We start from the raw sequence: 1,096,053 nt of genomic DNA on the forward strand, positions 1-1,096,053 counted from the left end.
AATCTCATCCACTGACTTTTTCACTGGTGTAAGTCTCAGGAAGTAAACAGCCTTCTGACCAGAACATGGGAGTTTATCACAGTTCCATGTATACTGACAGCTTTCACCGGCTATAGAGCAAACATCACTCACTCTTTTGCTTTTGTAGATAAGACAAAGCATTATAAGGATAGCTAAAGAGTCATGGGTACAGGAAACAATTTAAAGCCTAGGGTGTTGGGCTTCCCTGGTGGCGCAGTGGTTGAGAGTCCGCCTGCCGTTGATAGGGGACACGGGTTCATGCCCCGGTCCGGGAAGATCCCACATGCCGCAGAGCGGCTGGGTCCGTGAGCCATGGCCGCTGAGCCTGCACGTCAGGAGCCTGTGCTCCGCAACGGGAGAGGCCACAGCAGTGAGAGGCCAGCGTACCACAAAAAAAAAAAAAAGAAAAAAGAGTAATATGGTCATGCTGCAAAAAGGAAAAATGACCATAAATACATATAAAGACTAGGGTGTTAATGATTTTTTAAAAAGATATTAAAATCATAGATTTCCATATTTCTATGAAGTTGCTAAGGAGTGTAATGAAGACTCACTTAAAATCATTTTCCTTCCGTGCATTGTGTCCATGAAATAATATATAAGATGGGAAGAGTGTGAGCAAAACATCTCTTAAGAGTCTGAGCTCTTATTTGAAGTATACATATTTAAGAAACAAGGGAAATGAAGTTCTGAGACTCTCGTAGAGAAATGAGAAAAGGAGGATACATTATAACAGAAAACTGCTATTTTTGTTACTTAAGTGCCAATAGACTTTTTCCCGCCTTAAGATAAATAATTGCTTCTCTTTATGGCAATTATGATATAGAACTTTCATTTGATTATATTTTTAGTATGTTGAGTGGTCCTAATATGGATGCACTTAAACTGTGCCTTCCATTCTATTATATGAAAGTCCCACAGTAATTTGTAAAATTTAAATTTGCCATGACATCAATTAAAAATATTTTTTCTACCACCTCTTTTTGGTTAGCATATGTTTTGTGTTTCCTTTGTGTGTGTTCCAGTTTTTCACCACAATATATAGCACCTCTTTAAGCCTAGCTTGAATTTGTAAGGCATTATATTTCAGAAAAAATTGAAGGACACATTATCCATCTGTTAGACTAGGAGTTTCTCATAGGAAGAAGCTATGTTGTCTTCAGGTTTTATTTCCAGGACATAGCAGACCCTCAGAACATATAGGAATAAAATAATTAGTTGATTGGAAATAAATATGATTGTTTAATTGAACTAAATTGTATATAAACAAGAGTGGGATAGAATAAAGGGAAGAAAATGTTTACGTTAGGAAAGATAGACCTGAGAGATCCTTAATGCCATGATCCAAGAACTCATTTTGGCATCTCTTGACTCAAACCTAAGAGAAGTAGTTTGTCCTAATTAAGGGCATTTATCTAGTTTTGCTAGTGGTGAAACAACTTACTGCAAATATGAAAGAATTATTTTCCAAAACAAGTTTTGTTGTTTTCTTAAAATATTGATGAAGGGGTTGACCACGTGGTGGTAATGGGTATTTGAATGAGTGATATTTGGGGTTTAGAAACATCAGTCTTTATTGAAAAAGATACATCTTCATCTCTTAGAAGCAAACTTAAATAAGGTTTTCCATCAAGACTGTCCTTTTATGTAGCATGTTTTTTTATTTCTTAGAAGTATAATAAATAAAAAGAGCAGTGATTCACCAGGATGCAAAGAATTCAATACCTATGTCTATTGAATCTCTTCATCTGAATATGCCAAGGCACCTAAGCCAGTTTTCAGATTATATTATTAAGTAAAGAAGATGCCTTACACACATCACCTTTTATGGGTTAAAGAGTGAAGTTTGGGAATCAGACACATCTGGGTTCAAATTTAGCCTGGACTTTTACTAGCTGAGGAGCCTTAGTCCCTTTTAAATCTTTGCATTGAGAAAAAGAATGTAATTATGTAACTGTGGTTTTGGAGACTATTCTTTCTAATTAGGGAACTCCCGTTGGTTCTGAAAGATTTTAAATAAGTCATTTAACTCCTCTATACGATTTCCTTCATTATTGTTAAAATTATGTGACTATTAAGTTAGAAGTTTCAGTCTTAGGGATTTAACCTAAGGTAAACTATGCAGAAATTCGTGCATATGGGTGTTCATATGCAATGTTGTTTACACTAGACAAGAAAATTTAAAAGACCTAGATGTCTAACAATAGGAAAGTAGTTGAATTATAGTATAGTGATACATTAGAATTATATGCTGCCAATGAAAATGTTGATAGATGTACTTTAATTAAGATACGCTATCATATGGAGAAAAAGCAGGTGACAGAAAAATGTATAGCATGATTTTATTTTTTTAAACTAAGTATATTTGAGCAATATGGGTAAAAAATAATTGTTAATTGTGTGCTATATTCCAAACACTATTGTAAGTCTTTTACATGTATCATCTCATTTCATTTATAAAATAACTCTTACAGGCCTTACTATTAATATCATTTTTATATTTAAAAAAAAAAAAGCTGAAGCCCTGAAATGTTAAATAACTTGCCCAAAGACACATAGTCAGTGGTTCCAGTACTTGAACCTGAGTCCATGCTCTTTACCACTGTGATATTCTTACCACTGCTTCCTAAAAAATCCATAATAATGAACAACACAATATTAATAATGGCCATCTATTAACCTCTTTTACTGAGTACATGGAGGCTTACAGATGGCATATTACTCAAGAGCATGAACCTGGATCTTGCTTCTGTCCCTTACTAGAGGTGTTACTTTGAAGTTCCTTAGCTTCTCTGGGCCTCAGGGTCCTAAGGATAAAAACAGGATTAACAATGATTTATAGTTCCTATACGTATTAAACACGTTAATGCATATATATTACTTAAAATGGTGCCTGGGATAGGAAAAATATTTTTTAAGTGTTAACAGCCACTAAATCTGCCACAGGGCTAAGATGGAGTAGAATCAGAATTTGAAACTTGGTTTAACTCCAGTACAAATTCTTTCATCTATATACTGATTCTTCTAGACCAGTATCCCTGGTTGAGCGCTGTAATACTCATATTCTCCCAAGATTACAAATGAATTAATTCACCTTTTTTTGGGGGGGAGGGGTATTTTCATATATTTCTTTGTGTGTGTGTGTTAGTTTCTGCTTTATAACAAAGTGAATCAGCTGTACATATACATATATCCCCATATCTCCTCCCTCTTGCATCTTCCTCCCACCTTCCCTATCCCACCCCTCTAGGTGGTCACATAATTCACCTTTAAGTTTTCCCCACTGAAGGGCTAGAGAATGTTGTTTGAATAGGATTTCATGTGAAATAAAACAAACAAAACAAAACAGCCTTATGTATTTGCACTCTAATCCCTAGAGATTTTACAAGTACTTTACCCTGAGTTATTTGCAGAGCTTTCTCATCCTAGGAATAGTGTTCTCAGTGGTTTTGTGGGGGAGTTTTTATCATTTACAAGAAAAGGACAAAAAATATATTGGTCATGAAAAGTTATGATCCTTACCAGACTATAATTAGAAATCTATATTATTTTTATGTTGGGCTTCTTTTCTTTATTCAGCACATATTTGTTGAGTCCCCACTATGTTCCAGGCATGGTTCTAGGTTCTGTCTGCTAGTAGTTTCTGTTCTCTACCCAATGATGACTATACTCATTTTCTACTCTGCCTAAGAAATTACCTGAAACCTTAGTGACCTGAAACCTTAGTGACTTGCCACTCATGGTTTTTATCTCATAGTTTCTGTAACCAGAAATTCATATAAGACACAGCAAGGATGACATGTTTCTGGTTCATATGTCTGGGGTCTCAGCCAGGAGACTCACAGGGCCTGGAATCATCCAAAGTTTCAACACTCAAATGTTTGGTAGTAAATGCTGGCTGTCTGCTGCCTTCTTAACTGTGGTTGTAGCCTGGAACATCTACACGTGGCCTCTCCATGTGGCCTGGACTCGCTCACAACATAAAGGATGAGTTCCAAAGGCAAGCGTCCCAAGAGAGAGAGCCAGGCAGAAGTGTTATCCTTTTTATGACCTAGCCTCAGAAATCACATAACACACTTTTACTTTGTTTTTCTTTAATATGGTAATGTCTGTAAACTAAAACTCTTTACATATGTTACTTGTTAATGGTGTTCAGTATGGTTGAATGCCAAGACTTTTCAGTGTTTATGGACAATTCTCAACTCTTTAACTTCTCTGATTTGAGGATTTTTTTCCTCCATAAAATGAGGGTGATGATAAGAATTACACCACAGATAATAACTACATTAAAATGATGATTAAAACTTTGTTTTAAAAAGTGAAATGCATTTTGTGTATTCATTTTACATCACAAGTTTTAAAACTTTCCTAGGAACCTGTATTCTAGAGAAATAATTTCCATATGTGCCATAGTTTGGTCAGCATACTATTCGTTTGGGGAGATCTTAGAGACAGATATATGGAGATTTGAACTCCTATTCTTTTATTAGCTATGCAATTTTGGACAAATTTCTTAACCTCTCTGAATACAGGATATTCATCTATAAAATAAGAAATGGCTATCCTCAGAGCACAGGTAACTTTAACAAATCAGTAATTTTATTCCTTGTAATTTGAAATAAAGAGCACAGAAGGAATGACATGACTGACCTAATTTGCAATTGTGACACTGGAGGTGACTTGCGGAGCATCAGCGTAGGAACGTATGCAATCTGATGTATACAGAGACACTGCTAGCTCATAAAGGAGCTTTTTGCAAAATGGAAACATACATCCTCCTCAGGAAGATCACTGCACCGCGCCAAGGCACACAGCTCAGGGACCAGAATGTGGGCTGAATTTCAGTCCTTGCCCAGGTAGGCTCCTTGGGGCACAGAACGGCTTGCACCATCATATACGGTGGCCCAGTGCCTTCCTATTTCATGATAATTTTAGTTGTTTGTGATAGAGGTCCTCATAACCAGAGTTAAATGCAATGATGTGCTATAAGCAGGCTCTTTAAAAAAAAGGCTCTGATTTGTAGCATTTGCTGATATCCATGGTGTAAATACTCGCACCATGACTGATTTCAAGCTACCAACATTTTGACAACTAGCTCACAAGACAATTATCTCTCACTCGCCTATAGGAGCCAACTCCAGCACACCCATAAGCAAAGAGTGAAATTCAAGCAACTGCTACAAAACAGCCCTGAGACCTCATAACTTCCCTTAGATACGAAACATCCTATGAGCAGTTCCCATGGTAAAACAGAAGGGCTTCTAGGGCTAAAAGCAGTTTCATGGTAGGTATGCCTTTTCCTCCCCCACCAGATTATCTCCGTTTGACTGAGAAAAAATATTTCTTCACAAACTCTTATTGATTTCAATCTTATGGAAGACAAGTAGAAACATTTTAGAACATTATGTTTCAATGTACTGTGAAAAGAAAAAAATGTGCTATAATCATTTTTTTAAAAATGAGATACACTTCCACAAGATGGTTTGGGAGGAGAGGAGACAGGAGATGATGTCACAAGTCTTGTATTGGAGAGAAGCCAGGCTATGCCGGCCAAGAAAAAAATAACCTATTGGTTACATCTTGTTACAGCTCATCATGCCCTATCGGCTCATAATTCTATTTTTTGGTCATATCTAGCAGACTTTCTGGTTACAGCAAATGTCATTTTTTTCATTTGTCATCAGAAATGAAGGTTAAACTATAATCAAAGACTTGGTGGTTGGATTGTCTTTAACGTTATTTCTGTTAAGTTGTGTTTAACTTTAGTTTGGTTTTGTATCCTAGCACAAAGGAGGTAGAAAGATTTAGACAAAGGCATTCCTCAATAGGGGAAAGGCTAATGTGACCTCCCTTTGATTCCATTATATTCACTTGAATTCAACAAATATAAATAAGACTTGCTCCCACCCCTCAAGAAGATTATTGTTTAGAAGTTGGACTCATCCAATTTGATCAAAGAAAAGAAAAATACTGGTGCTACTGGTGGTAGTAGTAGTAGTAGTCTTAATAGTAGTAGCAGTAGTAGAATAGTAGCAGCAGCAGCTAATATAAGACCCAGGTTTGTACTTAGAATCTGATACTTATTGGATATGTGAACTTGAACAAGTTACTTGATTCCTCTGAGCCTGTTGCCTCATCTATAGAATGAGAATTCTACCTCACAGGATAAAAGGAATATATGTCAAGTTTTCAGTACCTTATCTGACACAGAGTGGGAGTAAAATAAACAGTATCTACAGTTGTTAATAGTATCATCATCAAAGCATTACTGTGAGGATTAAATTAGGTAGCATCCCTTTAAGAGCATGCAATAATTATTTAATGAACGCCTACTGTGTGCTGGGTGCATCTGTAAACTGAGCAGCATATTCACTGCAACGATGAAGGAACACGCAGAGGATCAGAAATAGGGTTTAAAGAAAGGTGATATTGAGAGGAGCACAGAAGAATGGAACAAGAGGTCTTGAGAGTCTTACCCCAGTTGGAAGCTGCTAATTCCACGGAAGCATGCCCATTGCCCATCGTCACAGGATACCATAAATATGAGAATGAACTACTTCTACCACCTCGTTCAAAGGTAGAGCTGAAAGTCTATAGCTCACCAATGGTGGATCAGCTAGATGAGTTTTACCTAGACATAAAGATCAACATTTTAATCAAACTTTGGAAAAATATTTGCTTTTAAGGTATAAATATTGAGAATGACTAGAGGAGCAATCAAGTTAGAAAACTTCTTTTACCCAGTCTTATGGTATTTGGTACCATTTCTTCAAAATGTAAAGGAGACAGGGAAACGACTTGCTTTCCAGAGAGTTTGTTTTGCAAAGTATCTTCAAAAGCATGCCTCACTGGATATGCTAATTTTTTGGGTTTTTCTTCAATTACCCCGGGAGAAAATGGCTTTAGACTACTTCCAATAGAGCTAATCCTTACTTTTCTCTGCTCATTTGACACTACCTGGTAAAAATAATATGTCACTTCTCTGTATCTTGAGTATTTACTGTGAAGTTTCTGTGAATGACGTCAAGTAGGCTTTTCAGAGCATATGTTCAGTCTCCTTTAGGGTGATTTGCCTTCCCCAGGCACAGTGTTTTGTAAAAGACAACTGTACACTTTCCTCCAGGAAGCTTCATGCTCATTTCATGGAGCATTTTATATATTTCTTCGATATAAAGATACAGAAATGCTGTTACATTCACCTAGGCTATTTGTGGGTCAGGTTTTAGTGGCCTCAAAATGAGGACACTGTAATACTATCCTAATGGACAGAGCCATGTCCTTAAAGAACGACCCCCTTCATTGAAGAGAGGCAGTCCAGTGTTGCAGAACAAGCACTAGACAGGGAATCGAAAGATAGAACTTAAAACTCTAGTTCTATAAAACTAGTTGTATGAACTTCAGACAAGTCATATGACAGCTCTGGATAGCTATCTCCCTATTTGTGAAGTAGAGATTAGAGTACATTAATGCTTAGGTCCTTCCAGCCTTTGCACTACTGTCACCCTAGGTCTGGGACATCTCCTGGCTGGCTCGAGGCACTTAATATTTTGCAAATTTAAGTCTTGAGTGGCAGGAATGAGGTTTTGTGATACTTGATTGAATATTCCTAATGATAAATATTTTAATTTGTGACAAAATCCAGTGGTGATCTCTGAAGTTAACAGGAATTTGAAGATAAATATTAATGGGAAAGTATGAAGAAAATATGTTTTTATTTTTTTTAGTTGCTAGTACAGTCATATTCCCACAACCTGACCTTGATTGAATGTCCCCGAAATACCTCGTCAAAACCTATTTTTCTGAGTGCTATTGAGCTGGGTATCTGACCCTTAAACCTACCCAGAAGCAGAAAAATGGAAGGTGCTCAGAATGTCCCATCCTTGTCCTAACACTGCATATATTAATGGCTTCTGAATTGTTTATCTGATTGTCCCTTCTTAGGACCTTCACTTACCTAATGATTACCTACGGAATAAAGTCCAGAATCATCAGTATACCATAAAAAGTCCTTTCTAATCTGCCTTCTGCCAAATTGCTCATATGCCTTTTCCATCATCCCTCTGCACATACTCGAACTTTACTACTTCATCTGCAGATATCGACTTGTGCATGTATTTGCTTCTGCCAGGGAGTATGGTCCTAACAATTTATACAAATAAATCCCTTATGTGTAAGCATTGCACATGCAGTCTCTTTTGTGAGAATGCTGTTCTTTGCTTTCTGTGCCCAGCAAACTTTTACTCAGCCTCAGATCTCAATTTCTTGAGTCTTTCCTAACTCCAAATTCCTCCCCCAAGCATTTACCTCACTGAATGGCAATTATTTTTTTTATGCCTTTCTTTTAGACTCTAAACTCCTAGACAATAGGAACAATGGCTTATTTATATCTGCATTTTTTTTTTTTTTTTTTTTCTTTCCGGTACATGGGACTCTCACTGTTGTGGCCTCTCCCGTTGCGGAGCACAGGCTCCAGACTCACAGGCCCAGCGGCCATGGCTCACAGGCCTAGCTGCTCCGCGGCATGTGGGATCTTCCCGAACCGAGGCACGAACCCGTGTCCCCTGCGTCGGCAGGCAGACTCTCAACCACTGCGCCACGAGGGAAGCCCTATATCTGCATTTTTTGCACCCAGCATGGCTGACACAGAAAAGATTCTTGTAAACATTTTGGTGAATAAGAAGAGGGAAGTGAAGTCTACTTAAATGAATGTCCACTTCACGCTCACCTCTTCTTTGAAACCCTCCTTGATTTACCCTCACTAATCCCCAGGCACTTCACTTTCCAGTTTTTCTATTTCACTCTTATCTTTATGTATTTGGGTTCAGCTATGTTTGCCAACACTTATGCTTTCTATATTTCATTTCATTTATTTTCATTAGACCATATTTTCTTTATACTTTGTCTTTTCATACAGCTCTCCCCGTGTGACTGTTTCAATAAAGCTGTGAATATTTCAATATGAATGTTATTTGTTTTGTGTTCATACCTTTTTATATTCATATTATCTATTTTGTCTATAATTAGATAGGAAGAGATGTTAAAAAATCATTTTGCTACAGCAACTTAGCAGAAGTACTGAATAAATATTTAATGATGGCAATGTGGACTCACTACAATATACAGAATGAAAATAAAGCAATTGCCACAATCATGCAATGTAAATCTCCGCTACAAAGATTTGTTGCCACTGAAATAGCTCCCATACAATATCTTACTTTTTTGCTAAGGCTTTAAAGGTTTAAATGAGTTCCTGAATTTTAACTTTAATTCCAAGGCCAGACAAGTAAGTCACTGGGCTTCGTTGTGCCATCAGCCTAATGTTCTAAGAATAGGAATGGATTGTTCCTGATCTTAGGTTCAATCCTCGGCTCTAAAGGAATTTCTGTAGCTTTACATACAAATTATATACAGCTAGTCTTCCTTATTCCTTCAATGTGTTCTTCCTCAAATTTACCCCTCTCCCTGGAAACTCTTGCCAGATTAATTTTCCCAAGACTATCCTTCATCATCTCACTCAACCAAGATAAAAACGTTCGATGTTAGATCCATTGAAGGGAGACTGATATGTTGAAATAGTTATACCATAGTATGGTAAACACTGTAGGGATGGATACATTATTCATTCAAGAAATATTTAATGAGTCTTTACCAGTCCTTGTAATGTGCTAGTTCCCGGGGTATAGATCGGTTTAGTCCCTGTCTAGGTGTTTGGGAAGACTTGCAAGGGAAATATATCAGCTGGCGTTTAAAGGTGAACTAGGAATTTACTACTTCATTCAAATGTCTTAATAATTCCTTACATCTATGAATTAATCTATGAATTCAAAGTCTCTCTCTTTTTCTCTTTTCTCCAGAGCAAAATATAATAGTACTGGAAAGCAAAATGGCAAGGATTAAAATTTTAAAGCAAAACAAAATAACAAAGGAGAACCCAGAACTTAATCTAATATATGAAACTTTGAGTTATATATATTCTAAATAGTTTAGCACCTTTTGATAAAAAAAATTTTTAACATAAGTAAATTTGGGGAACGCAGTATTTTAAAGAAAGAGCTAAACTGCCAAAACATGTCTTGGTCTAATCCTAGGACAAGGACTCAGTGATGGGCAAAATTGAAAGGATTGACAAGGTACTCATCTGAAATACTAACAGCAGTTCTGCCTGCAGTGGAAGTAAGGGAGCTGAAGGCAAAGTTATACAAATATGGTAAATGGAGTCTTTAATCGGTGTGTTAAATTAGTGTATCACCGGTATGTACATGGGAGGTTTGGTGTGTGGAGGGGATGTGCACAGGGAGGATTATTGTTATTTTTCACTTGGCTGAGTTTAAATGGAAGGACTCGAACAGAGAGTAGGAAAATCAACATTTCTATCTTCCTTTGGGGAATACAGAACTAGCCAACAAGATCCAATTAACACACATGGAAGTCAAGGGACCATTTTATAGTAATTCAGCCTTCTTCATCTCATGTTCACTAAACCCAAAACTGTCCACTCAATCCAATAAGGCATCCCCAATTTCCTTCCTATGTTAATTGCATTCTGTGTTATAAAATACAGGATAGTAGAGGAACACGGTAAAATAACATTTATTCAGAAGCTGAATCTTAAGATGGCACGACCATGTACACAAATTGTATACTTTATTTTATTTATATGTAATGCTATTATATGTAATGCTATTATATGTAATGCTATTTATATGTAGTGTAATGTAATGCTATTTATATGTAATGCTATTATAACCCCCCAATATTGTCTTTCATTTTAATTTTTTCAGCATTTTATGAGACACATTTTAAAAGTCAGTACAATGTTGAAAGAATAATATAATGAACACCCATACTTTCTGGATTCAACAGTTGTTAACCATATGCCAAATGTGTATTATCTGTCTTTCTATTTATGAAATTATCTTATCTATTAATTTATCTTCCCTGATCTATGCAGATAGCTAGAATTCACAGAACCATTTGAAGGTAACTTGCAGACAGAATGACTTCAATATTTATCTCCTACATAACCATAACAGCATTACCACACAAAAGACAACTAATAATTACTTCTTAATGTTATTAATATCCAGTTCATATGCAAGTTCCCCGACTATCCTCCTCAATTGTTTATAGTAATTTTTTTTTCCAAACCAGGATCCAATCATGATTCATGAATTATATTTGTATCATATCTTTAGTATGTTTTAATCTAATCATCTCTTCAGCTTTTTCCCATAACACTGAGCTTTCCCCCCACTTTTATTTTGAATAATTAAAAACCTACAGAAAAGTTGAAAGAACAGGAAACAAACACCATTATACAACTTTACCTTATTCACCAATTGTTAGCATTTTGCCACATTTGCTCACTGTAGCTCACTTGCTCTAATTCTATTATTTCTTCTACAGGCCATTTTTCTATAAAAATGTTTCCCTTCATTCTCTTAAGATGTTACTTATGTGAATGCAGGATGACTTAATACATTTCCCTTAGAATAAGGAGTTAGTATAAAAATCAACTCTAAGGATGGCAAATGTTCTCTTTCAATTGTTAAAAAAGTACCAACATTCTCTTTGATGTCCGCATTTGGTCAAGAGGAAACCCTTCAAATTGGCTCTCATGTTCTGGAACTTTTCCTGCCCCAAATATAAAATTAGTCATCTCTCCAAGGAACTCTGTTTCCTTTCAGTAGAAAATGATAATCAGAAAGCAAGATCTTGGTGCTAGTTATGTTCTTGACTACTGGGGTGTTGTTTCTTAGGCCCTTTTAGTGAACAGATAGGGAATATATATATTTTTTCGAATGTCATGAGTAGATAATGATATTTCCAATTCAAATCTAACATTACATAGTATTTCCTTAAAATTCCTTGACTTTATAACTCCTTTCTCTTACACTAAAAATGTTTGTTTTCTTAATAATATTTTTACTTATTTGCTTTATTCAAATAGCTTCAAAATTATAACACTAATAATACAAATAAACAATGAAACTATTGAATAAAATGTAGGGTTTTTGCAGTTCAACATTTTTCCTTAGAATGCACTCAAAATAAGATAAACTGTATTTAAAAGTCACTTGAAATAATTATTTTCTCTTTGGGATTAAATTAATAGTCTGATACACAGGCTGGGTTGTTTGAATTTGTTTGCGTTGTTAGAACTTATTGTTTTCTTTCCCTTAAATTTTATTTATTTTGTATATTTACGTGATTCAGAAGTAAAAACTGTGGTAAAAGATACAGCAGAGAGGTACTGCTTCCATTTTTTCCATTTCTCCCATTCCCCTGTAGGTGTAGTCATATATAATTCATTGTCCAAGTGGGATACTTTTGAGAAGGAATTGGATTACTTAAAGTAATTATAATTCATAATTTTTGAAATACTTAAGTATTGACTGAAGCCTAATTTTATCTTATCAGAGGACAAGTAAAATAGTCACACACTAAAGCAATTCTTTAAAAGCTTTTAAGAATATCTAAAAGTCTTTATATACTAAAAATAACATATATACATGTGTAATAAAGCAAGTTTAAAAATAAAAGATTCTATCCTGGACAAAATGACTTTCATTGGTGGGCTTACATTGTTACCAATTATTATTATTTTCTGTTTACCACTTGGCATCTCTTACCACAAAAGTAATGAAGTGTGTGTGTGTGTGTGTGTGTGTGTGTGTTTATTCTTTTCTTCCTTTCTAATGAGATAAAAACATCTTGCTTGCTATTTCACTTATTAAGTATACTTAAAATTATTCCATAACAGTCTACAGAGATCTTCTTCATTCTTTTTTATAACCACATAGCACCTTATTGGGTAGATGACCATGGCTTATTCAACAAATTCCCTGTTGATTGGATATTTGAAATTCTTCAGTGTCGTGCTGTTGTATACAGTGTTGTCACAAATAACCTTGTGGATATGCTCTTTAGTATTTATAGAGGCATGATTGTAGTGTAGTTTCCTAGAAATGAGATTTCTGGATTGGAGGGAAAACACATATGTAATTTTGTTAGGTACTGTCAAATGCACTGTCATAGGAGATCTAATGCTTTGTACTCCCACTAGCAATTATATGAGAATCTCTGCTTCTTTTGTCAACTAAGTTGTTATCAAACTTTGGAATTTTTGCCAATCAAATAATAGGAAAGAGTATCTTAGTAGAATTTTACTTCTCTTATAAGTGATGTTAAGCGTCTTTTCATATGTTTGAGGGTCTTTTGTCTTTCTTTTTGGGCACGGTCTGTTCATGTCTTCTGTCCACTGTTCTCTTGGGCCTTTGGTATTTTTCTTCCAGATTTCTAGAGGTTCTTTCTATGTTAAAGTATTAGATCTTTGTGCCTGTGAACTAAGTTGCAAGTATATTTTTACAGTTTGTTATTCATATTTTGAAAAATGTAAATATATACATGTATATGGTTTTATTGCTCATATTATATATATACACATACATATGTATGTATATATGTTATTGCTTGTGGATTTTGAGTTATATTTACAGAAGCTTTCTCCTCTCTTATGTTTTAAGGAATTAATCATGTTTTCCTCTTTTTTTTTTTCTTTTTTACATCCAGCTCTCAGATCCATTTGGAATTCATTCTAGTGTACAGTGTGAGGTACTGATCTAATTTTTTCTTTTTCCATGTGACTATCCAGTTGTCTCAATACTATTTTAAAATTTATTTTTTTTCTCACTGATTTGAGATGTCACTTTATCATACACCAAATCAATGTATATATTTGGGTCTTTTTCTCAACCTTTTTTTTTGTACTTTAAGTAAATGTGCAAATATCATACTGTTTTAATTATGGATAATAATAGTCTCCAAAGGTCAGACGAGATTATGGTTTTCCCAAGGTCAATTTATTGAAAAAAAAATTAGAGCCAGGATATGATCCATGGCAACCCTATGTTTGTATGATTTAAATAAGCTTCTAAGCAGCATCATTATCTCAGTTAAATAAGTTATCTGATATAGTTATCTTATCGATAATAAGTGGTGGTGTTTGGTAGCTGTAAACTACAAAAATTAGGGGTGCAGAGTAGTTTTTGTAGCACAAAATGATTATCTTGTTAAAAGTCTTCTGACCCCTTTCCTAATATATGGATTATCCTATAGTCTAATTCCAAAAGCTCTTGAAGAACCCTTTACTTCCAGAAGTAGGATTTTATATGCATACATACTATTAGAGTATATATGGCAAACTTTGAGCTGATCTGAGTGGTAATGGACATGGGGGGTAGGGGGAGACAGTCTCTATTATTGTCTCTTATGACCCACATTCTAATGTCCATGTAATGAGAATCCCTATGATGAATGCATTATTTTATAAATGTGAAAAAAAACCCACTAGAAAATAGATATGAGGCAAATAAATGCTGTTTCCCTAGTGTTGCACAGTTTAAAACAAAAACAAAAGCCCACTGGCAGAAGCCATCTGGTCCTGGCAACCTTCCCGGTTAAACACTTTTAATTGCTTCTATGATCTTGGTGGGTTGATGTGCCATGGTTTACAGGGATTTGGGAGAACTGACCTTTATGAAGTAATCACAGTTCGTTGTACAAAAGAACTCCGAGTTACCAAAGCAGGCGGCATATCCTGCTGTGGGGCTGTGGTAATAAAAATGGATCGATGTGTGATGGTGTCCTATTTGGAATAACTTCACTGCAATATTCTAGATGTAAGGCCATGCCAACAGCCAAAAACATTCCACCTGGAATGTTCTGTGAGTTTTGGCAGTGATCGTAAATCTAGTAGGGTCTGTAAGTGAGATTTGTATATTGTTAGTCACTCTTATGACACCAAGTCTCTTTTCTGTACATCATCTTGAATTTTTTATTGAAATATAGTTGGTACAATATTATGTTAGTACAGGTGTACTACATAGTGATTTGACATTTGCATACGGTATGAAATGATCATGCTAAGTCTAGTAATCATCTGTCCCCATGCAAAGCTATTAAAATATTATTGACCATATTCCTTATGCTGTATATTATATCCCCATGGTTTATTTATTTTATAACTGGAGAATTATACCTCTTAATCCCCTTCACCTATTTCCCCCAACTTTCTACCCCCTCCTCTATGGCAACAACTTGTTTGTTCTCTGTATCTATGAGTCTGTTTTCCTTTTTCCATTTTAATTTTGTTTATTTTTGTGTGTTTGTTCTGCTTTTTAGTTTCCACATATAAGTGAGATCTTATGGTATTTGTCTTTCTCTGACTTATTTCACTTAGCATAATATCCTCTAGATTCATCCATGTTGTTGCAAATGGCAAAATTTTTTTAATGGCTGAGTAATATTCCATTTTGTGTGTGTGTGTGTGTGTGTGTGTGTGTGTGTGTATCTCACATCTTATCCATTCATCTCTTTTGGGAGAAGACATTTTCTGATACAGCATTGATTGGTATTTATTTTCCCTATCTATTTTAAATTTCATTCAGAATAAGTTTAGCTCAAGCTCTTGAATTATCACCTCTTTCTCTTGTACCCTTCCTCCTCCTCTTCAAACTTCTCTGAAATTTCTGAAGAGAATGGACCATACCCTGACCCCTTGTTCCTGAGCTATCCTTATTCAGAGCAGCTGTGTTCTCAGATGATGCATCCAATGAGGAATGCTGTAATAATGTGATTCTGTCCGAGGAACAGAGACTGTGTGGTAATAGAGAAAAGAAAATTACACTGGGAAGTAGAGAGCAAAGTCTGTGACCTGGCTTGGCTCCTGGGTGTGACCTTGGACAAGACCTGAACCTCTCTGAGACCTAGATCTTCCATCTCTAAGGCAAGTGGGCTGGCTCAGAGATCTCTGGTCTTTTTCCTCTTCTGACATTCTATCTCTTTGAAGGTTTGTAACCAATAAAAGTAAATTGGGACATTATATAACAAATACCTACCCCCATTTATGCATCTGACAGTTCCCAGAGTTAGCCCTTATGTTGCTGGGATTTGGTACAATATTCTTTCTTCGTAGCAAACACGATCACCTGTGTGATTTTTATGGGTGGGGCTGCTGAACTCTGTAGATTCTGTGACTGTTCCTACAAAGATAGGGGCCAGTTATTAAGCAGGACAGTACAGTAACAGTTCTGCTCAGCTGAAGTTAAACTAAGACACTTCATTGAAATTTTGCATTTCTAATCCCTAGTGGGTGATGATGTAGTCATTTCCACTTTAGCATTAAAGAAAAGAAAAAGTAAAAAGTATTACATAGTTAAGCCATTCGTAATTCTTATTTCTGTGGAACCAAACTGACATCCCTCTAAATACAAATAAATATTTTGCCCTAAGCGTAGAAAAAATGATTATTCATGACTTTATAGCTTGTGCAAGAAGGATGACTGTATTCGCTTGTTAACATTGGGTCATTTCTCCGTTGTTGGACAAGTAGTACATTGGAGAGACTGAATAATGTTTCTGCTTTCTAGAAAATTAGATTTATATGTATGTCTAAAAACACAGCTGTCATTATATCTGTCATTAATTCTGCATATATTTATTTGCACTATTAAATAATCATGGGAAAAATGTTTTTAAAAATATTATTTTATAGTTATTAAAGAGAGTATCTGAGGAAAACAGGGATATAGGACCTCTTGCAATCACTTCCAGGAAGGCTGTAAGTGGTTCAATTTGTGGTTAGAGTTCCTGACTGCTTGGGAGTCATTTTGATAAGTGGGAGCTTCACCTCTCTGATGGGTAAGAAGTCTGTAAGAAAATGCTGATATTATTAATTGGAGACCATAGAATTTTAGAGGCAATAAAGACCTGTGGGATCATTCAGCTCAGTCTGTTTACTTCACTGATGAAGAAACTGAGGCATAAATAAGTTAAAACTCTGTTCAACATTGGTGACTATTTTGAGGGGAACTAATTTGAGAGCTATATGATACCTAAGTTGATTCTGTGTATTGTATAAATATTAAGTTTTCGTTCTTGGAATGCTTATCTAGTACATCCTTCAAGTATAATTTGTCATTTGTTAATTTATTTGTTCACTTTATAAATTTAATATTATCTGGATGTCAAAACAGACAAGCATAAAAATAATATTATGACCTATTCTCATTAATAAGTAAGAATGATTAGATTCTAAATAAAATACACCCAGCAAAAATTAATATAATATTATAAAAATAATATTATGACCTATTCTCATTAATAAGTAAGAATGATTAGATTCTAAATAAAATACACCCAGCAAAAATTAATATCAATTGAAGAATCATCTATGAAGGATAAGTGGAAATGAATCCCTGGAAGGCAAAGGTGGTTTAATTAGAAATCTATCATCATAAATCATAACATCTAAAATTAAATAAACAAAAAAGTATCATTCTAATATATGTTAAAGGCATTTGATAAAATCCAACACTCATCCTGACAAAAACTCTTAGAAAACTAAAAATAAAAGGCTACATATTTAACTTTGTAAATAATAGCTATCCCAGACTTACAATCTTTTTCATACTTAATGTTGAAAGACTAAAAGAATCCCCATTAAAGTTGGGGGAAAAGAAAGATAATTGTTGTTAGTGTTATGCTTTAACATTATTTGAAATTTCTGAGCACTGAAACGTAACATGAAACAGAATGAGACATATCCAATAGAAGATTAATTCCTTTTTTCCCCCAAAACTCAAGATGCGCCTAATATAAGACAGGTATTAAAAAAATCAGTTGCTTCCCTAATTACTCCAATAAAGAAAAAATATAGTTTTAAATATTCCATTTACAATAGCAGCAAAAAGTACAACATACCTAGGAATAACTCTAGTACTATCTATGCAGGATATAGATGAAGAAAACCATACAATTTGGCTGATTGATGTCAAAGGGTATTTGAATAAATGATAAGTTAACCCATATTCCTGCATATGGAATGTGAAATTGAAATTGAAATTGAAAAAAAATTTAAAATTTTCTATATTTAATACAATTCATCCTAGACCAAATAATAAAGTATTTAAACCTAACAGAAGGATTCTGTGTTTGCTTAGACTAATAAATGGATGGTAAGAGTAATGTTAGTTGTCAAAGGGTAGAATAATGAATGCACTATTTGTCCTACTGCACATATGCATGAATAGCATACATTAATAAGCATTACAAAGCTGTAACAATTTAAAAATGGTGCAGTGCTGACACAAGAACTGGCAGACAGGCCAATTCAATAGAATGGCTAACTGTGAAATAGAGCTTAGTGTAAACAATAATGTCATATAGGATGAAGGAATGAATACAAATCAAAGAAAGAATGGATAGAGTATTCAAACCTCGGTGTTCAGAAAGCTGATAATTTGCTAAGAAACAAAGTTAGAGCCATTCTATATTGGTATAAAGAGTAGTTAAGAGAACAGGCTCTAGGGGCTGACAGAGTTCAAACAAACACCAGCTACATCACTTACTTAGTCATGTAATCTTGGATAAGCAAATCGATCTCTCTGAACTTTAGTTTCCTCACATATAAAAAGGGACAGTAGTAGTTATTTCCAATAACTATTAATATAAGTAATAGTTATAAGGAGGTTGTGGGAATTAACTAGGCGATAATTCATATAGTTAATTTAGTATACTGCTTGCAAATACCCTTCACTCAATAAACATGATCAGTTATTTCTATCAGACACCAAGGTGATTACATATGTATTAATAGGCTAATGTAAAAATAAAACCATGAAAAGTCCATATTTAACTGGTCTTAGTTTTGAGAAGGACTTTCTAATAATAAATACAATAGAAGAATTCACAAAGAAAAAATAGATGTGACTACATAAGAATTTAAAAATACTACATTTAAAATATAAAAAGCTGCAAAGCCGCAAATAAAAGTTATATGTAAACTATAAAGAGCTCTTACAAATCAATATAAAAATCAGCAACGTCCTAGACAATTAACAAACATTAAGATAAATTCAAATAAGTTTTTTAACATTCTAAATCAATATTTAAAACAACGTAAATAAAAAATATGAATGTGCATCAAATTAGGAGAAGAATATGGCAGTGCTCCAGTTGCCAAGAGGGTGGGAAGATGATCACTCCATGATTCTGCTGGACAGGATTTATATCATGTAACATTTTGGAACGCAATTTGGCAACACTTTATAGAGTCTCAAAATGCTTTCACCATTTTAGTCTTATTCTAGGAATTCATCCTAGGGAAATAATCAGAAAGCAAATAAACATTTTTGTATACTTATTTTATCATAACATTGTTTATAATAGTGGGCACATCCATGAAATGGAATAGCATGCAGCCAAAAGAAATCGTGTATGTGAAGCATATTGAATGGTGGTTCAATTTCTCACAATAATGGCTAAAACATTATGCAATTTATTATCAGTAATCACACCAGTAGCTACATTTATCACTACATCTGCATCTAAATATGCACCTATACACAGAAGGAAATATACCAGTTTTCCAGGTAGATACCAGAATTACAGGTAAATTTTACTTTTATTTTATGTTGTGTATTTTTAGGTTTTCTACAATAATTAGCAGCACTTTTACCATCTGAAAAAATCAGACAAATAGTTGAAATATAGATGGCATTCTGTTTGTCTCTACTTTTTTGGAAGGTAATACTCACATATGATGTGACAACTTGCGTTTATGAGATTTTCTTGTATTTCATCAATTTTGCATGAATTTAAATTTAACCTTTGGAAAATTAATATTAGACTTTCTTTTTAATTTGTTTGTAAAACTTGGGAGTGAAGAACAAAACTGAGGTTATGAAATTGCTCTCAGAAACAGCTGGAAACATCATTCAGTATTGTATTAATGTTCAGTGCCCTTTCACAGGGAGCTAAGAGAAATATGAGTCTTGGCATATGTTATGTTTGCATGAAAGCTTACCAAAATCCCTGATGTATTTCAGTTGCAGGAGTGATAGGCAATAGCATTTTTTTGTCTCTGCCATACAGTTTGGCATTTGATTATAGTTTAGTGCTTCATAATATACTGTCTTTGGAATTTCTCCATCTTACGAACTCTCAAAGTATTTTATCTTTTTATTCAATTTTAGCACATTTTATTCCAGTTATCAAGTTTTTATTTATTGAGCAAGTTTTATCTTGTAGTAAATCCTACTTCTTCTACCAGATTGTAAACTCCTTGAAGTCGGGGACTTCTTATTCACTTCTTATTCACTTATATACCTCCTGGACCTCACCCAGAATATCTTGCACACGAAGGTAGTAATTTGTTACATGAATAAATAGAATAAATAGAATAAATGAGAAATAACTATTTAATATATTGCCTTCTAATTGTTTCAGATTCTGTTTTTTCTCTGCCAAGATTGGAAGTTTCAGGAAAGCAAAGCCTAGCATGTCACATACTATTTTTGCCCACTTAAATTGTTTAACCTTTCGTTTTGCAAAGTAAGTTTAGATGAAATTATCTGAACATGGCTTATTACCACAACTAGTAGTTAACCTTAAACAATGAACAAGGATTTATTTAAAGATGTTGCTTTTGTTTTTAGCCTAATTTATGATAACAAGTGGTTGTTACTTAAAGCCTCATCATTTCCACTTAATCACTTCCAAATATTTGATAAGTACCTATAATGGACCAGGCATCATTCAAGCTAGTAAATAAAAAAAGGTAAAATTCCCTGCCTTCCTAGAACTTGCATTCTAATGAGGATGGTGGGAGAGGAAATAAATAAGTGAAAATGATGTTAGGCACTGATAAATTTAGTTTTGAAAAATAAAAAGGGAACAACCAAAAAAAAGCTTCATTGGAAAAGTGTCATTTTAGCAAAGACTTGAAGGAGGCGAGGGCATGATCCTATGGCTATCTCAGAATGAGAATTCCAGGCAGAAGCTAGAGCAAGTCATAAGACCTGAGGAGGGTGTGCTCTTGGTATATTTAAAGCACAAGGACTAAAACAGTGACCCATTAGAAAATTTATACCGAAAGGTATAGAAGATCTATACCTGACTTTGCAAAGTTGTGATGAGGTATAAACTGCATGTAAAGCACTTAGCACAGTCTTGTACATATCAAATAATTGATAAGTATTATTTATCATCGTTATGTGAATTACATGAGCTAGACTCTTAGAACATTGCTAGAAAAAAGCACCATACACTGATGTCTTTTTAGGGTGAAAACATGTCTGTGTCAAGCCTACCTGATTCTAATACATTATTTCCTTGCATAACTAACTACTTGCTATGTATTCTTTACTTCTGGTGGATAACTACTTACTCATGTTTCTAAATAAAATTATTTAAAATGTGTCCATGGAGCTTCCGTGAATGAGCTGAGGGAGTTTGAATTTGTACTATCCAAATGCCCAGAGATATCTGGCATGGGATTGCTCAGCAGGCTTTTCATGCAAAGTTACAGTGCTGAGGTAAAGGCCCTGCTGCTCAGAACCCAGTGTTCCATACTCCCTTGGTGATGGTTATGGTCGCTCTCATAGACATTAGGTCTTACAGACACCCTCAACGTGAGCCAAGTTCCCTTAATGGATGTGCTGGAAAGAGCTCAGTGTTACTGAGTCAAGAATGTAATTTGAGCTGTGCCAACTGGAAACAAATTGATCATTTTGGCCCACATACCTGAATCTGAAGAAGCCCTTCCCCATCAGGGAAGACTTTCCAACATGATGCAGTTAAATTCCCAAATGTTCCTGGATATGGAGTCCTAATTTAGATTCGCTGTTAAGCCCTTGAATATATTTTCAAATATGCCCTTTTAAATGCTCAATGGAAAATGGGATGAGGTTCTAGTATGTATTGTTGCATGCATGATCCTTAGTGACATTTTCTTTTTATTCCTTCCAAATTGGGAAAACAATTGCAAATAATTTCCTTGCATTTGGACAAAGAAAGGGAGCACAAAGTATTCCCAAGATCTCTTGGAGTAGTTCGTCTGTCAAAGATTGCTGAGATTACTAGTTTATAGACTTTGAAAACTTTGTTTCCTAAGCAACAGCGAAAAATAGAGTCAAAATCAATTTCTGAAGTCAAAAGTAAGTACCATGGTTAAGCCTGTTTCTATACCAAAACCAAACTAGATAAAATGGAAAAGAAAAACAGAATTAATTGGGTTTTCTTAAATTCTTTATTGATCCATTTGCAATGCAGGCCAGACAGAAACATATAGCCAAAATACTTTCACTGTTCCTAAAATGTTAAATGGTGTCAGAAATGGACAGGTGTGAAATTTCATTAGGAAAATTGCTGTAGGTGAGAGGGAAGAGAAGAACAGAAGTTAGGTAGAGATAGAATAAAAAAATAAAAAATAGAAGTTTTGGCTAAATTGTCCTAGTTTCTGCTTCTTTTCTTCATTATTTCATACTTTTTTTATGAAGTCATTTTGTCTGTTTTAAATGCTTCCCATTTTAAGAAAACCAAATATATTCAAGATTTAGATGACAAGCATCCTTTTATGTCTTGTTTTAACAACTTTATTGAGGTATAATGACATATGATAAACCACATGTTTAAAGTATATAATTTGATAGATTTTGACATATGTCTCCATCTGTAGATCCATCACCATAATCAAGACAGTGAACACGTCTACCATCCCCTAAAGTTTGCTTGTGTTTTTTCATAAACCTTCCCTCCTCTCACCCTGTCCAGTACCAGTCAACAACTGATATGCTCTGTGTCACTAAAGATTTGTTTACATCTTCTAGCATTTTATATAAATGGAACCATAATGGAATCATATGGTGTGTGCTCTTTTAGTCTGGCTTATTTCACTTAGCCTGATTATTCTGGGATTTGTCCATGCTTTTGCTCATACCAATAGCATTCCTTTTTATTGCTGAGTAGTATTTCATTGTATGAATATAATACAGTTTGTTTATCTGTTCATCTGTTGATGGACATTTGGGGTTTTTTCCCCAGTTTTTGGCTATTCCAAATAAAACTGTTGTGAACTCTGTACACTATCTTTAAATGAACATATGTTTTCATTTATGTTGGGTAAATGCCTAGGAGTAGAATTGCTGGGACATGTTGTAGATACACGTTTAACTTTTCAGGAAACTGCCAGACTTTTCCAGAGTCTTTATGCTATTTTCCATCCCCAAAGTGATTATTCCATTCTACATTTGCACACTTATCTCTCTCACTGGCTGGACATTTTCCTGAGTTCAGTTGGCTGTAAGAACATATCTATTTCCTCTATCTTCACCATGAGGATAGCTCCCAAATTTATGCCTCTAGTTATCATCTTCCTCTGGATCTTCAGCTCTGCAATTCCAACTGCTAATCATCTACTTTACTAGTACTTTTATGAGACTATGAAGATGGGACACTGGATCCATGCCCTAGCTCAGTTCCCCTGAATTCTCTTTCCTTTGGCAGAACCCAGGGTAGAACTGCTTCCTGGCATGATTTCGCCCTATCATGAATAAAACCTCTCTTTAACTCTTTTCAACTCCTGTGAGACAGAATGGAACTTTCACGAAGACTTCACTGAATACTTCACCAAAGACATCAAGGGATATGAACACAGAGAATAAGAAGAGGGTTTTCTGATCCCTCACACAGCTAGCATGCTCATAGGAGCTAAAGTCCCTGCCCCAGGGAAAGAGGACTGGTACCAAAGGACAGGCACCCTGCCCTCATCTGTAGTCAGGAGAGGGGATTCTGAGGCAGACCTTGGCTGGATTCACACAGTGCCACTGTTAGTTGAGTGACTTCCAGAAAGTTCCTTAACTTCTCTGAGTCTACTTATGTGTAGACTGGAGCCACCTCATAGAATTCTTTTAAGATTGAATAAAATAAGTAATTGTTTGACTCATATTAAATACTTGATGTTAAATTTGATAAACATTTTAACCATATAAAATCCAATACAAGCCTTAGATATCTGTATGTACCTTGACTCCAATGATCTTTTGACCCCTACCTTATCTTATATTCATTGATCTTATCTTTTTTCTGGTTATCACCTTTCTCCTAGCTTTACTACTTTTCCTACCCAGTTTAAATCTGGTAGAAATTCATTCTCTAATCACTTCTATTGCATAAATTCTCAACTTTCTTGTATTACTTTCACTTTGTCCCTTGTTTTCACAGAATTCACCATTCAGTAAGGAAACTATATATTAAATAGACAACTGTAAATGTTGCAATGCTCAAGGACTTGGTTTTGAGCTTTTTTCAGTAACTCAGCTAGTGATCATGGCTTTATATACCAGCTATATGCCAATATCTTCTTTGAAATGCTAGACCTGTATATCCAGCAGTTCCCTTGATGTCTCTGCTCAGATGTCTAAAAATATCTCAAAATTAACATGTCCAGAACCAAACTTCTTATTTTTCCCTAGAAACCTGCTCTATCCACAAAATTCATTTCAGCTGGTGGTAAATGTAGCCTTCTAGTTGCTCATGTCAATAGGTCTGGAGTCATCCTTGCTCCTCTCTTTCTCTCATACCCATATCCACTATCTTAAAAATATGTCCAGAGCCCAACCATTGTTTTTTATTTCCATGTGCATTAGTTTTGTCCAAGCTACCATTACCTTTAAACTTGATCATTGCAATACTTTCTTAATTATTATCTCTGCTTCCAGCCTTGACCCCCTACAGTCAAAATTTTCAAGACAGCAGCAAGAATGACCTTATTAAAACATTATTCATATCGTGTTGCTACTCTGAAATTGCTCCCGACCTCATTCACAGCAAAAGCCAATTTGCCCACAATAGCTTATAAGGCTTACAAGTTCTACTTTCCACATTCTCCCTTCACTCACCTCTCTACCTTTCTGATCTTATTTTATACTGTCTTTCTTCTCACTCTGCTTCAGCTACTGACCTCCATAATGTCATCAGACAAGCCAGCCATAGTCTCTCGCATAGAATATTCATTTCCCATATATCCTTCTAGCTTACTTTCATTTCCTTAAGATCTCTACTCGAGTGACTTTTTCAATGAGGTTTACCTCAATCAGCCTATCAAAAAATTTAACCACTCTAACACTTTTTATTCCATTTATCTGTTCTATTTTTTCTTTAGCTTGTATCAATATTTAATAGACGATATATGTTGCTATTTATCTTTTTTATTATTTCCTCCCTACACTAAAATGTGAACATGAGGTAGGGATTGTTGTCTGTTTAGTTCATTGTTATATTCCCATTGCTTAGAAATACGGTGGGTGCATAGCAACCCTCAAAAGTGTTGAATAAATGAATGAATGGAGGAAAGGGTTTTTTTTTTCATTACTTTGCTTACTTGACATATATACTCCTATCTTTTCCAGAGCCATCACAACTTGAACAGATCTAAAAATTAACACAGCATTACCCCTTTCACTTTTTATATGGATGTAGAAATCCCCAGGGCACAGGTTAAACCTCCTAGAATACACTGAAATAGAAAATGTCAACAACACTTCCTTTAAAAAAAAATCCTCTGCTGTAGAGGAGCTTACAAAGAACCCTCACGTGGACACTATTGACTACGAGGAATAATCAACAAATTATATTAAATCTCTAAGAAATTCATTAGTGAAAATTTCATAAGAGACTATAAAATAAGAATACTTAAAAGTATAATGAGGGGCTTCCCTGGTGGTGCAGTGATTAGGAATCTGCCTGCCAATGCAGGGGACACGGGTTCCAGCCCTGGTCCGGGAAGATCCCACATGCCGTGGAGCAACTAAGCCCGTGCGCCACAGCTACTGAGCCTGCACTCTAGAGCCTGTGAGCCACAACTACTGAAGCCCGCGTGCCTAGAGCCTGTGCTCCACAACAAGAAAAGCCATGGCAATGAGAAGCCTGCACACCACAAGGAAGAGTAGTCCCCGCTCACCGCAACTAGAGAAAGCCCGCGCACAGCAACAAAGACCCAATGCAGCCAAAAATAAATAAATAAAATAAATTTTAAAAGATTATAATGAGACAAGGGGAGAAATAGAAAGTAAAATGAAAGAAGGGGGTGCTCTAAAGCAAATGCTTCCTTTGTCTTAGAGATATCTCCAAGTTCCATGGGCTCGAATCTCCAGCTACTTTTGACTTCAAGTGCTCAGCCTATAAAACACCTGTCACATTTTTACATATTCTATCTCCTTCATTATTCCTTTTTTTATTCATGTATTTAGAAAATTTGTTTCAGAGCACTTATTATGCACCAGGCACTTTGTTAGACACAGAAGATACAATGGTGAAAACACAAGCAAGTTCCCTACTTTCCTGGAATGTTCCACAAGGAAAGCAAGGAAAATATATATACTAAATAGATAATCGTCAATGTGACAAAATATTGTGAAAAGTAATGTATTGTGTTAAGGGACTGAGTCAGGGATCCAAATCTCATCTAAGGTGTCAAGAAAAAACGTTTCTAACATTGCTTTTACCTTTTTCCTACCATCATCACCCTAACTAAGACCCTCATTATCTCTTCTTCCTCCATCATTCTGCCGACTCTCCAACTCTGACCATATTTGTCATGATTAAGTGTTTATTGGCATTCTCTAATTACGGTATGGCTACAGCCTTTTCTTCCTTCTTTCCCACTATTCCTCAAACACATCTCATGTTTTCCAGCCTTTTTACTTTTACTCATGCTGTTTCAAGCAATACATATACTTTTTGTCTTGATCTGTTTTCTCAGCACCAACTCAAATTTCCTTTCTTGTTGAAAGTCTGTCTTCTCTACTCCAGCACGTGGGCTAGTGAATACTATCTGAACTCACAGCACTTGCCCCTTTATTTATTTTTATTTCATCATAAGCTATTGCATGATATTTTTTGTACTGTTACACTCTATCTTAAAGACAGGAACATTGAAGACCAGACAAGTTTTGAAAATCAAGAATTAAGGGAGGAGCAAACCAGGATTAAGTTACTTAATGTCTTAGAAATATCACTTTCTAATATATAAAAGGTAGATAATGTTATCTGACTCAGAGATTTCTTGAGATGATCAAATGAGATGAGACTATTTCCTAAAGTGTGGTTTACTGAAGATGGCACATGGCAAACATTTAAAAAATACTTTAATTTTAATTTAAATTAGAAAAGAAAAATTGGAACTAGAATATAAACCATCAGTTCTCTTTTCAAAGAGAATTGTGGTTTACTTAAGATGGTACATGGCAAACACTTAAAAAATACTTATACTTTAATTTTAATCTAAATTAGAAAAGAAAAATTGGAACTAGAATATAAACCATCAATTCTCTTTTCAACTAGACTTTATAAATTATTTCTGGTTTTTATTTTACTTTTTAATATTATTAATAAACATGTATAAACATAATTTATACATTATTATGGAGATGTCTTTTGTTTATTCTGGCGATGACAAGTTTATTTAAAATAAATTTATTTAAATAAAAAGTGAGTCAAATTAAATTTTAAAATAACCTAAACAACAATAGAGGTATTATGCGAACGTGCAAAAATGGATGAGGTTAGATAAATACTGAGGTAAGGCAAGTTAAATACTTTTGTGGGCAAAATACTTTGTATACCTTAAAGATGAAGTACATTAATTTCATGTAAAGATGCTTAACGTAAAGTAGCTGACATAGCGGAGGCACCTAGCAAGTTGGTCTCCTTTATATTCTTTAAGCCAGAGAGAGGTTACAATTAATATCAGGAATATTTTCGGTAACACTATCTGCAATTGACATTTGCACTAAGGATTTCAGCAGCTGCTGTTTCTGTTTTTATGTAGGAGGCAGGATGGAAAAGGAATAGATTATGTGTTTTCATTAGTGGGTCTCATTTTTAAGGAAATGAAAAAAGGAGTTATTTATTTATGAATATAGTTTTCTGTATTAAATTTTGCAAAAGATCACCTGTATCTATCTATGGAAGGGGTGGAATTACACAGTGAAAAAATGGCCAGCTGGTAGGCCACGAATCAACAAGTCTCATTGATTTATCTTTTGAAACGTTGGTTTTCAAAGCACTTTGAACCCTTCTAACAGTGACTTTGATTTATCTCTTAATGTATGAAGACGAGTATGAGGTAAAAATACAAATAGAGGGTAATAATAAATGCTTAATGTGGGTCTATATAGTGCCTTTCTTTCTTCTCCCAGGAGTATGAAGGAGTTTAATTCAAGTGATATGCTCATTCATTTGTGTATTCATTCAGCAAATAACTATTAAATTATTCAGATATATTTATTGAGTGGCTACCATGTGCAAAGGACCATGAGGATAGAAAAACAAATAAGGGATTTTCTTGAATTGTTCAGTCATTTAGGGGGCAACACTTAACTTCAAAGTAATCACAAATGAATGTCGTAAGAGCCAAACCTGAGATGTGTACAAGTGCAATAGGAAATGTTAGTTTTAGTGCATTAGTACAAACTGGCCCTGTCTCAAGGGATCAGGAAAGGTTTCATAGAGAATTACTGAGCCAAGTCTCAAAAAATGTGTAAAGATTTCTCAAACCACAAAGACGAAAAGGAGCAGAAAGTGAGGTGAAGAGTTAGGACTGCAGGCAGAGGAAACAGCATGTACAGTGATTCAATCACATAGAATGTGTGTGTCTGGGAAACAGAAAATACTTTGGTGAAGACCCAAAAGATGATATGGCAAGGGGATAACTTCATCAGAAATGGCCATTGGACTTAAAAGAACATTCTCTTATAGATCAATTCTTGGGTCTTATTGTTATGGACTAACAGATTATTTGTTTAAGGTGACTTTAGAAATTGATTATAGAGTCCAATACCCAGAGGTAAGACAACTGGTAAAAGTGAAATTAAAGCTAAAAGCAGTTACTCCAAAATTAGCACCCCACTTCCATGGGTGCGAGAAATCCTGCTGTTGAGATAGCTAGAATACTGGACTGTATAACTGAATCATAATTGATAAGAAAGTTCCCATGCCGAAGGGCTCTAATTAGATGGGCGGTGTTTAAATGTCTCTTATTTGTGGCAAGCTTTGGCAAAGCATGTAAATTTAAAGGGATTGAGTAGAATTCTCTGTTACAAAATTACTCAACTACCCATCTTTTAGCATTGTGTAGCTTTATCAGGAAAACTGTCTGTGGTCTTGTTTATTGCATTGATTTTTGTACTCACAAGTTAAAGTTCTTGCATGTTTCATGTGATATCCATTCTTTCTTGGCTGCTGGCTTGATATTCTTGAACTTTGCTCCTCACCTATATCCACTCAGTTCTACATTCCTTTGATAGTTATTGCCATATCAATCTATATCCCCAGTTGTAGCAAAATTTAATTGTAAGCATGTGGCCAATCATAACATGTGGATTCAGAACTACTATATAAATTCAGGATCCATTTGAGTTTTTCTTTTTATGAGAAATCTGTAAAATGAAAAGAGGCTCTGAGAAGACTCTCAAAAAAGAAAAAAACTATTTAGAAAGCTTAAAATATTCATTTGGCTCAGAAAAGAGACATTTGTGAAACTGAAAGTCTTTAAATTTATGAAAGATTTTTACAAGGGTTTGGAAACTGATTTGTTTTCTGCACTAATGGAATAAAAAAGAGGAAAGAACTTAAGAAGGTAGACTTCCTAACATTGAGGATGATTAAATACAATCATAAAAAGAGTTTAAAAAAAAATTCTCTGCTTCATAATACTAAGCACGTGTTCTCTGTCTAGACTATCGTTGTGTTTTTTTTTTCCTTTTTCTTTTTTTTTGGTCTTCCCTAAAGATTAGAGGATGAATAAAAAATAAAAATAAACATTTTTATTGCACCCATACTGTGTGTCAGGTACTGCCCTAAACAGTTTACATGTATTATCTCATTTGATTTTTATTATCAACACAATGGCATTGTTTCCATTATTACCCACTTTATAGAATTGACATTACTTGTCCAAGGTCACAAATATGATGGTGGTAGTCTATCTCACATCTAACTTGAGGTAATTAATTATCATATGAGAGTGTCTTTTAAACAGCATTTTAATTAGGTGACTTCCTGGCAATCTCTTGCATGAAACATTTCACAATAAATCTTATACATACTATTGTCAGACATGCTTATTAAACACTAAAACCTCACATGTAGGCCAGTTAAATTCTCTAGGTTTTATTTGGGGGAAGATGGAGGGAGTGTTAAGTTAGAGGCAAGCCAGTTTGACTTATCTGAGTTTGTATAAAGTGATGGCTAGAGCAGTGATTTCTTGAGCTGACTATGGCATCCCAGGATATATGGGACTCAATAGGTATCCTTGGAGTAAGAGTGTGGGGTTTTGATCAGGGCAAGAAAGTTGACCTTAGGATCACCAAAGGAATAAAAATGAAACCGAGAGCCCTGTGTAAAACTGAAAACTTAAAAGCGTTCTCATTTAATGAGAGGGCTTCTAAAAACTTCACCCATTAGCCCAGGGAAGCAATAATGAAGAGTATTTCTATTATGAGTAGAAAAATGAAAAAAAAAAAAGTAAATTTAACACTTTTGTGTGAACAAAATAACACTAAGCCAAATATATTAAACATGGGACTGCTCCTGAACTAGTGAAATCTCTGGGCAACTAGCAGAAGAATGTGCAAAATTATTCTGTAGCAACAATTACGCAATTAAAGGTCCCTGGGACTCCCACAGGAAGTACAATCTTACTAAAGAAGATCTTAGAATAAAAATGTATAGTGACATGCAGAAGCTACCCACCATGAGTAGAATCAGCATGATTAGACTTCCAAGAATACTAGATGAAAAGAGTACCAGATAAGGACTACAAATTGAATATGTTTTAAATTAAAAACCTGATGGAGGAAGGAATAAATGTCATAATAACAGAATAGAACACCATGATAAGAGGCTGGGAGGAATTTAATATATAGAATGCCTAGAAATTTAAATATATATATAATAATTCATTAAAAATAAACACTCTGTAGATAGGTAAGACAATAGATTAAAACTTAAGATAAAAAAGTAAGAATGAGGTCTGAGAATATAACCCTGAAAGAAGCACAAACAAGGGAGGAGAAGAATAATAGGAGGTATAAAAGCAATAGGATGGGTCACATGAAAAGGTCCAGGAAAAATATAACAGGATATTAGGAGGAGAGAATAGAGAGAATGAAGGGGAAGACGTACTAGAAGAAATAATGACTGATACTTGTTTATAACTAATCAGGTTGAAGAAACATAATGAATTCCAAGCAGAATTTTAGAAAAATATTGTATTACAACTGTAGCTCAAAAAGACAAAAAGTCTTCAAACAAATCATGGAAAAGAGACACATTCTTAAAATAGAGCAATTGGATCGACAGCAGACATCTTATCATAAAAATAGATACCAGAAGAAGGTATGAGATAATATCTTCAAAGTGCTGAGGGAAAATCTTGTCAATCTAGAAATCTTTATTTACCTATGTTATCCTTCAAACTCTAAGGTGAATGTAGACAGTTCAGGAAAAATATAAAAATTTTGAACATATTTAACCGTCACAGACTTTTGCAGAAATAACTATTAAACTATATACATCAGTAAGAAGGAAAATTAGGAGGGTTAGGATGCTAAAAATAATGAGAAAATAAATTAATACATGTGGGAGTTATTTTGACTTTTAATTGTAAAGTAATAAATAATGGTGATAATAATGACAGATTTGGTCTGGAATAGAACTACTACAACAAGATGGAACTAAAATACTCTCAAACAATAACATGGAATACTGGGTGTAGTATTAAAATCATCAATTGTACAACTTTATAAAACTTAATTTGAAAAATTAGATCAAATGAAAAGGGTGATTAGCACTTCAAATGTCAATATTTATTATAAAGCATAGTAATCAAGATGATGTGGTATTAGCACAGGTAAATAAAAATAGAACAATCAAAAAAGAACCCAGAAATAATTAAATGCACACTCATGTGATCTAGGCATATGACTTAGGATAAAGATAGACAACTGGCCATAAATATGGGGGGGAATAGATTCCCATCTCACACCATAAAATGTTTTTAAAAAATTTAAGACTTAGAAGAAAATATAAGATGATTTATTTATGAACTTGAGATAGGGAAAATTTTTCTTAAGATACAAAATGTACACACATAAAGGAAAACATTGATAAATTTCAGTACGTGAGAACTGTGTATGACAAAACATAAATGAAATTAAAAGACAAGTCAGAGATTGGGAGCAGACATTTTCAGTGCATGTAGTAAAGAATTAGTGTCCAGAATACATAAAATACTTTTATAAATCAGTAAGATATAACCTAATTTAAAAATGAACAAAGGCTATGAACAGAAGGAAGTTCAAATAGCCATAAACATATGAAAAAATGCTAAGCCTCACCAGTGATTAAGAAAATACACATCAAAACTACAAAGAGTTAACAGTATACATTATGTTTGAAAAAATTAATGTCTGATTATAACATGTCATCTAGAATGTAGGACTCACATAAACTACCAATGGACATATCCTATGATCCATCAATTACATTTTGAAGTATCTACTCTAGATAAAGTTGTATGTCCTTAAAGAGAGAGGTACAAGAATGTTTCTTGAGCATTATTTTGAGATGAATTCAAGGTGGAATGGAGTGAGGTGGGAGATTTTGATTATATTCTGAAGAGTTTATTTCTTTAAAATCAATCTGAATCAAATATGGCAAAATGTTAACATTTAATAAATCTAGGTGGTATGTACCTTGGTGAGTGTTATATTACTTTTTTGTATCTCTGGGTGCCTAAATATAATTAAACATTTAAAAGAAAGGACATATGAGATATTGAAAGACTAAAGAATTGATTGTGATGATTTTGAGAGCAGAAAAAAGAAGAAGGCCTAGCTCATTATAATTAGAGTCAATAGGCTTGTTATTTGTAGTGACTCAAACATTTTTTCACACTTATCCATGACTGGTTGGTTCTTTGGGGCAGAAAAATAACTATTTGCAACTGGGTCATTGGTTTTAATGTACATATACAACTAGAGTGACCATTTTTCCTATTGTCCATACAGATAAAACATGCAGAAAGTATGAGCTATTCCTTTGCCTTTTTATCTACTACATCGACACTAATTATTGTGCTTTTTCCAGTTGACATTCATTATTGGGCTTATATAGAAACCACAAAAACAGTAATTTTCTTTCTGAGCTCCCACATTATTTTTCACACATCTGTTGTTATGCCATTCGGCATTGAAATTTATCATTTTATGCATCTATGTCCCCAACTATATACAACTTCTTGAGAGGAGGGACTGTATCTTATTCAGTTTGCGGTCCCCAGTGCTTGACAATAGTAATAATAATTAATACATTTTTGTGGAAAAGTATTGCTTACCTTTTTAATCATATAAGTAATAACATGAGTATATTCTCATTGTAGAAGACTCAAATATTGCACAACTATATAGACTAAAATGTAACTGTTTTTATCCTCTCTTTTCACTACTCTCTACAGAGGTAACAAACATCAACATTTTGGCATCTCTGTGAATTAAAGTTAAATATTATGTTTATCTTCTTTTAGTCATAAATTCTATGTAGTGTCTATTTGACACCTGCTGTTTGATAACAGACTAATATCAGACTTTAAGGGCTGTCAACTATGTATATTATATATACAAACAAATCAAACAACTATTTAAATGTTTACTGGTTTTGTACATTAACTTTTTATATTTCAAACACGTATTTTCTTTGGTATATACCATACACCTAACCTAGACAGCTTTTCAAGCTACCAGATATTAATTTCTAGGGCTTAATATTTACTCTGTTTTTATAATTATTTATGATATATTTAGATGATTTTTAAAAGAAAATCATGTGTGTGCTAGGCAGAAAATGTAGCTGTGTAATTCTTAATGGCTTGATTTAAATATTGCATTTACCTTGAGAATTCAGAGGAGACTCACACTGTATGTGTTGAGGCATGGACCAAAAGCTGCTTAAAAGGATTAATGTTGCATCTCAAACTCAGCTGCACTGGTAGGCTTCTGTCATATGAGAGGTATTAAAAATGAAATTATAAAGGAAAATGTCCAGGTACTGATGATGTACAGATGGAAAGCATCTGAAAAACTTGTTTTCCATACACAGCAGAGCTGTAGAAGTTGTCTCAATCAGCAGAGCAATGGTTAAAGACTATTAGGATTTATTGTAGGCAGCTGCCGCCTTCTTTGTAGCAGGTACACCTGCCCAGAGAGAGGCCAGCAAAGATGGTTGTATAACATGGCAATGACTTCATTCCATCGACATGATACCCATCTTTAAAAAATCTTTTACAACTGAAAATTGTGGATATGCTTCTACTGCCTCTTCTAGAGTTTCCAAGTGTGTGAATTCTCTTATTTTGCCATGGACACATTCAAAAAATATATTTTGAATACCTACATTGTGCTAAGCATTTGCCTTACATGTAGGCCCTGACTACAAATGACCTATTCCACACTGCCCTTTCTATCTCCAAATACCTATTTAAGGAATAATAGTTATTACTGTTATCTTTAAAGTTAAATCTCAGCTGGTAGGCCCAATTTATTTTCTTAAGAACTCCATCCTATAAAAGTTCATAAAGCCTCTGGGTCAGGTGTGTGAAGAAGGTCATTAAGGGTTCAGTATAACAGCAAAACCAACCAACAAAATGATCAAGCGTCAAAGATCTTACCAAGCGCCAGTTTTAGTGACTTAAGAAACCTTAGCTTATGAAGAAAGTGCAAAAATTGTTTTATGATCTGGTAGTCTCATCAGAGTAAATTAACATTCTTTGATTTCCTCTATGGTATCAGTGATATGAAAGCTCGGTATTGATTTCTCACTTCTTTATTGTTGGATTCCATCTTCAAATATTAAAAATGGAAATTTCTACTCATTAATATAGGGATGATTGCTCCCCCTCCCCTTTTCATCGACTTTATTCTGTTAACTGAACAGTCTTTTAACTAAATCACAGCTTAGACAAACGCATATGCGGGAAGAGTGAATTCCTTTAACATCACAGCAATATAGGGATAAGCTGTGGTCCTACCAAGTAGCTCTTTGAAAGCTAAGCAGGTGTTGTCATTTATTTATTTGTTGGATTTCTGTGGCACTTTTTTTTCCCAAAGAGTACAAGGTGTGATGTGGTGAATTTTGCACAAGGGTTGTCTAAGAGTGTCAAAGGGAAATTAAAGGAAAGTAGAGTGCATAGGAAATGAGAACACAGAGCAAAAGTAACAGCTAATGGCAAACCCCAGGTGGCAGTTAGGCATGTTGATGAAGGTAGAAGAATCTGGGCTGCCCCAAGGGTACCACGGTTGGCTTTTCAGAACACTGAGTCATTTTACCAGAGCCTGTGCCCCCGGTGAGCACTAGACATTTCTGTTCAATACTCACATGGAGACCCCTAGACTAGGAATCAGAATCATAGACTCACAGGGCGGGAAGGGGCCTACAAAATCTTCTGCCCAATTCTTATATTTTACAGATGAGGCAAATCAAGCTCAGAGAAAACAAGGAAACATTTAGAAACAAAGCCAAGGTTTGAACCCAGCTTATTCATTTATTCAGCAAACATACATTGAATGCATTGTGTTCAACACAGTTCTAGGCACCAGGATTACTTTAGTGAGTAACATGGACATGGGTCCTGATCCCACACTGCCTTGTTCTACCTCCGATTGCTTATGAGGATATTCAGTGTACTTTATAAAATGGCATTCTGTTCACTGGAGACCCAGCACTCTTTGGGGGTAAACCTCAAGTGACGTAGAGTGAGAGAAGGGAATTCTTTTCCAATTTTCTGTAAGTGTGTTGACATTCTTTGGCCAACAGATGCTCCCTAGGGCAAATCTTTCAGATCAAATGGAAAACATTTGCTGGACTGAGTCTCATTTGTGGATCAGTGGATGGAAGGTTTTCCTTGCTGAGATGAGCAGTTTATTTTTTTGTCCTCTAGTAGGATGGGCAAAGGCTTAGACATTATCTCTCGCTGGAGGAAACACCTGTCTCTTAAAATTGACTTTACCTTTAAAATGCCTCATAATAGTCTAAACCCTAGTAAGGTAATTGAAATTGGAAACACTTGGTGGTAGAATCAAACGTGAGAATTCTTCAAAGGAGAATGGTTTAAGAGTTGCCATAAATCTACCTTCTCAAAAGTGATATTACAATCCTCCATTTAACACTGGCTATCACTACAAGAAAACTCCCTTGTTAAAAGAAAAGGGAGTACATTGTTCTATTTTGATTTGAAGGTAGATTTAAGCCCCTCTCCATTACTCAGTCTTCAGGCAGTAAACCTGTGCTTATAAAAGCAGCCCAGGTTGCTTTAGGGGTGGAACCAATGAGTTTAAAAGCTGAGGACCTTCACTCCGCCATTAGGCGATAGATTTCATCCTGTTCACTTCGCCCTTTGTCCCGGGCCAGCCTGCAAAGAAATAGTGTTATTCTTGCAAACTGTGGGTAAGACTGGCTGATGAGCACAGGTAGGATTTTCCTTGGACCAAATGGAGTTGAGGAGGGGGCAAAGGAAGGACACTTCTGTTTTCCAGCCACCGTCACGGTCCGATCTTCTCGGAGGATCAGAGCGTGCTCCAGGCTCCGGGGACACCTGTTTGTGCCCACAGGGCCAAGTCCGTGGTGACCCTACCTCTCCTCCGTGCCTGGCAGCTCCTGTATTGGCTGATTTACCTGCGAGGCTGTGTGTGGATCTGTCTTTCCGCGGCCACTGCCGCCAGCACGTACTGTCAAGGCAGAGGGAAGCCAAGCGAGGAAAGCAACTGCCGGAGCCCAGAGCGGGAGGTGAGCCACCTCCCGGAGGAGTTGACTGCGGCTTCCCTTCCTCCTGACACGCATGGAGTTTGGTGGTGACGGAACCGAAGAACTGCAGGCAGATACTTAGCCGCCTGGATGTGTGTGCGCCGGCTGGGAAGGCAGCGCCCGCCCGCCTGACCCGGACCTCCTGTTGGCAGGATGTAAATATACCTGCGGACTGGCCAAACAGGACTGCCCTTCCCCCCAGCCCCTTCCCTCCTCCCACCCTCTCCCTCGGCTAACCAGCATGAGAGGAACTGAGAAAGCAACAGCCTGCAAGTGACAGCTCCAGACCGATTCCGCTTGTCTCTGATCCGAGGTGGGAAGTTGATTGTGCAGGAGCTTCGTTGCGAATTCCTTCCATTGGCATCGCTATGTTTGCCTCTATCTGGTATGCCAAGAAGCTGGGTCGCAGGTTCGTGCACAACGCCAGGAAGGCGAAATCCGAAAAGGTAGGGAATGAGTGGGGATGATTACCTCTTCGATTTGCCAACTGCCTGCTCTGGACTGCTGGTCTGAGTGAATACAGACGCAGGCTTTTTTAGCTTGGGACGCAAACTTGCCTCTTGCTGGGAATCTAGTCCTGCCACTTGCAGAAGGGGGAACTCTTGGAGCCTGGCTACTTGGGCGAGAGGCCTGGGGCGGTCAAGCAGAGTCATTAGCTGTTCAGACAAAATATTTGGTGAAATCATCAATTGATAGTGTCTCAACAGAGGCTTAATATTCCTTTAAATGGCACAGGGTGAAAGCAATTGAGCAGCTGAAATCTTTGCTTCTTCAGGGAGCTCTCTAGTAAACTTGTTGCTACACTGGCTTATTTTTATTACTGAAATCTTTGGTTCTGAAGGGGGCATTATAAATCCCTGAGCCTTCCTCCAGTACTTGTGTCCTAGTGTGTGTCCTAGGAGCACATATTTGGAACTCTCAGTAACATTGACCAGACTCCACAGGGGTGCTTGATATCTTCTCAGATGAACAAAGCCATCACTTCCAAAGTGTTTACAATGAGCAAGAATTCTATTTATAATCGTATAGTCCTGGCCATTTAGAGAATGGCTTTGTATTTCTTTTATTCAGCATGACTGGTTGTTTCCAGAGAACCTCTATGTAGATTTACCTCATTAGTTTTCTTTCTCTAAGAAATGAAAAAGGCCTGTAAGTCCTAAGCTGCATAACAAGCTTGCGTCTCTAATTTGCCTTATGCTTTCAGAGGCACTGGCCAAACTGTCATATTTAGGATATCGGTATCCAACTTGTTAGGTGATGGGGAAGCTTCCCAAGAAAACAACATTTTATGAAACTGAGATTTTCCGTATTATTTTGAGGATGTGATCTTTGGTCAAGCATCCTGTCTTAGAGCTTAGACCTACTCTTGAGATCGAACCAGAGGAGGCTTTCCTGGCCTGTGGCACAGTCCTTGCTCTCAACTGCAAAGATTCCTTCACTTTATCTTGCTATTTATTCCTTCAGAGTGGGGATGTTGATAAAATGGACAAGAATCCAGTGATAAACCAAGATGATAGTAGTGTGAAAAGAGAAAAAAACATCACTGGAGTTCTGACATTAGGGTTGTAGCCTTTCAGAATGTCCAGATCTGAGGATTGTAGAATGTTGACAGACTTGTTATTTAATGGCACTTTTGCTGGAGGAGTAGTAGAGGGAGGCAAGGGTGGGGTAGAATGGATTTCTTTCCTTTTCCATATATCGCAGGTAAAACAATTACAAACCTAATTATCATATACCAACACCATATATTGTGAACAGTTGGGTTTTGAGGGTTTTGCTTTGTGTTGTTTTGTTCTGCTTTAAGGAAAGAGACTTGAAAGTGGGTCTTTCACTGGAGCAAATATTTTGAAAAAGTGCCTTCTTCCTATGAAAATTACAGGTTGTATGGATGAGGGGACTGTCAGGGACCACAAATGGCTCTGAAAACCATTGGGAGATAATGCCTTATGCCAAATTAGTATGCAAAGAAAAGTAGAATCTCCCAGTGACACTTAATTCAGGCTTGGGCCTGAATGTGGAGAACACCAGCTCTATGAAATTCAGTGTACAGAACCTAAAAGGATGTTAATCCAAGGAACTAACACGGGCTTCTGCTTCTTGAGTGTGGGAAGAAGCTAGTAAGGGGCCTTCAGTATCTCCATTTCATTTCTGTAATGGCCATTGCTTGGAACAAGCAAGAAGAAACCAAATGTGGGGTTAAGGGTTTTTAATATTTTATCTTACTCAGAGATAATACTTTATTTGTGTTACTCAGAGAGTAAGGAAATCAACATTAGAGAACTGAAGTTTTGCTCCCTGAGTGATAAAGACTAAAGGAAAAATTATTAACTCTAATGCCCTTGTGTTAGCCAGAGGAACTAAGGAGTTAATTTTGAGCACTAAATGATGATAACTAACATGAAAGTAGCGTCTCGGTTTTTTTTTCTTTTTTCCACAGAATTTGTATTCACAGCGTTTCTGGAATAAATTAAAAGGTGTGCTGCCTTGAACAATGAACAACAAGGCCCTCAGTTGGTGCTTAGTGAAGGGAAATAGTTTATTTATTCTGAGTACCTCATTTTATCATATGGCTTATTTAAAACCAACTCTGTGAATTTTAATATTTGTCTAATGAGTACAGTAATATACTTCTACCGAGAAGGCAGTTAACAAATGATACTGCAAGCTGGATAAATTCCTATAATGTATTACTGTAACAGCAGAGATCATATAAGTACAAACAGGAAGGGGGATGTAAGGTGCTGCTGACTATATGTTGTCATGCTTTATTATACAAAGAAGGAAGATGTATGAAGCAAGATTATTGTTGAGTTTTATTTAGAAAATGACCGGTATACTTAAGTGTGAAAGAACTATTGATAGCTTCAGAGCAGATTTTAGCATTTGGGAGTATAAATCTGTATCAGAGACAGTGACTGTGATTTTGTTTTAGTACCTTCTATAAATTTGGGCTTCTTTTTGCTATAGGTAACATAGTTTATTTTCTCCTTTTCTAATTAAAACAACCTACACCCATCATACCCAATCAGTCCTACTTTAGCATTCAGGTGTGGTTGGGGAAGTATATTCCTCAAGGCTGGGGTTAATTGAAAAGCTAATTGGGAATGTGCAAGCCTAAATGCCATCCCTAAACATGCAGTGTACCTTATTCATGGTTGCCTGGCCTACTGTTTTACCTCATCTAATGCCAATAGAATTAAATAGCTTCATGGAATTGTAGTAATAATAATAATGATAAAACAATCACAACAGTAACAGTATTAACGATAGTCCCTGTTCATGCACACATAATGCTTTAGGCCAGAGGGTTTCACTTAATCCTCTAAGGTAGAAATTGTTTTTCTTGAGTCCTAGAGAGAAGAGTAACTAGCCCAAGGTCACAGAGTTAGTAGTAAGTATTAATGCTAGGATTGGAAACTGAGTTTATCCAAGCTATTGTAAAAATGACTGAGTCTCTAGCCCTCTCTTCCATCTACCTATCATTCACCTGTCTTAATAAGTCATGAGGCTTACCGAATCAAAGTTACTGATGGTGTAACTCAACCCCCTTATTTCAGATAAGACTGTACCTAAGCTGTCTTAAATAGACAGTTGTCTGTCCTGTTATAAAGACTTTACACTCTTTGTTGCCTTTAAATAAGTGTCTCAAGCTATCATCTTGGCACCTATTATTCCTTTCAACTAGCTAGTAATTGTTATATCATCATAACCTAAACAATGGCATTTGTATTCATTACTTATCCTATAAAAAACCAAAGGTGTCTTTCACCAAAAAAAAAAAAAAAAAAAAACCTAAATGCTTGGCAATTGTAGTTGTACTCTCTTTTTAGAGTAAGTCAAAGATGTTAGCTGATTCATGTTGTCAATTGCTCTAAAAAAGAAAAAGAAAAGGCTCTTAGCTATTCTTTCATTAAAAAGACAGTACGTGCATACTAACAAATTCTGTGAATGAAATTATTTTAAATGTGATGCTGTGAAATCAAGACTGCCTGGCTGCAATAGAATACCTTCATTCAAATAATTTTTTTGACCCTGTGTTCTTAATTCAGAAGTTAGTGTCTTCCTTGTTTGCCACATTTCAACTTAAATTGCTCAATTTAATCAGTCTCTAGATTGTATTACTGTAAAAGGGCAGCTTTAAGGTAAATTGAACTGCAATTTCTGGTGACATAATCATATGCAAGAGTATAAAACACTTGAAGTTGTGAACCTTCACTTCTGCATCAGCTTCTTTCATTTGTTTTTAATTTTTATATTTATTTATTTTGATTTTAAGCATATACCATGAAAGTAGATGCATGATGCATTTAGAAAAGACTGGCATCAGTATCCATCATCTAACAGACACAACTGTGAATGAGCTTGGCTGTGATATATATTCTATGAGTGATGTAACTGAGCACAAATATTCTGACATTAGGCAATATTCACCTTGGAGAATTCTTTAAGAACCAACACACTGGTTCTACCCTTCTCTCCATATAAACCAAGCACATTAATTCAACGTAAACCGACATAAGGGGAAATTTAGTCATGTATTTGCTGGCAGTTTGGCCAACAAAAGAGAATACTGTCCTGGGTGATACTGGTAGAGCATAAAGAGCCTTGGGCTTAAAGTGAGAACTTGGAGGGAATTATAGTCCTGTTCTTTGCTATTTAGCCTGAAGCCAGTCATATGCCTTCTCTAGGTCTCAGTTTTCTCTTTGTCAAGTAGAAGTAACACCTGTACTTCAGTAGAACCCCAGTGTCTCAGGATACACTCCAAACTCCTTACCACGTCTACATGGCCCATCATGATATGGCCTCTGCTTTTCTCTCTGCTCTAAATCAGCATTCTGAACTATTTTCAAATTCCTGAATGTCCCATGCTTTTTCTAGCTTCTAGGATTTCGCTTATCCTGTTTGGCTGACTACTAAACCACAGACTAGCCGTAGCCCTAACTCTAAACTTAGGTGACATTATCATCACTAGGAAACCTTCCCTGGCCCCTACAAGCCCAGGATGGGTCTTCCATCGGCTCCCACAGCAGCTTGTATGTCAGTTGTAATCATCTTTATTTCTCATTTCTCATTAGAATGTGGATTCTGTGAAATGAAGGACCATTCAATCTTTTCCACCATATCTCTAGGGCCTAAAAGAATGCCTGGAATATGGTTGTCTCTCATATCCTATTTCATCAACTCTAGGTTGTCATCAGTTGCAAGATGCACCATTTTTTCATGTGTTACAAAGAAAAATATTGTCAACAGAACTATAACATATCATCAACTGTAAGATTGCATTGATTTCAGAGATGTTAAAATGTGAAAAAAAAGTTTATTTTTAGAATCAATGAAGTATGGCATAGCTGAAAGAATGAATAATGAATGGGTTTATTTTGAGGATTACATGAGTTAATATCAATAAAATGTTTAAAGGTTACACTTGCTTTCAAATCACTTTTATTTCTTTGCAAATCATAATAATAGTTTGCATAGGAAAATATAATAGACAACCCTAAAATATATCATACATTTTGTCCTGTGCTGATCAGACTCAACCAGCATTACATATGCTATTCTGGATTTAGGAAGGTAAATAGATAGAGGGAAAATGAAGGTTATAGAAGAAATTGCTTAAAAGCCATAATCAAACTGGAGCCATTTAGGTTGCAAAAGAGAAACCTTTAAGAAGGCTCCTGGATTCTCAGTATATACTTATATGTCTAAATAACAACAACAATGATAGTTAACTTCTGTTGAATTCTTTCTATGAACTGAGAACTGTGCTTATACAAGGATCTAGTGAGATCATTACTCTTATTATTAATTTTTAGAACAAGAACACATCACCGGTAGGTGACTGGGATTAGACTGACTGGCTGACTCTAGAGCTCAAGCTCTTAATAAGGAATACCCTGTATGTATACACACATACATACAGAGTACCGCATATTACGTAATATACTGTATACATATGTTTACAGTGACCTAGATATCAAGTTTATTTTTCCCTATGAAAGATAAGTGTAAAAAGTGAATTTAAATGTAAAATCTGTAATTGAGCACAGACATAAGAAGAAATGTCCTGATGTTGAAGATTCCCCAATCCTCGGTGAATGATAGAATCTTCCTATGTCCATTTTTGCCTCAGGGTAGGTTGAAGAGTAGCCTGACCTGGAGAGAGGGATGGACAGATTGTCCTCTCAGGTCTCTTTCTCGGAGCGTCTGAGTCTTTGAGAGCTCATCAGTCGTGAGCAGCAGCATGACTCAGCACCAGTGTCTGTCTAGCTGTGGTGACAGAGAGGACAGGTGTTTGTCCACGCTAAATGCAGCCCTGCAATTCTCCCCTGTCACCTGGCACGTGAATCAAGCAGCAAAATGGACAGTAGCACCTGTTCTGAGGTCCCAACGCAGCTGCCCACCTTGGAAGAGCACAAGGACAGCTGTTAGCAGGACAGGGAGGGAGACAGAAGGAAAGGACAGGATCAGAGAAATGGCTAAAATGAAGGAGGGGGAGAGCGGGCTGGAGAGAAAGATAGCAGGTCACAAAGCCACTGTAAAATTGTTATTGATAATAGTAATGCCTATTTATTGAGCAGTTTACTCAGGCACTATTACATGCACTTTGCATGTATCATCTCATTTAATCTGCACTACAACCATCTAAGATAATCCTGTTATTAGCCTCCATTTTACAGATGAAGAAACTGAGGTGTAAGATGTTACAGATTTTGTCCAAGGTCATAAGTAGTGGAACCAGCATTCAGGGCTAGGTCTGGTTGAATCCAGAGCCTGTCACCCTAAGCGCTCAGACCCTGTGCTTTTTAAACTGATCTTGGATCGGGTGAGATAGTGATGTGGAGAAAGGATCGACCAACACAACAGGCATCTTCTCATCTGCCTGTGCGTCATCTCTGTTGAGTAACTGTGCGGCTAGACAGAAGACCTGATTTCTTATTGGGGGTCCTCCAGGAACCAGATATCCAGATAGTCTACCTTCAGTCTAGTTTACAGAATTTTAGTTGCAAATTGTTTTTGTTTGTTTGTTTTGATTTGTTTCACCCTCAATATACCTTTAGAATGGTCTTCCTCTACCTGGTATTATTCAGTGGTATTTATTACATGAGGGATGGAGATGTAAGGAAAACTCTCCCATCCAGCCATAGTAGCTCAACCATGATGATCATTGTAGAGATAAAGTTAATAATCAAATAATGTACATATCTTATTTGCATATGTATTTATGGAGTTAATGGAGAAACCATCTCACTTTAAATCATGCCTTGTAGTATTCACTAATAATTTCATTTTAGGTAGTCTTATTTCCCCAAATAAATTATTAAGTTGCTAATTAAGTTATTACATCATTATAAATTCTGTCCCACTCCGGATACCTAGTACACAGTAGGCGCTAAATAAACCCTGGTTAAACTATTGACTTGGATGGAGGACTCTGAACTGCATGGGAAGAAGACTGAGTTAGGAGTCAGTAGACCTGTATGTTAACTGGCCCTGTCCCAACCATCTGTGCCACCTTGGCTAAAGTCTCTTAATCTCTCGGGGCTTGAGTTCTTCATCTGCAACCAGACTCCTTCCAATTCTAACTTTCTTTGAATTCTAATCCTGATTTGCTATAAGACTGCGGAGTCCTTAATGGGAAGGATTTGATCTCATTCGTCTTCGTACTCCCAGGACCTAGCACAATGCCCAGCACTAAGCAAAACTAATAAAATTTATGTCAAATGAATGTATACAAGAGGCCTAGGATGTCTTTAACCATTAGCAATAAGAATATAATGGCGAATCTACCTAATTTCAAGATGGGAGCCAAGTAAGAGATACTCAGGACTTTTCTTTCTTTACTGCCTTGTAAAGAAAAGGAAATATGAGGCATTTTAAAGCACTGGGGCTGAAGGCTCCCATCCCTTCCTTTCCCACTCTCCATGCCACAAACACTGGAGTGAAACCAGCAGAATACCAGAGTCCTCTTCAACCACCAACAATGGTATGTCACACTGTAAGATTTTCCAGCTGCTTTGTCCCACATGCCAAAAGATTACAGATTTACGTTTGATCATGAAATATTTATTTCTTGTACTTTCTTAATCTGAAAATTCTAGTTATGTAGAGAATCCTCGCCTCATTTGCTGTGGACTGAATTGTGCCTTCCCCATTCATATTTTAGAGCCCTAACCCCCAGTGCGATTGTGGAGATGTGGAGAAAAGGCTTTTAGGAGATAATTAAGGTTAAATGAGATTATAATAGTGAGGTCTTAATCTAATAGGATTAGTGGCCTTAGAAGAGGAAAGAGATCTCTCTCTCTCCGCCCGCCCCCCCCCCACCCCCCCCCCCCCGCCATGTGAGGACATAGCAAAAAGTTGGCCATCCACAAGCCAGAAAGAGCTCTCTTACCAGAAATCAAACCCTGCCAGACCTTGATCTTGAATGTCCCATCCTCCAGAATTGTGAGGAGGAAGTGTACTTCTGTTGTTTAAGCCACCCAGTCTATGGTATTTTGTTATGGCAGCCCGAGCAGACTAATATACCACGATGCCATGATGGCCTTACATGGTGATGTTCAATGATTTTCTAGTGCCCAGGGTTAAGGTCTCACTGCTAGGGAGAAATATGTAACCAGTTGAGTGTCCTTTTTAATCCAAAGCATGTAAATTCTAATAAACGCACAGCCTCTGCAGTGTCAATATCTTCTAGGAAGGGTTATTAAAATTAGTAATATAGTAGGAAAAAGGCGACGATGTAGAAGGTAAAGGGAATGAATGAGCTGCTTTTAGAGGATCACTGTGCTTGTCTTCATATTCTGTGGTCTAACCAAGAAAGCAACATATTTTATCATATTTGCTAACTGTTCAACCAGCAAATTTGATAAAATATGAAAATAAAGTAAAACTCATCAAATACTATCCTTCCTTTCCACACCTCCTTGTTGCTCTAGGTTACTCTGACTTATAAACAGAATTGGTTTGCTTTTCATACCATCAACTCCACAATTCCTCAATATGGGAGAACGTTTCTGCTATGAGGAGGGCTTCTGACTTTTCACCAGGGTTTACAGCAAGGTATGATGAAAGGGACACTGTCCAGGTTAGGAAGTCAGTGTCCATGGTGTTCATGACCGTAGCACTATCGAACTATGTTATTTCACATGAGAAGGTTTGGTGAATCCCTAACACAGGAAGGGTGGAAACTGATTTACTGTGGGAGAGAAAAATTGTGTTGGAGGTGGGAGATTTGCAGGGGGTTGTACTCGGGAAGGTATAAGAGAATAAGAAAAATATATTTCTTCTTCTCTGAACACCATCCTGACCTAGGACTTATTTTCATTGTTTTCTAAGCTCTTTGGATAGGGTCTTTGTCATCTTTATTGACCCCTTTCCTTCATACATTTTGTGAATCCTCTTGTTGGCACATCCACGAACAACGGGATGTAGTTACAGACTCAAGTTTGAGTTTGACTCAACACCTCACTGGTTGGGCGACCTTGAGCAAGTGAATGCATCTTTTTAATTATTAGTGTTCTCATGTATTAAAAATAGTGATAATCATCCTTGCATGGTTTTCTGATTCAATTAAAAACTGCATGTAAAGTATCTGGTCCATTGTGAAACGCTTGATGTTTCCTTCCCTCCCTCCTCCCTCCCTTGCTTCCTTCCCTGCTTCCTTCCTTCCTTCCTTTGTTCCTCCTTCCCTTTTCTCCTCCCTCCTTCACTCCCTCCCTCTCTTCGTTTCCTTCCTTCCATTCATTTTAACACTCCGCATAGTTCCAGAAAGGATGCAAAGCAGCTTTTGATAACTTCTTCATTAATGATTCCTTTTACTCTACTACTCCCTTGGGTTTCAGAATGGACTTGCCCTCCCATCCTGGTTTTATAGAGTGAGGAGACTATATCTCTGCTGCTAATTAGAGGGGGAAAATTTACTGAGAACATTTTAAGTAAGAATTGTCAGTATGCTGACTATGAGGAAATTCTAGGTTTTCATTTGCTTTTTAGTATATGAATACTAGGTCATCCTTATAAAAAGCACATTCTCTGTTTGGTGAATGTCAATCAAGGCATATTACGTCTCATTTGAAGTGAAGTGATATGTATGGAATGACTCAAGGTGCTCATTTCCCAGCTGGTGACTGCATCACATCACCTTTATAGCTTGATTTCAGGTCTTGGGGGAAAAGGGGAGAGGAAGAGCTTCATGCAATGTTACACTGAATTTCATAACCTGAATGAACCTTCCTTTCATAAATGATAACTGTAACATTAATGACCACTTAATGAGTCCTTACTATGGGCAAGTTACTCTTCTAAAATTTTACATGTTCTAACTTACCTAACCACCACAATGATCCTATGGGCTAAGTACTATTATATCCATATTTTTACAGATGAGGCACAGAAAGGTCAGTTAATGTGCCCAGAAACACAAAATTAGCATGTTCTGGAACCAGGATATGAACCCAAGCACCCTGGATCTGAGTCTGCATTCTTAAGCACGGTGCTGCATTATTTCCCATGTCTTTCTGATGAGCAAACTGAGTCTCTAGGCAACATGAGGTTTGGGAAGTTTCTTGCCCAGTGTAAATCGTTGTCAGCCAAACTTTGGAGATTTGAACTCAGATCTTCTGAATGCCAGTCTGTCCCTTCTTCTGACAGGAGACCTAATGACTCCACACACCATTGACATGAGTGCCCTTACGTTTATTTCCCGTGATCAAATCTCAAGGAGTTTCGAGCGTTACCCTTGTAATCCGAGATAAACAGCCGCCGATAGGTTCCTTCCATTTCACCAAAAGTATTATCGGTTGTATTCATAATATTGGATGGTGGTATTAATAACCTATGGTGATATTTTCAGTAAATAACTGATCCAAATTCATCTTGACTTATGATCCCTGCTTCCATTAAAAAAAAAAAAAAAAGTCATCCAACAGGGAGGCATTTGGAAAACAATTCCACACCAGTGGTTGCATTAATTGCTACTTTAGATGTTCCTGCTGTGAATTGAATGGAGACACTTTGGATCTATTTCTTAGAAATAACCACCTTTATTACTTCAGCTCTAGGATGCACAGTTTTGAGATTTTTAGAGGAAAATACCTTCACTAATCTGTTTCTGTTTTCCATTTTCATTCCATAAGTAATCCTTTTCATTGTTATCACCATTTTTAATGTTCTCAGATTTAATTTATGGAGGGTACGGGATGTTATAGGACATTTTTGCCTCTTGCTCTCTCAGCACACAACATTCTGTTAACTCCCCAAGTGTAACATTTTGAATATCATGTTTAATTCAAATATGATCCATTATTTTATTAAAGTTGTATTTTTCCCCTTGCATATCTCTAGAATTTGCAAGAGCTCTATGGAAATGGCGTATGTGATACACAAGTAGGAATTTCTTTTAGTATCTGTCATTTCTCCAGTATTTTGAGAAAAACAGGATGAAATGTAGCATAATGAAACGGTGCTTGTTGGCAGTTATGAACTACACTGTGCCTTTTAGAAAACAAATTTAAATACATTTCAGATTAATGTATGCTTTTTCTCTCCTGGTTTCCTAAAATTCACCTATCTGGTTGTCCTCAACAGATTCAAAGTCATATTTTTTCATGTCTCCAGACATGTTGGCCCCAGAAGAATAAAATTCAAGTAAATGAGTTATCTGTGGCCTTTTAAGGCAATTAACAATTCACAATGCTTATTTGTCTCTTGGTATTGAACAAAGACTTACTTGTACCTTACTACTACTGATACTGTGCTGGGATTTATGAAGGATGCAGAAATGATCAAGCCATGGTCTCTATGCTGAGGAAGTTCAGGTATTGGTTAGGAAAAATGAAATATATACAATTAAAGCAAACTCTTAGGTGTGCTTTAGCAGTATAAATAACACATTTATTTCTTCTGCCTTGTCAAACCCTCGGTGTTTTTTGCTGAATCATAGCATTCTAGAGCTGTGGGATCTAGAATGTGCCTAGATTGTAAATCTATCTGTGCCTGATTGTAAACCACCTGGCATATATCTCATTCACAGAGCCCTGTTTTCCAAGATTAGAATAAAACACACCTGGTTGGGCTTCCCTGGTGGTGCAGTGGTTGGGAGTCCGCCTGCCGATGCAGGGGACACGGGTTCGTGCCCCGGTCCGGGAAGATCCCACATGCCGTGGAGTGCCTAGGCCTGTGAGCCATGGCCGCTGAGCCTGTGTGTCTGGAGCCTGTGCTCCGCAACGGGAGAGGCCACAACAGTGAGAGGCCCACATACCGCAAAACAAAAAACAAAAAAAACACCTGGTCTGATTATGCTCTTAGGTAGCACATGTGGACATGCATAGTATCCTAGGGAAAAAAAAAAAATCTTAAAGAAACTCTCCTTATTTTTAATACTTATCTTAAGACATATTGGGACAGAAGAGTGGAGTATTTAAGGACAGAATTTCTGGATCCGGACTTTCTGGGTTCAAGTCCCAGCATTGCTACTAGCTGTGGGACTTTGAGCAAATTATTTAAACTTTCTGCGCTTCAGTTTTCTCATCTATAAAGTGAGAGTAATAGGACCTCTCTCATAGGGTTGTTACGGGGACTGAGGAAATATTTGTGATGTAAAGGCAATTAGGTGCTTTTAAATACATACTATGAGAGAGGTATTTTTTTTTTTTTAAAGGGATTTTGGGTTGAGTGCAGTTCTGTGGAACCTTTCAAATGAGTAGGCAATTCTTCCATCCCATGTTCAGACTCTGATTTTGACTTGCAGTACAGCCACTTTGAACTGCTTCCTAATCATGTGCTCCACAACATCAGCACAGATGGGCAAGCAAAGCACTGCCCCAGTACAACAACCCTGAGCTTTACTGAGCTTTTGGAAGGTGACTCTTATCTGCAGCCCTAATGTAAGCAGCTGATCTCACCAGAGATGCTAGGATCACTGCCATTTGGTTGTTGAGTCATTAATTTGAAAAACATCTACCCAAGAGTGTCTGCCTTGATATCTACCCAAGAGAACATCCTCTGAGGATGTAGGGCAAAGACCTCTAATTAGTATAATGAACTTCTGTCTTCCCAAAGCACCAGCTCTGCTTTTGGAAAGGAATCAACATCCGTCATCACTATTTGTTGCTCAGTGATATAGATACTTCCATGTGTTTCTGTGCTCTTAGGAGCTGTTCAATGGATATGAGAACATTCAAATACTGGAGACAGCTTATTTTTTATTTCTAATTAACATTTTATGTTCTAGAATATGTGTTGCCTCTTTTTCCGTATCCTACCTATTTCTAATTTATACAATTTTATCGCTGATTGAGCAATGGCATGTCTTTCTGAAATAGAACTATTTTCTTTAAAGAAACTGAACAGTAATTTTGAGTATTCGGCAGAAAAAATTTTTAACAATCCATAAATTTATTCATCTGATATGTGCCTTACAATATGCCAGGAAGCTGGGGTGTGATGGTGAATACAACCTATTCGGTACTCAAGGAATACATTGTGTAGTGGATGCGGAAGACAATACTCCAACTTGAGTGTAGTCTATTTTTGATAGTCTATCTGTCTATTGTGACAAAATATACATAACATGAAATTTACCATTTTGACCACTTTTAAGTTTACAATTTGTGCCATTAAGTACCTTTACGATGTTGTGCAACTATCACCGCTATCCATTTCCAGAACTCCTATCGTCCCAAACAGAAACTCTCTACCCATCCTGATAGTCTAAATGTAAAAAATTTCAGACTTTCCCTATTTGACCTTCCTAAAAATCTACTGATTAATTTACAGTAGTTCCATTTACCTGTCAAGGCTATTCTAAGAATGTTTCAGAAATACTTACAAATGTCTGAACTTCCATTATTTCTTTGATAAGATTTTATAACATTTGAAGTAACGATATTAAGCATTTTGTTACAAGTAATGTAATTTAGCTGAGTACCTTTAGCTTTACTAAGATTAGCAATTAAATATTTAGCTGTGTGGTAAATTAGCTATGCCATGTGATCACTGGAAAATGGGGGCTCCACTTACTGCAGCATAAATGTTTTACAAGGTATTGTAATGTAACTAGTAAATTAATAATAACAATTTAGGTTTCAGCTAATTAAAATCTTCCTTAGCATTTATTTTTTTTTTTTTTTTTTTTTTTTTTTTTTTTTTTTTTTTTTTTTATGCGTTACGCGGGCCTCTCACTGTCGTGGCCTCTCCCGCTGCGGAGGACAGGCTCCGGACGCGCAGGCTCAGCGGCCATGGCTCACGGGCCCAGCCGCTCCGCGGCACGTGGGATCCTCCCAGACCGGGGCACGAACCCGCGTCCCCTGCATCGGCAGGCGGACTCTCAACCACTGCGCCACCAGGGAAGCCCTCCTTAGCATTTATTAACTTGAGAGTCTGAAGTAAAACAACTCTGACAGTGATAATAACTGTTGCGATGGTTTAGCTGCGCCAACCGAGGATAAAATAGGGAAAATAGAATATGTGTGACTAGTTGTAAAGATGAAAAGTCAGTTTCCAGCTCTCTTTATGAATTCTGACTGGCAAATCTAAACCAGGATTAAATATTCACTGGGGAGAGAGACTTTCTCGTCAACTTCATACCCTTATTCAGTCAAAACATTTTTAATGAGAATTGACACAATTGCAATAGCAAACAGTCAATTAAGTAAATTTTAAAGAGCATCATGAATGTGCCCAGAATCGAGCTAAGTCACTGAAACCGTGTAATCAGACATGAAGAACCCAGTTCACAATCAGGTTATTATGCCTAGAAGTTATTATAATACTAATAGCTAATAATAATATTAGTAATATATAGCAAGCCTTTTTGCAGATGAAGAAATTGAGGCCCAGAAATATTTGGCTTTACGTATCCAATATTTGTCTTCATGAATCAGCTCAGTCATAACCTAAGGCTTTATTTCATATAATGGGAACTATATGTAAGGACAATGTGAAAACATGCCAAGGAAGATATGGCTGTGCATCGTCACTCCATCTTTAGTTTATTTGGGAAAACACCGTGGTTTGGTTGAGGAAGCAACAGCTTTAGAGTCGGAAAGACCTGCCCTTGAATCAGCTTTGCCTTTTACTGCTAGCTGGCAAAGTTATTTAACTTCTCTGAGGCTCAGTTTTTCCATCTGTAAAGTAGAGTTAAAAGTGGCAACTCACTAGCATAGCAGTGCCGTCGATAGTAGATGTTCAAAAGTCAATTTATTCACTCAAATAGTAATTGGAATTCTTAATAAATGCCTAATATATTCTCAGTTAAGGATATAAAAATAAAGTAGAAATAAACTACCAAAGTATCCTCCCCAAGTTCTCTGAAGAGTTCAGGCAAGTGAGGGAGAAAGTTATGTAAATAGACTACCATATAGCATGACAGCTGAAATTTATTCATCAAATTGTGCAATAAGAGAAATACTGTAGAATCAACTTGATTTGGAGGCATAAAGGGAGAAGCGGAGATGAATGAAGAGACCTCAGAGAGGGGAATGATGCTTAGGAAGAGTCTAACAGGATGAGAAGGATTTTGCCAAGCAGATGGGGTGAGGGAAGTCGTTCTGAGCAGAGAAAACAGCTTGAGCAAAGAAAACAGCTTGAGCAAAGCACAGATTCCTCAAAGAGCATAGCCTTTTCATGGAACAGCAGGAGGTTCATCGTGGCCTGAGCTCAGAGTACACATGGGTGAGTGGGAAGAAGAGACTTTGGAAAGGTCGAACGGGGCCAGATGGCTTGGCTTGCTAAGAAGTTTGTATTTTATTTGATGAGGGATGGATCACCAGTGTCACCGAAGGGTTTTAAGAAATGAGGATGGTAGGAGGGCGGCAGGGTGGGGAGGGGAGCTGTAGTGGGGAACGGAGGGAGAGGAGGGATGGAGAGAGGGAGGGAATCAGATTCAGACTTTAGGAAAACTGATCTAGTGGCAGTATGAAGAATATATTAGAGGTGAGCAAAAGTAGAGGCAAGGTGACACTTCAGGTGACTGTTGCAATATTCTCAAACTTCAACAGGCATCAGAATCACCTGGAGGTCTTGTTAAACCACAGATTACCGAGCTCTATTCTCAGAGTTTTGGATTCAGTAGGTCTGGAATGAGGAACAAGAATTTGCATTCTTAACAAGACCCTCTTCTGAGGATCACGTCCATAAAAATGATAAGGGGCTAACCAGGACCTGTACTGCAGCAGTGAAATAGAAGCTGTGAATGAAATTGTCAGGGCCTCATTGATTAGAAGAAGTACCCTTAGGATACATTTTCGCATGCTGAGATTTTGCTCAGCTAGTATTTCTTTGCCTGAGGCATTTGATAATGCTGGAGGGTATTAGGGGAAATAAAGTGCACCAGCTGTTGCCTACCAAGGTCACAGTGTATCAAAGAAACCTGGGGCCCTCAGTGAATGTTAATGCAGGAAACTGACCTTGGGAATTTCTTAACTCAAGTTCCTTTCTTGTGGTGGTGGTTAAATGAAGAAGTCAATTCAGATTGCAGAGAAGAAATGCGTCCCCGGTCACAGGGCTGGTTATCTAAGGAGATGGGTCTCTGATGCAAGGCGCTGCTGCAGAAGAGACTTGCGTTCTGACCCGTCCACATTCCCTGTGCTTTCAGCTGTATTATGGTCAAAGGGAAACAAATCTGGCTGCTTTTATGTTGTTTGACTATTCCAATTTTTTAAGTAAGCATATACTTTAATAAGGTTTGTATGATCCTTGACTCTTGGTCAGATAAGATTTTTGTTTATTTGGTGCATGTGTTTGTTTTTAATCCGAACATGATCTCTCTAATGATCTTTTATTGTAGCCACGGTTTCTTTTTCTTATAGTCCCATTGTTCTAGGGAAATGGGCTTCATCTGCTGACTGTAGGAAAAAGGTTTCAATTGACATCTTTAACTCTGGGTGGTTACCTCGGATTTCAAAGAGGCAGTCGATTCTTCCAGAATGTGAGGGTGTGGCCTGAAAGATCCAAGCACACTGCGTGTGATAAGGTGGCTGGGGAAAAATTTTATGCCCTTAATTAGGAATGAGGTGAGGTAGCCTTCTGTCAGCAGGAGGCTCAGGACACAGGCCTGTAATTGCGATGAGTATAATGGGATTACCTCACATTGAGACTTGTCCTCACTAACAGGGGCTCAGAGCCTTCTCTACAGACCTGCACTAGTGTGGAGCAGAGAGTGTTGTAGTGGGATGTTTTGAAGAGAGAATTGATTGTGTAATTTGGAGGAGTTTTTCCTTCCTCCTTCCTTTTGTGTGCATGTGTGTGTCCATAGTGGAGTAGAGCATACAGATATTTGTGTGTCTCCATTATTGGGCTTCTGATGGAAGGGCTTTTGAGGGTTGTCTTGTGTATGAGACAGTATATTCAGGGTGCTCCAAGTAATGTCCAGAATAAACATACTGTACTTCTGCAAGCACTTGACGTGATTGCCTAATATTACAGCTCATAAATATTTACTAAGATAAAGTATTATTACATTAGTCAGTGTAAATTTCTCCCGGGTATAGGGATAGATATTGACCAGATATTAAGTGCAATGAGTGTTTTGAAAGCATATATAGAACTTTGCATGCATTTTAATTTCAAAATAAGCAGGTTTGAGTTAATTAAGCACTAGGGATCTTATATGAGCCACCAATTAAGTAATCTCTCCCTCTCTCTGCCTCTCCCTGCCACTTTTCCTGCTCTCTCTCTTTTCCCTCTTCTCCCCTCCTCCCCCCCACCTTTTTTTTTTTTACTTTATCATGCATTCACAAAACTGTGAGTACGTGTTTACTAGGGAATGTGTAAGGCGCCGTGACTGTACCAAGACTGGTAAGACAGAATTTTTGCCTTCAAGGAGTTTACATTTTAATGTCAGAGGTAGGCAGGCATGCCACTAATCAACCACAAAGCAGTTTGTATCTCCAGTTAAAAACCAAGAGTTTGGACACACCAAAGAAGAAACAAAGAATACCAGCCAGGCATAGACTATACTTTGCGAAGAATATTGAAAACAAAGTGATCATAAAGAACAAGGGGGACTTTAATAGGCAGAGGAAGGTAGGACAGCATTCCAGGGTGAGAAAACAGAAGAGAGAGACAGGAGCATTTTAAGGAAACTGAGTATATTTATTCTGGCTGGAGAGCTCAGTATCAGAGAGGGTACTGAGAGTTGCATCTGGAAGGAAGGGTTAGGCCAGATTGGTGAAAGCCTTGCACATATAATAAGTAGCTAGAATCTAATTCCATGAATAGAAGGAAAACATGGTGTAATGAATTCAGAAACCACTTAGACAAAACAATACATAGTTTAGTAATGGTTAAAAACACAGGCTGTACCAAGGTTTCAAACCTAGGCTTTTGTTCATTGCTTAAGTTTGAGAAATTTATTTAATGTCTCTGAGCCTCAATTCCCTCATCTTTAAAAGTAATGATACCTCCTTCATGTGCTTGTTATAGAGACTAAGTTAAATTATGTATATAAATCCCTTAGTATAGCACCCAGCTATAATTCTTAACCAGTATTGCTGTTTTTTCTTTTTCTCCTCTTTTTCCTTTGTCACTTAAGCTACAAGAATTGTAAGCCCCTATGTCTTCGTAGAAGTAGACTAGAAAGTAGCAGACGTTTTATTCAGGGTCTTTTTGAGCCTCATTATCTGCTAGGGCTTATGGAATACACTGGTAACACAAAGATGAATAAGAGTCCAACAGGTAAATAAGGAATTGTACTGCAATATGGTAGTGCTATAATGCAAACTGTTTATGAAGTGTTTGGAGCATGAACAAATTGATACATTCTAAGGGCTTATAGTCGAAAGAACACATTCGCATTATCTTACCATATAGTTATAAGAAACTTGGACATAACCCAACATATTAATGGACAATAAAGAATTTATATTTTGTGTAAACTAAAGGTCTAAATCAGGGTTGAGTGATACCCTAAAAGTACAAGTGGAGTGAGGGCTAGGAAAATAGGAAGTCCATTCCCAAATGATACAGGGTGCAAAAAGAAATTCAATTTTATGAGTTTAATCTAGGAAAACTTCCTGGAGGAGGTGGATTTCTAATGCTGCTTAAAACCTGGCAAATGATATATTGACAGATAAGGTAAGAAAAAAGCACGTCATGACTTTATGAATTCTGGCACTGTTTTGAAGAAGGCAGAGAGTTCCAGTGAGAGGTGAAAAGGTGAGGAATATCTGTAAGACTATCTTAAAGAAGACCTAGAAAGACAAAGTTGGAGAGAAAATGGGCATGACTAGAACTGAGGCATGTGTATGGCACCCTAGTGAATGGCTTTATACTCAAAGAAAGTAATACAGAGTCTGGATTTTCAAAGTGTCTTGGAAGGCAAATAAATTATTGTCCTGGAGAAGGGGGGAAATGGTGATAATGGACCATCTATGGTAAGGAGAGTTTGTGAGAGCTGTGGGAGTTTGGGGAACTGATAGACTTCAGTTCATGGGAAAAAGGCAGGGACACTAGCATGTATTAAGCACTTGCTATGAACCAGGCATGATTCTAGATACTGTTTATATTTTATCTCATTTCATTCTCACATTAATACTGTGGGACCAGATATATTTATCCCTATTTTATAGGCAGGAAAACTGAGGATCAGATGAAACAACTGTATCAAGATCACACAGTCAGTAAGTGAGAATTAAGAAATCCAACTAGAATATTTACAATCAGAAACTTTAAATTCAGTATTAAGACAAAACCACACCAATATCCTTCATCCATTCATTCATTCAGTAACTAATCGTCCAGCCCTTACTGTGGGCAGGACACTGTGTCACAGTGTTTACCCTTCTTGGTCTGCTAACTGTGTAATCTCGGAAGAGCCACTATTCTGTGACTATTTTCTAAACTGTTAAATAGTCTTGTGTGAGGATTAAATTCTGTAATAATCTAATGCAAAGCTCTTTCACACAGTAGCCACTCAGTCTTGTTAGTTGAATCCAAATTTATATGTCAACAATTACCAGGTAATTACAAGCCATCCTTATTTATTCCTCAAGGACACACAAAGATCAATATTTGGCATCATTTTATTAGTTTTTTTTTTCAGTTATTTCTGTTTATGTGCAGTACTATAATGGTGATGAAGCTGATGATAACAGTAATGTTAATAACAGTCGCAGCAACCTTTTATTGAGCGTGTACTGTGTGCCAGGACCTGTGTTAAGATAATGCTTTATATTATTTTGTTTAATCCTAAGCAGAAGTACATAAGTTAGAACTATTCCCATACATATTTTATATGTGAAAACTCAGGCTTCGAAAGGTTAAGTAACTTTGCTGAGATTGCATAGCCAATAAATGGCAGACCAGGATCTCAAATCCCAGAATGTCTTACCACAAACCACATGATCTTAATCATTAGGTGATACAACCTTATTATTTAACAGAATATGTTAGTGAGGCAGACCATCCTTTCTCCTGGTTAGTCAGACTTAGTGAACTTTCACTCTAATTCATGCTCTTTGCAGTTGGTTACTGGTGTTCTAAATGCTTTTACTTGCAGGAGACAGTTCCATCCTCTTCCTTAATTAGAAAAAAAAAGAAAAAATGGTTTTCCTGCACATGCATAGATATGCCACGGCACACATCTACTGAAACACTGATTTTCTTGGACAGAAAATGTGAGATTCAGTTTCTTCTTGGTTGGGGAACACTTTCCTTAACAGCATTTAATGGTAGTCTTTCTTTTTCTCTTGCTAAACTATCCAGGAGTAATGATTGTGGGGTTGATTTTTGACATGTATCTTGGAGAGACTAAAATAGAACAAAGAACAATGAGATGAGATCAAGAAAGAAGGGATATTGGTGTCAAGTCTGGGACATAAAGTGGAAAAGGGAGAGTTGTATGAACCTTTGATGTTTTAGATTCTACACATTTCAAATTTGAGATTCAAAGTGAACAGGGAAAGAAATGGAAGGGAGTCATCTAATTTGCAGAAACCCAGAATGGTAATTAAAATCATTAGAGGAGGAGGAAAAAAATAACAACAATAACAGCTAACATTTATTGATGGTTTATGATACACAAAGCATTTGCTACACAAAGCATTCAACATGTTAATCATTCAGTCCTCTCAACACATGTATGAAACAGGTGCCATGATCACTGCTTTATAGATGAGAAACTTGAGTTTTAGAGCAGTGAAATGACCTGAAAAAGGTCACACAACCAGTGAAGCCAGAATGAAGCCCATTGCTGTCTGGCCTTAGTGTTGTAGCCATTAACTACCATCTCAACCATCAGAGTGAGTCAAACCCGAAGGTCCAGAAACAGGCCCTGTGACTCATGGGCCCTGGCCTCACCTGCTCCAAAACCCCACCTTGAGTTCATGGATCCTAATTTTCCCTCGTGATAACATGCATCAACGATAATGAGAAAACTTGGCCTTTGGAGTTTGGCGGTCATTTCTAGTCGCATGATTTTCAGCAAGATGCTTTATTGTCTTCATCTATAAAATGGGAGAACATAATATAAAGATTATCTAAAATGAACGCTGAACTTTTACATGGTGTCTTGTACTTGATTCATGTTCATAACAGTATATAAAATACAATAAAATGTTTTAACGCAATACCTGGCTCCCAGAAGGTACTCAGCAAATGCTATCTATAGATTTGACATCGTGAGCCTTAGCCTCTGACTCTGGAAATATTCACAGGCCTGTGCAATGACATCCATACTTCTACCCAAAGAGACAAGCCATCTGTCCTTAACTAACACTAATCAACCTTCCAAGACAGGTTTTTGTATGCGACAAGGTTATAGTCAAGCTTCTTGGAATAACATCTTTATTAAATAAAAGCTGTATGCCCTTAGGGGGATAGTAGTACGCAGTGTATAATCCTCCGCTTTGCATATTGAAATTCAGCTACCAGACCTTGCAAAAGGAATGCAGAGGTATCTTAAAGTGGAGAATGACCTTCACATTTTCGTAAAATAAATGATTCATGTGGAGACCATTAATTCCACCCATACTCTATTCCCCAAACAGCTTTATCCATCCTGAAAGAGGCCTTTCATTTTCAAGGATAAATGATACATATTTTTAATATAATTTTGAAAAATCAGGTGTGTCATTTATATTTGTCATGCATAATAAAATACATGATTAAACATTGCTCCATAATTAAGGCATTAAGACTTGGAAGTGGCAAGAAGCTACCCTCAAGCAGCATCCTGAGTTAGGGAGATTATATATAAACAGTTTCATGGTCTTAAGCGCTGTTTTTGTTCCTGTTTCATTCTCTCCAAGTGTCATCGGATAGGTCAGTCTCGATTATATACCGCATTTGGATACGTCCTTTAAGCAGAGTGATCAAAGGCTACTCACCTGAGCTTTTCAGATAAAACCTAAGGAGCCAACATTTTAACCCACATATAATGCTGATCCATTTCCCAGTAATCAAATAAAATGGATTTTATCATAGATATCAATAAGTTAGTCCAAGTTTGTGCCTCAATTTGTGCATCAAAACCCTATAGCGGATAAAGTAGGGAATAAGCCATTTCCTTTTGTGGTGGTGCGGCAACGGTAAAAGTAGACATTTCCGATTCGCCTACCTGCCTTATGGATTTTTGTCAGCTCTGATGAACAAGTAGTTAAAACGGACTGTACTGAATATTAATGACGATGATCCCAATAAAGTAATGAGTAAACTTTTGCCAGATCCTGTGTGAAGCACTTTAGATATACCCACCTATTTAATCCTCACCATAGTCCTATAAGGTAAGTATTGTTATTCCGTGTTACAGATGAGGAAACAGAGGCACAGAGATAGGTAATCTATCAGAGCATGATCTCTCTTAGAAGTTAAAAAAAAAAAAAGGAAAAACAAAACATAATAGCGATGGCATGTGATGGTTGTTTCCTGCATGTGTAAGACATAGGTGTTCTCTTAGAACTGGCTGGGGTTTGCTTTGAACTTAGTGTTGATACCATGATAAAGAACACTCACACAGAATAGACGTTTTATACCATTGAATGGAATTGAAGGTTCCCAGCAAACTCTCAGCTAGTTTCCTCCTGGAGGGGTCATAATATCTGAGTTGATGATTATTCTGAAGGATAAAAACCTTCTGTGTTACCATATCTGTCAGGGAGAAGGATGGATAAGTGCAGAGGAAAGGTTCACTGAGATGCCCTCATCAGGGATAATCATATTCCTTCCTGATTTTCAAGTAATGCCCCATTTGATAGCTGATGTCAGCAGGTATTATGTTATGAAAACCTGTGACTGACCCCTGCATGGAGTTTACCAAGTGTGGAGGCTCTGCAAAACACACAGGCAATCTGAGAACAGTGGATTGCACTTGACCGTGTAATCACGTATTCCTATGAATGCTTCATGTGTCTTGGGGATGAGTGCAATAGTGAGGGCGCATTACATTTCTGGAACTCTTTGCTGTCTATCCTCCTACTACCACAAAGCTGTTCTACCTCTTTGTTTTAGTCCCTTTGGGCTGGTGACATTCTTCAAATATACTGTCTATACTTAGAATTCTTCTGCCTTTGCTTACGTCTCTTTTTCTTCTAGAAGGCTCTTAACTATTCCTTAAGACCCAAGTCAAGTATCACTGTGGACCTAGTAGTTCCATTTACTCCACGCTCTCTGCCGTACTCCTTTCATATCTGCAGACCCAGGCAGTGGCGTGATGGTTACAGGTAAGCAGAGACAGAGGACTGAGCCAGGCCTAAAGGCCTTGCATGGAAGAGTGGACCCAGGGCTGAGGCATCAGACAGCAGGAAGTAGATCCAGTTAATGAGGCAGCGACCTCTGAGCCTGTTAAGGGCATTCATTCATCATGATTCAGTGTCAGCCACTGTCAGTTAGTGGAGATTAAAAGACTTGTTTCTAGTCTTCAAAGAGCCTAGACTAGGAAGAATCATAGACAGAGTGTGAGTTCCAGAAGTTATTATCTTGGGGATCTTCTGTAGACCTCACATGCTGGGCTGTGCTTCTGGCATAGAACTCCAGTCCTTAGAACAGAGGCCACTAGAGTAAGTCCTGGGAACCAGGGTGTAGGAGAATGGTTGGAAAACTAAAGCTTAAAATCATGGGGCCTTTCCTGGGGCAGGTGCTTCAGCTGGCAACAGAGCAAACTCAGAGCAGTCAGTTTGGAAGGATGGCTGGTGCTTAGCTCCATCACATGGGGCCGAAGACAGTATAAAACACTCTTTGTTTTATGTTCCTGTTGAGCTGGGATCTATTTTTTCCCCTACCTTTGTGTCAGTTAGTAGCTGTGCTACCTTGGGCAATTCTCTTAACTTCAGCAGCCTAGGTTGCTTCATTTAAAAAGAAGATTAATCATAATTGCTTCTCTGGGTTATTCTGAGTTCAATGGACATTTAACTCCCTGTGCAGTGTCTCATGTATCTAAGGTCTCAATTAATGGTAATATCATCATTATCATCATCACTATTACCATCACCATCACAACCATACGTATTATAACCATGTGTTATGGGACAGACTTTAGCTAAGCACAGCTATAGGGTGCTAGAGATTACAGATGCAGAAGCAGGAATTCACACACTTCCCCATTATGACACTTACATCTAAACTTTGTCAGTGCTGTGGAAATTCTATTTGTCTGTCTTATTAGATTATAGGTTCAAGTGCACAGCATCTGACATTTTCAGGTTATGTCGCACAAAAGAATGACTCAGCCAGAAAAAGAAGTCCAGAAATGTCTCCAAATTCTGTAGCAAGAACTAAAACTGGTCTATGGTTTGTTCATTGTTATTTACTGGGGCTTTTAAACTTATATAAAGGAGGTATTAAGGGACAATTATAGCATAATAATGATATTTGAAATATGATACTAAATGCTTTGTGATACTATGGACACTTAGTTCAGAGCCATTGGATGTGATCTTATGCTCTCTGAACCCCTCGCCAACCCTAACTCCACCATCCATCCACCTTTTATTTATTTCTTCCACATTAATCTGAGAGAGAATAAGATCACCGATGTTTTCTAAATTGTCTTAAATGGTGAGAGAGTCATTGTCTATTTTCTCATTATAATTAATTGAATCAGTGTATGACTAAGATCTCTGTGGTCCATTGATTTCAGTTTTATTTGTCATAAATGTTGCTGTCCATTCTTGGTAGATTTCTAGCTCTAGCAATCATAAGAAGGCATCTGCCTCCCTTGTTATTTTCTGAAAAGGTAATATATGTCCACAGTGCCAGCAAATTTGTATTCATAAACCTCAGCATATAAGGAGCTGTTGTGTCAGGAACACTGAAAATGTGATAAATATTAATTTCTAAATGGGTATTTCGTCAAGGACTTTTAGAACCAGCGTTTCAGGTTTTTGTTTTTGCCCTTGGAGTTTTCTAAATGATAGAAATAAAAGTTGGCGGTTTTTAATAGGGTCTTGTTTCCACCTTCAGAGGTCTGCTAATATTTTATTTTTCTACATGGTGTGATTCTACCCTTGATTATTAAAGAGCTGTGTTTTCTGCCTTTTTTACTGCATCGCTCTAGTTTTCATAGGTGTATGGAGCAAGGGTGTGTGTTTACTTGATTTTACTCTTAGAAGTCAGTACTCACTATTTTTAAGTACAAAGATAAGAAAATGGCTTTCTATAAGTAAAATAAGTTCAATGTTCTAAGAACTTTACTATGATATGCATAAGGTCTTAAAAAAAATCCTTCAAGTTTAAGTGTTTAAAAGAAATGATTGTTCATACAGTGGAGTCATTGTTTGGTGTTCTGTCTTGTTTGGAGTGAGCTGCCAAAGGATCCATCTAAACTGACTGAGCAACTTCAGTCAAGGGCTGTAGCCTCTGGCAAAAACCCTTCCTTTTGGTCCGTGGATATTTGAAAATGGAACTTGAAATGTTCATGAGGAGTGGGGGGTTGAAGCCAGAAGCTCCCTGGTGTAGGCCTGGGTTTGAATCCCTGATGCACCACCTGTAACCAGCTGTTGTGACTTGGGTTGAGTCACTTAACCTCCATTTGTGAGATAGAGGTAACGATACCTACTCTACAGGTATTTTGTAAGGATTAACAGAAACAACATGAGAGAGTGCTCAGCCATCGGGGCTCCGGAAGTGAGCTAGCCTCGCCAGGGAGTTTCCAGTCCGGTCTCTGCTGCTCATGTACTGTATGATTTTTGTGGTCCCATTTTTCTGTTCTATAAAAAGATAGCATTTCATTAAATAGCCTCTCAAGTTACTGTAAGTTCTGTAAGGTCACAATTCTAATTCTCTTGTCCAGAAAGGAAAAACTGGGATCTGCTTGTATGGGCTGTGCTCTGTCTTTGCCTCCGGACTTCCTGGTGGGGGGAGGGAGAAGGTGTAACACATCTGCAATATGCACATTTTCAGAGAACCAGGGAAAAAAGTTGATTGCACTAAAACTAAGTTCAACATGTTTGCTTCGAATGGTTCAGAAAGCAATTTGGGGGCACGGTTACCATGCTGTGGCCCTGATAAGAAGGTAGAAAGATAACAGATTAGGGTTGGAATCTTTACTAAGTGATCCTTACCCCTTCCTCACTAAGTGACATTGAAGAAGCAATCAGCTTATATAAGCCTTATTTTCCTTATCTTTAAAGGAACAAAGATTGCCAATTTGTTATAAAGATTAAATGTGGTACACGTAGCAAATAGAATGTGTAGTGCATGAAGCACATTGTATGTACTTAAGAACTGGTATTTTCCTTTTAATCATCCTGTTCACTTCCCTGTAACTGGCCCTCATGATTTCCCTGCCAACAGTTTCAGTCTTACTTGATGTAAAGGTTTCAACCAAAGAGCCACAAACAAGGTTGAGATTCTACACTTGATACTGATTAGGATGGAGTGATGTTGCCAGGAAAATTCTGTGGAGGAGACAGAACCACTGGCATAGAGGGCCCTTCTAAGTCCTGCAGTGAATGTGATTCCTCCCGATTGCCAAATGGCTCGTCTGTTAACCATGCACTTTGGAGGAGGACCCGGGGAAGAATCATGGAGATATAAAGAGCGAAATGCGTTTTTTAGGGGGAGTGCGGGGAATTCAATATTACTGGAACATAATGTGCAAGGAAAGGAATAGAAGGACCTGAGCAGAAAGGGGCCAGATGAGGGAAGGCCTTGCAAAGGGTGAGTCATCGGAGGATTTTAAACTCCAGAGTGATGTGATCAGATTAGCAGTGAGATCATTCTGTCAGCAGTGTGGAGGATGAATTCAAAGAAGGTGAGACTGTAGGCTTAAGATCAGCCAGGGCCTTACTTCAGACATCTACTGAGAAATGACAAGGCCCTGAACTAAGGTAGCGGCACAGGAGAAAAGCTGGTCTGCAAGGTAGTTTAGGTATTGAAATTGACAGACTTGATGACTGCCTGGATATAGGAGTTAAAACAAAGGTGGCATCCAGGGTATCTCTCAGGGCTTCAGTTTGGCCCATTAGGTCAGGCTACCTCTGAGATCCCAGAAGCCCTTGCTTCCATGGTATTCTTGCTAGTCCTTCTTGGTGGGAGAAGTCGCTTCTTTTGCAACAGTTCCTTTGCGTTCTTGTTTATACCACACTCATTGCATGCCTTGATTTATTCCTATTTGTGTGCACAGCCATCTCCCCCACTTGATTTTAAACTTGTGATAAAGCTCAGGTTTAATGAATCCCCAGTAAGGGCTAGTCAATCGTCTTAATTATGTGCCACATATCACTTGATTAGCGAGCTATATTTGGCATATGTTCCATGTCTTCTTCTAGGCCACAGATGAAATCGTTTTTAAAGGCCTTGGTCTCTGGAATGTCTCCTGTGGAATGCTACTTACGACCCACTCGATGATTCATTATTTACCATTTTCTGATTTCTTTCCTTTTCTTAATTGATTAATTGCTCTGGATCCCTAGACCATCTTCTCTAAGTTTATTGACACCCAGAAGAGAACTTCAAAAATGTTATTCTGTTTGGAATAAATCAAAGCTACTGTCTCTTCCTGGTTCTTTATATACTCCTATGCCCTTGAAGGAGATTAGATTAATCAAATTCGATCTATTTAGTTTGAAAAGGTGCTGGCTGTGGGTTAGTATCAATACCTTCTTCATAGTGCCTGCATGTGAGTCTGTGATCCTTGTTTCACAGAACTCTGATTTGTGAAAAGCAGGTCTGCCAAGGTGAAAGAGTATAGAGAAAAGGACACTTCTTGACAGTGACACCGGGAACTTGGACTTTAGCAGTGGTTCGGCCACAGGCTATCTGTGCAGCCTGGGGAAAGTCACTTCCCCTTTTGGGCTTCAGGGTCCTCATCTGTAAAATGGAAGTGTTGGACTAGAGCTTTAAATATAACTCTCCAATATTCAAATACTGTTAGATATCTTAAAGTGGGCTTGATACCCCCAAGAGCATCTTTCACTATTAAGTGTTCCTGGTCCTACAGAGCAGAGAAAGAAGCAAGGCAAACGTGGGTGGGTCCAGGATCTAGAAGCAGAAGGGAAAAAAGGAAAAGTAACCAGACCTAGGCCCAGAGGTTTTTGGGAAGCACTCCAGTTGAATAGGCAAGGTACAGAATCCGAAAGGTATAGTCTTAGAGAGCAGGTGGTCATCTAAATAGTCAGATGGCAAGAGGGATAGGGGGGATTGTAGCCACAGCAGGCAGATAGTGAGAGGAAAGGAGGGAACCCAGGAGCATGTAATGCTCAGGAGTCAGAGTCATGGAAGTCTGTCAGGGATTAGCAGGGTCCTGGCCACCTGCCTGGGTTCATGGGCAGGGCAGAGATTAAAAAGGGAGAAAGGCGAGGGAGATAAGAGCAAGACAGAGCTCCAGGCTTGGCCAGCCTGACATATTAGGCAGGTCTCCAAAAGGGAGATTGCAGAGAGAGGCAAGACAGAAGGCGAATTCTCAGAACTGGGCCACCAGGTGGGGACTGAGTTGCCGAAGCCCAGTTATAAGAACTGGGACAAAAGGGCAGGACTAGATTAATAGAAGGAAGGTTACTGCTGAAGCCTCAAGTTTTAGAATTTGGGATACTGTGAGGTCTCTTCTAATCCACAGCTTTTAGGAAGCAGTGATTTCTCCTGTCTTTTAGCTGCCCGTCTTCTACGAGTGACTGACAGTCTCCTTTCCCTTCCCTACCCTCTCCTCTGCCCTCAGTATCTCTGCCCTCATCAGTTTCATTGAGAATTTACTAAATGCAAAGCATGTAGGAGTAAGGAATGCTCTCGGGAAAGAGAGCTAGGAACAGGAAAATGTAAAATCAAAATACAACGTGATAAATGCAGCAGAGAGATATGTGCAAGGTACAGAGAGCACTGAGGAGTTAGAAGCCAATTCCCTCCAGAGGAAGTGAGGACCGTGTCCCAGAGGAAGCACTCTGAACAGAGCCTTGAAGGGCAGGTGGCAGTTTGCCAGGTCGAAAGGTGGGGAATGGGCAGAGGGAACTGGCTTTGTGTGTGGGCATGGAATGGACATGTTCAGAGGATATAAGGGGCTAAGTGTGGTGATAGCAGGCAGGTGGCGGGGTGTTCTCAGAGATCAATGAGGGTAGTAGATGGGGAATTTTCCAGAAGCAAGTGTACTAGCGTTGATGACAAGGAAGATAATATTCTTAGCAGAAAAGAGACCAAGATGGAGTATGGAGAAGATGGTAACAGTGAGACCAAGAAGGAGGCCATTACTTATGGTCCTGGCAAGAGACAACAGGGATGGAACCATGACTGTAGCAGTGAAAATGAACAAAAACATCAGATTTAAAGGAAAGAAGCAAGGGACCCACAAAGCTGCAATTAAGCTAAGCAATTGCTAGGAGCCAGGAGCAAACAGCTAGGAAACAGGATTGAGTCTTTCCTTAAATGTCACTCTCCTAGTGAAACCTTCTCTGGCTACTTGTTCAGTACATCCTCACCACATTCGCAGTCTCCCTTTCTGACTTTTTTTCTCCTTAGTACTTTGTAGTACCTATCACACCACATATTTTATTTACCTTGTTTGTTTTGTATCTCCTCCCATTAGAAGGTAGCTCTCTGAGGGCAAAGCTTTTGTCATTTAAGATCACTGTTTTACCCTATATCCCTAGCACTTAGAACTCCCTGGCATATAGTAGACAGTAAACATTGAATGAAATCAAGGCACCAGCAGCCATGGACCAAAACTTATAGCACGGAAAGACATACAGTCATAGGATGTTTGACATTAGAGGAGCACTAGAGACCAGACTAGACACTTTATTTTACAGGAGGCAGAAGTGACTGGCCCAAGGTGGCACACCGAGCACGTCAAACAGAGAAAATAGGAAGTGAAGGGTCTGCGGGTGTGTGGCGCCTGGTCTCCCAGGGGCTGATTGACATGCAGGAGAGGAAATAAGGATGAAGGTGTCATGGCCTGGCTGGTGAAGAGACACTGCAGCTACAGGTCATTCCTGATGTCAATAAACAGAAACTTGCCAACATAAAACATAAATCATTAGATTTCCTTTTGTAACTGAAACATACTGAAACAATTGTTTCCTTCTTCCAAGGACTATTCTCATCCCTTTTGTCCTTTGCTCTCCCTATTTGTGAATCCCCCTCCACACACACACACACACACACACACACACACACACACACACACACACACCAGGCATTGTTACAAGAATAAAGGATCCTCTGAATTCGGGTATCATGTATCAATACTGCCTCTTTTCCATAGTATAATTGTGTTTTTGTTTCCTTTCTTTTTTCCTTTTTCCCTCAATAAACATCAGCTCTCAGTAAATACCAAGCCATTTGGCCTGTAAAATGTGAATGGCTTGGTTATTTTTCATATCTAGAAATGTTAAAAGATTCTAAAAGGTGTGAGAATTTGAAAATTTTGTGAAGAGTTAGGTTACTACTTTATTTTTCATCTGTCTGTTCATTTGTCCATTTTTTCCCTTCATTCACTTATTCTCCTGTTCAACACATATTTCCTTTGCATTTACTAGCTATAAAAGGTTGGGTTGTTGGGAGTACAGAACTAAATCAAGGAGTTTACAGCCTGGTAAGAGAGAGAGGAAGTCACGCAAAAGCACACTTTCAATAATTTAATAGACATTCATATCTAATTTGTGTTCTACCTATTTATGTTTAAGTCATGTAACAAATATTTGCCCAATATCTATGTATCCAGGCACTGTGTTAGGCAATGCGGATCCAGTAGGAAGTAAGACAAAACCAAGTCCCTGCCCTTATAGAAATTACATACTAGCTGAGGGCGCAAACACTAAATGTTTGTGGTATGTACTACAATGAAAAATTGCATGTGGGGTGCTTGCTTTGCCCAGGTAGTAAGAGAAGCTTCTTCAGAGAGGTGATATTTGAGTTGAACTCTAAAGGCTGAACAAAAATGAACTAGGTAAGGAGAGGTAGAGTTGGGGAGGAGAAGTCTTAGAGGGAACAGCATGTTTGGAGGCCCCGAGACAGGAAGGGCATGTCTCATTAAAAGATTAAAAGAAGGCCAGCGTGGATGACAGCAGCAAGCGGAAAGTTAGACTAGAACAGTATACAAAGACCACATTGTGTAGAATGCTATAAACCACATCAAGGATTTTGCTCTTCTGCCTCAGAGCGATGAGAAATCAATAAAGCTTATAAACCCAGGAAAGTATGATAAAATTTTATATTTGGAGGATTGGAGTGAGGCAAAAGTCAGTGAGATGGGAAAAATAAAAGGGATGCATAAATAATACAAAAAAATTCAGAAAAATAAGATTACTTCCTCTGAGAACATTGAAGAAGTATTAATGGAAGAGGTGCCTTTGGACCTGAGCTTTGAAGAAGGAATAGAATTAAGGCATATAGGAATGGGAACTGTGAGTCATCAAGGACACTTTCGACAGAAGGCCAACATTGGGAAGGTTAGGGAGATACGAAAGCACAGGTGATATATGGGGACTGGCAAGCCAATAATTCTGCCTGGAGTATAAGACAAACACCTGAATTACATGAGTGAGAAATAGATCAAAAAGCAGAAGTGAGGGTGGAAAGGTTTGAATATCCAGCTATTTAAATTTTATTATGTAAGTAAACAGGAGTCATTGAAGGATTCCAAGCTGACAAGTGCATGATCATATCTGTTTTCAGGGAGATTAACCACACAGCAAAGTGTAAGGGGGATTGGAAAGAATAGAGGTTGGTGGGAATGAGAACGGTTGGGAGTCTGGCACAACAGACTAGGCTGGAGTCAATAAAGGCTTGAATGAGGGTGATGGTAGTGGGAATGGAAAGGATGCAAAAGATATTATGGTGGTAAAATGAACAGGACTAGGCAACTGATAGGCCGCTACAGAACGTGGAAGAGGTTTAAAGACTTCATAGCATCGTCAACACCTCATTTTATTTGGTCTTCTGTACAAACCTTTGAGGTAGGTTATACATGTGGTGTCCTGGAATACAGACTGATAACCGAAAGATATCTTACCCACATGCCACAAATAGCTGTGTTATTACTGTAGCAGTTTTTGGGTGACTTCCAAATGAACTGAGTTTTCAATGTTAACCTACTAACAATGATTTCCATGTCCTATTAGCAATCACTTGAACAATCTATTCCTACCAACAGAGGATATCTTCTGGAAAATGAATTTGAGAAATAGTAGATGTCTAAAAAAACAGACTGAGAACATTGTTTTGCAGCATTGCATGCTCTGGAAAAAAATAGTTGCGGTGGGAAGGAATTTCTCCTTTTCTGTTATATAAAGCTTATGCTAAGACACATAAAATATATAACAAGTTCTATGACTTATATTGCCAAGTTTTTTTTTTTAAGTGAAAGACTAATCTTAAAATGATTCAAATGAGAAGGCAGTGCCACTAGTGGAAAAAGCCCTGGACTTGTAATAAAATGAGAAAATTTTGAATTTATCTCTATTATTTATTAGAGATGTAAGCTGTATTTTCACTTAAGGTCTCTAGGTCTTAGATTTCCCATCTATAAAATGAAGATACCATTACCTGCCCTGCCTAAGTCATAGAATTGTTATAAGGATCAAGTGAGTTGATGTATGTGAGTGGTACAATCCTAATATCATCAGACCTAGTGAGGTACTTCAGTGTAAAAACTCAAACTGTCGCGGACCACATCTTTGAATCTCTAAACACATATCTAAACACAGGGAAAGGTGTTATATTAGATAATAAAGGTTGATAGACGAAAAAGCTTGATCACAAATTTGCCAGTTCTTCATTAGAATCCCAAAATAATTGGTCATATTTTGTGTTATTTCACAGAAATGGTGCCACATCTGCACCGTGTAAAGTGATGGTTTTTAAAAAGTGGTCCTTGGACTAGCAAAACTAGGGACTTTTTAAAAATGCAAATCATCGGGCTCACCCTAGACATATACTGAGTCAGAAACTCTGAGGGTGATACTCAGAGTTTTGTGACTTAAAAGGCCATTCAGGGAATTCTCATGAACGCTAAAACATGAGAACCATGGATACAGAGGAAAAAACCTGGACTCTGTGTTCAAACCCGGAGTCAAATTCAAGCTCTGACCTTGCATCATGCAATGACCTTGGACTTGTTCTTTATCAATAACTGCCCCAGAATTTCCCCACTGTGGCCGAAGATTCAGAGGGATAAGATAGTATAGACACATTTTATCCTTCTTAAAACACTCGCCTACTGGCTAGGCTGACATAATATTTATTAGTTCTTCAGCCTACAAAAAGCTTTTCTTTCTTCTTTGCCTCCTCCTCCTTTTTTTTATAAAATTTCTTTGGGTGGAAATAATGTTCAAAGAATTGAGTTTTTGGTTAAGCTGTTGGACCGTAGAGAGAAATGGCTTATCTGAAAACTCCAATAATCTAGGGAAAAGCAAGGACAATTTTTTTTTTTATTTTTGACATTTAAAACGTAATTTTCAAAGTGTTGAGGCTACTCCTTAGAAAAGTGCGATTTATGCTGTTAAAAATGCATATTAGTGTCTGTACCTTATGAAAGTTCATCTGCTTCAGATATACCGAACATGCAATTGAAAGATAGCTGCTATGGAAGTGACTAGTTCTCTTCAAAAGTGTGTCTATAGCTAAAGTATAGTAGTTAAGTTCTTTGGGGTCACCACCTAAAATTACCCTGTTGCTAAGCATAAAGATTAAGACAAGAGGCCAGGTCAGGGTCCAGTACACTTCTTTGTTCTGCTAGAAATGCGCTCCATAGATGTTTACATTGAGTCCTCAAATATTAATTAAGAGTACCAAAGAAATCCTCAGTGAAGCCACTTAGACACAGAGGCCAGAGGAGATTCATCTATTCAACAGCTATTTATAGAGTACCTACCGTGCATGAGGCACTCTGCTAAGCACTGGGCAAACAGAAGTAAGCTTTTAGAACAGAAGCAGTTCTCCTCATTGAAGGGACAGCATAGCAGCAAGAAGGACATTAAACAAATGATCACAAAAATAAGTACATAATTATAAGCTGTGATAAGTCCTGTGGAAAAAAAAAGTACAGGGTGTTTGGAAAGCATATAATAGGAGGATCTGTAAGTCTCTGCCCTTGAAGAGGTTACAGCCATCTTTAATGTGCTTTGCATCTTTTATGCTTGAAGTTGGTCTATGTTGCTTTTTATTGCTACTCATAGGACAGATTGACCAGAGTTTTACCTACCAAACAACTGTCCTGCTGCCTGACCTTAGGAAAATTACTTAATCTCACCAGGGTTCAGTTTTCTCAACCATAAAATGGAACAGAAGTACCAACCTGGTAGGATTGTTATAAGGATTAAATGAAGGGAAAAACAGAACGGCATGTGCTTGGCACGTAGTTAAGTGCTCAAAGAACATGAAGCATGTTAGACAAGAGGAGAAGGAGGAGGGTGATGGTATGGTGACAACGGTGATGATGATGTAGTAGTTGGGACAGTTAGTAACTTAAAATTCTGTACTCTTGATACTCAGGCTAATATTTGTTCCTTAGAAAAAGATATATATAAAATAACCAAAATACTTAAATACACACACAAAAACAATATCTAAAATCCCCTGCCTAGTCTCTTTTTTGACTATATGTTGACAGAGTCCAGAGAGTTTTAGCGTGAAAGAGTGAGAGGAAGACACTTGATTTCAAATGCTGGTCTGCTCTTTTGGTGATAAAGCAGTGGTGCTCTTCAGGTTTCTAAGATAACTGTCAGTGAAGGATTTGGAGAGGAGGGCTTTCTTGTGAGAGTGGACACAGAAGCATAAGAAGGCACATCAGACAGATTCACTACCATTGAGGTCCTGATGCGCTCTCAGGATAGTGGCAAAGTGAAAAGAGGACTAAACTGAAGCCTGCAGTCCTTGCTTCCAGTCCTGTCTCTACCTTTCCAATGAGCTGTGCGGTCTAGATCATCTCTGTGAGCCTCAGTTTCTCCTTTTGTAAAATAGCAATGAAACGCAACATATTCAGCCAATGAATTTCATGCTTCCTTAATGAATTAAACCTACTTTAGGTAGACCTAGTATCTTGTAAGGGATAGTGAGTATTGAATGAGATGATGTATATGAATGTTTTTTGAAATTTTAAGGTAGTAGTTAAACCTAAAATTATTTTTCATAATATTATTACCATTTGGACCTTATATTTTTACATGTAAATTTTCTGTCTTCCCAAAACCATTTGTAAGCCCCTGGAGTATCAAGAGGATGCCATATTTGTTTTAGTGTCTCCCAAATAAGTGACCAAAGCAAGATTTCCAAGCACATATTGACTGAGCTGTAGAGGATCTAGCACATTTGAAGAAATCAGAAAAGTTGCTGGGAGAGACACAGGAGCACAACATTTCTAGTGGGTGACATGGTAACAAACCAAAGTATGTAGCTTTCTTAGATAAGCATACAGCCAGAGGTAGTGGGTGGGCCAGACCTGTTGAGCAAAGTTTTCGGGTTTGTCAATGAAGCCAAACTTCAAGCAAAGACAAGCACCTTGGACATTTGCGGAATCACAAATCAAAGAATAGTCATTCTCCACTTACTTTTATTCACTAAATAAACTTTTATTGAGTGCAAGAAAGGACAAAAATACCAGCATGGCTCCTACCCTCAAGGAGCCCACCACCTAGTGCGGGAGGAGAGATACATGCATGTAGTACAATTTGAGAAGCTCTGAGATGGAATTATCTATAAAGGACTAGGAAATTAGAAAGGAGGCCCCTGAGCAGGCCAAGGAAGGCTTCTCAGGAGGGGTAAGACTTGAGTGTAGGAGAAGGAACACTGTCAGGGCACCGAAGGAGAGAAGGGCATTCCAGACATTTTCAGTCCCTATTTTCATGTGGTGAACAGCCTAAGGGAGGCTCAAGTTCTTGTTTAAGCCAAGAGATGTGTATCCCTTATGAGAGACATAATTAAGACCCCAATAAGTTAATTTGTTAGTGGTTCCTCCCTTTTCATGCATACCAGCCCTAATTTATTCTTTACCTATAATATACATATTAAAAGGTGAAAATGTGAAACTGTAACTGAGGAAGTGTCATAGAGTTCTGAAAACGAATTCACTGTAGGAGTCTAAATACAAAATAAATATCAGCTCTTTAAGCTGCTTCTTTACTGAGTGTTTTGAGTCAGCAGTAATTCTGGGTATGGAGCACATAATGTGCTTCATAAATTGGGCTGACCCAGAATATTGCAGCTGATGTTACAGCATAAATCATACAGACTCTTATTTTGCACAGTAAGAATTGTGTAAACCCACTGCCACTGGGCTGTGAGTAATGTTTGTGGCTTATTTTGTTTGATTTACCTTTGCTCTTACCTAAAACATCTAGGAATATCAGCTCCATTGCACTGCTTAATGTACCCTTAAAATGAAAATATGAAAAGAAGTTTTAATCAACAAGGATAAGGTTGGGGCCTTAAAATCCTCATTCCTACTGGTACCTGGTTTGAGGGATGGAAGTAGATACGGAACAGCAGTCCTTCCTGGCTTGCAGGTCATAATTAATCCTCCAATCTAGCATGAGCTCCACTCTTTCTTTATAGTACCACTAGTATCTGTCTTCTCTTTCTCCTATTCCTTGACATTTTTGCCCTCTGCTTCCCTCCCTGTTCTCCCATACCTCTGGTCCTGACCATACGCTCCCTTTTAAGAGCTTTCAAACATACCACCTGGCTGACACTCCCTCTACAGGTGATCTGATGAATCCACTACGATTACCGTGGCACCGTTATGTTATATTCCTTTCAATTCTTGTTATACGTCATCAAAGCTCTGTGTATCATCTGGTTAAAAGAACTGTAGCAAAAGTGGAAGGAAAGCTTTCAGATCTGAGACATTTTAAGTAGGAGAATCACTTGGATTCTTATAGTCTGTTTTTTTCTAGATAAAATTCATTGTTATAAAAATAAAGCATTGTGAAGAATTCACGTATAATTGATTTCTGCATCAAAGCAAATTATGGTTCATTTGTCCCAGATGAAAACAGAACCATTGTTAATTTTCATATACTGACAAAGGCATTTTCTCCTAAACTAGACTAGTAGTTATTTCAACTTGCAAAACCTAGTAATAAGCCTGAGTCCTTAGAAGTAGAGAAGAAATTGAAAATGTCAGCATGACATTAGTGGCTTTACTGAATATTTTTCCTCATGGTTAAAAGGTAGTATATGCAGCAATGTAAGCTAACTTCTGTAACAGACAGTGGTGACTTAATGCAATGCAATCCTATAGCTCTCACATCAGAGTCCTGTGCAGTTGGTGATAGACCTCTGGACCACAGAGCCCTACTCCTTCCACCTTTGTCACTGCCACTTTCATCACTTGACCTCCAAGATTGTCAAATAATAGAAAAAGAGGGCTTGGAGAATTGTATAAGAGGTTTCATGACAAGGCCTGCATTGGCCCATGTCATCTCTGCCCACATTCTACTGGACAGAACACAATCAATGACACCAATCTCCTATCAAGCAAGGCTGGGAAAAGTCATCAGCTTGTGGGTCCAGGAAAAAAAGATAGCAATTTGGTGAATACATAGGAGTGTCTATGAAATAATTTTATAATTTATAATGAAGTGATTATTTTATAATTTATCAATATAATTCCCACTCCTTTTTCCTGTTTCAAAAATAAATCTCCCTCAAGAAGCTCTAATAAAGAGAGGCAGTATATATATAAAAGTATATATAAAAGTACAGACTTTGGAGTCATGTCAACTTTAGTACAAATTTTTCTTTTGTTGACCTGTTGCCTTCTCTGAGGTCTTTTTCTTTATTCTTGAATTTTCTCATTCAATCGTTGGGAATCAAGATACCTAACAAGAAGATGCTGTGATGATAAAATGAGATAATGTATGCAAAATAGGAAGTAGTCAATAAATGATAGTTATTATTATTTGTATGATTAGTAAAAACAGTGTGAAGAATATTAATACAGGTGACATTTATAATTAAACCTCTTTCACTCCTTTGCATTTAGGACATTTTCTTTCATTCAAACCACATTTTTGCTCCCAATCCCTTAAGTCACCCTCGGACAAAATGTACTGCAGTCACAAAATAAAGGAATTGGGTGAGGGAAGGAATGTCCCTAGTTGTGGTAGTTCACAGACTTTACAGATTTTTCATTTTGTTGGGGTAGGGGTTGTTAGCTGCCCAGTCCGTGGGAATGTGATGACTGTCGTCCCAATGGCATTAGGATGACTCACTAGAGAGCTTGTTTTCACCAACTCTCTCGTCTCATCTGTACTGGGGAGGAGTCCCCATTGTACTTCTTAGGCAGAATGGCTTACTGAGGTTTTTCTCTCCCTAATGTCTGTGAAGTGCACTTTCTCCTTGATGTATGCCCATAAATCACAGACATTTGCAAAATAAGTAAAATATTAAATCTAAAGCTCAAGTGAATTTATCACAAATAATTTAAGTAGGAGAGTTCTCAGTCAGTGCCCATGCAGGAAAGCAACTGTCATCTGGTACAGGATGTTTCTTTCCTATGGTTAAAAAAAAAAAAAAATCAGAGTACGATTCCACCATTTATTGGTCCTAAGCATCTTTTATGAGAACTTTCTCTGAAGAGATACGGTTAAAGACTTCTGTTGCTAATGTTTTTCGTTTTGCAATGAAAACCAACTATGAAGATATTTAGCTCATGTAAACTTAGTACATTGAATTATTCAGTCCCTCCTGGGAACTCTTCACTTAGCTGAGAGAATTTTTATGGGAAAAATGGAACTGTAAGTGAAATATATTTTCATTCTGGTTCACAAGTGGGATAATTAAAGCATTAAGTAAATTAAATATGTTGCTGACATCACATGGTAGAATGTCAGTGGCCAAGAAAAACTCAGGTCTCTTAATTTCCAGGTGCATATGCTCATATTTAAACAATTTGTCTTTTATTAGCCCTCTTATTGTTTGATATGCCATAATGATTCTATAAACATTATAGGAGAAGAATATGTGAAAGATTATTTAGCCTAGCCCAGTACCCTTGAGCAGCTGAATGATTAAACAATTCAAAACAGGGATTTGTGTTTCTGGTAATATGTTGGATTACGTTATTTGGACCACCTTCCCCCTCTGACCACAACTTAAAATGTTGTGTATAATAAATTAGAAAAACAGGGCTTCCCTGGTGGCGCAGTGGTGGAGAGTCTGCCTGCTGATGCAGGGGACACGGGTTCGTGACCCGGTCCGGGAAGATCCCACATGCTGCAGAGCGGCTGGGCCCGTGAGCCATGGATGCTGAGCCTGTGTGTCCAGAGCCTGTTGCTCCGCAATGGGAGAGGCCACAACAGTGAGAGGCCCGCTTACTGCAAAAAAATAAAATAAAATAAAACAAACAAACAAACAAAACTTCTTAAAAGTACCAGGAAACTAACAAGATAGTAAAGAATTATCAGGCAGAAACCTAAGTGAAGACAGGAACCCAGAGAGTTGTTGTTGCACTAAAGCTACTTCTGCCCTGAAGGCATTTGCTGAACCAAGTGAACTTGAACTTTGAAACTAATCAACAAAGACTTCAGATTGGAGTTGTAAGATATAAATTTTAAAATACTTATCCTCACTGTTTAAATTAAAGACAAGCTTGAGTGAATAGTACAGAAAACTATAAAAACTGTTCCAGCAGATTTGAAAAAAAAAAATTAGAGAACTTCAATAAAAGAAACAAAATTGAAATTAAAGACAAAATTGAGAAGTATAACAGATTAGTCAAAGCTGGAGAAACAATGAGTGAACTAGAAGATAGCTCGGAAGAAATGATCTAGAATGCAGAGAGACAAAGCATTGGAAAATATGAGAAACTGAGAGACATTGAAGATAGTTGAGAAGAAGGACTGATCAGTATCTAATAGGAGTCACAGGAGGAGAGGATATATAGAATGTGGCAGAGGCAATATTTGAAAAGGGAAATGGTCAAGAAGTTTCTGGAATTGATAAAATGCACAGATATACATATTTAAGGGGATTCATGAATCCCAAACAGATTTTTAAAGTCCATGCCAGATATTGCATGGTGAAAATGCAGAACACCAAAGGTAAAATCATATCTTAATAATCGCTGGGGAGGAGAGACAGTGTATATCCCAACATACGTTGAGAAAATAAATCTCATTCTGTAATTTTATCTTTAAAAAGCAAAGGCTAAATAAAGATATTTCAGCAAAACAGTACCTGAGTTTGTCACCAGCAGACACTCACTAAAGGATTTTCTAAAAAATCCTAGGAAGAAGAAAAGTGACCCTAGATGGAAAATCTGAGCTGCTAAAAGAAGGGCAAATACAGTACTATATATGTGAGTTAATCTACATGAATATCCATTTTATAAAAATATATATATATATGTAGTAGAGTAAAAGTATTGAATAAGTTTAGATTTTGATAAGTATACATGTTATAATTTCAAGGGTCGCCAACAAAAACCCAAAAATAAGAGAGAAAAAATAAATCACATAATTTTAAAAATCAATGCAAAATGGCAAAAAATTGAGAACTATAGAAATATAAAACAACTGGGACAAATCAAAAGCAAAAATAAGAATGTAGCTGGAAAGCCAAATATGTCACTCATTACGTTAAATATTAATGAAATGACTGCTGTATGAACCAGATAGCTGAGTAAATGTCACAATAGAATGGTAAGAGGAATAGATAAGTCACCCAAGGAATACATTTTGTGTGATTCTATGTATTTCAAAATAGGTAAAACTGTATTATATTGTCAAATAATGGAGGGTGGTAAACTCTGTAAAATAAGGAAATAATTATTAGAAGAGCCAGGGTAGTGGTTACCCATAAGCATTCAGAACGCTGAGTATTTGGGGAGTGGCCTTTTTTTTTTTGCGGTACGCAGGCCTCTCACTGTTGTGGCCTCTCCCGTTGCGGAGCACAGACTCCGGACGTGCAGGCTCAGCAGCCATGGCTCACGGGCCTAGCCGCTCCAGGGCATGTGGGATCTTCCCGGACCGGGGCACAAACCCCCGTCCCCTGCATCGGCAGGCGGACTCTCAACCACTGCGCCACCAGGGGAGCCCTGGGGAGTGGTTTTTTATGCTTGTTCCTTAAACTGTATATATATATGTTTTATATACTTTTCTACAAGTATATTTTATATACATATTTCTTCCAATAAGAATGTTTCTAAAAGGTAGGCAAATAAATACACAAATGACTTTGTATACATCTTTGCTATGTAAGCGTTTCCTTGTGTTTCTTTATTATTTCTTTTGAACAGACTACCAGAAATGGAGATCAATGGGTCAGACCATTAGCAACAGTGATTCAAAGTCAACCCTGTCTGATTTTTGGCCATTTTCATCGAGTATACATTACATTCTACATACTGTTATTTTACCAAAAATTTTATGTCACCTTCTATTGCAACCAGGAATGCATGAGTACCAAAGCCTTTCTTTTGGCACCAAAACTGACCATTTAAAATATCCATTTCTAAGTTAACTTGGAATTACTTTGTATATTTTCAATGGTGCTTATGCTATGTTAAAAATAGTTTCTCATTATAAGAAGGTATAGTAGAGGAGGTAAGAATGTAGCCTCTGGACCCAAACTGCCTAAATCAATATCCTAGCTCTGCCAACAGAAGCTATGGAAACATGGGCAAGATATTTTACCTGTTTCTCAGTTTCCTCATCTGTAAAATGAGAACAATAACAGGATCGATCCCATGGGATTGTTGAGAGGATTAAATAAATGTAAACTGTCTAAAACAATGTCTAGCACATATTAAGTATTCAATATATGTTTACAAATACTTTATTATTACGAGCATAGAACAAAATGGATTTGACTTTAGCACAAATCACCTCCCTTGTAACATTATACCTATAATTAGTAAAATATGGTATGGCCAACCTAAAAGACAAATATTAACCTGCTCCTTCAGGAATATTGACTAACTAATCTCCTAGACATTCTTCTTCCCTGAGGAGTTCTGGTGGTTAGTGCTGACCATGGGGAAAGAGTGTGAATCAGAGGGAGGATCAAGAATTTCTTATGGTCACTCATTTAATTCAATAATGAATAGTTGAGCTATATGCCTGTCTCTGCAGTAGACACTTGGAATACTGCATTGTGCAAGGCACTGCACGCTAGCAGGAGAGAGGAAAAACAAACATTGAATCATTGGAAGAAGAGGCACAGGTGCAACGGGAGCAGGTTGACATCAGGTCCTAGTCTTATTTAAGACATCAAAAAGAACTTTCCAGAAAAATAATTGACAGTTAGCTCTTCCCAGTGTACAAATCTCTGATAGACTATCTCATCATTGATTCTTCACAAAGACCCTGTTATGAAGATAGCCAACCCCTATTTTACAAGTAGGGAAGCTGAGGTGCAGACAGGATGGCTGGCTAGATGGAGTTGTTTCCCTCATTTCCAGAAATGCGCTGGGATTCTTCTGAAATGAAAAACCTACTTAGATGGCACTTAAGGTTCTCTTAGTTCTCCCTTAGCAGGCAAAGTCTGGAATCCACGGTGAGCCAAATTCTAGCACACCAAACCGTAAACAGCAAGCAGCTGCTTTGACTTTTTTTAAAGCATTGACAGGAAATCCCAAGCTAAATTTAAATTGGGCTTTTAGAAAGACACAATTCAAGGAAAAATAATCAGCATCTAGTTTTGTTTGCCTTCCATTAAGAAGTCTCAGAATACAAACCAGCTATAGTTTCACTATTAAATGCTCAGAAAGTATCCAAGCAAATCCACATCTCTGGTGGCATTCCACCATTGGTCTGTCTTGGAGTTTGTTACCTTGTAATTATGCTTGAATTCATTCGTTTTTAGGTCATACTGAGACATACATTGTTTGACATTTCTTGTTAAAACATAATGTAAACATGATTTGTATAATAGAAAAGGTAAAATACCAAACTCATTTGTTTGAATTAGTTTATGGGTAAAAATAAAACCTAGGCTGTCTTTGAAGGGTGTTTTCACTCATTCAACCCCTTCTTTAAATAGGTAACCATTGTCATTGATTTCTTATGTATCCTTTCAGAGTTTGTTTATAATTCAATCAAGTATTTCAGATTTGCCCCTTTTCACTGAAAGGTAACATAGTATAAATACTTGTCTGCACTTCATTTTTTTTTTTCACTTGATGTATCTTCAAGACCTTCCCATATTAGTACTTGTTTTTAGCACTTTCCAGTATGTGCATGTAGCATAATTTATTAACTAGCTCCCGATTGATAAGTATTTGGGTTGTTGTAATCTTTTGCTCTTACAACTAAACCTGCTGACATGAGTGTTCCCTGAATATGTGAGCGCTTCTAAATTTCTAGCCTTCTGTGTGGTTAAGATGGGGATATGTGCCTGGGTTATAGCCAATGAGATAAGGGTAAAATTAATATAAGTAATTTCCAGGCCTGAACCTTAAAACTATTCAGTGTAACCCTCCAATGCTCTCTTCTGACATAAAGACCCCTTGGAAATCACGTGTTCCAGATGGTATAATTATAATATGAAGGAGTGCTGCCCCGCTAGCATCTGACTGTGCTGTGACTGAGAGATAAACTGTCATCATGTTAGGTCCCTGAGATGTTGTGGTTACTACAGCATCACCTATTGTTTTTTTTTTTTTTTGCGGTACGCGGGCCTCTCACTGTTGCGGCCTCTCCCGTTGCGGAGCACAGGCTCCGGACGTACAGGCTCAGCGGTCATGGCCCACGGGCCCAGCCGCTCCGCTGCATGTGGGATCTTCCCGGACCGGGGCACGAACCCGCGTCCCCTGCATCGGCAGGCGGACTCTCAACCACTGCGCCACCAGGGAAGCCCTCACCTCTTGTTTTTTAATACAAAACTATCTCTTCACATATGTACAAGTATAGTTATGAAATAAAGTCCCCAAAGTGGAATTTTAACTTTTCATAATCTCTAAGACTAGACCCTCTAATTCATCCCAGTGCTTCTCATCTCCAGCCCTGGCCTCACATTCCATTGACACAGCCCTAGTTTAGACCCTTTCTGTTTACCACCTGGCAGTCCCCTTGCTGCTAATCTTGAACTTTAACTGTCCATGCACATTGCTGTCAGATTAATCTTTCTCTCTGTTCTTAAAACACATGCATTTTTCCACGACCCTCTAAAAAAAAATCCTTTAAAGGTTACCAACTGCCTACAAGATCAGTTCTAGATTTTTTAGCCTGACATTCAAGCCCGCCCATACCAGCATACAGAAGATAGTTACCAGTACAATGTCTAGAGTAGGTATTCAATAAATGGTGGTAGATATTATATCTTATAGCCTCCAATGAAACATACCATGGATATAGCTGATATTCAATAAATAATTGGTGGCCTGTGGATTCTATTAGGAAGAATTCATGTAAGTTACACACTATAGGATTCCTTGATATATTTTTTCTCTAACAGCTTGGTTTTAAGGTTCATCTCTGAGGGTGTTGCTTAATCAGAGAATTGGACGGCAAGGCTACAGAAAAGTAGCTCATATAATTTTCAGTTAAACATCCAGGGAATCATTTCTTTGTAACGGGGATGGATTGTGCAACAGTACATATGTCATCCAAGGATGATTGTACCATTTAAGGCAATATTAAAAACAATGTATCACACTGAATATTCATATCGAACATCTAGACCTAAATGATGCCGCTAACTCATAATCAAGTTGAAATAGCTTTTTTTAGTATTTTTAACTATAACATTCCAAGGCATAATTATTTGCATGTTGTTACCTCATGAATTTGAAGTGAGCCCATACGTAATCTTGTGTTTAAAAATGTTCATGAGTTGAATGTGATATTCGTTCAGAGCTAGCTGCATTTTTATAAAATAGGGATTTTGAAATACAATTTTATTTCTGTTGATAAAGGCTAGATGTTTATTCAAAAGAGAAGTATTCAAAAATGTTGGTTATTTTTCATATTGATTTAACTAGTTTAAGTGAAGAAAATGTGTGAAATTGTTCTGGAGGATAAATCTAGTTGTCTTGGAAATTTTGAAGAGCTAAAAAATGAAAATAAGATATTGTCATGCTTAAACTGCAAGGGCTAAGAAAATAAATCAACTCTGAATTTCTTTAAATTTTGTTTCAGTGTGAACAAACTCATTATTAAGAACGAAATAATATCAAGGACACAATGGATATAAAATAATACATATTATGTAATATATTTTTATTACATGTACAAAAAAATCTGAATTCAGCGTTTTGTTATTGATTTGGGGCAGGTTTTTTTTGTGGTGGTTCAGTTGAAGAACGGGAATAAAACAAAAGTCAGTCTCTCTCTGTCTCTCTCTCTCTCTCTCTCTCTCTCTCTCTCTCTCTCTCTCTCTCTTCTCTCTCTCTCTCTCTCTCTCTCTCTTTCTCTCTTGCTTGCTAGTAATTTTATATTTGTCTCTGCTTTACAAAACTGTGCAAAGTAGCCACATCCTAAAATCTCATTTAACAACTAGTCAGGTTACAAACTTTAAGTGACACAAAGAAATAATATACAATGAAATACTACTTCTATTGGGCTTTGCAGAGGAAACCTCAAAAATATTAGCAGGTTCTTATCGAATTAATCTTCCAGCAACATTAGCTATAGAGATGCCCATGGTGCTCTCTAATACTTTGCAAAAAATAAAGTGCAAGTAAGGAGATGATATGTTCTTTCACAAAGGCTTTTAGAAGCAACAACGTAGTCTTATGTGAAAGCTGTAGAAATTGTCACCTCCTTTCATGGATGCAAACGCTGTCTCTAAACTAAATATTTCAGAAAAAAAAGTGGAAGCTCCGAGAGTCTAAAAATGGCATCAGGAATTTTTATGTTGTTAGCATAAATAAGGATACACATTTAAGCAGAAGCAAGAATGACTTTATTATGATTATTAATAACGATTTCTATAATGACGAAACAAATGGTTTCTACATATTTCTGTTCCCAATCCCTGACATCCTCTTTTATTTTCACCTGCTTTTCCCTCCTTGCTCCTTTCCTTTCTTTCTTATCTCACATCACACACTCCTCTATTGTGAGGTTTTCTTTCCTTTTCCGCTTTTTCTAGTAGCCACGAATGGGTTCTTCTAAACGGTGACATATCCGGAAACATAGCATATTGAAATAATTGCAATCTACAATGTATAGATTTTACATTTTAATAAATTAGGTAGCTATAAATTAAAAAGAAAAAGCTACCCTCTTTTCCATTACCTACCTCTTCTGAAAACAGCCCTCCTACTCACCCTTTCTACTTCACCAAAACACACACACACAGACACACACATAGCAAACCAAAGAACAGTGGGAGGCATCCTGCTATTAGAATAGACTTTTAGATTTCCCCCTGAAGGCAACTTGGACTTTCTGACTGTGTTGAGACTTCACCAGAGTGTAGGAGAGCAGACTGAAGAAACCATGACTGTAGCTGGTTTTAGGTAATACATATCCTTTGGTCTTATGAGTAAAATTAAACAGGGGAAAGATACTTGAATTGTAAGCAAGGCAAAAGGATACTGTAGAGACAGGACCTTCAAGATGGCGGAGGAGTAAGACGTGGAGATCACCTTCCTCCCCACAAATACATCAAAAATACATTTACATGTGGAACAGCTCCTACAGAACACCTGCTGAACGCTGGCAGAAGGCTTCAGACTTCCCAAAAGGCAAGAAACTCACCACATACCTGGGTAGGGCAAAAGAGAAAAGAAAAAACAGACAAAAGAATAAGGATGGGACCTGAACCTCTGAGTGGGATCCGTGAAGGAGGAAAAGCTTCCACACTCTAGGAAGCCCCTTCACTGGTGGAGACAGGAGGTGGCAGGGGGGAAGCTTCGGAGCCACGGAGGAGAGAGCGCAGCAAGAGGGGTGCAGAGGGCAAAGCAGAGAGATTCCCGCACAGAGGATCAGTGCCGACCAGCACTCACCAGCCTGAGAGGCTTGTCTGCTCACCCTCCAGGGCAGGTGGGGGATGCGAGCTGAGGCTTGGGCTTCGGAGGTCAGATGCCAGGGAGAGGACTGGGGTTGGCTGCATGAACACAGCCTGAAGGGAGCTAGTGTGCCATAGCTAGCTGCGAGGGAGTCCAGGAAAATGTCTGGAGCTACCTAAGAGGCAAGAGACCGTTGTTTCAGTGTGCACAAGGACACGGGATTCAGAGAACTGCCTAAACGAGCTCCAGAGACTGGTTTGAGCCGTGACTATCAGCACAGACCAGAGACGGGCATGAAATGCTAACACTGCTGCTGCAGCCAGTAAGAATCCTGTGTGCAAACACAGGTCACTCTCCACACCTCCCCTCCTGGGGAGCCTGTGCAGCCCGCCACTGCCAGGGTCCCGGGATCCAGGGACAGCTTCCCCGGGAGAACACACGGCGCGCCTCAGGTTGTTGCAGCATCATGCCAGCCTGTGCTGCCACAGGCTCGCCCTGCATTCCGTGCCCCTCCCTCCCCACGGCCTGAGTGAGCCAGAGCCCCCTAATCAGCCGCTCCTTTAATCCCCTCCTGTCTGGGTAAAGAACAATCGCCAGAGGGTGACCTAAATGCAGAGGCGGGGCCAGATCCAAAGCTGAACCCCAGGAGCTGTGAGAACAAAGAAGAGAAAGAAATCTCTCCGTGCAGCCTCAGGAGCAGCGGATTAAATCTCCTGCATCTCTGGAATAGCTGAATAGACAACAAATCATCCCAAAATTGAGGCAGTAGACTTTGGGAGCAACTGTAGGCTTGGAGTTTGCTGTATGCGACTGACTAGTTTCTGATTTTTAAGTTTATGTTAGTATAGTTTTAGCACTTCTTATCATTGGTGGATTTCTTTATTCATTTGGTTGCTCTCTTCATTTTTTAAATTACATTTTTAATTTTACTATTTTTTAATTTTAATAACTTTATATATTTTATATTATTTTTTTTCTTTTCTTTCTCCCTTTTCTTCTGAGCTGTGTGGCAGACAGGGTCTTGATGCTCTGGCCAGGTGTCAGGCCTGAGTCTCTGAGGGGGGAGAGCCGAGTTCAGGACATTGGACCATCAGAGACCTCCCAGCCCCATGTAATATCAACCAGCGAGAGCTCTCCCAGAGATCTCCATCTCAACACTAAGACCCAGCTCCACTCAACGACAAGCAAGCTACAGTGCTGGACACCCCATGCCAAACAACTAGCAAGACAAGAACACAACCCCACCCATTAGCAGAGAGGCTGCCTAAAATCATAATAAGTTCACAGACACCCCAAAACACACCACTGGGCGCAGTCCTGCCCACCAGAAGGACAATAAACAGCCTCATCCACCAGAACACAGGCACCAGTCCTCTCCACCAGGAAGCCTACACAGCCCACTGCACCAACCATACCCACTGGGGGCAGACACCAAAAACAATAGGAACTACAAACCTGTAGCCTGTGAAAAGGAGACCCCAAACACAGTAAGTTAAGGAAAATGAGAAGACAGAGAAATATGCAGCAAATGAAGGAGCAAAGTAAAGACCCACCAGACCAAACAAATGAAGAGGAAATAGGCAGTCTACCTGAGAAAGAACTCAGAGCAATGACAGTAAAGATGACCCAAATTCTTGGATATAGAATGGAGAAAATATAAGAAATGTTTAACAAGGACTAAATAGCAAACAAACAATGATGAACAGCACAATAAATGAAATTAAAATTTCTCTAGAAGGAATCAATAGCAGAATAACTGAGGCAGAAGAACGGAAAAGTGACCTGGAAGATAAAATAGTGGAAATAACTACTGCAGAGCAGAATAAAAAACAAAAGAATGAAAAGAATTGAGGACAGTCTCAGAGACCTCTGGGACAACATTAAACACATCAACATTCAAATTATAGGGGTCCCAAAAGAAGAAGAGAAAAAGTGAGGGACTGAGAAAATATTTGAAGAGATTATAGTTGAAAACTTCCCCAACGTGGGAAAGGAAATAGTCAACTCCAAGAAGTGAAGAGAGTCCCATACAGGATAAATCCAAGGAGAAACACGCCAAGACACATATTAATCAAATTATCAAAAATTAAATACAAAGAAAAAATAAAAGCAGCAAGGGAAAAGCAAAAAATAAAATACAAGGGAATCCCCATAAGGTTAATAGCTAATCTTTCAGCAGAAGCTCTGCAAGTGAGAAAGAAGTGGCAGGACATATTTAAAGTGATGAAAGGGAAAAACCTACAATCAAGATTACTCTACCCAGCAAGGATCTCATTCAGGTTTGACAGAGAAATTAAAAACTTTACAGACAAGCAAAAGCTAAGAGAATTCAGCACCACCAAACCAGCTTTACAACAAATGCTAAAGGAACTTCTCTAGGCAGGAAACACAAGAGACGGAAAAGACCTACAAAAACAAACCCAAAACAATTAAGAAAATGGTAATAGGAGCATACATATCGATAATTACCTTAAATGTAAATGGATTAAATGCTCCCACCAAAAGACATAGACTGGCTGAATGGATACAAAAACAAGACCTGTATATATGCTGTCTACAAGAGACCCAGTTGAGACCTGCAAACACATACAGACTGAAAGTGAGAGGATGGAAAAAGATATTCCATACAGATGGAAATGAAAAGAAAGCTGGAGTAGCAATTCTCCTATCAGAAAAATCGACTTTAAAATAAAGACTATTACAAGAGACAAAGGACACTACATAATGATCAAGTGATCAATCCAAGAAGAAGATATAACAATTATAAATATTTATGCACCCAACATAGGAGCACCTTAATACATAAGGCAAATGCTAACAGCCATAAAAGGGGAAATCGACAGTAACACAGTCATAGCAGGGGACTTTAACACCCCACTTTCACCAATGGACAGATCAACCAATATGAAAAGAAATAAGGAAACTCAAGCTTTAAATGACACATTAAACAAGATGGACTTAATTGATATTTATAGGACATTCCATCCAAAAACAACAGAATACACTTTTTTCTCAAGTGCTCATCGAACATTCTCTATGATAGATCATATCTTGGGCCACAAATCAAGCCTTGGTAAATTTAAGAAAATTGAGATGGTATCAAGTATCTTTTCTGACCACAGCACTATGAGACTAGATATCAATTACAGGAAAAAAAAAACTGTAAAAATTAAAAACACATGGAGGCTAAATAATACACTACTAAATAACCATGAGATCACTGAAGAACTCAAAGAGAAAATCAAAAAATACTTAGAAACATATGACAATGAAAACACAATGACCCCAAACCTATAGAATGCAGCAAAGGCAGTTCTAAGAAGGAAGTTTATAGCAATGCAATCCTACCTCAAGAAACAAGAAGCATCTCAAATAAACAACCTAACCTTACACCTACAGCAATTAGAGAAAGAAGAACAAAAAAACCCAAAAGTTGGGGGCTTCCCTGGTGGCGCAGTGGTTGAGAGTCCGCCTGCCGCTGCAGGGGACGTGGGTTCGTGCCCCGGTCCGGGAGGATCCCACATGCCGCGGGGCGGCTGGGCCCGTGAGCCATGGCCGCTGGGCCTGTGCGTCCGGAGCCTGTGCTCTGCAACGGGAGAGGCCACAGCAGTGAGAGGCCCGCGTACCGCAAAAAAAAAAAAAAAAAAAAAAAAAAAAAACCCCAAAAGTTAGCAAAAGGAAAGAAGTCATAAAATCAGATCAGAAATAAATGAAAAAGAAATGAAGGAACCAATAGCAAAGATCAATAAAACTAAAAGCTGGTTCTTTTAGAAGATAAACAAAATTGATAAATCATTAGACTCATCAAGAAAAAAGGGAAAAGACTCAAATCAACAGAATCAGAAATGAAAAAGAAGTAACAACTGACACTACAGAAATACAAAGGATTGTGAGAGATTACTACAAGCAACTATATGCCAATAAAATGGACAACCTGGAAGAAATGGACAAAATTCTTAGAAAAGCACCATCTTCTGGGATTGAACCAGGAAGAAATAGAAAATATAAACAGACCAATCACAAGCACTGAAATTGAGACTTTGATTAAAAATCTTCCAACAAACAAAAGCCCAGGACCAGATGGCTTCACAGGCGAATTCTATCAAACATTTAGAGAAGAGCAAACACCTATCCTTCTCAAACTCTTCCAAAATGTAGCAGAGGGAGGAACACTCCCAAACTCATTCTATGAGGCCACCATCACCCTGATACCAAAACCAGATAAAAATGTCACAAAGAAAGAAAACTACAGGCCAATATCACTGACAAACATAGATGCAAAAATCCTCAACAAAATACTAGAAACAGAATCCAACAGCTCTTTAAAAGTATCATACACTATTATCAAGTGGGGTTTATCCCAGGAATGCAAGGATTCTTCAATATATGCAAATCAATCAATGTGATACACCATATTAACAAATTGAAGGAAAAAACCCATATGATCATCTCAATAGATGCAGAAAAAGCTTTCAACAAAATTCAACACCCATTTATGATAAAAACCCTCCAGAAAGTAGGCATAGAGGAACTTACCTCAACGTAATAAAGGCCATATATGACAAACCCACAGCCAACATCATTCTCAATGGTGAAAAACTGAAACCATTTCCACTAAGATCAGGAACAAGATAAAGTTGCCCACTCTCACCACTATTATTCAACATAGATTTGGAAGTTTTAGCCCCAGCAATCCGAGAAGAAAAAGAAATAAACGGAATCCAAATCAGAAAAGAAGTAAAACTGTCACTGTTTGCAGATGACATGATACTATACACAGAGACTTCTAAAGATGTTACCAGAAAACTACTAAAGCTAATCAATGAATTTGGTAAAGTAGCAGGATACAAAATTAATACACAGAAATCTCTTGCATTCCTATACATTAATGATGAAAAATCTGAAAGATAAATTAAGGAAACACTCCCATATACTATTGCAACAAAAAGAATAAAATGTATAGGAATAAACCTACCTAAGGAGAAGAAGAAGACCTGTTTGCAGAAACTATAAGACACTGATGAAAGAAATTAAGGGTGATACAAACAAATGAAGAGATGTGCCATGTTCTTGGATTGGAAGAATCAACATTGTGGAAATGACTATGCTACCCAAAGCGGTATCCAGATTTGATCCAATCCCTGTCGAATAGCCAATGGCATTTTTCATGGAACTGGAACAAAAAATTTCACAATTTGTATGGAGACACAGAGGACCCTGAATGACCAGGGCAGTCTTGGGAGGGAAGAACGGAGCTGGAGAAATCAGGCTCGCTAACTACAGACTGTGCTACAAAGCTACAGTAAGCGAGACAGTATGGTACTGGCACAGAATCAGAAATATGGATCAATAGAACAGGATAGAGAGCCCAGAGATAAACCCACGCACATATGGTCACCTTATCTTTGATAAAGGAGGCAGAAGTTTACAGTGGAGAGTAGATGACCTCTTCAATAAGTGGTGCTGGGAAAACTGGACAGCTACATGTAAAAGAAAGAAATTGGAACACTCCCTAGCACCATACACAAAAATAAACTCAAAATGGATTAGAGACCTAAATGTAAGGCCAGACACTATAAAACTCTTAGAGGAAAACAGGCAGAACACTCTATGACATAAATCACAGCGAGATCCTTTTTGACCCACCTCCTAGAGAAATGGAAATAAAGACAAAATAAACAAATGGGACCTAGTGAAACTTGGGAGCTTTTGCACAGCAAAGAAAACCTTAAAAAGATGAAAAGACAACCCTCAGAACGGGAGAAAATATTTGCAAATGAAGCAACTGACAAAGGATTAATCTCCAAAATATACAAGCAGCTCATGCAACTCAATATCAAAAAAACAAACAATCCAATCCAAAAATGGGAAGAAGACCTAAACAGACATTTCTCCAAAGAAGATACACAGATTGCCAAGAAACACATGAAAGGATGCTCAATATCACTAATCATTAGAGAAATGCAAATCGAAACTGCAATGAGGTATCACCTCACACCAGTCAGAATGGCCATAATCAAAATATCTACAAACAATAAATTCTGGAGAGGGTGTAGAGAAATGGAAACCCTCTTGCACTGTTGGTGGGAATGTAAATTGATATAGCCAATATGGAGAACAGTATGGAGGTTTCCTAAAAAACTAAAAATAGAAGTACCATACAACCCAGCCATCCCACTACTGGGCATATACCCTGAGAGAACCATAATTCAAAAAGAGTCATGTACTACATGTTCATTGCAACACTGTTTACAATAGCCAGGACAGGAAGCAACCAAAGTGTCCACTGACAGATGAATGGATAAAGAAGATGTGGCACATATATAAAATGGAATATTACTCAACCATAAAAAGAAATGAAATTGAGTTATTTGTAGTGAGGTGGATGGACCTAGAGTCTGTCATACAGAGTGAAGTAAGTCCGAAAGAGAAAATCCAATACCATATGCTAACACATATATATGGAATCTAAAAAAAAAAGTTCTCAGGAACCTAGGGACAGGACAGGAATAAAGATGTAGATGTATAAAATGGGCTTGAGGACACAAGGAAGGGTAAGGGTAAGCTGGGACAAAGTGAGAGAGTGGCATTGATATATATACACTACCAAATTTAGAACAGATAGCTAGTGGGAAGCAGCCACATAGCACAGGGAGATCAGCTCGGTGCTTTGTGACCACCTAGAGGGATGGGATAAGGAGGGTGGGAGGGAGACACAAGAGGGAGGGGATATGGGGATATATGTATATGTATAGCTGATTCACTTTGTTACACAGCAGAAATGAACACAACATTGTAAAGCAATTATACTGCAATAAAGATGTTTAAAAAAAAAGGACATTGTAGACATAAATTCATAATATGGTATACAAATGTAATTCTGACATTTGATATTTATGGCACTTGTGGACTTTCTTGGGACAGAATTGGGGTCTTTTATTTATCTTTTGCATGTTCCACCACACCTAACCATGTCTTAGACATGGGCTTGCTATGTCTTAGTTGTGGTTCTTTGTCAAAGTAGCTTAAGGGGCTAGTCAACAAAGCAAATCATTGAACATAGCTGGTTATTTATTTTCTTATGGGGGAATTGGAGTATTTTTCTTTTTCTGTATAACTAATTTCTTTGTTGCATTTTTGCACTTTTTGGTGTAAATGAGAAGTATCTCAAAAAGGGGGGTTCATGCACAACCTGGAATAATCACTCATACAATCTAAAAATGAGTCATAGCATCATACCAGTTTAGCGTCACTTGGACTCAAAACTTACAGCACATAGAATCTTACAGATAATACCTTGTATTTCCCATATTACACATACTTTTCAATATTCGAGTGTTTCCCATATTGAATGGATATAGGAAGTATATTCTTCTAAGAATACACTTAATTTTATGTTGACAGTGAAATATTAGAGTAAGAAGGATACGCAGCATTTCTTGACTGGATTGAGGAAAGTTGCTACTCAAGTATTGTGAGGATTAAGATGTTCTTAATGATATTTTAATTGTAGTTCTAGTAATTTTTCTTTTGCTACTTAAAACACAATTCTTTTATTTGGAAATGTTCCCATTTTATGGTTATGCTAAGTGCTTTGCAAGGTACTGGAGGTTTGTAGGCAGAGATGTTCATTAGGTTCAGAGTTAAATTAACAAAATGCCATTATTTTTAAGAAAAGAAGCTCAGCAAAGGTTAGAACTTGAGAAAGTAGGTACTGTACTCTCAAAAAACTTACTGATTTTCATATTTAGCTTCCTTATCTGAAGAAATCAACCTGAATTCTAATGGTATTTAAAACGAAAGAGTCTAAAAAAAATGAATGTCTAAGTCAAATGAAAGGAAATGCTTTGTATTAAGCCTATATATGATTTCAACCTTGGTTGAATTCTTAAAAAAAGAAAAAAAATTCCAGACTCAAAACTGTGGGCATGTATTGTAGGGACAAAAAAAAAAAAAAAAAAAGAGGTGGGAAAATGCAAATGAAAAAATAGTTGAGAAAGAGATTAGCAATCTATAGCCAGGAATGAAATTGTTACAATAGCTTTTAACTTGAAGGAAATTCCAGGAGGTAATAGTGATGTGATAATTGATAACATTTTTTTTAATATCTTTCCCCACACTTTTTATATTATGGTTATATTATTTAAATGATTAAAAATTTTAAACTCTATATTATAGTTAGTATTTATAATGTTAAATTGAGATTATAGAATCTATTAATTTGTAACATTTATTTAATTCGCTTTCAGTTCTTAAAGTTGAAAAACAACATCAACAGTAGTAGACCTCATATTATGATCTTAAAACAAACTAAAACTGTTTTCACTGATATACCTGTGTTAAGTTCTTTTTTTAAATTTTTTTAACTTTTTATTTTATATTGGGGTATTAAGTTCTTACCTTTACTAGTGAGTGCTTGTATTACATTGCTTAAAGCCACCTAACTTCTCTGTATCTCAGTTGACTTGAATGTCCTGTGACTAGTTTGGTATTTTTCAGTCTTAGAAGTTGATTATTACTGGGGCAGCTTGGTTCCACATAACCGTGATGAATGAAATTATTATATGGATATATTTATTCTGTTTAATCATGTTCTGATGAGTTCAGTTATCTGAATATAAAATAGATGGACTGTGTAATATAATCATTTTCATATAAGAAATCCAAAGAAATTACAGCTGCACTTGTAACACAGAGGCAGCAATAATACCTGCTTCGTAAGATACTTGGGGGGATTAAATGAGTCAGTACATGTACGCGATTAGCGCAGTGCCTGGCATAGAATAAGCTTTCAGTACATACTGTATTTTTTAAATTATTGAGTTTATTATTATTATTTTCCTTTTTTATCTAGGCAAGACTGTCAATTCTCAATTTTGATTGGAGATCATCATAGTATTTGAACTGATAAAGATGTTATGAGGAGGATTTTAATCATATATTCGAAGTGATTTGGCTTCCCTGGAAGAGAAAAGAGCTAGAAATTTAAGGTTTCATTATAGAAGTATATTTCACAAACCTGTGGGTGTCGATATGGGATGGCATAAAGTTAAAGGCAGTGTGATAAGTGCATAAAACACGGAACCTACAGCAGGAAGGTGTGGAGGCCTAACTCTTATTCACTACCTGTGTGACTCTAGACACAGATGTTTCAGAGTCAAGCCTTAGTTTCCATATTTGTAAAATACAGATCATTTTGCAGTCCACAGACTCCTTCTGAGGTTCTAATAAAGGCAGTATGTGAACATTTCAAGTACATTGTCTGGCATGCAGTAGTGGCTCACAAAGTAATTCATAATTTTTGTTAAATTAAACTTGTAATAGCTTAGTATTCTAATTGAAAGATAATGTAGTGCCAAGTTTTTAAAATAAAATATATACTGGTGATGGCCCTAAATACAACCATTTCCCTATAATTATATTTTCCCTGTTGAGCACATTAAAATTAATCATTGATGTTTTGTAAAATTTTTGGTTTTCATTGTAGATGATTTGTTTGCTTTATATTTTGTGTGGTTTATTTTCCTTCAAAGTTACTGCAGTTTAAAAAGCATGTGGGTTTCCAGTCCTCCATTCTCATTCCCTTCTCCCCTCAAATGAAAGCTCCATCTAGACCTTGTCTATACTTACATTAGAGAGAATAAATTGTTTTAAGGAACTTACTAAAAAGCTAATCAATTTGGGCAAAGTGATTGGTGTTCTTGTTGTTAACAACTTAAATTCACTTGTGAAAGGTCCACTCATGATTACCTAGCCCCCTTTTTACTTGCAGATGTGAAATAGTAACCAGACAAATCTGCCCTGGTGGCATAGTCAGCTGAACTTAGATATCGTTACAGTGCCCTCCTCCATGCCCTACGCCACTCAAATTGATTATGCTGATGTTCAAGTTTAATGTCTAGATTTTAAGAGACACGCGACCACCACAGGTTGATCAAATGTCAGAAATTAAAATTAACATGTAAAAGAGCAAGAAAACTTCTGGGTTGTTAATTCACCTCATATTTAATGAGCTCCGCTATGTAGAGGATGACAGAGCAATGCTTTCACAGTCTGAGGGAAACTTTTCTTAATCTAGAATTCCATGACTAGCCAAAGTACCATAACGAGCCCAAGTACCAATCGAGTATAAGAATAAAGATATTTGTAATATTATGAGCACTTGGAAAGTCTGCATCACATACACTCTTGCACTGGAAGTTTCATGAGCTTGTACTCAGGAAGGGAGTACACCCAGAGAGAGGAAGCCACAGGTGTAACGAACAGTGGCGTAAACTCAGAAGAGCAAGGAAGAGATAGTGGTGGGAAGTCTCAAAATGATGGGGGTACAAATGGCCTGGAGAGCAGTTTAGATAAAGGTCAGAAGCTTCTAGAAGAAGCTCAGAGAAACAGTGTCTCGATAGAATAAATGATATAATCAAGAGTCTGCAGATAACTGAAAGTATGATGGTAAAGGCAAATAATGTAAGAAAAAGACAAAGGCAGTTAGAAACTGTGGGGTGAGGGCTAAGGGAAGGATTATATTTTACAGGCCAACTACGAAGCAAACTATACAAGAAAGTAATAATTTTTTTTAAAATGTAATACATTTCTTTTCTTTTTTTTTTTTTTGCGGTACGCGGGCCTCTCACCGCTGTGGCCTCTCCCGTCGCGGAGCACAGACTCCGGACGTGCAGGCTCAGCGGCCATGGCTCACGGGCCCAGCCGCTCCGCGGGAAGCCCTATAAAAGCACCGGGGAAGCCCTAAAAAATGTAATACATTTTTAAATGCCTGATTTGTGGAAGGCATTGTTATAGTCATATGACAAAAAATAAATATCAACAATCTTGAAAATATAAACGTTCAGCTCTGACAGAAGAGAGAAGGAATAGTAAAGTTGAAGGAAGAATAATGGGCAAATTGACACCTTAAAAATTGTGGAGTTGAGAAAGCCTACTAGAGTGATGAAATAAGATATCAATTTTTAAGAAATTATTTCCAGTTACAGAGATAACTGTTAAAATGACTAAAATAATATTACAAATACCAAACATCTGAAGAGAAATTGGGAGTAGGAGAGTAGTGTGATTTAAATCCTCATCTTTCGTAAGAGGAAGTCAATAGATGTTAAAATGGACAAATCAAAAATTAGAGGGCTTCCCTGGTAGCGCAGTGGTTGAGAGTCCGCCTGCGGAAGCAGGGGACACGGGTTCGTGCCCCGGTCTGGGAAGATCCCACGTGCCGCGGAGCAGCTGGGCCCATGAGCCATGGCCGTTGAGCCTGCGCGTCCGAAGCCTGTGCTCCACAACGGGAGAGGCCACAAGGGTGAGAAGCCCGCGTACGGCAAAAAAAAAATTAAAGGTATATTCACGTTGTATAGTAGTTCAGAGATAACCTAGGAAAGAATATAAAGTGGAAACAGTTTAAATTCCTAGAAGAATGTCAGGAGTTGAAGAATGTGTTGGTATGGGAGATTCTAAGCTTTTCTAGACAGTTTGTATGAAAATATAAATAGGTGTATTTACATGTGTTACTTTAAAAGCAATAAGAATAAATGAAAAATAACACCTAAATTGGTTAAAGCAGAATGCTGCTCTTACTTGTTTGCTTATTACCTCCTATGTTTCATCTCCGCCACAGTTAAATCTTTGGGGTTAGGCATTGAATTTCTTGTGGGTTACTCATAGAGTCAAACACAAGGATTACTCAATCAAAATACATACATCTTGACTACTGGAGCTTTTATATCAATTTTTAAATAACGAACGCAAACTTCTGGGAGTATACAGGTCTGTTCCTTGTTAATTCAACTAACATTTATTAAGAAACTACTCTTTGCATGGCTCTCCGTGGACTCAAGTTACGAAAGTACTTCAATTTGTTAAGTATACATGTAAAGTTTATTATTTTGTCAGTATTCTTTGAGTGTTTATTATGTGTCAGGCACTATCTAGGCCTTGTAGATACAATGGCTACTATAAGAGTCCTCGTTCTCTTAAAGTCTACTAGTTCCCCCTGAAAGGCACCGTGTACCTACTGCGTACTATGTGGTTGACTTATTATGCTGTGACGTACTCTAAGTATCTGTAGAATGAAGGAACTTGTAGAATATTCTGGTTCAAATACTATCAAAGGGTTCATGAACCCTGGAATAGACTCTACCTTTCAGAAGAAAAGAAATGAGTTTTATGGAAGTGTGTCACACAATAGAGGTCTCTAAGGCCTGATCTTGAAGAATGAGAAAAAGCTTCCCACCCTTGTTCATAGCACTGAAATAATATTCATTTGTGGTTGTGAGCTGTGGGAAGGTACAGGAATAAACATAAGGGTACTCATTTTTTATTACTAAAGCCCTATTAAGAGATCAAACAATTTTTGTTCCGTTAGATTTGGGGGATCTAAATGAGAGTTATGTATTTGTAAATTTGCACCAGTTTGTGTGGGAGGGTGAATGTTACAGGAATAATTGGAGAAGGCAGTGATCAGGATAGATAGTGGTAATTTTGGGGTCACATGCAAATTAGGAGTAGTATCCATAAATAGTTTTTCTTTAAATATACATGATTTTATATCCTGCCGTCTCCGTTTTCTAGAGCCTCCAGATAGACATCTCAGTTCCTCCATCCAATCCCTGCATCTGGCACAATGGAAACAGATGGAAGAATCCAAAGTCTCAATTAAAGCTGCCTTTGAATGTATAAAGAATTCCTGTTATGAAGTCTTGTGAGTTAGAAACACTGTGCCAGCACTCTGCCACCATGTGGCTTCTGGAGTCATTGCAGCACATACAGAACTCAAAATCAGCACCTGTTCCTTAAACTTTCATTGGGGCTATGTGTATTAGGTTAGGTTTTATGGGCAGACACTTTATTTAAAGGGATATAATTATTCAAGATTCATGAGAATACATTAAGAATTAGCTTTCCAATATATATTTTGTGCAATGTAGATACCATATCATTGGCTGTAATTCTCTAGCTACCACAAAATAATGATTTCCAAATTGCAATTTTAAGTATCATGGAATCTTAGAACTGGAATAGTCCTCAGAGATTAACCAATCCAACGTTAGAATGCCTCTTATTATCCTTCTAATAGGAGAGGCTGCTGTCTCAGCTTAACCATCTCTAGAAGAGCTTGTTTAATTTTGCAAAGTTGACTATCCTAATCACCTTTGACAGTGTTTATCCAAAGAGTTACAAATCCAACTAACGCTGCTATATTTTTACATATAAAACACAAAAAGAATTATAAAAGGGTCTTATTTCAACTGCATTTTCCAAATCTATTAGGTCAGCACCAAGTATATAATAGGCACTTAGTAAATAATAGCCCTATTCAGTTTTCCCATATTCAGTTTTTTAAGATGCAGGCTCAGAGTTTACAACTGTAAAGAAACTATATGCCCAATGACAAAATGCTTTCAATAGTTTATTTAATATTCTTCCAGTTTTACTTTAGTCCTTTATTTTATTTGTTGCAACGAAGAGTCATGGAGTACATCCTGTGTTAGATGCTGGAGATGCAAAATTAAAAATATATAATAAGTGCTCTTACATTTTTATCTATTGGAAAACAATTTATTTGAATATAAAAATTTAAGTTGCTTGATGGAGATATATGAAAAGTTCAGTCGGACCCCAATGAAAAGCATCTTGAGTTGCTGATGTATTCATTTTCTATGCTGTGTAATAAATTACAAGTTTAATAACTTAAGACGCTACACCTTTATTACTTCACAGTTTCCATTGGTTGAGAGTCCAAACACAGCTTAGCAGAATTCTCTGCTTCCAGGTCTCATTGGCTGCAGTCCAGGTGTCATTTAGGGCTGTGGCCTCATCAGAAGCTCAACCGGGAAAAGATCCACTTTCAAGATTACTCGGGTTGTTGGCAGAATTTATTTCCTTGTTGTTGTATGAATGAGGGCCCCGCCTTTTCATTGCCTGTTAGTTGGAGGCCACTTCGGGTATTAGAAGCCACCCATAGTTCGCTGCCATGTAACCCTCTCCAGAGGCAGTTTATAAAATTGCTGTTTGCTTCTTCAAGGCCAGCGTGAGAATCTCTCTGCAGTCTTCTAAGACAGAGTCTTCTATAATGTAAGGTAATCGTGAGCAAAATATTCCATCATCTTTGTCATTTAATGTAACCTAACGAAGAGAATGACATCCTACCATCTTCACCGTATTCTTTTAGTTAGATACCAGTCACCACTGCTTCTACCTGAACTCAAAGGGAGGAAGGTATTACACAAAGGCCTGAACACCAGGAGACAGGAATTATTGGAGGCCATCTTAGCGCGAGTCTGTCAGAGCTGAAAAAATTTATCCGGAGAGTCAGGGAAGACTTCTCGGTTAAGGAAGACTTCACCTCAAAGTGGACATTGTGATGAGATGTGTGATGTTTTCCATGTAGATTTAAAAAAACAGGAAAACAAACCACACTGAGAGAATAGCTTTGCTGACATATGGAAGAGTGAAGGAAGATTGGACAGGTGGGCCAGGGTCAGATCACAAAGGGCCTCACTTTGTGAGTTAAGGAGTATACCAAAAGAAAAGGGGAAAATGGCTGAGTACCAGACAGGGAGTACAGTGGTCAGAGGTCCATGGTATACATGATACATGCCATTCTGGCAGCAATATAGAGGACAGGTGGGGGGAGCATAAGAGGCAGGGAAATAAATGAGATGCTATATTCAGTGTCACATGGCAGACAGCTGAAACAGTAGAGTAGCATCTGGATACAGAAAATATTTAGGAAGTACAGTCACAGTATATGATATCAATAGTATAGAGTTAGTGGTAAGAGAGAATTTAAGGGTATTTTTGTGTGTATTTAAAGCCAGTAGACTTCTTTCAGGTGAAATATGACTTTTAATGTTTAACGGTTTCATAACTGAAGGGCACTGATGTGTCTGTAAATGTGCTGAATCCATTATATAAAACCAGACTGGTATTTTAAAGACAAGTGGCTATGATTAAACAAAATCTGTAGGATGAATTCTCTCACCTATAACCAGGGGCAGGGTCTGCAATAGATAACCAGTCCCTACCTTGAGTGAGTAAAGGAAGACTGGAAGCTTCGTAATACTTCATCATAATGTCCTATTTGAGAGGAGCCGCTTGGTTACTTTCACTTGAGTCCGATTTTAAAATGAAGGTATAATCTTGGGTCACTTTATCATCAGCAATAAGCAAACATCATATTCTGGCATAGGACTGGGGAGGCAGCTGGAAAAGTATTCCCATTAGCAGAGATTGGCTTGATACCTTTTTCACTGTCTCTAGAGGAGTTTGATGAGAGCTACCTGGTGGTTTTACCTATATCTCTAAGCACTGAGAAAGGATCAGTTTGAGGGAAGAGATCTGGCACCCTTGTAGACATCTATATAGTGAGAAGGAGCTAAATTAGAGAGGCTTAAACTCATTTCTAGCAGAAGAGCGGATTTGTGGAAGCTGTTTCTTCTCCATATCAGGCTGCTCCTAGCTAAACATTGGAGTGGATATTTTTTGTCTGGCCAACATTCATTTTTTCTCTTTCTAATTGCACTCCACTTTCTTCTGCAGAATCACCTCTCTACCGCCGAGGGCAATTTTGTTGTGCCTCTAAATCAAGATACATGTCCCCATACTCCAGAAGCGGAAGCTAACCCCATACCCAGAGGCTGTAATCTGCCCCTTCTGCCAGATGGTGCCCTCTCTCAGGAGGCAGATAGACAATCTAAAATTCTGTTGGAATTTAATCATTCCAGCAGCTGCCTTTTCCATATCTTGTTCTTTTATCCTTTAGCTTTTCCACATCCTTCCAATTTCCTTTCCGATTAAGTTTGTCAGAGTTAGTTGTTTAAAACCAAAGAAAACGATACAGTAGCTCATTAGCATTTCAGAAAGGAGGAGAAAATAGTGTTTATGAGCTTCTATCAGCTGTCAGACCCTCTGTTAGATATTTTACATACCTTATTTTATCATCACCAAAGTGTCATGAAGTATAAACTTATCTTAATGGGTTGAATCACATTAATAAATTCTCTAATATTTAACTCACCTTGCATTTCTGGAATAGAGTCAGTTTGGTCATGATGAATTTATATATTAAAATGTAGATTTATATATATATAGCTAGATTCAGTATGGCAAAATTTTAGCAAGGGTTTTTGTATCTATGATTATAGTGAGATTGCCTAATTTTAGTATCTATTAGTCTCAAAATTGAGTCGGTGATTGTATCTCTTTATTCTGTAAAAAGGGTTCCTATAAGTTTGAAATGTTCTCCCTCTTGATTGGTTGATAGAGCTTATCTGCAAAACTGTCTAAGCCTAATGTTTTCCTCATAGAAATATTTAAATTTTTTATTTGCTATCTTTTATAGTTTTAAGATTATTCGGGCTTTCTGTTTCTCTTTGAGTCAAGTTTAGTAATGATTTTCAAGGAATTTGTCCATTTCTTTCAGATTTTTAATTTTATTGGGGAAAAGTTTTTCTTATCCTTTTAAATGTTCTGCTGCATCTATAGTTGTCCCTTTTCATTCCTAAATTGTTTATTTGTACGTTTTGTAATACCTTTTGCGTAACTTTAAGGGACATGATTAATATTGTATTATTCTATTTAAGTCAGATTCCCCTGATCATAATCCCAGGATGCATCATTTATGTAGAGTATAACATACATGTGGCCCCTGGAGTTATGCAAAGTGTTGTTCTGGTCTTTTCTTTCTTTTTTTTGAGAGATCTTTGCAAAATTTTGTCAGTTTTATTGGCTTTGTTAATTCTCCTTACTGTATTTATTTTCTATTTTTAGTAACTCGTTCTTTTTTTAACTATCTTCTTCCTAAATGTATGCTGGATTTATTATTTTTTCTAACTTCTTAATTTGGATACTTATTGGTTTTCAGAGTTTCTTCTTTACTAATATGAACACCCAAGGCTCTAAATTTTTCTCTTTCAATCGTTTTAGCAGCATCCCACACATTTTGGTATGTAGTATTATTATTGCTGTTTAGTTGTCTTAACTCCTAAGTTATTTAGAAATGAACTTTTAAAATTTCCAAATATGTGTTTTCAAGGGTATTTATTCTTGACTTCTAGTTATTTAATGGTCAACAACATTGTCTTTGTGGTACAGATTATTGGACATTTGTTGAGACTTGATCTGTGGCCCAGTGAGGGATAAATATTTGTAAATGTTTCATGTTTTGAAGAATGTGTAGTCTCCTAACATATATTTACCTGGTAAATTTGAGTTAGTTTTTTCTGTGAACTCTGAAGATATAATTCTGCTCTCTTACAGCTTCCAATTTACTCCCTATCAAGTTGTGTTATTTTGTAGGTAATCCACCTCTTCTTTCTAGCTGATTTTAAGACCTATTCTATATCTTTGGCGTTCTTTACTATGGTGAGTCTAGGTTTTTTGTTTGCTTTTGTTTTGTTGAAAATAAATACTGGTGGGGCTTATTATACTACCTAAATCTAGGGACTTGTATATTTCAATTCCAGAAAATTCCCAGCCAACCTTTTTTGGAACAATGCCTCTCTCTCCCTTCCTTACTATTGGAAGTCTCATTAGAAGCATACTGGCAAGAGGCTTTGAATGCTCATACAGGTTCTGCTCTATACCAGCTGCCCGGGTGAGGGAAAAATTAAGGCCTGAATGTCATCCCATGCTCTCCTGGCCAACTTGTGTGCCTGAGGATCTGTGTTTGTCCAACTGTGCTGCCTCTTTTCTAATTTTCTCAAAGGTATTTTATGAGCTACCTGTGGTACTATATGCTGGGCCATTTTGTTCTATACTCCACTTTCTTAATTTTTTCGTCTCATTTCTCATCTTATAATCCTTAGTGATGTCTTCTAGGGAAACTTTCCCCAATCTATTTTCTAATTCTCTATTCAGTTGAGTCTAATCTGTTGTTTATTCTTTAAAGATTTATTTTAAATGGCTATTTTTTCATTTCTGGAAACTTTATTGAACTCTTTGTTTGGATCTGCTTGTTATTTTTAGTAGTCTTTAGTGATTAACTCATACCTTTGATTTTCTCTTTTATGTCTTTGGACATATTAATGCATAGTTATTGTTTATTATTTATCCTGTGGTTTAAAGTGTTTGTATTTTAATCTGTTGTTTTCTTATGCTGACTGTCAATCATGATGATTTTCTTAAAATTTTTATTATTGTTTAATTTTGAGCTCACGTTTTCTGGAGATTTATCTGTGCTAATTCTCTGAGGCCTAGGTTGAGGGTGATTTTGTAAAGAAAAAGCATGTATGTTTTTCTTCCAGACATCTGGGGGACAATTTTTCAGTTACACGCTTATGTTGGTGCTTTTTTATACACAGGTAGTAGGAAATTGAGCCCCAAATCTGAAAAAAGGGCAAGGTTGTAATTACAGATTCTCATGGGAGATTTTTCCCCCTTCCATTCACTGTCAATGCCAAGATTGATAAACATTCCTCACCATCTTTTTTTGTGGATATATTGGTATGCTTGTGTTGCTGTAACAAAATACTACAGAATGGAAATTTATTTTCTCATAGCTCTGGAGGCTGAGAAGTCCAAATCAAAGTGTCAGCAAATTTGGTTTCTGATGAAAGCATTCTTCCTAGCTTGTAAATGGCTGACTTCTTGCTATGCTCTCACATGGCCTTTCCTTGGTGATGTACATGGAGAGAGAGCTAGCCCTCTGTCTTCTTATAAGGACACTAATTCTGTCAGATCAAGTTCCCACCCTTATGAGCTCATTTAACCTTAGTTACCTACTTAAAAGGGCCATTTCCAAATTTAGCCACACTGGGGGTTAGGGATTCAACACATAAATTTTGAGAGAACACAAACATTTGATTCGTAACAGCTGGATAGATACTTTCTTAGTAGACTCTTTCATTGAGGATATGAGCATCTGGGCTCCTAGTTTTATACAGGACCCCTCACCTGTGTGTGCCCTAGGGTAAGTCTTTTGTTCTATGAGTTCATTAGAAGTGACTATTTAGGCAATTGGGAATGACAGATGTCTCTAGGGAAGCTAGCTGGTGGCTTCAGTACTTAGTTCTACCTCTGGATTCATTTGTGGCTTCTGAGAATTTCCTGTGGTTTCTGTTCAGATTAGTTATACAATCAATCAATCAATGTATGTATGTGTTTATATTTCATCCTATATTTTAAAACATTTTATCATAGAAGTTTTTGGACTTATGTGATGCACAAAAGTAGATAAAATAGTAGAGAAGGTATAACAAGCTCCTGTATACCTACCCCCTAGTTACAGTAAGCATCAACATTTTATCAAACTTACTATAGTATTTTTAAGCTACAATATCACACTATTTGACTAGACAATACTAATGTAACTCGACAAATAAAGATAATTTCTACATAATTAACTAAAAAGTTACCAGTAAGTCTTTAATATTATCCAATACTTAGTCTATATTCAAATGACTCTTATTATTTAAAAATATTATTCTATAGTTGCTTTGTTTAAATCTGGATCCAAACAAGGTGTACATCTTATCTTTTTTGTTTGTTTCTTTAACTTCCCTTTAATCTAGAATGGTTACCCCCACTCCCACTTTTTAAAAATAATTCCAAAGACTCATTGAAAATTAAGTCAGTAAAATTGCTTCTTATGGTGTATATAATGTTTCTCTATTTATAATTCCTATAAACTAGAAAATAGATATGAAGACTGGATTACATTTGGATTCAATTTCTTTAGCATACTTCATAGGTAGTGCTGTGTACTTTATATTGCATTAAATCAGACGGTACTGTCTGGTAATCATAATTTTAGTGTTACTGAGATGTAATTGGTGGTGTAGTTTTTGTCACTGACCGTTTCATTGTGAAGATTCTCATTAACATTTCATCTAATACTTTTACCATCTGTTGATGATTGTTACCATCTTCAGTTTTTTCAAGAGGATGCCAATTGGTGATTTTCTAATTCTATAATTTTCTCTATATTTATTAGATGGAAATTTTCCAAAAAGAATTTTTGCTCACAAACTAGAGTTGTTAGTGGACTCTAAACTTAAGTTTGTATAGAAAAGAGAGGATAAATGTTTAATTTGTCTTCTTTACTTACCAATGATCATAGTAAATGGTTGCTACCCTAGTGCCTCCAGTGCTGACCAGTGATTTTGTAAATTTTATTTAGTCTTATGTCTTCTATAATGAGGCACTTCAAGTTGCTTTTACAAGAGGGAATATAAATAGAAAATTAAAAAGCAAGAACACTTAACTACGAAATTACTACAATTTGGATTAGTGTTTCTTGGGTTCATGAAAAGTTGTTGGACCTGCCATTTCTGAGATATAAGCAAAAAACTTTATATTGACAAAAAAGTAGTTCTTTGATAAGCCTTCCACATTAAATTTCCCAGTCCTTTAAGTCTTTTTATTCTAACACCTTTATTAGAGTATAATTGCTTTACAATGGTGTGTTAGTTTCTGCTTTATAACAAAGTGAATCAGCTATACATATGCATATATCCCCATATCTCTTCCCTCTTGCGTCTCCCTCCCAACCTCCCTATCCCACCCTTCTAGGTGGTCACAAAGCACCGAGCTGATCTCCCTGTGCTATGTGGCTGCTTCCCACTAGCTATCTATTTTGCATTTGGTAGTGTATATATGTCCATAACACTCTCACATCGTCCCAGCTTACCCTTCCCCCTCCCCATGTCCATAAGTCCATTCTCTATGCCTGTATCTTTATTCCTGTCCTGACCCTAGGTTCTTCAGAACCACCTTTTTTTTAGATTCCATATATATGTGTTAGCATACAGTATTTCACTCTGTCTGACAGACTCTAGGGCCATCCACCTCACTACAAATAACTCAGTTTTCTTTTTATGGCTGAGTAATATTCCATTGTATATATGTGCCACATCTTCTTTATCCATTCATCTGTCGATGGACACTTAGGTTGCTTCCATGTCCTGGCTATTGTAAATAATGCTGCAATGAACATTGTGGTACATGTCTCTTTTTGAATTATGGTTTTCTCAGGGTATATGCCCAGTAGTGGGATTGCTGGGTCATACGGTAGTTCTATTTTTAGTATTTTAAGGAACCTCCATACTGTTCTCCATAGTGGCTGTATCAATTTACATTCCCACCAACAGTGCAAGACACTGGTTCCTAATGTCTGTTTAGGTCTTCTGCCCATTTTTGGATTAAGTTGTTTTGTTTTTTAGATATTGAGCTGCATGAGCTGCTTGTAAATTTTGGAGATTAATCCTGCGTCAGTTGCTCCATTTGCAAGTATTTTCTCCCATTCTGAGGGTTGTCTTTTCATGTTGTTTATGGTTTCCTTTGCTGTGCAAAAGCTTTTAAGTTTCATTAGGTCCCATTTGTTTATTTTTGTTTTTAGTCCCATTTCTCTAGGAGGTGGGTCAACAAGGATCTTGCTGTGATTTACATCATAGAGTGCTCTGCCTATGTTTTCCTCTAAGAATTTTACAGTATCTGGCTTTACATTTAGGTCTTTAATTCATTTTGAGTTTATTTTTGTGTATGGTGTTAGGGAGTGTTCTAATTTCATTCTTTTACATGTAGCTGTCCAGTTTTACCAGCACCACATATTGAAGAGGTTGTCTTTTCCCCACTGTATATTCTTGCCTCCTTTATCAAAAATAAGGTGACCATATGTGCATGGGTTGATCTCTGGGCTTTCTATCCTGTTCCATTGATCTATATTTCTGTTTTTGTACCAGTACCATACTGTCTTGATTACTGTAGCTTTGTAGTATAATCTGAAGTCCAGGAGCCTGATTCCTCCAGCTCTGTTTTTCTTTCTCAAGATTGCTTTGGCTATTCGGGGTCTTATGTGTTTCCATACAAATTGTGATATTTTTTCTTCTAGTTTTGTAAAAGATGCCATTGGTAGTTTGATAGGGATTGCATTGAATCTGTAGATTGCTTTGGGTAGTATAGTCATTTTCACAATGTTGATACTTCCAACGCAAGAGCATGGTATATCTCTCCATCTGTTTGTATTTTTTTTTTTTTTTTTTTTTTTTTTTTTTTGCGGTACGTGGGCCTCTCACTGCTGCAGCCTCTCCCACTGCGGAGCACAGGCTCCAGACGCGCAGGCCCAGCAGCCATGGCTCATGGACCCAGCCACTCCGCGGCATGTGGGATCCTCCCAGATCGGGGCATGAACCCGCGCCCCCCGCATCAGCAGGTGGACCCCCAACCACTGTGCCACCAGGGAAGCCCTGTGTCATCTTTAATTTCTTTTATCAGTGTCTTATAGTTTTCTGCATACAGGTCTTTTGTCTCCTTAGGTAGGTTTATTCCTAGGTATTTTTTTTCTTTTTGTTGCAATGTAAATGGGAGTGTTTCCCTGATTTCTCTTTCAGATTTTTCATCATTAGTGTACAAGAATGCAAGAGATTTCTGTGCATTAATTTTGTATCCTGCTACTTTACCAAATTCATTGATTAGCTCTAGTAGTTTTCTGGTATCTTCTTTAGGATTCTCCATGTATAGTATCATGTCATCTGCAAAAGTGACAGCCTTACTTCTTCTTTTCCTATTTGGATTCCTTTTATTTCTTTTTCTTCTCTGATTGCTATAGCTAAAACTTCCAAAACTATGTTGAATAAGAGTGGTGAGAGTGGACAACCTTGTCTTGTTCCTGATCTTAGAGGAAATTGTTTCAGTTTTTCACCATTGAGAACAATGTTTGCTGTGGGTTGTTCATATATGGCCTTTATTATGTTGAGGTAAGTTCCCTCTATGCCTACTTTCTGGAGGGTTTTTATCATACATGGTGTTGAATTTTGTCAAAAGGTTTTTCTGCATCTATTGAGATGATCATATGGATTTTCTCCTTCAGTTTGCTAATATGGTGTATCACATTGATTTTTTTGCGTATATCGAAGAAACCTTGCATTCCTGGGATAAACCCCACTTGATCATGGTGTATGATCCTTTTAATGTGCTGTTGGATTCTGTTTGCTAGTATTTTGTTGAGGATTTTTGCATCTATGTGCATCAGTGATATTGGCCTGTACTTTTCTTTCATTGTGACATCTTTGTCTGGTTTTGGTATCAGGGTGATGGTGGCCTCATAGAATGAGTTGGGGAGTGTTCCTACCTCTATATTTTGGAAAAGTTTGAGAAGGATAGGTGTTAGCTCTTCACTAAATGTTTGATAGAGTTCACCTGTGAAGTAATCTGGTCCTGGGCTTTGGTTTGTTGGAAGACTTTTCATCACAGTCTCAATTTCAGTGCTTGTGATTGGTCTGTTTATATTTTCTGTTTCTTCCTGGTTCAGTCTTGGAAGGTGGTGCTTTTCTAAGAATTTGTCCATTTTCCTGGCATATAATCACTTGTAGTAATCTCTCATGATCCTTTGTATTTCTGCAGTGTCAGTCGTTACTTCTCTTTTTTCATTTCTAATTCTATTGATTTGAGTCTTCTCCCTTTTTTTCTTGATGAGTCTGGCTAATGGTTTGTCAATTTTGTTTATTTTCTCAAAGAACCAGTTTTTAGTTTTATTGATCTTTGCTATTGTTTCCATCATATATTTTTCATTTATTTCTGATCTGATCTTTATGATTTCTTTCCTTCTGCTAACTTTGGGGTTTTTCTGTTTTTCTTTTGCTAATTGCTTTAGGTGTAAGTTTAGGTTGTTTACTTGAGATGTTTCTTGTTTCTTGAAGTAGGATTGTATTGCTATAAAGTTCCCTCTTGGAACTGCTTTTGCTGCATCCCACAGGTTTTGGGTCATCGTGTTTTCATTGTCATTTGTTTCTAGGTATTTTTTGACTTCCTCTCTGATTTCTTCAGTGATCTCTTTGTTATTAAGTAGTGTATTGTTTAGTGTCCATGTGCTTGTATTTTTTACAGATTTTTTTTTCCTATAGTTGATATCTAGTCTCATAGCATTGTGGTTGGAAAAGATATTTGATATGATTTCAATTTTCATAAATTTACCAAGGCTTGATTTGTGACCCAAGATATGATCTATCCTGTGGAATATTCAATAGCACTTGAGAAGGAAGTGTATTTTGTTCTTTTTGGATGGAATGTCCTATAAATATCAATTAAGTCCATCTTGTTTAATGTATCATTTAAAGCTTGTGTTTCCTTATTTGTTTTCATTTTGGTTGATCTGTCCATTGGTGAAAGTGTGGTGTAAAGTCCCCTACTATGTTTGTGTAACTGTCGATTTCCCCTTTTATGGCTGTTAGCATTTGCCTTATGTATTGAGGTGCTTCTATGTTGGGTGCATAGATATTTACAATTGTTATATCTTCTTCTTGGATTGATCCCTTGATCATTATGTAGCTTCCTTCTTTGTCTTTTGTAATAGTCTTTATTTTAAAGTCTATTTTGTCTGATATGAGAATTGCTACTCCATCTTTCTTTTGATATTCCACGGAATACCTTTTTCCATCCCCTCACTTTCATTCTGTATGTGTCCCTAGATCTGAAATGGGTCTCTTGTAGACAGCATATATGCGGGTCTTGTTTTTGTATCCATTCAGCCAGTCTGTGTCTTTTGGTTGGAGCATTTAATCCATTTACATTTAAGGTAATTATCAATATGTATGTTCCTGTTACCATTTTCTTAGTTGTTTTGGGTTTGTTATTTTAGGTCTTTTCCTTCTCTTGCGTTTCCTACCTAGAGAAGTTCCTTTAGCATTTGTTGTAAAGCTGGTTTGGTGGTGCTTATCCTTAGTATTTTCATTGTTTTTGAACTTCTTGTTTATCCTTTAAGGTCAATGTGATCCTACATTTCAATAATTATTTTTCTAGTATTTTTTCTAGTATTTCATTCCCCCCAACCCCCCTGCCCTCATCCATAGAATTTGGGTTGAGATAAATAACAAGCTTATTCCTAATCTCCTTTACTCAACAAAGGATTAATATGTGTAATAAAGTAGTCAAGTAGTGATTTGTTTTTTAAGTTATGCTAAAAAGAATTAAAAGAGAGAGAGTTAAAGCTTCTAGAAGTGAATTTCTTAGCCTCCAAAGAAACGATTGATGGTACTTTAAGCAAACTTAGAAAGAATACTTTATGAAAAAATTCATTAACATGCCTATTTCTCTTCCTGACCTTCAATTTATCAATATCTTATTATGTGGACAAAATGAAGACATCATCATAGTATGAAAAGCTTATTTAAAAGGTAAATGGGTCAAGTTTGTATGAAATAGCAATTATGGAAATAATCACAAACAATCACTGAAAAAGATTTTGCTAATTAGGTTATACCCAAAGAAAGGCTCTGCATTAATGTGTTTAACAACCAAGAAGGACACATTCTGGCTGGTCACAAACCATGTATGATAATCTATAATGAATATGAGTAGTCTAATGAAAAGGTAAATGTATTACGTAAATGACAAACTTGGGGCAGATATGTTGTTTTAGGTAGAAAGGATCTAGCCTCAATAATTATTAGTATTAAATTATGGGTAGCTAAGTCTATAATTAAAAAAAAAATTTCTATTAGTTCTTCCAAAGGTAACCTGTAGTTTAATATTAAACAAGATGAAGCTGTGTGACACAGTTGTAATATTCAGTATATAGACAGAAAGACATGTACATAAAGTCTAATTTTAAATGCTTTATTAATAAAGTCTTGTATATGTACATAAAAGATGTAAAAATGCAATGTGATTTTTGTAAAATGAGATTAACACAGCATATCATGTCATCAGACAAAACAGCATTGTCACTTGATAAGTTTTATGTATGCTGTTTCAAAGAACCAATTGGTAAAGAAAAACTGCCTGATAATTATGTCAGTCATTCACTCAGCAAACATATGTCAAATATTATGTGCCAGATATAGTTTCAAGCGCTAAGAAAATAAATATTAGTAAGACAGGGACCCTTCGTTTATGGGCTCACAGTCTCTTTGGAGAATTATGCACAGAAACAGTAGTAGTTGATTACGAAAAATGTTACATTGGAAATATAGAGGATGTACTTTGGATGACTTGAAAAGAATGAGGGTTCTTCTGCTGGGTAAGCTAGAAAGAGCTTTTCCAAGGAGGTAACTTTAGATTTGGATGTTGAAGGTTGAATACTAGTCCACCAACTGGAGAAATGGGGTATATCAATTCAAAAGTAGGGAATCAATTACATTTGTAGAAATAGGAAAGTATAGAACAGCATGTGGGGTTCACAAGGGATATATAGTGCTGTGTGATTGGAGTAGAGAGTGCATGAGAGAGAATGGCAGGAGATGATACTCCATAGTATTGGGTAAAGATGGGGAAGATCGGGTGCCATGAGAAGAAGCTTGGGCTTATAAACTCCGGTGTTTATAGGCACCCAGCAAAGGTTTTGATGCAGTTTTATGTAGTCACCACTTCTATGGTTTGTGAGGGATAAGATGAAGGTGGGGAAAGATTGTAGGCAGAAAAATGAGTTTGGAGAGTATTGCCAGAGTTGAACCCAGGTAGTGGTAGTTAGAATACCCAAAAAGGTGACAGTTTCAGGAGTGCTTTACAACATAGAATCATTTAGACTAGAGGAACAGTTGAGCATCATGGGTTACAGAGAGAAATAATGAGGAATTATTCTAAAGTAGCCAAATTGGGTAGATTACAATGGTATTGAATCAAGAACAGTTGGAGGAACAGATTTTAGGGAAAAGCTACCTGAGCCTCGTTTGGGGCATGTTGAGGTTTAGGGAGCTGAAGAATACCCAGGAAGGGCTGTGAGGGATGGGGGCTTAGAGATATCCTTGTCCTCATTAAACAAATAATTTTAGAAGGGAAGCGTCAAACTATCTATTTGGGATTTGATTCAGCTTGGTGAACTTGGGTTGAAACAAAGGATACTTTCTCTGCCTGTAAAAAAAAAGAAAGAAAAAAAAGAAAACAGTAGTCAAACCTTATGAATATGGAACAAATGTGTTTTTCTAAAGCATCAAGAAGCTCAAAGGACCTTTTGATGTAAATTTTCACAATGTTGGTATGTAAAAATTATCATCCTTGGGTTTCCATTTTGAATCCATGTTGTGAGATTAGGCCCAGGGTTACCTTTGATCTTGATTCATAGAGATTTAATGGAAGGTACACATATTTTGTTCAAACTTCAGAGAAAGACAGAAAGTTGTAAGGAGTTTTTGGGGATTTGGAGATTTTAAAGGCTTTTTAAAAACAAAAACCTCCCAAAAATAAGTTTTTTTTTTAATTTAGTGACAATGTGACAATTCAACTATCGTTTACTTCTTGACAATATGACAAACAGTTTTCCTCCATTATTGTTTCAGAACTTTTCCTTACAAGCACTTTAATAGGTATTTTTAAAATTTCCCTCTTTCTTATTTGGGATAAACAAAATTCAGAGAAATTAAGTGACATTATTGAGAACATTCAGAGTCAGTGAGACAGAATTTAAGCATTGGTCTTGCATGAGTCTCCTCCACAACTGATAAAAGTTCAGTTTGAGGCCTCAGTTGCTTCAGTCTCTCTCTCCCTGTCTGTCTGTCTGTCTGTCTGTCTGTCTCTCTCTCTTTCTGTGTGTGTGTCTTCTCTTCAGCTGTTTTTCTGAAGTGTCCGCCAAAGTGGAATCTGTAGTTATTAGCTCAGGTCATCGTTCAAATATGCTAGCAACTCTGTGGTTTCATCTTTTGCTACATTTTTGAGTACTCAGTAAGATTACTGATTATTTTGTAAAAGGCCAAAGTGTCTCTTCAATGAGCATTTGGTAAGTGAATGTGAATGACTTAGTGCTATCAAAAGTATTCGATCAGAAACATAGTTGGAAACTAGTTGGAAATAAATTCTGCAGATAAATAACTGTAATAGCACACAGGTCATTCAGCCTAACTTTGCCTTTAGTAAAGCCTATGGAAGCTGAACACAGAAAAGGCTTTTTTTATGTGTGAATAAGGAATAGATTCCAAAGACGCACCACTAACAGAACTTGATTTGTACGTTTGTGACTTTTTAGAGAAACATGTATTTATAACACTATTAAACAGAATAGCCTTAAATCAAAAGCATAAAGTGTGGTTAGACTAGTAGCATCTGGAAAGAATCAATCCTTTTGCCTATAATGTTTCTAAGCAACCACAAATTGAAGCAATGCAAGGATAGTTCATGGGAAGTTAAAGCTATAATTTTCAGATTTCTACAATTTTCAATCTGCTGTAAGGCAAAGACAGTGAAAGCTAATTTACACATTCTGCTTTTATTAAATACAAATTTCATTTATTTAAATACAAAAATCACAGCTTTTTATAAGCAAAGGGACCTTTTCAGGAAGTCCTATTTAAGCCATTCTTTGTTATGAATAGTTAAAATCTGCATATGTAGTCCAGCATAATGACTTTGTGAAATATAAAGCAACACTGAAATTATGGTATTATTATTATAAAGCTATGAATTTGCTAAACATACTTCAGATACTTTCTGAACTTTTAAAATTCTAATTGGATTGAATCCAATCATTATCAAACAATACTTCAACGCACCTTTTTATAATATGAATCTAAATGTAAATCATTAATTTTCCCCTGTCCCCATTTGCATTTTATCAGATTAATTTAAATGTAAATATACTTTACACAAATTACCTCTTAAAATCCTTGAAGGTAAATCTCAAAGTTCTGCCACCTAAGAAGAGAGGAAAATACAGACTTTCCTAAAGCATTCTCAAATAAAGCCATTTTAGAACACTGATTTCTCAAAAGGTCTACCTTTTTTCTATGAAATAGGGTTTCTTTGTAACAGTGCAAAATGAGAGCCTAGCTGGTAGGAAATGAAATAAATCTTCCCCATATATCATGCAGGAAAGATTATTTTCTAATATGTAAATTTATGGTACATTTACAAAAAATTTCCATATAATAGTACAAAATTTTAATATAGGCTATCAGGACTTTTATATTAGATAACTAGGTGAGTTGACCATAAGAAGTATAGGAATATTATTTACTCTTTTTTTTTTGGAGAGAGATACTGGCAAAACATGTTCAACCGTAAATTAAAAAGTAGTAATTGATCTTAGTAGTATAGTGACTTTCACCAATAAATTAAGCAAAGTTTCTATGCTAGTATAAAAGATTGTGTGTGCTGCATGCAAATATATAGATATAGGTATGAATATAGGTAGAATAGTTTCTTGACTAGGAGAAACATATTTTCTGATTTTTTTTTATTTATGAATAATAAAGTGGTGCCATATCATAAAAGTAATGTGATGTTTTTCTTTTTAATGATGTGAACCAAGGGCTGAAAGAGACCAGTAGAAATTAATTAGCCCCACATCACTAACCTCCTTAAAGCTAAAGCCATAGACTTTGGTTCTTTGGGCATAAGGGGGCAAGTGGATTTGTGAAACAGCCAGAATGGAAAATGTGAAGATTGACTGAGGATGCAGTGGGCACATTTCTCCATCGGCTGGCCTTCCATAAAATAGACTCCCAGATATCCTCTTTCTACCACCTGCCCACACATATGATTACAGCAGCCTTCATTAGCACTTACTAGCTAAGTCAAAGTCCAATATTTTGTTTTGTGTCTTGGTTCCCTTATTCTGCTACAGGAGCCTACTTCCTATAATTTCAATTCACCAATAATTTCTTGAACACTTATAGAGACCTAATAGTTGATTAAGATTTAGTCACTGCATTCCAGAAACTGATACTCTTGTAGGGGAGGGTGGATATATATATATATTATTCATGCTAATAGAAAAGAACCCTGTCACCAAAGCAATCTTGAGAAAGAAGAAGACCCCTGATTTCAAACTATATTACAAAGCTATAGTAATTAAAACATCATAGTTTTGGCATAAAAACAGACATACAGATCAATGGACCAGGGTAGAGAGCCCAGAAATAAACCCATGCATATATGGTCAATTAATTTACGACAAAGGAGCCAAGAATATACAATGGGGAAAGGACAGTCTCTTCAACAAATGGTGTTGGGAAAATCAGATAGCCACATGAAAAAGAATGAAACTGGACCATTATCTTAAACCATATACAAAACTTAATATGAATTAAAAACTTGACTAAGACCTGAAGCCATAAAACTCCTCGAAGAAAACGTAAGCAGTAAGCTCCATAACTAGGTCTTGCCGATGATATTTTGGATCGGACTCCAAAAGCAAAAGCAAAAATAAACAAGACTACATCAAAATAAAAATCTACTGTACAGAAAAGGAAACCATCACTGGAATGAAAAGGCAACCTACTGAATAGGAGAAAATATTTGTAAAGCATTTATCTTATAAGGGTCTAGTATCCAAAACATATAAAGAACTCATACAACCAACTCAATAGCAAAAAAGAAAAGAAACAACCCAATTAAAAAATAGGCAGACTATCTGAATAGGCACTTTTCCAAAGAAGGCATATAGGTGATCAGCAGACACATGAAAAGATGCTCTACATAATTAATTATCAGGGAAATGCAAATCAAAACCACAATGAAATATCAACTCACACCTCTTAGAATGGCTATTATCAAAAAGACTAGAAATAGCAAGTGTTGGCAAGGAGAAAAGAACCCTTGCGCACTGTTGGTGGGATTGGAAATTGGTGCAGCCACTATGGAAAACAGTATGGAGGTTCCTCAAAAAATTAAAAATAGAGCTACCATATGATCCAGCAATTCAACGTCTAATACTTATTCAAAGAGCACAAAGACACGAATTCAAAAAGACATATGCACCCTCATGTTCATTGCAGCATTATTCACAATAGCCAAGATAATGGAAACAACCTAAGTGTCCATCAACAGATGAATGGATAAAAAAGTGATACACACACACACACACACTAGAATAATATTTAGCCATAAGAAAGAAAGAAATCTTGCCATTTTTGACAATGTGGATGGACCTGGAAGACATTATGCTTAGTGAAATAAGTCAGACAGAAAAACAAATTAGCATACAATCTCTCTCATATGTGGAATCTAAAAATTAAAAAACAAAACAGAACTAAGCTTAATAAGTAACAGAGAGCAGACTGGTGGTTGCCAGAGGCAGGGGACTGGGGTTAAGAGAAATGGGTGAACTATTTTTGAAATTCATTAATTAATTAATTTAATTTAATGCACATGTTAAACTATTTTGACAAATTTACTCAAAGTTTATTCAAATGTTATGCATATTTAATGCAAAGATACATGTAGTTCTCTTAACTATTTCCTATGCACCCCTTAGTAAAACACTAATGGCTCAAAAAAAAAGTAGTACAGAGGAGAAGAGGTTGTCTTCCAGGACCCCACAGCGTACCACACAATGGAGTAGGTATTCTGCCTTCTTTTTCACATCCAATTTTCCCAAAAATCTTATGTGGAGGAGGGATTTCAGTAGTGTGCCAGAACTTAGACCCAGGTATGCCTGTCTGTCAATCTGACTCCACAAACACTATACTATTACCTTGCTACTTTATTTCCAATCAGGAGGAACTGGGAAGGTTTCTCAGAGAGGGTGGATTATAAAGATGTAATTACATAGGGTTTTTTTCTTCTTTTAAATGAATAACAATTCAAGTTTTCATTGGGATTCTAAGTACCTAATAAAGTTGAAAAAATACACCTCTCACCACGTGAGAGGCAACTCAGATCTATGAAATTGTTAAAAATTAAGTCTTTGAATGGATTGTGTATTTCAAGCAGCTTCAACATGCATAAGAGGAAGTGCATGCTCGCCAGGAAAGAGGAGTTTCTTCTTCCCAGTAAGAGTTTAGGTTCTTTTCTTGAAGGGAATAGACAAAACTCTCCCTCCAGCATTATCATAGTTATTTATATTGTCCATTTGAAATTTTGTTTATAGTGTTTTAGCAAAAGAATGAAAAAAATTGGCCCTATCATTTACCAGTGAGAAACTTAGAGCAAGTTAGTTTCTCTTAATTTCAGTTCCCTTATAAGTAAGGTGAGGGGATAAAGTTTGCCTCACATGTTGTTGTGAAGCTCATATGTACCTGCATATATCTGGCACGTGGTAAAGAATACATGTTCTGTTTCGTTTTATATGATTCTTAGCCTGGTAGAGTGGCCCTGTGATGTCTTGGTACAGGGTTGTATACGGCTGTCCCATCCAGCAGTCTTTATGTGACATTATCAAATTTTGGAAAGGCGGGCTTCCCTGGTGGCGCAATGGTTGAGAGTCCGCCTGCTGATGCAGGGGACACGGGTTCGTGCTCCGGTCCGCGAAGGTCCCACATGCCGCGGAGCGGCTGGGCCCATGAGCCATGGCCGCTGAGCCTGCGCGTCCGGAGCCTGTGCTCCGCGACGGGAGAGACAACAGTGAGAGGCCCGCGTACCGCAAAAAAAAAAAAAAAAAAAAAAAATTTGGGAAAGGCATGTTTCTAATGCTTCAACCGTGTCTGTGGCATGAAGCCCTTTATTGCCTTGGCTAAATGCCTAATGGAAGAGAGAGACACTTTCCATAAAACAGTTAAAGTAAATGAAGCTGTTCTTTGTATTTTTTTTTTAATTCCCTGAAGAAAAGCAATGTATGACCTTAGGCAAGTTCCTTTGCTTAGTTAAGCCTCAGTTTCCTCATCTGAAAAATAGAATTATCATATCTGCCTTGAAATGTCATGACTCCTTAATAAGTGAGATGTTTTAGATGCATGAGAAATAGGAACTTTTTCTTCCCCTTCTTGTTGAAATCATTAGCAATTTGTAGGAACTTGTACTTATGAGAGATACAACAGCACAGTGGTTTAAATGAATTCCCAAACGTGTCAAACCTAAGTTTCAACCTAATTTTCCTACATGGTGGCTGGGATAACTTTTCTGGAACTTATTTTTTCTCATTTCTAAGTTAGAAAAATAGTACCTAAGTTCAAGGGTAGAATAGTTAACTACACTTATATAAGTTATATGATATATATACAAAACGTCTAACGTATTACAGTATAAAAATATAAATTTAAGTGGAATCAAGTTGGAGATTTCAAATGACCCTCTTAGGTAATGGAAGTGATAAATTGTTTAACAAGGCAAAGCCATTATAATGTGGGAAAAAGTATCCCATATGCAGGGACTTCATTCATTTCAATTTCAACAAACAATATTTGAGTGCCTAGTAGTTATCAGACACAATACTAGACTCTGGAGGTTATAGGAAAAAAATTGGTAAGGCATGTGTTCTAGGTTATGTACAAGTATATTTTTCTCACTTACTGAACACTTACTGTGTTTCAAGCACACAAAATAAAAATAATACTAAACATGAATTGAATGTTCATGAATAAGCTTCATTATGAAACTCTGTTCTAAGCTTTTCATGCATTACTTCATTAAATCTCATATCACTCCTGATGAAGTATACCTTGTTTTTACCTTTAATAGATGAGAAAACAGCATCTTAAAGGCTAAATAATTTGTCTAGGCTTATACTGCAGCTAATAAAACCCAGAATCAGAAATCTAAATCCTGAATTCCTAATCTGTACCTTAGACAGGCATGTTGACACCAAATGTATAATTTTCCTTTATGAATGGTACCATTTTTCCTAAATGAATAAGTTGCCCTAAATAGAATTCATGTAATTTATTTGATACAGTGACAGTTTTGACAACATGCTCATTTTATTGACCAAATGGTCATTAATGGAACATTAAGTCTTTATTTTGTAAGAATGTTTACATAGAACACCACGAAGAGTAGGCAAACATAAAATACATCATTATTAGTAATTGTAAGATGATGAGAAAATTATCAAAAGGTAAGAAAGGAAGTTGTGACATGCTGAGCAAAAGGCCAATGCAAGGTATTTGGAAAAAACAAATTGAGCAGATTATTGCAATGTGTATTACATATCCTGAATACAATTGATCAAACCTTCAACCTCACTGAAAGTACAAATTGACAGTGGTGACTTTGGACACTTTTAACAGTTTAGGATTGTTTTCAAAGTTACTAGCTGTATAGGCTGTGACAATACAATGAAAGCACAAAACAGCTTTGAAGAGCCTGGTTATAGGAAGTAAATTACCTGTCAGTGTCTGAGATCTTGTCTTTTCTATTTGCATTAACCAAGAAAAGTAGATACAGGGTAAGTATAAGGAGATATGTGCATCTCCTACTGGCACTGATCAAAGCTTTCTAGAGTAGTGATAAGTGCCTCATTCCAGGAATAGATAACACATAGCCACAGAGACTTTGAGCAATCATCCTGTGCTTAGAATGAGACTTAGCAATCTACAGTCCATAGGCCAAATCTGGCCTACTACTGGTTTTTGTAAATGAAGTTCTATCGGAACATGGCCATATCATTCATTTAGGTAGTGTCTATGGCTGCTTTCTTTCTACAGTGTCAGAGTTGAGTAGTTGCTACAGAGAATGTATGGTTCTCAAAGCCTGGAATATTTACCATCAGGCCCTTTACAGAAAAATTTTGCTAACACCTGACTTAGAAGATTAACCAAATTCTGGAGTTTTCAGATGAAATAGATAAATTAACCATAAAACAATCAGAAATCATGCAATGTCCTCTTAAAATAAGTGTTTTTTTTTTAAGTAGTTGTCATAAAACCCGTTTTTAAGAATCTATTAATATGGAGAAAGTGAATATTTCACCAAGGCTTTCCTGGAATGATCCTTGCATGTCTTATGAAATAAGAAGTTTTAAATACAAGCACTCTTTGAACAAATATTGTTGAGTAGGTTTTGAGTACTAGTACCGAACTGGGCACTAGAAACACAAGTTGAGTTAGATATAACCCATGTCCTTAAAGAGTTCACAGTTCATGGGGAGTTAATATTGTATCTTTTATTTAATTTCAGTTTCTTATAGATATCATATAGTAGGATCTTGCTTTAGTCAGTCCATTAATCTCTGCCTTTTAATTGAAGAGTTTAAACCATTTACCTTTGATGTAATTATTTCTACAAGCTAGAGCTTCAATCTGCCATTTTGCTGTTTACTTTCTATATTTATCCTCTGTTCTTTGCTCCTTTTTTCCCTTTCTCCTGCTGTTTTTTGGATTAGTTTTGATCATGAGGTGAATTGGTCTTTTCTCTTATGTTCATTCTGCTTGGGGTTTGTTGAGCTTCTTAGATCTGAGGATTTATAGTTATCATTAAATTTGGAAAATTATTGGTCACTGTTTTTTCAAATAATTTTTCTTCCCTCTCCCACTTTATAGACTCCATTTGCACATGTGTTAGAGCAAACTTGATATTATTCAGCATACCATTGATGCTCTGTTCATTTTTTTTTCAGTCCTTTTAAATCTCTGTGTTTCACTTTGAATAGTTTCCACACTATTTCTTCATATTCACCGGGTTTCTTCTTCTGTAGCATCTTAATTTATGGTTACTCCAATCCAGTGCATTTTCACTTCAGGTATCTAATTTTTATTTTTATATATTCTGTTTCCTTCCTCATCCTCCTCATCCTATTCATGTTTTTCTCTACATTTTTAAGTATATGGAGCATATTTTTGTGTTAGCTTTTCAAACATTCCTCTAACTTCATAACCTCTATAATTCCGGCTCTGTATCTATTAATTTTTTATCCGGATTATGGATCATCTTTTCCTGCTTCTTTGCATGCTTGGTAATTTTTTTTTTTTTTTTTTTTTTTTTTGGATGCTAGACATTTTGTACTTAATGCTGTTGGGTTCTGAGGTTGCTGTATTCCTTCAGGCTATTGGGTTTTCTCTGACAACTCTTAAGTTACATGGAATCGGTTTAGGGCTTTTGAGGCTTGCTTTTAATCTTTTTTTTTTTTTTAAGGTAGGGCTTTCCTAAATCTATGGATAATTAGTGTTAATTTACCCTATAACTAGAGCAATATCCTTCTTTATCCTTTACCTGCTGCCCCAATAATTTAAGGTCTCTCTACTCTGGCTGCTGGAAATGTGAAATATTCCCAGCTCTATGTGAGCCCTGGGAATTGTTCAGTCTATTACTTTTTGGTGATTCTTTCTCTGGTCTCATGGACCCTCAACCTATGCATGCCTAGATTATTATACAGTCAGAGAATTGGCCAGAACAAGGAGGGTGCTTTTCAGATCTCTGGGGTGTTCTTTCTCTTTCTATCTCTCTCTGGTATCCTGCCGGCAGATTCTACCTGCCTAGGTCACCCTAAACTCCATTTTCTATCTTCTCAATGTATGGAAGAAACTGAGCTCTGTTTGGGTTCCATATTTCTTCTCTCTAGAAACTGCCTCCAAGCAATAAGCTGGGGACGTTGTTGAGCTCACCTCATTTATTTCCTTCCTTTTGGAGATCACAGGGATAGCTATTACCAAATGACTGAAAATTGTTAGTTTATATATTTTGTCTGATTTTCTAGTTATCTATGGTTGGAGGTAATTTCCCTAGTGACTAATTCTTCCTGGGTAGAGGTGGAAGTCACAATTATTGTAAATGAGTTGTGAGATATAACAGATAATTGTACAATATATTCTTTAGGTCTCCAGAGGCACAAACTACTAATTCCCTAGAGAAGGTAGGGAAGAATTTATAAGGAAGACGTTTGAGTTGACATTTGAGCCTGAAAGTATAGTTAGGAATTTGGCCCTTGAGCCTAATTTTTTTCATTTATTTGTATTTAGCCAAATTAATTCTCCATTCCTTTCATTGATTGATTACTGAAAACCTTTACTTTCCAAGCCTTCTACCAAAATAGTAACACCTTACTCTTAAGAATTGGCCTTCCTTAAAATGAGATAATTTGTCTTAGAAGGCATTTTCTCCCTCATTTTCTTAACCTTTCCTTAATAAGTTATTACCCTTCACAAGCATATTTACCCTCTTTCCTCCTGCTGAAAGTTCACCTGTTCACCAGTACTGTTGATTCCATCCCGTTAATTGTTTTGGGTGTCAGGGAGTGGATTATATTCCTAGGTCACCAATTATATTTTCTTTGAATATGAATTTAGAAACCCTGATTTTTTTTCTCAGTCTTAAGAATTAACTTATCAAATATAGCAGGAAATTTACTGTGAAATATAAATTAACCAGGGCTTCCCTGGTGGCGCAGTGGCTGAGAGTCCGCCTGCCGATGCAGGGGACACAGGTTCATGCCCCAGTCCAGGAAGATCCCACATGCCGTGGAGCGGCTGGGCCCGTGAGCCATGGCCGCTGAGCCTGTGCGTCCGGAGCCTGTGCTCCACAACGGGAGAGGCCACAACAGTGAGAGGCCTGCATACCGCAAAAAAAATATAGTAATAAATAAATTAATTAACCAAATTTGATGGACCAAAATGCACAGATTTAAAATCAAATGTTTAATGTGGAAGAAGCGGAATAGAGTCTGTAATCTTGATGTATGGGGAGCTATGAAAAGCCCTAATAGCCCTAAGAAAAAAGGATGCCATTTTATTCCTCATTCAACCTTAGGGAAGGCTAGAGAAATTAGAGTAGGAGGCCAAAGTGTAATAAGCATTCCTTTTAACATCTTTTTAGAAAGAATCATTTGCAAGTGTCCTTGAGGATTTCATATAAGATGAAATTTCTTTTTCCTTGGTTCCATATACTCTCCAGAAGCCAGTGGACTTTCTCTAATTTAAAATATAAATTCCAGATGCCCTAGACAATCATTTTCAGGCAGCATACCCTTTATTAATAAAAATAAGTATGTCTAGAAATGTATTAACTCTTTCAGATCTCCAGGACAACCTTAATGAATTTTAAGTCAATAAATTCCTCAATAATCACTAGTAGCCTAAAAGAGTTAACACATCTAACAGTGATAGGGTATTTAGACCTTGTTCTTGTGTCTGCATCGAGATTTACTAAGTAGGAGGTTAACAGATTAGAACAATGCATAGTCGTTCATTTCTGAGTTTTGCCACTGTTTTAGAATATATATGTACCTCAGATCAACTTGGGAAAAGTTTTTAATTCTCCAAAAGAGAGTATTTTTAAAGGTTTTTTCACCCTAAGGAAACATGTCACTGATTGGAAAGGGGATCATTTTGTTGGCAGTGGAAGGAACCTACAATTTGGAGTAAGCTATACCTGAGCTTAAGTTATAATTCTTCTACTTATTATCATATATACTCAGATACCTATGTCTCCTAACAAAACCCCATATGTTCTATCTCTCCTTCATGAAACCGACAAACCAAAAAGAAGAATGTAAGAGAGATTACCTGGGTTCAAATCCCAGCTCTACTATCTTCCAGCTGTGTGGACTTGAATAAGTTGCCTGATTTACCTGGTCTTCAGTCTTTTCTTTTTTTAATGTACATAGAAGTGAGATTTAGGAGATAATAATATACATCTTATGGATTGTTCTTAGGATTAAATGAGTTACTGTATAGCAAAAGCAAAGCCATGTGTTTGGTGTATAGTAGTTGCCTAGTAAGTGACATTTTAAAAAAGTATTATTAAACATAAATCATCCAGTTGTAAAATTGAGTATGTCCTAGTTGTCAGAGCTGGAATGGCACATTTGCTGACACTGCCTCGTCTCTTCACCATGTCCTAGCAGCCACTGATGTTCTGTAATGTGATAATAGTCGAGTCTTGTTGCTGGAGGGTTGGTAGAGTAATTTTTCCAAACAACCTAGAGAGAAGTTACAACTTCAGAGTTATCACTAGCTTCCCCCAGGCTTCATTTCAGAGGTGTTAGAGTTAAGAACAGCGAATCATTTTCATCTACTTAGTATCTGGCCCCCAAGAAAGAAAATGAAAGCATGGAAATTGGTATCACATACCAATGAAAAGAGAAGCTAGTTTCTAGTTCCATCTCCCAAAAAGCAAGACTGGGACTTGCTGTTTGAAGATAGAAGGTATAAGAACAAGTGCCCTTACTGAGCTCAGCATCATCTGATAGTGCTTCAAACAATGCCAAGTCTTAATGGGGGCTGAATTTAATAAAATGTCACAGTCAGCTTTTATCAAGGCCACTGTAAAGGAGATCTCTGCAGAAATGATCCAGAAAGTGTGTGTGTGTGTGTGTGTAAGTGATGGATGAAACGTTGAGTACCTGCTGAACGAGCAATGAGATAATGTATGCAGCCGTTCTTTGGAGATGGGAAGGCACTATGCAAACATAGCAATTGCCTTTGCTAATATTATAGTAGTAATATTTTGAATTCTTTTCGTTTCATTTATTGTCTGTTTCCAACACTGTAGATATACCATGGTCTTAATTCTTTGGCATGGCCAACTTTTAGAAAGCCATTAAAATAATGCTCCTGTACATTAAGAAGTTTGGGGAAAGATCTACGTTTTAATGCCCTGATTTTTTTAAAAATGATTTAAGAAATAATTTTCAGAGTTTATATATATTTGCCTTGATTAATAAATACTTTTTAAATTTACTACTAATCATTTGAAAAATAATGCCTAGATTTTTAAAAAAATGGCAGATACTCAGGTATAGTGGGTCTCTGTTGTTACTAAGTTAAATTTAATTTCTCGTTTATTCATGTTGTTACCATATTTCTTCGCATGCTTCTCATTCTGCTCCCTCTACTTCAGTAGTACAATTTATTCATTCATTTAACAAATAATTCTTGAGCACCTGTTCTAGGTACTAAATAGACCCTGAGGACGAACTGGTATACACTGCCCCTGCTCTTAGACATGAAACAAGTATAAAATCAGACTGTGATAGCTGCTAGAAAGGTGGGGAACATGCTGCCATGAGAAAATGTAGTGGACAATCTGACCGAGTCAGGGAGGCCCAGGAAGACTTTCCTGCAGAGTGAAAAACACACATGGGTTTAGAGTCAACATACCTGTGTGCCTTTTGATAAACTATTTCTGAACCTCACGTTGTTTACCATAAAATAGGAACATTGATGTTTATCTTGCATGCTTGATGTATGGATTAAAATGTACAGCAGGAATTGCCTGCTACCACCCTCAACCCTCTGCAGTCCATTCTTTTTTTTTTTTTTTTTTTTTTTTTTTTTTGCGGTATGTGGGCCTCTCACTGTTGTGGCCTCTCCCGTCGCGGAGCACAGGCTCCGGCCACGTAGGCTCAGTGGCCATGGCTCACGGGCCCAGCCGCTCCACGACATGTGGGATCTTCCCGGACCGGGGCATGAACCCGTGTCCCCTGCATCGGCAGACGGACTCTCAGCCACTGCGCCACCAGGGAAGCCCTGCAGTCCATTCTCTATACATAGTCAGGGAGATCTTTTTTAAAATGACATCCAGATATGTGGTCTCTCTGCTCACAGCAGAGTGGCTTTAAATCTCAGTAAAAATCTCAGATCTTTCCAATGGCCCATAAGGCCCCAAATGAATTCGCCATTTCTCCCTTCTTCTGCCTCACCTCCTACCATATCACCTTTGTTCCCTGCCTTGCTCACCACCTATTTCTAGTCACAGCAGTTTTCTTGCTACTCCTTGATCCCATCAAGCCAAGCTGGTTTCTGCCCAATAGCACTTGCTCATTCTGTATTTGCCCTTCTCTCTTTGAAATGCTCCCTCCAAATATTCACACTTCTTTCAGGCCTCTTGCTGAAATGTTATCTCCTCAGAATTACTTTTCCTGATCTCTTTATTTCAATTATTTCCTCCTAGTCTCATTCCTACCCTTGCATTATCTGGTTCTCTTTTCCTTTACCCTGCTTTGAGTTTTCTTCGTAGAACTTATTGATAAGGCTAATTGTTATAAGAAAACCACAGTAATAATCTTTTCTACTAACAATATTTACTATGTGCCAGGCTCTCTCCTAAATTCTTTATATCTGTTAACTCATTTAATACTCTGCATAACATAAAGATATACATAATTACTATTAACCTTATTTTACAGGTAAGGGAATAAGACAGAGCAGTTATGTAACCTACCTAAGGTCACACAGCCACAGCCAAGTGGTCAAGCAAGAATTTAGGGCCAGAGAGTCTTAATTCCAAATATCGTGCTCTTAACAGTTCTGCTCTGCTGTCTCTCAGCTTGGAAATATGCTAAATAGTTATTGTTTTCCTTGTTTGTTCTCTGTCTTCTTGTTGGCACCTTAGCTCCATGACGGGGACTGTATCTGTGGGGCCTCAACACTGCCATACGTACAATGAACGTTTGTGCCTGAAAGCACTTCGGGTGGTGCCTAGCTACAGCTAGTCTTTATTATGTACATTTATGGTCATTACATTTACCATAACTGTACATAATGAAAATTGACATGTGGAGTTGGGAGTTATTGCCCCTAGAAAAATTATTGAGTCTGAAACATCTCAGGTGCCCTCATCCTCCTATTTCAACATCCTTCACCCTCTGCTTTTGCCTCCACTGTCAGGTCTTCAGTGCCTAACGCCGTCTCCTCCTTCCCCTGTTAACTTTCTCTTTATACGTGACCTGAAATCTTTTACTTGTGGTATATAGACAGCTGAGTTATGACTTAGTGATACCTCAGTGAAACAAGCTTTTAAATGATTTCATTCAGAAAAAACATTCAATAAATATTTATCAAACACTGACTTATATTTGGCTGTGCAAGATGCTGGGGGAATAGGGTGAAAGTCCTGTTCTTCCCTTCAGGGTATCCTAACTCTCCTAATCCATCCTCCAGCATAATTTTCATAAAGTGTCCCATTTGCTTCAAAATTTTAGAGGCTTCAGGAAAAAGACCCTTTGTGATCTTTTTTTCTGTTTCTTTATCCAACCCCTCCCATATTCTAAATATACTACTGAGCCTCTAAAGCTATCACCACAGTGGATGCCTTTTGTGCCTTCACACCATCTCTTCTCTCCCTTTTGTGCTCCTGCATCACCTGACTTACTTACTTGCCCTTGAGGTCCTAGCTCAATCATTACCACCTCCAAGAACACTTTGCAGGTCAAGCTTCTCTGCTGCCAGAACATCCTGCTCATGCTTGTATCATCCTCATCCTTTTTGCCAGGAGGCCCTATAGATTATGAACTAAAGCAGAGTCTATGTATTTATCACTCATTGCCATGAAACATTACCTTGCACAGGGCAGAATTAACACTTGCTCTATAATAGGTGCCCAAAAATTGTTTGTCAAAAGAAGGAAAAGAAAGTAAAGTCCCATTTAAATCAAATTGATGTAGTAAACCTAATGGTATAATCACCAGCTTCAGTGAAATTGGTGGGAGTAGAACTTTTCAGAGGAGTCCAGAATCTTCCCCACTGCTGGTAGGTACTGCTAGTTCCTGGGGCTGACTCTGGGTTGCAGAAGTGGGTGACAGGTCATGATGTGATAAACCTGGGGTGTTGAGAGTTGGTTTTAAGGTCTGGAACTTAAATATCTGCTCCTGTTCTTCTAAAGACAACACTTCTAAGGTGTCATTGAGAGTAATTTTCCACAGTTTATTCACTGTAATAAGAAATCTTTCTTTGCATTTCCAGCAAATAGCTTTTTTCTAATCTCTGAAAGCAAAGTTATTCTGCCAGAAAGAAACTGTTTTGAGAGAAAAAGAAAAAGTGTATTTCCTTCTCAAAACTAGGGAAATAAAAATAAACGTAGGAGGAGAAAAGGAGACCAATATGCCAGCAAGTATGATTTGTTTGAGTTTAATGCAATTTCATTGCCTAAAAGATTATAAGTAAGCAGGCTAATACACCTTTATAATTCACATAGTTAACAAATATTTATTGAAAATCTATAATGCATTGGGAACTTGATTTTAGTGCAAAGACTTGGCTGCTAAAATCTTCCACTTTGAAACATTTTTGTATGTTTAATTTTATTTGGTATTATACTATTTTACTTGGATATTAAAGAAGAAAGTGTTTATATTTAAATACTTTATGGAGGAATTAGAATAATGATTGAATCAGAAAGTTCATCAATTCAAAAACTTACTGAGAACTTATATTGTGCTAGTTGCTAATAATATAGTAGAGAATAAGCTGTACACAGCCTCTAACGTCCTGGAAGTTATATTTGAGCTATATTTGAGATATATATATGTAGCCCAAATATATATATATATATATATATATATTTGGGCTACATATATATATATATATTTGGTTACTGTATCACAAAGGAGAAGTGCAATGAGTGTAAGGGATCTTCTATCAGAGAAGTCTGACCTATCAGGGAGGTTGCAGAAGACAGCAAAACTTAATTGTGAGAGCTAAAGGATTAGTGGGAAGTGGTTTGTAAACTGAATAATAAAATTATGGAAGAAAGCTGTTACAAACAGGGGAATCAGCCTTTACAAGCATTCTGAGGTGGGAAAGAGCAAGGCTGTAAGTGGCAGGAGAGCAGAGAGCCAAGCAGAGCGGAGAAAAATGAAGACAGAAACATATTGTATACATTTTGAGGTCTGCATTGAGGATTTGAGATTTTACTCAAAGAGCAATGATTGCCATTTGAAATTTATTTAAAAAATTGTGTTTAACGAAACTATGGCTGGAAAAGTAAGCCCCATGATCTGGAGAGGAAGTAATATGGCCCATAGATGAGGAGCCTTTTGATTTTGACTAGAAACCATCGTAGAAGCTAAGAAATGGAAACAACCAATTTCTTTCTTCCACCCTCCCTCAGATTTCTGGGTTTTGCAGCTGGGTGAATAGTAGTACTAGTCACCAACAGAAGAAGCACTGGGGGAAGACCAAATTAATTTTAGGGGGAAGAATGTGAATTTAGTTTGGGATATTTGAAGAGTGAGATATCTCTGAGGCTTTCAAATTGTATTGCTAAATAGATCCTAAAACTGTCCATTGACTTTGGTACCATGGAAATCTTCAATAGCCTTAAGGCAAGTATTGATAGTAGAAACCAGTTTGGAGTTAGTTGAGAAGCAAGTGGGAGATGACAAAACGAACAGAGTAGAGATAACTATTTTTGAGAAGTTTGGTTGTAAATAGAAGGAGGGAGACAGTGATAGCTGGAGAAAGAATGTTTTTAAAAATGGGACAGAGCTTTGAATACATTTAAATGCCCATGAAAAATATCTGGTATAATGGGAGAACTTGAATGTTCTGAAGCTAGAAAGAGGAACAATGCATATTTTAAGGAAGAGGATAGAATCCAGAGTACAGGAGAAAGGAGTAAAACTCTTCTGTTTTCTCTTTAGTCATTCCTGAAATTAAAAATATTTTTTGAGAACCTACTACCTACCAATCATTTTTATAAATACTTTGCTTTCCTCTTTCATAAAGTTCCATAAAATATGTTTTAAGGAACAGTTGCCAGGTGGAATATTACCCCTTCCCAGCATTTCAGGGAATATCTGAAATACTATTACCACAAAGTTATTTTGAGACATTAAAAATATCTTAATGGGGCTTCCCTGGTGGCGCAGTGGTTGAGAGTCCGCCTGCCGATGCAGGGGACACGGGTTCGTGCCCCGGTCCGGGAAGATCCCACGTGCCACGGAGCGGCTGGGCCCGTGAGCCATGGCCGCTGAGCCTGCGCGTCCATAGCCTGTGCTCTGCAACGGGAGAGGCCACAGCAGTGAGAGGCCCGCGTACCGCAAAAAAAAAAAAAAAAAAAAAAAAAAAAAATATCTTAATGCCTTGGTCTAGCTGATGCCTATACCAGTGAGGTGAGCCAGCAGATTTGTGTGTTACAAAATGGCTGCTGCTTCGCTTGCACCCTAAGTCTCCCACAGAATCTCTCCTGTGGTTCAGTCAGCTGGAAATGTAAAAGAAATGGAATTCTGGGAAGTCTGTTCAGTCTTTCCACATTAATACATTACCAAATCACTAAAACAACTTTATTATATAACTTGGTCTCACTATGTGATTTATTTTTCTATCATTTCCCCCTTTTACACATAGGCACTTGAGCACTGTATGCCAAACAGTTTGCCACATGCTTGACATATATTTCCTCATTTAATCTTCACAGCTACCCTGTGGGGTGTGTTTATCATTACCCCTATTTATAAACAAGGAAACATCCTGTCTTTCCCAAGGTACATGGTCTAGACTATGGTAGAGCTGTAATAGAAATCAAGGTTTCAGGACTTCTAGTTTGGTGCTTTTTAACCCAGTGGAAGAAAATCACATGTACTTCATGCTATAGGGGGAGAAAAAAAGAAAAGGTCTTCATTTGGTTTGGTGGAACCCTAACCTCCATATTTTCTCAGATTGCATTGCCTCATTTGTTTAAAAAGATTCTATGAGTCAATACACCTTTCCAAAGGTAAAGTTCAGAGAAAGATGTTGTGTGGTTTAAGCACAAAGATATGCACTATCTGCCTCAAGCAATTTGTTTGATAAAACTTCATCTGAATTCAACAATCCTAATATTTTGGCCCTAAAATCTTCTTGCCTAAGAGCTGTCATTATTGAGAACTATGACTACATTTTAATTACTATATGCATTTAGATATGAAGCACAGTGTGTCTGTTCTACTCCTCCCCCATCATTACAGTCTGTTCTAATTAGCATTTCAACCTAAATCTGCTGAGGCAAGGTCCTTTTAAGTCTTCACCTCATGCCAAGAACCAGAATCACCACTTTCCTAGGATTACTGGAAAATTAATATTTCTGCTGACTACCAATTTGTCAAAATTGCAAGTTCTTTAGAAGGACAGTAAAAGAACAAATACTGATGGAGTGCCCACTCTGTTCCAGACTCCTAATTAAAATATATCAATAAAGCAAATGTTATTATATATATTACCATCCTATGAAGTATCTATCATTAATATTTTTAAATTTAAAAGCAATGAAGTTTAGGGAGGTTAATGTCTTTGCCACAGTAGATGAGTTCCATGCATTATTTATTTATTTGCATATTCTTTACGTATTTATATATGTATACATGTATGTATATCCTCTCTTAAGGAGTTTAACTTGTATTATAAATATGAATATAAAACACTAAGTAAAGTACAAATAAAATTAGGGAAACAGAAGTAGGATATAATAAGTGTTTAAAATAGATGATGTCATCAGTAGCATTATATGTAGCATGTATGCCAAAGGGATCCTCTATATTTGTTAAAAGTAAATAAAATACCTGACTCTGGGTCTTTTAGCAGCCAGTGAAAAGAAGAACAGATGATAAGAGTTATTATTTACAATGCCCTAAGATTTGAAATAAACTTTTTTTTTTTCCTGGAGAAACATAATTTTTCCTGGAACTGAAAGCAAAGAGAAGAGATGTTTCCTGTTGTTCCTCACAAAAAGAGCTCTATATAATAGAGTTTACAGTACCCTCAAAAATATCTTTATAACAAATACAATAATGAAATCTCTCGGGCTTAAAAAAATAAAATCCTTTAATAGATGTAGATGGGCTGATGCCAAAGCATGACTCTCTAAAAGCAATTCCTTGTCTTGAAAAGGGAGTGGGATGGGAATAGGAAAACATTGGTTTCCAGATATGTTGCTCACTGATGGCCTAGAATTATCTCAAAGATAGATTTTAGAGTGTCTAGAAGACCAGATGAAGGACAAATTATTCAGTTAATATTCCACAAAAACTGTTTTGTTTAATCAAATTTTGATAAATACGAAATGGACTAAGTAAGAGATGATACCTGCAGTATGAGTATTTTGCATGTTGGTAAAAGCAAAGCTATATGGCATCAGCCAAACTAGGAATAATAATACTAGAGGACATTTATTGAATGATTACTGTATGCTAGACTCTGTATTAAGTGTTCTACATGCATCATCTCATTCAATACTCCCCAGTCTTTTTGGAAGGTTTAGGAACCCAGTATTGACAAGGGCTTCTACCTCTGCATGGAGGTTAGCTGAAGGTGCTTCTGTGGTCAGAGGCAGGTTCTCAAGAAGTCCTAGATTCACCCTCCCACATAGATATAGGTGAGTAAGGCCTCAAGGTTCTATACTATAGAGCAGTGGTTTTTAACCCATTTTGTGACACATACCCCTTTGCATATCTGATGAAAGTTATGGAGTCATCCCTGGAAAAACACAAATGATTTATGAAGCCCCTGGAAAACACCCATGAACTTTTTCAGGTTAAAAGCTATTGAAGAGCATAGCCCTAGTAATTTTAGCCTGGGTTTGTTTTTTTTTAAAAGCCTGAATAATCAAAGATCTATCTTGGCTATATATATATTTTTAGTAAACCACCCATAGAATTTAATGTTACTTTAATAAAGCAACTACCTGGTATACTCACTGAGACAAACTGACTGGAAAAATCATACCTAGTTAAATAAATGAGAAGATATTGTGTATAGCTCCCAATAAATTACATGTTGGGGGAATCTCTGCCAAAGGTAACCACACTGGCTTATATTTATCATTGTGAATCCCTTCTGCAGCAATTACATAATAGGGCTTTTTGTTAATTAAGTCTAATCAGAATTAATGAAGATAAAAGCAAATCAGCGACCTGTGGAGGATATCTATATTTGTGGTCACTATAGCATGGCCATGTTAGAGCTGCCATGCATGCTTGTTCAGGTTGCACACTGCACAAGAGCTCCACAGCTAAGGGAGTATTACTCAACAATATAGAGATCATAAATTTTTATATTTTTTATGATAGCTTTCCAATAGCAACATTTCTTTTTCTAACAAAATATGAGTATCCAGATAATTTTTTAAAAGATAGAAATAAAATGTAAAAGAAAGGATACATTTTTCAAATTTCATAAAAAATACTTTATGGGAGGTAATGCCCCTATACCTTAAATATCCAGAACTTTATCTGGTCATTCAAGTTTGAATCAAAAAGAGGGGACTTATAATACACCTGCTTTATACACCACCCCCTTGGAAACTATTTTTTGATCCATCAATATTCTGTCTTCAATATCCCTATTCTGGCTTTATTAATAAGGTAAAGATCCTGTTTATATATTAGTAACTTGAGGTTTATAGTGAGCTCATGCATTTAGCTCATACTGCATGAGAAATGGCTATAGGAACTTGGGTTGATCAACCCGAAGAAGAAAAATTCAGAGGTAATATCAAAAACCTTTTCCAAAAAGTTTTTTTTCCATGTATATTAATTTGCTAGTGCTGCCATAACAAAGCATCACAAACCAAGTAGCTTAAGCAACAGCAATTTATTGTCTCACAGTTCTGGAGGCTAGAAGTCCAAGATCAAGGTGTCTGCAGGGCTAGTTCCTTCTGAGGCCTGTGAGAGAATCTGTTCCATATTTCTTTCCAAGCTTCTAGTGATTTGCTGACAATCTTTGGCATTCCTTGGGTTGTAGATACATCACTTCAATCTCTGTCTTTATCTTTACATGGCATCATCACTGTGTGTGTGCCTGTCTCTGTGTCCAGATTTCCCCTTTTTATACGGATACTAGTCATATTTGATTACAGCCTTTATTAATGACCTCTACTTTTACAAAGACACTATTTCTAAATAAGTATGTTCTACAGTACTGGGTATTAGGATTTCAACACATCTTTTTAGAGGGACAAAATTCAACTCATAACACCATGCATACCATAAAAATTGGAAACACTCATTATTATGACCCCCCTTGAAGATTCACCACATGTGTTAGTATATTAAAGGTTCTGAGAAATTCTACATTAAATCTGAGTTAATTTTATCCCAGAGTTCTCTAAATCTTACTCTCTTCAGCATACCTATGAACATCCTGTGGAATATCTTGGATGGAAGGAAAACACAGACATGGGAGAAAAATATAGGATTTAGAGTAAGGTATAGATAAAATTCCAATTCTGTCATTTCCTAGCTGTCTCAACATGTGATCTTTGGCAAATTACTTAACCTCTTTGAGATTCCGTTTTCTCACCCATTAAATGGATGCTATTACTCCTACATAATAGCCACTTACCACAGTTGTTTCTTTTACTAGTCTCTGTGACGATTTAGTAAAATGACTATCCTAGAACACATCAGATGCTAAAGAAGAGGTCTTGAAAGGTATAACATAACATCCTTATTTTAGAGATAAACTCACTAGAATCCATGTTCTCAATGTTAGAACCAAAATGAAACCTCCAGTCTCCTGATTAGATGCAGCTAAATAAATGGAAAAAATACTTGACTTACTTGCAGATCTGGGTTCAAATCCTAGCTTCATTACATGCTGGCTGTGTGACCTTAAGGAAGTTAATTTCTCAAGACTTCTGCTTACCTCTTTTTCTTCTTCAGCTAACTTCAACAAACATTCACTGAGCATCTACTATACAACAGGCAGTAGGTAAGAGATGGATACAAAGCTTATTAAGACACTGTGCTTAATTGGGAGGAGCTTACAGGTTAGAAGGAAGGGTAGACTGTGAATAAATAAGTGAAATACTCTCTAATACTGGAATAAATGTGAGTACACGTAGAAAAGAGTAGTTAGATCCACTTGTGAGTATTGAAGACGGCTTTGCAGAATTGGATATGACTGAGCTGAGAATCTTGAAGGACAACATGACAGAATTCATCTTGGTGATTAGTTTCAAAAACAATACTCCAGCTGAGAAATAATATATAAACTCATGCAAATTTTTATAAAGAGATCCTATAGACAGCCAATGATTGCAGTGATAAATCAATAGCACCTTCAGAAATGTCATTTTCTTACCTACTTCTTAACCCACTGCTTTTTCATCTACAGCAAAGGTCAACGCATTTTTTCTATAAAGTTTCACGTGGTGCATATGTTTGGCTTTATAGACCAAACTGTCTCTGATACAAATACTCAACTCCGCTGTTGGAGCACAAAAGCAGTCATTGACAAACAAATAGCATGGCTATATTTCAGTAAATATTTACAAACCCCCCCCCCAAAAAAAAACAGGGGGTGAGCACGATTTGTCCCGTAAGTTGCAGTTTGCCATCTCTTATTCTGTACCAGGAAGCCTCGTGGCTAATCCAGCTCTGCTAGCTCTATGGATGAATGTCTTATCACAAAGTATCAGAGAAGGACTATGAAACCTAAGGGGAAAAAGACAACAGAAATATAGATTATGACACCATCTTTACTTTCAACATGTGATTCTCACTCTAAGAGATAAAGTCTTCATGTGACTCTTTTGGGACATTACACAATCATGATCAAAAAATTTGATTTTTGTGTCCAAAAAAATGTTTTAAAGGTTTTTATTACAATTCTGTGGACTGTTCCCAAATCTAAAAGAAGGGAAAATTATTAATAGTTTAGAAGCTTAGAAACAGGGTCAATGGCCTAAAAAGCTTAAACATCACAACTTGTATAAGAGTAAGATTTCAACGTGCTTTGTTGAGACTTAGTATTCACCTATGTATAGAACTGTTGTTTTATTCCAAAATGCTATTTTCACATTCTCCAACTATGCTTGTTTCAAAATTTCCAAATCCACGTTTCACATACAATTTCCTGCAGTAATTTTCCAAAGTCAGCATAAAAATTGTTCCTGCTTGTCCACATTTGGAAAGATAATCTATGGGAAAACAAATGATCTGGCTGACATTTCTTTTCTTTTCCTCTCCCCTAATTGCCTAACGTTGCATTTACAGCACCTCCTTCAAGGCACTTGCTAATGCAACTGGATGCTTCAGCCAAAGTGCACTTTGGTAAGGGATCTCAAATATATACATAGCATTAGGATTGCTTTGCAAAGGATTGAAAAATAATATGATGAGGCTTGACTCTTTTTTTCCACTTTGACTTTTATTAAATTTGCAAGATTGGAATATCATATATTTCCAAATATACAAAATCTATGCATACTGTATAATCCAAATAAAAGGCTGTGTGTCCCATCCTAACCTTCCAGGAAGTGAAAGAAATAATGAATAGAAATGAAAAAATATGGCAAAATGTGATGTTGTCTTTCAGCCATCGAGTCATCTTTGGCTCTGAAATTTTGCTAACCTGAGTACTAATCTGGGTACCTCTCTTCTTCAGACAGACAACCTCAGGTGGAATAGAATCATTGGGAATGACTGGGAAGCCCTTTGGACAGATAAGTTACTGTGATTAAATTAGAAGATGGAGATTTTTTTTCAGGTAGAAAGGAGTTTGAAATTGAACGTGTTCCCTTTAATAGATGAAAAAGACAAGTTTGTCAATGTCTGATTGCACTTCACTCAGGACTATCAATTCTTCAAATCCCTAAGTGAGTTACCTTCTCTGCAAAGCTTTCTCCTCTCCAGTTTGTTCCTCTTTATCTCAGCTCCCACAATACTTTCCATTCACTTTTCTCACTGTTGTGTAGCACTCTATTGCCATTATTTCTAGGTATGCCTTTCTCATTAGATTAAAAGGTGCTACAGGGTAGAGCATTACATTTGCCCAGGTGCCTGGCATGCTGCATGTATTATCAGGAAGGGATCTAAAGCATAACATTTATTCTGAATGAGTACAAATTCTAATTCACAGGAAAGACCCAGGTTAAGCTTTTTGCGTGGCTTTGTTATTAACATGTGGCATTGTCAGTATTGGTGCCAAGTCCTATTATACTATTTTATACCAAATGAATATAGTGTTGGTGCCCCCAAATTCCTTCTTTTCCTTGAGTCTGTTATCTGTAGGTGAATTGTTTTAGCAGTAAGATCTTTGTATTTACTTAGAAAGTAATCATGAACTAATGATAATAGCTATGGTTTGGAGTCATGTATTGTGCTAAGTGTTTTATATACACCTTCCTGGTTAGTCTTCATTATAAAGTAGTAAATATTATCTACCCCAAGGCAGCTATGAAAGTCTTCACCTTGGACTAAACGATTAATGTGCCATTGGCCATTTCAACAAACAGTTACTCAAAAGTCAATCCATTTAGTAGTTCTTCTGCCCTCTACCCTGCCTCTGATTCACAAATTCTTAAAAATCTAACACAGAGACTCTGTAAAAGAGTGGAAATAAATAACAGTAGTTAAAAAATAAGCCCAGCTTCAAATCATAGCTTCTTTCAACAGGAGCCCTAGATCACACCTCTGCTGTATTATTACTTAATTTTGAAAGTGAAATGGACAATCCCATTCTGGCTGTGGTAAAATTGGAGCAACAAGTGAATAGAATCTACATTCATCCCTAATTGGGATCTGGAGCTTGATCATTAGTGATACTCAGGGCACTGCCTTCAGAGTTAACAGTTTGCTTGGTGTGCCCCCAATAACAGGACACACAGCTAGCCCCTTGTGATGCACCAGGATTCTGGGCTCCGGGTGCTGGTAAGAAAGTTCAGGCTGAGACGTCTGTATATGTTAGAATTTGGTAGAATGGAGGTGAACTAAGTAACTGAATGAGTAAACATGAATCCAGGTCTTTGGACTCCAAATGTCACATTTCCTCCACTAAAATGTTTCTTTCAAAATCATGGCATGTTACTTTAAAAACATTGCTAATCTGATATGATTCTTTAGTGAATCTCAGTGTAGATTAATAAGACAATCACTAGCCATTTTTAGAAAGGGACACAGAGATTCTGTGGCTGTATGATTCCAGATTCTGCCTGATTGACACTCCATCACTCGCTGCCCAAAGGCAAAACACAAGGCCGTATGGAAATGGATTTTTTCTTCAACCCTTACCTGTAGCAAGTGGGTTCACCCAGGGCTAAGATGCCTTGACAGAGCTTTATTGTTCAACAGTGATTCTCAATCCTTTTTGCATATTGGACTTACTGAGGAGTTAAAAAAAAAAAACAACGGATGCCTGGGTACCTCCTGAGAATAAATCAGAGTCACTGGAGAGGTGGGTGAAGAAGAAGCATTATATATATACATCTTTTTTTATACAAAAAAATATACTTTTTTTTTTTTTTATAGTTTTCTGATTCTCATGTGCAGCCAGGGTTGAGTTCCACTTTACTTACAGGAACTGAATGCCAACAAAAAGAGGCATACTTACTTATTTCAGTTTATTACCTATTTCCTCTCGCCATTTTTCTCTTTCATTAGAGTAATAGCCACTTATATTCCAAAACCACAACTAGCACCACCACAATCATTGTCACGCACCTGTGATGCAACCAGGTTTTAATATATATCTCAGGAGCTAACAAGTCTTCAAGAATGGTATTATGGGGCTTCCCTGGTGGCGCAGTGGTTGGGAGTCCACCTGCCGATGCAGGGGACGCGGGTTCGTGCCCCGGTCCGGGAGGATCCCACATGCCGCGGGGCGGCTGGGCCCGTGAGCCATAGGCCGCTGAGCCTGCGCGTCCCGAGCCTGTGCTCCGCAATGGGAGGGGCCACAGCAGTGAGAGGCCCGCGTAGTGCAAAAAAAAAAAGAATGGTATTATGATATCCAGCTTATAATGAGGAGATTGAAGCTCAGAGCAGTTTGGTAATAATCTCACAGCTACTGTGCCATGGATGGGGACCCCAAAGTCTGAGCTCCACTCTGTACTGTCCTTGCCAACTGTATGCTCCTTGAAGTTGGAGACCTGGCTTAGCAGTTGATGGATTTCCCTTTGCCTTCCTATCCTGCTGGAAAATGTTCCTAATCGAAGATACTCTTCTTTTACCCATTTATCTGGATTGGATGCACTGTTCCTCTAGCCAGCTCGCCTTCAATCATGTGGACCCCACTACTCCCATTCCCAAGCCTCCCCTACCTCCCATCTCCCTCAAGCAGCTGTGAAGCTTTCCACCCCATTCCAAGGGTGGTCCCTCTGATACCAGCCCCACCACCTTTGATTTTCCATCTGCATCTTTTTGTCTTACACCTACCTCCTAATGTATGACTATTACCCAAAAGCTACCTCATAGCCAGGCTTCCCTGGAGGAAACAGGAAGAGTAACAGATATCAGAGTCAAGAGATGCTGTTCAGGTCCCTGTTCCACTATTTACCAGCTGAGTGTCCTTCTGATATTACTTAGTTTCTCTGAACCTGTGTCCTTGTTGGTAAAATGGATCATACTACCTGCTTTTCCGGAGATCTATGTGCAAGTTTCCTGGCACATGGTCTGATTCATAGTAGGCTCTAGGCAAGTATTTCTTTCCTTTTTTCTCTCCTTTCTACCTTTTACATCCCTGTCTGAATAGTCATAATTAATGACCACAACAAATATTACTGAAATGTTGCAGATCTACTAACATTTATCTAGTGTTCCACTTATTTCCCTGGAGGATCTTTGAATTTAATGTAAATATACAGTGCATGCAGACCTAGGCTTTATGTATCTGTCCAGCAGAAGACTGTTCTTCTCCTGAGGTAGTGTCGACAATGGAATTCTCAGAGATTAAGGCAACTGGTGGGACTTTGTGTTAAAAGCAATTTTAGATTATTGGCTGAGAAAATACTGCTAGTGTGGCTGCATTTTTCAGTATTGCCTTCTTTTGTTACTACTAATTAGCAAATAAACCATACCCTCCTGAGAGATACCTCATTGTTTTCTTTACTTTTTCTCTGTGACCGTATATCTGGCTGTGCTTACTGGGGGGCTTTCTGTAATTGGGTTCAAGCAGCTCAGTGAGTATACTAGTCACCATGCACGCACAAACCTAATCTCTAAGTGACCAGTGTAGCTCTTAGATGAATGTATGGCCAGAAGATTTACTGATACTGAAGAAATTAAATTCCCCATAATTATTTTTCTATACTTCATTCTCTGGAGAGCAAAAGCAAAGCTACTCACACGTTGATAAAATGTAGCTTATAATCTTCAGCTTCACGTATACCAACAATGCCATATTCATGAAAGTAAGGCCCTTCTCTAAAGGAGACTGTTTTAATGAGGGCTTCTTCCTTGAGGAGATGCTGGAACTCCAGGGTGCAGAGTTCAGCTCTGCTTTGTATAGGGTGATCTTGATGGAGAGACTGAGCAAAGAACATCACACTGAAGTCCAGCATTGGAAAAACTGTATATCGTTGCATCACATGGAGGTGGGAGAGATGATGGCATAAGACATGTGCAGTCAGCTGAAAGCAGAAGGGATCATCTTTTAAAATTCTTTGCCCCAGGATTTCCTTAAAAATAAAGAGACAAGCAAAGAGAGGAACAAATATCGACATGAATTTATTGGATGTCCGCTGTGTCCACTATAGAGGATAAAAAATGGCAGGTAGTTAACCTTTCTAGGTCTCAGCTTGGACTATAAAATGGAAATGATGAACAAGGTCCACTTCAAAAAGTTTCTTGAGGATTTAATGAAGTGATGGTTCTAATAGCAGTTGGCACATTAATACTTCATAAACACAGGTTCATTTCACGCTTTTATTTTTGCTTTTAACACAGTCCTAAGAAGTTTTATCATCTGGTTGGTTATCCCATAACCCTCCTTCCTCTCAGATTGATTGAAGTAGAGATAGAGAGTTAGGGAATTCAATGCCAGCTGAAATGGTGCTGTGATATAGAGGGGGAAAGAAATACTAAAACCCTCTGTAATATGTGGACATGGATGCTTAAGGTGTCATAGCAGCTTTTGGATATTAAACATAGGGGGAAATAAGCCACTATCGTCTGTGTAGATGACACTGTAATGTAATCCATTATAATAATAGATATTTGTAATTTATGATCCTAGTTAGCAAATCCATATTAATAACTAATAAAACAATACTTCTATACATGAAGGAATATGATAGCTGCCATATATATATATATATATATATATATATAAAATGTTATTTAATTCTCACATGAACATTTCAAAGTATGTATTACTGACACTTTATATGTAAGGAAACCAAGGCTCATAGTTGTTAAGGAACTTGTTCAAGACTACAGTACAAAGAAAGTCACTAGGAAAATTTTAAACTATCTGGAAAATCCACTTACTGTAAATGCCTCTTTTTTGATATCCAGAGAAAAGTGTGTTACAAAATATTAAACGAAGTGTTTAAACCCAATTACATATAAAATTTTTCAGAGAAGAGGATGATCAGGTTGCTTTCTCATATTGGAATTCATTAAGGAAATAAGGCTTGGACTGACAATCCGAGTAGATGATGAAGAGAAAGGGCACATCAGATAGAAAAATGGTCATAGACAGTTGCACCGAGGTGGGCGATTAAGATTCATGTGGGTGGAGCTTTGACCTGTACAAATTTGATACCTGGCTCAAACTTTGTTTTTGAAAAAATTACTCATGAATGAATGAATAAATGAATGACTAAATGAATGAACGTCCCTCTTATTTACATTTTGGTTCTCAGATGTGTGCTGCATGTTGTGGTACTTCAGTAGACATATGCATCCAGTGAGTTGTCCTTTTGACTTTCTATTTTCATGTTTCTAAGTATGCTGATAAAGTTTCTTCCCTTCCTGCTTGGTCTGTTGATATTTGTCTTCCATCCCTGAGGAGGTCCTATGTGGGTTTTGTACCAGATGCTGACTAAATTTCCAGCTCTTAGTGAAACCCGTGGTCACTGTGCTGTAATAATATTTTACGAAGTGCTTTTTCTTTCTTAATATTTATGTAATGGAGAGAAAATCCCTTCGTTTCTGAGGTCTTAATATGTGCTGTGGCTTCCGTCAGGTAAGTTCTTTCATGAGTCAGTGAACTGGGGAACTTGCCCATAAGCCTCAGAGGCTATTCGTAAGGCTAAAACAATACAAGGAATATGGGTTTCAAGACCACTATCAGAGATGAGAGACCTAGTCAGTGGTACCAGACCATCCAGTCACTTACACCAAATTTTTCTTAGTCTATAAAATCTACTGAAAAGATATTTACTGATGTGAAACAAATATCAACAATATATTAAACATAAAAGCAGATTAAAAACAGCGAGCATAGTATGATCCTACTTTTGGAGAAAAAATTTATATCGAAAAAAAGAATGGGAGGATAGTACCAAAATATTAAAAACTGTTGTCTCTAAGAAAGGGACTGTGGGTAATTTTTCTTTTTGCTCATCTGAATTTTCACATTTTTCCACAGTGAATGCAATAGTTACAATAACAGTAGTAAGGATAGCCAACTTTTATTGAGTTCTCATGATAGTGAGCTCACCATGGGCTCTGTCTGCTCTGAGGTCAGACCACATGGGTTTGGATCCTGGGTTCCCCTTTTATTAGGTGTGTTAAGAAATAGGCTAGGCTAGGTGTCTCACGTGTATTGTCTCACAATATCTTTCTGGGTTAGATACTGCTATAAAGCCCAATTTTATACGGAAGAAACTAAGGCTTATGGAGTTTAATACACTTACCCGTGTTCACATAAAATGTGAACATATGAAAACAATAGAATAAAGGTGAAAGAAAATTATCCTAATAAATATTGTCAGACTCAATCATGTTAATTACAGTGAAATCTCACAAATGGATTTTTATCAAGATCACAAAAAGTTTGTGTGTGTGTGTGTGTGTGTGTGTGTAGAGAGGTAGTGAGAGGGCGGTGGGGGGGGATATGCTTTTGGAAATGAGAGGTACAAGGATAAGGACAAGAATATTCAGTTGGTATATACTCAGTTACATCTCCACTCAGCAAATTTATCTAGTCTGTCTTCTCCTCCTCCCCTCTTGCTACAGTCATCCATGCTCTGCATCTCTCCAGCCCAGAAGAGCTGCACAGCCATAGGCTTGCTCCAGGGTGGGAAGACTGGCTATCTTCCCAGACTTGGCTCCTGGTGAGCCATGCTGGTCATTTAATACGGTTGCTGACTCAGGGCTTAGCACTAGAGATGATAACCCGCCAGAGGGAGGGAAGTGATGAGAGCCAAGAAAATGGTTCAAAAATCAGAAGCCAGGAGACGAAGTTGATCCATGTGACTATCCTGGGCCTCAATGGTCTTGATAAGATCAAACTGTTTGTGAACATAAGGGAGCAAACTTTATGAGTCGTTGGTCACTCCATTGGTAGGTAGTCTTTTCTGGCATGACAAGCATGGCGTTAGGTGAGGGTTGAAAATGGTTAGAAGGAACTGAATTGAATCAAGTACAAAAGACACTGGACTTGCAGTAGAAGATTGGGGAACAGGGAGAGATGGGGCTAAAGAAGTCAAATAGTTCTTCACCAAGAGGCTATAACAGCTATCCTCTGATTGCAGTAGCATTTAATCAGGGAAATCACCTTCTTTGATTTTCTTTTTTAATGTCTCCCAATCATCGTGGTGTGCAATGTTGAATGACCAGACAGGCAAACTCAGGATGTGCTTAGGGAACTAGCAAAGCATGGGCATTAAAAATTGAGAAAAGGCCCTCTTGGTAAATGCACCCCAAAGTTTTTAATCAGAAAAATCTTGAAAGAAGCTATTTTAATTGCAGCATAAATATGAGTAACATTAATTAAAAGAGTTAAAATTTATTTTTAATTATATTAATGAGTCTGGTAATCTTTCCAGGGCCCAGAGTTATTAAACGTCTGAATCGAGCCCTGTCATTGCAGTGGGCTTCTTCATACTCATCTGTATCATTATCATCACCACCACCATCACCACAAAGAATCCTAAAATTTAAGCTCTTACAATGTATCAGATAGTCAGAGCCCTCAGTGCATTACAAGCTTTACCTCATTTAATTCTCACAACAATCCTAAAAGGTAAGCATCACCCTCATATCACAGATGAGAGGACTGAGGCTGAGAGAGAGGTTAAGTGACTGGTCTGAGGTCCCACAGCTGATAGATGGTGGAGCTGAGATTCAAACCCATTTTTCTCTCCTCCAGGAGCTTTTAAATATTCTGTGAGTCAAAGGTACATTATTAGCAACGTAAGGAATTAGAAATGACATACAAACTCCAGGTTTAAAGAGTTTGAAATGGTTGGAAAACCTAAATTTTCAGCATATCTATTTTGCTCTCAAAGGAGTGTCTCAGCTTGGATGTTTGGTCCAGAATTCCTCAGATCTGTCAGTAGTGCCTCCCTCTTACTGAGCAGATATTTCAGTAACTCCCACCTGGGCATGCCCTTATTATCATAATAAGAGAAGTCTTAGTTTTGGGGCTTTTTTGGGTTCTTTTTGCGTTTATCCAAGCAGCACAGTGTTGCTACCAATGCAATGGCCAACAATGGTACCAACTTCTTTGTACTGTTTTTGAACCCATGTGAAAATTGTTGTCCACCTTTTCCTCCCTCCCTTTCTTCCTCCTTCCCCTTCTTTCCTCTCTTCCTCCGTTCCTTCCTCCTTCCTTCCTTTCTTCTCTTTCTTGTTTGCTTTTTTTTTTTTTGCGGTATGCAGGCCTCTCACTGTTGTGGCCTCTCCCGTTGCGGAGCACAGGCTCCGGACGCGCAGACGCGCAGGCTCAGCGGCCATGGCTCCCGGGCCCAGCCGCTCCACAGCATGTGGGATCTTCCCGGACTGGGGCACAAACCCGTGTCCCCTGCATCGGCAGGCAGACTCTCAACCACTGTGCCACCAGGGAAGCCCTCTTGCTTGCTTTTTTGCTTTATTCTTTTTTTTTTTTTGTAGTAAAGGACTTTACTTAAATTAAAATATAAGGTTATGACTTGGTTCTGGCTAGCATCAGTTTTAAGTAATAAGGAAACATTTTGGGGGCTGTGAATTTTAGCTATTTGCATTTTGGAATGAATTTTTTTTTTTCATGTGGAGCTGTGTTCATTTCAGATTGTAAATTAGCTTAATGCATCCTGATTTGATTTGCCAAGTGACCAAGAGCAGAACAGATTTTACTCTCATATACACCAGCTTTCTTGGTTGAGATGTTATTTCCTCAGGAAAGCTGCCCCTAAGGCCTCTCTTGCACACTCTCATAGTCTCTGAACTTCTCCTTTATCACCATTATCAAAGTTGTAGTTAAACGATCATGTATCTAGTTATTTATTCAAGGTGTGCCCCCTTAGTATGAAATCAACATGAGGGCAGGGACAATATCTACCTTATCCCCTGCTGTAAACTAAATGTCAAGCACAGTGTTGGATTATAGTAGGCATGCAATTAATATTTATTGAGTGAATGAACAAAATTCTCCATCCCTAATTATTTCCGTATTTGATTTTTAATCTTGTGGACAAATAGGTTTCAGCTATGTCAGTAGTTTGCTGCCTTTGAGAATTGAAAAGGTCAACAGGCAACGGTGGCTTGAAAGTGAACAGAGCCTGAGAAAACTATGTCATGTGTCCCCTCTCTCTGGTAAATTAACACCACTGTATCTGCTAGTGGGTGAGAATAGCAATTAAGTCGTGTGGAAGAAGTAGCAGAATGCACAGAAGCATCCCCTCAGACTTCTATAATGTGTATGGTCACTAATGCAGGTCAGACCTCAGAAGTCCTAGGGTTTATCTCTGGAAAGATATGAGCATTGTTTACATAAAAGCCAAACATTTCAGGATTTCGACAGCTTTCCTCTATCCTGACTTTGTGTGAGATTCCAGGAGACTGAGACATAAGCTTAACATTATCTTAAGGAAGGAGATTTTGAGGATAATTTCCAATTTAAATATTGATTTTGTGAAGGTCCCAGAGTCTGTTGCTCTGGGAAACTGTGTTTAACAAATATTTCAGTATTGTGGGAGATGACAGCCTGCAGGGCATGTGGAAGTATCCCATGTGAAAGTGTGATATAAGATACCTCTGGGCATCTTTTTAACTGCATGCTAATAAAAGGACTTTCTTCACCCCGGACCCCATCCTCACCCCCAACATACTCACACTCACTTACACAACTCAGCTTATTTTCTCTGAACCCCACCATTCTTCTTAAAAGTGTCATTGTATTTGTGACAGTAACGTCCTCAGGTACTTGTAAGCTTTAAATTATTTGTCTAAGACCTTATATGCTTAGACTAAGGTAATTCCCAGTATGTGTGATTATTAGGAGGATTAGAGATCTAAAGGCTCACAGAACTGACTTTCAGAGAATTGAAATGTAAAATTAAGTATTATGGATTTTAACGTTAAGATACCGGTGGTATCGTTACTATCATCCTCTTTTGTTTAGAGACAGATTTATTTTATCGTGAATGCTGTTCGCATGTGGCTTTCTTCATTCTCAAAGAGCTGGGCTTTAAGAGAAAAGTGTAAATAGCCTTTTACTTTCCTGTAACTGAATTGTACACATTAACTGCCAAAGTTACTAGGAAACAGAAGTGATTGCTTTAGATTACCTTTGAAAAGGGGCCAGCTCCTTTCTGGTCCAGTGGAAGGATATAGCAAAGATCAGCAATGTCACAAAGAAGAAACTGTCAACTGAATGCCAAGGCAGTCATGGACCAAACCCAAGTGTTGACATGGCCCTAGATCATAAAAGAACATATTTTAATCTGAGCCTAATTTAAAGCAAAAGCAGTTGCATTTTTCACTAGTTGGGGAACCATTTGGAATGCAGATGCCTAACAGCACAGTTTAATTTTCAGAGACCCTTTGGGCAATTTTCAGAAGACATTTTCTTGGACCAGGGCAACAGAGGAATATCAGTCCTTCCCATTTATCCTTATAGAATTCTTTGTAAAGAAACAGGGGCTTTGATGTGAATAGCCAAAAGACAGTGGATAGGAAAAGTCATGGGGATATCTGAAAAGTGGGCAAGGATGCAAATGGCACATGTAAATGATGTTCAAGTGTGCAAAAGCCCTACTTAGCCACTCACATGGATACTACTGGGTCTCATCAAGAGCCTGCACTGAAACTTTATAATCGAGACTTCCTGTTGGATCCTCCAACCTGGAACGATTTATTTTACTGCTTTTAATTCATTTTCTTTTCTACCTTGAATGAGATTGATTTCTCTCCTGAATAGTCTTGCGCTTTCTGGAGCTAAAAGGGGGCCTTCCCACCATGGCACAGTAACTGTATCAGTGGAGAGGAGATGACCATTCATACGGAGGTCCTCCTTAGGTTGACTAGTAATTTGGTCCAGGTGGAATGAGGTGCTCTTTCTCATGTGCTGCCTGCCTAGTTGAAAAAGGCCACCTAGCAGATTGGATACAGGCAATAAGTTCCCTGTTGCCCTCCAGACAGATTACACATTACCTACTTAAAGGAGGGCAAGCAATACTGTTGTCTTCAATGGGGAATTGTAAAAATATGGAAGGAGAAATATCAGATAATTGGTTTTATATTTTTCTTTAGAAACAGATGATTATTTAGGAAATTGCAAAGAAAGTGATATACAATCTTTGCTACACAAATTACACCGAAAGAACATATTCCAAGAATGAAATCAGTGACCTTTCTGCAGAAAAGAAAATATTTTATCGTTAACTGCATGCTAATAAATTTGTACCAGATGAATCCTCCCACATGTATTTTCAGTGTTGGTGCCTGGGCTCCAAGTGGGGTGTCTTAAGCCCAACACCAATTCTGCAGAACCCAACCCACAAATACTTTGCATATCGTGTTTCCTTTGTTGGCTCATGAGTGAGATCTAGAATAAAGATTTGCTCAAAAGGTCTCACAGTGGGCACTTTGGCACCAAGTGTACAATACTACATTTCATTTAGCCCAGCAGGCCTAAATGAATGCTCACTGTCAGGTGTCAAAGAACTCCACCCCAAAGAAGCTGATCACTCATTTCTGCTTGGACTTCTCACCAACATGGGTTTTATAGAATCAGAGTTTGCATGGTTTTCCCAAAGCCCCCCACAGCTTGATTCAGAGTTTAACCTTTAAAGTACTTATATTAGCTAAAGTAAGGTAGAAGACTCGTATCACTTTTATTCACCTTTTTTGTATGCTTTTGTGGTTTTTGTTTGTTGTTTTCGGAGAAAAGCAACATGGTGGAACAGAAAGCATCCAGATTTACAAACACACTAACTTGGGTTTGAATCATGACTTTACTACTTAATAGCTCTATGACCTTGAGCAATTACTTATCTTCTCTGAGCCTCAATTTTTTCGTCTATTAAAGGGAATAATATTTGCCTCTCAGGGCTGTTGAAAGGGTTAGCTCTAGTTCTGTATATTTCTTGGCACATTCAGAGCAGATGATCAATAAATGGTAGCTGCAGCTGCTATGATTAAAGCTGTTCCACAGCCAGAAAGACGGGGTTTACATCAACTCAAGCCTCTTTCTCATGGCTGCAAGAAACCGCAGACGCTCCTGGACTTGTATGAGAAAATGTAATTAAGACAAAAACTTTATTTTCATTTCAGCCATTCTTCAGATTTCTCAAAATCCTGATGAATCCTCTCCTTAGGATTATAAATAGGAATCGAAAAGGCAAACACACATTTTATGCTAACACCAAACTTAAAACCTTAAATTCTAGGTTCACGAAATGTTCCTTATCTTTTACCCAATTTTTGATGCCAAAGGGAGTGACAAGATGCTATGTGTACATCCTTAAAAAGGAAGTGTTGTGTGGGAAAAGAGGATGGAACAGTGGACAGATTTTGGACAGAACACTGAGGTTTGAATTGTGGTTCCAACAATATCACTTAACAGCTGTCTGACCCTTGACACACTGTTTCACAGCAATGAGCTTCTGTTTTTCTCCTGCCCTGCCTACCATATGGAGCTACTTTGAGAATTAAGAGAAATAAAGGATATAATGGTACTTCTGGAAACTGAAGTCCAACAGAAAAATGAGATGCTATTTTGCACAATTTTTTTATTCACAGGCTCCAGTGTTGTGTGAACCTTGATTTTATTCCTGGTTCCATTCCTTACTAATACTGTGACCATGGGAACATTATAGAATCTGTCTAAGCCGATTTCTGTATTTAAATTGGCATCTCAGTGTTTACCATATAGGATTGTTAGGATCAAATGAAATACTTATGCTTGGGACACATTGTAAGTGCTCAATAAATGGTAGATATGTTGCTGTTACCAATGATGTTATTTAGCACCTGGCCCAAGGGCAGAATGCCCTGACCAAAAATAGGAGTTGGAAAGAAGTTTAGGACCAATATGGGATCCTGACATTCAGTTGAAATCAGTTGACCTTTTTTGAGTGTCTCTATATAGGCACTGCAGAATTTTTAAATGTCAGTATCTGCTACTTCTTATAATTGGAGTAGGGAGGGGGATGATGATAATGATGATTAGGAGGAAGAGGATAGATAAAGCTTGTTGGATATTATTATGTGCCAGGCACTGTGCTAAGTACTTTACAGAAATTAATCCATCTTATTCTCACATCAGTCCTATGAGATAGGAACTATTGATATCATCAATCTTATTCTTCAGATGAGGAGACTGGGACACAGAGAGGTTAAGTAACTTAATCAAGTCCTAAGCTAATAATGATCAGGGTTGGGACGTTTACTCAGAAGTCTGATTCTAGAACTCATGCTTTGTCTACTATGAATGAGAGAAAAGAAGTACATAAATGTTGTACAAAACTTTATCACATTATGTAAAAATATAGGAAAAAGTGTTCAAAATCCAGGGGAAAGTTCCAGCAGACTTCAGATATTTATGCAGCAATGAAAATGTGCTCAGCTGTGACTTCAAAGGCCATGCTACTAGCCACTATAGCATACCATCTCCCTATTTGGCAAAATCTTATTGAAAGGGTGTGAAATTGAGAAAACAAGCCAAAAAATTCACCATGCCATACCCTTTAATCATCTTGCTATGTGTTAAAAATAATAATAAACCTACATGTTTACAATAACAATATATTAAATCTGTATTTCTATAGTCAATTGGGAGGCATTATGATTAAACCTAGAGTTGTCGACAGGTCATCACTCACCAGCTCTGCTTGTCTTTCAGCAACCACTAAAAATTGATGCATAGACACTTTAGTCCACCCCCTTAATTTCACAAATGGGGTCATTAAAACTTAACTCAATAAATTGTCCAAGATGAGATAGCTAGTTAGTGGCAGAGCTGGAACTAGAGCACATTTCCTAAACCCAAGTCCCATATTTTCCAAGTTTAATTCAACAAATATTTACTGAGCAATAATAATTATATTGTGAGGCAATGACAAGGAGGGTGTGAGTTTACAAATAAAAGATGGTCCTTGCTCTTCAGAAGCTTATAATCTAGTAGGAAAGGCAAACATGCCCATGTATAATTATAAAACTCACCATAATGGAATGACTTCAATAGCAGGGAAGATCCCACATGCTGTCACTGTATGTCTCCCTTTCATCACTCAGCACACTTGTTTATTCAAGGAGTTCTGCCCTGCTAAATTGTTAGCTATAGTTCGCTAATTTATCCCTAGCCTAGTTCCCGGTACAGCATAGGAACTCAGTAAATATTTATTGAACAAAGTGAAAAGACACAAGAGCAAAATAATGTGGAATCACAGAGGAGGGAATGATTAATTAAATGTGAATTTGAAATGTACAGGCCAAAGCAAAGCCAATTAGGTAAAACTTTACTGAAATGTCAAGTCTCTAAGGAGAGGAGATCATTGAGCTGGAAGAGGGCCTGTCGTTTCTATTAATCCATACCCCTGCCTTTAGGCCAATCCACAGATAAATTACCTCTGACAAGTCAGAATCTGGTTTATTTTTAACTGAGAAGTTTTGTGTATTTTTTAACCTTTTGATAAATTTAGAAAATATCTATTACAAATCATTCATCAGAAAAATAAGAGCATGTAAAACTTAGACCAAAGAAAGGCTGATTCCAGTTTATCATTCTTTCTCAAGTTCTGAGTGTCACAGCCCCCAAAATCTAGATTTTGCTTCAAGGGGATCTCAGTGGTATGTGTCAGACTGTCCCACAGTCAGAGGAAGGTCCATTTTATATTTGTTCCAGTTTGATTCTGTGCATAGCATCATTCAACCTGATTCTTGTGTCTTGTCTTTTCTGAGATTTATTTCCTCAGTTTGTGACTGCTTCCTCCCTCCTTTGCTTTCTTCCTTTTGCCCTTCCTTCGTTCGTTCGTTCCTTCCTCCCTTCCTTCTTCCTCCCCTTCCTCTCTCTCTCTCTTTTCCAGTCATGAGTCAATACCGTAATATTAGTTTTGCACATTTTATTTTTCATACATTTCCTCCCTCATGAAACTCAGCACAGGGGATGGCACATGCCTGTGCCCTGCCTAGGAACTCCACACTCTCCCGCACTACTTTGCCTGCTCCTAGAAACCACAAAGAGTCAGTAGAGCATCTAGCATTGGAAGAATGAGACCAGCACTCGGAAATAACACAGTCAGAATGTTACACATGTTAGACTCCCAAGAGTCTGATCAAAAGCCAAGATTTCCCCCCACCCATTTAAATCAATATACTTTATTTAAATTGACTTTCAAGTTTATTAAGGCTTGGACAAGAGCACATTGTTGTCTTATATGCAATAAGCTCAGTGATAAGTGCTGTAGTTACTGTATTAAGAACTAAAGAAGGTAAAGACAAGAGTATAAAAAATAACTATGAGTACAAAAATATGTTAATGGATACACACTACAAAAAGATGTAATTTGTGACATTGATGACAGTGTGGGAGAGAAGTAAAAATGTAGAGTATTTATATACACTTGAAGTTAAATTGTTATCAGCTTATCAGGTTAAAATAGATTGTTATAACTGTAAGATATTTTATGTAAGCCACATGGTAACCACAGGGAAAATACCTATAGAAGATACACAAAAGAAAATGAGAAAGGAATCAACTCATGTCACTACAAAAAGAAAAAAAAGTCAATGAAACACAAAAGAAGATAGCAAGAGTAGAAAAGAGGTACAAGAAAGCTACAAGACAGACAGAAAACAATGAACAAAATGACAATAGTTAGTCCTTCCCTATCAATAATTACTTTAAATGTAAATGGGTTAAGCTTCACAGTCCAAAGACATAGAGTGGCTGAAAACAAAAAGATTAAGCTATGCACTGTCTATAAGAGAGTCACTTTAGACTTAAGGACACATATGGGCTGAAAGTAAAAGGATGGAAAAAGATATTCCAGGCAAATGGTAACCAAAAGCAAGCAGGGGTAACCATACGTATATCAGACAAAATAGACTAGGTCAGAAACTGTCAAGAGAGGCATTATATATTCATAAAGGGTCAATTCCCCAAGAAGATATAACAATTATAAATATATATGCAACATCAGAGCATCCTAATACAAATCTTCCTTGACTTACAGTGGAATTAAAATATGCTGAAAATGTCATCAGCCAAAAATGCATTTAATATACCTGACCTACCAAACATCATGGCTTAGCCTAGCCTACCTTAAACATGCTGAGAACATTTACATTAGCCTACAGTTGGACAAAATCATCTAACACAAAGCCTATTTTAGAACAAAGTGTTAAATATCTCATGTGATTTACTGAATACTGTACTGAACATGAAAAATAGAATGGTTGTATGGGTACAGAATGTTTGTAAGTGTATTAGTTATTTACCCTTGTGATCACACGACTGACTGGGAGCTGTGGATTGCTCCTGTTGCCAAGTATCACACTGCATATCACTAACCTGTGAAAAGGTCAAAAATCAAAATTTGAAGTACATTTCCTACTAATGTGTATCACTTTCACATCATAGTAAAGTAGAAAAATTATAAATTGAACCACTGCAAGTCAGAAATAGTCTGTATATGAAGCAAACATTGACAGAACTGAAGCGAGAAATGAACAGCAACACAATACTAGAGGATTTCAATACCCCGCTTTCAACAACAGATAGAACACCCAGACGGAAGATCAATAAGGAAACAGAGGAGTCAAACAATACTACAGTTCACAAGAACCTAACAAACATATACAGAGCATTCCACCCAATAGCAGCAGGATACACATTCTTCTCAAGTGTTAAAGGAACATTCTACAGGATAGATCACATGCTAGGTTACAAAATAAGGCTTAGCAGTTTTAAGAAGATGGAAATCATACCAAGTATATTTCCAAACACATGGAATGAAACTAAAAATCAGCGGCAGAAGGAAAACTAGAAAATTCACGAATATTTGGAAATTAAACAATACATTCTTGAACAATCAGTGGGTCAAAGAACAAAGCAAATGAGAAATTTAAAAATATCTTGAGAAACAAAAACAAAACACAACATACCAAAACTTGTGGAATGAGGCAAATGCAGTACTAAGAGGGTAGTTTATAGTGGTAAATGACTATATTTAAATAAGAGAAAAGGTCTGAAATAAACAACCTAACTTTACACCTCAAGGAACTAGAAAAAGAAGAACAAAGTAAATCCAAAGTTAGCAGAAGGAAGAAAATAGTTAAGATTAGGACAGAAGTAAATGAAGTAGAGAATAGAGAAACAATAGAAAAAACCAACAAAATTAAGAGCTATTTTTAAAAAGATAAACAAAATTGACAAACCTTTAGCTACATTAACTAAGGAAAAAAAGAAAAGACTCGAATAAAATAAAGAATGAAAGAGGAGAGTTACATTTGATGCCACAGAAATTAAAAGGATTGAGACTACTATGTACAATTATATACCAACAAGTTGGATAACTTAGAAGACATGGGTAAATTCTTAGAATTTACCTACAAAGACCTACAACCTACAAAGACTGAATCATGAAGAAATAAAAAATCTGAACAGACCTATAAATAGTAAGGAGATTAAATCAATAATCAAAAGACTTCCAAAATGAAAAAGCTCAGGACCAGATGGCTTCACTGGTGAAATCTACCAAACATTTAACAGGAAAAAATGCCAATCCTTCTCAAACTCTTCCAAAAAATTGAAAATTCAGAAATACTTCTCATAAGCCCACATTAATATGATACCAAAGCCAGGAAAAGACACAACAAAAACACTTCGGGCCAATATTCCTAATGAATGAATGCAAAATCCTTCACAAAATAGCAAACTGAATTCAACAACACATTAAAAAGATCACACACCATGGCCAGGTGTGATTTATCCTTGGGATGCAAAGATGGTTCAACATATGGAAAACAATCAATGTGATCACATCAGCAGAACAGAGGATAAACATCAGTGATCATCTCAACAGATGCAGAGACACACTGACAGATCTCAACATTCTTCATGATAAAAGTACTCAACAAACTAGGAGTAGAGGGAAATGACTTTAACCTAATAAAGGGCGTAGATGAAAGACCTATAGCTAACATCATACTCAATGGTGAAAAACTGGAAGCTTTTCTCTAGGATCAGGAACAAGATAAAGATGCCCACTGTCACCATTTCTATTCAATGTTGTATTGCAAGTTCTAACCAGAGCAATTAGTCAAGGAAAACAAATAAACCTCTTACAAATCAGAAAGGGAGAAGTAAAATTATCTCTGTTCACAGAAAACATGATTTCTGTTTTAAAAGCCCTAAAGATTCCACACATACATGCACACACACACACACGAAAATACTGTTAGAACTAATAAATGAATTCAGCAAAGTTGCAGTATGCAAAATCAATATGCAAAACTTAGTTGTCTTTCTACATACTAACAATGAACAATTTCAATAGAAAATAAGAAAACAAACTCGTTTACAATAACAACAAAAAGAATAAAATAGGAATAAACTTAACCAAGGGAGTGAAAGACCTGTACACTGTAAGCTACAAAACATATACGACTCAAAGCAATCTACAGATTCAGTGTGATCCCTGCAAATGTCCCAATGGCATTCTTTACAGAAATAGAAAAAAAAAAAATCCTAAAATTGTTGTGGAAACACAAAACACTCCGGATAGATAAAACGATTTTGAGAAGGGACGATGAAGCTCACATCTGTTAGTATGACCAGTATCAAAAACAATGACAGTAACAACAACAAAACCTAGAAAATGTATTAGTGAGAATGTGGAGAAAATTGGAACCCTGTGCACTGTTGGTGGTAAGTGGGAATGTAAAATGGCTCAGCTGCTGAGGAAAACAGTATGGAGGTTCCTGAAAAAATTAAAAATAAAAGTACCATATGATCCAGCAAACCTACTTCTGGGTATTTATCCAGATGAATTGAAATTGGGATCTTAAGGAGATATTTGCACTCCTGTGTTCACTGAGGCATTATTCACATTAGCCAAGAGGTGGAAGCAGCCTAATTCTCCACTGACGGATTAACAGATAAAGAAAATGTGGTATATACATACAGTGGAATATTATTCAGCCATAGAAAGAGGAAATCCAGTCATGTGCTATAATATGGATGAACCTTGAGGACATTATATGAAATGAAATAAGCTAGTCACAGAAAGACAAATACTTCATGATTCCGTTTATACTGTATGAGGTATGCAGAAGTAGTGAAATTCATGAAAGCAGGAAGTACAGCGGTGGTTGGCAGGAGCTGGGAGGAGGGAAATGAAGAGTCACTGTGCAATGGGAATAGAATTTTAGTCATGCAAGATGGAACAGTTCTAGAGATCTGCTATGCAACATTGTGCTTTATAGTCAACAATATTGTACTGTACACTCAAACCTTCGTTTAGAGGGTAGATCTAATATTATGTATTTTTTCACCACAATTTTTTAAAAGGAACTAAAGGGGATGACTATTATGGATAATAATGCTGTTTAATGTTTTAACTTTCTAACTTGGTGGAGAGGAAGAGGAGATGTCATCGTGCCTTTCTGCTCCCTAATACATACTTGTAATATACTGTGAAATCAATATACCTTTTGGACTGTATCATTTTAAGAGGAACGTGACTTTGGTGGCTGAAGTTTGGGATTCTCTCCCTGCTTTACCACTGACTGGCCTCTGACTTGGGGAACCACTCCCCATTTTGTCCCATCTAGCTATAAAGGGAGAACAGTCTGACAACACTTGAGAGAAAAACACAGCTGTCAGGAAGAGCAGCTTTTATGAATGAAGATCTGGCTAAAATAAACAGCAGCCATTTCTATGTTTTAGTATTATAAGACCGCTAGCAAATTTCTTCAAAAAGATAAATTCATACACTTACACCACTCAGCCACTGAAATGTTTCACATAATGACCTTAAGAACACATTGCTATTTTGTGTTTAAATTCAAAATGCTTATTTGTTCATTTTACACTAAGATGTAGAACATAGACCCAGATACCTATGTTGGAATAACCACTGAAGAACAATTTTATCTTCTTTCTTGCTTAATTTATTTTAATAAACACTAAATGCCTTTTTGTGCTTGGTTCAGAGGATGCACCTGCAAAAAAAGAGCCATCTCCCTTCCCTAATGGCTGTTACTTACATTCTGTTTGAGGAGAATGGCACAAAACAAGTAATAGTGCAATTCTTGTTTTAATTGCAGTTGTCGTAAGTAATATAATAGAGGAGCACAGGTGCTAAATGAGTGTTTAATGGGAGGATGACTTAATCTGTTCTGGAAGCGGGTGGGGCAGTGTCCAGGGAATGCTCTCTTAAAAGGTGGCATTTGGGTTGAGCTCTGGAATGCAGGGAGGACTCCAGAATTTCTGAATAGAAGAGGCTTTGAGATGGCAATCTGGTAGGAAGTAAGCTCTGGTAGACTTGTTTTGGAGCTGTGTTTCATACTGAGCCCACTCTTTTTAGATTGTATTCTGTGTTTCCTTGAGATGGCTTCTTGGAGGTTGTATCTTGATGCACCCTACAGAAGGGTGAGTAGAAATGAATTATGTGGAGGTGTGAAGAGGGAAAGAGAACACGATAGTTGGAGGGTTAAACAAGGTGTGAAGAGTTGGAGGATAGTGAGGGATGGGTGAGACTGGGGAAAGCAGTAGAGGCTGGGTCGCACCGGGCAGGATTAAGGACCATGCAAGCCACTTTAAAGATTGTATTCTCTGTAGGGATAAAGATTCCCAGAAAACGAGACTTCATTCACAGTTTTCAAGCAGGGTAGAACCTAATCAGATTCTCACTTTAGAAGAAGTCACTCTGGCCACTACATGAGCATGAATTGGAGTAAAGGTGGTGCCAGAGGCCAGTTACGAAGCTGTTTCACAAGTTTTACAGAGAAGTGAATGGTAGCTTAGACTAGGATGGTCATCATGGTGACTGAGAGGAATAGACGAAAGTAGAAGATACTTACACAGACAAATACTGTAGAGTATAACTGAATATGCCAGGTGGATCTGGAAAGAGTCACAGGAGACGTGACATTACTTTAATCTGGAAGGCTGAGAACAACTTCCTTGTAATACTGTGGTTCATCATTTAGGTTAAATTGTTAAAATATGTAAATTATAAATGATTATTACCTTTTATCAATATTCCTTTCAGATTCTCTAAGAAATGTCATATAACCTGTGTTCTTATTTCTCTAATAGTGTTACAAAGTTGGTTAGAATAGAATAAATATGCATTTCCTGAAAACCATTTGACAATTTGGCCTTTTCAGTTCAGATTAATCCCCTCCCCACCAGCATCCACCCAACTCCAAGTATATTAGTGAGAATTTGGGACCTTTAAAATTTTTTTTCTACTCCCTATTAAATCCTCTGTCCAAGTTAAATCTCTATAGCAATAGGGATGTGTCCTTGCACACTATTAATTCATGCTTACTTTTGCCTCATAAGATTCATGATTAAACTGATATAAGTATTTTGGAAATAATTTTAGAACCTAAATTACCTTAACTATTCTGGGTTCTCTCTTATTTTAGAAGGTAATTGTGCTTAGTTCTGGAGATTGCCTAGACTGAAGGTTTTAGATGTAGAAGAATATTAATTTGTTAGCATTTGTAACATCTCTAGTCTTTTCGGTCACAGGAATTCACTGTACATACTTTTCAAATCAAGAGAAATTGTGTCTAATACTCTATACCGTTTTATGATTATTTAACACATTACTTGTGGCTGCGAAAGGGCTTTTCTGCTACCCAGCCATCCTTTAGCAAGCACTTAGCTCTTCTTTCGTAATTAATATTTTCATTTCTCATATGCATAGAGTGCCTGCAGGAAATTTTATCTGGAAAAGAATCTGCATAGTGTTTTAGTGCAGTACAATTTATTTAGCAGTTCATCTTTGATATTTATTTTTTATTAAACAAATTAAGCCAGGATTTTAGTTTTAAGCCCTTGCTTCAAAATGGGATTATATGAAATCATGTGTGTGAAACTTTTGAAAATGGTAAAGCACTATAGAATTTAAAGAATCTTTCATTCAATAAAAACAAATTTTAAATAAAATAAAATAAACAAAAACCTTCTAGTGGTTGTTCTATGGAGGCACTACCAGGTCAAAGAGAGGTCAATAAGATGTATCTCATCTAGGTATTGCTCTGTGCGCCATATGCCCATGTTAAATCACAATGATAAGTAAGATGTGGACTTGTGCACCACTAATTCTCGTTTTGCCAGACTTTCATGTCATCCTATGGTCATTACAGTTGACCAATTACAGTTGATCGAATTGAATTATCTTTAATTAGTAGGTCTGTTTCATAGTACAGTGGGCTAGCTGGACATATTTATCTGTTTTAAGTGGTCTGTCCACAGACTTGGAAAGCCAAACGTCATTTTTGAAAAGGAAAAAATAACTGGGGGGGAGGGGGAGAGAGGAGGCTAGGATTATTTTATACGTGTTAAAGGGAAAGTACAATTTCAATAGTTTTGAAGCACGTTTAACGAAAGTTTGCTGTGGTCTTTAAGATCTTTGGAGGAAAGTCACATTAGTTAGGCAATATGTAATATTTATTTTTCTATATAGAAATGACATGCAAAGGTTATTAAAACAGCGATTCTCTTGTCTTTGTGATGGGAAGAAATAGCTGATTCCAAAGAACTCATTCATAACAGATTTAGGTCCCTATGAAGATTTATAATATCTTTGAGTAGTGCCCGGCCAGGAACTTTTCTGTCTTGCTGCAAGCTGCATACGCCATTACAAAATTATAACATTCACATTGACTCCTGCACAGATTGATTCTTATACTTGAGAGGCAAATGGATGAGAACAGGGCATGTATTCCCTGAAGATTCAATGGGCCTCTGAGCAATGAAATCTGCCTGAAAAACTGGAGAAGCACCTATGGTTAGATAAGATTGGAGAGAGCCAAACTTATCACTTCCTTACATTCTCATTTGGAGGGTGGTGGATTGCCATCTCACATCAAGTCCTACTGTACAGCCGTGCAGCATGGTGACACCAGATAAATATGAAGTTCTCTAGGGCTTTATTTGACCCAGAAGGTCATTCAGCCATTAGCCCTTGATTCAGCATAAAAAAAATGAAGCGGGGCGAGGGAGGGAGGAAGAAGAAGAGAAAAAGAAAGGGAGAGAATTTTCTGCTCCTTTTCTCATTGCGTATCCCACGATGATCTATTTGCCTCAATTTTATGTTTGTAAGTATTGATAGTGATTCCTTGTTCCTCTTTCAGAAAGAAATACCATTAATGCCATTGTTATACCTACCCAACAGTTCAAGTGTTCACGTTTTTGTGGCAAATTTCCTTAATATCTCAAAATCAACAGTAAAGCCAACCTTAAGAAATAGTTTGTTTCTGGAGCACCGCTGAATCAAATATTATTTTCTAAAACTGTTAGTCAACTCCGTCATTCTTCTACTCTTTCCTTCTATTAGACATCCACCCAAGTATCTATTCATCCGTCCAAAAATGTATTTATCATAAGCCTGCTACGATGTGCTGGGCAGGCAGTGGGCTAGGAGCTTGGGAAAAAATAGTCAATAACAGACCCAGGCCTGCCCTCTGAACTGACACATATGGGTCATTATTATTTAGCAAAGGTGTTTTGAATGCTTACTGTGCCAGGCAAGGTACTTATACCAACCCCTTGCACAGAATTTGTGAAAGGTTTCTTTCATGCAGATACACGAAAAGAGAAATCCCTGCCCCTTCCTTTCAGGACTTTTATATATAACAATGATTTATCCAGGGAGTCCTAGTGTTGAATTGTAGAATATGTTGTAATCATGGCTTTTGAAACAAGAACCTTGTCGACTCAGATAGAAATGAGGTCTACACTGCCCCAGCACCTGGTTAGTCCACTGCGAAAGTGGGTCTGATGGCACCTGATGGTCTATAACTAGAATAACTATATCGTGGGATTATATCACACTTGTTTGGTGCTGCATAGATGGCACTTTGCTCCCCAATCAAACCAAAATTATTTCCTTAGGGATATGTGATAGGGATAGGCATTTTGGCAAGAGATATGGAAAGTTTCAAACAGAATAAAAATTCTAAGTGCTGTAGTAATTAGCCTTTCCCTTTCCTGAAAATACTATGCCTGGCTTCTGCAAACATACTAAAATTTAAAATTTAAAACAATCATGTCCTCTTTGGAAGGCAATTGCTTTAAATTGGATAGATTTCACTCATTTTTTAGTGAAAGAATTTGAAAATTCTGTCTTTGGAAACCAAAATACTGGATGGCAGAATTAGATGTCTTTCACTTTAAAATGCAGACTCTCTCTGTGGTGAATGTATTTGTTGTGGTAAAGTATTTGAAAGGAAATCCTCAGAATAATTTGGGGTAAGGAAAAACACTGTGTCAAAATAAGCCAACCCATCAGTTTGGAACTTTGGAAATTGCTTTACTTTTGAATCAGAAAGAATTAATAATTGTTCATAGCATAAATAATATATGTTTGGACTATAATATATAATCATGTTCTAAAACAAACTTCCAAATTTGAAAGCACTCTGGTATAATGCTGTGATCTAAGTGATTTTTCTGAATGAATCAATGTTCTTTAGAGTTAATACTGGTCCTCTTATTTAGTTACCTCATGATTTGGTCTGTGTCTTGGCAAACCTCTCTCTAAATAAGTGATTGCTGTAAATGTTGGAAATTGTTTCACAGGTTAACCTCCCCATCATTTTACATTGCTTATGCTATATTGTTTTAGCCTAGATATATTCTTTCTGGAAAGAAGGGTCCTGCTAGTCTGATAAGAAGCTCTCTTTCCTGAGGTCTGTATTTTGCGTGGGGATCAGCTAGAGAGGGAAAAACCAGAATGCCGAATTGCGAAGAGTATGCTTTACTGTGGGGCTCCATCCAAAAAGGGTTTGTAACAGTGTACAGTCCTGTAGCCCAGCTGTGTGGAGCATTGATTGCTTCTGCCTAGAGCAGGGATACTGTCAAGTTGCTCTGTGAGTTGAGTCATCTATTGACAAAGAGCTACCAGCCCGCAGATAATGCTGTGCGGAGCTGCTCCCACGATGCGCTGCTATAGCAGCTGTCAAAGATACTGAGGGAACCACGGGAGAAAAAAAAAAAAAAAAAAAAAGACTTTTACAACTGCCTGGAAGAAAGGGGTGTGAGGGAGGAGACATTCCTGTGCAGAGCTGACCAAAGGCAGGAGTAGGCATCAGTGCAGTATGAATGCATACCTCACCAAGCAACACAGCTGCAGCCGGGGGTCCGATGGGATGGATGCCGGCAGGAGCGCACCCACACTGATCAGGGATGCCCACTGCGCTTGTGGCTGGCAGAGGAGTCCTCAGGGGCTCGGGTACAGTTCTCAGACTATGCCCTCCTCGGGACCTGGGGGCCCAGCTTCAAACAGGACCAAGCTGGTCACTTTGTGGGACAGTGTGCGGAAAAGCTCCCACAAGACGAGCACCAAGGGCAAAGGGACTTGTGGGGAGCATTGTGCCTGCCCACATGGCTGGTTCAGCCCAGCACAGGTGAGCCTTTTCCTTGTGACTTTCCCGTGAGTATTGGAAGAAACTGAGAGCACGCTGGGGAAGGCTAGCACGGTTTGGAAACTTTTCTGGGTGCTCCTTGCTGACTGGGTACGCCTGTTTGGTAAATGGTAGGCCAAGAAATCCTGTAATTTTCACAGGTGTTTGTGGGCTCACACTTCTGTGTGGCCTGTGAAAGTCAAGGGATGCTGTGCTCAGTTTCTTTCAGTGACTTTTCCCCAAATTCAACTTCTTTAGTCCTCAGATGATTTTACTATTCTGCATCATAGACTTTAGCAGCACTATTACTTCTAATCATTGTTAACTTTTTCTATTCTGCCTAGCCTAGGGTTTTGTCTTGTTTTAAGGAAGAAAGAGAAAATGAACTTTAATCAGATACTTTCTGTCTCTTTAAAGATAAAAAAAACATTCATTTCTTCAGCTATGGAAAGCAGCGATTTAAAGTATCCTATTCTAATTTTACTCTTATAATGCTGTATACCTTTTCAGTGATGGAGAAGAAAATGTGTTTGTACTAAATAATTCATTTTATAAACAGAAGGAATACAATTGGAAGCAGGCTAGACAATTACACTCAGAATAAAATAATGAAACATTTCATGTATTCATAGAAGCAATAAGGTTATTTATATTAAAAAGTATAACTCGTATTCCCCTGTAACATATTTCTGAAGCAGATGTCCAGAGTCCCTTAATTTGATTCCTAGCTTATTCTTGCCCCAAACTACTAGCATTGTACCAGAAACGAAATTGGCTCATTTATTCCTGTCTCCAACCAGAAGAGGGAAAACAACTTCCTGTAAATGCTATAAAATATAAATAAAAGGCACCTGTAATCATTGTCATAGATACAGAACTCTGTTCATAAAAATTCACTGAAAAGAGAAAAATCTGTGTTTGCAGAAAAAAATCCTCTCTTGATTTTAGTATGATTTTAGCATAATTAAGAAGTGGGTATTGATCATGAGTAAAACGTTATGATCTGAGAGGTGTAGAGAACATTCCAATTTTAATATTAGTTTTTTTTTAAGTACTTGTAAGTATATATCACTAGATCTTAATGCTACATATACATAGCCTTATATATGGCTTTTGATGCATTAATATCATGATTTCAGCATCTTGATTTAAAAAAAGAATATATTGTCATTTTAGAATTAAACTAGTTCACCTTGAAATGGAGCCTGATGTTTGGAAACTCAGTTATTTTTTAAAGTTAACATGAATTCCAAACTGAATAAACAGTCAACAATTATGAAGTCCCTATTCTTTAACAAACACATGTGTTTAAATGTCTTTAACCTATATCTCTTTATTGATTATGTTAAATTCTCAAGGCTTACATAGGCAGAGAAGGCAAACACATCTAGCTTATGGATTTTGCACAGAGTAGAATATGCAAACATGCTTTATTTTTACAATTCTTTTTATCTAAGATGTAATAAACTTTTCATCATTGCTCAAACCAAAATCTCTAATACTATATTATAATAACTATGCTCAAAAAATCTTGGTACATTTTTCATCAACCAAGGGAAACTTTTCCCTTCCTTGGTTTTTAACAGAGTCAGCCTCCTACTTCCTTAAATTTATAGCCATTTAATGCTTTAAAGATTGAAATAGACTCTGCACTGGTAATTAAAGATCCAGTGACATATGAGAAGGCAATAAAATGAGGCAGCCACCATCTCCCATTATTCTTTTGTATACACATTTCTCTACATTTTTCTCTCTTATTCACGTGTACTTTATTACTTGCTAAGAACAGTTACTCCCCAAATAATGGAGAACCGATACCATATCTTTTAGGATCTTCAGTGTTGTGACACTCTTCTATCAACTGACTCTTCCACCCTTTTACCATCTTAGTCCTAAAAATGTGCTATACTAGCTTGATCAATCTCTCTTTATTCCACTCCCGTGCCCTTTCAAATATATTATGTCGAATAATTTTTAATGTGTCTGTATATGCACATATATGTATTTAAATATCTCTATATTAATATAGAGATATATATTTAAATATCTATATTAATATATATATTTAAATATCTCTATAATATCTACTTTCATGTATTAACATATTTTCATGTGTATATAATTATACATATATATACATGCATATACATATACACATATAAAAATTAAAGTTCTATATTATTCTTTTCTCTCCTAGAAATTACTAGCTGTTCTTACAATGTTTTTTCTGTTTATAAAGTATATTGCCTTTACTTCTGATAGGTACTCGAAAATGCTGCTCTATGTATATATATATATATATCTGTACTCATTTACATATACATCTATTAAATATGTCTAATATTTGAAATATACAGATGTATATGTATTATATGCCCATGTAAACTATCACAGAAACAAGACTGTGTGTGTATGAATATGTGTCCATTAAAACTAAGTCTGTTTTGAGGATTTTTGGATACCATTTTTATCCCTTAAATTAACCTAAGATATCCTGTGAAATATTGTAAAATAAAAGATAGAGGCTAATGATAGTAAACGGTAGACTCCTTGATAAAGCAGAAAGAAGGAAAGTGCATGTTTTAGAGTTGCCTAGGGACCCATATGTGGTACAGAACGTGCCTGAGGGCTATTAAGTGTCTGGGAGCTGGGAGCTTACCCTTGGAGATAGTTGCTGTGTTACGTGGAAATCAGCAGTGTGATTTCCGGCTGCTATAATACAGGGCCATGGTAATGACTTGAGTTCCTCCCAAGGCTCTTTGCCAAACTCCTGTTATTTGGGGGTGCTGTGTACTAACAGGACTTTGTCATTATGTTATTCCTCAGCTGGAATAAAAAACAGCTCCTGTCCCTTCTCAAATAAGTTTTCATTCCATTTGGATCTGTAGAATTAATATAACCATAATAATAGGTAAGAAAATGGAAAATTATAGTGTCCAGAAGTGAGTTCTAGAATGCACATCCAAAATAATAGTATCGGCCTTGGGGGAAAAACAAAAAACAAAAAACAAAAAAAAACATGTCCATCGCTGCTTATGCGGCACTTCTGCCCAGTGCAGACTGGTCTGGGGAGGCAGCACAGACAGTGAAGACTCAGAGACCAGGGTTCTATGCATTTGTTCTTTATTCATTCATTCATTCTTCATTTCTTTATTCAACTATCATTTCCTGAGTACCTACTATGTGCCACTCTGTCAGGCCCTGTGGATATAATAGGAAACAAAGTAGATACCACCTCTACCATTATGGAGCTTACGACCTACAGTAGTATACAATACTTAGCAAATATATCACTATATACACAGAATAATAGCGTCATAAATCAAAATTTGGAAGTGAAACAAAGTTCCACGGAGTGCTGCAAATTCCATAGTAAATGTGTATTCAGGATACAAAGGGACTACAAAGGAGAAAGACAAAAATATCCTTTTTTTTTTTTTTTTAAGAAAAGATACTGTATCTCTTTATGCCTACATTTCCTGTTTTGTAAAATTAGGATAAAAATAGTACTTAACTCTTAGGATTATGGTGAGGAGTGATTAACATAATACATATAAAGCAGTTAGCACAGTGCTTACATACAGTAGAGACTCAGTAAATATTTGTGGAATGAATGAATCATAAATCCACAATAAAAGTTGGCTTCTATTAACCTATTCCTTAATTCACTATAACTGTTTTTTCTGGGAAGAGAAGAGAGGTGAATTAGTGAAGACTTCGTAGAGGTAGTGATACTTGGATGGAACTGAATTGAATCTTGAAAAAATGTGTGTTTATCAAGTCGGCAGAGAGAGATAGGCTTTGGGGGCAAAAATAACAAAAACAGAAACAGTTGTAACACCCTGGTATCTGTGTAGAACTGCTCTTAGTTCTGTCTGCCCACGGAGAGATGGGCAGGGGATGGGTCACAGAAAGCCTGGTGGGCCTTGGTGAGGACCCTGCTGGGTCAGCAGCATTGAGCCACCGTAGGATTCAAGAGTTCTGCCACACTCTGTGTTAGGCTTCATGGTTAAGGAACCCTTCTAGGCCTCAGTTTCTCTGTTTGTAAGAAAACTGATTTTCCTAAATGAACCTCTGTATCCCTTCCAAAACTAATATTCTGTGGCTCTGTCACCTGACATCCATTAATGAATGAGACACATTTTGGAAAGGATTTATGCTTTAGAGCCAGATAACCCAAAGTTTGAACTTACTAGCTCTGTGTGATCTTAACCTCTTTAAGACTTAACCTCTTTAAGACTCATCCGCCCCTCTGTAAAACTTAGAATGTTATAATCCTGTTGCAGAAAAGTGTAATAAGAATTGAAAGTACTCTATCTAAAGAGCCAAGCGTGGTGCTTAGAACGCAGGAATTGTCCAATTTAAAAAATGGTATTTATGATGACTAGTGATATCCAAATTATGTTTTTTAACCTGAAGAACATATCATCCATCGAATTAATTATCAGTATTGTGGTCCTTTATTAGAGTTTCTAGTCTGTCTGCTGAATTTTTTGATGCCTCGCTTATAGTGATGAAGGTTAGGCCAGGCAACTGTTCAGAAACACTTGACACAGTACCACGTTATGATGGGGTGTCATTTTGTCCTTCAGGGTTCTCAGAGGTTTACGATGGTGTACACTAAGAAAAAAAATCATGTAAAATAGACTTGTTTTGATAAACTAGCATTTTCATAAGCTTGCATTCAGAGGTGGGTGATGTTAGATTTTCTCAGTACATACTGCTAGAAAACTACATTTGAAGTATTTAGCCAAACTGTGTAAATCTTCCCTAACAGTCCCTCTACAGCTCCTCCAGAAATAGCAGTTTACAGGAACTTGAGTGCAGAGGATTTTTTAGTCCAAGAAGTAGGGTTGCCCTAGGCTGAAATCTCAGGCTCAACTTTTGTCTGGTTAGAAAGATCTGACAGTTTGTTTTAACTCTGTGGCTGCTTCTACTGATTCCTTCCATAGAGAGTCCCTTACTAAGGAAGAATAAGACTTTTTAGTCTCTGGAAAACACCAGCAGCCTCCAGGCAAGGGAAACATAAGAGAATAAGAGGTATCACAGAAGGAATAAAAGCACTGAGCATGCCTTGGGCAGATCTGAAGCCAGTCAGTCAGCACTCCTGGCACCCCTGCTACTGGATGCTGACATCAGCAGAGCCTTCTTTCTAGGGCAGGGCAGGAGAGACAAAGTACAGAGGGTGGAAAAGAAAAGACCAAAGGTGACGGTATTTATCGAATACTCTCAACACCCACAATGTGTAAAGCCCTGTGCTAGGGTCTTTACATTAATCATCACTTGGAATTCTTCCAACAACAGTAAAAGAGTGATTATATGATTCCCATTTTTCAGATATGGCAACTGAGGCTACGAGTAACTTGCTCACGAGGGCGCAACTGATAAAGGCAGAACTAGTTTCAAATAAAGTTCTATCGGACTCAACCTTTCCACCTCATCTTACAGAAAGGCCTGTTTGAGGTACACTGGAAGGGAGAATACCCTCAGAGACCTCTTTAATTCTTTAATTTAACAGGAAATTTCCTTAAGGAATTGGAGTGTTTTACATGGTTGGGAGGACTGACACCTCCTAGCAGAATCCCAGATTTCCCCATTCTACTTTGTTTTCTGGTCTCAGGAACCCTGAGTTGGTTGAGCCCTTAAAGAGCCCTTAACTCTGTGATCGAGGTTGAGAACTATGCTGATCTGAAGCAGTGGAGTCGATCCCCACAGCACTGATAACAGAATAAGATACCTGCTCTTAGAAAGACCCCATCATCTGTAGTTATTTGCCAATTGGATTTAATCTTGGCAATATTTATGGTAAGGAATCAGGAACCATGTATTTTAAACTTAATATAAGTACAAAATAAAAGTACATGTAGAGTTTGTCTTTCATAAGTCCGACAACATCATCTCACGTTGCTGAATGAATGTGAATCTCATATGCATTGTCTACCCACCTATGCATCTATTATGCCAAGAATCAAATACCTCCCTTTAATACCACCATCTCCATTGGCCATCTTCTTAGCTTTGGGGTTTTCTTTTTGATATTGTTTGATCTGTTACAAATGTAGCATCACCTGATTTTAATTCTCCATTCTCTACTTTCATTCCTTTAATTTCCCAAAGGCATAGATAGATAGATAGATAGATAGATATTTTATAATTATGTCAGAGCTGGATGGGAATTTAGAGGTCATCTAGTGTATTTTCCAAAGGAGAACGTGAAGCCTAGAAAAGTTAAAAAGACTTGCTCAAGGTCATTCAGTTTGTGGCAGAATTGGCCAGTGTCGTTGAACTCAGAATTCTTTTTACTGTTTCAGGCAGCTTTCCCTCTCTTACCTTTATGTGTTCTGCTTCACGAAGCGTAATTACTGACAAGAAAATTATTAAGCATGCAATTTGTTGATAATGCAGTGTTGGGCATTATACAAAGAATTACATAAACCTAATTTCTACATTCTTATAATTCAGACCAGCAGTCCCCAAGAAGATAAGGAGAGAGACGAGCCATTAGAAATCATTTTACAAATGCATGGAGGGACTTATGTATTGATAATGCCTGAGAGGTGATACTGGCATTAGGAGAAGGGGGCCAGGGATGCTAAATGTACTATAATGTGCAGAGCAGTCCTGAAGAATAAACAATGACTCCATTAATGCACAATTTTTAACATTTCACTTCATATTCATGAAGTTTTATTTTTAATTTTCTAAACCTAAAATCAAATTCAGTTTTATAAACAAAGTATTTTCTGCAAGGATTTAATAATCATTTAATATTCTAGAAATGTAACTCCTGTGTAAATCAAGGGATCATTGTACTTTGTTCTGTTAGGAATTTTATCAGGAGTTGGTTCCCAGTTTGGAAAATCCCTATCTTGAGCAATATTGCTGATCCTGGTATTTATGTCATCGATACACCTCTCCTGTATCAGTTTACATTTGTAAATGTCACCTGCAAATACGTAATTGAAGAGACTTGAGGTCCTTTTAATAGACATAGAACCAAACATTTTAAATTGGTAACAGCACTTGAAATACAAATAGTTCACCAAATTTCAATAAGATTGTTTTAAAAAATATTTTCTTTGATTGCCATACCTTATATTTATTTTTAAAATGTTATCACACTATAAGAAATCTATTTTGTGAAAATTATGTGAAATTATTTATTTTAGAGTTTTCTGTTGTTTTCAGTATTACTCTGATATTTCTCCAAAGGTCATCTATACTCAGTTTCCCTGTAGGCTCTTAGGTGGCTGGGGTTCTCTAGTCCTCATTTTTTATCAAAGGACAGAGTCCCAAGATCTATTGAAGTACTAGAAGTCAAATCAAGTGTCTATCTTTACATGAGGGGTAATTCCAAATAGGGGTAGAGAGGTGATGATGATGATAGATAGATAGATAGATAGATAAAGTTCCTCATCGGTCTGCCCCATATAAAGCAGAGAATTATTTTGACACTAAGTTGTAAGTAATTATTTTGGCACTAAGTTTTAAGTTTATTTACAAAAATATGACACCTTTACTTTCTCCACTTTATCAGCAATCTTGTTAGATTATATTTCAACTAAAGTATTTCCTTTGGTCTCTTATTATATACAAATGAACCATTATTACTTCTTCCAACACTAATTTTCATATGTGTCTACTCTTCATATGTCTACTCTTTCACTTTTCCTGTGTTTCTTGCAGATGTGATATCTGGTCTCTTTATTCCATTTAAATCTAAATTTATTCATTATAAGTACACGTAAACATGTGACTACTTTATTACATTTTCTAGTATAGTTGGGCTCACAGATTGCCATATTGAAAACATACTATCTTAACATAAAGTACTTTCTTTTTATTTCTTCTTTTACTTCAGTTAAGGCATTATTTAAAAATGTGTAGGCAGTTGTATTATCCATGAATTTCATTTCAGATGGAGAAAAGAGGGTATTACAAAACATGTATTATAAAATGGAAAGGCTGGGTAGAATTGAGAACACTGGTTATATATTTGAAATTGTCATGTGTGTGTATTTAGCTTGCCTTCTAACTAGACCAGGAGTCAGCAAAGTATAGCCTACAGGTCAAATCCAACTTGCTACCTGTTTTTGTATAGCCTCTGAGCCAAGAATTTTTAAAAATATTTTTGATCGTTGAAGAAAATAAGAATAATAATATTTAATATAATTTTGTGAAAAATTATATGAAATCCCAATTATACTATTTATAAAGAAAGCTTTATTGGAGCACAGCCATGCTCATTTGTTTACACATTATCTATGGCTATTTTGGTACTGCAATTGCAAAGTTGAGCAGTTGTAATACAGACTGTAGGGCCAGAGAGTCCTAAAATATTTTCTATCTGGCTCTTTATAGAAAAAGTTTGCCAACCTCTGCACTAGACTCTCAGCTTTCTATTTCCTTCTGATGGAATGTCCCATTCTGCGTAACAAAGCCTATGTGTTACTTAAAAGTCTGGTTTAAGCACCCTCCTCTCTAATCCTTTCCAGTCCATTTTAGCTCCTCAAACCTCTACTTAATGTGGTATCCTGCACAATTAGCACATTACCTGGCATTGTGGTTAGTTGTTTCCTTCTCCGTCTCCTGATTAGAGAGTGAAAGATTCCTCATATGCCTAACTCATAGTCACCAGCTGTCCATTCATCTCTTTGTGACAATTTTGTAGTACCACTATTCTGTTTTTGGACCCTGACTTCTTAGCTGCATTGGTGGCTGTGGAGAAGAAAGACTATGTCTTGTCTACCTTTATGTCTAGCTGGGCACCATGCACAATTCACCTATCACATTGTATCACAGTTATGAATAAGTATCTATCTGCTTCTCTAAGCCGAATTCAATTAGAGCACAATCTGTTTATTTACCCTTGTTCTCCCAGTAACCCAGCACGTAGCAATCAGTCAACTAGGTGTTGTTGATTTCTGAATGAATATTAGCACGGGATCTTGTACGTAAAGGTACTTAAGTTTCGAATTTGATTTATTATTATTATTACTCATTATACAAGTGCCATAAGATCAAGAGTGACATCTTCTGTCCTTAGAGTAGCTCTATTTAATAACAAAGAGATTGTAATAACAAGTTGTTAGCACAGATTTATTGCTTTGCATATTTGTCTCGTTTTTAGTTTGACTCAGATTCTTCTTTTTGGTGGTGCTGTTAAAATATAGGAATCACTGTTCAGAAATTATATTCTGCATTCAAGTGGGTCATGCTGTTCAGTGACGGAAGGTACTGAACTACACTTTGAGCGGACAATCAGAAAAAGAAAATCTGATTCTTCACAGTTTCTTTGCCTAATTTAGGAGTCACTTGCTCTCTAGAAGGTTGAAATAATGTCGTGAACTATTACTTTATAATTAGTTTCTGTACAGTCTATTGTAGATTACATGACCTTTTTTCTCCATCATTTTCGTCATTAAATGTAAGTGCTCAGAGTATAGTAGTTGGCAGCACCACATTAAAAATCCATAACTGAACACATTTGCACTTTATTCTGATAGGCTGTGCTATTTAGTTAGTGGTCAACATTGTGATAGTTCTTCAATAAGTAGTTTAAAAATGCACTGTTTAAAATTATATAAAAATTCCTAGATTTATATTACATTTTAGAGTGATTAGCAAATAAATCTGCCTTTGCCAGACTGGGAAGGCAATCTTAGAAAATGCTTTTTGATTCTGTTTGTATACTGATCATTCATTTCTCTGATCTACGTTATTTGTCCTCCATCACACATATTATTGCACTTCATTACAATGTTTTAGTTTTTTTTTTAAGACTTTATATTTTTAGAGCACTTTCACAGCAAAATTAAGAGGAAGATACTTGCAGTGTATATATTTTTCTCTGTTTTCAACTTGAAGTTTTTTAAAATAAGAATAAAGTCTAAGTGGATAATCATAAATTCTCTTAGTTTAAAAGTGAGCATTTATATCACTCTTTTAAAATAATTTTATTGTTTGGTTTTGATGTAGAAATAATACAAGTTTATGGTAAAAAATATTATTATAAGCTAAAGATACGTTTGAAAAATATTAAAATAGCTATAATTCCACCTAGAAGTAACCACAGTTAGTATTTTGATACCTTTTTAGTTTCTTCAATTGACTCTGCATATGTGTCTTCAGAAAAAAAATGTAATATATTATAGTAACATGAGCTCACAGATGTACCTAAATATAAAGTATTGGTCTGCTAGTGGGAAGTTAAGAATATAAAACTGTATTGCTTCTTTTACATTAACATTAATTATGAACATTTTTCTATTAGTAAAATATTTTTCTTTTTGACATAATTTTAATGACTGCCAAATATTACTGTTTCTACAAAAACTCATATTGTTGGACATTTAGGTTATATTATTATTATTAATATAAACAATACTGAAGTAAGTTTTGGCATACATTAACCTCTAACCAGTTTTCTCATTAAGATATATTTTCAGGAAAGGAATCAGTGAGTGAAGGGTGTAAATTTTTTTAGGCTTATAACGTTGTTGTTCAGTCGATTTTTACTCAACAATTAATTATTGAACAGTTCCCAGATGCCAAAGCACTGTGTTAATCAATGGGGACATAATGGAAAACAAAAGAGATTGATTCCTGCCCCATAGAGCTTAGAGTTAATTGCCAAATTGCTTCTAAAAGGACTTTACAAATTTATAGTCCTCCCATTCCAGGAGTGTGTGAACATGTCTTTCCTCCTGTACTCTTGATGGTTCTTTCTTTATAAAAATCATTTATAAATTTGGTAAGCTAAAAATTGCATGCTGTTGCTTTTTTAATTTGCTTTTATTAGTTAATGAAGATGAATACTTTTCGTGTGATTGCAGCCAACTTTGGACACTATTATGGCATCTTCTATAACACGTAGCATAATGATAATACCCAGTTGGTAATTTAATACATGCTTAATTTGTTGACTGGATGGATGATAGGATGGATGGAAGGAAGGAAGAAAAGAAGGAAGGAAGGATATATATACAAATAGGCGAGTAGTTTCTGTTTAAAAGTTCTGATAAGGGACTTCCCTGGTGGCACAGTGGTTAAGAAAACGCCTGCCAATGCAGGGGACACAGGTTCGATCCCTGGTCCGGGAAGATCCCACGTACCGCAGAGCAGCTAAGCCCGTGTGCCACAACTACTGACCCTGTGCTCTAGAGCCCGCAAGCCACAACTGCTGAGCCCGTGTGCCACAACTACTGAAGTCTGCAGGCCTAGAGCCCATGCTCCGCAAGAAGAGAAGCCACCTTCATGAGAAGCCCCTGCACCACAACGAAGAGTACCCTCACTCCCGGCAGCTAGAGAAAGCCTGTGCACAGCAACGAAGACCCAATGCAGCCAAAAATTAAATTAAATTAATAAAAGTCCTGGTAAGAGAAATTTTCACCTACCCTAAATATAGCAGGGTAGTTCTTAATCATCTTCATGAGTGATTTACGCCCCTTTTTCTCCTGTCACTGTAACTCTTCCTCGTGTCTGTTCTCTAGAAGGAAAAGAGCTGAATGCTCTCGTTTTCACATTGCTGTAGGTGAGCAAGATTGAATTGAGTGACAGATGAAAAGGTAATTAGTACAACAGATAGAAGTAGGCAGACCATCTGACTGTGTAAACAGAGAATTTGCTGAGGAGTGTAGTATGGCCATTAAATTGACAGGAAGACATGTTGAAGAGGAAGAGTGATCTAACTGATCAGATGGGGAAGGGAAATATTCTGGAAATTTCCTGTCTATTTTATAGTATGTTTATATACGGTTAAGAATTTTATGAAATTTGTATGTAGACATATTCAAGGTTGAGTTGGATCCACATGTCTTAAAATGCAGGCAGTCTTCCCCTGAAAGTCAACCATAATATCTCAGAATGATTGTATGAAATTGTATCCTTTGAAACCATACCGTTATTACATTGCTTATACCAATATTTAGAATTAAACTTCCATATGCAACAACTCTATGGACTCCCTTATCAAAACTAAGCACCTTCTGGCCATTCTAAAAAAAAAAAAAATGTGAAGCCAACATATCAGTAATGTGAGGGCAGCTGTTTTCTAGCATAAGAGAGCACATCATTTTCAAAGGACTGAATGGAAAGGTGACAGAAAAATTGGTTGAGGATTGTAGGTAGATTAAGGACAGAAACTCTTGAGTTTATGAAAGAGCCTAGCATAACTGGAAGTTCCTTGTAGGCTTATAGTTATTATTTTTCCAATAAATGAGTCAAAAACAGGTAACAGTTGACATTATGATCCTCATCCCTTTTTGTGCAGAAGCTTCAGCCGATTTTTCATTACTCTTCTTCTTTCCTACCCCGCACTGCTCTCAAACCTGTTTTACAATTCACTCAGTTTACCATGTTAGAATATCAGGAAGTCATCGTTAACTTCATCACCTTCTACACCCAGGGCGATCACTAATTAATTGATGACTAGTTGATATAGAATTCTATCTTAGAGTGTCTCAAATATTTTCCCATTTTACATTCACACTCTCAGTGCTTGAGTATAGATGTGCATTATCATTCACATAAGATATTTGCAAGCATCAGTGGCCTCCCAGATTCCTTCCATCCATTCTAAGTGTTCTTATCTCCAAATTTATCTCTACACTCAGTTCCATTCGTAACATTCATTGATTTAAATAATTTAACAACTCCAGATCACTTAGAGGTAGTGCTTCGCTTTAAATGTACTCTAACTTCTGGAGAAGGCTAGTATGTCTGGAAATGTTAATGGGTCGTTTATATTGGATAACGTGTTAAGCAGTTGTTTATTTTTTATTATAGGATTTTTCAAAGCCTTTGGGGTTTTATATCTCCTAAAGGCAAGTAGAGTGTGCAGAGCATTTCTTAAGTGTGTGTGATGATGAAATCTCTTTTTCATGGATACATGTTTACCAGTATCTCCCGAAACATAGTTAGCCAAACACTAGTTTACAAAATAAAACTTGTTTCCCTAGAAAAGCATTAGAAGTTGTCTTCAATTTGGCCCCAACCTGCATTACCAACCCTATCTCCAGCCACTCCTATTGTATTCTGGTCACACCCCACCATTCACTGTTCCCTGATTCCCTGAAGCCACCATGCAGTCTCCTGCCAAATCTTTTCTATGTATCACTCTGTCTATAATGACTCTCCCTGTTTCTGTGTTTGGTAAAATTTCATTCATCATTCAAGGATCATCTCAAATGTTATCTTCTTTAAGCTTTTCTTTCTCTGTGGTCCTACTTTTCACTTAACAGTGTGATTGCTTACATTTCTGCTTCATTTACCATATTGGAAGCTTTGGGAGAAAACAAACTATGCCTTATTTATTTCTGCATCTTTACTGCTAGGATAGGGCCTGACATAGTTTTTGAATGATTGAAAGAATGGTATCTTTAAAAATTGGTAAAGAGGAAATAGAGTGGTGTTAGGCAAGGCATTCTAGCGGGGTACTTCTTTAGGTAATACTGTGATCAGGTCCCTCTATCCTATTTTTGTCTCTCTTAAATCCCAGATAGCCATTCTGATAAGTATCCAGAGGGAATTGGGATTAAGAAGCTGACTCAGGTTGGCTAAAATATACATGACATCACATTATGACAAAATCATTTATTTCAGTGAAAAATGTAATTGTCAGATGAATTGAAACACCCATGTTCATAAAATCCATCTGTTTATTCATTCACAAAGATATATTGATCATCTGTTGATGTTCAGACCTATTCTAGAAAATTGAAAATATAGCGATAAATACAGTTGGCAAGATTTGGAGCTTATATTGAGAAATACGTAAAATTAACAAACAAATAAGACTACTTCAGATGGTGACATACTATAAAAAAATAAACTAGAGCAATGTGATGTGGCGGATAGGTTGGTGGAAGTGGGACTTCTTTGGATAAGACAGTGAAGTAAGAGAAGGCCTTAGTAAGGAGGAGACACTTGAATTGATATTTAAAAGATGAAGGTGGAAAGGGGACAATCTTATGACAATCTTCAGGTGATGTCACAAATAAAATACAACATGTTCAAGGACCCTAGGGTAGGAACAACTTTGATATGTTCCTGCAACAGAAGAAGCCTAGTGTGGAAAAAGAGAATATGGGGAAGAAGGACAGGAATGGAGGTTGGAGAGTGAGATAAGGCCAGGCCATGTAGACTTTGGAGACTGTGGAAGTGAGTCTGAATTTTATTCAAAGTTCAACAAGAAGCCATTGGGTTATTTTACGTAAGGACATGACATGATCTAATGTACATAGTGAGATGAGCTATGGAAGGAGGGGAAACTAGTTAGAATGCTATACAGCAGTACTTTCAAGGGAGAGATTATGATGACGTAGCAGCAGTGGTTGTGGAGATCCACTGTGTGAATTGAGGATATATTTTGGATATAGAGCAAGAAGATGGATTAACTAGCGTGGGTTTATTTGAGCCAGAATATAACAAAATGAGACAGATAAGAAGTCAAGGGTAACTTCCAGGTATTGGACTTCTTTCTTTGGGGGTCAAACCATCTTCAAAATTTGTTAATTATTTTAACTCAGATGTCCAGATTCCTTCCCACCAGTAAGGTCCTAGATTGATGGACAAAAGCTTAACCATCTGACTTCCCTTTTACTTTGCTTCCCTTCTTGACCCCAAACCTCCTCCCAAACTTCTGGTTGATACAGTTTTTTCTTTAGAGAGGATAATGTAGTCATTAGTTCTGCTGGCCTGGGTGTTCTTTCATTCCTTTAAGGTTGCCTTGTGTGGCTGAGTTTTGATCTTTTTAGGGAGATCATAATTTACCTCGTGTTTAAGTTGGAAATTGGAAGGGTATCTTAATAAAGTCCCCAGATATTTACCACAAGGCAATAGATCATGGCTCATCAAATATCCGATGTTGACCCTCCTCTTCCTCTTCAGCTCTGGCCTTGACCCCTCTGTCTAATACTTTCATGAGAAAGATATTTGAAATTTAATACAATTTAATATGTTAGATGATGAATATCATTTACCTAGGAAAGTCACCAGGTAAAGAGAATCTGGATGGGATGTCAAGGAGGACATAAAGTAATCATTTGACCCTAAAGAAAACTATTTTAATTTCTTAGAGTATATGGTTGAAGCCTATGGTCTCCTTGCCCCCTTTTATTTCTTACTTTTCAGTTGAGCTATGAGATCATGAGTATATCCCTGGAACGCCATTTATTGGATTTATTAGAAATTGCCCCAAATATGAAGGAGAATTGATATAGGAAATTGAGACCATTTAAAATGGAATCCTCTCTCAGTTTCCTACCATTAAACTTCAAGTAACAAAATGATGCCATAGGTATGTGTCCATTGTTCGTTCTGAATCTTTTATTTTAAGAGTTGATGCTGGTTATTTTGCTGATTAAATTGCAAGAGTGTTTTTGGAAAACAAACAAACATTTTTCTAAGAGTTACTCTTTCTTTAAGCTTCAGTTTTATTTCAAGACAGTAATGAATGAGTTGTATTTTGGGGAATAAACTTCAGCCAGTGGGAACAGATAGTCCCTTCATATATTCCAGACCAATTGACTAAATTGATGTAGAAATTGATAAATCATATTTTGTAGCATCTGAAGGTATCCTCCTATTATGAGCTGCCTGTCGCTATCATGGCAGCAGCCTGTCATAATGTCCATTATCCCATCACTAAAATTACTGTATTGTCGACCCCATGATAGCACTGGCCTTGACAGAGTGAATGAAGAGTCTGCTAAACAGTTCCTTGTTTCATATCAGCCTGTAACTGTATATTGCAAGGGCCGAGGTTTAATTCATACCTCAGCAGAAATCACATAGTGACAGGCTATGCTAAGTGATCTGTCTCTTCCAATTTGGACTCATGCTTGAATTTCATAACTCAGAGGAGAGTGAGTGAGTGAGTGTGCTGCAGTGGAAAAATACAGAACTGGAGGTCAGGAAACTTGGGTACTTGTAGCTGGGCTACTCTGGACTCTTCGAATCACCCTAGTCAAGGTTCAGAATGTTAGGGTCTACCTCTCAACTGGAGGAAGTTAGAATAGTTAAAAAAAAAAAAAACGAACACAAAAACCATGATCTATACATTTGACTGTCAACTCAGATTGATTCATGATGGCGCTATGGACCATGGTGCTAAGAAGGATGGTGAGGCTACATCAGGCCCCTCAGGAAAGAAGACAGTAAAAATTAGCACAGTCAGCCATGAATTAGAAAGAAAACAGTGTGACCCTAGATCTCTAATTTCTTTGATAGCCCTGGCATTCAATGTTACCATGTGCTTCATGGGAATGACATAATTATAATAAATTATGATAGTAGCTACCATTTGTGAAGTTTTTCTTATATACCATTATCTTAATTTAATTTAACCTTCAAAATAATGCAGGAAGGTAGGTCATCTCATCCCCATTTTATAGATGAATAAATGAACTTTTAGAAGCAAAGTAACTTGCCTTAGTTCATACCTCTAACAAGGACCAGACTTATGGTTGGAACTCAGGTCTGACCCCAAAGGGCCACTCCTTTCATTGTTCTCTACAGCTTCATATGTAAGCCTGCATTTGTTGATGTTGACTTGACTTATGAGAGGCTGATAAGCATGAAGTTGTCAGAGAACTAGACTTATTTAGGTCACTACACAGTTGAAAGTATAATCATTATGGATCTCTGCAAATTGAATAGGTTTGAGAATGAAGTAGGAACAATGTAGTTTTTAAAATAATTTACTTACAGATATTCTGGAAGCTCTGTTTAATTTTTTTTTTAACTTCTTAAGACTTCACAGTTTCTTAATGGGAGTAAAGATGTCAAATTCTGGAGTGAGTAAAACTTTTTAGCCTCCTTTGAAATTTGGAAGACAATCGAAGATGATTTAAGGATAACCCTCACTCCCAAGCTCAGGGTCCAGTGTGTCTGGTGTAGTTGTTCTCTCCAACAGAATGGAGGACGGATCTGTCACTTATCCCACACAATAGGTGACATTCAATAAGTCCTTCCTAAATAATTGCTGAATAAAGAAATAGGATATTGCATTCCTAAGTTTCATCTCTTATTTCTACGATAGAGAACGAGAGATGTTCTTCAAAAAGCTAGCTCAAGTTACCCGCTTTTACTTATGCATAATAACTTTAAGATATAAACATGTACTACTCAATAAATTAAAAACAGAGTGCTTGTTTAGCAAGAGGAACCTGGACCAGAGTTAGGCAGGCAGCTGTGATTTTTCAGTGCTGCTTTCTATCCACTAGAACTTGCCTCCTATCTGGTTACAGGATTACATCACTAGATGAATCATGTCATGTGGTATCTTTCTTGAACCCTTTATGTCCTAGTCTGTTATATAGGTGCTATTATGTGCGTATTCTTTTTCTGGTGGTGATGATGTCGGCACAGGAAAGGAGGGAGAAGCTGGTATTTTACGGGAGGTTTGTATCTTTTTTTTCTGCAGAACATCTAACTATTGCATGACTGGGAAAATTTGGCTTGTCTCTTAGACAATGCTTTTTAAATTAGGTGTGATTATTTCTGATGAGTTCTAGATTGGTCACATAGTTATCTCTTCATCTCAGCAACAGCTGAGCTTTAGCGTATCCCTCTTATTGGAACTCTCATTGTGCACCGCTTCCCCCCAGCCTCCGGCCCTGGGCCTTTATGATGTTTTAAAGTTGTGATTTCAAAGTAAGTTATGTTGACCTTCTGTCTTATATTTCTTAGATTATAAGGGAATTTAGAAATCAATAGTGAATCAAGGACTAAATCTATTCACAAGGATCTTACCAGGAGTATTGGAACAGTCTTTAAACTGGCCTTTTGCCTCCAATGCACCACAAAACCCATCCGTTTCAAGCTGTCAGAAAATTTCTAATACCCCCTCCTCCCACAAAGTGTCTGTCATTCTGCTTAAAATCCTTCAGTGGCGCCACACTGCACATGGGATACAGTCCAAATTCCTTAAAGTGACAGAGAAGCCCCGTAACCCACTGACTGACCAACTTTAAACCTTAAAACCAGTTTCTCCTCCATTTTCCTTCCTAAGTACATTACTCTTCTGAAAAAATAGTGTCACATTTTGAATACACTATGCACTCTCTTGTTTCCAAATTTCATTCTCTATCAAGTTTGAGGAGGCTTAGTAATTAGCACCTTTTAAAATTTTTAAGATTAAAACCAGATAAGACAGGTGCCAGATTCTGATAGAGATTTTTTTTAATCAAATTTATTATTGCTAAAAGCTAGGTTGGAGGAAATGGCCATGGCAGGCATTAAAATGGGTTTACCCAAATCCTCTGAACTCTTGATTTACCCCCGTACCCCAAACTGCCAACTTCTGCAGAGCCACAGTCTGCCTTGCTAAGCTTACCTTATAGCAAAAGAGAATGCAAGGCTCATGCAGCTTGACCAGCTCCCAAGAGGAATAAGTGAGCTGAGCATCCCCAGTTCCTTTTTACAAACTTAGCCAGCATAAAACTTCCTTCTCCTTGTGGGGATGGAGAAGGAGATCCAGAGCATTACACTGGGGAAGTCTTTCTACTTGAAACCATTACTCTGAGCCTGGGAAATCCTTTATTCCCCTTTCTTTCTGTGGAATTCTGGCTACCCCTGCCCATCCAGCCTCAACGATATTTCTTTTTGTCTGTAGCTTTTCCTAGTTTGCTTATTCCCCATCTCCCCTAGACTCCTAACCAACTTAACTATGTTATTTTCCATTACCCTCCATGTTCACTCCATTATAGCATGTGATGTCAATTTAGTGAAATGATTAGCTGGTCTGTGAAATCCTGAAGGTCAGGAGCTGTGTTATGCTTCACCAATACCTAAGAGTGAGTTTAGAACCTTGTGGGCACTTAATAAATAGAGATGTTTTCTAAACTGCATAGAAGGAAACTAAGTGAAAATTACTTACTTCGATGACCGCTTACTAGGTGCTAGCTGGGATGGAAAGTTGTTCCTGTTAACTCATCTAATCTACACAACAACTCTGAGAAACTGAAGGTATTGCTCTCATTTTTCAGATGAATAGAGAGGTTCACAGAACTTTGCCCAGCTATCAGTGGAGCATATATTCAAACCCAAGTTGGCCTGTTGTTCTTAGATGAACCCTTATACCTCCCTTATCCCTGGGTTATCTGTAAACTGAGATTGTTTTTCAGAATATAAATTAAACAGATATAAAAGTCATAACATAAGGACAAAATCCCACACTCGTGTTTTTTAGCCTTTTAAAATAAGTTTTTAAATAGATGAGGGGGAGTATATATTTAGAATTTAGCATTTTAATATTGACTTTTGAATGCTTTCACTGAGGAGACCTTATGTCTCATATCATTGAGATGTTATTGATGTAAGTTACACAGCATATGAATGGGAAACCCAGGTAGACTATAGGTTAGCTGTCAGTCAACATATTTAATTTTAAGATTTATGCATCGCCCATTTAGTCTTATTTGGCAATATTCCTTCTTTTTTCCTGACCTCATTCATTCCGTATTATCTTTATCTTTTTCCCATATATCTTACTGGATTTATGTCTTCAATCTGATATATCTGCGCTCACCCAGCTGACCTCCAATCATTTTAGTCAATGTTTAGTTGTATGTGATAAAATCTACCTCATCTTCAAAATACCCGGAGTAAATTATAAGGAATTATGAGGTTTTCCTGGATCATTTACTGAGCTGGTTGCTAACAAATTTTTCTTAAATGATAGAACAATAATAACTGATGTGTATCGAATGCTAACCCTGCGACGAGTATCCTGCTAAGTGCTACGTATGCATTTTTTTCTAGAAATCTTCACAACAACTGTGTGGGTTAGTCACTAGTCTTCCCCATTTTCAGATGAGACAACAAAACTTCAGAGAGAATTTAAGCAACTTACCCATGGCAACACTGACTGAGTGGCAGCGTTAGAGTTCAAGCTTTTGCTGACTCACTCTCAATTCCTGCATTTTTACACTGTGTTACCAAAAGCATAATTCTCACTTTCTGGAAGCTGAGCATTGTCTTTAGAGAGAGACACAATTGAACTGAATTCTGTCTTTACAAGTAACAAGCTCTGCGGCCCTAGCTCTGTTACTCAATCTCTCTACCACTTCCTTTATTTGCCTGTGGAATGGGCGCAATGCCTGTATCATGGGATTACTTTATTAAAAGCCGTAGTACAGAAGGAGCTTAGTGTTGTACCTGGTATTTGGTGGATGTTCAATAAATGCTAAATCCCTTTTTCTTTCCCTCACAGAGAAAAATAATACTCCCTATGTTTCCAAAGCTTTTCCATATTTTTTTATTTGAGCCCCTAAGATCCCTGGTTTAACAAGGATTATTATTTCTGTTTTACAGTAGAGAAAATAAGGGCTCAGAAAAGTCAAAAGGCTTAGTTTTGGTCATACACATCTTGTCAGGAACAGAGCAAGGGCTTTATGTTTCTCACTCCTTTTCAGTACACAGTATTTACCTCTCGAAAAGCAAGTACACTGAAGGCAGAAGGAAGGACATCGATAAAATCTAAAAGGTTCCTATATGAAAAAGTGTTCTGCAAAAAGATATTTGCTCAATCTTCTAACCCTCCTTTCCCTGAGAGGCAAATATCTAGAAAGAACTCAGGAAGGAAGAGTAAGATCCATTAGGAAGATTGTTCCCTTTGCTCAGCGAAGGCCATAATTGAGTTGACATTTAATAGTATTTGCTTATTTCAGAGCTGCAGATACTCAGCTTCTAGTGAGGACTGTTTTGTAATAGGTTAGAGGCTACATTGCATATTATCAGAATGAGTAAAACTTAGTTGCCAAGAGTGATCTTGCTGATCCTTGTTAATGAAAAGCAGGGAAGTTCCCTTATAAAATGCATTGCCAGATGATGGATCTGTTTACCATTGCCTGTTGACCATCCAGCAAATGGCACTTTGAAACAGACTTTCTTCCTTTGATCACCACGTAGCACCCTAAAGTTCTTAAAACATATAAACTGGAAGTAGAAATGGTTAATGCAATCTGCTCAGAGTCCTGCAGTTTGCATTCAGGCTTTCCGAACCATTCCCATCCTCTTACTCATCATGCAAGTGAGACAGTCATGTGTGGATGGATCATCTCCCATAATTATCTAGGATTCTCTCCTTGCTTCTCCACTGGGCTCCGGAAAGTTGGAGGGTGATAGTAAAAGATTGCTTGTGAATCTGGACCTTAGAGTAAAGGCTCACTTATTTAGAATGATAATTTGCTCCTAGCTCGGGACCTCGAAAGATTACTTTTATTCATATTAAGGTAGTGAGTCACATCACATTCCCCATGAGCTGGGATGCAGAGCCCATTTTTCTCTCTCCATTGTATAGAAGACTTAAATCACAATTTCTTTTTCAATCTCCCACTGATGGTACAATATGGGATTTTTCTGTATTAAGAAACACAGGTCAATGAAGGCCAAGATTTGGTTGATTCTTGTAATTTTCCTAATTCCATCACAATAGCTTGGGCCAATATTCTTTAATTCCAGTTCTGTGACTTTACCATAGAAGTAGTGTTACCTAATGGCTGTGCTTTTGTCTCCTGTCTTTGAAAGAGCAATTCTTTTGTTACATTTGAAAGGACTTAAAAATGAGAAACTAAGGATTAACTTTTTAATTAGATATAATGATTAGAAACTCTTCATCACAGCAGTTTTCCTTTCATTATGAAAGGAAAGTTGACAGTTTCTGTTCAATTAATGTTCATTGAAATGTTTTTTAAATGAAATTGTTGCTGAGTAAAAGGACATCAAAAAGCATATGACATGATTAAGGGCCTTGCTTTTTGACTTTTTTATGGGGAAAGTGCTGATTTAAAAAGAATCCTGAAGACAACAAAACATTATATTTCTTCACAGGAGTAATATTTAAGTCTCAGTGCTTGTAAAACTGAATATCACAAAAGCTTCACCCCACTCTAAATGTTTGCAATCCCCATGCTAACTGACCTTTGATCACATCAACATAGTTCAGGGAAATCAAATTTGCAAGGCTTATTTTGGTGAAACCCATTATTTGTGATGATGGTGCTGGACTTTCGACTTTGGAATAGTTTACCTGTTACTGTCTTGACTTCATAGTATAATTTCAAATGATTTAGTTCATTTAATTGGGGGTTTTGCCATTGATGTATTAGCATTCCACATGCAACTTCATTTTGGGATGAATAGGCCAGAACCTCATGAGCGCTGAGAATAAATGCTTTCCATGACTCTGAGACTTGGATTTATCTCTTGTTCTAGCAGAAAATCACCTGGTTCTTGTAAATAAATCCTACCTGAACTCCCTGCATCTGCGGTACTTACCTTTCTAGTCTCTTAACAAATAGCTGTAAATATTCTTTCAATAAAAATTATTCTCTCCTTGTAGATTTTTATTGCCTAAAGTATCAAACAGATATTTATCATCCTTACCCTGGAAGCCTTCTGTACTTTCTCCTTCCTGACAGCATTCATGGTGTTAATGATAATGATAATAATATTGATGACACCCAACATTTATTTATTATTACTTATTCTAAGAAGTGTTAAGTATAAGTAATTCGTTCAGTCCTCACAATAATCCCAAGAGATTGATAACATTATTGTTCATTATTATGGTTCCCAATTTACAAGAGGGGAAACTGAGGCTTGGCAAGGTTAACTAATTTTCCCAAATTTACTCAGTAAATAATTAATGCAGCAGACACAGGCCCATTATTGTCCCCCAGCAAGATTTTTTATTAATTGCTGTTGTTCCCTGCCTGTAAGCTTTACTAGAATCAAGGACTGTCTCCTTCTTTATACTAGTTTTTCTTAATCCAAACTCTATTCCTTTGCTTTTTATTTTTTATTTTTTTTGCGGTACGCGGGCCTCTCACTGTTGTGGCCTCTCCCGTTGTGGAGCACAGGCTCCGGACGTGCAGGCTCAGCGGCCATGGCTCACGGGCCCGGCCGCTCCGTGGCCTGTGGGATCTTCCCAGACCATAGCACAAACCCGTGTCCCCTGCATTGGCAGGCAGACTCTCAACCACTGCGCCACCGGGGAAGCCCTCCTTTGCTTTTTCATCTAATCCTTGCCCCTTGCCTGCCCTAGTAACCCAGGCTTACCTCTTATTGGCTCTCACCTGACCCCAGTTGTCTCACATAAGTTGGAAACCTCAAAGTCATTATTAATACTACCCTCTCCTTCCATGTGAAATAGACCAATAAGATATTTCTGAGTGTTTGTGCTTGTGCGCGTGTGTGTGGGAGAGGGAACGGGAGAGAAAGAGAGATGAGGGGGAGGAAAGGAGAGAGGTGGAGATAAGGGAGAAAGAAAAGAGAAAAAGGGAGTGGGAGAGGTAGGGAAGGAGAGAGAGGCTGAGACAGAGAGACACTTATGCAAACAGACTAAAAGATGTTGCTACCCAGTGGAGATGTATCGATTAGAGGAAGGAAATGAGAGGGCAAACTTCCAGGGAGCTTTACTTTAGGGCCATTTTGATATCTTAAAAAGAGTTGAGACAAGAAGTGAATCTGTAAAAAAAAATTCTTTGGTGTTAACAGAGCAAAAGAATATTCCTAAGAAGACCAATGCTTTAGTCCTGGCCCTGCCACTATCTAATTGCATGATCATAGGTACATCAGTCTGGGTCTCAGTTTCCTATCTGTAAAATGGGCACAACCATACCAGCCTCATGGGATTGTTTTAAGAATCAAATGAAATACTTATATGATAAAGAAAAGGTAATGGAGATCAGATTCTTGAAGTGCTTATGAACTAGTGAAATGATAAATATCTGATATTTGGACAGAGCTTAGCATTACACAGAAATAAAAATATGTTTAGGTAAAGAAGAAAGTTAATAGCTAATGATTATTTATCGGGTACTTATTTTATGTTAGTCACATAAGCCGACTCATTTAATCTTCACAACAACCACATGGCATAAATACCATTCTCAAACCCATTTTACAGAAGAGAAAACTGAGGTCCAGCATGTAGAGTCACCTGATCAAGGTCAGACAGTTAGTTAAAAAGCCGTCCAGCTAGGATTCTAGCCCAGGAAATCTGACTCCAGATCTTATACTCTTAACTATCCTCTCTGCCTCTTCCATGAGCTGGGAAAGAATAGGCATTGGTTGCAGAGAAGCCCTTTGCTGCCAGTAAGGAGATTCTACCACCACAAAGCCCACCAACACAGTTCCTCTCCATGGCTGAAGGGCACCTCTGTGTCAGGTATACCTCCCAACAGTGTACCCTCCCCTCCCTCAGCTACTTCCATATTGGCTATCAAAGCACTTAGGCCATTAAAAAACGTTTGGAAAAAAAAAAATTGAGTAACTGTGCTGTATAAATCCTGCTTTTCAAAACCTTGGAAAATAGAAGTGTATTAGGCATGTTGAAAGTGCTGTTTAGAAGACTTTCTATTTCCAGCTGAGACTTTTCTGCTTGGGTATGCTTAAGCAACATGGAAATAAAAGATTTCAATCAGGTATCCTTAGAAGTTCTTTCACGTTCTAGTTAATTCGGCAATGCCTACGTTAAGATCAGAGTATCTTAACCTGTCATGTGATTATTTTTCTCTAGGCCGTTTACTAGCGTGGACCACAAGGCTAAGAGTACCATAAAAGCAAACTCGTTCCCGAGAGTTACTGATTTTTCTTCCCCTCTTGCATTCCTATGACAACACGAGAAGCCCTAACCACCTCCCTCTTGTATTTAATATGCCGTGATTTTTAAAAAGCATCGTAGTGAGGCGTCACCGTAAGCCACTGTGAGGCCCTGAGCATTTCAGCCTTTGAGACGGTGCTAGGTCGATATTACTCCTGCACATACTGCAAGGACAAAATGCAGTGGAGAACTTGGAAGGGAGAGAGGTTAAGTAACCTGAGAAGGTTCGAAAATGGTAATGGTAGTAAACTGATCTATGCTGGTAAGAACTGAGCGTGGTAAAACCTAAGTTCAAGTCCCGTATCAGCCATTTATTGATAGTGTGATTTGCATGCCTGTCATTTAACCAGTCAGTGTACCTGTTACCTCAGTTTAAAGTGGCTGTGTTAATTCTGTCTATACATACACCATAAGGTTTTTGCAATAACCAAATTCATTCATTTATTCAACATACGTTCATTAAACACCTATCTCATCGCTAGACACTGTACGTACAGGTGTAAAATGATAAACAAAAGAACTCTTCTCTATCCATAATAGGGTAGTCCAACAATAATCTAGAAGTCACAAAAAAGATTTATAAACTAGGTTCTATGAAAATCTATGATGGAATATCCTGATCAAGGTCTAGGGCAGAGGCTATTAACTGGGTATGATTTTGTCCCCCCAGGGGACATTTGGCAATGCTTGGAGACCTATTCGGTTGTCACAACTCGGGGAGAGGAGTGCTATTGGCATCTAGTGGGTATAGGACAGGGATACTGCTAAGCCACCTACAATGCACAGTAGAACTGAGATTTGAAGGATAAGTGGGAGATAATTCTGGAGAAGAGGTGGGAGAAGATTTGAGGCAGGGTAACTAGCACTGACATGAGAATGCACTTCATCATAGCCTAAGTGCTAGGAGCAGGCCTGTGGGGCTGGGGAAAGGAGTGGGGGGAGGTAGCACAAGATGACATTGGTGAAAGACCAAGGGGTGGGACCGTGCAGGGCCGGGAGGGTCATGATGAAGTGGATATTGTGGGTTCCTGTACATCTGCCTTGAGCAACTGAGTGGAAGAAGCTGGGATTTACCGGATGAGGAAATGAAAGAGAAGCAGATTTGAGGGGGAGGAAGGAGGATAGAGCTCAGAGTTTGAAGGCGTTTCCGTCTGAGATGTCTGTGAGATATTTGAGTGCAGATGACCAGCAGGCAGCAGGATATCCAATTCAGGAAAGAAATCTGGGCCAAGAATATAAATGAGGTATCCATTGGCATACTAATATTTAAATGAGTAAAAAGAGAGAGGGTAAAAAGTAAAAGGAAAGAGAATTCCTAGCTGTGAAAGTGCTTTGTCTTTCGAAATATGCTTTACACATATAAGGAATTCCTGTTGTTATAAACATCAAGTACAGTGCTTTTAACATCCATCCATTTATTTAACAAACCTTTGCTCTCCTTTGTTATATGCTAGGTAATGTGCTAGGGCCTGGGGTAAAAAGATGAATAAGATTGACCTTGCTCTCAGAAGGAGTCAAGAAAGCAAGTGGGTGGAGGGGAGACAGAAAATTCTTTTCTTTCTTTAACCTTTTATTTTATATTGGAGTATAGGTGAAAAACAATGTTGTGTTAGTTTCAGGCGTACAGCAAAGTGACTCAGTTATGCATAACACATGTATCTCTTCTTTTTCAAATCCTTTTCCTATTTATGTTGTTACATAATATTGAGCAGAGTTCCCTGTGCTATACAGTAGGTCCTTGTTGGTTAGACAGTAAATTCTTAATACTGTCCTGTAAATGAGTTTGTGTAGCTTTCCTTCTGTCAGGAGAGTCCAGAGGAGAAGGGCTGAGGTCTCTTGAAGTGGGCAAAGATGAGGAAGACAGATTTGATCTGCCCCGTAGTTCTATCCCGGGTTGGCCCTAGCTTTAACTCTGGCCTGAGGTTTACATGCTGTGACCTGGCATTCGGTAGAACTACGTTCAAAGAAGACCTGTTGCCCTGCCTGCTTCAGTCAGCTTCTCTGGGATCCTCTGCTTTCTCTCCCTTATAGAACTGGGCTTATGATTCCAGACTGCAGAGTATATGGGATAGCACTTTACCACAATGACTTGCATCTCTTAAGCACATATGAAATATACTGACTGATTGATCAAATATATAGCACACTTCTCTATTGTAAGAATTCTGGTACCCCACAGGTCATATCATGCCCTCTGGAACACTGTTGCATACAGTAAAAGTTCATGCTCTCTTTTATTTTGGTAAAGTCGCATGAGTCTTACCCCATCAAAAAAAACAAGTGTCACTCTTCTTAAATAGGAGAAAATGGGTCAGATATGAGCTTTTGATAAGAGCCATGGCCAAACTCACCAGAGATCTTTGGAAATACAGAAGATTTGGGTAAATATACTAACATATGCTTTTGAAGTTTTAATATGCTTTTATCTATTTTAGGCCCTATTAATAAAAATAATATCAAGTGAACACTGAAAGAGTCTGTGATGTTCCAGGCTCTGTGCTTGCGCTGACTGTACACTGGTTTCGCTTTTCTGATCCTACAGTTTACTTGGGGAGACTAGAGATTAAAAGTAAATAAATAAATATATTCCAAATTAAGATAGGAACCGTGAAGGAAAGAAACAGGGTTCAGGGAGAAAGAACATTAGGAGGATACACACTTAGACTGGGGTGTGGTTGTCAGGAAAGGTGAATCTGCAAGTACCTAAGTATTTTCCGATCAGTGGTCAAACGTGTGTTGAACAAAGAGCCAAAAAATATGAATTTATCTTAGGTCTTCTTTCTTTATTACTTACTTACTATTTAATTCTTACTTATTAAATAAGTTAAAATAAAGTTAATTTCACAAAGAATAACAGCGATAACTGTATGCTAGGCTCTGCTCTAAAGTTTTATAAATATTAACTCATTTAATCCTCAACAGTCCTATGAGATAAGTACTGTTATCATCTCTATTTTATACATGAGCAACGGGAGCAAAGGAGAAACTAAGGAACTTGTCCAAGGTCACATGGCTGGTACATGGTGAAGCAAGTTACATTAGCCTCTGTGGACCTATTTATCTGTAAATTGAGAATAATACTTTCATGGGAATAAGATGGGTGCTGCATGGGAAAGTAATTTTTTAAGAAGTACAATGGTAGATTTCTATCTTTATAATTTTAGTACCAATTACAATGTCACTATTACAATGATGTAGGCTCTGAATGTGAAATATTATGAGGAAACCAGAAATGTTAAGATGGAGGAGCCTACCCTCAAGAGTTTACTGTCTTACTAGAGAGATTATCAGCATACACGATAATGTACAATTCAAAATTGCATGGGATATTTTTGCTAAATTTAAGGCCACAGTTGTAAACGCTTAGTTGAGAGAAAAATGGGATTGTTGAGGATTAAAATCTATCCATAGATCACTGAATTATAGCTCTGAAGGACACTTGAGAGATGATTGAGTCTAACGTCTGTATTTTGTAGATGAGTAATTGAAGCTTGTCAAAGCAAAACGACTGAACCAAGATCTTACTGCTTATTAGGGCAAGAATCATAACAAAGAGTAAGGCCCCTGGATATGAAATCTCAGCCCTTTCCTCTAGTTAAACTTTTTTATATTCTTTGCTTCCCTTCCTGCGGGAAGGTCAGTGCTTTCTAACCCCCTCTCCACCGTGGACAGATGGATCAAACTACAAGATTAAAACATTAAATGATAACAGAAATTGTCACTTTGGATCAAGTCCAGGAGATTGAGACATCCTGAGGGTTTTTCTAGGAACTTTTTAAGGAAATTTAAAAAATGGCTTCAGTGAAGTCTATTGATATTCCTTCCATCTGCACATATTTAAGATGTACAAATTGATGTTTTGACATATGAAACCATCCGTTCACGATAATGAACATATCCTTCACCCTCAAAAGTTTCTTCATGCCTCTTTGTAATCTCTTCATCCAACTCCCTCCCCCTGCCCATTGTACCTCCCCATTCCCAGTTTCTCCTTTCTATCCCTATAGGTTAGCCTGCACTTTCTATAATTTTATATAAATGGGACCATACAGTGTGTATTATTTCTCTTCTTTCATTCAGCATAATTATTTTTAGATTCATCCATGTGTTATGTGTATCAATAGGTCATTCCTTTTTGGTGCTGAATAGTATTCCATTGTTTGGATATATCACAATTCACTTATCCACTCACCTGTGGTTTCCAGTTTTTCGCTATTACAAATAAAACTGCTATAAATATTTGCATGTAAGTCTTCGAATAAACATATGCTTTCATTTCTCTCGGATAAATATCTAGGATTAGAATGGCTAAATCATGCTAGATACATGTTTAAGTTTTCAAGAACCACTGAACTGTTTCCAAAGGGAAAGTAGCATTTATATTCCCACGAACAGTGTATGAGAAGTCCAGTCTTCCACATCTTTACCAATTCTTGATATGGTCAGTCTTTTTTAATATCATTCATTCTAATAATTAGTGTATTTTAATTTTTATTTCTCTAGTAAATCACAGTGTTGATACTCCTCCACATGCTTGTTTGATACATATATATCTTCATTGATGGTGTCTGTTAAAATGTTTTGCTCATTTTTAATTGGATTGTTTTATTGAGTTTTGAGAGTTCTTTATATACTTTAGAAACAAATCCTATGTTAAATATATAGTTTATAAGTTTTGCTTGCGTTCTCTGACTTGTCTTTTCATTCTCTTAACAGTATTTCAAGAAACAAAATTTCCCATTTGTTGATGTCCAATTTTTCAATTTTTTTCTCTTATGGTTGTGCTTTTGGTGTTGTATCTAACCCTTAGATCAGAAAGATTTTCTATGTTTTCTTTTAGAAGTTTTATTTAGGCTTTACATGTAGGTCTATAATCTATTTTGAGTTTATATGTAGTTAAGAGGTATACATCAAAGTTTGTTATTTTGTATATGGATAGCTAATTGTTCCAACATCATTTGTTGAAAAGATTACCTTTTCTTTATTGAACTGCCCTTGCACCTTTGTTGAAAATCAGTTTGCTGTCAATGTGTGGGTTGATTCCTGGAGTGTCTATTCTGTTCCATTTGTTCTGTGCTATTCCAAGTTGTTTTGGCTACTCTAAATTCTTTGAATTTCCATATGATTTTAGAATTGGCTTGTCAGTTTCTCTAGAGCAAACAAATAAGCAAAAAAACAAATAACTTTGTTGGGGTTTTGACTGGGTATGCATTGCACTGAACCTATAAATTAATTTTCAGTGTATGACATCTTAAAAATAGTGAGTCTTATTACCCAGGAACTTCATATCTCTCCATTTATATGTCTTTAATTTCACTGAGGAAAGGTTTGTGGTTTTATAAATTTATCCCTAAGTACTTTATATTTTTTATAAATTTATTTTTTTTCACCTTCCATTTATTTATTGCTAGTAAAGAGAACTACAGTTGGTTCTTGTATACTGATCTTGTATTCTGCAGCCTTGCTGAACTCATTTATAAATTCTAAAGTTTACTTTAGATTCTATGAGATTTTCTACATAGACAGTTATGTCAAATATAAAGAAAGATACTTTTATTTTTTCCTTTCCAATATTTATGTCTTTTTCTTGACTTGTTAACTGTCTAGAACCTTCTAGACAATGCTGAACAGAAGTGGTGAAAAGAGACATCCTTATCTTGTCCTGAGATTTTTTTTTTTCTTATCCAGGAATTGATACTGGATTTTGCAAAATGTTTTCTCTGTGCCTATTGACCATATGGTTGGTTAGTTGTTTGGTTATTTTCTTTAAATGTTTGTAATATGATGAATTATATTAAGTCATTTTCAGAGGTTAAACCTATTTGATTATGATGCGTTACCCCCTTTATATATTGGTGGATTCAATTTGCTAAAATTTGTTTAGAACTTTTTTCATATATACTAATGAGGGCATATGAATATTTCCTTTTCTTATAATATCTTCATCTGGCTTGGTACCAGGGTAATGCTGTCCTCAAAAAACAAGTTGTGAAGTATTTTTTCCTCTTCAGTTCTCTGAAAGAATTCGTATAGAATTATTCTTTTTTCCTTAAATAAAATTCATGAGAAGGCATCTAGGCCTGGAGTTTCCTGGTGGTTAGGTTTTTAATTAAAAATTCCATATCTTTAATAGATATATGGTATGGCTATTTAGTGTAGTTATTTTTCTTGAGTGACCTTTGGTAGTTTACATCTCTCAAGGAATTTGTTCCATATACGGTGTCAAATTTATTGGCATAAAGTGGTTTTTGAGATTTCCTTATTAGCCCGTTAATGGCTGCAGAATCCGTAGTGACGCAACCTCTCTTATTTCTGATTTTGATAATTTATTTCTTCTCTCTTTCCTCACTAGTCTTGCTAGAGGGTTATAAATTTTATTGATATTCTCAAAAAAACTAGCTGTTAGTTTTATTTATTTTCTCTATTTTCCCTTCTAATCTTTTAACTTTTCTGCTTTGTGATTTTAATTTGCTATATTTTTTTATTTTAATAAGGTGCAAGCTGAGATCATTAATTTGAGACCTTCTTTCTTTTCAAATATAGGTGTTTAGTGATATATATGTTCCCTTAACTACTGCTTTAAAGACATCTAACAAATGTTGATATGTTGTGGCTTTATTTCATTCAGTTCAAAATGCGTTCTAACTTACTTTTGATTTCTTTGACCAATGGTTATTTAAAAGTGTGTGATTTAGTTGTAAAATATTTTGGGAATTTTCAGAAATTGTTCTATTGTTGATATCTAACTTAATTTTACTATGATCAGAGAATATGTTTTCTTTGACCTGAATCCTTTTAAATGTATTAAAATTTGACTTATAGCTCAGAATATGTTCTACCTTCGTAAATGTTCCATGAGCACTTGAAAAGAATGCTGTTGTAGGGTGAAATGTTTTTTAAAGGTATATTAGCCTAATTCGATGGATGGTTTTGTAAAGGTTTGCTATATCCTTATAGATTTTGCCTGCTTATTCTATTAATTATTCAGAGTAGGATAATAAAATCACCAACTATAATCATGAATTTCACTATTTCTCCTTGTTGCTTTGGTTTCTCCAGAAAACCAATTTTATATCCTCAATTCATCAAGTCCACTGGGTTCCAACTGGATCCACTCTCCTGCAATGTGGCCTAGACATTCAAGGTTGTAAAAGGGGCAATCATAAGACTTACCTTGTTTGTTTCCTGTCTCTTAGAGTTCACTACTTTTTGTTCTCTGATGTCCATTTTTGAAACTCATTGTTTCATATATTTTGTTCAGTTTTTCTTTTTTCCAGATAGGAATGTAAATCTAAGCCCTGTTACTCCATTTTTATTGTCATGAAGTTATATTTAAACCAATCACTAGCAGAAAGCATTCAAATGCAGACCTTTTGAGCATGGCAATAGTACCAACCATATAAAAGGTACTTTCAGACACTCTGGGGCCTGTAATCTAATTTAGAGCATGGCAGTATATTTAGATATGATGGACATATGGCCTAGTGACTAAGGGTTTAACAGAAAAATGGTAGCCATTACATATCAGGCATTGTGCTAGCAGGAAAAAAAATACGTACAACATTCTACTTTGCGGGCACAGGCAAATGCACACTGAGTGGTTCTTGAAGCAGAGAATTGAAATTATATAATATTTATCTTTGTACTGTGTGTTTCTAGCACCGTGCTTAGCACATAGTAGAGCTCAGTAAATGTTTGTTAAACTGAGCAAAATTGAATTATGTCAAATATTAGATCAGGTAAGACTCGTGGTGGACTCTATTTGAATACCAAAGGTAATAGACTTTAGAACTTATAGAAGTGATGGGGCATGAGTGCAAAACACGCTATATGCACCTAATAAAAACTAAATAATTAAGCAATATGGCCTAAATGATTGAGCCACCTAAAGCCTCCAAAAGTATATCAATATTCCTATTTTAAAGAGTGAGGAATAAATATATGAAATTTACTATCTCATGAGGTTTAGTTTCCCCGAATTTATGCACACTGATGCTCTAAGAATTAGTTAAAGCTAAGATTGATTAGCATTAGGAATAGGAAGCTACTGACTTTTTATTCAAGAGTAATAATTTTATTCAATAATTGTTACTTGGCTCCAGTAACAATCTTGAGTATTAACCCTTCTTGGTGTCATGTTCTTTCCAAAACACCAGTAATGATCTTTCCCACTCTGTACCTTTGTTCTACCTTTTCTTACTCAGGAATGTTCCCGATCTATCTCTGCATGTCCAAATTTTACCCTAACTTCAAGCTCTGGCTAAGTGCTAAATCTTCTGGAAGCTGCCCTAATTTTCCCAGTTAATGTAACTTTTCTTTTTCATTGTTTTGTGAATAGTTTATACTACCTCTTTTATGGCACTTATCCTTTTTTAACTTGTCTTTTTGTTATTTGTGCCCATGTATCATCCCTTCAGTTAAACTCTAAGTTCCTTAAAGACAAAATCAACATCTGATATCCATTTGCCCGTAATACAATGAAAAAGTATAGCACATGGGAGATGCTTGATATGCTTGTTGGACCAACAAATAAATGAATGAATGCATGACTCCAGGGGCATTTTTTATGTAGAGACCCTACATGCAGAGACTGTGGATTCTCTACCCTTTTGTGAAAGAGTAGGAAAGAAGGACCTTTTAAAAGGTGCTGCTTAAATGAAAAGCAGAAGGGATCTGTCGAAGAAGAGATAGAAGTAGTCCAAGGCATGACAGAAGACCCAGAGGTTGGGGTCTGGAATAATGATGAACATTTGCTCAGGGAATTCAGAAAGAATAGATTAGAATTTTGGAGGATAACTTAGAAAGCAACTTTTATTTTCCTGCTGTTTGATAAATATGGAACATCTACTAATGAAGGAATATTTTCTGGGAGTTGTGGGCTGGCTGGTTGACAGTGCATGAGGGAGAAGCATGTGACTGGGGCAGATAGAAGAGTATAAGGGCAGGAATGAAGGCAGAGGAGGGACTGTGGGTGTGAGCTGAACAGAACACCATGAATGAGAAAAAGAGAAGGTTGGTTGAATTGATATGGAAAAATGAACTGTCTAATGGCAATAACCTCATGGTGTGTACTCATGAAATATTAAGGAAAAACAATCTCCTTACAAATTAGCCCAGGTAGAAATTTTGAAAGATCAATTCTACTTGCAGTTCCTTCAATTCCAAATTGAAAAGTAATTGAGACAAGGGGAAAACTTTGCCTTTGAGACTTTCACACCACCAAGTCATTAGTATGAACTAATCCACCATCACCAGGGTACAAATGCAGAAAAACTAGGTAACCCAAATCATGAAGCTCTTCTAAAAATAATACAGCAAAAATCCTTCATTTATGTTATCACACTGTTTCCTACAGTTTGTACCTTGTTTTACACTCCTTGGATTTTCTAGGTCAATTAAAAGCACAATTTATTCATTATGCTGTGTGTTGCCCTCAGTTTACCCCTTACCTCTAGAAATACTTGAATAAATATCCCCATTGTTGGCTGTGTAACTAGCCCTGAGAGCATAGATTCCTTTGGAACTTCAAGCACCTTACAAGGTGCATTACCACCTGCCTCGAGGATCCCACAGAGTCTGTGGGGGAGGGAGGAGGTTAGTAGAGCCTTACCTTGTAGGCTTAAGTTAAGGAACACTCAGAATGTGTTGCTATATTCTGTTGTTCAGATTTTATTTAGTGCTTATACCTTTTTTGTTAAAGTGTGCAAGCAATTTCTCTGGGATTAACACGTTCCAATTATGTGTAGCCCACTCTCAGTTCCCAAGAATATGTGAAGGTTCAATTCTCCTGGCATTATTTATGTAAATTCTACCTGGAAGAAGAAATAAATGTGACTCTTACCTAATATATAAGACAAGAGAAAGACCTTCTAATTACTCTTAAATTTTAATATAAATATTTGACTGCATTTTATGCTCACGAACTTTCTGGCTAGTCTTTAGAAATAATCCCAGATAAATAACTGTAGTTAATAAAGGCAGTAATACTCTCTAGATGGAAAATATATCACATCTAGATCATAACTAAACTGAGAGGCGAGTTGGATATATTAAATGACACTGTGGGAACGCATGTGTTTCACACAGAGCCGACAAGTGTACACACCTGCCTATGTACATATATGTGCATATGTAACCCACCCCTTCAATTTTACTACTTTTCACAAGCTGCTCAAATTGTACCTCCATGGCCTGCCACCCAGATCTTCTGGTGGAAATATTTTTTTACATCTCTCTCCCTCCTACTTCTTTCCCCCCACACACTTATGGTATGTGCAGTTTCGCCAGACCCATGTAAAGACAGGGGAACACTGATGGGATTGCTTTTCACAAGTGTGGGAACGAAAATCCTTCCCAATGAAAACATCTGTCTCTGTTCAAGTCATGCCCAGTTATCCCCCAAAAGAAATGTTCTGATTAACATTTTTTTTTTTAAGTCTTAAGATAGCAGTTTGTGTAGCAGATCTAATTAAGAAGTTTATGTAACAGATCTGCAGGGTTTTTTTTTTCCTCCTTCAACTGGGTTCTTTGAGCTCAGTTTGAGTGTTACTAGCTTTCGCCATGCAGCGGCAAAGTGCTTCCCGGGCTGAAAATTATCAGCTTCTGTGGGATACTATTGCTTCCTTAAAACAATGTGAACAAGCTATGCAACATGCATTTATACCGGTAAGGAAAATTTCCTTTTATTTTCCTAGGGATTCTTTTCTTTTTCTCCTATTTTTTCCTTTATAGCTATAGATAAATGGCATGTATTCTATGTATTTAAAGATGTGGTATCTTCTCTGTAGTTCTTGTTTGGGATAAACATGTCTCTTTTTGCTCTGTGTGAAATCTGAATTATTAATATGGTCAAATATTGATCAGTGAGAAAGAGTAAACAGTGGTCCAAGCAAACTTATCCCACTGAAGATAGTAGGTTCTAATAGTAACATGTACTAAAGAAAGGGCACAAGATTGATATTCTTCATATTAATATTTGAAACAGCTTACAGTGTATGTTTCCTGGTTGGTTCCCCCAAAGTACTTAGAATGGCTTGAATATCTTTTGCAGTGGGTTTGATACATAGATCAGGAAGCCAAAAGTTAGTTCTTACGTTTCGATTCTTTGCTTATCCAAGTAAAATCTACCATAAAACCTCTTCTGAAAAGCGATTGTTCCTTTAGTAGTAACATTACTACTTAGAGATTTGTAAAAATGGCTTAGAAATTTGTAAAAAAAAAAAAAAAAGTGCATAGATATATAAAATCAATTAATTGAGTCAGTGCCATTGTGTTTTCCATTGCAGATATAATATTTGTGCTTATAATTGTCCAGCTAGAAGAACCAGGCTGGCTACATTTGATAGGCTGAGGTGGGGTAAACGGGACTTGGAAGAAGAATATAAAAATATTTGCTTCTTTAAATAGATCTGTTTTGAAGGATGGAGATAATCTATTAGAAATAAGAGAACACTCTTAAAAATTAAGACCTGCAAAAAATTATTTGGAATTCCTTAAGAAAAACATTATTTCTGACATAGAAATAGTTGGATTCAATCTTCTTTGAAATTCAAGTTATTTTCAAGTGGCTCAAGTCAGATGCCATATTTTTGTCTGTAACTGGGGACTCACCTGTTTCAAAGACTGTACTATGTTTAAAGTTCTTCTCATTGAATACCATTCTCTCATTGGATCTCTGTAAGTTGATCTTAATTGTTGAAGACATAAAACATAAATTTTTGCAAGGATTTAAAACACTAATGGTGGGAAGCTTTCTAAATCAGATTAAGTTATAATTATTCTACTCTGAACTGCAATCTGCTGTGTATAGTTTGCTTCTCCTATCTTTATTAAACTCTTCCTCCTTTGTTTTAACAAGAAGATTATGATACCCCTTGTGAAGCTCATGTGTCTCCTCCTTCGTAGAGCTTTCTCTGGCTAGGCAGAATTATTTTCTTCTATCTCGGTTCCTTGCATGCACCACTGATTTATCACCCAACATATTTTATTGTAAGTGTTTTCTTTTCTGTCTCTCTAATTATATTGTAACTTCTTGGAGCTAAGGAGGAAAGGAAAGTAAGTTGGAGAAAGGAACTGATATTTGTTTCTTTTCTTATTTTCCTGTCTCGAACTCTTTGAATATAGGCAGCATCTATTCCTAGGGTCTAACAGTGTTTGGCAAAACAAAGAGTGCTTGGTGAACATGTGAGGAATGAATGAAATCAACTAATGAGAGTCTCCAGTTCCAGCATTTCTAGTTACTACGTGGCAGTTTTCATCACCAGCTTTGTCTATACTGACCTCATAAAATTATTTCTATTCAGATACATCTGGAGATAACAATAAACCTTGACTAAAGCATTGCCATGGGGTGATGGTGGGAGTGGTAGTGTGTTAGTGCAGGAGATAGACCTTTATGGGAAAAAGTAGCCTTGGATTCAATTCCCATAGTCCATGGGCTACTCTTCTTCTATTCTCGTGTCTGTTTCCCCATACTGCAGGCATTCACATAGACGTATTCAAGTTTTATTCAGGTTTACTTCATTTTGACTGCTCTAAATCTTTTTCCAGCAGGTATCAGGAACTTGCCAGTCTCTCAACTCTCCTCAAATTTCTTCCAAGTCTTGCATTAAATGTATCATTATGTCATCATAATTTTACAAGGACTGCTTTTAGAAAACATAGACATTATTAAAATATTACTATCAGTTGAGAATAATTCTGTTTAAATTGAGCCTCAGTTTATTTCATTGTTAGAATATATAATTTAGAGCTCAGGAAAAGGACTTCATTTATTCCATATTTTATGTACTTTTTAAGCCCAGTGATATGTACTTCATACACACACACACACACATACACATACATGAATATGTGGCGTTCTTGGCTAATGATGCCCTTCATTATTTAGGATATCCAAATAAATCCTTAAAACACACATCTTTACAATGATGCATTAAGCACGTTAAGGAAATGAAAAACTATATTGACTCAGTCAGTTGCCTCCTTTAGAATAGACCTGGTTATCTTTTAAAATAAAGTACTTGGAAATGAATAGTATGTAGGAAGTGTAGACATACACTGATGTAGCTGATCTTAGAAACACTGACCTGAAAACTTCACAAGCTGTCTGTGCATCTCCTGTGAGTGAGGATTACTAACACATCATTAGAATACAGAGCCACCTAGATGGTCTGGACCATCTCTCACGTGTGCAATAAGCCATAGATCACAAGTGGTTTTCCAGTCAGTGCAGTTCCGTGTACTAATAATAAACCTGACATAAAATCTCAAGCTATAATACAGTCTTCCCCAGAGAACCTCCACATACAGCCTAAAATATACACTGGAGAGGGGAAACTTAAAGCAGCTGTTACCTGGATAATGTACTGCCCAAAACAGTCTGTAGAAAGAAGGAAGACAAATTATAGACTCTCGAAGTTTCAGTATTTGATTTCACATAACAGATCATGCCCTGTAATGATGAGGTGGAGATCAAATCTGGATTCTCAGGCAGGTTCATCTTCTTGACCCAAGAGCCTTGAGTATAAAACAGCAATGCAGAATTTCCCACATCTTTAGCATAAGTGCCGGCCAACGTAACCTAAATATTTATTGAATGAATGACTAAGAAAAAGCTCTCTCATGAAGTCCTAAAAATTAGTTCCATCAATGGAGCTGTAAGAGCATCCTTCTAGATAGTCAGTATCTTTGTATATCAGCAAATCAAAGGCTTTGCTGTTTTATCACTCAAATGAGCGGATATGCTTGTAAAAAACTGTCCCATATTTAGTAGTTATTTTCATAGAGACTTGCCTGTGTTTCTATTCACTTATTAGTTCGTTCACTTCACTCAGATTTTATTGAGCCCCTACTATGTTCTAGGCATGGTCCTAGGCACAGGATAAGGACCTGAAGGTACACTTCAACTTCTTTGTGACACCATCACTTTGGAATAGAGATGCATTACCCCTTGCCCAAATGGTACCTTACTGTCTTTTGTTGCCATGAACAAAGTTGATTTTCCCTACGCTGGTGGTCATCATGTTTGGATTTGGTCTAATGTGAGGTTCATGCAGCTTGCCAAGCATTGGTTCAAATACTAAAATGAATAAATCAGGAGAATCCCTGAGGATACTTACATGGAATTCTGCCCACCGGGAATTTTCAAATGGACACACAAATCACTCTAACACCAGATAAAAAGTGTTGAGTCCCTTAAGTACCCATGAATTACCATAGGAGTTAAGAAAAGGGGTGCCAGGCTTCGTGGAAGGCTATCTCAGCTGAGTTGTGAAGATCAAATAGAATTTTGATACGTAGTCATGATGGTGGAAGAGGGCATTCCAAGTAGAAAGGAATAGTAAAGGTACTTACTAACGGTGTAATCGTGGTTCGTTTTCCATCTGATCATTCACTTAACCAATATTTATCAGATACTTTTTATGTATCAGAAACTGTGTAATATGCCTAGGCATATAGCAATAAATAGCACAAGTTCAAACCCTACCCTGAGGGCGTTTACATTCAAATGGATGAGACAAACATTAAATGAATAGTTACATATACATCTGTACTGCACTCTTGAATCCTATCCTGTGAAAGTTCTTCATAGCATTTCTCACAATTGTAACTTAATATTGCACATATACATACACGTATATATATCTATTATCAGAATAGTACAGCAACTGTAGATATTTTGCAAAGCCACTACAAACAAAACAAATAATTATTCTTTCCCAAATATTTTGTAGTCTTAAAACACTTGTTAATTTCCTTAGCAAACAGTTAGTACATCCTGTCTGACACATGCTGGACTTGGTACTTTAGTATAAAAGTGATAGTATTTATTGAGCACCTATTGTGTGTCACGTACTGTTCTAAACCCTTCCCATATTATTTCACTCAGTTCTGTCAACAGCTCTCTGATGTGGGCACTATCGTTTCCATTTTACAAAGTTTACAGAGGTTAAGTAACTTCCTTATGATCCCATAGCTAATAAATGGAAAGGCCAGGCCTTGAAACTAGTTATCTGGCTCCAGAGCCCATCTTCTTAACAGGTTCACTAGAATAAGGAGAAAACCACTGAAACCAAAACACCTGCAGCACAGCATGCTAAAAGCAGTAATCAAGGGATATACAAACCACAGTAAATGCAGCCAGGTGGGAGTGATCCATCTGCTTGGAATGGAGAGGAAAGATGACCAAGGAAGACTGGAAAGAGGAGAGAAGTCTTTGGATGGTTTTAAAGTAGTGGTTTGTCACATGAAGGAGGCTGCAACAGTATGTGCGAAGGCACTTAGGCCTGAAAGAACAGTATGGAGTGAGGGATATTTATCAACTTTCCTCAAGTCCTGATCTTCCTCTTTGAGCATTCGGAAGGAATGTCGGGAACAGCAAGGATGAGAGTTGGGTCATTTATTTAAGGTAAAGATCCTGTAGGTCAATCAGAAAGGAAGAACTGAATACTTATGGAGACTTAGAAGAAAATCTCCGCCCACAGGTTAACACCTGTCAATGCCCGGAACTGAGGAAATATACGTGGAGAAGCAGGAAAAGCTTGTGCACAAATATGAGAGAATGAAACAAATGTAGAAAGAGAAAAGAAAATAAGAAACCAAGTGGTCCCAAAGAAGGATAATGAGAGAGATGAGTCTGCCAGAAATGGTGAGAGGTTGGGAGAGGCTGGACTGTGGCTTCCTGGGTCCCTCAGAACTCCCAGTTCTTAGTTCCTATCTATCAAGTGCCTGACTGCTGAGCTTCTTCCCCTTTTAACCAGATACGTTCACATTTTGCCTAAACTAGTGCAAGTGGCTTTCTGTTCCCTGCAACCAGAGAACCTTCTTTACAGCAGGGACTGGTTAGTGGCTAGTGGTCCAGGGACAGGATCCATCCCTACACGAAAGGGCAGAACAACAGCTGGAGAAAAGGTGAGCAAATCGACAGAGTACATTAAGCTTCAAGGTGAAGTTCCATCCTTCAAGACTTAACTCACATCCCCTTCCGTGAGACTTACCTCATACTATGTAACCAAATGATATGCCTTCTCCCTCATTATTTCAACCCTGATTAACACTCCTTGAAGAAAACTAATAAAAGTAGGAAACCTACTTCCACATGGCTTTAGTCTATACTTTCTCCTTTAATCATCGCAGTACCAATATGAAATGGCCCCAATATTATTGTCTCCATTTTAGAGGATCAGTACCTTGTTTAAAATCATATAGATGCTAAGACCAGGAGAGAAACCAGGCCTTCTGACCCTAATCCCACCTGCCTTTCTCCTTCACACCCACCGTGGTACTTTGCCCTATTTCTCTTGTGATGTTTCTCTGCTTTGTATTAGAAGCATTCGGGGGATTTCTCTCGTTTCCACAGGACACTGTAAACTCTTTGCAGAGCAAAACCATGTGTTTCCTCTTCCTAGATTCTGCAGCCCCAAGTACAGTGCCTTAAATATGATGTTTCCTAAACAAATCTGTATGGGCTGATTAATACTTAAAATGTAAGAACTTAGGCAGCGGTGAGATGATAATGAGGAAATAATTCTTCTTGTCTCAAATACATCCTCGAAACCTGTCTCCTCAGCTCAACCATCCCTTCCACAGACCCTGCCCCCAGCCCCTGAATGTCAAATTTGAACCATCGTAAGCTCAGGTCAGCTCTAAATAGGATTTGTTCAATGATGAGTTTCAGTCCTAGTTCATGGTGTTCCAAGTGTGTTTTGTCCTTTCTGGATTCTAAATATTACTTGACTCATCATCCTCAATCATGCCAGATGCCTTTTTCTATTTCATTCCTCTTAGCCTTACTTTGCACTTCTGTCTAGTAATACCCCAGTTTTTTAGTCTATTTCCTTCCAAAGAATATGAACAAGGCTATTAATGGAATTTCTATTAGTAAAGGAATAAAGGTGACACATAATCTATAGAGATGTTCAACCTAAAGGGGAAGGAAAGAACCGTATCTGAAGTGACCTGGATAATTGCAGCAGCCTGGATCTGAATGAACATTTGCAGATTTGTGGTAAAATGGAATGAAATTGTCACTTTTGTTTTTGAACAAAAGACAAAACTTGCCATCTTCTTATCTTCCTCTCTTGTGCAGTTTGCATTTCTTTGACTGCTGGTCTTGTGATTTCTGTGCATAGGTATCTGGAGTCCGTGAAAAATTAACGCCCAGTGCAGGATGGCTTCATCTTTGCATCAGTATCGCTCATTGTAAAATGTTTGTGTTGACTCATCAAAATGGGGTACTAGTGCAGATATATGTTATGGTACAACAGAGTAAGCCCATCCTCTGCTTCTCCCACTTTCCTCACCTACTCCAGAAATTACAAAAATAAGGCCCCAAACATATTTGTTACAGGACGGAAAAATAGACAGTTGCTCGGAGTTAATAATAGTAGTCCTCCTACAAGTAACAAAACAAAATTAAAACACACACATATCAAACCCTCAAAACCTTTAATAAGCTAATACTAGAAAAGTAGAACTCTTTTAAGCTTCGTTTAGATATTGTTATTTAGCAGGAACATGCCTAAGAACAATGGAGTTTCTAATGTTTATCTTGTGTAGACACCAGAAAATATACTGTACTAATGTTTTTACTTTTGCTGCTGCTGAGACCTCCCACTGCACTATTACTACTACCTTATATTTTCCTTATCTTTTTTTACCTTATTGCAATTTTCAAAGCAGCGTAAACTAGATTCTCTCTCATTACAACTTTGTAAGGTAAGCTAGACAGGTTTTAATATCCCATATTGCTCATAAGAAAATTGAAGTTCAAAAAATTGAAGTGGCTGGGGTCAGAGGTGGTTAAGTAGTAACCCTAGTAGTGGTCTAGTAGGGCTAGAGTCTCAATCTACTGCACTTTTGCTCAGATTCAGAGTTTTAGCTTAAAAAAATCTAGGTCTGAATCCTGGCTCTACCGCTTGCTATCTTGGGTAAATGCTTAACTTCTCTGTACCTCACTTTCATCCTCTGTAAAATTAGATATTATACAGATACTTTTAGGTTTGTTTGTGGTTTAAATGACATAATGTGAGTTAAACCCTTAGCAAAACAGCTAAGCAAAGAAAGTGACCAGTAAGGATTGCCATTATTAATGTTGCTGATTTTTAATAATTAGCCCAAATGTATCCTTTTACAAATTGTACAGGGTGTTTTGTTTGTTTGTTTTGCATAGGGTTTTTATATATTATCCCATCTGCTTCTTGAAGAAGCACATTAGGTTGACCAAATAATAATTTATAACCTCCACTTGAACATGAACAGAAATTTCAGAAAGGCTAAATTATTTGACTAAGACCATCATAAAAGTAAGAAGAAATGTCTTAAATCTTAGATGACCCAAATCCTAAACTCTTTTTATTACTGCTTTTATGATATTAAAAATTAGGTTAGTATTAAAATCAGGAATCATCCAATTCTTATTAGTAGTTGAATGTAGCCTTAGAAATAATTTAGGGAGTTAAGTGACCTGATCAAGGTCTGCAATGGTTCAGCCGTCCCTAGATGGCTTATCTTCTGACTCTAAGTATAGGGCTGGGAGGTGCTCTTCCTATAACATAAAAGCATAACGTGCAAATGATGTTTGTCAAGTTAAAATGGGCAAGGAGGGGGTCATGAGATGTAAGGTTAGAAACATTATATTCATAAGGAAGTCATCATCTCCTTTCCACTTGGTTGGGGAAATCCTTTATAAAATGAATGAAGGTTCCGAAGTATCTGAGTTTATAATTCCAGTGGACAAAGTGGTCTGAGAGAACAGAGGAGAGTCAGCCTGGGAGCCATCATTTCACTCTCCAACTTGTGACAGAGTCCCCATGTACCAGAGAACAACCTCCTCTCTGCCTTCCTTCTCTTCATTTCATTCTTCTCTCTCACTGCTACCCTCTTTCCTCTAGCCCACAGCAACAGATACTATCCCTTCATCTTTCCTCTGATAGGCACAATTGTAGCATTATCCTAGGCCCAGGAGGAGGTAAACTGGCGAACAGAACCCTTGCTTGCAGAATAACAAAAGGTAAGAAAGCCACTGGAAAACTGAGAAACCCAAAGTAACATAGATATTGCCACTCTGGGGAGCTAAGGCAGCTGCAGGGCTAGGAACTGGGTGGCATTTTTGGACCTAGAGATTTGTAGGCTCTTGGCTGTGAAACAAAGAGTTCATTGCCTAGTCAATGACAGTATACAAACACATCTGCAAAATATATCCTTTGGCACCAGCAAATGCTGGCAGTATTTAGCCAACCTCTATTCTTCTGGTCCACATTCACTTCTCCTTTTTATCTATTCTCTCCCCCATGTTTTTCCTCATTGAAAATGATTTCAAATAAGACATTAATTTTGAAGAAAAAGCGGATAGAAGGGAGATTATTAGACGTATAGATGTTTTCAGCATTTAAAATAAGGGAAATTGATCTAAAATGTTGTCTACTCTGTTTTTTCCACAACCCAGCCCAAGTGCCATCGTGTAAAAGCAGGTATTGAAACACCTTCCAGGCCTAACATGAACATAAGAACATTATCTCTTACTAATGATGAAATAGTAAACCAAACTCAAACCTCCTTTTCATCTCTCTCCCTTACATTTCCTCTCATACACACCCCAGAAAAACATTCTAGATATGAAATATTTTAAGACTTTCTCCATGGCTGTTACGTTTTAAACTTTGAGCATATTATCTAGTATCGAATTATGATTGGTAGGGGAAAAAAATCAAGCAGACCTTAGATGTTAAGAAACCTTTCCTGGAGTTATGGCTTATCGAACATGGAGAAAGGCAAGAATGGAAGAAAGAGCTTGGTGATAATTCTCTGTTTCACTTCAAATCTTTTTGTCTCTTTAATATGGAAGAGAATATTTTGCCACTAATTGCATGGTCTTATGGCCAGAAAAGTAACTTATTCACAAGAAAACCAGAATACAGGCTCTAAACATGATCATACAAAATACAGATTATAAAAATGATCGTAAGTGGATTTTTGAGGTGCCTTGTCTAAGACAGCAGAACCTCATCCTTTATCCAGTTCATTAGAAGCCACTTTATATTATTGATCTTTTCCCAACTCGACTTTTGTCTTTTTTTCTGCATGCCTGTCTTAATGTCATGTCTTCTGACTTTCTGTATCTGCATGATAAAAGCAGAGATCATCACCGTCCAGAAAGAAGACTTGTATAGCATCCCTGCCTTCTTTCCAGTATTTCCCAGCAGGTCCAAATTTATGATGAGTGAAATCAGGTCCTTGATGAGACATAGACTCTTAGAGGTCATCCATCTCACTCTTTATTTCTCAAATATAAAAATAAATTGGGAGGCTCAGTGAATTGCCTTTTCACTGTGAGTTACTGAACGTGATGTGTCAAATAAATGTCCAGTTTGGGGTGGATCTTTTGGGATATATCTTCACGCTCATCTGAGAAGTTTAAGAAATTCTGAGGATGTCGTTTTACTTTTTTGACAATCTTTGAGTCCTTAGCTTTTTCACCAGATCTCAGGCTTCCTCTCACCTCTCCAACTTCTGAAATGTACAGCGGGGTAGTAAATTAGAGCAAGGAACATCTCCTCGCTCCACACAGGGTGGTGATACCACAGAAATATGGATTTGGAGTCAAAAAGAGTGAGCCTTGGCTCCTCTAACTTTTAGTCTAGTGACCTTGGGCAAGTTTTGTTACAGGTTCATGCCTCACTCTCCTTATCTGTATAATGAGCATAATTAGAGCATGCAACTCATAGGCTTGTAATGAGAAGTAGAAAAGAATGCGTGTAAAGGAACAGCATATGGTAGACACTGAAGAATCTTTCTGTTTATAACTTTCCCTAACTTACATGCCATGGTTCCGAGTAGCATGGTCTGTAGTGCATGGTAGCTCCAGATGCTATCAATAGCACCAGGCAGTGTGATACAACAGCTTGTCACCAGAGGGCAGCGTGCAATTACCCCTTTCTACCCATTTCGTCTAATCTGTTGCCTCACAGGTTTCTCATGAATCTTCTCTCTTGTTGCTGTGGTTCTAGTTCCAAAGGTTTAAAAACCCATTAACAAACATCTTTTGAGTATACTGTGTGCCAAGCACGGTTAGGAGTGTTGGTGGAAGTGGCTGGTGAAGAAATGAAGTAGGATGAGGGCCCTGCCCTCACAATGACTACGGTTTCATCAAGGAGATGCAAATGTCACACATGAACCACTTAGCCATCAACATACGTGTAAGAACAGAAAGAAACGTTCATTAAGAACGGCAGAACTTGGTGCTTTCATGTAATTTCTTTTCCTTTATATTTATAATTTAATGTGAACTGAATTAGTACAAATAATGCATGTTTTAAAATTTGAGAGGGGCAGGATGGACAGATTGAGGCCTGCAGTGAGGATTGAGGAAGCTTTCATGGAGAGTCTGGGGCTTTAGATTGTCCTTGCAGGATGGAGGGAGCTTGGTTAGGAAGATAAGAGAGGGGACCATGATTGGTTCAGGATGTGCGAGAAGGAAGAAATGTAAACAGTGACCTTATAGTAGGCATAAGCAAGGCGTATGCTTGGGTAGTGAGAGTCCTGGCCTGACGGAAGTAAAGGAGATGAGAGAAGGAAACTAAACAGCAATCACTGATTGATCACCCACTGTGTGCAAGGCCCTGATCCAGGTACCACAGAAGAAACAGGCCCCACCTCAGCCTGATGAACCGGCTTTGAGCAAGATTTGACAGCTTGCTCAGAATTCTGGTACCCTAAATCTGGAAAATACAACGGGACTGCTAAGATTATAGCTCTTCAGTGGCTTTGCAAAATGGAGCAGATGGTATCCACATGGCTCTTTCCAGGAATAGCACCACGTGGAGTGAAACAGTGAATTAAGTAGGTATGGTTGTTGTGGCATGGGGCACATTGACTAAACCACATCTGAGATTTGAGCTAATGACTCCATTCTTCGTGCAAACTTCAGAGAGCATTTGCACAAATGAAGCAGTTAGATCTATAAATGCTCAGTGTGAATCCGTGGGATTTGTGGCATCATGGACTAATAATGGGAAAAAGCAAGGGGCTCACAGTCAGAAGACCTAGGTTTGGATCTCAGCTTTGCTTTTCTCTAGATGTCTGACATTGGGAAATACACTGGATCACTCTGGGGTTCTGTTTACTTACCTATAGACAAGGGAAAGTTCCACCAGTCCCTCTGGGGTTCTGTGAAGAGCAGATAAGAAAGCAGAGGTGAAGAGCTTAGCATATTTCCTGACACACAGCGGGTATTGGTCAATGAATGTTAGTTCCTTTTCCTCTGCCTGTGGGAATGAAATGATCTAATGTGTGTGGACACACTTCATAAATTATGAAGCATGATATAGGTGGCCAATCTAATATAATTATCTATTTGAGTTTGAGTGATGATCTACAGACCTAGTTTTGGTGAGTCTTTTATTTTAGCCTTTTACACTAACTGCAAAGAGGTATGTGGAGAGGGTGTAGGATGGAGGTCTGAAGAGTCTTCATAACAGCTCAAGCAATTTCTATCTGTTTCTCCAAGTGGGATTGATTCTAGAGAAATATAGTAAGAAAAACTCTGTTTAGTTCTGGGTCTTTACTTTCTGTGCCTCATTCTCCAGGCTGCCCCATCTTTTCTGTACTAGGGATAAAGAGGTGCCCAACTCAGCCTAACTGCGGCCCTTAGGATTATCATGCATATTTTGCAAAATATTACGGTACCTTGTATTTTAAGGGAGGATCAAACAGACATGTTATCACTTTAATCCAAAGGGAAGAAATGCTAATGGTGTCTTTTCAAAGAGCAGTGAAAGAACTTGTGTTGACTAAAACAGACTTCTGGATACGTATCAAATTTTAATAGGGAACAGAAGCAAATATTTTGTATTTAAGCGTTACCCACTTTGGAACTAGGCTGATAGGTTTGACTCTTGACCTTGCCGTTACCAGCTGGTTGACCTTGAACAAATTGCTTAACATCTCTGTGCCTCAGTTTTCTGTAGAGCGAGGATATTATTTTTTATTATTATTAAGAGAGTTCAGGCAAGCAGAGGTGAATCGAGTTCAAGCCAAACATAAATCTGACATTCTTTCTTCCCATTTTCTGAGCCAGTCTGGTGGTAAGCTAGGCAGGTAATGATCCCTGCTTTTTATTAAGTGCTAGGGAGAGGAACCAGGGTATTAGCTTCCTCCAAAGCTGCTCCCTTGAGATATCCTGCCATGACCATTGACCTGCGGTCATGCCTTGGCTAGCCAAGCCTTGGGCGCTCACATTGTTCACTTGCCCACTCACCTGGTATTGCCTCAGTGTGCTCACCTGTGTCGCTGCAGGGTAAGGGCAAACCTGGTGACAGGCCAGAACCACTTGGCGCTGCTATTGGTGATGACTCAGATCAAATTGCACCCGCCTGGCCGGTCTTGCTGAGAGGGAATATGAAAAGAGAGAGGAAATCCAGGAAAGCAAGAAATAACCACAGTAATAAATAATATAACCTTACATCTATAGAACACACCTCTCTTTCTCACTTCACATGCATTATTTCCCTAGCTAACTTCTTGGGAAATAGGTTAACTGGAAAATAACATTGTCCCATTTTTTAAGCGGGGTTTTGAAAGAGATTAAGGGACCTAGAAACCCTCTGAGAATTGCGAATTGAATCTGAGTCAGTACGGTGAGAAATTTCTCTTCAGACTGGCAAAGAGAAACCAGCAACTTTCGGGGCAGAAAATAACTGCATTTTTCGGCCTTAACTGGAAAAACTCAGGAGAGGGAATCAGGAGATGTTGGTGGTTACCAGCATGGGTTCTGGGGCTGGAAAGGCCTGGGTTTGACACCTGGTTGTGTTACCTCTTAGATTTGTGACCTTAGGCAAGTGATTTAGCCACTTTGAGCCTCCCCTTCTTTCTTTCTTCTTTTTTTAAATGAGAGTGATAATGTTTTCCTTAGAACATCTTGGGAAGTAAATGCATTGACGTATCTGAAGTATTTATCACAACCCTGGAACATAATATTCATTCAGTAAATGCTTAATATTTTATTATTGTTATTCTTGTTGCTATTATCCTGTCTTCTGTTTTGATACTAAATAATTGTGAGCTCTGGGGCATGCCTCTTCCTTTCTCTGTCTCCATTTCATACTTGTAAAATGAAAGGTAGAATTAAATGATTCTTAAGGCCTCAGCTTCAAGTTTTATGATTCTCGAGTAGATTTGTTCTTCCTGTTTTGTTTCCTCGTCTCTCATATAACCATCAATATGTCTTTAATCAGTAATTTACCAAAGAGTTTCTTTGGAGCTTACTCAAAGAAATCCTGATTGAGTCAGCCTGCGGGTGCCTGTGCTTCGCCTTCTCCTAAGTCATGGCAACTTCAGGCTTGTTCATACAATGCACTAGGGCCAGAGGGAGGAGGGGCGGGTTTTGGAACCATCCTGGATCAAGGTGGCTGTCTAATTTGGCTTTCAGCTGGCCTCTGAGTTGTTGGTGAACAGTCAAAATTAGAATCTAAAGAGTTCTGGTAGAGTGTGATTCCATTCTGAAAGGCAGTAGGGCGTGATTGTCAAGAGCATGGACTCGGGGTTGAGAGGAGGATAAATTAGGAGTTTGGATTAACAGATACACACTACTATATATAAAATAGATAAACAACAAGGACCTACTTGTATAGCACAGGGAACTATATTCATTATCTTGTAATAACCTATAATGGAAAAGAATCTGAAAAAAATACGTAAAAATGAATACATATATGTATGTGTAACTAAATCACTTTGCTGTATATCTAAAACTAACACAACATTGTAAATGAACTATACTTCAATTTAAAATATGGTAAAAAAAAAAATAAATAACATAAAAGTATATAGCTTAAAAAAAAAAAAGAGCATGGATTCTGAGCCAGACTGTCAGATTGTTTGGGTCTGAAGACAATCTATTTATCAGATGTCTGACTTTGGGAAAGTTACCTAACCTCTATTTTCTCACCTGTAAATTGAGAATAACAGTGTCTCATTGGGTTATGTGAGGATTAAATAAGTTAATTGATACAAATAAGTGCCGTATAAGTATTTGCCTTTATTATTATCCATCCCAGGGTTAACATATCAGGAGCTCTGGGTATGGTGGGTCATGGTACCGTGAGATTCCAGGTGGCCATGATGCTCAGCCAGTGATGATGATCAACCAGGCAACTACAGATCCTTCAAGTAGGTAAATCCTGGTATCTCCTTCAAGTAAGAGTAGGACCTTACCTGCGGACAACTAGGGGTGTGTGGCTCCACCCAACAGATTGTGGGAAAGAAGGAGAAGGAAGAAAGGGTTTCAGTCCAGAAGAGAACTACAGGCAGTAAATTGAGGCAGAAGTCCCCCCAACCACATCACAGTTTTTAATTTCCAGAATGGGCCAACATGATGGAGGATTAGGGAGAAAACCTAACAAAAATAACGTTGTCCTGAGTTCAGTCTTCAGCATACCAAATCAGTACTTAATGGGAGATATCTCATTTCAGACCTGATTGGGTATGTGGGTAGTAACCCCCATGTTCTACTCCCCTGGTTAGGATCGGGACGTGGTCTGACTGGGGCTCACCCTGATGACAGCCCTCTGTGGGAATCGTGAAGCTAAAAGACTGTTAATATGGTATCTTGTAGCATCCAATCTAAACCAGCTAATATTTATCTTGAGGTTCTGGGATCTCCACCTCTCTCAGTGAAATCATATGCACACACAAATGGACTCATTTTAAAACTGTCAGTGAGTTCCATTCTGTTTTAAGTTGTCACGCCACACTGTAGATAGAGCCTGTGTTACTTCTTGCATATTCAGGAGCCTTGTCCTTTAAGAAGATAAGCCAAAGATTCTAGGCCCCCAGACAGCTCACAAGTTATTCTTGCCATATTTACCTCCTGTTAATTTGGCCTACTGTCAACTACCTGCCTTCTACTTGCATGTTCCAGGTCAGTTGAAATCCCTGCACAATTCCTAGCCGCATCAACGTTACTATTCAGTTCGTGCTGTATCTGGGTCCCTTGGCTGTGTGGGTTTCTCTTCTTCTCTACTTCGCTTCTTATAAGTTTAGGTATAGGCCTGGATTCGGTCTTTTGACCCTCCCACTGGTTAGCCTGTACTTGTCGGACCTAAGCCTCGCAGAGTATGTTCTTTGACTGACTGGCTGCTCTACCACCCCTGCCAATACCTTGCTTGAAGAGTCTTCCTCTGGCTTGGTGACCACCCGCCCATTTATGTCAGAGGTATTTCACAGATCTGGCACTTAACAAATATCACATCAGTTGGAATTAATGAACTTCTTTGAAAATTTGCATTCACTATATAAGATTCTTTATTAGTTACATTCTCTTAGTGGCAAGCAAGAGAAGTTTAGTTTCTCTTTTACTATCATAAGCAAAGTTATTGATGTAATATTTGGGTATCCCATGGAACCCAAGGACAGGAAGGTGGCAGGAATTTATGAATAACTTGATCTAATAATTTAAATTGTATCAGTATTTTCTCTGCTTGCATCTGGCTTCTCTATGATTATCTTTATTCTTCCCTCTTGCTATAAACTAGTTTTTTTCCCACGTGGAAGAGAACGTAATATAAGAGGCAAACCATTTACATCTTATAGCTGGGTCGTGCAAGAGAGATGAATTTTCTTAAGCCTTTATATTTACATGAAGACAAGCCTTTAAGCTTCTGATTTAAAGGAGAGTTTTTTTTTTGGGGGGGGGGAGTTTGTATTTGATACTGAAATCTCTTTCCAGTTAATGGAAATAAGCATATTGAAGGGGGATGCTGGAATCTGCTAAGTCATCCATTTGATTTAGGGGTTCAGTTAAAGAGAATATCCAATATGGAGAGAGAAGGTGTGTATGGCGAGGCAGTGTGAAGTGTGGAGATGAAGCTTAGAGGGAATTATCAAAGTAACTGGGGAACTGGTTTTCAGACTCAGAAACCAAACTTGATCAAACTAGGCATGGACTCACATGATCTCAAAAGAGAGAAAAGAAACAGGAGTCAGGCTAAGCCAAGAGAAAATCTGACATTAACAGCTGGAGAGAAAAGCACATTCATGGGCCATACCTAGAACTCTACTGCACTCTGTGCTACTACAACTCGGGGCTTTCATTCTCTGCTGTTATGTGCCATTGAGTACCTAAAAGATTCCAGGAAGCTTCTGGGAAAATGGTCTGGGGAGGGCTGTGGGGATCCTGGAGCAGAGCAATGGGGAATCTTCAGAAAGTCTGATGTCGTGGGATATTGTGTTATTCAGAATAGCCCACCCTGGCATCTCCTTGGCACTCACATCAGGGAGTTGCCAGTGTCAGATGTATGTGATGTATGTTTGTTCACACAATCCACACACGTTTGTTCATGCATTTTTAGTGACTTTTGTAGATGTAGGAATTAACTGTGCTTCTGGATCTTTTTAACACCAAGAAGGAGCAATGAACTTTCCACATTACATAGATTGTATTTCAATGCATAAATGCATAAATGCTTTTACATCCTGCATTTATGAAATAATTAATTATTATTTCAAAAAACTGGATAATTAAGTGTTGGTGCCTGGTTAAAGAAAGAAGGTGATAGTAGATATTGGAAAAGTCATCACAGTTTTGTTGGTAACATAAGATATTTTGAGGTTATCTCAGAAATGCTCTCCAAAGCTTTCAGTGAGATATTACTTTCCTTTGTACTATACTTTACAGCTACATTTAGTCAGTAATCCTACGTATTTCCTGAGCTCCTTCTGTGTACCCAGATGCTGTGAAAAAATCTAGGAAAGTATACGATCCTTGTCAATGAGAGAGTCTCATTGGAAAGACCAAATTTACATACATGAAATGGAAAATAGCAATAGAAACATACAAAAGTATAAATATCATTGTATAGGAACTGAGCCTATGCATAATATTTATTTCCAGACTACATTAATGCAATTTATAGAAGGAAAACAAGAGTAAGATGAGTTGAAAGTCCCAAATCAAATCAATGCATACTTATTGATCAAAGTGTAGTAGAAAATAAGGAGAAATACAAGTATTGCATATGATACTCAGAAAGTTTGAAGTCTAGTCAAGGAGACAAGACACAAATCTTTTGGGAGTCCTGGGAACCAATTAGAAAGTGCAGAAGAAACATCATCAAAACTAAAAAACAAACAACAACAAAAAAAAAACATTAAGGAATTACCAGTTTGCTTTCAACATCTAATATGCAAGATCCTGCTGCATCTCTTACCTTCAGGGTGGTCTTTGCTTTGCCTGGGTCTTACTTGCTGCTCTTGCTAGAGATCTCAAATCACTGCAGGACTCTTGTGATGGAGACTCCTAGATAATGGAATCATAGAACAACTCAGTGTGGAAAACGTGGATCAGAAAGGCTGGTGTGAAATCTCAGCTGTCATTTTCTCTGAGCCTCAGTTTTCTCATCTATAACATAGGGATAGTGACAGTAATGCCTCATCAGTATGGTTTTGGGGAGATTAAATTAGGAGATATATATATATATATATATATATTCTTATAAATGGACAAGTAATATGTGTTTAATAAATGGTAATTTTCATGATCTAATCAGTTCTTTTTAGTGCAACTGGGCCACTAACATAGCATTGAGATCTCTGGGGCATAAACAATTCACAAACCATCCAATGGTACTTCATCCTTGTGATAGTCCATCTTTAGGGGCATTAACTAATGATAGCATTTAACATTGATTCTGAAATTTATGTTTACAAAGCACATTCAAATATATCACCTCATTTATTCTTCAGACAGCCTTTTTAGAAGGTGATTATTTCTATTTCCATTCTACAGAGAAGGAAAATGAGGCAAAGAGAGTTAGTGGGCTTGCCCCCAGATCAAATTACCAAGAAGTTGCTGAGCCCCCAAATCATATAATCAGGAAGTTGGTAAACCAAACTTGAGCCCATGTCTTCTGGCTCCAAACCTCATGTTCTTCTCCCTATACTACAGGCCTCTTAACAAACACTGTTTTTTGGTGAGGTCCAGTGGAAACTGTCTTTCTCCAGAGCCCCTATTTATCCACAAGGTACTTGATATGAGGAGTTAACAAATAAACCATGACTATTTAGTTGACCCACTATGCAGATATGTAGAACAGGGTCGTGTTTTCACTGACCAGTGATTTTAGTTAAAACCTGGAATTTTGTTCTGTAAAATCTGCTGGATTGCCATTGGTTTTGCCATTAGATTAGGATTCCATAGGCACAGATTGACATTAAAAAGCTGTTAACTCTGTTAACTCCAGAGGGCATAGCTAATGAAATGTCCCAAAGTTGGGTACTTGCGCAAACTACCGTGTCGTATAGGACAGCTCTCGATTAATCATGATGAGACTACTTCCTCTATCTAAATGAAATCTGCAGTTTGGGAAGGAGATTAAAGATCCTTCAGGGCATGAAGGAAAAGTTGCTGTGAATATTCTAGAAACAGAAAATAAAGATAGATCTACTTAATATTCATGAAGTCAGATTGGTTGATGCAAATAGATTGCAATCTCTTATTTGCTAATGACTTGGCTTGTAACACTCCTGTATCAGTTTTACACAGATTCCTATTCAACTTTAAAAGGAATGGCTGTATTTTGGACAATTTTTTTAAAGAAACTTTAGCATATATAATATGATTTTCTGTCACCTTTGACTAATTTTTAATTTTCTGAGGATATCTAAAGTATATCATCAAAGGTGCATAAATGACAAAGAAAAGGTATAACACAGCATGAAAAATAAGTAAATATATGTAAGATGTCAATAAGTGAACCCTTCTATTTTGTTTTGTATACAACATACTCTCAAAAGCCAGTTTAAAGAAAAGAGTTGCATTGTTTTAGGTTTAATTTTGCTTCCATGAGAGAGAAATCAAAATTCTTTAGCACAGCCGTTTCATAAAGAAATTTTTAACTCCTCGCCAAAGTTATTAGAAGTCCTTGCCTCTTACACTGCACAAATCCTCACTTCCTCACCTTTGAGATCTGTTGCTTACTTCATATCATTATGTGGTCAATGTAGCCAACATATATTTGAAGGGAGGAGGGTGAAAGGGACTCTGAGCCACTTCATTTATCCCCCCCGCAACACCTGACGTAGTGCTTATACCGGTTCTCAAGAAATACTGTTGAGCTCTTGGTTAAATAAGTTAACAGATCCTATCTCAGAACAGACAACTTGTTATTTAAAACTTTTTTCTATTTCTCTTTTTTAGGCCAGCCCTGCTCCTATAATTGTCAACACAGATACTTTGGACACGATTCCTTATGTAAGTAACATTTTTATTAAGACTATCTTTAAAAACCGATAGAACTCAATCAGCTGAATTTAAAATTTTGTACATATTCCGTTTTACCCAATCCAGATAATCGCATGAAATGATGTGTAGCATGAGTTCTGTGAGTTTTCTTTTGATATTTGCTAACTCACAGCTTAGGCATGCTGACATTTTCCTCTTTGATTCATTGTTTTGTAAAGCACAAGGGCCTATCATGAGAAAAGTAAACCGCAGCCAGTTGTGATCAAATAATGTTAGTTTCTTAAGTGGTTCCCTGAAAAGAGATTGAACAAACTTTTCTGGGTTTCTTAATAAAGGAATACTCAAATCAATTTATATGATAGAGTCTAGAACATAATAAGTGATCATCAAATATTTGATGGATTTTGCTAGGCTTCTAACAAGAACTGGAACAAAATTTTGGGAGGGTGAATTCTATCTATATGTAATAAGATGTATGGTTTTATAGAAGCATGGGGCATGAGATAAAAAGCACAGGCAGATCAGTAAAGCCCCAAATTCTGTATCTGAAATATAACCACTATGATGGCCAAAATTCTTGACGACAGTCTGGCTGGGCAGGGGTGATTGGAAAGTGGTGCTGGGCCACAGTGGTATGAGTGGTTGACTTTATGGAGGTCCATAAAGTCGTAAAGCTTTGTGAGTCGCCCTAGCTGATGGATAGAGGAGAGTGATTTAGGAAGATGGGACACAGATGCATGCAGACAGAAGGTTTGAAGCAAAGAGAAGGGCTGCAGGCATAATGCACAAGAACAAACGGATCCCTGGTCTTTGATTAAATGAGTACAAAGTGCTTGGTAAGTACTGGCTATTCTCAGTCTTAGACCCCAACCTCAAATGCCTACAAGGACCAAGCAAGTCACAGAAATAGATGGAGCAGGAGGCATGGGGAGAGAGGGGAATAGAGAGCATGTGATCTTCCAAAGTGAGAGCAGCTGCCACTTGGCTCCAGTGGGTGGGGACCAAAGGGAAATGGGATCAAGAGTTGCCTGATCATTCAGTTTCTCAAGAGAAATCAGAAATTTGAATTTTTATACAATTTTACAGGCAACTAATTCTCAAAAGTTCAAACACTCTGTGCCAAAGTGTGTTTGGTCTAAAGGCTGCCCTTTGGGAGATACCTGCCTCAGAGGAACTGGAGGCCCTGAGCAGGTTCTGCAAGCCGGGACTCGGCCACAGGGGAGCAGAATGCCAGAACTGGAGTGCAAGTTGGGACTTGGTTACAGGGACAAGTGATTAAAACTGGGACGCAGGGTCAGGACAGGAATAACAGCGAGCTTGACTTTAATGCTGAATCACCTGAACTACTGAACTAGGGCTTCTTAAATCTTTCTGAACAAGAGTCATTTGGGGTCAGACTGGAAATGGGGTTAAGCTTACCGGTAGGAATCAAGTGGCCCCAGCTGTGGAAAGTAAACGACTCTGTTGGAAGGAAGCAAAGCAAATATTATAAAGACACACAGTATTCCCTATTCTCTCTCTCACTCTTCCTACCCTTCTTTGTTTTTCAAACGTTTATATTAGGATTATTGTATGCCTGACGCTGCTTTAAGCACTTATCAAATATTAACTTATTTAATCCTCGTAACAACCCTATGAGATAGGTACTATTAATTTCTCCATTTTACAGATGAGGAAACTGAGTCATAAAGAAATTAAGTAACTTTCTTAAAATTGCACAGTAAGAGGCAGAGCCAAGAATGAATCTAGGTATCCTGGCTGTAGAGTTTGAGATCTTACTTAACTCTGATCTTTCTGCTGCTTGTGTTTCCTCCTTCCCTCCCTCCTTTTCTGCCTGTCAGCTTGAGAACAAAGTTTTGTTACTTACTCCTCAGCAATGTGTAGCTTTGGGTAGATGACAGGTTGTCACAGAAGCTCAAATACCCTTGAGGCAGGGATCCATATATATATTAAGGGATTCTATGTCTTTAATATAGTGAATCTCTTTGCTATACCCATTGGCATCATCTAAAGCAGATGAGCAGCGCTTTGAAGTAGACATGGAGCAGAGAGACTTGACCATGTTAAGTAGGACTGCTTTCTTGTGATAGACCTATATTTATTCAAAGCCTTCTATTAGGGTTTTCATGACTAACTTCCAGATGCCCTCATGTACAAATAATTTATGAATAAGAATCTAAGGATTTTGTATAGACATGCTCAATTGGTAGCCCAACTGATTAGCTAGTAAAATCAGCCATGTATAACAAATTAATCAAATTGCTCTCATTCTCCTAAATATCAATTTTGTATCTGATTTTGAGTTCTTCAAAGGGATTTTTTAAATTATCTTCAACTTTGTTGTACTTAATGCAAACCCTCTTTGAGCTTCCTTAAGGGTAGGATCTTTAGAGACGTTTGCTAAGTATGATGAAACTGTCCCAGTTCTCATGGCAGTGTGTTGTTGAGCTATTCATTTACTCCTTCTGGACGTAAATTGATATATAAGATAGGAATTATAATATCTACCTCAGAGGTGATAGTGAGGATCTCATAAGGTTATGTGTATGAAATCATGCGTCATTAACTTCCACTTAATGGGGGTTTATTTATTTATTATTTTATTCAATAAATACATATGCAGTAACATGTGCTAGACCCTGAGAGAATATTAAATATTAATCTTCCCCCATATATGAGAAACGTAACTATATTGTGTATTGAAAAATGGCAGATTTAGCACACAAGCATTAATGTAGATGAATGTGCTTTGTGTCTGGACATAGGCCTAACCCTCCCTTTTGTTCCTGACTCACTGGGTGACCTTGAAGAAATCACTGTTCCTTTTGCAGTCTATTTTCTCATTCCTTGGTGTTCTATACTTTGTTTTCCTCTTTTCTGTCACATGTTCTAGTTCACATAATTTCAGTTCTATTTAATGAAAAAACAAATTCAGAGTTCCCCAGAGCATTTCAGTCATGTTGCATAAGAACATTTCCTTCCTTAAAATATTACCTAAATGACAAATTTTAACTTATGCATTAAAGTCCTCCCCAAAAATAATTTCATTACAAGTGAATGTATTAATTTTGCCAAATAGCAAATTTGGTTTTAGAAATATATGGTCCTCTGTGAAGCCATCTGTTCCTGGACTTCTGTTTGTTGGAAGATTATACTTTTTTTTTTTTTTTTTGCAGTACACGGGCCTCTCACTGTTGTGGCCTCTCCCGTTGCGGAGCACAGGCTCCGGACGCACAGTCAGTGGCCATGGCTTACGGGCCCAGCCGCTCCGCGGCATGTGGGATCTTCCCAGACCGGGGCACGAACCCATGGCCCCTGCATTAGCAGGCGGACTCTCAACCACTGCGCCACCAGGGAAGCCCCCTGTTGGAAGATTTTAAATCACAGTTTCAATTTCAGTGCTTGTGATTGGTCTGTTCACATTTTCTATTTCTTCCTGGTTTAGTCTCAGATGGTTGTGCATTTCTAAGAATTTGTCCATTTCTTCCAGGTTGTCCATTTTATTGGCATATAGTTTCTTGTAGTAATTTCTCATGATCCTTTGTATTTCCGCAGTGTCAGTTGTTACTTCTCCTTTTTCATTTCTAATTCTATTGATTTGAGTCTTCTCCCTTTTTTTCTTGATAAGTCTGGCTAATGGTTTATCAATTTTGTTTATCTTCTCAAAGAACCAGCTTTCAGTTTTATTGATCTTTGCTATCATTTCCTTCATTTCTTTTTCATTTATTTCTGATCTGATCTTTATGATTTCTTTCCTTCTGCTAACTTTGGGGTTCTTTTGTTCTTCCTTCTCTAATTATTTTAGGTGTAAGATTAGGTTGTTTATTTGAGATATTTCTTGTTTCTTAAGGTAGGATTGTATTGCTCTAAACTTCACTCTTAGAACTGCTTTTGCTGCATCCCATAGATTTTGGGTCGTCGTGTTTTCATTGACATTTGTTTCTAGGTATCTTTTGATTTCCTCTTTGATTTCTTCAGTGATCTCTTGGTTATTAAGTAGTGTGTTGTTTAGCCTCCATGTGTTTGTATTTTTTACAGATCTTTTCCTGTAATTGATATCTAGTCTCATAGTGTTGTGGTCAGAAAAGATACTTGATACAATTACAATTTTCTTAAATTTACCAAGGCTTGATTTGTGACCCAAGATATGATCTATCCTGGAGAATGTTCCATGAGCACTTGAGAAGAAAGTGTATTCTGTTTTTTTCGGATGGAACTGCTTTTGCTGCATTCCATAGGTTTTGGGTCATCATGTTTTCATTGTCATTTGTTTCTAGGTATTTTTTTATTTCCTCTTTGATTTCGTTAGTGATCTCTTGGCTATGTAGTAGAGTATTGTTTAGCCTCCATGTGTTTGTATTTTTTACACATTTTTTCCTGTAATTGATATCTAGTCTCATAGCATTGTGGTCAGAAAAGATACGTGATACAATCTCAATTTTCTTACATTTACCAAGGCTTGATTTGTGACCTAAGACATGATCTATGTTCCCTGAGCACTTGAGAAGAAAGTGTTTTCTGTTGTTTTGGATGGTATGTCCTATAAATATCAATCAAGTCCATCTTGATTAATGTAACATTTAAAGCTTGTGTTTTCTTATTTATTTTCATTTTGGTTGATGTGTCCATTGGTGAAAGCGGGGTGTTAACGTCCCCTACTGTGACTGTGTTACTCCTGTGTTGGGTGCATAAATATTTACACTCCCATTCACCATTGCAAGAAAAAGAATAAAATACCTAGGCATAAACCTACCTAAGGAGACAAAAGACCTGTATGCAGAAAACTATAAGATACTGATGAAAGTAATTAAAGATGATACAAACAGATGGAGAGATATACCATGTTCTTGGATTGGTAGAATCAACATTGTGAAAATCTACAGATTCAATGCAATCCCTATCAAACTACCAATGGCAATGTTCTAGTTCACAGAACTAGAACAAAAAATTTCAGAATGTGTATGGAAACACAAAAGACCCCGAATGGCCAAAGCAATCTTGAGAAAGAAAAATGGAGCTGGAGGAATCAAACTCCCAGACTTCAGACTATACTACAAACCTATAGTAATCAAGGCAGTATGGTACTGGAACAAAAACTGAAATATAGATCAATGGAAGAGTATAGAAAGCCCAGACGTAAACCCACGCACATATGGTCACCTTATTTTCAATAAAGGAGGCAAGAATATACAAGCCCAAGACACAAGTTGAGTTACAGCCTCTGCGCATATCCCATCTACTAACACCCCAGTGGCCAAAGTAAGTCATATTGCCAAATTCAAGGTGGAGGATGGAGTGAATATTTTCTAAACAAGAAACTAATTTACCCCACCAAAGCCTTAAATAAAAGGGCTAAGAATCTGTATATGTCCCATTGTAAGAAAAAATAGGTACAAAAGAAGGAATCTTACACTTTAAAAATATTGGTAGAAATAAACAAAATGCCAAGGGGAACTGATTCAACTGGTATGGAGAGTGATTGTCTACGTTATCAAGGATGTCTAAGGGAAAATATTGAAAATAAAAGGAACATCTAGCTAGTATTAGCAGTATAATGATTTTGCTTTCCTGTGAGACATTTTGTTGTCTGCCACTTTATTTCCAGAGGTAGAAATAACAGTGGAGACAAGGAACTTTGTTCCAGAAATTCCAGGATTGTGTCTTGGAAAACCTCCCAAGAAAGTGAGAGAGAGAGAAAAGAGAGGAGAGTAGATGAGAGAAAAGGAGAAGGAAGAGTTAGGTCACAAAAATGTTAAGAGTCCTTAGTAGTATCACCCATTGTATTTGCCTGCCAAGATCATTTATGTAAAAGCAAATTGAAAGCCACCATAATATTCTTACAATATTATCAGTGAGATTTTTATGGAGAGCTTTAAATGTGAAAGGTCACTGGATGAAAATAGAACTGTGATTCTGGGGCGGAGGACAAGAGAGTGATTTAAAGGGGATAAAACGACCCTGGGAAAGGCTGACAGTGTGAGTGAAAGATTGGTGAGAAGAGTTGGGGATGACAGAAAATAAAAGATAATGTGGATTCAGGGACACAGAGAAACAATCACATTAGCAGTGAGTTTCATTTGGGAACCAAAGAATGAGCTTGAGACCAAGAGGTGTTGTTAAACAAGATTTAAAATGCATTTCTGATTGATCCCAGCGGCAAGAAGCTGAGAATAAGAACTCTCTGAGGAGGAAGTTGCTGTATTGCAGAAATGGGATGACCAAGCACTTGGTCATAGAGCTGGAGAGTTAGGCATTAATTTCTTTGAGTCACTTTGTACAAAAACAGACCCTTGTGATTTAGGCTACTATTCACTTTTAATTGGATGGTTTTCCAGAATTATCCATGAAGGGAGAGAAAGCAGAATTGTTTGTTTCTTTGAACCATTCTGGCAGTGATTAATAATGGAGATAGTTTTGAAGAATTTGCTGATTTTAGTACATTTATTTTTCAGCAAACAAGTTTGTTTCTTTTGGTGGTGTTTCCCGTGAACACTGTTAAAACTATGTTGTTGATATTTTTATCTGTTGGATTTGTAGTATTATCCAGAAATGAAATATACTTACGTGCCAGAAAACAGCTTAATATTGGCTTAACTATGCCCATGAGGCAATAGGAATTTAGCAATAGAGGCAGTGCTATCAATATTTGTTCCACAGTCAAACCTAGCCAACCTAAATCCATTTCTCAGCTGCCACGATCAGCAGATCCCTTTCCATTTGTTACTTTGCTCTAAAAGGCAAAAAGTGGAACATCTTTCAGTATTTCTCAAACATTAATGTACATAAGAATCACCTGGAGATTGTAAATGAAGATTCTGATTTAGGACGTGTAGGAAGGCTCCTGACAGTACGCATTTCTAATAAGTTTCCAGGTGAAGCTGCTGCTAAATTGTGCATCACACGTTGTGTAACAAGAGTCTAATGAGAGAGACTAGGCTTTGAATTCAGGAGCAACTGGGTTCTAAGCCCACCTCTGCCGGTTAGTACTCGCCTGAGTTAAGTCAGGCAAGTCAGGTTAAGTCAAATTATCCATCTAAGCCTCTGTTTTATTATTTGTAAAACGAGAGTAATAATATTTGCCTTTCAGGGGTTGTTATAAATATTCTTCCCAGTATGTAGAAGATGCTTAATAAATGTTCATCATAAGATTGGGGGGTGCCTTTGATAAAACAGAGCATGCCTTTGACTTAATCATCTTGAACTGTTGAGACAAGAATGCGGAAGTCATAGCTAATTCAGTGGTAGGGCCAATAGCAGTTATGTAGGTTCGTGGGCTGCCCTACATCTAGCTCTTTACTTCTTAAAATGTGGCCCATTGACTAGCAGCATCATTATTACCTGGAAGCTTGTGAGCATAGAATCTAAGTTCTCACTCAAGGCCTACTAAATCAGAATCTGTGCTCTTAAGAAGAACCCCAGTGATTAGCATGCATATTAAATTTTGAGAAGCTTGGTCAATATGGCAGAAGCTTCTTTTTTCGGTTTGGATCCTGCTGTCTTTGTCCTTTCACCACACCTTTTGGTCTGCCCCTGGGGCAGCTGTCCTTTTCACTCGTTCACCTTAAATATATGCATACCTGTGGGAAAAAGGATCAGTTCAGTTCAGCAAATAGATGCATGTAGTGGCCAACTAGTACGTTGTATAAGCTTTTAGACCTGTGCTCTCCAAGGCAGTAGCTTCAAGCCTCATGTGGTTATTTAAATTTAATTAAAATAATTATTCTAGGTGTTTTATATATATTACCTAATTAATGATAAAATTACCCTCCCAACTTTTTGTGAGTTGGTTTCATTTCCTTCTTAGAATTAAGTATTTTCAAATCTTCTAAATAGTCATCCCTCTCCTAGGAAATTGTTGGGTATGTTCATGTGGAAGACATGGTCCCTGTCCTCATGGCCCTTAAGTGTTTGTCAAATTTAAAGCCTCTTATACATGACACACATGGAAGCAAATGCAAGCAATTACTAAAAGCCTTCTTAAAAGTTCACTGATTCTCCCATCATTTTCTTTCCGTGAAATTATAAAACTCCTATTTAGACTGGAATAATTCTTTTAATTATTCCAGTAGAAGACCTGATCTACTTATTCATTCACAAACCTACCTCAATCTTTTTTCCCTGTGGTTCCCTTATAGAGGGCACTTTGCTGCCTACTCTACTCATCACTCCTCATCTGCTGGGAAGCCTGTACGTAGGCTTGTCGTATTGGACCTAAGGTGGGAAGCAATGAGAAAATATAACAGTTGTCCAAGTGAAGAATGTGATTGATGGATGAGAGTCGCACACAGTCCCTTCTTTCTGTAATGGCTCCTTTGAAGGCACGTGCCCCTTATACCTAGGCAAAGAAGCCACTGTTGCTCTAAGGAGCTCAGCCTGGCAGAGCAGGTTAAGAACAAGGGTAAATAATCCTGGGAAGGATTTATATAGTTTCTCTACAGCATTGCTACTCAAGATGCAGTCTCTGAACTGGTAGCAGCAGATTTCACCAGGCAGATTACTAGAATTTCTGAATCTCCAGCTCCACCAGAGACCTAAAGAATCACAATCTCTGAGGGTAGGGCCAAGGAATCTATGTTTTTACAAGCACCCCAGGTGATTCTTATGCACACTAAAATGTGAGAGATGCTAGTGGACACCCAAAGAAGCTTCTGGATGCTAGACTGAAGAAGGGGTGAAGGGTAGGGTAGGAAATACTGCATACAGGAAGAATGAAATAAAGCTATAGGGACTCACTAAAGTACAATGTAACACAGAATTAATCTGAGCCAGCATTTAATCCTGGTGTTGTTATTGTTTAATCACGTGGGATGCTTTTAAAAAGCATTGACTCTCATAGTCTAGTGGAATCTAGCAGATAATGCAGTGATAGCCTGGCTCACTCTTACTCATCCAAAAGGATTCAGCTTAAATAATGCTCCTTCTGGGAAGCTAAGGTTAGGCATAGTACTCCCTGTTGCATGCTTCCACTTCAGACGCTGATTTCCCTTCATAGAATTTATCACACTACCTTATAACTGTTTCTTTAATGGCTGATACTTCTTCCTAGAGTATAAACATCATAAGCACAGAGGAAAATTGCTTCATCTTTCCCACCATTGTACCTTTATAACCTGGAACATTTTTGCTGGACTGGCTGGCTGAATAAATGAATGAATGGAGATGTGTAGAAACTGCTTTAAAGGAATATGCTGTAAGGAACCATCCCATTGGAGGAAGTCAGAGAAAGGTAGTATTTTAGCTGGCTCTTGAAGAATAAGTAAGACGTATCCAGGCAAAGTACGGAAAAACATTTCAGGGACAGGGAACTGTTTGGGCAATGATCAGACACCTGGAAACTCATATGTCCTGAGTTCTGTGTGGCTGAAGCATAGAGCAGTAGTATAACATGAGGCTGGAAAGGTAGGGCTGAGTCTGATTATGAAGACCTTGTTTGCTTGATATGAGTTTTGGACTTTATCTGGTCCATTAGTATCATCTAGCCATATATTTGGGAATTTGCAGACATCTTTTTTCACTACTCTACCTCTTGGACCCTGTCTGTGCCTGCTATGTGGTTGGTACTCTGAAATATATGTTGAATAAATAAAGCCCAAAAGCAATAGTGATCATTTAACAACAATGAGGGACAAGGTTTTCTTGAGCCTTTGCTATACTTCCTTATCTCCCTGCCATTGTTCACTTTGTTCCATTAGCCCAGAAAGCCGTTTTCCTCCATACCCATATATTAAGATCCCATTAAATTGCCACCTCTATCAGCAAGCCCTCATCAGTCCCTCTAGGCACAATTAATGTCTCCTTCCTCCTTGATTTTATAGTATTTTACTCACAGAAGGTTGCCTGCTTTAGTGGAAAGAGGATCAACTCTGGGCTCTTTTGATCCTACCATATACTAGCTGGCTAACCTTGGAAAATTAACTTTTCTGATACTTTTCCCTCATCTTTTCCCTCAAGTAGAGAGTAGTAACTGTCTTTCATGGTGTGTTATTTAATATATACTTTCATTTACATTTAACAGAGACCAAAATAACAGTGCTTTTGCAAGACAGAAATGTATTTCTCCCACATATAACAGTCCGTGAGTGAGTTGTCCAGAACTGAAATGTCTATTCTGCTCTACAGGGTCTTACGTAGACTAAAGCACCTTATCTCCTTGCTCTACCACCCTTGCACATGTCTATTCTGCTCTACAGGGTCTTACGTAGACTAAAGCACCTTATCTCCTTGCTCTACCACCCTTGCACATAGGCACCATGATGACCTACCAAGAAGCAGGTGAGAAGAATTACAGAGAGGTATGCATGGTTCCTCCCTTTCAAAGCACCTCTAGGAAGTTGTAAACACAATTCCCATTGTATCCCAAGGGATAGAACTTAGGCACAAAGGACACCTACCTGCAATGGAAGACGAAACATGTAATCTTTATTCTGAGCTGACTTGGGCCCAGGTAAAAATTGGGGATCCAATCACTATGGAAGGAAAAGATATATTTGGGGACTACCAGTGGTCTCTGCCACACAGCATAGTTAGCTGTATTCTCCGGTGTGAGCGCTTTCTCCCAGGAAATGCTAAAGATGATCTATGAAGTACTGGATGCTTTTTCTTTATATTTTCTCATCATTTCTAATCTCAGCATTTGAATATATTTTATAATAAATATAACATAGTATCACAGTTGTTCAAAATATACTTACTCTACAGATCAGCACATATAGGGGATGCATGCTCACGAACATTTTACAGATAGAAACAATCAATAAAAAACTATAGCAATCACTGGTTGGAAGCATTAGAGACAACAGTTAGATATTGCCTGACTCATAATAAATGTTCAACAGTGATGACCATTGTTACTGTGCAGAATTAGTAGTTATGACGTTCTTCCTTGTTTAATGATCATCATCATTCAATATTAGCCAAAATATTTAGCTTATCTTTAAATTTCAGGGATTATCTAAACTCAAGTCCATGCATAGAGTAGGATTTCAATAAAACTTGAGTTTGTCACTGTTACATTCTGTTGTATTATTCAAATTTAGTTGTTTTAATAAAGAATACATTTTTATTTCACAATGTAATTTGTCAGGTAAAATTGTTTTAGTTTAAGCCACATGATCACATGGATTGAGATACAGGCTGCCATCCAAGAGTGGGGTGCCCAGGTTATTGGCTTAATTTGCAAATGTTTAACATGTTCACTCATAACAACTCCTTTCAAAGTAAAATGCTTCTAAAATGCTTTTTTTCTCATGTGCATTTTTGAAAGAAAATATAGGCAGTCATATATCATAAAGGAGATCATGGTTAGTTAGGTGCGCTCAAATAGAAGAAAGAGAAAAGAATGATAGTTGAGTAAAAAGCAAAATCAGTAAAGGAAATGATAGCAGAGTAATAAAGAGAAATGGCTTAAAATCTTTACATTATCTCCCTTCAAATTTCAGAACATTATCATTGGAATGAAGTTAGAAACCCCTACTTCAAGCTTTTTAAAAAAAAAAAAAGTGGAAATACTAAAAGATTATTTCCTAGCACTTCAGGAGTTTTATGTGATGCTTAGAGTAGTTTATAATCATGCCTCTCCCTTGTTAAATTTTGTTGGACTTTTAAATGGACTTTTCTGCACTGATATTGTTCAGGAATCAGTTCTTGGAGGGTGACTACAGTTACTTATTCTCTGGAAAATTAGGCAAGCCCCATGTTTCTTTTGTGACTATTTTAATATAAATCATTCTTTTGGTGCCCACACATCACTATATGAATTTATGAAAATCTTCTTTCCATTGACGTTCATCTCCCTTTGGTTCATCCCCAGGACACAGGCCCTTTTTAAAAAAGAACTGTCTTTTTCTTAGTGGCTAGTTGTCTTTCTGAGAACTCTATAGTATTGGCCATGGAGTTACTTTGGTCTTCTTTTCTGGCAGGCATAAATTCATATCTTTTTGGTTTACCTACTAGTCCTATAACACTGAGCAAGTTACCTAAAAGTTCTGCACCTCAGTTTCCTCACCTATAAAGTGGGATAATATCACCTACCTCATAGATTCATTCATTAAATGAAGTAATGAATACGAACCACCTAATATTGAACCTGGCACAGAGCAGTCAATTACCTCAGATCTGTGATTTTTTTGTAGAAGAAATCCATCTTTAAAATAAGTAACATTTTGACCAAAAATATTTTTTTGAAGATTTGGTTTTTAAAAGATGCAAGTGATTCAGTCTCCTATGTCTATAACCACAGGATCTAAGTCAAAGCGGCATTGTCACACATGGATATATGCTGGAAGTCTTCTACCACACGGCTTTCAACGGTTGACTTCCCCAACTGTCTTCTCTCTTCTCAGTGTATTATATCTCAGCCTAAATTATTTCTCCTCAATTGTCACTTAGAACTTCCAGGTTTGTTTGAATATTTGATTAGCAAGATGAACTTTCATGAGCTTTTCCTTTGGTGAAAAAGCATAGTTGCTGCTTCACAAGCAGCTTTAATAGCAATATGTTTTGATTATCCTGATTTCCACCAAGTGATCCAAATGATGTTTTGCCCAGAGGTGGTTTTTTTTTTGGAAACTCAGGAGCATAAAGCTCAAAGGACAGCATTCTAATGAGGTATTACGTGAAGGAAATGTAGTCAGGAAATAAGAAAGCCAAATCATTCAAGCAGCGTGCTGAGAGGAGCAGATAAACAATAGCCCATCAGTATCTCTGTAAAAACAATCTCAGGGAATTTTTTTTGTTTGCTGCTCTTAAACAAATTGCTAATACTTTTTCTGATCCCCTGAAGCACCGATTCTCAACTTTAGTTGCACATTATATCTGTTTGTGTGCTTTAAATATACTGATGCCTGGATTCCAGTAACAGAGAGTCCTTATTGGGCCTGAGTGTAGCTGGGAATGAACACTGGGATATTGAAAACCTCTCCACGTGATTCCTTTGTGCAGCCAAGGTTGAGAACCACTGACTTAGAGTTGTTAAATGGAGAGTGTTGGAGGAGGGTGGAGACAAGATGGCAGAGTAGAAGGACTTGGGCTCAACTCCTCTCATGAAAACACTAAAATCACAACTAACTGCTGAACAACCATCAACAAAACAGACTGGAACCTACCAAACAAGATATTCTACATCCAACGATTCTACATGTAAAGATATTCTACATCCAATGATATGGTAGGAGGCATGCTTTCGCGATATAATCAAATCCCATACCTGCCAGATAGGCAACCCACAAACTGGAAAATAATTATATCGCAGAGGTTCTCCCATAGGGGTGAGAGTTCTGAGCCCCACGTCAGGCTCCCCAGCCTGAGGGTCTGTCATCAGGAGGAGGAGCCCCCAGAACATTTGGCTTTGAAGGCCAGTGAGGCTTGAGTGCAGGAGCTTCACAGAGACTTCACTCTTGGAAGGCACACACAAGATTTCACATGCACTGGGACCCAGGGCAAAACAGTGACTCCATAAGAGCCTGGAGAAACCCACCTGCAGTTCTTGGAAGGTCCCCTGGGGAAATGGGGGTCAGCTCTGGCTCACTGTGGGGACATGGGGACAAGGACACTGCTGGCAGAGGCCCCATGGAATATTCATCAGTGTGAGCTCTGCTGGAGGTCACCATTTTGGCACCAAGGCCTGGCCTCACCCAACAGCCTGCAGGCTCCAGTGCTGGGACACCTCAGGCCAAACAACCAACAGGGTGAGAGCACAGCCCCACCCATCATCAGACAGGCTGCCTAAAGTCATCCTGAGTGTACAGCCTCCTCTAAACACACCCCTTGACACGACCCTGACCACCAGAGAGATAAGACCCAGCTCCACCCACAAGAGGGCAGGCACCAGTCCCTCCCACCAGGAAGCCTGCACAAGCCCCTGGACCTCACCCCCCAGGGGGTAAACACCAGAAGCAAGAGGAACTACAAACCTGGAGCCTGAGAAACAGAGACCACAACACAGAAATTTAGACAAAATGAGATGGCAGAAAAATATGTTTCAGACTAAGGAACAAGATAAAACCCCAGAAGAACAACTAAGTGAGGTGGAGATAGGCAATCCGCTTGAAAAAGAATTCAGAATAATGAAAGTAAAGATGATCCAAGGTCTCAGAAAAAGCATGGAGGCCCAGACCAGGAAGATATAAGAAATGTTTAACAAAGAGCTAGAAGATTTAAAGAACAAACAAACAAAGATGAGCAATACAATAACTGAAATAAAGAATACAGTAGAAGGAATCAGTAGCAGAATAAGGGAGGCAGAAGAACAAAAAACTGAGCTGGGAGACAGATTGGTGGAAATCACTGCTGTGAAACAGAATAAAGAATGAAAAGAAATGAGGAGAGTCTAAGAGACCTCTGGGACAACATTAAATGCACCAATATTCACATTATAGGGGTCCCAGAAGGAGAAGAGAGAAAGAAAGGGCCTGAGAAAACATTTGAAGAGATAATAGCCAAAAACTTCCATAACATGGGAAAGGAAACACTCACTCAAATCCAGGAAGTGCAGAGTCCCATCCAGGATAAACCCAAGGAGGAACACACCGAGACATATTTTAACTAAATTGACAAAAATTAAAGACGAAGAGGGGACTTCCCTGGGGGCGCAGTGGTTAAGAATCTGCCTGCCAATGCAAGGGACACACGTTCAATCCCTGTTCTGGGAAGATCCCGCATGCTGTGGAGTGGCTAGGCCTGTGCGCCACAACCACTGTGCCCACACGCCACAACTACTGAAGCCCACACACCTAGAACCCATGCTCTGCAACAAGGGGGGCCACCACAATGAGAGGCCCGCACACTGCCTCTAAGAGTAGCCCTCGCTTGCCGCAACTGGAGAGAGCCTGCACGCAGCAAGGAAGACCCAACGCAGCCAAAAAATTAAAAAAAAACAAAAAAAGAAAGATGAAGAGAAGTATTAAAAGCAAAAAGGGAAAAGCAACAAATATCATACAAGGGAATCCCCATATGGTTATCGGCTGATTTTTCAGCAGAAACTCTGCAAGCTAGAAGGGAGTGGCAGGACATATTTACAGTGATGAAAGGGAAAAAGCTACAACCAAGAATACTCTACCCAACAAGGGTCTCATGCAGATTCAACAGAGAAATCAAAAGCTTTACAGACAAAAAAAGTTAAGAGAATTCAGCACCACCAAACCAGCATTACAATAAATGCTAAAGGAATTTCTCTAGGTGGAAAATAAAAGGCCACAACTAGAAACAAGAAAATTGCAAACGAAAAAGCTTACCAGTAAAGGCAAACATACAGTAAAGGTAGGAAATCATCCCTACACAAATATGATATCAAAACCATCAATCATGAGAAAAAGGAAGTGCAAATGCAAGATATTGGAAATGCATTTGAAATTAAGAGACCAGCAAGTTAAAACAATCTTGTATATATAGAGACTGCTATATCAAAACCTCATGGTAACCACAAGCCAAAAATCTACAATAGATACACACACACAAAAGAAAAAGTAATCCAAACTCAACTCTAAAGATAGTCATCAAATCACAAGAGAAGAGAACAAAAGGGGAAGGGAAGAGAAAAGACCTACAAAAGCAATTCAAAACAATTAACAAGATAGCAATAAGAATGTACATATAAATGATTACCTTAAATGTAAATGGATGAAATGCTCCAACCAAAAGACATAGACTAGCTGAATGGATACGAAAACAAGACCCGTATATATGCTGTCTACAAGAGACCCAATTCAGATCTAGGGATACATACAGACTGCAAGTGAGAGGATGGAAAAAGATATTCCATGCAAATGGAAATCAAAAGAAAGCTGAAGTAGCAATACTCCTATCAGATAAAATAGTCTTTAAAATAAAAACTGTTACAAGAGACAAAGAAGGACACTACATTAGGATCAAGGGATCAATCCAAGAGAAAGATATAACAATCGTAAATATATATGCACCCAACATAGGAGCACCTCAATATATAAGGCAAATTCTAACAGCCAAAAAAAGAGAAATCAACAGTAACAGAATAGTGGGGGACTTTCAACACCTTACTTACATCAAGGGACAGATCATCCATACAGAAAATCAGTAAGGAAACACAGGCCTTAAATGACACATTAGACCAGATGAACTTAATTGATATTTATAGAACATTCAATCCAAAAGCAGCAGAATATACATTCTTCTCATGTGCACATGGAACATTCTCCAGGATAGATCACATGCTGGGCCACAAAGTGAACTTCAGTAAATTGAAGAAAATTGAAAATATCAAGCATCTTTTCTGACCACAATGCTGTGAGATTAGAAATCAACTACAAGAAAAACTAAAAAATACAAACACATGGAAGCTAAACAATATGCTACTAAACAACAAATAGATCACCAAAGAAATTAAAGAGAAAATTAAAAAATACCTCATCTTAAAATAAACAACCTAACCTTACACCTAAAGTAACTAGAGAAAGAAGAACAAAGCCCAGTGTTAGTAGAAGGAAAGAAATCATAAAGGTCAGAGCAGAAATAAATGAAATAGAGACACAGAAAAAAAAAATAGAAAAGATCAATGAAGCTAAAAGCTGGGTCTTTGAAAAGATAAACAAATTGATAAACCTTTAGCCAGACTCATCAAGAAAAAAGGGAAAGGGCTCAAATCAATAAAATTAGAAATGAAAAAGGAAAAGTTACAGTGGGCACCACAGAAATACAAAGAATCATAAGAGACTACTACAAGCAACTATATGCCAATAAAATGGACAACCTAGAAGAAGTGGACAAATTCTTAGAAAGGTACAATTTTCTAAGGCTGAACCAGGAAGAAATAGAAAATATGAACAGACCAATCACAAGTACTGACATTGAAACCATGATTTAAAAACTTCCAACAAACAAAAGTCCAAGACCAGATAGCTTACAAGGGAATGCTATCAAACATTTAAAGGAGAGTTCACACCTATCCTTATGAAACTATTCCAAAAAATTGCATAGGTAGGAACACTACCAAACTCATCCTATGAAACCACCATCACCCTGATACCAAAACCAGACAAAGATACCACAGAAAAAGAAAATTGCAGGCCAGTATCACTGATGAAAATAGACGCAAAAATCCTCAACAAAATACAAGCAGATCAAATCTGACAATACATTAAAAGGATCATACACCATGATCAAGTGGGATTTATCCCAGGTATGGAAGGATTTTTCAATATCTGCAAATCAGTCTGTGATGCACCATGTTAACAAATTGAAGAATAAAAACCATATGATCATCTCAGTAGATGCAGAAAAAGGTTTTGACAAAATTCAACACCGATCTGTGATAAAAACTCTCCAGAAAGTGGGCATAGATGGAATCTGCCTCAACATAATAAAGGCCATATTTGACAAACCCCTGCTAAACTCAACAGTGAACAGCTAAAAGCATTTCCTCTAAGATCAGGAACAAGACAAGGATGTCTGCTCTCACCACTTTTATTCAACATGTTTTAGAAGTCCTAGCAATGGCAATCAGAGAAGAAAAAGAAATTAAAGGAATCCAAATTGGAAAAGAAGTAAAACTGTCACTGTTTGCAGATGACATGATACTATACATAGAAAATCCTAAAGAGGCCACCAGAAAACTACTAGAGCTAATCAATGAATTTGGTAAAGTTGCAGAATACAAAATTAATACACAGAGAGACTTCCCTGGTGGTTCAGTGGTTAAGACTCCATACTCCCAATGCAGGGGGCCCAGGTTCAATCCCTGGTCAGGGAATTAGATCCCGCATGCTGCAACTAAAGATCCTGCACATGGCAATGAAGATCCTGTGTGCCACAATTAACACTCAGCGCAGCCAAATACATAAATATTTTTTCAAAAATTAATACACAGAAATCTCTTGCACTCCTATACACTAACAACGAAAGATCACAAAGAGAAATTAAGGAAACAATCCCATTCACCATCATATCAAAAAGAATAAAATAACTAGGAATAAACCTGCCTAAGGAGACAAAAGACCTGTACTCTGAAAACTGTAAGATGCTGATGAAAGAAATCAATGATGACACAAACAGAACAGATATACCATGTTCTTGGATTGGAAGAATCAATATTGTCAAAATGACTATACTACCCAAGGCAATCTACAGATTCAGTGTGATCCTTATCAAATTACCAATGGCATTTTTTGCAGAACTAGAACAAAAAATTTTTAATTTGTATGGAAATACAAAAGACCCCGAATAGCCAAAGTAATCCTGAGAAAGAAAACGATACTGGAGGAATCAGGCTCCCTGACTTCAGACTATACTTCATAGCTACAGTAATCAAAACACAATCAGAAATATAGGTCAGTGGAACAGGATAGAAAGCCCAGAAATAAATCCATGCACCTATGGTCAATTAATCTATGATGAAGGAGGCAAGAGTGTACAATGGAGAAAAGACAGTCTCTTCAATAAATGGTGCTGGGAAAACTGGACAACTACATGTAAAAGAATGAAATTAGAACATTCTCTAACACCATACAGAAAAATAAACTCAAAATGGATTAAAGACCTAAATGTAAGACTGGATACTATAAAACTCTTAGCAGAAAACATAGACAGAACACTCTTTGACATAAATTGCAGCAAGATCTTTTTTGATCCACCTCCTAGAGTAATGGAAATAAAAACAAAAATAAATGGGACCTAATGAAACTTAAAAGCTTTTGCACAGCAAGGAAATCATAAAACGAAAAGACAACCCTCAGAATGGGAGAAAATGTTGGCAAATGAAGCAACTGATAAGGCATTAATCTCCAAAATATACAAACAGCTCATGCAGCTCAATATCAAAAAATACAAAAGCAACCTAATCAAAAAATTGGCAGATCTAAATAGACATTTCTCCAAAGAAGACATACAAATGGCCAGAGGTCACGTGAAAAGATGTTCAGCATCGCTAATTATTAGAGAAATTCAAATTAAAACTACAATGAGGTATCGCCTCGCACCAGTCAGAATGGCCATCATCAAAAAGTCTACAAACAATAAATGCTGGAGAGGGTGTGGAGAAAAGGGAACCCTCTTGAACTGTTTGTGGGAATGTAACTTGGTACAACCACTATGGAGAACAGTATGTGGGCTCCTTAAAAAAAACTAAAAATAGAACTACCATATGATCCAGTCATCCCACTTCTGGGCATATATCTGGAGAAAAACCATGATTCGAAAAGATATATGCTCCCCAATGTTCACTGCAGCACTGTTTACAGTAGCCAAGACATGGAATCAACCTAAATGTCAATCAACAGATGAATGGATAAAGAAGATGTGGGGGCTTCCCTGGTGGCGCAGTGGTTGAGAATCTGCCTGCCAATTCAGGGGACACAGGTTCGAGCCCTGGTCTGGGAAGATCCCACATGCCGCGGAACAACTAAGCCTGTGAGCCACAAGTACTGAGCCTGCATGTCTGGAGCTTGTGCTTCACAACAAGAGAGGCCACGACAGTGAGAGGCCCGTGCACCGTGATGGAGAGTGGCCCCCGCTCGCCGCAACTAGAGAAAGCCCACGCACAGAAACGAAGACCCAACACAGCCATAAATAAATAAATAAAAATTAAAAAAAAAAAAGATGTGGTACATATATACAATGTAATAGTACTCAGCCATAAAGAATGAAATAATGCCATTTGCAGAAACATGGATGGACCTAGAGATTATCATACTAAGTGAAGTAAGCCAGAGAGAGAAAGACAAATGTCATATGATATCACTTATATGTGCAATCTAAAAAGATGATACAAGCGAACTTATTTACAAAACAGAAACAGACTCACAGAGTTTGAAAACAAACTTATGGTTACCAAAGGGAAAGGTGGGGGGCAGGGATAAATCAAGAGTTTGGGATTAACATACACACAGTAATATATTTAAAATAGATAATCAACAAGGACCTACTGTATAGCACACGGAACTCTGCTCAGTATTCTGTAATAACCTATATGGGAAAAGAATCTGAAAAAGAAGATATATGTAAAACTAAACCACTTTGCTGTACACCTGAAACTAACACAACATTGTAAATCAACTGTACCCCAATATAAAATAAAAATTAAATTTAAAAAAGAGAAAAGAAGATACCAAAAAAAAAAAATGGAAAGCCTTGACCTATATTGAAATGATAAAATTTGATGCCAGCACTCAACGCTACTTATTATTTTGAAGGGGAAAAAAACAGTAACCGCAATGTGGACTATGTCATAAATCATCAAGCATATTAAAGCATCTGGTCTGTCTAATCCATTGTGATTCTGGAAAGGCCTTCCAGTGGGAATCACTAGTTGAGTGGGCTTATTATCGGTAATAAACTCAGCTTGCCCCCTGTTAACTTGGTAACAGACACAGCTACAGCTAACAAAGCTGTCCTTGCCAGACACATGCCTCTAGGTTCAGACATGATCACATTAAGGAAATGCCCCTCCAGGGGTTGTTCTGATGACACATGTCATCATTTTCAGTTAATTAAAAAGAGAGACATGGCCTGTGGTTCAGCATTTTGACCTAAGGGCCCCCAGCAAAACTGAGAAAAGAAATTTGCAGGCCAGGTTACTGATGAAAGCTGGTCTGGGGTTGACCTTTAGGTAGGTCATTGTAGTAACCTGGGGCTAATTAGAAAGAGTCAAATATCTAGACTCTTCTCAAGTCCTCCAGAAGCTTTCCCATCTCACTGAACCTTCCTCTTATCTTAATGGCAATTGCTCTTAGTTGAAGAAGTATACTGGTCAAAAGTTTATTTAATTCAAGTTTATTTGATGGCAACTTGGGTTAATAAGTGTCTGCTTTGATGGGGAAATGATCTGGCTCCTTTAAAGTGGAACATTTTGTTGACATGGCCAAGAGCATAGACTTGGGGTTCAACAGAAGTGGCTTTTGAATTTGATTATCAATACTGTCACTTCACTACCTATGTGAACTTGAGGAAGTTACTTAAACACTCAGAGCCTTGGTATTGTATGTGGTAAAATGGGGAAAACTGGAAATAATTTCACGGTACTGGTGAGAGAATTGTCTGAGCAGTTTCATACGTGGTTTAATAAATGGGAAGAATAATAAACACTAATAATTTTTGAACCATATGCTGGGCACTATTAAAATTTTTTTTCATGTGTTAATTTATGCAATCCCCACGATAACCCTGTGAAGTATATTGTTATCTCCACTTTACAGATGAGGAATCTTAGGCAAGAGATAGATTCTTAACTTGTCCAAGGTCACACAGCATGTACTGAGGGGCCTGCAATAAGAATTACGTTATGCTCCCTGCATCTCAGTAGTTGTAATAAAATTTAATTTGCTGAGTTACTCACTTAAGAGACTGAGAAAGACACAAAAGCAGCGAAGGTCAAACAGAGTATAGTTTTACACCTCATTGATAAAAGGTCAAAGAGCTACAAAGAGAGGAAAGTTGTTCTATCAATACAATGTGGTAAATAGGGGAAATTTGCACATATATAAAATATGTTGTGAAAGTTAAAACAAGCTGGGAGGAGATCATAGAAGAGGTATTAATGATGTCATTGTATGTAACAAATAATAAATAGGAATTGAGAATGAGAGATTGGGTGAAAATCCTGAACAACACACTTTCATGTATTATTTTTTTTTCATGTATTATATTTTATTTAATTCTCAAAACATTCATGAAGGAAGCAATATTTTTTAAAGCTAAGGAAACAAAGATGCTTTGAGATCATGAAGTTGGTAAAGCTTGTGTCATTAGTAAATGGCAAATTGGACTTGAACTCAGGTCTTCTACCTTCTCCCACATAACTGGCTGTGTCATTTGGGGAAGGTCTTTATGGACACTGCTGGAGCTCACCTTCCTTGTCCTCCATCAGATGAGGGAGCTCGCCTATGTGATGGCTTTGGTCCCTTCAATTTTGTAATTTGTATTTATGATCTCAGGATTCCACACTGCTGTTAGGTACTGTGATAAATTCATATAACAAAATTTTTTGAGTGCCTCCTGTATGTCAGGCACTCTTGAATTCAATTATTAGGAGCAAACAAATTTCTACTCTCATGGAGTTTATATTCTAATCGAAGTACACAATAAACAAAAAGGAGGGCCTCCCTGATGGTGCAGTGGTTAAGAATCCACCTGCTAATGCAGGGGCACAGGTTCGAGCCCTGGTCTGGGAAGATCCCACGTGCCGTGCAGCAACTAAGCCCATGGGCCACAACTACTGAGCGTGTGCTCTAGAGCCTGTGAGCCACAACTATTGAAGCCCACGTGCCACAACTACTGAGTCTACGTGCTGCAACTACTGAAGCCCACGTGCTGCCACTACTGAAGCCCCTGCGCCTAGAGCCTGTGCTCTGCAACAAGAGAAGCCACTGCAATGAGAAGCCCGCGCACCGCAATGAAGAGTAGCCCCCGCTCGCCACAACTAGAAAAGCCTGCATGCAGCAACGAAGACGCAACACATCCAAAAATAAAATAAATAAAATTAAAAAAAAAAAAACAAGAAAACCATAACCACACATGGTGATTATACCTAAAAAAATTTTTTAAAAAAAGGATGTTGGGCTTCCCTGGTGGCGCAGTGGTTGAGAGTCCGCCTGCTGATGCAGGGGACATGGGTTCATGCCCCAGTCCGGGAAGATCCCACATGCCACCGAGTGGCTGGGCCCGTGAGCCATGGCCGCTGAACCTGCGCGTCCAGAGCCTGTGCTCCGCAACGGGAGAGGCCACAACAGTGAGAGGCCCGCGTACCGCAAAAAAAAAAAAAAAAAAAAAAAAAAAAAAGGATGTTATAAAGTAATAGTGCTCTGAAGAAAATAAAGTGATGTGATAGTGGGACTGGAGAGGGCAGTGGCTTCTTTAGAAAGAGGATTTGGAGACGACTTCTTGGAGGAAGTGATGTTTAAGTTGTAACCTAACTACAAGAAAAAGCCAGAAATGCTTTCATTATTCCTGTTTTTCTTTTCTATTTCTCCCTCTACCTAGTCCCCAAAACCTGACTTTCATTTGCATTTTTTATTTCTCTTGCTTGCTCCTTCATTCCCTGTCTTAGTGAACATCACCTTTAACTCAACTAACCAAGCCATTTTACATTTCTAGGAGTCATCCTGACTTCCTTCTGCTTCATAGCACTTCCCTTATATGGTTACTAATTCTTACATAGTATGTTTGCTAAATATCTTGTCTCTGTCCCATATTCTTCATTGTCAAGGCCCTTAGTCCAGACCTCTTTACTGTCCAGGATTCCTGCAGTTGCCTCGGAACTTGTCTCTCGTTTCTTGCTTTTACTTCTTCTAGTCCACGTAGCTCTCTGCGTTATTATAAAAGCCAGTTATGGTCCCATCATGTAACTACCTGAAAACCTTTAATGGCCCTTAATTGCTTCATAAAATCTAAACTTTTTAGTATGATATTTAAGGCTTTTTACTGGTGCCTGTCATCCCTTCCCAGTTCTCCCCACCTTCTTTCCCACAATATAGTCTGTGTTCCCACCTCACAGAAGTTCTCTCAGTTTCCTGAACACACTGTATTCTTGATGATTTCCATGCACATGTTGGTCCTTCTTTGATGCCCTGTTTCCTAGTAATCTCCTTCCTTTCCTTCAATAACTACTTCACATCTTTATTGAAGCCCTTCCATATTCCTGTATGTGTGACACTGAGAATTAGAATAAGTGGCATACAAACCCCAAAATAAGAGCAGCAAAATCAGTGGGAAAAAAATCATTTTTCTCTCACATAAATGAAGTTGAAAGCTAGACAACCCATAGTTGATATGGGTTCAAGAGACCTAGAGTCATTCCATCTTAACTTTCCTAGCATTCGAGCACAAGGATCCCTGTTTCTTGAGCACCTCTTGGCTCAAATGGCTGCTCTAGCTCCAACCATTACATCACATTTCAGGCAACAGGAAGGAACATTAAGAAGAGTGTGCTCCGGGCTTCCCTGGCAGTGCAGTGGTTGAGAGTCCGCCTGCCAATGCAGGGGACACGGGTTCGTGCCCCGGTCCGGGAAGATCCAACATGCTGCAGAGCGGCTGGGCCCGTGAGCCATGGCTGCTGAACCTGCGCGTCCGGAGCCTGTGCTCCGCAACGGGAGAGGCCACAACAGTGAGAGGACCGCGTACCGCAAAAAAAAAAAAAAAAAAAAAAAGAGTATGCTCCCTATTTTTAAGGACACTTCCAGAAATTACACACAAGAGTCAACTCATTCACTGACCAAAGATGGTTACACAGCTACATCTAACTTAGAGAAGTTAACATTTAATTCTTTAGCGTGGTGACAGTTTCTAAGGAGAAGAGAATAGATATTCATAAGCAGCTAGCAGGCTCTGCTACAGTCACTCTGTATAGTAGTGTTCCTTATGAGGTTTATTCTTTTAGGGTTTATCTTTGAAGTTTTCATTCTTCTAACATAACCCATGCGTGCTATAGAATAGAAGACACCTGTTGTCATCTATTATCTGGACCTTGCCTTTGTCTCTACTATTAATTTCCAGGACTATTCATCCTCCTCAGTACCCATTCTATCTAAGGTTTCTGTTTGTCTGCTTCACACTTTTGTAAAATTGCATGATTTTTCCTTTAATTGGAATGCTCTATCCCACTCCTACCTCTAGCCTATGAGCACTCTCTGTATCCATCCCCTATCCATCTTCGGTTGACCTTATTTTCAATTATTTGTTCACATACCTGCCCCCAGCTAGACCCTGAGCTCCTTGAAAATACAGACTATGGCTTATTTATTTCTAAATCCTCAGCACCTAGAACGTGACCAGAAAAAAAAAAAAAAAAAGTCACACTCAATACATTCTTGAATAAATGAATGAAATGTGCAATGGAGGTATATATTCAGCCACTTATTTCATATTTTTTCGCAAACATTTGTTTATTAATGGTATGTCTAATTTCAAGCAGCAAGCTGGATACTGAGATACAGCGGTATGTAAAACAATGACTGTCCCTCCCTTAAGGAGTTTAAATTCACGATGAGGGAGATAGGCCATAAACAAATAGCATAATTCTGGTTGTGAAAGAGATTAATACAAAGGAGAAGAAAACAAGTACCTATAATGCTGTGGAGCTACAAGCAGGATACATTTCAGTTATTCATAAACATGTTTAGTTCTTATTTTTGTTGCATTCTTCATGGAGAAAAGTAGATTAAGAAGTTTGTGTTCTATCATGACAGATTCATGCCTCTGAGTATGGTTATCACCAAGAGAATTGTTAATTAGCTTCTTTTTTGAGTTCAGTGACTTGAAAAATTATAACGTGCCAAGCTTTGGATATGGAGATTAATGTGATTGCTGACATTAATGGCTTAAAATAAATCATTGTGGTAAATTAAATGCAATTAAAATTTGTGGGATGTTCATTTCTGTTGACTGGCTAAATGTTTATAATGAGGAACCCTTATTCATAAATTATATTTATTGAATGCTCAGTACTGGGTGCTGTTTTAAATGCTTTACATTCATTCATTGATTGAGTCCTCACATCAACCATTTTAGATAATGATCTAATCGTCATCTTACAGATTAAAAAAAAACTGACACAAAGGTAGGTTAACTAATATGGCCAAGGTCATGTAGCTGGTAAGTGAAGGAGCCACAACCCAAGCCCAAGCAGAGTCTGTGCTTTACACCCTCACTGCTTGAAAGAAGAGCCCCCAGACAAACAGCATCAGCACCACTGGGCAGCTTGTTAAAAATGTAGATTCTCAGGCCCACCCCAGAACTACTGAATCTGAATCTGTATTTTTTAATAAGATCCTCAGATAATCCAAATTCATATCAAAATTGGAGAAACGCTGGTCTAAACCACTATTCTATACTACCTTAGACCAGCTTAAGTTTGGGTATACTCTCAAATGCCAAGTGTTTATTTAGTTCCCTTTATTTCTGGGCCATACACTTTGTATCTTCTTGTAGCCCCCGGCCACATAAGTGCTTGCTCAGAGAATATGCACTTTCCATCTCTTTCATTCTATATCAGAATGCTACATCCTCTCTGGGAATCTGGCTGCTTGTTGAGATTTAATTAAAATATTTGTCAAAAATACTGACACCATTGACCTCTGTTTTGCGAACTCCTTGGGTCATGTGGATTAAGAGAAATGCGGTATCATCTCATCATTAAAAGTGGTTATACTATTACATTGGAAAAATTTGGAAGCAGGAGGTAACATGTCAATGTGAAAAGAACATTTTAAATCCTCCATTGATTTTCTCTCTCTGTGTTTGCTCTTCTTTATTACAGGGATACCTGCCAGCATCATTTTCTTCTTTCTCTGGTTTGTAACTTTTCCATTAAAGAGTAATTTGAAAGACAGTATGACCAGAGAGTTTTATCTGTACCTTTCTTATAGTACTTTATCATTTTGTCTCAGAGTTATTTGAGTGCATACCGGGGTATAGTTACAATCTCCAGCTTCTGTAGAGTATACGTGAGAAACCATGAACTGTGCGAAGTGGCTTTCTTCCTTAGGTAATTCATTTGCTCCTCACCACAATTTTCTCATGGAGATATGATTATGATCCTCATTTAAGACGTGAGGAAACTGAGGCCCAGAGAGTTTAAAAGCATACCCAAGGCTCACGGCTTGTAAACAATGGAACTGGAGTTGAACTCAGGCAATCTGACTCCAGAGCCCCCCGGCTTTACCAGTGTACCAGCCAGCCAGGATCTCATCACAAGCAACAAGTGTAGAAATGGGCATAACAGTAGTAGGATTTACACATTGTTTTTTGCTAGATCCTGAAAGGCAGTTGTTAACTTACTTGTGTTTCTAAATTATAATTTTGGTCTCACAAAATTATACTTTTTAAATGATAAATGTTTCAAACAACTTATTGTTCAAACAACCCTCTTTTTTTTCATGCATCATATTGGATGAGAATGTGTAGCATTGAATTAGAATAACATGGGTGTTCGTTTTGAAGAACACTTAGCCGAAACTCTGAGAACCACTTGGAATTTTTTTCCCCCAGAATTGGCTGGCATGGACCACATATGAATTTGCAATACATAGTTAAGAGTAAAACTCTGAATGAAATCTGATTCCCTGTTGGTAATAACGAACAATTGAGCAGTTGCCAAGAAGCATGAATCGAATAAGTGCCAGTGAGGTTCAAGATAAAGGTGTCAAGGGCTAGCGTGCCAAAAACAATTAGTCTCTAAATTCTTTTGAATCATAGTAAGTTTATGACCAACGCAATTAAAAGAGGCATGATTGGATCTGACTAAAAAAGCAATAGAAGAATTCTGGAAACTGTCCCCAAATAGTCAAGTTCAATGGAAGCTGGAGGAGGAGTAAGAGACTGAGTCAAAAGAAGAGGTATTAGAGGAATACGAAAGTCCATCCTATCCATGAGGCAACTAGAAGAAGATGTCAGATACTTAGAAAAAAGCAGTCATGAAATAGTTTGTCATCTTAGTTTTAATTAAAATGAACATAAGATTTTACAGTCTTCCCATATAGCACCATAGATTCAAGCCTTTGAGTCCAGATTTTGTGGTATGAGAAGGTGTAATTTACTCATTCAACATACTTTTTGTTGTTGTTGTTTTAATTTTCTATTGAAGTATAGTTAATTTGCAATGTTGTATTAGTTTCTTATATACAGCAAAGTGATTCAGTTATATATATATAACTTTTTCATATTCTTTTCCATTATAGTTTATTACGAGATATTGAATATAGTTCCCTGTGCAATGCAGTAGGACCTTATTGTTTATCTCTTTTATGTATAGTAGTCTGTACCTGCTAATCCCAAATTCGGAATTTATCCACCACCCCCCTTTTCCCTTTGGTAATCATAAGTTTGTTTTCCATGTCTGTGAGTCTGTTTAATAAATAAGTTCGTTTGTATCATACTTTAGATTCCACATATTAGTGATATAGTATGATATTTGTCTTTCTCTGTGTGACTTACTTAGTATGATAATCTCTAGGTCAATCCATGTTGCTGCAAATGGCATTATTGCATTCTTTTTTATGGCTGAGTAGTATTCCATTGTATACACATACCACTTCTTCTTTATCCATTCATCAATTGATAGACATTTAGGTTGCTTCCATGTCTTGCCTATTGTAAATAGTGCTGCTATGAACATTGGGGTGCAAGTATCTTTTCAAATTAGAGTTTTCTCCAAATAAATGCTCAGGAGTGGGATTACTGGATCATATGGAAACTCTATTTTTAATTTTTTAAGGAACCTCCATAGTGTTCTCCATAGTGGCTGCACCAATTTACATTCCTGCCAACAGCGTAAGAGGGTTCTCTCTTCTCTACACCCTCTCCAGCATTTATTATTTGTAGACTTTTTGATGATGACCATTCTGACTGGTGTGAGGTCATACCTCATTGTAGTTTTGATTTGTATTTGCTTAATAATTAGCAGTGTTGAACGTCTTTTCATGTGCTTAGTGGCCAGCAGTATGTCTTGGCTTCTGCCCTCAAGATGTTTATAGTTTAATACGAGAAAATGAAACTGTGGTGGACAAGTAACTGTAACTCGTTATAGGTGCCATGACAGAAGCAGATAAATGGCTCACTGGGGACTCAAATATGGGGGTGCTCAATTCTCTTTGCAGTTTTCCATGATCTTCATGACCTGAGCGAATCTCATCCAATGCCTGGCTTCCTTTATATCCATATCGACTGTATGTTTCTCTCCCTAGGCCTCAGTCCCTCTGGTCACACAGAATTTGTTTTCCGAGTCATTCCATGATCTTTCCTAACCTGCATGCTTTTGCATATGTTCTCCTCTATGCCTGGAGTATCTTTTTTTATCTCCATCTGACAAAATCTGGTTCCTCTTTAGGGCAGAGCCTCCTGAAATGCCACCTTCTCTGTGAAGCCTTCCCCCTTCTCCTGTTAATTGCACCCTCCTCTGTGTTCCAGTGAAGTTTAAACTTAGCTCTGTTGTAGCACATGTCACATTATATTTGGTTATGCATCTGTAACTCCCAGAGGCAAAGATTCTGTCTTTATATCTGCCCCAAGATTTATCAGAGTGCCTGACGTGTATTGGGCTTCCAGGAAGTGATTTAGGTTTGGTTTGGTTTGGTTTTTGACACACAGAGGGATGAAATAAGTTGATTTAAGTCTTTCTGTAACCTATTTCCTTTTTTGGCCCATGATACAGATAGTCAGTTGATACATATTATGGTACATGTGCTCTTGGCAGTAGTACTTCTAATTGATTCTACACTGACCTATTTGAGGTTTAAAAGCATGTTTGACTAAGGAGTCTGTGTTTGACCTATCTTCACATTGTTAGGGATTTATATGGCTTTTCCATTTCTGAATTAGAATGAAGGGTATCAGGCTGGTCCTGTATGAGTGAATTAACTTTCTTAAACATTATGCCTGATTTCAGGAGGTGCCTGTTTAAGCTAGGCAGCTCTGAAAAACTAGAGAATTTGTAATCTGCTGTTCCAAATGAATCAAAACCAATAAGCATAAGTTAAATAAATACCATCCTTAATAAGTAATAACACAAAAATATTTCTGTTAAAATATGCTTAAAACATGTTAGTATCCTAGTTGGAAGATTGCTTATAGGTCTAACAAAATTTTGAATAAAAATTGAGCAATAGGGCTTCCCTTGTGGCACAGTGGTTAAGAATCTGCCTGCCAATGCAGGAGACATGGGTTCGAGCCCTGGTCCGGGAAGATCCCACATGCCGTGGAGCAGCTAGGCCTGTGTGCCACAACTACTGAGCCTGTGCTCTAGAGCCCACAAGCCACAACTACTGAGCCCACGTGCCACAGCTACTGAAGCCCATGTGCCTAGGGCCCATGCTCTGCAACAAGAGAAGCCACCGCAATGAGAAGCCCACGCACCACAGTGAAGAGTAGCCCCCACTCGCCACAACTAGAGAAAAGCCCGTGCAATGAAGACCCAACACAGCCAAAAATAAATTAATTAATTAATTTTTTTAAAAAATTGAGCAATAAATTTACATAGACTTATCATGGTGATCACTTTGAAATGTATAGAAATACCAAATCACTATGTTGTCTAACAGGAACTAACATAATGTTGTAGGTCAATTATCCTTCAAAATCAAACAAACAAATAAACTCATAGGAAAAGAGATCAGATTTGTGGTTATCAGAGGCAGGGATTGGTGGTAGGACACACTGGATAAAGGCAGTCAAACAGTACAAACTTCCAGTTATAGGGTAAAGAAGTACTAGGGATCTAGCGTACAACATGATACAGATAATTAAGACTGCTGCATGTTATATGTGAAAGTTGTTAAGAGAGTAAATCCTGAGTTCTCATCACAGATATTTTTTCTATTTAATTTTCTATCTATATGAGATGATGGATGCTCACTGAACTTAGTGTTATAATCATTTTATGACATATGTAAGTCAAATCCTTGTACTGTGCACCTTAAGCTTATACAGTGCTGTATGTCAATTGTATCTCAATAAAACTGGAAGAAGAAAGCAAACAAACATGTAGTTTGCAATATAAATATGAGCAATAAGCTGATGATGCAAAGATAGTGTTTAAGTTTACATATTGATTTTATAAATATATTTTGGAGCAACTTCTCTAGGTAAAAGAGTGTGATTAATGCTATGGGAAACATAAAGGTGAGAAATATAGAAACTTCATCCTCCAAGGAATCTACATTGGGGGAAAGGACAAGGTTTGGAGGGAAGTGCACCTCCGTGTCCCATTGCTGTGTGTGTCCCATCATGGTGGCACAGAGCTGGTGGCAAAAAATGCACAACGAAAGACAAAACCGCCTTGAATCATATTCTAGTGGAATGATCCATAGTAGAATATCCTTGGGAAAGGGGGGGGAGGGATAAATTAGGAGTTTGGGGTTAACATATACACACTACTATATATAAAATAGCTAACCAACAAGGACCTACTGTATAGCACAGGGAACTATGCTTAACATTTTGTAATAACCTATAGGGGAAAAGAATCTGAAAAAAATATATATTTATAACTGAATCACTTTGCTGTCCACCTGAAATTAACACAACAATGTAAATCAACTATACTTCAATTAAAATAAAATAATAGAATATCCTGCATAAAAACGAATAAGTCAATTTGGGATGATTAAAAACCCTGACTCAAGACCTTCCTGGTGTTGGGGAAAGAATTGTCATCTCCAGATCCCCAGAGCAGGGTTTAAAGTTGGAGGAACTGATGCTAATCTCTCTGAACCTAGCTTTCTCAGTTGTCGGTGAGGCTAATGATCCCTGCCGTACAGTTTGCATGAGTGTTTGTCATATGTATGTGTGTGTCTATGTAGAAAAATAAGGGAATGCATAAAAATCATACCATAAGCTCTTAAATGCTATCCATATATTGTTGTTAATAAGTCATTCATTCATTCATTTATTACAGAAATATTTATTAAATACATTTACTATGCGCGAGACCTTATGTGATGTACCACTGCAGCAAAGAGGAATAAGATACAGAGCCCATGTCTTCATGGAGGTCTCAGGCTTGTAGATGATAAAGATATGTAAAAAGACAAATGAAACTCGATATGATAACTATGAAGAGGGAGTAAGTACTGTGGGACACAAGCAAGGGCATAATTAATACTGAGTTCAGTAGAGGCAAATGTTTTAATAAATAAATCTTTATTTTAAAAAAAGATTTTATAAAAATATTACTTATGGAAGAATTTTTTCAAATCTTAATGTATAGAAAGGAGTCCCCAAGGGAGATAAGGTTTAGGGAAGGGCAATCCAGGGGGAAAGGAAAATATAAAGAAAAACTCAGGGAGATTGGGATTTACATATATACACTAATATGTATAAAATAGATAACTAATAAGAACCTGCTGTATAAAAAAATAAGTTAATTAAATTTAAAAAATAATAATAAAATAAAAAGACTCAGAGAAAGCTTAGCACATGCAGTAAGCTGTTTCTAGTTTGGTGTAGTAGGAATAAGGTCTGCAAGCTGAGGAGTGGGGAGAGATGACAGAACAGGTGGTTGTTACTATAGCGGTATAGCATGACACAGTGGTTAAGAGCATTGGCTCATCCAGACTGCTGGGGTTTGACTTCCTGCTCTGTGGCCCCATGACCTTGAGCAGTGACCTTAGCTTCCTCCTCCATGAGATGGGGGTAACAATAGTACCTATCATAAGGTTGTTTGAGGACTACATCAGGTAATATATGTAAGGTCCTGAGAAAAGTGCCTAGAACATCATATAGAGTATATGTCTTAGCTGTTACTATTATCATGATTTCCCCCAGCCTATTCCTAGGAAATAATGTATACTGCCATTGATCCTTTATTCTGACTTTCCCATGTATTATTTTATTGAAGGATTCCCAACATAAAAGTGAGGCGGACAGTGAAAGAGCTTTGTCAGGCTTGGTCATTGAGATAGAGGCAACCCAGGATGGGGTTGCCTGACTCTTAACTGGCTGCTCCAACCTTCCTCCTGGCAACACCATTCTTCCTGGCTAAATTCCTGCACTCAGGAAATGACTACTCTTAACTTCCTCTAGCCTAGGTTAGAGCTCTCTGTTGCACCCTTCTTCAAAGTCTTTATAACCTTTCTGTTGAAATAAAGTCAGTGATGTCTGGGCAGCAGTGGGGATGGACATGTGGGAGGAGATGGGGAGATGAGTATTGTGTGGATGGAGAAGCTCTCTCTCTTCCATTCTCCACTTCTTCCTGCCAAGGACCTGGACTCCTAGACCCTGACCCTTGACTAGAAAGGCAGGCCTCTATAAAGGTGGGAGGAGACCACTCTTCTCTCACCTGGCCTTCTTGGTGGGTTGATATTAGAGTGTGTGTCAGAAAGAGGGTAGAAGGGTAGAAAAGATGATGTGACCTTTATATCCATGTATGATGAAAATTTTTGTATATTTTTTCCAATTAATGGCCTTAAGAGAGAGACCTGTGTACCTCCAAAGCCTGGGACAGGAGCAAGAGGCTCTATGGTGGGCTGGCCCTGGTTCAACCATGTATAACATGGCCCACTGAATGCTGCACACAGGATAATAAAATGTGTGCATATCGGTGTATAGAAAAATACAGGGAAGTATCTTAAGAGAAGTTAAATTTCTAGAAATCTGTTGTTTAGACTTATCCACCCAGGAAAGCACGTCTTCCACACTGTTTTCTGTCTCAGGCAATTTCTTATCCAGAACAATAACATTTTGTTCAATTCTGTGGTGCTTCCTGGTCTGACCACCACTGAACCTCTCCTCATTGTTGGGTCCTGTGTCCTGTTTTTACAATACACCCTGATGTTTTCTGTTGCCATCCCATCTTAGTATTGAATTAGTCCTTATAAGCTCTAATCATGCTCATCTTAATATTATTTGGGAGCCGAACAATAACAGATCCCAGAACATTTTGGCCTGTTCAGGAATCTGACCCCGCTGTACTCCTGCCACATTGGAGAAAGGTTTAATAGCAGAGAGACATGCTCAGGTTTCCCATTACACAGACCTGATGAGTTTCATAAAATATACCCAAGTATTAAACTCATTAGCATCTTCATTATGCCATGCACTAGCCAAGGATTTTATTACCTTTTTTGTTCATTTGCGATCTCACCAAATTAGTCATCTGATCTTAGTATCTTTCCCATTAATAGGAATTAGAGAGGGTTTTTATTAGTCATTTAGTCTTAAACATATGTGTCTGCATCCATCATTAAGCTCTAGACTGGATTTCTATAAATTGATGAGAGTGGAGTAGGTAGAAGCTACAGCGTGTGACTTTGTACATGCCTACTGATCTCTCTGGGTGAGCGTCGGGCTCTCATGCTGTACGACCAGAATACTGATACCCATCTCCTAAAGTTGTGGTGAGATGAGATTAGATGATATATGTGAAAATATTTTGTAAACTTTAATGGACATAAGGAAAATTGGATATTGTTATTAAATAACCAAGGAAGAGAAGTCTGCTTTATAGACCTTTCTTCTCATTTGTGTCTTTCTTGCCATATGAACTGTAGTTGAATTCTGAATTATACTCGTAAGTGTATTAAAACTTAAAAAAGATGTTATAGTTTGACATCTCTGTGAAATGTCATCAGAAATTAATGTATTATAAACACCAGCACTTAAAAATATTGAAATACACTGATTGCTATATTAAGACTAACATTGTATCTATGTGCTAACAGTATGTACTACTAGTTCTTTAGCCATTTATTTAACATTAATAGAATAATAACTGTAAATGTTAAAAGAAATAGAAAAATGAATATGTTTTTTTCTATGTATTTAGAATTGAATGTCATAGGAAGATCAAATTCACTCAGCAAGCATTTGCTAAGTTTCTAACATGAGGCAAATGTCGCACTAGTTACTAGTGATAAGCAAATGAAAAGAGAGAGAGTTCCAGCTTTCAAATGCCTAAGCTAACCCCAACTCCCAGTTCTCTTAAGAGAAAGCATTCTCTGATATTTCTTAGAAAATTTGAAAGGAATCTTCTTGGCCAAAACAGGGCATGTAAAAGGAGCTTTCTTTAAATGTAGCATGTGAGCATCAAACTGAACAGGTATACGTAAGAAAACTTTTGATAGAGAAATATCCTGGAGGAAACTTAAAAAATTCTTTGCTATTCAGCACTTTACATAAATAGCATTAATTGGGAAGATTTGCTTCCTAATATTAAATTTTAATGGTTGTACAAATACAAGCTTTTTTTATTTCACGTAATCAGGCTGCTTCAGAGACTGCATGTGATACTATTTCAGCTAATATAAATTCTTCGTAATATAAATAGTCAGTATGCTCAATCCCCTTAACTCATGTGGTTAAGGGAATTGAGCATACATTAAAAATAATGTAATTTTTATACATTATTGGGCTTTTATTCCCCTTTCATTAGCAAAACTTCTTAAGTGTGTAATTGTTATACATGTGTTAGAAGATTGATATTATTCCCTGAGTATACTAATTTATAGATCAGCATCGCCCAAGTTATAGTTTTGATTTATGCAACTCTATCTTAATTTTCAGTTGAGTTTGTTAACACCACAGGTGAAACATAGGAACCAATGGAATTAAGTTTTTGTGTATGTTTTTTGAATTCTCTCCTTGGGGTCATTGGGATATTTGAAAAACATATGGTTAAAAAATAGTAATAATCTCTAGCTTTTGTGTGAGCAGGTCTACATACTGTGTATAAATCAGTAATCTGTGGTCTACTCCCTTAAGGAGTCTAGTAGAAGAGATAAGAGAAGATATTACCAACGTTCAGGGCCCAAGGTGATGAGTCTCTGCGCAGAGCTTGGTACTTAATGAATATTTGCGGAATGAATAAATCAATGAAGTGAAAGAACACACAGAGAGATACTGACTAAGGAGATTATTTTTAGCAGCTGTCTTAGGGAAATTTTCAGGGTGAAAGTGAGACATTTGGTAGAGTGGTAGAATTTGGACATGAAGGAATTCCAGAAAGGAGGAGCAACATAAGGTTTTACCTAGATTTTTTTTGTTTATTTTTCTAATTGTTCTTTAGAATCTGAATTTATTATAAATAAACAACTAAAAATAAGAACCTAGTTACAGTACATACAAAGCGGCAACTTTAAAACCAATACAATAAAAAGATTGAGTGACTACCAAAAGAAACCCAGATGTGAGCTGACTGCAGGTCCTGAGTATTACAAAAACAAAATGTTAGCCATAAGTCTGAATATTCCGTGCAGGCCCTTGTATGGATCTCTGAGTGGAAGGAGAGTGCTTGAACAATCTTAGGGATTTCTCACCACCCTGAAGAAACTCATCGAAGGGTAAGCAAACATTTGCCTCAAGAGAGAGGAATAGCAAATAGTTCAGGGATCCTGGTACAATCTGTTTCTTTTTCCCTAATGATTTGTTATGATTTAATAAATACTATGTTCCAAGTACTATATTAATTCTAAAAATTAAACCCTAAACTTAAAGTTTTCTTTATTTCTATTTTACAAATGAGGTAAAACTCAAAGATATATACTTAATGATTTTTAAAAATTATAATTTTAGTATGAAAACTAGGATTTAAATATGTCTTTTCAATCCTCAAGTCCAAGCTCTCTCTACATTAGGCTATCTCCTACTCCAGAGAAAAAGTACAAAGGATTTAGAGGCAAAACCTTGAGTTCAAGTTCGGGTTCAGCCACTACTTAATGTTGTGACAATATCTAAGCCAACTAGAGACAAAGAACCCATTTAAGAAACTGTTATAACAGATCAGGACGGAGAAAATGTGTATGTGTAAGATATTACCAGTGAAAATAGAGATTGGAATAGATTTCAGAAATTCTCTGAGGGTAGAGTCAGCGTGTCTTGGCAACCAGTGTAATGTATTATCTTGGTATTTACAGTATTCATTATATGGTCTGTTTTTCCTGAAGTATGGTCTTTGGAACATTAGCTCTGGGAGAAACTACATAGGAGTTAAGGTAACAGTAGCTGCTGTACCAAACCCTGAGAGTTCAGGCTCTTAATACAACAGAAATACTTTTTTTTCACCTAACTGTCTAATGAAGGGTTTCTCAACCTTGGACTAGATAATTCTTTGTTGTTGGGGGCTGTTCTGTGTGCATGATGGAATAATAGCAGCATTCCCTGCCTCTACCCAGTAATGTCAGTACCACCCCCTCCTCAAATGTGATAACCAAAAATATTTCCGGATATTGCCAAATGTCTCCTCAGAGACAAAAATCACTGGTCTAATATATATTCTGGCTACTGAGAACTTTCCTCCACACAGTGATACAAAAGCCCAAGTTTCTTTCATCTTGAGGGCCTGCCGTTGTCCTCAGTACCAGCTGACAGAGGAGTAAGAGATCATAGGGAAGGAATACCCATTTCTCAAAAGCCTTGTTTCGGGAAGTTACTCACATGATTTTCCCTTAAATTCCATTGGCATGAATCAGTCACGTGGTCATACTTAGTAGCAAAAGGAGCCAGGAAATATACTCCTTAGCTGGAAGTTTTTTCCCATTCCACTTTCTACTATGGAAAAGAAAGCACAACTTTGAACAGCTAGCCATCTCTGCCATAGTCTGAACTAAAAGAAATTTCCCTAGTCATAGATGTTCGGAAAATCTTCAAATTATATTCCTCCATTAAAGACTCACAAAACACATTAGCACTTTAAAGTCTCTGAACAGTTCAGCATGAAATATATTTGTTCAACTTTGTGTAACTTAATATGCCTTGAATATATTTGATTTATAGAATCTCTTCCTTGCTTTTTGGGGTTATTTTGAGGTAATATCAGTGTTCTACTGAACCCTGGAAGATGGTCATCATGTCTCTTACTTTTCCTCTTTTTCCTGCCAGTTTATTTCTGGTTCCTTTCAGAGGTATTAGAACCTTGACTAGACAATGGGCAGGAAGAAGCTCAAACGGGTAATGGACAGTTTGACTATATTCATTTATTTGTTAGTTTAGGAGCCATTCTGCCTAGCCCCATCTATTGATTTGATATTGGCTAATAATGATCAGGCTTTTTTAGTAATTGAACTTCTTTCTACCGTTAACTCATTTTTTTAGGAGCTGAATATGAGCTAACCACTCATATACATACTGTCTCCTCCAGTTGTTACTTTATTTTGATGATTGCATAATGTCAGTTATTGAATGCAGAAATACAAAACCACTTTATTCATTATAATTCATTTATGTAGTGGGGAATCATAAAATTTTCACCATATTTAAGCTTCTTAATACCTGAACTACCACAGGCAATATAATGTTCTCTATGCTGTTAATAACCCACTATAAAATCTCTCCACTGATTCCCTGTATCAACCTTATTATATCCTTCATGCTTCCAGTTGCACATCCCCTGCTTCTTTTATTCTCCTTACTTATGTCTACACTTTGCAACATATGTCATAGTTTGCTCTGTTCCCTCTTCTTTGTCTTCATTTTCCCCCATCACCAAATTAGACAAGTTTATTCTTTACATCTTTCTCTTTCTTAACTCATCACTCATTTGAACCCAAATACATTGCAATTATGTCCGTTTTGTGATAACCTATTAGACAAACTAAATGCTTACATATAAAACAAATATTAGAGATACAGATTTCTATTACAGTGTGGTAAGCAGAGTTTTGGTCCCCATGATCTCTGCCAATTGGTGTCATTCCTGTGTAGTGTCACTGCATTCCATGGCAAAAGGAAATATGCAGATGCAGCTAAGATTCCTAATAAGCTGACCTTAAGATAGATTATCTTGGATTTTCTGGATGGGTCTAATAGAATTACAGGATCCCTTAAAATCAGGAGAGGAAGTCAGAGAGGTCTGAAGCATGCAAAGTACTGGCCTGTCATTTCTGCTTGAAGCGTTAAAAGACCACATGAAAAGTGTGAGAAAGAAATCAGTTCAACCAGTGAACCTGAACCCTAAGCTCCAGATGAAAACCACAACCCTGGATGATACCTTGATTTATCCCAGTGAGACTCTGAGTGTGGAATCTAGTCACGCCATGTCAGACTTCTGACCTAGACAGATAAGGAGGTAATAAATAACTATTGTTTTAAGCCACTAAATTTGTGGCAACTTGTTATGTAACGATAGAAAACTAAAACATAGGGAACAAGTCAGTTCTTCGCTTTCCAGAACAGCCGTACTGGAATTTTTTAAGCAGTGAGCAATTGTAATACACTAAAATTATATGCTGGTTCAAAGAAATTGCCCAGTACATTACTTTTCTAGATATTTCTACACTAAAAATGAGGTAATCCTGTTCATGACCAGTGATGGTGCTTCTTCTCTTTTCATGCCATACTATGCCTCTATTTGTTCCCCTTCATCAGTGATTTTTTGTTCCTACTGATGCTAGACCCTCTGTTGATATCATCAAACTTATCATGCTCACTAGTAACATTATTAGTGCTCCCCAGTATCCGGTTCTCCTCTCCTTCATGGGCACATAGAACAATACATTTCCTAGCCTCTCGGAGTTTAGGCAGGGTCTTGTGATTAATTCTAGCCAATGGACTATGAACTGAGGTGGTGAAAAGCCCCCTCTTGACCTTCGGCTTTTAAGGAATGGCCTGGAGAACTGCTCAACTTTCAGATTTGTGTAAGAAACAAAATTTGTAGCATTAAGGTACTGAAGTTCAGGGGTTAATTTTGTTCAACAGTGTAACCTAACCTATCCTGACCAATACAGGTAGAGCAAGGATAAGTTCTACCCAGTGACAATATTTTGCTAGGTTTCTGGATTATTCTTGATTATATAGAAATCAAACCAAGACACTATGCCTAAAATCACATGAAAGTTTTCTAATTTGTGTTGAATGAAAATTCAGAATGTGATTTTTGAAAAGCAAAACTAAGTTTTGACAAGTTTTGGACTTGTGTATTGATTAAAACAGGCACATGCTTAATTCCCCCAAGCAAAGTCTCTACTGTGATCCATACTCTTTTTCCTGTGATTTTCTTTGAAGCTGCTTCATTCGTTTGAATCTCACCTTGAAGAACAGAGCATCTCCAAGACAGTCATTATTTCTTCACTGTGACATGACTAATAGCTTCTGCCATAGGTGACAGTTCTTTGCAGTCTTTCTATTTCTTTTCTTTTTTAAGATTTGCATTGAAATGTATCTTCTTCAAATGGATATGTTTATACCTATCCAGAATTAATCACATTTATATTATGTGATAACTCTTTTCAATAGATTACCTAACTGCCTGAAAAGATAGCCACTCTTAAGATAGAACCAAGATGATTTTCTCTCACAGTCAAGTTGGAAAACATCCAGACAGTTGGTGATCTGTTCAACAAGGGGGATGAGGAGGAGAGCTGTAAATTGAATGTACTAGTTATGGTTCTCTTGTGAAATTAAAACTAGCTGAGCTTTAATTTCCAACCTGAGAATTCATAGGCACATACATTTTAAAAGCTGAGCTGAGAATGCACTCTGGCTAAATTTGATTTTATCTAACTTCCAGCATTAGTTCTCCATCTTGAGCTCCCAGAGCAGAGAAACAATGATCTACAAAGTTTGCAGTGATCAGGCTTGGGCTTTTGAAGGATTTATTTATTTAAAAAACAGGACAAGACACCAGGTTTGGATCTGAATTTATAGCTCAGCATTCATGTCAGTATTTGTAATATTCATCATCATCTCCCTTCCACCAATTCTACTATGTTTGTGCTTTTTCTCACTAAATATTAAATTCCTTTTATTTCTTGTTTGTTTTTTAAATTAGTATTTTACTTTGTTACTGACAAGAAAGAATAAGTAGAATAATAGTCCATTGGGTCATCTGACCTTTGTGTGACTAACGTAGCCAAATATATTAAGAACAAATGAAGAAATGATTGTAGTGAAATTTAAGACTGTATTATTTTTGGTATGGTCTCCTCCTTTAAAGCTAGTGGAATAAAAACCACAATATTTCTCAAATTTTAATGTGCCCAGGAATCACCCAAATATCTTGTTAAAATTCACATTTTGATTCAGTAGGTCTGGGATAGTTCTGGAAATTTTGCACAGCTACTCTTACAAGTAAAGAATACTAAGAATGTGGTTCACAACCTGACAGCAATTTCACATGGGAACTATCCTCATCTCCCCACCGACCCGAAAAAATAAAAATAAAAAAGCGAAAGCAAGTACAATAGTTGAATTCAGTTAAATGACCAATTAGAAATGAGTCATTAACCGCTTATTTTCAATTCAGATTAAGAAAATTCAAATGCTTACTTGATGGTTTCTATATAGGTTTTAAGTAGACAAATCCTTTGACCTCTTGTCATCACCTCCTAAAAAAAATTATTTGCAAAGGTAGATTTATCTTTAAGTTCATATGCTCCAGGTCATTTATTTTAACAGCCCTTTCTAAGACCCTAGGAAAAATTTTAGCAAACTTGTTCTTATAATTTTGTGTCTTTAAAAAAAAAAAAAAAAAAGCTCCACGAAACCTGGCTCCATCCCTGAAAGCATACCTTCTATTGTAAGAATGATTACAGTTTTAGTGTTTGCTTTGAGGAATGTGTTCTGGCGTCATATAATTGGTAAATGATATTTAATCAGTTTTCATATAGTTGAGCTCTGCAGGTAATAAACAACCCAAAGAAAGGAACTCTGCAGGGATGATAAAAATTATCTCTTGCTCATGAATATTCCATTTACTCATTTTCTACAGATGGATGATTTCATTTGAAAGTAACAGAAAAACACAGAACAACCTGCATGAAGTGAACAGTGCTTACTGTAGATGGATCATAATGAAATCAGCATGTTGGCATAACTGTTGATGTGCAATGTCGTGAGCCCCTCTCCTTGAGGATCTATACAAATCCATCCCCTTTCCCTTATATTAGAATGGAAGTATAGCATATATTCTAAGTTTGGAAATATTGAAGCCATGTACTCCATTTAATTTTGAGTAATGCGTCTTATCTCCACAACAAACAAATGTCTGAATATAATTAGTCCTTTTCTTCCCTACACAGTTAAATTTGATTCTTATAGCCTAAGTTTCTTGTAGGTGATAAAACTGGATAACATCTTTTTTAAACATAGTCATAACATAATCCTAAGGAAGGTCTACTTGCTCTTGGTTAAAAATTTTGTTTTCTTTTTTTTAGTGTTATTTTTTGTCTAAAGCAATAGGGAAAATTTGGATAGTGGGCGTGTTCATGTAATATATACCTGTAGGCTTATCTTTTTTTCCTTTTTTAACCTTTTAAAATTAAATTATTCAAAATAATTTTTGAAAGCTTCTCTTGCACAAGATGTGCCCTCCCAGAAGCAGCCAGTACTCTGATTTCTTTCTCCATAAATGAGTTTTGCCTGTCCTTAAACTCATATAATTGGAATTATGTACATATGCGCTTTGTTCTGGTTTCTTTCACTCAACGTGTTTTAAAGATTTATCCATATTGCAGTGTGTATCAGGAACTTGTCCCTTTTATTTCTAAGTAGTATTCCATTGTATGAATATATCACAACTTGTTTATCCATTTACCTATTAATAGGCATTTCAGTTTCCTATATTTTGCTATTGTGAATAAAGCTTCAATGAAGATTCTTGTACAAGTCTTTCTGTGGACATATGTTTTATTTTGGGTAAATATCTGAAAGTAGAGTTTCTAGATCATTAAGTAGACGTGTGTTTGACTCTAACAAGAAACTGCAAGTGTTTAGTAAGGACCTGCCAGACAAATTTCTATATGGGTTGTTCCATTTTACACTCATACCAGCAATGTATGAGAGAGCAAGTAGCTCTGCATCCTCTCCAACATTTGGTATTGTTAGTCATTTTAATTTTAGCCATTCCAGTGAGTATAGAGTGGCATCTCTATAGTTTTGATTTGCATTTCCCATATGACTAACAATTTTGAGCATCCTTTTATATATTTATTGCTAATTCATATATCTTCTCCTGCAAAGTGTCAGTCTAAGTCTTTGCCCATTTTTTAAAATAGACTTCTTATTTTGGAATAATTATAGATTAACAAAATATTTGAAATGCTTGCTCAGAGAGTTCCTTTATACCTCTCACCCAGTTTTTCCCATTGATAACACTTTACATTACCATGGTATATTTGTCAATATTAAGAACCCAACATTGGTACACTACTATTAGCTAATTCCAGACTTTATTTAGATTTCCTCAGTGTTTCCACGACTGTACACTTTCTCTTCCAAGATTCAGTCCAAGGTTCCACAGTGCATTTCTTTGTCATGTGATTCCATGTCCTCTAGTCCGTGACAATTTCTCAGTCTTTCTTTCCTTGTTTCTTGTGACCTTGATGATCTTGAGGAATATTGACCAGGTATCCTATAGAATGACCCCAATCTGGATTTGTCTGATTTTTTTCTCTTTCATGATTAGAGTTATGAATTGTTGAAAGAATACCACAGAAATCAAGCGTTCTCATCACATTATATGAGGGGATATATGATATCTACATGTCATTCCTGGCAATGTTAACCTTTATCACTTGGTTAAAGTGATGTCTCTAGGTTCTTTCAAGGGAGAGTACTAGGTAGTATTTGTATGTGTATTATCCCATGTAACCATTATAATCTATAATTTGTATATCTTTTCATTTGTGTGCTGAGTCTATATAAACAGGAGTTCTTATTGATGTCTCTGACTCTAATCCAGTTTGATAGGATTTATTCTAGACTTCGTCTCTTTCTTATCTGTAACTTCCCACCCCCCTACCCTCTGACAGTGAGAAGCCTGCCTTCCACCATCTACCATCCTTTTGCTTACTTGTTTAATACCAGTGCACATGTACAGTAGTCTCAAACTTTTTTGCTTGAATTCCTGTGAGAAATAAATGTATCAGAATACAGTGTTTATGTACAGTATATGGGCCCTTTTATTTTTAACCATATAGTTTCTGGTCAAAACAACATCTTCCAAAGTTACTTAGGTCTCCTCCTTTTTTCCCATTTAAAAAATAATTGTGTTGTTTACTTTTTTATTATTCATTTGTAAGGATTTTTTTATATATTCAGGATGCAGTTTGTTTGGGGATGTTTACTTTGCAAATATTCTTTCCCAGACTGTTACTTACATTTTTATTTTCTTTACAGTGACTTTTGACAAGAAGAAGTTGAAATTTTTGTGAAGTCCAGTTTATCAAATTTTCTTTTATGGTTAGTGCCTTTTGCATTGTAAAATACATTTGCCTATCTCCAGGTCACAAAATTCTTCTTTTAAAATGATATTTTACATGTTTTCTTCTATGAATTATATAGTTCTAGCTTTTACATATAGACCTTTAATCCATCACAAATTGGTTTTTGTGTATGATGTGAGATAGATGTTGAGGTTCAATTTTGCCTATACAGACATCTAGTTGATCTAGCATGATTTATCTACACTTTTTCACATCCGAAACCACATGCAGAATTTTCCTACCTGACTTTCCTCTACTCTGTTTATGTAAGTTCCAGTTTCCCTAATACTGATAAAGGGTTAGCACTCCTTTCATACTGTTCAATCTTACCCCTAATTCTGATGTACCATTTATTTGACTCTTTTTACATAGTTGTCTCGGTTTGATGTCTGTTTTTGAAGAAGCTGTGCAATTTATTTATGAAAACATTCATGTTTTTTTCGTATATTTTGATGTTACATTATCTATAAAATAATACTGTTGTTCCGGTTATTTGTTCCCTTGTGCTCTCTTACAACTGGAGTAAACTGTCAGTTGTAGGCCCGTTCAGTACATTTCAGTTTCTTTAAAAATAAAATCAAGAAAAGAATCTGTTTACCTTTTCTCAAATAGATTTCCCTAAAACTCTTGCTTCTTCTGAGAATTCCTAATAGACAAAAAATTTCAGTAAGGGTAGGCTCTAACTTTACTTCCTGCATTTTGCATTGAAAGCATATGATATCATAGAAAGAGCATCACTGGCTTTAGTTTCTGAAGAATAGGAATTAATATACACTTGCTACCATTTTGTCCTGCATGACCTTGGGCTAGACATGTCCTCATGTATAAAATGGGAGTAATAGTATTTACTTCATACAGTGGGTGTGAAGCTTAAATTAGTTATTAAGCCAGACTATCTATACCTTTGGGTAAACAGAAGTGGTCCAGGAAGGTACTCAAACCAAAGGAAAAATATGGCTCATTTTCTCAGATCATTATGCAGAGGTTTTAGGGAGAAGTATATTAGTATCATATATATATATATATATATATATATATATATATATATTGTTTTAATTTTAAAGATGAAGTATGAGATAATAATTAACTTTGGATAGGGGCTAGGGAAGCAGTATGTAAGCTATACCGCCAAATATTTTGTCTCCCAATTCAATCGTTTTGTAGCCATTACACAGTTTAGTGAAAATATTTGGAAACCTCTAGGTTGACCCATAAACAGTGTCCAGAATTGCTTGGCACACAGCAGGGGCTAACTAAACCTTGGCTGTTATTTTAGTTACTTGAGTATATATCTGGCACATAATTTAGCTTTAGAAATTTTTTTAGTCAATAATGTGCCACACTTTTATTGTTGACATTTAGGTTGTTTTATTTTACCTTTGATATAGGAAATGTTATTAAACATTTTTTTAATCTTTTTAAGTCCCATAGTGTTGAAATATTCCCCACTTAGTGTATACATTTTTTTTTTAATGTTAATAGTTTCTTGACACTTTGGAGGCTTTTTGGTGATTTACATTTGACATGACATGGGTGACATGGGAATCATTGCCCTGGTCCTGAGTTGAGCAATAGGTTATCCTTAATTTTTTTTGGAGAACAAATAAAAAATGATAATGTAAATTCATTGCATTTTAACTATAATATCATAATTTTATGCGTGGGAGATTTTTTGTTATGTTTTGATTATACATATAGACTACCTCACACATCATGGATCCCTCCTTTTCAAAAATAACACGGTATAAGTCATTAGGGACCTATTCAAAGGGAAATGAGTGTATTAGGCATGTGGACCTAGAGATAATTAGGAAATCAACTTTCATTTTTCCCGTATATTTAATATACCTTAGATCACACTTAGTATCAAATTATGCAACATATGGTCCAAATCCTTCTATTTAAAAATAGATATTCATTTGAACTTCATTTTGATTTCTAACCTAGAAAACACACCATATACAGAAATAAATTTAAGTGACAGAATCAACTCCTTCCCTTTAATTTATGATAAACTACACTGGCAAATTAACTGGAAGTCAGTCTTCCTGAAACATCACTTGACTATATTATTTTAAATTCTTCAATAGTTTCCCGTTAACATCAGGATAAAATTCTGTTTCCCCAAACGGACTTAATACTTTGCAACTTATCCCCACTGTTACACTTCATAATTCCTCAATAGAATCTTTTTTTTTATGCCTCAAACTGGCCTCATAATTATCATTCATAGTCTTTGAGAGTCATTCTGACATCTTAACACTTTTTCATGCAGCTTTCCTTGCCTAGAATTTCCTGTCTTCTCCTTTCAAATGGAGGCACAATGGAACAAAGGAGGATATTTCATAAGAAATATCTATAATATTGTAGTTCTTACCATAATTTCAACTAAGTCAGTCAGAGTCGTCTAATTTGACCTGTGAGATACGGTACACAATTCCCTGTAGAGCATAGGACCCAGAGCAAACTATGATATGTGTCTTTCCAAGATGAAATTCAAATAAAATGAAATATATGGGTTTAATCCAAAAAGGAAAATATTCCATAGAAGACAGAGAGAATTAGTGGCCATTTTGCTCTGAGGATGGATGGTTCACTATATAAAAACATTTCACATTTATTCATTATTTATTATATGCCAGCCACTGTTCTAAGTGCTCTTTTCATATGTTGACTCATTTTACCCTCACAGTCTGGTCCCGAGTTCCTCTTTTAATCACCAACATTCACTTCCTGTCCAGGTGTCTTTTCTCTGGGCTGCCTATATGTTAGTTTAGTATCTACGAATCCCAGGTCAGTCTACCGCTAAGAGATGGGGCTGGTTGTTTTTTCCTAAAATTAGTCTCCCTGAGTCACTGTTTAGATCCATGGTTGTATCAAGTGTTCCCTTCCTAAGTTCCTGCCAAATTTGGGGGCCTTGGATATTGTCTTAATTTATTATTCTCCAGGGATGACTTTTTAACTAGATTGCATTAATTATGCTGTCATGTAGATGCCCCTCTATACCACCCATACCATAGTTGCTTAATAAATTCTTGTCAGGGCTTCCCTGGTGGCGCAGTGGTTGAGAGTCCGCCTGCCGATGCAGGGGACGCAGGTTCGTGCCCCGGTCTGGGAAGATCCCACATGCCGTGGAGCGGCTAGGCCCGTGAGCCATGACCGCTGAGCCTGCGCGTCGGGAGCCTGTGCTCTGCAACGGGAGAGGCCACAACAGTGAGAGGCCCGCGTACCGCAAAAAATAAATAAATAAATAAATAAAATAAATAAATTCTTGTCAGTTAACCAATCAACTGCATTCATTGTCCACCACTTAAGAAATAGATACAAAAATCATTCTTCAGTGGATTAAAAATGATTATTTTTAAAGCAAACATTCAATAAAGTAATTTATAACGTAGAATCAATTCTGATTTAATATGAGAATATTTGCTTCTTTCCCCAAAACATTTTCTGAAGAGTTGACATCACCTAAACAGCAATGTGTATTGCATTTGTCATGATTAGGAATGTTTACATTGGGGGCCTCTCAGATGTCAATACAGTTTCAGTTATAAGGAATTTTTTATTAAAATTGTCTTTCTTTCGCAATTTCTTCTGATCAAAAGAGAATGTCTCTTTGGAGAAGGCCCATGTGTTCTTTATATGTGTGTCCTTTTTTAACTTATTAAACTGTTAACTTTATTCAGAAAGTGTTTTAGATCTCTCTCACTTGGCAAGCCCCTAAATTATCTTACCATTACATGCAGGCCAGATTTTAAAAGTTATGCAGAAGACAATGTCATATTTATAATACTCATCCACTCTTGCTGACTTAAAATATTTCCTCTTGTTTTTAACATATTAAAAACAAACTTCCTTTTTACCCAGAGCTGGGAGGTATATGTCTCCTCTTCCCTGTTTTCTGAATCATACAGTTTCTCTGCTGATAAAGTACTAGTAAAAAGGAGTCCAGACTCCTGAACTCAGGCTCCCATGGGCAGCAATGATACCTTAATGGCACACTTTGAACTAACCTAACCTTTTTATGTCCTTTTAAATGTTCATTTATGTTCTAGCAGATCTTCATGGTGTTATTAGAATGCCCCGTTTCTATAACAGGAACGGGCTAGTTGATAATAGTAGCTCAGGGAAATTCCAAGATGCTACTCCATGCTTGGGTTTCTTTATCCTCAGCTTGTTGGGGTTTTTTAAACTTTCAGTGGCAGATTTAACAGAAGGTTCTATGTACAAATTACAGTTTGTTCTTGAGTTGGCTGCCAGAACGGGAAGCTGAACTAAATGTCCACAGTTCTTATCCTCACTACCACCACTCTCCCTACCCACTTTGTAGATTAAAGTAACAGACTATTCAGTTGTCAGTGATGATTTATTAACTGATAATAACCATCTGTTCCAGGATCCTTGCAAAAATTGTTTAATATAAGCTACTTCTTCTAGCTAAGGAATTTCTTTAAGAAAATGCCATGAAAAGTGTGATCAGATATTTCAGAAGTTCTAACTTTGGATATTTATAACAGCATTAACAACCAGCCTTTTTCAATTCCCATTTATATGGCCCTTTAAAAAAAATTTCGGCCAAAGTTTTCTTAAGAAATGGGATATGTGTTATGGGGTATACGTTCTATGCAGTTTCTATTGTAATTTTTGAAAGGGGAGTAAGCCATCTTGTCCAAAGATTTGGTGGTCTTTCCTTTTATGGGGCAACCATATCCAAATTATTTTTCGCTCTTTGTTTTCCAGCTAAAATCACATACAGTAAGACTAGGAATGAAAGACTAAGACAGTCCATTTGAATAATTCTGTCTGGAGTCCTGGAGCCCTATCTTGCAAAGCTCACACGACCGATCATTTTCCTATTGTCTTAAAATTGAAATTTCTGATAATCGTGACTGTTTTGGATATTAAAAAACAAAACCAAAATGAAACCTTAGAGATCATTACTCAACTACCTAACATTATAGATTCAGAAACAGGCCAAGTAGAAGATTCAGCTTTCTCCAGATCGTACATTTGGTTGGCAGTAGAGTCGGGGCTAGACTCCAGGTCTCCTGATTCCCAGACCACAAACCAGGCTGCAGTTTAAATGAACAAACTTTTAATGTTCTTACCCTCTTTTTTGCGTCTGATGTTCTTTGCCCTTCTCTTAAAATTGTTTCAAAGACTGCTCAGTATTATCATTATTTTATCATTATTTTATCATATTTTATCATTATTTCAAATACTGCTCAATAATTATCATTATTTTAATATACATGATACTAATTGACCAGTATTTATTTTTCTCTTTATCAATAAGCCAGCGTCTCCCAACTGTTTTTTGTAGGAGAGCTATTTCCTAATTGCATGAAGTCTTGAAAGGAATTTATCAATTGACAAAGAAGTGAGGGAAATCATTTTGGATGGCAAGAAATTTTTGAGTGTGAAGAAAGGCCACCTAGCTGCCCTTTCCTTTTAGCCCTAGAATATTGTAGATCATCGCAAATCTCCCAGCAAGGAATCCCTGGTAGGCTTCCAAAAAGCCCAGGCAGTTGCTATGTCATAGAATATACTAGCCCATTTTCTTTTCTGAAAGAGGAACTTTCATGTTCTAAAAACTAGTTTAAAGTGTCTGAAAATTAAAACCCTGAATTATTTTAACAAAATTATGTGCCTCACATGCATAGTTTGAGTTGGCTTCTGGTTCCAAATCCAACTGTGTAACAATAAGGTATATTAAATCAGATCTATTTCTGAAACTACAAACTTAAACTTTGCTACATTTTCTAGTCATGGTAAACTCCTTGTAGTCCAGAGAGTTCATCAGATACTTTCTCTTTATTTCCTCTTGGTGTTTATGTGCCTGGAGCCATTTATCTGGGCCTCTAGAGAATACTTCCCATCTCCTCAATTCTCCATTGTATTGTCTATTCATCCTTCAAGACTGTTTAAGCATTGCTACCTCTGCAAAAACTTTTCCTAGATACCTCTTGTGCTCCAGTCAGGTTATGTGTATCTTCTATAGACTCCCACAGCACCATCTCATCACCTTTATCATGACACTTACCTTACTGTGCTGCCTGTCCTTCACACTAGTCTTTAAGATTTTATAAAGTTCCTTAAGTCATAATACTTTAGCATTGATCATTCATTGGTCCTAACGTTAGCACTGACCCTCTTTAAACCTACATTGTTCAACATTTCCAGAACATGGTAGGCACCTAAGACATATATGAATGAATGAGCAAATTTTATTAATGGGCTTCATTGCACACCCTACTACGTCTTGGTTCAACTTTGAACCTAGTGAAACAGATAATTCAGTGACACAAAATCTTTTAAGTTGGGCACTAAGGATTTTTACTGCAAGCACACTCAAGGCCTTGTTATGGTCTGTCTTTTTTGTTTTTTTCCCCTAATAATTCTGCTTTTTCGCTTAGTGGGCTGCTCCTTTAAGGGTGTTTTTTTGGCAAAAAAATAAGCAACTCTTTGCCAACACCTCCCTAATGGAGAAGTAGGAGGAGCAGAAGGGAATATTTAGGGAGAGCTGTGGCTTTGGGGTTGCAATTTTGAAGCCAGTTTTTTTTTTATAAGGAATGATTCTTGTTTTAAGTTTTTACTCCAATATTAGCTCAATGGGAAAACATTTTCTTGCAAAGCTTATGAAAATTTGTTGAAGTTCCCAAGTTTTCAGTGGGAATCCTGAACCAGGAATCAAAAAATATAAATGCTCACCCCAGCTTCATAACTTGTTTACTGAACTTGGTCAAGGTACTTAACCTCTCTAAGCTTCAGTTTATTCATATGTAAAGTAGGGATAAAATCATTGCTTATCTCATAGTAAGATAATGTATGTGAGAACACCTTGAGATATTATTACGAAACAAGGATTTATTGCTTAAAATGTGTCTGTAATTGAGGGATTGAAAATTTTAAAAGAATATAACTGCTTTGTTTTTCAGTCTAAGTGGCTCCCTCAAGATTCCAAAAGCTTTTTCCTGCTCTAGTAACTGAATCGTTGGTCCAAAACTTTGTTCTCACAAGACCGTTTGAATATTTGGATACTGGCAAGTTTATAGGATGCTGCATTTAAAATGAATCTGAATGTTGACCATAAACCAGCAAAGTAATTGTATCCTATTTGATATTGGAAAAGCCAAATGCTGTGGGCATTCTGCTAAGATTTTAGGCAGTAGTGGTTACACTTTAGAGTCTGTCTAAAGATCTCTTCTAAAGAATACATGCCACGTTGCCAAGGCAATTTGCTTTATGTTGAGTACTTTCTGTTTTTTAACCCTATGTTTAAAGTGATCGTATATATTACTAAAAGAATATTCCTGTTCTATCAGCTGATAGTTTTAAGTAGTCTGAAGGCCTTTACTGTGAACCCTCCATAAAGATATCCTACATCAACTCTAACAGATAAGAGGTATAAAGCAATCACTATTCTTTTTACCTAGAATAATGCTCATATGGGCAGATTCTGCTGATGACATACCAAGAATACTTAGCAAAAACAAGGGGAAAATTCACTTAAGGCTAGACATAGAAAAAATGGGTTCTTGGTTTAAAATGTATTTTCTCTTTTGGTTTTAAGATGCCCAAATTCCAAAGCAGCGATTGCGTGAAATAATCCTTGGTCCAGTTTGATTCGTAGCTCAAACAAGACAGAGGCATCTTTTATTCCTTGTGATGACAAGGGATAAAATCCATACGAGTACACTTCCTCTGAATCTTTATAGGCCCCTTGATTTCAAAGGAAATTGACAAACCACCCTCAAGAGGCCTTTAAAACAAAACTCGTGCTCTGAAAATGGGAACTGCATTTTATCTGTCTTCTTTTGTAAGCCTAGATATCTGGAAAAGTATTATAAAGGTAATGAATATAGTAGAAATATACCAGCTCTGTTCTTATCAATTTTTACTAAGAAAGAATGCTATCGTTTTATCACATTTTTTCAGTTGAAACATCAACATCTTCAGATATGTATTCTGTGTGTGTGTGTGTGTGTGTGTGTGTGTGTGTGTATACATATATATATATAATTGTATATGGGTATATGCATGTATACACATATATATGTATAAATCTCCAAGGATAGATTTTGCATAAACATCAGCGTCAAGTGAAGTAAATGCCCGTAACACTCACCATATTTCACTCCAGTTACAAGGATAAAAGCAAGTTGAAATAAACAACTGAGTGGTACTTAATTCTTTTCAGAAAGATATTTCTCGATAATTACTATTCATACTTACAGCTTCGCTACTAGCAGGTAATTTTAGCTTCCATTCACTTACTTAAGTCTTATTTATTTCTGCTTCAAAACTAATTTTCCAGCCTTAATGCAATTCAGCATAACACTGCTATTTTAATGAAGCTGATGATGTTGGCAAATTTATTATATAAATATACTTTTAAAGAATTCATTCTCTATTGTTTTAAATTTTATTTGAAGCCTGTAACTGCAACTGGGTATCTAGGTAGAATCAGTGTCCTTAGGCAGTATATATTCACTTACCTAGTATATGTACAACTCTGTGAGCCCCTGAAGCAGATTTTAAGAACCCCTAGGTTTGGATCTGATGAAGTTCAATTTAAAATATATTTATTGAATATCTACTGTGCACCAGATACTCTGCTAGGTACAATGTATAGAAAGATGAATAAGAAATGATTCCTGCCCTTGGGGAGCTGGAAGTCTAATGGAATAGGGAAATAGACAATTGCAGTATAATATAATTACAATAAGTGCTACAAAGATGACAATGATGAAGATACAAATAACAGTGGAGGATTTTTACATCCATGTTCATGAGCAATATTGGTCTGTAGTTTTCTTTTTTATAATGTCTTTGTCTGGTTTCCTGGTTAGGAAATATGTATGTTCAGATTGTCTTTTTCTTCTTTTCTGAGTTTCGGCAGATTGCCTTTCAGGAAATGGTTCATTTCATTTAGCTTATCAAAGTTGGGGGCATAGAGTTTTTCATAATATTCCTCTATTATCCTTCTAATGTCCATGGGATCTGTACTGATGTCCCCTCTCTCCTTTCTGATATTAATAATTTGTATCACCTCACATTTTTTTCTTATTTAGCCTGGCTAGAGGTTCACTGATTTTATTGATCTTTTCAGGGAACTATCTTTTGCTTTTGTTGATTTTCTCTATTGATTTCCTTTATTCAATTTCATTGATTTCTGCTGGGGTTTTTTTTTTCTCTCTTTCTTTCTTTCCTTTTTTTTTTTTTTTTTGCTTGCTTAGTATTTAACTCACTCTTCTTTATCTAGTTTTCTAAGGTAGAAGCTTATATTATTGATTTTACATCATTTTTCTTTTTTTATATGCATTCAGTGCTATAGATTTCCCTCTAATTACTGCCTTTAATGCATCCCACTAATTTTGTTAAGTTGTATTTTCATTTTCAATTAGTTCCAAATATTTTTAAATTTCTCTTGAGATTTCTTCTTTGCTCCCTGTGTTATTTAGAAGTGTTTTTTTAGGCAGACAAAATACTTGTCTGATGTCCAAGTATTTTAGAATTTTTCCAATTATCCTTCTGGTCTTGATTTCTAGTTTAATTCCACTGTGGTCTGAGAGCAGACATTGTGTGATTTCTTTTTTTTTTTTTTTTATTTGTTAAGGTGTGATTTATGGCCCAGAAAGTGGTCTATCTTGGTAAATGTTCCACGTGAGCTTGAGAAGAATGTGTAATCTGCTATTGTTGTGTGAAGTAGTCTACAGACGTTAATTGTATCCAGTTGATTAATGGTGCTATTGAGTTCAACTATGTCCTTGGTGATTTTCTGCATGGTGCTGAATAGTGCATTTCTGATAGGGGGGTGTGAAAGTCTCCAACTGTAATCGTGGATTCATTTGTTTCTCCTTGAATTCTTATCATTTTTTGCCTCACTGTTGCTAGGGGTATGCACAATAAAGATTGTTAGGACTTCTTGGTGTACTGACTTCTCTATAATTATATAATGCACCTCATTATCCCTAATAATTTTTCTTGCTCTGAAGTCTTTCTGAAATTATTAAAGCTACTCTCAGTTTCCTGTGATTAGTGTTAGCATGGTATATTTTATCCATCTCTTTACTTTTAATCTCTCTCTATATATCTCTATATTTAAAGTAGGTTTCATGTAGAAAATATGTAGTTGGGTCTTGTTTTTTTGATCCACTCTGACAGTCTCTGTATTTTAATTGTTGTATTTAGATCATTGACATTTATAGTGACGATTTATATTGTTTAATCAATATCCACCATCTTTCCTAGTTTCTATTTGTTGCCCTTGTTATTTGTTTCTATTTTTTCCCAAACTTTTCATGCCTATTTTGGTTTTAATGGAGCATTTTATATAATTACATTTTTTCTCATTTCTTAGCATATCAATTATTCTAATTCTTTTACTTTTTTTTTAGTGGTTGTCCTAGAGTTTGCTCTATACATTTACTAATTCAAGCTACTTTCAAATAATACTATGCTGATTCATAGGTAGTGCAAGTACCTAATAATAACGAAATATTCCTAATTACTACATACCATCCCTTGTATTATTTCTGTCATTCATTCCATGCATACCTAAATATATATATACATATATGTGTATATATATGTATATGTATATATACACACACATAAAAACACATAATTGAATATACTGTTGATGTTACTATTTTGACAAATCTGTTAGGTCAGTTAAGAATAAGAAAAATAAAGTGGTGTTTTTTGTTTGTTTTACTTATTTATTCTCTGATACCCTTTCTTTATGTAGATCTATTTTTCTGACCTATATCATTTTCTTTCATTCTGAAGAAATTCTTTCAGCATTTCTTGCAAAGCAGGTCTGGCAATACATTTCATCAGTTTTTCTTTTTTGTTTTAGAAAGTCTTTATTTCTCTTTCACTTTTGAAGGATAATTTTTCAGAGTACAGAATTCTGGGGGGTTTTTTGTTTTTTTTTTTTCCTCTCAATGTTTAAAATATTTCATTCCATTCTCTTCTTGTTTGCATTGTTTCTGAGGAGAAGTCAAATGTAATTCTTATTTTTGCTCTTCTATAGATAAGGTGCTTTTTTCCTCTGGCTTCTTTCAAAATTTTTTCTTTACCTTTGATTTTCTGAAGTTTGTATATAATATGCCTAGGTGTTTCTGTTACTCACAGAGCTTCTTGGATCTGTGGTTTGATGTCTGACATTAATTTGGAAAAACTTCCCAGTCATTATTGCTTTTAATATTGTTTTCATTCCTTTCCCTGTTTCTTCTCCTTCTGGTATTACATGTATATTACATCTTTTGTAGGTGCTCCACAGTTTTTGGATATTCTGTTTGGTTGGGGTTTTTTTTCAGTCTTTTTTTTTTCTTTGCTTTTTCAGTTTTGGAAGTTTCTATTATCATATTTTCAAAGTTAGAGATTCTTTCCCCAATCATGCCCTGTCTACTAATGAGCCCACCAAAAACATTCTTCATTTCTGTTACAGTAGGTTTTGGGGTTTTCTTTTAATCTCTAGCATTTCTTTGTGGACATTTCCAAGAATTTCCATCTCTCTACTTACATTATTTACCTGTTCTTGCATGTTGTCTACTCTGTCCATTAAACCTTTTAGAATATCAATTATTTTTTTTAAACTCCTGTTCTGATAATTCTGACATTCCTGCCATATCTGACTCTGGTTGATACTTGCCCAATCTCTTCAAACTGTGTGTTTTGCCTTTTATTATGCTTTGTAATTTTTTGTTGAAAGGACATCATGTGCTGGGTAAAAGGAACTGCAGTAAATAGCCCTTTAGTAATGTAGTGGTAAAGTAGCAGAGGAGGGGTTAGTGTTCTATACTCATATGACTTGGTTTCAGTCTTTTAGTGAGCTTGTGTTTCTGGACTGTGAATGTCACCAGTGCTTCTCAGTTTTTCCCCCTTTCAGGTGGTACTGAATGGCTAAAGGGTGCTGAAGTTGGTATTTCCCTTCCCCGGGTAGATTAGGCTCTGGTAAAACCACAGCAGGTTAGGCTCTGATAAAATAGTTTCTCCTGAGGATAACCTTGTTAAGAACAGAATGCTTCTACATGTTTCAAAATAGTTCCTTTTTCCCTCACCTGCTGGAAGCATGAGGAATTTTTCTCCACTCTTCACTTTGAGAACCTGGTAGATTTACTAGAGGTAAAACTCACTTAAATATGGCTGTGACCCCAAAAATTGAACCTCTCTGGATCAAACCCCTGTTTAATCCTCAGATTTGTCCACACTGAGCCTCCACAATTCATCAATTACAGTTTAAGTTTTTCCTACGCTGGCACTGGTTCCTGTGGCGATTTCTGCCCTAGTTAGTGATTCTCTCTATCTGCCCACCTATCTCTCCAATTTGGGGGGGCAGCAGTTTACTCTGTGACCTCACTTCTCTGACAGAGTTGATTTTTCAGTTTGTTTAGCTTTCTATTTGTTATTAGGACAAAGTGGTGACTTGTGATTCTTAGATGCTAGACAAAAACTGGAACCTCTGGTGGATTTTTCATGTCAGTTGTCATACTTTTCAACTCCAGAATTTTTACATAATTTTATTTTATAATTTATGCCTCTTTATTGATAGTCTATCTGATTATTCATTGTTGTCATACTTTCTTTTACTTTTTTAAAGAGGATTCCTTTAGTTCTTTGCACATATTTATAGCTGCTTTGATGTTTTTTCTGTCAATTCCAACATCTAAGATGTCTCAGAAACAGTTTATTTTTGCTAATTATTTTCTTATGTATGGGTCATATTTTGCTTTCTTTGAATGTCTCATAATTTCTTTTTGAAAACAGGCCATTGAGATAATGTTATAGTAACTCTTAATTCTTATTTGCCATTTGCTGTTTCTTTGTGTTTGCTTGCTTGTATGTTTAGTCACAGTTCCTGTTTCTTTGTGTTTGCTTGTTTGTATATTTAGTCACATATCTGGGCTAGATCTGTAGGGTCTATCTTTCTTGAAGTGTATAACTACTGATATCTCTTTTGAGTTTTCTTTCTTTTTTTTTTTTTCTTTTTAAATTCTGGCATCCTAGTGTTGCCTCTAGATCAGCATAGCTTAGTGGTGAGCCAATGATTGGTCAGAGATTACACTTAAACACTTTTGAGACAGTAAGTCTTCCATCCTTTGCCAGTGGATTTGTGTATGGACAGGGAAATGTGTTTAAATTCAAACAGTTTACAAATATGCCTGAGATTTTATTTTATAATAGACCTATTATGACTCCCCTGCATATATGCAAGGCCTCACATTCAGCTAGGGATGTGTAGATGGCCAGGACCTTCTCCAGTCTCTACTGAGTCTATGAATGACCTTGCACATGCACTCAGTCTTCCAGCCTGGCAGAGATCGTTTGGAGCTATCAGGGCCTGCCATGATTCAACAGATTTTCCAGATATATTTCTAGCTAGTCTGGACAGCCTGTAGCTTTCGGCAACCAGTATTGCTAACTTAAGTTACTGCAGTGTTTACTTGTTCTAATATTTACCACCAAAATCACTATTGTTTCTAACAACATTCCTGATTATGAGGTTTGCCCACATGCTGCTCCAAGTGAAGCTGGTCCCTCCCCTGTGTCAGCAAATCTTCTGTTTCATAGCCTTTCCTGCCCTCGTAGAATTATTGCATGCACAGAATTTGAGGGAGGGGATGTGTAAGAGCAGTTGCGGGCCTAGAACACCAGATTCCCACTGCTGTTGACTGAGGTTCTTGAATCAGAGTTTTTCAATTTTCTATATGCCCTTAGTCAGTTTTCAGAGTCCAGAAATGGCTATTTTTGGCAATTCTGTTTTAAAGTTGTTCTTTGGGGAGAGGATTTTCTGAGTACCTTACTCCACCATTCTGTAATAATAATGGATAGTGTAGTAACAGGTACACCTAGCATGTCCCAGGCTATTGTTCCAAGTATTTTACTTATTCTTTTCATTTATACTAATTCACCAATTCATCCAGTCTTCACAATCCTATGAGATTATGAACTCTCTTTTACAGATGAGAGAACTGAGGCAGACATCTCACAGCTAGCAACTGGCAGAGTCAAACTCAGGCAATCTGGCTCTAGTGTATAAGTAACCTTACAATTTCTATATTTTATCAGCTGGAGTATCTAGTGTATGTACTCTTGAGCACTGTGCTATACTTCTTATTTAATTTAAAATTCCTAACAACTTTATTGAAGTAAATAAGATTTTACTGAGGAGGAACTGAAGCCATGTAACTTCTTTAAAGTCACAGCTCTTGTAAGTGGCCAATTTAGGATTAGCATCCCTGTCTGATTGAACCTAAAGCCAGAAGCTGGTAGCCAACACATTATACAATCAGGGCAAAAGATCTACACAAGTACTCTGTAAACACAGAGAAATGACATTAGCACAACCTGGCCTTCGTATAGGAGGGCTAGAGAAAGAAAGGCAGGGTTTATGGTAGCATTAGATAGCTGGAAAGGGAGAAGAATCGTGGAAGGTTTTTTGGAAGCATAAATAGGAATTACACAGAGAAAACATGGCAAACAAGATCATCCTAAGGTCATTAAGAAAAATGATAGTGGGGTGAAAATATGATTTTTAATTTCCCTTCATATCTTCTCCCTTCCTACAAACTGCCTTCAATCCTTGGTGCTTCCCACCCAAGATTTACTGTCTGATTAATATTTGTTTACTATGCTTAAGCTATTTATGGAATTTATTTAATTTAATGTAATTGGGGATTTATGTTGGTACCCTTTTGAGTATTCCTGTTCCAAGAAGATATTAAAAAAAAAAAAAAAGCAGCAATGACTTATGGTTAATCATGATGCACTGTTTAGAGCTTATACTATCATCTTACCAGTTAAAAGCCCTGGGGGGTGGGCAGACAAGAGTCCAGAGAGAGAAAGATTTGGTGCATCCAATTTGCAGCCCAGAGATCCCTGTTGTGACGAGCTGTTGTCAGCCACGACTTCAGTATGCATAACCACTTCTAAACGCCCGGATCCAGTTTAGGAAGCACTGATATAAATGTAGAAACTGGAGCTTTTAAATTTTTCTTTGAAAAATATATTATACTTTTTTTTGTCACTGTAGGTTTCTGTTTGATCTAAGTTAATTGAATCTCACAGGGGAAAGGGGGGTAACTCAAGTCCTCTGTGGGAATATTGTGCACAACTTAACAAATATATGTTAAGTTTTATAAAATTTCCTACAAACAATAGGTATTCATCTCTATGCCTGCCATTCTCCCTCTGCCCCAACACTCACATGTGCCTACACTGGTTTCTGTTTAGAAGAGTGAATAGGCAGGACTTAAGATATGCCAATGGCAGACCTAGGAAAAACTTTAAAATAATTGCAGTTAATATTTTTGAGGGTTCACTAGGTGCTAAACACTAAACCGTTACAAATTTGTATCATTCAGTCCTTATACAACCCAATAAGATAATTACCATCCATTTTGTAAATAAGGACACCAAGGCTCAGAGAGGTTAAGTAACTCACCCAAAGTTTTATAGCTAGAGAGTGAGAGAATCATGCTATGAACCCAGGCAATCTGACTCCAGAATTCTAGCTCCTAACCGCCATGCTAAGTTGTTGAACCGTGCAGAACTTACCATTTTGTAAGTCAGAAACAGTTAAACATCAGCAACTTCAAACGATTCAATCAGATTCTCTCTCACTTTTAGAGGATAAGCTATGTGTGTAGCATAAGGTAGTGGGATCAGCTGTAGATTCACAGTCCAGAAAACCTAGATTTGTATCAAAAGTCCAACATTACTAGGTGAGCAATGTTGAGCAACTTATCATCTCTTAGCTATTTATTCATCTATAAAATAGAGATATCAACCCTCATAGGACTGTTATGAGGAGCAAATAATAATGTATGTGAAAACAATATGTTAATGATTAATGCTGCTGTTAGCATAATCTGAAAAAGGTTACATATAAACAACTTGAAACCTTACAATTTGCATATTTTATCAACAGGCTAGGCAGCTGGGGACAGAAACAGCATTAATACTAGCTCCCCGTCATGATGCCAAGGGGATTCAAGAAAGGTGAAATAACATAAAGCAGCAGAATGATCTCCCTTAGCATCTGATCCAGAAAGATTGATCTGACCTTTTTTTTTTATAACAAGCGTACCAAAGCATTTTTCTAGAATCACAGAACTTAAAAAACTTCTTCATGTGATCTTGATGAAAGAGCAGATGAATTAGCGGAGTGATATAGCTCTCTAGCTCTTTTCCAAGGTTGTGAAGATACTGATGTACTTTTAAAATCAGGTGAAACGAGATCATATGAGCTGGCAAAGAAGGTGGGGAAAGTCGCTCAGTAAATATTTGTTGATGGATGGATTGATGTTGAAGGCTGCTGAAAGGGTGAGCTGTATTCAGATGAAAAGGGAGACAGCTTATTGTTAGCAAGTTGTGAAGTAAAATGATTAGAGAGAAATTAAGACAGTTTACTCCTTTGGAAACTGACAATGGTGAGTAGGACTTTCGAGTACAAAGGGATTTTAAAAGATTCATGACAAATAAGAATCCCTTCCCATAAGGTTCAATTGATTTATTTCTTCAATAACTATTTATGAAATGGCTGCTATGGGCAAGTCATTATGATGGGTGCCGCAAAAGACAGTGCCTCGTCTGTACGGTAGGACAGTGTATCAGGAAAGATAAAGCACGATGTACGGAGCTGGACCGTGAGAAAGACCACAAGTACAGTGAGAGAGGGACTGTGCTATGTATGACCAGGGAGAAAGGTTAGTGTTTTAACATTAGACTTCCCTTGATTCAAACAATAGATGCTTCCATTCTTTCCTCTCTCCTTATAGCCACTCCTTCTTTAATTTTCTTCCACAAATCTGGATTGAGCATATACTTCCCATCACTAAGTGATGAAAAAGATGAGCAAGATAGTCCTAGTTTCATTACTTACAACTAGATAACCTTGGAGAAGTGGCTTAACTTAGAAACTTGACTTTCTCAGTAGTAAAATTAAAGTTAAAATGTCTCGCTCTCAGGATTGTTTTAATTTTTAGATCAACTGATCATAGTGCCTGGCATATAGTAGATACTTAAAAAAAAAAAAGCAACAGTAGTAATAGTCGCAGTAGTAATACTATCATTATTGTTACTAGCATGGAGGGGTAATTGAGAGAATAGAGTGGTGATTTTCAGAGGATTGTTAAGAAAAATCTTTTTGACTTTATAGAAGAGGCAGCCTTTGGCTGACAGAAATGGAAGCTTCCCATATCTCCAAATAGAATCTAGCTCTATGAGGGTAGGGACTGTGTTTTGTTTACTACTGTATCCCTAGGACCTAACATAGTACCTGGGAAATTCTCAGCATTCAAATATATTTTTCTAAATTAATTAGTATTTTAATAAGCATAAATTAAATATATTTAGGGTGGGGTACATGACATTAATAAAGATACCAAAGAGGATATGCTTTATTTAATTTCAGTTACTTGGCTAGAAAATGTCTTTGAAGATAAGAAGTAGGGTCTGTAGCTAGACAGGTAGACTGGGGACAGCTGGTGGATATTCTGGAATATTCTTTAAGGATAAAGAAAAGTTACTTAAAGCTACTTGTACAGCAAAATTATACAATGAAAATTGTTGCTTTTTAGAAAGATAAATCTGAAAGGATATGAAGAATAGATTGTTATTGAAAAATTAGAGAGGCAGAGATATTTTTAGGAAATTATATTGATGGTCCTAAGAAAGTGATAGTTTAGGTCTTTAAATAGGATTGTGGGTATGGATAACAAATATAAAGGATATATATGAAAAAGAGGATTCCCTTAACAGGTATATAGAGTAGCCTGGAGGAAATGATAGTTATAATTAGGCAAGATGATTAGTTCTATTTTAGACTTACTGAGACTGGGGTGATACTAGGGCATTTACTTAGAAAACAAAAGTTGGGTGAGATGAAAACTCAGGTAAAGATTGTATAACAATAAGGGCAGACTTTGTGAATGCCCATATCTGGCAAGAGGAAAGGAAATGGATATAAATGCATTGGATAGATCAGTAGGAGGAGACCAGCAAGATATCAACCATGTGACAAAAGAAAAGGGGATTTTTAAGTTATGCTCCAGATTGTCAAATACTGCGTGAAAACTAGGGAGTGTGAAGACTGGGGAAAAAATCATTGTATGGATACACGCGGATCTTTTTTGATCCTTAAGAGCTCAGCTTTTTTGTGGTGGTGAAACAAAAACAAGATTGCAGGGGGTTAAGGAAAGAAGTCAAAGATGAAGAAATGTACGACAGTGATGTTCTGCCTCACACTATAGTTGTATTATACCCAAGTGTAAGAGAAAATATTCTTGGCTCTCTGCTGACACCATCATAATGTTTGTGAAATCTTATCTTGTGGTTCAACACACACTTTGTTTCTGTTTCTCTAAATCTTTTGGGTATGTGCTTTGAGCTCTTGATTCTCTTGGACACTTTACTTGCAACTGACCAGGTGGTTTGTATATGAGGGTGGTCAAGTGAGGGAGGGGGCTTGATGGGATAAAAACCTGTATCATGATGCTTTCTTAGTTATTCGATTGTACTCTTTAACACCATTTACTGCCCTCAGAGAGCATGTTCAAATTTTTGGAATATTTAACCCAAAGAATAAAACAGCCTGCATCAGGCTGGAGCCAAATGAAAGCATTCAAGTCAGCTGTTATTACACCATCCAGCAAATGGTGCAAAGTAAGGAAGCAAAGCTAGGAAGAAATGTGCCATTTCCAAACCAGAGGCAAATCCAGTTCTGAACTTAAGTGACTATATTTTTCCTTCTTTACAGAAGCCTTTAATCAAGACAACTTTGTATATATAAAATGACTTTCTTTTTATACATGTAAGAACCCTAAGCTATCTTCCTTGATTTCTCTTGACAGAAATACCAGGGAAAATTATCACAATTTTACAAGTAAGAAGCTACTTAATTTTTAAAAATCTGTGGTTTATAATTAAATTTAAAAAGATACATAGTAATTAATATTAAGTCGATGATCACTTTTCTAGCCCCAAATTTCTATGTGTTATGAAGTCTTAATGACAAAGGCAGAGGAAATAAAACCAAAAGAAAATTGTTTAAGAATGGAACAGATCATAGGATACTGATTTTTTTTTCTATATTTGCTGGAAGCTATTATTTAGCAGTTCACTGAACTCAGAAGTTTGTCTAACTAAGATTATAAGTTTAACTTGAAATCAGGGTTTACTGGTAAGAACACATTCAGGTGAACAATAAAAATAGTGCTCTTACCAAAGTTAGAATCTTAACTAAGAATATCAAGTTATTTCTGTAGTTTGTGTTTGTTAAAAACAAGAAATTCTAACTATGATTAGCTTCTTATAAAACTGTACATTTATAAACCAGTCTCATTATAATTGAATAGTATTCCTAAAATAACCAGATGCATACCTCAGATTAAAATAGGTGCTCACTAAAGCTTAAACAGAAAATCTTTTGCTCACTGCAGTTTAAATAAACAATATTGACACACAAATGTGTATAATACTTAACAAAGATGAATTCTAACAGCTTGTAAGTGACAGAACTGCTATTGGAATTCAGGCCTTTTAGGTTCCAGAGTCTGAGCTTTTAATTTCTCTGTGATAATTCCTCTTAACATGAAGAGAGGACACAATTTTAGCCAGTGCAGATAGTCTAGGAGAAGGGACATTATTAAAGAAAGTGGTGGACAGCTTAGTTGTGTGCTACAAACCTCCAGGCTTCATCTAACGATGCTCTCATCCCAATTAGGCCTCCATGCTTGTAGATTAACTTTCACTTTTTTCAGTACTTGATTGTTTTGCATCCATTCAGCAGAGACATGTAAAGTTAAATGTGATTAAAAAGATGAAGATAATGAACATCAGCCTTCAGTTCTTTCTTTTGGATTAGAGTAGAGCAAAACTCCCCTTTTGTCCCCTTTTTCGAAGAGAAAGAGCTACCTTTTATTTCTACCCAAAGATTTGAGATCTTTAAGAAGAAATAGGGAAGGTGCTGAAGGTGATGTCCTTGAGTGGAGCTAAGGAGAGCAGATGATACTGCCCTCTAGTTTCCTCCCTGATCCTTTCAGATCAAGGAGAAGGGCCATGGCAGAGGTACATGGAGGTTAGGGAGATGCTAGCTGGTAGGATTATGGGTTGCTGATTGGGACCTTCGGAATAAAGAATAATAGAAAAATTCTTAGTTAAGTTTGGTTGGGTGCACCTTGACCAAAGTGACAGGCAAAGTAAATATGATTTAAACAGTAGATGGGGAGAAAAACCCTGATGTGAGGAGGTCAGAGCACGGAGCGACCTCAGAGATCATCTGTCTGCATGAGAAAATTGAAGCACCATGACCTACCCAGGGTTACCCAGTCTGTTAAACCACAGAAGTAAGACTACAATACAGGTCTTCTGACTCTAATGCCAGTGTTCTCTCTAGCAGAGCACTCTGAAGAAGTGGTTCGTGCTATTCCCTCTGCCTTGATAAGCTCGTCTCTTTCCTACTCATTCTGATGAACACATTCAGTTCATACCATCTCCTCTATGAAGCCTTTTTTGACAACCTCCAGGTGCAATCACCTATCCCTTCCTTTGTGTCATCTCTGCCGCTGCTATAATCCCAGGCATCTACCACAGCAGTCATATCACTTTGTCGCATGTTTTCATTAGTCTCCCTCTGCTAGAGTGAGTTCTTTGAGGGCAGAAGCCATATCTCATTCATCCCTGTATCTCCAGGGCTTATCACCATACCTAGCACATGGTAGGTTCTAAATAAGTGTTAGATTATGTTTTAATTCACGTATTCGGTATTTAAATTAGAAATTACCAATTCATGTGGATAAAAATTTGCCGAGATGGAAAGATAAATTCAAGTCATATATCCTAGGAAAAGACCACAGTTATTAGGGGAGGCCTAATACTTACTTGAAGTTGGAGAAGAATTCAATGACAGTGCAATTTTTGGCGTTCTCGCGTGACCTGGTTCTAAAGATTCTTCTGAAGACATACTGTGAACAAGGCACGGCACCAGAAGTTGCAGGCATACAAAAAATGAGTAAAATAAAGTGTGTATCCTTATGAGGATGGGATATAAGGGATGCAATGAGAGCAGCCTTAGGAAACTGAGTGCCAGTAGCAGAGAAACATGATGGTCAAACTGGGAAAGAGAATATTAAAAAGAAAATACAAGAGCGAGCGGACAAAAGATTGGGAGAAAATCCAGTTGCAGTTATATTCTGAGTGAAAGCTACACTGACCTGATTTGGGAGAGACGGCGAAGACAATTCCTGCCCATAAAGGAGTACGTCTTAGATGGGTTCGTGAAAGAAGTCTTTGTGTTAAAAAAGGTTTTTAGTGGATTTTGTAGAAGAAAGCAAGTTTGTTTGCTTCTTAAGTGATATTTTGTACTACTGGAGAAATTAGCAAGCATTCAGCATTTGATCAAATAAATCTGTGACCCTTGCAGATTGCTAATCCAGAACTCAATAGAATAGCTGTCACTATTGGATGCCTACTATGTGTAAGGCAGTGAAGGAGTGTAATCTCATTTATTCTTCCCAACAATTTCATGAAGAGAATTGTGTGCTATTATAGCTAAAATTTCTATTTTTATTGTTATTTATTTAACATCTTTATTGGAGTATAATTGCTTTACAATGTTGTGTTAGTTTCGGCTGTATAACAAAGTGAATCAGCTATATGTATACATATATCCCCATATCCCCTCCCTCTTGCTCCTACCCTCCCTATCCCACCCCTCTAGGTGGCCACAAAGCACTGAACTGATCTCCCTGTGCTAGGCAGCTGCTTCCCACTAGCTATCTAACTTACATTTGGTAGTGTATATGTCAATGCTACTCTCTCACTTCGTCCCAACTTCCCCTTCCCCTTGTCCTCAAGTCCATTCTCTACATCTGTGTCTTTATTCCTGTCCTGCCCCTAGGTTCATCAGAACCTTTTTTTTAGATTCCATATAAATGTGTTAGCATATGGTATATGTTTTTCTCTTTATGACCTACTTCACTCTGTATGACAGACTCTAGGTCCATCCAACTCACTACAAAAAACTCAATTTCATTTCTTTTTATGGCTGAGTAATATTCCATTGTATATATGTGCCACATCTTCTTTATCCATTCATCTGTCAATGGACACCTAGGTTGCTTCCATGTCCTGGCTATTGTAAATAGAGCTGCAATGAACATTTTGGTACATGACTCTTTTTGAATTATGGTTTTCTCAGGGTATATGCCCAGTAGAGGGATTGCTGGGTCATATGGTAGTTCTATTTTTAGTTTTTTAAGGAACCTCCATGCTGTTCTCCATAGTGGCTGTATCAATTTACATTCCCACCAACAGTGCAAGAGGGTTCTCTTTTCTCCACACCCTCTCCAGCATTTATTGTTTGTAGATTTTTTGATGATGGCCATTCTGACCAGTGTGAGGTGATACCTCATTGTGGTTTTGATTTGCATTTCTCTAATGATTAGTGATGTTGAGCATCCTTTCATGTGTTTGTTGGCAATCTGCATATCTTCTTTGGAGAAATGTCTATTTAGGACTTCTGCGCATTTTTGCATTGGGCTGTTTGATTCTTGACATTGAGCTGCATGAGCTGCTTATATATTTTGGATACTAATCCTTTGTCAGTTGCTTCGTTTGCAAATATTTTCTCCCATTCTGAGGGCTGTCTTTACATCTTGTTTATGGTTTCCTTTGCTGTGCAAAAGCTTTTAAGTTTCATTAGGTCCCATTTGTTTATTTTTGTTTTTATTTCCATTTCTCTAGGAGGTGGGTCAAAAAGGATCTTGCTGTGATTTATGTCAAAGAGTGTTCTTCCTATGTTTTCTTCTAAGAGTTTTATAGTGTCTGGTCTTACATTTAGGTCTTTAATCCATTTTGAGTTTATTTTTGTGTATGGTGTTAGGAATTGTTCTAATTTCATTCTTTTATATGCAGCTGTCCAGTTTTCCCAGCACCACTTATTGAAGAGGCTGTCTTTTCTCCATTGTATGTTCTTGCCTCCTTTATCAAAGATAAGGTGACCATATGTGCGTGGGTTTATCTCTGGGCTTTCTAACCTATTCCATTGATCTGTATTTCCATTTTTGTGCCAGTACCATACTGTCTTGATTACTGTAGCTTTGTAATATAGTCTGAAGTCAGGGAGCCCGATTCCTCCAACTCCGTTTTTCTTTCTCAAGATTGCTTTGGCCATTCGGGGTCTTTTGTGTTTCCATACAAATTGTGAAATGTTTTGTTCCAGTTCTGTGAAAAATGCCATTGGTAGTTTGGTAGGGATTGCATTGAATCTGTAGATTGCTTTGGGTAGTAGAGTCATTTTCACAATGTTGATTCTTCCAGTCCAAGAACATAGTATATCTCTCCATCTGTTTGTATCATCTTTAATTTCTTTCGTCAGTGTCTTATAGTTTTCTGCATACAGGTCTTTTGTCTCCTTAGGTAGGTTTATGCCTAGGTATTTTATTCTTTTTCTTGCAATGGTAAATGGGAGTGTTTCCTTAATTTCTCTTTCAGGTTTTTCACCATTAGTTTATAAAAATGGAAGAGATTTCTGTGCATTAATTTTGTATCCTGCTACTTTACCAAATTCACTGATTACCTCTAGTAGTTTTCTGGTAGCATCTTTAGGATTCTCTATGTATAGTATCATGCCATCTTCAAACAATGACAGTTTTACTGCTTCTTTCCCGATTTGGATTCCTTTTATTTCTTTTTCTTCTGATTGCTGTGGCTAAAACTTCCAAAACTATGTTGAATAATAGTGGTGAAAGTGGGCAAGCTTGTCTTGTTCCTGATTTTAGAGGAAATGGCTTCAGTTTTTCACCATTGAGAATGATGTTGGCCGTGGGTTTGTCAAATGTGGCCTTTATTATGTTGGGGTAAGTTCCCTCTGTGCCTACTTTCTGGAGGGTTTTTATCATAAATGGGTATTTTATTTTGTTGAAAGCTTTTTCTGCATCTATTGAGATGATCATATGATTTTTATCCTTCATTTTGTTAATATGGTGTATCACATTGATTGATTTGCATATACTGAAGAATCCTTGCATTCCTGGGATAAACCCCACTTGATCGTGGTGTATGATCCTTTTACTGTGCTGTTGGATTCTGTTTGCTAGTATTTTGTTGAGGATTTTTGCATCTATGTTCATCACTGATGTTGGCCTTTTTTGTGACATCTTTGGTTTTGGTATCAGGGTGATGGTGGTCTCGTAGAATGAGTTTGGTAGTGTTCTTCCCTCTGCTCTACTTTGGAAGAGTTTGAGAAGGATAGGTGTTAGCTCTTCTCTAAATGTTTGATAGAATTCGCCTGTGAAGCCATCTAGTCCTGAGCTTTTGTTTGTTGGAAGATTTTTAATCACAGTTTCAATTTCAGTGCGTGTGATTGGTCTGTTTATATTTTCTATTTCTTCCTGGTTCAGTCTCAGAAGGTGATGGTTTTCTAAGAATTTGTCCATTTCTCCCAGGTTGTCCATTTTATTGGCATAGAGTTGCTTGTAGTAATCTCTCATGATCCTTTATATTTCTGAAGTGTCAGTTGTTTCTTCTCGCTTTTCATTTCTAATTCTGTTCGTTTGAGTCTTCTCCCTTTTTTTCTTGATGAGTCTGGCTAGTGGTTTATCAATTTTGTTTATATCTCAAAGAACCAGCTTTTAGTTTTATTGATGTTTGCTATTGTTTCCTTCATTTCTTTTTCATTTATTTCTGGTCTGATCTTTATGATTTCTTTCCTTCTGCTAACTTTGGGGTTTTTTGTTCTTCTTTCTCTAATTGCTTTAGGTGTAAGGTTAGGTTGTTTATTTGAGATGTTTCTTGTTTCTTAAGGTAGGATTGTATTGCTATAAACTTCCCTCTTAGAACTGCTTTTGCTTCATCCCATTGGTTTTGGGTCATCGTGTTTTCATTGTCATTTATTTCTAGGTATTTTTTTATTTCCTCTTTGAATTCTTCAGTGATCTCTTGGTTACTTAGCAGTGTACTGTTTAACCTCCATGTGTTTGCGTTTTTTACAGTTTTTTTCCTGTAATTGATATCGAGTGTCATAGCACTGTGGTCAGAAAAGATACTTCTTACTATTTCAGTTTTCTTAAATTTACCAAGGCTTGATTTGTGACCCAAGATATGATCTATCCTGGAGAATGTTCCCTGAGCACTTGAGAAGAAAGTGTATCCTGTTGTTTTTGAGTGGAATGTCCTATAAATATCAATTACGTCCATCTTGATTAATGTGTCATTTAAAGCTTGTGTTTCCTTATTTATTTTCATTTTGGATGATCTGTCCATTGGTGAAAGTGAAGTTTTAAAGTCCCCTACTATTCCTGTGTTACTGTCAATTTCCCCTTTTATGTCTGTTAGCATTTGCCTTATGTATTGAGGTGCTCCTATGTTGGGTGCATAAATATTTACCATTTTTATATCTTCTTCTTGGATTGATCCCTTGATCATTATGTAGTGTCCTTCTTTGTCTCTTGTAATAGTTTTTATTTTAAAGTCTATTTTGTCTGATATGAGAATTGCCACTCCAGCTTTCTTTTGATTTCCATTTGCATCTAATATCTTCTTCCATCCCCTCACTTTCAGTATGTATGTGTTCCCCGGTCTGAGGTGGGTCTCTTGTAGACAGCATATATACAGGTCTTGTTCCTGTATCCATTCAGGCAGTCTTTGTGTTTTGGTTGGAGCATTTAATCCATTTACATTTAAGGTAATTATTGATATGTATGTTCCTATTACCATTTTCTTAATTGTTTTGGATTTGTTTTTGTGTTTTGATTTGTTTTCCTTCTCTTGTGTTTCTAGCCTACAGAAGTTCCTTTAGCATTTGGTGTAAAACTGATTTGGTGGTGCTGAATTCTTTTAACTTTTGCTTGTCTGTAAAGGTTTTAATTTCTCCATCAAATCTGAATGAGATCCTTGCTGGTAGAGTAATCTTGGTTGTAGGCTTTCCCCTTTCGTCACTTTAAATATGTCCTGCCACTCCCTTCTGGCCTGCAGAGCTTCTGCTGAAAGATCGGCTGTTAACCTTATGGGGATTCCCTTGTATGTTATTTGTTGCTTTTCCCTTGCTGCTTTTAATATTTTTTCTTTGTATTTAATTTTTGATAATTTAATTAATATGTGTCTTGGCATGTTTCTCCTTGGATTTATCCTGTATGGGACTCTCTGCACTTCCTGAACTTGATTGACTATTTCCTTTCCCATATTAGGGAACTTTTCAACTATAATCTCTTCAAATATTGTCTCAGACCCTTTCTTCTTCTCTTCTTCTTCTGGGACCCCTATAATTCTAAAGTTGGTGTGTTTAATGTTGTCCCAGAAGTCTCTGAGACTGTCGTCAATTCTTTTCATTCTTTTTTCTTTACTCTGCTCTGCAGTAGTTATTTCCACTATTTTTTCTTCCAGGTCACTTATCTGTTCTTCTGCCTCAGTTTTTCTGCTACTGATTCCTTCTAGAGAATTTTTAATTTCATTTATTGTGTTGTTCATTTTTTGTTTGCTCTTTAGTTATTCTAGGTCCCTGTTAAACGTTTCTTGTATTTTCTCCGTTCTGTTTCCAAGATTTTACAGCATCTTTACTGTCATTACTCTGAATCCCTTTTCAGGTAGACTGCCTATTTCCTCTTCATTTGTTTGGTCTGGTGGGTCTTTACCTTGCTCCTTCATCTGCTGCATATTTCTCTGTCTTCTCCTTTTGCTTAACTTACTGTGTTTGGGGTCTCCTTTTCCCAGGCTGCAGGTTCGTAGTTCCTGTTGTTTTTGGTGTCTGCCCACAGTGGGTAAGGTTGGTTCAGTGCTTTTGTAGGCTTCCTGATGGAGGGGACTGGTGCCTGTGTTCTGTGTTCTTGTCTTTCTGGTGGGCAGGTCCACATCTGGTGGTGTGCTTTGGGGTGTCTCGGAGCTTATTATGATTTTAGGCAGCCTCTCTGCCAGTGTGTGGGGTTGTGTTCCTGTCTTGCTAGTTGTTTGGCGTGATGCGTCCAGCACTGGAGCTTTCTGGCCAGTGGGTGGAGCTGGGTCTTAGCACTGAGATGGAGATCTCTGGGAGAGCTCTCCCCAATTGGCTGGGAGGTCTCTAGTGTTCCAATGTCCTGAACTTAGCTTTCCTACCTCAGAGGCACAGGCCTGACACCCAGCCGGAGCACCAAGACCCTGTCAGCCCCACGGCTCAGAAGAAAAGTCAGAAAAAAAGAAAAAAAACCTGATAAATAATGAACATAAAAACTTTTTCTTAATTAGTAAAATAAAAATTTTTTAAAGTAATAATAAAAAGAAAAAAAGAGAGCAACTAAACCAATAAAGAAATCCACCAATGATAACAAGTGCTAAAAACTATACTAGGATAAACATAAAAATCAGAAACAATCAGTCACAGACAACAAACCCCAAATCTGCAGTTGCTCCCAAAGTCCACCGCCTCAAATTTGGATTGATTTGTTGTCTGTTCAGGTATTCCACAGATTCAGGGTACATCAAGTTGATTGTGGGGATTTAATCCTCTGCTCCTGAGGCTGCTGGGAGAAATTTCCCTTTCTCTTCTTTGTTTGCATAGCTCCTGGGGTTCAGCTTTGGTTTTGGCCCCGCCTCTTCGTGTAGGTCACCCTCAGGCATCTGTTCACGTGCAGACAGGACAGTGTTAAAGCAGCGGCTGATTAGGGGGCTCTTGCTCATTCAGGCTGGGGGGAAGGAGGAGTATGGTAGTTATAATTGGAATGCAGGGTGAGCCTGCAGCAGCAGAGGCTGGTGTGAGGTTGCAACAGGCTGAGGTGTCCGGTGTGTTCTCCCGGGGAAGTTGTCCCTTGATCACGGGACCCTGGCAATGGCAGGCTGCACAGGCCCCCTTTGGGATTTAGATAGTGACTTGTGCTTGCACACAGGGTTCTTGGTGGCTGCAGCAGCAGCGTTAGCATTTCATGCCCATCTCTGGGGTTCAAGCTGATAGACTCAGCTCATGCCTACTTCTGGAACTCATTTAAGCAGTGCTGTGTCTTCTGTGGGCAGACAGGGAAGGCATCCCCTCTCCTCGCACACCCCGAAACAATGGTCTCTTGCCTCTTAGGCAGGTCCAGACATTTTCCTGGACTCCCTACCGGCTAGCTGTGGTGCACTAGCGCCCTTCAGGCTGTGTCCACACAGCCAACCCCAGTCCTCTCCCTGGGGTCTCACCTCCAAACCTGGAGCCTTGGCTCCCAGCCCCCACCCACCCCAGTGGGTGAGCAGACAAGCCTCTCAGGCTGTTGAGTGTTGATCGGCACCGATCCTCTGTGCGGGAATCTCACTGCTTTGCCCTCCGCACCCCTGTTGCTGTGCTCTCCTCCGTGGCTCTGAAGCTTCCCCTGCACCAACACCCTGTCTCCGCCAGGGGCTTCCTAGTCTGTGGACACTTTTCCTCCTTCACAGCTCCCTCCCAGAGGTGCAGGTCCCATCCCTATTCTTTTGTCTCTGTTTTTTCTTTTTTCTTTTGCCCTACCCAGGTACGTGGGGATTTTTCTAGCCTTTTGGGAAGCCTGAGATGTTCTGCAAGCGTTCAGTAGGTGTTCTGTAGGAGCTGTTCCACACGTAGTTGTATTTCTGATGTATTTGTGGGGAGGAAGGTGATCTCCACGTTTTACTCCTCTGCCATCTTGAAGGTCCTCCCCCATTTTTTATTTTAAGACACTTGTCGCAGATATCTTTAAACATTGTTCACATTCATCACTCTGCTTTATGTGCTAAAACCATAAGATTCAGAGATAAGTCTTATTTACTATATCATAATCACTTATAATAAAGGGCAGAATTAGTACATTATCTGTCGTATTCTATACTAAGGAATCAAATATATATATACAACAAATAGTAAATAGATCTGTACGGATCTTGCATGTGGCAACAGTGGGGCTGTGGCTCGAGTCCACTTGTATATTTTGTGTATTGGATATCACACTTCTGTGAGGTTTTAATATGTTTGTGTTTGGTACCACTTTAAGGACTGTATGTTTCTTGAGAATAGGGATAATGTCGTAAAATCTTTATTTTCTCACTACCTGTCACATCACTTGGCACACTATGCATGCTCAATACTTGCTCATTGGGTGGAATTGTGTTTAGTCCTAAGAAGCCAACACTTTGATGTTCATGTTTTAGCATTTGTTTTCATCTGTGATATGGGAATATATAAAGATTCATTCATCTTACATTTTAGTATGCTGTTAGTTTTAATGAAATTACAAATGTGGAAAAGAACAAAAAAAAATCAAAGAAATCATTACTTAAGATTCCAATTAGAGAGCATTAAAACATGGACTAGTTCACATGTGTTATTCATGAAAAACTTCTTTTCAGGACATAAAAGTAGATCTCAAATCAAATTATATTATCACCCAGGCAGATGGTACTATAGCACTGAAGGGAAAAAAAAAAAAAAAATCAGGGAAATTAACCTAAAGACTGTCAGAGAGAGAAAAATATATGAAAAATATTCAAAGTTTATGAAATTAGAACCTTAAATACCAAGTTTGAATTTGAGTCAGTTATGCTCTTGTCTTAACTTCCATATGAGGCCAGGAAGGCTACATGCCCAGAGCTATGCAGGACAATGTGTGGCATCAATGGAAACCTACCAGCCGTCACTACATAACCATTAGGTTCAGAAAAATCAAGTATCTGAAGAAAAACATATTTCAAAACTGGGAAATTCCATCTACTTTAGTGACCCTCCATGTCTAAAATACTGCCAATCCTCTCACTTTTCCAGGTGGAGGGGAGACTGTCAGTGATGGTCAGAGCCAGATCTGAAATAATGAGAGCCCTCACCATGCCGCTGTACAGGCTCCAAACTATCAGGATCATAAAACATTACCAGGGTGCTTAAATATCACAGGAAGTATTACTGCTCAAGAAAAAAATAAAAACATATATAATTGGCAGTATTTTTCAGGAAGAGAATCCTCTGTGAATTAAAAGGCTTATGTTGTCAAACTAATTGGGAGTAGAGTGAGGCCACTGAGACAAGTTCAAACAATAGACTGTCTGTAAACCACGCCCCCCCAGCAGATGATCGGAGCCATTCACAACAGTTTTTCTTGGTTTTTCTGAATAAGAATACACGAAATTATGGCTAGGAGGGAATTACTGTTCATGCCTTTTGTCTCCTTACCACTCAGTAAGCAACCATTCTTCTAAGCAAATGTGAACAAAAAATATTTAAAGATTGTTGAATTGGTATACTCCTCTGAAAAGTTAACTAAATTTTCACAAATGTCACAGCGTACTCTTATACACCTCTGTTTAGAATGGAGGTATTCTTAGTTCTTTCTATTTCATTCTTTCCCCCAAGGTCTTTGCCAAGGGACCTTGTAGGATTTCTTATCTTAGAGGTCCTTAGAACACAGATCATGCTGTCCTAGTGACGAAACAACAAACACTAGAACCTCTTAAATGTCTTTCCTAAATTCCCACTCTGGCTCTTATTATTCCATGTTTTAAATGCTCCTCAATTAAAGGTTGAAATATTACTTCACCTATGCTAAAATCCTTTCACTTCTTTATAATTTCACTAAATCCTGTTGTAGTCATGGAATATTTTCTTTTAAAGGTAAGGTTACATCCTAACCTGGATGTCATCTTCCCCTCTTACAAAGAGATCCTGGATACTACTGAATTAGGCAAATGACATAATTTTCTTGGGTTGAAAACTAAAGACCCATGGAGTAAATGTAAGCCATCAATGGTTCACCTAGCTGACTGGGGAACTTCTGAATACAGATTAGGTTGTGTATAAATAATGCTTCTAGGATCTAAAAGTCAACATATATGATCATACAAATGTTCAGCAAAGATTTTGGTAGTCCCCAGCTATGCAATGTGTGTCACTAAAATATTCTTGTCTTTTAAACACTTCCTAACAGAATTTTCACCTCTGATATTTATTATCTGAGGCTTGTTTTCTTCTCTTTGAAGTTGTCATTTTCTCTGCAGTTTGCAACACTTTAATAACGTGAAGGGCTCCACTCTAGAGAAGCACTGAAGCAAAGAAAGAGCTTCATGGAGCCATACTGTGAGAATTAAAACACATCACATTGACTCAGCCTTCCCTCTCTGCCTTCTCTCTGTCAACTAAAAAAAGTTATGAATAAAAAGGATTAATATGGAAACACACATATACAGGGAGTTTTGAGTTTCCTTTTGTACTTTTACGTGTGAAGAACAAAAATATGTCTGCAAAGTTGCTAAAGCTTAGTTCTAACATCATCAAGTTCTCTTCTCTGAATCATTAAGTTGCTGAAGCCCAGAAAATCAAATTTGGTTTAGGGCTGTTTGATAATATAGTAACACAGTAAAATGTGATCCCCCAATTAACTCATGTAATTAGAAAATCAAAAACATGCTCTAAGTGGCTGGTGGACACACATAAGTAAAACCTATTGTCATTCTTTATTATTTGCTAATGATAGTGTTATGCCTTCAATTAATGATACCATATACAAATTCCTTATGGAAGAGAACCCACAAGCGTCTGTGTTTATAAATCAGATAAATAATTTAATTACTTAGTTCAGTCATTCATTCATTCACTTTTTTCCCCTTCATCATTTCTCTTTTGCCAGCCTCTATTAGGTAATGGGGCTATCTGATCCTTGCCTTCCATACAGCTCTCAATATGCAAGAACTATATTTAAATTCTTCTAAGGAAGGGACAGTAAACTGAAGTTAGAACATTACAGAAATTTTGGCTTTTTGGTTGAAAATTAGATTTTTCTGGCTGATTTCTAAATGTGAATGATTTTGCCAAGACATATATAAGAAAAAAGAAACCGCCTATTCAAGAATTTTCTTGCTCAGAGGTTTTGTCTGGCTGAGAAGGGCTCTGTGATAGATAAAAGTGGGAATTGAATATTTGTTAGATTATTTTAAAGTAGCTCTTCATATATTCTGTATTCATGTCTGTTGAAATCTAAGGCATATGTTATATGTTGCCTGGCTATATTTAAAATGTTTCTCTCTGTAAGTTTAAATAAACTTAAGGGTTGGTTGGATGGTGAAAATGCTTTCTCACTAGGAATTTCAAACATGTCCTGGTTTATTCTTTTCTCATTGCTACTGAAGGCCTGGTTACATGGTCCAGGGCTTCCCAACAAATATAACAAGAGGATAATGGGGATAAATTACCTGAGCTTGAACCAATAAAGAAAAGGCATTTCTTATCTGACATGGTCATTCTTGATGCTGTTTAACAGCCAGAAATGTCATATGGTTGTGCTGCCCTTGCCACTGATTCCTTAAGGTCGTATTTTAGCGTCTGTTCATGGAAAATTTTAAAGACATTAGGAAATTTTTTCCCCTTGTAACTGTAACATTGCCCCTAGTTGGTTTATTCTTTGTAAACTCACAGTGCACATTTTGTATTGTTTCCTCTCCCCCAAACATCACAAAATTCTAAGGGATGCAATAAGCATTTTTTTTCTAGAGTCTCACTCATATTTTAGAATAGCTTGGATTATATTTCATTTGGATGAAAACATGCAATCACAAACGTCAATAAAGTGCGGTTTATTCATAGCCAGGATGAAATTTAACCCCCTAATGTTATTTAAAATGCAGCTCTCTCCTCCTCAAAATGTATTTACTATGTCTCTCTATTTTTTTTCCTATTTACAGGTCAATGGGACAGAAATTGAATATGAGTTTGAAGAAATTACACTGGAGAGGGTAAGTAAAAAACCCAATAATCCAAAACCCTAATCTTGCATTCCACATTCTGCATCCTAATGGGTTGTCTTGTGAAAATGTGCAATTGTGTCTTATACCCTGGAAATTTCTAACAGCACTCACAATGAGAATATTAATGAAATGCTTGCAGTGGAGGGCATGGAGACAAGCAGACCGAATCACCAGAATGTTCAGTATGTAAACTACATTGCCAGGATTTGGAGAAATGAATAGAAAAGACAAATATTCAGTGAGCTTTTATGACACTCTTTTCCTGTTGTTTTCATTATACATGTTTTTCTATACATTTTAAGATATATTATAAAATATTTTCATTTATGTGATATTAATACTATCTTCATAACTACCATTACCATGCATTTTTTAGTTTAAAAAAACAAGTGATGGATTTTAAAACCTCCCCCATAGAGAAAAACATAGCAACCCTGCAGAGCTCTGCCAGTGTGTTATTAAGACCTTGGCATGGGTTTGACAAATTAGGGAAATTCTGTGTACCATAACCCTAATATATAAAGATATTTTACAGAAGAACAAAAGAAAGGCTAAAAACCACCTAGAAAAAAAAATGACTGAAAGGTATTAACAGGACATTCATCAAAAAAGAAAAGGCCAATAACATCCAAAAACCTGCTCAACCTTATTATTAAACAAAGAAAACAATGGTACTAAACAGTTTTTGTCAACCCCATTGACAAAACATTTAAAAGAAATGTTAATGTTCACTGCCATTGAGTGGGCCTGGAATTGGAGCAGCCATGAAAGAGCAGTTTAGAAACATGGATCAAAAGCTTTAAAATGGACACTTTTTGACCCAAGGGTTATACTTATAGAAATACACAAGTCTACAAAGAATGTTCACATTGGTATTGTTTATAATAGTGAAGACTGAAAAAGCCAGGTATTTAATAATACATTATTATATGTCCACATAACAGAAAATTGAGTTATATTAATAGTATTTTAGAAAAATATTTAATTACAAGGATAGGCGGTCCAGCCAGACTCCATTATTAAATTAAAAATCAAGTTTAAAAATGACATTTAAATATAATCCAATAAACACAAATAAAGCTATATATGAATAATACACATTCACAACTATGTACATAAAGCCTGGAAGAATATACACCAAAATGTTAAAAGTGGTTAACTCTTCTTAAGGATTTTTGGGTAGTTTTTAGTTACTTCTTTTTGTTTATATTTATTTCCTACACTTTCCATAATAAACATGTAATACACATATATTAAAAAATAAAAATGTAAGTATTTTTCCTAAGCTATCATTCAAGCATGAAGTCAGACTCTAGATCTACATTTACATGTATTTTTCCTTTTCAGTTTACTGATAATTCACTTTCCTGAGTCAGGGAATTTCTCACTTCCAGCGTAAATTTTATTGTGAGTGGCTTTAAAAGGAAATTTACATTAAAAGTTAAGAGTTTGACAGATGGGTTCTTTAAAACTTCCATTATGAACTTTGATAAAATTTTAAAGGCAGGTTAAATGGAGAAAAGTGAGGTTTGTGGAAAATTAGCTTCAATGAGAAAAGAGAAGACATTTCTCCTTCTAAATTACTAATCTTCTCTCTGGAATTAGCTATATAACTTGTGGGATGCAGTGCAAAATGAAAACGTGAGGCCCTTGTTTAAAAACTAGTAAGAATTAAAAGATGGCAACAGCAGGAGCCTTCTAAATGTAAGACCTTGTTCAACTACACAGATCTCATTCTTATGGGGCCAACCTCTCTGTCTCTGAACTAAAACGCCATTTAGTTACCCTGGCTTTACAGGTCAGAAATAGTTAGAAGCTAACATAGGTGTGAGGTAGAACATTCTCTAGGAGTCAGACAGTTGTGGGTTCTAGTATGTGTTCTGATGCTTACTTGCTTCATGAGACAGCTTGCCATCTCACTTCCTTTACTTCCTGCCCTAGGGTTCCTGATCACACTCTGAACCTTGTGGTGCCCATTAGCTGTACCCCCTCCAGGACCTCTGTGTCAAGCATCATCTTCTCAGAACACCACCTCCTCTCTGCCCTTAACATTTATTCTACTGCCCCCACTCCAAAAATTCTTCACCCCCATTGGGACCTCGAATTATTGATTTCACCATTTACCTCCTGTATTCACCCTTCTTTATGCCCCCCGCTTCCTCCTCCCCTATAGCATATGTTTCCTGGTCCCATCACTCTAATTCTCCTTCTCGCACGCTCAACATTTTTTTTTCCTCTCTCTTTTTTTGTGTTCATCCAGCAAACTCTCAGCCCTTGTTAATCTACCCTGGTTAGACCTACACCTTCCTACTTACTCCATGCCAGCACCTGTGTAACTGAACATAGCTAGAGAAGCACCTAGTCATCTCACTTTAAATTTATAGCCATTGGTTTCAAATGAACGCTCAAAACACCCAAGCAATTCTTATACATTTCTTTAGAAGAATCACTTTCTCTTTCTCTGGGACAAAAGTTTCATATCTCATTTGCTTCCCTCAAATCTCAAACACTCCCTCCCTCATCTTCACTCTTAACTATTGATCTCTCTTCATATGGCCTTGAGAAAATCCAAGCAATCAAATGAAAACCACCTTACTTTCCTACCACCAGGTCCACTAGTATGCTCTCCCCGCTACAATGAAAGAATTTTCCCTGCTGCTTTCCAAGGCCAGCTCTTCACCTGTGACCTGGTCTCCATAACCTCTTATCCATTTAAGGACTTTGCTTCTGGAGTTTTCTCCTCTCTCTCCTGCAATATCAGTTTCTCTCTTGCTTTTTCCCAGATAAATTTAATTTAGACATGATGTAATATCTCTTATCTTAAAGAAAAAGTATGTCCCTTGACCCAATGTTCCCCACCCCCATTATTGCCTCATTACTCTATTTTGCTTAACCAAAAATCTAGGGAAATTGTCTATTTGCATCAACTCCACTTTAGTACCTCCTTTTCTTATTTTAACCTGTTTCGTGTTTTCATCCTCACAGTAGTCCTAAAGCAGTCCCTATCAGAGTCACAGCAGGTTCCATCTTGCTAAATACAAGCATCAGTTCTCAGTCCTGACTTCTCAGCAGCATTTGATGCAGCTGTCATTGCCTCCTTCCTCAAAGATGTTAATTTCTTAGCTTCCAGAACAAAACACTCTCCTGTTTATTTACCATGTCTTCAGTGCCCTTTCTCAGTCTCCTCACCAGCTCTTCCTCTAATTGTTGGAACACTCCAGAAACCCAGTGCACAGACCTCTCCGTAATCTCTCCTCATTCCCTTGGTGATTTCATCCAGACCCATGGCTTTAAATACCAACTATCAACTTCAGATTCCCAAATCTGAAGTCATGACCTCTTTCTCACATTCCAAATGTGTACAGCTAGCTGTCCAGCTGGCATCTCTCCTGAACATTAAGAAGATCTTCTAAACTTGATATATTCCTAACAGAATTCATGATTTCCCTGCACTCACTATCCTTAGGGCCAAAGCTGCTTCTACCCTAATATTCGTCATCTTAACTAATTGGCTGTATTATTTTCCTTGTAATTCAGGCCCCCCCAAACAATAATAATATCTAAGAGTCTTGTATAACTACTCTTTTCCCTCCGTATCCAGAACAAGTCCTACTGGTGCTACCATAAAAATATATTTCAAAATCAGTTGCATCTTACCACCTGCTCTGCTGAATCCTGGCCCAAATCAATATCATCCCATGCCTGAACCACGGCAATAACCTCTACTTTTGCCCATTCTTCTCCACAAAGTAGCCAGAGTAACCTTTTTCAAAATATAAACCAGATCCTACCACTTTCATTCCTAAAACCCTCCGAGAGGTGATAATTACACTCATTATCATCACCTACAAGGCTTTATACAATCTGACCTCTGCTTCTCTCTCCAATATTATGCCCTAACCATCAGCTTCTAGAACATTTCACTTCAGCCATACTGACTTTCTCATCAGTCCTCAAATGCCAAGCTTTTCTCAACTCGAGGCCTTTATATATGGTATTCTATATTATGCCTGGGAAAGTCTCCTGTCAGCTCTTCATAAGGTTTGCTCATTTCATCGTTTAAATGTCAACTCAAATGTCTCCTTCTCAGAAAAAATGTTTCCTTTGTACCCCATTTAAGGTAGTGCCAGCTTCCCTATCATGCTTTTTTCCTTTTCATAGCTTTATTCTTTTATGATTATACTTACTAATATCTGAAATTTATAGTACTTATTATTGTTTACTTTGTTAACATCTATGCCCCCCCTAAATGTATACTATATATAAATATATAGTCAACTCTATATCCAGTTTGCCTAGAACAGTATCTGGAATGTAGTATGCATTCGGTGACTATTTGGTGGATGACTGGATTATGCCTGTGCTCTGCCTCTAAATACAGTGAAGTAGAGACACATGGCCTATGTTTGACTCCTGTCTCTATCGCTTGCTGGTCAAGTTACTGTGAGTTGAATACTTAACCTTTCCGTGCCTCAGTTTCTACATCTGAAAATGAGGCTAAGGTATTTGTATTCACCTCCCAGGACTCTTGTATTACATGAGTTAAGATAAAGGTTTAGAATAGCATGCATCATAATTATTCTTAACATTTCCATTATGCTAATGTGGTAGTTCTCACAAGTGTTATTTATCAGGATCAAGGTGGAGCTTAAAACCTAGCTTCCCAGTGTCAGTGAACAATTTACATTAATCTAACAAGAACTCCTTTCATACCAGCTTTCCCTTTTTTTTTCCTTTTTTCTTCCCCAGTTACTTGGTTAGATGTCAGACATCCAATGATGAAGTTACGGTCTTTGCAGCTTACACTTTTTCTACACTCCACCTCTATAACATTTAATTTAGCAATAAACTAACCCCCTTTAGTAACATCCCTGTGAGGTGGACATTGCTAACTTCATTTAACACATTAGGACACTCATAATTTAAATGAGTTTAAATTAAACTCAGAAATTAACTCACTTGTCAAAAGTCACAATCTTAGTAAAAAATGGAACTAGGATTCAGCCCCATACCCAACAGACATGAAAACCTAAGCTCATTGCCACTAAGTTAAACTGAACCAAATTAAGCTCAAGTGTTTTTTCTCCAAGAAACTTTTCTTGACTTCCCCTCTTAGGAAGGGTGCCCCTTCATAAATTAACACAAGGAGAGAATTTCTCACACTAAGTGATGAATAAAATGTCTTTCCACTGATCTGTGAGTTCTCTGATGGAAGGAATTTTATTCTAGTGTTCTTTATATTACTATGATGATATAAAAAGAAAAGGGAAAGCCACTGGACAATTTGAGGACAAGCTGATGACTCCTCTCCTAGAGCATCACTGGTCAGTGCATTGACCACTTGCCACACATGGTGAATCCCACACATGTCTTCTGTACATTTAGGTGTTGAACACTTTCTGAACAAGGGCATTGGGCACAGTCCTTGTTTCATAAAATCTCACCACCTGGGGGAGGACACAGAGAGGTAACTAGGCAGAAACCATAAAGAAGAACAGAATGCTGTGGCTACCTGGCCCAGAATGGAGTTTGTCCCTGAGGCATTATACATGAGCTTGGGTTAAGAAAGGTGAGAGGAAGCTAGCCATGGAGAAGGGAGTAGAAGAAGAGGGCCTCTCAGGAAACGGCAAGTGCAAATGTTCAAGGGTCCATATAAGAGTAACATGCTGAAGGAACTGCAAGTAGTTCAAGATGACTGACTGCATTTCAAGGTATGAAGTAGGACTCGGAGAGAGAGAGACCAGGCTGGAGAGATGGAGAGGACTTGGAATATAGATGCCTTGGATAACATTTAAACTTAAATTTTAAATTTTATCGTGAAGGCAGTAGAGAGCCTTTGGAGAATTTTAAGCAGAAAAAGTGACATAATCATACTTGTGGTTTCAAAAGATCACTTTAGCTGCAATATTGGGTGTACATTTCATGGGATTCAGGAGATGATGCGGGTATGCCATTTAAGACATATAATTAATGGCTAAATTCTGTCAATGGTGATGAAAGAGGAGATGATTCAAAATATGTTAAGAATGTTAGAAGAACAGATTCTGATGTTTTGTAGGATGGGAAAATGCTAGAGAGAGTAAGGAACTCAAAGATGCCTAGACAGTAATCCAAGAAATTCATTAACACAATCTGGGCCTCTCAGAGATGGACACCTGTGATATTTCAAGCCTTTCTGACACCCTCAGCTCTTGTGACATTAATAAAGGTAGCTGAGTATAAAGTTCATGCCTCTGAGTGACTTATCCAGTATCCATATATGAAGTTAATAGGTTACGTACCCCTAACATGATTTGTATCAAGAGAAGCTAGTTGACCCAGCATGGATAATAGATTCATCATGCCTTCATAACCCTGACCAACATGCATGTCTACAATTTAGCAGAGATGTTGAAGTGACTATCTGACCATCTGCCAACCCCTACCCCCAGCGTCTAAAAAAAAAGAACATTTGCAGTGCTTTCCTGACAGCTGCACAATTTATGACCATGTGACACTATGCGAATGTTCTGTCTGACAAGTCAGGGATATTCTTTTGCAGTTTAAAAAAAAAATCAAAGAGCTGAGCCATCTTCCCAAATATAAATCATTGACTTTTGTTACTTATTATTTGACCCGTGATAAAATAAACAGATTTATAGGGCAGAGAAAAGTGACTGATTTATTGCACCCTGCAAATTCCTACAGATGAACCGAGTTTGGGGTATAAGGTGGGTAATATGGGAATTTTTTAAACAGTATTTGTGAACCGCAGGTAAGAAGTGACCCATTAAAGTTGTCTACTGATGGACTTTCCAGACTCATCCAGGTATCAAATTAGTTAGAAATTCATTGGATGTCTGAATCACTTAGGCCAAATTTATTTATCTCACACTACTGAGTTTTCATGAAGATGAAAATTCCTAAATTCAAATGGAATTAAGGGTCTATTGCTTCAAGTAATGTAGAGGCTTTAGGGTTTCTAAATGTCTGATTTTTTTCTGGGTCTCTTTAGCTATTTCAAATTAGTAGTAACAGGAACAACAAGCCAGAGTCCTGAAGATATTTGAGGGGGTTTCATATAGTCAGCTCTAGCACAGTCGTATTCTATTTTAGTTAAAGAATTTTTAATGCTCGATAATTTTCTTAAATTTTATGTATTTCCAATTATCAGTGTATATTTTAGTGTGTTTGAAATATATGCACACATATGTCTATTTAAGGACATAGATACCATCCAAACCTAAGTGTGTATTTAGATATAAAAACATTTAATATGTATGAATTTTGATCAAAGTTTTATTGGCTTTGTGGAAGGTATTGCAAGATTTGTAGAACAAAAGTAGATTCACATAAGCAGTAAAAAGAAGCACAGTCTTTGAACTCAGACCTTATTTTGAATCCAGAACCATCCACTTTCTATGTGACCTTGAACAAGTGACAACCAGTTAAGCCTCAGTTTTCTTCATGATGAATGCGACACTGATATCTATTTTATTACAGCATTGCTGTGAAAAATAGAAATAACATATGTAAAATGCATAAAATAGTTCATAGAACAGCATAGATTCTCAGTATTATTAGTTTTTATAAAGTGAATACTCACACCTTTATCTAAGCCTCATTATTTTTAAAGATGTCACTGTTGGTATAACTTCAGGCTATGATTCTAGGGCTAAGTCAAGTGGCAAATGTATGCTTTTCTTTCGTGTGGACGTGTGTGTGTGTGTGAGAGAGAGAGAGACTGTATTTATGGTAAATGATAAGCTTCTTAAGTAATCTCCAAAATGTATGTGTGCCCAATTATCAATGTGTTTTTTAAGCATGTTAAGTATATAAAAGGAGTCTGCCCTGAGTTTGCAGCCATAGCTTCCTCTAGAATAACCCCACACTATTCGTAGCTCTAGCTTCCCTTCTTTGTTAGCTCACAAAAATTTAGTTCCCAGCTAGACAAGCAGTCACAGTGTTTTCTTTTGCTTTCAATAGCTTCAGATGATATGATATTTGCTTCAGATGCTCTAATACCTCCTTAAAATATTTTGTAGAGATATAGTGAGCCACTCTTCTTTTTGTTTGCACAGTACAACTTGCAAGAAGAACATCCTCCTTTGGGGGAACTGCTCCTTGCCCCGTTCCAACCACATCATTCCGGGACCACCTGCCAGTTACAGTACCCATGGTCATACAGTTGATTGGTCTAGTGCTACTTATTGGAATTACCAGGCAAGCTAGTAAAAACTTAATACAGATACCTGAGCCGTGCCCTAGACCACATAAATCAGAGCCTCGGGAGTGTGGAACATGAGAAATGTTGACTTTTAAAACTTTTCTTAGGGATTTGATGTACAGTTTACAGACTGATACCTGAGCCAAACTGAGCCAATAAGAGTGCTCCTCGGGACTTTTCACCCTGGAGTTTGGGGGATGAGAGGTGCTGCATTCCAACTGGGCAGTATAGCTGTGAGATGTGAGGTGTAAGAGTGGCTGCCATATGAATTTCCTGCCTCGTGGAGTAAGCTCATCTGAGAAAATGAGGCTTCCTGCTGAGAGAGCCAGAGACAGAAGATAACAAAGAGGGAGAGAAAGAGAGAGAAAGAACTGGCAGCATCCAATTTCTATGTTATATCTGTCCTAAAGACCCAACCAGACAGCTACTCTGTTTCCAGTGGCTAGATGAGCCCTTCCCTTAAATTCTTCTTAGCCAGACTAGTTCAAATCCATCATCCATAACTTGCCAACAAGTGGACTTATACAAATGTATCTTGGTGTTGTATTTTAGTTATCACTGTGTGGAAGTTGTTGAATAGGTCCTGCCCTAAGCTCATGCTGCCATAGCCTGTCCTCAAAATAAATGTCACCTTGCTTAGATGTATCTTCTCTAAATTCTAATTGTGCCTCTTACCGCTGAGGTAAGTTCATAAAGCAAAGCTCTCCGGTAGAGAATGTCGTTGGCAGGTTGCAATAAACCTTAATACCCCAAAGCTTACACATACCATCCCCTTTAATGTAACCCATTACTGTGTTTCAACTCCCAGAATTAAAGAACAATTTTAAAAAAGTGGCAAGTAAAGAGAATGCCTAGTGACAGGTCTATGAGCTTAGGTCTCTACTGTCTAGAAACTTTTCTGGTTTAGAAACTAGCAAGTTTTTGTACATGTTTGCAGTGTTAACCATTGGCCTCAGATTTCAGAAAAAAAATTGACTGTTAGAAATATGGTTTACAGACATTTGGGTGGGTCATTAATCTAACTTTTCTTTAGATGTAAGCATCAAAGTCTCAGGATTGAAGATCACCTGGTAAACATACTTCAAAGGCCTGATATAGATGAACTGGCACAAAATGCATTTAGCTGAAATTCAGCTGCTGTCTCCAGCCTTCTCCATTTTCTTTATACCTCCCAACTGATTTATCTCCCTTCTTTCACCCCACACACTGTCACCAGAGTATAAACAAGTGCTCTCTCCAGTTCCTTAATCTGAGCCTTAGTGCCCTCACATCATCTAAACTGACCAGTATATTTTCTTCTGCAAGCCACTTGTTATACTATCACCCCTATCTTTTTTCAACATGGCTCTTGATTATTACAAGCACATCTGATGCTAGTATAATGGTACTTCTAAAACTAACAGCTTTAAGATGAAATCTACAATGGAAAGACTTGCACGGAAATGACAAAGCTCCATTGTTCCCAATTGAGTTTTCTAATCAGAGTAGATCTATTTTCCTGACTTGTATCAACGAGGTGTGGATAGTTAAGGAGGTTAGGCAAGGAAAGCTCTAACTCAGGGATGCCCTGAGACTTCAGAATCCTGATGGAGGTACTAGATCCTGAGACTACTGGAAAGCAAAGACCCAAGAGGCAGTACATGACGGGGGCCCAGCAATCACACCTGAGTCACTAAACACTAGATCTTGAGAGCTGAAAAGCTGGGGATTTTAGTACTTGCAACTGAACAAACTCTGAGTGATCTAGCTCTATTTTTCTGTAGGTCAACTATCAGGCTAGTAGCAAATATAAATTGAGTCACTCTTAGTGCTTTTTTTCTCAAACACTTCAACCCCTTCCGGAATTATCCCATAGTTCTATGGCCTTATACAGTGACAAGACAACCTACACATTGTTTGGCCATGTTTCCTCAGAGGTGACTGCTGCAGCACCCATAGTTCCTCTCTGAGTTGTCCCTTTCAGTCTGTCAGTTTCTGCTACACCTTTCCAGTGTAGTGGACATTTGTCAGTTATCTACCCATTTCATTCTCTTCACCCCTTCCCTTTTGCTAACTGTGCCCGGATTTTAGTTCAGATGTCTCCCTTCTCCCACACAACCCATGTACTGTGATGGAAGGTAAAGTGACTCGAACTCAAGGGGTAGGTCCTTATTGATTTAAGCCAGTGAGCACTGATAGAGGCCCTTAGCCTCCATCAGTGGTGACTGTGCAACCTACTCCAGTACAATCACAGTGAATTCTGTGACTCTTGCTTATAATTCTGAGACAGAAGCCCACTCTTTTCCGCGGTCATGAAGTGATGGAGCCTATAGCTCAGGTAGTAGCTTGGAGCCATTTTATGACCAGAAGAGGATTCCAGCTTTAGAATGAAGTACCATTTTAGATGGCAGAGTAGGTAAACGGGGTAGAAAACAGTCTTGGTGACATCTTGAGACCATGAAGCAAACCATCTCTGAAGCACTCCTTCTGAATTTTTGTTAATCTCCTTTATTGTGTTAGCCAGTTTAAATTGTGAGTCTTGTTACTTGCAACTAAACAAATCCTAAATTATATAAATGGGTCATGAGACTCTTTAGCAAACTGTTTAGGGCCCCATCTTCTTAGACATGCCTCAAAATCATTTGTCTTTGAAAAGTATTCTTTCTCCCTTCTTATTCCAGTTCAGTGTATCTGTCCCCACCCTGCCCCCATCCCCATTGGGGAAGCCTCACGCTAATTCCCTCTGCAGAGGACTCCTCTCCCCCCTTTTACTTCCTCCAAAAACCCTTTAATTTCTTCAAAGGGCTTAGGTTTTTGGAAACAAAAGCAGGGAGATCTTTGCAGGCTGCTTCTGATTTCAACTCCCTCTTACCTCCCCCTACAATGAATAACTGCTTTAATGGGGAGAAAGGAAAAGGAAAAATACAGGGAGAAGAAAAAAATACTAGTATCTCAAAATAGAGATACATAGTAGGAAAACTGAAAGTTATTGCAAGCATTTGAGAAATGATTAGAACTAGTTGATTTAAAAGCTTATATTTTATCTACTTAGCTTGATGCATTTTTATACTTTCAAATTATCTATCCTTTGGAGAAACAAAATGTACATAGTATGAAAATTTTCATAGATACCAGAACCTCCAAGATGTATTACCTAGTTTTATAGTTTAAAAATGTTCGGTCTGTATAGACCCAGCATAAATTAAACAAAGCACATTTAGTCATTGAGAAGAATGTCACCTTGCGTTTAATTCAGGATCACCAACTAGGTTCTATTCTTATTATTGCTCTTCACACCCTTACTAGTTTTGCCTGAGAAGCTCTTACTCAAAACCCAGCTTATGTGTTACCTCCTCTGAAAAGTGTTGTCAAGTTCCCCAGTCAGAGTTAGCTTATCCATCCTTTTCATCACCTCAGGGCTTTCTCATCGTCCCCTGTGTTCATATCCTGTCTACCTTTTATATAAATTTTGAGGCCCTTAGAAGCTAAAATCCTTTTAATTTGGCATTTTACATCTGGCTGTTTTTAATCACTAGAATAACAAAGTATATCACTAACAGAATCACTAGAAGAATATTTAAGTCTTTTGACAAGATGTAGAGATTTGATTCTCATCCTGATCGTGTGTGTGTATACACATACATAATATATATATATATACACATGCACATACATGTATAAATTTTATGTACATTTTGTGATGTATACATTTCTTTCATGTATTTGTATTTACATGTGTTAGTAGATGGATGGATAGATAGACAGATAGACAGACAGATAGGATCTTCTTTTAAGCCAGAGCCGATGTTCATACTCTTACTAATGCTGGTGCCACACTAAGTGTATCAACATCATTTATTGAAATTTTAGCTTTGTATGTTACTTACTCTTTTTTGGTTATCTCAAATCTTAGCAATTAGTCTACTACATAAGTTGTAGGGCCTCTCTTTTACAGAGAAGCAAACTGTAGGTCAACGAAGTTAAGGCATCTATCCATGGTCACAAAGCTAGTATATGGCAGAGCTGGTTGATTGGTCTTCAGTCACTATGAGGTGCCATCAGTAAGCATGAAAAATATGGAAGACTTTTTGGAGTAAAATATTCTCAGACCTGCCACAATATATATTAAGATTACCTTTAAGGTTTATACATTTATCAAAAGGAAACACTAAGCCGAATGGCAAAATGGCTTAGGCTACCATCGGAAGGCTGAAAGCAGCTTCAAGCAAAAGACAAAGACAGTCATAGGTGGATGGAGATGCCTTTATTTCTCTGTAGGATTATTTCTTAATGTTTGAGAAATAAGCCACACCCATCTCCCCTGATTTACTTAAACTTTTACTCAAAGCTCAGTAATGCTACCCTAACTTGGGAAAAACAGCAACAAAAATGATACCACATCTTGCAAATTTAGCACTCTTCTGCTTCAAGAAATCCAATTCAAGCAGTGTTCCAATTGTGCTTTTAAAACTTTCCTCTTGAAAATATATCCCGGTTTTACGAAGCTAAAATTGGTGAGGTTGGTAGTTCTACTATGCATACGGTATTATTATTTCATTCAATTGATATACACATTCTGATACATCTCATACTTTAAGATTACTTCATTATTTCCAATTTTTTTTTTTCAGATATGTCTTTTCATCCTTCAAACTACCCTGTGAATTAGGAAAAGAAAACTTGCCGCTCCTCATTTTGCAAATGAGGATGCGAAGGCTCAGAAAATGTTGCCATAGGTTTCCCAAGGTCACTCAATACAGAGCAAAGGCTGGTCTAAATCACATCTTTAACTTCCAGCCTTGCTCTTTTGTCTCCATCTCTTGCTGTTTGGGTTTTGTTTTAACAGCAAACAAATCCAAATAATTGGCCTATTCAGGTAGAACAGACTAAAAATATCAAAATGTGGTCATTAATTTCTGAAACTAAGAGATCAGAAGAAAAGTTTCTCTCATATCAAATTGGATTTTACATCACCCCAAATAACTTAAACTTGCTTTTCTTAAAGCAACTATCATAAATGTTTAGACTGATGAGAAGCACTTCCGAATACCAAGTTTTTATCTTCCACTGCCAGTAAGTGGGAAAAACCCTTTAGCCCCCTAAAGTTTGAACATCACTGTTTAATATTTCTTATATTGATTTGAATTCTCTTTTAGTAATTTCTTCCAAACTATTTTAACAACATAACAAAGTATTTCAAATGTGGGCTTTACGGCCGTTTAGCCTAAGATGAAACTGTGGCTTTACCACTTACCAACTTTGTGAATGGGACCAAAGTCACTGAGCCTGTCTGTACCTCAGTATACTCATCTGTAAAGTAGAGATGATAATGATACGTCTCTCATAGGGTTGTTGTGAAGACTAAATGTGTTCATAAATATAAAATGAGGTACTTAAAACAGTGCCTGGCCCTAATACGTACTATATAAGAGCTCGTTATTATTATTATTACTGGTCTAGTTCTCTTCATGTGAGAGGCCTTGAATTTTAACAAAAAAGAAATCAACATCTACTTCGTCCCTGGACTCTTTCTTCTGCAGAATCACCGCTACTCCCCTATTTCTTTAATTATTTCCTACACAGTCTTCTTCCTCTGCCAATGCTCCTGATTATTACCTTCCTTCCTAAAATTTTCTTTCTTTCTACAGATGTGCATCGATTGTGATGCCTGGAATTCATGCTTTGTTCACTCAACAAGCATTAATTGAGCATCTCTTCTGTGACAGGTGTATTAGAGGCTGTGAATAAGTGAGAGGTGAGATAGTCTCTGCCCTCAGAGAGCTTAAGAGGCAGTAATGGAGACAGACAGGTGAATGAGAGTCATTACTTCAGGGAGATCTATTTACTACTGTGGAGTGTTGACCAGGCTTGTCATCTTCTTGTTTTATACAACTATCTATGACATAAGCCTGAAAAAAAGAGAAGTGCTTTTCATACTTTCCTGTGGTAAAATGAAAACCCAGGCCTTTGCACTGACTGCTTATTACAGTAAGTGTTTCTTAGTTCGTGGTATGTTTCTCCGTGTCTGCGTTCAACGATAAAATATACAAGTGGCAAAGTATTTTGTGAGGGCTGTTTATTACTGCTTCAAAATTTAACTCATGTCAGTGTTATTTAACCACCTTCTCTGCGAACATGTTACTTTAAGGACAGGCTGTCTTCAGCCTGGGCTGTTCCAACAGAAATTGCAACACATGCTTTTCAGAACAGTCTATCATTTTGGCAGTGCCTACAAGGATGCCCTTAGGTGAATGGACCGACTCCTGTGCCAACACTTGAGGATGCAATTGAAACTCAGTACACTGCTTTGCTTGGACCACCTGTGCATCACTCAGATTTGGCTATTCTTCTGAATAAGCAGGGGATTTCTTTTTCAAATATATAGAAAAATATTCTGGAAATCTGAACTATGTGATTCAATTTATTTGTGTTACTTTATATAATCTTTCTTGCAGCACCACTATGAAGTAATTATCATCATACTGTCTTGCAAACTGAGGCACTGAGTGATAGATTGATGTGTCCGAGGTTGCACAGCTCAAAAGGGGATACAGCAGAAATCTGAACTGAGATGGGTTCAATGCTAAAGTTTCCCAAAGAACCTCTTGCTCTATAATTTCAGTGTCTCTCCACCCATGATCCAGGCTGCCTGTGCTGTTGTTTCACGTGGCATGGTGATTTTCCCTTTGGAAAGCTTGGCATTTGAACAGCTGATGTGAGGATTCTTGCCTCTGGTTTCCAAAGTGATGTTTCTCAACTTGAACATAGTGTCTGCATTTGTGCTCAGTGGGGAAGGAAGAGTAACGACATTAATGACATTAAGTGAAGGCAGCACTGACTGTGAAATCAGTTACCTTTTAAATCTCAGGGTTCTTGAATTAATGATTTAGTCTTAGAAGGCTGTGTATCATTCTTGGACTTCTGAGAAAAGAAATTGAGTATTAACCCAGTTCACATCCATAATGCACAATTTATAGTCACATGGAGACTCAGCCATATGGTGGAAACATTCTTTCAGATTATTTTATGTTGGTTGCCCCACATACAGCAGGTCTTCTAACTGACTTGTCTTCTGTGATCAAAATATTAAAACATCTGTTGATAATAACCTTGAGAACAAATTGGTGTTTCCCAATCTTGCTTGAGCTATAAAATGTCTACTGTAATAATGAATACAGGATGTGGAGACATCGTTTTAAATGCACGCGTGCATGCGCACACACACCCCCACACACACACACAATTTGATCGTGTCACCTCAAAAAAAGTATGCCCACCAGCATTGCTGAAACCTCATTCACAGAAACAGCTTCACTGTGAATACGTGGGGCTGTTTTTTTTAATGGTAGAAATATGGTTGTGAGTTCTTAAAAAGTCTACAAAAGGAGATTAAATAACCATACTTAGGCAGTTTCCTATGAAGCATGTCAAAACTGCATAGTTTAAAAACCTCAAGAGAAAGTTCAGCCTTCTGAACATTTATAAGCCACCAAAGAATTACCAGGGCCCCAAACCATCGCAGAATTTCCTGGCTGTCTGGTAAGTTGCCATAGCCGACATAGTTGCAGCCAAAAACATACTCTGTGCTGGAAAATCTGTGATTCTCATCACAAGCTCCCCTTTGCACGTACTGGGCCCACAGTCTGGTTAGAGTGAGAACGTGGAACATTTTGTAGTGTTTTTATTTCTATTGTGTCCCTCTCCGTTCAGTTCTGTCCTTGGTATGAAGTTTCTTTGGGCAGACCAGAATCCTTAGTAGAAATTCCAAAAGAAAAATTCAGTGAAACATTTCCACCTTCTGCTTTGGATGAGGGTAGTCAGTACAATAGACCTTTCAGCTCCCAGCAACTTTGAATCTCCTGCTTTATTGGGCCTGAGTGGAAGTGCAATGAGTTTTAACAAGTGCTGTTACCCACTTGCCTTGCCACATAGAGCCCTCCAGAGACTTCGCCTTGACCGTAAACACAAATGAACTGTTAGCCAACTGCAGAGTTCCTGACCCAGTGTTTCCTGCCACACATTAGCTGAAAAATCTAAGTTCGAACCAATTGTTTCCTGTTCATTATTCTGCCTCTTGAGTTCACTGTTAAAGTTTTGCTCATTGCCCTTTCCCAAGTATACCAAGCCATATCCTTCACTTCTTTAGAAACTGGCCCACTAAATGAACAGAATAGTTTATAATATGCCATTTACTTTTAACATACATGTGATGATTATACTAATAATAGCTCCTAAGTATTTGAGATATACTATTGAGGCCTCCATTATTTTATTTGAGCTCTACAACAAATAACCATTTAGCTTTTTTATCCTCGTTGGGAAGATAGGACAACTGAAGACGATAGTAGTTAGGTAACTTGGATTTAAAATCGTTGCTATTCTGGGGCCAGAATTTAGTCCCAGCTCATTTGATTATATCTGTGCAAGCCCTGCTTCTTGATATAAACCTATGTGGTAGCTGTTATTAAAAACCTTATACAGATGAAGAAACTGAGTTAAGGGATTTACCCAATGTTCAGAGTTAATTTGAAAAAGCCAGGGATAGAGAAAAATCATGCACTGTGTATCTCTAGAGCATTCTAGTATTATCCTTCTCTAGTATTCTCATCTTGGGATTACCATCTATTTAGCCAGAAAGCAGCTCTTACTGTTCACACCTAAGCAGCCACTACTGAGTCAATTTCACCTCTTTAATCCCTTTCAAATCCACCTATTTTTCCCCAGACACACTACCTACTTCAGGCCACTATCGTCTCTCACCAGGATTACAGCAGCCTCCAAACTGGTGGTTATGTCCCAGTCTTTAGCCCCCTTCAGTGCATTATCCACACTGTAGCCAGTGTGATCTTTCTTACCCTAAAGCATGACTGTGGTACTCAGTACTCCACATTGACTTTTAGGTAAAATCCAACCTTCTTGGCTCGGCATCCAAGGCCTTAGATGTTCTTTCTACCTCTCACTTAAGCTCCAGTTTATCCCTTATCATTCTTTCCTTGCATCTGTATTCCACCCACATGGTATGACTTCAAATTTCCCAAACACATAGGATTCTCTTTTTCTCACCTCCTCTTTCCTACGAATGTTTTTCTCCACGCCCCACCCCATTTGCCTCACTAATGCCTGCTCAAACTTCCTGTGGGAGTTTAGGTATTATCTCCTTCTAGGAGCCTTCGCCAGCACATCCCTTAATTCTCAAGTACCTTCTTCTTCTATTGGTTGTTTGAATGTCCTCTAACAAGAAGAGTTACAGTCCCTTTTCCAGAACTTATGAGTTGATGTCCTTTGGTAGCTGCTGAAATTAATATTAACAGCCCCAATTTTTTTATCCTTCAAAAAAGAGTACATTTAATTAAAGAGAAAAAAATAGAGTGACCTAGTTGCCTTCTCTGCCACAATTGTGCAGCCATTCATTGGTACAAATTTTCCATCCTACCAGAATCCACCTAGAGATGGAATCAGATGTTGAGTCTCTGCTGGTTTAGTGACATTCATTCAGTCAGCCTATAAATGTTTGTTGATCAACTGTCATATATTATGTACTATTTAAGTCTCAGGTCATATAACAGTAGGCAAAACAAATAAAAATTCTTACGCTTAGAGAGCTTATATTCTAGTGGTGGAGACATTAAATACATTAAATAAATAAGTAAAATGAATATTATGTTAGATGTCAATAAGTGCTCTGGAGAAAAAACAGTGCAAATTTATATTGACCTCAGTTGCCATAAGAGATAAAAGCCATTTAATGTTTCCCCCTGAAATGGGAATTGTCATTTAAAATGGTCATTGTTCTTCATCCCTTGACTAGTACGGATGAGTGATGTGATAATTACTCCCTACTGTATGGACCCCAGGCACCTCCAGAAAAGTGGAAGTATGAAATTAGCAAGTGTTACTCTTGCAGACGCATCAGGGTCGTTGTACAAATATATCAGTAATACAGACTTAAAAACAGTCCCAGTCCCAGATTATGTTACTTCACACAGACACACACACACAGACACACATGCACGCACCCTAACAAAGGAGGTTCTTTGAGACAGGATTACATGTGATAGAACTCTGCTTTTATCTCAGAAGACGGCAACTTCAAATATTTGGTACGGAAACCAGACCTATTTCACTGGTAACTGGGTGACTGGGAATTGACTAGGTCAAAAGGCACTGTGTGTGCCCTGATGGATGTTCAGAAGATAAGAAGTTAAGCTTTGAATATGAATGGACTTCTGAGCATTGTCAAGGCCTGAAATAAGATGTAGACCACTGGTACTTGTCCTCAGAGTCCCCATGTTTCATAAACTTTGAGAAGTAGCACTTCTCAACCCATACTAAAATTACCTCTTTTCGGTGGAACCAAGAAAATAATTCAAGAGAGCCAAGTTTAGTTGCTGTAAAGCTATATTTGCTAAATAATTGTTCCTTCCTCCTCAGGAAACCTCTGCTTCCTTAGTTGGAGCAGGCATTCCTCCTAGATGATACCATAACACCCAGGCACATATCACACTATATCACGATTGCCTGTTTCCTGGTCAGTCACCCCATTCTATCCCTCTGCCAAACTGGGCTTCCTTGAGGGCAGTATCATTTTTGCTGAATTCCAAGCATCTACCTAGTAAGAAATACTTGAAGGAAGGAAAATGGGTTTCTTCTAAAGTAGGGAATTAATATTATGGAATCAGAAAATATTGGAGCTGGAGAAGGTTGACAGCTAATTCAAACCTATAATTTGATTTTGATAGATAAGGAGAATAGAGTGTCACAGAGGTTACAAGGGCTTACCCAGAGTCAACACAGGAACCTAATATTAGGACAAAAAATATACACCCCTTATCATTTCTTCCTCTGGTAGGAAATTTCTGATAATTATATATACTAATAAAACATATCCTCTTTCAAGCAATCAAAAATAAAATGATTTATTTTATTGTAAGGTATTTTTTAAATGAGAATGAACTACTTCAGTTTAGCTATATACATTTTGCAACACAGTATTTTTCATATGTGGTTTGGCTGCAACTCCAACCTAAAACAGAATGCTTAAAATAAAAAAATCCTATAAATATTTAGCAGGTACAACCCCCTCTGGCCAAAACTGTTCATTCTGAGATGATATTTCTACCAGTTTCTTTCTTTCTACCTGAAGAAATCATGTGACATCAGTTATGCCTCCAGAACTGAAAACATCCAAAATAGGAATAGAATATATTTCCTCCTTTATTTGCCTTGAAATGTTCATTCTGTTCCCTTGAGGATACTAGACTTTTGAATTTTTGAATTTCTTTTTTAGTGTATGTATATATATATTCTGATTCTTATGACTTCATCTTATCACTATTTCAGAGGAGAAAGATTTGAGGGAAAAATATTCCTTCAAACTTCCTGCCTGGCTGTCTGTGTCACAGAATGCCAGCCTCGACTTAACTGTTTAAACTTTTAATTTTTTTTTTTTTTTTTTTTTACAGCTTTTCAATATATTTGCGGTGACCTTTGGTCAAGGGCAATAATCTTCTGACCTAACTTCTGTAAACATAGCTTTCCTTTAAAGATATTCTAGTTGTTTGCTCCTGATAATTTTGTTTTATTTTTCCTGTTTCCTATTTAAGGCTTAGATACTTTCATGCCATGAAAAGCCAAGATTTAAAAAATGCTAATTCTTCAGCCAAAATGCTGTTTCATCTCCCTTTTCCTGGCAACTTTCAGCCATCCTTCAGGTCTTAGTTTAACTGTTATTTCCTCAAAGAAGCTGTCTCTGACCTTTGAATCTAAATTAGCCATCCCCTGTTATTATTCACTCCCATAGTACTTGCGATTTTGTGTTTGCTTATTTCTCTTTTTAACATCTGCCTCTACCATTAGATATTAAACTCTACAAAAGAAGATACCATCCTTGTGTTTTTCACCAGTGACTATGTAGCATCCAGCATAGTGCCTTGCACACGGTAGGCTCCCAATAAATTAAGGGGTACATTAAAAGCAACTTTTTCCAAGTATCGGGTGGTAAAAATTCTGGGTTCTGTTGTTTTTTTTTTTAATGTACCATTGTCCTGGTGCTCACTTTTATAAGCAATGTGTGTGTTTAGGAATTATCGCCAACTGGGAGAGTGAGAAGAGTACAGTAGTGTGTCAAATAATTTTATCATGCTTCCTGTGTTCTTTTCTAAGCACCTCTCCATCACCACCCCATCACATGGCAGAATTCTGCAAGCACAAGCCCAAAGCCACTACGTAGCAGGTATCCTGATAACACCTTGGTGAATCTGCTCTGCTCACATCAGTATTTCAGTGCAAAACTTTTTAAAACAAACACTTAGACTAGGCTGTGCATATGCTAAGTTCTTTTATAACCACCTCCATTCAGCTGAAAGCCTTGACCTAAGCTCAAGCCAGGAAAGACTCAGTTCATATCCTGCTTTCAATATACATAAGCATCTGGGAAGCAGAAAGGATTAGAAAGCTCCATGTGAGACATCATAATTAAAGAAGTAATCCTGATCTATGTCAGAAGAATTTTCTTCTGTCTTCTTTTTGTTTCTTCATTCTTTACACCTCAGTCCTAATTCTTCATAGCCCAGTGTGGTCACGCCCGAGTCACCTTTCCACCTGCACGCATGACCACTCTCCCTCACCCCTGCTGTACTACGTGTGGATACCGTTCATCATTATAATCCTAGTGCCCTAGTACTTAACTGAGAGTAGACTCTTAACTCTCAGTACTTAACTGAGAGTAGACAAATAATAGGCGAATGAATGAAATTTTATGTAGTCCAAGAGAAGAAGGTACCAAAACCTCAGTGCTTAGAGTAAGCAGGTGAACAAATAGACCCCATTTACGTATGTATGTGTGTGTGCATGTGTATGTATCTGCATGTATGCAGACACACACACATACACAAATCTGAAAGGGATCAGATCTACTTTAGAGGATACGAGGGCATATTTATCCTTAAAACACTGGAATTTTATCATAGGCTGTGATCATCTAAGCTGGCTCATCTCCCTCTTCACTCAACTCTCTCTTCCCTGCTTCCCTGCTTTGGACAACTGGTCCTCAATTCCTCACTATACCTATGTTTCCTAACTTGCCTCCTTCTCTCTGTAGAGGAACCTCATCCCTTTCCGCTTTCAAAACCAGCTTTACCTCTTATCTTCTCCACAATGCCTTTCCAGCCTGTGTCACAGAGGACATGCCCAGGCTCTGGCTGTCATAATCGGGGACACAGGTTGTGCCATGCATACACTTGCCCACCTACAAAGTACGTGTAAATGCTGGGTTTTCTGATTTCAACATCTGGATTACACTATCTTCATCCCAGTGTTTTCTGATATGTTTGTCTTCTGAATGATGACCCCCCCCTTAGTTTTTCTGTTCTCTGTGTGATTTTGTTTCTCAGAGCAGGTAGTTCCACTTGAAATCTGAGATACTTCCCTAAAAGCATTTTGAAGAGGAGAGTCAATCTGGCCCATTTACTTCTAAGTTTACAAGTATAAATTTCATGCATTTTATCCTCTACTTGGATTTTTATCCGTTTTTGAGAAAAGTGACCATTGGACACAAATGGGGTACTGAAGAAGTAGTGATATATGATTATTTTACCCTAGTAGTTGCTTAGGAATGATCATTCTTGTAGATATATGCTGCTTCTTTTCTACTTGTACACATTTGATAAGTTCTTATAGAGATTGCCCTATATAACGTCTATGCCCTGTATTTCTTTGTATCCTTGACAGTGCCTAAAATAAATTTTTGCCTGTTGTAGGTGTTAGTGAAGGTGTGATTTTTCTCTCGATTCCAGGGGAATTAGCAAGTATTTAACTTGTCTTCCTATGTAGAACAAAAATGTTACAATGGTATTTTTAACACTATCATAGGTTGATTCATTTTGAAATAGTTTATTAAAAAATTTTTAACTTATGTGTAGAAGATAGTTTCAGATTCATACTCCCCCTTTTCGAGGTTGTGATAGGTCAGTCTAGGCCTTCTATTTTATGTGTCATGGGATATATTCATTATGTGCTATTGCAAAAATACATATACATGTATATATATATATATAAAACTTATAATTGGTAAAGCTAAGGAATAGCTTTATAAGCTAGAACTTATGTGAAATTACTAAGTACTTAGTATAGTACTAAATACTTTAGTACTTGTATTATTATCTGTGAAAGTATTAAGTATTTAATATGGTACTAAATACTATGTTACTCTATGTTAATAATATTATGAAAGTTCTAAGCTTGAGAATAAAGAAACAGTACGTTTCTGGAATTACAGTCACTTGTAGTTTTGTTTTGTTTTTTGAGATTTAAATCACAGATAACTCACTTTTTTTTGAATTTTTGAATTTTATTTTATTTATTTTTTATACAGCAGGTTCTTATTAGTCATCCATTTTATACACATCAGTGTATACATGTTAATCCCGATTTCCCAATTCATCACACCACCACCACCATCCCCCGCCACTTTCCCCCCTTGGCATCCATACATTTGTTCTCTACAACTGTGTCTCTATTTCTGCCCTGCAAACCAGTTCATCTGTGCCACTTTTCTAGGTCCCATATATATGCGTTAATGTATGATATTTGTTTTTCTCTTTCTGACTTACTTCACTCTGGATGACAGTCTCTAGATCCATCCACATCTCTACAAATGACCCAGTTTCATTCCTTTTTATGGCTGAGTAATACTCCATTGTATATGTGTACCACATCTTCTTTATCCATTCATCTGTCGACGGGCATTTAGGTTACTTCCATGACCTGGCTATTGTAAATAGTGCTGTAGTGAACATTGGGGTGCATATGTCTTTTTGAATTATGGCTTTCTCTGGGTATATGCCCAGTAGTGGGATTGCTGGGTCATATGGTAATTCTATTTTTAGTTTTTTAAGGAACCTCCATACTGTTCTCCATAGTGGCTATATCAATTTACATTTCCATCTAACGGGTGTGAGGTGATAGCTCATTGTCGTTTTGATTTGCATTTCTCTAATAATGAGTGATGGTGAGCAGCTTTTCATGTGCTTCTTGGCCACAGATAACTCACTTTTAAGAAATTTCTTTGAGGGCGCTAAGGGGAGGTGCAGTGTGAATGCCTAAAATGCATATTTAAGACTTCATGATCACAGAATATAGATCTTACTCACTGTAAGCTTTATGATTGAGGTTCAGATTATCCCCTCAGTTCTTCCTCTAGCAGAATATTTGCAGAGTAAATTAACTTAGGGATGCATATTTTACCTTCTAAGGAAAAACAGTTATAAACTCCTTGCCCTTCCACCTGCTATGGCTGTTCTGAATCAAGATGGCAGGTGTCCCCATCAAGAACTCATTCTTAGTAATATATCATTTGACAGTAAAATTGTGCACAGCATTCAAATTTGAAAATTATTGGCACATGTAGCCTAGGTATTAAAGTTGGGGGGATAATTGGACAGTTTACTGCATAATTAAAATTGGGATCATCATGGAAAATTCAGATTACAGGCTAAGGTTTTCACAAGTGCTCTCCCAGGCACCAGACCTTCCTGCTGCCATCCTCTTAAAGCCAAAGATCTTTAGAGAAATCACTTTACTCTTTGGGTATATACCTTCTGCTCTGTAAATAATATATAGAGGTTCAGTTAGATAACCTCTTGGTCCTTCCCAAATTTAAAAGTTTCCTTCTAGGCCTCAAGGACTGAGCATGTTGTATTACATCTAAGTATTTTCTCTTCAGTCATTCTGGAAAAGAGAAACCTGTAAAAGAAAACCTGTGCAGGTCCCTGAAACACTTTTTCCTCGACCCAGTTGGTGTACTGTTTCACTTCATTTTCATCTGCCAGAGATTGAATGACTTTGCTTGCGTTCAGGGTCATTAAGCTAAAATAAAGAGACTGCTTTTAAGAATGCTAATTGACAGCTTAGAAGTCCCTAGCAGAAAATGCCCAAAAAAGGTGGATTATTTTATAAATTGTAGGGTGAACTCTGAAGTGAGAAGAAGTATTTTTAAAACTCACACGTTTGTTCAACTTACACTGCTGCTGCTGCTTGTGTTGTTTCCCCTTGTTTTTCCTGGTTTACCAGATGCACAGCCTCAGTTGATTATATCAATCAAGTGGTATGGCCCCCTAAATGCCTTATTGATTCAATTAACCAAAGATTAAAATTTCTTACTCATGGTGCAACAGAGGGGTGGGAGAGTTTTGAATATATATATATCTCCAATGCAGGCTGACAAAATTGAGAAAGAATCTGATAGAGGGGAAAAAAAAGAACAGTAAGATGTATCTGGTCATATATGTATTATCCACATCTCTATCAGGAAGAATTATTCTTGTTATAACTAAGGCCCTAAATGATGAAGGGCTGTTTTGAAATTTGTAAGTGATAGTAAATGTATAGACTATTGGTAAAATATAGAACTGCATGAGAAATCAATAATGTAAAAGTGTTTAATCACTAAAATGCAATTTAATTATTAAGCGAAATAATCCCTTAAAGTATATATTGATAGCATTTAGCACAGCAAAGCAGGCCAGTTTTTTATAAGCAGACATGGGATATAACTAACTACACAGATTCGTAAGTGTGTCAAGAACACAAGGCCATCTTGATCTGGGTCTCAACTACTGGTCTAACGTCATCTTACATCCTCCTCCTACCTACCCAGCTCCCTACTCCACCAAATGGCTACAGGTCATTCATTCCACACATATTTATTAAAGCACCTACTGTATGCTGGTCCAGTTTTATGCCCTGGGCATATAACAGTGAATTAGCAAACTATTACGCCAAGAAATAAACATTCTTAAGGGAGAATACTTTCAATAAACAAGCAAACAAAAGTTTTACAGTATGTTAGAAGGTGTCAGGGTTATGATGGCTTGAATTGTTCTCCCCAAAAAGGTGATGAAGTCCTAACCCTCAGTGCCTGTAAATGTGACCTCATTTGAAAATAGGGTCTTTGTAGATGTTCATATTAAGATGAGGTCATTAGAGTGGGCCCTAATCCAATATGACTGGCATCCTTGGCAAAAATGGAAATTTAGAAACACACACACACACACACACACACACACATACATACACAGGAAGGACACCATGTGAAGATGAAGACAGGATGGACACTCCTACAAGCCAAGGAACGTCAAAGGTTTCTGGCAAACCACCAGAAGCTAGAAGAAAAGCATGGAACAGATTTTTCCTCACAGTCCTCAGAAGGAATCAACGTTGCCAACACCTTGATCTCAAACTTCATATCAATCAAGTAGGTATTGCCCCCTGAATGCCTTATTGATCCAATTAGCCGAAGACCTCGTGATACAACAAAGGGGGAAAATTTGAATATATTAGAGGCAATTCCAATGCAGGCTGACAAAATTAAGAGGGAATCTGATAGAAGGGGGAAGCAATGAACAGTTAGATGTATCTAGGCATATGTTATATTATCCACATCTCTAGCAGGAAGAATTGTTTTCATTATAAGTAAGCCCTTAAATGGTAATGAGCTGTTTTGAAATCTAGCCTCCAGAACTGTGAGATAATCGGTTTCTCTTAAGTCACCCAATTTGTGGTGCTTTGTTACGGCAGCCCTAGCAAACTAATACAAGGGTTAAGGAAAAAAAATAAGTAGGGAAAGGCAGTAGGGAGCGTCAGGAGTTGAAATTTTAAGTGATGTGGTCAGATTGCACTGAAAAGATGGCATTTGAACTTGGACTTGAAGGTGAAGGAGCAAGTCCTGCAAATAATAAGAGGCAACAGCAAGTACAAAATGAGAGACAAATGAGGCTGTCATGTTCTAATAATAGACTGAGCAAGGTGGGAAATCGTAAGAAATGAGATGAGAGAGGAATTAGGAGGTCAGCTTTTCTCAGGCAAGTCATGCTTCTCAAATGTTTGGGTCACAGGACTACTTTATACTCTTAAAATTATTGAGGACACTACAGAGCTTTTGCTTATATGACTTATATCTACTGACACTTACTATGAAACCAACAAATTTAAAAACTGTTCATTAATTCATTTAAAATTGATGATAAAAACCTATTGTTAACATTATGGCACTTTTATGAAAAAACAAGCTATATTTTCTGAAACAAAATAGTGAGAAGAGTAAGCACTCTAAGATGCTTGGGCAAGTTAATTATCCTTTCTGGGTCTTAGTTTCCTCATCTGTTACTAGCTCATAGGATCATTGGGAAGAGTGAATGAGGTAATGCACATAAAATGCTAAGTGTGGTACATAGTACATCTGAGTGCCCTGTGGGCAATGCCTACTACTTTGTGGCTTTTATGACGGTTATTTATAATTACATCAGTGTCAACAGTGAGGACACTGGACACATACTAGGTGCAGGTGACTCTCCTGAGTTGTTGGGAGGAGAGGACGAAGGTAATTGAGCCCCTGCTTTCCAGGTGCCCAGGATCTAATTCAAAAGGAGGGAATATGTAATATCGTATTTTATATTAATTCTCTGTGCTATTTGTAGTGTTTCTCTAAGCTTTATCATATATATGTATGTATTTTATATTTTCTTCAAGATCATACAAGATGATGTATGTCAATTGCAAAATAAGTAGCAGGTAGAGAATTCTAGGTGTTCAGAAAAGGGAATTGTTCCACAGGATTAGGGAATTATAAGAAGGCGTTGCAGTGGATATGGAATTTTGCTCTCTTGTATAAATAGGATAAGTAGTCAGAGAGAACAAAGGAAGGCATTCCAGGCCCTGAAATGAGGAATAATATCATCAAGACTGGTCAGTTCTGGTATACTCAAGTAGTAGTAAATAAAACAATTATTTAGAGGACCAAAAGATCACATAGAGCTTTAGCAGAAGCAGAATTGGAAAGGCTGATGGTTCAGAGCTAAATGTGAGTGGGAACCTTATGATCACTAAGGAATATTGGAATCTGTATCAGAATTGGGTATCTGCTGAGTTTAACCCTCGACTTAAACAACTGGCTTCATCACTTGGGTTCTTCAGCAAGCCATCTGTGTAGTGATTTGAGATACTCCTGGGAATCGGGCAGTCTAGGTTCAAATACTGGTGCAGCCATCCACTCATTCTCTGCCTCAGTTTCACGATCTCTAGAATAGGGAGAATCATACTGCTTCATAGAGTTATTCTGAAAAGCAAATGAAATCACGTGTGTAAAATTCTTAACACTGAACTATTCTAACATGGGCCTGGTGTAGCCCTGTTGAGACCCAGGGAAAATTATGAGAATCTTCAGGAACTTCCACCCCATCCTTTTTCCATTACATACTGTAATTTCCCACTCCCCAAGACACATTTACTGCTATCCACCTACTTTTTTTTTTTTTTTTTTGAGGTACGCGGGCCTCTCACTGTTGTGGCCTCTCCCTTTGCGGAGCACAGGCTCCGGACGCGCAGGCTCAGCGGCCATGGCTCACGGGCCCAGCCGCTCCGCGGCATGTGGGATCTTCCTGGACCGGGGCACGAGCCCGTGTCGCCTGCATCGGCAGGCGGACTCTCAACCACTGCGCCACCAGGGAAGCCCCCACCTACTTTTAATCATCCATGAGCTAAACAAATATTTACTGTTTCCTCTATTTGTGCCGTATAACACGAGGTGTTCAGACTAGACAGTTCCAGTACCTTCAATGATTAAACTGCAGGCTATGTGCCCTATTATTATCCGATCCACGATATGCACGTTTTTACTTTGTTCCATAGCCTTCCAGAGCTTCTTTCTCATCTTATCACCACAGTCAGATCTAGGCCAAGAATGAGATGATGATTTGAACTAATCCCACTGCTCTCATGAATCAGACAAAGTGAGAAGAGTTGTGAGTTTTATGGAGGAAACAATGTCAGAATTAAAGGAGCAGTAGACAAATGCAACCTGCCATACATTTATTGGGGAAGTGACATTTTCTAAACAAAATATCCTAGCCCTGCCTAAGAATGCTATTGCCCCTGAAAGCAGCACTATCAATGCGGAGCTAGAAATATGCATCAAAAACACCTGTGCATATAAATTAGGGCATTTGTTCTAGAAAAGAACAGGAAACAGAAATAAAAGTGGTTTATCTTCTGAACAGGGAAACTTTGTAAAGAAAGAGGCTTTATTCTAATGCAAATAGCACAAATGAGTTACTAAAAAACCAGAATTACTCTATTAGCTAATAAAGGCCACAGGAGTCAGAAAATATACACAATTCTATTTAGAGATTGCAGTTAATTCTATAATTAATGAGGTCATTAAATTTTCACATCTGCCTTAAATCCTTCGGATGAAGATTCTAATCTAAGTTTGGCTTAAATATGTTGTTAGACTTAAGTATTTAAGATGATTCTAAAAACAGAATTTTTTTAAAGGACAGATAAAAAAATACAGTGCTCTAAAAATAAGAAAACACTGTGCGTGCAAATGTTTTTAAAGGTTGGAGTTAAAATGAGAGTAATTAGGAATGATTTGAAATTTATAAAAATAGGTCATCAGTTTTCTCTCTTCCAAACATGTGGGAAGAAATTTAGATTTTTCTAAGTTCTAAAGAGTCCTGGAAGAAATTCTTAAGCTATGTTTAAAATATTTTTCATGTCCTATGTAGAAATTTTGGAAGACAGAAAAAAAGCTCAAAGAAAATAAATGCTGTGTATTTTTTGTGTTTATACATCCCAAGTTGTTTTTTAGACAAAACTGAGGTTGTATCATACGTATTGTTTTAAAATGTAATTTTCTCATGTAACAATATAATTGAGCATTTTTCTATGCCATAAAAATAATTCTAAAATCTTAATTCTAATGGTTGTTTAGTTAGTATATAATTAAACTTATGTACCATAATTTATTTAATTGGATATTTATTTTACATTTAAATTATTTATAAATTATAATCAGAGTATAGACAACCTTTGATGAACATCCTTATCCTACATTATACAAATATTATTTATTTTGAATAAATTCCTAAAAATGTATTTGCTAGCTTGAAAAATATAACACTGACCTTTGATAGATATTTTCAAGCTTCTCTCCAAGTGGGTTGTACCACTTCATGCTCCTTCAACATAATATGCAAGGGCCTCGCTCCCTCACCAATGTTCATTCATGCATGCATTTATTCATTCAGTACGTGTCTATTGAGGACCTATCATGGGCCAGACATTGCACAAGGAATTGAAAATACAAAAGTTATCTAGACAGGCATTTTATTACCTTCTCAAAATGTCCAGTTTAGTAGGCAAGTAAGAGATTAAAGTAAATGAACAGACCGGTATATAAAATAGTTATTAAAATATTTCAAGTATTACAAAGGAAACAGACAGATGGTCTAATTTTTATCTATACCAGTTGGATAGGCAAGATTGTTTCTTACTGTTTTAATTTGCATTTTATTACTAGTGAGGTTGGACGTAGATTTATAAGCCTACTGATTGAATTACACTTTTTTCTTTTCTGAATTATCAGTATATGCCCCTTGTCCATTTTCTAATTCATATGCTTACACATTACCTTATTGGGTCTTTAAATCTTATTATATATTAAAGCCATGTATATTTTTTCTTTTAAATTTTTATCAGGTGATTTCTGATGCACGCAAATGGTCAACTCTGTTAGTATTTCTTGTAGAATTTTCTTTCTTTGGTATTATATTTAAAAAGATCTTCCTCTCCTTCAGGTTTGACATGATGCTGTATTTTTTTCCTACTGTACTTTTATATTCTCCATCAACTTTCTTCTTTTTCTTGAATTTTCAATCTCTCTCTTTTGATCCCTCCCATTAACATTTAAATTTCTTCAATTATTTACCAACATAAATGGAATCCTTTCTTCCATACCCTAGGTAACCATCCTAACTGTACCAGCTCTTCACAGGCACATTTCTCTTGCTCCTCTATTTCCTCATCTTCTTCTCATTCCTCAAATTACCCTACTACTGTTTCTATGACCACCGAGTCCCACTACAACTCTTGCTAATGTCTCTAGTGACCTCCACATCAGTTCGTCGAATGGATTTGCAGATACTCAGAGATGGATAAGTTAAAACACAGTATTCTTTATTTCAACAGATGATTCCATCCTCTTTATTTAAAAAAGAAAATCTTGATCTGTCCATTAAAGGTATCTCAGTTTTGTTTTGTTTTTTAATTTAAAGCAGTTTTTTATAGGTAAACTTGGTATAGAAGAAATCTTACATGCTCTCATGGTGATAGGAACTTGTAGCTGGTTTGCATGAGGTTCCTCAGGCTGTCCTCTGAGTCCTTGCTGAATGATGTGCCTCTTTCCATCATTCCTGCCCATTGGGCATCTTGCTGGCATCTGCCTGCAGCCTACAGCCGGAGAACTTGTGGTCTATGCTTTAGACATTGTGAGAGCCCAGTTATCCCCTTGGTGTATTTGCCCCCATCTCAGATCTTGCTGGCTCTAGAGATCCTCAGCATCATAACCACATCTTCTAAATGATCTTGACATAGGTTGTTTATCTAGAAATGCCTGCTTAGGGGTCACCTTATTCTTCAGCATGACAGTACTATGGGAAGGTCCACTGGTTGCTTTCCTTTGAAATTCTACAAGAAGCACGTGGGAACTTCTGGTTATCCTCCATATCATAAAAAAGCCATGGAGAACTAGGAAACTGTGAGTGGGAGGTTGGATATATAGTATGACAAATACTGTCTCAGCTTTATTCTCCCTCTGCCTCTAAACAACCACTTCCACTTTTACTGTATTACAGACTCCAAGCAGCACGTTTCCTCAGAGTACCAAAAGGCTAGTGAGACACAATCCCCGCTTTTCTGGAAGTTTGCCCCCAAATCTGTGCAGTCATTTCCAACATGCCTCCACTCACTCTTACCTCCAGCATGTGGGATTTTGACCTAGAGGAAGGATCAGGGTAGTACCTTTTTGATCCTTTGCCCTTGGCTTCTCCCTTTTGGAGGGCTCTTTGTACTTCCTTTTCCTGTTTGGTAGGATCTTCCCTTTTATTCAATACTAAGTTCTTCCTTCCTTTAAGGAGTTCTTGTTCAAGGCCTTTCCTTCCCCTGGACTATTGTTTCAAGGGACAACAAGCCCCAGGGCAGCATTCTTTAAGAAAAATTAAAAATACATCTGTTGGGCTTCCCTGGTGGCGCAGTGGTTTAGAGTCCGCCTGCCGATGCAGGGGACACGGGTTCGTGCCCCGGTCCGGGAAGATCCCACATACCGCGGAGCTGCTGGGCCCGTGAGCCATGGCCTTTGAGCCTGCGCATCCAGAGCCTGTGCTCCGCAACGGGAAAGACCACAACAGTGAGAGGCCCACGTACCGCAAAAAAAAAAAAAAAAAAAAAAATCTGTTGATGTATAGCACAGGGAACTATTTTCAATATCCTGTGATAAACCATAATGGGAAAGAATATGAAAAAGAATTATATATAGGTATAACTGAATCAATTTGCTATACAGCAGAAATTAATACGACATTGTAAATCAACTATATTTGAATAAAGTAAATTTTTAAAAATATATCGGTTTAATATTTTAAAAATATTATGCCTCTCTTAGGCGTTTTTTGTCTCTTTCTGACCTCTCAGCGGTGTTTAATACTGTTGATCACTCCCTTATCTTGAAATAATGTCTTTTGTCTTTCTTGATAGTAGCAGCTCTTAATTTACATGTCTCTCTCTGGTCAGTCTTTCTTAGTCAGCCTTATCAGTTTCTCTTCCACCCAACTTCTAATGACTGGGAGGCTCCAGCCTCAGTCCTGAGTCTTTTTATTCTCCTCTCTCTCCTTGGATGACCTCACACATTCTGATGGCTTCAAGCCCACCTATCTGTAATTAATTTGCAAATATATATGTTCAAACCAAACATTTCCTTTGTGCTCCAGACCTGGATACCTAATTGACTACTCTGCACTTCCAATAGCATGTCATATAGGCACTCAAATTCAACATGTTAAAATTAATCTAATAATCTGATACTCCAAACTCACCTCTCTCAGAATTCTCTATCTTAATGCACAGGGCATCTAGTCTTATAAGCCAGAGACCTAACAATTGGAATTTCTCTTTGCTTCATTGCCATTTCCAAACAATAACCTAATCCCATATTTTACCTTCTAGCATCTCTCTAATATATTCACTTCCTGTGTCTTCACTGTCAGCAAACTAGTTTAAGCTACCTCATTTTCCATTAGGCATTGGCATAGTAGACTCTCAATCAATCTTGCTACTTTCTTTTTCTGTCCTATCTACCTCTCCTCCACATTGTAGCCAGGGTCACTGCAATCCCTTGAGTTACTTAATCTTTCTGTGTTTCACTTTTCTCATATGTAAGATAGAGATATTAATAGTTCCTATCTCATAGAGTGAGATAAGAATTAAATGGTTTAACACATGCAAAATAGAATATTGCCTGACATGTAGAATAGAATTCAGAATTCTTAACATGGCTTATAAGGCCCAGCATGATCTGGCACCTATGTACTTCTCCAATCTTAGCCAGTGCCAAAGTGTACTCCTCTCCCTGTGCTTAAGACACTAGGCTATTCTTTTGTTTCATCCATTATGCTATGCTTCGTTCTACCTCAGAGACCTCACACACACTGTTTTCTCTCCTCAGAATGCTCTCCCTTGCACTCAATTAATTTAGTTGATTTCTGCTAATTCAAATAACATTTACTCAAAGAAACCTTCTTTAACTACCCAGAGCTGGGCAGGTCTTCTTGCTATATCTTCCCGTATGCTCTCTTCTCCTTTGTAGCACCTAGAGCCATCACAAATCAAATAATTTACAATATAATTAGTTGCCTAATATCTGCCCCTGATTTCTACCACTGAAAGATATGCGTGGAGAGACCAGCTCTATTTTATCATTGTATTCCCAGAATTTAGTATAGTGCCTTGCGCATGACAGGTATTCAATAAATATTTATTGAATGATCATATGTACTAGTGTCTTAGTAAATTTTATAGCTTTTTATTTTCATGTAAATTCTGCATATCTTTAGGCTCATGTTGTGGATGGCATTTTATAAGTGGTTACAATTAGTATACAGGAAAGCTTTTAAAATATATTTTGTAACTGGTGAATTTACTCAGCTCTGTCATTGGTTCTTTTTTTTTTTTTTTAGTTCAGTTGCTTCTGTTTCCAGACTCAAAGATATATTATCCACAGATTATATTGTTTCCTCAATGATAACTATACCGCTTATTTGTTTTGCCTTATTGTGTTTGCTAGAATATTTTGAATAATTGTAAATAATTGTAATGATGGAGTTACGGTCTGTGTTAGTTCTAGACTCAGAAAGGTATTATGTACAATGTTTATGAAATGTGGGGTTTTTTAGATAGGAATGGCTGCTGAATTTTATTAAATGTGTTTATATGATCTTGCAAGATAGTCATGTAGTTGATATGATGAAATATATTAATATTGACATAACTTTATATTCTTTGAATAAATTCTACTTGCTTATGGTATATTATTCTTTTAGGATACTGTCCTCAAGCATACATAATAATATATATATATACACACATATACACTGCAAGTACATGTATATGTGTATGTATGCCTATGTATGTGTGTATATATATGTGTGTTTAGGTGTGTATTTAGAAATATACGTATTTCTAAAAGCCTAACAAATTGAAATTGTATTGGAGATAAGACCACACACAACCACTAACTGAAACATCAATTGCCTTTGCTTTTGCCTCTAGTTCTGCCAACCCATTGTCGTCACACTGGTTATCTTAGGCTAACCAGGAGCTGCGACTGGCAATTATATACATATTTCATTAATTAAAGTGAAAAAAATTATTTCTCAATAAATAAGATTTCCTAGGAGGAACAACAAAAACATGTTGGCAGTATTCGTGTACCATCTCTAGACACAATCAATTAAGTTTGCTGGCACATTAAATCTTTCAAAATAGGTTGTCCATGGTAGGCTAGATAATCAGAGCTCCTTGGTCATGAAAGACTTAAATGTCTTCAGTACATATTGCTTGGGGCTACTACTATCAGGTTTATGGTAAAGCTAGGGATAAGATGACAGCAGAGAGATCTGTCACTAAATATTTGTTAAGCACCTACCATGAGCAGAAACCTTTGTTCCACAATAAAAATCTATAGATGAATATAAATTATTTCCCACTCTACTACAGAGGTAAACACATTCAACAAATAATTTCTTCCCTTAATTTATATGATAGAACTTGAAGAATGAGGTTCTGTAGACTCACAGTGGAGGTGATCTTATAGCCTGGGAGTTAAGGGGAACCTTCTTGGAGATAACACCATTGAGGACTTTCCCTAGGCTGCTCTTTTCCATTGTCAGGTAGAAATAACAACTCACAGGCAGATTCGTTTTATCAGATAAAATGGAGATTATATTCTATGTCATCTCTCTAGACCAATCTTAGATGATATAGCTTTTAAAAAGTGCCTACACTTTAGAACCATAAATAAATAGTTTTCCCCTTCTTACTAATTAACATGTGAGTGTGCACGTGGTGCTGTGTGTTTGGTCTCTGTCTCTCCCACAAGATTATGAGATACGCTTAATTAAATTTAGGGTTAATGCCGCCTCATTTTAAGCAGTACATCTAAGAACTGCTTTGGTGAAAAGAACAATAGTTTATTTATGTTCGTAGATGCTTATTAAGCCCTTAATACATGTTTAAAATGAGTTAACATCTCCCAAAATACGGCATTGACACCTTTTCTTATTTGCCCTAGTGTGATGAAATTTCAAAGTTAAGCCTCTCGTATGCAGTGGATTTAGAGTTGTGAGCTCATAGGCCACGTGACCCCAGGGACAAAATTAAGAACAAAAAATTGCAGTGAGGAGAGGCATCCCTGGTCATCACTTGATTTATGAGTCTCCAGCTTTATGGGATATTGCAATATCTTCTCCTGAGATGTTCTGCGTGCCCTGAATTCCCAGCGAGAAAATCTGGATTCTCTGGATTCAATTCAATCCAATTCTTTCGATTCAACAATTATATTTACCACTGATTGGCTGTTTTATTTTGGATAAGTCAATCTCTGTGAGTGTCTACATCTTCAGTGGGAAAATGGGGCTAACAAGCCCTGAGCTGACTATGTCACAGCATTATTTAAAGATATAACATGGAAATTTGTACAAATTATCTTTAAAATTAAGCAAGGGGCAAAAAGTGAGCAGCTAGACAAATATAAATTGTCACAGTTACTGCTGTTATCTTCTACAACAGTGGCTACAAAGAGGAAGGAGAAACAATATTATTCATAAATATTAGCTACCATTTAATGTACACCCGCTGTTTAACTGATCTATATATTCACTGTTTGATGCATTCCTTGACTCTGTCATGAACATATAGTTCCCACTATATGCCAAGTAATCAGGGATACGCAGCTGTGAACAACACAGGAACACAAAAACCCTGCAAGGAAGATATTATTAACCCCATTTTACAGAGGAGGAAACTGAGACTCAGAGAGATTCAGTAACTTGCATACAATTATAGCTGTGAATCCTGTTCATTCATAAAACTTCTTCGGTTAATGAGGGATCCATGAAGTTAGGACTGTGCCTTTTTAGTTCACCCTGTACATCCAGCATGTCGCTCATTACCAAGCAAAGAGTAGATGTTCAGTAAATAAATAAGTGAGTGAATAAATGGATAAACGAATGAATTAATTAACAAGAGTTTGTATGGAGTAGAAGAAAGACATAAGAAACTAGAGGAATGTTTGTGACTTGGAATTCATTGTTTTCCTGTGCATTTATAGATACACATTTCCCAGCCAACCACCTGCACCAACACACAGTGACCAAATGTGGGAGTGTAGTTATTTGGAAGACTAGGCACTACATACTAATATAAGGTTATATATTTACTATGCTTTTAAACACAGCTCAGAAAGTTTACATTGGCACCTCCATAAATGACTATCTTAGCTTCCTTCTTATGCTTTTAGTTCTATTTTGATGACTGGGCACAATAAAAATTTGCTGAGTGGGTACAGACTGCTGAGCTACTGCAAGCCACTCAGTCTAAATTCTTAGATTAATTTTTAATGAAAGAAGCATATTTTATCTTTGCAGCCCAAGCAGTTTAAGGCTCAGTGTCTATCATACAGCATCCTTACCCACTTCTATTGAAGACCTGTCATGTGAATCTGTCTAGACCACCACTTAATTTAACTGGGCCTTTTTTTTCCTTATCTTTGATGTAGAGATACTGATACAAACCTTTCTCAGAGGCACAATGAGGAACAGTTTTAAAAGAATAGATGTTAAATTGTTATCTGTATATCACCAGTCACGTAATCAAATAATTTCTGTCTTTTCCTTAGGGTTAAGAGAAATGAATGGGGTATCCAAAATTAGCAGCTTTCTTGAGTGATTGAAGTGCTCACTCTGTTTCATCATCTGGGAATACTGTTTACCCATTTTCAAGTTGCATACTGACGTGTGAAATCTTTAACATAGCGAAATTCCTGGCCAGTGGGTAAGGTTTCATAGTTTACAAACAGAAGACAGAATATTAAATAAGGCTTTAGACGTTAGGCACATTTGAGAATTAGTTACTTTTTCAAGGAGTAAAAACGATGCACCTTACCCAAAGCCTGGACAATTCTTGCTTTTGTCTTTAAATGAATTGAAATTCATCTAAGGACAAAAGCAAGTTCAGGCATCAAGCCAATTGCCTTCCTACTCCTCTCCTCCCAGCCAAAAAAAAAAAAAAAACATAGCAGTTAGTAGAAATTTTGCTGCCTCTATACTACTCACAAAGGGAAACAAATGTTTCAGTACAAAGTCAGTAGGATGCATTTGATATCAGATTCATTCTCTTTTCTTTCATGGCACTTGGATTTATTCATAAACACACCCACACTTTTCAAGAAATGGTCCTTTAGGTTCTAAGTAAGGCCTTGTTAATAGGTAACCTAATAAGATGTTTTAAGCAAAATACAGAAAGATTCGTGTACTGTTCCTGAGCATCTTAAGAAGTAAAATGCTTAGACGTTTGCTCTGTTTTATAAACTTGATATATGTGCTTTTAAGAGCTAGGTAAAAATGGGGCACATTTGTTTAAAAAAAAAAGACTTTTTTCTGCTTAACTTTTTTAATATCTCCTGATTTAATCTAGATATATCAGCTAAACAAATACAATCCTGATTTATAGTACAAGTTCAGTATTTTTAAATGAATAAGTGATTGCATAAATGGAAGAATGAATGACTGTTCTAGCCTACGATTGGGAATCTCTTCTTCATCCAAATGCTGTCCTGTACAATCTGGCTTAAAAAATGGGAACTGTTCACTCTTCAGGCCTGCCATGAGAAGTGGTTATGGGAATTCTTTCACCTGTGCAAGAAATTCTGCTAGTGCTTTTAGGGGAAGACTTCTAAGATGTCTCGAAGTGGCCTTTCAATGGGATATGTATAAATATAAATTCATGAAATTGTATTTCATTGTGGTTTGTGTCTATGTGTTTGCGTGTGTAGGTATATAATATATATTTATGCATATATGAGCATTTTTATGTGTTTATTTGATGTATAAGTGAAGTTTACGTACACGTATATGAATTCATATATACTTATATGAATTTGGTGGTAGCATCCTAAAACCCTCATCTGCATAGTCTTATCTGCCCCTACTTTGCCATGTAGTTAAAATCTTTGGCCTTATCCTAGGATGAGAGAGCAATAGACCCTTACACAGACATACTACCCACCCAACATTAAGTGCTGTGAAATGGCCGTATTTGGGTAATAAGGTTTTGTCTCTAAAATGCTGTGCTATGCTTTGCTACCAGAGATTTGTGCCCTGACCTTCTAAAGAAGCTTCTGTTTTCAAACCAGCGTTCATTTTTTCTGAGGTTGTCACTTTGGCCATCTGGTGGATGTATCTTCTGGGAGAGAAGGAGCTGCATGCACTAAAACTTTCAAGGAAGCATTATTGCATAATTTGCTTGAGGTCCGAGCCAATATTCTGGAAGCTGGTTCATCATTTATTGTGATGTGGCAGATATTAGAGGACTTTATAAACACATTGTGCTTTTGAAGTGTATTCCCAAAAGATTGAAAGTGGCAGAATGTGGCAATTCATGTTTATGCCTCAAGGAGAATTATTAACCTGCCTAAAGTACAATGATAGACCAACGCTTTTTTGTCAGCTCTACTTACCCTTGGACTTCAGTGTCGGAAAGATATTTTAGGGAATCACAGAAGTAAACAGAAAATAACTTTTTGTTACCTGAATCATAAAAATAAAATTTATTTCCATTGCAAAATAGAAAAAAGTAAATGCCCCATATTTCTGCTTCTGCTTCTAAAAGGCTAAGTATAGAACCAAAGAGATTTTTTATATTCTAGTTAAGTACCTTCTAAAAGAAATATATACCTCTCTGTTGCACTCCAATTTAGTTTATTTACCTTACCTTCAGATGTAGAAATAGTCTAGAGTTGATGCTGAGAATTAAATGCTTTATATTGTATTCTTAAATCCTTTGTCAAATATGTGCTTTTTAAAGAAAAATGATATAGGCAGAATTTCACTCCAATAGATGAGAGAAGACTCTAAGAGGAATATAAAGTAGATTTCAAGCCTCATTTTCTTTTAAAGTCTGATTGGATTCTGCCTGTGATTAGGGAATTAAGGGGAAACCATAGAGGTGAATTAGTTCCTTCAGGCTTCTATTGGGCAAACTATTATTCTATTGTACCTCTTGATACAGCAGGAGACTGAACGAGTTTCTTTTTTTTTTTCTTCTTCAAAAGGTAAACTGCTTAGTTTTTGGTAACTGGTAGAAGCAAAAATAAATAGAAGGAAACAGATATTTAAATATACTATTTTAAGGAATAACTAAGATAAAGCCTATAAAGCGCTTAACATAGTAATAATCAATAAAAGTAAAGCTCTCATTCATTCATTTATTCAACAGATACTTATTACAGATTTATGTTGTGCCCAAAAGTAAAATTAACATGGTTTCTTCCCTATGGATACAACTTTTATAATGTAATCTGATAACTGTTGGCAGCAGAAGCAAGATCAGTGTACACTGGGAGCACAAAAGAAAGCCTATTTAAGCCCAACTAGTGAGTCACATAAGATTCGCAGGACAGATGATGCTTGAGCTGAGTTTAGATAAATGGGAGCAGGGGGAGTTGGCATGGAAATGGAAATGTCATGATTGTATTCAAGAGACTATAAGTAGGAGTGGAGAGGAGGAATGGAGGGAGATGGGATGGGACAGAATATGAAGGGCTTTTGTGGGCTGAGCAAAGGTTAAACAGTATCCAGAAGCTAAGAAGAGACATGTTTAGCACACTGTGAGACAGGATCATGAAAGAAGAGTTAATTAAACATGGTCTTGATTCTCAAAAAGCTCTGATAGATTCCGTATATATGTGTTAGCATATGGTATTTGTTTTTCTCTTTCTGACTTACTTCACTCTGTATGACAGACTCTAGGTGCATCCACCTCACTACAAATAACTCAATTTCGTTTCTTTTTATGGCTGAGTAATATTCCATTGTATATATGTACCACCTCTTCTTCATCCATTCATCTGTCAATGGACACTTGGGTTGATTCCATGTCCTGGCTATTGTAAATAGAGCTGCAATGAACATTGTGGTACATGACGCTTTTTGAATTATGGTTTTCTCAGGGTATATGCCCAGTAGTGGGATTGCTGGGTCGTATGGTAGTTCTATTTTTAGTTTTTTCAGGAACCTCCATACTGTTCTCCATAGTGGCTGTATCAATTTACATTCCCACCAGCAGTGCAAGAGGGTTCCCTTTTCTCCACACCCTCTCCAGCATTTAATGTTTGTAGATTTTTTGATCATGGCCATTCTGACTGGTGTGAGGTGATACCTCATTGCAGTTTTGATTTGCATTTGTGTAGTGATTAGTGATGTTGAGCATCCTTTCGTGTGTTTGTTGGCAATCTGTATATCTTCTTTGGAGAAATGTCTGTCTAGGTCTTCTGCCCATTTTTGGATTACTCCACGTTAAGTGCTTTGTAAGAATTATCCCATAGACTATGACTGCATTTCTTAAACATTTTGGCCTCAGGACCCCTTTTCACTCAAAATTATTGAGAACTCCTATATTGTTTATATGTGTTTTATCTGTCAATATATATTGTATTAAAGATTAAAACTGAGCACTTAAAAGTATTTATTCATTAATTTATAAGTAACAATAATAAATTCATTACATGCTAACATAAGTAACTTTTTATTAAAAATAACAATATTTTTCAAAGCAAAAAAAGATTAGCAAGAAGACTGGCATTATTTTATATTTTTCAAATCTCTTGGGCTTCCCTGGTGGTGCAGTGGTTGAGAGTCCACCTGCCGATGATGGGGACATGGGTTCGTGCCCTGGTCTGGGAAGATCCCACATGCCGCGGAATGGCTAAGGCCCCTGAGCCATGGCCGCTGAGCCTGCGCGTCCGGAGCCTGTGCTCCGCAACGGGAGAGGCCACAACAGTGAGAGGCCCGCGTACAGCAAAAAAAAAAAAATCTCTTAACTCTGGCTTAATATAATAAATCTGAATTCTCTTATCTTCATCTATATTTAATCTGTTGTGCAAGTTGTTTTAGTCAAAGTTAATGAGGAAAATGTGGTTACTTCACCGATATGAATGCAGAAGGGTGAAATGTTTCTATAATCTATTCAGGTAACTGTGGGTGTTCTTCTTTGATACTACATCAAAACTTGACAAACCGTAGTTTTTTAAAGATTAGTTTCAAGGTAGAATCTGAAACCATATCAATGAACTTTTTGTACTATGTTATAAAAAAATTAATCTATCTATCTTAAGCTTTAAATGGACCTTTTACTCGTGTGTGTGGGCTGTACAATCATGTATTAGTTAAATGGAAAATAATGGTTCACTGAATTATAGAGATCACTCAAATGTTGACTTATTTCATTATACAATACCAAAAAATCCTATTTGTCAGTATTATGACCCATCCCATCAGAAAAGTCTTCTGTGTTTTGGGAAGCTGTCATGCTCATGGTGGTGGATACTTGAAAACTCAAACTTTACAATTGACAAATACTATCAGCTGTTGCCTTGAAAAAACAAACACACTTCATCAATTTTCCGGAAAGTTTTTGCCAAATACCCAAGACTGAATAATCGAAGTTTGTATTTCAGTCATTTTTTCTCAAGTAAAAATGACAATCAATGAAAATGTGGTTAGTTTAGCTTGCAACTCAAATGATTGCACTTTTTTTTCCTTGGGAAAACCATATGCAATATACAAAAGTACTTTAGGCATACCTCTCATTTCATCAAACAGAATACTATAATGTTATGGACTCGAAAGTAATGATTTTATAAAATTAATAATCTTCACTGCTTCATCAAAGATAATTCTTAAGTAAAACTGACATTTCTTTGTTTTTGTTGTGAATATATGTTTAGTAAAGAATCCAATGATTACCAGTCCACTTTGGTACCACTGCCTTGTTTTATTCTAAGGCACCAACAGTTTTACCCACCATTGCTTTTGCACCATCAGTGCAAAGGTAAACATGGTAAGAAAGACAAATAATATCTTGTTATTATGAAAACACTTTTGATCTTGAAGACATTTTGAGTACTGCTAGTTTATAACCAACACAAAAGCTGTTATTATTCCTTTTTCTCAGATGAGGAAGCTATACTTCAGAGAACTTAAAAGAACTGTTGAGGATCACAAGCCAAGAAGTGGTAGAGCTAGGATCTGAACACAGCAGGAATGACTCTGGAGCTTGGTTTCTTAATCCGTTCCAAGAGAGTGGTGCCTAATAGGTTATAGCAAGTGCCCATCTCCATCCCTCTTGGCCTAGTCAAGATTGATAGAGATAGGGGTATGGGTTGAAGGCTTGTTAAATCAGAGCCACAGTTAGTTATTCCCAAGTTACCACTTCAAAGGAAAGTTACTTTTAAGGGACGTAAGTTTTTAGTTGTAGGTTGTAACAAATAAGCACCTAGAGTACTGCCAAGGAGTAGTAAAAAGAAAGAACAAGTGTACACTGCCAGAAAAAGAAAAAAAAAAAAAACTCTAGGAATCAGCCTTTTTTAAAAATCCTCATGGTTCAGTAGAGAGTGAAAAGATTGTTTTGTTCAAAGGTTGGTGGTTTTCAAAGATTTGGGATAGAATACAGAAGAAGATCTAAATTGTTGATATGAGAGAAATTGGGAAAAATTATACTTTTGAAATACAGTGAATCAAAAGAAATGGTGTATAAAGTGACCATTCCCAGACGCTGGGATTTTGCAGTATCCTGGGCAATAGGAAATAAGGAAATTAGCTAGGATAGAGGAAGTGGGAATAGAAATAAGAGGATGAAAACAAGAGGTATTCAATAGATAGAATGAACAAAACTTAGCAAATGATGGAGGAGAAGGCCTAGGGAGAGGAAGAGCCAAAGATAAATTTGAACTGTCGTGCCACCCCCCCACCCTGTTCCCATGTATATGGCACATCTCCCCAACTAGATTTAAGCTCCTTCAGAAATAGAACAACGTCTTTTATTTTCTTTTGTTCACAGAATTTGATACAATGTTGAGCACATAGTAGGTACTCAAATAAATAAATATAGAATTAATTAGGTGATTTAACCTTTAGCCCTCTTATATTAAAATCAAGTAACCCCCCTTTAACCCCTTCACCTGACCTTTCCTTATTAACTCATTCATACAGATTATTTAGAGTATTCTTCAGGGTTTTTAAAAAACTTTTATTGAAATACAGTTGATTTACAGTGTTGTTTCAGGTGTACAGCAAAGTGATTCAGTTATATATATATATATATATATATATATATATTCTTTTTTTACATTCTCTTCCATTATAGGTTATTACAAGATATTTAATATAGTTCCCTGTGCTATACAGTAGGTCCTTGTTGCTTATCTATTTTATATATAGTACCTTCAGTTTATTTTAACTCAGCAAACATTTACTGAACATTTGCTCTTACCAGGAATTGGATTGCAAATATAGTGTATCCCCTGTCCTCCAGATGCTAAGAATCTAGAGGAAGAGGGACATATATACAAATAACTTTGTGGTCTTAATCACATTATGAATGAAATTGTGTGGAATCACAGAAGAAAGGACAATCATGTATGCCTGAGCAGTTGGAGGAAACATCGCAGATAGCATTTGAGGTGAATTTTGGTGTCTGAACAGGAATTCAACAAGAGAAGAAGTATTTCAGGCAGAAGAAGCCCTTCAATTTAGTTCATGCAAGAATGCATTCAGTTCTTTTCATGCATAGGTACTACATGATTCGGGCACAGAAAATGTATAACTCAGTTTTGATGCTTCGGATTGATGCTCACAATAGAACAGGGAAGATAAGCAAGTAAACAATACAATACAATGTGCTGCGTGTAATAGTAAAGTTGTGAACCAAGCACAAAATAATATAGAGAAGAAAATGAAGGAGAAAGTGAGGATCTACTCTGGGTCAGGCATTTTTTCTTTACATGCTACCAAGGGGCATATAAAGCTACACAGAAGAAAATACAACTTAGTCAAATAGTGAGCAAGTTACAAAATACTGATGCTTAGATCATATCTCTGGCTTGGGGACATATTTTCTTTGGTCTTCACAATGTTGCACTGTGTGGCAGTCATGGAATGTGCCTCTCAAACTGCCAGTTTCAGGGAGCATAGTTGACTAAGAACCTATATATATTTCAATTTAATAATTTTCCAACATTTAAAAATTGGTATTTTACTTAAGAAAATTTGATTCCTAGCTTCCCTCAGTGGAGAAAAACAATCTCCCAACATTAGGCCCACATTCTAGAGTGCCCACCATCCATAAGAGCTGAATAGTACCTCTTCCCTTTAGATGAGATATATGCTCGATCCCCCCTCTTCCCTATTTTATTCCCAACACGAAGACCAGTTGCCATTTAACCACACTCTTGCTGTGTTGTTTTACCTCTCCTGGGTCCATTTTGGCATCCTATATGTCTTGTCTGCCTTCATTGTCATTTGAGTTTGATATCCGTTATTTTGATCACAATCTGCCATGAGAAGGATAGAGTGAAGTGACACAGGCCCAGAAGCCACAGGATCAATGAGGAGAACTAATGACGTTCTTAGCCGAGCAGGGATAATTGAAATTGAGAGGAGCTGGATGGATTTGAGGGATCTTTCAAAAAGAGAATTGACAAGTCATGATGTTTAATAAAATGCGGGGACAGGTAGGCAGGTAGGAGTCAAGGATGGCTATCAGATTCCTTGATGTGGTAACTGAGTATTTCATACGCTTCCCCACTTCTTTCTTATTTTCTCTATATAAACTGTCCTAAACAGATATATACTTTAATCCTTCATATGCCAGGAAGTTTTCAGAAAACACAAGAGAGTGTCATTGGAAATAGAAGGCTTAATGGGCATGCAAGAGAGGGACTCCATTGTTAACAGCTTACATTGAAAAAATGATCAAGACGATAAGAGACTATGGAGGTAGCTGTTGAGAAGTATATATTAGCTTCTAGTGGCGTTCAGTTAAATACTATGGCAGGGTACAAGATAGATGTTACTTAAATGTTTTGCAGTTGGAGTGTCATTGACAATGTCCTAAATCAGATCTTAAGAACTCACAGCTCAAGCACTATATTGGATCCCAAATTACTCTCCTTGCTTTCTGACTCAATCCATCAAGCCTATTCTTAATTCATCCTATACAAAGTCTTTGAATTAATTGTAGTAAAATGCCACATTTATCATGTCATGCCTCATGAAGAAAACCTAGTTTCTCCAGGAACCTATACTCCTAGGTCTGGTATTCAGAAAACTTTCACGTACACTCTCAAGGAGATGTTACGGGGGCTTGGCTCATCTTGTTCCTCTGCTTGGAACCCTTTCAACTGCCACACTGCCTCACATCCTAGTCCTTTTCTCATCTTTACCCTGGGTCTTTCCTCACTCTCACCAAACAATTTTGGCCCTTTTTTTTTCTTTTGTCTATTTTGTCTCTTTCTTTCTTCCAAGGAAACTTCAGTGTCGGCTACAACTGTGACTTGCCCATCACTTTAATACATTCACATGATTTGACATTTATGCACTCCCATGACTATCAATGAGTGTTGCTCCATCTCTGAAATCTTGAACCCTAAAATCCCATCATGTCCACAGCTTGCCACCCTCTCTTCTGTTCCCAGTTCCCCATAAATCCATCATTTGACCTTGCTATGACCTCAGTCTATCTATCCAGTCTCTGAGCATCCTCCTTGCTTCTCTTCCTTTCCTATCCTTTGTGATTTATATACTCATTCCTTTGAGAGTCGGCCATATTTGCTTTTCAAACCTCAGCCCTAAGGCAATCAAACCTTCCCTTTTTGCTGTTCAAGATTACTAAACTCTGTGGGAGAAAATCTCATAATCACGCTGACGATGTCCCACCTCAGTGCTGCTCACCAGACCCCTACCGATCCCACCATGTCTCTCTTGCCTCACAGCTGCAATTCCAACCCTTTACTGCTTTACTTAAGTCTCCACATTCATTCTAGACTTTTCCCTCTAATGTCCTGACATCTAAATATATAGAGCAAAGACATGTCATCAGTCAAGAACTCCTTCAGTTTCCTTCTCCTCTATCTTAAAAGGACCCTATCACTTCTTCCCCCTTAAAATAACACTATAATTTTATCTAAAGGGTGAGACAAAATGGACTTGGTAAAGAAGAAAAGGTATCCCTCTCCCAAGCCAAGGCTGAGTTATGCTATCTTAAAGCAAAGTTTCCTTTGTTCTTTTGCTAGACAAGTTTTACAAATATAATGTGTGTGTGTTTATAATTTATAAGGAAAAATTAATGATGGACTTGTTCAAAATGACAAAAGAAAAAAAGGTCTATAATTCTGATATCTATGAGCAATATTAACATGTCGGTGAACATACTTCCAAATTTTTTCTATGCATATATATTACAAAGCAAGAGCAAAGTTTAAATCCTATACTGTTTTCTGTTTTCTTTATCTGTAAAGATCTTTTCATCTCATGATACCGTTGTATTCCTTGGTATGGCTATAACACATGTATTTAACCAGTACCTATGGTAGGACTCAGAGAATCTGTACTCTAGACCCTCTTCTCACTCCTTTGTCAGGATTTGTTTCCCACGCGCTCTCCTTGTCGCCTGTACCTTCAGTCTCCCTTTCCATGGGTTTCTTCCCCCTACGCCACAGACATGCTGAGTCCCCTCACTGCCATCCTCTAAAATCTTTCTACTACCCTGCCTCCTTCTCATCAGATACTACCATGTATCCCCCCTGAGAACAGAACTCTTTCACAGAAACAAGAATCTGCCTTCATTATGTCACCCATTTCCTTCTCATAAATTTTTTGCTCTACTGTAATCTGGCATTCTCTGTCCACCTGTTTTTGAAACTGCTTCCTCTCCACCATCCCCTTAAAACACTTTCCCCTAAGCAGTTACCAGTCCCCGAATGCAGATCTCCTGATGGCTCCTCTACTCAGCAGCTTCCAGAAAAACACAGTTTAATAAAGCAAACTTTGGGACCTCCTAAATGCAACTCCTAGAAGTTGTAACTGAGTGAAAGCAGGCATCTCTTATTCCTGGGTTAAGACCTTTAGTCAAAGATACATGGATTGTTAGCATGTTAAGAAGAAAAAAAAAAAGGAAAATTTGAGGGGGGAAATTTTTTTGTTGTTGTTAATCGTAAGCAACAGTAGTTAGGAATGTCTGTGTTACATTCATATGTTTATACCCTAATAGGGGGCCTGGGGCCATTCATCTTTTAATATTGCAGTATGTTGTAGAAAATGGATGAGAGAAAGACTTTGAATGATTTTCAACAAACAGGTAATAACTATGAAAAAGATATCTTTTTATTCTCTGTGACATTCTAGATTTACTGCCTAAAATAAAATTACTTTCAGGAAAATTTAGAAGATTATTTGCCAGCTAATAGACCTTTCTATCAAGTGATGTTTTTATCCTGGCATATAGCCTACAGAATTCTTTAATATGTTATTATCTGTTTTAACTTTTTAAAAAATATCTTTATTCTACCTACTTATATTGGTCACCATTCTATTGTATTTGTTGATCAATTGTCAAGCTGTGCACTAGTAATTTTCAATCTCACTGCATGTCAGAAATTTACAGATGGGAGGCTAAGGTATAATTATATACTTAAAAATAACATATATTATTTTGTAGTATAAATTATAGTAAATAAAAATAAATGTCTTGCTGGAGCAGATATGCAGACAATAGGCTTGTTTGACAGTCTTGGCAGGGAGTGAAAAGAAAATATAGATCCTGCTGAAAGGAGGGGAATGCATCAAAATCTTGGGGTTGGTAACAGGATATACAAAAATTCAGTGTATCAAAACAGGCCATAGGTGTTGAAAGTTTAAAAAATAGTGTTTGAGTCTTCCCTTATCTAGCTTTTATTTACCTAACAATTCTCAATACTACCTACCTAACCATCCCTTCTCCCATATTTAGAATGTGTAATTAAATTATCTTTACCAAGCAAAATAACATATAGTAAAATTGTAGGTTAAAATTCATCAACAAATACTTGTTGAAGGTATGAATGAAAGAATACGTTGTCTAACTTCTATTTGCCTTTATTGTCCTCATATTTGTAAGGACCCTTTTAACAGTGCTGTGTCAAACCGAAGGAAGTGAACTAACATTGACTGATCATCACCCATATGCCAGGATCTATGCTCTGCTAGTACATATGTCATTTACTTTAATCTTTCTAACAGTTCTGTGAAGTAGTTACTATTACGTACATTTTACAGACAAGGAAACTAGACTCAAAGTTAAGAAAGGTACCTATGGCTTCCCTGGTGGCGCAGTGGTTGAGAGTCCGCCTGCCGATGCAGGGGACACGGGTTCGTGCCCCAGTCCGGGAAGATCCCACATGCCACGGAGCGGCTAAGCCTGTGAGCCATGGCCGCTGAGCCTGTGCGTCCAAAGCCTGTGCTCCGCAACAGGAGAGGCCACAACAGTGAGACGCCCGCGTACCGCAAAAAAAAAAAAAAAAAAAAAAAAAAAAGTACCTAATGTCAAACATCCAGCAAGGGCGAAGCTGGTACTCAGACCCAGGTCTGAATGGTCCAAGTACGTGCTTTTCCGTTACAAATTTTTTGAATAGTTTTATGATACTGATAGGAGTGGTTTAGACTCTTTTCAAAAACAAAGTTTAATGGTTTATTATTGCTATTGTTTTTATTATTTCCTTACCATCAAATTATTTGTTTAACCCAGAAGAGGCAGTATGATGTAACAGGGAAGAAATTAGTATTTGGAGCCTAAAAAATCCTGTTTGAATCTGAATTCCACTATTTACTTACTTTCTGTCTTTATGTAAGTTACTTCACTCTTCTCAGCCTCAGGGTTTTTCTTTTCTTTTTATTTGTTTTTGTGTTTTGTTTTTTAATATATAAAAAGGGGAAAATACTGTCTACCAGGTAGAGGATTGTAAGAAGCCTAGCTCAGTGTTTAGCATAAAAAGAAAAATGCACTAAACGTTAGTTCCCTTGAGGACATTTTTAGTATTTTACTAAGAACTTTATAACTTAAAAAAAGTCTCCCTTTTAGGTAGTTTGAATTATTACTTAATATTATAATAATAATAATTATTATAGTTTTACTATTACTAATTAGTAAGTAATAATGTTCTTACTAAAAACAAGTCATTTTTAATATTTTAGTGGTGATCACACTTTAACATTTCATACACTTTTTATTCCTCTCACATTTGTATAATGAACATTTTCTATTGTCATTAAATATCACTACAGTTTTAATGGCTCCAAAATGTTCCCACATTCAAATAGACATACCATAGTACTTTTAACCATTTCTCCATTGTTTGGATGTTTCCGGTTACGAGTTGTTTTCTGTTTTGTTTTGTTTTTAGAAGAAGCATGATACTGCCACAAAGCTTTGAACATAAATCATTGTACACATCTCTGGTTATTTCTTTAGGATAAATTCCTAGAATTGAATTACCAGATAAATTCCTAGAATTGAATTTTAAAGTAGGAATTTCTGACATCAAAGAATTTCTTTGTCAGTAGGACATTCTATAAATATATGTGATTATGATATCACTTTATTTTCCTCTTCTTTTTTACAACCCCATTTTGGGGGTAATTTTCTGTTGGAGAATAATTTTTTAATGAAAGAGGAGTTTCTGAAGATATAGTATTTATATTTGCAACCATCAATTAAATGGTAAATTGTCTTTTCTTTTTGCTAATTATTTTTTTCTTTCTGAGAGGAGATAGAGTGTAGTACATGAAGGAGAAAGTACAACTTGGCTAGACAATAGGTTTGTGCTCCTGGGGGAGAGTCAGCCAATGTGGAGGACTGGGAACCAGGAGAAAGAATGGTCCCTGCCAGCCACATTCTCAGGCATGGAATCTGCCCAACAAGGAAACAGCATCCCACCTGGAGCTCTATACAGAGGCTGCCCTCACCAGCATGGCACCTTGCAGTTTCCATTGACTGTGTCAGGTACCAACACTCAGTTAATTAGTCACAATTTTCAGGATCTAAGGGTGTCAGCCAGGGGTCTGCCTGTTCACATGGAAAGATGGGTGCTCAGAGAGAGAGGTTCTGGGGTCTGCCCTTGTGGCTGGCTGGCTCTGGGATAGTTGTCAGGGGACTGGAGAGATTCAACCATGGAGAACAGCAGGCAGTAATTTCACTGCTGCTTTGTAATCTCTCCCTCTCCACTGAATGCTGCTGCTGGTAGCAAAGGCCTGAAAGGGACGGCTGGGAGAGAATAATAAGGGGAAGAAGGGAAAGCACTTTAAATAATTTCCTTAGCTGAATTCAGATGAGCCTCTTCTAAGGAACCATGGCGACTGGATAGGCCCAACTTGCAGACTGGTTTTAACTGAAATACAAAAGCTTTTGGGAATCTATGGGACTGGAAACACAGGTCCAGTTATACTCTGTCTCTACCTACCTCTTTTTTCTTTTTCTTTTTTTTTTTTCAGGATCTTAGTTCCGCAACCAGGGTTTGAACCTTGGCCCCTGGCAGTGAAAGCACCAAGTCCTAACCACTGGACTGCCAGAGACTTCTACCTACCTCTTTTTATTGTGGATTCTCTGATTCATCCATTCCTTTTTCATTCATTCCTTTCCTCAGAGTGGATTTGAGGGCAGGGGCATGTATGTTAGTAAATACCAGAGCCACCATATTCTCCATATGAGAGTCAATTCTAAAAACAATGGTTACATACTGCTAGGTTGTCATCAAAGCTGTTGCTTCAAAGGTCTGTGAATTCATACAATAAGTTTTAAAAAATACAGCAGTGCAGTGACCTACATCCCCTTCTAAAGTTTCGTATAGCATTCCCTTTTTTCTTGCTGGCAAGAACCGTTTTCCTGCAAATCTAGCCAGAGATCCAGAAGAATCCTTTGAAGTCATCCAGTTTAGCTTCTCAGTAGATGTTTGGATCCCTCATGTTCAGTGTCTAGCCAGCTGCCCATTGAGTGAAGGATCCTCCCTCCCTTGCATAGCAGCCTATTCCCAATTTGAACAGCTCTTGTCTCATCATTCATCCTTCAGCTAAGCCACAATTTGAATTTCTGGGCTTTCCATTTTTCATCTTGGAGCCACAAAGAACAAAATGGCTTCTACTTCTGTATTATATTCCATAACACATTGTGGACTTTTGTTGTGTCCTTTCTGAGTCTTCCCTTTATAACTTGAATATTCTCAATAAATTGGTCTGTTCATTCATTCATCAAATATTTAATGAACAATACTATGTGCCACGCAAGGCACCAAGAAACAAAGATGAATATTGTATAGTTCCTGCCTACTATAAGTTTGAAGGAAAGATAGACTCATAAATAGATAACGTCAAAATAACACAGTATATGACATAGCTAGGCAGAGAAATTTACAAAAACTCAAAAGAGGAGTGACTTACCCAATGAAGAGGAGTTGTGGTGGTCATTTAATATTTCCTGGAGCAGATGCCATCTAAACTATCAAGGGGGAGGTCGGAGATTTCTTGTAGAGAACGCAGCATGAGTAAAGGCCAAGAGATGAGCTATCATGTGTACCGTGCAGGAAAAAGACAGTTCAGTTCAGTGTTCCTGGGGGCTAAAGTATGAAGCTAGAAATGAGACAGGGTTAAGAGCTAGATCATGAATATTTTTCTCAAATGACAAAGTATTCAGTGCCCTCTCCAAAAATTTTGATATTATCAGGAGAAATCATTGGAATATCTCCCAATCTCTGCTTGCCTCCTTCCCTACCCCTGTTAACGAAAAAATTGTTATCCCTGAGGTGTCAGCTCTCGTAAGACCAGTATACTCTAGTTGATGTTTTTGGAGCTAACCCAAATTACATTGAAAATACTCACGTTCCCATCATTTCCTTCTAAAACCCAAGATCTTATTCTATAAGTTTCTACTGCCTCATAAGTCACCTAAATACTGTCTTGGTGGCTATAGACCTGACACTGTGGCTGAGGTTATACAGTGAAAATGTACTGATCACCAGACACCAAACTATCACTGTCTTTTCTGCTCTGCCTTGAATTCCATGAAGGCAGAAATCACCTGGTCTTAATCCCTAAAGCCTTAGCTTCAAGACAGTCATGTAGAAGATATTCATATAACACCAATGCAGTCATCTGGTGTCAATAGGTAATTAAAATCAAAAATGGATTCACATACATTCTTCTCTGAAGAACCTAATGATCAAGGCACATCTCATCCAATTTTCCTTCTTGCTTTCTTCATTCTAGCCTCATCGTCTGTTTCTTGGACCTGGCATACCCGTTCTTACTTCAAGGGATTTTACATATGTTCTTCCCTCTGCCTGGAACATTCTGTCCTCCTCTCCAACTCCCACCCTGACCCACTTAAAAGTAACTAAGTGCTCTTCACCTTCAGGAAGAGTCCCTATGTGTGGCTTTCCTGTTTGCCACTCTTATACTCTGCACTTGCCTTTCGTATGACTCATAAACTGAAAGATTCACCGCTGTAGCTCCAGGGCTTAGTCCAGTGCCAGGCACAAAGCTGGTGTTTAATAAATATTAAATAAATTATTTGACTACTGCTAAGTAATATCTCTGTTCAAAGAACACTGGAATTTTTCAAAGAAAACAGAATTAGAGAGAAGTCAGAAGTACAAAGACGAGATTTTAGTGGCTGTGGTTGAATTATTAACTTCAACGTATAATTGTGAAAACAACCCTCTTAAATTCAGTTTTATTAATTCAGTCAATAAAAGTTGCTAAGCATTACCTTGACATTTGCAGTGGTGGTATAACTGTCAAGTTATACTTGATCGTATCTTAACATTGAACTTTTCTGACTGAGTGCCCTAATTAATTTTTCTGGATTAACTACTAAATTCTTATTCCTCATCTCTTTTTACCCAAGAACAAAATTTAATCAAATGATCATAAATTTAGTAAGCTATATTTGTTGTAAGAGTATATAGAGAAATTAAATATCCAGTGACAAGGGACTGGTTAAACAAATGAACTGAGTGAAATATTATTTAGTCATTTAAATGGATAATTATAAAGACTATCTAGCTGTATGGAAATGGCTTAAAATATACTGTGAATTAGAAAAAAAATAGAATATAGTATGAAAACATAACGTAGCCATGGAGATGGAGATTTAAAAAGCATATAAAAATAAAAAATAAGACGGTTTGTGAATTTGGGAGAGATGTTTAATTATGTATTACATACAAGTTTTAGAGGGCTATATGTACATTGGATGTCAATTACTATAGTCTACAGGAGTAAGTATGAAAGCTATATTAGAGTATAAACTATTCAAATTTACATGCTGCCACAATAATGCATTCCTTGTCTGTATCTACAGCAAATTAAAACCTGTTTATTACTGAAAAGTGTCTCCCATTTGCTATGACTCTAGAAGAGGTCCCTGCCTTCTGAAGTCAAAGTTCCTTATTAATAGGAAAACACGCTTCTTTGCTGGATAAATAGTATTAGAGCAACAATACCAGAAATAGCAGAATGAAAACACCTAAATTTCACTACTCTATCAAATCAAATGTTTTTCACGTGACTCATTTCCTTCCATTCTTTTTCGTATGTGTGTATAATTTTTACAATGGACACTAATGATTTTTTACATTTTCTCATGTTACACAGTTTGTAAGCTTTTATTTCCTACTTCATAATGATTTTTATTTCCTACTTCATAATGATTGTTGCGATGCAGGGACAAACCTGAGTATTGTTCCTGACCTTCCTTTGTCTGCTGACAGTGCACTTTATAGCTTTGCATGCAAGGCTGTTATCACCTGATTTCCATTTGAGTAGTAAGATGATAACGCAGAGTACAAGGGGAACTAGGTTTAGGTGACAGCCACATCATTTAATGTCTGCTTATTGTTTCTACAGGGGAATTCTGGCCTGGGATTCAGTATTGCTGGAGGGACAGATAATCCCCACATTGGAGATGACCCTGGCATATTTATTACGAAGATTATACCTGGAGGTGCTGCAGCAGAGGATGGCAGACTCAGGTAAGATCTGAAATGTTAGAATTATTTGAAAGTAAATCTGCCACATCAATGAGACGTACTTGTGCCTTTGGAGAGTAATAATTCTCCAAAAGTTCTGTACTTGAAAGAGAAGACTGTCAAAGCAAGCCTTCTGTAATGACTTTCCAGATCTCTTATTACTTATTGAATTTCAGCTAGTATTTAATTTGTGTTTGTTGATGGCTACCACATTCAACATTGAGCCAGGCAGTGTGAGGAAGGGATACAGATGTATCTTCTGTTCCATGAGGCCTTCAGTCTGATTGGAAAGAAGAATGCTATGAGCTGATGAGCAAGTAATAAAATGTGTAGAGAACAATATATTGTAACTATTGTAGTGTTAGCAGAGAAATTCCATGTCATGCACCGTGTGTGTGTTCATGGATTTGGCAACCATTTATAAGGGCTTTCTGTAGGAGTTTGGATGGAAAGAGTCTGAAAAGCTATTCTGTAAGAAGATTCCAGTCTGAGTCTGAAAAAAATAATTTATTAACCCCACAAACCTGAATGAGAGCACAGAGGGAGAAGAAGCAAGTGGTCCCAGGAAAGAAGGAAATCACGTGTCTTGGATGAAAAACACCAGGTGAGGTTCTGTAGCTGGAGTGGAGCCAGATCTTGCTCAGGATAGAATAGTGGTGGCTTGAGCCAGGGACCCTCTCTTTAAAGAAATAAAGATTATTTGACAAAATAAAAGAGTCACCCACATGGGGCTCTTGGTAAATAATATAAAATTCTATCAGAGCTCAAAACAGTAGCTAGGGGCTTCCCTGGTGGCGCAGTGGTTGAGAATCTGCCTGCCAACACAGGGGACACAGGTTTGAGCCCTCGACCGGGAAGATCCCACGTGCCGCGGAGCAACTAAGCACGTGCGCCACAACTGCTGAGCCTGTGCTCTAGAGCCTGCAAGCCACAACTACTGAGCCCACGTGCCACAACTACTGAAGCCCGCGCACCTAGAGTCCGTGCTCCACAACAAGAGAAGCCACCACAATAAGTCCATGCACCGCAATGGAGAGTAGCCCCCCCTCTCCGCAACTAGAGAAAGCCCGCGCGCAGCAACAAAGACCCAACATAGCCAAAAATAAATAAATAAATAAAACACTAGCTAAAGGAATTGTAGATTGAACAATTAGGAGAGATTTCCTTGGGGAGAAAAGCATGTCCCAATGTTATTTTAGCACCTCTACTAGATTGTAAATCTCCTCAGGCCAAGCAGTTATATTATAGATGTGAATCCATAAATTCTTGCTGAATGAATGAGAGAGTTTTTGAATGAATGAATGAATGAGTGAATAAAATGAGAAGAGAAAGGAGGGTAAATTAATGAGTGGGGAGAGAGGGTAGCACAGGCCAAGGCCTGTAGGTAAGAATGGTTTTAGCTTGCATGGAGCCGCACTGAAAACTGTGACCTAAGTGGCAGAAATGTAAGCTTTGTAGCCCTTCCTCAGTCTGCTTTTTTAAGCATAAAGAAGCTAGCTTACTGGTTTTTTATAAAAGAGCCAAGGACACTTTTTCCCTATCCAACTGTTCTGATGCAGTGATTACTTTTGACAGCTGCATCTTTGCAGCTTGTGGAGGAAAACCACGCTTTTTTTCCAGGTACATCGGTATCCCCTATCAACAAGAAAAGAAATAAGTCACGTTCCTGCAGGAAACACATGCTTTTTGAATAGAATTTTCAGGCTGAATTGACTAAATTAATTTCTGGGTGAGGGAATGTCCATGCTGCAGAGTGAGAGATTAGAACTAGATGCTGTGTAATTCTAGGACTCATGGTGGGGATAGTGATTGCTAATACTGGACCCTGGAGAAGCTCCATTTTAAAAGTTTAGAAATAAAGTTGTTAAAGGAAACTTCAGAAAAGTGGGCCACAATCATTATTTCATACCACTCTTTACCTAGAAGTAGGGGAACTTTCGCCTCAGCCAAACTTTGGCCCTAAGCTTCAGATAAAACAAACTTCATGTTATGTGCTTATTCTACAATTAAGAATGAAAAATGGCATCTCTTAGAGTACCACCACTCTTTGCTCATGCCTACGGAGATAAAAGGAAGTTCTGCTGTGTTGGGAGCGTCATTCAATAGTTGTAAAGAGAATAATCATAATGACAGCTAACATTCATTGAGCTTCCATCATGAGTGGAGCATTGGGCTAAGATAGATAGGTAGGTAGATAGGTTGGTAGGTGGGTGGATGGTTGGATGGATGGATACATAGATTGATTGACAGATAGGTTGATAATATAAATAGAGATGTAGGTACACACAGACACACAGTCTTCTATACACTTACCACAGCCATATGAGTCAGGTACAGTTATTATGGCCATAATAATACGGACTCAGGAAATTATTAAACATTTTAAGAAGATCACCCATCTAACTTTGAATACATTCCAAAATCGAGTCCTGTATATCGCTTAAGTACTCTCTAAACTCTAATTCAATAGGAGAAACCCCTACCTCACGTGGTCCTGGCCTGAAAATTCCCAAAGATAAAGTTTTTCACAATGGTAATGCGCAACTCTGAGCAATTACAAAGTTTGCTGTTTTTCTACTGAGCCACAGTTGTTTTTATTATGAACTCTACCCACTGGTCTTCGTTCTGGCTTCCTGGAGCCAGGGCCGTGGCCTGTGACTGTATATGTGAATTTTGCCTGGTGAGGTTGTGCAGTGAGTGACCTGAAAAGCTCTGAACAGTGGTCCTAACAGGAGCAACCCTATACCAACTCCCCAGTCCGCATCACAGCCTTGTGCCTATGCGAAGACAGCTCTGGTGTGGGTCTCCAGTTCTTTGTGATAGATCCTTGCTACTACCACTGAGACTGTTGCCCACCCTACTCCTTCCTGCCATGAACTTGAATGGTTTGGGGACATCTAGGAGTTCAAGAATAACACTCAGTCAAAAATCTGGCAGCGTGACATTAAGATAGATTTCAGAATTTAGCAATTTATCTGGTTCAAAGCCTACTTTTTACAGATGGGAAAGCTGAGGCTCAGACGAGTGATTTATCCTGAGGCATAAGTCATTTGGGAGGTCTGTTTTAACTAGACTCCAAATGTCTTTTTTTTTAACTTTTTATTTTATATTGGAGTATAGTTGATTAGCAATGCTGTGATAGTTTCAGGTGGACCTCAAAGTGATTCAGTTATACATGTACATGTATTTATTCTTTTTCAAATTCTTTCCCATTTAGGTTGTTACAAAATATTGAGCAGAGTTCCCTGTGCCATACAGTAGGTCCTTGTTGGTTATCCATTTTAAACATAGCAGTGTGTACATGTCAATCCCAAACTCCCTAAATATCCGTTCTCCTGACCCTTCCCACCTGTTAACCGTAAGTTCGTTCTCTAAGTCTGTGAGTCTGTTTTGTAAATAAGTTCATTTGTATCATTTCTTTTTCGATTCCACATATAAGCGATACCATACAATGCCATACGATATTTCTCTTTCTCTATCTGACTTGCATCACTCAGTATGACAATCTCTAGGTCCGTCCATGTTGCTGCAAGCATTATATTTCATTCTTTTTAGTGTCTGAGTAATAGTGCATTGTATATATGTGCCACATCTTCTTTATCCATTCCTCTGTCGATGGACATTTAGGTTGCTTCCACGTCTTGGCTATTGTAAACAGTGCTGCAATGAACATTGGGGTGCATATATCCTTTCGGACCCTTAGACTCCAAATGTCTTGACTCAAGTAATTAATGATCTAAGGTAGTGTTAAGTGGCAGTAACACCTAAGCCCACCTAAGTCTTTTCTCTGTGTAACGGGAACACTCTTTGAAGCTGGACTAACAATGTGTGAGGAGTGCTTTCTATTTCACCATTAGTCCTTGTGAACATGGAATCAGCAAATAACAGTGAACTCTGGAAAGATGTAGGTTCTGATGCCTGTATACTAACATAGTTGATTTTGGAAAGATTAAACTCTTTTGGTTGCTGTTTTCTTATCTATAAAGTGATGACAATTATACCTTTTCTGAGGATTCAGTGAGATAACCTAAGTCCCTAGCTATGCCAAGAATATAGTACATGCTCAGTAAATTTTAGTAATGTTTTCCCCTTCTTTTTACCAGCCCTCTCTACCTCTCAGTGGTCTTTCCTCTCCTATTGCTTCCATTCCTTCTTCTTTTTCTCTCCTCTCATCCCTTCCACCTTTCTTTCAGTTCCCGTTCATCCTCTAGGGCCTTCCCTAAGCTTCCTGTTCCTATCTTTTCACATGCCCTATTCTCTTGATCATAACATGAAATTAAAACCCATTTAGAAACAGGTATGGTACTAAAAAAGGTTCTGTGTTTCTATTCTCAAGTTTATAATACAGTCAACTGAATCTGCTATGTTTCCCTTACTTAAAAACTAAGCCCACAAACTAAACATAGTTTTGTTTTGTTTTTTTTTAACTTGACAAATTCTTTGGTGCTGTGAGTTAGGAACTTGTAAAAATTTTTCTGATGTATCCGTCACATTATAAATTATACTTTTGACAGTTAAATAATATTAAAATTGAAAGAGAAGCTGAGGCCCAGAAAGGTGAGGTGTTGGGTCTACTCCAAGGAGAGTAGTAATCTGGACTTTTCAGTGGATATATAATAATCAGGTCAATAATAATAATAGCAAGGACAACATAGTACTTCAGTGTGCCAACTACTTTCCTGACACATTAACTCATTTAAAGTGTATAACAACTTGACGAGACCTATACTTTTATTACTCCCTCTTTTCACGTAAGAAAATCAAGGAACTGAGATAAGAGGTTAAGTAACTTAGCAAGATTGTACGGCTAGTAAATGTTAGGGCAGACTTTGAACATAGGCAATCTGCGTCTAATGTCCATGTATTTATGTTCTAAGTTACACTGCAGGGGGAAAAAGAATGACATTTAAAAGACACATTGTGGTAAGCAGTATTCTAAAAATGCCACACCTCATGTTTCCACGCCCTAATCCATAGAACCTGTGACTTTAATGAGCTCTCACTCCTGTGATTTTGTTATAGTGCATGGCATAGTTGACCCAAGATAGGGAGAATATTCAGGTGAGCCTGATCTAATCACATGAGCCCTAAAAGTAGAGAGCTTTCTCTGGCTGGTGGCGGAAGAGGAAGTCAAAGAGATTCAAAATCTGGGAAGTACTCGGCACTGTTCCTGGTTTGAAGATGGAGGAGGCCATGTGAGAAAGTACAAGGTTGGACTCTAGGAGCACACAGAGGCCTCTGGCTGATAGCTAACAAGGAAGCAGGGACCTCCATCTCACAACTGCAAGGACCTGTGTCTTACCACAACCTTATAAGCTGGGAAGAAGACCCACAGCTCCAGATGAGAATGTAGTTGGTTGACACTTGGATTTCAGCCTTGTGAGAACCTCAGCAGAGATTCCAGCCACACTGTGTCAGACTTCTGACTTATACAGATAGTGAGCTAATAAATAGGTCTTGTTTTTGGTTTTTGGGGTTTTTTTAAAAAATTTATTTTATTTATTTTTGGCTGTTTTTTAATTTATTTATTTTATTTATTATTTACTTTTGGCTGTGTTGGGTCTTCATTGCTGCGTGCGAGCTCTCTCTAGTTGTGGTGAGCAGGGGCCACTCTTCGTTGCAGTGCGTGGGCTTCAGTAGTTGTGGCTCGCAGGCTCCAGAGCACAGGCTCGGTAGTTGTGGTGCACGGGCTTAGTTGCTCCGCGGCGTGTGGGATCCTCCCGGACCGGGGCTCGAACCCGTGTCCCCTGCATTAGCAGGCGGACTCTCAACCACTGCACCACCAGGGGAGTCCCTAGGTCTTGTTTTAAGCTGCTAAATTTGTGGTAATTTTGTAAGGAGCAACAAAACATTAATATCTACATTATTCGAGGAGTTCTGAGTTCATTATGAAAAGTCTTCCTGTATGTGCTCCATCACACCCAATATAAAGCAAGTGTGTAGGTTTAAGACACAGATAAGGCGAGAGGTGACTTTCTCCTTAATTAGATCAGACTCCAAACTAAACTCAAGTCCCAGTGTTTGCCCCAGAAGAGAGATATAGGAGAAGGAACATACTATTTGGAGTAGAGGACATGGGTTTCAAGTTCTCCTTTCTAGCTAAGTGACCTTGGACCTCTTTTTTTTTTTTTTTTTTTTCCTTGGACCTCTTTTTAAGCTCTCTGTGCTCCAGTTCCCTTACTGGTAAATTGTAAGTAGGAGCATATATATCAGGAAGCTGTAATGCGTTGCTTTAAACTGCAACTGCTGTGGTAACTTGTCAGGGAGCAATAAAAAGCTAATATGGACTCTGGCATTTTGGACCCTAATATTCACTTAGGCTGAGGTGCAGACTGGCTTGTCTCTGCCAGCACTACCACACTCTGATTGATCTTCAGAAACACTGATCAGGCCTCATGGCTGGGCTCAGGCCCTTCACACACCTGGAGGCAGGATGTGAAAAGCAATCAGAAACAAGGGGTGGATCAAGGTTAGAAATAGGGAAGAAACCAGTCCCTCAAGGTGAGGGACAGCAGATACAGAGATTAGCTGAAATACACTGTTACATCTGACGGCTGGGGATGTTAGTCTGGGCTGGAGGGAGGGTGAGAGCCCGAAGCTATAAGGAAAATGTGAGATGAAGACTAAGTTAAAAGGCAAGACAAGGGCTTCCCTGGTGGCGCAGCGGTTGAGGGTCCACCTGCTGACGCAGGGGACACGGGTTCGTGCCCCGGTCCGGGAAGATCCCACATGCCATGGAGCGGCTGGGCCCGTGAGCCATGACCGCTGAGCCTGCATGTCCGGAGCCTTTGCTCCGCAACGGGAGAGGCCACAACAGTGAAAGGCCCGCGTACCGCAAAAAAAAAAAAAAAAAAAAAAAAAAAGACAAGAGAGCATATGAGGGTTTAAATGAATTCCTTTGGATAGTGATTCTTTTCCTGTGCAACTTCTTTTTCTTGTGTATATATTTTTATAGATACGATCATTGTCCTTTGCGGAATATGTATAAAATTCAGAAAAGTAGATAAAAACTAAACAAAATACAACTCGTTCAAGTTGACACTAAATAGAGTCAATAAGTATTAACATTTTTGTACACTCATTTCTGGTCATTTTTTTTTTGCTATTTTACTTATTTTCATTTAGTTTAGATCACACTGTATATAATATTTAGCATTTGTTTAATTTCACATAACTTTATTTCATAAACCTTTCCCCATATCATTTTTTTAAAAGCCTTATACATATTTTAATTGCTGTTTAATAAGACATGTACTGTTTACATTGTTAGGAGTTTAGGTTGTTTTCAGTTTCTCCACATTTTAAATAACTGGCAGTCTATTGGAAGACACTGCTGACTCTCTCATAAATTCCTTAGGATATATTTGTAGCAGTAGAACTTCCGCACCAAAAGGTATGAACATTCTAAACAATTTTGATACATATTGCTAAATTTCCTTCCAGAAGGACTGTACCAAATTTTACTTCTACCACTGATGTTAGGGAGGGACTATTTTACAATACGTCATCAGCATTTCATGTGCTTGAATGCATATGATTTTAGGCTGTTTACCAAGGCAAACAATGGTATATTTCCTTGCTTTGCTTTGCATTTATTTGATTAACAGAAAGACTGAACTTTTAAAAAACTGTAACAAGTCATCTGTATTATTTCTTCTAGAAGTTGTCATTAAAATTTGATAACATTACCTATCTTTAAAGTTAGAACGTTTTTGAAAGAACATTAGGTTTTCTTCCAGAACAAAATAGGTATATGTCCATGCTTTGAAGAATGGTTTCTATCTTGACTTTTGTATCTGAACCGTAAAAATGCCCTCTGTGTGGCTTCAAGTCTCAGGATTGCTGAGGACCAATATTGATCTGTCATTCTGGGGAAGAGCTATCCCATGACAGCCTCCGCTTGGCAAAGCAGCAATGACATTTTACACAACAGTGCATTTATTAAACCCATCCACAGCACAAAAGCAGCATGTAGTGGCAGGCAGAAGAGATGGCCACTTGCCAATTTCCTGACAAGTGACACAATTTAATCTCTTAGCCCACATCACAATCGTTTCTACTCCCAGACAAGATGGAAAAAAAGCCCAAAAAACAAGTTTTCTTTAAGTTCATTACTTCATTTGTTCCTTCTGTGTCTGTTTACAAGTAAGGTTGGCTTCGTCCTTATAAAAGCCATATATGTTGATTTCAAATAAGAATGCTATTGTTCATACTGAGGCTTGACTATACTGACTGAAGTCGAGAGGTAAAGGACCAATGTTTCAAGAACACAACCTCTGTGTATAAATTACAGCATCATCCTTTGGCTGTCATACGGCAGTTCATCATTTTGATTTTTCATTAATTCATACCCATTAACTCACTAGTAATTTTTAAATAATAACATGAGGAAAAGAGAGGCAAAGGGGAAGAACAGAGGGAGAAAAAGGAAAAGGAAGAAGAAGAAGAAGAAACACTGGTGATCATCAGAAGGTGAAGACATCATATAACTTAGAAATGGAGAAGGCAAACCTAAATTAAAATTTTTTCTGTGCCAGTGAGAAGCACTGAGCAGTGGAAGGGGAGCAACTTTCAAGCATCACAGTCTGAAACTTACTCCCAAGACTCACTTTCAGACTGTTTAAGGAAATAAAAGATTTCCAGTAAGTGAAACAGCATAAGAGATTGCTAACTCCATAGAATACCTCTCCACATTGAACTTGCATTAGTTTGGATGGTGGGAAACAAAAACCTTGAGTTACCAAGTCCAACATGTCAACTTCCACCAAATGTGTGACTCTTGCACCAAATGACTACAATAATGCTAAATTTTTCATTCAAAGGCAAAGACTCTCAATGTCTTCAAAGCCGTGTGAACTTTTCTCTCATTATCGTTTTGAGGCAAAAGCAGCACAAAAGCCCAACCATTGCCCTGAACAAGAACATTTTCATGAGAAGGGAGATTTCATTATGCAGTGCAAATTATACCAGCACTCTCCTTAGAAAAAAAGTATGATTGGGATCTCAGTGGACTCATAGATTATTTCCTTCCAACTCTGCCCACAGAATGAAAAGGGGTACGATGGAACAGTCCTCTGTCCTTTGATTTCCTCTATCAATATTATCAGCCCAAAATAAAAAAAATTATCAGCCCTAAATAGGCTGACAACCTGTTTAGACAAGAAAAAAATCAATTAGCAAGTAGTCCCATAGTGACTGGTAATAACAAGTCCTCGACAATTTAGAACTACACAGGAAAATTTCTAAACAAGAAGAATAATTTCAGCTACATATCTGGTAGTATGCCAAGTATACAAGTGCAGTCTTTCACAGCTAGAAAGGCATATCCAACAGTTTTCTGGTTTTCGTCAACTGTTACATAATCTAATAAAATAAATCTCTCTATGGGTTAAATGAAATAGCTTTTTAGCAAACATGCCCCCTCTTTTTTAACAAATTGTGCCAAGATTCCTGAATATCCACACTCAAAAGAATTAAGTTGGGCTTTACCTCATACCATACACAAAAATTAACTAAATATGAATCATAGACCTAAATGTAAGAGCTACACTTATAAACTCTTAGAAGAAAATATAGGAGTAATTCTTCATGACCTTGGATTAAGCAGTGCTTTCTTATCATAACATTAAAAGCAACAACAGGGGGCTTCCCTGGTGGCGCAGTGGTTGAGAGTCCGCCTGCCGATGCAGGGGACACGGGTTCGTGCCCCGGTCCGGGAAGGTCCCACATGCCGTGGAGCGGCTGGGCCCGTGAGCCATGGCCACTGAGCCTGCGCGTCCGGAGCCCGTGCTCCGCAACGGGAGAGGCCACAACAGTGAGAGGCCCGCGTACTGAAAAAAAAAAAAAAAAAAAAAAAACAGATAAATTAGACTTCATCAAAATTAAAAGCTTTTCTGCTTCAAAGGCCACCATTAAGGAAGTTAGAAAACAACCCCCAGAATGGGAGAAAATATTTGCAATAATATATCTGATAAGGGACTTGTGTTCAGAATATGTAAAGAACTTTTACAGCTCAACAATAAAAAGACAACCTAATTAAAAAATAGGCAAAGGACTTGCAGTCATTTCCTATTGATACTGTAACACATTGTAAAAAGCTTGGTGGCTTAAAATAACACAAATTTATTATCTTGTAGTTCTGGATGTCAGGAATCCAAAATCAGACTCATTGAAATAAACTCAAGATGTTCATAGGGCAGCTCCAGAGAATCTATGGGACAATCTATTTCCTTGCCTTTTCCCAGCTTCTTGAGGCCACCTGAATTCCTTGACTCATAACCTTCTTTTCCATCTTCAGAGAGCATCAGTTCAACCTTTGCTTCTGTCAGATCTCTCCTCTGACTATAACTCGACTGCCTCCTTCTTTAAACCCCTGTGATTATATTTAACTCATCCACATAATTTAGGATAATCTCCCTATCTCAAAATTCTTAATTTAACCACATCTGTGAAGTCTCTTTGGCTTAAAACATATTCACAGGTCAGAAATGAGGACTTGGACTTTTTAAGAGGACATTATTCAGCCTACCACATATTTGAATAAATATTTCTTTAAAGAAGATATAGAAATGGCCAGTAGCGCATAAAAAGATGTTCAATATTATTTATTAGGGAACTGCAAATCGAAACTACAAAACAATACTACTTCACACCCAGTAGGATGGCTATAATCAAAAAGATAGATAATAACAAATGTTAGCCAAGATGTGGAGAAATCATCACGTGCCGTGCACTGCTGGTGAGAAGGTAGAATGGTGCAGCCACTTTGGAAAACAGTCTGGCAGTTTCTCAAAAGTTAAAAGAGTTATTGCATGAACAATTCTGCTCCTAAGTATATACCCAAAGAGAATTGAAAACATGTGTTCATATAAAAAACTTGTACATGAACTTCATAGTAACATTATTTATAATAGCCATAAAGTAGAACCAATCCAAATGTCCATCAACAGATGAATGGTTAAATTGTGATATATTCACACAATGGAATATTATTCTGCCATGAAAAGGCATGAAGTTCTTATGCACGCTACATCATCGATAAACCTTGCAACAGTATTGTAAATGAAAGAAGCCAGATACAAAAGACTACATATTGTACAATTTTTTTTTCTATGAGATTCCAGAATAGGGAAATCCATAGAGATAAAAAAGTAAATTTATGGTTGAAAGTGGCTGGTAATGAGTATGGAATTTCTTTTGGACACAGTGAAAGTGTTCTAAAATTAGGTAGAGCTAATAATTGCACAAGCCTGTGAATACACTAAAAATCACTAAACTGTACAGTTTGAAAGGGCAAATTTTAAAGTACATGAATTATGTCTCAATACATCTGCTATAAAAAATATCCAGTCATTCTTTTCTTGCGTAAAATATTCACTCTTATTTACAAATCTTTCTAGTTTCAGAAAGCTCATGACTTCTTCATATTGCTGTCAAGTTATAGATTTAATTCATCTGAAGTTCCGTCATTTAGGAAAGTTCTTGAATCTGTTCACCAAGTAGAGAATACCTTTGGTTTGGGCTCCATGCCTGTATGGTCTAAGTAATCTTTAAAGTAGGCAAATATCATACAATGTTCCTATTTCCTAGATAAACTAGCAGAGATTTGACCTTGTGTGCTAGCTGCTAAAGTATCAATAATTTACAAAAATGATCTGATAAGTAAAGTTTATATTTTCAAAAGCCAAAAACAAATCAGTGAAGTGCATTAAAATTTAGGAGAATTAATTCAGAGTTTTTCAAGGTCCAGTTATCCAGGTATACTTAAGGAAGAAAAGAACATATCGATTTTTCACAAAGGAACCATAGGATTATTGAAACATAGATGTGGTGATTCATACCCCTAAAGATTGATTCCATGAGGCTCTAAATATTCTGATTTAATTCCAGTCCCTGCTTTGTGTATAGCAATTTCTGACATTATTTGTAGGTCTAGACCCAAACTTCTAGTTCACACTGAAAGTTAACAAGATGTACTGCTCTAGTGAAGGTAAGAGAGATACCTGAGCACCTCTGCCGCTAACTAGCTCTGAGACCTTGAGAAGGTTCCACAACCTTCTTAACCTTAGCATCTTTCTCCATAAAATGAGTATAATAGAGGAGCTTTGGGAATTTTCCGTTTCAAAATCAAATTTTGATCATTTATTTGACTTTCGTTGACAGTCTGAGACATTCAGAATACTATTATCATGGCCAGGAGATCAATCCTTTGTTTTGATTAAATCTGTAACTCTGAGAAGATGTAATCTTCATCACATTCCTATAGCAAAGAGCTGATCACAACTTTAAGTGCTGAGAAGGCATTTGTTATTATTTATTTCTAACAGTTTCCCAGAAGGAATGTTGTTTATTCTAATATTCTAAAACTGTATTTGATATTGATTTTAACAAATAGCTCCTTGGGATCTTTACCAAAAACGAAATGGTTTGGGGGAAGGAGGGAAAGACACACAAATTATCTCCTGGTTTCTAGTTCAATGGTAATCCCAGTTATTTTCAAGAATGGTTTTTCTGAACGGTTATAAATTATGTCATTATTTAGAAAGGCCCAATAATGTGGTAAGCTTTGTGCAAGCATCGTGTCATTGCAAATTGGCTTAACAGATGCCAAAATCATAAATGTATTATATATATATATTAGAGCTACTTGCTATTCATTCAGTTTCTACACAGCGGGTGTGGCCACAGCAAAATGGAGACTTACATACCATCTTCCACCTCCCAAGTGAGGTTTCTCTTCACACTGCCCAGACCAAGCCAGGCAACCTTTGCTCACAAGATATCCCTCCACCCTCCCACATCCCCTTCCCACCCACCTCTGTACATTGCACTTTAGTTTCCTAGAGGAAGCTGAGACTGGAAAACCTGGTTAGAACTTAGAATTGTTAGAGTCATGCCCTGGAAATTTCAGCACAGGGAGAGCAGGCCTCAGTCCCCAGCTCACAGTCGCTCCCCCCACTTCCCTTCCTAGTTCCAGCTCCTCCCAGCACTGTGAGGGCCCTGGGGGCATGCCTGTGACTCTCAAGGTTGCACATCCAAGCTTCATCCACATCCTCCATGAATAGCTGTTCTTTGACCTCTTCTTTGAGCCTCTGGCTGTGCATAAAACCTGTACCATCAACCCTTAGGAACTTGAACTTGGGAAAGAGGTCCATACAGCCACTAAAGTGGGCTGCAGTCAGGGAATTCCAGAATATGTCTGTAGTGGGAGAAGGGAGGTAGACCCCATATATTTGCCTCCCCTGGGCTTTGTAGATTCCTATGAAGTGATCATTAGTGAACATTAATCCCTTAAAGGTTAATTGGCAGGTACAATAAGGGATATTATATTCACTGAGTTTTAGGGCCGAGTAAAAATAAAATGAACAGGATATGTATGTTATTGGTAGAGTTCTTGGCTTTTAGGATTTCTCATATTAAGTTTTGTTGCCTTCGTCCCAATTTATAGAGAATAAGTCTTCCTTTGCCTTCGTGATAACTTATTTATTTGCTTTAGATGACTTATTTTCTGGACTACTATATCTGAAGAGAGGGAGCATGGGAATCTCTAAGCCCTCTTAATATGCCACCATTCTGTGGGTCTGAAATCTCATGTTATTTATTCTTTATTCTATTTCCTATGACATCCCTGTCCCTTACTAGCACTGTCCCTTACTCACAATAGACACTTGGAAAATACGAGCTGCCACCTATTAAGCTTCCTTCCATAAGCTTATGGAGGCTCAAAGAGGTTAAGCTATAAGCAGCTGAGCCAAAATTCTAATCGAGTCTGTTTGATTCCAAAATCCATGTTCTTCCCACCACAGCACATGGCTGCAATTAACTGCAGATGAATAACTGAACATATATTTAAGAATCTATAAACACAGATCCCTGCCAACCTCCCATGTCATAGTGTTAAAAATTGAAAACACAGACACACCTAAGTGACACCCAAATTTTTGGTTCTTCAGGAAATGACTGATTGGCATGAACTGGAGGTCTAGGCAACTTTATATGAAAGGAAGATAATAAAGATCAAATAATATTGGTTTTGAAGATGATGTAGTTCTCTGATGAGAAAGTAATGAATGTTCATTATAGAAAATATGAGAAATATAGATATTTATAAAGTAAATTAGAATTGCTCACAATCCCATCACCAAAATCTGTTTATTATGTTCCTTCATATTCAGTGCATGGTTTTATATAGTTGAACTCTTCGTTCTATCTTTTTCATTTAATATCACAACATAGGCATTTTCTTACCTTAAAAAAGTACGGGGCTTCCCTGGTGGCGCAGTGGTTGAGAGTCCACCTGCCGATGCAGGTGACACGCGTTCGTGCCCCGGTCCGGGAAGATCCCACATGCCGCGGAGTGGCTAGGCCCGTGAGCCATGGCCGCTGAGCCTGTGCGTCTGGAGCCTGTGCTTCGCAACAGGAGAGGCCACAACAGTGAGAGGCCCGCGTACCGCCAAAAAAAAAAAAAAAAAGTACGTTTTTCTTACATTAAACTGTAAACAGTTTAAATAGCTGCATAATTTCATGTTATATGAGTATAACATTATTTAACTTTTACCCTGCTCTTTTTATTACATTACAATGAATATCTTTGTGGAAGGGATTTAAAAATTTGATAGCTATTAGAGAAAACCAGGTTAACTTATCCCTAGATCAGTTGTTACACATTTCTTCGTTTAAAATGCTTGAAAATGGGCTCCAGTGCTCCTTATTACAAACTTTATTCTTTTTTTAAAATTATAGATCAGAAGTTTTCTTTTACATTCCAGTGGTCTGAATTAAGAACAACAGTTTTTACCAAGCACCTGGAGAGGTGTTAACATTCAGTATCGCTGTTACTCCACACCCTGAGTTAAGATAATTTACAAGTCAGCCTCAGGCAAGTGACCTAGAATTTGTCTGTAAAGACCCAGGTGTTATCTGAATTCAGCCCAAATCATTTTTAGTTATGCAGGTTAGTCTGGTATTTAGAACACAAACATCAGGACCACAATTTAAATTACCATCCCCTGCTACTAATTAAAATGTTGGTCTTATTTCCCTTCTACTCCTACCCTCCATTAACTCCTTTAAATATTACAGTCTAATTTTCTAGTAAATTACTAAAGAGAAAAGCAGAAGATTAAGGGGAAAGAAAGCAAGGCTTCCTTTCAGAAAACAATGAATTAAAGAATGAATTAGTAGCTGCTTTCTTTGTTCATGTCTGTATTAAAGCATGAATGAACTCTTCAATATTCATTATCCCAGATATATATTATTGTAAAAATACTTTTATTTTAGAGCTTCATTTAAAGGCATTCTACTGCCTAACAATTGTGCTGGGTGTGAGAGCGCCAGAGCTGCCTTATGTACCATGAGCTCATCTCCCCTGTATTTCCCCTTCTCTGTCATTCAGACTGGGGCATGAAACATGCAAATCTGAGTTAGAAAAAGGAATGGGCAGAGCCACTTTTGTATGAGTGTGGGGAGTGAGAGGAGGAGTTTCAGAGTTTTCAATGTAGTGGGGTAAAAAATCTCGAGTGGGCTGAGGTCACTGTCATATCTACTCCTGTGGCAAGTCACTGAAGTTGAGAAATCTAGTGAAGTGACAAGCAAGAAGTAATGCAAGTATTTATTAAACTGACACTGAGTCTTCCATTTTACTCCCAGACTTTTGTTACCCGTTAATCCTATAAATATTTACTTAGTGTTCTGCTATTGATCAGACAGTTGGAGCTGGGAATAGAGCAGGAAACAAACAAAAAAAAACCAGAATCTGTGCTCTGGTGGAGCGTTCAGTCCAGTGTAGTAATAAACAAATTCAGAGTTGAAATGAAAGGAAAGTACATAAGCTGTGAAAAGCTGTAATAGCATGACCTGATCTCATCTGGGGATCCAAGGGAAGCCTTGTAGGGAGGAGGTATTTAAGCTGAAACGTAAAGGGTAAGCATTAGCCAAGTGTCAAGGGCTGGAGGAATCTTCAGACAGAGAAAACCTGTCCAAAGGCCAGAGGAGAAATAAGGAAGAGGTCCCCGGGACTAGAATTAGTGAGAAAGGGATAACAGGGACAAGATGAGAATTGCAGAGGCGGACGTGAGAAATCAGGCAGAGCCTTAGATGTCATAGTGAGTAATTTGTTCTTTATCCTTCTAAAAGCAACATGAAACTTTGGATTTTCAATGAAAAAATGGCTGAACCAAATTGTTATCTATAAAGATCACTCTGATGGCTGTGGGGGTCTGGCTTGGCTGACAAGAATACATGCGGGAGAGCAGCTGACAAGAAGCTATTGCGGTAATTCAGGTGATAAATGATGGAAGCTGGGACTAAGATGCTGATGAAAAGACTGAGAGAAGTGGATACATTTTGAAATATACTTAAGGGGTAAACTTGAGGAGGCTTAATGACTAATTGGAGTGGGGTGTGAGAAGTAGTATTCCTTCAAATAAAGCATCAGTGCCTTCTCTGCCCTGGGCCCCATAGCAGGTGCTAAGTATACAATATCCTTGACTTCATAGAGTTCGCCATCTAGTAGAATTATCAGAGGATGACTTTGAGCTATGGATCAGAACAATTGACAAAGACTGGTGGAGAGGCAGTTGGAAGATAAGTTCCAATTTGGACAATGTTAAGTTTAAGGTCCTGATGAGGAATTCAAGTGGAGATATCAAATAGGCAATTGAACATACAGATTCAGAGCTCTGAGAGATCTGTCTAGGGACAAAATTGTGAATGTTTAAAGCCAAGAAAGTTAAGAGATTGCTTTGAAAATGTATACAATAAAAAGAGAAAAGGACCTAGGACTGTCTTGAATTATTCTAAACTTTTTGATGTAAATTAGACCAGAGATTTTTAATCTGAAAAATGCGTACCCCTAGGAGTATCTTTATGTGACTCAATTTCCGGATCTTTAATTTGATCTGCCCACGAAGTAGGCTGCAGCTTTATACTGGTTCTTTTTCTCACTTTTCCATTTATCATTGCTCCTCTCGCATTTTACAAATGAAAGCTATATGACCTACCCATCCCAAATTCTGCTGTGGCTCTGTTTACCACTTACTATTATTTACTATTTAGGACTATTTTACTACTTGTTTAACAGTACAATTTTACCACTAGGTGAAAATAACAATCTGAGACATTGTTGCCCAGGATGAGCTAGTCAGTGTCTCTAGTGATTGAGTAGTTAATCCTTTTCTAAAGTCATGTGGTTTCCCATTCTTTGCTTTAGCAAAATTAGAAAGCAATTGTCATCTGATAGATAATTAAAATAATTTTTATGATAGGTCACAGGATTTGGGACATTTAACTTGGAAGGAATTCAAAGTTCTCTTCCCATTCCCATCTCCTTGTTTATGTGAACAAAGTTATCTTAGCACTTAAACATTTGTAGAAATTGAAAAATAGGAATTCTGAATCTTGTCTTACTCTACCCTTAATTCATATTCATCCATGGAAACGTGAGCTAATTTTAAAAAGCTCTACTTTCCCCATTGAGAAACAAATCCCCAATATAATTACATTTTCATTGTTTTAGATTTATACATTGAAATTCATAGTTTATTTAGGTTATTTTGATCAATGTATAATATTAATAATCATCATGATAACTCAGTCCAGAATAACTTTTTTTTTTTTTAACATTGGAGTCTTATATTGCAGGAAAAAAATTTTTTAATTCATAGGATTTATATTTGTACATACATTTCTGATTCAAATAAGTATATTACAGTGATCCATATAAGATGTTCTAACATAAAATATATTAGGATAAAACTCTGTGGAAGTAAAATGAAAACATAAATTCAAGGAGAAAGAAAAATGTAAAATGTCCAACTGCTCAAAAATATCTTAATTTATATCTTAAATTGGTGATCATGGATTTCAAATTGGTATATACTTGCATTGCGCTATATACATTTGAAATAATGATGTGACAGTTAAAAAATAAAAGTTTACAATTCACAACAGGCCAGAAATTATATCCTTTGTTACTATTTAAACCTATGAGGAAAACATTAGATGTCAACTTAAAGCATACAAAACAAAGGGTAGTTTTGTTTTGCTTTGTTTTTTCTTGCTTCTGTTTTGTAAGCATGAAGATCAATAAATTGGAGAACAACTAAAATGAGAATTTCAAAAGGAGTGACCAGAGTGGTAGGAAGAAAAGCAGAAGGGTCACAGAAGCCAAGAGAAGAGTGCTTCACGGAGGAAGTGAGCAATTGGCCTTAACATTATTGTGAGATCAACTAAGATGAGGACTAAATAGATGGCATTAGGTTTGGCCAAACCTAGATTTGTGGTGAATTTATTTATTTATTATTATTTTTTTTAAAGTCTTTATTGAATTTGTTACAATATGACTCCTGTTTTATGTTTTGGTTTTTTTGGCCACAAGGCATGTGGGATCATAGCTCCCTGACCAGGGATGGAACCTGCACTCCCTGCATTGGAAGGTGAAGTCTTAACCACTGGACTGCCAGGGAAGTCCCTAGTGGTGAATTTAGTAGGAACATTTTCTGTGTTTTTCTTGGTAGGGGCATTGTGAGGGGGACTCTGATTACAATGGGATAAAGAGAGATTAGGGAGGAAGAAATGAAAGTTATGTGTAAACAGCTCTTTATAACTTGGTCTGTAAAAAGGAAAAAGATAGGACAAGGGGAGATACCAGGTCAATGGAAGGCTTTTCAAGTGATGGGAGATACCAGAGTATGTTTGAATGTTCAGAGAATGGGTTAACTAGAGAGACTGAGTTTGAAGATGCAGGATGTTAAGAGATTAGATGATTAAGTGAGGTCTTTAAGAAAATGTGAATGGATGGACCTTGGTGTCAGAAGAGACACTTCCTCCACTGTAATAGGAAGAGAGAGAACAGCGTGGCTTTGCACGTAGTCAGGTAGGTATGTGCTGGAAGTGATGCTGGAAAGGAGGGGTTTGGAGACTGTCATTGCAGAAGGAAGGATAGCAAACTGACCAGGGTGTTTGGAGATCATGAATTTACAGGGACACCCACCATTCGTGGGTTTTCTCCAGCCCTTCAGTGTTCAGCTGCTCTGGAAGAAGCAATGAGGAAGATGGAGAGCTGGGTTCAATCAGGATTGAAGTTTTGCAGACAATTGTAACAGAAGGACTAAGTGACAACAGCATAAACAGGAGTGATAAATGGCAAGAAGACAGGACCAGGAACTATTAAAACTAATGTATAATTTTTATTTCTCTCTCTTCCCTGCTGTGTGAATTTGAATAAGTTATTTAACTTGTCTAATCCTCAGTTTTTCCATTTAAAAAGGTAGAGTATCTGCCCAGCATATTTTTAGGCTTTAAGAACGAAACAAAATATTGTTGGGGTGTTACATAAACACTTACTGTTCCCAAAGGTTACTACCTTTGCTGTGACAGGAGTCCTAGGAAATGTATGGTTTTACTTTGGGGTCTCTTTCTGATCTCCTTTATCTTCTGAAAGCTTCTTTCCTCTCTCCCCTGGTGCCCATGGCTTCTTCTAATAAATTCTTCAATGAAATTGCCCCTCGAAGAGTCCCCTGATCTACCCATGCTGTAAAATGAAGTCCCATAGCCCATATGGACAATTATGTATAACATGTGGATGGTTGACACCAGTGGGTTTCTCTATATTTTGAAAGAGAAATTTATTAATTCAAACAAAACCGATTTACTGAAAGCAAGAAGGTATTTGTGAGCAAAGGTGCCCTTCATGGTGCCCCTAATCCTCCTGGCTACAATCCCCAGGCCTCTGAAATTTATCTCCACAGCTGAGAACAACTGTAAGGGACTGAGCCTACCACCGCAAACACCAGTTCAACCACTAAATCAGGGAGCTCCAGTTCTGGTTTTATGAAATCACAAAATGTCACCAGTAATTTCAAAATATGTCATGAGTTTTCAACACAAAATTTATTTGAATTTATTTTATGAAATGTGATTTAACTTAGGAAAAAATAAGGAGTGTAGATATTATGAAATCACATAGACAATAACAGCTAATTATGGTAGCTCAGGAAAAGGTCAGGAAACAGCATCACTAATCATCTACCCTCGAAAATTAGTATCTCCAGGCAATTTAGCATTTTCTGCTATATAGAGAATTGTTCACAGTTTTTGTCAATGCTAAGTAATTCCAATAATTATGGGTTTGGATTTAAGAAGGTCTTCAAGCTAGAGCTATCAGAATTCAAATTTGGGCAGCAAGACTGTATATACTTTGTAGTTGACAAACCCAGTTCAAATTAGGTAGAACTACAATTCATTCATCCCTTCATTCATTCATTAGTTTGATATTCAACTATTTATTGACTTTCTGCTATGGACTTGGCACTGTCCAAGGCACTAAGCATAAAATGGTCAACAAGACAGGCAAGTTTCCTGCTCTAAGGAAATTACATTTTTGTCTACTGGGCAGAAGATAAACAAACATACAAAATATCATCAGTAATAAAAGCTATGGAGAAAATGAAGCAGAGAGATGTAGATGAGTGGCTGGTTCTACTCTTATACTGAGTGATCAAGGAAGGCTTCTCTAATGAAGTGGCATTTAAGGCAAAATCTCAATGACTAAAAGAAGCTGGCCAAACAAAGGTAAGGGAAAAGACTTACAAAGCTGAGGGAACAGTAAGTATAAGTGCCCTAAAGCAGGAGTGAGCTAGGCACATACTAGAATTAAAAGTAGGGCCAATGCAGCTGGCATGAAGGGGACAAAGGGAAGAGTGGTAGAAGGGGACAAAGGGAAGAGTGGTAGAAGATGACAGCATGGGAAGAAGTGGGAGCCAGGGCTTTGTGAGGTGGGGGAGGGGCTTGGGTTTTATTTTACATGATGTAGGAAGAGCTTGGAGGGCTTAAGCAAGGGGTAAGTGACGGCATCTGATTTAAATTTTAAAATTATGTACTCTGGCTTAGAGTAGAGAATATAGAGAATGTATTGTAGAGAACAGGAGAAGAACCAGTGAGCCAATGTGTCCAGGTAGAAGTGGTGGTGACTTGGACTGCATGGTGGTACCAGAAATGGAATGAAATTGATGGATCGGGATACATTATGGAGTTAGAAGTAATTGATGTGGCTAATGGAATGGATATGGAGGGTGAGGAAAGTAAAGGAATATGGAAATTTGGGTGGATGGTGGTACTTCATTGCGTGAAGAGCTATGCTAACCACTGGTGATAAAACAGAGAAAATTAGAGGTAAGATTTCTTCATTCGCAGAGCTCCATTCTACTGGGGAGAGATGTAATAAATAAGAAAACAGATAAATCAAGTTATAATGGTATCTTATTTGTTATTGAACTATACAAATGTTGAAAATTGTTTCCCTGTAACAACCAGTGAATTTACTCACCATGAGATTAAACATTTATAATTTTAAGAATTTTAAAGGTGTTGAAAATTTTCTCTTAAATATTTGATACACCTCATAAACTGTTGAAATCACTTACCATCAAACAATCTGTAGTTGCTCTGCGTAAGTAAAAGCACACAGAATATCAGTTGGCTCATGAGATAATGCACACTTCCCATGGTGGGGGGCACTGAGGCACACCTCTTATATCAATACATGGTAAGTGAAGAGCAATTCAAAATAAGGGAAAAGATTACAAGCATCTTGCCACATGGTATACTTGAATTCTTGCTTATGGTTCAGTTCTCTCTTTCTATGAAAATTGAGCTCCAAGAGTGAAAATAATCATATGACTAATAAAAACTTGAAATGAATACCTAAACTCTTAAGGTTAAAAGGTGTGCTTAAACTAGAATTAGTCTTGTATGTAAGTAATAAAGGCTGCTGTCCTTGTGATGTGATTTGGGATCTTCTTGTAAATCTCTTCCTCCCCACCTCTCGCATCTGGGGCCATCAGTATCTTTCTCATTCACCACTGTGTCCTCAGTGCCTACACAATACCTGGCACTATATAGTACATGCTCAATAAATATTGGTTGAATATGTGTGTGTGTAATTATATCTTTCAACTAATATTTGAGATCTTATCATTGGTGATCAGTTTTGTTTAGACCTTGCCTTCTTACTGGTGTTCTGTTTTTTTTTTTAATACAAATATGCCTGTGAATGACAGGCTGTTTCTTAGGTTGATTAAATTTGAATTGATTATATTTATTGCAAGAGAAATGAGAGGACATGAGAAGACACAGAATTCTCATAGAACAAGATCACTGGAAAGGATGAGGGAAAAGTATGGATACTGACAGCAGAGGTGTCATTATCAACTTCCCCACTTCTAAAATTCATTGGTTTATTTATCAAACATATATTCAGTGCCAGCTCTGCCTGGCACCATAGTAGGCAGTAAAGATACAAAAATGAGTAAGATAGGGTTTCTCCCCTCAAGTGATTCATGACTTGTAGATAGAAATAAACATTTAAACAAAATATTTCCTCCTTTTCTTCACTTTCTACAACCAATCCATCAGTATATCTAGTAGATTCTAATTAGCCCTTTCATTTGTCCCTTTCCCTTTATCCTGATTGCCACTGCCACTAGTCTAATCCAGGCCACCATGTCTTTTATCAAGATTATGTAATAGCCTCTAACAATAATCCTTGCTTTCTTTTTTCCGGACTCCCCTGCACCCCAAATCTATCCATGTCTGCACATCTCTACACTGTACCTTGAGAACTCTTTCTAAAACATTATTCTAGTTTTGAATACTACAATGGCTTTCCATTGTCTTTAGGTTCAAGTTCAATTCCTTAACATGCCTTGCAAGGGCCTTCAATCAAGGCTTGATCTCCACTCCTCGCCTCACCAGCAGTTAAACTGTTCCTGGAACACTTCTCCCCTCTCTTTATTCACCTGGCTAACTTCTATTTGACCTTCAGGTCTCAGCTACCTCAGTTGCTCCAAGTTTTCCTCAGCCTCCCTAGCCCCAACATGCTTCTCCCATTATATACTGCTGCAACACCCTATATTTCACTTGCCATAGGACTTATTATACTGAATTTTACTAGTTTGTTTTACTATCTCCCCCCATTAAACCGTAAAGCTACCTCAGAATGGACATTAGTCTTAAAAAATGGGTAAGGCACTCAGACAAATGTGACATCTGGAGGTGGCTATTCCAGGCAGGGAGAGAGGCCTGAGTCATGAATTTGCATGGGGTTTGAAGAAACTATAATGTTATAGCAAGAGACACGGCTGGGGAGGTGAATAACAACCAGTTGTGGAAAGACTTATATGTTATGTGAAAGTCTTTGAGCTTTATCAAAAAAGGCAAGTGGACTCAATCTGTGTTCCATAGAACCCTGTGAATGGTGCTACCACTGGACCACAAGAAGCCTTTATGTGATTTTAATGTGATTTAGAAAAAGATACTTCAGCAGACACTGGTCAGTGCCAGGGCACTTGGCCTGGAGAAAGGGCATGCCCTGGATTTCTTTCAGTAATCACTAGCCCCTGCTCAGTCATATATGATGCCCTGACTCTGGATTCCTCAGAGCCCTCTGTGGAGTTACAAACAAGGGCCTTCCAACAGGCTCTGCTGTGATTCCCTTCCCTCCCCACCGCAGAAATCACAGAAAGTCTGCCTTTGTTATGTACAGACAATTATAAATGTACATTATGTAGCTTCTGAGTAAGATTTCCCTCCCCACCGCAGAAATTACAGAAAATCTGCCTTTGTTATATACAGACAATTATAAATGTACATTATGTAGCTTCTGAGTAAGATTTCATTTGAAGAAAGGGTTTCTTCGCTTATACTTTTTATTTTTTTATTTTTTAACATCTTTATCAGAGTATAATTGCTTTACAATGGTGTGTCACTTTCTGCTTCATAACAAAGTGAATCAGTTATACATATGTCCCCATATCTCTTCCCTCTTGCATCTCCCTCCCTCCCACCTTCCTATCCCACCCCTCTACCTGGTCACAAAGCACCAAGCTGATCTCCCTGTGTTATGTGGCTGCTTCCCACTAGCTATCTATTTTACATTTGGTAGTGTATATATGTCCATGCCACTCTCTCACTTTGTCCCAGCTTACCCTTCCCCCCTCCCCGTATCCTCAAGTCCATTTTCTACGTCTGCATCTTTATTCCTGTCCTGCCCCTAGGTTCTTCAGAACCTTTTTTTTTTTTATTCCATATATATGTGTTAGCATACGATATTTGTTTTATTCTTTCTGACTTACTTCACTCTGTATGACAGTGTCCAGGTCCATCCACTGTACTACAAATAACTCAGTTTCATTCCTTTTTATGGCTGAGTAATATTCCATTGTATATATGTGCCACATCTTCTTTATCCAGTCATCTGTTGATGGACACTTAGGTTGCTTGCATGTCCTGGCTATTGTAAGTAGAACTGCAATGAACATTTTGGTACATGACTCTTTGAATTATGGTTTTCTCAGGGTATATGCCCAGTAGTGGGATTGCTGGGTCATATGGTAGTTCTATTTTAGTTTTTTAAGGAACCTCCATACTGTTCTCCATAGTGGCTGTATCAATTTACATAGTGGCTATATCAATTTACATTCCCACCCTTTTCTCCACACCCTCTCCAGCATTTATTGTTTCTAGATTTTTTGATGATGGCCATTCTGACTGGTGTGAGGTGATACCTCATTGTAGTTTTGATTTGCATTTCTCTAATGATTAATGATGTTGAGCATTCTTTCATGTGTTTGTTGGCAATCTGTATATCTTCTTTGGAGAAATGTCTATTTAGGTCTTCTGCCCATTTTTGGATTGGGTTGTTTGGGTTTTTTTGATATTGAGCTGTGTGAGTTGCTTGTATGTTTTGGAGATGAATCCTTTGTCAGTTGCTTCATTGGCAAATATTTTCTCCCATTCTGAGGGTTGTCTTTTCGTCTTGTTTATGGTTTCCTTTGCTGTGCAAAAGCTTTGAAGTTTCATTAGGTCCCATTTGGTTTTTTTTGCTTTTATTTCCATTTCTCTAGGAGGTGGGTCAAAAAGGATTTTGCTGTGATTTATGTCATAGAGTGTTCTGCCTATGTTTTCCTCTAAGAGTTTTATAGTGTCTGCCCTTACATTTAGGTCTTTAATCCATTTTGAGTTTATTTTTGTGTGTGGTGTTAGGGAATGTTCTAATTTCATTCTTTTACATTTACCTATCCAGTTTTCCCAGCACCACTTATTGAAGAGGCTGTCTTTCCTCCACTGTATATTCTTGCCTCCTTTATCAAAGATAAGGTGACCATATGTGTGTAGGTTTATCACTGGGCTTTCTATCCTGTTCCATTGATCTATCTTTCTGTTTTTGTGCCAGTACCATACTGTCTTGATTACTGTAGCTTTGTAGTAATAGTCTGAAGTCAGGGAGCCTGATTCCTCCAGCTCCATTTTTCTTTCTCAAGATTGCTATGGCTATTCGGGGTCTTTTGCGTTTCCATACAAATTGTGAGATTTTTTGTTCTAGTTCTGTGAAAAATGCCATTGGTAGTTTGATAGGGATTGCATTGAATCTGTAGATTGCTTTGGGTAGTAAAATCATTTTCACAATGTTGATTCTTCCAATCCAAGAACATGGTATATCTCTCCATTTATTTGGATCATGTTTAATTTCTTTCATCAGTGTCTTATAATTTTCTGCATACAGGTCTTTTGTCTCATTAGGTAGGTTTATTCCTAGATATTTTATTCTTTTTGTTACAATGGTAAATGGGAGTGTTTTCTTAATTTCACTTTCAGATTTTTCATCAGTAGTGTATAGGAATGCAGGAGATTTCTGTGCATAAGTTTTGTATCCTGCTACTTTACCAAATTCATTGATTAACTCTAATAGTTTTCTGGTAGCATCTTTAGGATTCTCTATGTAGAGTATCATGTCATCTGCAAACAGTGACTGCTTTACTTCTTTTCCAATTTGGATTCCTTTTTCTTCTCTGATTGCTGTGGCTAAAAATTCCAAAACTATGTTGAATAATAATTGTGAGAGTGGGCAACCTTGTCTTCTTCCTGATCTTAGTGGAAATGGTTTCAGTTTTTCACCATTGAGGACGATGTTGGCTGTGGGTTTGTCATATATGGCCTTATTATGTTGAGGAAAGTCCCCTCTATGCTTACATTCTGGAGGGTTTTTATCATAAATGGGTGTTGAATTTTGTCAAAAGCTTTCTCTGCATCTATTGAGATGATCATATGGTTTTTCCCCTTCAGTTTGTTAATATGGTTTGTCACATTGATTGATTTGCATATATTGAAGGATCCTGCATTCCTGGGATATACTCCACTTGATCATACTGTATGATCCTTTTAATGTACTGTTGGATTTGCTACTATTTTGTTGAGGATTTTTGCATCTATGTTTATCAGTGATATTGGCCTGTAGTTTTCTTTCTTTGTGACATCTTTGTCTCGTTTTGGCATCAGAGTGATGGCTTATGTTTTTTAAATGTTTGAAAATCTGCTGTAGGCAGTGGAAAGCAGTCAAAGACTATTAAATAGGGGAATAAAGCAATCAGGTGTATTTTCAATAGCCCCATTCTGGCAAAAAATTGGAAGATGGATTGTAAAGGACAAAACTGGAAACAAGGAGACTGGTTACAGATTTTTTTCCAGAATCTGGGTGATTGACAATAAGAGCCACAGTAGGATAAATGAGTATAAAGAAAAGTTTAAATCTAAAAAACTGTGTGACAGATTGGACATGTGTCTGAGAGAAAAGGAGAACTCCCCATTTTTGGAGATGGAATGATTTACTTTGATAGAGAATAAAAAGTAAAGTACATAGTTTTCCATGGAGAGAGAATAAGTATAATTTGGCATTCTGTTGCATTTCAAGGACATTCCAGACTTCCAAGTGGAGCTAGGTGGCAGGCTGAGTTAGCCTTGAATTTAGATTTATAGAACACCAGAGTTAGAAAAGAATTGTAAAATCATTGAACTCAATTTAAACAGAGACATGAAAAAAAATGCCTTACTTAAATGGAAAGTGTGAGTATTAGAATTCCAATCTGGTTTATAACTCACTATTCTTCCCACCATACCATGCTCCTTGTGCTTCTCAACTTTTCACTAAAATGTTCATCAATATCACATAGTCAAATCAAATTAGAATCAGAAAATGTAAAATTATCGATTTCATATATGCTGACCCATATCAATTTCTGGGATTGGAGTAAATCTTAGTAGAGAAAAATAGAAAATCAAATCCAACATTTGAAAATGCATTTCTTAATGTATAGTACTTAATTACAGGTTCTGCAGGGGTACCAGATCAATCTGTAGCTTTTTCATGAGAATCTACCATGCACTTGCATTTCAGGCATCATAGGCAATGAGGACTTGTGTGATTAGGAAATATTTCATGAGGCTGGAGAGTGTGAGCTTGCCTTTGAATGAGGCTGGTTTGAGCTAGGCATTTGGGAGCAGAAAGCACCATGAAATAAAATGTAGAAACAGGAATGAGCTTGTTATATTTTCAGGACAATGAGGATGTGGATTGACTGAAGCAGGAGTTTGAGAGGCATAAGAAGAGGCTAGATTTAGAGGCCCTTCAATGACACTCATTCATTCTTAAGTGACAACTGTATAGCAGACACTAGGAATACAAGGATAAATTAACCACAGCTTTGATTTTATATAGGTTAAGTGACTCGACGAATTTTCAGGGAGAGGAAATAATGATAGGGTTGCTTTAGGAAATTGTAGCTGAGCTGGGCTTGCCTGTGGGATGACGTAAAGAGGGACTAGGTAACCTGGCATCAGGAAAACTAGCTAGAAAGCTACTTCATTAATCCAGATGGGAGGTACCGGGACCTCGTTTCTTGAAAGTTGATATGTAGTCCTATCTGTGGACAGAGTATTGGACTGAGTGGACTAAGTAATCTCCAGTCCTGTGATCCTTTCCCTTTGAAGTCCCTAGTTAGTGCCTCTTTTCCATGTTGCATTCACCGAGTTACCTGGCTTGAGATTTGTTACTGGACTCTCTCCTTTTCCGGGAAAGTGCCGAAAGACCAATCACTGACTCTAAAATAGCAATTTCTTCCCCCATCGTGGGAAAGCTGTGATTTTTCCCAGATGACAGCTGCAGAGAATCCTGGAAGGGTTTTATATACGGGAAATGAAGTGGTAAATGGAGAGAGAAAAACAGTATATTCACTGTAGGAGATGGCTTCTACGGATCATAAACTCCAGTTACTCTCACCCAGAGTCAGAGACGAGAGCAGGAGCCCTCTGTTGGCCTTTGCTGTAGGAAAACAGTAGGGAAAAGAGTCTCATATAAAATGAGTGCTGGAAAATGGCTCTCACACACAATTTCACGTGGTATGGCAGCTGTGGTCTCCTGGTCCATATTCCCTTAGAGACTTCATTCCAAATAATGAAGAGCTGCAAAATTGAAGGGATTGGCTTCAGAGTCAGAGCTCAGAACTTCCAGCACAGTCACCTGGGTCTACATAAGACTGAGTAGTCCTGTTCATTTTAGAATGAACCACACACTAGCCAAGTAGAGTAACCCTTCAGAACCTTGAGCAGTGGTTTTCAGAGTATGTCCCAGACCAACAACACCAGCATTACCTAGAAACTTGTTAGAGAAGTGAATCCTCTTTCCTGCTCCAGACCTACTGAATCAGAAACTCGCTGGCAGTGGAGCCCAGCAATCTATGACTTAAATCCTTCAAGTAACTCTAATGCACACTAAAGTTTGAGAACCCTTTCTAAATCTAGTTTTAAAGTATAGAAATCTGACTCTAAAGTTGAGAACTAGATTTTCTTTAAGAAAAAAATTTAGGTTTTGCTATTTGGCTCGGCTTTACCACTTTCTAGCATGATCCTTAATCCTACTGATGGTTAGCAATTGAGATTGGTCCTTAATTATGTCCCAAAATTATTTTTAACAAACTAGAGAGATATGGATGGTGCAGTGCATAAGCTTTGAGATTACCTAGACAACACTTACTGTCATTATAGACTTCTTTTAGCTTCAGTTTTTGTTGTAAAATGAAAGAAGCAATATCTACCTTTCAAGGTTTCTGTTCAGGTTAAACAGATTAAAGAATATATACGTAGTACATAGCGTAAATATCTCCCATTATGTACCAAGGATTATACCGTTTGAATAAACCAGAGACCACAGTTCAGTATAATAAGCACAGTTTAGTGCTTTTATAAATACTGTACTTTTATAAACACAGTATGTACGCCTAATTAAATTTGAATAGCAGATAAACACAAGTAATTTTTGAGTATGTCCCAAACATGATACAGAACATACTTACACTAAAAAGTGTTTATCTGAATAATAATTATTATTGTTTTTATCTGAAATCCAAATTTAACAGAATGTCCTATACTTTGATTTGCTGGGTCTGGTAACTTCATTAATATTTTGTACTGGCTACCTAGTAGAGGGGCACTGGACCAGCCAGTTGAGCCAAGGATGACTTCCCAGAAGACAAGATAAACTTGAATTAAGTATTAAAAGAAAAATAGGAATGAGGTAAGGGATATAGTGCATGCAAAGTGCTGGTCACAAAGTCTGCCTGTATTAGTTAGAAATTTTTGTTGATGAGTAACAAAGATCCACCTGAGCTTACTTAATCAAAAAGGGGAATGAATTAGAAGGACACTTGGAATATCTTCTGAAATTCAAGGCTGGATTGGACAACCATGGACTGAAGCCCTTACTTCTTTCCAAAAATTTGCTTTATTCCTATCTTCTTGCAAATAAGCTTTTGCTACATTTCAGTCAGTGTGGAAGAAAAAGGCCCCAATATGAAGCTTTCAAACTTCTATTTCTTCTGTTTAGATAGAACCTCTGAATCTCATCGTTTCGATTCCAGATTCCCCAAAACAGGAACTGTCAAACTTGACAAATGATCCATGATAAGCTCTATGAACTGTCACTCTTTCTGCAACCCTGTGAATGTTTGGTAGAGAAAAAGTCCTAGTAGATACTACTACATCAACTCATATCTGATGCTTCCAAAACATCAGTCCTTTACCTTTCCTAGAAAACTGTTAAATTATGCTGATTTTTATTATTTTATTCTCAATTTTAATGGACTAATAGCACCTAGTGAGGTCAATGAAATAAATGGATTTTTAAGGTGAGAAGTTTCAATAAGGAGGAACCTTAGCTGGTGGAACTTTAAATATACCCGGTGAACCCACATGTGCTTCATGAGAGGATACGGGAAGACAGCAGACAGAGACAATTAAGTAGATTTAGAAAAGGTCATAATGATTTGAAACCATTTGGGTCAATGTGTGTGTGTGTGTGTGTGTGTGTGTGTGTGTGTGTGTGTTGTGTTGTTTTTTCCTTTTCTCTGGTAACATAAAGCACCTGTTTTTTCTTAAATAAACTTTTGAGTGTCTATTATTTGTTCTTAACCTACCTTTAGTGACTCTAAGAATAAAAGAAAAGTAAGGCATTTTTGCAACCTTAACCTTGAGAGCCTTTCTGGTATCCTTATAGTTCACATAAAATCTATGCAATTATTCTTTTTAAACAGATTCTGATTGTTATAAATCATTGATCTATTTAAGCACAGACAGTGTAATTCCCAGCTAGTGTTTTCCATTTGATAATGTAGTATTGCATTTCATCCAGCACATTAAACATTGATCAGCTTTCTCCATGATGTGGCCCTTTGGTCTGTAATTAATTCATCTATTTGACCAAAGAGAGTAGGACTGAGTGGAGACAATAAAGAACAAGCCAATCAAGACCCCAACCCACCCCATCTTAATAACCAGTAAGTTTCAAAATTAAGCTTCAGACCTGTGACCTAAAGCCTCCTTTTGAATCAAGCCTTGAGCAGTCTGAGTGGCTGGATGTGTTTACAGGTGTGGAGTGGGGCAAGGACAGAGTGGGCACGAGCTGGTGGGAATTCTGCCAAGTGTGCTGATCTTTAGAAGCTTTCTCTACGGCTACCATAAAGCTATAGTTTATATTAGAACTGACTGTTTTCTTGATGGTAGGGGAGAGGGAAGGTGAAAGGGGAATAAAGCTGTACTCCACAAAACAAGACTTACTTAAAAGCCTTATTTTTACATTTTTCTTCCCCCAAGTCCCATTCATTGCATCTCTTTCTCTCTTCTCCATTTCAAAAATACTTTCAGTACCTGATGGTAGCCCTCTCTTCCTTTCTGTCCCTTTAGAATTTTTTTCCCCTCCACTGTAGTCTTTTCACATCCTTTCTCCTGCAAATTGTTCTTGTGTTTTTCATGACTATAATAGCTTACCATTTTTCAGGCACTGTACTAAATATTTCACATATATTATTTAATCCGTACAGCAATCTTATTATCCCTATTTTCACATGCAAAAGCTGAAGCTTTGAGATGTCAAGTGACTTGCCCAAAGTCACACAGCTCCTGAGTTCTAGAGCTGGGACAAGATCCCAGTCGTGTCTAGGTGAGGCCAAGGCTCCCAGGCCCATGTTCTTAGGTTCTCCACGATGATGTATGTCCATTATAGAACTTTTGGAAGAAACAAAAATAGAAATGTGCTTTTTAAAACATCCGAATAGGCACATTGCGCTTGCGCATGGAGGGCCGGAAGTCAAGTCGGAGGCGGAGGTGACTCTGCTTCCGTTTCTGGTTTTGCTCAAACGTTTGTGTTTTCTTCGTGGCCACCCAAGATGAACCGATTCTTCGGGAAAGCGAAACCCAAGGCTCCGCCGCCCAGCTTGACTGACTGACTGCATTGGCACGGAGGACAGCAGGGCAGAATCCATTGACAAGAAGATTTCTCGGCTGGATGCTGAACTAGTGAAGTATAAGGATCAGATCAAGAAGATGAGAGAGGGTCCTGCAAAGGTATGAGCAGCAGCGGGACAGTCTTGCCCAGCAGTCATTTAACATGGAACAAGCCAATTACATCATCCAGTCATTGAAGGACACCAAGACCACGGTTGATGCTATGAAACTGGGTGTAAAGGAAATGAAGAAAGCATACAAGCAAGTGAAAATCGACCAGACTGAGGATCTACAAGACCAGCTAGAGGATATGATGGAAGATGCAAATGAAATCCAAGAAGCACTGAGTCGTAGTTACGTCACCCCAGAATTAGATGAAGATGACCTAGAAGCAGAGTTGGCTGCACTGGGCAATGAGCTTCTGGCTGATAAAGACAGTTCTTATTTGGATGAAGCAGCAGCTGCCCTGCAATTCCAGAAGGTGTTCCCACTGACACAAAGAGTAAGGATGGAGTCCTGGTGGGTGAATTCGGATTGCCACAGATCCCTGCTTCGTGGACTTGCATCATTCAAGTACATCATGTAAAATAAACACATATTCTGGGACTAGGAAATATTTATCTTTCCAAGTTTGCCATAACAGATTTAGGTTTCTTTCCTTTCTGTGGAGAAAAAGTTAATTACATTGGTTTCATTTTTTTTTTCCATTAAGAGATTCATTGCTTGAAGGAAGCTTTCTTCATACTAAATTTTTATTCCTTTTCTTTTATCAAAGACTAACTTACTTAAAATTATCATTGGGTATGTATAACTTCATTCCTTAATAGTAATTTTGAAATAAAACCAAGGAAATGGGAATCTTTAAGTTCTATGACAGCATATCTCCACAATCTCAAATTGACCTGATAAATTGATGACAAAGTCGAGATTAGTGGGACTGTCCATACTATGATTCAAAACCATTTTCTCTTGTGGTATTATAGGTTGGTTAAAGTGATGGCCTTTTTTGGTGAGTTTTGTTGTGTCTTGTGAGTAAATCATTACTGTGTCCAATACTGGAATGGAATTATCACTACTGTATCATGGGTGGCTATTTTGATTCTGTGGTTCCTTCAGTGTTACAGCGGACTTGTAACCAATAATGAATATTTCTTGATATTTAATGTATAGGACATTTATTTATACTCAATAAATATTTTTCAAAAGGAAAAAAAGGAAATCCGTAATCTCCACATCCACAAAGAACCAGAACTGAAACTTTATCTTTCCTCCCACTATTTTTTAATACATAATAAACAGGTTTTTTAAAAAAAAATTAACACAAGCATTTAGTGATTATTTTTAATGAATTAACATCCTTACAAATGTATAAAATCACAAATCTTGTTTTACAATAGAACATACTTTAATACCTATGAATGAGAGTAGACATTACATGTTATTTTAGATATCTTCAAAGTAGAACAAATAATTTTTAAGTATTAGTTGACTTTTCAGTGATACTATATCATATTCCAGAATATTTGTTTAGTGCAAACTTTTTCTTTTGGCCGCATCACACGGCTTGCAGAATCTTAATTCCCTGACCAGGTGTTGAACCCGTGCCTTCAGCAGTGAACACGCTGAGTCCTAACCACTGGACCGCCAGGGAATTCCCTGCTTAGTGCAAATTTTAGATGTGATTCTGTGGACATGTTAGTGATGAAATGTACTTTTTGTTTCAAAGATATTTTCTGCAAGGAAATGTACCAGAATGTCCAAAGGAACTGAGAATAGGAAGATTAAAATTAACCTTTTAATTTCATGGACAATACTGGTCCACAAAAAGGATGTTGTAGACTTATATCCAAAACAGCAAGCCCTGAAAGAGTGAAACCGTCAACTTAATTATGTGGGTACAGTAGGGAGAAAGTTTGTATGTAAATGGCTTTCTAATACAATGTCTCAGAAATACGATAAAGACTTCACTTTTCACTGAAACAGTGTTATTTGAGTTTGAAGCTAGTGGTATATTTATATGTTTCAGAATGAATTCCAGTGTTGCCTTTACTCATGGAGATTATCTACTGGTAGAGAAAGAAAATTAATTCTAAATCGCCATGACCCTCTCGCCAAATGCTATTTCAAGTGATTGGGAGGAAGGAAAGTTGAGTTCCCTAGTTTGGCTTGATATTCTTTCTTTTCTGTTTTAAGAATTTGAATATAAACTTCTCCCCTCACATTCTGTTTTTTTTTTTTTTTAAACAATCAACTCTGAGTAACTTTGTATCGGCATAGGCTCCACGAAAGGACAAAACTAGATTGGAATCGTGTTGCTGCCCTCACCAACACTGTGACCTTGTCAGTAAAATTTCATTGTCTGTAAAATAAGAATCTGTGTTTTATAAATGGTTTGATTTAAACACGAGCAAATAAGTGAAGTCACTAAAATGATATATGGCACATAGTAGACCCTTGAAAATTTTCAATTTCCATCCTATTTACCTTTCAACAAATTCTGAGCACAGCATCTTTGATTCACCTATCAATAGCTGCGACTCTCTCATATATGGTACATTACAGTTTACGCATAAATCCATGTATTTATCTGTCTGGTTACTCCTCTCATGAACTCTAGGCATGCTTACTCTCTTTTCATGGGAAACTGAAGTTCAAAAAGATGAAGTGACTCGACCATGGTCGCACAGCTGATACACAGCTGGGACTCAAATCCAAACCTCCTGACTGCTAGTCCGGTGGGGGTTTTTTTAGTGCACTAAAGCTGCCTACTTTGTCCACATGTTCAGAAAAAAACATCTGATTTAGGCTGTGATTTCCTCACCCCAGCATTTGACAATTAAGGATTCCAGTGTATACAAAAGGAAAAAATTTAGTAGAGTTTGAATAGATAGAGCATCTAGAATTTTCTCTTTAATGTCAGCCACTCCCTTCTATGGAAAGCAGTGTTTTAATATATGATTAGTATGCTGAGCATAGGGTGATGGTAAACATTATGTTTTTGCATTATCATGAGATGACAAAATTACCCACTCTCAAAGGACCAGCTGCTGCAGGGCGGCTGGCACCCGTGATGCCTACATTCTCAAAACTATTTTAATTGGTAGTTTTCCATGATTTTTTTTAGTCAGTCAGAGAGGAAATGTCTGTATAAACCTATTAAAGCCATAGCATCTGTTATGATGAAATGACACCACTGAATCTTAGTAAGTGAGATTGTTCTAGCTCAAGAACTTGAAGCTAATCAGGGTTCTTATTGAGCCAAGAGTTCCTATCACTCAGTTCCGCAAATACGTATAGAAAAGTTATGAACAAAAAAGATAGGAAAATTCCTCCCATACTTTTTATATATTTCCACTACCGTGTTATAATTTTAAATTGATGCGTACAACATGCATGAAACTGTTCATCACATTAGATGTATGTGTCCTGAGAGGAAAGAACAAATTTTGAAATAAGACCTAGGATCATATCCAATCTCTAATCAAATTGCTGACAGCTTTAGACAACGAACTTAACCACTTGGAACAACTCTTGTCTGTGTAATATGGGTAATAGATCCTATTCCATAAGACTATGGAAGGAATCCAATAGTTAAGAATATTGCAAATCAACAAATTGTGCACTGCTACCAATAACAACCATTTATTAGGTGCTTATTACATACTGGGGTCTGTGCTAAGGACTTATATGTACATTACCACATTTAATCTTCCCCAAAGTCTTTATCGTAGGCATTACTATTATATCTATTTTATAGATGAGACTATGGAGGCTTAGAGAAGTTAAAAAAATTATCAGTGTTTACAAACTTAGGAAATAGAGGGCCCAATAATTGAACTTAGACTTGCTCTTTCGTTCATTTAACAAAAGTTTGCTGAAGAATAGATCACCTGAACAAAATCAGGCACTGTTTGGAAGAAGGAAGTGGGGAGTGGAATGGAAGGGGGTTAAGCAACCAACCATGTCCACTTTATCCTGGGCACTGTGGAGAATGAGTTGGAAGGTGACGAGAGAGGATTGGAGAGACTAGGTAGGAGGCTGTGGAAGTAGTTCAGGTGAGAGATGATGTTGACTTCAGCCAACGGGGTAGCACTGGAGATGAGGAACCTGGATGGACTATAGATATACTTTGCAGGTGGAGCTCAATGGGTGGTGGGAGGAGGGGTGAAGCAGGGGTAGCCCCTTATTTCTTACTCCGAGCAACACAGCGAACTGGGATGGGGAACACGAGAATGGATCTGTGGAGTGAGGGGAAGAACTCCTTCTAATCTCAAGTCTGACACCCTTAACCATTATTAATATTCTCACTAATTATTATTGTGAATATAAAAGAGATTTACAGTTCATGGCCGCTATGAACTATAAAGTATCTAGAAAGCTTAATGGAAAAGTCAGCTTGTTCCTTCCCATGAAAAAAATGGCAAAAAGGAAAAGTCTAATGTAGGCCGTATCATAATTCTTAGTTTTTAAAGAAAGTACCTAGGGCAAGGATTGAGATTTTATTTGAATTTTGTGAGATCTGGACTTTAATCCCTATAATATCGTGAAATGAATTTGAGGGGAAAAAAAAAACACTGGAAGATAATTTGCCAGAAAGCTAACATTATTTCAGGTGATTGAATCGACTCATGTATATATTTTTTTCTTTCTGTGTGTTATATTTTTCAGATTTTCTAAAATGATTATATATTACTTTTATAGCTAGTAAATTAAAAATTCAAGAAAAACTAATTTATAAAGTTACATTTGCTATGTCTATATAGTCTATGGGAGTAAGTTCTGAGAACCACTCAAATTGTAACCCTCAGTCAAGGCAATTAAAACCAATCAAAATGCTGATATGACTGACAGAGACCTTAAAATATGTGTCCTTCTAACTGCTCCCTATGTGATGCAGTCCCAGTCAGAATGGACTGGAGTTCAGTATGGGACCTGACCAGTAGGGTGGTCAGTGTTGGGAAAACTGTGAAGGCTGAGGAGTTCAAGGTTTTCTCGATTTCCTTCATTTGAAGTATTTCTTCCAAGTATAAATATTTTTAAATTGCCTATAGCTTTTGCCACCCCACATCTTAAGGTTAGATACTCATAAGATTCTTTCAGAAATTCTCTTAGCCACTCCTGACCTTTGCCTCTTTTCCTTTCTTTCAGGGTCAATGATTGTATCTTACGGGTGAACGAGGTGGATGTGTCAGAGGTTTCCCACAGTAAAGCAGTGGAAGCGCTCAAAGAAGCAGGGTCTATCGTTCGGCTGTACGTGCGTAGAAGACGACCCATTTTGGAGACTGTTGTGGAAATCAAGCTGTTCAAAGGGCCTAAAGGTAATAGACACATAAATAACTCACAATAGAACACCAGTGACAACCTATTTGGCTAAAGATTATGCCATAACCCATCTATGTAGTCCATTCTTTTATTGTCTGACATTCAGCGCTTACCATGAGTTTTGAAATCCTATGATAATGGTAGGTTTTTACGTAGAGTAAAAGAAACCAATACTGTAAATATGAACTCAGAGAAGGAAAGGATAGATTTCTGAAGAAATTTTCTTATAAACAACAACAACCATCTACATTTTTCTATAAATTTTTAATCTTACCGGATCATCATGACTTAGCCGGCATGTTAATACTTTCTAACTTTTCAAATGTAAATGGTAACCTCCCTCCTTTAGTAAAATAGTAATGTGAAAAATAATAATTGGAATAGCCTATCCTGAAATAACAATTATTATATTTTTATGACACTTGTGATTTGTTTTGATTTGATAATACTCATCTGTTGTATTCAAGTACTGCGTAGCATTTTATACTTGCAATAGTCAAAATAAGTTAAAGTTTATTTTTCTGAAATGTTCACAAATCTCTTGAGGTAATTGCAGTTACCCTGGGGAATCACATAAACAGTAAGATGAATCATTATATTAATTTTTAAGAATAGTCCTTTGAGCTCTGCTCTTCAGAATGATGACATTTAATATTAACAGTATCTCAAATATTTTTAAAAAATCAAATAATTGGCTTGAGTATTTTAAATATTTTAAAAGATATTGACTACAGAGTCACTATACTCTTCTAGTAAATTATTTCTCTTTCCCTTAAAATCTGTGTAATCTCTAATGCTATATGTGATTTACAAATAAGCACACCACCTTCTTTGCGAGGTAGTGGTGGGTGGTATTTAAGATCTCAGACCCAAAAGTCAGGCGGGACTGAGTTTAAAAGCCTGGTTCAGCCACTTACTAGCAGAGTGACGTTGGTTAGGCCAACCCCCTTATTAAATGGGGATCATAATGGTAGCATCCCATTGGGCTTATGAGAATTAAACATTTAACTAATAGCTGGCAAGTGGTGAGCAGAAAAGCTTGCTGGTTGAGTGCAGACTCCAGAGCCAAAGTGCCTAAATTGGAATCCTAGCTCTGCAGCTCACTAGCTGTTTGACCTTGGGCAAATTGCTTAACCTCTCTGAGCCTTACTTTTCTTATCTACAAAATGCAGGTAATAATAGCACTTGCCCCTAGAAATCTTGTGAGGATTAGACGAGTCAATATACATAAGGTGCTTAGAATAATGGCTGGCACAAGTTGACAACAAGTATTAACTATATAGTATATACGTGTTATCTGTAGTTTGCTCCATATACTTTGAGCCTTTGCTACAATTGTTTGGTAATCTAATAAAGTAATCAAGGATCCCTCGTGAGTTAAATTCAAATGCATTAAAATCACATAATTAATTCTGGGGGAGGTAGGCGGGAAGAAAAGAAAGCATTTCCATACCACAATGTCTGGTGATATGAAAGAAAAGACCTTCTATCCTACACATGTACTAAAATCATATTTGCCATGTGCTTTAAAGTTAAACCAAATGAGCATCCCACTACTTTGATTAAAAAGATATACTGTATATAAATAACGTAGATATTTCTACAATTCAATTAACAGCAATTATTCAGCACAGCCTTAAGGCACGTACTAGTTGAAAGCACTCAGCAAAGCATTACCATCCATTAGGAGGTCATCAGTCCAGCTGCTCAGCAGAGCACTTAAAGGTTCGAGGGAATCGATAGCCAAAACTCCAAAATTTTATCATTTTGGGGGGATCTCTATCTTTGGTATTAGGGCCCTAGCTGGTTTACTTCTGTCTGAACTATATTCTCCTTGGAGCCAGGAGTGGGGCAGGAATTTCCCCGGGACAAAGAGAGTGAGATGTGGGGACCGGTGAGCATTAATCGACCAGGAATACCCAGGCAATAACCCAATGAAAGTATGCAGCATATGGGTGATGGGCTTTTCTTTTGGTTTATTTATTTATTTTTTTTTTAACATCTTTATTGGAGTATAATTGCTTTGCAATGGTGTGTTAGTTTCTGCTTTATAACAAAGTGAGTCAGTTATACATACACATATGTTCCCATACCTCTTCCTTCTTGCGTCTCCCTCCCTCCCACCCTCCCTATACCACCCCTCTAGTTGGTCACAAAGCACCGAGCTGACGGGTGATGGGCTTTTTCTACTGGGGAAAGGAGAACCAGGAAACTGGTAGAGCTAATTTTACATCCCTGAAAGCAGGCTCCTGCCAAATTCCTGTAGAGGGCTGTAGGCCTATTGGTCCTGTTGGGATTATGTTGAGTCAGTCATACTTTTTTGTACTGTCACCATACAAAGACCACTGATAGGGATTTGTTTCTCTATATAGAGCTTATTGATTTACAGAGCAAGGAACTGTTTTAGTCATTGTTTAAATCCTTGATGCCTTTCCCTGTGCCTTGAACGCAGGACGTGCTGAATCAGAGTAAATTGGATGCTACACTAAATCTGATGATACCTTGCAGTCTTAACCTCCCTTGGCACGTTTATTCTTTATTTTTGAATGATGATATATATATTTTTTAATTTCTGTCAATGTTTAACTCATGCCATGGAAACTCTTATGCAGTGGAGACAATGAAGATGAATCAGATGTGCTTCTAATGGGAGAATCAGAAAGTTGTAATGGGAGAGAGAGAGACATAAAGCCAACTCACTTTAATGCTAGACAGAATGAAATCAGCTCTGTGGTTGAACTTGAGCCATGATTCCAATTGAACAAAGAGGAAGAAGTGATTCATCTTAATCAGGAGATCCAAAATGCTCCAGAGAATTTAAAATGTAATATGTGCTTTCAGACCCTTATCTTCCCTTCACTGAGCATGTGGGCATTCTCAATAGTAAATATCAGCACTCTCGCCAACTGGGCTAACTAGCCTCAATTATGAGTGTATAATGCAGAGCTAACTGAATGTGGTCATTAATTTAGTCCTTCAGTGATTCAACAAATGTTTATGAAGTATTTATTGTGGACTTGACACAGACCCAGACAATGAGGACTCACAAAGAAAACAGAGAGAATTCTTGCTCAAGAAGATTATGGTCTGATGTAGAAAACACCTATAATATAAATTGGGAAACATGCTATGAATGAGCATAAATGATTAAGGAGGCACGGATTAAATAGTGGGTCAAAGAAGACTTCCCTGAGGAAGTGCCACTTAAGCTAAACTTTGAAATACAAATAAAATTAGAAGTTGGCTGGACAAAGAGTGGAGGAGAGTATCCAGACAGAAGTAAAAAGCATGTGTGTATGAAGGCCCCAGTGTAGGAAAGATCTTCATACCTTCCAGGAGCTGAAAGAAGTCAGTTGTGATTGAAGTTTAATGACAAGATAGTGAATGACACGATATGATATTGTCAAGGTGAGCAGGGACCAGATCATGTACAGCTTCGTTGACCATATTTACAGATTTGTTATTTTATTTCAAGTGCAATGGGAAGTTCTTGAAACATGTTCAGCATGTGATATGGTCAAATTTGTTGTTTTTAGAAGATCACCCAGCTGCTGTAAAGAAAATGCATTGAAGGGGGGCAAGAGTGGGAACAGAGATCAGTTAGCAGACACTTGGAGAAGGTAGAGAAGAATGGATGGTGAAGATATAAGTGATGCCACTTACTGGTAATCTAGATGTGGGGTATGTCCAAGGTTGAGGCCCTTGGACATACTCTAATTGGTCCTTCTAATAGAGCAATCTAATGGATTGGGGTGCCATTTGTGAGGTGGGGAAGGCTGTGGAGGAACCCGTATGGGAACTCTACTGGACATGTTGAGAAGACTGTGCATATTCTGAAAAGGAGGCAGAACTGGAAAACATCTGTCTGAAAACCCTGTTAATACTTTGAATTTTTCCCTTTTTTTTATCAAATGAATTGGGGAAATACCTGAATGATTGACTTTCTCACTTTTACCAATAGTCTTTAATATAAAAATCATGAATATGGCTACTTTAGCTATTTTGAACAGTTATAAACATTTAATAGATCTATCTGATAGACATTCTTAATGCCCCAGACCATTTTTGTTTGGGGATTATTTTTGGTTTTGTTTATTTGTTTTTACATGGGACAGAAGGTAAACAGTGTTACTCCTTTTTGTTATATAGATGCAATGTTAAGGGATTCCTTAAAAAAATAATTTGTGGTAGAATTAAATTTACAGTTTTCCAATTTACACCCTTATGTTTATTCCACCTATTGTACAAATCACGAATTCTGAGATGATCTTTGATGTATGTGATTTGTCTGTATAGCAGTACTAGCCTTCCCAATATTCAATTAGAATCATCTGGCTAATGATTTATAGCCATGTATTTCAGTAAGGGATATTTGGGTGATATGCACTACCGATTTAGAATGTCTCTTCTTAACAATATATAAAAATTTCCCGGGCTTCCCTGGTGGCGCAGTGGTTGAGAGTCCGCCTGACGGTGCAGGGGACACGGGTTCGGGCCCCGGTCCGGAAAGATCCCACATGCCGCGGAGCAGCTAGGCACGTGAGCCATGGCCGCTGAGCCTGCGCATCCGGAGCCTGTGCTCCGCAACGGGAGAGGCCACAACAGTGAGAGGCCCGCGTACCGGAAAAAAAAAAAAAAAAATTTCCCTAACCTCACAGTTATAGATTTGGTCATTGCAAGCAGCTGGGGTGTCTGTGTGCAGGCAGTCAGTTGAGAAAAAAATGGCTAATCATGTATAGGAAGTTGTGATTAGGCAAATCCATTTAGACTTGCCAAACAACCAAAAATATGAGAGGAAGAGAATCTGAAGTGTGCATGTGGTTTCCCAGGAAATAGGTTTATAATAAAAGTCTTTCCAGTGACTTTCCCAAGGACACTTTAAGTCGTAATTTCTCAGGAACTAGATAAGTAAACACTTGTAGACTGTTGGTTTCTGTGGCCTAAGCCAAAGAAGCCTAAACCTATATAAGAAATGAGATGCCTTCTAAAATGTTCTTGCTGCTTACAGGTAATATAGCTAGTTGAAGGCCAAGTTCTAGAACGGAAATATTAAGGCCATAGCATTGTTAAATCCAAAGGTAGACTTTATTTAACCACCTTATTTTTTATTTTATTTTATTTATTTATTTATTTATTTATTTATGTATTTATTTATTTATTTTTGCGGTACGCGGGCCTCTCCCATCGTGGAGCACAGGCTCCAGACACGCAGGCTCAGCGGCCGTGGCTCACGGGCCCAGCCGCTCCGCGGCATGTGGGATCTTCCCGGACCGGGGCACGAACCCGTGTCCCCTGCATCGGCAGGCGGACCCTCAACCACTGCACCACCAGGGAAGCCCTAACCACCTTATTTTTTAATAAAAACTCAAAGAGTTGTAAATTTTGTCTAGCAAAAAATTTCACCAATTCTACATTATTTTTGAAAATGTTTTTAAACATCTTCAGTTTTAATTTCTTCATAGTTATATACATTTTTTCAGTTATAAAAGTCTGTAACAGTGCGAACTGCTAATGCAGTGAAGAATGCTCTCAGCTTTGCACAAGAAGTAAAAATAACTATAAAACACACTGACTGTAAAAGTCACTATACTAATGACCATTTATAATGTGTATAATTCAACCACTAGAGAAGCCACATATGTAGTGATGAAGTTCCTGGACGTCTCTCTAAGTAGGTATGAAAACTAGAGTAAGTATCTTAACCTCTTTGTGCCTCACCTTCCTCGTCTGCAAAGTAGATGTAATTTGAGTATCTAATTCATAAGGTTATTTTCAGGATAATAATTGTAAATTCTCAATACATATTTAATTATTTTTACTCTTTTTATTATCATAATTGACTAAAAGTTGAATAAAGAAAAGCAGCAAAGCACATACTCATTCTGGTGCTTTAAAGTGCTTCCCATAGTATTTTTTTTTTTTTTTTTAATTTATTTATTTATTTATTTTTGGCTGTGTTGGGTCTTCGTTTCTGTGTGTGGGCTTTCTCTAGTTGTGGCAAGCGGGGGCCACTCTTCACCGCGATGCACGGGCCTCTCACTGTCGCGGCCTCTCTTGTTGTGGAGCACAAGCTCCAGATGTGCAGGCTCAGTAGTTGTGGCTTACGGGCCTAGTTGCTCCGGGGCATGTGGGATCTTCCCAGACCAGGGCTTGAACCCGTGTCCCCTGCATTGGCAGGCAGATTCTCAGCCACTGCGCCACCAGGGAAGCCCCCTTCCCATAGTATTTTACACAATCTAGTCCTTTACTAAGTATTAATATTTCTTGGATTAAAGACTTGAAAGTTAATTAAAAGTTTTTAATATTAAGCAATTTCTGATGAAGCCAATATATATTTTCATGCATTGACTCAGATTTCTGCATGTATACACACACACACACATATATTTTTAATATATTGGTATTGGCATCTGTATGTGCACATATATAGTATGTTCAGCTGTGTTGTTCTCTCTAGCTCTATATAAATTTATTTCTAATAGGTCTGAGTTACAATGTGGTATATGAATCTATGTTTTATGGAAATGTGCATATATGTCTGTTTGTATTTTTCCTTAGTTTTCCTAGTTTGGGCATAGATTTCAGTAGCCTCCATGTGTAGAAATATCTCCAAGCATGTTGAAAACTGACCTCATGATGAGTCCTCAGGGTCAGCGTCCACCGCCTGTCCTCCACCAGTACAATCTGCTCTTCCTTCTGTCCTCTCCATTTATGTTCAAGATTGTCCCACTCATCCAAATTAAAAAGTTCAAAGTCCTTTTCTTTTGATTCTTCTCTCTTCTTTGCCACCTTTATTAAATCAGGCATGATGTCCTTTGGAAACTACCTCCAACATAACTAGTCTTCTCTTTAAAATCTCCACCGCCATTACTGTGGTGTTCATATCTTCATTATGTCTTGTCTGATCTAGTAATAGACTCCATTGCCAATCCCTCCCTTCCATTCCCACACACTTCTAGATCAATCTTCCAAAAATCGCAGCTCTGTTCATCGTTCTGCCCTGCTCAAAAGTCTCTAGTGGTTCTTCCCTGGCACTAGGTAAAAATCTAAATTTCTTGTTACAGTATTTCACACCCTCTATGATCTCCCTCTCCAGCAACAAAATTTGATTTCAGCCTTTTCTTCTCTCTTCTCTCATTCATCCGTCTTCTTATCCAGGTAAGCTGGACTATGCACAATTTCTTAAACACATGCCATACTTTCCTGCCTCTAAGCCTTTGTTTGTCCTGTTCCCACCTTTGGAATGCATTTCCTTACCACTGTGATCACTACCTTTTGGCATCATATCCATCCCCAGGAGCCAAGCCAGTTCAATTCTATCTCCTCCACAAAGCTATTACTAATCAATCCAATCAGAAGCAGCCTTTCACTTCTAAGAGCTTCTAAAATACTTCATTTCTTCCTCTTCTGTTCATTTTCTTGTTACCGGACCATCCAAGTAACCTTAGCACATAGAAAAGGTAGATATCAGCAGCCCAAATTAAGGAGATGAACACTTAAGACACTGAGTTTATGATCTCTACCCTGGCCTGTGCTAAATTTGAAGCATTTAATGAACATTTAAAAGGGAAGTACAAGCCCTAGGTTTAGTCTGCAGCCAAACTCTGTGTCACAGGTGGGAGGAATTGGGGTGGAGAGATGGAGTAGAGTCCAAGACAGATCGTGCTCATCACTCATCAGTTTGGCAGGGGGAGAAAGCAAGGGCCAAGATGGAAGCTGAATGATTTTACTGCCAAGAGGAGTTCCTTATGAGGCAAACCCTTGCATGGACCCCTTACAGAAACTATCCATTCAAAAGATTGGGATAAACAGTATTTGAAGCATCTAGCACTTTGCTTAACAGGCCAAGTAATCAAAAACCAATTTCTAGATTATTGAGGATTTTTATTTTATTTTTTCTTAATAGCCTACATAACAGATTTATTGTCCAGCCTGGTTAAATATCAACTTAGCATGCCTCTGATATTACAGACAATTTCTCAAGTATCTAACTGGAATGAAGTTTACGACTTGTCTCGATATCTGCATACTCAACTCTTTTCTCTCATCTGTCCTCCTTCTTCCATCTGTTCTGGTCTTTTTTCTCTCTGACACTAACATGGCCAGAGTAAACTTTCTCAGAGTTGATATGAGAAACTCAACTGGCAGTTTTCAGAGATGGTCATTTGGTAAATTAACCATTTCACAACTTGATTTTTGGTATATAGACCTAGAGCTACAGGTATTGAGTATATAACAAGTGCTCGATCAACATTCGAATGAGCTAAGATTTTAATTGAAAATTGAGTGTACCATCCTTACAGCATAATACAGAGACTGCCTGCACTGAAATTCTTCTTTTTATCCCATCTGTCCATGGATAATTTTGCTGACGGCATTCTATAGCAAGTTGTACAACTACCACCTGACCACGATAACTTGGGAATGTTTAGGTTAGCAAAGTTTTCAGTTGTCCAGAATTCAGCTCTTCATACCCAAATGGATCACCAGACCACTGGGTAAAAACTGAACACAACAGTTATGCAGTGATTTTGATTGCTGGCATCCAACCATTTACTGCATCAAGGGACGCCATACGTTTCCCCTTTCTTGCCATGGGGTAAATTATAATGTATATTCATTTTTCAATGCACATATAAATGTGTCTCTGAATGCAAGGCACTGTTTACTCTTTATTCAGGCCCCTGTCCCGGGCTCTGAGTTCTACGTGGTAGGTAGACCTCTTTGTGGTGAAGGGCCTTTCTGAATAATGGTTTGACAGTTTTTCTTTCCTTTTCTTTTCTTTTTTAAACCAGAGGGAGTTTTATTTTTTATTTATTTATTTATTTTTGGCTGCTTTGGGTCTTTACTGCTGTGCGCGGGGCTTTCTCTAGTTGCCGCAAGTGAGGACGACTCTTCCTTGCAGTGCATGGCCGTCTCATTGCGGTGGCTTCTCTCATTGCCGAGCACAGGCTCTAGGCGCACGGGCTTCAGTGGTTGTGGCTCACGGGCTCAGTTGTTGTGGCACACGGGCCCAGTTGCTCTGCAGCATGTGGGATCCTCCTGGACCAGGGATTGAACCCGTGTCCCCTGCATCAGCAGGCGGATTCTTAACCACTGTGCCACCAGGGAAGTCTCAATGGTTCTTAATAAGCACAAATAGCAATTCTGCTGTTTGGCATGAGATCTCAAAATACTACATTTTCCTTTTAGTGATAAATTTTTTTCAGTCCTTTTGAATTACCCAAATTGTTCTCTTGGAGGAAACAGGGATCTGCTTGAGTGCATGTGTAGTGCAACGTTTTACTGAAATACAATATTCAGAGTCTAAAAGAAAATGCCTAATTACGTGTTAAGCCAGGGAAATAGTCTTCTTGGAAATAAATTGTGACTAAATCACCACTCTCTGATCTCCCAAAGAACAAATACTTTTTTTTTTAATAATTGGACAAAGGACAACATATTTGATGAGTTCACCTTGTTCCCAGGCGCTTTCTGTAGAATTTCTTTAATATGTACATGGTTAGTTTCTGATCATTTCTGGATAAATGAGATGTACTTGTGGGTTGGGAGGCTCTTTCTCTAAGCTGATATTTAGTCCGTCTTTGTAATGGCATCCGTAAAAAAAAAAAAAAAAAACTCTCTCCTGAGCCTTGTAGCAAGTGCTTTATTCATGAAGAAACAAACTACAAATATTTCTACTATCGTTCCCACTGTTCTGTACATTATAACATCATAGGAGTGTAAAAACAACTAATTATATTTACTAAATCATTTTGGAAATTAAGGAATGATGCCCCACCTCTCATTTGCCCTTTGAGGTTAACACTTGGCCATTGTTTCTTTTCTTACTTCTTTTTTTGTTTAAAGCTAGTTCAGGAATTTTAACAGAATTTATGATCAATGGCTTTTTGAAAGTCAAAATTATTTTTTACCATGAAAACTTCAGATATAAAAAAATGCCTTGTACTAGATGTAGTTTGGTTTATTGACATTCAAAAGTTTTATAATTCACGTAGAAAACACTGTTTACCTAGCTGTGAATATTTGCTCAGGTAAATACTTACTTGTATAGCATTTTTTTCAATTTTTTTTATTAAAGTATACTTGACTTATAATACTTTATTAGATTCAGGTATACAGCAAAGTGATTCAGTTACTTTTTTCTGATTATATTCCATTATAGGTTATTATACAATATTGAATATAATTCCCAGGGCTATACAGTAAATCTTTGTTGCTTGTCTATTTTATGATATCTGTTAATCCCATACTCCTAATTTATCCCCCTTCCGCCTCCCCTTTGGAAACCATAAATTTGTTTTCTATGTCTGTGAAACTGTTTCTGTTTTGTATGTAGATGCATTTGTATGTATACTATTTTTAAAAGTTTTAAAAGTAAATGTGTTGCGGTGGTAAATACTATGACTATAAATCTTTCCAATTTAGGATCAGCAACAAAGCAATTCCATGAAAAGATTTTAGGATATGGACAGCATCTAAGTGTTTAAACCCTTGTTTTACCTAACTGTTAAATGGGCATATTAAGTAGCCTTGGTTATTGTGAGCATTTAATGAGATACCTGATACATCTCAGTGCCCAATAATTTTAAAGTGTTCTCCTTCCTTGTTTATATTTTTAAGAAGCAAATATGTGCAGAAAATAATCCTCCATTCACTCAAGAAATATTCTATTTCAAAAACATTTATTAAACCAGGTATTCTAAGTGCTAAATCAAAGCAGTGACAATAAATAAAGATTGTTGGCTTTTCTCTCAAGTACCTTCCTAGAAAACTGTCATTCACCTAGACTGAAATAATGCAGTCCTTTTCTGCTAGCTGGCACTGACTTCATGCTAAATTCATCACGGTCCCCTAACTAAATCCATTTTGGTTCCCCAGCTCATCAACCAGTGTACATTAAATTCTTCTTCTCTGGAACATTGAGATCCAATAAAACTAAAGATTGCAGTATTTTTTATTCATGGACCATGACTCTGAATGCCATTACCTGTCAGTCAGAAGTCTTGTACTACTACACGGACTTTGTCTCTGAACGTAATTCAATTGCAGCGAGATAGACACATCATCCCTTACAGAAAAGTTAATAGGAAAGATTTAAAAAAAAAATCTCTGCTTTTAATACCCATAGAGAAAGCCAACTTAGGAATTTTTAAACATGGAATATGTTATGGGCTAGCCAATTATGAGATCCCACCAAAAATCCACTGTAAGTAGGAAATTTTCACAATAAAGGTGATATTAGGAAAGGTTGAGAATTTTCAGTCAAGGCTAAACAGAGAGCAGATGAAAAGACAACGCTCAGAATGGGAGAAAATATTTGCAAATGAAGCAACTGACAAAGGATTAATCTCCAAAATTTACAAGCAGCTCAATATCAAAAAAACAAACAACCCAATCCAAAAATGGGCAGAAGACCTAAATAGACATTTCTCCAAAGAAGATATACAGATTGCCAACAAACACATGAAAGGATGCTCAACATCACTAATTATTAGAGAAATGCAAATCAAAACTACAATGAGGTATCACCTCATACCAGTCAGAATGGCCATCATCAAAAAAATCTTTAAACAATAAATGCTGGAGAGGGTGTGGAGAAAAGGGAACCCTCTTGCACTGTTGGTGGGAATGTAAATTGATACAGCCACTGTGGAGAATAGTATGGAGGTTCCTTAAAAAACTAAAAATAGAGCTACCATATGACCCAGCAATCCCACTGCTGGCCATATACCCTGAGAAAACCATAATTCAAAATGAGTCATGTACCACAATGTTCATTGCAGCTCTATTTGCAATAGCCAGGACACGGAAGCAACCTAAGTGTCCATCAACAGATGAATGGATAAAGAAGATGTGGCACATATATACAATGGAATATTACTCAGCCACAAAAAGAAACAAAATTGAGTTATTTGTAGTGAGGTGGATGGACCTGGAGACTGTCATACAGAGTGAAGTAAGTCAGAAAGAGGAAGACAAATACTGTATGCTAACACATATATATGGAATCTAAAACAAAAATAAAAGGTTCTGATGAACCTAGGGGCAAGACAGGAATAAAGATGCAGACGTAGAGAATGGACTTGAGGACATTGGGGAGGAGGAAGGGTAAGCTGGGATGAAGTGAGAGAGTGGCATGGACATATATACACTACTAAATGTACAATAGATAGCTAGTGCAAAGCAGCCGCATAGCACAGGGAGATAAGCTTGTTCTTTGTGACCACTTAGAGGGGTGGGATAGGGAGGGTGGGAGGGAGATGCAAGAGGGAGGAGATATGGGGATGTATGTATATGTATAGCTGATTCACTTTGTTATACAGCAGAAACTGACACACCATTGTAAAGCAATTATACTCCAATAAAGGTGTTAAATAATAATAATAAATAAATAAAAAGAGAGCAGTTACGAAGAGGGAAGAGTAAAAATAACAAAGGAAACAAACGAGGCACATTTTTCTAGGCGAGTCAGTGCCTTACAGTCCTGAATGAAGACATACATAGTTTGTTCAGTCTAGCACATTAGTCTTAGGAGGAAAGAGTTCAGCAGTTGCTTCCCAGGAACCTAAAGTATTCATTGAGTATTCATGAGTAGTTGAATCATACGGGAAAATTTAGCCTTCACAGATCAATTCATTTGAATAAACTGTGGTACCAGTTTTTAAAAATCATGATAATTTCGATGTCCAAGCATTCCTATTTATCAAATATTCTAATCTCTCAAAATACACACATTCACTCATGTGTTTAGTAAAATATTAATCGACTACCTCTTGACTGTGGGACTAAAAGTTGGAGATAGAAACCCAGTGTGCCCTTGAGGGAGACAGTGGTCCCAGCCTAGTGTGTGAAATGTACATATACATAGACAATAACAAATACCATCTGATAAATATAAATATAGGCTTTTGTGAGGAAGTCTTGACCAAGACTTCAGCTTCTACTTTAATGCTCTGGGAAGAAATAGCTTTTCAGCACTGGTGATAGCTATTCACTTGGGAGACTGCCCCAATCATTGGATTTTTTTCCCTATAATTGAGCTGAAAGTTGGAGTTTTTTGAAATTGTCCATCAGTTTTATTTCTGCCCTTTCCAGCTATGATGACAACTCTTCATAGAAGAGCCCTTCATACATTTGTAGGCTACTGTCATTTCTCCTCTTAGGCCTCTCTCCTTTAGACTAAGGAATCCCAGTTTATTAACCATTCTGGATAGAGTGTGATTTTCAGACCCTTTATTTTACCGTTTCCATACTATTAATTTTTTCAAGTTTGGCAATATCCTACCCAAATAACAATACACAGAGTTACTTAGAGAGATCCACTGATATGCTTGTAAGTGCAGACCATGGTGAATAGAGTTCTTTATGTGAACTCCATACTCTGATTATTTAATATAATATAAAATTGTGTTAACGTTGTTTTTAAGACTCTTTTTGTTGGTTCATATCAAGATTATAGACAGTTAAATACTTCATATGAATCACTGGCTATCAGATATATTACACTCTATTTTAGAATAATTGACTTTTAATGTAAATTTATAAATTGATATTTATCTCTATTAAATATAATATTGTTAAACTGAGCTTAACATCCAGAGCTATTGATATCATTCTTTTTTTTATTAAGAACATTCACATTGTGTTTTATTTATTTCTTTTTCTTTTTTTTATTTATTTTTGGTTGTGATGGGTCTTTGTTTTTGCACGCAAGTTTTCTCTAGTTGCGGCAAGGGGGGGTTACTCTTCATTGCAGTGCACGGGCTTCTCATTGTGGTGGCTTCTCTTCTTGTGGAGCATGGGCTTCTAGGCACACAGGCTTCAGTAGTTGTGGCACATGGGCTCAGTAGTTGTGGCTCGCAGGCTGTAGAGTGCAGGCTCAGTAGTTGTGGCGCACAGGCTTCGTTGCTCCATGGCATGTGGGATCTTCCCGGACCAGGGCTCAAACCCATGTCCCCTGCATTGACAGGCAGATTCCTAACCACTGTGCCACCAGCGAAGTCCCGATATCATTCTTAATAGTAATTCAACCATTCCTCATATTAGCCACCCTTTCCTCATTTGTGTCGATTACAGATGACCTGAAGGTAAACAGATGGAATTCTTAGAAACAGGATTTGGCAGGGATGCATGTTGCCCAGCACACGTACATATGAAATGAATCCCACAGTTATAAGGAAAGACTAAATACTGAACCAATAGAAAGATAAAGATAAAAATAATGCTTATAGGCAAAGTTTTCCACCAAGCAGACTATATGCTACTAAAGAACTGGCTTCCAGGTTATGAGAGCAGACTAATCTTATCTGCTTATAGGAATTCTCTCCTTCAATAACTCACAAAATAAACATAAGGAAAATCAGTAACAACAACAAATGTATGCTAACAGTGATGAAAGAAGGCATGAAGCACAACTCAATGCAATATACTCAAAAACTGTGATGAAGGAAAGAAACAGTAGCAGAGAGGTTTAGAAAGGCTCAGGTGCTACCACACTCCCATTCCCCTCCTGAAACTGTGTTGGTAATTGGCAAAATCCTGAGACTTCTTTCTCACTGATACCACTAAATCTTGGAAAAGAGGACACTGAGCTGGTAGTCTTATCTTTTTCAGAGTAGTTGAACTCACTGTTGGGAGAATCCAACATGGAGAAAGTAAGCAGCAGTGTTGATCTCCTCTAATGGAAATTAAGGTTCTGTAGCTGCATCTTGAATTAGAGAAATTACCCAACTAGATGCATCTTGATTTAGGACATTAAACAAGATTCTCAAAAGACAGCAGAATTTGGGTGTTCTAAGAAAAATGACACACTTGACTACAGCCTCTACTGACCTCTCCCCCAACTCATTCCTCAGCTATTGCCTCAGGTGCAGAAAGTCATTAGAATACAAAATACCCAGACCCCCATACTATAACTTAAAGGAAAAGCAAAATGAGTATATGTACAAAGGAAAAGAGTAAACTAGTCACGGGTACTATATCAGAGCAAAGTGTCTGATTGAGCTGCCCAAGATGAGCAGGATGAAAAAACTTCAGTAACCTCTAAACATACCACAATCAAATAGTTTTAAATCATATAGTTTTAAGCCAAAGGAAGTCATCCAAAAATTATTTCAAGCAATTAAAGAATTGAGAAAGGTAGCTAGGTATAAAATTAATATATAGAAATCAATAGCATAATGAATATATATGCACGTCTATGAACACAGTAACCAACTAAAAGATATAATAAAAGAAAGTATATCATTTATAGTAGCAACAAAAATTATAAATACTTAAGAATAAATGAGTGAGATTTATATAAAAGTAACTAAAAGACCATTAAAGGGCATACAAAAAGGGAACTCTATAATGTGTCATTGGAAAGAAAGATGTGGCATCAAAAATTGTCAATTTTCACTTTTTCACTAAAGATTTAAAGCAAAACTACCACTGAAAAAAAATTTAAGCAAGAAAAGTTTATTCTAAAGTTTATATGGAAAAAATTAATAAGCGAGAATAGCCAAGAAAATTCAGAAAAATAATGTAAATGAGACAGGTCTTAGCCTATCAGACATTAAAATATTATGAAGCTATAATGAAAAAGTGAAAAGATATATCAGAGTAAAGGACTAAAAAAAATCATAAGTAGACAAGAAACATAGAGAAATTTAGTATATGATAAAGATGGCATTTTGAATAAGTGGGAAAAGATAAATGGTTTAATAAGTCATATGTGGAAAATTGTGCATCTATCTATCTTAAAAAAGTCTCTACATAACCTAAACCCAAATAAGTTAACAATCAAATTTGTATTTTATTTTGTTTAAGAAATAAAAATATACAACTATAAAGATAGAGATGGGTAAATTGAACTATATTAAAATTCAGAACTTTTGTTCATTAAAAGAGAATAGAAAAGGAAGCCATAGAGTGGAGATGTTCCCAATAAATCTATCAGACAGTTGTATAATGCTTTACCTTACTCATAATGAAAGACTGCAAGTTGAAAGTACAAGATACATTTTTCACCTATCAGATTGTCCACATTCAAAAAATGTGACAATGCACTGTGTTGGCAAGTGTGGTTAAAAAGGCTTCCTCATATATTGCTCCTTTATATTGGAGAGCAATGTTAAAATACCTCTAACTTTTTAAATGCTCAAACTATATTGATTCTAGTTCAAATGCCACTATCGTGATTCTACTTCTAGGAATTCAACCTGTAAATGAACTTGCATAGGTGTGAAATAAAGTTAATTGCATAAATGTGTCTAGAATTTTAAAAAAATTACAAAGGAAGAATGGCTACAAAAATTTCAGTATATCCATGTAATACTATTCCACTGTTAAAAAAAAATAATCATAAGGAGTCCTATATGTACTAATAGGGAACAAAATCTCATATATGTTTTAAAACCATATACATGATGCAGACAATATACATAATGTTTTATCATTTGTTTAAAGGAGAGATGAATATAAATAATATGCTTGTATACACAAAAATCATTTCTAGAAAAATAACTGGTAACAGTGGTTGCTCCAGAGAGAAAAACTGTGTGAGAGGAAAACTTACTTTTTTACTGTGTATTCTTTGTACCTTTCGGATTTCCTGTCATATACATATAGCATATTTTTAAATAACCAAAAAAAAATGTTTTTTTAAGAAAACACAGAAAGTTGAGAAATGGAAAGATGAGCAAAAATACAAAAAGGAAAATAGGTTTGGCAATATTAATAACAGCAAAATAGAATTCACACTTTAGAAAGTGCGCATTTTTCTGGTTATAAAAAGTAAATAATACTCTGTACAATGAAATGATAACCAGTCATAAAAATAACTTAATATTAACATTTATAAATCCAGAAGTGTTAAAATGCATCAAGAAATGGAAAGAGGGGCTTCCCTGGTGGCGCAGTGGTGGAGAGTCCGTCTGCCGATGCTGGGGACACGGGTTCGTGCCCCGGTCCGGGAGGATCCCACATGCCGCAGAGCGGCTGGGCCCGTGGGCCATGGCCGCTGAGCCTGCGCGTCCGGAGCCTGCGCGTCCACAGCCTGTGCTCCGCAACGGGAGAGGCCACAACAGTGAGAGGGCCGCCTACCGCTAAAGAAAAAAAAAAAAAAAAAAAAAAAAAAAAAAAAAAAGAAATGGAAAGAAACACCACTTGATATATACCGTGAAAGATGCTTTACTAGGAAGAGAAATGCTGAGTAGATTTAGCTCAATTCATTCAACGAACATCTAATTTAATATCTCTCACCATGGACCACGGAATGTAGAAAGGTGTAAGACTTTCCTCTCTTCTTCAATTTCCATGATATAATTATTAGAGCCTTTAAAAGTACAATCCTTCAGTCAGAACTGTCTTGAACTGAGTTTTTCCACATTTAAATCAGTATGCCAAATAAACAATCTGAGCATCTCACTTGAACCAGGGTGGATCAAAACTATTGTTTTCCCTGTCTGTCAAACCTACTCTTTTCTCATAAAAAGAAAGTAGGCTTTTTTTTTTTATGGAACTTGTCTTCAGAAGCTTCAACTGTTTTTTCTTTGATATTCTATTTTTTCCCAGGTGTTTGCACTTTGATTTTCTAATGAATTGAAGCAGCGTGCGGCTCTTTGTTTAAGGAGAGAGATGTTAGAACAAAAGGTGCATCATTTTCAGAAGTTTCTTTCCCCTATGCCTAAATTTAAAATCAAATTGGTATTTTTCTTTTTTGCTGAAGAGGAAGCTAACCCTTTGAGACTCTGCACTGACATTAACTAATAAAAGAATCTTTTAGGTCTACTATCATATGGATTTCCTCACTGCTCTAAATAGCACAGCAGTGTATTCATTTGCTTGATTATATGTCACATACCATTTCCATCCTAGATTGTCACTGGCAACAAGCATTTTAGATGGCCCCAGCAAGACTGGTACTGATCATTTCCTCATGGTTCTATTAGATCTGGCTTCAGAAGGGTTATACTTTGGATGAGTGCTTGCAAAACAAAATATGACAGTTGAGTGTTTGGCAACTCACCAACTGGTTGATGAAATTGAATTGCTCCCTTCTGCATTTTTCCTTCAGCACTTGGAAATTAGTCTCTATTCATTCACAGAAGGAGCTGTGACCTTCACAATGAGGAATCATGCCTGGTTACTTTGCTCATTGACTTAGTTGATACAGTTCCTCATTGCTGTAATTCACAACTTTTAAAAATTAACTGGGACTTTCTTTTGGAACTTTTCTCAAGAAAACTCTTGCAATTTAAGAAAACTAGAAAAAACGAAAATTATTCTAGACATTAATTATAAATTCAATATAATTTCTCAGGAATAAAACCCAACTGTTAAGAAGAATACCAGGGAAGATGGAATAGTAAATTGTGAAAGCTTCAGCTTTACTCCTACCATTTGTATTCACAATGGCTTTGAGTTAATATCAGTAACAGGATTAGATGGGACGTCTGTTAGAGTGGAACATTTGAGCCATTAGACAATGTTTTAAAAAATCATTTGAGGCTTCTGGCTTATTTTTTCTACCTTGGTTCTCAAATCCTAGAAATAATACTTCATTTTCATGAGGAATATCAGATATTTTCCCAGTTTTGGTTTTGGTTTTCCAATAATATGCTCTCAAAATTTATCTGTGAAGATATATAAGTTTAGGGAAGGAAACTGTAGAGGTTTTCAAACCTTTTCTTTCTTTAACCTCTAAAGCCTCAAGTTCCCTTTGACTCAGTGCTGACACCTCCTTGGTGGTCCAGCAACCTGTCCTCCTAGGTTTTCTCATCTGGTCTTATGACTTTAAGTTTCATCCCTATACTATATATGTAATATAGTTATCCTCATGCTATACATCTAATAGGTATTTCAAGATTGACATATATAAAACACAACTCTTTATTTTCAAAACTAGCTCTTCCTAGAGTCTTCCCTAGCTTATTAAATGGCACCCAGTTGCTTACAAAAATGTAGGCGTTATCCTTGATTTCTCTTCCTCATACCCTACACCTCATTCATTAGCAAATCCTATACTCTCAAAATAAATCTTAAATTAAGTCACTTTTCACCAACTCTGCTCTTGCTGCTATCATCTGAACCACCATCACCTCTTGCCCAGATTACTCTAATAGTATTGAAACTAGTCTCTGTTTCTACTTTGCCTCTTCTACAATCTATTCTCCATACAACAGATAGAGTGATTTTTTTTAATTAACCAGATTATATCCATTCATCCTTATGCTTCAAGCTATCCACTAGCTTCTTCTTCCACTTAATCAAAATTAAGGGCCTTACCATGGTCTACAAATCCCTGGCTACCTCTTAGACTTCATCCCCTGTGAATCTCCCTTTGCCCATGAGGCTTCAGTCAGTCTGGCTTTCTTGCTGTTGCTCCAAAATGCTAAGCATGTTTCTGCCCAGGGCTTTGTACCTGCTATTCTTTCTGCCTAAAACACTCTTCCCCTTGATGTTCACATGGCTTTTTCCCTCACTTTACTGAGGGCTTTATTTTTCCTCATAGCATGATCACCAGCAGGTATTATATTAAAAATTGATTCACTTGTTTATGCTAGGATATAAGCCCAGGAGGGCAAAGAACTCTGTTTTGTTCATTGCTGTATCCCTAAGTAACCTATAACAGGAGCTCTCACAGGGCAAGTGCTCAATACATGTTTGTCGAATAAATGAGACAAATGTTAAAGAGTTGTAATACGAAAGAATTTTGTCCATCTAGAGGGCAGAACTAGGAAAAGTAGGTGTTATTGGGTAGCAGACCTTGGCTTTGGGAGAAGAAAAGCATGAGAACTACCTGACGCTAGAGCACAGAGCCTTGCAACACGCATGGTGAGCTCTTTGTTGCCACAAGGGTTCAGGCAGAAGCTGTAAGGGTCCTTTTACAGGGGAGATCCAACTGTGTCATCTCTTAAGCCCTGTTCGTCTGTGAAAATCTATGTCCAAGGGTGGTAAGCAGGGAAGGAAAAGCTTGCATTTGATTACTTGGAGAATATGAGTACAAGGCAATTATGCACAGATGCAGCCACTTTAGATCACTGCAGAAAGTTCCCCAGAAAAGACATAAGGTGGTCTCGCACCTCATCCACACTCTGTTCCAGGATGCCAGATAGGCTGTCACTGCATCTGTGAGGAGCCTCTCTGATTTATGGAGGGCAACAAGCCTCTAACGCTCTTGCTGCTCTCTGGGTATTTGCTGTCTCCTGTTGAATTGTGGATCTAGCCCACCAAGTACAAATTCACAGGCTCTTGCATTTTAACTTTTAGATGAGGAAGCTTCCCAGAACCTCATTGCTCTTTCATCCTAAATCATATTGAGGAAAGACTGACCCTCCTTTCACTAACTCTCCTTTACAGAATAGAAAAACCCAGACCGGCGGTTGGGGGGTGGTCTGGGTTTTTATTCTGTAAAGGACTTAGTGAAAGTTAGTATGGTGTGAAATAGTGAAATATTCAAGGAACAGCTTCCAACTTATTCAAAAGTTTATGCTCTATTTTGGGGAGAATTTGTCACTGGAAAGAGGGAACAGAGAAATAATATATATCAAGCACCTACTGTGTACCAAATGTTTAGATCCTCGCCATTCATTGAACTTCAGTGCTGTGTGAAGTATTTTGTATACAGTCATACCTAGTTTGTTGAATGAACTAGATTTAGTAAGGTAAAAGCAGAAACCAACTTTATTTTTTCTCTCTGACCTCCCACAACACCCTCTGAGGATAAATGTACCCCAGCTTTTGATACAATCTCGGGTCATTTACAATAAAAATTAAAAGTTCCTTTGGTCTGATGATCCCATAAGTTTAACACAGTTAAATGTAAAAACCTCTGAGCTCTTATCTGATTTTAAATGTCTTTACCTCCCCACCTCCATCTTGCTTCAGACCAAAAAATCTGCAATGATGAGCCTTTTTGCTCAACATGGGAAGCAGGAGATCATGGGGAAAGGACATAGTTTTACAGGGTGAGATCATTGTAATCTGGTTTCAGTACCCTTAGAATGGCACATGTATAATCTCTGATGCTTTCTCCTTCCTGGGGCTTCTGTGGGTTCCTCTGAGTTTCTCCGGATGGCAGACTCAAAACTGTGGTTCCCTGAATGGAAGTAAAACTTCCTTTGATGGCCGTATTTAACTCTTTCTCAGCCCTGGGTGTACAGTGGTCCACCCCTCTATTGAGCCGCAGGCAGTCCCCTTAATGAGGAAACATGACCAGCTTCCCACCTCTGGACCCACATCTAGTCCGTGGGAAATAGGCACTTTTTCCTTTTGTCCGAGGAATTTCAGCTCTCTCCCACTGCAGCACCCAAGCTTCACTCTGCTCCCAGTTGAAGTAACTCTAGCTACAGTCTCTCACTTTACATTCTTCCGGTGGAGGCAACATCCAGATTTTTGACCCTTACAATCTAGGAGACATATGTCAAGAGCTCTAAGTCAATCCAGAGAGAGCCTGTCTTTCTAAACTTAAGTCGAAGGGAAAGCATCTCTAAGACTGACAAAACCAGTTTAGGATCACCTCCTTTTCAAGTCACGTGTGGTACTCTAGCACCTTAATTCTGAATGTGAGGTTATTTTAGAGTTCTTCCAAAATAATAGGAAGAGTTGTACTTAACATTCTATTTCATGTTAATTTTTTCCAAACAATCCTGTAAGTTAGATACTATTATTCCCTATTTTATAATTTAAGAAACTAAATCTTCAGAAAGTTTAAATTAGTTACCCAAGAACACACAACCAACATTGGTGAGTATAAAGGACATTGTCTCTGTTCTCACAGCACTTATTTCTTTGAGGGAGACAGAATATAAGCTAATATACAGGGAAATAAATGCATGCCTGTTCATATATACATGCATACAAATTACGAAGTGCTGTGAAGGATAAGAACAGTGTACAATGATGGAAATTGACAGGGAGGTCAGAGAAGACCTTTTCAAGAGGTGAATCATTAAGTATAAGGTTTCCTTAAAAATATAGTTTCCTTATGAAGCATAAGAAAAGAACACTCCAGGCAGAAAGAGTAGCAGATGCAAAAGGTAGAAAAGAGCTTAGCAGGTAAAGAACAGAACACTGGCTGGAACACAGCGAGTGTGGGAGAAGTTGCATAAGGCGTGGTTGGACAGGTAGGTGTGGCTCAGAAGACTTAGGTGAGAGTCCTGGGAGGTAAAAGCCTTTGCTCCCTTCCCCTTTATTGTACTATAATAGAAGTTGTAAGATCAATGTCAGCAGGGCTCAATTCTTATACTTTGTGACACCCTTGCTTTTTGTCCCTACCATTTCCCTCCCTCTGAATTGTGTCTTCTCTTTTTAGTTCTCTCCATGCCAGCATATCTTCATATATTCATGTAGCTCACCCCTCAAACCAGCTCCCATTTCAGTTTCCTCTGGAAATCCTTTGGTTAAATTTGAGAAATAGAAAAAACAAAAAAAATCTGGTCTTGACTACGTTGTTTCGTTTTGTTTATGTCTCCTCCCCTATTCAACCCTCTCCTCCCCTCTCTTCCCTTTGAAACATGCTGTCAAAATGAGAGGGCTCACCCAGAGAAGCTTAATTTGTAACCACCAACCAATCCACCGACGAAGCTACAACTAAATGTTCATGTGAATGACAGACCAGTTGAATACCCTTTACTTACTTGCTTCTGATGCTGCTAGGTTGGAAGCAGCTTCTGATGCTGCTAGGCTGTACCTTTTCTGTTGCCCCTCAATCTGAGCTAAAGTTGAATAAGGGCCTTTAGTTAGATGTGCATTTCTAAAAATTTTAACTACAGTTCAGAGATTTTGATTCATTTTTAGCATTTGTGTTGGAAATACAAATCTTTCTCACGACTTAAGATCTCTAGAATTTTTCCCTCTGTCGTAAAGGATACGCTATCACATAGAAGTTGAAAACCTCGGATTTCTTTTATAAATAGAGAAAATAGAATCTACCTTATTTAGTGGTTTATTATGAGGACTCAATGAAGCAATTGTTGCTCAATATTTGTCTTTCTTACTATTATTGCCAAATAATACCATAATGATTTAGGGAGACCTTTCAATATGATGGCTAAGAAAGGGTTAACAGTTAATCTCCTTTAGAAAAATGTTCAGGCAGTAACTGATTGACCATAAATGTAGAAAGCCATCCTCTTTCTTGGTGGTCCAGTATCTTGAAGCATTTTACTTAGTTTTCAGCAGACTCTTGACAATTTTACTAGTCATAAAGTATCCCATTGAACCTTCTAGTTTTTACCCCCTAAAGACCATAGATACCTGCAGATTGCATTTGTAATTGTTTAAAGAAAGAGAAAGAGAAACAACATTTTTATTGTGTTCCCACTGCTTATATACATTCACTCCTTTGATTCTCAAAACAACTTTAAAGATGAAGATTCCTCTTCAAGTAACAGCTGTTGCTTCCACATCATTTCCCTTAATTGCATCTTGGATTGCACCAACAAAAAGCAACAAGAGAGTTATTTACTATTGCCCCATGGAGACTTGCATTAACATTTTGGTCACCACCTTTGAAAGCTGTTTGTCCAATAAACTATCTTGAACTCCCAGATGTGTTTTTTAAAAGCATGTTGGGTAACCTACTTCCCATCACGCACCAGCCCCCCCCCCAAAAAAAACATGTTTCTGATGTTTCCTCTTCAACTTGTTATTCTACTTTTTCATTTTCTAAAATATTATTTCAACAAGGACCATCATTTCAGTATTAAAAAGATACTTCTGCTTTTGCTCAGAAGTCAGACTATAAGGCAAAATGATTTCTGCTTCACTTAGGTTTCTTTGTTTCCTTTGGAGAAAAGGAGGATGAAGAAGAGGTTTTAAAAAAAAAATCCTCTCCTGCTGAGCAGCTGAGTCCTTTTATTTGCCTGGCCCAGCGGGACTTTTGTTTCTCTCGTAAAGAGCCCTGTTATTTTTTCAAAGGTTTCTGTGTACAACAGTCCTTCCTGTGGTTCTGTTCACCCAGCACATTTTACAGGAGTTACTGTCAAAAAGACTAAGTGCTGTTGAGTTTGGGTGTGTTTTAAGATGTTATTGTTCTCCCTCCAAATCTTTCATGAACAGGGACTTTATTCTGTTGCTAAAGAGTGGATGCGTTGGCCATTTCGGTTGCCTGTTTGTTTTGGTGGTTTGGGGTGAGGGAAAAGGATGCCCTGAATATTTTTAACAAGCTTCACCTGTGAGTATTGCTGTTTCTTCAGATACTATCTGTAATCTGACAGAAGAACATCCCTGGGAATAATAGTGGTGAATCTTGAAAGTATATCTCACCTGAAATTTTGCCTATATTCAAGGTTACCTCTACACTGATGTGTTTGGTAAGAAGTAGATGTGAACATAGTTAAGAGCAAACAATAATGAGAAGAAAGTGAAATTACATGTTAATAGGTAGAAAGCTTTTCTCTAAGTATTTAACTTATTCCAACAAATTGATGTTACCAGGTATCTGGATGGCAGAGATTTCTCTACCTGGAATTCCACCCACAGGTACTGTGAGGAACTCATGCTTCCTAAGCTGTTGCTGCTGACAGACTTAGGGAAGACTATTCTCCCATTAGCAGCGGCTTAAGGATCAGACTGGTGGAAGTTCCAAACCTGTCAGCTCGTTCTTTTGAGACCTACTGCAGCAGAATAACCAGGGTCAGCTCTTATGTCAAGAATAAGTTGAAACATGAGCTCTTGGACAGAAAAGATTCTATCTCATAGCAGACTGTAGTCCCTTTTTGCTTTGTCAGCATGGCAACTTGGAAAGAGCACAGGCTTGGATGTCAGACTAAGTTCAGTTCCTGTATATGATTCTTGTTAGTAGATGTCCATAAACACAGTGATTTTCTGAGTCTCAGCCACCTTTGCTGTAAGTGGAGAATAATAATACCAATGTCAGAGTGTGGTTTTCCACTTTAAGTCAGGGAATAGCAGATGTAAAGGGGCTAGCACACAGTAGACGTTCCACAAATGGCAGCTCTTATAATTTGTGTTCTAGAATTAAATAAATACTCATCTCTTTTGGTCCCTCTCTCTGTTGGTCAAGTGATTCTCAGTACCCATTTGCTGATTCATAACAACAAGCTACCCAGAGCCTACTGATTTCCAAAGAAAGCGCGGAGGTTCCATTCTTGACATTAGGGACCCTGGAAGTGGTACCCATTGTGAGAAGTCACCCTCTAATTGCCCTTGTAATTGGCTCTAGTACATTAAAGCTTTGAAAATGTAACCAGCAGAGCTGCCCACACAGTCACTTAATGACAACAGTTATAATTTATGGTCTTTATATGCAGAGAAGCTGCCCAGAGAGGGTTGAAATGGGAGACGTTTTGGGGGGGAGGGGTGGTGCTATGCAGATAGCGATACAAACGTCCTTGCCCACAAGGCATGAAAGACAAACACTGGAAATGAAAAAAAGGAAAATAGCCAAGAAGTACAGTGGCAGAAATAACTCTCGTGACTTCAAAACATTAAAAATAAAACCGCTTTCCTTGTGTGCCTGTCCTTGACAGTGATTTCATCTTTTTAGTTGCCTTTCAGCTTGTTTTATTTCCGGCTGTGAGGGATAGAAGCCTCTGAATGAAGAGGACTTCTTCTCTTTCTCACACTGAGACATGTACATATTCATGTGCTCTCTGTATACATGTTAATATACAAAGAGACAAGCAAATAAAAAATAGGTTTATTATAGGTTTAATATATGTAGATATATACTTCTTCGGTAATACACACACATACCTTATCTGTATAAATGCAGTTGTTCCCCATGAATATGTTAATAAATATACATAGCACCTAAGCACGTGCTATCCTCAATATACGTCTAGATTTACAACCTTTATGTCACAAACTTCTCTGCCCTCTGGAAGCACCCTTTCCTTTGGTATCTCAGTAAGCCTTCAAGCCCTCAGCCTGTATGTTGTAGGCTGCAAATTGTTTCCTGGCCACCTCTAGTCTCAAAGTTCTTCAACAATCTCACCACAGGGAATTTCTCCCTGGTACCTTTCCCTTAAGTCCAGAATTTGCCCTCATTTTGCCCTAGCCTGTTCTTTCCCTGTATTTGTTTACCAGGGCTGCTGTAACAAAGTACCACAAACTGGGAGACTTAACCGAAGTTTATTGTTTCTCAGTCCTGGAGGCTAGTTTAAGACCAAGGTGTCAGTCAGCGGGGTTGATTACTTCTGAGGGCTGTGAGGGAGAATCTGGTCCATGCCTGTCTCTTAGATTCTAGTAGTTTGCTGGCAATCTTTGGCATTCCTTGGCTTAGAGATATATCACCCCACCCCACCTTCATCTTCACACGCTGTTTTCCCTGTGTATGTGACTGTTTCCATGTTCAAATTTCCCCTTTTTATAAATACACAGTTATATTGGATTCGGGTCCACTCTAATGACCCCATATTAACCCAGTCACATACAAAGTCCCTATTTCCAAACAAGGTCACAGATACTGGGGTTAGAGCTTAAACATCTTTTTGGGGACACAATTCAACCCATGACACACCCTCTCTCAAGAAAAAAATCCTCCTTACATCTTTCTCTCTACACCTGCAAGGGAAACATTCTAAAATTCCTGATCTTTTATTTTGTAGAAAATGTAATTCTCTTTTGGTTTCATCCTCTCCCAACCAGTTCATTCTTGAGACCAATTTTGACAAAATTAAAAGTCCACCCAGGAATTTTCTCTAACCAGAAAGCTATTATTGGACGAACAGGAAATTTTATATTCTCCTAAAACAACCAGTTCAAACTAAAGTCAGCTTTTAAAGCACTTCTTTTTTCTTCCTCCTTCCTAACCTGTATATAATCTCTACAAATACATACACACATAGAGGATAGTGAACAATGTATTGTGTGTGTCTGTTTTACCATATTATTGTGAAACAAAACACAGATACAGAAAAACCCCACACAAAATAAATGTGTAGCTTACTGAATTATTTCTATATAATTATTATAAGGCAAACATCCTGTAACCACCACCTGGAACAAGGCAAGAACTTTGCCAGACAACAGAAACCTTTCTATGGGCCCCATTGTAATCACAACTCCTTTCCTCCTACAAACGTAACCACTAACCTGACTTTTATAGTAATCACTTCCTTCCCTTTCTTTATATCATCCATTTCTTTGTTTTTATGTACCCCTGGATACTCTATTTTAGTCTTGTCCAATTTTTTTTTTTTTAGCTTCATGTGTCTTTTAAGTCTGGGGTTTACAGAATCCCACTCCATCACTTTATTTTCCTTATAGTTTATCTGCTGAAGAACCCAAGCCATTTGACCTGTAGAGTTTCCCAGTCTACACATCTTGAATAACTCGTGATATAGTTCAACATGTCTCTCTCTCTATATTTCCCCCAAATCGGCAGCTGGATCCAGAGGTATAATCAGACTCATGTGTGATCCTTTTGACAAGACTGTAAGTGGTGGTATGCTCTTTTATAAAGAAACAAGTAATACTAATTTTCACTCTTTTTTAATGTTAGCCAATACTGGTGTTTAATTTTTAATTGTATTATTTCATTAAGAGGTGAAAATGGCACTATTGTAGTTCTACCAGTATGTTTTCATTTATTATCTGGAATTTTTTATTAAGGACTACTTCCCCTCATCTATTATAGTTATACAGTTAATATAGGAAAGTCAGGATAAGTGATTAATTCTTTCCTATTATTTCCCAAGTTTATAAGGTTATGAATTAGTTCCCTGTCACCCTCAAAAGGTGACCAATTAGTTGTATTATTATCATTTTTATTATTATCAATACTAGTAATATCGTGAACTTACGGACTTAAACATGACTGAAACAAAGAGAAAAAAGACTGAAAAAAAAAAGGAAAAGAGGCTCAGTGGCCTGTAAGATCACTGAGTAGTAAGCAGTTTAACATATGTGCAACTGGAGTTCCATAAAACAAGAGGGAAAATGAGTAAGAAAAGAAAAATATTGGCTAGAATTTTTACAAATTGAATAAAAGAGATCAACACAGAGATCCAAGAAGTTCAGTAAACTCCAAAGAGGAAATACAAACAAATAAAATAGACTACTGTAATAACAGATCACAGAGACACAGACACTGCAGAAAACCAAAGATAAGGTAATAAAATCAGCCAGAGAAATCAAATACTTGGCATATAGGAGAATCATGACAAGAATTATTAATGACTTCTCATCAGAAACAATAGAAGTCAGAGGCCAATGAATGACATGTTTAAAGTGCTGAAATATAGGATGTAAAGTGCTTAGGCCAGTGCTTGACACATAGTAAGCACTAAATAAATTGTTGCTATTGTTATTACCTTAATTGTCCATTTTCTCCTTTAAGGTGGTGGTGATCACTGAATGAATGTGGAATTCTTTTTTCGGTACCTAAAGGGACAATTTAAAGGCTTACTTTCTGGTAGAAAATGTAACCTTCATGTGAACTACTAGGCCACCTGGGGCTATGGTAGTCATTCCATTGATATTACTCCAAAGTAGCTAGTTGGATAAATGAAATAAAAAGATCTGCATGAGAATTGCTGCTCTTTTTATTTACAGCCTGGATTTAGAACCTCCACTTTGGTTAGGTACATAATATGGAAGACATTCTTCAAATATTTGACCTTAGAGTGATAATTAGAAAAGGGGAAAAATAAATGGACTTTCACTTGAAAATGTAGTAGAGAACCTCTTTCTAATTGTGACCGGTTTCATTTATATGTAATGTGGCTTTAAAATTCCCTGTGAATTTATCCTTGCTCATTTCCTTTATTTGTTTATAATTTGCTGTGAACTTATAGGAGAGGCTATGCTTTATTAAATGAATGCATTATTCAAATAGACTAATATTTGAGAAAGCTATGCTTATTTACAAACTTTTTTAAATGCCTCTCTTTAAAATCTGTTGATTTGATGTTCTCACTGCTTCTCCCAGTTTGAAATTATAATTCTCTGCAATGATGAATTGACATACTTGTTTCCCCAAAGTGCCATTCTCTCTCTTTTTTCTCTCCTTGGGTACCCTTACCTGGTTAACTTCTAATCTTCCTTCAAAATCCAGTAGAAAAAGTTACTTCCATTGGGGAATATCCTCCTAGATGTTTTCTGAGCACAGAATACTTCTATGAATCTCTCTGCTTATATAGGCAGTAGAGTGTATTGATTAAGACTCCAAGCACTGGATTCAGATTACATGAGTATGAATCTGGCTCCACTACATTCTTGCTACATGACCTTGGGAAGGTTTCACTTGATCTCTTGTGCCTGTTTCCTCATCAACAGAATGAGGATAATAATCATATCTATCTCAGAGAGTAATGTGACAATTTTAAAAAGATTAATACATACAAACTTCTTAGAACAGTGCCTGACACATGGTAAATGCTAAATTAATAAGCAGTAATAGAGCTGTCACATTTAATAATCATTCTACTTGGCCCATGCCTCACATACTAGGTGGTCATGAATAATTGTAATATGAATGAATGGAACCATAGTATCCTCTGCTTCTGAATTTTTGTCTTGTAAAATCAATCTATTTAGTATTTATTGAGTACCTAGAGCATGGCTTGACACTTCGATATTTATTGAATGGATGAATAGGTAGGTGAATGATTGAATAGATAAGATTCCACGTTGGATGCTATTCTATAAAAGTTAAAAGTAGAAGGAAAGCAATGTGAATTGGTTTCCTTTGTAACAACTTCTCGCAAAAATTAATGAGGAGCTAGATCTGAGAGTATATGTATTCAAATAAGTAAAGAGAGGAAGGGGGTCCTTCCAGAATGGGAAATAAAAACTGTGAAGGTGGAAATAGATGGTGCAGAAAATGTCAGCCTTTCTCACCTCAAAATTAAATGAAGAGAAAGAAGCCTGTGTCAGGAGTAGGGTGCACATATGCCAAAAAATATGGTTGCTTTACATCGGATGGCGAAAGAAAAAGTATATTTTGTAATTGCGTATTTTGCAAGACCTGATTAGGAAGCCATCTTTCCCATTTATCAGCTGTGAGATTGTGAGCACTTTATCAAACATCTCTAAGACTCCCAATCTGTTAAATTAGAGTAATAGTTGGTCTAAGGATTAAGTAAAATAATGCATGCAAAGCTTTCAGAACTGTGCCTAGCACATGGTACACAGTCAACAAGAACCCACATATCTAATAGGAACAAGATCATTGGCTGGTCAGTTATTGAAAAAACTCTTTAGACATTTTATTTTCATTTAAAATATGAATGTATATTAAACGGCCAATTTTTCTTTTAAGTGGTCCCCATTTTTAGAGGTCCCCATCATTTTGTGTGTGTGTGGTGGTCAATTTCTATGCCACTGCTGCCAATCACATCTGATTAAAGGACAATAAATATGCAAACTATGCAACAGAAGTATTATGTTTTAAGAAATTATTAAAGAAAATAATTCTCTGAAATACAGGCTCTTCTGTCATCAGTTCAGTTATTCACATAACAGAGGACTTAGAATAGTCAAAACAATTTTGTAGAAGGGATACAACCCACCTTTCTTCATGTATAAAATATACCAATAATCAAAGACATTGGGGATATAATCTAAGTGTCAAAATACTTCTAGACTTTGTGGGGGGTTTTCTCAATCTTTTACAGTTGCCTTGCCCACATTAATATGATAGCATTTGTAAAAACAACCTGCTTTTAAGTTTTCCAAAACAACCACCTTACACTTTATAGAAACAACTCTTGCAGACTAGTATTTCATCAATTCACAGAATAGTTAATCAAATTACATAATTACAGCAATAAGTGACGTGATTAACAAGTAAAAGGGAGGTAAATGAGCTTGGTAACAACCTCAGATGAATCTCGGTAAGTAAATCCCCTACATACGAACCTTCAGGTTGCGAACTTTCAAAGATGCCAAAGGGCGTTCGCTTGTCCGATCACGTAAGTTAGTTCGCGTGTCTGACGTACATTGTCACATGTGTGCATCCCCTGCAAGTGGTTGTGCTTTTGTGTACTTTACAGTACTGTATAGAGTACAGTAGTACAGTATTTTTATTTCAAGCCCAGGATGTTTGGGAGCAAGTGTAAAAGCAGCAGTGATGTAGCTGGTTCTACCGTCCTTTTCAAGGTACTGTGCTGTAAGATTAAAAATGTGTTTTTTATTTTTTGTGTTTGTTTGTTCTTTATGTATTATTTGTGTGAAAAGTATTATAAACCTATTACAGTACAGTGCTATATAGCCGATTGCATTAGTTGGGTACCTAGGCTAACTTTGTTGGACTTATGAACAAATCGGACTTATGAACGAGCTCTCAGAACAGAACTCATTTGTATGTAGGGGACTTACTGTAGACAACTCTACTAGGTCGGTGTACAACTCTACTTGGTAAGTGTACAGCTCTACTTTGTGAGGAACACTGTGAAGGTACGTTCAAGTGTAGCTTCCTAACCATAAACATCTAGCATGCCCTGGTCCAGTCAATAGAATGATGGGTTTTGGTTAATTCGTCAAGTCCTTAACTAAAGTAAGGGACTTCTACTATACTATTGCTGCTGTTGAAGAGATTACATTAGTTCTGTTCGCTGAAATAGCACTTCAGTAACACTCTGCAATCATTCTGACATCCATGTTCCCAATAGAAGTTTAGATGTACTACTTAGACATATTACTTCATACCTTGTGTCACAGTTAATTTTTTTTTATTATCTTCCACTCTAGAATCATTTGATTATCTATCAGTTCCTCAATATTAGGTACTTGTCCTCATTGTGAAGCGCAGTCTCTAGCCCATAGTAGGAACTGGAAGATATCCAGAATACTCTGTAGTCTAGAAGCCATGTCTCAAGATAAAAATTAGAAGAAACTGGTTTGCTTAGCTCAGAACAAAGAAGACAAGGGTGGCTGTGACAGCTGGCTTCAAAACTCCTGCTTTTGGAGTAACCCAGCCTGGCTTCTATTTCAGGTTTTATAATTAAACAGTTTTGTGACTCTGAAAATCACTTCATTTTTAGAAGTCTTGGTTTACCTAATTGTAAAATTAAGGAGAAAGAACAGATGACTTGGAGAATCCCTTCTAAGTTAGTTCCACTGTTTGAAGGGCCATTATCCATATTCATGGGTGATCCAACTTTTACTCTCTTTTCCTTCAGAAGACAGAACTGGAATGAGTAGGTAGAAGCTGTAGCGTTACAGCTATTTGATTCACATAGCAAAAAGTTTTAATGGTTCCATCTTGGTTACAAAGTATTCAAGGAAAGGCTTAGACCATGGGTCCCCAACCCCTGGGCCACAGACTGGCAGCAGTCCACAGCTTGTTAGGAACCAGGCCGCAGAGCAGGAGGTGAGCGGCAGGCGAGCGAGCAAAGCTTCATCTGCCGCTCCCCATCGCTCCTCATCACTCACATTATTGCCTGAACCGTCTCCCTCCCGAACCCCCATCCATGGAAAAATTGTCTTCCATGAAACCAGTCCCTGGTGCCAAAAGGGTTGGGGACCACTGGCTTACACAACCACATGCGTAAACCCAAAGCGGAGGTTGGATTAATTTTAACTCCAAGGTCCCTTTCAACGATAAGATTCTTTGATTATATAGGTCAATGGGCCAAGTGAAGCAAGACACTCAATGTCTTTTCTGTTTAACTTTTCTGGCTGATCCTGCTTTCCTACCCTTTGTTCCTATGTAGTGTTTTATTGAGAGTAATTTTAAATTTACTATTCTCCCCTTCCACCTAACCACAGGCCCTGTTTTGAGACACTTACTATTTTGACAGGAACTGAGACAAACCACAGCTACATAATCTCCTTGATAGGCCGGGGGTGAATCTCAAGTGCGTTGGCCAACTGAATTCCAAAGCCTTCAGTAGTAATGCCTCCATGCAGTATATAAATGCCACAAAGTGCAGCCATTGAGTGAATCAGTGGCAGTCAAGGTTAGTGATATTGGAAGTCTCACAAAGTTTTCCAGAGAAAACAGGAACCTAAGATTAGTTTGACTCCCTGTTTTTCTCCTACTCTGTACATTTCTTGGGAAAAAATGAGTCTATATTTCTGCTCTTTTACAACTATTGCACAATGGCCTGGACTATATGAGGATACTTGCAAATGGCTGAGAACAGAGAAACAGTAACTAAATTGTTTGATGGCAACTACTATATTGGGGAAATTATTTATTCTTAGATGCAAGTTAATCACCTTCAAAAAATACCCTTAGCAGATTTTGTTAGCCGTAAAAAGCAAGTGAACTGTCCATTTAAAATCTAAACAATATGTTTTATTGTTTTTTTATAAGTCTTACAGAAAATATCTTATCCTTAGACTTTAATCAGCATAAGGAATAAGTTCCATCCAGCAAATTACTGCTCCAAAATCAAATTAATTGAAACATTTGGTGAAAATACAATCCGTGTTATATTTTACTTGTTTTCAATTAAACCATATGTGCTATGGACATGCACTTTATTTGACAAACAGAAAACATTAATGCTAATGGTTGGCAGTATTTTTTAGTGGCAAGGTTTTAATAAGTATCTCTTGCATTCATAGAGCACATCCAAATGTATTTGACCACATTCATCGCCTCATTTGGTAATGCGCTCTGCTGTCACTGAAGGACTGAGGTTTTTTTCTCACTCTCTCAACAGTTTAGAATCAAATTGTTTTTATTCCTAGATACAAAGCCTTGTCCTAGCCCTGCAAAATATCCTGAGATATCACTGATTCAAATGACTGAAAATGCTAAATGACAGTAAAGAATCTTCTCAAAGAGGGAGAAGAGAAAAATTGTTTTCACTGGCTTACTGTATTCTCTCAATGCATATTTAAATGAATATTACCAAAATCAAACAACATTTTTTAGGTTCACTCACCTTGTTTTATTTTTTGTTACAGTGACCATAAATATTCTTCATGCTTTTCAAAGTAAATAAAATAGTGAAAGAATATAAGACAGGGACAAGAAGAAGATTACACAGTTTTACTTGGAATTTAAAGTCAATTTTTAATGTGATCAAGTACACGACTTGATAATGTAAGAACTGTGTACCCAGTTACACATTAAAATTAATTGATTGAATCAAGACTTCCGGAACCACTAAGTACAAAGACACAGTATATAATTAACAATAACATTCAAGTGTTTATACTGAGTCAATAGGTATTTTGATTTCTCTCATTTAGGATTCATGCCAAATGAAAAATACATTGTTTTGAAATTTATGTCGGCATATTTCACTTGGTGCAGTATTTAAGAAAGGAGTTAGGACTTTTCCTAGCACATCAACTTTCAGTTCTATTGAAATGCATGTCACAGATTGCTTCACACGAAACAAATGTCAATGGTCGTAATCATTGATGTCATTGCCTGAAATCTTTAAATAAGTTAAAAATTTAACAATACATGTTACAGTTAAAACTGAGCTTCAGCTAATGTCCAGTGTGAGAAAGATGAGTATTTTCATACCTTTCTCTTTAGATTTCTCGCTACACTTGCCAAGAGTGGTGCGTATATGTAGAACGTTTTAGAGTTTGCCGAAGTGGAACACGATGCACAGGCTGGGAGGCAGACTAGAACAGTAGTTAAGAGCAGAGACTTTGCTGCCACAGTCTTGGGTTCATGTCCTGGTCCCCTGGTTATTAAATTTCTGACCTCGAGAAAATTACTTGACCTCTTTAATCTTTATTTTCTCATTTGAAAAAATGGTATAATACCTTCCTCATTCTTTTTTTCTTTTTTTAATGAGGTTAAATGATATATTCATAGCATATGAAATATGCTTACCATAGTGCCTGGCATAAAGTAAATAATAAATACAAATATCATTGTCGTTCCTTACAAATTTATCTTATTTAATATTCATTTTCTGAAAGGAGTAGTCTTTTAAGATGCTGGTCTGTTTAGTGTCCAACTGGAGAGCACAGTTGACTTGGTCACCCACCCAAAGACCCTCCACTTAAGCTGCTATCTGCTGACCCCTTTAGGAATCAAATGAAAATGCATTCTTGGTGAAACTAGTAGGCAGCTCAGGTTGCATTGCTAAATTAGTCCTTCAAGTTATACAGCCCCAAAACAGAATAGATCAGAAAGAAAAATATACTATATAAATGACAGAATAAGAAGTACCCAGTATGCTCCTTTTAGGATGAGAGACTTGGGAACTTTAGTTCATATTTTTATGGATATATTTTTATACTTTCACCTCTAGAATCATCGCTTTTGTCTTTTTTTGCCTCTGTAATACCAGAATATCGTGACAAATGTAGAAGGAGATATTGAAATAAAATGGAAAGATCACCATGATGCAGATGGACATCCTTCTCACAATCTTAATAAGCAGTGCTTATATCTTAACATTTCTGATCTTCTAGGCATATTTTACCACAAAATTCCCAAATCAGGGCCAATAGGGTACAGCATGTGTCCTAGTAACGTGAATTAAGATATAAAAAACTATAGTTAAGGGGTAAAAGAATCAGACATCTCTTAAGACAACTTGTTTAATTAGAAATTGACAGTTATGAATGTTTATTCATTTAGTCAAATATATATTAAATATCCAGTATTTTCTGGGCACAGAATATCAGAAAGAGAAGTAATTTGGGTACTGCCTGATTGATTCCCACTTTAAGCAGAAAAACTGTCTATTAAGACAGGACCACTAGATGTGGCTGCACAAAAATTTAAAATTAAAAAGGGAGAGGGATATACCTTAATAACAACCTGTCCATTTATTTGAATGGATCTCTATTCATCTTAAATCTATATTACTCCTTGTTTGCTTGTTTGTTTTTCTGGTACGCAGGCCTCTCACTGTTGTGGCCTCTCTCGTTGCGGAGCACAGGCTCCGGACGCGCAGGCTCAGCGCCATGGCTCACAGGCCCAGCCGCTCTGCAGCATGTGGGATCTTCCCGGGCCGGGGCACGCACCGGCATCCCCTGCATCAGCAGGCAGACTCTCAATCACTGCGCCACCAGGGAAGCCCTATATTACCCCTCGTTTTGTCCTACCCAGAGTGTAAACTTCATGCTGGAAGACAGAACCATCACTCAAATTTAATTTTGGTAGTATAGTATGAATTCACCTGACTTCCTTTGTCAAGCTTTTTAAAAAATATTTTTCTTTCTTCTATTTCTCTTAAAACACTTAAAGCTTTTACTGCATTACCTGTTGTGTCATAGGTGTTATTGTGAAGCTGTTTCTTTAATTTTCTCCAGTATACTTATATAAAGTCTTTGGTGATCTTTTGGAGAGTGAGGAATGTTCTAGAGCAGTGGTTAAACCAAATCCTCATTAAATCTCCATCTACCCACAGCTGTCTGAAAGAGACTCATATCCCAAAATTGCTGAACACATATCTCTGAAAGATATGTGCTAGTTGTGTCAATTATTGATATATGTTCATAGTTTCTGAACATTTGGAATTGTGTTGCCAATGCCAGCACAATTGCAAATGTATAGACATCATGCATTAAACTTTATATCATGTACATGTAGAACAAGTTAAGGAACTCACAACTTAAGCAAAGTGTAGAGTAACTGGAGATGATTCACTAAGAAGATGATATGAGGAAGAGATTGAACCCAGATCTGTATTTAATCTCACTGTCTTACATGGGATAAACCAATTGTCATTATGAATAACAGCATTTTAAGAGAGTTTAGGAAATAAATGATCTCACAGTTGTGTGTCTGATAACTCACTTTATATTCTAGTATTTTATCATACTTTATACATTAATAATACTTAGGTATTATTAGGTTTATATAAATATATATATTATATATTTATATATTATATAAATATATATAGGCTTATATAAATATAAGCGATTTACAGTTTATAAAGAGTTATTATCACATTTGACTCTCATTACAATCTGGAGAAGGAAGGCAAAGACAATGGATATTCTTTTTTTTTTTTTTTTTTTTTTTTTTTTGCAGTATGCGGGCCTCTCACTGTTGTGGCCTCTCCTGTTGCGGAGCACAGGCTCCGGACACGCAGGCTCAGCGGCCATGGCTCACAGGCCCAGCCGCTCCGCGGCATGTGGGATCTTCCCAGACCGGGGCGCGAACCCGTGTCCCCTGCATCGGCAGGCGGACTCTCAACCACTGCGCCACCAGGGAAGCCCAATGGATATTCTTTGAATACCACTACTTAACACTATGCGGTTCCTTCTCATACATTATCATAATCAATTCTTGCTGTGATGTTATGAGGTGACTGTTATCCTCCTGATAAAACTGATGCTGAGAGAAGCTAAACAACTTTTTACAAAGTCACACAGATGCTAAATGACAGAACTAAGGTTAATGCCGGTAGGCACACAGTGGTCATGGCATATATTATCATATCCATCTTATATATTAGGGAATAGACCTATTGAGAGTAAGTGACTTGTTCCAAAGGTCCATTTATTATTTTGTCATGTAAATTATGGCATATCTTTTTTTCCAGTTTTATTGAGATATAATTGACATATACAAGTTTAAGGTATACAGCATAACAGTTTGATTTATATATACTGTGAAGTGATTACCTCAATAAGTTTAGTTAGCATCCATCATTTCATATAGGCACAATAAAAAGAAAAAGAAAAAAATGTTTTCCTTGTGATGAAAACTTTTAGGGTTTACTCTCTTAGTAACTTTCCTGGGTATCATAGAGCAATGTTACCTGTAGTTATCATGCTGTACATTACATCCCCAGCACTTACTTATCTAACTGGAAGTTTGTACCTTTTGACCACCTCCTTCCAATTCCTCCTCCCCCTAAGCCCCACCTCTGGTAACCACAAATCTGCTCTGATTTTCTGTGAGTTTGTTGTTGTTTTTGTTGTTCTTAGTTTCCACATTTAAGTAAGATCATACAGTATCTGTCTTTCTCTCTCTGATTTACTTCACTCGGCATAATTCCCTCAAGGTCCATCCATGTTGTCACAAATGGCAGAATTTCCTCATTTTTTTACGGCTGAAAAATATTCCATTGTGTATATATATACCACAACTTCTTTATCTATTCATCTGTCACAGACACTTAGATTGTTTCTTGGCTCTTGTAAATAATGCTGCTACAAACATGGGGGTGCATGTATCTTTTCCAGTTAGTGTTTTTGTTTTCTTCGGATATATCCCCAGAAGTGGAATTGCTGGATCATATGATAGTTCCACTTTTAATTTTTTGAGAATCCTTTATGCTGTTTTTCACAGTGGCTATACCAGTTTACAATTCCATCAAGCATGTGCAAAGTTTCCCTTTTCTTCACATCCTCGCCAGCATTTATCTCTTTTTTTTTTTTTTTTTTTTTTTTTTTTTTTTTTTGCGGTACGCAGGCCTCTCACTGTTGTGGCCTCTCCTGTTGCGGAGCACGGGCTCCGGACTCACAGGCTCAACGGCCATGGCTCACAGGCCTCGCCACTCTGCGGCATGTCGGATCTTCCCGGACCAGGGCACGAACCCATGTCCCCTGCATCAGCAGGCGGCCTCTCAACCACTGTGCCACCAGGGAAGCCCTGCCTGTTTTTTAATTGGATTATTTTTTGTAGGTTTGTTGTTTGGGGGGGGGGGGTGTCTTTTTTTGTTTGTTTTGTCGTTTTGTTCTATTTTATTTTGTTTTTGCTATTGAGTTGTATGAGTTCTTTATATATTTTAGATATTAGCTCCTTATCAGATATATGGTTTGCAAATATTTTTTCTATTCTGTAGGTTATCTTTTCACTTTGCTGATTGTTTCTTTTGCCATGCAGAAGATTTTTAGTTTGATGTAATCCCACTTGTTCATTTTTTATTTTGTTGCTTATGCTTTAGGTGTCATATCCAAAATTTAATTGCCAAGACCCATATCAAGGAGGGTTTTTTTCCTAAATTTTTTCTAGGAGTTTCATGGTTTGGGGTCTTACATTTAAATATTTAATCAATTTCAAGTTAATTTTTATGAGTGGTGTAAAATAGCAATCTACTTTTACTCTTTTGCATGTGGATATCCAATTTTCCCAGCACCTTTTATTGAAGAGACTGACTTTTCTCCATCGAGTAGTCTTGGATTCCTTGTCAAATTAGTTAACTATATATGCTTGTGTTTATTTCTGGGCTCTCAGTTCTGTTCCATTGATCTGTTTGTCTCTTTTTATGCCAGTGCCATACTGTTTTAATTACTATACCTTTATAGCTTGCAGTCAGGACATGTGATGCTTCCTGCTTTGTTCTTTCTCAGATTTGTTAAGCAATCCTTAAGGAGATTCAAATCTATACCAGGATTTCTTTGTGAAAAATTAAACCTATTTAGGTGAAAGTATAAAATTAAAGCCAAAGGCACATGCTGTTTGCTTTGTGCAACTAGATATGCAACATAGAATAATTCGTTGTAAAAATTAACAACCGATACAAAAGATTTTTAGTCCCAATGAAACAGTTTTTATGGCAAAGCAAAAGTGCTTTAGTTCAATTGTTGTATAATTGAAGATACTAGCACTCGTCATACATAATGTAATAAGGGAGCCTCTGTTACTCAATAGTTTCAAACATCTTCTTTGGCATATCTGAAATCATACAACAAATACTGGAAATATTGGTTAGCCACTTCATAAATCTGAGCCATAGTGTGTAAGTCCTTCATTGTTTCATAGTGAGCAAAATGTCCTTGCAAAAAGAGGTACTTGTGTAATTTTTTCAATTACATAACTCTCACTTTTTCCTAGGACCTAAGATGAATCCAGATTTTCCAATTATCTCTTTTACAAAGAGCCCCATAAGGATGATTAAGTGAAGTAGTGAAGTCAGACATCTGCTGAAAATGCCCATTTGAAATCTTTGGTGGATTAAAACAAGCTTATAAATGAATTTGGGGTTAGCTGTTTAGATTCTTAGCAGATTACAAATGCCTGTTGATGTTATATTGTATCTTTTGAAGTTTGGTTTTTATGGGTAAGCTATGACAAACAGAACGGGGGAGGGGGAGAAGCCAGGAAAAGCTAATATTTCAAACTAAATCATAAACATGGGATTGAGAGACAAAAAGTTTCCCCAAGTGAGTTTTTTGTTTTTGTTTTTGTTTTTGTTTTTTTTTGCGGTATGTGGGCCTCTCACTGTTGTGGCCTCTCCCGTTGCGGAGCACAGGCTCCGGACGCGCAGGCCCAGCGGCCATGGCTCACGGGCCCAGCCACTCCGTGGCATGTCGGATCTTCCCGGACCGGGGCACGAACCCACGTCCCCTGCATCGGCAGGCGGACTCTCAACCACTGCGCCACCAGGGAAGCCCCCCAAGTGAGTTTTAATGAGTGATAACTGGATATAGTGAAGAAAAGACAAAAATGTGGGAAGGAAAGAATTATGCTTTATCACAAAATGTAGAACATCATCCCTCACAGAATATAATTTCATGTATTTTTAAAACAACAGCAAACACTAATGAGGAAAACTGGTGTGGACCAAATCTTATCGTGTCATGCCCCTGCTTAAAACTCTTCAAAGGCTACCCATTGCCACTAATACAAGATCCAAACTCCTTAACAGAGCACCTCGGGACCTTCACGAGCCTCTGCTTCTCCAGCTTCCATGCTCAGTATTTCCTCCTAACCCCATTCACTCCTTTGACTATAATGATCAAGGCCATATCACCTCTCTACAAGCTACTCCCTCACTCTGCTTAGAGTTCCTAACTGTCTTTCTTCTAGCCATTCAACAGGGCTCAGCTCAGTTGTCACTATCTCCAAGAAGTTTTCTCTGACTCTGCTATCTGCCTTTTCTTGAAAACGTTTGCTTATGTTCTGTTTACTTCTCGTTTCCTCCACTCTGGTCTGTGAGCTCCTCGAGGACAAGAACTGTGTCTTCTTCATAGTAATCTTTCCCAGCGCCAGTGTCATGAGTTGAATTGTGTCCCCCCAAAAGATGTTGCGGTCTTAACTCCCAGTACCCTTGAATGTGACCTTAATTGAAAGTAGGAAATTTGCTGATGATCCAGGTTAAGATGAGATCATTTTGGTGGGCCTTAATCCAATATAACTGGTATCCTTATAAAACGAAGAAAGTTGGATACAGAGACAGACACATACACAGGGAGAATGTCATGTGAAGATGAAAGCAGAGGTGGGAGTGTTGCCTCTATAAGCCAAGGAATGCCAAAGATTGTCAGCCAAACACCAGAATCTAGGAGAGAGGCGTGGGACAGATTTTCCTCCAGCCCTCAGGCAGAACCAGATGCCTTGATCTGGACTTCTAGCCTCCAGAATTGTCAGACAATAATTTTCTGTTGTTTAAGTCACCCAGTTTTGTGTAACTTTGTTCCAACAGCTGTAGAAAACTAATATAGCCTGGAACTTAAATGTTTTTTAAAGAATGAATGAAGTAACTCGCCATATTATTTTACCAGCCTGAGCCCTTTCCTTCACAGTTCATTAAAGTATACTTATGGAAAAAGGATTCAGTGATTTTTATTTGATTCATTCATTTTAAAAATCAGTTTTGGAGTATAGACTTTGTTCTTAATGCTCGTGGGGAACGTAAATAAAAGAGTTATTGGGCTTCCCCGGTGGTGCAGTGGTTAAGAATCTGCCTGCCAATGCAGGGGACACGGGTTCGAGCCCTGGTCCGGGAAGATCCCACATGCCGCGGAGCAGCTAAGCCCATGTGCCACAACTACTGAGCCTGCGCTCTGGAGCCCACGAGCCACAAATACTGAGCCCACGTGCCGCAACTACTGAAGCCCAGGCGCCTAGAGCATGTCCTCTGCAAGAAGAGAAGCTATCGTAATGAGAAGCCCACGCAGGGCAACAAACAGTAGCCCCCACTCACCGCAACTAGAGAAAGCCCACGCACAGCAATGAAGACCCAACACAGGCAAAAATAAAATGAATAAAATTTTTAAAAAGAGTTCTTATTCCCTCTACATTCAAAATGCTAACTGTCCAACATGGGGGACATTAAACTTTTCCAGAACAGAGCTGACAGTTAGGTGCTGCATACCACAGTAGTGGTTTATGGCAGGCGCCTGTTCTGATTGGTTGGTGTCCATGCTATACAAGCTATTAAATGTTTTCAATATCAACCCTTCCTATAATTAACTCATTTAATATAGAAAATGATGTCTCATTTAAAGTGAGAGAGAGAAATAGCATTAAATGTGGTCACGGACACATTACCTTTAATTTAAAAGATGGGTATTAGGAAGGACTTTGCCGAAGAGGTATTACTGGATAAGAGCCTTTGTGGATGGAAATTTATCAAGACCCATCCAATTACCCTTCAGACTTTCTGCTCTGATTTCCCCAGCAGCAACCCTGCCAATTGGAACATTCCTATCAAGACTTCAAACTATGAGTTGATTTTTATCTCTCTCAAATAATCTGTTACTTTTGATAACTTTATGTGTTGGGATCTAGATGCCTCCAAACAGCCTGGACTGTATTCAGAGTCAATATTAATGACTTTGGTTTACAGTGGCAACTAGAGTCAACTTAGGAAAAAACATTCAGGCAGACGTGGTTGATAGGTAAAGGCAGCGCCTATCACTTTTAAATGCTGGAAGCTTGGAAGATATTCCATTTCAGGTACAATAAAATAGACGGTAAACCAGTAAGAGAACATCTGATCACACTTTGTCATACTGTCCCGTGAGCAGTCAGCTGTGGTCAGAGCAGGTTACTTCCTTTGTAAGGATGCAGGCAAGGAAGTGCTGATCATTCTTAGATTTGATAAAGAGTAAATACATTTCTCATTGGTAATCTCTATTGTTTCTTTAGATGCAATAGACACTTCATGAATTCCCAAGCACATGAGGCAGTAGTTGGCACATTAAAATGCTCAGTATGAGTTATTCTGGTCACTTTTTTTTCTTGAGCTAAAGCAGTCTGCTAAAGTATACACATCTGTTAATGTGAGATGCTTGACACTTAAAAGTATACCTATGCCATGTGATCATTTGGTCTTTGAACAATTCAATCATTAATTCATCCTGTAAGTATTTATTGAACAATTACCATATGCCAGCAGTGTGCACAAGATGATCTATTTTATGCAACCCCTACTTTCTAGGATCATATGATTTAGTTGAAGAGAGAAGATCAATGCACACAAAAGATTAATTTCAAAAGTGATTTAATCTAACTTCTTACACTTTCTGTGCTTATACCTAGACTGCTGAGAATTTCTGAAGGAAAAAAAGTTACTAGAATAGTGCTATCATTAATTCATAGTCACTAAACCCTAACGAGACAATCAACAGTTCCTTGCAATTTTTCTGTGTTTCTCTAATCAACTATTTCTTCCATCTTCCCTGAGAGCTATTTCAAAACTTCTGTACTTTCTCAAATCTCTGACCTCACTACTTCCCTCATCTTGGCCAGTACCACACTTTCTTGTTATCAGAGTAAATCGAAGACGAGAGCGACTTTAGTGTACTGCCATTAAGCCAATCTTAACCTTTATCTACACCATCCTTCTCTCCTTCCCTCCTAATTCAGTGGAGAAAGAGTCCTCCTGTCTCCGTTTATTCCAAACTATTATGCATAGTATCAGGGGCTAAGTGTACATTGGTGAGTATAAGGGGTATGGTTCCTCTCCTCCTGCAGCCTGTATTCTAACTAAGACTACTTGTTGCTTTCACATGAAATATTTCTCAAATAAGTTTCTCAAATAAGCCATGTTATCTCCCAACTCTAGGTCTTTAAGTGCATGTTTCCTTCTGCAGGGATGTTCTCTCCCCATTCCCTTTCTCCTGGCTCACTTTCATCTTCTAGGTCTCAGATTGGATATCAGGACCTATAGTTAGCACCTGTTCCTCTCCTAGCAACACTTACCACACTGGGTTTTCATTGCCTCTTTACTTGCCTTACTCTCCATTAGAAAAGAACCATAAACACTGATTCACTGATATAACCACAATATATATAGGGCAGTCCTTGGCACATGAGTGGTTATCAATTAGTGTTTGTTGAATGAGTTAACTCATTCTATTTAAATAGATGTGAAAAAGCTGATACGTATAATTGGTTCTACTGGGGTTCAACTTAGAAATGAACTACTTTGAGTTGGCGAAGACTTGAGTGGTCTTGAAAATTAAAGTGGTGAAGGCATTTCAGACGGGAAACAGGAGTAACAGTAGAAAAACAGCACAGCAAGATCATCTTGCTTGGGGGGAAGCTTAGTAGCAGAGAAGTAAGGAATAGTGAGAAGAGGGGATATAGCATTCCTGTAAAAAATGAACAGTGACGGACAATTTCAAGAAACAGAGCAACACAATGGATGTAGAATTTTAGGGAAAGAATAACCTGGAAAATCTTTGCTGAACGGATTGGAGAATCAGGCAGGGAAGACTGGAATCAGGGATTGTGGTCATGAGCCTTTTACACTAAAGCAAGCATGATTGGATAAGCACTTGATTTAGTGAAGTAGCAATAGAGAAGACATATGTACATATATATAATACATTTACACATTTTGTGCCGTCCCCTCCTATTATGGGAATGGGTGAGGTAACTACAAACTAGCAGTTCCACCAGGCAAGGAGCCCAGCCAGTCGTCCAGAATCTTCCTCCAAAAGGACTGGAAATTTCAGTTCTTTGATGGGTTTTTGTTCTTTCTGCATTACATAGAACTCTACTGATTTCTTTTACATTCCTACCCTCACCACATTATACGGCCCCGTTTCTTCTCATATTTCTTTTACTACTTCTCACTTCATTTTATCTATTTCTATTGCTCTGAAACAGTGGTTCTCAGAATGTGGTCCTCACACCAGTAGCATTAGCATCACGTGGGAGCTTGTTAGAAATGCAAATTTGGGGGCACATTCCAGATATTCTGAATCAGAAACTCTGGGCATACAGGCTAAATTCACTTCTCTCAAATAATAGTTATTCCCCAAGGCACATACTATAGAATCCTATTCTCTCTGTAATCTCTTTCTTGTGGAGAATCCATTTTCATAGTTTCAATGACCACTGCTATGTTGATAAGTGCCCAAACTTGTGTGTGTGTGTGTGTGTGATTTCATTATAAAGAGGTAGATATACATACCACCACTTAGACCATTAGAATTAGATGATGTATTAATTTCCTGGAGCTGCCTTAACAAATGACCAAAACTTGGGTGGTTTAAAACAATAGAAATTTATTCTCTTGCAGTTCTGGAGCCTGGAGGTCTGAGATCAAGAGGCCAGCATGATTGATTCCTTCTGGAGAGCTCTGAGGGAGAGTTTGTTCCATGGCATTTCTTGGCTTATACATGTACCATCCTGCTCTCTGCCTCTGTCATCACATGCATTCTTCTCTGTGTGTTTCTGTGTTTCTGGGTCCAAATTTCCTCTTCTTACAAGGACACCAATCATTGGATTGGGGCTCACACGAATCCAATTTAACTTCATCTTAAATTGATTGCATCTGCAAAAACCCTGTTTCCAAATAAGGTCACATTCACAGGTAACAGGGCTTAGGACTTCAGTCTGTCTTTTGAAAGGCGTAATTCAACCTATAACCACTGCCATTTGAGTAGATTGTGTTATACGGAGTCAGATGGAGGAGACTGAGGAAAGTATGTGTGATACGGAAATGGAGTTAGTAACTGGAGATCACTATTTACAAACTCCAGCTCTTACAGTAAATGAGGCAGCAAGTTCAAGAGAAGATTTTTTTTTAATTAATTTATTTTTTTAAATTAATTTATTTACTGGCTGCACTGGGTCTTCGTTGCTGTGTGCGGGCGTTCTCTAGTTGCAGTGAGCGGGGGCTACTCTTCGTTGTGGTGCATGGGCTTCTCATTGTGGTGGCTTCTCTTGTGGAACACGGGTTCTAGGCAGGCGGGCTTCAGTAGTTGTGGCTCACAGGCTCTAGAGCGCAGGCTCAGTAGTTGTGGCGCACGGGCTTTATTGCTTTGCATTATGTGGGATCTTCCTGGACCAGGGCTCTAACCCATGCCCCCTGCATAGGCAGGCGGATTCTTAACCACTGCGCCATCAGGGAAGTCCCAAGAGAAGATCTTTCTAGGATAGGACAGAAGCATGGTCAAAACCAGAATAGAAGAAAAGCATTGTTGGTAAGAGACTGAATATTCTAGAAGGGAAAAAAAGGGAATAATGAGTAAAATTCAATGGTGAAGGGGAAGATTTAGGTTTAGAAAAGAGGAATGATACTCATTCCTTTGAGAAAGGGTAGGTATAGACATGGAGACTTTTCACAATAAAATAGGCATTGAGTGATGCCTCTTTTTAGGCAGAAAGTATAAGTGGGTTTTTTTGTTTGTTTGTTTTTTGCGGTACGCGGGCCTCTCACTGTTGTGGCCTCTCCCTTTGCGGAGCACAGGCTCCTGACGCGCAGGCTCAGCAGCCATGGCTCACGCACCCAGCAGCTCCGCGGCATGTGGGATCTTCCCGGACCGCGGCACGAACCCGTGTCCCCTGTGTCGGCAGGCGGACTCTCAACCACTGCGCCATCAGGGAAGCCCCCTAAGTGGGTATTTTGAGGTACATAGTCAGGAGAAAAGCTTGGAACATTGACTGTGGTAAGTGAATTAGGTGATCTGTGAGAGATCCTTAAGCAGGATTGAGCCTGCCTAGCCAGCGCCGAAGGCATTTTTAACAGAGCCACTTCTTTCAACTCCGAACTTTGTCGTTTGAACCCAGGGAGAATCCAGAGAGTAAGAAAATACAGCTTTGGTCTTTACTCTCATCTGGCACTGTAGATATGATTAATTAATCATTCTCTCAAATTAAACACATTTTTGGTATTTTTTTAAGCAATGGTTTTTTTCTAAAGGAGAAGAGATGTAAAGTAGTCTGTTACCTGTGTAGACCAGACCCGCAGGTGAAGTTTTTGTTTTGTTTGTCAAGTGAAATGTATGTGCATTCAGCAGTTAGGTTGCCTGTATTTCCTAAAACAAAGCCTGCCAGGCTTCAGGATGGATTCTGTGTTTCCTTTAATAAAATAGGATAGTATAGTCAGAATGTACAGAATACCACTGTAGAATTTTTTTTTTTTGTAAAACACTAAACACCCTATACCTTGCAGATCCTAGATGAACTGTGACAGAAGCAGTCTGCTTAATAATATTAATTTTTTGGAGGCGCCCCAGAGTGCCCTCCTAGTAAAGTCATATAAAATGCAGTTGAACCATGTTGATGAAAGATGATAAGACATCATGGGGATTAGTTCTTTACACCCATAAAGACTATGTGGGTACATTGTAGTCACATGACTCTTTCAGGTATTGGGGTTTTTATTCTAAGCTTCCCACACACAGAATCAGCTCGTTTTCTCAAGACTTCCTCCTTCAGGCCTCCACCTTCCACTGACACCTGCTCCTCAGGCACCAAGGGGAAAGGGTGAACTGGGATCGTTCCTCGTGTTCTTTATTCACAGGAGAAGGAAAAGATTTTGCATGGGAAAAGGTTAAGTTAAAGGCTTTAAACAACGTTCAGACATTCCTTTCCCTACGCCTGCACCTCCTGTGTTAACATGAGGATATACAATCTGGGGATATGCAGGAAATACGGAAAGAAGAACCCAGCTTTGTGCACTAGATGTAATCCTGAAATTGTTTGCACTTCAGGTTTGTCAAACAGATCAGTTTTTAATTGTTTGGGGAATTAGGTGTTTAAATTTCACTTGCTTTTTTCCTTTGCCAGAGTACTGAAATATCCACTGATTTTACTTCCTTTTGTGATTTTAATACTTATATTGTTCTGTGTCAGCTTTGTTTATTACTGACACATGTATAGGCAGGTTTAGTATTATTCTCAATAGCCAAACTTTCTACAGTCGATAGTGTTAGGGTCACGATTTTAGGATGAGACCTACCAACTCTGCTCACTGAGTTTATATTATAATTGATTAGTCAATGTCTTTATCAGGGACACATCTTTTCAGTATTGTATCCAATTCTCTCAATTGGTCACTTACCAAAAATCAGTGTTCCTTACTCAAATCGTTATAATACTCATTGTATTTGTCTTGTTAGGGGCCGCTCTAGCTTATCTTGCTGTAAATACAGGTTTTGAGTGTTCGCTAGGCATTTTTGTCTCAATTTCCAGCACAGGGGAGCTGGGATTTTATGAGCACTGTATGATCTAAGTCAGGGCAGCTGACTCTTTAGTTACTTAGTCTGATGTATTGGTTTTAAAGATGCGTTCTCGGGCTTCCCTGGTGGCGCAGTGGTTGAGAGTCAGGGGACACGGATTCGTGCCCCGGTCCGGGAAGATCCCACATGCCGCGGAGCGGCCGGGCCCGTGAGCCATGGCCACTGAGCCTGCGCGTCCAGAGCCTGTGCTCCGCTACGGGAGAGGCCACTACAGTGAGAGGCCCACATACTGCAAAATAAAATAAAAAATAAAAAAATTAAATCCCTGTCATCTGGAGTTTATATTTTCACCAAGGAGATAGGCAATAAAAAATTAAATAAAATACATAGATAATTTATATCGTATATCACAAGGTAATAAGTGCTAAGGGACACTGAAAATAGAGCAGGATAAGGAAGTGGGATGGATTGTTAGGGGACAGTATTAAATAGGGAGGTCAGGGTCAGGCTCCCAGAGAAATTGAAATTTTAACAACAGCCTGAAGGCAGGGTGTTCCAGGCAGCAGAAACAGCTAGAGCAAATGCCCTAAGGTGGGAGTGTGTCTGGCATGTTCTAGAAATATCAAGGCAGTAAGTGTGTCTAGAGTGGATTGAAGGAAGGAAGTATGAGCAAATGAGGGTAGAGAATGATCCTATAATGTAGACAGACTACCCCTGCTTTCACAGAGCATGTGCAAGGAAACCAGTACCTCCAAACTGATCATTTAGATTTGGTCTTATGGCTTGGTGGACCTAGACCACATTTGTCTTCATAGAGCAGCCCTCCAAAAAGCAATGACATCATCTGGATTTAGAGCATTGCTTCAGCCAGGTTCAGCCACAGTCACTCATATGAACTCATGGATCATTATTTCTGTACTGTTTCTGGTCAATCCATTTCTTTACATTTATGTTGGCTACAGTTGATAGCAGCTGTTATGCAGTGCATGGTATGTACTCAGGAGATTCTTGTTGAATGAGTGGATATATGAGTGAGTGAATGAATGAATAAATGAATGGATAGATGGATGGATGGATGGATAGATAGGACCAGATTCGATGTTATAACACAGATGGATACTTCCACCTGTAAATAACCTTGTATTCTGGATGTAGACATAAGCTATACGTTTACCTATCATGTTGAATTGAACATCTGGAATATGGTTGAATGTTGACCAAATATTGATTATTTTTAAATGTATCCATGTTCCACCAAAGTAAGAGAAATTAAGGGAAATGTTTAGTTCTGTACCTTTAGAGCCGTTCTCTGGCTCTTACTAAAAATACTTTAGCTTAAGCAGAGTCACCAGTTAAGAAGCGCTTAAGCCTAATCTTAGCGGAAAAAATGTTGTTTCCTTTTTAGCTGATATATTTATGTCTACAGTATCCACAGGGATTTCATTGTCTTGGTAAAATCTTCAACTTCAAATCTCAACTACATAGTTACTCCCTTTGTTGGACTTAACCTTGTTTATAGTGGTAATTTGTTTCCTTAGCTCTTCTGTAACTCAGACCGGCTGTGGCATTTACTGTTGGCATAGTAGATGTAAATCAGAGTCCCTGAATTTTCTTTAACCTTTTGTCCAAAGTTCGGAATGACTTCTGTACTATTGTAAATGCAGTAGATTGATCCTAGCATGTGGCTATGAAACTTTTGTAAATATGTTTTTTAAGCTTTTCTATAATCATATATAAATATGAAGTAACAGTTTTAGAAAACATGAGCTGATATGTACTTTTAATTTCATAGGAAAAGCCAGCTGGGGACATTTTATCTACCCTTGGTCATCTTTCACTTGGTAAACAAATTCTTTAAATATGAGGGAAACAAATATGTTTATAGATCTATGCAATGTCAAAGCATCAATAAAGAATAATTACCCACTCTAGTAGGAAATGAAATAACACTTATTTTAATTGCCCTATCAATTTAAATCCATTTTCCATTTATTGTTAACAGCTAATTTAACAAAAAAATCATTTCATTTCAGGTATCATTCCAGAGGTGTTACTTTATAATTTACCATGCCATTATTTTTCCATTAACTAATCACTTATGCTATCTTAAGAGCAGCACATAGCCGTATTCAATATTTATTCAATACAAGGATAGTGAAATGGAGTATTTTTAAAGTGTTTTTCATTGTTGTATAAAGTGCCAAAAATTTTTATGATTGTCTTATCATAAAAGAAGTGTGTGGCTTTTTAAAACTAGGCAACTAGGGGTGTGTGTGTGGCGGGGGTTAATTTCTTAAGCAAGTTACAGAAATGTTCTGTCTTTAGTTACAAATGTCTTTGACTTATATCTATCTTTCTGAGTAATTTGCATGTTAATTCTTATCATTTCAAAATGCAATGAAAATATATGCTATAAGTATTGTACCGAATGTGTATTCAATTATATTCTGAGAAAGATTTTTTTTGTTCTTATACTTTTAAAGAGTCTATCAGTCATTCTTTTAAAATGGCCTCATAATGATTTTTAATAACTCTATTCTTATTATCATTCCATAGTTTAATATAAATAAAAGTTTATGACAATATGTATAGACCCTGAGGATGTTATGCTAAGTGAAATAAGTCAGACCGAGAAAGGCAAATACTGTATAATTTCACTTATATGTGGAAATCTAAAAAACAAAACAAAAGAACAAACAAAATGGAAACAGTGATAAATACAGAGAGCAAGTAAGTGGTTGCCAGAGGAGAGACGGGTGGAGAGGAGAGAAGATAGAGGTGAGGAAGATTAAGAAATACAAACTTCCAGTTACAAAATAAATGAGTCAGTGGTTGTGAAATGTGCAATGTGGGGAATATAGTCAATAACCATGTAATATTTTTGTACGGTGACATATTGTAACTAGACTTATCATGGTGATTATTTCGAAATGTGTAGAAATATCTAATCACTGTGTTGTGTAATAGGAACTAACATAGTATTATAGGGCAATTATACTTCGAAAACAAACTCAGTCACAGAAAAAAGAGATCAAATCTGTGATTACCAAGAGATGGGGGAAGAGGAGAGGGGGAGTTAGATGAAGGCAGTCAAAAGGTACAAACTTCCACTTAAAAGGTAAATAATACGAGGGATGTAACATACAACATGAGAAATGTAATTAACACTGCTGTATGTTATACATGAAAGTTAAGAGAGTAAATCCTAAGAGTTCTCATCACAAGGAAAAATTTATTTCTATTTCTTTAATTTTGTGTCTATATGACATGATGGATGTTCACTAAACTTACTGTGATAATCATTTCATGATGTATATAAGTCAAGTCATCATGCTGTACACCTTAAACTTATACAGTACTGAGTGTCAATTATATCTCAATAAAACTGAAAGAAAAAAATTATAAGCCATAGCATAGTAAAATTCTTCTCTCAAGATGGAAAATTTCCAAAAGACAAAATTTTTTTTTAAAAAAGGAAATTTTCCATGTTTAAAATGATTACATATTTCGTGGTTTGTTACAAACATAATGCAGTCAAAGTATATAATCTATTTCTTTATTCTTTAGACTGTGTGCAGGGATGATTCGTTTGTGTTCATTCTTTATTAACTATAAGTTAATAACAGGAAGTGCCAGAAGTGTGAAAATATGACAAGGTACCCAGAGAAGGAAACATGAAGGGCAAGCATCGAGCTTCTTTTCCTTATCTTCTCTCTGAAATTATTACACCGATATCCAATGTATCTTCCTCATGGCTCTTATCTCAGAATTTGTGGAATGTTCGAATTGCTGTACTTTTCATTCTAAAATGTCAGAAATATCTAGGTCTCTACCCAAATGACTGGCAGGACTTCTGTTCTCTATGCTAGAGTAACAACAGCAGCAATGAAGTTAAGCCCATAGACTAAACGTGGGCAGGATTGCACTTGTGTTTTGCCTCATTAGCATTAATCAACAAGCTTTCAAATGTTTAAAGGACACAGTTGATTGAAGTAGAATTTATTGTTATTTATTACTGTTGTAATAAATTGAGGATTAATTTTTTTTCGACTGCTGAAATGTGACTTATAGCACTTTCTTAAACAAATACAAGGCTTTTCTTTTTCTGTTTCTTTTCCGTAGGTTTAGGCTTCAGTATTGCAGGAGGTGTGGGGAACCAACACATTCCTGGAGACAACAGCATTTATGTAACTAAAATTATAGATGGAGGAGCTGCACAGAAAGATGGAAGGTTGCAAGTAGGAGACAGACTACTAATGGTGAGTGTGACTGAAGCAGAACTATGTGTATATTTATAAAGCTCTTGTTTCCCAGTGTATGACTGTCTTAGTCATTTCAGGCTGCCATAACAAAATACCATAGGTTAGGTGGCTTAAACAACAGAAATTTTATTTTCTCACAATTCTGGAAGCAGGGAAATTTAAGAGCAAAGTTCTGACCCATTCAGTTTCTAGTGAGGTCTCTCTTCTTGGCTTGCAGACAACTGTCTTGCTGCTGCATCCTCACTTGGCCTTTCCTCTGGGCTTGTGCTGAGGGAAAGCTCTCTCTCTCTTTCTCTTTTTATAAAGCCATTAGTCCTATCAGATTAGGTCTCCACCCTTAAGTCATGTAATTAATAACCTTAATTGCCTCCTAAAGACCCTATCTCCAAATACAGTCATATTGGGAGTTAGAACTTCAACATAAGAATTTGGGGGGAGGAAGCAGTGACCTTGGGTAGAAACATAAAAGAGAGAGCAGATTTTGTGGTAAAAGATATCAAAAGTACAGGTATAATTGGAGCTGATTTGTTGATATTTTAAAAACAGAAATCTAAATTTTCACCAGTTTTCATAGGCACAGAGATTATGTGTTGTTCTTCCGGTATCATCCATCTCCTATCAGCCAGAGAGACTGCTAAATCCAGACTGGTAGAGAGATGGGCTTTGCATAGCAAAGTGAAAAACACTATCTGGTTTATTGATCTGTACATTTCTATGCCTGTGTTCTTCGGTTCAACCAGTTTCCTGACTTCCAAGAATTCATAATCTGAGTTCTGTCACGTGTGCAAATGGATCCCTTCCCCGTCTCCTTTCAGACAGGGTTTCTACTATTTTATTTGCCAGTTGCTCACATGCTTCAGGAGTCTTGGGCAATGACTGACACCAACATGCAACCACCCTTTCTGAGCCATGGAGTTATACAATAAACGAAGGCAAAATGTAGGCAATTACAAGCAGTAAAAAATTGGTGATTGCACCTAAAAACTGTTTCATCTCCATTTACTGTTTTATATTAAATCTACAGGATAATAATCAAATACTGAAAATTAATAGAAGATAGTTGTCAAGTAAGAGAAGTATATCTAGTCGTATCTAGTCATATGTCTCCCTTTGTAAAACAGGATCTTGAATCTTTGTCACAAGGAGCCATTATCTCCAATACTTTCATGAGAAGTGTTTGGGAAGGATCAACCTATACAATTTCAACAGAATAGTAATTTCTAGGACATGTGCAAGTTTTGGGGGTTGAACCTCAAAGTTCATTGTACCCATGTCCCTGGACTCTAGACAGGTTGTTTATAGTCACACTGGGCTAATTTCATAGTTGTCAATGATTTTTGTATTGAATTATCTGGGTAAGAGCTTTATAATAATCTTGATAACTAACATTTATTTGGCATTTACTGTGCTCCATGTATTTTTTTAAATGTTTTTCTGTAATGTAGTATGTATTTCTCACAACAGCCTCTTTTATATAAGCAAAGGGAAACTGAGGTATAGAGAGAGGTTTACTAACTTGGCCATGGTCATATAGTTAACAATGGGCAGAATTGGATTTCAAATGCTTGTAACCACCAAACATGGTCTTTGCATTTGTTTCCTAAAATCTGTCAGTCAGTTCTTTCCTTCCTTCCTTTAGTTATCGTTCAGTCATCATTTAGTTATCATTCGTTAATTCCTTTATTTAACAAGTAATATATTGAGCACCTACCATGTCCCAGGCAATAGGCACTTCTCAGGAAGGAACTCTGTCAGCAGAAAAAGTATGGTCAAACTGAATGGGCAAAAAATGTGGCATTAATGACTTCAGTCAAAGTTGCAACTAAGAGTTTTTGGCTTCTTTACTACTTGAAGTCACTACAATTTTATTTTTATTTTTTTTAAACCATTTTATTGAGGTATGATTGACCTGTAAAAAGCTGTACATATTTAATATATACAACTCCATGACTTTGGGGATAAGTACATACCCATGAAACCATCACCACCATCGAGGCTATAAAGTTATCCATCACTTCCCAAAGTTTCCTCTCACTACCATTATTATCATTATTATTTTGTGTGTGTATGGGGTAAGAACACTTAACATAAGATCTACCTTCTTAGCAAATTTTAAGTATACAGTACAGTGTTGTTAGCTATAGGCACTAGGCTGTATAGTAGAACTACCATTTTCATTCTCAGGACATTCTGAATTTTGTTTGCTTGTTGTTTTTGCCTTTGACGTGAATGTTGGTTCTTTTTTTTTTTTTTAACTTAAAGCTGTTTTGTGTGTTTTTTTAATTTTATTTATTTATTTTTGGCTGCATTGGGTGTTCGTTGCTGTGCACAGGCTTTCTCTGGTTGTGGTGAGTGGGGGGCTACTCTTCATTGCACTGAACTGGCTTCTCTTTTTGTGGAGCACAGGCTCTAGGTGCGCGGGCTTCAGTAGTTGTGGCTCGTGAGCTCTAGAGAGCTGGCTCAGTAGTTGTGGCGCACGGGCTTATTTGCTCCGTGGCATGTGGGATCTTCCCAGACCAGGGCTCGAACCCATGTCCCCTGCATTGGCAGGCAGACACTTGATCACTGCGCCACCAGGGAAGTCCTAAAAGTTGGTTCTTATGATGTTGTGTCTTCTGAAACAGAAAAGTGTTATTGGGATATGAGACAACTTCTCTCTAACAACTTCTCTCAAGAAGACAAACTTTATTGTTTGTGGACTTAGGAATAAAATAAACTGTGATATCCATTTTCTACATAGTGCTAAATTGAAAAAATGAAGAGGACAGTTTCATTCTAAAGTAGTCGTCATAGTGACTGATTTGACCTTTGGCTCATTGTTCTGTAAGAGTTTGGATGTAGACAACTCTTCTGGACTGCTTCTGTTATTTCTTCAACTGCTGCTATTATCATACCATGCTAGATGTCATGTGCTGATTTCTTGAAGTTCTGTTTAAATTTTTAGCGTTATGTTCAAATTCTTAAAAAAAAACCTCAAAGTCTAAATAATTCTGTCAAAGGATTTTCCAGGCACCGTGCTATTTTTCCATTATCATTTTCTTGATATTCATTGTAGACAGAATGATTTCAAAAATAGCTGTGACATAATCCTTAGCATAATCCTTAATCCTCCTTTGAGTTTTAAAGCATAGTTTAAAAAAAAATGAAGCTTCAACAATCATAGGTCTCTCTCCTCTTACGTAAGGAAAACATAATTAGTACTTTCAAGGCAACTGCCAAGCTGAATCTGGAAATGAAAGAAAATGATTCATTTTATAAAATTCTGAAAGAAAAATGAGCCTGAGGGAAAGCATAAATTAAAAATCCCAGAAGCCACCCCAAAAGGTCAATTATCTTGCTTCAACCAAAAATATTTATTAATGCTCTCCTTCTGTCATTCCTTTCCACCTCCTCTTCCCTTTACTACCCTACATTCATGTCTTCTTCATCTTTCTCCTCTTCTACTCTCCTCCCCCAAAGGAAGTATGAATAATTTAGATTCTGTGATTTACCAGCTGTACCACACTCTATTTTTCTATAAATAGGTTTTTTCTAAAACAATTTGTACCACTCCCTTCACTCACTTCTTAGGAAAAATTCCTCCATATGTTATTCATTCATAGTTCTGTAAGTAAGTTGATCGAGAATAAAATTCCATTAATTTCTTTAGACTTTTGTGTATAGATCACCATAATTCAGGAAGTCTCCCAGCATCTACCCTGCAGTGAGAGCACAATCTTTTTTTTTTTTTGGAGGGGGGGGCGGGGGTGGGACTGGGGGGTGATCTTTAGTAATAAACCTTTCAGTTTCTCAACTGAAATAACTTTAATGTTGGACACCATCTGAATCATACCATATATACTGGGTACTTTTTTTTCCCTAAATACTTCTTTTATGTCAGAATTGAAAAGTATCTATCTTAGATATTATCTTATTCCAACTCTCATTTAGTACATCAGAATCCCACAGAAAAGCAACCATGTGAAATAGTCCCTCACCTCTGCTAGAACTCTCTAAGGACGGAGAACAGAATGCCTCGTCGAAGCTATCCATTAGATACTAACCATCAGTAAAAATGTTTCCCTTAAAATTATATCAAAATATACTTCCCTATACAGCTCTCCCTTTAGTAAAGGTCTCTCCCTTTAGTAAAGCTCTCTCCGTTGGAAACACAATGATGAATATGAATTCCTCTTCCACATTTGTTTAAAAAGCTATGTCTTGCCAATTCTCCAGTTCTCAGTCTTTTAAGATGTTTTACACTTTTCCTCTCACTCTTGCACTAAATTTTATCATACATCCATTTATCCTCTGAAAATAGATCACCCTTTTAACAAAACTTCTTTTGATTCTTTAGAATGTTATTCCCCAACTTAAAAGAAAAAAAAAAAAACAGGCAATATTATTGCATCTGACCTTTACATTTATTCTACTGTAAGAAAAAATTATCCTGCCTAAAACCTTTGCGATAACCCCCTTAGTGTTTCAAATAAGATGACTTTAATGTCAGACCTCTCTGATGTTTCATGGGTCACCCAGATGCATGGTGTATGTTCTCTTTATCAAAATAACAATTTTTTAAATTTCCCCTGCTACTGGCACTTATTATCATTCATTAGAATTTTGTTTGTTTTATTTTGTTTTTTATTTTTTCAAATGACAGTGACATCTGATTTTAATGGATTGTACCAGTAGCTTAGTGTTGCAATCTCAGACTGAATAGATTCTCTCTTGGCCTTGAACTTCATGGAACAGATGGTCAGAGGTTAGCAGTATCGATAATTTTCTAATTCTTTCATATATTTTTACACACTCATTTTTATTAAGCCCTACCATGGTGATACATAGAGCCACATATATCACAGAAATGTGATCTTCTTCATCTTTTTTCTACACAATACCAGAAACTTTGAATCTAGGGTCATCTAATTGTCTTCTCTAAAGGGAAAACATGAACTGTTAATTGGCAAAGGCCCTGCCGCATTGTGATTTAAAGTTTATAATCTTAGTCTCTTTTTTCCATAACCTTTGCTTGATGTTTGAAGAAAAAATTGTCAGTGAGAGACCTTTTACATCTTTTGCAGAAAATAAGTCTGTATGTTTTCTTTGCTTAAAGGGAAGCTGAAGACAAGAGGAAAGGTAAATGAGGCATTGAAATAATATGGAAAGGCAATGGACTCAGAGATAGGATATCTGGATTCAAGTCCCAGGCAGCCAGCATTAACTCTACCTAACTGACCTTGGGCAAGTCATGTTCATCTTTTGTCTTTTGTTATGTCCTCAATACCATGACAGCATTGCCTTAGATCAGTGTTTCCCAAGTGTGTTTTAAAATATTAGTCTCATGTCTGTGTCACATGAAAAGAATCTACAGTCAAATTGAAATTCTACAACCTGTATCTCACCTCTTTTGTAGATTCTCAACAAACTTTAGCGTATATAAGGGTCTATGAAGTCCTCCAGTCAAGGAACTAATTTAACTTTGGTACCCTAACTTTCAAATATATTTTACTGTGGAACTTTTTTTCTTAAGTAATGCTTATGAAATACCTAGAACTAGTGTTCACTGGAGTCACTCTGGGATATGCTATGTGTGAGCATCTCCTATTTTTATTCCAAAGTGTGCATCCTATGGTAAGGACATTAAATGGATTTGGGGAAGATGAGTAGAAACAAGATAATTGTCTGAATGAGTATTAGTTGTGAGGACCCACTTTCACCTTGTTTGATCCAAATATCAATAAGAAAATCACCTTGAAGACCATGCAAATATGTAGGAGTTATCTGAATAATGAAGAGGATTTTAAAACACTTTCATTGTTTAGGCCAACCTTAAGTAAGAACCAAAAGCTATAACTGTCCCTGCACATGGCTCTTTCCTACCACCAACACACTGCTTCCTCCTTAAGAAGATCTTTCACCCACAGCACCTCCTCACTCCAACACTTGAGAGATGGATAGGGCAGTCATTACTGCTGTTCTTATTTTCCGGAAGAGAAAGTTAGAACTCAAAGATGCAAACACTTTTCCAATATTACATAACTAATAAATTGTGAGATTGGATTCAGACCTAGATATCAATTTTCTAAAGCCACATTCCTTTCAGCTGTTTACTCAACCCCCCTGGTTCTCAATCTTGGTTTCACATTTGAATCTCATAGTAAGTTCTTGAACGCTATGGATGCCCAGGCCTCAATCAACCCTGAATAATCAAATCAGAATCTCTGGAGTAGGAGCCATGCCTCATTTTCATTTTTTTTTTTTTAAGTTTTCCAAACAATTCTAATGTGTAGCCAGGTTAAGAACCATAATTCTACCTTAGCCTAATCACATCCTACCCCACTCTGCTGCCGCTCCATTGCTTCTCCTGAGGGTGACTTCTGAGGTAATGCTCATTCCATCAAGCTGGTATAGCATCATTTAGCAATTTCCAGTCATGGGCTAAAAGGCATTAGAAATAGTTAACCCTTCAGACTCTGTCTCCAGTAGTTAGATTACCTTCTGAAACACCAGGGGGAAAAAATTTTGGATAATTATTTCTTGAACTCCCTTTTAATTTGTCTCAAATACAATAAAATTACAATGTAATGCAAATGCAATGATATATTTTATTTAAGGGTTTAAGGGCTCTATTTATAAAGGGACTTTATATAAAGGGTTAAAGCCTTCCATTATATTGTTTATTTCTTTTGCTTGTATTCAGTTTAATACCCCTGTTTATAGAACTTACTCTATAGTCATCATATATCAGTACATAGTATAAAGCGGTGGTTTTAAAATTCTTTAACAGCACACCCCATCAGTAAAACACAAAAAGTTGTCTTTAATATATGTATATTTCTCTACTTTAGATTGCATTCATATATTGTTATGGTAATATATACATTTTATTTTAAACCATACACAAGAAATAGAAAGATGAAGATCGATGTGATAAATATTAATAGAAGTTCAAACATTTCTTCCTGTACCCAGCTGATTGCCCTGGGGTTCCTATCATACGGTCTATTTGGTGACCACTGCTATAGAGGAAGCAGGAGTCAATCAAGACATCAGTGGCACTTTCTCTCTCTCTCTCTATGCAATGAAAGGTGAAGAAATGCATTAATGGGACTTCCCTGATGGCACAATGGTTAAGAATCCACCTGCCAATGCAGGGGACATGGGTTCCATCCCTGATCCTTGAAGGTCCCACATGCCGTGGAGCAACTAAGCCCGTGCACCACAACTACTGAGCCTGCCCTCTAGAGCCCGCAAGCCACAACTACTGAGCCCGTGTGCCACAACTACTGAAGCCCACTCACCTAGAGCCCATGCTCTGCAACCAAAAGAAGCCACCGCAATGAGAAGCCCGTGCACCGCAAGGAAGAGTAGCCCCTGCTCGCCACAACTAGAGAAAGCCCACGCGTAGCAACAAAGACCCAACACAGCCAAAGATAAATTAATTAATTTTAAAAAATAAATGCTACATAAATAGTTTTTTAAAAAAGAAATGCATTAATGATTAATGGAGGAGGAAGAAATTTGCACTGTTGGAGCTCTGATTATGTCCCTTATAAGCTGATGTGAGCCAGTGTTCACATTTTGTACCAGCCTTTCATTCTTCTACCCCATGCCTGACACAGAGTGAGTGTCCAGTAAATGTGTATTGTGGATTGAATGACCTTCATTCCTTACCCTTCCCTCTCTGACTCAACACAGTTGTAAAATAGAAGCTCAACATAAATGCCTCATTCTTCGCATAACATAGGGAATTTTGGTTGCTTTTCCTTTGATATGCCACATTGTTTTGCTTTTTTTTGTTTTTTGCAGTACGCGGGCCTCTCACTGTTGCGGCCTCTCCCGTTGCGGAGCACAGGCTCTGGACACGCAGGCCTAGCGGCCACGGCTCACAGGCCCAGCCGCTCCGCGGCATGTGGGATCCTCCCGGACCGGGACACGAACCCGCGTCCCCTGCACTGGCAGGCAGACTCCCAACCACTGCGCCACCAGGGAAGCCTCCACATTGTTTTTTTTTAACTTATTTAGTGGATTGTTTCAACATTTATTAAGTGCCTACTGTTTACCCTGTGTCAGCTGGGGAAATACAAAGATGAAAACATCTAATCATTGCCCTTGAGAAGGTCAGCCTTTGAGATGGAAAGAGACACTGCAGGAGTAAGTGTTGTATGAGATCAGTTTCACAGGAAGAACCCTGAACAGGAAGAAACTATTTCCAGCATTAGGATCAGCAAAAGCACTATGTCTGATTTTGATGTTTGATCGTTATTCGTACGCTGCTGTATGTTATACAGTGTCTTTTCAGGTTCATGGTATCATTTCTTTCTCATAAACACAAGTAAATCAGCAAATAAATCAATATTATCCCCATTTTACATATAAGAAAATTAAAACTCAGTAAATATGTTAACTGGCCAAAATTCATAAAACTAGAAATTGATAGCAGATCTGAGTCTACTTTCAAAATTACTCTCATTGTATACCAGGTGGCCTTCATTTCTAAAAAACACCTAGGTTTAAAATATGGCTATTGGGCATCCCTGGTGGTGCAGTGGTTGAGAGTCCGCCTGCTGATGCAGGGGACGCAGGTTCATGCCCCAGTCTGGGAAGATCCCACATGCCGCGGAGCAGCTGGGCCTGTGAGCCATGGCCGCTGAGCCTGCGCGTCCGGAGCCTGGGCTCCGCAACGGGGGAGGCCACAGCAGTGAGAGGCCCGCGTACCACAAAAAATATATATATATATAAAATATGGCTATTATTTCTCATAAATTTAAGTTAAGTCACTGGGCACGAGAAATCAACTTCCTTCTTTCCTATTCCAATTTTCCATTACTCATGAGGTCTTGCTATGTGTGTCTCATAAAGAGGTCACCACACTTAGTTTCTGTTCTCCCTTACTTAAGGTTTTTGTTCCTATTCATTTGAAAAATAGAGTTAATTTTGTTCTAACCATAACTAATTTTGTTCTAACCATAATTAACCATAGTTAATTTTGTTCTAACCATCTCATTGCTGAAAAGATGAAAAATAAGAAAATATTTATTATCCAGAGATAACCATTATTAACGTTTCTCATGTATTCACAGTTATTTTTAAAACAAATTTTATTATAGCAGTTCATTGCAATGGACTGCAGAGATTTCAGTCTTTGCTTTATGCATATTTCTTTTCATACCATTGATGTTACTACATTAGATTGGCCCCCTTTTTAAGTTATTTTACAATATGGTGATCATCTACTTTGTCTTCTCTTTTAAAGTTAACTTTGGAGTTTGTGATGTTTTCTTCCAGTGTTTCTAGAGTCTCACATTTCCTTGTAATATGTCTTAGTACAATTTTTATGTCCCTAATACCTCCCAGTTTGTCTCACTACATTGCTATTCCTGAATGAATATGGAAAGGTCAGTATGTTGCCATCTGTACGTTGCTCATTTCTCCTTATCACACCCTCTCATGCCCGCACACCTCCCACCTTTGTACCATCACATATGTATTTGCTAACACTTATTTGAATTCCCACAACACTTGCCATGTTCCCTTCTTGCAAGTCTCCTGGCACCTCTTTCTTCAACTGGTTTGCCCTCTTCTGTCAGCATCGTGCTCCAGTTCAGTGCTCCCTCTTCCATTCGAGAGAATGAGTCATCTCACCTCCAACCTCTCTCTCTTGGCCTCAGTCCTCTGTCCTATTGAAATACATGGCCAGGCTGCGCACACATGTCCCCCGCTCTGTGTAGCACACCCCACAGAAACACTTCATTCAAATGCACATGATTTTTTTTTTCTGAAACCAGGCCAGTTGCTCAGTGTTCACCATCATAGGCAGATACTTGATGCAAAAGAAAAAAGGAAAAGGAAAAGACAATGGAAAACAATGACAAGAGCAACCAGCCAATCAGTATAATGTCCCTTCTCTCTGTGTACAATCAGCTCCAGCTGTAGGCCCTTTATCTTGAGAGTTCAGAGGATAATGCACACATATAATTACCCCAAATAAACCCACTTTCGTGAAAAACATTTTGAAGACTTCAGCACAAAAGAGCACTTTTGGGTCCAGATCCTATACTATTCTGAATTTTTAAAAAGACCACACAGAAGCCTCATCAACAGTTCTCTAATTAAACTCATCAGTTCACAGATGTTTACAGGAAAATGCTCAGCGAAAATTTTCACCAAGAATTCCTGTTTCCTGAGAAGAGAGATGGATGATGACAAGAGTAATAGTAACAAGAGCTCACATTAATAAGTAATGAGCCTGCCACTTTACATAGGTCAATACATTTAAATCAATAACCCTTTTGAGGCAGTGATTATTCTCATACCTATTTTACGGAAGCCAAAACTGAGGCTAAGTAGGTTAAATAAGTTTCCCAAAGTCACACAGCTAGGTAGTGCCAGGAACAGGATGAGTCCTGGTTTGCATGACTCAAAAGCATGTGTTCTTAATCACTACGTATTGCTGCCACCGCCTCTTCCATAACGAAAATCAGTGTAAATTTTCCAACATTTCATAGTCACCAAACAAAAACTGACTGAACTACCACTATTTTAAATTACCAGTATTTTCCCCAATATCCTCTCTTTCCTCACTCCTCACCTCCAACTTTTCCTCAACTTCTGTTTTCTGCTCTAAAGATTTTCCTGGTGGTCTGAGAGTCTGTTAAGGCAGTCATTCTCAGAAAACACACTTAAAGATAACATCTTCAGGCTTCCCTGGTGGCGCAGTGGTTGAGAGTCCGCCTGCCGATGCAGGGGCACGGGTTCGTGCCCCGGTCCGGGAAGATCCCACATGCCGCGGAGCGGCTGGACCCGTGAGCCATGGCCGCTGAGCTTGCGCGTCCGGAGCCTGTGTTCCGCAACAGGAGAGGCCACAACAGTGAGAGGCCCGCGCACCGCAAAAAAAAAAAAAAAGTTAACATCTTCTAGACTGTTTCAAGGCCCAACTTAAAAATGGAAAAAGTGCAGTTGAATATACACTGGCCACATCTCTTTTTCACTGATAATCTAATGAGCTGTGTGCTTTCTGTACCCTGGAGAGAGAGACAATGAGCCCTGTCAGAAACAGCTTTTGTGCCACGTGTAGTCTAATCCAGTTGTTTTCTAACCTTTAGGGTCTTTATATGTTGGCTTGTGATCCTCACTGTTTATGCCAGCAAATACCTCCTCTCTTCTCTTTTTTCAATATAGATGTTTCTGGGGTGCATGGTCACAATATTCAGAGCCACCTTAAGCAACCATTGTTTAAGAGAAAACACCCACTTCCATACACATTTTAAACCATTGTATATGAGCATTATTTGTAAATATTCATTATCTAGGTACAAGTGGTACTGCCCTTAAAAAAGTGATTAATCAGGCTTCCCCGGTGGCGCAGTGGTTGAGAGTCCGCCTGCCGATGCACGGGACACGGGTTCGTGCCCTGGTCCGGGAAGATCCCACATGCCGCGGAGCGGCTGGGCCCGTGAGCCATGGCCACTGAGCCTGTGCGTCCGAAGCCTGTGCTCCGCAACGGGAGGGGCCGCAACAGTGAGAAGCCTGCGTACCGCAAAAAAAAAAAAAAAAAAAAAGTGATTAATCAAATATACAAGAAGGTTTTGAAGAAACATATATATATCAAACTACTTTCCATTTTACTTATTTATTTTTTGACTTTGTCAGTGTATTTGGCTGATGTCACCACTGGATTAAGCAAGAAGGGTAATGATTACTCAGGCTTTTATAACACTTAGGAATTCACATGACTTCTATATGTAAACTTGGAAAGAGACTCTTCTCCTAAAGGAAGAAAGAATAGGTGATGTAAGCCCTAGGTTTCAATGAACCAACACTCAAGGGCCGTCTCATTTTCGTCTTTTCAGGACGACGGTGATCCAACTGATGGCTTTGCCACATGGGGTCTGTGTGACCTATTTGTTGCAAGTTAACTGCTTCAAATGTCAGTTTTTCTCACCGGTAAAATGGGCCTAATTATTCATGTCTACCTCATGGAGCTATAACCAGGACCAATTATATGACTTATGTCAAAATATATACATAGTACTTCCAAGATATATGACACAGAGGTGTTAAATAAATGTTAGCTCTTATTATTATTACTGTCATTTTTGTTATTTCTCTGTCTATAACTAAAGGCTGCCATCATCAACTGTGTTCCCCATGCCTGTAGCCCCTCTACATTCCCACTCTATATGGGTCTATTCTTCTATCCATTCATTCCATAAACAGCTATGTTCTATTAGAATGTGAGTCTCATGGGAGCAGGGGCTGTGTCCATCTGGAGGAAGCAGTGTAGATGAGTGGTTAAGAGCATGGTCCCTGGAGCCAAACTGCTTGGCTTTGAATTCTGCCTCTACTACAATTTGATCAATGACTTTGGGCAAGTTCCTTAACTTCTTGGAGGCATGCTTTTCTCATCTGTAAAATGAAAGTGATCATAATAGCCAGCACATAGGTTATTGTGGGGCTTTATCATGTTAATATACGTAAAATAATTTAGAGTAGTGCCTGACATGTAATAAGGCTGTATGTGTCTGCTATGATGATGATTATCATTCTTATTTTTTATCACTATATCTCTAACATGTAGAACAGTGACTGACACATAATAGGTATGCAATAAATATTTGATCAATGAATAAACAAGTGCTAGACACTGGAAATATATAAGATTTACAAGAATGTCACTTGTCTAGAAGAGAACTGTAGGAACCGGTAGAGAGGCTTACAGCTTACTGGAGAGCTCATGGTCAGCAGTCAGGTTCAGTTCCCTCCTGTTCCAGGGTCCCTAACCTGGGCTACACCACCAAAGGATTAACTGACACATGGAATTTATATAGCAACGTGAAGCAAAAATAAAAAGCAATGCTACGAGCTATTAAATGACTAAAGTGCTGATTAGATAGTACAGAGGATATGTAGGAATCCAATCTATTTTATTTATTTACATTTATATTACATTTATTTGAATTCCACATCATTTCAGCAGGAACCAACTAAAGAATTGCTTCATAAAAAAATAGGAGCCAAATAAGGATAACCTAGGTACGCAAAATATTTCCTAAATATTTGAAAACCATTTAAGAGAAGTGTTGCAAAGACCCACTGTAAGCCACTGTCATGAAGTAGTAGTAATTGCTCAGGTATCACAGGCTTTTCTGTCCAATAACAAAAGAGGAGTTGCTGTTAAAGCCGATAGCATTAAGGTACTCTTGAACTTGTTCACCTGAAAAGTTCTGTGTTCCAACATTAGCACTCTTTCCTTAGAAAATAGACTCATGTTAAATGACATTTTGATGCGAACAGTTTTTAAAGTGAGAAAAGCCAAGTTTGGTGAAGCCGTGGGAAATGGGGGCTCTCGTATAATTGTGGTCTAAGAGTAAACTGGTTCATGTTTCCAAAGGGCACTTTGGACATAGGTATCAGAGCGCTTATAATATTCATATACTTTGTCCAGCGTTCGTTTGTATGAGTTATCCTGAAGAAGTCGTCAAAGTGGTGTACAAATATAGAAAAAAGTTTATTGCAACATCATTTATAATAGAATAAAATTAGAACCAACATAAACATGCTTTAGTAAGAGATTAGTTAAATCATTATGTTATAGCCATGCAGCACAGTGCTTTGTAGGAAACAAAACTCATGTTGTTGAAGTACATTCATGTTAGAGGCAAATGTTCACTCCAAGTTAAAAAGCAGGTTCTAAAACAGTGTGTGTAATATGGTCACAGTCGTTTAAAGAAATATATCCATGTAGGGAGATTAGGGATAATATTTATTTTCTTCTGCTGTTTTTGTTTGTTTTCTTCAATGGATGTGTATTACTTCTGTAATCACAATCACTATAGCATAAGAAGGACATTTGACCCCTTTGTTCCTTTTTCCACAAAGAGTATTCTGATTTCTATTATAAAATATCGTTTCCTCTTAGAAAAAGGCAGAAGCAACCTTGTTTTTTAGCACCAACAACTGTACCTTATCTGCTTTGGCTAATGCCTTTAATCTATCTGTTCTGTCAAAGTGTGATATAGATACTGGACTGTAATGATTGCAATTTAATCTTTACATAAGTCATAATTTTGTACATCTTCTTGCCTGAATAGTTCTCTTCACCTGCATAGATTTGGCTCTAATAATGAATGTTTTCCCCTTTCAGGTAAACAATTACAGTTTAGAAGAAGTAACACATGAAGAGGCGGTAGCAATATTGAAGAACACATCAGATGTAGTTTATCTAAAAGTTGGCAAAGCCACCACCATTTATATGACTGATCCTTACGGCCCACCTGATATTACTCACTGTAAGTACCACGCTCGGTGTCATCTTTGAACAGCATGCCAGGTTTGCAAAATCGGAATTCTACAAAGCTTGGCAAAGTCCTCTACTTGCACCTTCACTCTTTTTAGCCTGTGGAAATACTTCACGGGGATCCTGCACTTGACTCCCCAGTTGCCTTGGAGGCCTTACCTGATGAGTTGTCAGATTCACCCTTATGGAAAGACTTGATGATGTATGTTATGGACAGTGTGATTACAATAGCATAGGGGCAACACATTTTTTCAATTTATTTTATTGAGGTATAGTTGATTTACAATGTTGTGTTAATTGCCGCTATACAGCAAAGTGATTCAGTTATACATATATATATATATATATATATATATACACATTATTTTCATATTCCTTTTTACATGGTTTATCACAGGATATTGAATATAGTTCTCTGTGCTATACAGTAGGACCTCATTGCTTGTGCATTCTATATATAATAGTTTGCATCTGCTAATCCCAAACTCCCAACCCATCCCTCCCCCAACCCCTCCTCCCTTGGCAATCACACGTCTGTTTGCTATGTCTGTGAGTCTGTTTCTGTTTCATAGATAGGTTCATTTGTGTCATATTTTAGATTCCACATATAAGTGATATCATATGGTATTTGTCTTTCTCTTTCTGACTTACTTAGTATGATGATCTCTAGGTCCATCCGTGTTGCTGCAAATGGCATTATTTCATTCTTTTACATGGCTGAGTAGTATTCCAAGGAGCAATGCATTTTTAAAGTCTGTTTCTCAAGCCCCTGAAGGATGATAGCTCTCATGTCCTAATAGTTTCTCTTCCTAGTTCAAATCTATATAGCCGCAGAGTGGAAAAGAGGGACAGGCACAATAAACCAGAGATAGCACTGTGCTTCTTCCTGGGGGAAAGGATCTTGCCGTCAATTGGTGAAATCATAATCCTTAATAACTATCATTATAGTTACCTTTACCAGAATTTGATATATTGGCAAGGAAGCCAGAGAAAATTGTTGATCACTATGGCAGTGGAGATGGGGTGGAGGTGCGTGCTTCTAGGGCAACAAATAACAATAAGATGCTCTACTGCGTCCTCACAAAGTCCACTGCTGCATAAGCCCCGTGTTTTCCCCTCTTCTTAATAGGTCAACAAGAAGATTCTGTCCTTGGGGACTAGATTTAGAAGCAATTCATTTCTTTGATGTGAGTTTAAGGGATAGTTTTGTCAGCATGAGTAAATGTGCTCATTCTGAAATTTTGAGAAACCAGTTGTGAGGCTGGGAACTCAGAATGTCTTCAGGACCTGTCATTAATTAGTACTATGGTCTTAAGCAAGTTGTTTGACCTCTCTTAGATTTGGACGTTTCTCTTGAAATTTAAATGTTGAATGATTTTGTTATCTGCCCATTACATTAGCTATTGCTTTTCTTAATGGTGATTCTAAAATGACTTGCCCCAAAATATGTCTTTTTGTCAAGCAAGCAGTAAGATGAGATCAGCCTTACCTCAGGATATGAAAGAGTGTTAACTTTCAGTTTTTCAAACTGGATAAATTTAGAAAAATCTGTCTTGAGGCTCTGTGAGCCTCTTCTTGAAGGGCATATAAGATCAACGTCAAAGAGAAAAAGGAGAAAACAAAACTTGCTATTCAATTCAAGAAATGTGTATTGAGTAATTTCAATACATGCAAGACACCTTGTAAGGTAATATGTGTGATACAAAGGAGATAAAATCGTGGCCTTCATTGAAAGGAAGGCTAATGCAGATATATAAATAGTAGCAATATTTGGTAAACTGAGAGTGATGTACATGCTATGAGACAGGTAAAAATATATGTCCTTTGGGCACTCAAAGGAAAGGGATATCACCTGTCTTCGGAAGATCAGAAAAATCTTTATGCAGAGGGTGGCGTTTGAATTTTATCTTGAAAAATTGGATGAGATTTCGGTATCAGAGATGAGATAGGAGAGAGAAGTTGCAGGTAGCTGGTAGAGTGGAGCAAAGGTACAGATATTGGGGAGAACAGGCCTTATTTAAGGACCATAGGAGATTCATAAGGGGGGATATTGAAATGAGTCAATCTTGTAAGCATGGTGAAAGGGAGAATTTATATTCAGTACAGTAGTGGCAATGGAGAGTGTGTAAGCAAGAGAACAGCATGATCAGACCTGGATTTCTCAATGTATAAAGTGGATTTTGGGAAAGAACAGCAGCAGGAGAGCCAGTTAGGAGGCTTTTCAGTCACCCAAAAGGGGGATGAATTAGGGTGCAGGAACAGAAGAGAAAGGCCAGAGTTAGCCTGTCTGGCATGGGAGTAGAGCATATTTAGGGATTAAAGTCTTATACAAGAACTTGCTCCTAAGAGCCTTCTGCTTTTGATGGTTTGATATTAATTACATGAAAAGAATGCGAGCTCTGCCATTAAAAAGCTAACATTTTTATTTCAATAGAAAATTAATCATTGTTCTGAAAATATGAGTGCTGGGTCTCTCCTCCAGTTTTTCTCTTCACCTAATTATACGAACTGGGCTTACAGATATAACTGTTATTACATCTTTCCAATCCTAAAGGTCACCATGTGCTTGTACATATTAAATGCAAACAAACAGCAACTCCCTCCTCTTGAAGGATCAGAAAATTCTTAGCGGGTAGCAAAGCCTTTCTATTTTTAACAGAACTGTAGCATGACACATTGAATCAGCCACATAACAGATTTCTTTTCTTTTCTTTCACCCCTTAGCTTATTCTCCACCAATGGGAAACCATCTTCTCTCTGGCAACAATGGCACTTTAGAATACAAAACCTCCCTGCCGCCCATCTCTCCAGGAAGGTACTCACCAATTCCAAAGCACATGCTTGTTGAAGACGATTATACCAGGTCAGATATGCTTTTGGTTAATTGGGTTTGCGATCATTACAAGGAAGAAATTGCATTTGCCTAACATGGCAGCTGTTGCTTCTCAGCCCCATTCAAACTTATGATAGTCTCACCTCAAGTGGAAATCTGCCGAGACTTATAAACATGTGTCCATTGTCATCTGTTGGGAGCAAAAACCGCAAATTCTTTGTGGAGAAGTAGTAATAGACACACAGCCATCACCTTGCAATCTGTTAGGACTTTCGATATCTAACAACATTTGAGCTTTACAGCTATACTGTAAGATAGGTATCATTACTCAAAGACAGAAGATGGCTGAGGTTCAGAAAGAAGGAAGTAGCATAGCAGTATGTACGAGTCCCCTTGTAACCACATATCTGGTTCGTAGAAGAGTCAGAACTGAAAAGCTCTGAGGTTTTTTTTTACTCTAAATTCCATGTTCTTGCCACCAACGGCTACACACAATTCACTGGAACTGAGGCTTCAGTCAGTCCTCCCTCGAGTGCAGTAACTACAGGTGGAAAGGAAAGGAGTGAAATTAACTCCAAATGGTTTGAATTTACTATATCTCAGTCTCAAAGGGGAACAGCACGGGATTTTAGGACACAGCACAGAACCACATGGCTAACCCCACAAAACAAAACTACATTTAGGGCTTCCCTGGTGGCACAGTGGTTAAGAATCCGCCTGTCAATGCTGGGGACACGGGTTTGAGCCCTGGTCGGGGAAAATCCCGCATGCTGCGAGCACCTAAGCCTGTGCGCCACAACTACAGAGCCTGTACTCTAGAGCCCGTGCTCCGCAACAAGAGAAGCCACCACAATGAATAGCCCACACACCCCAACGAAGAGTAGCCCCCGCTCGCCGCAACTATAGAAAGCCCGCACGCAGCAACAATGACCCAACGCAGCCAAAAATAAATAAATTAATTAGTGTTTTTAAAAAAACTAAATTTAGCTGGCATGCCTCTGAAAAAGTCAGGTCTGACAGTTCAGAGAAGACCAACTTAGTTTACATCATGGTCACTGGTCAGGATTAAGTAACTTTTGGATGATGAACAAATGAATGAATGAAGGGGTGGATGAATAATAGGAAAGGTACATTTTTTCTTTTTTATCTTTAAATGTTTTTGTTCCAAAGTAATGCGTGCTCACTGCATTTGGTGAGGTAATGCAAAGATTTTCAAGAAACAAAAATCTCCCTCAAGCCCGGCAAGGTTCCCAGTGTGGCATTCTGGCTTGAACCGTTCATACCTTTTCTGTGTTCATACAGACGTGTACAAAGCATACTCAGATGTAGGTGGGGTTTGACATTGTTTTTACAAAATAAGTTTGTATTTTACACATTGCTTTGCAACTTGCTTTTCTCATTGAGAAAAACTTTTACCCAAGATGAGATTGCATACGGATATGTACACTTTTTTTCTGAAAATGTTTGTGTGGAAAAGCGATACAGATGGATCCTTTAGTTTTATATCCTGCCTGTCTACTGAAGTCATTTGTCAGCCTTTAAAAAAATTGAGGAGACTTCCTGCTGCTTGACTTTCCTTGCTGGTGCCCGTGTGTGCTTTGGTCTTTTCATTCCTTTCCTATTTCTTTTTAAATGATTAAGCATTTTCCATTTATTTTGCAATTTCAGGTTTGCTGAAGTGGCTTGTTACATCTTTAGCCAAGGAATGGAATGTTTGGATGCAGCAAATGTGCATCTGTGGTTTAAATCAAATATAAACCTCTTCCTACGCTGATATGTCTAATCTCTCTGCTCTTAATTAAAATGAAGGCTGCAGCAAAGATAATCCTCATGTTTCTCTGAAGATTGTATAAACATAGCCACCTTTATTCACCAGAGCAATAATCTATTTGCTCTCATCCTATCGCCAATATTTGATAGGATTTTAATTTGAAAATGTCATTTTATCTTACTAGGCCCCATAGTGAATTAAAATTTATTAAACCCCATTCATAATCCAGGCCCTTTGCTAGCTGTTTTACTTACACTATCCTTTTAATCCTCTCCAAAACACAGAAAGAAGGGCTGTCATCCCCATTTTAGAGATGCAGAAATTGAAGCTCAAGGAGGTTAGGGAATTTGCTTGTGGGCACACAGCTTTTAAGTAGGAAAACTGGGTGCCCTGCCAGCTTTAAAATTCTGGCTAGGAAGAAACATGTTAATTTTCTCCTTATTTTTAAAATGAAAACCAAGTCATGTAAAACTGTTCTCATCGTAAAAAAAATATGTGGCTAGAAAGGGACCCAAGAGTTTTGAAGAGCTCTGAAGACAATTAGATGCAGTCTGAGACATACTTCTACCACTGGCTGACTGTGTGAGCTTGGGCAAATCTTTTTTTTTTTTTTTTTTTTTGCGGTACGCGGGCCTCTCACTGTTGTGGCCTCTCCCGCTGCGGAGCACAGTCTCCGGACGCACAGGCTCAGCGGCCATGGCTCACGGGCCCAGCCTCTCAGCGGCATGTGGGATCTTCCCGGACCGGGTCAGAAACCTGTGTGCCACCAGGGAAGCCCTTGGGCAAATCTTTTAACCACTGCAAGCCTCAGTTTCTTCATCTCTACAAAGGGGAGAGTAATCAAATCTTTCTCAATAGGTTGTTGTAATGATTAAATGAGATAATACCTGCAAAGAACTTATAACAGTGCCTGATACATAATGAACATTAAATGAATGTTATCTGTTTGCTGTGGGTATACTCATTATAATTCTCAATCTACCTATTCGCATGGAATATTTCAGATGGTGTCTGGGGAAGAGATTTCATTTCTTCCTACAGTGATATGCCTCAGTGTCTTACTTCTTGCCTGCTTCCTTCCTTGCTCTCTGACAGGACAATCCCATAACTCTGCATAAAATCTTCTGAATGTCTGGTGCCTGGGAAACTTGTGAAATAAATTATATCAGTTTACACACACAAACACACAGACACCTCCCTCACATCCTCACCACCGCTGTATCCTCTCACAGGTGCTCTGTGCTATAAGTCATTACCACAGGTCTCAGAGATAAATATTTTCTGAGGCATATTCACCGCATTATTCATGAATATTCATTGAATACGTCCTACCAGACAGTGGGTACTGCAGTAGAGATGCAAAATGGAGTAAGAAACAACATCTCTAAGAACTATCAAATTGGGACAAAAATATACGTGGAACCGGTGGATCCCCCAGTACCTATTCCCTGATGATGCAGACCCCCTCCATGAAGTTTCCCATAAAGCCTATATGTATATTTTTAGTCCTGAGATTTTATACTTTGGTGTCAAAATGGCCTTTCTTTTATGGTAGTCAATGGCAGTTACTTATATCCTAACCTAGAAGATGAAAAGTTGGCAACTTTATATTAGTCCTCATTTTTTAAATGTAAAAGTACTGTAAAATCCCAAAGTGTGGGAACTACTAACAGAAACAAACAAAATTAGATCAGTTCAGTGAAGTGCTCTCGTGTTGCCCTAGCAGAGTTCCCCAGCACCAGAGAGGCACTTGGTAAATATTTATAAATAATTGTTTTGAGTTTTCCGTGAATGCCACAGGAAAAGCCTATGACATCAAATAAAGTTTTAAAGAGGAGATAACTCTTGTGTTTGAGCTTGAAAAAATGTGTAGGCATTCATCAGGGAGTCAAGAGATCAAGAAGGGGACTCATGGTAGGGGACAGCACATGCGTACTCAAGGAAGAATGTGAAATAGAATAAAATGAACACTCCTGTTATAGTTTGAATACAAGGCTCATAAAGAAAAATGGTACCTACCTTTAAGTTGTCTATTTCTATCCTTTCTCTCATCTGCAACCTCGTCATAAGATTGGAAATACATAGAGTAGTAAAAACAAAAAGATCACTGCTATGCACTATTACGCTAAGTGCTTTCATATACATTATCGCTCTGATATTATTTATATAATATTCTTAGTGTTGATTTTTACAGGTAACAAAAATGAGTTGAAGTAATTTTCTCATATCATACAGCAAGCAAATAGAAGAATCAAAATTTGAATTCGGGTCTGTCTTCAAAGTCCTCACCCCCATCCCTCCAACCCACCATCTCATACAGTCTCTTTTTATTTAGAGATGTTGGGTAAAGGGGATTGGGCTTGTATCAGGAGGCTGGTACTACCGCTTACCACCCAGATAACCCTGAACAAGTCATTCAATCTCCTGAGTCTTGATTTTCTCATCTGTAGATTTGGGTCCTCAGATTTCCTCATGGAATTGTGAGGTTTTAATGTGATAATATGTGTGAAAGTTGTCATCTTTAGAGAGCTATATAAAATTATTATTATCCTAAGGTGCTATAGTAGCTTACCTTTGGGGCCTACTTTACATTTTCCTAAAATAGTAAGTCAAGGGAATGAATCTTTAATGATGGGACTGGGGCTGACAGGGAAACATTTCTGTGAAATGGGTACCTTCCAACAACCTATAAAATTATATCAAATTGGCAGTCTTTTGTTCCAAATGTTCATAATATTTTCCTATCTTCCTGATTTATATTCATTTTTCTTGGGAAATACAGTAAGAATTTTAAAAAGAGTTTTGATTAGAAGAATGCTACAACGGCTTACCTGGAATTGTTTTAAATCTCTTTTACTATTTAAGGAAATGTGTACCCGAGTAAGCTGGGAAATTTTGTTTTTCCTCAATTTAGAGAAAGGAAGCCTAAACAAAAAAGCCTTGGATGAAATTCTCCTAGTAGAAACCCTACTGAGGCTCTTATAAGTCAAAATTATTATTATGTAAATACTCTTTTACTCTATTATTATGTAAATACAAAATACAATTTTGGGGAAACAAAGCTGTTACAATGACGCTGAGATGGTTTTTTGGCTCATAGAATTATAGACTGTCAAATTTGGAAGGGCCATAAATGACTATAGAGTCTAATCTTCCTCCATTTGATGGGTAAGAAACACGAGGCCGAACATGATTTGTTGGCTATCCCTAGGTCTCACAACTTGTAAGTAGTAGAATCAGATTTAGAACCCATGTCTTCAAACACCCAGTCCAGTGCTCTTTCTCTTTCTCTTTCTCTAAGCTGATGTTCATTGTTTTATGATGGAGTAAGAAGCTATAATCAGTCAATGATCACCTGTGAGCAGTACCCACTTTGTATATTAGCTGCAACTATGGATCCCCTCTCTACTGAGCCAAGTCTTCCCTGGTCACCTAGAAGAGATGCAAACCAGACACCCTCACTATCTGGTTAAGTATTCTCAGGATACACAAACAAATCATTGATACTAAAATGAAACCAAAAAAAATTGAGGATGCAAAGTACAATTTCTCTTTCAAGATGTGGGGACTTAATTTCCCAAACTATGAATGCGATAAATGCTGTCATGAAAGCCAAGGGCCTTAACTATCACCGTGAGCAATATATTTCCCAGTTTAAAAACCAGGTTCACCTGGACCTGAACTTATTGTACCCAGATGTCTTTCTAACTGGCTCTGTGTAATGTTCCCTCACATAATTTGGTTGAGCAAAAAGCAAGAGCCGAATAAAGTCTCAAGAAAGATTTCTTGTCTCCAGAAACTTTCAAGGACCACTCTAAACTGTGACTGTGATATTCAGTTTGACTCCCTTATTACTAAATAGATATGAACCCATCAGACTAGAGTCTGCCTCCCCTCTTCCCTCCCCAAATTATAGAACATTAGTTTACTGGACATAGTATCTAAAATGTATTCTAGTTCTTTTCTCTTTCTCCCATTCATTCATTCATTTACCCATTCAGTGAATATTCAGGCTTCTACCATGTGTCAAGCAGTTATTAGCCACAAAATTACAATGGTGGACAAACCAGACAAGGCTCTGGCCCTTAGGGACTTTACATTCTAGTGTATTGAATAGGAGATATATAGATAAATGAGTTATAGATAAAAAGTGCTATAAGGAAAATAAAATCGTATGATATGCCATAGACAGAGTTTGGGGAAGAGAACAGTGTAAAGGAGGACAGCCAGGGAATGTCCCTCTGAGGAGATAGGATATGAGCTGAGACCTGAATAAAAAGAAGAAAAGTGGTGATCTAAAGATCAGAGGAAGAACATTCCAGGAAGAGGAAATAGCAAAGCCAAAGTCCCAGAGGCAGAAATAAGTTCTGTGGGTTCCAGGAATATAAGGAAGTCAAGCTTGGCTGGAAGAGATGAGCTAATGGGAGCATGGCAACAAATTAGGTTGGAAGAGTCAGCAGCCAGATGATGTGGGACTTTGTAGGTAATGATGAAGAAGTGTAGGTTGAATTTTAAGTGCCTTGAGAATCTATTAAAGAGAAGCAACCAGGAGAATGAAATTATCTGATTTATGTTTTATTTAAAAAAAAAAAAAAAACCCTCCTGACTGGTATATGGAGCAGGTCAGGGACCATTTGAAGAAACAAAGGAAGAGATCATGACAGCTGGGGCTGGGGGAACAGATGGCAGTGGAGGAGAAGAGGGGCACAGGAATCTGAGCTAGATTTTAGAGCTAGATTCAACAGCCGTCTTGCACAGGAGGGACAGGCCTGCTTCAGTCAGGCTGATCTACTGGCCATTTCTACGCTTTTTATTCGCTGTCGAGTAAGCTTTCAGAAACACCATAAGTGTTTGCCACTGTTGTTGTTGTTTTCCTTGGTGTTTAAGTTTGTGGATCAGAACTGGTTAGAGGCTAAATCACTGTTTCTCAAATATTGCTACCCACATGCCCTTAGGCTTTGAAAAAGGAATTTGTTCTCCTCAGGATCTGGGGTAGAACATGAAGCTTTCTGTGCAAGCATGAAACATACAAAGTCTTATGTTTTGTCATAAAATTTTGGGAGATATCCTTGTTTGCTTTAATGTGGAAATATTTTGATTAGAAATTTAATTGTTTTTATTCGAAGTCTTAATGTAAAGTTAACATACCAGACGGGTTTTCTGGGGATACTAAGTCCCTGGCAAATACCATAAGCCCCAAGTTGCGGGTGAATACCCAACTCTGAGAAGCACTGAGCTAAATTACACAAACATGTCAGTTATTAACTCTGTGCTATAGAAACCACCTCTTAATTACATCTCAAGTTTTGTGGTCTCCGTTAGGGACAGGTTCTCAAAGGATGTCAGCACTTTCCATCAGTGAAGTCTGGTCCTGTTCTAGGCTCTCTTCTTTTTAACTTATATTTAATGACTTAAAACCATTTCTGGATGAACTGGAAGGTCCTTCTTTTGACATAGGGAAGAAATCTTTTCCTACCTGCCATTAACCAAGTATAGGAAAAAAGAACTGGGTGTGCCCTAGGCAGACAACTGTGCCTGCTTTAGAATCGGGATCTGGGCAGCACAGTGCTCAGGTGGGTGTGCCCTGGAGCCACCCTGCTCAGGGTCCTGCCTCGACCGCTTCCTGGCTGTGTGACCTTGGGCAAGTTATGTAACTGTGCTTTGCCTGCGTTTTCTCATGTTTAAAAGGAGCAGAATGATACTTCCCACCTCATAGGCTTATTGTGACAAGAAACTGAGTTAACACATGTAAAGTTCTTAGAAAAAAAGTAAGCACTTGATAAATGTTACCTCTTGTTAATACCATTTAAAACAAGGGTTTAAGATGAACTACTCCACAAATAAAATCATTTTTTGGTGGAATGGAACTGTAGCCAACAAGGGTATGCAGACGCTCAAACAAAATCTACATATAAGTTTTTCTCAACTAATTTATCTCCCAGCACACCTCAGAATATTGTATTACAGAAGTCTTATAGTCTTAATGCTTTATTAAGGATCTTTATTTTTATTAACACAATGAGTATCTATTACCCTCTTCATTGAAAATATAATATAGGATTCAGTGGAACCAAATATGATAAAAACTAGTCTATCAGTCTGGCTTCTGTGGCCAGATACAATTATCCTCTGGATAATTTCTTGATTTTGCCATATATTATTCATAGTAGCACTCAACAACCAACACCATGTAGCTTTTCCCTCAAAGAAATTCTGCAAAGTATGGCATCAGACTCCTCACAGCGTTTGTAAAGGGCATTCTTGAACTTAACCAAGTCAGAGATGCATCAACAGTGTCTCTCAGTTATCTGTTTTGCTCTGTGCTGCATGCCTGATTTCTGCAGTGGGGATCCCGCCTGGCATTATAATATCTGTCCTGAAGCAAAGGATAGTAATGAGAAGGGGTGACTGGGACAAAAGAGGTGAGACAGATGGAGGATAACCCACTTAGCGGAAGCCTCCAGGAGAGTTTTGTCTTTATTGACGGTGGCTCCACATAACCATTTAGGTTTACTTACATAAACTGTGAGGCATGATTGATAGAGCTATCCTGCTAGAAACAGAGAGAGTGGCTATGCTAATGGGGATGAATCTTAATCAAAGGAAGATATCCAAATATGTATTGGAAAACATGTTAAGCTGCTGTTTGTTGTCAGGGAAATTAATTTAATGATAGGAAAAATGAAACAGTCATGGGAGTTTTAAGACAGCCTTTTATAGGTGTTTGTCATTTTGTATGTACCTAATAACCAGACATAAACATACAACAAGGCCTTATAATTTTATGGAAGATGGTTATTGCACATCTATGACTATTGTTATTATAGATGTAAAATTCAAATAGATAGTTGTTTAATCGATGCTGTATTACATTTTAATAGAATGAATTTATCCTTGGCCTCCAGGGCTGGTTGAGACAAAAAAAAGGGTTAATGGTGGGCAACGGAAAATTTTGGAGCACCACGTGTAGAACCAATGGACTGTTAATTGACTCCAGGCCCCTTAAATTGCAAGTTAACTACTACCACAACACAATGTGTAACTTATTTCTGGCCCTTATCTTGTGACATTGAAACAGGGTGTATATTATGATTCAAAACAAGTAGACAAAGCCTCTTCCTCTAGGAGTTTGTTTTCACATCCAGGTGTCAATAAAGTAATAGTAGACAGAAGACAGCTGGTTCTTAATTGTCCACATGTGGTGTGTGCTTTGAAAATTATGCAGCACAGCACTGCCATCCCTGAGGGACTCCTTCCCCCTCCTGTGGCGTTTGCTACTGTGGGGAAGGCTACCGTGTTAATGGTGATGTTTGCTTTAAAAAATGTAAGAAAATCGTGGCACACAATTATTGCATTTCAAAGACTTATGTTCTTATATAATATAGACATGAATTTCATACGTTTTGGGTTGCATCATTCACTTTTTCTTCTAGGTAATTTCTTTAATCTAGATAATGAAGCAAGCTATATCTGAGTAAACACATCTTAAAAATACTGCCTTCATACATTTTCTCCAGACATCCTTTTCAATCTTTAATCTATTTCTTGCCCCTTTTATTGCTTTATACCCCTCTTCGACTGTTTCTCTCCAAAAAGTGTTAATATTTTCCCTAATTGTAAAAGTAATATGTATTTGTAGAAAAGTTACAAAGTAACAAAAATATAAAGAAAAACTCACACCACAGAGGGATAATCATTATTATTATATGATACATTTCCACTAAGTTGTTTTTCTTCATATAGTAGGTAGCAAAGTTGAGATCTGAATACAGTTCAGTCTGGCTGCAGAATCCATATCCTTGACCCCTCTAGCAAGGGTCACGCAGTTGGTGTAGAACAGGATCAGGATTCAAACTGACTCCAACGTCTGGCTCTTTTTGCTGTACTGCATGGGTAGCAGTATTAGTTTTAAGATTTCTAGAATCTTCTCTGTGCTTCAAATTAGTCTCTCTCTGGTTTTTCTTTTGTCCATAAAGGTAAAACTAAAGTTTTATGTCATTGCTTCCTCCCAGCAACACTTACAACCTGTTCAGGGGAGGCAATCTGTTTTGCTCAGAAAGAAGGGAGGCCTTCTGCATGGTGCACTACCAGGTGGGGGGTCAGTGAGTCCTTAATGCCTTTCATTCTGGCTGTAACACCAGACCCTCTATGGTTGCTTTAATGAACATTTTAAGTCCTCCCTGAAAGAACTTAGCTGTCCCCGTGAGTATATGTGTCTCTGAGTATAAACATCTAAATATCAACCCTCATCCTAGGTCTCGTTTTAAATTAGATTGACCTTGAAGTAGAACCGTGTGAGTCCTTTATTATGCAGACTGTGTCCTACATGGAAACTCTGTCCGCTGAGCCAGTATTGCTCGATATTTTGTTTTATGTTTTTTTCCCCCTAATCTTTTTCTAAAGTCTCATTTACCAGGTTCAGACAGGGGAAGAAGGCAGAATGAAAGAGCTGAAATAAATGTGATAGCCAGAGATTTCAAAGCCAATTATGTGAGGCCTTGCTCTGCATGTAGAGCAGAACTGGTAAACCCTGATAGCTGTCCAGTACTGCCCAGATACTTTCCTGTTTCTCATTTAGTTCCTATAACACCATACAAAATGAGCAGAGAGATGTTACTATACTTGTTTAACAGATTGAGAATCTGAGATGACAGAGATGCCAAATTTCCCCTGTAACAATAGAGAGTAAGTGGCAAATCCAAAACCCAGAGTCCAGAAGCAGGGTGGCATCTTGGTTAATAGCTCAGATTTTGGATTCATAATAACTTTGGGTTCACCACTTACTGGCTGTTTGACATTGGATGAGTTATGTAACTTCTCTGTGCTTATTTCCCCACCTATGCCTATACCATGGGTTATTATTAGGATTCAATGAAGTAATCTATGTAAAACAATTGGAACAGAGCTTGGCACAAAATAAGCTGCATTCAGGTTAACCGTTATTGCTATTATTATTATTATTAGTCTTGACTTATAGTCCAGGACACCATGGTGATTATAGGACCGGTTGCAGTTATTGATAGCAGTGCCGGTTGGAGATGGGGCAATGAGATTAGGAAGTGAACAAAAGGGAAATATGCTTCCAGCTAGCCTAATAATACTTAGACTTATACTATATTTACACTTGCCTTAAAAGGGCAGATTTTGAGACTTTATGTTGATTTAGTGATGTTTCCTTTATATTTCAATTTCTTTTAAAATATATACATGTATATATAGAGAGATCCTAATTAAGAAGACTTTATTCAAAACCAAGCCTAACTATTAAAGTTATATAAAAAGGAAAGTCTGTGTTAAAGAAACTGGTTTTTTATTTATTTATTTATTTATTTATTTTGGCCGTGCCACACGGCTTGCGGGATCTTAGCTCCCCAACCAGGGATTGAACCCGTGCCCCCTGCAGTGGAAGCACAGAGTCTTAACCACTGGACTGCCAGGGAAGTCCCTGATTTTTAATTTGAAAACTCTAAAATTAAAAATTCTAGAATGTTAAGTAAACACAAATATATACTTTTTCAAATACTCAGATTTACTATGCAGGCATCCTAAAACTTAAGTAAATGGAGTGATTGCTTTTGCATAGCTTCATGATTTGAGCACAGAAATCAAGTATATGCAGAGCAACACCTATGATGAGACTTCCCACTTCCCAAGGGTAGTGTTAATTCCACGGCTTTACTGTACAACACCAGTCCCCAGCTTTTTTGGCACCAGGGACCAGTTTCATGGAAGACCATTTCTCCACACACATGGGGTGGGGGGATGGTTTCGGGGTGATTTGAGTGCATTACATTTATTGTACACTTTATTTCTATTATTATTACATTGTAATATATAATGAAATAATTATACAACTCACCATGATGCAGAATCAGTGGGAGCCCTGAGCTTGTTTTCCTGAAACTAGATGGTCCCATCTGGGGGTGATGGGAGACAGTGACACCCGAAGTGTGTTGCTTATGTCCAGTCTGCTCCGTAAGATGCAGCTTCATTGTCACTTGCCACTCACTGATAGGGTTTTGATATGAGTCTGCAAGCAGTTAATTTATTATGGTCTCTATGTAGTCAAACCTCTCTGCTAATGATAATCTGTATTTGCAGCCGCTCCCCAGCACTAGCATCACTGCCTCAGCTCCACCTCAGGTCATCAGGTATTAGATTCTCATAAGTAGCGCTCAGCCTAGATCCCTCACATATGCAGTTCACAGGAGGGTTCGCGCTCCTATGAGAATCTCGTGCCACCGCTGATCTGACAGGAGGCGGGGCTCAGGCAGTAGTGCGAGCGATGGGGAGCGGCTGTAAATACAGATGAAGCTTTGCTCGCTCGATGGCCGCTCACCTCCTGCCGTGCGGCCCGGTTCCTACCCCCGGGGGTTGGGGACCCCTGCTGTATAACATTAAATTGGACCATAGATGGTCGGATGAAGTTTCACGTACAGTATGTATGCAAATCCATGTAATGCTGAGTGTAGCCCTGATGACGTTATGCTGAGTTTAAAATCATGAGGACTAAAGGGAGATAGGAGGAGTTACAAGTGAGGAGGAGCTTGTAGGGAGAAGGTGGTCTCCCCAGTTAAATCAAAGTAGGATCTTCCCAAGAACCACTGTGTTCTGTAGCTGAGAGAGAAATATTCGGTTAAATTCTGCTTAAAAAAATTAAATTTTATGTATCTCACTGGTGAAATAAAGAAGAGTAGAACTCCTTACCGTCCCTTGGAAAAAGAACTTAATACTTACACTCTACAGATACTAGTGTTTATCAGCTGAATATTACCAAGTCAAAAAATTTTAAAGCAATACCTGTATTGTATAGTACTGAAAGAGACGATGCAACTCAAAATGTGACTACTTCATAACTCTCTCAGAAAGAAAAGGTCTGCTGTCTAAAACTAGTTCCAAACTCTCACAACAAATCAGTCACCTGCGAAACCTTTGTAAACACAGAGTCCTGAGTCCTACCCCGGATTTACCGAATCTGTGTGTCCAGGGATAGAACTGGGATATTAATATTAAAAAAAAAAAAAAAAAAAAGAGGCCAGAAAGCTAGCTGACTGTTTTTCTGCATTATGAGGACACAGCAAAAAGACAGCTCTCTGTAAACCGGGAAGAGGTCACTTGCTAAGAATATGACCATGCTGGCACCCTGATCTCAAACTTCCAACCTGCAGAACTGTGAGAAAAAAAAAATGTTGGTTGAGGCATCCAGTCTATAGTAGTTTGTTCTAGCAACCCAAAATGACTCAGACATTCACAACGAAATATAGACAAGCATTCTATATGCAAATTGGAGGCAAAATATCCTTATAGGATCTATATTTTGAAATTCTGTCAGTAACTGGATTTTTTAAAATGCATGTAGCATTGCAAAACTTAAATGTTTCCATAATTTAAAAAATAAAAATAGAACAAAAGCCCTCACAGATGATTGTGATGCAGGCAAGTTTGAGAACCACTGACTTAAATTCATTATGTCTTTGACTTCAGAAAAATCATATTACCAAAAATAAAAGCAAAATGGAGCACATTAGAAGAAAACATGGTCAGGCGTTTCTCCCATAGGATGAGTTTTTATAAAAACATTGGGTGACACTAAATCACCGACAATACTAGTGATAATATGCCCAAGAAAGGGCATTGCCCCTGAGCAAGAGTTAACCAATCACAGAATTTGTTCAATGGTGCTTAGATTTTACAATTAAAATTTTAGAATTTTTATTTAAATACACCTATAGCAGATATGCATGTTACTTTACAAACACATGTTTTTTAAATGGCACACGACTTTATTTTCTTTAAATCAAATTACACCTGATAGTAGGGCCCTATCTTGCCTACTTCTCCTCTTAAAGTTCTTCCTTGGACATCAATCCTTTAGGAGCTCAGACTTTTGAAGAACAAAAACTTGGAAGAGCATTTCTTTGGGAAAATTCTGCTTTCCCTCCTGTATCACAAGTCTCCAGTGAGCCAAGGGAATATAGTCAAATATAAGTTCATTGCACTGACAGAATAGCTGCTTCAAACTTGGGGAAGAAAAAACATAGTAAGTTCCAAACACACATTAATATTTCAATAAGTTATCCTACCCCTCTCCTTTATTATTTACATTGCTTTAGAAAAAACAGGTTATGTTAGTCAAATTCAGACATGCCACTACCCCCCTTTTATTATGAAACAAATGTTATATGTCATAAATGTTAAATGTTATAAAGGAATCTTTGGTACTTCTAGGTCCCTTAAGTACATAGCTACCATCTTACAGCAGACCAGACAATGTCCTTATGGCTAAATGCATATCTGAGTCAGGAGTAGCTGTTGATCATCTCATGGACCTATCACAGATGCCAATGGCAAGAAATTAGAGGCTGTGGGGAGGTGAATTGAGATTTCTAATCCAATTTCCGTACCCCCATTAGGCTGCCACCTATACCTTGAGTCTCTTGTGTGTAACTACAAGCTTCTTATAGGAACCCATTGATCTAGATGCTTCAGTAAATACAAGAGATTCAACAATGCAGACAACTACCACATACACTGTTGGCAATTCTTATTTTGCTTTACATTTTCCCACTTAGTATCCTTCAGTGAAATATTGCATAGTGAACCCTGGAGTCAGAGAGACCTGCCTTCAAATCACGTTTTGACCGCTCCCTCATGGTACCACCTTATCCTCGCTGAGCCTCAGTTTCCTTATCCAAAAACTCTAGGTAATATCCACTGTGAAAGTCTGTTGCTATGAGGATTAAAGGTGGTGATGTATGTGACCAAACAGTGACTGAGAAATAGGGATTCTCTGCTATTCATAATAAACTTATATTCAACCATTTTCCTTCCCTACCCCGCTATCCCCAAAATTCAATTCCAAAGCTCAAAATTCAATTCCAAAGCTCAGGAAAGTCATGTAGATTTATCAAAATATTTCATATGAAGACAAAAGAGAAGATTATGGAATGACTTTTAAGCTCTATATTCTGCATTCCACCTTGCTGGCACTGAGGTGTCCTGAACTAAACTGAAAACCTATGAAGTCCACTGGCTCTTTGATGCTCTGACCATTACTTTTCACTGTCTCTTTCTTTATTATGACCCTCGTGTAGTTTGCTGCATGATATCCATCTTAGTTGTGATCAGAATGTATCATTCTAAATTTTCTCCCTTCTGCTGAATGTCTTCCAGATTGGTTAGATATGGTAGATGGAAGCCTCCACTCTATTGATAATCTTAAAAAGAAAAAGAAAAATCTCCTCCATCCGGTTTCACTGCTGTATCTTCATTTCAGTAGTTCATTTAAAAGCAGCTTTTGCTTCCATTGGATGTACTGGTCTAGTTGGGATTTCCCAAAAGAAGCAGTCCTGTCTAGATCCTCCTTATTGGCCAGGAGTCCTCTTTGCAGATGGACTTCAGTGCCGATTATCTCATCCCTCTGGGTGTTTTGTGCTCTTACTCAGCCTGCTGGAAATACCTTGGACAACAGCATACAAGGAGAGATCTCTTATTTAAAATTCCTCAGAGCATGAACAAGAGGTCCGTCGGTATGATTATCCCAAAAATGTGTTTGGCAGGGAGGGAGGGGAGGTTTGGGAAATGATGAGAATAGTCTGGTGACTGTAGGGAATGCAATTAATATTGGCTGAGTTCTGCCAATGTCAAGCATTCTGATAAGTCATTTGGATACTTTTTTTTTCTGTTTATTTTCACAATAGTCCTGTCATGTACTATCTATCACAATTGTGCAGAACTGAGAATCAGAAAGATGAGGTAACTTGACTAAATCTGCACAGCTGATAGGTAGGAGAGTTGGGACTCAAACTTGGTTTGTGTTTCACTAAAATGTGTTACCACCTAGAATATTAAATATTCATAAAATTCTTCAAATATACCTAATCCCAAGATTTGAGGGAGTTTATTTTGTCTATTAAAATAGAAACTCTGCTATAAATGGGTTCATATGCTGTGCATTGCCATATTTTCAGACATATCTTCCACTTTTCCCCTTCGTGCCCCCATGCTCCAACCAGCTTAACCAGATAACTAGCTTTACCAGCCTCCCTGACTGCTCTTGCAACACTCGACCAAACATATGCTTCCCTTAGCCATCGCCATCCTTATTTTCACATGTCCAAATACTATCCATTTTTCTCGTCCCAGCTCCAATGATGCCTCCTCATAAGATTGTTCCTGCTTCTTTCTGCAGGATATCATTTCCTCTTCGTTTGAATTCCCAAGACAGTCTATCCTTCCCCGCCATCACACGTAGCTGGTTTTAGCCTTATTTGATTAAACACACACACAGGCACACGCATACGCACATCATCTCTCTAAGACAAAGTGATGCTTGAGAGAAGAATCTATGTTGGATCGGATTTTTATCTTCCACATCATCTAGATTCATACATAAAAATAGAACACAAATATAGTTATTTATTGAGCTCCTACCATATGGCAGTGATTATTTAAGGCTTTGTATATTGCATCTCATTTAATCTCCTAGCAATCCTATAAGGTAGGGCTTAAGGTAAAGCATTTTCTAGATAAGGCAGCCAAGATTCAATTTAAGTAATTTCCCCAGAGTCACACAGCTAAGTAAGTGGAAGAACAGAATTCAAACCCAGATTTTGTAGTCTGAAAGCTCATGTTCTTTCCACCATGTCCATAGCCTCCCTGTATGGTTTCTAAGTGTGTAAGTATATGTTAAATGAATGAGTAGATGCATTAGTAAAAAGACTACAGTTGCTGTAAATGTGTTTTAATTGTCATCATTTCTATAAAAGGATCCTAGTTAACACATAATTTCCCTGAAGTAGACTAAACCTTAACTGTAATCTTTTTTTTAAGTGTTTTTATTTTTTATTTTTTCAAATGACCAGAAATTGAGTTTATTCAGGAAGAGTAGAGGAACTGCAATTAAGAAACACATGCTGTGAACCAGCTCCAGTGAGTCCCTTGAGGATTAGGGATGGGCTGTATTTATGGACAAGGAGTGCAAAGCAGGGGGAGGTCCAGCCAGAGTCCCAGCAGCAAGTTCATTGGCTTGAGGATGGGGATGGATTCTCGGTGTAATCGTCTTAATATTGAATATATTTGTATAACTCAAGACATATGAGATTCTGACAAATTTAAATAACAAATATGGTGATATCCATTAAGCCATGCTGTTAGTCATAACCAGTTTTCATAATGCTACATTACCACTCTTATAATAACTTGTTAGTACCTATACATCATACAGAAATAAAAGTTACTCATTATTAAATAAAAATTAGCCCTATAATGGGAAAATGTATATTTTCCATTTCTGTTGTTTGAGAATATGTAGATCTTTGGGGCTGAATTGAACAAGACCCAATACAAATCTCTAATAGTCCTCTGGAATAAAAGAAAAAATTTTTAATAATTTTAAAATATGGGAAAATAAGAAAATCAACATTGCCTATAATTCCACCACTCAGAGAAAGCACTGTTAACATTTCAGTGACTTTTCCAAACCTACATATAGGCATAGAGATATACCTCTCACAGAATTGGCCTCATACTACATATGCAGATTTATGGCTTTTTATCTCTCAGCTGACACGATAAACGCTTTTTAAAATCATTTAAAAGTTATTTAGAAAACATGCAATATTGAGAGAAAATAAAAATGTTATGTAGATGTATTTCCCAGACATGATATTCAGTAAATTCCCTGACATATGCTTCCAGACTCTTTTTTTCTCAGTATCTATTATATAAAATTGAGATCATACTTTATGTTTTTTATTATTTACAAAAATTGGATTAAACTGCATATATACTATTTTAACCTGCACTCTTCATTTAATAATATGTTGTGAATATCTTTTCATGTCACCAAATCTGTTTCCATGGCAATGTTTTTAATACTTACATGTCCGTTCAATACTGATGACCATACATGTTTTTTCCAGTGTTTTGCTTTTACGACTTTGCAACCATGACATTCTGTGTATACCTATTGTACTCAATTTTGTAGGACACATTCCTGGAAGTGGGATTTCTGGGTCATAAATTCAGCAGTTTATACCACTGCCACTGATGTATAAAGAAGGTCTTTGCACCTATGAGAGAAAAGATAGATGGTGCTGTGTGTACTGACTTGGAAGGATGTCTAACATACAATTTAAATTTTTTAAATAAAAACAGCTGCATAATAATATATATAATATGATCTAGATCAAATTTTTATTTAACTATTATCTGTCTCCAGCTTATGTGTAGATTTGAGTATAGATATGAATTCGGGCATAGGTATAGAGATATAGCATTGAATACTGGGAATACAAAAATAAATTAAGAACATTTTCTGACTTAAAAGAATGCACCAAACCAAAATGGGACTCAGAGTAAACAAGTAAATTATACCACAGTGTGAATGTATATGCTGGAAGGCAGAATCCTGGCGACACAGTGGAGAGCTTGCAAGGCAAAGGGCCATCTGGCTGCCAGATAAAATAATGATGCCCATTTAAATTTGAATTTAAACACTGGATTTCAACTATGATAAACAATGAGCAGTTTTCAGTATAAATATGTCCTATGCAATATTAGCACATTTATATTAAAAATGATTCATTGTTCACCTGAGATTCACATTTAACTGAGCATCCTGTATTTTGATGTGCTAAATCTGGCAATCTTAAGCATGGCCAGAAACATGGTTTTGTCATCATAAGAGGAAATCAACTCTTAAGAATGAATTCACATCCACAAAAGGGACTAAAGATGGATGTATAAACTGGGTACCCGACTGCCAGATTTCTTGTTTAAATGTCTGTGGCAGGGCTTCCTTGGTGGCGCAGTGGTTGAGAGTCCGCCTGCCAATGCAGGGGACACGGGTTCGTGCCCTGGTCCGGGAAGATCCCACATGCCGCGGAGCGGCTGGGCCCGTGAGCCATGGCCGCTGAGCCTGCGCGTCCGGAGCCTGTGCTCCGCACTGGGAGAGGCCACAACAGTGAGAGGCCCGCGAACCGCTAAAAAAAAAAAAAGTCTGTGGCAATCATGACATTTACTAAGTGCCAGTTAGGCGCTGTGCTAAGTGCTATTCAAGCATCATTCCGTCTAATACTCATCAGGCCTTAAGAGGTAGGCACTATTCCTGATCACAAGAGAAGAAACTGAGGCACAGAGCTAAACAAATTGCCCAAGATCACATGGTTTCTAAGTAATGAGGCTGGAACTTGAATCTAGACAGTCAGACTCACAGCTTGCTCTCTTTGTTCTATTCTCTACTGCCTTTAAAATAGGAGCTATAATTGCCAGGATGACCGAGAAATATAATTAGACCCTTGAGGGAAAGTATATGCTAGACAGAGAATTTTTTAAAATAAAACATAATGGTTACATACCCAGGCTTTGCAACTAGGCGACCTGGATTCAAAGCGCATCCCTACCACTAACAGGTCAGCTCTGTGAGAAGAGGCAAGGTACTGCTAAGTCGTGCAGATAATAGTATTATATATGCCTTAGAATTAATGGGTAAATTACATAACATATGATATATAAAGCATATGTAGCACAATGCCTGCCTCACAGTAAGTTCCCGAGGTATTTGTAAGTAGATGTTGATGATATTGTTGTTGTTATTATTATTTAAAATACTCAGAGTACAAAACGAAGTGGCAATCATAAAGAATACACTATATAGGAGTTTTGAAGAGAGAAAAGTCTGCAATCCGCCTCCATAAACTTCAGAGACTTTATGGAGAAAGTAGGATTGAGACCCTGCTAGAAACCAGGAACAAGTTATACATACATTCACAGGAACTTCCTAAAATATATGGCTGGAAGAAAGGACCAATCAATGTAAATTTTAGTTGCCTGTGAACCATCAACTCAAGATAACTTATGACCTCAGGCTATCTCTTTATCCGATTTTAGAAGTGCAATCCTCTGGAAAGAGGGCAGCAATCTTTTGTTCTTATGGATGTCTTATCCTTCCTTCCTGGCTACCAGACAGTCTTCATAACCTGCCGGCAGTAACAGACCCAAAAGAGTAAATGACAACAGCTGCATGAAATAGAGGAAAATGTACCATTTCCTAAAGGACGGAAAAGAAACCCATTTAAGGGATTTGGTTAAAGCCAGTTCATCCTTCCTGTTGATAAGTAGAGCGTATATTTGAACATTATCTTTCCTCCAAGGGAGCTGCTCTTATACTCCACTTGAGCTTTCATTCAGTTAAAGGCATAAGGGGTTTTCTCCCCTAGAGTCAGTATGAATAATGTAAACTCGACATACAGAAGTATATAGTTGAATTAACATATCGCATTCTGTTTTAGAAGATATGATTGAGCTAAACATATTCAGAAATTCATACGTAGGTGTGAATTTTAAAACTCAAGACCTAATCTGATTTAGAAACCTTTAGTTGCAGCGTCACAGATAGAAATCATCTTGGAGCCTCTGAGGAAAGAAAATTATTGTTGTAGAGGTAGAGTTTTCATTTTGCAATATTATGTTTTAATACCATGATAAACAGAGAGAAACCCTAGTGAGATATTAAGCTTTGGACCTTATTGGAGGCAGGGGGGAATGTGATGTTCCCCATATTTTTCTATTGTTCAAACTCTTCTGTTGTTTCCAAATGTTTCTCCCAAAGGAATGGTTCTGCTTTCTTTATACCACCTTTGAACAGACCTGGCTGAGAATATGAAGATGTGGGTAGTTACTCCACAGGCCAAACCTTAGAATACCAGTGGGATGCCCAGCTTACCTCAAATGGTTGTGCCCCGCCTACAGCTCTGCCAAAAGGGCAGACCCAAAAGGATCGGGTGGCTCACCCCCCAGCCAGACCCGAAAGGACTGAGTGTGTACTTGACCCAAAGGAGGCCAATTTAGAAGCTAGCCAGTGACCAATAATGTGCTTTACTCAAAAAAGTGAACTAGGTCTGTCAAATTCTCTCTTAAGAATTTTTCATTAAAAAATAGGCCAAGTGAGCAACTGTAAGTGAAAGGAGAAGCTAATAGTTAATGATGTAAAGGAGGCCAGAGGGTCCATCATGAGTCATGTGCAAGTTGATGTTATTAGGAAGCATAAGCTAAGAGCAAGCAGAAACTGTGAGGTAGAGAGTATCTCATTTCTAAACTGTCAGTTAACAAAAGTGGTGAGTAGAGAGAGAAGAAGGAAATAGCACAGAGAGGAAAGGTGTCCTCTTGAAGGGAAAGCTCTGGAATAAAGATCCAGCTCATCGGATCTCACCCTTCCTCATCTCTGCCAGTTCAGCTTTTTCTGAGTTGCCATGTGCATATGTCCTACTACTTGAAGTAGCTCAAATAAGTCGCTGTTCCTTGCAATCAGATTTCCTTGCCAAAAAAAGTTTGCTCAATGACAGAGGGAACATTTTATCTTAGTCACTAATCTATATATATCTAGTACCTCTCTCTGGGCCTGGTACAGAGGAGGCCTTTGGTAAATATTTATGAAATGAATGAATGAATATGCAAATGAACAGTCAAAATGATTAAACTCATTTAATTGCATTCAGTGCCCACTAATCTCCATGGCTTCCCATCGCCTTTGAATATTATAGTTGTGTGCAAGACCTGCCCATCTTCTCAAGTCTGTCTCCTACTCAAGCCTTTAACAAATTCCCTAAATGGGGCTTGTTCTCAGATTCCCCTTTAACTTTGCACGTGCTGTGTATTACCACTTCCTAGAAAGCCCTCTTTCATCCCACTCCCGCCCTGCACCTGAATCCTACTTTCCCCTGTGGTTTCTTTCACATCTCAGTTCAAATCTCTTTCCCAAGTGGTAAGAGAATTAGGTGTTCTCACTTCCCATTCCCCGACAACCCCATATATAATTTTGTACTCCAATAAAATATTTTCCTGTATCATTACAATTTTTCATGAATATTAACTTTAATAACTAAACATGGGGATATATCTTATATTCTATACCTTTATCTCTTTGTTGGACACTTTGATTGTTTCCTTTTGTTCTGTTTTGCTCTTATAACAGACCACAAAGACTTTCTGTGGAAGCCTTTATTCACTTTTTTTTTTCTCTTCTTAAGATTGCACACAGGAGGTAGAATTGCTGAAACAAAGGGCAGGATTATTTCTAAAACTCCTGAAATATATTGCCAAATTGCTTTCTTGAGGTGTTTTAAGGGGGTTTTACACTTCATAGCACCAGCAATATGAGTGTCTATCTTACCATACCACAACTAAATAATGATTTATCGATTTGAAAATCCTTTGTTATTTTTAAACAGGCAAAGGGGGAGTATCATTTAATTTGTATTATTTTTATTCCTGCTGAGGTTAAACATTTATATTTGTGTGTCTGTTTGTCATTTTTATTTCCTCTTTTGTGATGGGGCACTAGCAGCCCCTATTTTCTTTTTTTTTCTTTTTTTTTTTTTTAACATCTTTATTGGGGTATAATTGCTTTACAATGGTGTGTTAGTTTCTGCTTTATAACAAAGTGAATCAGTTATACATATACATATGTTCCCATATCTCTTCCCTCTTGCGTCTCCCTCCCTCCCACCCTCCCTATCCCACCCCTCCAGGCGGTCACAACGCACCGAGCCGATATCCCTGTGCCATGCGGTACAGCCTCTATTTTCTATTGAAAGTTTGTGTTCTTTCTTATTGAGTTGTAGGAACATCTTTAAAATATTGATAAATATATTTGAGTAGATGTTTCCCCAGCTTGTTTCTTGTTTATAAGGTTTTTTTTACTTCCGTAGCTTTACATTTTATGTAGTCAAATCTCTCATCTTTTATGTGATTTCTTCTATTTATCCTATGCTTAATATTTTCTTTTCCATCAAGATGCTATGTAACTATTAACCTGATTTTTTTCTGTAGATTTATATTTTATTCCATGAGGTCAGTTTAAAAATTTTTTTTTAATCTTTAAAAGTAGGTTTACAAAGAATAAAAGAGTTTAAACACTACAACAGGACATATTAAACGTTCCTCCAACAATTCAAATCCATGTCTCAAAGGCCTTGGTCTGGCCGTACTGATCTGGTGTCTTAGATCATATTTGTTTCAACATCTTTCAGAATGCCACAAAAATACTGTTGTAGCTGGACACATTCACCCAATACCACAGTACTGTGATTCCTCATTCTTTGGAAATATGCCTGTTAATAGTCATCGTTGTCAAGGTCATCGACTTTCAACATCTTATTCCAATAAAACACTCATGAACCATTTATAACCCACTGTCATAAAAGGGGCCAATTTTGCTGAAACCCAAACATTCTTTTGAGGAAATAAAACACTTAATAATGCAAAACTTTTAAAATAACTTTAAATGGTCTGCCATTTCTCTCCTCAATAAGCATAGTAAAATATAACTGAGAGTGATGTTTATATAGAGAAAATGGGGATTCCATCCTAATTTCTGTTTTTAAAGAGTAAATAGTTATAGATTATGGTACATGACTATTATTAATAACAAATTACTCATGGCCCAACAGTTTGCTATGACACCGCAGCTGTGAGCCACACAGGAAAGCAAATCATTATGAAGGTGCAGGCATAAATTTGGGGTTAGGGTTGGGGATGATGTCTTGTTAAAGGCAAAGAAAATAATTGAGGAGCTCAGAGAAAGTGAACATCCCCCTCATGTGGCTCTGATACAGGATCAGTTGCCTTTAGAATCAGGAGCAAAAGTGAGCCTTTAGAAGGCACTATTAGCCAGTGCCTTTTGTGATACTGAAAACCACTGATGGTTACTTCCCTCCACATTATAATAAAGTGAGAGCAGCTTTCTCAGAGGCTTTGCTTCTCTGCAGTGTGAGTGCCTGAGGGTAATAATCGAGATAACATGGCTGCTGTTTGATGACGTCGCAGTGAGCGCCCTGCACTGAGCTCGGTGCTTTAGGTGCATTCTTCCTCTATTTCTCACAGCCACCCTCAGGCTGGTATTGCTGTGCCCACTTTACAAATGAGGATGCTGAGGCTGAGAGAAGTGAAGAAACAGCAGTTCACACAGGGTAGAATTCGGAGAACCAGAATCCAAACCTAGCTATGTTTCTTTGCACTCACCACACTGCTTCATAAGAATTTACTCCTGTGTAGAATTTTACAATTCACAGCTTTGCCGGTCTACAGAGGTTTTTTAGTATCATTAAAATGAGGAAGCTAAGTTTTGTGAAAGTTACATGAGTGTGGTACCAATGGGCGTCTACTCCAAGGGCCCCAGTGGTAAAAGTCTTTGGGGGCCCAATCTGATGATGCTAGAATTAAGGGGATGAATGGGCTCTTACAAATCATCTAGACCAATCTGTTCTCCAGATCGCTCTATATCAGACTTTAAGTTCCTGAGAGTACCTTCGCCAAATGGCTAACACTTTTCTGCTTCAAGTGTAAGAGAAATCAGCCTCTTCCTTAATCCTTATCATTATAATGTCAAGTTCATGTGTTGAGCCACGTAGTTCACGCCTTGATCCGATATTCTCTTTTATCCCCTAATTACTTTTAGGCTTCCCAAAATTCTGTGCTTAAGACCTATTAGCCCAGGTCTGAAATTCAATCCTCTTATGCTTCCTTCTCCAAATCCTTTGCTCAAAAAGCAATGTATTATTTATAAAGAAGAGTCTGAGGCACGCTCTTAAGGTTTAAACATCTTTTTCTCCAAATTACATCAGGCAGTATTCTAGATGCTTAGGCATCCAAGCCCTCGGCCAACCAACTGCCACCATTAAGGCAGTTTGGGTCTATGTCCTGCTAAGGTAGTGCATGGGGCTGGATGCTCCCTGCCCGTTTAGGGCAGCCAAGGAAGGTCACAGCAGGATGAGGGTTGGAGAAACTGAATGGTATACAGATTTATCCATCTCAGTCTATATGACAGAGAGATTTATGGTGAAAGGCATACAAATACATAACCCAAATCCTTCCTACTGCAATTTTAGGCTCTTCCTGAGTTCTAGCTCAGGAAGAGAGAATTAAAAGTACTGATCATGTTTTTTTTTTTTATTACAGCTCTAGTCCCTTTCTATGACAGTGCTTCATTCATACCTTCTTATGCTCATGGAAGCTATGGGGAAACAAAGATAGATGAGATTTGGTCCTGATCCTCTATGAGCTAATAGTCTAGAGAAGGAAAGAGCCCAGTGCACCAAATATGACAGTATAATGAGGTGAGAACCCTGCCTGAGATGGCCTGAGGACTTTGAGAGCAGTACCTTTAATGGAGACATGGAAAACTCAGTAAAGTGAGTCACTCTTCCTGTACCTCTCAGAGAAACGAGTCACATTCCTTTGACCTCCTATCTTCAGGTGCCATACAGATGAGTATTTACAGTCACCATCACTGTCGTCATCATCGCTGTATTTAACTCGTCTCTGGTGCAGGGCTGGGAGTTAGGGTGTGGCAAGTGAAACACACAGGTCAGGTGCAACATTTCAGGGGGGTACCAGAAAACTCAGTAATTTAGATAATAATATTTTGATACAGTCTTTTAGAAAATAAAAGTAATGCAAAGTGAACAAAATTTTAAAGACAGGATCAGCATGGTATTGGTCTCAGGTTCAAGCATTTGTCTTTTTTTTTTGAGCGGCATAGTCTAATTGAGGTGATCTGAAAAGGACAATGAAAACAAAGTACCTGTTTCATTTTCACTCTTTCGATTGCAAACAAAAGATCTGACCTAAGCTCCAGTAAGGAAATACGGTATGTGATAGTTGATTTTCATTATACAACTCAAGTCATATGGGAACCAGCAGAGAAGTTCAGTAGCATGAGCCTTAATAGCCCTCTTAAAAAATGAACCCAGACCGTTATTTTGGATTCAAGAAACTGCTAGATACTTTTCACAACAAAATTTGGTGCTCTATAATTAATGGACACAGCTACAGCTACCCTATACCTGTCTGCATCTTTCCCTTCTGCTACCAGTTTACAATTATTTCCTGCTCCTTTATTCACTTTCCATAGGAGTATCTAATTGGCGTTGACTTTTTTGAGCACTACCGTACGAGCCGTGGTTGCAGAGTCAGGGGTCCAGTCCTGGTCCGAGCAGCTTTGGCTAGGGAGGGGACTGAGTTGGGTTGGAGTCAAGTGGAGCAAATGGGAAGGAGCAGTTGCAGGCAAGGTAATTTTCCTTAGAATAGGGTTAGGTGAAGCACCTGCCTCTAATACACCAGCATTGTGGGCTAGCAATTGAAACTGCCCCCAGAAAGCAGAACAAATTGCAAGTGCTAATGGTGTTCCGAGAAAAGAAAGATCACCAAGGGCCAGGGTGTGCTAATTATATGCTATAAGAGCCTGCAATTATAAACCCATAGATATGCAAATAAATGCTGATGGCTCAGCACTGGAGACTACAAAGCCATTTATCCATGGCCCCTGATAAGTGGACAGCAAGATAAATGATTTGTTTATAAATTCACTTAGAGATTACACTAATATCTCTAACTACCTTTCCCCCCTTCTGGCGGCATCCACAAAATGAAGAGAGCCAGTAGGTACCTTGGATTGGATTTCCATATTCATTACCTTCTGACCTAGGCTACTCTGGAGGTTTGCAATGGGATAAACAGGCCCTTTCAATTGTGTCTGGCTTTCCCTGTGACACTTCTTTACTGCATACGTTGGAAGTGATGGTGACATCTGTTCTTGCCACCCAGATCCCCGTGACAGCTCATAAGTTGTCGTTTCTTGTCTGTCTGGCAGAGAGGTCACAGAGAATATAACTGCAGGGAAATACTAAGGATGCTGTCTGCTGGCATTAGGCTTTATGGAACTCAAGGCTGAGAAGCCTTTGAGGGGCCCCGAGCTTGTGGGGTGACTCTCACAGGAAGTGAGAGCAGGCATTGCTGTGGCCAGACTTGCACATACATGAAGCCCATCCCTCTGAGAGTTGATAAACTGTGCACACCCAGTATTTAAAGCTGTCAGTTCCTAGTATTGAAATAAAGAAGTAATTTGAGATCATTAAGAAATTTTTTAAAAAGAAAAAAACCTGTCAGTTCCTGACAGTTTTGGAGTTTCTGTCCTTCTGTCATCTAACCTGTAGTTAATGATGGTCTAAAAATTTTAAACCTAGTTAGGCGATTCAGAATAACTTAGGGCTTCTTGAAAATGCCAGAAGTCTTTCTTCATTTCTCTCAGTGGAGAATGTTTATAAAAAAAATCTACATCTATACCTATAGATATACATCTCCATCCATTCATTCAAAGGGACATTTCTAAAGTACCTACTATGTGCCATTTCCTACGTTCAGACAGTAGTAGTAGTTACTGGATATTTTACTGTGGCTGGTATAGTACGTAACACATAATAGAATTCTAGGACTGTAATAAAGCTAGCAGACAGAAACCTTCAAATGTGAACCCCATTTTTATGTCACGTAAAAGGAGATTCTCGCTGATATTTTTAATGTAGTTGTTCGGTTGCATGAGGACTTCGTCAGTGTTTCAAGAAGTCTTTGTCAAGCCTGTCAAGTGTTTTGTCATGTTTTGGTGTTTTTTCATCTACCCATCTTCTGAGATATCAAGTGTTCTCACAATCAAGAAAAGAAACTGGATTTCATATGTCTACTCTTTAGCCAGTGACTGTACAAGATAACATGCAAAAAAAACAGAAAAGGAATCAAAGCTGAGTGATAGGTAAAAATAAGCCTGCAGTATGAGTAGCTGTATCTCTTTTGATTGAGTTTGATAAAACTTTGAATCAAGAGTAATTAAGCTTAGGCAAAGAATCAATCCACTATGAAACAATCTGGAAGTGACTTTCTAAAATCCAAGATATTTAAGCCTGCCCCAAACACCAAATCTTCTAAACATGTGAGTTGTGAAATAATATTTTGGTCATAAAATGGTTCCAAAAAATATAGGTAAAAGGCTCACAAGTTCAGCACTGAATAGTGTGCTGGACCTCGTTTTTTTTTTTTTTGTCTTGAATTTATTGTAGAGTTCAGAGACTAAAATGTTTTCCCTAATTTAAATGAGTACAATACAGGTAGGATTTTTTTTTTCTTAAGGTATGTATGTATTAGCCAGCTTTGATTCTGATACTTTGTCTCAAAATATAGTGCTACCAAGGTAAGAAGACTAGAAGAAAATTGGTAACATCATTTTCTTGGTCTGTGGAGACAACAGCAGACTGAGAAAATTGAATAAGCTCTTTAGGCAGAAAGTGCAACGTTACTGAAATGACATCACCATGACAGTGTTCTATGGCCTCAAGGAAGTCATTGATTCCTTTATTCTTAGGCCCTGGGCTGGCAGTTTAGATCAGCTACCATTTTTTTTTTTTAACATCTTTATTGGAGTATAATTGCTTTACAATGGTGTGTTAGTTTCTGCTTTATAACAAAGTGAATCAGTTATACATATACATATATCCCCATATCTCCTCCCTCTTGTGTCTCCCTCCCACCCTCCCTATCCCACCCCTCTAGGTGGTCACAAAGCACTGAGCTGATCTCCCTGTGCTATGCGGCTGCTTCCCACTAGCTATCTATTTTACGTTTGGTAGTGTATATAAGTCCATACCACTCTCTCACTTCGTCCCAGCTTACCCTTCCCCCTCCCCGTGTCCTCAAGTCCATTGTCTACATCTGCGTCTTTATTCCTGTCCTGCCCCTAGGTTCTTCAGAACCATTTTTTTTTTTTTTTTAGATTCCATATATATGTGTTAGCATACAATATTTGTTTTTCTCTTTCTGACTTACTTCACTCTGTATGACAGACTCTAGGTCCATCCACCTCACTACAAATAACTCAATTTCATTTCTTTTTATGGCTGAGTAATATTCCACTGATGTAACATATGTGCCACGTCTTCTTTATCCATTCATCTGTCGATGGACACTTCAGCTACCATTTTATATATGTATTTTTTAAATAAAGATTCAGTGGGTTCTCTAAACAGCCAGGGGTTCTAAATTATACAGTCAGAAAATAACATTCTTTAAATTTTTCTCTGTACAAAGAAAGTGTTATTTGGACTTCTGATAGAGTTAAATGTATTAGTACCTTATGGTAGGCCCTATCTGTAGTTATTTCTTTGTATTAGATGATCAGTCTTACATTTTGTAGGAGTATATCTGTTAATATTAAGTCCTATTTATATAACAAAAAATTACACTCGCTTAAACAAGATAGTTTATTTTTATACAAAGAAGATATCCAAAGTAGGTAGTCCAGAGTTGGTATAGTATCACTCCATGTCATCAGTGGCACAAGCTCTACCATTATGCTCTACAATCTGTATCATTTGCCTTCATTCTCAAGGTTGCTTCATGGTCCAGTGTGAAGCTCCAACCATGAAGCTCCAACCATCATATCTGGGTTCCAGGTCAGCAGAGGGAGGACATGGGAGAGAATACAATTGCAGGGGTCTCAGCTAAAGTAGCTTCCCTTTAAGCAGCCATCTCAGGAATCCCACAACCACATCCACCTACAAGGCTGAGAAATAAAGTCTTTATTACAGGAAAAGTACCCAATGAAAAAGTTGATATCTATTAATAAGAAAAAAGGTTAAGAAATAAGAAATAGGAAAAATTAATGTTTGGGAAGCAATCCAGCCATCTCTGCCACAGTGGCTCTATTTCAGCGTGGAAAAATTGGAGAATAATAGCAGGTCCTCTTGTGATAACCTACCCAGAATTATCCCCATAGAGCTCATGCATGCCTCTTCATTTCTTATTTAATTCATATTTATGCAGCCTATTAATACAAAGCTTTTTCCAAGCTGAATTTTTGTGTAGACAACACATTTTAGGTACAAATAAGACTGTGATCTCCCAAGGCAACTTTAACCAGAATCATGAGTCTTTCTGTCTCTAAAACTATGGGAAATGTACATTAATCTTCATACAGCTGATTATATCAACAAAGCAAAAACAGACCCCCTCCCCCCCAAATCAAACAATAGTCAATCTGACTATTTTAAAAGATGTGTTTCAGTGGCTAACTAAAAGTATCTTTCCTTTTACATTACTTCCCACAGTGTGAATTACTTATAAGAACTGATTTAAAAACAAAAAACTTTTTAAGAATGATTTTGCTGCTGCCTTTTTTGAGGGCTGGTGTTTACCATTATAAATTATGTGTATGTATCATTGATAAACAGAAATTTACAAGCTTACTAGATTTTTTAAAAAATGGAGCACTTGTCTTCCCTAAGAATAGATTCCCTAATGTAAGAAAAAAGTCTGGCTCTTTTATTTTAAAAACCTTTAATTCTTCTTGTAAATGTTACAGGGTTAGCCACTGGGATAGAACAAGCCAAAGTACTTCATTTTACCACTGAGATAGTTATTCTGGGGGACAAAATAGGCCTCCAGATTCCTCCTGCCTACTCCTCAGCCCTTCTACTGTGTTATACAAAATAAACAGATCAAGGAATCTCTTTCCATGTGGTGGAAAGCTTTGTGTTAGAGAAGAATCCAAGTCTCTAGACAGTATGTCTAAGCCATGATTGGCCACAGTAATATTATAAACTAGGTAGTTTGTTTTTAATGCTTTGTTTATCCTCCTTTCTTCCCTGTTCTCCATCCTCAGTCAGTTCAGGAAGCATTGACTGAGCACCTGTTATACATTAGGGGCCATGTTGGGAGCTAGAGCTACAGAAACACAGACTGTGCCCTCACTTCCTGTGCTTTTGTTCAGGCACGCGACCACCAACATGATGTCTTGTGGCCCTTAGGGGCGCTCTCTGCCTCCCCTGGGTATGACCTCATGGGTATCGCCCGGTTTCCTGACACGCTCCTTACCTTCCCGGCTAAGCCTACCCTTCCTGGGTCCATGGCCCAGACTGCCAGTGGTACTTCCATTTAAGTTCCGATCTTTCCATTCTTACCTTATTGGAAAGGTATTGGTAGTAATTTCAGACCATGTGTTTAAAAAGTGGCCAATAGAGTTGTGAAAAAACTGTTTTAATAACCAAGGACTTTGTTTTTACATGGATCTGTGACCAAAAATTGTAGAAAATTTTACCCAGTCATACTATGCATGTCTGTAAATAGCAGCTATAACAATGTTGCTATTTTAGATAATGTTACAGTATCCCTAGATGAATTCACTTAATAGAAATTTTACTAAAATGCTTATCCTCTTTGTAGAAAACTTTCTGAAGTCAATTATTGGGGGACAAACTCTAAATAAATATATGGAGGAACCACTCAGGTCATATAACCTATTAGATTCTGGGTAAGGCCAACCCCCGCAAGGCACCAAAAAAAAAAAAAAAAAAGCAATATAAATGTGGGAAGTTGTATTCATTTATTCATTCATACATGCAGTCAACAAATAGTTAACAGAATATGTACTGTGTGCCAGACTGTATTTTAAGTGGTTAACAAAATAAACGTAGTCTCTCTCCTCATAGAATTTATGGTGTAGTGAGAGTGACAATAAAAATTTAAAATAAACAAAAAAATTATTTCATGCCGAGAAAAAATATTATGAAGTATGAATAGGTGCTGTGAAAAGTAACAGTGTGTCCCGGCCAAAGTGGTCGGGGAAGGTCTCTGAAGTTCACATTTAAGATGAGATTCAACAAGGGGGGAAAGTGGGGTGTGTGTGTGTGAGATGAATTGGGAGATTGGGATTGACGTGTATACACTAATATGTATAAAATGGATAACTAATAAGAACCTGCTGTATAAAAAATAAATAAAATTAAGAAAAGAAAAAAAAAAAAGATGAGATTCAAGTTTAAGAAGGAGCCGTGCCAGAGAATCCCAAAGTCTGGCATTTCAGACTGGCTTATCCAAAAAGATATAGCATTTAAAGGCTGATTGTAACTCTACTGAGGTATCTGACACATGGATTTCAGTCACGCCACATGTCAGCCGAAGTTCTAAATCCTAAGCCGAGAACCTGTTTCCTAAAGAGACTCTTAACTCAGGCCTGATGAAGTCCATGGCATTGTTTGGGTTGTTCACTTTTGAGTATGGTGAAATGCTGTTAGTTGCACAGTTGTTTAGTGTGTGTGCTAACCATGCATCTCTTTGTCTGCCTCTTGTATCACCAGGCCTCCGGAACCTGTTTACAGCACTGTGAACAAACTGTGCGATAAGCCTGCTTCTCCCAGGCACTATTCCCCTGTTGAGTGTGACAAAAGCTTCCTTCTCTCAGCTCCCTACCCCCACTACCACCTAGGCCTGCTCCCTGACTCTGAGATGACCAGGTACTGCATGCACTTCCTCACTTCATCTTCTCGAATTGCATGTGCTTCCACAAGGATGAATGGGTAGAATCCACCTCTGCTTACTTCTCTTGCACTCTACATCTTCCTCAGGGTGGAAAGATGTTCTTCCTCCTTGGGGCAATGGGAGAAATTAAGAACATTGACTTTTTTTTCTAGTGTGATCACAGAGCACTTACACATGATCACATGATGCTCTAAATGTTCTTGATTCCCATGCATTTTTAATAAGGTATTATATTTTTCCAGAAGAATTCATTCTGAAATTTAATTAGCACTATTCTCCTCATACAGAAGGATGAAAGAGAACATTTACTGAATACATTTTTGATTAATACGTTTTGAATAATAATACTGTGCTCCATGCATAACAGCCTAAGAAGTAGATACTATTACTGCCGTTTAATATTTGAACTAAATTATTAAATGAATACCACCATTTAACTGACTCCTTGAGGTATTAAACAACTCATCCAAAACTATAGAACTAGTTGGTTCTAACTAACCACAAAGAACATAATCTTCACCTTTACAGTATGTTAACATCTGTTATCTTGTTTAGTTACTCCCATTTTATATAAGAAAACTGAAGTTCAGAGAAGTGAAGGCAGTTCCCTCCATATGATATAGCCAATAGCTGTGGAGTCCAGATTTGATCTTAGAATGTTTTGAGTTTTTCCACAATTTGTAAACAAATTTTTCTAAGTCTAAAGGTTGGACATAATTCTGCATTATAATTCTAAAGCATATGTATGACAGATAATAAAACCCTATCTTCCTGTAGCAGCCAGAGAGAGAGAAAGAAAAAGAGAATGCAGTGTTCCATAAAGTAGTTCCAATTTAGTTTAAAGTGGGGAGATCTCAACTGTGATGTTTCTACATGTAATGGGGTGCTTATATTGTTATGTTTTCAGACAGAATATCTTCCTATGTCTTCATAATATTATTAGGACTGAGAAAATACAGATTTTAGAGTGATTCATAGTGAAGAGGGTCTCCTTAGAACATCATCTCTGTCTTTGGAGATTTTCAAAGAATAAGTTTAGAAGTCAATTATTTGCCTCTCTAGGGGAGTTCAATAACAAATTTTAAGTTATATCTAACATTTCTAGAAATAGATGAGAAACATAGTTTTGGCTATGTAATCAGCTGGGGCATTTTCACTAATTTGCAACAGGTAAAGCCTAATAGCTTTGCTTGTTTTAAAATTCTTTATAAATATTAATTAAATCCTCCTATACTTTTAACAAATTATAAAAACGTTTTCTTGGTACAGTGAACAATACAATTTTGAAGCTAAGAGGGCAAAGTCACCATAGCCATAGGGAAGGGAGAAGGAACACACACACCTACAATAACGACTTTCTAGTAATTATGCATCTATAAATAGTCAGCTACATAAAGGCAGCTAACATTTATTGAGCTCTTCCTGTGTGCCAGGCGTGTTGTTGAGCACTTCTTACAAATTATTTCTCCTAACCCTGACAATCACCTTATGAGGTAGATGTTATCATTATCCTTGCTTTACAAATACAGAAGTCGGGGCTTGAGAAGTTACCTGACATGCCCACGATCAGCCACCACTAAGTGGCAGGGCTGGGATTCAAACCCAGGTGACCACTAGCACCTGCATAGGCATAGGCATGACGGCCCAGACGTCTTTGCTTGCTGGAAAAATTCTCCACCCATTTCTCTTTGTCTTTCCTTTCTCTATTTTTATCCTGCCTGCTCATCTCCCTTCATCTGGCTCAGTGTCAATGAATCTTTTTTTTTTTTAACCCATGTTCTTTTTTGATGAACACAAGAATTACATTCCTTGCCTCCCACTGGGGACTGTGATGCATCCCTTCCTAAAAACTCACCAGTAAGTGGATGACAGAATCTACCTTTTGTATGGACCCACCAGATACGATTCTTCTCCATTTACTTTCTGTAATCTGTATTATGAAAACCACAGGGTTTTTTCCCCCAATTTTTTTTTAAAAATTGCAGTATACTGTTGAATATGTGTTTTTCGTATTACATACCCTCAGCAGTCCTGATATGCGCTAGTCCCCACCCTCACCCTTCATCTTCCCTTTGGGAATTATATTTTCTATTTATTCTCATTCTGTCCCTATCCTTTTCCCTAGTCTTTCCTTTCCTTTTCCATACTTTTTCATATTTATTTCTAGAAAAATGTCACACACACACACAGACACACCCATTTTAGTGGCATTGCCACCAATACACTGATACTGAAATTCTTGATTTCTCCCCCACTTTGTTCCCCTTCCACACTTGTCCAACTCAGTAAATGGCACATATATTTACTCCACTGCCCAAGCCAAAACTTGAAAATCACACTTCGCACTTTGTTTTCCCTCACACCCATCATTCAGTCTATCTTCAAGTCCTGTTGATTCTACCTCTGAAATATATCTGAAATCTATTAATTCTCCTCTGCTTGTTTTTCCACTGCTTTAATCCAAGCCTCCATCATCTTCCACCTATAATAGTCTCCTAATGGGTCTCACCCCTTCCACTTTTGTCCTCCTCTTTTAGTCTCAGTGCAGCCAAAGCGATCTGTTAAAAGTACAGATCAGATCGCTCTCTCTCCTTTGCATTAGGATAAAATGCAAAGTCATTAACGTGGCATCCGGGCTGTGCATGATCGAGCCGCTGCTGCCTCTTAAACATCTCAAGTCACTCTTCCGTTTGCTGAACACACTGTTCACACCAGCCTTCCTTCTTCACAAAATGCACTGAATCTCTTCCTGTCTCAAGCGCTTCACACATGCTCATTCCTCAAACTGAAAAGCCCTTCCTACACTTTGCCCGATTAACTTCTGGTCATCTTAGGTCTAAGTTTAACTTGTACTTCCACAGAGAAGCTCCTTGAAGAAGGAAATCAGGTCCTCTACTCTATTCTCTCTCTCTCTTTTTTCCCATATGACTCAAGCAATTTATAATTGTACATTTATGTGATTTTTAAACCAAATGCCTATCTCACATTCTGTGCGGCAAGGTCAATGAGTGAAACGCTGTCTATTTTGTTCACTGCTAACACTCAGCCCAGTGCTGGCACAGCAGGAGCTGAGAATTACTGCGTGCCTAATTAACGTGGAAATAAGATCTGAAGACAAGCAAACAGATACCTGTTTCAGGAACAGGTCATGGCTCAAGCTGTGCTTTACCCATTTTTTTTTACCTCCATGAATGAATGAATCCATGCATGGAAACAAATAACAGACTAGAACTAATTTTGTGTATTTCACTTTCACCTTCAATTTTCTTGACGGTCGGTGTCTACATTACAGATTGATTAGGTAGCTCTCAGCTCTTCATGAAGACTGGGCAATTCCTTTCAGAGATTATTTACTTCCTCTCCAATGGGAAATACCTCTCTGAGCAGATGTTTCTTGAAATACAGCCAGTAATTCACAGGACAAGTTCAAAGATTCTAGTTCCATTTATGACACCATCACTTGCTTTTTCCACTGTGACCTTGAATAACTTAAAGAATATCAGAGGTAGGTGAGAACTGAGAGTTAGATAGACGAGCCCTTATCCAACTCTGTTAATGATGAGGAACCCAATCCATTGTCTTCATGGGTCCACGTCTTATTTCTGCTCATGGTAAAATAAAAGTATTTAGGGATCTTCTGCCCTACAAAGAATATTATAAGAAAATATCAATTCATTCAACCAAGATTTATCAAGCACTGACAAAGTGCAAAATATTATACTAAGGACAACTTTTTACAAATATGTAAATTGAAGAGGCCAACCAAAAATTTTGAAGAAATGCCTAATCTTTAAGTTGCAATATGTGCTAATATATATTTTTCAGGGCATTTGAGAAATTCCCACAGTCTATTTCAGAAGTATGCCCATATTGATATAGTAATTACAGTCTCAGATGATGATGTAAGCTAGTCCTGTGAAAGTTAGCCCGTGAACCACGCTTCCCTGTGCACCAGTTAATCTCTAATTAGCATTCATAAAAATGGAGGCAAGTCAGCAAAAGCAAGGAGTCAGTCGTCTGTATTCTCTGCCTTTTGAATACCCAAGTTCTCAGCTCTTTGAACGGATAGCAGATATTCAGGGATGAATTAATTGTATGCACAATTTACTTCTATAACATCATCTAAAAGAAAACAGAGAAGTTATAAGTTTTCCTTAGCAAAGCATTTTAAATTACTCGGCAAAGTGTCAGCTCCTAAGGCTGCAGATTACGTTTAGAGTAATTGACTTTTCAGATCTTGCAAAAGCAAGAAATGGGCAGAGCCTGGAATAAAACTAAAATTTGGAGCTCTAAAATTTGGAGCTTTAGTTTGGAGCTCCAAACTAAAATTTGGAGCTCTTTTTCTTTAAGGAAAAAAAAAAAAAAAAGAAAGATGTAGTTTTTGATGTTGTAATTGGTTTTTCTACTTTGGGAAGATGGTAAGTTATTCAGCTTTTAATATTCCTGGGGCAAGGAAAATCATATTCTTGCCTGTTTTCTCGACAAACGGCATATTTTCATTTGTCCTTTTACATAATTGGTCCTAATTATTGTTTTGTCGTTGATAAACAGAGACTGAGATAAACCAGATGAAGGCTAATTAAAATATGTGGGCAGATTTGGGATAGGAAATGGACTCTGAAGTATTAGGTGATCATAAAACATCTTTACTCCTTGAAGAGATGTATTCATGGGACTTCTACTAGGTCACCAGAGATTAACCTGGATGCTAGGGATTTAAAGGTGAATAAGACATGGTCCTTCCCCTTAAGCAGTTCCACGTGTAAATGAAGAATTCATTACTGTGCATTGTGATGTACATCTGCTAAAGGCCCTTGGTTTCTCCAGTGTACTTAGTCTCTAGGTAACTAAAAGAAGACTATTATAAGAGGTACTGATGGGGGCAAACAAGCACTCAGACTGTCCCTTCTGCGAAGATGTGAACTTACACAGGAATCTTCCCCACTCACACCTTATGTTATTAATTCCTAGTCATATAGAAGAACCATTCTTCCTGGGAAACTTAACCTTATCTTTTCATAGGTCCATCTGCTAGACTAGTTTCTAACAATTTTCTGCAGGGCTCAGAATCCATGTCTATAATTCACTCCTTGTGTAGAAATCAAAGTTGGCAGCCTCAAGCCATTCCTAGTTTGGGAACACAGAGCAAGACCTTTCTCTTACAAGATTTCAGCCATATGGCAAAGTTATGGTGGCCTGTCTTTGGCAAGCGTTTTCTTCTTATAAAATATTAGAAAATGTATCTATTAATGTTTTAACGGTCTCAAAGTCTATAAACCCAAAATCAAATATAACTTCTAGACATAATAATGCTATCACAAGAGTACACGTGAGTCTCTAAAGGTGAAGAGAGGAGGAATCATCTAACTCAGCCTCTGCTTTTCTTAAAGTTTTCTCAAGGACACTGAGCTCCTCGGTCAGATGAGGGAAGAAGTATGTTCCAGGTGAAAGGAATAGCACAGAGTTAAGCCTCATGGTGTGTAAAAGCACAGGGCACTCTGGAACAACCAGTAGTTCTGTGTGGCTAAGGGTTATTGGGCGGGTGATAAAGTTGGAGGTGCAGGCAGCTGCAGTTCATAGAGGGTGTTACTTGCCAAGCTGAAGATTTTGAACTTCATCCTGTAAGCAGCGAGGAGTTTGAATGCTGAGCAAAGACATAGTTCAATTTGTGTTTTTAGAAAGATCACTCTGTCTGATGTGTGAGAAGAGTTTGAAGACAGGGAGACTAGTTAGCTTATCAAGTAGGGTTTAAATCATGAAAAACTAAACTGAAGCTATGGCGATGGAGAGATATAAATAGATACAGAATTAATTATCAAATAGATTGGGTGGTACTTAGTGATTGACTGATTCCAGGGGAAGACTTTTCTGGCTTGGCGTATTCATGAGATGGTGATTGCGTCATCTCCCCTTGGAGACAGGGGGCACTGTTGTCTGCAATAAATATATTTAAACATAAAACTCTGTAGAGGGAAACTCAGTGGAAGGAAAGGGAGGCAAAGTATATGAGGAGGTCTCTTGTTTGAAATGAAGGCAACCTGATGTTGTAGAGGAGCCAGGGATTGTGTCCAGACTGTCTAGGTTTGAGGCCTTCCTCTGGGCATTAACTCACCAGAAAAGGGGGAAATTAATCATAGCTGTGCTATTCTCCTCTTAGGATTGTTGTGAGGATCCAGGGAAATGGAGCAAGTGAATTTTCGTCTAGGCACTACCTACATTAGTCATTATTAATTGTTTTCATATGCTTATTCTGTTTTAAAGCCTTGAGCTCATGCATATTTATTTTTGGTGTTATCACAAATCAGGTGAAGAATATTTACCAACACAGGTATATCCCCAGGGGCCAAAAGGAAGCTGTGGATGCTAATTTCTTCTATCATTCTTAGTGGCAGCATCCTTGTCACCACAGGCAAAGTCATATATTTTCCCTTTTATTATTGCATTTATAGTCTCCCCGTAAAAGGTGGCATATTTCTAAAGCTACGTGCGACTTCACGCATGTATAATTTTCTTTTTTTAATCTACTCACATAGCAGTATTTCTAACCCGCACGTACCTTTTTAGGAACGTAGACAATCTGACAGCTAAAGCACAGATTAGTAGCCAGGCACTTTCCGTATGCACCTTCTTGTTTCTAACAATCCCGACAACTCTGTAGAGGGTGAGTTTTGACGTAGCAAACGGAAGAGCCAGGACTCCAGCCAGGGCTTTCCCACGGCCAGGCACCTGCTCTCAGGGAGCCTTAATCCCTCTCGCACTCACCACGGCTTCTCACTCAGGCCCCCACGTCTTATGTCCACAGTGCCACAAATCTGTGGATCCTGAAAGCAATTCAAGCCTTGTTCACACGATGTAATCTGGGAAATGCACCATTAAAAGAAGAAAGAAGATGCTTAACAAATCATTGACCTTCTTATACCCTTAAAAGGCTGAGATAATTTGAAAGAGTTCTTAATTTCATTTTTAATTAAAACCAGGAGAGGAAACCCTCCGGGCATGGCTCCTAAAGCCCGACTCCTTCCGGAGTTTATGCAGCAGCTTCTTCTTCAAAGGCCTTCGCTGCCTTTTTGAAGTAGGTGATCACTAAACCCAACTGGAATTAAGCAAACTAAGGAGAGATTAATGACTCCCACAAAGTCACAGAGGCGGCTCTTGCCACATTCCGTTTTACAGCCTCTTCTCTGTGCAGTGTGATATATGCAAGGATTCACACCGAAAGAAACACCCCTTGCTTTAAAAGTAATGCATTTTCTATGTAGATCCTCTTTAAAAAGCATGCCATTTACTGTTTCCCTTCACTTTTGTTCTTATATTAGGGAGGAGGTGTTCTTTCATTAAGATTTCAAGAATTTTTTTTTAAAAGCACATTTCAAATTACATCATATAGTGTAAAGGAGGAAGGAAGGCCAGGGTACTTACCCTCTTCCTAAAACTCTCAATTACTCTTCACAACAACCCTAGTAGGTCCAGAGAGGGAGTCTCAGGAGAGCTGGGAAATGCACCCAGATTGATCTTATTCCAAAATTCCTGTTCTGAGACATTCAAATAACTCTCTGTGATGCAACAATCTAAACTGACTCAACTTGCTGTTTCTAAAAAGCCAGGTTACTTATCTACCTGAGACGTTATGAATATTTTCCCTCAGTTTTAGTATATTCTTTTTGTTTTGGGAGCAATCTTTGTATCTACTTCAGTAAATCATTGTACTATTGGGCAGCAATAAGAAACTGAAGAATAAGCATAATTTCAAAAGCATTTCTTTATGGAGGCAAAGTAGCTGTGAGAAAATGCTATGCAAAATCACTATAGCAACAAATTACAGGAACTCAGAAAGAATCAAGACAGTAACATTAAACCATAACACCCACAGCACAGATACAAATTAAAACTGCTAAGTGTACTGAGTGCTTTTATATGCCAGGCACTTTTCCAAACTTTTATATGTACTAACTAATTTTATCCTCATGACAGTCTCTGGGGTAGGTATGATTATTCCAATTTTATAGAAGACTATGGTTACGTATTTAACTAACAAATGGAAACAATGGGGTGAGATTGTTGAAACAATATATCAGGACATACTTAGACTATTAATTTCATTAGAGCGAGGGTTTTGTTGTTTTATTTACTGTTGGATTCCCTGTGCCAAAAATGATTTCTGGCATGTAGTCCTAACAGTAATAGTGGTGATGATGGTGATGAAGCGGAAGGAGGAGAAGAAAACAATCACTGTCACTTATATAATCTTATTACCTGCCAGGCTGCACTTTATACAAATTAGCTCATTAATCCACACAGCAATCCAAGAAGGCATGTGTTGTTATCATTATCCCCATTTTGCAAGTGAAGAAACTGAGGTCTGGAGAGGTTAAATGACCTAAGGTCACTTAGGATTAGGATAGGATTTGAATCTAGCAGGCTGGCACCAGAATCTGTTCTTTTCACATGTGCTCAATAAATATTCATTGAATGTTATTCTCATCACACATAATACTCCTCAAGCATTAAATTCTGAGAAAAAAAAAAGGATACATCATTTAACAATAGTCAAATTTTAATAGATAGGTGGATGGATAGATAATGAACATATGGTTAAGGATCTAGACTCTAGAATCAAAGTGTTGGGGTTTGAATCTTGCCTCCACAAATCCCTCATTATGTAAACTTGAGCAACTGACAACCACTCTGAGCTTCTGTATCCTCAATCTGTACGATAGCAATAATCGTGGTATCCATTTCATGGGTTGCTGTAAGGATTTAATGAAGTGATACGTAAAGTGTGAAGAGCAGTTCCTGATAAATATGAACTTCCTGTTAATGTTAGCTATTTGTGTGTGTGTGTGTGTGTGTGTGTGTGTGTGTAAAATGACATATTATGACCCCCTAAGTAGATACCTCAGGCTGAGGTGGGAATGAATTTTTATTAAAGGACAATTACGAGAGGCTGTTTTCATTCCTAGCCGGATGGTGAGTCCAGTGAATTGTAAAGGGAGATGAATGCTAGGGTTGGCAGTATAGGAGGAAGGGCTGTGCAAGACTGCTTATATTTATACAGAGATCTAAATATTTCAGAATGCAATATTTTGTTTTCATTAAAGGATCAAAATTTACCTCTCAATGCAGAGAAGGTAAGTCTTCCATTTCCACTCTTTAATTCAGGTCTGTAGACCTTAAGCTCATATGAAGTTTAAAGGATCCCTTGAACAAGGTTTTTAAAGTCAGCAGGGATGTGTGTTCCACACTGAATACTACAACCTAAGATCACTATATTCCAGAGAAAGTGAGTACATTAGAAAGTAAAGAGGAATTTTATGGTTCGCTTTAAGTGGGGGGAGGGTATACTGGGCTTAGGTAACCCAGCTAGAGCTTTTGTCTAAATTTAAGAAATGCTCCCCTTCTGCGTTGGGTCTTCGTTGCTGCGTGCGGGCTTTCCCTAGTTGCGGTGAGCGGGGGCTACTCTTCGTTGCAGTGCGCGGGCTTCTCATTGTGGTGGCTTCTCTTGTTGTGGAGCATGGACTCTAGGCGCGTGGGCTTCAGTAGTTGTGGCGCACGGGCTTAGTTGCTCCACAGCATGTGGGATCTTCCCGGACCAGAGATCAAACCCGTGTCCCCTGCACTGGCAGGTGGACTCTTAACCACTGTACCACCAGGGAAATCCCGAAATGCTCCCCTTCTGGATGAAGGACAAAATGTACAGGGCCCCAGTGTGACATGTAAAAGGAGTTCAGATCGGGTTTCAGCCCTAGCTCATTCCCTTGGTCAAGCGTTCTCGTGAACAACCTGCCTAACAGAATGGATTGGCCCAGACTGAAGACGGGGATGAGAGTCTATTTCTCTTTGTTATTTCCATCTCTCTCAAATTTATTCTAATGTTCTGCTTCCTTTCTTATGCCTCTGGCATCATTATGAGGATATCACTCTGTCAACCCTATAGGTTTAAAAATAACTAGAGGCTAACACAAGTTCAGAGATGGAAGACACCCTAGAAACAATGTAGTCAAACTTGATATGCTCCAGATGAGGAAACTGCCACTCAGCCCACAAATATGTATTAAAGGCCTATTATACGGCTAGTACTTCTGGGGATACACAGTCCAGGCATGGTCAAACACTAGTCTCAGGAGGTTTAGGGACCACTGGGCCCAGAGGGTTTATTTTGTGCATATAATTGACAGCCATTGGTAATGTAAAAAATAATTATTACAGATTGTATTTTTCAAATATATGTGAATTTTACTTAGCTTTCAGCCTTATTTATTCTGGATCCATTCTGATTTCTCCTAGATACTATATTTATAGGTTTGTGTTCATCGGTTTCTAGGCATTCAGACCTTTTTCATGTGAAATCTGAAGGTCAAGTGACAGACCAGATTTCCTTCCAGCTCTCCCCACTCTCACATGATAAGCTACTGGATAAATTCTTACTGTCTTGCTAGCACTGGAATCTATGTTCCTTGTAGGGGGGCCTTAGGCTACACTGGGCATGAGGAAAGGGGCTGTGAGTAAAAACAAAAGTCTCTGACCAGATGTCCACCAGTATAATTGCTGGAATTCTGAGACTCTCCCTTCCTTCTTTGCAGGGCCCTTGGTGACTCATGCATTGTCCTGAACAACCATTTCCACACTCTTACAAGGCAACCTTTCCCATTGTTTCCCCATAGGATGCCCCTCACTTATAACAAATCACCTAGTCTTCTCACCTTTGTCACTGTCCCAACCCCTTAGAATGATGTCATTTCAGATGTACATCTACTTTTCCACTGCTGGCCACACTGGCGCTCCACACCGAGGCCAGACTTCTAGGAGCTGGGCCGTGTCTGGCAGGGGCGAGACGAGAAGCCTTTCATTTCTACCCCGTACCGGTGCTCCACAACTGGGCGTCTTCTGTTACGACACTGAGATCCACGCTTCTGCCTCTTGACAGGTACCACGTGGGACCTCTTGTCACCTGGGGCTTTTGCCCTCAGGCAGGGACTGTTGCCTTCCCTGTTTTTCTTGCCATCTTCCATAGCAGCTCTGTTTCTGTCACAGCCAGATTCCTTGTCCTGATTTTCATGTTGGAAACTTTTCCTCTGGGATCCTTGTGACCCATAAAAACAGCTTCTAATCCAGACTCTTTCCCAGCAGAGAAACAAGAAAGACAGACAGACTTTTCTTTGTTGAGCAACTTTAATATTCATTTTCCGGAGCATCAACTCTTTCTCAGAAGATGATCTACTTTTTAAAACCCTGAAGTTAAAAGAAATTACAACAGGAGGGATGGAGATAGTGACTGTGGGAAATCAGGTTGGGGTGGGTGGATGTCTCGTCCAATGATGCTTCAGGCAGCCACTGGCATCCAGTTGGTCAAGAGTGCCTAGTAATCTTTGGTCAAAGACTTCCTATAAATCACGGCTCCACAATGCAAGTTGCCTTTCCTGAATCCTCATCTGGGCATGTACTGTTGGTTTCTTCTCTCCCTTCTCTCTAAAAGGCCTCCTAATGTATCCCATGCTCTTGCTGTACCCCTCAATGAGACCTCTCTCACGGAATGTCACGAGACCCCCCCTCTGTTTCCTTAGGTCAGCAAGTGGAAATTGACACTTCCTGAATTCACTCAAGATTCAGGCTCTTTCTAACCCCACGTCTGCCATCTTAAGTTGTCACAATATTTAGACCCTTCCTTTTTTCTTTTTAGGTCCAAAGTTAGCTACTGAGGGAGCTGGCTAACAATCTTTAGTTCTTCGTGCACTTCCATCCCATAATACCCAGGGGAATAGTGAACATCAAGAACAAACCAAGTATATTTGCAAATTTTCCACTAGTAATAATTCTGTATAAATGAAAACAGGGTGACTCTCTGTCACCTCTTTATGGGTAGGAACAATGCTGTATGTTGTCCATGTGACACATGAGCACACAGTGACACTCAATGGAATGACAAATGGTAGGTGTCCACCTGAAACAGTGACTCACAGCCCAAAGGGTGGGTTTACATTTAGTGGAAGCTCTTCTCCTGGCTGAAGGCAGTGCACGGAAGAGTAGGTATTTGAGAGGAATCCTTCTCTCTGGGCCATAGTTCACCCTTATTATCTTGGGAGAAGGTGATACGTACTGTTTTCCCTGAGATTTCTGAGTTAGGCCACAGAAACAGATTTTCTTCATCCTATCTACTGGGCATTGTAACAGGTGATGTCTACTTTTTGTTAAAGTCTGTTTTATTTGTATTCTACATGTGTCAATGCCAGATGCTCTGGAGAAGTCATGTCATACGTGGATTCCTCCAACATGTCTTAGAGGGTTAGGTCATTGTAATGTGCACTGCTAGGCTTTCAAAGGTGGGATCGAGGTCCAGAGCAAGCAAACCTCTCAGAAACTCTGACTGACACTGTGAAGGGTAATAAAACAAAAATCAATTCAACAAACTTAGAAGATTGAAAAGGAACAGATTAAGACATGCAAAAGGACTTTATTTGCAGCACCAGTCACTCTGTAAGTTTGCTCAGCATGCTAAGTAAATGTCAGTGCTTGGCAAGGTGAGGGTAATTGCCATTCCCTTCCTCTAATGTTCATTCTACAAAGAAAAAGTTCCAACTATAAAGGAAAAGGAACAGAAAGAAATACGTATTGCAAATAAGCCTAAAACTAATCGTATATCCAGAGGGCCCGAAGTATCATTTAATCAGAGAATGCCTGATCAGAAAGGGTTAGAGAAGATTGCATCCCAACACTTTTTTTAAAAATTGAGAAAATAAGTCCAGCAAAATTAAGAAACTTAACCAAGATCACACAGTCATAGGACTGTGGCAGATATAAGACTGGGGTCAGACATGTCAGGTGCCAGTGCAATTTCTCCCATGCCAGTTAGTAATTTAAACTAAACACAATCTTTTAGAACGTTTCATGCTAAGAAAGCTTACATATCATAGACCAAGCCTGGAAGGAAACAGAAATGTTACTTCAGGATAGCAGTGTTTACCTCAGATGAGTATGATTTGATGAGGGAAAGAAATTATCTTTTACTTTATACAATTTTTAATTATTTTAATTGTATATAATAAGTATGTTTAAGTTTTGTTAGTAAAAACTAAATTTAAGAATCCCCCATTTAGGGGCTTCCCTGGTGGCACAGTGGTTGAGAGTCCGCCTGCCGATGCAGGGGGACACGAGTTCGTGCCCAGGTCTGGGAAGATCCCACATGCCACGGAGCGGCTGGGCCTGTGAGCCATGGCCGCTGAGCCTGCGTGTCCAGAGCCTGTGCTCTGCAACGGGAGAGGCCGCAACAGTGAGAGGCCCACGTACTGCCAAAAAAAAAAAGAATCCCCCATTTAGACTCAGCAATTCCTCTGGTAGACCTAAACCCAAGAGAAATGAAAACATATCTCCATACAAGACATATACAAATGTTCATAGTAGCATTATTCATAATAGCCAAAAGGTGGAAATAATCCAAGGATCCATCAACTGATGAATGGATAAGTAGCATATGGTATATCCATACTATGTAATATTACTCAGCCAGGAAAAGGAATGAAGTACTAATACATGCTACAGCATGTAAGAATCTTGAAAAACATGCTGAGTGAAAAAAGCCAGTCACCAAGGACCACATATTATATGATTCCATTTATATGAAGTGTCCACAAGAGGCAAATCTGTAGAGTCAGAAAGTAAATTAGTGAATGCCTAGGGCTAGACAAGGAGGTGGCGGGAATCGAGAGTGGTTGATGATGGGTATGGGATTCCTTCGGGGGGGGGGGTGGTTTGAAAATCTTTTAAAATTAGATTTTAATGATGATTGCACAACTCTGTTAATATACTAAAAGCCACTGAATGATATACTTTAAATGAGTGAATTTATGGTATATGAATTATAACTCAGTAATGCTGTAAAAATTTTCCATTTAAAAGTTAAATAATTCATATAGCAACAAAGCTAAGATTATGTCCTTATGACATAAAATATTCAGATAAAAATAATTTTAAAAACTGATTTAAAAAAAAAACTGATTTAAAAACCTAGATGATTTTTCTACTCTCTGACAGATTATTCAAATAGTTAATTATTCAGAGGATTTAGAGGTCTTCAGATTTTCCTATTTTTAATAAGACTACAGCTCTCATTCACTAAGTACCAATTTTTTGTTAGGTGTTCTACAAACATAATCACTACTTCTCACAATACATCTATAAAGTAGATATATTTATCCTTACTTTACTGATAAAACTAATAGTTGGCAGAGCTGAGCTTTAAATCCAGTTCCATGTGCTTTTATTATACAACAATCGCCATCCCATTATATAAAAATAATCCTTAAAACTCTCCTTCCCAGCTAGAAAAATTGTCTACACTCTCTCCCTTCCTTTTCTCCTGTTCACTCTTCAGAGCCACCCTGAGCTCTCCACTGAAATTGTTTTCACCAAAGTCACCAAGAGTCTTTGCTCCTAAATTCAGTGGAAACTTCTTAGTCCTTATCAGATTTTACCTTTCTGTACACTTGCCTCTGTTGCTTGCACCTTCCTGAAATCTTTTTTATGTTTAACTTCCATAATCCCTCTTCTAGGCTTGTGATTCTCCTTGCAACTTCGACTTTCTCTTCCCCATCTCCTTAGACATCTCCTCTTCTCCTCATCCCTTTTGTCCATTTCACTCAGTGATGCCTTCTCTTTCTCCTCCACACACCCTCCCTAGTAGAAGGCATCCATGTCCACGGATTTGGTTCCCAGCTATGTGCTTATGTCTCCCATCTCTATATCTGCAACCAGATCGTTCCTTGACTCCAGACTCATACATGTAGATTCCTACTGGACATCTTTCCTCAAATGGCCTAAGACACATCAGAAAGCACACTCATCATCTTACCTTTCAGATTGTTGTCTCCGGTTATATCCACTGTCTTAATGACCAATCACAGTATGGTTTAGTATTTGGGAGCATGTGCTTGGGTTCAAATTCCAGCTCTACTTCTTAAGTACCTGTGTGATCTCTCTGTGCCTTCATTTCCTTATCCGTAATATGGAAATAATAAAAGTATCCATCTCACAGAGTCTTTATGAGGATTGAATTTATATGTGAAAAATGCCTGTCACATAGTAAGCTTAGCATTTCCATGTACTGGTTATGTACAGGTTATGACACTAAGATGTTTTCCCGGATTCCTTCTACTGATTCACCTTAAGTTGATATCTAAGTGTCCTACCAATCCATATGTCTTTAACATCTCTGGAATAATTCCTCTGCAGTCTTTCCACATTATATCCACCCTAGATTTGGCTAGAATCATTGCCCATCTGAAACACTTACCAACTGCTCTCTACCAAAAGCTCTACGTACCTTCAATTCATTCTTCACATTATAGCACACATAGAGCCTTCTAAAATACGCATCTGATTTTGTCTCTGCCCTAACTAATCCTCTGCCCTCCTGCCGTCACCTGCCTTTCATTCAAAGCGGTTCTCCTTGTAGTTCCCAGGGAAAAACACTGTGTCCCTTACTTACAAGTTTTTGCTCCTGCATCTCCCATTCTTAAATGCCTCCTCTCTAAACAAGTAGACATAGAATCTACTCGTCCGTCTCAGTGCCAGCCCCCACTCACAGATCTCTTCACCTAGGTAACTGCTAGTAAGCCCAGGTAGTGCAACTTCTGGGGTACCACTAGAAACCCCTCCCTGATGCTTTCAGCCTGGGAGGGGGGCCCTCATCCATCCTTCTAAAGTTATAGAACTTAGCCTACTGTATCATTATTGTTATTTAATTGCCTTATCTATCTCATCAACTACACTGAACCTCTTGAGCTTGGGAACTGTGTTGTAATCATTTCCTCTATCCCTGGTGCCCAGCAATGTACCTGACAAATATTAATGATTTTTTAAAGACAATAAGAGTTATTTAAATTATTATAAATTTATTTATTCCAATAAATATGTAGTGACCTCTATACTTAGTGAGCCTGTGACAGACACTGCTCTGCATTGGGAATACAAAGACAAGTTAGATGTAGCCCTTTCCCAAAGGGACTCATTCTAATAGAAGAGACCACAGCAGAAGGAAAACAATTAGAATCCCATAGAATAGGTGCTGTAATAGAGGGCATATGCTGAGAGGATATCAAGAAGGAATTTATTAGCATGATTAAAATGGGAGAGAAGGGCTTCCCTGGTGGCGCAGTGGCTGAGAGTCCGCCTGCTGATGCAGGGGATATGGGTTCGTGCCCCGGTCTGGGAAGATCCCACATGCCGCGGAGCCGCTGGGCCCTTGAGCCATGGCCGCTGAGCCTGCGCGTCCGGAGCCTGTGCTCCGCAGCGGGAGAAGCCACAATGGTGAGAGGCCCGCGTACCGCAAAAAGAAAAAAAAAAAAAAGAAAAGGGAGAGAAGTTATGGAATGTACACACACACACACATACACATAGTGATGCTCAGAAGTCTGCAAGACATTAATTAATGGGGGTCAGTGATTACACTTAATTTGAAATGATAGAGAGGTCTTTCTTGAATATAACCATAGCCCTCCCTATCTTATTCTTTCCACTATTTAAATTGCCTTGTTAAGCTATACCCCAACCATTGACAAAGCCACAGACATACTATAAAATATTCTATTCTACATAATTCCAGCACTTCTGGGTGTGCTTTAAATCAGTGTTTTCCCAAATTCAAGTTCATAGACTGGTGATGGTTCACAGCCTAACGTCTACTGGTCTGGGGCAAAATGAAGGAAAAGAAGGACTTTGCAAGATACATATACATACATCAATGTTAGATTGCCCTCTGTCCTTCCTTAGGAAGAATCCTTCCTGAGATTATGATCTCCTTCTAACTTCGGTGTCAAATATATTTTATTTTATGAAATTGTAGTGATAATAGATAGCTATTGTATTCATAGCCTTAATTTGAAAAATTAAGAAGTAGGTTTGTCTCCAGAATTGTGTATTTAAATTGCTCTTGTCACTGTGTGCCATTGACACAGCTCCCAAACACCCACCCTCTCAAATCAGGGAGCACTCTCTTTGTTGTGCCTTTGTTCGGTACTCCCGTCCACAACCGCTGGTAAGCACTGTGTTTGGACATCTGGTTGGTTCTGGCCTACAGTTTTGACTGTGGACTCTCCCTTTCCAAAAGCCCTTAGAGCTAGGCTTTGTAGTCCGTAAGCCAGACACACTGAATGCCTAAATAAGATAGATCTTAAATACAACTCAGTCATAAATCTGGTAATGGCTGTACATATAAGTCATCATCAATAATGTTACTTTAATATACCCTTTTGGGTTTTGTGATATGTCATTGACAACTTTTCACATCTCTCAGTTTAACAAAGTAAAATTCACATAGTTAGGGACTTCCCTGGTGGTCCAGTGGTTAAGACTCTACGCTTCCACTGCAGGGGGTGCGGGTTCAATCCCTGGTCAGGGAGCTATGATCCCACATGCCATGTGGCATGGCCAAAAAGAAAGAAGAAAAACAAATTCACATAGTTAAATGACGGTTTTCATTTTTCCAATTTTTTTTTTTTTAGTATAGCTGTGATACATAATTGCCTTGATCTGTGGTCAGCCCCCCAGCAAGAGACATTATATGAATGCAAAATATGATTGTCATTTTTGCTTTTGTGCTTTATTTGTTGCTATTTTTATAATTCTTTCCAGTGCTCTAAACTGCTCATATTATAACCTTTGGGGTAGAAATTAACAAGTTCTCTATAAAACTTTTAAAGCCCAAAATAAGGAAACACATACTATAATTGTACAGCCCAAAGAAAACTTTTGCTTTTCCCTTTTATTCTCTAAGATTTTTTGCTCTAAGTTCATCCTTTGGTATTTTAGTTGATTCATTACACAATGCTGGCCTTATGAGAGAACATTTCTTTTGTGGCTTTATCCTTCTAGATAGAAAAGTAAAGTGATTTAATAGCTCTATATTATTAAACATTATGAGGTTCACATGTTGGAAAGTAGACTTGAGAATTACAGTGGCAACAGAGGCCAGCAGTAACACATGGAGTGGATAATTGTGCTGTAAAACCAGCATTCTTAAATGTCACCCATTAATACTGTGTATACAGAGGAGCTGGTCTGAAATACAAAGGATAAATCCCACATATTAAAAAACAAATGAAAGCGGAAAACCTTAGTTCACAAAAACATTCAATCTAAGACAAGGTGCTGAGGGTAGAAAATTATAGGTTTAGCCTCTTAATTCTGCTAGTAGGAAGCTGTAACCTGGAGAAAAAATAACCATGGTAAAATCAATATAGAATTATAAGAGAATTCTTTTTTTTTAACACTAAGCCTGCATATTTGTTTTGAATTATCATTAATCAACTCGCAATTCAGGCAGGTTTCTCTGGTGTCACTTTCATTCCCCTGCTCCTTTTTTCTGTACCTCTGCCCATCCTAAACTGGGCCTTCTCCATCCTTCTCTGATTTTCCAGATTCTACTCTTATACCAAAATCTAGCTCAGATATTTACCACTTCCATGAATCCTTCCCTGAAAACTCCCACCTATATGCCTTCTCTGAAGTTATATCATGTTTTCCCCACTGTAGGTCAAATTACCATCACTTGATTAAAGATTGTCTTGTGTTATTCACAAATCATTCATTCTGTAGTCTTGTCTCACTAACTATATTGTATACTTCTTGAATATAGAGGCCCTTGATATTAATATTTTAATATTTCCCAAACCCTAGAATAGTGGTAAGCACATAGTAGGGACTCAAATATTCAATGTTTTGTCAGTAATCACTGCTGCAATGATAGCCAGCCAGCAGATCAACAGCAACTGAAGTGTATTATCTAAGTATCTGGATGAAAACCAGATTTTGCTTTAAGTTAAAATCATTGTACTCTTCTCCTGAACGATTTTTTGGTAGCACAAATTGAAACAGCAAAGAAAACAGTTTCCCCATGATGTTTCCAGGACCTGTTGACTTGATGTTAATATCTCATAGGACTTTAACCCCTTCAGTAGTAGAACAGTTAAACCTTAGTGAAAACACTGGCTAACTATTAACCAAACATTTTCTTAGTTCCAGAGTTGTCAGCTTTGAGGTGGTGGTGTGTCACTTTGACAACTCTAAAATTCTTCTGCCTTAGAACCAGACTCCTCTTCTTGTGTGACAGCATAGCATGTGTGCCCTTTTGCAATGCACATTAAGTTCTCAAACGTCCATTGCAATGCTCAACAGCTGCAATTCTGTAGGTTCGACACCTTTTCAATCCAACTTCTCAATGTAGCCTGCATTCCACTTCACTCAATTGACTTACTCTGTTGCATTTATTACTAAACTGTTCATTTAATTTAATGACTAACAAAGGACTCAGAAAAATTTCTTTGTCCTGCTTTTAGAGCCTAGCACAATTAGTCACATCTCCCTCATCTTCAGATAGCAAATTTAATTAGAATCTCCAGTGGATCACTTTCTAGGACACAAACAGTACATGGAGACATTGAGTGAGGTTGCTTCCCTGGAACAGAGGAAGAGTCTTCCCAGGTTTTCATGGTATTGACCTGTATCACCTGTTTCAGAGGAAGGTTAGACTAAAAGATAAACCTGTGATATATTAAAAAAGCTTGGGCAATATTATCCCCAGGGATCAAAGTCCTTTTCCCTTAACTAGGAATCTTTTGATGAAACATAACAATTAACGATCCTTGTAATTTCTGAGTTGGCCCAGCCTAAGTCTCTCCTTGCTGAAATATTTATTTCCTTGTTTCTGCTCATCTTAAATTTGAAACTGACATTAGTAAATTTGACAAGCTGGTTAAACATTTCTTTGTTTTACAGCCAACAATTTAGGGAAATTCTCTTCTCACTTTTTACTTCCCCATAATGTGATCTCCTAGCTTTCCCCAAAAGACTGTGCTTTCTTCCTCTTCACCATAATGAATGTAAGCAAGGCCTTGGGTAATTGCTCACACTGTCAATCTCAGTACTACAGTCTGGCTTGGGATGGTACTCAGCTGACTGCCAGGAGTTATTATCCTCATTCCTCTGATTAATTACTATTCTTGAGCACCTTGCAGCTGAATAGAATCATAGAGGTTTAGCACTGAAAGGAGTCCCAGAAATTGGGTTTCAGGACTCCTCACTGTATAAATGGGAAAACAGTCCCAGAAAAGGGAAAATGGCTTGCCCAAGGTTGTGTAACAACGCAGTAATAGATGTCCTACTGGAAGAAAGATCTTATTTTTACTCCAATTGTCATTCTAGTACTCTACTCTAGAATCTCTTGAATATTGTATGACATAAAACCCTATATTTCCATTAGTTCCTTTATGTTGATAACTCAGGTGAGGCAAGAAAGCAAAGTCTGCAAAGGCTGAGAAGCTGCATGTTGGGTTCCTTCCTCCGGCTAATGGCCAACTCCCAACGGTCAGTCATGTGCAGTAACCTTCAATGGATGTTTGTTGAGCAAATCTGTATTTAGTATGCTAGGAATGGCTCAGTTAGATGATTATGGAACCTTGAAGAAGGACACTATCTTTGACCTCCAGGACAAATTCTGAGTATGAAGCGGTGTGTGTGTTCATATGAGCATGTGTGGAGAGAGAGAGAGAGAGAGAAGGGACAGACATATCAAGAGACAGTGCTATGGGAGGCTCTGAGGAGAGAGAGAGCTCACAAGTGGTTAGGAGATCGGAGAAGTTCGCCTGGAAGGGTTAAGTTAGTAGGAAGACAAAGGTGTGGTGTCCAAGGCTGATGAAAAAAATCAAAAGGGTGAAATGACTTGAATAAAAGGAGTGGAGATAAGAAAGCATGTTTGAACTCATTCACTTATTCATACATTCACTAAGTGATAATTTAGGAAATGCTACTCTGCCAGATGTTAATAGAATTTCAGATACATAGATGAAAACATATGTTTCCTGACCTCAGAGAATTCATACTCTAGACCGCACTTCTCAAGCTTTAATGTTTCTCAAACTTTAACAGGCGTAAGAATCACCATTTCCAACAAGCTCCAGGAAGATGCTGGTGCAGCTGCTACTTGAGCCATGCTTTAAGTATAAGTGAACTTGCTTATAAAGAGATCATTATAATCTAATACAACAGTTGCCATCATGCAGGCAAGTCCAGGTGCCTTGGGAACATAAGATTGGAGATGCTAGCAGCAGTTGTGTAGGTGGGCTTAGAGATTAGGCTATGTGAACAGCAGTAGCAGACAAGTCTGAAGCCACAGGCTGGAACTGTGTATATATGGAGGACCTTAAAAGTCAGGAAGGGGCTTCCCTGGTGGCGCAGTGGTTGAGAGTCTGCCTGCCGATGCAGGGGACACAGGTTCGTGCCCTGGTCCGGGAAGATCCCACATGCCGCGGGGCGGCTGGGCCCGTGAGCCATGGCCGCTGAGCCTGCGCATCCGGAGCCTGTGCTCCGCAACGGGAGAGGCCACAGCAGTGAGAGGCCCGCGTACCGCAAAAAAAAAAAAAGTCAGGAAGGAATTCAAAACTTGCTTGTGATTTTCTTATCACTGCTCTGGAGCATGACTTTCTTCCTTTTATCAGTAGTTGCGGGCAATGAAGATAATATTAAAAACTGATCATTATCAAGCACTTGTAATGGGCCAGCACCATACTAAGTATGTTTTATGTGTTTGCCCATTTGATCCTCACAAGCATCCTATGAAATACGTGCTTTTATTTATTTATTTTTTCATTTTGAGAATTAAAAAACAAGAATACTGAAGCTTAGAGAGGGTATCTGAGTATTTAGAAGTAATTCTTATCCACTTCAGGGCAGCTATCATCTTAATTAATTCAGTGTGAACCAAAGAGAGACCCCATGATCACACATTCTCTATTCTATCCCCCATTACTTTTGCATCTTGTATATACTTCTGTTATCTCACTAAATTATAATATGCTCGCTTCCCTTTATCCCTCAGTACGTTATGTTTTATTCATATTTTATTCCGAAGTGTCTAGGATGTAGTAGGTGTTTGGTGAATGACTATATTTTCTACTTCTCTTCTAGAATAATCCTCCCACTATCTTTCATGCCTTGTTTCTCCCACACTAAATGTTCTCTCACAATCTCTGCATCTAAAATCTCAGTCCAAGATCTTTAAATGCCATCTCCTCTATGTAGCTTTTTCTGCTTCTTCCTCTGCAGACCTTGAGGGGAACAAGCTCTTCATTCCTGGCAATTTCATAGTTTTTTTTTTCTGTACCTCTGCTATCTCACTTTTAATTCTCTACCTCGTATATGCAGATATTTGCTCACCTTATGTCTCCACTGGACTCTAAAACCCCTGGTAGGAGTGATGAATCCCTATTGTGTGGTTAAATTTCGCAGCCAGATTGAACGGGGGCTTTTTTTGTGGGTGTGGAGGTGGCTAGTTTGAGTTTGGTTTAGTTGGTTTGGGTTTGTTTGTTATAGCATCTCTGCTCATTGACCCAATGATGTTGGACTTAACCTCCATGAGTTTCGTGGGCAAAATGGGGAAAGCAACATCTAAAACTCTAAACACCTCTAAAACTATCTGGAGGATTAAGTGGCTGCATGTAAAGGTTTCGTTTTGCCTACACAGTAAGCATCTACTACAAGGCCGCCATTGTTGTTATCATCTGTGTTCTACCCACACCACACTACCCTCTCCAAAAGTAAATGCCAATAGTATTTTTGAATGAATGAATAAATGTTCAACTTTTTTTTTTAACAAACTCACCCCCTCTACAATACTGTAAGCAGTTCTATTGTATTTTTCCTCTACTCCTCTCTCTCCCAAACTGTACACATGAGACGACTTGATCAAATATTGTCATCTTATATGGCACCCTTCCCATTAGCAACCTGGAAACTTTAACTGACTTCTAACAAAATGCAGCTATTCCTGAAAGTATTTCCAATTCCTATTTTGTGTGCTCTCAAAGTGCAAAATTTGCATATCGGAATTTATTGGGCCCACCCTATCTATCATACAGATGCATAACAATGTTGATAATGTACAAATGGCTTCTGGCAAAGATGAATTAAACCATTAAAATGTAAAAAGCAACAGCACCTCAAAAGATGATAATGAAAGCTCAATAGGGCATTTTGGACATTTAGTGAGTAGACATGCTTAACAATCAATTAGGATAAAATATTTCAAATGATGCAGTTCTGAATAAGTGGTCCATAAAATGTATATGACCAGGAACGTCCATGATCAATATGTCTCCTTGCCTACTACATTCTTTTTTTTTTAATATATTTATTGGAGTATAATTGCTTTACAGTGGTGTGATACATATACATATGTTCCCATATCTCTTCCCTCTTGCGTCTTCCTCCCTATCCCACCCCTCTAGGTGGTCACAAACCACCTATCTCATCTCCCTGTGCTATGCGGCGACTTCCCACTAGCTATCTATTTTACGTTTGGTAGTGTATATATGTCCATGCCACTCTCTCACTTTGTCACAGCTTACCCTTCCCCCTCCCCTTATCCTCAAGTCCATGCTGTAGTAGGTCTGTGTCTTTATTCCTGTCTTACCCCTAGGTTCTTCATGACATTTTTTTTCTTAAATACTATATATATGTGTTAGCATATGGTATTTGTCTTTCTCTTTCTGACTTACTTCACTCTGTATGACAGACTCTAGGTCCATCCACCTCACTACAAATAACTCAATTTCGTTTAGTTTTATGGCTGAGTAATATCCCATTGTACCACAGCTTCTTTATCCATTCATCTGTCGATGGACACTTAGGTTGCTTCCATGTCCTGGCTATTGTAAATAGAACTGCAATGAACATTTTGGTACATGACTCTTTTTGAATTATGGTTTTCTCAGGGTATATGCCCAGTAGTGGAATTGCTGGGTTGTATGGTACTTCTATTTTTAGTGTTTTAAGGAACCTCCATACTGTTCTCCATAGTGGCTGTATCAATTTTTATTCCCACCAACAGTGCAAGAGTGTTCCCTTTTCTCCACACCCTCTCCAGCATTTATTGTTCCTAGATTTTTTGATGATGGCCATTCTGACTGGTGTGAGATGATATCTCATTGTAGTTTCGATTTGCATTACTCTAATGATTAATGATGTTGAGCATTCTTTCATGTGTTTGTTGGCAATCTGTATATCTTCTTTGGAGAAATGTCTATTTAGGTCTTCTGCCCATTTTTGGATTGGGTTGTGTTTTTTTGTTATTGAGCTGCATGAGCTGCTTGTAAATTTTGGAGATTAATCCTTTGTCAGTTGCTTCATTTGCAAATATTTCCCCCCATTCTGAGGGTTGTCTTTTGGTCTTGTTTATGCTTTCCTTTGCTGTGCAAAAGCTTTTAAGTTTCATTAGGTCCCATTTGTTTAGTTTTGTTTTTATTTCCATTTCTGTAGGAGGTGGGTCAAAAAGGATCTTGCTGTGATTTATGTCATAGAGTGTTCTGCCTATGTTTTCCTCTAAGAGTTTGATAGTGTCTGCCCTTACATTTAGGTCTTTAATCTATTTTGAGTTTATTTTTGTGTATGGTGTTAGGGAGTGTTCTAATTTCATCCTTTTACATGTACCTGTCCAGTTTTCCCAGCACCACTTATTGAAGAGACTGTCTTTTCTCCACTGTATGTTCTTGCCTCCTTTATCAAAGATAAGGTGACCATATGTGCATGGATTTATCTCTGGGCTTTCTATCCTGTTCCATTGATCTATATTTCTGTTTTTGTGCCAGTACCATACTGTCTTGATTACTGTAGCTTTGTAGTATAGTCTGAAGTCAGGGAGCCTGATTCCTCCAGCTCCATTTTTCGTTCTCAAGATTGCTTTGGCTATTCGGGGTCTTTTGTGTTTCCATACAAATTGTGAAACTTTTTGTTCTACTTCTGTGAAAAATGCCAGTGGTAGTTTGATAGGGATTGCATTGAATCTGTAGATTGCTTTGGGGGGTAGAGTCATTTTCACAATGTTGATTCTTCCAATCCAAGAACTTGGTATATCTCTCCATCTATTTGTATCATCTATAATTTCTTTCATCAGTGTCTTATAATTTTTGGCATACAGGTCTTTTGTCTACTTAGGTAGGTTTATTCCTACATATTTTATTATTTTTGTTGCAATGGTAAATGGGAGTGTTTTCTTAATTTCACTTTCAGATTTTTCATCATTAGTGTATAAGAATGCCAGAGATTTCTGTGCATTAATTTTGTTTCCTGCTACTTTACCAAATTCATTGATTAGCTCTAGTAGTTTTCTGGTAGCATCTTTAGGATTCTCTTTGTAGAGTATCATGTCATCTGCAAACAGTGACAGCTTTACTTCTTCTTTTCTGATTTGGATTCCTTTTATTTCTTTTTCTTCTCTGATTGCTGTGGCTAAAACTTCCAAAACTATGTTGAATAAGAGTGGTGAGAGTGGCAACCTTAGTGGGAATGGTTTCAGTTTTTCAGCATTGAGGACGATGTTGGCTGTGCGTTTGTCATATATGGCCTTTATTATGTTGAGGAAAGTTCCCTCTATGCCTCCTTTCTGCAGGGTTTTTATCATAAATGGGTGTTGGATTTTGTAGAAAGCTTTCTCTGCATCTATTGAGATGATCATATGGTTTTTCTCCTTCAGTTTGTTAATATGGTATATCATGTTGATTGATTTGCGTATATTGAAGAATCCTTGTATTCCTCTAACAAACCCCACTTGATTATGGTGTATGATCCTATTAATGTGCTGTTGGATTCTGATTGCTAGTATTTTGTTGAGGATTTTTGCATCTATGTTCATCAGTGATATTGGCCTGTAGTTTTCTTTCTTTGTGACATCTTTGTCTCATTTTGTTATCAGGATGATGGTGGCCTCATAGAATGAGTTTGGGAGTGTTCCTCCCTCTGCTATATCTTGGAAAAGTTTGAGAAGGATAGATGTTAGCTCTTCTCTAAGTGTTTGATAGAATTCGCCTGGGAAGCCATCTGGTCCTGGGGTTTTTTCTGTTGGAAGATTTTTAATTTCAATTTCAGTGCTTGTGATTGGTCTGTTCATATTTTCTATTTCTTCCTGTTTTAGTCTCAGCAGGTTGTGCATTTCTAAGAATTTGTCCATTTCTTCCAGGTTGTCCATTTTATTGGCATAGAGTTGCTTGCAGTAATCTCTCATGATCTTTTGTATTTCTGCAGTGTCAGTTGTTACTTCTCCTTTTTCATTTCTAACTATTGATTTGAGTCTTCTCCCCATTTTTCTTGATGAGTCTGGCTAATGATTTATCAATTTTATCTTCTCAAAGAACCAGCTTTTAGTTTTATTGATCTTTGCTATCATTTTCTTCATTTCTTTTTCATTTATTTCTGATCTGATCTTTATGATTTCTTTCCTTCTGCTAACTTTGGGGGTTTTTTTGTTCTTCTTTCTCTAATTGCTTTAGGTACAAGGTTAGGTTGTTTATTTGAGATGTTTCCTGTTTCTAAGATAGGATTGTATTGCTATAAACTTCCCTCTTAGAACTGCTTTTGCTGCATCCATAGGTTTTGGGTCGTCATGTCTCCATTGTCATTTGTTTCTAGGTATTTTTTGATTTCCTCTTGATTTCTTCAGTGATCACTTCATTATTAAGTAGTGTATTGTTTAGCCTCCATGTGTTTGTATTTTTTACAGATCATTTCCTGTAATTGATATCTAGCCTCATAGCATTGTGGTTGGAAAAGATACTTGATACGATTTCAATTTTCTTAAATTTACCAAGGCTAGATTTGTGACCCAAGATATGATCTCTCCTGGAGAATGTTCCATGAGCATTTGAGAAAATTTTGTATTCCGTTGTTTCTGGATGGAATGTCCTATAAATATCAATTAAGTCCATCTTGTTTAATGTATCATTTAAAGCTTGTGTTTCCTTAGTTATTTTCATTTAGGATGATCTGTCCATTGATGAAAGTGGGGTGTTAAAGTCCCCTACTATGATTGTGTTACTGTCGATTTCCCCTTTTATGGCTGTTAATATTTGCCTTATGTATTGAGGTGCTCCTATGTTGGGTGCATAAATATTTACAATTGTTATATCTTCTTCTTGGATTGATCCCTTGATCATTATGTGGTGTCCTTCTTTGTCTCTTGTAATAGTCTTTATTTTAAAGTCTATTTTGTCTGATATGAGAATTGCTATTCCAGCTTTCTTCTGATTTCCACTTGCATGGAATATCTTTTTCCATCCCCTCACTTTCAGTCTGTATGTGTCCCTAGGTATGAAGTGGGTCTCTTGTAGACAGCGTATATCTGGGTCTTGTTTTTGTATCCAGCCAGCCAGTCTGTTTCTTTTGTTTGGAGCATTTAATCCATTTACTTTTAAGGTAATTATTGATATGTATGTTCCTATTGTCAGTTTCTTAATTTGGGGGGGTTTGTTTTTTTAGTTCTTTGCCTTCTTTTGTGTTTCCTGCCTGGAGAAGTTCCTTTAGCATTTGTTGTAAAGCTGGTTTGGTGGTGCTGAACTCTCTCAGCTTTTGCTTGTCTGTAAAGGTTTTAATTTCTCCATCAAATCTGAATGAGATCCTTGCTGGGTAGAGTAATCTTGGTTGTAGGTTCTTCTCCTTCATCACTTTAAATATGTCCTGCCAGTCCCTTCTGGCTTGCAGAGTTTCTGCTGAAAGATCAGCTGTTAACCTTATGGGGATTCCCTTGTGTGTTATTTGTTGTTTGTCCCTTGCTGCTATTTTTTTTTTTTTCTTCCTATACGCAGGCCTCTCACTGTTGTGGCCTCTCCCATTGCAGAGCACAGGCTCCGGACACGCAGGCCCAGCGGTCATGGCTCACGGGCCCAGCCACTCCGCCGCATGTGGGATCCTCCCGGACCGGGGCACAAACCCTTGTCCCCTGCATCGGCAGGCGGACTCCCAACCACTGCGCCACCAGGGAAGCCCCCCTTGCTGCTTTTAATATGTGTTCTTTGTATTTAATTTTTGAAAGTTTGATTAATATGTGTCTTGGCGTGTTTCTCCTTGGATTTATCCTGTATGGGACTCTCTGTGCTTCCTGGACTTGATTAACTGTTTCCTTTCCCATATTAGGGAAGTTTTCAACTATAATCTCTTCAAAAATTTTCTCAGTCCCTTTCTTTTTCTCTTCTTCTTCTGTGACTACTATAATTTGAATTTTGGTGCATTTAATGTTGCCCCTGAGGTCTCTGAGACCGTCCTCAGTTCTTTTCATTCTTTATTCTGCTCTGCAGTAGTTATTTCCACTATTTTATGTTCCAGGTCACTTCCCCATTCTTCTGCCTCAGTTATTCTACTATTGATCCCTTCTAGAGTATTTTTAATTTCATTTATTGTGTTGTTCATCATTGCTTGTTTCCTCTTTAGTTTTTCTAGGTCCTTGTTAAATGTTTCTTTCATCTTCTCTATTCTATTTCCAAGATTTTGGATCATCTTTACTATCATTATTCTGAATTCTTTTTCAGGTAGACTGCCTATTTCCTCTTCATTTGTTATGTCTGGTGGGTTTTTACCTTGCTCCTTCATCTGCTGTGTGTTTTTCTGTCTTTTCATTTTGCTTATCTTACTGTGTTTGGGGTCTCCTTTTCGCAGGCTGCAGGTTTGTAGTTCCCGTTGTTTTTGGTGTCTGTCCCCAGTGGCTAAGGTTGGTTCAGTGGGTTGTGTAGGTTTCCTGGTGGAGGGGACTAGTGCCTGTGTTCTGGTGGATGAGGCTGGATCTTGTCTTTCTGGTGGGCAGGTCCACGTCTGGTGGTGTGTTTTGGGGTGCCTGTGGCCTTATTATGATTTTAGGCAGCCTCTGTGCTAATGCATGGGGCTGTGTTCCTGTCTTGCTAGTTGTTTGGCATAGTATGTCCAGCACTGTAGCGTGCTGGTCGTTGAGTGAAACTGGGTGCTGGTGTTGAGATGGAGATCTCTGGGAGATTTTCCCCGTTTGACATTACGTGGAGCTGGGAGGTCTCTTGTGGACCAGCGTCCTGAAGTTGGATCTCCCACCTCAGAGGCATAGCCCTGATGCCTGGCTGGAGCACCAAGAGACCATCCTCCACATGGCTCAGAATAAAAGCGAGAAAAAATAGAAAGAAAGAGAGAATAAAATAAAATAATTAAAATGAAGAAAAAAAATTTTTAAGTAAAAAAAAAAACAAAACACGGATGTACAGAACCCTAGGACAAATGGTGAAAGCAAAGCTATACAGACAAAATCTCACACAGAAGCATACGCATACATACTCACAAAAAGAGGAAAAGGGGAAAAAATAATCTATTTTGCTCCCAAAGTCCACCTCCTCAATTTGGGATGATTCATTGTCTATTCAGGTATTCCACAGATGCAGGGTACATCAAGTTGATTGTGGAGATTTAATCCGCTGCTCCTGAGGCTGCTGGGAGAGATTTCCCTTTATCTTCTTTGTTCTCACAGCTCCCAGGGGCTCAGCTTTGGATTTGGCCCCGCCTCTGTGTGTAGGTCGCCAGAGGGCGTCTGTTCTTTGCTCAGACAGGATGGGGTTAAAGGAGCAGCTGATTCGGGGGCTCTGGCTCACTCAGGCCGGGGGGGGAGGGAGGGGTACAGGGTGAGCCTGCGGAGGCAGAGGCCAGCAGGACGTTGCACCAGCCTGAGGCACGCCGTGTGTTCTCCCAGGGGAGTTGTCCCTGGTTCCCAGGACCCTGGCAGTGGCGGGCTGCACAGGCTCCCGGGAGGGGAGGTGTGGAGAGTGACCTGTGCTCGCACACGGGCTTCTTGGTGGCGGCAGCAGCAGCCTTAGCGTCTCATGCCCATCTCTGGGGTCCGTGCTGTTAGCCGCGGCTCGCGCGCGTCTCTGGAGCTCCTTTAAGCGGCGCTCTTAATCCCCTCTTCTCGCGCACCAGGAAACAAAGAGGCATGAAGAAGTCTCTTGCCTCTTCGGTAGCTCCAGACTTTTCCTGGACTCCCTCCCGGCTAGCCGTGGCGCACTAGCCCCTTCAGGCTGTGTTCACGCCACCAGTCCTCTCCCTGGGATCTGACCCCCGAAGCCCGAGCCTCAGCTCCCAGCCCCCACCCGCCCTGGCAGGTGAGCAGACAAGCCTCTCGGGCTGGTGAGTGCTGGTCAGCACCGATCCTCTGTGCAGGAATCTCTCCGCTTTGCCCTCCGCACCCCTGTGGCTGTGCTCTCCTCCCTGGCTCCGAAGCTTCTCCCCTCCGCCACCCCCCTCTCCATCAGCGAAGGGGCTTCCTAGTGTGTGGAAACCTTTCCTCCTTCACAGCTCCCTCCCACTGGTGCAGGTCCCATCCCTATCTTGTGTCTCTGTTTTTTTCTTTTTTCTTTTGCCCTACCCAGGTACGTGGGGAGTTTCTTGCCTTTTGGGAGGTCTGAGGTCTTCTGCCAGCGTTCAGTAGGTGTTCTGTAGGAGTTGCTCCATGTGTAGATGTATTTCTGATGCATCTGTGGGGAGGAAGGTGATCTCCACGTCCTACTCTTCCACCATCTTCTCCTGTCTCCCCTACTACATTCTTTATTCCCCACTCCACACTTTCTGTTTTCTGCAGTTCTACCTGCAGTCCGCAGACTCTGAAAATGCCTCTGAAATTTCTCACGAGGACAAGGCCTTTGGGTTTTATTTATTTGAATGATATAAATATACTGTTTTCACATTAATGGCAAAATAGCTATTTTGCAGACTATGGAAATAATAAAATCTGTGCCATACAAGTAGAATTTGAGGTTATCTGCAGGCCCTTATCATTTACAAATCACTGATCCATGTATTCATTCCGCATATACGTTGAGCACTTGTCATGCTCAAAACTTTGGAAGACAAGGTAAACTCATCCCTACACCCAGGGGTCTGTGTAGGGTGGAAGACAGAGGGTATATAAGCAATATATATAAGCAATTACAGGGTCCCCCAATTAATCAATAAACTGTAGAAAGTGCTACAAAGGAAAAGAGCAGAATTCCATGAGATAAGACTAAAGTGTAGACCAAGGGAAGGCTTTTCTAAGGAAGTTCTGGTTAAGCGGAGACCCACAGGATGGGTAAGAATGAGATCCAGAATGAGGGAACTTGCTTAACAGACGGACTAGGCTGTGTGGTGACCCGGGGTTCTTGTGAAAAACTGAGCCTCTGCCTCAGCTTCCTTACCTCTTAAGTGGTGATACCAATTATATTTACCCCTTAGGGTGGTTGTGAGGATTATATGACAAGTAACACTCTTAGCACAATATTTAATACTCATTCCACATTAGCCATTATTGTTTCTGATGTTGTTCTTAGCAGTTTTACCCTAAATGCACGTGGGATGTCACTGAAAGCAGGTGAGGCAGGTTTAAGCAAGGGAACGAATGTTGAGAACTGTGAAGGATCTGAGATTTTGTTTCTTACCTGCAAGCTAGCGAGTTATCCTGCTGTGCTGTCATGGATACTGGCAGAGGATCTGAGATTCCTGGACAAGAAACTTCATAGCCTCATACTAATAGTTGTAGCCAGAGAATCAGCATTTTCACTGGTTCCCTGAGTCTCAGTTTCCACAGAGCAAAACAAGTGAGGCCACGTGATGCCTACACACACGGTGGGTTCCATTACAGGAGAGAAATCCCAAGCCAGGGGAAACTGACTCTTTTACAGTGAGCCTAAGCCTCCCTGGGCTGTGCCTCAGAGAAGAACATTATTATGCTGGACAGTAAACAAATGTACTGATTGCTCCCGAGAGAGACACTGTATCTTTCAAGGCTGTTCACTATACAAATATCCCTGAAAATACAGTCCAGAACAAAGGAAATCAGTATTTTCTGTTTGCAAGATTTACAGAAATGCAGGGGACTCAGAGAATTGTCTCCCAAGAATTTTATGATCAGATCTGATTTTTTATAAAATCATTCTGGCAGCTGCTGAACTCATAAGTATTCATACAATTTTTATCCCGTACTTCGTTTTTTACATCATAAGCATTTTTTTCAAACTGCCACATCATGTATGTAACACTAATTTTTAATGATTGCATAATATATCAATAATACAATCCATAGTAATTGCTTAGCTGTTCTCTTAATACAGGAGATTTAGTTTGCTTCTAATTTTTGGCCATTATCAAGGAACATTTCTTTTAAGACGTGGATTGGTTGCAAATGTAAAGCACAACACTCTGAAGTAACGATATAGATGACTTAGGAAGTATTATAAGAAGGCTAGATGCTGACATTGCCAGTTTGCCCAAGCCGGCACTTTCCAATAAGGAGTGGTGCTAGTAACAGAACCTCTTCAGCCTGATTGCACGGGTTTACAATCTATTTCAATGAAATGGTCAATATATGCAAAAAATGGACTTTACTTCCACCAGAAACATTTTCTGAGACTGAGAATCAATGAATACTATTGATAAAACCATAAGAACTTTCTTCTATGAAATTCTTACCCAGAGAGGGAGTGAGGAACAACAGAGTATTTAACATCGGGTGAAGCCGTATGCATCTCCACCTCCAAATATTCTCCATGTAAAAAGGATCCAATGGGCTCTTTCCAACTCATTTCAAGAGTCAATTTTTAGACTGGTTTTCATATTTTTTAATTATTAGAAAGTAATCATATTTTTTAATTATTAGAAAGTTTACTATAGAGATCATCAAATTTAAAACTCTTGTTTCCTGCTAGATCATCAAATTTAAAACTTTTGTTTACTGCTAAGGAAACTCATTAAAAGGATGAATGAGTTGCCCATGGGCATAAAATTAAATCAGTCCGGGGCTTCCCTGGTGGCGCAGTGATTGAGAGTCTGCCTGCCGATGCAGGGGACACGGGTTCGTGCCCCGGTCCGGGAGGATCCCACGTGCCGCGGAGCGGCTGGGCCCGTGAGCCATGGCCGCTGGGCCTGTGCGTCCGGAGCCTGTGCTCCACAACGGGAGAGGCCACAATAGTGAGAGGCCTGCGTACCGCAAAAAAACAAACAAACAAACAAAAATTAGTCCCCCTTACTGAGTATCTTCTGTGTGAAAGGAGCAGCGGTTGGTACTATGAGAAACAAGAAGCAGATGACACATTTCCCATCCAGAAATAGCTTGCATTATAGTGGGTGAAGCAGAGATGCAATTTGTTATGTGGAAAGTACTCTGATAATGGTCACAAGTTCAAAGGAACATAAGAAATGTACATGAATCACCCTGACTGACAAGGCAAGAAAAAGTCTCATGGAAGATGAGGCTCTTGAGTCATAGCAGCTAAGATCACAGCTCATCTCATGAAACTAGCTATTTGGAGCTGTAAGACCTTCTTCAATGTCTCTTCTAGTCCCCCAGACCCTGCTTTCTTATCATCGGGGGCCAGAAACTCAATCTCTTCACACAGTCCAGTCTGCCTTCCAAACTCCTGATGATTAAAAAGGGCTTCTTTGGGATGAGTTCCTGTTTGACTCTACAACTTTACCTGTTGGTTTCAGTGCTACCCACTGAGGCCACACAGTGGAAGTACGCTGCCCATTCCATATGAGGGGACTGCATATGTTTATAATTTGTTTAGAGCCTTCTCTGCTCCAAGTTAAATGTTGCCAGTGCCTTCCATAGCCCCTCCTGTTGCATGATTTAAAACCAGTCATCATCCTGGTCCTTTTGGATCGAGCACTTCACTTTGTCTCTGTCTTTTTTAAATGTGGTTTCCAAATTCAAAATGGTACTCCTAGTGTGGCCTGATTAGTAGAGTAAAAAACTAGTGACTGTTCCCTTCCCTGCTCTTGATGCTGCCATTATCAATGTAGCCCAAGACTAGTTTTTATATCCGCATGACATTCTTGATTTATTTCAAGCTTATTATGAAATGAACCCTCCAAACTTTTATTTTCCAATGAAGGCTGGTAATTTATGGTGGGTACTGCAGAATGAAGATTATACCTATGACAAGAAATGGGAGATGGGAGGAAGGCATTCTAGGATGAAGAGAACCATATGTAAATGCCTAGTGAAATAACATAACATGACATGATTGAGAAAGGCTGAGTAACCCAGAGTGAATATATCATGGAGTATGTATGCAGAGGCAGAGGGGGCTAAAAAAGTGGGTCATGTAAGACTTTTGAATCGTATCATTGAGTTAGCGTTTTGCAAGATTACCTTGATAGAAGTCTAAGGAATGAATTGGAGAAAAAAAGACCTCGAGGAGTAAGAAGTTACTTAATAATCATAAAATAATAGTAGTATTTAGAAATTAATTGAGTACCTACTATACCTTACATAAAATATTCTATATACATCATCTCTGATATCACAAAAATCCTGTGAAGTACTATTATTCCCATTTTATGAATGAGGAAATTGAGGCTTAGTTAAATGGACTTACCAAGGCACCCAGTTATATGGTGATGGGGCCTGAATTTAATCCAGGTCTTCTGACATTGTCCTTTGCTACACTGTGGTGATAGCAGGGGTACTGTGAGATAGAGATCAATGTGAAAATATTCTAGAAGTAGAACCAGTATCACTTTACAACTAGGGAAATGAAGGGGAGACAGTAATCCAGCACAACTGAGTTTTCCAGCCTGGGAGGCCAAGAGGGTAGGACAGCGGTCGGAGACAAGCTCAAAGTACCCTACTCAGCACCAGAAAAATCCTTTTTAGGAACTGAGACTGGCAACTCCAGCCAGGAGTACAAAGTTATTGAGAAAGTCTAAGGCATGATGAATATGCCCTTGCTGACAATTTTCCCTGGCCCTAAGCTGGCAATAAGAGTCAGCCAAGTATTCGAAGACTGTTACCTTTGGCACTACTTTATCAAATGATTCAACCTGAAAATACCCTCATTTATTGTATATTAAAAATACTCCACTCAGTGTAGAAATGCAACTATCCGACAACTGGCAATGGAAGCTGTGCTTTTTAATCCTCACCTATCAGAACAGAAATGTTCTCTCATATATTTATGAGACTTGGTAAGGTTGTTAAAATAAAAAGTTAGACCATATTATCCATAATATACTATGTTCATATTTCTTCTGACTTACACAGGGCTACGAAAAGAAGTACATAAGTACAGCTTGATGAAATAGCAAAAGTGATAGGAATTCGTCATTAGTCTGTAAAGATTTAAAAGGTGTTAGTTAGCATCAGGGAAGAGAAGATTTCTTCAAGATAGAAGTGGATAAGTCATGTTACAAGAATGTAGAAGTAATTGGAGAAAATCAGGTCAGACAAAATTGAAGTTGATTTTTGGAAAAAATACTCCTGCCTATGAGATTTATTTTTTTAAATAATATCTTATGGAAAGTGGTGATTTAAAAAAAATGAAAAGAGGAAAGAAGAAACATGTTCTTCAATTCATTTGATCAATATTAGCACAAGCTCCTGAAAGGTTTTTAAAGGAAAATCCTCCATCATCTGTAGGCATAAAACAAATAACACAAATTATTATGACCTTTTTATCTTATGAGTGTGTATAAAACAGAATCACAACTTACCATCTTAGACACAAAATATTAACTGAAACCTCTGTAGCCTGAGGAAATCACTCATTTTTAGCTTTCTTAAGTATTTATATTAATCTAAATGTAAGAGATACATTTTATATTTATACATACAGTGTATATTTATACATATATATCCGTATATAGATGTATATGTGTATACATATATCAATACATACAAATATATTTATAAATATATATTTATGTATAATGTACAATTTGTGATTATGATTCAATCAAAAATTCTCAAATTTAAGCACAGATCTCCATTATTTCTTACAATATCTAAAGAGTACTTTCATCTGTAAATTCTGAAGGCAGTCATTATTCAACTACTGATAGTTTGCAAGGCCCTTTGTATAAGGCAGTATTTGTATCCAAAAATACAAAGGCACAGACTTTGAACTTTGAGAGACTGGAGGAGGATCCTATCTCTTACTTGTTTTTGTGTCTGGAGACAAAGAATTTTACCTCTCTGAGCCTCATGGTCTTCATCTGCAAAATGGAGATAATACAGCCTTCAAGAGGAAGAAATGAGATAATACACACAAAGCAGTTAGCCAAGTGCCTTGGACACAGTAAATTCTAAATAAGTAGTAGCTGTTTTCAGTGCAATTTTGGTTTTTACTCCCTACCCACTCCTACCATGAGTGTTAACCTGAATGAGGGAGGGGATTTTTTTTTCACTTTATTCAGTGCTTTTGCTCTAGGTCCTAGAGTATACTTGGCACATGTTAGGCACAGAGTCAAAGCTTGTGAAAGAAATCAATAAATGAATAATTATTTTTTATAAATTTATTTATTTAGTTTTCGCTGCATTGGGTCATCGTTGTTGCTCGCGGGCTTTCTCTAGGTGCGGTGAGTGGGGGCCACTCTTCGTTGCGGCGCGTGGGCTTCTTATTGCGGTGGCTTTTCTTGTTGCGGAGCACGGGCTCTAGGCACGTGGGCTTCAGTAGTTGTGGGATGCGGGTTCAGTAGTTTTGGTTCACAGGCTTAGTCGCTCTGCGGCATGTGGCATCTTCCTGGACCAGGGCTTGAACCTGTGTCCCCTGCATTGGCAGGTGGATTCTTAACCTCTGCGCCACCAGAGAAGTCCAATAAATGAATAATTTAATGAATAATTCAGCCTCTCCTTCATCCTGGATGGCCTGGAGAAACAGGTTACTCCTTTTGCTCTCTATAATGACATATAGTATTTTAATATTCAAGTACATTTTAAAGACTGATTTGAAGAGTAGAGACTCAAAGAAATAGAAGTTCAAAAAGACAATCAACATTTTAGATATGAGCATTTTTATTGAAGACACAATTTGGGGCCTGGTAGTTTTACTTAAATATCAGTTTATATTCAAAGAGGTAGTTAAAGGAGTTAAATATCTCCTTAGGGACAGTTTATGACCTTCCCTTTGAATCTATGCTTTTCAATTTTGTTTTCTCCTTTGCTTGTTTGTTAATATTTTCCCATGCCATAAAGCTTCAAATACATCTGTGGCCCAAATATAAGGAATTTACCAAAGGCCAGTCAGCAGCTAAAATCACTACATGTTGGTAGATGCCCCATTGTAGTGAACTCGGTCCTAGTAACCTGCAGTTTTTGAATCCTCTGAACAATCACTCCTCTGATTTTAAGGCCAGAGAGGAAAGTGAGACTAAACATGAATGTCATTGTCAGGTGGCCAGCCATCTGTAAAAGGTAATGCTTTCTGCTTATGTGGGATCAGATGAAAAGTTTGGTAAACAGCCTAGAAATTTACAATTTAAAATAACACGTGCTTAATGCCACATCTTTTTTTTTTAATCTTCTGCTATATTTTTCAAGCTTTATAGTTTGCCCTAAACTTTTTTTTAACAATTTCATGAGGTATATTTTACATATCATAAACTTCACCTCTTTCAAGTATATAATTCAGCGATTTTTGGTAACTTTGTCCAGTGGTGTAACCACCCCCCTAACTCAATTTAGAACGTTTTCATGTCCCTAATGAGATCCCTTGTGCCCGTTTACAATTAATTTCACTTTTGACCTTAGCCCCAGACAACCACTAATCTATTTCTGCCTATAAATTTGCCTTTTCTGGAACAACTTTTGCATTTTTAAATGTTCATTAATCTATTTTTAAAATACCAGTAGTTAGAGGTTGTTGTTTATGGGGTCAAACTATTTTCTTTATGTTTCTTCTTTGTTTAACCAAAGCACATGTGGCCATTCCATCTTTTGCAAAGCTAACTTCAAAATGACATTTAACTAGAATCACAGTGAGCATCTCCACGTGGGCAGATGAGGATTCTGTAATTTCATGCCCAGCTGCATTGATGACTTTCAGCCCATTTAAGCAGCACTGACCACAGACAGCAGTAAACCCGGCAACGCCCTGCCACGGCTGATTACTTCGGTCTTATATCTCTGTAATTTTTATAGCTGACATTTCAACTCGATGTTTCCAATAAGACACAAGTTTATTGGAGCAGAGTAGAATTCATTTACTGTCATTTTCATATATTAAACTTCATCACATATTTTATTCCAAAATTAAGATTCACCACTGTGTTCTTTAAGTGGCAGTAGACAGATTCCTCCCTTATTTGCATCATCCTTTTTCATGAATTTGAGATGAAATACACTAGGAAGTATATTTACATTTTCCACTTCAGTCAAGGGTATTCTATACATCGAAGGTTCCTGGTATATTTATTTGGTTTCATTAAATGCAAGCATAAATATTTTTGCTTGACAAAATTGAATATTTTTGCCTTGGAATCCCAGTGGAAGTGGCATAAAAAGCATCCCACTGCTCAGTTCAACACGTGGGAACTGTGTTGGCATGGAGTGAGGGGGGTACAGTGGTTAATTCGCCATGGTTGCTGCCTTCAAGGAGCCTATGGTCTAGCTGGGGAAACAGCCATTTTTAAAACAGTGCTTTACAATAGTGTGGGAAATCCCTTGATAAATGTATGCCCTGGTGCAGGGAGAACAAAGCTGAGAGGTTAGAAAAGGTATCCAATCTGGGTATGCATGAGATGAGCCCTGAGAATAAATAGCAGCAGACTAGGCAAAGAACTTTTCTCAAAATAAAAGACATTTGGTTTATCACATTGACTGATTTGCGTATACTGAAGAATCCTTGCATTCCTGGGATAAACCCCACTTGATCATGGTGTATGATCCTTTTAATGTGCTGTAGGATTCTGTTTGCTAGTATTTTGTTGAGGATTTTTGCATCTATGTTCATCAGTGATATTGGCCTGTAGTTTTTCTTCTCTGTGACGTCTTTGTCTGGTTTTGGAATCAGGGTGATGGTGGCCTCATAGAATGAGTTAGGGAGTATTCCTCTCTCTGCTATATTTGGGAAGAGTTTGAGAAGGATATGTGTTAACTTTTCTCTAAGTGTTTGATAGAATTCGCCTGTGAAGCCATCTGGTCCTGGGCTTTTGTTTGTTGGAAGATTTTTAATCACAGTTTCAATTTCAGTGCTTGTGATTGGTCTGTTCATATTTTCTATTTCTTCCTGGTTCAGTCTCGAAAGGTTGTGCTTTTCTAAGAATTTGTCCATTTCTTCCAGGTTGTCCATTTTATTGGCATAGAGTTGCTTGCAGTAATCTCTCATGATCCTTTGTATTTCTGCAGTGTCAATTGTTACTTCTCCTTTTTCATTTCTAACTATTGATTTGAGTCTTCTCCCTTTATTTCTTGATGAGTCTGGCTAATGGTTTATTAATTTTGTTTATCTTCTCAAAGAACCAGCTTTTAGTTTTATTGATCTTTGCTATTGTTTCCTTCATTTCTTTTTCATTTATTTCTGATCTGATCTTTATGCTTTCTTTCCTTCTGCTAACTTTGGGATTCTTTTGTTCTTCTTTCTCTAATTGCTTTAGGTGTAAGGTTAGCCTGTTTATTTGAGTTGTTTCTTGTTTCTTGAGGTACGCTTGTATTGCTATAAACTTCCCTCTTAGAACTGCTTTTGCTGCATCCCATAGGTTTTGGGTCGTCGTGTTTTCATTGTCCTTTGTTTCAAGGTATTTTTTGATTTCCTCTTTGATTTCTTCAGTGATCTCTTGGTTATTTAGTAGTGTATTGTGTAGCCTCCATGTGTTTGTATTTTTTACAGATTGTTTCCTGTAATTGATATCTAGTCTCATAGCGTTGTGGTCGGAAAAGATACTTGTACAATTTCAATTTTCTTAAATTTACCAAGGCTTGAACAAATGGGACTTAATGAAACTTAAAAGCTTTTGCACAGCAAAGGAAACCATAAACAAGACAACCCTCAGAATGGGAGAAAATATTTGCAAATGAAGCAACTGACAAAGGATTAATCTCCATAATTTACAAGCAGCTCATGCAGCTCAATATCTAAAAAACAAACAACCCAATACAAAAATAGGCAGAAGACCTAAATAGACATTTCTCCAAAGAAGATATTACAGATTGCCAACAAACACATGAAAGGATGCTCAACATCACTAATCATTAGAGAAATGCAAATCACAACTACAATGAGGTATCACCTCATACCAGTCAGAATAGCCATCATCAAAAAATCTAGAAACAATAACTGCTGGAGAGGGTGTGGAGAAAAGGGAAGCCTCTTGCACTGTTGGTGGGAATGTAAATTGATACAGCCACTATGGAGAAGAGTATGGAGGTTCCTTTAAAAAACTAAAAATAGAACTACCATATGACCCAGCAATCCCACTGGGTATTATATACCCTGAGTAAATCATAATTCAGAAAAAGTCATGTACCACAATGTTCATTGCATCACTATTAACAATAGCCAACACATGGAAGCAACCTAAGTGTCTATCGACAGATGAATGGATAAAGAAGATGTGGCACATACATAAGATGGAATATTACTCAGCCATAAAAAGAAACGAAATTGAGTTATTTGTAGTGAGGTGGACGGACCTAGAGTCTGTCATACAGAGTGAAGTAAGTCAGAAAGAGAAAAACAAATACCATGTGCTAACACATATATATGGAATCTAAAAAAAAAAAAATGGTTCTGAAGAACCTAGGGGCAGGACAGGAATAAAGACGCAGACATAGAGAATGGACTTGAGGACACAGGGAAGGGAAGGGAAGGGTAAGCTGGGACAAAGTGAGAGAGTGGCATGGACATATATACACTACCAAACGTAAAATAGATAGCTAGTGGGAAGCAGCTGCATAGCACAGGGAGATCAGCTTGGTGCTTTGTGACCACCTAGAGGGGTGGGATAGGGAGGGTGAGAGGGAGACGTAAGAGGGAGGAGATATAGAGATATATGTATATGTATAGCTGATGTGCTTTGTTATAAAGCAGAAACTAACACACCATTGTAAAGCAATTATACTCCAATAAAGATGTTTAAAAAATTTTTTAAATAAGAAGACATTTGGAAAAGACTCCTGGTTCTAAAGTTCCATTTACCTAATGAATATTTCCACTACTGTGATAGACAATAACTCTTAGTAGCGTGATGTTTCATAATACAGGTGTGTATGCATTATTTATAATTTATTTTATTCCTAAAATAACCCTATTTGGATATTTGGAAATTTAAAACCCCAGAAGAAAAATACCAAAAATTCAAAGGAAATGCTTTCTCAAAATGTTAAGGTAAACAAACAAAAATCCTTTTGAAAAAGTGTCATTTACTGTTTTTCTTCCTGGACCTCTATAAACTTCTAGGCTAGCATGAGATCTCCTCTGTTGTGGTAATCAGTTTATTTTTGCATCTCCCCCCACCCCCTTTTTTTTTTTGGTTAGTTGATCCCTTACTTATCTCTCTGTATAGACTATGAGATCCTTTATAGAAGGAATTGAGCTTGTTTCCTATTTGTATCTCTCATCTCATAGTGCCTAGCACAGTACTGACTTTTAGTAGACATGGAAATGTTTGATGACTGAATGTGGGATGTTACCAGAAAGCAATAAAGGGAACAATTTTGTAAATATAAGGTGGTGGGTTAAGTAAATTGTGGGACAGGTTGTCGCCAGGCACATACACAATACTCCATAAATGTTGGCTGAATGAGTGTACAGATGATTGAGGATATGCCTTGATAAAATTGGGAGGTGGATTTGGAGCATTTACAAGCCAATGGCGTGTTCAGTACAAGATGTGATATGAATTTGGGGAACACAGTAATCCCCAAAAGGGTTTGGCTGGCTGCTCCCTCTAAAATTAAGTCAAAAAATTGTTCTTAGGTATTTCAAAAAGCCAAGGTAGGGAAAAAATGGAGTCTAAGAAACCATTACTTCAGCAAAATATACAGTGTACATTAGGTGATGTTAAAATGATGACCTTTGATTTAAATTGTGGCATTAAAGACCCTGAATGAATTTACCCTGTCCCAATAGAGCTGGGCTAAGTGTGATTTCACAGGCCTTTCTTGCTCTTTCATTCAGTATTATAGAGATGGGGGGTGGTGGCAGGAGAGAGAGAGAGATTTTATATGTATTTCTTGTTCCTGCTCATGGAAGCAATACTCTGGAAGGGAAGGGAAGTCCGTGAACACAAAAACAAATCAATAAACAGATTATTTAAGTGAATAATAAGTGCAAGTGCTATGGAAGAAATAAAACAGTGTTAAGAGACTGTGTAATACCTGGAATGGGAGTGGAGTGCCTTTAGCTGGAAAAGCAGGGAAGGCCTCTCTAGAGAGGTAACGTTTTAGTTAAGACCTGACTGAGAGGGAGGTATCCAGGAGAAGACCTAGACACAAAGCAAACAGTTAATGAAGGTGCCCTTAGAGAGGAGCTAGTGAGAATATCTGAGAGTCAGGAAGAAGGCCAGGGTGGCTGAGTCTTGGGGAGTGATTGACAGAGTGGTGAGCCATGGACACCCAAAGGCAGACAGCGACCACAGGATATTACAGCCCTGGAAGTGACTGTGAATTTTATTCTAACTGTGATGGAAAGTCTTTGCAAAGTTTTCTTTAAGCAGAGGACAAGATGATCTGCTTTCATGCTTTAAAACAAGCTGTTCTCAGGCCATTGTGAGAAGTGACTAGAAAGAGAGGAAGAAAACTAGTTGGGAAGCTGCTGTGAAAGTGTACCAAGAAAGGTGTTTCTCCATTAGGGTGGTAGCACTGGAGAAGCAAAAGAGCTTGTTAATAAATTGTTTGTGGAATAAGATGGGAAGTGAAGAATCAGTGAAAATGCCTAGATTTTTGGATTTAACAACCGGCAATGCTGTTGTTTACCAAAAGGAAGAGTGAAAGGGAATGAATTGGAATGATCAAGTGAGTGCATGGAGGTCCTTTCTCCCGAATTACATTGTAAATGCTTGAAGATCATAGCCCTTGTTTTAGCCTTTATTGTTTTCTTCATTACATCAGCCACAGTATGTTGCATATTGTGGGTGTTAATGACTGAGTACTGGCAGATAAGGCGACTGGGAAATCAGAGTATGGAGAGTCGATGTCTGAGCCTTCTGATATGTTAATGAACTGTACTAAAATTTTTGGCATCTTAGAAAAAGATGATTTTTAAAATTCGTTGTAAATCTTAAGAAATGTGAAGAAGAAAGCTATCAGAGATTCACAATTTTTACCCTTATGCCCTTTCAAATCCTTTCACTTGCATCTTCATGGAGTTGTAACTTACATCTGATTTAGTGGCTAAGGGGTAATCATTTTTCATTAATGAGGAAATTCAGTCTTCTTTATTTGCAAGCTTGTCGTTGGGATACAAAGACAAAGGATTTTAGTGTTTTGATACTTTCCTAACATTGGTATTTTACATTTGACATTTTTCTTACGTTGACTGTCAAATGGCTATGAATACTAAATATTATCAAGCTGTTCATAGCCCCAAAAACTTTTTTAAAAGAGGTGCTTTGTGTTGGAAAATTAATCCCCAAGGAAACCAAGAATTTATTTAAAAAGAAAGGGTTTGCTGCTGGGGTCTAGTTTCACTTCACTGGACTGAATTAAAAATCTACATTAAGGGATTTAGAAAGCATTGTATTTCATTATGTTGGGTTTTATGTCCCAATTTTCATCTCTTCAATACTAGAATTCTGGTAATATGTAGACGCTTAGCTGAACAAATAACCTCATGGCTACCTTGAACATATTCAACCAAGGGAAAATACCAGAGGAGGAAACAATTCCTACCCTGGGGGTGTGAATAGTGAAGAGTGGAGGGAAACGAACTGGCCTTTTACGCATGTCACTTGTTACTGCAGTGATGGTGATGACTTCTCTATGGTAATCATTGTGTGGAAGACTCAGACTACAGGTGTCAAGTGAAACAATTTCCCTTTCACTAAACATGGGGAGCTTTTCCACAACACTAATACATACAAACTAATATCTTCTACCAACCAAGTGGCCCACATTTATTTGGATGTTCCAGCTGTCTGCATGAAAATCAATATAGAAAATAAATGATAGAATAAGAACAATTCTTCATTGAAAATAGAACCCAACAGTATGATAGGAGGCAAGAGTTTCCATTCGTTGCCTTGGTGCCTACACTGGTTTGCCAGGGGAAGGATGATTATTCCATTTGCGCTACAGAAAGGGTTTCTGAGGACTGGCCCCTGGTAATGCTATGACAGAAAGCTTTGGTATTCATACCTAGTCTTCTTAAGACAAGCTTCCTCTTACAGCTTCTTGGCTTTCTCTATCTCTTCTCTAGCTGTTTTATGTAGCTGGGGATCATAGAAGACTCTCTTTAAACTGCAGAAGTGGGTGTGTTTTAATATTGCTTAAAATTGTTCATGACCTCCTCTTTGCCTACAGAATATAATTCAAACTCCAATGACCAGTTTCCCCTCTGCTGTAAACTCTCTAAAGTCTTTGGAAATTGTTGACCAAACTCTCTTTCTTGAAACTATCTCTCTGCTCCCATTGTTAGCTGACATTACCTCATATTCTCTTGGTTTTCCTCCTATTTCTCCACTCATTTTTTTCTTAGTCTTTTTTCTAGGTTTATCTTCTTCTACACATCTTATAATGTTGGTTATCTCCAGGTCTCCATCTCAGCTTTCAGTTCTTTTCATCACAATCGCTTTAGGAATACTCATGCTTTCCAATGTACTTATATATACTATGTGGACTCCAAAATGGATTTTTTCATGCCAGAATAGTGTACTGAGATCAGGCTACAAGATCTATCTTATAAGATATCTGTACCTTAATGTCATAAGGGTTCCCCAAACTCACCATGTATATCAAAACAATTATATTCTCCCCAAATCTATTATTATTCTCACACTCTTTTCTCAGTATGAAGTACCAGCATTGACCCAATCACTTCAACCAGAAACACGGAAGCTGTCCTAGACTCCTCACTCACCCACCACATGAAATTGCCAAATCCTGTAATTCCATTTCTGATGTTTCTTAGCTCAAGCCCTATTTTCCTTCCTTGTGCCCATTGGTTAGCTCAGGTCTCTATGTTTAGACATCTTGTGACCAAATTACACTACCTCCCTAGAAAGTAATTTCCACTTACTATTTCCCATACTTCACACTTTACAAAATTTCTTTCTCATACATAGCTTTATTTTCCCCCTCAGAGCAGTCTGTGAGAAGGCACTATTATCTACATTATACTGATGACAGGATTGGAGATGAGAGTGTTCGGTCTGAGGTTGACGAGTACCTAATTAAGAAGAGTAAGAAATCCCTAACCCAAGGCCATTGACTCCCAAGCCCATGCTCCTTTCCCATCACAGTACTGTTTCCCATCTATACCCACTAAAGTAGATGGGGAGGGCGGGAACAATTGTTTCCTATTCAAACTGAAGAAAAAATCAAAACAAGGCAAGTGAAGTGACCTATCTAAGGCTATTGAGCTCGTAAGAGAACCCACATTCCTCACTTCTAGAATTCTGCCGTTTTTTCCACACAACTTTCCTTCCCAGATATTGTCAAACACTAAAAACCAGACAGTGTTATCCTGAAAAATTTGCTTCCTGTGTGAAATAAAGGGATATCCAGGGTCGTATTAATTAAATGCCTAAAATCCCAACTGGTATACAAAAACCTTCCCATTTTTAATTCTCTAATTGTTGGTGCATTCTGTAGTAGTCATCAATATTTTATGTAAAATTCCTAACTAAACTCAGTTTTCCTTTTTGAAGTAGCTGCATTCATGGAGCTATCTGACACTTGATTTAAGCTATTGTAAATTCAATGTTTCACTTTCCTTGTGAAAAATAACCTGCACGGAAAGGAGCTTTTTGATACATGTTCATACATTACCTCCTGAGATGCAGCTTGTATACTACAAAAGCAAAGAAAAATGATGTATGGTCAGTCAGCCATCTAAAAGAAAATGAATAAAGGCAGGAATATGCCTGCTGCATTAAAACACTACATTTTGCTCCTGACGTTTTAGGTTTTGAGACCAGTCATACACCATTTGGTTCAGTCCAGAGGGCAAAATACTGGGATTTTTCATTCTTGCTTTAAGCAAAGAATTTGTCATGGAGATTGAATCAGCATTTGAAGTGCACCTTCAGAGTCTTCCAGCTACTTAACAGTGGTGAGCAGGATTTTTTTAAATGGCCAATATTTTGGCTACCATGTTCATCACTGAACTGTTGCCACAGAGAAGAATATGAAGAAATCCCAGTGGCACAGGACAGAGAAAACCATGGGCCGGGAGTTGACTCTGTGTTCTAATTTCACCTTAACCACATTCTGACCATGAAATGTAGTCTATGTCTCCTCTTGAAGAAGACTCTAAGGTCTCCCGTGATACTCTTTAAGGATAAGGAGAGAACAAATATCTGGGTGATAATCTGCTAGACATTCATACAGTAGAACTTCTTGTAACCCACAAAACCAGAACCAGGTTTTATTTGTTAGTCAAAATATTGAATACAATAGTCATCATTTAGGGGAAAAAATACTTGCATGCACTAATTATTTCAACTTAACTTTTAAAACTATAACTGTACGGTGGCAAAATAAAACCAGTGGTTTGACGGTATTTAAAAAAAGAAATGGAATATCTCCAGTAAGGCCCCTCCAATTTTTCTGAGTCACCATGTTATTACTGACTGTTGATTGAATCTGTTCAGCATAAAGTAAAACCACATTTCTAGCTTCTCTGGCTATGGCATGAGAAATTTAGGGCCCTGAACTTAATCCAGTATTTTTCTTCATATTTAGATCCATCTGTTTGTCCTGGAATGCATGATTTCTTTTTGTCCACAATTTCAATTTTCAACAAATCATCGTCATTAATCCAATGTCATACATTGTTTTGCTATAAATGATCAGAACTTTTGATTTGTCTGAGATGAGTTAACAAAGTTTGTTCTTCATCATTTTTTTATATGTGAGGGTCAAGATTTTCTTTAGCATTGTCAGTCTCTGGCCAGAGTTTTTATGATGTTACTTCCCAACATCTGAATTGTCTGTTAATTGCTTGAAAATGTTTGGCACACCAAATTGATTCAAAAGACCTGAAACCTGAGGCCCATTTTTTTATGAAGTCCTGCGTTATTTTTCTTGCATACCTGAATCCATCATCCGTGCCTTCCAGTTTGGATTTCTTTAAATTAGCCTGAGAATCAAAAGTAAACTATGTGAAAAATTCTCAATTTATAATTATTTTCTGACCTGTACCGTTTTTTCTCTCACACCTAATTTGGCAGCAAAGTTTTTAACTACATGTGAGTATTAAGTCTTTCTAGATCAATACAACTTACTCTTGATAGAAACAGTTCTTTTTCACCTACTCGTATTTTATTTTTGTAACATTTAATTAAACTGCATGAATATAAAAATGAGTACAATACGAATAAACAGATTTGAGAACAATTACAACTGATCCTTAGTAAGAATACAAGTACATGGAAGGCATGGAAATATAAGGGTCATGAGGATTCCACCTGCTATGGACATCGGTCAGCCTGAGGACTGGTTAATTTCCAGAAAGATGCTGATTAGAAGAGCTCAAACATGAAACTTGTGGACTAACTACTAAGCTGGAGGAAGATCTGTGATGATTTGCCACAATGCACAGTCATTGTCTCTATTTGTAATTAATAGTTTGCATGAAAATATAAAAGTCATATTCAAAGATGATGTGAAACTAGATGCAAGAGTGAAGTCCTATAATGGCTGGCACATCTTAGATGCTTAATAAATATTAACTGAGTTAAATTGATCATCTAATGCTAGCTTAACAAACTATAAAAATATATCATAATCAATACCATTAAATTTGACAAGGGTGGGATGGATATTAATAACTATATTGAGTTTCCCAAAACCCAATATACAAGTACATGATAGATTTGATTTTGAATCAAATCTGTCTTGTTACAAATATATGAGAAGTTAACCCTAAATTTATCAATACAATTTAGCAAATCTTTTTCATGTTTATTTATTTATAAAATTTTATCAGCAAGTTAATTTTTGAGAATCAGTGTATCTACAATTACACCGTTTGTAGAATGTGATTTTATCCTCTTCATGCCTTTTATTTAATTTTTATGTACTGTTACTGTCAGTCCCAGAATACACGTGAACTCCTAGAAGATAGGAACTAAGCCTTATATTCCTTTTTCCATTCAGTTTAGCAAATTTTTAAAGTCCATGGTATCTTAGCCAGCTCTGGCAGGCGTATGGAATCAAGGTGGAGGAAGTCAGCATCTAGTGGCACTTAGCCCTGGCCTAAGCACATCTGGAACTCTGAATTCATTTCTAGGTTCTGCAGTTTAAGTAGAAATCAAAAGGAAAAATTAAGAGTATACAGGCAAAGATGGCTAGGAATCTTGAAACCATCTCATAAAAAACCAAAAATGTTTATTTGAAGGAGCAGAAGATGAAAGGAATATCTCAGTAATTCAGTGCCAATTATGGGTAAGTAGGTGTTACACCAAGAGAAGGAAGAACTTTCCAGTAATTTTGGTTGTTCCATTGCAAATCTTATCTCCCACACGTGTAAACAGGCACATCAAGCTAATCTTGTACAAAACCAAACTCAATTGTATTTTCCTATCCACAACTGTACTTTCTCATACACACAATACTATTTGATTCTGTTAACAGTGTGCTCATCCTCTCAACCAATGGCAGAACTCAATTCATTCTCACCACCACCCTCCTTCTAACACCAAAGTCAATCTACTTTTGAAGGTTCATTTGGAAGTTCATGAAGAGGGCACAACTACTCCTATACCCTGGGCAGGGCAAGCCCCTTCTCTCTAGGAGATGTTAACTTTCAGGAGAAATGCCCGCCCATCCAGATCACTAGGATCAATTCTAGAGATCAATGTGCCCTCTCTATAACCTCCTCTTATTCATTCCTGGATATTTTACTTCCAAATGTGTTCAATGTATCCCCGTTTCTTAATTCCAATTGCTATCATCAAAGTTTAGGCATTTATTAGTTTTCTCTACTATGATGATCTCCCTTTAGTCTCCCTACCTGTAGATTTCCTCCTCTTCCTTCCACTTTTCAGAGTATTTTCAACCTTACCCTTCTGAGTCATAGATACTATTCTGACCCCTTCATACCCCTGCTTAATAACCTTGGAGAGCTCACCACTACCATCAGAATAAAGTCCGGACCTCACTGCCCCTCATGATCCACCCCCAGCCAGGTTCCAGGCCTCATCCATGGCCACTCTGCTCTGGTTAAGCCAAACCACTCCAGGTTCCCAGAGCGCAACACATACTTCTGGCCCTCCATGACCTTGAACATGCTCTCCTAGCTTCTCAGAAAATCTTGCCCTTCTCCAACATTTAAAATACTTATACACCTGTTCAGTTCCAGCTTATATGGTTTGTCTATCAACTCTACCTGGAGGTGTATTGTAAAATGTTATCCATATGAAAAGAAGCCAAGTGGTTTATTTGATTTCACCATCTTCTTTATTATTAGTATTTATTGAGGACTACAGTATTAAGGAATCAAAAAATCATCCCAAGCACCTAACACAATCCTTGATGTGGAATAAGTGCCCAATTAATATTTGTTAGATGTAAACAGAACATATAAATAATGATAAAACTACCTCATGTTAAGTATCAATGAAGCAACAGGAGGAATAATCGAGCTTTATGGAGGAAGGTGGTGGTGCTTTGATTATGTTGCATTTGAGACAGCGGTAGGATAACCAAGAAGATATATTCTTATTTTTAAGAAGAGTGGCAACTTAATGCAAGTAAATGAAGGGAGGGAAAGTAGACTAAAAACAAGAGAAGAAAATAATATTAAGAAAGCAGAAAATGATAGATACAGGTATATAAGAGAAAGGTGGAGAGTTAAATATGACAAGGAGAGATGTGAGTTCTTCAGAACAGTGAGTGAAGAATGAAATAGAATATTGAAAATACATCAGGAGGTATTTTAGTTGATGGATGGGACCTTACAAGTCACATTAAATAAGTTTACCAGTTTGTTAATTAAAGACACAAAAAACTTTGTGCTCTCCATTAAAATAACATAGTTTTAATATTACAACATTTTGGAAAGACCACTTATCTTGCCTCTCATTGCTTCAGAGAAGGAGAAAATTAAAGAGCCATTTATCACCACCAGCTAGGTCCTTGGTGTTCCATGTGTTACAAAACAATTTCAATTCGGATGCTCAAGTTGTTTTTAATTTTACGCAGCAATAGGAATGCATTTTTCAGCTCCATTCAAATGCCATTTTCTTAGGGAACAGCTAAGGAGTCTTTCACTGGAAAATCATGCAGTTCTCAGAAAAGAGACCCTACTATTTTCTGGCTCAATTTTATTCAATGACAGCATGATTTAGAAAGGCAATAGAACTATTATCGTTTTCTGAGTCTTAAAAAGTTTTGGTAAGATTTACCTCCACAGTCCCCTTATTTGGCACCTCAGGCAAGCCACCTAAGTACAGTGCCGCAGGTTTCCTACCAGGTGACAGGGACTTCTTCCCCCAGCATCAGTGCTGTGACATGATATTAAGCCTTCCTCATTCTCACCCTACTCACCCACCATGTGTTATCACTTAAATACTCATAAATGTCCTGGGCTCACTAATGAGGTGGTGTGGATAGGGCAGAGAAGTCCCTCTGTTAAATGATCTTCATCTTTAAAATGATCTTCGAAAGCCACTGGCATGCAAGTTGGGTATACATGGTGAAAATAATGGGTAGTGTTTTATGCAAAAAAATGCTATCAATGATCTTTAGTATGAGTTTAGTATAATGGTTCCTAACACAATGTGTTGGGTCATCTGCATGGACTAATCACAGAGCTTTGATTTCACTTTTCTGAAAGGTAACATGGTTTGTCTTAGAGGAGACTATGGAGCTGACAAACCTGTCTTCTACTTTTGCTACCTACTACCTGTGAGACCTTGAGATTTGATTTACTTTCTCTCAAAAATGGGCATAATATCTAGTTCTCAATGTTGTTAGATAGTTCAAATGAGATAAAGCATCAGCCTTACAGGTAGATGGAACTCAATCCTTCGTATTCCTCATTCAAAAAGATATTTATGAAGCATCTTCTATGGGCCAACCCTGGGCTGAGAATGTACAGATGAATAAGCCCTACTCCTTGCTCCGAAAGCACACGCAATATAATAGGAAAAACAGGCATGTATAATAAGTGGTGGTGATTCTCAGCCATGGGTGCTATTCTGGATGTGTGGGAAGCTTGGGCGGGGCACAGAGAGCATGGCAGCTGCACTGGGGAGGTAGGTAGGCCTATCATAGAAAGCTTCACAGAAGAGGTGTTTGACACTGTATAGAAAAATGATAGATACAATGAGGAGAATGGCCATTTGTGAGTAGGTCTGTGTATTTTTTCAGACAAAGAACATTCCAAGCACTTAGCCCTCCAATGCTGAAAGCTTTAAGGGTTTTTTTGTTGTTGTTTTTTGTTTAAATTTAAATATATATATATTGTATACTATTTTTAATTGAAGTGTAGTTGATTTACAATGTTGTGTTAGTTTTGGGTCTACAACAGAGTAATTTAGTTACATATATGTGTGTGTGTGTGCGTGTGTGTATGTATATATATAAATACACTTTTTCACACTCTTTTTCATTATAGTTTATTACACAATATTGTGTATACTTCCCTGTGCAATACAGTAGGACCTTGTTGTTTATCTATTTTATGTATAGTAGTTTATATCTGCCTATCCCAAACTTCCAATTTATCCCTCTCCACCCCGTTTTCCCTTTGGTAACCATAAGTTTGTTTTCTATGTCTGTGAATCTGTTTCTGTTTTGTAAATAAGTTCATTTGTATCATTTTTTAGATTCCACATCTAAGTGATATCATATGATATTTGTCTTTCTCTCTCCAACTTACTTCACTTAGTATGAAAATCTCTAGGTCCATCCTTGTTGCTGCAAATGACATATTTCATACTTTTCTATGGATGAGTAATATTCCATTATGTATACATACCGCATCTTCTTTATCCATTCATCTGTCGATGTACATTTAGGTTGCTTCCATGTCTTGGCTATTGTAAATAGTGCTGTTGTGAACACTGGGGTGTGTGTATCTTTTCAAATTAGAGTTTTGGCTTTTCCAGATATAGGACCAGGAGTGGGATTGATGGGTCATATGGCAACTCTATTTTTAGTTTTTTAAGGAACCTCCATACTGTTTTCCATAGTGGCTGCACCAGTGTTTTCCATAGTGGCTGCACCAGTTTATATTCTCACCAACAGTGTAAGAGGGTTCCCTTTTCCCCACACCCTCTCCAGCATTTATTGTTTATAGACTTTTTCATGACCAATGTGACGTTGGTACCTCATTGTAGTTTTGATTTGCATTTCTGTAATAATTAGCCATGTTGAGCATCTTTTCATGTGCCTGTTGGACGTCTATGTGTCTTCTTTGGAGAAATGTCTATTTAGATCTTCTGCCCATTTTTTTAAATGTTTTTTTTATATATATTCAGCTGTATAAGCTATTCGCATATTTTGGAGATTAATCCCTTGTCAGTCTCACTGTTTGCAAATATTTTCTCCCATTCTGTAGGTTGTCTTTTCATTTTGTTGATGGTTTCCTTTGCTATGGAAAAGCTTTTCAGTTTTAGGTCCCATTTGTTTATTTTTGCTTTTGTTTCCATTACTCTAGGAGACAAATCCAAAAAACAATGTCACTGCAATTTAAGTCAAAGAGTGTTCTGCCTATGTTTTCCTCTAGAAGTTTTATAGTATCTGGTCTTTCATTTAGATCTTTAATCCATTTTGAGTTTATTTTTGTATATGGAGTTAGAGAATGTTCTCATATCATTATTTTTTACATGTAGCTGTCCAGTTTTCCCAGCACCACCTACTAAAGAGACTGTCTTTTCTCCACTGTATATTCTTGCCTCCTTTGTTGTAGAGTAATTGACCGTAAGTGTGTGGGTTTATTTCTGGGCTTTTGATCCTGTTCCATTGATCTTTGTGTCTGCTTTTGTGCCAGTACCATATGGTTTTGGTTGCTATAGCTTTGTAGAATAGTCTGAAGTGAGGCAGCATGAATCTTCAAGCTCTGTTCTTCTTTCTCAAGATTATTTTGGCTATTAGAGGTCTTTTGTATTTCCATACATATTTTTAAATTTTTAAATTTATTTTTAAATTTTTTGGTTTTTGGTGAAAAATGCCATTGGTAATTTGATAGGGATTGCATTGAATCTGTAGATTGCCTTGGGTAGTATGGTTATTTTCACAATACATATTCTTCCAATCCAAGAACACAGTATATCTTTCTGTTTGTGTTGTGTTCAATTTCTTTCATCAGTGTCTTATAGTTTTCTGAGGACAGGTCTGTTGCCTCCTTAGGTAGGTTTATTGCTAGGTATGTTATTCTTTTTGCTGCAATGCTAAATGAGATTGCTTCCTTAATTTCTCTCTCTTATCTTTCGTTCTTAGTGTATAGAATTGCAACAGATTTCTATATATTAATTTTGTATCCTGCAACTTTGCTGAATTCATTGATGCCCTCTGGTAGTTTTCTCTTGGCATCTTTAGGATTTTCTCTGTATAGTTTCATGTCATCTACAAACAATCACAGTTTTACTTCTTCCTTTCCAATTTGGATTCCTCTTATTTCTTTTTCCTCCCTGATTGCTATGGCTAGCACTTCCAAAACTGTGTTGAATAAAATGGTGAGAGTAGGCATCCTTGTCTTGTTCCTGATCACAGAGAGAATCCTTTCACCTTTTCACCATTGAGTGTGATGTTAGCTGTGGGTCTGTCATATATAGCCTTTATTATGTTGAGGTATAGTCCATCTATGCCCACTTTCTGAAGAGTTTTTATCATAAATTGGTGTTGAATATTGTCCAAAGCTTTTTCTGCATCTACTGAGATGACCATATTGTTTTTATTCTTTAATTTGTTAATGTGGTGTATCACACTGATTGATTTGAGGATATTGAATTATCCTTGCATCCCTAGGATAAATCCCACTTGGTCATGGTGTATGCTCCTTTTAGTGTATTGTTGGATTCAGTTTGCTAGTATTTTGTCAACGATTTCTGCATCTATGTTCATCAGTGATATTGGCCTGTAACTTTCTTTTTTGTGGTATCCTTTCTGGCTTTGATATCAAGGTGACAGTGACCTTGTAGAATGAGTTTGGGAGTGTTCATTCCTCTGCAATTTTTTGGAAGAGTTTCAGAAGGATAAGTGTTAACTCTTCTCTAAATGTTTGATAGAACTGACCTGTGAAGCCATCTGGTTCTGGACTTTTGTGTGTTGGGAACTTTTAAATTATTGATTCAATATCATTTCTGGTAATTTGTCTGTTCATATTTTCTATTTCCTCCTGGTTCAGTCTTGGAAGATTGTACCTTTCTAAGAATTTCTTCATTTCTTCTAGGTTGTCTATATTATTGGTGTATAGTTGCTTGTAGTAGTCTCTTATGATCCTTTTTATTCTGTGGTGTCAGTTGTAATTTCTCCTTTTTAATTTCTGATTTTATTGAATTGGACCCTCTCCCCTTTTTCCTTGATGAGTCTGGCTAAAGGTTTATCAATTTCATTTATGTTTTCAAAGAACCAGCTTTTAGTCTCATTGATCTTTTCTAATTTTTTTTTAGTCTCTATTTTTTTAATTTTAGAATTTTGTTTTTTATAAAGCAGGTTCTTATTAGTTATCCATTTTATACATATTAGTGTATATATGTCAATCCCCACCTCCCAATTCATCCCATCACCACCTCCCACCACTTTTCCCCCTTGGTGTCCATATGTCTGTTCTCTATATCTGTGTCTCTATTTCTGCCCTGCAAACCAGTTCATCTGTACCATTTTCTTAGGTTCCACATATATGCATTAATATATGATATTTGTTTTTCTCTTTCTGACTTACTTCACTCTGTATGACAGTCTCTAGATCCATCCATGTCTCTACAAATGACCCAATTTCATTCCCTTTTATGGCTGAGTAATATTCCAATGTGTATATGTACCACATCTTCTTTATCCATTCGTCTGTTGATGGGTATTTAGGTTGCTTCCATGACCTGGCTATTGTAAATAGTGCTGCAATGAATATTGGGGTGCATGTGTCTTTTTGATTTATGGTTTCCTCTGGGCATATGCCCAGTAGTGGGATTGCTGGATCACATGGTAATTCTATTTTTAGTTTTTTAAGGAACCTCCATACTGTTCTCCAAGTGGCTGTATCAATTTACATTCCCACCAACAGTGCAAGAGGGATCCTTTACTCCACACCCTCTCCAGCATCTGTTGTTTGTAGATTTTCTGATGATGCCCATTCTAACAGGTGTGAGGTGATACCTCACTGTAGTTTTGATTTGCATTTCTCTAATAATTAGTGATGTTGAGCAGCTTTTCATGTGCTTCTTGGCCATCTGTATGTCTTTGGAGAAATGTCTGTTTAGGTCTTCTGCCCATTTTTTGATTGGGTTGTTTGTTTCTTTCAGGTGGAGCTGCACGAGCTGTTTATATATTTTGGAGATTAATCCTTTGTCCATTGGTTCATTTGCAAATATTTTCTCCCATTCTGAGGGTTGTCTTTTCATCTTGTTTGTAGTTTCCTTTGCTTTGCAAAAGCTTTTAAGTTTCATTAGGTCCCATCTGTTTATTTTTGTTTTTATTTCCATTATTCTAGGAGGTGGATCAAAAAAGATCTTGCTGTGATTTATGTCAAAGAGTGTTCTTCCTATGTTTTCCTCTAGTAGTTTTATAGTGTCCAGTCTTACATTTAGGGCTCTAATCCATTTTGAGTTTATTTTTGTGTGTGGTGTTAGGGAGTGTTCTAAATTCATTCTTTTACATGTAGCTGTCCAGTTTTCCCAGCAACACTTATTGAAGAGGCTGTCTTTTCCCCATTATATATCCTTGCCTCCTTTGTCATAGATTAGTTGACCATAGGTGCATGGGTTTATCTCTGTGCTTTCTGTCCTGTTCCATTGATCTATATTTCTGTTTTTGTGCCATTACCATATTGTCTTGATTACTGTAGCTTTGTAGTATAGTCTGAAGTCAGGGAGTCTGATTCCTCCAGCTCCATTTTTTTCCCTCAAGACTGCTTTGGCTATTTGGGGTCTTTTTTGTCTCCAGACAAATTTTAAGATTTTTTGTTCTAGTTCTGTAAAAACTGCCATTGGTAATTTGATAGGGATTGCAATGAATCTTTAGATTGCTTTGGGTAGTATAGTCATTTTCACAATATTGATTCTTCCAATGCAAGAACATTGTACCTCTCTCCATCTGTATCATCTTTAATTTCTTTCATCAGTGTCTTATAGTTTTCTGCATGCAGGTCTTTTGTCTCCCTAGGTAGGTTTATTCCTAGGTATTTTATTCTTTTTGTTGCAGTGATAAATGGGAGTGTTTCCTTAATTTCTCTTTCAGATTTTTCATCATTAGTATATAGGAATGCAAGAGATTTCTGTGCATTAATTTTGTATACTGCAGCTTTACCAAATTCATTGATTAGCTCTAGTAGTTTTCTAGTGGCATATTTAGGATTCTCTATGTATAGTATCATGTCATCTGCAGTGACAATTTTACTTCTTCTTTTCCAATTTGTATTCCTTTCATTTCTTTTTCTTTTCTGATTGCCGTGGCTAGGACTTCCAAAACTATGTTGAATAATAGTGGCGAGAGTGGACATCCTTGTTTTGGTCCTAATCTTAGAGGAAATACTTTCAGTTTTTCACCATTGAGAATGATGTTTGCTGTGGGTTTGTTATATATGGCCTTTATTATGTTGAGGTAGGTTCCCTCTATGCCCACTTTCTGGAGAGTTTTTATCACAAATGGGTGTTGAATTTTGTCAAAAGCTTTTTCTGCATCTATTGAGATGATCATATGCTTTTTCTTCTTCAGTTTGTTAATCTGGTATATCACATTGATTTATTTGTATATATTGAAGAATCCTTGCATCCCTGGGATAAATCCCACTTGAACATGGTGCATGATCCTTTTAATGTATTGTTGGATTCTGTTTGCTAGTATTTTGTTGAGGATTTTTACATCTATATTCATCAGTGATATTGGTAATTTTCTTTTTTTGTAGTATCTTTGTCTGGTTTTGGTATCAGGGTGATGGTGGCCCTGTAGAATGAGTTTGGGAGTGTTCCTTCCTCTGCAGTTGTTTGGAAGAGTTTGAGAAGGATGGGTGGTAACTCTCTTCTAAATGTTTGATAGAATTCACCTGTGAAGCCATCTGGTCCTGGACTTTTGTTTGTTGGAAGATTTTTAATCACAATTTCAATTTCATTACTTGTGATTGGTCTGTTCCTATTTTCTATTTCTTCCTGGTTCAATCTTGGAAGGTTATACCTTTCTAAGAATTTGTCTATTTCTTCCAGGTTGTCCATTTTATTGGCATAGAGTTGCTGGTAGTAGTCTCTTAGGATGCTTTGTACTTCTGCAGCATCTGTTGTAACTTCTCCTTTTTCATTTCTAATTTTATTGATTTGAGTCCTCTCCCTCTTTTTCTTGATGGCTAATGGTTTATCAATTTTGTTTATCTTCTCAAATAACAAGCTCTTAGTTTTATTGATCTTTGCTCTTGTTTTGTTTCTATTCCATTTCTTTCTGCGCTGATCTTTATGATTTCTTTCCTTCTACTAACTTGGGATTTTGTTTCTTCTTCTTTCTGCAGTTGCTTTAGGTGTAAAGTTAAGCTATTTGAAATTTTTCTTGTTTCCCGAGGTAAGCTTGTATTGCTGTAAAGATCCCTCTTAGAACTGGTTTTGCTATGTCCATAGGTTTTGGATCACAGTGCTTTTGTTGTCATTTGTCTCTAGGTATTTTCTGATTTCCTCTTTGATTTCTTCAGTGATCCATTGGTTGTTTAGTAACATATTGTTTAGCCTCCATGTGTTTGTGTTTTTTGCAGTTTTTTTCTTGTAGTTGATTTCTCATCTCATAGCATGTGGTTGGAAAAGATGCTTGACATGATTTCAGTTTTCTTAAATTTATTGAGTCTCGTTTGTGGTCTAGCATGTGATCTATCCTGGAGAATATTCCATGTGCACTTGAAAAGAATGTGTATTCAGCTGCTTTCAGGTTGAATGCTCTATAAATATCAATTAAGTCCTCATAGTCTAGTGTTAGTTAAGGCCTATGTAAGTTTTCTTATTGATTTTCTATCTGAATGATCCATCCATCGATGTAAGTGGGGTGGTAAAGTCCCCCACTATTATTGTGTTACTGTCAATTTTCTCTTTTATAGCTGTTAGCATTTGTCTTATGTATTGAGGTGCTCCTATGTTGGGTGCACATATATTTTCAATTGTTATATCTTCTTGGATTGATCCCTTGATCATTATGTAGTGTCCTTGTCTCTTGTAACAGTCTTTAAAGTCTATTTTGTCTGATATAAAAGTATTACTACTCCAGCTTTCTTTTATTTCCACTTGCGTGGAATATCTTTTTCCATCCCCTCACTTTCAGTCTGTATGTCTCTCTAGATCTAAGGTGAATCTCTAAATAAATAAATAAAGTGAATCTCTTGTAGTTGGCATATATATGAGTCTTGTTTTTGTAGCCATTCAGCCAGTCTGTGTCTTTTGGTTGGAACATTTAGTCCATTTACATTTAAGGTAATCACTAATATGTATGTTCTTATTGCCATTTTATTAATTGTTTTGTATTTCTTTTTGTACATCTTTTTTTTTCTTTTGTTCTCTTATCCTATGGTTTGATGACTATCTTTAGTGTTATCCTTGGATTCCTTTTTCTTTTTTGTTTGTATCTATTATAGATTTCTGGTTTGCCGTTACCATGAGTTTTTTTTTATAGTGGTCTGTATATATATGCAGCTGTTTTCAATTGCTGATCTCTTCATTTCAAATGCATTTTAAACACCCTTGATTTGTACTCTCCTCCCCTCATGCTGTTTTTGATACCCTACTTTACATCTAGTTGTTTTGTGTATCCTTTAACCACTTATTGTGGATACAGATGACTGTACTACTTTTCTCTTTTAACCTCCCTACTAGCTTTGTGTGTGGATGATTTCCTACGTTTACTGTATGTTTGCCTTTACAAGTGAGCTCTTTCCTTCTGTACTTTTCTTGTTTCTAGTTGTGACCTTTTCTTTCTTGCCCAGAGAATTTCCTTTAACATTTGCTGTAAAGCTGGTTTGGCTTTACAACAATTCTTTTAGCTTTTGAAAGCTTTAAGTTTTAGCTGTGCTTTCTTTCCTTGGTTCTTTCCACTACACTTCTCAGAATTCCATCTGGCTGGCCTCTCTGCCTCAAGAGGTGAAATAGCCAGGCAGTTGTCACCTATAATTTCTTAGTCATGGTAGAACTAGCAGCATGCTGTGTATGTAGCCAATGATACAGAAAGGATGAAACCTACTTGGTCCCAAGGGGAAGATATTTGATTTTTTTTTTTTTAATACCACTTAGAAGCTATCAGGTAGCTTCTAATACCGACTGCAATTACTGCTTAAATGTTACTATCAGGGTATAACAAAAATTCCCTTGCATCTGTAGGTCTTGACTATCAGGTAATTCACCATATATGTCTTAGTAGAGTAAAAGGGTAATTACATGTTGTAAAAAGCTCCGTTTGTTCCAGATTCACATGCTAGGAGAAATTGGCTGACTTTGTGTAACACAAAAGGAGTCAATTTCTGTGAGCACTTCATGGTACCTTTTGCACTTAATCTAAGTGTCACTAAAACTTTTAAAGGGACATTTTTGGAATAATTTGGGGCAGAATATTAAAGTAATTAGTTTAAGGTAGTGATAAGTGAGATTACTGAATATTTCTTTGTTTTCATTATATGGGCCAGGTTATTGGTGAGGAAACTATCAGTGATTCCAGTTACTCATTAATCTTGCTTAGTAAGCATCATTGATCTTTACCCAAGGAATGTTGGCACTCTCTAAACCAGTGGAAGATAAATGGTAAAGGAAAAGCCTGAACAGTTTAAACAAAAAAATACAATTCGCAAATAAGCACATAGAAAAGAAAAGGTCATTCTCATAAAGAAAGAAATACTCATAAATCTGAGGCATCATTTTGTACCTATTATCAATTTTTTTTAAATTATAATAGCTGGGCTTATAAGATTGTGGTGAAACTGGCACATATACGTATGTTTTTAGAAGCAATAAAATGGTAGAAACTTTTGAAAAGTAATTAATAACATAAGTCATGAAACATAACCAAATAAATATTTCCATTTTGGGGAATACATTCAAAGGAAATTGTCAAGTAAAAAAAAGTAATTGATATCACTATGTTCATTGCAGCATTGTTTATAATATTAAAACAACAGAAATAACCCAAATATCCATTTGTAAAAGGATGATTAAATAAATTACATCTTCAGAGTAACATTATATAACACCAAAATAATAATTATGGAAACCTTGCCAGGAGTGATTAAATTATAATGTGGGGGGGGAGGAGGAATGCAGATATGAAGTTATATATGGTCTGTGTATATTTAAAATGATATGAAACACGTGGAAATACAGAGAATCAGTAGCATAGAGTTTAAAGTACATACACTTGGCAACAAGAGGGGCTTTAGTTTGAATTCTGGCTCCATATTTGCAAGCTGTTGTTTTCTGACATGTTAAGTTCTTTGTGTTTTCTTAAATATAAAATGGGGATTCTCATACCTTCCTTATAGGACAGCTCCAAGAATTAAATTAGATGATTCTGTAAAGTCTGAGACAAGGCAGTGGAATTATATGTGAATTTTTTTTACTCTCTCTTATTTTGATTTCCATTAATTTAATTTTTTTAATTGAAGTACAGTTGATTTACAATGTGTTAGTTTGGGGTACAACAAAGTGATTCAGTTATGTATATGTATATATGAATACATATATATTCTTTTTCATATTCTTTTCCATTATAGTTTATTACACAATATTGAATATACTTCCCTGTGCAATATAGGGACCTTGTTGTCTACCTATTTTATGTATGGTAGTTTATATCTGCTAATCCCAAAGTCCTAATTTATCCCTCTCTGCCCCCTTTTCCCTTTGGTAACCATAAGTTTGTTTTCTATGTCTGTGAACCTGTTTCTGTTTTGTAAATAAGTTCATTTGTATTTTTTAGATTCCACATCTAAGTGATATCATATATTTGTCTTTCCCTGTCTGACTTACTTCACTTAGTATGATAATCTCTAGGTCCATGTGGCAAATGGCATCATTTCATCCTTTTTTATGGATGAGTAATATTCCATTATGTATCTATACCACACCTTCTTTATCCATTCATCTGTTGATGGACATTTAGGTTGCTTCCATGTCTTCGCTGTTGTAAATAGTGCTGCTATCAACACTGGAATGCATTTATCTTTTTGAATTAGAGTTTTCTCCAGATATACGCCTGGGAGTGGGATTGCTGGATCATATGGTAACTCTATTTTCAGGTTCTTAAGGAACTCCATACTGTTTACCATAGGGGCTGCACCAGTTTACATTCTCACCAACAGTGTAGAAGGGTTCCTTTTTCCCCACACCCTTTCCAGCATTTATTATTTGTAGACTTTTTGATGATGGTCATTCTGACTGGTGTGAGGTGATACCTCATTGTACTTTTGATTTGCATTTCTCTAATAATTAGCGATGTTGAGCATCTTTTCGTGTGCCTGTTAGCCAACCCAATATGTGTCTTCTTCGGAGACGTCTATTTAGGTCTTCTGCTCATTTTTTGATGGATTGTTTGGTTTTTTTGTTATTGAGTTTTATGAGCTGTTTGTATATTTTGGGAATTAACCCTTGTCGGTCACATCATTTGCAATTTTTCTCCTGTTCCCTACGTTGTCTTTTTGTTTCCTTTGCTATGCAAAAGCTTGTAAATTTGATTAGGTCCCATTTGTTTGTTTTTGCTTTTATTTCTATTGCCTGTGGGGAGTGACCTAAGAAAACATTGCTATGATTTATGTCAGAGAATTTTTTTTTATTGAAGTATAGTTGATTTACAATGTTGTGTTAATTTCTGCTGTACAGCAAAGTGATTCAGTTATACATTTATACATTTTTTATATTCTTTTTCATATGGTTTATCACAGGATATTGAATATAGCTCCGTGTGCTATACAGTAGGACCTTGTTGTTTATCCATTCTATATATAATAGTTTGCATCTGCTAACCCCAAACTCCCAATCCATCCCTCCCCCACCCCCCTCCCCCTCGGCAACCACCAGTCTGTTCTTTGTTAATCTATTTCTGTTTTGTAAATAAGTCCATTTGTATCATTTTAGATTCCACATCTAAGTGATATCATATTACTTGTCTGTCTCTGTCTGATTTACTTCACTTAGTATGATAATCTCTGTCCATCCATGTTGCTGAAAATGGAATTATTTCATTCTTTTTATGATTAATATTCCAGTGTTGTATGTATGTGTGGGTGTATATATATATGTGTGTGTGTATACATACACCACATCTTTATCCATTCATCTGCCTTTGGACATTGGTTGCTTCCATGTCTTGGCTATTGTGAATAGTGCTGCTATAAACACTGGGGTACATGTATCTTTTCAAGTTACAGTTTTCGTCTTTTCCAGGTATATGACCAGGAGTGGGATTGCTGTATCATATTGCCAACTCTATTTTTAGATTTTAGTTTTTGAGGAACCTCCATACTGTTTGTTTTCCATAATGGCTGCACCCATTTACATTCTCACCAACAGTATAGGAGTGTTTCCTTTTCTCCACACCCTCTCCAGCATTTGTTATTTGTAGACTTTTTAATGATAGCCATTCTAACCAGCATGAGATGATACCTCACTGTAGTTTTAAGTTGCATTTCTCTAGTAATTAGCCATGTTGAGCAACTTTTCATGTGCCTGTTGGCCGTCTATGTGTCTTCTTTGGAGAAATGTCTATTTAGGTCTCCTGCCCATTTTCTGATTGGGTCTTTTTTTTTTTGATATTGAGCTGCATAATTGTATATATTGGAGATTAATCCCTTGTCGGTTGCATCATTTGCAAATATATTCTCCCATTCCATAGGCTGTCTTTTCATTTTGTTTCCTTTGCTGTGCAAAAGCTTGTAAGTTTGACTGGGTCCCATTTGTTTATTTTTGCTTTTATTTATATTGCTTTGGGAGACTGACCTAAGAAAACGTTGCTACAATTTATGTCAGAGAATGTTTTGCGTGTGTTCTCTTCTAGGTTTTACAGATCCAGTCTTAAATATTTAGGTCTTTGATCCGTTTGGGGTTTATTTTTGTGTATGGTGTTAGAGAGTGTTCTAATTTCATTTTTTTTACATGTAGCTGTCCAGTTTACCCAGCACCACTTACTGAAGAGACTGTCTTTTCTCCATTGTATATTCTTGCCTTCTTGTCGTAGATTAATTTCTGGGTTTTCTGTCCTGTTCCATTGATTCATATGTCTGTTTTTGTGCCAGCACCATACTGTTTTTATTACTGTAACTTTGTAGTATTGTCTGAAGTCTGGGAGGGTTATACCTCCAGCTTTTTTCTTTTTCCTCAGGATTGCTTTGGCAATTTTGGGTCTTCTGTGGTTCCATATAAATTTTAGAGTTATTTGTTCAAGTTCTGTGGAAAATGTCATGGGTCATTTGATAGGGATCACATTAAATCTGTAGATTGCTTTGGATAGTATGGTCATTTAAACAATATGAATTCTTCCAATCCAAGAGCATGGGGTATCTTTCCATTTCTTTGCCTCATCTTCAGTTTCCTTTATCAGTGTTTTATACTCAGCATATGTCTCATCTCCTTGGTCAGGTTTATTCCTAAGTATTTTTTTATGCAATTTTAAAGGGGATTTTTAACTTTCCCTTTTTGATATTTCATTGCTAGTGTAAAGAAATGCAACAGATTTCTATATATTAATTTTGTATCCTACGACTTTACCAAATTCATTGATGAGCTCTAGTAGTTTTCTGGTGGTGCCTTTAGGATTTTCTCTGTATAGTATCATGTCATCTGCATATAATGACAATTTTTCCTCTTCCCTTCCAATCTGGATACATTTTCTTTTTTTTTTTTTTTTTTGATTGCTGTGGCTGATTTCTATTAATTTTATAATGTTGTTTTTACAACAGAAAACATTTTAATAATTTGATATTGACCACCAAAGTTATAATATACTCACAAGTCTACACCTTGTGGCATTGACTATATGGCTAATTGAAGTGATCTAAGTAATTATGCTTATTTAGTACTAAAGAAAGATCTCAAAGTGCACACTCTGCTAAATCATATGTTTATTTAACACTTATGTAGCTTTTACCATGTAAGACAGACAGACACTGTTCTAAACACTGTATTCATTGAATACCCTATGAGGAAGGTCACATTGGTCTATGTGGCAGAGCTGAAATTTGAACTCAGGCAGCCTGGCTACATGGTCCAGCTCCTCAATGCTATGCTGCCTTTCAGTTGGCCAATCAAAACATGCTTAGTGGACATAAGTGATGCTTGGCACTATGAGGGATGCCAGGAAACAAAGGATACAATCCTTAATTTGAGGAAGACGACCATTCTCTAGGCCTTAGCCATAGTCCCCAAATTCTGCTCTCTCAACCTCAGATAAATGTCATCCATGTCACAGTTAAACACCTCCTCTCACCCATAATAACAAAGGTTCTGAATGAAAATCTGCAGCCTATTTGCTTGGCTCTTTATGGCAATGTCAGTGTTTTCAAAGCATGTGCTGAGAAGTCTTAGAATTGTGTGAAGTTGCCTCATGTTCTGCAAATATTTTCCTCAGGTTTCTCTCTATACATATATGTGTATATACACACCTTCACACACTACATGTATATGTAACTAATGTTACAAATAAGTTTTTAAACTAATACTACAAACTAAAATTGCACACTGAAATACATTTTATTGTATACTTTAATACATTGGAAACTCACAATTCATTACAATATGCTCTTGGATTGTCATTGTGCATATCTCAGATGAAAGAGTCTCCCTCTGTCTCTAATTGAAGAGTATTCTGAGATTGCAAGACAAATTCTTTCAAAGCCAGAAAAACTGTTACCATTTGGAAGGTGATATGATGGTTAAGAAGAATGGCACGTCTAGATACCATTTCGAGCACAGGTATTTACCACATGAATTTGGGCAAGTTTTAAACCTTCCTTACCTTAATTTCCTCATCTGTCAAATGAGACAGTACATAACTCAGAGCTGTAAGAAATAAAGGATGTAAAAATATACTTAGAAAAGGAACTCAGGCAATAAGTACTCAATAAGTATTAGATACTACTATATATACCATATAATTGCTAGTGCAAAGATACAATATAATTTCTAGTGCAAATACTTATCTATAAAATCAGTCTTACCTTATCATGCAACCAAAATAAATACGGAATTACCTTAAATTCTAACTAATGTTGATATGCAACTGGAAATCCCATTTTTCAAGTTTTTGTGTTCATTCAACAGTTGAATTATTATAATTTTTACAAGTATTGCAAATATAAACTAATAAATTTATACTAATTAAATACTACTACAATTTTCAAATTTGCTGTTTAAAATTTTGTTAGAAAAAAATGTTCTGCCTTAAAAAATAATATATTGCCTCATAGTGAAATTTGGTTTTATGTTACCTTATTCCAAGGGGAAAATAATTACCTCTTCCAAATATATTTCTTTTCATGGCTACCCTTCATTTAAAGTTTACTTTTGAATAATACATGTTGAAATCAAATTATAAAGAAATATTAGCCCCTTATCTGGTAGAGTGTTATACTGTGGTGGATGATTCTGCTTATCACCAAAGAACAGTCATTTAATCTCTCCTGTATTTCTTCCAACATTGATTCTTTTCATGACAATAAGACTATTAGAATGTGCAAAGATATTTTAAATAAATGATTGTGTTTGTTTTTTCTTTCTTTTCTTGCAGTCATTCCCAACACAGCACTACAACCCGCCAGCCTTCAGTGACTCTCCAACGGGCCATCTCCCTGGAAGGGTAAGACGATAAGAATAATACGGAGCCTTCTCTTAAACCAAACCGAGCACCCTTGTCACTTTGAGCATAAATTCTTTCCTTCCTTCCTCCCTCCCTCCCCACGTTACCCCTTTTTTTTCTTTCTGTTAGCAAATATCTATGAAGCTTATGTTATATATATGCCCAGCACCGTGCGAGGCACTACACTGAACAAGTCAAATAAGATCTTTTCCTTCAGAGGACTCATTATCTATTGAGAATGACAGAAATATAAACACACACCTGCACATAACAGTGTAAGCATCACACAGGAAATACGTATGAGGGATTAATGAAGGATCCAGAAAGGATATCTGACCGAGAATGGGTAACAAAGAGGGAGGGGGGAACAGGTCAGGATGGTTTCAGAGAAGATATAACTCTCAAGCTGAGAACTGAAGCATCTGTGGATATTTGCCTGACTGACAGATATTGGAAGGAAGGGCACTCCCTGCAGGAGAAAGAGCACATGCAAAAACATGAACATCTAAGCAGATTTCAGATGTCAAAAGGCCACTGAGTGATTTGGCGCAAGGTGTGCAAGGCAGGAAATGAGAATGGTGATGTTGGCTGGCCAGGCTTACGTGTAGAGGACTTAGAAGCTGAAGGGGCTGAGAAGAAGGAGTTAATATTTCCATCCACTTGCTTTATAATCGCAACTGATTTAATTGACAACACTTAATTGGTTACTGTATAAAAATTAAATCACTATTTTCCAATATCTGTTACCAACTATGCTTTGTTCAACCCTATTTCTCAATGACAAGTAGACTTCCTTAATGGCATTTCAGTTAAAATCTCTAGTCTCTCTATTTTAAAATCTTGTGTTTTCAGTCAAACCTCTGTCTCTCTTTCCAACATAATTAAGACTTGGGGTCCACCAAAGTGCTCTGGAGTTGATAGAGGAGTAATCTGCTCTCTCTCTCATACCGCCCTCTAGATCTTCCTTTCTCTTAGATTTCTTCTCTGGTAGAAATGAAGTTGTTTAAAAAAAAAAAATGGGAAATGGCATTCCTCACATTCTCCTGTAGCAGTCCTCCTTTCTGTTGGCTATCACGGGTGATGTAGCCTGGATGGGTAGAGAACCAAACACGCACCAATGCTAAGAAACTCAACTCCCCCAGCACGTGGTCCCCTGGGAGCATCAGCGATCTTTTCTACAAAACCCCCTGGCAGTAGCACACTGTAGTCCTCTGATGCACTCACCCACTTTGCCCCAGCTGTGTCAGTCCCTCCTCACAAGCACATAGTCACCCTTTCTCATCTGTCCTCAGCAGCTTCAAATGTGAGGCTTGCAGACATGAGCAGCATCCATCTTTCCTACCCCTCAGGTGGAACTTACTAGGGCTAGTCCTTGCCTCCTTTCTTTCTCCCTGCCTGACATTCTCATCTTCTCTCCCCAGGGCAAGTCAGCAAACTCCATGACCTAGTGGACATCCACTTGGGAGGGAGAGGTTAGCCTTTCCTTCCTGGAACAGCATAAAATCTTATAAACACTTCATGGGGTGCCCTTTCTTGCCTTTAGCGAAGGATATCCACTGCATGTCCGCAAACCCATGGGAACGTGAGTGAAAGGAATGTGACCTCTGCATGAACACTGCCCTCCCCTCAAAAGGATACCTCCTTCTCTTCCTAGTCCTACTCTTCTGTTTTTAGCAGTAAAGAACATCAAACAATTTTAGCTCCTCTATTAAAAAAGAAAACAAAAACTGAGATAGAGGTGGGGGAGGAGTCAAGATGGCATAAGTACATCAAGAATGGAACAATTCTGACAGAGCACCTGCTGAACACTAGCAGAGGACCTCGGACACCTAAAAGGACAAGAACAATCCCCATGCAACTGGGTAGGACAAAAGAAATTTTAAAAAGACAAGAGGAAACAGGACACAACCTGCACCCCTGGGGGGGAACTGAAAGATGAGAGGTTCCCCCACCCAGGGAAGCCCCCTCGTTAGTAGGGAGATCAGCTGGGGAGCTTCAGGGGCTCAGAGGATAGCACAGCGACCAGTCTGTGGCAGGCAGGACAGAGTAAGACCTACATGAATGTTTGGTGCCACAGCACGGCACGTCCCGGCCTGAGACATGTGTCTGCTGGTGCGGACAGAGGCTGGGTGCTAGAACCTGGGGTTTGGAGAGCAGACTCAGGGAGGGAACTGCTGTTAGCTGCAAAGACAGAGCCTGAAGGTATGGGAGTACAGAGCTCTACAAGCGGGAATGTTTGTGGAAGAAGCCCTGGCCGCCGTTGCAGCCCCCTTCCCCACATGCCAGCCCCTGCCTCCCTGGGCACTAGAAGGGGCTCCTGCCTGAACAGGCTTGCAGGCCTCACCCTCCTTGGCCACCGCCTGCAAGAGCAGGCTCACTCACCCCCGCCCCTCCTCCAGCCCCACAGCCCAAGCAGGCTCAGATGCCCCATCCACTGCGGCTGCCTCCTTCACCCCTGCCCACCCCAGCAGGCTGGCATTTGCCCCACCTGTTGCTGCCTCTGACCCCACCCACCTGGGCAGGCTCTGGGGCAGCCTCGGGAAAAGACACTGGTGGAAGGCCCACATGCAGAGGTGGGGCTGAAACCACAGCTGAGCCTCATGGGCCATGCAACTAAGGAAGAAGAGCTGAAATCTCTCCTCACAGCTGTGGGAACTGCGGATTTACACCCCAGCTGCCGGCTTTGTAAACTCAGCACCTGCAGAATATCCAAATGAATGAGTGCTCCCCCAGCTGAGATGGGTCTAGCTTTAGCAACTGTGGGTTTGTGGGCACATACACATGGGGACTGGACTGGGCCAGAATCTGAGCTGCCTCCATAGCTCCCACAGCAGGCCCTGGTGCACAATTACTGCAGTCCTGGGACCTGACTGCAGTGGATCTGTGCTGGTAGTCTGGTGAAAACAACGCCTGAAAGACACCAGGGCCAATTGCCGGCATACCCGTTGTTAAGGTGGGTCTGAGAGAAGTTCCAGCAATAGTATAATTTATGAGCCAGCCCAACAGGTGAAAAGTGATGCAACAGAGCACACTCACAGTTGAACAGCTCTGGAGGAGGAAAACCCAGTGGCTTCTCTCCCAGAGAGAGTGCTCCAATCCTGCCTATGTCACACTGCAGGTCAGAAACACAGCTCAGAGACAGATCTCGGGGCCTCTACTCCAACTGGAGAGCAGACCCTGCCCCTGACAGGGCAGTGACAACCTCAGAGCAAGGGGAGGCCCCTATTCAATATCCAGTGCAGGCTCAGGTCACCACAACATCAGTCACTCCTCTTACCAAGGGGATAATGGCCAGCATACACTGAGGAAAGAGGTGACAGACAAGCATGTTAAAAACAGCTCTAGCACCCAAAAATATTAAACCCACTTAGGCTATACAGGGACGTTCCCACATAAAAATAGCCCTACAAGACAGTCTGAGGGTCAGGCATCAGGAGAAAGAACCTCCCCCCCCCAGAGCATTTGGCTTTGAAGGCCAGTGGGTCCTGAGTGCAGGAGCTCCACAGGACTGGGAGAAACAGAGACTCCACTCTTGGAGGGTGCACACAAGGTCTCACATGCACTGGGACCCAGCACAAAGCAATACCTCCATAGGAACCAGGGCTAGACCTAACTAGGGGTCTTGGAGGGTCTCCTGAGGAGGCAAAGGTCAGCGGTAGCTCACTCTGGGGGCAAGGAAACTGGTGTTAGAGGCCCCAGGGAACACTGATCAGCATGATCTCTCCCAGAGGTCCCATTTTTGGCACCAAGACCTAGCCCCACCCAAAAGCCTACAAGCTCCAGAGCTGGAATGCCTCAGGCCAATCAACCAGCAAAACAGGAATACAGCTCCACCCATCAGCAGACAGACTGCCTAAAGTCATACTGAGCTCACAGCTACCTCAAAACGCACCCCTTGACACGGCCCTGCCCACCAGAGAGACAAGACCCAGCTCCACCCACCAGACAGCAGGCACCAGTCCCTTCCACCAGGAAGCCTGCACAAACCCCAGGACCAACCTCACCCACAGGGGGCAGACAACAGAACTAAGAGAAACTATGATCCTGCAGCCTGTGGAAAGGAGACCACAAACACAGAAAGGTAGACAAAAGGAGATGACAGAGAAATACGTTGCAAATGAAGGAACAAGATAAAAACTCACAAGAACAACTAAATCAAGAGGAGATAGGCAATCTACCTGAAGAATAATTCAGAGTAATGATAGTAAAGATGATCCAAAAGGTCAGAAAAAGAATGGAGGCACAGACAGAGAAGATACAAAAAAATGTTTAACAAGGAGCTAGAAGATTTAAAGAACAAACAGAGATGAACAACACATTAACTAGAAGGAATCAATAGCAGAATAACTGAGGCAGAAGTGAGCTAGAAGACAGAGTGGTGGAAATCACTGCCACAGAACAAAATAAAGAACAAAAAATGAAAAGAAATGAGGACAGTCTCAGAGACATCTGGGACAACATTAAACGCACCAACATTCACATTACAGGTGTCAACAAAGGAGAAGAGAAAGAGAAAGGGCCTGAGAAAATATTTGAAGATATTATAGCCAAAAACTTCCCTAATATGAGAAAGGAAACACTCAAGTCCAGGGAGTGCAGAGAGTCCCATACAGGATCAACCCAAGGAGGAACACAGACATATATTAATCTAACTGGAAAAAATTAAAGAGAAAAAATATTAAAGACAACAAGGGAAAAGCAACAAATAACATACAAGGGAATCTCCATAAAGTTTTCAGCAGAAACTCTGCAGGCCAGAAGGGAGTGGTAAAATATATTTAAAGTGATGAAATGGAAAAAGCTACAACCAAGAATACTCTACCCAGCAAGGCTTTGATTCAGATTTGACAGAGAAATCAAAAGCTTTACAGACAAGCAAAGGCTAAGAGAATTCACCACCAAACCACGTTTACAACAAATGCTAAAGGAACTTCTTTAGGTGGAAAGAGATCAGCAACTTAATACAACCTTATGTATATATAGACTGCTATATCAAAACCTCAAGGGGGGACTTCCCTGGTGGCACAGTGGTTAAGAATCCACCTGCCGGGCTTCCCTGGTGGCGCAGTGGTTGAGTCCACCTGCTGATGCAGGGGATGCGGGTTCGTGCCCCGGTCCAGGAAGATCCCACATGCTGCGGAGTGGCTGGGCCCATGAGCCACAGCCGCTGGGCCTGCACGTCTGGAGCCTGTGCTCCACAACAGGAGAGGCCACAGCAGTGAGAGGCCCGCGTACCACAAAAAAAAAAAAAAAAAAAGAATCCACCTGCCAATGCAGGGGACATGGGTTCGAGCCCTAGTCTGGGAAGATCCCACATGTGGCAGAGCAACTAAGCCTGTGTGCCACAACTACTGAGCCTGCGAGCCACAAGTACTGAGTCCACGTGCTGCAACTACTGAAGCCCGCGTGCCTAGAGCCCATGCTCCACAACAAGAAGCCACCGCAATGAGAAGCCCGCACACTGCAACGAAGAGTAGCCCCCACTTGCCGCAACTAGAGAAAGCCCATGCACAGCAACGAAGACCCAGCACAGCCATAAACAAACAAGCAAACAATTTTTTTAAAAAATAAAACTTAAAAATTTTAAAAACCTCATGGGAACTGCAAACAAAAAAACTACAATAGATACACACACATACACACACACACACACACACAAGCAACCCAAACACACACTAAAGATAGTCATAAAATCACAAGAGAACAAAAGAGGAAGGGAAGGAAAAAAGCTACAAAAACAAATCCAAGACAATTTTTTTAAATGTCAATAGGAACATACATATTGATAATTACCTTAAATGTAATAGGAACATACATACTGACAATTACCTTAAATGTAATAGGAACATACATATTGACAATTACCTTAAATGTAGTTGGATTAAACGCTTCAACAAAAAGACATAGACTGGCTGAGTGGATACAAAAACAAGACCCGTATATATACTGTCTACAAGAGACCCACTAGGGACACATACAGATTGAAAGTAAGAGGATGGAAAAAGGTATTCCATGCAAAAGGAAACCAAAAGAAAGATGGAGTAGCAATACTCATATCAGACGAAATAGACTTAAAGACTGTTACAAGGGACAAGGAAGAACACTACATGATCAATCCAAGAAGAAGATATAACAATTGTAAATATGTATGCACCCAACATAGTAGCACCTCAATATATAAGCCAAAGGCTAACAGCCATAAAAGGGGAAATCGAGAGTAACACAATAACAGTGGGGGACTTTAACACCCCACTTACACCAATGGACAGATCATCCAGACAGAAAATCAGTAAGTAAATACAGGCCTTAAATGACACATTAGACCAGATGGACTTAATTTTTCCATCCAAAAGCAGAAGAATATACTTTCTTCTCAAATGCACATGGAACATTCTCCAGGATAGATCATATATTGGGCCACAAATCAAGCCTCAGTAAATTTAAGAAAAATGAAATCATATCAAGCATCTTTTCATACCACAAGGCTATGAAATTAGAAATCAATTATAGGAAAAAAAACTGTTAAAAAACACAAACATGTAGAGATTAAACAATATGTTACTAAACAACCAGTGGATCACCAAAGAAATCAAAGAGGAAATCAAAAAATACCTAGAGACAAATGACAACAAAAACACTATGATCCAAAACCTATGGGACACAGCAAAAGCAGTTCTAAGAGGTAAGTTTTTAGCAATACAATCTTACCTCAGGAAACAAAATCTCAAATATTAACAACCTAACATTACAACTAAAGCAACTAGAGAAAGAAGAAGAAACAAAACCCAAAGTTAGTAGAAGGAAAGAAATCATAAAGGTCAGGGCAGAAATAAATGAAATGGAGACTAAAAAATAAAAAAGATCAGTGAAACTGAAAGCTGGTTCTTTTTCCTTTTTCTTTGAAAAGATAAACAAAATTGATAAACCATTAGCCAGACTCATCAAGAAAAAAAGGGAGAGGGCCCAAGTCAATAAAATCAGAAATGAAAAAGGAGAAATTACAACTGACACCACAGAAATAAAAAGGATCATAAGAGACTACTACAAGCAACTATACACCAATAATATGGACAACCTAGAAGAAAAGGACAAATTCTTAGAAAGGTACCATGTTCCAAGACTGAACCAGGAAGAAACAGAAAATATGAACAGACCAATCACAAGTACTGAAATTGAAACTCTGATTAAAAAACTTCCAACAAACAGAAGTCCAAGACCAGATGGCTTCACAGGTGAATTCTATCAAACATTTAGAGAAGAATTAACACCTAGCCTTATGAAACTATTCCAAAAAAACTGAGAGGAATTAACACTCCCAAACTCATTCTATGAGGCTGCCATCACCCTGATACCAACCAGGCAGAGATACCACACACAAAAAAAATTACAGGCCAGTATCACTGAAGAACATAGTTGCAAACATCCTCAACAAAACACCAGCAAACTGAATCCAACAACACATTGAAAGAGTCATACACCATGATCAAGTGGGATTTATCCCAGGGATGCAAGGATTTTTCAATATCCACAAATCAATCACTGTGATACACCACATCAACAAATTGAAGAATAAAAACCATGTGATCATCTCAATAGATGGAGAAAAGGCTTTGGACAAAATTCAACAGCCATTTATGATAAAAAGAAAGTGGGCATAGAGGGAACCTATGTCAATATAATAAAGGCCATATATGACAAACCCACAGCTAACATCATTTATTTTTTTTTTTTTTTTGCTGTACGCGGGCCTCTCACTGTTGTGGCCTCTCCCGTTGCAGAGCACAGGCTCCGGATGCACAGGCTCAGCGGCCATGGCTCACGGGCCCAGCCGCTCCGCGGCATGTGGGCTCTTCCCAGACCAGGGCACGAACCCATGTCCCCTGCATTGGCAGGCAGACTCTCAACCACTGCGCCACAAGGGAAGCCCTAACATCATTCTTAATGGTGAAAAACTGAAAGCATTTCATCCAAGATCAGGAAAAAGACTTTCATTCAACATAGTATTGGAAGTCCTAGCCATGGCAATCAGAGAAGAAATAAAAGGAATCCAAATTTGAAAAGAAGAAGTAAAACTGTCACTATTTGCAGATGTCATGATACTATACATAGAAAATCCTAAAGACAACACTAGAAAACTACTAGAGCTCATCAATGAATTTGGTATAGTTGCAGGATGCAAAATTAATGCACAGAAATCTCTGGCATACTTATACACTAACAACAAAAGATCAGAAAGAGAAATTAAGGAAACAATCCCATTTACCATCATATCAGAAAGAATAAAACACCTGAGAATAAACCTACATAAGGAGGCAAAAGACCTGTATGCAGAAAACTATAGGATGCTGATAAAAGAAATCAAAGATGACATAAAGAGATGGAGAGATATACCATGTTCTTGGATTGGAAGAATCAACATTGTCAAAATGACTATACTGCCCAAAGAAATCTACAGATTCAATGCAATCCCTATCAAATTACCAATGGCATTTTTCACAGAAGTAGAACAAAAAATTTCACAATTTGTTTGGAAATACAAAAGACCCCGAATAACCAAAGCAATGTTGAGAGAAAAAAACGGAGCTGGAGGAATCAGGCTCCCTGAGTTCAGACTATACTACAAAGCTACAGTCATCAAAACAGTATGGTACTGGCACAAAAACAGAAATATAGATCAATGGAACAAAATAGAAAGTCCAGAGATAAACCCACGCACTTATGGTCAACTAATCTATGACAAAGGAAGCAAGAATATACAGTGGAGGACAGTCTTTTCAATAAGTGGTGCTGGGAAAACTGCACAACTACATGTAAAAGAACGAAATTAGAACACTCCCTTACACCATACACAAAAATACTCAAAATGGATTAAAGACCTAAATGTAAAACTGGATACTATAAAACTCTTAGGGGAAAACATAGGCAGAACACTCTCCATAAATATCTTTTTTGATCTTCTCCTAGAGTAATGAAAATAAAAACAAAAATAAACAGATTAAATTAAACGTAAAAGCTTTTTCACAGCAAAGGAAACCATAAACAAGATGAAAAGACAACCCACAGGATAGGAGAAAATATTTGCAAATGATGCGACCAACAAGGGATTAATCTCCAAACTATACAAACAGCTCATGCAGCTCAATGTCAAAAAAAAAAAAAAAAAATCCCAAAATGGGCAGAAGACCTAAATAGACATTTCTCCAAAGAAGACATACAGATGGCCAAAGAGCACATGAAAAGATGCTCAACGTCACTAATTATTAGAGAAATGCAAATCAAAACTATGAGGTACCACCTCACACCAGTCAGAACGGCCATGATCAAAAAGAAAAAAACACTACAAACAATAAATGCTGGAGAGGGTGTGGAGAAAAGGGAACCCTCCTACACTGTGGGTGGTCATGTAAATTGGTACAACCATTAAGGAGAATAGTATGGAGGTTCCTTAAAAAACTAACTATAGAGCTACCATATGATCCTGCAATCCCACAGCTGTGCATATATTTGGAGAAAACCATGATTCAAAAAGATACATGCACCCCTGTGTTCACTGCAGCACTATTTACAATAGCCAAGACATGGAAGCAACCTAAATGTCCATCGACAGATGAACGGATAAAGAAGATGTGGTACATATATACAGTGGAATATTACTCGGCCGTTAAAAGGAATGAAATTGAGTCATTTGTAGACACATAGATAAATGAGATGTGGTACATATATACAATGGAATACTACTCAGCCATAAAAAAGAATGAAATAATGCCATTTGCAGCAACATGGGTGGACCTAGAGATTATCATACTAAGTGAAGTAAGCCAGACAGAGAAAGACAAATATCATATGATATCACTTACATGTGGAATCTAGTAAAAAAGAAATGATACAAATAAACTTATTTACAAAACAGAAACTCACAGATCTCGAAATCAAACTTATGGTTACCAAACGGGAAATATGGGGGGAAGTGATAAATTAGGAGATTGGGATTAGCATATACACACAACTATATATAAAATAGATAACTAATAAGGACCTACTGTATAGCACAGGCAACTCTACTCAACATTCTGTAATAACCTATATGGGAGGTGAATCTGAAAAAGGATGGAGACATATATATATATATATATATATATATATATATAACTGATTCACTTTGCTGTACACCTGAAACTAACACAACACTGTAAATCAACTATACTCCAATAAAAGAAAACAGAGATAGAAGTGGATGACTAAACAGAAACTTTGCTCTGGAAGAATTAAGTAACTCTTTTCTCAACAGTAAGTAACCCATTTTTCAACAGTAAACTACTATCTCCATCGCGACACTTGTTATTTTCCATTAAAAAAAAAAAGACATAGAAGTTCTCAGTCAATACTTCAGACCATTTGGTTCTGTAATAATGTACAAGATGGTCTAGATCATGGATCCTCACCAGACTCCCAGAATTTAAACCAGGGCTAAGGAAGTTGCTAGCTATGTGATAGCAAGTTACTTGATTTCATTGTGCCTCAGTTTCCTAATTAATGTAAAATGGAAATACTGATGATGATTCCTTGTAGAGTTCTTTCAAGAATTAAAATTATATATACATATAATTTAATTTTTTATAATAGAACTGGCATTATATGTGTGTGACAGTAGTTGTTGCTGTTGTTGTTATACATAATATATACTTAATAAGGCATGAGAGTTTCTAATATATATTAAATAAGGATTTGTTAAAAGTCAGGGACGGGTATCTTTGCTATATTCTGGAGAGGCATTTTCCTATATATATGGGTAATAATCGTTTGTGGAAGCAATTCAAATTATTGAGTTTGCCTCATTGCTGAGTTCATATTTATATTAAAAATACTTTAATTACCAAGATTATATTTAAGTGCTTATTAAACAAGGAAAGAATAACCTAAGCTGTTTTCTACACATCAGCTTATCCTCAGTGCCAAAAGAAGAATTTAGGACTAGAGTAAGAAATGTTCTTACATTTCTAGTATATATATCTTAAAAAGTTAAAGTAAAGAGACCACTTCAAAAAATGAGAGGAAATAATCTTTGCAGCCTGTGAGCATTCTCCAGTTGGACTTGAGAACATCCACCAGTCATCACCTGCAGTACAAGTTCGTGCAGGCTTGTGACCGTACCCTCCGTACTACCCTCCTTGGTTTTCTCCTTCTAGAAAGTGCCATAGTTTAGACAGAACTCTTCCACAAAACACAGTTGCTTGTCATATCCTCCAAAGGATGTGACTGGTTTTGAATTCTGCATGTAAAATTGGATATGTGGAAAGGACCAAGGAAAAGACATCCAGAGTTAACAAAGGGATGAGACAGCATTTTATCAGGAAAACACTAACAGGATTAGGATGCTTTGGTTTGAAGAAGAAAGCTTCATTAGATGCTTAATGAGATCATATTCAAAATGTGCAATTTACTGGGAACAAAAATAGTACAAATTCATGGCTATTTCTTCGAGGGAAGAGAAAAGAAACTAACATTTATTGGGTGCTTATTAGGTGCCAGGCCATCTATCTATCCATCTATTCATCCATCCATCCATCCATCTATCTTATCTGATTTTATTTCCAAAATAGTCTTGTAAAATAGGCATCTTTTTTTTTTCTAAAAATGGAGTCTCAGACACATTAAGTAATTTTCCCAAAGACCTTTACATAGAAAATAGCAAGCCTAGATTGGAAATCAAATTTGACTTCACTGTCCAACTCCATCCTCTATACTGTGGCATGAAAAGTCTTTATTGAGGGCTTCCCTGGTGGTGCAGTGGTTGAGAGTCCGCCTGCCAATGCAGGGGACACGGGTTCGTGCCCCGTTCCGGGAAGATCCCACATGCCGCGGAGCGGCTGGGCCCGTGAGCCACGGCCGCTGAGCCTGCACGTCCGGAGCCTGTGCTCCGCAACGGGAGAGGCCACAACAGTGAGAGGCCCCCGCACCGCAAAAAAAAAAAAAAAAGTCTTTATTGAGTGGGAAAGCACTGATCCCACCATTTATAAGCCACATTCAGTCTAAGTTAGACATAGTGAAGAAGTTCCTAGGATAAGAAATGATAAAGAAGTAGAACTGACTCTCAGCCTAGAAATCACTAAGTAGAATGACTAGCCCGGCATCTGGGGAGGCACTGGAGGCCCACACGCACACTAGCCTAAGGTGTTAGTTGTGGTAGAGACGAGGGTGTGGAGGCTGAGCTTACCACTGGTCTCCAGCTCACCTTCCTAGTTCTTTATAAAGACCTCCTTTGGCAGCGTGCAGGGTGGCTTTCATCCCACAGTTCAGTCATTACACAAAGGAGCCTTCCTTCAGCTATGCTAAATAATGGCATTTCCTTCTAGAGCTATTTCCAAACCTTTTCCTTCTTTCTTCTTATTCACAAAAGCTTATTAGCAGTTTGCCAATAAGCAGTCTTTCAGCATTTTGCACTGTTTTCCACTTGAGTAAAATGACCTCTGTGATACATGCAGCCACTAACTCTAATTCTCTGTTAAGATGAAAACAAAAATGTGAAGGCCTTACCCTGATGTCATAACACAGAGTGATCCCATTTCTAAAAAACAGGAAACGGTATTCTCAGCTATGTCCCATCGTTCCAACTGGTATAAAGCAGTTTGCCTCATATCTAGTTAATAATGAACTATGAAAAATATTCTGTTCCCTGCAATCATGGAAGAAAACTGACTCTGGAATCAAAGAATTCATTTTGGATCCTGACCTCTCTGCTGTCTGTTGTTAATCTTAAACAGGACCCAACCCCTCCCTAAGCATGAGCTGCCTCCCCAAAAGGGAGAAAAGCATAGCACTCACCAACTTCCTGTGAAAGCAGCGGGTACCTGTAGGGCCCTCAATAAGTACTAGCTGAATATATGCTTCGTCCAAGTATCGTGAGAAAACAAACAAAACTTTCATTTTTAAAGCTTAGGTTAGTTTGAAGACCCACGTTGAAACTTGTTATTAAATACATATATATGTACCTATGTATGTAAACCATTTCTTGATATAAAATAAAATATTTGAGGTAGAATTAATCTTGCATTGCTGGAATATTTAGAAGGGGAAACCTCAGTAATCCTCTACAAAGCCCAGAGCACTAAAGTTTATGCTATACATCCCAGCTGGCCATCAAATACATAGATAATGTGGCATACAATCACTGTCACTGAACGCGTAGTGGGAGAGGTATTTTTCATTTTGCATAGGCCAATGGGTCTTTAGCAGGCTTCCCATTAAGGTGTTATACTGCTCAACGTGGGCAATCAGCTGAAATTGGAAATTTCATTATTTCAAAATTCTCCTTGCTAATGCTTTCGTGAAAAGCGGCTACTTAGGATATTTATTAAAATGAAGGTGCTCTAAAAGGCCATAGGTTTATATATTTTTCACTGAAGTTGCTATTTACTTGACATAAAATAAGTGGAAATATTTCAGATTTCCAGTTAATTCGATCCATAGAGACAATAAAACTGTCTGAGCCTCTACCTAGAGTTACTGCTGTTTTTTAAATTGATATCTGAATCGTCTATAACTATGCCAGACATAACGAGGCAGAATAACGTCCCCATTAACAGTATGAGCTCCTTGCTTCAGGTTCAAGTTGACAGATGCAGCCCATATCTTAATCTCCTCTCCCTCCTGAGACCCCATTAAAAAGAAGCTAATGGAATAAAAAAAAAAAAAAAAAAAGGGACAGTCCCATAACAGTAAAGGAGAAGGGAGCGTCAAAGGCCAAAAGATTTCAGCATACTTCTGCATAACAGAAAGCAGATGGAAGGGTAATAATTGAAGAAACAGAACAAAGCAGTCCCTGCCTTAGATCACCTACAGAGGAAAGGCATGTGCTGTACCTTACACAGCTGCGGGGGCACCTTACACATGGTATTCTCTGTGACTGCCATCTCCTGGAGATGTGTTTCCAGGGATGCCACCCACAAAACAGCCCACCACAGTGAAGCTGCAAAGCATAGAGGAGCCCACAGCTCAGGAGGAAGCAGATCCGCCTAACAGAACCCAGGAAACTCGGAGAATTCAGAATAGTGACAACAGATGGGATTGAGAGCAGAGCCTGAGAATAGAAGATGCCCCCACTCAGCGTGCACACCCCTACACGCAGAACAGCTGCCAGGCAAGCACTTACCACCAGTCAGAAAATGAACTTTCTGCTCTGAAGAAATAGGGTGACTCTTCTGAGGAACCCAGATAAGCTCATTTGAATAGTGCCCCACACCAAAGCCCTGCACTGTGTGCTAGTTAGGGGGACAGTTTCGGGTTTGCTCCCCTAACCTGAAGCCTTTCAGTGAAAACGTTTTGCCCTTATATTGCAATACTTTCTGAGACCTTTCTACTACCTCATTCTTAAATAGGAACAGACAACCACGGGTTACCAAATATCTTAACAAACCTACCAAGTGACAGAAACAAGATTAAAACACACATAACAAAAACTATCCTCAGGAAGCCAGAGGGATTTCGTTTGTTCTGGGAACAAAATAGAATTTAATGAAATGAAGTTGACCTTTGAACAATGTGATTTGAACTGTGCAAGTCCACTTATATGCTGATATTTTTCAATAATAAATACTATAGTACTGCACTAACTGCAGCTGGTTGAATTCACGGATGTGGAGGAAACTCAGATATGGAGGGCTGACGATCAATTATACTCAGGTTAACCCCCGCCCTTTGTTCAAGAGACAACAGCTCTAGTATAAGCATATGTTTAGCAATAGGGAAGTAACTACTAGAATTAAAACCGAAGTGGTTAAAAGTGATTGCCTCTGGGAAGGTAGGTAGGATTTTCAGGAGAGGTGACGCAAATTACATTTTGCAGAATGTATTTGGAACTAGGCAGGGATTTAAAAAAAAAAAAAAAGAAAATCAAGTGCAAAAAAATCTAGAAGTACTTTGCTAATACTGCAAAGACCAAGAAGTACCTTCAGCTACTCAAATATCTTCCTTTTGTCCAGTAGTGGACATACACTGTTTTATCTTACCTTAGAAGAGCAATTTTAGCAACAATACAGAGGCAGAATTTTCTAGAAACTAGCATTTTCCCGTCCATAAAATACCTGCCCAGAAAGATGTTAACCACCCTCTATGAATAGAAGGAATTCATATGGAGTGGATATTCTGTCTAATTGACCCCAAGCAAAAATTTCTCCCAAATCCAGATGTCGGTAAATATCCCAAGGAGAACCAATAAGTGGTCTTGCCTATAAACACATGCATCTAAGGGAACCCATCCTCTCAGGTTGACTGGTCTGTGGTGGTATCACTGTCATTCGTGCTCAGTGGAACAGTCCTGTCGCTGTAGCGATAGCCATGTACTACCTCTGTTTGGCACAAGGGACTCCCTCTCCACGCTCTAAGACCACGACAGGCCCTTGAGACCATGCATTGGTGGAGCCAGGGAGCCTCTGGTGTTCCCATATTGGGCCTGAACAGCTGTCCTTTCCAATGACACTCTGGGAACAGGACCTCAACTGGAATCATTTGCTCTTTTGTTCTCTATCCAGCTCCTTTTGCCTTAATAGAGAAGCTTTTTTACAGCCAACATACTTCCAATTCCCCAGAACGATGCTGATTTAAAGTACTCAGTCAGGGCTTCCCTGGTGGCGCAGTGTTTGGGAGTCCGCCTGCCGATGCAGGGGACACAGGTTCGTGCCCCGGTCCGATTCTGCGTGCCACGGAGCGGCTGGGCCTGTGGGCCATGGCCGCTGGGCCTGCGCGTCCGGAGCCTGTGCTCTGCAACGGGAGAGGCCACAACGGTGAGAGGCCCACGTACCGCAAAAAAAAAAAACAAAAATAAAGTACTCAGTCAGTCTTCTTAGTCTAAGTGCCTACATATTAGTTCCAAAATATACGGTCACTGTAGAAAGTGGAAGTATTATTGACCTGAGAATCAGAAGACCTGGATTCTGCGTTCAAGTCAGCCACCTCTTACTCTGTGATTTTGAGTGCGTCTCAGTTACCTCATATACAAGGTGATGAGGTTGAGTTAAACAATGTGTTAGATTCCTTCCCACTCTTAACATTTTATAATTTCATGAGTTCTGAAGGATATAAAAGTTTGGCTTCCAGACTTACAGAACTATTTCCAGAAATGAAACCTTAGGGACCACTGGACTCTAAACAGCTGGCCCTCAGGGGTAGTTGGCTTGAGTTATCTCTACCCACCCACTCGCAGACCCAGCCACCTTTCCCGAATCTAATCGGCGTGAATGCTCAACTTCCTCCAACACATTTCTGCACCCTGACCCTCAAAAGCAGTGCTAAGCAGTGTTTCCCAAAGTAACTAAGGAGGCTGGATGTGCTGAGAAATACACTGAATTACTTGCAGATCTAAAGGAGAAACTTCATTCAGGTTGTATAGTTGCTGGGGTCAGTGGTCAAAAATCGTTATTTGCCACAGAAATATAACTGACCTCACCAAAACAGAGGGGCAAGTCAGATTACTGAAGAGGATTTTTGTGTGTAAGTATGTATATATATATATATATTTTTTTTTTTTTTTTGCGGTACGCAGGCCTCTCACTGTTGTGGCCTCTCCCATTGCGGAGCACAGGCTCCGGACGCGCAGGCTCAGCGGCCATGGCTCACGGGCCCAGCCCCTCCCGGACCAGGGCACGAACCCGTGGTCCCCTGCATCGGCAGGCGGACTCTCAACCACTGCGCCACCAGGGAAGCCCTGTATATTTTTAGAATATACAAAAATATATATAGTTGTTACCTCCTTTATTTTGCCCTCCGGCCCGCTGAAGAGTTTATTTAGGGAGAATATAGGAAAATTAAAGAGACAAACAGCTAGTTGATTTTTATAAGTGCCTGAAAGAAATCAAACTCCTTCCACCAAAAAAAAAAAATTTTTTTTTCTTCTGATTTATAGTCCAATAAAGACAGACCATCTTCTTGGGTGAGATTCCCACCTTTACTTTTGCCTCCAGGTCACCTGCAGAAGGACCTTAGCTGCGTGAAAGGACTAAGAAAGTTTATGGCCCCCTCCTTCCATCCCAGAAGGGGAGAGTGAACTTCGGAGCTTAAACCTCAGGGGATTTATTAGGAATTAATCAGAGCAGCGGGTAACCCCGATCATCTCTGTTTCCCCCAATTCACAATCACGTGTTTTCTTTTCATTTCTCCTCGTGTCCCTGCAGTTTCCACCTCTGCTCCTAGTTGAGCTGTCAGCTCATTTTTCTTAGCCCCGTTTCTACTGGCCTACTGCTTCTTTTTTCCATTTTATACTCCAAAAGACATCCTTTCCTAGGCCTTATAATCTTTCTTCCTTACATGTGTAGAGCTGAAATATAAAAGGTGTCACCACAGCAAACTTTAAGGATTGCCAAAAATTTATCAGTGTTGAAAAAATGCTGAGGCTGCAGAGAACTGGGAAATATTTAAGGGCTACCAGTACATGGGATTCTAATTCTCTCACAGGGCTTGGATTTCTATCGCCAACTGCTGTTGAAATAACAACCGTGTTTCAAAAAAAAAAAAAGTCCAATTCTTTACATAGGACAGACAGAAGGTTCCAAATTTGGAATTTCGAGTAAAATATCAAAAAAGATTTTCGAAGATGACATTGAGAATCTAGATTTATATTTTCCCAGGTAAAGACTTTTATAAACATTAACCATTGTCATCATTATTCCACTAAGGAAAGCCTTCCTTAAAACCATGAAAACAGGAAAGATGTAAAATAAGGAATGTAGAACACTCCATCATAAAAGCAGGCAGTTCAGAAACACAGTAAAGTTCAAAAAGGATATTTTCTATATTCAAATGCTAAAAATATAACATTAAATACTACATATTTAATACTAGCTGATATGTTGTAAGTGCTTTATGTGGATCTCATTTGATTCCAATGACAATTATTATCATTATGTATGAGAATACTAACCTACTTTATGGATGGGGACACTGAGGCTTAGAGAAGTTAAGGGTGGTGCCCAAGGTCACAGCCAGTAAGAGGCAGAATTGAGACTGAAACCCACATTTCTAAGTCACCACCCTCTCTCGCCTCCTCAGAATTACATGTGTTTTGTTATTCCAAGTTGGCCAATTTGGAGGCCTAAGTAAGACACTGAAATATGATGTGGAGCTCAATATGATTTCCGGGGTTTTGGAAGTTTTTAGTCATTGTCAAAAATCCAGTTTCATATAAGAACATTAACAAAAGTAGAATGACCACCTAACGTGATTTCGCTAGCGTGAAACGTGCTGAATTAGAAGAAATGGAGGAATAATATTTCCCCACTGTTGGCATATGTTTTACCCTGCAGAACTAGGAAGAAACCTGGAAGTGCCAGATTAGGAGTCTGGTTATGCAGAGCGGCTGGGCTGTCCTGTTCAGTGGCCTTGCACACGGAGGCTGCTCAATGCCAAGCAGCTGGAATTTATCTTAGAGGGATGCCACAGAGTCCACTGGGGAGTTTGGTTTAGGGGTTTTCTATAAATAGTCCTTATTTTCTGTGCATAGTTCAATGCCAACATGATTACTTAACCCTGCATATATTCCTTGGAAAGCTTTTTATTTTTAATAAATTGGTTTTATAAAGGACTCAAAGTAAATGGTAAATAAACTTCCTCCTCGTTATTATATAATTAAACATTTGAAAGCGTGTGCTGCAGAACATTCAACTAGAAAATCGCTGCTCTTAATCAGTACTCATAATAATTAATGCTAATAATAATATCACCCATGACACTGACTGATATGGCACTGGAAAGCTAGTTAATACACTGAATGAACCAAGGAGGAATCAAGAAAACACCCAGTTGTACGTTTGTTAGACCAGTAAAAATGAATACAGGAAACATTATTCCATGACAGGATTTAGCTGCCCAAACTGTCAGAAAGTTATATCAATCACAAGACTCCTAATTGTTGTTCTGGCTCCAACCTGCTCTTTATATTTGCACTATTATCCCTCTTTGAATACTGTCCTTTTTTTTAGCATCTGTCCAGTATTAAGGCTGTCCTTGCTGACTTGAGTCAGTTATAACCAATCAATAAATTCAATTGGGATTGTAATGATGAGCCATGCAGACACTAACTCTGGCCCTCAGTCTGGTGGGAAGAAGCAGACATTAATCAAATAATTGCACAAACAAATGCAAACCTATACATGGGCCAAGTGCTATGAAAAAGTGACCTGTGCTGCTCTGAGTGTCTGGAATAGGGGATCTGACCTCCTCAGGAAGGTCAGGGAGGTCTTGGAAGCCTCCGAACAATGAGTAGGCATTAACTAGGCAAAGAGAAAGAAAGGGCTATCATCAACGGCTGCACAGGCAATGATTAAGAATGTGTCTGAGTGTATTTCTGAGCTGAGCACAGACTAGAACATGAATTCAGTAGAGCTTGCTATTTAGAAATTTATAATAAGGAGGCTGACTCATGGTTGACTGTCTCCTCCAGAGAGGCCATTTGATGGAGACTTCCAGTGCTTATCAGAAGTGTGTATCTGTGCAAAGATGTAATTCTCTAAATTCCATCTCTGAGCCGTTCTGCTGTTCCGTTGTTTTCTTGTTTGCTTGATGGATTTGTTTGCTTGTTTATCTGTGTGCCAGAATGTAGCGGTCCTTCCTCGCTGCTGCATGCTGCTCTCCTAACTCTCCCACTCTCTTTCCTGGCCCCTATTTTCTGTCTTTTCTCCCTCTCCCCTCCCTTTTCCCTAGAAACTTTCTCCTCCTCCTCTTCTTTTACTTTTTATTCTCCATTCATTTCTTTCTTTTTCCTTTTATTCTTCTCTTTTGCTGTTCACCCTGAAGGTACTAGGCTTATGTTTGTATAGTGCAATGCAATTTACAAAGGCATCTCAAGGACATCACTCCATTTGGCCCCAATAACAAATTTATTTAAAGGGAGGCTGAGTAAGAATCACTTATCCTGTTTACAGATGTGTCAGAAGGTAAGTGGCTTTTTCAAGGTGGTGTATCTGTGAAGGGGAAAAGCCTTGACTGTAACCCATATGCCTATCTCCCAGCCCCACACTCTCACCATCAGACCATCTTGTCTTAACAGAAATGTCAAAGACATACAACCACATCTTTTAGTCTGGTGGACAGAGCAGGTCCTTCACAAACACGTGTCTAATCAGAAGTCATGGTCAGAGGGTTTACGGCTGTTCATCCATCGCATGAGTAGAAACAGCCTCATTCTCATCTGATGAATATTTACTGGACATCACATGTGACCTTGACCTGAACCACTTATAAAGAATGATTTTCGTTATATTTTTACCTTGCCCGCCTATGACCCGGGAGGCGGGATGGCTGTGGAGAGCAGGAAATGAAGAGGATTCCTTTGAGTATCATTTGTCAGCCTTCATTAGATTACTCCTCTTGAAACATCCATCTTTATATATCCAAACTGAATCTGGTGTTTTTCTCTGCATGTATTGCTAATCCCTCAGACACCCTCAAATTTCATTAGGATTTCTGTTTACTTCCTTCTCCTGGCCAATTACAAAAGAGTTTAAAGACAGAGCACATCCATATCCTATGCCATAAGCCAGATGTCCCTCTATTACAGAAAAACAGTCAGTAGTCTTTATCCTTTATTTAATCTCTCTGCTTTACTTAATCTCTCCGATTTCCAGTCCTGGTAAATGTTTACTCCACTGAAGTACGCTTGTAAAATGTGGGTCAGCAATCTTTGACTGATGGATCACAGTTAGTTAAAGGTTCCTGCTTGTTACATGGAAAAATTAGACTGCTCAAGAAGACTTGTATAGGAGACAAGCACTATCCATCCATTCATTCAATCAGTGATCTGACTGATGAATCTCTCATTCATTCTTTCATTCAACTAGTGTTTTCTGGGTGCCCAGTATATGCCAGACACTCTAGTGAGGCATTTGAGAAAATCAAGAAGACAAAGGCCCAATTCCTGCCTTTGAGGGGCACACAGTCTAGTGAGAGTGACAGAATGTTGAAAACTGCAAAAATTCACTGAGCTTACATCTATGTAATTTCAGGATAAAAGAAAACACAGCTAATTTGGAGGAAACTAGTAGCACTATTCAGATGTGGGTTCAGTGATTTTTATTAAGTGACAACCAAACCCAAAGGGAAGAGAGCACCCTCTTCAGACTGAGGAATTTTCATGCTCACGTGGGCTGGTATCAAGAGTTGGGAATTTTCCCTTCTCCAGGTCTATAAAAGCTACATGGAAGTGTAGAATAAAGCCGTGCTTTTCACAGCCTATTCAATTTTTGCAAATAGAGAATTCTCCTGTGGTGGAGCATTAACTATGCACATTAATGGGAAAATTGCATTTCAATATCAACGTTGCATAATATTAAAATATGTAAACAACTCTTCCCTTACGGTGCTTTTCCTGCACCTCTGAAATTCTTGCTTGTCCTCAAGTCCCTCTCCTCAGTAGAGCAGCCTGGTATAATTTAAAGAACACAGCCTTTTGATTTATCTCTACCTTCATTTAAAAACTGGCTCTTACTAGCTGCATCACCTTGAGCTGTTAATGAAACTTCTCTGTTTCTTTAATCTATAGAGAAGGGATTAATATCTACTTCATAAGATTGTTTTGAGAATTTAGTTTTTAAAAATATGTAAATATCCTAGCACAGTAGGTTCACAGTAGGAATTAGCTCTCTCTCTCCTCTCTCCCTATATTTCATCTGCTCCTTTTCTTTCTGATGTGCTAGAACCTCATCCCTCTTCCTCCATACCAGGAATCCATTAACAAGCAAATGAAACCTCCATTCATTGTTCATTTAACAGACATTTCCTGTGCACCTCTCATGTGCCCTTGGGGAGATATAGTCAAGAGTGTGGAAGACAGAACACAGCACACAGTAGAGAAGCAAAGGAAGAAGAGAGAGTATGCCCATTTAGAAAATGACACCAAGGGTTCAAACGCCCTTCTAGACCCAAAGAAATGCAATGGCAGACTTTCAGAAAGAGTCGCAGATGTGAAAAGGATATTTTTGGGTAAAGTGTCACCTCAGATCACCTCCTTATTTTACACATGACAGAATAAGTCCAGAGCCCATGCAACTGTGTGCTAGCTCACATACATGCACACACAGATGCTCTTTCCATACCCCTGGGTCTCCATTGATTACCATTATATTAAAAGGGTTTATAAGAAACTTGTACATATGTATCCCTAGGAGCCTTTCTAATTGCCAAAATAACAGATTAAATTTCTATCACACAACTTAATGCTTGTAGTTTCTATCTTGTTTTGTGTACAGGAGTTTCTCCCCACTTTAGGTGCAGAACTCCTAAGGGTGGCTCCTAGGCTTTATCCTATCGTGTAGTTATGAAGCGATCTCCCAAGCATGGACTATGTTTAACAAATTATGATTTGTTAAAGTTCCTTTTCCTATTATGACCTAAGGAATCAGGGATTCACTTTCCCTGAGTGACTGATTTTCTCCACTTCCAGTCTTTTTTTTTTTTTTTTTTTTTTACTAGAGGAGATAAGCCAATTGATCATACAAGGTATAAGGTAGTAGAATCAGCAAAGGCTTCTATAGGCAATTAGGAGTATGAATGCTGCTGCTACCACTTTTAACTGGTCAACCTTGAACAAGAACCCTAACCTTTCTTTTCTTATCTTTAAATGAGAAAAATAATACCTAACCTATAAGGACAATATAAGGATTAAATATCCATAGCTCTTAATAAACACTGGTGATTATAATTAAAACTAAAGCTCGGGCTTCCCTGGTGGCAAAGTGGTTGAGAGTCCACCTGCTGATGCAGGGGATGTGGGTTCACGCCCCGGTCCGGGAAGATCCCACATGCCGCGGAGCGGCTGGGCCCGTGAGCCATGACCGCTGAGCCTGTGCGTCCGGAGCCTATGCTCCACGATGGGAGAGGCCACAACAGTGAGAGGCCCGCATACCGCAAAAAACAAAAAAAAAAACTAAAGCTCTTCTCACTAACCAAAAAATAAATTTGTATTATGTTCAGTAATCAAAAAGACCAGGGTTGATGGTAGTAGTTTTATACCCTCTTACCAATCCTGTTGTACAATTCCTGGAATATTTAAGTGGGTTGAGAGTGCTACAGTTTACAAAACTATAGGAGTGCCAGATCACTATATGTATATATCTATCTCTCTATGTATCTCTACGTATAGATATGTACATATGCTAACAAATGATGATTGGGCCACAAGGAAACACTAAAAGCTACATCAACACCTTTCATCTTTGGCATGGAATAGAGCCACAGCTATCAAAGGTCAAGCCTTGTATTTAATAATACATGTGATTTTTGCAGAAGGAGATATCATTATGATTACCTGGGCTTGCCTGTCAAGAAAACACACATCTCTGTGAGGAGCTGCCTTGTAATATTCTCCTAATTTTAACTTATTTAGTTTCCATCCATAATTTGCAAAAAAGGGGGCTAATATGAGAATTCGATATCTAAAATATTGTCATGTCCGATCATCTACTTTCTATATGGAGAAACTATTCTGAGGCCAGAGACAGGCAGAAGATTTTTTTCAAGGCCACACCAAAGTTAAGACCAAAATTCAGCTCCTAATATCCTAGCCAAGGACTCCTCTCTTTCCAGAGAAGGATGAGGATGAACAAGAGTCTTCATTCCTGTGGTTATTCTTTTTTCCCTTTCTCATGTCTTATCTGCTTTTATCCTCCACCTAAGACTTAGATGAGGTACATTGGCTCTTCTAGAAATATATGACTTTAGCACTAAGCGGTAAGGATTATGGCTTAAGTGACACATCCAAACACCAGGAAACCCACATCAAATTGAGCTACAGTGTGGCACCATAGTGAGTCATACACAGGGTTTGTGAGTTAAGCTCCTATAATACCCTACTGTAGATGTAGATGTACCAAGATGAAAGAGACAAATTCTTAGAGCTTTTACATGGCTGTTGTTTTTGTTTGTTTGAGTAGGACTTCTTTCGCCTGTAGAAGGAATGATAAACATGGGGAAACAGGGCTTATTTTAGGGGAAAGATGGTGGGAAGAGATGTAAAATACCAGAAAGCATCTTGCCCTCTATTGGGCTTACCCTGTGACACACCCATGAAGCCATTTCTTGTCTGACAACTAGAATTTCTTACACATAACCTAGGAAGACTCCTAGGTTAGCCTCCATAGAACAGAAATCAAATTCAGCAAATGGACATGTGGTGTGTTTTGGGTGCCTCATCTCCACTCCTCCTAGACCAAATCCTCTCATCCCTCAGCCACCCTCCCTTTGTTTTTTGTTCCCAGTGTTGCAATCTGCCTTTTATCGCTACCAGCTCTCAGGATCAACTTATTCACATGGAGACATGGGTGTCTGCTAGATATTTACTCCATAGCCATTCATTGAGCGTGTTCTTTGTGCCAGGTATTTTACCAGATATTGGGGACACGAGCAGAGAAAAGAGAGCCTGCACTTTTTAGATGTCCGACACTGAATCACAAAGTGACTATGACACTCAAGAATCTCAGAGTCAGGTGGAAAACAGAAACATACAAGGAAATTATCATCACTGTAGAAGATTACAATCTTAGCTTACTGATTTATAGCTGCCAGTTTACCCTTCTGATCTACCACTAGATTGTAAACTCCCGGGAGGTAGAATCTGTCTGCTTTATGGTTGTAGCCCTAGCCCCAGAAGAGCCTTCCTGAAGTATAGTGGACGCTCAGCAGATACTCGTTAAATGGATAAAGAGAGAAAGTAGGAAGATTAGGATAGTCCGTATGAGTCTGGTGCAATGGAATCCTACAAGAGCTAGTGTCAGACAGAGCTAAGGAGAGCAAATATTCAAACAGTCATGAAGAAAGAGGGGGATCTTCCCGATCTTCAGATTGGGTGGCTTAAAACAACAGAAATGTATTGTCTCACAATACTGGAGGCTAGAAGCCTGAAATTAAGGTGGTGGCAGAGCCATGTTCCCTCTGAAACCTGTATGGGAATTCTTCCTAGTTCCTGGTAGTTAACTGGCAATCTGGGGCATTCCTTGGCTTGCAGTTCACACACAACTCTCCTCTCTTCCTTCACCTTTAAATGACATTCTTCCTGTGTGTCTCTGTGTCTTCACATGGCTGTTTACTTCTCAGAAGACGAGTCAGGCTGGAGAAGTGGCCTACCCTACTCCAGTATTAACATAATCTAACCAATACATCCACAATGACCCTCTTTCCAAATAATGTCACATTCTGAGGTACTGACAGGACTTCAGCATATCTTTTGGGGGGGGACATATTCAACCCATAACACAGAGTGTAAACCTCTCAGGGACAGAGATTGTGTCTTGCATAGCTTTGTACATCCAAGGCCCAGTGGCTGCTGGGTAAGTTTTTGTTACATGAATGGAAGTATATGCAAATACTCTGCCCTGCTCTCCTGAGAACTGAGAATTGAGTCTCTTTACCTATCAAAGAACATCTTCCAGGTCTGTCCTCTGCTTCCAGGTCTCCACTGCAGCCCTACTAGGACCCTATATTCCTGTCAAGCAAGAATACTTGCTTTTCTCCAAAAACCACGTATTCTCTCACTTCCCTCATTCATGCTTTTCCTTATGCACTAAACATCCTCCTAATCCCCACATCTCTGTATCAGATCAGTGCTCTCCTACCAGTTATAAAGCTTATCCCAAGTGTTTGTGAATGTATGAATATTATTATAATTAATTATTTCTACATACTTCCTGTCCCACTAAGATGAGAGCTCCATGAAGTCAGGAGCTAAGTTTTGTTCATAATTATATTCCCAGCAACAAGCATGACACCAGAAGTGAATTTGCCTTGAAACTCTAGGGCCCCTCAATTACATGGGCCACTTCAAGATCCTATACCTTGTGCCATGCACTTTGCTGGGTATTGGGCACGCAGAAGCCAGGAGAAAGGGAGCTCTTCTTTATTAAGCACTTTTTAGATGTCAGGTACTAGCACTCTGGGTGAATAAGAAACTCAAGGTGTATAACATATACACGTGATTTTATATTCTGTTTTTTAAAAAGGGACCAAATTGTAAAACCATCAGACCCCACAAAACCTGCATCTGCCCCTGCCCAGCACCTATCATGCTGAGTGATGTGATTCTAGCCATATTTTTATGTATAATTTAAATGGAATGTCCTTCATCAAACCTTCCCTAGACCACATCCAGAAATTATTTTTCTCCATTCTAGAACTTCATAGCACTTTTTATGTATCTGTTATTACCTACTGTATTTTGTATCAAAGTATAGTTTTATGTATTTGTCATATTTCCTCCACTAGATTATAAATTCTCTGAGGACCAGGTCTATATGATAATAGTTTTCAACTATACCACAGTACTCTGAAAATAGTGTGTGCTCAATAAATATTTGATGAGTGAAAAGAGCTACCAGCAACTTATTTATTAGTATGGTCCAGGCATTTACATTCATTATCCCATCTGATCTCATTTAATACTTTAAAAAGCTACGTGGTTTAAATACCACACTATTCCCATTTTAAGGATAAGAAAACCGAGGCTCAGCAAGATGAAGTGAATTGACAGATCTCATAGTTAATAAGTGGAAATCCGGGTTTCAAACGTAGGTGTGTGTCTGAAGCCAAAGCCAGGCTCTTAACCACGGCAGAGAAATAAATCATTCTTCAAGAAGTTGAACAAGAAATACTTCTTGTGCTTAAAGAATTTCTACTTGGTGGAAGAGTCAGACAAATCATATATGTTTTTAAGTGATGAATGCTGTAATGCCCCCAAAACAAAATGCTTTGGGAAAACTACCCAGAAGATGGATAAGTTTGTCTGGGAGAACTGTTGAAGGATAAGCCATTCAGCTGGAGATGGGTATTCCAAACTGAGGAAGAACATTTGAAAAAGGCCTGAAGAAGGACCTGGCCATCAGGCACACAGGAAGTTCTGTGTGATAGGAAGGTATGGGCCATAATTAATGTGCCAAGGGTTGAGGGTGAAAGAATCCACAGAACCCAAATCATGAAGGCCTCACGTGCAAAAAAAGCTAAGGAGGATCTTATCCCTTAGGTAATGAAGAAGTAATGGGAGCTTTAAAAAGAAGGGGGATGGAATGATTATATGTTTTTTAAGAAAATTTCTCTGAAAGCCATATGAATGAGAAAGTGCAGGGGTGAGTGACCGTCAGGAGGAGCCTAGTTAGGAATTCCTGGCAGGTTCAAGTGTGCAACTCTGCAGGCCTAAACCAAAGCAACAATGCTAGGATGATTTGAGAGACATTTCTGAAGTAAAACTGACTGCATCTGTTACATGATTAGAAGTGCTACATGAGCAGCAGAGAGGCAATGCAGAAGTTTCTGATTGCAAAATTGGGCAGATAGCATTAACCATGATAAGGAATTTAAAAAAAAAAGTCTAGGGAAGATAATGAGTTCATTCTTAGGCAGTGAAATAAAAATTTGGAGTAGAGACTGCAATCTGGTCTGGAGATATGGATTAGTGAATCATCAATAAGGGAAAGGATAAGACCATCCATTTACTAATTTATTAAACCAATATCAAGTCCTTAATATGTGTCAGGCACTATGCTAGGTGCTAGGGGCACAAGATTACATTCTAGTGGAAGACAAGCAACAACAAAACAAAAAATATATATATATATATATATAATTTCATTGTAAGATAAGTATAATGAAGAAGAGATACAAGGGTTGTGATAGAAAATAATGGGGGGGGGGACTTGGTTTGGACGGAGTGATCAGACAGTAACATTTAAACTGAAACCTAAATGTAGAAAAGTTGCCCCGTAGGGAAGAGCTAGAGGGAAATAGTGAGAATCAAAGGCAGCCAGGGATATGATTTTTAGAAACACCATTTATGAACATCAAGCAGATAAGGGGAGCCCTTCAAGAAGACTAAGAAGGAACAGAGAGAGAGGTAAGAGAAAAAAAAGAATTATCTTTAATGAAAGAAATTCTAGAACCATGCTGTCCACTAGAGTAGCCACTAGACACATGTGACTATTTAAATATAAATTACTTAGAATTAAATAAAATGAAAAATTAGGTTTCTCAGTCTCACTATCCACATTGCAAGTGCTTAATAACACATATGGCTAAGGGCTACCATACTGGACAACACAAACAAGGAGCACTTCCTTCTCACTGAAAGTTCTGTTGGCAGTGCTAATCTAAAGAAAAGTGTATAAATCTGAAGAGAGGTCAACTTGGAGAGGAACTAAAAATAAAGCTATTCCTGTTCTCTCTACTCTCCTCAAGGTGACTACTAAATATGTATTAAATAATCAAATGGCATTGTGCTTTTAGAAATGTGAAACTCCATTTCTGATTTTCATTAACCAAATATTTGTAATGCTAGAGTTGGAAGGGGTCACTGCAGTTCTGGTTTGCTGTCCTCACCGCTCACTCTATCACACAAGATGGAAAATGGAAAGAGGCTATTTTCAAAGACAATGGGGGTTAATGTTGGAGTCAGAACTTAGGAAACTGGTTTCAAATTCTTCTACAGTAAAATGGATGCATCCAAATTAGTCAACATAAGACCTATAAAACTTGAATCCAACTATTTTTTGTTTAATTAACCCAAACCACTCACCCCATATCATTCTAACTGCTGAGGGTTTGAGCATTTGGTAATTAATTGGAATTTCATAATACCATAGAGTACTAGCTCAAAAGACAATTGTAAAAATCTTTCCTGAGGGGCTTCCCAGGTGGTGCAGTGGTTGAGAGTCCGCCTGCCGATGCAGGGGACATGGGGTCGTGCCCCAGTCTGGGAAGATCCCACGTGCCACGGAGCAGCTGGGCCCATGAGCCGTGGCCGCTGAGCCTGCGTGTCTGGAGACTGTGCTCTGCAACAGGAGAGGTCACAACAGTGAGAGGCCCGCATACCACACACACACACACACAAAAAATCTTTCATGAGAAACACGCAAAGACACATATTAATCAAACTATCAAAAATTAAACACAAAAAATATTAAAAGCAGCAAGGGAAAAGCAAAAAATAATATACAAGGGAATCCCTATAAGGTTAACAGCTGATATTTCAGCAGAAACTCTGCAAGCCAGAAGGGAGTGGCAGGACATATTTAAAGCAATGAAAGGGAAAAACCTACAACCAAGATTACTCTAACCAGCAAGGATCTCATTCAGACTTGATGGAGAAATTAAAACTTTACAGACAAGCAAAAGCTAAGAGAAGTCAGCACCACCAAATGGCTTTACAACAAATGCTAAAGGAACTTTTCCAGGCAGGAAACACAAGAGAAGGAAAAGACCTACAATAACAAACCCAAAACAATTAAGAAAATGGGAATAGGAACATACATATCAATAATTCCCTTAAATGTAAAGGGATTAAATGCTCCAACCAAAAGACAGGCTAGTTGAATGGATACAAAAACAAGACCCAGGCTTCTCAGGTGGCGCAGTGGTTGAGAGTCCGCCTGCCGATGCAGGGGACGCAGGTTCGTGCCCCGGTCTGGGAAGATCCCACATGCCACGGAGCAGCTAGGCCCGTGAGCCATGGCCACTGAGCCTGCGCATACAGAGCCTGTGCTCCGCAATGCGAGAGGCCACAACAGTGAGAGGCCCGCGTACCACAAAAAAAAAAAAAAAAAACAAGACCTGTATATATGCTGTCTACAAGTGACCCACTTCATATCTAAGGACACATACAGACTGAAAGTGAGGAGATGGAAAAAGGTATTCAATGCAAGTGGAAATCAAAAGAAAGCTGGAGTAGCAACTCTCATATCAGACAAAATGGACTTTAAAATAAAGACTATTACAAGAGACAAAAAAAAAAAACACTATATAATGATCAAGGGATCAATCCAAGAAGAAGATATAACAATTGTAAATATTTATGCACCCAACATAGGAGCACCTCAATACATAAGGCAAATGCTAACAGCCATAAGAGGGGAAATCAACAGTTACAAAATGATAATAGGGGACTTTAATACCCCACTTTCACCAATGGACACATAATCCAAAATGAAACTAAATACGGAAACACAAGCCTTAAATGACACATTAGACAAGATGGACTTAATGGATATTTATATGACATTCCATCCAAAAACAACAGAATACACTTTCTTCTCAAATGCTCATGGAACATTCTCCAGGACAGACCATAACTTGGGTCAGAAATCAAGCCTTGGTAAATTCAAGAAAACTAAAAACATATCAAGTAGCTTTTCCAACCACAGCACGATGAGACTAGATATCAATTACAGGGAAAAAAACTGTAAAAAATACAAACACACGGAGGCTAAACAATACACTACGAAATAACCAAGAGATCACTGAGGAAATCAAAGAGGAAATCAAAAAATAAAGTACAAACAAATGACCATGAAAACACAATGATCCAAAAGCTATGGGATGCAGCTAAAGCAGTTCTAAGAGGGATGTTTATAGCAATACAGTTCTACCTCAAGAAACAAGAAAAATCGCAAATAAACAACCTAACCTTACACCTAAAGCAATTAGAGAAAGAGAACAACAACAACAACAAAAAAAACCAAAGTTAGCAGAAGGAAAGAAATCATAAAGATCAGATCAGAAATAAATGAAAAAGAAATGAAGGAAACAATAGCAAAGACCAATAAAAATAAAAGCTGGTTCTCTAAGAAGATAAACAAAATTGATAAACCACTAGCCAGACTCATCAAGAAAAAAATGGAGAACACTCGAACAGAATTAGAAATGAAAAAGGAGAAGTAACAACTGACACTGCAGAAATACAAAGGACCACGAGAGATTACTACAAGCAATTATACGCCAATAAAATGGACAACCTGGAAGAAATGGACAAATTCTTAGAAAAGCACAACCTTCCGAGACTGAACCAGGAGAAATAGAAAATATAAACAGACTAATCACAAACACTGAAATTGAAACAGTGATTAAAAATATTCCAACAAGGGCTTCCCTGGTGGCGCAGTGGTTGAGAGTCTGCCTGCCGATGCAGGGGACACGGGTTCATGACCCGGTCCGGGAAGATCCCACATGCCGCGGAGTGGCTGGGCCCATGAGCCATGGCCGCTGAGCCTGCACGTCCAGAGCCTGTGCTCCGCAATAGGAGAGGCCACAACAGTGAGAGGCCCGCGAACAAAAAAAAAAATATTCCAACAAAAAAAAGCCCAGGACCAGAAGGCTTCACAGGTGAATTCTATCAAACATTTGGAGAAGAGCTAACACCTATCCTTCTCAAACTCTTCCAAAATATAGCAGAGGGAGGAATACTCCCAAATTCATTCTACGAGGCCACCATCACTCTGATACCAATACAAGACAAAGATGTCACAAAGAAAGAAAACTACAGGCCAATATCACTGAGGTACATAGATGCAAAAATCCTCAACAAAATACTAGCAAACAGAATACAATAGCACATTAAAAGGATCATACACCATGATCAAGTGGGGTTTATCCCACGAATGCAAGGATTCTTCAATATATGCAAATCAATCAATGTGATACACCATACTAACAAACTGAAGGAGAAAAACCATATGATCATCTCAACAGATGCAGAAAAAACTTTAGACAAAATTCAACACTGATTTATGATCAAAACTCTCCAGAAAGTAGGCATAGAGGGAACCTACCTCAAAATTATAAAGGCCATATATGACAGACCCACAGCCAACATCATTCTCAGTGGTGAAAAACTAAAAGCATTTCCTCTAAGATCAGGAAGAAGACAAGGTTACCCACTCTCACCACTATTATTCAACATAGCTTTAGAAGTTTTAGCCATGGCAATCAGAGAAGAAAAAGAAATAAAAGGAATCCAAATCAGAAAAAAAGAAGTAAAACTGTCACTATTTGCAGATAACATGATACTATACATAGAGAATCCTAAAGATGCCACCAAAAAACTACTAGAGCTAATCAATGAATCTGGTAAAGTAGCAGGATACAAAATTAAGGCACAGAAATCTCTTCCATTCCTGTACACTAACAACAAAAAGTCTGAAAGAGAAATTAAGGAAGCACTCCCATTTACCAATGCAAAACAAAGAATAAAAAACCTAGGAATAAACCTACCTAAGGAGACAAAAAACCTGTATGCAGAAAATTATAAGACACTGATGAAAGAAATCAAAGATGATACAAACAGATGGAGAGATATACCATATTCTTGGACTGGAAGAATCAACATTATGAAAATGACTATACTACCCAAGCAATCTACAGATTCAATGTAATCCCTGTCAAACTACCAATGGCAGGGCTTCCCTGGTGGCACAGTGGTTAAGAATCCATCTGCCAATGCAGGGGACACAGGTTCGAGCCCTAGTCTAGGAAGATCCCACATGCCGTGGAGCAAGTAAACCCGTGTGCCACAACTACTGAGCCTGCACTCTAGAGTCCAAGTGCCACAACTACTGAAGCCCACACGCCTAGAGCCCGTGCTCCACAACAAGCGAAGCCACGGCAATGAGAAGCCCGTGCACCACAACAAAGAGTAGCCCCTGCTCTCTGCAACTAGAGAAAGACGGAGCACAGCAAAGACGATCCAACACAGTAAAAAAAAAAAAAAAAACAACAACTACCAATGGCATTTTTCACAGAGCTAGAACAAAAAATTTCCCAATTTGTATGGAAATAAAGAAGATCTCGAATACCCAAAGCAGTCTTGAGGGAAAAATACAGGGCTGGAGGAATCAGACTCCCTGACTTCAGACTATACTACAAAGCTACAGTAATCAAGACAATATGGTAATGGCACAAAAACAGAACTATAGATCAATGGAAGAGGACAGAAAGTCCAGAGGTAAACCCACACACCTATGGTCAACTAATCCTTGATAAAGGAGGCAAGAATATACAATGGAGAAAAGACAGCCTCTTCAATAAGTGGTGCTGGGAAAACTGGACAGCTACATGTAAAAGAATGAAATTAGAACACTCCCTAACACCATACAAAAAATAAACTCAAAATGGATTAAAGACCTAAATGTAAGGCCAGACACTATAAAACTCTTAGAGGAAAATGTAGGCAGAACACTCTGTGACATAAATCACAGAAAGATCGTTTATGACCCACCTCGTTGAGAAATGGAAATAAAAACAAAAATCAACTAATGGGACCTAATGAAACTTCAAAGCTTTTGCACAGCAAAGAAAACCATAAACAAGACGAAAAGACAACCCACAGAATGGGAGAAAGTATTTGCAAATGAATCAGCAGACAAAGGATTAATCTCCAAAATATATAAACAGCTCATGCAGCTCAATATTAAAAAAATAAACAGCCCAATCCAAAAATGGGCAGAAGACCTAAATAGACATTTCTCCAAAGAAGACATATAGATAGCCAAGAAGCATATGAAAAGCTGCTCAACATCACTAATTATTAGAGAAATGCAAATCAAAACTACAGTGAGGGGCTTCCCTGGTGGCACAGTGGTTGAGAGTCCGCCTGCTGATGCAGGGGATACGGGTTTGTGCCCCGGTCCGGGAGGATCCCACATGCTGCGGAGCAGCTGGGCCCGTGAGCCATGGCCGCTGATCCTGTGCTCCACAACAGGAGAGGCCCGCATACCGCAAAAAAAAAACAAAAAAAAAAACTACAGTGAGGTATCACCTCACACCTGTTAGAATGGGCATCATCAGAAAATTTACAAACAACAGATGCTGGAGAGGGTGTGGAGAAAAAGGAACCCTCTTGCACTGTTGATGGGAATGTAAATTGATACAGCCACTATGGAGAACAGTATGGAGGTTCCTTAAAAAACTAAAAATAGAATTACCATATGCCCCAGCAATCCCACTACTGAGCATATACCCAGAGAAAACCATAATTCAAAAAGACACATGCACCCCAATGTTCATTGCGGCACTATTTACAATAGCCAGGTCATGGAAGCAACCTAAATGCCCACTGACGGACAAATGGATAAGGAAGATCTGGTACATATATACAATGGAATATTACTCAGCCATAAAAAGGAATGAAATTGGGTCATTTGTAGAGACTGTCATACAGAGTGAAGTAAGTCAGAAAGAGAAAAACAAATATTGTATATTATCACATAGATGTGGAATCCAGAAAAATGGTACAGATGAACTGGTTTGCAGGGCAGAAATTGAGACACAGATGTAGAGAACAAACGTATGGACACCAAGGGGGGAAAGTGGGGGTGGGGAGTGGGGTGGGATGAACTGGGAGACTGAGATTGACATGTATACACTGATGTTTATAAAATGGATAACAAGAACCTGTTGTATAAAAGAATAAATTAAAATTTTTTAAAAAGATGTTAAGGGCTTCCCTGGTGGCGCAGTGGTTGAGAGTCCGCCTGCCGATGCAGGGGATGCGGGTTCGTGCCCCGGTCCGGGAGGATCCCGCGTGCCGCGGAGCGGCTGGGCCCGTGAGCCATGGCCACTGAGCCTGCGCGTCCGGCGCCTGTGCTCCTCAACGGGAGGGACCGCGACAGTGAGAGGCCCGCGTACCACAAAAAAAAAAAAAAAAAAAAAAAGATGTTAAAAAATTTTTTTAAAATAAAAATCTTTCCTAAAATGTGCTTTGCCTTTAAGGAAAATATGCAGAATGATTTTTCTCATCTGTTTATAAAATATTACTTTTGCTTATACCCCAGCTTTCAAAATGTTTTTAAACAATATTTCACCAGTCATGAAAGCTTATGGGCAAATGGTGCGACTATAAAAATTAACTCTGTACAATGGTTATGGTTTTCTTTTATTTAACAGAATTGCTAAAAGTATTCCTTTTATAAGTAACTGCTCTTTAAAAATCAAAGTGTAACAGGAAGCAGAAGCAAATACCTGTCATCATAGATGGTATATACAACTTAACAGGAAAGTTTTCTGCAAAAATACTATGAAATAAAGGAAAACAAGAGGAGTAATTTATTTTCTTTTACTTTGGAGATGAGATGATGATTAGAAGGTATGAATATGAAAAGTGAGAGCATATGTGAGAGCAAAATTTGCTTCCTTGTTTGTCTTTTTGAGAAAGTCAGACAAAAGCAAATTGAGTAACATGGTTATTACATTATTATATTTGATATATGAAAAAGGAAAAACTCCAAATATTTCAAGCTAACCAAGATTAGAGGTCTTCCCTGGTGGTGCAGTGGTTGAGAATCTGCCTGGCAATGCAGGGGACACAGGTTCGAGCCCTGGTCTGGGAAGATCCCATATGCCGCGGAGCAACTAGGCCCATGAGCCACAACTACTAAGCCTGCGCGTCTGGAGCCTGTGCTCCGCAACAAGAGAGGCCACGATAGTGAGAGGCCCGCGCACCGCGATGAAGAGTGGCCCCCGCTTGCTGCAACTGGAGAAAGCCCTCGCACAGAAACGAAGACCCAACACAGCCAAAAATAAATAAATAAATAGAAATTCATAAAAATACATTAATATTTTTAAAAAAAGATTAGATTGAAACTAACCTATAGTTGATTTATGTTTGTGGGAAGAAAATTATTTCATTGGTCTGTTTGATTCCTTTTATCAAGGATATTAATATTATATAGGGATCTCAGATGTGTAACTAATTCCAAGATTTCTCCAGAGAAGAGAGCTAAGAGAGAGTTTTACAAAGAATACACACTAAATGCTGGCAATTAAATCCAAGGCCGTATGTTACAGCCTCAAACAAAGTCCCTCACTTTGCAAGCCAGATTATTTGTAGAGACCTTTAGAATGTTCAGTTAAGCTCCTTGCAGGCAATCTTGGGAGGCTGTAGACACAGCATAACATAACATAAACATTTGAGGCTTACCGAGAGCAGTTACTGCGTCCACAGAGTCTCTGCTGAGTAAAGAAATATTCAATGCCTTCGCTTTATCCTGTATAAAATCTGAATTCCTTAGCCTGGCATCCATGTTCCTTCACAACCTGCCTCAGTCTTCTAGTTGTCCTTGACACAGATCCTACACTCCATTCAAGCTGTGTTCTCCCTGTTCTCCAAGCACATCTTGCATATGCTCCCCTCTGGCCCCGGGCTCATGCCATGTACTGAAATATCATCTACTTTCCTTTCCACTTAATTAGTTTCTACCCATCCATCAAGGTCTAGCGCAGAGTCTATCTTCTCCATGACTTAATCATTTTTTCTTTAATGAGGAGATTTCTCATTATCCACAATACTCAGTTGATACTTAACATATGTGGCCTTGCATTGTTGATTTATTATTTTATGTATATCTGTTTCCAGAAATGGTAACTCCCTGGGAAAAGAAGTGAGTTAGCATTTACTGAGCACTTGCCGTGTGATCCTAATATATATTTAAATTCATCCTTAAACTGCCATAAAATAGATATTATTGTTCAAAATTTACAGCTGAGAAAATAAGACAACAAAAAATTCCACCAAGGTGATCAGCTGTTAATTGATAGGACTGCCTTCAACCCTCCATCTATCTAGCCCCAAGCCCATATAGTTTTTCCCAGTATCACAGCATACCATACTATCCCCATCTAATAAAATTCTTTTTATCTCACACAGTACCAACCACAGTATATTTATTTAGTATATACTCAGTATCTGTGTGGTAACTATGTTGCTGAAGTCAGCCTATCCTCTGCTGCAGAAAGTCTAGAGCATAGATCCTCCTCTTCGATGCCAAAATTCTTGTGTATTATCTTAATATCATGTCCTCATAATAGCAGTTCAACAAAACCCCTTTATCTTTGTGTATCTATATGATGTCCAGTAATCTGCTTAACTGATTGACTAGCTGACCAAATTAACTAATTACTTGAATGAGGCATACACTGCATTACAGTCTTCTGAGGAGCTAGATGATTTATATATAAGACATCAGTCCTAATCAGCCAGCAGCTTTGAAGCCGTCACCTTCACTATGCCCCCTCTTCACACTTAGGCTAATACACTTCTTCCCATGCTGCTGAAAAGTCTCCTTCATCCTCATCACTATTTTTTCCTTAACAACATTGCTCACATGAATACAGTTGCATTTATAGAGAAATAAAGAAGAGAGGGCTCGGGGAGACTAGCTGGCTCTTTACGCATGACCTCAGAGGGTAACACTCCCTTACTGGATTATCACGATAGTAAATCTGAGACTTAACATCTACGTGCTCTGAAACTCAATTTTTGTCCGTGTATCCAGGGGTGATCAAGCTTATACGCCATAATGCCAAGTTATGAATGTACAATAAGAAGTGGATCTGCTCAAGATACCAGAACGTGCTGTTTAGCACATTCACTCCTATTAGGAAAAACACTATGGAAAGATATATTTTAATGAGCAGGTAGCTTGATGAGCCTGGACTCTTAGAGAAGGAAATCAGCCAGCCAGATGACCTTAATGGCTGCTGTCACTGAGCTAGATGGCCAAATGAGCCCATCTTGTGGGTTACCCCCACCAGCCAGCACATTTAATTTTTTTTTTTTTTTGGCTGCGCCATCCCAGCACATTTACATCAGCAACCTGGAGCCAGAGCTGGAGGGTGCCTCTGCCCCATAACGCTGGAGCTACATTGCCGAGTTCCTTCTCCTAGCACACAGGAAGACTCTCCCTCTCTTCTTCTCCCAGGTTATTCAGTTTTGTGAATTCTATTCCTAAAGTACAACTTCTTCCACATTCAAACATGCCTTGATTAACATGCCTTGAAAAAACAGGCCCTTTGAGCCAAGGTGAGGTCAGATATGTATCCCTGACATCGTTGAGGAGCTAATATATTGTGCTTTATCCTTTTGTTTAGGGTATAGACTTTCAGGGTCCTGATTCTTTGCAAGGGTCTCTGATCTAACGCCCACCTCAGGACCCACACAGTCCTACCCAGGCAGCAATCAACTCTGGACACTGGAAACCTGCAAAAGCTGTTCAGTCCACTGCTCGTCTCAGTACTTGCCTTCTTCTCTGAACTTGTACCCCTTTGTTTTTGGCCTCTAAGGATTTCTCTTACTTGCAAGCTTTGCCAGTCATTTAAAACTATTTTATAAGCATTCTATTCAGAATTTTTAGCTGCTTTGTAATGAGAGGGGTTTTAGGACATCTAATCTGCCAAATGACTGGAAATAGGATCTCAATGTATACTTTTCTTTAATACCTTTCTCTTTTCTAGATGTTTCTAGCTCATTGCCTACTCTGAATTTTATCACTCCTCCTTGACGTAAACGTTATTTCCTGCCAGGTTATTACTCAAGCAAGGAACCTGCCCCACAGAGGACATGCCCAAGTTCTCCCACATCCCTAGGGAGGTGGAACTAGATAGAATTCAATATCATTTCATCCTACCCCCTCACTTGTTTTTTCTTTGTTCATGCAATATATTTTGTGTGTGTGTGTGTGTCTATCTTATAGGCTCAGTCCATACTATTTCCCAACATTACAAAAACAAATAAACCATGGTCTTTATCTTTCAGGACCATATACATTCACAGAATAGATAAGTAAGCAAAGTAGTTTCATGACAGTAAAGGTAACAATAGTGGTATGATCAGTGAAAACTAATGTGATTTCAAAAAAGGAGACGTGGTCAGTTTTTCTAGAGGCAAGGGGGGATAAGGAAACAGAGAGGAGACAGCACCAGGCCTCAGTCTTGAAGGCCAAGTGGAAGCAGAAGTTCATTATACAGATGAGGATGCAGGAGAAGGCATCTTTCTAGCCAAAGAGAACAGCCCACTGCTGGAGGACAGTCTGGACACAGACAATAAGACATGGAACAACCTGGTGTGAGGAACAACTCTCACCTGGAGAGTTGGAACTGGGGTGCAAGGCTGGAGCACGGGGTGCAAGGAAGCATGGTGGAGTTAAGCATTAGAGAGGTAGTTGAAGGTCAAATGATGGGGAACTTTGGATATCATGCTTAGAAGTTTAGGCTTTATCCTGAAGGCATATGGATCCCGAGAAGGCTTTTGAGCAAAGGAGTAATATGGTCAGATACGTATTTTATTAGAAAGATGACTGGAAACATTTTCACAGCTTACTTCCCTCCGCACCACACAGCCTCTCACTATGGTGGGTATTTTGGGAGTTGACTGGAGTGACTTCACACACCTCAGATGTTCAAAGCTCAAGGAACATCCTACTAGTGGCCATGAGAAAGCCTTCAGGTTTAAGTAGTCACCTCTTTTTTTTTTTTTAATCCTGTACCCTCTTAAGCCATCTGGTTTAAGGAGAAAAAATTAGCCCATAGCACCCTGCTTCCCTCTCCATGAAAACATCCCAGCTGGCTGAGAGCATCCTCTGAGACTCCAGCTAAACAAGACGATGCTGCTACTGATCAGCCGCAGCTGGGAGCAAATCAGGCAGGCATCTCCCCAACTGTTCAGCATCCAAAGGTTTTTACAATTAAAAGGCTTTTTATATCCCATTACAAGAAAAATAAAACTGCCTAAGTGAATGTAGCACATCTCATCCAGGTGATGATAAAAAGACAAAACCTTTTTAGAAGAAGACTGGTCCCTCTTTGCTCTTGGCTACTTTAGCTTACTGTGCACGTGTTTCTGACCAAGCACTTGTCCCGTTCCTGGGCTCTTATAACTGTTTGTTTACATGTGGCTCCTCCCACCCCAGGCTCTTTCATGTTTGTATTCACAGTGCCTGACACAATGTCGGTACCCCACAGATGTTTGTTTATTGAAAGTTTGGATACATAAATAAAATAAATACTTTTAAGTGGATAGGTAAGTTTTTTTTAATATGGATATAGCTATTATGAGTAACCAGGTTCCATCTTTACTATAGATTCCAATTTAAAATCTAATAGGAAAGCTGAAATTAGTAGACAGCACCTAGTATGTACCAGGTATTGGGGACAAAAATCAAATGACATGTTCCCTGCTCTCAAGCTGATCATTCTAGCTGGAGAGGGAGACAGTTTGCCAACTCAGTGTCATAAACATTATGATAGATACGTGGAGGAAATGCTACGGGAGGCGCCCATCACAGCCTCGAATGGGGAGGTTGAAGAGAGTGTCAGGGACAGCTCCTAGAAGATCGTGATTCTTGAGCTCAATCCCGAATGAGGAACAAGAGTTAGAATTGTGTTCCACTGTTCACATTTAATAATGTAGAATAATGACTACTAATGGGTTCCTAGGCCATCCGAACTCCAGATGATGAATGACAAGAAAATTAGAGCTCCAATCACTTCAGTATGAAAAGTATTCACTTCTTTATAAATTGGCAGTGTGAGCTCATTTATTCAATCATCAGGTGTTTATTGAGCATTCTTCTATGTATACAGGGGATACCTAGAAATATAAACCACGACACCACACCTTCAATAGATTATAATCTCTCTGGAGGCCACAATGCCCTCATGCACGGAGAAGCTCGTGGAAATACAAGGAGTTATGTTCATCAGACCCGAAGTCATTGGCCTAGGCAATAAATATGCAGAAATGAGAGCTGTGGCTCAAAATCTGGGGGAATGGGCCATCATGATGAAGGCAGACCGTAAGCAAGTCTAATATAAAAGGAAAAATTAAGACAAAAGGGAAATATAAGATACATATATATAGGATATTTCAGCATGAGACAACTTGGAAGGACAGAGATGGGACTGAGTGTGGAATATTAAATCAGCTTAAAGTTACAGAGAATTACTGTGAGCCAAGTACCACGCTGAGCATCGTGGAGAAGACAAACGTGGAGCAGACACCGAATGTGCCATCAAACTGCGAACAGTACAGAGTCTCACTGGCAGCCCGCGGCTGATCCACAACAGAGACATGTGGGTGTGACCTGCACCATACTTTTATTTATGTTTTATCACTGTCAGCTTAAAATTCTGGAAATTCACACAAAATCTAGATTCTTATCTTTAGAAACTGGAGAATCTGGCCATACTAGTCGGTGTTCCTGCTTGGAACACCTGTCCAGAGCTGAGCAGAAGCTACCCTTAGAGGGAACATACCCTCAGTTTGTTAACAGTCCCTGCTCACCTGCTTCACTCATTTATGTATAGATTTTTCCATCCCAATTAAAATCTAGCACAAAAGAAAGGTATTTGCAAAAAAAATTATAACTTGAAGTAGAAGGTAAAGTGAGGTCTAAATCACTGTGGGAGTCAAGTCGTTCATTCAGTAACTATCTCCTGAGTTACTGCTACTGCTGGAGAATTGCTGGTGCCTGAACTCCCGGAGTTCACAGTCTATTGAGGAAGAAGGATATATGAGCAAACAATCACTGCACAATGTAATAAATGCTACAATGTTATGTGTACAAGACACAGTGTGGACCCACGGAGCAAGTGATCGCCTGTGTCTGGAGGGTCAGAGAGTTTGAACTGGGTTTTGAGATGGCCTGAGCCAAGAAATGGAGATATGAAGCAACCTGTCAAACTCAAGGAAGCACAGGAGTTTGATATGACTGGAGCACAGGATGGCTGGAGCCAATTAAGCAAGGAACTAAGCGAATCAGGTGTCATTCTAGTGGAAAGAATGTGTTTGGAACATTGAAACTAGAATCAAAGAATCTTCAAATTAGGAGACTATCCTAAAAGTCCAAGCCTGAACTAGAGAGAATGGAGAGGTTGCGTAGAAACCATGACCTTCAGAGAGAGCAGAGTGCAAGGCAACGTATAATGAAGGACTGAAGTTTGCGGTTCAAATGATAGAAGCCAAGGGCAGTTAAAGTGAATCTTTGAGTGTCAATAATTCTAGAAACTATATTCAGTAAATATACTGTGATACCTTTTTAAAATTCAGGTCCTCCTCTGGCTTATACAAAGTATATTTTAGTTTAGTGTTTTAAATTTCCATTGTGTAAGTTCTCTCTCCATTTAATGGACAAAACACTTAACTTGTAGTAAATTGACTGGCTCTATCAAAACAATGAGATACCAGTACATACCCCTTATTTGGCAGAAATCTAGAACACCATCAACACCAAATGCTGGTGAAGAATTCTCATTCATTGCTGCCGAGAATGCAAAATAGTACAGCCACTTTGGAAGAAGTTTAACAGTTTCTCACAAAATTAAACATACTCTTACTGTACGATCCAGCAATCATGCTTCTAGTATTTACCCAAATGAACTGAAAATTTATGTCCACACAAAAACCTGCACATGGATGTTTATAGCAGCTGTATTTATAATTGCCAAAACTCGGAAGAAACCAAGATGCCCTTCAGTAGGTGAGTGAATCAATAAACTGTGGTATAGCCAGACCATGGACTATTATTCAGCACTCAAAAGAAATGAGCTATCAAGCCGTGAAAAGACATGGAGGAATCTTAAATGCCTATTACCAAGTGAAAAAAGCCAATCTGAAAAGGCTACATACTGTAGGATTCCAACCATGTGACATTCTAGAAAAGGCAAAACTATGGAGACAGTACAGAGATCAATACTGCCAGAGGTTGTGTGGAGAGTGGGATGAATAGGTGGAACACGGGATTTTAAGGTCAGTGAAACTACTTTGTATGATACTATAATGACGGATACATGTCATTATACATTTGTGCAAAGCCACAGAATGGACACCACCAAGAGTGAAGCCTAATGTAAACCATGGACTTTGAGTGATAAGGATGTGTCCGTGTAGGTTCATCAACTGTAACAAACGTAGCCCTCTGGTGGGGGATATTGAGAGCGAGGAAGGCTATGCATGTGTGGCGGCAGGATGCTTATGGGAAATCTCTGTACCTTCCTCCTAATTTTGTTTGAACCTAAACTGCGCTTAAAAAACTGTCTCAGAAAAAGAGAACTACAATACGACCCAGCAGTCCCACTACTGGGCATATACCCTGAGAAAACCATAATTCAAAAAGAGTCATGTACCACAATGTTCACTGCAGCTGTATTTACAATAGCCAGGACATGAAAGCAACCTAAGTGTCCATCAACAGATGAATGGATGAAGAAGAGGTGGTACATAAATACAATGGAATATTACTCAGCCATAAAAAGAAACGAAATTGAGTTATTTGTAGTGAGGTGGATGGACCTAGAGTCTGTCATACAGCGTGAAGTAAGTCAGAAAGAGAAAAACAAATACTGTATGCTAACACATATATATGCAATCTAAAAAAAGAAAAAAAAAAGATTCTGAAGAACGTTAGGGCAGGACAGGAATAAAGACTCAGACGTAGAGAATGGACTTGAGGACATGGGGAAAGGGAAGGGGAAGCGGGGATGAAGTGAGAGAGTGGCATTGATATATATACACTACCAAACGTAAAATAGATAGCTAGTGGGAAGCAGCCGCATAGCACAGGGAGATCAGCTCCGTGCTTTGTGACCACCTAGAGGGGTGGGATAGGGAGGGTGGGAGGGAGACACAAGAGGGAGGAGATATGGGGATGTATGTGTATATGTATAGCTGATTCACTTTGTTATGAAGCAGAGACTAACACACCATTGTAAAGCAATTATACTCCAATAAAGATGTTAAAAAAAAAGTCTCAGTCATAGAAAAAGAGATCAGATTTGTGGTTATCAGAGGTGAAGGGTGGGAAGGAGGGGGAACTGGATGAAGACAGTCAAAAGGTACAAACTTCCAGTTATAAGATAAATAAGTACTAGGGATCTAATGTTCAACGTGATAATTAACACTGCTGTATGTTATATATGAAAGTTGTTAAGAGACTGACTCCTAAGAGTTCTTATTGCAAGGAAAAAATCTTTTTTATTTCTTTAATTTGGTATCTATATAAGATGATGGATGTTTACTAAACTTATTGTGATAATCACTTCATGAGGTATGCGACTCAAATCATCGTGGTGCACACCTTAAACTTATACAGTATTGTATGCCAATTATACCGCGATTAAACTGGAAGAAAAAAATTTGTCTTGAAAAAGAAGACTAGCTCTGATGTTTACTAGCTGTGTGAACAAGCTAGCTTAACAACTACCTTAAACAAGTTGACTTACCTAAGCATCAGAAAAACAGAACTTCTCACGCTACTATACATAAAACAGATAATCAGCAAGGACCTACTGTATAACACAAGGAACTCTACTCAATATTCTGTAATAATCTATATAGGAAAAGAATCTGAAAAAGAATGGATTATATGTATAACTGAATCATTTAGCTGTACACCTATAACTAACAAAACAATGTAAATCAACTATACTCCAATATAAAATAAAAATTAAAATAAAAAAAGTAGAACTTCTAATTTTCCACAGGGTTTTGATCCTCTGACAAGAAAAATATACATTAAAACAGTTTTTTTATTTTTTTATTGAAGTACAGTTGATTTACAGTATTATATTAGTTTCAGGTATACAACATAGTTATCTAATGTTTTTACAGATTATACTCCATTTAAAGTTTTTTATAAAATATTGGCTATATTCCCTGTGCTGTACAATATATCCTCGTAGCTTATTTTATACATAGTAGTTTGTATCTCTTAATCCCATATTCCTATTTTCCACCACCCCCACCCCCCGCTTCCCTCTCCCCACTGGTAACCACTAGTTTGCTCTCTATATCTGTGAGTCTGTTTCTGTTTTGTTATCTTCATTTGTTTGTTTCATCTTTACGTGAAAACTCTTTAAAATCTTCCATATAATGTAATGGTTTATTAGTATAAAAAGTTTAAATTAGAAAAAGTACATCATTTGGAGTGTGCTTCGGACATTTTATTTGCATACCATCTTACAGATTTATTTCTTTGCATTTCTCCCTTTTATTAAACATCCTAATTTACTTTGATATAAAATTCTATTTCTAAAAAGACATTTAAATCTCAAGAGTTGAGAAGTTTCCAAGTAATTTGGTTTAAAAGACTTGTCCAAGGAAAATAAATAAAAACTACCATCACTTAAGAATGATGTGCTTTTTATGCAAAGGGTCACTAACAAAATGCCCCTGCATGGGTTACATAGATATGTAATGGGGTCTGATGTTTCATAATAATCTTTAAAGCTGTATTCTTTCTGCAGAGAGCATTTTGCATATTAAACATATAAGGATAATCCTTACTTCCAAAGAAATTTTGTTCTCTCCCATTTTTCTATTAAAATATCAGGCTCCCTCCATAAAGTTTTCATTTTCTCATTTTTGATAGAACCTTGAGTACAATACTTTCCTCTTAACTTTGCAAGAAGTGCAAATATGATGCAACTTATAGATTTTTGTCTGAGAAACGTGAGGGAAAGGTAAGACTAGAGAATGCAAGGCAAGCTAGAGAATGAATGCCCCATCTAAAGAGGGCCATGTTCTAGACAACTGTTGCTATGCAATGAGATTAAGAGCCAGTATTCACAGAATGTCTGGGTTTTTTTCATGTAAAGCCATAAATCCACATTTTATGCAAATTTTCCTAATTTTAAATATGAGCAACTAATTCAAACATTTGTAAACACTGTGGGTCAAATTAAGCCTCCAACTTATCAACTGACAATCTCTGGAATATATCGTACTCTGAGATTTTGAAACAGAAAATGTGTCTTAATTCTGCCTTTGCTACTTACTAAACTCAGTAAAAACTTGGGCAAGCAGTCTTATTTCACTAATCTAAAAAGTAGTCAAAATAATTTCTTCATCAGGTTGTTTACTTTTCACAATATTTTGTTATAAAAATTTTTCAAATATAAAGAAATTTAAAGAATGTTATAATGAACATCCATATACTTGCCATCTAGATTCTGCTTTTAACATTTTACTATACTTGGTCTATTCAATCTATCCAGTCATCAATCCATCATCCCTTTAGGATCGGTTTCAAAGTAGTTGCAGACATCAGTATACATCCTCCATTAGATTGTTTTGAGGAATAAACGGAATGATGCACAGAAAGCATCAAGCACAATATTTAACGTATAGATAAAGAGTCATAATAGCCCCCTTCCTTCCCTCTGTTTATTATCTGTAGCTTGAATGTCATTGGTCCCACTAAGAGTGTGTGTTTTATATTGGGGGAAGAAGGATATTTTTATAATAACTTTTTTTGTCAAAAATCCTCTTGGCCCCTACCTTCACAAATGTATCTAGAACCTGGACTTCCAGTATCAGCCAAAATAGAGTATCCCCATTCCTCTCTAATCCTCCCTCTTGTTATAAAAGCAAAACCAACTTTAGACATAATAAACATAGCAACACTCTAACAAGTTGGAAAGAAGTCAGACTGGCTTGGAGAGGAATGACGCTGATGTGAGTTATCTGGATTTTCTTTCTGCTTCCCACATATCCTGGATGGGGCAGTAGAGAAGCCTATACCCTGAAACCACCAACAGGCACAGATAAAGTAGCCTCAAGAAAAGCCTGCTCCCTGTAACCAAAGGACTGGGAAAAGGGTAGACGAATAGAACTGGGAACATTTTAGTAATACTGGCCCTACTCTAGCCAAATACCAAAGAAAAAACTGTCCACTCACCATTGTGGTACCAGTAGACCATGCAGATAGCTAGATTTCTGGCTCCACCAGAGACAGTTAGGAGAAGCAATTATGAGATGGTCCTTCATTTCCTCCACTGGGCTGGTGTCAGTGGTCCAAACAAGAGCTGAACTTCCATCCCCACTCTGCAGCAAAAAGGCAGAATAAGATGGTATGAGATGTAGCTGGTTGAGACTCCACTTTCAGTGGAAAGCTGAAGTTACATCTTTACCCAACAGCAACAAGCTGGAATGAGGTTAGCATTCTATTCCCCTACTCCTGGTATTGGCAGGGACCAGCTGGAAGCTGGACTTCCACCCCCTGGCAGTGGCAACAGATAGAAGGAGGAAGAAGGAAGCAGCACTCAGTGGCAAACCACTTTACCTACCAGGGTAGTGTCAGTGGGACTCAGTGGGGGGCTGAACTTCTAGCCCCACCCAGAGGCAAAGAGGCAAAACAAGGTGGTTCAAGGTGGTGCTGGTCAACATGCTACTTTCTCTCCACCGCTGGTGTCAGTGGGTCCAATGGGACCTGAGCCTCTACCCCAACCAAGTGACAGGCAGGTAGAATAAGTCAAATGTTAGCTGGTACCCCACTTTCTCTCCTCCCTGGTGTCACCAGGGCCAAATAGGGAGCTGAATATCCATCTCACTTGGATCTACATGCTACACCTAAACCAATCCACTATGTGGAAAAGACTAAGATTAGATAGGATCCAGTGCCTCACAACATAACACCCAAAATGTCCAGTATACAATAAAAAAATTGCTTCTCATACCAAAAACTAGGAAAATCTCAACTTGGATGAGAAAAGACAATCAACAGATACAAACACTGTGATAACACAGATGTTGGAATTATCTGTCAAGGATTTTAAAGTAGCCAGCATGCTTCAGTGAGCAATTACAAACACACTTGAAATAAATTTTTTTAAAAAAAGAAAGCCTCAGCAAAGGGATAAAAGATATAAAGAAGAACCAAATAGAATGTTAAAGCTTTAAAATAAAATAACCAAAATTTTAAAACTCACTGAATGGGCTCAATAGCAGAATAAATATGACAGAAGAAAGAATCAGTGAATCTGAAGATAGAAAAACGGGAATTACTCAGTCTGAACAGAAAAAGAAAATAGATGGAAATGTATCCACTGTTCGCCACTTCCTCTAATACCACCCTGGTCCAAGGGACTATTATATTTTGCCTAAATATAGCAATAGCCACCTAACTGGTCTCACTTCTTTAAACTTTGCCCCTCAAATCTATTTTATACCAAAGTAATCATTTAAAAATGTAAGTCAAAAAAAAAAGTAAATCAGATCAAGTAATTCTTCTTCTCAATGGATCCCCATTTCTCTCAGAGTAAAAGTTAAAGTTTTAAAATGGTCTAAAAGGCCCTTCAGGATTTATCCCCTGTTGCCTCTCTGCCTGTTGCAGGCAAAATTATGAAGTGGCCCCATGATCTCCACCTCCTGGTCTTACTCCTACAGTTAAGTTACCTTACATGGAAAAGGGATTTTGCAAATGTAATTAATATTACTAATCAGTTGATCTTAAGGTGAAGAATTATCTGGGTGGGCCTAACCTAATCACATGACCGTTTGAAAAGCAGAGAGTTAAATCCAGCTAATTGCAGAAGAACAAGACAGAGAGATTCCAGATATGAAAAGGATTAAATGTACCATTTCTGGCTTGAAGATAGAGAGGGCCACATGGGAAGGAAAATGCGTGGCCTCTAGAAGATGAGAGAGACCTCCAACTGGCAGCCAGCAAGAAAACAGGGACCTTAGTCTTTGTTAAGACTAATGGTTAATTTTATATGTCAACTTGACTGGGCCACAGGGTGCCCAGATATTTAGTTAAACATTATTCTAGGTATGTCTGTGAGGAAGCTTCTGGATGAGACTAACATTTGAATTAGTGTACTGAGTAAAGCTGATTGTCCTCTCTCGTATGGGTAGCCCCATCCAACCCATCCAAGGCCTAAATAAAACCAAAGGTTGGGTAAGAGAGAATCTGCTCTTTCTTTCTTTCTTTGAGCTGGGTCGTTGGTCTTCTCCTAACTTTGGACTCAAACTTTAGCTAGAAGTCATACCATTGGCCCTCCTGGGTCTCCAGTTTGCCAACTATAGATCCTGGAACTTCTCAGCACTCATGACTGCATGAGCCAATTCCTTATGACAAAATATATGTAATACAGTCCTACAACCACAAGAAACTGAATTCCGCCAACAACCTAACTAAATATGGACCTGGATTTTTCCCCAGAGCTTCCCAATAAAGTTTGGCCTGGCTGACACCTTGATACCAACCTTAAGAAATCCTAGGCAGACAACCTAGACAAGCCCACCCAGACTTCTGACCTACAGAACTGTGAGATAATAGTGGGTGTTGTAGTTTCAACTACTAAGTTTGTGGCAATTTGTTACTCATTAATAGAAAACGAGTACACTGAGTTCATCTTTTACCATTCTCATTCCCTTGTTCACTCATTCAGCCACACTGGCCTCCTAGCTCTTCCTTGACGACACCAGGCACCCTCCCACCTTAGGGCCTCTATTCTTTCTGGCTGCAATGTTTCCTTCAGATATCATATGACTAGTTTTCTCACCCCTTCAGTCTTTCCTTAACTGTCACCTTCTCAATAAATCCTGCCCAGGCCCATCCCTGAAAGCACCAATCGTTTTTACACCGCTCTGCTTTTTCTCTTTCTCAAAATATTTATTGCTTTCTAACACGCTATTTAACAAACTTATTTATTGCATTTATTTCTTTTTAGTGGTCTACCACCATCAGAATGTATGCTTATAATAGTAGGGATTTTTGTTTTGCTTACAAACTTTCCGAGTAGCTGGAACAGTTCCTGACATAGTAGGTGCTTACAAAGTATTTGCAGAAAAAAATGAATTAACTCTTAATACATAGCATTATTACATATTACTTATAGTCCAAGCTCTGATGTGCATTGTAAATCCTTCCTCATAATAAGGTTAAATAGATATAATGCATCTCTTTGTGCAAGGAAATGTGATAGCAAATAACAAAATCTGTGTAATCATTAGTATAAAAATATATTGGATGGCTCTTTGCCATTCTTACATCATTAAGAGCAGGAAAATAGAAGAGGAACCTTTAATGATTGGAACTGAGATATCTGGGAGAGGAGGGTGGGTGATACAGAAAGCACCTTGGTCAAACCTAAGACTTGCAGAATACATTTTTTGAAACTACTGATAGAGAAAATTCAACTAGATGACTTCTAAGATCCTTTACAATTCTACATTCCATACTTCTCCAGCTTCTACACAAACTCAATGAACTGTTGCCTTAAGATTTCATCTCTCTTCCTTTTATTGATGACCGTCAAATCTGAATTTGCAGTCCTCTCTGAGAACCTAAACGCCTATCCTTTGTCTCTAACTGCTGCACATCTCCACAAGGATGTCCCACTAGTACCTGGAACTGAGCATCTCAAAATCATACTCATCCTCATGACCCACCTACCCCTCTTTTGCCAATTACTTAGATGTTCTTCCTTCCTCCTCCAATACCTGAATCAACCTCCGGACCCTCTGTTCCTCCCTTCAAATTACCTCTCTCATGTTACCCTTTCTTTTCATTATCACTGCCATCACTTTTGGGCAGGCTGTCACTTCCTCAAACGTGGATTACTTGGACAACATCCTCACTGGTTTTCCTGTCTCCCATCATATCTGCGCTTCCAACTCCACCAGTCCTATTATGGTCATTTGTTAACCTTCCTAAAATGGATTTAAATATTCTTCGTGCCTCGAAATCTTCCAGTGAGTCCCCACTGCCTACAGAGTAAATTTTAATTAACAATCAAACAGACAACAAACCCACAGGCTGGCATGTAAGATCTTTCATGGTCTGACCTATTCAGTCTAGTCTCTTGTCCCCCAAATTCTCTCCCTCTTTTTGGATACATCCATCCTACTGAATACTACTCTAGTGCTCATTACAAGAACAGATGTTTTAAACAAAGGAAACTTGTAAGTCTAGTTTAAGTAAATGTTTTGGAATTAAGGAATAAATTTGCATGGTATTTTGACATTTGTTACAGTGAGGAGTTCAGACATCTGCCCTGATATTAGCATCTTTTTGATATGCAAATTTATCATAATTGGGGAAGCCATTTTCACAGGTAATGAATGGTGTTATATATCCTGGTGAAAGTAAAAGCAATGTAAATCTTGAGTGGGCCACCCTATGAACTGTGCTCTCCACTTGTTTCTACAGGGAGCCGCGCAAGGTGGTCCTGCACAAAGGCTCCACTGGCCTGGGCTTCAACATCGTGGGCGGGGAAGACGGAGAAGGTATTTTTGTATCCTTCATTCTGGCTGGTGGACCAGCAGACCTGAGTGGGGAGCTCCAGAGAGGAGACCAGATCCTATCTGTGAGTATTTCTTATTAATCTTTATTCCCTCCATGTCTGACACCATTTGAGAGAAAGTCACTCCCAGTTATAACTCCAAAAGCACCTTAATTACAAAGGAAAAGTGGAGGAGAGCATTATGGCTTCAGGTGCATGTTGTAATTTAAATGGTGTTCAGGTGTTTGAAGCGTGTTACTTCCCTCAGATACAGGTAAAGGTGTTAGTGTTTTCATTTAGATTTTCTGAGACATTTGCATCCAATAGAACACTGAGAAGCATGCATTCTTTAGGTATATTACTTATTTTTCAAAATGCCAGATTTCTTTCAAAATCCATCACTATACTCTAAAAACCGTATCTTTATGATGTATATAGTTTGTTGCATATAACTATGTAAGAATAATGTATAAAATAGTGCTATATACAATTTGGTGACATTGATAAGTCATTGATAAGTAGCAGCATGACCATTTACCTAAATACAAAAATTGCCAGAAATGAGTTCATAAGCACTTATTTATCAGGCATTTTATAAAAGTAATTTTTAATTCCCACAATCACCCTGAAAGGTAGTGCCCCATGTCCAGATGAAAAGAGTAAGGTTCAGAGAGGTTAAATAACTTGTCAGAGTTAACCTAACTAAAGAGTCAGAGCTGGGATTTAAAGATTCAGTTTTAATGCCCACCACCTACCTCCCCTCATCCCTCCCTCCTTCCTTCCTGCCATCCATCCTTCCTTCCATCTTACTTTCCCTCTTCCTTTCTTCTCCAAGTCCTTTCTTCTATTTGAATGTCTACTGAGTGCTTCTTTCTACTACATCAAGCTACCTCCCTGGGATAAACTCTATGATAAGTAGTTAAATCCATTGTGAGTGTTCATGCCCATACTGCAATTTTGGCAAACATGCAAATAATGATAGAGAATTACATAAGGAGCCCAGTTCTATGGCTGAGGTTATTGCTCACAACTCAATGAAGCATTTAGTTTGTGGTTTTCATTGTATACTTAGAAAAATTTGCTTTTGCTTTATAGCTATGGTTTGTAGCTAGAATTTTCCAAGTGACCTTATGTTTGTTAACCATCACTCCAACTCCTACTCATGCACACATGATTTACCTGTATAATGTAGTCAGTGGACCTAAGCCAAGTGTCCAGTGGTCTGCATGCATGGCCCTGCCTTATGTGTTTCTGTGGTTCTCCCACACATGCAGGTTCCTTCTCACTCATCAACCAGCAGATGTCTGGAAAGACTGAGTATAGGATAAATAGGGTAAGGTCCCATGCCAGGCCTTTGTTCTGTTACCCAATGTCATGCCTTCAACTACTTCGCCCCACCTACTTCTTCTATACTTAAATCATATATATAAGATATAACTTTAGGGCTTCCCTGGTGGCGCAGTGGTTGAGAGTCCGCCTGCCGATGCAGGGGACACGGGTTCGTGCCCCGGTCTGGGAAGATCCCACATGCTGCGGAGCGGCTGGGCCCGTGAGCCATGGCCGCTGAGCCTGCGCGTCCAGAGCCTGTGCTCCGCAACGGGAGAGGCCACAACAGTGAGAGGCCCGCATACCACAAAAAAAAAAAAAAAAAAAAAAATATAAGATATAACTTAAAAGGTTTAATAAGCTATTAAACCTCATCACCCATATTTATTTACACACCTGTGTTTCCCTACAAAGTTACAAAAAACTCCCTGAAAGCAAATTCTGTATCATTTTAATGATTTTGTATCCTCAACATTTAGCACAGCGCCTGACACATAGCAGTCTCTCAAAAATGTTTATTGATGAAAAAGTATTGAATTAAAAATAGCGATGCCTTAAAAAGTCACTATAGGGACTTCCTGGCGGTCCAGTGGTTAAGACTTCGGCTTCCAACGCAGGGGGTGCAGGTTCAATCCCTGGTCAGGGAGCTAAGATCCCACATGCCTCGAGGCCAAAAACCAAAACATAAAGCAGAAGCAATATTGTAACAAATTCAATAAAAGACTTTAAGAATGGTCCACATCAAAAAAAAAACTTTAAAAAAAAAAGTCACTATAACCTGGGAGACTGACTCTAAAATACTTTCTAGAACATACTTCCTCCTCCTGGCTCAAAATCTGTAGACTGGGGACATCCCTGGCCGTCCAGCGGTTAAGACTCCACACTTCCACAGCAGGGGGCGCAGATTCGATACCTGGTCCAGAAACTAAGATCCCGCACACCGCACAGTGTAGCCAAAAAAAAATGTAGACTGAGGGACAGTTCTGTCATTTCATCACAATCAGCATTCACATTGTCATAGCACTTTCCCAGACACAAAGCACTTTCACATGCATTGATTCTGGGAATCTTCAGAGAAATCTTAAGTGTCAGGATATGTTATTATTACTCTCACTTTCCCTATCAGGGGAAGGGGATTCAGAATGGCTAAATGATTTGTCCAAAGCTCCACATCTACTGACTATGACTTTGGACTCAAAAGCAGGTCTCTTGGGGCTTCCCTGGTGGCGCAGTGGTTGAGAGTCTGCCTGACGATGCAGGCGACACCACGGTCCGGGAAGATCCCACATGCCGCAGAGCGGCTGGGCCCGTGAGCCATGGCCGCTGAGCCTGCGCGTTCGGAGCCTGTGCTCCGCAACGGGAGAGGCCACAACAGTGAGAGGCCTGCGTACCACAAACAAAAAAAAAAGCAGGTCTCTTGACCCAAAATAAGTGTTCTTTCTCCTCGCAGCACAATCTCTCTTCCAAACCTTGACAACGGTCTCATTCAGCACTGTCTTTGTACACGTTGCTCTGTGTGCACACCACACTCTGGAACACACAGAACTGTAACAAGCTAATATTTACATGGTGCTTTGAGTCAGACACAGTTATAGCTAATTTAATCTTATAAAAACCCTGTGCCTTATTATGCTCATTTGAAGGATGCATAAACTGAGGCACAGAGAGGATATTAGACTTTTTAACTCTGTTTAAATGAGAAATCCATTAAGTCATGGGTTTTATTTGTTTTAACCTCTCTGTGTGTGGTAGAAAATGAGCCAATAACCTTCTTATGGCTCAACAAAGAAAACTCCCAAGTATTTCTGCTTTTAGAAGTAGATGTAACCATTTAAATATTATTGCCAGGACCACAGAGTAAGCAAGGCAAACAATCAGAATTACAGCCTTCTTAGAGATTACAATTCATAGAACATAAAAATCTCTGAAGTTCAAATATCATAACCATCTTTTATGTAAAACATTTGCAAAAACTGTTCAGCAATGAAAATATCATCTGCTTTTTGCAACTGAAAAGAAAAAGGGAACATTTCTCCTCTTTAGCTTGTAAAAATTTATAAAAACTGTGGCTAGAAAGTGTCTAGTTTAAAGGCTCAGTATTAGAATTTCATTGGTTTAACACTGCAGGGAAATAATAAACAGGCTTGAGAAACTCAAACATTATTACAATATGGAAAGAAAAATGACAGAATAGAATTATTAACAATGGAATATGGAGGATAATATTTTGCACCTACAGCTTGCACTGGACATGTAAGGACAAGTTATAACTTCCTGGAAAACACAAGAACAAAAACTCTAAACAAAAATTGAATACAGGGACTTCCCTGGCAGCACAGTGGTTAAGAATCTGCCTGCCAATGCAGGGGACACGGGTTCAAGTCCTGGTCTGGGAAGATCCCACATGCCGCGGAGCAACTAAGCCCATGCACCACAACTACTGAGCCTGCGCTTTAGAGCCCGCAAGCCACAACTACTGAGCCCACGTTCCATAACTACTGAAGCCCACATGCCTAGAGCCCGTGCTCCACAACAAGAGAAGCCACCACAATAAGAAGCCCATACACCGCAACAAAGAGTAGCCCTCACTCGCCACAACTAGAGAATGCCCACGTGCAGCAACGAAGACCCAATGCAACCAAAATAAATTTTAAAATACCTTTAAAAAAAAATTCAATACATAGGGCTTCCCTGGTGGCACAGTGGTTAAGAATCTGCCTGCCAATGCAGGGGACACGGGTTCGAGCTCTGGTCCAGGAAGATCCCACATGCCACAGAGCAACTAAGCCCATGCGCCACAACTACTGATGCCCATACACTGTAGGGGCCACATGCCGCAACTGCTGAGCCCACGTGCTGCAACTACTGAAGCCCATGCACCTAGAGCCCGTGCTCCGCAACAAGAAAAGCCACCACAATGAGAAGCCCATGCACCACAATGCAGAGTAGCCCCCTCTCGCAGCAACTAAAGAAAAAACGAAAGCCCGTGTACAGCAACAAAGACCCAACACAACCATAAATAAGTAAATTAATTTAAATAAATAAATAAGTTCAATACATAGATTTCTAAGTCGTGTAAGATTAATTTGCAAATAAGTTATGCTATGCTAACAATAACATAGTAAGTTTAGAGAAGAGAAATAGAATCCCCAGGAAAGAGAGCTGGAGGGTAGATCGCTGCTCTCAATTGGTCTCCATAAAGAAGGAAATTGTATAATAGACAGTTACCTTTCTAATTAGGGATATAATGTTCATCCCTATTTCCCAGAATTTTTCTCCCATATAGATTATAGAACCTTTTTAGATACTTTATTAATGGCTTACTATGTGCCAGGTTCTGTACTAGGAATTGAAGTCTCAAAGATGAATGAGATAAATAGACTAATCTCAAAATGCTTACTGCCTAAAAGCAGATCCACTTGTCCTTCGGTATCCACGAGGGATTGGTTCCAGGACACCCCACTGATAACAAAATCCACTCTGCTCAAGTCCCTTATATAAAATGGCATAGCACAATGTATACAGTCGGCCCTCCGTATCAACAGGTTTTGCATCCGTGCATTCAACCAACCGCAAATCCACGCCAACTGTATATCAATGCATCTAACATAGGTAGAGATAGAGATGGCAAACTGAGGAAAGAGAAGAAAGCACTTAGAACAGAGCATGTCACACTCTATGTACTCAATCAATACTATTACTACTAACTACTCTGCCTTAAGAATGTGTGTGATGTTTTTCAAAGTGTGTCAGATAACCATGTCTAAGGAAAGTCTCTTTTAGATAGTTTGAGCCATTCCTTCTTTGGGGCAGGGCTTGGACTAGATGAGCATTTCCCAAAGTGAGTTCACAGGATATTGGAACAGCAGGATTGCATTAGGTTGCTACTGAGAGAAAGGGTTCCCTAGTGAGCAGGTTTCTTCACTGAAGAGCTTTTCAAAAACATCTGTTTACCAGTGTACACTGAGAATCTCCTTAGAGGCAGATAAAGTATATGGTTTTTCCCAAACGTATTTGACCACGAAACCATTACATAAGGAGCACCTCATAGGACCCCAGTAGTGGGAAATGCTTGAGTAGATATGTTTATAGTTCCCATAATTGACTGTTTTCCGACAAGATAGTCACACTCGCCTATACAGAAAAGGCAACTAGCCTTTCACTATGTTTTAAGATTATGGGCGCCATCTAGTGTTCATATATTGTCTAAACACTTTGCATGGCAACCTGAAGATGGAGGATTCCCAGGCGCCATTGCAAGGATTTATCTGGCACTTCCCCCTCCCCACCAGAGCTACAGAGCTAAAGTAGTTAAGATGCTGAAAAAAATCGTCACCTGAGGCCACATTCCATACACGTATTGTGAGTGATCTTTTCTCTCCAGTTTCTCCTTTATGTATTCTATCTCTCAGGGATTTATTATAGAAAGTCTTATCCAATAATTGAACCATCTCCTTGAGGTAAAATTTGTGGAGAAGAATTTAGGGCATTCAGCATGCAATCACGTTAACTAGTACAGTAGCCTCCTAAGGCATTCTTTCTGCAGAGGGAAAGATAGAAATGCTTCTGTTATTATTTGTTTCAGTGCTTTGTTCTGAAAAAATGTATATACATGGAGCAGAGCATGCAGAAGCAATACCACTATAAAGAGATCCTTTTCTGTCTCACCAAGCAATTTTAGTCTGTTCAATCCTCAGGAGTCTATAAAAGTTCACCCTAGCTGACCCTGCAAACTCCAAAACTCACTCTTGATGGACTTTAAGTATTTAACTCACTCTGTTCCAAGATACGTAGTTGGGAATATGTGTGGCCAGAAGTGAAATGTTGCAGCCGTTGCAGTGAAGGTAGAATAGGTAATTAGGAATTTTCAAACTGAAATTGAAATTGCATTGTGATTTTTGAAGGAGTGAACATGAGTCACAGTTCATCTGGGTGTTTCACTAATTCGCAGGTTTCCTTCCTATCTTCATGTTTAGAGCCATGCAGAAGGGAATGGCTTTCTTTGTTAGATCCTTACTGAAAAGTTACTCAACTGGAATTCGAGCATTATATACACTCTTCACCATCCTGGGGTACTGGTAAAGTCACCCTTATATTGTTACCTCAAATGACAATTCTTAATCCCTTCCAGTGAAATCCAGCCCTCCTCCTGCCCACCCCGCCCCACAAACAAAGTCCCAAATTATTTCTTTTTTTTTTTTAATTAATTAATTTTTATTTTTGGCTGTGTTGGGTCTTTGTTTCTGTGCGAGGGCTTTCTCTAGTTGCGGCGAGAGGGGGCCACTCGTCATTGCGGTGTGCGGGCCACTGTCGCGGCCTCTCTTGTTGCAGAGCACAGGCTCCAGACGTGCAGGCTCAGTAGTTGTGGCTCACGGGCCCAGTTGCTCCGCGGCATGTGGGATCCTCCCAGACCAGGGCTCGAACCTGTGTCCCCTGCATTAGCAGGCAGATTCTCAACCACTGAGCCACCGGGGAAGCCCCCAAAATTATTTCTTTAATTCCCTGAAGTGGTCCTCTTAAAAGCTTACCAACCCCATCCCTTCCAGTGACCATGCCATATGAGCCATGTCCTTCCTCTCCAGCTCTGTCCCCAGCCCCATGGAGGATTCTTGTTTTCATTGTTTTCAGTGCTCAAGGGTTTCTGTTTAAGGGATTGTTTCTCAGTGTTCCTGAAACCTGCCTTCCAGAGAGGCTCTGAGGACTGTGCAGAGGTGAGGACAAGAGCCGTCTCCCCACTCTGTGTTGCTTTGTCACCTTGCTTCCAAAAGCACAACAGCTTAAACTAGAAATCTTACAAAGTCTCTTACCTAATCAGCACATTTAGTTTCCCTCCTCTCATCCTCAACACTTGGAGTCACTCAAACCCCAAGCAAAACCTCCACCCTTCCCCCAGGGACAAGCATCAGTCCCAGCTCTGGTTATCCTGGTTTTTTTTGTTCTTTTGTTGTTGTTGTTTTTCTGGTTGAGCTCCACCTACTCCACCTCTCCCAACAAAAGAAGGGCAACAAGACTCAACAGACCAACACAAGTTTAAACACAACAGTATATATTTCCAAACTGAGATGATTTAACATCTGCATTTGGGTTAACGGGGATTCTACAGCTTCCCCCAAGAAAATGGGTAGACCTGTCCTTTGTAACCAAGGGCCTGTCTTATAATTTTGCTCAAAGAAACAGTATTTGCTGAAGGGAATACTGAACACCTTTAGCTTAAAAGACATTAGACAGGTCAGGAGTTGGGGGGGGTAATAAATTGGGAATTTGGAATTAACAGATACATACTACTATATATAAAATAGATAAACAACAAAGACCTATTGTAGAGCACAGGGAACTATATTCAATATCTTGTAATAACCTATAACAGAAGAGAATCTGAAAAAATATATATGTATACATAAAATTGAATCACTGCTGTACACTTGAAACATTGTAAATCAACTATAGTTCAATTAAAAAAAAAGACATTAGACAATATACAATTTTTGTGTATCCCCACATTGCCCCCTGCTTCTCATCAAGGTTTCGGAAAATTCAGAGTCCTGTATCAGCCAGGGCACCCTATGAAACAACTTGTAAGTGAAATCTAACCAAGTGGAATTGATGATGTTTTTGAAAAGATGAAGACTTCTTGCCTTAACCCTGACCAGTTAAATTCAGGTTGTTGGCCCAGAAACCACGCGGAGGCTGCCTCCCCAAACCTCTGTGCCTGGTCCAGGCATTGCTCTCTCCGCTGACCCCCATTCTGTCTAGATTCGCTGACTCTCTGGCTCTGGCACTCGCCTCTCAATTTTGAAGCCCACTCAGACGTCTCCCCACCTTACTGGATTTGTCTTCCCGCCCAACTCAGAGCCCACACCTCAAATAAACACAGTGAAGTATGGCCAGTGAAGAGACTTTTCCTCAGCCTCAGCTTCAGAGCCCCACCATCGAGGCTGACCCCTGGCCCACTCACCAGAGGGCAGGGATTCAGCAGGGCCTACTGCAGCCCTATAAATCCTTTTTTCATATAGACTGTCCAGGATACACACACACACATCCCCCATCACATACAAACTTCCAGATTTTGGGAAGAGTGAGCCTTTCAGAAGCATATGTGATCATGTTGTTTCTCCCCTTAAACTTTCAGTGGCTTTCTGTTGTTGTGAAGATAAAATCCAAAATTCTTGATATGGCCTACACAATTTCACAGGGTCTGGCCCTTGCTTACCTCGCTGGCCTCTTCCCTACTCTTACTTTCACCCCAACCACCCTGGCGTTTTCTTTCCCTCCCGTCATGTTCAAAATATTTAGCCACTTGGCACACACAACTTCTCTCAACAGCAGCCCATACGATGAAGGACCACAGTGCTCCAGCTGCCGGATTGTGGGGAGATGGGGTCCTCTAGGCATCACAGTTGTGGGTCACTCAAGAGGACTCAGGACAGCACTTCTCTACAGACAATCCACACAGAAGTGTTTCCTTGTTTTAACAAAAGGAACGGCCAGGTTGATACATGTGGGACTTCTTCCACGGGCCTGTGCATGTACTGAATTTTCTCTGCAGAGGAACTTAGAGTGAACCCAAGGCCTTCTAGTACCTAAAAGGGACCAGAGAACTCATGGAGTACCCCAGGCTACACTTAAGAAGCATCCCTATTTTCTGACATAGAATCTGGCTGGTAATACCCATCAAATGAATAAATTCAATAAACTTTATGGAAATAGAAGGGAAGCAAATGTAACATGCTATTTTCTGGTACATTCCTTAAGCACTGATTATTCAATGTCATTAGCACTATATATATATATATATATATATTTCACAACTTGTAGACATGCTGCAAAAATAGTACATCGGGAAACGTAAAGTCAGACCTCTAATAGATAACCCACAGGACAACTACTCAAGGACTCAGCTTTAAGCAGCCTTCAAAAGTCTGAAATTCAGTTCAATGATACCAATTCCAGCTTTTCTCAAAGTGATATTTCTATATAATACCAGATCTGTGAAATGCTCTATGAAACAAGAAAGGTTCGTGATCAAATAAAGGATCTGAGAATCTCTACAGCAATGAAGAAATGCTGTCAAAGCATTTTCTAACCTTACTTAACTAAACAATCTTTTTCCCCCTGGAATATGAGTTACTGCCTAACTGGACATACTTTTAGAAATTCTGCCTTAAACTAAACTCCGGAAAAACGCACGCAGGTGTTTTATTTGGGAGAAGTAACATTTTCACATTAAAATATCATTTGCAGAGCTCAGGGGATGGGGTAGGAAGAGCACAAACCAAAAACCTAAGACAGAGGAACCATCCTCCTCAATCTAGAAGGATCTTCCTCAAACAGTAGCGCAAATCAGAGGGGGCACGTGGAACATTAGCTAAGGGGTATTCTGTACATACAATTTATGAACCTATTTGCATAAAACCAATCCACAGACATTTCCTAAGCATCCACTAAGCAGCAAAAACTACTAGGCAAAAAAAAATAATTGTGTCCTTAGCGAACATATAGCCTCACAAGGGGAGACAGACACATAAATAGGTTGTTTCCACAATAACATGGAAAGTGTTAATGGTAAATTCAGGGGATCGCATGCGCACAAAGGAGAGGCTGTCGTTAGCCCAGCCTGGGAAATGTGGGAAGGCTTCTGGAGGAAAAGCTTCCCAAAAAAGACTCCGAGGAAGCAGGAACAGTGGAGAATTAGGAAGAAAATGCTTCATATTTTTGAGTATCTGCTTAGCACCAAGTATTATGATTTCACTGAATCCTAACAATAGAACCTTGTTGGGTTGAAGGCTCAGAGAAATTCAGTAATTTGCCCAAAATCACACAGATAATCAGCAATGACAGTGGTATTTGAACGACCATTGCTTCTGATTTCAAAGCTATGCTCTTTCTTCAATGCCAGCCTTCAGAAAGAAAATTTAACTCGGCAGTTTGCTTATGTCTAAGGCTGTCCGCACTCTGTAAGTCCAGTTAGTGAGAAAAACATAAATGCCTGAAATAATAAACTGTTTACAAGGAGAAATGTGAGCCACCATAGGAAGCCATCATACACAGAGATTCTAAACTTGAGGAGACTTAAAAGCAACATCTAGATCCTCCAAAGCTTCCCCTGAGGGCGGGGACTGTGTTTTAGCATCTCTGCGTCCCATTGGTTAATACAGAACCCAGCTACTGGGCAAATGTTAATGAGTGAATGAAAGAAGACATTCATTCATTAACTTCTCTGAAGGCAGCTAGGAATCCTAGGGCTCCTCTCAGTTGTATTCATCTGAACTCTTGGACTAAAGAACCGCTCTCTCCTGAAGACTCAGAATATCTCAGTGCTTTTAGCTTTCCGGCCAACAGAACGTATTTTCCAAATCAGACAGATTCTTTCCTAATTGACTAGTAGGAACTCCCACAGATCAGACAACTATTAAATATTCTATTACATACTAAATGCTAAATACATGATGTTTGCTTAAAACTCTGTTTATAATATATACTCTTCTTCCCAAAAGATGTTTGGGTGATAAAGAGTCCCTATCCAAGTCTCAAAGGGTGAACTAAAACGCGATCCTGAGTCTTTTCCACATAAACATTGAAAATGCTCTATCACAGGTGATCCCCTGACAAAGGGGAATCCTTGCAGAGACATCTCAGGTTGTGAGGAAGGAGTGATCCTCGTCTGCAAGTAGACTGATTTTTTAACTCCTATTTGGTTTTGCCTCTAACCTATTTTGCTAGCTAAGCCCTGATAACCCTTGCATTTGCATCACCATTTCTATGTATTGAGTCCCTTCCTATGAACGTTATCTCATTTGATTCTCATAGCATCCAGGATAGGTAGGAAGATGACCACCTTGCCATTTTATACAGGAGGAAACTGAAGAGATCAGTGATTTTCTAACTTAAAGCCTGTCAGCCACCAGGCATAGGTCTCCTTCTATCACCATCAGCTTCCTTGCTTATAATGCTGACTATTCTAGTGATGTACCTGATGGGAGCTTGGATGCTGGATTTACCTGCCAGAGTTCCGAACTCCAGACAACAGATATCTGGGTGACTTAAATGAAAAGGAATTTATTAGAGAAACAACAGATAGCTCACTGAATCCCAGGAAGGCTGGGGAACCCAGCTCAGAAGCTAGGAAGGAAATTCTGCTGACGTCAGTCTTTTAAGGATGCTGCTCTCGAGGTCATTACCACAGGCCACTTAGAACCAGGCCACACTGCTGGCGGTGCTGTGAAAAAATCTCTCTCTCCATGTATCTTACACTTGAATGTGGTGATTCTAAGTTCCCAGCAGGAATATCTGCTTGGCCTGCCGTCACTCTTGCTGTGCCCTTCCACCTTTCTAATGGGGGATAAGGCTGTGCCTCCCGCCTGTCTTGGATTGCCCCCCAAAAAAGAAGGCTATTTGGGCGCTGGGCAGCTAAATGATAAACGTCCATTAGAAATCGTTTGGCTCACTGAATTCTATACGAGGAATTGTTTAGATCTAAGATCTTGAGACTCATAATAGTTGCTTAAACAGTAGAAATGATTTCCAGAGAGAGGCCTCCTTTGGGAAGGGCCTCGGCCTGCATTTGTGCAACTAGCAGTGCCTTGCCTAACTGTGCTCATCTAAGCACGCCAACAAGAGATTCAGGCAAGGACAGGATATCATGAAGACTTCTTTCTAATGGTGATTTTCTGTTTCCAGCACGTTGTGTCCCAAAGTAATTAAAAATGTCTTCCTGAGATTAAGGGATTTACAGACCAATGTACCTTGTCTTAAAAAGTCCCTATTGCTCTATTAAAGAGCTACAGACACCTTCCAATAAATGAAGAAATAAATCATCAGTTCTTTTGTAGTGAATCCACATTTTGGTCTTTGAGAAGAATGAGGATCAAATCAGATGGAGCATGGTGTCCAGTTCGATTATTCTTACTTTGGTTGGGAAAGAAAAAACAGAGAAAATTATAGAGAAAACATATAAGGAAAATATATGTAGTCCTACCCTGGACAAGACACAGCATCATGGGTTAGAGGTACAGTGGTGAATATGATAGGCCCCATTCTTACCCTCGTGGAGTTTGCAAATTTGAGTTCTAAATGTGCTACCAAAGGGGAGCCACAGGTGCTGGGGAGCGCACACGGGGGACCTCGCCTAGACCAGGGGACCAGAAAGATGTCTCTGAAGAAGTGGTATCTTACCTCAGCCTTGAAAGACGTAGAAAGGATAGCCAGACCAGGCGGGCTGGGCGAGGAAGGAAAAGTGAAGCCGGAGATCAGCCTGTCCACTGGCCCAGAAGCCAGGGAAAGCGCACTGTGTGTAAGGTGGGTCGGATATAGAGAGTGAGAGGGAATTTAAAGTGAGGTGAGATTAGAGAGGAAGGAGGCCCCTCATACACCTTCTAAGGCCTTAAAAGGGAATGAAGATTAAAGGGCAGCAGAAAACTGTGGAAAGGTTTTAAGCAGGGTAAAGGTTCTGGTCACCAATTTCCACCTGCAGATATGTGTATGGGTGGGAGCGGGCGTTCCCCACGCCACAAGCAATTTTTTTACACCAACCCCACTCTACTACTTCAGAAGCAAGTTGCAAGTCCAGGTCGTCACCTGTGTTTCTGACCATCTGATGGCTCACCTGTAGATTGAAGATTCCAACGACCCCTTCCTTGGGTTCAGTTAATTTGCTAGAACGGCTCACTGAACTCAGAGAAACATTTTACTGACTAGATCGCCAGTTTATTATAAAAGGCTATAGCGCAGGGAAAGCCAGATGGAAGAGATGCACGGGGCAAGGCGTGGGGAAACATGCAGAGCTTCCATGCCCTCTCCAGGCACAGCACTCCCCACATGTTCAACCACCCTGAACTCTCCAAACCCTCTCTTTTTAACTTTTCATGGAGGCCCCATTACGTAGGCATAATTGACTGTATCTCCAGCCGTGGGTGATTAACTCATCCTCTAGTTCCTCTCCTCTCCCAGGAGGACTTGGGGGGTAGGACTGAAAGTTCCAGCAGGGTTGGTTCTCCTGGCAACCAGCCCCTGCCCTTAGGTGGACTCCTAAAGTCACCTCATTAACATAACAAAAGACACCTTTGTCTCTCTGCCCTCACTTTGGAAAATTCCAAGGGTTTTAGGAGCTCTGTGCCAGAAACAGGAACAAAGACCAAATGTATATTTCTTATAATAAATCACAGTATCACACAGGGAAATAGCACGATTAGAGTTGGTAGAATTTGTAAGGCTGGTGTGGAAGGTGAAAAAAATAACTAACTTAGAAGTCAGGCAGACCTAGGGTCCAGCCCTAGCATCACCTTTTACTAACTGTGGCCTTGATCAAGTTATTTAAATTGTCTGAGTCTCAGAATTTTACCCTGTAGGGTAATAGAAATCAGAACGGGTGAAGTACTTCCCTCCTAGGAAGTGCACAATACATCTCTTACCCCTTCTCCCTTCTCACACTAAATTCAAAGTCATTTCTCCAGGATTGACCACAAGAGGCCTGCTGAATTAGTCTCTTCGGAGAATCCAGGAAAGATTTCCAGGAAAATTAATAGTGGGTTGTATTTTGAAGACAAAGAGGAATTAGTCATTTGAAGAGAAAACCATCTATTTCCAATTACAAGCAATCCTAGCTGTAGTTGAGCTGAGGGTTTCCACTGCAATGCCCAGGCCACATTCTTCCTACCCCGACTTGCTCTACTTGATATCATCTCCTCATCATAATTTTCTATGTTGAAAAGCTCTAAAGGCAGAAGGGAGAGAATTCTATTTACTTTTCTGCCAAATAAGATGCACTTATGCATGGCCTTCTATGGGCCTAGGGTTGTACAGAACATACACGAGCATGAGTACACACATGCATGCACACACACATACACATGCGTCCCTACTTCACAGCTTTAGAAAGTGGTTATGTAACGATTCGTGTGACCCACTCTAAAAGAAGTGCAGAATCAACTCTACAAAGAGGACGCTCATGGAGGACTATGGCAGAGGGGCCTGCAGTTAGGCAGATGGGAAGGGATTCAAGGACAGGATTTCCTGGGCAAGCTCCTCCTTTCAGAGCTTTCCCTCTCTCGCCTTCCTCTACCATAAACAGGCATAGGTCCTAAAGGTGTTGGTGCCCCACTGTACCGTGGTTCTTCCGCTAATGAAGTCCCTATAGCACAGAGTAGGTAAATTATTTATTCTCATGTCGCTTTCTTCCAAACAGATCCCAAGAACTTCTTCAGGGCAGGGACTATGGCCCCAGTGCCCAAAACCGCAGGCTGCTCAAGAACGTTTGTTACCATGAATTAAGGAAGCAGGCATTTCAGTTGGAACGAACAGTATAGGCAAAGGCACAGAGGCTGGGTGTGAGCTCTTCCAGTGGGTGTTTGGAAGGGGGCTGGGCATGGAAAAACAGGAAAAGCCTTTCCTTCTCATTGTTTTGGGGTGTGAGCAGCTATGCATGGTTCTTAAACAGGTAACCATGGCTTGGAAGTGGCAAGCTGTAGATGGGAGAGCAGGGCACAATTAAGACCAAAGTAAACACATAAAAATGAGAACAGGCACATATTCACTGACGTACAGCCATTTGCACAAGACGGAGTTGAGAAAGGATGACCTTGAAAATCAGGCAGGCTTGAATTCAAATCTCAAATCCACTACTTCCCAGCTTTGTGAGTTTGATAAGGTTAATCTCTTAGGACACTAATTTCCTTATCTGTTAATTGGGGATGATGACACCTATCAGCCTTATTGTGAGCATTAAATAAAATAGTATATATAAGCCATTGGCACAGTGCCTAATGAGTACTAACCATTCATTTATCCATTCATGCAACAACAGTTTTTACAGCAGCCATTATATGCAAAGCACTAGGAATATAAGAGCGAAAAAAAGAAAAAGAACTGCTGCTTCATGGTGCTTACATTCTAGTGGGAGAAACAATATATATTTTTTAAGGAATGGATAATGAAGTTATATAATTTATTAGGAGGTGACAGGGTGATGAAAAACCAGTAGAGTAATGCAATGTAAATTTGAGGTGCTAGGAGAGGAGTTGAACATTTAAATAAGGTGGTCAGTGTAGATCTCACTGAGAAGGTGACATTTTAGCAAAGAGTAAAGGAAAGGAAAGTAGGCCATGCAGAGCTCTGAGGTAGTTCCAGAGGGAAGAGCTCTGAGTCAGGTGCGTGCCTTGTGTAGTTGAGGGAGAGGAGGGAAGTGGGAGGTGAGGACAGAGAAGTGATGGGTGGGTCACAGACAGCACAGCCTCGTAGGCCTCTGTCAGAGCTTTGCTTTCCTCTGAGAGAAGGAAGAGCCAAGGGAAGATTATAAGCAGAGTGATAGGACATGATTTCACTTACATTGTAAGAGCATCACTCTGGCCGCAGTGTTGACAAGACACTATCAAGGGACAAAGCTGGAAGCAGGAGGCAAGCTAGGAATCTACCTGGATAATCTGCATTAGAGAATATGAAGGATGGGACAGCTGTGGTGGAAATGGAGGGAGCGAGGGATGGTTCTGGATATGTTTAGGAGGGGCAGTTAACAGATTTCCTAAAAGATTGGATGTGGGGTAAAAGAGAAAGGAAGAGGTGAAGGATGACTCCAAGGTTTTCTACCTGAAAATCAGATAAGCAGAGACACTATTAGTTGAGACAGGGATGCTCCTACAGGTGAAACAGGCAACAAAGGCAGACAGACTGAGCCCTGGAGTGCGTCAAGGTCCTCCTCAGAGAGAAGAGGAAGAACCAACAAAGGGAACTAAGAGAAGCAACCAGTAAGGTAGGAAGAAAGCAAGTAGGACCCCGGGAGCTAAAAAGAGAAAGTATTTCCAGAGAGTGGCATCAACTGCTTTAAATGTTGGTAAGTCCTGTAAGATGGGAACTGAAAATTAACTGCTGAATTTAATAACATGGAACTTATTGATCAAATGAAAAAGCAGTTTCTGTAGTGTAATGGGGTGAGATCTGTAGAAAGTGAATTTCTAAGATAATGAAAGGAGAGAAATTAAGGACAATGAGTACAGATATCTCCTTTGAGTTTTGCTAAAAAGGGGAATGAGATAGGATGGCCACTAGAGGGTAGAGTTTGGTTTTATTGATAGAACAATGTTTATATGTTGGTGGAAATGATCCACTAGAGGGGGAAAACTAGTGTTTTATTTATCAATTATTTATTTATTTATTTAGAGAAAGAGGGAGGGAGGAGAAGAGGTGGAAAATACTTCACGTACATGACTGCAATTCTTATTTTTTAATTCTTTGATTTATTAAATATCTCCTATTGATCCATTTTATTTATTGCTACGTTCCCAGAGCATGAACAGGGCCTGGCACGTCCTAGGTGCTCAATAATGACAGCATGACTATCAAGTAGTATGCTAGGTGCTCTAGGGAAGAGAGAGACGAATAAGACATTGATCCCACCCTCACGGGGTTATAACCTAGTGGAGAAATAGGACATGAACATGGTTATAATGCATGACCAATGTGATAGAAAAGAACAATCACATTACTTTAGTCTTCTCACCCTGCTATTTTGTTATTTTATAACAATAATAATAAGTTCCGGGGCTTCCCTGGTGGCGCAGTGGTTGAGAGTCCGCCTGCCGATGCAGGGGACGCGGGTTCGTGCCCCGGTCCGGGAAGATCCCACATGCCGCAGAGCGGCTGGGCCCGTGAGCCATGGCCGCTGAGCCTGCGCATCCGGAGCCTGTGCTCCGCAACGGGAGAGGCCACAACAGTGAGGGGCCCGCGTACCGCAAAAAAGTAATAATAATAAGTTCCTTGATATCAAGTATCACCTTGTCTTGTTTCCAATCTTCATGAGCACCACTCCCATGACCACCACAATTCACTTCACCACATACAATGACCATCCTCAATGACTGACAAATGAAGAGAGTCAGTGAGCACCCCATCAGCTGCATTCTGCCCGGGTACAAGCTACTTCTCTTTCTACCACCCCAAATTCCCAAGGGAGGCTTTGGCCCTTGCTCTTCCTCCTAACTTCTGCCCAGGTTCGGAGCAACTGCACTACTTGAAGCAGAGGAAATCATAGGTCAAATCACTAACCCCCAAGCTAGCGTGTAGATCAGGGGACCCAGCTGACTCACGCAGGGTGCTGGAAGGGAAAGGAGAGGCACATGCAGCACAGGGATAGGACCCCTCTGAGACCCATATAAAGATCATGACATGCCCATTTTTAGGAATAAAGAGTTAAATAGCAGGATCTTCGCCCTCCAGGGAGATCAGAGCGAGGAACATGAAGACAGAGCCTTAAGTAAGACCATATTAAGGGGCATAAGGAACTTGGATAAGTATATGGGGGAAATGAAGACACTCTTGGGCTGGAGAAAGGAATAAAACCAGACAGATGCTACAACAGGTCCACATGATAAAAACTGTTTACCTGCAGAAAATCCTATCTCACATTATCCCCATGAAAATTCCCATTTTGGAGGAGGGGCAACCCCTTCAGAGCATTCATGCTCTGAAATTATGTCTAAAAACTGAATGCTGGGCTTCCCTGGTGGCGCAGTGGTTGAGAGCCCGCCTGCCGATGCAGGGGACACGGGTTCGTGCCCCGGTCTGGGAAGATCCCACATGCTGCGGAGCGGCTGGGCCCGTGAGCCATGGCCGCTGAGCCTGTGCGTCTGGAGCCTGTGCTCCGCAACGGGAGAGGCCACAACAGTGAGAGGCCCGTGTACCGCAAAAAAATTTTTAAAATTAAAAAACGGAAGGCTGAGAATTGCTAAAACCAAAATTTCTAACACATATAGTAGATGCTTAGAGCATGCTTTTAATTATATATATAAATATTATATATTCTGATATATATATACATCAGAAAGGAAAGAATGAGGATTATATTTGAAGCCATAGCCTGATTATCATTTCTAAATGACATTTTAATTATTAAGATCAAATTGCAAGTAGAGAAGTGGCATAGAGACTGGTCTGGTGAAAACTAACCAGGCAAGGTGCCTGAGATGATCACCAGGTGAACTAGTTATTCCAATTAAGAGCTTCAAGAGTTCAGAGGAGGGAGAAATTTATTGAATATGGAGGAAGCTGAATGAAAGGGCCTACAGAAGGCCCTTAGGTAGGACTCAGATACAGGGAGAGCAGGCCTCCCACATCCTCCCAACCCTTGTATCTCCACAGCTCTTCAATGACATCCTGTGTTCTCCTTTTGATCTTGGATTGTTTTCATGAATATTTTCCCCAACAGATTGTGAGTTCCTTGAGGACAGAGGTGTGGCTGGATTATAACTGCCTCCCAGGGCCTAACCCAGTGCTAGGCACTCAGAGGTGTTTGTAAGTGGTGAATAAATTAGCAAATGAAAGAACCTGAAGAAGTCTTCCCTAAGCGGAAGGGAAAGCCTTTAAAGGTTTATTCCAAAATTTTCCCGGAAAGGCTCAGATGATTTTTTTAAGTTGCCTATGCTATCCATGATCCAACATATTACCTCAGTTTTCCAGTTGAAGTGTTTTTTGAGAACGAGAAAGCCAAGATGCAAAGCTTACAAGAGAATGACTGAAGTGTGGATCGGCGGATGGTATCCCAGGAGTAGCATTTTTTTTTTTTTCTGGAAGAAGCTCTTTCTATACTGTATACTTGCTGTGCTTTTGGAATGTCAGGACCCACCTGCACATCAGCAAGCCAATAAAAAAAGAAAATACCCCCTTCTTCAGTCCCCAGGTTTACATAAGTATCTGCTCCTGGAGAAATGACCTCCAGGGATTCCTCTCATTGGGAACATCCACTCTCTCGTCCTGAGAGCCTCAAAAGACAAGACAAATCACTCTGAAAGCCAGAGAAGTTAAATACTGCCTTCAAAGTGATAAAATTAAATGGAAAATTGGGTATTTAGCTGCTCTTTTCTTATACATCCTCCCAGTTATTTTCATATACTGTGCCATACGAACTTAGTACTCCAAGACAGAATAAACAGAATATTGCAACTGGCGTTATTCCCTGAGAATCCACAAGATGGCAGTAATAGATTTTGCATAGAACTAACTATACAGTGGTGTCTGGCCTGTTTGCCGAGTTTTTGTACTGTGGATTGTATTTGGATTAAAACTGGTTGTCATCCTAACGCTAGACTTTTAAAATATAATTCAGAGAATAAACAGTAAATTAAGATCTGAAAGAAAAATTATTCCCTTCGCTGCCTTTTTTTTCTATTTTTTTATATTATGAGAGTCCCATTTTTTTTTAAGTTACAGAGCTAAGAATCAGCCAGGAGCCCTAAGAGCTAAGATTGCTTGAGAAAAGCTCAAAATGAAAAATGTTGCTCCTGCCTGAACATAGACTGATCGATGATTCTCTTGCTTGAAGGAAAGAAAAAGAGGGGTCAGTGAAGGGCCTAGTTAATCTTCCATATAATTTAATTGCTTGTTATTTCTCTGTTCAAAATCTACCCTGGAGGGAACAGTGCCTGATGGACCATGCTGAAAATGATGTTGTGATCCAAACTACAAAACCATTTATTGCCTATATCTCTTGTGTTTTGTGTGCAACAGAAACTGCACTAAATTATGACCTTTTTTTTCATGTATTTTTATTATTCTACTCACAGATTTGTGATAGAATTCAGGAGAGTGGAAACTACATTCTTCTTTCATTTATTTAATCTGCCTCCATGTTCAGCATATATGGATATGAGGTAGTTGTCCCAGAATTGCAAAACTCACAGAAAAGCACACTTTCTGTATCAAGCATAAATGGCATGCTGTAGCATAAACAACATCTCCTTTGTGTAGTAGACAGTACCACTAAGTTCAAAAAGATGGCAGTGAGTTCACATCAAACATGAAGCATTTTAAAACAGGCATCAGATATCTCTGGTGTAAAGTCCTTTGGGCATTCTCCCATGCTGCCCAGATTTCTCTTTTTCCCCCCTTCCTGACCTCTCTTCTCTAATCTCTTATTACCTTCTGATTCATGGTCATTTCTCATTAAAAATACAGCTATTTATTTTTCCTTGCTTGTAAGAGACTCTCATTTCACCTCAGGTAGCTCATCATTGCATTTTCTAAACTTCTTTTTTCCCCTGAGAAAAAAAAATCTGCTAACGAGCTATTAAGGTAATATATTTTTCATTCCCTTACCAACATTTACTTAAATCTTCTGTTAGGAAGTAGGATATCCCACTCTGTTCATTTATCTACCCATCCCTGTCTACAACATACTTGATAGAGGTTTTCAGGGCCTGCATTCCCTTGCTATGCAGGATGTAGTGATGACTAAGCCATGTGTCATGTCCTCAGGAATGCATGTAGTCTAGAAGAAGTGAGTCGGTCCACACAGAGTTATGCCATAAGAAAAGTACAGAGAGACAATGGAGTTCAAGAGAAGAGGCTAAACCTGACCCAGTGATCTGGGGAGGATTCATGCTATCCTCAGAAATGAGAAGACCTCCCAGATCCTCCCCACAAGTCAAAGATAAACCATCTTTTCATTAGGCCACAAACGAAGAGCATGAAGTCTGATGCAGAAGTGAAAAGCTTAGGGTGCTCAGGAATTCTGAAAAATCTGAGTCAACAAGACAGGAGATAACAGGAGACTCGTCAAGCCTCTGACCCGGGCTAAGGAATTTGAACATGGGACTATGGTGGGAAAAGCAAACAGTTCCCAGGGGTAGCCACACGATGCAACCTGACCAATTCCTGACCTGACCACCCACTCCCTCAAAGCTCTGTGAAGTGAAAGGAGGGAAATTCGTGATGTCTGAAGTCCCTTCCAGCTCCAACATTTTAGGAACATATGTGTTTGACAAACTTTGGATGATAAAAAGAGGCACTAAAGGTTTCAAACAATTTATGACTAATAACTAGATTTCCCTTTAAATAATAAAATGTTTCTTAAAACTAAAATAAAAATTGAAGGCATGGATCAGGAAACTTGCACAAGCCTCTTAAATGCCTCATCCACCAGAGGTCAGACAGCAGAAGCAAGAAGAACTACAACCCTGCAGCCTATGGAACAAAAACCACATTCACAGAAAGATAGACAAGATGAAAAGGCAGAGGGCTATGTACCAGATGAAGGAACAAGACAAAACCCCAGAAAAACAACTAAATGAAGTGGAGATGGGCCACCTTCCAGAAAAAGAATTCAGAATAACGAAAGTGAAGATGATCCAAGACCTCGGAAAAACAATGGAGGTAAAGATCAAGAAGATGCAAGAAATGTTTAACAAAGACCTAGAAGAATTAAAGAACAAATAAACAGAGATGAACAATACAAAAACTGAATTGAAAAATACACTAGAAGGAATCAATAGCAGAATAACTAAGGCAGAAGAACGGATAAGTGACCTGGAAGACAGAATGGTGGAATGCACTGCTGCGGAACACATTAAAGAAAAAAGAATGAAAAGAAATGAAGACAGCCTAAGAGACCTCTGAGACAACATTAAATGCAACAACATTCGCACTGTAGGAGTCCCAGAAGGAGGAGAAAGAGAGAAAGGACCCAAGAAAATATGTGAAGAGATTATAGTTGAAAACTTCCCTAACATGGGAAAAGAAATAGCCATCCAAGTCCAGGAAGCACAGAGAGTCCCATACAGGATAAACTCAAGGAGAAACACACCGAGACACATAGGAATCAAACTGGCAAAAATTAAAGACAAAGAAAAATTACTGAAAGCAGCAAGGGAAAAACAACAAATAACATACAAGGGAATCCCCATAAGGTTAACAGCTGATTTCTCAGGAGAAACTCTACAAGCCAGAAGGGAGTGGCATGATATACTTAAAGTGATGAAAGGGAAGAACCTACAACCAAGATTACTCTACCCTGCAAGGATCTCATTCAGGTTTGATGGAGAAATCAAAAGCTTTACAGACAAGCAAAAGCTAAGAGAATTCAGCGCCATCAAACCAGCTCTAAAACAAATGTTAAAGGAACTTCTCTAAGTGGGAAACACAAGAGAAGAAAAGGACCTACAAAAACAAACCCAAAACAATTAAGAAAATGGTAATAAGAACATACGTATCAGTAATTACCTTAAACGTGAATGGATTAAATGCTCCAACGTAAAGACACAGGCTTGCTGAATGGATACAAAAACAAGACCCATATATATGTTGTCTACAAGAGACCCACTTCAGACCTAGGGACACATACAGACTGAAAGTGAGAGAATGGAAAAAGATATTCCGTGCAAATGGAAATCAAAAGAAAGCTGGAGTAGCAACACTCATATCAGATAAAATAGACTTTAAAATAAAGAATGTTACAAGAGACAAGGAAGGACACAACATACTGATCAAGGGATCAATCCAAGAAGAAGATATAACAATTATAAATATATATGCACCCAACACAGGAGCACCTCAATACATAAGGCAACTGCTAACAGCTATAAAAGAGGAAATCTACAGTAACACAATAATAGTGGGGGACTTTAACACCTCATATACACCAATGGACAGATCATCCAAACAGAAAATTAATAAGGAAACACAAGCTTTAAATGGCACAACAGACCAGATAGATTTAATTGATATTTATAGGACATTCCATCCAAAAACAGATTACACTTGCTTCTCAAGTGCGCACGGAACATTCTCCAGGATAGATCACATCTTGGGCCACAAATCAAGCCTCAGTAAATTTAAGAAAACTGAAATTTTATCAGGCATCTTTTCTGACCACAACACTATGAGATCAGAAATGAATTACAGGGAAAAACACGTAAAAAACACAAACACATGGAGGCTAAACAATATGTTACTAAACAACCAAGAGATCACTGAAGAAATTAAAGAGGAAATAAAAAAATACCTAGAGACAAATGACAATGGAAACACAACGATCCAAAACCTACGGGATGCAGCAAAAGCAGTTCTAAAAGGGAACATTATAGCTATTCAAGTGTACCTCAAGAAACAAGAAAAATCTCAAATAAACAATCTAATATTACACCTAAAAGAACTAGAGAAAGAAGAACAAACAAAACCCAAAGTTAGTAGAAGGAAAGAAATCATAAAGATCAGAGCAGAAAGAAATGAAATAGAAGCAAAGAAAACAATAGCAAAAATCAATAAAACTAAAAACTAGTTCTTTTTGAAGATAAACAAAATTGATAAACCATTAGCCAGACTCATCAAGAGGGAGAGGACTCAAATCAATAAAATTGGAAATGAAAAAGGAGAAGTTACAACAGACACTGCAGAAATACAAAGCATCCTAAGAGACTAATACAAGCAGCTCTATGCCAATAAAATGGACAACCTGGAATAAGTGGACAAATTCTTAGAAAGGTATAACCTTCCAAGACTGAACTAGGAAGAAATAAAATATATGAACAGACCAATCACAAACACTGAAATTGAAACTGTGATGTAAAATCTTCCAACAAACAAAAGTCCAGGACCAGATGGCTTCACAGGTGAATTCTATCAAACATTTAGAGAAGAGCTACCACCCATCCTTCTCAAACTCATCCAAACAATTGCAAAGGAAGGAGCACTCCCAAACTCATTGTATGAGGCCACCATCACCCTGATACCAAAACCAGACAAAGATGTCACAAAAAAAGAAAATTACAGACCAATATCACTAATGAATAATAGATGCAAAAATCCTCAACAAAATACTAGCAAGCAGAATCCAACAACATATTAAAAGAATCATACACCATGATCAAGTGGGATTTATCCCAGGGATGCAAGGATTCTTCAATATATGCAAATAAATCAATGTGATACACCATTTTAACAAATTGAAGAATAAAAACCATATGATCATCTCAATAGAGGCAGAAAAAGCTTTTGACAAAATTCAACACCCATTTATGATAAAAACTCTCCAGAAAGTGGGCATAGAGGGAACCTACCTCAACATAATAAAGGCCATATATGACAAACCCACAGCAAACATCATTCTCAATGGTGAAAAACTGAAAGCATTCCCTCTAAGATCAGGAACAAGACAAGAATGTCCACTCTCACCACTATTATTCAACATAGTTTTGGAAGTCCTAGCCATGGCAATCAGAGAAGAAAAAGAAATAAAAGGAATACAAATTGGAAAAGAAGAAGTAAAACTGTCACTGTTTGCAGATGACATGATACTATATATAGAGAATCCTAAAGATGCCACCAGAAAACTACTAGAGCTAATCAATGAATTTGGTAAAGTTACAGGATACAAAATTAATGCACAGAAATCTCTCGCATTCCTATACACTAATGATGAAAAATCTGAAAAGAGAAATTAAGGAAACATTCCCATTTACCATTGCAACAAAAAGAATAAAATACCTAGGAATAAACCTACCTAGGGAGACAAAAGACCTGTATGCAGAAAACTATAAGACACTGATGAAAGAAATTAAAGATGATACCAACAGATGGAGAGATATACTATGTTCTTGGATTGGAAGAATCAATATTGTAAAAATGACTATACTACCCAAAGCAATCTACAGATTCATTGCAATCCCTATCAAATTACCAATGGCATTTTTTACAGAGCTAGAACAAAAAATGTTAAAATTTGTATGGAGACACAAAAGACCCTGAATAGCCAAAGCAGTCTTGAGGGAAAAAAGCGGAGCTGGAGGGATCAGACTCCCTGACTTCAGACTATAATACAAAGCTATAGTAATCAAGGCAATATGGTACTGGCACAAAAACAGAAATATAGAACAGGATAGAAAGCCCAGAGATAAACCCACGCACCTATGGTCAACTAATCTATGACAACAGAGGCAACGATATACAATGGAGAAAAGACAGTCTCTTCAATAAGTGGTGCTGGGAAAACTGGACAGCTACATGTAAAAGAATGAAATTAGAACTCCCTAACATCATACACAAAAATAAACTCAAAATGGATTAGAGACCTAAATGTAAGACCAGACACTATAAAACTCTTAGAGGAAAACATAGGAAGAACACTCTGACATAAATCACAGCAAGATCTTTTTTGATCCACCTCCTAGAGTAATGGAAATAAAAACAAAAATCAACTAATGGGACCTAATGAAACTTCAAAGCTTTTGCACAGCAAAGGAAACCATAAACAAGATGAAAAGACAAGGCACAGAATGGGAGAAAATATTTGCAAATGAATCAATGGACAGAGGATTAATCTCCAAAATATACAAGCAGCTTATGCAGCTCAATATTAAAAAAAAAAAAACCCAATCCAAAAATGGGCCAAAGACCTAAATAGACATTTCTCCAAAGAAGACATACAGATGGCCAAGAAGCACATGAAAAGCTGCTCAACATCACTAATTATTAGAGAATTGCAAATCAAAACTACAGTGAGGTATTACCTCACACCTGTTAGAATGGGCATCATCAGAAAATCTACAAACAACAAATGCTGGAGAGGGTGTGGAGAAAAGGGAACCCTCTTGCACTGTTGATGGGAATGTAAATTGATACAGCCACTATGGAGAACAGTATGGAGGTTCCTTAAAAAACTAAAAATAGAATTACCATATGATCCAGCAATCCCACTACTGAGCATATACCCAGAGAAAACCATAATTCAAAAAGACATGCACCCCAATGTTCATTGCAGCACTATGTACAATAGCCAGGTCATGGAAGCAACCTATATGCCCATCGACAGACGAATGGATAAAGAAGATGCGGTACACCGCGCACCGTGATGAAGAGTGGCCCCTTCTCGCCGCAACTAGAGAAAGCCCATGCACAGAAACGAACACCCAACACAGCCAAAAATAAATAAATAAATAAGAATATGTGGTACATATATACAATGGAATATTACTCAGCCATAAAAAGGAATGAAATTGGGTCATTTGTAGAGACATGGATGGATCTAGAGACTGTCATGCAGAGTGAAGTAAGTCAGAAAGAGAAAAACAAATGTATATTTATACATACATGTGGAACCTAGAAAAATGGTACAGATGAACCGGTTTGCAGGACAGAAATTGAGACACAGATGTAGAGAACAAACGTATGGACACCAAGGGGGGAAGCGGCAGGGAGGTGAGGGTGGTGGAGTGATGAATCGGGCGATTGGGATTGACATGTATACCCTGATGTGCATAAAATGGATAACTAATAAGAACCTGCTGTATAAAAAATAAATAAAATAAAATTCAAAACAAAATCAAAAAATAGCAGGTTAAAAAAAAAGAAATTGAAGGCATGCATTCATGCTTTTTCAGTCTGTTAGTTATAATTTAATCACCAGAAAAAAGTTAAAATTCCTTAATACAGCTTTTTTTACCTTGTCCAGCCTCATCTCTAAAGCTCCCTTCTTCCCATTATCTACCTACATTTAATCCATCAAACACTCTCCCCTCCCCAGCCCCTTCTCCTGAATAAGTCTCTTCTATTCATCCTTTAGATCTCAGGCCACTTGTTACACTCTCTAAACGCCCTCTTTCATGAATCCCACCCCACCCTCTCAACACACACAGAGATGCCCCCAGGTTAGGTACCCCTCTTAATAGACTCATATACCCAGTACTTTCCCTATCACAACATTTACCACACTAATTTGTACCGACATATTTAATACTCCATTTTCTCACTAGATTGTAAGCCAGGACAACGTCTATCTTGTTTGCCTGACACATAATAGATATCTTACAAATATTTAATGAATGAATAAATAAAGTTAATTATTTTAAGTCAGTAGATCCTAAGTGAAGACCTACTAAAATAATACATGATACTGTATACCTATATTGTGCTGGGCAGGATGTTAGAAGCTGTGCCTATAGGTTGACTCTTTAAGGATTACAACTGACAGGAATGTATGTAACCTAAAAGTATTTGAAGAATGTTTTACGACTGCCTGACATCTTAAAAAATAAAAATGTAAAAATGAGTTATGTCTTCCATATAACAACCACTAGAGGGCAATGAAAGCCAACTTGGAACATCTTTAAATGGGGAAAAAAAGAATAGTAAAAATGTTTTCCTTGTTAAAATCTGGATAGATGATCTTATGTTTGGGATAGTTAAAGGACCTGTGGGCTACAGTTTCTGTGATTACGGGTTTAGTGGTTATAATTACCTTTCTGGTGTGGTATTAAAACCTAGATTATCTGTGATGATAACATCACCTTACATTTTGTGCATTATCTCATTTGAACCTCCCACGACATTAGCAGGGAATATATTCTTTTCCCATTTTCCAATGGAAAAAAAAAAAACAACAACTGAGGTTCAAGAGGTATTAATCTAATAAGTAGCCATAAGAAACCAAACTACTGGCACAGACCCTATAAATACCTGTTGGCTGCTTAGGTTTACCACACATACAAAATCCCTTACTAAGGAAGACAGTCTGGGAGAATACAGTTCCCAAAATTAATTGCACCAATTTAGAATGGAGACGTATGGCAGCATCTCCTTAGCAAAAGATCTTGTGGTTTTAGGTGACCCCAAAGTAGCCATCTGATGATGATGTCAAAATATTTACCTGGAACCTATTTACAGAAATATGGTACTGGTGCCTAGAAAGGGGACAAGCTTCTGGCCTTCACACTGGTTAGACCCTTCCTAGGGTTATACGTTCCATTCTAGTTGCTGCATTTTTATAAAGGAATCAAGAAGCAACAGACTAGGATTAGAGTACAAGATATATTAGAGGGTGAAAGAGAAATTAGGATGTCCTGAAGAGGGTGAGATCAAGGGAGATGGGATTAGCTATAGTGATGCTTAAGCTTGTTGGCCCTGGAGTCAGAAAGTGTGGGTATGACTTAGTATCCACACTAAAAAATAGAAAATAAATAATTCCAGGGACCTGGGTTGGTTTATTATGCATGTCAAATATGGAAGCCAACACGGGTCTATAAAAGGGTCACTCCAGGATCCACATGCTAGAGAAGAAGCTCCTTGACTGCCTTAGTCTGAGCACATGGGGGAAGTCATTTCTGGAGGCCCCTGCGTGGTGGGCGTGACCTTGCTCAGTAACAAGATGAGGGGGATGGTAAACCTTCAGAGGCTTCCTCCAATCTCTTCCTCCACCTCTTGCATGAGCAGACAGGAACTGGGCCCAGGGAGCCCCAAGGGTCAGCTGGAGAGCAGGCAGTGCGGGAGTTTTTCTTCACTTGGGGGTGGCTTAGTGTCCCCTGCAGGCGACAGGCATTCTGCTGGCCCCTCATCCCTGTCGCCCGTGAATTTATGATGAATTTCACTTCCAAGAAGGTCATTCTTCACAATGAGGTCTCCACTACAGGAAGTGGATCAGTTGGCATGGCCCGTGCTATCACCATTTTTTAGAAGGTTTGAATGGTGAACTTGCCTTTGTGGATGCTGATGAAGGCAAATTGAAGGGTGAGGCACTAGATCTTGAACTTGGCAGTCCTTTTATGAAAATGCCAAATATTGTTTCCAGCAAAGATTATCTTGTCACTGCAATCTCCAATTTAGTGATTATCACAGCAGATGCACACCAGGAAAAAGGAGAAATATACCTTAATTTAATCCACTGGAATGTGACTATCTTTAATGATTTCCCATATTATCCAATCCAGTCCCTGTGGCAAAATGATTATTGTTTCTAATCCAGTGGCTATCTTACGTAGCTTGGAAGTTGAATGAATTTCCCAAACTGTGTTATTGGAAGTGGCTATAATCTGGACACTCCCCATTTCCCTCCCTTGATGGGCAGAAGCTTGATATCCACCCTGAAAGCTGTCATGGGTGGATCCTTGGAAGCTTGGAGACTCAAGTGTTTCTGTGTGGAGTTAACATTGCTGATTGCTTTGAAGAATCTGAACCCAGATTTAGGAGCTGATAAAGATCATGTGCAGTGGAAAAATATCTGCAAAGAAGTGATAGCTAATGCCTGTGAGGCTATTGAAATGAAAGGCAATACAGGTGACGCTTGAACAACACGGGTTTAAACTTTTTTTAAAAATTTTCTGTGTCCTCTCTTCACCTACCATTCTTGACTCAAGCTATTGCAATGCATCTTCTATATTCATAACTCCAGTTAAACTGTTCTCGTTAAGATCATTCGTGACTTTCTTAATGAATAAATCTAATGAACGTTTTTAGCCTCCAATTTTTTGTCTTCTCCCCTTAGAAGTAACTGACATTGTTGACTACACCCTCTTTAAAACAGTCACTTTTTTTTTTTTTTTTGGCTGCTTTGGGTATTCATTGCTGTGTGCGCGCTTTCTCTCGTTGTGGCGAGCGGGAGCTACTCTTCGTTGTGGTGAGCAGGCTTCTCATTGCAGTGGCTTCTCTTGTTGCAGAGCACGAACTCTAGGCATATGGGCTTCAGTAGTTGTGGCACGTGGACTCAGTAGTTGTGGCCCACGGACTCAGTAGTTGCAGCTCGCGGGCTCTCGAGCACAGGCTCAGTAGTTGTGGCGCATGGGCTTAGTTGCTCCATGGCATGTGGGATCTTCCCAGGCCAGGGCTCAAACCCGTGTCCCCTGCATTGGCAGGCAGATTCTTAACCACTGTGCCACCAGGGAAGCCCCCAGGTTTAAACTTTGCCAGTCTACTTATATGCGGATTTTTTTCTACAGTAAATACTACGGTACTACACTATCTACACAGGATTGGTTGAATTCCTGGATACAAAACCAAGGACGCGGTGGAACCACATATATATATATATATATATATATATATATATATATACACACACACATATATATACATGTATATATACATATATGTATATATATACATATATGTATATATATGTATATATACATGTATATATATACATATATAACAGTCGGAGGGCCCGACTGTTGGTTGTAGGTGGATTTTAAACGTCACAGAGTGCTAGGGCCCCTAACTCCTCCCTCACCCCATGTTGTTCAAGGGTTAACTACTTCTTGGACCACTGGCCTATCTGTAGCTGATTTAGCACAAGATATTTTAACACAGAGTATTTTGAGACCCATCCAGTTTCTACCAATTGTGGACCTCTATGGAATAAATGAAGAAGTATTCCTCAGTGTTCCTTGTACCATGGGAGAGAATAGTATTATAGAACTTATAAAAGTAAAGGTGAACCCTGACAAGGAGGCCCATTTGAAAAAAAAAAAAAAATAGTGCCGAAACACTTGGGAAATTCAGAAGGAGATCAAGCTTTCAAGTTTTTTTAACGCTACCATCCAGAAGTTCTTGAAGAAGAAATAGTAGGTATGGGACTGTATATGTTAAACCTACAAATAAACTTACAACCCTAAAAGCTGGAAACAGGAAAGTGGGTAGAGTGACTCCCCCATTTATTTAGCCCTCCAACTCTTTTATTAAACATCCAGATGTCGGATGATACTTATTTTTTTACAATCCTAAGTGATTTCATCAAAGGAGGTGTTTTCGGTACCTCTAATGCATCGGTACTTGTCTTCTATATATATATATGTAGTTGCCATTTGGTTTGAAAGAATCTATGATGTAGGTGATTATTGTGTTGTAGAAATTCTTATTCTAAGCTGGAAAAGAAGAAAAAAAATCTAATTCCTTTATAAATACATACTAATTATTTTGTTCTGGCTGGCTTATACCTATGTTCATTTATATACTACTTAAAAAGTTATAACTACCTCTACAAGATAAAAAATAAAAGTTCTGGGTTTCCCTGGTGGCACAGTGGCTGAGAGTCCGCCTGCCGATGCAGGGGACACGGGTTCGTGGAGCAGCTGGGCCCGTGAGCCATGGCCACTGAGCCTGCGCATCTGGAGCCTGTGCTCCACAACGGAAGAGGCCACAACAGTGAGAGGCCCGCGTACCGCAAAAAAAAATAATAATAAAAATAAATAAATAAATAAAAGTACTGATATATACACAAAGAAAAAAAGTGGATCTGGATTCTGACTCTGGACTTATAATTGTGAACTTGGGCAATTTACTTCTCTTTCTCAGTTTCCTCATCGACAAAATGATGACTGTACCTACTTATAGAGCTGTTAGGGAAAAGAATCAAAATAATGCATGTATGTTTAGTGTCACATTTGCCACATGGAAGGATTTGATAAATGCTGGCTCCTTGTTGTTGTGTTGTTAAAGCATTTGCAAGGCCTTTCTGTGGAAATGAATGTAGACTTATTTGTGTTGCCCCAGAAAATGTATCAGAACTCAAGGAGGCACTAGCTAAAAGCAAGAGTTTGTGAACCTAACAGGTTTGTTTTCAAATCCTGTTTCTACCACATAACACCTAAGTCATCTTGAACAAATCACTCAGTCTCATCGAGTCTCCATTTTCTCATATTATGAAACATTTACTGCAGGTCTTCACTGTGCTAAGTAGGTAGGTGGGCAGAGTGATAGGGTGTCATTTCACTCCATTGTAGTTAGTCAGCAGGAGGTCAGCTGACCACCCACAGGGCTTGGGAGAGAGTATCCCTGCAGAGGATATCCGATTGAGAGTATTTGTTGGAAATAAAATTGGTTCTCACATTCAAGTTGTCTTCATCTGGTGTGTCATAAGCTGGTCCTCAAGTGGTCATTCGTTCAAAACTATTTCCCTTGGAATAGCATTTGGCCTTTAAAGGTGACTAGATGCCTTTATTTCCCAAAGAGCAAACCGAAGGAAAAATGTTGGCTTTGGAACCTGAGAGATAGTTGAACCCTGCTTTACTGCTAACTGGGTCTGAGACCTTTGGACAATTACTTAGCCTCCCTGAACTAAATCTTCTCGTCTACAAAATAGGGCAGACTCGTACATCAAAGAATTGTTATGGGGCTTAAATTGTGCCAGGGATAGAACACCCAGCATGCTGCCTGACACAGAGGCGGGTAGTAGGTGGTCCTGCCTTCTTTGACAGTGCCATCAGCAGTCCTAGTGTTCACAGCTCTGTGAGCCAGCCTTGAACACTGGCTTTCTGGTGATCATCCCATCTCAGCCCAGTGACATTGCTCCGGCCAGGCAGAAGCTAACCTCTTCTGGTCCATGAACTCTCCCTGCTCACACTGTGTGTACCTAGGATTCTAGTGTCCTCGTGCTCTTTCTGTCACCCCCTCAGTGAAAACCTACTTCTATTTCTTGAAAGAAATCAGATGCAGCAGTTCACATCGAAGTTGAATGTCAGGAAAACTGTGAAGTGTTATTGCAACTATATTGAGATTTTAATAGTATAACAAGCTTAAAGCTAGAGCAATGACTCTCACGTGGTAGAATTAAAGGATTCCCAATACTCCCTATGAGGAAAGAATTTCAGAAACATGGTAGAGTCCTTCATAGCATGAGTACCTTTTTACATTTCAAAGGTGTAGATCACAGCATAAGGCTGTGATCTCTCTGGTAGCAAATCCAAATCTTATTTTTATTGATTCCAGTAGATGGCACAGCCTCTGGCAAGTTATAGACATTCTATAAATGTAGACTAGATGGTCTTAAGGCCATGTCAGATGTATAAATATATTTCCTAGCCCACACATTGCTACTAGACACAAGCATAAACCATTTACAGAACACTTGGGAAGAAAGTGTTAGAAGAAATAGAAGTACTTTTCTTTGCTTTAGTTTTGATGATAGAGGATGTAAATTCCCTTTACTTGCTAGGGAGAATTTCTTAGAAGAAGAAGGATTTGAATTGGGCTTCCCAAGGCCAGGGTGACAGGATCACCTGTGACTGTCGAGCAGACAGAGTACTCCCAGCCCAGCAGACAGCACAGATGGAAGTTCAAAAGCTACTAGTGTTGATGAAAGTACTGGAAGCACTTGTCTGAGTAGCTGCTCTTGGAAACCCGTACCCCAGCGTACATTTTCCTATCTTCATTTTAGTTCCCTTTGAACATTTTAAACAACTCTTCTCCCACATATCCTCTCAACACTTCTCCTACACACTTTTGCTACATATGTAGCAAAAGATAAAAAAAAAGGATCTCTCTTCCTCTGTTATACTAATTTCCTCTAATCTTTGCTTAGTAATGTATCACAGTCAGAACAAGTTTCAGCTCATTAGCTGACAATCTTAATGTTGTTCTCTTAAAATAGTCAAAGATTTGCTCTTTTCCTTAACATCCAACAATACATATGGATTTTAATGTCCCTTCCCCCAATGCCTGAGGCTGAAATTTTCACAAACGCAAAATTTGAACCTTCTAAAACTACTCTGGAAAAGAGAACCAAGCAGACTTATTCTACCATTTCTTCCTTAATCTAAAAAACAAATGACATGAATTTTACTCATTAAATATTTTTAACCGGGAAATAACGCAAAAGAACCCAATTTAAAAACTGTATATGACATTCACATTAAAAAGTACAAAACTGAAATGTGCTTTTAATGGTATCAGTAGTGGTATTAGGTTGAACCATACGAAATTGCCATTTGTGTAGGTCATGTCAATATTGGCAGTTTCGTATGGTTCAGACTATGTGGATTCATATTTCTCTAGTACCCATAGAATCCTCACAGATGTCTTGGTCCTACAACTCTTGAGTAGAGGTTACAGCCATAGATAATAATATTATGTAAAGAGTCTTCAGAAGGTTCAGACCAAAAAAGCTACCTCTGTTGGTTTACTCTTTAAAAGGATGTTAAACAAAGCAGGTATACTTTCCAGGTTTCCATATTAAAAGTAAGTTCCACCATCCACTGAGTAGGTTTTTATATGTATCATCTTATTCAACCAATATGATTCTACAACTCTTTTGAAGTAGATATTCCTATCATCACTTTGTAGATGTGAAAATGGAGTCTCAGAGCAGGTCACTTGCCCAGGATGACACAGTGGTAAGGAACAGTGCCAAAATTCCAAACCTAAATCTGCTGGACAAAACCCATACTCTTTCCCCTCTATTACACTGTCCCCATTGATATGGGAAGGAAGGAAGGGAGGGAGGGAGGGAGGGAGGGAGGGGGAAAAAGGAAAACAATTCCTCAAAATGAAATACCGGGACTTCCCTGGTGGTCCAGTGGTAAAGAATCACCTTACAATGCAGGGGATGCGGGTTCGATCCCTGGTCAGGGAGCTAAGATCCCACATGCCGCGGGGCAGCTAAGTCTGCATGCCACAACTACTGAGCTCGTACACCTCAGCTAGAGCCTGTGTGCCGCAAACTACAGAGCCCACACACTCCGGAGCCCACGCGCCACAACTACAGAGCCCACAGGCCCTGGAGCCCACGTGCCACAACTAGAGAGAAGCCTGTGCACCACAACGAAGAGCCCGTGCGCCGCAACTAAGACCCGACGCAGCCAAAAATAAAAATAAAATAAATAGGGCTTCCCTGGTGGCGCAGTGGTTGAGAGTCCTCCTGCCGATGCAGGAGACACAGGTTCGTGCCCCAGTCTGGGAAGATCCCACATGCCGCGGAGTGGCTGGGCCCGTGAGCCATGGCCGCTGAGCCTGCGCTTCCGGAGCCTGTGCTCCACAACAGGAGAGGCCACAACAGTGAGAGGCCCGCGTACCGCAAAAAAAGAAAAATTTTTTAAATAAACAATAAAGACAATTTAAGAAAAACACTCATGGTTTAAAAACAAATGAAATACCAATTATTATCAGCACTTAATAGTATGGATACATGTTGAGTTCTTTGCATGAAAACTTTAACTTACTACAATTAGGCCTTTGAGATGAAATCCTATAAAGTAGGAAATCTTATAGACCCTGAGCTCCTCAAGAACAGAGGTTGTATCTAAATAATCTTGGTATCTGTGGGACATGGGATGGGACCTGAAACATACTAAGTCCCAAACAATATATATATATTTTAACCACATGACTGAGTCACAGAGTCATAACTCTGAATGGGACTTCATGGACTCCCTTGAACAATATGTTTGTTCATTTGTTTGTTTAATAAATGAAGGAAGTAAAGCACAAAATTCCAAAGCTAATTGGTAAAGAAGCTGAGCCACATCCACTGAGTATCCTTGAAAATATACTATCCCTGGATTTTGCCACCTATCAGAACGTAAAAGCACTAATCTGAAATAGTGAATTATCATAACCTATCTATATTTTGATACATAGGATATGTGAATATACATACATTATGTGAATATATATATATACACATATAAATAAGTGCAGAACAATTTACTTTGAGGAAATATGAAAGTTAACTGGGTTTGTTTTTGTGTTTTTTTTTTTTTTGCACATAGCAATTAATAAAAATCCAGATTAGGCAGGAATTTCTAGGTGGCAGAAAGCCAAATACAGGCTTTTTGCTTTGCGAACCCCACCCATTTACTAATGCTAAAGTGGATTAGTGCTGCAGAAAGGAAGTTTACATGGCCAGACACCCACAAGCCAGCAGAAAACAAAAAGGTCACTTTTCATACATACAACAGATACTTTTACATGCATTATCCTGAAAGCACATTGTACAATTCCACATACTTTTTCTTAGTGATTTATGCTTTTACGCACATTTATTTTGTCTACTATTCATCAAAAAAGAAAAAACCACACCTTTTTCCTAGTTTACCATTCTCATTATTACCTGACTTTGAGGACAAGCAATATTTAGAATAGATACATTCCCTGCAAATGGGTGGCATGCAAGCATAATCTAATCTAATTTTCATAGTTTTCGATCCATCATTTCACATGTCTCCAGTGTGACTTTTCCCCAAGTGCTTTTCAACCCTGTATTTTGTATCTGAGGTTCATACTAAAATTATATCAATGCAGTGATGTTTTCCTGCTTGTTGACAAAGGATGGGTAAGAAATGAAGGTTACCATGGAGGTGATGTAAACCTTGAGCTATGCACATGCTCAAAAGCTCAAAGTTGGGCTTCCCTGGTGGCACACTGGTTGAGAGTCTGCCTGCCGATGCAGGGGACACGGGATCGTGCCCCGGTCTGGGAGGATCCCACATGCCGCGGAGCGGCTGGGCCCGTGAGCCATGGCCGCTGAGCCTGCGCGTCCGGAGTCTGTGCTCTGCAGCGGGAGAGGCCGCAACGCTGAGAGGCCCGCGTACGGCAAAAAAAAAAAAAAAAAAAAGCTCAAAGTTAAGCTGTTGACTGGCTGGTACCACGTAAGGAACAAGGGGCAAATGGGGAGGCAAACTTGGAATCTAGAACATTCAGCCTGTGACAACAATTTTAAGAAGGAGTGTGAGCTTTCAATCAGCTCCTTGATATATAGCAGGGCTCTACACTAAACAAGAACAAATAGGTTTTTAAAAAAATATTTTACAGCAGCTCCATGGCCCTATAAATCCTAGGGAGCTTCCCCAGAAGCCCAATGTAGAAAAATCCTAACTTAAGCTTTGTCTTTGACTTAAAGTCACAGAGCATTAAATGTAAACAAGACAACCTGAGATGGCATTTCAAAATGGGAGCAAAGAATTTTATTTCAGTTCAAGAGCAAGTTCCTCTGGTTCGCCTGCATTTGACAGCTAACTCAATGTTTCAGTTTATTAATGTTAGAATGAGAAAATTTTTTTTATTAGCATAATTACAGGCTCTTGAAGCAAGTCAGTTTGGACTTGAAAGGGGCAACCAATTCCAGAAACTCTGCATTAGCTGGTAGACACAATAAGTCGTAGGCTGTCCTCCCAAAGGAGCAGGAGAAATCAACCAGAGAAGCAAAAGAAGGGTGTAGTAACAAAGCAGATCAGTCGGGGGGAGGGGGTAGGAGAAAGGCGAGAGAGCAGCAGCAGGAGGGAACAGAGACAGCCCCCGAGGAAAGGTAAGGAGGCGGGAAGCGAAGGGAATGTAGTCACAGATGCAGCTGCAGAGCGATCAGGAGAGGATCACGGAGGTGAGACCCTGATGGGGGAGGAAGGAAAAGGAAGAGCGGGGAGAGCGAGAAATGGAGAATCAAGGGATTCCACCTCTGCAGGGCAGTGGATGTGGTAACGTTTCCAGGTGGCTAGGTATTTGGCCAAAGAGAAAACTGCAATAGAAAACTGCATGCAATACTAAATGGTGAAGGAAAAAGATAGAGGAAGGAGACTTTAAAGAATCTGGAATTACATGCCTGGGTTCTACGGAATTCCCAGTGCCAAGAACAGCAAAGGCTAGTTTTGTACATGTTACTCTGATGCTGGCAACTCCTAGGGCAGTGGATGGAGTTTGAGAGTTCGGGTCTCAGACAGCTCCATTGCTGCTTCCCCTTCCCTTCCCCCACCTCCCACACCCCTTACGGAGTTAATGCTGGTCGTCCTCTCAAGCTGTGGCTGAGCCTGAAGCGGGCAGCCTGCAGCCAGCCTTTCATGGAACCAGCCCAAATGTAGAGTACAGTTCAAGGAGTGAACTGGGTGGGGAGGAGCTCAATTTGGCCCCAGGAACATAAAAGGCTTTGACATTGATTGAGATGCTGGGGGGGGGGGCAGTGGGAGGAGTCGAGTGCTCCTTAATGCCCAAAGTGGTGGAGCTGCTAAGGTGGGCTGGCCCCTGCACTGACCCATGGGAGATGAAGGAGCGACCCCTAGAAAGCAGGCCTGTGACAACATGCCTAGAGGGGGCGGTTTAAGGAGATGGAAAGGCAAAGTGGCCCACAGGTACTTGCCGGAGCTGGGGCGGCTGTTAGAAGGCATCCTTTTGTGGTACGTGGTGTAAGGGATGGCAGGGAGGGCGGGGGAGGCATCCACTGAGCAGCGCTCTGGCATGGGTGCCTGTCAGAGAGTGTCGCCTGCAGCCTGAGGCTAGAGGCAGCCAGTATGTACTATAGGAGGAGAAGGCAGCTCAAGTGTAGGGGAGAAAGCATGCAGTTAGTATATCACAGACTGGAGCTCTTATCCTAGCTCTGCTGGCTTGGAAGCTTTTAACCTCTCTGTGCCTCAGTTTCCTCCTGTAAAAGTTAAGCTCAGCAAAGTACTTGGGAGAATTTGCGATAACAAGCCCAGCACAGTACCCAGTACCCTCCTGCTCAATATTCCAGTACTAGTATTATCTTTATTAGTAAGCTTCCACATTTAAATTTCTGGTCACAGTTTAAGGAAAGCCGATTTCACTGGATTTCTTCCCTCTTTAGTCCCTCTCTCTTTTCTGTCTCATCTCCTGATTCTTTCTCCCTCCTTCCCGTTATTTACTGAGCATTTACATTGTGCTAGGAGCTGCACCATGGCGGTGAAACCTGATTTCTTGATGATTTTTCTCTAACTATGGGAGTGTGGCTTTTCGGCTCTGTTCACATCCAGAGCTCTGGCAACTAACCATGGAAACTTAGACTTTGCTGGGGAGTTGTTTTCTGTAGGGAGCTGGGTTCTGTGCGCTAAATTGGGAGGGCTGGAAGGAGGGAATTGGTTAGTAATTAGGAAAGATTTAAATGACTGAAAATACCTCCCTGACTGTGTAAATGGAAAATTTTCTGATGCTTACAATATTCACTTGGGATTGATGGTAAAAGACTGCACACAGCCTTGGCTAATTTATGAAGCCCTGATATATGCTTAAAGGAACAAAGGAAGTGAGGAAGGAGAAGTAATTCCAGAAGAAGCCATTCTTCCTCACTCCTTTGATTTTATGCAGTTTGTCTTTTCAGAAGAGTTTTGAACTGATTCTGTTGCTTCTTCCAGTTCTCCAAATGACCAGAAAGAAACTTTTTAAGAAAATCACTGACTCAGAGTTAAGGCTATATTTTGTGTGGTCCAGCTACCACTTCCCGAAAGAGGCCACATTCAAGATGGCAGCTCCAGCATAGAAAAACCCCACCCTACAAGGAAAGCTGATTGCCTCCTTGTCAGGGTCCTGTGTATCTCCTCCACTCATTCTCATTTCATCACTTTCTTTTCTAGTTTGTCTTCTTTTCATTATTAGCCACTGGAATTGGCCACCAATTTTTTGGTAAGCTGGTTAATAATGCTTTTTTTTTTAGAGGAATAGGACTCTCAAGTCCTCTTCAGAGAAAAGGAAGAAATTCATCAGGCTCATGTAATTGCAATCACCCTCCATAACAGTTTGTGAGGAAGGGAATTTGTGTCACATCCTAGGAATACATGTGGACTAAAACAATGGCTGGAACTGCCTATTGAGGCTTATGTCTAGTTGGTGACATTTATTCATAAAAAGGTAATTTAAATGGAAAAAGAAAGCAAATTATACAATACAGTGTCAGTTGATTTATTTTTTAAAATAATAACTATATTTGGAGGTAAATATATGTGCTTGTGTACCTATATACAGTCGACCCTTGAACAACATGGATTTGGACTACACGGGTCCACTTATACACAGATTTTTTTTTCCAATAAATACAGTATATTCCATCATTTGGATGTGCCAGCTACTATTCTAGACATCAGGAATATAGCTGGGGATATTATTTATATATGTGTGGAAAAAAATGTGTAGAAGTCATATATTTAATTTATTATCAGTGGTTACCTAAAAGTTAGAGTAGAAAGGAGATACTTATTTGTTTTTCTTCTGTGTTGTTTTAATTATTTGAAATGAGCCTGAGTTATTTCTATGCCTTAAAAAATAACAATAAAACATTAAAGGACGATGAAAATTAAAACAACACACAAGAGTAAGTAAATTGAATTATCTCCTTTTTATTTAGATAATCTTTCTACCGGTAATCATTAGATTACCAGCTAATGATTCTAGAAAAAACAGAGAATTAGAAAATTACCATTTTCCAACCCTCAATAAAATAATTGTTTCAGGCAAGCATAGTCAGTAGATGCTAAAAAAAAAAAAATTGAGATGAAAGTTTATTGGAAAAAGGATATTCACATGGTTTCAAAAATCACCCCACAGATTTGTGTTTACAAAGGTGCCTTTAGAATGGAGAGATCTGGTGGTCCTTAACCAAGGAGCCAAACTTTGTATCACCAATAGTGAGACAATCTCACATTTTGTCCTCGGAATATGATACAGTGAGAAGTAGACAATATTACTCACAAGATTTTGTGAAAAAATATTTGACCTGATTCTGATCAGGAAGAAACAATTAGATAAATCTAGAATGTGAAACAATCTATAAGCATCTGGCCTGAACTCAAAAAAAAAACGAAAAGGAAGGAAAGAAGGAAGCGAGGGAGGAAGAGAAGGAAGGGAGAAAGAAAAGAAGAAAAAAGGAAGAAAGAGTGAGAAGGAAGAAGAGAGAAAGAAAGAGAAGAAAAAGAGCGACAGAGAAAGAAAGGAAGGAAGGAAGAAAGAAAACCTTGCTTTGATCTTCAATTGAAGAGTAAAAAACTATAGAAGACATTTTGAGGACACTTAAGGAAATTTGAATAGGTACAGCATATTGGATCATATAGAATTATCATTAGCTCTCTTAGGTGTAACAATGGTAATGTGGTTATATAGCAAATATCTTTACATTGAGGAGTTGTTTTGCTGTATGTTAGGTTGGAAGTGGCCTGATGTCTGCCACATGTTTCAAATGGCTCAGAAAAAAAGGTTGTGTGTTTATGTGTGTGTCTCTTCTCTCTTCTGAGCCAGATAGATAGATATCAATTGAGAGAGACAGAGAGGTAGGCAGAGAAAGAGAGAAGGAGGGAGAGAGAGTAAACATGCCAAAATATTAGCAACTGTTAAATCTTGATGAAAATACGGAGTTTCATTGTTGTTCTTTCAATTTTTCTGTAGTTTGAATTTTTCAAAACAAATAGTTGGGAGGGAGTTTGCTGCAATAGTCTAGATCAAGACTTAGGGCTAAGGTAGTAAATTAGAAAAGAAAGAACAAAAGTAAAAGATATTTTGAAGGGAAAATAGATTAATACATATCATTTCTCAGTGAAAGTGGTAAATACAGTTCAATTTTCAATATTTTTGTCTGTGCAGATCTCCTCCTTTTGATTTGGCTGGTGAAACAATTGGAAAGAGAAGATTTAAGAGCCCTTGACACAGTTTGCTTGAACTCAGAAAATCTGTTTCTGGGAGCTTTTAGACAGTGACATGATGAGCTTATTTTTAGGTGAGGAATAAGTAAGATAAATGCTAAGATGTAATTATGGACAACAGTCAGATGCCAAGATACACATAAGCCAAAACACAAAAGAATATCGTTATCCTGAGGAGCTATAGTGAAACAAACATCAGAGGAGTCCTGCCTGCAGCAGCCAGAATTTGAGTTTTGTGTTAATGGATTTTGACCAAGATAATTCCATTAGCACCTTATTCCTACTCAAGCCTTTCAGATGCTTTAGAAATGTACCATTTGACAGGGGTGTCTCTGGAGACAGTTTTTTCCTTCCTTTAAAACTGATTTTAATACTTATTAATGAGGTCGACAGAGCGGAGGCGGGAGACCAAGAACCCCTTTCACATACCCTATAATCTCATTAAGGTTCATTTGGAATTAGCATATTTATGTGAAAAATGGTGTTGATCCAGTATTTCTTATTGCAGGTGCTACTGCATGTTTGGAAGGACAGTTTTTCACTGTGTATGACTGTGCCAGAGTTTGCAGGATTTAACACGCCTGAGCTTTGCATGATTAACACCGAAGCTGATCCCAAACTCTGACATTTTAAGAACAAAAAATACCTAACTCTTCCCCACATTTCCATACCCAGTTGAGAATTTCTGGTAGATTCTAGGTCACTGAGGGCAGAAGCATTGCTTTTTCTCCCAATGCATCCCCAAAACTTAGTACAATGAAGACACTCAGTAAATACCGAATGGATTTATATAATGTTTGAAAATTTGATTATTCAAATTTATTCGGTTTTCCTATAAACATTACTATATTTTTAATCTTCCTTAGTAGCTCTTTTTGTTTTTTATTGTCGAAGTAACACAAACCTCAAATTCAATAGTTAAAACTTTTTCAATAACTTGAAAATTGTTCTTACAATATGTGTTCACTTAAAAATTATTCAGATTCTGCCTTAAAAAACTAAAAATAGAACTACCACATGACCCAGCAATCCCACTACTGGGCATATACCCTGAGAAAACCATAATTCAAAAAGATACATGCGGGGCTTCCCTGGTGGCGCAATGGTTGAGAGTCCACGTGCCGAACACGGGTTCGTGCCCCGGTCCGGGAAGGTCCCACATGCCGCGGAGCGGCTAGGCCCGTGAGCCATGGCCGCTGAGCCTGCACGTCCGGAGCCTGTGCTCCGCAACGGGAGAGGCCACAACAGTGAGAGGCCTGCATACCACATAAAAAAAAAAAAAGATACATGCACCCCAATGTTCACTGCAGCACTGTTTACAATAGCCAGGACATGGAAGCAACCTTAATGTCCAATCACAGATGAATGGAGAAAGATGTCATACATGTATACAATGGAATATTACTCAGCCATAAAAAGGAATGAAATTGGGTCATTTGTAGAGATGTGGATGGACCTCGAGTCTGTCATACAGAGTGAAGTCAGAAAGAGAAAAACAAATATCGTATATTAATGCATACATGTGGAACCTAGAAAATGGTACAGATAAACCTATTTGCAGGGCAGGAATAGAGACGCAGACATAAAGAACGGATGTGTGGACTCGGAGTGGGGGAAGGGAGGGTGGGATGAACTGGGAGACTGGGACTGACATATATACACTACCATGTGTAAAACAGATAGGTAGTGGGAACTTTCTGTATAGCACAAGGAGCTCAGCTTGGTGCTCTACAGTGACCTAGATGGGTGGGATGGGTTGGGGGGGGTCCAAACGGGAAGGGACATGTGTATACATACAGCTGATTCACTTCACTGTACAGCAGAAACTAACACAGAATTGTAAAGCAACTATATCCCAATAAAGAAAAAAAAGAAACCCAGAAAACTAAGTTTTTTAAAAATAATTGAATACTTGCAATCAGTGCACTGATTTCAAAGGGGAGGATATGCTGAGCAAACTATTACCACCATTCATCAGAGAAAGACCTCTGCTTCAAATCTGACCCCAACCTAAGGGAATCTGTCAGTCTGGAATCACACACACATCTATCTCAGAACAGAGAGCTTAGAGCGTGAGGTGAGAAGTAGATCTTGAGGGCAAGAATTTAGCCTCGTGCCCCAGAGTTTGACCCTTTGCCTGAGCACTTTTGGCACTTGTGTGATGTGGAGGTGAGTGATTCTTCAGCAACAATGTTTTCAAGGGCATTGAGGCAGGGGGTGCGGGCTTCAAAGACACCTCCAGCGTGATACCTACAGCCCAACACGGTTCTGAGACACTAGTATCGACAGAGACCTGTGCATAAAGTGCAGTATGGTGGACAGAGCCCTGGAATGAAGAGAACGGGTCAGTAGGAAGTAGGCTTCCAGCCTACCTTTAACATCCTGTTTTGATTTCTTATAGAACGTAGGCCCACCTGATATTTTCCTCGTTTATCATCTCACCCACTCTAAGAAAAGCTTCCTGTGAGTAGGGACTTTCTCTCTTTTACATCCATACCTCTAATACCTGGAGCACTACATAGATACCTAGTGCTGTTTCTTGAATTACTAAATGATTATAACTATTAGAACACATCGATTTTATTTAAATCATTAAAATTTATTTGACAACCATTTATTACATAATTATTATAAGCCAGGTTATAATCAGAGTCCTTTTCAGAAGGAATCTGTCATCTAGGGGGAGAATGGATGATTAAACTAGACTCACTGAATCAGAATCTTTGAGAGTGAGACCCAAGAATTTTTATTTTAAAAAAGCTGTGTCTACCTAGAGGGGTGGGATAGGGAGGGTGGGAGGGATACACAAGAGGGAGGAGATATGGGGATATATGTATAGCTGATTCACTTTGTTATGAAGCAGAAACTAACACACCATTGTAAAGCAATTATACTCCAATAAAGATGTTAAAAAAAAAAAAAGCTGTCTAACCACAGATGATCAGTCAGATGTGGGCACCTCTCATGGAAATTTAGCTCTTAGTAGTCAGCAAAGAGCTCTCTGAGGAATTGCGCTTTAAGCTGAGAACTGTGAAAATGAGGGATCAAATGTGAGAAGAGCTAGGGAAAAGCAGCACAGTCAGAAAGACAGCGGATATACAAGGGCCGGAAGGCTGGAGGGAACTGGCTTTAAGTGAAGCAGAATGAAGGTCCTTGTGCCTGGAGGGCAGAGAAGAAGGCAAAGAGTGGAATGAGATGGAATCAGAAGGATGGGTGGAAGCCATGGCCAGGCGTTTGGATTTTACTCAAAGTACAGCAAGAAGCCAATGGAAAAAAATTAGCAGGAGAGAGGCATGATCTAAAACCTTTTGAAAAGATCATTTTGTCTGTTGGGTTGAAAATGGATAGAGAAGAATGGGGGAGCCAGAGTGAGAGCAGGGAGTCCAATCAAGAGACTACTGCAGTATCCCCAGGGGAAATGGTGGCTTGGCCAGGGGGATAGGGGTGGAGTTAGAGAAAAGTGAGTGAAATTGAAATACTGCTTGGAGCTAGAAACAGACATGCTGATGGACTATATGCAGGAGGTGGGAAGGAAAGAGAATTAAGGTTGGTTGGCATGTAGGTTCTTGGTTGAGTGGTTTGAGTGCTGGATGGTGGTATTACTGTTTACTGAAAGTGGAAAAACTCCCCAGAAACAGGTTTCGAGGAAAAAATTAAGAGTTTGATTTTGAGCCTGATGAGTTTGAAAAATCTTGGACATTCAACTGGAGATATCAGGTAAGCAAACAGATTTATAAGTCTAGGCTTAAGGGAAAAGTCAGAGCTGGAGATACTAATATCATATATAAGGTTTCAACTATTTTTGCTTACATATTCATATAAAAATAGTTACTTTGTTACTCAAAACACATGAATCCTCAAAGTTATTTATTGTGTTTTGGCCTGTAGTAAGTTGGGTTTGGATGGCCAAATTACACCTTATCATTTTCAGTTAAAGACTCCAAAATGATCAGTCCTCTACAAATGTCCTGGTAAACCAAAACATTTTTAAAGGTTTCTTTTTTTTTTTTTATAGATGCCTACTTTTGCATCAGCAAGCCAAATTTATAAGGGATGTTAATTTTAACTGCTAAGACATGTAAATATCCAATATCAATTTTTCATTTTGCCTCTGCTCCAGGAGGATTCTGGTCTTGAGCTTTTATGCAACAACTGTCAGAAATGTTTTCACTCGAAACCAAGTACAACAGCCTCCAGGAGGAGGGGACTTAACTAGAAATTTCCACTTCAAATACAATGTATAGTTCATTCACTCTGGGAAGTGCTGGAGGGTGTTTGAAAAGTTTAATGCTGAATGAATGTTTTTCTCAAGCTGTCAACAAAATACATATTAAGCATAGAATATATTTGTTTATAAACCACTAGAAGGGACCTCAGGTTTTTAGCGTGAGGCTCTCTTTCTAGATGAAGAAACTGAGTCCCAGTGAGGAAAAGGGACTTCCCAAAGTGAAATAAGCTAACAGCAGGATGGGACAAACACTCGGGTCTTTAACTCCTAGGACTGTGCTTTCCAGAGTACCATGCTTCCTCTTTCAACGTCTATAACCTTAGCACTTCTCCTTGGCCTGCTAAGTCTTTATTGATATAATTTTACACTAGTCCAGGTCAGCCTCTTACTTTGTGAGTGTCAGGGGAAGGGGTCAGTAATAGTTAATAATTATACGTCCTTACTATATACCAGACACTGCCGTAAGTATTTTATATGTATTAACTAATCTATCCTATACCAACTCTGTGAAGTGGGTACTCTTTTTTTGCGGTACGTGGGCCTCTCACTGTTGTGGCCTCTCCCGTTGCGGAGCACAGGCTCCAGACGCGCAGGCTCAGCGGCCATGGCTCACGGGCCCAGCCGCTCCGTGGCATGTGGGATCTTCCCGGACCAGGGCACGAACCAGTATCCCCTGCATTGGCAGGCGGACTCTCAACCACTGCGCCACCAGGGAAGCCCAAGGCGGGTACTCTTATTAGCCATATTTTGTACAGCAAGCCTCTTCTATATCTGGGTCTAGTCAGATCAGGGTACTGGCCTTAGAAATACCAAGAATAAAATGATTATTAAAATTAACTATTTCTCGGGACTTCCCTGATGGTCCAGTGGTTAAGACTCCACACTTCCAATGCAGGGGGCACGGTTCGGTCCCTGGTCAGGGAAAAAGGATCCCACATGCTGCACCCCGTGGCCAAAAAAAAAAAAAAAAAAGAGAGCAAAATTAACTATTTCTCTAAGCTTCAGATAGATATTTCCCAATGGCCTGTAAAATTGTAGACGCCCAATAGACACAGCAAACTCTACATGTCCAAAACAAAATGCACTATCCTCGTGTCCAGACCCATTTTCCACCCTGTGTTCCCATTTTGATTAACAGTATCATCATCACCCCTCTAACTACCTTCTCATCTCCCATTTCTCATCCACTCAACACTATAAATATTATTTAAATTCTGTTTGGTTCCCAGAAGTATTTGAGAAGAATAGCTGTATAGATCCTCCCTCTGTGTCCTCTCTCAAGTCTACACTTATTTCCCACCCTCAATTCCATTCTTATTTTTCTAATCTAGGCCTTTATCATCTACTATGTTTAATATTGCAATAGTCTCCCATCTTGTTATCCTATTTTTGATTACTTAGTTCTCCAACCCCAACTTTTCACTGTTGCCATAGTTATCCTTCCCCAAACACAAATCAAACTGTGTTAAATTCCTTTGTAAAACCCTCCCCCGGTCAGTTATTGACAAAACTTCTTAAACTCAAAGAGGCATTCTGTGGGCACCATTTTCCTCTTCTCTCTCTCATGCTCCATGCCGGCCACGCCAGCCTGCTCACGAGTCAAGATTGAATGGGATATTTATAGTTTCCTTGCTTCCTTCACAAGTATGTGATAAAGATCACTTAATACATGTAAATGCTTTTATTACATTTGTTTGTTTATATCTCACCTTGTTCAGTTAAAAAAAAGTGAGGTGAGAAAACAGTTTACTAACTGTAAAATACTTGGAGATGTTATTTTTAAGCCATGGAAATCACTGAATTTTGAACTACCAGGGACCCTAGAAGTGCTGGGGTCCAGCACCTTCTATTTTCTTCAGTGGCTCACTAGCTGGCCTGAGTTAAGTTAGTGACAGAGTTAGCAACAGAACCCAAATTTCCATCTCACTATATCACATCACTTCAGGAAATTAAAAAATAGATTTTTTTTTCCCTCTTGAGAAAAGATGGAGCCTTCTACATTGATTTAATTCACTGGTAATATATCTGGTCACTTTACTATCCCTGTTCTCGCCACATAAAGGAGAAATTGTTTGGATTCTGCCCCAGTTTCTTCCCAGCTGCCCCCTACTACATACCAGCAAGACACCCAACTGTGAAGTAATTTGCTTGAAACAGTCCCCAGTGTCCTGCACCTGACTAATTTTAATTGAATCCGGTGCCAATTATCTAGCCCTTTCCCACTGGGTCAGCCCTTTGTATTATTCTCACAATTAACAATTCAGTTAAATGTGTAGTTCTTAGCTACCCTTATTGCAAAACAATCTTATACCAAATCTATCCTTTGGTTTTATTATTGCTGATAAAAGCCATTTGGAAGTCCTCATTTAATAGATAATGGATATGTACCTACCCAACGTGCCAGGTGTGTTGAGTACTTTATTTGCATTATCTTAATCATCCTTAAGGCAACCCAGCAAAATAAGGGTTACTATCTTAGTTGCATAATGAGGAGACTGAAGCTCAAAGGGGTTAAGTAACTTACCCAAGGTCATAGAGTTGGTAAATCATGGCACCAAGATTTGAATTGTGGCCTTCTCAAGTCTAAACCCAGTGTTCGTCCCATGACAGTTTTCAGAGCAGGTGGATGACATGAGCTGGGATGGAAAACTTCAGCAACCATGAGCAGTGTGCTGCCTTCTGAGAAGCATCTCCAAAGGGATCGATTCAACTTGGGAGGCTGTTAGTGAGGCTGGCAATAGCACATGCGCCTTGCATATTATCTGTATTCTCTCTAGCTGTAAGCACTCGTGGGGTACAGGAGTGATGGTGAAACAATATTCCTCAATTCAAAGCTGAGGAATGGCTCCCCATTTCAGAGAAGATAAACCGTAAATTCACTTAATATGTCATGGTTAGGAATGCTGACCCTTAAACCAGATTGCCTGGGTTTAATTCCTGGCTTTGCCATATATTAGCAGTGGAACCCTGGACAAGTATTGAATCTGCCTTTGCCCCAGTGTTCTCTATAAAATGGGCATGTATGTGTTCTTACCTCATAGAGCTGTTGTGAGGGTTAAGGAAATTGATATGTAGGAAATGCTTAGAACAGTGCCTGCCACAGAGTAAATATGTACATGTGAGTTATCACCACTACCATCATCTTCATCATTACCATCATCATCACTTTCATTTCTCCTGCCTCACCTCTCATCTCTTTCCCACTCTCCTTTCTCCCCTCTCTGCCCTTTAGTAACAACTACTTTCTTTTCTTCACGTGTGCCAGACCCCCTCTCACCTCCAGACCTTCATATCTGCCTCCCTCTCTGCCTGGAATACTCTTGCTACTCCTCTTGCCCACCCCTCTTTCCACAGCCCTGCATGGACGCCCCGCACCCATCCTCACCTGGATGACTCATTCACATGTCATTTCTGATGTCACTTCCTCCAGAAAACCTTCTGATACCTCCTCATACCTAGTAGGGGCCCTTCCTTTGGGTCTCACAGCACTCTGACCTTATCCTGTCATAGCACTTAACCACTAGGTGCTTAATTGTGTGTTTACCTGTCACTGTCCTCCACTGAATGATAAACTGCTTGATGGCTATGTGTCACTCTAGTTCACTCCTCCCCTTAAGTTGGAAAAGGAAATGACAAAAGTGGATATTTTAAAGAAATGGATTTTTTTGTCAGCACTGTATTTAGCTCTAGATACTACACCAGGTGCGCATTAAAGAATAATTGCGTGAGAGCTTCCATTTTGCCATAATTGACCTCACATGCACTCAGCTGAGTCTCTGATGAGGCATTAAATAATAACAAGATGCAAGAAATAACACTTATAAGAGCCATCCCAAAATGAAACAGACAGACTAGAAAAAGAGAGAGTTCCCTGTCGCTGGAGGTATGCAAGTAGAAACAAATGGTTACTTGGTGAGAATGATAGGGAGGGAAAGGGAAAGGAATGAGGTCGTTTAACCTAGAAAAGGGAAAACCATCTTCAAATGTTAGATGGAGGACCATAGAAAAGAAGCAGTCCTAGAAAAGAAAAAATATTCTGTCAGCCCTCAGAGGGCAGAACTAGAACCAGGAAGTGGAAAGTACCAGGAAGATTATTTAGATTCTACACAAAGAACTTTTTTTTGATCACTAGAGCTGACCCCACGTGGATTTTCCTGAAACACAGTGAGTTCTTCATCAGGTGAAGCCAGTGTCAAATCAGCTTGGATGACCATTTGCCTGGGATAATGTAGTGAGATTATTCACTCACTCACTTACTTATTCGGTCACTCCCCTCTTCAGGTATTACACACCTACAATCTACCAGGCACTATGCTAGAGACTCAAGCTCCAATAAAACAAGCTCCTATCTTTAGGAGCTCACAAGTAAGCACATTCCACAAGTCCATTCAGCCGCAACCTCTAGAGGAGAGCGGCCAAGGGGATGGAGTAGAAAAGCCCCCAAGCTCACCTCCTTTCATGAGCACACCAAAGTCACAGCAATCTGCAGAACAACCATCAGTGAAAAAGACTGAAACCTACCAGAAAAGACCTTCTACAGCTACAGATATGAAGAAACCACAACGAGACGGGTAGGAGCGCGGGGTGGGGGTGGGGGGGCGGAAACTGGTGATATAATCAAATCCCCTACCCCCCGGGGTAGGCAACCCAAAAGCTGGAGAATAATTATACTGCAGTTCTTTCACAGGAGTGATAGTTCTGAGCCCCCCGTCAGGCTCCCCAGCCCAAGGGTCTGGCACCAGGAGGGTGAGCTCCCAGAGCATTTGTCTTTGAAGACCAGCGGGGCTTAATTGCAGGAGCCCCACAAAACTGAGGGAAATAAGAGACTTCACTCTCAAAGGACACACACAAAATCTCCCACGCGCCAGGAACAAGGGAAAAAGCAGTCATCTGATAGGAACTTGGGTCAGACCTACCTGCTGGTCTTGGAGAGTCTCCCGGAGAATCAGAAGGGCGGCTGCCGGGGCCCCCGGGCAGCCATATTTGGGAGCGCATTCTCCTGCAGCGTCAGCCGCGGCGCCAGGTGGGACCCTCCCACTACCTCGTTAGCCCAAGATCTGGCCCCGCCCAACAGCCTGCAGGTGTCGGTGCTGGGATGCCTCAGGCCAAACAACTTATCAGAGCGGGGACACAGCCCCACCCATCAGCAGACAGGCTACAGTAAAGACACAAAGAGTCCACAGTTGCCTCTGGACGTGCCTCTAGACACAGCCCAGCCCACCAGAGAGTCAAGACCCTGTTCCAACCACCAGTGGACAGGCACCGGCCCCTCCTGCCAGGAAGCCTGCACAAGCCTCTAGACCCACCAGGGGGCAGACACCAGAAGCAGGAAAACCTCCACCTCACAACGCAGGCCAGATCCTGCCTTGGGTCCAGCTGGGCCCTGGCCCTGCCCACTAGCAGGCCTACACAACCTTCCAGACACCTGGACCCCATACCCAACTGTGTCAGGAACCAGCCCCCCTCAACCAATGATCTGAAACGAGTTTGGGGATCCCTGGGCCCTGCAGCTGGACTCCAGGAACCAGCTCTGCCTGCCAGCAGTCCAGCACTAACCCCAGGATCTGGCGTCACTTGTGGGTGGGCAACAGCCCCAGAGTCTTTAGGACCCTGACTCCACCACCAGTGAGGCAGCACTAGCCCCAAGGCCCCCTAAGTTTCTGCAACCAGCCACTTTGTGACCAGACCCCACTAAACAGCAGCCAGCAGCATACATACAAGGCAGGTCCTGGCAGCCAACCAGGCCTACCGGACCACCCACATAGCCTGCTGCAACAGAAGGACCCATGCAGCCTTCTTAGGGCTAGAGTATATAGCTCAGGTGACAAGAGGGGAGTGCACTGCTAGGATGCATAGGGTGCCTCCTACAGAGGGCCACTTCTCCAACCTACCACAGACATAAAAATACCAACAGCAACTTAGATAAAATGAGGCAAGAGAGGACTATTCCAGACGAAAGGACAAGATAAAACCCCAGAAAAACTAAGTGAAGTGGAGATAGGCAATCAAGATGATCAAAGAACTCGGTAGGAAAATGGATGCACAGAGCAAGAAGTTAGTTTTTAACAGAGTTAGAAAATACAGAGAACAACCAAAAAGAGATGAAGAATACAATAACTGAAATGAAAAATATACTAGAAGGAATCAATAGTAGACTAAATGATTCAGAAGAATGGATCAGTGAGCTGGAAGACAGAGTAGTCAAAATCATGGCCTCTGAACAGAAAAAAGAAAGAAAGAAAGAAAAAGGAATGAAAAGAAGTGAAGACAGTTGAAGAGACCTCTGGGACAACATTAAGTACACTAATATTCACATTATAGGGGTTCCGAAAGGAGAAGAAACAGAGAAAGTGCCTGAGAAAATATCTGAAGAGATAACAGCTGAAAACCTCCCTAACCTGGGAAAGGAAACAGTCACCCAAGTCCAGGAAGCACAGAATGTCCCATACGGGATTAATCCAAAGACGAACACACCAAGACACACTGTAATCAAAATGACAAATATTAAAGATAAAAGAGAGACTACTAAAAGCAACAAGGGAAAAGCAACAAATAAGGGAATCCCCATAAGGTTATCAGCTGATTTTTCAGCAAACTCTGCAGGTCAGAAGGGAGTGGCATGATATATTTAAAGTGATGAAAGGGGAAAACCTACAGCCAAGAATACCCAGCAAGGCTCTATTCAGATTTGATGGAGAAATCAAAAGCTCTACAGACTGAATCTTTGAGGACTAGAAGTTTTCCAGGTGAGGAAGAGATGAAAAGTTATGTTCTAAGTAGGGAAAAGAGCATGTGCAGAGATGCAGAAATGCCTGAATCAGAGAAATGAAAAAGGTCAACGTGGTGGGAGAACAATGTGGTTGAATCAGCTTAAAGGTATACATCATACATCAGGAGTTGCAGAGGGTCACGAAGGCTCTCTCCATTTCCAAAGTTCTGATTCTGATATCATCCTTTCTATAATACTAAGAAACAGTCAAATATTTATGGAGAACGTTGAATCATTTATTCAGGGACTCCCTGGAGCCCCAGGCCAGGGGCCTTAGTGGCTGAAATAGCAAATAGTTCTCATCTTTTAAAAACAAAAAGAAAATGTGTTGACTCTGGACACGGTCCTCCATTCACATTAGCATCTGAAAAAACCCTACAACTGATTGAATCAACTAGAAGTGCTAAATTTCTATCTATCAGCAACATGGTTGTGAAAAGGATGTTCTAACAAATAGAATTTAATTTTTTCTATGATCTAATGACAGTTGTATATATAAGGAGATAGCAATAGATGGAATTTTCTAGCCTACTCAGAGCCTTTCACTTCAGCCCTATACCATCTGATCACCATAGGCTGGGCCATAATGTCTAAACCAGGTTGTTTGGGCCGTGGTAGAGTGGACCAGCCACACCCAATTGTGTGCTGCAGTCTCAGGGAGCTTGAAAGTCAAGTTTCTCCTCAGAACTGGGTAGGTTATTAAAGGGAGAACAGTGGGAATTGGTAGTTAAGTGCTCAAGCGTTTTAGTTAGACTGTTTCAAATCCTTAACCTCTTCCAACTACTTAACTTTGAACAAGGTAGTGATTCTCTCTGAGCTCTGTTTTCTTTTTTTTTTAATAATGATAACTTTCTTTGTTATTATTTATTTTTATTTTTGGCTGCGTTTGGTCTTCATTGCTGCACGCGGGCTCTCTCTAGTTGCGGCGAGCTGGGGCTACTCTTCATTGCAGTGCGTGGGCTTCTCATTGTGGTGGCTTCTCTTGTTGCGGAGCACAGGCTCTAGGCGGGCGGGCTTCAGTAGTTGTGGCTCATGGGCTCAGTAGTTGTGGCTCGTGGGCTCTAGAGCGCAGGCTCACTAGTTGTGGCACACAGGCTTAATTGCTCCGTGCATGTGGGATCTTCCCAGCCCAGGGATAGAACCCGTGTTCCCTGCATTGGCAGGCGGATTCCCTGCACCACCAGGGGAGTCCTGAGCTCTGTTTTCTTATTTGTAAAGTCAGAAAAATAATCCCAGCCTCCTGAGAATTAAACAAGATAATGTATAAAAATCCCCTATATATATGAGCATGCCTCATGCTGTTATCAATGATTATCATTGTTAATCTCAACAGTAACGAATGGCGTCCAATCTCCCAGTCCATGCTTTAAGAAGAGAAAATTAAAGCTGAAGTAGAAAAATAGAAATAATAAATATGTGAGGCTGTGTCATACTTGGTATTTTAAAATGTCATATTAATAATATAAACTGTTTTTGAATGCCTCTGAAATGTTATTTGAGCAAAGATTACTGATAAAAACTCAAACCTCAGAGATAGAAATAAGAATCAAAGTGACCTTGAAAAGTTTGAAAGACTGGAGAAAAGCATGTCTGCTAAAACCTGGAGGAAAATCAACAGGGCCACGGACAATGTAGTATTGTTCAGGATAACAGCAGCATCAAATGTGGAGACCCATGTAGAATTGGGTCCAAGATGAACAAGATTTGATTAATACTGACCCAGTGGAAAACACACATAATAGGGCACATCTGCTACGGTGGAAAGAAGCCTGGGCTGGGCAAAAGAAACTCTGGGCTGGTGCTAACCCTGTGCTAACTCTGATATTACTTTGAGCAGGTCCATTCCCCTATGGAAACCATCTCTAATGTGTAAGCACTAGATGAACAGCTCTTCCAGTGCTGCAATTGTTCCTAAAAAAGAAAAAAAAAAAAAAAGAAGGAAGAAAAGAAAACCATGAAGTAACCCATATATTATATTCGGTATTTGTTAATTTCCATTAGATTTTATTTCATCAATTATAATCACAGCTCTTTGAAGAAATACTCACAGCATAATAGATATCATTTCCTGAATGCCTATTTGCACCAGGCTCCGTGTTAAGGGCTTTACAGTTATTGTCTCATCTACTTCATGCAACAGCCCTGATAGGCAGGTAGATATTATACCCATTTTACAGGTAAGGAAGCTGAGGTTTGAAGAAGTTAAATGACCTTCCCAAGTTACTTAGGTATAACTGATGGACTCAGGGTTCAAATCTAGTTCTCTCTGACTCCAAATCTTTTGTTCCTTCCCACTTTTTCATGGCCCCTTAGTGCACTGAGAAAAATTCAGAGGATGGTTAAAATATTGAAAGACATAGAAGTCTGACGCTATAAAGGAAAGGTCCAAGAAAGGGTGTGTTTACCTGGTTCTCACATCAAACACCAAAATATATTCCAGTACAACAAAGATTAAATGGCTAAAAATTAAACCAGGGTTGTAGTAGAAGAAAGCATGGGTAATTCCTTTAGTATGTATCAGAGAAGGGAATATATAATACAAAACTCAAAAGCTAAAAAGAAAAAAAAAATGTGACTATATAAAACATTTTAAACTTCTGTATGGCAAGAAATAACATACAAAAAAATAATAATAATAACATACAAAGGAAAAGTTTAAATACTTTAAATACAATAATAAAAAATACAAATACCAAACGAGTAAGAATATTTGCAATAGTTTTCTGAGATGAAGAACCAATATTCTTAATATGCAGATAACTTTTTAAAAGAGCAAACTACCCAAACCAAAAAAAAGAAAAAAAGGCAAAATAAGTGAGCAGGCGTTTTATATAAAAACAAATTTAAATATCCAACAAACATATAAAAAGCTGTTAAACCTCATAATTGAAAAATGCAAAATTTAAAAATATAATTGTCTACCTATCAGAACGGCCAAGGTCAAATATTAAGGTATGAGGAATTTTTACAAGAGTGTGAGGAAGTAGCCAATCATATTATTTGTGGGAGTATAAATTAATGCTACATTTTTGGAAGCAACTTGGCAATAGCTACCAAAATTTAACACTCATACCCTTTATCCAACAGCTTACTGTTAGAAGATATTTATTATAAAATTGTTTGTAATAGCAAAATACCAAAATAAGCTAAGCGCCCATCAACTGTGCCCTGGTAAAATAGCTTTACATTGACTAATAGAACCTTCCATGGCTATTAAAAAGAATAAGATAATGTATAAGAATATATGAATGAAGAAAGCTCTCGGGATTAAGAGAAAGAAACTACTATGTATAAAATAGATGAGCAGCAAGGATATATTGTACAGCACAGGCAAATATAGCCATTATTTTGTAATAGCTTTAAATGGAGTATGATCTATGAAAATATTGAATCTCTGTGCAGTACACTGAAACTAATATAATATTGTAAATCAACTATACTTCAATAAAAAAAGAATGCTCTCTAAGATGTGTTAGTAAATGGAAGAAAATCAAAGTTAAAGCAATATTTAAAATATTATCTTTTGGTGTAAAATTATTTATAATTTTATAAACTTGCTTATATTCATAACAGAAATAATTGGTAGTATATACAAGAAGCCATTAACACGGTTACCTTTGGAGAGAATAATTAGAGGTAGGGGAAGCCTTTTATTTTTATACCTTTTTGTATGGCTTTGATTTTCACATATGTGCATTATGTACATTCAGTTGTCCCTCAGTTGTCCCCAGGGACAACCCACACACACACCCAACAGATATCAAAATCCACAGATACTCATGTCCCTTATATAAAATGGTGTAGTATTTGCAAATAATCTATTCATATCCTTCCATATACTTTAAATCATCTCTAGATTACTTATAATACTTAATACATTGTAAATGCTATGTAAATAGTTGCCAGGTATGTAGCAACTTCAAGTTGTGCTTTTTGGAACTTCCTGGAAATTTTTTTGAATATTTTCAATCCGAGGTTGGCTGAATTTGCCAATACAGAACCTGCAGATATAAAGGGCTGATTGTATATTAATTATATTTTTTATATCAATACATTATCTGGGCAATGAGATTATGGCCTGTTTTTGTTCTCTTCATTATTAGTTTCTGTTTGTTCAGGAAATAAATACTTTTTAAATGTACAATAGCAAACTAAAAGAAACATAATGCAGGGGCTTCCCTGGTGGCGCAGTGGTCGAGAGTCCGCCTGCCAATGCACGGGACACAGGTTCATGCCCCTGTCCGGGAAGATCCCACATACCGCGGAGCGGCTAGGCCCGTGAGCCATGGCCACTGAGCCTACGCGTCCGGAGCCTGTGCTCCGCAACAGGAGAGGTCACAACAGTGAGAGGCCCACGTACCACAAAAAAAAGAAAAAGAAAAAAGAAACATAATGCATATACTTTTTAACTTAAGAAGTGTATGTCCAGGGAATTTATCCTTCAGAAACACCTTCATAAGAATTTTTTTTTTATAAATTTATTTATTTTTGGCTGCGTTGGGTCTTTGCTGCTGTGCATGGGCTTTCTCTAGTTGCGGCGAGCGGGGGTTACTCTTTGTTGGGGTGCGCAGGCTTCTCATCGTAGTGGCGTCTCTTTTTGCGGAACACGGCGGGCTCTAGGCGCGCGGGCTTCAGTAGTTGCAGCATGCAGCCTCAGTAGTTGTGGCACACGGGCTTAGTTGCTCCGTGGTATGTGGTATCTTTCTGGGCCAGGGCTCGAACCCGTGTCCCCTGCATTGGCAGGTGGTTTCTTAACCACTGCACCACCAGGGAAGTCCCTGTAAGTATTTTTAATAGTAAGAAGCTAGACACAGCCTCGACCTCATCAGAAGGGATCCTACAGGAAAAATACTGGTACATCCATACCATGGGATACTAGGCTCCTGTTAAACGTTTGAATGATATGAGCTGAATTGGATGATGACCACAATAGATTGTTAAATGAAAAGCTAAACAAAAACAAGTTATACAACTATATATATGATATGATATCTGTTTAAAGAAAAAGTCAATAATATATTAAAATATAAAATAGAAACAAATCGCGATAAAGCGACCTGCTTGCACCTGCATATAGCAGATTTCTAAAAAGCATCCACTAGAAACTGCTAATGGTGGTTACTTCTGGGAGTGAAGATGGTGAGGGGACTTTTTACTTTTCTTTTTGCACCTTTCTGAAACATAAGAATTAATTACCATGATCACATATTATTTTTTAATAAAAAGTTAAGTCTAATTGTTTGACAAAAGAAGAGGTCTTTCGACCCATGACGTTTGTGCATTCAGCTTCCTGTAGGCAGAAACCTAGATCAAATTACTTTTCCTGTCTCTTCTGGCTCTCTGAGTCATACTTCTGACTCATCGACACCTAGCAGTCTCTGAAATGACTGTCATTTAATAAGGATTAAATCTGGGATTTTATAGTTCAAAGAGGTTTTAGACTCAAAGAGCCTAACAGTCCCTTCTAACTGAGGCAAGAGAGAACTGAGGCTCAGAGAGGTGATATGACCGTCACTCAGCTAGTAAGGAGTGGCCCAGCCAGACCCAGGTTCACTCAGTGGACTTCCCAGTGTTACCGTGTAATCAAAGCTCTCAGTAAACATAGAAAGCCAATCAATGCTTTCACCAGAATAGAAAGCCATGAAATTAGTAAAAGTGAATAATGAGACTTTAACAAAGTTATTATGAGAGGACCAGCTTGTGGGATTAAAGATTACAGATGTTCCAGGCCTGACAGGGAAAACTCAGTGGCAACCCCCATCCACCACTCAATATCGTTGTCAAAGAAGACTGATGAGAAGCGAAATAAGATTCTATATATTATGTATAGATAAGCTGATCAGTTCTTTTATTCTTTTTCAAGTTCCATAGCCATCTTCCCTGGAAGTGAAAGGAAACAGAATTCAGATATCAGCTGTGTCGTTTGGAAAACTGGACTCTGTGTGTTCAGTTGAAACTGAAACAAAGCTTCTTAGAGGCTTGTCTTGTTCTCCTTTGTTCCCGATCCACCATCCCTCTCCTGGGCACGCACAGAGCCCTGTCATTGGAAAGCACTTAGTAATTACATTGTGTTGGTTTAGACCGGATTGATTTGAGAAAGATTTTAGCCTTTGCGTCTCGTTAAATTTGACTTCAGGGTGATTTTTCCTTCTCGGCAGAGTTTTGTGCTTATTTTTTAGATGCTCTGTTTCTCTTTTGGCAAGGGCCCCAAAATGGGAGTTAGCAAGGGCAACATAAACTCCTGGCATTCTCTATTGCATTTTGTCACAGTTCATTCTGGAATTGTACATAAGAAATGAGGCAGTCAAATTAATTTTGGTAACAAGGCTCAGGGCTGTCTAACCAAGCTCAGGATGACAGGACCAGGCATATGACCAAAGAGAGGGATTTGGCGGGCAGCCAGCCCCATTCCATACAGTCTCCCCAGAATCTCATATGAATATATTATTCTGTCAGCACATACTTGTCTACATACATTACATGTGTCTTTCTTTATTATCCTGTTTTCCTTCTAATTTTGAAGGCTCCTATCTAACCCAGAAATCTAGGAAACTCATAGAAGCATATTAAATGCACACACACTAAAATCTTACTGGACATGGGTAGACAAAACTTTCAACCCATTCAGACCATGGCACAAACGTCCAAAGTGAAATTTCATGTTTCTGCTAACTAATCAAGAGCATGAAATCTGATAGGTTAACACTTAAATGCCTGGGTAGGACATGAAGGGTTTTGAGGCAGGTAACATAATCTTAGCCTTTCAGTTTTGGGAAACTTTTTCCCTCTGTCCATCAGAATAATATGCCTTATGAAATACCAAAATTCTCCGGCTTCCTCTCTTTCAGGTGAATGGCATTGACCTTCGAGGAGCATCCCATGAACAGGCTGCTGCAGCGCTAAAGGGGGCTGGACAGACGGTGACGATTATAGCACAATACCAGCCTGAAGGTCAGTGAGAACTCAAACTTACAATGTTCTGATGTGTTTCTGTGTGAATGGGTGCCTGCATTTCTGATCACCGGTATTAACCAGTCACCACCAACAAGATTTTTTAAAACAATCTATGGTGAAAAATTTGTGGTTTATGTCCAAAGAACATGAGACTTTGTTACCCTTAATTCCAAGGAAAACATCCAATAGTTAGAAAGGCCTGTTTGAAAATATGAATTTAAACAAATAACAAGTAGCATCAGCTTGATTTCATTTATATTCTTGTCTGGTATACACCTTTGCTCAGCAATGGGTACTATAAAAGCAATTAAGATTTAGGAAGCAAGGGGGAGAGATCTCATCTACAGAAATAGACCATGATCAGTAGACCATAGTCTCTCCTTATGGCATTGACTTACTCTTATTAACACTAAAGTGGTTTTTGGATGTCCTTGATGTGGAATTTTTATTTTATTTTATTTTTGCCTCTTCTGCCACACTATCCCTTGTTTGGAATACATCACTGTAAACCGTGAGACTAGGTGAGATGTCATAAGTTGAATTAGCCAATTGAGATTTGATGAGATATTCTAAATTAGATTAGCCAAACCTGCTTTTTGATTGGTTTCAACATCTGTTTCTGTGATCAGAATGAGGATCAGTGAGACAACTGGGATGTTACCTACTGTGGAATTGAGTTCTTAGCAAATTTATATATATAAATTGCTCTTTTGTTAAAGAAATGTAGTTATGTATATCACTGTGGACTAGACTTTACAAAAAAAAAAAGAGGAATATGGTTCTGTCTTCAAGAAATGTAGTTCATTGTTTTTGGTCTGCATGGCTAGCAGAGAGGAGAATTTAACAGATGAATATGAAAGTACAAGGGACCTTCAAGGAAGAGCCTTTGTGCATCCACATGCATAAAGAGCTTCTTTGGCCTTTTCAAATGATTCTTTCTTAGCAACATTTGGTCTATTGATATTTGGAAAATTGAGGTTTGTGTCTTTGCTGTGACATCTTAGGTTTTACCATTAACGGTGGCCAACCACATGTTTTACGAGAGAATAAAGAAAACATTCTGCCATTATGTGTTTTGGTATGTCACTTTCACTTTGCCTGACTTTAGAATTAGGATTTGCAATTAAGTTATACCAAAAAAAAAAAAAGTATTAATTGCTTTCTTCTATTGACCTAGCCCAGATATGGCCAGAGAGCCATCTGGGAAGAGGGGATTTGTGTTTGTCAAAGATGGACGATGACAGCACCAAGGAACCATGCTCTTCCCAGACAGTTTTGACAAGTCTTTCTACATCTTAAAAATTAGTAGATATGTCTTCTAATAGGAATAAACAGCTCCAAAGTACCCATTGTAAAACAGAAAATGAAAAAGATCTGGGTTAACACAATTTGATGAACAAATTCTACTTCATATAGAGTAAGAACTTGTTCATGGGATTCTTCCATTTTATTGATAGCTGTTATCTTTGGGTCTCAAACTCTATGCCCTACACCATAATCTGATGCAAGGCATAAATATCGCTGACTGTTTTCCCATTTCTGAAAACTTTCATCTCAAACAATTCTGGAGACTGATAAGATGGTCAGAGCCATAGTTATACCAATTAGGAGCTCTTGATAGTGATGACAGTCACTCAGATAACCTTGAACAGAATGATTACAAGCTTTAAAAGTTACAATAAAGGACAAACATGTCCTAGTTCTATCAGCATAAATCTTCATCTTAAGCTTCCTTACAGCTTTGTTTCCTTTAAGCAATATACTCACTTTGGATACTATGCTGTGCTTTATCAAGATGCCTGTTCAAAGCATGTCTTATAAATCAAATAAATTGATGTTTAAAGTGCTTCTAAAGATACCTGCAAATAACAACAACAAGCTTAGTATTTCAAAATGCCAAAGTACAAATCAGACTCACGGAATGACTTCCCCATTTTAATAGCCTAACTGCATTCTAATTTGTCACGGCTTTAAATCAGTTGGAAATGTGGTAATGCAACATCAAGCAATCATTCTTCTCCCTTTGCAAAGGGAGAAGAATTTAACTATTCTTAATTTAACTTAATTTAGCTTAATATAGCTTAATTTAACTATTGTTTGAAATGGAAAACTGATTGGATTGTTGTTTAGGTCATTTAGGGACATGTAAATTATATGACATATTTAAGAAATAATGATCAATTTGCCTTTAAAATAACAAGTTAAAAGAAGAGTATACCATAAGATTCCATTAGGAAATTCTCACCAGGTCCCCTTAATTTGCACCAGTATTGTGAGGTATCCATGCTAAGACAAATTTTACTGACATCTCTTGTAACACGGTCAAGAACCAGGCTTTCTGCAAAAATGTTTTTCACTTACATTCAAATACTTTTATCAGGAATATTCTAGATGCCTTGCTCAATATTACTAGATATTCAGAAAATTCCACTTTTACCCCTATCCCAGGTCTTTGTCTTTAAGGAATTTTTTATCTCCTTCAGGAAAAGAGACTTAGATACATTTAATAGAGATCAATTCCTGATGACATATAACCAAAATTGTATGATAATGGCACCATCTCTAAGAATTATGGAATGTCAGAGAAGGAATAAACCTGCGGGAGGCAGAACAGTACAAGAGTACTTCATGGAAATGGGAAAATGCAGCCAGACTTTGAAAAATGGGTGAGAATTCTATTCCAGAGAGCAGGGAGAAAGAATATCTTGATAAGCTACGTAAGATCGTGAGTTTCAAGCGTGCAGACACCAAAACCTATGTTTTGTTCACTGATAAATTTATCTTCAGTGTTGTACATATAACTGGTATTTCTTAAAAAGTTGCTGAACTAATGAAGAAAAGTTTACCATTCTTCAGTACTTGATTTTCCACTTGACAGTAATTGAAATGTTGAAGGGATTCATTTTTACTACTTGGACTTTTTCATTTTTGCTTCAAAGCAGAAAATAAGTGGTAAATAAGTGTATATCACAAAATACAAAACCGTTTCCAACTGTATCTTTCACAGTACTTAGCACATTTTTTGAAATAATGATAAATAATTTATAATTATCATAATATAACAGTAAGTGTCTTCCTTGGCAAGTTTCACTGCACAGGGTAAGGCCAAAGTTGTTATACTCACTTCTGCCTAAAATGAACTTGGCCCCAGTTGTCTGAATTACTCTATCCATCATCAGTCTTATTCAATGCCTAGTTCTAGGTGGCAGAATTGAAGCCAAATTTAGAGTCACATACAAACAAATGTTTTTTTCTCCTGGTGTGATTGTGATTCATTTTTACCATCATTTTTTATCCAATGTGCGTCACATGCTTACTTTGAAGTTAACATGTATTACATTAATAATAGAAAGAAAATAATAATGTTATTTTCTTTCTTTTTTTAAGAAAAGGATCATGTACCTGATACTTCAGAATAAAGTCTACCTAAGCAATATGAGAAATTAATTCTTGTAAAAATTTCAATTACCTATATTCAATTAGTGAAATTACTCCAACATTACTTGGAAAAAAGGAAACATAATGCCCACCCACCTCCGCTACACACACACACACACACACACACACACACACATATATATATATACCCATTTCCTTACCCCTCCCAGTCATCTTCCTCATTGCTTTCAGAATTACCATTCTAGAAGATATCACCCCAAGATCCCTGTACACAAACTCCTTGCTTTTCACAGTATGGTCCCAGCCAACCTCCATGCCCCCTCCTGCTACCACCACCCACCAGCATCATCCTTTTTCACTATGGGTCTGCTTCACAGGACTGCTCCCTGCCCCTGCCCTTCGTCCTGAGCTGCCATGTTTCTGGGCCTTTGCTTATGTGGGTTCCTCTGCCTGGAATTCCCTTCTCTCCCTTTCCACTAGTAGTATTCCTGCTCATCTTGAAGGCCCTCAGATGCCAATTCCACTACAAAGTCATCTTTAATCTGCTGAATCAATGTTGATTGATTCTTTCTCTGAGCTCCCTAGACCTATATTCAGACACCTGGTATGTCCCTTGTCGTGATTTGCACATTCCTCCACGTAAGTAAACTTCTAGAGGGCAAGGACCCTTCTACCACTCATTTTATCTCCCATGTTAATATGCTCAATATGAATTTGACTATGCTTTATTAAAGAGTTATCAAATGTGTCTCCCCTTGTTTTAGAAGTGCAATATAATATTTTTAGTGTGTTGGCAAATATTAATAGTAGATGTTTAAGAAATATTTGCTGAGTGAATATTAAATGAGTGCCCTGGCGTTTTGATATTAGATGCAGAAATGGTAAATGGATCCCTATATTGGACATTTGGTGTTGATGCTCTTTTTAGGTGGTGCTATTTTTGCTGTTGTTGTTACAAAACCTTTAGCAACCCTAGTAGGTAAACTCCCTTTCTCCTGCATTGCAGAAAATCTACAGCTCTTGCTCTGTAATATAGAACAAAGAAAAGACTATTAAAGGTCTCACATTTCATTTTTTAAAGATCTGTAACTCAACTTTAACATCTTTGATGAATAAAAAAGGCATTGATTACAACCTAATTATACATTTGTCAAACAGTGTCTAACACAGCATTCCCCTGGGTCAGATTGGGGCAAATCTTTACAGCATTTGTTGTCTTCTCACTAATACAATAGCACCTATATTTAGTGTGAGGTTACTGCCTGAGGCTGAAATAACAAACCATCAGATATTCACTAGGAGAATCAAGTGAACAGTATAAGTTGGATAGAGCACAAAATGGAGACAATTAATTGCCAAGCTGTCCCCATGAAAGCCACCAAAATCCCCTGGCCTTTAATCTGGCTACTCAGGGCGCTGCTGGGGACATTGCAAGGGCTTCAGAAGGGCCTGCAAGTAGGAAGGAGAAAGTCGCTGTTGGTCCCCATCAGCAAGCAGGGACTTGAGTAGACCGTGGAGGGGCCTGATTTCCTCCACCTTTTATTCTTTAAAAGAATACTTGAGTTCCTAAAGGAAAATCCCAAAGGACAGAGTTGATTATTGCCTGGAGACTCATAAGTGTGGTCTGGTTTATGGAATGGAATTGTGGCAGAGTGGCCATGTTCATTCAATTAATAGTTTTTTTGCTGAACATTTACTATGCCTCAGTCAACATTCTAGGAAAATGATAAAACAGCAAACCAAAGAGCCCCTCTCAAATAAATATAAAATTTGTCAAGTGGTGATAAGTAGTATAAATAAATAGGAAGAAGAATAAAGGTGATAGTGACAGAGAAATATACGGTGGGTAGGGAAGGTCTTGCTAATAAGGTGGTATTTCAGCAGAGACTTAAAAGAAGTGATGGAATGAGCCATGTAGGAAACTAGGGGAAGAGATGACTTACTCTAGAGTCTTGGTCTGCCAAGGGTGGTCGGTGAACCAACAGCATAGATAGCAACTGAGAACTTGTTAGAAAGGCACAATCTTGAACCCCAACCCAGGCTAACTAAATCAGAATCTGCATTTTATCGAGATCCACAGGTTATTTGTACGTACATTAAAGTTTGAGAAGCACTGCTCTAGAATACTTAGGGACCCTGCAAAAATTGCCATTTGACACTATTGGGTGGGACTCCCTCTACCTGGAGTACTGGGCAAAGTCACATGAGGCTATATCACAAGGTTTGATTTCTGACATGTGTCACTCAATGGTTAGTCATAGCTCAGTGGTTTTACTAGGAACAGATCAGGCTGCAGGGGGTCTAAGAAGTTCACATGTCATTCACCTCTACTTTGCCTATCCCTCCCCTCTAAATACAGATTATCAAGCTAATTCATAAATCTTGCTAGAACTCAGCTAGTGACACAGTGAACCTATTCAGGCTTCATTCTCTTTCATTATGGCCTCTCCTGCAAGTGAGTTAAAGAAACTAGAGTCTGTCATACAGAGTGAAGTAAGTCAGAAAGAGAAAGACAAATACCATATGCTAACACATATATATGGAATTTAAGAAAAAGAAATGTTATGAAGAACCTAGGGGTAAGACAGGAATAAAGACACAGACCTACTAGAGAATGGACTTGAGGATATGGGGAGGGGGAAGGGTAAGCTGTGACAAAGCGAGAGAGTGGCATGGACATATATACACTACCAAACGTAAAATAGATAGCTAGTGGGAAGCAGCCGCATAGCACAGGGAGATCAGCTCGGTGCTTTGTGACCACCTAGAGGGGTGGGATAGGTAGGGTGCGAGGGAGGGAGATGCAAGAGGGAAGAGATATGGGAACATATGTATATGTATAACTGATTCACTGTTATAAAGCAGAAAATAACACACCCTTGTAAAGCAATTATACCCCAATAAAGATGTAAAAGAAAGAAGCAGTGAGTTGGGATGAAGTAAGATTGAACCCCATCCTAATGGATGGCTCTGTGAATCAAAAAAAGTCATTCAGCCATCACTATAAATTTTATTTGAGTAACTTACTATATTTTAAAGCAGAAATTAATTTAAATAATCTTTTTTACTTCTTTTAAATTGTGTAGCTAATTCAGGGGGGAAAGAGTATATATTCTTTTTAGCGTGAAGTGAAACTCTGATCTTCAGAGTAACCACTCTGAATTAAGTTATAGAGCTTAAACCAGAGCTGGAGACCAAGGTGCATTTCTCTATAGAGTAAAAGATACAATGAAAGCTTGAAATTAATATGCAACTTAACCTTGGAAGAGTATTGACACCTTCTGAAAGTTCTCAGAAAAGAGAGTATTTACAACATCCAAGAAACCTCCTTGCGATGCAAGCTATATTTCTTTATTTAAATCAATGTCTACATAGATTTATGCATACGAATGAGCAGCTGTGGCATGTTGAAATATTTTCTCAGTACAAATAACTGCATCTTAAATGCCCAGGCAAGATTCATAAAGTCCAGCTGTGGGTCTTGATCGGAAATTGCATCAGCATCATCAGGAAACATTTAAGATGGGCATTGGAGTGGAAAGTACTGGGCAGGACTCTGGACTTCGACGAGACCAGTATTTTAATGCCAACTATAACTCTAGCTGTGTGACCTTGTGGTAGTTATTCATCTTTATGAGTCTCCGTTTTCTTACCTACAAAAAGGAGAGGTTAGAATGGGTAAGGTATTATCAGAATAACCCTTCAGTTATTAAATTCTAGATAAAAAACATGACCCCTGACCTCAGGTGGTAGAGAAGCACAAATTCCATTACTTGAAAGTTTTGTCACTAACATAACATCCTTTTTCTTTGCATTTTTTTGCATGATTTAAGAAGAAGTGAACGAACAATCTAGTTAACTTGATGCATTCTGTGTGGTTTAACCAGAATCATTGAGAAATAGAAATTAAGAGTTGGAGGAATCCTTTTAATACCATCTTGTCCAGCTTCTTCATTTCACAGGTGGGGGAGCTGAAGCTCAGTCAGCCTCTAGATAGGAAAGCAGTTCAATATCTTAAAAGTTGTCATAGCTACTAAAGTTGAGCAGCTAATAAATTTCTTAATCCTTTTAATTCGCTATAATAGCTCATGAAAGCAGATGGCTTAAATAGCCCAAGGAATCATCCAATAATATTGTTCTGATCAAAAGGACATTAAGGAGTTAAAAAGAAATTCTCATGGCATCTCAGGGCTTTCTCATGTACAAAACTTCACTCTCCTTTCTAGCTTACTGTTGTTAATTGCTGTTGTTCATGTATCAGAGTTAAATGATATATATGAGAGCTCTAAAAGTATAAACAATTATTGTTAATTTAAAAAACCTACCAATCTGGATATATTGATAGTTCAATAAACAGTTCAAATATATTATGATTTTCCTCTTCCTCATCCTAAATTCTTCCTGTAGAACCCTTTATTCACCCATCCATCCACTCATCCATCCATCATCAGTCAGTTCATCCTCAGTGATAGTCTATATTGCCACATATCAGATTTCTCCAAATATGTTGCATTAAATCTGTTTTAATTAATCTAGTTGGTATATTCTAATTTTTACCAAAATATTAGGAAGGAAACAAATAAAACTTCATATGACTCTAGAATTTGTACTGCTTAGCCATGTCTTTCTCTACAACTCTCTCTCTCACATACATACACCTCCACCAGCAGATACTGCCTCCTCCTGCAACTAGAAATCTCCCAAGACGTCTCCTCAGTGCTTCCTTTTCCTAGCCTTCTCCCAGTTGCTTTTGTTTTCTCCTCAGCCTCCATCTAACACATAGCACTATAAAATATGACCAAAAGGATGATTCCTGCAAATAGAGTGTACAGATTCATTGAGAGCTTCCTTCCAGATACTTCAATGACGAATGATGCTGCATCCCTCTCTCCATGCCCACACCCCATTTTGGACCTAGAAAAATGTAGTGACTACAAAGGGGGAGGTACCATTTCCTGACTCTTAGAAAACTCTCTTGACCTCATTATCTATCCTGGGAATACAACATCCCAAGCTCATATCAAAGGGATTAAAAATATTTACAAAGGTAATTATAAGTCATGCCTCCTCCCACTGTATCATCCCTCTTCCCATCTCCATAGCAACTCTCATTCCATAATTAAATATATTGATCTTTGTGTATTTCATCTATATATTAAGTTTATATTGTTTGGGGGATATCTTGGTATCCGGTAACATAAAGCATTCACTCCTTAGTACTGAAAGAGGCTAAGTAAAACCTCGTGCTAGAGATATTTTGGTAACCAAGAACATTTCTTGGATCCTTACTTGTCTTTAGCAACATCCAGATCAAATACATGGAAATAAAGAGTCTTAATTCTATTCTTGAGTATACAAGGATCGCAAAGTGAACACAAATCCTTGTTAGATAACCCTCCCATTTGATACGAAATTTCAGGATGTTAGATAACTGTCTCTACAGAGACAAAAAGAAGAATATAAACCAAGACAGATTTAAAATACCTACTAACTTAACACCATATTCTGGGTTCCCATCTCGTTTATCCCTGCATCTGTTTGCTTATCCCCCTATTTAAGCCAATCCTCAAATGTAAAAATACATCTTCTCCTTTCCCTGACTCTGCAGCCAATGCTTTATTGACCGTGTTTTAAGCCACATCACTTTTCTGAACATTGATTCCCTTGTTTGTTAATTAAGATGGTTAGAGAGATTTATTTATTTGTTTGTTTGTTTATTTATTTTTGGCTGCATTGGGTCTTCGTTGCTGCGTGAGGGCTTTCTCTAGTTGTGGCGAGCGGGGGCTACTCTTCGTTGTGGCGTGCGGGCTTCTCAGTGCGGTGGCTTCTCTTTGCAGAGCACAGGCTCTAGGTACACAGGCTCAGTAGTTGTGGCGCACGGGCTCAGTTGCTACACAGGTTCAGTTACTCTGCGGCATGTGGGATCTTCCCGGACCAGGGATCGAATCCGTGTCCTCTGCACTGGCAAGCAGATTCTTAACCACTGAGCCACCAGGGAAGTCCCTAGAGAGATTATTTTTAAGGCTCTTTCCAGCTGACATTCTGTGAAATTTAGTTTACTGTGTCTTCTAATTAAAGCTTGTCATCAAACAATAATAATCACAAGCAGGTAATTTCTAAATGTTCTCTTTTTATTCCACACATTTTAGAACATGGTAATTCTGCTTTCACCCACTTGTGGGAAGGGGAAAGCTCTATATCTGTGGAAATTTTCTCTTTCTGTGTTTAATAGGATTTGAACCCTGCAATAATAGTTTTAAATGTAATTCAAGTGGAAGCACTTATTGCTTGTGGGGGCTTTCAAGATTAACAACTTACTGTACATGGTCTCTTTGTTTATAGACCCACTGTAACCTAAATCTTATCCATTTAATAAATTAAATTGTAATTACCAAGCTTACAAGTAGATTTATTGAGGCTGAAAGAAAGCAATATGAAAAAATCAATTTCAAGAAACCAAGTGCACAGAAAACTGAAATAGGACAATATCTTAAATTCTCAGAATCACAAGTAGTAGCAATTTCAGGATGGAAAAACCAAGCCTAAGAAATATAAAGTATACATCTTTAATGTGCTTTATAATACGATTCCTGGTAGACTCTTTGACTAAGTCTATAAAAAGCAAAAGTATCCAAATTGTACTTTGGTTCAAGATAGTCTACTCTTATTCCCTCTTTCCGTTTCCTCATATTCATGTTCCCACTGCCAAGGATAATTTGCTTTCTTAGTAAAGAACCACTGATGCATTACAAAAATTAAGGAGCAACAGAACAGATAAGAGGAAGGAAATTTAGACACAGACACACACAGAGAGAACACTATGTGACTAAGGCAGAGACTGGAGTGATGTATCGACAAGCCAAAGAATGCCAAGGACCGGGGGCAACCACCAGCATCTAGGAGAGGGGCATGGAACAAATTTTCCCTCTGAAACTTCAGAAGGAGCCATCCTTTCTAACACCTTGATTTTGGATTTCTGGACTCCAGAACTACGACTGAGTCAAAGACCAACACCAGAAGAACTAGAACAATGAAACATACTACAACCTAAAAATGAAGCTGATCATCAAACAGAAAAACGAGAGATTAAACGTCACCTCACGAGAAAGTTCAGTCAAAGGCCAACTGTGGCTGAACTACTTGCCAGGAAGATTCTGAGGTTTAATGAATATGTGGGGGTAACAGAGGCTCACGATTATGACCAGCAAGCTGACAAACCTTGGGCCAGACTGACCCCTGCTGACAAGACCGCCATAAGAAAAGAGTTAAATGAATTTAAATGCTCAGAGATGGAAGTTCATGAGGAGAGCACACATTTTACACATTACCGCCGTCCGTGATGCTGAAGTTTGAGAGAGGATCTAAACAACCCCCTAAGACAGGGCTGCTTCGCTGCTTCCGTCTCCAGAGCGACATGGAGGGAACTTCAGCACTTCTCAGCGCAGCCAGAATTGAGTCCTCCGGGATATAGTTCTGGGGTGAACAGCACTTTTAGGAATGTAGCATTTCACTGGAATGGATTCTCATGTGCTGCCTTGGGCAAAACCGAACACTTTTTGTCAGTGCTTTTGAACCTTTTAATATTGCAGCATACCTGAGGGCTCTTCCCTCACCAGCAGGTTCCAAGTTTTATGGGCTGTACCTCACCCTCACCCAAGATGACTGCCTGTGCTGAGGTAGTTTGCACCATTAGCCTTACCTGCCCTGTCCTGTTGTGAGACCCACCTGTGTAGGCGTTAAATTCTAACCATCACAGCCAGTTGGTGATGGAGGAACCTTCTGGAGGCCCCCAACCTTCTGGAAAAAAGGGGCCCCCACCTCCAGGGGAAGCTTTCATACCACACTGGCATGTCAGCTGAAAGCATTGCACTATACCTCTGGTAACACAGCAGGACGGTCCTCTTCAGGCAGTCCAGCCCAAGAGGAGCTCAGGATCTGACATGTTCTTCCTTTTGGCACAAGTCATTCTGACGTTTATTTGTAAAAATAAAAGAAAGAAATCTTGAAGAAATGTTGGGAACATATGTTTTTCCTATCTGTTCAACAATCTGAGCTGCAACCAGATTCCAAGTTGGGAAAATGAGACAGCATATATATTTTCTATATATAAAAAGAAAACCAAAAAAAGGCCTTTACACTGAGGCTAACTTGGCAGAAAACTGACTCATGGCTTAACTTGTATAGGCTATTGTACTTTTGTTGTACCAAATGTACTCTAAGTCATTCTAACCAAGAGATGTATTCTCCCGCATAAAGCAGAGTTGCAGCAACTCTGTGGGAGCACTTGTGTGCTGTCAGCCCCCCCCACTTCCAGCCAGAGTCACAGCAACGTCCTGTGGATGTGGAGCGCTAGATGGAGAAAGGTCTTTGGAGAAGCAGTTAGGAGGGGCAAGGTCATGACCCACTGCTCCTCTTTTCCTCAGTACCGTTTGCGTTCTCCTGCCGTGCTCTTTGCCTTAACTACCAACACTGATCTTCCTGCTGACCCTCTCTGGGAGCTTCCACCTCACTCACCCCTCCTCTTTCAAGCTGTAGCCAGTGCAGCTGGTGCCTGGGCATTGACTCAGGCCCCACTCCTTTTTGTATGTGTAATATATATTAATATGATTTCCTAGAACCGAAGATTCAGTCGCTTTCTTTGAATTTTTATTGAAAACCATACAGCCTTACTATTTCCCTCTAATTCCTATACATTCTAAATGGAAGGGAAAAAAATGGTTTCTACTTAACTGATGAATGTGGCTTTTTCCCTTTAACGTTCAGAAAATTGCGGCTATTTTATATATTTCTTCTGATTTCCTCTGCAGTCCCTGTTATTCTGTACATGATCTTTCAGAAGATTTTTCTCTTTTCCTCCTTTCATGCCCATGTACGGTTTGCTGAACAATCAGAACAATCAGGTTAAAGCAAAGCTCAAGTGACCTTAAAAGGTAGTGTCTTCCCTCCATATGGGGAATAGGGAGGTATTTGGATTTCTCAGTAAATGTCACGTGCTTTATGACTGTGGAGATACACTGGGCCCACATCTCCTTCAAGATCATTAACATTTAATATGACCGAGGGAAAATAAGTGACAATTCTACAAATTTGTTAGAAGTTTGTATATAAGGTGGCCACACATTACGGGTTAACTTCTTCTAACCTTTCTATCTTGTTGGTTTGGAAATTATTTGGCTTATGCCAGCATCCTCTGTGGCTTCAGATGACATTTTTCAAACCCCTTTCACCGCCTTCCTTTCCCTTAATGTGCCAAGCTTGAAAAAGGATTTGATTTCCCGAGCTACTTGTCTGCTTTCTATGTGCCACCAAGGAATCTAGTTCATCTTTCATCTCATTCATGTTCTTCTGAAACAAGATACTTTGGGAGTCAAGTCTTTTCAGGTGTTTATATAAATGTATATATAAAGTGGATTTTGTGTTCTCTTTCCATGTAAGTAACAATTCACAATCATAATGTAAAGAAGAAATAAAAGCCTGTTGTATTGTACTTCAGGATGCTTCCCTGATGTACAGAATCTCCTTGTAAAATAAATAATTGCATAGTCTATCAGTCTTCTATCAATATTAATTATTAATGTATTTTAGAATTAAAAAAACAAATTATACTAAACAAAAAAAAAAAGGAATATGGGCTTCCCTGGTGGTGCAGTGGTTGAGAGTCTGCCTGCCGATGCAGGGACGTCAGTTCGTGCCCTGGTCCGGCAAGATCCCACATGCCGCGGAGCAGCTGGGCCCGTGAGCCATGGCCGCTGAGCCTGCGCGTCCGGAGCCTGTGCTCTGCAACAGGAGAGGCCACAACAGTAAGAGGCCCATGTACCGCAAAAAAAAAAAAAAAAGGAATAACAGAACAAAAATTCATTCATTCAATTTTTATTCAGCTAATGTTTATTAAATGCTTCTGATGAGTGATGCAGTGCCCTGGACATTAGAGCTAGAAAGATGAGCAAAAGAGATATGGACATTTCCCTAATGTACCTACAGTCAGCCAAGTAAAATCACACTATACAAGCTAAGGTGAGTACTCTAGAAAAAGAAACTTGGATCTAGACTCTTAGAGTCTAGAAACTCAAGTATACCCTTAGAGTACACTAAACCAGATCAAACCCAAACAAACAAAAAACTCGACAGAGGGTTAAGAAGACATCCCCCCAAATAATATTTTCTTTACTCTGAAGGGTGAGTAGGCATTAATTTGTCAAGACAGAGCAGAGAAAGGAGTTGTAAGGAAGAGGAGGGAAAGGTGTGCAAAGTCACCTCTGGAGGAGAGAGGATGGTGATATGGAAGGACTGAAAGCAAACAGGAAAAGGTGGGAGAAACACTGCGCCTAGGATGTTAGAAGCGGGAAGTAGAGGCAGATCACCCAGGACTGTGTTAAGTATTTGGTTCTTTCTCCTGAAAGCAACAGTTTTGAAAGGTTTCAGGCTGTAGGCTGGCAGAATCAGATTTGCTTTTCAAAAAGATGGATCTGGGGCTTCCCTGATGGCACAGTGGTTGAGAGTCCGCCTGCCGATGCAGGGGACACGGGTTCGTGCCCCGGTCCGGGAAGATCCCACATGCCGCGGAGCACCTAGGCCCGTGAGCCATGGCCGCTGAGCCTGCGCGTCCGGAGCCTGTGCTCGGCAACGGGAGAGGCCACAGTGGTGAGAGGCCCACGTACCGCAAAAAAAAAAAAAGATGGATCTGGCTGCTGAATAGAAACAGGCTAGAGAGCTCCGAAGGGGCTAGGGAAGGACTGGCTGAAAAGCATTCATCAAGGGGGTGGGATCAGTGTAGTGGCAGAACAGAAGTAAGACAGACTCAGGGGGGAAAGTAGGTGACAAAACCAATTGACATACATGTGGGCTTATTAAAATGCATAAATTCATCCGTTTTATTAAAGTATGGCAAAGAATTTTGACTAGTTACAAAACAAATATACCCCTCAAGGAAAAGCATATTTTATTCACTGTTGTATCCCTGGTCCCTAGCACAGTGCCTAGGTCATAGTAGGCATTTAATAAATGTAGACCAAATGAAAAAATAAATGAATAATGCCAATGAATTAATGTATCTGTTTTACAGAAACTCTCTGTTCACTTTTTAATTTTAACTAAAGCATAAGGAACTATTGATGAGAAAAAATGGAAGAGAGAGAGAAAGGGAGATGATTGCAAGAAAGAATAATTAAGGCTAGCCTATATGGAGCACTCACTATGTGCATGATGACATTCTGAAAGCTTCTAAATACTTTAACAATTCTAAATATGTTAACTTATTTACACTTCTCAAGAACCTATGACATAGTTTCTATTGCTTTGCCCATTTGCTCATTTACAACTGAGGAAACTGAGACTCAGAAAGCATAAGTGGTTCTCCCAAGGTCAGACAACTAACGAGTAGAGTAAAACCAGAGCTCAGTCTTAGTCTGAAAGACTCCAGAACAACCAGCACAACCACTGCACTAGACTGCTTCTCATAGAAGAGAGGAAAAGGAACCAGATTCACATGGTGATAAGAGGGTTGGAGAGAAAAATGGGAAGGGATGTAAAGGATATGGAGAATCCGAAGAAGGAAAGATGCCAAATACCCAGAGAGAGAAAGGAGAGAGGAAGAGAGGGGACAAAAATGAGCCGGATGGGGAAACAGAGATGGGAATGTTCTGGTTAGGGAGGGCCAGAGGCAGGTGGGATTGTGGAGTCTAGAACTAGACGTGACTGAGAACAGAGACAGGCAGGACTGGCTTGGAGTAGACCCTGGGCCAGAGAGCAGATCCAGGCTGAAAAAAAATGGGTTCTCTTTTTTAATTTGTTGTTGTTGTTTTCAGGATATTGGAGTTTGGGGCCTGTTGTTCAGCTCTGAGAATAGCTGTGGCCCCAAACTGGCATAAAGGCAGGCAGAGGGCTCATCACGTACTACCTGTGAGGGCTTATGTGATTGACAACCTCTCTGAACCTGAAATTCTTCACCTATTACAAAGGGATGATCATATTCACCTTCCAAATTTGCTGGAAGAAATGGAGGAAGTGGATATAGAATGTCTGGAATGTAGAAGGCCATCATAAATGATAGCTAAGATCATAGCCCTCAACAACAGGCCTGTTATAGTAGACACTGTACCCCTCTGCTTTAATGAGAGCTTGGCACGATTCTTAGAATTATCCCTGAGAGGGCCAGAGGCTCCCAGAATATGGGAAGCATTAGTGGTTAAGAGTTTCTACTGTGAAATAGATATGGTTCAAATTCCAACTCTACCATTAGCTGCTGTGTGATCTGGAACAAATTACTTCACCTCTCAGAATATCATTCTTTATCTGTAAAATGGGGATTCACACCCATGACATAGGATGATTTAGAGAATAAAGAGAACCAATGCATGTAAAATGCTAAGCACAGTTCCTGACAAATAGCACATCTCCATTAAGTAATAACTCTCATTATTATGGCAATTATCAGAAAGACTAGAAAGCCTATAATGTTATTATTATGTAGAAAGAGAGAGAGATGTAGACCCAGAGAGGGAAAGGAACTTGGAAGACTGTGGAGACAGGCTTTTGAGGGATTTCTTCAGGTAATAGAATTGATGTGGAAATAACCCTGTGTGGGAGTGTCAAACTGCTCTCTGAAGACTCCTAGAGTCCACTGAAGGAATTGCAGGAGCAAAGGTCAGGGAGTATGGGTGGACACAGCCTGGGTCCTGACCTCACTCCCACTCCAGCCAGAGCTGACTTTATTTGTTGTTCATGTTTGGTCTTGGACACATGAAGGATTATGCCACCAAAAAACAGTTTTAAGCTGTTTTAGCAGAAGGCAAGGAAAGCCGTTCAAATTAAGGTGTGTGTGTGTGGTTAGGATAAAAAAAAAAAGCTGAAGGCTCAGTTATTTTTCTACCAGAATGTAAACTCCATGAAAGCATCAAGTTTTGAGTATTTTAATCACTGCTGTGTCCTCAAGGCCTAGAACAGTGCCTGGCACACAGTGGGAGGTCACTAAATATTTGTAGAATGAATGAATCAGCTAAACAAATGTTCATGCCTTGCAGTTTCTGTTGAACCATAAGTGTCAGAGCAAATTCATCCCTGTTGAAAAGCCAGTTAAGAGTCATGTTAGTTAACGAGAGCTCCAAAACATTGATTTTCCTTGCTGAAAAAAAATAGTTGATCTATGAGAGTACGTTATGTGGTCCCCAGATTGATTGTGGCATCGCTGCTGACCAGGCTGCCAAAAACAAAGACACTCTTAGTTTTACTTTCATTGTTTGGTGTGTGAAAACAAAAATTAAGCAAACCAAACAGACTTTTATCCCAGTGAACCAAATAGTGGCTTTGTACATTTCTGTTAAGTCTTAGACACATTAAATAAAATATAAAATGTTAACTATCACAAGTATAAGACTTTGCAATTTTTCACATGATGTACAAAACAACTCCAAGAGGTAAATAGACAGGTGATATTATCATCAATCTAATTCATAGATAAGGAAAGTGAAGCTTAGTGAAGTTATGTGACTTGCCCAAGGTCATGCTAGTAAGTGCTGTGAACTGAACTTGCCCCCAGATCCTCTGATTCTATTTCTTGTGCTTCATACTGTTCTTCAAATGTTCTTTAGCATTATACTGTTTTATAATTCTTTTATTGACATAAGGATAGCTGAATCAATCTAGAATGATCAGGCTTTCCATAAATTTGCTAAATAAATATATGCTGAGAAAACGTATTTATGTATTTTTAGTGGGTGAATGTTTGATGATGAATGGTATATCATTTTAACCTTATTTTTTAATGATAGTATAATTACATGCTTTCAAAAATCAAAATAATATTAAAACTTGTATACTGAGAAGTCTCATTTCTACTTCATCTCCATTAACCTCATTTCCTTTTGCCCTTATAGGCAGCCATGTAGTAAATGAGTAACTTATTTAAGTGAAAACTGAAACTAAGACCATAGAGGAATATCAGTGAGTTTTATGTGCAGTGTTTTAGAGGGGAAAAAAAATGTTTAATAGGAGAATGCTTACTAGCCTGGAGAATTAAGGAATAAAAAATTGTTGTTTCTTAGTTGGGTTACCATTTACATATGCTCCTCATATATTAAGATATTTTTCTCAAATCAGAAATAATTAGTATTATATTTTCCTTCAATGTGACTGTCATAATATCCAATATACTGTGTAAATTGCCAAGGGACCACAATTTCTAAAAGAATCCTTCATGCAATTATTCTTCATTAAGTAGTATGGTTTTTTTTCTAGACAAATTTGGAACACTTAATATCCCCTAAAGAGGTCACTGGAGACTAAAGGGATCTTAAATCAGGGTTAAAGCCAATCCATTCCCTTGGAAATATGTGCAAGAGTTACCTAGTTTCATATAATAGATATCTTCATATAAAGATATTTAATAACCTTTATTATGGGATAGTGAATATGTAAATTCCTCTTTGTTTAAGGTCACGCAAAAGAGTCTTTATAAGTGATTAACTTCTTTGTAATATAATCACACCCTATCTTATCCAAATTTTTAATATTTTCATTTTCTTTTAAATATTTAAATTTCCTAAAAATAGGTATCATTCATTGTGGGAGACTTTTCCAGGAAGCAAAAGGAGGAATGTTAGAGTTTTAGTGATAACTCTTAGCTATGGTGGTTTAGCAATGAGCAGCAAAAACACAAAGCCTATTTTTTTAAAGAAACACAATGACCCATAAAATTGCAGATGAATAGTTGCTTTGGGTAACTATTAGTGAGAAATAATGAAAGTAGAGTGTCTACACAATCATCAAAACACAGCTGACACAGTCCAAAGAAATGAAGATGTGAAGATTGTTGGGGTTGGGAAGAGGGTAGCAGGGAGGACATGCTGAGAAAACTGCTGAGGAGGGGCTTCCCTGGTGGCACAGCGGTTAAGAATCCGCCTGCCAATGCAGGGGACACGGGTTCGAGCGCTGGTCCGGGATGATCCCACATGCCACTGAGCAACTAAGTCCGTGCACCACAACTACTGAGCCTGCGCTCTAGAGCCTGCAAGCCATAACTACTGAGCACACGTGCCACAACTACTGAAGCCCATTCACCTAGAGCCCGTGCTTCACAACAAGAGAAGCCACTGCAATGAGAAGCCCGCGCATCGCAACGAAGAGTAGCCCCGCTCGCCGCAACTAGAGAAAGCCCACACGCAACAACGAAGACCCAATGCAGCCTAAATAAATAAATAAATTTTTTTTTTTTAAAAAAAGAAAGAAAACTGCTGAGGAAAATCACAGTTAGGAACACATTTTCCCCTCATTCTACGAGATTTATGCATATTTAATTATCTTTTGGAAGCAAAGAAAGTGGATTTTCTTGTTGATCTTTTATTTGATCATTGTGTGGTTGTTGATGATATTGAAATATTATGTATACATTATCATAAGGTTTTAACCCTGGGCTGTTAAATTTCTCTCACAATTTGTGTTTCCTCATTGCAATTCTATCTTTGCCTTTCCTAATTATAAACCCCTCAAAAAAATTTACAGAGAGCTTGAGACTGTAGAACAAGCTATAAAGAAGATGGAAATATAATATCTGAATATAAAATATAATCTATTTATTTTATAAAATGAGAGTTGGTCTTTCGAATAAAATTTAAATGCACTTATTGAGCCTTATATGCTTTCATCTTCTGTGACTTAGCAGTTATTAGTCTCTCTGCCCAGAATTCCCTTCTTCCTTTGTCCACTTGACAAATTCTTTTTCTTTTGAAAAACAAGCTAGAAATCATCTCCTCCAGGAAGTCTTCCTGGCTTTCACTCCACCCCCAGTAGAGTAACTCTGCTTCTTACATGCTACCTCACTTTCTTGTATTGTTGCATTTCTCTCTCAGTCTTGCAATTCATACAAAAAACTGTCCAGTCTCTCTACAGACTATGAGCTTCATGGGGAAAGAGAGATACCACAGTAGGTAGTCAGTAAATGTTTAATGAATGACTCAATCAATCAACCAATGAAGATTTGAGTGCTGGTGATTTTTTTAAGCCTAAGCATCTTGAAAATGGGTTGGACCACGTGGAGAAGCTGATACTGGCTCTAAAGATAATAATAAAAATAAATGGTTGTGAGTTTCTGCTTTATACGACCATGAATTGTCCACATATTAAGAAGTGAACCCGGTTCAAGAACTCAAAAGAATCACTAATGAACGAGGAGAGAGTAGGTAACAACTAATAATGATAATTGTTATCATTATGGCTAGTGCGTCTCAATATTTACATGTTATGCCATTTAATCTTCACAAACACTGTTACATTATTATCTCTGTTTTTCATATGAGGGAATAAAATCCCAGAGAATTTACGTAATTAAGTGGCAGAAGCAAAATTCCAACAGTGGTCTCCCTGATTCAGGAGTCCATTTGGAACACCGTGTTTCCAAGAGGGGCCAACAGTCAGATTTCAACTGCCACACTTTGTGTCCTCACCTATTCCTCACTTCTTTAGAAAGGAGAAAAGGTCCATGGTCACATAACTAGTATAGGACAGGTTCATAGATTTGATAGCACTTCTCTCCAAAGCCTCATTAAACGTGTTGTATGCATGGTCTTAAAATCTGCAAAGCTACATTGTACTGCTGAGCCCTGGGGCTTTAGAACTCCCTTTTGCTCTAAGAGAGCACTTTTCTTAAATCTGGCAAGATGTTGCTTAATAAAACACACACCAAGCATCTGAGCAATTGAAGGAAGAGAGTAGTGATTATGGTTTAGAACTTGATATAGAAAGACAGCAGATTACCACTGAAGTGAGGATTTCTGCATATCATTTGGTTTAAATGGCACTGTGATTAGGAAAAGAAAAAAGACATCTGAAAGGTCATGAAAAGAAAAATAGTAGCAATATTGAATTTCAACTAAGTGGATAAAATCTGGGGCATTACAAATGGAAATACTTTCTAAAACTCCCTACCCTAAAGCATTTAATCTAAAAAGTACAAATGCCATAGGAAACTATATCTAACTTCTAAGGGACAACATTTTGTTGATAATTAATGAATTCTATTTGAATAAAATGACATCAAATGTATATAAATATATTGCTACGATAATGAACAGCTGAACTTTAGGCAGCAGCAAAACAAAGACGTATAAAAGGGAGAAAAAATTATCAGAATCAGAAAAGAAAAACCCTGAGAAGGATGACAAGCAGGATGAATTTTATGGTCAGAAAATATGTATTATCTTTCTAGCCACAAACATGAGATTAGAGATATAATGGGTTTAATTACTGAGCTGCTAGAAAGTAAATATTTGGAAAAAAAACAAAACTTCTATAAAGAGTGACAGAAAGATGTTTGAGGACAGAACAGAAGTCAAAGACACTACTGCTACTTTCTAGTTGCGTGAACTTGGGAAAATTATTGAGCCTCTCTAACTCAACTCTCTCATCTGTGAAAAAGTGTTGATAACACCTTCTTCATAAGGTTATTTTATTTTATTTTTTTTTGCGGTACGCGGGCCTCTCACTGTTGTGGCCTCTCCCATTGCGGAGCACAGGCTCCGGATGCGCAGGCTCAGCGGCCATGGCTCACCGGCCCAGCCGCTCTGCGGCATGTGGGATCTTCCCAGACCGGGGCACGAACCCGTATCCCCTGAATCGGATGGCGGACCCTCAACCACTGCGCCACCAGGGAAGCCCCATAAGGTTATTTTGATGAGCAAGTCATAATTAGAACTCCTGGCTCGAAGAAAGTGCTCAGTAACTGCTAAGATAATGAAAGCCAATACTGCGAAGTGCCTATAATGCCAGAGACTGTTCTGAGTGCTTTCCATACATAACCATGTAACCCTTAAAGCAAGCCCCTGAGATAGAGGCTATGGTTGTCCCCATCTTAGAGATGAAGAAACTAAGGCACAGAAAGCCTAAATAACTTGTCCAAGATCACACAGCAGGGTAGTGGTGGGGCTCCAGTGTCCTTGACCATCGTAACATGCTACCTATTCATACTAAGATGATAGCCTGTTTCAGTTTCTCCATAGCACTTATCACTACATATAATTATCTTCTTTATTTGCTTATGGTCTTCCTTCTATTTGAAAGTAAGCTCTGTGAGAGCAAGAATTTAGACTGCTTTATTTATTAGTTTATCTTCAGCAACTAAAATACTGTTAAGTGCAAAGTAGGTATTCGATAAAATTATTTATGATATGTTGAACTATAATTGTATTTACTAAGAAGAATGTTGAGAAATAAAAGATGAGAGAATTGAGTAAAAAATTTAAATATATGTGTATATTTTATATATATATATATAAATTAAGATTCTAAGAGATAATAATATGCAAAATCATTGTTAGTAATGAATCAGAAACACTCCCCAGAATTAACAATGACAGTTTATTTACAAAAGATAGCCTTGGCAAAATACAAGGCACATATGTTTTCCCTCAACTGTTGGTAACAGAATTAAAGACAGGCACGCAGTCTCATTTTTCCTCATTTTCCAAACTGGTAAGAAGAAGGAACACAGTAGAATCCAGCATTGCCAGGGAGCACAAAGAAGAAATACGTCTCAAATAGTCTGACCTCTTAACATTGTGAAAGAAAGCATTCAGTGAAATACCCCCAAATTAATCTTACCCACATTGTTTACAAGAAGAAAATATGATAATAGCATTTACCAACATCCAAGTTGCCCAGCAAAGCACAATGTCAAGGAAGTAAAGTGGACATTATACGTTGCCAGTGCTCTCAGGATTACACTTGGGCCTGCTTTTCTTTTATTATCCACGTCTACAGCCCAGGCGAGCGTACCCAGTTGCTTCATTGTGTGTCTTTGAGTCGTGATTCTGATGCCTTTGCTTTCCATGGTAGGATCAGGCAACACTTTCCTACAGTAATACATGTATTATGCCTCCTTCATCCCAGCCCTTTGCTAGACACTGGGGACAAAGACTTCCCACTCTCAAAGGCTGAAAAAGCGAGGTCTATTTGACTACCATATTTGCCTGAGGTATCTGTCTACGTAATGGATCCTAATCCTATATTTGGGAAACTTCTTCTAACCTCTCTGTTAGGACTGAAGGCATGTTGGTAGTGGCAGATACCAGGGCCCAGATTCAGGCTCCTGTGCACAGTTTTGTGATTTCTGTTCAAAGCCAAGCCCAAATTCAAGGACTTTTTCCTCTCCAGATATAAAATAACAATGCAGGACCCAGCACTTTAAATCAATGTAATGTAGTAATAGTATGGAATTTAAAAAGAGAAATCACCTTTTCAAGACAGAAACTAAGCTATCAGGAGAATTAACAAAGCAAATCTGCTACCTCTAAGTGTTTCAGTTAATTCCTCTGACAGTAATTTAAAAGAATTTGCTGTTGATTCTGTGTCCTGTTAAGATGTTTAATTTCAATCCCAGAAGTTTGAGAGAAAATGGAGACAGTTTAAAATTGTCTTAAACACTGATAAAAGAAATAGGTTGACACGTAGCTATGAAAATTTCCCTAGAGCTTTCTTTCTTTTTTTTTTTTTTTTTTTGCGGTACACGGGCCTCTCACTGTTGTGGCCTCTCCCATTGTGGAGCACAGGCTCTGGACGCGCAGGCTCAGCAGCCATGGCTCACGGGCCCAGCCACTCCGCGGCATGTGGGATCTTCCCAGACCGGGGCACGAACCCGTGTCCCCTGCATCGGCAAGCAGACTCTCAACCACTGCGCCACCAGGGAAGCCCCCCAGGGCTTTCTTTAGGCTACATTTTTACAACACCAGAGACCAAAAAAAAAGGAAAAAAGGAACAAAGGAAGTCAACACATTTTCCCCAATATTAGTTCTTTCCAGCCTAGAAAAGGGACAACAGGAGAGGGAAATGTCATTTTAATACTATAATGGAACATGCAGTTTGGGGTAAAGTTTTGAATGGTCTTCCCAGAAACCTGGATCATCTCCAAGTCAAATCCAGGATGTGTGCTTTCCTATCTGCCATCACCTACAGGGCAGGCTTACTGGCCTAACTTCTGCAGCCTGAGAACTGACTTTTTCTCTTCCTGAGGCTGGGACAGACTGCAGACATCTGGCCTCAAAGGAGCTATGATTATAGTGGCTAAAATATTTAGAGAACACCTGCTGGGTGAATAAAGAGGCATTGTAGTGAAGGGGTCAAAGCAGAGATTCTGGAGCCAGACTTCCTGTGTTCCAGTCCTAAATCTGTCACTTTTTGTCTATAAGACCTTTGGGCAAAAGGTCCTTAACTTCTTGGTGCATCAGTGTCCTCATTAGTAAAATGGAGTTAATAATAGTAGATATTTTATAATATTATTATGAAGATGAAATGAGTTCGTATTTGGAAAGCTCTTAGAATAGTGCCTTGAAGATCATAAGTCCTAAGTATTGATAGAGAGATAGAGTGACCCCCATCTAACATCCAGATCAAAGCAAAGTGCATGACATTAGGCTTCTACCTGCCCTACACACTCTTCTAGGGCCACTGGCGTTTGTGATTTCCGTTTCTCTTAGCACCAGTCATTCAAATTGCTCTAATCTGATTTTGCCTACCCAGATGTGGTCATTGACGCCACAACCATATATTGAACATCTGTTACACATCAGTACTCTCTAGGTCCAGGAGCTGGGGGTGGTAGGGCCGCAAAGGGCTCCCCCAACCATCCCCCCCACCACCATGACCCCCACTCTGATTTTCCCAGCTCTGTCTGGTAGCCAGGGCCTGTATATGCTTCTGGCCATGTGATAGTGTTACTAGGATTTTGGATAAACTCGTGTGAGGCACTCTCCTATTCATTTAAAAATGGCCTCACATTCCTAAACAACTCCTCTACAGTTAGGAATCCACCAAAACAGACCCTTGGCCAAGTTGGCTTTTACCTCCTGTTCTGAATCCCCAGACTAGATGCAATGCCTGTTTCATAAATGGAAATACGTTACAAGAATTTGAGCTCTGGCACAAAATAGACACTCAATATTTTTTAAATGAGTTGTTAATATGAAATAACTAGAGAGAGAGGGAGAGTATAACTCTGAGGGTGGTACTGGAGGGACCGATGAGCCTGTCTAGAGAGAAATTTCAAAGCAAGGAGTGGGATGTGGGTCCTGGAGTAATTAACCTTGAATCCAAAATGCAACTAATGTAAGATGTCGTGTTATTTTTTGCTCCATTAAAAAAGAAAAGAAAAAACCCCACTATTACAACAAGACACCATTGACTCTAAGATGCATCCCTTATTCAGAGACGTTAAAATGTGAAAAAATTTGCATTTTTCAGTTGATAAAATAATGGTGATCATTCACATTTTCCCTGCAACTCACACAGTGGACAGTCACTTGACAGACCCTGGACTTTGGCATTAGTGAGATGGATTGTGATTCTGTGGGCCTCTCTAAATACTCATGATAACTTTACTCTGTGCATTCCTAATCAAGGAAGCAATTTGAATGCAAGTAATTGAAAGAATGAAGTTACTACAGAAACAATCTTAATTCACACTAATTTAAAAATCAGACCCAAATTTCAGTTGTTTAAGTAAATTACTAAAATGTTACTTGTGATACATCTCACTACCAATGGTGACATATCAGTATGTAACCATACCATGAAGGAGAACTGATGTCCCAAACTAGTAAGACGGTATTATTGGAAGCCCTTTATAGGGGGCTTTGCCTTCAGGATTAGACAGGAAGTTTGCTTCTCAAAAGCCTTGGTGTATGGGAAGAGAAAAAAATAAAACCTACTTGTTCTAAACCATATCACAACCCTGACCCAGATTTTCAAAGTCTCTAAGAAGCTGCCCCGTGACAATACTTAATCTCTGTACTTAAGTTCACCATCATCATTATCATGAAAAGTACTACTGAACTCCTGAACTTATGGCACAGTCTAGCATGTATAGTCAATGAAATCTTCTGAACAAAATGTTAGGTAATGTAACTTGGTTACCACATCCTCCATAATTTTGCTGGAAAGCTATTGAAATTTGAGTAGTATGACCCAACTACAGCATGGTCTTCCCTGTCCTGCTGGGTATTGTCAGACAACTACCCTCAAGGACCAGAGGCTTATTAAGAACATCTTAAAATTGCTTTTTGAGTCAGCAATAGCTAACAGATTTTTGGTAATGGGCAGGAATAAAGGATCAAACATTTGATTTGCCAGGGAAATCTTATACTTAAGATAAAGGAGTCCATCTTCCTCAAAATAAGAATTCATATTTGCATCTGTCTCTTATTTAAAATGCAGTTTTACTTATATCTGATCTTACTTGAGCCCTTAAATAGTCTGTGAGTTAGACTGTGGACTGTGAACTTCTCAAAGATGAAAGTAGTATCCTTTTCACAGGTTTTTGGTACTTGCTCAGTGCCCAGCACATGTAGTTACAATAACTCCCTGATGGATTCCAAGAAAAGTTTCAAGCCAAAGGAAAAAATCTCCACATGCAAATAAAAATAATTTTATTGAAACAAGATTGTTGAGCAGCTACCATATCCTAAGCTCTGCGCTAGGTGGTAAGTTTACAAGGATGAATGAAACATAGCCCCTGGACTTCAAAGGCCATGTCCAGTAGGGATCACACATCAATGCATTGTTAGGGATGGTTCAATAGGAGGCAGCACAGGGGGCTAAGAGACCTTTAGCACAGTCATTTGCATTCAACTGGAAGGAGTCTGGGAGCAGTCAGTAATTGAAGTTGAAACCTGAAGTTTGACGTTGGGAGCAACAGGGACGTGGGGAGAGGGAATGCAATTTAGACAGATAGCACAACATGTATAAAGCCTCAGAAAAGAGTGAGCAGGGCACATCTTTTCCAGAGACTACCACTATTCAATATAATTATAATCTCAGGTATAAGCTGAGGATTGGCCAAATATCACTTGGGGTCCTGGCAGGAAATATCTGGTAGACTCAAAGTGAATCATTTGAAGAGAGTTTAACACAGGGATGACTTACAAAGGAGTAGACAAGATATATTAAAACCTAAGAGAGACTCCAGGACTATTAACTGCAGGGAACTGTTACCCTTACTAGTCTAGAAGGGACAAGAGTTACCTGAACTCTTGGGGAAGCAGTTACCTGAACCCACAGAGAAAGGTTCACCTGATAGAACTGGCACCCTGAAGTGAGAAACCCAGCAGAATAAATGCCCACTCTCACTGTCTTCCCTCCCTCTGATTTCCTGTTAGTGTTTTCCACTTGCCAAACCTAAGCAGAAGCCATGTGTGGTCCATGTTTATCAGCTTCCAGGCACAACGCAGAGTGACGAAGGGTGAAGATTTGAGAGATCAACAAACAAAATGGATACAGCCTAAGTCTGAATTGGAAAAAATTGGCTAAACCTTGAAGGGTCTTATACCCATGTTAAGAAGTTTATCCTTTATTCTTATAAGACAATGAGGAATATTCCAAAGGTGTTAAAAGACTACAGTGCATTTTACGTGAACAGAGATTTGGGGGAACACTAGAGATAGGTAGAGCAGTTAGTAAGCTGCTACAGTTGTCTAACAAAGAGATTGTGGCCGTGGGAATGGAGAGAAGGGACTGGATTTGTAACTGATTTATTTGGAAAAGGTTTTTTAGGATAGATGGAGAGAGTGAATTAGAGAAGAGAGTAAGCAGGCATTGAACTGGAAGTCTAGAAAAAAGAAAGAGCATGGGTTTGGAATTTGGGTCTCAGCTTTTGCACTTATGCACCTAAAAGACCCAGGCCACTCAACCTCTTTGAGCCTCAGTTTTGTCATCTGTTGCTAATGAGAATTATAGTTGGGCTATAATTCTCAAATATAATATAATATAATTCAGATATTATATTTGAATTATATATAACTCAAATATAATATAATATAATATAATTCTCAAATTTGGCATTCTGTTCTTCTTCATTCACCTTAAACCTGGAGACAGTTTCTGCCCGCCAGGTACAGAGATTTTAGTGAACTGAGCGTGTCCACAAGCTCACATCAACATGTGAACTTCAGGAACTGGCAAGAAAGTCCCAATGATATTGGCCAGGCAAGAGGTTTGGGGGTATTGACTTTGTTTATTAAGCAATTCAAAACAAACAAACAAAAAACCAAAAAAGCAATTCCACTGTCAATGCCTTAGTGTTTATGGCAGTGAATAGAAACCTCCTAAGCAGGGAGAGTGAGTAGGTCCTCTCTACCCTCCAAAAATCACAGACCAAGCTTGATATCATCCATGCTGGGATGATTTAATAGACCATCTTCAGGAACTTCAAGACAATCTTTCTGATGCCCTACTTGTGAGTTCTGGGATCTGGGAGCTGGACTGAGCTGGTAATTATTATCAGTGTTGTAATTACTAATTTGGGCTCCTGGGTGTTCTTTACAGAACCTTCCCTAGTGAAGAACAACAGGTTGGCTGGTCCACTTCAACTGCTGGTATAAATCTTATTGCTGAGATACGCATTTTAAACAACTATAAACACAAAACCCTCCAAAGCCCTCTCTAATATTCTATAATATGGGAGCAAGAGGACCCTCTCTAAGAGAGGGAAGTCACTTCTCAAAGAAACGTGTGGTGTGGTGGTAGAGCAGCATGAGTGTAACTAGTTGAACAATGAATTCAGGGAGGACTCACTGAAAATTGAAGTCCTATGACCAAAAATCAATAAAAACAGCTGGAAAGCAAAGGCATTTACTCAAGTCTCCAAGGTCACAGTTGTGTTAATTAAAAGAAAGCCTAGGGGGTCGACTGGATTTTGAAAAGAGCTTTTAGATGCCCCCATCTGATTGATGTTCCCTTGCTGTTCACCATGGGTGTTGGCACTCTCCAACCCCAAGCCTGTGCTGATGCATGTACCTTGGTTGGAATGTGCCCTCTGCCACTCAGCCACCCCCTTCTCACCAATTAGTTTCTAATCACCTCCTACAACCTGTGCTCCAAAAGCAGCTCTTCCTCAGTAAAACTTCCCAGTTGCCATCTTTCTATCTTTGGAACCATCACTGTGCTTTATCCATACAGATAGACACTTGTGACTTTTTACTTTGCGTCATAGTAATATATGCAACTTCTTTTTCTCTCCTTTAAGGCAGAATCTTTCTGATTCATCTCTATGAATCAATCGTTAAATACTCAAAGCATGTCTATTGAATAAATGAATGAAGCAATCAATTAACCACTTAATCAATCAATGGAAATAATGGACACATCTTTTGAAGTGTACTTTCCCTGTGGCCATTGAAAGCATCTATTTTATGGTTTCTTCTCCACCAAAAGGTCAGCACCCATATCCATAAAGATATCATGTTGCAAAATGATAAACAGCCTAAGACATTATATAAATGGAATGGTACAATTGCAGGCAGTATTATGAGTAAAGAAGAGGGAGATATAATCAAAACCAGAGTGATCAGCATAGGAAGTAGGATTGAAACTGTGATACTTAATTTTTTTAAGTTACTTTTATTAAACCCTTACTATATGCCAAGCACTGGGCTAGGCAGATTAAGGGAATTGTTTTATATAATCTTCAAAACAAGCCTATGAGGTACATACTTGTATTCTCTCCATTCTATGGATTAGGAAACGGAGACTTGAAGAGACCAAGTAATCTGCCCCAGATCACCAGCTATTAAGTGGCAGAGGTGGGCTTCATGTGTGACTCATGCATGACTTCATCTGTGCTGTCCTGGAGTCCAATAGGATTAGGATAAATGTGACTAGAGACAGTAGGAGAGAGCAGCCTAAGCCCAAATCTGCAAAGCTGTGAAATGGGAACATGCCTGGTAAACTTAAGGATCAGGACTCCAGGCCACCAGTGGACTGGCCGGGGGGCGGGGCATATATCTGTGGGGGTCATAAAATATGATGTATGTGATATTGCGGTTTATAATAAGAAATATAAATTTGGTCTTCGTCCCCATTTCTGGTGTAGGGCTCCTAAAACCCTTGGAATTCCCTCTTTCGTTAGTTAATGAAGTGGCTTTTGGACTGGCTGGAAGAACGGGGGCTGGGGAAGTATAAGTAACAACCTGGACTTGACTTGCGATTGGCATTTGAAGTGGAGGGCAACCGTGTGGGACTGAGCCCTTTAACCTGTGGAATCTGATCCTATCTCCAGGTATAGTTGAATTGTAGGACACCCACTTGGTATTTGAGAATTGTTTGGTGGTGTGGGAAAAAAGCCCACACATTGGAATTGGTGACCAGAATCTTCATGTAGAAAGGAGTATGGGCCTTGAAAGTGAACAGCATTAAATGATAAACTAAGAAGCCTGGACTAGATGCTGATGAAAATGAGTGGGAAACTAACAAACAGAAGTGGCAGGTTTGGAAGGTTAGTCTGGCAGTGGTAGGCAGAGTTGATGAGAAGCAAAGAGATCGACATGAGGCATAGAAGCCCTGGTTCTGATACCCACAAATTACGTAAAGGGTCTGCACCCTTGTCCCCAGTGTCTGAAAGGCTCCACCTACTCATCTCAGCCTCTATTTAAGGACACTTTGCTTTCAAACACAGTAGGTCGTCCCTACCATTACGCTTTCAGTGGCTATCTTGGATCCCACTGAGTCCCTAGCTCACCTCTGTAACAATTCTAGGGCCATTTTGAGCCATAAAGTAGTCATTTGTTCAGTGATGACATTCTAGCTTTAAAAAGTTTCAGAATGTGAAAACATTTATATTCAATCCAAATTGTTTGAAATATGTAAATTCATTGGAATTCAGTCAGGAAGAACCAAGAAAATATCGGGAAGTTTAAGAGCCCCCAGCTTTGGAATCAGACTGGCCTGGGTTTGAATTTCAGCTCCACCACCTACTGTACAGACCTTGGGACAATTGCTTAACCTTTCTGAGTCTCAGATTCCTCAGGATGAAAATGGGGATCATATAAGTACCACAAAAGTAAGCTATGTAAGTGAAACAATGCAGACAGAACCTCCTGATAGATAACCAAGCACAAAATAAGCACTCGGTGAACGGGAGAGATGATAACTATTATCATTTGGCACATGTGCACTTTATATAGAGATAGTTAATACAAAAGCTATGACATATTTCCATATTAATTCTTTATATATCTGTAGTGCCTAAAACATAGTCTGACACATAGTATATGCTCAATAAATATTTGCTGAACAAGACTGAAAGGCTAAATATAATGGTTACTTTGTCATACAAATGTTATATTTTATGGTTAAGAATAAACTCTAAGACTCCCTAAGGATGCTCTTTATGATGGTCCCCAGTATTAGATTATAAAGATTGAAACTTTTTGTGTTTGTTTATATATTTCTTCAAAGCTATTGTGGATTACATTTATTGAGTGTCATACACTTCTATGGTGTCAGACATTGTTCTAATGCTTTGCATGTATTAGCTCATTTAATCCTCACAAGAACCTGGAGAGGTTATTATCTCCTTTCGCAAATGAGGAATCTAAGACATCAAGATTTAAAGCAATCCGCTCAGGCTTACAACTTTAGAGAGGGAGATCCAGGACTCAAACCAGGAAGTCTAGCTTCAGGTCCTGGACTTGAAACTACTGTAGTATCTCTCCATATGGTTTATTGTTGTTTTGATTGTTCATTTTTTTTAACATAAAAACTCTCAAAGTTGGCAACATATCTTAGTCTTCCAAAGTATGGTAAAAATAAATGCATTTGGCAATATTATGTACTTAGCTACTATATAATTACCCTGGGTGAATAGCTGTTTGCCCACTTCAGCTCAGGAAACCATTGTCATGGTTCTGAAGCAAGTCGTGCTTTCTGGATTTCACTCTGGGCACTTGAAGTGAGGGTTGTCTCGGCTAACTGTAGGTGGATGGTGCCCCTCCATAATGACACTTGGAGATATTCCTTCGGCTCTAGGGTTTATATAGTTAACCAAAGAATTTGTTGAAAAGAACTAAACATGCTGAGGAATGAATAACACATAGTTTAATCTTTTACTGAAGCAAAACTATATACAGTAGAACTTTGATATTTTCAAAATTCATTTTCAGCTCTTTAAGTGTGACTCTGAAGGTCCATGGCTTGTAGTAATTTGTAATTTTGTTATAAGGATATGGAGGTACTCTTAATTAAGAGTAAGTCTACTTACTTCTTACTAAGAGTAAGTCTACAGTAAGAGAGTCTACTGACCACCCAAATCCACTTTAAAAAAAAATGTTCATTGCAGTAGTGTTGACTTATAATGTTGTGTTAGTTTCAGGTGTACAGCAAAATGAATGAGTTATACATGTACATATATCCACTCTTTTTTAGATTCTTTCCCCATATAGGCCATTACAGAGTATTGAATAGAGTTCCCTGTGCGATACAGTAGGTCCTTATTAGCTATCTACTTTACATATAGTAGTGTGTATATGTCAGTCCAATCTTCCAATTTATCCCTCCCCCACCCTTACCCACTGTTAACCATAGGTTTGTTTTCTACATCTGTAACTCTATTTCTGTTTTGTAGATAAGTTCATTTGTATCATTTTTTTAGATTCCAGATATAAGTGATATCATATGATATTTGTCTTTTCTGTCTAACTTACTTCACTTAGTATGATAATTTCTAGGTCCATCTATGTTGCTGCAAAAGGCATTATTTCATTCCTTTTTGTGGCTAACGTTTCATTTTATATTTGTACCACATCTCCTTTATCCATTCATCTGTCTATGGACATTTAGGTTGCTTCCATGTCCTGGCTATTGTAAATAGTGCTGCAATGAACATTGGGGTGCATCCACTTTTTAGAATCATCTTGTTCTCTTCTCATCCTAATTACTTGGTGACTCCCATACTTCTTTGTGAAACAACACCGCCACCACCAAAAAAAAAAAAAGGCTTAGGAAAGAAATTCAGGGAAGAGAACAGAAAGAGACAGAAAATTATTTCCCTTTGTCAGAAAGTAGAATTCCTGTGGTGAGAAGAGTGGGCAGGACAACTATTATGGGCTAAAAATGTTTTCTGCTAATTTGGAGATCGTGGATGATCTGGGGATGGCTGGCTGAGGAATGCCAAAGGTCCACTCTAGCAAAATGCAAAATCTGTGGCTCCTCTAGAACTATAACCGCAGTGCAGTTCTGGTGTTCACTACTATACCCTCTTCTGCTGATTGTTGACACGACTTGCCATTATGATCTAGGAATCAGTCATCTTTGTCTTGGTCCTGGTCCGGGGCTGCCTCTCCATTATCTGCCTACTTCTCTTCTGTCTCTGCACTGATCTGTTTCCCAGACACACGCACTACAGAGAATTCTCAGCCTTCATGTATAAGATCAGAGGATACGCTGACTGAGTTGGCTTTCACTGCCATGTTTGCATAGTACTGACCATTAGTGTTTCTATTTGCTATCCCACAAACGGTGCAATCTAGAGAACTGAGTAGTTATGGTCTTCTCTGCTCTAGTTCTGCTGATATTTCTGTTGTAGCTGAGACTATGGGAGCAAATGCTGTGTAGATAATCCCAACTTCAACTAGGAAGACAGTCAGTTCCCATCCGCCACCAGAAAAGTCTCTCCTCTACACCTCTTCCTCACCTGGAAGACTTTTCTCTATAGTCATTTCCCGTGCCTCACTGCTCTCTCTTTTCCCTTCCTCTCAGAAGCAGAGTTGTATTTTAAATGGTCTAATAACTGACCCCTGGGGTTGTGTGGTTAACCATTTCATGTCACTTACACATTTATTGCAATAGCTCAGGTTCCTGGCCAGTAGAAATGTGTGCCCTTTAATCTGTTTAATCAGTGACCATTGAATTTTGGGGACTTAGAAATCAAAGCAATATTTGTTGAGTCTGGAGAAGTAATAGAATATCCTTACATTTACCCTTTGTTAATAAATCTAACTATATTTTCTAGGTGTTTAGAGTCTATTCTATTTAAAATGATGTATATATATATATACGTGTATGTACATTTATACTTATATAGTGAGAATATTAAGTTGAAAGCACAGTTGTCATCAAAATCATGCCTACTATTCACTGTTTGCTTATAGACATCATCTACAATCATATCGCATATTCTCAGCATCAGACTGGACTTGATTTTGACAGTTTTACAGGCACTCATCCAACGCATAATTTATGTTGGATCTGTAAAAAATAATTAATTGGTAAAAAATATTAGCTTGTATTCTTTTTTAGTTTTTTATTGTATTTATTTATTATAGCAATCTATATTAAATAAAATATTGCTTTATTTACATAATCTTCTTTGAAATAAGGTAAAAGTAGATAATACCTTGCAACACACAATTTACCTTTTGAATATTAACCATAGGCAATATTCATTTAAATTTTCTCATAAACAAATGGATCTGACATTTAAACTCTCCTGGTATTTAGCAGCTAGAAATATGTTCCAAAGCTCACCTAAAGTAATATTCATTTTTCCGGAAGCAAGTTAACTTTTTTTTCCTTTTTTAATTGAATACCATTACAGCAATTAGAAGAGAATATAATTATAGATTAAATTATCATTGATGTTAATTATATCTTTTCCATCCTGGATCTTATGTTTGTAAACATTGTCCCTATAACTACCTTTCATCATTCTCTATGGTTTCTCATTAGTACTTCTTTTTCACATGGCAAATTATTTTCCTGTATCTTGTATTTCAGTGAAATGCCCATATCTCTTGCTTGACATATTTTAGCAGTCACAGATAAGGACCTTAATCATTGGTTCCCCCCCAGGATTCTCTAATCATCAGGTCAGAGGCCAGGAAAGCAGGCACTGAAATGAGGAATACGAAGTGATCATGAGCAATAGATCCTTAGTTTATTTAACATCAGTGAGGACAAGAGCCCACTACCTTCTCAATGCAAATGATAAATGTTCTTGCAATTAACCCACTTTAATTAGTAGATGCACTGCTTCTCCATAATGCATGTCCTGAACATGGGCAATTTCAACACAATAAATTGAACACAACTAGGCAAGACAGAAATCAAATTCATTACTTGTAATCCCAATCCTCTTATTGAATATATTTGACATTTAATGTAAAGTAGGAACTCCAATGAGTATTTGTAAATGAGTATTTATAACATAGTAGATACTCTGAACCTATTTACAAAACAGAAATACGGTCACAGACATAGAAAACAAACTTATGGTTACCAAGGGGGAAAGTGGGGGGAGGGATAAACTGGGAGATTGGAACTGACATATACACACTACTATATATAAAATAGATAACTAATAAGGACTTACTGTATAGCACAGGGAACTCTATTCAATACTCTGTAATGGCCTATATGGGAATAGAATCTAAAAATGAGTGAATATATGTATATGTATAGCTGATACACTTTGCTGTACAGCAGAAACTAATACAACATTGTAAATCAATTAAACTCCAATAAAAATTAATTTAAAAAAAGTTAATGTTAGAAACTCTACCCTCCTCCATGCAAAGTAAGTCAGCATTGATTTTAATAAATATTTTTTCTACCAGAAGATAGTCTACTAGTAGAGAATTAATATAGTTATTTGAATAATTCAGGATAAATTTCCCCCAATTATAAACCCAACATTTTTTTTAACATCTTTATTGGAATATAATTTCTTTACAATGGTGTGTTAGTTCCTGCTTTATAACAAAGTGAATCAGCTATACATATACATATATCTCCATATCTCCTCCCTCTTGCGTCTCCCTCCCACCCTCCCTGTCCCACCCCTCTAAGCGGTCACAAAGCACGGAGCTGATCTGCCTGTGCTATGTGGCTGCTTGTATTTTACATTTGGTAGTGTGTATATGTCCATGCCACTCTCTCACTTCGTTCCAGCTTACCCTTCCCCTTCCCTGTGTCCTCAAGTCCATTCTTTACATCTGCGTCTTTATTCCTGTCCTGCCCCAAGGTTCTTCAGAACCACTTTTTTTTTTTTTAGATTCCATATATCTGTGTTAGCATACGGTATTTGTTTTTCTCTCTGACTTACTTCACTCTGTATGACAGACTCTAGGTCCACCCACATCACTACAAATAACTCAATTTCATTTCTTTTTATGGCTGAGTAATATTCCATTGTATATATGTGCCACATCTTCTTTATCCATTCATCTGTCGATGGACATTTAGGTTGCCTTCATGTCCTGGCTGATGTAAATAGAGCTGCAATGAATAAACCCAACATTTTTAACTAAGCCAGTTACATGTTTAGGACAAAGACATCTTTAGTAATGAGAGGGGAGAAAGGGGAAGAATGGGGTAGAGGCAGGCTTCAGTTGAAGTTTCTGTTATTGTCTTCTTTCTCTATTTCACTTTGCACATAACTCCATAACTTAAAGCTGAGAAACAGGCTCTACATTTATAAAAAACATTGATGACTGTCCCCTAGATGACTCTTTTATCTTTCTCCACTTACTTCAAACCTTTAAGAACTCCTTTCTCACTCTCACTCTCAGCTGTTGGGCTTGTTTTCTGTTTTCTTGAAAAAAAAACTTTGTTTAATCAAAAGAGAATTTCCACAAGCTGCCACCACCTTATCTGCCTACTTACCTGCATCTGTGACTTCTCTCCTGGAACTGTGGATGGACTCCCTATGTTTCTGGCCAAGGTTTTCTCCTTTCTCTTAATCAATGAGGCATTGATTCAGTAATTCTGTCTCTCTTTTGCATTATCAACATTTCCCTCTTCATTGGATCAATCCCTCCAGAGAAAAATCACACTATTTCTCCCATCTTAAAACAACCAAAAGAACTTGCTTTACAGCAGGGCTCATTGGAAAAGTTCTCTTTGTGTGTCCCATTTCTCTTCTTCCACTCTTTTGAATCCATTCCATCAGGTTTTCACCCCCACCACTCCCCAAAGCTGCTTTGTCTTCTCAATGTCACAAATGACCTCTACTGTCACTTCTGTGGGTCACCTTCTCTATCAGCAGCATTTGGTATAGTTATCCACTCTTTTCTCCTAGAGATACTTATATCACTTGGCTTATATGACCCACACTTGTATGATTTTTCTTTCTGATTTTCAATTCCCCATCTTGTTTGTGGATTTGGTCTAAGGGTCCTAAGGGTCTCCTTAACTATGTCCTTCCCCCCTTCAATCTATTTTCAGCACAAATGTAAGTTAGATCATGCCACTGATCTGCTCTAAACCCCTCTAATCCCACTCAGAGTAAAAGCCAAATTCTTACTCTTGACCTCTGAGATGCTGCATGTTAACTCTGTTTCTAGCTACTCTCCCTCTGATCTCTCTGGTCTTGTCCGACTGGCCTCCTTGCTGTTCCTCTAACGCACCAGGCACATGTCCATATCAGGTCCTTGCTGGTCCCAGCAAAGAGGGTTAGCTAGGAAGATTCTTTCCCAAAGTATCTGCATGGCCCCCTTTCCTCAACTCTTTATTAAAAAGTTAGCTTCTCGACATACAGATGGCCAAGAAAAGCACAAGAAAAGCTGCTCAACGTCACTAATTATTAGAGAAATGCAAATCAAAACTACAGTGAGGTGTCACCTCACACCTATTAGAATGGGCATCATCAGAAAATCTACAAACAACAAATGCTGGAGAGGGTGTGGAGAAAAGGGAACCCTCTTGCACTATTGGTGGGAATGTAAATTGATACAGCCACTATGGAGAACAGTATGGAGGTTCCTTAAAAAACTAAAAATAGAATTACCATATGACCCAGTAATCCCACTACTGGGCATATAGCCAGAGAAAACCATAATTCAAAAAGACATATGCGTCCCAATGTTCATTGCAGCACTATTTACAATAGCCAGGTCATGGTGGCAACCTAAATGCCCATCGACAGGTGAATGGATAAAGAAGATGTGGTACATATGTACAATGGAATATTAGCCATAAAAAGGAACGAAATTGGGTCATTTATAGAGAGGTGGATGGTCCTAGAGTCTGTCATACAGAGTGAAGTAAGTCAGAAAGAGAAAAACAACTATCGTATATTAACGCATATATGTGGAACCTAGAAAAATGGTACAGATGAACCGGTTTGCAGGGCAGAAATTGAGACACAGATGTAGAGAATAAACGTATGGATACCAAGGGGGGAAAGTGGCGGAGGGGTGGGGTGGGATGAATTGGGATATTGGGATTGACATGTATCCACTAATATGTATAAAATAGATAACTAATAAGAACCTACTATATAAAAAAATAAATTAAATTCAAAAACTCAAAATAAATAAAAAGTTATCATCTCACTGAGAATTTTCCTCCCTCCACAGTATACAGACACTTTATATTACACTTTTTGTTATTTTCCTTTACATTTATTATCCTTTTTTTTGTTATTATCCTTTATCACTATCAAACATATATTTTATTTATCTAAATGTTTTTCTGCTCCCTCATTAGAATATAAGTTCATTGGGGTCAGGGAGTTTATCTGTTTTCCTCATTGTTAAATCTCTAGTGCCTAGTAAAGTACCTGGTATATGAGGAAGGGAGTAATCAATTAAGCTTATTAAATGCATAAAGGAATACATGAACTCTTTCCACTTCAAACCTGGACTATAAGCTAGAAGTTATATGATGCCAGGATACAATAAGTCCCAAAGTACCTTTTGAATCATTATTGAAAAAATAAAGCATATTTAGTATATTCTCTAGTTTTAATGTTATTTTTTAAGGTCAATGTTGGAAATCTAACTTTTATGGGACCCTCAGTTTTCTCCTGAGGAGACAGCACAGTGTATATATAGATGTCATAAAATTATTTGTTCAAATGAAAAATTTTTGACAACCATATTATGTAAAACAGATGAAAATAGAGATGATTGTAGGGTACAGGAGGGAATGGAGCCTCTCTCAATTGCTACTATGACACCTCAGACCAGATTTTACAAGTAAGGGAGTCTATGATCATTTATTCAGAAAGACCTATTATTCTACTTATAACAATTCTTATTGGTCTGAATAATTGATTAACCAGATGAAGCCATTCTTTAACTGTCCTAGATATCACTGTTACTAGGAATGTTAAGGAAATACTGCTCATAATTGTTAATAAAATTATATGTGGTCAATGGTGACAGCTGCAGAATAGATTTCCAGAGGGACTTCCCATAGGGAACATAGAGAACAGTAGGCAAAGTCACATTCTTTATTCCTAAATGAGTTTTAGCCTTAAATCCTAGGGATAGTGAGCTGGGTAATATGAAAATCTTAGAGGTTTGTCTTGATGCTTTGGCTTAAAAACCAGAGCAAAAACAAGCCTGAGCATTTTTTCTGATGACCTCTTTTGGACTTTGTCCATGATTTTTCCTTAGTACAAATCAGACTTCTCCCTTCCTGAGAGTGAAAGGGAACATGGGTCTAATTAGTTCGTGACAATCTTATCCCAGAGAATCGTGTTTATTCAGTAACACAGGTGGTTATAAGTAGGGTGGTCTTTGTGATTGATAGCAACATAAATCTTACTAGGAAGCAAAGAAATGCTTCACTTATTTCATCTCATGAGGTCAGGCTTTATGACCATTCTCTCTCTGGAATAAAACTGCAATATTTACAAGACATGCCTGTATTAGACAATTTAAAAGTGTCTGCCAGTTTCCTCCATATATGTCCCTACATACACATTGATAAGAAATAATCCTGTTTTACTATGCACAGCTAGATATGAACCAAAATTAAAGTATCAGCATCCTTCCTGGGATTTGAAATTGGGTCTTAGAGGTATTCATCTCTCTCTGTTATGCTCGTGCTTAAACTCAAAGATGACATAAAGCTGAGACAGGGACCAGAGCTGGAGCTGCTGTGTTGGGCCATGTGTGTGGAGAATGTGGGTCCTCAGAGGGAAAGAAGAATGGAACTGACACGGGAGAGAAACAAGAGGAGACCATACAGCAGGAGAGAGAGACAAATGGAGACGATAACTGAAAACTCCATTTCTAGACTCTTTCAAGGTCAGATTCCACATCTTTCCCTCGGGTTCTTAGAGCTAACACCTATATCCTGACAGCAAAATTCCCACTTTAGCTTAAGTAGTTTGAATAAGTATCTGTTTTCAGATACTTAGGAGCAATAAAATTGTTCCTAAAACAGATACTATCATGATGACACCTTTAAGAAGAAAAGCAAAAATTTTACCTTTCTGGCAACTATGACTTGATCCTATGGCCTTCCAGGCTAATCATCACTGCTACCTCTTATCATAGTTGTACTACTAGAATTTCAGTGTGGTAGCCGCACATGTCTAAAAGGATCTCTCTCCTGTGATGGCCAGCCCCACAAAAGCCATATATGGAGCCATGACCAGTGATGAACTGGTCTACAGCTGCTGCAGAGTCAGGCAAAACTTCACGATTGACCAAAATCTATGTTATATCTTTTCCATAAAACGTTAGAGTTAGAAAATATTGTAGGACTTCTCTGGTGGCGCAGTGGTTAAGAATCCACCTGCCAATGCAGGGGACACGGGTTCGAGCCCTGGTCCGGGAAGATCCCACCTGCCGTGGAGCAACTAAGCCCGCGTGCCACAACTACTGAAGCCTGCGCATCTAGAGTCCGTGCTCTGCAGCAAAGAGAAGCCACCGCAGTGAGAAGCCCTCACATGGCAACGAAGAGTAGCCCCCGCCTGCCGCAACTAGAAAAAGCCCGCGTGCAGCAACGAAGACCCAACCCAGCCAATAAATAAATAAATAAATAAATTTATATATAAAAAAAGACAAAACTTTAAAGAAAATGCTTTACAGATAAATACATCTGATGTTTTCAAAGCATAAAGATAACATTTTCTTTCATTTCAAATGAAAAACAAAACCCAAAAACTCTGCACAATTGCTAGTTCTTATTTGGGTTGGGGGTGGGGGGGAATGAAGAGGGAACAAAGTTGTAGAAATTATATTTTAGAAGTAAAATGAAGAATTAACATACATTGTCTAACGCCAATATAAATAGTACACCTAAAAGTTACCCTTCAACTATATGCAAAAGGAAGGAGAAAGATGCAAGCAGTCATTTTGCGAGATTTAAACATCAGCTTCTTGTTATAAACTTTTAAGAAAGAAAATACTTGAACACATTTAATTGTTGAAAACTAAATTAATCTAGGAGAGAGGGAGAGGTTAAAGATAAAATGAGTGAATAATAGGGAGAGTAAGATCTTGGAAGAGACAGGAGGTTTTGGAATCAAAAGCAGAAGTGGAAGGATTGGGGTAGAACAGGAAAGCTAAATCCAATGCAAGTTTGTAAATTTGGTTTAGAGATAGTGTTACACACCTTTCTCCCCCATTCCCCAAATTTGAACACTTCTTGCTATGTAAAGAACACAACCAATAGAATCTATTTTGATAGCATCTAGCTAGGCTTTTGTTCTACAGTATGCCTCACAAGCACTGAGAATATATGTAGCATTAAATCCTGTAAAAAGAGCCTCAGGATTGGTAGATGAGTTGATCAAGATACACGGGAAGCAGACTCGAATGTTGATATCCAGAGAGTTTGGGAACTGATTAGTATTTTCAGTTGTTTTTGCTAATTGCTAATGACAGGTATGTATATTATAGCATCCTAAGAAGACTAGCTGGTATGGAGCCAGCCTGGATTAAAATTCTCAGCAAGGAAAGTGAGTTATTCTTTCCCTCAACATAAAAGATTCTGGAAATTAATCATTTTACTTCAGAATGAAATCTGATGGCTACAGGGCAGGCCTGGGCAGCTAACTTAACATAGTTCTAGCTGCTGTATAGGTGGAATAAAAAACTTCCTGAAACCCTTGTTTATAACCAAAGCCTGGTGCCAAACAGTTGTCCCAGACTCCCAGAGGTGCTGAATCATAAACATTCATGAGGCGTTTTCTATGTCAGTATTTTCAGCTATCAAATTATAGTGGTAATGGATCCAGAGACTGAAAGGCTGCTTAGGATTTTCAGAATTCTAAAAGCAGATGATCTCTGGGTCAGGATTAAACCATCTGGGTCTCGAACACGCTGTAAAATCACTTTCTGTTATGTGAGAATGACTGTGCCTAGGGGAAATGTATACATGTGAGTCGGTCATTTCTTGATACAGAGGGTGGTGAGGTTGACTTCCACATTCAACATCAGAAATGAGTTCACATATTTGCCAAAAAGTGATACCTTACAAGTCGAATTCCTTATAAAGCACAGTGCTTGAATTGTATCCCAGCCCTGTACTCATGTGTAGAGCCACAGGTCGCCATGTGATTCAGTCAGCATTCATACGGAAAATAAAAAACATCCTGTGACGTTTAGAAGGGGAGAACTGTAATGCAGGGAATTAAATGTAGTATCACTGAAGAATCGGAAGAGTAGGAATTAGGAGGCTGTAGATGGATTGAAGTGAAGAACACACCACTATACTTGTGACCTAGAGACAAGGGAAGAAGGATTAGGAAGCCGTTGCTGTATTCTCCACCACCACAAAACCGCCTCTTTTTTTTTTTTTTTTTTTGCGGTACGTGGGCCTCTCACTGTTGTGGCCTCTCGTGTTGCGGAGCACAGGCTCCGGATGCGCAGGCTCAGTGGCCATGGCTCACGGGCCCAGCCGCCCCGCGGCATGTGGGATCTTCCCGGACCGGGGCACGAACCCGTGTCCCCTGCATCGGCAGGCGGACTCTCAACCACTGCACCACCAGGGAAGCCCCCACAAAACCGCCTCTTAACACTCAATTCTGGATGCTCACGCTGACGGCAGAAAGACAACAGAAAGAAGGCCTCTTTCTTACTTCAGCCTTCTAAAAAAATACAACAGAAGAGCATCTAACAGTGGGAACTCAATTTGTATCATGAACCCTAGCTGGAAGGGAGACTACAAAATGTTGTATTTAGTTTCCAGCCTCTGTAGTAACAAAATTCCATAGAAAGAAGTAAGAATAGATGCTGAGGGCCAACTGATCCTACCCACTACCTCATAATAAAAATAGCCAACCTTTACTGAACATCCACTATTTCCTGAATACTCTACCTATTTTCACTCATGTAATCCCCATAGCAACGTTATGAGGTACATGCTGTGTTTATCTCCAATTTACAGATAAGGAAACAAGCATTGAGAACGTAAGCTAGCTTGTCCAGGGTCATATACCTTGTAAGTGGAAGTTCCAGGATTCAAGCCAGGCAATCTAGCTCCATTAACACCTAACCCTCCGTGGAATTGCCGTTTATATAATAGCTGACATTTTGCCTTTCATGTAACATCTAACACTTTTCTACTCTTTTATAGACTTAAAAGCACAAAACAATGTACAGTAAGTCCCCTACATACAAACGGGTTCCATTCCAAGGTCGTGTTCATAAGTCCAATTTGTTTGCAAGTCCAACAAAGTTAGCCTAGGTACCCAATACAATTGGCTATATAGTACTGTACTGTAAGAGGTTTATAATACTTTTCACACAAATAATACATAAAAAGCAAACACAAAAAATAATGAAAACATTTTTAATCTTACAGCACAGTACCTTGAAAAGTACAGTAGTGCAGTACAACAGCTGGCGTACAGGGGCTGGCATCCAGTGAACAGGCACGAAGAGTTACTGACTGGAGGAGGGAGAGGAGGTGGGAGACGGTAGAGCTGAAGGACCGTCAGCAACAGGAGACAGAGGGCAAGCTGCAATTTCACTTACGCCTGATGCTGATGGCACAGGTTCTGGTTCCTTGCTGGATTCAATTCTATCTAGCCTCTTGGAGAAACGATCCAGTGATGTCTGGGTAGTGGCTCTTCTTTCCTCGTCATAGATGACACGGTAGCACTGGATTGCATCCTGAACGGCTGCTGCAACCTTCGTGTACTGTTCTACGTTCGGGTCCTCTGCTTCAAAAAACTAACAGTGCCTCCTCAAATAAAGAAAATCCCCTTGCCATTTCCTGCATCGTGAATTTCTTTGGTTCTTTAGTTACTTCTTCCTTTTGTCACTCCACTCTCTCAATTATTTTCACTTTTGTTTCCATCATTATCGCTTGGTGCTTCTTAGCAGTAGCAGCTTACATCACTGCTGCTTTTATGCTTGCTTGCAGACATCCTGGGCTTGAAATAAAGATACCATACTACTCTACTCTATACAGTACTGTACAGTAAAGTACACAAAAGCACAACCACTTGTAGAGGATGCATGCACCTGACAATGTACGCCAGACATGTGAACTAGCTTATGTGATCTGACATGCAAGCACACGTTCTCATCTTTGAAAGTTCGCAACTTGAAAGTTTGTATGTAGGGAATTTACTGTACAAAAAAATCTTATCTCCCAAGTAGATGGGAAATCTTCATAGGAAACTAAGATATTGTCAGAAAAATTTAGGGTGAGCATGGAGGTAATATAGGAGGGTTTATAGGGACCTAATGAAACCTAAAAACTTTTGCACAGCAAAGGAAACTAGAAACAAGATGAAAAGACAACCATCAGAATGGGAGAAAATATTTGCAAATGAATCAATGGACAAAAGATTAATCTCCAAAATATATAAACAGCTCATGCAGCTCAATATTAAAAAAACAAGCAACCCGGGCTTCCCTGGTGGCGCAGTGGTTGGGAGTCCACCTGCCGATGAAAGGGACATGGGTTCATGCCCCGGTCCGGGAAGATCCCACATGCCACGGAGCAGCTGGGCCCGTGAGCCATGGTCGCTGAGCCTGCGCATCCAGAGCCTGTGCTCTGCAACGGGAGAGGCCACAACAGTGAGAGGCCCACATACCGCAAAAAAAAAAAAAAAAAAAAAAAGCAACCCAATCCAAAAATGGGCAGAAGACCTAAATAGACATTTCTCCAAAGAAGACATACAGATGGCCAAGAGGCACATGAAAAGCTGCTCAACATCACTAATTATTAGAGAATTGCAAATCAAAACTACAGTGAGGTATCACCTCACACCTGTTAGAATGGGCATCATCAGAAAATCTACAAACAACAAATGCTATAGAGGGTGTGGAGAAAAGGGAACCCTCTTGCACTGTTGGTGGGAATGTAAATTGATACAGCCACTATGGAGAACAATATGGAGGTTCCTTAAAAACCTAAAAATAGAATTACCATATGACCCAGCAATCCCACTACTGGGGACATACCCAGAGAAAACCATAATTCAAAAAGACACATGCACCCCAATGTTCACTGCAGCACTATTTACAATGGCCAGGTCATGGAAGCGACAAAAATGCCCATCGACAGATGAATGGTTAAAGAAGTTGTGGTACATATATACAATGGAATATTATGTATCCATAAAAAGGAATGAAATTGGGTCATTTGTAGAGACATGGATGGATCTACAGACTGTCATACAGAGTGAAGTAAGTCAGAAAGAGAAAAACAAATATCATATATTATCGCATAGATGTGGAGTCTAGAAAAATAGTACAGATGAACCAGTTTGCAGGGCAAAAATAGAGACACAGATGTAGAGGAGAAATATATGGACACCAAGGGGGAAAAGCAGGGGGTGGGGGAGGTGGGAGTGTGGTGGTGAGATGAATGGGGAGATTGGGATTGACATATATTCACTAATTTGTATAAAATAGATAAAACTAATAAGAACCTACTGTATTAAAAAAAGAAAGCTTTAGGGTGAGCATGGAGTTAATATAGGAGGATTTAATCAGATTATCTTATGAGCTTGCATCATTCATTTGTAATAACTTGATAGATAACCTCATCTTTACTAGAGAGCTGGACGTACCATGAGGTCATAAATGGGTGTGGGTTGGCCAGGCAGGGAATGTAGAACTATTAACAGTAACAAATTTTTATTATCCAGGGTTACTTCTTATGTACAACTTGTGAATCATAGTTCTTTTACTAGGGCTTCAGACTGTCAGGTTATAATGCAATCAACTGGGTTACAGTTTGGCATAGAGATCTGGGGTTTCTTGATTGAAATTGCATGTGAAAGGGATGGATCTCCCTTGATTATAAAAGAGCAGAACCCTATGATCTTGGCAAGGAAATACTCTTAAGATCAGCTCCTGCATCAAGAGAAAACAACAAATTAAAACAAAACAAAACAAAAATTTCAAGGGCTCTTTAACTGAGAATCTAACACCACTCCTAGGGTGTATACATTTTCAAAGCTTCCTACCAATTTCTCCACCACTACCAAATACCACTCTAACCTTCTTGGTCTCCTTAACACACGTACACTCACTCTCTTACTTGCTGCATCCCCCTCCCTCACCTCATTCATTCTCTCTCTCTCTCTCTCACACACACACACCACACACGCACACACACACACACACGAAGGTGCATTCACTACTGGGACAATAATTGGGAAGTAAAAATTGATGTGAGTAAAAGGGTAGAAGTTTGGTGGAGAAGCTTGGGGGTGGGGGCATCCCAGGCAGAAGAAAGGGCATGATAAAACGTGCCAGAGTCCTAAAGGAGCATGACATCTTCAAGGCATGGCATAGGACTCCAGGTGACTATAGGATTAAGGACAAGAGAGGCAAGCAAGGGGAAATGAGGAGGAAAAAGGTGGTCAATTTAACAAAGAACACTACCACATAAAGGGGTCTCAACTTAATCACAAAGGCAACTAGAAGCCAGTGAATAGCTTTATGCAGGGGACAAACCTGTCCTGATATGAGTTAGAAAAAATAAAACTGGATGCTCTTTCTATAGTTCAGGAGAGAGAGAGATTGAGACCTGATATAAAATAGGATACTTAAGGTAGAGAAAAGGCAATGGATTGGAGAAAGATTTCTGAAGTAGAACTGAAAGAACTTGGGGACCTATTGAATGCAGCAGTTATGAAAAGAGAAAAGAATATTAGAGACTTCTAGGTTAGGAGATTGTGGACGGCAGTTCCATCAGCAGAGACGGATAAAACCACATCATCTTTTGATACAATAAAAAGGAGAGACAGTGTGTGTGTGTGAGAGACAGTTTATAGAATTGATATTTAATTTCTTGTTTGCAAATAGGTTATAAAACAAAATTAGTTTGAGACATCCATATTGAACCTAATCATCTTGATTATTAAAAATACCCATATCTACTTAAATGTTTTTTCATTATTTGCTTTGTTTTTATTTTATAGCTTTAAATACATCAATATAAAATTAAGAAAAAGACAGTTTTGAATAAAATCACAATCTGCTTTACTCAACTAGATATAAAATTTTAGCATTTTATAAATTGTTTTGGTATTTAAGAGCAAGCGTTCTTCACAAAATGCTATTCATTTAAAGAATAATAGCCAATGGGAAAAATCTGTAAAGCCAGCTTCTTCTCATTTTTTACATATGGGGCTGCATTTTATTTTTGTCATTTATTTTGTTTTCTGTTTCATGCTTTTGTTTCTTTCTGGTTTTCATTTCTCTGTTTACTTTCTCCTGCCTTCCTGTGGTTACCTGAACATTTTTTAGAATTCCATTTTGATTTATCTATAGTGTTTTGGAGTGTATCACTTTGTATATCTTTTCATTGTTTGCCCTAGGTATTATACTTGATATATAACCCATATATATACATATATATCATCAAAGTCTACTAGTGTTGACACATTTCTAGTTTGAGATGTGGAGGAACTTTACCTCCCTTTATAACCCTTCCAATTTATAGTATAGTTGTCTTAGCTTTATTCCATGTACATTGAGAGCTACATTAAGAATTGTTATAATTTTTCTTCAAATGTCAGACTGAAGTTGGGAAACTCAGGAGAAGGAAAGTGTATCATATTTATCCATAATTTGTTCTTATCATGTTCAGGATTGCTTCTTTCATCATTACCTCCTATTTGTAGAACTTTGTCATTCTTTTAGGGTAGATCTACGGGACTTTTTTCATCTCCACTCTCTTTCTCTTCTTCTGGCACTCAGATGCCATGAATGTTAGGTCTTTTGTTATAGGCCACATATCTCCAAGGCTCTGTTTTTCGTTTTTTATTTTGTTTTGTTTTTCTGGTCTATTTATCTCTGTTGTTCAGATTGGATAGTTTCTATTGTTTTTTTAAACCACTTTATTGGGTTATGATTGACATACAAAAAGCTGTAGATAGTTAATATATAAAACGTGATGTGAATTTCTATTGTATTATCTTCCAGTTTACCTTGAGTCTCTCCATTCTGTGGTTGAGCTCATCTATTGAGTTTTTTAATTTCAGTCATTGTGTTTTTTAGTTCTAAAATTTTCACTTAGTTTTTCTATCTTCTGTTTCTTTGCGAGACTTCCTATTTTTTCATTTGTTTCAAGCATGTTTATAATTGCTTAATGAAACAATGCAGCTCAATGAAGTTCAGTGGCTACTTTAAATCCTGGCCAGAAACTTCCAACACCTGTATCATCTCAACCTCAGTGTGTGTTAATGATCTTTTCTCATTCATTTCAAGATCTTCCAGGTTCTTGGTAAGAGGAGTGATTTTGTCTTCATGTGATTGAAACTTGGTTATCTGGGGATATTATAAGACTCTGGATCTTATTTAAATCTTGTGTTTCAGTAAGCCTCCTCTGACACTGCTCTGGTAGGTGAAGGGCGACCTTTGAACTTCCAGAAGAGGATGGAGTCTAGCTGTATGTGGGCCTCCCAGAGGGTGGGCATGCGGAAGGGCTTCTTGTTACTCCTGGGTGGGAATGGGATCTCAGGACTCTCCAGTAGGCCTCTTCTGTTACCCCACCTCCACAGTCAGGGGTAGGGGTACCTCATTACTGCCTGGTGAGGGTGAAAGTCCAGTCAACCCACGTGGTCCCCACGGACAGCATGGTCTCCACTTAAACACCAGTGGGGATGAAAAGCCTGGCTACCCATTCAGCCTTTGTTGCTGATGGTGGAGATGGGGCTGCAGGTTTTTCTGCAGTGTTTGGCTGGAGTAGAGCTGTTCTTGCTAGACTGCTCCTTTCCTGGTCCTCTGATGAGGGAGGGCAAGCTTTTGAGGGGGGCTTTGGTTTGTTTGTTTGTTTGTTTTTGTTGGCATTCCTGGGTTGCTGGCTTTTCCAGCACCCAGTTCTGGAATATACAAGGCAGTAACAGAACCCAGGGAATTCAGCTCTGTGCTGAGTCCTGAGGTCCCTAGCCAGTCTGCTGCTTTCTCTCTACCTTTCAGAGTCTTCTTATATTTTCTTTATATATAACATCCAGAGTTATTAGTTGTAATTAGAGGGAAGAATAAGAAAAAAATGTCTAATCCACCTTCCTGGAGAAACCTCATTTTTGTTTAAAATGCAATTTCCCTAATGACTTATGAGATTGAGGCGGAACCTTTTTCACATGTTTATCAGCTATTGAATATCCTTGATGGTTTCTATTGAGTTCTCTCTCTTTTTCCTTATTGATTTGTAAGTGTAGGTTATATATTCTGGATCAGCTCTTTGTTGGTTATATGTTGCTATGGCTTTCCCTTTAACTCTCCTGGTGATATATTTTGAGAAACAGAAATTCCTAATTTTAATATAATCAAATTTACCAATCTTTTTATTTATGGTTAGTGGTTTTATATCTCATTTTATAAGCATCTACATTAACATTATGAAGCTATTATATTATCTTCTACAAGCTAACCCTAAACCCGAGTGTTTTTATACTAGGTTTGATGAAAAGTGGAAGTTGGGGAATGGATAAGACAAAGGGTATGAGCTAACTGTAGTAAATTAGGGGAAACTTGACAATGCTTGTTCATTCACATTCCTCTTGGCATCCGTCTGTCTTCAGAGATAAGGGTGCTCCAGGTACAGGGAAGGCACCTCTCACATGAGGGTCTCTAGACCTGCTTCAAGGAAAGGTCAGAGTCCTTCCTGCCCCTGCCATTTCCTAAACCCCATCATTTGGTATGTGGCATATTTCTGATAAATTATCATACACAGAAAAGAAGAGCAAAAGTTGGGTGCTAATTAAAAAATTAAAATGTATAATTTATTAGGTTTAACACCTCATAAGTACTTTGAACAATATAACCAGTGAATCTCTGTCTAGTACACAAGATTCTTATGCCTACTTTCTAGCTTTTTGCAAAATACTATAAAGATTCTCTAATTCAGATCCTTTTGTCTTGGCACACAAAAACCATTGGGGCACACTCTGGCCCTTCTACTTTGTGAAACTCCCTCTCTTTCTTCAAGTTTCCTTCAGTCCTTAAACATAAGAGAGATGCACTGACAGAAGGACTGAGTGAAAGCACCAGCAGCAATCCATATATTGAATATAACACAGCTGGATTTCTGATTTGTAAGAGAAAACCTTAATATGAATAGAAGCACTGCTACTTCTTCCCTGACAAGTACATTATCTTATGTACTCCCTGAGCTGTGCTCACCTCCAACACTTTAGAGCTTATACTTCAAACAGTAGGCAACTTTTAAAGGATTTTGAGCAAGACTTGTATATTACAAGTCTACCCCGGGCTTCCCTGGTGACACAGTGGTTGAGAGTCCGCCTGCCGATGCAGGGGACACAGGTTCGTGCCCCGGTCCGGGAAGATCCCACATGCCGTGGAGTGGCTGGGCCCGTGACCCATGGCCGCTGAGCCTGCGTGTCCAGAGCCTGTGCTCCGCAACGGGAGAGGCCACAACAGTGAGAGGCCCGCGTATCACAAAAAAAAAAAAAAGTCTACCCCAAGAGCAATAAGGAAAATGGATAGAGTAAAGCAAGGAAGTTACTATCATGGTCCAGTTGAGAGACAATGAAGACACATTATAGTGCAGCTAGACACGTTCCCAGGAAGTAGGCTTGACAGGACTTGGTAAATAAGATGGAATGTCCAGGCATTTGGGTGGATGGAGAACCTCTGAGCAGAGCAGATTTCATAGGGATGAGAAAAGTGATGACAACTTTAGTGATAGCTGATGACTTAGAATTCTGTCCTTCTTTGTACAAAGCATAGCTTCCCAGTCTGACTGTATCTCTTTCTGCTTTGAGACAGGGGGAAATTTCAAAGCTTTTCTGCCTAATGCATTTAAGAAAACACAGCCAACCCTGCTGGACTGTCCTACACAGGTACACTTTGTGTGGACAATAATGCCAGTGGCCCACATGTGACTAATGTGTGCCTTTAAGGAACAACCCCCAAAGATAAGCCTGCCCTCCTTTAAAATGTAGCAACTAGGAAAAAGAAGTCTTAGCTTTATACTGCCTATCACTTCATTCCCAGGCAGCCTAAATAGCTAAATTATAGCATTAATGTTGGCAGTAAATAGTTTGCTAATGTAGGTTTTGGTAAACATTGTAATGGGAGCTGGCTGGGGTTATAGCTCAGTAGTATATAATTTGTGATGGTGTATGTTTAAACCCCCCAGAAAACACAGACTCTCTGGAATCTGAACTTGATATGAACCTCCTTTTCTCACAGAAAAATCAGAAAGAAGAGAATTGGTATTATCACTAACTTTTTCATAAGTTATTCAATGCCATCCACTCACTCCCTTTACTATCAACTCCTGGGGGCCCTTAATATGGAGCTGGGAACAGAGGGAATAGAGCAAATGGGGACAGACATGGAAGTGAAGAAGAAAAAAGGAAGGTTTTGTAGGACAGCATCACTGGAAGAATAAGAGAAGATGGGAAAATTGTAAGTCAACAAGAATACCTCAAGAAGTAGTTCAGTTCACTTAGACCTTTTAAGAGATTTACTATGTGTCCAACAGCGTAATACAGAAGATAAATTTAGGACCAGTGTGTAGGCGTTATGGAAGAAGATGTCAACTCAAAATAAAGAAGAATTTTCTGTCTATGGAATTGTTCAAAAACAGAAAGAACTGTCCTGTATCATAGTGAGGCTCCCATAACTTAAGCATGAAAACAGAACTGGGACTTCCCTGGTGGTCCAGTGGTTAAGACTCCGTGCTTCCATTGCAGGGGGCAGGGGTTCGATCCCTGGTCAGGGATGTTCCACATGACACGTGCTGCAATCAAAAAAAAGAAAAGAAAACAGTTTCAGAGGAGACGGTTGTATTGGCTGCAGGTTGACTATTTGACCTCTAGGGAGGAAACCATTTCAAACAGAAGACGCTGAGCATAGTTTTTGTTTAAAATAGAGCTTCTAGCAATAACTGTGGCCTTCGGTGGTTAAGGAGCTGAGGTTAGAGACACTAGCCTCACCATTTCTCCTACTCTCCTCTGCTCAAACCATCAACACAGAAAGTGGAACAAAGACGGAAGAGGTGCAGTATGTTCCAGAGAGGGGAGAAGCTTTCATAGATGAGCCAGCTGGAGTCCTGAAAAGACAACTGTGAAAAGTTAAGGGACAAAAAAGAAGGAAAGACCTCTCCAAGGTCCCTTGACTTATTGCTTAATCAGTTGTGTGGATGTATTTGAGAATGCCCTTATATAGAATACCCAGAGCTTAAAGATCACAGAGTTTGGTCTCTAGATATCTTCTATAAACAGTATTACTAAACAATCTGCTTTGTAAATTAAATGGCTGCCCTCTTTATTCACTTGGCTCCAGAAATAACAACAGCAAACATTTATTGAGAATTCACCAAGTGAATCTGTTTGAAGTGCTTCAAACGGATTAATATACATAATTCTCATAATAACCCTATGACGTCAAGCCAAGGAGTGAACTGTGTCCTCCCAAAATCCATATATTGTAGCCCTAACCCCTGATGTGACAGTAGTTGGAGATGGGGCCTTTGGGAGGTGATTAAGTTTAGATGTGGTCATGAGGATAGAGGCCTCATCATGGGATTAGTGCCTTTATAAAATGAGACACCAGAGAGTTTTCTCTCTCTCTGTACCCACACACTGAGGAAAAGGCTGGTGAGCACAAAGTAAGAAGGCGGCTGACTGTCTACAAGTCAGGAAGAGAACTCTCAGCAGAAACCAACCATGCCGGCACCCTGATCTCAAACCTCTAGCCTCCAGAACCGTGAGAAAATACATATCTGTTGTTTAAGCACCCAGTTTACGGCATTTTGTATGGCAGCCTGAGCTGACAAATACAGGTCAGTGCTATTACTATTCCCTTTTCGCAGGAGGAAACTGAGGGATGGAGAGGTATCTTGCCCAAGACAGCACGCTAGTGACAGGAAGAACTAAGATCCAAATCCAAGCAGGCTGCACGCAGAGCCTTTGCGCTTTACCGCAGGGATCTACTACCAACCTGTAATACATGTGTACTTACTACCTTTAGTTTCCCTAGTGTTTCCCAAATTATTTCATGAACTAGTTTGGTTTTTGTTTTTTGTTTTTTTTGCGGTATGCGGGCCTCTCACCGTTGTGGCCTCTCCCGTTGCGGAGCACAGGCTCCGGACGCGCAGGCTCAGCGGCCATGGCTCACGGGCCCAGCCTGTCCGTGGCATGTGGGATCTTCCCAGACCGGGGCACGAACCCGCGTCCCCTGCATCGGCAGGCGGACTCTCAGCCACTGCGCCACCAGGGAAGCCCTCATGAACTAGTTTAATCGTTCTTCACAACACTGTCCTAATTTTGTAGATGAGAAAATTGACAGATTAAGTGAAATGGCCAAGGAGAAAACTCCGGGGATCAAGAAAACGAAGAGTAGATTAAAGGCAGCTAGTAGTTTTCTGAACTGAGATTGCATGAATGTCATGAGATCATGTATATCCACCACCTAGAATGATGCCTGATATAAAGAAGGTACAAAATCCATTATTGAATGTCAGATAAATGGATCAAAATGTGATTTGAAACCCCAAAGTCATAGCAGTGCTAAGTAAAAGAAACTCTTTTCCTAAGCATGAGTTTATTAATTTATTCATTGTTTTATTAATCATTTATTTAACAATTACGTAGAGGGGTTGACTATGGGCCAAGCATACAGTTCTATTTGTTTTCCTTTTACAGTGTTCTCTGAGACAGTGCACTTTGAAATACCTTGCCACTGAATATGTTGGTACTTGAAATGCATCTTAAGTAGGTAATACATCTTTTAGATTCAAGAGAATGGGAGAGAAAAGCATAGATCCAAGAGAGGAGAAAGACTTATACCATTAATAAAAGCATGGTTTAAAATAACAGAATCAATCAATACGAAAGTTCATTTCTCAACAAACCCTCTCATCTTTTTTTGTCTGATTATTTTCTTCTGCTCCATCCACTTTTTCTTCATGAGAATTAGTATTTTCGTAGGAAATTGTAGGAGTACAGTGAAAGTAGTTCCATATATAATTCTTCTCATAAAAGTGTTTTATTAACTTTATTCCGTCCCCACACCTAAATCTGGGAAGTAATGAATCATTCCCAGCCTCACTGTAGCATCTCTCTTCTAAATCTTGTTCTAAATCCCATTCTGAAGAGACATTGCTTCCACGGCCTGATCTGTTTACTTACTTTTATCCAAGCAGGACTGGTTTCGGGGACCCTACAATGTGGTCCACCACTTAACTGCAAAATGAGATTTTGCACTTGTATTTTATTTCACTTAATAAAATGCTGCTTGTAGATGGGCTATTTTGCTTTTTGAGTTATGTAGATATCATGGACTCGTACCACCCACAGTGTCCCAAATTCCGACATGCACAGATGCTTAGTAAATTGAACGCCACCATCTATAGAGAAGTAATTAGTCAGCATCAGGTCTCATTGGAATCACTTTACTGCACTCTGATCTACCCTTAAATTGTTGTCTTTTCTCTACATCATGAGCTAGCCAAAGCCGTTTTTCAAATTTGGATACTTCTTTTTTCTTCTTCTTCTTTAGAGCGATACTTCAGCTTAACTGCCTGGAGAAGAAATGGGCACTTAAAAGAGCAACCATATTTTCAAAAATAGATGAAGTAAAAACAGAGCAACAAATCATACACACAGTTGATTTCTGTTGCTAGGATGTTTCAGCCTCTCTGTTTTACTTATTATCCAATGCTGTCTGCAGAGAGAAATAGGACATTTGAGAGAAACGTTGGAAACTATAAGGCCAAATGCCAGTCAAACAAATAAATAGCCAAGCTTGCCAAGTAAAGAGGGTCCAAAATCTCTGTCTCTAGAAAAGATTTCGCGTCTGAAAACACCTTTCAGAACAGGTGCATAAAGCTGCCCAAACTTGGTCAGACCATTTGGCTAACTAGCGAGTATGTTGAGTTTTAGGAATAATAATAAAAACAACAATATAATAATAATAGCATCATATAGTATTCTGTTCCTCTTTGAGGACACTGAGAGGCAGAAAATCTGTCATCTGGCTCAGGGCACGTGGCCAGGCAGTGGAAGATCTGAGTCTTGAACTAGGGCAGTTTGGCTCGAGTCTTTGATCTTAACAAATGCACTATGCTGCTCCTTCTGTGAAAATCAAGATCTCAGAGTGGCAGAGGCTGGAGTTATTAAAATAACACTGTTTAGCTTGAACCATATGAAAGTGCCAATATCTGACAGTTTTTGACCTAACAAATCTGTAATTTTATATTGTTCAACCTCACAGTAAGTAAAACAAGTGACTAAGCACATACTTTGTAAAACTTTTGCTCTGGATCAGGCTCTGTGTTCTGGGTTGTACCTGGAGTCTGAGTGATTTGAAGGCAGAGGGAGAGAATCTGGAGAGCTGAGTTGTTGTCCAAGTACCTTTGCTAACATTGATTAGTCAATTCATATGCCTAGACCTCAGTCTTTTCATCTGTAAAATGGGTGAATCTCACATTTTTAGACTTCAGGCCACTTAGTCCAAAAACAATGTATGTCTCATTTATCCCCATCACTCTCAATTCCCAGTGGCAAACAAACCTGCTGGCAATGAAGAATGTGACTGTGAAAACAAATCGTGGGTGTGGGGAGGATTATGTTTACATAGGCTTTAGTAATAGGGATATGTTTATCCCTATGTAGAGATGATTTATCTTTGAGTGTATATATATATATATATATATATATCCTGCAGCCTAATTATTAGAAAATGTTAAGCCAAAATATATTTAATGTAAATTATGTATTTGCATTAAATATGTTTTGTATATGCAAAGGGTTGACAAAATTATTAATAGCAAATAGAAGAGTTAATGATAAAACTAAATTTTTAATTAAAAGCAAGAATAGACAGTGATGACAAACTCAAGAAAAACATGGAAGATGCAGTGGATTTTTAAAAAACAACTTGCCCTCAAATTTCAGAATTTCCACCTCTCTGCCTGTACAGTAGAAGATGTGTAACATAGCCAAGCACCATATGGCAGCTAGCTTCCCTGGAGGAATGCCAAATTAAAGTGCTTAATAAATTCTCGTAATGCACTAATTTGAGTACCAAATTAATGATCCTTCATAATTCACTCAGCAGTTACTGGTCAGCAGCTCTTGGTTGAATGTGAAAATGAGTACGTATGAAATTGCAAAAGAGCCTGTGCTTATGTGGCATGATTGTGATACCCTCACCTTCCGTTCCTAATTCTCTCTGGTCGGCCAATGTTAATATTCAACTTCTGTTGTTGTTGTAAGCCCCAGCTTACAACAGGAAATACATTTACTCTAAAACTCAAGGACGCACGTACACAAAGTTGCCTCTTATATATTGGTGCAGTTCAAGCCCTACACAAAGGTACTAGGACAAACAGGGGAAAAGGGGCTAATACCTAGGCCAAATTCTGTGCACCTTGTAGCATGCCCTAGTGTGTATGTATGACAAATATGCATAGATATATTAATATATATACATAACTGCACACAGGCGCCCACAATTAGAAAACTGAAATTTAGATTTTCTAACACTCTTACTATGTGCAATACCCTGTGATACTTTCTACTCTATTTTTTTATAAAGAAAATGTGGATCATGATATACTAAGTTGATTTCACAACTCTCTTATGGGTTGTGATTTGTAATTTGAAAACCACTGCCCTTAAAGAATGCTGTCCAGATATGAGTTCACCATGACCTCCACAGAGAGCGTAGGAGCTTCTTCTTTTCTGTCTTAGAGACCCAGAAGTGAGACCTTCCCTCTTTAAAAACTAACAAACAAAAGCACATTTAGAATTTCCTTGTATGATTGGGTTTGAAGTTGTGGACTATAAGAAGAGATGGTGGGTACTGGGATAGCCCGGAGGAAAGAAGTGATGGCAGTGGACGAGGAGGAAGGAGCTGAGAGAGTAAGTGGCAGTCCTCCAATGTCTGAGTAGCTACCAGGGTAACCAGATGTTGGAGGGACTAGACATTTATCTGTAACCCTTAGGGACAGATAGTCATTCAATCAGCGTGAGTATTTATTGAATAGCAGCTACTTGCCAGCTTCTGTGCTAAAGACTGCAAAGTAGAAAAATACTAGCAACTGCAGTCAGGTAATCTTCATGCAAAGAAACTCTGCTTTTCTAATAACGTGACAGTTAAGCATGCCTGATGGCTAAAACAGATCTGTAGAGATACGGTCCACAGTATCGAGAGATGATGAATTTTGTTAAGTTCTGCTGAGCGGCTTTTGTGACTCATATAGCCCCTTGTTTACCAAGGTTGTCATTTGATATCCATTTCTAAATACTTCTAAGCATTCACTTCTGTGTAGAAAGTGGTTCAGTTATGGAGAAGCAGATGCCATCAGAAGGTGAGCGGCAAGCTTACCAACCCAGCCAAAACTTGTCCCAAGGCTGACCTTCCCCCATTCTGCTCCCCAGATGAAACATGAAACTATACAGGAGCTTCCATATGAACTTTTTTTTTTTTCATATGAACTTTTAAAAAGCCTTTTTAGAATTCTAGCTTTAGAAATTTCTTTCCCAAGGAAAATCATTAAGCTTTCCTTTTATTTTAGATTATTCAATTTGCAGGAAAGCACACATGATAATGAATACATAAATCTTCTCAGTTTTTCGCTAAGTCTGAGTAATGCAGTCTTGGTTTTACTACATTTGGGCTCTCACCAATCTCTTTCAAACTCCAAAATAAATCCATTAGAAGTTGTGATCCCCATCAATTCACTATATTGAAAATTCAATGTTAAAGCTTGTTGGAGGTGATCTGTGGGTTTATTATTAATATGTTGAAGCTACAGGGAAACATATTTTGGCTCAATATAAAATGAATTTTCTAAGTGTAAGAGCTACCTTGGTAGGTAAGAAGTTCCCCAGTGTACGAGATGTTCAAGAATAGTTGAAGGTCGCCTGGTTTAGTTGGAGTGAGGGGAGAGATGTTACACAAAATTATCTTTGAACTCTTTACCAATCTTGAGATAGAATGTTTCCATTAAACAATGACTTCACCAAGCCTTAACTGGGTTCTTTTCCAGAAAAGAGCTTTCTGTACCTGCCTTCTGAAATCACATCCCAAAATGCAAAATGACTTTCTCCTTAAATGACGTATTTTAAAAGAATTGTTTAGATCTAAATTAATCAGTAAGTGCCATTTGGTCTCTTCTGACAACATTGCCACAGCCCAGCAAAATCAAATGATTAACAATAAGTTACTAATCACAAAAATAATTACTGCTAATAATATCAAATAATGTACTAATAACATCAATAGTTGTTCTTAAATAGTTAACATTCGTTGACTCTTGTGTGGCAAACACGGCACTAAGTGCTTTAATGACACTAATTTAGTGATAACCTATCAGGTGGTACAACTCTTATTCTCATTTAGGAGATAAGAAAACTTCATATGTTAGGAAGATTACATAACTCAGAGGGTCACTCGGTTGAGGCAGAACCAGAATGTGAAGACAGTGAGTATGCTAACTCCAGAGAATAAACTCATAACCACTAGTCTACATATAATGACTATTATTTAGGTGTTTCTGACCCTTGCTAATATGTTTAGTCCTCTAAATTACTTGGGAATATCATATACATTGTTAAATATCCAATCTTAAAATCTGAAATATTGTATCACAAATTTTCTACAATGCGGCAATGTTAAGGAATTTACAATACATCTACTAATTTTTTTTTTTTCTTTTTTCTTGGCCACCCCACATGGCTTGTGGGATCTTAGTTCCCTGACCAGAGATCGAACCCACATCCCCTGCATTGGAAGCACAGAGACCTAACCACTGGATCACCAGGGAATTCACTCAGTAAGGTTTTAAAGAATCATTAAGGAATTTCCCTGGCAGTCCAGTGGTTAAGACTCCAAGCTTCCACTGCAGGGGGCGCAGGTTCAATCCCTGGTGTTGGGAACTAAGATTCCACATGCTCTGCAGCATGGCCCACCCCCCCAAAAAAAAGAACCATTAAAATGTTCTGGACAAGGAGCTGTTAAAACACAGGAAAATGTGTACAGTATACAGCATATGAAATAGTAAAATGCAAATTTTTTTGTGCAGTGTGATCTCAACTTTGTTAAAAAAAAATTCATAGAAGGAACTAAACAAAGCGCTCTCAATGATTGACCTAGGTGTTAATATCTATTTTGTCCTAATATTTTTTCTTTAAATAAAACTCATGTTTTTTTCCATCATGAATTTGTATTGTTTCTGCAATTTAAAAAAAAGTTTTGTTTTTTTTCATAGTTTATTTATTTTTGGTTGTGTTTGGGTCTTCGTTGTTGCGTGTGAGCTTTATCTAGTTGCGGTAGCAGGGGCTGCTCTTCGTTGCAGTACGTGGGCTTCTCACTACAGTGGCTTCTCCTGTTGCGGAGCACGAGCTCTAGGCACACGGGTTGTGGCATGTGGGCTCAGTAGTTGTGGCTCGCAGGCTAGTCCAGGCTTAGTAGTTGTGGCACATGGGCTTTGTTGCTCCGCAGCAAGTGGGATCCTCCCAGACCAGGGATCGAACCCGTGTCCCCTTCATTGGCAGGTGGATTCTTAACCACTGCGCCACCAGGGAAGCCCTGTTTTGTTTTACTTTTGGTTTTAAAAAGCAATTTAATTCTCAGATACAAGTTGCATGGTTTCTGATCTGACATTATGGTGTATAAAGTATCATGCTCTCTCTTCTTAAATGAAGACATATTTAAATGGTCATATGTTCATTTAGCAGTAAGTGACTCTGTATAGAAATGGACAACTCAGCTTCACTGTAAAACACGCAATTATTAAGGTACATAAATATTTTTTAAATTAATTAATTAATTTATTTTTGGCTGTGTTGGGTCTTCGTTTCTGTGCGAGGGCTTTCTCCAGTTGCAGCAAGCGGGGGCCACTCTTCATCGCGGTGCACGGGCCTCTCACTGTCGCGGCCTCTCGTTGCGGAGCACAGGCTCCAGACGCGCAGGCTCAGTAGTTGTGGCTCACGGGCCTAGTTGCTCCGCGGCATGTAGGGTCTTCCCAGACCAGGGCTCGAACCCGTGTCCCCTGCATTGGCAGGCAGATCCTCAACCACTGCGCCACCAGGGAAGCCCAGGGTGCGTAAAATTTGCTGATTCTACTTTGCCCAGAATGTAGTCTAAAGGCTCCGAAGCTGCACTGAATTGACTATTGCTGAGTTCCTTATCAGTAGCATTGAAAAGCATGATCCTGTGTTTTTCAGCTCCAGACTGGTCAGGCTGGTTTGGAGGACTTAATGCAAAGTTATGTACTGTGTAGTCAATTTTGGCAAGTCCTTCTAAGTGTAAACTGTCCCCAGGCCCCAGGGTGTCATGCCCAGCTTCAGGGGCTAAGGAAATGTAATTCCTGTATGAGTAAGCATAATTAACCTGGGGAGGATTGGGGTGTTTCTTTTTCAGGAAGGGTTGGGCTGTCCCACACAGACGTTGTTATTGTTTGACATATGATTTTGGAAAACTCTGCCTTCCTTGGAGTTTTCATTAATTGTCACTTAAGTGCCTCCCGAAACTTATGCCTAGTAAGTCACCTTTCCTTTTCTGGCTTTGGATTTGAATGGAAGTTACCCAGCATTAGACTTTGTATTTAGAGACATTTTCAGAATAACTGTTAATACTACCCTTTATAGCAATGAGTGAATAAGACTAGGGCAAAACATCAGGAGAATTCAAGCCTTCTAACTTTGCCTGCTAAACAGCTGATGCACAAGAAAGATATGCTTATACACCCCTCTCCTGGGTGGAACTGTTTCTAACCTAGCATTGTCTAGAATAATTTATTAAGAGATCTTCATAGTACAGTAACCTGGAAGCTACCTAACTAGAAGTTACGATTATCCTTACATTGTAGAAGGAAAGAACCAAAACCAGGGCAACAGTGTTCTACTGACCTTAACTTACGTCTGGGCAAAGTAACTATGTGGTACTACTTTGCCACCACTGATATACACACTCTGAAGTTCCTGTTCAGTTCAGTTTTAAAGTGGAGGAACCAGACGTGTTCCCAGAAACTAAATCTGTTTCGTGGAGGAGGAGTCTGTGATTCAGGCTTAAGGCAAGGGTGTTGCCATTATGACGTAGGCCATTACCGAAAGTAAGGTAGGGATGGTTCCTTGCCCCAGAGCTGTCAGATGCATCCAGGGATTTGTGCTGAGTTCTTCATGGTTCAGTAAAACCAGGCCATCGGAAATGCTACACTGGGTATTACCAGTTGTACCTTCAGCAAAGCAAGGATCCCAAACATTTCAGGATCATGTGAGAAATACTGGAATGCGAGGTATGTAGAAGGTGCTTTGGGAATAGCAGGGTGGTCATTAACCCAGTCTGAGAAGGTCAGGAGGATTCCCAGTGGCAGCAGTGTCTGAACGTGTGTTCGAAGAATGAACAGAGTCAATGGACAAAAAGGAAGAAAGAGCTATCTGTGCAAAGCCACCAGTTCTCCAGGAAGAAGACAGTGAGAAGAGAGGCTATCAATCAGGAGAGCAAGTCTGTGGAGGGAGTAATGTGCTTCACTGAGAACGTAGGCTTTATGCTGTAGCTGATGAGGTGTCAGCACAAGATTTTAATGGAGGAGAGACAACATCAGTGGACCATTTTAGAAAGAGATTTCTGACTGCGGCTGTGGCTAATGCATTGAGAGAAGGTAAGATTAGAGGGAGGGAACCAATTTTGAGAGAGCCTCATTCATGGCAATGACAGTGGTAACAAAGAGGGACTACATACAGACTAGAGAGACGGTTTGGAGGTAGAGTTGATGGGATTGATTAATACCTCACTAGATGTGGAATCAAGGTTTGAGGCTGAAGTTTCTAACTTAGATGACTAGGAGGATTGTGATGGCATGAAGTAAAGGCTATATGCCTTCTGAAATCCGTGATTTTGTCTGAAATCTTCTGAAAACTATTGTATGAGTTCTACTGTATAGTAGTTCTGTTGCATCTGACATTTGTACCAAATTTTTAACTTTCCAGAGCACTTCCTCTTGTTTGATCCCATTAAATATGCATTTTGACAGATGAGAAAACTAAGTGTAAGTGATTTGACTGAAAGCATCCAGTTGGATTTGGCTGAGGTGGGGCTAGAATCAAGTCTCCAGACCCCGTAGCCTTAAGCTTTAAATCAAATCCCAAATCTGTTAGTCTTACATTCTGTGCCCCTCACCCTTTTTTCTATTTTGCACAGAAGATGCTAGAATTGGAAAGACTTGAATAGAAGAGGAAGCTGGAAGCTTTGGAAAAAACCACAAAGAAACCTTGGGAGCTTTTGGGGAAGATGAGGCAGCCAGCAGATGGGCACAGGGAAGCAAGTGACAATGAGCATTCCAGGCCTTCCTGATGTCAGAGTTTGGCATCACTCACAGTACAAAGGCATCCTGTTGTACTAGTTTCCCTATAAACCTCATTCCTGCAAACCACATGAGCCCTGGGAGGTGGGGAATGGAAGGTGGGAGGGACCAGCTGGTAATGGCTGTGAATGACAATGACAGTGGTCTCTACTCAGGATGGTCCCTGGGTCCCTGAAGTCTGTTCAGAGGGTCCAGTGTGGCTTACTAATCAGCATTACACTCAAAATTTGTCCCCAGGCAGTCTCAACCAGGGAATAAGTAGATTTGTTGATCACGTTGGGTGAGATTTTCTATGCAGAGGCTCTAAAATAAACCCGTTCAGTTTGAAAGTGAAATCTCAACCTCAGTGAGCAGAGGAAATGGAGAGCCTTGGTCCCTGCAAACCAGAATTTCTCTATTAGAAATAATAATTTTGTGATGGTGGGAGAGTCGTTTTGCAATTATCTCCCGTCCATGTTGGTGATTGGGAAGATGCAAAACACCTGTCTTTAGACAAGGTAGACATTTATGGGCAGGAAGAGAGTTTTCATCTGTAGGGGTCTTACTGTTTTTAGGAGCCAAAAGGGGCAACGTTTCAGGATGCCTGGAGAGAGAAAGAAAGAGAAAGAGGATTCTTGATGAAAACTCCTCAGTGCACTGTGTTTTTAGGCGGATGTGGTCTCCCACAGGATGTGCAACAACTGACTTGCCTCAGTGATAGACTCCCACTTGTGGGTGACTGCCTTGGAAATGGTGGTCAAATAGTGGTGCTTAATAGAGACACGCTCTGTGATTGAACAGCCCCCATCCTTCTGGGGGTTTCATTGATTATCTGTCTCCCTGCCCAGACTCCTAGCTCCAGCCTCAGGGACTCATCTGATTTCAGCCTGCTCCCTTGCATCTAGAACTGTGATCGACAGTCAATATTAATTGTTTACAAATGAGCAAAGTACTGCTTTTAAGGAAAAATCTTTTTACTTTTTCCCTAATGTTTTTGTGGGGGGAGGGAGAGAAATTTATACAGAAAAATACACTTTTACACCCATAGGTGTGGTTTAAACAGACCTTGTTTCATTTTATGACCCAACCTACAACCTCTGAGGCTCCCACAGCTTTCAAGCCCATCAAGGCAGCCATTCCATCAAGACCAGTTAGAAGTGTCAGTGATAATCCCACTTTATCCCTGAAAACCACTTAGAACATTTTTTAAAATCTCCAAGCAATTGAGACAATTCAACCCCTCAGTTCTGTTTTCCTAGTGATGATTTGTTTCTGATGAACATGTTTTCAACTGATTTTTTAAATAAAACATTTACACTGAAATGACTCCCTGTCTTAGGTGAGCTTGATTGATTCCTATTAGAGTTTTTTGGGTTTTTTTTAATCATAGTATTTTCTAGCCTGTGCAACTTTAAGTTTAATGAATGAAATAACTGGGAGAAAGAGTAGGTGGTTACCATGGTGACCATAACATCTGATTTGAGTAGCAACAGAGAGGGCAGGGAAATAGTGCCATATTCAACTGAATTGTAATGATGATCAGCAGTTGAGAGAGGAAATTTAAATGTCTGGGCTCCACTTAGCAACTGATCGATCAATCAACATATGAATAGCAGTGTCTGCACCTTAGCTTCACATGCACATATCGTACAGATCAAAACAGAAAGAAAATTGCAGTCTACGTGAAAATTAAGAATCCTTAAGCATATTTGGAAAATGCATTTAGGTAAGAATAAAAATCATCCTAATTTCCAAATTTTAGCTATTCATCCTCGGATTATCAAGATGAGTTTAAACTACAAGGTCTTGATGTTGACAGTAGGGGATTTCCAAGTTTAATAGAAATGAAAACAGGGGTTGATTTCTCAGACTTAGGGAACATAGTTTCTCGACACTTGGTGTTGCCACCCAAAAGGTGAAATTAAAAGTTCTACATCCCTGAACTATCCTTTTTTGAATACTCTTCCTGCCTGAAGGCTGATGTAAGCAGGCATTTCCTGGCCTGGGGGAACCGGCAGATTCCAGCCAGCCAGCTGAAGAATTAACTCTACAGTGTGAATAACTTTGTTTACTCTCTTCTACATTTTAAAAGAAGATACCGGACTAACACTTCAGTGTTGGAATTTCAAACACCCGGGGCTAAGCTGGAGGGTGGGATGGGACTTGGGGGGGAAGAAGTCTTCCTGGATCCTTTCAGCAGACTCCCCAGGCAGGCGTCCAGGTCCACCACCTTTCCAGTGCTAAGGCGTTTTTTAGCTGAGAAGAGAAAGAGAGAGAGGTGAGTGAAACAGTCATCTGGAAAGTGATTTGTTCCTGCTTTTAAAAGGGTGGAATGGAGAAAGTAATCCCGTCTCTTAAATAGGCCCTTTTTTTGTGTGTTGCAAAGCATCTCAAACTAGCTCTGCCACTAGCCTGAGAAGGTGGCCCCACCTGCTTCACTCCTCGGAGACTTTGGCCCCAACTCAAGAGCACTGGGACTGTGTGCTGGCAGGCGGAGTTGATACACCGTAAACTCAACCAGGAAGAGGGGAGCAGAGCTGAATTTGGGAAGCAGCTGCCTGCTATGCTGAAAACCTCTGTAAACTGGCTAAGGAGCTGTGGTGAGAATCATGCCACTTTTCTCAGACCCATTTCTCTTGACAGACCAGCGGGGAATTGTGACCAAGAAAATGGAAAGAGGACGGCAGAGTCCCCTCCCCTTCCCTCCCTAGAACTGCAATGCCTGCCTTTTCTTAGCGCCCACAGCTTGCAGGCATCTTCTTAAGGCGGCTCTGTTTTCTTGTCTCTGGCTGTCTACACTCTGGGGGAATAAGAATCGGTGAATTTTTCTCTTCCGCCGCCTCAGTTCCACCCTCAAACCACACTCCAAGAGTTCGATTCACCATTAGCCTCTTCATAATAAACCTGCCTCATGTGAGCTGCTGGACTGTTGCTGCTGTATATCACAGAGAGAAATTTAAGAATGTGAAATTCTTGCCGCTGACTTAAATGGGTTCCGGAAATGCCTGGATCCACATTGATTTCAGATCAGATATTTGATGTATGCAGGTTTTGTTCAAATAGCCAGAGCCTGCTGAGGGACAGGATAGTTCTATGCAGGGAGGCAGGTTTATGGGTCTGAAAGAACCGATAGACTGTCCTACTCTGACCAATTATAAGCTATGTAATCTTGGGAAACCACTGAACTTTGTGCCTTTAGTTTCCTCATTTGCAAAATGGAAATTATTTCACTTACCTCGTAAGGTTGTTTACAAATTAGTAGTTGTATATGGAAAGCTGGACTCTAAAGTCCTCTAGGGGACGGGGACCATGATTACCTTATTTGGGGGCATATGATTAATTATCCAGAAAAGGTCATTTATTAACAGCCTTAGCTTAGTGGTTAAGAATGTCAGCTCAGATCATTCTACCTGATTTCAGATCGCAGCTCCCTCATGGTTAGCTTAAGTTAGCTGAATAACATAAGCCTGTTTCCACATTATAAAATGGTAATACTAACAGCAACTATTTCATGGATCTGTGAGGATTTAAAGAGGCAACGCTTCCTATATAAGGCTCTCAGCACTGTGCCTAGCACACAGTACTCAGTAAATGTTGGCTGTTGTTATTGTGGGGCAGAAATCTGACTGTGGAGCTAGACAGCTGGCCTCTCTAGACTAAATTCACCCCATTTTAAAAAATTTAACTGCAGAGGTTGGACGAGATGAATCCCAAGGAGCCGTCCACCTCTCACCAGCTGTGTTCCTGGGAGCATCCACGTGCCTATCACATAGCTGTAATCTTCCTTGGTAGCAGCAATAAATTGAAAGTTCAAACATTTTATGATGGACAAAACAACCCAACATAATATACATTGTGGACTTAAAAATCACAGCCACTGCCTAAAACCAGATGTGTCATTTCATACACTCCCGTGACTTGATTTCCTGAAAAGCATATTTTCGCAGCCCCAGATGCTACTTTGCATGTCCATAGCTTTGGAGATCTGCATCCAAAGACTTTGTACTGGTTTTAAGAAACTTTATTCACACAAGTTGGCTGAGAGTGGCATTTGGTAGCACTTTCAGTTTCTGGATTATTTTGAGGAGGAACCTTAACCTGTATCTCTGTATTCTGATGTCAGTTAACATGTGTCTGACATTACCAGTTGAACTGTTGGCAGCCAGTTTAAAAACCAGCTCAGAGTCACTCCTCACTGGGCCTGTGGGACAGGAAGTGGACTTGCTGGGCTGGGGGATTTGCATTCTCCTCAGACTGGGAGCACCCCCTCCCAACATTTCCTTTGCTATTTTATTCTCTCCATAGCCAACCCCCTACTAATTATCTTCCCACAATTCCTCTCTAAATCCCTTATGGGTAGCCTGAGCTAAGCTAACACTCCCATTAAACAGAACAATTGATCACAGATTTGTAGAATTAATTTGTTTGATGTAAGACCAGCAAAGGGCAGGGACTGTGTTTTTTTGTTTGTGTTTTTCTTTTTATTCTTGTCTATTATTTTTTTTTAACATCTTTATTAGAGTATAATTGCTTTACAATGGTGTGTTAGTTTCTGCTTTATAACAAAGTGAATCAGTTATACATATACATATATCCCGATGTCTCTTCCCTCTTGCATCTCCCTCCCTCACACCCTACCTATCCCACCCCTCTAGGTGGTCACAAAGCACTGAGCTGATCTCCCTGTGCTATGTGGCTGCTTCCCACTAGCTATCTACCTTACGTTTGTTAGTGTATATATGTCCATGCCTCTCTCTCGCTTTGTCACAGCTTACCCTTCCCCCTCCCCGTATCCTCAAGTCCATTCACTAGTAGGTCTTCGTCTTTATTCCCCTCTTGCCCCTAGGTTCTTCAAGACCATTTTTTTTTTTTTTAGATTCCATATATATGTGTTAGCATATGGTATTTGTTTTTCTCTTTCTGACTTACATCACTCTGTATGACAGACTCTAGGTCCATCCACCTCACTACAAATAACTCAATTTAGTTTCTTTTTATGGCTGAGTGATATTCCATTGTATATATGTGCCACATCTTCTTTATCCATTCATCTGTCAATGGACACATAGGTTGCTTCCATGTCCTGGCTATTGTAAATAGAGCTGCAATGAACATGGTGGTACGTGACGCTTTTTGAATTATGGTTTTCTCAGGGTGTATGCCCAGTACTGGGATTGCTCCGTCGTATGGTAGCTCTATGTTTAGTTTTTAAGGAACCTCCATACTGTTCTCCATAGTGGCTGTATCAATTTACACTCCCACCAACAGTGCAAGAGTGTTCCCTTTTCTCCACACCCTCTCCAGCATTTATTGTTTGCAGATTTTTTGATGATGGCCATTCTGACCGGTGTGAGATGATATCTCATTGTAGTATTGATTTGCATTTCTCTAATGATTAATGATGTTGAGCATTATTTCATGTGTTTCTTGGCAATCTGTATATCTTCTTTGGAGAAATGTCTATCTAGGTGTTCTGCCCATTTTTGGATTGGGTTGTTTGTTTTTTTGATATTGAGCTACATGAGCTGCTTATAAATTTTGGAGATTAATCCTCTGCCAGTTTCTTCATTTGCAAATATTTCCTCCCATTCTGAGGGCTGTCTTTTCGTCTTGTTTATGGTTTCCTTTGCTGTGCAAAAGCTTTTAAGTTTCATTAGGTCCCATTTGTTTAGTTTTGTTTTTATTTCCATTTCTCTAAGAGGTAGGTCAAAATGGATCTTGCTGTGATTTATGTCATAGAGTGTTCTGCCTATGTTTTCCTCTAAGAGTTTGATAGTGTCTGGCCTTACATTTAGGTCTTTAATCGATTTTGAGTTTATTTTTGTGTATGGTGTTAGGGAGTGTTCTAATTTCATTCTTTTACATGTAGCTGTCCAGTTTCCCCAGCACCACTTATTGAAGAGACTGTCTTTTCTCCACTTTATATTCTGGCCTCCTTTATCAAAGATAAGGTGCCCATATATGCGTGGGTTTATCTCTGGGCTTTCTATCCTGTTCCATTGAGCTATATTTCTGTTTTTGTGCCAGTACCACACTGTCTTGATTACTGTAGCTTTGTAGTATAGTCTGAAGTCAGGGAGCCTGATTCCTCCAGCTCTGGTTTTCTTTCTCAAGATTGCTTTGGCTATTTGGGGTCTTTTGTGTTTTCATACAAATTGTGAAATTTTCTGTTCTAGTTCTGTGAAAAATGCCAGTGGTAGTTTGATAGGGATTGCATTGAATCTGTAGATTGCTTTGGGGAGTAGAGTCATTTTCACAATATTGATTCTTCCAATCCAAGAACATAGTATATAGTTCCACCTATTTGTATCATCTTTAATTTCGTTCATCAGTGTCTTATAATTTTCTGCATACATGTCTTTTATCTCCTTAGGTAGGGCTATTCCTACATATTTTATTCTTTTTGTTGCAATGGTAAATGGGAGTGTTTTCTTAATTTTACTTTCAGATTTTCCATCATTAGTGTATAGGCATGCCAGAGATTTCTGTGCATTAATTTTGTATCCTGCTACTTTACCAGATTCATTGATTAGCTCTAGTAGTTTTCTGGTAGCATCTTTAGGATTCTCTATTTAGAGGATCATGTCATCTGCAAACAGTGACAGCTTTACTTCTTCTTTTCCGATTTGGATTCCTTTTATTTCTTTTTCTTCTCTGATTGCCATGGCTAGGACTTCCAAAACTATGTTGAATAATAGTGGTGAGAGTGGGCAACCTTGTCTTGCTCCTGATCTTAGTGGAAATGGTTTCAGTTTTTCACCACTGAGGAGGATGTTGGCTGTGGGTTTGTCATATATGGCCTTTATTATGTTGAGGAAAGTTCCCTCTGTGCCTACTTTCTGGAGGGTTTTTATCATAAATGGGTGTTGAATTTTGTTGAAAGCTTTCTCTGCATTTATTGAAACGATCATGTGGTTTTTCTCCTTCAATTTGTTAATATGGTGTATCACATTGATTGCTTTGCATGTATTGAAGTATCCTTGCCTTCCTGGGATAAACCCCACTTGATCATGGTGTATGATCCTTTTAATGTGCCGTTGGATTCTGTTTCCTAGTATTTTGTTGAGGATTTTTGCATCTATGTTCATCAGTGATATTGGTCTGCAGTTTTCTTTTCTTCTGACATGTTTGTCTCATTTTGGTACTAGGGTGATGGTGGCCTCGTAGAATGAGTTTGGGAGTGTTCCTCCCTCTGGTATATTTTGGAAGAGTTTGAGAAGGATAGGTGTTAGCTCTTCTCTAAATGTTTGATAGAATTCAGCTGTGCAGCCATCTGGTCCTGGGCTTTTGTTTGTTGGAAGATTTTTTAAAATTATTTATTTATTTATGGCTGCATTGGGTCTTTGTTGTTGCTTGCAGTCTTTTCTAGTTGCAGAGAGGGGAGGCTACTCTTCATTGTGGTACTCAGGCTTCTCATTGTGGTGGCTTCTCTTGTTGCAGAGCATGGGCTCTAGTTGCGTGGGCTCTAGTAGTTGTAGCCCACGGGCTTAGTTGCTCCGCAGCATGTGGGATCTTCCTGGATCAGGGATCGAACCTGTGTCCCCTGCATTGGCAGGCGGATTTTTAACCACTGCACCACCAGGGAAGCCCTGCTGGAATATTTTTAATCACAGTTTCAATTTCAGTTCTTGTGATTGGTCTGTTCATATTTTCTATTTCTTCCTGGTTCATTCTCAGAAGGTTGTGCATTTCTAAGAATTTGTCCATTTCTTCCAGGTTGTCCATTTTATTGGCATATAGTTGCTTGTAGTAATCTCTCATGATCCTTTGTATTTCTGCAGTGTCAGTTGTTACTTCTTTTTCATTTCTAATGCTATTGGTTTGAGTCTTCTCCCTTTTTTTCTTCATGAGTCTGGCTAATGGTTTATCAATTTTGTTTATCTTCTCAAAGAACCAGCTTTTAGTTTTATTGATCTTTGCTATTGTTTCCTTCATTTCTTTTTCATTTATTTCTGATCTGATCTTTATGATTCCTTTCCTTCTGCTAATTTTGGGGTATTTTTGTTCTTCTTTCTCTAATTGCTTTTGTTGTAAGGTTAGGTTGTTTATTTGAAATGTTTCTTGTTTCTTAAGGTAGGATTGTATTGCTATAAACTTCCCTCTTAGAACTGCTTTTGCTGAATCCCATAGGTTTGGGGTCATCTTGTTTTCACTGTCATTTGTTTCTAGATATTTTTTGATTTCCTCTTTGATTTCTTCAGTGATCTCTTGCTTATAAAGTAGTGTATTGTTTAGCCTCCATGTGTTTGTATTTTTTACAGATTTTTTCCTGTGATTGATATCTAGTCTCATAGCGTTCTGGCTGGAAAAGATACTTGATACGATTTCAATTTTCTTAAATTTACCAAGGCTTGATTTGTGACGCAAGGTATGATCTATCCTGGAGAATGTTCCATGAGCACTTGAGAAGAGTGTGTATTCTGTTGTTTTTGGATGGAATGTCCTTTAAATATCAATTAAGTCCATCTTGTTTAATGTGTCATTTAAAACTTGTGTTTCCTTATTTATTTTCATTTTGGATGATCTGTCCATTGGTTAAAGTGGGGTGTTAAAGTCCCCTACTATGATTGTGTTACTGTCGATTTCCTCTTTTATGGCTGTTAGTATTTGCCTTCTGTATTGACGTGCTCCTATGTTGGGTGCATAAATATTTACAATTGTTATATCTTCTTCTTGGATTGATCCCTTGATCATTCTGTAGTGTCCTTCTTTGTCTCTTGTAATAGTCTTTCTTTTAAAGTCTATTTTGTCTGATATGAGAATTGCTACTCCAGCTTTCTTTTGATATCCATTTGCATGGAATATCTTTTTCCATCCCTTCACATTCAGTCTGTATGTGTCCCTAGATCTGAAGTGGGTCTCCTGTAGACGGCATATATATGGGTCTTGTTTTTGTGTCCATTCAGCCCATCTGTGTCTTTTGGTTGGAGCATTTAATCCATTTACATTCAAGGTAATTATATGTATGTTCCTATTACCATTTTCTTAATTGTTTTGGGTTTGTTATTGTAGGTCTTTTCCTTCTCTTGTGTTTCCTGCCTAGAGAAGTTCCTTTCCCATTTGTTGTAAAGCTGGCTTGGTGGTGCTGAATTCTCTTAGCTTTTGCTTCTCTGTAAAGGTTTTAATTTCTCTGTCAAATCTTAATGAGATCCTTGATGGTAGAGTAATCTTGGTTGTAGGTTTTTCCCTTTCATCACTTTAGATATGTCCTGCCACTCCCTTCTAACTTGCAGAGTTTCTGCTGAAAGATCAGCTGTTAACCTTATAGGGATTCCCTTGTATGTTATTTGTTGTTTTTCCCTTGCTGCTTTTTTTCTTTGCATTTAATTTTTGATAGTTTTATTAATATGTGTTTTGGTGTGTTTCTCCTTGGTTTATCTTGTATGGGACTCTGTGCTTCCTGGACTTGATTAACTATTTCCTTTTCCATATTAGGGAAGTTTTCAACTATAATCTCTTCAAATATTTTCTCAGTCCCTTTCTTTTTCTCTTTTCTCTGGAATCCCAATAATTTGAATGTTGTTGTGTTTAATGTTGTCCCAGAGGTCTCTGAGACTTTCCTCAATTCTTTTCATTCTTTTTTCTTTATTCTGCTCTGCAGTAGTTATTTACACTATATTATCTTCCAGGTCACTTATCCGTTCTTCTGCTCAGTTATTCTGCTATTTATCCCTTCTAGAGAAATTTTAATTTCATTTATTGTGTTGTTCATCACTGTTTGTTTGCTCTTTACTTCTTCTAGGTCCTTGTTAAACGTTTCTTGTATTTTCTCCATTCTATTTCCAAGATTTTGGATCATCTTTACTATCATTTCTCTGAATTCTTTTTCAGGTAGACTGCCTATTTCGTCTTCATTTGTGAGGTCTGGTGGGATTTTGCTTTGCTCCTTCATCTGCTGTGTTTCTCTGTCTTCTCATTTTGCTTAACTTACTGTGTTTGGGGTCTCCTTTTTGCCGGCTGCAGGTTCGTAGTTCCCGTTGTTTTTGGTGTCTGTCCCTAGTAGCTAAGGTTGGTTCAGTGGGTTGTGGAGGCCTCCTGGTGGAGGGGACTAGTGCCTGTGTTCTGGTGGATGAGGCTGGATCTTGTCTTTTTTGTGGGCAGGTCCACGTCTGGTGGTGTGTTTTGGGGTGTCTGTGGCCTTATTATGATTTTAGGCAGCCTCTCTGCTAATGGGTGGGGTTGTGCTCCTGTTTTGCTAGTTTGCCATAGGGTGTCCAGCACTGTAGCTTGCTGTTCGTTGAGTGGAGCTGGGTCTTGGCGTTGAGATGGAGATCTCTGGGAGATTTTCGCCCTTTGATATTACGTGGAGCTGGGAGGTCTCTTGTGGACCAGTGTCCTGAACTTGGCTTTCCCACCTCAGAGGCACAGCCCTGATGCCTGGCTGGAGCACCAAGAGCCTGTCATCCACACAGCCCAGCATAAAAGGGAGAAAAGAAAGAAAGAGAGAGAGAGAGAGAGGAAGAAAGAAAGAAAGAAAGAAAGAAAGAAAGAAAGAAAGAAAGAAAGGAAGGAAGGAGATAAAATAAAGTAAAATAAAGTTATTAAAATAAAAAAGAATTTTAGAAAAGTAATTAAAAAAAAGAAAGAGGAGACTAACCAAACCTAAAGTCAAATCCATCAATGATAACAAGTGCTAAAAACTATACTAAAAAAAGAAAAGAAGAAAAGTAAATGGACAGACAGAACCCTAGGACGAATGGTAAAAGCAAAGTTATACAGACAAAATCACACACAGAAGCATACACATACACACTCACATAAGGAGAAAAAGGGGAAAAAATAATATATCTTTGCTCCCTAAGTCCACCTCCTCAATTTGGGATGATTCGTTGTCTCTTCAGGTACTCCACAGATGCAGGGTACATCAAGTTGATTGTGGAGATTTAATCCGCTGCTCTTGAGCTGCTGGGAGAAATTTCCCTTTCTCTTTTCTGTTCGCACAGCTCCTGGGGCTCAGCTTTGGATTTGGCCCCGCCTCTGCGTGTAGGTTGCCTGAGGGCATCTGTTGTTCACTGAGACAGGATGGGGTTAAAGGAGCCGCTGATTCGGGGGCTCTGGCTCGCTCAGGCCGGGGGGAGGGAGGGGTGCGGATGCGGGGCGAGCCTGCGGCGGCGGAGGCCGGCGTGACGTTGCACCAGCCTGAGGCGCGCCGTGCGTTCTCCCGGGGATGTTGTCGCTGGATCACGGGACCCTGGTAGTGGCGGCCTGCACAGGCTCCCAGGAGGGGAGGTGTGGATAGTGACCTGTGCTTGTGCACAGGCTTCTTGGTGGCGGCGGCAGCAGCCTTAGCGTCTCATGCCCATCTCTGGGGTCCGCACTGATAGCCGCGGCTCGCGCCCATCTCTGGAGCTCGTTTAGGTGGTGCTCTGAATCCCCTCTCCTCGCGCACCTGAAACAATGGTCTCTTGCCTCTTCGCCAGCTCCAGACTTGTTCCCGGATTCCCTCCCGGCTAGCTGTGGCGCACTAGCCCCCTTCAGGCTGTGTTCACGCCGCCAACCCCAGTCCTCTCCCTGCATCCGACCGAAGCCGGAGCCTCAGTTGCCAACCCCTGCCCGCCTGGGCACGTGAGCAGACAAACCTCTTGGGCTGGTGAGTGCTGGTCAGCACTGATCCTCTGTGCGGGAACCTCTCCACATTGCCCTCCACACCCCTGTTGCTGTGCTCTCCTCCGTGGCTCCGAAGCTCCCCGCGTCCGCTACCCGCCGTCTCCGCCCGTGAAGGGGCTTCATAGTTTGTGGAAACCTTTCCTCCTTCACAGCTCCCTCCGACTGGTGCAGGTCCTGTCCCTATTCTTTTGTCTCTGTTTTTCCTTTCTTTCTTTTGCCCTACCACGTGGGGATATTCTTGCCTTTTGGGAAGTCTGAGGTCTTCTGCCAGTGTTCAGTAGGTGTTCTGTAGGGGTTGTTCCACATGTAGATGTATTTTTGATGTATTTGTGGGGAGGAAGGTGATCTGCATGTCTTACTCTTCCACCATCTTGAAGCTCCTCAGGGACTGTGTTTTCTGACGCCTGGCACTTAATACAAGCAGTCCTTGCTTTTGCATCATAGGGAGAGGTCATAAAGATGACATCTGAATAATCAGTGGGGAAAAAATACCATTGTCTAAGATATTGAACTTTCCTATGCCTTAGTGAATTGTCACTCCTTTCTAGGTTTGGATCAGCTTCCAACCTTTTATCCATTTCAATGTTATGAAATATGTCAGAGTTCTTTTAATGTGCACTTTTTTGCCAGTGTGATTTCCTCTGGGACATCTTGATCCTTTTCATCCCAACCTCTTTCTTCATTTATGTTCCTATGTTTGCCTTTAGTAAGTTCCCCTGGCTGCATATCTGGTCTTTCTCAAAGGGTGGCAGTGTGAACATTCCCCCGATCAGCTATGTCTGCTAAGATTCCACTGCTCCATTTGAATTTCCCCCGATCAGCTATGTCTGCTAAGATTCCACTGCTCCATTTGAATTTCCCCCGATCAGCTATGTCTGCTAAGATTCCACTGCTCCATTTGAATTTCCCCCGATCAGCTATGTCTGCTAAGATTCCACTGCTCCATTTGAATTTCCCCCGATCAGCTATGTCTGCTAAGATTCCACTGCTCCATTTGAATTTCCCCCGATCAGCTATGTCTGCTAAGATTCCACTGCTCCATTTGAATTTCCCCCATCAGCTATGTCTGCTAAGATTCCACTGCTCCATTTGAATTTCCCCCGATCAGCTATGTCTGCTAAGATTCCACTGCTCCATTTGAATTTCCCCCGATCAGCTATGTCTGCTAAGATTCCACTGCTCCATTTGAATTTCCCCCATCAGCTATGTCTGCTAAGATTCCACTGCTCCATTTGAATTTCCCCCGATCAGCTATGTCTGCTAAGATTCCACTGCTCCATTTGAATTTCCCCCGATCAGCTATGTCTGCTAAGATTCCACTGCTCCATTTGAATTTCCCCCGATCAGCTATGTCTGCTAAGATTCCACTGTTCCATTTGAATTTCCCCCGATCAGCTATGTCTGCTAAGATTCCACTGTTCCATTTGAATTTCCCCCGATCAGCTATGTCTGCTAAGATTCCACTGCTCCATTTGAATTTCCCCCGATCAGCTATGTCTGCTAAGATTCCACTGCTCCATTTGAATTTCCCCCGATCAGCTATGTCTGCTAAGATTCCACTGCTCCATTTGAATTTCACTTACAGCGTTGGCACTTTTTGTTTCTATGGTGCACTTTCATCGTCGTTGGCAAATTCCTTCTTTGGATTATCCATTTCTGTAAAATGGCACGTGGGCTTACCACTAGGAGATGAGGCGGCAAAAGAACTACATGCTTTGCTGTCTGTGTGTGAACTGAACAACAGGTCTGCAGTGACCCATTCCCAACAGACTTTGAAAGAAGTGACTGTGATGAGTTGCTGATTACGATGTGCATCTGTTACTATGTAGTGATTTGTGGAACAAAGAGCTAAGAGCAAGTTTATGATGTACTCACTCACTCACAGTTAATATATTGCGGTCACCAAAATTTGAATCGTATTGTCAGGGAGCTGGTGTTCCTTAATTAAACCATAGCGGTGGAAATTTATGCATGTTGGAACCACACCAATAAAAAACTGCCCACAGTTAGTTGCTCAATCATAAATATCGGTTGAATGAATGAACTCATGCATTGACACTGATCTCAGTTTTGCAGTCTCAGTGTCTTTATAGCCTCGCCCATAACTAGTCCCTTTCTCTTCCTTCCTGGACATAATAAAATATCCAAAATAGCAGGTAAAAACATGTCTATTAAAAGCTGGCTTTGAACAAGTCATTGAACTCTGAGTCTCATGTGCTAAAGGCCCGGCTACTCCTTTCTTATCAAAATTCTCCCTGAGTGTCCAGCTTCACTTCTAAATAACTAATATGCTCAATAGATTTATACACTAAATGCAGAAAGGACTCTCAGGCTCCCAGTGTAGTTTGTTCTCTCCCCTGAGAGAACAGGATCTGCACTTGGCAGAGGTAGCCTCTTGAATGCTGCCTCCACTAAGGATGCTCAGACCCAGTGGGCAGCAGGAGAGAGGGGCCTTATATTGACAGAATTTCCCTGACCTTATTCTCTCAAAAAATCCAGTAATTCAAAAAACAAAAGTAGAGGAGGTCTAAGGGAGAGACTCAAAGATAATCCTAAATTTTGCTTAGCCTTTGGTCTCAAAGAGTTTACATTCCAAAATGGGCTACGAATCCTGGAGACATGTAAGCAGTAAGAGTGGTGTTTACCATACGGGTTTGATCTGATCTGGGCTCACGGTTGGATCTGTCACTTCCTAGCTCGGTAAGCTTTCCCAAGTTACTTGGGCTCTCAGAATCTCATTTTTTTTTTTTTTTTTTTTTTTTTTTTTGCAGTACGCGGGCCTCTCACTGTTGTGGCCTCTCCCGCTGCGGAGCACAGGCTCCGGACGCGCAGGCTCAGCGGCCATGGCTCACGGGCCCAGCCGCTCCGCGGCACGTGGGATCTTCCCGGACCGGGGCACGAACCCGTGTCCCCTGCATCGGCAGGCGGAGTCTCAACCACTGTGCCACCAGGGAAGCCCTAGGGTTTTGAATCTAAGAATTCTCTCCTAGGGTTTTGGAGAGTCTTGAACAGGATAAGGAATGCAATGTACTTAGCGTAGTATCTTCTGTAGATTAAGAACTTGGGAAACTGAAACGATTTTATTTACTGAGACATAATTCAGATGGATGTCATTCTTTTCACTATGATTGTCTTGTCTCCAGTGTGCAGAGTTCTGGTTGCAGAGTCAGAGTGTACCATACAGGTGAAACTTATGGAAGTTACCCAGTCCGATCATGGGGGACCAAGGCTAAGATCTTTGTTTTCTCCTGCATCATTATTGATGGTCACTGGGTAACTGAGAATCTATATTCTATTCTGCCTTTGTGGAGTCAGCCCCCTAAATTCTTTTGGAACCCCTCATTTGGGTGTGTTCACAAGCATTTTCAAAGCTTTCAAGAGCGAGACACTCAAGTCACATAGTGGTAGGGCCTCGCTTCCTTCCCTAGAATGATCAGCTTGGTGCAGGGGCATCCCCATCCAGTTACCATGTGTCCCCACAGCCAGGCACACACAAGTGGAGACTTTTTGAGAAAGGCACTGAATAAGAGTCACTGTTGTGCCTGACTGCTGAGCCGTGGTTCTCAGTTCTGGCTGTGTGGGGCACTTAATAAGTGGAGATCTGCCCAGGGATTGATTCAGTAGGTCTGGCTGGAGTGGAGCTGAGGCACCTACATTATAAAAGTGGTTCCCAGGTAAGGTGCAGGCAGAGCTGAGAACTGCTGCTCTAGCATCTATAGGTGCCAGAGACTAAGAACTAAACCAGCCCTGGTTGCAGGTGTCTGGACATGAATGTGACGGAGACTGGCCTGGCCCGGGAGGCACAAGCTGGCCTTGCAATGTGTTAGAACCTGGTTGCTGCTGATTCTTCTTACCCCAGGGCAACGTTTCCTCATATTGTCCCCTCAGAGGGTAGTCCCATTCATCCTGACTGAACTTTTTGTAGCAGCTGCCTAATTGGTCTCCTTGACTCCGTCTCCCTCTCTTAACCTATCAATCCACTCTCCACTCTGCCAACAAAGTCATCTTGCTAAACCGAGAATTCCATTGTCACTCCCCTCCTCTTCTAGCCACAAAGAACTGTTCCTTGTTTCCAGCATGGGATGTTTCTTTTTTTTTTTTTTAATTTTAAAAAATGTATTTATTTTATTTATTTATTTTTATTTATTGTTTTTTGGCTGCGTTGGGTCTTCATTGCTGTGTGCGGGCTTTTCTATAGTTGAGGCGAGCGGGAGCTACTCTTCATTGCAGTGCGTGGGCTTCTCATCGTGGTGGCTTCTCTCGTTGCAGAGCATGGGCTCTAGGTGTGCAGGCTTCAGTAGGTGTGGCACGTGGGCTCAGTAGTTGTGGCGCACGGGCTTAGTTGCTCCACGGCATGTGGGATCTTCCCGGACCAGGGCTCGAACCCGTGTCCCCTGCACTGGCAGGTGGATTCTTAACCACTGCGCCACCAGGGAAGTCCGTATCCAGCATGGGATGTTTCTTATTGCCTTCATGCATGTTGTTTCCCTGCCAAAACACTCTGCCTCCCAATTAATAGTAATAGTATTACTTTCATAAATAACAAAATATTTCTTTATTTGAAAATTTAATCTTTGTTAGATCCAGTGCTATGTGTTTTACATATGTCTGAAAAGTCTTACTGACTTTAGAAGCCCAGTTCTAGACCCCAATTGCCCAACAGCAAAAGTGTGTGCCTCCTTTGGGCCCCAAGAGCACCATCAAAGAATACAGCGCACTGCATTGTAATTTGCTGTAATTGTAATTTATGATCTATCTTTCCTCCCAAGGGCATGTGCTACATTTGTCTTTGTAATTGCTTGAGCAGAATGGGCCACTAGCAGTCATGGGCCATCAGGGGGAGTGGAGAGCAGGCTTGAGGGCAAGTTATCTTCAATCCTAAAGAAACACCTAGATGCAGATGGTTTGCCTGACAGTGGATCTTTAGCCCTAATAGTGTCATCGCTTGTAAGTCACTTTGGCACAGAAAAGAAGTATCCCAGAGATCTGCCTTTATACACAGAAGTGTGATTGATGTAGCACTTAGCTCCCAAGACAATCCGAGCCACAGTCGGCAAGGCTGTTCAGCTGACCAGACCTCCCACCATAAAACATCATTGGGTTCACTTTATTACCCAAGAAGGGCTGGATTGCACTGCATCATCTATTTGGAGGGAATTTTACCATTGAACCAATGAAAGGCAGCCAAATGGAGCTGTGCATTTTTTTTTTTTTGGCCCTGTGTTTTTACAGGCAGACACTGTAATCAGCTGTCATGATAGCTATAATCAATTAGCTTATGGGCTGTTTTTCTCCATCTGGACTAATTGAATGGTTGCTTTTGTTTTTATTTTTGTTTTTCTTCTCTACTCATTCCCTACTGTTACTATTGAACCATGTGACTAAGCCCCTACAAAACCTTCAGCTGCTCCTCTCTCTCTGGCACCCTCCTTTAAGATGTGGCAGGAACCCATTAATCTCCAGAGAGATTTGCATCTATCTGCATTAATATCTAGGAGTTACGTATTTGAAAAATATATTTAAGTAGGTCCTCTATTGTTAAGTGAAAATCAAAAAATCAGGAAATACTTGTTTCTTTTGAAACTAAGGTTTTTCTTTGATAAAGACAGAGTTGCTTACCTGACAGTAAGCCTAAGAACACAGTTAGCAGAGAACTTTTAAGAGTTGGGGAAACATTTCAGTAAACATTGTTTGCATGTCTGCACAAGTCTGGAACCTAAGCTAGGGACAAAAAGAAAAGTAGGGACAAAAAGAAAAGTAACACCTAGCGTCTGCCTGCAAGGAGCTTAAAGTTTAGAAGAAGAAAGATTTATAAAACAAACGAACAAAAATCCAAACACGATAAAGCATTAAAGATGGTATGAGAGGGACTTCCCTGGTGGCATAGTGGTTAAGAATCCACCTGCCAATGCAGGGGACACGGGTTTGATTTCTGGTCTGGGAAGATCCCACATGCCACGGAACAACTAAGCCCGTGCACCACAACTACTGAGCCTGCACTCTAGAGCCTGTGAGCAACAACTACTGAGCCTCAACTACGTGCCTCAATGACTGAAGCCGGCGCGCCTAGAGCCCATGCTCCGCAACAAGAGAAGCCACCGCAGTGAGAAGCCTGCACACCACAATGAAGAGTAGCCCCTGCTCACCGCAACTAGAGAAAGCCCGTGCGCAGTAACAAAGGCCCAGCGCAGCCGAAGAAATAAATAAATAAAGTAAATAAAATAAATTTTTAAAAAAATTATAAAAAAAAAGGTGGTATGAGAGAAGTCTGTATGATGGCAAAAGGGAAGAAGTGGGATTAGAGAAAGAATATCCCTTTTTCAAAACCTTGTGTTATGTGCTAAAAAGAAAATTATCCTTGACCTCGCTGTCTTCTGGTTTCCATCTGCAAAATGGCTATAATCCATGCCATAACCTAATTCTTTTTGGAATGCATTTTGAAGAGAAATTGAAAGGGTTTTTGAAAGTTTGTATACCCTTAGGGATAGGTATTATACAGATTCCATGTTAAAATCATAGTACATTTAAAGCAATGCCCATTGAACTATTAATTAATTTTTGTCACCTGTTCCATACAAAGCTTACTGAGGGACCTTGACGTTCTTACAGGAATGAAAAATTGAGCAACTAGAATTAATTCCACTGGTTAGGTAGGGAAAGCCCGGAGGTGAGGGTAAGAGACCCGGCCAAGGACCCTGGAACTTGCTGCCAGGGCTATTGACTCTTTGAGGTCACTTTTAATGACCCTGCTCTCTTCACTTCCTTGTCTGTGGCTTGGGGCTCTGACTATAGATTTGTTGATGCGTGGTTTTCTTCAACAGGGAATTAAAATTTAACAAAAGCAAAAAAACAGAACAAATAACAACAACCAAAAACTGTGCTTTGAGCACAGAAAAATAGGATATTTTTCATGGAGTTTTAAAATGTATTCGGCAGATGTTTATTCAGGGCTTGCTATGTGCCGTGTATGGTAGTAAGCACTGGAGAACAAATCAAGGATGTTCTCCAACCTCGTGGAGCTTAGAATCTAATTATGGGGCAATTGTGATGCAATGTAAGCAATGCTATGGGGGTGTTATAGGCTGCCCAGGGAGGAACCTTTAATGCACCTTCACAAGAGGATCAGAGAAACCTCCATGCAGAAAAAAATATCAAAGCCAGGATGTGAAATTCTGAGAAATTAGCCCTGAAGAGTGGAAAGGAGGAAGAACAGGAAGTAGAAAAGCAGGACAGCAAGAAGGAGCTCTTGTCATTGGAAGTGAAAGCAGTTCAATAGGTTGGAGTTTAGACCAGTGTCTGGTGCAGCCTGGATGGCTAAGGAGGGCCCAGATCATACAAGGATCTTTATGCCCAACTGGAGTTTGATCTTTGGTCTGAAGGCAGTGGGGCCAGTTAAATGGTTTTAAGTAGGAAAGTGACAGGATCAATATTGCCATTAGGAAAGAATCTCTTATCTCTGCTGTGAAAAGAATGGATAGGAGGGAGGATAATCATTAAGGAGAGGGAGGTGAGGATCCTTAGTCTAAGGGGTAGAAAGGTCACATGTAGGTCTCACTGGCTGCTCTCACTCCCTTCCTCTGTGTGGAATACTGTAAGGATTACACTCCTGGTCCTTCCCAGGCTTTTTGAATACAAAGACTCCCTTTGTGGTTTTCAGGATTTGTTGATAGAGATAATACTTACTGATAAAATGATACATGAAATTAAACTTGATGTATATTTAATTAGTCACAGTGTAACCTATGTACATTTAACATTTAGTAGGACGTATATGTAGGAGACATTGTTGATTCAGTCTAGGGAATATTTGGGGCCTGGTAGATTTGAGGATTCTTTGCCAAAACATCTAGGATTCCCGAGAGAGAGTTTTTTTTGTTTTTGTTTTTTTGCGGTACGTGGGCCTCTCACTGTTGTGGCCTCCGCTGTGGAGCACAGCCTTCGGAGGCCATGGCTCACGGGCCCAGCCGCTCCGCGGCATGTGGGATCCTTCTGGAGCGGGGCATGAACCCGCGTCCCCTGCATCGGCAGGCGGACTCTCAACCACTGCGCCACCAGGGAAGCCCGAGAGGGAGTTTTTGATTCTCAAACTTGGACCCGGAGGCAAGGAGGCTTTAGAACTGTAGTTATCAGTAGTCTGTTAACTAATCCTTTTCAAAGGGTTGATAGCTATTATTTGTTGAGCTTACTGTATCCAGTAGCTTTACAGGTACTAGCTCATTTTACAGATGAGGAAACAGATGTTAGAGAAGTCAGTAACATGGTTTGGCTTCAGTGCCTCCTAGGGGTTAAGTGGATTCAATGTTTGAATTTCAGTTCTACCACTTACCATCAATGTAATTTTGGGCAAATTACTCAATCTCTAGTAGTATCAGTTTCTTTTTCTGTGAAATGGGTATAATATCTACCACATGGAGTTAGAACATTATTATAGTAGATAGTGGATATTAAAAACCTAAATAACTTTCAATAAATCATCTTCCCATTGTACCATCTTCTCTTATTCCTTCTTTATCTTTTCTCCCCATTTCCTCGGCATCTTCTTACATTTTAGTCCCTTCTCTTCTTTCTCAATTTTCCTTCTTAATCTTCACATTTTATTAAACTACTTTTTTTTTTAGTGTATATACAGTTAACTTTTGTGTTTCCTGTTCTTAATTTAAACAGCAACCATCTATGTTTTGTTAAATTGCTCAAGAACCAACTTGCTCTGTACATGTGACCCTTCATAGAAAAACATTCTCACTTGCACATCATTGACCTAATAGTATATTTTCAGGTCCACTCTGACAACATTACTTACTCCACATTCTTTTGATATGCTAGAGATGAATCATCCACGCAGTGCCCTACTTAAAAGACATCTGTGTTCCTAGCCAATGCTCTCTTCATCCTCACACATTCTCAAGTGCTCTGGCAAATCCTCTGTGCCCCTGTCAGAAAACAGTGATGTCAGGTCTCTTGGGATATAGCCAACAGTTGATGAAGCAGGTGCAGAATTACAGAAGGTGCAATTGCCATGTGCAGTAGTGTAGAGTTTTCCAATGTGTTTCTTGGAATGTATCCATCTCATTTTTAAAGTATATTTACCATTGCATACTAAAATCTACAAGAAAAGCCTAATGGATAAAACTGGAATAACTTATCTTCTGAAATTTCATTCCTTATGTTGAGTTACCAAATAGCCACACCCTTTGGCCTAGCTTTTAAGGCCCTCCATGGTCTGGTTTCTCTCATTTCATTCTTTCTTCCTGTTTCTCTTGTGGGGACATGACCCCTACATTTAAATATTTTCTACAGCCTTCTCCTTTCACATGCCAGTCTCCAAGTGCTCATGTGCTTGCTGTTCCTCTGCTCTGGAAATCCTTCTTTTCTGCAAACCTCACCCATTCTTCAAGTATCAGTTCAAGTCCTACTTTTTCTGACCATTCTGAGTGATCTTCTGAATTCATTGAGTGAGGTAGTGTGATTTACAGGGAAAGTTTGGGGATCTAGAGCCGGAGTGCCAGGTTCAAATCCTGCCCTAGAGATGCGGATCTTTTTTTCTTCTTTGGACCATATCTCTATCAGTAAGAAGATAGGGGAGATAAAGGTTGTTAAAGGGATTAAAGTAGAAAAACCATGTGAAAGCATTGTGAAACTAGTATGATAATCTTGCCTAGTATAGTCAATTATCGTTTCCTTTTTATGCAGTAATTTAGTTTGCAATTAAACGTTTAGTAAACACTAAATTCTTAAAAGTAAGAATGTGTACGTTTTTAATATCAGGGCTTCTGAAATGATCACCAGGGGATCATTTCAAAATGCAGATTCCTATTCTGTAGCTCTGGGAGGGGGCTTGAGTTTTCTGTTGCTAACAAGCTCCCAGGTGATTTGCTGCTGCTGCTTGCCCATGGAGCATACTTTCATTAGCAAGGCTCCCTGTAAACCCAAGTACAAAGGCGGCAATGGAAACACCCCAAGCTCATAGTTTGCCCTCTCTGCCTGAAGTTGAGACATGGTATTTGTACAGTGACCTTCTTTTCATTGTCCAGTTGTGTTTTTCTGCCTTCACAACTGCAAAAGCTGGCTAGCTCGGTACGTAACTTGGTCACACACTGATATTAGTCAGCCTGGGGTGTTAAACACAATTACTTCAGAAGAAATAGAAAATTCATCAGGAAACTTTCAGGGCTCCCACAGGGTGAACTTGATCTATACTGAGGTGCCTGCTACATGATGACAGTGAAGTGACTCATTTGATGTCAGGTCACAGACAGACATCATCTCGTTACCTGGGAAGACCTCCTTCTGAAGCAAATGTTGCAACAGGGGTATCTAAATGAGAAGAAGGAACACTGGGAGGCTGGTTATCTGACTAACCCTCAGCAGTGCAGAGCCTCTACCAACCAGAGTCGTCAGAGCATCTATAGACGCTGTCCTTTGAACAGTTTATCAGTGACTTCATTTTGACCTTTGGTGAGTTGTCATCTTTATCTAGAAGAAGGAATGTGTATCTGATTTTGAACTGCATACTTCGATTGCACAGTTCAGTACAGGAGAGTTGGTGTGGGAAGTGACTGTTGAGGCCATGGTTTTACAGTCAGGCCGGCTCACACTCTAGCTGTGTGGGACCTTAGGCATGTTACCTAATCTAAACTTTGGATCTGTCAAAAAGAGCTGTTAGAATAAGTGAGATAGTCCACGTTAAATGTTTAACACAGCTCCTGGCATGCAGTTAGGGCTCTATACGTATCAGTTATATTTATTATATTATCGATGACAGTTATTGACATACTTATGTTATTATAACACTTTATTAATGTTATAATTAGTGTTATAATTATTAGTATAATATTACATTTTAGGGTTTTTATTGTTTTGTTTTTGTTTTTTTTTTGTGGTACGCGGGCCTCTCACTGTTGTGGCCTCTCCCGTTGCGGAGCACAGGCTCCGGACGCGCAGGCTCAGCGGCCATGGCTCACGGGCCCAGCCACTCCGCGGCATGTGGGATCTTCCCGGACCGGGGCACGAACCCGTGTCCCCTGCATTGGCAGGCGGACTCTCAACCACTGCGCCGCCAGGGAAGCCCTTAGGGGTTTTTTATTGTGGTGAAAACACATAACATTAATTTAGCACCTTAGCTATTTTTTAAATGTACGGTTCAGTAATGTTAAGTATACTTACATTGTTGTGCAACAGATTTCTAGAACTTTTTTGTCTTGTAACATAGAAATTCATATACTCACTAAAAACAAGTTCCCCCACCCTCTTCCTGCCAGCCCTTTACATTTTAGTTCCATTTCTGTAGCATATTGATATGAAACCACTCTGCATGCCCTTGGCTTCCTGTCACTACTGGGAAAACACACAGGATTTGAAGTCAGAAAATTTAGATACAAGACTAAGCCCTGAATTATACTGACTATATGAACGTCCTTGTACCAGCTTCAGGCTTTGATGATGTCATCCGTATCTGCAAATAGGCCCATATTATATGAACTGTACATTATTGTTAATTAGTCTCTGATTACCCCCTTCTTCCAATATTCCTCCTCTATGTTCCTAAAAATTGTTCATCTTAGCACTTTGCATGTCACAATGAAATGTGCTGTCCCCTTAAGTAGATGGAAAGCACCTTATGGGCTGGGGTTAGGTGTTAATTCAAACCTGATTTCGCATGTGTTAAACAGAACAGTGTATTCACTTTGTGTTCCCCTCTCATTTGCTTCCATGTGCTCCCAGGGGCCCCAATTTCATCATGTTACATTTCTCTTTGGTTAACACCCTTCTCTAAAACCCTTGGCAAAATGCCTACCCACAACAGTGACTGGTAACAGGGAACAGATCAGTCCAGTGGGGTGTGGACAGCATCACGGTAAAGTTAGAAAGAGTTTGAAAAAAGAAAGCCTAGCCTGATTTCTAGGCGGTAGCTCTTCTTTTAATGACTACCTAGTTATGCTTAGAATGTTCTTTCTCCTGCTTCTTCTGCCAAGCATCTAAAGAGGTCAAGAGCCATCTTGTTATCTTCCAAGTGATTTGGGGGGAAACTGCTTCCAGGTACAACAAGCTCTGCTCCTGAGGATCTGTATTGACAGTTAATTTAGAGAGTCAAGGTTCACCTTCTGAAGCAGAAGCCAAGACAGTTATGTAACCTGAAGTTCTCTGTTGAAAACAAAACCTGCAGATGCTCAGAAAGCTAAATTAAACTCTTGACTTGCAGCTTAGCCACCAAGCATCATGGGCAGTCCAAAGAATATTACCAGCACCAGGGTGGTATTTGTAATGGTGCCGAATGAAACACCATATTCATCTTCCAGCCAACATGACTTAAAAGTCTGCCCAGATTAGCTAGCCAGAAAGCACGGTGAGGTTGAGCTGAACTTTACACTGTGGTTTGTTGCCTAATGAGCTGTCTTGTTAAAAAAATTTTTTTTGTAAAATTTGGTCATATGCACTTCTGATTTGAGCAAAAGGTTTCCTCCTCTCAGGAAGACTCTTTCTTTTTTTTTTAAACATCTTTATTGGGGTATAATTGCTTTACAATGGTGTGTTAGTTTCTGCTTTATAACAAAGTGAATCAGCTATACATATACATATGATCCCAAGGAAGACTCTTTCTTGATGAAGGATTGCATACCCTAGATTGAGAGGGGAGCCTAAGAGAATGAATATTATTGGCAGCTACCACAGGTGTCATGCTCATCTCTTACCTTTAAAAGAGGATGGGAACTGGCAGTGATTGAATACGTGCCACACGCCAGGAACTCTGCATATGTTGTTCCAATAAATTATCAGGTGAAGTCAGGGAAATGGGCAACAGCCATCTCATATTAGAAATTGCAAAAAACAGACCCAGAGATAGGAAATAATTTGTCCAAGGTCACTCAAGTAGTATGTGGAAGAGCCAGGATGCGAACTGGGTCTGTCATGACTTGGAGAGAGTGTCTACTATCACCATACCACCTTGGGCATTGACCTTCGATCATCTAATTTCTCCCGCAGAATCTGAGGTCCAAATCCCATCAAATAACATCTCTAAAATAGATCCCAAAGTCTTCAGACTCTAAACTCAAATTATAATTAACTAAGCAGTACTTTAAAAATATATATGTAGTTCTGTAATAAAAACATGACAGGAAATATTGCAAAGTAAGCAATTTTTGACCATAAAATACAAGTGATATTTAATTTGGAGGGATATACAAGGCCAAATATTAAAAGAAATTTGTGATCATATTGTCTTGAGAATAAGTCCCCAGTTTTTGGCCTTGTTTTATGGCTTCATACCTTCTGTAGGTTATATAGCTGTTCCTCCTCTATGTTTATAGTCAGAACTTGGAACACTGACATTTTCTCCCTGTTGGATGTTAGTTAGTTAGCAACCTTTAATGCTTTTACTCATTTTCAGTGTGTGGGCTGATGATTATCGCCAAAAGCATATGTGGCTCACTCTTTTATTTAATATTCAACAAATATTTCTTGAACACCACCTATGTGCCAGATATTGTCCATCTACTAGGTTCTTTGTGTTCTAGAACTTTTCCCATATATGCCATAATGGATATTCCAAAGGCCCTTGAATCTAATAGTTTAGGAACTCCAAATGTAGTGTAAACACTAACAGTATAGAATTTATAGTAATGATGATAATAGTTAATGTTTATTGCATATTGGCCATTTGCCAGGCTCTACTGATGAATGTTTTTGTATGCATCTCATGTAATCGTCACAATAACCCTGTGATGAGAATGCAATTTAGTATCATGCCTTTTTACAGATGAGGGCACTGTCCTAGAGAGATTATTACATAGTTTGTTCAAGATCGTAAGCTATTAAGTATCAAAGGTGGGGCTCTATCCAGGCCCATCTGACAGAAAGTCCACATATTCTTAACCACAATGTGTTCTGCCTTTCAGTTAATTCCTTTCTGTTAGAGTCAACAAACATGCGCTGGGTGCGGGGAAATAAAGATGAATAAGACAATGGATTCTGCTCTCAAGAAGCACCAGTCCACTGTGGGGTACAGACACTCAACTAGGCTCAACAAGCATTGGGCCATGTTATATTTCATGCACTGGAGATAAGCATAAGTCAGGCACAATCTGTGCCCTCAAGGAACTCGCAGTGGTCAGAGACAGATACAGAAACAGGAACTGTGAAGGGCAACTGATTCCTACTTCCGCTTTCCGGCCTTGGAGCCGTTTGGATGCTCACAGGCACGGAGAGGCAGTATTATACTGGGGCTCTGCAGCAGGTGCTTCGGCCTCATCTTCAGTCCACCATTTATTGGATGACCTCAGGCAGACTGCTTAGCTTCTTCTCGAAACCTGTTTCCTCCGTGTTTAAAAAAGAGGTGAGGTTCTTCTGTTTTAAATCGCTGGTGGTTGCTAGGGGTGCTCGGAACGGAAGGCCTGTGGTGAGAGTTAGCTCTTTAGAGAAGGTGTGAACCCGTTCCAAGATTGGCAGCTGGGGAACTTGAACGGAGAGTTGGGCTGTCTGAACCCTGATTTGATAGGTACCTCGCCGGCTCCACTACGCGCACCTGAGCATTTTTGATGGTCGCGGTCTCTCCTCGCGTTCCCCGCGCCCAGCTTCTCGCGGGATTCCGCGCTCTTCCGGCTCCGGCGCGGACTTCCTCCGGGGGTTCGGTGCGCGGGCTTCCAGACTCGACCTGGAAGGTGACGGAGATGGGTGCTTCTGATTCGGCGCCGCGGGCAAGTCCGTTCGCTTCAGCCCACGCCTCTCATGGCTCGTTTGTTGAGAAAAGTTGGTGGGTTTTAGTCGGTAGAAAAGTCTTCAAGTTTCTGCGCTGTCAAGGTAATTTTACTAGCATTTACTTCCACTACCCCCCCCCCCCCGCCCCCATTGTCTCCGCTACAAATTTTCGACCTGGTGACCCACAGCTCTGGATCCGGGATTCAGATTGTTCGGTGCTCTTTCTGTTATTCATGAAAAATTAGCTGACGATGCCGTTTTGTGGGTGTGCTTCTTGCTTCCCTTCCCCGAGTCACGATAGGAGAGCAGCTTCACAGTTTCATAGCAAGACTGTAAATGAATTGTGTGTTCAAGAAAGATGGCCGGTTAAGAAGTCATTTGGTGGAAAGGGAAATGCCAGCGTTCCCTTTCCGGTTAATGATAAACTGCTGGCCAAGGCCTTAACCTCTCCAGGCCTGTCTCTCTCAAATTAGATTTGTAACTTGGCCCCAGATTAGGTTTGTAAATGACCAAGGCATGCCAGTGGTAGAGGAAATGTATAAATAAAGAACCCTTTTGGGTATTGATATTTGTTTTTCCCATCGTTTATTTCTTGCCTTCACGAATTCAACAGGAACTTCGTTTTGTGGTCCCTAGCCAGTAAGAAGTTTAACACGTAAAAGTGAGGAGAAATTTCAAGTGGCAGCCCTCAGGGATCTGTTAGATTTCTGAGTAAAGAATGGTATCCTTTAGGTTTCTGGTCAGCTAATGTGGCCTTTCTATTGAAAAATGTTAAATTCACTATGCTAGATGTTTTGAAGATCTTCTGGAATTAATATATAGTAACTACCTATATATCTACATAGGTAGAATATTACCTGTGTACCTGTATAGGTACTCAAGCATAATAATATTTCCTGAACACCTAGGGATGCAAGGTTCTCTGCAGCCCCTACTAATATCAGATATGGTGGTAAAATTACTTGAAGGTAGAATCCTCTGGGTAAATGTGTTTGTGCCCTATATATCATAAATGAAAGAGTGCGCAGGTACCTCTGATTCTGGATAAGAAGGGAAAGCTTGTTTTCTCCCAAGATAGTGGGCCATTATGGCATAAATATCCAGCACCTGCTACTGTTTCTTGCCCATAATCAATTCAGTTCAGTAAATAATTGTTTCATTAAAAGTTGAACCAGATGTCCCTCTGAAAAAAATAATAAGTGAGCCATAGAAGACAGAAAGGAAAGGAGTGTAGTAAAACATGAGAGAATGAACCAGATTCAGAAGGTGAAAAAGATGTATATAAACATCTTGGAGAGCTAGGCACATGGGTCCAGGAACAAAATTAAGTGTGGCGGAATAATCAGGGTGGACTGGAGACACTTCCCAAAGAAAACAGTAAGAACCGATCCCCAACCTGAATTCTTCATGTACCTGTAATTGTCTGACTTATCACTGACTGCACATGGCAGGAGTACTAATGCATCTTCATTGCCGCGGTGTTTGGGACTCCTCTGATGGGCAGCTTTGGCTGAAGGATTACCATCAGCCTAACTTGAACTTTTCAAACTGTGCTGCAGGATGAAATGCTGTCTACTTAGTCTTCTCCCTCTCCTTCATAGGCATCGGGCCCTGTGTCACCGTTTTCAGACTCACTATCCCAACTTCCCTTGCTCCCTTTTATCTTTCACAGATATTTCCCCTAGTAAATCTCTTGCATGTTGTTATGGGCTGAATTGTGTCCTCCCCAAAATTTGTATGTTGAAGCCCTAAAGTCCCAGTACCTCAGAATGTGACTGTATTTGGAGATGAGTCCTTTAAAGATGTGGCTGAGGTAAAATGAAGCTGTAAGTGTGAACCCTAATCCAGTCTGACTCGTGTGCTAATAAGAAGATGAAATTCTGACACACAAAGAGACCCCAGGGGTGTGTGTGCAGAGGAAGGTCCTTGTGAGGACACTGTGAGCAGGTGGCCATCTGCAAGGCAAAGACAGAGGCCGCAGAAGAAGCCAAACCTGTTGACACCTTGATCTTGGACCTCTAGACCCCAGAACTGTGAGAAATAAATTTCTATTGTTTAAGCCAAAAAAAAAAAAAAAAGAGATGAAAGTAGAATTTACTTTTTGGAGGAGTTTATTTGGAGGATTAAGTGATAACATATAGGCAAAATGTCTATATGTTCAGTGTATGTTAGTCACTATCATGCGCTCGTATGGCTTATAGGAACATTACAGGTGGTGAAATCTGTATGCTCAGCCTCATGTCTTTTTGGCTGCAGCCACCACCTTCACACACATGTAACCTGACACCACCTTGCCTCAGCTGCCACACCTATCTCTGCTTTCTGCCCAGGAGTTCACTCACCACTCTAGCATGCAGAAAACTGGAAGTGCAAGGGAGTTGACACCCCATGTGGCAACTCTTGGCAGTTGGACGTCTGAGGGTGGGAGGAACTGGTGGATAGAGGCTCCCCTCCTCATCCCTTGGAGAGAGAGTTTTGGATGGCATGATGGATGATCCTCAAAAGGTCCCAGAGGATTGAATCCCAGTTACCCACAACAGTGAATAGCCTGATGCCACATCCTGGTATTGTCTTTCCCTCCTTCTCTCTTCACTCTCCCTGATTCCTCCTCTTCCCTGAGATCACTGCTCAAAATGAACTATTACATGCCAACCTTTGAATCAGGCTTTGCTTTCTAAGGGATTATAGAAGTGGGCATAGGGAGGGAGGGAGAACGGGTAGTGGGAATGAGAGGTTTCCAGACTAAAAAATGGGTCATTTAGATCATTGCCACCTCACACAATTGGATCCCCTCTATGACATGACATCTTTGCCAACTGGTCATCTAGCCATTGCTTTAATATGTCCTGTGAAAGGAATGCATGATCTCTAATCCCATTTGTAGACATCCTTATATCCCTGGCACCTAGAACAATACCTAACATGGAATAAAAGCTTAATAAAAATTACTGAAGGAATTTTTAAGGGAAGAAAATTTTGTTGGTTTGTATAATGACTGCAAATCTACTTTCCTTTGCCTTTAAAGCATTAGATCTAGTTTTCCATATAAAATAAGCTTTTATATGCTTTTGAGTCTGTTTTTGTTATTGTTTTTTTCCGCAAAGAGAATTAATTACCAGGGGATTTGTAGGTCTTTTAATGACGCACTTTTTTTTTTTTTTTTGCGGTACGCGGGCCTCTCACTGCTGCGGCTTCTCCCGTTGCGGAGACAGGCTCCGGACGTGCAGGCTCAGCGGCCATGGGTCATGGGCCCAGCCGCTCCGCGGCAAGTGGGATCCTCCCGGACCAGGTCACAAACCCGTTTCCCCTGCATCGGCAGGCGGACTCTCAAGCACTGCGCCACCAGGGAAGCCCTAATGACGCACTTTAAAAAATAACAGTGGAGTTAAGTAGAGACTGAATGTTTCTACCTTATTTAATTGATGTAGGCATTTTTTTTTCTTAGATTTACATAGTTTTTTTTATATGTTAGCAGTATGGAAAGTAAAATAGATTTGGAGTCAGGGTCAGAAGTTTATTCTATATAACTTAATATTTTAGTGACTTTAAGGTTAGATTAATTTTTTTTCCTGCTAAGTTATAACTGTTTTAAAAAAGTAACTTTTCTGGGCTTCCCTGGTGGCGCAGTGGTTGAGAATCTGCCTGCCAATGCAGGGGACACAGGTTCGAGCCCTGGTCTGGGAAGATCCCACATGCCGCGGAGCAACCAGGCCCGTGAGCCACAACTACTGAGCCTGCGCGTCTGGAGCTTGTGCTCCGCGACAAGAGAGGCCGCGACAGTGAGAGGCCCGCGCACCGCGATGAAGAGCAGCCCCCACTCGCCGCAACTAGAGAAAGCCCACGCACAGAAACGAAGACCCAACACAGCCATAAATAAATAAATAAATAAATAAATAAAAAGTAACTTTTCTGATTATAATGGCATTACATGTTCATGGTTAAAAATTTGGAAGAGACAGAAAGAAGCATGTTAAAAAAAGAAAGAAAGGACAAAAGAAATTATTCATAATTTTTACTCCTCAGAGACAACACTGTTTGACATTTTGGCTCATTTTATTTCAGTCCTGTTTCTGTCCATGAAATGTGTAGGATGGGTTATATTATATGTAAACCTTCCTATCCTGGTTCATTTTAGTTACATTATAGATAAGTACTTAACAATGCTATTTGACATGTGTTACAAACATTTTTAATGTCAGCAAAATTTTTCATGTTTTCAGATGCATTCTTTTCCACACCTTCACTTCCCCCCAAAGTTTTACTTAGAAGATTAAATATGTTAAAAGAATTTTAATTGGGCTTTTCTAATTATAACAATAAATAAGAAAAAAACAAAATAATACCTATTGACTTTGTTGTGATCTTTATAATTTTTTTTCTATATTCTATGAAACTGGATTCATACATATATAGTACGATGATAACCTCTTTTCTTTTTTTTTTTATAAATTTATTGTGGGCTGTGTTGGCTCTTCCTTGCTGCACGAGGGCTTTCTCTAGTTGTGGCGGGCGAGCGGGGGCTACTCTTTGTTGTGGTGCACGTGCTTCTTATTGCAGTGGTTTCTCTTGTTGCAGAGCACTGGCTCTAGGCACGCTGGCTCGTGGGCTTTAGCGCAGGCTCAGTAGTTGTGGCGCACGGGCTTAGTTGCTCTGCGGCATGTGGGATCTTCCCGGCCGAGGGCTCAAACCCTTGTTCCCTGCCTTGGCAGGTGGATTCCTAACCACTGTGCCACCAGGGTAGTCCCCCTCTTTTTTCTTTTAACAGTGTTTTGTGATCATTTCTTCATGTCCTTACTTCTTAATTTTTTTGGTAAAAGTGAATTTTAAAGAAATCTAGGATTCCATTGTGTGGAATTGACACTATTGGTTTAGCCAATTTGCCATTATTAAACTTTCTGGTTGTTTCTGATTTTTTTTTTTTCACTATAATATTGTCAGGATGAGTATTAGATGTTATGGGTCATTTATGTGGGATGATAACATTTGTCACTCCTCTAAAAATCAAGTCTTTTCAAGATAGTTGGCATGGAAATGACAGATTATTTGGAATCTAATTTTTTTCTGAGATTTTCATGTGTATTATTTCATTAAATATTGCAGTTCAAGTACCTAGGTTAAAAAAGTACCATTTTGTTTTTTGGTTACTATTTGTTTTCATCAGTGGGTTTACAGGATCCAGATTATGGGATTTCTGTGATTTGTTGTTTTTAGGAAGCTCCCTGTTAGCAAAGTCACTTTTTAAAGTCTTTTTTGAATTTGTTACAGTATTGCTTCTGTTTTACGTTTTGTTTTTTTTGGCCACGAGGCATGTGGGATCTTAGCTCCCAGACCAGGGATTGAACCCACACCCCTGCATCGGAAGGCGAAGTCTTAACTGCTGGACTGCCAGGGAAGTCACTGTGATGTGTTGTTAGGGGAGATTCCCTTTATAGTCCATCATAAGTGACCTTCATTATAAACACATTTATAGGCTACAGAGGTAATAAGTTTTACCAGTTAAAGATACTGGATTAAAGGTTAGAGCATGTGATTTTCCTAGGGCTTGATGAGAGTTCAGTCATGTCTGTGAAACGCTTGAACAGCACAAATGTACTATAGAAGATAATGTATTTTCCCCACTGGGGTCTGGATTGGTGCATCATTATGTTATCATTTATAGTGCATTTGGAAGAACTGCAATTTCTTACCAACAGAGTGCATTTGCTCTCTTTCCATCACATACTCTCCTAAGTACATTTGTATGGACTACAGAAAAATTGCTTGTATTTAACAAGCCTCATCTGTTAACTCTTCCTACTGCTTCAGCTCTGGAAACCTGAAGTAACTTGAAAACTTCTGAAAGAAAATACTTTGGTTAACCTTTATTGGTCCGTGAAGCTTCATTGTACGGGGAGAGAGAGAGAGATCAGACTGTCCAACCTGTGTTCAACACACAGGAAGTAGAGCTTTCACTGGGTCCTGCCCAGCCAGAGCATGGTACAGTTTAGAGATGCAAGTTGACCTGGCTTCCTCCACCTCCACCCACATCTTCTGCCTTAACAGACTCAGGTTTCTGTCTTGCAAGGCTGCTGTCCAAATCACCTACTTTACTTTTATAGGCAGTAATGATAGCCACCATCTGCAGAGCTGTGTCAGGCTTGGTAGTAGATACTTGGCATTAATTATTCCACTTCATGAGATGGGTTGAATTCTACCTCTTTATAGATAAAGAAATTGAGATTCCCAAAGGTTAAAAAAAATTCCCAACTTTACATCATTGTTAAGTAGCGGAAGATATTTGAAATTTTTTGTGTCTCCATCCCTTCCATTTCACAACATCCCCTTTCAAAAAATATATATTTTTAACCAATACTGACACTTAAATTCTTTTATACTGAGGTAAACTACCTATTTAAGAGAAGATTTGTAAGCAAAATAAAAGTGTGGGGAGGGGCGATTTGCTGACAAGTTCTTATCTCAAGCCAACACTGAGTTTGCAAAGAAGGATAAGTTCCTGGCAAGATCAGGCAAACTGCTCTTTCAGCAGATAAATTCTAAGGTTGGCAAAGGTAGTACAAAATTATCTTCTCACCATAATAATATGGAGCACTCTTGAGATACTCCCCTGACAGGACAGTGCTGACTACCTCTCAGCTTCTAATTAAAGAAGAGTTGTCAAACACACCAAATTACAGAAACTTTTTTATATACTCAGCCCTGTGTGATGGTGATGAACCTTCTGGCCCTCTCTGACCTTACCTCAGCCTGGCTTATTCATTCCCTGGGACCTGTTCACACCTTTCTTCTTGCCCCTCCCTACCAGTGTCTGTGCCTTTCTGTTGCCTTTGTCCCAAAGGGCTTGTATGTATACATGCTTGAAGCCCTATATCAAGCATCAACTCCTCCTTGAAGCCCCTTCCTCATCCTTGTAGTGCTTACTCTTTATGCCTCAGTTGCCTAGTGCTGACTTCTATCATAAAATTTCCTAGGCCGTAGTGTCTTCTTTTGTTCCTCTCCCCATGCTGCACTGAGAACTTCCTGTGTTCAGGGACTTTGTCTTATTCTTCCTGGATTTCCTTTGCCTAACCCGAAGCTTGACCTGAAATGGTCCCTCATCAATAATAGTTTAGTGGATGGATGAATGAATGAAAAGATAATGATAAGGGCTAACATTTACTGATCATCTGCTGTCCAGTAAATGCCAGGCACTGTGCTAAGCGTCTTGAATACTTTATCTCTTTTGATCCCCAAAACATCCCTGTAAGGTAGAAGTTGTATTTATATTACTGATGGGAAAATTGAACTTCAGCAAGGTTAAGTAACTTGCCTGAAGTTATTCAACTAATGATTGATAGAATTAGGATTTGTGCTCAAATCTGTCTACTTTCTGAGCTGGAATTCTTAACTACCATAGCTAACAATATGGCAGTTTCACAGGGGGTGCCTCATCACCATCTCCTGGACCCCTGCCTTCTTGCTCCTTTTATAGAACCAACTTAAAGGAAGCATCTAACAAAATCAAGACATCCTGTTGTGTGCTATTTCCCCAACAAGTGCTTAAAATGGTACTTTTTTATGTTCCAAATACTATGTGTTTTAATCCTAAAGGAAGTAAGATTTAGAGTCCTTATTTTGTCAGCCACTTAGCATAACCCTAGGTAAAACAGGCAACACTAGAACAGTTGTTTAGGTTACGATACCTGAGTACTTGTGATTCATGATAATTTCTTATGTTTTGTATCTGATGATTAAATCTTTTTTCAGTGCACATGGGAATAAAAGAAATGTAGATTATTAATTTTGTGACTGTATAAAGGACCTATTCAGAGTCAGTTTTTTACTTTTATTCTCATTCCATTGTGGCATTTCCAATTAATCCACTGAGATTTATGCCTTAAGGACATAGAAACCTTTTTTAGCAGCACAGTGGAAGAAAGTGACATTTCATTGACATCTGTTCATCTTTTCTCATGTTTTGTTCTGAGGCATGCCTGTTTTTAAATAATTTCTAACCCTTGGAGTCATGCACAGATCTGGTCTGTGTTGGAATTGTAGTTCTGTCTTTCCATACTTTAGTCTACTGTGTTATAGTCCCTGGGTAAAAGCTTCATCTTTATTTCTGGGTGAGCCTTTTCCCCTGAACCCCAGGGAACAGGGCTGGATGACCAGGGAGGAAGCCAGGTCATTGGAGCCTTTCTGCTCCTTAAGCCCCAGTGAGAGCCCCAGTAACCAGGCTCCTGCAACTTGTCTCCAACTCTTTTGACCTTTGAGCTAAAAGTAGAGGCCAAGGAAGAGCTCCCTCCTCCTTTCTCAAAAAGAGATGATAATCCCTACTAATGTGTATTTAATGCTTCCTATGTGTTAGGCGTCACACTGAGCTCTTTAAATACATGAGTTCATCTACTTTTTAAAAGTGTTATGATATATATACTAATTGCTGTCTTCAATTTATTATTTAAAACAATTTAAATTTTTGATTTTTCTAAAGTACTTGTTGAAGAGTTTTTTCCTCCCCTTTTCCCATCCACATACTTAACCACTATTTTTAGTTTTTTGTGTATTTTTTTTGAGCTTCCTTTACAAATACAGCAAATTATATACACACACACACTTTTTGTTTTTTAAAGAATCTCAGGATTTTCCCTCCTGTGTGTTTTTTTTTTAATTTTAATTAATTTTATTTTTATTTCTTTTTGGCTGTGTTGGGTCTTCATTGCTGTGCACGGGCTTTCTCTAGTTGCGGCAAGCGGGGGGTACTCTTCATTGCAGTGCACATGCTTCATCGTGGTGGCTTCTTTTGTTGCAGAGCGCAGGCTCTAGGCATGTGGCTTCAGTAATTGTGGCACGCGGGCTCAGTAGTTGCAGGCTCAGTAGTTGTTGCTCACAGGCTCTAGAGCGCAGGCTCAGTAGTTGTGGCGCACGGGCTTAGTTGCTCCGCGGCATGTGGGATCTTCCCGGACCAGGGCTCGAACCAGTGTCCCCTGCATTGGCAGGCAGATTCTTAACCACTGTGCCACCAGGGAAGCCCACATTTTTTTTTCTTTTACCTCCTTTCTTTCACACCAAAGGAAGCATCCTATACACTCTCCTCTGCACTATTTTTTTTTTTTTTTTTTTACTTATTGATGTGTCTTGGAGAGCTTTTTATGTCAGTACATAGAAAGCTTCTCTATTTTTTACAAGTACATAATAACCCAATGTAAATTGTACCATAATTTTATTATACCAATTTTCAAGATGAAACCAGAGCCCAGAAGGTTAAATAACTTTCTTAAAGTGAAGAGAAAGATAGAATTCCCCTATGCCACCTGTCTCTGACCGCAGGGGTCACAGAAATCTGAAGATCATTTGACAAAGAAATAAAGGCCACAGTGCTTCCCCAGTTCAGCAGCCCCCTACTTCTGCTCCCTTTCATACTTCCTCCCTAAGGCCCTGCTCTGAGTCTTGTGAGTACTGTTTAGAGTGGAGCAAGTTGATGTGCTTTGTTTTTTCTCTTCAACCTTTTCATCCTGTTTGACATATTTGGGGTTGTATCCCTCTGCTCATGTCTGCCTTTATTGGGGCTCCTTTAGATGTCTGCTCTAGACATCTTTGGGAGTAGTTATTTGTGATAAGCCTTGGAAACTTGAGGTTTGACTGCAGATCCCAAAGTGTCTGATGTTTGTGTACATTCAGAACTATTTTCCCTGCCCAACTTGACCTCTGTCTGCAGCCCACTACCTACCTGTCAAAGACCTGGCTATCCTCTAAAGCAGCGAGAGCTACTGATATTTTTGGTCATCATTTAGCAGCCTCTGCCTGTCAACTGAACTGATCCCGGGTCTGGCTGGTTCTGAACTCTTGGCTGCAGACCCTGACTTTACAATCACACTTCTGGAAGGCAACATGGGTGAGGGTGAGATAATTTAGTAAAGGCTGCTAGAACTTGGCGCATAGCAAAAACTCAGTAAAGATGATCAGGTGATGATGATGATGATGGTGGCGGTGATGATGGTGGTGTGGTGATGATGATCTCATGTAATTCTTTAAAAGGCGTGCAAGGGCTTCCCTGGTGGCGCAGTGGTTGAGAGTCCGCCTGCCAATGCAGGGGACACGGGTTTGTGTCCCGGTCCGGGAAGATCCCACATGCCGCGGAGCGGCTGGGCCCGTGAGCCATGGCCGTTGAGCCTGCGCGTCCAGAGCCTGTGCTCCCCAACGGGAGAGGCCCGCAAACCGCAAAAAAAAAAAAAAAAAAAGGCATGCAAACTATGATTATCTTTATTTTATAGATGTGGTAACTTAGAAAGGTTTTTGTTTTGCTAGAGCTCACATTGTCATTGAGTGACAGAGGTGAGATTCAAATCAAGGTCCTTCTAGGCTGTTCTTTGTATTATATCATTAAATAGCATTCAGAGGAGACCCGTGTTACCAAATGGCACATTTAAGTACATAGTTAATAAGACACTGTGCATACATCCGGGTTCATGCATGAAGTAATGTTACTATGATAAAGGGGTTTGTGATTGGCACAAGATTCTGCTGTGTTCTTCAGTACATTACAATTATATTAAAATGAAATGCCTACTCTCATTTCTGCAAATTCATCACCCATATATTTTATTTCAGTCTCAGAAATGTTTGAAACACATTTTTTAGCCAATTTTGGAAAGAAAATTTCCCTTTCAGTAATTCTAATTATAATACTAATAGTTAACTATAATATAAAATTATAATACTAATAAAAGTTACCATTCTTGTTATATACCAGCCACTGTACTAAGCTGTTTACATCTATTATCTCATGTACTCTCCATAACAGCCCTATGTGATAGGCATTATTGTTTTCATTTACAGATGGGGATTGAGGCTTAAGTGAAGTTAAGTGACTTGTCCAAGGTCTTTATTTATTTTTATTATTTGGTTGTGCCGGGTCTTAGTTGTAGCAGGTGGGTTCCTTAGTTGCAGCTCGCCAGCTCCTTAGTTGTGGCCAGCAGGCTCCTTAGTTGTAGCTCGCAGGCTCCTTAGTTTTGGTATGTGAACTCTTAGTTGCAGCATGCATGTGGGGTCTAGTTCCCTCACCAGGGATCAAATCCGGGCCCCCTGCATTGGGAGTGCAGAGTCTTAACCACTGCGCCACCAGGGAAGTCCCTTGTCCAAGGTCTTAACAGCTTAGTAAGTGGCAGAAGCCAGATGTCAACCCAAGCGAAAAGTGACCAAAAGCCCTTAGGTGAAATCACTGTGCTTCACCATAGCTTTCTCTCCCCAATGGTAAGCAACAGGGTGGCCACCTCTGCACCTATAGGAGAGTGCAGAGTCCATGAGCCAAGCCTATTGTGAGTCCTTTAGAATCATTTCTTACTGGTCAGAGATTTTAAATTACATGTCGTAATTTTCTCCAGATGGATCTCAGTGTTCTGTGTCTCTCTGTTTAGGAAAAAAATATCACAGTGTGGTGCATGTTCTTTTTTAATCCCACCTGCACTGTTAGCACCTTTACTTTTTTTCAAAGCTTTTTACATATGTTATCTCATTTGTCAAGTCACCAACTTTTCTTAGCCAGGCTACTGGTGGAATTCTCCTTCCATACCCCTAATACACACCATTTCTTTCTAAACAAGACCATTCCCAAGTATGGTCTTTCCAGATTAGATATTTAGAAACCACTTATTTTATTTAAGGGCTTAGGAGTTAATTTCTCTCTTAATTTTTTGAGAGCTTCAGAAACTGAACTCATCCTGGCTGAAAGCACCAAGTGTGGTCAGTCAAAGCCTCTTAAAACAAATTAGATGCCAATCTGCTTCCCAACACTTTGAGAATGTAGACCTGTTTGAATTAGTATTACAACAAGCCAGTTGCATGTGGTTTGATTAATTACTCGTGAGTTCTTACATAAAAGTAATTTTTCCTAAGTGAATTCTTTAGATAATTAAATGTCAAGTATGTGTTATTTTAGAGTCAACTTCATTTTCTTTCTTTAAGTAGCAAATTTGATATTGTTCACTTTAGTTGAACCTTTACTGAGCACCTACTGTATGCTAGGTGCTATTCAAGGCATTTTGGATTGCTTGAAAGAGTAGAATCCAACCTTCTGCTTCCTCCTCCTACAATACAAAATGTTATGTACACTGATCTGTAATTTCTTTGAGGGCAAAGAGCGTGTCTTATTGCTCTCATATGGAACACCTCACATAGGACCTCACCTGTGGAAAGATCTTATTTATTTAAAGCGAATGACTTCTTGTTTCATCTGCTTTCATGAAGGGAGTTATTAGCAGTCTTGGATCATAGAAAGGGGCATTCATACTTCTGTTTTCTGTGTCAAAGATCAAAGATGGACTTAGTACAGATTCTCTTCTCTGGGCTTCCACAGTGCTTTGCAACTGTCTAATAGCAATAGCACTTCTTCCACTTGTGACTGTGAGTTCCATGTCAGGTACTGTGTCTTATTCCTCTATATATAGGCATAATCCTCTGCACATAGGCATTCAGTCAGTATTTGTTGAATTGAATTAATCACAGGCTGCTTCATTTCCCTCCCAAAGAGCAGAGACCATGTCTTCATCATTTCCATTTACATCTTATCTATAGCACATGGTGATGCACATTTTGCACCTAATTCGTGATCAGCAAGTGCTTACGGATTTCAAGTCTCATCTTTCCCTTGTTTGAGTTCATTGTGCTACCACTTTGCTTTTTCATAGCAAGACCCCAAATTTGAATCAAGGAATGAGTGTCTTCCCTGACTGACTTTACCCAATGAATAAATGATAACCAAACACACGAATAAGGTGCCTTCTCCTACAGCCACAAAAATGTCTCCCTCTCACCTGACAGGTTGGTAAACAGGGTCCTGAAAAGGAAGGACTTGTGTAAGGTCCCTAGAGAGATTGTAGTGACACTGCAACTAGAATCCAGATTTCATTATTTCCAGCCCAGATTTCTACCTTCTTGGCATCTGCCCTCTTTCCCTTTCTTTACATCCCCACTGCTGCTGCCTGAGATCAGGCCCTATCCCTTCCACCTGGACTGCCGCTCTAGGCTCCTGACTGTTCTCTCCACTGCCATCCTCTACATCGCCAGCTTGTCTTTCACGTGGTTGCCACGGTGATCTTCTAAAGTGCAAATCTGATCATGCTTACTCTGTTAAGTCTAGAGTCTACACTCCTTCACATGACCCACAGGGCAGCAAAGGCTCTGCCCCAACCCCCAGGCCTGCCTCTCATTTCTCTCCCTGAGAGCCCATTTCCCAGCCAGGTTCAAGTGTCTCCAGTGACCCCTAATCTTTAATTGTTTCATGACACTGTGCATGGCTGCCCTTATTCTTCCTGCTTTCTCTACCACTGTTTCACCTTGTCTCCTTGGTAGATAGCAGCTTCTAGGGTCTTCTTGGTGGACAGATGGGTCTCTCTTTTATCGAACCATAATCCCTGTCCTCTACACCTCCCCATACATACTTCTTCCCTCATTAGAGCTGATGACTAAACACTTCATACACTTTTTTCTACCTTAATACCTGTAACACTTCTTTCGCTTACTTTTTGAACACTTCTGTCTCTGAGGAGGCCGTGAACTTTTTAAGGATAGAGACTGGATCCTATTCATATTTGTGTTCCAGAACCTGGCAGTAGGTTAGGCATATATTAGACACCCTGTTACACAGCTGCTGACTCTCTGAAATAAATATAACTTCCATAACCCTTCACAGTGAATTAACTCAACGTATGGTTTCCTTTAAATTAAGCCTCACATGGGATGATAGTTGGATTATGTAAGACTTGAAGGAGAGTGTATTTAAAGAAAAGCAGCACTTGAAAATGTCTTGCTTTTATAGGCGGTGAATGAATATTTCACAGCAGCCGTGGGATACTGTGTCAGCATGTTGGTAACGCAGAGTGGCCAGAGGCTCACAATGTTTTTGTGGAGCCCTCTGTAACTGCCTCCCCACTGCTGCGTGCTCTCTAGCCCCTGATTCACTGAAAGAAGGCAGTGTGGTTACCTGTTGAGTGGAGAGGACTTGGGGCACATTCAGATCTTTCATCAAGGAGTAGATTTTCAGCTACTTTTCCAGTTCAGTTGTTAAACTCATTCCTGCCTGACCTACCAATTGCTGAATTGTTCATTTGTTTATTTATTTATGATGCTGTCCCCTGGGCTTCAGAACTAGCTTCAAAATGCTACTGCTCCATCTGGTTTAAATAGAGCATGCTAAGAAGAAATGAGAGAAACAATGGGACCTTGCAGTTGAAGGGAAAAAGAAACCTCCTGGCAAACAGGAAGCAGAGAGGAATTCAGATTCTTTTCTTTCTTTATGAGTTTGTCCTGGGGGAGGGAAGCGATTTTTAGCAAGAAGACATGCTTTATAACTGGAAGTTCACATTTCTACCTGCAGTGATCTGATATTCAACATCTGTGAGGTCTGAGTTCATGGAAAACTTTTTGAATCATGTTTAGGCAGGCTAGTCTCTGGGGCCCAGGACAATGGCCTTTGTTCTTCCTTTTCCCATCTGTTTCATTATTCTCTTAGGCACTTCATATGCCTGAATGCAAGCAGCCTTATGAACATTTTGCCTATGCAATAAGCAGGGGTCGGCCTTTTGGCTTTGGGCATCCTGGATTCTCCAGTAAAAGAGCCATTCACCTTGATAATACATTTGTTCAGAGTCAGGAAAGGTATGGTGATTAGAGATGTGGGCTCTCGGTGTCTATCAGGTCCCCGTTAGAGTCCGGGCTCTGCTGCTCACCACATCACCACATGGGTGATCATGGGAATGCTATGTTAACCTCTCTGAGCCTCAGTTTCCTTATCTCATAAGTGGAGCTTATTACTCATGTAACAAGCTTGTTAAAGCTTGTTGAGAAGATTAAACAAGCTATGCAAAAGGACTTCACGGTAAATACTTGGGAATCATCACCTAGTTTTATAAGATCTGAATGCGCTTTCACTTTCATTGCCACTGGTCCTCACTGTGTGCCTGGAAAGGCATTGTTGGCCCCATCTGACAGAGGGAAGGGGCTCGTAAACCTGAGAGCCCCTTGCCCCAGTGAGTGTCCTCTCTTCACTCTGCCACCTTTGGTTGTGGGTGCATATCCTCTGTTCACCTTTTCTAAGGCATGACTCAGAGCTCTTCCTTCTGACAGCGAATCTTCTGAATGAGAGACAATAGCAATCAAATATTTTGGCGTTATTCACCAGGAGAGCCAAAAGCTCTCTGCCTTCCACATTTAAAGCGTGAAGAATACTGCTTTAAAAAGCACTGTGGGGCTTCCCTGGTGGCGCAGTGGTTGAGAGTCCGCCTGCTGATGCAGGGGACACGGGTTCGTGCCCTGGTCCAGGAAGATCCCACATGCTGCAGAGCGGCTGGGCCTGTGAGCCATGGCCGCTGAGCCTGCGTGTCCGGAGCCTGTGCTCCACGACGGGAGAGGCCACAACAGTGAGAGGCCTGCGTACCGCAAAAAAAAAAAAAAAAAAAAAAGCACTGTGCAAGGGTGGTACATGATCTGCTTTGGGTCATATCTTTGATTTGTATTGTTTTTCTCTTCTATTAAAGGAGAAGAGGGTGGGGTACATGTCTTCCATGAAGGAGAGCAGGAGAGCAGTGCAGAGTGGCAGGCTCAGGGCAGCCTGAGTTTTCTCCACACCCTCCTGCCGCTCATGGTCTGATTGCATGTTGTCTGCTGTTCACGAAGGGACTGGAGGGCAGAACAAGGACTCAGCTTCCCCAAGTTGGAAAAGCTAATTAGAAGCTATGTACCCTTCTCCAGATTGTCCAGTGATTGTTTGACAGTATTAAAGGCATGGATGTTTTTGCCAGACAGCCTTTCCTGTGTGCCCTCAGGACCCCAGACCCAACACGGTCAGCCAATCCATAGTCAATTTATTTCAGACAATTTGGAAGAGTACATGTAACAATAATGCACTGGTTACAATAATACAAGCTCTTGTTACAGTCAACTCTTAAAATGAATAATGGTTTAAACACAATAGAAGTTTATTTTCTTTCTCATGAAGTTCAAAACTTGTGTTAACTGTGCTCTAGGCAATGATTCAGGGACTTTTTCCATGCTGTGGCCCCTCCATTTTCAACGTGTGGCTTCCAAGGTCAAAGGATTCATTTGCATCAAGCTGGTGGGAGGGAAAGAGAAGTTGAAGGCTTGCTGGGGAAATGTTGTTATAGGCCAGGCCCATTCCATTTCATTGGCCAGGACTCACATTCCCTTGGCCAGAGCTCAGACAGATGGCCGCACCTAATTTCTAGGGTGGAGTCTAGTTTTGTGCTCCAGAAGAGGAAATGAGTTGGGTGAACCAACCAGTTTCTGCCTCGGAACAATTATGACCAACTAACATTTATAAAGCATTTACTTTGTGTCAGGTCTTGTGCTAATAAGCACTTTATCTACATTATTTTTAAATTCATATACTATGTTTTTCACCCATTTAAAGTATACAATTCATTGGTTTTCGGTATATTCACAGAATCGTGACACCATCACCACCATCAATTTTAGAACATTTTCATTATCGCCTCCCAAACCCCATACCCATTAACAATCACTCCCCATTTCCTCGCATCTCCCCGCCCCCACTGCAACCCTACGCAACCACCAGTCTCTTTTCTGTATGGATGGATTTGCCTATTCTGAACATTTCATATATAATAGAATGCTTATATTCTTTTATATAATCCTCACAACAACCGTACAAGGTAGACAGGTTGTTATTCCCATTTTACAGATTTACAGAGGATCCAGTTGCTTAAATGACTTGCCAGTAAATTTAAACCGTGCCTCTCACTGAACTCTATCATACTGTGCTGTGTCCCAATTATAAAGAATAATCACACCATGATTTGGGAAAGAGATTTTGGGAAAGAGGTGGAAGGGGTATTTGTTTGCTTGCTTTTAAATGAATATCATGGCAAAAAAACCTAACTTTTTCATGGAGGGCTCCTTTACTAAAGTGACATGCACTTAGAAGTCAGAGATATCAAGGTTTAAAGCCCAGACCTACCACTTACCAGGTGCATACAAAGTAGGCACTGCTTAATTCCTCTTGAGTCTTAGTGTCTTTATCTATAAAATGGGAATAATGAATCTGTTTGCTGGGATGATTGAATGAGATTAGCCTATGTGAAAGCTGTTCCCACAACTTTGCATAGTTGATGCCTTGCCAGTGTTAGTTGTTCTTGCTTAGAAGTGAAATTCTGGCTGTAATTGGGCAGCCACAGAAATTATGTTAATGTATCTGGCTCTCCGGGATACTGTCCGGGAAGAAATTATTGTGACTTGGTGTTTTACAGTATCCAGATTATAACCCAGGAGTGGCTGAGATCCTAGGAGGATTTCTAACAATGAGGGTTAGAAAAAAGGGACATATGCTCCAGGATAGAAAAGTATATGCAGATTCTGGTCTGTTGACTTCTGATCTCATCTGGGCAGAACAGTTTGTTAAAGGCACCTGGAAAGAACCAGCTGAGCCAGTGTAAGTTTGAAGTTCCTTGGGAAAGAAGATAAGCTGGCTGAGTTTCTGTAGGCAAAGAGCCAGTAATGAGGTTTCCAGCATTCCATCACATGTCCTTTTCATCACTTTCAGCTCAACCAGAGACGGCAAAGTCTCAAGACTCAGAGGCCAAGAGTGCCTTTGAGAGACTCATGAAGGTAGCTATGAAGGAGTGAATTGTGCTTTTGTTCCATTGACCCATTCCCCACTCTACCCTGTAGTTAGCCATAAAGATATTGAAATCTGGGCATGAGAGCACAGAGAAGACTGGGGAGACAGTGGGGAAGTTGTATTGGCAGTGGCTCATAATCATATAGCCAGAAGAGACCATCAGAAAAAAAGGGTCTGAACTCTATGTAGAATCAGGGGCTCATTTCAGCCTTAAAAATCTGCCCTAAAAGCCTCTGGTTCTGCCATTTCCTAATAGCGTGGACAAATGACTTAATCTCTCTGAGCCTCCATTTCCATATAGGATTGTTACCTGGACCGTGACTTACAATCCTGTACTCCCAACCTGCATAATTCCAGGGGGCTCCATTCACATACACTGGGGGTCAGCATATTATAACCTGTAATGGGTCAGACACTAAATATATTAGGTTTTATGGGCCATTTGTTCTCTGCTGCAACTAATCAAGTCTGCTGTTGTCGTGCAAAAGCAGCTATAGATAATACATAAATGAATGGGTATGTTCCAATAAAACTTCATTTATGGGCACTGAAATTTGAATATTATATAATTTTCATGTGCTACAAAGCATTTTTCTTCCTTTGATTTTTTTTCTACCAATTATAAATGTAAAAATCATTCTTGGCTTATAGACTCTACAGAATCAAACAGTGGGCCAGATTTGATCTGCAGGCCATGATTTATAGGCCCCTAACATACACTAAAATATGTTCAGTGTCCTCTAGAGAGATGCAGTGCAGTGCCATGATTACTGCAAGGACCAAATAAGAAAAAACATGTAAAGTGATTAGCATAGTGTCTGCCTGTTATAAGTACTCGGCAAATGGTTGTTATTACTATTTGCTCTGTAAAAAAGAAATATATTATCAACTATACTTAAGTAAAAAAATATTAAAACTAAAAAAAAATATATTAGCTACTTGCCACAAACATCTGGAAGGGGAGACAGTTACATTTTGGTTACTTAACATTTCTACTATATTAAGCTTTTATTATTATTAAAATATATATTAAAATTAAAACTATAAAACCTGGTTTGGACAGGTAGTGACATTTTGAGGCCACCAGTTTTGTAATTTTTTTCCTAATATCCCAGTATTGTCTCTTCAATTTGTAGACATTTTTTAGTATAGTTGTTGGTTGGTTGGGGGATTGGGTTCAGGACTCCTGTGGATACCAAAATTCGAGTATGCTCAAGTCACTTATATAAAATGATATCTTATAAAAACTATATAAAATAACATCTTATGGAAGAACCTGAACAAAACTTTTGGCCAACCCAATACTTGCATATAACCTATGCACATTCTCCCATATACTTTAAACCATCTCTAGATTACTTATAATACCTAATACAATGTAAATGCTATGTAAATAGTTGTAAATACAAGGTAAATGCTATGTAAATAGTTGCTGGTGTGGTAATTTCTAGTCTTGCTTTTTGGAACTTTTCTGGAACTTTTTTTTTCAAATATTTTCGATTCAAATATTTTCGTTGAGTCATGGATGTGGAACCCACAGATACAAAGGGCTGACTGTACTTGGTCTGTGCTGCTAGGTGCTACATGAATAAATGAGTTTAGGTCTTTTCTGTCTAGGAGCTCATGTTCTTCTCCAAAGTGGGTATATGCATCCTAAGGGTATGCAAGATGATAGTCTTTGTCTTTATAGTAACTTTTCATCTCAGCCTTTAAATTTCTGTTTTGGTATAGGATTTATAATGTACATACTGTGCCATAGTAATATGGTTGTACACCCTACAATTTATAAATATTCAGATAATGGAAGGTGTGCTTATATTTTCTTTAAATGATGTTGACAAGGTTTTGAGAAAACTGGTTGAGAAGGATTTGGTATGAGTGATGTAGGTTCTTATTCAGAACGAGGCAACTGTTTTTAGAACATGAATTAACAGTTACTCTGGTGTCTATTTTGTGGCAGGTGGGAAGCAAGATATTTCACATTTTAAATTTCAGAATAACACTTATAACAGCTGTATGTTAAGTACAGTTATCTCCATTTTATAGATGAGGAACCAAGTTCAATTCAGAGAAGATAAGCAACTTGTAAAGGTCAGCTTGAATGAATCAGGACTGTCTAACTATAAAGCATGACATTTACCACTTCAACCTTCATTGCATTGAAGAAGTTCATGAGAAAGGAATGATTATTCTCTGGTATTCCTAAACTTGAAGTTAGTCTTTTTTCCATCACGTGTACTTAGTTTATTGAGTGGTAAATGGATAAAATTCCACTCCCCCAGAGATCCATGATCAACCCCTTACCCGCTGACCTCTGCACATCACATGCTTCTCACTCTGATTAGAAATCTTCTTAATTAGATATCTCCTAGTCAGTCATCCATCAAGACTCAGCTTAGACTTCACCTCCTCCAGGAAGCCTTCTTGACTTCACCTCCCAGACTAGGTGAGATGCCCTTCCTCTAGGTATCTATAGCACCCTAATGAGTCCTTATAAAATATGCTAGCTGTGTAGTTAGTTGTTATCTGCTTGTTACTCCCTGGACTGAAAGCCCCTTAGGGGACAGAAAATCTGACCTTGATTGTATTGACCTCCTGCCATCCAACATGGTAATAAGGTGCCTGAGACATAACAGACTCTCCATGAATATTTGTGGAATGAAGAAATTCCTCCATCATTGATTTGCAGTATGAGATAACTTCGGCAAAGAGATGGGTTGAAGTCTTTATTAAGGTTTCCCAGGATAGGGCAAATTGGTGGACATGAATTAGATTATAGGAGACCAGATAATGGTAAAAAAAAGGAAGTAAACTTTTATATGTATGAAGGCTTTTTCTTTCTGGGTTTCTCCTTCTGAAGAGGGTACCTACTCTCACACCAATCAGATTTATATTAGTGATGTATATGATTTATCAGTATATTCCATTTTCTCTCTATGTGTGTTTATATGAGCATATATATAAGCCCACACATAGTCATGAACATGAGTTCATAAAAATAGATGACCACAATTTCTGTAAACTCTCTCATGATCACTGAAAGCTCAACAAAAGGATAGAGTTCATTAACATTCTTCATGTTGGCCCATCTTGCCAAGTCATTCAGTTGCTCTAAATCTCCTTTGGTCCTAAAGCTATTTCCCTCCTGGATGCATAAAGCTTTACCTCTTTCTTTAAAGGGAACTAGCATTTACTGAAAGCTTTTGCAATATTCCAGATATTTAACCGAGGTGATCTCATTTAATCCTCAGACGTTTGCACAAATCCACAGGTCCTGAACCCAAAAGAAAATGGATCAAGTCAAAAGCAAGTCAAGAATTTAGTGAAATAGAAAATCTTCACTAAGAAAGAAGGAAGAAGGAGAGGGCAAGACTAAGAAAAAGTCTGAATTTTGTTGAATTCAGTTATGAATGAATATTGTTAAATTCTTACACAAATTTGTTGCATAGCATTATACCAAATTAATTTGTTGGTAATAGATGAGAGTTTATGACCATTAGCACAGACAGTTTATATATGAGCAGGGAGGGACCTTTTCAGCTGATTGGGAGAAAAGCTTTCTTCTTCCTGCCACCAAATATGGCTACATATGAAGGGTTTTCTTGCTTGCTGAAAAAGGACAGCATTTGAACAGTTGTTCCCAGATTTTTACATTTCATAGACCAGAAACACTTCAGAACAAATTTTTATAGGCCAACAGAGTTGCCAAATGTTTATCTTGCCAATAAAATGAAGGACATTAAAAAAAAAGACAAAAAACCCACGATCTATTTTCATCATCATTTCAGAAATAAAAAGACAACTTTTAATAGCAAAAACAATAAGAAAAAACAAAGAGTAGAAAAGACATAATCTCATAATAAAGAAAGGTCATTTTATCTTGATGAAAAATCACTGCATTCTATTTACTTTTCTCATTCTTTCTAGACCAACAAGGGTTGGGGACCAGCCTCTAAGAACCACTGCTACTGCTATGAGCAGGCTTTAAAGTCACACGGCTCTCAATTTAAATCCAGGCCCTACTTGATTACTAGCTGTGAAACTTGGGACAAGTTATTCAACTTTTCTGAGCTGCAATTTCTTCATGTGTCAGATGAGGATGATATCTGACTGTATTAATCTCCTAGGGTTGCCATAACAAAGTACCACAAACTAGGTTGCTTAGAACACCAGAAATTTTTTGTCTCACAGTTATGGAGCCCAGAAGTCTGAAATCCAAGTGTCTGCAGGGCCATGCTACATCTGATGGTGCTAGGGAATGATGTTTCAGACCTCTCTCCTAGCTTCTGGTAGTTCCTTGGCTTTTGGCAACATATCTCCAGTCTTTTCATGCCTTTCTCCCTGTTGCATATCTGTGTCCCAATGACCCCCTTTTATAAGGACACCAGTCAGTCACATTGGATTAGGGACCCACCGTACTCCAGTACGACTTCTTAACTAATGACACCTGAGACAATTCTGTTTCCAAATAAGGTCACATTCTGAGGTATTGGGGGGTTAAGACTTCAACATATGAGTTTGTGGGGGGGAAATACAGGTTAACCCATAACATTAACCAAACTCATGGAATTCTTGTATCAGAGTCATTCAGGAGAGGTTGAATACATTAAAACTACAGTAAAGGGCTTCCCTGGTGGCCCTTTGAGGAATTTATGACTTAGGGACAGTAAGTAATTTATGCAAGGATATATAACTAAGAAGTAGTGAAGGACTTCCCTGGTGGTGCAGTGGTTAAGAATCCGCCTGCCAATGCAGGGGACCACGGGTTCAAGCCCTGGTCCGGGAAGATCCCACATGTTGTAGAGCAACTAAGTTGTGCACCACAACTACTGAGCCTGCACTCTAGAACACGTGAGCCACAACTACTGAAGCCCGTGTGCTACAACTATTGAAGCCCGCGCACCTAGAGCCCGTGCTCTGCAACAAGAGAAGCCACCGCGATGTGAAGCCCACACACTGCAACGAAGAGTAGCCCCCACTCGCCGCAACTAGAGAAAGCCTGTGTGCGGCAACAAAGACCCAACGCAGCAATAAAAAAATATAAAATGAATAAATAAATCTTAAAAAAAAAGTAGTGAAGATGTGACTTGGAACACATTTACTTAATAAATATTTAAAATATGTGTTATGTGGCTGACTCTGTTTTAGTGCTGGAGACTCAGCCATGAATGAACTAGACAAGGCCCCTGGTTTTACATTCCAGTGGAGGGAAGCAAAAGTTAATAAAATAAACAAATAAATATATAATATAAATTTAAGTAGAGATAAGTATTATAAATAAAAACAAAGTCCATTAAGAGAGTAGAGAATAATGGAGGGATAGAAGATGATGTTCTACACAGGATGTCAGGGGGTTATATCTTGCATGAGGAGACATGTGAGCAGAATCCTGACTGTAGTGAAGGAGTAAATCCTAAGTGAAAGGGGAACCACAGAATGGAACTGAGTAGGGAGTGACGGGGTCTGATTTTTGTTTTAAGAGAACCTGCTTGCTATGTAGTCAGTGATTTGTAGCAAGGCAATAGTCAAAGGAAGGAAACCAATTAGGTGAGGGCAGAAATCCATGTGAGAGATTACAGTGATATAGAGTGGGGAGCAGAGGTGGAGATGGAGAAAAGATTGGGGATATATTTTGAAGACAGAATTAACAGCAGTTGCGATGAATAAGATGTGGGATGTAAGATTTTTTTTAAAAGAGCCAAGAATGACTCCCAGGTTTTTGACCAGAGCAATGTGGTGAACAATTATGCCATTTTTTGAAATGGTATATATCAGGAGTACAGTAAATATGGGAAGGGTGTGGGGACCACAGGTTTAGTTTTGACGGTCAAATGGAGATGCTCAGATGTGGGATGCAGCTGGATATGAAAGTCTGGCATTCAGGGCACAGGCTGGGACTAGAGATCTACATGTGGTAGTCTTTAATCCATAGATGGCATGTAAGCCTTGATACTGGTTGTTGTGGCCTATAGAGTGAGTATAATGAGAAAGGTCTAATGATGAGCCCTGGGACACAAGAAACTTGAAAGATCAGGAAGTGGAGAAGGACTCAGCAAAGGAGACTGAGAAGGATGAATTAGTGAGGTAGGGAAACCAGGGGGGTCTCAGGAACCAAGTTTTAAAAGTGGTTGACTCAAGGAAGATATAAGTCATTGTGTCAAAGAGCTGTGGAGAGATTGAGTAAACTGAGGACTCCAGTCTGGCCATTGCTTTTGTTGGTGAACATGTCATTATTTACCTTAATAAAAGCAACTCTAGTGGAATGGTGAAGGTGAAACCTGACTGAAGTCAGTTAAGGTGAGAATGGGATGTGAAGAGGTAAAAACACCGAGAGTGGACACTTACATTTTTTGTTCTCTGTTATCTCAATTTCTTAGAAGCAGTGAATATAATAGTTAAGAGAGTGGGCTCTGCAGCCTTAGAACTTCAGTCATTTTTCTGATTGTGCCAGTCAGCTAACCTCTCTAGTCACCGAGTCCTCATCTACAAAGTAGAGATAATAGTACAGCTCACTTCAAAATGTCGTGAGGGTTGAGGGCTTCCCTGGTGGGGCAGTGGTTAAGAACCTGCCTGCCAGTGCAGGGGGCACGGTGCAGGGTTTGAGCCCTGGTCCGGGAAGATCCCACATGCCGCGGAGCAACTAAGCCCGTGCGCCACAACTACTGAGCCTGTGCTCTACAGCCCACAAGCCACAACTACTGAAGCCCACGCGCCTGGAGCCCGTGCTCCGCAACAAGAGAAGCCACCGCAGTGAGAAGCCTGCACACCGCAACGAAGAGTAGCCCCGCTCGCCGCAACTAGAGACAGCCCACAAATAAATAAATCTTTTAAAAAAATATTGTGAGGGTTGACTGAGAGATGCAAGTAAAGTTTTAACACATTGCCAGCCCATAATAAGTGTCAGTAAATACCAGCACTGTCACTAATATAAGCAAAGTACTGGTGCAGCTTCCAGGCTCCACATAGTTCATTACGTCTGGGAGCAATTGGTGGCGTGAGGTGGTAATTATGACAGAATATGTGTTATGATGATCCTTGATGGGGACAGAACAGTGTGTTACAATACAAAAACGATATGAAGACTCATCCACAATAATTTTTCATGGGGTGTTTCATAATGGTGGAATAGCCAGGCAGCAGGGGGAGAATGGCTCTGAAGGGGATTTTGGGGGATGATGGTAGATCAAGAAGCTGGAAGTCATGGAAGGACTTAGAGTAGACCAAGCCACATCAAGCCATACGTGGATAACCCACATACTGATATTGGAAGTAACCCTTTATCTTGTAATCAGTTATTTATTATTTACTCTTTGCTACACACAGTGTTTACACCTGGCTTTTCTTACCAGTTTAGAAACCCAAGTCCCTCTTCCCCTGACCCTCTAATTATGTTGCATACCTCTGCTTCTACAGTGTCTAGTGTTACGGTCATGAAAGAGGGGGCACCTCATCTACGTATCCCCTAGTAAGATGCTTAGAGGAAAAAATAAACAAGGAGAAAGTAGTCCCTATGTGAGCAAATTAAGTTGCCCACTCAGTCATTCTCTAGAAACACAGAGCTAAGAAAGTCTCTCATACTTAATCCTGCATAGCCTGGAAAATTATAGCATCACCTTGTCCCACAGAGGGCTACTGCTGATGTCTCTCAAGGAACATTGATGGCATACCTTGGAGATAGCAGTCTCTTATATGTATGAATTCACCTGGTTGGAACCTGTCAGATGGCCAAATCCTGTTTTATGTTGAGTTAGGACAGGAGTTTGCGGTGGAACTTTTGAGACAGAGTACCTGTTTCCTTGCTTGGCACACCTTGACTTAGTGGCAGTAGGCAGCTGTGTGCAAAATTTCATTGTTGTTATGTGGCAGGCGCTTGTTTGAAACAGATGAAGCCAAGCTAGTCTCACTGTGGATAGCCAATAAGCTGTTAAGTATGCTTTCCTGGGCTGGTGAGTTCATTTGACTAACAGCAGAAGTGAAGTAGAGAGCTGGGGACCTGAACAGGCAGCCTAGAGCAGAGCCCCTGGGCCTGCCATTCTCTGGCTTTCGGCAAGTCCCCATATTCCTGGTGATGTTCTTCAGTCTGGGTGATAGACCTCTCTGCGGTTGTTTCCCTTTTTTCACCGGCTGGCAGATTCAGTCTTAACAGAATCCTTGGCAAATAGTAGTTGACATGGAAAAAGACACTTTAAGGAGAAGGTGAGGCAGAAATCCATTTTCCAAAAAGAAGTGTGGTAAGAATAATAGCCAATAGTTTTGGGAGTATGCATTATAAACCAGGCACTACATTTTCTTGATGTACTTAATCTTGCAAGGTAAAAATTATTATGCCCATTTTATAGATAAAGCAACCCATGTTACTGTAAATCAGTGACAAGGCTAGGGTTTAAACACAAGGCTGTTTGGTTCCTAAACCTGTGCTCTTCCTATAATTTCTACTAAAGGCCATAGTAAATAAATCTGCTTGCATCGCTCGTCTGCCCCTACAGTTGAATGTGAAACACTGCTTGGGATAGGATGATACGTTTAAGAGTGTGGGCTCTAAAACCAGGTTGCCTGGAGTTGATTCCAGCCCTGCCACTTAGCAGCTGGGATCCTACTTGGATGTGTTAACCTCTATGAATCTCAGTTTTTTCATCTGCAATATGTTGTTTATGATAATACCTACGTCGTAGGAATGTTTTGAAGATTAAAGACTAAATGAGGCTGAGCACCTAAAACACTACCTGGAATATGAGAAGTGCCCAGTAATAGCTATTATCATCAAAAACATGATTTCTAGTGTTGATATTCAGTGAACCTAAAGAGGTTATATTGACCTTGTCAGAGAGGAAACAAAAAGCTCAGGCACTGCTCCTCCATGCTACCTGCCTGTTAATGATTTCTGGCCAATCAATGGTACTGTTCCTGATATCTGCATGTCTCTGTATTTTCAGGGCTTCCTTGCTCTAGACGTAGCACAGTAGGATAGGATAGAAAGACACTGTTTTGACATCAGAAGACCTGGGGTTTGGGGTCAAGCTCAGATCGTATTTGGAAACTGTGACCTGTGCAGGTCATTTTCTCTCTCTTGCTACGGGTTCCTCATCTGCACAGCTAGCGGGTTGAACTCCCGAACCTCTAGGGCTCCTTGCATCCTCCATTTCTGTGAGCATTGGACAAAGTCACTTAACTTCTCGGGTGGCTCATTTATACTGTAGCACTGCTGAACCTTTCCTGGTTGCTGAGGGGCTCAGGGAGAGTGAAGTGTTTGGTACACTGTGACAGGCTATGCAAATATGAGGGCTGATCTTTACAGAATTATTAATGAGAATTAAACCTGAGTAGTATGCCTTGCTATGTGTGCGTTGGAGACTCAGGGGCTTTCATCCACGTTTTGCCATCTTTGCCTACCCCCCACTGGGTTGGGTGGATCCACCTTAACAAGGTGTGGGGGAACACAAGTGGAGGATGGGGTGCGGTACTGATGGTGGGAAAGCGTCTTATTGGTTAATGCTGGTACATCCCAAACACCGATTACTGTCACCGCTTCTCAGGCTGATATATTTATCAGGATGAGTTACAAGGAAATATATGTACCCAGGGAGAGAAGACGCTGCATGGTCACCCCCTGTGATGTAAAGTATGAGAGCCTAGGAGGGGCTGTTTTATAATTCATCAGGTTTTGCTAGTGAGTTCTGCCGGAGTCTTAGTTATAAAGGCAAGTGTGAACTGGACGGCAGACAGGAGAACCTGGCACCAAGGAGACGGAGAAGCTGCCTTTGGTGCCTCCTGCCTCCTCCCTGCTTTGTTCCAATAATTTTGTGCTCGGTAAGTTCCCTGGCTTTGCAGCTAATCGTTGTTGAATAAGCTTGGCAAATGAATCTGTAGTTTGGAATATGCACTTGCTGTCAGAAGTGTGTGTCAGTGTTTGGGCTTCTGACAAATTCCACAATTCTATTAAATGAGCAAAATATCTTAAAAGATGAAACAAAAGCCGACAAATCAATTATTCACCTTGATCCTTGGAAGGCTGCTTTCTTTGGTTGCTAAAGTTTCTCTGGTTTCATTCTGTCAGTTTCATCTGTTGGGTGAGCTTTGAAAAGAACAAGTCTCTTTGTCACGAAATTGTTTTTCCTAGCTCCCAAAAGGAGGTATGTACAGGGCGGTTTGTCTATCCCCACCCCCCAGCTTACCCTCCCCAGCAATCGGTAAATTCTAAAACAGACTGTTTGCCTGGTAACCAGCTCCGACAGAGCTGAACCTATGCAAGGCAAGATTCAAATTGTAATCTTTTGTGTGAACAGAACTGAGGGACTCTGAATAATTGTCATTGTGGAGATTATTGTGAGACTCGGTATGGTGGTAGTCCCTGCGTTTTGCCGGAATGGGATCAGAATGTGAGCAGATTTGCATTTGGCATGCCTGTTGGTGGTGTGGGAGAAGGAGGAAAAGAAAAGACTGGATCGTTATGGAAAGAGCTGTACATCCCACCCGCAGGACAGACAAATGCAGAAAGCATGGCAGTTGTATTTGCGTAACTTGGGGCGGTTATCTCTAGTTTCCTATTCCTGTTAATAATTACCTGAAGCTGTGTTTTGGTCCACATCGGGGTATGCTCCAGGTCCTGGCTCCAAGCAGAGTGAGCGCTAACTCGATCAGCTAGCTGTAGGAAGTAATTTCCTCCTCAGAAGGAAAGAAGCGAAAGCTGTACCTTCCTGGACTCCTTTCTGCTGTGTTGTTTGCCTCTGTCCAAATCTCATGGAAACCAACAGATTGACGTACTTCTTTTTTTTTTTTTTTTTTTTTTTGCAGTAGCAGATTTAACTGTGGTGTCATATGGCATATTATGTATGGAAAGGAATAGCAAGACATTTTTCTGAATGTTTCAAGTGTGTCTGGCTTGTTGACATTTGCTTTATTTCACTGGCAAGGAGCTACTGTCTTCTGAACCCATAACTGTCTGTCCAAAGCATTTACTTTATGCATAATTGCACTTTTTCTTTAGATGTGCAGTCTGTAGATCTGACAAGAACATCCTCTTTATCCTCAAGGAAAGCAACTCGTTTTAACATCTCCTTGAAAAAAATATGCATTTTTTTCCCCTCACCAGCTTGCTCTTTGCTTTTTCTTGATAAATATTTTGGTCATCAGTACGACTGTACTTCCAATAAAGTTGTTTCTTCTTTCCTAGTACACTTTCTGATTGCACCAAAACTTGGCAAATTTGGAATATGGAATGTATCTTTTTTTTCAGGAACACATTTTCCAGGCATTCTTCTTTTGTCCATAAATAGCTTTTCCATATTTTCCATTTCTCTGAATAAGTTCTGCTTAAAGAGCAGAGGAGTGATGTATTATGGTTGGCACTTAGGGGTGTGTAACCTGAGACTTGGTTTCTGATCTACAAACTGGCTGCCCCACAAGGGGTCTGTAAAATGTCTTTTTGTCTTGCATTCAGCTCAAAGCCTCCGGGCTACAGCAGTAATTATTAAGATAGGAAATTCAGCAAACCATTGCAGGTATAAACCAACATCTGCGTTTGATGGTCTGGTCAGCACGTGATGCTTGTAAAGCTCAGGACACACAGCTGAAGGTTCCTAAAAGTGTTAATATATCTTAATGCCAAGAACAATACAGTTGTAAAGTACCTTTGCGATGTATTGCACGTTGAATTTTACTGTACTACATTTAAAAAAATCTCCTGCTAGAGCCCCTGGTTTATTTTGCAGCAGTACCTGGGTCTTGATTCAGTGTGGTTTTATGGAGAAATAAGCCAATGCACTAATTTCCATAAACTGAGTTTCTTCTCATTTGGTGGTGGTTTTTCCATCTTCCATCTTCTCCACCCACCAAGAATAAGCTCTTTCAATAGCAACAAAAGAAAATTTAGCATGAGTTATTCTCAAATTTACAGCAAGACAAACACGAACTGTGACAAGAGAACACGTACACACCAAAAAGCATGTCTCTTAAAAAAGGGTTATAAGCCAAAGAGGCATGAACATTTTACCTACATGACACATATGATTTTCTTTGAGAGAGGTTGCGGGGGGGGGGGGGGGGGCGGGGTAGAAGGGGGCGAGGTTTACAGGAGCTGTTCTAAGACCTGGCTTCAGCAGTCAGCAGATGGAAAGGGCAGGGGCTTTGTGTCTCCATGGTCCCCACCTCACTCTCCTTATCTGTAAAATTGGGGAGGGGAATTTAGGAAGATTACACCAGATAGATGATGTATGTATGTATAACCAATGGTGCACTGATTGGCACAAAGGGAACCCAGTAAAAGGTAGTCATTATGGTTAGAAGTTGAATTTTGTAAAATATATTAGCTCATTCTGATGTTGGATTTGAAAGAAATATGCACATTAAATAGGAAGATTATAAAAAATTTTCTTGTTAGCAAGATATACTTCTGTCAGATGATTTTGTTTTTGTTTTTATTTTGGAAACCTAGTAAACACAGAATGATTACCTTTCAGTTCACATTTCACTAATTCTTAGAATGGTATCTCATGTCTGCATAATTATTTAAAGAATAAACTTGATGTCAAATGGGGAGCATGGAGATAAACTGATACCAAATAATATTTCATAGCCTTCTAAGTTATTTGCTAAACAATGAATAGGCCATAATTCCAGCCCTGACATTGCATTAAAGTACCTAATTATAAATATCATTTATTACGCCCCAGGCACTGTACTGTATGTTTTACCCACATTTTCTCATTTACTCCTCATTACAACCCTACCCGGTAGGTGCTATTTTGCTTCTCATTATCAAATTAGGAAACGAGATTAGAGAAAAGTTTATTTAAATACTACTAATTTAAATTGGCATATGGCAGTGCTAGAATCTGAACTCAAACCTGTCTGATTCTAGAATCTATACTGTAACCACCATGGTGGAATGATTCAGTAGGATTTGCCCAGCTCTACATGGCTCCATTTTGGAATCTTGGCCCTATAGTTGCCTTGATTCTCCTCCCCACATATTTAACCTCTATCAGAGTTTAGGGAGTATAAAAAAATGAAGTAGGAGACTTTCATTGCTCTCATTTTTGGTCTGTGCCAATCAAGATCACTTTTTCCTGAGTCATCTGTACAATTCTCACCAAAGTATAAAATTTAGTATTAAAAAGCATGAAATTTTAAAAGGTCATAAATCTACCAAATTCAAGATAAGATATAAAAGTTACCCTGAGTTAGTATTGTCCTTTCACCTGGGCAGCATTCCTCTGGCTTTAGAGGAGTCTCTGGGCCAAGAGGATGGGCCCATTTGGAGCTTGCTTTCTAGACCACATTCAGGGTAAACAGGATCCCAGAATTTCTTCCCCAGACAATCTTGAGCCCACTTCCAAGGGTTGTACTCTGTACCCACCCCGGGGCATGAGGAAATCCAAGGGGTTGCTATTTGCATGGGGTTAGGGGTGAGGCCAGGGAATGGGACTTTGTTGATCATAGCTTGGACTTGTGAGTTGGAATATCCACACATCTGCATGAAAGGCCTTTTACGGTGCAGGAAGGAACTATGGAAGAGAAGAGGGGCTGGCCCAGGTCTGGGGGCCTCTATCTGTGTTCTTACCTTGGGCCCCCAAAATGTTAGGCACAGCCATACTCTGCACTGAAGAATGTTTACCTGTACTTAAGAGTAATGAAGCTAAAATTCCAGTGGGTTGGTTTTGTGGGGCTTTTGTTTGTTTTTGTTTTTGCCCTTTCCCCCATTAAACCAAAGGAAATCACTTGAACAAGAAGGTGGTCAAAGCTATGAAGATCTCAGACTAAAAGCTTTTTAAGTTCCATTTTGGAATTGACAGCAACCTGATCCATCAAGGCTAGATACTGGTCTTTTTTCTAGTTCAGAGGCATAGACTGACTTTGGAAGGTGACTTTAGGGTCAATTGGATTAAAACTCTGTCATTTGTCCTTTATGCCATTTGAAAATGTAGTTGCTCAGAGAGTCCAGTGGTAATTTAAGGTGCCCTTTTCTTATCTCTAGTTTTAAATTGTTGTTGTAACCCTTGGTGCTGGGGGCTGATGAAGGCTGCCTGAAGGAACTCTGTGGAACCCTGCCCTACAGGCTGGTATGAAAAGCAGAGGTGATGATCAATGGCTTTGTGTGGCCTTCTATCACTATTACAGCCCTCTCTTCTGCCCAGCGTCTTATTCTCCCAGAAGATGGCTTCTTTCCATCTTCTGTTGTATTGGAGACAAAGACCCACCTGAGGAGAACTAGCAGTCCAGGAGTTCCAGGCAGCAAAATCCCTGTAATTATTAAGAATCTTGAGGGCTTTTTTTTTTTTTTTGGTGGTACGCGGGCCTCTCACTGTTGTGGCCTCTCCTGTTGCGGAGCACAGGCTCTGTATGCGCAGGCTCAGCAGCCATGGCTCACGGGCCCAGTCGCTCCGCAGCATGTGGGATCTTCCCGGACCAGGGCACGAACCCGTGTCCCCTGCATCAGCAGGCGGACTCTCAACCACTGCGCCACCAGGGAAGCCCTGTTTTGTTTTGTTCTTAATGCAATGAAAGCTATTATGCAGTTACCAGAGTGATTTTTTTGTCTGTTTGTTTTGTTTTTGTTTCTGTTACTCTTACCTTCATAAAGTAGTTTTCTAGATGAAAAGGTAGAATGCATCTTGGGACATATTTTCTACTACCAAATCTTGCAACCTTGCTTTCCTTAGCTATAAAGCAAGTAAAGTAATTCCTGTCTCAAGGCTGTTGGGAAAACATAAATGCGATAACTCATGTCCCAGTAAATAGCTATTCCCTCATCCACATGAAAGCATCTGGCACAGTTAAAACTTAGCACATAGTGTGCCTATATCAAACGTTCCCCCAGTCTGAAAATACAGCAGTTAAACTGATGACTCTGTGATGACTAAGGTGTGTGCCACACTTGGCAAGCAGAAACAGGACAAAACAAAATTTATCATTTAACTTCTGAATTGAAAACTTTTCATAGTGTATGCCTTGGCTGGTGGTAGTCCCATCAACTTTTACTTTCTTTTTTATGTTTTATGTATCATTTGAACTTTTATAATGTGCATGCATTATTTATGTAATTAAGGGGAAAAAGGAGAAGAAACATTTTTAGAGGATTGAATTAGAATAGGAAATGGTTATGGATATGTTGTGGATATATAACTCGATAGGAGGACTCCTTTCAAAAATTTTTTTAATATAAAATACTTGGGAAAGAGATATTTTCTGGCTGGAATAATTCCGATTAGCTTACTTCATATGCTTGTTTGCTTGTTTATTTGTCTATTATGAATCATTTATTAAGCATAGACTAGTGCCAGATGTTCTGCTAGGTGCTGAGATTTAAAAAATGAACACTCATAATCCTTGAACTCAACGCATTTGTAATCCAAGAGAAATGGACACGTGAGCCCACAGTTCTAACACAGAGTGATCCCCACTGTGCCATAACAGGGGCAGGTGAGATTGCTTTCTATTGCAAGGAACTGGCTTGATCAATAAAGAAAATGTATTGGTGATTGTAACTTAAAAGTACGGCAGTGAAGCCAGCTTCAGAGGTCTCATCCTGTGGCACACCGGGTTGTCAAGAAATCTGTTTCTTTTGGTTTTGGCATGCTGCCTGTTTTGGTATTAGCTGTATCCTAACACTAACTGCCCTCGTGGTCCCAGAATGATTGTCAGTGGCTCATGGACAACTTATTTTCTTAGTCATATCCAGCCAGAAAGCAATGGCTTTGAGAATGGTCCTTAAAATTCACTTTGAAACGTACTGGCTTACCCTTGAACATAAAGCCAAATCACCAGCCCATTCTGAAGCTTAGGATAAAGACAGCCTCCCCATAACCTTATGAGCCCGTAAACAAAGTCTGGCAGCTGTTACTGTTAGGAAGAGATAGTGGGGAATTCTATGGCGGTCCAGTGGTTAGGACTCTGCGCTTTCACTGCGGGAGCCCGGGGTTCAATCACTGGTTGGGGAACTAAGATCCTGAAAGCCTCGCAGAGTGGCCAAAGAAAAAAAAAGGAAAGGGTGGTGGTGGTGATGGAATGGATGCTGTGGTCTTCAACTTGCTATATGTACAACGCACAGTGTACAAATGTCCACTAGAATTAGTACATAACAGAATGGAAAGAAGGCCAAGCATACTATGGTGCATGCCTTTAAATACTGACTCACCCTACAATGAGTAGGAGTTTGCCGAAAGATAAGAAAGAGGGGAAGGCTTTGAGGCAGAGAAAAAAAGCTTTTTGCAGTCACAAAAACTAACCAGGTAATTGTTTAACTCTCTGTTTATCTTCACATTGGCACTATTGCAGAAGTTACCAGCCAGAAGCCACCTGACTAGTGGTGTAATTGACAGAAAACCTAATGTATGTTTCACCAAAACCTGCTATTGGATGATAGCATTTGGGTTTTAAGCTAAACCAGTCATGTCTTTATCTTTTTATTTTACAGTGTGAGTACAGATATGGAGTCAATTCAATATGAACCTTAAAATTTCTGTCCCCTGGTTCACAATTATGAATTTTAGTGCTAGACAATACCATTGTCATCCTTTTTTTCTCCTTTTTTGCTTCTGTGAAACCTATTCAAGAAGTTTAATGATTCACTCAATGCCTCAAATGTATTTAGATTGTGATGTCATGAAATTTCTGATGCTAAAAAATAGTATAAGACAAAGAAAAACAAAACCAAAAAAGGTATAAGACAAATGACGCTACCTTTGAATAGATGTGCTTACTTGCTAATTGTGTAGTATATATCACATTGAGAATGAGATAGACTAGAATGAAATATTTGTTAGCCAAATATCAATGCTCTATAGCAAAATTAGATTAAACTTTGGTGTCTGTGTGATTCACAGTTTATATAATTTATCTGTTCTTTAGTTCTTCAGCCTTAGGCAGTACTCACTTTTTCTTTCCATTGAAAAAGTAAAATACTTCCTGTATAAAATTGTACTGGGTGGGCTTGGTAACAGTTTCTATTAAAACTCTTGACTCCAAATTTAATTAGCTGTGTTTTGGATTGTTTTTTTAGTTTTGCAGCATAGAAGAAGTGACAAGACTATTACTTACTTTCTGTAGGAAGTCTGCTCATACTGTTCACAATTTTGTGGCATCTAAATGCAATCTTGGCATATTATTTTTTTATTCATGAAGGTCATTAAATGCTGTCAACCTACCTGCCTAATGAGTGTGGTGCTAGATACGCATTCATCTACCTTCTTCCCAAAGAACACTCAATAATGTCAACAAATGGAAGCAAAGTATATTTTCTCTTGCCATTTGCTTCTGGTGCAACACATCTGTTCAGAAAACATGAAGCCAAGCATGGCACTGGTCACAGCCCAGTTGTGTCAGTGAGGAACCAGAGACTTACTCAGAAAACATGCTTGAGTGAGAGAAGGCAGCAGTGATCATGTAGGAAATGCTCCCCAGGGCACTGGTTTCTTCTTCAAATTAGACAGCTCTTCAGTGCAGAGATAGAAGCAACTAAAAATAGTGGAAGGGTGATGGATAATGTTGATTTAAAAGCACATAGGTCATCCCAGAATTAAAAGGTGCCATTATCCCGTGACACAACTTTACTTCCTATAGCACAAACCAGATAAACTCTTCGTTTAGTTTTGAGGTTTCCTTTCACAGGTTTCCTTTGCCCTCCCCATTCCCAACTGCTTTATATCACTCCCAACTCCAGTTGCTTTCCCAGGCCTTTCACAGAGCTAATTGGTTAACTAAAGATTAACTAGAGTTAACGCCTGGCACAGCCAGTCGTTAAATATTGTGACATCGCTTCTGTATAAGACCCATCTTATTTTTTTAAAACTTGTGGCTACAATGGAGGAGAATAATATTCAGATGTAGAAACAATGTATAATTAAGAGCTAAAATGTTTAGAAACAGCCCTGTGTAATTTTTTAAAGAGTGATAAAGGAGATATTATTTGAGATTGTCTGGAAAGATTGGCCAGGAATTTGGATAGGACAGGAATGAAGGGCAGGGCAGAATATGCACTTTTTTTTCATTCATTTATTTAACAAATAATAACTAAATCTCCCATGTGTTTATTGCCACTTTGTACACATTACCTCTTTACCTTTACCTCTCATAACAGCACTGTGAGAAGAGAGGAGAATATAAATCTTGATCACACAGCTAGAAAGTGGCAGGAAAGCCCATGTGTTATCCAGTCTTGCCCATTATATGCAAGGCTCTGTATTAGGGGCTGGCATGGTGAATATGAAGATGCATTTTCTTTTTACTTGTAAAGGCCAAAATTTGCAAACCCAAGGAAATATTGACAGCCTTTACGTGAATGAAAAAGTGTTCTTGGGCCTTCCATCATCAAGAGCATCATTTAAAAATATGATTGGGTAATACATTTTTATATTGCTTGTTGCTTCAGTTGCTTCAACAGCAATATAAAAAGTGGAAATGTGAGCCATAGGGAACTAGCTAAACTCATTATAATTTGATTATCTAATCTTCCAGTATTAGTCTTCTTACAACCTTTGCATAACATAGGAACATTAGAAAAAAGCAATAAAGCACACATTCTAAGCATTTAGCCTGCTGACAAAGTCAAACTTTCTATCTTTAAATGGAAACTGAAAGAGCAAGACTATTTATTAATGATTTTATAGCAAATCTAACTTTTTCTGACCGCTTTCCAGATTATGCCTTACACAACAATGAGTGTATACTTGCTATGACTAAATTATATGGGGGAAATGTACATTTATGGGCCAATCGCATCACCTCTGTTCTTGCCAAAAATACCCCCCAGTGAGTTTCTTGAGGGCAGGGGTTTGATTTCATTTATCCTTGCATGCCTGGCATCTAACATGGTTAATTGATAGACACCAGATAATACATCCTTTTAGGCAGGGTGGAGACAATGTAAGATTGAGAAGTTTGGGAATAATTTCTGGAGTTAACCCTGAAGGTGATGTAGGAATTTACTAGCTACACGGAGAAGGGCATTGTAAGGAGATAGGTTATACTGGGCAATGTTTTTGAAATAAAAATGATCACAGAATTTGTATTTTTAAGGAAAGCAAGGAAGACCTCAATGCCTTTGCAGTATTTTCTGTTCCTGGCAACCCATTTTTCTAAACTTCTTTCCCTACTCCCTTCTCCTTTATCTTATCCCCCACTCATTCTTTAAAATTCAGACTTCTTCAACAAATAAGTAACAAGGAGAAAAGAAACATAGGGGAAGCGCTTAAAAGGCAAATCAACTAATTGTAATGAATGAACCTATTGGGTCCAGATAAACTTCAAAAAAAAATTCATGACATTTATGAGACAATTGGAAATTTGAATACCAACTGGATATTTATTTGGTGATGTTATTGGTAATATTTTAGATGTGATAATGGTATTGTGGTAATGTTAAAAATAGGTCGTTATCTTTTAGAGATACACATTGATGTATTCACAGATGAAATGATTTACATCAAAATAATACAAGAAAAAAAAAATAATACAAGAGAGGGAAAATGAGTAGGGATATAGATAAACAATAAAATAATAATTAAACAAATAAGCATGAGTTTGTTTGTCTGTATCTTCCCAGAAGATGTCCCTCCCACCCCACCCGCCCACCAGTGGGTTCCATCTCCTCATTATATCCCAAATGTTCTGGGCATGTTTCATAATTATCTGTTTATGTGGGTCGCCATCACCAGAGGGAGCTCATTAGGAAGGACAGATTTTTCTTTGTCTTCCCATTGACTGCCTCATAGGAGGCACTCAATAATGTCAGATAGAAGGATGAAAAGGTAAATGAGTGGGTACAGACCTCTAAGTTCTACATCAGGGTGTGTGATTCAAGCAGTGGGCTCCCTTTCATTTCCCCTAGTTTTATCTAATTCCTAAAAACCAAATCTCAATTCATGTTCTATATACAAAACAGTGTTTGCTCATAACTGAAAGCCAGGAATGCAGCCGCCTAATTGAAACTAGATAATTCACACATTTGCATTTAATATTCATAGAAGGCCAAGTTGTGAGGTCATGTTTTTAATTAGTGTAAGATAGCATGTTTCCAAACATATTTGGTTGTCATAGAGATAAAATATGAAGAAAAATATTTCCTTCTATTTAAAAAAATTAAATTATGGTTATCAGAACCTAATTTTTGCATGTAAATCTACAAAACTTTCACGTTTCAGCCCTATGAACACTCTTTTGGTCCTTTGCAGGGGCTTATTTTATATCAATAGAAATTACACCTCTAAAAAATATGGAATAGAAAGACTGAAGGGGGCTTTGGCAGGTGATCTAGTCAACACTCTTGCCTTTGATCCACATTATACTGAAGCAGCCAAGACAAACGGAAATCTGCTTCCTTTTTATTGTATTAAGGAGAAGATTTTAATCAAATCACTCCTTGGTAGTATACTATTATTGGAAATATTAATTTGCTTATAGTGCTGATTTTTTTCTCATAAATTTCTGGGAATATATGTGTTAACAATAGAAAGGAATCCATTTGTCCCTCAGAATTCTTGGATAATTAGTTATCCACCCAGGAGCAAGCCAGTGAGTTGAATTTGTAAAAACATGCATGATATCCCCTAGAGAACCTGTTTCACAGACCAGGTGGAATTTGCTGGGTATTTTAGTGAAATTTCTTCATCAACACGAACTTAGGATTTCATGAATATGTGCATGTAAGAGAGCCCAAAGGGATTTGTTTCCTTCTGTGGTATAGATACACTTTCTGATACTGAATTACAAATAAGGAATATGTATTCCCAAATCATTATGGTTCCAATAGTAAGTATTGAGTATTCAGTTATAGAACCTTCAGTGGAGTGTTTTACTTTTCTTTCTGTGTGTTCAGAACCTAGCACAGGATCTGAAAAAAGTAAAAGCACAGTACAAATTAATAATTGGGTGTTTCTGTGCATGAGTCAGAAGGCCCTCCATCCACCCTTTCTGTGAAAATTCTACCCTGCTTCAATGCCCACCACATCTGTGATGCCAGAGCTGACCAGTGCTGTCCATTTAAATCTCTTCTTCAGTGGACTTCAGCTTGAGCTTCATCATTCTGTTTTTTTACTTCATTTCCTTAGGAGATTGTAAAGTGAGTGGGAGGCAGGGACCATGCTTCCTCCTCTTTCTTTAATTTCTGCACATGCTTAGCAGACCCTGAACCAACTAGAAGGAAGTTAGCTACTTCTGGAGAAAGTAGCACTAATTTCTCCAGCATAGACCCTACAAATTTTGGACAAGTTGGTTGCAGTTTTGGACCAGCTGCCATGTGGTCAACTTCATATTCGGGATAAGTATGTGTAAAGACCACTTAGATATGCCCCTTTGTGTCCTGGGGACTAGGAAACTAAAATTCAGTCCAAATCTCAGGACTGACAGAAATGAAAACAGAATCCTGTTTACAAGTGAATTAGAGAATGTATTAACATTATACCAGCTCCATGTCCACCATCCTCCAGCAATGTACGTCTGCCTGAATGTCATATACTTAGATAGCTGTAATAAGAGGAGGGATGACGGAGTTTGCGTATCACCTTTAAATGGCAATAATTCCATTTCAAAGGGCAAATAAGTGAAAAATGCACTTGAAAATTCATTGGATGCACTGAGAAAAGGTTATCTAATCTTTAATGTAGAAAAAAGACAAAAGCTTATTTTAAGAAATCTTTTCTTAAAATAAGTCTCCTTTATTTGTTTTGTATTTTATTCTCTTGATTTATTCCTATAAATACACGCGGCTTTAATTATTAAAAGGCAACTGTGCCTAAGGAATTATAGAAGGGTGACCATACATCCCACGTTGCCCTGGTCAGTTCCAGTGTATGTCTGGATTTGGAAGAAGATTATTGAAAGTAAGGCAAATGGGGCTGGAATGAGATTATTGTGTTAAGATCCAGTTGGAGAGGGAATGAAAGGGACTTCATTCTTCATTGATACTTCTAGATTGGATGGGAACAGGCATAGAAGGCTGAAGCCCTGGCTTTGAATTGTGCCCATTCCACTTAACCAGCAGTGTGACTTTGGGAAAGTCATGATCCTCTCTTGGGTATCGGTTCTTCTCAGCCCATGGGAGAGTTTTGTGCTGTGTACAGGGGTCACTTTTTAGATAGTTATAATTAAGTTGTTCCTAGAGGTAACCGCTTGGAGAACAGAAGACTGGAAGCCTTACCTGATAAAGATTACTTAAAGAAACCAGGGATGCTTAGGTTCACAAATTAGAACAGCAAATACACTGATAACATTATTCAAACAAGAGAGCCTTTTGAAGAGATGAGAGACTATAAACTTACATAATTGTGGAGGGCAGAAGTAGGTCTCATGGGGTGGGGGAGAATTAAAAGCAAGAGATTTCAGTTCTCTATAAATAACTTTTTGATAATGACATAGGTCTAGCAATGATCTAAAAGGCAGTGCTAGTGAAAGCATGAAGCAGAGAATATGACACATAAATGTTTATAAAAATCATCGGGGAGGTGGTGGGTCAAGCTGGCAGAAGCCTGAGAAAAATCCCAGTGGAATGCAGTTGTACTTGACTTGTCTCCCAACACATGCACCCCTGTGTATGCCCCATCCTTGTCTTTTTCACTCCGAAGATCTACACAGCTGTAAGAGAACTCTAACCCATGTTTCTATGGCAATGCACTCTTCATTCTCTAAAAAATATCCAGAGAACTGCCAGAAGGGCAATAGAGAGTACTCATTTTCTTTTAGGCAAGTTACCTAATGGTTGAACAAAGGCACTCCAGGTCTGGGTTTCTTTTGTCTAGGACACAAGGTGGTTTGAATTTTTATTATTGTAGTTTAACCAACACATGCATTAAAAAAGGTAAAAGAAAATGGTAAACTCTTTAGTCTTGAAATTCTCTCTTATCTCTCTTTCTTCAAGCTTATTTAACCCCCAAATCATGATGTCTGTCACATCTCTCAGGTCATCCTTGGCAGACACAGAGCACCCTAGAGCTATTCTGATCTTTAACAAGTGTACCCCTTTTGGTACCCTCCTTTGCTCCAAGCTGTGTGTTATGTTGTAGCTGTATCCTTGTTTTATACCTGCACCATAAAGTCTGGAAGACCTGATACTGTGCTTTATTTATTGTTGTATCTGGATTGCCGAGCACAGTACTTGACATAAGAAGGTAACCCAGGAACAGTTGAGGAATGAAGAGGAGCCCATCTCTTCTCTTTTAGAACTAACTCTGCCGGCCTCTTCCATGCAAGATTCTCCCTCGCACGCCAGTTCTACTTTTACCAGTAGCTCAGTGCCCTCTTTCTGGTTCCTTCGGTCTTTTATTCTCCAAGCTGAACATCATTTATGTGCACACATTTTATTTTTCAACACTTCTAAGGTTCCAAAGAAATCCATTTATTTCTTCCTTCTCTGACAGTACTTTAAAAGCTAGTTGATTGATCAAGCACTAAGTCCCTATTTATTGAGAGCTTGGTGGCCGAACACCCTGCTGGACACGGAGGAATTTCAAGTTATGTTAAAAAAAAAATGTTTTCTGTCCTCAGTCGAGTTGGAGCTTACTTAGACTATGTAAGTAGGATGGGAAAACTCATGGTGCCTGCCAGGTCTCGGTAAAGTAAGAAATACGTATCAGTGCTGATTGATGGGCTTTCAGAAGACATTTTCAAACGGAGAGACTTGGAATATTCAGGAAGTACACATTCTCAGTTAGCTTTTCAAAGGTAAGTTGAGTCCAGATCATACAAGAAGTGAGGGACACAGGCATTTTAAGAAAGATTGATATACTTTCCAATCTGATATTTATTTACTAATTCAACAAATATTCACTGAGAATCTGCTGTGTGCCAAGCACCAGGCTAGAGACTGCTACTGTGAGTTTTCTGAGATCAAGTGTGGTTTGGTCTTCCCTCATTTAATCCCAAACTATCCATGACCTCATTCATTCCTACAGTTTTAACTACTACCTCAAGGCATGCAAAAGGCACCCAATTCTACCTGTCCACCCCCAGAATCTTCTAGCAAGTCTAATCTTGGGTCTCATTTTAAGGGAAAGTGAGGTGTGACGATTCTGCTCCACCCACTCTATGCCAGCCGTTCCCACTCTCCCCCACCCAAAGTCACCAGACACCATGATACCTACAAAAGTTATAATATACGGACACTCAATTCGTTGCAATTATATAACCTTTCTAGGTAGTACAGTTGTAAATGTGAAAAACATGTTTTTAAGTGTTCCTTCACATCACTGCTGCCAGTTTGGAACTGGAGAGCCTTGTGGACTAATATGGACCAGCCTGCCTATGTATCAACAGACCCTTCCTCAGTATTGATGATGGCAATACTATATTCACTCACTGGATCATTATCATGGGCCAGATGCTGTGCTAGGTGCTTTCTGTCTGTAATAGATCTTCCTTCCAGTAGCTCTAGAGATATCACGACTGCTATTATGTAAATGAGAATACTGAGGTCACAGAAACATCTTGCCCAAGATTTCAGGTCTAGTAAGTGACAGGAGTCAGTATGAGAACCCAGATCTGTTTGGTTCTAAATGCAATGCAGTTTTCCATTACATTACAACAGACGTAGGTTAATAGTTTGCAGTGCCTCAGTCTTTCATTTGGATGTTTCATTTGGAAAGTAGGTATAGATTATCTCCATCTGCCTCAGAATTACAGTGCTCTTGACAACTGAGGTTTCTCAAGGAAAACCAACAGCCTAGGAGGTATTGTTCCCGGTGAACAGTGGGAGGGATCCAGGCATTAAGGTTAATGGAATTACCAGCCCGCAAGTGGTTTATGACCCAAGTGACACCAGAGCATACATACAATCTGCAAAGGAACTTCTGGCTAAGCAAAACCAGTGAACCTTCATTCATTTATTCACTCAATTAATACTTTACAAGCTTCTTCTGTGTGCCACACACACACATGGTATCTGCACTGATAAGGCAGATATAATGTACACTTTTAACAGGGTATCCTACTGGGTCTCATATATATTTAATAGACAGCTTGCCTTGGGAATTAATGTACCCTTCCAATTTATAGCGAGCTTTCTAGCCACAGTAGTGCACTAGCCTTAGGAGCAGTGAAAACAGCAGCTCTTAACCTCTGAAATAAGATTTTGGTGGCAACATGGTATGTTATACCTATTGAGGGCAGCGTCTGAATGGAAAGAGCAAAAGCACTTTGGCATCAGACACTCTAGGGCTCAGCTCTCAGCTCTGACATTTAATAGTTGCTGTGTAATCTTAAGTTATTTCATCTCTAGTAGCTTCAATTCTACAACTGCACGTAGGGATACTACTGCCCATTGAGTTGGTTGTTTTTTCACTCAATTTTTATGGAACATTAAGTTGGTCAGGAAAACAGACAGCACCTTATGTATTTTAAAAAGAGTTGTAATTTAGGGTATTAATGTGATTAGAAATTGTTGGAAGGGCTGGAGGAGTGATAGTCAGGGGTAAGGGCAGATACACCCAAACTGGGATATTTCAGGAAGCCATTGCCTGAGCCATAGATGTTTTGCAGCCCTGAAGCTGGAGACCAACAGTTAACTGTGGAATCTGAGGAAACTGTAAGAAGCCATAGCACCACAGACTTCTGTGCCGTCCTGCCACCACCTTTTCACATCCCCAAACTCATGAAAGTTACTCTGATTGAAACAATATTGACTGTAATCCTGCTAACAAGAGATTCTGGGAATAGGGTTCTCAGGCTTCTAGCCCCTGTGATATAGTGGAGAGCATTGGGGTAGGGGTTTAAGGATTGGTGCTGAGGACCGATATATGATAGCCAAAACAAGCATGTCCTATGTGCAGGAATTGTACTGCAGGTACAGGAGTGAGTGAATAAAGAGACAATATTCCCCTCATCTGGCTCACATTTAATGGTGGGAGATTAAATTGGTAAATGTGTTGATACATTTAATAGAGCCAGGCACAGAATAGGTATCTTAGAAATAATCATTCCCTTCTTTTAATTCCCACACTGGCCCAGTCTGTCTCCTTTCCATGAAATTTCTGACAAGGTAGATAATTCAAAGATTAGAAAGGGAAGAGCTGAGGGTGTGCTTTTAATTGACAGTGCTTGCCTTTTTTAAAAAATAAATTTATTTGTTTTTATTTTTGGCTGTGTTGGGTCTTCGTTGCTGCGTGTGGGCTTTCTCTAGTTGCGGCGAGTGGGGGCTACTCTTTGTTGTGTGTGGGCTTCTCATTGCTGTGGCATCTCTTGTAGTGGAGCGTGGGCTCTAGGCACGAAGGCTTTAGGAGCTGTGGTGCGTGGACTCAGTAGTTGTGGCTTGCGGGCTCTTGAGCACAGGCTCAGTAGTTGTGGCGCACGGGCTTGGTTGTTTCACGGCATGTGGGATCTTCCCGGACCAGGGCTTGAACCCGTGTCCCCTGTATTGGCAGGCGGATTCTTAACCACGGCACCACCAGGGAAGCCCCAACAGTGCTTGCCTTTTGCATATAGAGCCTCATTTTAGTTTGTATTGACTTTGAAGGCCACTTAGACATGCTTCACAGAAAATATTCTCTCCATAGACAATATAGACCATCTTCAAAGACATTTATCAGTGGGGTTTAAATTAACTCAGTCCAGATATATTGAAATACAGATGTCCCGTAGGCATGTAAACATTGCCTCCTCACAGTAGGCTTGAGAATGAGAGATGAACATGTCAGGGCATGCACTGATGTGTTCATTTACATGAAAGATTCATTTACTCTGTCTTGAGGATTTGCCAGTCTCCTTCATATCTGCCTTCGGCTGGAGGTCACTATGCTTTGTACCCTGTCCTGATGCAGGAAAGTAAGGTAGAGTTGATTCACTTAACCCCCGCATTGAGGCAGCCCTGCAGTGCCCTGCGCAGTCTGGGGTGGGAGCTGTCTCAAGTACTTGCAGTTGCCTTTGTTCTTAATCCAAACTGTGAACCACAGGGGGAAGGACATGCTCTCTGGAGAAGTCATGAGGAGTGTATGCATAGGGAGAGATGGAGGGAGGGAGGTCAAATAGTATAATTTTATCACCATTCTCTCTGTCTTCCCATCATTGCTCTCCATCTGCACCCCCCCACACAATTAAGGTACCTCAGTCCTTTCTCTTCCTGTCAATACTGCCTTGATAATTTTTATGTATGCCGCCTTAAATGTCAGTGGGTGACTTTATCTAGGGTCACATGAGCAGTGTTACCAAGGTGAAATATTACAGCAAATGTGCTCCTGGTAGAAAATGTCTATAGGTAACTCTCCTGTAAATTGTTAAAGAAACATGAGTCCTTATATACAAATAATATGTGCACACCACCCTTAGAGGTAGCAGCTACTGGGCTCAAGTTGATGGTGCACAAACAGGAATCAGAACTCAGTGTCATTAGACTTTTCACTTTTTGGGTAGCCACAGATGTGAAATTTCTCAATTTTTAACTGTTAACCCTTGATTCATATTTCTGAAAACGTCACAGAGTCAAAGAAGACATGATTGTGGGACACACATGGTTTGCGTGGTGCTGATTTGTGACCTGCTTCATAACATCTTCTGTCATAGAACCTGAACAATGTTCTTACACATTATTATTTTTGTGTGTTCTCTCCACTGGGCTAAGAGCTCCTTAAGGGCTAGGTTGTGTCTTATTTCTCCAAGACTGTTGACTACCATGGTTCCCAGAACATAGCAAGTGTTCAAAAGACAAAACAAAACTCTATGCGTTTGCAGGGTTTTGGGGGGTTTTTTGTTGTTTTTTACAAGTGTTAGCCTCTATTCACTCTCTAGAATAATCTTTTTGTGTCTTAGTTTTCTCAGATATACAGTATCTATTTTGTAAAGTCCCATTATGAGTCATCTTAAGTTATAATAGTAATAACTAATACTTGCATAAGTAGTTTAGTTTGAAAACTTGATAGTTAACACTTTTAAGGAACTTATAGTCTACCTGATGTAAGAAAAATAAAACTCATTATCACATTTTTTTGGTCCTGCTTTCAGATTTGGTTTATTTGGAGACAGTATGGTGTAAAAAGAGTGCTTTTAGGCTCTGGGGGCAAATGTGGGTTTAAATACTGTCACTGTCATTTGTCAGACACACGAACTTGAGCAACTCATTTCATTTGTCTGGGCCTCGCTTTGGTAATGATAATACCCACCTCATAGGATAGTTGTAAGGATTACATTAAGTAATACACATGTGACCTTATACACAGTAGAAATTAAATGTTTATTCTTTGGGGGGAAAAGGGCATCTCACTGTCTCACGTCTTTGACTCATTAAAGCCTATATGCACATAGGAAGGAGGGCTGTATATTATTTTTGTTTGTTTTTATAATATTGTGTAAGTTTTTTTTAATTAATTAATTTATTTGTTTTTAATTTTGGCTGTGTTGGGTATTCGTTGCTGTGTGCAGGCTTTATCTAGTTGCAGTGAGCTGGGGCTATTCTTCGTTGCAGTGCGCGGGTTTCTCATTGTCGTGGCTTCTCGTTGCAGAGCATGGGCTCTAGGCACGCAGGCTTCAGTAGTTGGTGGCACACGGACTCAGTAGTTGTGGCGCACAGGCTTAGTTGCTCCGCGGCATGTGGGATCTTCCTGGACCAGGGATCAAACCCATGTCCCCTGTATTGGCAGGTGGATTCTTTTTTTTTTTCCCTCGGTACGCAGGCCTCTCACTGTTGTGGCCTCTCCTGTTGCGGAGCGCAGGCTCAGCGGCCATGGCTCACGGGCCCAGCCGCTCTGCGGCATGTGGGATCTTCCCTGACTGGGGCATTAAAAAAAAAAAAAAAAAGAAAGAAAAATTAATCCCTGTGAACCTCAGTTTCATCATCTGTAAAATGAGCCTCAGAGACTTGTTAAGATTAAACGCATTTACACATGTAAAGCTCTTAGAATGTGGTGTAGCACAAGTAAATGCTACATGTTGACTGTCATCATAACTATTATCCCATAATCGTTTATTGTGTTCCTAATATGTACCATGAACTGTGACAGGCACTGAGATGAGGCAGTGAAGAAAGTTATGGGCAGCCAAGGCAATGTAGGGTAGCAGTTGAGATTGTAGCATCTGGGCACATGGACCTGGTTTCAAATCGGAGATCCATCATTTTAGTTTCCACTGTGTCACCAGGAGCAAGTGTCTGCTTCTGTAAACTATGGGTGATGCTAACACCTACCACAGGGCTGTTGGGGTAAGAAATTAGATTGATCTGTGTAGAAAGCATTCATTATAGTTCCTGGCATGTAGTAAATTCTCAGTCCTGGAAGGATTGATGAAAACATCAGAGAGAAGTTTAGCGAAACGTGCACAAAATGTGGAGAGCTGGAGAAGGTAGGCAATACCAGGGCTTGCCAAGGGAGAAGATATTTTTCAACATCCTTTGTTATGTTTGTTAATGTTCTCAAGCCTTAGGGCAAATTGTAAATGAGAAGGTGGCTCACAATGGGCAAAGGTGAATTTCACTAGCTAAAGGATCTAGTGTTTCAAACAAGAATATATATTGCAAGCCATTTAGCTTACCAGAAATGAAAGTCAAATGGTTTCAGTTACAATGGCAATATATACTTTGGCTACTAAGAATAGCTATGTTTATTATCATTATCATCCTGTGAAGCCTAGAACAGACTTAACCTTTGATCTCCTTGCTGTCAGTTGGATAGAATTAACATAATTATGGTTGGTTGGACCAATCATTTTTAGCAAGAACTTTCTGCTTATCTCATGTGTCTATAGGAAATTTAGATTATCATAGTACAGCTGCATTTTTCAGAAATAATAAGATATCTCTATGTGTTTGTCCCCACCCTTCTCAAGAAAACAGGAACCATAAAAATAATCTTTGAAAAAAGCCCTTTAGACACAGAAAGTGTCCAGTTTAAAATCTGTTGGGGATTTACTATCAACAAACAAGAATAAGGAAACGCGATGCAGCTGGATTATAATCATACAGAATTACTAGAAATAGGTAACGTTTGGAGGCTACTTCCTGCTACATGTTTTCCAGACCTTAGCTCTGGTAGCCTGTGATCATGCAATCCTGGCAGGTATGGCTGTTAGGCTTATTTCACAAGCTTTAGGAACTTGCCCGAGGTTATACAGCACAGCCACATCTTCTTTCCTCTGCAGCCATGATTTCACAGGTATGTGTGTTCATGAAAGAAATCTGAGTTTATTTTCTGTAGGCAGCTGGGGGTGTTCTCTTGGCCTAATGTCTTTGGTAGTGAGAAAAAGATTGTAAGGGTAGAGTGTTTATGAAAACATGGATACCATTGGTAAACAACAATGTAACAAAGGCAAAGTTTACTGATAAGATTTACCAAGTAAATGATGAACCAAAGGTTAAACATGGTGTGAGCTTGGGGAAAAGTGTTACTGGCAGAGTGAAATTAGAACCCAGATCTCTTAGATCCCAGGCTAAAATCCAACTAATGGATTTCAGCCTTTCATCTGTACAGGGTCAGGTGTCTCGCTCATGTGATATCTCACTTCACCTGTGATAATGGGTTAGTGAATTAAGGAAATCAGTTCAAGAGTTCTGTCCTTTTGTTAAGCCATCTAATTCACTTACCATGCCAGGCACTAACTATAATGTTTAATTCCTTTTCATTGGAGTTGTAGCAGCAAGAAATCACAGACAGAATGCGACAAATCCCAATCTAAATGTTGTAACAAAGAGGTGTGGGAACACAGGTGAAAGAGCAACTCTTGCTGACTTCATGAAATGTTGAGGCTTCATAAAATGTTGACGAGAAGAGCTGACATTTTTACTGGGTCTTGGAGCATGAGTAGGAAGGACTTCAGGAGGTGCTTATGGGAGAGTGGAAGAGGCCTTGTAGAAAGGAGACTTGGAGGTATGAAAATCCGTGAATATTGGGGGTTCTGCATCTTGGGGCAGGGACTGGGGGAACAAGTGCTGAAGGGAACATTCTGGCTTCTATGTCAGTGAGTGCACAACAGTCTGGAATTGGCGACCTAAGAATCATTATCCAGGGTTGAGGTTGTGTTCATCTGACCTTAGTTTCATGTGTCAATATTTTAATTCACTGATGGCATCTGAAGTACAAGTAAATGTAGTTTTACAGCCTGCATTGGGGTCATTGTATTCCACTGGAAAGGAGGAGAGGGAAGAAGGGAGTGATTTTCCTTGAGAAACAAATTAGGAGTATACTTGAAAAAATTTCCTCTGGGGAACAAATTCTGACCTGTAGAATAACAAGTTCCTCCATGCATTCTTCTCTACCTTCTCCTCCCAACCCTTTCTGCTGGGGAGGGAAAGTAAGGCAGGGTGATGAGTGTCAGGGTAGGGAGGGAAATTCTGAGTGCTAAGTGGCTTCCGGTCCCATCTACAGAGGCAAAGAAGGCTAGAGGGAAGATGTGATCAGGACCTATCCCGGAGGAAATGGTGGATGGAAAATCCCTGAGGCTTGGAGAGAGTCTTCGTTGTCTGCAGAGCTTCATTCAGGCCCGGCATTATAGTACCCTGTAGTCACTTTTGTTCAAGTAGATAGATTGTTTTGGGAAAGTGGTATTTCATTGGAATGGGATTTTACTGGAAGTGGACTCAGTGGTGACTCTTAATGAGTGTCACCCTGCTGACTGTTCAGGGTTGTGTTTTTCATGCCATCCGTTACCATTTCTGAGTTCTCTGCACAGCCAGCAAGTGCTGCAAGTTGTTCCCTGATGTGTACAATCTCTAGAAGGTTCTGACCAGATGAGCTGGGTGCTGACCAGGGCGCCTTTGTGGCAGAACCTCTCCTAGAAGACTCAGATCTCATCTGCAGAATTCCTATGGCACTATTTAGGCATCTGTGAGGAGATGCCAGGACTTGGATGAGCACAGCTTCCCCAGAGCACTATGATGCCAGAAGCTCACTGCTGGGACAGTAAAATCGTATGTGGTGGCTATTTAGGAAAAATATATATACTGAAGCAATGGACTAGATCCTTTTGGATCTGAATTTAGGCAATGAAACTTGGACCATCTATGTTGGGGATGAGTGGTAGGCAAGAGTATAGAGATGTGGGGAGCTGCTGCGTGGTCTTAATTAACCTAGGCCTTCTCAGTTTTCTCTTTTAACGGATTGAATGTGAATTACAGAATCAAATCTCTCAGGACTGTTTTTGAGAATTTATATTTTTGCTTCTTTTAAATCTGCACACACGTGCATGCTCCCTAGGCAGAGTGTGGGGCTCATCATCTGCTCCCAAAGCATGTCCCAGTTGACCCAATAGGAGCACTCTGACAAAGCCTCTCAGGGGCAGTTTAGCGTTTTCTGAACAGGAAATGCTGGGCACGTTGTGGTGAAGCCAGGAACACTGTCTGTCCCACCAAGTTCATGATTTCTACCAGTTTTCCTGAAAAACTGAATTGAAAACGTCCATGTGCATGTCTGTTGTCTTTCCCTCTTTTCTTCTTACATTTTTTCCTTCATTTATTCAACAGACTTTTATCTATTTATCTAGGACTGGTTATGGGCTAAGCACTGAACTAGGTGCTGAGGCCCTGTTTGTAGATGGTCATGTCCTACCTAGGTCCCTAGTGGTGAAGAACAGGGTAGCCACCCTGATTACAATGCAGCTTGGTGGTGAGTTCCGAGATGAAGAAGCACTGGGTGGCTGTGTGGGAGCACAGAGGGCACCTTATTTATTAAGCAGCTACTCTATGCCAGGCCACCTAGGCATGAAGACACCGTCCACAGTCACGTGGACTGGGATCTCACAACAGCTTGCTACAGAATGCAGGTGCACTTGTCTGGGTTAATTCTCCCCCTTGTTCTGAGCCTAGATCTCACCCATGCCTCCTGTCTCTCGGTGCTCCCAAGCTGACCACACAAACCAGATTCTGGTACTGGCTTCTTATCCCCTTATGTATGTATTAAGTAGCCACCAGCAATATCCTGAGGAAATGCCGCCATACATTAAAATAAAATGACTTCTCTCATTTCAGTTTCTGCAGATATTTTAAGGTATCCATTAGATACAAAGCTCTGCTGGGTAGGGGCATTAATTGTTAGAGGGGTAGCTGGGGCACCTCTGCTATTCTTGTGAAGTGTGTCCTCCAGGAGGGAAGAGAACAGACATATAACTGTTGCAGGAAGGGGGACCCCTTCCAGGGCCTGAGAGTGGGCTCTTGTCTAACACTCAGAAATGAATTGTCCGAGGAGGCACACATGCTGACAAAGCAAGAGACTTTATTGGGAAGGGGCACCTGGGTGTAGAGCAGGAGGGTAAGGGAACCCAGGTGAACTGCTCTGCCACGTGGCTCGCAATCTCGGGTTTTATGGGAATCAGGTTAGTTTCCGGGTTGTCTCTGGCCAGTCGTTCTGACTCAGGGCCCTTCCTGGTGGCACACGCATCACTCAGCCAAGATGTATTCCAGAGAGAAGGATTCTGGGAGGTTGGTAGGACATATGGACCGGTATCTCCTCTCTCCTTTTGACCCTTCCCGAATTCTTCCTGTTGGTGGTAGCTTGTTGGCTCCTTGTTCCTTACCAGGACCCCCTGTTGTAAGATAACTCATGCAAGTGGCTGCTGTCTTGCCTAGCCAGGGCGGGCGGCTTCGGTCAGTGTTTCCCCTAACAACCAGCAGAATACAAAGCCAGGACATGGATATCATGATGGTGTGTTCTGTAAGTAAAGCAGTTTCATTTTGACCAGGAGAGTTATGAAATATTTAGATGAGGAAGTGGTAATTTTTCTGGGTCACGAAGATTGGTAAGAATGTCAGCAAAGAAGCATCATTTTAAAGAATTAAAAGAAATAAGAATGGGAAAGTACAAAGTATGTTCTGAAAACACTGGGGCACTTGGAATCTTGTAAGGGAGGGTTGTCATTAAGAAAAAAGGGAGGCCGAGGGCAGATCACAAGAGCCTTGAGTGCCAGGCTAAAGCATTTGAGGTCCATTCTCTGCTAGTCTAATTCTCATCTACAGACAGAGCCCCAAACTCAGTTGGTAAAAATTGCGTCACATAAGGGTGAGAGGTGGCAGTAAGGATGGAAAACCCTCAATCGCTGCTTTAGGGACTCCCAGTCTGATGGACACCCAGCCTTATCCACAGAACAGTATAAATTCAGCCTTCTAAAATTTAATATTCACCAATTTAAAAAAGTTTCTCAGCCTCCCCCCTCAATGTGGTTTATTTTCCTACTCCTTGAATGTGCATGGTCACTTTCACTAACAGGTAAAATATATTTATTTCTTTGTGAAAATGGCCCCCTAGAGAAATTCCTCCTGTGATGGAGGAATGAAAAGAAGTGACTAATATTTTACTGGGTTTCATGAGTGGATAGGACACGTATAGTGATAGTCACAAATCTGGGAATTTTCAGGTGGCCCAAGGTGTAACCTTCCTGGATTTATGGGCAAAATATATTTAATTCAGGACAAGGAAAAAGTAGTGGTAACATGCATAGGAAAGATTTATGCTTATTAAGGGAATTGTGCATGGACACTTGGGAGACGGGAGGAGAGGCTGCCACTGGCACTGAAAGGTGGTTCATTTGTGAGTTGTGTCTTCTTTCTCTGGAGAAGATGAGAGCAAGGGAGATTGACTGCAAACCCACTGATGTTATCGGCCCCGTTTCAGGTTTGTTCAGTGTGTGGTTACTGCTTTGGAATATGATGTAGCCCACAACGAATGTTAAATCATTATAACTGGGCTTGTGATAGAAAAGTTCTTGTCTTCTCTTTGTTCAGCTGTTTCCTCATATTGACAATTATTCCGTGTCCACAACTAAAGCAACATACGCAGCTGGGAAGTTACTTGATTGGGGTTCCACTTCTGCCACTACTGCTTTCAAGTTGTGTGACTTTGGGCACATGCCATGACTTCTCTGAGCCTCAGTTTTCACATATGTACATTGCTATAAGAATATCTTTCACACAGAACTTCTGGAAGGATGAAAAGAAAGCAAATATAAAAGCTCACAGGTGTTGGGCTAGTCATGCACAACTTTAGTGGGCTATGAAACTCAAAAAGAAGGGTCTGAAGAAGGAAAACTAAAGTATAGTTTATTAATTCTTATCAAAGAGAGGTCACCCTGGAAGAAAGTGACAACTCACCCATGATATGATACGACACACACAAGGGCTGCGGTCGGGTGGCATTAATCTTTAATCAGACCACGATAATATTAAGACAACACACTTAAAAAGCACACAGCCAAATTTCAAGTGTGCACTTGAGCACTCTTCATCTTAATAATCATGTTTCAAAGTGAATAATTAGCTTTTAAATCTTGGTCCTCTCCCTCTTTTTAATAGCAGGTGGAGAAATGAAACAAGTGCAGGCTCTTGCCAGATAGATACCCTCCTACATCATCTGCAATCACTGCTTTGTGGCTGCAAGCCTAGGGAGCAATAGCACTGCAAAGATTTGAAAAAGAACATAATAACACCTCTCTGATGAGTCTGCATTTCATTTGAGGAGAAACTATGCTCTTCTACCGTGAAGAATTCAGTTCTGTAAAAGGGCCAGATTTGATTGGGCCAACACAGGCTGGCTTTACTAATACGTGTAGATTTCAGGTGGCTGGTTTCTTGCTTTCTGCAAAGGTGCCAGTACCCCCATGATAGTTCACTACAGCTTTCTCCAGCCAGAAGCCATGTCTTTAGACTGTCAGTGTGACCTTGGTAACTCTGAGCCAGGTGGGGAGCCAGGTTTGGTCATTAGACCAAACATGACCTAATCCTTGAAGTGTGTTTTGGAAACAGGGTTTACATGTCTCCCTGTTAGATGCTCTTTATTTAGAACCAAACAGCATTATCAATTAGACTTCCTGGGGCATTCTCAGTCTGGTTAGTAATTTAATTAGAATAAATTGAGTACACTGGGTGCTTTCCTTTTTCTCCTTCTCCTCCAGCTCCTTATCTTTCTTTTTCTTCATCATCACCTCCATTAACAGATATTGATAACAAAGAAACTCTACAAAAGGGTTACTCCAGATACTGTGTTGTCCCGAATTAGCTTAGAAGGCTGTGTTAAGCCCTTGAGTACACAAAAAACATGAACAATTTGGTCACAAATGAATTGTCAATTTAATATGAGGAGAATGGGCATTTCCTGGGCCCTACTTTGTGCAGCTCCTTCACATGTGTCATCTTTTTTATCCTCACCATAGTCTTGTAATTGTAGTTGGCATTATTTCCAGCTCAGAGAGGTTAAGTAATTTGTTCCTGGTCACCCTGGCAATAAGTATGTATATCTGGGGTTCCTTCTGAGACTTTTTTTTTTTTTTTTTTTTTTGCGGTACGCGGACCTCTCACTGTTGTGGCCTCTCCCGTTGCGGAGCACAGGCTCTGGACACGCAGGCTCAGCGGCCATGGCTCACGGGCCCAGCCGCTCCACGGCATGTGGGATCTTCCCGGACCGGGGCATGAACCCGTGTCCTCTGTATCGGCAGGCGGGCTCTCAACCACTGCGCCACCAGGGAAGCCCCTTCTGAGACTTTTTTTGACCTCAAACTCTGTTCTTAGTTCAGTGGGCACTTGTTGGGCCCCTATTATATGTTAAGTACTCTAGTAAGAGCTGAGTGCACAGAGTTAAAGTAAGACATAATGCCTTCCTCCATGGAGGGCTACCCTAGCAGGGGAGGCCACTGCAACAATCATACAAGCAAATTACAACAGTGTCATAAATGCAATAATGAATATATGTGTGAGATATAGAGCAAGTTGAGAAGGGGCATGATTAATTCCATTTAAGGGAGCAAGATTAGAGAAGACTTGCTATTAAAAGGAGCACAGAATTCGAATTGTAAAGAAAGAGGAGTTGGCCATGCAGATAAGGATAAAAGACGTATGTTGCAGGCAGGCCATTTACCTATTAAAAGAAATAGAAGGGGCTTCCCTGGTGGCGCAGTGGTTGAGAGTCCGCCTGCTGATGCAGGGGACGCGGGTTCGTGCCCCGGTCCGGGAAGATCCCACATGCCGCGGAGCGGCTGGGCCCGTGAGCCATGGCCGCTGGGCCTGTGCTCCGCAACGGGAGAGGCCACAACAGTGAGAGGCCCGCGTACCGCAAAAAAAAAAAAAAAGAAAGAAATGTGAAGAACTGAGTGTTTCTAGAGAACTTTAAGCAATAAATACATATTATGACAAATAATTTTATGCCGTTTTGGGGAGGTTCAACTGTTTCTAAGTCAACTCTCCTTCAGGTTTCAGTTCCGTGTGGAAATTTTGATTCATTCATAAGTAACTACAATACTGGGGATCTGATGTGATAACCCTCAGAGAAGTAATAGAGACACTAAATACTATAGACATTTAGAGGCAGGAGATACGGTTTCTGTTTGGGGCGATCAAGGAAGGCTCAAAGGAGACAGCGTTTCAGCTGGACCTGAAAGGAAAGGTGGAACAGGAAGAAAGCATTCCAGGTGGAGGGCAAAAGCACTGAGGTGGGAAAGCTCCTCACAGAATCCAGCAAAGAGAAAGCCCAGGAGAGTGTTAGCATGCCTGAGGGAGAGGATCAAGTGCTGCCCGAGCTCCAGGGAATTGGAGGGGTGGTTCCTCCTGTGTGTTCAGCAGCAGCATATCCTCACCTGCCCAGACCTCCCCAGGGGTCTTCTTCAGCAGGTAATAGAGAAACACTCCTTATGCTATCTCCCTTACCTCTGATAGCAGGCAAAGACATGGTCACTGTATTCAAACAATGCTGCACTCAATTCTGGGCTCAGCTCTTCTCCAGCTGTATCAGTTAACCTCTTTGAGCCCCAGATTCCCCACTTGTAAAACTGAGGTAACATCTGTCTCAGAGGGCCACAGTGAGAACGAAACATTAGCACATCCCTCATCCTTATATAACTCCTTAATAAGTGTCAGTGCTTGACACGCCAGTCTTCATCCCTTTCCTGCTGCTTTCTTCCATCCTCACTCCCTAACTCACACTGCACCTAAGGCCTCAGCTGAGGGAGATTTGTAAATGGTCATATTCTCTTTTGGGAGAGTCTTGCATTCTTCTAAGTTTTTTTTAAGTTATTTTTTTTTAGTTTGATGTATTATAGGAGAGTGGGTTGATAATTATCATCAGCTATAAAGAGAAATTAACTAAGGTAGTGCTTTTGACTAAATATAGATAAATCCGTTTTCCTGGTTGGGTCCCTGGGAAAGCTCCACTCAGGTGGAAATTGGCAGATGGCAAATTTATTGGGAGTGCTTCAGAATCAAAATGCAGAGGAAGGGAGTAGGATTGGGCAGAAGGAAAAGTTGGATGTTGATGTAATTTCAACAGAGACTCCTGAAGGTATGGCCCTGTAGAGTTGTCCTGAGTTGGGATAAAGGGGCTGGGCCTTGTCACCCCTTCATTGACCAGGAACTCCACTTAGGCTGCCCCAGAAAGGAGGAGTTACTTAGGGTGATGCCGCTTTCTTCATCTAGGGACATCTGGGGGAGTAAGTGCTTCAGTCTTGAAGGGACATCTGAGGGGCACATCATGACATCTACTGCAATATCTGAAGCAAAGAAGTTTTATATACTTCTCTTAAGGATTTTTATAGCAGGCTAGAATTCATGTATGGTTGGAATTATTTTGCTGATAGCCAAGATGTGGCATTTTTAAAGCAATATATAAATCTGTATATATTCAGAGCATTGTATTAGTTTCCCATTGGCGCTATAACAAATTGCCACAAATTTAGTGGCTTAAAACAACACAAATGTATTGTCTTACAGTTCTGGAGGCCAGAAATCGGGAATGTTTCACTAAGCTGAAGTCAAGGTGTTGGCAGGGCCGGTTCCCTCTGTAGGCTCTACAGGGAATTCTTGCCTTTTCCAGCTTCTGAAAGCCACCTGCACTCTTTGACTTGTGATCCCTTCCTCACATCACTCCAGCCTCTTGCTTCTGTTGTCTCATCTCCTACTTCCTCCTTTGATGTTCTTGCCTACCTCTTAATCACCCTTGTGATTGCATTTAGGGCTCCCCAGATAATCCAGGATAATCTCCCCATCTCAAGTTCCTTAACACAATCACACACCTTCAAAGTCCTTTTTGCCATAGACAGTAACATTCACAGGTTCTGCAGATTAGTATATGGATATTTAGGGAGGGGGCCATTATTCAGCCTACTACAAGCATTATAATTAAAATTTGGTGCACTGGTGCTACCTACTGAGTGTGTTTTCTAGTGGGTGTTTTTTTTTTTTTTTTTTTTTTGCGGTACGCGGGCCTCTCACTGTTGTGGCCTCTCCCGTTGCGGAGCAACAGGCTCCAGACTTGCAGGCTCAGCGGCCATGGCTCATGGGCCCAGCCGCTCTGCGGCATGTGGGATCTTCCTGGACCCGGGCATGAACCCGTGTCCCCTGCATCAGCAGGTGGACTCTCAACCACTGCGCCACCAGGGAAGCCCTCTAGTGGCTTTAGGATGGCAGTGTTAACAGCCTTGTCTGGGTCTGCTTCCTTAACAGACAATCAAGATCACTGGAGCCAAATAATATATTCTCCAGCAAACCACTAACATGTTTAAATGAAGTCAGAAAACTCTTCTCTGTTCTGATGAAAGATAGCCAGAGCAAGATCACACTGAGAAACCTTCAAGTCTGTGCTAACAGAGCCCTGAAATAACATCTGTAGAAATCATGGAGGAAAAATAGACATTCTTGAAATGCCCCCTGAAACAGAGGGAAGAGAGAGACACCCTGGCTTCTCCCTTCCTCCAGCCCTCCAGTCTTCCGTCAGTGTCTCCCATTGGCCTAGGAAGGGAGCCTAGGCAGTGTAACTTGCATGGAGTCAACCCTTTTGATATATAAAACAGAGCAGGAAAAGTGTGGGAATCAAATACAAGAGAAAATGACCAGCATACAGATTGAATCTCTGAAAAATGAGGACTGAAGTTCTTGCCAAATAAGTTTGTACTGGTTATTCCTGCCTCCTCACTTTAGTTTTGTCCAAATATCCAGATACTCTTTTGCATAAAAACAGTTTCTCACTTCACAGGTTCTTTATGCCCTGAGTCATTAATGATGGCATTATTCATTGTGTATGATTTCAAGACTGTGTTCCCGACCATGCCTTAGAATTTCTTACCATCTACCTTCCAGCACCAAGGACGCATAGGAGCTGGGAGAAGCTGGGGGAGGGGCTGGTGGGACATGTTTACCTGCTAGTTATTGAGCCAGGTAGCAGAACTAGAAATAGAATGTCCAGCAGGGAAGACCCTTGCTTCACAGTGGATTTTGATTAAATGCTAACTATCCAAAGTACATTTAAAAATTGTTACTGTGGTTTCTATGCTTAGAGGCTGATGCTTTACATTCCCCAATCAGCCTCCTGCCACTGAGCCCCAGGGTTGTGCCAGCGCTCTAATCTACCCTTTTGCCAGGCCCATGGCACCGTCCTAATTGGATTTTAAGTTTCTAGTAATCTGCAGCAGTACAGTGAGTTCAGTTTATTGCAGCCCTGAATAGAGATGCAGAGAAAATGCTCTCCATCTTTGGTCTTAAAAAGCTGCTGTTCTCCTTCTTCCTCTTCTCCTCTCCTTCTTCTCCTCCTCCTTTCTTTTTCTTTAACTTTTAAAAGTTGCAAATGAAGCTGCAAAGAAATATACAGGGAAGTCCTGTTCAGCCATCACCCTGCTGACATCTTACATGACTGTAGTGTAAATCTCGAAAACAGGAGGTTGCCATTGCTCCAAACCACAGAGAAGATGCTTCACTTTATAAGTTGTAGAGGATGCCCCAAGCCTGGCGATGGTGGTGGTTGGCAATGTGGTAGTAATAAGAGTAATCTTGTGTATTCATATGGTGCTTTTATACTTATCAAAGCTCTTTTAATCCCTTCCCACTAATGCAGGGGTTCTATTAGCAAGCTTCTTACTCAGCCAGGAGTTGCTGATACCTCAGTTTTACTTGGTAATTCAAGAGCCAAAGAGCTCATTATAAATGGGCTGCTTTTCATTTACTCCTGGAAGGACACAGACATCAAGTTAGCTCATCAAAAGGTGACTCAGTCCCCTTTGTCCTGCACTTTCTGTTGATTGAGAGAAATTTCTCCTCTTTAGCGGCAAAAGAGGCATGAGCCTTTGCCTTTACACAGCTGCTCCCTTTGCTTTGATCTGCCTTCTGCCACCCCTACATCTAGTTTTCTCTGCCTACCCAGTGCTTCCTCATCCTATAAGATTAAGTCTTGGTGTTACCGTCTCTCAAACACCATCCTCTTTGTACTTCCTCTCAAGCTGGGTTAGGAACCTCTCCTCTGTACTGATACAGTTCCTTGTTTATGCCTTAACAAGCTTATTAGTATTATCTATTTTCTTGCCTATATCCCATAATAAATAGTGAGTTTTTTGAAGTCAGGGATTAGATTGTTTAATCCTTTATTTCTATCCCCAGCACATTTTTTAAATGGGTGGATAGGTGGATTCATGCAATAATTCTATGTCAATCTGGAAAGATAGAAAAACTTTAATAACAGCTGAATGAAAGATATGAAAATAAATGAATCCTAGCTTATCTCCTCTTGAGGTCTTCTGTACTTTTTGCAGATGTCGCAAGGTTCAGAAATACAGAACATGTAATAATGACAGAGCTGGGGTCTGTGTGATCTTGGGACGATAGACTGATGGCAAGAAAACACTAAGATTATATTTAATAGAGTTGGGCTTCCCTGGTGGCACAGTGGTTAAGTATCTGCCTGCCAGTGCAGGGGACACAGATCTGAGCCCTGGTCCGGGAAGATCCCACATGCTGCGGAGCAACTAAGCCCGCCACAACTACTGAGCCTGCGCTCTAGAGCCTGCAAGCCACAACTACTGAGCCTGCGCTCTAGAGCCTGCAAGCCACAACTACTGAGCCTGCATGCCACAACTACTGAAGCCTGCGTGCCTAGAGCCCGTGCTCCTCAACAAGAGAAGCCACCGCAGTGAGAAGCCTGTGCACCACAATGAAGAGTAGCCCCCGCTCGCTGCAACTAGAGAATGCCTGCCCCATGCAGCAACAAAGACCCAACACAGCCAAAAATAAATAAATAAATTTATTTATTAAAAAAAAATTTAATAGAGTTGAACATAAATTTTGAGCTTCCTTTTAAACCTGGCAGTTTGAATACCTGCATATATTTCTGTTCCTTTCCAAAATTCCATCAAAGTAACAAGTAATTTAAACAGGTATAAATCTGTGAGATAAAAAAAGAAGTAGTCTTGACAACACATGTAAAATATGAACAAGATTTTGGAAGCTGGAAAGATGGCTTAGTGAAAAATGACTTAGCAGAGCTAGAAAAGCATGAATTCAAGTCCCTATAGGAGAGGAGTGTGAGATAACAGAAAAAAATGTGTACTGGTCTCTGCTCCCAGTTCCTGGCACAGAGCTCCTAAACCCTTATAATTTCCTAAGTGCTAAGAATACTGGGAGCATCTCTTGTTCTAATATTGGTCTTTGACCTCTGTTCCTGACCTAGAGCTCCATGAAACCCTTATAATTTCCTGGGTGAAAGGAGTCTCTTTTGTTCTAATGAGGTGACTCTGGGTGGGCTCCCAGATGGCTCCTGGATGAAGGCTGGTTACCAGGAAGAACCAGCCATGAGTAGAAGCTTGGAATTTTCAGCCCCACCCACCTTTCTTTTGAGAAAAGGTAAGGGCTGAAAATGGAGTTAATGACCCATCATGCTTTTGTGATGAAGCTTCCATAAAATCCCAAAAGAACGGGGTTTGGAGAGCTTCCGGGTTGGTGAACACATGGAGGTGCTAGGAGAGTGGCTCGTCTAGAAAAAGTATGGAAGCCCCACACCCCTTCCCACGTAGCTTTCTGTACTCATCTCTTCCATCTAGATGTTCAGCTGTATCTTTTATCATATCCTTTTATAATAAATGGTAAAAGTTGGGAAAATGTTTCTCTGAGTTCTCTGAGCCACTCTAGCAAATTAATTGAACCTGAGGAAGGAGTCCTTGGACCCTCCAATCATAGCCAATTGGTCAAAACCAGTTTCTGTGTAAAAGGTGTTCCATTCACACCTTCTTGTGTCCTGATGAATCCGGAAGGGGCCGGCTAGGACCTGCTGGCCTGTTGCAGTTCTCTGTGGGCCAGAGTGGGCTTGCGAGTTTCCGTAGATCTGTTAATTCATTCTAAAGTAGCGCGAACGTAACTAGATTGTATTAAAAAGGGCAGTTTCTTGGATTGATCCATAGAGACCAGCTCTGTTTGAGTTTACATAAAAAGGAAAGTTGTTCGAGTGCATTGATTTCTGTTTCTTGAATTGGAAGCATAAAAATTCCACCCCCAAAGCAAGTCCCACAGATATTTTCCAGGCCCAGACTAAAGGAGATAGAGAATAAATTTGCCAGTAAATGCTAATTGAAAGAAATTTGCCAGTAAATACTTAACATGTGACTGCGCTGAAGCAACCACCAGAATTGGACTTCAGTCATCCTACATCTTCCAAATTTTTAGCCTTTCACTGTGCAAGCTGCAAATAATTGACACCGGGCTGAGTCAGCTTTCTGATCCTCACCCTCACGGTTCAGTTGAGAGTCTAATTATAAGAGTTACTCCTACATCTCCAGAGGCAGCAGCCTTGGGATTTCTTCTTAAATTATTAATCAAGAGGAAGATAAATTTGCCTGATTCAGTTCTACAGGGATCAGTTTTCCCATAGCATACTTTTATTTATTTGTGCATAAAAGTCACTTTCAATGGTTACTTCCTTTTATTATTTTCTCGTTTTTCCATAGGTCTAGAGGATAGAATGATCAGCTTAGTATGTGTTTCACACAACTGTCTCACTGTAGTTGCAGCACAGTCTTTATCTATAACAGTTCCATAGACCCAGGAAAGTATCTAATTTATATAAAATTACTTCACTTGTTAAAGATGTTACCTCCCTATACTCCCAGTCAGTGGCATTAAGAAAGTCTGGCACGAGAACACTGAGCTGTAATGATGCCCCCTCAAAATTAGTGTGCCAGTATGAACTCTATGTCATTTTCTTTGCCTCTCTCAAGGGCATCTCCTCTTCTGTTCTCAGTCAGTTGCTCCAGCTAAAACCCTGGACACTTCCACTTTCTTTCTTTTTTTTTTGCGGTACACCGGCCTCTCACCACCGCGGCCTCTCCCGCTGCGGAGCACAGGCTCTGGACGCACAGGCCCAGGGGCCATGGCTCACGGGCCCAGCCGCTCCGCGGCATGCGGGATCCTCCCGGTTCGGGGCACGAACCCGCGTCCCCTGCATCGGCTGGCGGACTCTCAACCACTGTGCCCCCCGGGAAGCCCTCTTTTTTATATGCCACATTGAGTTAAGCAGCCAAGCCTCTTCTTTACACCTCCCAAATGTCTGTCCCCTCTTCTCCACTCCCACTATCCTCACCATCTCTCACCTGGACCATTGAAATAGGCCTCTAAATGACCTCCAGGATTCTGATCTCTCTACCGTCACTGTCCCATCTCTTCATCAGAACGCTGCTGGCTAAGTGACAAATATATCCCTTAAGCCACCCAGTGGTTCCATATTGTCTTTGTTTTAGAGTTCCCATTTCTTAGCAAACAATATTATGCAGAGGACAGTTTAGGGTAACACTTTGTCCTTTCTTAAGTAACAATTTCAATTTCCTGTACACCCAGGGAGACCTTCACTTTCTCATAGATATTTTGCCAAAAATCAGGGGAACAATTTTATAGGAAAAAAATAGTGAAATAAGCAAAACAATTTTTTTCTGCACTGTAAAAATAACTAAACTGAGGATGAAATTGTTACCATAAATTGGTAACAATTGAAGTTCTGTTCAGCTCCTGTTTGTGTGTTTGGGGGCTGTGGGTAATTTCCGATTATGTGATTTTTCTGGTTGCATGCCATAAAATACTTAAAATAAATAGAAACACACATAGCATCTCAAGAAGTTAAAGGTAATCAGGATTGGAGACGAATCTAGCTAGGTGGTTTTAGGATTCAGAAATAGATAATTATGACAAGAAAGAAGTGGAGGATAAATAGTTCTCTCAATCCATATCTTTGGCGATTCTTCCTTTTACCTCAGTTGGAAAATGAAAATTCTTTTAGTGGGAGAGTCATGGAGGGATAGAACATATTTATCAAAGTTTCAACATTTTCAAAATGGCTAGATCACTTTTTTTACCAGGATGAAGGAGGAATAGTCACACCAGCAGCTCCACTCCGTCAGTTATCAAACATTTCTCAGGCATCTACCGTGTGCCTCACAAATAATAAGCAAGTCTTTACAGATAATTAGTTTCATGTATGTGAAGTACTGCAAAGGAGTAATATCAGTTGCATGTGAAGGACCTATCATAGGTCAGCGAGCTGTCTGAGGACATGATGTTGAAGACAGATGGGAAAGATAAGAAGCCAGATGGAGACCGATAGGAAAGGTGTTCCAGGCAGAAGGAACAGCATGGAAGAGAATGGAACTGAGGAAATCTCGAAAGCTAGAATCTGAAGAAACCAAATAAGAGGGGACGTTAAGAAAAAGATGAGCTGGGGAGTTAAGCAGGGACCTTCTTGCCTTTATTAAGAATTGTAGACAGTATTCAAACTAGAAGCTAGAGCTAGTTGTGGAATTGCCGTCACTGTGGAAATCAATGTAGACATTAGATAGCAGTAATGAAAAGTCTTTGTGTGCAGAGACCACATTTTAATTATCTTATCACTGGTGTCTAGCACAGAGCCTCGCCATGGTTGATGCTAAGGAAATGTTTGCTGACCGAACAGTAGCATTTGAGCAGCATAGCACTTTCATGCCTATTACCTCAGTGAAGTTTCAAATTGCTGCTAGGTCTAGGTGTACTATACCTGTTCTACTATGAGCAAACCAGGGCTCAGAGCGACACATGCAGGGGTGCCCAGGGGCAGGAGCAGGAGGAGCCAGGCCCTGTCATTCCCTGCCCACTGTACTAGTGAGGAGGACTGACATGATGTTGCCAGCTTTTTAACTTTATTCAATTAGGATGTTTAATCTTTTTAAATAATCAATTTAAATGTTTCTGTTATGAACAGTTTTAAGCATATGCAAAATTAGAATTTTACAAAAAATGCTCATGTACTTCTCACCCATATTCAATAATGGTCAAGTTTGCCAATTTGCATCATATAGCACCTAAAGTATTTTCTTTGCTGATGTATTTTAAAACAAATCCAACATTTATCTCTTTTCATCCCTACAGTATTCAGAAACTATAAAGAAAAAAGAGAGAACGTGTTCTTATATTACCACAATGCTATTATCACACCCAACAGAATTTAAAATAATTCTTGGTATGATCTAATACGCAGTTTATAATGACTTAAATTTTTCTTTTTCCTAATCAGGATCCAAACAAGCACTGTATATTACATTTGGTGGTTATGCCTCTTAAGTATAAAAAGGACATTTTAACAACAAAAAAGTAAGAAAGAAATACTTTTAAAGACAAAAAACCCCACAGTCTATTATGTAAGTTTAGATTTATGAAGTGCTCCTACCCTCAGCCTTGTTTTTCATGTGGTGACATGGCCCTGCTCTCTGCAGCCGCTCCTGGGAATCCATGCCCGAAATCGTTGCAGATTCTGCAGTATCGGAGGCAGGGCTGATTGCTGTCTCTCCTGAGCATCTCCTGCCTCCCCACAACCCTGTAAGTGCTCCTTAGACAGAGGGCAGCAAGTGAACCTGGCAGTCAGCCCCAAGTCTGGTGAACCTGTACCAACAGGAGCCATGGTTTGCAGTTGACTTCGAGTCTTAAACCCAGAATCACAGTAATGACATATTGAGAAACTTCCGTTTGGGAAGTGTATCGGGGAGCGAACGAAGCCTTTTCGTTTTGATCTTACCAGCCTGCCTTATAGAATTCACTATAGGTATGAATGTATACCTGTATCAGAAATTGGTTATTAACTGGTTACTTAGGGTGACCAAGCCAGATAGCCACGGACCTGTACATGTCAGGAGCAAAAGAGGGAATAGCACTGTCGCTTGCAGGGCAAAGTGTAGTATCAGTGTAGTGAAAAAAGCTGGTTGAGGCTGGAACTAGACTTGGATTCAAATCCCAGCTGTGCTGTGTGACCTTGGGTGAATTGTCTAGCCTCTCTAAGCCTCCATTTTCTCTTAGTGTTCTTCCTGTTGTGCTTCTATTTATCTAGGAATGGTGGGTTATCCTCCAAAATAATATGTATATGTATTTCTCAAGATGCTATTAAAGGATAAATCTGATAGGAATGTTGTGGAAGCAAGACAGATATTTGTACTCCTTATGTCATATCCAGGGGGTTTGCCAACCTGCCTACCTCTAGAGCCAGACTGCTTTATCTTCTTTCTCTGCCCTGGTCTATAATTAGGCAAGAATATCATCCTTTTCACTGGGCAAGATCTAACTGATTATTACTGCAGAAGAACACAGGAAGCTTGAACATTATTATGTTAGCTTCTAGCTCCATGATTTTAATACAAAAGAAGGAACAGGACAAATCCAGCAAATATTTAACATTTGTATTTGCCAAGGAAGCCTTTCTTATCTGGTTGGATGTAGTCTTAAGCACTTTGCCTTAAATTAGAAGGCACAGCTCCTTGATCCTTCTTCTGATGTACCATTAGCTATGAATCACATCAATTAAACTACAGCCTGTGCATCCCAGCTCTGAGCCTTTCACCCAACCTGCCAGCAAAACCTTCAGGGAGAATTGCCATTGTCAGCTAGGCCCTAATGATATCAGAAGTTTCCATTTTCCCCTCAGAGTTTCACATCTCCTCTCTTAAGCATGATGCCCTATGTAGCTTTGTTTCCATGGCCAAGACAGAAATCAAATTTCACAGCTTTGGGGACAAATTTCAGATACTGAGGAAATACTCTAGGCAGAATGGAAATTTTTAAAAGGCTATATTGTTATGAATTGTTATCATCACTTTATATGGTATTCAGTTTATCAAACATCTTTATATCTGTTTCTTCATTTCATCCTACAACAACCTTGTGATGTAAGCAGGGTGTGAACATTATCCCCATTTTATAAATTAGGAATATAAAGCTTCAAGAGACCTTAGTCTTTTTTCTTTTCCATTTACAAATGCTATCACATTTAATTTTCAAGCAATCTGATGAGGCTGGTGGTGTTTTTCTGTTGTACATATGAGAAAACCAGGTATTTTCTGGGTTGAATAACTTGCACAAAATCCACCCTGTAAAACTTAAGATTTAAAGTTGAAACCTGTTTATTTCAGAGCTTTAAAAAGAAAAAAATTACACCAGGCTACTCCCAGTTGCCTGAAGACACAGGCTTTGCCAAATTCAAAAAGTTTCTGTGCTGACTCCACTTTGCAATAATCCTGATAATCAAAGAAAATCTGCCTTTATGAATCCATAAAACAAAGCTGGCATGAAGCCAAATTGAAATTTGGTGTATCTGATTTTCAGAGTTACACACGTATTGTACGAAATAGCTGGTTGGGGATTCAGACTGTTGTTTGTCTATAAAACTTACTTCATCTCACACGTTAAAGAATTCCTGAGCATTTCCTGAAACCTCTTTAAAGGGTCTCCAGCCAGGATGTGCAAAAACTTGTTCTAGTCAAAACAAATGACCCCAATTCTACTGAGAGAGAGAGAAACAACATGTCTTATTTCAGTATATTATTAAAAATTATTCTAAAAGGTCTGATCTACAATGTAGTAGATTTAGCAAACAAAGGGATCATTTTTTTCCCCTGAAATCTTTATTTAGCTTGCCCAATTTAGCAAACATTTATATTAGCATTTACTAATTGTTAACTATGTGTCACACTCTGTTTCAAACATTGGGGATACAGAAAAAGCATGACAATGTCTTGCCCTCATGGCGTCTGTAACTAAGTTCTTAATGCTCAGTGCTGGAGATCTCTTACTTTGTGGAGTTCAGAAAAGATAACAGACTCACCCTATTGTCTAGGTTTCCCAGTTATAGTTGGATTCTAGGGAATTTAGTTTTGAATCTGTTTATCTCTTTCTCTTCGTCTCCCTGTCTCCCTGTCTCTCTCTGTGTGTCACACACAGCGCGCGCGTGCACACACACACATGCACACACACACGTACACACACACAGTAGTTTGGATAAGAAGTAAGCCAAACATCTGTAAATCTTCGGCAGTGGAAAATTCCATGTCACCACTTTAACACAGAAGCAGGATGGCAACCTGAGAGGTAAGTCAGGAGTTGGGGTAAAAGGCTAATTAAATCCTTAGGCAGAATTGTGGAGATCCACAGGCTGAAAATCCTTCCAGTGGCCAGAGGTTAGCTCTCTTGATGGCAGGTGGGCATGCCAATACACATATGGGAGGGAAGCTAGTCTTCTATAGCAGTCTATAAAAACAGCAGCCCTTCCCAGCATGACTACCTGAAAAACAGCCGGAGTCTGAAAGCTCTAAAGCTGTCTCTAAAGTTTGATGTAACATGATGGGGCCTCTTTTTTTTTTTTTTTTAATTTATTTATTTTATTTTATTTATTTTTTTGGCTGTGTTGGGTCTTCGTTGCTGCGCACGGGCTTTCTCTAATTGCGGCAAGTGGGGGCTACTCTTCACTGTGGTGCGCAGGCTTCTCATAAAGGTGGCTTCTCTTGTTGCAGAGCATGGGCTCTAGCCATGCACGCTTCGGTAGTTGTGGCACACAGGCTCAGTAGTTGTGGCTTATGGGCCCTAGATTGCAGGCTCAGTAGTTGTGGTGCACGGGCTTAGTTGCTCCACGGCATGTGGGTCTTCCCAGACCAGGGCTTGAACTTGTGTCCCCTGCATTGGCAGGTGGATTCTTAACTACTGCGCCACCAGGGAAGTCTGCATGGTGGGGCCTCTTCTGTGCCTGTCTGACTCTGAAGTTTCGGGGCAAAGAAAAAAGAAGAGGTGATGAAATGGGAACTTTTGATTCTTTTCTGAGCCCCAAGTAAATAGAATTATTTTTGTATCATTCATTATACAAAAGAATTTTGACGCAGTATTGCTTCTTGGGCTTGAGACATAACCAGTATTCTATGGCCATCCTCCTATACATGTCTATTTGGTTAAGAGTCTAGTGGAGAATAACATGTCTCATATTTTTCTGAAGAATGTACTTTTCAGTATGGTCTCACAGTTTTTAATTTTTAAAGTACAATTGTCTATAATCTTTTGCAAAAACAAAGAGTAGTGGAGAAAGAGCAGTAATATATATGTTTGGAATTTTCTAGTCTTAAGCACTTTTATTTATCATATTACATTGATTTATAAGGCTAACATTTTCCCCCTTTTACACCCATACATGTCAGCTTGTGAAATCTGAGTGAGTCTTGAGTCCACCCTCTCCAAAAACAGGACTATTATTATTATTATTATTATTTTTGCGGTACACGAGCCTCTCACTGTTGTGGCCTCTCCCACCGCGGAGCACAGGCTCCGGACGCGCAGGCTCAGCGGCCATGGCTCACGGGCCCAGCCGCTCTGCGTCATGTGGGATCTTCCTGGACTAGGGCATGAACCCGTGTCCCCTGCATCGGCAGGCGGACTCCCAACCACTGCGCCACCAGGGAAGCCCAGGACTATTATTAATTGGCACTGCTTTTTGAAATCAATACTGCTTAAAAAGATGAAAATTAAGTACATTGTATTAGGTATTCAGAACAACTTTGTATAGGTGCAGAGAAGATTTCCCCATTTTATAAAGGAGTAAACAGCATCTCTGAGAGGTTGAGGAATTTTCCCAACATCACTCAGAGCCAAGACTCAAATCCAGAACTTTGATTCCAGGGTACGGCTTTGAGACCCTAGTTGCTCTTCTCACTCTACCAGTAACCGTACAGTCTTTCACAAAGATTTAACCTGCCTCAGTTTCTCCATTGTAACATGTATTTGACTGTATTGGCTTCTTCGAAGGTATCTCATTACTGTTTAGAAAGTGCTTGATACACATGTAGGAGCGGAAATCTAAGTGGCAGATGTTCTTTTTATACTCACCCCAAAGAACCAGGAAATTAAAGGCTATGTACGAGCCTGTGTATGAGCTCCTTAAGGCAAAGAACTGCCCAGTGGATTCAGTATCCCTAGCAATTAGCATTGTGCTTGGCATGTAATAAACCCTGAAGAAATGTTTGCTGAATAAATGAAGGAAGGTATTTCCCCCAAAGAAATGGAAACATTTACAATTGCTCACCTGTATCTCATTGCTGGAACAGTGAGCAGGTGCTATGCTAATAATAGGTATAAACTATTCTACCTGGCCCTGGTGACAACAGCGGTCATGTCCAGGCAAACAATATTGTGATTCCAATAGACGGCACACCATTGATATTTGCCCCAACCCTATTGGAAGGTGCCCCAAAGCTCAGGCTTCCTTAGCTTATAAGCCACCAAGAACTTCCAGCTCAGGTTTGTCTAGTAAAAGCATCACTTCTTGGGTGAGCAGCAGGTGATCTCTTCAGACTGCTTCCCCTGGAGTGTGGAAGTGGATAACTTGGCAGGAAAGCAGCCTGTTCTGCTTGGATGTACAGAATCCTGCTTACAGCCCAGTGATTTACCAGTTGTTGTTAAAGCTGCACACATATCCGGAATGAACAAATAGGAATAGAATGCTACTGTCCCCGTTAGTGTGACTAAGGACTGGATATGCATTTGTCTCAAGAGGGGCCATCACAGTAACAACAGAAACAACTATCTTACATTTACAAAATGCTTCATGTCAAATCTCATTTTGATTCTCACACCACTTTGTGACAGGAATCTCACAATTGACAGATGAGCAAACTGAAGCTCAGAAACTTTCCGTGGCCGTGTTGGTAGTAAATGACAGGATTGAGGTTTAAAGCTGGCCTCCCAGCCCCAAGTTCCCTGTCCTACTCTGCTCACTGCTTCCTCTGGTAGCTGACAATCATGAGTCAGCTGGATGAGGTCACAACTGTGGAGGGGTATGCCACTCACCAGCTCACTTCGAGGATGACATGCCCATGGCTTCATGCTGTAGTCTAACGCAGTGAGCTTATTATTTTCTTCTCTCAGGCACAAGGCCGGCATCCGAGCCTTGAAGATGTGAGCAGTTATTCAGCTTTAATCTATGCAGATTAATCCTATTGCATTAAACAACCCCAGTCTCCTCACAGGAGTCAGTGCCTCCTTTCCTGTGTGGATGATGGGGTGAATTTGCTTCTGGGTCTCCTTGTTCACACTTGACAAATTGTGTAGGAAGCAGGTATATGGCAGAGACCCCTCTCATGTGTAGCACATGGCATTCACACCCTTGCCCTTGCTCCATCCAAGTGTCCATCAGTAGCTAAAGCCTTGAGATGATACCGATGGATGAGGTCACTAATATTCCTGAAAAAGGCAGCAGCTTTGGTATTGGGCATCATTTTCCTGACCTCCAGATCACTGTGGATTTGTGAGAGGTCCCTGAGGAGCCATTTAGTGGTTGCCCAGTAGGTGAGTAGTTCCACACTGGTGCCAGGTGTCCCCAAGTACGGCCATCATTGCTCTTTGGCCTGGGAGACATCAGTTCATAACAGGCAGAGTAAGGCTGTATTAGGGGGTACTGGGAGCAGACACAGCTTTCCATTTTACCTGGTACAGAAAGGGGTTATGACTTCTGCAAGCAGTGAACAAGAATAGGTGTTGAATTACATGTGAAAATTAACAGGAGCAATTGTCAGTAATTACCAAGAGCCAACCCTTTAGGTCCATCAGCTCTCTCTTGTAACCTTCCCAGCATGTCTTGAAGTAGGTACAGTTATTATTCCTGTTCTACTTATGAGGAAATTGAGCCCAACTTTCACAGTAATGGACAGCTAATAAATGGCAGAGCCAGGATTCTGACCATATCTACATAATCCAAATCTTCTACCCTGTCTACTATCATTACTCATCATGTCTAAGTGAAAGCAAATGATGTAATTGTAATATGAATATGTCTAGTCAGGAACAACTAGATTTCGATACCCAAGAATGTGACATTTAAAAAAATATGGCTTATCATTTATAGAGGGGAAAAAAGAACTAACCAGAGGTAATATTTCTTTTTTTTTCCAGTGGGTTTGTACTTTTAAAAATTGAAGTGTAGTTGATTTACAGTGTTGGGTTAATTTCTGCTGTACAGCAAACTGATTCAGTTATACGTATATACATTCTTTTTTTTATATTCTTTTCCATTATGGTTTAGCGCAAGATATTGAATATAGTTCCCCATGCTGTATGTTAGGACCTTGTTGTTTATCCCTTCTATCCCTATATAAAAGCTTATGTCTGCTGACCTCAACCTCCCACTCCATTCCTCCCCTAACCTTCTCCCCCTTGGCAACCACAAGTCTGTTCTCTGTCTGTGAGTCAGTTTCTGTTTCATTTGTGTCATATTTTAGATTCCACATATAAGTGATATATGGTATTTGTCTTTCTCTTTCTGACTTACTTAGTATGATAATCTCTAGTTGCATCCATGTTGCTGCAAACGGCATTATTTCATTCTTTTTATGGCTGACTAGTATTCCATTGTATATATGTACCACATCTTCTTTATCCATTCATCTGTTGATGGACATTTAGGTTGTTTCCATGTCTTGGCTATTGTGAATAGTGCAGCTATGAACATACAGGCTCATGTATCTTTTTGAATTAGAGTTTTGTCCAGATATATGCCCAGGAGTGGGATTGCTGGATCATATGGCAATTCTTTTTCTAATTAATTAATTAACTTTTTAATTTATTTTTGGCTGTGCTAGGTCTTCGTTGCTGTGCATGGGCTTTCTCTAGTTGCGGTGAGCGGGGGCTACTCTTTGTTGTGGTGTGTGGGCTTCTCACTGCAGTGGCTTCTCTTGTGGAGCACAGGCTCTAGGCACGCGGGCTTCAGTAGTTGCGGTGTGCAGCCTCAGTAGTTGTGGCTTGCGGGCTCTAGAGTGCAGGCTCAGTAGTTGTGGCGCATGGGCTTAGTTGCTTCACAGCATGTGGGATCTTCCTGGACCAGAGCTCGAACCCTTGTCCCCTGCATTGGCAGGCGGATTCTTAACCACTGTGCCACGAGGGAAGTCCTGGCAATTCTATTTTTAATTTTTTTGAGGAACCTCCATACTGTTTTCCATAGTGGCTTAAGGTCCTGCTTCTTTAATGCAGTTTCCCACCTCAGCATTATCCTGCTTAATTTCCTTGTCAGTGTCCCATTCAAGAAGTAAATCAAGAAGTAAACTCCTTTAGGTTATTTTTCAAAACTATATGCCATGCACCTAGTACAATCCCATGTGTAGGGAAGGAGGAATGATAGACCTTGAGGCTGGAGAAGCAGAGATGAGTGAGGCATATCCACTCTCTAAGGAGTTTATGGGACAATAAAGGAGACGACCAGCATGCACATAATACAGTAGGTGAAAGGAAGGAGAGTGAGATTTTAGGAGGGAGGGGTAGAGAATTGAGGAGGCCTTAGGTTCTAAGGGAAGATTGTGGTGTTTTAATAGGTACTAAGATGTGATGGAGACAGACTAACCTCACAGAGATCCAGGGTTGAATGCTAGCTCCATGTCCAATGAGCTCTGTTACCTAGAAGCTTTGTGACTTTGGTGAAGTTAGTTAACCTCTCTGAACCTGTTTCCTCATCTCTAAAATAATATGCTTACCTCAGAGCTTTGTTAGGAGAAATAACATAATTTTTAAGTATGTAGCACAGAAAGTAGTCTATTGCAGGTGCACAGTTCAGTAAACGTGAATTTTCCTTTAGAATATATAAAGATTGAGCACTTTAAAATCTCATTAGAATGTTCTCCTGAGTGTTAGGAATTTATTGGAAAATATCCCAAAGGGGAGGGCATGGATGTGAATGGAACATTTGGGGAAAGAAGAGGGAATTAAGATTAAATGGATGTGGTAGTGTTAGATTTTTAACTTGTTGAAAATGTAGTTTTCAATACTATTGTAAAGCATAAAGAAGACATACTTCACAATTTATGTATCTACTTTCTTGTTTATTTCTAGAGCATTTCTAACTTTAAACTTGTTTAACTATGAGAGGCTGGAGACATAGCCCCTCTCCTCTGTCTCTGTCTCTCACACATGCATACACACACACCATTTATATTCGTAAACTCAGATCTTATTGTTTTTGCTTTGATGAAATTACTTGTAAAACTTTATTTTTCAAAAAGGAGCAAAGAGGGATAAACACTTTTGAATACAGGATTTGTGTTTAACATGATTGTCAAAGCGGAGAAGTTGAGAACAAGATGGATGCCAGTTAAGACAAATACAATACAATACAATACAACACACAACATAATACCTCCCCATCCACAGTGGAGAATGTAAACACCATAGAATACGATGCAGAATAAACATTTCAAAAGGATGGTAGAAAACATTTTGGGGATCTAATGAGCCATACAGTAAGGAGAACACAGGAAGAGCCTAATAAAGTACTGATGGCATACAAGTTAAGTATCAGAGAACTGTTTCCAAAATGTATGACATGGCTGAGATGGGGAGAGCATAGAGACTGCCAAGAGAATAGTAAAAATAACAGTGGGATTTGGGAGTGGCCATAATTAGACAGGAGTAAAGCCTTGAAATTAGGCAGAATAATTAGCCTTGAAACCAAAGTCCTAGAGGAGAAGCATCTTGTCTTTCTTCATTTAAAAAAAAAACCTTAATATTGAAAACAGGCAATTTCAGTCCTACAGGCATTTTAGAACTGAATTCATTTCAGTTCCGCTCACTTCCTCGTTCATTATTTATTCATTCATTCAGAAAATGTTTATTGAGCACCTGTTATTAAATGCCTCCTGCATACCAGACTCTAGGTTAGGAACAGGGAAAGGCTTGGTGCACTCAATCTAATGGGGAAAGTGAGCAACGGCGCAAATGACTGCAGTGTGGTGTGATGAGTACAGTAAAGTAGCCAAGTGGCGGTATGTAGTCGAGGACTGGCACGGAATTAGGTGTTTCGGTGGGCGGGAGGAGATGGTTGGAGGTGGGAGTTCAGGTTTTTGTCATGATAATAAAGTCATCAAATGGTAAAGGGGTTGTCCTGGGAACAGATGGCAGATTGAGTGATTCTTAGGGGCGATGCATGGTGTTTAGCTAGTGACAGTGTGGAGCATGGCTCAGAAGGAACGGAGAGTTCCAGCTCTGTGTTCCAGGCTAGATTATTTTCTCCAAAAAATGCTGATGGGGGCTGTGTGACTCTGTGCAAAGCTTTGATACTCATGCTGTGGTGCTGTACAGACCTGCCATGGATGTGCTCACGTACACCAAGATCCCTGTCTGACACCAAAGGCTGTCATATGGGAATTGTTAAATAAATTATAGTCTAAACTGTGGAATGTAATTAAGGGTATTAAGGAACATGATACTTATTATTTGAGAGAGGGTAGGAAAAGATCCAAGTTACACTGTTAAAAAGGGAGGAAAAAACATTAGCATAATGTATAATTAAGATCTCATATGTGTGTAGGAGTATGTATATATTCAAATGAATTGAGAAATGTCTGCGGAAGTCCAGCACCCGCCAGCTATGTACCTATAGGCTACGCTATAGGGGAGGACAGCAGTGAGAGAGAAGAAGGGGGGATGGGGACCTCTCATTTTTTATTCTGTGTTTTTCTATATGGTTCACATTTTTACAACATCCATGGACTTCGTTTTGTAATTTAAATAAGAAATGAAATAATGCCTATGAAGCCCTGAGCACAGCATCTGCCATGTGGCTGGCAGTAATATTAATTGGATATTAATAGGATGGCAAGAAAATATGACTTGCTCAGAATGATTTAAATCTGCATATAGCTTCATATTTATGGCTGTAAATAAGTGTTTTCTCTCTCTGCTAAAATGAAATGAAATAAATATCTTAAATTATGGTTAATAGATTTTAGGTTAAATAGGTGTTCTGCTTATTTAAACATTTAGGATTTAATTATTCAAAGAGAAGTTTTGAACAGGAAGTCTTCCAAATCTAGGTAATATCAGACTTCGCCTAAGCACCAGAAATTTCCTGTCAGTTAGGGTTGTCTGTAGAGCACTAAACTTTAAAAATATTTAACATTCAGAATTCATTGTTGTCTATCATTGAAAACTAAGGTCAAATCATTTTCTTTATGAAATTCCATGCCACAACAGCCAACAGATATTCAGTAAATTGAATTTAAATTTAATTTTGTGGAACTTTTTATTATAAAAAATTTGCAGTACACTGTACGTAGATCATCTTGTATTATATTCATTTAGTCATTCCTGTTTCTGTGAAAAGTTACGGATAAATTGAATTGAAAATCACATTATTTTCTGAAATGTACTGAGGACCTCTGTGAAAATTCTTCATGCTTTAAATTCTCCGAAAGCAAGACACAGTTGTGCCAGGGAGGTGACAGACCAAGTTGGGATCAAGAACACGGAAACTTCAAAAGCCATTTCTTTTTCTATGCTCATTGTTTTACGGAGTGTCTTAAAACCTATTTTTCTTTCTTTCTTTTTATTGGATTGATATGGTGAAAAAATTTTTCCTGTGATGAAATAGCATATTTTAATAATTCTATTTCCTTGATTTTTTTTAGACCCATATGTTTTTTCTTTGAATGTTTCTAAAATAGATTTACTATTTTCTAACCCTGATCTCCTGAGAAGCTGATTTAAATATATTATATGTATTAGAATTGATGAAGTTTGGCATGTGATGTTTTATATTAAAGCTATAAGGCAAAGTTGAGGTATGATCCCAAGTAATCAGCTTCTAGGAGCCCCCCAGGGGGGAAAAAAACTTAGCAAAATTAAATGGCGTTTTTTTGTTTGTTTGTTTTGTTTTTTTTTGTGGTACGCGGGCCTCTCACCGCTGCGGCCTCTCCCGTCGCAGAGCACAGGCACTGGACGCGCAGGCCCAGTGGCCATGGCCCACGGGCCCAGCCACTCCGCGGCATGTGGGATTCCCCCGGACCGGGGCACGAACCCATGTCCCTCGCATCGGCAGGTGGACTCCCAACCACTGCGCCACCAGGGAAGCCCTAAATGGCGTTTTTTACACAGTTCATCACCAAACACTTGATACTCTGGTCTATCTGGCTGAGGGTAACTAGAGACTCACCTCAGCCCCTATACTATTGGTAATCCTATGAACTTTTGGGGTTTTTTACCCTCTCATTTCTAAATTAATCCTATTATTTAGAGATAATTATAGATTCACATGCAGTTGTAAGAAGCAATACAGGGAAATCCTATGTACTTTTACCCTGTTTTTCCCAGTGGTAACATTTTAGAAATCTGTAGCATGCTATGACAAGCAGGATGTTGACATAGACATAATCCATCAAATTTATTCCAGTTTTCCCAGCTTTACTTGTAATCATGTGTGTGTGTGTGTGTGTGTGTGTGTGTGTAGTGAGTTCTGTGTCATTTTATCACATGTGCAAGTACCTGTATCCACGACCACAGTCAAGACAGGAAACATTTCCATCACCAACAAGGATACCTTGTATAGCCCATTCATAAAAACACCCACCTCCTCCCCATGGACTTTTCACATATTGGGGATTTGGTGGTGGTATGTGTTTGAGTTACGTTTTGGGAAGTAACTGGTTTGTTCTTTCCCTCTGGCGAATGTCTTCAAATAGATAACATGAAAGTAAACCTTCTGTGTTCCTCCATTCTTGCATTGTGCATCTCCCCGTGGCTTGGCAAAGGGACCAACAGCAGGGACGAAGGGTTGCCTTGAGTGTGCAGTATTTCTAACTTGCTGAAGGCACAGAACCAAATTTGCCACCTCCGTTTCCATTCCCAGATTACGCTCGATTTGAGGCCAAAATCCATGACCTACGAGAGCAGATGATGAACCACAGCATGAGCTCCGGGTCCGGGTCCCTACGAACCAATCAGAAACGCTCTCTCTATGTCAGGTAGGCAACAGTGTATTTCTTACTGTGATCTGTACTTGTGAGCCATCAGCTTGGGGAGACAAAGGCGACGCCTTATAGCAACGGGACACGTGTTCTTGACTCACCTACACTTGTCAATACACCACTGTAAGACCTTAAGTTTAACCATTTTGAAGAAATTTTTGAAATGTTATTAATTATGTTAAATTAGTTAAAGGCCCCTGCTTTTAACAAGTTCTTTGACCATGTTGTGATCCAGGGTAAAGTTCTTAGCATAGGTTGTAGTAAAAATAATAAGAAATATTTTCAGTTCTGATACATCTTAAATTGAATATGTGGGCCAAAGCCCTGGACATTGGCTTACCATCAGTATGGGAAGAAAATATTCTCATATTGCTTCCTGGCCTGCTTGACATCTATGCATTAACTTTGGTGTATTGATTGGAAATCAGAAGTACTCTCTCAAAGAGCTATGTGGTTTTATTCTTAAAGTCTTGGTAGAATGACTTTCTTCTGTGGCATCTCATTACCAGTTGATTCTCAAACCACAAAAGTTACTTGTTCCTTGCCTGTCAAAACTCATTAATTTACCAGAAAAAAAGATGATTGATTGAACTTGAAATGCCCTGTGGTCTTTCATCCCCATAGTTAACTCTTCAGTAAGATCCATCATCACTCAACTATAACATTCACCTCTTAGCATAAGCCTTCTATATTCTTCCCAAAATATACTTCATCAGTGCTGACTCCACTTGAAAAAAAACCCAGAAAACTGTACACTTGCCAACTGTAAAAACTCAGTGAATTTGAAGTATCCAGTTGTTTCTTAAAAATAATTCACCATATTTCTTTGAGGATTTTATGTCATATTAAAGGATTAATTCCTAGTTTTTCATAAAATCTAGGAAAATCTTCCTAATTCCAATTGGAAAATATTCCTCATTCCACTATCATTCAATTAAAAAGAATGATGACTTACAATAATAATAATATAAGTATTAACAGCCAGAGGGGGAGAGTGATGTCCAGTTAATGGTGCAGATGAATCCAGGTATCAGTGGAGGAACCATGCCCATCCTCACTGTATCTCTCTCCCTCAGGATCTGGTCTGATTCCCACCTAGGGCCATATCCTCCTGACCTGAAATTTCACTGTCTTTTCTTGACATGAGGTGCATGTTATAGACATTAATTGATGTACTTGGATTGACTTGTCCTGTTGGTTCCTCTTTGGCTATAAAGTTATCTTTTGTGTGTATTAGGTAGGCACAGCAGGGCCAAGAAGGGAGCAGGATTCCAGAAGGCGGCAGGTTCTCGAAGGCCTTGATTTGCTGGCCTCTCTGACAAGCATAGAGTCCTTTCTTATTCCAGGGAGTTCCAGTACCTCAGAAGTCCTGAGATTTAAAATTAAAAAACCCAGAATATCAATGTCCCAAATTTGTTCAACTGCGTTTTGGAAGATTATTTTGATACATTTCTGTGTAATCTGTGAAAGGAACTATTGAGGGCCACCCTAGAACATGTCTTGTAGTGACATCACAAATATGATGGAAAGTAGCTGTTTCTGTTCTCCTTACTTGTGTTGTATTGCTATTCTTTGTGATATAAAATATTTTCTAATCTTGAAATGTTTTAGTCTTGGGTAGCAAATTAGGAAAAGCCAGTTAGGTTAGTAGGTTAGAGATAAATCAGCTAATAAAAATGGAATGGTTATATTGAATAAAACTGGAAGGAAACATTACCATATTGTTGGTATCTTGTTAAAAAAATAGAATGCATAAACATGTCAATGTACTGGAAGGAGTTTGCCAAAAATATACTGGTAATAGCTTACTCCTGTTAATTAAGTTGTGGAGGACTAGGAAAATTAAATGAAGTGCTATGATGCTATTATGTAAGACTAGTAGACTTATTTGAAATAATAGTGTTACTCAGAATCAGACCTTTATTCTCTAAAATGGTAAATAAAACTATAACATACAAAAGAGATGAAGATTTAAGGTAATAAAGAATGTTACCTTTTTAACATTCTAATAGTTGGAGGTCATATTGAAAGGAGGAACTACTTTTAACTGAGGCTCAAAAATAGCTGACACTAAATGGGAAATTTCCCAAATTATTTCTTCACAAGATACGAAAATTGTGTTGTAGAGGGCTGACCTCAGTATCTAACTGCCTTTTAGAGGCGTAGAATTGGAAAAGATATGAACCATGAGTAGAGTAAAATCAGAGGGAAAGAACTTACAAGATCCCCTGGCCTTGTTCTCATGCAATGTGATAAATTAATTTAAATTAATTAATTAATTTCATTAATAAAATGAAATGGCAAGGCCTAAAGGGGATTCTTACTAAAAATGATTAAGTATGTTTGTTTGTTTGTTTGTTTTACACCAGTTTTAGCTATAGGATTTTCATAGATATGCTTGTTTCATCCAGATCGCTTGAATAGAACTAGTGCCAGTTGATTGTGCTTATTTTAGAAAGTCAACTAGTTGCTGTCTCAAAATAAATCAGTAGCAGAATTTCTCTGATTATATAAACATCAGATGATGAGCATGTCTCTTTAATCTGAGAATGACACCCTGGAGTATTATTCTCTGTATTCTGCTCAGCTTTATGTAATTCTAGAGCTGGAACCTTAGCTATCACCAGGCCCACTGTTTAATTTGCAGAAGGGGAAACTGAGGCCCCAGGAGGGAAGGGATTTGCCCGGGACCCCACAGCCATTTGGTGGCAGAGTTAGATGTCCTGCCTCCTAGTGCCACCTCACTCCACCTGCTCAGGGCGCAGCTTGTGCGTCTCAGCTGTTGAACGCACTTTGGCCATGAATCCCAGTGTGCTTCCATCAGCACAGTGGCCGACTCTTGGATTAAGGAGTAGATTAGCTGAGAGGAGAAATTCAAACAGAAACCTCTTTGGGGTTTTTACACAGGATAAACTGTACTATAGGGATTTCATAGGGGATTTCTTTAGTACTATTCGTTTTCCATGAAGCCGAAACCTAAACCAGAAAGCAAGCAGCTTCTTTGTTCTGTAATAAACAATTTAGCTGACTTAGTAGAACATTTGTTTGCACCACAAAACCACCTTCCCCTTGGAGTCACCTCCTCTTCCCTATATGCACAACACATACACACGCACACACTCTCTCTTACACCTCACACTCCCAGCATTAGCTCTGCACTGACCGTGTCCAAGATAGTGCATCTCCTCAGGACACTGCAGAAGTTGGCCTCATTTCCCTACTAGAAATGGTCCTCCCTGGTGGTGGCGATTCATTTGCCTGCCAGTGTGGGAGAGGGAGGGAACTAGCACATCTGAGCCAGGCGGTGTTGTAAACTTGAGCCAACCCTCTCTATTTTCCAATCTAGTTGTAATCATTTTCCTTCTTTTAATCTTTTTTGTAAGGTGCTTGAAGTGCTTTGGTAGTGCCATGCAAATGGAGTTGATTGTCGCTAATGATAATACTGTACGTGTTGTATGCCAGTGATTTGCATCTATTTGATTTAATGGGCTATGCGTATTGTGTATTTCCTGCATTGTGAAACATGTAGTTGTAGAACCTTAAAAGTAAATAAAAATATTAAAAATTTGAATAAAGTATTTTTCAAAATGCTCCACAAGTACATTATCAGTTCTTCAGCCATAGATTCACTTGGGCTCCTGAACCACTGGAATACGGGGTTTCGGGTTTCATTGCATGTACTTTGGGGCTCTCCATATGGGCAGGTTGAGGTCTCCCTACCTCTAAAATATGCACTCCCCGTCTTCTTATCAGTTGTTAAATGCATCCCTATAGCAGAACAAGGCTTTTCCTGCTACTAATAGGAATGCACCTTTATATCTAAAAGCTATGAAGAAAGGTCAGAGATACAGGGGATTAAATTCACACAGAAGTGCAAATGGCTAAGGAGAGATCCTTTCTTCTGATAAAAGAGAGCAAGAGCACCCAGGACACTGGGAGAATGGAGAGGGGAAGAAAGAAAAGCAGGTAAGTCCACCAGTGGGGAGTGAAAGGTCACAGGAAAGAATATAAAAGAGAAACTCGGCCCATGTTCGTTTGTTAATAAAAGGTACCGATTTTGAGAGTTCAAGTGAATAAGCTTTCTGTTGTGAATTTAGGTTTTCTTTGTTTGTTTGTTTGCTTCATATTTGGAGCATTTTGTGAATTTATGTTTAGTCAGTTACTATAATTTATTTATGCATTCATCAAGCATTTTTTGAGTGTATATTCTGTGCCAGGACCTATAATGGACATTGAGGACCCAGCAGTAGAAGTCATGTTTCCTGTCCCCAAGGAACTCACATCTAATGGGGGAGGACAGATGAGGGGAAGACAATCACAATTGCAGTGTGGTGTGAAAAGTTACCTCTAGAAAGGCCGAGAATCTTTACTGCTGCCTTATATAAGGATATCTGAATTGATTCTTGAAGATTTTGTATGAGTTAATCCAGAGGCCTTCAAACCTTTTTACTCAAAGTAAGAAATACATTATTCATCATGGCCCAGTAAATACATACGCACATAAAGCTGAAAGAAGAATTTCATCAAAGTGTAGCTTTAATGTACAGTAAACTTTGCTATTTTCCATTCTATTTGTCTTCCTCTTTTTTTAAAAAAAGTGAAGGTCACAACTCATTAACTTGATTTAATAACTCACTAATGGGTTGTGATCTACAGCTTGCAGATGGAGTAAACAAGGAGGAGCATTCCAGGCAGATGACACAGTACATAGGCAGGAGAACACATCTTCACTAGTTACAGTTAGCATCTCTGGAATCCCCAGACCCTTGGTGTTCTAGCCACCTTGGAAGGTGGTTCTCCCTGGCATAGATGAGGAAGTAGAAATGGAGGGAAACGTTTGTCAGGCATCTTCTGTGGGTCACCCATTATGTTAGTGTTTGGCATATATTTCCCCGTATCATTCTCGCAACACCTCGAAGAATCAGGGGATATTTCCTCTATTTTACAGGCGAAGAAAGTGAGACTCGGTGAATATTTGCCCCCAAGCTCACAGAACGTGACTGGACGTGAGCCAGACATTCAGGTCCTGTGTGTGAGGCAGTAGAGAACAATGCTTATTTAAGAGCACGGTTGCTGGATTGTGCCGGACAGACAAACATTTGAATCTTGGTTCTGCCACTTACTAGCTCAGTGATCTTGGACAAGTCAGTCTCTCTGGCCTTAGCGTCTTTATCCGTGAAATTAGTAATAAGATACCACAAAGTGGTTGTGAGGATAAAGTAAAATGGTGAATTTAAATACCTGGCACATGCGAAGCAATTGATTAATGTCAGTGGTATTTATCATTTATTAGAAAGGCAACCTGTCGCCTGCAGGACAGAGAGACTGTAGAATTGTTTGTGAACGGAGACACTTTTCTCAGCAGCGGTGAGTCTCCCTGTGCCTTGGCTTTCCTTCATCAAGGGAAGGAGGATAGACTTCCTGGAGACCTTTTATGTTTTCAGTCCTCTAGACCCCATGAAAGCCAACGGGAAAGGCCAGGATTCTATGGCTCCAGAGTGCCCAGCTGTGCCAACTCATCAGGCATTTCTCATCCCCCACAAGGGTCTGTCCAGAGACAGAATCTAAAAAGAATTCAGTTGGAGACACAGCTAAGAAGAAAGGGTTGCTTTGCTTACACCTGGCCCTTCCAGTTCCTCATGGGTGTTATCAGCGTCCCTATCCTCACAATTTCTTCCATTTTTCCTCTGCATTCTTCAGCTACTCTAAGCCCTCTGCTCATGGTTTTCTGTTCTGAATTTGAAGGATTTTCTTCTTTTTACAGTGGTTCGAAGTCCACATTTTAAACTGGTAACTCAAAACTTGCTACTTTCCTTGACAGTTTTTGCTTCAAAGGCTATATAATATAACAAATGCTGAGGTCTGCCTCCTGCCCCATTGTTTAACATAATGTTTTTACACATAGATTCATCAGGGCATCGATTCTTTCATTCAACAAACATGGTTTCACGTACTTACCTACAATATAGCAGTCTGCCGTAGATGCTAAGGATACAGAGATGAGTAAGAGCACAGACCTCTTTCCCTCAGGATTCTCATTGTACATATCTGCAGGCAATTCAAGTAGTATGTAGATCATTATTGTAACTGTCCTTTTATGATACCTCATGTGTTATATGCCTTGCAATTATTAACCTATTTTACTCTTTACATTATGCCTATAAGGCTTCCTACAATGAAATCTACCCAGAAGACCACTGGTATTTAAAACTCAGCCATGAAAATAGTGATCACTGTGGTCTTTATTAAAGCTTCAAGGGAAAGCTCCTTGAAATGGCAATACCATCAATACTGGACCTGCAAATCCCAGTTAATGTCTTAATTTTACTATATCCTTAGTGCCTTATGCCACAAGAAAGTCTCCTTAGTAAATATTTGTTGGATGAATTAATTCCTAGACTCTCTTTCCTATACAAATGTGAAAGAAAAAAATTAGAAGATAAGCCAAGACCTTTGAGCAGTCAGTCCTACGGAAACCCAATACCAAGTGTGTAGAGTCTGGCTGTGTCCTGAGGACGCAGGAACTACCTACTGGTACTGGGATTTCCAGGACACATCGGGCTCTGCAGGGCCTTTCAGGCTGCTTCATTTGCCTGCTGAACTCTGTGACCCTCTTTCAACTGAGGCCTAATTCAATAATACATTTAGACCATGACACACAGCCTGTACCCTCTTAGCAAGAGGACTTGGGGTAGGGGCTGGGTTCAGGGTGAACTTCATCCATTTTCTCGTTCTCAGCACCCTTAATCTTCCTGTTCTAGGGACATAGGGCTGGGAGTTACATTGAAGCAAGTCTTGAGCAAACATATCTCACCCAGGATTCTTTATCCTGATGGGTTGTCATTCTAGAGGAAAGATGTTCTTACCTGATTGATTTTGGTGGGAGGGGAAAGCAACCTCATCAAATAAGTAAGAGACCCTGGTATTTTTTCTTCTTCTTCTTTAAACAATAACATATCCTTCCACTCTACTTCCTTCCCCCACTGTACTGCTGGTCAGTAACCTGGGGATGCAAAGGAAGAATGTGGAATGAAGCCAGTCAGGGGACTTTGCTCCAGTGCAAAGCTGCTTCCAACTTCACTTGGCTATGGATTTCTCCAGGTCATTTAAGGCAAAGCCATGAAATCTGTGAACTTTATTATAAGTCAGGTTTTTACCTTCTTCCCTTCCAACCTTGGACCAACATGCTGTCAGCAGCCGTCCCCATAGGACATGTCTCAATCCTGTGTGCATCCCCTGCCCAGTGCTTGGCACAGTGCTGGCCTGCAATGGCATTTTTACTGCCTGTCATTCATTCAGTCACTCATATATTCTTATTTGGCAAAATTATCATTTATTCTTTCAGAAATACAATGTATTATAGCACCTCGGATTCAGAGTTTCTTATCTCTCTTAAAATCTCATTGGGGGAGACATGACCAGGTACCTGAAACAGTTTAACAAAATGAGGCAGAGAGTCTGGAGATAGTCTAGACTTGGGAAGCCAGAGGAATCTGGAGAGGGCATTGCAAAGTCAGGGTAGGCAGCTGGAACCACACTGAGAGGCCAGAGCTTGTGTACCAGTGCTTTACTCCTGACTTCGTTTAAGCCTTATAACAGTGCTATGACATAATTATGATTATTATCCCCATTCTACAGAGGAGGAACCTTGTAGAAGGAAAAATAACCTATACATGGTGCTACGTGGCCAAGCCATATTCTCTACCCGGGTGTGTCTCTCACTGGAGCCCATGCCCACTGTACTGCAGTACAGTGAGGAGGAAGTTAATCCTTTAGGGGCAGAGGTTACATTGATATTGATAGACCTTCTGTTTGGTTTATGCTTTATGCTGACTTCGTCAGGGTAGACCTGGCATCTGGTCCAGACTTCACAGTTGCTCAATTGCTGAAACTTGAGTTTCTCATTTGTAAAATGGACATAATACCTGGTTCACAGACTTGTTGTTAGGATTAAGTTAAACTAAGTCTATGAAAGAGCCTGTCAGATGGGTCCGTTAAGTAAAGGGGAGGACCTTTACCCCTTCCATTATTCAGAGCCTGCCTCCTAAGCTGGTGCCTCCTTTAAAGCGGAATAGATTTTGATTCTTCATGTATACTTTGAGACTCATTAGCACTATGTGCACTCTTTCAGGCATTTGCATTTTTAATTGCATCCTTAATTGTGGAACAAAAGGCTTTGTCTTCAGGCAGCTAATTTTGTGCCAGAAGTAGAAAGGAGGAGGGTTCACTGGGGATCTGGAGGAGGTTTCTCCTTCACCTAAAATCATAGGCTGGCCCCGATTTTAAAAGGTTTTTAATTTTTAGATTTCTATTGAAAGAGGGACAATAGTACCATGGACGACCCTACCATTGACCATCACATTTTTTTTTATCTATCCCTCTATCCCAAGTTCTAGAATCAGATATCATTTTTATTAATGGCAGACCCTCATTCATTCACTTGCTCACTTGCTCATTCATCCAGAAAACTGTTTCAGAGCCACAACCATCTACCTTATGCTATTACTATGCCTTGGGGAATAAAAAGATTAATAGGGTGTCTTTTCTGCCCTGAAGGCACTGAAGAATCACTCTACCAGCCTGGGTTCTGATCCTCACCGCCGCCCCATGGTAATCATACTTCCAGACATTTCACATCTCCAGAGGAGGTACTGTAGCCTGTTAGCCCAAAATTACTACTTCCAAGAACAATCTGAACAGCTCTAGCTACAAAAGAGGGCAGAACAATAAAAGGCACAACACAGAATGTTCACAGGAGAGAACAGGTGAGAGATGAGGGCATGGAAAAATTGAGGGAATCTCCACCCTAAGTCATGTGATTCGGTTAGGAACAAGGGAATAAACTCAGGACGTTGGTCCTTTCATCTCAGCATTTGAAACAGAGCCAGACACATTATAGGAAATCTTTAAGTACTTATTGAACAAACTTTTTGAATATCAATTCAAATTGATATTTGAATTGATATCAATTGAATATGAAGGTTAAACATGATGGTACTGGGAGAATCACCAGTGACTCATAGATGCTGGTTGAGTTAAGCACGTTCTCTTCTGTGTTCCTCTGCCCCATGTAAACTCTCTTCTAACCTTCACACCCTCTCCACTGCCCGCCTCTTGACTCACCTGTCCCCTCCACCGATGGTGAGCACCTCTCCAATGGAGATTTGCCCAGTTACAGTCTGTATCTGCGTGGTCTGGCCTACGGTAACTGCTGAATCCATCAAGTGAATGAATTATGGATGTTGCTAGATTGGAGAGCATTTAACTTTTAATTAAAATTTTACTTAATTACCTCATGGCTTGCAAATGGTTCCCTGCCTAACAGAGGTCCTTGTCTCTTCTTGATTGGATGAATAAACCATCCTGTTCAGTAGTGATAATTGTCTCAAACTATGTTTTTTTAAAAAACTCATTTAGCCAGACAAATGCCATATTTAGTATAGGTTAAGACTTCAAACCCATTTTCCTTTTTATTGGGAATCAATAAGAACAGAAACAATAATAAACATCCACAAGTTCTTCTAAAATACTTCCTAATAATAAACAGCTAATTATAATTGCATCCTATTGTATGCCAGGCAGTTTGCGAAGCACCTTATATGGATTATCTTATATAATTCTCACAGCCCCTGCCCCCCTAAGAGATAGGTGCTAGTTTTAGCCCCACTGTAAAGAAGAGAAAATGGAGACCAGGTTTGAAGTTTACCCATAAGAGGCTAAGCTGGGCTTAGAACCTAAGCCAGCTGTCCTCTGCCCCTACCTATGGTGCCATGTGGCTTTATTGAAAGGCTTTCATAAATTTGATTTGATTTGATTTAAAATATCTGTTAAGTAGGTATTGTTTTCCCACCGTTTTCAGATAAGGAATCTGTGGCTCAAAGTATTGAACTATCTACTCTTTTCTCCATGCATAGAGTAGTACCAAGCCCTTGCCTCAGTCCAGTCTCTTTAAAGGTGTGTGAACCCACAACTCACATGTATCTTTGTCTGACGTTTGCCTCCTGTTTCATTTACTGCCATGTAACACACCGCATGATTTCTATAGAACTACTTATGCGTTGTTAAATGTCGAATGGGCAGCTGAATGAATATCATAGTCACCTTAGATCCTGTACTCTAGTTTGAAGATGCCCAGAGCATGCGGATTTGTGGTTAAATTAAGCGAGACCCCCTGAGCTGTGGCCATGACAACAGTGTGAACAAATTCTCTGCCCCTCTTCTGCCAGCAGATTCTGCAGCTTGCGTAGCCCTAGCCAGGTAAAGCCCCACATCAAAGAACACAATTGAAGTGCCTGTCATACGTTGTGCCCCGAACATGGGGGAACATGCAGCCTGAGACCCACAGTCAGCACGCAATTTGTGGGGCCCAGTGCAAAGTGAAAATGGGGCTCCACATTCAAAAATTAGAATGTAAAGACAGTGAGAGCAGAGCATAATACTAAGTGCGGGACTCTGCAGCCATGCAGGCCCACACCCGTGATGCCAGTCCTGCTAACACCTGGCTTAGGACAGTTTGCTCAAAGCTGAAGGCATGTGTGTTTCCCTTAGTAAATAGTGCAGTAAGTGTAAGAAACACGATATCAGCATTGGGAACATTTTCAAGGAGCCAAGCTTTGTCTTTTACCTAAAAGAATACTTTGTATAAAGTATCCATACCTCTGCTTTTGGGATCTGTGGAAAAGCTATCTTTCAGCCCTCTTAGTGCTTGAGGACCTTGAAATTCCACTTGCTCTGAGCTTTCAACGGCCTACTTTCAGTCATCACTCTCCACTGTAGGAAATCTTTCAAAAGTTAAGTGGTGTCATTTTTTTCACATTTAGTTAGCACCTGCAGTACACTGTTCTGCAAAAGTTACTACCCCTTCTCCTTGCTCCTCAGGTCTAAATTCTTAAGAAAATGTATAAAAGTGCCTCAGGGCTTCCCTGGTGGCGCAGTGGTTGAGAGTCCACCTCCCGATGCAGGGGACACAGGTTTGTGCCCCGGTCCGTGAGGATCCCACATGCCACGGAGCGGCTGGGCCCGTGAGCCATGGCCGCTGAGCCTTCGCGTCCGGAGCCTGTGCTCCACAACCGGAGAGGCCACAACAGTGAGAGGCCCACATACCGCAAAAAAACAAAAACAAAAGTGCCTCAGAGGACTTTGGAAATTACTGGAACCTGTTGGGTGTTGGTGTCCTTTCCATGTGTGATTTCCTACATGCAGAGGCTGCAAGACTTATAGATTTCCCTGACCAACAGCATTAGAATTTAAAAAATCAGGACTTCCCTGGTGGCGCAGTGGTTGAGAGTCTGCCTGCCGATGCAGGGGACGTGGGTTCGTGTCCCGGTCCGGGAAGATCCCACATGCCGCCGAGCAGCTAGGCCCGTGAGCCATGGCCGCTGAGCCTGTGCGTCCGGAGCCTGTGCTCCGCAACAGGAGAGGCCATAATAGTGAGAGGCCCACGTACCACAAAAAAAAAAAAAAAAAAAAAAAGAATTAAAAAATCAGGGGCCTGACATGGGATTGACAACTTAATTTCACCAAGTAAGAAGTCTAAAAATAATAAACCCACATACAAATTATATTTTAAATTGATCGCTCTTTATTATTGCCATCATTTTATATAAGAAAGGCCATTTTAAGGTCAGAAAAATAGGAACAAAATATAAGCATCAGGAAAAGTACTCCAAATTTTAAAATTTATAATTTTATAAACCCCACTAGATGCATCTCCATCTTTCTACTATCCACATAATCCTACCTTGTAGCTAAGAAAATTAAGGCAAACATTGTGACAGCTAACTTGTTTAAATTCTTAATCCTGAATTTTCTGGTTTTAAATGATTATAAAATGCCTGAGATGGCTTTTTACTTTTGTCCTTTCTTGATGAAGAAAGCCATCTTTTAGATTTTCTTATTCCTCATGTATTTTCTTCATTTTTTATACCATTTTCTCAATAAGTAGGAAGCCCAGACTATTGCTGGTGAACATCCTCTTTGGTAAACTGATGCTTTTTGGTGATGCTTGTTAAGAGGTAAGAAGGAATTTCCATTATCAAAATAGGATTTTTATTACTTTTTAAATTGTACTTTCATGTATTTTACATTATGGCATCCTTTATTTTATTTATTTATTTATTTATTATTATTATTATTATTTTTTGCGGTACACGGGCCTCTCACTGTCATGGCCTCTCCCGTTGAGGAGCACAGGCTCTGGACATGCAGGTTCAGCGGCCATGGCTCACGGGCCTAGCCGCTCTGCAGCATGTGGAATCTTCCCGGGCCGGGGCACGAACCCGTGTCCCCTGCATCGGCAGGCAGACTCTCAACCACTGTGCCACCAGGGAAGCCGTGGCATCCTTTATTTTAAATACGGACTCTTAAAAGGTATCATCACATTCTGGTGTCTTCCACTGTATTTTAAAACATTGTATAACTGTATTGTTTCAGAACAGATGGGTTACTTCATATACTTTTCCCCCTTAAGTTTCTTCAGATTACATCTTGTACATGCTTCTATTTTTATTTTTTAATTTTTTTTGGCCATGCGGTGTGGCTTGTGGGATGGGATCTCAGTTCCCCAACCAGGGATTGAACCCAGGCCACGGCAGTGAAAGCGCCGAATCCTACCCAGTAGACCACCAGGGAACTCCCCCTTAATTTTCTTAAAAACGCAGATTTGACCTTTCAGATGATGGCTCCCACACTTAAAAAAAAAAAAATCTGATTCCTGGGTAAAATAATGAGAAAATGCAATGTGAACTGAATAGAACTTTACAACAAACAGGATATTTGGTAGCTTCTAGTGACCTCTGTCACATAAATATATATTCTCAGGTAAATTAACTTTGTAGTTCTTAACTCTCCAGACAAAGCTCTTAACCAGTTCCTGTGGCTTCTCAACTGTTTCATCGCTCTCTTCCTGTTAAAGAGGGCTCTGAGTTAGTCATCAGGAAGGGGTTTCTGTGTTTCTGGTTGCTGTGAATCCAGGTCAGCAGAGAGTTTCCCTATCTCTAAAAGGCCTGTGTTGAATGAACCCCAGTGTTGGCCCTTTGTAAGATTATAACACTTTGCTCTTTTCCTAAAATTCCCTATTTCTGCCCCTTCTCTCATAAATGGATGCCCCCATCCTATGCCCACCTCCACAACACACTCAGATCTTCTTATGAGTCCTTGATTATATAATGCATTCAGGTATCCTGAGGACAAGAAGAGGGTGATGAGAATTTAGATCTCATAATATCTATGAGGGAGTATCATTATTACCCCCATTTCACAGTTATTGAAACCAAGGTTAGATAGTTCATGTTATTGCCCAAAGTTGGACAGCAAAGAAGGAGAACAAATATAAATTAGTTCTGTCTGTTGCCAAATCCCTGGTCTTAACCTTAATGTCCAGGGTTTCTGGAAATACCACATTTTCTTGGATACGCTTGATTTCCTCTATGCTCCCTCACTCCTGTTGGTACTTAAAATTGTTACAGGAAGTCATATAAGTTTTACTCTAGAAAATAGTAATTTAATGTATAGTACATCTCCCTCAATAATAAATGAGTACCTTAAAGACAGTTGGTGAGTGGATCTTTGACATGGAGTTATGGTGGCTCAAATTTAAACCATAGGGTCATACCCTTCGTCGACCAAGCGTCCTCATCAAAGAGGCATGAACTTTCCTGCTGCATACAGGATGAGAAGATTGCAAGACCTTTTGATTAACCTACAGCAAGTATGGTATAGTGGAAAGGATATGGGTTTAAGTTTTTCTTGGGTGACTCCTATTTACAAAAAACTATGTAGAATGCTGTCAAGGAGTGAAAAGGTGGATCAGATATGCCTCAGGATGCAGTTAAAGCTAGTTAGTATTATTTTCACCTGTTTTTTTCTGTTACTCTTAATCCAGACTCTGCTCCGGGATCTGACGATGTGTGTGTTGGTGGGGGTGAGGGGGCACTAGGAAATAGATATTTGAAAGGTCAGATATGAGAGGTTCCAAAAGCAAAGCTGTATTTTTTTTTTTTTTTTTTTGGGTCATCTTTGGCAGTGTGTTTCCTCTCTGCAGGAAGTAATTAGGAACTGTCATAGAATGAAACACTAACTCCGTAGAATACCAACTCACTCAGCCATTCATGCACGAGTCCACAGCGGAATGGAATAGGCAAAAAGCCTGAGTTTTAGAGTCACAAGTACCTGGATTTGAATCCTGGCTTTGCCACCTATTTCTTGTGTCATGACCCTGGCAGTTCATTTTCTCTCCCTCTGGGCCTCAGCTTCTTCTATGAAATGAGGATAATAAGTACACAACTCAAAAGGTTTTATGAAGAATAATGTCTGTAAATCACCTAGCATCTTACGCAAACCCTTCCAGAAATTAGGAAAGAGAGAAGACTTCTTAGCTTTTACAATATTAACATCTCCTTGATAGCAAAACATGATATGGTAACTATAAGAAGAGAAATTTACAGTCCAGTCTCTCTTATAAAACACAAGATCAAAAATCCAAAATAAAATATTTATTACCAAAGTGAATCCAGTGATACATAGGGAGGATACTATATAAGATGCCCTAATCCTAAAGGACATTTATCATATTGATAAATTGAACTACATTAAAATAAAAACTTTGTTCAACAAAAGATACCATGAATAAAATAAAAGTGTAAACAGAGCATGGGAAAACATTTGTAAGGCAGAGATCTGGAAAAGCATTTATAATCAGATTATGTAAATAACTGCCACAAGTTATTAAGAAAAAGAGACCAAATTGTTTTAAATGGTCAAAAGACTTGAATAGGTATCTCATGAAAGAGGATATGTAAATGGTGAGTTCACATGTGAAATGGTGTTCAGTTCATTGGTCATCAGGAAAATGCAAATTCAAGCCCTAATGCCACTATCTACCCACCAGGATTATTGAAAAGATATGTTGGTAAATGTTTGAGACTCTCATGGCAGTGTCTCATACATTGCTCATGGGAGGTAAGTTGGTACGACCACACTGGAAGACTGTCTGTCAGTGTTTACTATTGTTGAACATATCATACCCTATGGTTCATTCCGAGGTATATACACAATAGAAATATTTATGTATTTTCAACAAAAATACATACAACAATGTTCATAGTAGCGTTGCTTGTGATAGCCTTAATCTGGAAATAGCCCAAATGTCTATCAACAATAGAATAGGTAAATAAATTGTAGTATATTTACACAAGGGAATACTAAACAGCAATGAGAATGAGTGGCTGCTACAAGTAACAGCAGGTAGGAGTATTATAAATATAATATTGAGTGAAAGAAGCCAGCCACACACATAAACTACAGGCGTATTAGTTTTCTGTGCTGTCATAACAAATTACCACACAAATTCATTTTCTTACCGTTCTGTAGGTTAGAAGTCCATCAGTCTCACCAGACTAACATCAGTGTATGAGCAGGCTGCGTTGCTTTCTGGAGGTTCTAAGTGAAGATCTAATTCTTGCTTATTTGGATTGTTGGCAAAATTCATTTCCTTACAGTTGTAGGACCTAAGTTCTTGCTTTCTTGCTGGCTGTCATCTGAGAGGCATTCCCGTCTTAGAGGCTGCCACATTCCATGGCTAGTGGCCTTTTCCTTCACATTAAAAGCTGAGTACTGCGAGTTCTCTCCTCACTTGCGTCTCTCTCATCTACCCAGGAAAGGTTCTGCACTTTTAACACTTATAAAGACTCATGGGATTAGATTAGGTCCACCCAGCTAATCCAAGATAGTTTCTTGGCACTTCAGTGTCCTTAACCTTCATCACATCTACAGGGTCTCTTTTGCCATGTAAATAACATATTCACAGATTTTAGGGATTAGGGCTTGGACACCTTTGGGTGAGCCATTATTCTGTCTACCACGGTATGATTCCATTCGTATAACACTCAAAAACAGGCAAAATTAACCTATAGAAGAGAGTACCTTTGGGATCACATTTCTAATGTAGAAAGGAATAATAATATCCACTTAAAGAGTTGTTATAAGTATTAAATCCAACGAAAGTATCAGTTGTTTCAGAAAGTGTCTGCCATGAAACAGACACAGTATTTGTTAGGTCCTAGTTCCTTTTCTTTCCCCTCCCCCAACTTTATCGTTTCACCTGTAAAAATGCTGTAGTCAGCACTTTGCAGGATAAGGTATTCTGAAGATTTACAGACCCTCTGTGACAGTGTTTGCCTATCCCCTAGAAATCAGGATTTAAGCAAGAATTCCATGTGCTACTTGGGATAAAGCAAATTTGGGAAATAATGCTCTTTGGAATTTATTTGAAACACTGCTGAAAACATAGGAAGTTCTGAATGATCTGCTTCAGCCCCATCCAAAATACTACTCGCTGCACTTTTTAAGCCACACAAACCCAAATCAGCCATATTATACCAATTAAAACGTCATTAAAGTATGGAATTCTTAAAATAGTGAACCACAGATCGATGTAGAACCAGCAGTCATTGCTTCTAGAACTTACTCTTTTGCTAGAAGGCTCAGTCTGTGGCTCTTAGAGTGTGGCACAGAATCTAAGTAGGAAAAAGTTCCGTAAGTATTCATTAAATTCAACGGAAATTACAAAGGGTGTCCAGTTGTTTATTTTTTGTATTATGTTTTTCATTAAAGCTGCTGTTGCCCATGCCCATGACTTATTGAACGTGCTAAGGAGGAAGTCTGGTGAGAATTAGGTCTAACGTTCATTTCGTTCACTTGTGCCTCCTCCTGCTTTCCATTCATTTTATAAACAACTGTTGATAGTCCATGTGCCAGACACTAAGGTGGGTTCAAGGAATACAAGGATAAATACTCTCAGTCCTTGCTGTAGGGTACTCCTGATCTAGTGGGGAGACCAACAATAAAAGCATGTCCAAATCTGATAGCCAAACCCACCTCCCCCTCCTACATGGAATTTAGATTGGTCTGTCTTGAGCGCCTGCCAGGATAGGTCATGTCCCAATGTGACCAGTTCACACCGGCTTTCTCTCCTGGGAAGGGCCAAGAAGAGTCTCTAAAGTAGGTTTGTTTTACTTGTTGGTTCTTCATGCTTTATCTCAGTGTTTGCCAACCTTGGCTGCGTGTTAGAATCACCTGGGGAGCTGAAAGAAATAACTTTTGTTTTCCTTTATACTACTCACTGAATACTTCACTTCCGACACCAGATGTCTGGGGTTTTCCCCACACCGACCAGTTCTCCAACACCAGCTGGGTGTCCTACAATTTAAGTCAATTCTGGCACTGTCTGCGTGGAGACAGTGTCAGATCCTACAGGTTAAGGGTTCAGCCCTACAAGACTGCCCCCACTTCAGATGCCAGTCACAAGTCCAGATTGTTACCTGTGTTTCTGACCAGCTGGCTGTAAATCAGAGGTTCGGACAGTCCTCTCTTCGGATTCAGTAATTTCCTAGAGCAGCTCATAGAACTGAGGAAAATAGTTTACTTTGTAGGTTACTGTTTTATTATAAAAGAATAAGACTCAGGAGCAACCAGGTGAAAGAGATACCTAGGGCAAGATATGGGGGCAGAGGTACCGGGCTTCCATGCTCTCCTCAGGAGTGCCACCCTCCCAGTGAGGGCCACGCTGTTAGGATCTCCATGTTTTCAGCAACCCAGAAAGCTCCCTCAACTCCATCATTTAGGATTTTTATAGAAGCTTCATTACTAGGCATCATTGATTAAATCACTGACCATTGACGATTAATTCAACCTGCAGCCTCTCTTCCTTCTTCAGAGGTTAGGAATGCAGCTGAAAGCTCCAGCTCTCTAGTCGCATGGTTCCCTGGGTAAGCAGCTTCCATCCTTAGGAACTTTCTAAAAGCTCATTAACAGAAACTGAGGTGTGGTAGAAAGGGGCTTGTTATGAATAACAGGAGACACCTTTATGGCTCTTACCACTTAGGACATTCCAAGTGTTTTAGGAGCTCTGTGCCAGGAATGGGACAAAGACCAAATCTCACTGTAAATCACAATATCACAAGTGCTTTTAAAAACCCTGATGCCCAGGCCCCAGCCCAAACCTACTGAGTCAGAATTTCTGAGAATGTGTCCTGGGCATCATTTTTTTTAAAGGTCCTCTAGTGATTCCAGTATGCAATAACATTAAGAACCATTATTTAATCTTTTTCTTTTTTTTCTTTCTTTTTTTTTTTTTTTAACTTTATTTACTTCCTCCTCAACCTGAGAACAATAGCTTAAAAAGTCTTAGATTGCTTGCATGGAAGTCTAATTAATGCCAAACTGCAGCTAATGGGAGGGCAGTTCCTGGGATTGCTTTCCATTTTGATCACATCCAGATTCAGAATTTGGAAACCAGCCTTGAACCTGATGCTATAATTTGCTAACACTTAGCAAAAATAAGATTCCCTAGTTCAAAGCTAAGTAACTTTGGAAAGCAGGTTGAAAAGATTGGTGAGATTTCTTGAGAATCAGAGTTCTAACATTCCTATGTTGATTTCCAGTGAATAAGAAATGAACTGGTTAGAATTTCATAAGTTGCATGAGGTTCCTTTGAAAATGTTCAGAGTATAGGTGAGCTCAGAAAAACCCTGGTTTGAATGCTGCATCTGTGTGTGGAGGGGGTGGGGCAGGTAATGACCAGGCTTTGCAATAAATTTAAGTACGACTAGGTTTACCAAATCCTCGTTTCTGGTGCTTACTGATCCCCCCTTCCTCCTCTGTAGTGCACTGCCCCCCCATTCTTTTTACAGCCCACCCCCACAGTTTGAGCCTGGCCTCTCCCCTGCTCTCTTCTTTCTCTGTCTTCTTTCCCTGCACCACTCCCTGCCTTAGGGCTTAGCCTATCTGCAATCGGTTGGCATGGAAACACTGGATGAGCCTGCCTGGTGGGAGAGATGTTCTGTTTCCAAGTGAAAATGGAAAAGATTCAAGTGTGATTCACTTCCAGCCATTTTAACTCTTAATTTCATCCATCTATTTAAACTGTATCTGTGGCTCCTGATCACACCTACAAGGTAAAGGAGATTATCTTGGTCCGGACTCTGCCCCCAGCTCCCCCACTGGTTCGCCTAACAGACCCTGGGCTACAGCCTCAGAGAGCACCCTGCTCTTTCATTTCTCCCTGCCTCTGCACGGGCCCTTTCTTCAATCTGAGTATAGTCTCCTCCTTAGGATTTCTGTCTAAGAGATGCTCAAAGGCCTTTCAAGAACCAGTGCAGGCACATCCTCCCGGGAGTTTTCCTGGCCCACACCTCTCTGCCCCCTCCTATCATAGCACTTCAGTTACAGGGATTGTGGGACACTCCAAGTTTAGGTGACTGTTTTCCTCCCCAGACCGTGAGCTCATTAAAAGAGAAGCATGGTGCCGTGAGGAGCCTGTGTTTTTCACACGCCTAGCGTGCAGTCCTGGCTCCATCCCTACTAGATCTGAGATCTTGTACAAGCCGCTTACCTCTTCTGAGCTTCACTTTTCTCACACCTAAACTGGGAATGATGCTACCTAATAAGTCTCCTGTTTATCAGATGCTGGTTAAGTGTCAGGTACTTTATCTTATTTAATCCCCACACTAATTCAATGAGAGATAAGGCAATATCATTGAGTCCCTTTTACAGTTAGGAAACTAAGACTCAAGAGTCAAGAACCCTGCCCTAAATCTACACAGCTCCTACATGGTGGAGCCAATATTCAAGCCCAGGTCTGACTCTTTACTACTCTGCTCTAGTGCCTGTGTATGTACCTAAAGCACCTAGCCCGGTGCTTGCTCTTGGGAGTAGGTAGGGGATGGGTGGACAGATGGATGGGTCGATGATAAACTGCCTTGGAAAAAGCACAATCCTATGCTCTCTTTGGGGATCCAAATGGAAAATTAAACCTTCTGTTGTTTTCTAATGTGCACAGTTTCTACAAACTTGTGGGTAAAGTCAAGAACATAAAGGCATCTATCACCTTTGTTTATACCTGTGTATTACTACAAAAACATGCTTCCTACCCATTTGAACCACTGCCCCCCAAGAGAAGCTGAAGGTAAATTAGATCCCTGAGAACTGGAAAGCAAAAAATGGCCTTTGAATAGGTATTAAATCACCTTGACAGCTGCCACTGCCACTGGGAAAGAAGCCCTTCAGTGTCCCATGTTGCCGTCCTTCAGCACAGAGTCATAACACCTTACTGCTTGGGGGGGAATGGGGGGCTGGCAAAGAAAAGGATGGTCAAGTGGTTGCTACTCAAGGAGACATAGTTAAGTTTTAGTGTAGATCACTCGGTACCATTCAGAGAATTTCTGCGGTTTTCTTTTCTCACCAGTAATTTAGCACAAGAAGAAAATATGTGGTCTTATTCAACTATTTCTATTTTTACATACAGATAAGTAAAAATCTCTTTCAGTGAAGGGATTCTGTGTTACAGCGGAGTGTATGTAAATAATGCCTTTGGTTTCAAAAGGATAGAACAAAGCTTGTCAGTTTGTCTAGGACCAGCCGCCACACAATGTTTCTTTTTTTATAGCATGCTTCAGTCATAGACTTCGTTACCAGAGCTACTGATTTTTAAAATTATAGTGCTGAAATTATTAAACAGCGTGGTCTCCTGCAGAATCCTAGAAGCAGTGAATAAATAGTACCTCCTTCCATCATATTCCCCTCTCCCTTCTCTCTCTCTCCCCTCTCGTCTCGATATACATGCATTAAACCCAACTCCCTTTACACTCAAAAGGGCTATGAAATTGTTTCCCGTGTTAAAACACAGGATTTTTTGAAAGACCACAGCCAGTAGTAGTTCTAGATATAATGCCCAAATTGTGATTCACTATAGTTTGCAACATAAATAGATTAGACAATTAGAATATTCTTTGTAAAATAATGGCTTTTATTTTGGATCTGGTTTATTCTTGAGGAAAATTAAAAAGACCAGGAGTGTTGATACAGGAAGGGTTTTGTGTTAATTTTTAACCAACCTGTTTTTGAGAACCAGAATAGTGATGCGCTTAGAAGCTTAAGTTCTTTGATCAGATGACCTGGATTTTACTGTGGTTCCTGCATTTACTGGTTGTATGACCTTGGACATGTGATTTGTATGCTCTAAGTCTCAGCTTGTTCATTTTTATACTGTGGAGAACAAGCTCACTATCATGTTGTATAAATAAAATCAGATACTATTTATAAAATGCTTAACACAGTGTTCACCCCATATGAAGAGACGCTTAGTAAATGGTAGCCACTGTTATTATTATCATCATCATCATTGGATTGTTGTAAGGAGTAAATAATGCATTACTTCTAGGAAGATGGGATGTACTTAATAAACACTAGATATCATTACGGTTACCCTTGGTTTGTTATCCTGTCACTGTTCCATAGATGGTAGCTATACTGCTATTCCCCAAGTTCTCTTCTTTTCTCTCCTTGCTTTATTTGCTTCCGTGCCAAGAAAATAGCAGGGCTCCATACATGCTTAATTACCTTCCCATTTTTCTTTTGCTCTGTTTCCAGTCATACCCATAGATAGGGACATTCCTTTTCCCACTTTGAGATCCATGAAGCCTGGGGAAAATTGGAGGACCTAGGTTCAAGTTGTTGTATGACCTTGTACAAAGAACTCTCATGTCTGGTCCTCAGATTTTTAGATGTAAAACAAGGTCATCTCTGAGATCTCTTCCTGTCTGATATCCATTGGCTCTCAGATTCTGTTTTAATCAGAGTCTTTGGGGGAGCTACATAGTATAGACGTTCAGATCTTGGAGAACTGCTATTTGCAGTGAATTTAAGGATTGGACATGAAAAGAGGAGACTCTGAACAATGTTATTTCAGTTCTTTAACCTAGTATGATATTTGAGGACTATAACCCTGGGGTTACACTCAAAATTTGATGGCATGAAAATAATCCCCATTTTTGCCAAAAGTACAAGCATGTGAGTTCAAGAACCAAGCATTTAAAACTTGACCAAATTTCCTACAGAGTCGTGTCCAACCTGTGCTCACTTGACAGTCTTTGCCCCCAAAAGGTTAATTCTATTGCACGTAAAGAGGTAATTCTGGATTAATAGAGAAAATTGAATAGAAAACCATAGGGCTTCAACATGGCTACTTTAGAAACAGACTTTTCCAATAGGATTTTCTTTGCTTGGGCATAGAAAGAGACTGTATTTTATAAATTTCAGTTTTTAGCTTATTTCAACTTCAGGGTGGGAGTAGGCAGGTAGGGTGTGGGGAGAAGGGAGTGTTCATGCAAAGACCTACATGTGCTCTTATATACAACCTATGTTGTTGTCAGTAGTGGGAAAAAATAGTTTTTTTATTTTGGGGTTTAAAATCAGTTGTTAGATAATTTCCTGAAATCTGATTCTTCTGATTTTTTTTTTTTTTTAATGGGTGGGCATAAAAATCAAGCCAGCTTAATGGGAAATTTCAAAATTCTGCCACCTCTATCTCCCAGGGCCCCTCCATCTGTCCTAGTTGTGCTTGGAGCCAGAAAAGAGCGCAGAGCCAGATTTCTCATTGGCAGTAAATGTGTTGGACTCTGAGGATGAGGGCACACGGAGCCCTGCTGGGGCATGTTGGGTGCACGGCTGGCCATGGTTCTCTCAGGGCTCTGAAGCCCATGAAGTCTTCGCAAAGACTGGGTGTTGAGGTAGCAGGGCGTGTCTGAGGTTAAGGGATTGCCTGGCTTAGGGTATTTTCTAAGTTCATCACCATGTAGGCACTTTGTGCCCCTGGTGGAAGAACTTGGCCTAGAGGAAATACTCTTACCAGCTCCCTTTTGGTCATTTTCACCTCTGATTTAACTCATCCTATGATTTGATGTAAATATTAGATTGAACCATATGAAATTGTCAATGTTTCATATGGTTTCACCTAATATTTTACTTTAAAAGGGGACTTCTGTTTGAATATGCTGGCTGCTTGTCACTTTGTTGGCAGGAAGGAAGTTTCTTGGACAGCAGGGGATTCAAAGTGGGAACGTGTACATAATTCCTATCTGTGATTCTGTGAACAGTCTGTTGTGTTGAAGGCCTTGATTGTGTAACAGAACACCGCCACGGTTTGTTGGATTTTAAATCTTAATAATGGAGTTATAAATAAAGGAGAAACACTTCCTCCATTAGCCTGCCACCTAACAAACAGCATAACCAATTCTGCTTTTATCTTATGTTAGAATCAGCTGTGGTGCCTGAAAGATTCTGTGACGTCAGGTTGACCCAAAGACTACTAAATCAATTCTATTGCTCAGAGAGATAGAAGCCAAGTGCACTGTTTTAAAAAATGCTATAAAATCTATGCGAGGAGGTGCTTGCATATAAATGCATGGGAAGGAGAAAGGAGAGAGATAGCCTCCTTGTGTACCCACCTTTCCTGGGAGGGGTTGGCAGTGGCTGCTCGCCTGTCACATGTTCTCTCTTGCCTTCTGAATTGAAGGTATCAGAGGTACTGTGAATTAAAGAGTAATCTTATTTAGTAATAAATATATTGTAGGTACTTTGAACTTTTTGTGTACAGGGCAAGATACAACTAAATGAATTAAATGCCAAAGTCAAACTTGTACACACTGAATCACTTTCTTGAAATACAGATCTCATCTTCCTAGGAGAATAATAGTTGCTAGAACTTGTTGAGTGTGTATTACATTCTAAAGCCTCTTCATGCATCCACTCGGCCAATATTCTTAACAACACTATGAGTGAAGCATTATTACCCCGTTCTTCAGATGAGGAAACAGCCTCAGAGTCCATGAACTTGGCCAAGTTCACACAGAGGCAGAGTCAAGAATTAAACAGGAGTAATTCTGACTCCCAAGTTTGTACCATTCTGGTGAGTGCACAGATTCTCCTTCCAAGTTATTAGAGAATTTCGAGGTTATTGTTGACATTTGATTATACCCAGACAGATTAACCACTCATTTTAACCCTCGATTGACTTTTTTTGTTTTCCAGCTGACATCTAGCTGGTATATGCCAGACACAAATAAATAATTTAAATGAGAAACATATCATAACTAGGGAGGAAGCACACACCCCACCTTTTAGCCTTGGTAATTTAAGAACTGGTTGCCTTGAAAGTGTAACATATTTGGTATTGGTTTCAAATACTACAGGGAGGGTTTCAGGTTGTGCCATGGATTGGCACTCCCAGGGTGTCTGTCTGTCTGTCTCCTCTTTCTTTCTCCCTCCCTCTCCCCCTCCTGGTCTACCTATCTGAAATATAATTATACACAATAAAAGGCACAGATCAATGAATTTTAATGACAGTATACATCTTTGTAGCCACCACCCATACCAAGATATGGAACTTTCCAGCACCCTAGGTTTCCTCATGCTCCATTCCAGTCAGCACTGGGCTTCAACCCCCACCCTTAGAGATATCCACTATTCTGAATTTTATCTGAATCTAATCTCATCTAGATTAGATTAGCATATTCTTGAACTTCATATAAATGTAACCGTGTAGTCTGTGGTCTTTCATGTCTGGCTTCTTAGGCTCAGCATAATGTTTTTAAGAGATCCATATTGTTCTGTGTTTCAGTAGTCTGCTACTTTTTATTGCTTTATGCATTATTCTATTGTATGAATATAATACAATTTGTTTATCCATTCTTCTGTTGAAGGATGTTCGGGTTGTTTCTAATTTGGGGATGTTATGAATAAAGCTACTATAAACATTCTTTTACAAGTCTTTTAAAGAAAATAGGCACTCGTTTCTCTTGGATTTATATACAGGAATGAAACTGCAAGGTCTTAGGTAGGCAAATACTTCAAAATAAATTGTTAAAAGTTTTCTAAAGTGATTGTAGGAAATACAGTCTTTACCTGGGTATGCCTTCCTAAAACTCCATTGTGGGTGGGAGGGAGGTGTTGTATTCCTTAAAAGGAAGAGGGGAAAAAAAAAAGGAAGAGGGGAAAAATAGATACTGAAGAGTAATTTCGTAGTCTCTGCCATAGAACCCATTACTATATTTCATGAATACATTAGCCGAGATGGTTCCTTCTGTGAATTTTGAGAGTATGAGATTCAAAACACTTCAGTTTTCAAGTGACAGTACCTCTCTTTCTTAAAATGGAGGTACAGTCAACTCCATGGAGACACTAACAACTGTGGTGGGCTAATGCTTCTAAAGGGCAGCTAAAGTGGATTCTTTGATTTCAAAAATGATGAGAGGACTTCCCTGGTGGCTCAGTGGTTAAGAATCTGCCTGCCAATGCAGGGGACATCGGTTTGATCCCTGGTCCGGGAAGATCCCACATGCTGCGGGTGCCACAACTACTAAGCCCACACGCTGCAACTACTGAAACCCACACACCTAGAGCCCAAGCTCCGAAACAAGAGAAGCCACTGCAATGAGAAGCCCACGCACCACAACGAAGAGAAACCCCCGCTCCATGCAATTAGAGAAAGCCCACGCGCAGCAACAAGGACCCAACACAGCCAAAACTAAATAAGTAAATTTTTTTTTAAAAAAGGATGAGAAATGCTAGTGGAGATGTTAAAGGATTTCTCAGTAAAATAGAAAATGCCAACAGATTTAGATAGGTGGATATGGATTAGCTTTTTCCTGTTCATTATATTGTCTTTAAATTTCTCTCCTGACTATGAATTATCTGGTTCTTAACAAAGAGGTTAATTCCTTTGTGGATACCAAGTTTGAGTAATTCTCTTAGTACACGAAGGTAACTAAGTTATGTTTTCATATGGCAGCATCTCTGTTTCTTGAAATGAAGTTAAACACCACAGAGATACTGATGACTGGAGAATGACATTTCCAAAGGGCTACATAAAATCTAGCATAGAAAAGACCCACGACAAATGTGTGCCCCCTTCCCCAAGAACCTCCAGTCAAGCGATGTGCACAGATAAGTAGGTCATAATGACAGTCTAGGGTGGGAAATGCTATGCATAACACAGATGCAAGTGTTTTTATTACTACCTTGCATGGCTTGGTATCAGAAAAATGCCGACAGCCATGTGTTGACCTAAAACAAATAGCCTGCCAGATATTTCTCCAGCCAAGATGGGTTTATTAGGGATCAGCATTACAATTCAGGGTCTACAACCACGGTGAGCCACATGCAATTCCCTCCACAGCAAGGGAAGGAGAACTCTTTTATAGAAGGAAAAAGGAAGTTGGGAGGGCTAGAGTAAACATTGGGTCCATGGCTTTTCATTAGCTGAGTCCTTGCCAGGAAAGAAGAGTCTCTTTTTTCCTGTTGGGCTCTGCTGTTGTCCAAGGGCATGAGCGCCCCCCCCCCCCCTTTCTGGTCTCCCGACTCTATTTAATCAAGGTTTGTTTATTACTTTTTACACGTGAAATGCAAGAAACATGAAGTTCTCACATTAATGGACCATAGTGGAACCCTGAACTTTAAATTATGTTATAACATTCAATACCTGCCTGCATACAGCTCTGTGGAAGTACCCTTGGGTGTATTGTTCTGTGATCCATTCACTAGCCTGGTTCTGCACTCCTCTTGAAGGTGAGTGGTGATCTGCGAGGTGATTCTGCTCTCAGTAGAGCAGCGCAATGAAATCTCCCAACGCTTAGAGCTGCTCCACCTTTAATTGGTTAAGTGATGTTGAAATTATTCTTAAACTCTGATTTTCAGTCACTTCATCTTTAAAAGGAGTGTAGTAACAGTTCTTATCCGATAGGGTTTTTGTGAAGATTATGTGAGTTTATTGGGGTAAAACTCTTTAGATGATTGCCTGGCAGTCAGTAAACATTTGTTGTTGCTGTTACCATCGTTGTCTTCTCTACAGTCATTATTTCCCTGGTGCCATTGCTTTAGAAACTAGTTGGGACATTTATGTTTGTTTGCTTGCTTTTTTTTCCCCCCTGAATTATCCAATACTACTTCTTAGTAGTCCTAAAAAGCTCATTTCTCCCTGCATTAAAAATTTTTAAAATTATTTAATTTTTAATGGACTTTATTTTTAGAGCAGTTCTAAGTTCACAGCGAAATTGAGCAGGAGGTACAGAAATTTCCCATGTGTATGCAATCTCCCCCACTATCAAACTCCTACATCAAAGTTGTACATTTGTTAGAATCGATGAATTTATACTGACACAAAGTCCATAGTTTACATTACAGCTCACTCTTGGTGTTGTACATTCTATGGGTTTTGACAAATATATAATGACATATCCATCACTGTAATGTCATACAGAGTGTTTCACTATCCTAAAAATACTTGGATTTTTGATAGAGTGTATTCTTAAGTTCCTCATAAACCCAAAGATGAGTTGACTAAAGATATGACTCCAAGACAATTGTATCAAAGGAAAAAATTACTCTTAGAAGTTTTACACTAAGACCACACTTGAAATTCAGTAGTCAACTTGGTAAGATTTGTCTGTGCTGGCTGGGTTATAAATATACTAGTAATAGACAGAATGCCTTATGAGTAAAAGAAGCCATTTGAAGTATTGTCATTGTGAATATATAAACCGCTGTCATTGTGAATATATAAAATTTTAGTGTATTTGGAGTCTTGACATGACAGCCTTCTTCATCACAGTGCTGCCTTGTAGTTTTTAAATTAGTTTGGTATATTTTAATAAGCTCTTCAAGCACCTTCTGCAAGCTTGAGCAAAGATATTCATGAATGTATTTCCTTTAAACCATACTAATGAATTATTTATCTTGAAATCTGTCTATATTTGTAGCTGTCGATATCAGCAGTTTTAGAGAAACGAAAACCTTTGGATCCTATGTCTGATTTTTCTGAGGTGAAATGTGATATGAATTGAAAATTGAAGGAACATGTCTTTGCAACGTGTATAGCTGATAAAAGATCACTATCTAGTATACCATATATGGAGAACTATAAAGCAATGAGAAAGGTGCAAACAGCCCTATAGAAAATGGGTAAGGACTTAAAACACACACAAATGACTTATTAACATATGAAAAGTTACTTAAAATCATTAGTAGTCAAGGAATTGCAAATTAAAGTATATTAAGTCACCACTTCATATTCGCCAAATTGGCAAAAATTAAGTCTAGTCAATCCCAAGTGTTGGAGGGAATCTAGAACTACTGGAACTCTCATCCACTGTGTCAGCAGGAGCACCTGCTTTGGAAAACAATTTAACATTATATAGTAAAGTTGAAAATATAACCTGACAGCTCATTTGTTCGGTATGTACCTTAGGGAGAATTTGCACGTATACATAGGAGACATGTATAATATATATTTATACCAATACTATTAATAAAATCTAAAGATAATCCAATGTCTAGCAGTCAGGTGGATATGTGAATTATGTTATAATCATACAGTGAATATAATATGGGCTCTAAGGGGCAAGTCATAGGAAAACATACACAATGTGATTACATATCTATATCCATATTCCATATATTATTTAGGGATGCATATATGTGATAACACTATAAAGATAGTTAGGGGATGAATTGCTGTAAATTCAGGAGAGTTACCTATGGGCAGAGAGGGTTTAGGAGGGACATGCTGTTGTTAAGAAGGGCAACCGGAGGGAGTCTAAGTTATTGTTAATGTTCTTTGCCTTGGTGGATTATACATGACAGCCATTTTATTTCTTTTTAAATTCTCTAGAGAGATTTTATAAAATTTCTTGAATGTGTGATATTTCTCTCTCTCTCTCTCTCTCTCTCTCTCTTGCGCGCGCATACACACACACACTGTTTTTTTTCCACTAAAAAAAATCAGAGTATGGGCCTAAATAGACCGTATGGTCGTAGAAAATAGAAGCGTGAAAGGAATAATAAGAATGTTCTTTAAAATGTGTTCATATTGCCTTAATTTTTTCTTTAAATATACAAGATTACATTATATATGTCAACAAAATTGGAACCAAAAAGTGGCAAACTAATTTTGTGACTTGGTTAGCAACATCGCATCCTTGCCAGTATTCACTGAGCACTTAATAATATATTTCAGGCACTCTCTTTACTTTTGCTCTTCTTCAGGGTAGCACTGTGGGGTAGGTAATAATGTGCCCAAATTGATAGACAAGTACACTATGAATGAAAAAGGTTGAGGAATTTGCCTAGTCCTAAGGCTGGAAAGTGGCAATTCACTTTCAGTCTCCCAGGGCCAGGTCCTGCTCTCTCCACTCTGCCCTGCTCCCTCTCTTAGTTTAGCTTTTTCCCCTGCAGAAGGGCAGTGTTGGATATAAATAGATTCTTAGTCCAAGTCTCAGGACAAATGATATCCTTATTGGACTTCCATCTACCCTTTCCATGCTGTAACTTTCCACAGAAATAAGCAGCTCATATTTTCATGATATTACTGCATTGTCCACTGCCAACGTGGTTCTCTGCTTTACTGAAAAATAATAGCCCAGCAGGACTGATCAATATGAAGGCACATGCATTTTGCAAAGTGTTATGTCAGAGCACGGATCAAATCAATTATGTTTTTGGTAATGACCAGATTTTCATACTGGAACACGTTAGATAATTGGCTGCAATGAAGAATGCTAGGGAGAGTTCATAAGAAAACTAATTGAACTGGGAAAGGAGAACGACTCTTTCGTTTCCAGAAATGCTATTTGAAATCCAGAAACATGCTATTCATTCATTTCCTCATCCATGATTTATTCCCACTACGGTATATTAATCTCTCCGCTGTTCTGCAAAACTTGTGCTCAGTCCTCATCTTCCTTAGAAAGAGGGCACTGTGGCAAAGCTCTTTGGGATTGGAAACTGACTCACCAGGACAAGGTCTGGCAGGTCCAGGATCTCAGCAAAGGCAGGGACAGGCCTGGTCTCGATGGGCAGACAGGAATCAGAGTTGAGGGAACTGGAAACAAAGATATCTGATGCGAGTAAGTCGTTCCTGTCCTTAACAACTTCAGTGGTACCATATTACCTTGGCAGCTGTAGTTCCCAAATTTGGCTGTCATACAGACTGCCTGGGAAGCTAGCAAATAGTTAAAACAAACAGACAAAAACAAGAGAATCCTTGACTTCACCCTAAACTTATCCAATCAGAACATCACAAGGGATTCTGTTTATACATAGCATCTTGGAGAATTCAGCTAAGTTTGGGAACTACTGGCTCGTATAGTATAGTGCCCTCAACTCTCAGCATGCAAAGTGACCTCGGTGTGCCCACTTCCCTCGATTATTGGGGGCAGGGGGAAGAACTGTATCCTTCTGCTAACATAAAGCCGTAGAATTTTGCATTCATTCCTTCAGTAAACATTTATTGACCACCTATGATGTGCCAGACCTGACTGACAGATTGTATCTCACTCTGTCTGTATGCTTTTTGCTGAGTTCAGGAACTAGAACAGACTTCTAAATTAAGTAGCATCACAAGCTGGCTTATGCTAAATGACAGTTGAAACTTCTACCAATGATGGTAAATACAGGATATGCTTCTCTTGATCTCAGAACAGACACTGTTGTTTGTTCCCAGCATTCTTCCTTCTGAGTCTGGAAACAACTTCAGAATCCTTCTCAGTGGCCACTGTAATGCTCTCTGCTTTGGCACATGAGACAAAGCCTGTTTGCAGTCTCTGCTGTAGACCACATTTGAGAAGCCCAGTTCCCCCATCTCCATCCTCCAAGGTGATTGAACTTGTGCTCAGACTTTAAGAAAGGTAGGATTTTCCAGAGGTAGCAATTACTTCTGGGTTGGGTCAGTGGGCAGTACTGAGCCCCAGGACAAATGCCCCAGTCCACTTCCATTCCTTTACTAGTAGAAGGCCATATACTTGCTGAACTGAGAACGTGAATGGCTTTTGACATTCAGACTCTACTTTCTCTCCCCTGTCTGCAGCTACCATAATAAGTCATAACATCAGAACAAGTTTTCTGAAAGTCCCATTAACTTCAGGTTATCTAACTTTGTGATTTGATTTTATTCATTCAGGAATGAAAAGTTGAGTTGTGATAGGAGGAAAGGCGATGTAGAAAATTTCCCAAGAGGAACATTGCATTCTTGTCACCAGAGGTTAGTTCCAATAGGAACGGGAGATAGTGAAATGACAGCACAGCCGAAGTCAGACAGACCTGGGTTTGAGTACCGACCCCCTCCCCCACCATAGCTAGTTGCGCACTCATCTTTTCAAAAAATAGAGTGTGTTTGTTAATAATATCTATGTCATAAGCTTGTTTTAAATGATGTAAATAATCCACGAGTCTCTTTTTTTAAATTTTATTTATTATTTTTGGCTGCGTTGGGTCTTCGTTGCTGCGTGCAGGCTTTCTCTAGTTGCGGCGAGCGGGGGCTACTCTTCGTTGCGGTGCACAGGCTTCATTACGGTGGCTTCTCTTGTTGAGGAGCACGGGCTCTAGAGCGCGGGGACTTCAGTAGATGAGGCGCTTGGGCTCAGTAGTTGTGGCTTACGGGCTCTAGAGCTCAGGCTCAGTACTTGTGGCACACGGGCTTAGTTGCTCCACGGCATGTGGGAGCTTCCCGGACCAGGGTTCGAACCTGTGTCCCCTGCATTGGCAGGCGGATTCTTAACCACTGTGCCACCAGGGAAGCCCCACATGAGTCTCTTAAATGCCTTGCTGACCAGGACTTTGTATCCTCAGTTTCTGGCTCAGAACCTGGCATATTAGGAAAGGTTTCAATAAGTGGCTGTCACCATATTACACTCCATTTCTCTGTGGACAATTTGTCTGTCAACCTCAAAAATCCAGAACACCACTAAGAACTAGCTAACAGCCAAAATAAAGGTCGGTAGGAGCATGAACTTCCCAAGCTCATAGATTTGCCTTAAAAAAAAATCTCTACAGGCCCTCATGCAAACCTATGTAGCAATAGATTAGTTCTGACTGTAGATTACAAGTAGAATAATGTGAGGAACTGATGGGGATATCAGCTAAACATTAACCTGACAGAAGGAGAGACAGAAAACTAAAGACTCAAAAAGATACTCACCCAGTGATTGTAGAGTACTTAACCCTGTGCCTGGGGAGACAGCACAAAGTCTAATGGGGGTGGGAGGTACACAGGTAATCCCACAACATTGTGGTGTGATGAGTATCTGCCCAGGGCTCCATGCTATCACAAAGGACGTGGTCACTTCTTCCAGTCAGAGAATTGGGGAAGGAAGGGCAAGACAGGTTGCCTAAAACCTAAGATGCTTTAGGTACCTTTTGAAAGATTTATAAGTGTTTATCAGAAAACCAGGGTTAGTTTTCCAATCAGAGAGAGCAACAGGATCAAGAGCAAGAAGGTGTGAAAAGGGCCAGGAATTTGCCCTCAGGAATCTGATGCACAAGGCCCAGCTCAGCATGACTGGAGCTGAGGTCGTGAGGGGTTAGGTACGGGAGGCAAGAGGCGAGAGGCGAGGTGAGGTGAGGCTAGAGAGGTGATAGGTCAGCTCACAGAGGTATCTGTGTACGCACCATGCTAATGTGGACCTTTTAGGCTATAGTCCAGGGAGAGCCATTGGAGCTTTTGTGGTTAGGTGGTGGTGGTGGGGGGTTGTTTGTTTTGTTTTGTTTTTTAAACAAGCAAGTGAAGTAGTCGGGTTTAGTTTTCAAACTCTTGTTGAGTGCAGAGGAAGGACTTGGGGATGATGAGACTGGAAATAGGGAAACTGGTTACGCTGTGGTAGTAAATCCAAGCTAGAAATTGTGAGGCCCTAAGAGAAGGCCAAAGCAGTGGAGAAAACGGGGCAGATACAAACCAGTCCAAGGAGGTAACACAACAGGACTTAAATGTGTGGCAGATTCAGGGCAAAGGCAGCTGTATACAACTCAGTAGCAGCCTTGAAGACATCACTGCATTATGCACAGTGCCATAAATGATGTGTTGAATGAAAGTCATGAGTCTAAAGGGGAGTTTAAATTATGTTTATTGTATTTTATTTGCTAAGCAAGGAAGTATAACATCTATTTTAGAAAGAGTTCTATTTGAATAATTCATTTATGTTTAATGTTTGATTCCCCAGTGATTCTCATAAATGAGTTTTACTGTACATAAAGATCTAACATTTATTATGTAACCAGTATTTGAGCGTCTCTATAGCTATATTGCTTCATTTAAATCTCAAAGTTACCCTGTTGGGAAAGTATTCAATCCAAATGCAGATGAACAGTCTAAAGCTCATACAGAGGAAGTAAATGTTGGAGGGTTACACAGCTAGAATTGTTAGGGTCATTTTGATTCCGAAGCCCAGGCTTTTTCTACTACACTGTCGCTAGCCTGATCTAATTCAATAAGCAGTCATATTCTGATTGAAATGAGAAGCTATTACATATCATACGAACTCAGATATGTGTTTGGAGTTTGCTGTCCCATCTTTCACTATAAGATGATGCTCAGGAGTTTCTGAGATGTTTTTCATGGGACTAAGTAGAAGATGATAACTTCTCTGAAAGAACAGCCAAGGAAAACAGATAGTACATGTATGGAGCTGAGAAAATCATGGCAGTAACAGTTGATCTAATTTTTTCCCCTTCTCAGAAATGCGGAATTAAACATGCACCATCTTGCCCATGTAAAAAACATATCCTCTGAAATGATTTTGAGATGTAAATTAATTCCCACCCTGGAGCAAATATCAAATCATTACAGACAACCTACTCTTCTAGGCTCAAATAAAGAGCATCAGACTGTAGCTCCAGTCTCTCTCAAGCTCTGGGCTAACTTTATGAGCCTAGTCAAGCCATTTAATTGTTCTGTGCCTCAGTCTCTTCAGATGGAAAAGGAAAATGACAATATTTGCCTTTTCCAGGATGTTATAGAGACAAGCCTAAGAAATGTCAGTACTTTTAAAGGTCAAATATTCTCTACAAGTGCAGAGTTTATTTTTATTCTGTCAGTCTCCTGGATAAAAGTGGAAATTTTATCATGTTCCTTTTACTGTCTTCAGCAAACATTCAATGAACACATACCGTGTGCTGGTAGAGGGGAGGCACAGAGGTAAATTAGGCGTGTTTCCACTCTCAGAGAACTCGTGATCCTGCTGCCCAATAGGTGACAAGCCTATAACGCTCTCATTTATGTTATCTAATTTAATCTTATTTAATCTTTATATGTCCATCCACATTTTCGAGATGTGACTGTTGAGCTTAGGAAGTAACCAGAATGCAACTAACCCCAGGTATTCTGACTCCTCAAACTCAGCTCTCTCTCCATCATCACAGAATTGCTTCACTATCTCAGCAGAGAAAACAGGTATAGTCATAATAAGTTTCTGTATAAATCTGATTAGTACAAACTAAGAGTTATGGGAGTTAGAGAGGAGAGCAGTTCATTTTAGATTAGGTCCATCCTCAGAGTGTATTCTCAGAAGAAGAAACATTGGAAATAGACTTGAGAGAATAACCAGAACAAGTAGGAAAAGGGGTCATTCTCGATAGCAGGTTGAACATGAACAAAAATGTGGAGTTGGGCAAGTACGTGGTATATTTGGAACAATGAATATACTGTGATTAAAATATGGAAACCATAGATTGAAAAAAATTTTAAAGGCAGGTTGGGCTCAGGTTTGAAGGATAACATGTTAAATAATTTGGGACTCACTCTAAACAGTGAGGGCCGGGTTAAAGATGGGCCAGATTTTGAGCAGAGAGCCAGGTTAAAGATGGGCCAGGTTTCGGGAAAGAAATTAAGTGGGCTCCATGCAGCTGAGGTGAATTTAAATTGAAAGGTAGATCTGCCCCTTCCTGAACCATAGTAACTGATAAAATTCATAATGCCTTTATATAGCAGTGGTATTGAGTTTCTCAGCTTTTCATGCTATGTAGGTATTTAGGCAAATTCTTTTATTGAGGTATATTGGATAAGGGCTCCTTGCTGCTATAGAAGATGTAATCATATCAGTGATTTAGAAATTACCCTAATGCAATGGGGAGGATGGATTATAGGTGGCTGAGATCAAAGGTTGGGAAAACAACTGGGGACTATTCAGTAGCATAGGCAAAAATTTAAAAGAACCTGTATAAGGGAAAGACGATGGGTGAGGAAGATTGGAACAACATTTTAAATTAGAATCAACACTAGTAGCATGTTAGATTTGAAGGAAAGGGAAAGATCAAAGATGAGCCTGAGGTTTCTGGCTTGGGCAACTGGCTAAATGGTGGTGCCATTAACTGGGAAAAAGAATATAGGAAGGGAAACTGGTGCAATGGAAGGAAAATTATTTTTTATTATGTTGACTTTAAGGGAGAGATTGAGGGAGAAAGGGACATCTCCACTAATATCAGATCATCAGAGACAACTTTGGTGATTCATACGGTAACCAAAGAACCATAGTCACACTCCCTAAATCTTTACTGTTCGGCATATTTTTTTAAACTTTTTTTTATAGCTTAAGCTTATTTTAGGGTTAACATAAGAGAGCTGTTGGGCTGCTAGACTTCTGTGTATTAGATCATGTTCTTGTCGATATGCAAAACAAAGGAATAAATGCATTTAAAGAGTGTCATAAAATTCCTACCTTGATACCTGCAAATTTCTTTCCACCTGAATAACATTTTGATATATTCTCTTACAATGTGCCTATTAACAGCATTATCTCTACCCCATCAAAGGCATAACTGTGAGATTAAGGGCCAGCAAATTGATAATGGCAGACTTCATTTTTGGGAACTTCTGTCATTCATTTTTTTTCATTAAGTTCTTCTCAACAGCATTTTATGTGCTGATGGGACTTGCATTTCAGTTAGGTAGTGAAGAAGTGGAGAAGAAGCAAGCAATCAGATAAAGGCTGGGAAAATGTGAGTAATTCAACTGGCTGTAGATCGGCCTTCGGCCACATTAGTAATAGCTCTTCCTAGTTCCCTGCAAAGTAACTTGGTTGTGGAAAAGAGCCACAGCAAATCGGACTGAAGAGTTCAATTTTAATTATAGTCACAGAGCCACCTGTGCAGTAACATTAATTAAAATGCATGTCTTAGTCACAGATACAGAGAGCAGACTTGTGGTTGCCAAGGGGGAAGGAGGGTGGGGGAGGGAAGGATTGGGAGTTGGGGATTAGCAGATGCAAACTATTATATATAGGATGGATAAACAACAAGGTCCTGCTGTATAGCACAGGGAACTATATTCCATATCCTGTAATAAACCATAATGGAAAGGAATATGAAAAAGAATACATATATATGTGTAACATATGTATAACTGAATCACTTTGCTGTACAGAAGAAATTAACACATTATAAATCAACTGTACTTCAATACAATCTTTTAAAAAATGCATGTCTTATGGCCGCTGAGCCTGCACGTCCGGAGCCGGTGCTCCGCAATGGGAGAGGCCACAACAGTGAGAGGCCCGCGTACCGCCAAAAAAAAAAAAAAAAAACATGTCTTAGCCATGAGTTTGAATCCTTATATGGATTCTTAAAGAGAAGAAAAATGAGGAAGACATCCAGTTCATGTCACTTAGTGCTCAGAACTTAGTAAGTTATCAACAACTGTCCTCAGTTTCCTCATCTGAAAAACGTGAATGATGATAGTCCTTACACAGTAGGATTTTGAGAATTGTAAGAGAAAAGCACAAAAAATACAGTGTTTAGCACAAAAGCACTTAATACTTTGACTAATAGTTGAAAACCAAGCTCAACAATGCTTTACTTCTTTTAGTACACCAGAGCTGAGAGGAAACTTACTGCCATTTACACTTGAGAAATCAGAGAACCTAAAGAAAAGTCATGGTTTCCATAGGTAATTAGATTTATTGCTTCTCAAGTTTTCTTGCTCTGAGGGAATTGTTAATATATTAAGTAATTTATTGATATTCGAAAACTTCATAGTCCAAAGGAGCCCTTATCCAATATACCTCAGTAAAAGAATACTCCTAAATACCTGTGTAGTATGAAAAGCTAAGACAATACTATCACTTTATAAAGGCACTGTGCATTTCATCAGTTACCATGGCTCAGGAAGCAGCTCTACCTTACAATTTAAAACCAGCTCAGCTGTGTGGAGCCCACCTAAAATTTCTTTGCTGAACTCTGGCCCATCTTTAAAGTAGGAACAACTTATGAAAAATCACACTAGAAGCCCACATGCTTTGACTGAGAAACCCCATACAAACCTTCTGAGACCAAGTATTGCAATTTTTCCAGGAATGGATATCCAACAATTCCCTCAATAGCAGCTCAAGAGTTAGAAGCAATCCAAAGACCATCTCTTCTTGTGCGAGCCTTCCTTCCCATCCAGTTCATTAATACTTCCCTAAGTGTCCTTTACAGTTGGCTTCTCTTTAACAACCCCTTTTCTTAGGGAGTTTTCACCATATCTAATATAAACCTTGATTGCTTCAATCTAAGACAATATAGCCTCTAATTTTATGCTCTTTGGACCAACAAAATGTTTTTAGGCATTTTTTCAGCTTAAACAAGATCATGCATTTGAAATGCCTATGTAAATTGTAGAGTGCTATATAAAATTACTTATTTGAGACTGTATTAACCAGGCTAAGACTATGTTGCCATAATAAATAATCCTTAAATTGACTTAGCACAACAAAAGTTTATTTCTCACTCACACTGCACATCAATTGGGGCCTGAGGCACAGCTCTGCTCCATGTAAGTCACTCAGTACCCAGGATGATAGAGATGCCACCATCCTGTAGCTGCACCATTGCGAATAAATTCCTTAATAGCCATGGCTGAAGAAGAGAGAGAATTGCATACTGTCACATTCACTCATAGACCATGGACCAGAAGAGGCCACAGGGCCCTGGCTAACTGCAAGGGACCTGGGAAATAGGAGGAGCGTGTGAATATTTTGTGAGCTGTGAATGTCTTTTTTGTAGTATTGCATTCAGACTAATGGGATCAAAGAGCCTTAAATTTTTTCACTTCCTTCTTAATCCTTTAATTACTGTTACACTTATCTAGGTTTTCTTTTGGTTTATAATATATGTATCATATTTTGTCTTTTTTAATGGAAAGTATCTAATTTTATTTCTAATGTGTATACCTCTTTTCTGTCTTTCCCCAGCTTTATTGGGATATAATTGACATATAACATTGTGTGAGTTTAAGGTGTACAATATGATGATTTGATACACATATATTGTGAAATGATAACCACAATAAGGTTAGTTAACACCACCATCACATCACATAATTACCTTTGTTGGTGTGTGTGGTGAGAACTTTAAAGATGTACTCTCTTAGCAATACACTATTACTATTACAATACACTATTATTAACTATAGTCACCATGCTGTACATTAGGTCCCCAGAACTTATACATCTTATAACTGGAAGTTTATGTTCTTTGACCACCTTCACCCATTTCCCTCACCCCACCCCCCTGGGCAACCACTAATCTTCTCTCTGTTTCTATGAGTTCACACAGAAGTGTACTGAATCTACATGGTACCACATATGAGTCCACAAATAAATGAGATTGTACAGTATTTGTCTTTATCTGACTTATTTTACTTAGCATAATGCCCTCGAGATTCATTCATGTTGTCACAAATGGCAGGATTTCCATTTTTTATGGCTGAATAATATTCCATTGTATGTATATACCACATTTTCTTTAACCATTCATCTGTTGATGGACACTTAGGTTGTTTCCATATCTTGGCTATTATAAATAGTGCTGCGGTGAACATGAGGATGCAGGTATCTATCTCCTATTAAAGGCAGCAAATTTAACTTAGAGGATGAGCGACTATTAGAGCTTAAGTGGCTGCTTACAGCCAAACAGAGAACTTTTTTTAAACTATAAGCAACAGATTTTTTTTTTTTTTAAGCAACAGATTCTTTAAAAATCCAAAGCATAACAATAATAGCAGCTACGTTCTGGAATGGCCGCTATGTGTCAGCCTTTTTAGAGATGATTTTGTGTAATCTTCACAACATCTTTGGTGAATAGGTATAATTGTTCAGAGCCCTATAGCTATAATAGAAGTAGAGGAGCCAGAATTTGAAATCAGGCCATTCTTCTAAAGTCTAATTTACTAGGGGCAAGGAAAATAGCTCCTGTGGGCATTGCCATGTGAATTCAGGATAACAACACTGACTGTGGGTTAGAGAGGCATCACAGGGCAGCAGTTAAGAGCACCAGCTTTGGAGCTAGATTGCCTGAGCTTGTGGATTTGAGTCCTAGCTCTGCAGTTTCCTAGCGATGAGAGCTTGGGCAAGTTGCTTTTTAACCTCTCTCTGCCTCAGCTTCCTCCTGAAAAATGTGACTAAAAATAGTATCTGCCCTATAGGGCTGTAGTGCAAATTAAGTAGCTACTGCAAGTAAAGCACTTAGAACAGTATCTGAAAGTCAATAAATATTGGCTGCTAATTTTGAATTATGGTCAGGCACTTTGAGGATATAGGTGAAATGAAGGAAAGAAATAATATTTTTAGAGAACCTAATATGCCAACATTATATACATGCAATTATCTCATTTAGTCCACACAACAGCCCTATTGAAGTGGGTTGTCCTCATTGCATAGAAGAGCAAAACCTGAGGCTCAGAGAAGTAAAATAATTTACCCCAGTGACCCAGCTGGTAAGTGGCAAAACAAGGACAGGTCTGTCTGCGCTGCAGCAGGAAGAAAATATTGAAGTATATTTATTGTTCTGTTTTTAATACAACGTGAAAATATTTCCCTTAAATTGGCAAGCATAATGGACACAGAGTTAAACTTAAGTTTAATCAACACTAATACTAAGAGGCTGGCAAAGCCCTTTTTGCTGGCTCCTGACCCTGCTGTGTCCCTGGCCCAGTCAATGCCAGTGTCCCACTCTTGACTGAAGCAGAAGGGCTTGCATCCATCCCCCAGGCTCTCCAGCTGTCCTGGGGTCCCTGTTCTGATCTGCTCCTCCACCTAATGCTGAGCACTAACAGGTCACCTTGGACTGAACGGCATGCCCACTCTCGAACTCTTATTTCTTTTTTTTTTTTGCGGTACGCGGGCCTCTCACTGTTGTGGCCTCTCCCGTTGCAGAGCACAGGCTCCGGACGCGCAGGCTCAGCGGCCATGGCTCACGGGCCCAGCCGCTCCACAGCATGTGGGATCTTCCTGGACCGGGGCATGAACCCGTGTACCCTGCATCGGCAGGTGGACTCTCAACCACTGCACCACCAGGGAAGCCCTCGAACTCTTTATTTCTTAAAGAGCCCCTTCTCTGGCCTCTCTAGGGGGAGGTTGGTCTTAATTTATCTCAGTTTCTTTCTTTACCTCTTGACATTTTCTCATTTCTTCTCTCTCCTCCCTTTTCTCTTCAGGTACTGCCAGGCTTCCAAAGCCCCGCTTCCATGGTACATAACTATACCATGGTCACGAGCTACCTTATTCTCTTGAATTTTCAAGGCTTGAATGTTGACTTTCTGTTTCTTTTAGTTTGATTTGATAGCAGTATTTGAAGCTTCAGAATTCTTAAAACATAGCTAATAATCAATGATTAGAAATTCTCCCTGGGGAGTGGGCATCACCACTTTCCTTTGCAGAATTCAGTAGAAAAATACTGTCCAAGTAATGTTTTCAATCAGAAAAATAACCAAATGTTGTTTCTTAATTCAACCCAACTTGTATTTCTTTGGCCTTGAGTCCCAGCTCCATGTCACAAGAGAAGCTTGATAAGTAAAATAGGCAATAAATAAGTAAATAGAAACTAGTTCATATTAAACCACAGGGTAACAGCAATATACCCAGCTGAGATGTGGAGAGAGAGAAGTCACAAAAAGTGCAAGTGTGTGGCTGCATCTAGGTACAATTATAGTTAAACTGATAAAGCTATCTGTAAACAGGCCAAAAATAGAAAGGATTATGGGTTGTTCCAATGGTACCTCCTCTGGTCTTGTGGGGAGGGGGCGGAGTTGTTAGTTACACCCAGATAAATGTCTTCATCCTGTTAGGAAACCAATTTTAGTCATTACTCTTTTTAAAACAGGTTTCAACTTTTATATTTTCTTCTAAAATTCTTGCTTTATTCTTTACTACTGCTGTTGTCATCATATGGTAGTTGAAGGAGAATCCACTATTTCCATATAATGTTTTATGGTTATAAAGCGTCTTCACAATAATGTGACCATTTTATCTCCAAACTCTACTTAGGTGGGTTGGTCAGAGAGTAGTATCTTCTCATTACAAATGAAAAATTTGAAGCAGGTACATGATGTTCTTGTTATTTCAGTCCTGAAAAGTAGAGAAGCCACTTCACTATAAACTACTTAAAGGCAAGAATCATATCTAACTTGCATTTATTTTACTTCTTATAACAACATCCAGTTCTGTGCCCAGCACCTATTTTGACTGAATAAAGGAACAAAGTATTGTAACTTGACATTGCCTGAATTAGTGGTTTTGACACTATCCCTTGCCCTCCACCTCCATTCTCAAACTCAACTTTCTATCAGTGGTTAGTCTAAGACAGGACATATTCTCTGGGATGGCTCAGATTGAGGACTGTCCCATCCTGCTATTTCATTTCCACACAGCATATTCCTCAAAAATCCTCTGTCTTCAGAGTTTCATTTCCACTGTCTCTAACATGTGCTTCCATTTGCAACTGGGATCTATTTATTTTGTATGATATTCTCTTATTCATCACACAAGCCTCATTTCTCCATGAATGTTATTCCAGTTTGATGGCTCCTCTTCAACTGAGGAAACTTCCAGTATGTATATAACCTGATTTTCGATCTACTTCAGTAACTCTTTGCATCCTCAGAGTTGCTACTTGAGCCTTAAGGTATTCACTGAGGAAAATGCCAAATAAATACATACGTTGATGCAAATGAAATTTTGCAGAAATGATACTCAAAAATAACAACAAACATTGAGAAGTTCTATATATTGTCATTTTAAAAGTATGTAAGTTGTATCTTTCTCCTTCAGTAGCACGTGCTGGCCATATTTATTTTCTTTTAAATTATATTATTGTTTCTTATAAAATGACCATTTTTCAAACCTCTCAATGTCTGCTTTTACTTTACATAGGCTTATAAGATGTTTTCATATCTAATACAACAAATAAAAAGTACAGAAAATCTGCAAAATAATAATAAGTTGTATTATTTGTGTCTTTTTTCTTTTTGGTCAAAATCTGGGTACAGCCACGGGAATGTGGCATATTTCTGAACATCATCCATTATATTAGTTTTGTCAGGAAGAAAATTGCCACAACTACATAGTGTAAGGAAAGGATTATGTCAGAAAGAGGTAGTTTTAGAAAGATCAAATGGCAAGTGAGAAAAGCTGAGCAAATAGTGCAGAAATATGATATAATCGCAGCAGCTTTATAAGTAGAGTCATTCTAGACTTGAAATTAATGTATAGAAAAAGTATGACTTTTTTTTCTAAGATATCTACTGGCATACCTCATTTTATTGAGCTTCACAGATATTGTAGTTTTTACAAATTGAAGGTTTGTGGCAAGCCTACGTTGTCAGATGATGGTTAGCACTTTTTAGCAATAAAGTGTTTTAATTATGTACTTTTTTAGATATAATGCTATTGCACACTAAATAGACTACAGTATAGTGTAAGTATAACTTTTATATGCACTGGGAAAACAAAAAGTTCTTGTGACTCACTTTATTGCGATATTCGATTTATTGAGATGGTCTGGAACTGAACCTGGAGTATTTTTGAATTATGCTTGTACTGTCCTAAAGTCCAAATGTGTTACATGAAGAATTTTGCTTGCTGCACCACATTACTTCATTAACTGATCATTAAGGAAGTGCTTATTCTTGAAGTTTTGTGGAAGAGAGGCATGAGAGCCTCTTCCCTATCAGGTCATTGTTATAGTTGAGGCAGGAAAAGAAAATTATTGGCCATGATTTCTGCAAATATATTTTTTTCCCTCCCTCTCTCCTGTCTTTCACAGATTCCAGTCATACATATATTAGGCCTCTTGGAATTGTCCCATTGTTCACTGATACTCTTTTCACTTTTTAAAATCCTTTTTCTCTCTGTTTCCTTTGGATAGCTTCTTTTGCTATATATTTATATTCATTGATCTTTTCTTCTGCAGTGTTTAAGTTGCTGTTAATAATATCCAGTGTATTTTTTATCTCACGCATTGTTGTTTTTAGCTTTAGAAATTCAATTTGGGTCTTTTTAAAAATATCTTTCATGTCTCTTTAACTTTTTGACCATCTGGAACATAGTTATAGTAACTGCTTTCATGTTCTTTTCTGTAAATCCTGACATTTATGTCAGTTCTGGTTTGGTTTTGATTCGTTAATTTTCCTCCTCGGTGTGGGTTATATTTTCCTACTTCTTTGCATGCTTGGCAATCTTTGATCAGATGCCAGACATTGTGAATTTTACCTTTTGGGGGCCAGATATTTTTGTATTCCTGTAAATATTGAGCTGTGTTCCGGGATGCAGTTCAACTATCTGATCCTTTTAAGTCTTGCTTTTAAGATTTTTCAGGAGCAACATTTGGTCTAGGGCTAATTACATCCCACTACTGAGGCAGGACCCTTCTGAGTATGCTGCTCAATGCCCCATGAATTGTGAGATTTTCTAGTTTGGCTGGTGACCACTGGCACTGTTTCCAGACCTTTGTGATTGCCGAGTACACATCACTCCAGTTCTTTCAAATGGTTCTCTCCATGGCCTCTGGTCACTTCCTCACACTCAATACTCTGGTGAATACTCAAGGGTGACTCTCTATTTCCAGAATTTTCTTTTTGTATAGCTTTCTTCTCTCTGGTACCCTGTCCAGCAAACTCTAGCCATGTTGTTCTCCACAGATTCTCAGTTCCATCTCTTCAACTGATAGTGTCTGCCAGGCTCCTCCTGGATTCTTTTCTCCTTGCTTGGTGGCCTGGAAGCTCTCTCAAGGCAGCAAGCTGGGGCAATTATAGGGCTTATCTTATTAGTTTCCCATGTCTTAAGGATCACTGTCCTTCATTGCCTGATCCAGTGTCTGGGAAAACTGTATTTCATATAGTTGGTCTGACTTTATTTCCTTTTGGTTATTTGAGGCAGGAGGTAAAATCTGATTTCTCTTATTCTGTTCATCTTTCATGGAAATGAAAGTCCCTTCTTATATCTCTAGAGCTGAAAGCTGCACACTGTTTATCGCATATGCCCTTGCAGATGCCGTGTGTCTCTAGGCTATCAGATGTAATTTAGGCTCAGCCAGTTATGTGCACTCAGTCAAGTCTTGGAATATGAAAATGAGTTGGAAGCTTTACTTTCTTTTGCATATGATTTTTTTTTTTCTGGCAGGCACAGTTTTTATAGAGATAATTTGGGTTTTGTGAAGTATGTTACCAGAATTTCCATGGTTTTGTCCATAACTTAACAGGTATCAAGTGGCTAGGTTCAGGGCATCCACTTTTCACTTGTGCTGATCTAGGAGCTATATCATGTCCCTGCAGCCCAGAGCTTCAGTGGTGATCTGATTCCTGGAGTATAGCCAAAATAGTGTGTTCTATGTGACAACAGTTCTGGTGGTGGGTTCTTATGGCAGAGGTAGCAACTTGTCCATCAGCTTTGGAATCATGACAGTTTGACTCAGTTCAGGGTAAACTGAATCTATAATACCTTGATTTTTCTGCTGTTCAGGGCAACATGAAAACGTATAGGCACTTATAAACGTGACTGGAGAAACTGTCAGGTCATAGCAAATAAAAATCAGCCAATACCATTATATTGTGTGATCATTTCTCCAAATTATCAAATATATTTTAGAAATATGACCTTTTAAAATGGGTACTTGATACCAATAAAAACTGAACAAGATATATGAATATGTTAAGATCAACACATCAGGCGACCATTTTGATGACATTAGTCATTAAAATCCTCCTATGATCCCGTACCAGTCTCTATCATCCTTCTGACTGCAATCAGCTTTTCACTTAGAATTTTCTACAGAAAAAGGATGCAACAAAGAGCCTCAGTCCACTCATGAGTAATACTTCTCACTATATATAATAAACCACCATTCTAGTTTATTAATGCACACTTCTGCCAAAGAATAGTACCTTACATCAGTATGGTCTATTATTTTATTTAATCCTCACAAATTCCCTTGAGTAGGCAGAGTAGGTAGTTCAATTTCTGTTTCAAAAATGAAGAAAAGGAGACTCAGAAGGATACATACATTGTTCAAGTCATCTTTTAACAGGGGTGGACAACCGTTGCTGGAGATGGGGGTTTGAAAGTTCTTAAGTAGAAGAGGTAGAATTCAGATCAGATTTTTTGTTTTCAAATTCCAATGCTCTTAATATATTACTCTGTGGCCTTGTGCGTGCTAACTTGGTTTAATGAATAGTTATTGACGAAATTACTTGAATTAAATAAAATAATTGAATAAACAAAAACAAGTTTGATTTACTTAAAAAGTAAAACCAACAAATATTTATTTAAATATAACTCATCTGTCATTTAATCTAAGCATAGGTTCCTCCATTGTCTCCATTACTATTTACCTATTGGTAGAAGTTTCTCAGAATAAAATGATAAAAAAAAATTGACCTAAACCATTTCAGAAGTGTTTTAGTGAGAATATGTGTTTTCCTGGATATTCTAAAAATAGCAATAAAGCAGTATTACTAATAACAGTATCGATATTCCTTCACATTTGGATAGCCATTTGTAGTTTGCAGAGTGTTTATATTATCTTATTAGATCCATCACAGGCATCCTGGGAATTAATAGGAATTTCTATCCTCATTTTGTAGGTTAATAAACAGTGTGTCTGTGGGTTTTACTTCTGCACTTCTCATGCTCCCAGATTTTTGTAATTGGCATATGAGTTTGGGGTGGTGCAGGTTAAGGTGTTAGACTGGTGGGACCCATGTGCAGTGTGCTTGACAGTTACAGGTCTTTAGAACAATAGTAGCAAGTAGGTATTAAGCAATTACCATGTTACAGACACTGTTCTAAGTGCTTGAACAACAACAAAAAAGGCCACAGGTAGTAAGCGTCCATAGATTTAACTTCTTTTTTACAGATAAGGGAAAATAAGCTCAGGTAAGTTTCATCTTTCACAGAGGAACATGGCTTGAAAGTCTGGATCTTATTTAACATATCCTCATGAAGCTGTTCCCACAGAGCTGTCCTGTTTAAACAGATGGCCCTGCTTTCCTGCAGCTTGAAGAATTTTTCAGACAGGATGAATTCCCCTGACCGGCTTCGCCGAGTCCTTCCATGTGAGCAGAGATCTTCCTAACATCCCGCTTTGTTAAGCCAGCCCCTTCTCTAGGCAGTGTTTTCTCCTTTTGGGGTGATGTGCCCTCCATTCACCCCAAATCTTCATTTTCCCCTCTCTTGCTGCCTGGCTCGTAAGGATGAAAGGAAGTATCCCTGGATTTGACCCTCTCTGCCCTCTACATTGCATAGTATCCTGGGAAAGAAATCATTATATAACGGAATTTGCATCCCCGATCAGCATCTCATCCAGTCTCATCCAGAGTTGTATGACCTAGTCAAGTCACTTCACCACTCTGACCCTCAACTTCTTCATTTGTAAAATAGGGATAAAAACATTGAAGGGATAAAATAAGGTGGTAATATATGTAAAGGACCTCACATATAGCAGACACACAATAAGGTGGCCATTATTGTTTAGATTTTTATTCTGATACCTAATCCATACTCTTTCTACTTTTCTGTACTCTTCCACCTGCCGTATACCCCCTCATTTAAGATTTCTGACATAAATGTCAGAAAAATCACATTATGATTTATAATGATTTTCAGAGACTGTATTAAGAATTTAGATGTACCTCATTCTTTAAACAAATCAAATTCACAACAAAAAGTAGAGAATAGAAATCTTTCAATAGCAACCTGTTTTACTGTACTTAAAATAGATTTTTTAAAAAGAATTTATCAATGACTTTTCAGAAATATTACTGCTCAAAGATAGAAAAACCTGTATTTCAGATCTTTGAATGAGTCTGATGATCACACTTGAAACTAGGATATTGTGAAAACCAGCATTACTCTTTTGTGACAATGGCAAGTAATTTAACTTTTTCTGTTTTTTCTCATGAATAAAGGAAACATGAAAGGAAGATGATGATAGAAGCAGGGCTTCTGCTTAAATCTCTCAAGTCCTCCAATCATCAGTTTACTTTTTTGTCTTCCCCATTAAACTCTACCTTACTTATCCTCTTATCCTCAGGACCCCAGCACCTAGAACAGTGAATACTTAGAACATAGAAGATACTTAATGTTCTTTGGATGAAATAACATTTATAGTTGAGAAAATCTTCCCATTAATACATGGTAGAGACTAAAGCAGGTTCCCAGTCTTCCAGCTCTTCCTCTAACATTCTTTTCACTCTGTTGCTGCTTCTAAAAGAGTTAAAGAATGGTCTCAGATGGAAGGTTAAAAAGGACTTTTGTAAAAACTTTAGCTTTAAGTCCCTGGGGCCACTGCAAGGAAAACCAATGACTTGGTGAAATCGAGTTACTAAATATTCTACTCTGGAATCCACTTAGATGTGACTCATCCTCGTGCGTCCCTTCTGAGGTTGTACATATGGAGTTTTGTCATACGTGTTTACTCCAGGCTGACAATGAGTCACCCAAGACTTAAGAATCAGATGGCTTCTTCCTGTTTATGTTGCCCTGTTTCCATCTCTAGGAGGTAATAGTTTTTCAACTGGATTTGCTGTTCCTGGGTAAAAATCACTAGCCCTTGAGATAGAGTCAAGATAAATAACTCTTCCTAAGTTTTAGTGCAGCACTAAAACAAACGTTCTTACTTTAGAGTGGTGCTGATAATGGCACTTACTAGTTGCTTAGGCACTGTTTTCAGGAATTTGCATACTCATTTGACTTACTCTTACATAAGCTGCGCTGTATTATAGAATAAATTGTTAACACCTACTGTGAGATGTTCATCAGTTACTAGGAGGCATTGTTTTTTGATGAAAGAATTCCTAGCATTGTGGAGAGTAAAAGAAAAAGAGAAAAAATGAAGGATATACCCTCTGCCCTTAACAGTTAGTCTCCTTTGGCAGATTGGTCTAATATACAAGCAATTAGAAAGAAAGAGAATTATTTCTTAACATTTTTGTGCCAGGCACTATGTTAAGCATCATATTTAAGTGTGTGTGTGAATGTGTGAGTGTGAATGTGTGTGTGTGAATGTGTGTGTGTAGCTTCTCACTAACCTCACTATGAGGTTCTTTAGATCAGGGGTCCCCAACCCCTGGGCCTGTTAGGAACTGGGCCGCACAGCAGGAGGTGAGCGGCAGGGGAGCAGGCGAAGCTTCATCTGTATTTACAGCCGCTCCCCATCGCTCACATTACCACCTGAACCATTCCCCACCTCCCCCATCTGTGGAAAAACCGTCTTCCACAAAACCGACCCCTGGTGCCAAAAAGGTTGGGGACCGCTGGTACAGTGTAGGCAGAGCTAGGATTTAAGAAGAACTTAGCTCTTCCGATTCCATCACATGGCAGTTCAGCCAACTGAGATCAGTAAAGACTATAGAGGACGGAGGGGTGGGGTGGGGGTGGGGGTGAAATTATCAGAAAAGACTCAGTAGAAAAAAATGTGAGTTTTTTCTAAAAAACAGTAGATCAGACATGAGTTGGACCTTGAAAAATGCGATTGGGATTAGATGGGCAGAAAGAAAAGGATTCTGGACAGGTCATCTGGGGCCTAGGCTTCCGGACAGGCACCCATAGACAGGACAGAACCGGCTGGCTGTTTTGAAAATGACCTCTATCCTCTGTGCCCAGCACTCTGTGTTTTTCTGTTTTTTGTTTTCTACCAGGTATTTCTGTTCAACAGCTAAGCAGGTAGCCCTAAATTATTATAGAACACCCAAAAGGTGAATTTTAAGCCATACTTCTCTTGTGTACTCTTCCTCTGCAAAATTATATTTCTAGGAAAGTCATTTTGTACTAAAAACCAAAAGTATCTTAGAGATTGCAACCTACACTAAAAATGCCATTAATTATTGGGCAACAAACAGGGCTTCATGAGACAGAAGAGACAGTGTTGCTACTGCAGAAAGTTCTCTCATTGGCTAGTAGAGGCTCGCAGCATGGCCTGATGGAAACAGGTATACTCTTCTGGACTGGAAACCAGACTACCCTGAAATCCACTCCTGCTTTACGCTAAGGAAATTGAATACCCTCGAATAAGTCTTCTTACTTGGTAAACCATTTGATGGTACTCCTATCTATGAAATGTTCAAGTTGAACTAAACCAGCGTTTTCTAAGATGTGCTCTTCCAAATCATATATTACAAGTGTATATGAAACAATTGCATATTATATACTCTTCTTGTAGATTCACAATGTAAATGATTACATTAACAGCTCTGAAGGACTCTGTAGTAAGCAAACATTGTTTAATCCAGCATTTAAATAGTTATTCAGTGACAGAATACACTCTGAACTGCTCCACTGTGTACTCTGCATTGAGCAGAGATTCCTACCACTTCTGAGAAAATTCGGTTTGCTTTAAATCTGATTTATAGGTTGTATCTATCATATTCTCAACCTAAATTGCTGAATATTTAAAATTGCACAAGGACTTCATAAAGACTCTGTTGTATTATACTGTCTGTCTTTTTCTCCTTCTCAATTTTCTGGATGCAAATCAAAGTGTTTTATATAACTCCAAAGGCAGTGAGGTAGGGAGAAGAGGAGGTATAATGTTTTGGTTCACTTGCTGAGTAACCAGTTTGAGAGGTGAGTTAAGGATGCAGCTATCAATGCTTCTGAAGGCTTCAGATTACAATCTGAACTGATTCCTCAGCACAGTCATAGTAATATAACCTCTGATGTAACCGAATACTGAAGATGACCTCTGGGTTTGTAGTCTCAAGATCAAATAATAGTTAGAAATGGTTAATTTAATTATTCTATAACGAGGGGTCTATGTCAGAGACTGTGTTAGTCAGTGGTGATACCATAGTCATTAAGATGGGTCTCTGCCCTCAAGGAGCTCCTAGGCCAATGGGGGAGATCGATAACTGTACAGTTATGACACAGTTATGTTAGTTCCTTGGATTAGAGTATGTATGAAGGACAATGGCAACTTGAAGTGAAATTCCTTGTGGACTGTGACTAAAAGATTTTGAGTCAAGTCCCTTTCCTTGATACAGTCAGTTCAGAAGCAAATAAATTGTTCTTATGTTTGTGGCCAAATACCTTTCTGTCTTGGCTACATAATGATGATGATGGTATGGAAAGGGAGGCATTATTAGCCATTATGAGAGATGGAGCTGTTTTATTTAATCCCTGTGGACAGAAAATCAGTCCTCTCAAAACAGGTAGATAACCCACTAGTAATTAATGTAAACAACCTTTCACTTACATCACTTAAAAAATTTTTTTTTATCAGTGGATGAGAGGTTAGGTGCCTCAGTAAGGTCCAGGTACTAGGTACCAAGCACAGATACCAGGCTTCTTTCCTTTCTAGCCCTAACATTACCTGCCAAATAGCAGAATTTCCATTCTGGTTTATTATGTCAGGCTAAAGAAAAAAGGGAACTTAGCTACCAGAATACAGTGTCCTCTATTTACAAGTGACGACCTTGAGAAGCAACTAGGGGAGGAGTGGCTTGAGCAAGGCCACCCAGGGGATCAGGGAGAGAGTTGTGACTGAGGTTAAGGGCTTCTGAACCCCATTCCAGGGCACTCTGTCTTACTCCTGCCTATAGCGTCTCAGGACATTTTTGCCTGTTTACAGTTTTCAGTTATTGAATTTCATATTTTGCTGAAATAAATGGTTGGGTGGAAGTTAAAAAGAGAATCAGAAACTAACACCTCATCTTGTCACTAGTGGACAATCATACATTTTAAGATTACGATACCTAACATGGATATATCTGCTGATGATTTTAGCGTAGAAAACCCCCAAGCATACACATAATTACTATCATCTTGCGAATTTCCAAGCAGTTTCCAAAAATATGCTAGAACTGGTCCATGGTGAGCAACCAGCAAATTATGGCCAGCAGACCAAATATCTTCTGTTTGATAAATTAAATCAAAACAGTGAATCATGTCACTGTCATTTTCTCTCAGACAGAAGTATTTCAAGAACTCAAATGCTAAGGAGACAGTGCAATGCTTGAGACTAATCTTGAAAAGGGGTATCAAGATAAGAGGAGTATTGATTTAAACAGCAACCCTGCACTGTGTCAAGCACTATCTCATTTAATCCTCACAATGGCTCTGTAAGATAAGCTCTCATTTTTGATCAGATGAATCTTGACTTTAATTTCCTCATCTACAAAACAAGGGTAAAAATAAAAAAACGACTTCCTTGTAGGGTTCTTCTGAGAATTCAAATAACGGCTATGAACTGCTTAGCAGAGAGCCCATCACACAGTAGTTGCTAAAAAAAAGTAGCTCTTAATATGATTGTTACCCGCCAGTCCCCTCTTCAAGTTTTACAAAATGTTGTATTTTAGAATTTCTTCTGCAACTCTTAGAATACAGAGAGCAGGTAAGATGAAGCAAGAACTTTCAAAATCCTCACTTAATGCTATGTTAACACTTTAAATGGCTTTTCTTTATTAAGAAACTATGTCAGAGCATCGTAAACTCCTTTTGGTTTTACTTAAAAGACTTTTCACCGCTTCAGTGTGGGGCATGATTGAAGACCATTTAATTTAAAAGTTTCAGAGTTAAACCCAGTAGTAAAGAATTGGGGAAAAATATTACTGCCAACTCCCCACGTGCAGGGAACAGCCCATTAATGGGATCCTACAGACCGAATGTGGATTAATAAGATGCACAAGAGTGTGAAGAACTAGAGTTTGCTGTACACATTTGGTCCATGTTAGTTTACCTTTGATTTCTAATTAGAGTAAAAAGAAACGTGAAAGAAAATCAGTTTTTGGAGAAAAGGAAAAACCTACTTAAACCTTACCAAATGGTTCTCTTGTTATCCTTAGTTATTTATTCTTTCAGTACACAGAAAGCACAGATTGAACTAAATGGTGCACCCATTTGCATAGAAACGATGTAAAATAATTCTGTTGGCATAATAATAATGAAATAAACTAATTAAATCCCATCATTTGCCCATCATTTACTCTTTAAACATTCTTCTCATTATTCAAATAAAAGCCTTAATAGTGATTGCCAGTTATAGCCTTGTGTTTCTAGCTCAGGCTTCTTTCAGTGATCTCAATGAACTGAGTGTCTTATTAGTATCTTCACCCCCTAACAATTCCCCAAGGCGGAGAAGGGTAAATGACAGCTTCCTGGGGCATCACAGGGTCAGCTACGATGTTTATGTGAGGAAAAATCCTGGCAAGGGGTACGTCTCAGTGTACCATGAATGCTCGCTCCCTAGTGCCACGTTCACTGTGGTGTAGGGGAGAGACCCAAGGATTTGCAGCCAGAAGATGTTAGAGTATTGACTCAACCAGTTACTAGTGTGTGACCTTTAAGTCACTTCAACTCTTAGAATCTCAATTTTATTATCTATAGAATGGATCTACTAAATCCAGCTTTGCTGAATTGCTGTGAATGTTAAAAAAATTTATGTTCCTAACACTCTGCATTGTACTTGGTAGTAATTCAGTAAACGATAGCTATTTATATTATTATTATCATCTTCATCATTACCTTCTCTTCATCATCTTCTCTGGGTCTCATTATAAATCAAAGAGAATAAAATTGCTTATTCCATGGGGTTACCATGAGGACTGAATAACATATGTGAAGGTGCTTTGTCAACAACTTGTCAGCACTCTGAAAATAATAATTAACAAACAGACTTGAGCATCAGGGAAACCCTTACTCCTAAGCTACAGTACAAATAATAGGGCTTTTAATCTTTGAGGAAAATTGGAATTACCTTTTTTTTTTTTCAGTACACGGGCCTCTCACTGTTGTGGCCTCTCCTGTTGCAGAGCACAGGCTCTGGACACCCAGGCTCAGCAGCCATGGCCCACGGGCTCAGCAGCTCCGTGGCATGGGGGAATCTTCCCGGATCGGGGCACGAACCTGTGTCCCCTGCATCAGCAGGCGGACTCTCAACCACTGCGCCACCAGGGAAGCCCTGGAATTACCTTTTATCTGCAGAACCTGGCGAAGTCTCCTTACAAATGGCTGCCAGTGCTTGGATCAGAAGGTCTGCGGGATGCAGAGCCATAGATAGAGCGCAGGGGAGAGGGGGCAGGGGCCGCTTCTTCACCACTCATCCCTTGCAGTCACCAATAGGCAGGTTTGGGACTTCATATAGCCTTTAGTAGAACAGAGAAGGGGCATTCATTTATGGTACCAAATGCAGGGCAAAAGACTGATTTAAGGTAGACTTATTCTCAAGTATAGCTGTAATCAAAGGCCCTGTTTTATTTGTGGTGGAATGCTTTTCCCCCACTTGACCTTCTGGAAATTCCTTAGACATTCCTGTCCTTTCTGATCATTCTACCCCAGGGGAGTTGGAGTGAATTAAATGATTGGAAAGTTAGCAGAAATTGGCCTTGCATAATCCAGTCCTCTGTCGTGGAAGTAGCCTGGATCACCCTAGTTTTTAGTGGCTCCACCATCAGCCCTTTGTTTTTTATTTCTGGAAACAGACTTTTAGACTGGATAGAAACTTCCACCACCATCTCTCAGCCACCACCCCACACAAACTCACATACACTTTCCACCTTTAATCTGGCTTTGACTGTGAACTCTCCAGGTTCTTGAACTTCTTCAAATGTAGATGCTCTCCAGGGTTCAGTCCTCAGGCTTCTTCTCTCTCCCATTACACTCTCGCTTGGCAATTTCTTCTAATTTTGTTATATATCAGAAATGATGAAGTTTGACTACATATAAAAAACAAAAAAACAGTGACTTAAACAGGAAGCTGCTATCTATCTCATGTATATATGAAGCATCACAGTAGGCTGTTCAGGGCTCATATGGCAGTCCACAAATTTTTCAGGAACCTCCAGACTCCTTCTGGTATACTGATCTGCCATTCCTAGGGTAAGATCCTTGTCCTCAATGTCCAATGTGGCAGCTAGAGCACCAGCTATCACATGTGCTTTGCTAAAAGCAGGAAGGGCAGAAAAATATCTCTTCCTTTTAAGTAGATTTTCCGGAAGTACCATATACCACTACTGGTTACATTTTGTTTGTTGGATCATAGTTTCATGGATTAGCAAGGAAATATGAGAAATGTTGTCTTTTAGCTACATAGCAATGTATTTGGCTAAAACTTGGGGTTCTCTATTAATTTGAGAGAGAAGGGTAGAGGGCCAAACATGACTTCAGTGATCAACTCTGGGCTAATAACTTAAATCTGTCTCTAGAGTTGACTTCCTCATAAGTGTAAATTCTCATTTCCAACCATCTGCTTCATTTCTCAAAATTCACTCATTGGGGCTTCCCTGGTGGCGCAGTGGTTGAGAGTCCGCCTGCCAATGCAGGGGACATGGGTTCGTGCCCCGGTCCGGGAAGATCCCACATGCCGCGGAGCAGCTGGGACCGTGAGCCATGGCCGCTGAGCCTGCGCATCCGGAGACTGTGCTCCGCAACGGGAGAGGCCACAACGGTGAGAGGCCCGCGTACCGCAAAAAAAATAAAAAATAAAAAATCACTCATTGAATCCATGCATAAAAGAATAAATGGCTACTACTGTCCTCGAGTCTAACCATATGCACGATGGGATTATGAGATTACAAGAGTAGGGTTCTCTACATACAGAATGGCACTTAACCTCCTCATCAGGGCTTTCAAATTCCTCCGTACACTGTCCTCCATCTACTTTTCCAACCTAATTTCCCACCACAGACCCAAGCAAACTCAGTAATTTCCAGGGGTTCTGGACAATAGATAATTCTCTACACCCAAACCATTCTTTTGTAACTTGATGCTTTTGTTTATTCTTTTTCCTCAGCCTCTAATGCTCTTTATTTTCATCTTTCTTTGGCCAAGTCATATGCATTCCTCAATGCACATGCAAAACACCACCTTTTCCTTGAAACCGTGTCTGGTCATTGGAACTAATGTTAATTTTTCTTCAATTTATTCAGTAGCATGTTGTTTGTCATCCTTTCATGCACGCTTGACATTATGCCTTGTCTTATAATTATTTGTGCACGTAACTATTTCCCACTCTAGTCGAGACTCTCACTGAGGGAAAGGACCATGTTTTACACACACACACAGCATCCAGCACTGGTTTTTTGCATGTAGTGTGTGGTTAACTCATGTAAGTTGAATAAATGGATGTTAATATGAAAGTAGGTGTTTTAATTAATCAATCATGTCCTGAGCTCTAAGGACGTGATCCTTTTCTCTGGGAGAGAAGATGCCGTACAGAGGCAGATGTACAGTGGACAGTCCAGACACAAGAGACAGACAGATCTGGGTTCAATTCCTAGGTTTGCCACTTGCCTACTAGGTAACCATGGTCAAATTACTTAATATCTCTGAACCTCATTTTTTTCAGTTTGTAAAATGGAGAGATTAATAACAAATTCATAATGCTCTTAGTATTTAATGCCAACATATGTAAAGTGCCTACTCTAATGTCTAGCCAATGGCAGGTGTCAGTAACTATTAGTTTCCTTCCTCATTTCCTCCTCCTTTTGAACCCCATGCTATCAGATAATAGATAGACTAAGACATCTTTTACCTGGAAAAAGAATGCGTAACTGGTATTTTTATGTCATATGTCAAAAAAGACTGACAGAAGACACCAATAAAATTTAAAAAATTTTAAACTTCTAACAGTTTTATCAAGACAACATTATATGGCTTAAAGCCACAGAAGAGTTATTTATCAGATGTATCAGATTTTGAAATCAACAAAAGGAGAGAGAGAGCAGTGAAACATAAGAAATACCAGTGGGAGACGTTGGACTAAGTAAGGGACTACCTCTAGAGCCAATTTAGAGAAATCATGAACTTTGTGACTTTACTATGAAATTACACAAGCCCACATCTCTGTGGATTATCAGACAAATTACTTCACTCGAATACACATTTCTTTCCCTACTTTATAGATTTCATATCCTTCTCCCACTTGATGCCGGTAACTCCATCTTTCCTAACTGATTAAATGAAATTGAAAACAGCCTCTTGTGGATATTCCTTCCTGCCAGAATTGATCTAAATCTGTCCTAGGCATTGAGCCTCTTTCTTGCCAAACAGCCTGCCTTGATTAACTTCACAACAAGCTGGTCCCCTTAGGATGCTCACCCATCTGTCAAACAGGAAATCTTGCTCCCTACTACCCCTTACTACCGGTCTGCACGGCATTTCTTTAAAACCCAATACCTTCTTTCTGTTGGCAATTCTGATGCATATCGAGCATTCATTTTGCCTAATTATTCCACTGCCAGTTGCTGTTACGCCTAAAACTCAGTGATGAAATACCTATGAACAACGTAAGCCTGTTTATGGGTTTCGTTTATCATTTCCAACCTTTTATTCAAGGCAAAAAGCACACCAGCCAAATGTATGGCCATGATGCAGAGCCTAGACATTACTATTTCTTTGACGCTTGTATCAAATATCCCTGCTGAAATCAGAGGTGTTGTGGAAGTTCCTAAAGACAGATGAAATTCCAGCCTTAAGAGTTATTGCCAAGAGCTTAGGTTACAAAACGTTTCCTTTTGCTCTGTGGCTCAACCCCTGGCACCATCAAAAATAGCTTGCGTTCTTACAGAGCGTGAGATCCAGCCAGTCCATTAGAAGTGGGTGACTGCAGGAGAGTCACACTCATCATTCAGCATGGGCAGCGCTTGGTTTCCTCCACAAATTGTACTGCTTCTACTGTTGCTTTTAGTAAACTAAATATAATTGATTTGCTGACAGTATTGTCTAACCTACTAGACTCATACATTGTGTGAGGGCAAGGGTACCATCTTACTCATTTTTTACCTTCGGCACTGAGCACAGTATTGGGGACATCTAAGAAGCACTTAATACATAACGGGACCCAGGTGAGAAAAGAGAGCAGACAGAGAACGAGGAACAGGGGGCTGTTTCCAGGGTGGTCCGCAGGCAGTGTAATAATCACCGAAAATGGGACTGTGGGATGGGAAAGGGCAGTCATGGCTTCACATTACGGGCTGATGGTTAGAGCTGTGGATCTCGCTAGCTCAAAGGGCCACTCTCCAAGGCTCAGCTTGGCAGCCTGAATGGTTCTCCCCTCTGGCTTCTCATCCAGACATCTTCCCCAAGCTTACCTTAAGCATCATCCCAGCTTACCTTCTTCCACTGGGTGCTGACTATTCTAGGAATAACTATCGTGGCCGAGTTCCCCTCATGCTTTCCTGCCCAATTACACACTTCGATCAGACCTGATTGGCCAACTTCAGGGTTTCCCGTTGGCTTCTTTATCAAAGCCCAGCCTTGGCTAACATGCAAAATGGTATTAAGCAGCAGTTTCTCATTCCTTCCTCCTCTCATTAGAAGAAATGTTTCTCTACCTGTCAGATTCCTCTCAGTCCATACACATGCTCCACTGAATGTGCCCCACAGCTTTCTCTTGTTAGCTTAGAAAGTGTTGACATTCTAACAAGAAGACTTTCTTCTTCTAAGGAACTGTCTTCAGCTTGTCAATATAAACAACCTCTGAGAACAGAGAAGGGTCTTCTCAAAACACATGCAATAAATGTCTGTTGAAATACATTCTGAGTGATGCTCTTTACTCTTTGAGAGAAAACTAATCACAACTCCATCCTGCAGAGTTCTGTAATTAGAGTTTGAAACACCCTGGTGTATCTCTAGTTATTTCAAGGAGGCCTTGCTAACCTGTCCCAAAATGCTCCAAGGAGAATTTTCATCGAGCTTTCACTCGATGAAACAGGCATTGTAGGAATTGGAGGTGGGTTTGGGGGTGTCATAACATCAATAAAAGAAGAGAGAGGTTTCTTCATTTTAAAGTGCTTGGGAGTAATGTACTAGGTTGGAGATTTTCACGCTCTGATTTAAGGAATCCCAGCGTTCTTCTCAGGGGCCTTTGGGCTGCTGTGCAGTTGGAGTGGAAGAGAGGCCAAAAGTTCTCTTTTGCCTCCCTGTTTTCTTTCTTTCTTTTTGTTTTTTAATTAATTTATTTTATTTTATTATTTATTTTTGGCTGTGTTGGGTCTTCATTGCTGCGTGTGGGCTTTCTCTAGTTGTGGAGAGCAGAGGCTACTCTTCGTTGCAGTGCATGGGCTTCTCATTGCTATGGCTTATCTTTGTTGTGGAGAACAGGCTCTAGGCGATGGGCTCCAGTAGTTGTGGCACGTGGGCTTAATAGTTGCGGCTCACGGGCTCTAGAGCACAGGCTCAGTAGTTGTGGTGCACGGGCTTAGTTGCTCTGCGGCATGTGGGATCTTCCCGGACTGGGGCTCGAACCCATGTCCCCTGCATTGGCAGGCAGATTCTTAACCACTGTGCCACCAGGGAAGTCGCACCTCCCTGTTTTCAATCAGAGGTGTAATTGTTATGTTTCCAGAAGCCTTCTTTTAAAGAAAAAAAACACGTTTATTCTGGTAATAAAACTTTGAAAACATTGCCCTTAGATTATGGTGGGAGAGAGGGACAGAGACAGATAGATACTGGCCAAAGTAAATATCTGGAACCTCTGTCCACCCTGTTGCCACCACCCTGGTCAAGCCATCATCATTTGTATTACTACCTCAGCCTGCTACCTGAGGTCTCGGCATCAGCTCTCGGCATCAGAAGTGCCCAGTGCACTTCTGTCCAATCCATTTTACACTTTCCATCCAGAAAGATGTTTTCAATGCAGATCTGATCAACTCACTATCCTGTTTAAAATTCTCTAATGGCCTCCCAACACTGTGAGGAGGAGAAAGTGTTTCACAAGGTCCCTCTGGGACCCGGCCTCTCCTTTGTTCTCTGGTCTCATCTTGGGCCATCCAGGACATTGGTCTTCCTTCAAGTTCACTGCCTGCTATTTCTTCCTTCAGAGCCTCTGAATGCATATTGCCTCTGCCTACATCTACTCATCTTGCAGGTCTCAAATTAAATAGCTCCTCCTCCTGGAAGCCTCCCTAACCCATTCTTCCCAGAGTAGGTTCTGTTTCTCTCCACTGAATATTCTCATGGGTTATTTCCCCATCTGCTTTTTAAGATGTATTGTACTGGTAATTATTTCTTCTACATCTGTCGTTCCTCAGTTCCAAAAGTGGCATCTTGCTTTTCTTGTTCACCACTAAAACTCCAATATTTAGCATAATGCCTGGCATGTAATAGGTGTTCATTAACTACGGCTGAAAGAATGAATGCATGGCATCAGGCATCTAAAAGTTATGTGTATTGGCTGTTTTAGAGCAGTCCCACAGGACTATCTGATCGCTTCACCAAATGGAATGAGAACAGCATTAGGGTAAGCGAGCCATTGCCCAGCACTCCAGCCCACAGGAAACGTCTCTGCTCCAACCTCTCCTTCCATTTACTGCCAATAGAACCACTAGCCCCAAGCCTGGCACTTAGGAAGAGCCAGCCAGATAAATGTTAAATAGATTGATACTAAAAATGAAAATTGGGACTAAATCATTCCTACACCCCATAAAAGTTGAGTTGTAACATAGTTTTCTGTGCCAGTGCATATTATTCTTGCAGTTTTCCAAGTGTCTATACACCAGACACTGTGCCGTCGGAGTTTTACATGTGTTACCTCATTTCATCCCAGCAACATCTATTAGACAGTGTCTTTAGTCAGTTCAAGCTGCTGCAACAAAGAACCGTAGACTGGGTGGCTTATTAACATCAGAAATTTATTTCTCGCAGTTCCAGAGGCTGGAAGTGTGAGATCAGGGTGCCAGCACAGTTGGGTGCCAGTGAAGGCCTCTTCCGGGTTGCAGACTGCCAACTTGTCGTTGTATCTTCACATGGTAGAGAGAGAAAGAAAAAGCAGGCTCTCTGATTACGTTTAAGAGGGCTAATCCACCCTCATGACCACATCTAATTCTAATTACCCCCAAAGGACCCACTTTGGAGGGTAGAGTTTCAACATACGAATTTTGTGGGAGATACAGGCCTTTAGTACACAGCAGGCAGAAATTAGTCTTTACACATTGAGAAACAGAATTTAAGGACCGTGCCTACAGCCACAGAGCAAGTAGATGGCACAGCTGAGGAGTCTCCCAGGTCTGGCTGACACTTTCCATTATCCTGGTGCCTGGCATGTAGTAGGTGTTCAATAGATGAATGAATGAATGACTTAACACTAGGTGTATGGAAAATGCTCTGGCATGAAAACTTTAGTGCTAAAGTTAAAAGATTGCGCTGATGGAATAAGATACTAACAAGATTCACAGAATCTATAAACACTGATATTCCGGATATTATTAGTTCCTTTTTCTTTCCCTAAATTCCTGAACTACTGGCCAAACCTGGGACATTCCCTATAGGCACTTCATTCAATTAAGCAAAACTGCTAAACAGAACTCTTCCTGAACAAGTCAGGCTATGTAGCACAGCATTTGGCCTGTGAGCACTTTCTGAACAGTCATTGAGCAGAGAGTACCACAGGGGTTTGCAGATGTGTACAGAAGAAGGAGAGAAAGATAGCATGACCCTACATGACCCACAATAAATAACAACACAAGAGCAGCTATACACACACACCACACACACATATATGCATATACTGATCTGAGGGCCTTTCATCCATAATTAATCAATCTTCACAACAACTGTGAGATGGTTCCTAACATGTTTCAGTGAATCTAGGTTGTTATTGACTATAAGATGCACTCTGTGTGTCACCAAGAAAGGAAAAATGCTGTCCATTGAATTACAAGATGGCGTTGATGGTAAGATGCGTCCTAACTTTCGAAATATGAGGATGAAAAAAGGGTGATAAAATATACTATTTTAAATTCCATTTTACACATGAGGCAACCGCAAGAGACCCAAAGAGGTGAAGTCATGTTCCAAAGTCACAGAGCATGGGTTTTGATTCGATTCAGTTCAGTTTAGCCTTGTGTTGCGTGCGCCTCCTCTGTGCCCTGTGGGAGAGACGCAGAGACGAATGAGACACTGCCCTAACCCCAAGGAGCTGAGCTGTTGAGCAGGGAAGTATACCCATAGGCAAATCAACTAAAATGCCACCTGCTAAGTGCAAGCATAAGGCCAGATACAAGGTTGCAGCCTGGCACGGAGAGGGGAATGGATAGGCTCTCTGGATAGGCTCAGAGGGTTCCCAGAGAATGTCACGAGTTTCAAAGAATTGATTGAAATTTGCTGAATGATTTTATGCTTATTTTTTTATGTCCAGTCAGTGCGTCGGCTTGTTCAACAATGTTAAGAAAAATTCTTGGCTGAAAAATTCCACCTACACTGTGTGAGTTGTGGTAGAGTATGTCCAAGAGAAGAGGGGAAGGTCTTCCATGGCTCAGCTCATGTCCATGCTTCCAAGGAGAGGTAGGAAGGGGGCGAGGCTGATGGAAGAAAGCTGAGTCCTCAGGATGTGAGATCACTACTATTACAGAAGGGGTTCCCTTTAGGACAAAGCCTGAAGGACATGTCTAGTCAGTTGGGTGGGGTGGGAGGGGTACTACCACCTCTCAGCTAGTGGAGCTGGGAGAATTGTTCCTTCATTCGTCAACCCCTTTCTGAGCACCTGCTGGGGGATCCTGCTGTGCCATCCTGTGGCACCCCACACTAATTCTTAGTGTATTACACGTCATGCTCGATTTTAACTATATTTAGGGCCTTTGCACTGGCTGTTCCCTCTTCTTAGAACACTTTCCTCAGATGCCAGCATGACTAATTCCCTCGCCTCCTTCAAGCCTCGGCTCAGATATCTTTCTCAGTGAGCCCTACTTTGACCAGCCTATTTACAAATGCAACCTTCACCACCACCACAACTCTACCCCATCTCAAAATCCTGATACCTCTTATTCTGCTCTATTTTTAACTTGTTCTATACCAACTAGCTACTCCTAACCTAATATACTGTTTGCTTATTTATTAGGTTTATTGTTTTTTGCCCATCTTTTCTCACTAGAACATAAGCTCCATGAAGGCATGAAATTTTGTCTGTTTTCATTCACTGATAAGCTCCAGAATCATCATTGGTATGTGCTCAATAAATATTTGATGAATGAATAATTGAGTAGCTGAACGAATATATCCAACCAAATATTAAGCTCCATGAGGACGAGAAGCAAGCCTCTTGTGTATTTCTGAGCCCTCAGCACATAATAAAGATAGGCACATAATGGGCACTCTGTAAATAATGTTGCATTTAATATTTAAATAACTGTTATCTCATTTCCATGCATGTAAGTTAAATCACATCCTGAATTCAGTGTTTTACCTGGGTGAGTAAGGAACCATCTCTGTCTTCTCTATCTGCCCTCATTCAACAGGTGATAATGGGAGCCTTTATGGACATATATGAGATTTTGAGGTGAAGTTTTCCCTAATTCCAGATTTTCTCTTGCCTCAGTCTAGTCCTGTAGTTTCCACCCAGTTTTCTGAAATTCATAAACAAACAGACAAACAAAACAAACTCAATATTGAGAGAGCTGAAGTGATTATCCAATAGTCAGGTTTTGTGGTATGTGAATTTCATCACCAACCCTGATAAACTACCACTAAGGATTTGGGGTAGTTGTGTGGACTATTCTTGGATGTCTTTCTCCCCTTTTTTATTTGCTCATGAGAGAAATGAACTTTCTCCAACACCTTCTAGGCCTGGCACGTGTCAGCTGATATCACTAGTCATTCAGTAAATACTTAAAAGAAAGTGTTATTGGAAAGCAGAGGTAGGGTTGCTTTGTTTATGCTCCAGTGAGCAACACTAGAAAAAAGGGATGGAATTTACAGGGAAGAAATTTAGATTCTAGACTCAATATACAAACACTGAGGACTTACTGGGTTTTAAAAGCTCTGGTATATGTAATTCTTATAAGGACTCTGTTGGACAGGGATTCTTGCCCCTCATTTTATCCCTTGGGAGGCCTAGTTACAGAGATGAAAATCACACAGCTGCTTAAATGGCAGAGCAGCTGTTTGAACCCAGGACTATCTAATGTTCATGTCTCACGATCTTGACCTGAGTCTTCTGTGTATAAATTTAAATATTTAGATGGTAATTGTGTATCAGCAATAATGAAATTCCAAATCAGGATATTCTTTTTCTCCACTGCAAGCTTACTAATATGTGACAGTAAGACCCTAAAAGGTAGATACCAAAGTTTGCTGTACATTTTTAGCTCAGATCAGAAATAAAAGGCTACAGTCAGGGCTTTGTCAGCCTTTCTGAAATATCTTGATTAATATATCTTGATTGTCTGACAAACAAGGCCAGAACATAAGAGCTTTTAGAATGTCATAAAACCTGGGCTATTCATCCTGGCCATGTTCCTCTTTCCCATATTTCATTTTCTGAGTAGCCAGCTGATGGCATCGGGAGGAAAAGACAATGTTTTGTTTCGTTTTTTTTTTGCCGTACGCGGGCCTCTCACTGTTGTGGCCTCTCCCGTTGCGGAGCACAGGCTCCGCACGCACAGGCTCAGCGGCCATGGCTCACGGGCCCAGCCGCTCCGCGGCATGTGGGATCTTCCCGGACCGGGGCATGAACCCGTGTACCCTGCATCAGCAGGTGGACTCTCAACCACTGTGCCACCAGGGAAGCCCAAAAGACAATGATTTTAAGATTAATCTTTACAGCCTCACCCAGCCCTGAAACCTGTAGTACTATTCATTGTGGTCTGTCAAGCCTGCCTCTGGGCAGGTTCAGATTTGCCTCTCCTTCCCTCAGATGGGGGGCCTGTCAGTCGGCGCTGCAGTGTAAACTAACCTGACAGATGCTAGGACACCCCAGGAGAGAGGGAGGGCAGCCTGGAATGGGCCCCATCCCTGGAGACCCTGATGATGAGTTGTCTGAAATGATCAACACGCAGACCTCTAGACATGTGAAGTCGGCTCATGCCATGTCCCTCGGGGAATTGTCCCTAGAGACTCAGGAGAGACTGAGAGAGACAGGGAGTTGTTGCCCCCAGAAATGATGCTTCTTCCCTGATTATAATCAAAATGCCACTGCTGTGCAGAGGCCTAGGCTGTGAGGATCTCTGGTCGGTGCCCGATTAGTTCCACCTTCAGTCATGATAGTGACTGCCTGGTTCCTTGGGTCCAGTAGAAATTGACATTTTCCCAATAACCCTGTAACATAAAAGGAAACACTTGTGTGCTGAGAAGGGTGTCTTTAAAGAGCACAAACCTGCCTTATTAGGTTACTAATGATTACAAGGTATAACCCATGGGATACCACAGTCCATGGTATTTACCCTTCTGTAAAATGGGAACAATGCCTGCATTATAAGGGCTATCTTTTTTTTTTTTTTTTTTTTGTGGTACGCGGGCCTCTCACTGCTGCGGCCTCTCCCGCTGCAGAGCACAGGCTCCAGACGCACAGGCCCAGCGGCCATGGCTCACGGGCCCAGCTGCTCCGCGGCACGCGGGATCCTCCTGGACCGGGGCACAAACCCGCGTCCCCTGCATCAGCAGGCGGACCCCCAACCACTGCACCACCACGGAAGCCCCTAAGGGCTATCTTTTGAATCACAGATAATAAATACCCAGAACAGTGCCTGACATGTATGTTGTCGGCCTACCATGTGCTCAGCAGTCACTCAGTAAACAATGGCATCGTGGTCGATGACCTCTTACAAGGATTGACAGGGGCTAACGTGTTCCCATCCACTAAGACTGATTTGGTGACGGCTTTAGCCACCACTCTCACCGAAGGCAATTCATTATTGAGGTGAGTGGGGAAATAAGTGGCCTTGATAGAGCTCAGTAAGTTTGGACACGCTGACTCATCCACAGGGGTGTGGGTGGCTCCTCAGAGAGATGTGAGGAGTAATCGGTACAGAGCTGCGTGTATCCCTCTACCTGGGATGGATATGTTCTGACTTGAGAGACACAATCACACATATGACACATATGTTCATCATTTCCTAAGAAAGACAGGAAGGCCAATGCTGGGTGTCACTCAGGCCTTCCTTACCTGCTATTTCCAACTGCCCAGGCCTTATAGGAAAGAAAACAAACTGTTGAATTCCAGGGATTGCCCTGTGACAAGCATAGGTGATAGACTGAATAACAGAAAATCACTTTTATTGGGCATCTGTTATGGGGTAGATTCTGGGGATAGGAGGAATATGAACCTTCCCCACCCTCCATGCTCATGCAAACTAGAATTTGCAAATGTTAGAAAACACAATACAGGATGAGATAAGAGTATATGAGAGGGGCACTTAACTCCCAGTGAATGAGTTTTTGGATTGATGAGGGAGATGACACAGAATGACCTTCACAACACAAACGGCCCTATGAGGCACATAAATGTCAGCCACATGGAAAGTTACCTCATTTCCCCAAAGTGTCTTAAAGAACAAAGGCATAGAACATGACAGCTGAAACACACCTTGATAGCTGGTGTGACACTGGACATGTTGCTTAATTTATCCAAGTTTGTGTTTCCTCATCTGCAACACAAGGCTAAAATATGCACTGCAGGGCAGTGTGAGAACTGAATGTGGGCTCAGTAAAGTACATGTGCCTCTCTCCTGAAGTCTAGTCCACGGTGTCATCATCAATGCGACCGTCCAATCATGAAATCTTTGGGGATGAGATCTAAGTACAACATTCTTTATCGGGAGTTCCAAGCTGGGTTCTTACAGTCAGGAGCACAGGCTTCTTGATTCAGACTCATCTGTCTGTTTGAATTCTGGTTCTGCCACTTACTAGCTTTTTTCATTTCGGCTCTCACTTCCTTTATGAGATCAAAAATGCTTACATGGCAGGGGCTTCCCTGGTGGCGCAGTGGTTGAGAGTCCGCCTGCTGATGCAGAGGACACGGGTTCGTGCCCTGGTCCGGGAAGATTTCACCCACATGCCGCGGAGCAGCTAGGCCCGTGAGCCATGGCCACTGAGCCTGCGCGTCCGGAGCCTGTGCTCCGCAACGGGAGAGGCCACAACAGTGAGAGGCTCGCGTACCGCCAAAAATAAAAATTGCTTACGTGGCAGGATCGTAATCTGACAAAGTGGAATTCATTCTGTGCTGGTCTTGTGTACTTTACAGGCCCCATCCCGTTGTTGTATCTCCATAACAATCTTGTGAGTTAATGCCATCGTTACCTGAGCTTCACTGATGAGGGAGTAGTCATATGTGGTTAAGAGGTCAGCCAAGAGGTTAAGTCACAGGCCCCAAATTCACAACTAGTGATGACAGAGTTGGGAATTAAATCCAGAACTTTTCTCTCTCCAAAGCTTGGCATATAACCCGTATGCTGGCTTGCCTACCCAGTAAGTTGAGGGAGACAATGAATATAAGGTCTAGCATATTGTGGGACACTTAAAAAGCACAGTTTTGGTCTGGTACCTAGGTCTCCACAGCCAGGTTGCACAGCCATGAGGATAAGCAGCTGCTTCACCCCCCCACTTCCTTTCCTAGACTTCCCCTGTTGGCAAGGGGCCGCCACATGTTGAAATGCAGGAGGGGCAGGAGGGATGGGAGAGTCGTTGCATTATTCATGTCTAATTCTACTTGTCTAATGGACTTGTTAAAGCACCCTGGGTGAAAAATGTGAATCTTAATGGCATTTTATAAAAGTTGCTGTGATGAATTAGCACATAAAGCAAATTAAAAACAGCTTATCGCTTTTTAAAATAGGTGATGGGACACTGTAGCGTTTTTCCCAGATGTGACGATCCATTAATATCCAAAGGAGCTAAAAGCTGCTGAAATGTGTCAGCTGCTTGCTTTTAGGGACCTGACAAGTCTGAATCAGTGTAATCCTAGAGGGGCAGATTGTCCAAGATTGTCCAAGAGAAATAGAACTCATGGAAAGAGCATGTTGCTGATCCCAAGGGTGGGAAATCTCCCCTCAAGAATACTTGGGACTAGAATGAAGCCCAGTAGAATTAATGTCTGACCTGGTGGGGACCTTCGGGATTGGTCTCTATTCCCCTCCCCTTACACACAGGGTCGCTGAAGCTTGAAGGAAGTGGGGCTTTCAAGGTCACCTGAAATATTTCCACAGACCTTTCTGAGGATCTGCTTTGTGCCCAGCACTGTACTGGGTCCTGGGGATAGTAAGGTGTTTTAGACATCTTTGTACACAGTCCATAAGACAGCTACTAAGTGGCACAGTTGGGACCCAGATCCCCTGATTCAAATCCCAGTGCGTTTTTCAGAATAATAATTATCATAGTAATAATAGCTAGCATTTATTGAGCACTTGCTACTGCCAGGCTGGTGTTACAACACTTTACATATCTTATTTCATTTAATCCTCACTGCAACTCTTTGAGGTGGCTGGTGTTATTACTATGCCAGTTTTACAGTTAAGAAAGCTTGAGGGACTTCCCTGGGGGCACGGTGGTTAAGAATCCACCTGCTAATGCAGGGGACACGGGTTCAATCCCTGGTCCAGGAAGATCCCACATGCCGCGGAGCCCATAAGCCCGTGCAGCACAACTACTGAGCCTGCGCTCTAGAGCCCGCGAGCCACAACTACTGAACCCGCATGCCACAACTACTGAAGCCTACGCACCTAGAGCCTGTGCTCCGCAACAAGAGAAGCCTCTGCAATGAGAAGCCCACACAACGAAGAGTAGCCCCCACTGGCTGCAGCTAGAGAAAGCCCGCGCGCAGCAACAAAGACCCAGTGCAACCATAAATAAATAAATAATAAATTTGCTTTTAAAAAAAGAAAAGAAAAGAAAGCTTGAAACCCAGAGAGGTTAAGTAACTTGTTCAAGATCACACATGTTAAAAAGTTGCAAACCCAGGCAGTCTGACCCTATAGCCTGCCTTCTTGGCCACCATCTGCCAGCTTTCCTACCTCCACTCCCCACGCTTTACAATCCAGAAGGAGCCTGGAGCCACACTAGAGGTTTGGGGACCTTAGGATAGGAATACTGGGACAAGAACTGAGCAGTAAGGGAACTGCAGGGATTTGGGGGAGAAGAGGTGGTCAGCTCTGAAGGGAAGATTAAAAGTTCCTGGTACTGCTAAGTCGTGAGCACAGCCAGAGGGCGACAGGCTGGGAAATTGAGTCTGGTAATGAAATGGCCACAAATGTGGGTTTTTGGAGTCAGACAAACCTTATTCTAGATTCAGTCTCTACCATGTGTGTACTTGTGACCTAAGGCAGGTTCCTTAACTTCCTGAAACTCCTCCGCCATCTGTAAAACAGGGGTACTAATTTTTACCTTTCAGGTTGTTACGATGTCAAATAAGACAATGAATACAAAGTGCCAGGCCCCTAATATGGACATAAGTAGTGGTTGTCATCATGATTATCATCCTTGCCACCCTGTCACCACCCTCACCACCTCCCAGATTGAGGCGGGGGGGTGGGGGGGGAACAAGGTGAAGAGCACCGAACTAGGACTTAGCGTCGGGAGACACACGCTCCAGCCCCAGCTTGCTGCCTCTAAGCCATGTGTCCTGGGGTTAGTTAGGGGTCCTTGCTAGGTTTGCCCCTCATCTGTAAAAAGGGGATAGGAAGTACTATATCCATTGTGCCTTCTTTGTAGGAATGTATTGAGTCACAAATGAGGAAGTGTATGTGAATATGCCTTCCAATCTATAGAGCGAGTGTTGGGGGTCCCAAAGACAGCTCTCAAGGTCGATGATGTACTAGGAGGGCCATCGGACTCAGCATAGTCATTCTCATGACTGTGACTTATTATAGGAAATGGATCCAAAGCAAACTCAGTGAAGGGAAAGGTGCATGGGACAAAGTCCAGAGGAAACTAGGTGAAGCCTCCAGGAGTCTCCTCCCAGTGGAGTCACACAGGATATGCCTGATTCCTCCAGCAACAAATCGTGACAATGGGTGTAAAACCCTGTCTACCAGGGAAGCTCCTTACAGACTCAGTGTCCAGAGATTTTATTGCAGGCTGGTCACGTAGGCACCCTCACTGCCTGGCACCTGCTGCAATTCCAGACTCCCAAGGGAAAAGCAGGTATTCAGCTTAAATGGTATTGTCTATATAAACAGCTTAGGCACAGTGAGCCATTCTTAATAGGAAATGGTAAGAACCCTCCCCAAAACTAAGTTCCCAGATGTCAGCCAAGGGCTGTCCTTGTAAGCAGGCCTTTTTAAGGATGTAATCTCAGGATTGCTGTGTTAACTCTTTTTTGCACAGAATAGAATCCATAGAAAGGATTTTTATAAGTATACACTCAAAGGGGGAAAAGGAGGTAATAATTATAACAGTTCATACTTAAAGATTGTCACTATATGTAGGCACTTTTGTGTATGCGTTACATATATTACCTTAGGTAGCATTTCATCCATACTACAATTCCATGATAGGGGTACCGTTATCATCACTGTTATTGTCATCACTGTGTTATATATGAGGGAACTGAGGCCTAAGAGGGGCTAGAGCGGTTGCCTGGGTTACCAGCTATGTGACTAGTAAGAAGAGAAGTAGTAGGACCAGGACATGGCCCCTAACAGTGTGGCCCCTGAGTTGTTTCTTAGCCGCTATTATACCGCACTATGCTACACAGCACCTACCATGGGCCGGGTGCATCCGATGTGTTATGTCATTAATGCTCGCCGCAGCTCCACGTGAATATAGTTATTGGGCTAATTTTACATTTAAAAACCTGTGGTTCAGGAATGTTAATTTGTGTCACATCAGCCAGCCAGAGAAGTGACAGAGTCAGGAGTGGGTCTCTGCCTTCTCTCAGTCCCCTTTTCCTGGATGGGGTTTTGTGAAGTCTTTGGTAGAGAAGATGCGGATGGTCGGGGTGGAAATGAGTCATTCTAGGAGTTGAGACCTCGCCCCGACCCAGCCCGTATTCCTTCACCTGGGGACATAATTAATGGAAAAAGGGGCTGTGTTGCAAGTAATTCAACTTTCCCTGCAGTATTTGAGAGCTGTAGATGCTGCCTTCAGCTCTTTTGCGTTGCCATGACAGCAGATGTGACATTTCTTTCATGAGGAAAAAAAAGAAAGAAAGAAAAAGAATCATACTTGGTCCTCAGTGATTTTAGACAGACCTGTTCATCAGATCTAGCTAGTTTTGCTTGCATAGTGGCTACACTCTAAGGAAATTCTTAGAATGGAATCAAAGGGGAATAAACAGGGATGTGGCAAAATCTGCTTCTCCGGGGAAATCTTCTCATGTTGTATGTGTGTGGTGATGGTTTGTGGGAGATACAGGAGGAGGCGGACAATGTAAAACTTGAGACAGATTGTCAGCTGCTTGGGACTACAGCTTGTCACTGAGGTCTCAATCATCATTGTAATTCTGCTTCCAACTCCCTCACCCCATCAGTCATACATATTACAGCGTGTTGGGCTCGGCAAAGGCTCAGCAAAGACTCTTTAGTGGGGAAAACATGCTACATAAAGCAAGAATTACAATTCAGAGTGATAAATGCAATGATGAGATGGGCTTGGTATACTATGGAAGCAATTTATCTTGTTCATATCATTTTTTGTTCTTTGCCCGCACCGCGCGGCATGTGGGAATCTTAGTTCCCCGACCAGGGATCAAAGCCTTCCACCCTGCATTGGAAGCATGGAGTCTTAACCACTGGACAGACAGGGAAGTCCCTTGTTCATATTTTGATCTATGTGTCTATATACATACACATAAACATAGGTGTATTTTCATTATTGCTTTGTGAGCATTTAGTAATGTCATTAAATTAACCTCTACAACCATCCAATTTTAGTGATAGTCCAATACTCCAGTGAGTGGAAGGGTCCCAGTCCCCTGTGGGAGGACATGGAAGTTGTTACCATGCTGCATTCAGAAAGATGCCATGGTTCTCTTCATTCTTCCTTTCTAGTGATTTGTAAAATTTGATTGTAGTGAGAGAGTACTAACCTGCCTCGCAACCTCCTGGGAGAAGTAAGAACTAATCGTGATTTGTGACCAAAGCAGTGGGAATGTTGACTGCAATTCCAGGGGTTAGTCCTGGGAGTTGGTATCCAATGGGCAATGAGTTCTCAGGGCAGGAATGAACAGTCAGAATGGTGAATCCTAGATCTGTGCTGCCAGAGATTCCTAACAATGTTCTCTCTCTTGTCATTTCCTCCAGAGCCATGTTTGACTACGACAAGAGCAAGGACAGTGGGCTGCCAAGTCAAGGACTTAGTTTTAAATATGGAGACATTCTCCACGTTATCAACGCCTCTGATGATGAGTGGTGGCAAGCCAGGAGAGTCACGCTGGAGGGCGACAGTGAGGAGATGGGGGTCATCCCCAGCAAGCGGAGGTAAGAATGCCTTTTTTGTTTCAGAGGATTTGCTGCTCAGCTCTCCAGGGAGTGGAGGTGAGGGGCGATGAAGATGTGGCAGACTGTTCACAAAATATCTCTTTGAGTAGGATAGTCAGTCTGCGGGGAAATTGTCAGTGATGGCAGGTGACACAAATGAAATATTCTCACGCTTCTCATGTTAGGGTTTTACCAAAACTGCCAACTGTGATAAAGGAAGAAAGAGGATCTGCTTATTCTGCCTCCTAAAACTTAGCAGCTTTCGTGTGTTCAAGATTACGCTTATCAGCTTGTATACTGACAGACTCAGAGGGGTTACTTCAGAGGTTCATAGTTTACTGGATAAGTTTATAGAAAGGCCAGGTGAAAGCCAAGTAAAGTAGACTGTTAGCTCATGTCCTGGCTGTGTAGTACTTCCAGATATTGATGGGAAAAGACTAAAAACATCCATTCCAAAATCAGATACTTGGGGATAAACAACAAGGTCCTACTGCATAGCACAGAGAACTTTATTCAGTATCCTGTGATAAACCATAATGGAAAAGAATATAAAAGAATGTATGTATGTTTAACTGAATCACTTTGCTGTACAGCAGAAATTAACACAACATTGTAAATCAAGTATGCTTGAATTAAAAAAAATAAAATGACAGTTCCATTGGGGAAATAAACAAAATCAGATACTCGGGATAAGAGCTGTCAAACATCTGGTGAGGTCCAAAGAGTGGGTTTACAGCTGTTTTTTATAGCGTTAGTTACTCTTGTCCCCCACCCCACCTAGCACTCCCTACTTTCACTCAGATAATCAGTTGTGTATATAATTCCCAAGTAAAGACTATCATGTTCTTTCTCTTCTAAGCATTTCTTCGACTCTGCTTTTGAAAGGCAGGAATAGGCTTCAGAACAGCCACGTCCTTCATCTGTCCCAGCGGTTTCTGACCATTACCACTAGAAGGGAACTTTCCTTCCCGTGACTGTCCTTCTGGCACTAAGATATTGTCTGAGAAACAAATTATCTGCACCCTAGAAAAGAGATATGGTATGAAGTCAAAGTCAGGAATAATGCTTATTCAAAGCAGTCACTAACTTTTCTCGAGCTACAAAGGGCTCCCCTCCTCATATGCAAACACCCCAAATACCTATGTAAAAAAATCCTCATGGGGCTTCCCTGGTGGCGCAGTGGTTGAGAGTCCGCCTGCCGATGCAGGGGACACGGGTTCGTGCCCCGGTCCGGGAAGATCCCACATGCCACGGAGCGGCTGGGCCCATGAGCCATGGCCGCTGAGCCTGCGCGTCCGGAGCCTGTGCTCCGCAGCGGAAGAGGCCGCAACAGTGAGAGGCCCACGTACCGCAAAAAAAAAAAAAAAAATCCTCATGAAGCTGAGTATTCAAGTGCTGCCACATGCACAGTGACCCAGTGACTGAGCTAGCACCAGCCATAGTGGGAAGATGACATTAGCCAGAAATAACTCTGTGGGGCATTTGCACCCCAGAGAAGACCGGTCCCCCATTTTTCTCTGCCTGGGGCCACATAGCCTAGGGTGAATGTAGGGAGAGGGCAGCAGGCTGACTCTTCTGCAGCTGCTCCCTCCCACCCTCTAAGCCTATGCCTATGAATCTCCCATGAGCAGACAGTTCTTTAAACCTCTGGGCTCCTGCATAGTTGCCTGACATTGCTTTGAGAGGATGTTCTGAGTTTGTAGTTTGCAGTGTTTTCTGAATTCAAAGCAGTAACTGTGAGGGCTAGTATATATTCTGTGTTTCTCCATTTCCATTTATTTAAAAAGAAAATGTCAAGGCAATATGCATTTTGGTTTGCTTTGATGTGATTAGTCAGAGCTGTCTGAGGAGCTGTTCTGTAGAAGAAGGTGCCATCTTATTGAATATGGCCCCAAGGGTAGAAATGGGGTGGAGAAGGAAAGCTGTGTGGGAATAGATTTCAACTCATTTTTTTAAAAATCCTTTTATTAGTTGGAGCTGACTAGAGATGATATGGATTACCTGGGAAAACAGTGACCTAGAACAATGGTTTTCCTACCAAAGGTACATTGTGAAGACTTAGATATGCCCCTCCCCCCCACACACAGTGATTCTGATTCAGTCCATCTGGAGTGGGTCCTGGAGCTCTGTATTGGTATGTAAGTTCCTCCAGGTGATTCTGATAATAGAAGATTCAGTGGCAGGAAGTATTATAAAAGGGAATCAAACGTTGGGTGGGACAGTTGAACTATAGGATTTACAGCCACTTTCCAACGCTGAGGTTCTATGATTCTAGTCAGTCTTGTCAGTAGTCCTTCATTTGTTCAGTTGCACATCATTTCCCCCCTAAGGAACATTCTCAGTGCTAGTCCTCCTGGGGTAGTTTTCTGCCTGCTGGTGGTCATTCTTGAACTGGCTCTCTCTCCTATTTTGGATGAAGGCCATCGTAACAGCCATGCTACGGCTGGCCTGGAGAAGAAGTTTGTCTAGTGACTCTAATGTTGATGTTTGTATTCTCTCTCATGAAGGGTACAGTAGCCCACCCGCCATCTTGTGTGTGTGTGTGTATGGCTGTAAATGAATCTCTGTCAAATTTTCTCCTCAGGATTTTAACTCTTTCCAAAAATGTTACTATTATTGTTTTATGTGTTTATAAAAGTAACACATTTCATTGAAAAAATAAAAGGAAACATTTAGAAAAGTATAAAGAAGAAATAAAAATCACTAATAGGGCTTCCCTGGTGGCGCAGTGGTTGAGAGTCCGCCTGCCGATGCAGGGGACACGGGTTCGTGCCCCGGTCCGGGAAGATCCCACATGCCGCAGAGCGGCTGGGCCCGTGAGCCATGGCCGCTGAGCCTGCACGTCTAGAGCCTGTGCTCCACAACGGGAGAGGCCACAATAGTGAGAGGCCCACGTACTGCAAAAAAAAAAAAAAAAAAAAAAAAAAATCACTTATAATCATACCCCACAAAACGTTCTTGTGCGCTTATTTTAATGCAGTTTAAAATCTGTCATGAGGGCTTCCCTGGTGGCACAGTGGTTAAGAATACGCATGCCAATATAGGGGACATGGGTTTGAGCCCTGGTCTGGGAAGATCCCACATGCTGCGGAGCAACTAAGGCCGTGTGCCACAACTACTGAGCCTGCGCTCTAGAGCCCGCGAGCCACAGCTACTGAGCCTGCGTGCCACAGCTACTGAAGCCCGTGTGCCTAGAGCCTGTGCTCCGCAACAAGAGAAGCCACTGCAATGAGAAGCCCGCGCACCACAATGAAGAGTAGCCCCCGCTCGCCAGAACTAGAGAAAAGCCCGCGCACAGCAACAAAGACCCAAGGCAGCCAAAAATTAATTAATTAAAAAAATAGAATCTGCCTGCCAGTGCAGGGGACACAGGTTCAATCCCTTGTCTGGGAAACTCCCACATGCCGCAGAACAACTAAGCCCGTGCACCACAACTACTGAGCCTGCGCTCTAGAGCGCATGAGCTGACGTGCCACAAATACTGAAGCCCACGCACCTAGAGCCTGTGCTCCACAAGAGAAGCCACAGCAGTGTGAAGCCCACGCACCACAGCAAAGAGTAGCCCCTGCTCTCCACAACTGGAGAAAGTCAGAGTGCAGCAACAAAGACCCAAAAACAAAGACCCAATGCAGCCAAAAATAAATAAATATTAAAAAAGAAAAAATTCCTTTAAAAAAATTACAAAAAATAAAATAAAATATATCATGAGCCTTCCCTAGGGCTGCTCTTTAATGTTTAACTTCTAAAGGAGGCACTCTTATTTTATACTGCATTCAGCATCTTATAACTATAGCTCAGAATAAATGGTTACTGGTATCAGTATGACTTATTATTAGATTAGGGTTATCCTTAATTCCTCTCTACCCCCTTTTATGAGTATAGTTCAGCTCATAGAGCTGGTCTGGAAAAACCTCATAATGGATAACATCCCTTATGACTTCACCCTTTACAAAAATGTTTCTCTCTTGATGATTCTATTTAATCATCCCTATGAAGTCGTAAGATGAGTATGAAAATCATTGCCTTTTCCCTCCTTCTTTTTAGAAGTTGGTAAATAAATTTTATTTAAATAAATGCTCCTAGAGCATGCTAGACACTGTTCTAAGCCCTTTACAATTAACTTATTTAAACCTCATTAGAACCCTATGGGGAAGGTAATATAATTAGCTTCATTTTACAAACCAGGAGTTTGAAGCAGAGAGAGATTAATTTACTTGCCTATACTGCCCAGCTAATAAATGGCATAACTGGGATTTTATTCCAGGCTATAATGCTCTTAACTCATATGCAATCCTGCCTCCCACCATTATAAAAATAAGGATTGACAAAATGCAATTCATCAAGCACTGCTTGAGCAGCTTCTGTGTGCCAGGTGCTATCATCCAGTCACTGCCTAGAGCCCAGTATTTGTAGGACCAACATGTAACTATGGCACAGCTACACTGTGGTGAGGGCTATATTGTAAATAAAGGTGCTGTCTTAGTTCAGGCTGCTATTACAGAATACCATTCACTGGGTGACTTATACAACAGACATTTATTTTTTGCAGTTCTGGAGTCCAAAATAAGGCACTGGCTGATCGAGTTCTCAGAGAGGGCCCTCTTCCTGGTTTGCAGATGGACTTATTGCTTTTTCCTCATATGGCAGAGAGAGAAAGATCTTTTCTCTCATATTTCTTCATTTTGGCCACTAATTTGATTCATGAGGACTCCACCCTCATAACCTAATTACCTCCCAATACCTCACCACCAGAGACCACCACACTAGGGATTAGGGCTTCAACATATGAATTTTATGTGGACACAAACATTTAGTCCATAGCAGGTATCAAGGGAAGTGAAAGGGCAGCAGAGGAATGAATTCCATCTGATGATAGAGTATGTATTGTGCCAGTTGCTTTCAAATACAAGATTTTCTTTAATCTTTACAAAAGCTTCATAAGGAAACTGAAGATCAGAGAAGTCAAGTAACTTGCCCAAGAATGCACAGTCAGCCGCTGGCTGAACCCAGTTCTCTCTGTAGCCAGACCAGATGGCTTTTCACTACCCCAAGGGTATACTGGAGGAAGCCCTTGACAATTAAGGAGTTCTTACTACATTTTAAATACTATACTAACCAATTCTTTGTATTATTTAATATTCACCATAGGGACTTCTCTGGTGACGCAGTGGTTAAGAATCCGCCTGCCAATGCAGGGGACACGGGTTCGATCCCTGGTCCCAGGAAGATCCCACATGCCGCGGAGCAACTAAGCCCGTGTGCCACAACTACTGAGCCTGCGTGCCGCAAATACTGAAGCCCGCACACCTAGAGCCCATGCTCTGCAACAAGAAAAGCCACCACAATGAGAAGTCTGTGCACCGCAACAAAGAGTAGCCCCCGCTCGCCGCAACTAGAGAAAGCCCGCACACAGCAACGAAGACCCAACACAGCCAAAAATAAATTAATTAAATAAAAAAAAATCTTTAAAAATAAATTCACCATAATTTTTCAAGTCTGTGTTAATATCCTAATTTCACCAACATGAAACCTGAGATCCTAAGAGGTTGAGTGACCTGCCCTAAGTCATAGAGCTAATAAGTGGCAGATGCAGAATTCCAACCCAGACTTGTGAGACTTCAAAACCTGGGCTTTTAGCACAGAATCTCTTTTCTGAGATTACATAGTTTCTGAGGGGCCAAACTAGGATTTGTTCCACTGTCTCTTAATCCAAGTCTCTATTCATTACCCCACAGTGACTGTCACCTGGGCTCTCAGATGACAGCTTGCAGCTAGCATTGCATAAGGGTTTACTCACTTAGCTTCCCTGCAAGCCTGTGGCCGGTAACCTATATGGCATTTCAATTCTCCTTGCAACAGGGCCTTACGGAGCACAGGCAAAGGGATACCCAGCACCAAATGATGTTCCCACCATCCATTGCTCCAAGCCTGCCCTCATTGTTTGTTTGGCGGGAACCTGAAAACGCCAGATGGGAGATGGGTGAGAAGGCAAAGGAAGACAGTTGGGCTCATTAAAGGATGACCATGTGGTATTCTCTGGAGACGCTAGGTGTCAGAATTGATTGCTCAAGTTTTGCCATCCAGTTTATGTTTTCAGTGTTTTGGTCAGTGACCAAACCAGGGCGGAGAGGATTATTTCTGCTTAAATAATCTAATTAATTGCTTGCCTCTTGCGTGTGAGAGAAGTGTGTCAGTCCTTTCATCGCAATTCAGTCTTTCTACACAGGTGACCCACCATTCCCTTAGGTAAAGATCTATGGGTCTTAACATCGTGTGTTTCTGCTAAAGGAGTCTCAGTAAAATAACTAGATAAGGTAATACTAAACTTTTGCATAGATTCCTACCAAGTACAATAAAAAGTCATAAAATGGTCAACAACTTTTTAATCAGAAACACTGGTTGTTTGGGCAAGTCACTTCAACTCTCTGAGCCTTGGTTTTCACACCCAGGTCAAGAACCAGTAGCCTCCTTGATGATTCATTCATTCATTTACCAACAAAGATTAAGCACCTCCTATATGCCCAGCTCCATCTTAAGCCCTGGATCACTGTACAGATTATAGATAATACAGGTAAAGTTTAGCATAGCTTCTAATACTTCTGTGCTTACTCAAATGATATATGTTTTCCTTTCTTCAGAGTTTGAGCTTTTGATGTTCGAAACAACATAGCATTATGTAGGGCCCTATTTCTCCACCCTAACTGATCTTGGCAATAAACTATCCACATGTATCCCAAGAAGCACTAGGAGAAAGGACAGGGTTGAGGCAAGTGAAGAAAAAAGATGAGCCACATCCCCTGCTACCCATGAGAAGGGTTTGCAGAGATCCCCAAGAGGCAATCGACATGAGCCTCTGGGATAGAAAAACACAACTATTGTTGGGGATGCAGTGAATGTAAAGACCGCTGAGAGAGATCAGTCCAATGTTTCTGATGTAACATTGCAAATAGACATCTAGCTAACCTGAATTTCAGTGTTAAAAGCAAATTTATTCTGAGTTTTGAGGCGAGCCTGTCATAACAGGTATTATCTCAGTGACTCTTTGCTTGAGTTTGGTTATGGTTTATTTAATTCAGGACATTTGGGATTTGGGATGCAAGGAAGGGGGATGGCTGTCATTTGTGAGAAACTCAGCCCAGACGTCTAAGGAACTATATTGGTCTTAAAATTGTGGGTGACCATCTAAAATCTCGTTTGTTGTAACCCATTGGATATGGGAGGCATGGAAGGTCTTTAAGTGTTGCTTCCCAAACAGAGTGGATGTGGCCAGACACTGAAGTTAGCTGTTAAAAGATGTGTGCTCAGCCCCTATTTCTACCACTTTCTAATTCGGCAAGCTTCAAGTCTTAGCTTTCCCAGCCATAAAATGGGGTTGAGAATACCACACTTGCTTATGTCGGGGCCAAATGAGATGATGTAAATGTGAAGGAATTTTTCATTAATAATTATATGTTAAAACTTCAGCTACCACTTATATCATCATCATCATTATCATTCAAGAAACTTTCAACCCAAGTAGAAGTCACAACTTTCTGACTTCCTTTTTTTTTTTATACATCTTTATTGGAGTATAATTGCTTTACAATGTTGTGTTAGTTTCGCTGTACAACAAAGTGAATCAGCCATATGCATACGTATATTCCCATATCCCGTCTCTCTTGAGCCTCCCTCCCACCCTCCCTATCCCACCCCTCTAGGTCATCACAAAGCACCGAGCTGATCTCCCTGTGCTATGTGGCTGCTTCCCACTAGCTATCTATTTCACGTTTGGTAGTGTATATATGTCAGTGCTACTCTCTCACTACATCCCAGCCTCGCCTTCCCCTGTTGTGTCCTCAGGTCCGTTCTCAACATCTGCATCTTCATTCCTACCCTACTACTAGGTTCATCAGTACCAATTTTCTAGGTTCCATATATATGCGTTAGCATACGGTATTTATTTTTCTCTTTCTGACTTGCTTCACTCTGTATGACAGACTCTAGGTCCTTCCACTTCACTACAAATAACTCAATTTTGTTCCTTTTTATAGCTGAGTAATATTCCATTGTATATATGTGCCACATCTTCTTTATCCATTCATCTGTCAGTGGACATTTAGGTTGTTTCCATATCCTGGCTATTGTAAATAGTGCTGCAGTGAACATTGTGGTACATGACTCTTTTTGAATTATGGTTTTCTCAGGGTATATGCCCAGTAGTGGGATTGCTGGGTCATATGGTAGTTCTATTTTTAGTTTTCTAAGGAACTTCCATGCTGTTCTCCATAGTGGCTATATCAATTTACATTCCCACCAACAGTGCAAGAGGGTTCCCTTTTCTTCACAAACTCTGGAGCATTTATTGTTTGTAGATTTTTTTGATGATGGCCATTCTGACTGGTGTGAAGTGATACCTCATTGTGGGTTTGATTTGCATTTCTCTAATCATTAGTGATATTGAGCATCTTTTCATGTGTTTGTTGGCCATCTGTATGTCTTCTTTGAAGAAATGTCTATTTAGGTCTTCTGCACATTTTTGGATTGGGTTGTTTATTCTTTTGGTATTGAGCTGCGTGAGCTGCTTGTATATTTTGGAGATTAATCCTTTGTCTGACTTCCTTCTTGAGTGAACCAAAATCTGTCACCTATACAGTAAGACTTAATTTTTTTTTTTACTTTTTTTATTGCTTGTTTGAAGATTAGTAATAAACGATAGCAAACATTAGGTTTGTTTGTGTGTGTCTGTCTGTCCATCTGACTTAGTCTTTGCAACCCGTTTGAGATTTAAGTGATGAACCACTAAAATGGCCTAATAGAAACATTTTTTAAGAAATATGAAAGGGATGAACTTAGAAACCATGGGGGAAAAGTTAGAATGCTCTAAGCAATTCTTAGAATATTGAGTTCAGCCTAATATTATTTATGTTTGGGGCCCATGTGAGTTCTGTCACTTTATGCAGAATTTATTTGCATAGCCTAATCAAATAACCATATATTCTCTGCATGTTACAGTCATTTTGGCATCATCCAATGTACTAGTGTTCCCATAATTAGGCTGGTTAATGCAAAGAAGCCAGGATAAGGTCAGGGCAGAGATGAATATGAATTAGCATTTGCACTTGGATTAAAACTGAGAAAAGCTGAAGTAGCTCGGAGTAGGCATTTTCTCAGTGAGCATCTTTCCACTTGGCAGTCTACCTTATCTGAAGTCTTCCTTGATCTCCTCCTAACTGTTGTATGTTGGGTGCAAGTAGAAACTCTTAGTGGAGCATATTGCTTTCATATCTGAGGTTAGATTTGAAGAATTTTCTTCATCTGTTTCCACTCAAATATTCTACTCTCACACTGAAATAAATATATTCTGAAACTCCATTCTGTAACTATAGAAACCCTGATCTTCAGTGCATTTCAGCTGGAAACACAAAAGAACGCTAAGTTAAAGAGGAGTATGTTGTTCATTATTGATCTATGAACAGCTTAGATTTCATAAGCCATTAAGTTTCTGTAGATTCAGGGTTTTTACCTCTTCTTTTTCTTTCCCCATTTTTGAAATTAGAGCTAGCCATATTTAAACAAAAAAAAAATGATGCTAAAACAATGCAATGAATATGATTTTAGTTCAACTGATATTTATTGAGGACTTGCTATAATACACTGAGTGACATGTGGACTTGCCCTCAAGGAACATACAGCCTTGTATGCGCAACTCAAAAATAAACAAGACACAAGGAAACGAGATAACACCAATATAGACATACAAATAAATGTCATGGGGCTTAGAGGAAAGAATGATCATGTCTAATTAGAGAGGCTCAAAAAAGAATCAGAAGTATCTAACTTCTCTTACCTCTTTTCAGCCCCATCCTTCAATTAGGCACAAGTCCTGCCAACTTTATGTTATTAATATTTCTCCAAACCTTCCCTCTCCTCCACCTCATTATCACTTCTCATCATTTCTTGCCTGGATTATGGCAGTAGCTTCTAAATAGGCCTCCTGCTTCCCACTGTTCTTTCCCTCCTCCAATCTATCTTCCTCCTCCCGCAGAGTCATGTATTTAAAATGCTAATGTCTATCACTTCTCAGATTTATAGCCTCCAGTAAATCATGAGGATTCCCCAAAGGAAAACCCCATGTCCTCAGAGTAGACAGATACCCTTTATAAGGAGGTCTCACCACCTCTTCAGCCTCATGTCCCTGTGCTGTATGTACCCTGTACCAGAATCTTCCTGCAATCTTTAGCTTGATCATATCCTCGGGTCATGGTACATGTTGTTCCTCCTGTCTGGGAGATTCTCCCTAAACTTTTCCCACTGACAAGCTCTTTCTCACCATTTAAGTCTCACATAAATTGACACCTCCTCCAGGAAGCCCACTCCATTGCTTTCCACACCCCTTTATCTTCCTCCATGAGATAAATGTGCCCATATTGCTATCAGCAATCTTTTGTGCAGCAATATCTGTCATTTTATCCCTCTGTCCCTGCCAAGAACACATTATTGTGTGTTCATTAAAGTCGTGCTTTTTAATTTCTTTTTTCTTTGTTCCCCAGCACCTTACTTGATACAGGGTAGGCATTCAGTAAGTGTTTGGTGAATGAATGAAGGTGAAATAATGAAAACTGCAGAGATGGCAGTGGAAGGACATTGGGGCAAAGGAAAAGTTCAAGATTATCTGTAACATGTTTGGTTTTGAGGTGAAGGTAAATAAATACCCCAGTATTCCTAAAGGGAAGGGAACAAAAGGGAAACAAAAAGAGAGGAGATATTAGGAGATGAGAGCTTACTTAGCTTCCTAGGTATTCATCTATGTGGACTGTGATTTCTTGAAATAGATTTTGATTGATTCAGGCATTTAAATAACAAATATTGGGGTTTTGTTGCTTCCAAATACGTGACTCTCAGTACATATAACATAAAAATTGCAAGGAATGTGTTAGCAGCTTAGAGATATCATACCAAGACTTTTTATACTGAACAAAGAAGAGAAATATTTTAAAACACATTTTATTTGAGCTGTAGGATAAGAAGAGGTGTTCTTCATTTGATAAGAAACTTAATCATAAATGCCTTGCCATGTGATAGACTCTTTATTTTCCATTTTCTTTAGGGTGGAAAGAAAGGAGCGTGCCCGATTGAAGACAGTGAAGTTTAATGCAAAACCTGGAGTGATTGATTCAAAAGGGGTAGGTACAAAATAATCGAAACATTAAATTCTCTCGTCTGCCATGGATTTAACTATAATTGACATTTAAGCTGTTGCTAACAAACAGATTATGGAGCTACTGGACTGTAGAGCACTGTTATAAATGTATTGCTATGCAGTGATGAAATTTCTGATGAAGTAGATTTATGATAAATAAATTTTGGGAGTAAAGCTGCTAGTGGTCAGCAGAAATGATGGGTTATGAAGGTGATGTAATGACTATAGTGAGGAAGAAAAAAATAGTTTTGATGTTATTTCTTTAATTTTTTTCTTTTAAATTAAATATTCTAAAAGGATAGATTCCATAAAAGATACCTGCTCATCATAAAATATGTCTAGTCCTTTATGTATTATAAAGTCAGGATAGTCATGGAAATATACATATGGATCACCTAAGTGAATACATGGATTGTTGTGACAGACATAGAAAAGAAGAAAGTAAACAAATGAAATTTAGAGTTATGCAACCATCACCACAGTCAATTTTAGAACATTTCATCACCCCATAAAGAAATCTATAGCTGTCACTTCCCTCTCCCTCAACCCCAGCCCCTCCCCACCCAGCCTAGGCAACTACTAATCTACTTTGTCTCTATATATTTGCCCATTCTGGATAGTTCATATAAATGGAATTGTATACTATGTGGTCTTTTGTGACTGTTTTTTTCACTTTACATAATGTTCTCAAAGTGCCTCTGTGTTGTAGCATAAATAAATACTTTTTTTCTTTTCATTGCCAAACAATATTCCATTGTATGGATATACCTCATCTAATTTATCCACTCATCAGGTGATGGACATTTGCATTGTTTCCACTTTGGGACTGTTATGGATAATGTTGCTATAAATATTTGTGCACAAATTTTTGGGTAGACGTATACTCTTATTTCCATTGGGAATATACCTAGGAGTGGAATTTCTGGGTCATAATGATAGTTCTATATTTAACATTTTGGGGAACTGCCAGACTGTTTTCCAAGGTGGCTATAACATTCTACATTCCCACCATCAGTGTATGAGGGTTCCAGTTTCTCTACATCCTCACCAACACTTGTTATTATGTCTTTCTGCTTATAGTCATCCTGTTTGGTCTGATGTGGTATCTCATTGTGGTTATGATTTTTATTTCCCTAATGACCATTGGTATAGAACATCTTTTCATGTGCTTATTGACCATTTGTATATCTTCCTTGGAGAAATGTCTATTCAGATCCTTTGCCCATTTTTAAAATCGGGTTCCTTTGTTGTTGTTGAGTTGTAGAAGTTCTTTGTATATTCCAGATATTAATCTCTTATCAAATATATGCTTTCCAAATATTTTCTCCCATTCTATGAGTTGTCTCTCTTGATAGTGTCATTTGATTCACAAAAGTTTTTAATTTTGACAAAGACCAATTTATCTTATTTTTTCTTTTGTTGCTTGTGTTTTTGTTATTATATCTAAAAAACCAAGGCCATGAAGATTTATGCCCGTATTTTCTTCTAAGAATTTTGTAGTTTTAGCTCTTACATTTAGGTGGTTGATCCATTTTGAATTAGTTTTTGTATACGATATGAAGTAGGGTTGCAATTTCATTCTTTTGCACATGAATTGTTTTCTGTTTATTTTTGGATTGTTCACTGCAAGTGTATAGAAATACAGTTATTGTGTATATCAATCTTTTATCCTGCTACCTTGCTGAATCCATTTATTAATTGTAGTAGCTTTTTGGTAGATTCCTCAGGATTTTCTATCTACAAGATCATGTCATATGTAAAAAGAGAGAGTTTTACTTCTTTCTTTCCAATCTTGATGACTTTTATTTCTTTATCATAACTGATTGTCTTGTCTAGAACTTCCAGTGTTGGATGGAAGTCGCAAAAACATTCATCCTTGTCTTGTTCCTGACCTTAAGGGGAAAGCATTTAATCTTTCCTATTAAGTATGATGTTAGCTGTGGGTTGTAAAGCTTTTTAAATTTAGTATTTTTAAGTCATAGTACTAGTATCTTATTGCTATATTGTAAAATACCTTTCCCCACCTTCTGCCTTCCTGTTCTCTTTCTCTTCATCTCCTTTCCTTTACTTTTCTGTTCTAATAATTTTGGCTGTGAACATCACACTGAACCACAAGTTTAGGTCAATAGATGTCACCATGAAAAACGAGAAGAAAAGCTCACAAGTTTTGAGCCCTAAACCACAACACTGCCCTTTGTATTTTGAAATAGAAGTGTCACTGGGCAGCCCAGTCATTGACATAATAATTTACTTTCCCCTAAAACATTCAGGTGAAATGGGAATTTATTTAAACATGGTATCACTCTTAAAAAAAAAAAAAGTGAGGCTGTATGTCATCATGCATGGAGTCCTTTCAAACAAATACTGCTTCCGTACAAAGGGGTAGGATTTTTCATTGATTCTTGGTGAGAATTTAAGGATAGATTTCCTGTTTGTTTCATATATATAGTTGGATATACATCAGAGAATTTTTGTTGAATACCTACCATGTGCCAGACTCAGGATTAGAACTTGTAAAAGATACAAAGTGTAACATAGGCCCTTCCCCTCAAGAGCTCCTAACATCAGTTAGAACCAGATGTCTTTTTGTTAAGGCCAAAACTTGTGTTGTGTTTTTTTTAAATCATATTGCTAAATACAGTTAGGTATGAGCCAATGAATAGAATATAAATTCAAGGACTTGAATGACTGTTGAAGGAGAAGCAGTGATCATGTGAAAAGGGAAACCCTGGACTGAAAGTCATGAGAGTCAGGTAGCCTGGGTTCTGGTTTCAGTTCATTACTAAGTCACCACTGCTCTTTGAACCTCATTAGCAAAATAGCAGCTTTGAACTACATCAGGGATGTCAAACAAGTTTCATCTCCTATGGGAACCGATGAATTGATGGTTTCTAACTAGAGTATTGTGTTGAAAATGACTCTGAGGCCATATGTAACTTCAGCAGGAAAAGTGTTATGATTGATTAGTCATGCCTAGCACAACATTGGGAATTGTTCTCTATTTGAGGTCCCCGGATTCAATGATTTTTTAAGGTGCCTTCCAGCAATAATTCTCTAAGAGCCTGTGAATTAAGAAATAATAAACCAAAGTTTTCTAAGTCCCCATGAGAACAATACATCAATGAGAAGACTCTTGCCCTGAAGTAGAAAGCAAAGGACAATTAAGAGAAAGTGCACTGAAGAAAGGCCAGCTCTGTGTAGAGTTGGGAAAGTCAGGAGACGCCACTCACTCTGAGCCTTGGACAAGGACTACAGAAATAAGTCATTGTTACAAAGGCCTCAGTCTCTGGGACCCTGGGGTAAATTCAGCATAATCTGAAGAGGAAAGCTGTTTGGAATGAGAAAGAGAATGGGATATTTTAAGTAACTTTATCATTAGATGGCATTCACAGAGCATTGTGAGATGTTGGGGATTCAGAGTGAAAGCCATGGTTACTACCCTGGAGGATCTTAGAATCAATTAGTATGTATAAAGCAGGCTGTGACAAGAGCCTTATTAGTAGTGTGTACAAGAGCTATGGGGATTCAAATGAATGGATGTGGGAATGACCAGAGAGCACTTCATAGAAGGACTTTGGCTTTAATTAGCCTATCAGTGCTTGAGTTACTTTTCCAGAACTATTCATCAATTTTTAAAAATTGAGTGCTGCACAGCACCAGCTACCGTGCTAGGTGCCTTGTAGGGCAGCAAAGTGATTAAAAAGGCAAAGACTTTTTATACTTTTATAAAAAGTATACTTTTTATACTTTCATACCACGGAGCTCACAAAGAGAAATATAAGCAGGCAAACAATGGTGATACAATATCACTGATGATCCCCATAAATTTAGGGAATTAGTCTCTATTTTAAATATCAGGAGATTGCACCTCAGGAAGATTAACTAATTTACCTAAGATCACACAGCTAGTATGTACAAAAGTCAGTTTTAAATTCAAATCCTTTTGACAGTAGAACATTTGCCCTTTTCATTACCTCACACTATCCCTTATTCTGTTGGAGATCAGAAGAAGAGGAGAGTTACTAATTATGCCTTGGATAAGAGAGAAGACTTCAAAGAGAAGGTGATACTTCAGCAAGATCTTGAAGTTTGAGTAAGAGTTTGCCACACATAAGAAACAACATGTACATGAAGGTGGAAACCGTAGGCATATTGGAGTAAGGCCAAGCAGGTCAGGGACACCAGATGGAAGGTGTGGATGTGTGGTGGGAGTTGTAGCTAATGGGGCTGACTGGAAAGATCTGGAAGGTTGGGAAGCTTGTATGGAAAGCCTGACTATGAGCTTTGATGCTTCCTGGGTTTGGAGAGTTTCTATGAGGAAATCTGAGGCTTTCCATTACAAAGTGCCCATTTGCTACAAATGAAATGCCCAGGCTTTCTGTCCACCTCATGTGCCTTCACAAAGTCTGTGTCTACACAAGACAAGTGGACAGTTGTGTCAGTAACCCAGATAATTCCAGCCTACCCAGACCCAAGTGGCCATCTGTTTGGATGGATCTCCTTGAGAACTGTCTCAGTGCCCCAGATCTCAATGCACTCAAGCTTTCCTGAGAATGTCAGCTAAATTTCTAATGAATCTCCATTCAAACTAGCTTCTGTTGAAAACTTAATCACCACCTTAATTAATTTCTTGCATTGTTCTTCTACCTTTTTTATCAATTTTCTAATCAGCCATTCTATTTTATTTATTGAGACATTTAAGAAATTGTATAATCTTCAGAATCAACCTGTTTTCCATTGAAAAATCAGTGGTATTTAGTGATTTATGCTAAATTTTGTTTTATTTTTATTTAAAAGTCCCTATAATTTAAGGAAGGGAAATATATGTCTGAAAGAGTATGAGAGAACTATTAATATTCTTACTAAATGTCAGCAATGTGCAATGTATAAGGGTTCCCTTTGCATTGTAAATCCTTTCTAAAGTAAGGTAAGCTATAAATAACTAGTCCTATTTAGCCACAGGCTTGTACAAAGCAGAAATGATAGGTATTACTCAAAGTAGTAGGAGTATGCATTGTAGAAACCTAGACAGCTTACACACTTCTCTTAATCACCACAACAAAACTTGAAGGGAAATCATTTATTCCCTCTTTATAGATTTAAAGAAGCTGAGGCTTGGAGAGGTGAAGAAATCTGAACCCATGTCTGATTGATTCCAAAACCCATAATCTGTTTACTATAGCATGCTTTCTCCCTTGTTAAAACCATGTCGCATTTGTGCATTTTAAGAAAAATGAAGAAATAAATTGAATTGGGTTTAGCTTTGTCAAAAACTAACCTCGGCTTAAACTTAAATTCTAAAAGAGGGAAGCTGGTTTCCTCAATGATGTGCATCTTTCTGTACTGAGAACATTTCTGAAGGGAGCTTGGGGCTGCACACTTTCTCTGTTGTGGTATGCCAGAGTAAAATGAAGTCTTGGAAAACATGTTCAGTCATTTAATAAACTTTTATTAGGTGCCAATACAAGGCAGCTTGCTGCACAGTGTGGACCAAGATGAGTAAGTCATGGTCACTGCCCTGAAGGAGCAGGGATACTAGAGGAGAAAATGGGTCTCCACAGGGAGGAAGCGATTCATACTAAATAAGAGGGACAGGAAGCTTGCTCTGAAGTTCAGGCTCCCCTAAACTTGATTCTAGCTTGGAAGCTGGGGGGATTTGAATTGGGGAGCCTTGAAAGATTAGTAAAGCTTGCAAGGAATGGGCAGTGGCGTAGGAATAAGATACTGGACACATGCGAAGTAAAACACAGTTTGCTTTCACTTCAAGCAACAGTTGATGAAGAATGGAAACTCAGAACTGGAAAGTAAGACTCAAGTCAGTTCTGGTGCTTTAAATTTTCCAAGAAACTTGTACTTAATCCTGTAGACAGTGAAGAATTTTAACAGTTGTGACCAAACCCAACCTAGTGATTTCCTCTGGGCTCCACCCTTAATGTATCTGGATTGCTGCCCAAATGTCACTCCCAGGCAGAGCTCGAAACTTACTCATCTTTGTGCCCCTAGCACTTAGCACAGTGTCTACCGGACACATATTGGCTACTCAGTCCACCCTTTTTAGAGGAAAGGTGAGTGAATGATCAAAAGTAGGTTTCCAAGAGGTCAGTCTGGCGACCATGGGAAAGACAGTTTGGAGGGGAGAGAGACTGACATTGGGGGATGTTGGGATAGCTAAAGCAGTATTGTGGGTACAAGATTCTGAAAATCTGAATTTCAAACAGTGGCAACGGAAAGGAAAATAGGGAACTGTTGCTAAAGAGATCAGAGAGGACCATCATCCTTGGACATCTGACCTCATATTCTGTTTCCTTTTCTAAAGCCTTGAGCTCCCTTTCAGAGGGCATGTTGACTGGGAGAAGGGGACATGGGGCAGATGGGAGGTATTGGTGATAGGATCATGGCAGTCTCCCTGAATCAAACTGGAGCTAGCATTAAGAAGCCTCAGTTCTGTTTCATATACTCTTGGAAATTCCCATATGGTCATTGGATCCTACTATGTCATTTACAGATGAAGAAACAGAATCATTTTTCTGGAACACACAGAGAGTTAGTAGCAGAGCCTGCCATTGAATCATTTATCAAAAAAGTGACTTGACAGTCAGTGTTTTGTTAGCAAGACAGGAATTATGTTTGCTTCACCAGGGTGAGTTATGAGGATTGCTTTTGTAACAGCTTCAAAGTGACATTTTGAGTTTCAAAGGAAAGGTCATTACTGCCCTCAAAAAAAGGGAAACCTTCTTAATAGAGCTAGTTTTTGGGTGGCCAGAGCCCAGTGAAGAGCTCAGATGTCCAGAGTGACCTAGAGATTCAGGAAGGATGGGATGAAAGGAGAGCCATACTGCCTCAGTCCACAGCCATCAGGAAGGCAGCATTTCTGCTCAAAGTTCATAAACTCAGGAAAGGCTACCCCTCAGGTTCTTTATTATCACTTTCCTATTCCAGGCCTTCTACGAGTTTCCCAATTGTTCTTCCTGGCTCTAGCCTTTCTCCTCTGATTCTTTCCCCATACTGCATGCAGGGTGGTTTTAACCAGTCTAACGTTTTTACATAAAGAGCCAAGACAGGGTTGTGTCCGGGGAATTCTGCAGTGTCACCAGTGCAGCATGGGAAGAGCTGCTAACTCACTATATTTTCTTTTGAAAGTGATAATCACATTTTTCCAAACCTTGAGCTCCCACGTCCACTGAGAGCCATGTGAGCAGCACACAGATAATTCTCTGGTTAAAGAAATGCTAGTGGCTTCTCTGCAGATGGTTCTCAAAGGGGCCCACAGTTGAGTTTCCTTCTCTGATACATGTAAGGAGGGGTCCCTATCTCAACCTTGAAAGCCAGCTGAACTCAACGAACATTTTTTACTGAATAAATACATGTGATTTTACTTACTCCTCATAGGGTATTTGTCAAGTTACTAATGAGGGAACTGCTAGTCTGTGGAATGGAATGGAGAATAAATCATGTTCCTTGTGTGTTTCCATGCATATTTATTTCTTGGGTCACTTCCCTTGTAGGTCCAAAAACTACCATTGTTGAAACAACCAAGTTAATCTGCAGCCTTATATACTAAAGTTAGTATAATTAATAACTGACAAAATCTGTCCACTACAGACATACACATTCATTTTTACAGTATGTTTTAGTTTGTTCAGTTCTTCCACCTTAATAATATTGTTAAAACACTTTGTTGTTGTTGTTTTGTACATTTTGACTCGAATGTGTTTGAATAACCTCATCCGCAGGAGGAAAAAAGTACAAAAGTTGTAAATTTTTTAAAATACCTTTGAAATTCAGTGTTATCTTCATTGCCTAATTAGGCTAAAGCTTTCACTTCATGAATGTTAGAAAGAATATGGTAAATTGAAACATAATAGATTCACTTGCTCATAGTGTTTCCTCCCCTCTAATGTTTTCAGCTTTTTAACAGACATTTGTTGAGGCCATACTATGTGCCACATACCAATTTAAGCAATGGGAAGTACACCATGAATAAGACAGGGTTCCAGCCTGTAGGAATCATAAAATGTTCTGTGGAGATAAACATATCAGCAAATGACAAATAGAATCCGCTAAGTGCTGAGTGAGAAGTGAGGCCAAAATACTATTTGAACTCAGACCTGGAATACTTAAGCCTCCTTTGGAGTTCATAGGCAAGTTCCTAGAAGATATAATGTCCCAAATGAGCCTTGAAGGATCAGTAGAATCTAGTGTGAAAGGCTGGAAAGACCTCTGTATTTTGTAGGCAGAGGGGAGGGCATGTAAAGACAGGAAGCAGCCCAGTGTGTGCAGGGAAGCCAAAGAAGCCTCGTGTTACTTAAATGCAAGAGCTTAAGTACAGAGCTGCAAGTGTCAGCCAAGAAGGCAGAGGGGAAGTCAGGACCCAGATCTCGAGGGCGGTGGGGAGGCTTTGGAGGATTTTAGCAAGATTAGATTAGAACTTTAGCAGATCGCTCTCCTGCTGTGTGGAATAAATTTCCAAAAGGAGGCAACCCTAGAAAGCTGGAGTCCATTTTAACAATGCAGGTGAGACATGGAGTTAGCCTAACCTAGGACGACAGAGTAGCAACAGAGAGGAAAGAAGAGACCAGAAAATATTTAGCCTGAGGCACCTATATCAGCATCAGCTGAGGCTCTTTATTAAAAATGGAGATGCCCAGGCTCAAACCCAGCCCTGTGGAATCAGAATCTCTGGGGATGGAGATAGGAAAGTTGCATGTTAATAAGCTCCCAGGAAAATTCTATAGGCTTGCTAAAATTCGAGATACACAGGTATAGCAGAAAGGTTTGATATAACACAGAATGACCAGTTTCTATCAGAATTATCATAATATATCTAAGCCTTAATCACCTGATATGTAAAAATGGAAATCATATTAAAAGAGCTAATATATGTAAAGTACCTAGAAATATTACTCCCTTACTCCCACCCCCCGCACACACACACACACACACACTGTGCTATGGGTGGAGAGGGAGGGAGAGTTGGCCCTACAGCCTTGCCATACACCTACTGGCACAGGGGTGTTCCTGACTATGTGCTTGCTGACTTTATAACTAGGCAGGAAGGTAGAGGTGACAGCAGACTAATCTCAGTCTTCCACTCCTGTCCCTGCTGTTGGCTGCTATCAGGATTGTTTCTGAGTTGTCTACCATGTTGTGTAATTACCTGTGGAAAATTCCAGAACAGACTTGATCAGTGCTTACTACATTGGAGAACTGCTGCCTTCTCTTCAGTATGCCAGTTACTCTGAACATCCATAGACTGCCTTATGTTCTACAGGTTATTTTTATAGGCATTGCTCATTTGCGTCTTACGAAAATTCTTAATATGCCCATTTTATGGATGAGAAAACTGAAGCTTAGAAAGGATGAATAACTTACCCAAGTTCACAGAGCTAGTAAGTGACAGAGCTGGGCCCTGCATGATGACATATTGTGTGAGCAGAGTAGAATAATTGATTCTTTAAGGCATTTTATATATGAACTCATTCTAGATGTTATTAGCATAGCTAATTCTATCTATTTAATTAGTGATGCTAAGGCTAAAGTAATATAAATAGGAGATGTATAATTTGTGGTTATATGAATAACAAGTATAGTTTCATCAGATGAGAACACTGACTTTTTGTTCAATTTTCTTCCCGCTATTAATTCAGGTTGTTAAGTATTATGCAGAAAATTTGGCTCAAACCCATTTCTACGTTGGGAGTTATTCATGAATCAATTCTGACTCACTACAGGGCTTCCTTTAACCTGACTCTTTAAGGTAAAAGAGCCAGAGTCACACCTCAGAGCTTGCATGTTTCACTTTGCAAAAGTTTTTTTTTTTTTTTTAAATGTATTTATTTGGCTGCGTTGGGTCTTCATTGCTGCACGCGGGCTCTCTCTAGTTAACAGCGAGTGGGGGCTACTCTGTTACGGTGCACGGGCTTCTTCTTGTAGTGGCTTCTCTTGTTGCGGAGCATGGGCTCTAGGCGTGTGGGCTTCAGTAGTTATGGCACACAGGCTCAGTAGTTATGGCTCACGGGCTCTTGAGCACAGGCTCAGTAGTTGTGGTGCACGGGCTTAGTTGCTCCGTGGCATGTGGGATCTTCCTGGACCAGGGTTCGAACCCATGTCCCCTGCTTTGGCAGGCAGATTCTTAACTACTGCGCCACCAGGGAAGCCCCTGCAAAAGTTTTTAACTCCTTAAAAGCTCAAACATCAGTACTGAAAGATAAAGATGCAGAAGCTACTGTCCAGTCATCTGACTTCCTCACTATGGTAATTATAGGCAGAGTCTCAACAAGCCAAAACAGTATATCTTGCCTCTTTTCAACTGTACACTGTGTCTATATGTAGGTAGAAAGTCTTTTTTTTAATGACAGATCATGTAATATCTGAAAAACTTTCAGCAACAGCTTCCAGTGTGTTCCTAATACTCATTAAAAAATACCTAATTACTTTGCCCTTTTATTTTAAAAAATAGCCTCTGAAATTAGACTGCCTTGGGGTCTATTCTTAGCTATTTGATCTGGAACTAGTAGCTTCTCTTTCTGAGACTCTGATTTTTCAACTGTAATAAAATCTAGAAAGTAGGTTGCAAGTTCCTTGAAGGCAGGGAATGTGATTTATTTAAGGCCTAAAATAGTTCATGGCACTCAACCAATAATTACTGAATTAAATAATGTGAGAGTAAAAAAGGTGATATATTAGGAGAAAAGGTATATAAATTAGAGTGTACAGTCTACATGTTTTTTGCTGTAGTTTGTGAATGGAGAACTAGACAATTTACTGTTGGCATTAAAGGAAGTTTCTCTTAATCTGAGTGTTATTTCATTTCAATATATAGGTTTTGAGTATCCCTTATGTGCAGGAAACTGCTCTGACCACTGAGTGGGGACATGGATAAGTAAGGCCCCGCCTCTGCCATTCCAGAGCTTACCTTCTAGTACACACACACACACACACACACACACACACACACACACCCCAATATAGCATAAGGTGAAAAAGTTTAGTGAGGGATGTACAGAGTCTTAATGGAGATTCAAAGGAGAGAAGAGAAGGCCAGTCTGAGAGCAATTAAGAAATGATTCCAAGAAGAGGTAGCATTTTAGCTAAGTCTGTGAGGATTGAGTAAGATTTCAACAACTGTAGAATAATTGTAATTTTCACATTTAGAAAATAGTAGAAGCAAAAGTAAAGGAGTAGTGGGTATGTGATAACCAGCAAGTACTATATTTGACTGGAACAAAGAACACACACACACACAGAGGTAGTGGGGGAAGTAAGGTTGGAAATGTAGCTTGAGGTCCAGTGATGGAGGTATTGAGTATTCCATTGAAAAGTTCAAGGAGGCTGTTCTTTGGCTCTGGGATAGAGTAGTGACAGGATTTGTTTGTGAATAAAGACATTGACTCTTGTTGCTGGGAGGATGGGTGGTGGGTACCTGGGAGAGACTGGAGTAGTGGGGCACCTTGGGGGAAGGTGCTGGAAGGACTCAGGTCACAGAGGCCTCAGAGATTGAAAGGTCACAAATAGCAATGGTGGTTAGCAGAGAATGTTGAAAGTGTTATCCATGAACAAATGGAGGATCCCGAATGAGTTACTAATTGGTAGAGAAAGGGGTAAAGGCAAATCATGCAAAGTAACTGCGCCCACGAGGATGACAATGGAAGGGAGCATGAACTTGATAGAACCCAGACTAGAAATTAAAATTGTACACATGCTTTTAGGCCTAGCCTCAAGCAGATATCTTCCTAACACCCCACCTCAAGATGGTTGCCTTACCTTCCAGTGCAAGTCTCCAGCACTAAATAGTTGCTGTGTGCTATTAAAAATCGGCACAGTTTATGATACCGAAATAACCACTGAATTGAACTGAAAACTAACCAGGGCAGATTCAATAAAACTGTCACTAAAGTACTTTTTTTAAAAAAATGAAACCAATTTTAGACTGATTGCCAGGTTAAAAGCAGAAATGTGTTGTAATGGATCCACTCCAGTGGGATTAAGAAATTCTTCATGGATACTAGTAATAAGTCTTCATATTTACAGAACTCTTTGGTATATTATCCATGTCATAGATGAAGAGGCAGGGACCGAGGATTAAGTGACCTGTCCATAGTCACACAGCCAAGTGCTATCCTTTGGAGGCACATGAAGATCATTTCAGTTACTTAGCAAAAGTTTACAAGGTGTCTTTCATGCCCAGCACTGTGCTAGGGCTTGGGGGAAACAAAGATGCATTAGCCTTTGCTTGCTCTTGGCAAACATAGGATGGTCTGGGAAGGACTGGGATTTCCTTGGAAGTTGGCGCTCTTAGTATATAATATTCCTCTGTAAAATGGGCTAGTAAGAGGGGTGCAGTAAACTTGCTTCATTAAGATGTGAGATAAACTAACAAAAAGAGACATAGTATGAAAGATATTTAGTCAAATCAAAATTACACTTTTCAAGAAAAACATCTGTGTGTAGCCCACTTGTTATCTATCATGTAATAAGCGCCATGAGTCTCCCACCTAACATGAAGGTATGAAACAATGAAAAGCATTTCATGGCCAAGGATTATGATTTATCAGATTGTGTGCACTTGGGGTCCATTTAGAGAAGAGGGGGAAAAATAACTCTTTCCATGAAGCAAGTGCAATTGGTATACATGGGTACCAGTGACAAAGCTCAGGGAAACATCCTTTATTTGTTAGTAGTGATAAGGTGTAATGCAAAGAGTTGCCATTCATTTACAGAGTTCTGGGCAATTTGGGTGACACAACTACCAGGTGAGAGTTTTCCCAGTCTCAAATTTATTGCAGGCACTTGTCAGTCTGAGTTAGAGCCTTCCTCACTTGAAAAGAAGCAAAAAACTTGCAGAGTGCTATTTGCCTTTCATGTTTTGACAACTTCATGAATATTTGTAAAGATTTTGTTACCACTTGTTGAAACTGGTATTTGGGCATTCTTGATGTGAATGGTTGTTTTTCCTGGAAGGCCCCAAGAAGCCACCGTTTCTGTCTGTAATTGGCTTGTACTCACCTGTCACGAAGAATTAACACCTTAATGAATTTGGAGCACGTGTTCAATGTGAATTACAGAGCTTGTCATTCTTCGTTTATGGAGAAAGCGTTCTGTGAACACCTCCCATGGCTGCAGGCCGTAGTGGAAGTGGTGTGCTGAGACACAAGCCCAGATTACAGTCAGAAAATAAATACATGAATTCATGATTGCTACTCAGTGCTATTTATGATTGCTTTCATTACTTTGTTAAAGGTAAGGAGTTCTTTCCCCCAGCGGACCCCCAAGAGTGGATAGAACTTTTGTGTTTACACCCTTCTCAGTAATAGGCAGAGTTCACATTTGGTAAATAAAGGATTTGGCTTTGATCAGTAAATGTGATAACTATATAGCTAACATTTACTGAAGGTTATTTATGAGCCAAAAGTTTTGCTAAATAGATTATAAGAATTTTTTTCATTAAATCTTCACAAAAAGCCTATGAGGTGAAAACTACATAGTGGCATTTTTTAAAGAAAATAATCCTTCTTGTCCCTGCCCAACCCCAAAGTGTTGACTAAATCCTCCATGATGATGTTCCCTAAATATATAAGCATAAAATTAAGTGCAAATTTCTTACACTTATAGCTCTTATCATCTATAAAGTTAAAATAAAATTACAAATTAAATGCCATATATATTTAGCATTTATTTATACATTATAGCAACAAAATTCAAAATCACAACATAAATGTGATTGATGTTGTTTTAGTACTACTAAATCTTCACCTACAATGTAAACATGGTAGTGGCTGCCGTGTGGAAGTTTCTTTTGAGTTGTACCTGCTGCGTGTTAGGTGAAGACTCAATTCTCTCACCACTACATTCACCGAAAAACCACTGCGGAGGTCCCAGGCTGGCTGTCACTCCTCCCCGTTTACCCAGCCCCTAGCTCTGACCCCTTGGGAGTTGTTGAATGAATTATTATGGACCTCATTTATCATAATACAGATGCCTTCCGTGGCTGAATCCAAACTTGTCAGTTTTCCTTGCCTGCCTTTCTGCAGAACTCAGCTGTACTCCCTTGGCACTGTCTGCACGTATGTGTCCGGGGCAGCATCTCTGCCCAGCCCCCATCCAAGCTGAGCTATGCTATTTTTAATCTACCGTGGGCTGAGAAACCCAAGGAATATGCTTTTTTTTTTTTTCTTTTCATTTAATAGAAGTAGTCTCTCCTCTGTGATGAAAGTGCATAAGACTTTGTTGGGTAGATTTTGTGACTTCTCTGTCAGCCGCAAAATTCTCCTCCAGCAGAATTTATAATCCAAGTACTTGAAGTGGTTGATTAAATGACAAAAGAATGGTTTCTTGACTCTATTTGTGATTTCTGCAGAAAAATGTGTACTGTGCATTTAGTGCTCAATTATTCCTTCAATAGACGTAAACGTTCAATAGTATCATGTGTAACAGAGAGGAGCACAGTGCAGGTGAACTGTCTCTTTGTCTTTCCTGCCACTTCTCTGAGTTCCATCCTCCATGGAGTAGAGTAAATCCTCTACTCCATCCACAGAGCTTCTTACCATTCCTTAGTCCCACAGAACTGGGGAAGGGTGAAGGGGAGAAGAGGTGGCCTTGCGTCCCCTGTTGCGGCCTTTCATCTGCACAAACCGACTTTTGCTACTTCCCCACTGGACAATCTCCTACTCATTAAAACCCCTAAAACAGTGCCCCAGAGCCTTCTTCAGCCTCCCCAGTGGCCTTGCTCCCTCCATGGTGCCCCCACAGCTTGTTGTAAGTAACTCCATCATAACGATTATAACAGTGTAGTAATGATTTGCTTAAACTGTGAGCTCCTCGTTTTGTGTTCCCAATGTTTATTATAGCCACATTATTGCCGAGGGGACACACATGGTGGGTGAAACATCCCACATAACATTGAGCAAGAGCCAGCCTGAGAGTGTGAGCTTTTGCAATTCCTTTTCCCAGAGCGGGGTGCCATTTTCTAATTTGCCCCAGGCACTTTTTGCCATTAGAGCCCTGGATATAAAGTTTGGCAAAAACAATAAATGCTTATGGCATAAAAATAATTACGATTTATTGAGCACTTACCATGGCTAAGCTCATACACGCCTGGTTGCATTTACCACTGCAATAGCCTGTGATGGAGGCATTAGTTATGCCACTCCTTTGGAATCTTCAAGTAATGGATATTGCTGTCAAATGTAGTATCTTCTACTAGAGTGTGCAGTCTTCAGCCCCTGAAATGAGGATTGAGAATGGGGAAAAAGTAATAATGTTGTTTATTAGATGCTAGCTATTTCCTAGGCACTGTGCTAAGTGATGCAAGTATATTTTCTCACAAGTGAAACACAATTGTTACATGAACAGTATGTCCAGACAAGGTGCAAAGATGCCTCCCCTCGAACCAGGTTAGTAGCAGGAGGGAAGGAGAAAAAAAATGACAGAAATACACAAGGAAGGGATTAAGGTTGATGGCAAAGCTTCTGGTGGATACTTGGGGAAAAAATTCCTCCCCATGCTCAAGAAACATTCTCTTTGGCTTTAAAGTGACAATCAGTTATAGTGACAGACTCACTCAGTGATCCCTGGTGTCTAACACAGAAGTAACAATGAACTTGCTGGGATGTGACATGAACATGAATAGGAAAGGGATGTGTGTATGTGTAAGAGAGAGAGAAAAAGAGAGAAAAGGATGGAGGGAGGGAGGGAGGGAGAGGGAGAGAGAGAAAGAGATTGTTCTTAAAAGGAAGTGCTGGGGGGTTTGAAGGTGTTTTTATTCCCTTGAGGTGTGTATATATGTTTTCATGGTTTTTATCTCTGCACTCTAAAATCTTAGAGGATTTCAAGTCTTAGTCAAGTGAAAAATCTGTACTTTTATCAGCTGCCGTTCAAAGTTTAGCAAGCAATGTTCGATTTTTCTCTCCCCAAAGAATGAACCATTGTGAAACCCTTAAGCCACTCACATCCTCTCACATTAGAACTACAATCTGCTCTCTTGACGAGCTCTGCTTGTCTTAGAAAACACAGTCTGCTAGCATATAGCGTATGAAATGCACCTTAAAGGAAATATGTAGATGGAAGGCACAGTGTGGGCTAGACAGAAATGCCCAAGACACAGACCACCTCTCCACTCTCCTGCCACAAGACTGAACTCCCAGTGAGAGTCCTAATCCCTGTGGCTCATCCTGCTAAAATGAGGCTACAGGCCTAGGGCCCAGCAGTCTCAGCTATAATGGACTTGCCTTCATTTGTAAGGTGTACCTCTTCTTCCATTCAAGCATGAAGTAAGAATTGTTCAATCAGGCACAACCTTACAAAAAATACTATTTATTATTTGTACTTATTGGTTTGCCTGCAGTTACTCCTGAGACATGAATGCTGCAAGTGACCTTGTACTCTGGGTCTGGAGGTGACATCAGATGGTGGGAGACAAAGAGCAAACCATCAGTTCCTGAAACTCAGTCATCATTCAAGAGAATGAAGCTGAGTACCTCTCCTAGTTGAAGGAGGGAAGAAAAGGAGGGAACAGGCAAGGGGAGGAAGAGGAAAAATCCTCATTGCATGAAGGACCTTCGAGGTCATCTCATTTATCTCCCTGATTGACAGAAGAGGAAGGTGCTCAGGGAGGGAAAGTGACTTTCCTAAGCTCATATGGACAGGAGGGGCCGGGGCCAGGAGTCTCTCCTTGGAGTTTCCGTAGTGAGTATAGCCTGAATATTTGCCTGTTGTCTGCCACTAGACAGTAAGCCCCACAAGCAAAGCAAGTTACGTCTCTGAGCCTCTCATGTTACCATTGGTGATAATGATGATGGTGATGATGGGAAGTAGGGATGGTACAGATGAGGAAAATAAATCTTAGAAAGGTTCAATAACTTGCCCCAAGGCCACACAGCTAGTGAGTTGGATCAAACATATTAGCAAAGAAGACTCTTGAAAAGAAAATGTGTCTAGCAGAGAAGTGGTGTGCCTGGGCCCATCTGATGCCAGGACTGGGCTCTTTTTTTTTTTTTTTTTTAACATATTTATTAGAGTATAATTGCTTTACAATGTTGTGTTAGTTTCTGCTGTATAACAAAGTGAATCCGCTATATGTATACATATATCCCTTTATCCCCTCCCTCTTGCGTCTCCCTCGTGCCCTCCCTATCCCACCCCTCTAGGTGGTCACAAAGCACCAAGCTGATCTCCCTGTGCTATGTGGCTGCTTCCCACTAGCTATTTTACATTTGATAGTGTATATATATCAATGCCACTCTCTCACTTTGTCCCAGCTTACCCTTCCCCCTCTCCGTTTCCTCAAGTCCATTCTCTACATCTGTATCTTTATTCCTGTCCTGCTCCTAGGTTCATCAGAACCTTTTTTTTTTTTTAGATTGCATATATATGTGTTAGCATACAGTATTTGTTTTTCTCTTTCTGACTTACTTCACTGTGTATGATGGACTCTAGGTCCATCCACCTCACTACAAATAACTCAATTTCGTTTCTTTTTATGACTGAGTAATATTCCATTGTATATGTGTGCCACATCTTCTTTATCCATTCATCTGTTGATGGACACTTAGGTTGCTTCCATGTCCTGGCTATTGTAAATAGTGCTGCAATGAACATTGTGGTACATGACTCTTTTTGAATTATGGTTTTCTCAGGATATATGCCCAGTAGTGGGATTGCTGGGTCGTATGGTAGTTCTGTTTTTAGTGTTTTAAGGAACCTCCATTCTGTTCTTCATAGTGGCTGTAACAATTTACATTCCCACCAGCAGTGCAAGAGGATTCCCTTTTCTCCACACCCTCTCCAGCATTTATTGTTTGTAGATTTTTTGATGATGGCCATTCTGACTGGTGTGAGATGATATCTCATTGTAGTTTTGATTTGCATTTCTCTAATGATTAATGATGTTGAGCACCCTTTCATGTGTTTGTTGGCAATCTGTATATCTTCTTTGGAGAAATGTCTATTTAGGTCTTCTGCCCATTTTTGGATTGGGCTGTTTGTTTTTTTGATATTGAGCTGCTTGTATATTTTGGAGATTAATCCTTTGTCAGTTGCAAATATTTTCTCCCATTCTGAGGGTTGTCTTTAGGACTGGGCTCTTATCTCTTCCCCTTGCACACTCCTCACTGAACAAATACCTGGGAGTCTCTAGTGATGTTGGCCTCGCCCTGTAGCATCACACGCCTCCAAACAACAAACAAGGTTGTGAAACAAACCAGACTGTGAAATGAAGTAATTGGTCCCTCCCTTCCTGCCTGCAGTAGGACATAGTACGGATCCCCCTGCCATGGACAACTAGCTGTCAACCAACTCTTCCCTCAACCAGCACTGCTTGGGCAACTACTATGTACTCAGCCCTAGAAAAGTGCAAACAGGAAACAAGCTAGTCGTGAAATTTTGGCTCTGGAGTCCGAGAGCTGAGTTTGAATCCAGTTCTGCCACTTACCAGCTGGGCAAATGATGTTACCTCTCTAAGCCTCAGTTCTCTCATTTGTATATGTGTAATAGTAGACAGAGGGGTGTGTGTGTGTGTGCACGCGCGAGTGTGTGATGGAATTGTGGGGAGGATTCAGTGAGGTAATTAGTACAGAATATTTGACAAGATTATACTGACAAGGGCACAGAGAAAGAGCTCAATAAATCTTGGTTGCTATTATTGTTATCGATGAGTTTATTTGGAGAAAAGACGCACTTTGAGTGAGCGGAGAACAGTCAAGAACTCTGCCTAACTCCTTTTGCTGGTGGAATAACCTCCCCACCTGCTCTGTTCCACATGGTGAATGATGATCATTCTTCAATATCTAGTTCACCGTTCACCTCTTGCTCCTTTCCAGAGCAGAACTTACTCTGCCTTCCGATGCCTCTTCAGTACCGTGCACACACTGTCACACTGTATTAGTAACTTAGGAATCTCTCTCTGTCACTGAATTGTGAGGTCCTTGAGAGTTTATTGCAGCTCCAGTTCCTAATTCAGCACCTGGCTTATACACGTGCTCAGCATATATTTGGTGCATGAATAAGTGGATGTAACTGTGTAAGGTAAAGGAACCTGGAGTAGTTAGGAAAGCCTTCTCTCAGGAAAGGTTCATGAGAGATGAATAACTTCAGAAGTGCTTGGACAGACGGCAGTGGAAACAGGAGGAAAGACAGTGTTCTATTACTTTCTATTAGTGTAAATCAATATATTGATTTGAGTGAGGGTCTTCTCCTCACACAGGTAACGGTAAGTCAGCTTACAGCTTCCCTGCTGGCCTCATGGTGTTACATCACCTCCAGGGTAGGTATGTAGAATCAGCCAGTGAGGACTGTCCTGAGGGATTACAAAAAGAAGAGGAGCCCTTGGGAAAGTTTCAGGACTGGCATTCGTAGGAATGAAGAAATGAAATTGAGGAGTGGCGTCCTCCCTGCAAATGAGCATATTATTTTCATAATAGTAGAAAACATTCAGTGTTATCACTGACCCTAGGGGACCCATCACAGAAATCTCATTGCAATAAACCATTTGAAAAGAAAAAAGTACCAGAGATTATGTTTCAGAGATAAAAGTATAAAATTCCACAGAAAGTAATTTGCCTGGAGAAGTTCTCAGCAATGGCTAAAGTGCCTATATGCTAAAAGCAGGGTGGAATGCATACTTGGAATCTTGGCAAGCAGTCACAGAAAGGCAGTATGCATAGGGGTTAAGGGCTCAACTCTGGAACTAACTGCTTGGGTATGAAACCTGGCTGATGACTCACAGTCGTGTAAACCCTGAGCAAGTGACCAACTGCTCTGTACCTCGGTTTCCTTGTGTGTAAAATGTGGACACAAAATAGTTGATAATTAGTGAAAAGCACTTAGAATAGTTAACCCATACAAATCACTTAGAAAAGTACTTCCCCTGTGGGTAAGCATTTAACAAATATTAGGGAGGAAAATGCTATTACGATTAGCAAGTCCCTGTTACTGATTTTGTTCCACATGTTGTTCTGGGGCACTGGGGGAAGTGCAAAAGAAAACTTTAAGACAAGATCCTCATCCTTACAGAGTTAGACTGAAGATGAAACATAAAACTAACTTCAATAAGGCAGTTAGAGAACTCAGATTGCAAACCGGATGAATCTGTGTGACGAGGAGGGAGAGGAGTATAATAGAGAATAAGCCGAACAACCTTGTTTGTGGGTGCTCAGGTAAGGTTCATTGAATATAATTAAATGGGATTTCATTCAGGTTACGACGTTATCAGCTATTTTGTAAAACTCCAGATTTTGGAGAACAAAAAAATCATAGGAATAGAAGAACTCTCTCAATTATCAGTGTATTTAGAGATTGCTAAAACAGAAAGAAGAAAAACGGAATTTCTTTAAATTGACCTTGAATGAGGTTTCAGATTCTGTGAATGATCGAGATGAAAGAAACCTCAGCGATCAGCTGGTCCGAGCACCTTGTTCTTCAGATGGCAAAACAGGCCCAGAGATATGAGGTGACTTACCCAAGTCACAGTGGAAACCCAGGTCTCCTCCTGCTTCTCAGTCTGATTCTCAACTCCACGTGGATGCTTGTTGGCTTCTCTGGCTCCTGAAGGGCATTCTTCCCATCCAACACCAGTCAGCTAATTGGACCCCCATCTGACTCCTAGAACTTTTCCAGCGGGCACTTGCTTGTGGTCAATTATGTCCTGACAGCCACATCTTGTAGGCTTAACCCTCTAGGCTTTGACTAGAACCTTTGGGTTGTAGCAAATAGCAATCAAAGGAAGGGAAGGGAAGGAGGGAGGAAAGAAAGAGCAAAAACCGTTAATGGAGAAATCAAGAAATTAACAGTGTGACCAACATATCTGATCCATTCAACTATTCTGTTCCCCATTTTTCTGTCTAACACATGAGATTTAAAAATCATTCCAATGTGTCCCATTGATGAGAACATCTTGAAAATGAGTAAAGTTGGAAATGCAAGTTTTGGGGTTTTTTGCTTAGTTTTGCTTTGGTTTCAGATCCTGTGGGTTGTTGCATAAGCCATTAGTATTGTGTGGCTTAATGCCAAAATGCTGGACAATTCTAGAATTCTGAAGCAACTAATCGGAATCACATAGCTTGGCAATTTCCTATGGAGTCTACTACACAAAATGATGCACGAATTGACAAAGAAAATGCCACATTGTCAGAATGCATTACTGAATGTTATCATCCTTTGCGCTAGTCACAAATATCAATATCTATTTAAGTGAAGACCAAATTGCTAAGGGCTCAGCAGAGGGCTTGGCACATAAAAGGACATAGTAGCCATTCACTAAATAAATTTATTAATGAATAAAGTGAATAGTGAAAATCAGAAATGTATTAATAAATAAAGTGAATAAATAAATGAATGAGTGACCCCCTAACAGCAGTATGAAGGTTCCATCAGCTACAATGAACTTGAAGAAAGCCATTTTTACTTTTTCCAACAACTGTAGCTATGGCCCAGTGACCACACAAAGTTTCAAGTTTGCAAGATGGGATGGACTGTGGAAGAAGCTCCGTTGTCGACAACTCCGTACAACAGCACCATCTCTGATGTTTGATTCTCTGATACTTTGATTCTCCCAGTTTGAGGTCATGTCCACATCCATGCTGGAATACTTTGAATCTTAACAAATAGATTTATACTAAAACTAGCACCAGAGCTCTATATCCAGAATGATAACCTCCTTGCCCCAACCTCGCAAAAAAAAAAAAATCAGGAGCAAGTTTGAAAGAGTCTTCAGGTCATTTAGAGAATACTGTCTACAGTAATAGATCAAAGTCTTACTTTTCGTTTGATTGTAGTAGTACTGGTACAATACTCATGAACTACTCAAGAATAATCGTTTGACCAGTTATTTCAGTATGTCTCTGGGTATGATGCCCTGAATTGTAAATATATTATTTTCATAGTAATTTTTATTGTCTGGTAGCTTCAGATTTTAATGTAAAGTTTACACTTCTGTGACAAATAATTTCTCTTAGAAAAGTTACTCTTCAAGCAGAGAATTTGATAATAAAAAAAAACAGAGCTTAATTTCCCAGTTGTGGGATGTATCAGTGTTCTCTTTCAACTTGATTAAATAAATCTTGCCCTTGGCTAACAGACTTAAAATGTACCTTTCTCATAGAAGCTTTACATTGCAATGGGGTAATTAGGGGGTGTTAGAAGGGGAGAAAAAAAAGCAGACAGGACACATCATTGGGACCAATTATAAATTAAGAATAAATGGTTGCTAGAGGAGATGTCAGTTAGTACAGATCATTTTGAAAGTAGTTTGGCACATGTCAGATTTTTTTAGCTATCCATAATTTTTAACTCAATAATTCAACTTCTAGAAATCTATCCCAAGGAAATAATTTGAAATACAGAAAATGTTATATTCATTGCAACATAGAGTACTTAAAAATGGGAAACTACAGAAGTATCCAATAATACAGGAATGTTTAAGCCAATTGTGGTAAATCCATTTGATGAAATATTAAGTTGTTATTATGCTTATAAGATGTATTGGTTTGTAGTTTTTATTTATTGTGATATATTTTCTAATTTTGGTGTCTGGTAATGGTGGCGTATAGAATGAGTTCTGTCTTTTGGAAGTTTGAGAAGAATTGATATTTATTCTTTTTTAAATGTTTAGTAGAATTCACCAGTGAAGCCAGCTAGGCCTGGGCTTTTCTTGGTGGCTAGTTTTTCAAATTACTAATTTAATCTATTTATTTGTTAGAAATCTGTTCAGAGTTATTTTTCTTCTTGAGTCAGTTTTGGTAATTTGTGTCTTTTCTAGGAATTTGTTCATTTCATTTGTCCATCTAAATTGTCTAATTTACTGGTATACAACTGATCATGGTATTTCTTTTTAATTCTTTTTATTTCTGTAGGGTCAGTAATGATATCTCCTCTTTTATTCCTTATTTTAGTAATGAGTCTTCTCTCTTTTTTTCTTAACCAATCTAACAGTTATCAATTTGTTAATCTTTTCAAAGAACTAACTTTTGGTTTTGTTGATTTCTCTCTGTTGTTTTTCTCTTCTCTATAGTTCATTAATTTCTGCTCTAATCTTTATTATTTGCCTTTTTCTGCTTGCTTTAGGCTTAGCTTGGTCTTTTTTCCAGTGCCTTAAGGTGGAAGGTTAGACTTTTGATTTGAGATCTTTTTTAATATTATAGCTATAATATTTAATATTATAGCTATAAGTTTTCCTCTAAATATTGCTTTAGCTGCCATAAGTTTTGGTATCTGTGTCTTTATTCTCATTCATATCAAAGTCTTTTCTAGTTTCCTTATAATTTCTTCTTTGACCCATTGGTTAGTTAGGATAGTGTTTTCATTTCTTTTAATACCCACATATTTGGGGATTTTCTAAATTTCTGTTTTGTTATAGATTTCTAATTTCATTCCATTGTTAAGCATTCATTAAAGCTGATGCTTCCAAATACTCTCTAATGATATGTCACCATTAAAATAATTGGCTCCTATTTATTGAGCTTTAATAAATGCCAGGCACTATGATAATAGCTTTTTATACATTATCACATTTAAATATTCAGAACTGAGGCTCAGAGATTAAACAAGCAAATAGCTGAGCCAGCACATTTTTATTACTAATAATAAACAGCAACTAGATCAGATCATTGAGCACAGAATTATGAGAAAAACAGATTCTGAGAGATAACTGCCAAGAAATGCAATTAAAAAAAACAAACATTATTCATTTGGCCATGGTTCTTTTTCTTCCATTACTTCTCCCCCTTTTCTCCAGATGTTTGTTATATTCCTTCTCTTCCTTCTTTTTCTTCTCCTTTTTTGCCAAAAGTTTCTCCCCATATTCCCAGTGGGAATCATCCCTTAGCATTTCAGTTCATGCATTCATTTGATGAATATTTGAGTACCTACCTTCTCTAGATCCTACATACAGAAATGAAAGGGATGTGGTGCCTGCTCTGAGATCATAATGTAGTAGGAGAGAGCTATGTAAAAAGGAGTAGACTCACTGTGACAACCTTGGGTAGAACATCTGAGCATATAACCTTAAAAATGAGTCAGTGTTTATGAGATGGACAAAGGGGGAAGGGTTTCTATAACCAGCACCCAAGTCAAGATATAGAATATATACCTATAAGTCAACTATACTTCAATTAAAAAAAAAAGAAGATATACCTATATATATTGAGGAGAGTAGCCTAGGCTAGAAATATATTTTGGGGAAGTGTCGTGGTTCTAGCCATGATAAAGACACAGTTTCTCACTTTTCAACCACGAATTTGATTTCTACCACCATATCTTAGTTTTGCCTGTTCTAGAACTTCTTATAATTGGAATCATACATACATACTCTTGTGTGTCTGCCTTCTACGACTCAGCATAATGCTTTTGAGATTCATCCATGTTGTTGCTGAGTAGCAATAGCAATATATTGTGTGTATCAGTGTATCACAGTCTATCAATTTACCTGTTGATGGACATTAGAATTCTCCAAATGAACATTCTTATACACACCTTTTTGTGGACATATTTTTCTCTTGAGTAAACATCTAAGGGTGAATTGCTGAAGCATAGGTTAGCTGTATGATAAACTTTACAAGAAACTGTCAAAGTGTTTTCAAAGTGGCTATACCATTTTGCATTCCCACTAACAATTCATATGAGAGTTCCAATTGCTTCATATCCTTACCAACACCTAATATTGTCAGTCTTTTTCCTTTCAGCCACTCTAGTGGGTATGGAGTGGTATCTTGCTTTGGCTTAAATTTCTCTGATGATTAATGATGTTTTTCACATGCTTACTGACCATTTGCATATCTTACGTTAAATATCCAGTTGAGTCTTTTGCCCATTTTTTATTGTATGTTTTTGCTTTTTATTGTTCAGTTGTAGGAGTTTTTAAATATTCTGAATAAAACTCCTTTATCATATATATGTATTTTAAACATTGTTTCCCAGTTTGTGGCTTGGTTTTTTATTTTCTTAATGACCTCTTTTGAAAAGCAAAAGTTTTTAATGATGAAATCCAGTTTACCATTTTTCTAAATTTACCGTAAGTGCTTTTATGTTTTATCCACAAAATCTTTGCCTGCCTCAGATTACAAGTATATTCTGTTTTCTTCTAGAAATTGTATACTTCAAGCTTTTAGAATTAGGTCTGCAATCTATCTCTAGAAAATTTTGGTGTATGGTATAAGTTAAGAGATGAAGTTCATTATTATGAAAATTTTCAAGCTTACAAAAATGTAGAAAGAATAGAATTATGAACCTCTGTACCTATTAGCTTCAACAGTTACCAACTCATGGTCAATCTTGTTTTGTATATTCTGAAATATATGAGATATTTATAGATAGATAGATAGATAATCTCCCCTGAACTATTTCAAGAGGACATTGTAGAAATTATGGCCTGTTGTTGTTGTTGTTCTAATTCAGAATTCAATCCAGGATCGCACATTGCAATTCATTTGTCCTGTTTCCTTAATCTCCTTTAATCTAGAATGGTTCTTTAGCCTTTTCTGTTTTTTATGACAGTGACATAAGAGGATTAAGACGATGTTTCTTAATTTTAATTTGCTGATTATCTCTTCATGGTTAGCTTCGTCTAATGCATTTTTGGCAAGGATATTATATCAGTGATATTGTATACTTCTCAGTGCTTTCCATCAGGAGGCACATGGTTTCAGGTTATCCCACTATACTGTGACGCTAAGTTTGATCACTTGGTTAAGGTGGTATCTACCAGATTACTCCACCATAAAGGCACTTTTACCCACTTTTTTTTTTTTTGGCTGTGTTGGGTCTTCATTGCTCCACGCGAGCTTTCTCCAGCTGCAGCAGGCGAGGGCTACTCCTCATTGCAGTGCGCAGGCTTCTCATTGCGGTGGCTTCTCTTGTTGCGGAACACAGGCTCTAGGTGCACAGGCTTCGGTAGTTGTGGTGCGCGGGCTTGGTAGTTGTGGCACATGGGCTTAGTTGCTCCGTGACATGTGGGATCTTCCTGGACCAGGGCTTGAACCCATGTCCCCTGCATTGGCAGGTGGATTCTTAACCACTGCACCACCAGGGAAGCCCCTACCCACCTTTTTAATGATTCATCTGTTAGAAGATAAGTGTCCCGAGAGGGCGTAGAGCAGAAGCAAGAAGAACTGCAGTCCTGCCATCTGTGGAATGAAAACCACATTCACAGAAAGATAGACAAAATGAAAAGGTAGAGGACTATGTACCAGATAAAGGAACAAGATAAAACCCCAGAAAAACAACTAAATGAAGTGGAAATAGGCAACCTTCCAGAAAAAGAATTCAGAATAATGATAGTGAAGATGATCCAGGACCTCGGAAAAAGAATGGAGCCAAAGATCAAGAAGATGCAAGAAATGTTTAACAAAGACCTAGAAAAATTAAAGAACAAACAAACAGAGATGAACAATACAATAACTGAAATGCAAACTACACTAGAAGGAATCAATAGCAGAATAACTGAGGCAGAAGAACAGATGAGTGACCTGGAAGACAGAATGGTGGAGTTCACTGCTGCAGAATGAAAAAAGAATGAAAAGAAATGAAGACAGCCTAAGGGATCTCTGGGACAACATTAAAGACACCCACATTCACATTATAGGGGTCCCAGAAGGAGAAGAGAGAGAGAAGGGACCCGAGAAAATATTTGAAGAGATTATAGTCGAAAACTTCCCTAACATGGGAAAGGAAATAGCCAGCCAAGTCCAGGAAGCGCAGAGAGCCCCAGGCAGGATAAACCCAAGGAGAAACATGACGAGACATATAGTAGTCAAATTGACAAAAATTAAAGACAAAGAAAAATTATTAAAAACAACAAGGGAAAAATGACAGATAACATACAAGGGAACTCCCATAAGGTTAACAGCTGATTTCTCAGCAGAAACTCTACAAGCCAGAAGGGAGTGGCACGATATATTTAAAGTGAGGAAAGGGAAGAACCTACAACCAAGATTACTCTACCCAGCAAGGATCTCATTCAGATTCGACAGAGAAATCAAAAGCATTACAGACAAGCAAAAGCTAAGAGAATTCAGCACCACCAAACCAGCTCTACAACAAATGCTAAAGGAACTTCTCCAAGTGGGAAACACAAGAGAAGAAAAGGACCTACAAAAACAAACCCAAAACAGTTAAGAAAATGCTAATAGGAACATACATATCGATAATTACCTTAAATGTGAATGGATTTAATGCTCCAGCCAAAAGTCACAGGCTCATTGAATGGATACAAAAACAAGACCCATATATATGCTGTCTACAAGAGACCCACTTCAGACCTAGGGACACATACAGACTGAAAGTGAGGGGATGGAAAAAGATTTTCCATGCAAATGGAAATGAAAAGAAAGCTGGAGTAGCAATACTCATATCAGGTAAAATATACTTTAAAGAATGTTACAAGAGACAAGGAACGACACTACATAATGATCAAGGGTTCAATCCAAGAAGAAGATATAACAATTACAAATACATATGCACCCAGCATAGGAGCACCTCAGTACATAAGGCAAATGCTAACAGCTATAAAAGAAGAAATCGACAGTAACACACTAATAGTGGGGGACTTTAACATCTCCCTTACACCAATGGACATATCATCCAGACAGAAAATTAATAAGGAAACACAAGCTTTAGATGACACAACAGACCAGATAGATTTAATTGATATTTATAGGACATTCCATACAAAAACAACAGATTACACTTTCTTCTCAAATGCACATGGAACATTCTCCAGAATAGATCATATCTTGGGTCACAAATCAAGCCTTGGTAAATTTAAGAAAGTTGAAATCATATCAAGCATCTTTTCTGACCACAACACTAATGAGATTAGAAATAAATTACAGGGGAAAAAACATAAAAAACACAAACACATGGAGGCTAAACAATACATTACTAAATAACTAAGACATCACTGAAGAAATCAAAGAGGCAATCAAAAACTACATAGAGACAAATGACAACAAAAACACGACGACCCAAAACCTATGGGATGCAGCAAAAGCAGTTCTAAGAGGAAAGTTTATAGCAATACAATCCTACCTCAAGAAACAAAAGAAATCTCAAATAAACTGTCTAAACTTACACCTAAAGGAACTAGAGAAAGAAAAACAAACAAAACCCAAAGTTAGTAGAAGGAAAGAAATCATAAGGATCAGAGCAGAAATAAATGAAATAGAAACAAAGAAAACAATAGCAAAGATCAGTAAAACTAAAAGCTGGTTCTTTGAGAAGATAAACGAAATTGATAAACCTTTAGCCAGACCCATCAAGAAAAAGAGGGAGAGGACTCAAATCAATAAAATTAGAAATGAAAAAAAAAAAGATAATGTATGCTGTTCCCCAACAAATTTTTAATCAATAGTTTTATTAACCACTGATGATTCTTGCCTGAATTAATTATTATTATGGTAGTCAAAAAATGGTGATTTCCTAACTTTATTGTTTCTTCTATAGTTATTAGCATTCTACATAAGAGAACTTTCTCTTTTTCCCCATTATTAATTATTTAATTTAGGTATTTTGGGTGATCTTTATGGACTTATGATTTTCTTTTTTAATTCAATGTGTTATACTCCATTTCTGTCATTATTCATTTTAGTATTCAACTTGTCTAGATTTGGCTGGTGTGATCACTTTTAAACTGGCTTTGGTGTCCTTTTGACATGCCATCATTAGTTCTAGGTTTTCTAAATTTTGTGTTATTTTTGTGTTTATGTTTAGTACTTTTTACTTTCCAGTCCAACAAAATGTTTCAGACTTACCTTTTACTTTACCTGCTCATGGAATCAGCCATTTCTCAAAAAAAAAAAACACAAAAACCTAGCTCTTTTTTGTAGGAAATGGCATTTAGAAAGCAAAGTCTGAGCACCAGGTGTGCTTTTTGCTTCTGGGATATCATTACATCTAGCCTCCTTTAATGGGCAGAGAAAGAAAAATAAATTTGTTTAGAAAAATCATAAATTTATATCAGATGCTTCTAATTACTATTTACCATCATAAGATTTTTCCTCTCCTTACCTCATTCCATGATTGTACCTTACCCTTCTTTCACAAGGATAACGTTGTTTCACAACATCAGTGTGTTTTACTCACTTGCTCATTACTCACACACCAAATAGTTTCAGAATTCAACCGACAATAAGCCTCCTAAGTGAAGTTCAAAATTTCTTTACAATTCTATCTTTAGAATATATTCTGAGGGTAAGTAGTCAGAGTACTATGTTTCTCCCATATTTTTTTGAAGCAAATTCAATGCATTAAATCATTTCAACTGTAACTACTTAAATATGGCATGACCACAATGCCATTTATCACACTTAAAAATTAATAATTATTGGATTAATATTCCATCTATTTCAGGTCTTAACTTGACTCATAAATATCATAAATGCTTTTTTGTTTCTTTATTATACAATTTCTTTGCCTGAACCAGAAGTGAAATCTATTGTAATTGGTTGATTCCTCTTAGTTCTCTTCTGATTTATATGTTTTCCCCCATTTTTTTGTTTGTTTTGTTTCCATTTTTATATTTAAGAAACCAGGTCATTTGTCTTATAGAGTTTACTCCAGATTTTCTTTGTAGTATAATTTAGCAGGTTTCTCTGTCATCTTTATTTCTGTAAGCTGGTAGTTGGATTTAGAGGTTTGGTTAGATTCAGACTCATTGGCAAAGGAGGGTTTTCTTTCCTTTTCTTTTGAGAGTAGAGGTTTACAGAACTACTTTGTGGTAGTATTTTGTTTTCCCATCAGGAAGCACATTCATCTGATTGTCTTTTTGTGTGTGTGATGTTACCAGCTATTGATGCTCAGTGCCTAGATGCATTAATTCGTTAGCCTTGCAAACAGAACCCTGGGACACTGTTAGAGACACATTTATAGGGACACTGTTACAGACACACATCCATTCAGACACATTTCTAAAACAGACATATTTCAGGCCAACTCCTGTCTTTCCTTTAACAACCTCTTTGTTTCATTGTTACTTGTTTTTGGACCTCTCTTGTTTTAAACTTCTCTTTTGTTCTGTATGAAAACATGATGTGTATAATACAAAGTGGTGGCCCAAACTTATGGTAACAGCCTTCCAAAGGGAACACAATTATTTTAGAGGAGGAGAGACAAGAATGAAGAGGAAAGAAACATTTATAAGAGATAAAAGAGGTCACAGAAAAAGGTGTATATGAGCTCAGTATACATTTAAATCAAATTCTGCACAGAGAACATTCATATCTTGAATGTGACTTTTTAGAACTATGAAACATTTGAAGCTTGAAAAATTAGAACACGAAGAAGAAAAACTTTAAAATGCCCCTCGTTTTGAAGTTTTCTGAATGAAAAGGATAAAAACACATCAAGATTCCCTCATGTATCTTTAAAAACATGGGATTTGAGTGGGAGAAGGAGCAATTTGAGTTTTTTGTTTTGTTTCTTTTCTTCATGGAGCGTGTATTTTACCTTAAACCAGTTCACCAATGCCATTACATTCTGGGGTCAGGCTGCACAATTTCGTGCCATTTGACCTAACAACTTGGCGACTTCTGAGTGACAGCAATAATATGCTGACTCCTGGAATGAGTGTTCTAATGTCTGTCACAACATGAAAGGTATTCATTTAACAGAGACACAACAGAATCAGATAAACAAGGCATGTGTATCTGATTGATTGCAAGGGTTGTGGAGGGAGGTTTCCTCTCTTTCAATTAAAGATAAAAATTATTTACACCAAGTAAAATTTAAAACATGCTGTGATTGTTTGCTCTCATCCCATAGTGTGGAGGTTAGGGAGAGGGGTATTTTTGTTTTTTAAGACCTTACTGAGATATAATTCACATAGTATACAATTCACAGACTTAAAGTGTCCAATTCAGTGTTGTTTACTATATTGGTAGTGTTATGCAACCATCACCACAATCTAATTTTAGAACATTTTCATCTTTCCTAAAACTAACACTATACCCATTAGCTGTCACTTCCCATTCTCTGTACCCCCTACCCTCACTCAGCCCCAACAAACCGCTAATCTGCTTCGTCTATAGATTTACCTTTTAAAAGCCATTCATAACCTGTCACACTGAAATTTTTTTACTTTATTTTTGTACATTATTTAAAAACGAGTACAATAGAATAGAACCCGCAAAAACATGAAAGGGGCTCAAAAAATTGTAGCAGGATATCCCACAAAAATATTGTTGAAGCCAATAGCATCTGATGGCTTAAATAAATAATTGCCAAGCAGTGAAGCTGTGGGAAAGAAGACAGATTACAGTGTCACTTCAGAAAGTCAGATGCTAATGATTTTAAATATAAACTTGAAACAGGCTTGAGTTACGGAAACTTTTCTTGCTCTAAGAACAGCAGTATTTGCAACCAGGAATATTTGCAAATTCAGATTCTAACTTCACTGCTCACCAACTGTATGACTCTGGGCAAGTAACAGAAGATTTGTAAACTTTAGTTTCCTCATCTGTAATATGAGAATAATGATGATACCAACCTCATGAAGTTAGTGTGGAGATTCGCATAGGCAGAGCCTTTAGAACCAAGCCTGGCACATAATAAGTGCTCAGCAAATGTTACTTGTTGTCTTTACCATTTTTGTTCATAAGAACTCAATAATCCAGGTCAAATTCCACAATGGAATTCTTAGTTATGCCAACTTTCCACTTGCCACGTGTGATTGGTATTTTCAAAATCTCTGCTCAAAGAAGTTTTCTGCCATGAAGACAATGGATTGGAATTTAAGATACTGTAATGTAGAGGAAAACAGCACTGATCAAGTACGATTAATAGAGCTGTAGGTTAGCTTTAGGACGATGTGTTCCATGAATAGTAAAAGTGCTGATTTATTATTCTCACCTAACACTCGTGTAACAGATTTTTCTTTTCTAAATTAAAAGAAAAAATTAACAGCAATGAAAACAAAAGCTTATATAATGGTATTACACATGTCTAACAAAATAAAGAATAGATTAGAGCACCATAAACCACATATAATCTCTTCTAGTTGAAATGTTTAAGACCTTAAATGTGTGACTTTTAAATCTGTGCGTGTGAAGGGAAGTTGTGATTTGGTTTTGTGTCCATAAATGTAAGGCAATGTGACCACCAATGAATGATTCCATTACCTTTTCTTTAACTCCAGTACAAAGTGGCTTTCGGTAATAGACTGATATGATAGATAATTTCATTTTTGAGGAATTATTATGCATTTTCTGTTCTTTTAAAAAAAGTGTGGTGCTAAATATTATGATGTCCCAATCAGATGACTCATGATACACAACATTTTCATACTCGGGAAATGTTAACACATTACAGTCCTTGCTTTGAAAAGATAAAAGAATGAATCACAAACAACACATTTTCATTTTCCTTTGACCCCAAGAGACAATTTAAACGATGTGGTTTGCATGCGGCCCCATATGGCTCTCAAAGGCCTCCACATTGTGCATTCATGTCTACATTTTAACCCCAGGCTTTATTCCTCCTGGCATTGTTTTGTATTTGCATGAAAATATGTAAGTGGTTTTTTTTTTTGCATGACAAGCCATCCGTAACGTTGAAGTTAAATGTCTAACATATCTTGCAATATCACGTGTCATTAATTCTTACATGATATTTTTTTTCTTTTATTTTCAGTTACTGAAGTTAAATATGCTTGAAATGTAAAAGTGGCATGAAACTGGAGTGATGCAAGAATATTTAATGTTCCTTTAAGGACTTACCATTTTTTAACTGGGAAAATTTGGGGGGTAGTTCCCAGCCTTGTCTTTGGACACCAATTCCTCAATTACAAATTATGATAAAACTATATTGAACACAAGTGCTGTCAACAGAGTAATAAATTCTGAAGTGATACTTCTTTTTTTCCCTGAGAATGTGTTTCTAGTTCTTGAATATGAAGTACAAAATGTGTCCTCTAATTTCAGGATTTATTAAATATTTGATTTATTGGTTTTCTTAAAGCCTTCTTAATGGTACATAAAATTAAGCTCAACTGACTTTGGTGAAATTTCCTAGTAACTAAAAAAGTAATGAATTACTGAATGACAGCGCCAATATTTTAATACTTTAATATTTCCTAAATGAACATGACTACCAAAATGGATATTAGGTATAGGAGTGCGTGAGTATACAAAGAAAATAAGTTATTTATACCATTTTGTCAAGCATCAAATTCATAAGAGCACATAACTGATTCCCGCCAATGGGCCAAAATATCCAAACAAGTGCTGTTTTTTCCAAGTAGTCACCTTGCTCTCTCTGCATTTATTCCTATCGGCTGTCATTGCTAAAACCGTTTTAGAATACCCCTTGTCAAATTACCTTCAGTCTTTGGCACAGTAATACCTGTGTGGTAACAAATCTTGTTTCTTGGCGAGAGACCCTCAGAGCCAAGTCAGTCAAATAAGCTGGCAAAACATGTTTTTAAAATGATACGTCAATATGAAATTACCAAGACTTGCAGGGCTTATAGCCTATAAAATGATTAAGAACACGTTTCCCAAAGAAGAACCCCAGATAGCATTTACATAACAGCAACAGTGGGAATAAATGATTTTTTCTTAAGAAGTCTTTTAGGCAAGCATCTGATATTCACTTGAATGAATAAGTTCTGATACAGGTATTCTGTTATGTCTACCTGTATTATTTTAAATTCCACCTCATTTAAGCTAATGGAGTGGTTTACATTTTTAAGGACAGCGCTTCTTCCATTATTTCTTGTCATATCAGAATATAGATAAATGGCCGTTATATCTCCCTTGCTTGAGTGAATATCAAGTTAATACCTCTTTAGCAACAATTTTAATAGATTTTGGTTGATGGTGTCTTGACTGTCACCAGCTAGCTCTGCGATATTGGCAAGGGACTCAGCCTCTCTGTGCCTCTGGCCCCCTGTCTACAAGTGAGGGCTTGGAGCTCAATTATCTTTAAAATCTCTTTTGAATGAAAATATAATACTGTAATTATCATATATCTGTGTGGGAACTAAATCATCATATATCATAAATCCACACACATCTCTGAGGTTTTAATTAAATTCAAGCTGAAGTAACTCAAATTCCAGTTATTTAAAAAGACATCTAGACACTGATGTGTCTAGCATCTCTAGTAAAGTCTTTTCTACCTGATGATAATGATGATTATAAAGATGACATTTGTATAGCACTTTATGTTTATACTGCCTTACATGAGTCTCACAACCTAAGAGCTGCTGTCATCATCCTCAGTATGCAGATGAAGTAGATACTGAGGTTCAAAGAGATTCAGTTACCTGTCTAAGGTGATGAACTAGCAAGTTACAGAGCCGGACAGAGGGTCTTCTACTTCCAATTTAATATTCATTTCCCCCGTCGTCATTTACCTGCCTCTTAATTAGGAGACAGTTTTTCCAAGGTGTCATTTTTCAGAATTTACACTCCTGGAAACTAAAATCTGCCTTTAGGGACCCTCCCGCACCCCTTTAGACTATCCACTTGCATCACTACAGCTCTCTCTGCTTTTACAAACTAGTTGTTTTGTCAGCATGAGTGTGACAACAATTAGACGTCCCCTGTTTTTGCCCCATGCCTTTTCTCCTTCACAGTCATTCAATGACAAGCGTAAAAAGAGCTTCATCTTTTCACGAAAATTCCCATTCTACAAGAACAAGGAGCAGAGTGAGCAGGAAACCAGTGATCCTGAACGTAAGTAGATTCTCGAAGAGAATGTCACCTGCAACACAAGAGAAAAAAATCCTTCACGGGCAACACGCATGATGTAGGCTCCCCCACGCCACACGCCTAGGCAAACAAACACGGCAGGCAGGCAGGTCAGGGCTTACTACTGTGACCAGTGTTTGGCTGCAGTCTGGATCCTTCCCTGGATGGAGCTCTTCTTTGCAGAACGCATTGGAGAGGGACCTGAGGAAGCAGGGACTTTGCTTCCAAACAGCATTTATCTGTGACCAGGACTGGGTCTGGTTCGCGTTTTCTATCATGCAACTCTCCAAGGGCTCGAGACAAATTCTTTTCTGGACAGAAATATTAGATTCCATTGCCACGTATATTGTTTTGGAATGCTAGCTAACTGGGAGTGATTAAATTCCCTTTATTGATTACTAGCATTTGTTCACTCTTTCCCTCCCAGCAAATATTAAGCACTTCCTTACTGAGCAGTGAGCTTGTATTGGGTGGATGCTCAGACTAAGAATTGGCCATGAAACTTGGAGGGGATCATCGCTCCCAGTGGTACGTTGCTGTGGCAGTACTGACAGTGGGCAAAAATGACATCTGCTGACTCTTTCTCTTTTTCATAACAATCTTCTGCTTAAACCTTTCAAGTTGCTTTACAAATCCTTGAGTCTCAGTCCAGGGAGTTTGGGGTGAAAGTTGTTTCAGAAGAAGAGAGCATGGGATCCAGATTGCTCAGGCAACACGGTCTGTCATGGTAGTATCCATTTCAACTCCACTGACTTCTTCCTTCCTCTTCCGTGGCTGTTCTCCCTCTCTCATTGCTCTCTCTGGGGACTTCCATGCAGGACATCCCCGGATTAGGTGACGACGGTTATGGAACAAAGACTCTGAGTAAGTTCCCAGGAATGGTCACTGTAACTTTTCTTTTCTTTTTCTTTCCTTTTGAGTTTCGCTTTTGTTCCTTTTCTCGAGGGCCTTTCACTCCTAGCATGCACAAGATACTGAGTTTTATTTGTTACCTAGCTGTGAATGCTCCTACAAAGCAATTTTCAGCCGTTTTGTTCTGCATGTCAGCATTTAAAAGCAAAGTGTCTCAGGCACTGTAACTTCCGTTGCAGTTCACACCTTCCCTTTCTGACCGTGTGCTGTGACCAGCATGGTCCTGGTGCCGCCGTGGCATCCCTTGCTCTGCCGCCTGATACCTCTCAGGGAGCAAGAAACCATGTTGAAAGAAAGGGCGAGTTAAATGCTGTAGAACAGGAAAGCAGAAATGTATTTTATATTCTTTCTTCTGGCTTTTCCCCCAGACATACTTAATGACCTTGCCAAATTCCATAATTGGGTTGTACTTTGCTATTGGTAAAGGAGCTGTGTTATAGTCAAAAGGAACATGCATTCTCAAAAAGTAAATATTAAGCTATTTGATCTTCCATGAATAATTCTTTGCTATTAACTTTGACTGATTTTTTTTTTCTGACTTGCGGTGATCCTGCTTGAAATGTTTGTATGATAAAGTTTTAGATATGTATATTAATATGTTTTTCTATCAGTGATTTATTAGCTGCATTGCATAACCAGATCTTCATTTTATGGTTTAGAGTGGAAAGAAAAATATATTAAACTTTAAAATTTTCTAGTTATTAATGCCTTTACTCTGTGTCCCATTGCACTAATAAAAAATAATAATTCTGTGTATTAATATACTATACTATGATTTTTATTTCTTTAATATTAACTCCATTGTGTAGGCATCAATGAACTAAGAACAGTTTTGTGTCTTTTGCAGCTGTATCACATGTTCATTTTTGTTTGTTTTCTTTTTGTTTTAATTTAACAGCTGTGGGCAATATTTTTAGAAGCTGTTCATTTCATTTCTATAAAACAAAATAACATTGAGCTGGACTTTGTTTTCAAGGGCTGGTTATATAACCCTGCGTAATGATACCTGTCATCCTTCAAATTGTTAATTTGGACTCTTTTTTTAGATATGTATGTTTAGAAAACAAAATCTGATCAAGAGTAACTACTGATCTCCTTAAAGATGAAAACTTTATCTTTGAGTCTCTGTATGGAATATGTCATGAAATTTTTCTTGAATTGGTGGCTGAAATTCAAATGTTGATTTCAACAGTATCTGGATAGCATCAAGTACCACCCGAGAGAATTTCTTAAATTTTCAGTGGGGGTGGGGAGTGTTTTAATATATTGTTAATATGAACATCACTAAAAAGTAGTTGCTATTGGAGAGTCAAAAATATGTTATGCCTTTTTGTATCTAGAATGATGCCCTTTTAAATCCAAAGGTTTGTTTACTCTTTAAAAATTGAACAGATTTCACTAGGTAAAGTTATTTGTCAGTTAACACTACTGGTAGCCATAATTTGGACTTTAGCTGGAACATATTTTGAATTTCTTTTTACCTACAAAATAGAAAAATTCTGTTAAACACTATCTTGATGTTAAGAGAGATTGGTCGTTAAATAAAACACTGCATGGTTCTAAATTTCTATAGTGTAGCTTCACTCTAAATTATTTTAAAAGTAAAAACAAAACAAAAAGAAACCTGTCATCTTCAAGTCAAGGTACTTGTGATGATCACACACGTGAAGATATGCCATTGTTGGGTACGTACTTAGACTTTCTTTTCAGTAACAAAAAACAAATATGCACTAATTCATCCACACTTCTTTCCCTAGTGCCTCTTTGCACTTGTAACATATGTACCTAAATTAATAATGCAGTTCTGGTCAAACACTCACACAAAGAGAAATGATTCAGGTGAATTTAACCCATGCTTTGATTTTCATTAGTTTCATGCTCTGAAATTAATCCATCTAGGATGTGTTAACTAACACGATTGCAGGAGTCCTTTCACAGTGTTCACATGTATCACATCATCACACAGTACACTTTAAAATATATTACAATTTTATTTGTCAGTTATATCTTAATAAAGCTAAAAAATGGAAACTAATCTATCCAAGAATCTATAATAGCAAATACATTTTAAAGCACTTTTTTTAACTGTTAGAGAATAATGTTCTATATTCTTTTCCTTTTTTCTAAAGATGTACAACAGTTGTCACTTTTTAAAAAGCTGAATTTATTGCTATTGAGCTTCAGAAATCAAATAGTCACATATTCTTTATTCAATTAGCCTGATATACAAAGAAGTTAGTAAGTTGATGAATTTATCTTCTATAGCTTAGTAAATAGGTACAGATGAAAGGAAGTGATTTTGGAAATAAAGCCCTAATTCTGGCACATAACTGGTATATCCCTGTTATGCTAGTTAAACTGTGTTTTTATGAAAAAAAAGGTTCGAGATATCACCGTATACTTGTGCAGTCATTCAGCATGAATTAAAAACATACTTTGTGGCAGAACCTGTGCTTAGTTTCAGACCGTTTACCTTCTGCCTGTTCCACTCCTCCAGAACCTAATAGCTATCCAAGCAAGAATCTTAAAATAAAAACAAGGAAATATTGAACTGACTCATAAAACATTTTTCAGTGACTCATTTCTTCCTCCAAGATTTCCTACACACTCACTGAAGCAGGAAAGTTCTTCAACAATCCCTTTCATCTTGTGAATTAGTTTAGGAAGTATTTAAATAGAAATAAAATTCAAGGGATTCCAGGGATCAATTGGCAAGTTGAAATGCAATATTCCTGCAAAATACCTAAAGGCAAAATAGAGCAACAAAAAGCCTGCAGAAAACAGTCCCTGCATACCAGAATCTCTTGAATTTATAGTCAAGAACATCCAGCTGAGAGACGTTGACCTTTGTAACAAGAATCTGGAAAATCAGAGCAACATGAATGGGTCAAAGTATTCATAAAAAGAAAAGTGCTTAGATGGACATTATGCATTTTTTATAATTAAACGTAGTTTACTGTTTGCTAAAAAAGAAGATACAGCAATCAAGTAGTAGCTTCCTGGAAAAGAGAGATAAAGTTTTCATCTTCATCTTATCTGAGTTTTCTCAATGCGTCTCCTCTACGGCCTCTTACTTGCCTTTCGCTCACATTTCTAGTAGCCTTGCATGGTATTCCTTTAAGTTCTGGCTGCTCTCCAATGCTTGGTATCTCTTTAATTTGCTGTGCTGTTCTTGCAGAACATGTTTCTTCTAATGCCAGCGATAGCGAAAGTAGCTACCGTAAGTTATTGCTTTGGTTTGTGATTCTTTTCTTTGCAGTTGCCCCTTTGCCTGTGGTGTGCATTTCAGATTTTTGCTGTCGTTGTTTTTCAATTGCTGCCCTTTATCATCCTCATCCAAAGCAAATGGCTTGAAATGAAATCATCATCTGATGTGGAAAGATACCAAAGACACTAGGGCGGTGGGTGGACTCATGTGATTTGTGCGAGAGGTAGCAGTCTTGCTAATAAATGACTCCAACCTCAGTTGGCTGTGGCCTGATGATGCAATTTTCCTAGAGAAGGTGGGGGTAAAGTTCAACTTGGTGGATTCTGACATTCTGCCCTCCAAAATAATTTAAACTCCCTGCAGGAAGGTTGAAAAGTTGTCATGGTTTTATTTTCCTTCTCATTTTGCCTTTTCCTTTCTGTTCCTGGCTCCCCTTTACAAGAGAAATTCTGATAAAATACAGTGTTCCTTTTAAATGGAGCATGAACCTTATATATCTCTTCTCTCCTTGATTAATATTTTGAGGTAGATACTATGTTATATCTAACTTTAAATTTTGATGGTTGGGAAGAGATGAAAAAGTTTCATCCTCTAATGTTGAAGGAGCTCACATTTTGTTTAAAAGTGAACAAATCTTGGATCAGAAAGCTTAAGTGAAAAGGTAGGTAACTATTTAAAACTTATTTCTGGTGTTTGTTTGGTCACCTCAAGCCATTTGCTTAGTGATATAAAAATATTCACCCAATGGCAAGCACATCCTTTTTATCTGTTCTTGTGGTTTCTTACCACTTACAGGTTTTTGGTGACTAACATAGGTACATGTTATTACTGGGATCCTTACAATTTCTGTAATGTTTATTTATACGCCTTAATGAAATGGGTTACTCAAAAAGCAATTGCTGAGGATATTAGAAAATGGCAGGCCCAATACATATGACCCTCAGCTACCAAGATAGAAATTGGTTGGAGGTTTCTGTTTTGGGGTTTTTTTAGTTTTGTTTTTGTTTTTTGTCTTTTTGCTTGTATTAATTGAAAACAAGAGAAGAATAGAATAGCTTTTATTTTTGTTTTTTTCCATTACAGCATGGTAATTTACAAAACCATGCCTTTTTTGAGGTGGAACATCAAATAGTGTTCTGGAAGTGTGACAAATTCAATCTGGATCTTGAGAAAGGCTTTGGATAATCAGATTGGTAGAAAAATAGAAAAAAAAGCACAAAAGAGGAAAGATGACAGATGGAGGAGGAAGATGAAACACACCACAGAACGAAATGAAGAAGAGTTGTAATGAGATGCCTTTGATCAACCAAATAACGTTAGAACCCCCTCATTTCCTTCCTCAACAGAAGAAGTCCTGCTGATGAAAGGAATTAAAGTATTCTTGTTCTTAACGTGATCTTTAACATTTGTACATTCTTCCTACTTTTATACTTTTATGATTATCCCAAGTTGGGAAAGTATTTGCCTTCCCCCATCTCTTCATTTGGTTTTAAAACAAAGAAACCTGGCTGGTTAAGAAGTGACCAAAGATTATCTTCCCTGCGCCTGAAGTACCCTCAATTTAGTATAAGGAAAATACAACTTATTTGTTGGGATTCGTGGAGACCCTTGACCCTAATTTCTTTGGCATCAGTTTTCAGTTTTTAAGTGTTGTGCTTCCATCCTGTAGATACAGGTAGAGAAAGGAAAAACATCAAATCTTGTTCTTTCAATCCCTTTTATGGAAAGTATATAGGAACTACCTTTTCCTTCAGAAATCATTTTTTAGAGTATTTCAGAAGCCCCTCTCTTCTCCTTCAGAGACGGGAATGTTCTTCCCAGAATCATTAAGTTATAAAAATTGCACCAGGGCTTTCAGCTGTTTGACAGGTTTTTGATTGCAATGCTCCAAGATGAAATCAATAATTCTTTTCACCCTCAAATAGTAAGTACACATAAATGTTTATTGAGTGAATAAAGGAAACACTTGCAAACAGCTTGAATTATCTATGAGAAGAGAGAAGTGTTGGAACTGGACTCTAGGATGTTACTAGAGAAAATGTGGAGTCTAATAATCTCTATTGGCTTGGGTCTCATCTGAGAATACAGAAGGTTAGCCATTCAAATTGTTTCCTTTACAAGTGAACAAAAGTAGGAAGAGCCTTTGTCATAGCTTAGAAGGGAAAAAAGGATATTTCTTTCTCCAGGATAGAAATATGAGGAATAACACAGGAATATTCTTTAGTTCATTCATCATCCGCTCTATGTCATGCTCTCTCACAGGCACCTTAATACCCAGTATGAATCTCAATGAACTCTGGAACTCAGCACACGTGTAGGGAGAGAGGGAGAGAGAGATCAATACATTAAAAAAGCACAGAGTGTGGCTGTTTCTAGAATAAAAGTCTGGCCCAAGAATAGTGGGGCTTCAGAGATGATTTCAAAGAGGAAGGGGCCTTTGAGCTGAGCTTTGGAACGATGAGGCACTTGCCAGCTCAGTAAGTTGAAGAAGAAGCGTTCTAGGAAGGGCAGTGGCGTGACAAAAGACAGAGGCTTGGGACAGACACGGTTTCATGAAAGTGCCATTTTGAAATCAAACCAGGCTGGAGTTTTCTACTGAATTCCTGGCTTTTGCTGTAGTTATGACTAACTTCTATGTTTTGTGGATAGCAGTATAGACAAATACAAAAAAAGACCTCTTTTCACTAATGTTCAGGTGTTATCTTTTACTCTTAGGACCATTCCATGTCCACTCAGGGACAAAATGGCTAAAATAATAGTCAGTGGTTAGAAAGAAGAGCCCAGGCCCGTGTGTTTCACAGCTCCAGAGGGCACCATTCACACTGCATTCTGGAGTTACAGATTGTGCCAACCTTACTTGAAAGCCTCATTTATTTTCTGAGATACACACACATACACATGAATTTACACTAACCTCAGTTTCTAATAAGTAGCTCAGACCTTTGCTGCAACATCTCAAGAATTATAGAATAATTATTTTTTCCGAAGTCCAAGTATATTGAGCACCAGCTAAAATGCAGTTAGTTACAATGCACATTGTCTAATTATGCAAGATGCCATCTCAAACCTTGCAAATCTCTACAAGCTGAAGACCTGCCTTCCTTAAAGCCCAGTGAAGCTCTTTATGTCATTATGGGTATGGGGGAGCTGATGATTATCCTCCTAACCCATTGGTGCTCATCAGTTAAGTAGGATTTTCAAAACAAGGATCTTGAAGAAATGATCTGAGTGAAATTGAGATACTGAAGTGAGGAGACCCCAGACTTTCCCTCTGGAATCAGTCAAAATGGTGCCCGTATTCGTCTCCTTTCTCCACTCTTCTCAAGTTTTGCCCTTATATTTCCTCTAGTTCTTTAGTCCTTACAAAGCAATTTTATTACATCTATTATTATCTCATTTGATTTCTGCAACAAAATTATGAGATATACCTTATATTAATACCCCGTTTTACAGATGAGGAAGCTGAAGTTCCAAAGAGTGCTACACCTCACTAATATGATGGCACTGCAGGTCCAGTCAGGATAGTTTAATTCTGAAACTTACACATTTCCACTCTTCCCTATAGTTTGTAATCCAAGCCTCTTCATGTTTTATCTAGTACATTTCAACCATTTCATACTACCTATCAAGTTAATACAAGCAGCAATATTTATATAGCATTAACTATGTACTAAGCCTGATTTTCAGGGCACTGTGTATAGTAACAGATCTTCTGAAGATCCTTTGAAGACACTGAATCACTAATTCACCATGGGACCTTGAAGAAATCCCTGAACGTTTTTGAACCTCAGTTCTCTCCTATGTAAAATGACTAGCTTGGATTAGAACAGAGATATAAGAAACAGATTTTAATCAAGATTGCCCTTTGACCAACTGGTAGTAGCTGCCTGAAGAATCGTATTGAAAAGTATTGAGACCAAGTGAGGCTCAGCAGTAATTCGGGCAATGATAGATTTGTGATGCATGTCGAGCGTTCGGAAGGGGGAGTGACGTCATCATGTGCTACAGACTTTCCATCTGTAAACCACATGAACTCCAAACCCTTTCTCATCGCTAACATTCTGTGGCTCTAGGAACCCAGTTAATTCTTCATAAGTTATCCAGTGCAGACACTAAACACTACATTTAGAACATTTAATGTCCTGCCACTGGTCTTCACTTCCCTCCTCTCTCTTTTCTAGTTTTGAAAAAGTTCTAAAAAAGAACAACTTGTTTTTCCTTATCATGAGGGCATATTTGGGTCTTACTCCAAATCCCTCTTACTGTGACTTGCTTCCAGTTTAAAGATGGTGTTCGTGGAGTTGGTTACAACGGTGTCTGCCAAGTCTCTGCCAACCACAGGCGTCCACCCCCAGTACTGTGCTGTTCTCCCCTTTCCAGCCATGCAGTTGCCAAAACAAGACCAAGTAATTGTTCATACCCTTGTGTCGGCTGTTATTTCTGAGTGCCGACACCTCCTGAGCAAAAGATAGAAAAACTACTAAGGATGACGATTTTATGGAGATGACACAGCAGCATTTAAAAAAAAAAAAGAGTTGGCGTTTGCAGATGGAGCACCTTATGCCCTGTCAGTGACGCTGACCCAGGTTCAGCTCCTTTCTCTGCCACCCACCGTTTGTTCATTTGTAAGTTCTGCCCCTATATCCCAGCCTCCACAGAGAATTCTACATCTCTGGCCTTTTTGAGACAGTGCCATATACTCAACAAGGAGTCAAAAAAGGTGTAGTTTTGAATGTTGACTCTACTACTTACTAACTGAGGAAACAGGCCCCGTCTCTGAGCCTCAGCTTCTTCATCTGTAAGGTGGAGATCATCAGAGCACCTACCTCAAAATAAATGGCTGTGAAAAATAGGAGGCAATGGCTGTGAAAGCCTTTTATAGCCTGTAAAGTGCTATGCAGACATGAATTATCTTTCATTGCTGTGGCTTTATTATTTCTCCCCCTCTACTCTCCCTCCCACTACCCCTAGGGCTTTTCATTCTTGAACATGAAAGTGAAAATTGGTTTCAGGTGCAGAGTTCACAGTTGTTATGTAATACCAGCTGCCATAGCATCCCTGCAGGCTTCCTTACATAGTGCCTGATTGTCACAGGGTCTTCAAAATTGGGATGGGCCTTGACATAAGGGATGCTGTCACTGCTGTCTGCCAGTCTTACTGCTCGGAACAAGAACCAGTGCTTTCTGTAGGTTAGAAGTAAACCAAAAAGCAATGGATAAATGAAGAACTACAGAACTCTGTTCTAACAAAGTCAATCAAAGCTATGTTGTTTTGTCCTAGTTTTCTGAATCACACATTGTAGTTACTGACACCAAATATTTTATTTAAGGTTTGCCTTTAGAATGTCCCATCAGAATGATTTGCAAGGCCATTGTAAAGAGATTCCCATGGGAACACGAGGTGTTCTGTTTATTTAGAGAAAACCACACTTCCCAAAATGAAAGCATATAGACAGAAACACAAAGTAGAACCTGTCTTTGGCTTCTTTTCTCATCCTGTCTCCTACCACTAGAATTAGAATGCAAATTCATTGTCCTCTTTCTTTATGTTAAGTACTGGGGACACAGTGGTGACTGTGGTATGGGATTCCCAGTCTGGTGCAGAGGCATAAGTATCACCTGATATTTAAAACCTCTGTTATCTATCCCATGGTCAGGATTCTCCTACCACATATTATTCGTTCCCTGGAGATTTCTCTGGACGTTAGTCTAACATTGCAGTGTTAGTCTACCATGCTTCTGTCTCTAAAGCTATGCTTCTTTCCCCAACCGTTTTTACACTCATCCTCTGAATTCCTATGACCTCTGCATATCTCAGCCTTTATATAACTAGAGCTTAGCAATCAATCACCTTTATTATTTTTTGGCCCAGCCTCTGTAAATTTTAGTCGTTTCGTTTTTTTTTTTAAAGGGAATCACTTTTTCCTGAATAATAAAAAAAAAAAGTCATGAATCTGATTCCTCACATACCAAACCCCTGCCCTGATGTGGGAAGGTCCCCTGAACACTTCTGGAGCAGCCATGAGTAGGTTCCACTTAGAAGAAGCACCAATGCCTATTCTCCGTGACTTTAGGAAGTAGCCTAGTGGTGCCATTCTAAGAGTGGACCCTGCTTGAGGTAAGATGTGGCATAGGCCTGGGGCCATTTCTCACACTTGAAAAAGTGACACCCTCACTACCCTCCCCACCCCCACCCCAGGGAAGACAGCTGTAATTCACAGCTTTACCCATATATCGCTTAATTTCCCAAAATCAGTTGTCATTATCAAAACTGTCTAATACTAACTCCTTTTATGAAATTAACTCACCCGAGGCTGAGACTTCTGAAGCACATGGCTTTGACAGACTGTGAATGTGTTTCAGGGACTATGAGGAGATAAAGCAGTGAGACTCATTGCCCTTTGGTTTCAGGAAACAGTACCTCATATTACACTCCTCCTCTATAGAAAAGCATACAAAAAGCCCTTTTCAACAGCCCTGAACAATTTCCCCACCAAAAGATAGTTGGTCCTGGGCCTATGCAAATAAAAGAATAGAGCCTTCGGGGTTTGCAGCTGAATCAGACTAATCTCGTGCCTAGTTCATCAACTGGGCAAAATAGATGAAACCAATTTACTTTTCATGGTTATGTGTTGACTTGAGGCTCATCGTGAATCAGAAGGCTTATAGCAAATGACACTGGAGGGGGCCGACCCTTATGCTACATTGTCTTCCTTACTTCTCTTTTCAAAGTTTCAAGGCTAGATTTAGCAGCAATTAGAACCAGTGATATAGGGTCCTCCTCAATTTTTTTATCTTCTTAATTGACCCAGCGTTTTCTTGATGAATTAACAGAGTAAAATCCTCCGAGCCCTGTAGTGTGTGCTGATGAAGTTTTTGTCTCGTAAATGAAACAAGCAGACATTTGCTTTTGAATGTTCTTCTTTGGGAAATAAAATGGAAGATGAAATAAAAGGTCCAGAAATGCTGGTAATGTAGCAGTAAACTATTGGAAGGACCCTCTCCTTGAACTCAGTGGGTTCCTTTTAAGTAGGAATGCTGGATATGAGGCCATAGTGCTGCATTTCTCAGTGTCAGACGGAAGGCGGTCTCTTAGACGGCCAGCCTCCAGTTGTTCCTTAGACTTATGACCTTCGATCACCTGACACTGTAATACTGCTAAACAGCTTTATGGGGGTGAAGGGATTTGGGGAATAGTTCAAGGAGGGAGAGAGCGGGGAAATTAACCCTGAAGTGGGTCTGTTTCCTGGGTTGCAGAGCAGGACTTGTAGCTGTGGTTTGTGATTGGTTGTTAGTCCACCGTAATTTTCCTTTTTTCTCTTCTCAGGGGGACAAGAAGACTTCATTCTTTCTTATGAGCCTGTCACGAGACAGGAAAGTAAGTTTCCTAGCATGCTTTGGTTCCTGATTGACACCATTACAGAAGGGAAAGAGTGAAGGACCAAGGAAAATAAACTCCTTAATAGTCAGCGGTTCCCAGGCCAGACCGTGCTCTCTCTTTGGCCCTGTGACCAAGCAAACAGCTTCCCTGCTGAATGTGGGCAATGACAGCTCCCAAGAGAATGGAACTGCCCTCCAGATGGGAGAGAGCACATCCAAATCATAAAGAGCCCCACCTGCAGGATCGATGCATAAAATCTCCATGCAGATTGACATCCGCTCAGTATTAAGAAGGGCTTTTTAGGGCTTCCCTGGTGGTGCAGTGGTTGAGAGTCTGCCTGCCGATGCGGGGGACACGGGTTCGTGCCCCGGTCTGGGAAGATCCCACATGCCACGGAGCGGCTGGGCCCGTGAGCCATGGCCGCTGAGCCTGCGCGTCTGGAGCCTGTGCTCCGCAATGGGAGAGGCCACAACAGTGAGAGGCCCGCGTACCGCAAAAAAAAGAAGGGCTTTTTAGCAGACCTGTTGTAAGGTATAAGCTACCTTCTAGGCTGCTCCGAAGCCTGGGAGGAATTTATACAGAGGCTAATGGCATCAGAGGAGGAATTGTACCAAATGAACTTTAGAGTTCCTTGTAACCCCATGATTACAAAGGAATTGGGAAAATCCAAGCAGAGTATGGAGAGTATTTTGAGCTAAGGAAAAGAAATTATAAAAACATAAGGTGTGGGCTTCCCTGGTGGCGCAGTGGTTGAGAGTCGCCTGCCGATGCAGGGGACACCGGTTCGTGCCCCGGTCTGGGAAGATCCCACATGCCGCGGAGCGGCTGGGCCCGTGAGCCATGGCCGCTGAGCCTGCGCGTCCGGAGCCTGTGGTCCGCAACGGGAGAGGCCCGCGTACCGCAAAAAAACCCCAAAAAACAAAACATAAGGTGTCATTACTGCAGATGATTACTTTTTAAAGCCATTGCCTAAACAATGGTCAAATAGCTACTTTTTCTCCCATTCAATTGACTAAATTCAGTAGTTGTTTTGACATTGTGTAGGCATAACTGTAGAGTAAGCAAAACCTCTCCAAATGTTTCTTTTCATTGACAGACACTGCAGTTGTTTTTCCCTGCAGAAAGTAGACTCAGCCAACACACTGGGTATTAAACATTCCAGAAAGTAGATAAATTCCAGAAAGTAGACTCAGCCAACACACTGTGTTAAACATCAATTTCCTTATGCAGGGCTATATGGGCAGTTTATCCACCGAAGTAATACCCTTACCAGTTCTTGGCGTTTGGCAGTTTTGCCTTAAGAGCACAGTGGTTTCCAAGTCTTTCTCCTCATCTGCATCTTCCTTTCCATTTCTGCAGTAAACTATACCCGGCCAGTGATTATCCTGGGCCCCATGAAGGATCGGATCAATGATGACTTGATATCTGAATTCCCTGACAAATTTGGCTCCTGTGTGCCTCGTAAGTATCTAAACAAAGCTTGTCTCCTTTTGAGATGATAAAATGTAATTCTGTTCCTCCAGTAGTCTCTCCAGTGATTCAGATACCATCAGCTACCTAGTTTCCAGGCATCTCATTTAATTTTCCTCACCGAACACGTTTCATCTACGCTGCCATGTGTTGTTCTCTATTTAGTGAGTAAATGATGTGGTCCCCTAGAGGGCAGGATGAATCCTTTCTTTGTATCTCCCATAGCATTTAAAATAGCATAGGTTTGTTTATTTTTAAAAAGGGACCTCCCTGGTGGTCCAGTGGTAATGAATCCGCCTTACGATGCAGGGGATGCGGGTTCCATCCCTGGTCAGGGAACTAAGATTCCACATGCCACGGGGCAACTAAGCCTGCGTGCCTCACCTAGAGCCCACGTGCCACAAACTACAGAGCCCACGCACCCTGGAGCCTGCGCACCACAACCAGAGAAGAGAAAAACCTGCAGGCCACAACTCGAGAGAAGCCCACGCACTACAGCAAAGAGCCCACGCGCTGCAACGAAAGATCCTGCATGCTGCAGCTAAGACCCGATACAGCCAAAAATAAATAAATAAATAATATATATATTTTTTAATAAATAAAATAGCATAGGATTATTGATAGGCATCGGTATGTTCTTATTGATTGATGGAAATGCCACTGAAGTATCTTTTCCCATAGAATAACATTACCGAACCAGGTTCACTGAGATGCCGAGGTTTGCAACAAAGAAAGGGTTAATTCACAAGGCAGCCAAGTGAGGAGACTGGAGAACGAATCTCAGACTCTCAGAATCTCAGACTCTCTGCCTCCTCGAAGGCGAGAAACGGGATATTTGTGGGACGAAGGAGCAGGGCGGTCTGAGGTGTGGGGAGCATGGGGAAGGGTGATTGGAAATAAGAAAAAGGTGAGGTAAATGTCATTCTGTGCAGGTGCAAGTAAGCTACAGGCTTCCTCGTGGCAAGCATGTTCAGAAAATCGCAGCATTAGCATGTTCTGAGGGTGGAGTTTGGGACCCCCTGATGTCAGGTCACCAAGTGGACATTGGCACTTGCCCAGTTGGAGGGTCGGTGGTCTTAACCAGCTCAAGCTCGAACTGGACGCAGCTGACTCTGAGTTCCTGAAAAACAGCTCAGGCAAACACATCGTTTGGGTTGTGTGACGCTTGGAGGACCTGCAAGGTTTTTTTGTAACAACAAAGTGAGCTCAATCAGTGAAGGCAGGTTACAGGTTTAATGGATCTAACTGATGATCACCCTCAGTTACAAGAAAAGAGATCAGAAACAAAGCCATCTATTAAAATCACCTCAGGATGACTTAGGGCCGTGTGTCATTGCAAAACAAAATAGCCTTTCCCAAGTGTTTCACAGCCTCAGGAGTTGGGAAGATGCAGACAAGAAGGATTATAAAATTTTAACCCACTCTCCTGGCCACTGCAAACTTTAATCTGCTTTCTTGTCATTATGGACAATCATCAGGTCCCCTGGTCCCTCTGGTACACTCAGGGCTACATGCCTGTAAGAAGCTATCTGCTCTCCTTCCTCCCATTCGCCACCCACCCACTCACCACTTCCATCTCTACTCCCACTGTGTCACATAAAAATACATAGAGGCCTTCTGTGTACATAGACAAACCCACCAAGGAATTTTAATTTATTAGATCATCGAGCTCTTAAATCTGATCTCAACAGATATTTCTTTCTCACTCTGCAGTTTTTAAGCTTTATGCTCTGAAGTGTCTTTTACATTTCAAGACTGCAAATGTCTCCTGGAATACAGAAGAATAGCAAGAATTGCATGTGTGCAGTACATGGGCAGGAGGGAACTAGGACGACTGTGCTATCTCATGAAACTGTTCCCAGCAAGGATTCTGGGAAGAGACCTTGTCACAGAGCATACCCTGAGAGAGACTCCAGATAGAAATGATCAGGTCAAACCCTAGGCCATTCGTCACAGCTCCCAGCTTGTTCCTCCACTTTTGAAAGAAAAAAAATCCTTTAACACCATTTTTACTTCCCCTCCACCTTGCATAGTCTCCTCTTTCTCTTTTTTTAATTAATAGCACTATTTTATGAAAATCAATACATGTTCATTGTACAAAACATGGAAAATGATAAAAAGTTAAACAAGAAAATAAAAATACAGAATCCCACAAGGTACCCAGAAGTAACATCACTGCTAATATTTTCATAGATTTCTACCTATTCTTTCTTTTCATGCATTTTCTCCCATGATTAGGCACATATTAGATAGATAGATAGATATTTTTTGCTTAATATCATTTAAAATTTTATAACTTTTAAATGATTATTATATCATAATTAATACTTTCTCACTTATGGGTATTTTGGGTTTTCTCTACTTTTCAATATTACGAATTATAACTCAAATACAATTATAATTATGTGTTATAATTATTTATAATTTATAAATTAATGTAGTGAATATCTTTAAGGATAAAACTTCATCCAGTTTTGATAATTTTTTTTTTTTTTTTTTTTTTTTTTTTTTGCGGTACACGGGCCTCTCACTGTTGTGGCCTCTCCCGTTGTGGAGCAGAGGCTCCGGCCATGGCTCATGGGCCCAGCCGCTCCGCGGCATGTGGGATCTTCCCGGACCGGGGCACAAACCTGCGTCCCCCGCATCGGCAGGCGGACTCTCAACCACTGCGCCACCAGGGAAGCCCCAAAGTTTTGATAAGTTTTAAAGATGGATTTCTAGGAAGAATATCTGGGTAAAAGATCAAAAATATTTTAACATTTTTTTAATGTTAAGGATAAATTATATTTAACCCAATATATCCAGAACAATACCATTTCAGTTGTAATCAGTATAAAAATTATTGAGGTATTTCATAATTTTTGGTAGTAAGTCTTGGAAATCCACTGTGTATTGTACATGTATGGACCAGCCCCATTTTAAGTGCTCTTGAATGGGGCTGCTGGTGACCACACTGAGCAATGCAGGTATAGAATGTGTCTTACTCCCTCCTGTATTCTTTGTTTTTAATACAATTTTTAAAGATTACTTTCCATTTACAGTTATTGCAAAATTATTGGCTATATTCCCAGTGTTGTACAATACATCCTTGAGCCTATCTTACACCCAGTAGTTTGTACCTCCCACCCCCTCACCCCTAATATTGCCCCTCCCCCCATAACCACTAGTTTGTTTTCTGTATCTGTGAGTTTGCTTCTTTTTTGTTACATTCACTAGTTTGTTGTATTTCTTAGATTCCACATATAAGTGATATCATGTGACGTTTATCTTAACTTTTTTTTTTTATTTATAACGTTAAATTATTTTCCCTTCTCTTCTTACCAAAAAGTTTAACCATTTCTATCTATGGTTAGAGTTGATGACTTTTAGTCCCTCCTTAACTGTGACCATCTCATTTTACATCTTTTTAAATCCCCGAATATATTTATACTGCATGTCCATTTTTTAATGAGACATTATTTTACTTCTTTGCTTGTCCCATAATCTTTTATCATGTGCTAGACATAGTGATGCTACATTATTGGGCATCTGGATTTTGTTATCTTCCTTTATAGAATATTAAATTTTTGTTCTGGCAGGTAATAATTTGCTGACAAATCAGCTTCTTCCAGTTTTGACTTGGTTTTAGGGTTTGTGAAGGTGGATCTAGAGTAAGTCGAGAGTAACCTCATAACATGCGGCCCTTCTGGCGTCTCAACCAAATGCACAGTCTTCAGAGTCTCCTAGCACTACATGACCTCTAGACACTCCATTTGGAAATGAAAATGGAGTAAATGCGGAGTCCCTTCGTGTTGCTCTTAAGTATTACAGCCCAACACTGCCTGTTGTCTGATGCCTGAAAATATATTTCCATATATTTTATCTAGTTTTATAGTCTTTACAGTGGGAGGCTAAGCCTGGGACCTGCTACTATGTCATGGTCCTTCATATTACATATTTTTATATATCTATGCTGAGGGTGTAAAAATATGTGTATAAAGGAAGTTTATGAGTATAAAGTTACCTTATTTTCATCTTTTTTGTTTTATAAAGATACTACGAGGCCAAAGCGTGACTACGAGGTGGATGGCAGAGACTATCACTTTGTCATTTCCAGAGAACAGATGGAGAAAGACATCCAAGAGCACAAGTTTATAGAAGCTGGCCAGTACAATGACAACTTGTATGGAACCAGTGTGCAGTCTGTGAGATTTGTAGCAGAAAGGGTATGTTCCCCAATCATCTTACATCTCCCCTGAAGAAGGTTCCCAGGTGGCAAACTGCATTTTTTTGGTCATTACTCTTTCCTGATTTCAGTTGTAAATTTTGATTAAATATTCCTTTTAAGACCTCTAAGCAGAGAATCCCTTTAGAGCAAGATCATTAATCTTTATTCTAATCTCAATAAAGACTGATCTGGCGGGGAGAGGAGGAAAGGGAGCTTATAAACCTAAAGGCAATTAACAGCTTGAAGCTTATGGAGATTCACTTTGTCCTTGACTCATTTATCTTTGGCCACAACATTGAATTTACTTTAAAAACTTTGTCACTCTTCTTTGTTGTTTAGATCAGGGTCCTCAATTCTTTTTGTTAGCAAGAGTTAACTTTTCATCTCCCTGAAAACTGGAGATCCTCCTGGTGGAGGGGTAGGTAGATGGGGAGGACTGCCTGGCCTGTTGCTGGCAGATATTTTAACTCAGAGGAGGTGTAGATGCTGTGATTCCCCTCCTCCTGATGATTTCAAGGGCGTGGAAATGAGAAGAACGTTCAAGAGAGAATAGGACAGGAAAGCACTTCAGTGTACCTTTAAGATCTGCCTAAGGAAAGATCCTAATCTCCTGTGAACACAGAACCAATTTCATAGAAGAAAAAAAAGAGTTAAGAGGCAATCACATTTGTTGGATTGATTTGATTTGACACAACCTTTTCCCCTCCTTTTAATGTATTGGTTAAAAAGATTAAACAAGAAATGTTCCTGTCTGTCTGAGAACACAGTAAGAAGGTGGGTCTGCTTTCTTCTCTCTGGAAAGTTGGCTTCTTTGAGCTATATCATACTGTTTCGAGTCAGCTTCCCGGATAATGGCATCTATTCTCGTAGACACAACCTTTGTTATAGCGAAGTGTTCTGGCCAGTGAATAATCGAACTGCATTTAGACATTTCATTATAACTGCTGCATTTCACAGATAGCAAACTTGGAATTGATTTAAGTGGTAAAGGCTTGAGCCATCTTAGTGTGTTTCTCCTATAAAAGCTCAAGTACTCACTGGACTCTCTTCATTTTTACATGGATATTATGGATGAGTTTTTATCCCCTTTTATTGATTTAGGACTGTTTCTATTTGCATAGTGTGCTTTTTCTCTTCTTTTGTAAAGCTCTTTAGCCTCGGGGCAATGAAGCCATTTCCCTCCAGGAGGCAGAATATGATGTGAGGCAAATGTGTCTGTTTTTCCAGAAATACTTTATAAAGCAGCTCCTTGCTCTGAGCTCTCATTGCAGTGGAAAGCAAGTTAAATGAGGTGTGCTATAGTGTAACAGGGTTTTTATTTGTTAAGAAACAAGATATTTAGACACTATGCAAGCCTATCTCTCAACATTTAAGATAAAATATTTAAGGTAACTCTTTGTGTCTGTCCTTGCTTTATACTAGACTGAGCATATCGAAGGCAGGATACATATAAACACTCAGCAAATGTTTATGGGATTGTTCTAAACTCACATTACCATTCTTCCAGATTTAACGTTGGTCAGGGTGAGACAATAAGGTATCTATTTATTTCAACCAATAAGACTTGGGTTTGAGACTTTGGGCAAGTTAGTATTTTTAAGCCTTAGTCTTTTCTTCTGTAAAATGCAGTTGATAATATGAACCTCATAGGTAGGGAATTTCTTCTTTGACAATTTGGGAATTTCTTTTTGACAGTTGTTTTCAAATATGGTTTATGAGCGTTTCATGAGGGTGGACTCAGTCATATTACATATGGCTACACAGCTTCCTTGTGCAGAGCATCAGGTATTTATTTAAGGAAATAAAGTTAACTGAAATAACACAAGTAAATTATCTATCCCAGTGACAGACGCTTATATAAATTATTGCAAACATTTGGTTATAACCCTGTATATCAACTTTTGTTTATGCTTTGCAGTGATTCTTTTTCAAAATTTGAAATCCAGTATCTTTTACCTCCCTCTAAAACATACTTACTTTTTTTTTTCCTTTTTGGTTTGATTATGATCATTCTTCCTGGATTAACTCCATGTTTTTCTTTTCTTTCTTCCAGGGCAAACACTGTATACTTGACGTATCAGGAAATGCTATCAAGCGGTTACAAGTTGCCCAGCTCTATCCCATTGCCATCTTCATTAAACCCAAGTCTCTGGAACCTCTGATGTAAGTGGAGGACAGCAGCGGCCTTCATCCAGCCCCCTGTTCCGTACGACAGAGCAAATTGTTAACAGCGCTTTGTCATAAATGCTTACAAATGGGAACTGCCATTGTTGATTTTTTTTTTTAAGAATTCCCTTTTTTAATGATAGGTGAAAGTTCTTTTGAACCACTGGAGACATAATGTCAATAATTCCTTAAAATGTCTTCACTAATGTTTCTTGATTTTTGTTTTCATTTCACAAGTTGTTTTTGTGTGTGTGATATTTTCATTTTGTCTTACAGTTTTGAAGGTAGGTTGGTTTGTTTTGTTTTTGTTTTATCTTGCTTTGCTTTCCAAATGATAGGAAGCAATCATCTTTAAATTATCTCTTACTTTGGAGAGCAGTTCCACTAGTAAATTTTTTTAAATGTGTGGGTTTTCATAGAGGGAGCAAACAATATTTTAGACTCTTTGCGTTGGCATTTCACGTTGTTATAGCATAGAATTCTCATGTTTCTTAATTAAAACCTCATGTTATGTAGACCGCTATCCTTAATAGGGCGTTTTCTTAGTGGCCTTTCAGTAAAACATCTACAAGCTTAACCAAAGGCTCCAGACCTGTGTACATTTATAAACAAGGGGAAAATGCATGACTTGGATTTTTTTGTTCTTTTTATCTTTAAGCGAATGTGTAAAATATCTTCCTGCAAAAATCAGTAAACAAAATGGGCAGATATTCATGATCTGGCTGTAAAGTAACAATATTTTTTGTGCCAATTTGATACAAATTGGTGGCATTATTTTGTAGACCACTCTCATACAAAAGTGACGCTGCAGTAGCCATAAAAGTAGCTGAGCAAAAAGGCTAAGAGCAGGGACTTGAAAATTAATCAGGCTAGGTTTGGTTCTTTCCTTTGCCACTGTTCAGTTATGTGAGCTCAGGCAATTTGCTTAACATCTGTAAGATTTAGTTCCTCACCTCTAAACTAAGCACATTGATGATGCAGACCTCATAGAGCTAGTGTCAAGGTTAAACAGCGTCTTGAATGTAGAGTTCTCCATATGGTCTTTGGCATATAATAAGCACTCACTAAATGGTAGCTATTATTACTATAAAAGATTTCAAGTTACTTTATTGTAAGAGAAATAAGACTATTTTATCATTACAAACCATGTAAACAGTGCCATTTCCAAGAGGCCACAAGAGATGGCACCAGTGTGTCCATTGTAAGAGCTTTGCCCAAATATGCCTCCATTTGGGCCTCAAGACATTAGAGCATTTGGCAGGGTTCAGAAGTGAACCACAAAGTACTAGAAAACAGTGTTTATGGAAAGACCAAAGACAGTGAAATCATTCATCCCAGAGGAGAAAGCAGTTACTTGTAGAGGATATCGACCAATTATTCGGTACCTTCTCTAGAAGGAAGAAGCGACAGTAGCTGGAATTGCAGTCTAAGAGAATTAAGTTAAATACATAGTCGATCTCTAGGGAAATTGCCAGAGCTATATCTTAAAATCAGAATAGACTCCCATAAATAAAAGATGGACAAACTTCTTACCAGGATGAAAAACTAAAGTCAGGAGGTCACTCTTAGTACCTTCTGCCCCATGAATTTAGGTATTAATACCTAAATTAGGTACTAATTAGGTACTAATACCTCTTTATATATCATAAAGAGCTTTGCCCACAGCTAGCACTGTGGAAAAATATGTGTTGAAGATAAAATAATGGTTGTTGATAGTATTATCCCTAATGGTACATATTAAATTCCTCCTCTTGTAAGCTACTGTGTTGGGCATTGAGCAAAGTGAATTAAACAACCGCACATTTCCTTAAGTAAAAGTGATTTATAATCTGAGAAGGGCCTCGTAAATGTTATTAGTACTGCTAACATTATATAATGCTAACATTAATAAGAAGAATAGAAATATGGCCCCCACCTCCTGGGAATAGCATCTTCAAGGCCCGTTTCAGAAATAGAAAAATAAGTTTTCACATCATAAACATGCAATGGGATAAGTGGCTTCCGGGGAAAGGGAGGCCTGAGGGAGAAACCACAGCTGCACGTTTGGTTCAGTGCAACACTGGGGGATGTTCTCAGTAGGAGAAGGTCTACTGCTTTCCACAACTGTGAGATGCCTTGTTTAGTTTTGCCTTAGCGCCCTGTCACGGCCATGTATCATCAAGGAAAATCAAACCTGCTGAAGGCTGGACTCCACAATGAGATAGAGACTCTGACATCATTTGCTGCAGCCATATGCATAGTGCTGTAACGGTGACATTCAAACCAATGTGATCTTATTAGGAAATGCTAGATGCTTACTTTCCAGCTCACTCTTTTTCTGAGGGTTTTACTTGAGGAGCAAAGCTGGCATGAATTGCCCATTCCTCAGGGAGAGGTGAAGGCTAGGTCACCTGGAACAAAAGCATGGCAGCTGTCACATTAGGCACTGATACATCATCACACACATTATTCCCAAGTGCATCATCCACATCAGACCACAGCACTTATTAGCACATACGCAGCTGACTCTTCAGAGGAGCATAAAATCAAGGGTGTGTACGAAAGAGGTGTTTTTTTACATTGTACCTGCCATGTGACTTCTATTCCCCACCACCATCCCATGGCGATAAGAAGCTTTCCTGTGGCTCCCCACACTTCCACCCCAATCTGCTTTTACCTTCTTGCTCCCATGATGGCCTGTGTTTACTTCTGTCTTCAGCTGTATCATAATTATGTTTGTCTAGCTCTCCAGTCATTCATTGTTTCATTTCTTCATTCACTTACTCATTCAGTAGGTTAAGTGTTGACTCAGCTCCATGCCACATGCTAGTGAACAAACCATGGTCTCTGCCCTCAAAGAGCTAGCAGATTGGGCAGGGAGACAAAACAAGTTCATGTATTAGAGGATAAAATCCTAGATTCAGTATTGCTACAATAAATGCAAAGGGAATTCAGAGAAGACGGACAAGTATGGGCCAGGGAAGTCAAAGAAGAACCAGAACTACATGATTTCTTGACATCTGGTGCAAAACACTTTCTTTCTGTGAGAAGATACCTTGGTTTAGCCCAGCATCTCCTGCCACCCAAGAGTGACAGCCACTCAAAGCTTCTAGGGCTAGTGCTGTTTAGGAAGAGAATTATAGATACCATCCCTCAGCTGAAGATGGGTTTACTTCAACAACAAGACTTCAGGAAACTCCCACTTCTGTATATTGCATCCTTCAACATCAAGTCCAGAATTGTGTTAGTGTCAGACTTCGGTTGTGTTTTGTGTTTTTCTAAATAAGGGCCTCTTTTGAAAGAAAGTCTTGGTATACTGGAAAGTCTATTTCACTAAAAATTGGTTTAAAAAAAAAAAAAAACTTTGAGTTCATACATCAAATTCACTCTTTTACCTTAGGCAAGTCCCTTTACTACTTCTGACCTCAGTTACTTGCTCTGAAAAAGGAATTAACCTGAGACTACATACTCATGACCCAGATGTCTGGCATCCTAAAGTGACATGCGAAGGCAGCAATGCCTTCAAAATTCTACCTGTACCTGCGATGCCTCCCGATGGACCAACCAAACTGTCTTTGCTCTTAGCTGAACTTTTATCAGTGCAGTCACACTGGTATTCTTATGATGATCAGAGGCAATGATTGTCAGTCTTTGATTAAGAAAAATGGGAAGATAAAATAATTCTTACTTAATAAGTACAGTTTGGTTGGCAAAAAATATTAACACCTAGAGGACATGAGAGGATAAAGCTGACACTGGTTGTGAATCAATAGATTAGGTTATTCTCCCTTTTCCTCCCTCCTCAATTTGTCCTTGAGACTAGATTGGATTTAAATAATCTTACGATTGATAAAGCAGCACTAACATACAGTTAACGATACACCAGTGGTTGACAAGACTAACAGAAAGAAGGACAGAGAATGCCCAGCGTAATTCCTTTACAGCCTGTTCTTCTATCCGAACAAAAATAAGCAAAATAAGCATCGGAGATTCCTTCTTGCCAAGCTCCTCTCTCTGGCTCACTATTTGATATGACTTGCTTAGAGTCTGTTTGAAAATATTTTGGTCCCAGCGCTTTTGATTGTCCCATTCTCTCTGTATCTTTAATTCAAGCCATCTTTAGCAGCTCCTTGAAATTCCACTGATTATAAAAACAGAGGAAGTTCAGGGCTCTTGTTGCTATAGGCATGCCTCACTGTTTGCAGAAGTTGAGCCGCGCAAGCTACAGAATGCTTTTTCGGCCTGAAAGATACACACGCCTGAGGGGCCTGTCACATTTTCTATAATTCGTTGGAAGCACTGTCTCTTTCTCCACTCCACATGTCTCCTGCCCACATTGAAGATGAACAGCAGCCCTTGGGGAGGATGGGAGAGTCGAGAGATCAAAGCTTTCTGCGAGGTCAGGACCTGAGAACAGTCAAGTCTTGTTCTCTTAGATATAATGAGCTCTGAAATGCTGTGATGTGTCTTCCCTTCTCTCCGTCTCCTCTCCTCTCCTCCCTCTGGCCACCCTAGAAGATTGCGTTCAATTCTACATCCCATGTTTAAAAGAGGTTGAGAGAGATGAGAACAAAGTCTAAGGAAGGGTGGCCAGGAAGGTTAGGATTTGGAAATTATATCCAGTGAGAGAATAGATGAAGGAAGCAGGACAGTTTTTGCTGGAAGAGCGGAAGCCTCGAGGGACACATCAGCACTTGACTTAAAGACCCAAGGGCCTGACATGGAGGAAGGAAGTTTGGTCCTACTCTGCGGGGCTGCAGAGGACAGAACCAGTGACTGGAAATCATGACGGAACAGATCCTGCTTCAGTCCCATGTTGGGACCAAGAGACTGCCCTCCGAGAGAGTGAGCCCCCTGGGAGGGAGTCTTAGTGGCTGAAAATATTCCAGCAAAGAGGAATAGGAGGCTGCTGCTAAGATTACACTAGGCTTCCTGCAGGACTCATTTTCACCATGCATTGTCGTTTTTCAGGATTTGGTATGTTCCCTTTGTGTTCTAATAGCAAACTCTCATTTTCCCAGGGAGATGAATAAGCGTTTAACAGAGGAACAAGCCAAGAAAACCTATGACCGTGCAATTAAGCTAGAACAAGAATTTGGAGAATATTTTACAGGTAAAACTTCATTTACATTTGTGCTGTGAGAAAGGAGATAAATTGTCTGACATTTGGTATAGAGAGGGCTCTGGGCCTGGTGTACCTGGGCCCTAAGACCTTCCTGCTAAAAACCCCTTATTTCCTTGTACTTCCATTTGATGCAAAGCTCTGGTTTCTTTCTTCTCTGGATTCAGCTTCCAGGTTCCCACTGGCCCTACCCGAAACCGTGAGTGGTAGATGCCACTGAGCTACCTCCTGCTATTAAGGAGATTTTAAGCATTAATACCTCATTCAGCTTCTCTCCCTGAGATCATCAGAAAACTTGAAAAAGAAACTTTTAAGGCTCAAAATGTGTACCGTCCAAAGCAGTTACTCTTGGGAAGCAAGCCCAGGGCCTCTGTCCTTTGCTTCAGGGACCTATGGGTCTGTCTCCCCATTAGCAGCACTTGAAGAAAATGTTGAAACACTTTCTGTATTTCAATTAATTCCATGTCAAGTCTCAATGCAAAACTTTTTTTTTTTCTTTTTAAATATTTCCTTGGAAACATGAATTTGGGGGGATATTTTGTCCTGGGTATCACGTCCTGGGTTCTTTATCATTAACATGCGTTCATGAAACACTGATCAAATCCAAAGAGCCATCAAACTTTATGGAATTTGCCTTACCACTGATGGTTTAAAAACGAGAACTTTCCTCCTGAGTTACCTTGCATGAAGTTTGGTGTTTTCTTTTTTCTCTCATTCAGAATATGAAAATGCCGTGGGCTTAGCAGTTTGCAAATATGCTGAATTGGGTAAATCTTAAGTAAAATTTTGGTTAATAACAAAGATATGAGTTATGTTTCATCTAAAAGAACATCCAAGATGTTCTTTTAAATCAAAACAATGTACATTTTGACCAGTGGTTTATATTCAGGGATAAAATATCATAATCAATACATTCTGAGGATTGTTTTTGCAGATCTAAACCATGTTTCAGTAACAGTTTATTTTTAAGCCCTAGTGTCATACAGATAGGACTGACGTGTTTGGGATATCTATCTACAAGATAGCTGCTGTTCAAAGGAGATAATAAAATGTATTTAAATCTACTGTAAGTGACTTGGTGTTTTAGGTAATACCCAGTTTGTTTGTTTCCTCCTATTTTTATGTTTTTTACAAGTAGTTGCCCATAAGGTATTCTCACTACAAACAGCCCTGTAAGGTAAAATCTCAATTTACCAGATTACTTGGAGAATGAATGGGGTTTTCTTTTAAAGGTTTTGGGGGTTGAGGAGATTAACTAAAGTTTCTTCTAAAATCTTTATTATTTCCTCTGTATCTAAAATATTTGAATTTCTGCCCCTTACAAAATAAGTACAGTACGGAGAATATAAGTCTGGCTTTCTTTGATAACAGGGAGCTCTCAATCTGAAAACTGATCAATGCCTAGCTCAGTGCCTGGCCCAGAGTACACACCCATAAAATTTAAATAAATGAATGATTCATTATGCAGAACTACAGAGCGACATGTAGAAAGTAGGAAGACCATGGTGCATTTATTACCAATCTAGGACGTGCCTTGTAAGGATTTTTAAAAATCATTGTTGTGACTTTGCTTAAGGGAATTTCTGCTTTTTCTTACTAATAAAAAGTAATATTAAGCTTCCTGATGAGTTTGTCACTCTTTGAGCTTCTGCTGCGAGATTGATGGTGGTTCTTCACCAGCCAGCGAGTGATTCCTAACTCCAGTGTGTTTGCTTTTGTTCTAGCTATTGTCCAAGGTGACACCTTAGAAGATATCTATAACCAATGCAAGCTTGTTATTGAAGAGCAATCTGGGCCTTTCATCTGGATTCCCTCAAAGGAGAAGTTATAAATTAGCCACTGCACCTCCGACAATGACAGAAGAGCATTTAGAAGAACAAAATATATATAATACACTACTTGGAGGCTTTTATGTTTCTGTTGCATTTATGTTTTTGCAGTCAATGTGAATTCTTATGAATGTACAACACAAACTGTGTGAAGCCATGAAGGAGAAGGAGGGGCCAAAGGGTGGGACAGAAAAGACAGTGCAGTACGTGGGAAGGCTTTGCTTTGCTCAGCGTGCCAGGGGTAGGGACGAACCTCTGACGGGCTTTGTGCCCAAGAGATGGGCAGCCTCCTCACCCAGCAGATGTCCAGAGCTGATTTAGCTGCTGAGCTCCCTGTGTTTTTTGCTTTAAAGAAAAGTTGCCAGCACTTGAACTTCACCAACCTTCCCATTACCCACATCTGTAATTGGTACACTTCGGATTTTATAACTATGCACCTCCTTTGATTTCTTAATAAGCAAAAGAAAGAACGAAGGGAAAAAAAGAAAGGAGTCCCTTTGGAGACGGCATAATATCAGGGAAGGATAAGCGTGTAGTTTCTTTTCCTGGCATCTGCAAAGACAAGCATTTCATAAAATTTGCGAGTGTGTGGAGGACTGACCTCACTGAGAGGAGGGGATTCCACCTGGGGTTAGCTTTATGATTGTTTATCGTCTATTTTGCCATTTATAAACTTAAAGAAGGCACTAAAGATGAGAGTAATTTATATAATAAAAATATATTAAATGTATAGAAATGAATTTCTATAGGTTAAAGAAGTTTTGTGAAATATTTTGTAAAGATTAATTCATTGAGAGACTAAATGTATGCGCTACCTGCAGATGACCCGATTCGACAACAGAAAGCTGCACTCTCCCTTTTGTTGCCAATGATCCACTGAGAGCATCTGAGTTCCTTCTGAAGCCTGACAAAGACTTCTCCCTCACTTACCTCCCATGATCTCCCTTCCACATTAGTGACACACTCCCATGGAGCACATCCCTTAATGAGTTACCCTCATGAATATTTTTGGAGGACATTTGGTTAATGCATTTTTTTAAGCTGATGGCTTTCAGAGACAAACTCATGCAAATGATGCAAAGGGAAGTTTTTGCTTTTGCTTTTCTCTTGTTAAACAACCTGGGCCTGCCATGCAAATAGTTGAATAATGTTGTTCCTAGTTAACTTACATACAGTTCTTAAAGGATCATTTAGTGTTTTGGCCATCATGAATAATTAGGACTTTTTTTTTGTCTGTTTCACAAGTAACTGAGGGTTTTGTAATAGCCAGAGAAGGTATAGAGCCATGGAGAGATCTGCCCCAAAATGCACTATTTCTCTGAGGAAGAGAGAGAAGGGAAGCATCTGGTTGGGGGGGGGCGTGAGGGGTACAGACGTTTTTTTCTGTGTACCGGACAAAGAGATAGAACCATCAGGAAAGACCATTAATGACTTTGAGCTCAACCAACTGAACTGCCTTTCTTGGGGGATGCACCTGGACCAAGTTTATTTTTTAGCAATTATAATAATGATGATTTACAAAAAGAAACCTCCCGAAGCCTGTATCCCACTTTAGAGCCATTGGTGACATCAGCATGGCTTGTGCCCAGGGCGTTTAGAGAGAGACTTTTCAGTGATCTCAATAACTACTCAACTCTGGGTTGTATACATGCCCAAACTAAGCCCCATCGCCTTATCTCTGGGGTACATCAGACCTGGCAGGGACTCTGCCACACTGTGCGGCAAACCAGCATGCAGGCTGCTGTGGGAGAGCAAGAGACAGCCGTCAGCAGTGATGGGGCTTCTTCACAGTAAACAGCAGAGCTCAGAGTGAGGGTCTCTCTCCAAAAGCAAGCGTTATTCGTCTTACACTAAACTACCACTGTCTGCCCGGCTGCAGTCACCAAAACAAACACAAAAATGCAAAATCACGCATCTACCGATAGTCTTGAGGCTACCTTTACCAATGGAAGGGCTAGCAGTGCATTTTTCCCTCTGATGAAAGTGAAATTTCCCAAGACTTCCTTGGAGCGCTCAAAATGTCAAAAATGTGTCCATGTCTGCAATTCGCCAGTTTCAGGTCAAGGCCTGCTTTCATCAGTCTTACTCCCAGAAGTTTTCTGCCACCAGAATGCCATTCCTGATCCCAGCTCGACTTTTAGGCCACCATGATGACTTCTTTGGTTTCTCAACTAAGCATGCAACCATTTATGTAAAGGACTGTCATTAATGAATAGATGTTTCCACGGGTCATGTGATGTGCTTTCCATTTAATCTTAAGTATTGCTGTGGCTGAGTACAATCAGATTGAACCCACCAACCCTTGGTTTTGTAGTAATATAATTATTTATTTTCCTAGTGTAGATGCTTCTGATTAGAATTGGCATTTGCACTGATTTTTTTATGTAGATTTATATAAATATATATATACATATATATTTGCTTGAAGAATCACCGAGCCAATCGGTGAGAGAGGGTCTTTTCCTGTAGAATTTACACCTCCATTTGTTGTGTTGTCTTGCGCTTCCCAATGTTGAGGTCTCTACGGCTCCAGTGAACCAGTGTGTTTTGCAGCAAATCTGACGACTTGTGTGGAAATGGCATGAAAGTTACCCAGATTACAACTGGTGCAAATGCACTTGGAGCCTGGGGCCAGACTGGTGCTAACACTGCAAACTTTGTCGAGAGCTCTCTCCAATCTGAAGGCTTGCTGGGGGCGCAACGTCACCTTCACATGCTGGGCCCTTTCGGAAAAGTGCCAGATCGTCTCACTGGTGCTATTTTTCATGCTCTGGTACAATGTGTAGCACCACGGGGGTCTCAGCTTTACCAAAATCAAAATCCCATTTGTCAGCTAATTGCAGGGGCATTTGTTTTTCTGCTCTCCTCCCACAGGATTTGTTGGCCACTTCTTTGCAGGCTTTTTCTCCCGGCTCCAAGCTTTTGGGTTCGCTCTGTTGAGCGCGCCCATCTTTACGAAGCCTGCACTCAGGTGCCTGTGAGCTGTCTTAGATCCTACTGCCGGCCCTTCAGGACTCCGAGCCAGGGAAAAGCTCCCCACTCCTATGGCTCTTGCCTCTTTTTTCTCCTCATTCTTCCCCTCTGCTCTTCCCCTCCTAGTTCTGTCTCATTCCAGCTCTCTTCTGTGTACCTCTCCTTTTATCCTTCCTTCCCGTCTTCTCTGAGTTGTTGGCTTTCTCCCGCATTCCTTCTTTTCTCCCTCCCCTTTGATCCCCAGTCTCTTTGTTTATTTCTCCTTTACTCTCAGTCTCTCCCCTTCCTCTTCCTCTTTCTCCACCTTTCCTGTCCTTTCTCTTCTCACATCTCTGATCATCTCCTCTCCCATAACCCACTCCTTAGTATTTCCGTCCTAAAAGGGCTCATGGCTGATTCAGACAGCAAGTCCATACACTGGACTAACGACACAAATTCTTTGGGTCACCGCCTCACCCAGGCAGCCCAGAAGGCAAAGCTGAGCCTGAATGAGGTCCTGCACTGGAGCCAGCTCCATCACACCTCACTGAGCCAGCCTGCACCGCTGCCCTGGCAGTGATGATGCATGTGCTCTGGGCCCTGCCGGCACCTGGGTGCCTCTGCCTGAAGCCTGGTCCAAAGTGAGCCTGCTCCCAGCACCATCCCATGGCTCTGAGGACACTTCCTTTCAATAAAGGCAGACTCTGGCCCCAACAATTATTCTGACACCAAACCTCTTCCTTCTCATGGAAGCCATGCCATCACCTTGGTTTGGAGAGAGACTTTTTCTCCATTCATAAGCTTTCTTTTTCCTATTTTCATGTGAAGCTCCCTCTGCTTTTCAGCTGGTGATTGCTCTGGTGAGATTGAATGGACTTGCTGGTGAAATTACATCTCTTTTTTCCTGTCTTGGTCCTGCCTAAATTCCTACAAAAATATTTAAGTCAAAGACTCAGGCTACTTCCTAAGTTTATCATAGTAATCTGTCACTCCTAAAGAGGACAAAAGGGGACATTTCCCTTAGAGTATGTGGAGTACCTCCCATGACAACTTATTTGAAAGAGGACTCCCTACAGAATTCTGTGGATATACATTTTACTTCTCTGTACGTATGGTATATGTGGTATGTCTATCATGTATACACATACTACATTGGGTACAAATGAATGTGGATGGAAACCCACACACACACTTTAGTCTGTAAATATCCTTCCTCACTGAAAACTGTGCTTCGGAAATCATTTCTTGTACAGCTGTGCAGTTTCTTGTAGCAGCTGAGGATAAACTAAGGTGAATGATTTAGACAAAGATCATCTAAAAGATAGACTACAGAAGCTCCCTAGCAACTCAGGAGGACAGACAACCAAATGACAAGGTTGACTCCCAATGAGATGGCAAACTTTTCTTCTCTCCTTTTTGAATCTGTGTTTCCTAAATGTGTCTTAACTTCTGAGTGCACCAGGCTGTATGCGTGAGATCCTTTCGATATGACAGTTTTGTGCTTCTCTCTGACAGGATGCTTTTCCATTGAGCTGTAGTGCCGGATGGGAGGGAGGGAAACATACTCCTTGCCTGGGCTGGAGTTTACAGAGACACTGCACAGCTTACACTCCTGTTAAGTGTAAATATTCGACACTTCCATTCCATTTGTGTAAAAAATAAAGCACACACGATTATAAAATCAAGATGTATATTTCATACTCAGTGTGTCTTTGCATATTTATTGCGTTTCCAGCTGTCAGCGGTGGCCCCCTTGTAAAAATGCTTGATAGAGTGTTTATAAACATGTCATGGTTTTATTATAAGATATAAAGATTAAAACATTTTATACTTTATAGCAAATTATTTTCTCCCAAAGCATAATTTGTCTTATTTCACGAAGAATAGAATCATTCATTTCTATTTTTATCAGACTTGTCTGATTTTAGAGCTGAAGTGTAGTTAGAGTAGATTTGCTCTGAGAAATATTGGCACTGCCTAGAGCAGCTGAAAGTGCTGCTTTTGAATATTTTTAAATATTTGATTGCCATCTTGCCTGCTTTTAATCAGGATTTTGCCATGGGTGAACAAGGTATTAAATGATAGGTTTTGGTGGGAGGGGGGGGAGTTTATTTTTTTTATTTATTTTTGGCTCCATTGGGTCTTCGTTGCTGCGCGCGGGCTTTCTCTAGTTGTAGCGAGCGAGGGCTATTCTTCATTGCGGTGCTCGGGCTTCTCATTGCGGTGGCTTCCGTTGTTGTGGAGCACAGGCTCTAGGCGTGCGGGCTCAGTAGTTGTGGCACGCGGTCTCAGTAGCTGTGGTTCGTGGGCTCTAGAGCCCAGGCTCAGTAGTTGTGGCGCACAGGCTTAGTTGCTCCACGGCATGTGGGATCTTCCCGGACCAGGGATCGAACCCATGTCCCCTGCATTGGCAGGCAGATTCTTAACCACTGCACCACCAGGGAAGCCCAAATGATAGGTTTTTTTAAAGACCCTCACATCTACCTGAAAAAAAAATCAATTCTCCAGTTTCAAAATTGTGAGATTCCAGAAGGTCCTAAGAATAGAGAGAAATCGTTTTTTCTTGTCTGATACTAATGATGCCAAGAAAGGCATAAATGGGAAAGAAGGTGTCAGTTTTCCATATGTAGTGGGGCCAAAACACATACCAGTTCCAAAGAGCTGAGCATACCAAAAATGTCAGGCTTGAGAACCTGAATCTGCCAGATGATTCTTCCCTGCAGGTTAAACATATTCCTTGGCATGTAGACATTCGGACAGCACAGGTCTGACAGCTGGGGGGCCCAAACAAATTCCTCCCCTGGAAGGGTTGAAATTTCACCATTGAAGTGATCACTTTGAAGTACATTTTGCTTCATGATAAACTATCACACAATTGGATTAGCCACTGGGGAAGCCAGACTTGTTGGTCATACCGCCCTGGCCAGCACAGTGCGCCGGCAGGAGTCTCCACCAGGTGCCCCGCCTCTGTCCATGGTCCTTGGCGGCAGTGAGCCGAGCAGATCAGAGGCAGCAGAAGACATTGACTGAGGCTGCAAGCCCAATGCAGGCCTCACGTTACAACAATTACTCAATTTTTAACATTTGCACAGTCTCATCAGGTTTAATATTAGTGGTAACACTGCACAAAAAGCCCGAGTCTCTCAATAATGGGTGTGTTTATTCAGGGGGGAAAAAAGCTAGAAGAGCTTTTGACTTTTCTTTGGGTCCTATTTCGTTTCTTTGTAACTATTTTTAAAACACGATCATTCTGGAAGTCTCAAAAGTTAGAAAAGACTGCACATCTTTGAACCTAAGAGGGCCTAGCTATGCAACCGTGGACGTTTTGTAGATACTCCGAGACTAAACATCCGGCGACAGAATTTAAAAGCCTCAGTGGGGCACAAAGATAAGGAACATTTTAGAGGGGCCACCAGCTTTCTAGGCACAAACCAGACCCAGAGTCTCTGAAGTTGTCGGGGTACAATGTCTTCTACGCCCCAGGACCGCTGGGTCTCATAACCCCAGTCGTGGTCCTCTGTGACTCACCTTTCCCTTAGGGACATCTCAAGAGGCACTACTGCAATCATGAAACTGATCCTTTCCCCCTTCCAATGTTACAGCCAATTGTCAAGTCCAGACCTTGTCCCTAATCCCCCTTGGCACAGCTGGGACAAAGCTGGAATACTTAGGCAAACTTTGCTAAAGATTGGCTATAACAAAAGGGAAATAACAGATAACTTGATTTATGGGATGGGCTTAGTGCCCAGCCCCTGGCCACCTGCCATGTGACACAGGGCCATTTTCTCTCACCTCCCAGGGGTCCCTCAGGCACAGCTGGACCTGAGGTCAAAACATTTACTGTAGCCCGCTTGAGAGACACGGAATCCATGCCTGACTCAGCACTGCTTTCCCACGATGTCAGCTACCGGTGAAAAGTGCCTGCACTCTCCATCCCCTTTGCTCCCGCGTGCTGGAATACAAATAGGGTTGAATCACGGTGGTTACCTTTGATTCCTCTTTCACTGTAAGCTCGCCTTAGATGCAGATTCTGATTCTAACAAGCTCCCAGGTGATATTGACACTGGAGTCACCAGGCTCCAATTCAGTCTCATTTTTCACACTGCTACTGACCACCCACCAGTGGGTCATAAACCAGCACTTTTTTTCAACGAAATAGAAACTCTATAGAGTGCCACACGTGTAGTAAGGATGAATATTGTTTCATGCTGTGTCAGGTGTAAAATGTATTCCTTACTGTTAGTCACAGTCACACTTTGAGAAACAGTGCCATGACCCACCCTCAGCCAGCTCCCAGGGGCCTCCTCTCCTGCTGAAGATGGGGTGCCACCGCGGAGAACGCAAACCACTAAGTCCTTTTCTCTGCCATCTCCTAGCTTTTCCTCACTGGTCCTACTTTCAGAGCCACACAAACCAATGCATAGACCCTCTTCACCCAACTGAGACAGGGAATGAAATTGGAAACATCTACCTAAACCTACTAAAAAATGACCACTATCTAAGTCAAGGCCTAAATCAGAGTAAAGAAACTGAAGAACTGATGGCTTTTTCCAAATGTGAACATACACCTTTTCCGTTTCCAAAGCCCTGGTCCACATCCTTCATGAGAGAAATCTAAATCTTGAATTTAATTTTTCAGTCTTTTATTGGATTATTTTCAAGATTCTAGGTAAAACAACTATCCTCCAATAAAAATTAATTTAAAAAATTTTAAAACAACATTGTATGGGCTTCCCTTTGAAGTCCCAGACTCCTATATCCTTCTCCTTAAGTCCAAAATGACATATATGCTTTGTCTTGCCTTACTGTCTTTGGTATCCTTCATGCTTATGTGAATTCCCCATGTGTAGGTGATACAATTTGATTTTCACCTGTTAATCTGCCTTATGTCCTTTTAATTATTCAATTCAACCAGCCAAAAGGCACCAGAGGGCTTGGTGGGGGAGGGAGGAAGAGTCCCCTTCCCCACAGATGCTAATTGGATTGTTTGATTTTTCATGGGCCACTCCTGTTTCTTTACTAGTCTTAGTAGTAACCTTTCAGCAGAAATACTGTGTGCGACGTGCTCCCTCATCTAGCAGCTCTGGTATGAATAACCCCCCAGTGAAGGAAATCTCTCCCTTTAGTCTTTCCAAGCCAATTTCTTTTTATAATATTACTCATTCTAATTGACTACAGCCACCAAATCTGGCTTCAAATCCACAATCCTTTTCCTTAACAACTGGTGGTTTGATTTTGACTACCTGAAATTCTTCAGGGTATAAAGTAATAAGAATATAGGCCATGTTTTAAACCTAGGGTCAGTCAACATTAAAATCTGGAGTATTTAAGTGAACATTTCAGGCAAGGAAGAGCTAGCAGTTGCTTAATTTAAAATGCCCCACAAGAAAAATGTTTGCAAAGAAGCTGGCATTTTTTATTAGTTATTTATCTTGCCGTCATTCCTTACACATTTGGTCAGCAAACAGTAACCACCTGCTTGGAGCCAGGCTCTATTTAGACGATGAAATAAAAAACAAATGCACAGGGCACAACCTGTCTTCTAAAGGAATGCAGGCCTGGGAGCAGAGACGTTTTTAAAAAGAGAGGGAGAGAGAGAATTAAAACACAGAAGCTCTAAAACAGACCAGTGAGTGCATAAAGACTTTGGGAGAGAGACCTTGATATCTAGGAGTCAAACATACACCTGCTTACGATTTGCCCTTGTTGCTCACACCCTGGGAAGAACCTTTATGTCAAAATTGAGTCTCTTCGGGCTTCCCTGGTGGCACAGTGGTTGAGAGTCCGCCTGCCGATGCAGGGGACACTGGTTCGTGCCCCGGTCTGGGAAGATCCCACATGCCGCGGAGTGGCTGGGCCCGTGAGCCATGGCCGCTGAGCCTGCGCGTCCGGAGCCTGTGCTCCGCAACGGGAGAGGCCACAACAGTGAGAAGCCTGCATACCGCAAAAAAAAAAAAAAAAAAAAAAAATTGAGTCTCTTCACTAGCATTCCTGAATCTGTCAACCCCCAGATATTTCATCCTGTGGTGTAAACCCTGAGAGTTTTTTTTTTAATTGTAACGCAAGTGCCTAACATTAAGCTTTTGATTACCCAGGCATCCAGCTATCTCCAATAAGCACACTGCCAGCGACTCAACTAGAGGAAGAGCCAGGTCGCCTACCGCTGAAGTTTCCTTTGTTTTAGACTTCTCTGGCTGACTCTGATAACTAACACTTTGACTGCTTGTTTTTCCCTTTCCTCACTTTAATTCGGGCTCTTATGTATTAAATTCACCAATAAAGAGAGAACCTGTGGAACCCTAGCTCTCCCACCCTCGACTCCAATAAAAGCAGAATGCCAGGTTCTCTCTCTCTGCCCCCCTCCCCCCCAGCCCACTCTCTCCCTCTCCCCATCGCCACACCCCACATCCACAGCCTCTCTGTGTGACCCCAGGCATGCCATGTGTCTTCCAGGATCTGTGAGTAAGAAATCTTGTCCTTTCAAAGGGGTTATTGCTAAGGGTGTTTTCCAATCACAGTAAAAGCCACAAGGGCCAGTCCAATCGCAGCATTGGCTCTGGAAAGGAAGACATCTGCAGGGGCTCCCTGTGAGCCCAGGTGAGTGCCCAGAGGCATTTCGAGCCAACATTATCACTATCCACAGGCTGAGATGCACACAAAACACCTTCCCATCCAATCACATTGGCCACCTGATTGGCTTACCTATATCCAGTTAAGATGACAATTAGCACAGGCTAGCTGGCCAGGTGGGAGACGAGGGGCAGGTAAGATTAGTGTGAGATGCGGAGGTTGGTATTCCAGAACTGGTATGCCTAATAGGTGGCAAAAATTTCAGGAAGCAAGAAACAACTTGGACAAGTAGTCAAGACATAGGACAATCCCCGCGCTCATTAGGGAAATCTGTAGAGCTGGAGAGCTTCTGTTTTCTTTGTAACACTATTTGAGGCATCAAAGACCTGCTTCAAAGTAAAACGGTGCAATGAGGCCTTCTTTTCTGTTACTACAACTTGGGGCATTAAAACACTTTCCTTAGAACCACATGCAAGGTTTTATTCCCTTGGAAGTGGTAGTTTCCTGACCTGGAGACTTAAATCAAAAATATTCTAAAAAAAAAAAAAAATTCTATAAAAACTAAAAGCAAGTTAAACTCAACTTTTTAAAAAAAAAAAAAAGGAGTAAATATGCAGCCTAAACCTATGAGATAAATAAGTCCTGTTTCTATTACCTTCTCTTTTTTTTTTTCAGATTTGCATGATTATTTTAATGTTACCACAGGATACAAACACCCAGAAATTCGAATCAGAATGCTTGTTTCTCATAGCTGCAAGTGAAACCAAGCAGCACCTTTTGGGGCCCTCCTGGGCACAAAAGCCTTTCCAGGTTCTCCATTTCTTATTTGCAGGATGAAGCCTTCAGCCTTCTAGACCTTGCCTGAGTTCCAAAGGGCAGATCCAGACAGCTACTAATCAGGGCAATAGGGAATGCAGAAACCAAGGAGGAATGGTCAAGAAACCATAGTGCAGCAATTAAAGCAGGATCCTGGTGCCTCCTCAAGGGATATATGTAACAATATCTTTGAGTTCTTCTGCAAGAACGAAGACCCCCAACCAGGTGGAGGATGAACTTCAGGCTGAGCACAAGATTCCTGGAGCACCACCTTATTACCTCACCACTGACCAGTCAGAAGAAAGTCACACATCCTGCAGCCCTCACCCCAAATTTTGCCTATAAAAATTTCTCCCTGAAAACCATCAGGGAGTTCTGGGGGTTTTGAGCAGGAGCCACCCGTTCTCTTTGCTTCGCCATCCCATAAACATTTCTCTGCTCCAAACTCCGACGTTGCAGTTTGTTTGGCCTCACTGTTCATTGCTGAATCTCTCTTATGATGTTGCAGGAAGGGTGACCCCTTCCAGGGCCTGAGAGTGGGCTCTAGTCTAACACTCAGAAATGAATTGTCCGAGGAGGCACACATGCTGACAAAGCAAGAGACTTTATTGAGAAGGGGCAGCTGGGTGAAGAGCAGGAGGGTAAGGGAGCCCAGGTGAACTGCTCTGCCACGTGGCTCGCAATCTCGGGTTTTACGGGAATCGGGTTAGTTTCCGGGTTGTCAGGTTAGTTTCCGGGTTGTCTCTGGCCAATCGTTCTGACTCAGGGCCCTTCCTGGTGGCACACGCATCACTCAGCCAAGATGTATTCCAGAGAGAAGGATTCTGGGAGGTTGGTAGAACATATGGACTTGCATTTCCTCTCTCCTTTCTGTTTTTTTTTTTGCGGTACGCGGGCCTCTCACTGTTGTGACCTCTCCCGTTGCGGAGCACAGGCTCCAGACGCGCAGGCTCAGCAGCCATGGCTCACGGGCCCAGCCGCCCCGCGGCATGCGGGATACCCCCGGACCGGGGCACGAACCCGTGTCCCCTGCATCGGCAGGTGGACTCCCAACCACTGCGCCACCAGGGAAGCCCTCCTCTCTCCTTTTGACCTTTCCCTCATTCTTCCGGTCGGTGGTTACTTGTTAGTTCCGCGTTCCTTACCAGGACCCCCTGTTGTAACATAACTCATGCAAGTGGTTACCATCTTGCCTGGCTAGTGGGGGGCGGTTTCAGTCAGTGGTTCCCCTAACAATGATGTGGCCAAGTATCACCCTGTGCTATCAGCAAATCCTACTGATAGAAATTTGACACTGATAGACATTTGAGAGTCTGTTTATTCATTGGTCCTCATACCCTGTGAAAGAGACAAGGCCATTTGCTTCTCCATCTTAGAGGCGAATAAATCAGGGTTGCAGGAAGAAGAGACTCCCCCAAGGTCGCACGGCTGGTGGCAGAGCTGGGTCTCGAGCTCGGGCTTTAGCCTTCCTCATTCAGTGTCCTTTACTGCTACACCAGACAAGCTTCATTAATGTTAATTAAGGATCTGCTTTGGAGCAGTGATTACCAAGTAAAGGCCCAGAAGGCTGGCCTGATGGACAAGCAGACAGCCATCTGCTTCTTACCTGGGTCACCGGCCCCTGAGCTCCAAGCTCGGAATGAGTCACTGTCAAAAGGCAAAGAAACATCCCTGGTTATCACATGAGAAAGACAAAGAATTATTCCAGTTTAGCAGTAATTTTTTCCCACCCTGCCACATGTTGCAATGCCAGTCATGTTAAAATAAACTCTTTATTTTAGAATAGTTTTAGATTTACAGGAAAATTCCAAATATAGTACAGAGAATTCCCATATACTCTCCAGCTAATTCCCTCTATTAACTACTCTATGGTCAAGCCACTCAGGATGGCTGTTTGCTTGCTCTCTGTGCATTCCCTGCTTCACCAGTGCCTGCTTCACCTACAGCCTATGCACCTGACTCACCTTGCTACAAGCTTGCCCCTGCCTCAGCTGACGCTTGTTCTTATCAAAAGGGCAGTGAGGGGCGTGCCCCTCTGCTAGTTTCCCTGGTAACTAATGAGCCAACCTATAACTGGCAACCTCCCCTTCCCCCACCCCCAGGAGCAAAGCCTGCCGCCATGTCCTCCCCACTGATAGCTGCACACAGTCGGGTGTCACTCCAGGGCCTTTCTCCAGGCAGGTAAGCACCCTATCCATTAACCATTGATATCTCTGTTGCTGACTCTGGGCTCTTCCTTTGGTCTTAAAGCTGGGCAAGTGCAGGCCGTGTAGGCCTGCAGGGTTCAGCCCATAACTACTTGTCACAATTAATGGGCTGATGTTGATATGTTGTTAACTGAAGACCATACTGTATTCAGATTGCCTTAGTTTTTACCTTTTTCTCTTCCTGGATTCCATCCAGGACACCATATTAACATTTCATCATCGTGTCTCCTTAGTCTTCTTGGCTGTGACAGTTCCTCAGACTTATCTTGTTTTTGTGACAGTTTTGAGGAGTACTGATCAGGTATTTTATAGAATGTCCCTCACTTGGGATTCATCTGATGTTTTCTCATGATTCGACTGGGATTATGAGTTTTTGGAAGGATGTTCACAGAGCTGAAGAGCCATTCTCATTACAGCGGATTAAGGGTGCATGACTTAATCACTGTTGATGTTGACCTTGTCCACCTGGCTGAGGTAGGCTTTTTCAAGTTTTTCTGCTGTGAAGTTACTTTCACCCCCCTTTTCATGCTGCATTCTTTGGAAGGAAGTCACTGGGCACAGGCTGCCCTTAATTAGAAGGGAGTTATGCTTCAAGTCCTTGAGGGCTAAGGAGCACAGGAGATTTGTCCATTCTCCCCCGTTTATTTTTTCAATAATTTGTTTCTATCAGCAGGGACTAGTAGATATTCTAAACTTTCAGTTATAATCCAATAATACTTTGTTTTGTTACTCAGATTGCTTCAGGTTTGGCCATTGCGAGCGTGTTCATTTGGCTCCTGCGTTTCTTTGGCATACCCACGTCATTGTGGATTTTTTTTGAGCACTTTCTTACTTTCTGGCTCTACAAGAGATTCAGGCTCATTTTGTAGATTTCCTGCCTGAATCCTAGAATGAGCCATTTCTCCAAAGCACCCTGGTTCCTTTCATTGGAGAATGGTATTAGGAACTGAGATCTCCCCAGGAGGTGTTGCCGGCGCCTGGTGAGGACCCGAGAGTGGCGGGGGGTGGTTTCTAGGCCTAATCTCAAGATACTGGCGAGAAAGGCGTCAGGAGTGAAAGGTGACAGAAGTGCTGGGCCATCGGAGAGAGGAAGCCTCAGGGAGCCTCGGGGGCATCACCAGGGTCTGCCAAAGCCCCCAGGCCACTGGCTGGGACCTGGAGAGGTGAGGAAACACTGTGAGGCCTAGTACCGGCTTTGTGTCTGAGGCAGTGTTGGTGGGGGGAGCGGGGAGCCGGAGCCAGGGCAGCCTGGGGAAGGCCTCACCTCTGTCCCCGCCTTTGGGCCTCGCGGCGGCTCTGCTCATGGCCTCTGTGGAGTATTCCCGAACAAAGTCCACGTGCCTGATGCACAATGAGATCAAAGACACCGAAACATCAGAGTTTGGAGCAGACTCTGGTTTATTGCAGAGCCAAGCAAGGATACAGGATGGCTCGTGCTCAGAAACCCCAAACTCCCTGATGGTTTTTTGGGGAAAATTTTTATAGGAAAAGTTTGGGGTGAGTGCTGCAAGGGGTGTAACTTTCTTCTGCCCGTTGGCAGATCCTCGCCTTCCCTCTTCCCTGCCCTCATCTGCCTTCTCCCGCGTGAATCAGTTCTGAATATGGGAGGGGGAGGGCGTCTGGCTTACTGTTTTTATGAATCCCTGCTTGCGGTTGGGGGTGTATTTAATCTGAGGCCTTAGGGTCCTTTGGTGTCTCTGAGTGTTTTCTGTGTGTGTACATATTTTGCTCTTAATTTCATAAATAAGCATATATTGAAGGTGGGGGAAAGAAACCTGAGATCTAGGGGTTAGATGCTCTCATGGCTACTGAGGTGTCATTTCCCAGTCTGCCAGAACAAGGACATAAATGTATATGTATTAACTCGTATAATATACATACCTAAAATGTTTCTAAATGTAATCACCTCTATATTAAGCTAAACATGAGTTCATACTGATGTCTCCACTCTAATCCATTACCACATAGATCATTCTAGCCTCCTCCCCTTGCTTGTCTGTAACCTCCTACCCCCACAGTGGGAAACCCAATGCCAGTCATTTTTCCTATCTTTATTTCATTTGGACTAACTGATCCAGGGTGGGACCCTCTGCTTGGGGGAAGTCCTAAAGAACCTTCAAATCTTTCACATTTTGGCTTTTAATAGTCTCTTAATTACCTTAGGTTCCTACTTCTTCCCAAACTTGATGATAAACATCTTCATTATAATTCTTCCAGTATTTCACACATCCAAAGCATGGAAACATAGTGAGTAATTGATTGAAAGGGCAACAAATCCAACCTCATATGAGAGATATAATTTTCACAGTCAAAAATGTGAGGATTCGGATTGTTTCTTTCTTTGCTTATCTATTACCATTTTAATGTATTAACTCTGAGCCCTCAACTTGCCTCACATCCTAATCATGTTTAAGCTCAGTCAAATGCAATGAGTTATCTAGTGGTTTAGAATTGTCAAATCTCTTGCCCCTGCTTCCCACAGTATCCGCAGTTGGCATCTGGGTTCCAGGGTGTTTTGCATCACTTCAAGGAATCAGAAGAGATTAGCTTCTGCTCACCAAACCTGACTTGAGTCTCCTGCTCCCTGTGTGATGGTCCCATCTGTTTCTCCTTATACTCTTGATCAACTCTCTTTTGGGTAATTCTTGGAAAGGCCTTAGCAAAAAGGAAAGATTAAATTATGCACAGGCAAATTGTGAATTGTGTATCATGCTGCTTGTATCAGCTAGGGTTCTTTAGTCAAAGGTATAAAGGAAATATCTGAGAAATACAAACATAGATTTACATGCACATTACCCGATCTTCTCCATAGTCAGCCAAGTTACTCACCTTTCTTGGCAGCAGGTGAGGGGTGGGGTAGACAGAGGGAAAATTGGATTCTTAAAGAAGGAATGCAGAGAAAGGTAACAGTCAGCTGCTGACATTATAAGCCAAGGCAATAAAGTCTAAATTTATTTTGTTCCCTTTCTTTTATATAAATTTCTTTTATTTATTTTTGGCTTCATTGGGTCTTCATTGCTGCACGCAGGCTTTCTCTAGTTGCAGTGAGCGGGGGCTACTCTTCGTTGAGGTGTCCAGGCTTCTCACTGCGGTGGCTTCTCTTGTTGCGGAGCACGGGCTCTAGACACGCAGGCTTCAGTAGTTGTGGCATGCAAGCTAAATAGTTGTGGCTTGTGGGCTCTAGAGCACAGGCTCAGTAGTTGTGGCACACGGGCTTAGTTGCTCTGCGGCATGTGGGATCTTCCCGGACCAGGGTTCAAACCTGTGTCCCCTGCGTTAGCGGGCAATTCTTAACCACTATACCACCAGGGAAGCCCCTGTCCCCATTTTACATATCAGCTTGATATAGAATTTTTCCCATGGTGTAAATAAGATAGCCGTAAAACTACAAGTAGAAAAGACAGGATAGAAGATAGAAGCAAAAGTGAAGCCCATCCTTTATAATCCAAGGTTATATTGAAGACAGAAGGTGGGCTGAAGGCAGAAGAGAAGAAACAGAGGTGGAGAGGTAGACAAACTGTGCTCCATTCCTCTCCCCGGGCTGCAACCCTGACAAGTTGAAGAGAATAATTAGGGCAGAGGGGTCCTGGCCCACCCCCTATTTGGAACCCTGGGAGGAGGTTGCCTGGTGGGCCAGGTTCCCTGACATGTCCATAAGAATTTGGGGATTGGCCACATGAAAGAAGCTCAATGGTGCAGCCTCTCTCTAGCTGCTCTCTCTTCCCATGGGATTTGTTGGAACACAGGAGCTTCCACTGAACCCTGAAATGGGGAAGCAGGAGGTAGCTGAGTCTGAGAGCCAGCTTTCCAACCAACGGTGGTCAGGGGTGGTTCAGCAGAGAAAGATGAACCCCACCCCACATCTGATCTCACCCCAACCAGAAGCCAATGGAGGATATGTGAAGTTTTTAGAGCCATCACTGATGAGGTGAGTGTGGCAACTAGGAAGTACTGCAGCCTCTGCCAAGCCTTGCAAAACCAGATTACAAGCTATGCCAGCTTTGGCTTCAGACACAAATGCCAGCAGGGCAAGCATCCCTCTAGTGGGCAAGGAACACTGTCATGGAAACAAGAGATGCTGCTGTGGAGACCAGGGAGGTCAGAGAATATCATGTGAACCCAAAGAACCCTTTCCTTCTACCTGCAAAGAGGACAGAGTAAGCCACAACCCGCTCACCTGAGAGCCATCTTGGAGCAGAGCAGGACTGTGGTCAGAAATCTGAGCAACAGATGTTTTTACCTAAGAAGAGTAAGCCTTATTTAAAGGGAATTCTTGAAAGTATTGCAAGGGACTAACTCTTCAATATTGTCCAAAAATAAAGTTATATTTCATGTGGTCTCTCTGACCAATAAATTCCAGCCAACTTAGTCAAGAAAAGAAGTGTTAATGGAAGACCCCTGGGCATCTCACAGAGGAGCCGCAGCAGGAGCCTGGGGTGGGGGTGGGGAGAGGACTCCAGCTGGTGGGAATGGAAAAGCTGCAGGCTCTCAAGGAAGGAAGGATACTGTTACTAGAAACAGGGAAGGGATGCTCAACAGGAAACACAACAGATGTTCACAGCTTTCCTCTTAGTAAACAGGGAGGCTTGGTCCAGAAAGCAATCATTCATTCAACAAATATTTATTGAGCACAATGGAGAGGAGCAAGACTACAAAGATGAATCAGGAGGAGGAGCTTCAAGATGGCGGAAGAGTAAGACGCAGAGATCACCTTCCTCCCCACAGATACATCAGAAATACATCTACACGTGGAACAACTCCTACAGAACACCCACTGAATGCGGGCAGAAGACCTCAGACCTCCCAAAAGGCAAGAAACCCCCCACGTACCTGGGTAGGGCAAAAGAAAAAAGAAAAAACAGAAACAAAAGAATAGGGACAGGGGCTTCCCTGGTGGCGCAGTGGTTGAGAATCCGCCTGCTGATGCAGGGGATGCGGGTTCGTGCCCCGGTCCAGGAGGATCCCACATGCCATGGAGTGGCTGGGCCCATGAGCCACGGCCGCTGAGCCTGTGCATCCAGAGCCTGTGCTCTGCAACGGGAGAGACCACAACAGTGAGAGGCCCGCGTACCACACACACAAAAAAAGAATAGGGACGGGACCTGCACCAGTGGGAGGGAGCTGTGAAGCCCCTGAATCAGTGGCTCCTTTAACCCCATCCTGTCTGAGCAAAGAACAGATGCCCTCAGGCGACCTACACGCAGAGGCGGGTCCAAATCCCAAGCTGAACCCTGGGAGGTGTGCGAACAAAGAAGAGAAAGGGAAATCTCTCCCAGCAGCCTCAGGAGCAGCGGATTAAATCTCCACAATCAACTTAATGTACCCTGCATCTGTGGAGTACCTGAATAGACAGTGAATCAACCCAAATTGAGGAGGTGGACTTTGGGAGCAACGACATATATATATTTTTCCCTTTTTCTCTTTTTGTGAGTGTGTATGTGTATCCTTCTCTGTGTGATTTTGTCTATATAGCTTTGCTTTTACCATTTAGCCTAGGGTTCTGTCTGTCCGGTTTTTTTTTTTTTTTTTAGTATAGTTTTCAGTGCTTGTTATCATTGGTGAATTTGTTTTTTGGTTTGGTTGTTCTTTCTTTCTTTTTAAATTACTTTAAAAAAATTTAATAATTATTTTTTGTTTTTTATTTTAATAACTTTAAAAAATTTTAGTACTATTTTATCTTTTTCTGTCTTCCTTCTTTCCTTCCTTCCTTCCTTCCTTTCTTTCTTTCTTTCTTTTCTTCCTTTTATTCTGAGCCATGTGGATGACAGGCTCTTGGTGCTCCAGCCAGGCATAAGGGCTGTTCCTCTGAGGTGGGAGAGCCAAGTTCAGGACATTGGTCCACCAGAGACCTCCCAGCTCCACGTAATATCAAAAAGGTGAAAATCTCCCAGTGATCTCCATCTCGACGCCAAGACCCAGCTCCACTCAATGACCAACAAGCTACAGTGCTGGACATACTATGCCAAACAACTAGCAAGACAGGAACACAATCCCACCCATTAGCAGAGAGGCTGCCTAAAATCATAATAAAGTCACAGAAACCCCAAAACACACCACCGGACGTGGACCTGCCCACCAGAAAGACAAGATCCAGCCTCATCCACCAGAACACAGGCACTAGTCCCCTCCACCAAAAGCCTACACAATCCACTGAACCAACCTTAGCCACTGGGGGCAGACACCAAAAACAATGGGAACTACGAACCTGCAACCTGAGAAAAGGAGATCCCAAACACAGTAAGTTAAGCAAAATGAGAAGGCAAAGAAACACACAGCAGATAAAGGAGCAAGGTAAAAACTCACCAGACCTAACAAATGAATAAGAAATACGCAGTCTACCTAAAAAAGAATTCAGAAAAATGATAGTAAAAATGATCCAAATTCTTGGAAATAGAATGGAGAAAATACAAGAAACATTTAACAAGGACCTAAAAGAAAAAAAGAGCAAACAAACAGTCATGAACATCACAATAAATGAAATTAAAAATTCTCTAGATGGGATCAATAGCAGACTAACTGAGGCAGAAGAACAGATAAGTGACCTGGAAGATAAAATAGTGGAAATAACTACTGCAGAGCAGAATAAAGAAAAAAGAATGAAAAGAATTGAGGACAGTCTCAGAGACCTCTGGGATAATATTAAACACACCAACATTTGAATTTTAGGGGTCCCAGAAGAAGAAGAGAAAAAGAAAGGAACTGAGAAAATATTTGAAGAGAGTATAGTTGAAAACTTCCCTAATATGGGAAAGGAAATAGTTAATCAAGTCCAGGAAGAACAGAGAGTCCCCTACAGGACAAATCCAAGGAGAAACATGCCAAGACACATATTAATCAAACTATCAAAAACTAAATACAAAGAAAACATATGAAAAGCAGCAAGGGAAAAACAACAAATAACATACAAGAGAATCCCGATAACATTAACAGCTGATCTTTCAGAAGAAACTCTGCAAACCAGAAGGAAATGGCAGGACATATTTAAAGTGATGAAAGGGAAAAACCAAGATTACTCTATCCAGCAAGGCTCTCATTAAGATTTGACAGAGAAATTAAAACCTTTACAGACAAGCAAAAGCCAAGAAAATTCAGCACCACCAAACCAGCTTTACAACAAATGCTAAAGGAACTTCTCTAGGCAGGAAACAAAAGAGAAGGAAAAGACCTACAGTAACAAACCCAAAACAGTTAAGAAAATGGTAATAGGAACATACATATCGATAATTACCTTAAATGTAAATGGATTAAATGCTCCAACCAAAAGACATACACTGGCTGAAAGGATACAAAAACAAGACCCATATTTATGCTGTCTACAAGAGACCCACTTCAGACCTAAGGACACATGCAGACTGAAAGTGAGGAGATGGAAAAAGATATTCCATGCAAATGGAAATCAAAAGAAAGCTGGAGTAGCAATTCTTTTATCAGACAAAATAGACTTTAAAATAAAGACTATTACAAGAGAAAAAGAAGGACACTACATAATGATCAAGGGATCAATCCAAGAAGAAGATATAACAACTGTAAATATTTATGCACCCAACATAGGAGCACCTCAATACATAAGACAAATACTAACAGTCATAAAAGGGGAAATTGACAGTAACACAATCATAGCAGGGGACTTTTAGGGGACCTTAACACCCCACTTTCACCAATGGACAAATCATCCAAAGTGAAAATAAATAAGGAAACACAAGCTTTAAATGATACATTAAACAAGGTGGACTTAATTTATATTTAAAGGACATTCCATCCAAAAACAACAGAATACACTTTCTTCTCAAGTGCTCATGGAACATTCTCCAGGATAGATCATATCTTGGGTCACAAATCAAGCCTTGGTAAATTTAAGAAAATTGAAACCGTATCAGATAGCTTTTCTGACCACAACGCTATGAGACTAGATATCAATTACAGAAAAAAAACTGTAAAAATTACAAACACATGGAGCCTAACAATACGCTACTTAATAACCAAGAGATTACTGAAAAATTCAAAGAGGAAGTCAAAAAATAGAAACAAATGACAATGAAAACACGATGATGCAAAACTTATGGGATGCAGCAAAATCAGTTCTAAGAGGGAAATTTATAGCAATACAATCCTACCTTAAGAAACAAGAAACATCTCAAATAAACAACCTAACCTTAAACCTAAAGCAATTAAAGAAGAACAAAAAAATCCCAAAGTTAGCAGAATGAAAGAAATCATAAAGATCAGATCAGAAATAAATGAAAAAGAAATGAAGGAAACGAGAGCAAAGATCATCAAAATTAAAAGCTGGTTCTTTGAGAAGATATACATAATTGATAAACCATTAGCCTGGCTCATCATGAAAAAAATGGAGAAGACTCAAATCAAGAGAATTAGAAATGAAAAAGGGGAAGTAACAACTGACACTGCAGAAATACAAAGGATCATGAGAAATTACTACAAGCAACTATATGCCAATAAAACGGACAACCTGGAAGAAATGGACAAATTCTTAGAAATTCATAACCTTCCGAGACTGGACCAGGAAGAAATAGAAAATATGAACAGACCAATCACAAGTACTGAAATTGAAACTGTAATTAAAAATCTTCCAACAAACAAAAGCCCAGGACCAGATGGCTTCACAGGCAAATTCTTTCAAACATTTAGAGAAGAGCTAACAACTATCCTTCTCAAACTCTTCCAAAATATAGCAGAGGGAGGAACACTCCAAAACTCATTCTACGAGGCCACCATCACCCTGATACCAAAACGAGACAAAGATGTCACAAAAAAAGAAAACTGCAGAGCAATATCACTGATGAACATAGATGCAAAAATCCTCAACAAAATACTAGCAAACAGAATCCAACAGCACATTAAAGGATCATACACGATGATCAAGTGGGGTTTATCCCAGGAATGCAAGGATTCTTCAATATATGCAAATCAATCAATGTGATACACCGTATTAACAAATTGAAGGATATAAACCATATGATCATCTCAATAGATGCAGAGAAAGCTTTTGACAAAATTCAACACCGATTTACGGTAAAAACCCTCCAGAAAGTAGGCAGAGAGGGAACTTCCTCGACATGATAAAGGCCATATATGACAAACCCACAGCCAACATCATCCTCAATGGTGAAAAACTGAAACCATTTCCACTAAGATCAGGAACAAGACAAGGTTGCCCACTCTCACCACTATTATTCAACATAGTTTTGGATGTTTTAGCCACAGCAATCAGAGAAGAAAAAGAAATAAAAGGAATACAAATCAGAAAAGAAGAAGTAAAGCTGTCATTGTTTGCAAACGATATGATACTATACATAGAGAATCCTAAAGACTCCACCAGGAAAGTACTAGAGCTAACCAATGAATTTGGTAAAGTAGCAGGATACAAGATTAATGCACAGAAATCTCTTGCATTCTTATACACTAATGATGAAAAGTCTGAAAGAGAAATTAAGGAAACACTCCCTTTTACCACTGCAAGAAAAATAATAAAAAACCTCGGAATAAACCTACCTAAGGAGACAGAAGACTTATATGCAGAAAATTATAAGACACTGATCAAAGAAATTAAAGAGATACAAACAGATGGAGCGATATACCATGTTCTTGGATTGGAAGAATCAATATTGTGAAAATGACTATACTACCCAAAGCAATCTACAGATTCAGTGCAATCCCTATGAAACTACCAATGACATTTTTCACAGAGCTAGAACAAAAAAATTTCACAATTTGTATGGAAACACAAAAAACCCTGAATAGCCAAAGCAATCTTGAGAAAGAAACACAGAGCTAGAGGAATGAGGCTCCCAGACTTCAGACTATACTACAAAACTACAGTAATCCAGACAGTGTGGTACTGGCACAAAAACAGAAATATAGATCAATGGAACAAGATAGAAGCCCAGAGATAAACCCACGCACATATGGTCACCTTATCTTTGATAAAGGAGGCAAGAATATACAGTGGAGAATAGACAGCCTTTTCAATAAGTGATGCTGAGAAAACTGGACAGCTACATGTAAAAGGATGAAATTACAACACTCCCTAACCCCATACGCAAAAATAAACTCAAAATGGATAAAAGATCTAAATGTAAGGCCAGACACTATAAAACTCTTAGAGGAAAACATAGAACACTCTATGACATAAATCACAGCAAGATCCTTTTTGACCCACCTCCTAGAGAAATGGAAGTAAAAATGAAAATAAACGGGACCTAATGAAACTCAAAAGCTTTTGCACAGCAAAGGAAACCATAAACAAGACGAAAAGACAGCCCTCAGAATGGGAGAAAATATTTGCAAAGGAAGCAACTGACAAAATATACAAGCAGCTCAATATCAAAAAAACAAACAACCCAATCGAAAAATGGGCAGAAGACCTAAATAGACATTTCTCCAAAGAAGATATACAGATTGCCAGCAAACACATGAAAGGATGCTCAACATCACTAATCATTAGAGAAATGCAAATCAAAACTACAATGAGGTATCACCTCATACCTGTCAGAATGGCCATCATCAAAATATCTACAAGCAATAAATGCTGGAGAGGGTGTGGAGAAAAGGGAACCCTCTTGCACTGTTGATGGGAATGTAAATTGATACAGCCACTATGGAGAACAGTATGGAGGTTCCTCAAAAAACTAAAAATAGGACTACCACGTGACCCAGCAATCCCACTATTGGGCATATACCCTGAGAAAACCATAATTCAAAAAGAGTCATGTACCACAATGTTCATTGCAGCACGTGGAAGCAACCTAAGTGTTCGTCGACGGATGAATGGATAAAGATGTGGCACATATATACAATGGAATATTACTCAGCCAAAAAAAAGAAATGAAATTGAGTTATTTGTAGTGAAGTGGACGGGCCTAGAGTCTGTCATACAGAGTGAAGTAAGTCAGAAAGAAAAACAAATCCAGTATGCTAACACAGATATATGGAACAACAACAACAACAAAAAAATATATATATATATGGTTCTGAAGAATGTAGGAGCAGGACAGGAATAAAGACGCAGACGTAGAGAATGGACTTGAGGACACAGGGAGGGGGAAGGGTAAGCTGGGACGAAGTGAGAGAGTGGCATGGACATATATACACTACCAGATGTAAAATAGATAGCTAGTGGGAAGCTGTTGCGTAGCACAGGGAGATCAGCTCGGTGCTTTTTGACCAGCTAGAAGGGTGGGATAGGGAGGGTGGGAGGGAGGTAGACGCAAAAGCGAAGAGATATGGGGATATATGTATATGTATAACTGATTCACTTTGTTATAAAGCAGAAACTAACACATCATTGTAAAGCAATTTTACTCCAATAAAAAAGTTAAAAAAAAAAAAAAAAAGAAAGATGAATCAGTCAGGGCCCCTAGCCTCAAGAGCTTACAATCCAGTGGGAGGGGGCCAACAGGAAAAGCTATATCACCTGTCTGAAGGGCAGAGGAGGACAGCTGCTCTTGCAAGAATGAGAGGAAAGAACAACTAATTCCCTCTGGACACATCATAGCTGGCATTTGAGCTGTGCTTTGAAACTATGTAAGTGAAAGAGAAAGGAAGAAGGATATCAGTAAAGGGAGAAAGCATGAAGAAAGGTATAGATGTGGGAAAGATAATGCACCGTTAGGGAAATGCCAATAACCAGGCATTGCTGGTACTCAGAATGGTTAATGAAATGTTGAAGATAGGAAGCTGGAAAGAAGAGCCAGAAAGAGAATGGCTTTTTTTTTTTTAATTGAAGTATAGTGGATTTACAATGTTGTGTTAATTTCTGCTGTATATCTGTGGCTCAGTTATACATATATATACATTCTTTTTTATATTCTTTTCCATTATGGTATATCACAGGATATTGAATGTAGTTCCCTGTGCTATACAGTAGGACCTTGTTGTTTAACCATTCTATATATAATCTTTTGCCTCTGCTAATCCCAAACTCCCAATCCATCCCTCCCCTACCTTCCTCCCCCTTGGCAACCACAAGTCTGTTCCCTATGTCTACGAGTCTGTTTCTCTTTCTTAGATACGTTCATTTGTGTCATATTTTAGATCCCACATATAAGTGAAATCATATGGTACTGTCTTAGAAAGAGAATGTCTTAAATGTGAGGCCAGTGAGTACAGCTTCATCCTGTAGATGACAAAGGAGCTACACAGTCTTCTAAAGTCATATTTGCAGTTTGGAATATTCACTCTGGCAGCAACACGGGGAATGAATTTAGGAAGGAAGAGACAGGCGACTCTAGTCCATAGGGAAAAGGATGAAGGATGGAAAGAGCAATGGAATGTCAGACTTGCTGGAGAAAGTTTCCTCAGGAAAGAACGTTGGGAAGTGCCCTAAACCCTCTGCAGAAGCCTATCAAAGGCCAATTCATCAACAGATACCCAGGCTCACTCTACGCATGCCTTTTTAAGAGCTGCAGTCCTGTCATTATCCCCTGGGCTCTTCTCCACCCATCTCTCTCCTCGATGGCTCATACCAGCATGCAAGCATACTCTGGTATCTCTCAGATCTGAAAATATTCTTGATGCCGCAGTCTGCTGCCCAATCTAGCTGTTCCACTTCCTTAACAGGGGTTTCTATTTTCAGGTTCTTCTCATGGTTGCAAAATGGCCAGTGTAGTTCCCACCCTCTTATCTGCCACCTAAGGAGAAGAAGGGGGAAATGTAGCTGAGTCAGTCTCTTATGTTTCATTGGCTCCCCACATAGCAAGGGAGGAAACTCTGTTTGTTAACTGAAGAGTTTGCTACCCCAAGAAAAAGTTAACAAGGAGGGAGAGAATGGATGTGAGGTAGACAAGAAGAAAGCTCTGCTATGCTTCCCTTGATGTCTTTCTAGAACACCTTCATTTCTGTTTTTTAACATAATTTCACAAAAGAGGTATCAACATACACCATCTCCACTCCCACCCTTCGTGTTCTTTCTTCCATCAATCTGGGTTCTATCCACATTACGCCATGTTACTAAATCCAATGGACAGAACTCTCTTTCTCATACTCAGCTTCCCAGTAGCATTCAAATATTTCTCCATGAAACACTAACCTTTCTCTCTTAGCTTCCTCAGCATCATACTTCTCTGTTTGTTCTCCCACTCCACTAGCCTTTCTCCATTCTCTCACTGACTCCTTCTTCCTTATTAAATCGTATTCAATTCAAGCCTTCCCCCTGCCTTTCTTCTTGTCTCTAGCTACAATTTCCTCACAGGGGATCTCATCCAGTCCCATGGCTTTAAATACTATCTGTATGCTGATGACTCCCAAATTCATACCTCCAACCAAGACCTCATCTCTGATCTCGTCTCATACATTTAGTTACCTACCTGGCATCTCAAACTGGTTTTCTCAGAAACCTAGCATGTCCAAACTGAAAGTCTTAAGATCCTCTGATCCCCTCCCCAAACCTGTTCCTCCTCCAGTTTCCCCTTTCTCAGTAAATGGAATCTCTGCCCATCTAGTTTCTATACCAAAACCCAGAAAAATCCATTTTGACCCCTTTGTCTCTCTCACCTTCCACATCCCATCTATCACCAAGTCCTGCCAGTTCCACTACAAATATTTTGTCAATTTATTTTTATTGCCAGTGCCACCAGCCCAGCACATACCACCATTATCTCTCTTCTGGACTACCATAATGTCTTAATTGTTTCTCTTTTCTCCACTCTTGCCCCCCTTCAATCCAATCTCCAGAGGGACCCAGAGTGATCATTCAGTATTTTAAACTGGATCATGGGGCTTCCCTGGTGGCGCAGTGGTTGAGAGTCCGCCTGCTGATGCAGGGGACACGGGTTCGTGCCCCAGTCCGGGAAGATCCCACGTGCCGCGGAGCGGCTGGGCCCGTGAGCCATGGCTGCTGAGCCTGCGCGTCCGGAGCCTGTGCTCCACAACGGGAGAGGCCACAACAGTGAGAGGCTCGTGTACCGCAAAAAAAAAAAAAAAAACTGGATCATGTTTTCTCTCTTCAGAATTCCACAATGCCTCCCTATTGCAATTAGAATAAAGCCTAAAGTCCTTACTTACATCGTACATGATGCTTCCTTTGCTGAGCTCTCCAGCCTTCCCCTCCCTTTATGCTCCAGCCAAACTGGTCTTCTGTCAGTTCACATAAATTCAAACTCATTAAATTCTTTTTTTTTTTTTTTTTTGCGGTACGCGGGCCTCTCACTGTTGTGGCCTCTCCCATTGCGGAGCACAGGCTCCGGACGCGCAGGCCCAGTGACCCTGGCTCACGGGCCCAGCCGCTCCGCGGCATGTGGGATCTTCCCGGACTGGGGCACAAACCCGCATCCCCTGCATCGGCAGGCGGACTCTCAACCACTGCGCCACCAGGGAAGCCCCCCATTAAATTCTTGATCATGTTAGAAATTTGCCATTTGCGGTTTCTTCTGCCTGGAATGTTCCTCTCTCTGCTGCTCACGTTGCTGACCTTTCTCATCCCAACCTTATCAATTCAGAGAGACATTCCTTTATCACCATATCTAAGATAAGACACTGCTTCCCACCTTAAACAATCACAGCATCCTGCTCATTTCTGATTATGGCGTTGACCTGACTATGCAATACTTGGCAAAAATCTTTAGTTGCAAATTTATTATTTATTAATTTACTTGCATATGGTTTACTCCCCTTCCAAGCTATATATTTTGTGCATGGTATACTGCCTGCCACTCATTAAGTACAATAACTAAATATTTGTTGAATGAGTGGAAGGAACAAATAGATAAGCAAACAATATCACATTTAATCTCTCCAAAAGCCTTATAATTTAGGTTTTATAGATGAGTAAACTGAGGATCAGAGGACTTACACAACTTCCTTAAGGATTTCCAAGGAGTAACAGGAATAGGAGTAGAGAAGCGGAAATTCAAAGCCAGGTCAGTTTCCAGAGTTTCTTCTCTTCTTCCACACCAAGCTACTTTCACAAATACCATGTATCCAAGGCATCGGTCACCCCAATGGGTCATTTCTGTGCTTTGCAGTTGACCAGATAGCCAAGAAAACAACACCAGTTGCTTATGAGACAAAGAATTGAAAAGTCACCCCTGACTTTTATTATCTTCCCAGAACTAATTGGAACTCATTAAAAGACCTGATTCTAAAGGCAGGAAGAGGGGCTTCCCTGGTGGTGCAGTGATTAAGAATCCGCCTGCCAATGCAAGGGACACAGACTCCAGCCCTGGTCTGGGAAGATCCCACATGCCGTAGAGCAACTGAGCCCCTGTGCCACAACTGCTGAGCCTGCACTCTAGAGCCCACGAGCCACAACTACTGAGACCACGTGCCACAACTACTGAATCCCGCATGCCTTGAGCCCGTGCTCCTCAACAAGAGAGGCCACCGCAATGAGAAGCCCACGCACTGCAACCAAGAGTAGACCCTGCTCGCAACAACTAGAGAAAGCCTGCGCACAGCAACAAAGACCCAATCAGCCAAAAGTAAATAAATAAATTTTAAAAATGAAAGGCAGGAAGAAATCATTTTAATGAGCAATAGGACTGACTTTTTCTCAGCAACTAGAAGTCCAGAATTTCAATTTATGCTGAAGGAGGCTTTACTTAGCAAGAAAAGTGGCTGTTTCCACAAAGGATGGAGAAAATACTGAAGTTGAGCCAGGTCCTTTGCAACTTCCTGAAGACATTCTTTATCTTTCAAAGACTGTGACTGTCTGTGGTAGCCAGTTTAACCGTAAATATTTCCTGTTAGATTGGTTACATTTTTATCCTCTTTCATATTGATCTGTGTAAGAAGGTCAGGAAGGACAAAATTAGGCTAGAAAGCAATAATTAAACTTTACTTCTTTTTATACTTTCTACTTTATATCATTCTTGGCACTTCAATTAGCATTTTAACAAGTCTAAGAAGTCTTGCTGTTAAGAAACCTTTTAAATTGTGTTTAGTCCAGATTTCCCAAACTTATTTGACCATGGACATCTGTTCATAATGTGTGTAGTAGACAGTCTCCATAGGTGGCCACCAACAATTCCTTCCATCCCTGTATGCACCTGCTGCTCTTCCCATCAACAGATGGTTTGTCTCCTCTCTCCTTGAATCTAAGCTGGTCTTGTGATTTACTTTGTTGAATAGAATGTGGTTAGAGTATGCTGTGCCCATTCTGGATTTAGCCCTTAAGAGTCGTGCAGGGGGGACTTTCCTGGTGGTCCAATGGGTAAGACTCCACACTCCCAATGCAGGGGGCCTGGGTTCGATCCCTGGTCAGGGAACTAGATCCCACATGCATGCCACAACTAAGAAGCCTGCATGCCACAACTAAGAAGCCTACATGCCACAACTAAAATCCCACATGCCACAACGAAGATCCTGCGTGCCGCAACTAAGACCCGGTGCAGCCAAAATAAATAAATAAATATTAAAAAAAAAAGAGTCCTGGTGGAGTCTTCTTCTTCTTCTTAAAATAAATTTATTTATTTATTTGCTTGTTTTTATTTTTGGCTGTTTTGGGTCTTCATTGTGGTGTGCGGGCTTCTCATTGTCGTGGCTTCTCTTGTTGCGGAGCATGGGTTCTAGGTGCGTTGGCTTCAGTAGTTGTGGCACATGGGCTCAGTAGTTGTGGCTCAAAGTCTCTAGAGTGCAGGCTCAGTATTTGTGGCGCACGGGCTTAGTTGCTCTGCAGCATCTTCCCGGATAAGGACTGGAACCTGTGTCCCCTGCACTGGCAGACGGATTCCTAACCACTGTGCCACCAGGGAAGCCCATGGAGGATTCTTCTTTTGCTCTCTGGGAAACTGGCTACCCTGAAACAAGTCCAGCTATTCTACTGGAGAGAGAGGTCCAGCCAGATGTCCAGTTGGGAGGTGACTTTCCCAAGATTATCTAGTTATTTGGGCCAGAACCCTGCTCTCCTGATACCCTGTCCAGTGCTCTGTCCACAACACTTGCTACCACCGATCTGCCTGTAAGAGTGATTGTTCCTGATCTCATGGATGGTTTAATTTAACACATCGGGATTTTAACTTATTAGAGACTCTTAGAAACTTGAAACTATCTAGTTCAATCTAACACATCATTGTAGTTTTATTTATTTTTCTAACTTTTACCATTGAGGGCCTCCCCTTATTTCTGTGGTTTATGTAGAAGCACCCCCCCACCCATGATAACAGTTAGATAACACTAAACAGTTCAGAATCTGGCATCAATCATTCAGAGTTTAAGTCGTAACTCCACTAACTGGCTTAGACAAGTTCATGCATCTCTCTGAGTCTCAATTCCCTCATCAATAAAATGAGGATTTAAAAAGGCCTACCCATTGGGCTTCCCTGGTGGTGCAGTGGTTGAGAGTCCGCCTGCTGATGCAGGGGACACGGGTTCGTGCCCCGGTCCGGGAAGATCCCACATGCCGCGGAGCGGCTGGGCCCGTGAGCCATGGCCACTGAGGCGGCGCATCTGGAGCCTGTGCTCCGCAATGGGAGAGGCCACGGCAGTGAGAGGCCCGCGTACCACAAAAAAAAAAAAAAAAAAAATCATACCCATTAATTAATTACTAGTATTTTTTATTTTGTTCTGCCTTATTTTATCACATGATTTTTTTCATTTTTTATTAACCAAAATCAAACCACCAATCAGGACTTCTGATCATCACAGGATAACTGGTATTACCACTGTGAGCTAAAATAACTTTTGCTAAAAGACAAGAAGATTAATGTCTTGGTTAACCTGAGTGGACTTCTGTAGGAAGATGGTTAATGTCAATGGTTAAGGTTTTCTGGCTTTGGGAGATATTAAAAAGGACTTGAGGTCTCCTATCTTTATTTACAGTGACCCCCTAAAGAGGCACTGGTCCAGAGAACACCCCTTCCAGCTTTGATATTCTCAAATTCCATAGACATCCTCCTTCCCCCCAAAATCCTCTGCCAAAGGGACTGCAGCTTCCAAAGGACTCCTGTGGGCCCCCATCTCTCCTTAGGCTGCATAAGACTCTCCCCAGTGAGATGACCCCTGTGAGAATGGAGAATGAAGGGCAGCCTGCAGGTCTGGGGCTCATTTTCCAGGTGTAAATGCATGTGATCAGTCTGCACTTGAATCCATCCAGTGCTGTTTCTACCAGAGCTGATCTTTGAAAGGATAGGTAAATACCAGCCAAGGAAAACACAGTATCTCAAGGGTATGGAGTGAGTAAACTCCCTGGTTACTAAATGTCCGATCAGAAAAAAAAGTTTTAAAAATTCCATTAACAATCACAGCCATTTAGAATAAACTTTTAAAATGAAAGTTCACCCATCAACATCTCCATGCCTATATTTTTTCAGGAAGTAATAAGATTTTTTTCTTCCTTTGGGACTCAAACGCCAGAGTGAAGCGCTCTCTGACATTTGTGGTTTGAAACAGCATTTCCTGTTTCAGAGATGTTTTCTAAGTTTGATGAGTCTGTTTTTTTTCCTGCAATTTCAAATTAAACTGAAAAAACCTGATAACTTCAGTAAATAACTAGGAGTGGAATAGTAGCATCACATGATAAATGCACTTTTTAAGAAACTGTCAAATCCTTTTCCAAAGTGACTGCACCACTTTACATTCCCACCAGCAGTGTATGAGAATTCTAGTTGCTCCACACCTTTGCCAACAGATAGTATCAGCCTTGTTCAGTTTAGCCATTCTAATTAGTCTCAAATAGTCCCTAATGACTAACAATATTGTGCTTCTTTTCAAAGACTCATTTGCCAAGTGTATCTTCTTTGATGAAGTATCTATGCAGATCTTTTGCCCATGTTTCATTGGGTTGTTTGCTTTCTTAATACCATGTTTGAAGAGTTATTTTTTGTTGTGACTACAATTACATTATCAGATAAGTGATTTACAAATGGTTTCCCCTAGTCTTTGGCATAACAGAATCTTCTGAAGACCAGAAGTTTCTATTTTAGATGAAACATAATTTATAATTTTTTCTTTCATAGATTGTGCATTTCGTGTTACATTTCTAAAAAGTTCTGTTTAATACACTGTCATGAAGATTTTCTCCTATGTCATCTTCTGAAAGATTTATGGTTTTAGGCTTTACATTTAGATCTATGATTCTCTTTGAATTTTCTTTGCGTATGGCATGAGGAGTAGATCAAGTTTTATTTATTTTAATTTTTGGATACAGATATTCAATGGTTAAAATACCATTTGTTTAAAAGATTAGCTTTTCTCCATTGGATTATCTTTGTACTTTTTGTTTTTGCTGTACGCGGGCCTCTCACTGTTGTGGCCTCTCCCGTTGTGGAGCACAGGATCCAGACGCGCAGGCTCAGCGGCCATGGCTCACGGGCCCAGCCGCTCCGCGGCATGTGGGATCTTCTCGGACCGGGGCACGAACCCGTGTCCCCTGCATCGGCAGGCGGACTCTCAACCACTGTGCCACCAGGGAAGGCCCTGTCTTTGTACTTTTGTTGAAAATCATTTGACCGTATATGTGTAAGACCTATTTCTGGACTCTCTATTGATCTATTTATTTTTCTGCCAATACCACACTGTCTTGATTATTGCTGCTTTATGTTGAATCTTGAAATCAAGTAGTGTAAGTCCTATCCAGGATAATTTTCATATTAGACATTGTAACGTTCATTTCTAAAATTTTCATTTTGGTTTTGGTTTTTTTATATCTGCATGTTACTACTTAGCTATGTTCAATCTTCCTTCTTGAATATATGCAATATAAACACGATAACTTTTTAAATGTTCTTTTCTACGAATTCTATCATCTATGTAATTTCTGGGTCTGTTCCTACTGATGGATTTCGTTATCCTCATCGTGGGTATTACTTTTGTTTTTTGCATTCCTGGCAACTTTTGATTGAATATCAACCATTGTGAAATTTACTTTGTTTGGTGCTAGATATTTTGTATACCTATAGATACCCTTGAGCTTCGTTCAGGACACAGTTAAGTAACTTGAAGACAGGTTGATCCTTTCAAGACTTGCTTTTAAACTTCATTAAGTGGGATCAGAGCAGCCTGTAGTTTAGGACTGATTTTTCCCTATTGCTGAGGCAATTACCTGAGTGCTCTGCTGTGTCCCATCTATCCATTTCTGGCTCATGAGAACATAACCTATTTTAAGCTTTGTGTGATCGTGGATTTTTCCCTCTATTCTTTCAGGTGGTTCTTATTCCAACCTAACTTTCTTTCTTTAGTTTCCTTACGCACACGTGCTGATTAGTATTCAGCTGAAGACTCAGGGGGACCCTATGTGGATCTCAGGAGTTCTTTTGCTGGACAGGTCTGTCCTCTCTGATTGTCTGACCTTCAAACTCTAGCCACATTGGTCTCCCTGGATTCCCTACTCTGTTTCCTCTACTTGGGAAGCCTCTGGTTTTCCCTGGATTCCACCCCCTGCCCCACCACATTGCTGCCTGGAAACGCTCCAGAAAGAAAGCTTGGGGCAATCATAGGCTCATCTTATTTGTTTTCTCTTTCTCATATATTTTACTAAGTCCCTGCTAATCCTCCATTCCTGTAAAACAAACTTTGCTACATATCCACCTAGCCTTAACCAAATTCTGATTCTTCTTTATCATATTTGGAAATAAGTCTCTCACTTCACAAGGATCAAGGATGAATGCTTTTAGAAAAGCTGCAGGACAGAAATTGTGAAAGCATTAGATGTGATAGAGAAAATGTTCTTCCCTAAATTAGAGGGCTTTTTAACTCTCTGCAAGCACTTATGTGTAGTAGCAGCTTTGTAACTTTTCTCAGTTTTCTGTAGTTCCCAGACTTCTTAGTGGAATATTGGAGTCCTAAATAAACTCTGGTTTAATGTCTGATTTTAACTTATGTTTAATAGCCCTTTAAAACTCAGGCAGTAAGTTAATAGTTGTACATAAAAAAGGAAGTCTATGGAATTTAGTGTCAATCATCCATTACGAGTGGCATGTTTGATCAGTTTGGGACCATTTGGGAGAGATTTTTTGACCATGCTTTGGGAAGTATTGCTCTGGGGCACTAGCTCTCAAGTACATTGATGTAATTCAGAGGCATGAGGTATAGCAGAAATAATTTGATGTCATGATTGTAATTATCAAAGAACAAAACTTCGTGAAACGTTGACTTCTTATAAATTTGAGTAGATTTTACGGTATAACTATAAAAATACTATCACTTTCTCTTGCTTGCCTTCATGTCTTTATGCTTTTATGAGTAGAGAAAAGGGGTTGCCTCGGGTAGTGGAAATTTCCTGCCCCAGGAAGTACTTTCGAGAGCATACTTCCTGTGTGTAAGCCTTCTCTACCAAGTCAGAGCCAAGGAAAGGATGGGCAGTACCACTCCAGAAGATAGCATACTATGTCATTGTTATAACATGATGGAAAGAGCAAGGACTTACCTGCATGAACTCCCAGCTCTAACATTTACTACTTGTACAATCTACCTTGGCAATCTAATTCCTCTGTCAGAGCTAAAGTCACCTTTCTGAATGTCCGTGTTTGCATTGGCAAAATGAAAATAATATTTACTTTGAAGGTTATCGCCTTGAGGGTTATTGAGGATGAGGAATAATATTTGCAAATGTCAATACATATAGCTTATTAAATAAATTTTGGTTAAGTGAATGGAAAAACAAATTAACTCTGGCTCAGGACAAGTCAAAATAATTGTAATCTTTTTTTGAAATTATGATTCTTTTAAGCTCCCCAAATTCCTTCTTCATGCCTCACCTCTTCTTTTTTTTTTTTTTTTGCGGTACGCGGGCATCTCACCGCTGTGGCCTCTCCCATTGTGGAGCACAGGCTCCGGACACACAGGCTCAGCGGCCACGGCTCACGGGCCCAGCCGCTCTGCGGCACGTGGGATCTTCCCAGACCGGGGCATGAACCCGCATCCCCTGCATCGGCAGGCGGACTCTCAACCACTGCGCCACCAGGGAAGGCCCTCACCTCTTTTTTTTTAATTTAATTTTTTTATTGAAGTATAGTTGATTTACAGTGCTGTGCCAATCTCTGCTGTACAGCAAAGTGACTCAGTTATACACATACATACATTCTTTTTTTTCATATTCTTTTGCATTATGGTTTATCACAGGATATTGAATATAATTCCCTGTGCTATACAGTAGGACCTGGTTGTTTATCCATCCTATTTATACCAGTTTCCATCTGCTAATCCCAAATTCCCAGTCCTTCCCTCCCCCTCCCGCCTCCCCCTTGGCAAGCACAAGTCCGTTCTCTATGTCTGTGAGTCTGTTTCTGTTTTGTAGATAGGTTCATTTGTGTCATATTTTAGATTCCACATATAAGTGGTATCATGGTATTTGTCTTTCTCTTTCTGACTTACTTCACTTAGTATGATAGTCTCTACTTGTATCCATGTTGCTGCGAATGGCATTATTTCATTCTTTTTTATGGCTGAGTAGCGTTCCATTGTATATATATATGTACCACATCTTCTTTATCCATTCATCTGTCAATGGACATTTAGGTTGTTTCTATGTTTTAGCTATTGTGAACAGTGCTGCTATGAACAGAGGGATGCATGTATCTTTTTGAATTATAGTTTTGTCTGGATATATGCCCAGGAGTGGGATTGCTAGATCATATAGTAATTCTATTTTTAGTTTTCTGAGGAACCTCCACACTGTTTTCCACAGTGACTGCACCAACTTACATTCCCACCAACCATGTAGGAGGGTTCCCTTTACTCCACACCCTCTGCAGCATTTATTATTTGTAGACTTTTTAATGATGGCCATTCTGACCAGTGTGAGGTGGTACCTGGTTGTAGTTTTGATTTGCATTTCTCTAATAATTAGTGATGCTGAGCATGTTTTCATGTGCCTGTATGTCTTCTTTGGAGAAATGTCTATTAAGGTCTTCTGCCCATTTTTCGATTGGGCTGTTTTTTGGTTGTTGTTGAGTTGTATGAGCTGTTTGTATATTTTGGAGATTAAGCCTTTGTCGGTCACATCATTTGCAAATATTTTCTCCTATTCCATAGGTGTTTTGTGTGTGTGTGTGTGTGTGTGTGTGTGTGTGTGTGTGTGGTTTCCTCTGCTGTGCAAAAGCTTGTAAGTTTGATTAGGTGCCATTTGTTTATTTTTGTTTTTATTCCTATTGCCTTGGGAGACTGACCCAAGTCTCATGGTGTCATGTCTTATGTTTAAGGCTTTAAGCCGTTTTGAGTTTAATTCTGTGCATGATGTGAGGGTGCATATCTCACCTCTTTTGATAGGAACTTACTGGATAGAAGGAACAAGTTGCCCAGTTATGAATAAAGTGAGCTGACTACTTACAAAAATAACTGTAATTGAGAAATGAACTTAAAAGAGGACAGCTTTTCTCCTTGATGTATTTTATAGTTGATTTTTTTTCAAAAAATAATTCACACTCTTAACACCTAGTATTCCAAAATCAATATAATCCTATAGATCAAAGAAATCTTAATTTGACCTCTTACAACTGGTACACACACACACACGGACACACACACAAAGTTAAAAGCTTCATAAGCATTCAAAATTAAGCGAGCCTAAATTTTGTGGCATTTGTTATATTTTGTTAACTTGTCCATCTGTATTGCCAGACTGAAAACTCCCTAAAGGTTAGAACTATCTTTTATTCATCTTCCCTGAGAAGTCCGGCTTATTTGTTAAATTGTGTGTGCCCCTCCTGGTGCACAGGGACTACGGGATCTGTGATAGAATATAATAGTGTGAACACAATCACTGGAGTCACACCACTGTATTCTCCCCAGCCCAGCCCGTGAAGCTCTGTGGCCCTGAAAATACTGCGTGTTTGTATGTCTCTGTGTCTGCATCATGAGAATAATCGTCATCTCTGCTGAAGAAGGTTGCTGTAAGAATACGGTTTGATGTGAAAACCAGCTTTTAAACTGTACCTATCTAAAATCTCTAATAAGATCTTTATATGATGCTCACAGTAACGTTTTCTTTGTGGACAGATTGTGTTGTTGTTGAAGTATAGTTTGGTTTACAATGTGTTAGTTTCAGGTGTACAGCACAGTGATTCAGTTATACATATACATCTATAGATAGAGATACACTTTTTCAGATTCATTTCCCTTATAGGTTATTACAAACTAATGAGTAGAGTTCCCTGTGGTATACAGTAGGTCCTTGTTTATCTATTTTATATATAGTAGTATATATAGCAGTGCTTATCTGTTAATCCCAACTTCCTAATTTATCTCTTTGCCCCCCTTTCCCCTTTTGGTAACCATAAGTTTGTTTTCTATGTCTATGCATCTCTTTCTGTTTCGTAAATAAGCTCATTTGTATCTTTTTTATACACTAGTATAAAATTAGAAAAAAGCAAAGTTCAAAAATGGGAGAAATGGTTATACAAACTATAGCATATCTGTATAACTGAGGGTCCGTTCTCTACACACACAGGTGCATGCACGTACACACGCACACGCACATCCCTCCCATTCTTTTCTCTTCTGAATGCCCACTATGGTATGTACTCATTTACCCCTTGACACAATTAATGACCAGGATCCCCAGTCACTAGGGAGTCAATTGGTTCCCAGTACTAAGGGGCGGAGTCTTGCTGAATAAAATTAAAATATAGTTACATTAGAGGTCTTTAAGACAGTTCGACTTGTCGCTGTTATCTAGAACTCAGATCAGTTATTATTCACGAGGACTTGCTGCTGTCCCCAAGTTCTAATTTTATGCCAACTATTTTCCTTCTTGAAACCATCAAACCATATACTGTGCTGACACTGAAAACATCTATCTTTGATGTTTCATTGGGCCTGTTCTTGAGTATTGTATTGAGAAACAATAGGTCAGTTTAGTTCAGAGAGATATAAATTCATTTTCTGAGACCTTACCAGGAATGTTTCCACCTCACCACACCCCATTTCCTTTTCTCTGTTTCTTGCATTGTCTTGCCCAGACAGCATTAGTACCACATCAGGGTCAGCTTTGGACATACTCATCAGAGAGTCATAAATACAGATTCTGATTATTGCTGTGAGGGAAGGAGTCTCACTAATAAGAAAGTTATGAAAGTGGGGTCATGGGTCAAACCATCATGAAGTCAAGGGTCTTATCTCCTAGCACTTCTCTATCCAGCAAATATACCCATTCCTATGGTCCAACCAAAGGCAGAATATAAGTATTGGGTACCCTGGTTCTGAAAATTTTATTACCTTTCTCCTAGGCCTCCCCCAACAGTATCAAAGTAGACAGTCCCAAACCTCACCTGATTTTGAGCTCCACTTATCTGACTGGTCACAGACTTCCCTGCCCCTCCTTATTTCCTAGTGTGGTATTTATAAAATGTCATGATTCACTCCTAGTGAAATGTTGTGAGGAAACAGTCCACGCTACTAAAAGTAATTTTGAAATAACACAAGCTTCTTACTTGTATATCTCAAACACCATGAAGGGAACACAATGTTGGAATCTCATAATTCTTTTTTAAAATCCACTTTCATTCTCTCCTATCCACAGCCCACCCATCCTGAGGCTGGTCCCTTTTATTTCCTTTAACCCTTTCCTCCCATTCCAATCAGCCTCCTTGCCACATACCTCTTATAATCCCCTCTTCCTCTTTTCTCCAGATTTTCATTAGAAAGGCCAAGAACTGGTATGGCAAGTAGAACCCTGCTCCACAGTGTAGAAGACAACAAGTGGGAGTTTTCATACTATAATAGATGTATCTCATCACAGCAAGTAGTGTAGTGTTATCCAGTTTGGCCAATGGGTGGGGGCAGTAGTCATTTTGAATAGCAGTTCTTAGCACAGCAGAAACTATGGAACAGGAATGCTTACGTGTCACTTGGAGTTGCCTAGTTGAGAGAATAGGGTTTCACGTTGCCCATCAACGTGATACTCACTTTCCACTTCCTTCTTGGACCGCAATTCAGGAGGGAGGACAGAGGGCTGTGGAAGTGATGGGAAGGAGGGAAGCTGAAGCAGGCTGGGGGTGCCCAGCAAAGCCACGCAGATGACTGCTGTGGTGATAACTTACCCCTAGCTAGTGTGTTTATTGTGTCAATCCTCGGAAGTTTTTTTTCTTTTCCCTCTGCAGACAAAGAGGTTGGAATTTTAGTTTATTTCTGAGAACCATAATGGAAGAGGACTAACAGGTCTCGGCAGGGATGGGAGAGTAAGTCTTTTGAATAGTGGTCCTCCAAATAGGCGACACAAAATCGCGTATACAGCCACTTAAAATGGTGTTTTGAAGACTATTGAATGACATGGGGAAACAAAATAAGCAGGATGCAAATTGTCTAGGATGTGGCAGCATAATCCTGCTTGTTTAGAGAGAAAGAACATTCACCTGGAAAAAAAAAAACTAGCCATGTTTATCTCTGGAGCCCAGTGATTTTTAAATTTTTATTTGTTCCTTTTTGTGCTTCCTGACATATTACTATTTTAAGTAAAAGTTTCTAAAATTAAGAAAAAATCAGGGGCTTCCCTGGTGGCCCAGTGGTTGAGAGTCCGCCTGCCGATGCAGGGGACACGGGTTCGTGCCCCGGTCCGGGAAGATCCCACATGCCGCGGAGCGGCTGGGCCCGTGAGCCATGGCCACTGAGCCTGCGCGTCCGGAGCCTGTGCTCCGCAACGGGAGAGGCCACAACAGTGAGAGGCCTGCGTACCGCAAAAAAAAAAAAAAAAAAGAAAGAAAGAAAGAAAAGAAAAAATCAGTAAAACATAACCCAGATAGTGAGCATCCCTCCAGTGGCTCACAGGTACCCCAGAACATCACCATTCAAGCTAACCTGTGCCCTGAGCTGTTCCTTTGGTTCCTGAAGCTTCGCCGTGGGGTCCTCACCAGCTCACCGCACGAGGCCCATCCTCCTTTCTAGCCCGCGCCTGTTCCCACAGTTAACTCGGACTACACGCTGCACCTGTGGTGAAGTGGTTGAGAGGAGCAACAGCTATGTGGAGGACAAGGGAAGGAAAGTGAGAAAAAGCAAGTGACTGCATTCATTTTAGGTAGAAAATGACAGCAAGATGTTCTAGGTCACATCTCCCTCTTGAAGGAGGTAGAACAGAGCATCTGAAGAAGTCTCCTCAGACATAAACTCAAGGGCATCTTTGTACAAATCTAAATCTGGCTGCTGTATCTCCATGGGAACAAATATAGTCCTTATCTTAAAGCCTTTTTTTAATGATGGGCACTTTGTGGGCAATGTGATCATTTTCAGTATGTCTGTGAAAGTTTTCAGAAAACAAGGCTGGTGGCCAGGAGAACTTGGCGACTCTAGTCTTACAGGTTTCCAGCATGATTTTGTCAGCTCACCAGATAGCACCATCACTCTGGTAGGAGCTCATACAAGTAAGCTCATAAGAGATTGATAGCTAATGAGAATGTCAGTTCATTCATTGAAAAGTAAAATGACATTAGAGATACGGCCATATGACCCAGCAATTCCACTCCTAGGTATATTACCCAAGAGGACTGGAAATATATGTCCACACTAAAATTTGTACATGAAATTTCATAGCAGCATTATTCATAACAATCAGAAAGCAAACACAACTCAAATGTCCATCACCCAATGAATGGATAAATAAATGTGATATATCCATATAATGGGAAATTATTAGGCAATTAAAAAAAAGAATGGAGGGCTTCCCTGGTGGCACAGTGGTTGAGAGTCCGCCTGCTGATGCAGGGGACACGGGTTCGTGCCCCAGTCCGGGAAGATCCCACATGCCGCAGAGCGGCTAGGCCCGTGAGCCATGGCCGCTGAGCCTGCGCGTCCGGAGCCTGTGCTCCGCAACGGGAGAGGCCACAACAGTGAGAGGCCTGCGTACTGCCAAAAAAAAAAAAAAAAAGAATGGAGTACTGATGTGTGCTACAGCATGGATGAACCTTGAAAACTTTATGCAAAGTGAAAGAAGCCAGACACAGAAGGCCACATATTGTATGATTGCATCTATGTGAAATGTCCAGAATAGACAAATTCATAGAGACAGAAAGTAGATGTGTGGTTGTCAGACGCTGGGAGAAAGGAGGAGTTGGGTGTGGCAGCTAACAGGTACAAGGTGGCTTTGTGAGTTGATAGAAATGTGCTGGAATTAGATAGTGGTGATGTCTGCACAACCTTGTGAATAAAAACTCCTGAATTATACACTTTAAAATGGTGATTTTTCTGTTATCTGAAAATGTATGCTCTGTGCATTTTATCACAGTTTGTTTTTTCTTTTGCCACACGGCACATGGGATCTTAGTTCCCCCAACCAGGGATCGAACCTGTGCCCCCTGCAGTGGAAGTGCAGAGTCCTTACCACTGGACCGCCAGGGAAGTCTCTCCAGTTTTTTTTTTTTTTTTAATTTAAATGATGGCTGCTTAGAGGACAAGATCATTTGACCAGTTCGCCCTCCAGATGTGAACTGAATCATAACCAGAATAACTGACAAGCGTGGATTTTGAGCAAGGGGGAGTTTGTATGGTTTAACCGTTTTGTGGTAACTGATCTGATGCCTGTCCCGTGGAGAGAAGTACTTGGTGAGCGCAGAGGTGCCCAGGGCTCCCCCCCAGCCACCTGGATAGGTACCAGCTTGAGCAGAAGGAGCAATTCTAGACCTTCCCTTCTTCTGTGTGGTGAGGATTTAATGTATTATAGCATGGGCTGGGGTTGTTCAGGCCTTGAGCATGGTAGAACCTGCAGGTAATGTCATTCTTCTCTGTATCGGGCAGGAATGAGGGAGCAGGCCTAACAGAACTGTAGTGATAAAATATGGTCATTCTTACAGCCATCCAGCAGGAGACTGATGGCCGGTCTGTGGCCTGATTGTCGCAGTCAGTGTAGTCAACATTCTGTGGACACCTGGGACCCATCTGGAACTATTCCAAGCCCTGGAATGTCATCATGAATGGCCAAGACTTGTGAGTGAGCATCTGGCTGAGTCAGGGGCAGCTCTCGGCGGGGAGGGGGAGTAGGGAAACAACCATCCTGTTGCCTGGTGCACTCATTGCACAGCTGGCCCCAATGAGCCATTTATTTGTTGACCTTGGACTAGTTGCTGAAGAATGATGGCTGGAGAAGGATGAGCTGGAGTGGCTAGGAAGGCAGTTTTCTCTCCTGAGTAATGATCTGTCCTTTCAACACAGCTGTGTGCTTTCAAGCCAGGTCTCTGACCCAAGTAGAAGCATCAGCAGCAATAAATACATTAAGAAGCTAAGCCAAGGCCAGATGTGTGACTTTCTCCATGAGATATCCCTTCCCACTTGATGAAAGCCATCTTCTCATTTTTCTCTCCTTTTAAAAACTTTAATACTTATGGAAATGGTATCTGTCAATTTACATGCCCCTCTTACAGAGTGCTTTCATACTAATTTGGTTTATATCATCTGGCTTAATTCATGTTCCCCACCCTGTATCTGCACTCCCACCTGGCTGCAGCTCTCCATCTTCTCGACCTCTTCTGGGCCTCTTTCAGCAAAGGATGCCTACAAGATTAACTGCATCTACATGGTCTTGAGGGCTTTTAAAAGTTTCACTTTGTTTTCTTATCAATTAAGGAAATAGATTTCTTAAACTATAAGAAGAAATATTTTTAAATTCTTCACTTTAAAACATTGGTGAGGGACTTCCCTGGGGGCACAGTGGTTAAGAATCCACCTGCCAATGCAGGGGAGACAGGTTCAATCCCTGGTCCAGGAAGATCCTGCATGCCATAGAGCAACTAAGCCAGCACACCACAACTCCTGAGCATGTGCTCTAGAGCCCACAAGCCACAACTACTGAGCCCGCATGCCACAACTACTGAAGCCCACACACCTAGAGGCCGTGCTCCACAAGAGAAGCCACCACAGTGAGAAACCTGTGCACCACAACCAAGAGTAGCCCCCGCTCACCACAACTAGAGAAAGCCTGTGTGCAGCAATGAAGACCCAGCTCAGCCAAAAAATAAAATAAATAATAAAAGTAAACAAATAAATAAATAAATAAAATATTGGTGAAACTTAATATTGCCTCTAGAGCCAATTGCAAGTAGAGATAAAAAAGTTTTTAAATATATCATTGTTTTCCCCCACCCACTTCTATGCCTCTGTTTCCATCTCTGTTCAATGGTAATTTAAGTTAAGAAATTTTATTTTGCTCTACAAAAATCAACAGCCACCTTGGAGTAGTCATGGTGCCATTTTAGGCCAGTTATAGAGAATTAAAACATTATATATATTTCGTAATTGAATCCCTATCCGTATTAAAGTATTTTCGGCAGTCCCTTCTCAATTCAGACACATCTTGCATCACTAGTAACAATTTATATCCCATAATAGTCAAAATCATTAGATGAATGAGAGGAGAGGCCAGTTTCTCTTTTGGGGGAGTTGAGGGTTGAGGGGGATGGAAATCAGTTAAATACACTGACATGACACTTGAAGATCAAGTCCCCCTTATCCAATCACCTAGCATTTCTCCATCAAAGATCATGGAAGGGGTAACATTTCTTATTTTAATCAGCACAGCCTTCCCTGGCACTCTACATATGTTCTGACAGCAGCTTGAACATTTTTCTATGTTCTACTTCACTATATTCTAATGATCTGTTTACTTAATTACCTCTCCTCCCAGACTGAAATACTGGGAGGACAGGCACCAGATCTTATTTCTTGCTTTAGTCCCTATGCGTAGAAGAGAGCAGATGCACAGTAAATAACTATTGCCTGGAACAGAGGAATTACTGGAGTTAGAAGGCATAGGTTCTTAGAGTATCAGAGGTAACTCAAGTTAAAAATAACTGTGAACTGGTCACATCATTTGTTGTTTATTTGTTTTTACTGAAGTATAGTTGATACATAATATTATGTAAGTTACAGGTGTACAATACAGTGATTCACAATTTTTAAAGTTTATACTCCATTTATAGTTACTATAAAATACTGGCTATATTCCCTGTGTTGAACAATATATCCGTGTAGCTTATTTTGTACCTAATAGTTTGTACTTCTTAATCCCCTACCTCTATATTGCCCTTCCCCACTTCCCTCTCCTACTGATAACCAGTCGTTGGTTCTCTGTGAGTCTGTTTCTTTTTTGCTGTATTCACTAGTTTGTTGCATGTTTTAGATTCCACATATACATCACACAGTATTTGTCTTTTTATCTCTGACTTATTTCACTTAGAATAGTACCCTCCAAGTCCATCCATGTTGTTGCAAAGGGCAAAATTTCATTCTTTTTTATGGCTGAGTAGTACTCTAGTGTGTGTATGTGTGTGTGTGTGTGTGTGCGTGTGTGTATCACATTTTCTTATTCCATTTATCTGTTGATGGACACTTAGGTTGCTTCCGTATCTTGGCAATTGTAAATAATGCTGCTATGAACATTGGGGAGCATGTATCTTTTCAAATTAGTGTTTTTGGATATATACCCAGGAGTGGAATTGCAGGATCATATGGTAGTTCTATTTTTAGTTTTTTGAGAAACCTCCGTACTGTTTTCCATAGTGGCTGTACCGATTTACATTCTCACCAACAGTTTTCTCCACATCCTTGCCAACATTTGTTATTTGTGTTCTTCTTGGTGATGGCCATTCTGACAGGTGTAAGGTGATAGCTCGTAGTTTTGATTTGCATTTCCCTGACGATTAGTGATGTTGTACATCTTTCCATATGCCTGTTTGGACACATTATTTGTAAAAATTAGGCACAGAGTACCTGTGCATTGACCGACTAACTGGCCCAAGCAATTCAAGGGCATGGCAGAGCAACAACAGTCATTTTTTTCCCTAAACCTTTTTACTATAAAAAAAATTCATACATTAAGAAATGGTACACCAAAATAGTATAATGAACATCTGTATACCTATGAGCTAACAAAATGTTGACAATTGTTAATATTTAGCCATATTTTCTTTATCTATATCTGTAAAGATTTGTAGACTTTTTAAATAGCTGTCATGTTTAATAAAAAAGACAATCTTTTATAAAGAGAGCGTCTAAAGAAAGGCCATTAAAAAAAAAAAAAAAAGAAAGGCCATTAAAAGTTCATTCCGTTGCCTAGGGAATGAAGACCAGATCCCTTATGGAAGCTTTCAAGGCCTTTCATGATCTGGATCTTGTTAACTTTCTTCCTGGATTCATCTGTTGCTGCCCCTTGACTTCATCGTCTTCTCCAGCCAGGATGAACTGCTTTAAATTCAGCATCTAGCTTTCTCTATCCTTCCTCTAGGTCTTTTCACATGCTCTTGCCTTTGCCTGGTACATCTTACCTCCTCCATCCACCTTCATCTGGCTAATTCTTACTTTGCCTCTAAACTTAAATGTCTTCTCCCTCCTCCTTCCCAGCACATTCAGGCTACCTAGGAGCTTCTACCACATGCTTTCCCAGTACCCCTATCAGAACTCTTAAAACATGATGTGACATAATAAGAAATATATATTTGGCCTCTGTGCAAACCCCCTGCCCCTTAACCTGGCACACAGCTCCTAAAACCCTTGGAATCTCTGTAGTGACAAGTGTCTTTTTGTTTACTAATGAGATGGCTGTGACTGGGTCTCCTGTATGGAAGCTGGTTGCCAGGAAAATGGACCATGTCATTAGAGGATTGGAGCTTTTAGCTTCAACCCGCCCCAACCTCCAGGGTGGGGAGAAGGTCTAGGGGTTGAGTCAGTTAACTAATGGCCAATGATGTAATCAGTCATGCCTATGTAATGAAGCCTCAATAAAAAAACCCTAACTGAAGGGGTTCAGAATGCTTCCAGGGTTGAGGAACACATGAATGTACTGGGAGGGTGGTACGCCTAGAGAGTGCATGGAAACTCCACACCCCTTTCCACGTACTTTGCCCACTGCATCTCTTCCATCTGGCTGTTCCTGTTCCTTTTATAATAAACTGGTAATCTAGTAAGTAAACTGTTTTTCTGAGTTCTGTGAGCTGTGCTACCAAATTATCAAACCTGAGGAGGGGTCATGGGGACTTGCAATTCATAGCCAGTCGGTCAGAAGTACAGGTAAAGCTTTAGGACTTGCAACTGGTGTCTGAAGTTGAGGGTAGGTTTGGGGATACGGTCTTGTAGGACTGAGACCTTAACCTGTGGGATCTAATGCTACCTACAGATAGATAGTATCAGAATGGAGTTGAATTGTAGGACACCCAGTCAATGTCCACGGAGAACTGGAGAATTGCTTGGTGTGAAAAATCCGCAGATCTGATGTCAGAGTGTTGAGAGTAGTAGAAGAAAACACTGTTTTCCTTTAGTTGGTGAATAGAAGAAACAAGGGAGTTTTTTCCTTTGTATGCCATATGTTTCTCTCCACCATTAGACCTGACCTAGATGATAAGGATCTTCTTTCATTTGTCTATGCAGCCTCCATTCCTAACCAGGTCTTTCCACATAGTAAGTGCTCAACGAGTATTTATTGAAAGAATAAGTTCGTGAAGAGGCACTAGGCTAGGTAGGCATTATAGAACTTGAGGAACTGAATGCCCTTGGCAAACCTTTCCCTCTTTTGGCCTTAGTTTCCCCATTTGTGCTCAATGTGCTCCAGACCTCAAACGCCATTATTCCATTGTGCTGAAAGGAATAGCTTTTAGAGCTACTAAATGCCAAGCAGTTCCTATGGCAACCACAGGTTTTATTGGCCCAGACCTGCAGCATTTCAATCCGATTGCATCAGGCACTAGGAGACTCCGGGGGCCCTCCCTTCTCCCAGAGGGCACCCAGAGGCATTTTATCTGATCTGTCTTCTCTGTTTTTGCCAATTCCTCTAGCCCTGGCCTGTTTCTGAGGTCCTGAGAGATTTAACAGATGGTTGCTATAGAAACAGCATCCTCCTGAAAGTCCTTTCCCTCTCTGTGCAGACTACTCCTGACTATGCAGGTTAGCTCCCAGTGAATGCATGACAGGGTCCTAATAAAAGCTGACTCGAGGGGAAATCAGGAAATAACATTAAGTATAACATATGGCATTTGTAGTGAGATTTCACTTAAATACCAGCTCATCTAATTCTCCTGTCAACTGGGGAAGTGATTGTTACTATCCCTATTTCATAGATGAGGAAACTGAAGCTCTGCTCAGAGAATTAAGAGGCTTTCCTGTGGTCACAAAGTTAGAATGTGAAAGCAGCTATTTAAAGCCAAGTCTGATTTCAAAGCCTGTATTCTTAACCATTAGGTGTTATTGCCTGATAATTCAAGCAGGTGACAGTGAGACCTTAGCACTGTGTTTGGAGAAAATGAGTTCCCTGGAACTGACCAGGTACCAGGGCCTCACCAGCAGTCCAGTCTCCCACATCTGGAAGATAATTTAAGACTGTCTGGAGCTGGTGCCAATGTTCAGTTGGATGGATAAGGCAGGATATACCAGGCACTGGCAGAATTCAAGGTCACACGATTGTGAAGGAAGCCATATCCTCCCAAAGCCTTACTTCTCACCTTTCGTTTATTTAATTCTCATAAAAGGCTCATGAAAAGCAGGTTGTCATGCCCATTTTACAGATAGGGACACTGAGGCTCAAAAATATGACTTGTCCAAAGCTAAGTAGCAAGTAAACTGTTGCAAAGGGGATATTCTAGATCTTCTGATTATAATGGCAGAGGAGAGAGCTGTAAATACAGTGCTCCAAGTACTAAAAATTTAATCATCTCTTGTCACAGAAGGCATGGCCACAATAGATGATAATGATAATGGACAACATTTATTCAAACTTATGTGTTCAAGAGGCTGGAAAGTTAAGGGACTTGCCTAAGATTTAATATTCTCTCCCATCCTCACAATAACCCCATAGAGTAGATATTACTATCCCTTTTTATAGGTTAGGAAACTGAACTCAGGTAAAGTGTGAAATATAATAAGAATTACATATTTGGTCTTCACCCTAGCTTCTGGTACAAAACTAAAACAAGTTTCCTAAGAGATAATAATAATAATAATAATAATACGGTGTTTTTGTTATGTTAATGAGGTGACTTTTGGACTAGACCTAAAAGTGGGGGCCGGCTGCCAGGGGAGCCAACCATGTGCTTAGAGTTGGAACTTTCAGTTCCACCCCTGACCTCCACGGAGGGCAGAGGGGCTTGAGATGGAGTTCAGTCCCCAATGGTTTATGACTTAATCAGTTATGCCTATGTAATGAAGCCTCCTAAAAACCCAAAAGGAGAGGGTTCATAGACCTTCGAGGTTGGTGAACATGTGAAGATTTGGGAGAAGATGGTGTGCTTGGAGAGGGCTTGGAAGTTCCAGACCTTTTCCCATACCTTGCCCTATGTATCTCTTCATCTCCCTGTTGATTTGTATCCTTTAATATCCTCTATAATAAATCAGTAATCTGTGGAGTAAACCATCTTCCTGAGTTCTGTGAGCCACTCTAACAAATGAATCAAACTCTAGGAGGAGGTGTTGGGAACTTGTGATTTATAGCTAGTTGGTCAGAAGTACACGTAAAAACCTGAGCTTGTGACGCATCGGAAGTGCAGGGTGGTTGTCTGGGATTGAGTTCTCAGCTTGTGGAATCTGATGCTATCTCCAGCCACATAGCATCAGAATTGAGGTGAATTGTAGGACACCCAATTGATGTCAAAAAAAATTGCTTGTTGGTGTGGGAAAACCTCCCCCCTGCCCCGCCAACACACACACATTAGCATGGGTGCGCAGGACTTTTATGAAGGGACTTTCCCAAGTTCATCAAGTAAGTATATTGGTAGAAGCTGAATTTCAGCTCAGGTATATCTGATTATAATCCCTCCACAATTAAAGCAGATCTAGAAGGACCTGGCAAAAATTTAGTTTCTCTTTACCTTGCTCACATTCTGATAGATTCCTCAGCTTAGTAAGCCCTCACCTATCAAATCCAAGCTCTCCCATCTGTATCTGTGTTTTGGCTGCATGTAACCCAAAATAACAATAGTTTAATGATTGGACATTATTTTTCTTTCACATAAGAAAGCCCCAGAGGTAGGTAGCCTCAGGCTGGACTGGCAATTTCAGAATGATCAGGGAGCCAGGCCTCCACCAGCTCTCTCCTCTGCCATTCTTATGGTATGGCCCTCATCCTCAAGGTCCAAGTGGTTGCTAGAATTCCAGCCTTCATGCCCAACTTCCAAGCAACAAGATGGAGGAAGGGATAAAAAAGTAATGTACTTCCTTCCATTAAGAGACTTCCTGGAATTACTATATAACATGTTCATTTACATATCCCTGGCCAAACTTAGTCACGTCTAGCTGCCAGCCCTAGCTGCAAGGGAGGCTGTAACCATATCATTCAGCAGGGCATTCTGTTACTGAGGAGCAAGGGAAGAATGGAGGATAGAGTGAGCAATCAACAGTGCTGGTCACACCGTCCTACAAGGCTCAGCTTTAGTTTCATCTCTTTCCTGAAGCACTGCTGACCACCAAAGTCCAATGTGATCTCCCTCCTCTGAACTCATCACATTTACCAATGTGGCTTTTGGCACGCACCATACTAGCTTCTGTGTGACTTATGTGGCAGATATGATAGGTAGGCAGATGATGTGAGACAGATATATCTGAGACATAAAAATGTATATAAGTATCTATATAATAGATGTAGATGTAAACAAAGATATAAACTTTCAGATGGGTATAGCACAGTGGTTCAGAAAAAGTACAGTTTGGAGTTAAACAGATCCATGTTCAAGCCCTATCTCCACCCATAATTTCTGTGCAAATCTGTAGGTGAATTAACCTAAGCCTCAATTTCTTAATCTGCAAAATGAAGACCATAACTGAACCCACCTAATAAGGTTGTGGTGATAGCTAAATAAGACGATGCGTGTAAAGGACTCAGCATATTGCCAGGCACGTAGTAAGTGCTCATTAAATATTAGCCACTCTTATTTCTCCTTCATTCCTCACAATGTCCCTGTGAGATTGATGACATCATTCTCACTTTTAAAAAGAGGAAACTGAAGTTCAAAGAAGTTAAAGAACTTGCCTAAGGTAACAATGCTAATGGTGGTACTACTGAGACAGGAACTCAAACCTGACCTCAAATCCTGAGCTTTTAGTTCAAGACTCCTGTCTCCTGTCTCTTTTCACCCCTGGCATGTCAAATACATAACCTGCTGTAACAAATTCAAATGAATCAGCTGTCACTCGGTCTTTTGCTTTAAGGCCTTCTAGGTGTTATCTCTACCGCACATTGAAATACAGGGGAAAATATTTTTAATTTTCAGGATAAGGATCATTTTCATATGAAATCCATATAGGGTGGAAAATCTGATTAGAAAGATTTTATTTAGAAAGAAATTAGCTCAAGGCAGCCTTTTGGACTAGCAGAGGAATAATGAGGAAAAGCAGATGCATGTAAGTAAAATATGAAGCTGCTCTCCCTCGGAGATGAAATTTAGCATTCCAAGTTGTGTACTTCATTTGCTTCAAGTCCGAAACCATTTGAGTCTCTTTCTCACTAAGAATCAAGATATTTTCATAAGCAATAACTCGACTTAGAGATTATTGTCCTTGGGAAGGAAGGATTTGGTACACTCACATACATTTCTAGAAACTAAGAGATATGCATAGTCCATTGTAGCCGACAACCAAAGCAGAGGACACTCGTACAGTATGTCTTAAGCTGTGATAGTGAGCAGATCAGCTTCTTCTTACAATCCTCTGAGGTGAATCCTTCTTAACGTGAAGAGGCTCAGATTCAGTATCAAAACTCCTGGGCTCTAGTTCTGGACACTATTGTGAGGTAGCTGCCTTTACACACAAGCACCCCTTCTCTCTGCCTTTCCATTTCAGCTTCAATAAAATAAGAGTTTGGCTATCTGACCATTTAGGAACCATCTAGCTGAAATAATATTTTATAGGTCTGGGATTAATTCTGGACATTTGCAAAGAATTAAGTAAAGCATATTAAACGTTACAGGCCTCATTCTAATTTGTTTTGTCTGCTGATTTTGCTTTTTATGAGGCATCTTTTCCTCTTCATTTTTTGTTGTTGTTGTTGCCTTTGGGGGGGTGATTCTCCTTAGGATTTGTACTCTGTACAGAATATTGCATATTGCTGACATGTTGATGAATAATTTTTAAAAATCAAACATCTGTATAGCATTTCACACACTCCAAAGCAATTTCACTCTCATTATCTCACTCAGTTTTTTTACAATTAACCCCTGAGACTGGAACAGTATTGTTGATGCACTGGAAAAAGCATGGATTTGGGTCTCAAAGAGCCTGGGGCTAAATTTCAGCTCAACCCTTTATAAGTCAAAAGAAGCTGGGAAAATTTCTGAACTTTTCAGTTTCCTTATCTTCGAAACTGGGAAGATGGTAACAATAAAATGAGGTTTTTGCAGAAAACACCTAGCAACCTAATAGTTGGTCTCTCCTTTTATCTTGGGAAAGAAAGCTAGAAAGCTAGATGGTTGAGACTCTCCTAAGGTTAAGAGCTGCCCAAGGCAAAATCTAAAAAGAAGGAGTCAAGAGATTAACCAAATTTAAGACTCCTGCAAAAAGTGTACTTTGTTTTTCTCATATTTTGTTAGAAAGATGAGTGGGTGAGTATAATAAGTGGGAAGGGTCTGAGGAAGTGTTGGTCTGCATTGGGAGTTCTGGCATTTTGGGACCTCCAGGCAGCCCAATCATTCATCCTTGCATCTGAGAAACATTGATTGAGCAGTTACTGTTTGCAAAAAGACCTCTCAAGTGGGAAAAAAGGAAGGGATTTGGAGGTTAGTTAGAGACCCTGAAGGCACAGGGTTTTTTGGTTTTCTTTTTTGTTTTTGTACCTTATTGAGGTGATGGAATCCCAGGGCTGATGGTGGCCTCTGGGAGGGTTCTTAAGTCACTGGTTTATTCTAACACTATGCTGGGTACTGGAGACTCCAGTACTTCTCTTCTTCAAGTTGCTTATGGTCTAGTGGGGACACAGCAATGACCCCAGGAAAGGTATGAGCACTCAAATAGGTGTCACAGAAGGGAAGGTGCTTCTGTGCGGGAAGGTCACGTAGGCTTCCCAGAGAAGTTAGTTTTAGAGCTGAATCTTTGAGGTAAGGCTTAAGAGGAGTTTACCAGACTGACTGACAAGAAGAAGAAATCTTTCCAGGCAGAGGTGAGACAAAGCCCAGAGCATTTTGGAAACCGCAGATAGTTAAGGATTTACAGGGGAGCAGAAGAGGCAAGACTAAAGAGATAGATGGTCAGGGGAGATCCTAAAGCCTGTTAAGGAACAAAATTCAACTGAGTAAATTTTGAAGATCTTATTGGCTTTATTCAGCAATTTATGAATCAGGGAGCATCCAATCTAGCTGATAGAAGGAGCTCGGAAGAGCTTTATAAGGCAAGGGATTCTTACAGACCAAAGTGAGCAGGAAAAAGGAAGTTATACCGGGCATTTGCTAATTGGTTAAAGCAGGGTAACTTTCCTTATATGGAGCGCACGGAAGTCTTGGAGTCTGGCTAGGTAACGTGCTGAGCAGGCAAGCATTGATTGGCTGACCTAGACCTTTCTTCCTTTTCTGGGAACACTGAGCATAGAAACTTAAGTCTTGTTTGCTAGCATGGGGCTAAGCATGAGTGACACTATCTTGGGCCTAATGTGGTTACTTAACAAGGCTTTGACTAGAATCAAAAGTGACAAGATCCTATAGACAGTGAGAAACCAATAAGGATAAGTGTGCAAGTAATACATCCACTTGGTCTCTGAGAGATCCTGCAGGCCCACATTCAGAGATGCACTCAGGTGGGTGGAAGAGAGGGTAAGGTTCAGGTGGACTGACTGGAAGGAAACTTGTGGAAAATTCCTAGTCACCAGAATGGTGCCAAAACTTTAGTAATTTTCTGTAAAAATTTAGAGGAAAATTATTCACTTTTCAAAAATATTCTCATTTCAAGGCAGCTGTAGTTTAGTAGACTGGACTTAAAGCCAGTTTAAATTCTGTTTTATCACTTATTGTCTCTGTGACAATGGACAAGTTTCTTACACTCTTTGCTTCCATTTCATCATCTGTAAAACAGAAATAATATTTCCTATCCTGCGGGGTTATTGCAAGATAAGGATAATGTATACAAAGGATCTCAGTTTCGGTAGTTAACTTGATAAATGCAATCTATTATTATACAAATGTTTCTATTTTAATTTGCTGCAGACTCAGCTCTCTGAGTATATTTAAATATGACTTAATTTAGAGTGTTCAATCTATAAAAATGGAATTACACATGAAATACCAGGAACACATTTATTTTTTAAAAGGAGGTCTGCCAGCATCTTCTTTGTAGTTCTCCCTCTGTCCCTGAAGGTCAGATTCTTAAAATATTAGGTGGGAGAATAGAATAGAGGGAAAATAGGCAGCAAACTGTTAAATCATTTAATTATATATGTTTCACCTAAATCATTTGAATCCTATGATGACAACTAACCTTTTCCAGTTTTCCTTTGGTTTTTTCTCTTTATAGCTTTAGTCACCTCAGACAAACCAGTTAAATTTCAGAAACCCTTGAAGGATTGTGTGTTCCCAGCTCAGCCTCACTTAGAATTTCAAATGAGATGCCACCTTCTCTGAGAACACTCAATTGTTCTTTTATCAATTCCTGGAATTTCCTAACGTCAGTCATTCAGCCAGCCTTTATTAGGTAATTTCTATTCTTGGTGGGTAGTACAAAAAAGAGAAAAAGACAAATCATTCTGATGCAGAATTAATGGTTTGGGCCTTCTGCAAAACTTGCAGCAAAAAGGGCTTTGTCTCCCTTGCAGTTTACAAGGCACTTCACAGTTTATAAGGTGCTCTCACGGACACTATAGTTTTTAATCCTCCCAAGAACGGTCTTGTGCATTATAATCAGCATTTTGCAAATGAGGACATGTCGCTCAGAAAAGATTTGCAGCCTACTCAGAAAATGCACGGTTAGTCCGAGGGTAGCATTGGTGCTTCAACCCAGGTCTCTCTGACTCCAGGTCCAGGTCTGCTAAGACACAGAGGCCTGACAGCTAAGCCTGAGAAACCTTAATGAAAACGCAAATTATCCTAAACTTGGGTGATGCATGTATATTGTTCAGATTCTTTTCCCTTGTAGGTTATTCAAAATATTGAGCATAGTTCCCTCTGCTATACAGTAGTTCCTTGTTGGTTATCTATTTTATATATAGTAGTGTGTGTATGTGAATCCCAAACTCCTAATTTATCACTCCCCCCCCCCGCCCCCGCTCCACCTTTCCCCTTTGGTAGCCATAAATTTATTTTCTATGTCTGTGAGTCTATTTCTGTTTTATAAATAAGTTCATTTGTATTATTTTTTTAGATTCCATACATAAGTGATATCATATGATATTTGTCTTTTCTCTGTCTGCCTTACTTAGTATGACAACTTCTAGGTCCATCCATGTTGCTGCAAATGGCATTATTTCATTCTTTTTAATGGCTGAGTTGTATTCCTATATCTACCACATCTTGGACATTTAGGATGCTTCCATGTCTTGGCTATTGTAAATAGTGCTGCAATAAACATTGGGGTGCATGTGTATTTTCCAATTATGGTTTTCTACGGGTATATGTCCAGGAGTGGGATTACAGGATCATATGGAAGCTCTATTTTTAGGATTTTAAGGAACCTCCATACTGTTTTCCATAGTAGCTATACCAATTTAAAATCCCACCAACAGTGTAGGAGGGTTCCCTTTTCTCCACACCCTCTGCAGCATTTATTATTTGTAGACTTTTTGAGGATGACCATTCTGACTGGTGTGAAGTGATACCTCATTGTAGTTTTGATTTGCATTTCTCTAATAATTAATGATGCTAAGCATTTTTTCATGTGCCTTTTGGCCATTGGTTTGTTTTCTCTGGAGAAATGTCTATTCAGATCTTCTGCCTTTTTTTTTTTTTTTTTTTTTTTTTGCGGTATGCAGGCTTCTCACTGTTGTGGCCTCTCCCGTTGCGGAGCACAGGCTCCGGACGCGCAGGCTCAGCGGCCATGGCTCACGGGCCCAGCCGCTCCGCGGCATGTGGGATCTTCCCGGACCAGGGCACGAACCTGTGTCCCCTGCATCGGCAGGCGGACTCTCAACCACTGCGCCACCAGGGAAGCCCTTCTGCCCATTTTTTGATTGGTTTATTTGTTTTTTATATTGAGCTATATGAGCTGTTTGTATATTTTGGAGATTAATCCCTTTAGAAATCAATTTTTCTTTCAAAAATGCCTGATTCTCAAAACTAGTCTCCTCCTAAGGATTCATCAAAGAATTCCGGTCTGAAACTGAAAGCCAAATAATAGGTAATTTGCTCTAGGTGGTATCTGCCCTCCCAATGCTTTTGCCCTGGGTCCCGGTGAGTGCAAGATCTTGTGTGCGCCCTCCAAGAGTGGAGTCTCTGTTTTCCCCCAGCGCTGTGGGACTCCTGCAATCAAGCCCCTCTGGCCTTCAAACCCAAATGCTCTGGGTCCTCCTCTTCCCGATGCCAGACCCCAGGGCTCTCACTCCTGTAGGAGAACTTCTGCAATATAATTATTCTCCAGTTTGTGGGTCATCCACCTGTGTGGTATGGGACTTGATTATATCTTGAGTATGGCCCTCCTGCCATCTCATGGATTTTTGCTTTATGTCTTTTAATGTAGAATGTCTATTTTTGGTAGATTCCAGTCTTCTTTATCGATGGTTGTTCAGCAGTTAGTTGTGATTTTGGTGTGCTCATGAGACGAGGTGAGTTCAAGGTCGTTTTGCTCTGCCATGTTGTCTCCTTCCTCCAAGAACATAATTTTAACCCATTTTACTGTGGGTAAACTCCCTCTAACAGGTGAGTTTGAAATACCTTAAGTAGTCATTTTTAGTGGGTGATGCTCACTGCAATGAAACTCAGTTTTAGGAAAAAATGATTCTGCATTCAGAAAGAGACAGAAAACATGGGAGAAAGTCATTAATAAGACATGAGCTAATAAAGCAAAGACTTAAAAATGCTAGTGATATTACTTTATGATTTTATATTTTCTTTTCCATGTTTTAAAGCAGATTAAATAAATTAAATCAATTAATTTATTGTTTTAACTTTATTGCAGTATAGTTGATTTACAATGCTGTGTTAGTTTCAGGTGTACAGCAAAGTGATTTAGTTATACATATACACATATTCATTCTTTTTCAGATTCTTTTCTCATATAGGTTATCCCAGAATTCTGAGTAGAGTTCCCTGTGCTATACAGTAGGTCCTTGTTGGTTATCTATCTTATATATATTAGTGTGTGTATGTTAATCCCAAACTCCTGATTTATCCCTCCCCACCATGTTTCCCCTTTGGTAACCATAAATTTGTTTTTGATAATCTGTAAGTCTGTTTCTGTTTTGTAAATAAGTTCATTTGTGTCATTTTTTTAAATTAGATTCTACACATGAGTGATATCATATGATATTTGTCTTTCCCTGACTTCATTTAGTATGATAATCTCTAGGTCCATCCATGTTACTGCAAATGGCATTATTTCATTTTTTATGGCTGAGTAATATTCCATTGTATATATGCACCACATCTTCTTTATCCATTCCTCTGTCGATGGACATTTGGTTGCTTTCATGTCTTGGCTATTGTAAAGAGTGCTGCAATGAACATTGGGGTGCATGTATCTTTTCGAATCATGGTTGTCTCCAGATATAGGTCCAGCAGTGAGATTGCTGGATCATATGGTAGTTCTATTTTTAGTTTTGAATAGAGCAGGTCTTTATCTTATAGCCTTATCTTTTTCTTAGGGAAAAGACCCAGATCTCTGAAAGCAAAGACATTTCTTAGATTTGCTTAGTTTGAATTTCCTCCATTTAAAAAAATATATACAATAGAATTGGGCAAAATAGATGGGGTTAACAAGAAAAAACATGGAAAATTTAAAATAGAAGTCAAGTTGGTGCCATGGACACTGGTGCTAGACCCTGGCTGCTAAGGCTGACACTGAGGCTGCTAAACACTATATAATTCGGATGCCCCTGCCTCCACCACCCCAGGCTGAACTCAACTACCTGATTCTTTCTGTCACTTACTTCAGACTCACAGTCCCCAGGCCACATCCTCTCTCAGGGAGCTGAGAGCAGAAAACCTGCTGCTTCAGCTTCTAGTCTAGGGATTAAAGAAAGGAGGGTTTAGATGTGAGACAGCATAAATGTCAGCAATATGCACTGTAAGGACTTAACCTACACATTTTTAGCAATGATCACAGGGCCATAGACCAAATATTGTTTCTATAGGCACCCCACAAAGGAAGAAGGATGCCAGGTTTGATCTTGGTAAATGACACCAGGTATGTTGCTGGAAATCAGAGCATGAACACATGGGCTACAACCCTGAGAGGAGAATGTGATGTGGAGGCCAGTGTGCCTGCATATGGAATCTGTATTCTCTAGTCTGTACACCTGTCTGATCTAACACTCCAGAAATGTTTGTCTTGGAAGCTATGTATAATACCATGAAAAGTGCAATTTGTCTTAAAGAGGCAGAAACTCATTCATCAATTGACAAGCATTTATTCAACGTGTAGTCTAGGCACCAGGAATAAAAATATCAGCATAACATAGCCTTTGATCAGGAATTGGCCACAGTCTGTTGAGGGAGGGGACTGTGATTAGAGGTGAAAGTTACAGATGGGGTCCTGTGAAAGGGTGGAAAGGTCACCGGGGTAGAGGACTTACGAGTGGCATGGGGTTACAGAAGGCAGTTACTGAATTGCTCTCTCACTCTGGTATGTAGAACGGACCCTTGAACAACAAGGGTTTGAACTGCAGGTGGACACTTACATGCAGATTCTTTTCACTAAATACATCCTACATTACTACACGATCTGTGGTTGGTTGTATCTGTGAATGTGGGACCAGGGATATGGAGGGCTGACTGTAAAGTTACACATGGATCTTTGCATGGGGCTCAGCACCGCTAACCTCCACATTGTTAAAGGGTCAACTGTACTGGCAAGAGGGCCAGTTTGCCTTTCTTCGTTCATGAAAATTTTTAGAATATTTCCCCTCCCTCTTCTCTGATACTTTGAACAGTGAATCATGGACTGTCGGTTCTCTGAAGGCTGGAAACAGATCTAACCCAAACACCTCCAAGCAGCTAGCACATAATTGGTGCTCAGAAAACATTTTTCCAACCAAATGAAACTACAGTTACAAGTTAAACCTCTTCCCAGCTTTGGAGCTCAGTTTTCTTCACTATAAAATACAAGGTATAGACTAGACCAGGTGATTTCTGAGGTCCCTGCTACTGTAAACGGTCTAGGACTCCACCTTGCATACTTTTGCAGAATATTCAATTTCCCAGTTCAATTCAAACCATTTATTTTTTATTTATTTATTTATATTTATTTTTGAATGAGGTGGGTCTTTGTTGCTGCACGCAGGCTTTCTCTAGTTGTGGCGAGCGGGCTTTTCATTGCAGTGGCTTCTCTTGTTGCGGAGCAGGGGCTCTAAACGCGCGGGCTTCAGTAGTTGTGGCACGTGGGCTTCCGTAGTTGTGGCTCGCGGGCTCTAGAGCGTAGGCTCAGCAGTTGTGGCACACAGGCTTAGTTGCTTCGCAGCATGTGGGATCTTCCCAGCCCAGGGCTCAAACCCGTGTCCCCTGCATTGGCAGGAGTATTCTTAACCACTGTGCTACCAGGGAAGTCCAATTCAAGCCATTTAAATCTTTGCAAATTAATTTATTAAAATCCTGTGGATCCCAGCTGTTGACAATTTGGTAGATGGCTGACTTCTGTCTGCAGCGGCTGAGGCTGTGCCTATAAAATGTCAGAACAACCATTGAGCTCTGTCAAACAGCTCAACAGGGCTGATTGAAGAGAGGGCAGCCACTCTCCAGTCTGAAGGGGACAGTCAGTTCGGTTAAAATGTTCACTCCTATGACCTCAGGCAGATGCAAATCTCATTCACCAGATCTTGAGTGTCCTCAGTGGCTCAGGCTCAGCATCCACTCTAATCATAGGAAAAGGAACTTATGATAGACATGTGTGCCTTGAGATCATTTCTGTAAATGGACTTTGCAACGATAGCATGCTATCACAATGTGACTTACTACATTATTGTTAGTAGTGATGTTGCTATTAAAAAGTCTGGAAAAATATACGGTAATCTGTTAGCAGCATTTGTACCCGAAAGGTGAGATTAAAAGATACGTTTTTAGATTTGTGTTTCTAACGAGTTTGAATTTAAAACAATCAACTCACATTAATTTTGTACCAGAAAAACCAATTAAGAGAAAAAGATAAATAATGTGACCTCCTCTGTGTGCAGTATTGTTTTGTAATAATTTTAACCCCATGTCCCTGGGCAGGGAGTCACTTGGAATCCTGATGTTGCCATGTACTTACTAGCTGGGTGGCAATAGCCCAGCCACCTAGCATCTCAAAGCTTATTCCTTTATGTGTTAAATGCGGATAAAACTGTTCTCCTCCCAGAATCAGTGAGAGGACTTCAGAGGTGAATCTAAAAATACAACAGTGTAAATGAAATAAAGGAAGCATTGTCATCTCACTGGATCTTTCCTGTAACCATGTTGTTTCGGCCGTCCAGATTTCTCATCTCCTAATTTATGAAGGATGCAACAAAGGCCCAGATAGGTTAAGTAAATGGTTTTGGACAAGAAGGCTAGTTAGCTCCAAGGTTTATTTCCTATTTGCATATTTTTATGCATATGTTTTTAATGTATCTGTTTGCCTAGGGCTAGGGTATTACTTGCATATCATTTTCTTATACAATCCAAAAAAGAATACAAGTATAAAAGAAGAATATCGCGGTTAACAAATCTACCGTTAACAAGATAGTTGTCACCATCTTGGGCAGCCGTGAAGAAAGAAACCCGAAACCAAACCCAATTGAAGGCTGCCAAATGTAATTTTCTGCAGCTTTATTTATCTCTATAAAGCAATTAAACAAAAGGCAGAAAAGATGAGAGAGGAAAAAATAGCTCAAACTAAGACAACCTAATATTCTTTGTGCTGTCTCTTTCCATCCCCCAAGCCCCACTTCAGCTGCAGCCTCTAGAAGCGCCTGTGAATTCTTAACACATTGAGGCTCTGTCTCATATTTCACAGTTCCTGAAACAACAGATAGTGCACAGGTGTCACTGTGAATGGCAGACCCAAAGACTGGGGGCTCAGCTGCCTCCATCGTTCAGAAGGGAATTGCTGAGAGTTACTTCTTTACCATTCCAGGCAGGCATGGTTGGCTCTGCCACCGGTCAGCGGTTTGACCTCAGACATAGCATTTAACTTTTTCAAGCCTCTATTTTTTTCATCTGTAGAACAGGTATATTTATATCTACTTCACAGAGTTGTTGCAATCATTAAATGAGATACACATAGGATTAAATGAAATTAATAGTAAAGTGACTAGCATGGGGCTTGGCATTTGATAGGCCCTCAAAAACTGCTTACTGGGCTTCCCTGGTGGCGCAGTGGTTGAGAATCCGCCTGCCAATGCAGGGGACACAGGTTCGTGCCCCGGTCCGGGAAGATCCCACGTGCCGCGGAGTGGCTGGGCCCGTGAGCCATGGCCGCTGAGCCTGCGCGTCCGGAGCCTGTGCTCCGCAGCGGGAGAGGCCACGGCAGTGAGAGGCCAGAGTACCGCAAAAAAACCCCAAAAAACTGCTATCTCTAAGAGGCATTGTGGTTTACAGGCTAAGTCCCCGGACCCTGATCCAGGCAGCCTGGGTTTGAATCGTGGCTCTGACGTTTACTAGTGTGTACTGGACAGTCGTTTATCCTGTCGGCTTCTCGTCTATAGAATGGGGATAACGACAGTGCCTAGTATAAGGATTCTAAAGTGCTTAGAACAGGAAGTGTTTGTTAAGTAAATTGCAGAGGGCCCATACATTATCTAAGCTGCCACGTGGGAGGTAAGGAAGCAGAGAGAGCCATCTCAGCCGCAGTCACTCATGGCACCACAAGTGTTCTAGCGACCCAAGGGCACCCGCTCACTTCTCCCTGAATCTGTTGCTAGCGCTCCTGACAGCTTCTCACTCTCCACTCTCTCCTCCATCAGTGGCTTCTGTCCTTGAGCTTCCCCACCTGCTGCACCCTGCCTACAGATTCCTCATCTGACTGGTGTAGTTACTCACCCATGATTCCCCTCCCCTAAGGCACAGATCTCAGGCCAGGCCCCCTCAGAGGCCGCTGGCCTCCTTCACATCCATCCAGTCTCCAGTCTTCAGTTGTGACCACAGTTGCAAAGTGATTCAAAGACCAGCGACGTCTGTTCTAGGAAGGTGGCTGTAAGAGGGGTGAACATTTTAAATTATGGTTGCATAACCATCACAGCAATTAATGAAATCCAATCCTCCTTCATACGTGGGGAACTGAGCTTCAAACTGAGAAGGCGAGCTGTCCAATGGCATGCGCTAGGTTGAAAGGTAGAGCTGGAACAAGACTTCTGACTCCCAGTCCAGTGGTCATTCTACTCCTCCAAATTCCTGAATCTTCCTCAAACATTGCTGAGCGCCTACTAAAGACTCTGCCCTTGGGTAAGTGCACATCGTGGACAACAATAAAGCACATGATGGCCCCCGAGGGGCTCTCATTCTGCTGGGGGAGACAGACAAGCAAATGAAACAGTAAGACAGGCAATATTTTAGAGGCATCTATAAAGTGCTAGGAAAACCCAAAGGCAAGAGAGGTTACCCCTGTGGGCAGAGTCAGGGGAACACGCCCAGAGGGAGGCTTATTTGAGCCAGACCTGGCAGGATGAGTAGAAGACAGTCAGCATGATAAGACGGGGAAAGCAATCTAGACAGGGGGACAAGGGTGGGCAGAGGGCATGGAAAGTAAGGGAGCATGCCTAGTCAGAAGACGGTGTGGCAAGGCTGGAAGGAAGCCAAACTGCACCTGGGGGAAGGGGACAGGAGAGGAAGCAGGGGCCAGTGAGTGCTAACTTCCAAATTAGTGTTCAGCGTGATCACAGCCATAATATTCCTTCATCTCACTGCCCCCTCATTCCCACCACTCACCTAACTGACACCGCCTGGGAGTTTTCCCTAACCCTTATCCCCTTCTGTGCGTTCTTACAGGACTCTGTACACGTCCCTGCCACAGCACTTGCACAGCGTCCCCGAGCCCTGTCTCCCTGACTAGGCAGGGACACTGCGTCCCTTGCCTGTCGCGGTCTCCTCAGTGCTGATGTCTTGCACAACAGTAAACATCTACGGACTAAATAAACAGATGCATGATAGAAACAATGAATGAACAAAGGCTGCATAGGACTTAGGCAGGGGGAGAGTATGGTGAGAGAGTCCCAAGAAGGTAAGCTATACTGTAACTGTCCTCTTATTTGAGGATAGCTGGTCTAAGAATCTGTCGGTTACCCGCCCTCCCCCAAAAACAGATTGGTTAAGTCAGAGAATTATAGAAAAACAAAAGCCTTACATATACTGGGGCAGAGATTGCCAGTTATCCCCAATAACCCTTCTCCTAATTTCTCTTGAAGTGCTAGAAACCCAGATTTTAGCTGGGTATGTGGCTTCCTAGAATAAAGACTACATTTCCCAACCTGCATCAGCCAGGCCTGGCCATGTGACCAAGTTCTGGCCAGTGAGATGCGAGCAAAAGTGACATGTGCAAGGACCATCACATCAACATCCAGTCATTTCACCTGTACCTTTGACAGTATTTTTGTAAACTCCTTCAACTCTATGGAAGCTTTTCCAAAAAAATACAACTCAGCTTTTATGGAAGTAAGTTCTATTTCATCAATCTATAAAATATTTTATTGAACCACAGCAGGAATAAACAGGTGAGGATCACACTGAACTGACTCTTGATAAGTAGGGACTAATAACCAGAAATTCAGTTAGTGGGAGTGAAAGTCTGCACACAAACCAGAGAGTAGCCTCTTAGCTCTAAGCACTCTTCCTCTCACAGGCATCCATCAGAGCACTTACAGAGGAAATAGCCCCAGTTTACTTGGCAAGGCCATAACATGAAGGTAGCTAAGAGAGCTTCTGCTATAAAAGCCAAAAGCACAGGGATATTTGGGGTATATGGGGGGAAAGATGAGTAGATTAGATGCAGCAGCACTGCCAGAAGTAGCCAGGGCTGGACAAAGAAGTGCTTCTGTGGGGGGGTGGTTGGTCTCCTCTGGACACCTTCTTGGACCACTGGTGGTCAGTGGGCAGTCTCACTGCTTGTCACCACCAGTCTGGCCTTTCCCATAAGCTCAAGTGTTCTTAAAGAGGCAGTTCCTCTGATCTCCTGCAGGCTTGCTTCCTGCCATCTGGTAGGAGCCATCAGGCTGGGCCAGTGCATAGCTCTTTATATACCTGGCAGATAGAAGGGAGCTTTGCAGTTCACGGTGGGAGAGGGAGAGATGAGATCTCTGGGCTCCTTTGCCATGCATGCCATGCCGTCAACAATAATATATATGCAAAGAAGCATGTTAGGCTTGGAAGACCTCTGGTCCCTGAGGCCACATGCACACAAGAACAGCCTGTACTTCCTGGGAAGCTGGCCCTACTCCCTCTATGGGATGTTTGCCCAAGAAAGAACAGCAGACCTGGTCTGTTCTGTGGCTTGGAAAGAAGGGCATGCCAAAATAGTTCAGGCAACAGGAGACAGAGAGAACAAACAATGACATAGGAGCCAGGAAGGCTCATGCCTGAACCAGGAGAGAGATACACATGTACTGAGCAGGAATTCTAGAAATGTTTGGTGACTGGATAAATGTATCACTTTCCTGTTAGGTGTATGCATCAGTGTGTGTGTCGACCTGCATTTGGGCGCCACCAAGTCTTCTGTGTTCTCATAGCGTGGTAACCTGTAATTGCTGTTAGGATGGGTCACAGTAGCTTAATTATGTGCTTACTTGTTGATACCCACCTCGAACTGAAAGCCCCACAAGGGCAGGGACTCTATCTTATCCTGATCTTCTCAGGAACCAACACAGACATAGATGCCTATAATCATTTGATGAACGAATGACGTGCTATACACTTTATAGAACACTTTTACAGTCATTATCCCACTTGATCTTCTCCCTAAAGCCCTGTGAGTTAGCAAGAGCAGCTTTATTTTCCTCATTTTAGAGATGAGCGCACAGACTCAGAGAGGCCAAAGCAGCAGCTAACGTAAGTGACAAAGCCTTTTCTCAAAGTAGATCTTCAATCTCAGATCTCCTTTCCAGGGAAAAATAAAATGAGAGAGCATCACCTCCCGATGGGGAGGAGGAAACAGAGATCTCTGGTCTGACTCCCTGACTTTGTGGACAAGGACAGCAAGGCCTAGAGAGCCAGTCAGTGGGAGAACGGAGGCATGAACCCAGGTCCCCCACCTCCAAGCCCAGTGCACTGTCCTGTTCAGCAGGCAGAGTCTCTCTCTGCCTGGGGGCTGTCGGTCCAGTTGTTGGGGATGCTGGTATTGACAGAGTGACAGGGACGAAATTCTGATAAAAGACCGGGGGACAGACAGCATGGTGTCTCAGTTGCTGTCAGCTGTGCCCTAAGCAGGGAGGCCAAGCATCACCCAGCCAGCTGTGCTGGTGACCGTTTTGGCCCCAGCAGCAGAGGGATATACATTGAATCCAAAGGAACCAGATTCCTCCATCTTGCTTTTTCCTTTGGGGTCTTAGCAGCCTTTCCTTCACTTAAGAAAGAGATTCAAGTTTATCCTCCCACCACCCAACCCATGTCATGGTAGCAGATATGTGTCTCAACAGTAGAAAAACCATGCCCATCATCAGTGCTTTGGCAGGAGTAGCTCTCATCCCCTCTTTTCTAATGGGCTTCCCCATGGATATCCGTCCATCTGTACAGGACACCATTGCCTGGCACGAAGTTGCCATTGGTGAAGGGCTCATCTCAGCTGGAAAGTTTCCTGCAGCCTGAAGTGCCCAGCTGGCCACCTATGGACGGGGACTAAAGAGCTCACGCCCAGAACCGCTCACAGACCTCACAGAGCAAGTGGGCTCTGGGCACAGGCATGGGGGGTGGTGGTGGGGGGGTGCTGTCAGCCCTGGCTCAAGAGCCACTGTCCAGAGTTTGGGGGGGTCCCAATTCTAGTGGGATGAAACTCACCCATTCCCTCATCACCCCTTCCAGTGCCTGAAGAGGCCACAGAAGCTCTGTTTATGGAAGCCAGATGCCCCATAGGACCTAGTCGCCCCGCCCTTGGAAGCAGATGAGGCTCCCCTTAGGGTCTGGCCTATTCCTGAGGCCTGTGCTCTCATGATCCAGTGCCAGGGACTGTGCAACTGCCCTTGTTTTGCCCCGCATCACCCCAGATGCACGCCTCAATCCCTTCACTTGTTTCCCCAAAAGGATTTTGTGAGTTTCAGAGAGGTGAGAGGGACAGGGAGACAGCCCAGCACAGAATGCTGACTTATGCCATCTCCCTGGCTCCAATATGGACCATGCCCGGTAACGGACCCCAGCCTGCATACCCTTCATCCACTTCTGAGTCCCCCGACAGCTACAGTACGTTGTTTCCGCAACACTGCAGCTTTCCACCTGTGTCTACTCCTCCAACTGTGGGCTTTCTCCAGCACCTAAAATTTATTCAACCCATCCAGGGCAGCCCCGAGGTGCCGGCCAGGACTAATCTTCAACCAAGGAGGGACAAGAGCCCAGAGAAATACTCCAGCCTCCTTGACTCCAGATGGGACAACTATGAGGGACATTCAATCCAGTCCTTCAGTCTCTTTGGGACTGAGCCCCCGTTGCCCACATGCGACCTCCTCAGTAAAGTACCTCTAGGGCTTTCTTCCTTCCCTGCCCCTCCCCTCCTTCCCTCACCTGTGCTCCCTAGGCTCACCTCTCAGATAAACAGCCTGCACCCTACCCCTTGTCTCTGGCTTGGGTTTGGAGGGACCCAAAGTCAGACACTCCCTTTGGCACTCCAGCAGTTCCCTTCTCGGCTAGTCAGATGGTTCATCCCCCTTCTCTGGTGACAGCAGATACTCATGAGGACTCAGCTCTCCTAAAGAGCCCAGTGCGGTTTCTTCCCACAACAGTTGCTCTCTCGCTGAGGGGAATTCTGTACCTACTTTTAGAAAAATTTTCTCTCTCTCTCTCTCTCTTTCTCTCTCTCTTTCTCTCTCTCTCCTCTCTCATACGTCTGGTTGTTTCATTTGTGTTTCCTCTGTGAGAAACACGTGCTTAAGCTAAACAGGGTAACAATGGGCAGTAGAAAAGCCCATTTTGGCCTCACCCAGCTAGTACCCAACTGCTGAAACTGGGAGCTAGAAGGCCTGGCCTCTGGTCCATTTGTATCACTCACTTGTTGGCCTTGGGCAAGTCACATACCTTTCTGGCATCTCTTTCATTACCTCTTAAAAGAAGGAGGTGTTGTAACTAGAGATGATCATACTAAGTGAAGTAAGTCAGGAAGACAAAGACAAATACCATATGGTATCACTTATATGTGGAATCTACAATATGACACAAATGAACCTATCTATGAAACAGAAACAGAATCATGGACATAGAGAATAGATAGGTGGTTGCCAAGGGGGAGAGGGGTGGGAGAGGGATGGATTGGGACTTTGGGATTAGCAGATGAAAACTGGTGTATATAGGATGGATAAACAACAGCTACTCTATAGCACAGGGAGCTATATTCAATATCCTGTGACAATAATGAAAAGGAATATGAAAAAGAATGTATATATGTATAACTGAGTCACTTTGCTATACAGCAGTAATTAACACAATGTTGTAAATAAATACAACTTCAATTTAAAAAGAAAGAAGAAAGAGGTGGGCTAGGAGTGTTACTGCACACAAGTTCCCATGCCCGACGCACAGTGAGGCCAAACAAACGGGAACATCAGAGCTGGGAGCAGAGAAAAGTCTATTGCAGGGCGGAGCAGGAATAGGTGGCTTATGCCCCCAAAACCTTGAACTCCCCGAAGGGTTTCAGCAAAGCATTTTTAAAGGCTCGGTGAGGGAGGGGCATCCCAGGGTACGTGATCAGCTCATGCACAGTTCTCTGGTTGGTTGATGTTGAGGTAACAGGGTGGTAAACATTATCCCTCCTTAGGCCCCAGCAGGTCTGGGGGCTACGTGCTCATGATCGTCACGTAGTTAATTTCTTCCACATGGTGGTGGTTTTTAGCATCCAAAAAACTCAGGAAATATGCATGAGATACTATTATCTGGATACGTCAGAGAGGAGCTACATCAGAGGATACGGGGGTGGAGGTCTGCCCCGGGAAGGCCCAATAGGTTCCTGCTTGCTTACAGGAGAGCTGTGAGGTGTGTAGGTAGCAAAAAGAGAGCCAAGAGGTGACACTACTCACCAGAGGAGCAAACCATGTCAGCCCCCGCAGTCCCTCCGTATCCCCAGTTTCCTCTCCAACAAAGGAGTTGGTCCAAATGGCCTCTGACCTCCTCCAGTGCTATAAGCCACAGAATCAAGTCCCTGCTGCTGGTAACATTCAGAGATAATTAGCAAACTGCAAAAAGAGAAAAAAGTGAGTGCTTGGGTCCAATTGATGTTGTTTTCAAAGTAGAGCAGCCTGCCCTAAGATGAGTGGATAATTGAGAAGGAAAAGCACATCCCGCCTCTGAGATTCCCACAAACCGCCCCCCCCCCCCGCCCCGGCACACAGAAGGAAAGGCATCCGAGACTGACCCCTGACTAGAAATGCTGGGGTGGTTCTTGATGCCGCTAGCAACACAATTCACAGTCTGAACTTGTTAAGGAGAAAAATGTAAGAGTACCTTGTTCCCCCAGGTGACACGATTACCAAGTGCCATGGATGTTGCATCCTAAATACAGGTTGCCCTCACAGCTCAGAGCTAACCATGGGAAACGTCAAGGAGGAAAAGCCACTTTCTCTGCTTCAATACTGTTTTTACGGTCATAAAAGAGTACCTGTTCACTGCAAGGAAATTTTCAAATACACACAAAGGAGATGCTAAGCCTGGGTCCTGCGGTGGGTGCCAGGCCAGGCTCTGGACTCTAACCTGCTGGGCAAATGCCTTCATCTGCCCAAGTCACAGATCCCTCACTCGTAAAATGGTGGTGACAACACACCCCTCGTAGAACTACTGTGGGCCTCAAATGGGGCAGTGTGTGTGCGAGGGCTTTACACACTGCAGCCACCTCTTCGGACTCCAGAAGGGCGGTGCTTAGCAACTGAGCGCACACACCGGTGCTGCAGGCTGAATGCTCCCAGGTGCCACTGATTGATCCTAAAGCCCGAGGAAGTTCTTTACTCCTGTGCCGGTCTTCTTGCCTGCAAAATGAAGATGATAATAATAATAGCTGCCTCCTAGAGGGTATTGGGGGAATTAAATGTGATCATTTACATGACATTCTCAGATCAGTACCTGGCCAAGATAAGCCCTCAAAAAAAAAAAAGCAAGTTATTATAGTATTTCTCATTTAGCATAGGCTCCTTGAGGGCAAGAATGTAGCTCTTTTTCCAGACCCTCATACAGTGCCTGACACATATGAATAGTAAATCAATATTTATTTTCACCACCTCCTTCTTCATCCACCCATGTGTTCTCTTGTCCAGGCAAAACCTCCCTGGTATCAATTACATCTCAGCCGACATGGACTCTGAGATGTGTCCCCACTCATTTGGTTTCTGTTCATTTGTGCCTCTCTTCAAACATGGTGCCCATCCCTGGAGAAGGACTGTGGGTTGAATGAAGGACCCCCAAATTATGGTCCTAATAGCTGAGATTATTTTCTACACCATAAATGTGGATACAAGTTGAGTTGGATTAGAGGCGTGTCCAAAATGCTGTGAACTTGATGAGAGGCAGTGACAGCTGAGCCCTTTACCACTGCGTGGGTTATGAGGCACCAGCCCAGAGGCTCTGTCTACAACCTGGAAACAGCCAGAGTGGGCCTCAGCCCAGGAACATCTCAGGCAGACCTGCCTGTGCCTACAAAGGGCAGAGGAAAATGAAAACTGCCATTGAAGCGACTTGGCATCGCACAGAAAAACAAGTGAACAAAAGATTTATTAGCTGAATTCAACAGTAATTATGCTTTCCTACTGGATGCAGGAGACTGCCTTGTGTAATATAATAAGAGCATCCGACATGGCCTGGGAAGACTCAAGTTTTGCTACTCGTCTTTCTGAGCCTCAGCTTCCTTACCTGGGAGATGAGGATAATACCATCTGCACTATTTCCTCTCTCTCTCATTGTGAAGATCAAAAAAAGGTAAGGAGGGCTTCCCTGGTGGCGCAGTGGTTGAGAGTCCGCCTGCCGATGCAGGGGACGCGGGTTCGTGCCCCGGTCCGGGAAGATCCCACATGCCGTGGAGCAGCTGGGCCCGTGAGCCATGGCCGCTGAGCCTGCGCGTCTGGAGCCTGTGCTCCGCAACGAGAGAGGCCACAACATTGAGAGGCCCGCATACCGCAAAAAAAAAAAAAAAAAAAAAAAGTAAGGAACCTGAAGAGCCTGGAAATGATAATGGCTGTATCAATTTAAGAAAGATCAAAATCTATTTTTGCATTTCTTCTTTAGCCATGAAGAAGAGCGGTAACAATAATGCCTTCAATCTTTGTAGGATGGGTAGTCATATGGGTGTTCCCACTGTATTTCTACCTCCTAGCACAGGGTCTGGCAACTGTAGGTACTTAATAAATATCTGAAAAATGACAGAATTAATGACTACCACCAGCATTTCCATTTTCCTAACCGTGAGGACCCAAGGAATATTTTCTTTAAGTGAAAAAAGCATGACTTAGTGACTCCTACACATCTGGGTTCAAATCCAGATTGGACCATTAATAGCTATCGAAGGCTAATCAGTTAGTGACTTTGAACCTTCGTGTCCTCTTCAGGAAAGTGTGGACCATGGGCCCTTATCGTAACAAGTTGTTGTGAAGAAAAAGAATGATATAACCTACGTAAAGCTCTTAGTTACCGTTATTCTGCCTCTGATGTCCTTATCAATTCAAGAAAAATTAGGTTCGTATGAACTCAGAACCATGAGAATTCTTAAAAATTCTTTATTCCAATTTCATCAGTGGAAACCTAAGGCCCAGGAGTTAAGGTGACTCCCAAGGTCACAAAACTCTCGTATGTGCTCCTTTAAGTTGCCTTCCATCTGGGCACCTGGGTGTTTTAGGAGCACCCACAGGGACCCTAGACAGTGCAAAGAGCCCCATCTTCCTGCTGCCTCCGTCTGTGAGGGCATAGAAAAGCATCATTTGGGATGATAGCTGAGGTTTTTGTGTAGTTTTTCTTACTTGAGCTCCTCTGATCTGTAAATTTCTACATAGATACTTGTATCTGATAAAAGAAATTTCAAAGCTTTAAGATTGAGCATAAAACCCGAAAGTATGACCATTGTCCTTGGTGGGTTGTTTTTTTTTTTTTTTGGCTTTGTTTTTTTAATGATTCTACATTTTAATTACCATAATCTCCATCTGCTTTTTTTTTTTTTTTTTTTTAATTAGAGAGACAGTACTGGAGCACATATCTTACAACACTTTTCTAAAGCTGCCAAGCACTCGGGCTCTGCATAGTTTATTCTGTTTTCCTTAGGAATGCACTAATTGCATTTACCCAAGCCATGTGCTCCCATTCCAGTTGGGAACATCTATACTGTAAAGCTTCTGCTGCAGAGAAGAGCAGATGGAGAAATGACTGATAAAAGAAGCGTGCTTTTGGGGAAAGGAGCCTGGGTGCCAACCAGCAAAATGCCTTCTTTTCCTGTCACTGCAGAGAAGTATGCCAATGACAGAATTTGAGATCAATCAAGGTGGCAACTTATCTAAATTATGGCACAAGCATCTTTGGGCAGATTGTATACAACCTCTTGATTCTGGGAGCTATGCGAGACATTTTAAGTGGTTCCTCATTTAAGTGGTTTTTCATCTCTGAAGGTCCAAGCAGAACCTAATGACTATTGGGGGGACATCGTAATCCTGATGATGTAATCCTACTATATGCCAGGTATTCTTCTGCCTTTCACATCTCTAAGTCTCACAATAGCCCTGTAATAAAGATACTATCATTCTTCCATATTATAAGTTGAGAACTGAGATTTGAAGAAATTAAATTCACTTAAAATTAACTTGTCCAGGGCTTCCCTGGTGGCGCAGTGGTTGAGAGTCCGCCTGCCGATGCAGGGGACACGGGTTCGTTACCCGGTCCGGAAAGATCCCACATGCCGCAGAGCAGCTGGGCCCGTGAGCCATGGCCGCTGAGCCTGCGCGTCCAGAGCCTGTGCTCCGCAGCAGGAGAGGCCACAACAGTGAGAGGCCCACGTACCGCAAAAACAAACAAACTTGTCCAAGGTCCTACAGCTGATAAGCAGTAGAGCCAGAATATAAACTTGTGTCTGCCTGGCTTTGAATGAAGTCTGTGTGTTCTGTCTCTTAGGGCCTGGACCATGTTCTTTCCCACTCTGCATTCCACAGAGAAAGGCAGGTGCAAATAGGAACAGGGAGTTCAGCTTCAATTAAAGAGTCTGATCAGCAATATCTAAGGATCCTTCCTATTCTGATGTTCAAAGACTACAAGAGGACGTTTCCATGTATGTGCTTGCAATCATAAAAGTCCTCTACAAAGACAAGTTGCTATTAAACCTTGAAACGTTCTCTGGTTCTCAGCTTGTAGTGGCCTCCGATAGTCTGTTCCTATTTTTTGCTCCCTCCTAACCCCTCTGTACCTAATCTCCAATGAAAAGAAGAGGCAAAATGTGCAATCATCATAAACTTTCTAAAAGAGGTGACTGGGTAGTCTCTGCTTTGTTGGGGGAAGGGGAGGATGACGCTTCCTAGCCTGGAGAAATGGAGCAATAGGTGATTCCTGCCTGGACCTGCCTGTAGTAACATTTGCTTAAGAAAAGTTAATGTACGGGGGCTTCCCTGGTGGTGCAGTGGTTAAGACTCTGCCTGCCGATGCAGGGAACACGGGTTCGATCCCTGGTCTGGGAAAATCCCACATGCTGCAGAGCAACTAAGCCCATGAGCCACAACTACTGAGCCCACATGCCACTGCTACTGAAACCCGTGCTCCTAGAGCCCGTGCTCTGCAGCAAGAGAAGCCACCGCAATGAGAAGCCCACTCACCGCAACTATAGAAAGGCTGTGCACAGCAACAAAGACCCAATGCAGCCAAAAATAAATAATAAATTTATTTATTTATTTATTTTTGTGGTACATGGGCCTCTCACTGCTGTGGCCTCTCCCGTTGCGGAGCACAGGCTCCGGACGCGCAGGCTCAGCGGCCATGGCTCACGGGCCCAGCCGCTCCACGGCATGTGGGATCTTCCCGGACTGGGGCACGAACCCATGTCCCCTGCATCGGCAGGTGGACTCTCAACCACTGCGCCACCAGGGAAGCCCAATAAATTTATTTTTTTAAAAAAAGTTAATGTATGTATTCCTCACAAAATCCTATAAGGAAAGTACTATTACTAACCCCCTTTTTACAAACCTCCATCTATAAATGAGGGAATATCAGGTACAAAGAGATGAAATAAATTGTCTGAGCTGGTAAGCTGGTGGAGAAATATGTATATATATATATATATATATATATATATATATATATATATATATATATATATATATATACAGTCTTAGTCCATCTGGGCTGCTATAAAAAAGTTACCATAGGCTGGGTGGTTTACAAACAACAGAAATTTATTTCTCATCGTTTTGGAGGCTGGGAAGTGCAAGGTCTATGCATCTGGTGAGAACCTGCTTCCTGGTTCATAAATGGTCGTCCTCTTACTGTATCCTCACATGGCAGGAGGGACAAGGGTCCTCTCTGGGGTCTCTCTCATAAGGGCATTCATCCCATTCAGGAGGGTTCTACCCTCATAACTTAATCACATCCCAAAGGCCCACCTCCAAATATCATCACTTTGGGGATTACGTTTCAACATATGAATTTTGGGAAACACAAACATTCAGTCTATAGCACATATATATATTATATTTATTTATAAAATGTAGGAGAATGTCTTATTTTTATGACCTTGGGGTAGGGAAGGATTTCTCTTTCTTTTTAATTTATGTTATTGAAGAATAGTGGATTTATAATATTGTGTTAATTTCTGCTGTACAGCAAAGCGCTTCAGTTATACATGTATATACATTCTTTTCCACATTCTTTTCCATTATGGTTTATTACAGGATATTGAATATACTGTAGTTCCCTGTGCTATACAGTAGGACTTTGTTGTTCATCCATTCTGTATAAATATAATGGTTTACATCTTCTAATTCCAGACTCCCAATCCTTCCCTCTCCCACCATCCCTCCCCTTTGGCAACCACAAGTCTGTTCTCTATGTCTGTGAGTTTGTTTCTGTTTCATAGATAAGCTCATTTGTGTCATATTTTAGATTCCACATACAAATGATATAATATGGTATTTGTCTTTCTTTCTGACTTACTTCACTGTATGATAATCTCTAGTTGCATCCATTTTGCTGCAAATGGCATTATTTCATTCTTTTTTATGGTGAGTAGTATTCCATTGTATATATATATACCACATCTTCTTCATCCATTCATCTGTCTGTCAGTGGACATTTAGGTTGTTTCTATGTCTTGGCTATTGTGAATAGTGCAGGGCAGGGAAGGATTTCTTAATCAAGACATACACACAAAGAAGAAAGTCTGATAATTTCAACAACTTAAAATTTTTTCATGATTATTTCTCAAAAGTTACTATTTAAAAAAAATTAAGATAAAGCCACAGACTTGGAGAACATGATTTGCCACACATATAATCTCTGTAGAATGGACAAATGTTTTCAGTCTAAGAGATGTAGTCATGATTTAGTAAACAGGAAAAGTCCCATTTTAATATCCCTTCCCATAATATCCATAAATAATAATATTCATAAACAATATCTGCATGCTTTAAAATTTATATAAATGGTATTTATTATTCTAGAGCTTGCTTTTCTCATTATCTTTTTTGATCCATTTAAATTCACACCAATTATTTTACCTGTTGTATAATATCCCATTGTACGACTATATCATAATTTTCCTTTTCTATCCATTCTTCTATTGATGGGCATTTAAGTTGTCCTAAATCTTTTGCTACTACGAATTATGCTGTTAAAACAGAGTAGCGTGACCATTCTGTTTAGGAGTACATTTACAAATATATTTTTATACTCCTATTGTTTATTTCTAATTTAATTATATTGAGATCAGAGAAATAGTCATTGGTTATTGACTCTGAAATTTGATGAAGCTTTCTTTGTTTCTCTTGTATGATTATTTTTTTAAATGGCCCGGGGTACTTGATTAAAATGTATATTCTTTATTGTTGGGTAAAAGACTTTATCAATTAGGTCAGAGGGTCTGGAAGTTATAGCCTTAGGGCCAGATCTGGCCCGCAGGCTGTTTTTGTAAAGTTTAATTTGAATATAGTCACGTTCTTTCATTTAGCTACTATCTATGGTTGCTTCTATGCTACAAAGGTGAGGGAACCTTATGTGGCCATAAAATATTTACTATTATCTGATCCTTTACAGAAAAAGTTTGCCACTCTCGCATTAGGTAAAGCTTTTAATTGTGTTGTTCAAAATGTTCAGCTCCTGCTAATTTTATATCCATTTAATCTGCTAGTTCCTGATAGCGGTGTGTTAAAATCTCCTACTGTAACTGTAGATTTGTCAATTTCTTTTTGTAATTCTATCAGATTTTATTTTATGTTTTTGACACAGAGGAAAGCCCTGGAGGTCCAGGACCTTCACACTCTCCATCCTGCTGGCCCCCCAGCCACCCTCTTGCACTTGAAATTATTTTTGGACTTAAGTCAGGTATCAGCTTCTGTGGCCACAATCTCTATGAGACAAATGTTGTTTTCAGAATGTTTCTCTTTTATTTGACTTGAGGAAGATGTTCAGTAAGTGATAGCTGTCAAAGAAAGGCAAAATAGAACATGTCTATGTCCTGAGGGCAAGCTATTAATTTCACTCTGCAAGTCCAGCCTTTTTCTCTGGCCCCAAACAAAAATCTCCCCGTCCTCTAAAAAAATGTCTAGCAAAGCTAGTTGTAAGCATGGTTGTGGGGAGAGGTCCAAAGCCGAGAAATGTCAACAATGGGTCCCACAAGGTGTAGAGCAAGCACATTTGGAGAGGACTGACAGGATTTATTGGAGGGAAGATAATTTGCCAGCCAGAGAGACTGACTGCATTTTGTACACTGCTTGACTTTCTGCAGCTGCCAGAGACAAACCAGAGATTAGGGGACATTACAAGTCCTACCACAGATGTTGCAGCATTACTGAGGACATCAGCTGTGACCCAGATAACATGGTGAATAATGTGACCCCTTGCCCAGCACTGTTCATGTGGAAAAGTACAGATTTGTATCTGAAAGAAGCAGGTTAAAATGGAATTTTAAAAATTTCAAATCAGGTCAACATGTGTGTATAATCCAATCACTATACGCCAGGCAATGAGCAAGGCTCTTACATACTTTACTTAATTTAAACCTTACAAAAGTTCCCATTTCCAGATGAGTAAACTGAGGCCACAGAGCTGGTAACTGAGTGCCATGATGTGAACCAGTTTTGTCCGGCTTCGAATCCCATGCTCTCTTCCCTTCAGAAGTAAGTACACTCATACCTGGTTGAGGGTCACACCAGGACACATAGACCCATGATGCAAAACAGCGTGGGGCAAATGCCTCAGGAAGCGGGGGAGGGTGGCAATGCTGCTTGTACAAAGACTAGAGAGGAGAGAGCCAGCACTCACTGCGCGCTTACTCAGTGTTACTCAGGGTTGACTGTGTTCTACTAAGAGCCTCAGGGGTGCATCAGTGTTCTGATTCTACAGATAAGGAGACCAAGCCACCTAACTTGACTAGGTCACAAAGCTATTAAGGTTAGAACCAGGATTTGTGCTCAGCTCGTTCTAATTCCTTCCCATTATGAAATTTTTTGAGCCATCATATCAGACTTAGGGAGGCAGGAAGGGACTTTTATAAATCTTTAGTGAGAATATGTTACTTAAGAGGATCCATGGAGGGCTTCCCTGGTGGCGCGGTGGTTGAGAGTCCGCCTGCCAATGCAGGGGACACGGGTTCGTGCCCCGGTCCGGGAAGATCCCACATGCCGCGGAGCGGCTGGGCCCGTGAGCCATGGCCGCTGAGCCTGCGCGTCCGGAGCCTGTGCTCCACAACGGAAGAGGCCACAGCAGTGAGAGGCCCAGGTACAGCAAAAAAAAAAAAAAAAAAAGAGGATCCATGTATAACTGAATCACTTTGCTGTACACCTGAAACTAACACGCCATTGTAAATCAACTATACTTCAATTAAAAATAAATTTTAAAAGGGGGAAAAAAAAGAGAATCCATGGAAATATTGGTGGGATTTCAACTGGTAGAGCTAGAATGATGGCCCGGAATGGCAGGGAGACTGCGGGAGCAAAAGTAAGTTAGCTCTGGAGGTGGCCGTGGAAATTGAGCCATGGGGTCTGGCATGAGCTTGAGGTGTAGGCAGTGGAGAGGAGAAGGGGGACGTGGACTAACTCTACCCAGGGAGGGCCTGACCATGCAGGGTCCTGTCCACAGCAGCACAGCTTCTCCACTGAGGAGAGCAGCTACTGGATTTGTGGAGAGAACTCCAGAAGCAGCAAAGCTGTAGTTAGGTTAGCAGAATTTGGCTTTGCAATCTGTACAGGGGAAGGAGGACAGGAAATCTAGAGCCATGAGTCACTTGGAAGTTTAGGTAGGAAGAAACAAAGCTGTCAGTATCCACAGATGATATGTGTGTCTACATAAAAATCCCAAGAGAACCTAAAATCTAATTATCTGAATTATAGAAATGTTGTTAGATAAAACAAATGTGAAATATACACATAATGAAATATTATTTAGCCTTAAAAAGGAAGGAAATTCTGCCACATGCTACAACATGGATGAAACTTGAAGACATTAGGCTAAGTGAAATAAGACAATCACAAAAGGTCAAATATCCACTTGTACACGGTACTAGAATAGTCAGATTCACAAAGACAGAAAGTAGAGTGGTGGTTGCCCGGGGCTGGGGGGTGAATGGGGAGTTAGTATTTAATGGATATGAAGTTTCAGTTTGAGAAGATCAATTCTGTAGATGTAGAGGGGCAAAGGTGGCACAGAATTGTGAATATAGTTAATTATATTTAAAATATAGCTAAAATGGTGTTTTATGTTATTTATTTTAAAAATAGGGTTAAAGAAAGTATGTGTATAGACAAGAAACCTGGAAACACTGAAACTATCTTATTGATTTGCTATCTTATTGGAATAGTAAGGTTGTGGGTGACTTTCTTCTATATGTTTGTTGCTATAAAGTGTTTACAAAGAATAAAAACTTTAAAGAAAAAAAATGGATGTAGGACTTGAATAGAGTTTTCTCCCAAAAAAAGATATACAAATGCACATAAAAAGATGCTCAACATTATTGGTCATTAGGGAAATGCAAATCAAAATCACAATGAGATACCAGTTGACGCTAACATAGCTATTATAAAAACATTTAAAAAAATTTTTAGTTTATTTTTTTTAATTTATTTATTTTTGGCTGCACCAGGTCTTCATTGCTATGTGCAGGCTTTCTCTAGTTGCAGTGAGCCGGAGCTACTCTTCGTTGTGGTGCACGGGCTTCTCATTGCAGTGGTTTCTCCTGTTGTGGAGCATGGGCTCTAGGCATGCAAGCTTCAGTAGTTGTGGCACACGGGCTCAGTAGTTGTGGCTTGCGGGCTCTAGAGCGCAGGCTCAGTAGCTGTGGCACACAGGCTTAGTTGCTCCACGACATGTGGGATCTTCCTGGACCAGGGCTGGAACCCGTGTCCTCTGCATTGGCAGGAGGATTCTTAACCACGGTGCCACCAGGGAAGTCCCAAAACAATTTTTTTAAAACAGAAAATGACAAGTGTTAGGAAGGGTATGAAAAATTGGAACTTTCATACACTGCTGGTGGGAGTATAATATGGTGCAACTGTTTTGGAAAATGGTCTAGCAGTTCTCCAAAAAGTTAAACATGAGTTACCATATAATCCAGCAATTTCCTTGCTAAGTACATACACAAGAGAAATGAAAACACACGTCCACACAAAAACTAGTACATGAATATTTGTAGCAGCATTATTCATAATAGCCACAGGTAGAAACAGCCCAAATGTCAATCAGCTGATGAATGGATAAACAAAACATGGTATATCCACATAATGGAACTTTTTTTTACTATAATGGAATGAAGGAAAGTACGTGGGAATACTCAACACTTTCCACTCAAGTTTGCTAAGAACCTAAAATGGCTCTAGAAAATAAAGTCTATTAATGTTTTTTTTAAAGAGTGAGGGAAGCAGGTGACTCTTCCTGCGGTGGTGCGGGTTTGAGGAGGAGGCTTGCGGGGGTGAGGCATTTAGGTGCAAGGTTTCCCCACCCTCACTGGGTGATGTAACACAGACCTTGGAGCCAGATTTGCTGGGTTTGTACCCCAGCCCCCATATTAAGTGCTCTATGGCTTTGGACAACTCAGGTAGCATGAATCTCATCGGCACAGAGAGAAAACTTCACTGAAAACTCATTGCAGAGTGGCAGGGGAAGCCGGATTCCACGACAGCAGCAGCAGGGCTCGTGGCAAGAATCATGGCTTGCAGGCCTCTCCGAGTGTTCTCGTCTTCCTGCAGCTTGTAGACCCTCAGGCGTAGGAGCTGTTTCAAGCACACAACCTTGAGAGACTAAGGTGTTCTTGAGACCATCTGTACCAAATCCGTGACTGAACCCAGTGAAGACCTCTATAGAAACGTTCAAGATTCTGGTAGCACATGCAGCGACCTACTCTTTCAGCCACCAGCTGCTGGAGATAGCCTTGTAGACAAATTGCTCCCAAGTCAGCCTGTTCTAGCTGAACAGCTACTGTAGACCCTCATAATCTGACTTCAGAAAGGAGACCGCCACATTCACTGCCATGCAGCTGACAGGGTCTTGGTGCTCAGGCCAGGTATCAGGCCTGAGCCTCTGAGGTGGGAGAGCCAAGTTCAGGACATTGGAACACCAGAAACCTCATGGCTCCACGTAATATTAATCGGCGAGAGCTCTCCCAGATCTCCATCTCAACACTAAGACCCAGCTCCACTCAACGACCAGCAAGCTCGAGTGCTGGACACGCCATGCCAAACAACCAGCAAGACAGGAGCACAACCCTACCTGTTAACAGAGAGGCTGTCTAAAATCATACTAAGTTCACAGACACCCCAAAACACACCACCAGACACGGTCCTGCTCACCAGAAAGACAAGATCCAGCCTCATCCACCAGAACACAGGCACCAGTCCCTTCCACCAGCAAGCGTACACAACTCACTGAACCAACCTTACCCACTGGGGGCAGACAACAAAAACAACAGGAACTACGAACCTGCAGCCTGCGAAAAGGAGACCCCAGACACAGTGAGTTAAGCAAAATGAGAAGACAAAGAAACACACAGCAGATGAAGGAGCAAGATAAAAACACACCAGACCTAAAAAATGAAGAGGAAATAGGCAGCCTACGTGAAAAAGAATTCAGAGTAATGATAGTAAAGATGATCCAAAATCTTGGAAATAGAATGGAGAAAATACAAGAAACGTTTAACAAGCACCTAGAAGAATTAAAGAGCAAACAAACAAAGATGAACAACATAATGAATGAAATTAAAAATTCTCTAGAAGGGATCAATAGCAGAATAACTGAGGAAGAAGAACAGATAAGTGACCTGGAAGATAAAATAGTGGAAATAACTACTGCAGAGCAGAATAAAGAAAAAAGAATGAAAAGGCTTGAGAACAGTCTCAGAGACCTCTGGGACAACATTAAATGCACAAACATTCGAATTATAGGGGTCCCAGAAGGAGAAGAGAAAAAGAAAGGGACTGAGAAAATATTTGAAAAGATTATAGTTGAAAACTTCCCTAATATGGGAAAGGAAATAATCAGTCAAGTCCAGGAGGCACAGAGAGTCCCATACAGGAGAAACATGCCAAGACACATATTAATCAAACTATCAAAAATTAAATACAAAGAAAAAATATTAAAAGCAGCAAGGGAAAAGCAACAAATAACATAAAGGGGCACTCCCATAAGGTTAACAGCTGATCTTTCAGCAGAAACTCTGCAAGCCAGAAGGGAGTGGCAGGAGATATTTAAAGTGATGAAAGGGAAAAACCTACAACAAAGATTACTCTACCCAGCAAGGATCTCATTCAGATTCGATGGAGAAATTAAAACCTTTACAGACAAGCAAAAGCCAAGAGAATTCAGCACCACCGAACCAGCTTTACAACAAATGCTAAAGGAACTTCTGTAGGCAGGAAACACAGGAGAAGGAAAAGAACTACAATAACAAACCCAAAACAATTAAGAAAATGGTAATAGGAACATACATATTGATAATTACCTTAAATGTAAATGGATTAAATGCTCCAACCAGAAAACGTACACTGGCTGAATGGATAGAAAAACAAGACCCGTATATATGCTGTCTACAAGAGACCCACTTCAGACCTAGGGACATATACAAACTGAAAGTGAGGGGATGGAAAAAGATATTCCATCCAAATGGAAATCAAAAGAAAGCTGGAGTAGCAATTCTCATATCAGACAAAATAAACTTTAAAAAAGACTATTACAAGAGACAAAGAAGGACACTACATAATGATCAAGGGGTCAATCCAATAAGAAGATATAACAATTGTAAATATTTATTCACCCCACATAGGAGAACCTCAATACATAAGGCAAATGCTAACAGCCATAAAAGGGGAAATCGACAGTAACACAATCATAATAGGGAACTTTAACACCACACTTTCATCAATGGGCAGATCAACCAAAATGAAAATAAATAAGGAAACACAAGCTTTAAATGATACATTAAACAAGATGGACTTACTTGATATTTAAAGGACATTCCATCCAAAAACAACAGAATACACTTTCTTCTCAGGTGCTCATGAAACATTCTCCAGGATAGTTCATATCTTGGGTCACAAATCAAGCCTTGCTAAATTCAGGAAAATTGAAATCATATCAAGTATCTTTTCGGACCACAGCGCTATGAGACTAGATATCAATTACAGGAAAATAATTGTAAAAAGTGCAAACACATGGAGGCTAAACAATACACTACTAAATAAACAAGAGATCACTGATGAAATCAAAGAGGAAATCGAAAAATACCTAGAAACAAGTGACAATGAAAACACAACGACCCAAAACCTATGGGATGCAGCAAAAGCAGCTCTAAGAGGAAAGTTTAGAGCAATAAAATCCTACCTGAAGAAACAAGAAAAATCTCAAATAAACAACCTTACACCTAAAGCAATTAGAGAAAGAAGAACAAAAAACCCCACCAAAGTTAGCAGAAGGAAAGAAATCATAAAGATCAGATCAGAAATAAATGAAAAAGACATGAAGGAAACAATAGCAAAGATAAATAAAACTAAAAGCTGGTTCTTTGAGAAGATAAACAAAATTGAAAAACCATTAGCCATACTCATCAAGAAAAAAAGGGAGAAGACTCAAACCAACAGAAATAGAGGGACTTCCCTGGTGGCACAGTGCTTAGAGAATCCGCCTGCCAGTGTGGGGGGCACAGGTTCAGTCCCTGGTGCAGGAAAATCCCACATGCCGTGGAGCAACTAAGCCCATGCACCACAACTACTGAGCCTGCGCTCTAGAGCCCGTGAGCCACAACTACGGAGCCCATATGCCACAGCTACTGAAGTCCACATACCTACAGCCCGTTCTCCACAAGAAGAGAAGCCACTGCAATGAGAATACTGCGCACTGCAACAAAGGCTAGCCCCTGCTCGCCGCAACTAGAGAAACCCCACACGCAGCAAGAAAGACCCGACGCAGCCAAAAATAAATAAATAAAATAATTAATTAAAAAATAATAATTTACAAAATAAAATGGTAAATTAAAAAATAACAGAATTAGAAATGAAAAAGGAGAAGTAACAACTGACACTGCAGAAATACAAAGGATCATGAAAGATTACTACAAGCAACTATATACCAATAAAATGGGTAACCTGGGAGAAATGGACAAATTCTTAGAAAAGCACAACCTTCCGAGACTGAATCAGGAAGAAATAGAAAATGTAAACAGACCAGTCACAAGCACTGAAATTGAAACTGTGGTGAAAAATCTTCCAACAAACAAAAGCCCAGGACCAGATGGCTTCACAGGCGAATTCTATCAAACATTTAGAGAAGAGCTAACACCTAACCTTCTCAAACTCTTCCAAAGTATAGCAGAGGGAGGAACACTGCCGAACTCATTCTACGAGACCACCATCACCCTGATACCAAAACCAGACAAAGATGTCACAAAGAAAGAAAACTACAGGTCAATATCACTGATGAGCATAGGTGCAAAAATCCTCAACAAAATACTAGCAAACAGAATCCAACAGCACTTTAAAGGATCATACACCATGATCAAGTGGGGTTTATCCCAGGAATGCAAGGATTCTTCATTATGTGCAAAACAATCAATGTGATACACCATATTTACAAACTGAAGGGTAAAAACCATATGATCATCTCAATAGATGCAGAAAAAGCTTTCAGCAAAATTCAACACCCATTTATGATAAAAACCCCAGAAAATGTTGGGAACTTACCTCAACATAATAAAGGCCATATATGACAAAGCCACAGCCAACATCGTTCTCAGTGGTGAAAAACTGAAACCATTTCCGCTAATATCAGGAACAAGACAGGGTTGCCCACTCTCACTGCTATTATTCAACATAGTTTTGGAAGTTTTAGCCACAGCAATCAGAGAAAAAAAAGAAATAAAAGAATACGAATAGGAAAAGAAGAAATAAAGCTGTCAGTGTTGGGCTTCCCTGGTGGCGCAGTGGTTGAGAGTCCGCCTGCCACTGCAGGGGACACGGGTTCGTGCCCTGGTCTGGGAAGATTGCACATGCTGCTGAGCAGCTGGGCCCATGAGCCATGGCCGCTGAGCCTGTGCGTCCGGAGCCTGTGCTCTGCAACGGGAGAGGCCACAACAGTGAGAGGCCCGTGTACCGCCAAAAAAAAAAAAAAAAAAAAAGCTGTCAGTGTTTGAAGATGACATGATACTATACATAGAGAATCCTAAAGACTCCATCAGAAAACTACTAGAGCTAATCAATGAATTTGGTAAAGTAGCAGGATACAAAGTTAATGCACAGAAATCTCCTGCATTCCTATACACTAATGATTTAAAATCTGAAAGAGAAATTAAGGAAACACTTCCATTTACTGCTGCAAGAAAAAGAATAAAATACCTAGGAATAAACCTACCTAAGGAGACAAAAGACCTGTATGCAGAAATCTATAAGACACTGATGAAAGAAATTAAAGAAATACAAACAGATGGAGAGATATACCATGTTCTTGGATTGGAAGAATCAACATTGTCAAAATGACTATACTACCCAAAGCAAACTACAGATTCAATGCAATCCCTATGAAACTACCAATGGCATTTTTCACAGGCTAGAACAAAAAAATTCACATTTCCTATGGAAACACAAAAAACCCTGAATAGCCAAAGCAATCTTGAGAAAGAAAAACAGAGCTGGAGTAATCAGGCTTCCAGACTTCAGACTATACTACAAAACTACAGTAATCCAGACAGTGTGGTACTGGCACAAAAACAGAAATATAGATCAATGGAACAAGATAGAAGCCCAGAGATAAACCCATGCATATATGGTCACCTTATCTTTGATAAAGGAGGCAAGAATATACAATGGAGAAAAGACAGCCTCTTCAATAAGTGGTGCTGGGAAAACTGGACAGCTACAGGTAAAAGAATGAAATTACAACACTCCCTAACACCATACACAAAAATAAACTCAAAATGGATAAAAGATCTAAATGTAAGGCCAGACACTATAAAACTCTTAGAGGAAAACATAGAACACTCTATGACATAAATCACAGCAAGATCCTTTCGGACCCACCTCCTAGAGAAATGGAAATAAAAACGACAATAAACAGATGGGACCTAATGAAACTTAAAAGCTTTTGCACAGCAAAGAAAACCCTAAACAAGACGAAAAGACAACCCTCAGAATGGGAGACAATATTTGCAAAGGAAGCAACTGACAAAGGATTAATCTCCAAAATATACAAGCAGCTCAACATCAAAAAAACAAACAACCCAATCGAAAAATGGGCAGAAGACCTAAATAGACATTTCTCCAAAGAAGATATACAGATTGCCAACAAACACATGAAAATATGCTCAACATCACTAATCATTAGAGAAATGCAAATCAAAACTACAATGAGGTATCACCTCACACCAGTCAGAATGGCCATCATCAAAAAATCTACAAGCAATAAATGCTGGAGCGGGTGTGGAGAAAAGGGAACCCTCTTGCACTGTTGATGGGAACGTAAATTGATACAGCCACTATGGAGAACAGTATGGAGGTTCCTCAAAAAACTAAAAATAGAACTACCATGTGACCCAGCAATCCCACTATTGGGCATATACCCTGAGAAAACCATAATTCAAAAAGAGTCATGTAACACAATGTTCATTGCAGCACGTGGAAGCAACCTAAGTGTTCATCGACAGATGAATGGTTAAAGAATATGTGGCACATATATACAATGAATATTACTCAGCCAAAAGAAGAAACAGAATTGAGTTATTTGTAGTGAGGTGGACGGACCTAGAGTTTGTCATACAGAGTGAAGTAAGTCAGAAAGAGAAAAACAAATCCAGTATACTAACATATATATATGGAACCAAAAAAAAAAAAAAAAAAGGGTCTGAAGAACATAGGGGCAGGACAGGAATAAAGACATAGATGTAGAAAATGGACTTGAGGACACAGGGAGGGGGAAGGGTAAGCTGGGATGAAGTGAGAGAGTGGCACTGACATATATACACTACCCAATATCAAATAAATAGCTAGTAGGATCAGCTGCATAGCACAGGGAGATCAGCTTGGTGCTTTGTGACCACCTAGAGGGGTGGGATAGGCAGGGTGGGAGGGAGACGCAAGAGGGAAGTGATAAGGGGATATATGTATACGTATAGCTGATTCACTTTGTTATACAGCAACAACTAACACAATAATGTAAAGCAGTAATACTCCAATAAAGATGCTAAAAAAAAAATAAAACAAAAAAGAGTGAGGGAGAAAAGGAATGAAGTATTACTACCATGTTAGTTACTACTGTAGCTCAGGCTGCTGTAACAAAATACCATAGGCTGGGTGGCTTAAACCTTGGGCATTTATTTCTCACAGTTCTGGAATGCTGGGAAATCTGAGATCATCAAGGTACTAGCAAATTTGACTCCTGGTGAGAGCCCTCTTTCTGTCTTGCAGATGGCCCCCTTTTTGCTATATTCTAGAATGGTGGAGAGAGAGAGCTCTCGTATCTCTTTCTCTCCCTGTGAGGGCACTAATCCATTATGGGGGCTCCACCCTCATGACTTCATCTAAACCAAATACCCAAAGACCTCACCTTCTAATGCCATTACATTGGGGGTTAGAGTTTCAACATAACAAATTTTGGGGGGACAGAAACTTTCTCTCCATAATAGTTACTACATTAGAAGTAACATGCTACAATATGATTGAATCTTGAAAACATTATAAGTGAAAGAAGCCAGACACAAAAGGCTGCAATATTATATGATTCCATTTCTATGAAATGTCCAGAATAGGCAAATCCAAAGAGACAGAAAGCAGATTAGTAATTGTCAGTAGCTGGAAAGAAATTAATGGATACAGGGTTTTCTTTTGAGGTGATGAAAAATTTCTTGAAATAGAGAGTGGAGATGATTGCACAACATTATGAGTGCATTAAACGTCACTGGATTATATACTTTAAAATTGTTAAGATGGTAAATTTTATGCTATGTGTATTTTATCACAGTAAAAAATACTATTATTCATTTTTTAAAAGGTGACTATGTACTCCAGAGAAAATTTTTGCAAACGTGCACAAGAGGACATGTTTATAATTGCAGACTTTAGTTAGCTGGGGGAAAGGGGAAATTTATGTGTCCCTCAGCGGTGTAATAGATAAACTGTCGTTCATTCATATCCTGGAATACTAAGCAACAATACATGAAGGTTCGTAGCAGCATTATTCATAACAGGTGCAGATGGAAACAGCTCAAATACCTATCCACTTATGACTGGATAAACAAAAAGTGGTCCACCCCTATATCCCTCCTGCTCCTGCGCCCACCACCAAGCCAACCCTCCCCATCTTCCCAACCCCAGCTCAGGTCAGCACTTTGAGGGGCTTCTCACAAGAGTATGGACATCTCCATTGCTTGTCCAAGCTCTGTGCATCCTCTACTCCCTGAAAACGGACTGCCTTAGCCAGTCCTCACGCCTGGGGGAGGACACGATCTTGTGCGGTCCTCCAGAGAAAGGATCTGGGAACAGGCCTGTGCAGGCTCTGAAAACAGGAGTGGGGCCATTTGGACAGGAAATTCTGGGATCCTGGGTTTTCAAAAATCGGTCTAGAAAAATATTCTCCCTGTGAGGAGGGACTTGGCCAGAGGAAAACTAGAGTGAGGTACTCTAAATTATGGGGTCCAGGGCAGACCCTTGCCACCTTTGGATGCTTAGGTCTTTTGGTGATACTAGACTTAGATAGCCATGTTCTATTGCTTCCAGAATCTGACAATTAAGGCAATATTATAACACTTTGGAATCAGCATTTCAGCCCTGTGAACATTAGTGAACTTAATACACTCCCTCTGAAAGAATTTGTAGGTTAACTTGGGGCACAAGAATGACAAAGATTTTTTTTACTTGAAGTATAGTTGATTTACAATGTTGTGTTAGTTTCAGGTGTACAGCAAAGTGATTCAGTTATTTATATATATATATATATATATATATATATATTCTTTTTCAGATTCTTTTCCATTATAGGTTATTATAAAATATTGAATATAGTTCCCTGTGCCATACAGTAAATCCTTGTTGTTTATCTATTTTATATATAGTATTGTGTGTATGTTAATCCCATACTTCTAATTTATCCCTCCCCACCCCTTCACCCTTTGGTAACTATAAGTTTGTTTTCTATGTCTGTGAGCCTGTTTCTGTTTTGTAAATTAAGTTCATTTGTATCACTTTTTTAGATTCCACATATAAGTGGTATCATGTAATATTTGTCTTTCTCTGTCTGACTTACTTCACTTAGTATGATTATTTCTAGGTCCATACATTTTGCTGCAAATGGCATTATTTCATTCTTTTTTATGGCTGAGTAATATTCCATTGTATATATCAATATATACTACATCTTTATCCATTCATCTAGCGATGGACACTTAGGTTGCTTCCATGTTTGGCTATTGTAAATAGTGCTTCTATGGACATTGGGGTGCATGTGTCTTTTCGAATTAGAGTTTTCATCTTTTCCGGATACATGCCCGGGAGTAGAATTGCTGGATCATATGGTACAAAGATTTTTTTTAACAGCTGCCAGCCAGTGCCACCACTTGTTTTGCTGCAGCAGTGGCCCATGAGCAGAATTCTGAAAGCTGGACTTCCATGTGAGTCCTGGTGGATAAAGTGGCTCTTTTTCTGGAAGCAGCCACATCACTTCTGCCAACACCCAGGCCACCAATCTGCTACACTCTCATACTCCTGGATGAAGCCGACTTTGCAGAGACCATGATGTTATTTCTCAGCTCCTCAGCTTTCTGGGAGTCCTTTTTCTATTCACAGAATGGCTTTTAAGCTGCAGTTTTCCATCAACAAGGACTAGCTATGACCTTGTGCATCAAAAGAAGTTATAGCTGGTCAACTTTTCCATCAGCACTCAGCTCACCCCATTTCAAAAGAGAAGTTCCTAAAAAAGCACATTGCAAATATCCTCTTTTCATTGTTGATGTAATGAACTTTATTACCTCCTTCCTATTAATGATGTGGGGACCTAAACATTTAATCCGAGGTCCTCATTTTGAACTCTCTACCATTTCTAGTACATTGGGTTTCTGGGGCTTTTGTGAAAAGGCTGGGGATGAAAGGCAGTGTCTCCATCTGAATGGAAATTACGCATGAGAAGTTATTACAGACCCAGGTGAACTGGAAGTGAAATAAATAGTCACTATACCCCAAGCAGGAAACCACTAATTAGATTTTTGAGCTCAGCATAAATGTCTCCTAAGCTGCATGTTAATACAGGAACTCACTGTATATTGATTCAACTTGCTTGAATCAAAGGATGCACTGGCTGGATGTGTCTCCAGCGCTTTAATTGTGCTAAGCATCCCACAGCAGCGGTTATATTGAAATGTAAATAACACCGTGAACCATCATTTGTGTCTATAGTGTTTGGAAGCTGGTCATTCTAGGAGGAACAGAAGAGAGCTCAACAAGGGCGTGGATAAAGAAAAAGGGACAGAGGAAAGTAAATGCAAAGTGGCGAACTATTTGCTTGGTAGAATGCAACAGAGGACATTTATAGCACTTGAAGACAGAAGCCTAACTTTTCATCCTGACACAGGGGAACTCATTCCACCCCCAGCATAAACTGAGAGCCAATTAGACAAACACTCAGAGTTCAGAGGGCAGGGCAACTATTTATATACAGTTCTCCTTGGGTTAGCCTTCTCTCAGAACAGTCTGCCTCCCAGGATCTTCTGGGTTGGGAGAAGAGTGGTGGTTGCCTCACTTTGAATTTCTTCCACCCTGCCTCCCCCCAAAAGAAAACAAAATCAACAATGAAAACAAAATCAACAATGGAACAAGGAGGAGACCCTGAAACAAATAAGAGGCTGAGAGTAGGGAGAAGGAAGAAAGAAATCTACCCAAAATGAATGAAGTCAATCAAGCTTCTCCTCAATCAATGATTCTAAAGAGTGGTCCCTGGATTCTCAGCATCAACATCACCTGGGAACTTGTTAGAGATGCAAATTCTCAGGCCCACCACAGATTTACTAAATTGAGAACTCTGGGGGTTGGTCCAGCAATCTGTTTTTATAAGCCTTCCAGGTGATTCTGAGGCAAGCCAGAGATGGAGGACCAAACTGTCTTAAATCATTATCTCCCCAAGACCATGCACCTTCCGTAGCCTAGCTGAGGAAGCCCCAGCAGCTTTCAAGTCAGCTGCTTCCATTTCTAACAGAATATTGTGAAAATAATGCTTATCTGACACTGAACACCACACCGGGAGCTTCAGGAAAGAAAATCAAATAGATGTCTCCCAGCAACCCTCACCCTGTGACATCTACCCCTTTCCTCAGTTTGTTTGTGGGCTGTATTCTTCCTCTAAGCTTGGGGTTCCTAATTTCATTTGTCTTCCTAATTTTATTGTCTTGCCTTAGAGCAAGGATCTGCAAAGGATCTTTCCAGGGAATAACCAGGTTAACTCCATGCAGATTTCAAGTTTGAATTAAGAAGCATACCGATGTGGCCGCCAGAAAATTAAATTATCACTGTATCATCCCATATTCATAGCCAGGGACACCATTCTTTCATAATTTATAAACACCATTTTCTTAAATCTCTTAAAATCTGCTTCTCATAACTATTTTTCCAGAGGATTCCTGGTAATGCATATATAATTTTATATGTATGTAAATGTAACTTTTCCCCAGGATTCCTGGTTATTATAAAGACCCTTGGTTTCCTCACCTTTAAAACTAAACAGTAATACTAAACTTTCAAGGTCATTGTGAAGACCAGATACAATGTAGTGTTTGTCAGCAGTATACGCTTAATAAATGGCATCTAATTTTACTGATATTTTCTGCTTAGTCTGTTGTATCTAAACTTCCTAAAGGGTCCAAAATAAAATTCTTCACTCTAATAAGACAATGAATAACCTGGGAGAATAATGGGAACTTAAATTTTTAATTTTAAGAAACTTTAAATTCTGGAGCGAATAAACACAGTAAAAGAAACTTTCTGTTTGTATGGTGTATCCATAATACACCAAGTAAGAAGGTTCTTAAGGGCCTGTAGATTGTCACTACCTAAGTGGGCTTGGAAGAGAAGAAATCGCTAACAGAATGGCCCAAGTAGATGGTGCTCATAGAGTGAGGGACTTGAGGATTAATAGGAAGTTAAGTGATTTCCACCTGACCTCTTCTCTACCAAGCAGATGGCGAAGAGTGTGTGTGGTCTGTGAGCTCAGGCTGCCTGCTTTGGAATCTGGCTCTATCATTTCCTAGCTGTGTGTTCGTGTGCGAGTCACTTCATATCTCTGCACCTCTGTTTCCTCATCTGTAAAATGGGGACAAAAACAGCACTCGAATTGCCTGGCATATAAGTCAAAAGTCAAAATGTTTTCAAGTGTTTAGTGTGAGCCCAGTACCAGTCTACATTCTTTATATGTATTAGTTGCTTTGGTGCTTATAACAGTCCTAGGAACTATCATCACTTTACAGCTAAAGGGAAAGAGAGGTTGAGTGATTCCTCCCACAGCTAGTCAATTGCAGGCCCAGCATACAAACCCAGGTAGTCAGGATCCAGAATTTTCTCTCCATCTACTACCCTGCATGGCCCCCTTACAGCAAACAGGAGCAATTATTATTACCACCACCACTGCTTCTGCAATGAAGGTGTAATTTACTTGTTCAAACTCTGCAGAGCTGATAACATTGAGGAAGCACCCACTGTATTCAAAACACAACTTCTAATCTATCTGTGGAGACAAGATATACAGAATTTGCTCACTACTTATCAGATGTGCAAAGGAAGAAGGGGAGGAAGGGAGGAGGGAGAGAGAAAAAAAACCTTAACTCTCATTTCCTATAACCTATCTCACCTTGCTTTCAAGCACTCATCCAACTAAGGTAATGGGGAGATGTGGGAGAGAAAGAGTTGGAAAACTTAAAACCTAGGGGAAGCTATGCTTCTTCCCCTTGTTTCCTTCCATCTCCTGCTGCCTCTGCTGTTGATGGGTCTGTGACTGGCCTCCTTTGGGTCTTTCTCTCACTAAAGTTTAAGACTTTAAACTACAGGGGACACGGGACTAGTGTAGCCATACCCTGGATCTCACTGGAACCACTGGTCCTCTAAGACATCTGCAACTGCTTTGAGGTCCCCAGCGTGGGTGGCCTGCCCTGCCCTCTGCCGTACTATCTCTTCACTTCTATTATGAACAACCTCCTTGGCCTTCTGAGCTCAATAGCCAGCATCTTCCAAGTGCCCCAGTGCCTGAGGACCACATATAACTTCTGCATCCCCTTAGTAGAGAACTAAGGCCCATCTCTTAAGCAATTCTTTTAGCAATTCTTACCCTACCATCTGGATACCTCACAGGCCGGGGTGCCATGCCAAATTCTGGGCTGCCCCATGGGGGTTACAGTGTCTTTGCGGCATGTGTGAGGAAAGCAGGACACCGGCTCATATATTTTCTATCTTTATGCTTCTATCATCCTGTCTACTGGTCCACGACCATCCTCAATATCTGATTCCAGAGAGAGGAAGGGAAAGTCATTTGCATCTGAGCTCTCTCACCTCTTCTACCCGGTACCAGAAGGTCTTCCAATTTTCTCTTCCCTCCTGGAAGGGACATTCCTTAGGTCATAGCCTCCTCCTTTCTTCATTTTAGCCTTTTGGTCTTATCCTGTTAGAGAAAACATTATGGAAAAATACACAGAATTAACAAGAAGTGAAATTGCAACAGGAGTTATTTTTAAAATATCTATGTTATAGGCACAAAACATTAAGTTGTCTGAGTGGGTTGTATTAAACACTTGATAAGAGGCTACAGGAGTTCAGAGGAGTTCAAGGGGGCAGCAATCATCAAAGCTAAGATAGTGTAGGAAGGCTTCATGAAAACGATGGGATTCAGGGTGAGTTTGAAAGCTTTGTACTCCTTGGACAAGCAGAAGAAAACTGGAATTGACATTGCAGGAAGGGAAAACCAAGTGAGCAGGACATGGCATGTGTAAGATCTCCTGGGCACACCAGTTTAGATGGAGCAAAGGGTTTGTTTTGGGAAATGATGCAAGACAAGACAGGCCACTAGTGGTTGGATTATGATGGACTTTGAATGCCTCAAAACAACCCCATTAGGTAGGCAATTTCTGTATCCCTGTTTTACAGATGAGGACCCAGAAGCTCCAAGAAATTAAGTGGCTTGTCTAAGACCAAACAACCAGTTAGTTGCAAAACCTTCAGTCATCAAGTCTTAATCTTCACATGGATAAAACAAAGTTATATTTGATGATCCATATACTTTCATGTTCCTCCATGATGCCTTGATGAGGAGAGGTTGGTATCCATATACCAGAGTCATTTTCAACCTCACCAGCACACGCACAGTTACTCTAAGGTCAGCGTGGATTCTTTGTGCAGCTTGAGCTTTCAGATGTGTGCTGTGGGCATGATAGATACCGTTGGCGCTGACAACTGAAGGCAAATTGAATTTTCTCCTTGACATCTCCACAGGATGTAGTTTACCAAGTAAAGCCCTTTTCTATATGCCATGGGCTCTGAAAACATGACCGCAAAAGGTACAGTCATGTAATGTTGCTGTTACAAGTTCCATTCAATTTACTTCGAAATGTCATTAAAAAATGCTTCTGTCAGAGCGCAGGCCTTGGAAAGGAGAAAGGTCTGTTGGGGTGTTACTGGAGATGACGGGCGATCACTGCTGTAGACCATGGATGGAAACCAGGCAAGGCAGAGAGTCCAGCACAGGGAGGACCTTTGCACAGGGGATAAATATAAGGACTAGGGGGAGCTAACGGGCGCAGGAGTGGTGCATAAGGTGCTCAGAAGGGACCATGCTAAGACAAAACACTCCTCCCAGGCTCTCAGTTATCCTTATGATGAATAAGACTCTCAGAGCAGTGCTCACTCTCTGCTTAACATCTCCACTTGGAAACTGATACAAGTCTGGGTATCCTTGAAATGTTTACACTCTAAATTTCCCTTAACCTAATTACAGTCACTTCATCATAATTGGGTTGAGTGACTCTACTTTCAATTCTAATCAAGCTCTAGCCTAGAGGTGTGGATCTTCTGATTTGCATTTCTATCATTTCCTTCTCAGTATCTATTTTCAGCTTTTTCTCCTTGGCTTCCCTCAGAAAATGGGGCAGAATTGTCGACTGGCTCTGTAGCTTAATAGTCTGCAGTTTCCCTCTCCTTTTCTTCTTTTTTTTTTTAAAGCCTATTTACTTACATTACATAATCACAGCTGGAAGAATAAGCCCTTGCTTCACTAAACCATGCACCAATGGCTTTGAGACAATGAGCAAAGTGTATTAAATGTCAGTGCTTCTTAAGAAATATTCGCAGTGAGATTCTGCCCCGGAGTGTCACACAGAGAAGGCCACTCTAGTCATAGGTGCTTTTGGCAGGGCCACTGCGTGTACTCGTCTCTCCCTCCAGCTCTGGAATTCTCTAAGGCGGGCCAGTTTCCTCTGGGTCTGACAGGACTGATGTCTTGACATTTTTTTGCCTTGTTTTTGGCATGGGACTCTACTGCACAGTGAGCTCCTTTCCAGTCCTTGTCCCCAAGGAGCATCTGTGTGTCCACAGATGTGCATAGTCATGTTATTGTTTTTTCTTAACTTTTGAGCATTTTGTTCAGTTGCCACACCTTGGATTTCTATTTTGCACCACTTCCTCCAGCATAGATGGTCCTCAGAACACAGTGTTTTCTCACCCCTTTGGACTTTACATATTGATATCTCTGTCTCAGATATTGCTGTCCTAGAAAATATCCACTAGAAAGCTTTCCCAAAGAATCCCTAGAGAAATGCAAACACTTCTTTGTCTGTGCTCTCATTACACTTTGTACATGCGACCAACCTTTAAGGCAGTCTTCACACCAGATTAGAATTACTTGTTTGCATGTCTGTTTCAAGAGATAGGGAGGTATTTAAGAACAGCTGCTGTGTTAGGGTCTCCAAAGAAACAGGACCAATAGTGTGTGCATACAGAGAGAGAAGGTGATTTATTTGAAGGAATTGGCTCATGTGATGGTGGAGGCTTGGTGAATCCAAAATCTAATAGGGGAGGTTATAGGCTGGAGACTCAAGAAAGAGTTGCAGTTTGAGGCAGTCTGCTACAGAACCAGAAAGAGTCACTGTTGCAGATGAAGTCTGAAGGTGGTATGCTAGCAAATTCCCCTTGCTTTGGGGAGATCAGTCTTTTATTCTATTCAGGCCTTCAACTGATTGCATGAAGCCCACCCATATTATGGGGGGCTATCTGCTTCACTAAAAGTCCATTGATTTAAACGTAAATCTCATTCAGAAACACTCTTATAAAAATATCCAGAATAATGTTTGACCAAATATCTGGGCACAGTGGCCCAGACCGGTTGACACATAAAATTAACCATCACAGGGACTTGGTCTCATTTGTCTTTGACATTCTTAGCACCCAGCAAAAGCTTAATATACAGGGTGTTTGCTGAATAAATGATGTCCAATGAAGAGAGAACAAATGTTCTTAAAACACCCAGTTCAGTATGACCTGACATTTTCTTTTTGACTTATCTGTGTAATTACAAAACCCCTTAAAGCAGTGGCAGTGTTCCATTTAGAGACTGATAGACAATCTGGCCTTACAGGCAAAAATGGTAGGAGCACATCCTGGGAAGAGAAAAATAAGCCTGTGCCCAGAAATGAGAAAGGCTATGTCATGCCCATTCTTAAAGCTGAGACCATGTAATATTTCCATTTATGGCTCTTCTCTTTTACTGGGCCTCTGAGTTGGAATGGAAATACATCCAACAAGGACTTTCAGACTAATCCCTGGGCACACCCTGCACCTTCTCTTCCATCCCTGTTGCTCTTAAGCCACATGAGTCACAGGTAGAGATTGTAATAGATGGAATGCAAGGTTCCATCTCATAAATTCAGAGAGGCCACTTCCCTACTTTCCCATCCTTTGGTCTGTATTTGTCTCTTCAAACTTTCTATATGCCCCCTGAAGCCAGGGTGAGAAAAGAAGGGTGTTGGAGGTGCCAGTATGAATTGTACTAAGATTATTTTTTAAAGTAATAGAATGTCCTTGAAAGACCTATAACTTTAATGATATAACAGAGAGACACATGAGGGCATTCTATCTAACCAGCAATAGAGGAAATGAACCTGCAGTTGCTTGGGGATTTTCTTTGTTTGATTTATTGCAGCCCTTTTTAAATGACACGGGTGAATTTAGCTCCTACCTTGGGACTCATTTTTGGGGTTTTGATAGGCTCCATAATTTTCAAGAAGAGTGAAGTGTCCGAGCACTTATTCATTCATTCAAAGCACATTTATTGAGGCCTCGTGCTAAGCCATGAAGATGACTAAGACCCAGCCCCTGCCTCAAAGAACCCAGTGGGGGGAGGCAGCCATATACAGACGGTTTAAGTAGCATTATTTTCTATGCTTTCTTTGATGGAGACATTTGGTTGGTTTCCAGTCTTTGGGGGATAAAAATAAAGGCTGGCGTTGTATGGGGACCTCTGATGAGAAAGGATGCAATTAAAAATCTCCAGTCAACAGGAAGTCAAGGTATAAGTGATTCATTCTAAATTTGCAATCCTGACTTTATGAGCATTTCAAACAATTTATGAGAATTGCCAATGAGAATACAAACCAACCTGATATTCTGAACAGTTATTCTTATTAAAAGCTAATCACAATTTCTACACATGATCTCCCTACCTCATCCTACTTTTGCACACAGAAGCTGCCTTATTGAATCCGACTGTGATGGGAGGAGCCTGAGGTCGGAATTGCAGAATTCTTAAGTGTCATAAATTTTACAGTCAGACAGCAGTGCCCTCAGTAGTACTTGGGGGAGATATAGACACAATTGGACAGTCAGTGGTGGGAAATTATATTTATCACATGGTCCTGATTGTAACTCAGTGCATATTTTCATGCATCCATCCATCCACTCATTCTTTTCTTAGACAATGTTCTAGGCACTGTGCCAGACACTGGAGGTAGGAAGTTGAATATGGTCCATGCCCTTAAAAGAGCTCCCTGTTAGAAAGAGATACAAAAAAGAGAAAAGGTGATTATAAGCAAGGTAATAAGTGTTGTTATAGAGTAAACACAAGGGCCACCTGTTGTTATTTATTTATAGAATAAAATTGCACTGCTACTCCCTAGAGATGTGCGTTAGGAAGACCTAGGAGACTGCTGAAATACAAGAGCTAGACAAGGACAGAAAAGGCTCCAGTAGAAGGTGGTATTGGGCTTCCCTGGTGGCACAGTGGTTAAGAATCGCCTGCCAATGCAGGGGACACGGGTTCGAGCCCTGGTCTGGGAAGATCCCACATGCCTTGGGGCAACTAAGCCCGTACGCCACAACTACTGAGCCTGTGCTCTAGAGCCCATGAGCCACAACTACTGAGTCCTCGCGCCACAACTACTGAAGCCTGCGCCCCTAAAGCCTGTGCTCCACAACAAGAGAAGCCACCACAGTGAGAAGCTCGCACACTGCAACAGAGTAGCCCCCACTCGCTGCAACTAGGGAAAGCCCACACGCAGCAACGAAGGCCCAGCACAGCCAAAAATAAATAAATAAATAAATAAATTAATTAAAAGAAGGTGGTATTGACCTGAGTCTTGAAGAATGAGGAGAAGCTGGCCATGTGAAAGAGGGAAAAGGGAGATATGCGTGAAGATTCAGTTTTGTTCCTCATGAAATAAGATTTATTCTTCACCTTGAATCATTTAACCATGAAGATGTCATGTCTACTTCCTGTCAGGTCCATTCATTCTTGAGAAATTTTTAGGTGTTGAGAATCTACTAATTCCATTTGGACAGGAGAAAATTCCACAAAGTCCAACAGATCAAGTACATGTAACTATCCTGGAGAATCTGGAATTTGAAAGCCTATGAGGGAACAAATAAATTTAAAGAATAATAAAAACAGTTTCTATTACTTGAGTGTAACTCTGCACCAGGCCCTGGACAGGGTACATAGTAAATAACGTCTCAGTGAATCCTTGCAAAAACCATAAGTGGTATGTTTTATAGACATTGCAGCTGAGGCTTGAAACAATAAATTTACCTGCCCAAAGTCACAAAGATAGTAAGTGGAGGACCTAGTTTTGTTTGAACCCAAATCTTTGCTCTTGAGAAAATAAAATGAATTAAGAAATAGTAAAGATTTAAGAAGTCATATAAAGTTCTCCCTGTCCCAAATCTCTCCAATTATAGTTTTGTAGGGGAATCTAATCTACTCTCCCACCTCCCATAACCCACTGAAGGACCCACTTCTCCCCCCAAGAGAGGTAATAAGAGTAAAGTAATAGTTTTGAACTTGTATCTTTTTTGACACAACTCAAATGATACACATTTTGGAGAAGCATTTCCAACCTTTTATTACAGATAAAAATCATCTGTATAACTTCCAAAGAAACCATCAGACGAGTCTGGCTTCACTAAAATCATTAGAAGTTGTTGTGTGTAGTGGATTTTATTACTGGTGAGAATTACACAAGTATATCCCACTTTCTCTAATATACAACAGCCTAGAAGGGACATATTGTCCAACAACTCAAAGGAAGAAATAACAACATTGATATTGAACCACAATATCCCCTGGCAGAAACAACAAAAATAAGCATTTCACTTTCTCTTTCAAAAATCCTGAACCCTTGTTTCAGTAAAGCATTTCTGAGTCACAGACTTACATAAAAAGACATCCTCCTGTATTAGTCAAGGTTCTCCAGAGAAATAGAACCAACAGGATGTATATATAGGGAAAGAGGGACTTATTTTAAGGAATTGGCTCATGCAGTTGTGGAGGCTGAAAGGCCAAAATCTGTAGGACAGGCTGGTGGGCTGGAGTCTGAGGGAAGTTTAGGTTGCAATCTTGAGTCTGAAGGCCATCTGAAGGTCTCCTTCCTCATGGGGTCTGTCTCCTTCCTTAAGGTCTTTAGTTGATTGAATGAGGCCCATCCACCTCAATCATGGAGAGTGATCTTCTGTACTCAAAGTCTACTGATTTAAACATTAATCATATCTAAAAAATACATTCACAGCAGCATCCAGATTGGTGTTTGAACAAAAAAACGAGTGCCACAGCCTAGCCAAGCTCACATAAAATTAACCATCACATCTTCCAAACTCCAAATCTCAGAAAATGGCAGCACCATGCACCTGACTGCCCAAGTGAGAAGCATGGAATCATCTAGATTCTTTCTCTTCCTTCACCCCACAACCCAAGTCCCGAAAATACTAACTCCCAAATATTTCTAGACTTAGTGCCTTCCTCTTCAACCCCATGCCTACTGCCAAACCATTGTCTCTTATCTGATTTATTAAAATTGTCCCCTAATCTCCTTGCCTCAAGTTCATCCTCCTCTTACATTTCAAAACCATTAAACTCATGTTCCATCTTAAAATGCTTCAGTGATTCTTCATTGTGATCTAGATAAAATCCAAGCTCCCTAACACATGGCCTTCGGGGCCTTCATGACCTGGCCCCTGCCTCTCTGCCTTCATGTCCCTCCACTCATCCTTACCCCAAACCTGGACAGCTCCTTGCAGGGGCCAAACACCCCATAAATTTTTCATATTGCAGTAATAGTCCACACACTGCTCCCTCTGTAAATAATGTCTTGTCCATCTGGAAAATGCCTACTCCTCCATCTTCACGTCCCAAATTTCCCTTCTTCCCAATCAGGCTCACTTTTGCTACAGACGCTTTATACAATACAAGGTTACATTTTCCTTTTTCTGAGTTCCCATGGTATTCAGTTCATACTTCTATCAATCACATTTCATAGACACATGAAAAATATATCTAGTTACATGCTTTTCATCACCATTAGTATGTAACCTGGTTAAAGGATTAGATTTTTGTCTTTATCCATCTTGGTAGCCTCAGTTCAAAAGAGAAAACCCCGTTTAGTGCCCATCACTTAGCAAACATCCAGTAAATGTTTGCAATGGTCTTTTTACTTACTTGTAAGCATCTCCTTCTAGATATATGCTCTTCAAGGAAAATAGTTGCGTGTCTGGTTTACCGGTGCCTGCCATAGTGTCTGGCATATAGTAGACATCTAGTAAAGATTTGTCCAATGAATGAGCACTTTAGCCATTAAGTTTGATCATATCAACCTCAAATATTTTCTCTGTTTTTCTTGTCCTGAAGTCTTCAGCTAGGTAGAAAGGCTCTCGTTGGCATGGACTAGTCTTCTACATTTTTGTTGTCCTTTCTCCTCTCTGCCCCCACCCATCCTAGGGCCTAGCACAGGACCGGCTACATGCTGGAGACTCAATATTTGCTGATTAAATAATGAATAGGTTTTACACCTGTGTATTCATTTCTCTGAATCAGAGCTTCCTCATATCAAAATTTATCCCTGAACCTGTTATAATGAACTGGGGAAAATCAGGCTGAGTATCAAAGGTCAGCTCTGCCCAGGAGAGATGGAATGCATGTCTCTCGTGATTAATCTGTACACACCTCAGGAAGGCACACACCCATACTCTCCAAGAGCATTGTATTTCATCCTGATGCTCAGATGAAGGATGAGGGAAGGAACAGTCAGAGGGGGGAAAGCTGCTGAAAGAAGAGAGCTCCATGTAGGTACCTTGGGACTAAAATGAAGCCAGAGCCAACTGGCGTCAGTTAAGTCAAGGGAAGTTGTGGCTTCATCTTGAACCAAAAAGCAACAAGCTCACCCTGAGCCAAGCAACTCACCCGTACCTCTTAGGCAAGCAGCACCTGGAAGGTGACAGTCTCTTTATACACCAGTCTTTGCTCAGAGTTCTGGGCATCCTCCCAACCACATTCATAGCCAAAGCCCTGGACTCCAACATCTCATTCCCACCTTGACTCCTCACTTCTTCTCTGTTCCTTCTGACTGTGTCTTCTGTTTCTAGGTCAGAGGCCAAACCTCCAGGACCTAAAAACAAATATGACTTCTCCAATGTGACCCTCCTGAACACGGTTTTACAGGATAAGCAGTGTATCAGAATGGAAAGAGCAGGTGCTTTGGCGTTATCAGAGTTGGGGCGTTATCAGACTTGGATTTGAATCCCACTCACAAGCTGACATACCTTAACTCCCCAGAGCCTCTATTTCTTAATGGGTTAAAGCAGATTTAATAATACCTACCCCATAGAGAGTGTCTTAGTCCATTCGGGCTGCTATAACAAAATGCCATAAATGGAGTGGCTTATAAACAACATTTATTTCTTATAGTTCTGGAGGCTAGGAAGTACAAGATCAAAGCACTGATAGATTCAATGTCTGGGGAAGGTCCACTTCCTGGTTCACAGAGGGTGCCTCCCTTCTGTGTCCTCACATGGTAGAGGAGTTAGAGAGCTGTCTGAGGTCTCTATAAGCCAGAAGGGCTCCACCCTTATGACTTAAGCACCAAAGGCCTCACCTCCAAATACCGTCACACTGGGCATTAGGTTTCAACATATGAATTTTGGGGGACACAAACATTCAGACCATGACAGGGTAGTTTTGTATATTAAAGGAGATAAACAAGAGTAGCTATTATCACCACCATTCATTCACCCAGCCCCTTTCTCTATCTGTATCTGTTGGTCCTCCAACCTAGAGGGAGATGGACATATAACCAGACACAGCCAATTGTTCCATTCTTTCCTTCTGGCCATGGTAATTACTTGACAAATGGGCAGGTGGCCCAAACATAACAAATTAGCTCAATGTCTGTGAGGTTTGAAAATGGAAGATGGGAGATGAGATCTCACTTCAGAATCACAGCTCTAAGAATGACATAAGACTCTAAGAGCAAACTGTATAGCCACCTTTACCACCACATAGAAAGACCCTGCCTGAACAAATATCCAGAGAAAACTCTAATTTGAAAAGATACGTGCACCCCAATATTCATAGCAACACTGTTTATAATAGCCAAGACATGGAAGCAACCTAAATGTCCACCGACAGATGAATGTGTAAAGAAGATGTGGTGTGTATGTATACACAGCGGAATACTACTCAGTCATAAAAAAGAATGAAATAATGCCATTTGAGGCAACATGGATGGACCTAGAGATTATCATACTAAGTAAAGTAAGTCAGACAGAGAAAGACAAATGCCATATGACATCACTTATATGTGAAATCTAAAGTATGATACAAATGAACTTATTTACAAACTAGGAACAGACTCAGACATGGAAAACAAACTTATGGTTATCAAAGGGGAAAGGGGGTGGGGAGGGATAAATTAGGAGTTTGGGATTAGCAGATACAAACTACTATATATAAAATAGACAAACATCAAAGTCCTACTGTATAGCACAGGGAACTATATTCAATATCTTTTAATAAACCATAATGGAAAAGAATATGAAAAAAAGATATATATATATATAATTGAATCACTTTGCTGTGATTGAATCACACCAGAAACTAATACAACATTGTAAATCAACTATACCTGTAAACCAACTATACTTCATTTAAAAAAGAAAGAAAGAAAGACCCTGACTGAAACTTAAGCCAATAGAAGAAATCTAACCCAGACATGCAAAAACTGTGTCTTAATATGTCTGAATGCCAGAATCCAGCAGTACCTGGAGCTAGCTCTGTTCTCAGATTTTCCAGTACATGAACAATACACTGCTCCTTTTTGCTTACTCTAATTTGAATTGGGTTTTCATTCACATGCAACAGAGTATAGAACTGTATAGAAGGAACACATTCCCTCAGATTCCAGTGGCCAGATTCCAAAGGTGAGCAGTAAGGGAAAGGGGTCAATATCCCTCCTTATTACTGTTTTTTCTCAGACCAGGTACCATCTGGCCTTTCTGAAAAACTATATATTCTAAAAGTTACTAAATCATGTGTTATATATCAGAAGTAAGAGAAGGATAAGAAGTTTATCCAGAAGGATCACACAGCACTTCTCAGCTATCTGATAAGAAAACCAGATCGTGTCTACAGATCCATTTTTACTTCAGTCTGTGTATCTGTCAGGAAAACGGAAACCACTCTAAGCATTTCAACAGAGGGAACTTAATATAAGGAATTGGTTAGACAGATGTTGGGGGGTTGAAACAGCAAAAAGGGAACTTTGAGGTACCCAGGGATTGTAACTGCAATTAGAAGCTACCACCCCTAAGGCTGAGGGAACAAAGAGAGAGACTAAAGGAGGCGCTTCACGGAGCTAGGTTCAGACCTCCGGGAGAGGCAAACCTGGCTGCTGCTGATACCACTGATGGAACAAGATGAGGTTAGGGCAGGGAGTTCCGAAAGGAGCTGGAGGCTAGAACCAACTACTCCCACTGGGGCAAAGAGCTATGACTGGGATGATAGTTACAAGAACCACAAGCAAACAGGAAGTCACTTCTCCCCTCCTCCTGCCTTCCAACTTCCTTCTAGTGCCCCCTAGTGGCGGAACCTAAAAAGATGCCAACCTACAAAGGAGAAAAATGTTTTGCCGAGATCCAGCCCCAGCATCACAAAGCAGAGTATAGAAATTTGGATTTGGAGCTGAGTGACGATAATTGAATAACCAACACAGCCCGCACTCTTAAATCATATTTCTACTTGATGTATCTCCCTTCTCTTATCAAGGGAATCTTGATAAGACAGTAAGACAATTCTTTTATCAAGGGAACCTTCCCAGCTCCTTTTGCCTTGGCTGTCAAAGATAGAGCTCAAATAATCCCTAAAAGTTTTTGCTTGTTTGCTTGCTTGCTTGTTTGTCTGTTTTTTAAGACTGAACTACATCTTTGCAAGTCATTTCTCAAGTAGAAGTCCAAATAGAGAACCTGGGCTTGTTTAGCCTGACAGAAACTTATAAGGATAGTTATGAGTGTCCCAGGATCTTCTCTTCAGACAGTATCCCAGTAACCACTGTAAGATAGCAAGAGAATAAAAATCAATCCAAGGGAAACTGCTATACCCACTTTGCTCTGTACAGGACAAGGAAGTAGTGTGTATTACTACTCACTCCTAAAAACTTGACACATCATTATAAACCCTTTAAGTCCAACTTTCAGTGATGCATGCAGGTGTCATGGTACTTATTACAGTCCATATGTCCCTTCCAGCCAATGGACTGTTATGAATAGGCATATTTTAATATCTCCATTTGTCCATTTATCCCACAGTACACATAAATGTGACCTGCAGATAGGGTCCTGACTACTCTGCTTAACTTGGCTGATTGCCAGAGTACAGTGACTCCAGAGAACAGTGGAACAGAAAATAAATGGGCCCCCAAAATTGACCTCTTACAATTGGAGTTCTGAAATTCCATGATAAAATGCCTGGGGCAGGGGTTTTTTAATTCATTTTTCTGAGCACTCATTGAATTATTTATATCTGCAAACATCCTTCAATTTTAGAATTTTTATTTTATCTCTTGAATAATTTTCTTCCCTCTCCTTCTCATTTCTTATGGAAACATCAATTACTCAGCTATTGGACCTGTTGACTCATCCTCTAATTTCATCTCTTTTCTCCTCTACACTCCATCTTTGTCTGACAGTCTGCTTTCTAGTAGCCCAGTGGGAGTAAGAGGGTTTGTGCCTCATTGTCCAACATGTAGACTTTCACTTAATCCCACTGCTTTCAGTAAGATGCCTGTCCTCTACTGCCCTTGGTGTCTTGAGTGCAGAACGAGGATGACTCAATTTCTCCAAAGAATAAACTGCTTCCCCTTGCCTGCTGGGATGTGAGAGGTGATTGCCTAGTTGATTAAGGTGCAGAAGAGAATATGGTCGTGTTCCTTGTTCTCATATAATCCTGTCTTTAGCCTCATCCCTCACTTCTACCTTGTGAGGCCTCTGGTATTTCCAATTCCTGAGCCTTTCTGGAGTTATTGAAAGAGGTTTCCTTATTGTCATCTCCCTCTGCAGGATTCCAAAAGTTGTCTAAACAATATAGTAAAGCATTTAAGAGCGCAGGACCTGTGTCCAGATTGCCAAGGTTTGAATCCTAGCCCCTCCACCTACTAGCCATTTGACCATGGGCAAGTTAAAACCTGTGCTTTAGTATTCTCATTTATAAATGGAGATTGTAACAGTCCTACCTCTTTAGGGTGTTATAAAGATTAAGTAATACCTTTAAAATATTTAGACAGGTGAAAGATTTGTACATTGAAAACAACAAAACATTGTTTAAACAAATTAAAAAGGACACAAATGAATTGAAAGACATCCCGTGTTCATGGATTGGAAGACTTAATGTTGTTAAGATGTGAATACTACACAAAGCAAGCTACAGATTTAATGCAAACACTATCAAAATCCCAATGGCTTTTTTTTTTTTTTTTTTTTTTTTTTTGCGGTATGCGGGCCTCTCACTGGTGTGGCCTCTCCCGTTGCAGAGCACAGGCTCTGGACGCACAGGCTCAGCGGCCATGGCTCACGGGCCCAGCCGCTCCGCAGCATGTGGGATCTTCCCGGACCGGGGCACGAACCCGTGTCCCCTGCAGCGGCAGGCGGACTCTCAACCACTGCGCCACCAGGGAAACACGGCATTTTTTTAAAGAAATAGAAAACTCTACCATAAAATTTATTTGGTATATCAAGGGGCCCCAAATAGCCAAAGCAACCTTGAAAAAGAACAAAGTTGGAGGTCTCATACTTCCTGATTTCAAAACTTATTGCAAATTTACAGTAATCAAAACAGTGTGGTACTGACATAAAGACAGACATACAGGCCAATTGAACAGAATAGAGAGTCCAGAAATTTTCAACAAAGGTGCCAAACCATTCAGTAAGGGAAAGGGCAGATTTTTCTTTTTTTTTTTTGGGCAGATTTTTCAATACATGGTAGTGGGATAACTGATACAAACATGCAAAAGAATGGCATTAATTCAAAATGGATCAAAGATCTAGACCTATAAAACTTTATGATATTGGGTTTGGCAATGATTTTTTTTTTTTGGATATGATGCCAAAAGTATAGGCAACAAAAGTAAAAAGAGATAAATTGGACTATATTAGAATTAAAAATCTCTGTGCATCAAAGGACACAGTCAGCAGAGTAAAAAAGCCGCCCATGAAATGGGAGAAAATATTTGCCAATCATATATCTGAAAAGTTGTTAATACCCAGAATATGTAAAGAACCCCTAATTCAAAAGAACCTAACTAAAAATTGGGCAAAACACTTAGACATTTCTCCAAAGAAGATATACAAATGGCCTCTCCCCATCTGGCTCCAGTCCCAGAGAGTCAAACCTGCCCTCCCAAGTATCCCTAATGAGGAATGAATCACACAGGAAATTTCTCTCTTTGGGTCATTTTCAGTTCCTTAAACACACTCTCTAGCTCTCCACAAGAGAGTTTTGAAAACTTGAGCATTTGCTGTATACCTCAGTGAGCAGAGCCTTGGGGCTCCTGGATGTGAGATGAGGCACCCTGTCCTCAGATGGTAGGAGAAGGAAATCTCCACATCCCCAGGTAGGACTAAAAGCCCAGGACAGCCTGCAGGCCATACAGATTGACAGAGATCCAGCCGCTGCTCCCTCCCTACTGTTTAATGACATCCTGGAGAGTCTGACCTTCCAGCTCCCCAGGTTTCTGGTACTAAATCACAGTCCCTTAGAAAATCAGCACACTAAGAGGCATTAATCATTTCTCTTTCTCACAGATAAAATGTTTTTTCTACTGATCCTGAGTAGGAAGTGCACCAGAAATGGTGTGTATTCTAAAGTGATTCCTTTCAATCTTCCCGTCTTAGGGAAAGATCTTTCCACCCAGGGTTCCAGCCTGCACCCCAGGCACTTCTCTTCATGATTCGCCCTGGTACTCAGAGAGCTTAGAAGTCATGTAATTCACCCTTAACTCTGTACAGAGAGAGAAACTGAGGTTCAGAGGGGAGATAGGCATGACCAAGAGGCCTGAGCTGTCAGAGCCAGATTCAAGTCTAGATGTCTGTCTAGCCACTTGTCCCACCAGACAAAGGGCAACCATGTCTTTTCAATACTACCAATACCACACCTCCGGAGCCGCCAGAGAGTGTTAAGAGACTAGGCCTTAAGGATTTCCTTCTTTTGTGCTATGTCAGCATGAGCAGGTTACCTACCTTGCTCCTCAAGGTGTGGCCCCCTGACCAGCAACCTCGGCAATACCTGGGAGCTTTTTGAAAATGCAGACTCTCAAGCTGCAAGCCAGACCTACTGAATCAGAATCTGGTTTTAACAAGATCCCCATGTGATTTATATACACATTAAAGTTTGAGAAACACTGACTTAAATTGCCTGACCCTCAATTTCTTTATCTGTTAAATGGGATAATAGTACCTACATTGTGAGATTGTTCCAAAAATTAGCAGCAAGTTTATCTTGCAACCAGTAAGATTCCTTGATTTGAAAGCTTAGAGATTCTCTTCAGGGAGGTTTAAAACTCAGTCATCTGGCAGCATTAAAAGAAAGGAAATCTCCATACACTGCTTCAATTTAATTCAAATATCTTATAACTTACAGTGATGATTAGAGCAGGAGCTAGAATATAATTCAAATTAAGAAACAACATATTTAGTTGTTGGCTCTTGGGTGAGACTGCCTGGGTTCGCTAGTTTCCTAGAAAGGCATCCTTGAGCCACGTATTTACCTTACCTAACCTCAGTTTCTGAACCTGTAAAGTGAGGCTAAGAACGCATCACGTGGTGATAAGAATTCAGTGAGGCCCTCCACGTGAAGCACTTAGCACAGGGCCTGGCTCGTGGTACATTTCCAGAGAAGGTCAGCTCCCGTCACCACCATCATCATCTGCGTCATTATCAACCATAATTATGTTCTCTGTGATGTCACTCAATGACTGTGACTTGGGAAGGTCTCAGCACCAATGCTCCTGATGAGAGAGACAAGACAGGAGCCTCTCCCTCTTTGATGTGAATAATCAATGGAAACCGGCAATAGACATGCTTTCTCATAGTTAAGCATACTTCTCTAACTCTTACTAGTTCCCTTTGTCCTGAATGATTAGGTAAAATTTTCTTTTTACCAAACGTTTTGTGGGGAAAAGCTCAAGATGGTTATATGCAGCGTGTTAAAAGTCATTTTTATGTCCTCCAACCGAGCACGAATGAGAGCATTTCAGCAGTTCAACAGTTATATTCAGTTCAGAATCACTAACTAGTTCTTTACCAATTCACAAGCAGTGTGAATTCTCCAGAGGGGCTTTGCAGGATACTAGGATTCTAGTTACCTAACTTATCTCCTACCCCACAATTAAATTAAACAAAAAGAGCTGCCACCATCTTTCATATCAGAACAAGTTTCTGAAAAGGAGATTCAATTCAGCCCACATTTTGGCCTTAAGAAGTAACTGAGGCCCAGAGACCCCTGGTAATTTAGTAAATGGCAACTTATCCAAAGTCACACAGGAGGTCAGAAGGGGAAATACCTAGGTCTTAGAAAGTTCAAAGGTTGCAGAGTCCAGTGTCTCCCAGCCCTTAAAACCAGTTTATTTGTCCCAGTGTTTGAGCTAATCTCTCCTGCTATAGCTCAAGTGTAATTACTCTTATCCTGCTATCTACATAGAAATCTTCAGGGATTCCTTTTTAAGTCCCACTCAACTTGCCCTTCACACAGGTATCTTCTAGGGAGAAATTAGTTCAACCCCATTAGCCTCAGATCCCACCATCTTTGAATGGGAGGAGGTGAACCAAAGTGTGGTATGTCCACTCCCTTGAGAGTTGGGGTAAAGAACGGGGCGACCTGTGAATTGTGAGCCCCCTGCAGTAACAATCTAGGTCTCTGTCGCTGAGCAACAGAGAGCACAGGGAGTCATCACAGGCTTTTGCTTTTGTTTTTTTGGGGTTTTTTTTTGCGGTATGCGGGCCTCTCACTGTTGTGGCCTCTCCCGTTGCGGAGCACAGGCTCCGGACGCGCAGGCTCAGCGGCCATGGCGCACGGGCCTAGCCACTCCGCGGCATGTGGGATCTTCCCGGACCGGGGCACGAACCCGTGTCCCCTGCGTCGGCAGGCGGACTCCCAACCACTGCGCCACCAGGGAAGCCCAGGCTTTTGCTTTTGTATCGCAATCAACAATTTTCAAAGCACATTCACATCCTACTAAGCCTTCCAACCATCCCATGAGGAGAGCAGAGCAGGAATTATGAAGCTTCATACTTTCAGGTAAATAAAATGAGCCTCAGAAAAGCTAAACGATTTTTCCAAAGTCACAAGGCTAATGAGCAGTCAGGCCGGGACCAGCCAGAACCAAGATCAACTATTTCTCCCAGGGTTTCTCTCACACACATTGGAAAAGAAAGCTCAGGATGGATCCTGCCTTAAGCTGTAATTAGAAATGCTCTGATCATCATTTGATGCACTAATGAGTGCGAGCTGGCAGTCAACCAAGAACAAGGATGATACAGACCCACTACCATGGGGAAGCCTGGGGTGGAGAAAAGGAGAAGAGAGAAGGGTTCCCAGGGCAAACATCTCAAACTCCATTGTCTTACTGAAGATGAGATCTGACCAGGCCAGACCAACCCATTCATAAGCACTTTGGGCTCTGGTCCTAGACCAAGTCCCTGGGGGACAGAGATTTTGTGTCTCCAGTGGCCAGCACTCTGCTGTGCACGGAGTTGGTAATGAATGAATGAGTCCATGCTAATTCCTGGTTTTGTCTTTCACAAGGTCATTGCCCTCACCTTTGGTTTTCTCCCCTTGTATCCTCTCCAATCTTTCTAGCCGGGGTCAGTGTCAGGGCTCGTAATCAAGAAGGGAATTATAGACCAATAAAGGCCTCACCTTGGCCCATCACAGAGTGCAAGCAGCTCTGGGCCTGAGACAGCAGTTTTCAGTTGAACCAAGCTAGCAGTTTTATTGCCCATTCCACTTGTACACATCAGATTTGACATTTGTCCCAGCAGAGGGATTGCTTATTGCAAAGCAAAATGAAATCAATACAGTTTTATTAGCCATCCAGTGTAATAAATTTGCCCCAGATGACAGCCTCTAGGCCCAATTCTTACCAATCCAGGCTGAGTCTAAGATCGGAGGAATATGTCCAAACATTCCCCATTCCTCCTGCCCTCTCCTCTCTGTCCTGTGTACCATCACCGTGATCCCAGCCTCAGTCAGTCTCAGTCTCTTAATCACTCTTTCTGACTCCAGGCTCTCTGCCCTCTAGCCTTTCTCCACCTGATCTGAACATTCTCTCCTTCCTGTGGCAACATGGCTCACCTCTCTCAACTGATTTCTCACCACTGCTCCCAAACATCCCACAGGTCAATGGAACCATTCCCCAGTCAGCCCATGAGCATCCCCACCTTTGCTCATACTATTCCCTCTGCGTAGAGTGCCCTTCCCTACTTCTTTACCAGGAGAACTCCTACTCATCTTTCAAGACCAACTTCCTCTGGGAAGCCTTCCCCAAAGGCCCCCCAGAAAGAGGCAGTTACTCATTTCTCCACACTCTCTCAGTATTTATTCATATCCTGATGCCTGGCACATTATCTTTTAATTTTCATTTACTTGTCTCTTCTCCTACTTGTAAAATCCTCTAAGATTGGTATGGAGCGTGATTCAATGTTCAGACAACCTTGAATACCCATGCCTGTCATGACATCCATACCAGGCACACAAAAAAGTGTGTTGACATGCGCTGAAAGTGTTACTGAGAATTGTCCAAATCTCTAGAGAACTCAGGAGCTATTGATTCAAGCAATTCACAGATTGCATGCTGGTAAGAGCTATTGAAAGTTAAGGAACACCCTCTTAAAAGTATGCAAATTAATGAAATTTTTTAGAGTGCAATATCGTGATATAGTGCAACATTTTAAACGTGTAAACTCTTTGACTTGGCCATCCCACTTCTAGGAATTCTTCCTGTAGGTATTCTCACATATGTGCACTAAGAAATATCTACAGGAATGGTTGGTGCAGCTTTGTTTATCACAACAACAACAAAAGGATACAAATCAAGTGTCCATTAATAGGAACACCAGCTAAAAGGAGAATGTTTTACCTAAACCATGTAGTACTATTCAGTTAGTAAGAAGAATGAAATAGACCTATATGTACTGATTTGGAAAGATGTCTGAGGTATAACCATAAGTGAGAAAAGCATTGCAGCACAATGAAAAAAAAAAATACACCAAACAGTTAACAGTGGTTATCTTCAGGACATGGCATTAGAGAATAATTTCATTCTAAACTCTAGAGATTCCCATACTTTTTTATCTCCAGACAAGCGATGCATTTATAGTAAAATGCATGCTTTTTTTTTTTTTTTAAGCAGAAGGCTCCCCTCGTCTCCTCCCTAGCTTCCCAACTGAGTGCTCTAGAGAATAAGCAGCCCAGCACTGTTCACAGGCTAGAAAAGCTAGAACCTGCTTCTTTGCAGGTGCTCCATGAGGGAGACACAGCTCTGAGTGCTGCTCCCTCCCAGCTGGCAATCACGCCCCCCTCTTCTTCTGCTTATGCTGGGGGTGTGGAGAGGGCTCAGCAGGATGGGTGGGGTGGGAGGCAGGTAGGTGGGAGAACTCTGACATCAAAAGCTGCCTCTGCCTCTCTCTCTTAGCCCTCAAAGCTGCCTTGTTGAGACCAAGAGAACAGAAATAAACTGCAGGTACATCAGTTAACTGCAGAAACAGCCCTCTACCTTGACTTCCAGTGGCATCCTAGGTGCTGGGCAGGGTCTCCCACAGCAGGAAATTCTGCAGACAGGAAGGCTGGCCTGCCCAGACACTGTCTGCAGAAGGCAGATGGGGACATATCTCTTTGGAAAAGAAAAGGACAGAACAGTTGATGAATTCCATGAATTGGCAAATTGCCTAATCTAATCTTTCTCTTTGGGTGAGTGTCCTTTGTCTCTGCTTTAAAGGATGGAAAATGTCGCAAGGGTGACACTGCTGCCAGCTTTCTTCCTATTAAATAACAGGATCCAGGTCTGGCCTCACCAATATTCCAGAAGCCCAGGAAAGGCCATTAAGCCAAATGAGCCTCTCCCACCCTCCCGCTGTGTAAGCTCTAGGATCTGACCTGGGCTGGGAGGGCCCGAAAGATGCATATATAGTAAATAAAAATAATTCTAGTCACGCTATATTATTAGTTCTAATAATGCTAGTATTATTATTATTAGCTAAATAATAGCTCAATAAATATTACTTTTTTACTTTGTGTCAAGCACTGTGCAAATGCTTTATATGCATTTATTTCCCTTTAAAACAGTCATATAGAAAATACTATCATTATGCCCATTTTACAAATAAGAACACTGATATTGTATTAAGTAACTTTCACAGCTAGGAAGTAGCAATACTAGGACTGGTTTAGCCCCACTCTCAACCACTATACTACAGTGGTTTGTACAGAAGAATCTTAGCATTCATGAGAGATACACCAAGATGAGCCCAAACTTTAGGACTAAGCACACATATTTACCTCCCCCTTAAAATTCTATAATACTGCGGGGGGAAAAAATAATAAACCAATTAACATGAGAGTCAGTATAGCATACTGGTCAGACACACAAGCACTGGAATCAGACTACCTAGGTTCATATCTCAGCTCTACCATCTATCAGCTGTGTGACCTTGGGCAAATAGTTTAACCTCTCTGAGCCTACTTATTATAAACCTTACCTTCTGTGTGAATGCATAAGGTATGTATTATCTCATGTAATTCACAAAACCCTGTGTAAGACATCTTCAGTTATAAGAAGTACCATTGATTTATGGACCACTAAGAAAGAAAAATTCCCACCATTTAATCTATACATCCCAATTTCAGAGCCGATAAAATTAAAAAGAAAACGTGTCTTAGAATCAATGAAGGATGGTATTATCCCCAAGGTACAGATAAGAAAACTGAAGCTCATTCAGATGTAAACAACTTCTCAGTTAGTCTCCTCTGTGCTCTGCTTGGGTTGTGTTTCTGCTCTCCATCCCACACTTAGAGCTGGTTTTGTTTGTTGGTTTGTTTTTAATTAAGCATAAAAACCACACCACACTTTTCCTGCTAGAAGCATCCAGTTTACTTGAACAACTCCAGAAAGGCCATGACAGTTTGGAGGATTGGGTGTTCTGTGTTTAAAGGCAATTCTGATGTTTCATATGACCTAAAGACAGGACCCCTCACTCAGACTATTTCATGTACAAAATAGGGCTTTCCCTTGTTCCCTTTTATGGCAAACGCCTCAGGGTTTGTAGGAAGTTGAATGGGAACACTTGAAAAGAAAAGCAGCATTTCTTAGTAGAAAGAGCATTTAATAGAAATCCAGATGCCTTGTTTTCTTAGTAGAAAGCACTTAGTAGAAAGCACTTAAAAGATATCTCGTTCTCTTTCTGACCTTCTCTTTGGTCCATCAGGATTGGGGAGAGCCGGTGAGGAACAGCAGCTACAGACCCCCAGCATTTCCTCCTTCCCCCACTCAAGTTGGAAAGGATCCTGGAGGGCATCTGCTCCAGCCCTCATGTTATAACGAGGAGAGTGAGGCCCTCCTGGAGGAAGGGACCAGCCTCCATCACACAGTCCGTGGAAAGAACATGGGCTCTGGGCTCCATCTCCGACCTGGACTCGAGCCCAGCTCTGCCACTGTGTCCATATGACCTTGGGCAGGTCTCATAAGCTCCCTGGAAAAGAGCTGTACGAGTTCTTCCCTTAAAGTGTTAAGGATTAATAGATACCTGACAAAGTCTGGCATAAAGAACACAATCAATATCACTTATTATTTACTACCTACAACTTCCCATCATTTACTCTGGTTATACCTTCTCCAACTGTGCAGAGTAAGTCTGATTCCTCTTTAATACAGCAGCCCTTCACATAAGTGAAGAACGTGGTCCTGTTCCCCGGGTCTTATCCAAGTTATGCTACGTAGTCTCTTCAGTCCTATTTTTTGTGACATGATTTTTTGATACCTCATGGACCCAGCTATCCTTGTTGAAAAATTCCATTTGTAGTTGTTTCTTTTAAAATGATACACACTATTAAAGAGTCAACATGGAAAGAAAAAATGACAGATCATGAAAAACTATTCACAGCATATATTAGAGGAAGGATTACTATCTCTCTAGTAGATAAATGAAAAAATCCTATACCATATACTACATACATAATTTTTTTTTTTAATTTGAGCCCAGTTAATAACTGGACAAAGTGCATGAGCCCAAAATTCACAAAAAAAGATTTACAACTAGTAAACAAACACCTAGGAAAATAACCAACCTCATTAATAATCAAAGAAATAAAGACTAAAAATGATTGTGAGGTGCTATTTTATACGTAAAATTAGTGAAGAAAAAAAAGGTTTTTGTCATGATAATATCTGGTGCTTGTGAGGGTACAGAGAAACTGTGCTTTCAAAAGTACAACTGCCTAAATAAATTTATACAGCTTATTTATAAAACAATTTGGCAATATATCTAAAGAGCAATAATAAATGTTTATACTCTCATCCAATAAAGTCAAGTCTGGAAGGTTATCTTAAAAAAATGAAAACATTTTGTATTGTTTATAAAACAAGACTCGAATGGCCAACAATAAGATATTGATTTAAACAATTCAGTCTACATTGTCTAACATAATGGTTTAAAAGTCTCGTACCCACATGAGAAAATGGTGATCATGAACCATTTATATTAAAGAGTAAATAAATAGTTAATATTACATTTTTTTAAAGTAGGCCATAAGATGGTATATACACTGTTACTTATGGCAACTATGCTTTAAAGAAAGAATTCATAAGAAAAAAGATGTAAATAATTGTTTTCTTGAGATAGTGGAATTATTTTTACTTTTTTTTCACCTCAGCTGGGAAAATACATGGTGATTGTACTCTGAGAGGCTGCAACTGCAGAAATATCTAACACTTCTGCAGGAAAATTCAGTTAAGTAAATCTCTGACTAAGGACTTTTATGAAAAGGATTTTAAAAATAACAATAATACATTTATTTCAAAAGCAAGTGCTGCCAAAACCAATTTCCCTAAAACCACTTCACTCCAGTATTTGCAGGCTGGTAAAAACATATCAGTTCATGAGGGATGCATATATATTTGTATAAAAAGATGTCATGGCTATTTCCATTTGGGAACAGATCTTTCAGTTGAAATTATAAACCTGTGCTGTCTTTACCTGAAGAGGATAAAAATATTAAAAGGACAACCAGGGTAATATCTTGTTAGGAATAACTTCCCAACCAGCTCCTTGAAAACATTTTGCTTTACTTATTTCACTTGCTGGTTACGGTGGAGAGGGTCTGGGAAACCAGTTGGGACTCTGATTCTAATTATGACAGTAATTAGCTATAAAACCTTGAGCAAGTTACTTAACTTCATCATGCCTCAGTTCTCTCATCTGTAAAATGGGAATGAGAATACTTAGTTATAGAAGTATTATAAGGAATAAATGAAAAGGGGTGTGTATTTTCAACAACCTATCAAAGCAGATGGTTGGACATAGTATCCCATCCTCCTACCAGCCCACGAGGTTTCTGAGGGAAATACAAGTGTGGGGCAAAGTCTGGCTAAAGAACACCCTTTGCTGCTATGAGGCCATGAATACTAATGAAGACTGGGCCACGTGGAGCACTCCTTTGTCTACGCGACCTGGATCCTGGGTTCAAAGTGAAACCAAGTAGGACCTCATGGAGCTTTCCCGGGGAAAGAACTCCCATGTTCCCCACCTCTTGTTTGTAGAAAAGCTTTAGCCTCCTAGGCCTTCCCCCAGTTCCAAAGAGCAAATTTAATCAGAGAAGTGAGAAAAAAGCAGAAACAAAACAGTCAAGCAAGACAAAATAATAAGAGTTTAGCCATAAAGCAAAGTCAAGGACTTTTAGTTCCTCCTCAAGGGCTATAGATAATGTCCTGAGCCATATCCTTGAGTTGTTTTGCAGATACTAAAACCCTTACCAGGAGGAAGAAGTTAACTGCATGCAGACCACCAGCATGTAGACCCCAGACGTGTTGGAACCAGAAGACTGATGATGTTGACTACGGAAATACTACCCAGTTACCTCACCACCAACCAATAAGAAGAACGTCCATGAGCTGATCAAGCACCCTGCAACCCTCTCCCTCACTTTGTTTTTAAAAACTCTTCCCTGAAAGCCATCAGGGAGTTTGGGTCTTTTGAGCCTCAGCTGCCTGTTCTCTTTGCTTGGACCCACGCTGAATGCCTTGCAATAAATACTGCGCTTTCCTTTGCCACAACCTGGTATTAGTAGATTGGCTCTACTGCACATCAGGTGAGCAGACCCAAGTTTGACTTGGTAACAAAAGCTGACTGAGTGGCCTCCTTTGCCCCTTCCTTGTCAGCCCGCCTGAGAATCCCAGATCTTACATCTCAGGTAGGGAGGAAAGACCAATGCAGAAAGAAGCCAGGCGAACAAAAGAGCCCACATGCTCAGGAGCAGAGCAGGAGGGCCTCTGCGGGCCTGCCCATGGTAGAGCTGGTCTGGGCTTCACAGACGGGGGCAGTAAAAACAGCCCCTGGCCTGTCCCACCTTTACACAGCAAGGAATAAGAGGCTGAAGGAGCATAAGAGAGCAAGAGAGAGATGGCTGCAGTGTTCCCTGACCAAGAGAAACCCAACCCTCTGGAAGGAAGACGATCCCAAGAGACCAGCTGTCTATCAGCTCTGACCTATAACTGGTTCAACCCAGTGGATTCCCCTCTCCCTGTCCAATGAAATGTGCTCAGACACCAGTGATCTGTAGCAGTGCTCTCCCTACATGAAGTGGAGAGAATGAGGCAGCCTCGAGGAGTGGGTGAGTCTCCCCCGGGACTTACACGAAGGACCAGTGCATGATCCATCACACCAATGATGTTTCCCTTCCCCTTCTGGCCTTCCTCCTCTGGCCAGAACTGTTTGGAAGCCAGGGTCCAAATACTCAAGGGCAGTCAACCCAAGGTTGGCCAGCAACCCGTAGAAAAAAGTGTTACCCAAGCAGGGCCAACAGTAATTAACTGAGTCAGCCTCACTCTCTGGAACTTGGTTAGAGATTTAAGGAAGGAATCAGATATATGTTAGAGGAAGAAGCAGCAAGAACGCTGGGCTGGTTATTCTCTCCTTGCCCTCATCCTACCCTGGAGGCATTCTCTACTCCTCTCTGCCCTGGTCTCCTGGGGGCTGACCTCCATGAGTACATTAACCAGGCTCCTTTTCCCTCTGGCTTCTAGCTGGGTTCAAGTTCAGCCAATGGGGCAACTGGCAGGAGATTGGAGACTGGAGGAGAGAGAGGTCACAGTATTTAATCATCCCACTCCCTCCCTCCCACACCCCAGGTCTGGCGATGTCTGCCTTCGCTTGTGGCCACAGTTCCCGCCAGGCAGTCCTTAGAAGACAGCAACTTCTAACCAGGCTCCAAGACCACCATCTCCTCTCCTTACTCCTGTAGCCCCGGGAGTGACAATGGCTTCCTATGCTTGCTAGTTTCTGGGGTCTTCTTGTGGGTTCCTTATCTCTGCCTACACTTTTGCAAAAAATTCCTTCATTTAAAAGTTGTTCAAAAATCCCAGCTGAGGAATGCCAACCATTTCCTGCAGAGGCCTGAACTGATACAAAGAGAAATGGAATAGAGGGAGGACTTGCTCCTGAGGTCCTGGATTCTGAAGGCTCCCCCTTTTCAGCCTCCTTTATGCCCAGCTACTAAGGATCCCCCTCTTCTCCTGAGGTGTGGCCTTGTCTTTCTACTTTCCAGGGCTGGGCTCACGCATCTATTTTCCTTCTTACCACATGTCTCTACAATAAACGCCCTGTTCTCTTGTTCTTACACCACTGCCAATGCCTAGGTGGCTGGAGGGTGGTACCTCATGCACTGCTGGTGGCCCATAGAGCTGGCACAGCATCTGAGAAAGTCCATCTGGCTGCAGCCACCATTAGCTTAGCTCTTGGATCCATCAGAAGGAGAAGAGGACCACTCAGAGCCTAGATATGAACTCAGATTTGAACCCACGAACTCCTCACTGTTATCAAAGAGATAAAATAAATGAAGTAGGAGTACGTTACTACAAAGGAATCTCGTTTACACACATTCTCCTCTGATTTTAACAGTATCCCCTTTGGCTTTTCTTTCTGTGATGATAATTTTCCCATCTTATGTCCTTCACAGAGAACCAAACTCACAGCCTCAACTGTGACGCATGAACTCAGGTGCGGTGGGAACCAAGCTCTTATGATTCCTTTGTACCATGATTTCATTAACATTTTCTTTTTCTTTTTTAATTAATTTATTTATTTTTGGCTGTGTTGGGTCTTCGTTGCTGCATGCGGGCTTTCTCTAGTTGCAGCTAATGGGGGCTACTCTTCGTTGCGGTGCGCAGGCTTCTCATTGCAGTGGCTTCTCTTGTTGCGAAGCCCAGGCTCTAGGCATGCAGGCTTCGGTAGTTGTGGCGCGCGGGCTCAGTAGTTGTGCCACGTGGGCTTAGTTGCTCCGTGGCATGTGGGATCTTCCCGGGCCAGGGCTCAAACCCGTGTCCCCTGCATTGGCAGGCAGATTCTTAACCACTGCGCCACCAGGGATGTCCACATTTTAAAACTCACTGTTACTTGATTTTCTATTCCCATATTTTATCTGGGAGGCAGCCTGCCACATACTCACCCATAAAATGCAAACCTGAAAACTGAAAAATAAACCAAGGGTCTGGATAAAACTAAAAATAATTGCAATCACTCTTAGAGACACTGGAGAGGAGGAAGTGTGGGTAACCTCCACCGCTGGACTAGCTAACCTCCAATGCCCTTCCAGCTCGGAGAATCTTTGCAAGAGTAGCCTTTGTCTGGACGGTTAAGTTGCATGCTGGTAGGCCCAGCCTCGTTCATTGCCAGGATCTGTACCCCTTGTCCTCCAGTGGGTGAGGTCTGGGGATGCTACTTGACTCCTACCTGCAGCACCACCCTCATGCAGTCTCTGGAGCTGGTCCTGTCCAGAGGCAGGCATGAGAGTTTCCTCCTGACCATCTCTGCATTATTGCTTCCAATGGTCAGTACCCCAAGGGCGAGAACAATACTTCTGCACGGTTCCTGCCTGAGGCCCTAAACACAGTAGTTTCTCAGAGAATGTTCACTGAATGAATGAGGGAGTGTTGTTCCCTGTGCGTAATCCCCAACGGGGCAGCCTTTCCCACAGCCCCGCTACAGCAGCCATGGTGAACTCGCTTGCGCAGCCCCTCTACTGTGCCCTTGGCAGAGGCTGCATAACTAGAAACACAATTTTCCAACCTTCCTTTCGCCTACATGCTGAATGTGATTTAGTTTCTCTAATCAGAGGCACTGGTCTGAGACTTAAATACATGGCGAAAGAGACACAGCATGAAGCATCAGTTTGGAGGGTAGAACAGAGTCGAACTGGCTTGGGCCCAGCTGTGGCAGCAGCTTTCTGATTCTGCACTTCCTGATTTTGGCAAAGGCAGCAACCCTGCGGGGTGATTTGGGGGAGTCATTCCTGGAAGCTCAATTTAGATTCTGTTTCTTCGACCTTCCCAGGAATTCTGTGAACCATAAAAGCTTTTTCATAAACCCCTTTCTGCTAACCAGGTGAAGAGGTTCTGTTATTTCTAACTATGAACCCTGACTGACCCCTTCCACGCTCTCAAACTCCTCCCAGGCTTCCACCTGCCAAAGCTGTTCCCCAAACTCAAACTCCCACACGCATCATCACAGCTCAGTTTACCTAAGCTGTATTAAGAACTTGCTTTGCTCAGGGCCCTGGGCAAGACGCTGGAATTATTGACAAAAATGGGACCTAGTCCCTGCCCTCCTGGAGTTTATAGTCTAGTGAAGCAACTAATTGTGTCATCAAATAATTTATCCATCCGAGACCGGGAATCCGAGAAAGTTTTAAGTGCAAGGTACTTCTCTTCTGGGAAGCTCCCTTGTAAGGCAGCTCATCTTCCTTTCACAAGTGTTGACGGAGCCCTGCTCGGAGCATCTTCTAGAAAGTGAAACAAGGATGTGTAAACGTTTTGTGAGGTGAGGGATTTTTAAATCTACCGTGAGGTGACAATACTCGCACACCACAGTCAGCTTGACTTCCACGAGGACAACACACACACATGTCCCATCAACTCTACCCTGTTTCTTCACAGTAAAGGCTCCTTCTCATTGCTTATAACAGTGTAAGGGACACACAAAAACTTACCCACATGCAGCTATCGGGGAAGAGAATGCTGCTTGTCTTGGAGATTCCAAGGACTTGGTGCCATTCCAGCCATATCTCCTATTAATCTCTCCATTCGCCCTGAGGCTCAGACACATCTAACTTTCACCGGCTCCAAAACATGACCTGCCCTGTCTCCCTGCACCTTCCTCCCTCTGACCGTCCACACTGCTCTCCTGCTGTGTCAAAATCAGCTGAATGCCACCTGCATCAAAAAACCTTCAGTCGACGCCTGGAGACAGGATGAACTTCTCCATATCTGTACTGTAGACTCTTGTCATTTACAGATTTTAACACTCTTCATTTTGAACAGTTTCAAACTACCTTAAGGTCCAAGACAGGGCTAATTTGGAGTTTTGTTGAGAGAATTTGAATCACAGCTGCTATGAGGCTGGGGTACAGGAAAGTGTCACTGAACCAAGAGGGTGGTGATAAAGTTTCATGTAAACAAGGTCCTGGAGGAGAAAGGGGACAGAGAATGGTGGTGCTTGCTGGTCCACTTTCACCTTTATCCCACTCTCTTAGAGAAGAAGGGGTTGGTAAGGGATTGGAACCTAGCCCCTGAACGCTAGCAAAAGGGTCTGGGGGCATCAGGAGATGCAGGCCAGGTCCTCTAATAAGAGAAAGAGGAAGGCAGTGTAGGGGGGATGGCCAAGGACCAAGGGGGCAGGACTGAGCACTGATGACTAGAAACCAGGGCTCAGGTACCAGCTGTCAGGTAGGAACTAGAGACCTTAGGGCCAGAGAGCCGACCAGCCACCCAGGAGCCAAGTGCCATGTTTCCATATTCCTTTGTCACATCTACCAATTGAGCCTGCTATTTCTGTTGTATTTTTTCTGAATTCTGTGGGAGAGTATGAAGCTATAGAAGATTCCCCAAGTTCAGAGGTCCTAAAGGCCTTGGTATACGCCCTCTGAAATGAGAAAGTATACTGGATTTGGTAAGCGCCTCCATCACTGTACTGTCACCTGGGGGTCTTTTCCTCCACTAGACGGGCCAGGGACTTTGTCCTGGTGGTCCTTGTAGCTATCTGTGAGCCCACAGATCGAAGTGGAGCCATCAGGGCACTTGTCTACTGGACCAGGTTGATTGGTTCAGGAGTAAAATCATAGTCAAGCTGGCTCGTGAATCTCTCCCCTTCAGTGTTTGGACTTGGAATCAGAGAAAACTCAGTCAGTCTCTCTCTGTTGGCCAAAGCCAGATGCAAAACTTAAAGCCATCAGAGGCTGGTTTTTTTCCCCTTTTGAAAAAAGCCAGACTGCAACCAAATGATAGTAATAACAGCTAATACTTTTTAAGTCACATCTATGTACCAGGCACTATGCCAAGCCCTCTATGTGCCTTTAATCCATTTAGTCCATAATCCATTTAGTCCTCACAACAACCCCAGGAGGTAAATAATGTAATTATATTTGTTTACAAGTAAGGAAACTGAGACAAAGCAAGGTTGAGTAACTTGCTCAATATCATACAGCTAGTAAGTAACAAAGCCTAAGGTGATCTGGCTCCAGAGTCCATTATAACCTCTACTCCACCTCGCAGAGTTGGTCGGCAGAATGTTAGAGAAGGATGTGTGTGCAACCAGCACACAGCTGGTTCTCTAGGTGAATTTCTGTCACTAGCAACCAAAAAATTCCTAGCGAAGATAATACACGCCCAGAATGGAGCATGGTGTCCACCAACAACCTTGGTACTCGGCATCTTACTCTTCCCATCTCAACGGGGCAGCCAAAGTGAGATCCCAGTTCCAAATGAAATCATAACCTTAAAACCCTCCAACCTCCTCCTAGTGCCGTAGGAGAAAGTTGAGACCTCTCTGTGTAACATACAAGATGTTTCGAGGTCCTGCTCCTGCTTCATTTCTCACCGTTCCCCTGCCCCCTTCCCATGATGATCTACAACCAGGAGGAGAAAAATGAATTCCTGGGCTCCCATGCACTGTCTCAACCCCACCCCATTTTATCTAAGCTCACCCCAGTTGCTCACAAGCAGTTCTCGGGATTGGTGTCTGATTTGGGTCCTCATCTCCCAACTGGTTTTTGCTACTCACTTCTCCAGAGACAGAAAGCCAAAAACAGAACTCAAGACCTTAGCACTGCCAGATGAGGAGTGCTTACTTGGCTGACTCCCAAACACTGTATCCACATCATTTCTGTCCACTGTATTTCACCTACCTGGGATTCTGCTGCCTAACTGAAATGACATATGAGCAAGCACCCCACACGGTGCCTAGAACACAGTAGTTGTTCAGTATGTGATATTTTCCATCCTTCCTTCCTCTCTTCCTCTCTGGGGAACGCTATTATTGTCCTCATCCTGCCCCCATGAGAGCATCTCGGGACAGAGGCCCCACTTCGTCTGCGGTGCAGTATATCTGAGAACTATCAGGCCTACTATCCAAGTCCTAGGATCTGACAAGAATAGTTCAAGTCCTAATGCCTTAGGTCAATGTGGGTGCTACTCTGGGGGCTGGGTCTGTGGCTGCAGGTGGGTATCAAAGGGCTTAGCTGTGAAGAGGAAAGAGCTTCAGAAGCTGACACCCCAGCAGCCCCGATGGTGCTGGTCCCACAGCACCTTTCCCTGACACTGGATTCACTATAAAAAGAACAAGCTCAAAGCAAATTATTCTGGAAGCACCTTTCCTCTTCAGAGCAATTCTCTTTGTGTCAGCAGAAGAGGGCTGGAGCATCTCATTCTGGTACAATTGGAACAATTACCCCTTAAATGTGATAATTACAACTTGATCATTTGTAGGCAACAACAAGATTTATTCCACGATTTTCTCCTCCTTGTTGGAACTTTCTGTGAAGAAACTACTTATTTTCCAGATCCACAGGCTCTGTATTTCTGATCCAGATGTGAATGCCTTCCAGTGCCTATCTTCCCAAGAGGACATAAATTCTGATACTTCTCTTTTGTGCTGTTCCGCTAAATTTAAGGATGACCATGACAACTGCCTGGATAACTTAAACCGGAAGAGGACTAGACCTTTAGCATGTGCCCATGTACTTAAGAGCCAGCTGTCTTGTCAGATGCCATACTGACATCTTGGCAACCATTTGACAAAGGTGGCAACATGAATAGTGTTTCTCTCAAGGCCATGAATACAGAAAAAAGCTATATTCAGATTGCATTTTGTATCTGGAAGCTGCATGATTGATCTGCCCATTCTGGACATCAGAATCTTATCTGCATGATTCAAGGTTTGGAACATTATCATGGCTGCAAAAAGTCGAGAATAAACAAACCTAACCTATGAAATAAACTATATACAAATTATTATGCAAATTACTTAAGCATAAGTGTACATAAAATCAATTATAACCACCACCATGGGATGTGAATGTCACTTCAGGAATCGTGAAGCCTTTTGATGCTTAGCCAGGTATGTCTAAAGAACATTTCTGCCCTCTTCCTGTCCAGAAGGTCTTCATTTGTCATCCTGATCTGCATTATAATCCTTTTCTGGGCCCACAGGGCACATGTTCCACATATACATCTCTGTAATGGCCACCTCCTAGTCTTGAGGTTTGGGGAATTCTCAGTCTCTCTCTTTTTTTGAGATGTTAAACTTTTTTTTTTTTTTTGCATTTTAATCTTTTAAATTGAAGTATACTTGATGTGCAATATTACATAAGTTACAATATAGTGATTCACAATTATTAAACGTTACACTCCATTTATAGTTATAAAATATTGTCTATTACCCAGTGTTGTACAATATATCCTTGTAGCTTATTTTATACGTCTCCCTTTTCTTTTTTTTTTTAACATCTTTATTGGAGTATAATTGCTTTACAATGATGTGTTAGTTTCTGCTTTATAACAAAGTGAATCAGTTATACATATACATATATCCCCATATCTCCTCCCTCTTACATCTCCCTCCCACCCTCCCTATCCCACCCTTCTAAGTGGTCACAAAGCTCTGAGCTGATCTCCCTGTGCTATGCAGCTGATTCCCACTAGCTATCTATTTTACAATTGGTAGTATATATAAGTCCATGCCACTTACTCACTTCGTCCCAGCTTACCCTTTCCTCTCCCCGTGTCCTCAAGTCCATTCTCTACGTCTGCGTCTTTATTCCTGTCCTGCCCCTAGGTTCTTCAGAAACTTTTTTTTTTTTTTTTTTAGATTCCATATATATATGTTAGCATACGGTATTTGTTTTTCTCTTTCTGACTTACTTCACTCTGTATGACAGACTCTAGGTCCGTCCACCTCACTACAAATAACTCAATTTCGTTTCTTTTTATGGCTGAGTAATATTCCACTGTATATATGTGCCACATCTTCTTTATCCATTCATCTGATGATGGACACTTAGGTTGTTTCCATCTCCAGGCTATTGTAAATAGAGCTGCAATGAACATTGTGGTACATGACTCTTTTTGAATTATGGTTTTCTCAGGGTATATGCCCAGTAGTGGGATTGCTGGGTCGTATGGTAGTTCTATTTTCAGTTTCTTAGGGAAACTCCATACTGTTCTCCATAGTGGCTGTATCAATTTACATTCCCACCAACAGTCCAAGAGGGTTCTCTTTTCTCCACACCCTCTCTCCAGCATTTATTGTTTGTAGATTTTTTGATGATGGCCATTCTGACTGGTGTGAGGTGATATCTCATTGTAGTTTTGATTTGCATTTTTCTAATGATTAATGATGCTGAGCATTCTTTCATGTGTTTCTTGGCAATCTGTATATCTTCTCTGGAGATATTTCGATTTTGGTCTTCTGCCCATTTTTGGATGGGGTTGTTTGTTTTTTTGATATTGAGTTGCATGAGCTGCTTGTAAATTTTGGAGATTAATCCTTTGTCAGTTGCTTCATCTGAAAGTATTTTCTCCCATTCTGAGGGTTATCTTTTCGTCTTGTTTATGGTTTCTTCGCTGTGCAAAAGCTTTTAAGTTTCATTAGGTCCCATTTGTTTATTTTGGTTTTTATTTCCATTTCTCTAGGAGGTGAGTCAAAAAGGATCTTGCTGTGATTTACGTCATAGGGTATTCTGCCTATGTTTTCCTCTAAGAGTTTTATAGTGTCTGGCCTTACATTTAGGTCTTTAATCCATTTTGAGTTTATTTTTCTGTATGGTGTTAGGGAGTGTTCTAATTTCATTCTTTTACATGTAGCTGTTCACTTTTCCCAGAAACACTTATTGAAGAGGCTGCCTTTTCTCCATTGTATGTTCTTGCCTCCTTTGTCATAAATAAGGTGCCCATATGTGTGTGGGTTTATCTCTGGGCATTCTATCTTGTACCACTGATCTATATTTCTGTTTCTGTGCCAGTACCATAGTGTCTTGATTACTCTAGCTTTGTAGTATAGTCTGAAGTCTGGGAGCCTGCTTCCTCCAGCTCTGTTTCTCTTTCTCAAGAGTGCTTTGGCTATTTGGGATCTTTTGTGTCTCCATATAAATTGTGAAATTTTTTGTTCTAGTTCTGTGAAAAATGCCATTGATAGTTTGATAGGGATTGCACTGAATCTGTAGATTGCTTTGGGCTGTATATTCATTTTCACAGTGTTGATTCTTCCAATCCAAGAACATGGTATATCTCTCCATCTGTTTGTATCATCTTTAATTTCTTTCATCAGTGTGTTATACTTTTCTGCATACAGATGTTTTGTCTCCTTAGGTAGGTTTATTCCTAGATATTTTATTCCTTTTGTTGTAATGGTAAATGGGAGTGTTTCCTTAACTTCTCTTTCAGGTTTTTCATCATTAGTGTATAGGAATGCAAGAGATTTCTGTGCATAATTTTGTATCCTGCTACTTTACCAAATTCATTGATTAGCTCTAGTAGTTTTCTGGTGGAGTCTTTAGGATTCTCTATGTATAGTATCATGTCATCCGCAAACAGTGACAGCTTTACTTCTTCTTTTCTGATTTGGATTTCTTTTATTTCTTTTTCTTCTCTGATTGCTGTGGCTAAAACTTCCAAAACTGTGTTGAATAATAGTGGTGGGAGTGGGCAACCTTGTCTTGTTCCTGATCTTAGTGGAAATGGTTTCAGTTCTTCACCATTGAGAACGATGTTGGCTGTGGCTTTGTCATATATGGCCTTTATTATGTTGAGGTAAGTTCCCAACATTTTCTGGAGGGTTTTATCATAAATGGGTTTTGAATTTTGTCGAAAGCTTTTTCTGCATCTACTGAAATGATCATATGGTTTTATCCTTCAGTTTGTAAATATGGTGTATCACATTGCTTGATTTGTGTATATTGAAGAATCCTTGCATTCCTGGAATAAACCCCACTTGATCATGGTGTATGATCCTTTAATGTGCTGTTGGATTCTGCTTGCTGGTATTTTGTTGAGGATTTTGCATCTATGTTCATCAGTGACATTGACCAGTAGTTTTCTTTCTTTGTGACGTCTTTATCTGGTTTTGGTACGAGGGTGATGGTGGTCTCGTAGAATGAGTTTGGCAGTGTTCCTTCCACTGCTATATTTTGGAAGAGTTTGAGAAGGATAGGTGTTAGCTCTTCACTAAATATTTGATAGAATTCACCTGTGCTTTTCTGAGAATTTGTCCATTTCTTCCAGGTTGTCCAATTTACTGGCATATAGTTGCTTGCAGTAATGTCTCATGATCCTTTGTATTTCTGCAGTGTCAGTTGTTATTTCTCCTTTTTCATTTCTTATTTGAGTCTTGTCCCTTTTTTTTCTTCATGAGTCTGGCTAATGGTTTATCAATTTTGTTTATCTTCTCAAAGGACCAGATTTTAGTTTTATTGATCTTTGCTATTGTTTCCGTCATTTCTTTTTCATTTATTTCTGATCTGATCTTTATGATTTCTTTCCCTCTGCTAACTTTGCAGGGGGTTTTTGTTCTGCTTTCTCTAATTGTTTTAGGTGTAAGGTTAGGTTGTTTATTTGAAATTTTTCTTGTTTCTTTAGGCAGGATTTTATTGCTATAAACTTCCCTCTTAGAACTGCTTTTGCTGCATCCCATAGGTTTTGGGTCATCATGTTTTCATTGTCATTTGTTTCTAGGTATTTTTTGATTTCCTCTTTGATTTCTTCAGTGATCTCTTGGTTATTTAGTAGTGTGTTGTTTAGCCTCCATGTGTTTGCCACTTTTTACATATTTTTTCCTGTAATTGACATCTAGTCTCATAACGTTGTGGTCAGAAAAGATACTTGATACGATTTCAATTTTCTTAAATTTAGCAAGGCTTGATTTGTGACCCAAGATATGACTTATCCTGGAGAATGTGCCATGAGCACTTGAGAAGAAGGAGTATTCTGTTGTTTATGGACGGAACGTCCTATAAATATCAAGTAAGTCCATCTTGTTTAATGTATCATTTAAAGCTTGTGTTTCCTTATTTATTTTTATTTTGGATGATCTGTCCATTCGTGAAAGTGGGGTGTTAAAGTCCCCTTCTATGATTGTGTTACTGTTGCTTTCCCCTTTTATGGCTGTTAGCATTTGCCTTATGCATTGATGTGTTCCTACATTGGGTGCATAAATATTTACAATTGTTATATCTTCCTCTTGGATTGATCCCTTGATCATTATGTAGTGTCCCTCTTCGTCTCTTGGAATAGTCTTTATTTTAAAGTCTCTTTTGTGTGATATGAGAATTGCCACTCCAGCTTTCTTTTGATTTCCATTTGCGTGGAATATCTTTTTCCAACCCCTCACTTTCAGTCTGTATGTGTCCCTAGGTCTGAAGTGGGTCTCTTGTAGACAGCATATATACAGGTGTTGGTTTTCTATCCATTCAACCAGTCTATGCCTTTTGGTTGGAACATTTAATCCATTTACATTTAAGGTAATTATTGATTTCTATGTTCCTATTACCATTTCTTAATTGTTCTGGGTTTGTTATTGTAGGTCTTTTCCTTCTCTTGTGTTTCCTGCCTAGAGAAGTTCCTTTAGCATTTGTTGTAAAGCTGGTTTGGTGGTGCTGAATTCTCTTAGCTTTTGCTTGTCTGTAAAGGTTTTAATTTCTCCATCAAATCTGAATGAGATTCTTGCTGGGTAAAGTAATCTTGGTTGTAGGTTTCCCCTTTTCATTACTTTAAATATGTCCTTCCACTCTCTTCTGGCTTGCAGAGATTCTGCTGAAAGATCAGCTCTTAACCTTATGGGAGTTCCCTTGTATGTTTTTTGTTGCTTTTCCCCTGCTGCTTTTAATATTTTTTCTTTGTATTTAATTTGTGATAGTTTGATTAATATGTGTCTTGGCATGTTTCTCCTGTATGGGACTCTCTGTGCCTCCTGGATTTGATTATTTTCTTTCCCATATTAGGGAAGTTTTCAACTATAATCTCTTCAAATATTTTCTCAGTCCCTTTCTTTTTCTCTTCTTCTTCTGGGACCCCTATAATTCGAATGTTGGTTTATTTAATGTTGTCCCAGAGGTCTCTGAGACTGTCCTCAATTCTTTGCATTCTTTTTTCTTTATTCTGCTCTGTGGTAGTCATTTCCACTATTTTATCTTCCAGGTCACTTATGCGGTTTTCTGCCTCAGGTATTCTGCTATTGTTTCCTTCTAGAGAATTTTTAATTTCATTTATTGTGTTGTTCATCTTTGTTTGTTTGCTCTTTAGTTCTTCTAGGTCCTTGTTAAGTGTTTCTTGTATTTTCTCCATTTTATTTCCAATATTTTGGATATTCTTTACTATCATTAATCTGAATTCTTTTTCAGGTACACTGCCTATTTCCTCTTCATTTGTTCGGTCTTGTGGGTTTTTGCCCTGCTCCTTCATCTGCTGTGTGTTTCTCTGTCTTCTCATTTGGCTTAACTTACTGTGTTTGGGTCTCCTTTTCGCAGGCTGCAGGTTCGTAGTTCCCATTGTTTTTGGTGTCTGCTCCCAGTGGCTAAGGTGGGTTCAGTGGGTTGTGTAGGCTTCCTGGTGGAGGGGGACTAGTGCCTATGTTCTGGTGGACGAGGTTGGATCTTGTCTTTCTGGTGGGCAGGACCACATTCGGTGGTGTGTTTGGGGGTGTCTGTGACCTTATTATGATTTTAGGCAGCCTCTCTGCTAATGGGTGGTGTTGTGTTCCTGTCTTGCTATTTGTTTGGCATAGGGTGTCCAGCACGGTAGCTTGCTGGTTTTGAGTGGAGCTGGGTCTTAGTGTTGAGATGGAGATCTCTGGGAGAGCTTTCGCCATTTGATATTATGTGGAGCCAGAAGGTCTCTGGTGGAACGATATCCTGAACTCAGCTCTCTTACCTCAGGGGCACAGGCCTGACACCCGGCCGGAGCACCAAGACCCTGTCAGCCACACAGGTCAGAGGAAAAGGGAGAAAAAAAGACAGAAAGAGAGAAAAGTAATAAAATAAAATAAAGTTATTAGAATAAAAATTATTACAAATAAAAAAATTAAAAAGTAATGAAAAAAATTATAAAAAATGAAAGTTAGAAAGAAGAGAGCAACCAAACCAAAAAACAAATCCACCAATAATAAGAGGTGCTAAAAACTATACTAAAAAAATTTTTTAAAAAAGGACAGAACCCTAGAACAAATGGTAAAAGCAAAGCTATACAGACAAAATCACACAAAGAAGCATACACATACACACTCACAAAAAGAGGAAAAGGAAAAAATATATATATATCGTTGCTCCCAAAGTCGACCGCCTCAATTTGGGGATGATTCAGTGTCTCTTCAGGTATTCCAGAGATGCAGGGTACATCAAGTTGACTGTAGAGATTTAATCCACTGCTCCTGAGGCTGCTGGGAGAGATTTCCCTTTCTCTTCTTTGTTCCACAGCTCCTGGGGCTCAGCTTTGGATTTGGCCCCGCCTCTGCTTGTAGGTTGCCTGAGGGCGTCTGTTCTTCGCTCGGACAGGACGGGGTTAAAGGAGCAGCTGATTGGGGGGCTCTGGTTCACTCAGGCCGGGGGGAGGGAGGGGTACAGTTGTGGGGTGAGCCTGCGGCGGCAGAGGCCAGCGTGACGTTGCAGCAGCCTGAGGCGCGCCGTGCGTTCTCCCGGGGAAGTTTTCCCTGGATCACAGGACCCTGGCAGTGGCGGGCTGCACAGGCTCCCGGGAGGGGAGGTGTGGATAGTGACCTGTGCTTGCACACAGGCTTCTCGGTGGCGGCAGCAGCAGCCTTAGCGTCTCATGGCCGTCTCTGGGGTCCGTGCTGATAGCAGCGGCTCGCGCCTGTCTCTGGAGCTTGTTTAGGTGGTGCTCTGAATCCCCTCTCCTCGCGTACCCCGAAACAATGGTCTCTTGCCTCTTAGGCAGTTCCAGACTTTCTCCCGGACTCCCTCCCGGCTAGCTGTGGTACACTAGCCCCCTTCAGGCTGTGTTCACACTGCCAACCCCAGTCCTCTCCCTGGGGTCCGACCTCCGAAGCCCGAGCCTCAGCTCCCAGCCCCTGCCCGCCCCGGCGGGTGAGCAGACAAGCCTCTCGGGCTGGTGAGTGCTGGCCAGCATCGATCCTCTGTGCGGGAATCTCTCCACTTTGCCCTCCTCACCCCTGTTGCTGCGGTTTCCTCCGTGACTCTGCAGCTTCCCCCCACCCATCCCCCCGTCTCCACCAGTGAAGGGGCTTCCTCACGTGTGGAAACCTTTCCTCCTTCACAGCTCCCTCCCTCCCAGGACAGAGATGCAGGTCCTGTCCCTATTCTTTTGTCTGTTTTTTTCTTTTTTCTTTTGCCCTACCCAGGTACGTGGGGGAGTTTCTTGCCTTTTGGGAAGTCTGAGGTCTTCTGCCAGAGTTCAGTAGGTGTTCTGTAGGAGTTGTTCCACATGTAGATGTATTTTTGATGTATTTGTGGGGAGGAAGGTGATCTCCGTGTCTTACTCTTCCACCATCTTGAATGTCTATCACGTCTCCCTTTCTGTAGTTCCAAGTTCATGCCTTAAGTGCTGATAGAATCATGAAACCAATATTTTTATGGTTCTAGTGGCCATTATTCCTAATATATAAATACAAATATCTACAAAATGCTCCAACTTACAGAGGCTCGCAATCCTGCTTGCCTTTCCTGAGCAGTGTTACATGTGTATCCCTCAGCCTTTCAAGGGAAGGGCACCACCTCCAAATGAAGTGCCATCTTCAGGGGTCTCCCACCACCTAGAGGTCCTCTACCCCAGGCTACTTCTCATGTCTTACAAACGTTCCCTCCTGCCCATAACAGTTTGGAGTGTTGCTGTTTCTGCATTTCAAATTCTCTCATATCCAACCTACACATATTCCATTAATCTGTAGAGGATACCTTTGTCACCTCTGGTCCTCCGGTTCTTCCACAGGAAAACATACACCCCATCATCCTTTGATAGACACATTTGGGCTGTTTCTACCTTTTGATTAATATGACTAGTGCTGCTATTAACATGTGTGTACATGTACTTACTTGAGTGTCTGCTTTAATTCTTTGGATAGACATCTAGGAGTGGGATTGCAGGGTCATATGATAATTCTCTGTTTAACCTTTTGAGGGAAGACCCATTTCTTTTTGAAGTGGATGGGGAATTCTTTGTGAAAGGGGATGGATGTTTTCCTGTGGAAGACCCAGAGATGACTGGGTATCTTCTACAGAGGGCAAGACTGTGTCTTATGTCTGGATTCTCATGGCTTAGCACCATGCCTGGCACCATAAATACTGCTCAAGGATTAGTTGAAGGAATAAATGAAAACTCAATGAGAGACACTATCAAATACAGTGTAACATTGCAAGGTATATAATGTTTTAACAGTTTTTTTTTTCTTTTTAGTTTCTTTCAATCATTCTTTCCTTTGATTCCTTGTAACTAGCAAACTTGTAATGGGTTGTCATTGCCAGGCCCCTAATACAATCAGGAAAACTGTCTCCCCATATTTGTGGGGACAGGGGTTGGTGGTCCCTTTCAAGACATGAAAAATGTGATGTTAATATAAAATAACACAAAGCTTTTGTGACAATGAGCCCCTCTGACTCAAAGATTACAGAAAAACTGTAAAATTCGTTGCAGAAATAGGGCAAAGGATTGTCTTCGGTTCAGTCCACATATGCCCTCTAGTGTCAAAAACTTCAAGTAAGCTAAGGAAGGAAATGGAGTCCATTGGGTCCCAACAGTCTCTCTCTCAATGCCTCACTCACCTGCCTTAAAAAATACACTGGGATTCCTTCATATCACCTATTCTAAGAGAAAATAACTGACCGATGTGAGTGGCCCAGGCTGCATCCACTCTCCTTGAAGTCACCAGAGCTACATTCACAGAGCTGGAGGACATCCGGCTATCTCATGCAATTATGTCCAACCTGGGTCCCCAGACCTCTGGGCATCAGAGGAAAGAGTATTGGGGTCCTCTAGAGGGTCCTGGCATTTCAAAATGCCTAAGGAAATCGTACTGTAGCTGGAGATGAAACTGGAAACCACCAAAGAAATTGGCAAGTACCTTTTCCTTCAGCTGGAATTAATCAGCTTGGTGTTGGATCGTCACTGCTTCTCTCCCACTTGCTAAGTGGTAGTTACCTATGCCTTGAATTAATTACAAATAGGAAAATAAGTAATGATTTTACATATGTT

At 39.3% G+C, this 1,096,053-nt stretch overlaps 1 protein-coding gene and 3 pseudogenes across 12 annotated transcripts; all 4 read left to right on the forward strand.

Annotated features, from left to right (window-relative positions):
* Positions 1-37,088: 37,088 nt before the first annotated feature.
* DLG2 (discs large MAGUK scaffold protein 2) lies at positions 37,089-965,307 on the forward strand. Of its 12 annotated transcripts, XM_065883315.1 has the most exons (23): positions 195,094-195,198; positions 214,727-214,780; positions 290,986-291,036; positions 344,605-344,729; positions 381,483-381,652; positions 433,707-433,843; positions 447,975-448,119; positions 450,852-450,990; positions 482,695-482,850; positions 548,436-548,504; positions 599,003-599,159; positions 657,891-657,993; positions 822,100-822,214; positions 893,004-893,180; positions 904,267-904,342; positions 938,918-939,017; positions 943,123-943,164; positions 950,479-950,529; positions 951,892-951,993; positions 956,035-956,207; positions 958,263-958,372; positions 963,376-963,467; positions 965,201-965,307. In XM_065883315.1, exons 1-23 carry the CDS (start codon positions 195,094-195,096, stop codon positions 965,305-965,307), a joined length of 2,556 nt encoding a protein of 851 aa, XP_065739387.1. The 12 variants fall into 12 exon arrangements, with proteins under 12 accessions (XP_065739391.1, XP_065739382.1, XP_065739383.1 ...); XM_065883319.1 differs by lacking the exons at positions 195,094-195,198; positions 938,918-939,017; positions 943,123-943,164 and adding exons at positions 37,089-37,166; positions 939,851-939,896; XM_065883310.1 differs by lacking the exons at positions 195,094-195,198; positions 943,123-943,164 and adding an exon at positions 159,618-159,926.
* Positions 376,277-376,925, forward strand: LOC136126404 (charged multivesicular body protein 5 pseudogene; annotated as a pseudogene).
* On the forward strand, positions 627,507-629,486 carry LOC136126408 (L-lactate dehydrogenase A-like 6B; annotated as a pseudogene).
* Positions 965,308-967,917: 2,610 nt separating the features above from the next.
* LOC136126921 (uncharacterized) lies at positions 967,918-971,287 on the forward strand (annotated as a pseudogene).
* Positions 971,288-1,096,053: the final 124,766 nt, after the last annotated feature.

Source organism: Phocoena phocoena, chromosome 8, assembly GCF_963924675.1.
Source record: "Phocoena phocoena chromosome 8, mPhoPho1.1, whole genome shotgun sequence".
Classification (NCBI taxonomy): domain Eukaryota; kingdom Metazoa; phylum Chordata; class Mammalia; order Artiodactyla; family Phocoenidae; genus Phocoena; species Phocoena phocoena.

What these genes read in the sequence shown, in the direction of transcription:
- DLG2 (XM_065883310.1), top strand. Translation starts at nt 159,618, where the DNA reads ATGAATGCATACCTCACCAAGCAACACAGCTGCAGCCGGGGGTCCGAT. An exon ending in AGCACAATACCAGCCTGAAG is followed by an intron (nt 657,994 to 822,099) that starts GTCAGTGAGAAC and finishes TTCCATTCCCAG; the next exon opens with ATTACGCTCGATTTGAGGCC. An exon ending in GAGTGATTGATTCAAAAGGG is followed by an intron (nt 904,343 to 938,917) that starts GTAGGTACAAAA and finishes TCTCCTTCACAG; the next exon opens with TCATTCAATGACAAGCGTAA.